General features: G+C 43.9%; 1 protein-coding gene, 2 long non-coding RNA genes and 1 pseudogene across 3 annotated transcripts; 3 read left to right on the top strand and 1 right to left on the bottom strand.

Annotated features, from left to right (window-relative positions):
* Positions 1–196,855: 196,855 nt before the first annotated feature.
* On the bottom strand, positions 196,856–198,469 carry LOC102564918 (jerky protein homolog; annotated as a pseudogene).
* Positions 198,470–525,910: 327,441 nt separating this feature from the next.
* On the top strand, positions 525,911–1,151,694 carry SNTG2 (syntrophin gamma 2). Its single transcript, XM_019492704.2, has 17 exons — positions 525,911–526,194; positions 805,947–806,084; positions 837,824–837,880; positions 837,982–838,039; positions 872,376–872,419; positions 872,517–872,558; positions 935,695–935,782; positions 943,463–943,554; positions 969,349–969,476; positions 992,941–993,070; positions 1,002,693–1,002,731; positions 1,045,977–1,046,093; positions 1,075,150–1,075,221; positions 1,079,654–1,079,863; positions 1,105,911–1,106,003; positions 1,120,247–1,120,357; positions 1,149,517–1,151,694. The coding sequence occupies exons 1-17, from the start codon at positions 526,120–526,122 to the stop codon at positions 1,149,646–1,149,648; spliced, it is 1,626 nt and encodes a 541-aa protein (XP_019348249.1). The 5' UTR covers positions 525,911–526,119; the 3' UTR covers positions 1,149,649–1,151,694.
* On the top strand, positions 580,921–637,600 carry LOC132251191 (uncharacterized). The gene is made up of 3 exons (XR_009463086.1): positions 580,921–581,178; positions 636,039–636,243; positions 636,856–637,600. It is a non-coding gene; the product is annotated as an uncharacterized LOC132251191 (long non-coding RNA).
* Positions 872,844–881,198, top strand: LOC132251193 (uncharacterized). The gene is made up of 2 exons (XR_009463087.1): positions 872,844–879,451; positions 880,480–881,198. It is a non-coding gene; the product is annotated as an uncharacterized LOC132251193 (long non-coding RNA).
* Positions 1,151,695–1,153,433: the final 1,739 nt, after the last annotated feature.

The following is a 1,153,433-nucleotide window of genomic DNA, read 5'->3' as shown; positions in this document are numbered from 1 at the left end:
AAGGAGGACCCAGGCAATTATAGGCCAGTTAGTCTCACCTCCATCCTAGGCAAAGTCTTTGAAAAAATTATCCAGGCTCACATTTGCAAGAGCCCGGCAGGAAAAAATTATGCTGAGGGGAAACCAGCATGGGTTTGTAGCAGGTAGATCATGCCTGACTAATCTAGTCTCTTTTTATGACCAGGTTACAAAACACCTGGACGCAAGAGTAGGGGTTGACATCGTATACTTAGACTTCAGGAAGGCCTTCGATATGGTATCCCACCCCATACTGGTGAACAAGTTAAGAGGCTGTGACTTGGATGACTGCACAGTCTGGTGGGTGGCGAATTGGCTAGAGGGTCGCACCCAGGGAGTCGTAGTGGATGGGTCGGTATCGACCTGGAAGGGTGTGGGCAGTGGGGTCCCGCAGGGCTTGGTCCTTGGACCGATACTCTTCAATGTCTTCATCAGCGACTTGGACAAGGGAGTGAAATGTACTCTGTCCAAGTTTGCGGATGACACAAAACTGTGGGGGGAAGTGGACACACTGGAGGGCAGGGAACAACTATAAGCAGACCTGGACAGGTTGGACATATGGACAGAAAACAACAGAATGCAATTCAACAAGGAGAAATGCAAAGTGCTGCACCTAGGGAGGAAAAATGTCCAGCATACCTACTGCCTAGGAAATGACCTGCTTGGAGGCACAGAAACAGAAAGGGATCTTGGAGTGCTAGTGGACTCCAAGATGAACATGAGTCGGCAGTGTGACAAAGTCATCAGAAAAGCTAATGGCATTTTACCGTGCATCAGCAGATGCATGATGAACAGAACCAAGGTGGTGATACTTCCCCTCTATCGGGCGCTGGTCAGACCGCAGTTGGAATACTGTGTGCAATTTTGGGTGCTGCACTTCAAGAGGGATGTGGATAACCTGGAGAGGATCCAGAAAAGGGCCACTTGTATGGTTAAGGGCTTGCAGACCAAGCCCTATGAGGAGAGACTAGGGCACCTGGACCTCTTCAGCCTCCGCAAGAGAAGGTTGAGAGGAGACCTTGTGGCTGCCTATAAGTTCATCATGGAGGCACAGAAGGGAATTGGTGAGGCTTTACTCATCAAGGCGTCCCTGGGGGCTACAAGAAATAATGGCCATAAGCTAGCAGAGAGCAGATTTAGACTGGACATTAGGAAGAACTTCACAGTTAGACTAGCCAAGGTCTGGAATGGGCTCCCAAGGGAGGTAGTGCTCTCCCCTACCCTAGGGATCTTCAAGAGGTGGTTAGATAAGCATCTAGCTGGGGTCATCTGAACCCAGCAATCTTTCATGCCTATGCAGGGGGTCAGACTCGATGATCTATTGAGGTTCCTTCTAACCCTAACATCTATGAATCTATGAAAAAACTACACTAGACATCATAAAGAGGTAAAGGGAAAAAGTAAAGGGATTGAATCTGAGAATTATTTATGGAAGGGACTTTGCCAGTTTCTTTTCACATGCCAACTGAATATGCTATTAAATGATTATTCTGATTTTAGATGCAGTTTCTATTGCAATAGCTGGATTTTAAAACCGTTGCTTGTTTACATTAGCACCTTGCTCCACAAAAAAAATATTCACTAAATTCAGTTGCATTTTTTGTATGGTAAGGTCCTCAATGTAAATAAGAGTACCATAATTTAACCCTCTGATTTAAGTAAAATATATATCCTAGGAAACCAACAAAGATATTTTGGGTGTCTTCATTCAAAAACAAAAACTTTTGCTAAAACTTAAGCCAAATCTCTGGTGAAATCCCTAGAGAGTGCATGGAATGGAACTATTAGACTAGGAGCTTCCATTATGTTTTACATAATGGGTGAATACTTTCCCATATCTCACTCTCAACTAACCTTCTCATGTACCAGAAAATAAGAAGCCCCCATCAAAGTCTCAGGACCTCCAGAGTACAAACATTAGATACAGATTTAGACAATGCTAGTAATAATAACAATAAAATAGGTATTAGACCTGAGTGAATAGGGAAGTGTTCAATTCAGATTCCACTGATTTAGAAGATAATGATTCAATTCTAAGATTTGGATCACTGTCACAAATTGATTCGGTCAAATCAGCTTCAGAAGATTTGGTGCTGATTCAGAGACATTTGGTGATTTGACCATAGACTATAACGGGGAATCACTGAAATACTTATAACTTTGTCATTTTTTTCGCAGATTTGGATGAAACCAGCAGGGATGGTAGCCCCTTCTGAGAGCATGAAGCCTTCCAGATTTCAAGGAGATAGGTGCAGGGTTTCTGGGAAACTGCCCCATGTACAAAACTGTTCAAAGCAAAACTTGTTATATGTGTGACTTTGTGTATGTGTTTGTCACAGCCAAATTAAGTAGTGCCCATGCCACAAGCAAGAAATATTAATCAAAACAGTTTTAGTCTGCACTAGGTTAACTAAGGGTTAACTAACAAGATGATAGTAACAGGTTTTTTTTTTGCTGCGCATGTCAAAAAGAAATTTATTGCTGCACCACTAACAGAGATAAAACTTAGCCTTCTTTGCTTTACATAAATCATTATAACTGGTCAGAGTAATACAGGGAGTAGCCCTAAAATAACACCCTAGCGAAGACCGCTAGATAATCGGCGATTCTAATTAAATTTATGGCAAAAAGCAATTGGCTATTACACAAATAAAACCTGTTTTCATTTCTGTGAAGTCGGAGAGAGTGACTCCGTATACACCTGGAGACCTCTGACATATGTGTCAGAGTAAACTGGCAATTTGATCGCTTGCCAGTTCGCCCCCCGTCTCGACCCAATCTCAGATGTAATTGATGACCGCCGGCCTGACCTTCTGCCCGACCACTTTTGCGAACTGACCTACTTTACAGACCGACCTCATGAACTCTAAGCTGTAACTAACCAAGTATCTTTGACCTCTGTCTTTCACCACTTTGATGGCGTGAGTAAATAATCTTGCTTTGCAACCAATAAGCGTCTGCCTAATTAATTCCACTCCAAGCATCACAAGTACCCGCCTGATGGCTTCTAAGATCCCGACCCCCCCACTGCAGTGCACGGCAGCGACAGTGTTAAGGTGCAGCAGGATGAAAATTGCAGGTATGGTAGCCCTGCTCTCACCCTCACAACTCCACTGCAACCAGTAAGCCTCAGGCATCTCAAAGATCTTACAGCTGTGAGCTTACCCCAGCCAGGACTGTTATCAGGTACTTCCTTCCCACCTTTCACCAGGGAGGTTTGTGGTCCTGGCATTTCCTGGGGCTGCCACGACACCAGCAGTCCCACCCAGGCCTCCCTACCCTGGCAGGGTGCAGTTTTAGATTATGCCCTGGATGATGTGGGGCCTCCTCCTCCCCCTACAGCCCCAGCCCTTAAACCTCCAAGTTCTTTCTGGCACAGGAACTTAGAAAAGAGATATTTTTCTCCTGCTGGCTGGTGAGAAACTAAACTGCCATCTCCAGCACTGAGAGCGGGGCATTAAATGGCCACCCTCATTAGTACCTGTTCTGCCACATACATAGCCCCTCGTGTGGGCATGAGGCCTGCCAGATTTCAGGCAGAGTGGTGTAGGGGTTTCTGTGAAACTGCATCTCAAACACCTGAAAACAAAACTCATGTCACTTGTGTGGGTTAAGGGATGTAGGTTGTAGCCATGTTGGTCTAAGGACATAACTCAGACAAGGTTCTTAGGGTCAATCTGATATCCTTTATTAGACCAACTGAATAGTTGCAGAAATTCTTTGCAAGCTTTCAGGTTTACAAATCTTTCATCACCAGGCTGAGGAAGAATGTAGTTGGTTTGTGTGCTCTTCCTGGATGGAAGGAAGAGTAAAGAAGCCAAAGGCTGGCTGGCATGCAGTGCAGGCAAGAAAACCAGTCAGTGAAAATTTAAATTGAGGAATCAGGAGATGAGAGACAGGCTGGGAGGGTGGGGGGGGGGTAAGGGGTAGAAGGGGGATGTAGCAGGTAAAAGTGGAGAGAGTTACCTGCTACCTGGGAAGTCAGATGTCAGGCAGGTTGCAGTGTGTCATAAATCCAATGTCTACATTGAGTCCATGAGTTTCTGTTTCTAGGAGGTTGATGAAGTGAAGTTCATATGTCTGTCTGTCAAAAGTGGTTTGTAAATTCAAACAAGCGCCGAACCTCACTAACCTCATCACCAGAAGCCAACTTCCTACAGCCCAAAACACACTGAATGGATCCAGACCATGCCATGACAAGACATGTAAAACCTGCCAATGTATCTCCAGTACCCCCACAAACTGTGCACCAGAATCTATCAAAGACAAGAATACCCAACTACCTGTGGGGGCACATTTCTCACAAGAAAAGCACTCTGTCTGCAGTCTCTCAGTCCTGATCCTCAAAGGGAATTTACAAACCACTTTTCACAGATGAGCCTATGAACTTCACACAGTCTCCACATCCTGCATGATTTTATGCTGTGGGATGTTTAGCTCTGCCTGTTTGTTCAGCAGAATCTTGCCCCCCTTGATGCTGTGGTGGAAGTAGCCCACCACCTTCCTGCATTTTGAAATCAGCTGTGTGGTAGTGATGGCACAATCACTGGCAGCCCTGTTCCCCTTCAAGGCGTCCCTGGCTATGAGTTAGAATTTGTGTACCACACAGTGGATGCCAACAAAGTTAGCATCATGGACCACCTTGACAATATTGGCCCCATTGTCAGTGACCATGAACCTGTGGGTGAGCTCACCCTGCCTGACAAGCCGCCCCTGTACCAACTGGTTCAAGGCCCCCATAATCTCTGTTGCCGTGTGGGACTCATCCATCACCTTGACTTGAAGGCAAGCCCACTGATGGCCTGACTGATCTCACTGGTGCTCTGTGAGGGAGAGGTAGGCATGATCTGCACACTGGCTGCTCCAGATATCCGAGGTGAAGTGCAGAGCTATTTGTGGACCTTCCTTGCACAGCTTCTCCCTTAAGTACTCCTTGCATCCCTCACACAGGTAGGGAACCACCGTCCTGCTAAAGGTGGTGTATGCAGGCACTTGGTAGGATGGGGCCATGAGCACCATGAAGCACCTGAACCCTGGCCACTCAACTTAGGAAAAGGGCTGGCCATCCGAAGCAAGCATGTCCCCAGTACTCTGGGTGACCTCACTCACCTTCAGAATGCACACCCTTTGTCTGCGGCTTTCCCCCATGGCCCCAGGGTGGCTTGCCTATGCTTTGTGAGGACAAGGGCTTTGGAGCAAGAGGGGGACTTCCCTTTGGACATGCTCTCACTGGTGCCAGGCTGAGCAGGAAGAAGGGCAAGGGGGTGCTGCCTCCTGAGATGCAGCAGCATCGCCAAGGTGGTGAAATGTTTCACCTTCTTGCCCTGGATGATCTGCCTTCAGCATTGCTGACAGATAGCATACTTGGGATCATTTGCCACCTCAAAATGATTCCCCACTCCCCCCTTTCTGAGTTGAGGGTGAGGATCCTGCCTTATCTGCCTCCTCAGCAGGCGGAGGCACAACAACAGGAGGAGCTGACTTGGCTGAGCCACTTGCCTGCACAACCTCAACCTCAACCTCCTCTGAGGTGTTTTTGGAGAAGGATACCTGGCTCTAGGGGAACTTTGAGAGGTGTGGAGCACAACCTCAGATTCCCCCTTGTTCCCCAGAATTTCTTTTGCAAGTGTGCTCAGGTGCCCTGGTTCCAGCTCCATCTCCTCCTCTGGCACTGGGAGTTTATTGCTGGGAGACAAAATTGGGGTGGAGGAGACTGTCATGCTGGTGCTGGTGGCTATTTCTGGTATTAGGGGAGTTGGTGCAGGTGTAGGGACAGGTACTACTCCCACCTCCTTGCTCCCACTGGCAGCAGAAGACTCATCACTGCCAGAAAAGAGGATGCGTCTATGTTGGGGGGAAGGGGTGGACTTGCAGCTCTCCCCCTACACCCCTCTAGTCCCTCTCCCTACCCTGCCAGAAGAACTGGCACCTGCCTTTCCAGCACGCTTTATATTAATCTTTGCTGTGCTGGAAAATGTGTGTGTGTGTGTGTGTGTGTGTGTGTGTGTTTGTGTGTGTATTTGCGTAACTGTAATATCTCTTCTTCTCTGTTTATTGTATGTGTGTAATTAATAATATTAATATCTCTTCTTCTCTGTTTACTGTGTGTGTGTGTGTGTGTGTGTGTGTGTGTAACGCACATGCTTTCCTGCATAGTGATGGATCACACTGCCAGGGATAACACAGCTTTATTTTATAGTGTGGGGGAAAAAAATAACAAGAACGAATAAAAGGTTTTTGGGGAAGAATAAGTTGAAGGAAATTGATTGGATAGTAGAGGGATTCTAGGCAAGGGTAATTACTATCCAAACCTTTCCAAGAAGAGAGACTAGCAGGAGACTGACTAGGAAGCCAAGCCAGTCCAGTAGTAACTTTCAGATGCTGTTGCTCAGGCAGAAATAGCTCACAAAAGGGACAGAAAGGCTGCAGACAGAGGCATATATGCTGTTTCTATGTCCCTCCCCGAAAGCACTGCAATTGCAAGGGGACTCAGGTAAAGATCACGGTCACTGGCCAGCGACAGATGTCAGTCTTTCCCCCCCACTGCCTCCCCTCCCTCTTCTCAGTTTCTGTTCCCCTAAAAGACTGCCTTTCTATTTTCCAAATCTCCAAATCTTTTTCCAAATCTTTTCTGTATCAATTCAGAGGCTCCAAATTAATTTGGCGGGTTTTTTTGGTCTCCTGATTTGATTTGGATTCAGCGATTTAGCCTCTGAATCAGGCTGAACCTTCTCCAAATTGAATTGGTGACTGAAGTTTCCTACACCCCTAATCGGTACCCCTTAAATAGAAGGACAAGCTACTCATCACAGCATCTTTCCCAATGCTCATATACTTTTTTGCCAGTTCTTACTCTTTTCCCTTAGGGCACTGAACAAACAGAATACAAATATCATAAGTACTACTCATTTGTTCTTTTGATATATGTGATTGTTTTATTATCGAATTATAGAATGATGGGAAGATAAGAAAAACATTAAGTGATGTATGGAAAATATTCTAAATATAGCTACATTGTGTAGCTGAAGGGCATTCATCTGAGAAATGTCTGGTTCTTTGAAGTTCAGATTGTATAATGAGAGACAGAATCTTAGATTTTTTTCCTGCATACAAAGAAATTCACAGTTTGAAAATTTGGCATACTACATTCATTAAATCAATTTACAAAAACTTAGGACTTTCAAAAGCACCAATTAGAAAGTGCATAACAACTCACTTGTATTTGAAATTGTAGTTATGTGAAGGCAAATACCACTTGGGCATGCTATTGCAGTTGGTAATTGCATTTAATCTGAGCAACTGGTTTCCAATACAAAGGAAATTCAGAGCTTAAATTACTAAATATAATTTAAAAAATTAAATCACATAATGCAATTACAGATTCTGAGTCTGATCACTGCATAGTATCCGAACAGTTTCTATGGGGAGTTTCCTTCTGGATGCTTATTAATCAAAAATTGCTAATGCTTTCTAATAAGTATGGCACAACACTGACTGGATGGTGGAAGAGAAGAAGTGTTATTGAAATATATGGTTTCAATCTAGCCTTGCAGACAACTCAAAACCAATATATGTTGCATGTACATATATATATAAAAAAAAAGTACTTAGCAAAAACTGAAATGTACATGGGTACTTTAAAAAATACTCCTACCCTTTATAACAATATCTCCCTCTGTCCATCACTAAGCTCTCTTTGGAGAACAAGGCTATGCTTTCATAGGGCTCAGTGCAGTTTCAGGCCTGTGAGGATACAAACTGAGCTATGGTGTTCCCAACTTCTTCATATCAGCATTCACCCATCCCCTGAGACTAATGACAAGGTAAAAAACATACATCCTTCAGGTTCTCAGGTGAAACATCTTATGAAGGACACCATTTCCTGTTCCAGATGTATTCAGAACCAGAGTCTCAACTAGATCATTGTCTGACTGTAATAACTTGGAGGTGGAGGGGAGAGGTAAATCTTAGGGCATTGACATATGCACAATTACTGCAAAATAAATAGAAGGAAGACCATGTTGCCCACTTGCTATTCTGACGTGTTCATATGCTTTTACCCTGCAGTAAGTCGAAGCTAAATGGCAACAGCTTCATCCTCAATAAGAGAGGTAAATTACTAAAGTTTAGCTTCCACCTTCTGCAACTAAAAGTTGTGCAAGACCATTCACCACAGAATAGCTGATGTGTAGTAAAACCCAGCCCCTTTTCATAGTTTCATAGTTGGTAGGGTCAGAAGGGACCTGAGCAGATCATCAAGCTCGACCCCCTGCCTTGGGCAGGAAAGAAAGCTGGGGTCAAACGACCCCAGCTAGGTGAATATCTAGCCTCCTATTGAAGTCCCCCAGGGTAGGAGTGAGCACCACTTCTCTTGGAAGTTGGTTCCAGATCCTAGCCACCCTGACTGTGAAGCAGTGCCTCCTGATGTCTAGCCTGAATCTACTCTCCATCAACTTATGGCCATTTATTCCTTGTTACTCCCAGTAGTGCTCAGGGGAACAGGGTCTCTCCCACTGCCCGCTGGTCCCCCTTGGAAAGGTTATAGATGGCCACCAGATTCCCTCTCAGCCTTCTCTTGTGGAGGCTGAACAGGTTCAGGTCCCATAGCGTCTCCTCGTAGGGCCTGCTCTGCTGCCCCCGATCATGAGAGTAACAAATGGACTAACAAATTCACTTACCTCTCAGTTGCATTTTCAGATACATATATGCAACTCCTTTTAAAATCTGACTATGCTGCATGTGGTGTCTGTCAACAGAGATTGAACTGAAGACCTCTAGGCCTAATAGTATGAGTTTCTATACCATGATAGAGAGAGCAAGATATCAATTTACTTCCTTGTTTCCCTTGCTCTTACCTCTATCCATTCTTTTCCTTTTGTGTAGAGGGTCACTTCTGTGACTCACTTGAGTGTTCTTGGATTAATATTGTGATCAGGCTCTGCACAGTAGGAAAGGAAGTCTTTTATGATCTTTACTCTTGCTTTCCCATGAAGTGGGAAAGTCAAGTAGGTAATCTCTTTTCATTCTCATTGTTTTGAGTAGTTTTCATGTGGGAATTTACCCTTATCTTTTGAATCATGTTACAGTATTAAGTAGTCTTCTTATTGTTGTTACCACAATGCATTTTAACACCTGTGTCTATAAGAGGTGTTGTGGTGCCAATTTCAGGAGGGCAACTGGTCTTACCTTTGTCTCAGCTTTTGTTGCTGTTGCATTGTTATTTATCTTGTATTTGAAATGTTCAACTTTTAAGAAAAAACCTCCCCGGACATTGTCTGGTCTCTCCAGAAAATTGTTATCCATCCCATGTATTCAGACTTTCATGTTGTAGCAGTGGTTGTAGTTATAGCTAAAGAATGAAATCTTTGCTTCTATCAAATGGGGGCCTAAGACTTGATGAGGATGAGTAAGTTAATGCATTGTTGGTAAGTGCTTTGGCTTCTGCCATGTTATGGCTCTGTTGCTTTGCACCATTTTGTCTTGTGAGCATCCTGATGTTTTCATCTTCTTTCCTCTGGCTGATCCAATAAGTTTTCTTCATTCATAATTCTAAAACTGCTGGCCATTGTATGTTAAACTCTGTTCCAAAAAGTTCTTGGATGTTCCACTATTTAAATTATGGTGTGAATCTAGAATTGGTACCACAACCAGTATTGCTTTGGGGATGGATTGTTTTGGCCTTTTTTGGTTTTGTTTTGTGGGGGATGTTTTTGGCTTCAAAACTTCTTCATTCATCCATCTTTAAACTGGGACACGGATAAGGAAGACTTACTTGGTAGGAGAGACTGTTAAAGGGATCTCCATTCTGTTTCAGTGGTGGTTCAATGATCATAAAAAAAACCCTTAAGTGTTTAAAAATTAAGCATTTTCTTTTAAATATTAAACACTGGCACTTTTTTTCATGGTTCAATCAGAGTTTTGACAGCTTGGAACATTGTTCAGTCACTTCAGCTGAAACTCCCATTCTAGCAGTGTCACAAATAATGCCACTTTTATCAAGGATGCTACCAACAATGAGATGGCTGAGATGTCATTTGCCATTCTAACTCTGTTATCAACTACAGTGAGAACTTTTATTTTATGGATTTTTTGATTGCTCTGTTGCACAATGGGTTCAGTTTCCTTTGCATTTTTTCCCCACTTCACATAATGTAGGAGTTGTACTTCCTATTCTCTCAAGTACAAAACTATATTCCAAGAAAAAAGAAATATTTCTCATGTTCTTTTACAGAAATATGCTCAGTCACGATGCTTGTTTCAGATATTTTGGCTATTTTGATAAGAAAAGATTAAGACATCCGAGATTTGAATAATGTAGGATGGCAATGAATGAAGATCAAGAGTACATGCTCCAGATCAAGAAAAGTAGTTCATTGTAAGTAGATTGTACATTAGTGTTTTCCTCCTGGGGTTTAGAAAGCAGATAGGAAGCAAAGGTTTTGAAAAGAATAAAGCAGTGTTGGCATTTTGTGCATCAGCAAAAGAAATAGTATCATTTATAGAGCAATTCTTATTACTTGTTTTAAGATGGCTTTCGGAGATCTGCTTTCCTTGGTAATGTATCTTTAATGAACCATGCTGTGACAGTTTTGTGGTTATGTCTGTCCCCAATTTGATTCTGTGAAAATCATATTGTATTTCAACCTCTGTTTATGAATGGTAACATGATTGTCCTTCAGTGTTCCTTCTATAACCATCATGATGGCTTGCAACATCACCTATATGCGATAGGCAGGGATCCTGGTTCTGTTTAAAAATTGCTAATTCTTGGATTAAGAAAAATTGCACATTCTCTGATTAAAAACCCCAAAATCTGGGGCTAAAATGAAACACCTCTCTCTCTCTCTCTCTCTCTCTCTCTCTCTCTCTCTCTCTCTCTCTCTCAGTTGAACAATTTTCAAAGAGTTTGGAAGCCTACCAGTGCCTCAATCATTACAATAAAATAAATTCTAAATATCTATGCATTTTGGTATTTGATTTTGGGTTTACCATGGAAAATCAGAGCTCCCCTTGCCCTCTTTGCTCACCAGGACACAGGTCCAGCTGCGGCTGTCCCCCACAATGATATGCCCTGCCTGTGCCATTGCCCCTCACTCCCCACCCACAGCCCCTGAAGGAGGTGCTCACTCCTCCAGCTGCTATGGCTACTGGGCCAGGGACCCAGGTCTACAGTCCCCTGCCCCCTGACACCAGCATCTGAGCCCTAGCTGCCACCCATGGAGGACAGCAGCTGCTGCAGTAGAGCAGAGCATAGAGCCCATCTTCCCCTCCCCCATGGGCAGCACAGCTGGAGTGAAGCCCACTGGGGAGGGGGGCAGATGTGGGCTGCCTGCTGCAGGCTCAGGCTCTCTGTCCTGATGCCCTCCGCCCAAGGCTTCTACAGCCCAGCAGGCAGGACTCAGTGCCACAGGGCAGAGCAGGGCTGGGTGGGGAAGCTTGTTGCCATCACTAGGAGAATGGGAATTACTTAATCTAATTTTTGAAGAAAAATAAAGCTAGCAGAATGATATTTTTGTTTTGACTTTTAAAACCAAACCAATGAGATTTCCTAAGATCCTTGAGAGCTGGTAGTTCTGCTTCTGGGCTGTCAGACAGGTGAGCAAGCTGATATGTTTGTTTGTTTTTTCCTTTGAAGATACAATTCAGGTTGGTTAAATTGGCATTTTCCAATAGAAAAACATCCTTTTCTCTTCTTCCACTGTTACTTTATGATTGTAGATGACAAATAGGAACAAGGGAGCATAGGACTGGAAGAGGCCTCCTGAGCCAATGAGTCCAGTGCCCTAGTTTCAAGTAATCATTAATTCAAGGAATTGTCCAAACTTCTGCTTCAAACTTCCAGTTTCAGTTACAAGGAACCACATCAGAAACACCAGGTAACATGAAGCAGGGGAGATGAAATCATTGCCAATGTTCTCCCAATTCAACAGCAGTGAATTAGTTATTTATATATGTCAGGTCACTGCTTAGCTTACACCAAAGCTTGTGAGTCCCCCCACAATGCAGGGGCTTTCCCCAACTCACCTGCCATGTCTTGATGGAATAATATTAATTAAAGGAGGTGTCCAGTGATGTGATCATGAGTACCCCAGTTGGGGTTGCTTATGGTTCAGATGCAGTTGAATCAGGGCTCCACCTCCCCTACACTCCATCCACTTGCCAACTGTGTGCGTTGATATTTATATCTGACCACAGCTGCTTCTGGCCTCTGAGCCTGCTTGGCAGTATTCAGGCCTTTTAAATTACCCATGGTGGTGCCTGAGGCTGATGTCATCAGCCAGGTGCCACCAAACTTGATTGACAGTGGGCTACAAAAGTGACATGGCATCAGCATGCATTGTCCTGGCCTCAACTCTCCCTGTCTCTTGGGCAAGTTCTTCCTCTTTTCCAGATCCCCCTGCCTGCACCCTCCTGTGCCGGGTGGGGCTCCTGGGCTCCCAGGCTTTTGTATGTAGCCCCCACTGCCACAATATATATACAAAAGATCCTAGGAAAAGGACCATCCCAGACACTACAGAGGAAAGAATCCCTCCTCCTCCTCCCCCCCCCCCCCCCACCATACCAGTCTCACATTGGGGTAAAATTCCTTCTTAATCCCCAATTCGATGATCGGTATGACCCTAAGCAGAAGAGCAGAAACCTACAGTCATGGACCTCTGGGCTTTCTAGATAGTGGCAGAATCATTAGTGCACACTCAGTAACCAATCCCACCCCCACCTATCTGTGGCCAACATCTCAATACCTGAGGAGAAGACTGGGGGAAGGCTTGAAAGTCTGTAGCATTCATAAGAGGGAAGAATCCTTCTTGTCCCCAACTGGTCAGCTGCAAAACCCATGAGGATTACTATATATCATCTGAAGTACAAAAGTTACTGCTATACCCTCAACCTAGGGACCCACAGGCATATGACTGCACTTATCTGATTTTTGATCCAAAATTCCCTATCATACCGTCCTTTCCACAAACATGTCTACTTCAGTCTTAAAAACAGTTCAGGTTATATAACACTATCACTTTGCCTGGAAGACCGTTTTGAAACTGCACACCTCCAGTGGTTAGGAATATTCACATTTTTATTTTAATTCATCCAGGGCCAGTTTGTAGCTATTTGATCTTGTGATTTTTTACAGTCTAAAAGATTCTTCTTCTGTAATGTTTGCACCACAGTTGTAAAGAGTTATCATATCTTATCTCAATCTCAGTTTTGCTACCTAAACAAGTGACAACACCATTTTAATCTTCTTTTATAAGAAAGGTCTCCATTCTCTTAACCATCTTAGTGGCCTTTCTTTGAACTACTTCCACTTTAGGTTAATCTATTATGAACACTGGTGATCAGAACTCCTTATCATGTTTTAAATGTCTCATATAATGATACCATTATTCCTTGTCTTTACTGCAAACATATACCCACTCTCCAATTCACACTAAAATGGTTAACAATCATAGCTGCACAGTCTGCTCATAATCATCCTATGATCAACCATTATCCCTTTGTCTTTTGAATGTCTCTCATCTACATGGCCCATATTATAGCTGAAGGCCTTGTTGATCTCTAAGGACATGACTTTTACTTTGACTTTGATAAACTTAATTAAATTAATTTTATTAAAATCATCTTGTATATTAATTGTTCCACATTTGAAATATCCCCTAGGTTAGTCTTGTCTGCAAATTTAATGAGAACACGTATAGTTCCAGTACCAAAAATCAGTACCAAAAATATTAAATAGGGTCGGCCCTAAAACAGTTCCTCAGAACTGCCACTGAGAACTGTTCTCTAGTTGGGTCATTCCCCTTCCAAAATAACCTGCTATAGTTTCCTTTTAAAACAGATCCTTATCCACTTCATGGTTGGGCCCAGTTTCTCAAGTCTGGCCAATTTCCAGTAGGAACATTAGCAAAAGCTTTGCTTAGATCTAAATCATAGGACTATAGAAAAAAAGAGCTGGAAGGGACCTTACAAGATCATCTAGTCCAGTCCCCTTCTCAAGGCAGGATCATCCCTAACTAAACCATCCTAGTAAAAAATCTGTTAAACCTGCTCTTGAAAGGTTGGACAGATTTCAAGAGTATTTTTCCAGGGGTGGAGATTCTACAGTTTCTCTGGGTAGCTTGTTCCAATCTTTACCACCCTCATAGTCAGAAGGCTCTACCAAATAGTCAACCTAAATGTCCTCTGCTATATCTTAAATCCCCTACAGCACAGGTTCCCAACCACTGGGCCATGGCCTGGTACTGGGCCATGGAAGGTTGGCTGGTGGGTTGTGGCACAAGCCCCCACTCACACCCCTGTCTGTCTGCCTGGGTGAGTGGCTTCCACCACTGACAGTCACATGTGGATTTAAAGCTGGGTGGAGGGGCAGCCCCAGGAGGGAGGCAGCCATCTCCATATACCCTGTCCCACTCCCATGGCGGTCTACAGGTTGGGAACAACTGCTCTATAATCAGAGAGAGAAGCCCATCTCCATATTCTTTATAATCACTCTTCAAGCATTTGAAGACTGTTACATTTTGCTATTTAGAAATTTACCTAATTATCCATTGTACTGCCAGTGAATACAATGACTAAGAGCTTGATTAAATAGCACATTAATGTCCTCACACAAGTTAGTGAGAATTCCTTACATTAGGAAAAAAGGCCTTATTTGAAAGGTCTTTACCAGTTCAATGTGCAGATCTCAAGAGCTTAGTGGGATTTTTAAGTACTTTAGGAACCTAAATATCTTTGGAAATCTGGTAATGTATGGGCTGCAAGAAATGTGCTCTGAATACATAATATTAGAATGTTTATTGTATTCACAATATTGGCCCAATATCACCTTCTCCATGTTTTTTTGAACAATTTATTAATTAAATTAAACACATTGCCAGCATTTATTTTATTAGACTCACATTAATACAATATAGAATTTATCTGACTAATTAATTTCTGATTACCTCATTTTCTTCATTTCTTATTCTTGCCAAATTTGGGTCACAAGAGAAAGTGAAGAAAAAAAAAGTTTTTTTTTAGAGCTATGATTTAGTCAGTGAAATAGCTAATGACTTTTTTTCCCATTAAGTAACTAGTGAATGTCAAACAATTTAAATGTTTGATGTCACTGTAAGCAGAACTTTGATGTTTGTTTCTTCTGAACATAGCCTGCTATAGTTGAACTTGATGGATTAAAAACTGGACTTGATCATTTAGAAAAAAAATTACTAGAGAGAAAGTTCTATTTCCAGGCTTTCATATTGTAAATACTCCAATATAAGTATGGCTATAGTTAAGCTCAGTTTTTATATTAAAAATGAAAAGGATAGTAAAACTTTGTTTCTTAAATCTCCTAGATATTTCACTTTTGACTATCTTGTTACTTACTTTAAACTGAAGATTCCAAAAGAACTTTTTTTTCTGTTTACTGACTTTTAAAGCATTTATGAAGCAACACTGCAGCTCATTTTTACAAGCAACACTTATCCTAGAATTTCATATCCTAAAGATATATATTCATATCCTTAGCTGATATAAAGATAGAGCTTCAGTGGCAGGAGGTTACAGAGAAAATGGGTTTAAAAGTAACACCATCAATTCTTAATAGGCAGCAAAAAGTTCATGTGATAGTGAACAGAGTGGGATAAGACTTTTATCAGCATTCCACAAGATTGAGTCAACAGACCCATATTTAAGCCATTTCAAATAGACTACAAGAGTGACAATTTTCAGGGCCTTTGATCACAAACATTTTTACTTATAATTACCATAAATCTAACACAAGAACATTCTCTATATGCCTTGGAAAAAGAGACAGGAGTATTTCTTACTTTCAGTGAACTTGAATCTTAGGAAAATAGGGCTGGAAGGGACCTCATGGGGTCATATTACAGAGTGCCACTGGCAGGTGACCCCAGGGTTTCCATCCCTAACTGGCTCTTCACTACCCACCCTCCCTCATCTGCCACACCTTGATGTTGAATAATCTGGGGAGGTTGCCTCACTCCCAAGCAGGTAGGGTGGATTTAAAGCAAGATGTTACTGCCTCATTTTCATCCCCAGTATTGTGACTGCCACTACTTCAGTCCAAGCCCCCTTCCATGGCCTCTGCATTGCTGCCAGCAATGCTTCTACCTATGTTGGCCAACAGTCATACTTGGGTTACTTGTAGGCTGCGAACTCAGAACCTTTAGGTTTATAAACCACTGAATCCACTTTGAACCGGTTCTATGGGCTCTTGCCTCTGCTGCTGTGGCCTCAAAATAAGCACTCCCAACCTGCAAAGGGTCATTTACAGCAGAGGGACTTGCATCAGTTCTCTGCTGTGTGGCCTCCACATCACCCTTTATAGCCATGGCCATTCCACTGGTTAACAATTTTTTTTTTCTTTTAACAAACTGCCCTCTGTGCCACCAAGCAAAGTCCAAAATATAAAACTTCAACCTTTCAGGCCCAAAAGAAGAACAACAGGGAACCTTTGACCCTTGCTGACTTCCTGCCCCTGGGGAAGAGGGCTGGACTTGATGATCTTCCAAGGTCTCTTCCAGCCCTAATGTCTATGAAATCTATGAAACAAAATTAAAAAAAAAAAAACCCACACAGTAAAAGCCCTTCCCTTCAAGGGACCTATCCATGCATTCCTGCCCTGTGGCCTCTTCCCAGTAACAGTGGTAAACCCCCCTCCCCTGTTACAGACATTTTGACCAACCCTTGCTCAAAGCAGGCTCATCTGTGGTTTCATATAACCAAGCCAACTTCCTGTCTAACATGCTGTGGGCAGTGCATTGGTTGTGCTTGCCATTTTAAGACAGGCAGGCTGTGGAGCAACTGGAAGGTGGTTCTAGGCCCAATTAGGTAGTCACCTGATTGCAGGGGGGCACCTGATTGGAGGAGGGCTAGGCAGGGACAGTATAAGCCCAGACCCTGGGAGCAGGGTAGCAGTTACATCTGAAGAGCTGAAGGAGTAACATCATTATGAAGGAGTGAGAGAGAGCAAACAGAAGTCCCAAGGTGGCTTACATGCTGGGCAGGAGAGGTCAGGAGAAGAAACACAGCTGGCAGCAGCAGACAGAGAAAGTGAAAACAAGCAACACTTACAGCATGGAGAGCCAGCAGGGCTGCAGCTGGAGACTGGGAGGAAAGAGAAGCAATCACCACACTTCTGGAGCAGCATCTTGCTCTGGATTGGAGGAGAGAAGCTGCTCAGAGGTATTTATGGCCCTGAAGAGGGACAGAGGGGGGTCAGTTCCCTGCAAGCCACAGAGAGTGGGGCAACCAAGTGTCCTAGCAGGCAAGTGTTGCAAAACTTGCTGGAGAAATGCTGTGGGTGTGACCCTGAGAGGGAGGAAGGTGAAGGCCTACACACAGAAGGCTTCTGATAATCCCTGGAGTGGACTGACAGCAGAGGATCTAGGGAAGAGGCCAGAAGAATTGCTGTTCCTGGTTAGAGACTTGCTGCACACGGGAGAGATCCCATTGGGACTGTGAATACTCATGAGTAAGCCAGAGCAAGATTATGCTGAGCAGTATATAAACTAACTGATTTCTTTTGTTGTGATTGGGACATGAAAGCCTGATCCCATAAGAAGGGGGCATGAACTGAGTTGGGCAAAGAGACTGAGAGCAGCCAGGTTTTTTTTTTTCTTTTTTTTTTCCTTTGGATATTTGAGCACAGGCCAAGGCCAGCCCTGGAAGGGTGTGCACTTAACCAAATCCAACAGTCACCCTGGTGGCTGAGGGTGGAATAATAGACCAACAGTCAGTATTAAGTCCTGGCTGCAGAGAACTACGAGTTCCATCTGGAGAGGCTAGGGTCCGGTAAGGGGGAGGTTTGGAGCCCCACAGAAGAAAAAAGGGATGGAGACTGGGTAGGATCACCTTGGGCATTGCCTCCTAGCAGTATAATATCATCAAAGTCATGGAAGGTGAGAAAACATAAGACCAACTTCCTGGCAGACCAGGTGATCCAAAGCCAAGATCTACCTTGTCATCCCATGTAGAAAAACAAGCTCAGGGCAGTGGCAGCAAGCCCTACAACACCTACAGACATCACAATCACAAAGTGTGAAAACTGCAGCTCCTGTAACACCTGGAGCTTTATGATAGGAACTATGGGGATGGAGGAGGTTCCTTTGGTCCTGGGTAAAACTTGAAACTGCACCCTGCCGGGGTTGGTTGGAATGGTGAGACTGCCTATGGTGGGGTAGCCCCTAGGAAAACCCAAACCTGTGCCTCCCCAGTGAAAAGTGAGGATGGGGTGCCAGAAAGCCTCGTCCCCCACTGCCTTGTGAGCCACCCAATAGAGGGGAAAGGCTTGGGGCCAAGGTCCACTGGGAGGTACCAGAGGCCTACAGAGAGTAAAGTGCAGCCCAGTGAGGGGTTGCAGTATAGGCCCAGTGAGGGGACAAGCTGTGAAGCTCCACTGAGTGGGGCTTAAGGCCTATGTCGGTCAGTGGGGTCCAGTAAAGGGCTGGGGGAGTAGTGGATTTGGATGTCTTTGGTGAGGCATGGGACATGATGTAGGGATAGTTTGAAGCTGTGTTTGGCCCAGTACTCCAGGGCCACAAATGGGGCAGCATCCAATATTATATCTGTTCACTTTACATAAAAGGCATAGCACGCAAGAGCAGGGCAGACTGCCCTAAATGAGGGGAGGGGTGGGGGAGCATAAATCTGGGTTCTAGGGATTCCACAACTTCTCCCAGTAGTTGGTTCAATATTTAGCCAAAAATAAAAGTCCATCTCCATGCTTTATAATTTCCTTTTAGGTATTTATCAAATCCTTCACTCAATGGGATGATGTCGGCCAGACTACCATGAGTAGACCCTGAGATGGTGCAGAGTCACTTGGAAGAACTGGATGCCTTTAAGTCGGCAGGCTCGGATGAGCTCCATCCGAGGGTGCTGAAGGCACTGGCCGACATCATTGCAGAGCCACTGGCAGGAATATTTGAATGCTCATGGCGCACGGGCAAAGTCCTGGAGGACTGGAAAAGGGCCAATGTGGTCCCCATTTTCAAGAAGGGGAGGAAGGCGGACCCGGGCAACTATAGGCCAGTCAGTCTCACCTCCATCCTTGGCAAAATCTTTGAAAAAATTATCAAGGCTCACATTTGCGAGAGCCCGGCAGGACAAATTATGCTGAGGGGAAACCAGCACGGGTTTGTAGCAGGCAGATTGTGCCTGACTAATCTAGTCTCTTTTTATGACCAGGTTACGAAACACCTGGACACAGGAGGAGGGGTGGATGGCATATACTTAGACTTCAGGAAGGCCTTTGATACGGTATCCCACCCCATACTGGTGAACAAGTTAAGAGGTTGTGACTTGGATGACTACACAGTCCGGTGGGTGGCTAATTGGCTAGAGGGTCGCACCCAGAGAGTCGTGGTCAGTTTTGACCTGGAAGGGTGTGGGCAGTGGGGTCCCGCAGGGCTCGATCCTTGGACCGATACTCTTCAATGTCTTCATCAGCAACTTGGACAAGGGAGTGAAATGTACTCTGTCCAAGTTTGCAGAAGAAGCAAAGCTATGGGGAGAAGTGGACACGCTGGAGGGCAGGGAACAGCTGCAAGCATACCTGGACAGGTTGGACAAGTGGGCAGAAAACAACAGAATGCAGTTCAACAAGGAGAAATGCAAAGTGCTGCAACTAGGGAGGAAAAATGTCTAGCACACCTACAGCCTAGGGAATGACCTGCTGGGTGGCACGGAAGTGGAAAGGGATCTTGGAGTCCTATAGTGGAATCCAAGATGAACATTAGTCGGCAGTGTGACAAAGCCATCAGAAAAGCCAATGGCACTTTAACGTGCATCAGCAGATGCATGACGAATAGATCCAAGGAGGTGATACTTCCCCTCTATCGGGTGCTGGTCAGACCACAATTGGAGTACTGCATGCAATTCTGGGCACCGCACTTCAAGAGGGATGCGGATAACCTGGAGAGGGTCCAGAGAAGGGCCACTCGTATGGTTAAGGTCCTGCAGACCAAGCCCTATGAGGAGAGACTAGAGAAACTGGACCTTTTCAGCCTCCGCAAAAGAAGGTTGAGAGGCGACCTTGTGGCTGCCTATAAGTTCATCACGGGGGCACAGAAGGGAATTGGTGACTTTTTATTCACCAAGGCACCCCCGGAGGTTACAAGAAATAATGGCCACAAGCTAGCAGAGAGCAGATTTAGATTGGACATTAGGAAGAACTTCTTCACAGTTCGAGTGGCCAAGGTCTGGAACGGGCTTCCAAGGGAGGTGGTGCTCTCCCCTACCCTGGGGGTCTTCAAGAGGAGGTTAGATAAACATCTAGCTGGGGTCATCTAGACCCAGCACTCTTTCCTGCCTATGCAGGGGGTCAGACTCGATGATCTATTGAGGTCCCTTCCAACCCTAACATCTATGAATCTATGAATCTTTTCTTCTCAAGACTAAATAAACCTAGATCTTTCTGACTTTCCTCCTAACACATGCTTCTCAGGCCTCTAATCAGTTTTGTCACTTGGCTGGACTTTTTTCAATCTGTCTGATCTGTCTGATCTGAAGTGTGGGGCCCAAAACTGAGCACAGTTGGACACAGATGAGGCCCCATCAATGCCAAACACAGTAGAAGAATAATTTATCTTGATTTGTAATACACTCCCATTAATATAACCTAGTATGCTGTTCAGTTTTTTCCACAAAGAGCACACTGTTGGCTCATATTTTGTATACGGTCCCCTGAATCAGGCCAAATCCAAATCTGAATCAAATATGGCCTACTTTGCACACCCCTACTATCTTTCCTTGAGCTGTTTATACTTCAGTTTCACATATATTATCATAAAGTAATATGTTTGATTTATAGGTGATCATATGGTTAAAGCACAGAACCAAATTTCATGAAGTCTACATCAAGTTCTTGGTTCCATTAGACACTCTGGGCCCAGTCTCATTGGAATACTCTGAATTCACTTAATACACACACTTGCATAGCAGCCAAAGCCACCTACATTCAGAGAAGATAGTGATGGTTCTAGTGCTCACCTAATAGCTAGTAATATAAGTAATCATATCATCCAGGAAGCAGAAAATTCTGGATTCTAGGCCTTTCACAGCATGAATAGGGTTCAAACTCACACTTCCCCAGATAGGTTGACAGGTGGAGCACTGTGTGGAGGCACCATCCATGTCTCATTAAAATAGCATCAAGTGCAATAAAAAATATAAGATCTGTGCAGCTGGGAAGAGAGAACTGAAGAGGCATCCTTACAGTAAGGATGACTGTAGCATTCATCTTAAATGAGGCTGTTCTGGGTTCTGGTATAAATCTATGTCCCCATCCAATTTGTTCTAACCATCAGGCTATTTTCCTGCATGGCTGTCTCTAACTCTGGGAACCATGTGCCAGGATATTGAGGCACCCAAAACTTTCCTTAGATCTGTCCTCTTGTATTGTTGGCCCAGACATGTTGAAACTGCTTTGGGCCTCTTTGAAGCCAGTGATAAACATGACTGGGTTTTCTGTTTGGTGAGGGAAAATGTGCACATTCTCCTTTTAAAGAAGAAAAATGGTGCATTCCCCCTTGCAGGCTAGCAGAGTCTCCCCAGTCTGCCACACTGGGTTCCACCCACTGGGTTGGGGAGGGCCACAGGCCAGAAAGCCCTGAGCCCACAGCAGGTAGCCTGCATCCCTGCCCCCCACCCCCCCATGGGCTCCACTTCAGCCATGTTGCCTGTGAGGGGGGAGATGGGGCAGCTGGGCTCCACACACTGCTCTGGCCACAGCAGCAACCACCTCCTGCGGGCACCAGCTGAGGCTTTAGTGCTGCTGGCACCAGCTGAGGCTCTAGTGCTGCTGTGGGGAGGGGTCTGCAGGCCCTGGCCCTTGTCCCATAGCCCTGGCAACTGGGGCCCCCACTGGCAGGGATGGGGGGGGGCATGGGGCTGTGGGTCACAGGTGAGGGGTACCAGCAGGGCTGTGGATTAGAAGTGAGGGGCATTGACAGAGCCCTGGGGGCTGTGGGTGGGGAGTGACCATCACTGGCAGGCCTATGGGGGCCATGGGCATGGTTCAGGTGTGAGGGGCAATGACAGGGCTGGATGGGCTGTGGCTTGGGAATGACTGGCAATGGCATGGACAGGAGCAGAGCACTAGCATATCATTACTGCTCAGTGCCACAAAGCAGCAGGGCGGGGGGGGGGGGGGGGGACATAGGGAGAGCCTCAGCTGGATCTGCATCCCCATGAGTGAAGGGGGCAGGGGAGGTCTGATTTTTCTGTCTTAAAAAAAACAAACAAAATCAAAAGCCAAAATATATAGGTATTTAGAATTTATTTTATAACAGTGATTTAGGCACTAGGAGGCTTCCAAATTGCTTTAAAATTGTAAATACATCAATAAAACATTGTGTTCAACTGAAAGCATTCTCTCTCTCTCTCTCTTTCTCTCTTTCTTTCTCTGTGTTTCATTTTTAATCATGGAAAAACATAGATTTGGGGGTTTTTAATGAGAGAATTTGCAATTTTTAAACAAAGAAAACCAGGATCCCTTGTGATAAAGCACCAACTACTTATGAAAGAATTCTGTGTAATACTATATCTGCAGGGATGGTGTGAGGCTCAATAAAATTTTTGCAAAGTGTTGTGATTTTGTACCAGAAGTTGTTAGAATCATCGAATTTACAATGTTTATTTGAATGCAATATGTATAAAAGAACTGGAAACACAAAATTTAAATGAGGGATTTTTAAATTGTTTAAATAAGACCTTTAACAGAATGGAAGATAGGGAAGGACTAAATTGGTTTTATGATATATTTCCAAACTGTACCAGGATTATCCCATATTCCAGACACTTGTGTAATTTAAGATATAGTACAAATAAAATTAGTGTAGAAAATGTACAAAAGTGTGTCACTGACAAAATTCATTTAATTTCTGTCTGAAAAAATAGCAAGTGATTTACTCTGAGATTTAATATACCAGCAATTTACATTGGAATAAATTATACTGACAATTTAAAAACAACTGTTTGTTGAGTCCCTTTCCTTGAAGATTCTAATAATTGAACAATATCTGCTAAAACTGCTAATTAAATTCTGTCCTAAAACCTGAGTTAGAAATTTGCTTGCATCATACAATAGTAGTTTCCCAGGAGATATGTTGATAAGCATATATTTTCAGTTGCATAGTGCAGCTTTTTCTGTTCATTGTTTTGTGAACAATTATTATGGAAACAAAAGTGGTTTTTAACAAAAAAAAAAGTAACAACGTGCATTATGTACTATCAGCAATGGCAATGATTACTTATTTTCTATTTTTAAACAAGGAAGAAGTATAAAAGATCTTGACTGAACATCATGTTTCAATGTACATAGTAAGGCATGTTCATTTGCAAAATCCAACAATTCTACTGATATACTGTGTTCACTTAGGCATTCCCATAACCCCCTTTTTTGGCCATTATCCTAACTTCTTGCTGGTACCTGAATAAGAAACTTGATACAACATGAAATCATCCTCCAAATACTTCTTAATTTAGTTTACTTCTTTCAGCATGAAACATGAAATTTGCTTAAATTAACTTGCCTATGCAGCAGAACCAGGGTAGGAACTGATGGTTACATGACAGTATAGGACAGGGGTGGGCAATTGCTTAGGCTGGAGGAGCAATTAGGGAGTTTTGGTGAGCTCTTTAAGGCTGGGTCAGCACCCCCACCTTCTGCCATGCTGGGTCAGGTCAGCACCCCCTCCCCCACATGCACACAGAGCCTGCAACAGCTCACCAAAACTCCCTAAGGGTGCTTGTCCACATAATTGGCTTTTACCTGATAAAAATGCTCCTGGTTTAACTCTCCTTACTTAGTTTATGATGAATAATTAAGTAACATGGATGTGATTTACCATGCAATGACTTATTATGCTATAACTAGTAAAATGTGTGTTAGGGCATGTCAGAACATTGTTACCCTTCTGCCCTTTCAGTACTACTTTACTGCCAGGTGGTGTTTTAGGACAAGATTTTATATTTTGCTTGGTTTATTTTCTTGGGTCATTGCAGGTTGCTTTTTGGGGGGGCATTGTTGGGGATTTTGCTTGAGAGACATGCATGGGCGGGGGGGGGGGGGGGGGGGGGGGGGGGGGGAGTTCAATAAGCAGTGCTGCCTGCCTTCCCTGCAAAGCCTCCCACTTTTTTCTAGGTGCTTGTTGCTTGTTTGCTGGGCACTGCTGGGTGGGGAGGGGAATCTTTTCATGCAAGCATCCACAAGAGTGAGCCTGCCTGCCTTCCCCCTCACAAATCTGGATTGGCATCAGGGGTCAGCACCACAGGCCTCCCAAAGGGGTTGCCTCCCTATCCAAGATGGGTCCCAAAGCAGTTCTGCCCCCCACTTTTTCTGCACACTTGTTGCAATGGGCGCTGGGTGTGGGGTACATTTAGGGCTATACAAGGGTACACAAAGGGTCTGGCTGCTCCCCTGCCCTGCCTCTCTGCATGTTGGCATCTGGGTGTCATGTACCTGGGCTACCCAGACTAAAGCCTGAATGGAAACATTACTACAGATTTTATGTAAAACAGAAAGAATCCTGTGTCTCCTGTCATTTGTATCCTTACATCAAAAAGCAGGACTTTTTCTAAAGCTGAGAACCATCATAGGGGTGGCCTGGGCTTGTTATCAAGGTTGATTAAGATTCCTTGGGTATTCCTGTGCCCAGGACAGCTTCCCCCAAAGTGGGGCTGGGGTGGTGGTGGGGGGTGCAATCAGCATACTCCAACTTCCTCTACCCCCACGATCACCACACAGTGGCTAGCATGAGCTAACACCCACAGCCCTGCGCAGCAGAAAAATGGTGTAGGTTGAAGTGAAGAAAGAAACAGTCCAGATTCAACTGAAGACTGGCCCGGCACAAGGGCTATGGTAATTACAGGGGCAGAGGGTTGTTAGGCCTCTCCTGTGCAAGGGGTTTACGATTCAGGGGGCACCTGGAAGGGTTAATCCCTCAAAGTATTGGCCTGCGGCCCAGCCCCACCCTGAGGCCCCCTACTATTAATGAATACCAATACCAAAGTAAGGGGTAATGAGCAATCTGTATTACAAAAATAACAATAATTATAGCAACATGAACTGGTTAACAACTACTCAACAGAATGCTATATACAAATATGTACAGAGAGCCATACTGGCCTGTCAGCAATGATGGCAGCCAAGAGCACTGACAGCCAGGCTGCAGAACCTACTGTCATATCTCTGTCAGGCAGAGGATTTCTACCCTTTCCTCCACAGGTGGAGTACTTGGAGACCTCTAAAGGGAAGAGTGATACTTTACCTGTCCTATAGGGAAATGAAAGTGAGTATCTCAGATGAGAATTCCAGTGTCCCCACACACACTCCACTCAGAACCCACACGCCCAGTCTCCCCAGCCTCTCCAACAGATTTAGCACCACTCAAAACTCTCAGGCTTTCAGACTCAGCTCACACAGCTTCTCAGAGCACGCACTCTTCACTACATACACAGACACACATGCATGCACACGCACTCCTGCACACTCATTTACATGCACACAAACAGAGATGGTACTTCATGCTGGCTTTTATAGTGACCGCTGTTACCAGATTTGCCCATTACTTTGGGGTGTGCTCATTTATTAGGGATAGTTTCTAGGGTCTTGGTAATTCTGTCAATGTGCTGCTTGTGTTACTTGTGTTTCTATACGGAGCTGTATATCTCCCTTCTGCAAGTCCTCACCCCCAATGGAGCTATCTTGCAGGACTCAGTTTCAATGGGGCTGGGTTCCTCCAGTCACCAAATCAGTCATACACACAAACACACACAAATTAACGTGACATGCCTGACCCAGCTGGGTTGATCAGCATGGACAGGCTGACACCTTCATATGCCAAGAATCAGACACAAGCACACAGGTGAACAGAATACCTTTGAATCCAGCTGGGTGTCTGGCTGACACCCTCATGGGCCAGCATTCAGTTCATTAGGGCACGTCTGAGCCAAACTGCTGGGTCAATCAGCCTGTACAAGCTGATCCCCTTATGTGTTTCAAACTCAGCATGTCCCAATCTTTGGCCTCTTGATGAGCAGACCCCACAATATTTTTGGGCTTCACAGGGATCTTTAGCTTAGGTAAAAGAAGCATTGCTGCAGAGCACAGGAGGAAAGGGAAGCACAGAAGGAAACATATACCCAGTTACCACCAGTTTGACTATAAAAGTCATTTATTGCTAAGCATATGAAATATATATTGGTACTAGTAGTAATAGACATGCAAAAGAAAAAAAACAAACACACACAAACAATTACAGTACTACCCTGGTTTCACTAAGTATTTGGGGAAACTTAGCTCAAGCTTAACTAATACAGTTCAGGTTCAGAAATTTATGCCTAGAGAGAAAACAGAAAGAGAGCGCTGGGATCTCAACTTGGGCTACAAAGCTGACAGGCACAATCCTTGAAGAGAGAGATGATCTGTTCTTCCAGCGTCCCAAGAACAATGGGGGTTGGTGTCAGCAGAGGAGTTTTCTCTTGAAGCCCCCCCCCCACACTACTGCTTTCTACAGATTTTTATACCCTCAGTTCAGCTGCTTCGAAGCATCCTTAATTGTGTAAATCATTGTCTTTTCTATTGACAAGGGGTTATCTGGTTTGGAGCATCTCAAGAAACTGATTGATAATCAGGAAACACATAAGGTTAGGGAGTAACCAGATACTTGGGAGCCAGCTTGAAATTCCTATGGATAGCAGATATACTGATGGGATATCTCATGGTTTCTTCAGAAACAATAGATAGCTTGCAGCATCAGGATTTTGGATTTTTACTTGTTGTACACAAGCCTCAGCTTAGCATGACTTTTTCAGATCTTACTATAGTCTTTTAACAGACTTGAGATAATTATTGGGATGCTCCTAACCTTTTGTGGAGAGGACTTCCACCAGTCGTCTCGGGAAAAGTATGGCAAAACCTGTGATTAGGGCTCCAACGGGCTGGATGTTGTGATGAACCCCTTTACCATGGTTCAAATGTTGCCCATACCCGCTTTGACTTGGTCTCTTGCCTCAGCATTCCCTAACCTGGCAACCGAGTTTTAGTCAATCAAGTTTAAATAGGCCTCCCATAGTGGGACCGGGGAATGTACGGCCCGAGATACCTATTTAACTTAGTGGTGTGTGTGTGCCGGGGGGGGGGGGAGTCCTTTGTAAATCCAGATTAGAACTGGTCTGATAAATGCTGAGCTGGGTGTGTGTGAACATGGGTTGATTAGCATTTGGAGTACAGATTCCCCATCATGCAGTACTCCCCTGCTTCTCTGGTCCCAGAATTCACTGCAGTCTCTGCTTCAGGCTTTCTGTTCTCCATCTCTCATGTAAATGAATGGTCATCTGGTTCCATCTCAGATGCAAATGAGACCTAAGGCAGTTGTTTTACTCTGTCACCCTTATCTGGAGGGTCTTAGGTGTGTCCCTCACTGCATCTTAATCAGTTTCATTTATGCAGAGGAGGGGAGGGAGGGGGGAATTCTTTGTGAGTCAAACAGACTGCATCCTGTGCCAGGGTTACCCAAGAACACAGAGCTGAGACGTAACACCGCCTCACGCCACCTGCCAATCACACCATGGTCCAATCACTGCTTGTACATCTCAATCAATCAATGTCATTCAACAGCATCATTTTCTTGGACCACTCATATTCATTATCACTTTATAACTTATTAACATAAAGTTCCCGCTCATTGGTTATAACAAGGTTTCAACTGCACATGCCTCACTTTCCTAAGTAGGTCATCGCATCATCAAGGTCAGAAGTTTAGACGTTCAAGAGACTTCTAACTGCTAGCCATCCTACGCATGCGTAATCAATATTATGACTAGGCCGGGACTCACACTGTTTACACAATGAGAGGAATTTTCTTATCACTTAGTCTATTTGCATGTCAATCTTTTAACTGCTGCATCAGCACATCATCATTGCCTGCAGTCTTATCTCCCCAGTCTAGAACCAGATCCCTTCAATATTTGTTCCCACTCCTGTCCTCTACTCCCCAAGCTTGCATCTCTTCTCTGGTACTCCTGTTCCCTCTAAACCTATTTTTGTCCCCAGCAGCATGTCCCTGCCCCTCTTTGACCACCCTCTGCTTGCCATTGCTCTGCCTGACAATAATACTGCTGCCTATTTCTAGGAGTGTGTGGGGGTGTTATGAAGATTGTGGGAGCATGGCAAAGCAGAGCATAGCATGGGGGCAGGAGCATCCCCAGTCTCAACTGCCGCCATTGGGTGTGTCTACACATCCAAGCACATGCGCTTGTAGCAGCTCAAATAAAAGTGGTGCAAATTTGAGCCAGGGCTTTTTGCTTCAGCACACATGCTCGGACATGCACTTTGATGTGGAGCAAATTGTGCCACTTGGGGCAAAATAACCCTGCCTGACTCCTCCCGGATCTGCAGCCAGGGGGAGCTAGAGCTCAGGGCTAGCACCTGTGCTGTTCCCAGCAGTATAAAAAGCTGCCCTATCCTGGCCCCAGCAGTATAAAAGCCACCCTGGCAAGAAGCTCAGGGCTACTAGCTCTCAGGAGCTTCTGGGTCCAAGTCAATTGGTACCTGGGAACACTACTGCTTGTGTCAGCTGGACTGCTGAAGCAGCCCTGATTGTTCCCTGCCCCCTCTACCCACTGCAGCAGTCTAGCAGTGGGAGCTGTTGCCTGGCTATGACTTGCTATGCACCTGCCAGACCCTGATGGGGACTGCAGAGCCAGTAGAGGCATCTGCCCCTTTGAGCCAGGTGCCAGTGGACTGTGGTTGCAGGGTTGGCCTCTGCATATGCCCCCTGCCCAGCCATCTGGGCAGCTATCACCCGGAAGATGTTCTGGGTGTGGTGACCTGCTTTGAACTGTCAAAGCATGTCCTCCTGGCCCCATTTGGCCAGGAGGTCCCAGATGGGTCCAAGGTGCCAGCTCTGAGCAGGCAGGGTTCTGCCACTGGCCTCCCTATTGGAAAACTGAAAAATCTCTGATAAAAAAACATCCCAAAGTCACTCTGTAAAATACCCCCAAATCCATGTTCCTCCACAAGTAAAACAAAAGAACACTATAAAGAGAGAGAGAAACAGATCAGTTGGACAATGTTTTATTGAACAGAGTTAAAGCAAGTCTCTTATCATAATAATAAAGTGAAATCTAAATACATGTTTCATGAATTCATGAATACATATTTTACTGCCCTCCCACAGGGGCAACGGCCCCCACACAAGGGATTCAGCCCCCACACAAGGGGTACAGCCCCCCAACAGGGGGTTCAGCCTCCACATAAGTGTTTCTTCCCCCCAACAGGGGGATCAGCCCCCCAACAGGGAGTATGACTCCCCAAAGGAGGCCAAATGGCCCCTGCAGGGGCTACCACCCCCCCTGCAAGGCCCACATGCCCCACCACAGCCCCCCAATTGCTGTCCCACCTGGCCCCATCCCCCATCAACTCCTGCAGCCCTCCCAATGGCTGGCCCACCCAGCCCCACCTCCCGCTCCCCCAGGCCCCCAATGGTTGCTCCACCCAGCCTCATCCCCCAACTTGCACCCCCAGGTCCCCATGGCTACCCCCACAACTGCAGGCACTGTCAGTTAAAAAAAAATCACAGAAAAAAAGGAAAAAAAGCCTCTGCTTACCTTAGAATCAGGGGTGTGGGGCACTCTGGGGACTCCTGGCAGAGCCCCCTGGGCAGGACAGGACAGCAGGGGGACAGCAGGACCTAGGGGTAAAAAGAAGGTACCAAGTTATGTGGGGCCTCTGCAGGACATGATTGGTAATCTGGTGGTAGCACCAGATGACAAAGCTAATCTCTTTACCAGATTCTTTGCTTCAATTTTTCTGAGCAGGGACAAAGACATCCCCCCACTAGGATTCCAGATGGACCCAGGGGAGGCACTGCCAGGCCCAGGGTCAGTGAGGACCTAGTCAGGGAACTTCTGCAGGGACTAGATGTGTTCAAATCAGCAGGTCCAGATGATCTCCACCCCAGAGTGCTTAGGGAATTGGCAGAGGTCATTGCAGGACCCCTGGCACAGCTCTACTAGCACTCGTGGTGCTCCAGTGAGGTGCCTGATGACTGGAAAAGGGCCAATGTGGTCCTTATATTCAAATAAGGGAGGAAAGAGGACCCAGGGAACTATAGGCTTGGTAGTCTTATCTCGGTCCTGAGGAAGCTCTTTGAGAAAAGTATCCAGCAACACATCTGCAAGGGGCCAGCAGAGGAGTTTATGCTTAGGGGAAATGAACATGGGTTCATTAGAGGCAGGTCCTGTCAGACTAACCTGATTGACTTCTATGGCTAGATAACAAAAGCCTTGGATGAATGTGTCACAGTGGACGTAGTCTTTCTGGACTTTAGGAAGGCCTTTGACACTGTCTCTCACCCCATCCTCATTAAAAAAATTAGGTGTCTGTGGTGTTGATGCCTACATGGTCAGATGAGTCGCAAGTTGACTGGAGGGCTGCATCCAGAGAGTGGTTGTGGATGGGGCATTTTTGACCTGAACAGATGTGGGCAGTGGGGTTCCCCAGGGCTTAGTCCTCAGGCCCGCACTGTTCAATATCTTCATTGGAGATTTGGACAAGGGGGTCAAAAGCACCTTGTTCAAGTTCACAGATAACACTAATATGTGGGGAGAAGTGAGCAAGCTAAAAGAGAGGGACAGGCTACAACTAGATCTCAACAGGCTACAGGGGTGGACGGATGAGAATAGGATGGGCTTCAATACGGACAAGTGCAAAGTGTTGCACCTGAGGAGGAAGAACCAGCAGCATACCTACAGCATACCCCAACCACGGTAAGGGTCAGGGGCCTTGGGGGGAGTGGCAGGGGAGGGGCCAACCATGGCAGGGGTCGGGGGCCTCGGGGGGGTGGAGGGAGGGGCCAGCCACAGCAGGTGTTGTGGGCCTCAGGGGGAGACTCATGGGTGGAGGGGTCAGGCAGGGCAGGGATCACGGGTCTTGGGAGGCTGGCAGGGGGAGGGGCCAGCCACACCAGGGGTTGGGGCCCTCAGGGAGGCTGGTGGGGGGAGGGGCCAGCAGTAATAGGGGTTGGGGAGGCTTGGGGGGGGCTGGCAGGGGGAGGGGGTGGCCATGGCAGGGGTCAGTGGCTTCGGGGTGGGGCTGGCAGAGGGAGAAGCCAGCTAGGGCAGGGGTAAGGGGGGCTGGGGGAGTGGGCGGGGCCATCAGGGATCCCCCCATGGTCCCCTTCTCCTCCTCCACCCCCCCCTTACTCACTGGTAATGGAGCCCTGGTGCTAAAACATGCAGCTAGGCCTGCTGCGTGTTTCAGCACCCGGGTGAGGGGCCAACCATAAAGATGGTCTGGTAGCCAGAGCATCTCCGTGGTGGACCCAGCCTCCGGTTGTCTCAGGGCGTGGTGCAGGACCATGTCCTGCTCCACTTTTTTAAACTTTGATTTTTTTAGACCCCTGGATATCCATGGCAGGGGTGCGCGCTCGTGTAGACGCACCCATTGGGAGCAAATTTGCTCCCAAACAGGCACACATGTAGACCCATTTCCTGGCACAGTTTACTGTGCCTTATTTTAATGCACAGTAATCTTACTGTGCATTAATAACACATATAGATGTGCCCACAGATAATCAGACAAAGCAGGACTTGGCCTTAACCCAACCACGACAGAAGGATTTTGATGATTTTGCTCAATTATATCCTATATGTGCTGCAAGAAGAAACTCTTTAAGTCTTTGTTGGGAAGGGTGACATATATATCCAATAAAATAATAAATGTAAATGAATAATAACTTTTAAAAACAATGAAACTATTGTATGTTGTCATTGAAGAGGTGACAACAGGTTTTTGCATTATGGGTGGGGGGGAGGCATTCCAAATTTCAAAAGGCACTATTTGTTCTTAAGTAAAAAAATCAGTTTACATATTTATTATCTTTCAACCATGCAGAACCTTTTTTCTTATGCTTTCAGAATAAGTATGGACATTTTCAAAGTATTAATTTCCTGAACAACAAATAGATGGGGTTAAAAAAAAAAAGGAAGCCTTTTATGATCTTACTGGTTCTCCTTAGGTAATAATGATTGTGAAAGGAGTCAAGTAAATAGAAAAAGGTTATATGTGAGGTGATGTGTAGAAACTATGTATTATCCTATTCACTAGTGGCCACGTATTGCAAAATACTTCTAATAATGAGACTTTAAGAATATATTATACTTCTTCCTAAATTCTTAGGTCAGTAATGTATATTCCATAATATCAGTTTTTATATAGCTTACTTGGATAAGCTGTGAAATATTAATTATTTTGAGTAATGTGGATCTTCATAAATATGATCTACTTTTAATTTAATCAGGCAAGTGCTGGAGGTTCCTAAGTACAAAAGGCATAGAGAACGCTGATAAACATGAAAACACAGCTGTTCAGAGTTCCTATGAGTAGGGCAAGTATTCTGGAGATACCCATCATAAACCAACATTAAATTGCCAGCTGGCTTTTCTCTAATTGAAATAGATTTTCTTCCTCTTAGCACTTTGTATATCATGATGGCCTCAGTATGACAGTCTCAAGTGTACATCACATCCTACTTTGTAAGTCTGTGAATAAAATCAGTGGCAGAAAACATAAAAACTGCAGTTTATGGTCTCCAGAGCACAAGCACAAGTTCATTGACCTTTTCTCATGTGAAACTGTGAAAACAATCCAGTTCATGATGAATATGGATAAACTGATTAAGTGACCCAGACCTGTATATTTTCCCCCAAAGCAGACCAAAGACCTTTCTAAAGATTGATTCAAATTTATGCACTTGCTCTCTAACCTCTCCCCAGGCTCCCATTGGCTCCAAGAAAATACAAGTCTAGTAGGGTGCATCTGCATGAGAGTGCATATGCATCTTACAGCATCTCAAAGCTCTTTGACATGCTGCAAGAGGCACATGCAGGAATGACAAAAAGTTCCCTGCGCTGCAAATTTGTAGCACAGGGGCAAAATTAGACCCCTGGATATCCAGGGGGCAAAAAAAAATAAATGCAGGGGAAAAAAGTGGGTCCAGGATCATACCCTGAGGCAACCAGAGGCATGGTCCTCCACAAACATGCTCTGACAGCTAGCCAGACCATCTCTATGGCTGGCCCTCACCCTGGTGCTGAAGCATGCTGCCTACCCATGTGGAGCAGGCAGCAGTGCAAACTGTAGGAATCTGGACCCAGGCTCCTGCCAGTAAGTAGGGGGTTGGGGGCTGAAGAAGGGGGGAGAGGACCATGAGGGGGCCCCAACGGGCCCCTCTCACTCCCCCAGCCCCCCAATAGCTGCCCTGCTCAGCCCCATCACCCAGCTACCCCCTGAACCACCCTGATCACTGCCCCACCCAGCCCCAGCCCCCACCTGCCCCCCGAGTCCCCCAATCACTGCCCCACCTGTCCTCAGCATCCTGGCAATTAAAACAAAAAAACAAAAAACCCCGCATTGACCAACAGTATCAACTGCCATTGGAGCCTCATGACAGAGCTCCCTGGAAGCATGGGGCCCCAGTGACAGCTGCAGCAGCCCTTGCTGCCCAACAGTGCATGGAACTGCATGATGCCCTGCAGACCCTGGCTGCACCTGCCCAATGGGGCAGTGGCAGTGTGGGTGCCAGATGACTGGGGCTGGGCCATGCTGCCCCCTGCTTCTCAGGGGGCTCTGCCATGAGGCCCCAAAGCTCCCACTGCCCCTGCTACTGCTCATGAATATGAGGCTTTTTTTTCTTTTTCTTTTCTTTTTCTTCCCTTTTTTTTTTTTTAAGTGCTTGGAGGCTGGGGCTGGGTGGGACAGCAATCCAGGAGGCTGGGGAAGCAAGCGGGGGTGGGGCATATGGGCCCTGTGGGAGGGCAACCCCTTCATGGGCCATGTGCCCCAATTGTGGGGGCTGTAACCTCTGATAGGGAGCTGTAGCCCCTGTGAAGGGCAGTAACCTGTGTTGGGGGGGGGGTTGTGGACCCTGTGGGAGGGTGTAACCCCTGTTGGGGGCTGTGGCACCTGCTGGAGGGCTAAGGACCCTGTGGGGGGGGGCTGTGACCCCTGTTGGGGCACTATGGCCCTGTGAGGGGCAGTCTGTGAACTGTGTAGGGGGAGGACTCACCTCTCCTGAGCAGCCCCCCCACACAGTCTCACCACAATCCACCCACACCTACCCACACACCCCACAGCCCCCCCACATCCTTCCTCAGCAACCCACGTCCCCCATCCCACTTCCCACCTCCCTCCTGCAAACCACCACAACCCCACAGAACACACCTTGCATGCCCAGCTGCCAGATAGGATGAGACCTACTGGCAGGAGCTGTGGCTTCATAGTTTTATAGTAGCTAGGGTCAGGAGGGATCTGAACAGATAGTCTAGCCTGACCGCTTGCCACAGGCAGGAATGAATGCTGGGTTCACAACACCCCAGACAGGTGAACACCCAACCTCCTCTTAAATTTGCCCAAGGTAGGGACGAGGACCGCTTCCCTGGGAAGTTGGTTCCAGATTTTGGCCACCCTAACTGTAAAATATTGCCTTCTGTTATCTAACCTAAATCTATTCTCCATCAGCTTATTACTGTTGTTCCTTGTCACCCCAGGTGGTGCTGGGGAGAAAAGGGCTCTTCCTATTTGCTGTTGATCTCCCCTGATGAGTTTGTAGGCAGCCACCAGGTCCCCCCTCAGCCTCCTCTTGCTGAGGCTGAACACGTTCAGGTCCTTCAGTCTTTCCTTATAGGGCCTGTCCTGCTGCCCTTTCACCAAGTGGGTGGCCCTCCTCTGAACCCTCTCCAGGCTGGCCACATCCCTTTTGAAGTGCGGCGCCCAGTACTGGTTGCAGTACTCCAACTGCAGCCTGACCAATGTCGCATAGAGGGGGAGCATCACCTCTCTGGACTGACTTGAGATGCACCTTTGGATGCATGACAAGGTATGGCTGGCCTTGCTGGCTGCGGTCTGGCATTGACGGCTCATGTTCATCTTGGAGTCAATAACGATTCCAAGATCCCTTTCTGCCTCTGTGCTTTCAAGAAGGGAATTCCCCAGCCTGTATGTATGCTGTGGATTACTTCTCCCAAGGTGCAGCACCCTACATTTATTTACGTTGAACCCCATCCTATTCTCATCTGCCCACTTTTGTAGTCTGTCTAAATCTATTTGCAGTCTCTCTCTCCCTTCAAGTGTGTCCACCTCACCCCACATCTTAGTGTTATCAGCAAACTTGGACAGCGTGCTTTCCACCCCCTTGTTGAAGTCACTGATGAAGATGAAACAGTGCAGGCCCGAGGACCAAGCCCTGAGGAGAAGCTGTCCCCAAATCCTGATTAGTGAAGGGGTCACAGGGAGCTGTAATTGCTCTATGGTAAGAAAACTAAAGCAAACAGCAAATCATATATGTATTTAGAATTAATTTTATTATGATGATAGAGACACTGGTAGGCTTCCAAATTGCTTTAACACTGTTTAATATCAATAAAACATTGCCCAACTGATCACTGTCTCTCTGTCTTTCACTCTCTCTATATATATAGTGGTCTTTTGTTTTAATAGTGGAGGAACATGGATTTTGGGGTATTTTACAGAGTGCCTTTGGGGTTTGTTTTTTTTTATCAGGGATTTTTCAGTTTTCCAATAGGGAACACCAGACTTCCTGCTAGGGAAGCAAGTGGCAGGACCCAGGCAGAGGAGCCTGCTCAGAGCTGGCACCTTGGACCCAGCTGGAGGTAGCTGACCTTCCTGCCAGTTGGGGCCAGGAGGACATGCTTTGACAATTCAAAGCAGGCCTCCACACTGGGAACATCTTCTGGGTGATAGGTGCCCAGATGGCTGAGCAGGGGGCATACATGGCAGTAGTGCCACACAAAGACCAACTCTGCAGCCACAGCCCACTGGCAGCTGGCCCAGAGGGGCAGATGCCTCTACTGTCTGTGCAGTCCCCATCCAGGTCTGGCAGGTAGCAGCCAGGCAGCAGCCCTCCACTGCCAGACTGCTGCAGTGGGTGAAGGGTGCAGGGAACTCTCACGGATGCTTCAGCAGTTCAGCTGGCCCAAGGGTAGTGTCCCCAGGTATCATGTGTCTGAGTCCCAGAAGCTCCTGAGAGCAAGTAGCCCTGAGGTACTTGACAGGGAAGCTTTTTGTACTTTAGGGGGCCAGGACAGGGCAGCTTTTTATACTGCTAGGGACAGCACAGGTATTGGCCCCAGGCTCTAGCTCCCCCTGGCTTCCCAGGAGAAGCTAGGCAGGGTTATTTTGCCTCAAGTGGCACAATTTTCCCCACACCAAAGTGCATGTCTGGGCATGTGTGCTGAGGCAAAACACCCCGGTTCAAATTTGCACCGCTTCTATTTGAGCTGCTGCAAGCACATGTGAATTTTCAGCAAGTCTGATAAACACCTCTGCCCTTTCTACAACCTGCTCAGAAGACCTGCATCTCTTTAATTTTCCTACCTGGAGCTACTCAATGTCAAGGAAGAGAGGTTGCAGGAAGTGAGCATCATGATTATGAACCTAGTCTGAGGTCATAGGAAAGGCAATTAGCTTACAGGAGGCTGAGAAGAGGACATGGAAGCTGGGGAACTTAAATTCTGGTCATTTTCTTCTTGATACAGCAATCAGGATTCATGCTAGAGGTGATATCTTTTTATTAGCCCAACTAGATTTTTGCAAAAGAAATTATTTAATTGAAAGCATTTGGGCACAAACACCTTTCTTCAGGCATAAGAGAAAAGATTGTAAAATTTCTCCTGGGCAGAAATGAAAGTTTATATTTCATAGGAGAGTTGAAGATGTAGTAACACCTCCTCTTTGAAACAGTTCATTTTATATGCAGAATAAAGGCAGGAGCAGGATCTCAGGAAAGCGATGCTTCTGGCTTCTGGCAGAGATCTGGCAGGTTTAAGGGAGGTGACAACTATTCTTCCCCTGCAAAAACCCATGATTGCCAAATATACCTCTATAGCCCAGCTCTATCTCTCTCAAACCTTTTGCTCAGAAGTTGTAAGACATCATGTTTGTTTATAGACATTACATTTTTTTTAAGTTTAAGCTGGACTACAGATGTAGCTATATACACATGGACATCTGTAGTCCAAATTAAAATTGGCTCCAGTCTGAATTAAGTAATCCTTATTGAATGAGGACTAAAGTTAATGTGGACTAGGAGTGTCCAAATTAAGCAATTTAAACTCTATTGATTAGCATGCATATACAGTGCTGCTTTTAGGAAAAAACAATCCTTAGGAACTCAAATAAGCAAGTAAACATTGCAAATATCAATCCCAGCAAGCGAAACTCAAGTGGGTATTTGCAAAACAATAGAGGCTATCAGGCAAAAAGTAACACCTTTAAAAAGTAGAATGTGCCAACAACCCCTCACCCTACTAAGTGTCAGGTCAATTACAGCTTCTGGAACAGCACTTTAGATAACTACAACAATGTAGCAGTGCTTACACAGGCTTGTTATCAGTTATCATGACTTAATTACTTCCAGCCTCTGTTAAGGGGTTTTCAAGTGTATAGTCTGTGTATAGGCAGTGCCTTCTGCCATGATGGTTAATGATTATTTATTAACCCTTAATTCAAATTGAAATTTGATTTGAACTGTGTGCTGCAAATCAGTTAACATGGTTTAGAAAATACAAATGGCCCATAAGTTTAATCAATAGTAGAATGCAAATGACAGCTGTAACATTCACCAGGCTCAAGAAACACAGGCATATGTGAATAAGAAGAACTAAACAACGAAATTTATTGTGGAGCAGTAGGAAACCTCTGTAGGCCCTTGCTCTCTCTAACTAGCTAGCTATTTAACTGAGAGAGCATCTCCCAGTTACCAACTCCCTCCTTAGTTTGGAAACATCTTTAAATTATAACTTCTATTGTGACAAAATGTAGCTATAGATGGACTTCATATCACGTTTAAACCACCATACTTCTGCTTATGCTACCACCAGCATGATAACAGATTTTGTATGAATAGCAGCTAGATGTGGAACCAAAATCTTGTATCTCTCTTAACATCAGTATTTTCTTGTGCAAACATTTTTTCATCTACCATACTTATAAATAAAGGATTGCATTACAGTAAACTAACTACAAAGGAAACTGCATTTAAAAGGTTGTTTTAACACATTTATGTATTAGATATTTAAAAACATTTAGTTTATTGGCCCCCTCTTCCATGTCCCTCCAACTCTGTCCTTCTGCGTCCCTGACTCTGTTCACCAGCACCTCTGTCCAGTGATCATGGGTTTTGCTTCTGTAGATGCTCCCCTTCACCCTTGGGTCACACATGCCCACATACTGGACCACAACGGATCAAGCTGTTTTTTGATGCCCTCCTTCAGCTGCTTCACCAGTGCCTGCACCTCTGGTGAAAGTGGCTTGCCCCAGCCAGAAACATCGATCCCCTGGAACTTATCCATTTCATTATTAAGCTCCTTCACTATGGGGATCACTTGGCTAAGGAGGGCATCACAAGTGCTGAGGCTTTCAGTGGCCTTGAGGGATAGCTTGAGGACCACCAAGATCTGGGAGATGGTATCCCACTCTTATTTGTTAAGGGGGCTGCTGATCCCAGTCTCCCTGACCAAGGTCATCTGATGGATGGTCTTGTGTAGTTCAACCATCCTTTTGAGCATCAGGTATGTGGATTTCCACCAAGTCTCCATATGCTGCATGATTTTGTGCTGCATGATGCTCAGCTCTGCCTGTTTGTTCCACAGCATCTTGCTCCCTTTGATGCTCTGGTGGAAGTAGCCCAACACCTTCCTGCATTTTGAAATAAGCTGGAAGGTAGTGACAGTGCTGTCACCGGGAGCCCTGTCCCCCTCCAAGGTGTCCCTGACTACAAGGTGGGACTTGTGTACCACACAGTGCATGCTAACAAAGTTGGTGTCATGCACCGCCTGAACCATATTGGCTCCATTGTTTGTGACCATGAATCCATGAGTGAGCTCACCCTGCCCAATGAGCCAACCCTGCACCAAGTGCTTCATGGCCACCATGGTATCCATTGCCATGTGGGACCCATCTATCACCTCTGCTTGAAAGAGAGCCCACCGATGCCCTGACTGATCACACCAGTGCCCTGTGAGGGAAAGTTAAGCATGATCTCCACCCCAGCTGCTCTAGATGTCTGAGGTGAAGTGCAAGGCTACCTGCGGACCTGCCTTCTGCAGTTCCTCCCTCAAGTACTCTCTGCATGCCTCATACAGAGAGGGCACCACCATCCTGCTAAAGATGGTGCATAGGGCTGTGTGAAGCTTCGGTCCCTGATTCCATTTGGCTCAATATGGTAGCCAAATCTCTGAATCCAAATCAAATCAGGGGACCCTTTAATCTCTCCAAATCAAATTGGAACTCTCCAAATTGATTTGGAGAGATTCAGAAAGGTTCAGAGATTCAGACAGACACAGGTTTAAATGTTTTTTTTTATATATATCTCTAGGAATATAGGGGCTCATGAATGTTGTGATGCTGGGGCAGACGGCATGTCCCACAAGAGTGCAGAGGACTCCCCAGCATGCTTGGCAGCAGACCCAGAAGTGGACTAGAAGTACTTCCGGTCCACTTCTGGGTCTTCCAGGGAGCACGCTGGGGCCCCCCCATGTGTCTCCCCAGCTCAGTGACTGGTGCCTCCTGTGTCTAGGGGGGGGGCAGCCAAACACTGAGCTGGGGAGATGCCGGGGTGGGGGGAGGCCCAGCATTCTCCCTGGCAGACCCAAAAGTGGATCAGAAATGCTTCTGGTCCACTTCTGGGTTCTCTGCTGAGCACATGGAGGGCCCCCCCCCCCCGACTTCTGTGGGATGAGCCATGCGGCTAAGCATCGCAGTGATCACGAGCCATGCCTGATACCTCAAGGTACATAGAACAAAATTTTAAAGCTGTGTCTATGTCTGAATCACTGATTCTCCAAATCAGCATCGAATCTTCAGATTTGGATTCAGCCTAATCAAATCAGGGACAATGATCTGAATCAACAAATTGAATCACTGTCTCTGACAGGGGCCAAATCTGAATCCAAATCAAATAGGGCCCACTTCACACACCCCTAGTGGTGCATGTAGGCACTTGGTATGATGGGACCATGAGTGCCAGGGCCTGCTTGAACCCTGGATGCCCAACAAAGGAGAGGGGCTGGCCATCCAGAGCAAGCATCTCCCCAATGCTCTGGGTGACCTTGCTCTCTTCTGGAACATGCTCCCCTTTGTCTCTACCTTTCCCCCACTGGTCCAGAGTGGCCTGCCTCTGCTTCTTGGGGATGGGAGCTTTGGAGTGAGAGGGAGACTTCCTTTTCCACATTTTCCCACTGGTGCCAGGCTGAGGAGGAACAAAGGCAAGGGGGTGCTGCCTTCTGAGCTACAGCATCATCACTGTGGTGATGAAGTGTTTCACATCCTTGCCCTGGCTGATCTGCTTTTGGCAGTGCTGACAGGTAGCATACCTGAGATCATCTGCCACCTCAAAATGATCCCATATTACACTCCCCCACAGCTTCTGGGTTGAGGTTGGGGATCCTGCTTTATCCCCCTCCTCACCAGGCAGAAGCACAACAACAGAAGGAACTGAGTCACCTGCTCACACAACCTCCTCCAAAATGCCTTCCAGAGGAGACCTGGCTCTAGGGGAACTTTGAGGGGTGTAGAGAACAAACTCAGATTCCCTCTCCTTCCCCAGAATTTCTTTTGCTATGGCCTTAAGCTGCTCTGCTTCCATATTCACCTCCTCCTCTGGCACTGGAAGTCTCATGCTGGGAGCTGAAATTGGGGTGGAGAATGTCATGCTGCTTCTGGTTAGTGTTAGTCATGGTGATTCAGGTGCAGGCACTGCTACCACATCCTTGCTCCCACTAGCATCAGAAGACTCATTGCTGCCAGGAAATAAGGTGAATCTATGTTTGGGATGGGGGGAACTTGCAGGTCTCCCTCTGCCCCCTCTCCTTCCCCTGCCAGAAGACCTGACACCTGCCTTTCCAGGCCACTTCATAGTGTTTGGTGTGCTGCAAAATATGTGCATATTTGTAATATATGTTGTATTTTCCTGGACAGTGATGACACACTGTCAGGGAGAACAAAGATTTATTTTCGTGAGGGGAAAGAATCAATACAGACTAACAAGAACAAATAAGAGGATTTTGGGGGAAGAATAATTTGAAAGGAATGGATAGGGATAACAATAGGGATTGTAGGCAAGAGTAAGTAGGAAATGATTGGATACAACTTATAAGAGAGACACAGCTCACAAAAAGCACAGATCATTTCAGACATATCTTAATATGTTGTTTCTACATCCCTCCCCCAAAGCACTGTGATTGGAATGGAACTCAGAGAAAGATCACAGTCCCTATGCAGTTACAGATGTCAACATCAGAGCAGTCTTTCCCCTCACTCTCAGACTTTTCCATATATGGAAGATCTCCCCCTCCCCCTCCCTCTTCTCAGTTTCTGTTTCCTGCAAGCCTTCCAAATCACCAAATCTCTCCGAATCAATTTGGAGGCTTTTGAATCAATTCAGACCTTTTAATCAGGCCAGACCTTTTAATGGGTCTCCCGATTCAATTCAGATTTGGAGATTTGGCTGCCAAATCAAGCCAAATCTCCTCCAAATTGAATTGGCTACCAAAGCCTCACACAGCCCTAATAGCCACTACAAGGAAGATACAGAGTATGGAAGGGGAGGAGACAAGTAATGGGAGGGCAAGTGACCCTCCTCACCCTAATCTGGCATCCCTCTCTTAAGCAATGCTTGTGCCCTGCTCACTCACCTATCATTAGACTACTCTGATGGGAGTCCATGTGCATATATGATAAATAGGTAAATTTGTGCTGCAGTTTTTCACTTCAATTACTTAATATTACCTGTATTTGTAATAACATTTCAACAATATTCAGCAAAGAGCCATTGATTACCCTAATAAATGATTAGGTTGTATGACTAATTAGTTCACCTCATGCCTTTCTGGAATTAATAGTGCATTTCTTGATTGAAATTGGTATCGTAATAACAAGTAACATATCAACCTGAGAACATTATTGAGTAATGATTAACATGACAGGGAATATATCATATCATATGTAGTAATGAATTCACTTCAATAGATCTTGTGTTCTAGGGTTTCTACACACTTGCCTAACAAAACAAACAAACGTTAGTGATAATGATGTTCAATACAGCTTTTGTGTTTAAGAAAAAGAAAAGAGGGAGGTTTCAAGAATGACTATTATAGAAACTGGCAGATCAGTGCCATCTACTATTTGACTGTGAAGCAACGTACTTGATTCTAAGATTAGGTTTTTTTCTCCCCACTCAACATGGGGAAAATCAAGCCTCTTATGATCCTATACGGCTTAGCTGGAACCAGAAAACATATGTGGCCAGCCAGTAGAAGGTGCCTGAGCTACCCTCAGTGTGCAGGGTTCCTGGCCTTCTGGTGCTGCATCACAAAAAGCTGCTGCCTGCCAGTGTGTGCTGGGTTGCTTCAGTACCCTCTGGCTGGAAACCCCCTGCACAGGTTAAATGACCTAGCAGGCACCCAGCCAGGCACTGTCCATGAATCAGCCAGGGTTTCTAGCCAGCATGTGCTAAGTAGCTCTGAACTGCTGCCCAAGCAGCAGGTGCTGGAGCAACTTGTCACATGTTGGCAGCTTAGCCAGGTCCTTTGTTGTGCATCAGGTCACACCAGAACCCACCATTTGAGAAACAGCTCTGGTTATCTCAGCAGGTACTGGCTACAAACACTGCACACTGTGGGATAGTGCCTGGCTGGGTGTTTTTGAGCTGCATGCAATAAGCCTGGTCAGTGCATGTTGAATTGTTTCAGCACCCACAAGCCAGACAGCAGCTGGGAGTGACCTGATCACCTGCCTGCTAGTAACCCACCATACTAGCAGGAGAGGAGGCACTGTAGCAGGTTGCCAGTTAACTTGGCTCAAATCAATCTTTGAGTCCTTTAATCTGGTCCCAGCATCAGTCTTTTTCTGGGCTCAGAAATGCAAAAGGCAATGCCCTGGGTTCTTCTGCTTCCCAAGGCTCAGACAATAGAAAGCAATCCACACCAAGACACCTGTAGCAGGTGCCCAGCAACACAAGTTTCAAAACCCCAAGTTAATCTGCAAAACACGGCTCACTTACTAATACAAAACAATTCCAAAATGAACACTTCTGGTTTTCCTTTAAGGAGTCCTCCCCCTCTATACAAACATTCTTCCCTCTAGGTCCTCCTCCCCACTGCCTGTATCCTTTTAATTCTGGGTCAGCCCACCATCTTCCTCTCATTACTGATCCACTGAGCCAACTGTGACCTCTAAGGTGCTGGCCTATTACCAGCTGACAAATTGCTCCAGGCTGTCAGCCTGCAGCCTTTTACAGGCATGCAGCGGGGAAGGACCTCACAGGGGCCAACCAGCCCATGGGGGGGGGGGGGCTTGGCCTGCACATAGTAAGGAGGGAACCCCACAAGGGCTGGCCAGCACTCCAGGAAGAGGGACCCTTAGAAGTCAGCTAGGCTCCCTGAATGCTGCAGGGAAGGACCTAAGTCCAATGACAAGGGACTGACTCAATACATGGGGAGGCTTCAGGCAGTGGTAGGAAGGGATCCAGTATGAAGTGAGACTCCTAGCAGTAGAGGCAAGGTACACAGCATGAAGTGAAGCACTCAGAATGCAATAGCAAGGGACCTGGCAGCAGTGACAAGGGACACAGAGGGCTCCTATAGATGTGTGGGGAGCCAGCTCCAATGCACAGGAAATCCAGGGCAGGCTTGATTAATCAAGTCTGCTGGAACATAGAAATTCACATGCTCTGACAGCCTTCTGCCATGTGTATCAGTGTTTCCAGAGGTGCTTTGAAATAAAACACATTTAGTGAGCTCAAAGTGCTCATTGAAAGTGCTCAGTTTAAAGTGCCCCACCACCATTTTTTCAGTGCAGGGATCCATGGGGACACTGATACAGGTGACATATGGGCACTTTTAGTGTGCCTCACTAATTTAAAGCACCTGGGCCTGTGTCCTGGAGCATGTGTAAAAATGCCCATAATGAGCATGCTGACAAGTGATCCAGCACATGACAAGGGACCCAGAAATGGTGATGAGGGACCCAATATGAGCATGCCAGTGAGGGATCTAGCACACAGCAAGGCTCCAGTCAGTGGTGGCAAGGGAACCAGCATATGACAAGGCACCTGACAGCAGTGACACAAGGGGCAGCAAGATACCCAGTGGAGGGGCAGATGGCAGAGGAGTACCCAGGGAAGTAGTATGGAAAGCAGCAGGCTACAGAACCTGATTACTAATAAAATTTAATACTCTAGAAACCCATGGTAAATTCTGTGGGGGAGCAGTGGAATGGGAAACCTCCATGACAGAAAAAAAAGGAAGTAGTGCTACAGATTTGAACATAAAAAAGGAATGAGGTTCAGCTATGATACAAACTTAAAAATGAAGATTATACATTATGCTGAAAAAAATAATTGTGAGGCAGGAAGGAAGTTTAAGAAGTCAACCATAGCACTGCTTTGCCAATGGATTCTGAGTACATGGATGGAACTGAAGATGATATTTTGTGGGAAGATGAAGGAGAAGATGAGAACAGGGAAGAGTGTGAGAGTGAGGAGCATGTGAAAGTGATCAGCTGAAAACTGTAGCATCTAAGAAAGGAGTAACACTCACTAGGTTCTGGATAGAACCTTATATAGATTAAGTTAAATTAATATTTAAATTAAATTGAAGCTAAAGTTGAAGTTATGACTTAGTGGTATTGCTATCGTTTTTATCAGTAGGTCTGTTTATATAAATAATACCAAAAAAAAAAAAAATCCTTGAATAGAATCTAATTATTCAGGGGTAACCCTAAATTCAGGTTCATCTTAGATTTGAGTAAATATGGTAATAATCAAGCTAGGAAATCAAATCCAGAAAAACTAGGATGTTCATTGCCTGGAGGGATAATGTGTGCCTTGAACCAGATATTTCTCATTGTTATCAAAGGAAAGGCACTTACATATTCAGGCATGGCTGGTGAACTCAGACTGGTAGGGTGGTGGAACATCCCACAGGAGTGAGGGAGGGGAGTTTGCAGGTGGGGGTGAGGGTTACCAGCTGGAGTGCCTGACCAGCTGCAACCCCTCCCCACCCCCCAGCTGGCTACAAACCCCACCCTGCTCCTGGCCAGCTGCAAACCTCCCCTCCCCCTGCTCCTGTGGAATACTCCATCGCCCCACCAGTCTGAACTCACCAGCCATGCCTGTACATATCATAGAATCATAGAAAGTTAGGGTTGGAAAGGATCTCAGGAGATCATCTAGTCCAGCCCCCTGCTCAAAGCAGGGCCATCCCCAACTAGATCATCCCAGCCAAAGCTTTGTCTATCCAGGTCATAAAAACCTCCAAGGATGGAGCTTCCACCACACCTCTCCGGGTAACCTGTTCCAGTGTTTTAGTACCCTACTAGTGAGAAAGTTCTTCCTAATATCTAACCTAAATTTCCCTTTCTGGAACTTGAGACCATTGCTCCTTGTTCTGTCATCTCCCATCACTGAGAACAGGCTAGCTCCATCCTCTTTTGAATCCCCCTTCAGGTAGTTGAAGGCTGCTATTAAATCTCCTCTCAGTCTTCTCTTCTCTAGACTAAAAAAACACAGTTCCCTCAACCTCTCTTCATAACCCAGGTGCCCTAGCCCCCTAACCATTTTCTTTGCCCTCCTCTGGACTGGTCCTCCTCACCAATTTGTCCACATCCTTTCTGTAGTGGGGGGCCCAAAAGTGGACACAGTACTCCAGGTGTGGCCTCACCAGTGCTGAATAGAAGGGAATAATCACTTCCCTTGACCAGTTGGCAGCACACCTACCAATGCATCCCAGTATGCCATTAGCCTTCTTGGCAACAAGGGCATACTGCTGGCTTATATTCAGCTTATTGTCCACTATAACACCTAGGACCTTTTCTGCAGAGCTGCTGCCCAGCCAGCCAGCTCCCAGCCTGTACCAGTGCATGGGATTGTTCTGTCCTACATTGGGTTACCATACATCTGGGTTTTCCTAGATGTGTCCTCTTTTTTGGACCCCTGTCCTCATGTCCAGGTGGGTTTCTAAATGCAAACAATTATCCAGGTTTTTCTTTGCCTCTGTTTTCCCAGGCTGGCTGCTTGGGGCTGGGAGCAGTAGGCAAGGTGATTGGCTATCAGGGGTCATGTGATCTAAGTGTGGCCCCAGCAAACTCTCAGGTAAGAGACACAGAAGATTGTTTGTGTGTGTGTACACACACGCTGCATGGACATCAGGGCTGGGGGGAGGGCAGGGTCTGTGGGTTGGAAGTGAGGGGCACCGAGAGTACTGGGGAGGCAGGGGCTGTGGGTTAGGAGTGGGACAACCACTGACAATGCTGGGTGGGACAAGGGGCTGCGGGTTGGGACTGAGGGGCACCAGTAGGGCTGGGGGGCAGGGGGCTGTGGGTTAGGAGTGCAGGGCACCAGCAATGCTGGGGGTACAGGGGCTTGGGAGTCAGGGGCAGAGGCAGGGCATGGGCATATCACTGCCCCCCATCATATACCCCTCCCCCTCTCCTTCCCCGGCCTGTTCTCCCTCCTCCCCATCCCTCACAAGTGTCCTCTTTTTTGGTACTGGAAATATGGTAACCCTAGTCCTACATATGATACATGGAGACAGGAAAAATACCAAAACACTATTCTCATAACCCAAATGTGTTTGTCATGATCAATCACCCCTTACAGTCATTGCTGTTCACAAGGCATTAGAAGTTTGGAGGCTCAAAGGAAAATATGCCCCCTGGGAACATTATCTAAGTCCCTCACCCTGTTAAAAATCTCATTTTCTTCTTCTCCAAACTTCTGCAGATAGTCCTCAAAGTTATTTTGGGTAGAGTTTTAGTATTGTAAGTAAGACATATCTGTGTTTACTTGGCTTTGAACAACTTTAGGATTTATGCCAAGAACAATAATTAAAGCTATAGAACAGGCTTGTTTCTTCTTTGGTTTTCTTTTTTCCCTCAAGCAATAAATAAGTATAAGGATGACAATAGGTTTTCTGATCACTTTTTACATTTTTATAGAATTACATTAAAACTTCAACCAGTAGACTTCAGTAAAAATATATAATAGTTATATAATACTAGATTTTTAAGGACAGTTAGAGGAATCAGTAGCTTTCTCCCACACAAAATACCCAATTTAGATCATGACTATAGCATAGGGAAAGCAACTTTATTCATAATAAGACCTGCCTTGACAGCCTTTATGCTATTATACCATTGTGAGTTATTAAAATGTATACTTTTCTATTCCAGAAACTGAACTGCAACCTGACTGTACTGACTGGATGTTGTCCCTTTTCCTCCAGCTAGTAATTGGTCTGCAAAGAAAATGATAAATATTTAAAATATATACATTCATAAGTGATTTGGATGAGGTAATGGACAATGGGTTACTCAGATTTCTTGATGGCTTCAAATTATTTCCTATAGGTGATTAGACAGTATAATTGGTGAGTGATACAATAATACACAGCAGGGAATATTGACTAAGCTGAAGCCCTAGAAAACTGAACCCCTAGAAAACTCAAGCAAAAAGGCTGAGGAGCCATGTTAACACACTAGTAAAGGAATTTTAGTTCATAAAAAAATGTAGAATAAAATTATTTTGAATAAATGAGACAGAGTAGGTACAATGCATGCACAAGTGTGTGCCAGCACACATGGAGGCCAGGCAGTCCAGAGCAATGTTCTGGCTGCTGGCCTGGCCTCTGTGCTGCCCAACCTGTGCCACTGCTGCTCCAGGACACCAGGTAAGAATGTTCTGGCCAGCACCGGTGCTGGCCCCAGCCTCCAGCTCTCCCTGGATGATGACCCAGGAGGAGCTGAGCAAGGGCAGTGCACTGCATCAATTTGTGCTGCTGCAAGTGCACACCCCTGCATGTCTGGGCATGGCCATAATGACTTTCAACCCAATGCAGGAGGCAAGGATTTCTTAGGGTGATATCTCACTTCTTTCACAATTCCTGGACCATCATAGCTACACCATCACTTTTACACTGTCAAACTGAAATATTCACATAGCATTTTTATTGAAATTTCCTAGTTTTTTTTCTTCTAGATTTTAACAAAAAAATCCCTTTTAATTTTTTCAGTGTTGGATCCCCAGAATGATCTTGCTAATCCTTATTTTCTAGAGGATAAAGTAAGGGGCAAACTAAAATTTTTGGGCTTCCACTTGATTGAGACCTTTCCCCATATCAGTATTTTTTTAAGCAAATTGAACAGTTTTCTTTTAAATATATTATTGTTTCAAAAAAAGTATGCCTTTTCAATCAGCTGTACCTACCATGCCCATGGGTGCAATGAAATCAAAATTAATTAGAATAATGCATCTGAAATATTCAGCTTGTAGATGTATACTCAGTATTTCTGCATGTTAAATTTAACTAGCAAAAGTAAAGCCCTTTTAGTTTTCATTAAGAGATTAATAATTATTTTGGGAATCCTACCAACTTGCTAGGATGAACTAGATTCCATAGGATTTCATAAACCAGCCTTATTGATTAAATCTTTATTCAATTACATAAAATCACTTGTTCTTGCTAAAAACACAAGCTTAAAAAAGAGGCAAAAATATGTAGGTATTGTTTCTTTACTCTTTATTTAATGCTTATGCTGCTGCAGCAGAAGGCAAGGCAAGAGAATCTTCTAGACGGCATTTAGAACTTTCTTTATATAAGAAAAAAAAATATGAAAAAAAATATATATATTTTTTTTTTTTGGTGCAAAGATATTGTTATTGGACCAGATTAGCCTTGGCTGCTGTGTGACTCGCTGGCAAGATGTGGATCCCTCTGTGTGTCCAAACCACAGGATATGAGTCTGTCCCAGGTCCAGTTGACAAGGTCTAAGGCAGGGGTGGGCAATTATTTAGAATGGAGGACTGCTAATGAGTTTTGGCAAGCTGCCATCAGAAGTCTCTCCCCTTGCTCCCAGAAGTACTCCTTTTGGGAGGGGAAGGTTATCACCTTGCAACCAGAAAAAAAATTAAATCATATACTAAAAGTCAAACAATTACTATAACATATTATACTTTTATTACAATTTTTTGTCATGATTTGTGTTTGCATAGCATATATAGAGATGATTGCATAATACCTCAAAAATAAAGTCTTACTCTTGTATAGTGTGTGTGTGTGTGTGTGTGTGTGTGTATGGGGGGATGTGGAGGTGTGGACATGTCTGCATGAGGGGGTTGTGAGAGGGGGTGGCTGTATGGGGGCAGGCATAGGGTATGTTAGGGGGTATATGTGGAGGGGTTGTGAGGGCAGGGTGTGGGTATCTGGGGTTTGTGAGGTGGAGGTGTGGGGATCCCTCCCACACATTCCTTTCCATGGCACATAGACCTTGTGTCCAGCAGCAGCAGCAGGTAGGTGGTCAGGGCAGGTGACCCATGCAGGCAGTGCCACCTGGGAGTGAAGGGCTATGGTCAGTGCTGCACATGGTGGCAAAGAGCACAGTCAGGCCAGCCCAGCTCTATCATGTGGGGTTCCCTGCAGTGCTTGTGCAGCTCCTGACACTTGTGTACCACCAGGGGAAGCCCCATGCAATGGAGCTGGCTGAGTGCAGGTCCCAGGACTCCACTAGAAGTGGAGGGGCACCCTGCCCCCTACTTTCCAGTGCACTGCCAGGACCTGCATGACAGTGGACAGGGAAGGCAGCTGGCTTGATTATACAGGGCTTAGCTCCAGTGGCACATGAATGCATGGAGCTGCATGTTCACCATGGGGAGTGTGGCAGGGACAAGCCATGGAGAAGAACTCACCTGAAGAGGGAGATGAACAGAGGTGGCAGGATGCCATGCTGAGCAGGAAGCATAGCGGAAGCAGAGCCATAGCAGGGAAAAACACCGTGCTAAATAAAGAAGAAAAAAAAGAGCAATGAGGAGGAGCTGGGACCGGCTCCCACACCAGCATGTTCTAGGGGTTCAGGACACACTTTATGGTGGCATGCCAGTGCTGATTCACCAGCCGCCCCCTGGAAAAAAGGAATAAAAACCCTGATGAACTGGAGGCAGGGGGAAATGGAAGTGGGTTCCACGGTGGGCCCAGAGTGGCCCAGAGCACAGCATAGCCCCACTGAGGGAAAGTGGTAGCAATCTTCCTCCCAATTAAACAAGTTTATTCCAGCAAGATGTGGCAGCTGAGAACCCCTGAGGACCTTCCAAGAAATCTAACCCAGCAGCAAGCTGTTCATTCCCCAAGTGACGGTGAAGTCCGAAAAAACCCATATGAACAAGGTACACTGGTGAATGACATGGGAGATTACAGGGAGCCCCATGCAATAGAGGTGGGCTGACCTCAATGCACTCCTTGCTACCATGTGCAGTGCTGGCTAGAGCACAGGCCACCACCACAGGTGACCAGCACCCTGAGTGTCTGCTGCCTGCTGCTGCCACCAGTGGAGGCTGTGCTATGTGCTTCTGTCAGCCCCAGTCCCATGCTCTGTACTCCTATCCAGCTGCTGATCACCCCCTCCCCCCACCACTTCCCTACCTGCTGCCAGGAGCTATCACTGTAGCAGGGACATGAGGTGGAGCTGCTGGAGGCCAGGGAAGCCAAGCAGGTCCCTTGATTAATGCAGCAGTGGTGGCAGCAGCCCCACCTGGAAGCTGCGTGCTGACTGAGCTGGGCCCTTCCACCCATGAGGGTGGGAGTGAGGTGCACAGGCTGTGAGGGGTACAATTACTTGGTGGGTGTCTGTGGTCTGGATGAAATGAACTGGTGGGCTGGATCCAGTCTGAAGGCTGTATTTTGCCCACTTCTAGTCTGAGGTTTAGGTTTACACAGCAAAAGAGGAATACTGGATTCAGTGCATCATCGCTTTATGCATTTTATATTAATAAGGCCCCCTTTACACATTACAGGTATTATGCAATAAGATGGTTAATTGTGCAATTAACTGAAGCCAGTTACACATGAACAGTACCTATCATGCCATAAAAGGTCCAACCAACCAGCTATAAAGACCAGTTATAATGTTAGACCTTGATATAATGTTAGTACTAACGTTATAGCTGGTTGGTATCCAACTTTAATTTGCATGTGTAGCAAGGTCTCCCCTCTGGCTGGGAGCCCTGTTTGCTGACTTGGCTCCCAACCACATGGGTGTACCATGTGCAGCCAGGACTGGGAGTCCCACAACTGAGGGGACTCTCAACCCTGGAAGCTGTGGACTCTGGGTCCTGGCAATGTGTCTCATGGTGCTGGAACTCAGCTGGGTCCTGGCAGCTCCAGAGTGGGGCTGTGATCTCCCAGCCCCAGGTGTGTATGGAGTCCATAGGGCTGGGAGACTGCAGCTGCCATGGACTCTCAACTCTGGTGGTTTTACTCACCCCTGGTGCTAGGAGATCGCAGTCATGCCCTGTGACTGTCAGGACCCAGGTGGGTACCAGCACTAGGAGGTGTGCTGCCAGAACCCAATATCTTTAGCTGTGAGGACTCCCAGCCATGGTAAATTATTTCTTATTGGTGCATGGGGAGCATGGGATCATGCAGCATAGCAGTAGGAGCAATTGTGTGGATCATGCATTAGATCCCATTGCACATCTACCCACATATGTAGAGGGGCCCATAGTCCTATCTAAGTCTGTACATCACTGAAATACAGAATCATAGTCCCTCATGCTTGTTGTTTTTTTTCTCATAGTACAATGAAACTTGCATTCCTAGTGGCACATACCATAACTTCAACAAGAGGGACAGAAAATGTCCATATCAAAGTGTAGGACTTGGGGAGTATAAGGTGTTCCCCAATATGTGTGACAGAGATGCAAACAGTGCAAACAGTAGCATAGACTGTATTTTCTGAACATTGAAAAGGTCAGGGAAAGTGCACTGTCCTGTTCGTGGTATAGATAAATACAGCAATGTACACTACTGCAAGACTTACTTTGAAGACCAGTCCTGCACCCAATGAAAGAGAGTTTTGCCACCAATATCATTGCAGCTAACCCTGAATGAAACATGCTGATACCCTATCACTTTTTGTAATAGGATATAAAAAACTGAATTGCAATGAAAAGCATTCATTCTTGACTGAATAAATTAACTGACTCCTCTCCTTGCCCTTCCCCAGTGCTTCTTCCATAACATTTTTTTTTTTGCCCGTAGGCTTTTCTAAAACATTTTACAGGTATTTTTTATAAATCATATATCATATTTTATACTTAGAAGTGAGTGGGAAGCAGGCTAGTTTATTTAATTTGGGCTTTTGTATAGCCCATGACACACAGAGAATTAGAAGACTGGTAAATCTTAAAATCACCTCCTTCAGAAGTTACTGTCAAATATCTTTTTTTTTTTTGTCCTTCCTTTTTTTAAAGAACTAAACTTTGATTTACTTTTAAATGGCTTTAAGTTCATTCTTTTTCACCAATGCTATGGCTAATTTAGTTTCAGGAGTAGTGAAAAGAGGGAAATACTGAAATCCCTTCCATTTAAGACTTAACATGACATGGAATAAAGTCCTGATAATCCTTTGGTTATTTAATCAAATTGAGAGCCTAAAATGTAATAGTGTATTACTGAAGAGAGGTACAGTAACTGTTAGGAGTTACTGTATGCCAATCAAAGTCCTAGAGATCAGCGTTCCATTTTACAGGAAAATAGACTAGCTAATTTTATTCTGTATTAGGTTTCTTTCACCTGTAATTCTATGGTACTTGAGCTTTCTAATAAGTATGTGCATAATTGTTAAGTCTATAATTAATGTTTTCTCCCTGGAATTATTTAATGTAGCTATAAAATACATGCAGGAGTTTTTTAAAGAGAGGATGCACTCTTGTTTTCCCTGTTCACCACAGTAAGCAATTACATTTGTATCCTTACAGTTTTGCCAAAAAAGTAATTATTACCAATATTTCATGTCAGTCCAACAGTATGCAAAACACATATCTTTTTGAACACAGAACTTACACCATCTTGTGTTTCACCTGTTCTGCTTAAGAATTTAACATGAAATAAGGAAGGCAAAGATAAAGAACGAGCTGCACCTGATGAGGAAAGTTAAAGTCAACAAGAAGAAGCTATCTAATCATGTTGGCCACAAAAAGCAAACCATGGAAGCTCTGGGTCTACTGTTAACTAGCCTTATGCAACTCTTAACAGAAGATGCAAAGAAGGTGGAGCTACTCAGCAGCTACTTTGCCTCAGTTTTCACAAAGAAAATTAAGTTGTAACCAGACACCTAATAAAGATGATTTGGATAAGGAAGGAGATAAACTGTCAAATGAGATAATGGAAGATACAGTCAGAGAGCTGTTGATGATTCTTTTGAATTCAAGTTAGCAGGGCCAGATGAACTTCACCCAAGGGTGCTGAAGAAGCTCGTAGAGATGACCTTGGAGTCCTTGGCAATATGATTTATGAAATTGTGGGAGACAAATGAGGTTCCATGAGAACTGGAAAAGGGCCTGTGTAATTCCCTTTTTTTTAAAAGGTAAAAAGGAGGACCTAGGAAACTACAGACTGGATAACCTTACCTCAGTACCCAGGAAATCACTAGATATATCCTTAGAAAGTCTATTGGCAGTCATCGGGAGGAGTAAAGACTGATCACAAGCAGCCAGCCTAGATTTCTTAAGAATAAATCATGTCAAAAAAACTAGATGTCTTTCTTTCACAAAGTAACTACTTGGGTAGATGGTGGAAACTCAGTGGATATAGTGTATGTGTACTTCATGTGGGCTTTTGATAAGGACTCACATGACCTTGTAATAAACAAATTGAAGAACCATGGTCTAGAAAAAAAATATTATAAAGTGAATAGACAGGTCATCAATAGCTACAAGCAAGGGATAATTATAAATGGATCCTTACCATAATGGCATGAGGTTTCAAGTGGTCCCACAGTGGTCTGTTCTGGGCTCAGTGCTTTTGAACATGTTTTTACTGATTAGGATGCTGTAATTGAGAGTTCTTGAGCAAGTCTGTAGACAACATAAAACTTGAATAAATTGTGAATATGTTGGAGGATGGGAATGCAATTCAGACAGATCTTAACAGACTGGAAAGCTGGGCTGGAGATAGGAGGATGGAGTTCAATGCAGACAAATGCAAGGTGCTGGGAACAACTCCTTGGGAAGAACAATCAAAAATAAAAATACAATATGTATGACACCTGGCTGGATGGCAGCACTAGGAAGAAAGATCTAGGATTCTTAGTAGATCACAGACTCAATATGAGTCTGCAGTGTGATGCAGCCATACAAAAGGTGAATGAAAATGCATCAGTAGAAGCATTAAATGCAAGACTTGGGAGGTGATAGTAGCTCTGTACAGGGCAGTGGCTAGGCCTCATCCAGAATATTGTATGAAATTTTAGGCTCCATGTTTAAAAAAAAAAATATGGAGAGGTTAGAGAAGCTCCAGAGGTGGGCAACAAAATGACAAAGGGCTTAGAAGGAAGATATATGAAGAGAGGTTTGAGAGAAATAGGAATGTTCCACTTCTGGAAAAGGCACTGAAGAGAGGAAATGATAGCAGTCTTCAAATATTTGAAGGGCTGCCATGAAGAAGAGGGAAAACATCTGTTCTCTCATGTTGCATGGAGTAAGACACAGACCAATGGCTTGAAATTGCAGCAAAGTAGGTCTAGGTTGGATATCAGGAAAAAAAACTTCTTCACTGTTAGGATAGCGAGTCTGTGGAATAGACTGCCTAGGTAATTTATGAACCCTCCATTATTGGTTGGACTAGCGTTGGTCAGGGATGATTAGGTATAATTTTGCATATGTTCTCCTATGCTTCTTGACTTTGTTCATAGCCACAATGGGTCAGGAGCTATTTTTTTTCCCCTCCTCTTGCTACATGTGCCAGGGTTTTGTTTTAAGCCTTCCTAGGCAACATTAGGCATTGGCTGCAGCCAAGGTTGGGGATTTTGACTGGGGTGTGCCAATACTCTTCCTGGGACTTAAACTTGGAGGGTCTTGACTAGAGGGTCTTTTCCTTCTGCTCAGGGTCAAGCTGATCACCATGTTCAGGGTTAGGAAGGACTTTTACCCCATAGTCAGATCAGTACAAACCATTGGTGTTTTTGGCCATCTTTCTTTGGATCTCTGAAGCTTATTTTAACAACATTTGCAGCACAAAGAGGGTAGTAAAGCACTAGAACAGACTATCCAGAGAGGGTGTGAAGTCTCTATCCTTGGAAGTTTTTAAGATCTAGCTAGACAAAGCCTTGGCTGGGGATGGTTCTGTTTTGAGCAGGGGGTTGAACTAGATGACCTCCTGAGGTCCCTTACAACCCTAGTTTTCTGTGATTCTATGAATGAATGTTGATGCAGGGTCTGTGCTGTGGTTGACAGATCTTTGATCATATTACCTACAGCTGATGAATCTTTCCAGTGTAGGAGAAGCTACCAGGGGGACAGTAGCCCTAATCCCATTAATCTGACTGTGGCTGCTGGAAAGAGGCACAATATAAGTACGAGGAAAGACAATATGGCCGAGGTTTCCTTATGCCCCACCCATCCTCAAATGTTAGGATTCTGTAGCCAGTATAAATTAAATAGCTTTCTGACTGCTCTAATTATACGAGACACTTTCACTTCTTCCACTTTCCAATTTGTTCCTTGTGTATGTCATCTGGGAGTTTGCTGAAAATCATCAGAGGTCTATATACCTTTGTTTAAAAATCTCTTCATTAAGAAATTTCTAATATTAAACCTTCTCTTCTATAAATAGGAGGTTGGACATTCATCTCAGATGTCAAGCTAATCAGTCCTTATCTTTGTGTTATTACTTAGCTTATCTAATCATATGCTCAATACTGGAGTAAAATCACCGTAATTATTCTGGTACTCTCTTTCTAGCAGCCAAATTTGCCACGGTTGCTCGTGTACAGTTCTAGTTCAAAGAGTCTAGAAGCTGTGCATGTGTGGCCTGTGGCAGAATGTGGCCTATTTGGGCATGTCCACACATGCAAGCACATGCACTTGCAGCAGCTCAAATAGAAGTGATGCAAATTTGAGCCAGGGTTTTTTGTCTCAGTGCACAGGCTCGGATGTGCACTTTATTGTGGAGTAAATTGTGCCACTTGGGGCAAAATAACCCTGCCTGGCTCCTCCCGGATCTGCAGCCAGGGGGAGCTAGAGCCCAGGACCAGCACCTGTGCTGTCACCAGCAGTATAAAAATCTGCCCTGACCAGCAGTTGAGGGTTACTTGACATCAGGAGCTTCTGGGGTCCAGGCAATTGGTATCTGGGGACACTAGCCCCTTGTGTCAGCTAGACTGCTGAGGCAGTATCCCAAATTCACTTTTTAAAATACCCCAAAATCCACATTCTTCCACATTTAGAACAAAAGAGAGAGAGAAAGGAGGATTGATCAGTTGGGCAATGTTTTATTGTTACATTTACAATGTTAAAGACATTTGGAAGCCTATCAGTGTCTCTAGCACCATAATAAAATCCTAAATATCTATGTTTTAATGTTTGCTTGGGGTTTCCTTATCACATGGTGGGTGTGTGATGGAGGGATGTGGGTGGGTGTGGAGGGATGTGGGGGGATGTGAGTCACTGTGTGGGTAGGTATGGGGAGACTGTGGGTGTGGGGGCTGCTTAGGAGGGGTGGGTCCCCTGCATAAATGCCGCATGCCCCTGGCGGCTGGTAGGGAACAGCAGCACTGGTGGTGGTGGGAGTGTGGTGGCAGCGGTAAGCGGGGAACTCCCACAGACACTGCTGGCACTGTCAGCAGCAGTGGGAGGGGTGGTGAGTGGCGGGTACTCACAGACACCACCGGCAGCAACAGCAGTCACCAGCTGTGATCGTTGACTGCCCGCAGACACCACTGGTGGTGGGGGGTGGCAAGTGGCAATTGCCTACAGGTACCACCGACAGTGCTGGTGGCACTTTTTTTGAGTGGGTGCACCACCATGCTCAGGGCATGCACATGCACCCCCTATGCATTGCCAATGGTCCCCTGCCCCCCACAGGGCAGAGCCCACCCCCAAAACATGGACTACCCTGCCTGCAGGGTCCCAGGCCACCCCAGGGAAGACAGTTCTCCCCCTGCCCTTGCTGGCCTCCAGCTCCCTGCTCATTCCCCTGCACTTCTCCAGCCTCTGGAGGCTGTAGGTGAGCAGGAGATCAGGCAAAAGGCTGGAGAGAATAGGAGAATGAACAGGAGGCTCATTCCCCCACCCTCGTTGGTTCCCTCAGCTCCCCATTTGTTCCCCTGCTCCCCATTCATTCCCCCCATCCACTGTTCATTCCCTCTGCTCCCCATTTATTCCCCTGCTCTGCATTTATTCCCCCCTCCTGTTCATTCCCCCAACCCTGTGTTCATCCTCCAGCTCCCCATTTGCTCTCCCAGCCCCCTCCCCCCCCACACACACACTCACTGGCAGTAGCAGAGAATGAGCAGGAGGCTGGAGAGAGGAGGAGAAGTCTCCAGCTTATCTCCAGGGGCTTGTCTCCAGCCTCCTGATCGTCTCTAGCCCACTGCTTCTTCCCCTGCTTGTCTCTAGCCTTGGGAGGGAGCAGGAGGCTGAGACTGCCCCGGAGACATTCCTCTGCTCTCTCCATCCCCCTACTCCTTCCCATGCATGTCTGCATTCTCAGGAGACTGGAGACAAGCAGGGGAAGGAGCAGAGGGCTGCAGACAGCCCTGGAGGCATTCCCCAGCTGTCCCCTGAGGGTAGAGAAAAGCAGGGTAGAGACAAGCAGGGGAAGAAGCAGGAGGCTGGAGACAGCAGCAGAATGTCTCCAGGGGTAGTCTGCAGCCTCCTGCTCCCAAGACTGGAGACAAGCAGGGGAAGGAGCAGGGGGCTGGATACAGCCACAGAGACATTCCCCTGATGCCTCCAGCCACCTGCTTCTTCCCCTCCTTTTCTACAGCCTCAGGAGGCTGGAAACAGCTGGGGAAGAATCAGGGGGATGGAGACATCCATGGAGACATTCCCCTGCTGTCTCCAGCCTTGGGAGAGCAAGGGACAGCTGGGGAATGCCTCTGGGGTTGTCTCCAGCCCCCTGCTCCTTCCCCTGTTGTCTCCAGCCTCCCAAAGTCCCCCCCTACCCTCCTCCAGCCCCCCAACCCCCTGCTTACCTGGCAAAAGCTGGGTCTGTGTCCCTGCAGCTTGCACCACTGCCTGCCCGGCACAGGTATGCAGCATGCTTCAGGAGCGGGGAAAGGGCCAATCATAGAGACACTGTGGCACTCTGCCAGAATGTCTCCAGAGGACTGAGCCTCTGGTTCCCTCAGTTTTTTCCCCCAGGTTTGTTTGACCGCTGGATATCCAGGGGTCTAATTTTCTCCCTGCACTGCAAACTTACAGCGTGGGAAACATTTTTTTCATTCCTGCATGTGCCTCTTGCCCTGCCTCAAAGGGGTTTGAGATGGGGCAAGAGGCACGTATGCGTTCATCTGGACGTGTCGTATAAGGTTAAGACAGATTTTTACGAGAGTGCATGTGCCATATCTTGATTTAAAAAACAAACACATGCACACACACACAAAACCATAAACTGTACCTTTTTAAGCTGGATTTGATATAAAAATGTTAATTATTTTATCCTTTTTAATGTTAGTATATAGTTAGTTCATATAGTAATGTATTAACTTATGATCATGTGTGTACCTTGGATGGCTTATTGAACAGATAAATTATTATAATTGATTCTAAATTATTATCATTATTGCCATTGTTTATTGTGATAAATTATTATTGTTAATCTATTACTGTTTTATTCAACTGTTAGGTTGCTGGTGTAAGTAAAGTCTGTGGACTTAAATCCCATGCTACTTTTGATTTTATAAAAAAATACATAATTTATATCTGTCTGCCTTTCCACTTCTTATACACAGAACTGTATTCTTACCACTTAACTATTGTGAAAATAAAATAATGAATCTCTGTTGTGACTCTGGCCATTTTTTTAAGAATTCTAGAACAATTTTAAAACATTCTAGCCAATTTTTAAACTATTGATCTAGAAATGAGGAGAGAAAAATGTCTCCAGTTACTTTAGCCTATCCTCCATTCTTAGTCCATATGCTAGAATCAGTTAAAGTTATCCCATGTGTTTTCTAGGGCCACCTTTACATGTGCAGGTAAAATCAGATGGGATCTAATGTGTGATCCACACAATATCGCCTCTTGCCATGCTACACATGCATGGCAGGAAATAAGATTGTAGGATCACACATTAAATCCAATTTCACCTTCTTGCTGGTACAGAGCAAGCCTGATCCTGGGCTCCCTCTGCACTGACAAGAAACAGGCTTCCAAAGCTGGGTTCCCCTTTCCTGAGGGGGCACCCAGCCATGGGGACCAAAAGCTTTATTGGTTGTCCCCATCTGTGCCTCATGTGCACCTGGGACCAGCAGCCCATCATTTGAAAGGTTTTTCAGTCCTGACTGCCCAAGGTGCAGCCTGGACTAAAAGCCTTATGTGATCTAGGGCCTACATGCATCCCTGATCTTGGGGATCACAGCAGCTATGATCCCCAGGGCTCAGGGGTTTCAGAGTAGGCATGATGCACCCCTGAGCTGGGAGCACTGTCAGCTGACTAGGCTTTCAGCCACAGGAAAGACCCTGCCATGCATGAAATTAATCACTTTATTAAATTAACCATCAAATTAGCTTTACAGCTGTATAGCAACAAGCTGTAAAGTTAGGACACATTTTTGAGCTCTAACTCTATAGCTGTTTGGAGTTTTTACCATATCATAGCTACTAAGATGTGTAGCTGGTCTTAAGTTAATTGCACAGTTATTTGTGCAATGTCTGTAGCTAGAGCTGTTAAATAATTTAAAATGCAATTGTGATTAGTTGAACAATTAAATAAAATTAGTTACAATTAATTGTGATTTTAATTGTACAGCTAAAAACTCAAAATTATGCAAAATTATGCAGGTACTTTGTATGGTTGGCAGTGTGTGGAAGGGAGGGATTTGTGAAGGTTTGGGGGCCTGTGGGTGTGTGTGGGGGGTTTGGAGCCAGGAGAGGGGGATCCTGTATGCCCTGGCAAGATGCAGGGTACTGATAGTCAGAGTGAGGGGTAGCAGCAGGGCTGGGGAAGCTGTGACTTGAGAGTGAGGGACAGGGCCAAGGGACAGGCATATCACTGCCCCCTGCACAATCACTGCCTCCACAGGGCACAGGCATATCACTGCACCCCATACATGTCCTTTTTTTTTCAAACTGTAAACATGGTAAGTCTACAGGAATGCAGCCTGATAGCATGTAGAGCAGTGCCCAGCAGGTAAGTCTGTGGAGAAGGACGGGTGGGGGAGGGGCAGATCAAGGCCTTGCAGCCTTTACCCTGGGAGCCACGCACCTGCTTCTGCCCCGCACACAAATCCAGGGGGCACATGCCTCCCATGCCTAACCCAAGGATATGTGCAGTGGTGGGTAGCTGCCCCCCCCCCCCCTCCCCACATCCCTGGACCACCTGCCCATGGCTCCATCCTGTGCCCCACCCCAGCCCTGGGGTCCCATTCACCCCAGTTCCTTCCCCACTCCCTCCCTCACCATGGGGGCCTCGAGCTGACACCTGCCATTCCTTTCCTCTCCCCCAGCCCCTCCTACTCCAGACTTACCTGCTGGGCACTGCTCTGCTCACTGCCAGGCTGCATTCCTGACCACATGCACTGCTGCATGCAGTGTTCTGATATGGCACCAATATATCAGTGCACCTGTAGCACGTGCACACACTTGTGTGTGTGTGTGTGTGTGTGTGTGTGTGTGTGTGTGTGGCACCTTCACCCCTCCCCCCAGCCTTCCTGCTGCAGCAGCCCAGAGCCTGTGCCTGAGCTGCCCTGTGGCTCCTATGCACAGCCACCACTGCTCCACTGGGTGGCCCAGTGGCAGCAGTGACAGCAACAGAGAGAAGCCCGAGTACAGGCTCCAAAACCATGCGCATGATTAATGTGTTTTAAAAAAATGTGTTAATTGGTTCTTGCATAATCATGCACATTAACAGTTATTAATTGACAGCCCTACCTGTAACATGTATAGGGGGCTTAGCTTACCTTGCTGCTTATGATGCTTCTTGTTAGGAGTTGCTGGAATGGAGAGGCTGCCAAGGCAGTACAAAGACTTTTGCTATTATTCTAGCTGTACACCACATGGAGATGCTTTTATGTTGGGGAAATCTATGGTGACCAGATTCATTAGGTTTCTGGCCCTCTTGTACAACTAAACCAGGTATTATACAAAGGAGAACAGGGCCCTATATTTTTCAGATTTTTTTTTGTTAGGTGGACTGTTTGATGAAGAACATGAACTACCCAGATGCATCTAGTCTTTTCTGTGCTACCTTTGTTCTGTTCTGATTGACAGTTGAGTTAGACTATTGCTCCAGAACAGCACATGAGTTAGTTAGCAGCTGCACACATCCATCAGTAAGAATGAAAGGATCTTGAGACTGGACCAAAGATCTTTGGAATCAGTTGGAGTCTTTCCATGGAGTCCAATAGGCTTTGGAGCAAGCTTTTGATGCCTGAAAGGTGCAAAGGCAGAGAAAATGAACAAAGAAGCAACAGTAAAAAATGCCTCAGTTAAATCTGCTTGACATGATGATGTACATACCATGTTCAGGGTTTTTACCTGGATGTTTATACCATATTGGAGAAATCATGTGATTTGGATGTGCATAAAATTCTGCAAAATTATCTAATTCAACTCACAATGAAATAAGAGATAACATAGATACTATACTCACTTAAAGACAACTAGAGACAAATAGGTGACCCATACCTAGTTCCAAGTGGTAGTTCAGGGAGATTTAAACTGGTCCTGGGAGATTTCAACAGATACTTTAAGAAGTCTATGGACACCAACCATATTTTATACCTGGTTTCCTTCAGATCTTCAATAGTAATCCAGACCATGGGGCCAGTTTGGGGCCTGATCTCTTAGCAAAGCTTGAGGACTTGAGGCTTTTGCGTTTTGGAGCTTCAGTACTTGGCAAAATTATTCCTCTTACCACAGTTATTGCAGAGCTTTCCAAATGCATTATAATGTTTAGGGCAGAAGCAAGCTCATTTAGTGCCCAGGGCAGGGGGATAGTATGCCAACCAGTGCAAGAGGAAGAAGAGGAAGGGGAAGGAAAGTTTTACCTGCTCAGGCTCTCTGCACAGGGGAGGCAGATGCTACTGCTGCCACTGCTGTGATTGATGCCAGATTCTTAGGATGTTTTTACATGTGCTCTGTGGGTTGGGGAGCAGTTAAAATTTCTTTGAGAATTGGGTCTTCTTCTAGTATGGGTTGCAATCATTTGAGGATTTTCCATATAGATTCCAGGGAAGGTATGTCATGACTAACAGTGTGCTATTCACACTATGTTCCTTGTTGTACTGCAGCAATTCTTTGCAAGGGTAGCTTTATCAAAAGTGTGATCTATCTCTCTGGAAGAGTGTCTTTTGCTACCTCTCAGCTCTGTGTTCTTGGGGAACCCTGCCACAGTACACAGCCTATCTGACTCACAAAGGACTCATCCCATCCCCATCTCTGCCTGAACAAGAACTGATTAGAGGAGTACTTACAAAAGACAATGAAGATACAGTGGGAGACACATCTAAAGCCCTCCAGACAAGGGTAATAGAAGTGAAGCAACTCCCCTGGTCTCATTTATGTGGGAGATGAGACCGGAAAGCACCTTCATTAGCTTTCAGGATTCCAGGAGAACAGGATTTCAGGATTTCAGGAGAACAGAGATTCCAAGGCAAGAACTGAATTGAACTCTGGGACCAGAGAAGCAGGGGAGCACTGCATGATAGGGGATCCCTGCTCCAAATTCTAATCAACCCATGTCTACACACACCCAGGTCAGCATTTATCAGACCAATTCTAGTAATGACTCCTTTATTGGTACCCAAAACATTGAATCTGTCTGTCTGTATTGTGAGCTCCCTCAGAGTAATACCACCCATAGCCAGAAATGATCAGTTCCTATTATCCAATGAGCTATCATTTATCCATAAACAAACCTAGTGTTCTCACTTGAGCCATTGTTAGTTCTCTACAAAAACCCCTACCCAAGCTCAAGTTTCTGTCCTGGTGCTTGGATCCAAAGGCTACATCATTTCCACTCCTTTTCTGCCTGGAATTCCTCCACTGATCATGCTGAGGGCTCTGCCTGTCTGCCAGCTCCAACAAACACCTGGGAACCTCAGCTGGTTCAGGCTTCACTGAGTGGTGAGACCTCAACTCTTTCTCTCTCTCTGTGACTTCAGGAACCTGACTTTTACTCTCTTACTTCAGGCGCAGCTTTCTGAACCTGACGTTTGCTGATCAAACTTGAGCTAGACTTCCCCAAATACCTAATTGAAACTAAGTAATATTGTAACTGTTTTATTTGTCTCTCTTGTATGGCTATTACTAGTGGTATCATCATAAGTTCATATACCTGGCAATAAATAACTTTTATAGTCAAGCTGGTTGCTGCAGTCTCTCTCTGTGAACATCACTTACTCTTCCTTCCCCTTGACCTCCCCATTTGCTCTGCAGCAATGCTTCTTTTATGTGAACCAAAGATCCCTGTAATACCCAAAACTACTATGGGGTCTGCTCATCAAGGGAGTTATTACTAGAACCATTGTGACAAGAGATTGGGATATGTTGAGTTTTGAGGCACTTGAGGTTATTAGCTGAAAGTGCTGATCGAACCCAGCCTGCTCAGACGTACTCTGTTAACATGTGTGTATTTGTGTCTAACCACATTTATTATTGTACTGCTGAAATAAGGGATGGACTGAGTTCAAGACACATGAGGGTGTCAGCCTGTCAACACTGAATAACCTGGCCTGGCTCAGGTGTGCCCTGTAAATCTGTGTGTGTAGGTGCGTATATGTGTTTGACTGATTTGGTGACTGGAGGATCCCAGCCCCATTGAAACTGAGTCCTGCAAGATAGCTGCATTGGGGGTGAGGACTTGCAGAAGAGAGATATACAGCTACATATAGAAATGCAAGTGACACAAGCAGCACATCGATAGAATTATAGAAACCCTAGAAATGTACCCCTAATAAATGAGCGCACCCCAAAGTGATGGGCAAATATGGTAACACTTTGTTGGGTGAAAGCCATTTTGAGATTTTTGAGGTGACGATCCCAGATATTTTCCTCATTTGAATTTGATGGTATCAGGGAACTTGACTCATATTACAGCTTTTTTGGTGTGTTAATTATGACATACCAGCCTTCCCTGAAATCTATACCCATATCAATTTTTAAAGAGATCTTTCCAGAAACACCCATCCTAGCCTTTAAACAAGCACCAAACCTCACTAACCTCATCACCAGAAGCAAAGTTCCTATGGCCCAAACCACACCAAATGGATTCAGACCATGCTGGAACAAGAAATTAAAATGATGCAAAAAACCTTGAGGATGCAAGAGGGATGGTTGGGAGAGTTCAAAGGTGATAGAGGACCCAGCAATGATGTCGAGGTACTTGACCTACAGGATGTAGCCAGCAGTCACCAGTTTAGAGAGGCCCAAGAAGAGGATGCAGGGTTACAAGAACTGCGGATGACAGCGGTAGATGCCTCAGCCCTTCCACAAGCACTGAACACAACAACCTCACCTTGGTTCGAGGTAAGAGAGCATCTCTTATACTGAGTTCAGCCTGGCGGGGCGGGGGAATCTGAGAGGATGCAACTTGTAGTATCCTCCTGTTTCTGGCAGGCCATATGGCAGCTCACCCATTCCAACCCTACCCGGGAGCATATGGCACATGATAGGATGACCGCTAGGATATCTTGGTGTTTTTTCTGGCCAGGATTGGGGGAGATGTAGCCCGTCAATGTGCCATGTGCCCAGAATGCTAAAAGGCGAGGGAAGATCATCCTCCAAGGGCCCCTCTCTGGCCTATGCCAGTAAATGATCTTCCATTCTTGAGGATAGCAATGGATGTTATCAGACCGCTACCTTGCAGTAGCGGGGGCCAACGATACATCTTAGCATTTGTGGATTATGCCACACATTATCCTGATGCGGTCTCACTTAGGGCAGTGATGGCCTCTCGTATCTCAGAGCAGCTTGTCAAATGGATCGCCAGAATGGGAGTCCCACACAAGATCCTGATGGACCAGGGCCACAATTTTATGTTGGGAGTATTACAGGGAGTGTGTCAAACATTAAGGATAAAACAGCTCCACATGTCTGTATATCGCCCACAAAGAAATGGGCTGGTAGAAAGACTGAATGGGTCCATAAAGAAAATGTTAGACCGATGTATACAAGGGGACCTTCGGAAATGGGACCTACTACTCCCATTGGTATTGTTTGTTCTTAAGGACACCCCCTCAGAGTCTCTAAAATACTCACCATTTGAATTAATACTGGGCACCCACCCTAGGGGCCTGCTGCAAATTCTGAGGGAGGATTGGGAGTGCAGCTCCACAGCAGCCCAGGATCCCACTGCCTATTGGCAAGCATTTCAGCGTTGAGTTCAATTAGCTAGGGACCTGGCCAGAGATAATTTGTAATGGGCACAATAGCTACAAAAGGAAAGGTATGATGCCCACTCTAAGGAGAGAGAGTTCGAACTCAGACAGAAGGTACTGGTTTTATTACCTACATATACCAGCAAATTACTAACACAGTGGCAAGGGCCCTTTGAGACACTCCACAGAGGGTTGGCCTGGTGGATTAAGAAGTACATTGACCTGGTCACCTTCGTATGAGACAGATTTATCATATCAACCTCTTGTGCGAGTGGCACCAACCCAAGGGCTGGGCTGCCTTCATGGAGGATGGGTCAGAAGACCTCGGTCCCCAGAGAAATGACGTGGATGCCAGGCCGGCAGGGGCGATCGAGCAGATCTGCATTGGAGAGGAACTGATGGCAGCCCAAAGGGAATAAGTACAAGCCCTCATCACGGAGTTTAAAGACATATTCAAGGAAGAGCCTGGGTGGGTACGGGGAACATATCACTCCATTCTCACACTGCCAGGCTTGATAGTACGAGAGAGGTGGCGACCGATTCCACACCACCTCATGGGAGAAATACGCAAGGAGATCAAGAGGATGTTGGAACTAGGGATTATACAACCCTCTCAGAGCTCCTGGCAAAGCTCCCTCATCCTTGTTCCAAAACCCGACGGTTCCTTAAGGCTATGCGTAGATTATCAACAATTGAATGATATAGCCATCTTCGATGCCTTCCCCATGCCCCATGTCACTGAGCTAGTGGAGTGGATCAGCTCTACCAAGTTCATATCAACCCTAGAATTGGCAAAGGGGTATTGGAAAATCCCAGTAACACCCTAGAATCGGCCTAAGACTGCGTTTGGAATACCTTGGGGGTTATATGAGTTCGTAAGAATGTCGTTCGGGCTACATGGAGCTCCAATGACTTTTCAACACTTAATGGAACACATCCTAGCCCCACATGCAGAATATACTGCCACGTATATCAATGACATTTGTCATCTTTACAGAATCCTGAACACAACACCAACAAGCCCTCATCACAGTAATGACAGAACTGAGGAAGGCGGGCTTGACAGCAAACCCATGGAAGTGCACAGTAGTGCAAAAGCAGATGAAGTATTTAGGGTTTCTTGTGGGACAAGGAACTATCAGACCACTGGCAGATAAAGTGGAAGCCATCAACAAGTTCCAAGCCCACAAACTTATAAATAGTTTTGGTCTTTTCTGGGCCTGACCAATTATTACCGCCGGTATGTCCCGTGATTTTCTGAGCTGGCAGTCCCACTATCAGAGGCTCTAAAGGGACCCTGCAGAAAAGGGATAAAGTGGACGGGGGAGATGAGGTGGAGCTTCCAATTGCTAAAAAAGGCCCCATGGTTATGCACACAGCTGATTTCAAAAAACCTTTTGTGTTACAGACAGATGCCTCAAAAACCACCACTGGGGCAGTATTAATGCAAGAAGATGCTGGAATGGAACAGCCCATAGTGTATGACAGCCAGAAACTGCTACCAGCAGAGACAAGGTACACCACTATCGAGCACAAATGCTTAGCAATACGATGGGCAGTGGAACATTTCAGATGTTATTTAATAGGAAGGGAATTTACGTTAGTAACGGACCATGCACCCCTAAAGTGGCTCAGCTCAGCAAAGACAGATAATTCCCACATTACAAGATGGGCTCTGGCCCTTCAATCCTTTAAGTTTCGCATAATATACTAGCCAGGGGTGAATAATATGACAGCAGATTTCTTATCCAAATGTGACAATGAATCCAAAAATGACACCAGGAATCAAGAAGAGCTGTCACCACCAGATAAATCAGGTAGATTGATAACAGACCCGAATAAACTACCCCAAGGCAACTTGATGTGGGAGGTTATGTCCTGGGAGAGAGCAGGAGGAAGGACCCTGAACCAAAAAGGGGAAACCTGGGGAATGAAATCCCCACGAGGAAAAGAAAATAAAAATAAACCAAAGAAACTACTTACCCATAGCAGGAACTGGGGCACACCTGGAACTAGGGAAGAAACCCAAGTGGCACGTCAGCCGTGTCCCCACACAGCTGAGGCTGGCCAGCGATGTCACCGACAATCACCGGCTGGTGGAAATAAAACAAACTGCCAGCGAAGACAGGGGGAGAGAGGGAGCAGACCCAAGGAGGGCACCACCATGGAGTGCCTCTCAGGAGTCCCTCAGAGAGGCAAGAAGATAATCCATCTGGGCAGAAAAGGAGCCAGAGGAGGCTCCTGACACTGACCTCAATGGCAGCAATGGGGAACAGCTCATCGGAGGGAAGGATGAGCCAGAGGAAGCTCCTTCCGCTGGCGAAGGCAGTAATAGTGGAGGGAGCAGAGAAGTGGACACACAGATCGACACCCTAACAGGTGGGAGCACTGGGGACATTTGGGAGGTGGAGGAAATTTCACCTTTGAGAGGCTCCAAAGAGGAGCAGTGTGAAGGGTTGTGAAGAGACAGGGTGCCGCTCCTGGGGGTGAGGAGCAATTGGGCGTACACAGAGGGGCTATGAGGCACTCGAATAGTGATGCCACCTAAGAGAGAAAAGAGGAGCGGGGTCATATCCCAGGAAGAGCTGGATAAAGCGGGAGAGATGACCTGAGTGAGGGGCCATGGGTACCCGGTCCCATGTAGGGTTCATACCCTGGAGAGGTTTAGGGAGTAAGGAACCCAGGACCCTGACATAGGGACCAGGGAGGGGCTGCATGGATCCCTCACAACAGGGTAGATTGTTATTTTGTGTTTTTCTTTGTGTTTCCCCATTTGGAGGGGCTGAGAAGTAGAAGTAGGTGATGTGGCTGAGTAGTTGCTGCAGAGCTCTTATGGGCTTTGGCTTTTCTTTAAAGCACTAGCCAGGAGTCATACCCTGGAGGGAATAGGTTTCGAGGCTGGAGGATTACTGACTGCAAGTAAACCCAGGCTGACTAAGCGAATCTACCTCAGGAGCCATTGCCCTGGACAGGAGGGGGCTAGCAAGGCTGCCACAATTCAAGAAGAGCAGGAGTGTGGCGAGAAAGGCCTGGTGACCCATCAAGGTGTGGCATAAGTTCGGGGTGTAGGTGAGGTGGAGCCCCACAGGTGACTGCTGGATAGATCTCACGCTGCAGAGGAACCCCGAGTAGTCACCCCACCACTGGGGAAACATTCAAAGTCGTGGCAGGGGAGATTGGGAGAGGCCACTTGGAGAAAAAACACCTACTCAACAGCTTACTGGAGACTGCGGGGCACACACCATCGGCCACTCAGACCAAGGCCTCACGTGACCGGATGTTCGAGTCCCAACGTTCACACCAACTATTTAGCTGGTCTAATAAAATATATCGCATCTACCCAAAGAACCTTGCCAATGTTCTTAGACCAGCATGGCTACAACCAACAACCTTGATTCATAGAGGCCACACATTTACTGGGGAAAGCAGCATAAAAGTATCTGGCTTCACTTGGAACAAATGAGATCTATTGAGAGATTTTTTAGATAAATGTATTAAATTCATCTTTAAAAATCTCCCAGTGAATTCACTGGTGTATATAAAAATAAAGCCCCTATGAACAATTTAGTCTTTTGGGGTCTGAACTCACAAAAAAATTGAGGCCATAGCCTGCATAAAGTCTTATGCATGAGAAAGGAGATTGAATTTGAAGACTTTACTGTGTTTTTTCCTCTCCTGAGTTTTGTCCATTTACAGGGGGTCAACTATTTTCCACAGACCTGAATGGTGTGGCCAACTTCTCTTTGTTAGGCAGAAATATTATTGTCTGTTAAAAGACATTCTATATACAGGTCCTATTCTTATACCAGAAATGTTCAATGGCCATATTGTTAAAATGTATGCTCTAGTGAGAGAGAAATCTAAACCATTGCATAGATTCTCTGATCTATCTTTACACCTATCTTACATTTATCACCTACAATTTTAAATGAATAAAAGAATAAAGTTGCATTAAACCATTGTTATAGAAGACCTTTGCATAGTTTGTATAAAAGTGTTATATTAGGAGAGATTTTTGATAAAATGTTAAATGGAACCAAATCATGAATTCAACTGCAGTTCCCCAGCTGTTCACATGCTGGAAGATAAACTGGAATGCTTAAGTGAGGTCAGGTAAGAAACTTGAGCTGGGGTGGAAATAAACTGAAAAGAATGATTATGAGCTAAAATTACTTCTATGAATTATTTAAATTAACCCATTTCAAAAGCAGCTTGTCTCCCAATGAAATTCCATGGGCCTGATGTACCATTGTATTATTCAAACCCTGCTGACTAGAGATGAATTTTTTTCAGCAGGGTTCCTGGAGTAGAATCAGGGGATTTAAATGGCTACAGTGTTCAGCTACTCTCTTCCCTTGTACACATGCAGGATTTGCTGATCTTCAACCATTCCAGATAACAGTCCAAGCAACCTCATCCTGAAAACCTGTCACGAAGGAGATTCCACAACTACCACATGCAGCTTGTTCCATTGTCCTACTGTTCTTACAGTTAGGGATTTTCTCTAAGATTTCATTTAAATCTGCTTTGCTGTAGTTAAACTTGTTGAACCATGTACTTTTTTACATATTTAGTTTCCTAAGTGCATTTACATGTCTAAATGCAATCCTACTCTGCTCATTCATTGCAAACCTGTTATTGTGTCTACTTTTGCAACATACTTGCCATGTCTACATGAGACTGACTGCGCAGTAGCACGTTATTACTGCTCAGCAGCATCACATGGCACAAAGCATGCTACAATGTTACTGTCCAGTAGTTATGAGCTACTGCACAGTCAGCATCACCTGAAAGTCATTTGGTGATGCTACTGTGCTGTAACTCCAGTTACTCTGCAGTCATTTAGTACTTGTGTATACAAATACTAAATGATTGCACAGTAACAACTGCGCAATCAGTCTCATGTAAATGTGGCCATTGTTATCTGCCTTAAGACTGTGTCACAAAAAGCAATGAGAAGGGAGAACCCATCGACCTTTTGCATTAATAGTTTTTCAGGAACTTAAGCACCTAACTTTATCTCAGTGCCCCATAGGTCAAATGAGATCTGGCCCACGACCTCTTGTGCAGATCACAGTGGCAGAGAAGAATTTTTTTTCTTCATCTTAATCCAGCAGTCTTTTAACTGTTTCACAGTTGCTATCATGTCTCCCCTTAATCTCTTTTTCTCCAAATGAAACATGCTTAGTTGCATTTTCTTGCATTACATTATGATTGTTTCTTGCAGGGGGTGGCGGTTTTGCTTGTTTTTTTGACATTTTGCCCCTATATCTTCTTTATTCTTCTTTCCCTTTTGTAATATGGTGCCCAAAACTTGATACAGTACTCTAATAGAGAACTAACTAGTCATGAATAGCGTGGTAGTATCACCTCCTGTGCCTTCCATGATATGCTTCTGTTAATGCAAAGAAAAATTGCTTTAACCTTTTTGCAGCAGTGCCACATTGCTGACTCATGTTGAGTTTGTAATTACGAAAACTCCCAAATTGTCCTAGTCTGTGCTACTGTTTAGCCATTTATCATCCCATCTATATTTATATATTTTTTTCTTTTCTCCTTGTAGTACCTTTTGGATGTTGTCAAAAGACCCACTTCCCCAATTTGTCAGGATTCTTTTAATCCCATCCTCTAAAGTATTTCAACCCCTCCTGGTGGTGTGCTGCCAGCAAATCTGATAAGTATCCTCTGTCTCTGTATCCAAGACATCAGTAAATGTTATATGGTTTGGGACTTAGAGCAGATCCTGATGAATGCCAATTAGACTAACTGGTATCCAGGTTGTAGTCATATTGATCTAGAGGCAAAAGGAATCAAAACTCATGGAAGAGATAGTATATTTTATTAGACCAACTAGATATTTGCAAACAAATTATTGTATCTATCTGCTAGGGCTGTGCAAAACTTCAGTTCGTGATTCTCTTCAGAGAAGATTTGGTGCAATTCAGAGGCCGAATCTCTGAATCTGAATCGAATCACTAGAAGCTTAAAACTCTCCAAATTGATTCGGAGCCTCCAAATCAATTAAGAAAAGATATGGAAGAGATTTGGCGATTTGGAGATTCAGAAGGTGGTCTTTCTGGGGAAACAGAAACTTTGAAGAGGGAGGGGGAGCAGGGGGGGAGAGGAGCAGTGGGGGAAGGACTGACATCTCTAGCTGGCCAGTGACTGTGATTTCTCCCTAACTGCCTTTCCAATCACAGTGTCTGGGGGCAGGGACATAGCAACAACATAAAAGCCTCTGTTTTCAGGCTTTTCTGTCCTTTTCTTGAGCTGTTTGTGCCTGAACAACAGTGTCTCAAAGGTACTGTGGCTACTGGCCTGGCTTCCTAGTCAGTGGCCTGCTATTTTTTGCTGTTAGAAAGGATTGGGTAGGATACAGCTTATCTTAGATTAGTTTATCACCTCTCTACTTTGCTACTTATCCAATTCATTTCTTTGAATTTATATTTGTTCTCTCTTTTTTTTTTTTTTTTTTTGCAATACTTTTTAAAAAGAAAGATCAGTGTTTTACCTGGCAGTGTGATCCATCACTATGCAAAGAAGCACACATTAAACACACACACACATCATAGAAGAAGTCAGATATTCATAGAAGAGATTCAGAAAAGACTATATATATTTATTAGTTATTAATATTATTATAGTTAGTTTACATACAGACTAAAGACAACACAGAAGTCAGATAGAAATTCAGATTGAGATTAACACACAGAACACAGAGTCTTAGAAGAAGAAGGAGAAGTTAGTCATTCATCACAGAAGGACACACACCATAGTTATTATTCATATTCAAAAACCAGATTCATCAGCAAGCCACACTCCACTACACACAACACAAAGCAAACTAATTGTACAACCCAGAAGAAAAAGAAGTACCCAGAACAAGTCAGACACACACAGTCACACACCTTTTGCAGCACAGGTAAAATTAATATGAAGCATGCTGGAAAGGCAGGTGCCAGGTCTTCTGGCAGGGGAGGGAGAGGGGGTAGGGGAAAAGCTAGAGCTACAAGTCCTCCCCCCCAAACATAAATGCATCCTCTTCCCGAGCAGCCATGAGGCTTCTGCTGCCAGTGGAAGCAAGGAGGTGGGAGCAATACCTGACATCCCTTCACCTGCACCACCTCTCCTAACTCCAGAAATAGGCACCAGCAGCAGAATCACTGTCTCCTCCACCCCAATGTCATCTTCCAGTGTGAGCCTGCCACTGCCAGAGGAAGAACTGGACTGGAACCAGGGGACCTAAACGCCCTGGCTCAAGCAATTCTGGGAATCAAGGAGGAATCAGAGTTGTGCTCCACATTCTTCAAAGTCCCTCTAGACCAAGGTCTCCTTCTCCAGAAAGCAGCACCTTAGAGGAGGTTGAAGAGGTTGTGGAAGCTCAGGCAAATGGCTACGCTGAGGCAGCTCCTCCTGCTGTTGTGACTCAGCCTGCTGAGGAGAGAAATAAGGCAAGACCACCACCCTCAACCCAGAAGTGGGTCAGTAGCACAGTATGGGAGCAGTTTGAGCTGACATGATCCCAGGTTTGCTATCTGCCAGCACTGCCGAAGGTAGATCAGCCAGGGCAAGGAGGTGAACCACTTCACCACCATGGTGATGCTGCTGCATCTCAGGAGGCAACAACCCCTTGCCCTTCTTCCTGATCAGCCTGCCACCAGTGTGTGCATGCCCAAAGGAAAGTCCCTTGCTTTCTGAAAAGCCCCTTGTCCCCCCAAAGAATTGGCAGACCACCCTGGAGCGGTGGGGGAAAACTGCAGACAGAGGTGGACACGTTCCCAAGGTAAGCAAGATCAACTGGAGCCTTGGGGAGATGCTTGCTCTGGATAGCCAACCCTTCTCCCTAGTTGAGTGGCCAGGGTTTAGGTGACTCATGGCACTCATAGCCCTACCTTACCAAGTGCTGACATTCACCACAATTAGCAGGACAGTGGTGCTGTCCCTGTATGAGGCATGCAGGGAGTATTTGAGGTAGTAGCTGCGCAAGGCAGGGCTACAGGTAGCCTTGCACTTCACCTTGGACATCTGGAGCAGCCAGGATGGCGATCACACCTACCTCTCCCTAACAGGGCACTGATGCGACCAGTCAGGCTCTTGGTGGGCTCTCTTTCAAGCTGAGGTGATGGATGAGTCCCACATTGCAACCAAGTTCATGGGGGCCATGAACCGCTTGGTGCAGGGGTGGCTCATTGGGCAGGCTGAACTCACCCACATGTTCATGGTCACCAACAATGGGTCCAATATGGTCAAGGCTGTCTGTGATGCCAACTTTGGCTGCACCTCATAGTCAGGGATGATTTGGAGGGGGACAGGGCTTCTGGTGATGGTGTTGCCACTACCACTATGAGCCAGCTCATTTCAAAATGCAGGAAGGTGGTGCTCTACTTCCCTGCTTGGTGGAACCACCAAGACACATAAACTGCAGATGCTTCCTCAGTCTGACAAAGCATTTTTCAATGCAAAAGCTGGCATCCCAGGCAGCTAATCGAGGTCACCTGGAGCCTCACAACTGCACTTGCAACCAAGTGCAAGTGTCAGGCCTGTCAAAGACATGACAGGTCTGGGCTTTCCCCAGCCAGGACTGTTTGCATTAGCTGGAGGTTATGGTGCCTCCTACCTGCCTATCACTAGAGGATCATTGGTCCTGACATTTATGGGGCTGTTGCCAGTAGTTTCATCAGGCCTCCCTAGCCTGGCAGGCCTCCCTACCACTTTTACTGGTCATGCCCTGGACCTGGGGTCTCCTTCTTCCCCATAGCCCCAGCCCATACCTCCAAGTTTGTCCTGGCAGGGGAGAGAGCTCAGCAGGGATATGTTCTTCCCCTGCTGGCTGGTGATGCAGTGAATTCCCCCTCCAGCTGAGAGTGGGGCATCAACTGTTTTTTAAAAAAATGAAAAAAAGGAAATTGGTGCAGATGGAGCGAGGAGGGTGGCACTCAGTCCATCTGCAGGTGGAGCTTGGGGAACCCCAGCAACAGGAGGTTCACTTTCAAGAACACCAGCTGCTCCACCAAACTAGGATCCAAGAAGGTACAGTGGAGTGTCACAACATTCCCAGCAATGCTGAACATGCTCTCACTTCAAACACTGGTTGGTGGACAGGACAGGTGTTTCTAGATTCATAGATTCATAGATGTTAGGGTCAGAAGGGACCTCAATAGATCATCAAGTCCGAGCCCCTGCATAAGCAGGAAAGAGTGCTGGGTCTAGATGACCCCAGTTAATTGCTCATCTAACCTCCTCTTGAAGACCCCCAGGGTAGGGGAGAGCACCACCTCCCTTGGGAGCCCGTTCCAGACCTTGGCCACTTGAACTGTGAAGAAGTTCTTCCTAATGTCCAATCTAAATCTGCTCTCTGCTAGCTTGTGGCCATTGTTTCTTGTAACCCCCGGGGTCGCCTTGGTGAATAAATACTCACCAATTTCCTTCTGTGCCCCCGTGATGAACTTATAGGCAGCCACAAGGTCGCCTCTCAACCTTCTCTTGAGGAGGCTGAAAAGGTCCAGTTTCTCTAGTCTCTCCTCGTAGGGCTTGGTCTGCAGGCCCTTGACCATACGAGTTGCCCTTCTCTGGACCCTCTCCAGGTTATCCGCATCCCTCTTGAAGTGTGGCACCCAGAATTGCACGCAGTACTCCAACTGCGGTCTGAGCAGCGCCCTATAGAGGGGAAGTATCACCTCCTTGGACCTATTCGTCATGCATCTGCTGATGCACGATAAAGTACCATTGGCTTTTCTGATGGCTTCGTCACACTGCTGGCTCATGTTCATCTTGGAGTCCACTAGGACTCCAAGATCCCTTTCCACCTCTGTGCCACCCAGCAGGTCATTTCCTAGGCTGTAGGTGTGCTGGACATTTTTCCTCCCTAGGTGCAGCATTTTGCATTTCTCCTTGTTGAACTGCATCCTGTTGTTTTCTGCCCACTTGTCCAACCTGTTCAGGTCTGCTTGCAGCTGTTCCCTGCCCTCCGGTGTGTCCACTTCTCCCCATAGCTTTGTGTCATCTGCAAACTTGGACAGAGTACATTTGACTCCCTCATCCAAGTCACTGATGAAGACATTAAAGAGTATCGGTCCAAGGACCGAGCCCTGCGGGACCCCACTGCCCACATCCTTCCAGGTCGAAACCGACCCATCCACCACGACTGTCTGGGTGCGACCCTCCAGCCAATTCGCCACCCACCTGACTGTGTAGTCATCCACATCACAGCCTCTTAACTTGTTCACCAGTATGGGGTGGGATACCGTATCGAAGGCCTTCCTGAAGTCTAAGTATACGACATCCACCCCTCCTCCTGTGTCCAGGCGTTTTGTAACCTGGTCATAGAAAGAGACTAGATTGGTCAGGCACGATCTGCCCGCCACAAACCCGTGCTGGTTTCCCCTCAGCATAATTTGCCCTGCTGGGCTCTCACAAATGTGAGCCTTGATAATTTTTTCAAAGACTTTACCAAGGATGGAGGTGAGACTGACTGGCCTATAGTTGCCCGGGTCCTCCTTCCTCCCCTTTTTGAAAATGGGGACCACGTTGGCCCTTTTCCAGTCCTCCGGGACTTGGCCCGTGCGCGACGAGCGTTCGAATATTCCCGCCAGTGGCTCTGCAATGATGTCGGCCAGTGCCTTCAGCACCCTCGGATGGAGCTCATCCGGGCCTGCCGACTTAAAGGCATCCATTTCTTCCAAGTGACTCTGCACCACCTCAGGATCTACGTATGGAAGTCTGGCGCCCTGCTGCTGCCTCTCTACAACCCCAGTGAGAGACTTGTCGTGCCCCTCACTTAGGAACACCGAGGCAAAGAACTCATTGAGGAGTTCAGCCTTGTCCCCCCTGTCTGTCACCAATTGTTTCTGACCATTTAGCAGGGGTCCTATTCCTCCCTGGGCCTTCCTTTTACTCCCAATATATCTAAAAAACCAATTTCTTGTTGTCTTTTACTTGGGTTGCCATCCTCAGTTCCATGGTAACTTTGGCCCATCTAACTGCCTCCCTACAAGCACGAGCAGAGGAGGTATATTAATCTTTAGTGATCTCACCCTGTTTCCACTACATCCCCCTTTCTCCCACCCTCCCCTCCCCCACCTGTCCTTCACCCCCTGACACCTCCATTTCTATTTTCACTGACTGACCTTCTTACCTTCAATGCATGCCAGGGCAGCCTCTGGCTTCTTTACTATTCCTTTCATCCAGGACCAGCACACATACCAACTACAGGTATTTCCTCACCCTGACAAAGGGTTTTTCAACCCAAAAGCTTGCTAAAATACATTTCTCTACTTATACAGTTACCCTACTAAAAAGACACCAGATTGTCTCACCTGCTTCTGTTTAAAGTGGTGGACTGGACTGAAGCTGTAGGGGAGGAGGAGACCTCACAGGGGCACACTGCTATGTTGTCCAGAGGCCCCAGTGCCAGGCAGGGCACACCTGAACACAACTACGTACACACACGGTAGCACAGTGAAGGGGCACCTAACAGACATACACTAGGTGCTCCTACTTGAGAGGAAAGAAGGGATGACAGTTTGGCTTCCAGAGATGCTGCTGCTGGTGCTACCAGTGCTGAGTCACTAAGTTATTTTACCTGCTGCCATTTAAAGTGGTGGACTTTCTGAGGCTCTAGAGAAGGAGGAGGCCTTACTGGGACACACTGCTATGTTGTGCAGAGGCCCCAGCACCGGGTAGAGTATACCTGAACACACACACAGTGTCACCCACCCAAGTCATGAGTTTTGCCTGCCTGTGGCCAGAGCTGCAGGGCCCCAGAACCCAGACTCCCCCTGCACCCATTTCCTTGACAGCTGGCAGGCTTTGTCACTGCAGCAGGGCCTAGCAGTCAGTCCTGCAGTAGTTTTCACCCCCTTGTGCCCCAAGATAGACGGTCACACAAGCATCCATGTCACTAGTTTTGCCTGTTAGCAGCCAGAGGTGCAGGGCCCCAGAACCCAGACTCCCCCTACACCTATCTCCTTGACAGCTGGCAGGCTTTGTGGCCACAGGATGGCCTAGCAGGCCTGCAGTTTTCACCCCCCCCCCCCGTGCCTTAACACACACATAGTGTCACCTATGTCATGAGTTTTGCTTGTCAGAAGTTTGAGGTGCATTTTCCCAGAAACCTTTTCACCTCTATCTCCTTGAAACTTGTCAGGCTTTGTGGCCTCAGCACTAGATACCATCCCTTCAGTTTTCACCCTGCTGTGGCTTAACACTCACACGACATGAGTTTTGCTTTCAAGAATTTGAGGTGCATTGTCCCAAAAACCCCTGAACCTGTCATCATGAAACTTGGCAGGCTTCATGCCTTCTGTAGAGTTTCATCTGCATCAGCCAAAAAACAACAAAGTTATAGATATTTCATTCATTCCCTATTATAGTCTATGGACGAATCTCTAAATCTCTCTGAATTGGTGCTGACATTTCCAAAGCCGATTTGGCCAAATCAAATTGGAAAAGCAATCCAAATTTCTGAATCAAATTGTTGGCATCTGAATCGGCTGAATCTGAATCCGAATTGAATAGTTCTCTATTTGCACAGGCCTATTATCTGCAAGCTTTCAGGCACACTTACATCAGGAATAAGGAGAGAGCAGAGATTGTAAAAGGTCTCCTAGGTAGAGAAGAACTTTTACAATCGCTGTTCTCTCCTATGCCTGATGAAGGGTGAGTGTGGCCAAAAGCTTTCAGATAAATACAAGAATTTTTGCAACTATCTAGTTAGTCTAATAAAAGAAATCACCTCTTCCATGAGTTTTGTTTCCAGTTAGACTGTCTGGAGGTCTTAACATTATTCTGTTAAAAGTCATTCTTTGCTTATTCGTAATCATCAAATTATGTGCCCACATAATGGTAATGCTACCTAGATGGCTTGTCTTCAGGCTGCTTAGGAAACTGTCATGTGTCAAAAGCCTTACTTGAGTCTAAGTATTATATTCACTGCATTTCTTTTATCCACCAAACCAGGAAATTTGGTTGACTTAGCACAATTTCATAGAATCCTAGAATCCTAGAATCATAGAAGTAGGGTTGGAAGGGACCTTGAAGATCTTCAAGTCCAACCCCCTGCCTGGGCAGGAAGAAAACTGGGCTCAAATGACCCCAGCCAGGTAGGCATCAAGCCACTTCTCAAAAACCCCCAGGGTAGGAGCCAGCACCACTTCCGTTGGAAGTTGGTTCTGGATCCTAGCTGCCCTAACTGTGAAGTAGTTCTTACAGATGTCTAACCTAAACCTACACTCCAACAACTTGTGGCCGTTATTCCGTGTTATCCTGGGGGGCACTAGGGGAAACAAAGTCTCCCCCAAACCCTTCTGGTCCCCCCTAGTGAGTTTATAAACGGTCACCAGGTCCCCCCCTCAGCCTTCTCTTGTGAAGGCTGAACAGGTTCAGGTCCAGTAGCCTCTCATTGTAGGGTCTGCCCTGCTGTCCCCGGATCATGCGGATGGCTCTTCTCTAGACCCTCTCAATGTTGTCCACATCCCTCTTGAAGTGGGGTGCCCAGAACTGGACACAGTACTCTAGCTGTGGCCTGACCAGTGTTGTGTAGAGGAGGAGGATCACTTCCTTGGCCCTACTTGAGATGCACCTGTGGATGCATGATAAGGTCCGGTTAGCCCTGCCAACTGTGACCTTGCACTGTCAGCTCATGTTCATCTTGGAGTCAATAATGACTCCAAGATCCTTTTCTGCCTCCGTGCTCTCAAGAAGGGAGTTTCCCATCTTATAAGTGTGCTGCTGGTTACTACTGCCCAAGTGCAGCACCCTGCACTTGTCAGTGTTGAAACGCATCCTGTTTTGTTAGCCCACACTTGCAACCTATCCAGGTCTTGCTGCAGTCTTTCCCTCCCTATTAGCATGCCCACCTCACCCCAAATTTTGGTATCATCAGCAAATTTAAACAGGTTGCTTTTCACCCCATCATCCAAATCGCTGATAAAGATATTGAACAGTGCGGGCCCAAGGACTGAGCCTTGGGGGACTCCACTGCCCACTTCCCCCCAGGTCGAATATGACCTGTCCACCACCACCCTCTGAGTACGACCCTTCAGCCAATTTGCAATCCATCTGACCGTGTAGGCATCAATGCCACAGTCGCCTAGTTTTTTAATGAGGATGGGGTGGGAGACAGTGTCAAAGGCCTTGCTGAAGTCCAGAAAGACTACATCCACAGTGACACCTGCATCCAATGCTTTTGTGACCTGATCGTAAAAGGCAATCAGGTTGGTCTGACATGACCTGTCCCTAATGAAACTGTGCTGGTTGCCCTTGAGCATCATCCCTGATGCTGGCCTATCACAGATGTGCTCCTTGATGACCTTCTCAAAGAGTTTCCCCAGGATTGAGGTAAGACTGACGGGCCTATAGTTGCCCGGGTCCTCCCTCCTCCCTTTTTTAAAGATGGGGACCACATTGGCTACCTTCCAATCATCTGGCACCTGGCCTGAGCACCATGAGCATTCATAAAGCCATACCAAGGGCCCTGCAATAACCCCTGCTAGCTCCCTCAACACCCGGGGGTGGAGAGCAGCTAGACCCCAATTTGTACTTAGAAGAATGTGTTGGCTGCTAGTTTTCACCCTATCATCCACTAAATAGTCAAAAATTTAATATTGTATATCTCACTCAAGTAATTTCTCAGTAATTTCAATTGGTATTGAAATCAGTCTGACCAGCATATAATTCTTGTGTATAATTGTCATAGTTGTCCTGTCTCTACTTTTTAAAAATGGGCTCTATGATAAGCCCTTTCAGTTCCTGGGACTTCACCTATCCTCCATGAATTTGCAAATATTATTACTAGAGGTTCTGATTTTTTTTTTTTCCAATTAGTTTCTTCAGCACCCTGTTGTGAAGATTGTTAGGCCCTGCTGAGTTCACTTAATTCAAAGTTATGAAAAGTTTTCTGACACATTCTTTAATTGCCATGATCTGCACCATTTTCCCTTCTCTTTTTATATTACTTTTGGTTGGCACTTTTATCCGATAGATAGATAGATAGATAGATAGATAGATAGATAGATAGATAGATAGATAGATAGATAGATAGATAGATAGATAGATAGATAGATAGATAGATAGATAGATAGATAGATAGATAGATAGATAGATAGATAGATAGAGGGTAAGGCAAAACAGCTATTGAAACAAAGCAGCTATTGAATAGATCTGTTTTCTAAATAACTTACATGAACAACTCACCTTCTCTTTTGAGTAACAGATACTGTTTCCCTAATCTTTCTGACACATTTGCAGAACCCTCCCTTGCTGTCTTCAATGTCTCTTGTCAATCATAATGTAATGTAATATGGCATTTGTTGCTATTTTTAACTCTTTTTTTGCCTTTGCTTTCCTGATCCATTTAGATCTTTTCCTGAAGGGAAAAGGATCTTGTCCCTTAATTTTTAATTTTCTGTATTTCTTTCATGACTCACCCTTCTTCTGTCCGAACATATCTCTTGATTTTCAGACAGCTTCTAATACACTTTACGTAGTTGCATTTATCTCTTGTGGTTTTTATCTTTCTTTTGTCTAGGAATATCTTAAAGTTGTGACTCCAGTATTATGTCTTTTAGAAACTGCCAGCCATCTTTCATCCATTTTCTTTTATTTATCTGTTCCTGAAGACTTACTATTTCTCTTCATCAGAAATACACCCTTTTGAAGTCAAATGTGCTTGTTGTGCATTCCTTCATTTAGAATCATGAATTCCATAATATCATGAGGACCTAGTTAGTTTCCAATCACCTTCACATTAGTGAACAGCTCACTGGTCAGAACTCAATACAAGACACATGCTAGCTGAATTATTTCCTTAATTTCATGAAGCTAAAATTGTTCTATAAATGTTAAGGACTTGGTAGACATATATTTCACTGTATTTTTCTTCTAACAGATATCAGGGAGTTGAATCCCTCTCTATTACTAGTCCTTATATTTTACATATTTTCACTACACTGCATTAAGAACAGTTCATTGATCTTTTCCTGATTTGATTGTCTATAATATGTCCCCTTGAAAACATTGCTACTATTTCTTTTCCCCTTTGTCTTCACCCAGATATATTGCACAGGTCTATACTGCTATCATATGCGGTCTGTCCCCACAAGTGCACACATGCTGAGGCATGCGTATTAATGAGACAAATAGCAGTGGCACATATTTGTTTCTATTCTTCTGAAACCAATGTACCTCAAGGTGAATAATCCAGTCATGGAAAAGCTATCATGGAAAAGTTATCCTAGCACATTTCTATAATGTAGGTATTATCACAATTTTCTTTATATACCATTACTTCCAGTTCATCCTGCTTGTTCACCATGCTCCTTGCATTGCTACATATAAACCACATCTACGTTAGGTTCCTAAATGCACAGTAGCCTAGTTTACTGTGCAATGTGTCTACACATTCAGACACTTACTGCACAGTAAAACCCCTTAGTTACAGGTAAATTTGCAACCTGAAAATGCAGGTAGCAAATTTACACAGGATTAGTTACTGGGCAGTAACAAACATGTAGATGTGACCCAGAAACAAGTTTGCTCCCAGGTCTGCCCTGCCACTAGGAGGCCAGCCTCAGGCTAGTTCCAGGGCTCTGGGCTAGGAGACTGTCCTGCCCCAGGGCTGGGCTGCCTCAATGGCAGCCCCTGCCTCAGGCCTTAAAAGCCTGCAGGCATTCTGAGCCCTGGGGCAAACCAGAAGGGAGCCTGAGGGCACTGCAGGCCCATGTGTCCCCCCAGGCAGACTGCAGCCTAGCTATGCCAGCCTGCCTGCACCCCAAAAAATGCTGCTTGGCACTGCAGTGCTGTGCAGGTGCCAGGCCCATGCTGTTCAGGCCAGCAGAGTGCTGCAGCCTCAAACAGCCTCCAACCAGGCCTGTCAGCCCCCAGGCCCAACTGCAGACACCTGATCAGCAGGTCCAGCTCCAATTGCCCTCAGAGCACCCCCAGCAGTCTACCCTGAGCCTGTAAGTGCTGTGGGACATTGCCTCTGCAGCGCAGCTGCCATCCCATGCCATGCCTCTGCACTGGGTGCTGCAGGCAGATGCCCGGGCCTGACACCACTGAGGCAGCCATGTGAAGGTTCAGAGAGGAGGCATAGAATCCCAGATGACATCCTTCTCACCTGGGCTCACTCCCACATCCATGCCCTTGCCTGTGCCCTGCACCTGGGGTCCCAACTGGTCTGAGGAGGAGACTGGCAACCTTGTGGCACTGTGGGGTGATGTTGAGGTGTAGCACTAGTTTGAGCTTGGTGGGTAGTCCAACACCCACATCTATGAGGCACTGTCAGGCTGGTTGTGGGAGCATGGGCACAATGAGTTGGCATAGCAGTGCTACAAAAAGATCGAGGCCTTGTAGGTATAACTGGTTACTGTGAAGGACCACAATTGATGGTCCAGAAGTGCCCATAATTCCATGCTCTTTATGTGGCAACTGGATGCTATCTTTGTACCTGGGGACCTGGCTTCAGATGTGCTGTCCATAACAACACAGGTGGCCTGCCTGAGCCCTAGCTCCAGCCCCAGCCTGGCACGTTTGGGGTCACATCACTGGAGGAGAGCCCCTTTGGTGTTCAGTGGCCCATCCTGATGAGCTCCCTGGCTGTAGTGTCCACCAGCTCAGGGAGGCCTTCTCAGTGCCTGTCTCTCCAACTCTGCAGCCCTCAGCCCAGCCACAAGGCATGGTTGTCCATGACACCACTGGCCACAAGCAGTGCCAACTCCTCCCCAGAGGGGGGGCTGCCAGTTGCCTGAATGCTACCCACCATCTGAAGACACCAGCCAGAGCTTCACATCATCACCAAGAGAAAGGACTGAGCAGAGCCACCAGCCAAGCCAGCCCTAACCTGATAAGGCATGCACTGAGGGTTGTTTGGGGGGGGGGCGCTCTCCCTGCCCCTGCCCCTGCCTCCCTTCCCTACCCAGCCTGGCCACACTCCATGGACAGGGATTCCCCTCCACAGTACACAGGGAGGCAGGAGACAGTGCAGAACTTTATTGAGCATCCCGTGCCCCCTGAGCTAGGCAGGCATGGACCTCTCACACCCCAAGGAATGTGGAAATGGCTTCCTTGGCTGTGGGGGGCAAGCACGTGTAGTGCTGCCAGGGGTAGCCCTCCAGGCAGTGGCGCACATTGCAGGGCACCCCAGGCTTGCCCCCCATGCTATTGTAGCTCAGGGTCCCATACCAAGTGCACAGGTGCACCCAGGGCACCATGGCTATCAGCTGCAGCAGGGTGTAGTGGGTTGGGCACCTCTCAGTCCACACCAACAACTCCTTGTCCACTGCCCAGCTGGGCCAAGCTCACGTTGCAGCACCACCACGCCGCGGGAGGGGGGTAGCTGGCCCCAGTGCATTTCCCCAGAGAGATCCCTTGTGGGGAGGGTGGGGGTGTGGGCAGCTCCTCAACCCAGTCATCTGGGAGCCATATGAACCCTAAGCCCACATGCTGTGGGCTGGATAGCAACACAGGAAAACAGCTGGCCTGAAGGAGAGAGGGTGGAAGCCAAGGAGTGTAGTTTGGAGCCACAGCAGCAGGTGCTGCCAGAAGCCTGGCATGTCTCAGCCTCCTGAGGTGTGAACCTGGCCTGTCCCAGCCCCTGGGGTGTGAGCAGGGATGGGGGGCTCAGTCAGTGGTCTCCTGGGCCCAGACCTGCCCTCCCAACTTACCATGGTCCCAGGGCACTTATGCATGCCTGACCCCCGATCTAAAGCTGGGCAGTTCATAGCCCTGGTACAGAGCATCTTCTCAGATAAACATTGCAAACTCACACAAACAGCTTCTGTCTCATGGCTCTGCAGGTCCTGTAGCTGCACACATAGGAGAGGTCACCTTTGGTTGCCGGGATGCTGCTTCAGGTTTTCTGCTGCCCACAGCTGAGGCCTGAGGATGTTCTGACTCCACCAGAGAAGGACACAGACCATGCTGTCCTCCTGCAACAAGTGGTGGCAGTGTCAGAGGACCATCTGGCAGACTCATGGGCCTGGTGGGCACAGGATGTCAGCCATGAGGATGCTCAGGGCCAGCCAGAACAGAAATTCCAGAAGCAGCACCTGGCCCTAGAGCACAAGCAGCTGGACCTACTGCAGGAGCAGAATGCCACCCTGGCCCTGGATGCAGGCTACAGACAACAACCACCATGTGCTGGACACCATTCTGGCCCTGGCAGTCACCTTCATGCCACCTGCTGCCCTGCCCCCACCCGCTGCCTGCTGCCACCCACTGACCCTAATCCTACCTGCCCTCTGGCAATCACCAGCCACCCAGCAGCATGCCTCTGCCTGGTGGGAGGAGATCCTGTGCCACCTCCAGCACCCAAAGCCCCTGCCCTGGATCCATCTCTGGGTCCAGTGCCACCCAGCACCCCTGCCTGTACTCTGCCCTGCTGCTTGCCCCAGCTCCACATGGGTGTGGATCTGGAGCTTCCTGCAACAAGGCCAGGACTGCATGCCAGCCCTGCTGGCCCTGACCACTGGCTATCTGACAGGAAGTCACTTGCATTGAGGCATCAGCTGCCTCAGTCATTGCTGGATAAGCCTCCCACTTGCCACACTCTGTGCAGCATCTGCACCCATGGGGCAACAGCCAGAGGCCAGGGTGCTGGCTGCTTGTTCCCTAGGTAACCCCACCCCAGGTCTGCCCACCCTATGACTTCCCTCGAAGGACATTGTAAATAGTTTTCATGTGGAAGAAGGTTTTTTATTGTTGATGGGTGGGTTGGGTGGTAGAGGGTCTCTGTTTATTGAGAAGGGTCGGGTGCTCTGTTTGTTGGGGAGTGAGGGGGCTCTGTTTGATGTTAGGGGAATAAAAACTTGTTCTGCTGAGATGTGTCTGCAGTGAGCTTGGCACTGGGGGTGGGTGTTGCAGGGCTGTGGGTGACAGTGCAGGTGGGCAAGAGTGGGAAGAGGTGGTTGGCCAGGGCCGCCTACACCTAGTGCTCTAGCTTCTATTGGTAGGTATGCAGTGGGTAGTGCTCCCGCTGCCAGGCATCCTCTGCCTGCCACACTTCCTCCACCCAGGCTTTGCAGAACAGCTCCCCCCCAGGCCTTACAGATGTATGCAGCATGCAGGCTGTGGCGATGACACAGGGGAGGTTCTTCTCAATGAACTTGAGGTGGGTGGTGAAGGAGCGCCAGCATCTCTTGAGACAGCTGAAAGCACACTCAATCAGGGTATGGGTCTGGCCCAAGCAGAAGTTAAAGTGGGCCTGTCAGGTGGCCAGGTGGCCAGTGTAGGGCCTCATGAACCAAGGCAGAAATGGGTAGGCAGGGTACCTGATGAGATGGGACAGGACAGCTAGTGCCCATATGCAAGTCTGGCACCCCCAGTGTGAAGCAGGCATTCCCCACCAGGCATAATGGAATTATGAAGCATGCAGGCATCATGGGCACTACCTGCCCAGCCAGTGCTCATGTGTGTGAAGGCCCCACAGTGGTCCATGATGGCCTGAAGCACCATGGAGTGAAAGCCCCTCTGGCTGTAATAAGGGTGGTCTCCATGAGGCAGGCAGGTGATGGGGATGTGGGTCCCATCCAGGGCTCCGATACCCTGGAGGAAACCCAGTACATTTACCCCACCACCACTGCCAGGGGGTCATGCACACAGAGCACAGTGGGCTCCAGAATGTCTTAGAGAGCACCACACACCTCCAGGATTGGTTCCCTGATGGTGGCCTTGCCCACACCAAACAGGTGGCCAATGTAGTGCAGGCTGGTGGGAATGGCCAGCGTGAGCAGGGTAAGGGCCAGCTGGATATCCGTGGGGTGGTGTGGCCACATGGCAGTGTTCTGCCACTCCAGGTGGGGCTGGAGCTGCTGGAGGAGGTCCCAGATGTGGCCTTTGGTCATGAAGAAGGCCCCTAGCCACTTCTTATTGTCCTAGGTATGCTGGATGATGTGCAGCCAGCAGTCCTGGCTGGCACAGCAGTGCCAGAAGTGGTAGAAATGGAGGCCCAGGAGGGCAATGGCAGCCTTGGTGGTAGTGTCCAGAAGCCCCTCATTGGCTGCACAATGGTGGTGGCAGCCCTGGGATGGCATGCTGTGGCCAGGCAGGCAGTCACTGCATAGAGGGGAGCTGGGTGAGGCATAGCAGCCAGCAGGAGCCTGGGGCACTAGTGGTCACTTCTGTGGCAGGGGCTGGAGCAGCCATAGCATGGGGAGGCAGTGTAGGCAAGGAGAGAGCTGCCACCTGCTGTCCCTGTGCTGTGCTCACTGCTCCTGGGCAGGGAAGTGGCTGGTCAGGGAGCAACATATGAGATTGGCTTTTGAAGAGTGCTGCCAGCTGCTGCCAGCTGCAACTGGAGCCTGTAGCTTTCCCGGGTGGTAGCAGGAGCCCATTGCAGGGCTGCAGGAAGTTTGGTGCTAGAAGTAGCAAATCTTCTTTGTAGTCCCTCAATGTGTAGACACCTGTCCAGGAGCACTTAATTTGCAGAAGTTTACACCCACGTCTACTGAGTCTGGATCAAATGCATGTGTAGACATGCTCATAGACATCAAAGATATTTTGCAAACTTTCCTGTTGTTTTGTTTTCTTTTGCACCTTGTTAGCTCTATTGTGATTTCTTATAATTTCTTCAGAATTATACCCCTTCTTTTGTCTTTTGTCTTTGCTCCTAATTGCTCATTATCCTGGTCTGTTTTAGGCAGGATCATCCCTTGTCAAAGCATCATCTAACCTCCTGGAAAAACTATTCCGTCAAGCCATACCATCCTAACTTTCCATAGGTTAAGCAAGTGGACCACAGCAGTTAACACCCTGCTGCTGTAACGGTTGTTAATATATACTCAAGAGATCCCAGGAAGAGTTCAATGAACTCACCTTCCTAGCCATGCATTTCACAATGTAATGGCCTCTGCTGGACCATTATCTTTAACAAAAGATCTTTGACAAAAATAGCACCAGCACTGCATTTTCTTTGTCTTCCAGTGCAGAACTTTGTTGTCATCTGTGATCTGATCAAGATTATTTTTGACAGTATCACTGATGCTTACATAGATGAGAAAGAAATGATCCAGGATCTTGCTTCAAAATTCATATCTTGTCATGAGTTTTGACTCTGGCCATGATGTGTCCAGGATTCCAGGACATATGACTCTATCTCTCCCATTCAGGAAAGAGTCTCTGATCAGGTATATTCATGCTATCTGATCAAGGTGATTTGTCACCTGTGAAAGCTTATGTCTTTCTGAACACATTCATTTGTACGGTGCCACTCTGTCCTACCTTTTGTCCATGGTCTTTATGTGTGCTTATGCCAATTTTCAGTCCATATAACATTGATCCTATGAACTACTTTCCTGAAGTCTGGACAAGTTCCATCTGTTACCTTTGTTCTCTATCTTTGGATTCTACATGTTAAAATTATGTAGAGTGGAGCAGACTCTAAATCTGTTTCTTAATCAGTAGGTCACTAGAACAAGCAGGCAACACAAAAGGCAATAAGATGAGTCATAAGGCATTTACAATATTCTTGCATTAAAATACAAGGAGGTTGTCACTCCATTTCCCTCCCACCTTTAGTCTTCCAAGTCAAGTATTCACTTTACTAACCAAAAAATATGTATGATTATCGCTATCATGGATACGTATTTTTTACCTTTTTCTAGTAAACATAAAGGAGTTATGATTATAAAAAATGTTTTAATATTAAAAGTCAATAACCTGCAAAGGTTAAGAGATATTGGTCTAAAACAATATGATCTATGCTGGAAATCAGATATACCATAAACACAGATATAGTTTTCAGTGTCTTTTGTCAGATATTGCATTGATGGATGGTAGTATAAGACCTTAAGATAGATAATAAAATAGCTACAGAATGTAGTGAATTGTGTCAATAACTATAAACTGTATAAATTTCACCATTTCAGGACAACTGTCTTCTATCTACCATATGATCTTTAATGAAATTTATATTCATAGCAATGTGTGTAAGTCTCAATTATTCTCAGTAAATGTATAACCTTCAAGGCTATACAATATCACATGGATATCTCAGTTGTTTAAAAGTAAACTATAAAGGGGTGCTTGGAAGTGTATCTTATTTGGATTATTTTATTGATCCTTCTTCCATTGGCATTCAGTATTCAGGTATAACAGAAAAAACAGAAAAAAGCAGAAAAAACAGTTGTTAATTTTCAACAGATTTTTAACCCTGTGAGGGTGCATCCAGATGAGCATGCAGATGCCTCTTGCAGCATTCCAGACCAGTTTGAGACACTGCAAGAGGCACACTGCAAATGAAAAAATGCTCCCCATGCTGCATATTTGCAGTGTGGGCTCAAAATTTGATACCTGGATATCCAGGTATCAAAAGATCACCCCCAAAAACAGGGGCAAAAAGCAGGGCAGGACATGGTCCTGGACCATGCCCTGAGATAACCTGGAGGCTGGTCTTCCAGACAGACACTCTGGTTTTTGGCTAGAGTGCCTCTGTGTTTTTCTGCTGCTCCAGCACGTGGGGCATACACCCTTAGCATACGGGGACAAGCAGAAGCATGGCAAGGATCCATCATGACCAGGACCTAGGTCCTGTCAAGAGTAAGTAGGGACTGTGGGGGGAGAGTGTGGGTGTTGGGGGGCTGTGCTTGTGCGTGGCAACTGTGGGGGGTTGTGTATGTGGGGGGGTTGTGGGTCCCCCACAGGGGTTGTGGGTCGCCGGCTGGGCCCACAGCCCTCCCCCCCAGCAGCAGCGGGCATGGGGTGCTCAGGGCCCACAACTGCCAGCCCCCCCACAGTGCAGCATGGCACAGCATGGTGTGTCATGGCAGAGTGTGGCCCTGGCCACCTCAGAGCCAGCATCTCTTGTGCCCCCTGGTGCAGGTGTGGCCCCGCTCAGCACTGCACCATACAAGGCCATGCCTTTCTGTAGCCTTGGGCCACTCAGACTGTCACCCAGGGTCGGCTCCACTTGCAGAAACTGCGTGTCATGCCAAGCTGAGTCCTACCTCCATGGAACCGGCCCAGACCACTGGTGCATGGGGCCCATGGAGGCAGGACCCAGCCCAGCATGACACATGGTCCCTGCGAGTGGCACCAGTCCCTGGGTGACAGCCCAAGCAGCCAAGGGCTGCAGAAAGGTGCACATCCCTGTGCAGCATTGTGCCAAGCTGGGTCACACCCATGGCAGGTGGCACAGGTGGCGCCAGCTCTGAGGCGGCTGGAGATGTGCAGTACCATGGGGTAGCTCTGACAGCAGCAGGCCCTGAGCACCGCATAGGCACTGCTGCTTCAGGAGTGATCTGTGGGCCCTGTGGGGTGGCTGGGGCCCTGCAGGGGGGAGCCTGGGCCCAGTGGAGGGAGCTGGGGCCCTGCAACAGGGCAATATATATGCTGTGGGGGTGGGGCTGTGCCCTGTGGGGGACAGGGGACCTAACCCTCCTGAGCAGCCCACCCACACCCACGTTCCCCCCAAAATCCCCTACACTGACCCACACATGCCACACCCCCACATCCCTTAACACTCACCCACACAACCAGCTGCATCCCCCCACACCTCTTCCCACCCCCCTCCTTAAAATCCCACATCTTCCCATCGCATACCTATCATGTCCAGGTGCCAGACAGGATGAGACCTGCTAGCAGGAACTGTGGCTGCAGTGGCAGTTGTCCCTACATCCTAGTTAGTGAGGGGGACAGGGGAAGCTCTAATTGTTATATGATAAGAAAACCAAAAGCAAACTTCAAAACATGTAGATATTTTGAATTTATTTTATTATTATGATAGGTGACACTAGTAGGCCTCTAAATTTCTTTAACATAGTAAATATATCAATAAAGCTTTGCCCAACTGATCTCCCTCTCTCTTTTGTTTTAAATGTGAAAGAACATGGATTTTGGGGTATTTTAAAGAGTGAATTTGGGATTTTTTTCTATCAGAGTTTTTGCAGTTTTTAAATAGGGAACACCAGGATTCCTGCAAGTGAGGCAGGTGGCAGGACCCAGGCAAAGGAGCCTGCTCAGGGCTGGCACATGAGACCCAGCTGAAGGTGTCTGATGTCTTGGCCACTTGGGGCCAGGAGGACATGCTTTGACAGTTCAAAGCAGACCACCACACTGAGAACATCTTCCAGGTGATAGCTGCCAGGTGATAAATGGGAGGGCAGCAGCACACGTTGCAGTAGTGCAGCACAGAGGCCAACTCTGCAGCCACAGTCTACTGGCAGCTGGCCAAGAGGTGCAGATACCTCTGCTGTGCATGTATAGTCCCTTTCCAGGTCTGGCAGGCATGCAGGCTTGGGACCACATGCTGTCACAGGTGGCAGCAGGTCATAGCACGGCAGCAGCCACCACTGCCAGACTGCTGCAGTGGGTAGAGGGTGCAAGGAACTCTGAGTTGGGGCTGCTTCAGCATTCCAGCTGGCACAAGGGGTAGTTTCCCCAGATACCAATTGGCCAGGCCCCGGAAGCTCCTGTCTATCTGTAACAATCATACCATGGGACCTAAGGCCCACTGGGCTAACTAGTAACCCCATGTGGGGCTAATGAATGCGTGGTAAAACTAAATTATTGGGACAACTAATGACAATGACAGCATAGGCATGCTGTGTGGGTCAAAGGGTTAAAACATGAAAATAAATGTGCCTGAGGGGGACAGCAAAGCCCCCCAGACCACACCCACTGGTCCTCAAAGGCATCCAAGAAGCCAGTGGATGCTACCCACTGGTGTTCTGACCAAAAATGTGCACAGACAAGTGACAGAAAAGTAGCCCTGCAGTCTCCAGGTAACTTCCCGGTGAGAGCCTCCTTCCTGGTATTGTACAGGGCCCACTTGGCCATGGCCAGGAGGAGGTTGACCAGGAGGTCCCAGGACTTGGTGGGGCCATGTATACAGTGTCCAAAAATAAAAAGGTGGGGGTAAAGTTCAACCAGAACCTCAGGAGGAGGTTCTGGAGGTGGAGGTGGAGGGGCTGCAGCCTGGGGCACTCGAGGGTCATGTGCGCCAGGGCCTGCCTCTGTCCGCAGTAGGGGCAGGAAACTGCAGTGTCTGTGAGTACAATGCCTGGCAGGCCTCCACCTGTGCCAGGTCACCTGAGGCCTGGACTGTGAGGAGTACATCATCAGCATAGGCTGACAGTACCAGCCACACCTCCGGTTCCTGGAGCATCAACCCTACCACCAGCCTTTGCAGGAGAATGAGGAAGGGCTCCAGAGCTAAGGCGTACAGCTGGCCTGACAGTGGGCAGCCTTGACGCACCCCTCTCCTGAATGGGATGGGCTCCCTCAGGGTCCAGTTGAGCATGACCAAACACTCTGCACAGGTGTGCAGCACCTGGAGAGCCCACATGAAGTGGGGCCTGAAGCCAAAGGCTGGCAGCATGCCTGTGAGGTACCCATGATCCAGTCTCAAACCCCTTCTCCTGGTCTAGGGATAGGAGAGCAAGGCCCTCCCAGCATGCTAGCCCCAGGAGTTACAAGTTGTTGAAGATGGAACACACAGGTACCATGTAAGTCTGGTCAGGATGGATCATGTCCATCAGCACGGACCACAGGCACAGCCAAAAGGCCTTCACTGGCACTTTGTAGTCAGTGCAGAGGAGGGACACGGGACACCAGTTCCTCAGGTCATGGGGATGCCCCTTCTTCAGCAGGAGAGTCAGCATGGCCCTCCAGGATGACAGGGGGAGTTCCCCACTTCCCTCAGATTCAGCCCAGACCACTGCAAATTCTAGGCCGAGGATGTCCCAGAACGTCTGGTGAGCCCACCGACCACCCGTTGATCACCCATCATGAGCCCACCGGCCACCCGCTGTTCAGCCCACTGGCCACCCATCGGTCAGCCCATCAGTCCATGGTCAGCTCATCAATGCCCGACACCTTGTTGCCAGGCATCAGGTGGAGAGTGGCTGAAAACTCAGCCACAGTGAAAGGAGCCTCTAGCCAGTCCTGGTCACCCACGCTGACCTGTGGGAGTCCCTCCCACAGCGTCTGACAGGCTTCAGTGTCGGTTGGATCCAGGGAAAAGAGCTCTTCATAGAAGGTCTGTGTGCACTGGTGCATCTCCCCTGGATCTGTGCGATGGGTGCCATCACCTGCCAGAAGGTAGATGATATACTTATTAGTCCCTCACTTTCCTTCCAGGGCATAGTAGAAGTGGGAGCCATGGTCCATCTCCCAAAGGAGCTGGATGCATGAGTGGACAAATGCACCATGGGCTCGGTGGTCTTCCAGAGCATGAAGCTCTTCCCACCTCTCCCGACACTCTCCACAGAGGGACGGATTGATTGGGTTGGTGGCCAGGCACCTCTCCAGCTGTAGCACTTCCTACTCGAGTTGATCCTAGATTGTCTCCCTGTGCCGGGTGTGCCCCCAAGTGTAGCTGCAGAAAAAAAGCCAGATGCGCACCTTCCCCACATCCTACCATCTCTGAGCGAAGGGGAAAGTTGCCCATTTCTCTCACCAGGCCAGCCAGATCTCCCAGAAGGCCTCCCTGAAGCCCACTCCTTCAGCCAGTAGGCCGGCCTTGGATGCCCAGGCCCTAGTGTGGCCTGGGCCCAGACAAGGTGGTGATCACTGAAAGGGGTTGGCCAGATGCCAGAGGAGTGGGCCTGAGCAAAGTGCAGCAAAGAGATATAAACCTGGTCCAACCAGGACAGGTATGCCTGCTCCTCCCCCACCCTCACATAGGTGAAGGAAGGAGGTTGGTACTATAACAGGCATGCCAGACATCCACCAGGCAGTAGTCCAAAAGGATCTCCCTGAGGACACCCATGGTGGCCTGGTTCCGCTCCTTGCCCGATCGGTCTCATGTGTCACATTAAAATCCCAACAAAGAACCAGGCACTTGTGAGGATTGTGGGTGCCGATGTAAGTGGCCACTTGGTGGAAAAAATCCACCAACTCTGGGTCTCTCATAGGGGACTACACATTCAGAAGGTTCAAGACCAGCCCCTACACTTGGACCCAGAGGTGCAGCAGGCCCAGCACCACCCTTCAGTGTCTTGGAGAATCTCTGGCTGCAAGCCTGGGGAGAACAGGGTTGCCACCCCACAAGAGGTGGCCAAGAGATGACTAAAAAAGACCCTGCCTCCCCACTCCAGCCACCAATTAGGCTCATTGGCCAGAGTCATCAGGGTCTGCTTCAATAATACCACTGGGTACCCCCACTCCTGAAGCAAGGAGAGCACCCAGCATCTCCGGAAACCCTTCCTGCAACCATGGACTTTGAGGGCTGCGATCTTAAATGACCTCACAGCCCATGACCTCATGGGGGGGGGGGGGGGGGCAGTGGAGTAGATGGTCTAGCAGAGGCCTTGTGCATCTCAATGCCCTGTGTGGGGCTGCCAGCTTGCATAGCACCCTCTCATAAGTATAGAGGGTGTCTGCAAAACTGCAGGCCTGCCTATAGATCTGGGCATGGCAGCTTTTTGACCCCTTGCCTTCCCCTGCCAGCACCCCCTCAGTGGCAAGGATGCTGTCAAAATCTCCCCAGCAGTCCAATACAAGCTGTATCTTGCTGGCAGACTGGCGGGTACAGCTGCAGTCAAGAAATAAAAGTAGCTCACCTCTGAGGACCATGGGGACTGAGAGGTATGCAAGCTCTATGGAGGAGGTTGACCAGGAGGTCCCAGGACTTGGTAGGGCTGCGGATGGGGCGACCAAAAACAAAAAGGTGGAGGGTGAAGTTCAACCAGAACCTCAGGAGGAGGTTCCAGAGGTGGAGGTGGAGGGGCTGCTGCCTGGTGCTCAAGTGTCATTTGCAGCAGGGTCTCCATCTGCCCGCAGAAGAGGCAGGAGACCAGAGTGTCCATGCAGCTCAACACATACATGCCTGTGGCAATGGCTCCATGGAGGAGCCACCAGCTAAGGTACCCAGTGGCTCATGGGATGAGGGTGGAGTACAGGCTCAGCTGCTGGGGCCCCGGCTGAAATTTGTGCCGCTCCTTTTGGAGCTGCTGCAAGCTCACATGCCTGCATGTGTGAATGTTCTCTGAGATTCAAGTTTCTTGATAATCTTCAGACATGGTTAAACTACTGACTCTGCCCAAGAGTGATTTCACCTGAATCTTTTCATGAAGAGGTCATATTTTATAAAATAAATTGAATGAAATGCTTTTTTATTTGGCCTTTTTCAGCACTGTGTTATGATGCTATAATGGTATTGATACAGTTGCCTTTGTTAAATGAATAAATAAGTTCTCATTAACCCCTACCCCACTTCCAGTGAGAAGTGAGTATTAGGCAGAAGAAAATGTAGAAATAGGAAGCAGAATTCACAACAGATTATGGGCCAAGTTAGCAGCTGATGAAAGTTAAAGCTGTTGCATTGAACTCAATAAGCAGAGAACTTGACCCAAAACATTTGGAAAAGGTAAGAATACTTGTACAAGCTGTATTAAAATGAGTATAGCTCAAAAGCTGGAAAAAAAACACATATACTTTAGGAAAGGAGATAAAACAACTGCGTTATTAAATGCTTGCTCAAATGATCAACTGGATTGAGACATTGCTACTGTAAGGAGGGAAACAAAAAGCAGAAAGTAAAGGTTTGACAAAAGTAAAGAGAAGGATTGGGAAAAGAGTATCTTTAAGGCATGGATAAAAGGGAAGTAAAAGAGATAGTTGGATGAGAGAGAAGATGGGAAAGGACTATAAGAAAGTGAGGAATGACAGGGGAGAAAAAAAGATGCTGGGTGAGGAACAAGGAAGACAGGACTGAAAAGTGCCTGTAAGCAAGTGTAAGAGTAGTGAAATCAGTAAAAATTGTGTCAGTTTCTGCCAGTCTTAAATTTAATCATAGAACTTTCAGGGACTGTAAGGTAGATCAAAGCCTAGATGGCTTGCTTTCTTTATTTTAATGTCTTCTAGTGTTATATTTGCCTGCCTTTACTCCGCAGAATATGGACACCAGGAGAGGGAAGATGAACTGTGAGCAAGAAACCTTTGCTGATTTCTCAGCTGAATGCCACATACTGTTTTGATCTTGGACAATTGATTCATAACTAGATATTTCAAAGGTATTTAGGCACCTGGTGCATTTTTAAAAAGTGCTTCACAACCTAACTCGCTTTGACAGTTACCTTACCTGCCCTTATAACTCTTTGAGAGTTCAAAGCTGAGAAAATACTTCAAATATAAAATAGGACAAGAAATTACAGTGATAGAATATTATATATAGTAGGAACTGAAGTGAGCATTGACAGTGGAAAATGAAAATAAAATTTAGAAGCTTTTCTTTGCCTCAGGAAATTAAGAGCCCTATAGTGTTCCCACTTTCATGAGTGATTTTTGGAAAGCAAGACAATCAATGATGTTTCAGCTACTATTCTGGATTTTTTTTCTCTCCAAACATCTATTTCATAGTTGTCAGTGTTGTCATCATGAACCAGATAATTTCCAAAAAAAACAAAGAAATTTCAGTAGTCTTTATCAGTTCACCTATTCGTATACACCAGTGATTTATGGCACTTGTGTATCTAGGAGAGTTCTGTTCCTGGACATGGACAATTATGTGTGATGATGGAGTAGGACAGTGCAACTGTCTGAGCAGTTGCCCTATGTTTGCATACCCTTTGTTCATGTGTAGTGACCTTAGATCTCTGAAAATGGAGCTTGCAAAAATGCTACTCTAGGCCCATGACACACTTAAGATGCTATTAATAAGTTAATTGCACCATAAATAGTAATGCTGCCACATGTTCAGGGAAGTAATGGCATGACACAATGGGAATCTGACCACAAAACTATTCCACAAAAAATGTGTAACATGTCTATGGCTTGTTTCAATTACACTTTAAATTGAACATGGGACAGGATAGCCCTGCCATGCAGCCTGATGCCATTTGCATGTCAAGACTTCATTGATAGCTCTACCTTGCATGGGATGCTGAATGAAAGGAAGCCTGTCACAGGCATCTTTATCCCAAGTTGCTTTAAAAGAGCAGGAGAGCAGCATGATAGGATTATAATTTGCAGGCAGCTGAATCAGGGCTAGATGCTAGAAAGTAGGGAGTTGAAGGAGCACAAAGCTAAGAGCCACAAGGCTACAGATAACTACTTGGGAGGAAGCTGCCCTGCAAAATAGTTAAGAAGAACTTGTACAGCTGGTAGATAGATGGCAGCAGAAGGGTACAGGCTTGCTAATTTACTGAAGTGAAATCCCTGTGCCTGCTGCTGAGGACTAGACAGGTGACTGGAAGGGGTGGGGCCCTAGAGTAGATAAACCCAGATCTAAGGTCAGTAAGCCCAGTCTGGTCCTGATATCTAAAGGAGAGAAGCTTTTCAATGGGTGAGCTGATGCTGAAGGGAAGCTTCAGACCTAGGATGGTATCCTGAAGACAGGGAAGGAGACATTTGATTGGAGATAGGGTTCTTCATAGATACCCAAGTTATGGATTTAGGTTTGAAATGGGGACTGGTTGTTTTATGTCGGTGTTTTTTTGACTGGAGGCTTTGGAGTGGCTACAGGGATGGTTGGGAGCCTGGGAAGCACTCTTTGCTTTGAGCCCTGCTAGGGTTAAGAACCCAGTGGTCTGAGGAGCCAGTAGCCAAAGTAGGGTAAATGGTGTCAGATGGGCTGAGGCCAAGATAGAGCCAGGGGCCCAGGGAATCTCACGGACAGGAACAGCTCTCCAAAGGTAAGACCTGCAAAGGTCAGAGATGAAGACCATGTAAGGCCACATGATCTGGTAATTAGAGTTAGAGTAAAACCCACAAGGCATGGGTATGGCACTATAGGGTGTACTGGAGGCCATAATTAGTGGGTCTAAGGCACAACTAGGGCCAATATGCCCACAACTAGGTCAGTAGGGCCACAATAAGGGTGAGTGATGCACAGTGAGGAACTAAATGCTTTATTTAAAGGAATTAACTCAGATAACTGAGTAGAGATAGGCTAAGTGCTAGGCTACAAAGTTCATCAGCTAGGCTGGGGTGCCAGGTTGTGGGGCTCACTTACGACCCAGCCCAAGAATGCACATTGCTCTTCAGCTTTAGTGGGAGCTGCAGAGCAAGGCAAATGCTATGCTAGGTTGTGATAAGCAGCAAGGCAGGGCTCTCTATGACCTGTCAGGCTGACTTCCTTGCCTAACATCCCCATGGGAGCTGTATATCAAGGCACTTGACACATCCCAGCCATGGGGATCCTGGGATCAAGGAGAAGTTCTCTGATCCTCGGGACCCCTTGCTCCAGGACTCATAAAAGTGTGTGTGCAGTTCTAAATCTGGACTGCACATATGTTCCCATGGTCTAAAAGGTCCCAATGGTGGCCCCAAGATTAGGAAACCTTCTTCCAAGCTCAGAAACCCAGTGTACTGGGACCTTATATAAAAATATGAGTGCAGCTGGGCTGCACACACAGTTTTCTGACATCCTGGTACATGGGTTCCTGAAACCAGCTCCAGTGCAGTCCTCACAGAAGCTAGAGACACTAATTCAAAGGGAGCCTGGGATCACAATTCCCTGCACTGACAAGTAGTAATATCATGTTTGAGACCCATATGGCATGATAGGAAGCACAATTACTGAAGTCAGGGATCAGATCCCATTGTTCCATTAAATGAACACATGCCAGGGTCCTAAAGAATGTAGAAGGGCTGTTCCTTTGTTCATATGCAAGCGTATCCATCCCTACTTTGCCCCCATAGCTAAGTGGCTAGGACACTCATCTGGGAAGCTGGAAGTCCTCAGATACCCTCACTCAGAGTGGGGTTGATTATGGGTGTTCCATCATTCTAATCCCCACATCACCATATCATTCATTATTCATTCTCTTCTTCAGCACTTGTTTTGGAAGTTAAGTCACTGATATGGTAATTGGGGGAAAAAAAAATTTGCAGGTGGGTGTTATAAGTGAAAATTTCTGCTCTACTGGCAGCAATCTTGGTTAGACCCCAGGGCCCCACTCACTCAGCCACACCCCTCTGGCTTGTTCCTATCCTCCTGACCCAACAGATCTCTCACATATCTCCCTCTCAGGGCTGCCCAGGGCAACCATGTCCTGAGAGAAGGGTTAACCTATGCTGCAATGGTCTGGGCTCTATGCTAAACAGTCAAAGATTCCCAGGTCCAAGCCCCCTATGAGTGAAAGGAGCATAGAATCCAAATTCTCTGGTTCTCAGTTAAGTAGCGGTCACTCACATGCTTAGGGGGAAAAGATGGGGAGTTTCTTTCTCATCTTCCTGCCAGTCTGTGCCACTATGTAGTTCATTTGCATACAACTAAACATCCAGGAGTACACTTCCTATGGGCATATGTGGCCCAAATGCCCTGTAAACAATGAAATATGTTCACTTAGAGGACCAGGAAAGAACAGAATGTTACATTATATATATTTAATTCACTTTATACCTTAGTGTCTAAAAACTATGTCAGCTTGTGGCATCTCATCTTGTAGGCACAGATGATTAACCTAAACCATCTGATAAAAAATATATTGAGCCATTAGGTGCCTAGAAATACAAAACAGGTGTTTATCATGGTATTTAATACCATTTGTATTAAATATTGATTTAATGTGATGCAAGAAAGATATTTCCTTCCTGAAGTCCCCACTCAAGGGTTGTCCATGATGTCCCATCTGGTATCCACTCATTCTCTTGCATTCCAAAGAGATCTTGGTTCACAAGTGACCCACCCTTTCCCTTGTAGAGGTTATGATCAGTCCCCTCAACTTTGTCCTTCTCAGAGCTCCTTGCAATAAAATTCAGCTCATGGGTAACACCCATGACAATTTTGTCTAGGTTGTCATTATAAGTAGGTAGACTGAGCACTACTGAAGGTCTTATTTTAATCTTTGATTTTTCCTGTTTTCAGCTCATTTTACATCACTGGTTTTCTCCTTGGCTAGAATCCTGATCAGCCAAAATTTCTTATGAAGGATTCTTTTTCAAGGGTTTCCTGAACCTTTTACTTTCACCAGAGGGTAAGAACATGCACTACTTCTTCGCAATTGAAGGTAGGTGAATGAACAGTGCTGCCATGCTATAATAAAATAATGTTTGCCATAGTATAATATTGCTGAGTCTAGAAGCCTACAACCATAAAAGATTCAATCTACATGCATGAAAACATTTAAAGATAGATGGGGGATGACAGTCAGTCATATCATGTTTCCAGAACAGAGAAGGGCAAACTGGGAGATAGTGAAAGGTATTAACTGAATGTGAACATAAGAATCTACGCTTAATTTTTTTCAATGAATCTGTTGATTGTATCTAATTCACAGTTTTATTCTGTTTCAAAATATAATCAGTGCTTCTCAGCACAGAAACCACTTTTACCCACACCAGTAGCTTGAGTCATTTTATTTCTGCCTTCACTTTTTGGGAGGAAGGAGAACTGTGTTTCCCATAAACTGTCTTTTTATTCCTGCTTATCATTAAGGACCTACCTAATTCACAGTGGCAGTTTGTGGTGCCTTTAATCTAGCTTTTTGCTGTGCTCCGCCTCCCCCACCACTGTGTAGCTAAGAGGCAACTAATGCCACAGGTTTTGCCTCTCAGTCCCACAGAAGTGGGAGGGAGAGGGGGCAAGGCGAAAAGAGCAAGAGTAAAGGTGCTGCTGTACTATGAACTTCTGTCACACTTTGGGTAGGTCCCTACTTATGGTTTGAGGCGTGCATTCCCTCTGCAAGAATTCATGGACCCATAAACCCAATGGACTTGGGAATGTAAAACATTAGCTGTAGTTAATTGGTTAACTGGGGAAACTTGTAAGTGATTACTCATATTAATTGGCAAAAATTGTTACACAGGAGAGAGAGTTTGTTGACTGAAGCAGTAGATTGCCCAATCTTATTGCCTGCTACTGACATGAGATCTACCCAAGATGGGAATGTATTAAACTACATTATGTTCAATTATACAAAATAGTCTGTCTTAATCCAGGAAGAGCTTAAACCCAATAACATAGCAGAAACACCTAGAATGCAAATAATATTGTGACAAAACCAACCCAGCTCTTCATATGACTGAAGCACTGATCAAATTATTTTCTGTAATGTTTTGGTGACATGAAATACAGCATGTGCATTGTTTGTGCTATGTGGGTTCTCATTGTATTCTGCACTGCTATTTAGGGTCAACCTTAAAACAGTCCTCAAGTCCTTAACAGCTGAACTACCTATGTTGTAAATGTCTAAGTTCAGCCCCTAGTGGCACTGCAACCAAACCCCAGAAGTTATTGAACTTCAGGTTCCAAGGGTGAGCCTGTTCCTTGTTCTGCTCATCCTTGCTACTCATCCCGATAGGGCAGGCTGTTAAGACAGGGGGCAAGATTCTATTCCATCTCTTAGGCACCTAAGTGGGCTGAGGTGTCTATGCACAATTGTATTCTACCCTGTTCAAGTCAAGTTTTGTAACACACCAGATCCCTAAGCAAGAAGCAGGAGAAGGAAGAAGAGAACCAGCCCATCTTTTGCATTAACTGTTTTTCAAAGACTCAAGAATTGTGGAATACAATCTCAGACACCTAGGCCCACTGATGTGCCTACTATGTGGATAGAATCTGACCCAAGAAGACTGCTATTATCAATCTTACAACCTCTTGTTCCTCACTTATGGACCTTCTGGAATATGTTCCCTGTCTCTGCAGAGAGACAAATAATAAACAGACTGATTTCTGAAAGGTCTCTTCTGGAATATGAAGTATCATGTGGATGGCTATTGGCTTGGGTTATTATGTAAAGAAGTAGATGAGGAAATAATTTTGAAATAACACACAAATAACTTGCAGAATATGAGAGAGATGAAAAATACAAGTTCATAATTAACCTTTTCCCATTCACCAAGCTTCAGGTTTTTGTTTTTTGAGGGGTTTTTTAAATTTACATACACCATGATGCCAATAGGTGACACAGCAAAACAAAATTAAGTAATTAAATTATAAACAAATTTATAATCTATACATTAACAGTTTGGGAATTTAAAATGGCCTATTAATTTTCTTAGACTGCAGTTTCCTCAGTCTGTATATGGTCTAATACATTTTAATGCCAATATACAGAATACTGATTTATAGATTATCAATCTATAGCATATGCAGTGAACCTGGATGTTTTTATTAACCCTACCTGAATGCATATACATACATAGCTGGGCTGAGGAACATGCCTCAAACACATTAGCTAAGATTATAACCATGAAGAAGAACTTCTCAGCATCAACAACAAGCTGTTTAGCCAAGTTAGAGAAGAGAGAGACAGAACAGGCAAGTTGTCAGCTATTGCAATTTAATGCAGATGTATGGAGCCAAGAACCACAGCAAGCTGTAACTTGGCCCTCAATAGAATGGAGGGAAGAAAGTCTGAGTCATGTCTACATAGGGGCTGGAAAGGCAGTACTACATGTAGGTAAGATCATGTCCAAGTGGTCTCTTTTATTTCAAACCCATTTTTCTTAGTGCCCATTTCCCATTTAGATAAATAAATACTTTTCTGAAAAAGCTGCTTCTATGCCATTGGTACTGTATACTGGTCCAAAGCATCCCAACAGTATCCTTTTGCAGGTGCTAATATTGTTCCATCTGCCAGGTAACATGATTGGCTACCCAGAAACCTAATGAAAATGGATGGACTCTGTTTCAAAGACCAAGGGAGTCATAGGACTGCCATAAGTGCCCTGAAGGTATAATGAGGTTTATAATTTTTCTTTACATAATTCATAGATTGTAAAACCAGAAGGGACCTCGAAAATCATTGGGTCCAGCCCCCTACACCAAGCAGGAAAGATAGCTGGGGGTCAGGTGACCCGAGCAAGGTGACTGTCTAGTCTCCTCTTGAAGTTTCCAGGGTAGATGATTGTACCACTTCTGGAAGGGGCCTATTCCACAGTCTGACACCCTGACTGTGAACAAGTTGTTCCTAATGTTGAGCCTGAATTCATCTTCCAGGAGCTTGTGGCCATTACTCCTGATTTTTCCCTCAGGTGTTTACTGAGCCATCAATGTACTGCCCTATTGTAGTGGTAAGCTGCTACAAGGTCCCCTCTCAGTCTTCTTTTCCTCAGGCTGAAGAGTCCCAGATCCCTCAGCCTCTCCTTGTATGGCTTGCCTTTTAAGACTGATCATATGGGTGGCTCTTCTTTGGACTCTCTCAAGCTTGTCCATGTCCTTGTTAAAGTGTGGTGCCCAGAACTGGACACAGTACTCCAGCTGCGGTCACACCAGTGCTGAGTACAGCAGAAGAACCACCTCCTTGTTTTTGCTGGAGATGCTTTGATTGATGCATGCCAGAGTTTTGTTTGCCCTGCTGGCTACTGCATCACACTGCTGGCTTATATTTATACTGTGGTCTATTATTACTCCCAGGTCCCTCTCATTCATGGTGCTAGTCAGTTCAGTGCTGCCAAGCCTGTAGGTGTGTTGGTAGTTGCTTGTCCCGAGGTGGAGCACTATACATTTCTCAACATTGAACTTCAGCAGATTCAAATCTGCCCAACTTGCTAGCCTGTATAGGTCTGCTTGTATCTGTAGCCTATCTTCAGGCATGACTACGCTTCCCCATAACTTGGTGCTGTCTGCGAACTTGGCCAGTGAGCTCTTCACCCTCACATCCAAATCATTAATAAAGATGTTGAAAACAATACCAAAGCACCCTGCAATAGTGGTGCTCAGTCTCTGGTCTGTGGGCTAGATCCAGTGCATGGAACCATATCATCTGGTCGTTGGGGCTCCCCACAGCTATGGAGCCACTGTCCTCCTGCCACCACATTTCTAAGCCATGTGGGGCAGATATCATGATCCTGCATTCAGGGCAAGAGCTATGGCCATGATCAGGCATAGGGCTTGATCCAGAGTTCAGGATCAGGAACTGGAAAGATCCAGCATGCAGAATAGGACCAGACACCAGGCCAGGCCCATAAGCCAGAACAGCCCCACAGACTGAACCTCCACCACTCATTTGGCCTGTGGGGTTGAAACATTGGCCACCACTACTGTATAACATGCCACAGGTAAAATTCAGAGGATAAAAGGGCACCACCAATACCCTGCCACTACAATGACAGATGAATAGTTTGTTTAATATTTACTGAGAGGATACTAGGAAAATAATTGTGCTTCAAATTAACAAGAGAAGGATCTTCCCCGCTTGCCCCCACAGTTTTGCCAGTCTGACGTGGGGCAAAAATTCCTTCCTAATTGTAGTGATCAGTTTGACCTGACGCAGAACAACCTAAGCCCCCCTAGCTCAGAGTTTCCTATATTTTGACTGGAGCATTAGTGCAGATTAATCAAAACTCCCACTTTTAGCTGTAGTCAGTCTCCAAAGCTGCAGAGGATCAGAGGAAAACACACAGAGAAAGCAGTAGCCAATAAAACATTCATTTTGTAAGCACTTTCTTCCATCTCACATTCCCCCATCAACAAGAACTATACAAAGAAAATATTTGTGGGGATCACAGTCCCCACCCCCCCAGCAGATGTGGCCTCCAGAATATAGTCATCAAACTATGTTTTAACAAAGCCTGTCATCTGCCAATGTAATGGACAAAAGCAGAGTAAGGAAGATGGCTAGCAAAAACAGATACAGTCAATTGCTCATAGTGACATTAGAAACCTAGGCACATTCAATGAACCTTATTTAAATTTTTTCACTTCTCCTGGCTTGTCAGAAATCCCAAGTAATGAGGAAGCTGAGAAAATCAATTCAGCTGTTGACTGCTCTATGAAGTGTGACATAGTAGATTGGCATACCTACTAGATCCCCATTAGGTGAATGGTATGTGCCTATGGCATAAAAATGATATGACTGCTGCTAAATTGATTTGGTTTGTTACAACACAGACTCTTAAATGTTACATTTTCATACCCTCCTAACTATAACTATACAGGATTTACATTATACAATTATATAGACATTACTTTCAGGTTTTTCTTTTTTGTGGTATACAAATATGGTATATGCCCAAAGTAACTATGGATATACTTTCTTTCTCCTTTCTTTCACATATACTAATATACATGAAGTACACATCACTGACATAAACATTTTCATTACTTAAAAGAAGGTAATGAAAATGTGCTGACTTTATTTTACACAAAATGTCTTATTTATAAAGAAAATGACAGTAGGCAGGAGGCGGGAAAATGAAATGTCTTAATTATTTGAGAAGAAGGCAACACTGCTGGCTTCTATCAATAGTGCTTACCATTTCCTTCACTACCTGTAAGATATATCCCAAAATGTCTGAATAATGCATTTGTCCTAGACATTTGTAAGTCACAGTGGAATAATTAATTCTAAATTTAAAACTGGAACTGCTTTGAGGAATAAGTATTTGGGTAAAAAAAAAAGAAGCTGCTATTTTTCTTGGTCTTTTCTTCTTTTACCTCTTCAAAGTCCACCTTCTCCTCTGTGCCAAAGTTTAAACCTTCAGAAACAAACTTCATCAGGGATACTGCCTCAATTCAGTAACAACTCGTCAATTAAGTTGTTTAAAAAGTATTAATGGAGGTGTGGAATTTTTTAGAGTATTACACAATACTATGAAAACCACAGGAAAATAAAACTTATGCCACTGAAATCTTTCTCTTATACTCAAATAGCCTCATGGGAATATTTAAAGTTTTGCCACATGCCCATTTTAATATAGAGCTGCTCTGCTCTACATCAGTATCCTTTGGAGGGGCTGAATGAGGCACAAAGGTGCTACAGGGCAGGACTAGCCATCAGGTAGTACCCGCATGCCCCAGCCAGCCCTGTCAGTGTCTAGATCTGTATTACAGCAGAGTAAGTAACTCTGTCTTTGGATAGTACTTGTCTGGTAGTACTGGCCTACAATGGAGTTAATTAGCTTACTCTGGCCTAATAACATCACATATGTAGATGATGATGCTTTACTGCAGAGATAATTAATCAATTCTGCAGTAAAGAGTACATGTAGCTGCCCCCAATGTTTCCAAGGCACAGTGAAGTTCTTTTATTTATCTTAGATTCATAGATTCATAGACATTTGGGCTGGAAGGGACCTTAGAAGATCAAGTCCAGCCCCCTGCCCCAGGGGCAGGAAGTCACCAGGTATCATAGGATCCCAGCAAGATAAACATCCAAATGTCTCTTGAAGGTGTTCAAAGTAGGTGCTTGAACGACCTCCAGTGGCAGTCTATTCCAAACCTTGGAAGCTTGGACAGTAAAGAAGTTTGTCCTTATGTCCAGCCTGAAACGGTCATGGAGGAGTTTGGAACTGTTCGACCTTATCATCCCTTGGGGCACTCTGGTGAACAGACGTTATCCCAGTTCCTGATAAGTACCCCTGATAAACTTATAGGCAGCCATCAGATCACCCCTGAGCCTGCACTTTTCCAGACTGAGAAGTCTCATAGCTCTCAGCCTCTTATCATAAGGTCTGTTTTCCTGACCTCTGATCATGTGTGTGGTTCTCCTCTGCACTCTCTCAAGCTTCTCCATGTCCTTTTTGAATTGTGGAGCCCAAAACTGGACACAGTACCCCAGCTGTGGCCTCACCAAGGCCGAGTACAATGGGAGAATGACATCCTGGGGTTTACTTGAGAAGCATCTATGGATTCAAGCCAGCATTTTGCTCACTTTGCTAGCTGCAGCATCACATTGGCTTTTTTAAAGTCAAGATATATGACATCAATCTCTTCCCCCTTGCCCAGGTGATAGGTCACCTGATTGTAAAAGGATATAAGATTGATCAAACAAGACCTACCTGCAACATGGATGTTGCCTTTGGCCAGTCTGTTAAGAATGGCCTCTGTGATAATCTTTTCTAAGACCTTCCCCAGGATAGAGGTCAGCCCGATTGGCCTGTAGTTCGCTGGATCCACTTTCCTCCCTTTCTTGAAGATAGGTACCACATTGGCCTTCTTCCAATCTTTGGGCATTTCACCAGAGCATCAGGAGTTCTCGAAGATCCATGCCAGGGGCTGAGCTATGATGCTAGCCAGCTTCTTGAGTACCCTGGGGTGTAAACTGTCAGGGCCAGGCTGACTTGAAGGTATCCAGTCTCTCAAGATGTTCCTTCACGAGGTCAGCATTGATGAAGGGTAAGGAATCTCCCTCACCCAGGTCTCCCTGTCTCGTAATGTGTAGGGGTGTCCCATGGGACTGGTGAAAGACCAACACAAAGTACCCATTTAGCAAGTTTGCATTTTCCTGGGCATTGGTTGTCAGTTGTTACACCTGGTTTAGCAGGGCCTTGCTTTTCCTCTGGCTCCCCACAAAGCTAAAAAGGACTTTTTATTGTCCTTTATGCTTGTAGCTAGTTGGAGTTCTGTTGCATCCTTGGCTTTTGTGGTTCACTCCCTGTAGGTCCAAACAAGTGCAGAGTATTACCCCTTGGAGGTGGATCCCATCCTCCATCCTTTGTAGGTCTTTCTATTTAGACTCAAGAGGTTCACTAGTTCCCTGGAGAGCCATATGGGCTGCTCTGCCCTTTTGCTGCCTTTCCTCTGAGACAGGATAGACTTGCTTGTGCATCCAGGATTGCTCCTTTGAGGAGCAATCCCTCATCCTGAACTCCCCTCCCCTTTGGGTTATGACCCTTTAGGGCCTCACCGACAAGCCTCCTGAGCTTGTCAAAATCAGCTTTCCTGAAGTCGAGGACTTCTGTATTGCTGACCAACTTGCCAGCTTTACGGTGAATGGTGAAGGTGATCAGCTCATGGTCACTGTCACCCAGCTTCCCTTCAATCATTAGGTGGCTGATTAGATCATCCCCTATTGCCAGAACTAGGTTGAGTAGGGCTTTACTTCTCATCAGCCCATAGACTTCCTGCATCAGATAGAGCTCATCCACGCATGACAGAAAGCTTTGCAACCACTCAGATTTGGCTGAGCGCTCTTCCCACAAGATGTCTGAGTAATTGAAGTCTTCCATGACAACTATGCACTGGGAGCATGCGGCCTCAGCCAATTCCCTGGTGAACTCCTGGTCAAGCTCTTGATCCTGGATAGGAGATCTGTAGCAGACTCCTACCATTGTGTCCCCGTGCCATGTTCCCCACAGATTTTGAACCAGAGGGTCTCCAGTCATCCACCCTGGGCGCCAATGTTGGCTTGCAGGGATGCATAGCTTTCCTTGACATAGAGAGCTACACTCCTACCCCTTTTGTCCACTTGACCCCTCCTGTACATAGTATAGCCATCTATACCTGTGGTCCAGTCATGGGTGGAGTCCCACCAGGTCTCTGTTATTCCTATGACATCATACTTATTTGTGTTAAGTAGGAGGACAAGTTCCTCCTGTGTATTTCCCAAGCTCTGGCATTTGTGTACAGGCAGGCAAGTATCCCTTTGGGGGCCATTGCCTTGCCCACAGATCACTCCAAGGCTGGGGCATGTGTGGTCTCCCTTAAGTCCCTTGGCCTGCTGGCTTTGCAAGGGTTGCTCAGTGGGCCAGCAGTGGTGGTAGTTCCCCCATCTCCTGGTGGGGTTAGTCTAAAGCCTGGTGGAGCAGGTCAGCCAATGTGGCTGAGAAGAGCCTCCTTCCCAGTGAAGAGAGGTGGAGGTCATGTCTTCCCAGCAGCTCACTGCCTCTCTCACCAAAGAGCAGATTGTGGTCATGGAATCCAAAGCCTTCTTGATGACACCATCACTGCAGTCTTTGTTTCACTACGGGGTTTCATGATGGGGTGAAAAGCACCCTGTTTAAATTCACAGACAACACCAAGATTTGGGGTGAGGTGGGCATGCTAGAAGGGAAGGACAGATTACAGCGGGACCTGGACAGGTTACAGGGGTGGGCAAATGAAAATAGGATGGGATTCAATACTGACAAGTGCAGGGTGCTGCACTTAGGCAGTAGGAACCAGCAGCATACCTATAGGCTGGGGAACTCCCTTCTCGAAAGCACAGTGGCAGAAAGAGATCTTGGGGTCATTGTTGACTCCAAGATGAACATGGGCGACAATGCAAGGACACGGTCAGTAGGGCTAACCGTACCTTGTCGTGCATCCACAGATGCACCTCAAACAGGGCCGAGGAGGTGATCCTCCCCGTCTATGCAACACTGGTCAGGCTGCAGCTGGAGTGCTGCGTCCAGTTCTGAGCACCACACTTCAGGAGGGATGTGGACAGCATTGAGAGGGTCCAGAGGAGGGCCGCTTGCATGATACGGAGACAGCAGGGCAGGCCCTACGAGGAGAGGCTACGGGACCTTAACCTGTTCAGCCTCCACAAGAGAAGGCTGAGGGGGGACCTGGTGGCCGTCTTTAAACTTCCTGGGGGGGGCCAGTGGGGATTGGGAGAGACCTTGTTTCCATGAGCACTTCCTGGAGTAACAAGGAATAACTGCCATCAGTTGTTAGAAAGTAGGTTTAGACTAGACATTAGAAGGCACTACTTCACAGTTAGGGTGGCTAGGATCTGGAACCAACTTTCAAGGGAAGTGGTGTTGGCTTCTACCTTGGAGGGTCTTTAAGAGGAGGCTTGATGTTTACCTAACTGGGGTCATTTGAGCCCAGTTTTCTCTCCTGCCCAGGACAGGGGGTCGGACTAGAAGATCTACAAGGTCCTTTCCGACCCTACATCTATGAATCTATGAATCTACTACCTCAATCCTCCTCTCCCTCCTCAGCCTGTAGTTCAAGAATGGGAGGATCAGTGAAAACACCACCTGTGCCCCCAACCCCTTAAGCCCCACTCCCAAATCCCTGTAGCACTTCATGACCCTGCTTGCAGTGCTCTGAGCCATGTAATTTGTGCCCACATGGATAAGGAGCATAGCGTAGTGGTCAACAGGCTGGAGGAGCCTGAGAAAGTGTCAGACAGCCCCCACAGCCAACAGCCAGAGGCTCCATCTGTGTGGAGCCCTGAACCACAGGCTCCATCTGGGTGGAGACGGCTGAGGTGCCAGAGGGGGGAACCACAGACCCCGAGTGGTGCATGTCCATCCGGATCTGCATGGTACCACTGGTGCCACATATTCATCCATATGGTACCACTAGTAGACTGGCTATGGCTGGGACTGCCTACCCTAGGGGGCTCACAAGCAGGGCCTCAGGCCCTCCTGCTCATCCTCCTGCATGAACTCCCACACTAATTCATGTGCTGGGCCCAGAAGCATGCCTGTTTGCGCAGCCTGTTCGCGAGACTATGGTTGTGTGGCTCCCTGTGGAGCTGGGAGAAGTAGGAGACGGAGGAAGCTAGCGTGACCCTCCTCATCTCCACTCACCCACCTCCCAGCTGGCTATGTCCCTCTCACCATAGGCCCCTGCTTACCTGTGGGAAGGCCGGGGCTTGTTGGGGGTCCTGGGCATCCTGGGGTCCCTTCTGGGGGGTCCCTGGGCTCGTGAGGGTGCAGCAGGCTTTCACCCTCACATCTTGCTCCAGAGCTGGGACCCTATTGTGGCTTCTGCCATTGCTGGCCCTTTTTAAACTGCACACAAGTGCAGAAGGGATGGCCAGTGCTGCGCTGTTCTCAGGGGCCTAAGGGGGTCCCTCCCTCCACCTAAGGAGGGGACAGGTGAGTGCCTCCCCCAACCTGGCTCGTGCACCAGCCCTGAGGGGCTTGGCCAAGTAGAAGCTGGGAGGGGGCATGACCCTCCTCATCTCCACTCACCCACCTCCCAGCTGGCTACGTCCCTCTCACCATGGGCCCCTGCTTACCTGTGGGCAAGATGGGGCTTGTCAGGCATCCTGGGGTCTTTCCTGGGGGTCCCTCAGCTCATAGGAGTGCAGCGGGCTTTCACCTGCATGTCTTGCTCCAGAGCCTGGACCCTATCTTATTCCTTTCTTCTTTCCCCTTGCCTCCCCCATTTACTTTCAATTTACTTCGCCATGTTTCTCAATTCTTCTTTTGAGAGGTAATCTGAATTTCACTAGCTGAGGATCCATCCCTGATTCCTCTGGATGCTTATTCTTTGCTTGTTTTCTTCTCCCATGAGACATTCCTTCCATAAAGCAGCACAATGTCATTGGCAGAAGTGACGCTGGTTCTATATCCTTTCTTTTTATCTTGGGTTAAAAAAAAACTGCCCCATCTGTGTCATATGTGGTGGAATCCCTGTACACTAGTAATCTTTCATTCTGTTTACAGCAGATATACTATACTATACTATAACAGATGTGCAGAAGTGATTAAGTGCAGGAAACATGTACTTCTTCCCCACCTATATAAGCTTCTTATTCACTGCTGAACAGTAGGGACAATGCCGCAATATATGTGAGATGCCAAAATAACCACACTGAATAAAGGAAACTGCATAAACTGTAACAACTCTCATGACATTTCACTACTAAGCATTGCAGGAAAGTCATCACTTCATGCTCAGAAGACTTCAGATCCATGCTGACCATGGTTATCCTGAGTCACAGCATGGCTTCGGAGCTAGTAGGTCCACCATTCTGACAAATCCAAGAAAAATATAGGGAACAAAGGAGACATCTCCATATCACCTTCAATGACCTGGCCAAGGCCTTTGACCTTGTCAGAAGAAAAGACCTCTTCAAATTATTGGAAAAGATTGGCATGCTCCAAAACTCCTCAGCATAATATGTTCTTTCCATGATGGAAAGTGTGGAAGTTAGCTATGATGGATCAGCATCTGAGACTTTTGAGATTCAAAGCAGAGTCAAGCAAGGCTTTGGCCTTGCCCCAACCCCAATCAGGATTTTCTTTTCTTCTGATGTATGTTTTTGGGACTGCCACTAAAGGAATTTATCTACATGCTCAGATGGCAAATTATTCAACATCTCATGCCTTAAAGTGAAGACTAAGGTGTGGAAAGTTTTGATTTGTGAGCTGCTGTGTGCTGATGGTGCTGCACTGATAGGTCACACAGAGAGTGACCTTCACAGTTGTTTGTCTCCTGCCTTCCAAGAGTTTGATCTTACAATTAGCATCAAGAATACCAATGCTATGGGCAGAACATTGATTAATTGCCAGTGATCACAATAAGTAAAAATATATTGGATGTTGTGAGTAAATGTATGTGCATTGGCTACATTGTTACCAAGAACCTGCTACTTGAGGCTGAACTGAATACCTGTTATCACAATGTATCCTGTGTCATGACTATAATGAGAAAACAAATGTGGAACAACGGCAAACTGACCATTACCAAGTTGAAAGTATTTTACACTTTAATTTTCAGCATCCATTTGTATAGAAATGAATCCTGGACCACATAATATACTCAGGAAAAGTTCTTCAACAGCTTGCACTTATGTTTCCTTCACCACATTTCTGCTGGGACAAAGTTGCCCATACAGAAGTCTTGGAATATACTAACATTCCAAGCATCTATTCTCTTCTCAGCATCAACTTTGATAGCTTGGCCATATGCCATGAAAGGCCATATACCCAAGGATCTCTTGTATGGAGAACTCTTTGTAGGAAGAAGACCATTCAAATGTCCTTATCTCCATGTCAAAGATGTTTGCAAGAGACACATGGAGGAAATGAACATTGAGTGAAACAACTGAAAGAAGATTGCTGAGGATCAAAGCACTTGCAAACAGTTAAGCCTGGAATGAAAGCTTTTGAGGAAAGAAGAGCCCAATATGCAGAAGAAAGAAGAAACCTCAGGAAGAACCTAGTGACATTTTTGGGACTGTTAGATACAAACTTTATGTGTGGAAGGAGCTGTCATTCAAAAATTGGGCTCTACAGCCACACTCACAGATGTTCAATGAGCTGATACCTCACTCAGCACAGATCTATTGTCTCACAAGGCAGACAGATGCCTATATATACTACTATAACAATTACCATTCTTACTTATCATTGTAGCTGTGAGTCACAATCCTTCTTTCAGTTTCCCATTGTCTTATGCACCAGAATTGTCTCATATTTCTTATTGTGACTTTCTATAACTTTGCCCCTACTTACATCAATATTCTTTTTTCCTATTGGTCCTACTCATGTGCTCTGTACTTGATGCCTTATTTCCTTGGCATTGCCTTCATAGCTGCTTTTCTCTCACAGCTCTTTTTTCCCCCTAATATGCAATGGTGTGCCTGAAACATACTTACTCCTCCTAAAGTATAGCCACTTCACTCTCTTTCACATGCTTCTTCAAAAGAACTGTTTTATAGCACTTTCTATGAAAAATCTTTGTGCAAGTACTCATCATTGCCACTTGTTTCCCAATTGCATTTTTCCAGAGTTTGCAATTTTTTTACTGTGGTCAACTTTACTTTCTTTGTACTGACTTCTTAATTCATGCCATCTACCTACACTAAAAATAACTTCTCATGGAAGGATCTTCTATAACTATAAAATATTATGCATTCCTATGCCACTTTGTATATAAAGAATCACTTATTATTATTATAGATTTAGTAGAGAATCACTGTGGAAGTGAAAGAAAATATTTTACCAACTTTTTTGATTGCCACTGTCATTGAGAGAGAGAAAAAGAGAGCTTTTTACTGTAATTACTGCCTACTTCTATAATGCTTTATTATAACAAAATTATTTGAGTTATCTCTGTAAATAAATTATTAGACTAGACTGAGATGAAAGCTGAATAGACGTGTCCATTACCCTGTCTCTAAGAATACCAAAAAAGAAAATGAAACAAAGCAATCTACACTATTAATTAAAAAATAAATAAAAAGGAGGGAATCATTCTTGTTACAGTTATGCTGGTTACATGTCTCCCCCCACCAAATTTGATTTTAGTAATTGATGGATCTGTTTATTGTTTGTTTTTTGGGGGGTAATCTAAAAAAGACTTGGATTTGGTCACACTAAATTTAATAAGGAAATAAAGTAATTTAAGAAGTAATTTAAGAAGGAAATAAGCTAATGGTTCCATCTTTTTTATGATTAGCTAACCACTGTCTTTATTATCTACTTTGCTATTAAATATTTGTTAGATTACTCTTTATTTAGCAATAAAGCTCTAGCCAACAGCCAGATTCTGCTCTCACTTTTACCCATGTGAATCTCTTTTACTTGCATGGAGTTACTTTAAATTTTTCACAGTAGTAATATAGATCTGGCTTGGTCATGTCTTTTTAAAAGGGATTAAAAGTCTGTCATATTTGTTGAAGAAGATTGAGTACTCACTAAAGGAAGGCTATAGCTACACATGATGAACTTTAAAGGGAAGGCTTAACAGAACAGAACTCAAAATGATATTGTAATTTTTAGTTTGCTTGGATTTTTTTTTTTCTTAGAGTGAGTTACTGGGGGGAATAAGGTAGTTAAAATGTTCCAGAAAAAATGTCAGTTCTTGGCTGAATAGGGAAAGCTACACAGGAAACTACTTTCTGAGTGTAACTATGCCTCTCACATATACAATAAAAAACTGACAAATATGCCTCATTTTTATTATGATACAAGTTATGTTATAAAATTACATAAAATAAGCAAGATATTTTAACATCAAATATGAACCTTTTTTTTTTTTCTTTTTCCCTCTCTCTCTGCTGGTACAAATGTAAAGTAATCGTGGTAGACAGCATTGCAGGACTGCAAAGCCTGGGTGAAAGAGCCCAGAATTAGTGGCAATGAACCTGTCTGAAGAACTGATCCAAATTAGCATCCTAGAGTGTAAAGTAATCATATTGCTTTCTTAGTTTAACAAATAAGGCATGTTTAATGATAAAAACTGGCTTCGGCAAGGCATTTTTTCCAAAGGAGCAATCTAGAAATTTCAGTTGCAGATAAAACATTTCCTTAACAATCAATACAGTTAGTCATTTTTATATTTCTTCTACTGAAAATTGATCTGCTGATGCCATCTGGCAATAAATTACACTGAAAATGAACATTGGAAATGGTTTACCTTTCTGAAAATGAGTATAACCATGCAAGTGTTTTTTGGAAGGGATAATTTCCAGTACATTAGCGGAAGCATATGTGCCTAAGTACAACACATGGTTTAGCTAAATGAGCAGTAATTAACATCATTAACTATTTACAAAGTCATTTGTATGCCATACTAGAGTGAGGGGCCATCGGGTGGAGATGTCTAGGAGGCAGAAGCCAGGGGCAGGCAGCCAGCACCCTAACCTCTGGCTATTCCCCCACAGTGCTCACACTGTGGCACATGTGGCAGGTGGGGGTTTCAACCAGAGGCAATAGCGGCCTCTGGTCTTCCGGCACAGGTGCTCTCCCTCTATCAGGTGCTGTCCATGGCAAGCAGGGCTGGCATGTGGTCCTGTCCCTGCTGCTGGCTGCTCTGGCTCTGTGCCTGCATGAGCGGTGGGCCTCGGCCCAGGCTGAGGGCCTGGGTGGTGGCAGACCTGCTGCAAGGGAAGGGCTAGGGGCTCCTGCCAGCTGGAGGCAGTGGAGGACCTCCTCCCAGGCCCAGCAGAGGCCGGGGTGGGGTGATAGGTGGATTCCAGGGGATTTGGGGATGGGGCCAAGCAGCAGAGGGCATGAACAAGACTGCCAGGCCCAGGATGGTGTCCAGAACCTGATGGTCATCATCCATTGCCTTTACTGCCTGGCCCAGGATGGTGTTGTGTTCCCGCATGACCTGGAGCTGCTGGTATTCCCGGGCCAAGAGTTCAGCCCAGAACTTCTGGTTGGACCAGTCCCACACCTCCTCATGCTGGTCCTGTGCCTCCTCACGGGCAACATCCTCTGCCTCTTAGTGGGCCACATCTCTACATGTCAGGCCTGTGTATCTGTTCCCACTTCTTTGACACCATCACCAGCTGCTGGAGGAGGAGGGTCCAGTCCATGGTGTGCCTCTGGCAGATCTGGCACATCCATAGGGCCATGGTGGCAGGTGGCAGTGACGCTGAGCCAGCATCCCCACTGGAAACTGCAGCCTCTCCCCTACATCTAACTGATAGACCTGTAGGGAAATGAGACAGAAGCCTTCTGCAAGACTTCACAACTTTTCAGAGATAAGGGGCATCAGGGGCCATGTGCTGCCTGACCTCAGATCAGGGGTTGGTCATACATGGGTACCCAGGGACCATGGTAAGTTAGGCTGGGCAGGCCTGGACCCAGGAGGCCACTGGCCAAGTTCCCCATCTCTACATGCTCCCCTGGAGCTGGCGAGGCAGGCACTGGCCAGGGCTCCCTGAGCTGCTGGTGGAAACTGCAGCCAAGATGCTGGGCAGGACAGGGTGCTTCATACTCAAGGGGCACTCCTCTGATGATGTGTCACTGGAGGTGCCAAAGCAGGGCAGGGGCTCAGGCAGGCCACCCATACTCATGTAAACCACATGGCTATGTCCTGGATTCCAGGGTGCAAGAATATTTTTCAGCTGCCACATAAAGGGCATGGTCTTGTGGGCAGGGCTGGACTGATGATTGTGGTCATTCACGGTGACCCACTGTGTTCTCAAGACCTTGATCTTTAAGCAGCACTGCTGTTCCAATTGGTCATGCCCTCACTCCCTCAATTGATTCTAATGGGGCCTCATAAATGTGGGCATTAGAGCTCCAGCCCCACTCAAACTGGTGCAGCACTTCTGTCTCTCCCCACAGTGCCATGAGGTCACCAGTCTCCTCCTGGCTCCAGCTGGGGCTCCAAGTGGAGGGCATGGGCATGTAGATGCATATGGTCCTGGGTCTGGATGGGGAGGATGAGGCCATGCTGGGTTCAACACTGTCTCTCTGGGCCCCCAGGCAGCTGTCCCAATGTTGCTGGCCCTGGGCAGCTGCCAGCAATGCCCAGCACAAGGGCACAGCATGGGACTGGCAGCCACGTGGCAGAGACTATGCCCCACAGCAACTGTAGGTTCAGGACAGGCTGATGGGGCATGCTGTCCAGAGGCTGCTTACAGGTGGCCCTGAGGGCTGGCAGGCCTGGCCAGGGGCTGAAGAAGCCCAAAGCACCCAGATGGCCCTGACAGCACTGCCTTGGCAGCCATGTGACTGCAATGGCAGGCAGCAGTGCTTGGGGGCTGGCAAGCAAACAGAGTGCTGATGTGGTCTGCTCAGGGGGACAGACAGGGCCTGCAGTGCCCTCAGGCTGCCTGTGTTGTGTGCCCCAGGGCACAAAATGTCCACAGGGTTTTATAGCCTGCAGACAAGGGCTGCCATAAAGGCAGCCCAGCCATGTAGCAGGAGAGGCTCCTAGCCTGCAACTTTGGGGCTGGCCTCAAGCTGGCCCCCTAGTGGCTAGGCAGACCCAGGAGCAAACTTGCTCCTGAGTCATGTTCATACATGGGTTACTGCACGTTAATCAATCCCAATTACATTTGCTACTTGCATTTGCAAGTAGCAAATTTAAGAGGGAGTAAGGGTTTTTACTTTGCAGTAATCGAACGCACATGGAGACATGTATGCTTACTGTTCAGTAAACTATGCTAATGACAGTAATGTATCTCATGTAGATAAGCCTAGTGAGACTAATGATGATATACCTGCCCCAATAGCTACTATTCCAATATGATATACCTGCCCCAATAGCTACTATACAAATATACTTACCTTGAAGCTGTTGGATTACATTTTTGGCTCTAGTGTGACACATGATCATTTCCAGCTACATTTTTGTTTTGCATTTCATGCTGAAGTTCTCCCCACTTGTGTATTTCGAAGTATCAGTTGCTATTTTGTCCAAGTACATGAGTTATATATGTTTGCTTGACCTCTGTAATCTCCTTATGGGAATCTCACATGCTTAGAAAGGTACCCTTTGCTACATGGTCTGGAGTCTTGCCTATGATGTGGAAGAATGTGGTTATTTCCCTGCTGCAGATCAGGCAGTGGTCTTTCCATTCAGCACAAAATATACAAGGTTCCAAACCTGGAACAGGAAAAATGGAAATCTAAAAAATTTTGTTGAACAGGAAAATTGCTTCCTACCAATTTTCTTGGATGTTCTAGCACATGAAGTCATAGGCAACACGTATTGCAGGGGGCATGCCTCCCTAAGATTGGCCCTCACCGGCTGGGGAGTGGGGGTCAACGATCAGCTACTGGTGCCCCCCCAGAGTCAAGAGGCACCAGTTGTCCATGCATAAAGTCAGTTTTTGTGGTCCCTAGATGACAGTTTTATACAGAGCCCGAATAATTAGTGGGCAATGAAGCCTAAAAAACAGTCCTGACAACAGTTCTCCTGTGCATACTTTGTCTAGAAAGCAATTCAGTTGTGTCTGTCCTTTGCTTACAGCATGTATAGGCATGGAACAATTCTAGGGAGCTCCTTCCCTGCTTAGTTACAGTTGCCCTCTGCTCATTTAAATCATGTGCTTAACCTTTTTCTAACTGTATTATGCTGCTGACTGTTCACATGCTTGATTTATCACTGGAGACTGTTTCAGAAGGGATCTAATTGAATTTAATGTCCTTTTCTTGCTATTCTGTTGAGAAGACTTGCCATTTCTTGTGGGGTTTGCCTTTTGGTATTGTGTACTGAGATCCATGGTTGAAAGAATTATTTATTTCAAACACATTGATGCCTACTAATTTTATATTATTTTGCCAGTGACAAACCATGTAGTTAAAGTTTCTCTATGTCCTAGCAATCCCTGACTGCTGGGATAGCCCTTTAGGGATATGGGCATTTCATATAAATTAGAGCAGCTTCTATTAACAGTCCTACTGACTGGTTCAGTGTCTGGCTGGCACGAACTTTGTGGGGGAGGGGCGGGAAGCATAGAGGTAACTTTAAGCAAGATATTAAGATCTGTAAAAGGAGGATTATTTTTTTGACAATGTAAGCAAGACTTGTTTTATACTAGATTTCTTTGTAATGCTCTTTTTCTCAGGCCAGTTATGATCTTCATTCCTTTTACTATAACTGTATATTTTTTGTGTTGTGTGTCTCTTTGTTTTGAGCCCCACAAAATCATGGTTGAGAATTCTCTGCAGGGCAAAATCAATGACTGCTCTTTATCTTCTCCAACTGTGTTAATGTTCTTCCATTGTAGAGCTTTGCATTTCAAAAATGTCCTTTTAGATATCCTTTGTCTCTCAAAATTTAGATCAGCACTGTGGCAGTACCTAAGTTTATGATAAAACCATTAGCTGATGGCTGTAATTTATACCAAATGCTTCTTCATATTTGATCAGATGAAGTCATATTTGATCTTTGGTATGTAATCTTCAGCTCTATAGCCACATCTTGAACTCTTATTGAAGAAGATTTAAAAACTTTATTTGAAGTGAGTGGTTTTATGCATGATTTTTGGTAGCCCCCCAGCTATCAGTATCTTCCATTATTCTGAGCACATCTCCTTCATCTACTGGTTTACAATAATTGTACCCACATAGGAACCAAGAAAACCTTACGATGACTATGCTAAACTTTGATCAAAAATATATTTCACCTTCCTCAATTTCATAATAACTTTCTGTGTATTAAATGTGCTAACTATAATGTCAACAACTCTTATGAAGATAATATTAGGTGAATGGTAGGGTACTGAGTTCAGAATAGAAGATGTGGTTTAATTTTATAGATAAACTGTTTTGAAAAATGTGTTTTCTTCTATTCTTATGTGAGTCTTTTTACTCACCTCTTTTTACTCTTATTTCTTTTTACTCTTTTTATCTTAATTATCTATTTCAATGATAGTGTAAAATAAATTATAAATTATAATTATAATCATGTTAGAGAAAAAATAATTTTATAAGTTATGTAACCAACATATTAGGGCATTCAAGATACTCTGGGAGATTTCAAACTATTTCAGAATTATTTTATAGACAGTTTCAAGTCCAATTGGTTATATATAAAGACATACAATGTATATTTTCAAATGATAGACTTCTTGAAAGATTTTTTTTAATTTGAAGAGCCTATTCAAAGCCAATTTAATTTCTATATACGCTCTAAAATAGACATAATTTTCATCATTTCATTTTTAAAAGTGTGTATCTGTCATACTTTCAAGCAATTTAAGAAAGCAATTTTCTCAAGGAAAAAAAGATATTTTTAACATTATAAATACTCTTTGTCAAGCAAGCCTACAGTCACAAGTGTTTATATGTTCTTGCTATTTTTCTTTTTAGAGTATTGCTTGCTTTTTATTTAAATTGACAATATCTTGATTTTGCTGTCTATTGTGCATGTCTGACAACTGTTCTTTTTTGTTTAAACATTTTTGGTGAGAAGCATTCTACACAAGGAGAATGTTACAGGAGAATGCATTGCTATTGGACACCTTATAAATTCAAGGATTTGGAACAAAATTTCTTGGAAGTCAGCACTACACAATGACACTATTGTAGAAGGCAGGATAGATGTAGACCTTATAGACCAATTAAGTTAGAAGTCTATAGCATAAGATGTTATTAAAGAAGACATTTGGGGTAAAAATAGACTTATACCTCTTCTAGTTTATCTATATTGTATAACAGTGACTTGGAAGTCTGTCTTTATAAGCTTTCCTTCCTGTTAGTATTCTACTCACAGGAGCTGTGTTCCATGTGTCTGTGTGTCTGTGTGTGATATATGCTATGCTTGGCACCTTGTGATGGGACCTGAGGAAGCATGTCTTCCATTTGAAAGCTCATCTAACTTTATCCTAACTACATAGTTGGTCCAATAAAATATATCATCCTAGCAATCCATATATAAATATCACATATACATAATGTGAACGTTCTATTACAATCTTACAACATGAGAATAATATGTGAATATAAAAAGCACAGATTTTCAACTCTAGTAATCATTTTGATTTAGTTTGTGTCAAATTACATTTTAAGGTTATTCTTATAAGAAAAGGCTACTTAAAAAAAGAAGAACCATAAACCTCTGCTTTATAGTATTAGCTTATTCAAACTAATGGAACTCAGAGTTGCACCAACTTAAAAAATTCAGACCTAGCTTTTTTGTTGTTTCTTTTTTATATTAAAAAGTAGCTAGAGATCAGAATGAGATAAGTAACTGTCAGGCAAAATGCAAAAAGAATGCAAAAACAGATGTTAAATAACTGGTGTTGTATTGTAGTGGGGGAACAAACAGAAGGGAAAAAAAATGGGTCTGTTTTTGAATTACACACACATGGCATTTCAGTATAAAAGAAGTTCCAGGACTGCAGTACTATGGATATAATACTACAAGACTATCTAAGTGATTAAAAAAACTTGATTAGTAGCCTTGGAACTGATACAGTGGTATGCGATATTAATTCAAATCAACCCTGAAAAATGAAGTCTGTTCTAATGGACTGAAATGGTGCTATTCAGCCTTGTGCTATTTGCCAACATATTCATACAGCTTTAATTCTCAGTATTTATGGCCTGTAGAAATAATAGAAGGTTTATTACTATCACCAGTTATTGAGGTCTCTCCTTTAAGTATAATTGTAGAGCTACCAGATTTACAGTTCAAATTATGGCAAGGTTGTTTTCTCATACAGGGCTCAACTTTAAGATTAAGACTAAGGGGCTCAATCCTTGGGTGCAGTTACATGTTATATTTAGTCCATTCTAATTGTACTTAAAATGTAAGGGTGTCTTTACACATGTTCCAGAGGTGGGGCACTTTTATCTGAACAGCTCTGAGAGCACATTCTGGCTTTAACACCATTTAACATTCCATAGATTTAGTATAGCCTAGATATAGTAAAGATATAGTAAAGACATCTAGTATAGCCTAGATATAGCCTTTAGTAACTTCGTTCCTAAAGGGTGAACCAACATAGCACTGTCAGATTCTAAAATTTAAAACTCTTAAAACTAAGCCTGAGTAGGCTGTTTACTAGATCAGCAGTATGTTGTTGAAGACTTTGCAGGTTCCAGGTTATTTGGAATAAATGTTTGTTCCAATGAGGAAGTTGAAAATAAATAAATAAATGTGGTGTAAACATATTAATTGCATCCTACAGGACCATCAGTGTGTAGCTAATGTAGCTAACATTCGCTAAACTGTTGCTTGATTATATGCTGTTCTTTTTAGACAGTAGTTTTAGTCTGCAGCTTCTGTTTTAAGGCAGTTGAAACAGAGGGCGCAGAGTCTGATCAATAGTTTATTGAATTCAGTGGAAAAATACCAATTGATTTCAGGAGACTTTAATGCCACAATAATCATTAACTCTTTTTGGGTAAGGGAAGTAGGTTTAGAAAGAACATATGAATTATTTTTTCCAATATTTATTTCTTCTGTGTATTGAAAGTTATTCCCAGGGCTGTAAGGATAATTATTCATGGACAGTTTCCATAGCAGCTCAATCTGTTCCTGTCTGTCTGATTTGCTAAATGATCTAATCCTTCCAATTTTGTTTCAAGTATTAACTAACAAAAACATTCAAGTCTGAAAATGAGTGGTGGACCATCCCCAATTTAGATCTATCAACTGATCTAAGGATAATATACATCACTTTCTATAAAACAGTCAGTTACCATAATTTAACCAATCAGCCACTTCCACAGCACATGATGTTCAGTACTGGAAACCTGTACAAATTTATGTTTGCTTCACAGCCAAGGACACTTCCACCTGCTTTCCAGCTATTCAAGGAAAACAGCTTTTTTTTTTTCTTTTTCTTTTTTTTTTTTTGGTCAATTTCACTGTCAACATTATCTAAGAAACCAGGAAATCAATGTCACTGAACAGATTCAAGACCCAGGAAACTTCTAGTTTTCTGAAAAAATTGAAAAAAAAATCCTATGAATCTATTGCCTTTTTTGTCCAGCTATAGCTGCATACCCTCAACTCTTTCAACCCAGCAGGAACACAGACACAGCACTTCACTGGATTGGATCCATTATGAACCAAAAAGTTTAGAGAACAAATATGTATAGTCTTTCATTTATTCATTATGAGAGATGACTGAATTCCACAGCTTCAGTGAGAAGTTAGGATACTATGCAACAGCTAGAACAATTTAACTGGTGTCCTTTTATCTCTTCCTATATTCTAATTTACATTAATCAAAATGCATGCGATGATGCTTGTCATGAAAACAAGTCAAATTAACTCTTCAAAACTGGGTTTCTTCAGTACTCCTCTGAAAAGAAAACGAGAACTATTTCTTTTTTAAGAATGTTATATTTCATATACATTTCTTTTGGGTTTTGAGTACTTACGATATTGCTACCTAAAAAAAAGCTGAGGGTCAACTCCTTCAGGAATCCTATAGCAACAGCTGCAGAAAAAATTCAATTGCTTAGTGCTCAAAGGGACAATACCCAATATGAAACGTGTAACTCTATAGAGATCCCTGTGGTATTAAGAAGCATCATTTTAAGTGGCTTTGTTTTGGAGACAGAAAGTTTGGAAAGTGGAAACAGAAACACATGTTCTATTATACAGAGGTAGTTGAGGCTAGTGACTAATCAATGAGTACTTATTTTAAGCACCTTTGGCCCAGAATATCATATGGTAACAAGAATACACAGAAATTAAAGATGTTAAGAAAAATAACCTGAGTTGAAAAATGTAGCACTAAAAGTTCAACCAGACCGAGCTGAAGCTCTTTGTATATATGAAGATAGTGCTTAAGTGTACAACTGAGAGCAATGGATGTCAATAAAAAGACAGAAGATAGGCTTTTTCCAATAACAGGAAGCTCTGATGCATTTGATATGTTTAAGAGTTTGTAGTTAACTGAGAGAAAATAGGCTTACTATGAAAAAGTATTACAGAACTTTGAGTATCACTGAAGGATGAGAACCCAAAGTACCATAAGAAAAGAGATGGGGTGTAGATGAACATATGGAGCTCAAAGTTAGAGTCAAGTAAGAACACCACAGGAAGTTGAACACACTGTGACAATCAGTGCTAAAACAATCTTCAGCATATGGAAAAAGATACAAGAAATGCATTAGTATACAAGAGTGGAAGCATAAGCAGAGTGCGAACAGTATAGTCAAGGAGGTCAATTAGTTCTAATGAAACTTCCATAGAAAACATTTCAGCAACACATGATGAGTACGAGCCTCAAAGCAAAATAGATTTTATGTTGGACTAAGGTGAATTGGCCAATATGCTTTCAGAAGAAATGTAATTAAGACAGAAGAAAAATCACAGGAAATGGAAAATAAAGAGATAATTTTGCTACAGTAGGTTGTGAGTTATATCTGCCCCATAGAAAGTTTTGAGCTAAATGCATGACTCATTAACAACCTAGAAAAGAGCAACTGTTATTAGTTGAGTTCCTAGTATGTTTATCCCTTGGATTCATCCATAAGATGCACCCATTGGAGGGGCAGGGAACAACAAAAAAGGAATATTTTGAGGACTTTTCATAGTGGCAGGGAATTTGTCTGAGTACAGAAAAGAGATGAAAAGTCCAAGAACCGAATATATATATATATATATATATATATATATATATATATATATATTATCTGAAAAGCTTGTTTTGTTCTAAGGCGGGGGTAAATTAATTGGTTCAGAATCACAGAATTTAGAAGAGCTAACTGTGTGTGCACAGACTGAAACTTTGGCATGTCTGCAAAAACAAAAGAAAAGGCAACTATTCCAATATTGAACAGTAGGAAAAAACAAAGATGCCAAAAAATTTCCTACACTCAAAGGATCAGTAGAAGGAAAACATGTGCTTAACATCATAAAATATGTTTGTCATCATTCCATACTGCCTTCCTCAGATGACGATTTGTGTTGAGTTCAGCACCCAGGGGCTTTTACCAGAAAATATAACAAGGTATTGACAAGTAGAGGATAATTAGATCTACACTGATGAAGTTTTGATCTGGAGAAAATGGTAGAATATCATTCTAGAGACTTTGGGCAGTCTGGAAAGAGCAAATATTGCTGGGCTGCAACTAAACAACAATGTTCATACAGTAGGAATACCTCTCCATGGATTGCCACCTTGATGGGGTGGAGAGGCTTGTGTAATGACCCTAAGAACAACACCATCAGTAGTCTTATATTCCTGGTAGGTTGCACATATTGATAAGCTCAAAAGTGAGGTATCAGATGAAGAGCAGTCCAACATAATATAAAAAACCTCAATTGTGGAACAGGAAGATGAAGATGGCATACTTCTCAATGGCTGCAAAGGCAGATGAAGCCTGCAGTGAAAGAATAACTCCAGTTTTCTTGAATCTCCTTGCTACTGGGTACAGGTTTCTCCTCTGCCAAGATCCATGAGATTGCCAATGTGCAATGACCTCCTCATGTAAACCAAGGCATGCACAGGCTTCCCACTGGACCCACTTTGCATACCTCAGCAGCCATCTCTCAAAGACGAGAAGATCCAGTGTAGGACCCAGTGTGCCAGCTCTATCGTCAGAAGACTAAACTATCTTCAGGACAAACAAAGTTCCTACTATATAAAGCTGTGGTAACCCCAACTCTTCTTTATGGCTGTGAAGCATGAGTGACCTCTAGGAACACCTGAAAAACCTGGGACACCATCACCAGTGCTACCTTCAGAAGATCCTTGGGATAAAGTAGGAGAATCATTGCACAAATGCCAGTATCCTCACTGAGGCTAGCACCAACAGTATGGAAGCATTGATTATTCAACATCAGTTGCCATGGACATGACATTGTGTACACATGTCTGATGTACATTTACTGAAACAACTGCTATATTCCCAACTCAGCCAAGGACAAAGGACATGCAGGGGCCAAAGGAAACTCTTAAAAGACATCCTCAATGTGAATATTAAGAAGTGTGACATTGATAGCACAAATTGGGAAAAAGTAGTCCTGGATAGGACTATATGGGGATGCCCTGTGAGAGAAGGTACATCTTACTTTGAGGAAAACCGTCTCACCCTGGAAGCAGAAAAATGATAGAGATGGAAGGAAAGAAAATGAGACCAAGAAATCCATGGTCTGACCCTCCATTTAACCACCACGTGTGGCATTTGCCAGAGAATTTCTAGCTCTAGGGTGAGTCTTCTTAGCCATCAATGGACTCATCTACAACCCTTTACTTGACCTGTGGGAGCGATCATCCTCGACCATGAGAGATCGCTGAGAACAACAGCAATAGGAATAACGCATGAGAGCATTAACAGATGGATTCTGGCTTGAACATCACTTAACATGCTACAGATTTAGTATGGCCTAGGTGTAATGTGTAACTTCATTCCTAAAGATAGCACTGTCACATTCTAAGATTTAAAACTCCTAAAATTAAGCCTAAGTAGGCTCTTTACTAGATCAGCAGCAGTTGTGGATTTACCATGAAACAAACCATGTGATGGCACGGTGTCCCGCAAGAACAGGGTCCCCCAAAATGTACGACAAATCTGACAAATGACTGAACTTAATAAGCATTGCAAGTCACAAAGCGGTCCAGGCATTCTGCATTCTGTGAACTACTTCTGCGAACTGTGCTCTAAATGTGGGGTTTTTTTGAAGTAGTCTAGCAAAGAATTTGCTTCGTCATTTTCACTGTCTTGGGAATAGCATAAGAGCAACTAAGGGAAATCATCATTTGCCAATCAAAGTCTGTCTGCTTGACCAATTATCCAACTGAACAAAATCACCCTCCCCCACACTTTGCAACAAGGCCCATCATTTGTCCCTAGCATGGAATGGTTCAAAATCCCATTTTTACAGAGCCTGATAAAAATGCAGGATTAACCGTGTTAAACCTAATTGGGTGGTCCATGGGCCACCAAGGCCCACCTGTGGCTATGCTCCTGCTCTTTCAGACATTTTTAATTTGCCTAAAATAAAGGTCAGTTTTTTAGAATTAATGAAACGACACTATGAGTCTGGCAGTCAAAAACGCAAAAAAATGAAGGCGAGGCAAGAAAACAAAGACAAACAAAAAGACAGTTTGTCATCTTATTTTAAAAAGCCTGCAATATTGAATACTGGACATTCATCAAGAAGAATGGGTGAGGATACATCTGAATTATCTGATCACTTGCTGAGTTGTGAGGATACCACATGACTGCAAAAGGTGAACAACTGGACTCTGAAGTGGCAATGGAACTACAAAATATTGGTAATTTTGTTGAAATAAGGGAAGAAACCTACCCTGAAGCCATTGCATAATGGCCAAAATCTGTTTCATTTAATATGATAGAATATTTCTTAGGAAATAAACCAAAAAACATAGGTAATATGGAAAATATGAGAAAAGATTATGAGGTTGGAGGATGAAAACAATCCTCCTTAGAGGTCTTCATGAGTCCCATTTTCTGAGGATGAAGAAAAATGGGATGACAGAAATGAGAATTTGGTTGATTTTTTCAGAAACCAAAAAGGCAGTCTACTGTTATGTTTGCAAATTATTCCCTGACCATAGTAAAGGAAAACAAACATTCATTGATGGGCACTCTAATTAGAGAAACATTGCAGGAGATATTGCTGATCATGAAACTTCCAAAACACATATTAATGCTATGTGTAAGTTCGTTCAAAGGTGTAAATTATCTGGAAGAATTGATTCTGTGTTATCGACTCAGTTTGAAAAGGAGTGTTCTTACTGGAGGAAAGTGCTGGGGTGTGTTGTTGCCATGGTCAAACTTCTGTCTTCTATAAGACTACCTCTAAGAGGACATGATGAGTCATCATTGCCAAATCGAAAAGGTAATTTTTTAACCTGCCTTGAATATCAGAGTGAATTTGACGATTTCCTCAAAGAACATTTGAAAAAATTATCAGTTTGTGGCTCAGGGAAGACCAACTTTTTAACACACCAAACCTACAATGAATTCATCATTATAATGGCAGAGCGGATCAGAAACCAATTCACTGATGAAGCAAAAGATGTCAAGTACTATTCCATAATAGTCGATTCAACACCAGATGTAAGTCATATAGACCAATTAACATTAATTTTAAGATATGTGACTGGCAATGGTGAAGTTGTAGAGGGATTGCTTTCTTTTGTCCCACTAAAATCCCATGCTTCTGAATGTCTAGAGATAACTGTTTTGGAAATCATTGTAAATTTAGGTTTGGATGTCAAAAAATGTCATGGGCAGAACTTTAATAACGCCACAAATATGACAGGAAAATATTCAGGTCTACAGGCAAGACTGAACAAAGCAAGCCCCTCTGCCTTATTCATACCATCTTCCAGCCAGTCCTTAAATTTAATCTGAAATGCTGCAGCCTAATCTTGTGAGGGAGCTATACTTTTTTTGACTTCATTCAAAACGTGTATGGCTTTTCTTTGCTTTCCACGCATTGGTGGAGTATACTACAATGCCATCAGCAAATCTCTGTAAAAGGTTGATACACATTTATTGAATGCTGCACAATTGTTAGCCTCAGTTAAATTTTTTGTCATGAAAGTTTGAAATGACTATAACTCAGTGGAAGCAGGGGTACTAACATTAACAGAAAGGTTCCTCTGATAGGTGCCTCTGATATATCTGCTGAGAAGCGTAAACAAAGCAGGAAGTTATTTTTCGATGAGACTAGAGAAAATGAAATCAATTTAAAAGGGAAATGTTATCTGTGACACAATAATAGTACAATTGCAATAGAGGTAAAACTCTAAAGGAAACTGTTGATTTATTATATGTGTTTTTTTGACATAAGTATGGATGAAAATGCTAAAAGCCGCTACAGTAAGAAATTAAGTGATTTCTACTGAGAGGACATAGACACAAATCTTTTTGAAGATGAAGTGAAACATTTCATTCATTTTATCGAAAATGATGAGGTCTGTGCTTTGAGATCACCAGTTGATTTATATAGACTTGTACGTGATGGTTTGCAGGCAACCTTTCCAAATGTAGAAACCATTCTGAAAATATTTTTAACAATACCTGTCACAAATGCTTCTGGTGAACGTTCTTTTTCTGTATTGAAATGAGTTAAAAATTATTTGTGAAATATGATGAGTCAGGAACATTTGACAAGTTCGGCAATATTGACAACTGAAAATGCTGTTTTACAAAAGGTCAAGTCTTCATTAGCAGCTACAGTACCAGCTTTTTGCTAAGCAGGTAAGAAGTGCTGACAGTTCAGCAGTGAAAGGGTTATAACTGAAACGTTTGCCTGAGCAACAAAGGGAGGGTGAGTGATCTGAACTTTAGGTTCTGTTTTTGCTAATTTCAGCCATAACTCTGGAAAAATCTGTTTGTTTGTTTTTTTGCCTTCCCAAAAACAAGGCATGTGTCCTATTTGGAGGTGTGTGGTATACAAGAAAATATGGTACAAGACCTCTGAAGGTGCTAGGGAAAAATATGTTTTAAAGGATACTTTGCATCTCCTCAAACAATGGTATCATGGAATTTAACATTTTTGCTGTACATATGAAAATATGGTCTGACCCAAAAGAGCTTATGTTTATGGTATAGGCATGTTTGTCTCTTGAAGCAAGCTAGGCACAGATTTATTAATGTTCACTAGGAAGTTAGTCTATTATTTTCACTTCTCTGAAATAGCTTTATTAGAAAATATCATGAACACCTAAATATAAGATTGTGCATATCAACGATTAAACAATTTTGAAGACAAGTAAGTTTTTAGATATGTAACATCTAGTCTCCATTATTCCCAATTCTCTGGTAAATGTAAAAGTTTTTAAATAATAAAGAGGCTACTGAAAGAGTCTGACTCTTATCTCCATTAGCACTATTAAATTACAGAGCAGGGACCAATGAAACATGGTTTTCCACCTATATTATTTTATTTAGCAGCGAAAATAGAATACATGCAATGTTAAATGTCAGAAGAGCTGGGTATTTGAAGAAGTATAAAGAGTTAGACACAGCTAAACAAAACAAAATCAATGTGATTTGGTGTCCTTTGAGCTGTTGCCATATTGTGAATATCATGATTTTCTGGTAGCCATCACTGTTTGGAAGAAGCAAGAGAATTACATGAGGTTGCCCTTTAGTCCTATGTACCCAACACCTTAGATCAGTGTTTCTCACCTTTTCAGAGTCATAGCACCCTTCCAATACCTTTTTTTTTTTTTAAATTTGGCAGCACTTCCTGATTCAGAAACACTGTTGTACTGCCTCAGCTTCCCTCAGTGATTCTCAACTAGAACAATGCTGTATGTTCCTACCTGTATCAGGGTTATCTGATTAAAACTCACGCAGGCAGAATCAGAGCCATAACTAATGAGTTTCACTAGAACTCCCCTCTGCCCTTGAGGCAGCAGGGTGGGAAAGGAGGATGGTTTTACCTGCTCTAGGTGCCCCTTCACCCAGCTTCTCCAGCCAGGCAGCACACAGGGTTGCTTCAGCCCAGCCTGGGCAGTGTAAAGGACTGTGGCTGCAGCACATGTTCTTACCACAGGCCTTCCCAGTCTGACCCTGCATGTACTTCCCAAGAAGAAAGGGGCTTGGGACACCTTTGTCATGACTCTTTTTCTCTAGGTAGCACGTGGGCTCAGAATGGAAGGGCTGTGGGAAGAGCACATGTTCCAGCTGCAGCTTCTTCTGGATCTGGTTCTGCAGGAGGCACACAGGGCAGTTCTACCTGGCCATGGTGGCACCTAGGGCACCCATGGCACTCGTTGAGAAACACTACCTTAGATGGGTATATTCTGAAAAAAAAATAGGTCATGCTTTTTCCAGCTTTCAGACTGATAGAAAATAGAAGCCTTGTTTCTGATATTTTGCTGGAGAAGTTTCCAGTGAGGTAACAACCATGATAAATTAAGCTAATCATCTCCAAGACATAATGCTTCTAGAACAAATGGATTTAGTAGATTTAGTGGGATGATTTGGGTGGGGATGATCTTGCTTCTGATCTTGCTGCTAATCTAATGCTCTTATATATTAGTCTACTGCACATTAGCATCAAATGTTCTAATTTATTAGTCTACTGCACAAAAAAGGATTGTGCTGGTACTACTGCACAGTAACACTGTTGTTACAGGTACTAAACTTAATGTGCAGTAACTACAATACACATGTAGACATGCCCAGGAGCCACTAAATCCATTTGTTCTGGAAGTGTTGTGTCTTGGAATTGGTTTGGTATACACACACACACTCAACCAATATATCTATGTATCTATATATCTATATATTTATTGTACATAGAGATATCTCTCTATATATTGTGTGTGTGTGTGTGTGTATATATATATGTGTGTGTGTGTGTGTGTGTGGGTGTATGTGTGTGTGTGTATATATATATATATATATACACACACACACCCATATATATACATATATATATATATATACACTATATATATGTTGTTATACAAATATATAGTGTATATATGTAATAAATATTTAGTGTGTAGAAAATATAAATGCACACACAATTTAGTTGCTTTGTAGTTTGGCTGAAAGGGTGATGTATGGTATTCAGACATTAAGAAATGTGTGTCATTGTCTGTATTAGTATGTTAAATTAGTGAAGATTTCCATTACTCTTGAAAACAAGGACATTTGTATAAAACCTTCAAATGACAGATTTCTAATACTCCATATAAAATATTTATAAACCTAATAAAAACAAAATAAATAGTCTGTTTTTTTTTTCTTTGCTATCTTCCTATTTCCAGCAAGATGAGTTATCTCCTGATCTAATGCCTTCTATGAAATCAGAGGCATACTCTAACAATAACATGATTTCAGTTATCACAGAAATGAGGTTTTTTGATCCCTGTAATTCTTCAAGCATAGTAGTTGTTTGAGAAAGGCAGCTTGAATTTATTCTTGAAGAAATGTACGTGCATCTCAAGAATGACTTTTATTTACTGACAATGAGAAAATGACAGTAGTACTTTTAGTGTGTGTATTTATTTAAAAACAATTGACTTGCCCTGAAATAAGTACAGATATGAAATATGTTGATTGCTTCTTGCATGTTATTTTGGTAAAGTTGCAGACAGCAATCAATTTTTATTAGGCTAATAAAACAGAGGGTCAAATCCTGCTTAAATGGAAATCTGGATTAACTTCATTGCCTTCAGAGTGCATCTATACCGGAAGCTATGGTGCTGTGTCATGCAAGTGTCAAATTTATGTCCAGTTAGTTACTGTACAGTAATACACCTGTAGATGCTTTAGTGTACAGTAACCCAGAGGCCTTCCTGCTGGGTCTGCCTAGACACTAGGGCACTAGACACTCTGGACACTAGAGCAGGGCTCTTGGCTTTCCCCCTTTCCCTGTCCAAGGCAGGGATGCTCTTTGGCAACCCCAGCTTCAGGGTATAAAATCCCACAGCCATTTTGTGCCTTGGGGAACACTGCACAGGAGCTTGGAGGAATGCAAGTCCTGTGTGCCTCCTGGACAGGACCCAGGCTGCTGCTGCTCATCCTGTCCACTAGCCAGAGCTGTTCTTTGGCCACAGGTGAGTGTTGAAAAGGGCTGCAGCCTGCTTCTCCCCCTGCCCAGCCCTCAGAGCTCCCCAGGGCTCCTGCCTGGCTAGCTGTGGCAGGAGGTCAGCACAAGCTCCCTGACCCTGTGTACCCCCAGCACTGTCTCCTGTCTTTGCACATGCTGTGGCACACTTGCCTCTGTACCACGGCTTCCAGGCCCTGGCCCTGCCCGACTGCTAAGCGCTCCTGAGTGCTGTCCAGAACTGGTCACATGGGGCAACTGATGGGCGGGGTGGGGGGCAGACAGCCGGTGTGGTAGGCACTACCACCATGTCCTCCTTATCTTCCCCAGTGAGGCTTGGCCTCACCTGTGTGTGCACACCTGAGCTGAGCACCTGTGGTCCCAGCTGGACCCAGGAGGAGGTGTGTAAACTTGTGGCCCTCTGAAGGTGATGCAGAGGTACAGAGGCAGTTTGCACGGACACTTGACCACTCATGTTTATGAGGCCCTGTCAAGTGGGATGGACAAGAGAGACTACTCCCGATCAGTGCAAATAGTGCCTCATAAAGGTCAAGGTTTTCTGCACACTGTGGGTGTCTGACCACAACCGTCAGTTTGGTCATGTCTGCAAGACCATGCCCTTTATGGGGGGAACTGACCACCATTTTGGTTCCCTGGGACCCAGGTCACAACCCTGTGGTTTTCACCAGTGGGGGCAGCCTGGCAGAGCTGTGGCTCCACCCTGACTCCTCTAGTCATGATACCTTCCCAGAGGATAGGCCCTTGGAAGTTCAGTACCCCATGCTGCCCACCTCCCTGGCTGCTGCACCCACTAGCAGCTTGGGGACCTGGTCGGTGGCTGCTTTGCCAGCTCCATGCCCCCACACCTCACCCTGAGGAGCAGCCAGCCATGACATTGCCAGCTGCCAGCATCACCAGCTCCTCCCTGGGAGGTGCCCTTGGCCAGGCACTGGCCCACTGACCACCGCAGGCCACAGACACTGGGAACATCTGCTTGCCCATGCTGACAGGGAGTACCACACTGTGGCGGAGTAGGTTAAGTGCTCTATCACTTTAAGGGCTGGAGCAGGCAGACGGTAGGTTTATTAGGGTGGCCACTTTAAAACCCAGTTTCCAGGGTTGAGAGAGCAGTTTGCTGACAAACAGCAAGGGAGTAACATCACCCAAATGAGCTACTGCTCCAGGAACATCTTGGATGTAAGGTAAGGTGCTATGTGGAAGGAAGAGACTTCTGGTCATGGGCATGACCTAAAACTACACCCTGCTGGGGTAGGGAGGCCTGGTGAGACTGCCTGTGGTGGGGCAGTGTCATCTAAATACCAGGACCACTAGCCTGCCCAGTGAAAGGCAGATAGGAGTGCCTTAATAACCCTAGCCCCCACCAGCCAGTGGGTTTGTGGATGAGCAAAGTGGGGGCCAGGCATGTTTATAGAAGTACCTGAGTCCTAAAGGGGTGGATGACCCTGATGAGGTGGGCCAGGCATGCCATGTGGAGGCACCTGAGTCTGCAGGGGTGGAGGACCCTGATACTAGTGAGAGGGTGGAGTGTTAGCCCCAAGGAGGGGGCAAGAATGATGTGGAGCCCGGTGAGGGGCTAGAGCCAGAGTCAGCCAAGAGTAGGGTGAATTGAGCAGTCACCGCTCAGATGAGGGCCAAGGAAGGGACCCACCAGGCTAAGCCAGGGATGCTTGAGGAGGGGAAGTACAAGCCTGAAGGCCTACAGGAGCCACTCAAGGGAGCAGGGCAGGGTGTGTGTGGCCCAGGGACAGGCAGTGTACTAGAGGCCCCAATGAGAGAGGGGTGGAGTGTGTGATGCCCTTACAGTGCAGTATGTGAGAGGCCTTATGAAGGTCAGAGTTTGGCACAGTCATAAGCCGAAGATAAGAAAAATGATATGCTATATGCGAGGCATGGGACACGTAAAAGGGGAGGTTAGACCATGTATATAATGCCCATTGACATCACAGCTCTCAAAGGGCAGCCCCCTGACTAATAAACATCCTAATTATTTTACATCAAGATGTGGCAGGAGAGAAAGGCAGATGGTTTGCCCATAGACAGATGGTGGGATGATACTGAGATCAGGCTTGGGAGTTTGCCCCTGTCACATGCACCAAGCCATGAGCCTCATCAGCCCTGGACACATGGAAAGTCACACACTGGAGGGAGGGCACTCTCAGTCCCCACCCTAGCCCCTGTCTTCACTCCATGCCTGGCTTGCCCACGTTCCCCGGGCCTCAGGACTCCACCCCACAGCACACAGAGAGGCAGGACACAGTTCAGGATTCTATTGCGCAGCACATGTTCTTGCAGCTGGACAGGCATGGGCCTCTCACACCCCGAGGAAGGCATCAGTGCCAATGTCAATGCATGGCCCCTGGTGCAGGGCATCTTATCTCTGAAATGTTGCCAACTCTCACAAAAGGCTTCTGTGTCTTGCCTTTGCAGGGCCAACATCTGGATGTTGGGGAGAGACCACTAGCCCCAGTGGAAATGAAAGAATCCACATCACCACCACCCACTGCTGGCGCCACCTGAATGCAGGAGCACCACCAGCAGTGTACCCAGGACTGGAGCATCCTGCTTTAGCCTCTGGTGGTGGTGGTTGAGGGGTGGGAGGCATGGGAGCAGGCATGGGAGCAGGCACAGGAGAAATGGGATCTTGCATGTTGGGCAGAGGTAGTTGCCTGGGAGGAGGTATTCCAGTAGGTGATGTGGGAGCTCTGGGGCTGGGTGGAGGCCCTTGAGGAGTGGTGGCCCTGGATGTTGACTGCTAGGTTTTGGACACCATCCTAGGCATGGAGGGCATGCCCATTCCCATTGGCACCTGCCCCCCAGCCCTGGCTCTGCAAGGCCCCCCACTCCCACATTCCACACCGCCACAGTGCCCCCCCCCCCGAATCTGTGAGGAGATCCTCTGGGACCTCCTGCCTAAGGGAGACCCTGGCCCTGGCCCTGCCACCTCCCTCTATCACTGGCCAGCCCCACTGCTCAACCTGCCTCCATGTAACCAAGGATCCAGGGGTTCCAGGCAGGGCCTTACTAGGGAATGGTGGCCCTCCTGAGCCTGAACTTGGGTGGCTAGGAGAGGCAACTCCCACTCAGCAAGAGCACCAGCCACCTGAGCTGCAACAGGAGCCCACCACTCACCATGGTCACCATGGCTCCTGGACCCATGGGGACACTGTTCAGGGCTGAGGTGTTGACGACCTGCCACTGGGCTCTGCACCCTAGGTGGCCCCACCCCTCAGCCTCCCACACCAGCAGTCAGGGAGTGGATCAGACAGTTCAACGTATTTTGCAGCTTGGGATGCAGGTTTTTTAATGTGGGTGGGTGGGGAGGGTGGTGGGGGGGCATTGTTTGTGGAATGGGGATGGAGAAGGGGTGAGGCTCTGTTGAGTGGGGAGAGGAGAGATTCATACTATCATAAATGCCAGGGTCGGAAGGGACTTCAACAGATCATTGAGTCTGACCACCTGCCTGGGCAAGAAAGAGTGCTGGGGTTAGATGATGCCAGCCACATGCCTATCCAGCCTTCTCTTAAAGACTCCCATGGTAGAGGAAAGCACCACTTCCTTTGGAAGCCCATTCCAAATTTTGGCCACCCTTACAGTGAAGAAGTTTTTCCTGATGTCTAACCTAAATCTGCTCTCTGTCAGTTTGTGACCATTGTTCCTTGTTATCCCAAAAGGCAACCTGGTGAACAGATCATCTCCAATCCCTTGCTGTGTTCCCCTAATGAATTTATAGGCAGCCACAAGATCAGCTCTCAGCTTTCTCTTGTAGAGGCTGAAGAGGTGAGTTCCCTCAGTCTCTCATTATAGGGCTTGTCCTGTAAGCCCCTAACCATACCAGTGACCCTCCTCTGGACCCTCTTGAGTCTATCAACATCCTTCTTGAAGTATGGTGCCCAAAACTGGATGCAGTACTCCAACTGAAGTCTGACCAATGCTGCAGAGGGGAAGTATCACCTCCTTGGTTCTATTTGCCCTGCACCTACTAATGCATGATAAACTGTGATTAGCTTTGCTGATGATTTCATCACACTGACGACTCATGTTCATCTTGGAGTCCACTGCATCTCTGAGATCCCTTTCTGCTTCTGTGCTGCTGAGAGGGTCACTTCCCAGCCAGTAGGTGTGCTGGATATTTTTGCACCCTAGGTGCAGCACTCTGCACTTGTCCTTGTTGTACTGCATCCTATTGTGTACTGTCCACCTTTCTAACATGTCTAAGACTGCCTGCAATCATTCCCTACCATCTGGAATGTGCATTTCACCCCACAATTTAGTATTGTCTGCAAACTTGGACACTTCACACCCACATCCAAGTCACTGATGAAGATATTGCAGAGTACAGGTCCAAAGACTGAACCCTGCAGAACCCCATTACCCACATCTTTCCAGGTTGATACCGACCCATCTACTACCACTTTCTGAGTGAGACCACTAAGGCAACTTGTCACCCATGGGACTGTGTAAATATCTATACCACAGCCTCTTAATTTATGTATGAAAATAGGATGGGATACCTTATTGAAGGCCTTGCTAAAATCCAAGAAAACAACATCCACCTCTACTCCTGCATCTAAGCATTTTGTCATCCTGTCATAAAATAAAACCAGAATGGTCATGCATGATCTACCTGCTATGAATCCATGCTGGTTGCCCTGCTGTATTATTTTTCCAGCTGGAGTCCCACAAATATGATCCTTCATAATTTTTTCAAAGATCTGTCCAAGGATAGAGGTGAGACTGACTGGCCTATAATTACTCAGATCCTTCTTCCACCCTTTCTTGAAAGTAGGGACCACATTGGCCCTTTTTCAGCCCTCTGGGACCTGACCCAAGCACCACAAGTGCTCAAACAGCTGTGCCAGTGGTTCTGCTATGAAACTGGCCAATTCCTTCAGTACTTTCAGATGCAGCTCATCCGGGCCTGCTGACTTGAATACATCCAGTACATCCAAGTGACTCTGCACCAAGTCAGCATCTACAGTTGATGGGCTGGTTTCCTTCTGATGCCCATCTAAGAACCCAATTAGGAGATTTATCTTGAACCCTGTTCAGGAACACTGAGGCAAAAAAAAAAATCATTGAATTGCTTAGTCTTATGTAGCCCTGTGCCTTTCTTTTACTCCTTACATACCAAAAAAAAAGACTTTTTGTTGTCTTTAATTTGTGTTGCCAGCCTTGTCTCTGTAGTTGCTTTGGCTTTTCTAACTGCCTCCCAGCAAGTGCAGGCCAAGTAGGTATATTCCTGCCTGGTAGCTTTCCCCTGCTTCCACCACCTATATGCCTTCTTTATGGCCCTTAGTTTCCCCTGGATAGGGGAGATGGATGGGGGTGAGGGGGTTTTGGGATACAAAGCTGTTTTGTGTCATGCATGTGCATGTCATGTAGTTGTGCTGGGGGTGGCGAGGGGGTCAGGGCTGTGTTGGCAACAGGGCAGGCAGGATGGAGCAGGGAGTGCAGGAGGACGGGGGTCAGCCAGAGCCTCCCACACCTGTTGCCCTTGGACCCTGCTGGCAGGTACACAGCTGTCCTGGGGCCTGAGCAGGGGGAGTCAAGGCTTGCAGCACCATGGGGAGCATGGGGCACTGGTCATTGCTGGTAGGGGAAGAGGAGGGGCAGCCGTGGCTTGGGGAGGCAGAGTTGGCAAGGAGGGAGCTGTCACATGCTGTTCCTGTGCTGGCCAGGAATCAGAGGGTGGGAGTGAGTTTATAAAATGACTACCAAGTGCTGGCAGGTGCCTCTGGCCTCAGCATGGATGCCAAGTGCTGGCAGCCATGTGACTTGAGGTTGGAGCTCCCACCAGTGGCTACAGGGTCCCAAGGCCCAAAGTTAGTCCCAAGTTGCCTGCATGTGTAGACACCTTCTTATTCCCATTTACTGCACTGTATACTTCAGTTGGCATAACTGCACATGTAGACACACTCATTGTGTAGTAATTTACATTTACACCATTGTTAATGAGTGACAAGGATTTTTTTGGGTGCTATCTTTAATTGAACCAACCGTGTAGTTGGGATAAATTTAGACAAGGTTTCAAATGCAATGTATTCATTTTCAAGTCTAAGAAGGAAAAAAAACACCCTGATCTTTAAGAACAGTGGGTAGAGCTATGAAATTGGAGAATAGAGAAATTCCCAGGGGTAGTAAACAAACAATTAGCATAATACAAGATGATTGATTACTGGGAGATCAAGACCTATCAAAAGTGGGGAGAGTCATTATTACCTGCAATGTGTAAGAAGAGTTTCATGAATTGGGGAGATTATAATGTTATAAAAACTATATAGCTGTACACTTGTGCGTTCTTAGTGTCCAGCCAGTTTATGAATTTTTGTTTCCAAACTCACCTTTTAAAGGTGTTTGTGAGATTTCCCTTGTGCACAAGGGTAGTGAGGTCAAAAAGGGATGTCTGTTTTGTGACTGATGTGCTCCTAGTGATGTATGTGTGTTTCTGTTAGACAGACATTTGGGTGGGATGGTTTAGTCAGGGACAATCCTTTCTTGAGCAGGGGGATGGACTAGATGACCTTGTGATATTCTTTCCAGCTCTACTTTCCTATGATCCTATGATATTTATACTGTGAGGGCTCATTCTGGTGACTAGTTGCTGTTTAGTTTCACCCAGGTAGTTACCATGAGAACAAACAATGCATTGGATCAGATATATCATATTTTGGGAAAGGCATGTGTAGGAACCACAGATTTTGAGGGGTTCACTTTGGGGTTGGGAGGTGATTGTAGTAACAGTGGAGATGTGTTGACAGGTTAAGTAGCTATTGGTAAGGCAAGGCAGTGTCCCAATTAATGTCAGTTGAGTGGTGGGGATTTTGCTTCTGATTATGTGTAGCATGCTCACCTTTCAGAGCTTGGGTTGAGTTCCAGGCTTGAGATCCTGCTGTTTTGATTGGTGGAGCCCATCCACCAATCAGGAGGGAGCAGGAGAAATAAAGTCACGCCCATTTCCTGAGGGAAGGGGGAGAAGAGCTCCCCCGGACCTGACTGAAGACTGTAAACTGTCAGGTTCAGAAGATTTCAGGGGCGGAGCCCTAGAACGTATAAAAGGAGCTGGGTGCCCAGCATTGAGTGCAGATGCAATGAGGGATTCAAAAAAAGCAGAGCCAAGAAAAGCTGGGGAGCTCTACCTCAGCAGGCAATAGGCCCAAGGCTTCTGAAGCCACCACTGGAGGAGCAACTTTGGGAGCAGTGTGAGACTGCTCGGGCTGCTGACAGTGCACAAGGATGGTGCACAAAGACCCAGCCCTGGAAGCGGTGTGAGACTGCTCAGGCCCATCACAGTGCACAGTTCAGTGCATGCAGCCCAGGCTTTGGGAGCTGCAAGTGGTGGCTTGAGCCCGCAACCCCAAAAGGGCCTTGGGACAGTGAGGCAGCTCTGGCCCTATCTCCCAGCAAGCGGCCAGGTCCCACGCTGCACAGGGCAGCACACAGGCCCAAGCCTTGGGACCCAGGGAGCAGTGGAGGCTGCTTCGGTTAGCCACCCAGTGTAAGGATGCCTGGCCAGAGCCTGAAGGGCCTGGCCTGTGCTCAGAGAGCCCTCAGTGCTGAGCCAGGGCACAGGGAAATAGTAGTGCTGCAGTGTGAGGCTCAGCACACAGGAGCCAGCAGCAATAGTGCAGTAACTGAGAGGAGCTGAGCTCTCAATGCCCAGAGCGGGGCACAGGGTGGAGAGGAGCCCAGTGGCACAGAAGAAGCCTGGAGAGGTGCTCCAGGAGAGGAGACCCCATCAAGCTGCATCCTGACCACCACCACATGGAGAAGCATGAGTTATTGGGCCCTTGGGTCCCACGGGGGAAAGACGTTGGGGCGGGCAAACCCAGAGAAGGGGCTGAGTGAGCAGCCCCCCCACCTAGTCAAGGCCCTAAGGGGAGAGCCCCTGGTGCTTCCTGAACACCCCTAAGGGACCCCATTGGAAGGAGGACTATCTCTTGCTATGGGTCAGGGATTATATTAAGGAATAGATGTTATTAAGATTGTTCATGTTTGTACCTTAAATTTCGTAATTGAAATGTTGTATTATGATGTTGTAAATAGTGTTATTTAGGGTCTGACCTTGGTTATCGGTTAGTGTTCTATGTGTAATATATATATATATATATATATCATATATATATATGATATTTAGTTTTATGTTTATGTATATTGTAACTAAATAAATTGTATATATTTAAGAATGTTGGGCTTGGGCTAACTCTATAGAGGAAAGAGTGATCTGCTTGAAATTCTGGCATCCCTCTCACAGCACCCACTCCTGCCTACCCATCCTATTCAATTAAGAATAGGGCACATCCTTGGGTGTACTTGGGTTACATGAGTTAGGCAGGTTAGGGGATTGTTTGAAAGTCAGGAGTAGAGGGGCTGGCAATATTTTTTTCAAGGTCTGATCTTTGTTGAATATAGGCTGTCTTTATCTAATGATACTTCAAATTAGTACCAGCTTGGGGTGGTAGGTGACCACCAAGGGTGTTCCATTGCAGGAGGGTTCCTTTTTGTATTGTAGAAGGTTGCTGCAGGGTATTTGGATGGCTCTTTCAAAGATAAAATCTATTTCTCTACTGGAGTGTCCTTGTTGTATAAAGTGGGTTTTAGGCAGGCCACTACATCTTCAAAATGAGCAAAGTGAAAAAGAAAAATGTTTTTTGTAAAAACACTGGCTTTTATGAATACTCCTGCACCCCAAGCTATGTCAATTTCAAACAGTTCAGTATAAAATTGAGAGCAGGTTGAGCGGAAACAGCTAGAATGCTAAACACTAAGGAGACTTCAGGATACTTGAGGGTCAAAGTCTCTTTCTTCTTATCTATGGCCACAATTTTACAAAGACTTACTTACACACTTAACTCCATGCGTGGTGAGTAGGCCCATTGAAGTAAACAGAACTTCTCACAGTATATGAAGCTAAACATATATGAGTCTCTGGAAAACCAAAGTATACATTTAGAAATAATTTTATGAATTAAATGAATTCTTAGCTAATCTAATCTAATAGGATTATTTTGGTACGTTATGCAAATGTATATTTAAAAAGCTGGGATAAAAAACATCATGTTTTAAAACTGGCCTTTCTTTCTTGGCAGTAATATATAAGAAAAAATATTAGTTTGCTTAACTCAAATATAAGGAGGCAGTAGTAGGCAAGAAAATGACAGCAGTGGTTTCTTAACATAATCCACTTTTGTGAAACTCCTTAAAACAGAGTCCATGAACTCTGGGAAAATTTCTAGGAAATTTGCAGAGGTTGAAATCTTCCCAAAACAGTGTGTGTACAGATGTTCCAGCCTGCAGATGCCCCCTCTCCCCTGCTCCCCATGCTTTCCTCAAACCCTAGGAAGACCCTGATCTAGGGAAGGCTGGGAGAACAGCAGTGCTAGAGTCCTCCTGAACACAGAAAGAGTCCAACTGGTGGGTTTCCTGACCTATTATATTTCTTAGCGCTAATTTTTTTTAAATTTCTTACTTTTTTTCCCCTTATTTTTAAAGGAGATTAATTGTCTTAAAGTTATTTACTTATTTATTTAATAATTTACTTACCTATTTAATTTATTTACTATATTATTTTTTGTGAATATATATAATCATGAACTATAAAACAAACTTACAATAAAGATTTAAAATAAAGATTTGGTATGTTTCCTTTTATAGGCAGAATGGTGTGGGAGTTCAACAGTTCTGGGATGTGGGAGGGGATGCACATGACTTGCTGTGGGGATCCCTCCTGATCACAGCCTGCCTGGAGTCCTCACAGTGATGTTATTTGGAAGCCCTAGGTGGGGGCTGAGGGGATGCAAGGGGCAGGGTGACTATTTTGGGCAGGTGGGGGAAGCTGTGTTGTGTGGGAATAGGGTGAGGAATGTGGTGGGATGCGGGGGGTCTGTGTGGTGCAGACATGTGGGATGTATGGTCTGAGGGTGTGTAGAGGTGTGCGGATAAATGGCTGGTGCTGGGGCTGGGCCAATGGCTACGGGCATTTGCATTGGTAAAGCACACCTGGAGGATCTCCTGCAGTGGTCTGACAATACTTGCCCCTACTGGGCAAAACCTGAAAACATATCTCCAGTACCCCCACAAACTGCACCAGAATCTATCAAAGACAAGAATACCCAACTACCTGTGGGGGCACAATTCTCACAAGAAAACCATTCTGTCTCCTGTCTCTCAGTCCTAATCCTCAAAGGGAATTTACAAACCATATTTCACAGATGGGCCTATGAATGTCACTTCATCAACCACCTCAATTACAGGAACTCATGAACTCAATATAGGCATTGGATTTATGACACACTACAACCTGCCTGATGTCTGAATCCCCAGATACCTCTCCACATTTACCTGCTATATCCCCCTTTCCCCTCCGCCCCAGCCTCTCTCTCACCCCCTGATGCCTCCATTTCCATTTTCACTGACTGGCTTTTTTGCCTGCCTTGCATGCCAGCCTCTGGCTTCTTTACTATTCCTTCCAGGAAGAGCACACACCACCCAGGAAGAACACACACACACACACCAACTACCTGCTTCCTCAGCCTGACAAAGCATTTTATATCCAGAAGCCCATGCCTCAGATAGCATCCCAGGAAGCTAAGCTGAGCTCATCTGGAGCCTCACAATTTCATTGCAACCAGCAAGTCTCAGGCCTCTCAAAGATACTAGGTGTCTGCACTTTCCACAGCCAGGACTGTGGATGTGTGTAGTGGCTGGAGGCTATAAGGTGCCTCCTACCCACTTTTCACCAGGGAGATCCTCAGTCCTGGCATTTCCTAGAGCTGCCACACCACCGGCTGTCCAACTGGGCCTCCTGACCCTGGCAAGGTGCAGTTTAAGTGGTCATGCCCAGGACCCAGAGTCCCCTCCTTCCCGATATCCCTATCCTAGACTTCCAAGTTCATCCTGGAATGGGAACTCAGCAGGAAGATGTTCTTCCCCTGCTGGCTGGTGATGCACTGAGTGCCATGTCCATCTCAGAAAGTGGGGCATTAAATGGGTTAAAAAAAAACAAACAGAAATTGGTGTGGACAGAGTGAGGAAGGTGGCACTCAGCTCACCTGCAGGTCAAGTTTGGGGAACCCCAACAGCTGGAGGTTCACTTTGAGGAACACCAGCTTCTCCACCAAACCAGGATCCAAGCAAGTGTGGTGAGGTCTCACAACATCCCCAGCAATGCTGAATACTCTCTAGCTTGGAACAGTGGCTGATGGACAGGACAGGTGTTCCTGGGCAACTGTGGCCAGATCCTGCTACATCTGGCTGTGGGTTGCCCAATAGGCCAATGGGTCGCACAGCAGTGGTGCCACATCCTCAGTGAAATAGTCACTGAAGCCTCAGCACTACCTGCCTGAGCCTGGGGTCTTGTGTGTCTGGGCCCATGGAGGATATAGGCTGGTGCTGGTGCTGGGGGTGCTGGCACAGGAAAGTGGATCTCCCTCTTCCACATCCCATCACCAGCACCTCCATCCAATGGTTGAGGGTTTTGGTGCTTCCAGTGCATATGCTCTTCTTGGGTCACACATGCCCACCAGTGTGTAGACCGTACTGGACTGCAATGGATCCAACCATTTTTCGATGTCCTTCTTCGGCCACTTCAACAGTGCCTGCACCTCTGGTGAAAGCTGCTTGCCCCAGCCCGGTACAATGATCCCTGGTTTTCAGGTTCCCTCACTATGGGGATCACCAGGCTAAGGAGCACATCTCCAGTGCTGAAAGTCTTGGTGGCCTCGAGGAACAGTTTGAGGACCACCAAGATTCATAGATTCATAGATTCATAGATGTTAGGGTCGGAAGGGACCTCAATAGATCATCGAGTCCGACCCCCTGCATAAGCAGGAAAGAGTGCTGGGTCTAGATGATCCCAGCTAGATACTCATCTAACCTCCTCTTGAAGACCCCCAGGGTAGGGGAGAGCACCACCTCCCTTGGGAGCCCGTTCCAGACCTTGGCCACTCGAACTGTGAAGAAGTTCTTCCTAATGTCCAATCTAAATCTGCTCTCTGCTAGCTTGTGGCCATTGTTTCTTGTGACCCCTGGGGGCGCCTTGGTGAATAAATACTCACCAATTCCCTTCTGTGCCCCCGTGATGAACTTATAGGCAGCCACAAGGTCGCCTCTCAACCTTCTCTTGCGGAGGCTGAAAAGGTCCAGTTTCTCTAGTCTCTCCTCGTAGGGCTTGGTCTGCAGGCCCTTAACCATACGAGTGGCCCTTCTCTGGACCCTCTCCAGGTTATCCGCATCCTTCTTGAAGTGTGGCACCCAGAATTGCACGCAGTACTCCAACTGCGGTCTGACCAGCGCCCTATAGAGCGGAAGTATCACCTCCCTGGACCTATTTGTCATGCATCTGCTGATGCACGATAAAGTGCCATTGGCTTTTCTGATGGCTTCGTCACACTGCCGGCTCATGTTCATCTTGGAGTCCACTAGGAGAAGATCTGGGAGATGGTATCCCACTTTGCTTTATTAAGGGGGCTACTGATCCCAATCTTCCTGAGCAAGGCCATCTCATGGATGGCTTTCCATTGCTCCACTAGCCTTTCCAGCATCAGGTATGTGGAGTTCCACCAAATCTCCACATCCTGTTTGATTTTGTGCTGTGGGATGCTCAGCTTTGTCTACTTGTACTACAGCATCTTGCCCCTCTTGATTGTCTGGTGGACTAGCCCACCACCTTCCTGCATTTTCAAATCAGCTGGGTGGTAATGATGGCACCATGACCAGCATTCCTGTCCCCCTCCAAGGCATCCCTGACTATGAGATGCACTTTGCGTGCCACATAGCAGATGCCAACAAAGTGGCATCATGAACCACCTTGACAATATTCATCCCATTGTCAGTGACTATGAACCCATGGGGTGAGCCCAATAAGCCACTACTGCACCATTTGGTTCATGGCCACCATGCTCTCCCTTGTCATGTGGGACTCATCCATCACCTCAGCTTGAAGGAGAGCTGACTAACAGCCTGACTGATTGCACCAGTGCTCTGTGAGGGAGAGGTAGGAGTAATCACCACCCCAGCTGATCCATATGTTGGAGGTGAAGTGCAAGGCCACCTGTGGCCCTGCCTTGTGCAGGTCCTCCCTCAAGTACTCCTTGCATGCCTCATACAGGGAGGGTACCACCATCCTGCTAAAGGTAGCGCATCCTGCTGAAGTTGAGCACTTGGTAGGATGGGCCATGAGTGCCATGAGCTGCCTGAACCCTGGCAACTCCACTAAGGAGAAAGGCTGGCCATCCAGAGCAAGCATCTCCCCAGTACTCTGGGTGACCTCACTTGCCCTTGCAATGCTCCCTGCTTTGTCTGCTGCTTTCCCCCATCAGTCCAGGGTGGCCTGCCTCTGCTTCATGGTGATGTGAGCTTTGGAGCGAGAGGGAGATTTCCCTTTGGGCATGCTCCCACTGGTGCCAAGCTGAGGAGGAACAAGGGCAAAGAGGTGCTACCTCTTAAGATGCAGCAGCGTCACTGTGGTGGTAAAGTGTTTCACCTCCTTGTCCTCGCTGATCTGCCTTCATCTGTGCTGGCAGATAGCATACTTGGGATCTGTCACCTCTAAATGATCCCACGCTATACTACCCCTGCCACTTTGGGGTTGAGGGTGGGAATCCTGACATCCCCTTCCTCAGAAGGCTGAGGCACAACAATAGGAGGAGCTGACTCAGCTGAGCTACTTGCCTCCACAACCTCAACCTCCTCTGAGGTGCTTTCCAGAGAAGAAGACCTGTCTCTAGGGGAACTTTGAGGGGTGTGGAGCACAAACTCAGATTCCCCTTCATTCCCCAGAATTTCTTTTGCTAGGGTGCTCAGGTCCCCTGGTTCCAGTTCCAGCTCCTTCTCCACACTGGGTGACTTATGCTGGATGGTGAAATTGGGGTGGAGGAGACTGTCATTCTGGTGGCTAAACCTGGTGTTAGGGGAAGTGGTACAGGTGTAGGGAGAGGTATTGCTCCCACCTCCTTGCTCCCACTGGCAGCAGAAGACTTATTGCTGCCAGGAAAGAGGATGTATATATGTTGGCAGGGGGAGGGGCTTGCAGCTCTAGCTTTCTCCCTACCCCCTCTACCCCCTCTCCCTCCCCTGCCAGAGGATCTGGCACCTGTCTTTCCAGCACGCTTCATATTAATCTTTCTTGTGTTGGAAAATGCGTCTCTGTGTGTGCAGCTGTAATACCTCTTCTCTCTGTTTGTGTAACTAACTCTTCTTCTTCTCTGATCACTGTATGTGTCTGACTTCTTCTCTGTTGTGTTTACTGTGTGTGTGTGTGTAATTAACAATATCTATATCTCTTCTTCTCTTTGTATGTGTGTGAGTGTGTGCAATGTATGTGTTTTCCTGCACAGTGATGAATCACACTGCCAGGGAAAACACATCTTTCTTTTAAAGTGTGGGGGGAAAAAATAACAAGAACAAATAAGAAGTTTTTTGGGGAAGAATAAGGTGAAAGAAATGGATTGAATAGGGTTAAGTAGAGGGATTCTAGGCAAGGGTAACTAGTAAGCTGTATCCAATCCTTTCCAAGAAGAGAAACTAGCAGGAGACTGACTAGGAAGCCATGCCAGTCTACTAGTACCTTTCAGACACTGTTGCTTAGGCAGAAACAGCTCACAAAAAAGACATAAAGGCTGCAGACAGAGGCTTATATTCTGTTTCTACATCCCTCTCCCAGAGCACTGTGATTGGAATGAGACTCAGGGAATGATCACAGTCAATGGCTAGCTACAGATGTCAGCCTTCTCCACCCCTAGCCCCCTCCCCCTCCCCTTCCCTCTTCTCAGTTTCTGTTCCTCTGAAGGACTGTTTTCTGAATCTCCAACTCTCTGAATATTTTTCTGAATCTTTTCTGAATCAGTTTGGAGGCTCTGAATTGATTTGGAGGTTTGTTTTTTTCTTCTGATTTGATTCAGATTTGGTGATTCAACCTCTCAATCAGGGCAAATCTTCTCTGAATCAAATCGGTGACCGAAGCTTTGCACACCCCTACTGTTACACTGTTCATCCCAGCAGGGCACATAATAGCTTCTATGGCCTCTCAGTACACAAAGTTTGTCTATTTCAATTAAGCAGTTTGCAAATGTGTTGTAGCTTTCACCAGTGTTGGTTTCTGTTGTATCCTCCAAGTGATTTGCTCTTGATCAGCCTTTGTATTTCTGCCAATCTGCCTTTCAAAAATTCCATCTTGGAGCTGGTTTGAATGGTGCGTGCTGGAAAAGCATATTGTCAGTGCTGATGAGTGAGAGTCTGTGCTAAGGTGATGAAAATTGCCAACTACTTTTCTTATCAGTATTTTACTCAAATAGCCTTTGCACCAGGCAAGATCTGTGTTTTTCTGAATTTTTCAATGTCCAGAGTGGAAAGTAAGTGGCTCCTTTCGGTCATGTATGGGCTATATCATTCAGGCTTGTCCAGAGACAAAGATTGTCTCCATTGCTACGATTAATGGAGTATCCCCAATCTTGATGTTGATCATTTAAATTACCTGCATATAAGGTCATCTGGTTGTATATAGACAGGGATGTGATTGACAGCATGGCAAAGGGTGCCTTGTATATGTTGACAAGGATTATGTCATTGACCCAGACAGCACAGCATTCTGTTGCACTCTGGGACGTTTTATGTTCCTTAGTAGTATATGACAGGTCATTTGTGATGAAGATAGCAAAGCCATGGATCCTGCTGACTACAAAGCCTGCAAAGCTGGAGCCTGAGAGCTTCATCTTCCACAGATGCTCTTTATGTGTTTTTTGTTGAAGGATTGCATGTGGTTTCATTTCTCTGGCTTCACTGATTGCTTGAGTGAGGTATAGCCTTCAACATTAAGCTGAAGAACAGTCAGACTTTCCCCTCAAAAATAGAAGAGTTTGCTTTGGCTCATCCTGTAGTTAATATATCACAATTTGAAAGTATAGTGTATTGAAATTGGAAAAAAATTAGAAGTCTGATTGCCTTAGTAGAGGTAGACATAACACTTTACAACCTGATAATGTGTTATAACCCATAACATGATACATGTGCATGCGGTTCAGTTTTGCAACTTATGGGTTTTGTGCTTGAAAAATAGCTTGTAAGTGTGGCATGTTTAAGTTAATTGCTCCATTAAAACACATTAATCACACTTTAAAACACAATGTCTGCCACAGACCTAGAAAATCCATTAAACTCTCCACAGATGTCTCTAAAGAAGACAAAGGGGCAGCTCTGATGCAAAAAAACGTGGAAAAAACTGGGAACTGGTCACATATGCTTCAAGAGTATTCACTAACCAAGCGTGTCTACATGCACAAATTGAAAAGAAAGAGTTATCTTTGGTATACTGTTGTAAAAATGTTGTGTGCTCATTTTTGGGAGGTCTGTTCTCTATTCATAGCAAAGGTCAAAAAGGAGCTAGCAGATACACCTCCCAGAATAGAGAGGTTTTTCTTTCAGCTACAATTATATTATAATAATATAGAATACATGTTAGCACCATTGTTCACCAGAGATAGTTCAAAGGGATTGTTACAACACAATTAACCCTTAAATGGAACATGAAAAGTAAACACAGGCAACTTAGTATCCTAAAATCAAAATCTAACTTTATTAGTACAAACAATATTATCTAAGTAGTTTCTATCTTCAGAGGGAGAAAAACATTCAGTACAATCTCACCCAACAATCCAGATGGTACATTGCCCTGCAGAAATGATGGCCAGTTGATTCCCAAATGTAGTGGGTGGCATCAGTTAATAATCTTTATGGCTGACACAGAGAGATGTTTTTCTAAATTAATGATGACACACTTAACTTTTTTGCTTCCACCTTTTATGCATTTCTTTAACTTCACTCCTCTGATGACTCTCGTTCAGATTGGTTTTCCTGCAGTCAACATACTGTCCATATTTTACCCTGTCAGCATATTTCTTTGTTCAACAGACCCATCGCATGCACATCTCTTAATTCAGTCTTATCCAGTGTCACAATCTGGGCATTGTCCATTGGTCTCCTCTTATCACCTTTCATTAATATATCCAATCATTTCATATGCTTCAGCTGGTTAGTGCTGAGTTCAGTTAATTTGATCTGGTAACAAGATTATTACTATGTTATGTTAGAAACACTTCTCACAGTGATAGAAAAGGAAGGAAACATCATGCGAGCAAAGCCAGGAGTTTCTTGCAAGATGCAAAGCCAGCTAATATTGCAGACACCAGAAAAATGAAAAGTTCAAAACTTAAACAATGGTAAAATAAGGCCAATATAATAGAAATGTTTAAATAATACTATATTTCACCACTCAGGCAGGTACAATCTTAAGCATAAATGTGACAAGCTACCCTAACATACACACAAGGAAAACATTTGGTTATAGTAAATACCAGAGCCCATGACAACATAGAAGGCAACCAGTTTCAGAATTAGATCAATGAATCTACTTATCTCTAATTGATATACATATGTATAGAGAGAGCTCTTAATACTGGGTGGCATTGTGTTCAAGGGTTCAAGACTTATTGTTCCAAAGGTGCTATATAAGAGACATTTAGTCTGGCTTACAAAGGCAAGACATTCTAAATAGAGTACATGAGGGTCAATTGGGCATTGATAAATACAAAAAGTGCCAGATATGGCTCAACATGAATGTAGACGTTGAATAAGCTATGAAAACTTGCACAAGTATAGGTCAGCACAGAATAAAACCCCCATGATATTCAAAGAGTAGAATTATTTCCTTAGTATCAAGTGGGCATTGACTTATGCATGCCTGAAGAAAAAAACATATTAATGGTAGATTACTATTCCCATTACCAGTAACTTGAATTATTGTCTTATTCTTGTTTCCCATCTCCTCTTGGGCTTCTCAGGAGTTTACTCAACAACTTAACTTCTCTCTATCACCTGTTTCTTTGGTGGGGAATATTGTTAATCATACTAAGATAATATCATCCCTTATTATGATTCCCAGCTCTTTAGATCTCCTAACTTATATGGGCTGTTCAAGGGACATGGTGGGGAGAGGAGAATGGGGGAGCAACTGTCTTCTCTCATTAATGGCTTTACGTGGGAGCTTCCAAGTGAGGTCATCACTCGAACAGTGGAGGACTTCAGAACTGTTAACTGGCCATTATCCAATATCAGTCACACACAAGGCAACACAAATACAGTTGCAACTACTCTGGGATCAGCAACCTGCAGCTTCTGGAGTCTGAAAGTTCCCAATCTGATGTTCTAAGAATGCTCCAAGATACCTTTGAAATCCCCCCCTAGATTGGGGATGATTCAGAACATTGAGATCTTACACACAACATATCAGGGGTCTAAAAAAGATCATTTTTCAATGAAACAGTAATAGTTACAGATTTTCCCATCATCACTACTCATGACAGCTCTCTGAACAAGTACTCACACTCTAGGCATTCATCTATGTCTCTTCTGTAATGGTCTTCATAGAATCCTAGAGACATAGGGCTGCAAGAGACCTCCATAGGTCATCTAGTCCAACCGCTGTCTGAGGTAGGATCATCGCCACCCAAATCACCCTTTACAAATCCCTTTTATGACCTCTTAGTAAAACTACACAGTACACCCTGACACAGCATAAGACATAACACCTTAAGCTGCCATAGGTACATCAGGGAACTACAGTGGCCGATGTCTTGTTGCTGTAAAGATTATTAACATATGCTCTAGAGCTCCCAGGAAGAGAGTTATGTCCCCTGCTACAGAGGAAGGCAAAAGCCCTACAGCCCATAACAATCTGACCACAGAGTAAAATTCCTTCCTGACTACAAATATCATTCTGATCCTGAGCAAAGGAACTTCTAGCCAGGAATTTCTAGCTGTAAGTCCCAGCAGAAGCACTGGCACACCCTAGTCAAAATCCTGTGACTTGGCTGCAGCCAACACTCAGTGCCTCTGAGGAAGACTTAAAAAAACCCTATTGTGAGATATGTTTTCATACAACTCCTATCATACATACCCAGTTTGCTGCCTTTTATGAATTTCACTAGCAAATTACGGGAGGGTGGGTGGGGACAGAGCGCTGCCAACCAGTGTGCAATGGTGCTGCCACTCTGCCCCCCTTCCCCTGACCACCACGCCTGCACCTCCCCCACCCCCTGCATCCTCTCCACCCCTCACGTCCAACCCTGTGGACACCTCACACTCCCCATATCCAGTCCCGTGGCCCCACCCCCCATTGCTCCTAGTGTGGCCTCATATACCTCCCCACCCCTTGCTGCTCCACCCCATGCTGCTGCTGGGTCACAAGAATGGACGGGAGGGGAGCTTGCACATGGTGGCTTCTAACACCTGATGGCATGCAATATGCTCCCCCTCCCTGCATCCCCTCTCCCTCTCCTCCCTCTATCCCTGCTGCCTCCCCCTTGCTGCCAGCTGTTTTTGGGGCCAGGCAGGGGCGGTGGCAGGGGGATGTTACCACAGGAAATGCTCCCTTCCCCTTCCCCTCCCTTCCTCTCTCCCTGCCCTCTTCCCCGCCACCTCCCCCTCCATGCTGGCTGTTGTTGGGGAGGGGTGGCACAGCAGCTCCCTTGCCCCCTCTGTTCGTAACGCTCTGAGCCCTTGCAGTCAATCAGCATGTACACTCTCAGCAGTGCATGCACAGTTATCCCAGAGTGTTATGGACAGACATAGAGACAGACAAAGGCTTTTATTATATTAGAATTTTTAGGCACATGACTCTCCCTGTGAATTGCTTAGGTACTGTACATTTCTATTTTGGCTGTTCTGAAGTCCATGTGGTGGTCAGGAACCTGAAGTTTAGGTGCTTCAACACTTGGAGGAGTCCTCTTTGCAGAGATAAGTTCCAATGGATAGATAACAATAGATAATGTAAAATGGGGCATTTGCCATGCCAGTTCATTTACTTTGATTGCATTTTTCATGATGTAAGTCCATAAGTTAAAAACATTTTCTACTTTGTTGATTTTCTCATCAAAAAGGCATTCTCAGAGATGCACAGCAGGTAAATACTAGCACCTTGCTTTTATTCAATGTTATTAGCTGCTATTTACACATAATTGCCCCTTGTGCGATAGTCAGATAATAGGCGGCTACAATTGCTTAGCATCAGATTATATATTATTAAATACAAAACAGTTCTGAGTAAAGCCACTACTGTGACAACAGTTAAAAAGAACCAGGAAGTGCAAAGTAAAGACAGATTTTATGACTTATTTCACATCATTACCAATACCTAAAAATGCAGAAAATCTTTTATTAGCATTGATTAGGAGTTTTTCAGAATGGTTTTTCTAATGGAAAATCCAATGTCTGCAAAATTCTCCATAGGAAACTTTGACTTTCCCAAATTAAAAAAAAAAAAATATATATATATATACACACACACACACACACACACACACACACACACACACTTTTAATATATTTGAAATAATTCATTTCAGTCTGAATCAGTTTGTTTCACTTTTTGAACTGACCAAAATTCAATTTGATTCAGTTCAACAAAATATTACTTGTACTTATCAAAAATGTACTATCTTACTTGACTTGCCACTCTAGCCTTCATTCTTTCCTGTTGCTTGAGTGACATGTCTCAGTTGTCAATGTACAGATGGAGCTGCATGAAGACTTACAGGAATTACTATATTTTAGATGCATTATGGGATATCTATTTTATTCTGGTAGCTTGGCCGATAAGCAGCAAAGTGAGTTTCAAGTTCCTAAACATTTCTGGTAGATGATAGGAAAACACAGTTTACTGCTGAAGTGACTTGAAAAAAAATGGAGTCATTCAGTAAACAGTCATTCAACAAATGTTTTGACATGCATGCTATTTTAAAATTTCTATTTTATGAAAAATTACATTTTTTTCTGCCATTTGTACTTTTAACATTGACTTTTTTCAAAAAATTGAAAGGTCTGAAAAGTTGTAATGTCAGCTAAAATTTGATTGTCATCCTACCATATTTACTCAAATCCAAGATGAGACTGAATTGCAAAAAAACCCCAAATACTTAAATTCTATGCAAGGAAAATTATATATCTGTTATAATTTTCCAAGTATAGAATCTAATTAGTAGATGGTTCTCTTACATTTTTCCCCCACCACTTCAATGGGAAAAGCAGTAGAAGGGGGCAAGGGATGATGCAGGACATGGGGGGGGGGGGCGGTTGGGGAGAAAGGCAGTGGGAGGCAGACACTGGGGGCCATCAAGCAGATTCACCACTTCCACTTGTTCCTCTGCTTCCAGTCCCCCCCACCACTTGCCCCACCATTTCCTGCACTTTCCTTCCTGCCCCCCACTACTTGATCCCATGCCTGCACCCCAGACACCTATCTTTATCACCAATTCATGCCCCCCCTACCTTTCCCTTTCTGCTGCAGCCCCCCACTTCCACAGGCTCTACCCTTCCCCACCCCCACTCACACCTCCACTAACCCTTGCTCCAGCTCCTGGCTGCAGCTTGGGGCAAGGAGCACATGTTTGCTCCAGCCCAAGCCAGCAAAGTAATAGTTGATGCGATGGCAGCAGCTGCAGCCAGGTTCCAGAGCCTAGGCCAGAGCTGCTGCCATTGCCACATCACCTGATACCAGAGGAGGGGCAAGGAGGGAGATGAAAGGTGAGGGGTGGGGGTCAGGCAGCAGCTGTTGGGGCCAGAACCAAATCTGCAGCAACTGCCTGCCCCCTACCATTTTGTATTTAAATCCAAGACAAAGGGCTTTTGTCCCCATGTTAAATGGGAAAAAGAAGCCTTTTTTTGAGTAAATATAGTATCCAATAGACAGGCAGGATAGATTTGTACTTGGTAAACCAATCAAAGTAATGTTTACATCCTTTCACAGCATCTGATGAAGTAAGCTCCAGAGCACAAAACTGTGTGCTATTTAAATATATCTACTTTAGTTAGTCAATAAAGCAAAAATATACCATGCCTTCTATTTGACTTCAGATTAACAGAGGTAACTATGTCTCCATATTATGCAATGTAAATCCAGACTTTTTTAAATGCCAGTTATGAGTTTTATGTTTATTATTTCATGACCCTGTGTAAGCATTACGCAATATTAAGTGCACAATTCCTCTGGGTTCATTATATATATGGGTGTGAGTGCATTTATCTCTAGGGCGTAAACAAAATGTTGTCCTGCCTCCCCTCATAATGGTATCTATCTTGCCTGCCATGATGTGACAGGAGTAAAAATAGAAGACACCAAATGGGAGGATGGCTTACTGATTTTAATGATGATAATCACATATGCCTGCTCACATATAGCCTACATCGGCTGACTGTCAGTTATCTGTCACTTATCTGGGTTACCACTGTCCTGGCTCCTCTGTTCCTGAGCTGGCTTAACTGTCCTGTAATAAGTACTTGCTTGGGTGTTGTGTCCATTTGCCCTCCCCTTTCACACTTCAACAGAAAAAGTCTTTTACTTGTCTGGCCAGAGCCAAGTTCAGCTGGCCACCTAAACTCTCTGCTCCCGGCATGCTGGTACCTCCACTGCTCGCCACTTCAGGGAAGGATTTCTCTACTGGCTCTCTCTTCCCACATGTGCCTCCATACAGGGAAACTGCTTGCCTCTCTGGTGCTTAATGCCTCTCCTCCAGGTCCCCTTCTGGGGGGATCTCTTCACTCAAGATGCCAGTCTTTTATACAAAGTTTCTAACAAGCTATTAGAACTTCCTGGTATTTCACCACTGGGAAGTGAGCGTCTTTGATTGGCAATTAACCAGTCCGTCTTTCAGTTCTTTTTCCAAACTGCAAGTTCTAATAAGCAATTAGGACTTCCCAATGGTTCACTGCTGGGAAGTGAGAGTCCTGGATTGGCAATTAATCAGTTTGTATCCCAGTTCCTTTGCTAAACTTCAAGTTTTAAATGAACAGGCTCTTTGCCCGGGTATCCCTGTAATAGGACCAATGTCTCCCGGTTACAATGGATTTTTAATATATAATTTAAAATATTGTGTCTCTGTCTTTGTTTCTCTCTGTCTCTCTCTTTATAGTTAGATAGGTTCACACACACACACAGACTATTTTAAATGATATATTAAAAATGAACAACACCTAGTTTGGGGTACTTGTTATTACCAATAATGAGTTTGTAAAATGTCCAAAATCATCTTTTTACTACAATAACACATGGATAACTAACAATAAATGAAAACCTTACAAAGAACACATTAAACACAGTCTATATACATTACATTTTCCTCAGTGGGTGCATCTACACGTGCAATTAATATGAAGCAATACACTCCAGCTTATATAACACTGGAGTTTATTGCTTCCAGGTGCTGTGTCCAGGAGCAGCCCCAGCTGGGAGGGGCCCCATGGTGTCAGCCTGCCAACCCAGGGCTGTTCTGACCTGGCTCAACATGCTGTGGAGGGGCTGTCTAGAGCATGAGGGTACTTTAGTGTGGGGCGAGCTGGCAGGTAGCCCCACACCAAGGTTTCCTCTAAGCTGTGCACAGCTGTGCACGAGTAAAAATCTTGCTATGCAGTAACTTTTTAATGTCATGCACCCACCTAGAGAGGAGCTGAGCTGAGCTGTGGCTTCCCAGAGAGGAGCTGAGAGCTAAGTGCGGCAGGGGCACTGGGGCCACCACGGGATTCTTACCGAAGGTAATCTTCTTATGCGGGGCAGGCAGCAGCTCCTCCCTGATGTGAGGCAGGGCTGGGGCTGGGTCTGGCACAGGCTCCGTTGGTTCTGGGGAACTGCTCCTCTCCCCATCCCTGGAGTATTTCATAGATTTCATAGACATTAGGGCTGGAAGGGACCTCGGAAGATCATCTAGTCCAGCCCCCCGCCCAAAGGGCAGGAAGTCAGCTGGGGTCATAGGATCCCAGCAAGATAAGCATCCAGTTTCATCTTGCAGGTGTTCAATGAAGGCGCTTGAACGACCTCCGGTGGCAGGCTGTTCCAGACCTTGGGGGCTCGGACAGGAAAGAAATTCTTCCTTATGTCCAGCCTGAAACAATCTTGTAGTAGTTTGTGACCATTCGACCTCGTCATCCCTTGGGGCGCTCTGGTGAACAAACGTTCCCCAGATACTGGTGGTCACCCCTGATAAACTTATAGGTGGCCATCAGATCACCCCTGAGCCTGCGCTTTTCCAGGCTAAAGAGCCCCAGGGCTCTCAGCCTGTCATCATAGGGTCTGCTTCCCTGACCTCTGATCATGCGCGTGGCTCTTTTCTGGACTCTCTCAAGCTTCTCCACATCCTTTTTGAATTGTGGAGCCCAAAACTGGACGCAGTACTCCAGCTGTGGCCTCACTAAGGCCGAGTACAGGGGGAGAATGACGTCCCGGGATTTGCTTGAGAAGCATCTATGGATGCAAGCCAGCGTTTTGGTCGCTTTACTAGCTGCAGCATCGCATTGCAGGCTCATGTTCATCTTGTGGTCAATGATGACCCCCAAGTCTCTTTCTTCCATAGTGCTAGCCAACATAGCACTGCCGAGCCTATAAGGATGCTGCAGGTATTTTTTCCCAAGGTGGAGAACCTTGCATTTATCGGCGTTGAACACCATCAGATTCTCGTCCGCCCACTTGCTGAGCCTGTCTAGGTCAGCCTGGATCATTCGCCTGTCTTCTGGTGTGGATGCTTTGCCCCAAAGCTTGGTGTCATCAGCGAACTTGGCCAGTCCACTTCTGACTCCAGTGTCCACATCATTAATGAACATGTTGAACAGTATGGGTCCAAGGACAGAGCCCTGGGGGACCCCACTGGTCACAGGACACCACGATGAGTGACTTCCATCAATTACTACCCTCCGGGTCCGACCCCGGAGCCAATTTTCCAGCCAGTGGATCGTGGAGGACCCAAGGCGACAATTGGCCAGTTTCTCCAAGAGACGATCATGGGACACCAGATCGAAGGCTATTTTGAAGATATATGACATCAATTTCATCTCCCTTGTCCAGGTGATAGGTCACCTGGTCGTAGAAGGAAATGAGATTGGTCAAGCAAGACCTACCCGCAACAAACCCGTGCTGGCTATCCCTTAAGATGTTGGCGTCGGCCAGTCCATTAAGGATGACCTCTTTAATAAACTTTTCTAAGATCTTCCCTGGGATAGAAGTCAGGCTGATGGGCCTATAGTTAGCCGGATCCACTTTCCTCCCTTTCTTGAAGATAGGCACCACATTGGCCTTCTTCCAGTCTTCGGGCACTACACCAGAGCGCCAAGAGTTTTCAAAGATCCGTGCTAGAGGCTGGGCTATGATGCTCGCCAGCTCCTTGAGTATGTGTAAAAGTGCCCAGAAATTTTAGTACAGAGTTAATTAGGCAGTTCTGCAGTAAATGTCTCATGTAGACAAACCCAGTGGCAAACCAGCTTCACCATCCCTGAGATCTCTTTGCATTCTGAGCGCATAAAAGAGGAACAGAAAAGCAAAAAATAAAAAAATAAAATACAGCTGTTCCTGGATACCTCCACTTTGTGTAAGTCCCACGTACACTATCTCCCTTCACTGCTGAGCCAAAACCAGCCGGGGCAAGGGAATAAAATATCTGAGTACCATGGGAATGCTGATGCATCTCTGCAGGCACCACCCCCTTGCCCTTGCTCCTCCTCAGCCTGGCACCAGTGGGAGCTTCAGTGGTACACCTAATGTGGCATCCAGCCACCACCATTTCCCCACCAAGCCTGCTCAGGAATGTCTCACTGACCTTCCCAAAATGGACACATGTCTGATAAATGATAAAATAATGTAAAAGAGAAAAATAATGAGTAATACCAATTAAAGAATTAAAGGAGAGCAATATGTTCTTGCAAATCAACAATGTTTTATAGAATGTAGATCTTGTCAAAATTACTTGATACATCTTTTCGTGAGATTACAAGTTTGGCTCATAAAGGTAATAATGATAAAGTCAGTAACTCTTGCATTGTTAGGGAAGTTCCAGGAAACTGGAAAAACACTAATGTTGTTCCAGTATTTATAAAAAGTAAACAGAGGGATATGAGTAATTAAAGGCCTGACATTGACTCCAGGCAAAATAATGAAATGGCTGATATGAGACTGATTCATAAATACCTAAGAAGAGAAATATAATTAATGCCAATCAACAGGAATTTATAAAAAACAGAATCTGTCAAACTAAGTTGATTTGTTTAAATGAAATTACAAGTTGTGACTGATAAAGATAATGCTGTTGATCTAATACACTTAGACTTCAGTAAGACATTTAATGTGATACTGTACACCATTTTGATTAAGGAATAAGAAAGATACAAGATTAGTATGGGACATAATAAATGGATTAAAAGACTCATAAGTCTAAAAATATAATTATAAAGGATGGAATCATCATTAAGCAGGTATATATCTAATCAATTTCTTCTCTCTCTGCCATTTAATATTTTGCAGATAACACAAAGATCAGGGAAGGGGTATACAATGTAGAAAACAGGTCACAGGTACAGAATGATCTGGATCACAGGGTAGGCTGGGTGCAAGTGAGCAGTACACATCACAATATGGTCAACTGCCTTCCAGAAACAGAATTTAGGTCATAGTTACAAGATGCAGACATTATACCTAGATTTTGGTTAACTACTGCCACAGCTATGCTTCTTATGATTTTTTTTTTTAATTGGGGCAGCCTTGGGGTTCACTTATTTCAGGAACATTTTTTTTTTTCCACAAAAAGGGACTGGCAATGTATACACAAGGCGAAACATCCTTTGAAGTTTGCTACAGGAAATCCCCTGTTTTCACAGATGTATTTCTGATTTAGTTGACCATAACTGAAAAAAAAATGTTATCATTAAAATACTGAAAAATAATATTAAACTACTCTCTTCAATTAAAAAAAGTGAAAAATATCATTTACCATCTTAAAGTTTTACTATATATCCTAAGTCACACTTCCTTCTTAATTTTGCTAGATCCCATAGCCAGGAACTTGGATTCAAAGCCACCCCTCTAGTAGCTATAGTTTCTGGATTAGAATCTGCCTTCTTGAATTTTTTCATAGTACTCTTGGGAGGCAGGGGTTGGAGCATGCAGCAGCAATAGGCACAGTCTGTTTGGATAGACAATACCTGAGTTTAAAAATGAAGGCAGGTGAGCTGTTTCACCTACTTTATGTCTGTAGGTTGTATCTGAGTCCTTACATACTTATATTTTATTTACAAAAAATCTGTAGAAATTTTAAATGTTTTGGGGATTTAATATTATTTTTATTGGACATTAAAGAATTTGAAATAGGAAACACATTTGGAAACCTGGCATGTGATACAAAATGGCTTATTTCATTCTAGTTACTAGGGCTGTGCAAAATTTTGCTGGATGTTCCACTTCAATGCTGTTTTGACTTATTTTAAGCTTGAAACAGTGACATTGAAATGAAACAAAGGGCTTCAAAACAGCCTTGAAACAAAACAAGGGCAGTCAAAACATTTTGAAAGTTTTGAAACATTTCAAGTTTGGAAGCTCAAGCTGGGCTTGCCTGTAGGGAAGCAGGAAGTAAGGAGAGGGAGGGGGAAGAGTGGAGCAGAGTGGGGAAAAACTGCTCTCATATTGACTGTGTAACTGACCGTGACTGTGATCCTTCCCTGAGGTCCCTTCCAATACCAGTGCTCTGGGGAAGGGATGGAAAAACAGCATAAAACGCAGCATTGTTGGAGCTGGCCTGCTTTTTGCCTTGGGATCTGGCAGTTACTTGTCACAACCCAAAGTTGTGATTTTTTGTTTGTGTGTGCGCTTCGGCACAGCTAAATTATTTCCCACCAAATTTGTCGCTTTCTTTGCATGGTAGAGCTCTCTGCTGCTAGAGAGAACTCTGGTGCAATGGGGGATTTCCTGCCGAATTGTAGCTTCTTTGCAGTGTGCATCTCTTTCTTGCACCATAGTGATACACGTTGCAAAGAAGTTCCCGCCATTTGTATTAGGATCCACGCCATGTTATTGGCCAATTCCTAATTTAGGCACACGTGGTGGCTAGCAATTGGCTTGCTAGCCGTACAAAAGGCTTGGGTAGTTTCCGCCCAAGCCAGAGGAGGGAGGAAGAGAGAGAGAATCTGTGTGAAGATCTCCAAGTGCTATGGACCCTCGCGTACCCAGCGCGCCTCCCCTAAGCAGGCAAGAGAGGCAATAGAACTGAGCCTACGGAGCTTTCGCTTCTTGCCTCTCCCCGTCGCCGAGCGCAATCCTAAACGTATCCCTTTCCTGTAACTTCGGACCCCGCGGAGCCTAGCAAACTCCGAGGAAAACTTATCGGACCCGCGGAGCCTGAATAACTCCGGGGAAACTTTCGAACCCAACTTAACCGGACCCACGGACCCTAGCAAACTCTGTGGGAGCAATCGATTTGTCAGAGTCCTCCAACGAGGGTTCAAGTGGGAGCTGTGCCTGGAAACCTGTCCAGCCTACACCAATACCATCTTTGGGTGTAAGTAAACAATCTTTTCAATCAACCATTACGCCTCCGTAACTAATTCTAACCCGCGTGCGCAAAGCCGCTTCGCGGCTCTTTCCCATCCCACGTGTCCAGGCTGCCAGCCACAGCCCGTGTGCACCGGAGACGGGTCCGGTACAACCTCGGTTCACCCCCGGCTTGCCCATGGCAGCCAGAATGGGATCAGAATCACTGCCGCGATGGCGATGAGGGCGGGATCGGGGCCCGGCCCACACATTACTGAGCTGTGTCTTCCAGTAGCTCAGGAGCATTAGACAATGAAGGCTACTACTAGCATTGATTTGAATGATTTCCTACTTGCTAGCCTAGCCCAGCAGGTAAGATTCCACAATACTTTCTGCTTTCTTCTAGACCCTTTTATTTTATTATTATATACATTTATTTATTCTTTTTGATTTTATAATTATACTGGATATTACACTATAGAATTAATATAGGAAGGGTGATACATCATGTATATTTTATTTCTATACATTTACACCTTGTGGCATACACTACACAATTTATAGAATTTATATAGGAACACAGATATATTTATATATTTGTATAAAAAACAAGACACTGAAACACTCCATGAAGTGTGGTGAAAAGGCAGCTGGAAAGCCTTCAGGGAGGGGTGGAAGAGAGGGTGGAGGCAAGTCATCCCCGCAAAAAAAAACCCTTGAGATGCAGCCTCTTTCCTACAGTTAGCAGGTATGAGGCTTCCAGAAGCAACAAGGAGAGGGGAGAAGTGCCTGTGCCTGAGACTGCATCCCCTCCAAGGGCACCAGCCATAACCTCACCACCACCAACACCATGACAACAAGCAGCAGCACCAGCACCAGCACGACAGTCTCCTCCACCCCCATTTCACTTCCCATGCTTCCAGTTCCAGAAGAAGAGCTGGAGCTGGATCTGGATCTCAGTGCCCTAGCAAGGTAAATGCTGGCGAAGGAGGGGGAATCAGCTGAGTTTGTGCTTCACACCCCTCAAGTTTCCCCTAGAGCCAGGTCTCCTTCCCCAGAAGGCACTTCAGAAGAGGCTGAGGTAGAGGTTGAAGAGGCAAGTGGCTCAGCTGAGTCTGCTCCTCCTGTTGCTGTGCCTCTGCCTGCTGAGAAGGGGGAAATTGCAGCATCCAACATGAACCTGCACCCCAGAAGTGAGTGGGTAGTGTGGTCTGAGATCATTTTGATCTGGGAGATGATCCCACTTACACTATCTCCCTGCACTGCCGAGCCAAAACCAGCTGGGGCAAGGGAACAAAATATCTGAGCACCATGGGAATGCTGATGCATCTCCGCAGGCACCATCCCCTTGCCCTTGCTCCTCCTCAGCCTGGCACCAGTGGAAGCATGCCCAAAGGGAAGTCACCTCTCACTCCAAAGATCCTGTCTACCCAAAGCAGAGGCAGGTCACCCTGGAACAGTGGGGGAAAGGTAGACAGAAAGGAGGGCACGTTGCAAGGGTAAGCAAGATCATCCCGAGCACTGGGGAGATGCTTGCTATCATTGGCCAGCCCTTCTCCTTAGTTGAGTACCTAGGGTTCAGGTGGCTCATGGCCCTATCCTACCAAGCAGGACCGTGGTGCCCTCCCTGTATGAGGCATGCAGGGAGTACTTGAGGGAGGAGCTACACAAGGCAGGGCCACAGGTAGTCTTGCACTTCACCTCCAACATCTGGAGCAGCTGGGGTGGTCCAGATGCTCTCCCTCAAAGGGAACTGGTGCCATCAGTCAGGTTGTTGGTGGGCTCTCCTTCAAGTCAATGTGAAAGATTTCTACATGGCAACAGAGATCATGGGGGCCATGAACCGCATGGTGGAGGGGTGGCTCTTTGGGCAGGCTGAGCTCACGCATGGGTTCATGGTCACTGACAACAGGGACAATATGGTTGAGGTGGTCCATCATGCCAACTTTGTTGGCATCCGCTGTGTAGCACACAGGCTGCACCTCATAGTCAGATATGCCTTGGAGGGAGACAGGGCTGCCGGTGATGGTGTTGCCACTACCACTATGAGCCAGCTCATTTCAAAATGCAGGAAGGTGGTGTGCTACTTCCCTGCTTGGTGGCACCACCACCACTACCACTACAAGCCAGCTGATTTCAAAATACAGGAAGGTGGTGGGCTACTTCCACCACAGCATCAAGGGAGGCAAGATGCTGTGGGAGAAACAGGCAGAGCTGAGCATCCTGCAGCACAAATTCATGCAGGATGTGGAGACTCAGTGGAATTCCGAATACCTGATGCTTAAGAGGCTGGTGGAGCAACAGAAGGCCATCCATGAGATGGCCTTGCTCAGGGAGACTGGGATTAGCGGCCCCCTTAACAAAGCTGAGTGGGATACTATCTCCCAGATCTTGGTGGTCCTCAAGCCCTTCCTTGAGGCTTCAGCACTGGCGATGCCCTCTGTAGCCAGGTGATCCCTGTAGTGAGGGAGTTTCAGAGCCAAATGGAGAGCTTCCAGGGAATCAATGTTCCTGGCTGGGTCAAGCTGCTATCACCAGATGTCCAAGCACTGGTGATGCAGCTGAAGGAGGGCATCAGAAAATGGCTTGATTCCTTGAGGTCCAGTATGGTCCACATGCTGGCTACCGTGTTTGACCTAAGGTGAAGGACAGTGTATGCAGCAGTCAAAGCCTAAATCAGTGGATGCAGGTGCTGGTGAAGAGAATCAGGGAGGCAGAATGGCAGAGGCAGGGGGACGTGGAAGAGAGGAATCCACTGGCCCACGCTAGCATGCCAGCCACCAGCCAGTCTCCTCCTCCACCACAGGTACTGCCTAGGTAGGCCAAGGGCATGGTTTCCATTGTGGGGTCCAGAGGCACCAGATCCCACCATCAGGCAGGTAGCACTCAGGCCTTGGTGGTTGCCTATCTTGCCAAGGATGTGGAGCCACTGCTGTGCAACCCCTTGGCCTACTGGGCAAGCCATAGTCAGATGTGGCCGGATCTGCCACAGTTGCCCAGGAACACCTGTCCTGTCCACCAACCAGTGTTTTGAGTGAGTGGGTGTTCCGCATTACTGGGGATGTAGTGACACCCCGCTGCACCTGCTTGGATCCTGGTTTGGTGGAGCAGCTGGTGTTCCTCAAGGTGAACCTCCTGCTGCTGGGGTTCCCCAAGCTCTAGGTGAAGATGGAGTGAATGTCACCCTCCTCACTCCTTCTGCACCTATTTCCTTTTTTCATTTTTTAAAAGCCATTTAATGCCCCACTCTCAGAGCAGGAGGGGGCACTCACTGCATCACCAGCCAGCAGGGGAAGAACATGTCCCTTCTGATCTTCCATGCCAGGATGAACTTGGAGCTATGAGCTGGGGTATGGGGAAGGAGGAGGCCCCAGGTCCTGGGCGATACCACTAAAATTGCACTGTGCCAGGGTCAGGGAGGCCCGTTGGGACTCCTGGTGGTGCAGCAGCCCCAGGAAATGCCAGCACCGAGGATCCCCCTGGTGAAAGGTGGGAAGGAGGTGCCATAATCTCCAGCTACCACACACATGCACATAGTCCTGGCTGGGGAAAGCCCAGACCTGCATCATCTTTGACAGGCATAGTAGGTACAGAAACTTATGGACTCAATATAGACATTGGATTTATGATACACTATAACCTGCCAGACATCTGACTCCCCAGGTGCCTCTCCACTTTTACCTGCACTGCTACATCCCCCTTCCCCACCTCCACCCCAGCATGTCCATCATCCCCTTATGCCTCCATTTCCATTTTCACTGACTGGATTTCTTCCCTGCATTGCATGCCAGCCTCTGGCTTCTTTACTATTCCTTCCATCCAGGAACAGCACACACACCAACTGCAGGTGCTTCCTCATCCTGACAAAGGGTTTTTCAACCTGAAAGCTTGCTAAGATATATTTCTGTAACTAACTATTCAGTTGATCTACTAAAACATGCCAGATTAGATTGACCCAAAGGAAAGGACCTTGTCTGCCAGTGCCATGTCCTTACACCAGCACCCCTAGCACCTGATCAGAAGGACGCAGGACCCTGGGCACATCTAAGCCCCAGGGCCAGGGCTGTCAGGGGAGTTCTCTGGTAGCTGCTAGAGAAGAAGCTCCTGCAGGAAAGAAAACAAACGCTCTAGTCTGTGACAGTTTGGCTGCCTGAGATACTGCTAGTGCTACTGTGCTGCTTACTAAGTTATTACCTGTTGTCATTTAACATGGTGGACTAGACTGAGGCTACAAGGGAGGAGAAGACCTCATTGAGGCACACTACCATGTCATATAGAGGCCACAGCACCAGTGAAGGTGTGCCTTAACACACATACAGTGTCATCCATGTCACAAATTTTGCTTGACAGCAGCCTGAGGTGCAGTTTTCCAGAAACCCCTACACCTATCTCCTTGAAAGCTGGCAGAATTAATGGCCTCAGCTGGGGCTACCATGCCTGCAGTTTTCACCCTGCTGTGCCTTAACACACACGTGACATGAGTTTTGCTTGTCAGCAGCTTGAGTTTCAGTTTCCCAGAAACCCCTACACCTATCTCCTTTAAAGCTGGCAGGCTTTGTGGCCTCATCAGGGGCTAGCATGCCTGTAGTTTTCACCCCACCGTACCTTAACACACATACACGTGACATGAGTTTTGCTTTCAAGACTTTGAGGTACAGTTTTGCAGAAAACCCTGCACTTATCTACTTGAAACTTAGTAGACATAATGGCCTTAGATGCAGTTACCACCCCTGCAAATTTCATCCAAATCAGGCAATAAATGACAACGGTATAAGCAGTTTTGTGCTTCCCCATTATAGCCTATGGGGGAAATGTCAAAACGTCTAAACAGCAAAACAGTTTTGACAAAATGAAATGGTGCATTGGTTCCAAAATTAAACAGAACTCAAAATGAAACACTGTCTCATCAAAACGTCAAAACAGAAGTCAAAACAGAGTGGGGCTGTTTCGTATGGCCCTATTACCACTCATAGTGGAATTAAAAAGTTTCTTTGACAGAGATCTGACCTAGGCACCAAAAACAGTCTTACTTTGTAAGGCCTTGGAGAGATCTGCTCTCTACCTGTGAAGAGTTCCTAGCTTCATGAAACATTGTATGATTTCCTGCTTGTAATAGTAGTGAATGTTTGTTACATTTAATGCATATATATCCCAATATCCCAGTTACTCTTTCCATGTAATATAGCATATTGACTGCTACTGTCTTTTATAATCTTGTATTCAAGTAATTAGTGCTGCCCTGGGAAGTCCACTTGGCACTGTGGGAATACGGACTGTTGTGGTACAAGGCAGATTGGTATCACTGATAATATCAGTGCAAATACAGCTAAACTTTCATCTGGTGGACCTGGAACATCACCAGAGTTAAAGACAGTGATTAACAGATATCAAGGAAATGAGCACAGTACAAAATCCTACATGGATAGAAATAGAAATGTATATTCTACTTTGCAGAGGGAGGTTTTTCATAAAGCTGGTGGTAGATCCAGTTTGCATGCACTTCTGCTTAAATAATTTGTGCAGAGTCAACTACATCTCATGAGAAAAATCCACCAGGTTTCCAAGAGCTTCATTGAAATGGTATGGTCAAACTCTTTACTGCTCTTAACACCAATGGACTTCACTTGATTTGTGGGTTCTCAGCTCCTCCTGGAATCAGACACTTGGAGTTTAATCCCTTCAGGAGCCGTAAAACAAAGAAAGGCTAGAGTCATCTGACATTCCCTGCAGCATTGGGAAGGAAGAAAAATACTGTGCTTTAGAAAACAGAAAGCTTGGATAAATTTGAAACTCAGACATCTTCCTTGCTACAGTTCCTGCTGGACTAGAAAGCCTGTGACTAGAACAGGAGAAATAAGGGAAAGAAAGAAAGCTGTATTTCAAAGTCATTCTACCCTTACCAAGGGAAAAATAGCCATTGATTTAGATATTGATTATATGTGGCAGTTTTATGCTTTGAAAATTATCTCCACAGATTCTATTTCACTACATATAGTTTTATTTTCAGCCAGTGTAAAAGTAGGTGTCCCCAAGCATCTGTTTTCCACCCTCTCCACCCTCATCTGGCAACTGCAAGAGATCAAAGTGGTAAACAAACAAACAAAGAAAAAAGTGGTCCTGGGAATGTCAGACTGATCATAATTAATGAAATCCAACCTTACATGTCAGCCAGCTAAATGAATCATGGAAAGTTTATAATCTATTGAAATACTGCCTCATAAATTGTAGCCTTAGGAATAATATTGCTGTGCTTTTAGGAAAGGTAAAATGCTACTGCCTATAGCAGCAGGCTCATCAGAACAGTAAAGACTTTCTGGGATCTGTTTGTTTCAGTGTGCTAGAAATAAGCACAAAGGCAAAAATCCCCTTCAAAGATTTCTTTTTAAGAAACCATCTCTGAGTTCACCCACTCTCTGGGCCACCAACATACAGGGTGGTGGCCTGGGGACAGGTGACACCCCTGCAGTGGCTGCTGCCCCTGTCCCAGTGCCTCTGAAGACCCAGCAGCTGTCTGGCATGTCTTGGAGGAATTAGTGTGGCTGCAGCCAGGCTCAGACACCTCCAATGCCCTGGGCTCAGGAGTACACGGCAGATCTGCCTGCAGGGCTGGGCCAGGTTGAGATGGAGCCAATCCCAGGCTACCAGTTTTGGTGTCACTGGTTTTTTGGGTGCATCCCCTGTTCTATGCCACCCCTATCCAGCTACTCCATCCCTCCCACCCTACTGAAAGCCACTCCAGACCTGCGCCTGCATAGCTGGGGGTGGGGGGCATGGTGGAGGCCACCACTATGCTCCCTCACACTGCCTGACTCAGCTGACCAACTGCCAGCCCTGCCCCCATGCCAGCACCAGCTGTCAGCAATGGCAAGTGGGGAGGACTGGGAGGAGGAACAGAGGCAACCTGTTGAGAGGCATGTGGGAACAATACCAACCTGATAGCCTCAGCCAGTATACACATCATGCATGCCCACCCCCTCCCCCACTCCCAAGGGTGAACCTCTATTCCGTTTGCTCCTGACCTCATTTTGGACACTTAGAGTAAAGCACAAAACTTAGACTGCCTCTGCCTCCGGCTTTAAGGGCAAAGGTACATACATATATCCCTAGGCCTTCTGGTGATTACTGTGGTCCTATTAGCTGCTGGTGCCTTCCAGATGGATTTTGCACTCAGCTAATCCAGCTGTTGTATGAAAAATGTAGTGTGTGCTTGCCTTGGAAGTTTGGTAGTGGCAACTGCTATCTTCCACATCCCACTGTAGCAAAACCCCCAGGTTTTTCTTTTTTTTTAGATTTAAAAATGTATTCCCTCCCCTTCCCCAACCATTTCTGACTTTCTCTCTGCCCTCTCTATCCCTTATAAGTGATTACAAGTAATACTAGGTAAGGTAAGATAAGTTCTTATACTCCCACATAGTAACAACCCCTTTTACATAGTAAATAGTGTTCTATTATGTTTGTATTGATTTTTTACTGTTTTATATTGAATTTATATGATTTAGGCCTATGTCTGTAAAGTAATGTTAGGTTTCCATTTTGTATGTCAGGCCTCCATCTTGTGTCCTTTGCCCGGGTGTAATGAAGGTACTTGAGGTACAATGGTAGTAGGCCTCTACTGGATGATCAACTTAACAACTGGACCATCAACTCAATGACCAGACCACTGCCTTGCATTGACTCACCCAGGAACCACAGACCTCACCCAGGAACAGAACACAAACTCAGCATTTGAAAGATAAAGACCCTACAGAAACCAGCAACCCCACCATTGTATCCTACCAGACAATGAGGACACCCGGATCTGCATGTAGGCATCTGAGCAGGACTGTCCTTGCCTGGACATGTCCTTCCCATAGGAGACACAAGTAGCCCATGCCTATAAAAGGGGTGGTAGAGTGTGACATCCTTGGGATGCTCTCTCCATCTGGACCAGCACTGCACCATGCCACCTATACACCCAGAGGCCCTGCTGACAACCCCCTCTGGACAAAACCTTGCTGGAGAAGACCCCGACTGGCCATCGAGGATCAACTCACAGCCCAGGATAGGAAGCTACCACCCACCAGACCTGGACTCTGATTCTGTCCCTACTCACCTTGATTTCAATCCCTCCACCAAGCCTTTTTCTCTCCTGCTACCATTGTGTGTGTGTGTGTGTGTGTGTGTGTGTGTGTGTGTGTGTGTGTGTGTGTGAGGGAACCAATACTTTTGTGGTCTGTGTGGTGCATTGCCTGTTTAAATAATTTGGAACCTGAGTTGGGTTTTGTCTTACTGACCTCCCAGCCCTACTCCAATCTCTGCTTTCTGCCCCTCTGATCTTCCTCCCATGTCTCTCTTTCTCTCTCTCTGTCATGTCGGCTCCCTCTCTGTACCTCCTGGCTCTCTGCTCACCAAACCCCAGACTCACCTCCCGATTTTCTTACCGAGTCTCCAAGACTCTCTTCTAACTCCCTTGTCTCTGGTTCCATCCCGGCTTTCTCTGTCACTTGCCTTTTTCCCTGCTGTCTCTGGCCCTCTCCTGTCTCCCAGAGTTTCTGGTGTCTCCTGCCTCTGCCACCTCCTGATCCTCCTGGCTCCGGCTTCCTTTCCTCTGCTCACTGCCACATTTCCCCATCTCTCTCTGACTCTCAGCTATCTCCCTCTGTTCCCGGCTTTAGCCTTGGCTTCCTCATCTCAGTCCCACTGCCTCTGCCTTCTCCCCAATCCCTAACTCTCTCTGCCTTCTCTCCCCAATCTCTCTTCATTTGTGTCCCACTGCTTTTGTCTTCTCCCTGATCCCTCTCTTCATTCCTGCTCATGTCTCTTTCTCTCTCTGCCTTTGCCTTGTCCCCGATCCCTGTCTCTTTCTGCCTTCTCTCCCTGATTTTTCCTGTCCCTCTCTCTATGTTCTCTGGCTTCCCCATTGTGCACCACTGCCTCCATTCTCTCTCTCTCTCCCCAATCTCTCTCTGTTCCCATTTGTGTTCTGCTGCAGCCTCTCCCAGCTTCCTGGTTCCCCTGCAGCTTCTCCCCAGCATTCCTGTAGCCTCTCCCAACAGCTGAGGCTTTTCCCTGGGTCTGCCAGCACCCAGAGCACTGATTCGGCTCCCAGCACCCCCGCAGCTACCCCTGAACCCAGAGCCTCTCCTGCAGCCCTGATCCAGCTCCTGACACCCCCACACCTTCTCCTGGCACCCACAGGCTCCCTCAGCTTCCCTGCAGCCCTTCTCCAGTTCCCTGGCCCCTGCAATCCCAGTTTCCTTCTCCCCATACCTTTCAGTTTCCCCGCAGTCTCTCTGCTCTGGCTCTGGCTCCTGCCCCAGTCTCTGTCCTGGCTTCTCCCCGACATCGCTCCTCCTCTCTGCTGGCCTTCAGCTTTTTCCTTTGATCAATCAACATTAATTAACCTTTAGTTACCCCAAGCCCCAGTGACCTTGAGTAACCCTGGGGCCATTTGACCTCAAGTGACCCCAAGCACCAAGTTTCCCCAATGCCCCCCAGTATTAACACACAGCCACGAAATTGCATGTTCGTGTGTTTGTATAAGTGCATGTCTGTGCGAACTCATAGTGGTATTTGTGTAGTTTGTGTGTGTATGTATAACCGTGTATCACGTCCTCCTGCTAACAACTCAATATTGGCATCCTGAGTGTTGATCTGGTGCACGTCAAGTTAACACCACAACTTGTGGCAGCATCAACCCCTGCATCTATTAATCCCTCACAGAAAATGTTGAAGAGCTGTGGGTAGAACAGTCATGCAGTGCTTCCTCGTGGAAAAAGTTTATATTGCTATCTCTGCACTGGCCAGTATAGAAGGCCACAGTGGGGCAGGACAGAGCTACGGACTACAATAATTCTATATATGGAGAAATCTAGTGGTCCCTTCACACTACACTTTGGTCTTATCCCCAGATCCATTGGTGTCAATAGAAATCTTTTCACTGGCTGAAAAAGCTGTCACTGAAGAGATGGTAGGGGGTTGTGGAAGGAAGAGGGAACTGCCCTGCTGTACTGTATTTGGGACTCGACTTGTAGATATTGGATTTTGCCAACTTTCATTGAATCAAATAGGCTCTAGGTGAATATATGTAATTGCTCTCATCCTGCTTACACTGAAAGATGCTACAAAGATATTTTCCTTCTTTGTCAACTCTTGAAACAACAAAACAGAATACTGGTTTCAAGCAGGGAACAAGAAGGATCAAAATTATATAATAGCAGATAAGCCAATGAGCCTCTGACCAAAAGCTGGGTGCCATAAAAAGTATTTAATAAAAACAATGAAAATGCATTTCCTCTGTAGAAGCACTGCAGACATATAAAGCCTATAATATAAACTACTTTCCTTAAAAAATATTTTTAAAAGACTCTTTTGTATACATTTTGGACAGTAGGCATTTCTTTGTATTTAATAATAGTTATTTCCTGCAACATTGCACAGACAGCAAATATTAGAAAACTTTTACTATAGAGTATTCAAAATATTTCTACTTTGACAAATACCTATACATCTGAAGATATATAAATTAAGGCTGGAAAGGAAAAGAACGACCATTAAGGGAAAAAAGCAGTCACCTGCTGCACAATTTGTCTTCAAAAGAACTAAACTATTCGACCTACTTTTAACCTTAAGGCAAGAAATACAATACTATTAGAAATCATGTTATATAAAGACTGTCAAACAATACAAATTTTAGAAAATTGAAACCACGCACAGAATAGGTCAAATTCATCTTTGGAGAAACTGTATTGACATGAATGAGCTTACAATGTCTATTACAACAGTACAGTATACAGTAATTCAGAGAGAATTGTTTGTACAGTGACTGTTTATAAGAGCATCTGCACTTGAAAACTCAAGAACATTGGGCCTCAGATTTTCATTCATCCCTGGAACCATGATATTCTGTAATATTTATTGCAAAAGTGGTTTACACTACATTCCTATGTTGCCAGACATTAATTCTACCATTAAAATGTACCTCCAATATAGATTGTAATAAAAACTATAATAATGCAATCCAGTGTGGGTTATTACAATTTGGAAATATGTTTTACTTATAATTGAGGAAAAAAGACAGCTCCAAATATGCAAATGTAATCATCAAAGAACTTAGTAAATCTGTTCTGGCAAACGAACAGTCTGGTTTTGCTCTAAACCAAGTAGCAGAATTCCCACCCACTTAAGTAAAATGAAAGTGAGGCCTTATGGCTCAATTTTTTAAAAGCGTTTAGGGAGGTGTCCAGAGGAGCATGGCCATGCAGCCATGCAGACATTTCTGCGGTACCACATACTGCATATTCAGCTCTTCTCTGCACTGCAAGGGATCAATGTGGGGAGGACAGGATTGACTTCTGGATATCCAGGGGTCAAAAAAACCCGCACCAAAGAAAAGCAGAGTGGCACATACAGGGGCAGTGCACTCCACTCAAAACTGGAGCCTGGCCAGCCAGAGCCATGCTCCAGTTGCTGGCCAGGTTTTGCATGGCAGAATCACTGCTGCTACAGTCCCAGCAGGCCCCCAGAGCCCCAGGTAAGGCTGCTGGGGCCAGCCCAGTGCTGGTCCAGCCTCTCCTACTCCATATGGGGAGAACTGCTGAGCTCCAAGTGCCACGTGGCTCAGGCATTCCTCAGGAAGAAGTAGCAGTGTCACAAGGTGTCCCACTGCTAATTGTCTCTGGGGAACCAAACATCCATAGCCTAGGTGTCTAACTCGCACTGATTTCAGTGGGCATCAGGTGCCTGAATATCTTAAAGGAGTAGGGCGTAAGAGCTTGCAGTCTTCAAGATGCTAGCAGATATTTGCTACCCTTGATGTCAGTGAAACTGAAATGACTCAGCAGGTCTCACAAGGTACTTAGTACTTTGCAGAACTGGACCTTTGGGAAGTGTATCTATTTTGATAGATTAGAAGCAGTGCTAGGAGCTTCCTGCCTTAAATAAACTGGGGGACAAGAAATGTTGCAAACAAAGAAAATATCAATTTTGTTTGGAGTCTATACAGAAAGTTTTTCTATCTCCCATGTTGCAAACAGAGGAAAACATAATTAATTTAGAATATGCAGTTTAACCCCTTTATAGCTATCTTCCTATGCAATTCTTAAAACCAAGTGTTTAAGTTTCTTTTTAGTCATTAATGGTTTTTAGTTGTATAGCATGCCTATAAGCACCTGATCTTGCAGCTGGGGAATTAAATTTAGTTAAGGACTAACCCCACAAAGCAACATAGGCACTGCAAATGCTCAGCGTTGCAATGCCTAACTCTTAGGCAGACTGCCAACTAATGAAACTTTCTGCCCTGGACTAGGTGCCTAGTCTATGATAATGCATTAGTGTCTAGGAATGGCACCCACAAAAGCAAGCTGTTTGAGCATGCAGATGCCTATACTAGTCAATGGGTGAAGGAGAGAGCCAGAGACTAAATCCAATCCATCTCAGGGCCTTGTTATGCATTACACTGTGAGCTGCACAAATGTTGGTCAGTTTAGTGCTATCTTACAGTCATACCTTCAACCTGAGTAGCACATCTGTGACAAGTGGCCACACCTTAATAGAACAGGGACTGGGTTATTTGAGCTATACGAGTGCTTTAAGATACTTAAAGATGTTAATGTGCAGACAGTCCAGGAGTTAAGAGCTCCAGGAAGCAACCAAAATTAACATAGAATAAGGCCCTCAGAGATTAGGCACTTGATACTTTCTAGACAGATTATTTTTCTCCACACAGATTTCAGAACCACAGCCCCGCTCCCTCCCCACTTATAGTTAGGAGTCTTAAGGCAGGCCAATCCTTTTTTCTCTGCATCATCATGGTGGCTGTCTCACTCTTAAATAATCATTAGTTTTAAGCAAGACTGCAGATGATTCCATTGTCTGATGGCTAATCACCTGAGAGACCCTGGTTTACATCTTTTATTAAAAAAAACCACAGCTTCAGTATGAGAAATTGAGAGACACTTGTCTCAGAGTATATATTTCAAAGGGTAGGATACTTATTTTATAGCTGGGACAAAGAAATTCACTCCCACCTTCCAGAAAGCAAAACTTGGGTCTCCCATTCAAATCAATGGGCTATTGGATAGAAAAATGCACTTTCTCTTCTTGGTTCTACAAAGCATGCTCTAGTAGTTTTTGTTTTTTGTTTTTTTTTGGGGGGGGGGGGGTTGTTTTTTGTTTTCAGAACAAGCCAATCAAATATCATCCTGGAGTTGATATAGGCAAAGAAATACCTACTTGGGTGGAGTGTGCTTGAAAGTGGCCCTCCATGTAAACATATACTTTGGTTCACCTAGGAACATTGAGCAGATGAGCAGTTGGGAGCTGAAGATCTCAGTGGTGTCTAAAAAAAGCCTGAACTGCCCAGCACTTGGGCACTCAGGCCCTACTGTGGATTTGGTCATAAGTCACACAAAAGCCTTTGGTAGAACTAGGAATCAAATTCAGGTCCACTTCCTTAATACCAGACCACTGTACTATCTATTGGATTACTGCTTTATTGTTAGTTTTAGAAAAGAATATTGATTATTGCTTGAACCTTGTTTTCATTCACACTCATTTCTGGTGATGGTCACATTAACTATAAACCTGAAATCTTACGATCTCTAAAGACAAACATTTATATGTGCTGATAGATAGATAGATAGATAGATAGATAGATAGATAGATAGATAGATAGATAGATAGATAGATAGATGTTATACAAAACTACTAGAAAAGTTACCATCATGGCAAATATACTATTTTATGTATAAAGAATAATTTTCAGCATCCTGTAGCAAGAAAGATTGAGCAAATCCTCATACAAACATCACAGAAACTCTAGTTTATACTATAACCTAAAATGTCTACATTCTGCCTGTATAAAATTAATTATATTGAAGCACTTCACATGAAGTAAATTAATTCATGTGTTGACTTAAGCAGGCATGCTTTATCCTAAAGAACATCCTAAAAGCATTGTTTGAAAATGGAAAAGCCATATCTACTTTCATGATTGTCACCATGAGACCATAGGCAAATATGGAATACAAACAATTCTGATGGACTCCAAGGATTTCTAAGCTCTGTGAGAAATTTGAGGCAGTTTTTAAAATAGCATTTATACCTACATTCATACAAAAATCATACCTGACCACTAAGGCTGTGAGAAATTTCACCTTGTGTTTCATTTAGAAGCTATTTTGATGTGTTTTGAGCTTGAAAGAGTGAAATCAAAATGAAACAAAAGCCTTTGAAACAGCTTCAAAATGAAAGAAGGGCACTTGAAACGTTTCAAAATTTTCCATATGTTTCAAGTTTCGTAGCCAGGCTTGGCTTCAGCACCAGTCCCAGCTGGTAGCAGCAGCCTATTGTCATTGTGCACAGATCCAGGGGCTGTGCCTCCCGGCAGGATTCTAGCACAGCCCACAGCCCTCCTGAGGCGTGTGGGCCCCCAGATTTGTACACTGGATGACAGCATGCTGTTGCTGCTGGCTGGGGACAGTGGCAGCACCGATCTTCCTGGTGCTGGGTGCAGGCTGCACCCATTGCCAGTCTCACCCAACAACAGCAGCATCCTGTGATCGAACAGACAGATTGGGGGCCCACCCATACCCCTGGCAGGAGTCTGGCAGAGCCCTGCAGCCCTCCCAGGGGAGCGGGCCCCCAATTTGCCTGCCGGATCACCAGACTGCTCCTGCCACCTTGGTCCGGTGCTGGGCACAGTCCACACACAGTGCCAGGAGGATTGGTGCTGCCCCACATCCCAGGTGGCAGGAGCAGCCTCCTGTGATCTGGCAGGCAGATTGGGGGGCCCCCTGCACCCCTGGAAGGAATCCGACAGAGCCCTGCAGCCCCCAAACTGCCCCCAAACTGGGCCCCCAAACTGGGCCCCCAAACTGCCTGCCAGATCACAGGAAGCTGCTCCTGCCATCTGGGATAGGCGGTAGCACCAATCTTCCTGGTGCTGGGTGCAGGATGCACCCAGTGCTGATCCCAGGCAGCAGCAAAAGCCTCCTGTCATCTGTGAGGTGGATTGTACCCTTGGGAGGAGTCTGGCACAGCTCTGCAGCCCTCCTGGAGGTGGGGACCCCCAGATCTGCCTGCTGGATGACAGGAGACTGCTGCTGCTGGGAAGTGCCAGTTTTGCTTGTCAGCACCTAGAGGTGCAGTTTCCCAGAAACCTCTGTACCTATCTCCTTGAAATTTGGCAGGCTTCATGCTCTTAGAAGGGGCTACCATCCCTGCAAATTTTGACAAAATGAAATGAAACAGTGTTTTCAAAACAAAACTCAAAACAAAACACTTATCCATCCAAATGTTGAAACAGAAGTTGAAGTGGACTGGTGCTATTTCACACAGCCCTACTGAACAGTACTTTGCACAAGGAAAAATATACCACAGGCCTCCCTGTCCCAAGAGGACAGCCACCAGGTGATGGGGAGCTCCCCCCCCCGCCTCCTCCCCTCCATGGTGGGACAAGGAACAGGATAGCCCACCATTACATAAAAAGCCCTGAAACCAGGGCAAACTTACCTCTTGCAGGAGAAGAGGAGGTGGACATGCTGTGCCAGCACCAAACAGCCGCACAGTTTGTGAGCCATGCCTACTTCTGGCTTGAGAAAGCACGGGCAGGTGACATCATCCCCAGATGCTGCCTGGCCGGGATAAAAGCCAGCACTGAGGGAGATGCCAGGGGAGGCACCACAGGAGATGCAAGCATTTACAATGCCTGCATTCAGCATGGGACATGGAGCTGGAGCACCAGAGGGGGTCCCCAGTGGGGGAGAGGACCTCAGACCACATTTAGGGATGACAAAGACCTTAATTCAAAAGAGTCTGTGAGTGGGAAGGGGACAGACCAGGACCCTACCCCGGACTACTGTTGAAATCCATTTCTGCTTTTTTCTTTTTGCATGTTATTTCTTGTTTTACCCCTTTCTGATGGGAATCAGCCCTGAGAGGCTCTGAGGTAAGGGCAGGGGCAGAGGCATCCCTCCAAAGTTAGGAGTGACCAAAGGACCACAGCCAACAACCAGGCTTAGCCAGAGGTCCATCAGGAGGCCTCAAGCAACTCAAGATGCTCCAGGAATGCAGAGGTCGAGACAAACCATCATCTTCCTCCCCATGAGAGGGACAGGAAGAGACGACATTGGAGGGCAAGCCATGTAAACACCAAGGGCCAACCTAGAGGCTGAAGCATGGATGGGGTATAGGGGAGGCAGAGCCCAAAGGATACCTGTTGAAGGTTGCAGCCAATCTGAGTGAACCCACTGAAGGGGAGCCCACCACTGAAGATATCATCAAAGTCATGGCAGGAAGGTCTCTGGGCTTTCCCCAGGGTGGTCGTGGGCTCATTCAGAAGTCACTGGAATCCATGCAGTGACCAACACCTGGAGCATGCACCAAGGTGGCTCACGTGTGTATTCTTAAGACCATGTGGGCACACTCCATATAATGATAAACAGTTTGTAAAGCTGCAGTCTGTTCAATAATCTTAAAATGGATTTAGATATAATCTTAAAAAGGATTCAAATTAAGGACATAAAATATCAATAATGTTCAAAATATTCAGAATCCTGTTCCAGAAAAACCTGGTAAGTGAAGAAGTCAGTTGCTTTTAATATTGTAAGTTATGCTTGTTTCCAGTTCTCATCATGTATAATCAGCTGTAATGTATTTCCCCATTGGGATTTCATAAGAACAGATAAACGATTTCAGAATTTCTTTCATGTATAGATATTCCTAAGCCAATTGTCTGGAATTCAAATATATCAGTTATATTCTAATAATAGCTGGCCAGTAGATGAAATGGGTAGAAATCATGCTTAGAGAAACACTGTAATATGTTGTGTGCTCTATGAAAATAAAGTAAAGAAGAGTTAAAAGGTAAACCATAGATTTTTTCCCAATTTCAAAAAACACTATCAGTCAAACTTCTTGTAGTTTGTACTAAAATCACAGGGAGGCATTTTGATGACTAGTTTCAATAAGCATTAAGAAATTAAGATTTATCAAAAAATGTGTAACAGTGTACTCAAAATTCACATTCAAATAATAATAAAAATAAATTATTCACATAATAATAAATTGTACTGTGCACACTTTAAATTGACCCATTGTAAAGACTTTACAGAACAGTCACATAGCTGCATTCCAGCCCAGTGGCAAATGTCATATGCACCTGAAATAAAAATGTCACATCTATTAAACAATACAGTTAATTTCCTTGAAGATTCGTCTCACCTACATAGGGTCATTGCACTCTGGTTACTGGAATGAGATTTTTATTGTTATACATATCGCATCAATATGCCTCTAAAATCTAAATACTAAAAAGATGGAAGTACACTTTTGTTCTCATATGAGGATCAGGTATACCTTGTAATTTAGTATAGAATGCGTATCATGGAGGGAACAGGTTTATTCTTGTAGGTCACATGCCATGTTTAAAGACTGGAGACCTATGTTCTATTTTTGGACCTTTCAGAGAATTCTTGAGTCAAATTCATCCTTGGTTCAAGTTATTTGAAGTCAATCAGCCTCTTCAAATTAGTCCTCAACATTCTCTTCTCTTAGTGTATGGACAAATCTACATTTGTAGAGGCTTCAAAAGGAAAAGTGGAAACTGCTGTTCAGGAGCTGGCAGCAGCTGTTATTTCGTAGATTTCAAAGATTTCATAGACATTAGGGCTGGAAGGGACCTTGCAAGTGGGTCCAGTTATGCTGTAATTGTTACATGCACATCCAGATTGCCTCAACTTTGACCCCGAATGAGGCAGGTTTAAAGTGGTTTTGCTATACTTGTATGACACATACAACAGTTACAGCCTAACAGCTGCTGCAGGACCCCAAGCAACACCTCTCTCCTTCGGACACCACCACAAATCAGTAGCATAAGTAGAAGTGGGAGACTGGGGCACCATCCAGAATGGCCGCCCCAGGGAGCTTGTGCTGAGGTACCAGTAGTCAAGGCTGAGGCAGCCCCTGTGCAAGAAACACTTGGCAGCCTCCTCACCAAAATTCTTTGTTGCACTTCTGCTACAAATGTACATTTGTCCATACATTCAGTTAACTCTAGCATGTATTTATAGTCATTTTATTCTCTCAGTGCAATATAAAAATATAACAGATAAATAATATCATATTATAGCTATAAGGCCTGTGCCTAGAGATCTGGAGGGTAAGAAGCACTTTGTGCCCATCTGTGGATGGACAAAAGAACTGTTTTCTATTCCTAGGAAACTAGTAGGACTGTGTGAAGCTTCAGTAGCTGATTCAGTTCAGAGGAGATTCAGCCCCATTCAGGGACCGAATCTCTGAATCCAAATTGAATTGGGAGACCAAGTAAAAGCTCCAAATCAGTTCAAAGGATCTGAATCAATTCGGAAAAGATATGGCCAATTCAGAGATTTGGCCATAGACAAAGCAGGCAGCTATCAGCTGCATCCAGCTGGTAAGTCTCTTGGGGTAGGGGGAGAGGGGAGGGAAGGGCTGTGAGGGAGGGAGGGATTGGGGCTGGGACAAGTTGCCCAACTGGGGTGGGGGGCTCAGGACTCAGGGAGGGTGTGGGGGTTGTGGGATGTAGGCATGGCATCACTGGGAGCAGAGGCTCTGCCCTGTTGTTGCTTTCCCAACTGGGGCGGGAAGGGATGGGATGCAGGTGCAGCAGCAGGGCATAGCCCCCACACCCAGTGCTGCCATGCCTGCATCTGTGCCCTGCTGTGCTGGCTGGCAAGCAGCAGCAGGGCAGAGGACGGTAGTGCTGGGAGTGGGGCTATGCCCTGCAGCCACCTGGAGGGAGCCGTGCCTGCATCGCGCTGCCCCCTGTGCCAGCTGGGCAGGCAGCAGCAAGGCATAGCTCTTGCAGCTCCCCCTGCCAGGGCAGAGGCAGGCACAGCCAAAGGAGCCACAGGAGAAACCCCCCTGGCTGTCCTTACTGGCCCCATCCCCCACCTTGCCCAGCCTTCTCGCAATTTAAAAAAAAAAAAAGCCCCACGCTCACTGGCACTCGTGCCAGAGCCCCACACACACAGTGCAGAGCAGTGGGGGGCAGCAGGGATCACCCCCCACCTGGCACCCACATGGCAGCTACCCCATGGCACGGGTGCATCATGCTTCAGCAGGGCACTGCACGCTGTCTGGGAACTAGGGCCACTGAGCCTGAGCAGTGCCAGGTTCTGTCTGACTGCTAGAGCTGCCCCAGCTCACAGAGAGCATGCAGCACCCTGTCAAGCCACACTGAACCCATGCCATGGGGCAACTGCCACGCAGGTGCCAGGTGGGGGGCCATCCCACCTGGCCACACCATGTCCCCCAGTGCCCCACGCTGCATGAGGGGGACTCTGCTATGAGAATTCAGAGGTCCCCCATCACTGTTGCCAGAGCCGGTGAGCGCAGGGATTTTCTTTCTTTTCTTTTTTTTTTTTTTTCAAGTGCTGGACTAGGCTGGGACCAGGCAGAGAATGGCGCCAGGCAGGACAGCCAGGTGGGATTCTCCCATGTCTCCCCCGACCTGGAGAGAGTCAGACACAGCTGGAGGAGCCTCCAAATATGTGCTGCTGCTATTTGTACCCAGGGATCACATGTTCCCACTCATGGGGATGCACCCTTGGTGCCTTAATCACAGCTATTTTTATACCCTCTACCAAAGGCAGCACCCTGGGCAGCTACCCCAGTTTCATCCCTTCTCCGCCCCCCCCCTCCCAATTACACTACTCTAAATAAGTCATTAGAAATAACTTCCTATGAGTGGTTACATAGTGAAACAGATCTCCTAGAGAGGGAGTTTTAAATGCAAGTTAGACATCCTTTTGCTTTAGAGATAGCTAATCCTGTCTTAAGCAAAGTATTGGGTTAAATGACCTATTGAGGCCATTTTTTACCCTGTTTTTCTGTGATTTTAAACTTGCAGTTATATAATTTAAATGTTTAAACAGGTTTGGGAAAAATAAATATTTTGGGATGAATACATACAAATCACTGTTTCTAAAATCCCCCTTTTACTAACCATCTCCCCTAAGGTTGAAGTGAAATGGACAAAGACTGTTGTCACAGCTGGAAATGTTTTATTTGTAACTGTATTTCAGTGTCGTCCAAAATGATGCACTGCCTATGCATACAGTCTCCCTGTATAAGAGAAAGTTGCTCTCATGGGTGAACGATAAAAGACAAAAATATGTTTTATTTCATTTTATTTTGTTTTAAAGGGTAACTTCTTTTCACAGGGGGTGATATTATATCAGATTGATTAGTAAATGAGGAAATAGCTATAAAAGCACTTTACAGCTGTCAGCTTTACAAGAAATAAGGAATTTCACTATATTTTAGTTCTGACAAATTGTTATGAAATTGTACCTTATTCTTTTTCAAATTACTTGCATCACACCATGCAATGCAATGAATTAGTAGGCAGCAGTCAGATGAATATATCCCTTTACAGTAATCTTACTTTTATCATATTTTGTGGCTTTTTTCCATTGTCAATATTTCAAATTATTTTGCTGTTTATACAGATAGCATTAAATTCACTACTTGTGTTGTTTATTCTCAGCAGGTATTCATTATTAAATGTCACGCATTGTGCTATGAGACCTCATTACTATTTGGTGCTGCTTAGACTTGATGTTTTTGTAATAAGAAATCTACAAAAAAGATAAAGTTTAGAAATTGCATATTATATTGCACTACCGTAGCATAGGCAATGAGGGATGCACAGGTTGCACAGATGTGCATTTGTGATGTACATCTGCTCCAGGTTGCTTGCTGGTTCTTTGTATAAAACTGTCTTGAAGAGGGAGTGTTAATTCCTTGGATAAAGTTCATAGAGTGTCTTGAAGACATTGAGAAAGAGTTTGATTAATCATCACTCACTTTATTGCCCCTAATGAACACTGATGTCGGGAATAATGAGTAATATCCATAAGTATTTCCATATTGTCCACAAAGATTATCTTGTTTGAAATGTATTTTCAAGGGTTTTCAGATTTAAAACTCAGAGGCAAGAGCCTTCCTCTTGCTATTTCTTAGTATTAACAGTAGCATAGTTAAATAAAAAGAAAGACCTGCAATATTAATTATAATAAGCAATTGTTTTGTTTTTAATATGTAGAGCGCACACCATGGTGGTGGTGTACAAATACATGCAGGGCCTTGTTACACCTTACACTGAGAGCTGCAAAAATGTTGGCTGGTGTTAGTGCTAGCTTGGAGTTTGAAGCAGTTACAGCTTAAGGCTTTTAACCCCCTTCGCTGACTGTCCCCCACCTGCACAGCTGTCACTTGCTGCTAGAGGGTGGGAGAGAAGGAGCCTGACTAGGAGCTACAACTGTGAGTTGCCACAACAGGGCTGCTGAGCCAGGACAGGCTTTTCTATCTCTGCTGTAGGTGGGGGATGGGGGAGAGTGAGAGATGGGTGGGGAGGTGCAAACATGAAGCTGGGCAGCAGAGAGTTAATGGAATGAGGTGGGTAAGGTGGAAAGGAAATGGGGGTGGAGGAAAGGTGGTGAAATGAAGGAATTCAGCCACTGAGGGATAAAATAAAAAGAAGTAAAAAAAAAAAAAATTAAAGAAATCAAGAGGAAGTAAATTAAAGAAAGTCTCACATTTTAATAAATTGGGATTTGGATTTGGGGTGTTGAAGTTGCTGGTTAGGCTTCCCAGGGGGAGGTTTGGAGGTGGGAGTGGTGAAGGAAGGCACTTTTGGGGAAACTATTGTCCCCGCCCTGGGAAGGAAACTCCAGCTCATCGGAACCTAATTTGGTTCCCTACCTTGCCCCGTCCCCCCCAACCCCCCTAGAACCCATTTCTGGACCCATCCTCACCCTACAGTCTGGCTAGATGGCATGTACTCTTCAGGCTGTTTTCAGAGCTGCACCCCTGCAGGGTGGGAAGGTCACAATCTTTGGGAGCAAGAGGGGGATTTGGCTTGGTGCCAGAACCGCCCCCTGGGCAGTAGAGCTCAGGGGATGGAAAGTATGTCCATGCAGAACAGGAGGGAAGGGGAGGGGACACTGCATCCTCGTATGCTGGACGACTGCATCTTGGCTGGCTCATCTGTGGGGAGTGGCCGTACACTAATGGAATATGCACTGGGGAACACATATCAGAGATAAACCTGCCCTGGAGTGGCATAATTTTAATCTACCTTTAAGCTACTTTAAATCTAGTTTTAAGTGTCTATGTGAGACAAGACAGTAATTAAAAGCTTCAGGAGCCAGCTAAAATTAATGTGCAACAAGGCCTTCAATCTAAAAACCTTCTCTGACTCTCTCCAACTTGCACAGCTGTGACTCACCACTAGAGGGCTGGGAAGTTGGGGCAGGACTAGGACCTACAGCTGTGAGTTGCCGCTTTTGAGTCAGGAGAGACTTCTACCCCTGCTCTATGGGCCAGAGTTTGAGAGATCCTGAGATACTGGAGGATCTCATCTTGGGCAGCACATCTGTGGGGAGTGGCCATACCTTAATGGAACAGGAGCTGGGTATTGTGGCTCAGAGATAAACACTCGTTATGTGGCTCAAAGTTACCCACTCTAGAGCAGGATTAAATCCACTTTAAGTTGCTAATGTACAGACAATTTCAGGGGTTAAGAGCTCCAGGAGATGCAAAATTACTATGGAAAAAGGCCCAGAGAGAGGTAGTTTGTTGTATAAATCAGAAGTCAGGTAGAAGACAGGGTAGATTTTCATATATCTATAGTATGTTAATCTACTCTAGTTTATGCACATACATAGCTAGGTAGAATTTATTTTTAATCATATTAAGCAATTTATTTTTCAGAGCTGAGTGCAAAAGATATTTTCACAAAAGATGTCCATGCACTCCTAACAGACCCTTGATTTTATAAACTTGTATTTTGTATGTGCTCATTTGCTAACTAGCTAATATTACATTTTATATGCAAAAATATGGAACATGTAAATATATAGATTGCACTACCAGCATTTGCACACACATACATTTAAGGCCAAGGTTTAACTCAGGGTACTACTTTAAATCCATAAAACACCACAAGCATTTTATTATGTCTATGACTATAATTTAGTTCATATGTCAATTAGAGTTCCTACATGCTTGTAAAGGAATAATATTATTTTTTTCTCACATACAAACTGCTGAAAATCTTTTATTGTTGTAATATAGTTCAGTCACTATGGTAACACGCTATAGTAATTTTACATAAATCTATCACTACTATGACATTCTTTACTCGGAGAGAAAGGTGTCGTGTATTTTGATTTACCAGAGATAGGTATGGCTGAGAATTCTAGACTCTCATATATATATATATATATATATATATATATATATACACACACACACACACACACACACACACACACACACACACACACTGTTTCCATTATCAGTGACGACTCCTGCTTGTATGCAGAGAAGGGATCTCTATAGATTCATAGATGTTAGGGTTGGAAGGGACCACAATAGATCATCGAGTCTGACCCCCTGCATAGGTAGGAAAGAGTGCTGGGTTTAGATGACCCCAGTTAGATGCCTATCTAACCTCCTCTTGAAGACCCCCAGGGTAGGGGACAGCACCATGTCCCTTGAGAGCCCATTCCAGACCTTGGCCACTCTAGCTGTGAAGTTCTTCCTAATGTCCAGTCTAAATCTGCTCTCTGCTAGCTTGTGGCCATTATTTCTTGAAACCCCCAGGGGCGCCTTGCTGAGCAAAAGCCTCACCAATTCCCTTCTGTGCCCCCGTGATGAACTTATAGGCAGCCACAAGGTCGCCTCTCAACCTTCTCTTGCGGAGGCTGAAGAGGTCCAGGTGCCCTAGTCTTTCCTCATAGGGCTTGGCCTGCAAGCCCTTAACCATACGAGTGGCCCTTCTCTGGACCCTCTCCAGGTTATCCACATCCCTCTTGAAGTGCAGCGCCCAAAATTGCACACAGTATTCCAACTATAGTCTGACCAGCACCTGATAGAGGGGAATTATCACCTCCTTGGTTCTGCATCATCATGCATCTGCTGATGCACGATAAAGTGCCATTAGCTTTTCTGATGACTTCGTCACACTGAAGACTCACGTTCATCTTGGAGTCCACTAAGTCTCCAAGATCCCTTTCTGCTTCCATGCCAAAAAGCAGGTCATTTCCTAGGTAGTAGATATGCTGGACATTTTTCCTCCCTAGGTGCAGCACTTTGCATTTCTCCTTGTTGAATTGCATTCTGTTGTTTTCTGCCCATATGTCCAACCTGTCCAGGTCTGCTTGTAGTTGTTCCCTGCCCTCCGATGTGTCCACTTCTCCCCACAGTTTTGTGTCATCCACAAACTTGGACAGAGTACACTTCACTCCTTCGTCCAAGTCGTTGATGAAGACAGTGAAGAGTATCGGTCCAAGGACCGAGCCCTGTGGGACCCCACTGCCCACACCCTTCCAGGTCGATACCGACCCATCCACTACGACTCTCTGGGTACGACCCTCTAGCCAATTCCCCACCCACTGGGCCATGCAGTCATCCAAGTCACAGCCTCTTAACTTGTTCACCAGTATGGGGTGGGATACCGTATCGAAGGCCTTCCTGAAGTCTAAGTAAATGACATCAACCCCTACTCCTGCGTCCAGGTGTTTTGTAACCTGGTCATAAAGAGACTAGATTAGTCAGGCATGAACAACAACCTGCAACAAACCCATGCTGGCTTCCCCTCAGCATAATTTTTCTTGCCGTGCTCTCGCAAATGTGAGCCTTGATAATTTTTTCAAAGACTTTGCCAAGGATGGAGGTGAGACTGACTGGCCTATAGTTGCCCGGGTCCTCCTTCCTCCCCTTCTTGAAAATGGGGACCACATTGGCCCTTTTCCAGTCCTCCAGGACCTGGCCTGTGCGCCATGAGTGTTCAAATATTCCCGCTAGTGGCTATGCAATGACGTCAGCCAGTGCCTTCAGTACCCTCGGTTGGAGCTCATCCGGGCCTGCCGACTTAAACACATCCAGTTCCTCCAAGTGCCTCTGCACCATCTCAAGGTCTACGCTTGGTAGTCTGGCATCCTGCTGCTGCCTCTCTACAATCCCAGTGAGAGCCTTGTTTTGCCGCTCGCTTAGGAACACTGAGGCAAAGAACTCATTGAGGAGTTCAGCCTTGTCCCCCCTGTCCGTCACCAATTGCTTATGCCCATTTAGTAGAGGTCCTATTCCACCCTGGGCCTTCCTTTTACTCCCTATATATCTAAAGAACAATTTTTTGTTATCCTTAACTTGGGATGCCATCCTCAGCTCCATGGTAGCTTTGGCCTGTCTAACTGCCTCCCTACAAGTGCGAGCAGAGGAGGTATACTCCTCTTTTGTAATCTCTCCCCATTTCCGCTTTTTATATGCCCCCCTTTTTGCCAGTAGGCTGCTCTGGATTTCTCTGGTCAGCCAAGGAAGCCTCTTGGCCCCTTCCCCCCCCCGCATCGGGATCGTCTCCCTCTGTGCCCGAAGGATCATTTCCTTAAGGCACAGCCACCCTTCCTGGGCTCCTAACTCTTCAAAACTCTTACTCTGCAGTGCGCTTTTGACTAAACACCTGCGTTCATTTAAATCAGCTTTCCTAAAGTATAGCACTTTCACCCTACCAGTTACCTTACCCACTCGAGTCTTATGGTGAATTCTACTATTTGCTGATCACTGTCCCCCAGGTGACCACTGACCTGTAGGTCTCCTACCATGTCATCCCCCATTGCCAATACCAGGTCCAGTAAGGCATTTCCCCTAGTGGGACCATGTACCTCCTGCGTCAGATGGAGGTCCTGTACACAGGATAGGAACCTGTGTGAACGGTGGGACATTGCTGTCTGCGTCTCCCAACAGATGTCTGGGTAGTTTAGGTCCCCCATGACTACCGCCTCACTAGTTTTTATGATCTCTGAGAGCTGCCTCAGGAGCCCTAAATCTAGTTCTTCCCCTTGGTGTGGGGGTCTGTAGCAGACCCCTACCACCAAGTCCCTTTCTCCTTGACCTCCATGTAACCTAACCCACAATCCTTCTACCTTCTCCTCCTCCGATTCTGTTTTGATAAAGGTCGATGTATATCACTCATTGACATAGAGCGCAACCCCTCCCCCTCTCTTCCCCGCTCTATCCTTTCTGTACAGCTTATAACCCTCAATGTGTACCGCCCAGTCATGGGAAGAATCCCACCAGGTTCCTGTTAGCGCTACTAAGTCGTAGGTGTTTTCTGCAAGCAGGAGTGCTAGTTCATCCTGCTTGCTCCCCATGCTCCTAGCATTAGTGTATAGGCACTTGAGCTCTGTGACTGGCGCCTTTGTTGCCCCCCAGCTCTGATGCCCAAAGAGCCCCTTATTGCTTACCTGTTGTGTACTGCTGGCCATCCCATCGATTGCAGGTTCCTGATATTCTCTTTCTTCAGGCTGGGCTGTCCTTGTGGGTGCCACATGGTTTGGTGGTCCACGGCTTCCCCCGCCCTCATCTTCCCCTCCCCCCGATGAGCCTAGTTTAAAGCCCGCTGGAGGAGATCTGCCAACCTAGAAGAGAACACATGCTTACCTTTGGGGGACAGGTGAAGCCCATCCCAAATGAGCATGTCTCTCGTTGTGATGTGCGGGTCATTGTCAAGGAAGCCGAAGCCTGCCTTGAGACACCATTGCCAAAGCCGCCAGTTGGTCTCTCTAATGTAGTTTTCATGTCGTCTTCCATGTCCACTCACGGGCAGGACAGAAGAGAATACCACCTGTGCACCTATCTCCCTCAGCACCACCCAGAGCATGGTAGTCCCTCATCCCAACGCACAAAGGGAACATTAACACTGAAAAGACTGAAGTCAGCTAAACCCAAAGTTAAGGTTGCTCTCATGGCCTTACCTATAATCCCATTGTGCACAGCAAAGCACCTGCTTCCATTACTGTGCCTGAAAGCAAGCCCATTCTTTGGTTTTGTAGCATGTTGTTGTTGTTTTAACAGAGATACTTATGAAGACAAGTTAATAGATATGGGACATGTCATACTGTCAAATTTGTATTCTTCTAATATTCTGCATATAAAGTTTTATAAATAAAAAGGTTCTTACCATCATTCATAGAGAAATTGATTTTCTCAGTGCTTCTGCTTGGTGTTTTTCATCACCCTTATGAAAGACAGTGCTTGTAAGGCATAATCTAACCTTTAATATTGGTGACACCAATTTGCCGTTAAAAAAATAGTCCCAATGGGACTATAAAACACCTTACATTGGGCATGTCTACATGTGCACCTGAATCTTCTTCACAGAAAATTCAAAGGTATTAAACTGTGCCCCTGCGTGCATGTGAATGTGTGCCCATTGGAAGCAAATTTGCTCCTGACTGAAGCAGTTCATTCCAGGGCTGCTCTTGGCTCCCCCAGGTATCAGTTTGGAGCTGGCAGAGGGTATTGGGGATGGTTCCAATCTCCACAGGGTAAAAGAGATTTTTCCTGGCAGCCAGGCAGCTGTGACCCAGCCATATAGAGATTGGGTCAGGAACCAATCTCCATCTGACTGGGAGAACTGTCCCAGCAGAAACAACTGCTGCCTCCCAACCATGTGGGGATAGGGTTGGGTCCCAATCTCCATATAGTGGTGAGACAGCTGCCCCTGAAGCCAGCATGGCTTCCCCCAACATCGGGATTTAGCCAGGCAGCAGTGAGCCCCCTGCTGCCTGGGCCGACTGGGAGCAAATTGCTGGCGAGTTGAGGAAACCCCTTACCTTCCTTGGAGAAGCAGGACAGCAGCAGGCAAGGCATTGGAATCCCGAGGAACAGCAGACTGCCAGGATGAGGGTCCCTGGGAGCTTGTGGCACAGGCCAGTAATCAGAGTGGGATTGGCAAGCCGTGTGTGGGGTGCCCAGCCAGTCATCTGGAGCAGGGGTTTAGAGCAATGACCCCTGGGGGCTGCATGTGTTGCTGACCCTCTGCCACTGACTGCCCCAGAGGGCACTCAGTCCTGTCCCTTATTCTGCAGCTGATTGTCATTGGATGGAGTCCCTGAGCTTTGTGCTTGGTTCATGCTAATTGCTGCAGGAGCCTACTCTGTTATTTGCCTTTGTGGTTGCCACAGAGGGTCAGCCTCTTTGCGGTGGTTGGGGTTTGATAAAAATTGATTGCTGCAGACCAGAAAAGCCTACACTGTTGCAGTCTGTCACTTATTGGGAAGCCTGTTGGAGCTGCTGGAAGCAAGCACCCCGCTTCCTTGCCGTATCATCTCAGCAGTGGCTGAAAGCTGCCGGCTACCCTACCTGTGATTCTTGAGTCAAGGGTTGACTAATGCATTCTGGTTTATCTTGTGATTCTGGTTATGCCATTTAAGTTCACTTGTAAATAATGTTGTTGCCCTTGTGAGGTTTGACCTAGAAACTACTATGCAAAGCCCAAGCAAAAGTGAATGTTATGTGACAAATGCCCATCTGCAATGATAAGGAGGAGACAGTCTTAGATAAAAGGAGGCTTGAAAACAAAAGCAGAATCAGAGTACTGGGTCAAAGAGCTCATTAAAATACTAAAAATCATGCCCCTAGGTGGGGAAGAGGTATGCTAATGAAACATATATGTATGTTAATGAGATACATAGCTAAAACACAGGTATAGAGACATGCTCAGTAAAGAACTCCTTGCGTCAGAGGTGGTGCAGAGTCATTTGGAAGAACTGGATGCCTTTAAGTTGGCAGGCCCGGATGGGCTCCATCCCAGGGTGCTGAAGGCACTGGCCGACGTCATTGCAGAGCCACTGGCGGGAATATTCGAATGCTCGTGGCGCACAGGCCAAGTCCCGGAGGACTGGAAAAGGGCTAACGTGGTCCCCATTTTCAAAAAGGGGAGGAAGGAGGACCCGGGCAACTATAGGCCGGTCAGTCTCACCTCCATCCTTGGTAAAGTATTTGAAAAAATTATCAAGGCTCACATTTGTGAGAGCCCGGCAGGACAAATTATGCTGAGGGGAAACCAGCATGGGTTTGTAGTGGGCAGATCGTGCCTGACCAACCTAGTCTCTTTCTATGACCAGGTTACGAAACGCCTGGACACAGGAGGAGGGGTAGATGTTGTATACCTGGACTTCAGGAAGGCCTTCGATACGGTATCCCACCCCATACTGGTGAACAAATTAAGAGGCTGTGATGTGGATGACTGCACAGTCCGGTGGGTGGCGAATTGGCTACAGGGTCGCACCCAAAGAGTCGTGGTAGATGGGTCAGTCTCGACCTGGAAGGGTGTGGGCAGTGGGGTCCCGCAGGGCTCGGTCCTTGGACCAATACTCTTTAATGTCTTCATCAGCGACTTGGACATGGGAGTGAAATGTACTCTGTCCAAGTTTGCAGATGACACAAAGCTATGGGGAGAAGTGGACACGCCGGAGGGCAGGGACCTGGATAGGCTGGACAAGTGGGCAGAAAACAACAGGATGCAGTTCAACAAGGAGAAATGCAAAGTGCTGCACCTAGGGAGGAAAAATGTCCAGCACACCTACAGCCTAGGGAATGACCTGCTGGGTGGCACGGAGGTGGAAAGGGATCTTGGAGTCCTAGTGGACTCCAAGATGAACATGAACCGGCAGTGTGACGAAGCCATCAGAAAAGCCAATGGCACTTTATCGTGCATCAGCAGATGCATGACAAATAGGTCCAGGGAGGTGATACTTCCCCTCTATAGGGCATTGGTCAGACCGCAGTTGGAGTACTGCGTGCAATTCTGGGCGCCACACTTCAAGAAGGATGCGGATAACCTGGAGAGGGTCCAGAGAAGGGCCACTCGTATGGTCAAGGGCCTGCAGACCAAGCCCTACGAGGAGAGACTAGAGAAACTGGACCTTTTCAGCCTCTGCAAGAGAAGGTTGAAAGGCGACCTTGTGGCTGCCTATAAGTTCATCACGGGGGCACAGAAGGGAATTGGTAAGGATTTATTCACCAAGGCGCCCCCGGGGGTTACAAGAAACAATGGCCACAAGCTAGCAGAGAGCAGATTTAGACTGGACATTAGGAAGAACTTCTTCACAGTTCGAGTGGCCAAGGTCTGGAACGGGCTCCCAAGGGAGGTGGTGCTCTCCCCTACCCTGGGGGTCTTCAAGAGGAGGTTAGACGAGTATCTAGCTGGGGTCATTTAGACCCAGCACTCTTTCCTGCTTATGCAGGGGGTCGGACTTGATGATCTATTGAGGTCCCTTCCGACCCTAACATCTATGAATCTATGAACCCAACCTGGGCAGATGTTCAGTCTCTTTTAGATATCCTGTTGACACCAGAGGAAAGGAGAATGGTAGTGAACAAAGCTCGTGAGTACGTGGAAAAGGAAATTACTGCAGGGAACCTGCAAGGAAATAGAGACGATCATGTCCCCATCCAGGAGCCAGATTGGAAGCCAGACCAAGATATGACCGGGCCTATCAAGAATATATCCTCTGAGGATTGAGAGATGCTGTGAAAAAACCTCAGAATCTCAGTAAGGTGTATGAGGTTCGACAGGAGACTAATGAGACCCCGAGTGCTTTCTTGGAAAGAATTTACACTACTTTCAGGCAATACACTCGTGAGGACCCGGAGGATGCATCGAACGCTCGCATGATAAATATGATCTTTATAGGTCAGAGTGCACCAGACATTAGAAAGAAATTGCAGAAGACAGACGGAGCAGCAGGTATGCCTATTTCCCAACTAGTAGACATTGCTTACCAAGTATTTACTAACCGAGAAAGTGTTCAGGAAAAGCAGCAGGCAGCCCTAGAGGCAGCTGCAATCACGGGAAAACCTAGAAATGTAAAGCACATCAAAAAGAAAACAACCCCTCCAAAAAAGGTAATCGATTTGCTGACGCTACAGCAAAGAGAGCAGCTAAAAGATCTCAGTCAGACTTGCTGCCCGAAGTAAGTAATCTGTTACCTCTCCTCCCAGACTTATACCAGCCTGTGACACCACAGTATGGGGAAAGAGACAAACAACTGATAAGAGAGTTTCAAGCAAAGAAGTGGGAGCACGGGTGGCTAGTAGCAAAGGATGGCCGCATTATCATCCCAGCTGCCTGGGTTCATGTGGTAGTGAAGAGAGCTCATCATGGCACCCACTACGGACCCAGGGCCCTGGTAAGGTGGATCAGTCGCTATGTAACTGGAGTGGGATTAAGAGAGGCTGCCAAGAAGGTATCAGAGGCATGTGAGGTCTGCCAGAGAAATAACCCAAAAGGAGGGAGAAAAGAAACTTCAGGACATCAGAGATTAGACAATGGGCCAGGAGAAGAATGGCAGGTGGATTTTACTGAGTTACCCCGGCAACAGGGGATGAGATATCTCCTTGTCCTTGTGGATACTTTCTCTAATTGGGTTGAGTGCTTCCCATGTTGGACTGCCCAAGCCCGAGAGGTGGTCAAGGCACTCCTATGAGAAATCATACCTCGCTTCGGACTTCCAAAAGGAATAGGGTGAGACAATGGCCCACATTTCATTGCACAAATTACTCAGAAGGTTTCTGAGTTCCTGGGAATCAGCTGGCATTTACACACCCCTTGGAGACCCCAGTCCAGTGGAAAGGTGGAACGTATGAATCGGACCTTAAAAAGACACCTTGCAAAGATTTGCCAAAAAGCTCGACTCAAATGGCCAGAGGCCCTACCCTTGGCCCTGTTACAAGTAAGGGTCACACCACTTTCTAAATTGGGATTAAGCCCATTTGAGATAACGTATGGTAAGCCTTATCCTCCGAGTCTGCCCATGGGTACTGAACAACAGTTACATGTTTTAGGGGAGGGAATGATTAGAGAATATGTATGGTCCTTGGTTTCTGTTTTGTCTTCCATCCATCAGCAGGTACGGGATGTGCTGCAGACACAGAACCAGTCTCCTGCCCCTGAAAATCGATTATTACCTGGGAGTTACGCCCTTGTGAAAGATTGGAACGAGGAACCACTTCGAGCCAGATGGAAGGGCCCATATAGGGTACTTTTAACGACCCCGACGGCAGCAAAGCTCAAAGGAATCAAGACTTGAATACATTCCAGTCGCCTAAAGCCAGTGGCTGGACCGGAACAAGAAGAAACCCCTGCAAACTCTGGGACCGGAGGCAGAGAACAGTGGAAGGTGGAGCCAATAAGAGACTTAAAAAGAAGACTTTCTTATTCAAAAGAAAGGAACTTTAAATAATTTGTCAATCTTTGATCAAGTTTTACAAGCCTTATTATGAAATTGTTCAAGGTTTTCGTGTGAGGCACCCTGATCTGTCCACTCCTACTCATAGGAGGGGAAAATCTTTTACAACAAAAATTTGACCCTCAGGAAAATGTCTGGATTTATCGGGCCCGGGAAATATTAAATAGAACGGACTTCTGCTTAGTGGGAGGGATCAATGCTCACCTGGTTTTTACCTCATGCTTAATTGCAGTACCTATCCTTTTGAAAATTTTACAAAATTATACTATGCTGAAAGAGGTAGAGAAGAAAAGTACATATCAGGATATATATAAGTGGGGGACTATTGTAAAAGAGAAAAGCAGAGACATGTTTTCTGTACGGGTTCAGGCAACAGCTAATGCTTCTGAATGTTTCCTAATAGTTAATTGTACTAATAATTGCTTTAAATTGAACCAAGGTAGAAAAATCCTCTGTAATAAGACCAGTCAAATATCTTATGTATACACACATACCATCCTTCCTCAAGGATGGTTTCTGGCCTGCAGGAGAATGATATATTCATACCTTCCAGCGAATGCCACTGGGGGACCATGCACCATTGCCCGGGTAACTGCAGCTCTTCCAAGGAAATCTGACCTAATGCACACCGAACAAACCCCTCTTGGTGGGAGGTTTAAACGAGCATACACTACTCTCACTGCTAAATGTGACGGGAATGATTCCCTTGGACTATTATCTAAGGCAGAATATATAGCATTAGCTGCATCTATGGTGGGGGTTCCGGGTCTTGCTGTAAGTAATATCAGAAATCTTAAATGCAGTGGCCTGTGTTTTAGCAAAAGGACTAAATGCTACATCCCGAGCGCTCTCAGCCCTGAACGCTGAACAAAAACAATTAAGGGATGCTGTCTTAGAGAATATAGCCGCTATTGATTATCTCTTGTTACGACACAATCTTGGGTGTGAAACTTTAAAAGGAATGTGCTGCTTCAACCTCACTGATAATTCTGTGCTAATTGAAGACAAAATCGGTGCCTTACAACGATTGGCACAGACGTTAAAAGAATCATCTGGTTTAGACTTTTCCTGGTTAACTTCCTGGCTTCCCAATTTTGGATGGTTGAAACAGTTATTTAGTATGGTTGTTTTGTTTTATAGGGATTATGGTTTGTTTCTGTATCCAATGTATACCTGTTTTTATCACAGGTATCTTCAGGCCTAAGGTAAATCAAATGATTTTGCAAACAAAGAAAGCTGAGAATACTAGATTTGTGTTAAGTCAAATTGAATGGAGCAATCATAATAATAATTAAAAATGCTCCAGAGGAGGGAATGTGAGGTTTGACCTAGAAACTACTATGCAAAGCCCAAGCAAAAGTGAATGTTATGTGACAAATGCCCATCTGCAATGATAAGGAGGAGACAGTCTTAGATAAAGGAGGCTTGAAAACAAAAGCAGAATCAGAGTACTGGGTCAAAGAGCTCATTAAAATACTAAAAATCACGCCCCTAGGTGGGGAAGAAGTATGCTAATGAAACATATGTATGTTAATGAAATACATAGCTAAAACACAGGTATAGAGACATGCTCAGTAAAGAACTCCTTGCATCACTCCTTTATAGCCAATTAGCAAACAAGGATGCTTATGAAGGTTTAAAATCCCTGTATAAAAGTGACTTAGAATTGAATATCTGGTGTGCTTGTTCTGTGAAATTATTCCGCTTGCACCTTTTATTGCTAGCAATAAATCTTCTTTATACTTTCACGCCTGGTATCTTTATTGGCTTTTGCATACCGGGCACGAACCCAGACTTGAGCTGGTGCCTAACACCCTGAGGGGTCAGGCTAATGCTCAGGATCTCAATATTGCGCAGTTAGACAGGAGGGTGTGGTATACAATTGCATATGCACACATAAAAATCAATTAAGCACAGATACAGTCACTAAGTGCATACATCCCTACTAGGCATACACACTCACACTAGCAGCTTAGATATACACACACGTTCAAAGTAATTAGTCTAGGTTCATGCATACCTATCACCAATTTAAGCCCATACATGCTACACACACACCAAGTTTAGACAGAATCAGTTACCAACACCTGCACATCCAATAAACATACGTGGATTACTAATTCATATACCACACACACAGATATCTATATATGTGTATTTACTAATTCACACACATACCACCCACCTACATATACATACACAGGTGAGTTCCTAAGTTGGGTGTTGTGATGTGTATGTATGTATATGCTTGTTGTACTTGGGATACCTGGGGAAAGGTTAAGGTAAGAAAGTAAAAGTGTAAGGATTTAAAGTTACCAGGACCAGGATTAGAACCAGTAGACTACAAGGGTCTGGGCTGAAGAACTGAGGCTTGGGGATAACTTTAGGTTAATTGATTAAAAGACAATGCCCAAAGCTTGCAGAATAGGGAAGCATGCCGGTACAGAGGCTGGGACTGGAGCCAGAGCTATGGGGGAGCTGAAAAGGTAGGTGCTGGAGAGGGAAAGTTGGACTAAGGGAAAGTGTGGGTGTTAAAGAGGGGCTCTGAGTGTGGGGGAGCCAGAGAAGTCTGGGAAGCTGGGGGGGGGGGGGGGAGCCTGAAACCAGAGAGACGGACAGCAGGGGGAAAAAAAAAAAAAAAAAAAAAAATTGCTGAAAAAAGCAGGAGAGACTGAAAGGTGGCAGGGGTGCAGGAAAGCAGAGATAGACAGAAGAAAAAAAAAAAAACCCACAGGGAAAGCAGCAGTAGGAATTGAGAGGAGATTGGGAAACTAGTGGAGAGAGTGCTGGGGGCTGGAATTGAGAGAGAGAGAATGAGGTTGGAATTTAAGATAAGGAAGGGACTGGGATTCAGTAAAACATGACCCAACTCGGGGTTGCAAATGACAGTGGTTTTATTGAACAGGGAAGATGGTGACAATGCCAAATTGGTTCCCTTGCACCCACCCACAATGGCAGCAGGGGTTAAAGAGGCTTGGTGCAGGGGCTGAAATCCACTGAAGTCCAGGAGGAGAGAGAAAGAGAGAGTCCAAATTGTAGGAGGAGGTGTGCAGCTAATATCTACCTATCCCAGGCTGGAAGTTGATCCTCAATGGTCAGTCGGGGTCTCCTTCAGTTTGGTGTTGTCCAGAGGGGGTCTCTGGGGTGGATAGGCGATGTGAAGCTGGTTTGGTCCGGATGGAAATGGAGTTCCCACTGGGTCTGTCTTCACTGCCCCTTTTTATAGGGGCAGACTATGTGTGACCCTAGTGACAGGAGGCATGCCCAGGCAAGGGTCAGCCCCTGATGTACTGAGCATGTGTGCTCCATGCAGGAATGTGCAGTTTCGGGTGTCTGTAATGGTGGGGTACAATGGTAGAGTTGCTGGTTCTGCAGGGTCTTTTGTTTTTCAAATGCTGGGTTCTTGTCTCTGTTCCTGGGTGAGGTTCATGGTTCCTGGGTGAATCAATGCGAGGTGATGGCCAGTCATTACAGGCCATTCAGTAGAGGCCTGCTACCATTGTATTTCAATCATTCTCATTCATCGGGGAGCCAATTTACATGGGAGGGGTACAACTAATCATATTATTGCAACATGGGATGCCCAGCCAGAGGACACAAGATGGAGGCTTGACATATAAAATGGAAACTTGACATGACTTTGGTTCACTTACAAACACAGGCCTAAACCATACAATATCCATATGAAACAATACACAAAAAAAAAAAATCAATACAAAAATGATAATACAATATACAACAGTAAGAATCAATACAAACCTAATAATTATACAATATAAAACAGTGGATATCCAAAACCAAAAACTTGCTAGCAAAATAAAAATGTTCAAAGCTTATCCTAAGTTTGAGCTCACTTATCTATAGGGAATAGAGAGGGAGAGAAAAGTCAGAAATGGTTGGGGAAAGGGAGGGAATGCATTTTAAAATTAAAAAAAAAAAAAAACAAAAAAACTGGGGGTTTTGCTACAACCTTTCCTATTATTCTTGTTTTGTAAATAAAGTGTAAATAGTTAAATCAGTTACGTGTTAGACCTTCTTGGGACCACGGGCTGCTCTGCGGGGAGCAGGGCTGGCTGGAAAGTAAATTGATGCTAGCCAGAAGGCCTGCCTCACTCTCACCACACCATCCCTGATATTTGGGCAGGGGTGGCAACTATTGGGCCACCACCCAGGTTACATAGTAAATATTATACTGTGCAATTATTGCTCCTCAGCTGCTTCTGAAGGCACCTTGGAATCAGAGGTTGCTTCAGAATATGGCTCTGCTTCAGAGCGTTGCTCTTCTTGAGGATTATCAACATCAAAACTAATATCCAATTGTGACAGGTATCTGCTCTGCGCCGACCTGAACGTGGCCCGCACACCTGTTCCTAGGGAAACTGCCCGCCTTCTCGCCTGCCACGCTCCTCAATACTGCCGCCCTCTCTCAGGGCGCACATCCATACTGCCACCCTCTCTCAGGGCGCACCACGTCCGAACTGGGGCTTCTTGGCAATGCCTCCTCTCTGGGGCTTCTCAGCTGCCCCTCTTTCTGGGTCTGGGGTCTGTGCACCCCAAATGCTGTGCCCTTACTGGCACTGGGTTCCCCACTCTGCTGTGGGTCCCCTATGAGGCCTCCTCCAACCCCTGGTAGCCTCACCCAAACCACCGGTGTAACAAATAGCAACACAAGCACAAGCCCCCAGGCTATAACATAAACAAAAGCCACCCGGCTATAATCACACTCAAGCCTACCGGGGTTCTTCATCCCACAGCAGTGTCAAGCACCGCTCCTCAGCAGACATTTCCTCTCTTCCATGGTAGAGAGCTCCTTCCTCACTGGCTGCTAGCAGGGAACTGCCTCTGGCCTCAGCTCCTAGGTTTATAAAGGAGCCTGGCCTGGCCCCTTTCAATCAGCTGACCACTGGCAGGTGTGACCTCTTGCTCCCTCCAGTTGCCCTGGAAACCCACAGCTGGGCTTCTTCTTCCCTGCTAGGGCTCCTTCCCCAGCAGTTTTTCTCTTCATAGGAGCAGGGCACCTCAGTGCTCTGTGACACTGATATTGATGGTGTTGAAATGCCTGGATCCTTGACAAGCTGCAGAATCTCTTTGAAGCAACCTGCGGATGTCTCCCCGCCTGCAAGTCAGTTGACTTTTTTCAGGAAATTGTTGTGCACACCATGAAGTTGCATCACTTCCTGAGCAGAGTTAGAAGACTGCTGCTCAGCAAATTTCAAGAATGTTTCAAGGCATTGTGCAGCAGTATCCCAAGCCACTTTAGTTTCTTCACTCTGGTCTTCTTCTTCTGAGTCTTGTTCAGGTGCAATAGATCTCTCAGGATGCACAACCTTTTCTATAATTTCAGCATCAGTAAGGGTTTGTGCAACATCAAGGTCTTGATCAATGTTTACCCACACTTCAAGTTCAGTATCTTTTAGTTTAGTGAGTGGGTTTGTGGGGACAGCATTTTGAAGGGCATCAAGAACCTCTTTTAATGATTTTTTTTTCTGTCTCACATTGAAACCTGCAAATTCTTCTTCATCAGAAGATCCCTCTTCAAACATCACTGCTGCTCACAATTTTCTCCAAGCCCTCCTTAGAGTTGCACTCTTCACAGCAAACCAGGCACATGGCACATTGAAAATTGCATCTTTAATAGTGTACTGGGTCTGAAATTCTTGGAGAGTGCCTTCCTAGTTGAGTAGCTTCCTCATAAAATCCTTTCTGTAGATGGATTTCAGACTTTTTATAATTCCCTGATCCATAGGCTGTATGAACAAGGTAACATTTGCAGGCAGGAAGATGGTAAAAATATTTCCAGACACTAACTCTGCTTCAGGAGGGTGACCTCGACATTTATCTAAAATCAGAATAACTTTTGTGTCTTCTGGCTTTCCAAGTTTCTCCAGATGCTCTTTCACTGCTGGTACAAAGACATGGTGAAACCATTGCAAAAATATTTCCTTGTCCATCTGTACATTAGGTTGTGCCTTGTACTCAATAGGTAGATGAACAACACCCTTGAATGCTCTTGGTTGCCTGAATTTTCCCACCACTAGCAGCTTGATTCTATCTGTGCCTGCTGCATTTGCACATGTAAGCACAGTCAGGCAGTTCTTGTTCTGCTTAAAACCAGCTGCACCAACCTCACCTGCACCAGCCAGGGTAGAAGTTGGCAAACAACGCCAAAAAAGGCCAGTTTCATCAGTGTTATAGATCTGCTCTGGGGTTATGCCATGCTCCACAACCAATTTCTGGAAAAATGCACAACATTTTTCAGCAGCCTCATGCAGCAGCTGTTTTTTTTCTCCAGATACATCAAGCTTTCTGATACCATGGTGAAGTTTGAAGCAAGACAACCATCCATCTGAAAAGCAGGCCTTGGTCATTTCCATTTGTTGATAGAAGTCTTTTGCTCTTTCAATCAGCTTTGGACCAGATATTGGAGCTCCCTCCAAACGTTTTAAGGCAAACCATTCATACTATACCTTGTCTAATTGTTCCAATTTTGGTTTGTGCAGAGTATGGTGTTGCTCAGTTGCTTTACTTATCTCAGAATTCATCATGAGCTGGAGTAACTCTGCCTTCTGAGCCTTGATGTCATAGATCATAGATGAGCTGACATAGAATTTTTGCATCAACCTGTTTCTGTATTCTCCTTTCTCCAGGTGCTTAAATATGTCCAATTTATGTGTAATCATCAAAACAGCATGCTTTCACTTCTGTCGTCCTCTTGTTGGTGGAGTATTGGTAGCCATAGTTGCAGGATGGGCAAGATATTCAGCAATAAAGTCACAGCACAAGCACAAGCACAAGCTCAACATGATCACAACATGATCACAATGGCAGACGACGGATGAGACTGCCACTACTGACACAGCTCAGCAGCATCCTGAAGTTTCCATAAACGGCAAGATGCCATCTATGACAGATGTCATTTAATAGAGAATAGCGGATAATAAAGTGCTGGATAACACAGCTTTTACTGTAGTTTTTTTTTTTTCTGTTTAAAAAAAGCTATGCAAACATTAATTTAAAAATATAGCAATCCTCTTAGTACTGTAGAGGGGAATATTTTTTATGACAAAGCATCCATTTCTTCTTCTGCTAGCATGAATTTTTCATCTATATTCTTTACAATTGGCTTTCTCATCTTACTCTATACAAGTACCTACCATGCTTTTAAATTGGGACAAGACCTATTCAGTGCCTAATGCTCTTTAGAGCTGTAGACAACTTTGAAATGTGTTTAGTTTAAAGATGAAAACAGACTAATTAACTTTTGTATAAAAATGAGAGAAAGTCTAAAGAGGAAACCCAGTTATGCTTACAATGCACCTGATTCATAGCCTGTGAAGAGAGAAAGAGCCCCTTAGTGATTTCAGGGTTGATGGAACAGGCCCTTCATTCTAGATATTTTTCAAATATTCATCAAGATAGATGTGTTTTGAGGAATTAATGATCTATACACAGACAGCAGTTAGAAATTGAGGGAAGGGAAACAGCAGTAGCAATGGTTTCACTGAGTTCCTAATCATTTAAGTGGTAAATCTGAGTAATATGATTGTAAATATCGAGGAGTTTGCTGGTGATGATATAAGCAGACAAGGTTCTTTAGGTGAATCTGATATCTTTTCTTAGACCAACTTAAATAGCTGGAAAAAAAATTCTTAGCAAGCTTTCATGTTTAAAAACCCTTCATCAGGAGGAGGAAGCTTCTGCAGCTGGTGTGTGCTTTTCCTGGATGGAATGAATAGCAAAGAGGCCAGAGGCTGGTATGAATGCAAGATGCATGCATATTTACTATTCATTCCATCCAGAAACAGCCAACTAAAGATGCTTCCTCAGCCTGATGAAGGGTTTTTAAACCCCAAAGCTTGCTAAGAAAAATGTTTCCAACTATTTAATTTGGTCCTATAAAATACATCAGATTCACCTAAAGAACCTTATCTCCCTATGTCCTTAGACTAACATGGCTACAACCTATACCCCTGGTGATGATACAAGAAATTCAGAGAAGACTAGGATGTTAGCAGAGGGTATGCTTTTTTTTTTTCTGAAATTTCTTACATAGAATTCTTTCTCATGAATAACAAGCAGAAAAATATCTCAAGAAAGTGATTCATAAAGGTCATCATAGTCTTATGCCATAATTTTATTTATTCCCCTTTTTTTTTTTTGGCCTAATAAATAATGACACTAATGGAAAGTTAGACTATCAATTTGTCTTTGAGCCCAGAGGCAGCATGTCGTTGCATTGCCCTTGGAGCAGCCTGGATGACTTGGTAAATCATACTATCCTCCTGGGGTTCCCATCATGATTACAGAACTATGCTGGGACTTTCAGGTGTCTGTATTCAAGGTTCTGAATGCTCTCTGTCCTTATTCATCACATTCCACACACATAATGGCTTTTGTGAAACCTGCTTCTACTCCCACATGTAACAGTCAATGGTATGATTCATTAGAAAAATACAGAGCTTTATACTCTCTCTGTCTCATTACTTTAGCATGCAAGACAAACTAAGATTTGGGTTACTTTCTTGCCCAACCTTCTTGCCTAACTTTCACAAAATACATTTAATTTATCAGCATCAGTGAAATCAGATAGCAGATTTCTTTGTTCTACCACGACTCATTTGTATCTGCACTGAATTTAACATTTAACATTCCAAATCCTGAATTTTAATGTAAATGAAATTTGTTTTGTTTGAAAAGGATCAGCACTATCAACTCAGGAATATTCTGGGGTGCAAAGTAAGTTTTTTTATGTTGGGTTTCAGAATTAGGATAAGGATAGGAATTAGGAACAATTTTCATATCTTACAGGTATGAAATCTGTTAAGGTAAGAATTTGTACAACATAATTACCATGATAGGGTATTTCTAAAAGCCACAATAACATGATACCCTATGTTTACCTCACTGTGTTTTCTTCTTTCACTACTTTCATGGGTGGCTTCACTGCATACTATGTACAATTGTCAATCCTTCATTGATGCCAGTAGGACTTCTGAGTTAGGACCCCAGAATTCTGGATGGTGTAAAACAACACACAGAAAATATTTTTCTAGCAAAATTACAACAAAATGCTTTTATGAAAATGAAATCCATTCTACTCACAGGAACCTCATCTGGTTTCTTGTGGCTGGAATGCAGAGAGTTTGTGACTTTTCTTGAGTTCATAGATGATTGTTATTCTAATTTATTCAAACTATTTGTGGCCATAAGAGACAAGTAGATCATCTAAGATGACCTCCTGTATTATCACAAGCTACCCAGTTTCACCCTATTTCCCTGTATTGGACTTAGTAACTTGCCTTTGACCAAAGCATCATCTATTTTTGGCTAAATAAATAAGCATGCAAAATCAAAATACTGATGTGACGTCTTGTGTCCTTCTGGCCACCCGGCCTGTCGGGGTGTGGCCCCTCCCCTTAACTCACCTACCACAACTTTGATGTTAAACTTACTATATGAGGGGTCTTCAATGCAGATCTTTCCTGGGCGGGCCTTCCTGGTCAACGGCGGTACTTACGATCATTGGATGCAATGTTCCACAGGGCTTCACCTCCCCTACACCCCGTCCACTTGCCAACTGGTTGGTGGTGTGTTGATGATGATCTCTGCCCCTGTAGGATGGCCAAGGGCCTGTCTACTGGGTTCCGGTACCTCTTTCTCCCCTCTCCGGGGTCATTTTACTTCAAAGAAAATATTCCTCTGAGTAGGAGGGGGCTGCAGGGCTGCCTCCCTTATCCCAACCCCCTCTAGGGATCTCAGCTGCCTCTTCTCTCCTGCTGTAAGCAGGGAGCTCCCCTGCCTCCTTGGTCTCAGCCTCTTCCGGGGGCTGCAGAGGTGCCCCTGCTTTGCCTCCCACAGGAGGCTTAAAGCTTTCCCCAGTGCTGCCTGTGAGAGCCACGCAGGCTGGGTTGCTTCCTCCCCATGCTGGAGCCTGCCTAATGAGCTGCCGGCCTGCTCTCTCTCTCTCCAGCTCTCTCCCCACCCCAGATCTGGTGGGGCTTTTAAACTTCCCCGCAGCAGCCGGTACAGCCGCTGGGATTGGCTCAGCTGTTTCCTGCGCCAGAAACAGCTAATTAAACAGCAGGCGTAATGCCGGTTTGCACTGCTGCGGCCGTGGGTGCGGCTCCTGCTCTGGCTGCCCTGCGGGAGCTAAGTTGGCTCTGCCGGGGGCCTGTTCTTGGGGTATGGGGCCCACGGGGTTCATCCTCTCCCCCTTGGGAGCCTGTGGTGGTGCCTCACTGCTACAACTGACACCTAAAGTAATCAAGCCACGTGAGTTAAAAATCAGAGCATGTGGTTTAAAAAATCTTTAATTGCCTAAACAGCAATGCTAGGATCCTGGGTGAAAAATAAGATGAATTAAAATAGTTTTTTACAAGCATAACTGTAATCTAGTAGCTTATGTAACCTAGTGGTATTGAAACTGCTGTTTACAACCTCTTTAGGAAAGTTTAAGTGAGCAGAGGGGAGCAGGAGAGACATTCTGTCAGAAATGTCATTACCTGTTTCCAAGTCACTGACAGCTTGAAAGCAAATCATTTTGAATGCTTATGAATCAGCATGCTAATAGATGAAGCATAAGATCGTAGATAGTGTCTCCTACAAGCCAACAAGGCACAATAGAAAACAGGATCTTGGTTCCTGAAGTACCTTTGAATAATGTGTAGGAGAAAAAGCTGTATTACACTGGGGAACTTCAATCTGAATGGCATAGACTGGAAGTCCCATGCTGCCGGTATTAAAACATCAGCAGAATATCACAGTATTATAAGACAATTTCCTCACTGAAAATGTTACATTCAGCCTAGGAGTTGTCTATATTAAACTTTATCTTCACAGATAAAGAAGAACTTACCACAAAACTAAAAGTTAATGGTAGCTTACATATAACAAGCAGGGCTTGATTTCATGTTTTATATACAAATAAAAGAAAGTCAAAGCCAGTAATATGGATCCTTGATACCTTAAACATGGCAAACTCAACAAGGTAAAGGCATTATCTGCCACAACAATTGGGAGAAAATTTAAGTAGTTTGTCAGGAACTCTGAGCAGACACACCAGTCTGAGACAAAAATTGTAGCACCCATACCTACAACAAGCCCCAGCAAATGAACTAGTAGCAGAATGTTTCCTGATTGGATGCTGAGATCACCACTTGTCCATTTAGCACAAGTTGGGACCCTGGGTCTGCAGGCCAGTCAACAGTTCTGCTGTGGAAATCCTCCTGGTTCCTGCAATCTGGTTCCTGACCTTGTTTTTTGGCTTCTTTCTGGACTTTAGTTTTGGATTTCCCTGTGGTTGTTTCCTGTCTCCTGACCCTGGTTTGGCTCTGTTTTTAGACTTCAGCTTGTGGATGGACTCCTGGATTCTGACCTTGGACTGTGTCATGGACTCTCATTCTGCATCACACTCTGGCTTTGGTATATGGCTCCTATCCTTTGGCCCAGCCTTCACTCAGTAACCTAACCTTTAGGCCAGATGGCCTATGCCACAGTCCCTTACACAGATAAGCATGACTGATTAACAGGGAACTGTTTAAGACCCTTCCAGGAGATGTCCAAAATGCCCAAGGAAAATGGATACATGGGACGTAAAAAACAACCTATCAACCAAGACAGGGGTGGTAGGGAGAGGAACAAAAGGTTCCATAAACTGTCTACATCTTTCATAAGAAATGGAAGAAAGATGAAGGGAACAGTTGTGTCAGCATTGACCTCTTGCATTTCTTCATGAAGGTGAATTTCTGCTACCTTAATCTCTCTCCAAGTGGGAACACATAGTTAAGTGAAGTGGCAGTGTTCTGTTTTCAACAAGGTTTCTTCTCAGTGAACCTACCACAAGCAACTGATTAAAATGATTCAAACAGTTCCCCCCCCCCCACACACACACCCCTATATATATCTATATTATAGCAGATATAAGCAGAACAGGCAGAGGCTTTGGGACTTTGGCCGAGGCTTTGTGGGCTGTGTGGAAATTTTGTACTTGATGGTGACTGATCCACTGCCACTCTCCTTCATTCTAGATTCTTTCCCTTAATGCTCACTCACCAAGTATTAATGTTAAACTGAAGAAGGAGAATACGGAGGGGTGAGGGGTTTGCTACCATTAGTGAGTAGTGTGGCTTGTGATCTTCCTTTACAGGGCTCTGCCTCCCCTGCAACCTGCCCTTATCAAACCTATGTAGTCATAGAAATGTGACCTGCTGCAGGGTCCTATATATATATATTTGCCCAAAGGTAGACAATAAGAAGAGGAAAGGGTTAAAACCAAGTACTGACCATGCATATGGATCATGCCTCAGACTCCTCATCTGTAAATGGGGCCAGCTACCTTAAAAAAACATCCAATCTTGGGTCCTGTTACAGTCCAGAGAGACTCACTGGACATGGCCATGACGGGGGACCTACCAAGAGGTGAAGGACTGGTGGCATGGCAAAGGGAGCCAAGATGCCAAGATCTGGGACAGACATAGCAGCCTCCATGCTTGCCGTGTGGAGAAGCCAGGTCATTGGACCCTAGAACCGACTCCAATTGGCCAGGAGGAGCCCAGCTGGAAAATAAGACTGTGCCAGCCCTAGAGAGCATTCTCCAAATAGGGAGAGCACAAGCAAGGCAGAGCTGGTATGAACCACATGGAGGCATGAAACTGATGATAGAAGCCAAACCAGCAGACTGGAGATGGAGTGGAGCTAAGTGAGGTGACTGTTAAAGCCACAGGGTAGGGAAATGGCTACCCAAACTGGTAAAGGTGGAAAATTTTAAGGGGTTTACAGTCCAGGATATTTGGCATGGCCAAGAGATTCAGGCTAATGAGTGGTAGGCTCCTGTCTGATAGACTTAAACAAGACACTGGCCCTTACCGGACTTAATGAAGTGATGAGTAAAATTGATTAATCCTGGCTGGTAAGATGGGTAGTTAATAAGACTGTTGGGAAACTAATTAATGGAATGCTGATGGACTTTGTAGCAGAGAATCCACTGGATAAATATAATGGGAAGGAACTGATGACCCTACTGCAAGACACTATGTGAGCAATATGAGGTGAGGATGGGACAGTAGTTAATTGATGTAGCTCAAGGGGAAATTCATAATGTGATATTGGGCACCAGTCAGAGGCATAAACCCCACTAAGCAATTGAAATAAGAATTAAAATGGGTAATTGTTAAAGAGATGGCTGGTCAGTTATTAGGCCTCTGTACCCCGCCTGTGGGAGTATGAGACCCTGCAGCAGGTCATATTTCTATGACTACATAGGTGTGATAAAGGCAGGGTGTAGGGGAGGCAGAGCCCTGTAAAGGAAGATCACAAGCCACACTACTCACTCATGGTAGCAAACCCCTCACCCCTCCATATTCTCCTTCTTCAGTTTAACATTAATGCTTCATGGGTGAGCATTAAGGGAAAGAATCTAGAGTGAAGGAGAGTGGCAGTGGATCAGTCACCATCAAGTACAAAATTTCCACACAGCCCACAAAGCCTCTGCCAAAGTCCTAAAACCTCTGCCTGTTCTGCTTATATCTGCTATAAGATCCCTTGATGTAAAAGCAGGGGAATCCCAGATGGGAACAGAGAGGTTATATTACTATGGTTTTGGTTTAACCTCTTATTAAAGGCCTCTCTACAAGTTCAGGTAAAGTCATGATAGGATCTGATGTGCAGTCCTCACAACTGTGCTTCCTGCCATGCTACACATCCATGGAAGGAGGTGTGATTGTGGGATCCAATATCAGATGCTAGTACACCTTATTGCTGGTCCTGCAGCTATAGGATTCTTGGTCTTAGCAGCTGAGGGTTGCTGCTAGGACCCAGGGTACCAGAAGCTTCAGAGCACTTCTGAGATTGACAGTCTGTGGCTGTGGGACTCATCTCAGCAGCCATGGTGCACTGCTGGGGCTGACAGTCCCCTAAGATATGGGTTTCTCAGCCCCAGCTGAACATGGTGCACCCCCGGGCTGGGAGTCGTGTCAGATGATAGGGTTTGGAACTTCAGGGTAACACCCTGCTACATGTGCAAATTAAAGCTACATAAGAGATGTGGAATAACTTTGACTGGTATAAAGTTCCACATTTTCCAGCTCTTAAAAACACCTTAAACAACAATGGGTGTTTATAGATGTGCTGCTGGGGGGGGGGGGGGGGGCAGGGTACTTTAATTAGCTTATTAAAGTGACTGGAACATCACATGTATCAGAGTCCCCACACTGAAAAATGATGGTGGGGGAACCTTGAAAGAAAGCTCATTGAATAAGTGGGAACGCTGATACACGTGATGCTAGAGTCTGCTGGAGCACAGTAATTATCACGCTCCAGCAGACTCAATTAATTGAGTCTGCTCTGATATGCTGTAATTATAGTGCATTGGGTCAGCCTCCCTGCATGTGTATAGGATCCCTACCTTTGTAGCTGATTGGACCTGTTATGGCACAATAGTTACTTTGTACATGTAGCTGGTCTAAATTAATTGCACTGTTCACCAGTTAATTGCATAATATGTGTAACGTTCCGGGGGCCTTAAGGAACACAGTTTCATTCTGGTGTCACAGGAAAGATTCTGATACAGTGGAGGCTGTAGAAATAACTGTGTGAATGATTAAAGGATTAGAAAACATATTTCTTCATATGAGGCAGCAGGAGTTGAATCTATTCAGCTTAATGAAGAGTAACCTATTCACTTAAATAGAGAACAGAAATTGAATGAAGAGAGAGCTCTTCAACCTAGCAGAGAAAGGTATGAGATGAGGTAGTGGGTGGTGGCAAGAAGCTGAAGTTAGAAAAATTCAGACCAGTAATAAGGTAACATTTTTAAGTGAGAGCAATTTTCAGTTGGAAGAACTTACTAATAGTTGTGTTTGGTTTCAACATTGGAAAATTTTAAATCATTATTGGATTTTTTTCTAAAATATATTCCTTACTTCTGTCAGGAATTAATCCAAAAACCATATGGTCTGTACTAGGACTAGGTGATCCTAGTGGCTCTATCTGTATTTATAATTGATTAATCTAAAGCATAGCTTTTAGAAAGAGCTCTAATTTTGATTTACAGATATCAGGAGACAAAGAATCTTCAATCGTACACTTTCCTTGGTAGTTGTTTTAGGGGTACAACACTGTCAGCATTAAAAATTAGTGCCTAATTTCCAGCTTGCATTCATCGGTCTCCTTCTAAGTGTTGCCCTAAGGGGTCAGGCCAACTCTCAGGATCTCAATATTGAGCTGCTAGACAGGAGGGTGTGACACAATTGCACATACACACACACACACACACACACACACACACTCTACCAGCTCAGGTACATATACATCCAAACCAGCCTAGGCACATGCATACCTATCACCAATTCAAGAACATACACTATACACACCAAAAGTTAGACACAGATCACTAATTCATATGTCATCCACACAATGACATATATATATATACACACACACACACCAGTTCACACATACAACCCACCTACACATACACACAGATAAGTTCCTAACTTGGATGGTACAGTGTGTATGAGTGTGCTTGGGATACCTGGGGGAAGGTTCAGGTGAAAGAGAGAGAGAGTTAAAGTGTAGGGAGTGAAAGTTGCCAGAACCAGGATTAGAACCGATGGACTACAGAGAAGCTGGCTGAGGAACTGAGGCTTGGGTTTACTTAAGGTAGATTGGGGCTGGAAACTGAGGCAGACAGCTAAGTTACTGGGAGTGGGGGCAGATAAGTGGTGGCAAGGAGGAGACAGCCAGGAAAGAAACTGAGGCAGAAACCTGGTTGCTCATGGGAAAAGGAAAAGGCAGTGGGGATAAGACAGTAGCAAAGAAACAGGAGGCTGGAGGCAGAGAGGAGCTCAGGACAGGTGCTGGAGGTGGCAGAGAGCCAGAAGCAGGAGAGGGAAAAATGAGACAGCATCCCAGAGTCAGTCTTCACTACCCCTTTTTATAGGGCAGACTACCTCTGATCTCCTATGGGAGGGCCTGTCCAGGCAAGGTCAGTCCTGTCCCAGAGTGCTCCACGTGTTCTTACTGAGCATGTGCAACCTGGCACAATGGTGGGTTGCCTCATCTTTTGTTTCTTGAATGCTGAGGGTGGTTCCAAGGGCTGGGTCATTGGTCCAGGTATTAGTGTTGATGGTTCGGTCATTCAGAGGGAGGTATTTTTAGACCTACTGCCATGGTCTCTCAAGCACCTTCTTTCATCCCCATTCATTCAGGAACCAAGTTACATAGGAGGGGTAGGTGTCAGTCATGAGTTACACAACCGGGCCTGGGGACAGGATGGAGATTTGACAAATAAAATGGAAACTTGACATGACTTATGCTAACTTACATATGTGGGCCTAAATCATACAGTCCCAGTAAAACAGTAATATAGAACAGTAAAAATCAATATAAACATAATTATACAATAGAAAGAAGGAGAAAAAACAAAACAAATACAACTTGCTACCAAAATAAAATGCTGAAGCTTATCCTATGTCTTAGCTCACTTATACTTATCTATAGGGAATAGAGAGGGAAAGAAAAAGTCAGAAATGGTTGGGGAAGGGGAGGGAATGCATTTTAAAAGAAAAGAAAAAGAAAAACTGGGGGTTTTGCTACATAACCATTGATGCTTATTACACCTTTTTGCTAGATTAGATCTTTTCACTGTCCAGTATTTTCTTTCTGTGAGTTACTTACACACTGTAACCAAGTCACTTCTCAGTCTTCTTTTTGATAAATGGAACAGATTGAACACTTTTTAAGTCTTTTAAGTATTTTTCAAGTGTGTGGACACCAGAAGTGGATGTAGTATTCTGGTATAAGTTTTACCAGTGCTGAATATGGGGATAATTTTACCTCCCTACTCATGTATAATAATGAGTTAGAACAGTGGTATGGGCCTCATGAACCAAATGAGTAGCACAGGTCCTGGCTGCTCATTGGATCAAGCCATGGGGCCCAACACCACCCACTCATGTCCTGTGTGCTCGAATTGGGTCCTGGGGCCCAGCATCATCCCCACCCACCCACTGCATGCCAGGATTGGGCAACAGGGCCTGGCACCATCCCCACCTGGCCCTACATGCTGGGATTGGGTGCTGGATCCAGCATGCAGGGGCCCAGGCTCTCCACAGGTCTGGAGATTTGGCAGGAAGGGAGAAGTTTCCTGCTGCCAAATTTCCAGTTCTGTGGAGTGCCCTGTGGGCTGGATGGCATGGTGCCATGGGCTGGATCTGGGCTGTGGTCTGGAGATGGAGTACCCTGAGCTAGACCATCAGGCATAGATTTTGTGCACTGGTTGCTGAAGGTACTGCATGTCAAAAAGACCATGGAGACATGGATCGCATGAAGATGACACAGTTCCATAGCTGTCATTTTTTTCTGTGCTGGTCTTTCTCTATATGAAGATAATTTCTCTGGTGTATTAGAGGTACACCATTATGTCACCACTCTGTGACCACTCTACGCACAGGAACATTTAATCCATAATAAATAGAAACCTCTAATGTACTGGATGAGCAAAATGAGCTTTCTAGTTTTCAGTCTCAAGTATATGAAAAGTGATCTTGGCTGGGACATTCTGGAAATCCTTCTAGAACTGTATCTGAGTAATGACTGAGCAAGGAAGCATCTCATATTTATAGGTTTGAGATGAGACCTATAATAGGCCATGTCAAGTTATAAGATGATCTTTTTTAAGTAGGGCAGCCCCCAAAGCCTCACCCCTACCCCTCCCATGGATCCCCAGAAACCTCAGTCCCTGTCCTCTCCCAAATCACCCAAAACAGGGAACATCACACCAAACTACTGGCTAGGAGGTTAAATTTCCAGATGTTGGCAGTCAACCAAACAGTGAATTTTAACCTTCCTCCCATGTCCCTACCCCTCGGCTGGCCCAGCCAGGCAAAATATAGGCCATATGAAGAGCTTAGAGTTTGTTTCCCTCTCCTTGAGCTTTGAAACTGGCTCCATGGGGACACAGAACAATAAAGCAAAGCTTTGAAGGCATCTTTGGATCTTTATCCCAGAGGACCCTATCACACCATACAGTATATTAAATGCCATTAAAAAAACATAGGCAGACAAGGTTCTTTGGGTGAATCTGATATCTTTTATTAGGCCAACTTAAATAGCTGGGAAAAAAAATTAAGCAAGCTTTCGGGTTTAAAAACCCTTAGTCAGGCTGAGGATGTTTCAGCAGTTGGTCTGTGCTCTTCCTGGTTGGAATGACAAGTAAAGAAGCCAGGGGCTGGGCTGGTATGCGTACAAGATAGGCAGTCAGTGACCATGTAGACTGAGGAGTCAATGACTGAGAGACAGCCTGGGTAGTGGGGAGAGGAGGGGGATAAATAATGGAGAGGTACCTGGGGAATCAGATGTCAGGCAGGTTATAATGTGTCATAAATCCAATGTCTATATTTAGTCCATGATTTTTAGTATCCAGGAGGTTGATGAAGTGGAGTTCATAGGCTCATCTCTGGGAAGTGTTTTGTAAATTTCCTTTAAGGATTAGAACTGAGAGATTGGAGAGAGAGTGGTTTTCTTTTGAGAAAACCACTTCATCCCCCTTCTCTCTCCCCCACCTAGGCTGTCTCTCACCTACCGACTCCTCAATATACATCTTCCCTGGCTGCCTATCTTGTATGCATACCAGCCCAGCCACTGGCTTCTTTACTTTTCATTCCATCCAGGAAGAGCACACACCAACTGCTGAAATTTCCTCAGCCTGACAAAGGGTTTTTGAACCCGAAAGCTTGCTTAACATTTTTTTCCCAACTATTTAAGTTGGTCTAATAAAACATATCAGATTCACCCAAAGAACCTTGTCTTCCTATGTCCTTAGACCAACATGGCTACAACCTACACTCCTGTTAAAAAAACACATATAACCCTTTCCTAACTGTGTTAGTAGTAAAGAATATGAGTGGCATTTACATTTTCAACCGTGGCTCATCCCAGCAATTGATCAGTGCTTGCCTGCGTCTGTTTCCCCCTAGCTGTTGGGAGTGGGAAGGGCTGTGACTAGTCAGCCTTGCAAGTTTCAGAAGAATGGTGATTACAAGTGGTTAATTGAAATTTTCCCACAGCTGCTGAGGCAGCTGCTGGCCTGGTCTTAGAGCACCAACCGGTTTGGAGCTTCCCTATCTGGCACTCCAGAAACCCAAAAGCAGAGTAAACCTCAAAGGGAATCTGTCATTGCTCCTGATCCCATGTGCCTTCAGTCATACCAGGCAGCCCTTACAGCCTAGAGCCAGGGGCCCCATCTGAGTGGAGGCTAGAACCATGTGTTACATCTGGGTGAAGGCCTCAGAGGTACCAGAGGTGGGGGGGCCCAGTCACAGAGGGGATCTTCAGGGTTTCACTGGACCACGGTTTTTGGACAGATTTTAGTTTAATTGATACCTGTTTTGTAGCAGTATAATTTTAGCAGCCTCCTTTTTGATTTATATCAGTATAAGATAGATCAGAATCAGACCCTTTGATACTTTTCTTCTTTTATGTGGTCATTGTTCTGTGTTTAGTTGTTCCCTACAGTCAAAAGTAGGTGCAATTTATGCTTCATAGTCTGTCCTGTGATGTTTTTGTACATTTTTATGTATCTGAGTTTCACCAGTAACTTTTCTCATTATACATCTGCAAGGATAATACGCACTTTTTTGACAAGCTGTTTTAAAATATGTCCCCAAACATAGGCCTCTGGGAAACATTGCAGTTTTGCCATGATTAACATGTTAACTGCATCATACATTGCAATGTGCAAGCAATTTATGGTGTGATAAAATAGCAACCCATCCCAAAGATGTTCCACATTTAATGGCTAGTTTTTATCTCACTTTAATTTTAATGTGTGACATTATTATGTTGGGATAGGAACCTGAGACTTCAGAGCCATTCCCCAATATAGAGCTCCCTGTGCCCACGTGTATTCCTGTGGCACACACCCCCTTTGAATATGCTAGCAGGGTTGAGGGGAGCCCAAGATAGGGAACTTCTCCTGGATCTGGGGCTCCCTTCTCATCCACTTCCAGCATGTTCAAAGGGTACACATGAAGCTAAGTGATAAAAGTTAACAGATATACCCAGTCAATTTTATTTAATGTGAATTTGCTGTCTACATCAGGAGAATGCACTTCTGAGATAGTATGGGGTAGAAGAAGGGGATGATTCTATTCTGAGGGAATACCTCAAGTGTTCCTAGATGCCCCATCACAAATTGAAAATGCCCATTTTAGTCACAGCAAATAAATGAGATGTTCTGCACAGCAGGCCTCAGTTGCTAAGTATGTAGCCTTTTGTTTCTACCTAATCTTCAAGAACATTTGGTTGTGAAGACTGGTTATAATGTGAATACCAGTCACTCTTGCTGTTTTAGTTATGAAACTTGTGGAGACATATCAATTCAAATAATGAGTTTGACTGGTATGATGAGCTACAGATAAAGAAAAAAGGTTCTTAAAAGGCTAATGGGATAGTAAGCTTAAGAAAAAAAATGTTCCATAAGATCTATATTATTATGCAGAAAAAATAATTAGAGATAATCATATTTGCCTGTTTGTCAAAATATTTTTAAAATGCTGAGGTATCTTAATGGTTATTTTCCACTGACTTGGAATGTAATCTGTTTTCACGTAATCTGAATACTGACATCAACCATCAAAGTTCTATTGAGCTGAAACTGCTATTAATAATGACAGCTGATCAACCGTTGCTATAGGGCATGTCAACACATTTATTAATGTGCAGTAGTTACTGAGTGTTTAGTTTAGTATTTGCTTAATGAAATACTAATTAAATGTGCAGCAACTACAGTTACTATACAGTAGCACCCATGCAGTTGTTGTTGTTTTTTTGTGATGGTTACTGTGCAGTAGCCTAATAACACTGTGTAGTAGCTTATCAGCACAGTTTTTGACCTGCACACTGCTGTGCAGTTATTAGGCTACCACACAGTAAGTGTCTTGTGTAGATGTGCCCATACAGTGATACAGAGGGTAGTCACTAGCTGTAATAGTCTAAAGTCTGGAAGAAGGCAGGGCAGGGTGGCACTTTAGCCCTATGTATTGACTTTTCCTTGCAGCAGGACTGTATGCCAGTTTTTGTTATGCTATACATGGCTCAGTTTGAGTAGCTAAGGGAGTCTGTACGTGTGCTCCAGGGGTGGGTGGGGGGAGGATGTAAATTAATTAGCACCTAGAGCACATTGTGTCAGCATCCCTACACTTCAAAATGGTAGTGGGGGTACTTTATCTAAAGCTTGTTTTATGAACTTTAGATAAAATATCCCCGCCACCATTTTGAAGCATAAAGACACTGATACACAAGATGTGGAGGCTCGCTATAGTACAGTAATTGCCATGTTCCAGGAGACTCGATTAATCAAGTCTGCTCCAATGTGCTGTTATTACAGCGTGTAAGAGCAGCCTCCACAGTTTTGTATAGGTATCAACTCCTGCCTAAGTGCTGCAATTTATAACTAAGCCTGGAGACAATTAAAGTATGCCTAAGTCCCTGGTCTATTAGATACCACAAAGCATACCTATGTAGCAGAATGCCCGCTTTGTACATTTCCCTTCTGAACATGGATATAACAGAAGCGCCATCTTGCCTGCAACCCTCCCTCCCCTCCCCCCCCCCCATCCATTTTGGGCATTTCTTTTCCTTCTCAGTATTGGCAGAGACCTAGCATACGTATTGCATGGGTGTGGCAAGACTCAGAGCAAGCCAGAAAGCTGATGTGGCTTTCTGTAGAAGAAACCTAAAAACTACATCTACATATCAGTTAAGCTCAGTGTCACTAAAGAAAACAAAAGAACTAAAATATCCACTGCAAAGAATGTAAATATATCCTGTGCTAACCTAACTCACTTACTGTCCCCAGTAGCCCTTGATCCTCACTACCTCACATTGCATTTTTATATATTTCTCACAGTGCATTTTCATATTTCATCTGTTTCATCTTTACCATGACATTTTGTATTTTATATGTTATACATTTAAACTCTTAAGGAATGTACTCCTGTGGAATGAAGTTACACCTTGGACCATTGTTAAAACTACATTGAAATTGTAATTGTAAAGTGATAAAATCTGTTGAGTGAATGTGAGTGAATAATGATCATCAGTAGATAATAGCCTAGCCAAAGGAACTCCATTTTAAGCTAATCAAGCTAAAGAACTGATTCCTGAAACTGAGCACTCACCTTATGGACTATTCCTGTAATCAATGACAATATAGCCATTAAATTAATAAATCAAGGGTGGACTCTCGAAACTTCAGGTACCAGCAGGCAGAGTCCGATGTGACCAACAGCTGTCAGGTACTATTCAAGACCCACCTAGGACAGTGACCTCCATATTCAGTAGCCAAAATGATGCTGGGGGATCGCACAAGTCTGCCAGAAAGGGATAAAAGGCAGTGAAGCGTGACCCTCAGTTGTACCCTCTCATCCAGCACCTGGCCTACAAAGACAGAAGGACAAGCAGGCGACCCGCTTCTGGAGAAGACATCACCTTGAAGCAAGCTGACCATCAATAGCAGACTCCAGGGCCTCAGATAGGTAGGTATAGTGACACCAGTGCTTACAATCACTACAGCAGCCACTACATACTATCCTACATGAGTTTGAATGAGTGAGTGCATGTGCATGTGTATGTGCTAAGGTGACCAGTACCACCCATAACTCAAAGTTTGCATTTATGATATTATTGTAACTTCAAATCCTGTCTAATAAACTAGAATTTCTTATGATCCTGTGAGTTGGTGCTTTGCAGCCAACACCTAGGTGACACTGAATGCAAGGTCATTCTTACTTGGAAGTGTAGCTAGTGTGGGTGCATCCACACATGTAAGCATGTGCGCTTGCAGCAGCTCAAATAGAAGCAGTGCAAATTTGAGCTGGGGCTTTTTGCCTCAGTGCACATGCTCAGACATGCACTTTGGTGTGGAGCAAATTGTGCCACTTGGGGCAAAATAACCCTGTCTGGCTCCTCCCGGATCTGCAGCCAGGGGGCCAGCACCTGTGCTGTCCCCAGCAGTATAAAAAGCTGCCCTGTCCTCACCCCAGCAGTATAAAAATCCATCCTAACAAGGAGCTCAGGGCTACTAGCTCTCAGGAGCTTCTGGGGCCCAGCCAATTGATACCTGGGGATGCTACCCCTTGTGCCAGCTGGACTACTGAAGCAGCCCTGATAGATCCCTGCACCCTCTACCCACTGCAGCAGTCTGGCAGTGGGGGCTGCTGCCTGGCTGTGACCTGCTGTGCACCTGCCAGACCCAGAGGGGGATTGCACAGCCAGTAGAAGCATCTGCCCCTCTGGCCAGCTGCCAGTGGACTGTGGTTGCAGGAATGGCCTCTGTGCGGCACTACTTCCACATGTGCCCCCTGCCCAGCCATCTGGGCAGCTATAACCTGGAAGATGTTCTGGGTGTGGTGGCCTTCTTTGAACTGTCAAAGTGTGTCCTTCTGGCCCCATTTGGCCAGGAGGTCGGCCACAGCCAGTCGGATCCAAAGTGTCAGCTCTGAGCAAGCAGGGTCCTGCCACTGGCCTCCTTAGCTGGAATTCTGGCATTCCCTATTGGAAAAACTGAAAAATTCCTAATAAAAAAAAAAATCCCAGTCACTCTGTAAAATACCCCCAAATCCGTATTTCTCCACAAGTAAAACAAAAGACCACTGTAAAGAGAGAGAGTGAGACAGTGATCAGTTGGACAATGTTTTATTGATATATCTACAGTGTTAAAGTAAGTCTCTTATGATAATAATAAAATTAACCCTAAATACAGGTTTCATGAATTTATGAATATATATTTAGCTGCTCTCCCGCAGGAGCAATGGCCCCCACACAGGAGTTCAGCCCCCGAACAGGGGCTTCAGCCCCCACACAAGGGCTACAGCCCCCCCCCATGGGGGATTCGGCCTTCACACAAGGGGTTCAGTCCCCCAACAGGGGGTACAGCGCCCACACAAGGGATACAACCCCGCAATAGGGGGTTCAGCCCCTACACACAGGACTCAGTGTTGAAGGGACTCAGTCCTCCAACAGAGGGTACGGCCCCCACACAAGGGGTTTGGCCCCCCAACAGGGGATTCAGCCCCCACACAAGGGCTACAGCCCCTCAACAGGGCTACAGCCCCCCAACAGAGGCAAAATGGCCTCTTCAGGGGTTATCATCCCCCCCCCCACAAGGCCCACATGCCCCACCCCAGCCCCCCATTTGCTACACCACCTGGCCCCATCCCCCAGCAGCTGCTGCAGTCCCCCAATGGCTGCCCAACTCCCCTAGACCCCCCAATGGCTTCCCCACCCAGCCTCACCCCCCAACCTGCACCCCCAGGCCCCCATGGCTACCCTCACAACCCCAGGCACCATCACTTAAAAAGAAAACCAGAATAAAAAAAACAGAAAAAAAATGGAAAAAAAAGCCTCTACTTACCTTAGAAGCAGGGATGGGGGTGGGGGGTTCCAGGGCCTCCTGGCAGAGCCCCCCTGGGTGGTACAGGACAGTGATGGGGGGCAGCAGGGCCCAGGCTGGGGCCACTGGGGCTGTCACCCTGCCCCACACTGTGTAGGCGGGGCCCCAGTCAGCCAGATGGCAGCTGGCAAATGGGAGGGGTTTGGGTTTTTTTAAACTATGGGGTGAGGGGACAGGGATCGGGGGTTGGGGGCTGGGGGGGATGGGGTCAGGCAGGGCAGGGGTCAGGGGCCTCAGGTGGGCTGGCAGGGGAACGGGCAGGACAGAAAAGTGATCGGGGCCTCAGGGTGGCTGGGGCTGGCCAGGTCAGTGGGGAGGGATGGGGAGTGGGCAGGGCCATCGGGGTGCTCCCCATGATCCCCTACCCCCTCCTCCAACCCCCACCTGACCCCTTATTCACTGGCACTGGAGCCCTGATGCTGAACACGTGGCCTGGGCAGCCAGGTGTTTCAGCACTAGGGAAAGGGACCAGCCACAGACACTGGCAGCCAGAGCATCTCCGTGGAGGACCTAGCCTCTGGTTGCCTCAGGGCATGGTCTGGGAGCATGCCCTGCTCCACTTTTTTGAACTTCAATTATTTTAGGACCCTGAATATCCAAGGCTCTAATTTTTCTTCCCACATTACAAACTTGCAGTGTGGGGAACATTTTTTTTATTTCCGCATGTGCCTTTTGCCCCACCTCAAAGGGGTTTGAGACAAAACAAGAGGCATGTGCACACTCGTCTGGACACACCCTTTGGTGGTAAATTTAAAAAAATAGCCTGAGGGAATGGGAGACCTGGGTTTTAGGTTCTCTTCAGCATGAGTGGAATTAATCATGAGACACTGCTATAGAATATCCTGTGTGGGAGCATCCTCTATACCTCTAGTTAAAGCAGTGCCACTCAGCATCCAAGAATACAAGAGCCAAGGGGATATAAGAGACTCCTATACACAGTCTGGAAGCCTTCACTGACACACTGGAAATCCAGTGCATCAGAGCAGACTAAATTGATTGAGGCTGTTGGAGCACAGAAATTAACATGTTCCAGCAACTGTAGTATCATGTGTCCCTGTGCTGAAAAACGATGGTGGGGTACTTTGAACTTAAGCTCATTTACCCCCCTCTCCTCCCCCCCCCCCCCCACCTCCTGGAGGATGTGTAAAAATGCACAAGGAGCATAAGCAAGAGGGAAAATAACTCTGTCTCAAGGATGGGGTCACTCCCCCATATGGCGGGATACATGGACTGAAACAATTTCCAAGACTAGTAGAGTAGGAAAGAAGAAATGGAGCTCAGGTCAAGAGGAGTAGGATAAATGGTGTAGTAGGAAGAGAAATGGTTGGATGTATGTGTGAGCTTAAGTTACTTGTTAAGGTACTTCTCAAGGTTTATATGTATTTCTTTTCATAATCACCCATCTGTGGAAAAGCAACAATGGGAGAATCATTATTCAAAAGGCAGGACCTCCCCTTCACAGCTTGTTTTCCTCATGTCACAATCATAGTTCTGCTAAGAAACTCCAACTAATCACCCCATTTTTCAGTTCAGCTACACCCAACAAAGCTAGAGAGCATGCAGCTAATTCCCAGTGACTATTGGTAGCAGCAGGAGAAAAAGTTGTGTTGGCATTTTTTTCTGTTTCCTGCTTTTCAGGTTCACTGAATACAGTGTTTTACAAGAGCACAATCTTGGCCAATCTTAATTCTGTATTGACAAGTTTTATTTGGTCAATAACTAGATTGGTGTAATCATTACATTCTTCTCTCATTTTATCCTAGGCCCTTTGGTCTTCTGTACTCACTTTTGGCTTTGAATCTTCTTCCATGTCACTTTTGTTTAAAATGGTTTCTCCTCATCTATTAGACTTGTATCTACTTTAAACACAGCTTTTAGCAAAATTCTTTTGCGTTGATCTGCTCAATAAAAATGACTCTTTGTGTTTCAGTCTTTGACCCATGCATAATATTCATCAAAAAGTACAAGCTTTTTGGGTCGGAACCCCTATCTTCCTAAATAGTTTAATTTTAAGTTCACCAGCAAAAGCCCAAGAAAGGTGAAACTTTTCAGTATAAATGGGATCTTATGGGTTCAGCCCTATTTTTCCTTATCTGTTTTCTTTCACTATCTTGTATTTGTTACATGCATTGAGTTTCAACATGCATCTCTTCACAATGTTACTGATCCTGGTGCCTCATCTAAAATCCATAAAAAGCAATGTAATGACTCCCATTTAATTCAGCAGGGTGAGTCAACTGGAATGATTAACTGATTTTTTAAATGGAAATTAATGAATAGAAAAGATTATTAATGCATTTTAACATACTTTCAAGTGAATACTAAATTATGTTAAAATTTAGCACTTTTACTTGGAATAATGACATATCAGATTTTTTTGTTAATTATTCAGTCAGGGTACTTATTGCATTCTGTAAGACAAGTAGGCAAACTTTTTTATTGCATCTGTTGTAATATTCATCAATTAAAATGTTCACACAGGAAAGTTTTTCATACATTTATTTCAACATTTGTAATATAGGTTGTATACTGCAGTGAATCTTATGTGTATACTCGTGGTATAATGGGATTCTGAAAAAAAATAATTTCTATTTATTCATAAAATAGGGAGAGGAGCAAAAGTATAGATATCATAGTTAATTGCACCTGTGCTAATAAGGAAAAAAAAATCATACAGAATATCAGTATAATGTCAAAACTTATGTTAATCATTACACATTAGATTTTATGATCACTATATGTTAATGTATTAGGATGGCCATCTCTGATCTTACACAGTGGTCTGTCATATTTTCATGTGATACAGGACCTGTGCTGAAATAGTGTGTGTAGATTCACTACTACATGCAGATGGATTCAGTTTGTTACTTTGAAGATATAAGAAATGATGGAGTCTTTTCAAAACAAGAAGAACAGTGGGAATAAAAAAAGAAAGGTGTAAGGAAAATCCTAGAGCACCAGTGGCCAACTTTTTGAGCAAGTGTGCCACAAGTTAAGCCTCACCTCTCCCCAAGTGCCACTCTTATCTCCACCCCCCAGAGGTGTGCCTGATAGAATTTGTACCCTGGGTTGCAAAATGGTGGTGGGATGCTCGAGTCTCCAGTCCCATAGAAAGGTCACTGCTGCAACAGCAGGTGCCACTGGTAAGAGTCAGGTTAAATGATGTTGACAGGGCTGGGGTGGGGCATGTGGGCCTTGTGGACCTTATCTGGAGTACTGAGTGCTTCCACCTCAGGCTTTTTGAACATCTCTAATGATGTTGAAACCTTGGGTATAATGGGGGTGGGGGGCACCCTGGCTGAGTAGCAAGTGTGGGATGGCACTAGGGCACATAGGACTGAATGAGTGCCTTACTTTATTTCTGGGTGCCCCAACATGGGGACCATCTCACTCTGGATTCCCTGGATTCAGAGCTTTCTGTAGACATGCATGTCCTGATCTGGGACTGCCATTCTGGGCTAGGCCAAGGCAGAGCTGTACCTAAAAATGTTTATATGTTGGGCAAAACACCCTTTGTGGTGGAGGGCAGGGGGGCCAAGCACTCATGAGTGGAGAGAGGGAAGGAGGATGACCAGTCTTACCTTTCTCAGGAAGGCAAACACCTGAAGCAGTTGTGTCTTGCACACAACATCTCTACTGGGCAGTGTGAGCTCTGGGTTGTTTCCACCCAGCCCCTCCAGCTGAACCAGGTTTGTACAGTGAAGACCTCACTGTTGTCCCCTCTTTATTCTCAGCTCATCTATGATCTCTTTCCCACCCAGCTGTCTCCCTTTCACTCATAGCAACTGTACCATGCTACACAGCAACAGTACATGCTACATGTATGCTGCAGGTTGGCCATACCTGTCCTAGGGTATAAGCAAAGGGTTACTCAGTTATGGGTACTAATAAAGGTGAAAACATAGGTTTGGGCAGTAATTACATACCTACACACGTAAGGAGCATGCTGGGAGGCACTGCAGTGAAGCACACCATTTTTTGTCTCTATCCACTATCTTCTGAAAGTGGATGTAATGTAGCCATCTTTGTACCTGTTGGCACACACTGGTAAGTTCTCCTGGTAGCATAAACTAAATGGTGTTTGCCCAATGTTGTGCTATGTGTGTTTCAGGGGACAGCATATTTCTGTGCTGAGCATTCCCTATCATATTTCTTGTTAGACCCCGACTCCATGCGGCGCCCAATGACTAGGGAGACGACGATTCAATTGCTCATGGATCCTGTTACTCATTAGCCAGAGCAAGCAGGGAGCAAACATCTGCACACACTGCTCACAACAGCTTTATTCAAAATGGAGACAGCTTCGGGCCAGATCCCAAAAAACCAACAAACCAGGGACCTGCACTGAACATTAGTTCTTTTCAGATTTTATACACCTTGGTTCATACTCATTAACATTCAGTCCACCTTCGTCCCTCCTTTTGTTCCACCCATATTTCCTCCCCTTTCAAGCTCTGCCTCTGTTTACTGTTTACTTCATTAGCATGGGATTACCTATGCATTTTATTCTTTACATGCCTCTCTACTAAGAGCGCATGTTCAAGACTTTGACACTACTTCCTCCAGTTACTTGCTGTTATTTTCTGGTTTCTTGCTGACTCCTTCATCTCCAAGGTCTTGCTTCTGCTTTATCTTCTGATGATAGCTGGTGGGCTGCATCTTGTTCTTCTTACACAATGGGCTCTATACTTTACAACACTATGAACTTATTAGAAAACTGCTTGCCTAAGCATTTGCAGTGGGGTTTTTTTAATATATCATCCTGCCTTGTGACCATCAGCTTTTGCTGAGACACAGCCTAAAGCCTTTATTTAGCTGCAAATCCAGTGCTCCCCAAGATCCAAATATTGTCACCCTTACAGTTCTCATGCATTGTACAGCTAGACACTGAATACTGGACCCAAAGCCCATTGCAGTCAATGCAAACCTTTTCATTAACATAAGGATTTGGATCAAACCTTATTTCATGTTCATTGCATGGTCTATATTATCTTGATTGGTGGATCAACTATCCTAATGAGGTAAGAACCATCAATGCTATTTTCAAAATTATTTACAAAACAAAACATTTTGATTTGATACTGTAATAGAAAAGTGCAATCAACCCCCAAATTGGGGAAACTAAAGAATAATCAAAGGTTACAGGACCTTCTGGCTAAGTAGAGATGTTCAAAAAGCCTGAGGTGGAAGCACTCAGTACTCCAGATAAGGTTGGGACTGAACCGAACAGACATGCACTGTTTGGTAAGGGGGGCTCAGAGCCTGCCTGTACTGGCTGAGGCCAGCAGCCTCCGAGTGCACTCTCATGCTTCCCAGCATGCCCCATGAGTTCCCCAAGCTGTTGGAGATTCCTGAGCACAGCCTAAAGGGCAAACCATCCCTTATTGGCTGCCTGGTGTGAGGGACCAGTCCTCCCCTCCCCGTGGTGCTCTGCCAGTGACAGGAATCAGAGAATCACAGAGAAGTGGGGCTGGACTTCCCAGCTGAGCTGAGGACACCCAGGAGCTGAAAGCCAGGCAGGGGAGCCCATCTGCTGAGTGCTGGCAGGGGCTGGCTGGGAATGAGCATCTCCCAGAGCTAGGATGGGGACTGGGGGCACCTGTCCCACCGAGGTCTGCCATGGATCAGGGGTGGGGAGGGGAGGGGAGGGTTGCAGCACAGAATTTCTTGGGGCCAGGATGAACACACATACACACACAGATCACTCTCACTCACACACACACACACACACACCTCTCTCACACACACACACCTCTCTCACACACATAGATCACTCACTCACTCACTCACTCACTCACTCACTCACTCACTCACTCACTCACTCACTCACTCACTCACTCACACTCTAGCCCTACTCCCCATAGAGATGCAGTGACAGCAGTACAATCAGCTCCACCTCCCACCCCTCCTGCTCCATGGCCACCCCTCACTGTCAGGCTTGAGACACATACCCTGCCCAGCCCCACTTCACCTCTGACCCCTCCCATGCTATGGCTCCACTCAGGGCCAGTCTGCAGGCAAATACATGCATACCTACACCCTCCCTCAAGCCTCCTTCCACATAGATATCCAGTGACAAGAGCAGCAGCAGTGCCACTCCATGGCACTTCCAGGCCTCATGCCATAGGGCACAGCATATTGCAGTCACTGCTCACTTACTGTGCCTGCCTGCCCTGCTGCTTCACCTGCTGAGAGGCCCCCTCCTTCCATCTATGGAGCACACCCACCTTGCATATGGATTTTATATAATGCTAGAAAAATACAGAGATGCAGACACTTCCTCTCACCCCGCCTCCCCACCCCACCTGTGGCTGACAGCTTGGGCAGCCAAGTAAGCCAAGTTCCAACATGCCTCCATGCAAGGGTGGACAGGTCATATTCGACCTGGGGGGAAGTGGGCAGTGGAGTCCTTGGGCCCACGCTGTTCAATTTCTTTATCAGCAATTTGGACGATGGGGTGAAAAGCAACCTGTTCAAATTTGCTGATGATACCAAAATTTGGGGTGAGGTGGGCACGCTAGTAGGGAGGGAAAGACTGCAGAAAGACCTGGATAGGTTGCAGGGGTGGGCTTACAAAAACAGGATGCGTTTCAATACGGACAAGTGCAGGGTGCTGCGCTTGGGCAGTAGTAACCAGCAGCACACTTATAAGATGGAAAACTCCCTTCTTGAGAGCACAGAGGCAGAAAGGGATCTTGGAGTCATCACTGACTCCAAGATGAACATGGGCCAACAATGCGAGGTCACGGTTGGCAGGGCTAACCGGACCCTATCGTGCATCCACAGGTGCATCTTGAGTAGGGCCAAGGAGGTGATCCTCTCCCTCTACGCAACACTGGTCAGGCCACAGCTGGAGTACTGTGTTCAGTTCTGGGCGCCGCAGTTCAAGAGGGATGTGGACAACATTGAGAGGGTCTAGAGGAGGGCCACCCACATGATCTGGGGACAGCAGAGCAGACTCTACAATGAGAGGCTACGGGACCTGAACCTGTTCAGCCTTCACAAGAGAAGGCTGAGGGGGGACCTGGTGACCATCTATAAACTCACTAGGGGGGAGCAGAAGTGTTTGGGGGAGACCTTGTTGCCCCTAACACCCCCCAGGATAACAAGGAATAACGGCCACAAGTTGTTGGAGAGTAGGTTTAGTTTAGACATCCGTAAGAACTACTTCACAGTTAGGGTGGCTAGGATCTGGAACCAACTTCCAAGGGAAGTGGTGCTGGCTCCTACCCTGGGGGTCTTCAAGAAACGGCTCGATGCCTACCTGGCTGGGGTCACTTAAGCCCAGTTTCCCTCCTGCCTAGGCAGGGGCTCGAACTTGAAGATCTACAAGGTCCCTTCCGACCCTACTTCTATGATTCTATGAAGGGGACCTAAGTCACCTGAGATGCTGGCAGAATGAGACCTACCTGGACTTATGATGGGGTATGGTACAGAAAGTTCAATAAAATGCTGTAGCCTAAAGTACTTTAGTTTGATACTATACCCACCCAGGGTTAACTTGGAGTGGGATCTGCCATTTTTCAACACTCTATGTGCCATGAAAGTCTGTTCAGTTATAGCTTTAGAGTTGTTTCTGTGCACCTAATGCATGATAAGTGTAACTTACGTGCAGGCTCTTTGAAATTAGAAAAATTTGGAATGGATTCTTTTCGCCACAACATACTCACAGTGAACATGGATGTCAATTACAAACCTAATGTTGTGATGTTACGGTTGAAAGGGTTTTTCTAACACATACTGCTCAAAGTATTATTCTTCAGGAAAAAAATTCCTGTGTGCCCACTGTGTAAAACTCCATCAAATACTTCCTGACAAGGTGCAAAGAGATCCTTTTTTGATGTTTTCAGCACCAAAATTCATTTTTTAAAGATTTTTCTTTATATTTCTCTTCTTTGGATTTCTTAGGTATGATGCTTTACCCTTTTTGAACTGTCCCTGCTTTTCTGATTCCTCTTAGATTGTATGGTTATCCCATAAGGTTTTAGATATTTGATTTTAATCCTTCTTTTATTGTCAATCACAATAGAGTACTTTCATCAGAAGAACACTCATAAAACACTGAAAACATATTACCATTGACATCTTGGATGACCATGTTTTTTGTTTATGTATTAGCCAGTTTAATTTTTTTAGTCTTGTTTGAACCCTTTTTTCAAACTTTTACATTTCTTACAATGTTACAAAATCCCCTACTAATTCCATTTTTGTTCATTGCTTCAAGGTCTTTGTGACTAAAAATGTAACTTCTCAAACACCTTTATCTGTCAAAATAACACTAGGAAGCTGAATGCATGAGGGCATTTATAATAGGATGCAAGAGACTTTCAACTCTGAGACATTGCTTCAAATCACCCTATGTTTCTAGTGAACATATTTTTAACCATCTGAGTGGCTTTTCCATTTATGACATGAATTCCTGGTCTCAGTCTATTTTTCAGTCTATATCACAACTGGCACAGTAATACTCTTGATGTTAGGCTCTGTTGAAAAGATTCACATTACTAGAAATAGAAATAGGAATATGTTCATTTCTAAAATCCTGTACAAAGGATCCATGTGGTTGCACCTGCATCTAGTTTTAGAAATATCACCTAATTACTCATTCTCCTCTGGACATTCCCCATATCTCTTTCAACTCATGGTAAAGAATTATACAGAAAATATGTAACTATTTAAAAAAAATATATGTGTTTAAATACAAGACTGAACTTACTGCCTCATAGAAGGTTTGATATTGGGAGTTCTTACCAGATGGAAATAAAAGTTGTATCCACCCTACTAAGATTCAGTAGGAATCCATCCTCCTAAGTTTGAATCATAATGTAAGTATCCCAGGAGGTTAAATGCATAATAATTGTAATTTGAACTTCAGTGGGATATCACTGTACCAAAAAGAACAAGGAAATGGTAACTCAGTACATACAGGAAAAAATACACTATGAGAATAGTGTATGATATTTGTTGCCACACCAGTAGTTCACCAAAGGGCTTTGAATTCTGTTCTTCATTCTACAGACAAATTAATCATAAAGAAAGATAATCTGTATGGGCTTTTTTTAAGATAGCTTTGCACAGCCCTAGAAGCTTCGGGTGCTGATTCGTTTTGGAGGAGATTCAACCTGATTCGGCAGCTGAATCTCCACATCTGAAGTGAATTGGGAGACCAATAAAAATGTCTGAATTGATTCAAAGCTCTCTGAATAGATGTGGAAAAGATTCGGAGAGCTTTGGAGATTCAGGCAGTCCCCACTTGCCACCACAGGGAGCTGGACCCGGACCCCGTGCTGGTAAGTAGGGGGTTGGGAGGAGGGGGAAGGGGACCATGGGGGGACTCCCACTAGGCCCCATCCCCTGCCTGCTCCCCCAGCCCCCATGAGCAGCCTCCTGACCCCTGCCCACTCTCCCAGCCCCGTCAGTGGCTGCCCTGTCTGGCCCAAGCGTCTTGGCTCTTAAAAAAAATAAAAAATAAAAAAAATGTCCTGTGCTCACGGGCTGCTGCAGTGACTGTTGGGGCCTCTGGGGGGCTCATGGCAGAGCCCCCCATGCAGCATGAGGCAGTGGGGAGCAGTGGGGATTGCACCCCACCTGGCAGCAGCTGGTGAGTGCAGGGTTAAAAAAAAAAAAGTGCTGGGTTTGCTGGGGCCAGGTGGGATAGCCATTGACTGGGCTGGGAGAGCGGGTGGTAGATGGGGGCTTGTGGCAGAGCCTCCATGCAGTGCAGGGCAGTGGGGGGCAGCAGGGATTGCCCCCCACACCTGGAAGAAGCCAGTGAGTGGGGGCTTTTACAAATTTTTTAAAAAGCCAGGATGCTGGGGCTGGGTGGGGTAACCACTGACTGAGCTGGGACAGCACGCGGGGGATGGGCCCTGTTTGATTCAGAGATTTGGCCAATTCAGGGGCGGCTGAATCTCTGAATTAGATTAGGCCGAATCAATTCGGGACAGTGATTAAATCACCAAATGGAATTATTGTCCCCTGAATTGACCAAATACAAATCTGAAGCCAATACTAGCTGGTTCACAGAGACCTAATAGCTTCTGTATATCTTCCTGAAAGTTGTGTCATTTTTCTACTATACATTGTCACAGTGACAGGAGTCAGAGAAGCAGGGCTGGACCTCCTGGTTGAGCTGAGGACACCCAGGGCTGGTATCCAGGTTAGGGAGCCCATCTGCTGAGTGCCGACAGGGGCCAGCTGGGCATTAGCATCTCCCAGAACTATGAAGGGGACTTGGGGCACCTGTTGCACTGGGATCAGGTAAGAATGTTTGTAAGTGATATTTTTCACTGGACCAACAATGGTTAGGACAGACACAGGCAAACTTTTGGGTATCATAGTACCCTTCCTTCGGCCTCTGAGATAAAAGCAGAGGTCTGGCTCAGTGGCCAGAAAAAGGGTACCATGATACCCGAAAGCTCTCCTGTGTCTATCCCAAACATGCAGGTGGCCCAATAAAAGATATTATTCACAAAAAATTCTTGCCTCTTACATGTCTCCTGGACCATCATGGCCACAACATCACTTCAACACATACACTTATTGGTTATGACCAGGGATCCTGGTTTTCTATGATAAAAAAATTCCCAATTTTTGGATTAAATAAAGTAACCCAAACTCCACATTTTTCTGTGATTAAAATGAAACACCAATATCTAGCTATCTATCTAGAAAGAGAGAGATTAGTAGTGTTTCATTTTAATCATGGAAAAACTGGATTTTGGGTTACTTTTTTAATCTGAGAATCTGGGATATTTTTTTAATCACAGAAAACCAGGATCCCTGGTTATGACAAGACCTGATAATGGGTTGACAGTGCCTGTGACATCAGTGTCACTTTGTAAAAAATCTGACAGCACTGGTAAAATATAAATGAATTATGGCAATCACCAATTAACCTGTAGCCGCCCCCCTCCCACCCCCTGGTTTGAAAGTTTGTCAAATCATACATTTTTGTAAAGGACAATTTTTACATTTTGTAGTCTCTAAAAATATGCTAAAGATGTAACTAGATATTAATATTTATTCCTCCTTTCAGCCATGTGGCACCTCGGTAGCATTCTGGAGACTTCCATACAAAGGTGTAGTGTACATGAGATCTGAGTTTAAAATATATCCATTCAACATTGTTTCAACACTGCACTGGCACAGAACAAGAAAATGCAGTTATGTAAATAGCTGTATCCTCATCATACAATGTTTAGAATGTTTGAAAGCAGAGTCACTTTAGGAGAGAGTCAGGCAAACAGGGTTCTTTTTCAACTAAATAGCTGAATGTGCTCTTTTAAAATTAGGGCCCATTAGGTAAGGTTTCTACTGCATTCAGTGTTGGAAGATCTGACAGGGATTTCAGAGATTTAAATTATGTATAGCTGACAAGTGAAAATGAGTCTTAGGCTGGAAACAGACATTTGCAGAGAGACATCCTGAGCCAGGACAGCACTATACACATCCCTGGGGAATTGCCAGTGGTGGTAGCCCTAGAAACACCTCTCTGCAAACCCAGGGTTTCTCCATTTGCACAGACACACCCTGAGTGTGATCAGGATATGCAGGATCAGGCCCCTAATGCTCCTAGGAGTGGCAGGGGTCCATCCCTGTGGGACAATGGGTAATGTCTGTTTTGCCCCATGAAGTGGATCAGCTGTGCCAGTTGTGTCCCAGCATAGCTGATCTACTTCATTTGACAATATCCATTTATATCCCCCAAGTTTATTCTTATATAACAATTCAAGTCAATATATTCATCACAAATGTTGTCATAATTATATGATAGTGTGAGATTGATGTTGTAGCCATGAGGGTCCAGGAATTATGCAAGATTTGCAAGGATGTTCTCTTTTATTGAACCAACTGAATAGTTGGAATAAAGTTGGATGCTGTCGAATGCCATATATTCTTCTGCCTTTCATTTGGAAGTGTCACAATTCTACACATCTTGCATTATCTACTTATGAAAAAACACAGACATCTAACAATCAGGATGACACTTATCAAGTATAAAATGTTTATGGAAACTTGCACAGTGCCTAGCTCATTCAAGTTAGATATTACTTCACTTTCATTTACTGCATGTGAATTTAAAAAAAAATAGAAAAATATCTACAGTATATATACTTATAAGTGCAGCCATGGGATCAATACCAAGGTGCCAAATTGCATTATATTACATCACTGAAAAAGTGTTATTAATATAGTATAGTATAGTCTGATTTTATAGGATGGTTTCATGAACTCGGGGATATAACACATTGGAATGGCTATGTTAGGTAAGTTTTGTAATTCACCTGTTCTATCTCCATTAGTACCCAGGTCTAGATGCTTCAGAAGAAGGCACAAGAAACTTTGCATCACTTATACTCCACATTAGGTCTCTAGTTGTGTACAAAGTATTTCTACATATCCATCTGCCACATTTAATTATATTATACATTTTTGTATTACAAAACAGGCAGAACAGAAGTTCATAGTCTGTCTTCTCAAGGCCAGTTTATATATTTTTAGCATGTTTCTTCTTTGTCACAATAATTTGTATCACCCTTTGTAGAACTTTCTCTATTTCTGTAACATCATTTGCAGCATGAGGTGACCAGTATTACGCACAGTATTTGATATAAGGCTACACCACTAAATTATGTAATGGTACAGTATTTTGTGCCCCGTTCCTGAAACATTTTAACGTCTTGTCTGTCTTTTTGAACACCGCTTCACAACACATCTACACAGTAATGCCCACAGTGACATATAAGTTTGGGTTTGTTTTCTGAACAAAATAATTTAATTAGCATCCTTTTACGTGGTTCAGAAGTTTACATGTCGACACCTAGTTCTGGCAGTGAAATAATCATTAGTAAAATTTGTTGATGAAAAGTCACAATTAATTAAGGAAGTATAGTACTAGGCACTGAATGGGTGATAAGGAATAGAGTATAAAATTATGAGGACGTTATCAGGAGTGGTATTAAAAACTGTCATATCAAAACTATTCATTTGACATTTATTTCCAAAATGTCTTTTAAACTACAAAATGTCCTTTAAAATCATACATTGCAGTCTAAAAGCTCCATTTACTCATAGGCTCTACTTAGACTTACATCATTACCTACCAGTTTCACGTATTTATTTTTATTTCTTTTCACTTAGAGATATTTGTCAATGTCTTTTCATTTTTCCATGTGATGCCTGTCAGCATGTTAATTATCTCTACACAATTTACAGTGTTCATTTTTACAATATGTTGTGAAAATAAAAAATACCTTTTTCAAATGTCTACAGTATACATACAATATTTTGTATAATATTTGAACAATATTTGAAAATAGTTGTACAATATTTGACTCTCTGTATAAATATATATACACACACACACATACACACACACACACATATATATATATATATATATATATACACACATATATACATATACACATACACATACACACACGCACACACAGACACACACACACATGTACCTAGTTTCCTGAGCTGTGATATATTTTTATTCTGGTAGAATACTGGAGGCCAAGGCCCTATAATGCTGATGTTGTATATACTTATAGTACCCCCCCCACCAAAAAAAAATCTCAATAAACAAAAAAACCCCCCGTTACTTGGCAACAGATATTACAATCCGAATAGTTGCAACTAGAAGTTTCCATGGAAATAAGTTCTGGACTTTGGGGTAGGGGTTTTGGAGTTTCTGTTTAGGTAACATTTTTTCAAACTTTTGAATATTGTTGGGGGTTTTTTCTGTTTGCTTGTTCTTATCCAGCTGCAGTTCATTCAGGCTCCCTTAAATATATCTAGACCTCCCCTAAATATGTGCATGGATTTTTAGACATTATTTTTTAAAGACTATACAATTAGAACATATAATATTTATATACTTATTCCAAATAATATAATTTACAATTAGTGTTTAACAAGCTTTGTGAATGCATCCACATGAGTGCACATGTGCCTCTTGCAGCATTTCAAACCCCTTCAAACAAAAAATGTGCCCTACATTGCAAATTTGCAGTACAGGAGCAAAATTAAATACCTGAATATCCAGGGGTCAAAACATACCCCAGGGGAAAAAAGTGGGGCAGGGCACAGTCCCAGACTGTTCCTTGAGGCAACTGGAGGCCCAGTTCTCCACAGGGATGCTCTGGTAGCCAGCCAGAGCATCTCTATGGCTGGCCCTTGCCCCAGGGCTGAAGCACGCTGCCTGCCCGTGTGGGGCAAGCAGTGGTGCAGGCTGCAGGGACCTGGGCCCAGCTTCATGGCAGGTAAGTAGGGGGTTGCAGGGGCTAGAGAAGGGGGGTTGAGGGAGCCATGGGGGGTCTCCACCAGGCCCCAACCCTCTATTCATTTCTCCAACTCTCCATTCGTTCCCCTGCTCCCTGTTTACTCTCCTGCCTGGCCACAGCCCCCTGCAGTCGCTGGCAGTAGCAGCAGCAGTTGGGGACACTCAGGGCTTAGTGGCAAAGCCCCCCTGTGTGGGGGAGCAGTGGGGGGGGGGCAGATGGGCTTGGCCCCAGCTGCCTGGCACCCATGCTGCCACATCGCGCACCTGCTGTCTGGTTCAACAGGACACTGCGTGCTGTCTTGCAGCTCCAGGCCACTCGGGCTGAGTGGCACCAAGCCCTGGCTGACAACTGCAGCACCCCTAAACTACCATATAGCCTGCAGCACCCTGCTGAGCTGGACCACACTCAGTCAATGTGGCAGATGCAGCATGGATGCCAGGTGGCCAGGGCTAAGCCCTGCTGCTCCCTGCTGCCCCCTGCCATGTTGGGGTGGGGGGGGGTGAGGGCTGTGCCATGAGGCCCCCAGTGACCCTCACCACTGTTTCTGCTGCTGGTAAGCTGCCAGTGGTGTGGGAGTCTGGAGCCAGGTGAAGGAGAATGAGGGGACAGGAGCCAAGCAGGGGAGTGATCAGGATGCTGGAGCCAACCCAGAGAATCTGAATCATTTCCAGCCTCCTTATAGCTCCTCCTTTCATCTCCATCCTCCTGCTAATTATCCTGCTCATCTTGAGCCTCCTAATCATTCTCCTGCTCGTCTTGAGCCTCCCAAAGGGCTAGGACCGGGTAGCGGGGGAGGGGGGGTGTCGCTAGGCCCTGAGTGGGGGGGAGAGGGGTGATGTAGCCTCTTGGAGGGAGCTGGGACCCTGCAGGCAGGGCAGTCCATGTGCTGTGGCAGGGGGCTGTGCCCTGCAGGGGGCAGGGGACCCACCCCTCCTAAGCAGCGCCCCCCCACAGTCCTGCCCACACCCACAGTCCCCCCAAACCTACCCACACACTGATCCACATCTCCCCACATCCCTCCACACCGACCCACACACCCACCACTTCTGTTTGAGCTGCTGCAAGTGCACATGTTTGCATGTGTAGATGCACCCTGATTATGTCTTCATACCAAACAGTCAAGTACCTAAGCCTCTAGAGCTGGAAATATATAATAAAATAAATAAATATAAGAACACAAATATATAGTAAATAAAAGGATACTGGTTACTAGACCTTAATAATCACTATTTTCCAGGCCTATCCAAACAAAGAAACAAAAATATCATCGGCAATCAAGGTATTTAAGGTTTCAAAATAATTCAGCTTTCTTTTAGGAGACCTGCAGATCCCCCAGGGAAGCTCCACATCTATAATTCTAGTGGTAAGTCCTGGGTTTCTTGAAGCTATACCAAATGCATGTATTAAGATGAAAATTTTCAGGTTTGTTTTTTTGGGGTTTTTTTGCTGTCATTTGAATAGGATAGGTAGTGATCAATACTAATGTGTCTTGCACACTAACCTACACTCTACTGCTATGAGTGGAGATAATTGAATCTCTGTGGGCACTTATTCATCTACTTTCTCTATAAATGACAGTAATTTTATATAACTAAATACTGGCATATAGATATGTTCATTTCTGTGTATGTGCTTCCAGTTGGAGAATTTGGAAGGAGGACTCAGAGTAATATTACTTCAAAATAAGCATAAAAAAACATATTATTATTAGTGAAAATAACTTCATTATAAATAAATAATAGATAGTCTTCACATTACATCCCTTTTACTCCCAGAAGTTGATATTTTCTAACACTTTTATCCATCAAGATGAATATTTGGTTTTGAAAAGATGCCAACAATCTCATACATTACTATCTATAGTTCATCCCACATAGAACATGTACTAGGAATGCCTTCTCTCTCACTCTCTCTTTTTCTCTCTCTTGCTTCCATAAAAATGCCATAAAGTATGGCAAAAGGATATCTGATAAAATTAAACATAACTTTCCATATATCTTTGTTAGTAAAAACCTTACAATAAGGGCAAACTTTATTTTTAATAACAAGAGGGCAATCTTGAATGTGAAGCACAAAGGAAGGTTAAAAAATGCAGAGTGGGAGTAAAAATAATCCCTCCTAGGTTGCATCTCCCTGAAAGCCACTAGTGACTCCTAATAAACAGGTGGAATAATAATTGCCAACCCTTTTTGTTTTAAGACAACTAACACGTGTGTCAGACACTAGGGCCCCTAGCACACATACAAGTAAAAGTACCATTGAATCTGATGCAATGGTCTCCACCATATGGTCTCCACAGTCTGGCTTCCTGACATGCCATACATGCATGGCAGGAGGCATGACTGTGGGACTGAGTATCAGATCCCATTATGCCATATTGTCAGTGCAGAGGAATCCTGGCTGGGAGCCCTGTCAGCTGATCTGGACTCCCAGCTTCAGAGATGAGCCATGAGCCCCATGTCTGGAAGCCTCAACCTGGCCACATATCCAGTTAATGGGATGATAGGAACCAGTCACAAGTTATTACATTTTTAATGTAATAAACTTTGTGACTTATTCCTCATTTTATCGTGTTAGCAGGGAACTATTTCAGATGTGATTAACTAGTTGATCATGCCTTAAGTGTTACATGTGCTATGGGCCTAAGACACAAAAACTCCATCCAGATTTGAAATTACATATTAAATCTGAAAATCTGTATCAAAGATGACCAGATCTGATTCAAAATATAAGGCAATTATTTTAATTTATGTTTCCCATTGGATTATTTCTTTAACTACATTAATTTAGGTCTTTAGACAGAGGTTCAGAACCTTGCTCTATCTCATGGTACTTTATGTAAAGCACCCTGAGTTAGAGTGCCCTCCTGACCTAACAGACATTCGCCTGGTCCAGCAGGGGGAATTGAGCCTGCCTGCACTGGCCCTCCTGGCCAACAGGATTGAGCCTGACTGCACTGCCCCTCCCCGCATTCCCAACCCCCTCCCTCCCAGCTCCAGGACTGCTAGTGGCAGTAGGAGGAGGTAGGAGGAAGGAGGAGAAGCTTCAAGCTGCTGACTGGGGTTTGTTGCCCAGCCTGAGCTGGAGTGGGGAATGGAACAGAGCCCCCGCTCCCTCCCCCCGGTACCTCAGCGGGCCCCCCTTCCAGCTTAGACCAGGCAGCAAACCCCAGCTGGTAGACAGGGGCTGCTCCCTACCTCTGCCTCCTACTTCCTCTTCTGCTCCACTTGCTGACAGATCCTGAGGTGGGGCAGGGCTGGACTGCATCAGCTGAGTCCAACACCCTATAAATTAGGGTTACCGTATTTCTGATTTCAAAAATGAGGGCACCTGTGAGGGTGGGGAAGAAGGGGTATATGGTTTTAAGGAGAGCAGTGAAATGCCCTTTGCCCCCCATAGCCCTGCCCATGCCCCTCACTCTTAACCCACATCCCCTCCCCCCCCCAGCCCTGCTGGCTGGTGCTCCTCACTCCCAACCTGCAGCTCCCTGCTCTACCTTGGTACCTTTCACTTCTGATCTGCAACCCCCCCCCCTCCCACACCAGCTCTGCCAGTGCCCCTTACTCCCAATCTGCAGCCCATTTCTCACCCCCCAGACCTGCTAGTGCTCCTCACTCCCAACCTGAAGCTCCCTGCTCTCCCAGCCCTCCTGGTGCCCCTCACTCCTGACCTGCAAGTCCCTGCCTCCCAGTACTGGTGGTGACCCACACATCTAACCCACAGCCCCTACTCCCTCCCAGCCCTGCTGTCCAAGCAACTTCCTTGAACACACACACACCTTCCAGCAGCTGCTGGGGGCCACATGGAGTGCATGTGATCTCCCAACAGCTATTCAGCTTCTCCACTGCCTCCAGCCCTGAGCAAAAGTAGAGGCAAAGTGAAAACCCAGATATTTGCTTGCATTTTTTAAAACCCACCCAGACAGAGGACAAGGGGTCAAAAAAGAGGACATGTCTGGGAAAACCCGGATGCATGGTAACCCTAGATAAATTAATATTATGGAACAGAAGTTCTCTAAGGCACTCTAAAGCAGATCACCTTCCTGTAATACCTCATTTGAGGAGAGTTAATTTTTCGCTTGATCATCCACTTCAAAAAATGCTCTATAGCCATGCATGTGTCACAACAAGGATGTAGAGTGCTTTCAGGAGCCCAACTGCATGGAAAATGTAACTTGTGTAAGTGCCTTAAGTGTCTGGGGGGCCCATACAGGGGCCAAACACAATAAAGTAGCTGCAGTCATGAAATGCAAGGAATGTTCCTGCTAGGCTTCCTCTCTATGCCAAGAGAGGGAAGACAGAGCTCCCTGATCTTCCCAATTCAATAGCTGTTTTCCTCCCTTTTCACATACCTGAAATGAGTAATGGAGCCATTTTAGGAGTAAGTTTTCCTTTCTTCTTAAAAAGGAGGCATTGTGGAGGGGACAGAGGGCAAGTCTAATAGCCCCCAATGTGAGCTTCTTGTAATTCCAGGCTCTCACCTCTACATGAGGGGAACTTATGCTTCCCTAGCTCCATAAAGTGATGGAGGTTTTTTTTTTAATGGAACATGCTAAATAAGTAATAGCTATTATTTTTCCAATAGGGTAAATTGTGTTCCAGGAAAATTCAATGGGAGGGCATAGTTTTATATTTAGGCTGCACATAATGTCATCCTTAAATTAAGCATTTGGAAATGGTAATTCCAGCTGCTGAGCTCCTCTCTTCCTGTGATAAAACTTCAACTCTCTTAAGTGCTGTTATTGACCTTAATTACCCAACTGCTAGGGAGTTGCTTGTTTGTTGAAGAAATGAACTGTATTTCCCTCATCTGCTGTGAGGCTGAAAAAATTAACTGCATTTCCCTCATCTGCTGAGGCTAAGGAATCAATTTGGCAGGATCAAGACAATGTATCTAATGTAAAATTAATACAGTAATTTAGGCTAATTTTTGCATGACTTGTAATTTTCAATTAGCAAAGTCTGTGGTTATTTTTTAAAGTTAGCTTTGATGCTGTTACGTAAACATTTGGTTGGTTTAAATCTTGATTGGGAAAAATGACCTTGTTATTGGGTTACTTAGATGGTTATTGATATGTTGAAATGTATTCATTGCTCCCCATTAGTTTCCCTTGGATCAATGTACATTCATGTAACCTATAGAAAACTGTGAAGTTAGTTGAAGCTGTTCTTGTGCTTATCTTTCCTTTAGACTACCTGAGAAAGCAATTAAATGAGTCTTTATTTAGTGATAGATAAAATAATAGGAAGCCACCCCTCAAGGTACACACCAATTGGGCAGAACCTAAATAGAAGCTGAGTCATGTGAGCTCAGACACGTTAGTGTGACAATTAGCAAATCCTGATACTGAGGCACTGATCTGATTGCAGCCATCTGAATGTGTGTAAAATGAACCAGAAAATGAGCAGACATTAGGACAAACAGCATGACTATGGCCCTGGAAAAAAGCTAGGAGAGAGTTGCTTGGGGCACAAGCTGACTGGAAAGGCAGACTTACATTCCTGAACGAGGATACTGGCTGCTGCTAGTTAAGAAGCAATATGCATATTGGGCCGGACCAATAGTCCATCTTGCCTGGTATCCTTTCTCTGAATCCCTTGTTCTTAACTTGTGACCTCATTCTCATTCCTGTTTTCTTTGTTGTTGTCCCAAGGAATTACTTGATATGTCCTCAGTGGCCTCCCTTATTAAGAGAGGCTTACAGTTTTTGTGATGGGGTATAGCCTATGAGCTTTTGGCACATCAAATAGGCCTATCTCTAACAGTGGCAGGAGTGGATGCTTAAGAGGGAGATCACTAGAACAGGTATATTTAGAGTGATCTATCCTTGATCCATCCCCTTTTCATTACCTTCCCTGACATCCACAATTATTTGTTTACAGATTCCAGAAGGAACACCTCTAGTCATTTTCTTCAACAGCTATTAATAGATCTAGCATCCATTAATTTCTCTAGTCCCTGGCAATGAATTCCATAGGTTAACTAAAAATTGCCTTAAAATAATTTTCTCTTGTTCGTTTTAAACCTGTCTCCTAATTTCAGTGGGTGCCTCTTAGTTCTAGTACTCTGGGACTTGATTCATAACACTTCTCTGATTTTGGATGCCCTTCTCTGTACCTCTTCCAGTCTTACTACACCCTTTTAGAAATGCGAAGACCAGAACAGCACACAGTATTCAAGATGTGGACACACCATGGATTTGTTTAGTGACAGTTGTGTGTTCAGTTCCTTTCTTAGTGATGCCCAAATTTTTATCTTTTTTTTTTTCTTTGGTCACTGCTGCACATTGAGCTGACATTTATAGAAAATTATCTACAATGACTCCACGGTTCCTTGCCTGAGTTATAACAGCTAGTTCTGAATGCAGCATTGCGTACATATAACTGAGGTAATTTTTCCCTGCTATTTTTCCCCCACTCACTTATCTTGGTGTGATCTTTCTGCAGCTTCCCTCCATCTTCTTGGGAATTAACTACCTAGACTAATTTGGTATCTGCAACCTTGGAGATTTCACTGTGTATCCCCATTTCCAGATCACTGATGCAAATGTTGAACAAAATTCAGCCTAGTACAGATCCTTGTGGGACTACACTTTCGACTTCCCTTCATCCTGAAGACTGACCATGTAACTCTATCCTTTGCTTCCTACCTTTTAAACCAGCTCTCAGTCCACAAAAAAAAAAAAAAAGGTGGGGGGGGGTGGGAAACCTGGCACAAAGCAGGGGGTTTTTTTCCAAAATCTTTGGCAAGGGACCTTATTGAAAGCTTTTTTAAAGACCAAATATATCATGGCAACTGGATTCCTCTTGTTCACACGCTTCCTTGTATCACAGAATCAGAATCATGTGTTCGTTTCTTGTAAATAAAAAAGGATTTCACCAAAGAAATGCTTAATGTGATCTGTTTCCCCTCCTAATGAAAATAATCTGGCAACCAGTTCAGGCCAAGAGCAACAATTAATCGACATGAGTAACTGCCTTTCCATAAAAAAAAAAAAATATTTAATACCAAAAAATTAATAAAATATAGACATTCCCCAATTAAAAGTGTCCTAACTGGTGACTAGTACTCTCCAGTTAATGACTCCCCATACAATTCAAGCATTGCAGCATGAGTAGAAGCAGTTTACCCATGTTACAGGCACTTCTGACTCCTGGCTTAGGAGACTCGACTGGGAGCACACTAAATGCGAGATAAACAATGGGGCCACTGAAACTTTACATCCAAGCCACATCCAAAATATTTTGCTTCTTACGTGCCAACTTAATTGCTAAATAATTTCCTTTTCTAGTTACCCTGGTTCTAAGGAGGTTGACATCTTACTATGTCCTCTTACTTTTTTTTGTTTTTATGCTTCCTCTTTAGTCAAGAAATGGGACTTGTTCAATTATGCCACAATTTGGTAATCAGATTTTGACATGAACAAAAAGCTGTGGAGAAAAAAAGGGGTCATAACTAACTGTATTTCTGTTACTGGTGCCAGCAGTATTGCAATACAAACATTAAACAGAAACTGTTCACTTGCAACATAATCCTTTTTCTGGTCCATTCTTATATTTTCCCCTCATGCTCCCTTGTACTTTGCAGCATGTGATTTTGTCCAGTGAGGGGGGGGGGGGGGGGGGATGCTTTCTAAGTAGAGGAAATGACTGTTTAGAAAAAAAGACCTGGATTCTACCATCACCTTTAATCCTTTATTATACTGCTTCCCCTCTATGTTTCCTGGTTTCCCCATCCATAGAATGTAGATTAAGCATGATCCAGTACTTTGAGATCTTTGCTCAGTTTGTAGATGTTGCTGGGTGTTCTGATAATAATAGTAATATTGGGGGAAATATCTTATTAGTTTTATAATGGAATTTGGTATGTTTATGAAAGGGATTATATGATATGATTGCCTGGAAAAGCACTGAGCTCACTGTCCCAGGAGGTTCCTCCAGTCTCATGTTCCTATGGGCTGAGGGGCTTACAATAGATTCTCATTATATAGATGGATGCAAATGACAGAAGAATTTTGTTAACACTATTAACATTAGAATGCACCTGGAGTGACTGAATGCTGTAGAGGAAGGATTCATAAAGTGCATTATTCATGAGTGACTGGTGCTTCCTGAATCTGGGGGGGGTACCCACAGAATCGGCCCTGTCAGGGGGGGTACTAGCCCTACCAACAGCATCAGTGTTGGCCGTCAGGGGGGACACTGGCCCCATCGAGGGGGGGGGGGCACGTGCACCCTCGTGCACCCCCTCCCAGTCGCCTATGGCATTATTGCTTTTGCAATGTATTTACCCTTTAGTTCAGAAAATGCAAATCTGTATAAGTTTTGAAGGAAGTCTACTTGTCCATCAGTGCAGCACAAACCATCTCCTATATAAAACCCCATGAAGACATTTGTGTATGAAAAAAGTTTGAAAAATTCCATTGTGAACGGGTTTTTGTTTTTAGTTTTGTTTTTCAAAGGAGATGTATGCTATCCACAAGTCAACTGGAGAGCAAATGCTACTAAGGCGATAACTGACAGCTTTCTCCACTAAACAGACAATGAATCAATAGAGGTGTTAAGGGAGAGCTGTTCAAAGGCTACTTTACTTCAATCTTGACCAAAAAAACCCAAAAGCCAACAAAAAAAGACCCCAGGAAAATAACAAAATGAATATAAAAATGAGTGGAAAGTGTGCAGATTGTCTCATGCAGAGGATACATCAGAGAACTGCTGCCTAAATTGCATTTAAGCTATCAGGGTACTAAAGAGCTAACTGAAGAAGTCTCAAATCCATTGGCAACCCTGAGATGTTACCTAACATTTATGTGTGTGCATGTATTTTTTTTCCTGTGAATGTAGTGAGGAACTACCCCTAGGAATTTTCAGCATTGCAGGCAAGAAGACATCCAAATTAAATAGGTTTCCCCTTGAACACTGAAATGCTGACCACCAAGGTCATTGCCTATCTCTTCACAGAAAGAAGAGGGGTTGGCATTCTCAAGAGTCATAGTGCTGGACTTGAAAACCTGTACCTTTCTCCAGTGGACCACCTGACTAAAGGTGGATTGAACCTGATTAAAAAGGTCACTTCTTTAAACCAAAGGAAGTCCTACCATAATACAGTGCAAAACTTACAATTTGAAGGATGAAAGTCAGAGGGTGATTTTTTTGCTAAATATGATAACCAAACCCAAAAGACAATCAGGAGTGATGAGGACCCTGAGCAGGGATTGTGTTCAGGATTGTGTTGTTTTGCATAAATCTTGAAATATCCTAAATTATTTGAAAGTTTCTCTGCAAAGTTTTTGGGTTTGTTTCTCTCCTTAGTAGCCATGTGTTCCCAAAGATGGACTCTGTTTCTTGGAGCCAATGGGAAAACCTGCAATGGAATGTAGCACAGGAGATAGTTATTATCAGTAGGCGTGTATACACGGACATTTAGGTGCACCTAAATTTAATCTCCATTCGCTTAATGCACATTAAGGTGATTTTGGCTCAGGTCTACACATGCACATGTTAAAGCACATTAATGCCGTGTTCAAAGACTGACATGGGAATAAAGTTAGTCACAAGTCAGTCCATACACAGCATTAAAGTGCCTTAATGCATCTACACATACATTCATGTAATTAAGCTATTTGCACTTAAATTTGATCCCTGCAAAAGCAGGGATCAAATTTAGGCACAAAGAGCATTTATATACATACATTTTTTGCTGGGATGTGCTGGAGATCCAGCACATCAAAGCAGACTAGATTAATCGAATCTGCTCTGCACGTGAGCTAATGCACACTGTGTTGCATCGTATGCACTTGTATAAGCAGCAAAATGTGCAGCAGCATGCAGAATATGGAGGCAGTGCGTTTTTGAACGAAAATACCTTTAATGTGTTTTAGTTCAAAAGTTCACCGCTGCCATTTTCTCAGTGCTGACATGCATTTTGGCACTTATACAACTGCATGTGCCGCAGCACTGGGTGCTTTTAAAAGCACCTGATACTGCACCGCAAGCATGTGTACAAATGCCAGAATAGCCTAACATCACCTTTCTTAAGGTGCATTAAAGGTGCGTATATGGAGACGCATGCCCTTAATACACCTTAAATCAGGCTAAAGTGCCTTAAATAAGCTTGTGTAGAGATTCCCAGTAAGACTATACTGATACTGCCTGGCTCCTACCAGTGTTACCAGGAAGCATGTCACACACGCATTTCCACTCTGTGCATGCCAAACTTGGAAGTAAGGCAGTATAGATCACCTGAACATGTTCTTTGCTGTCACTCAAGATCTCTGTGCCTGACATGCTTTCAAGTACCAGCAGCAGGTGCTTTTAGGGTAGCTTCACTGCTTCATTACTAGGGTTGGGAAGTGCTGAGCAGGAATGGATGGGCAGGGTATCTCTCAGCGGTGCTCTTTCAAGAGCTGCTGAAGCAGTACAGACAGAACTCAAGAACTCTGCAGACATAGGATAAAATTGCTACATGACATTCATATTTCATGTGCATCACTTCTGTCTTATCCAGCCTAAGCATAGAGATTAAGAAAATTTGTTTAAAGAACATCTTTAAAGAACAAATTTTTCAGGTAAGGGGATCAGATATGGGTCCTGTTTCACAGTTTCATAGTAGGTAGGGTTGGAAGGGACCTGAGCAGATCATCAAGTCTGACCCCCTGCCATGGGCAGGAAAGAATGCTGGGGTCAAATGACCCCAGCTAGGTGGTTATCTAGCCTCCTTTTGAAGACCCCCAGAGTAGGAGGGAGCACCACTTCCCTTGGAAGTTGGTTCCAGCTCGTAGCCGCCCTGACTGTGAAGTAGTGCCTCCTAATATCTAGCCTGAATCTACTCTCAGTCAACTTATGGCCGTTATTCCTCTGTACTCCCAGTAGTGCTCGGGAGAACAGGGACTCTCCTATAGCCTGCTGGTCCACCTTGGCAAGTTTGTAGATGGCTACCATATCCCCTCTCAGCCTTCTCTTGTGGAGGCTGAACAGGTTCAGGTCCCATGGCCTCCTGTCATAGGGCCTGCCCTGCTGCCCCCTGATCATGTGAGTGGCCCTTCTCTGGGCCCTCTCAATGCTGTCCACATCCCTCCTGAAGTGCGGTGCCCACACCTGGATGCAGTACTCCAACTGTGGCCTGACCAGTGTCACATAGAAGGGGAGGATCACCTCCTTGGACCTGCTTGTGATGCATGAAAAGGTGCAGTTAGCCTTCCTGACTGCATCCCCACATTGGCAGCCCATGTTCATTTTGGAATAAATAATGACACCAAAATCCTTTTCTGCCTCTGTGCTTACTAGAAGGGAGCTCCCCAGCCTGTAGGTCTGCTGCTGTTTCTTCCTCCACAGGTGCAGTACCTTGCACTTGTCAGTATTGAATCCCATCCTGTTCTCATCTGCCCACCCCTGTAACCTGTCTAGATCTAGTTGCAGCCTGTCTCTCTCCTCAAGTGTGCCCACTTCTCTCCACATTTTAGTGTCATCTGTGAATTTAAACAAGGTGTTTTTCACTCCCTGGTCCAAGTCGCTGATGAAGATGTTGAACAGTGCAGGCCTGAGGACCTAGCCCTGGGGGACCCCACTGCCCACATCCCTCCAGGTCAAAAAAGACCCATCCACCACCACTCTCTGGGTGCAGCCCTCCAGCCAATTTGCGACCCATCTGACCGTGTAGGCATTGACACCACAGTCACCTAATTTCTTAATGAGAATGGGGTGAGCGACAGTCTCAAAGGTCTTCCTAAAGTCCAGAAAGACTATGTCCACCACAGCACCTGCATCCAAGGATTTTGTGACCTGGTTGTAGAAGGCCACCAGGTTGGTCTGACAGGATCTGCCTCAAATGAACCCATGATGTTTGCCCCTAAGCATGATCTCCCCTGCTAGTCCCTCGCAGGTGTGCTCCTGGATAATTTTCTCAAAGAGCTTCCCCAGGACTGAAATAAGACTAATGGGCCTGTAGTTTCCTGGGTCCTCCTTCCTCCCTTTTTTGAAAATGGGGAATACATTGTGCCTTTTCCAGTCCTCCAGCATCTCACCAGAGCATCATGAGTGCTCATAAAGCTGTGCCAGGGGTCCCGCAATGACCTCTGCTAATTCTGTCAGCACTCTGGGGTGGAGGTCATTAGGACCTGCTGACTTGAACATGTCTAGATCCACCAGAAGTTCCCCAGTGTGGGGGATGACCCAGTTCCTGCTCAAAAAGATGGAGGCAAAGAAATTGTTAAAGAGGTTAGCTTTGTCATCTGGTGTGACCACCAGATTTCCTAGCGTATCCTGCAGAGGCCCTACATTACCCGGTACCTTCTTTTTACCCCCTATGTATTTAAAAAATGACTTCTTGTTATCTTTGATCCAGGTCACTATTCCCAGTTCCATCTCCACCTTAACCTTCCTAACAGCCCCACTACAGTCTTGGTCAATGGAGGTATAATCCTCCTTGGTGATGGCCCCACCCTTCCATTGGTTATTGTTACATCTCAGCTGTGTGTTCTTGGGCAACCCTGGCACAGTATGCAGTCTGTCTGACTCACAAAGGACTCACCCCCCCCTCCCTCCCCTCCTCTACCTAAACGAAACTGATTAAGATGCAGTGAGAGACCAACCTAACACCCTCAAGATAAGGGTGACAAGAGTGAACCAACTGCCCTAGGTCTCATTTGCATCCGAGATGGAACCCAATGACCGTTCATTTACATGAGAGATGGAGAACAGAAAGCCTGAAGCAGAGACTGCAGTGAATTCTGGGACCAGAGAAGCAGGGGAGCACTGCATGATGGGGAATCTGTGCTCCAAATGTTAATCAACCCATGTTCACACACACCCAGCTCAGCATTTATCAGACCAGTTCTAATCTGGATTTACTAAGGACTTTCCCCACCCCCAGACACACACACACCTCTAAGTTTAATAGGCATCTCGGGCCGTACATTCCCCGATCCCACTATGGGAGGCCTATTTAAATTTGATTGACTAAAACTCAGTTGCCTGGTTAGGGAATGCTGAGGCAAGAGACCGAGTCAGAGGGGGTATGGGCAACATTTGAACCATGGTAAAGGGGTTCATCACAGCATCCAGCCCGTTGGAGCCCTAATCACAGGTTTTGCCATACTTTTCCCGAGACGACTGGTGGAAGTCCTCTCCACAAAAGGTTAGGAGCATCCCAATAATTATCTCAAGTCTGTTAAAAGACTATAGTAAGATCTGAAAAAGTCATGCTAAGCTGAGGCTTGTGTACAACAAGTAAAAATCCAAAATCCTGATGCTGCAAGCTATCTATTGTTTCTGAAGAAACCATGAGATATCCCATCAGTATATCTGCTATCCATAGGAATTTCAAGCTGGCTCCCAAGTATCTGGTTACTCCCTAACCTTATGTGTTTCCTGATTATCAATCAGTTTCTTGAGATGCTCCAAACCAGATAACCCCTTGTCAATAGAAAAGACAATGATTTACACAATTAAGGATGCTTCGAAGCAGCTGAACTGAGGGTATAAAAATCTGTAAAAAGTGTGTGCGCTTCAAGAAGAAGAAAGAAAGGAAGAAAGAAGAAGAAAACTCCTGTGCTGACACCATTCCCTGTCGTTCTTGGGACGCTGGAAGAACAGATCATCTCCCTTCAAGGACTGTGCCTGTCAGCTCTGCAGCCTGAGTGCCTCAGACTGGTGAGATCCCAGCGCTCTCTCTCTTTTCTCTCTAAGCATAAACTTCTGAACCTGAACTGTATCAGTTAAGCTTGAGCTAAGTCTCCCCAAATACTTAGTGAAACCAGGGTAGTATTGTCATTGTTTGTGTTTGTTTTTCTTTTGCATATATATTACTACTAGTACTATTATATATTTCATATGTTTAGCAATAAATAACTTTTATAGTCAAACTGGTAGTAACTGGGTAGATTTTTTCTTCTCTGCTTCTCTTTCCTCCCATGCTCTGCAGCAACGCTTCTTTTATCGAAGTTAAAGATCCCTGTGAAGCCCAAAAATATTGTGGGGTCTGCTCATCAAGAGGCCAAAGATTGGGACGTGCTGAGTTTGAAACACATAAGGGGATCAGCTTGTACAGGCTGATTGACCCAGTTTGACTCAGACGTGCCCTTATGAACTGAATGCTGGCCCATGAGGGTGTCAGCTGGACACCCAGCCAGATTCAGAGGGATTCTGTTTACCTGTGTGCTTGTGTCTGACTACATTTTATTGTTGCTCTTATGAACTGATTCTTGGCATATGAGGGTGTCAGCCTGTCCATGCTGATCAGCCCAGCCAGGTCAGGTGTGTCATGTTAATTTGTGTGTGTTTGTGTGTATGACTGATTTGCTGACTGGAGGAAACCAGCCCCATTGAGATTGAGTCCTGCAAGATAGCTCCATTGGGGGTGAGGGCTTGCAGAAGGGAGAGATACAGCTCCGTATATTAACACAAGCAGCACATTGACAGAATCACCAAGACCCTAGAAACTATCTCTAATAAATGAGCACACCCCAAAGTAATGGGCAAATTTGGTAACAGTATACGCCTCTTTTTTTGCTTTGAGACATTCATGGATGCTTTTGGTGAGCCATGGGGGCTTTTGAGCACTCCCGCCCTTTTGATCCATGGGAGGATTGTCACCCTTTGAGCTTGGAGGATCATCTCCTTAAGGAACGACTACTCTTCCTGGACTCCCAACTACCCTCCCCTCTGGGACCTCAGTGCCTCCCCGACCAGTCTCCTTACCTCATTGAAATCCTCCCTTCTGATGTCTCAGGCTGTTGCCTTGCTGCAGGACTTTGACACCTTGCACTGCATGGTGAATTCCAGTAGGCAATGATTGCTATCACCCAGGTAGTCAAGAACCCGTAGTCCACTCACCAGGTCGTCACCCATGGCCAGGACCAGGTCCAACAAGGCATTTCCCCTGGTGGGACTATGCATCTCCTGGGTTAGATGGAGGTCCTGTAACTTGGCTAGGAACCTACATGAGCGGTCAGACCTGGCTGACTGCTCTTCCCAGCAGACGTCTAGATAGTTTAGGTCACCCATGATGACCACATCCCTTGACTTCACTGCCTCCGCAAGCTGACCTGAGAATTCTTGGTCCAGCTCTTCCCCCTGGTTGGGTGGGCTGTAGTAAACCCCAACTGTTAAGTCCCTTTCCCCCCGACCACCTTGTATATGGACCCAGAGCACTTCAGTCTGCCCCTCCTCTGACCCAGTGCTGTTTGTTGAGGAAGTGTATTGCTCTTTGACATAGAGTGCCACACCCCCACCTTTCCTCCCTGTTCCATCTCTCCGGAACAGCCTATAGTCCCTGATGTTTACTGCCCAGTCATGCATTGGATCCCACCAAGTTTCAGTGAGCCCCACTATGTCTGAGTTAGTGTTAGCTAGCAGGAAGGCAAGTTCCTCTTGCTTGTTCACCATACTATGAGAATTAGTGTAGAGGCATTTAAAGCCTCCTGAAGGTGCATGTACCACCCCACTAATCCCAGAATTATCTGGACCCCTGTCTCTTATCTGGGTATTTCTTGTGCTTGTTGCCTGTCTTGGCTGGGCTGGGCTGTTCTTCTGGGTGGCTCTTTGTTCGGTGTTCTGTGACTCCCTCCATCCTCAACTTTCCCTTCCCCATAAGGTATCTTTTATATAGATACAAATCCAAAGGAACACTATTGATGCCTGTAACAGGGGACCCTAGCCCTGTTACCAGAAGGCACGTTCACCCCCTTAAAGCCAGAATTTCTGGGCATGGCATACTGTGAAAGAAGGGGTTAAATGTTGAGCCTGGCTAGCTAGTCAACTAACTGGAAGGGGCAGGACTATAAAAACCCTGGGCAAAGCGGCAGTTTAGGTGGAGCTGCCAAAGGGGAAGGAGTGCCTCAGAGAGTTCCATGGAGGAGTGGTCCAAAGGCAGGAAGAGAGGAGCCATGGAAGCCCTGGAGAGATAGCAACCACATCACAGCAAAGACATGAGCCAAGGGTGGGGAGCCAAAGCCCAGCCCCTGTGAATGTAAGCTGACATGCTACTTTTCTTTATCACATTAGCTGGTGGCAGTTATTACCCATGGATGGGACCGTTTAGTAATTTTTTCTGTTTGATTACTGAATAAGACCGGCAGTTTGAGTGAAGCTATTAGGCAAAGGAGGAGGCCTCATTTTGGGGACCCACTATGGAGTGGGGACCCCGGCACCAGCAAGGGTTTGGCTTTTGGGGGGCACAGACCCTGGCACCAGCAAGGGCATGGGTTTTGGGAGCACAGACCCCAGTGCCTGAAGACATGATCTTAAAAAGGCCAGGAAGGTCTGGTGCACCTGTGGTGCAACTTTATTTTTGGTATTTTTTTGGACTGGGAGGGTGTGGGTTCAAGATCATCCCCTGGTTTTGAGCTTGCAACCCCCTCCAGCTGTGGGGCCGGTGACCGGGCCTCTGGGCCAGGGGGGGTCGGGTTCCAGATTGGAGCAGAAAAGGGAGCCATGAGCCTCAAGACATCAGAAAAGGCTAGAGCCTCAGAGTCAAACCCTGTTTAGTGGGTTTGGACAGGGAGGCCTAGCTAGAGAAAAACAGGGGTCAGGCCTGCATAGGGGAAAGGCCACAACATACACCATACAATAGGCAGTCTCCCGCTCGCAAGAACTTCATCATAATAATTTCCATCAAGACGTGGCAGACAAGTATAGGGCGGGACATAAGAACCCCAAAGAAGGCTCCAAGGGTGCCCCATGTAAGGCACGGATTATCAGGAAGATGGCACTGGGGAGGGTGACCTGCTATAGTGCCATATTATTTAGACTATATTGGGATAGTTAACAAAGCTGATGAACACATGAGGGGAGAATTAGTCAGATGTATTAATACAGTTTCTATCTGTATTGTGTATTGCCTTAAAGGCCCAGTTGTATCAGGCAGCATACATGGACACAAAGAGGTGCAGTGCTTCAGTGCCAAAGAAAATATAATCTAGGGGATTGCTTTTCAATTCTGAATAGGTAAAGTCACCAATTATTTTTCTGTGAAAATTGTCATTAGAGCTAACAAAATAAAATATAAAGAGCAAATAATAAATGTAAGTTGTTAAAAGATATTTTCTTTAACACTCACAGTAAGCCCTGTGAGAGTTACAGAAAATATCTACAGCAAAGTTAAGGAAGGAATTGAGAAACTACAACCCCTACTGAGGTGAGCTTGTTTTTAAAAGTGCCAGTTAAGTATAGATTCTAATGCTGTAATTACTGTAAATCAACTGAAAACAAATATTGATCAAGGGCTTTCTTTTTTTTGGCAGAATATTATAGGTACCTACTTGGGATCAGCAAATCAGTTCAGAAGCATAAGAGTGGACTCAAACAAACAATGGGCAGTGTGGTTTCACAAGGCTCAGTCCTCAGGCTCACATAATTCAACATCTTCATCAGCAACTTGGATGAGGTGGTGAAAAGCACCTTGTTCAAATTCATAGATGACACTAAGATGTCAGGAGAAGTGGGTACACTAGAAGAGAAGGACAGGCTACAACTAGATCTGGACAGGTTACAGGGGTGGGCAGATGAGAGGAGGATGGGTTTCAATACTGAGAAGTGCAAGATACTGTACCTAGGGAGGAAGAACCAGAAGCTTACCTACAGGCTGGGGAAGTCCCTTCTTGTCAGCACAGAAGCAGAAGAGGACCTTGGAGTCACTATTGATTCCAGGATGAACATGGGCCGGCAATGTGAGGATGTGGTCAGGAAGGCTATCTGCACCTTGTCATGAATCCACAGATTCATCACGAGCAAGTCCAAGGAGGTGATCCTCCCCCTCTCTGTGACATATCAGGCCGCAGTTGGAGTACTGTGTCCAGTTCTGGGTGCCGCACCTTAGGAGGGATGTGGACAGCATTGAGAGGGTCCAAAGGAGGGCCACTCACATGATCAGGGGGCAGCAGGGCAGGCCTTATGAGGAGAGGCTATGGGACCTGAACCTGTTCAGCCTCCACAAGAGAAGGCTGAGAGGGCATCTGGTGACCATCTATACACTTGACAAGGAGGACCAGCAGGCAATGGGAGAGTCCCTGTTCACCCGAGCACTACTGGGAGTAACAAGGAATACCGGCCATAAGTTGACTGAGAGTAGATTCAGGCTAGACATCAGGAAGCACTACTTCACAGTCAGGGTGGCTATGAGCTGGAACCAACTTCCAAGGGAAGTGGTGCTCCCTCCTACTCTGGGGGTCTTCAAAAGGAGGCTAGATAATCACCTAGCTGGGGTTGTTTGACCCCGGCATTCTTTCCCATTCATGGCAGAGGGTCAGACTTGATGATCTGCTCAGGTCCCTTCCAACCCTACCATCTATGAAACTATGAAACCAGCAAACTGTTGATCAGATATCAAACTCCATTATGTTAATTATTAAACATAGTCATAATGTGCCATTTATCTGTACTATTGTAGTCCCATACAAATGCAGTCATGGATCAAAACCCTATTAGTTTGGCCTTGTACAAACATAAAATGTAAAAATGGCCTCTAACCGAGACAGTTTACAATCGAAGTATAAAACAAGAGAAAACAGATAAAGGAATACAGTTAAGCAATAAGATAATATTAGCATGATAACAAGGGGTATCAGCATACCAGTTGCCTAACTCCTGTCATGCTTTAGGTGGGTATCATGCCCTTATATTAGATCTCATAGCTGCATCAGGGCAATCTCTATCAGCTCTAGGTAGCTCCCTCAGTGTTGTGAAATAATGTTTCATATAATCATAAAGTAGAAGGACTGGAAGGGACCTGTAAGATCATTTCAGTCTTCCTTTCTATAAAGTGGGCTAGCTTGGAGTATCATCTGCTTAGATATAACTCATACCATAGGCAAAATTCCCGATCCTGCCATCCCTGACTGCTGGGCACTCTGGTGAATAAACGTTCCCCCAGATCCTGGTGAACACCCCTTATAAACTTACAGGTGGCCATCAGATCACCCCTGAGCCTTCGCTTTTCCAGGCTGATGAGTCCCAGAGCTCTTAGCCTGTCGTCAAAAGGTCTGTTTTCCTGACCTCTGATTATGAGCATGCCTCTTCTCTGGACTCTCTCAAGCTTCTCCACATCCTTTTTGAATTGTGGAGCCCAAAACTGGACACAGTACTCCAGCTGCGGTGTCATCAAGGCCGAGTACAATGGGAGAATAATGTCCTGGGATTTGCTAGAGAAGCATCTATGGATGCAAACCAGTGTTTTGTCCACTTTACTAGCTGCAGCATCACATTGAAGGCTCATGTTCATCTTGTGGTCAATCATGACCCCCAAGTCCCTTTCATCCATAGCACTAGCCAGCGTAGCACTGCCAAGCCTATAAGCATGCTGCACATTTTTCTTCCCAAGGTGGAGAACCTTGAATTTTTCAGTGTTAAACACTATCAGGTTCTCATCCACCCATTTCCTGAGCCTGTCAAGGACAACCTGGATCGCCCTCCTGTCCTTAGGTGTGGATGCTTTACTCCAAAGTTTGGTATCATCAGTGAACTTGGCCAGTCTGCTTCTGACTCCAATGTTCACATCATTAATGAAGATGTTGAACAATACAGGTCCAAGGACAGATCCTTGAGGGACCCCACTAGTCCCACTGGTCACAGGGCACCATGATGATTGACTTCTGTCAACCACCACCCTCTGGGTCTGACCACAGAGCCAATTCCCCATCCAGCAGATTGTGGTGGACCCGAGGCCATAGTTGGCCAGTTTTGCCAAGAGGTCATTGTGGGATACTAGATCAAAGGCTTTTTTAAAGTCAAGATATACAAGACCAATCTCCTCTCCCTTGTCCAGGTGATAAGTTACCTGGTCGTAAAAGGAAATAAGATCAGTCAAGCAAGACCTACCCACAACAAACCTGTGCTGGCTCTCTCTCAGGATGTTGCCATCAGCCAATCCATTAAGAATGGCTTCTTTGAGAATCTGTTCTAAGATCTTTCCCAGGGTAAAGGTCAGGCTGATGGGCCTGTAGTTTGCTGGGTCCACTTTCCTCCCTTTCTTGAAGATAGGCACCACATTGGCCTTCTTCCACTCTTCGGGCACTTCACCAGAGTATCAGGAGTTCCTGAAGATCCATGCCAGGGGCTGAGCTCTGATGCTAGCCATCTCCTTGAGGTTCATCTTAAAGAAAGTCAGTCTTTTGATACTGAATCGGTACACCTACACGAGACACTTTACTGCACAGCAGGATAATTTGGTGCACAGTAAAGCATCACCATCTGTACATGCACAGCAATTAGGGTGCAGTAGACTAATTTACTGTGTGGCCAGATAGTTTTGTCAGATACAAGTGGTATCCAGCAGTGTAGTAAATCACTATGCTTAAATGCACAAGTAGATGGTGATGTCAGGATTAGTATACTCTGGGTCAAATTGGACTGGAGTATTGTCCCAGGGCCGCTGGGGTTACAGGAGAACTCCAGGCCAAAATAAAAGAAAGCCCCAACTTACCTCCTGCAAGGGCTGAACGGTGTGGGGAAAAGTTCGCAGAGAAACCGCCCAAGCAGTTCATCAGCTGCACTTATATACAGCTGGGGCCAGGTGTTGTCACCTGGAAACACCACCTGGTGGACACAAAAGGTGGCCCCGAGGGCGCAGGAGGGAGGCCAGGGAGCGGAGGCTCCACAGGGAAGCCCACAGCCCAAAAGGCCCAGCTGCTGCATCAGGCAGTCCGGGAAGACAGGGGCAGAGCCAGCAGAGGCACCAGCAGAGAAGCCGGCAGTGGAGCTGGCAGAGAAGCCAGCAGCAGAGCCGGCACAGGCAGAGAAGCTGGCAGCGGGGCACCAGCAGAGAAGCCAGCAGAGGAGCCAACCGGCAAAATGGCAGAGGAGCCGGCAGGGAAGCTGACTGGCTAGCCGGCAGAAGAGCCGACTAGCAAGCTAACCGAGAAGCCAATAGAGAAGCCGGCAGAGAAGCCGACGAAGGGAGCAGCAGTGAGTGGGGAGAGCAGAAGTGGAGACGAGTGCTGGGGAAGCCGGAGCATCTACGGGGAAGCCTGGAGAAGAGGTAAAGAGGGCGGGGCTGATGGGAACCCCAACTGGGATAGCCGTGGGGTAAGTGGCAGAAGACCCCAAGCGGGACTGGTTAACTGAGTAAGGGAGCCTGCAGACGGGCCCGCAGCATCTCCCAGAGGAGTCAGTCACGACCCATAGGACCCAAGTCAACCGGGACGCCATCCCTGGAGTAGGATTGAGCCTAGAAGACAGATAGGAACCTTGAGTGGGGCAAGCAACCAGGTTTGGGTACTGAGGCACCGGGAAAACACAGGGCCCATAGACTGAGGGGCACTTTATATTTTGTTGGGACCTCCTGGCCCGCCAGTCACATCTCTCTGGCAGTCACGGTGGTGGGGATCGCACAGTGAGTCACGGTGTGGTTGGAATAGGGAGCTAGGGACAAAGGATAGATGAGTCTAGGACAAAAGGGCCTCAGAGCCTTCATGCCTGAGCCGTGACCCAGGGTCACTGGGGGCCCTTGGCTGGAGAGCCATGGGAGGCTAGGGTAGAAACCGAGAGGAACCAGGGACACTAAAGGGCCAGAAGACCCATGATCGAAGGTGGCGAGTGGCTGGGGTGTAGGGGAGGTTAGAGCCCCGTGAGTGCCCACCGAGAGGTGTGATGGCATTGAAGGCTGCTGCAAAGGGGAACCCCTCCACTGAGGTTCCATTCAAAGTCGTGGCAGGCAAGTTAAGGGGGCCCCCGGACATCAGCCGGGGTAGGCTTTGGGGTCCACTCGCAGGCCCGGGACAGATAAGATCAATAGTCTGGGCCAAGGCTGCAAGAGAACGCCTGATAGAACTGAGGCGGGCACAAGTATATTCAGTCACATTAATTGCATGTGTAGATGTGCCCGATGAAATGCATGGTGTGGAGAGCTCTTTAAGGGTTTTGTAATAGGGAAGTGGAAGCCAATAGAAAGGCAGAGGGGTATGGCCTGATCAAAGTAATGAATTAAGAAAATGAACTTTGCAGCAGCAATGTATGCATATGTGTACAGCAAGACTGCACTTATCAAGACCAGAGAAAAGGATGGTTCAGTAATAAAGAGGCAAGATGTGGGGAGAAAAGAGAGTTACACACCTGCTTCTCTCTAGGACTAATAACTTCAGCAGGACTGGCTGTAAATCTTTTCTAGCCCAAAAAGTTTCCATCTTTTTTAATCTTTTGCTAGGATTGACTGTGTGAATTGGGTGTGTATGTTCTCCCACTTATTCAAATCAGGAATTATTCCAAAACCCAAATATCTATCTTACCACTGAGTGTGGAGTTTTTGCTGCCACTCAGTCGAACTCCTGACATGTACGTAGGAGTAGGAATGATCAGGCTCTAGGTCTTGAATTTTGAATATGGAAATCGTAAAATATTAAGTCAAAATGATTTTACAGTACTATCAACAAAAAATTGTCCAGAAGGATTTTGTGAAATATTTTAACATCTGATATGTTAAAATCATAGGAAAATAGGAGCTGCCAGGAAGATCAGGAGGTCGTCCAGTTCAGATGCCTGCTCAGACTGGCCCTGACTGAAATGCGAAGAAGCCTCCTTAAAATACATCCTTTAAAATAAGTACTTTTTGAGTTCTGTTGTCTATAGCCTGAGTAGCAATTTAGGAAGGCCCAATGAAAGAGCACTTCCAAGGGTCTGAGGCCCAGGGGGCTATGGCCCAAGGAAAGGTAAGGATCTGAGGCCCAGAGGGCTGCATGGGGCTAAAGTTAAGCAAAGAAGAAAGAGAAATGAGGGAAAGTGATGTTACCCAGGATCAATGACCTAGTGGGCCAGGGAGACCAAAGTAAAGAGACAGAGTACCCTGAAAAGGCCAGGGCCCTGCAACAACTGCACAAGCAGGGGCCCAGAGTACAGACAGCACTTAAGGCTGTCAAGGCCTACAAGGCCCAAGTTAGAGGCTGGCAAGCCCTGAAATACAAAGGCAAGTGAGACAGGGCCAGGGAGCCCATGGCCAAGGGAAAGACCAGAAGTGTAATGTCTTGATCAGAGCCAGAAGGAGGCCACCAAGGGCTGAGCAAAATAGAGTGAAGTACCAAAGGCTTACTCTGGTCTCTGAGGGCAGCGTCCCATATCTTATCTAGACATCAAAGCAGGGCAGGAAAACAGGTAAGTGACCCAAGAGACCAGCAGAAAGGGCAAGAATCGGAGTGTCCTTTATGCCAAAGCCATCCTCTGGAGGCAAATCCTGTCACAGTGCCTTACACATGATTCACAAGCTAAGCCCAGAGATTTCAAGTAGGAATCCATATTGATAGGAAAAAGATTCTAACCTGCTGTATTTGTTAGGTCTTTGCAACAAATAATTGCCTTATTATTTTCCTGGAGTCAAAAAGAGTGGAAGTTAAGAGTTGGCACTTTCCAAGGGGTTCCTTGATTTTAACATGGGCTGTCTTGACTCCAAAAAAGGTTGGGAACTACTGATCTAGATAATCGTCCCTTGCTTCCCTCCTCCTGTTCCATTGATGGTACCTTTTGGGTTTTCTTGGCTGGGTTTTCTATTAGTAAACAGTTTTCTTATGCCAATTTAACCTACTGATATCAAAACACTGAAATACTTGGGGTTCACTTTGGTTGATTTGATAAGCATCCATTACTTATCAGAAACATCTTAATTTTGCTGGATTTCTTGGAAGATTTCTTGTACTTCAGGGAGTAGGAAATAACATTTCAACTCCAAGCACTTCTATTACCAATTAAGCAAGGCACTATAGAGCAATTGTTATATTCTCTACAATTATTATCTGTCCTGGTCAAAAAATATCCTTAGGTTAAAGAAGTTAATTTGCATGTACAGTACTACATGTATTTCATTTATTTTGTTAACTCCTGCACCTAAAATTTGTAATGGAAATCTTATAGAAAGAAATCTACATGGAGCATAACCATATACTTTGAATAAAAACCAGCAGCCTTAAATACAGTTCACATTTATTTGACTATATCTGCTATTGAATTATTAACAAGAACCTTTGAAAAGGATTTACAGTTGTACTGAGTGGGTCAAAATCAGAAAACGGACCTCATGTAATATGACAGTAACTAGTTAGACCTCATCCAGACTTTGCCTATGATTCATATTAACAGGAGGACAATTTCTTTATGAAGTTTTATCTGGAGTTCTTTGAAATGACTGACTATCCTACTCATTTTTGGGAATCTTCCTATTTGTAAACTAAATAAAGGATGCCAAACTCACCTGTGGTATACTTCGTATGTTGTACTGAAAATTGCCACCTTCAACCAATTCCTGTTAATCTGGGTAAAACAAAATCTTTAAACTCTTGATTGGGCTGTGACATCCTCCTCTGGATTAGTATCATCACTTTAATATGTTTAACAGTTGTGTTCATTCCAACAGTTTAGTGAGTTATCTTTTGGGGAATGATACAATGACATTTGAAAGTACAGTCTTTGCCTTTCTATTATACTGTTCAGGGTCTGTTTTTCCCACCTCATCATATTTATTGCTTCATCAGTTTCATTAATCATACCTCTTGGGAGACACATCAAAGGAATGCAACATAATCAGAGAGATTTAGGAACCCCAGGACAGATGCTTGTGTGAGTGCAATTATAAACCAGTGATGTCCTTTTCATCTTCCATGTTGTTTACTGTGTAACTTCAATAACTTCTGAGGGTCTAGTGCTGTCACCAGCAAGTAGGAATTGACAGTATGCAGTTGTAACTGTCACCTACCATGCTGTAAAATATCTTGATTCAGAACAACCCTAAAGTAAAACAGACTTCAGTAGGGATTCTCAAATCAGCCCCATACAGGGCTGCCCAGTGCAAAGCTTTAAACTTGTCAATGTGCCTCCTTGCACCCTGCCACATGTTCAATTTAAAGCACCATGCAAACATCTTGGAGCATCTTTGTGGATGGATTACCATTTTATGGTATGATAAATTGGTTGAAATATGATAATGGTGGCATGTTACCATTAATCACACAATAAATATAAAGTCTGCCAGGGTCCTGTGACTAACTTGTGATTGTTTTAAAAATTCCTTTGCAAAGCTTGCACATTATTGCTTTAACTGTCCTTGAAGTTATACAATTAAATTGGATTACTCATGCAGGTAGTGTTTTGCATTTAGTATACCTTAAATGTTTGAAAGGCTGGTGGGGTCATCAGAGTTCTTAGGCCTTAGGCAGTTCCTAAAAGAACTGTATCCTAAAAGAACTGAATAACTCTGTACTTTGGGAAAATGCCAAAAAGTCAGGAATTGGAGACTGGTTGCATCTGCATGAGATGCTTTACTGAACAGTAGCATAGTTTATTGCAATGTATGCACACTTACTGAACAGTAAATGATACTAATTGTGAATAAATTTGCTAGATAAAAATGCAGGTATTTACTCGCGATTAGTTACTACACAGTAGATGCGTCTACACATGTGCATTTACTGTGCAGTAACCAAAATGACTGTGCAGTACAGGTGCATATCTACACATGCATGCCCATACTGCTCAGTAAATATGGCAATTTAGGCTGACTTCAGCGTAAATTTGATACCTGCATAATGAAAGTATCAAATTTATGTCCAATTAGTTACTGTGCAGTAATACATGTGTAAATACTGTACTGCGCAGTAAGGTATATCTGTGTGGACTGACTTGGGCTGAACCTTAATACTGGCCACCTGTCCCCAGGCTCGGCCCCGTAGACATCCCCACCCTATGGACCCCTACACTGGGATGGCACACAAAGCACTTTTTTAATAGTTTGCTCAGGGATGGGGGTTTTTTATTGTTGGTGGGTGGGATGGGTGGTGGAGGGAATCTGTTGTTGTGTGGGGGGGGCTTTGTTTGTTGGAGAGGGAGTGGGGAGAGAGGCTCTGTTTGATGTGAGGGGAATAAAAACTTGAGGGGAATGATCCTCCGCTCCCCCCCTTCCCCCCCCCCCCGCCGTCAGGATGCAGGCTCTGATGATGGCCCTGGAGGAATTTGTCCTCAGAGAATTCAAGGCGGATGGTGAGGGTGCACCAGTGTCCCTTGAGATGGTTGAAGCACTCCACCAGGGTGCAGGTCTGGCTCAGGCACCAGTTAAAGTGGACCTGACAGGGGCCCAGCTGGCCAGTGTAGAGCTGTAGGAGCCAGAGCAGGAGTGGGTAGGCAGGATCCCTGATGAGGAGAGGCACAGGACCACCACAGTGCCCAGCTGCAGGTCAGGCACCCCCAGCATGAAGTGGCCACCCTGCACCAGAGCTGGCAGGGCAGAGTTTTTCAAGATGTGGGCATTGTGGGCACTGCCCACCTACCTGGCACTCACACGCTTGAAAAGACTGCGGTGATCCATGATGGCTTACAGCACCATGGGGTGAAAGCCCCTCTGGCTGTAGTAGGACCAGTCATTATGGGAAGGGGAGGTGGTGAGGATTTGGGTCCTATCCAGGGTCCCAATGCACTGGGGGAATCCAAAGGCATGGAATCCTGCCACCACTGCCAGGGGGTCATGCATGTGGATTACCATGTGCCCTAGAACTTCCTGGAGGGCACCGCACACCTCTAGAATGGCTTGCCCAGTGCTGGCCTTGCTCACCCCAAAGAGGCAACCCACATACCAGAGGCTGGTGTATGGGGCCAGCTTGAGCAGGCAAGGGCCAGCTGGGTGTCTGTGGGGAGGGATGGCCACATGGGGATGTCTTGCAGCTCCAGGTGTGCCTGGAGCTTCCCCAGGAGGTCCAGGAAGGTGGTCTAGGTGAATGCCTTCAGCCACTGCTCATTGTCCCAAGATTGGTATGACGTCCTAGCTGGCCTGGCAGGCCTGGCAGGCCCAGAGACAGCTGGGGCTGGAGGCCTAGAAGGTGAGGGCAGCCCCAGCAGTGGCATCCACCAGCACATCATTGGCATCCTTGCCAGGTTCTGGCCAGCTGGATGGGGTCTAGAAGGCAGCCGCATGGTGGTGGCAGCCCTGGGGATGGGTGGAGCCAGAAAGGTGGTTGCTGTGCATGGGGGAGCCAGGAGGGGTTAGATGGCCATGAGCCAGCCAGCAGTCAGAGAAGCAGCCCACAGGGCCAGCATGATGGCCAGGAAGAGCTTGGGGCACTGGTCTTCACTACTAGGGGCAGGGACTGGAGCAGCCATGGTGCAGGGAAGCAGACTTGGTGAGGAGAGAGCTGTTGTATGCTGCCCATGTGCTATGCACACTGCTCCTGGCCAGAGAAGTGGCTGGCCAGGGAACAGAGAGCGGGGCTGGCTTTACAAGAGGGCTCCTGGCAGCAGGCAGCTGCAACTGGTGCCTGGAGTGTCTCCTGGTGGCAACAGTGCATGGTGCAAGAAGTGGCACCAGTTTGGTGCTAAGAACCACAAATCTGCTGCCTAGTCCCAGCATGTGTAGATGACTGCCCAGGAGTGTTTACTTACAAGTAATTTACTTGCAAGTAAACTGCCCTTGGGTCAAATGCACATGCAGATGCACCCAGTGTCTGGAAACAGTTCAGACTCACTAGGCTTCAAAACAGGTCGGATCCAAAGTTTAGGTCTAATACAACATGACAACAAAGGAAGTGTAGCTAGGGCTTTAACAACGTATGATTCAACTATACTTGATTTATAGTCACTAGTTATCATAAACTTGCTGATACATACTGCATATTGCAACTGTTTGAATAACTGTATTCACTGGAAACTACTTACTTGTTGGATTTGGTACTTTAATGCTTGTATACTGGCTCTAAACTAATAATGAGTTTTCATCAAATTACATTATCATTTCCTGGCCAATATTTATTAAATTAATTTTGGCTTCAATATTGGAAATACAACATGCTCCAGAAATTCAGGTTGAACTGATGAGTTTATTAGCAAAAAGTAAACCAATATTTACACAAAAAAAATATTAGCTGTTTGGATAGTGCTGCCACAACATTTTTTTTTTCACACTGAAGATATGCCCCAAAATGAATGTGCAAAGGTTCTCCACTTTGTCACCTCAGGTTTCAAGAAATAAGCAAATGGGTGTTTCTTTTCCGTCCCATCTAAAGCTGTGTTTTTTATCACAATATCCCAAGCCTAGCAAATTAACAGTATGTTTATACTACTTAGTGCCTCATACAAAGTCCCCATTTTGAATATCAGTAAAGCCAACTGTTCAGTATCACACTAAAGTCTATGTTATATTGTATTTTAGAATGGCTTATCTTAAGTACATTCTTAGATTATAAGGCTTTGACTAAATTAAGTGTCTTTCCCCTGAATATTTGCATGCATTATGTACATCTAATATACAAGGGAACAGAAAAAATAGCACTACTGTGACGAATCACCATGAAGCAACTTATTCCAAGTTTCTAATAGAATGTCATACAGTACATAAAAATGGAAAATTACATTAAATGACTCATATGTTCAGGAAAATTTGAGTAACCATGCCATGAAATATGTAACCAGAAAGCTTTTATTGAAGTAATCCTGCAGATGCCAAGCACACAGGGCATTGTTAAAAAAGTTCAGTTGGATTATGTGAACACTGGCCTGTATTACTGGGATTCTGGAAACAGCACTATAGTACCTGTGCATTATTTTAGCTAATAGATAATCCCAGCTCCGCTCCAACCTTCCATGCAAGAAAAAAAAATGAGTAAATATAAATATCATATAAATAAATATAAATGTATTATGAAATAAAATTCTAAGGGTATAGACAGATATTACAATTGTACCTCTATCAAAGAATAGTGATACAGCTGTTATGATACAACTCTCTGCATGATTCTGTAGTGATACAAGAATAGGAAAACCACTCCCATTTTAACCCCGGTTCTTTTGCAGTAAGAGATACAGTGATTTGGCTCACTTGTGTCACTACAGGATCCTGTGGATAAAACAGGGCATAAGAACAGATACACACTCTCAAGAAGCAGACCATCCCCCATTCCTTTTAAAGTAGCTAAAATGTATGTTTGTCTATACCATAAATCTTGCCCACTTACATATTTCCTAAAATGGAAATATCCAACTCAACAATTTTAGCTGTGGGTATAGTAGACAATATAGTGATGTTATGGATTATGTATACTGATTTCTCACTCTAGTTCTTTCTGGTTGTCTTTCCTCTTAAAATCATAGAATGATAGGATATTAGAAAATTAGGGTTGGAAGGGGCCTTAGGACTTCATCTAGTCCAACTCCCTGCTCACAGCAGGATCAACCTCCAACTAGATCCCCAACCAAAGCTTTGTCTAACCAGGTCTTAAAAACCTCCAAAGATTAAGAATTCACAACTTCTCTGGGTAACCTGTTCCAGTGCTTTACTACCCTCCTCATGAGACCGTTTTTTCCTAATATCTAACCTAAACTTCCCTTGCTACAACTTGAGACTATTGTTCCTTGTTCTGTCATCTGCCACCACTAAGACCAGATCAGCTCCATCTTTTTTGGAACTACTCTTCAGGTACTTGAAGGCTGCTATTAAATCCCTCAGTCTTTTTTTCTCCAGACTAAATAAGCCCAGTTCCCTCCGCCTCTCTTTATAAATCATGTGCTCCAGCCCCCTAATAATTTCTGTTGCCTTCTGCTGGACTCTCTCCAATTTGTCCACATCCTTTCTGTAGTGGGAGGCCCAAAACTGAACACAGTATTCCAGATGTGGCCTCACCAGTGCTGAATAGAGGAGAATAACCACTTCCCTTGATCTGCTGGCAACTGTTCTATCAATGCAGCCCAGTATGCTGTTAGCTTTGTTGGCAACAAGGGCACACTGTTGGCTCATATTCAGCTTATTGTCCACAGTCACCCCCAGGTCCTTTTCTGCAGAGCTGCTGTTTAGGCAGTAAGTCTTCATCCTGTACCAGAGATATCTTGGCTGGTGTCTCCACTCTAATTTTGCAACTCAAATTCTTCTGTATTTTTTTTTATGATATAAGGGCACTTGTAGACATGATGGGGGTTTATGCCTCCTAAATTGAAGCAATGGGTGTTAAATTTCTGTCAATTGAAATGCTGGTGCATACTTTTCTGTCACTGAGATGCTGTGTTTTAGCAGTGCACTATTCACATAAATTACTGACAGTGGCACCGCATAACAATCTACTACCACTGATCTCTTTCTACTAAATTACAGCAGGGAGCGCTGCACAGCAGTAATCCCTGCTACAGACTGGTCATCTTCATTTTTATTCTTATCTTTTTTTTTTTTAATTATTTCTTAGGGTGACAATTACACTTCAGCGGAGGCGGGGGGGTGCTGATCTGGGACTTGGGGGGACAATAGTCACCCCAAAATTTACTTAGCTCCCTGCCACATAGCAACCCCTCCCAGTGCCAGCACTGCTGCCACTGTCACCCACCTATCCCACGCAGCTGAGCACCTGGGGAACAAGTGCTTGGCACTGCATGCTCCTATACAGGGCAGGGGTTTGCAGCACATGGGGCCAGTGCTCAGCACAGCACACACCAGGGGGGAGGGGTGAAATTGCAGCATGTGGGTCCAGTGCTTAGCACAGCATGCACCTGGGGAGAGGGGATTGCAGCACCCAGGGGCTCAGCACAGCAGACACGGGGGGAGGGGGGGCAGGATTACAGCACAAGGCCCTCCTTGATGCTGTATACATTGACACCTCCCTACAACAGCAGCTGAAGGAGCAACCAGTGGCTGGGAGAAGTGTCTCCCCCCACATAAAGCAAAGTAAACCCTGTAGTCCTCTCTGGGTCAGAATGAGAATGCCTATAAATCATTGCACGAATGAAAGAGGACATGTCAGCCTCTGGAGTGGGTGGGGGTGGTGACTGACACTAAATGAGAACAATGCACATTCAAAACCATGGAAGCCAGGCTTGATTAGCTGCTAATTAGATCTATTGAAAGTTAGACATGCCCATCACCAACTTCAAGAGCGGCAATAGGTGGAGGGTTTAGGGGAGCTATAGCCACCCCAAAATGTCACTTAAGCCCCTCCCCCATAGTCACCCACTGTTGCAATTTCTGGTGCCAGACAGCAGCGCTGACCAAGGCTCCCCCCTGGGTCAAGGCAGGGAGTAGGGCTCTGCTGTGGGATGTGTTTTACCCATGTGCTGAGGGAATGAAGTGTGACCAAACTCACCCACTGTTCATAGAGTGGACGGGTTTCATGCCCATGCAGAACCCTGATGGTCATGTTAATGTGAAACCAGGGAGCGAGTTAATGCATTTTTAACACACACTTTACACATATTTTAAATTTTTCACCATTTTTATTCTTATTTTATTCTTATTTTATTCTTATTCTTTTCATCTCTATCTTGTTATTATTATCTTATTTTTTATTGTCCTATTTCTATGTCATCAAGCAAACTTTATTTTGTAGTGTGGGTTTTGCTCCCCCTGCCCAATCTGGGAGCCTTGGCAATCACCCACCCATGCCCCTCACTGGCCAGTGGGCCCTTCTGAGGAGTTCAACTGGCTTGGCAGTCTTCAAAACCAGTCAGGCAGGTTTTATTCAATGATAATACAAGCTAGTAGCCTCTCTCCCTACCCCCAACCCTTGCAGTTCAAACTCACCTGGTGTAGTGTTTCCATACACACCCTTCAATGAGCAATCCTGTTTGCCTGCCTTCCTTGCTTCCTTCCTCCCTCCCTCCATCTGGGAAGTTAAATGCATAAAACAACTAAGTGGGGTCCACCATTATGATTTTATTCTGCATTCAGGGGTGGATGCAGGATTTGGCAAAGGGCATATGGAAGCAGCCATTTATTCTGCAGATGTGGGTACATCTTGCTCCCAGCTTCCTCTCCCCACTTCTCCCCGCTGCACCACTACCAGTGTGCAGAGACTGCAACAGTGGAGCCTCTGGGGACATTTCTAAAGAAAATTCCCCTTTCCCCTTCATATACAGTAGCATGTCATTCTCCATCCCCCACCTGCTGCTATTGCTTTCCCCCATGTCCTGGGCTAGGGATGTTTCAAAGGTTTTCCTGCTCGCTCAAGGGAGCTGGCTCAGGTGGGATAGGAAGAGTAGTAGCAGAGATAGGAGCTATAGCTCCCCCAAAATGTCACCTAACCCACCCCCCCCCCACCAGGAAGGAAGCACTGAGCACCACACCTGGGCAGCTGATGCAAAGCCCCTCGCCCTACAAGCAAACAAACCCCTTCCCCCCACCACCCCTCCACACTTCCACTCCAATAAAAGCATAGATTCATAGATTCAAAGATTGTAGAGTCAGAAGGGATCACAAAGGATCATTGTGTCTGACCCCCTGGCAGGAAAGAGGACCGAGGTCAGATGACCCCAGCCAAGTGACTATCTAGCCTCCTCTTGAAGACCTCCAAGTTAGGTGATAGTACTACCTCTCTTGGAAGCCCATTCCAGATTCTGGCCACCATTACTGTAAAAAATGTCTTCCTAATATCTAACCTAAATCTACTCTCCACTAGTTTGCACCCATTATTCCCAGTTACTCTCTAGGGCACTCTGGTAAATAGCGTATCACCAATTCTCTGTTGTCCTCCCTTGGTAAACTTATAGATGGCTACAAGGTCTCCCCTCAGACATCTCTTCTGAAGGCTGAAGAGATCCAGATCCCTCAACCTCTCCTCATAGGGTCTTTCACAGAGACCACTAATCATGCGAGTGGCCCTCCTCTGAACCCTCTCCAGATTCTCCATGTCCCACTTGAAGTGCGGCGCCCAAAACTGGACACCGTACTCCAGCTGCGGCCTGACCAATGCCTCATACTTCCCTCGATCTGTTGGTCATGCATCTGCTAATACACGACAATGTGTGATTGGCCTTGTTGATGGCCTCATTACACTGCCAGCTCATGTTCATCTTGGAGTCAGGTATGACTCCAAGATCTCTCTCAGCTGCTGAGCTGCTGAGAAGGTCATCCCCCAACCTATAGGTGTGCTGGGGATTTCTCCTTCCTAGGTGGAGTACCTTATCTTTGTTGAATTGCATCCTATTTCATTACACCCATTGATCCAACCTGTTCAGGTCAGCCTGTATCTGCTCCCTGCCCTCCGGTGTGTTAACTATGCCCCATAACTTGGTATCATCTGAGAACTTGGAGAGGGAGCTCTCCACACCCTCATCCAAATCACTGATGAAGATATTGAATAACACTGGTCCAAGGACCAAACACTGCAGGACCCCACTGCTCACCTCCTTCCAGGCCGAGAATGACCCATCCATCACCACTCCCTGGGTGCTGTCCCTAAGCCAGTTGGCCACCCACCTGACTGTGTAGGCATCTACTCCACAGCCTGCTAGCTTCCCTATGAGAATAGGATGCGAAACTGTGTCGAGGGCCTTCCTAAAATCCAGGTAGTTGACATCAGCCTCAGCTCCTGTGTCAAGGTAGTGTATGACCTGGTCATAAAAGGCTATAAGGTTTGTCAAGCAGGATCTACCTGTGATGAACCCACGCTGGTTTCATTTCAGGATCATTTCCCCTGCTGGGCCTTCACAAATGCGCTCTTTGATGATTTTTTCCAGTATTTTCCCAGAGATAGAGGTAAAACTGACTGGCCTAAAGTTACGTGGCTCATCCTTTCTCCCCTTCTTAAAAATGGGCACCACATTGGCCCTTTTTCAGTCCTCAGGGACCTGGCCGGAGCACCATGACTGCTCAAACAGCTGTGCCAGCGGCTCAGCTATGACACTGGCCAATTCCTCCAGCACCCATGGACAGAGGTCATCCGGGCCAGCTGACCTGTACCCATCCAGCCCTTCCAAGTGCTCCTTAACTAAGTCAGCATTAACCTTTGGTGGTTTGGTGCCTTTTGGACATCTGTCTATGCTCAAGGTGGGGGAATTGTTTTGGTCAGTACTTAGGGATACTGAAGCAAAAAACTCATTGAAGAGCTCCACCTTTTTCCTTGCATCAACCACCAACTGTCCTGATTTGTCCTGCAGGGGCCCTATGTTGCTCTGTGCTTTCCTTTTGCTTGCTATGTATCTGTAGAAGGACTTTTTATAGTCCTTAATTGTTGTAGCCAGCCTAAGCTCCAGTCCTGCCTTGGCCTGCCTGATTCCCTGCAATAGCATGCCAGGGTGGTGTATGCCTCCTTGGTAGCTGCTCCCTGCTTCCACTGCCTATACATTTCTTTCTTTGCCCCCAGTCTTTCCTGGAGTTCCCTGTTCAGCCAGGGGGGCTTTTTTATCCCCTTACCCCCTTTCCTGCATAAGGGGATAGACTCCTTTTGTGTCCCAAGGATCACTCCCTTGAGAAACCTCCAACCCTCCTGGACCCCCATTTGCTCGATGCTCTTGAGTTCCACCACCTCACTAACTAATTTTCTAAATTTACTAAAATTGGCCCTTCTGAAGTCTAACACTTTAGCCTCACTGGATATTTTTCCCACCCTTCTCTGAATAGTGAACTCTACCAAGTGATGTTCACTATGTCCCAGGTTACTGTGTACTTGCAGCGTTTCAACGAGATCATCCCTTGTTGCTAAGACCAGGTCTAGCAAGGTGCTACCCCTGGTGGGACTGGACACCACCTGGGTTAAGTGAAGGTCCTGCACACAGTGTAAGAACCTCATGAGTGGCTTGTTTTGGCTGTCTGTTCCTCCCAGCAGATGTCTGGGTAATTTAGATCCCCCATGACCACTGCCTCCCTCGCCTGTATGGCATCTGAGAGCTGCCTGCAGAATACCTCATCTAGCTCATCATCCTGGTGAAGAGGTCTGTAGTACACCCCCACTACCAAGTCCTTTTCCCCTGGACCCCCCCTGGATCCTCCCACAATGCCTCAGTATTCCCCTCCTCTACCCCTGCCTTGATGATGGAAGATGTATACTGCTCCTTAACATAGAGAGCTAAACCCCACCTTTTTTCCCCACTCTGTTGCACCTATACAACCTGTACCCCTCAATGCCTACCACCCAGTCATGCGTAGAATCCCACCATGTTTTAGTTAAGCTGACTGGGTCATACTGTGTGCTAGCAAGTAAGAGTATGAGTTCCTCCTGCTTATTCCCCATACTCCTGGCATTTGTGTAAAGACATTTTAGCCCCCCAATGGGTGTTCTTGGTGCCCCTTGGCCTTGATAGTTTGTGTTCCCCTTAGTGCTTACCTGGTTAGGTACAGTGCTTTGTTTGTGGCTTTCCAACCCTGGGTTCTCATTGACGACTGGTTCCCCAACCCCCATCGAACCTAGTTTAAAGTTCCTTGGAAGAGATCAGCTAACCTGTGGGCGAACAGGTGCTTATCTTTAGGAGAGAGATGAAGATCGTCCCATCCCAGGAAGCCTTCTCCTTGAAAGTGCTGGTCGTGGTTGTAGAATCCAAAGCCCTCCTGAAGATACCATCTCTGGAGCCACCAGCTGACTACCCTGATGCAGGCATCTTGGCACCTCTGGCTGCTGACAACTGGAAGGATGGAGGAGAATACCACCTGTGCCCCTGACTTCCTAAGCCCAAACCCCAGCTCATAGAAGTCCTTCATGATGCAGTCAGGACTACTCCCAGCCTCATCATTAGTACCCACATGGACAAGAACTGTAGGGTAGTAGTCAGAGGGCTTGATGATATCAGGAATCTTTTCAGTGATGTAAAGCACATTTAGCATGAAGTGAAGAAAGAAGAAAGCAAATAGAAACCTTTATTTATGCTCATGCAGGCTCTCACAGAACCTCAGTGGTCAGATTAATAAGAAACTGTGGAGCTATTTAGTAAAATCAGTGGGACATATAAGCCAAAACCAGACAAAAGGGGATATTTGAGGGGTGCAGACTTTGGCACCAGACATAGGGCATTCACCAGGGCCCCCTCCTGGGTGAAGGCAGGGAGGGGGGGCTCTGCTTTCGGATACGTTTTAACCATGTACTCAGGAATGTTTTAGACATTACAAACAAATACCTGCAATCTCTAGTTGCACTTTCTGGACAAAGGGGCTCACTACACATCATTCAGTGAATTATCATGTACACGTGACAGTTTATGGCCTCATTGTCACAAGTTCCAGCGTGTCAAATTAAATTATATTGGGATGTGGTTTAGTTTGTCATGATGAGAACTCATTTAAGACCCCCCAAAACTTGTGTATGTGTAAAGTGTGATGCCATTAAGCCACACACAGGGGAATTTTTGTCACATGTACATGGTCTTGGTGTCACTTGTACAAGCGCCCTACATCTTCTAAAAAGAAAATCTGCTACATTGATATGAATTAACATGAAAACTAATCTCCTGCTGCTAATATTTTCATTCCTTGAAATATTACAAGCAGTAGTGATTTCTTTTATTAGGCTGTATAATTTGTAGAGCTGGGTGAATAATTCATAATAAATAATGTATTCAATTAATACCCCCATTTTGATTGTTTCTGAATTGTCTGCCAGTAGATTACTGCTTTCTCTATCATTTAGATATTCAAAATTATTTTGTGAATAAATTGAATGATTCATTCTTTGTAGATGTTCCTGAATGATTCATAGTGTATTTTTTGTACTTGAATTTTGAAATATTAATTACTGGTTAATTTTGATTGGGCTGATCAGCAGTAAAATTGATTTTTTTTTACCGAAATGTACACCCTGAACTGGTCCAATTTTCAGTGATAGTAATTGTCCTATCTCCATCTGAGTTGTTCAGAAACAGGTGCTAAATAGGAGTGAAAATAGAAAAAGGGTAAAGTTGTCCAATTATTTATATATTATTCAGCTAGCTAAGTATCTGATTCCCATCATCTTAAAAAACAAACCCAAATGTCCTGTCTTTATGCAAGATCTTCATATGTAAAACTGTCAGTTTAACCCTCTGTGACAAGCTGAGCCCAGTCATCTGTCATCTAACACCTCCTAGTGGTCAGAGCTGCCTGTGTGCACTCCCCAGCCTCCCTTTACCTCCTACCTCTCAGCTGCCACAAATTGATGTTAACTTCTTTTAACTGTGGAGGCTGTCTCTAGAGACCAGGGTAGCTTCATCTTGGGTGTCTTTCCTTAATTACCATATTTTTATGCATATAGCCCACCCAGGGATATAAGCCGCACCCACATATAACCCATGGAAAATTGTATTTTCGTAAATTAGTCCGTGTATATGCTGCACCCATGTATTCCCCACAGCGGCATATACATAGGGAGGCGGCGCAGCCCGACCTGCCCTGGGCCCAGCCCCCACAGCAGTGGCAGCACAGCCTGGCCTGCCTAGGCCCAGTGGGGAGGCGGCAAAGCCTGGCCTGCCCGGACCCAGCGGGGAGGCAGTGTAGCCCAGCCTGCCCCGGCCCCCGCGGCAACAGCGGTGCAGCCCGGCCTTCCCCAACCCCCGTGGTGGCCCTCTTTCAAAAAATAGTCCATCCATAGCCTGCACCCTCGTATAGCCCACACCCATCCATTTTTTTTGTAAAATCGCATATACCCTGTGGGATATATGCACGAAAATACGGTACAGCCCTCAGGGCTTCCTTACTCAAAACTCAGTGTTTCCTCTTTAAGGTAGTCCCATTTGTGCCTTAGGGGAAATAATCATGACCTCCAGACACCCCCATAGTCATGTCCATGCCTTGCAGATGTCAGTCAGTGTTTAAAAGGGGGAGGTGGGTGACCTTGGACCTGACTCCTCAGTCAGACCTTCAAGCTTTGTTGGGGCTTCTGTCTTCCTGGCTTCATCCCCTTTTCTGTTGCAGGGCCCCCTAGCCCAAGGCCTACTGTCCTGGACCTCAGGTTTTGGCCTTCAGCCCCATCTCACACTCATGTGCTTGTGGGCCCCTAGCCCTGACCTTTGTTAGGGCTCTCTCTACTTGGTGTGTCTCTCAGGCACCCCTGTGGCCTCCAAACCACACTCTGTAGCCACAACCCAGTCCTAAACAAACATAAACACCAGCATAACAGAAATATTAGCAAACTGCTTCCACAAAGTCCCTCCTCACTCTGGGTCAGTACCCAACCACAGGCTACGCTTCCCTGTGACAGGCTCACTCTCATTCTTGTGGGTACTGTGGGTTTCCATAGGTCTGCTTCCTGCAGCCAGCTTCCCTGGGAAGCTCCTCTCCCTGCAGAATACAGTGTCTGACTGCCTGCTTCAATTTAGGCTCTGGATTTATATGCCTTGATGCCCTACCCTCTTCCTCTCATTGGCTCCCCAGCCACACATGGAGTTTCCTCCTTTTGATTAGAGGCCAGCCTGAGTTCTTGCTGCAGTCCCACAGATCCAGGTTTTTCTTTTTCATTCTCTTAAAGTAACAGGAGCCCCCTGGCTCTCTTTTACACCACACACTGAAAATCAGCAAGTATTGCTTTCAGTGTTATATCATAAAATTTTGGATCTTTGGGATGTGATTAAAAGTTATAATTAAACCTTGTTAAAGACTCTTAAAACCTGTAGGATCCTACATTCACTTGGGGGTAAGGGGGTTGGGTGGCCCAATTCGAGGCAGGGGGCCAATTCAAGGTAATAATGGGGAAATGTCAGGCCCAATCTGGGCCAGCAGGGAGATGACACAGGACTTATTTGGGCCAGTGTCAGTGGGCCTAAGGCAAACATCTGTGGCATCGTGGATGTCCTGATGTGGTCCAGAACTTGTTCTTAGCATTTACACTGCCCCACAAAGCAGGCAAGCCAAGCAGGCACAGAGTCAACTTGGCTTTTTGCCACACTCTTCCTTGCTGGCTCTCTAATGGCAGAACAGAGCAGTGTACATTACAGAAGGTATTAACCCTGAATCTGACACTGCTCTGAGCACATGCCAACTTTAACACCAAATGGCATTCCTTAAAGTTAGCATAAGCCAATTGTAATGTGCAACTACACCCTTATTTGTGCCCGGCCTGTAAAAAGATACATGTGTACCACTGACAACCTCTTTCCTTAAACTGACATGGGTCTAAAACATAATATTATTTTGCTAGCTGCACTATTAACTAAACACATTGTTAACTTGTACCTTCAATTTTGCAGCTGCTACCATCCATGAGAGCTGTTTTGGAATTGGAGTTTTTATTTTTTGGGAAATTCTGATTTGAAATTTTTCTTCCCAATTGAAATAAAGAAAACAATTCTAAAGTGTATATGAAGCAAATATTTTTAAAGGTTGTTTTAGATCAACTGACAATTTTTATATTAACAATATATTTCATTTTGAGTTTTGACATTTTTCACTGTATTTTTTATAACATTCAAAAAAGTAAACCATTCTTTGCAGCTGTACTCTAATAGAATGCTTTCATAATTGCAATGTACTCTTTGATTTCAATTGGCATTTTACAGCGTAAATCATATTTTTGACATTTAATATTATTAATATATGTGTATAGACAAATATTGATTGATACACATATCTGTATCTGTAACATGGTAGTAGAAGCCCAAGTCCATACCCAAATAAACACAGAACAACAAAAAAACCCACAACATTACAGACTCACAGGCTCAGAGAGGCTTGAGCTTTTGTAGGCAACAATTTACTTCACTGACCATCTGATGAAGTAGGTTGTTGCCTACAAAAGTTTCATGCTTCTCCACCCCAGTGAGTTTCCAAGAAGCCCTACTTCAAGGAGCCCTTCTTCAGTAATCAAGTGTAATATAAGGGTCTACATGAAAAAAAAAAATTATCTGTGTGGATTCATAGGAAAGATTATGTTTTAGAGCTATTAGGCAAAAAGACATAGTGGTGCTTGATGCATCTGAATGTGGGGGGGCAAGAGAGGAATAGAGTCAAAGATAATATCCAGGGTATGGGCTTGAATGACAAGCAGGATAGTAGTGTTGTCCAAAGTATTTGAGAAAGAATAGAAAATAAATAGTTCTCTTCTTAGACATATTAGGCACATCTACACAAGATGCCAAATGCACAGTAGACTTATTCTACTGTGCATTAGCACATCATGGTAAAAGCCTTGCTATTGTGCTAATGTGTAGTAGAATTAGTGTACTGTGCATTAGAATCACTAAAAAGCTGTGTACCAGTGCTACTGTGCAATATCTGTGGTTACTGGGCATTTAGTTAGTACCTGCTATTAGAGATACTAAACTTAATGCTCAGTAACTACAGCACATTAATACACATTTAGAAGTGCCCACTGAGTTTGAACTAAGGGATAGCAATGTATGTCAGCAATCATGGTTGCATTTGTGTTTATGGATGTGATTACCAAAAGATAAGGTATATAGGGAGAAAAATTAGCCAAGATGTTTGTGAAGCACTGCAGAAATTTACACAAAGTAAATCCTCCAAGAGTGGTTAGAGAGGATGAGCAGAAAAAGACTACAGGTCAGAGGTATAGCTAGTAACTTCAGTGATCTAGGTGGAGATGCTGGAGTGTCCCTCCCCCTTATCTTCCATCAGTAAAAAAAAATTGCTCATGCTGCAACATATAGCGCAGAAGGTAAAGAGATTACCACTTCCAACACATAACACAGAAAAAAATGGATTTTTAAGCTCCTTCAGACCTAATGAAAACTGGGGCTGAGAATTCCCAGCTGGGTGTGCAGAAGCTGTAATTTATGAAAAAAATGGAGCTTACTTCACAGTTACAAGGACTAGGACAGTGGGTCCAGTAGGCCCAACCATTTGGCAGGCATGCCAAAAATTAGCCCTGTACCTTTGCTGAGTGTCACCCAGTTTCCTTCCTCTGTGCAATCTGCTGCTCTGCTTTCTGCTTCCTGCCCTGTGCTCCCTGCCTAATCTCCTGGTCTGCCTTCTGCTTCCTTTCCTATCTACTTCACTGATATGCTTGTGCCTTCCCTGATCTGCTTGTGCCATTTCTGACACTCATGCCACAGGTTAACCACCAACTTGCATACTTATGAACCATTTATGGAGAAACAACTAATCTCTTTCAAGACTTATTGGTGCCACTTGGCTAAAGCTGCTGCCTTAGGTCTGGCTTTTCACACAGGGACTGCTAATCCAATGGGGCTGGCTCGCTGACGCTGCCTACTTGGTGCTATGCAACTGCTGGCATGTGGGGACAATTCCATGCCTTGTAGGTACTACAGCAACCTGGAGGGAAATGGAAGCAGCTGGAATGAGGAAGGAAGATCCCAAATAACTCACTGTGGTCTGAGATGGCTAGCTGGGAAGGCAAAGGTGACTCTGTAAGAGAGGTCAGTTATGTTCTTGTGATTCCCTGGAAATAGAAGGAGCAAGATGTAGTAAGGCTATGAATAGCTGAGGGTTTTAGGGGAAGGTCTGAAATGGAATGGACATAGAATGGGGATAAAGATTTTCTCTCAAATACCTTCAGGCTTTCCCCTATAACAAATCATTATGCATGAGGAAAAAAAGTCTCCCTGAGTACAACATTAAATTATATCCTTCCTTAATACTTGTGATGACCATAGGCAGCCTGTGTTGAGCTGTGACTTTTGCTTATGGCACAAAATGTCCTCATTTTATTGCCACTATATTTTCCTTCTTTAACCTCCTTTTGACTGCTTGTTCACTACATCCTAAACAAAGGTACCATATTTATTTGAATAGAAGACAATCCTAATTATAATTAAATTATATATATGGAAAATATATATGTGTGTTAAAATTTTACAAGTATAGAATCTAATTATTGGATGTTTGCCTTGAAGTTGTCCCCTTCCCACAGCAGGTAAAATAAATCTGGGGGGCGGGGGGGTCAGATAGCACCCTATGGGTTTTGAGTGCTGTGCTAACACACAGTTGAATTAGTTTACTGTGCTTGATGTGATATGCTCGATGTGTAGGCATGCCCACTTATATGTAGAACAAACTGTGCATAAAATTAGCCAGAAGCCAAAAGGCTCATGATTTACCATATAGTTCCTTTGGCTGGGCCATGGTGATCCCATAGCTAATCACTGCTCAGTATGTGTGTATACTCCAGATTACCTGTCTTCCCCCCGCAATGCAATAAAAGATCCATGTGCTACTTAGCTCCCCACTCATAACTGAAACTGGGTGTTCTTGTCACACATCCTGGGATCTTTCAAAAATGTTTATGAAGATGAGGCACTGGGCTACGTATTCTGGCTTCACCTCATGGAGGGTGGGGCTAATCATATGCACCAGGCTGAGAGAGAGGCAACATAGGGATTCTGGGTGAATAATTTGGGACCCTGTTTGGTGATATTTTCTAGGCATTTAAGGACAGTGAAGAAACAGGAATCATTGAGAAAAGGGGTGGGGTAAAAGTGCATTTCAGCTGTGGAAGTGAACAGGAAGTCAAAATGTATGCAATATAGTGGCTCACTATGACTTTAAAAAGAGTCAGTGATGAGGGTGACTGTGTTTAATGGGGACTACTATATGTTTCATTCAGGTACTCTGTACTAATCTATCCTTGTGGTAGGTTCCCATCAGCATGGGGTTCAGATGTCCTCAAGTGTTTTTTTTTCCTTGCTCTCAGCAGTATGGCTGTAGAAGCAAGCTAGGGAGGAGTATCCTATGTCCATAAAGTGGATATGTAGCTGAGATCCTCCCACTGGAAACTGGCCAGTGGGAAGCTAACTATGAGGCTTGAGTCCTGTTCTCAAGCAGATAATGGTACACCCTCCACTAACAAAGCCATTTGTAAGGCACCTACTTGGTCAGGGTACAGTCCCCTGCCACCCTTGTGGCATATTGGCCTAATGTGGACCATACATTTTATAGTCATGCTCAGTGTTGACTTCATTTAATCAATGGCATAATTGGTTTCCACTGCTTAGCACATGCTGTTTTTGGCAGTAGTTTAATAATAGACCATGTATTTAGTGAGGTTTCTTTATATGTGATTATAAGATGAGAGGCTTTTCCCTGTCTGCCGGTTGGGGGGAAAAAATGTGTCTTGTATTTGAGTAAATATGGTATTTGGGGCAGAATTTGTCCAGTTCAAATAATTCTGTTAATATTAAATTTCCAGCAGAAAAAAAAAAAAAAGCTTCCCTATGACAGGTCACACCTGTTGGACTAGGTATATGAAATAGACGTGGGTATTACCGTATAGCTTCCTGTCTTCTGTGAAAAACTGGTCTTATCATAGTGGATTAACAACTGCATACATTTTTATGCTATTTTTAACTGTAGATTTTGTAGAAAGAAAATAATCTGGAAGTGTTTCAAGACATTGTTGCTGTTAAACAGGCAAATTTCAAAGGGATCCTGTTACTTTCAATCACTGCTGTCATCTGCACCTGGATGGATGACATGTTATTTATGTGTTGGTTTGCAGATTTGTTTGTTTTTTAGATTAATATATCTACCAAGAAAATATTAGGGTGACAAATTATATTATTATTTCAAGATAGAAGATTTAATATGTGTTTTCAGTGTTGTTGGAGTAAAATTTGTAAATGTTTTTTTATCTTATGTTTACTAAGCACAAAACCCAAATAAGCTTTCTCTTTTTGTAAACTGTTTTTTTTCAGATCCTCTTTTAATATTTGTTAGACTGATTAAGGCCATTCAAGGAGCTTGTAATCAATCCTGCAAATTTATATTGCAGAGTATATCTGTACCAAGTTCTGATCTGGGTTTTATAACAAGTCTCAGAAATTTTGCATCTATTTAGAAAGAATGTTTTTAGCACAATCAGTTCCGAGCAAATGACAATACTCCTATATTGCTAGCAGAGTATAGTGTTGTGCAAGAGGAAGAATTTGTCAAGTGGTATGTTGTTTGAATTGCTAGGACTAAAGTCTCATTGTGTGGAGTGCTATACTATACTGAAAAGCCTTCTAATCTGCAAGTAGAATCCTTGTCCTATTGGATAAAGCAGGAGTTTAATGGCACCTAGACTTCTTTATTATATGTTGCTAATGTCTTTAGTCTCTAAATCTGATTTTTTTTGGTACTTGTCATTGAAAAAATACTCATTTTTCTGGTTTGCATCCAAAGCTGCTTCATGTAGGTTTTTTGAGTACCTGTCTTAAGTCAAATGTTGAGTCATAGTTTCATAGTTGGAGTCTTCTTGAATATATCCAGTTCCCAATGAAATCAGTCTTAAAACATCTCTTGTTAACATTTAAATACAACATTACAATAACTACAAGAAACCCTAATATGCTGAAGAAGACAACTGACAAATGTTAATTTAAAGGCATGGCGGGAACTGATTTGCAATCCCAACAATTGTGTCTTCTTCCATGCCACACATGCATAGTTAGAGGCACAGCTGTGGGACAGGGATCAGACCCAATTTGTACTGGATTACTGGTGCAAGGGTAGTCTGGACTGCCCCTGAACCAGCAAACAGCACTCCAAGTGCCCAGTGTACCCGTGGGTCAGAGTGCCAGTCAGCCCTTCCGGGGCTCCAGTGCACTCCTGAGGCTGGATCAACTGATCAGCACAAACATTTAGTTTTGGGCATGATGTGAACCAGCCACAAATTATACTTATTTTGTGTAATAAATATGGGCATGTCTACATGTTCATTAGTGCACTTTTTATATTAAACATTAAATGTAGTACCTCTAATTTGAGGTACTACATAAATGTGCATTAGGCTTTCCTAATCACAGCTAATCTCTGGCTGGGGGCGAGGGGGAGTCCCCCAGTGGCCGATCATGGAGTCAACAGCGAAACCGATAGTGCACTTCCAGTTTTGCGGCTGGCTCTTCCAGGGAGTGCAAGGCCACTCTCAGAAGGTTCACATGCACCTGTGTGTACCCCCTACATGTTGTCAGTGGTACTTGTGAATACAAGCATTATCTTACTGTAGTTCTTTTCATGTGCAGCAACACATATGTAGATACTGATCTGACTGGCTATGGCATGAGGTTGCTTCAGTGTGGGGGCTACCTGCTGGCTAGCCCCATATTGATTCACCCTTATGTCCCAGCCAACACCTCCTCAGCAATCTGAACTCAGTTGGAGCAGCCCTGGGCTCTTGGGGGGGGGGGGGGGGGCACCTCAGTCTGCCAGATGGGGCTGCTGCAACCTGGCTCAATGTGCTATAGTCTGGGCGCATATGCAGATGCACACCCAGGAGCTTCCTTAGAGCAATAACTTGGAGCAATAAGCACAGTGTATTGCTTCCCCTTAGTAGCATGTGTAGACATGCCCACTTACATTTTTTTTTCTAAATAACCTGAAGTAATCATGTTCCTCAGTAGAGATACTGATTAGCCTTTGTGGTCCATGATGTTATGAGCAGCTACTTATCCCACTTATCCATCCAAATCATTACTCTTTGAAGCAGCCTCCAAATATTAATCTGTTACATATGCCATAAGCTCATGGCAACAGTAGAATAATGTTTCTGACCTGACACAACTATCCCAGCTTGTTGGCTGGAGGAAAAGGGAAGAGGGGAGAAGAATCAGCTGCATGGAATCAGCAAACATTGACTCAGACTGGGATTCTGCTGTAAATACATACAATATCTTTGCACCTGGTTTAGAGCAGGAGGGAAGGGCCCAAGGTCCCATGAACCTAAAAAACAGCTGAAAGAATATTCATTCTATAGGGGAAAAAAAACAAGTTTAACTTATATTGCTGTTACAGGTTACATTTAAATCATTCTAAAGCTGTGGAAAGATAGGCAGGGTTAAAGTTAGAACAGTTTTAAAGCAGTCAGAAGTGCTCCCACCCCCAATTCTCTTGCCTAAGGGACAGCCAACTAGATGTGGGGGAAAAGCTTATCCCTCTCAGGGAAGGTCTACATCAGGTCTCCTGTGGTCCTCAAACCTGGCATCATGGGCTTGAGTCATAAGTACTGAGGGTGGGTGGGGGAGTTGGTTTGGGGTCCATTTCACCCTATTGGCAGGAGAACTTGGGAGCATGGAGAGCTTGTCAGGGGCAGAAGGGAGAAGGTGGATATGCACCCTGGGATGCTCAAGGACTGACAGTTCATCATTTTTCTCCATGGAACAGATTAAAAATACCTTAGCTCAAGCTTGGTACAACGGCTCAGAGATAACCCTTGCCTAAAGTGGCATAACTTTAAGACACTTGGGGCACATCCCCACAAGTATGCATCAGCAGTTTGCAGTGTCTCAGACCAGCCTGAGGTGTTGCAAACTGCATGTGGCACATGTGCACCCATTTGCCACACTGCAAATAAGCAGTGCAGCAGGTTTTTTTGACACCAGGAGATTTGTGATCGCTGGGGCCTTATGCACTGCACTGCCTGCCAGGTGAGTAGCCCCTCCCCTCAACTCACCTGCCACGACTTTTATGTTATGCTATCAAGAGAGGGGTTCAATGGAGATCTTCCTGGGAGGGCCTCCCAGCAAACGGCAGTACTTACGATATTTTTTGGCGCGATGTTCCAAGGGGCTCCACCTCCCCTACACCCCAGCCACTCGCTAACCGGAACGGTGTCTGTACAATGGTGGTTTCAGCCCTGTGGGGTTGCCCGTAGCTTACTTTGGGTCAGGTCCCATGTCTGCGTGGGCTCAGTTGGCTCTTGTCCCTCCGGCCTTGATGCACAGCCTTCCCTCTCTATCTCTTTGTTTTTTCCTTTCTTCCTTCAAAAGAAATATTCTCTTGGGGAGGAGAGGGTTATGGAGCTGTCTCCTTTCTCCTAGCCTCCTACAGGGGGCTCAAATGCCTCCACTACTCTGTCTTCTGCAGGAAGCTTAAACACTTCTCCCTGTCTGCCTTCCGCAGGGCGCTGAAGGGCTTCCCCTGCTTTGCCTCCTACAGGGGGCCAAAGTGCTTCTCCTGCTCTGCCTGCTGGTGCTGTGCCAGCTGTGCCGCTCCTCTCCCACGCAGGAGCCTCAGCACATCTGGCGTGCTGCCCACCAGCGGTCTCCCTCTGTGGCTCCTCTCCTGCCCAAGTTCTGGCGGGGCTTTTAAACTTTCCCACGGTGGCCAGTATGGCCGCCGCGATTGGTCCAGCTGTTCTCCACGCGGGAAACAGCTGATTAAACAGCCAGCATAATGCCGGCTCGCGTGGCTGTGGCCGCGGTCCTACCTCCTGCTATGGCTGCCAGGCAGGAGGTAAGTTATCCCCATGGAGGGTCTGTTTCCAGGGTTTGGGGCCTGTGGGGATTACCCTCTCCCCTTCGGGAGCCTGTGGGGGTGTCTCACTGCCACAAGATCCCCATGTCAAGAAAAACCACCTCCAAAAAAAATGGCATGGCACATGTGGCAGCTGCAAGAACCACCAGAAAAGGAACCTGGCCAGCTACAGCCATGCTCTAACTGCCAGCCAGGCTCTGAGAGGCCAGCTCTGTACTGCTGCCACTCTGGTTGTCCCCCAGAGCTACAAGTATGGCAGCAGAGGTGCTGACTCCAGCCTCCCCTACCCCACCCAGGTCACTTTGCCATGCGCTGGAGCATGTGTGCAGGGGCGTGCCTGAGGACAAACAGCAGCATCACAAATATGTGCCGCTGCTGTTTGCCCCATGGGAAATACATACCCCTGCACATGCATGCTTGTTGGGATGTGCCCCTAGGGCATGTCCAGACAAGTGGGAATGTTTGTTTCCCTGGGGACACGTAGGAGCAGCACTTGTGCCACTGCTATTTGTCCCAGAGGAACACCAATGCCATACATGCTCTGATGCATGGCAGGTTACCTGTATTGGGTAGGCAATTGTGCTGACCCCAGGAGTCATACCTGGGGTCCTCTAGGAGCTGCAGGTATGGCAAGAAGTCTGGCTCTGCTGCAAGAAGTCTGGTTCCGGCCAGTCAGGCTGCAGTTCTGGGTGCCACATGAAGTGGCACGCAAAGTAACAGTGTGGGGAATGTCTGCATAAGTGGTGTGTGCCACCACAGACAAGTGTGTGGCACCACATACAGTATACCCATGCTCATCTGGAAATGGCCTTAGAGGTTATTAAGCATGGTTTAACAATGTTTAATGCATGGAAACTCCCATTTTAAGTGTCTTTAGAGTATTTTAAAGGTGAACAGTAACACAGTCCTTATTTATCCTTTCTTCTCTGCACATAATGATGGCCAATATAAAAGATCATATAAAAAAGTAGTAACTTTAATAATGTGATCCCTACAGTCAGTGTTTTTTGATGTACTGCTTTTATGAAACTATATTACAGGGAAAATCTCTAGAAATGTACCTGCCCTTAAGTGCTGTAGAGAGAAGATCAACAAGTTCTTATTACATATGATTACCAAATCAATGACCTCCCCATGAGTCATTCCACAGCTGATTATTATGGTAGTTAAAGATCATCCAGCATGCTGTATGATGTAACTGGAGATCCCTATCATGCCCGACACTCTGTATTTTCCATGTATTTATGTGAATTTTCCGTAAGCATATATGCTCAGTTTTGTTACCCTGAAGCTAGAGTTCTGTTCCACACCTCCAAAATTTGAATCTGAAAGCAGTCAGATGGTAGAAATATTTTTGTATTTATTCTCACCTTCAAAGAATGCACTCTGCATATTTTGGTGGCATACTGCAATATTTTTGGGAGTCCTATAAATCAGCAAGTTTGCCTTAACTGTTGACTATTTTTGAGTATTTTATCCTGCAATGAAGCCTAATACTAGAATATAAAATATTTATTATGACTAAAATTAAGCTTATAAATTGTCCATCTTTAACCTTTATATTCAATAGAGAATAGAGATGCTGATGTGGAGTGCGGGTGCTCACTCTGGGTACTATGAGTGTTGTCAAACAGATTTCAGAGGTTCATGACCACATTATATTTCTTTATAACTTTCTACAAGAAAGATTTTGAAATTATTTTGTCTTGTAAATGGAGTTTCAACATGGAAAAGAGTGAGAGCACAGATCTAGAGTAACTTCTTGTGCAAATATACAGTCTTTTGTGGTTGTTTCCATAGATGGTGCTTTAACATTTATTATGGGGTAAGGCTGGGATCAATTTTTCAGCAGAAGTCTTCATTAATATAAATGGAGATTTCTCTCTGGTAACTTCTCTGACCATAAGTCTTCACTGTCCCTTAAATTCCTTTCCTTTTTTCTTCTTGCTTTTTTTCCTTCAATATTTCCCTTCCTTCTATTTCCATCCCCCTAACCAATTATTCATTTTCACAACCCCCAGCTGCATATACCCTTCCTGCTGCTGTCTTTCTTTGAAATCTTACTTTTCATCGCATTTTCCTCCTGATTCATTCCTTCCCCCTTCCCTGCCTCTCCCCCACAATCCCATTCTATTCCACTGGCAACTTCCCCTGACTCACTACTCAGTAATGGGTGGCAAATTTTGCTTAATTCCCTATCTTAATGCAGTTAACTTATTACTCATGCTAAATGGCAATTCTATAACTCTTCTTCATTTAAAAAGCAAATTAAAAACCTTGTGATTTTTAACTCTGTATCCTTCCTGTTTCATCACTATCTTTTTTTATAATGAGGTACCAAAATTGTATGTAACATTTCACTGAGGAAGAGAACACAAGAGAGATTCGCTCTGCACCCCACTGGCTACCCAGTTGCTAGGAAAGATAATTGTAAAAGTACTTGAAGCTGTGGGATGAAGCATGCATAGTGGTTAGTATGTAGGAACATTGAGAGGTGTGAAATGTTAAGGCATGAAATGAAGATGGAGTCCTCAGAGGATTTCATTTGCCAGCCTCCAATAGACCACTATTATGCATCTTAGTACAAAATGAGATTTTTCAGAGGCTTATAACTTGGGAAAGTTTAATTCGATGTAGTTAGAATGAAAAGGTGCTAGGGCTTTTCACTGAAATGAATGTAAGAATGTTTTACCATAACCAAAACATGTATCTCCCCCTCCCTCCCATTCCACTGTGAGTAAAACAAAGTTGAGCTATTTTGGTGTCATGGAAAATTGCACCCCAGACTTAAAGTTTGGCCATATTTTAAGAAACAGAGAAGAGGGTTTGATTAATGTAAATTGTTAGCCAATTAATTATAGTTAGTGTTACTGGTTCTACTTATAATTAGGTACACATGAGGATAATATGGAAGAGGGAATTTAGAAGTGACTTTCTAACTTAGCTATTATGTTATAGTGTGCACTTGCAGTATTTTGTGGTTAGTGCAATAGTTTGAGTTTTGTACAAATATTTTTCAGGCTATCTCATAAATCACATTTTTCCTTATACTGATTAAAATAATAGATGTTATGTCCAGAAAGGACTTTAGAAATCATCAGACTGTACTTCTACCAGCAGTACAGGTTATAAGTAGATTATTAGATTTCCATTGATGTTGCTTTGACAGTTCTTTCTGTAGCCATTTACTTTTTTTTAGCAGAAGTATCATTCATAGAAATAAGTATTTCTGTTTAACAATTTGTCTTGCCTTGCATCTACCTTCTCTTTTCCTTTGGATTTTCTTTCTTCTTCGGGGGGAATGAGCATGGATCTTCTCCCTAACCATCTGTTTATAGTCTGTCCTAACCACATTACCAGTCCCTCTCACCTCTTGCTGCATCTCCAACTGCTGCATTGTCTTCCAGTCTTCTGCCTTTTCTTCTTGAGCTATACTATCCTTTTGGAAGCCTCCCCGTATCTGATACAAATCTCAGTAAATTAAATGAATGGTAAATTCAGCTAGTTTTTCTAGTCTCCCATCCAATTTACTAGACAGGTTCTAGTTATGAATTTATTCCTTTAATTTTTCCTCATAAAACATCCTTTACCATTTTCTTACTCCTGCGGGTATAATTTTTTAATCTTTTCCATTTTTATTCTAGTCATTTTATATCAAAGTGTTTGAATTGGACAGCAAGTGATATCTCAATATTTCAGTGAAGAATTCCTTGTTATCTCAGTGTGAGTGTAGCCACAGATGGAACAAAGAATGACATGAAAAATCCTTACAGAAGCTCCCTAGCTATTGGTTAATAATCAGATGAGCATATTTGAGGATGAACATATTTAATTGAAGGAATCCCTGGAGATTGATGAAAATTCTACACAGATTTCTATTCACCATGACCACAACCATAAGTAGCATTAGTTTTATTAAAATCATTTCATTTCTGAATGAAAATTGAGGAAGGAAACAATACGAGACAAGCAGGAAAACTCCTAGGGTTTGAAATTTCCTTGTAGTGGTGCATGGACATCGGTAGGAAGTCAATCCCATTGGCATTCTGAAGGCTGTGACTGGCTGTAGGATCCAACAGTTTAGATGACAAAATGCTGCAGATCAAACACCATTAATCCAATTTGCAGAAGGGCAGAAACTAAGAGCCTGTCAGGCCCTCTGACCAACCAGGCCTTCCTGGGCTGACACTTGAGCCATTACACCTGCCCCTGATCCCTGGCTAATAAGAATGCCCTAGTTTTCTGTGGAGGTGAGGAACTGGATTAACTATTGAAAGCACTGCTCACTCTTTTAAGCACCTTGACACAGGTACACCTTGACACACTCTCAGGTTCTGGCAAGCCTTGTGTTGATGCTTCTCTGGTTCTCCTGGCTCCTGACTTGGTTTTGGCTTTTCCTGATCCTGGGACCTTGGATCTCCACTGGAACTAGGCATTGATCTCTGGTTTCCAATCCCAATTTGTTTCTTGGATTATGCCTCTTAGATTTCACCTCTTGGATCTCCTGGAACTTAGCCCCCATGTTCTCAGGCCCTCTGACCTAGACCTCTGCCTGACACTCCGGTAATTTGTTTTCCCACTTGCTGACCTCTGAATTGCTCATAGTGGGCTACTGCAGTCTCAGCTGCCTGTGTCCCAGTCAAAGTCATATGGAGCTACTGAAAGAGAAAATAGTAAGGCGTGTGTCCCTGCTGGGAACACCCTCAGTCTTCAAAGAGGCAGACTTAAATGGAAGTGGACATTTCATGAAGATGTGCCTTGTGTCTGCAGAGGGATGCGTGAGAAAGTCTATCCAATGCCTCATAGAGATCAAGTAACTGTTGTCTCTTCCCAGGGGAACTGAGGTGCAGGTGATTGTTGTGGTTTAGAGTGAAATTCAAATTGAAGTAATTGAAGCAAAGCTGACATATAGTTCATGTACTACATAAAATGTTATTGCTACCTCAGTGTCTTATCTGGAAACTAGAGTTAAAGGCACTATATTTAGTAAATTGTCAGACCTGTGGCAGATCTAGGGAAGCTGGGACTTCCAAGATTACTTTGCATAAACTACAACTTGTCATCAGCTTTACACATTAGGTGGTATCTTCAGAGTGGGTATCTGCAGTTATCAGATAATTAACTGTTTTCCTTGTGGTGCCTCTATCCAATTTGAGAGAAACACTTAATGAATATTTCCTTAAACAATAGACCAGAATTTCCTTGAAAAGAGAATTGAATGCAGATCCTGGATCTGAAAGTTTACTTGAGTATGATGAGGTGCATCATGTGTGAGGTTTCTTCAGAACAAGTGATATTCCTTGTTTCTGCCAGGCATTAGGGATTTCACTCCCTTTGGTAATCTCAGAGTAATGACCATCTACAGAAATGAAATGAGAAGTGGGAATGTGGTCTTGAATTAAAGACCAGATATTGATCAATGTTTGGTTTCTTCTAATTAAAGTCATTCAGCGAATGAAGCAGACAGAATTTGAGAGCTAGTGTTCAGAACAAGGGAGGTCCCCACTCATGTGCAAGCATTGGCAATGTGTAGGGGGTACAAGTGGGTGCATGTACACCCCCTGAGATTGGCAGTGCACCCCCTGAGATTGTACGCTGCCGCTGGTGGTGCCTGTAGGTCATCAATGCTCACCACGCTCCTCCCCACAACACCGACACCACTGGCAGCATTTGCAGGCAGTCACTAATCACTCGTGGCTGCTGTCAACACTGCCAGTGATGTCTGCAGGTGGTCACCGATTGCTGGTTGGTGCTTGCCACCCTCCCCTTTCACTGTTGACACCACTGCGGCCACCTGTGGGAGCTCCCTGCTCACCACCGCCATGACCCCACTCCGCCACCACCTGCAACCACGCATCATGCCCCTCTCCAGCCTCAGGAGGCACTCAGTGTTCACGTGCACAAGTAGACCTCTGGACCCTTGGTTACCAGCTGTAATTTTGTCTTACTGCAAAGAAACTAACACTTTGGACATTCTGGATTGTGGAATTTAAGAATTCCCCAAAACTGCAATCTACAATACCTTTATTCATAATTAACAGCTTCTACCAAACATTCTATAAGTAATATTCAAGTACCTTTTTCTAATATCACTTAAAATGAACCACAATGAAATGGATATAAAATTGCACGCCATAATCTGCAATGCAGTTAACTACCAATTTATAGGGGAAAAAACAGAAACAGTCCCCTGAAAGCTTCTTGTGTTTTATACTTACCAAAAGAAAGCAGAAAAAAACTTCATGGAGTGCTGTAAATTAGTCTGCATGCTTCATTTTTAATAAAGCAGCAGCTGAAAACAAATAAGTTATTAATCTATATCATCACATACATACAAGTATATAACAATTATTTTTTACAAATTTGTAACAACCTGAGATAGGGATAAATTAAAATAATTGTACTCATGTCACTTTTGCATGAATATACAAATTATATACCCTATACCCTTCCTAACTTAACAACATTTTTAGTATTTCATTTACTTTGCTAAGCACTTATCTTTTGAGAAGCATTGAGGAATACAGCTTAACTAAGATAGTATTCAAAGCTATCTTACTTAAGATAACTAATTGTACGGATGTAATTAAAGTTTAAATGAAAGTTGTGGAGTGCAATTAAAAGTGTAGCCCTCTACCTTTTTATATATGACTTCTGCAGCCTTAATGACACTGTCTTTTAGCTCACACAGGAATGGGGAACAAACACTGCATGTAGTAATAATTCCCAGCATTTCTTCCAACACTTCATTACTTTGTTTCTGCCAAACCTAGATTAAAATAGCCCCCCACAAGCATGTCTACATGTCTTTGCACGGTGACATTGCTACAGTACTTTTGGAAATACTAAAGCATGGTACAGTAACTGCCTGTACTGTCCTGTGTGCATGCAACACAGTTAGATTTTCTGCTACTTGCTGTAGCAGTGTACTAAAATGGGGGAGCATGCTCATAGATTCCTAGACTGTAAGGCTGGAAGGGACCTCAGAAGATCATCGGATCCAGTCCCCTGCACCAAGCAGGAAAGACAACTCAGGTCAGGTGACCCCAGCAAGGTGACTGTCCAATCTCCCAGTGAAGATTTCCAGGGTAGGTGATTGTATCACCCCTGAAGGGAGCTTATTCCACAGTCTAGTTGTGAAGTACTTTTCCCTAATGTTGCGCCTGAAATGCTCTTCCAGGAGTTTGTGACCATTACTCCTAGTTTTCCCCAAGGCTGTCCTGGTGAACAGTTGTTCACTGAGCCCTTCATGTATGCCTCTGCTGTAGCGGTAATCTGCTACCAAGTCCCCTCTCTGTCTTTTTTTTTTCAGGCTGAAGAGTCCCAGATGCCTCAGCCTTAACTCATATGGCTTGCCACACAAGTCTCTGATCATACAGGTGGCCCTCTCTGGACTCTCTCAAGCTTTACCACATCCTAGTTAAAGTGCTGGATGCAATACTCCATCTGTGGTCTCACCAGTGCTGAGCAGAGTGGGAGAATCATTTATTTGGTTTTGCTGAAAATGCATCAATTGATGCATGCCAGGGTATTGTTAGCCCTGCTGTCTACAGCTTCACACTGCCAGCTCATGTTCATTCTGTGGTCTATTATTACCCCAAACTTCCTTTCATTCATAGTGCTGGTCAGGTTGGCGTTGCCAAACCTGTAGTTGTGCAGGGGATTGTCCATCCCTAGGTGGAGCAGTTTACATTTCTTGATGTTGAACTTCTTCTGGTATTGGTCTGCCCAACTTGCCAACCTGTCTAGGTCCACCTGTATCTGCAGCCTATCTTCAAGCGTGACTACACTTCCCCATAACTTGTTGTCATCCATAAACTTGGCCAGTGAGCTCTTCACCCCTACATCCAAATCATTGATGAAGATGTTGAATAGCACTGGACCAAGCACCAACCCCTGTGAGAAACCACTGGCCACCTTCCGCCAAGATGACACAGAATTGTTTATTATAACTCTCTGGGTCCTACCCTGTAAACTGTTTCCTACCCACCTGACTGTCTCACAGTTAAGCCACCAGTCTTCCAGTTTTCTCATGAGAACATCATGGGATACCAGATCAAAAGCCTTTTGGAAGTTGAGGTATATAATGTCAATCTCCTCTCTCTTATCCAGGTGGTGAGATGAGGTTGGTAAGACAAGAGCTGCCTGCGATGAAGCCATGCTGGCTGTCATTCAGAATCCTACCTTCTGCAAGACTATCGCACATAGAATCCTTAATGAATTTTTCCAGGATTTTCCCTGGGATAGAAGTTAGACTAATTGGCCTATAGTTACCCTGGTCCTCCCTCCTCCCCTTCTTGAAGATGGTCACAACATTGGCCCTCTTCCAGTCCTCGGGAACCTCCCAGGAACCCTGTGAGTTTTGGAAGAGCTTTGCCAGGGGTTCCATGATGACTTTGGCCAGCTTCTTCAGCACTCTTTGATGAAGTTCATCCATTCCTGCTGACTTATATACAACCAATTTTTAAATTGATCACACACGTTCTATGGCAATAATAGGAAGGCAGTCATTTGAACCTTGCTCATTCTGTACCCTAACTGGCATGATTTTCCCCTTGGCCCCGTGAAAGATGGAAGCAAAGTAGTTATTCAGGAGTTCAGTTTTCTCCTGAGTGCTGGTAACTAGCTGTCCTGAGTTGTTGAGTAATGGCCCCACACTCCCATGCGTTTTCCTCCCATTCCCTATGTACCTAAAGAAGGCCTTCGTGATGTCCTTGATTCCCGTTCCTAATTTTAGTTCAGTCTGTGCCTTAGCTTTTCTAGTCTTATCCCTACATGTGCGGGCCATTGCTATATAGTCCTCCTTGGGGGCTGTCCCTAGCTTCCATTGACTTTACACCTCTTTCTTTTTTCTTAAGAGGATCATAATTTCCCTGTTTAGCCAAGAGGGCTTCCCAGCCCTTTTGCTACATTTCCTCTGCATGGGAATGGACTTCTGCTATGGTGACATAGCTGCCAATCACATGTAGACCTATGCAATTGCTATGTTGCTGTAGCATGGTATATGGTGATGTACTGTGTTGCTACATCACCATAGGGCTATGTATAGATGCGTCCCACGTAAGTCCCTATGATAACAGGTCCTATTTTGGACAGAAACTATATAATATATGCTTAATGTCAGCAGCAGCAAAAATAATCTAGTCTTTTTATAAAAATAAATTAAAAAGAAAAGAAATTAACATGATTTCTTGATTTTTCACTCATCTAACATTTTGCAACTGTTTTAGTGAACAAAATCCCGAATTTCTATGCAGGTTATACATGTTCTTCTCCTATTTGCAAGCACGTTGCTCTGCAATGCATGTCACTGTTTATCTGCAACACTTTAACCTGAACCCTCTCCTTTAAGAAGAGACTGTTCATTGTATTTACCAGTGCTGGAGTACTGCAATATTTGTCATATAACCATAGATACAGGAGATAACCACCAACCTAATTCTTATACAATACCCAAGATTACAGGGTGTGAAGGACATTTCAGAAGAAGCTTTCAACTGAATATAAAGAATAAGAACACAGGTATCTATCAATAGTCCACCATCCGTTTTCTTTACAAAGCAGCTTCACAATGAGCAAATTATGTGGGATGGATGATAAAACAAGTTGGAAGAATATTACATGCCACAAATTAGTAGATATCAAAACACAGAAGTTCCAAAAGCTAATTTACAAAACAAAATTTTGAAGATGTGAACAACTCAAAATATAGGTAGAAAGAACATAAATTTGGAATTGTGGAAAATCAAAAGGTGATATTATATGCAAAAATTAATTAGCATAAAAGGTGAGTTTAAAAAGAACAAAGTTAGAATAAAAGGTGAGGATCAATGTTTAAACCAAAATTCCATTTTAGTAAACAGGATGGATGAAGGACCCAGAGGAAAAAAAAGGAGATATCCCTAATACAAGCCTTGAGATTCTACTTTGCCCTATGACAAGTGCTAGACTGAATAGAGAACTGTATTAATTTTAACACAGAGAATTGTCCTCCCATGAGGAAGTTGAAACAGATGCTCAAATGGATTAATGAATGCATAAAACCTATGGAGATTTCAAATTACTACAAAGAAGTTTGTAGGTGAGTGAAATTAAACAGCAGAAATAACACCAAAAAAAAAAGCATGTCATTCATAAAATGGTAGATTGGTCTATGAGTTGAAAGGTAGGGCATGGTGGCACCTCTGGGAAGCCCTTACCCCTGCCTCCTCTGAGTACACACGTGGGGTTTGTAGCACATCAAAGCAATTTGCACTGCAAACCACATTGGGCACATGTGCAAGCTGAAAAAAATAGCGCATGCTAAAAAAGCAGCATGCAGTGCATGTAAAAGCTGAAAAAAGACACTGCTGAAAAAAGCAGCACAGATCACGTGACAGCAGCATGAACCACCAGAAAGGGAGACTAGCCAGCCAAAACCATGCTTTGGCTGCCAGCCTGGCTCCAAGCACCCAGATCATCATTGCTGCTGGACCCCAGATAAGGCTGCTGTTCCTAGTCTCTCCTACCCCACCCAGGTCAATTTGCCCCACACTGGTCTCTTTTATGAAAAGAAGGCCAGTCATTTGATTCAAAACTGAATAGAGCAAGGCCTGTTCATTTGATCAAGTGTCTTGTCATGCATGGATGAGCTGTACCTGACTCAAGAAGCATATGGATTGGCAAGAGGTAAAGTGCTGCTGGACCTGGTACTGGCTAAAGGGGATGATCTAGTCAGCAACCTAAGAATCGAAGGAAAGCTGGGAGATAGTAACCATGAGCTGATCACTTTTACTATCCATTGCAAAGCTGGTAAGTCAGTCAGCAATGTAAAAGTCAGCTTTTAGGAAAACTGACTTTGATAACCTCAGGAGGCTTGTTGTTGAGGCCTGAAGGGGCCATGACTCGACAGGGAGGGGAGTGCAAGAGGAGTGGTTGCTTCTTAAGGGAGCAATTCTGAAAGCACAAGAGATGTCCATCCCATCTTGGAGAAAAGGTATCAAAAGGACACACCAACACCCTTGGCTCAGCAGGGAACTTGTGGACCTCCTACCCCTAAAAAGAGAGGCTTATAAAGGATGGAAGACAGGAATCACCACTAAGGAGGAGTTTTATGCACTGGTCCATATCTGTAGGGAGCGAACCAGGAAAGCCAAGGATGCAAGAACTCCAATTGGCTACACGTATCAAGGACAATAAAAAGTCCTTTTTCAGATATTTGGGGAGTAAGAAGAAAAGCAAAGGTAACACTGGACCTCTCCTAAACCAAATGGGACAACTGACAACCAACAACCAGGAAAAAGCCAACCTGCTTAATATGTACTTTGCATTGGTTTTTCATCAGCCCAAAGGGATTACCCTGCCTAGCATGATGCAGGATGGCCAGGGTGAGGGTGAATTTATATTCAGCATCAGTGTAGACCTAGTAAAGGAACACCTTGAGAGGCTGGACACCTTCAAGTCAGCTGATCCTGACAGATTGCACCTCGGAGTACTTAAGGAACTGGCAGGTGTCATAGCCCAGCCACTGGCAAAGATATTAAAAAACTCATGGCACTCAGGTGAAGTACCTGAAGATTGGAAGAAAGCCAATGTGGTGCCTATCTTCAAGAAAGGGAATAAAATAGATCTGGGGAACTATATGCCAAACAGCTTGACCTCAATCCCTGGAAAGATTCTGGAAAAAATTATCAGCCAGCATGGGTTTGTTGTGAGTGGGTCTTGCCTAACCAATCTCATCACCTTCTCTAATCCGTTGACATATCACTTGGACAAGGGAGAAGAGAATGACATCATATATACAGGCTTCAGAAAAGCATTTGATCTGGTATCCCATGATCTCCTCATGGAAAAAATTGGCCAACTGCAGCCTCAGGTACATCACAGTCCGATGGTTGGGGAATTGGCTCCAAGGTTGGACCCAGAGAGTGGTAGTCAATGGAAGTGAATCATCATGGTGCTCCATGACCAGTGGTGTCTCCCAAGGCTCCATCCTTGGACCTGTTCTCTACAACATCTTTATTAATGATGTGATCACCGGTGTCAGAAGTGGACTGGCCAAGTTCACCTAACTTTCACAGATTTCATAGATTTAATAGACGTTAGGGCTGGAAGGAACTTCAAAGATCATCAAGTCCAGCCCTCTGCCCCAGGGGCAGGAAGTCAGCTAGGTGGTACATAACCTGGTCATAGAAGGAGATGAGATTGGTCAAGCTAGACCAACCCACAACAAACCCATGCCGGCTATCCCTCAGGATGTTGCCCTCAGCCAGCTTGTCCAGAAGGGTCTCCTTAATAATTTTCTCAAGAATCTTACCAGGGATTGAGGTCAAGCTGATTGGTCTGTAATTCCTGGGATCTACTTTCTGTCCTTTCTTGAAGATGGGTACCACATTGGCCTTCCAGTCTTCATGTACTTCACCTGAGCGCCATGAATTTTCAAATATTTTTGCCAATGGTTGAGCCATGACACCTGCCAGTTCCTTGAGTACCCTGGGGTGTAATCTGTCAGGACCAGATGACTTGAAGCTGTCCAGCCTCTCAAGGTGACCCTTTACTAGTTCAACACCAATGCTGGGTATAAATACACCCTCACCCTAGCCGTCCTGCCTCTTGCTAGGCACGGTGGTCCCACTGGACTGATGAAAGACCAATGCGAAGTACCCATTAAGCAGGTTGGGTTTTTCCTGGGTGTCAGTTATCAGCTGTCCCATTTGGTTCAGCAGGGGTCCAATGTTACCCTTGCTTTTTTTTCAACTCCCTAAATATCTGAAAAAGGACTTTTTGTTATCCTTGATATATGAAGCCAGATGGAGCTCGGTTGCAGCCTTGGCTTTCCTGATCCACTCCCTGCAGGTATGGGCCAGTTCTGAGTACTCCTCCTCGGTGGTAATTCCAACTTTCCATCCTTTATAAGTCTCTCTTTTGAGGCATAGGAGGTCCCTTGAGTTCCCGGCTGAGCCAAGGAGGTTGCTATGCCCCTTTGCGACCCTTCCTCTGAGATGGGATGCCCATCCCTTGTGCTGTCAGGATCGCTCCTTGAGGAGCAACCACTCCTCTTGGACCCCTCTTCCAGTCGAGTCGTGGTCCCTTACGGCCTCAACAACAAGCATCCTGAGCTTGTCAAAGTCAGCTTTCCTGAAGTCGAGGGCTTCTGCTTTGCTGACTGACATGCAATTTTTGCAATGGATAGTAAAGGTTATCAGGTCATGGTCATTATCACCCATTATCACCCAGCTTTCCATCGATTCTTAGGTCACTGATTATGTCACGGTGGGAGGCACACAAAGAAATAATTGTTTGTTTTGGTTTTTTTAAAGTTGCTGCTCTGGGCTCTGCAGCCACAAGTCCCAGCACCATGGCAGGCACCAGGGTGGAGCGAGAAGAACACAGGCAGGGAGGCTGTCTGTGCTCTACTGCCCCCACCCCTTGCTCCAAGGCTGCACTTTCCAGCTTGGCTGGCCCCTGGAAAGAATTTCCTAGGTAGGCAGGCAAACTGTCCCAGCTGGGGCAGTGCTGAGTATTGGGGCCAGGAGGTCGGGACAGGGTCTGGGTGGTGTGGAGGGAGGCACCATGGGCAAGCCAGCCTGGTCAGGCCCTTAGGAAGGCAGGGGCTGGGCAGGAAGTGGGGGCGGACAGGAAGTGGGGGTGGCCCTGGGGCTCTGCAGGCTCAAGCTGTGGTTGATGGGCAGACAGGGGTGCCCAGTGGCACCTGTGGTGGGGCCTGGCTTGGCCCATGCAGCTCATCAGGGGTGGGCCATAGCCATCCTGTGCACATGGGGGTGCTGCCTGGCTGGGACAGAACACCGGGCTCTGGGGGCTTCCCTCTCTGGGATTGGCCTCCCTGACTGCTGGGCACAGTGCAGGCAGGGCAGAGCCATCCCCAGTGCAGGGGCCCAGCTGCAGAAGCCCTCTGGAGCCTGGGAACAGCCACCACATCTGCCTCAGCCTGCCCAGGTCCCGGCCTTGCCCACCCACATCTCCTCTCAAGAGGCCAGGGCTAGGGCAGGCACTGCACTGAGCCACTGCACTGCAGGCTCCCAACTGGCTCGGCCCTGAGCACTGGCTACAGCAGCTATTCCCAGAGTCCAGGGAACAGCCTGCAGCTGCAGCTCCCACTCACACTGTACCCTGCTGGCAAATAGAACAAGCAGGGAGCTCCCTGGGCCCAGCATCCTGCCCAAGCCAGGCAGCATCCCTTCATGGGCAGGGTGGCTGCACCCCATCCCTGTGGAGCTGTGCAGGCTGGCTGGGCTCCACCTCCAGTGCTGCTAGCCCCTCCCCCCCCACTGTGGCCCGAGAAGCAGAGCTCTGGGTCAGCCCCTTCTCCCTGCTCCCTGCCTGACACCAGCTCTCTAAAGCAAAATTAATGATTATTAATTTATTAAATATGCAGTGCATCCTGCCATGTACCCCCTCTGCCCCAGTTTTGTTTTTGCAGTGTGCCAGCACTCCAGCATCTTACAAGGTAGACATTGTGGTTTTTTTCAGCACTCTGGCCAAAAAACATTGCTTACCCTTGGACTATGTCATCCCCTTTAGCCAGTACCAGGTCCAACAACGCTTTGCCTCTTGTCAGCCCATAAACTTCTTGAGTCAGGTAGAGCTCATCCATGTGAGGAAGCTTTGCAACTGATCAGATTTGGCTGAATGCTCTTCTCATGAGATGTCTGGGTAGTTGAAGTCTCCCATGACAAACATGCACTGAGAGCTTGCAGCCTCAGCCAGTTCCCTGGCAAATTCCTGGTCCAGCTCTTGTTTCTGGTTAGGAGGTCTGTAGTAGACTCCTACCATGATGTCCCCTGAGCCATGTTCCCCACATATTTTGACCCAGAGAGACTCCAGTCATCCCTCCTGGGTGCCAATGTCAATTTGAAGGGACGTGTAGCTGTCCTTGACATACATGGCTACACCCCCGCCCCTTTTATCTTCACAATCATGCCTGTACAGGGTATAGCCATCTATACATTTGGCCCAGTCATAGGTGGAGTCCCACTAGGTCTCTGTTTTCCCTATGAGATCATAGTTCTTTTTGTTTAGCAGGAAGACAGGTTCCTCCTGTTTATTCCCCAAGCTCCTGGCATTGGTGTCCAGGCAGGCAAGTGTGCCACTGGGGGCCCTTGGCTTCCCCACAGATCATTCCAGGGCTAGGGTAGGGCTGGGTTCTCTTAAATGCCTTAGCCTGCTGGATTTACCCGGGTTGCCCAGTGGGCTAGCAGTGGTGATAATCCCCCCAACCCCCGGCAGGCTTACTTTAATGCCTGGTCAAGCAGCTCAGCCAGTATGGTTGAGAAGAGCCTCCTCCCCAGTGGAGTGAGGTGGAGGCCATCTCTCCCCAGCAAACCATTGCCTCTCTCACCAAAGAGCAGACTGAAATCATGAAAGCAAAAGCCTTCATGATGACACCAGCACCACAGTCTTTGGTTGACTACCTCAACCCGTCTTTCCCTCCTCAGCCCATGACCCACAACTGGGATGAGCAAGGAAAAGACCACCTGCACCCCCAATCCTCTAAGCCCTTCTCCCAGAGTCCTGTAGCCTCTCATGACCTGGCTGGGATTGCTTCGAGCTGTGTCATTTGTGCCTACATGGATAAGGAGCATAAGGTAGTGGTCAGAAGGCCAGATAATCTTTGGTATCCTTTCTGCTATGCCCTTGATGTGGACCCCTGGGAAGTAGCAGACCTCCTGGGTTAGGGGTTTGGGGCAGCAGGTTGCCCCCTCAGGAGGGAGTCTCCCACGATGACCACTCTGTGTTTCTTCTTAGGAAGAGGAAGGGTGGGTGATCCTCCCTTGCCTGCAGGAACAGGCTGAACTACTAGGCAGTAGGAAACCAATAAATTCCAGGTTAGTACTTGTAAAAAAAAAAAAAAGTACTATGCTGCTTTGGAATATTTTTGTTTGCAGAAATGCACATATAGACATAGACCTAGCTGGCTGAGACAGGAGTGTGTTTAGTGCAGGGGCTGCCTGCCTGTTAGCCCTACACTAGGGCACCCTTGTGCCCCAGAGAACCCTCTGCAGCACGTTGAACTGGATCCTGTGTGAGCTGGAGCTGCTCCGACATGGCTCATTGTGTTGTGATCCTGGGAACACATTCAAATGGCATTCCTGGTAGCAATAAACTTTAATGCAATACGCACCAGAGTTTATTGCTTTATATTAATAGCACAGGCCCATTATGATAATTTGTCATTCCACTTTCACTGAAAGTTTCTTCTACACTAAATGATAATGAGACTTTTTGAGCATGTCCAGATGAGCCTGTATGTGCCCCTTGCAGTGTCTCAAACCCCTTTGAGATGCTGCAAGAGGCATGTGCAGGAATTAGAAAGTGTTTCCTATGCTACAAATTGGCTGCGTGGGGACAAAATTAAACCCCTGGATATCCAGGGGTCAAAAAACCATGCAGAAAAAAAAAGCAGTCTGAGACTGTGCCCTGAGGCACCTGGAGGCTGGGTCCTCCACAGAGATGCTCTGGCTTCCAGAGTATCTCTATGGTTATCCCTCACCCTGGTGCTGAAACACACTGCCTCCCCATGCAGGGAAGGCAATGTCCCAGCAGCAGGGAGCTGGACTCAGGCTCCACTGTCAGTAACTAAAAGGTCAGGGGGATGGAGGAGAGGGGAAGGGACCATGGGGGGTACTCCCACCATCCCTGCCTGCTCCCCGAGCCCCCTGATCTCTGCTTCGTCCAGCCCCACCCCCTCCTGTCCCCTGAGCGACCCCAATCCATTCCCTGCCCATCCCCATCCCCCCCCCAACCCCTGGGCCCCCCCAATCTCTTCCCTGCTGGCACTTACCAGCTGTTCTAGCTGCCGTCTGGGTCGCTGGGGCCCCACCCACACAGTGTGGGGCTGGGTGACAGCCCTAGCAGCCCCTACCGCAGGGGAGTGGGTCTGGGTGGGGCAGCCATGTGGGGCTGCAGGAACCAGTGAGGGATAAGGCCAGGCAGGGCAGCAATCCAGGGGGCTGGGGGAGCAAGTGGGGGGATGGGGCATGTGGGCACTGCAGGGGGGGTTAGCCCTTGTGGGGGGCTGTAGCCCCTGTAGAGGGGTTGTGGACCCTGAGGGGGGGCTATAACCCCTGAGAGAGGTCATGGCCCTTGAAGGGGGCCATAGTCCCTGTGGAGGAGCCATGGCCCCTGTCAGGGAGCTGTGGTCCCGGGGGGGGCGCTGTAGCCCATGTGGGGGGCAACAATATACATATTCATGTATTCATGAATTCATGAAACATATTCACAATTCACATTATTATTATGATAGAGAAACTGGTAGTCTTCCAAATTACTTTAACACTGTAGATATATTGATAAAACATTGCCCAACTGATCACTATCTCCCTTTCTCACTCTCTCTTTCTCTCTATATAGTGGTCTTTTGTTTTAATTGTGGAGGAATATGGGTTTTGGGGTATTTTAGAGAGTGACTTTGGGATTTTTTTATCAGGAATTTTTCAGTTTTCCAATGGTCAACACCAGAATTCCTGCTAGGAAGGACAAGTGACAGGACCCTGCCTGCTCAGAGCTGGCACCTTGGACCCAGCTGGCTGTGACTGACTTTCTGGCCAATTGGGGCAAGGAGGACATGCTTTGACAGTTCAAAGCAGGCCACCACACCCGGAACATCTTCCAGGTGATAGCTGCCCAGATGGCTGGGCAGGGGGCACATGTGGCAGAAGTGACGCACAAAGGCCAACTTTGTAGCCACAGTCCACTGGCAGCTGGCCCAGAGGGGCAGATGCCTCATTTGGGTCTGGCAGGTACACAGCAGGTCAGAGCCAGGCAGCTGCCCTCACTGCCAGACTGCTGCAGTGGGTAGAGGGTGCAGGGAACTCTCAGGGCTGCTTCAACATTCCAGCTGGCACAAGGGGTAGTGTCCCCAGGTACCAATTAGCTGGTCACCAGAAGCTCCTGAGAGTGAGTAGCCATGAGCTACTTGACAGGGCAGTTTTTTGTACTTATGGGGCCAGGACAAGGGAGCTTCTTATACAGGTGCTGTCCCCCACCTCTATATGTGGCATGTAGGAGCAATTAAACTCTAAGATGTACTTGAGTTTATTGAATCGCCCTAATATCACATGTAGACATGCCCTAGATTTAGCCACAGGCTCCAGATTAATTTAAAAATAAATAATGGACTGCTTTGCCTTGCTAGGACAGAGCAGAGGAATCACAATGTACGAGGGATTCTGGCCACTTAAGCATAAAGATTGTAGTGTATGAAATGTAAAGGCTTATAGTCTACAGGACAAAATTGGATAAGATACAGCAGGTGGGGTAGTGGACAAGAGATATGGTCTCTAGCCTCAGAATGCCTGTCTACGGGCCCATTTATATGAGACACTGACTGCGCAGTAACTGAAAAATACTGTGTACTAGCACATCACAGCATGAATTGTTTTAATACACTACTAATATGTTATTTTACAGTATTATTAGGCTACTGCTCAGTAGGTCTGTGTGAAGCAGCTAGTATTTGCTTTGGATTTGGCTGATTTGGAGGACAGTGATTCAATTCGGTGATTTGAATCACTGTCCTGAATCGATTCAGCCAAATCTGATTCAGAGATTTGCCTGCTGCTGAATCTCCGAATCAGACAGGCCCATTCCCCACAGCCCAGCCATGGCTGTCCCGCCTGCCCCAGCTCCTGACTCTTTGGAAAGAAAATTCCCGGCTCACTGGGTGCTGCCGGGTGGGGGGCAATCCCTGCTGCCCCAACTGCCCCATGCTGCATGGGGGGCTCTGCACAACCCCCCGACCCCCCTCCTCACTCCCTCACCCCCCCCTCCCCCCCATGGGTGCTCTGCCTGGGCCAGCTCCAGCACTTTAAGGAAAAAAAAAACAAGGAAAGTCCCACACTCACCACTTCTGCCAGCGGGGGGCAATCCCCACTGCCCCCCACTATCCTGTGCTGAGTAGTGAGTCCCTGGGGATTTTCTCTTTTAGTTTTTCTTAAAGAGCAAGAGCTGGCTTGAGCGGGGCACTCATAGGGGCCTGGAGGTGTGAGAGGGGTAGGAGGGGGTGGCAGGGGTCCCCCCATGGTCCCCTTCCCCCACCCCCAGTCCCCCCCTTCTGAGCCTCTAGTACTTACCTTGGAGTCTGGCTGCAGCTCCCTGCTGCAGCCACCAGGGACTGTCCAAATCATCAAATCTCTCCATATCTTTTCCGATAGTTTAGAGAGCTTTGAATTGATTCAGGCCTTTAAATTGGTCCCCTGATTTGATTTGGATTCAGAGATTCGGCCACTGAATCGGGCTAAATCTCCTCTGACTTGAATCACCACCTGAAGCTTCACACAGCACTACTGCTGAGTAGCATCACCTAAAAAACAGCTGCTGTAATGACTGAACAGAAGCATCTCATGTAGACACACCCTAATAGATCCAGGAGAGGACAGAGATTGCATAGTAAAATCCTCCCTGAACTAAAGTCAACTGAATTCACATTTTTAATAGGAACTTTATTCATTCCTTATCATTAACAAGCAATAATGTGAAATTCTAGTTTATGTGGAATAATAACAATGATATGAATATGAAAAAATACATAGCAATATGTCTCCTCATTCTTGCTTTTCTTTCGCATCTTGTTTCTTTTTAATGTTCCACTATTTTTCTGGTGAACAAAATCTGAAATTTTCTATGGAGTATATATGTGCATTCTACCTCCAGCTTATCATTTCCTTTTTACTACAGTTTTCTTTTGTTTCCAAGACACACACTAGATTAACCAACATTATGGGTTTTTATTTGGAAATATACACCAGTGCAGATGACTGAAATGTACAAGCCATTCCTAATGGGCCTGCACACACTTTCAGATCATATTGGGCTGAACCAGGAAGTGACAATGCTTCATGAGAGTGATTTCTTTGATTCTGTATACATTTTATGCACTTTGCAAATTCCCTGAACACCTGACAAAAAAATGTTCTTTTCATCTTTTCCTGTCAGTTTATAATGAATAGCATTTTGTGGAGGAAATTAGATAAGAGATATGCTTCTAGATCCAGTTCAGTTGAACTAATTCAATTTATGCATCAGCCTACAAGAAAGGAATATTAGCCTTGTCAAAAAGTACCACAGTGTATGTGATAGGAACTGCAAAAGAAAAGGTGAATCAGGAAATTATTACAGATTAGTTGTATTTTTAAGTAGTTCCTTTGCAGAGGAGACAAAAATAATGAACTTCAAATTAATCTATTTGTAAAATGGCAAAATGAAGTAATTAAAGAAAATCAAGTCATGAAAATAGTGTAGTGAAAAAATGGAGAGAGAAATTATAGGTTTTATGTTTATGGACAGAATATCATGTCAAGTTCTTAGTATTTATTTTGAAGGCACTTAATGCTTTGGGACCAGCATATCGTAACCATTCTCTCCTGCAACTTCAGTATGACTACCATTCGTTAGCCCTATTTCCATAATTCACTTAAGTTATCTGCTGCAATAGTGAAACTCATTTGAACAGTACAGAAAGAGCTTTTTACAGGGCTTATTCCTATGAGGATTGCAAGCTACCATAAAATATATTTAATTTCATACCAAATGCTATGCATATTTCTCTGCTTTCAGTAATAACATAGTACATAAAGACCTCCACAAACATGCATACAAAATTTTCTCTGGAAAAATACCAGAGGAAAAAAAATCATGACAAAAGCTAGTCACATTGATTTTTGCTAAGCACTCAACAGCATGAGTGGTAGGAGAACTTCTATAGAATACAATACTTGTTTATTAATACTTAATCTGATGGAGTTATGAAATGTGTGTAAAAGTACACTGGGTCTGTAAACAGTGTGAAAGCATGTGAACTTAAGAAAGGCTTTCCATGGTGTAGATCAATGATTGAGAGCATTGATACTTCAAGTTCATCTGAATCAATTAAGGCAGGGTGTCAAACACATGGCCTAAGGAGCAGATCCAGCCCATGAAGGTGAATCACTGGGCCTGTGGGGATTTTTACTGTAGCTGTCAGCAGCAAAGGATTCTCTATGTCCACAGCAGCAGTGGAGTTAATGCCACTGCTTCTTAAGCCTCATCTGTTTTCATGAAACCGTAACCGTTGTTGGTCTTATGGGGTAACTTGTTATCCCACCTGCATGAACAAAATGGAACTAGTGACAACAGTTTAAATGTACCAAAAATGATTTATTAAACATACAGATTGTTTGAAAGAGTATTTATGATTTGAACCAAAATATTATTTAACTAGAACTATGAACAGAATTTAAGCTTTTTTTAGAGTTTCAAAACGTAAATGAACAATTTGCTAAGTCTTCAGTTCACACTGTTTTCAGACTAACAATTACTTCCAAAAACATCTCCTAACTGCTTTAACTAATATTGAATTCCTCACAAAGAAGCAGTGATGTACTGTGGTGCACACAAGCAAATAACTTACAATCTTCACGTCATTTCCGGGGTTTGTGGTCTTCGCCCCTTGGACAAAAAGCACAACATCCACTCATGCTTGCAGAAGGTTCTACTGGGGTACATTGTGGCAATTTGTAATTTAGGGCAGTCGTACCAGACTTGAAGGACCTAGACAGTTTATGTGTATCCATCATTCTTTGTTTAATGTGTCTGTTGATCAACTGTTCTCCAAGCTCCTGCAAAAAAAAAAAAAAAAAAAGCACCGTCTTCTTAAATGTGATCTTTGCTTCCAGTTTGCATTGTGGCCTATCCAAATCATGAGGTTGGCAATGGCAGCCACTTCCAGCATATTGAAAAATAGTGTCATTTGCCACCTGTTGATTTGCCGTCTGCAGGTGGTCATACGGACTAAGTGGTCAAGGTTATCCACCCCACCCTTGTTTTTATTGCAGTCATGGATGATGGCTAACTTTCTTTGCTCTCCACACACTGACAGATCATGATGTGTGCTTGACAGTAACAGCACAACTTTGGAGTTCTTTCAAACATAGGAAACTAAAGTTAGTTCCCCATCAAAAGCAAAAGCAGAGTGGAGGATAGCCATCCATTAGTTACCATAGATACATGAAGTGGACATGAACGGGGTGTGAATGAATGCTGACCTTTCAGATGCATCCACCCAAAGTGGCCAAACAGGTTTAGGCCTGTCATTTCTACAGAATTGCATTGGGGTAACAAGTTACCCCAATGTGTTAACATGGACTTGGGGTAAGTTGTTATCCCATATGGAAAAACCCATTTACACCTGGGGTAGCATGTTACCCTGGGCAGTTTTTCATCCAGAGAGAACAAACCATTCACATGGCATGTATGCCTTTGGGGATATTGTGTGCTGCAATGCCAATGACAATGTCTTAAAAATATATTTTTTTAGAATTAATTAACTTTAAGATACTGCACAAAATCTGCATCTGGGGTAGGAAATTACCACTTGGGAATATAAAGGTTAAACTCAGACAGTAGGGTTCCAGTAGTCAGGGGTTGAGGGAAGTCAATAACTCTTTGACTGTTGGTGCTGATGCAGGAGGAGGGACCCTGCAGCTCATATCTGGTCCATGGAGCCAAATGAGTTTGGCACCCCTGAGATAAGAAATTCTAAGACAAAGCCACAGCATTCCTCATGTCTCTCTATCACCCTTTGCACCATAACCCTACACAATCCTAGGCTTTTCCCATGAATCCTTCTGAATGAGTGATTTTCTGACCTCCCTGAACTTTAGGACCCTTCCTCTCACATGACCAGCTGATCTTTTTACACCAGGGTTGGGCAAAATACATCCCACTGGCCAAATCCGGCCCTCCAGACACTTTCATTCATCCCATGGTGCCCCACAATGAATTGTGCCCTGCTCCCTCTCCCACCATGAGGTGCCCATGTGTACACCCCTCTAACATACCCTATTGTACCTTGCTTCCACCCTCTTGGGCAGAAGGGCCCTGCCTGTCTGGCTGCAGCTTCCAGGCAGGGCTCCTGCTGCAGCTTCCCCATGGAAACCTGCTTGGCTTCCCAGAAGCCCAACATACTTGGGGCAGCATGTAGGGAAGTGGTGGGGCTGGGCAGGTGGAGTTGCAGCTGGACAGAAGCGTGGACCCCATGCTCAGGGGAGCAGCAGGACTGTGAAACTCAGCTGGGAAGGGTGTGGGTATCAGGGTGGGGAGTGTAGAGACCCCCCCACACACACACAAACTTCCCCCATGATGTGCAGCCTCTCCTGCCATCAGCAGCAGCTGGCAGGAAGGTCAGGGTGCTTGTGCCCAGTGCAGGCAACTGGTGGGTGTGGCTCCATACAGTGCTGTGCAAGGAGGGGAGCATAGCCTGCCCGGCTGCCTCAATTGCCGGGGCTTCGTGCCACATACCTGCAGCTCTCACACTCACAGCAGGGTAAGCCCCTGGACCTGGAGCTACCTACCTTCTCCATCCCTGCTGTGCAGGTCCCCACACTCTGCTGGGAGTGGAGGGAGCACTTCCCCCTGCTTCCCCCTGGAGTCCAGTGAGGGGCTTCCCCACTGTGAGTGCCCTGACCTCCCTAACTGCTGCTGCTTCTGGCAGTGGAGGCTGCATGCCATGGGGGGCCCCCACCCTCCCTTACATCTCACATACCCACACCATGTCCCCACAACCCCCACCAACATATACATACAAGATACCCTTGCCATTCACAGTGGATACATTCTCGTATCCCCCATGAGTGGTGAAATCCATAAATAAGACACTATGTTCATGAACACCGCCTGCGTTCATGAATGCAATGCCCTCGGAGACTGGGGGGGGGGGCACAGCTGCACTGGCAATGGCAATGGTAGGAGTGCAGTGATAGTGGCAGGAGCGCAGCAACGGGAGCATGGAGGTGGCAGCAGGAGCCCACTGGCAGCAAGCACAGAGCTCTTGAGGAGCTCCTTTAAGTGTATTACCACGTGGGTTCAGTATTCACAAATATTTGAAACCATGAATGCCAAACCCATAAATAGCAAGGGTTTCCTGTAAACCCCAACATAGCCTATGCTCCCTACAAAGCCACACTTTCTCATAAACCCCCCACACCACCACACCCCCGCACACCCACACACAATATCAAAGTGATACATTATTTTAAGTTATTATGCAATCCCTTCTATATACAGTACACAAACACAAGTCATGACAAATATTTTTTCAGAATAAATTTAAAATATGTTATAGTAGGTGTTTGACTTTTAGTGTATGATATGGTTTTTTTCTGGTTCTAAGTTGGCAACCCCCCTTCCTAAAAGAAGTATTTGAGGGAGGGACCTCTGGTGGCAAAGGTCAGGGGTTAGGGGGCAGAACTTCCAGCCCCAAAGTGGTGACCAGGGGATGGGGCAACTGTCAAGACGCAGGGCTACCTATGTGGCCCCCGATAGCTCACCAAAATTTGTTAAGCAGCCCTCCACCCAAAATAATTGCCCGCCCCTGGTTTACACATTCTTCACACATTCTCAGGGTCAGCTAGCTGGCTTACTGCCCATTTCTGATATTTTAAGGTGCCAGTTGATATATGTGGGTTTATCAACAACTCCAAGTGTAAGATGAATAGTCTGGCCTACAATTCTGTGCCATTTAGGCCTTAATAACTTTCATTATATTTGCTTCTGTGAATAATATCTGCTACTGTGTAATGTACAAGTAAGCCCCTGCTCATGAAAGTTTATGCATCTCTGATTTAGTCATTCTATAAGGTGCAAATCTACCATTCCTCCTGCCTGAATTCAAACTAATGTAGTTAACTACCTCTCTCTTAAAAGAATGTGCTGTGGGATGCAAAAATCTTCTATTTTGGAAACTGACTGGGAACTGGTTAAAAAAATGAAGCAAAGAAACCATTTCCATCGATGTTATTAGAAATGAAATTTAAAAAAACACCAGTTTATCCCAGTTTTTTCCCCCGACCCCAAGCCCAGTTGAGACTGGTTAGATGACATGTAGGGAAAAAGGGAATGTTAATAGACAGTGAATGATATGAACTGCCCTATCTAGCAAATTCCTGCAGTGTGTTGGGGATAACTTTTTGATACAGAAGTTAGAGAGACCAACCAGGGGGGAGGCTCTTTCTGACTTAAAGCTCACAAATGAGGAGAAACTGATTGACAAAAGTGAAGGTAGAAGGTAACTTTGGTGACAGTGGGCATGCCTCCATGTGCATTAATGCACCATAGGTACTGCGTATTAAGTTTAGTACCCGTAATAACAGGCACTAACTGAATGCACAGTAACTGGCACTACTGTGTAGTAGAGATGACATAAGCCTTGTTAGTGACACTAATGTGCAATTGACTAATTCTATTGTGCTGTAGCACAATAGCATGGATTTTGCTGTAACATGCTAATTTTGCAGTAGAATTAGCCTACTGAGCATTTAGCATCTATTATAACCAGTGACCATGTACCCAGTGCACCCAATAATCATGAAATGACAGAGCTCATACCCTAAAGGGAGGAAGGAAGCAGATCACTCGAACAAGGACACTGCACTTCAGAAAAACAAACTTTAGCAAACTCAGCTAACTGGTGGGTAGGATTCCCTGAGAGAAAAGTCTGAAAGGAAAAGTAGTTCAAGAGACTACTTTAAGGAGGTTCCTTTAAGGTGCAGGAACAAGCTATACCAATGTGATGGAAGAATAAGAAGTACAATAGGAGGCCATCCTAGCTACACAGCAATCTCTTCAATGAGCTGAAACTGAAAAAGGAATCCTATAAAAAGTGGAAACTTGATTGTAGTACTAAGGGAAAGTATAATAGTATTGCACAGGTGTGAGGGAGAAAATTAGGAACGCCAAGAAATGATTTGAGATGCAGCTGGCAAGGGACATAAAGGCAATAAAAAAAGATTATAAAAGTATGTCAGAAGCAAGAAGACCACAGAAATCATAGGTCATTATGGTTATGAATACAGAAGGCAATCTAGTTATGGATGATGCAAAGAAAGCTGAAGTATTTCATAACTTTTTTTTTTACTTTGGCCTTCACAATTAGGGGTATCTACCAGATGATGAATGCAGTTGCAGCAGAGATAGGGGAGGAGAGAAAGGGCACCTATACATGTGCAGTGAGGCTGCTTCAACATGCTGTAATTACAGTGTGTCGGAAGAAACTAGATTAACTGAGTCTGCTGGAGTGTGGTAATTACCACATATCATCAGATTCCAGCATCACATATATCAGCATTCCCATGCTGAAAAATGGTGGCGAGAGCACTTTAACTAATGCTCATTGGACAAGCTTTAGTTAAAGTGCCCCCACTGCCATTTTTCAACATGGGGACGCTGATACATGTGATGCTCCAGATGCTTTAATCACAACAGCTCTTTGAGCTGCTTTAATTAAATCGCATCCCCCACACCCCTAGAGAATCTTTATAAATGCCCAAACAGTTTAGAGTAGTAGAAGAATAGGTAAATGATTACTCAGAGAACCTAGATGCTTTCAAGTTGTTACCCTGTGGGGTCAAGCCAACTCTCAGGATCTCAATATTGCGCAGTTAGACAGGAGGGTGTGACACAATTGCACATATACAAACACACAAATCAATTAGGTGCATACACACACACACTACAAACTCAGGCACATACACATCCAAACCAGCCTAGGCACATGCATACCTATCACCAATTCAAGCACATACACACTACACACTAAAATTAGACAAAAATCAATTGTCAATGCCTGCACACTCAGTACGCATACACATATCACTAATTCGTATATCATGCACACAATGATAGATAGATATCTATCTATACACATACACACACACTCACCAGTTCACACACATACAACCCACCTACACATAGGTAAGTTCCTAATTTGGATGGTACAGTGTGTGTGTGTGTATGCTTGGGGTACCTGGGACACTTGGGGGAAGGTTAAGGTGAGAGAAAGAGAGTTAAAGTGTAGGGAGTGAAAGTTGCCAGAACTGGGATTAGAACTGGTGGACTAGAAAGAAGCTAGCTGAAGAACTGAGGCTTACTTAAGACCAAGTGGCCCCAGGGTTACTCAAGGTCACTGGCACATTGGGGGGGGGGGGGGGTGGGGGTAAAAGAAAAAAAAATGCCTGGTGGCAAGGAGGAGACAGCCAGGAAAGAGAGAGAGAGAAACCTGGGAGCTTCAGGCTGGAAACTGAGGCAGAGCGCTGAGATATTGGGAGGGAGGGGCAGATAAGTGGTGACAAGGAGGAGACAGCCAGGAAAGAAACTGAGGCAGAAACCTGGTTGCTCAGGGGAAAAGGCAGTGGGGATAAGACAGTGACAAAGAAACAGGGGAGGTTGGAGGAGCTCAGGACAGGTGTTGGAGGTGACCGTGAGCCAGAAGCAGGAGAGGGAGAAATGAGACAGAAGTTAGAGGGGCAAGGAGCAGAGATTGGAGCAGGGCTGAACCATAAACCCAACTCAGGGGTCCAAAGAGACTCGGTGGAAGGGTTGGAGTCCAGGGAGAGAAGAGAAGCAGAGTCCAAGTCCTTGGTTGAAGAGGGGGTGAGGGGTGATAGCTACCTATCCAGGCTGGAAAGGGGTCCTTGTCCAGTAGGTGTTGTCCAGAGAGGGGTTGCCAGCAGGGCCTCTGGGTGGATAAGTGGTGTGGCATGGTGCTGGTCCAGGTGGACAGGGTATCCCAGAGTCAGTCTTCACTACCCCTTTTTATAGGGCAGACTACTTCTGATCTCCTATGGGAGGGCCTGTCCAGGCAAGGTCAGTTCTGTTCCAGAGGGCTCCAGCATGAGCATGTGCAGCCTTGGCACAATGATGGGTTGCTTCATCCTTTGTTTGTTAAATGCTGAGGGTGGTTCCAAGGGCTGGGTCATTGGCCTGGGTATTGGTGTTGATGATTTGATCATTCAGAGGGAGGTATTTTTAGACCTACTGCCATTGTCTCTAAAGCAACCTCATTCATCCCCATTCAGTCAGGAACCAAGTTACATAGGAGGGGTAGGTCTGAGTCATAGGTTACACAACCGGGCATGGGGTTAAGATGGAGGCTTGACATTACAAGATGGAAATTTGACATGACTTATGCTAAAAAACCTGCAGCATCCTTATAGGCTCGGCAGTGCTATGTTGGCTAGCACTATGGAAGAAAGAGACTTGGGGGTCATCATTGACCACAAGATGAACATGAGCCTGCAATGTGATGCTGTGGCTAGTAAAGCGACCAAAATGCTGGCTTGCATCCATAGATGCTTCTCAAGCAAATCCCGAGACGTCATTCTCCCCCTGTACTCGGCCTTAGTGAGGCCGCAGCTGGAGTACTGCATCCAGTTTTGGGCTCCACAATTCAAAAGGATGTGGAGAAGCTTGAGAGAGTCCAGAGAAGAGCCACGCGCATGATCAGAGGTCAGGGAAGCAGACCCTACGATGACAGGCTGAGAGCCCTGGGGCTCTTTAGCCTGGAAAAGTGCAGGCTCAGGGGTGATCTGATGGCCACCTACAAGTTTATCAGGGGTGACCACCAGTATCTGGGGAACGTTTGTTCACCAGAGTGCCCCAAGGGATGACGAGGTCGAATGGTCACAAACTACTACAAGATCGTTTCAGGCTGGACATAAGGAAGAATTTCTTTACTGTCCGAGCCCCCAAGGTCTGGAAAAGCCTGCCACCGGAGGTTGTTCAGGTGCCTTCATTGAACACCTTCACGATGAAACTGGATGCTTATCTTGCTGGGATCCTATGACCCCAGCTGACTTCCTGCCCTTTGGGCGGGGGGCTGGACTCGATGATCTTCCGAGGTCCCTTCCAGCCCTAATGTCTATGAAATGAAATCTATGAAACTTACATATATAGGCCTAAAACAGTAATCACACAATATAAATGCAGTAAAAAAAAAAAATCAATACAAACTTAATAATTATCACTTATAAAACAGTGGATATCTGTATCAAAATAGCAGGGCACTTATTTGCAAAGAGGGGAGAGAAAAATAAAACTTACAACCTAAAATAAAATGTTAAAGCTTATCCCACATCTTAGCTTGCTTATAATTATCTATAGGGAATAGAGTGGGAGAGACAAAGTCAGAAATGGTTGGAGAAGGGGAGGAAATGCATTTTAATGCATTTTAAAGGGAAAAAAAAGAAAAACTGGGGATTTTGCTACAAAGTCCGCAGGGCCAGATGAGATGTACCCTCAGGTAATGAAGGAACTGGCTGAGGTAATTTCAGAGACATTGGCTATGAAGCCAATTTTAGAGCCATTTGTTGGATGGGGTCCTGGATGACTAGAAAAGGGTAAATATAATGCTCATCCTTAACAAGGAAAGAACAAGGATTCAGGAAACTACATCCTCATCTCAAAAAATGGAAAGATCATGGAGCAGATCCTCAAGGAATCTATTGTGAAGCACCTAGAGAAAAACAAGATGATCAGGAGCATCCCACATGTATTTACCAAGAGCAAGTTATGTGTTGCCAACCCAATTTCCTTCTATGATAAGGTGACAAGCTCTGTGGAAGAAGGAAAGGCAGTCTGTGTTTGTGCATGAGTTTATTTCATCCCAGGTGTAGGATTTCTCTTTGCTAAATTTTATATGACTGATTTCAGACCATTATTCCAATCTATGGAGGTCATTCTGGATCCTTGTCCTACCCTCCAGAATGTCTGCAACTCTAGATTCATAGATTCATAGATTGTAGAGATGGAAGGGATCGCAATGGATCATCATGTCCGACCCCCTGCCCCTGGCAGGAAAGAGGACCGAGGTCAGATGACCCCAGCCAGGTGACTATCTAGCCTCCTCTTAAAGACTTCCAAGTTAGGTGATAGCGCCACCTCTCTTGGAAGCCCATTCCAGATCCTGGCCACCCTTACTGTGAAAAATTTCTTCCTAATATCTAACCTAATTCCTCTCTCAACTAGTTTACACCCCTTATTCCTAGTCACTCCCTGGGGCACCTTAGTAAACAGCGCTTCCCCTATTCCCCATTGACCTCCCCTAATAAATTTATAAGCGGCCACAAGATCTCCCCTCAGCCGTCTCTTGTGAAGGCTGAAGAGATTCAGCTCTCTGAACCTCCCCCCATAGGGTCTATTCTGAAGGCCACTAATCATGCGAATGGCCCTCCACTGGACCCTCTCAAGATTCCCCGCGTCCCTCTTGAAGTGTGGCGCCCAAAACTGGACACAGTACTCCAACTGCGGCCTGACCAGTGCTGCATAGAGGGGGAGCATCACCTCCTTTGATCTATTAGTCATGCAACTGCTAATGCACGACAAGGTACGATTGGCCTTGTTGATGGCCTCGTTACACTGCCGGCTTATGTTCATCTTGGAGTCAATTATGACTCCAAGATCCCTCTCTGCCTCTGAGCTGCTGAGAAGGACACTCCCTAACCTATAGGTGTGCTGGGGGTTCCTCCTTCCCAGGTGGAGTACCTTACATTTATCTTTATTAAATTGCATCCTATTTCTCTCTGCCCATTGATCCAACCTGTCCAGGTCAGCCTGAATCTGCTCCCTGCCCCCTGGTGTACTAACCTTGTCCCATAACTTGGTATCATCAGCAAACTTGGAGAGGGTGCTCTCCACACCCTCATCCAAATCAGTGATGAAGATATTGAATAATATCGGTCCGAGGACTGAACCCTATGGGACCCCACTGCCCACCTCCCTCCAGGCCAAGAAGGAACCATCGACCACCAATCTCTGGGTGCGGTCCCTAAGCCAGTTGGCCACCCACTTCACCATGTAGGTATCCACTCCACAGTCTGCTAGCTTCCCAATGAGGATAGAGTGCGAAACTGTGTCGAAGGCCTTCCTAAAGTCCAGGAAGATGACATCAGCTTCGGCTCCCACATCCAGGCAGTGTGTGACCTGGTCACAGAAAGCTACAAGGTTTCTCAGGAGGATCTACCTGTGACAAACCCATGCTGGTTTTCCCCCAGCATCGTTTCCCCTGCTGGGCCTGCACAAATGTGTTCTTTGATTATTTTCTCTAGCATTTTCCCAGGAATAGAGGTAAGACTGGTCTACAGTTACCCGGCTCATCCCTTCTCCCTTTCTAGAAAATGGGCACCACATTGGCCCTTCTCCAGTCCTCAGGGACCTGGCCGGAGCACCATAAGTGCTCAAACAGCTGTGCCAGTGGCTCAGCTATGACCTGGCCAATTCTTTCAGCAATGGTGGATGGAGGTCATCCAGGCCTGCTGACTTGTACCCATCCAGCTCCTCTAGGAGCTCCTTAACTATTTCAGAACTAACTGTAGGCAGACTGGTGCCATGTGGACATCCATCAATGATTGAGGTGTGGGAATTGGCTTGGTTGGTACAAAGAAATACTGAAGTGAAGAACTCATTGAAGAGCTCTGCTTTTTTCCCCGTGCCAACCACCAACTGTCCTGATTTGTCCTGCAGGGGCCCTATGTTGCTCTGAGCTTTACTTTTGCCCACTATGTACCTGAAGAAGGGCTTTTTATTGTTTACCTTGATTGTTGAAGCCAGCCTGAGCTCAAGCCCTGCCTTGGCCTGTCTAACTGATTCCCTGCAATAGCGCTCCAGGGAGATATATTCCTCCTTGGTGGCTGCTCCCTGCTTCCATTGCCTATGCATCTTTCTTTGCTCCCAGACTCTCCTGGAGTTCCCTGTTCAGCCAAGGGGGCTTTTTTGCCCCCTTACCTCCCTTCCTACATAATGGGATAGACTCCTTTTGAGGCCCAATGATCAGTCCCTTGAGATACCTCCAACCCTCCTGGACCCCCATATGCTCTATGTTCTTGAGTTGCATCCCCTCACTAACTAGCCTTCTAAGCTTGCTAAAGTTGGCCCTTCTGAAGTCCAACACCTTAGCCCCACTTGTTACTTTACCTGTTCTTCGCTGGATAGTGAACTCGACCAAGTGATGGTCACTATCTCTCAGGCTACCATGAACTCGCATGCTCCCCACAAGATCATCCCCTGTTGCTAAGACCAGGTCAAGCAAGGTGCTACCGCTGGTGGGACTAGACACCACCTGGGTTAGGTGGAGGTCCTGCGCACAGTGTAAGAACCTCCATGAGTGGCTTGTTTTGGCTGTCTGCTCTTCCCAGCAGATATCTGGGTAGTTTAGATCTCCCATGTCACCGCCTCCCTCGCCTGTGTGGTGTCTGCTAGCTGCCCAGAGAATATATCGTCTAGCTCTTGATCCTGATGAGGAGGCTTGTAGTAAACCCCCACAACCAAGTTCTTTTCCCCTGCCCCCACCTGGATCCTGACCCACAATGCCTCGGTGTTCCTCTCCTCCCCGCCCCCCCACCTTAATGGTGGAAGACGTATACTGCTCCTTAACATAGAGTGCTACCCCCCCACCGTTTTTCCCCACTCTGTCATGCCTATACAACCTATATCCCTCAATGCCTACCGCCCAGTCATGTGTAGAATCCCACCATGTCTCAGTTAGTCCGACTAGGTTATACTGGGTGCTAGCAAGCAAGACTGTGAGCTACTTCTGCTTGTTCCTCACACTCCTGGCGTTTCTACCCAACTTGGCGTCATCTGCAAATTTGCTAAGTGTGCATTCATTCCCATTGTCCAGATCATTAATGAAGAAATTAAACAATAATCAGACACAGAACAGACCCCTAGGGAATCCCACTTGATACCTCCTCCCAACTAGACATTGAACCGTTGACGACTACTCCTTCAGTACAGTGATCCAACTAATTAGGTATCCACCTTACAGTGCTTTCATTTGTTCTGCATTTCCTTAGATTGTTAATGAAAATGAGTGCACACTTAGCAAATTTGCAGATGACACTGAGTTGGGTAGAGTTGCACTTGCAAATTAAAAGAAGTGATTCTTTTACTCTATCCAGCACTAGTGAAGCTTCACTTGGATACTGTATCCAGGTCTACTTGCCTCTGATCCTATGATCTAACTATAGGCCCATCAGCCTGACTTCTATCCCAGGCAAGATCTTAGAAAAGTTTATTAAAGAGGCCATCCTTAATGGACTGGCTGACACCAACATCTTAAGGGATAGCCAACATGGGTTTGTCACGGGTAGGTCTTGCTTGACCAATCTCATTTCCTTCTATGACCAGGTGACCTATCACCTGGACAAGGGAGAAGAGATTGATGTCATATATCTTGACTTCAAAAAAGCCTTTGATCTGGTATCCCATGATCACCTCTTGGTGAAACTGGCCAATTGTTGCCTAGGGTTCACCACGATCCGCTGGCTGGAAAATTGGCTCCGGGGTCGGACCCAGAGGGTAGTAATTGATGGAAGTCACTCATCATGGTGTCCTGTGACCAGTGGGGTCCCCCAAGGCTCTGTCCTTGGACCCATACTGTTCAACATCTTCATTAATGATGTGGACACTGGAGTGGCCAAGTTCGTCGATGACACCAAACTTTGGGGCAAAGCATCCACGCCAGAAGACAGGCGGGTGATCCAGGCTGACCTGGACAGGCTCAGCAAGTGGGTGGATGAGAATCTGATGGTGTTCAATGCCGATAAATGCAAGGTTCTCCACCTTGGGAAGAAAAACCCGCAGCATCCTTATAGGCTCGGCAGCGCTACGCTAACTAGCACTATGGAAGAAAGAGACTTGGGGATCATCAATGACCACAAGATGAACATGAGCCTGCAATGCGATGCTGCAGCTAGTAAAGTGACCAAAACGCTGGCTTGCATCCATAGATGCTTCTCAAGCAAGTCCCGAGATGTCATTCTCCCCTTGTACTCAGCCTTGGTGAGGCCGCAGCTGGAGTACTGCATCCAGTTTTGGGCTCCACAATTCAAAAGGATGTGGAGAAGCTTGAGAGAGTCCAGAGAAGAGCCACGCGCATGATCAGAGGTCAGGGAAGCAGACCCTACAATGACAGGCTGAGAGCCACGGGGCTCTTTAGCCTGGAAAAGCGCAGGCTCAGGGGTGATCTGATGGCCACCTATAAGTTTATCAGGGGTGACCACCAGTATCTGGGGGAACGTTTGTTCACCAGAGCGCCCCAAGTGATGACGACTAGGTCTAACGGTCATAAACTACTACAAGACCATTTTAGGCTGGACATAAGGAAGGATTTCTTTACTGTCCAAGCCCCCAAGGTCTGGAACAGCCTGCCACCGGAGGTGGTTCAAGCTCCTACATTGAACACCTTCAAGAGCAAACTGGATGCTTATCTTTCTGGGATCCTATGACCCCAGCTGACTTCCTGCCCTTTGGGCAGGGGGCTGGACTTGATGATCTTCCGAGGTCCCTTCCAGCCCTAATGTCTATGAAATCTATGAAATCTATGATCTAGGAAAGGAGATTGCAGGTGGCCATTTATCTCTAGCATTGCTTTTCCATTTTCAGACTGGCCACAAAATGGAAACACAAGATACTGGATAAATGTTTTAAAATTCCAGATAAGACTCTATTATAGTACATTCCAAAATCAGTAAAAGTTTTGTGTATTTGAGAGTATCTTAATTTATCTGAATAGGTTTGCCCATCACTATCATCAGCAGAGAGCCCAAAAACAGTGGGCAGAAATATCTGGAAAGAATATACAACATGATACTTCACTCCATTACATTGTAGTTTATATCATTATGCTGTTAATCCATTCACCTCAAGGAGTGAAGAATAAGGGTCATAATATTATTATAAACCTCATATTTCTTTAAGAGAAATGCAGAAAGCTGACCAGAAAGGCAAAACAAAGAATCCAAGTAATAGTTGGGCATTGTAACAAAATTAAATATAACCAATGAGAAGCTATTTCAATATACAGTAAGCAAAGAGCTTTGCAAGTAATCACTAGGGCTCTTAAAGAACAAGTGGGAAGTTAGTGACAGATGTGGATGATGTTGCTGACAAGCTGAAAATATTCTTTGCTTCTTTATATATGGAAAGAAACTCTGGGTCATATCCCAGAGATGAATATACAGTGCATTTTCTTGAGGGGTGCAAAGAAAAGATAAAATGTTTAAAGAATTAGTGGTTATGCCTAAGCAGATAATTCAAGCTAGTCTAATAAAGGTGCTGAAGGCATTGTGCCCAGATAAATTATATCTAAGAATGCTGATGGAAGTAGTAGGGGGTGCAAGCTGCATGAGACAGCTATCATACAGATTCATTAAGACATGGAAAAGTAGTGCCTAAGGACAGTAATGCATCAGAATTGTAAGTGTGGTGTCAGGTTGTCCTCAGTACTGATGTATCAAGTGGGAGAAATGGCATAGAATGTAAAGCAGGGGTTTCCTCCTCCCTTATACTTTATAGTGTAGCTTAAAGGCCAATGCAGGGACAAGCTTCATTGTAGACCAGAACAGCTTAAAGGGTTCTTTAAATTAAGATTTCATAGGCCCTAAGGAGTTTGCAGCAGAGAGCTTGGACACCAATGAACGGGTCTAACCTGGTCACCTCTGTCTGTTCTCCTCTTCTCTTCTCCTACTCTGCCCCTTGTTTCACTTCTCTACTCCTACATCTACACTGAATTGAGACTTAATGCAAGTGCCGAACAGTATCATTTATGCCTGGCTGACAGCCCTCTTGTTCCAGTTATATTAACTGGGGAGATTATAGCCGCCTTGCTCATTAATGATTTCAGGCAAGAGATAAGTATTCCTTTCTATATCCTGTATTTAATAGGCAAAACTCCCCCTGAAGTTAAAGGGAGTCCCTACTTGACTGAGGATTTCTGAATCAAGCCATTTTTCAGGGCTTACAGCAGCTGGATAGCTGTATTCAGTAAAAAGAAATCTATTTCTTTTGCTATTGACAAGTAACAATTGCTTTGCATTAAAGATAAGGATGCTGGGATTTCTCTACATTAATTCCTTGATCTCTTCCTAGTTCAATATGCCATATTACGTTCCCATTAGAACGATGTTCTCTCTTTTTTATTTTTTTTCTTAAATATTTCCTATTATCTTATGTAGCTTTCTGTATTTAATTATACTCTTCAATTATTGGCATATATGCTTATCTAATCAAAATATTTCCCTGAAGATGTCACATCTCATTAGTAACTCATGTCAATTTAGCATCTCAACACTTTGAAAATTATTTTCAGCATCATTAAAGTAAGTTGTATGAATAAAAAATTAAACATAATAGCCCTGAACCTGCAAACAATTAAATATGTGTTTTCATTTCAGCATATTAGTAATCCAAAATACCTTAGTATGACTGCTTGTCCCTAAAACTAAACAGGCAATTAAATGCAAAATTTTGGGCTGAATTCTCTAATAAGGTTGGCAAGTTCAGTTGTATTTGCTTATTTTTTTGGTATTCAAGTCACTTCATTTTCAGTTTGATAATTCCAAAATAAGCATAAATTATGTTAACAGAATACCTTGTCAATTTATCTGTTCATTAACTATCATTAACCATCTCAGTTTATTTGTTCATTACAATAATCTCTTCCACAAGAATGTACATCAGTTTACTGTCATCTTGCTATTACTGACACCCCAATTTTTCTTACTCTATTGTCCACTTACTTGGTCCAACTCCTGTAGATCTCTATACCAGTTCCCTGACTTCTCTGTCTTATAGCCCTGGCCAATCTACTGTTTCCTCCATGATTGAGGCTGACTTAATGAATCTACATACAAAGCAAGTCATTTCAAGAGCATGTATTGGAGCAAATATTCAGTTGGTCTAAATCACTGACTTGCACCAATCAAGGACTTATCCTGCTGCATTTATGGTAAGAGTGGATTTCCAGCATCAGAGAGACAAAGAAGACCAGGTTCCAAGATACTAGGAAAGATTCCAGACCACACTGCCTCTCAGTTTCCGGAAAGTCTTTTAATTTGTTATTCATTAAAATTCTTTACAAAAGCAATTCTTCAAGTAAGCAGGGATTATGTATGAGGATAAAAATAGTAGAAGTACTTGCAGAGCATGCCCAGATGTGTGCATAACCTTCACCCCCCCTCCCCCTCCACTGCATAGGATCAGCACTGCAAGCTCTCCACAGTTCAGGTGCTCAGCATTTAAATGACTGTACACTTGGCTATCGAATATTTGTGCATGAGAACAAACCTGGGAGAATTCTTCCAGTTTATTTGAATGCACCCCTATAATGTGCATACATGTATCCAGCCATAGCTGAGAAATCTGTGATACTACAAACACTTTATGCACTGTAGCATGCACTAGCAGTCTGTGCTATCCATCTAATGCCAGTATCAAATATATGGAAGCACCTGCACTTACTGGGCATGTCTACACATGCAATTAATGTGAAACAATAAACTCTGGAGCTTATTGCTCTCAGGTTCATTGCTCCTGAGTGTACTGTTTGAACATACACGTGGGACTGCAGCACACTGAGTCAGATTGGAACAGCCCTAGCTGGTAGGGGGCCCAGGGGGCTAGCAAGGAGGCCCAGGGCTGCTCCCCTCCAGCTCAGGATGCAGTGGAGGAGCTGGCTGGGGTATGAGGGTGCTCTAGTGTGTGGCTAGTCAGCAGGCAGCCCCTATACTGAAGTACCCTCATACTCAGACAGCCAGGGCATTCTGCAGCAGCATAGTACTTGCAAATACGTGTATGTACTTACTTGCATGTACTATCCTGCTATGGAGTTTATTAATTTAATTCAGCCTTATAGGGGCACATGTACGGATGTGTGATTTTTACTGCAGAGCTAATTAGTTGACTCCACAGTAAACATCTTGTGTAGACACTCCCCCTAAGCATGACAAAACTGGATGAAAGTGAACAAGAATTACGCATCAAACAAAGTTATCCCCTAACATTTACAAACATTTAAGAAATATGTCAAGGTTCGGCATTGTGTTTAGTGTTTATAAATCAAAACTATGGATCTTGAAAAATGAATTATAGCTATCCGTATGATCTCAAGTTAGTACAACAGAGGCAGTAAGGCAGAGCTCTTTCATATTTAGCTTATTTTATTGATTGGAACTTTAGAAGACTTTGAAAGATAATTCCAGTTTCAAGTATTAAAAATGCTTTAGCATTTTAGTATCATCAGGAATCTAACTCTGAAGTAGACACTTGTATATTTTTGCACAAACAACATTTCATAATATACAATCTCATAAATATTTATATCATTATTGTTTCTAAAATGTATATACTGATTAGAGCAGCAAACATATTTATACATTTTTGTTAAAGGAAAAAATTAACAGATGAAATTCTATATTGAACTAGGGTTATGTAGTCTGGAGAAGAGAAGACTAAGGGAGAAATTGATAACCATCTTCAAATACCTGAAAGGTAATTATAGAGAGAATGGAGGTGGGCTGTTCTCTGTGGCTGTAAGGCACAGGACAAGGAGCAATGGACTCAAGCTGTAGCAGAGGAAATTGAGGTTAGAGATTAGGAGGAAGTTTCTGATAATGAGAGTGATGAAGTATCAGAATAGGTTACCTAGAAAAATTGTGGAATCTCCATCTTTGGAAATTTTCAAGAGCGGGTGGAATAGATGGGCTGGGATGGTTTACTTAGAGGTGATCCTCTTTTTCAGCAGGGGACTGGATTTGATAATTTTGTAATGCCCCTTCCAGCCCTACTTTCCCATTAGGCTTTAAATGTATATAATTTCAAAATTTACAATGCCTTTAATTATATAGGCATTGTTGATTTTTTTTCATTTCTAATTGATTAAAATACAGATATTTTAATAAGATTTGTTCTAAATGATGGACTAATATTTTCCTATGAAAAACTATTCATAATTTTCTTATGTTGTAATGACATCATATCATGTAAATTTTAAAATGATACCAACCCTTAAATCAATCAGTATGTGCAGGTTTCATGCTTCTAAGTTCAGAATAATAATTTTGTTACAAATTCATAGTTTCATAGTTGTTAGGGGCTGGAAGGGACCTTGCATATCATTCTGAGGCACTTGGGCAGGAAAGACTGCTAGGAAGACAATTTACAGTGGTTGATGAATTGTGCCTGAAAATATTCACAAAACATCAATAGCAATAAAATAGCAATTTTGTTTCAGAGCTGTGTGTGATCCCTTTATTTCTTTTTTTGTGAACATTCTTCTAGGCAAACTTTTGTTCAGAGAAGTTTTAATGAAAGAAAGAGTTACAGATACTCATAAAACAACACATTTACAAGAAAATAGTTACAAAAGGTGCTCAGCAGACATTTTGAAAGTTTTGTGTAGTTCTAAGGTCAGTTCAAGTAAGCAACAGAAATAATAACACCTGACTGAATCAGAAGTTCCCTTACCAACTTCATATACTCATTCAGGATGGCAGGGTGAGAACATTTCAAATATTCCACATGGCATATTCTTGTAAAACTAATACTAGGCTCTACCAACCTAAATGCTACTATAGTCTCATTCTATGAGCATGTTGCACTATTTTTGTAGAATAAAATGGTATTTGTGATAAGAAAAGCTAGTGTTTCCATCTCAAGAAAAGTAAAAACTCATGGATCATGCCCTTAAAGAATTAGAAATTTTAAAATGAATGCATTTGTTCAAACATCTAAGAATTAAATAATTATGATAACAACAATAACAACACAATGTAAGATTTACCACAGAATTTAGAGAATAAGCAATAATAAAGTTGTGGGTGAAATGAATTATATGTAATTCTGAAATGTTAAAGTTTGTTTATGAGCCCTAGGACTCCAATAATGGAGATATTTGTATTAAAAATAATCTGAAATTCACCAGAATTCATGTGGACCCTCTGTATCAAAACAAACGGCCATAGAGTTCTTGGATTTTACTTAGAAACTGACCCTTGAAATTACTTTAAAATTTGGCCACCATGAAATTTCCCTTTCCTATCAACACAGCCTCCAAACTCTTCCTCAGTTTTCTTCTTCCTCTACCAAATAATTTTTAAAACCAGCTTTTAGGGGAGTGCCTTGAATACAGCTTTCAGCCCTTTGACATGTGCAGGATGGCAAGGTACATGTTTCACATAAGTATATTGACATAAGGAATTGGATCAGAAAATTGCATTCTTTCATTGTTTTCTCACAGGATTGATAAGTGTTTAAGTGATATAAGAAAACCAAACAGGATGAGGTTTGCGTTAATCAGATAATATATACATACTGTGGATATGTTGAGAGTAGGACACAGTGGGTGCATCTACATGTGCAATAAATGTGCATTAAGGTTACTACACAGTACCTTACGGTGCATTAACATGTGCCTGAATATACATCCACACCTGTTCCTATTAGGCACATCCAGACATGCAGGCATGTGCACTTACAGCAGCTCAAATAAGAGCAGCACAAATTTGTACCAGGGATTTTTGCCTCAGAAACATGTGCCTGAATGGGCACTTTGGTGTGGGGCAAGTTGTGCCACTTTGGACAAAATGACCCTGCCCAGCTCCTCTTGGATCTGCAGCCAGGAGAAGCTGGAGGCTGAGGCCAGCACCTGTGCTGGACCCAGCAGTATAAAAAGCTGCCCTGGCAAACAGCTCACAGCTACTTACTCTCAGGAGCTTCTGGGGGAGGAGCCTCTGGGAGGAAGCTGGCTACATCCCTTCCTGTCCCAGGCTACTACTGTTGCTGCTGCTGCTGCTGCTGCTGCTGCTGCTGCTTGATCTCAGGAGCCTCTAGGAGAAGTAGACCATATCCCTTCCTACCATAGGCTGTTGCTAGCCCACTCTCAGGATCTTCTGGGAAAAGTTGGACATGCCCCTTCCTGCTTCAGGCTGCTACTGCTGTTGCTAACCCTCTCAAAAACTTCAGAAAGGAAGCTGCCCACACTTCTTCCTGCATCAGGCTTTGCCACCCCCACCCCCCCACAGAGGGGGTTCCTCTGCTGCATGCCGTTGCCCCTGCCCTTAGGTAGGAGCCCACCGTACTGCACCACCCCAGATTCTGCACTCCTCTTCTGGCCTGCTGTCCAGCCCACTGGCAAGCTGCAGTCGGGGGACAACCTGGGGACAGAGCCTGTGCTACCTGTGGTCCCCCCACCCTCACTACCAGAGCCTAAGGGTGCCTTGCCTTCCCCAGCTCCTTGCCTGGCCACCCCCTGGTTACACCTCCACTTTCACTTGAAGCACACCCTGAGTGGCTGAACTAGACTGCTGCTACCACCGCTGCTGCTGCTGCCCCCTCTCAGGAGAGAAGGAGATTCCCTGCTGCATCACCTTGCACCACTCAATACCACACCTGCACTGGATTACCTCCTAATTAAATGATTACTCATACACTCCCTCACAGCTGCCTCACAGCATCTGATCCTTTGTTTTCCTGCCTACTGTCCTGTAGCTGAGTGCCTGGCTGGAGGCCTGATGGGCTCCCAGGCTGAGTTTCAACAAACAAAGGCCCTCCACCACTCCATCCACCTTTTACATCTGCCTCAGCAGCCTTTCCTGTGTGCTTTTGCCCTTGTGTGGTAAAGGTCCTGTGGTCCACTCCCCCTGCCTTGGTGTTTGTTGTGTAGCTGAGTAAGCCTGCTCAACTCTCTGTAGCCCTTGTGCATATGTGTCTCCTCCCCCACCTTCCCCAGGCATAGCCTGCCTGATTTCCTGTGAGGCAGTAGCTCAATGAGTTTCAGTCCCTTCTCCCGTCCCTTCCCCCACAGCCTAGCCTACCCCTCTTGGTTTCACTAGCCCCACTATATTTTTTGTTTTTCCTCATTATTTTTCTCTCCCTTTTGTAAACCCATGGCAGAGCAGGAAGCTTCTGGAGAGGCAGATGCCCCCACAGAACTTCCTGCAGCCCCCACTATGGGGGAAGGTCCCAGCCAAGCCTCTGAGAAGGCACATGCCCCTCCAGCCCCCCACCCTAGAGGCAGAGTCCAACACACCTCCTCCAGGAGTAGTAGAATCCTGAAACCTCTGCTGGCGAGGCGAGACTCCAGCAGGGAGCCAGCAGGGCCAGGGGATCCCCACTGGCCAGGCCACCTGCAGAGGGGTTCTCAAGCCCTCTCCCCCACTGTCAGTGGAGGTAGTCTATATGCTGGGGGACCTTTGGTGCTTCCACTGCTGCACCCTGGGGCACTTGCATCACAAGTGCCCCTTGGGCCAGGAGGAAAGGGCATCCACAGGTCACACTGGTCATAGGCATGCCCCTGCCACTGGTGCCTCCCCCCTCAGGTCCCTCTGGCACCCCAGCCAAATTCTCCAGCCCCCCATGAGCTCAGGGGACTCCACCCCCAGACCAAGTTTGGTGGGGTCCTGGGGAAAGCACAAGCAGCTAAGGGGAGAGAGGGAGCAGGGCCCCCTGTCCCTAGTCATGTACCTGCTGTAGCTGCCCCACCCCACAATCCTCACCTTCTCATACTGAATCCTGTCCACCTGAGGACAACCCCATGGTGGAGTGTGTTCAGTTCCCCTCTGGGTGCAAAGCCAAGAGGAAGGCCTTGGTGCAGCTGGAGCCCTCTGATATGAAGGACTGCCCCCACCATCCCAAGACTGCCACATGGGGAGAAAGAGTGACCCAGCTTCTGAGAGCCTCCTCAGCCGCAACTGACACCCCACCCCAACGAAAGGTCAAACGGGTAATCTCTGTGGAGGCTGCAGGGCTGCAGGACAGCCCCGAGCAAGAGCCCATGGCAGAAGCCCCTCATTCCCCTGGCTTACCTCCTGAGATCATGGGTGCTGAGGCTGACCCAATGCAGAGTCCAGCAGCAGAGTCCTCCCTCTCTGATCTGGCAGAGACAGGGGACCTGAGGCTCACCTTGGTGAGGCCTGAGGGAGGAAGTCATCTCTCCTAATACCCTGAGACAAGCACCAATGCCACCCTGGTGTCTAATGGGTCTCTTCCTTCCCCCCACCCCAGTCAAACCAAGAAAAGGAACTTGGAGTCATTGACTCCAGGATGAACATGAGCCGCCACTGAGAGGAAGTGGTCAGTAAGACTAACCACACTTTATCATGCATCACAAGCAAGTCCAGGGAGGTGGTCCTTCCTCTCTATGCTGCATTGGTCAGGCCACAGTTGGAGTACTGCATCCAGTTCTGGTTGCCACACTTCAAGAGGGATGTGGCTAGCATTGAGAGGGGCCAGAGGAGGGCCACTCGCACGGTCAAGGGACAGTGGGGCAGGCCCTACAAAGAGAGGCTAAAGGGCCTGAACCTATTCAGCCTCCACAAGAGAAGGCTGAGAGGGGATCTGGTGGCTGTTTACAAACTCATCACGTGGGACCAGCAGGAATTAGGGGAGGCTCTGTTCCCCTGGGCACTACCCGGGGTTACTAAGAATAATGGCCACAAATTGTTAGAGAGAAGGTTCAGTATGGACATCAGGAGACATTACTTTATAGTTAGGGCTGCCAGGCTCTGGAATGGGCTCCCAAGTGAGGTGGTAGTCTCTCCTACCTTGGGGGTCTTCAAGAGGAGGTTGGACAGTTATTTGGCTGGGGTGATATGACCCTGGCACCTGTTCCTGCCTGGAGCAGGGGGTCAGACCTAATGATCTGTTTAGGTCCCTTCTGACCCTATGCACTATGATATCATGATACTATGAAACCCTGCTACTATCCCATCCAATGGTCCCACACCAGAGGGGGTTGGGTTGGGGTGGGGTCCCTGGACCAACAATCCAATCTTATTGGCGACCCCATGAAGAGCCCCCAGGGTTCCAGCTCTGCCCTGATATCTTGTGAGGGAACTCCACCCCCCCTTACTCCCACCCCCATCCCAAGGGGCTTCAGAGTTCTCCTAATCCCAACCAGAGGCCAGGGTCTTAGTGGACTGGGGTTTCAGATGGTACCTGAGGAGCCCAATGAACCCCAGGACCAGGAGGATGCCTGAGAACCAGCAAGTCCATGAAGCCTGTGGACCTCTCAGTCCCAGCAGTTCCCAGGGGTAAGCTACTTGCATTGCTTGACTGCGAGTACACCCAGCAGTCCAGGTGGTTCCTGTGAGTCACCAAGCTTCACAGCCTTAGTGACCTAGACATAGAGAAGGAATGGGATTCCCATTGCCTTATATTGTAGGATCCACTGCATTGGATGGAGGCAGTCATCTGGTCATAAAGGATAATGACCAGATTATCACCATAATTAGGATGGTGATAAATTTCCCTGGGCAGCCAAACTTCAATAAGATATTCCATAGTCTCTCATGGGAAACAGAGTTGAAGGCTTAGGTCAGGTCAATAAAGGACATATACGTTTCATGGTGTTGTTCTTGGCATTATTCCTGGATCTGCTGGGCAACAAAAATCACATCCATGGTGCCTTTCAATGGTTTGAAGACACATTCTGGAAAGATTTCCTTGGCAAGGGGGAGCAGTTGGGCCAGCAGAATTTGAGCAAGAATCTTCCCAGCAATGGAGAGGAGGGCACTACCATGATAATTTCCACAGTCAGACTTATCTCCATTTTTTAAAATGGTGACAATATTGGCTTTCTTTTGTCAGAAGGAATTTCCTTAGTGTTTCAGATTTTGAAAAACAGTGTGGAGATTGTTGGTCATAGTTTTCCCAACTGCTTTGAAAACTTCAGGGGCTAGATGGTTTGCTATTCTTCATCAGTTTTATTGCCTAGTGAATTTCCAAAAAGGTTGGTGGAGTGGCAAGTGCTTCCCTTACTGGATGCTGTAGGATGGATTAAGTGATTTCATCAGTCACCATTAATTCTTGGTTCAGGAACTTTTGGTAGTGCCCCTTCCAGCAGTTTTTAAGGTCTCATTGTCTTTGAGGAGTGTACTGCCATTTTCAGAGCTAAGTGGAATGAGCCCACAGGAGCTTGGTTTATACACAGCCTTGCTTGCATTGAAAAAGTTCTATATGTCATGATTGGCAATAAATTTTTGGATTTCTTTCACCTTCTCTTCCTACTATTTTTTTTCTCAGATCTTCCTCTGTGATTCAGCTTTAAGCCATAGAAATGTTCTCTGCTTCTAACTGAATGTAGGATTGTTGGCCAGTCACAGAAAGCTTTTCTCTTCCAATCAAGAAGAGCTTTGATCTCAGTGTTGTTGTTTTTTTTGTCAAACCATTCTGATGGTGTTGGGTGATAAAGCCAATTGATTCCATGCAAGCATTTTGGATGATCTCCTTTAGAGCTAGCCAAACTTCCTCAGCACAAGTGTTATGATTTTCAGTCCTAAGTTTGGTTAGTTTCTTGCTGAGATATGTTTGGAGATATTTGTGGTGTCTTGGGGTCTGAAGACATTTGATGTTGTACTGTTTTGGGGGTGATTTGGGTAACTTTTGATGTATCAAAGCAGCCCTGATGGACATGATTGATATCACTAAATGATGATCAGTCCAGCAGTCATTGGCTCCTCTCATAACATGCATGATATGAACATTTTTTAGATCACGTTCTCTTACAATAACATAGTCAAGGAGGTGCCATTCTTTCAAACGAGCATATTGCCATGTCGCTTTGTCCACGTCATATTGTCTGAAGATAGTGTTAGTATCTTCAGACAATAGTAGAGTATGACAAGGTCATACTCTGCACATTTACTTAGTAAGAGAATGATATTGGAATTGGCCTTGCCAACAGCTTCCTTCCCAATAGTGCCCCTCCACATGTTAAAGTCCCAGCCAACTCTTGCATTGCAATCTGCAAGAAGGATTAGCTTTTCCTCTTTTGGGATGGTAGTCAGGATTTCATCAAAGTCAGCATAAAACTTTTCTTTCTGTTTTCAACAGCTTCTACATGACATGCCTGTGCAAGATCCTGAAAATGAAGTGGAAAGACAAAATGTCAAACACAGAAGTGCTGGAGAATGCAGGTTAGACTAAGAAACCACCAAGAACAGGTGGTTGTAATGGCTCAGTCATGTCAAGAGACTAGAAGGAGACCATATCTTCGATAATATTTTGTAGTGAGATTTCAGATGCCTCTAGAAAGTAAGGTCACCCTCTATGGTGGTACAATGACATGTGCAAAAATTATATGAAGTCATTCCACATCAGTGTAGAAAGCTGGGAGAAGCTTTCTCAATCTGAAGGGAACATCTGTCACAGAGTGCAGTTCAACATGAAGCAGCTTTGAAACAGGGGATAGATGCAAATCAAAAAAGAAAGAAGCAGCATGCTGTAAACTTGGACTCCTTTTCACGTGGATCTGTGAAACTTGTAACAAGTTATATTGTTCACAAATTGAGCTTGTTAGCCAGAAGCAGATTCATGAGGCACTGGACTAGACTTCTTATGCATACACCATGATCCAGAGGATCTAAGGTTGCCTGGCTACTTCTTAGAATTTCCCTCTGAAACTGATAAGATTTCTCTAACACCTGTTAGTGACTCTTAAATTTTAGAATTTAGTAATTCTGGATTTTAAGATTCCTTTATTTCTGTTAAATTGATAAGTAGCAAACTACATAGAGATATATCTAGATATATTCTTGGTGTGCGTTATTTTATTGTATTATCCTTTTATTGTATTAGCCTTATTTGCTGGTAATATTCATATCTTGAAATCTTTAATATTGCTTTTCCTTTCTACTCACTCTTTTGAAGGACTTGATTTGGTTCCAATAGGGACTTTCCTTAGAACCCACAGATCCCCTCTGTGGGTTAACCAGTTGTAGTATAAGTGGGGGACCATATAATATTACTTAGAGTGATAGAAAACTGAGAATGGTGTGTCTAGTTTGGAGCTAGATTAGGCTATATCACTTTCTGCACAGCTCACAAGCAAGCAGCATGTTCTCTAAAGGAATAAGAAGGGACTATCATTTCCTCAGTCAGAATGCTTTCCTCTTCTTTGCCCAGAACCCAAGGTTATCTTCTTTTCTGCTACCACTCAACATGCAACCCATGCTTCCTGATGCTTTTGTGATATGAGGGAGGAGAAAAACTGTCCCAACTGCCTCTGTCAACCTATAAAGTTCCTTGCCTATTTTAGAGATGGCAAATTATCCTTGCTGTATTCTACAGTACAGTTCCTGAAGTGGTATTTGAGGGCAATCAAGGGAGAAGATCATGATTGAGGCATTGTTGCACTTCGACTATAGAGGGTGTGATGTCTGTAGGTATTATAGGGCTTGCTAGTACTGCCCTGTGCTTGTCTGCCTACAGATGGCGACAGACTAGACCTTGGCTCTGGATCATCAGGTCTGCCAGGAAGTGGATCTTACAGTTTTCTTTCCTGCCACGACTTTGATGGCCTTTATATTCCCGGAAGGCATTGCCCATGTTGGTCCTGCCTGGTCTTGATCCCTGTGTCTTCTTACGGGCTCCAAACCTCCCCTTTACCCCAGCCCAACCTCTCCAGATGGTGTTTTATGATGTTCTTCCACAGCCAGGTTGCAGTGCTGCCTGTTGTAACTTTCTCTGCACCCCAGGGTGTCCTAGTTCCTCTTTGGTACACTCTTCTAAGGGCCGGTCTTGGCCTGTGCTCAAACAAAATTTTAAAAAATAGAAAAAAAAATCACAGAGTCACAGTCCTCCCCCCCCCCCAACCCTGGCTGCTTCTCAGCCTTCTTGTCAGGCTCTAGCAGTGTCCCCAAAAACAAATTCCTTAGTCCATTCTCTGCTGTGCGAGCCTGCCCTGCACCCCTATGAATGTTCACAGTCTTTCGGGGTCTTCCCCTGTGCAGGAAGGCTCGACCTGTGACTGTAGATTTTTTTTTCCCTTCGGACCCTCCTCTGGATCCTTTGCTGGACAAACTCCAGTCCAGAGATTCACTCTGGCCTTGTGAACTCCCCTGCTCTGGATCCTCAGCTGTGGCTCCACTCCGGAGATTCCCACTAGCCACCTATTCGCTGGCCTCTGCCTGACTCAGGGTAAGTCCCACAGCATTCTTCAGGCATGCTCTGCAGTTTCTGCCTGCTGAGATGCTCAGCTGCTCCTCTGTCTCCCTGCAGCCTGCAGGGATCTGACCCCGCTCTGTCCCTCTCCGGGGCCGGAAATACCTTTGAGCAGCCTCCCTCCACCAATCCTGAATGAGATGCTGCTCCAGAAATTGGGTGGGTATTTTCCTTCCTTTCTGGGCTGCAGATGCAGCCCTGCTGGCCCTCCATGCTGTACGTTCTGTCTTACTCCTTCACAGAGGGCTACAAAACTAGGCTGATGGAGTTTTTGCAATTGGATATACATAGGACATAGGGTTAGGCTAGCTCTTAATTACCATGGGTCTGTTTTAGACACTGTTTCCTGAATATTGAGGACCATGACATACAGCCACCTTCCCACTAAGATTTCCTCAGACTTGGGGCCTTAATTTAGCCCTTAAACACAATAGTATTAATTTTGCTAGGTAGATTAAGTTTAGAAGTTAGTACAAAGATATAACATCCTTATTTGCTTATTTTTCCTCATCTTTTCATAATGTGTTATGATATTAAATTAATAAAATAATTATATTATGTGTATAATATGGTGACAAGGTTTGTTCAATTTTACATGCCATTGACTTGATTGTGCCCATTTCCAAGTGCCCATGTTCCCAAGAGAAGGCACAGTGGATAGAGATAAAGGAATCTCAATTGGATATAGATAAAGGAATCTTAGTGGATTTATACATTTTTGTGGGAATAGTTTTAAAATGTTTTCCAGCAATGAAGATTTGTCATGAGATATATCCTATGGTAACTTTTTTCCCCCCCTGGAATTAGTTCTTTTACAAGAAAGGAACAACTCAGCAGGTGGCTACTCTTTATGCTTAAGGAATTGGTCACGAATTTGATTCCATTGGTCAGCTCACTGAGTTTTGCAGTGCTTAAGACTTCTGTAAATGTAAGTCTTGATCCAATAAAGGACATGAGCTGCTAAATGCTAGGTACTGTAACACAGAAGCCATCACATGATAGAGGGTAAATCAACTTAGATGCCTGGCACCCAGATAAGAAACCAGAACCTTGACATATAGTGCCTGATAAGAATTAGGACCTCAGAATAACATTGAAAATAACCAACATGCTAAGCAGACATGCCTTAAAACCTGCTTTTCTCTACTGCTTAAGCACCTTACTCAGGAGTGCAGAAGTGGCCACTTAACTTTGAATCCACTGTACAGAATTTTTCCTGAGAGTACATGTCTGCATCCTTTCTTTCAAAGGGCTGTTCCTGGTGCTGGTCTGCTCCCCTTGCTACCAGTGGCAGATGCTTGACTGAAGCTTCCTTCCCCTCTCCCCTACCCCACTGCCTACCCACCCACCTGAAGCAGTGCAGCACAGGCAGGAGTGGGAAGAGGAGCTGCAGCTGTAGATAAGGGGAGCAGAGCAGCATCCAGTGAGCTGTAGCCACACCAGGAATAGCCCCACCAGAAGCTGTGCACTTTGGCCGAGGACTGGGATTCTGGGGTTGTTGTGCTCCCCTCGCCTCCAGCTGCAGCTCCTTCTGCTCCTGCTGCACCATTCCAAGCAGGGCGTAGCTTCAGCCAGGCATCTCCTGTCTCAGTGCATGGGGTTCTGGCTCCAGCTCCAAGCTGGCTTCCACCTGCTCCACCCACCTGGTGCTATGAACAGCCACCTGAGCAGGCAGGTGGAATGGGTGGAAGGCAGCCAAAAGCTGGAGCCAGAGCCCCACACACTGGGGCAGGAGCCACCCAGCTGACATTTCTCCTCTACCTGGAGATGGGACAGGAACAGAAGGAGGAGCCACAGCTGGAGAAGAGAGGAGCAGAACAGCCCCGCTAGCCTGGATCCCAGCAAGCACACTCAGCTTCCACTGGGGCTGTTCCTAGTGTGGCTGCAGCTGGCCAGGTGCTTCTCTGCTCCCCTTACCTCCAGTGGCAGCTCCTCTTCCCACTCCTGCCCTTGCTGCGCTGTTCTAGGCAGGTGAGAGGGGAAGCTCTACATATTACAGGTATCATGCAATTAACTGATTAATTGCACAATTATCTTAAGATCAGCTACACATGCAAAGTATTTATCACATGGTAAAAAACTCCAATGACCTATAAAGTTAGAGCTCAAAACTGTATACTAATTTTATAGCTGGTTGCTCTCAAGCTTTAACTTGCACAGGTAGCAGGATTTCACTGTGCTGTACTTTAAAACCCCTGAGTCCTAGGGATCCCCAAGGGTTGGGGGTATTGTGAGACCCCCAGCCCATATGGGGCTCTTGGTCCCATTTGCTTCACACGTGCAGCAGGGAACAAGAGTTTTTGCAACTGATGAGTCTCCCAGTCCTGGCTGTGTCATATGTAATGTGCATCCAGGGCCAAGAGACTCATGCGTTTCAGAGACTACTGGTCCTGGCTGTACACAGTCCCCATGGCTGGGAATCCTCTCTGTAAAGGGGGATCCCAGCCATGGGAGCCTGCTTCTTGCCAGTGCAGGGGGAACCCAGGATCAGGCCAGCAACAAGGCATGATTGGATCTGTGTAATCCTTCAATCGTGTCTCCTGCCATGCATGTGTGGCATGACAAGAGGTGTGATTGGAGGGATCATGCATTAGATCCAGTCATACCCTTACCTGTATATGTAGAGGGGGCCAGAAGCACCCACTTCTTGAATCCTAATTGACATATGTAAAATAGGTGTCAGGCTACTCAACATAGGTGATGCATAGAGGGTGCATGGGGGGGCATATGCCCCCCCCAAAATCACTGGTACCCCCCTGACAGCGAGCACTCCGGCTGATAGGGGGGCACAGAGAGCACAAGTGCCCCCCCCCCTGAAATTGGCTCTGCTGGCAGCATGTTGGCAGCACAAGTAGCAGTAGTGGAAGTGCTGGTATTTCTGCCACCACCCAGCCGCTGGGGAAACCCTTCCCTAGTACCCAGCTGGCCACTGGGGAACCCTTCCCCCTCTCATGCCACACTGGTGTCCCCCCAGACACTCAGGAGGCACTATTTACCCATGCTGCTCAAAACGGGGCCATTTTGACCCTGCACAGACCTTCCCTCAGAATTCGGTAGCTGATGACTTGGGTGCTTTTTGGACCACGGTTTTAGACCTATGTGCCTCAGTTTTACTTAACTTTTTTTTACACTTAAGTCCTTTATTTAATCTAGCCCTTGCCCCTTCTACTTGAAAAACTAACAAAGATCCCAAGTGTCAGAAGCACATTTATTCATAGGGCTCTAATCCAAGATCAACATTAGTTGGTACTCATTTCATATAAATGACTGAATAAATATTGAATAGTAAGTATGAAACTGAGAGTAATCTGAAATAAGGGAGAAAATAAAGGTTTGAACTCCAGTCCTTTGGTAAGGGGTAATCTGCAATTGACAAACAAACTAATACCAGAAGTTAAATAAAGATAAGAACTTGTATCTTGGTTTCCCACAAAATTAGATCTTTGTCTCTAGGAAGTGTTTAGCTCTCAGGACCTGTGTTTTAACAAGCTGCTCTTCTCCACTATCTATATAATTTAAGGTAGGCTTCTCAGCTGTATCCCATGATTTTTCATTATATTGTCCCTATTGGAATTGGTTCTGAGTCACTTGCAAGTGAATTTTTTTCCTCAAATTACACTTCCTAAAAAACTCCAGAACACAGCACTTGCACCACAGTCTCAGGGAATTAAGCTGTGGTAATACTGTGATTCTTCCAAAGGGATCCCTTTTAGAAAAGGTCAACTTTGTAGAAATCTTCAAAATTAAAATGTACAATAATAATCAGAATATTTCTGTGCTCCATACACACACATACACACAGAGAGACCTTGTATAAAACTTAGTGCAAGTAAGTGTGTGTGTGTGTGTGTGTGTGTGTGTGTAAGTAGTATTTTATAAATGTAGTGGACTTTGACTACTACGTGGCTAGATACAATCTTGCAGACCTGAGGGAAAAACACTGTATTTCCCTGTAAAGTAACCCTCAATAAATAATTCATCTCTAAAGTTGTACATGGGTACAACTTTAAAAAGCACCCAACTCAATAAAAAGAAAGATTCTGCCACACTGAATGTCTCTACTAACTACTGAAGCTTATCAAAATGGAATCATTTTTGTCTTTTAGGGCGTGTGTGTGTGTGTGTGTGTGTGTGTGTGTACAATCTAAACCTATTTAAATCTAATCTATGTTTAAAACTACTTAAGACAGAGTATACATGTTCAGGTTTGTTTTTCTGGTAATTTTTTTTCCCCCAGAGCCATGTGTACAAATATTTGAATGCTGGAGAGCTGAGAGCTTACAGTACTGACACCGTGAAGCTTGGAGGTGGAAGAGGAAAGCTGTGGACATATCTCAGAATAGGCTCCAACATTTATTTTTGCCAGAGGGGAGCCTAAGATGATTTCCCTCCCTCTCTCTCCCCCGCTCCCCCCCATGGATGGAGCAGAGCTGAGCAGAGTCTGTTGGGGGGCAAGGTTCAGTGTGGGCTACCCGTTGTGGCTCGGGGATTCCTGCCTTGCTGCCCTCCCCCCAGGAGGCCTGTGCTGGCTGCACCACCATGAAGAGGTGCCCCCTGCCCACCCAGCAACAGCAGGGGGAATAACTCTGTGCTGCCACCCTGCTGCTGTCAAGTAGGCACAGGGCACCTGGCCATGGTGGCATGGCCAACACTGGGCTTCCAGGGGGAGGGCAGCAGAGTGGGAAGCCCTGAACCTGCCACGCACAGGCTGAATCCACCCCTTCCCCATGTACAAAGCTGGGGGACATGTCCCCCCCTGCCCCTCCCCCATGTGCTGCTCCCTGGTAGTGCACACAGCATCAGGGAGCCACCCCCTCAGATGAGCCACCCATGGCTCTGTCCCACTCCCCACCCTGGCCTTGGGCCCCAGGCACTTCCCTGGCTGGGTAACATCCCCAGGCCCAACCTCTTCTCCACTCCTTCCCTCAATGTTGAGGTCTCAATCTGCCCTCCCCGCTATAGACTTACCAGCAGACAGCTGGTGGAGCTGCTCTCCACCACTGCCTGGATCTACATTCCTGGCCATGAGCATCTGTACAGATGCACACATGCACATGGCACCATCTGTGTCCCACTCCCTGCATCCCCTTTGCAGGATGGAACTCTGCCATTTCCCTCATTCTTCCACAGTGAATGGAAAACCGGGATCCCTGCAGAATACTGGGAATCCAGGACAAATGCAGTCTTGGAATCATGCAGCCCAGGACCAGGACTTGATGTTCCTATTTCAGGATTGTCCTACCCAATTAGGGATGGATGATCACTCTGCCCTCCTCCCCAGGGGCCAGGGCCCTCAGGCCCCCATGTACTCAGTGCTTATATACTCAACATGGTCTGCAGGCTCCCTTAGTCTGGCCAGGGAGAGATTCATAGATTCATAGATGTTAGGGTCGGAAGGGACCTCAATAGATCATCGAGTCCAACCCCCTGCATAAGCAGGAAAGAGTGCTGGGTCTAGATGACCCCTGCTAGATACTCATCTAACCTCCTCTTGAAGACCCCCAGGGTAGGGGAGAGCACCACCTCCCTTGGGAGCCCGTTCCAGACCTTGGCCACTCGAACTGTGAAGAAGTTCTTCCTAATGTCCAATCTAAATCTGCTCTCTGCTAGCTTGTGGCCATTGTTTCTTGTAACCCCCCGGGGGCGCCTTGGTGAATAAATACTCACCAATTCCCTCCTGTGCCCCCGTGAGGAACTTATAGGCAGCCACAAGGTTGCCTCTCAACCTTCTCTTGCGGAGGCTGAAAAGGTCCAGTTTCTCTAGTCTCTCCTCGTAGGGCTTGGTCTGCAGGCCCTTGACCATACGAGTTGCCCTTCTCTGTACCCTCTCCAGGTTATCCGCATCCTTCTTGAAGTGTGGCGCCCAGAATTGCACGCAGTACTCCAACTGCAGTCTGACCAGCGCCCAATAGAGGGGAAGTATCACCTCCTTGGACCTATTCGTCATGCATCTGCTGATGCACGATAAAGTGCCATTGGCTTTTTTGATGGCTTCGTCACACTGCCGACTCATGTTCATCTTGGAGTCCACTAGGACTCCAAGATCCCTTTCCACCTCTGTGCCACCCAGCAGGTCATTCCCTAGGCTGTAGGTGTGCTGGACATTTTTCCTCCCTAGGTGCAGCACTTTGCATTTCTCCTTGTTGAACTGCATTCTGTTGTTTTCTGCCCACTTGTCCAACAGTCCACAGAGATGGCAGTAGTGCACCAGGCTGTCCTGATTGGCTGACCAAAACTGCCCATGGTCAAACTATGTTTTTCTGTACCACAGTGTGGGGATTGTGAAAGATTCATGTTCTGCTTCCTGTTGGAACAGCAGAGTCCAGAAATCAATACACTGTAAGGGGGGAGGATGCTGGAGGACTGTGTTCTCTTGTGAGAGAAACCATGTTCTGGGCACTGCACTTCAACAAGGACATGCTAAAGCTTGAGAGGGTTCACGGAAGGGCCACCCATATGATCAGAGACTTGCATGGCAAGCCATACAAGGAGAGGCTGAGGTATCTTGGAGTCTTCAGCCTAAAGAAAAGAAGGCTGAGAGGGGACCTGATTGTGGCTTACCACTATATCAGAGGTGTACATCAGGGGCTCGGTGAACAACTGTTCACCAGGGCGTCCCAGGGGAAAACTAGAAACAACAGCCACAAACTCCTGGAAGATAGTTTCAGGCTGAACCTTAGGAAAAACTTCTTTACAACTAGGGTGTCCAGACTATGGAACAAGCTCCCCCCAGAGGTGGTGCAATCATCTACCTAGAGGTCTTCAAGAGAAGACTGGATAATCACCTGGCTGGGGTCACCTGACCCCAGATGTCTTTCCTGCTTATGCAGGGGGCTGGACCCGATGATCCTTTGGGGTCCCTTCCAGCCCTATGATTCTATGATTCTATGACTGTATGTTATGTACAGACATTTTCTGTCCCAGGAGAAATGCTCCTGGGAGTGATTTAACTCTGGTTGTTTCAAGGTTATTTTTCTTTTCCTGGAGTGGCCATTTTCACTCTGGAAGAAATAGCATGAACATCTGAATAATTTTGGTTTCTCCTGTGAGAACAATAATCTCCCAGGAGAAATTGAATGTCTACACGAGGCCTAAATCTCAACCTGAGGTAAAAATTCTGACTTTGGTTGGCTAGGTTTTTGAGGAAATTTGCCACATTTATGTTTATGCACATTGTCTTTATTTAGGAACCCAGACGGTTGTCTGGTTGATTGGTTAGCTAGAAAGGAAGGAGTTGCTGTAAATATGCAAAACTGTTTCTGGTTGTTTATTTGTTTTTTATTGCCCCCTATTTCCTGTACGTTTTTATCCTCCTGCTCTCCTCTCTCTCTACTGTGGGTGCATCTATGTGAGATGCTACTGTACTTAATAATACAAGTACTAAATAAATGTGCAGTAACGTGAGTTACTACACAGTAATGCTGGCAAACATATTTTAAGTAGCACTACCACCAGTAACCTAATAATACTGCCCATTAGCATATTAGTGCTGCCTGAGCTGTGACGTGCTAGTGCACAGTATTATTCAATTACTGTGCAGTCAGCATTTCATGTAGACATACCCTGTATTCAGAAAATACATTCATAGACTCAGGACCAAATACTGTATGCACATAGAACTTGCCCTGATTCTTCTGCACAGGACACAATGGTGGAAACCCATATACATATAATTTCATATCAGGATCAATTAGTACATTAAGCAAAAGATGCTAAACCTTCCAAGGGTTTTGTATTTTGCCCTCATTTTCATCGTGAGGGCAAACAATATTTACTGGCACCTTTAATTACATGGCAATTTTGGTTCCTCCAGGTTCCTTTACATTTGGAATGTAAGGCATTTCTTTCACTGCTTTGAAATGCTGAGAAGTGGGGGGATGGACATTTTTGATGACTAAGAGACACTCAGAAGTAATCACACAGAAGAGAATAAAATAATTGTTTATTATGCAAATCTCTACCAAATAAAACAAACCTTCTCATGTTATATGAACTTTTAAAACCAAAACTACCCTCTTTTAAATCCCTCCTTAAACTAATAACAATTATTTCAAATCTAATTTTCAAGGTAGCTAGTAGGTATAGTGCTTGTAGATTTAAACACTGATTAGGAAGAATTATGCAATGATTGCTTTATTGCATGGTATTTCATAGAATTGTATCTAAAAACCATTATATAATAAGTCAAATATTTCTAGGATTATGTGGAAAATAAGATTATAACACACATGCACATACACACCATGTATATGTTACATTATAATATACATGTATGTGCAGACTATTTTCACATACAGAATATATCACATCAAAAATCAATTCTTTTAGGATTATGTGTAAAATTTATAGATAATGTTTGTGTATAATATTATTTTCCACATAATCCTAAAATATTTGAATTCTGATTTATCTTTTGTGTGAGCATTATATATATATATAATGCATTTAAATGAATATACAGAACTCATAACGGAAACATCAGCAGAAAATTAGCACTGTGACAATTAAAAAAATAAATATATTCAATATAAACACATTTTATATCCTATATGTTCTCTAGCTGAAACTTTTAACAAAGGACGGGCATAATAGTTATAAGAAATAGCTATAAATAAAATGAAAGGAAAACTTTAATACGTATAGCAACATAGCTGAACAACTCTGCTACTTATAATTAAAAAGTGTTTAGTTCAACCCACCATCCACATCCTATATAATTACAATCTGAAATAACATTTCAATAGAGCTGAACTACATAATAACACTTCCTTACTATGATAATTAATGAGGTTAAATGCCATTTCTTTCGTACAGTAAAATTATTGTTTAAATACACCCATAAGAAGACTGAATCAAGAGAGATAATGAGCAATAAAATGTCTTCTTTTTATATTATGGTTTCTATGTAATATTATCTTGAATATAATTATCCTAAATTTTCTAGTGAGACTTTTGAAATCAAATGTATTCAAAACAAAAATGTATTTAAGTCTTAAATATAAAGAAAAATATGATTAAATATATGTTGCATAAATATGAATGTATTTCCTCTGTTCCGCTCTGCATTTTAAAACCACAGTACGCATTAATTCTACATCAAAATAAAAAAAGCTAAAATTATGTATGTTAAACTGAGAAATCTGTCTTTGGTCTTACAGTTTAAAGGTGCAACTTTGTATGTTCAAATTAATTTAGCTTTTTCTTTTATGGCCAAATGTATAATCCATGCAGTTGAGTTGTAAGTCATTTTACAAGCCCTATGCCTGCATAAGAGCTATTCCCATTTCTGGGAGCAAGACAAACAGTTTACCAAAGGTGCAACTCTCCATTCCATGATTTCTTCCCATTTATTGACTCTTCACCTCTGCTGAAAATCAAAGTTTCCCTGATATTCTTAAGGATCTTTGACATCCTTTCTCTCTTTTGTTTTTAATTCGGTGTAGCAAAAGTATTATTTAATGCATATACATTTGGGTCAAATAATGGCTTAATCCTACAAGATGCTAAATTCTCTTTCACCAGTCCAGCAAAACACAGGTACAAGAAGTCCCTAGACAGGAGTGCATAGCCTGGAGCATGTGGAATTCCAGCTCTCTGGAGTCTGCTGGAAGAAGGCAATTGCCATGATCCATCAGTCTCCTGCATCTTGTATATCAGTGTCCCCATGCTTAAAAATGGCAGCAGGGATGCTTGAACTAAAGCCCATCAAATGATCTTTAGAGCAAGCATCCCTGCTACCATTTTAAAGCACTGGGATGCTGATACAGGAGATGTGGCTGCACTTTAATTAGAGTGCCGCTCTAATTAGAACACCCACCCTCCCCCTGCCCCCAGAGCACACGTGAAAGTGCCCAAGTATTTCATAGACATTAGGGCTGGAAGGGACCTCGGAAGATCATCGAGTCCAGCCCCCTGCCCAAAGGGCAGGAAGTCAGCTGGGGTCATAGGATCCCAGCAAGATAAGCATCCAGTTTGCCCGTGAAGGTGTTCAATGTAGGTGCTTGAACCACCTCCGGTGGCAGGTTGTTCCGGACCTTGGGACTCGGACAGTAAAGAAATTCTTCCATATGTCCAGCCTGAAACGGTCTTGTAGTAGTTTATGACCATTCAACCTAGTCGTCATCCCTTGGGGCGCTCTGGTGAACAAACATTCCCCCAGATACTGGTGGTCACCCTTGATAAACTTACAGATGGCCATCAGATCACCCCTGAGCCTGCACTTTTCCAGGCTAAAGAGCCCCATGGCTCAGCCTGTCATCGTAGGGTCTGCTTCCCTGACCTCTGATCATGTGCATGGACTCTCTCAAGATTCTCCACATCCTTTTTGAATTGTGGAGCCCAAAACTGGACGCAGTACTCCAGCTGCGGCCTCACCAAGGCTGAATACAAGGGGAGAATGACGTCCCAGGATTTGCTTGAGAAGCATCTATAGATGCAAGCCAGCGTTTTGGTCACTTTACTAGCAGCAGCATCATACTGCAGGTTCATGTTCATCTTGTGGTCAATGATGATCCCCAAGTCTCTTTCTTCCATAGTGCTAGTCAACATAGCACTGCCGAGCCTATAAGGATGCTGCGGGTTTTTCTTCCCAAGGTGGAGAACCTTGCATTTATTGGCATTGAACACCATCAGATTCTCATCCACCCACTTGCTGAGCCTGTCCAGGTCAGCCTGGATCATCCGCCTGTCTTCTGGTGTGGATGCTTTGCCCCAAAGTTTGGTGTCATCGGCGAACTTGGCCAGTCCACTTCTGACTCCAGTGTCCACATCATTAATGAAGATATTGAACAGTATGGGACAGAGCCCTGGGGGACCCCACTGGTCACAGGACACCATGATGAGTGACTTCCATCAATTACTACCCTCTGGGACCGACCACGGAGCCAATTTTCCAGCCAGCGGATCGTGGAGGACCCAAGGCAACAATTGGCCAGTTTCTCCAAGAGGTGATCATGAGAAACCAGATCGAAGGCTTTTTTGAAGTCAAGATATATGACTTCAATCTCTTCTCCCTTGTCCAGGTGATAGGTCACCTGGTCATAGAAGGAAATGAGATTGGTCAAGCAAGACCTACCTGCAACAAACCTGTGCTGGCTATCCCTTAAGATGTTGGTGTCGGCCAGTCCATTAAGGATGACCTCTTTAATAAACTTTTCTAAGATCTTCCCTGGGATAGTAGTCAGGCTAATGGGCCTATAGTTAACCGGATCCACTTTCCTCCCTTTCTTGAAGATAGGCACCACATTGGCCTTCTTCCAGTCTTCGGGCACTACACCAGAGTGCCAAGAGTTTTCAAAGATCCATGCTAGAGGCTGAGCTATGATGCTCGCCAGCTCCTTAAGTACCCTGGGGTGAAGATTGTCAGGGCCGGCTGACTTGAAGGTATCCAGCTTCTCCAGATGTTCCTTCACGAAGTCAGCATTAATGGAGGGCAGGGGATCACCCTCACCCAGACTTCCCTGTCCCGTAGCGGGCATGGGCATCCCATGGAACTGATGAAAGACCGACGCAAAGTACTTATTTAATAGGTTGGCTTTTTTCCTGGGCATCAGTTGTTAGTTGCCCCATCTGGTTCAGCAGGGGTCCAATGTTGCCCCTGCTTTTCCTCTGGCTCCCCACATATCTGAAAAAGGACTTTTTATTGTCCTTGATGCTCAAAGCTAGTTGGAGTTCAGTTGCAGCCTTGGCTTTCCTGGTATGCTCCTTACAGGACTGGACCATCGGAAGTATATGAATAGTTCTTTTGATTGCAATGGTATTGTTCAGGTACAACTAAGAACATTCTTAGAACCTTTCCCAAATTACTAAGTGTTCAATGCCTCGGAGGACCAAACCATAATTTGTATTTGCTCATCTCTAATATTTATACTTGAGCTGTATAAAATACTGAACCAACTTATTACTGGATAGTTGTCTTCCTTTTCCCCCTATCATTTGTCAGTGCATTTTAAATCTTGTAAATATGAATATCCATATTAAGTACTGAGCCATCATCTACATTGTTTAAACATTGTTTCCATGTTTAAATTGTTTCCACAATGTTACTTTCCCCCCACAAATTGCAAGCACAACAGTGATGGTCCAGTTAAAGAGATGTAGTCTAAAATGTAGGCATTTTAAATATATTTATTCACATATAGCAAATATAGCCCTTTATGTGAGGAGCAGAAGAGAAATGAACAATCGGTTGTGCAGGGAACTCCTTGAAAATATGGGGTTGGGCCACATGGGGGTGGACAACAGCAAGGGTAAGTCAACCACAGTAGATGGAAAGAGAAGTGGGACAACCATTCTGCTCACACTACTTGCTCCCTGCCCCCCAGTTACATTGGGGTAGTGCTGCACTGGCCAGCTCCTGTAGTCAGGCAGAGGCAGCACAGGGCTTTTTCTGCCATGGCAAAGGCTTCCAGTGAGAAAGATCTTGGCACAACTTCATAGTCAGCACCTGGATGGGTGACCCACTCACTCTGACCTAGTTACACTACTGGGAACAATACTAAAATATGCTTCCTATCTGTGTTGTAGTTTACCTTCTGTTTAATATTCTTGGCTGGGTCCAGACATGCAGGCACATGTGGTTTGTGGTGCTAGAAACCTCTTTGCACCATCACAAACTATGTGTTGCACATATGTGGTGCTGGTAATTTGCAACACTGAGGCAAAATATGCCACTGGAATTTCCCAGTAGCAAAAATACCACTTGTCTGAGTGCACGCCAATTTACTCCCCTGTTTCTGCCAACTCCCTCATCTCCACATGCTTCTCCTTGGCTGGGGGCACAGGATGCTTCAGTACAGGGGCTACCTGCCATCTAGCCCTGTGCTGAGGTACCCTGTGCCACAGCCAGCCCACCCTATAATACATGGAGTAGCAGGACAATGTGTCCCACTTCAAAGCATACAGGCAAGGGCATGCACTGTGGCACAAAGTAGCAACACACATTTGTGTGGCTATTATTTGTGCTCCTGCAAATGCATACCCCTACTCATGTAGATGCACCCTTCAAGTCTTTCAGACTATTCAGTGGCCATGTTCATTAATTTGTATCCCAGGTTGCTTGTACATGTGATGGAGGCTTAGCTCTCCCTAAATTGAAATGATGGGTTTTCAATTGGTACAGTTTTAATTGTGTTGATTAAAAACCCTCCATTTCAATTTATGGACTTTCTTCCATAGCCCGCCCACATCTCCCACAGCCAGAGGATGAGCTTCTGGTGGTCCAAGCTGTCCCTGAGCTGTGGCAGGGCCTGGTCCTTCCCTCCACAGTGTTGGTGCCCCCCAGGACCAAATGGGTGGACTGCTAGCAGGTGGGTGCTGTCTGGGGGTACCACTGCTGTGGAGGGAAGGACCAGGCCCCCCCACAGCTCAGGGCTCACTGGCAGCTTATCCCTGAGCCATGGAAGAGGCAGACAGGCTCTGGGAGAGAGAGAGAGAGAGAGAAAGAGAGAAAGAAAGATCAGGCCCCTCACCACTTTTTTTTTTCTTAGTGGAGCTTGCCTTATGAGCTGCCACCAGGTTGTACAGTCCTGAGCTGTGCAGGACCCAGTGCTTCCCTCCATGGTGGCAGCACCCCCCAGGACCACCCAGGTGGGGTGCTAGTGGACAGGTGCCATCTGGGGGGTGCTGCCACCATGGAGGGAAGGTCTGGGGTTCCCTTCAGCTCATGGGCTGCTTGGCCCACAAGCAGTTTGCCCCCCAGCTGCAAGAGAGGCAGGTAGGCTTCCAGCACCCTCTGCACTGTCCCTGCTGACTTCCTGCTGCCTGGGATTGCTTGGGAATGGGCTGGCTTGCTCCTGGGGCAGTGCAGCAAGGTGACAGGAGGGTGGCTGGGTGGCTGGTGGTGGGCGAAGGTGGTGGGGATGGTGCACAGGGCACTGGAAGCCCACCAAGCCCAAGCTTCCCTGAGCACTTTTAAGCTTTCAGTGCCCCATGTACCGTTGCAATTTGTTACGTAGCAAACAAAAATACATTGGATGGGTTTTACCTTGCTATGTAACAGGGTCATTTAAAGTGAAATATGCCACCACACATGTACAGCATAATGAAATGTAAGTGAAATATGCTGCTGCAGGTATAAACAGTGGCACCATTAAAGCAATGCAAAAGGGCAATTAAACTGCTTTCAGGCCAATTTTGACATGTGTACAAGCACCCCCAGTAACTAACAAATGGCAAACTAACAGAGCTAAGTCAAAAGTCTGAAGCTGCTGATACCTCCTCATTTTGTTAGAAAGTTGGTGAATAAAGTGACATATGTGTAATGTGATCCTGGGTAGTTTTGTAAGGTTTATGCATCATATAATGATTGTAGAGTCCCTTCTGTTACTAGGAAAACTGGAAAAATTGATTTTTGGCACAAACCAAGGTAACACTCTTATTTTTCTTATTATTGTAAATAATTGTTTAAAATAATATTCCATCTTCTCTAGCTCAAGGTTATAATCCTAGAGGTCTCTGATTGTGCTATACAACTGTAATTGGGGTCAAGGCTGCTATAAGATGAGTTGAAAAATGAGACCTGTGAGGAAAAATGAAAAGAACTGGTATATTCATTTCAGAGTGACAGAAAGACAATCGAGGGTAAAAAGAATTGTCCTGAAAAACATTAACTAATGATATAATGAGGAAAAGGATCAAATATGTTCATTAATGAACAACTAGAAAAATAAACAGTGCTGTTAAGGTGAAACAGGGTGCATTTAGGTCATGTATTGAAGGGAAAAAATTGTAGGGAAAATCCTGTAACTATTATTGTGTCAGGCAATAAAACAAGTGGGCAGAGGAGACTGTAAAAATATATATAAATAGATTTATCTTGTAACCTACCTAATATGCACAGTGTAACAGTAATTAATTTAACTTCCACATAATGTGGAGGGATGGATAGATGATCTGTCCTTCACCTCAAATTATTCTGTTATCATCAGGGATCCAGGTTTTCTGCTTGCCACAGAAAAAAACAAGTAAACCATGGATTTTACCTTTTACTGAAGGCAAACATGGATTTCTCATTTTACTGGAGAAGCCCAGGGATTTTTCAGTTTTGCAATGAGCTCCCTCAGGGAGCTGGGAGGGAGCGGGAGGAGGGCGGTCAGGCATGGGGCACCATGTGCATGTATATGCACATGGCCCCAGGACACCCAGAGAGCAGCTTCCGCAGGTAAGTAGGTGGGGGGCAGGTGTATTGAGCCCCCTTAGGGAGGGAGGGGGAGAGTTGGGCAGGGCTGGGCCTGGGACTGCTGCCCAGCCAGGCAGTGTGTGGGGCCTGCAGCCGGGGAATGCAATGTGTGCATGCAGGGCCTCAGCAGGGAGCAGGACTATGGCGGGTAGAGTGAGGGACACCAGCAGAACCAGGGGACTGTAAGGGGGAGTAAGGGGCACTAGCAAGGCTGGGAGGGAACTGTGTGGGGAGGGGAGCTAGGGGCACCAGCAGGGCCAGGGGGCTGGGGTGGGGGGGAGTGAGGGGCACCAGCATGGCTGGGGAGGGGCTGTGGGGGGAGTTAAGGTCACCAGCAAGGCTGGAGGGCCTGGGGGGGGCATTGGGGGGGAGTAAGGGGCACAAGCAGTGCTGGGGGGGGGGTTATTTTAACCATGTATTTTGGGGTTTTTTAACATAGAATTTACAATTTTTTTAGCTGAGAATTTGCAATTTTTTATCAAGGAAAACCAGGATTCCTGCTGATCATGGGTACAGATTTTAGCTATCCATTTTGTAATGCACATGGATGGGGACCTTGTAATAAAGTTTCCTCCTCCTTTTATCTCCCCCTGAAGTAGCCACTCTGCAGGTAATATAAAATGCTAAAAAAGCATTGAAGTTACAGTGTGTGTGATAATAACAAGATTGTGGATCCTTTCCAAGACCTGAACCTGGCTCTGCCTTTAACATGGATTTTTTACTTTGTGCTTTGCTATCTGGCTTTATGCAGCAGGATTACCAATGGGCATCACTAGCAATTTGTAGGAGGAATGCTGGCTGTGTCAGCCATAGTTGTTTCTGGTGAAATGGGGAACAATATAGCCTCTCAACAACACCATTCAGCACATAAAAATGGGTAGACAGAAGATAATATCATACAATTCTACATAAAATAAACAATGCACTGTATTCATTATCCCTTCTCCCAGAAGTTCTTTAATGTTTTATTTATGAGAAAGATGATGGAGGTAAGAGTTGCAAATCCTTACTTGGGAGAAAGTCTACACAAGTCTTCCAAGAAACACAAGTCTTCCAAGTGAGAAATCAAGGGATTGAAGGATACAAACTTAGGTAGCAATCTTAGTGGGCATGTCAAGACAAGCGCACATGTGTTTCTTGCCCCGCCTCAAACCCCTTTGAAGCAGGGCAATAGGCACGTGTGGATATCCAGGGGTCTAAAAAAAACTGAAGTTTAAAAAAGTGGGGCAGGGCACAGTACCGGACCATGCCCTGAGGCAACTGGAGGCTGGGTCCTCCGTGGAGACACTTTGGCTGCCAGAGCATCTCTATGGTTGGCCCCTCGCCCTGGTGCTGAAACGTGCAGCACCAAGGCTCCGGTGCTGGTGAGTAAGGGGTGGGGAGGCTCAAGGAGGGGAGAAGGGACCATGGGGGGACCCCAACAACCCCGCCCACTCCCCCAACCCCTGCCATGGCTGGCCCTTACTGCACCAGCCCCCCCCCCCAAGCCCCCAAACCCTGCCACAGCTGGCCACTCCCCCCACCAGCTCCCTGAGGCCTCTGACCCCTGCCGCAGCTGGCCCTTCCCCCAACCCCCCAGCCCCTGAGCCTTGCTCTGGCTGGTCCCTCCCACTGCCAGCCCCCCCAAACCCCCCCGACCACTGCTACAGCTGGCCCCTCCCCCCGCCAGACCCCTGAGGCCCCTGACCCCTGCCGTGGCTGGCCCCTCCTTCCATCAACCCACCAAACCCTTCTCTGGCCTTCCTCTCCCCACATCAGCCCCCACAATCCCCCCAACTCCTGCCACAGCTGGACAACCCCCCCCAACTTCTGCCACAGCTGGTTCCTCCCCCTGCCAGCCATCCCAAGCCCCCCAAGCCCTGCCCGGGCTGGCACCTCCCCCCAGCATCCCCAAAACCCCTGCCGTGGCTGGCACCTCCCCCCAATCCCCCCATCTCTGCCGTCCACCCCATATTTTAAAGAAACAAACAAACAAACAAAACCCAGCTCTTACCAACTGCCTTGTGGCTGACAGGCCCTACCCGCACAGTGCAGGGGAGGCTGACAGCTCCAGCCCTGGCTCTCCCACCCCTCTGTTGTCCTGTTCTGCCAGGAGGGGGCTCTTCCAAGAGGCCCTGGAGCACCCCCACCCCTGTTCCTAAGGTAAGCAGAGGCTTTTTCCCATTTTTCCCATTCTTTTTCTGGGTTGTTTTTTTTTTAAGTGATGGTGCCTAGGGTTGTGGGGTTAGCCTTGGGAGCCTGGGGGTGCATGTTGGGGGGTGAGGCCGGGTGGGGGTCTGGGGGAGTGGGGCTGGGGCTGGGTGGGGCAGCCATTGGGGGGCTGCAGCAGCTGGTGGGGGATGGGGCTGGTGGGGCAGCAACTGGGGAGCTCAGGTGGGGCATGTGGTCCTTGCAGGGGGGTGGTAGCCCCTGCAGGGGCTATTTGGACTCCATTGAGGGGCTGTACCCCTTGTGTGGGGTCTGAACCCCTTGTGTAGGGGCTGAACTCCCTGTTGGGGGGTTGAACCCACTTTTGGGGGGCCAAGCCCCTTGTGTGGGGGATGGACTCCCCGTTGAGGGGCTGTACCCCTTGTGTGGGGGCCGTACCCCTTGTGTAGGAGCTGAACCCCTGTTGGGGGGCCGAAACCCTTGTGTGGGGGCCATCACCCTTTGGGAGGGCAGCAAAACATGTATTTACAGTTCACTTTATTATTATGATATGAGACTTGTTTTAACACTGGATATATCAATAAAACATTTTCCAACTGATCCCTGTCTGTGTCTCACTCTTTCTCTCTCTCTCTTTATAATGGTCTTTTGTTTCACTTATGGAGGAACATGGATTTGCGGGTATTTTACAGAGTGACTTTGGGATTTTTTTATCAGGGATTTTTCATTTTCCCAATAGGGAACACCAGAATTCCTGCTAGGGAGGCCAGTGACAGGACCCTGCCTGCTCAGAGCTGGCACCTTGGACCCAGCTGGCTGTGGCTGACCTCCTGGCCAAAAGGGGCCAGGAGGACATGCTATGACAGTTCAAAGCAGGTTACCACACCTGGAACATCTTCTGGGTGATAGCTGCCCAGATGGCTGGGCAGGGGGCACCCGTGACAGGGGGCACATGTAATACCACACAAAGGCCAACCCTGCAACCGCAGTCCGCTGGCAGCTGGCCTGGAGGGGCAGATGCATTTTCTGGCTGTGCAGTCCCCATCTAGGTCCGGTAGGTGCACAGCAGGTCAGAGCCAGACAACAGCCCCCACTGCCAGACTCCTGCAGTGGGTAGAGGGTGCAGGGAACTCTCAGGGCTGCTTCAGCAGTCTAGCTCGCAAAAGGGGTAGTGTCCCAGGTACCAATTGGCTGGGCCCCAGAAGCTCCTGAGAGCTAATAGCCCTGAGCTACTTGCCAGGGTGGCTTTTTATACTGCTGGGGCCAGGACAGGGCAGCTTTTTATACTGCTGGGGACAGCACAGGTGTTGCCCCTGGGCTCTAGCTCCCCCTGGCTGCAGATATGGGAGGAGCCAGGCAGGGTTATTTTGCCCCTAGTGGCACAACTTGCTCTTCAACAAAGTGCATGTCCGAGCAGGTGCCCTAAGGCAAAAAGCGCCAGCTCAAATTTGCACTGCTTCTATTTTAGTTGCTGCAAGAGTACGTGCTTGCATGTGTGGATGTGTCCAATGAGTTTATTATAGCAATTCACAAGTATCTAAGTTGTTGTTTTTTTTAAATAAAAACTTAAGAGAGCACTGGAAAATAAAGAATGTTTTATCCACCTGTTTGTTTGTTTTTTTCAAATGTAAGATAATACAAATTGCCTTCCTATTCTGGAAAAAGATATCATACTGCATGTTTCCTGCATGACCAGGAAAGCCAAGGCTGCAACTGAACTCCAACTACCTTTGAGCATCAAGGACAATAAAAAGTCCTTTTTCAGATATGTGGGGAGCCGGAGGAAAAGCAGGGGCAACGTTGGACCCCTGCTGAACCAGATGGGGCAACTGACAACTGACGCTTAGGAAAAAGCCAACCTATTAAATAGGTACTTTGCGTCGGTCTTTCATCAGCCCCATGGGATGCCCATGCCCACTACAGGGCCTGGAAGTCCGGGTGAGGATGATCCCCTGCCCTCCATTAATGCTGACTTCGTGAAGGAACATCTTGAGAAGCTGGATACCTTCAAGTCAGCCGGCCCTGACAATCTTCACCCCAGGGTACTCAAGGAGCTGGTGAGCATCATAGCCCAGCCTCTACTGCGGATCTTTGAAAACTCTTGGCGCTCTGGTGTAGTGCCCGAAGACTGGAAGAAGGCGAATGTGGTACCTATCTTCAAGAAAGGGAGGAAAGTGGATCCAGATAACTATAGGCCCATCAGCCTGACTTCTATCCCGGGGAAGATCTTAGAAAAGTTTATTAAGGAGGCCATCCTTAATGGACTGGCCGACGCCAACATCTTAAGGGATAGCAGCATGGGTTTGTTGCGGGTAGGTCTTGCTTGACCAATCTCATTTCCTTCTACGACCAGGTGACGTATCACCTGGACAAGGGAGATGAGATTGATGTCATATATCTTGACTTCAAAAAAGCCTTCGATCTGGTGTCCCATGATCATCTCTTGGAGAAACTGGCCAATTGTCGCCTTGCGTCCTCCATGATCCACTGGCTGGAAAATTGGCTCTGGGGTCGGACCCAGAGGGTAGTAATTGATGGAAGTCACTCATCGTGGTGTCCTGTGACCTGTGGGGTCCCCCAGGGCTCTGTCCTTGGACCCATACTGTTCAACATCTTCATTAATGATGTGGACACTGGAGTCAGAAGCAGACTGGCCAAGTTCGCTGATGACACCAAACTTTGGGGCAAAGCATCCACACCAGAAGACAGGCGGGTGATCCAGGCTGACCTGGACAGGCTCAGCAAGTGGGCGGACGAGCATCTGATGGTTTTCAACGCTGATAAATGCAAGGTTCTCCACCTTGGGAAAAAAAACCTGCAGCATCCTTATAGGCTTGGCAGTGCTATGTTGGCTAGCACTATGGAAGAAAGAGACTTGGGGGTCATCATTGACCACAAGATGAACATGAGCCTGCAATGCGATGCTGCAGCTAGTAAAGCGACCAAAACGCTGGCTTGCATCCATAGATGCTTCTCAAGCAAATCCCGGGACGTCATTCTCCCCCTGTACTCGGCCTTAGTGAGGCCGCAGCTGGAGTACTGCGTCCAGTTTTGGGCTCCACAATTCAAAAGGATGTGGAGAAGCTTGAGAGAGTCCAGAGAAGAGCCACGCGCATGATCAGAGGTCAGGGAAGCAGACCCTACGATGACAGGCTGAGAGCCCTGGGGCTCTTTAGCCTGGAAAAGCGCAGGCTCAGGGGTGATCTGATGGCCACCTACAAGTTTATCAGGGGTGACCACCAGTATCTGGGGGAACGTTTGTTCACCAGAGCGCCCCAAGGGATGACGAGGTCGAATGGTCACAAACTACTACAAGATCGTTTCAGGCTGGACATATGGAAGAAATTCTTTCCTGTCCGAGCCCCCAAGGTCTGGAACAGCCTGCCACCGGAGGTCGTTCAAGCGCCTTCATTGAACACCTTCAAGATGAAACTGGATTCTTATCTTGCTGGGATCCTATGACCCCAGCTGACTTCCTGCCCTTTGGGCGGGGGGCTGGACTCGATGATCTTCCGAGGTCCCTTCCAGCCCTAATGTCTATGAAATTTTATCCCTCTAACATGAAAGATATAAATAATGTTTCATTAATTAAAAATTAAAGCTTTTTAAAACCTGATAGCATAGTTCTTGGAAATAGATATATTACCAAAAAGTTCTGGGAAGAGTAATTTAAGACATCTTAAATAGAAGACCAGTTTTCTACTTTAAACTATTACAGTTTATGAAAAACAGGACTTCAATATTTTTTGTAATATTAGGATACTCCAGGTGCCTACTATATGTTTTACTACATAACTGTCAAATAATAACAAAAGTGGATAAATATTGAAAACCAAAATAAAATTCAGGGGTCCTTTGGAGAAGATTTTTAATACAAATAACAATTAAACTTCTTTCTCCTGATAGATGGCAGGCATTGTTTTACAATTGCTGTAGGTTATTAGTATCATAGGGTACTTGATGATAAACTACAATGTACATTTTTTTTTTCTTATTCTGCACTTTCAATACAAATTCCAAATAGAAAAACAAATCAGAATCTAGTATTCATAATGCAATGGTTAATATCAAGATCCTCTGACCAAACAACTTTTGGAGTTGCCTACATGCCTACATGCAAAAATATTTTTTCAAGAAACATCACACAGCTTGGTGATATTTCTCGTGTTGCTGTTACTTTTCCTCTTAACCTATTCTTTAGCTAAGAAAGTAGCTCTCATTTTACAGACTGGGCCTGCAAGAGTCTTCATGTTAGCTGCACGGTGATAAGCAAGCTTAACACTGTAGAGGAGATGTAAGGAACCCTGAGTGTTCATACACTTATTACAATAGGTTTTCCAGTGTACTAAAAATTAATTAGTTCAGATAAAGAATTGAAATAATAGAGTTTTTTCTCCTCTTTTCAGTAAGAATTAGAAGGTAACAAAAAAGTGTTAAACTGTCAAGGGTGGGTGGGGGGATTCTCACAATCCTAACATACTAAATATGTAGTATTTGTGCTATGGATAGTACTCCATGAAATGCTGCATATAATTGCAGGGAAAAAATAAGGCAAAAGGAAGTGAGGGTAAGCTTGGGGAAGGATTTACAGTGATGGAGTGTGATCTATTTTATCAATATTCTCCAGATAACTGGAGCTTATACTTTCATTCAATGGTGTGGTAATATTTTGGTGCTTTTTAGGATTGGACATTTTCTTCGTTATTGCTGTGACCATCAAGATTATTTACAAACCTGTGATGCCATGATTTGCATAAGTCATCTCCATTCCTAATATAGCTAGGTCCCTTGGTGTTTCAAATACACTTTATTTTAGGTAGCTTTGGAAATAAGCTGTTTAAATTTTGAACTTTGAAAATAAAAATAGCATTTCAATATGTATCTCAATTAATTAATTTAGGAAACATTCATACATTAAATCTTCCAAAGTGCTGTATAAAACTTAGTATTTGTGTTTTCATATCATGTTTTAAAGAACCAAATGTGAACCTAAGCACTGTAAAATCAAAAATGCTATAAAAGCAGTCCAACCATTTAAAAATGCAATTCCTTGTAGTATTTTTTCACTTTTTTAATCAGACATTTTGCCTAGGGAAATATGTGTCCTTTACCAGTCTGTCTGAAGTGAGAACCAAATCAGTATTGAAGTGTCTTTAAGTTTTTCATCATATCCATAGCTTTAAAAGTTTTCTGGATAGCACTGAGTCAGCATATAACTGGAGAGGGAGAGGGGAGCATGGAGGGGGCAACTGCCCCATGCACTGATTGGGATGTGATGGGATTGTATGGAGAAATGGCTTTTGCCACAACTGTATGATCAACTGTAAGACGTTGCCGCTACCCCTGTGTGCAGCAGCCACTGTGGGCACCTGGCGATATTCTTAGGCTTCTGCTGACTGGCATCCTAAGTTTTCTCCAGTTTACTTCCTATATGTAGTTGTAATTTGCATTTATTTGTAGCTTTTATTATTAAGGCACTCATCCCAGTCAAATCAGTTTCAGAAACTAGCCAGGTTTTGCACATTGTTGGAATGTTGTGCTTCTGTCATTTACACATCCTTGCACCTCAAAGTATACATCTGATATCTGGATACCTGCCAGTTTTAGTGCTGAGTGTTTAGATTCTTTGACTACTGCTACCACTGTATACACTCTGCTGGTGTGTCCACACATGCAAGCATGTGCACTTGCAGCAGCTCAAATAGAAGCAGTGCAAATTTGAGCTGGGGCTTTTTGCCTCAGCGCACATGCTCAGACATGCACTTTGTTGTGGAGCAAATTGTGCCACTTGGGGCAAAACCCTTCCTGGCTTCTTCTGGATCTTCAGCCAGGGGGAGCCAGAGCCTGGGCCAACACCAGGGCAGCTTTTTATACTGCTACAAGTTTGCAGTGTGGGGAACATTTTTTTGTTCCCGCGTGTACCTGTTGCCCTACCTCAAAGGGGTTTGAGGCGGGGCAAGAGGCACATGCACGCTCGTGTGGATGTGCCCTGGATGTTCACACTGAACAATAGCAATACAGGCTCGGAAAATTACAGATGACATAAAACAGGGATGTGTTGCAAACATTCTGGGGGACTAGAGTAGAATTCAAAAGAATCTTGATAAATTTGAAAACTGGCCTATATGCAACAAAATGAAAATCAGCAAAGAGATGTATAAGGTGCTACACCTAGGATAGAAAGAACAAATACAAAATGGGAGATAATTGGATGGGGATTAACACTGTTGAGAAGGAGCTGGGGGTTATGGTGGATCACAGCCTCCACATGTGTCAACAGTGTAATCCTGTTGCAAAAATAAAAATGCAATGCTTCCTTGATAGAAATACTGCATGTAACACATAAAGCCCCTGCCACATGTTACACCAAAGGTGTCATTAACCAGGTGTAATCCGATAGCACATTCAATAAATTAATGGTATGATAAAATGAGGAGTAAACCACAAAGTTATTCCACAAAAAGTGTGTAATAACTTTGTGGCTGGTTCCTATCATGCCATTAATTGAGCGTGTGGCCAGATGCACCCACATGTCTGAGAGCCCCATCAGCTGATGGGGCTTCCAGCCATCAGGGGCAATATTCACCCCCACAACTGGGAGCCCAAGTCAGCTGATAAGGCTCCCAGCTGTGGGTACTTGCTACTTGCTACTTCAGATTCCATTATGTCTTATTGCCAGTGCAGTTTTTAAATATTTGAAAGGCTGTCATAAAGAAGAGGAAGAACTATTACCCTCTGTTGCAGAAGGCAGAAATTGAACTAATAAGTTCACACTGCAGCAAAACAGATTTAGATTAAACTCAGGAAAAACCTTCTTAGGCCTTGTTACACATTAATTCTAGATTGCTCCTGGAGCTCTTAAACCCGTGTTTGTCCATACATTAACAGCTGAAACTAGTTTTAAGCACACTTTAGGTGGCTTGAAGTTCATTCACAGAGGGTTTATTTCTGATTCTTGTTACCCTGCTCATGTTCCATTAATGTGGGACTGCTCTCCAGAGATAAGCCACCCAAGTTGCAGTTCTCCAGCATCCCAGGATGCAGTATCCCCACTCCCACCCTCCTGTTCTGTGTGGACAAACTTTCCACCCCCTGAAAAGTACCATTCAGGGGGTGGACGTGGCACCAACCAACCCCCCTCCCCCACACCCGGGCATATGCAAAGGGATGCAACCCAATGTATACAGCCTGGAGAGCAAATGCCAGCTATCCAGGTCACAGGGCTTAAACATATCCAGGAGTGACATCTAGGATGTTTGGGGGGTGACCAAGGTAGGGGGATGGATTGGGTTTCTATGGGCTGGGGCATTCTTCGTGGGCCAGTGGCAGTATATCCCCCAAAAACACCTTCCACCACTGACCGCTTCCCCCCCCCCCCCCAGCCACCCCAGGAAGCATGACCAGCACCCCCATACCTCAAACTCAAGTCCCAGTTTGTTAAGACATGAGAGTTTGTTTATTTTACTTCCTCTGGATTTCTTATAAAATTCTTTGGGCTTTTTTGCTTCTTTTTTTTATTTTATCCTTCAGGGCACATCTACACATGCAAGCACGTGTGCTTGCAGCAGCTCAAATAGAAGTGGTGCAAATTTGAGCTGGGGCTTTTTGCCTCAGCGCACATGCTTGGACATTAACTTTGGTGTGGAGCAAGTTGTGCCACTAGGGGCACCCTCAGTGTCTGACTTCCTTCATTTCTCTACCCCTTCCCCACCCTCATTTCCTTTACACCTCCTATTTAATTACCTACCTCCATCTCATTAACACTTCGCCTCTTGGCTTCATGTTCACACCCTGCCCAAATATTTCTCTCATTTTTTTTGCATCAGACATATACATAAGAAACTGAATTACAATGGTTACTCAGGAAAAATGGTGACATGCATAAATATTGTAATGATGTATGTCTAGGTATGTATGGAATGATGTATATCTGTTTGATCAACTGTAGGGAGAAAAATGAAAGGGTAAATATTTTATCTACAGTGCTTGCATGAATATGTACAAATGACAGTTATATGAGCAGCAGATATTGGAGTGCTGATCTTGAAATCCATCAGTTTATAGCAGATGCACTCTCCTTTATATTCAGAAGTCTAAAACATAAACATCATTTCCTATCACTACTACCACTGAATATCCTTTCCTTATATTTTAATATTTTTAAATGTCATCTTCAATTATTCACCTTTATAGTCAAGTATAATTATTGTCCTGTTGCCTTTTATCAAAATATTTGCCATGCATTGCAAGTTCATTTTTCTTTTTTCAGGTTGAGTAGATAGATTTCTCCTTCCCTCCATACTCCCTGCCCCTCTCCCCCTTCCCCTGTCTCCCCATGGAAAGAAGAGGGAGAAGGGAGCAGAGCAGGGAAGGCAAAATCTGCAGGGTGGTAAACCAGGATTCCAGTATGGCTGCTTCCTACGTTGTGAGGCAGGAGCAGCTCTGGGGCTCTACCCATGCCTAGATCAGTGGGGAAAGCATAAGAAGGATGAGGTAAATGGTGAGGTGGTAGTCACCAGGGGTACATCCACACATGCAAGCATGTGTGCTTGCAGCAGCTCAAATAGAAGCGATTCAAATCGCTTTTTGCTTTTTGAGGCTTTTTGCCTCAGCAAACATGCTCGGACATGTACTTTGTTGTGGAGTAAATTGTGCCACTTGGGGCAAAATAACCCTGCCTGGCTCCTCCCGCATCTGCAGCCAGGGGGAGCTAGAGCCCGGGGCCAGCACCTGTGCTTTCCCCAGCAGTATAAAAAGCAGCCCTGTTCTGGCCCCATCCATAAAAAAAGTTGCCCTGGCAAGCAGCTCAGGGCTACCAGCTCTCAGAAGCTTCTGGGGCCTAGCCAATTGGTAACTGGGGACACTACCTCTTGTGCCAGCTGGACTGCTGCAGCAGCATCCCAAATCCAGTTTTTAAAATACCCCAAAACCCATGTTCTTCCACAATTAAAACAAAAGACCAATCTACACACACACACACACATCTAGAGAGAGAGAGACAGCAATCAGTTGGGTAATGCTTTATTGGTATATTTACAATGTTAAAGCAATTTGGAAGCCTTCTAGTGTCTCTATTATCACAATAAAATACATTCTATATACCTATATGTGTTGATTTGTGCTTTTGGTTTTCTTCATACACGATAGGTGTGTGATGTGGGAATGTGGTGTTTGCAGGAAGTGGGTGGGAAGGGGTGTGGAGTAACTCAGGTGGGTGTGTGGGTGTGTGTGGAGAGACGGGGGTTGGCCTGTGGGTAGGTGTGGGGCAATTGCTGAGTGGACTGTGGGTGTGGGTGACCTTGTGGAGGGGCTGCTTAGGAGGGGTGGGTCCCCTGGCCCCCACAGTGTGCAGCCCCCCCCCCCCACACACACACACACAGAACATGGAATGGCCCCCCCACAGGGCTCCAGTTCCCCACTGGAGGGTCACAGCCCCTATCACCCACAAGGCCCCAGCTCCCCCACTCAAGGTCCCAGGCACTCTGGAAGGTCAAAGCCCCCCCACCCAGGGTCCCAGCTCAACCCTGAAGGGTCCAAGCCCTCCCTGCCCAGGGTTCCAGCTCCACCCTGGAGGGCCACAGCCCCTATCCCCCACAGGATCCACGCCCCCCCCCCACCCAGGGTCCCAGGCACCCTGGAGGGCCACAGCCCCCTCACCCATGGTCCCAGCTCCACCCTGGAGAGCCCCAGCCCTCCCACCCAGGGTCCTAGGCACCCTGGAGGGCCACAGTCCCCCCCCCCACACAGGGCCCGTAACTGACCTTTTGCAGCAGCAGCGGGGGGGACCATGTGCCAAGCCCTGCTGTGTCCTGCTGGCCCTGGGGCCCTTCTGCCACCCACAGCCCCAGGGACATAGCCCCCACCACTCCCCAACCCCCCCCCACATCCCCTTGCAACCCCTCACACACCCCCACCCCATTCCCCTACTTACCATGGACAGCACTGGGGGCCAGGGGTAGCAAGAGCACCAAAGAGATGCTCTGGTCAAAACCAGAGCATCTCTCATGGAGGACTGTGTCCCTGCTGGCTCCAGGCATGGTCTGGGACTGTGGCTTGCTCTGCTGTTCTTCAAAGCATTTTTTTTTACCCCTGGATGTCCAGAGTCTAATTTTCTCCCTGAGCTGCAAACTTGCAGCTTGGGGAACACTTTTTCATTCCCGCACATGCCTCTTTCTCTGTCTCAAAGGGTTTGAGGTGGGGCAAGCAGCACATGCACACTCATCTGGACATGCCCCAGAAGAGCTAGGGAAGAGGCCAGATGCTTGTTCTTCTGCCCTAGATTTTCCTCTGCCTTAGCTTTCCTTGCCTACTGTTCAAACCTGCTTTCTTCCCTGCTTTCCACCACCCCTTCTTTTTGCTCCCTCACTTCTGCTTTTCCATTTTCTGCCTCCTGCTGCTGTTTTCCTGCCAGCAGAGTGTGTGTGTGTGGGGGGGGGGTATAAGACAACCCCCCCCCAATAATTAGAATTCAGACATGGAAAATTATAACTAATTTATAATTTCCCATGTCTAGAATCTTAGTATGGGGGGGGAAGGGTCATCTTAAATTTGAATTCATCTTAGAATCTACTGAGTACATTACAGATGCCCATATTTCACACTATATAAGTTGGGTTTTGAAGCCCAATTTTTGTCTCTTAAAATTCAACCTCGATTTATACACCATATAACATCAAAAAATCACTGCCAACAAACCACTAGTTCAGTGAACGCATGAGGCACACTAATTGCAGGAGGAGTGGTCCCACTAATTACAGGAGGTGAAGTTGCATTAATTACACCAGCACTATTTTAGCAAAGACCAAATGAACTTAATTACTAGTATCCCAAAAACCACATGGTATTCCTGATGCCACAAAAATATGATGCCAAATTCAAGACCAAAGTCTTCAACTTTGCTCTCAATACTAACAACAGTTCTGTAGCCTATCTTTTTGTTCTGAATGATAAATTGGTTCATGACTGGTGGAAAAACATCAACAACATAAGGAAGATGCCTCATGAGAAGTGTGCAGACCACAAAAAGCAATGCAGGTGGCCAGAATTAGAAAGAGACCTTGCCAAATGGGTCAACAATCAGTGACAGTCTGGCAGAATCGTAACAAGAAACATCATCTGACTTTGAGGCAAGATGTGGGTTATAGAGAAAGGATTGAAAGACTTTACTGGCAACTCAACCTGGTGTTCCCAGTTTATGAAAAGGAATTCTCTCTCTCTGGGGCACTGAACAAAGATATCGCAGAGATTACCAGCCAACCTTAAATACAAGATAACTCAGTTCCAGAGCTACTTGTTGAATGTCAGAAAGAAAAAAAGATTACAATCTCAGCCAAATTGGGAATATGGATGAAACATCAATGTGCTTTGATATACCAACAAACCAAACCATGGATGTCACTGGTGCTAAGAGTGTACTGATGAAGATTACAGGCCATGAGAAAATCAATGTTACTGTAATTCTTGCCTGCACAGCTGACAGGATGAAACTAAAACCAATGGTCATCTTCAAAAGGAAAATATTCCTCAAGAAAGAAGAATTCTTTGTTGGCATTGTCATTCACATTCACCCAAAAAGTCTGGATGGACAAGGAAGGTGTTTGCATTTGGGTACAGCACAAGACTGGAATATGTGCCCCAGCACGCTGGTACAACTGAAATCAATGCTTGTGTGGGACATGTTTAAGGTCCTCCTCTGCAACTGTGAAAAAGTGTCTGAGGCAAAGTAAAACAGACTCAGCAGTCATGTTAGTTAGGGGGCTAACATCCATTGTACAGTCATTGAATGTTAAACAAACCATTCAAAGTTCACTGTGGCAGTGCACCTTTGGTGCCTGCCACTTTAAGGACAGGAGCAGGCAGCACGATTGAGGTAGGCTGCCCAGAGTAGGTTGCATCCTTAAGGCCTGAAGGACTGGACGTAATTAGGGGTTGAGTAATTAGTGCTGAAGGTGCGGTCTGAAGAGCAGCCCTAGGAGGTGTGCTGGGTAGGGCTGAAGGATGGCTAGAAGGGCAGCACGTGGGCCAACCCACCAAGATCATGCGATTATGTACAACTACCCCAGTGAGGGGCTGGGGCAAAGTTGGCTTTCCATTGGTTGAATTGTCTGGCACTACCCAGGTGTGTGTGTGTGTGTGTGTGTGTGTGTGTGTGTGTGTGTGTGTGTGTGTGTGTGTGTGTGTGTGTGAGACCTGGCAGAGGAGTAGGTTTGAGGCCGGGAGTAGGAGAACATCTTGGATGCCATCTACAAGGCATGGAGCCACAGTGTAGGGAAGGTACAGAGCTGTGGATAGCACCCCCTCGCATAGGGGCATGTAATGGGCAGCCTCCCACATTTACCACCATTTAATTATAACTGTAAAGTTGTGGCAGGTGAGACTGGGCCTCATAGACAGGTAGGCGGGCTGGCTTGGGACCCAACCCCATGTGTGCCCCCATCACAATTGCATTCATGTCGAGTGGCAGAGCTGGATTATAAGTGTCCAACATTTATATACAGAAGCTGGAACAATGTGAGCAGTTTCCTTAGCAACTGTATGCTAGTGGATTCTTACAGCTTGGAGGGACGTTAAACTTGAAACCATTTCACATCCATTCAAAAAATGCAAAATCACTAAGTCTATGAATGGCAAAGAGGATAATATTTTGTGATGTGAGCAAGATCAAACAGAGGATTAAGACTCCAAAACATCTGATGCTGAGGATCCATACAATGATCAGATTACTAACCATTTAGATTGGGAGAAACTGTTTGGGGCTGACAGTTTTGATGATGAAAGTGAATGAGGCATTGCTAATTTTTACATTATTATTTTTTAGTATTCTTAAAATGGTTAAATTAATGAAATGAGGGATTTTTAAATGTTGTTGTTATAAGGGATTATTAAATGAGGGATTTATTATTAAACGTGGGATTTTTAAATGTTGAAATGTTATTTGAGTGAAAGCCTCAGCAACCAGTGCTAATTACCACTGATGGTGCTAATCATGGCAGTGATTGTTCGATTGATCGTTCCTGATCTGTGCTGATTGCTGATTGCATGTAACCTGCTGCAATTGTTGCCCATTGTACTAATTATGCTGGCAACTGTTTGTTCTTGTCTCTAAACAAGATGCTGGTTCACTTATACACTGTTCCTATGAAAATCCTAACCTATACACTGTATCAACCTATACACCATGAAATACGATAATAGTTCTGTACTGTGACTATACATGCGTGCACACACTCACAGAATACATGTATTCTGCACAGTTTTTGAATGCTATAAATTATTGATAGGTGATTCTAACAATCTCTCAGCTAATTTTTCTCCAATTACAAAATATTAGATTAAAAACACAGTAAAAGCTCTGTTAACTGGCACCTTACAAACCGGTATGTTCTGTTAACTGGCATTCTGGCTTGTAAGGTAAATTAAAACTGGAAGTGCCTACCATGACACTTCTGGTTTTGCCAAGCCCCTACGGCTCAGGGCATAGCAGACTGCACGGGGCCTGCCTCCCTGTCCCTCAGGGCCTGCGGGAGGGTCAGTGATGTGGCAGGAGGGTTGGCAATGCCCCAGACATGGCAGGAGAGGCAGCAGCCCAAACAGGCAAAGACGCCTGTTCAGGCCTCTCAATTAACTGGCATATTTTGTTATCTGGCACCCCGCCATTCCCCATGGGTACCGGATAACAAAGCTTTTACTGTATTCTGGATGCCGCAGTTCAAGTGAGATATGGACAACATGGAGAGGGTCCAAAGAAGAGCCACTTGTCTGATTGGAGGCTTGCAGGGAAGGCCCTATGAGGAAAGGCTAAGGGACCTTAACCTCTTCAGCCTCTCCAAGAGAAGACTCAGAGGGGACCTTGTGGCAGCATACAAATTCATAAGGGGAGAGCAACACAAAGTAGGTGATGATCTGTTTACCAGGGCACCCCCTGGAACAACAAGGAACAATGGCCATAAGCTATTGGAGAGTAGGTTTAGACTGGACGTTAGAAAAAGGTTCTTCATGGTCAGGGTTGCCAGGATCTGGAATGGGCTTTGAAGGGAGATGGTGTTTGTCCCATCCTTGGGGGTCTTCAAGAGGACTGGACAGGCACCTGGCTGGGATCGCATGATCCCACGTTTGGTGACCCTTTTCTAGGCCTGCCAGGGGCTGGGGGTTGGACTAGATGGCCCACTGAGGTCCCTTCCGACCTTAGAATTTATGTATCTATGAATCTATGACAAGCTTGTCCACACAAATGCCCTGCAGGCTGCCATGTGGCCCTCCAAGCCATTTTATCTGGCCTGAGGCGACGGCACTGCCACTGCCTCCACCACGGAGCACAGAGCCATCGCCGCCGCAGAACGTGGAGCCACTGCCACCACAGAGTGTGGAGCCACCGCGGCAGCAGCGGCGGTGGCGAGACAGCGGCAAGGTGAGGCAGTGGCGAGGCAAGGCAAGGCAAGGCGAAGTGGGCAGGGCTGGCCCACGGGCCCCAGCTGGCAGTGAGGGGAAGGGAGCTGCTTACCCCTGCTGGGCCAGGCTCATCAGTGAGCTGGGTCCTGCAGCCGCTGCCCCGAGGAGAGACAGCAGTGATAGATTGCAAGGGTGGAAAGAAGCCGTCAGTGAAAAATGAATAAGTAGGAGATAGGAAAAGAGCAAAGACACAGAAAGAGTGACAGGAAGTCATGGAAAAGAAAATAGGTCGAAATTAGAAAAAACAAAAGTAAAACAGGGAAGAGAGAGGGAGGAAAGCACAGGGAAAAAGGCCTAAGGGAAACAGGACAGTGATAGTAGTACAAGGTGAGAGAGGCTCTCAAACAAAAAGGAAAAGGAAAAAATCAGGAAGACAAAAGGCAGAACAAATAGGGAGGAGGGGAGAAAAAGTTGGGGAAAAAGAAAAAAGTAAGAGGTGGGGTCAGGCTGATGCCTGGTGTTGAATCAGATGTCAGGCAGGTTATAATGTGTCATAAATCCAATGTCTATGTTAAGTCCATGAAATAGTGTGTCTGTGTAAATAAAAATAAGCATCTTTGTCTGTATAGGCTTTATTTTTTTTATTTATTCAAAACATACCACCAGGATGCGAAAAGAGGATGCAAATGCAGGAACCGGGGAACCAATCTCCCCACCCCATGACTGCACTACGGGCAGCGATGCCAGCTCTGCTCTGTGGAGCCTACAAGGGAAGCCTTGCACTGGGGGGAAGGGAAACCCCCACAAGACCCCACATAGCTGCGGCAGGGTCCCAGGCAGGCTCAGGGGAGCAGGTAAAACCCAAAGGGCAGCAGGAATTCACCTGCAGTCCCCACACACCCCCGCACCAGCCCCAGCACTGCAGGGAGAGCTGAGACTTTGGGCTAGGGGGGTCATCCCAGAGACCCCCAAAAGTCCCACCCAGGGGCCCATGCACACTGAGGAGGGGGTAAAACAACAACCCCCCCCACCCCACAGCACACAGAGCTCATACTGAGCGAGGGAGGGAAACCCTCCATAAGACCTCCCAGAAGCCCCCCAGACCCTGGGCAGCATGTGGATTGCAGGGTGGGCACTGTCCCCCATATCTGCTCCAGCGGTGTGGCCCATGCCACCGCCACTGTCCCAGCACCAGAGCTGGGGCTGGGGCTGCAGCTGGTACCCTTGCCAGCCCCAGAGACTCCCAGCAACCTCCATAGGTGGTTTTCTTGCTGCTTTCCACCTGACTACCTCTTATGGATTTCCTGCCCCCACCCCCTGCCATTTTTACTGGGGGTTTGGGGGTGGAGGATCTCAATTATACAAGCTTGGGGTGTGGGAACTCTTGGGACATTCTTCCCTGCCTAGAAATTGCAGCTGAGAATGTGACAAGTTAGATGACACTCGAGTGATTTCTCTCTTTCTCTTCCTCCCCCTCCCCTCCCCCCCCCCCCCGGCACTGTGAGGCTGTTCAGTTTGGGTTGCTGGCCCACTGGGTGATAAAAAGTTTGTGATCTGGCCCCACATTCAAAAAGGTTGGACACCCCTGATCTATGAAAACAGATAAATTAACTACTTGGTGTTTATATTTCATACATCACCAGATGATAAAGGCATCTCAAGAAAATTAAAGAATGTAATTTTGTTTAGTCTCATTGCTAATGCTTGATGGATAGAGTTTAACCAATTTAAATTATGTTCAAGCAATAAAAATGAGGGGGGAAGGGTTCAGAACAAAAATATAATTATGCGTGAGACCTATCACTTTTCAGGTTAAATAAAAGCATACTTCAGCTCAATGTGCATATGTTCATATTTATAATTATAATAGTGTGTGTTTATAGATAATAAAATAAATATAGACTGACATGGCAACATCTCTTAATCTTTTGTTTTCCTTTTACTATATTTTTTCTCATATAACACAGTGCGTATTCCTAGCAAAAAGAACTCTGATACTAATTTACAATAAATAAAGTTATTCTTGAAATAATGTAATATATGAATAATTACAAAAATAATCAAAAAGAAATACTGTGATGTAAAGCCTATTATGTGGACTTAGAAAGCTTTTTGGCTAATTGATAGTATTGAAGAGGTTGTAGCTGTGATGGTCCAGGAAACATGTGATAGGTGAGATTTTTGTGGATGATACCTTTTATAAAATGAACTTGATGCTTGGGATGCACTTAGACAATCTTAGAGAAGCAAGTCAGGCCTGAAAAAAAATGCATTGCACTCCAAAGCTTGTCTAAGTCTATCCCAAACATTGACTAATAAAAGGCATCTGACACAAAAATCCTTGCCTCTCACATTTGCTAATTGATTTTAGCAAGCATCTGACAGCATAGTCAGGGAATCTGACATGTATACAGCTCAAAGTGGGACTGACTGGGGGAAGAGGATGAAGTACTGAGATTCCATTAGGGTGTGCATTAAGGAGCTGTACAGGAGGACTAAGCTTGTAAAGGTTTTTCCAAGTCTTTCTTAATTGTGCTTGATTTTACCACTTGTAAAATGTGTGAGGCAAGGTTGAAAAACTGCTATTTCTCCGAAGAGGAAGTAAAGCACCAAAACTGTGTGGTACCAACTATGCCCTACAGTGTACCTCACACCCGATTGCAAGGAATTGATGATATACATGAGAAAACAGGCATCTTCTACCTGTATGCAGTCTTTCACCTCTGTATTAAGCATAACATGTTTGTCTATTACTGTAAATTATAGTGGTGGGTTTTATTTTTTGCTGGATACTTGTCCAGTGAGAATAAGACTAACATTACAAATCACATTGTACATAAATCACATAATCATGATCAGATAGTAATAGCTTCTAGTCAATATCGACCTGAAATGGGTTTGACCTAGTGAATTCTAATTGAAGTGTTGTGTATTTCATTGTCCTAACAAAATTGCTCTCTTATATACACTTTGCAAGTTTTCTCAGATAGACTTCAAATAAAAAACTAGCAAATTGATTTCTCTGTCTGCATGCATATATACATATTTTTTAACTTTTAAGAAATGTATAGGTAGATTTAAACTGCACCATTTGGGTCCTGATTTTAAGACTATCAAAGTTTACAGGTTTTGTATTCAAGGTTTTAGTTCACTTACAACAGTATGGACTATTTATATCCTTCGAACACAACCAGGTTGGGGTGTGATATTGATCCACAAACTTTAGCGGATAGTTGAATACTCAAGGTTTCCAATTCATTTTTACTAAAAAATATAGGTATATGTTGTTACTGAAGTTAGGCCGATACTGTTATGAACCAGATTAGAAAGGAAAGGTTAAGGAAACCAGTATCAATGCTAGAAAATATTTTGCTGATGTAGTTTTTATTATTTATAATTTTTCCTGCTTCCTGTCATATTAATGTTTTAGCACTCTTTTGCTACGCTAAGCTTGTTCAGGTTTTCAGATGACTTCACTTATCAATAATGCAAATATAGGCAAGTAAAACTAATATATTTCTAATAATGAAATCTTTGTTATCATTAAATCTATAGTCACTTAGTTATGTAGAACTCTCCCCTGGAGTTGTTAGCTGTAAGAGAGGCTGAGACTTTGAAAAGTATTGTGTGCTGTTCTCAGCTCTAATTCTATTACATGTTGCTGGGCATGACTACATGAGACATTTACTGCAGAGTTGCCTAATTAGTGGGGGTGTGCAATGTGGGCTGTATTTGATTCAGATTTGGCCTGATTCAGGGGACAGTGATTTGATTCATTGATTTGGATCACTGTCCTGGCTCTATTCGGCCGAATCCAAATCTGAAGATTCGATTCTGATTCAGAGAATCGGCGATTCAGTCATAGACACAGCTTTAAATGTTTTTTCTACATAACTCAAGGTACCAGGTGCAGCTTATGAATGCTGTGATGCTGAGGGAAATGGAGCAGCCCACAGAAGCATGGCGGGGGGGGGGGGGGGCTCCTCGTGTACTTGGAGGTGGACCCAGAAGTGGACCAGAAGTACTTCTGGTCACTTCTGGGTCCACTGCTGAGTGTGCAGGGGACCCCCCCCCCCACACACACACACCTCCCCCCAACTCAGCAATCGGGCATAGGGGGAACCCAGGTGCCCACTCAGACCCAGGAGGCACCAGTTGCCAAGCTGGGAAGCAGGGGGAGGGTCCCCCATGTGCTCTGCTGTGGACCCAGAAGTGGACTGCAAGTGCTTCTGGTCTACTTCTGCGTCCTCTGCAGAGTGTGCTGGGGAACCCTCCCCTGCACTTCCATGGGACACTCCATCCACCCCACCATCTACCCCATGCAAGAGCTGTGAGTGAATGCAGGGATTTTTTTGTGGGGTTTGTTTGGGTTGTTTTTTTTTGTGGGGGGGGGGAGTTAAGTGCCAGAAGGCTGGGCCAGACAGAGGCTAGGTCCAGACAGTGCAGCCATGGGGCCTTCTCCCATGGCTGCTTTGGCTGTGCTTGCATCTGCCCTGGCAGGGAGAGCCATGGAGGCTGCCACTTACCCGCTTCCACCGGGAGCGAACCGTGCCCGCATCCCACCCGCCCCCGCCCACCTGGGCAAGTGGCAGAAGGGCAAAGCCACCGCTCCCAGCATTGCCACACCCGCATCCCACACCCTGCTGCCCTCCTCCCTGAGTAACATGCCTCCTCACCCCATTTGGGCAGCTTGTCCCAGCCCAAGCCCTCCCTCCCCTATTCCCCTTTCCTCCTTCCTCCCTCAACCTCAACAGACTAACCAGCTGGAGGCAGCTGTGTCAACTACCTGTTTAGTCTATGGCAGAATCTCCAAATCGGCTAAATCTTTTCTGAAGCTTTTCCAAATCTATTTGGAAGCTCCAAAACAATTCTTGGTCTCCAGATTCAGAGATTTGGTTCTCGAATTGGGCTGAATCTCCTCTGAATTGAATCAGCTATCAAAGTTTTGCACAGCCCTATTGTATATACCCTCAAAGTATCCACATATTATGCCAATATTGTCTGAGAATCAGTGTTCAGGGTGCTAGTTACCAGGTACAAAGATGCTGATATATAGTGAGAACAAAAATAGCTTTTTAATTTTTTGAAAACCATTTTTTCAAGTTAATTGTGTTTCTGTCTTAGTTCCCTTTCCTTGCATTGCTTTTCTGCATAATTTTCTCCATAGAAATTACCTAAAATGCTAATAATCCTTGCCTTTTGCTAAAATGACATAAAATTATTTTTACAGTATTTTCAGTATTCCTTAAAGTCAGGAGATAATGCCAATCTTATGAGTAAACTTAATGATGTGGGGTTTTTCAGCTGAATGGCAATTTTGGAAATGGATCTGGACAAGTTGATGAGTTCTTGAATGCTTGAAACTTTTGGAGCTTCTGCAGTAATTTAGCCTCTTTGATCATTTCATTCCTCTGGATATGTGTATGATGAGATATTCAGTGTAGTGTACAGGCACCTTAGCTAAATTTTAAGTGAGATAGTTACCAGAAATGGTTTAGTCATAACTGCACAGGGCTCAGGCAGAACTAATCTAGAATTAGCATAATTCTAGATTAGCATTAGTAAATTAGCATATGCTGAGTTCTACATTGATGCAGTTAGACATTTCAGGTACTTATACTAAATCTTAAGTGTATCTACACTACATTGCAGTCTTCAGCATTGATGTAACTTCTGTGTGGTGCAGGTTTACCTTACTACTCAGTGGGCACACCTACATGAGACATCTTACTGTGCATTAGCACAATTTTCTACACAATAAGAGTGTGCTTACTGCACAGTAAAAACTCTTAATCCTGCTTAAATTTGCCACCCTTAATTCTGCTTAATTTTTCAAGTAGCAAATTTAAGTGGGATTAGTTAATTCTCAGTAATGCATATATAGATGTAACCTGGGAGCAAGTTTGCTCCCATGTGTACCCAGCCACTAGGGGGTAGGTCTGAGGCCAACCCCAGGACTGCAGGCTAGGAGCCTCTCCTGCTCCAGGGTTGGGCTGCCTTTGGCAGCCCCTGTCTGCAGGCTATAAATGTCTGCAGACATTTTGTACCCTGGGACACACAAGACACGCAGTCAGGGGGCACTGCAGCCCTTGTGTGTCCCCCTGGGAAAGCCACAGCCCTGCTGTGCCTGAATGCCAGCACCCCAGCACATAGCTGCTAGAACAGTGCCATTGAGGCCATCTGAGTGCTGCAAGTTGCTGCAGTCCCTGGCCAGGGCTGCCAGCAGGGCCAGCACAACCTGCCTGCAGTACACCCCAGCAGTCTTCCCTGCACCTGCAGATGCTGCAAGGCATTAACTGCCATGTGACTGACTATCTCATGACTGTGCTGGGTGCTGCTGATAGCTGCCCAGGGCTGGCAACACTGGGACAGCTGTGCAGGGGCCCAGAGAGCTGGTGCAGGACCCAGCATGGCATCACCCTCCCCATCCAGGCCTGGAACCCACATATTTTCATGCCCATGCCCTCCACCCAGGGCCCCAACTGGAAGCAGGAGGAAACTAGTGACCCCATGGCACCATGGGATGAGGCAGAGGTGCTGTGCCAGTTTATGTGAGGTGAGCACTCCAACTCCCAGATTTATGATGCCTTGTCAGGCTGGATGAGGGAGCAATGGCATGACCAGTTGGCACAGTGGTGCTGCATAAAGGTCAAGCCTTTGCAGGTACAGTGGGTAGCCATGAACCACCACAATCATCAGTCCGGCTGTGCCCATAAGACCATGCCCTTTATGCAGCAGCTGACTAAAATTCTGGCACCTTGGGACCCAGGCCACAGCCATGTATTTTATACAAGCATGAGCAGCCTGCCCAAGGCCCCACCTCAGCCTGGCCCCTCCAGTGACACATCACCAGAGGAGGGACCCACAGGCCTGCAGTGCCCTGTCCCACCCAGTTCCCTGGCAGCAGTTTCCACCAGCAACTAAAGTAGCCCGGGCCAGCACCTGCTTCACCAGCTGCACAACCTCAGGGCCAGACATGAGGCATGACTGGCCAGGTAATGGCTAGCCACCAGCAGTGCCAGTTCATCCCTGAAGAGGGTGGGGGGCGGAGGGCAGCTGGGTGCCTGCATGGCATGCCCCGTGGACTGAGGACACCGGTCACGTCTGGATGCCATTGCCAATTGGGAGCACTGCAATGAGCCACCAGCCATGCCAGTCCCAGACACATGGTAAGCCCCACATTGGGGAAAGGGCCAACTCCGCCCCTGCCACCAGCCCCAGCCCCTACCCCTGATGCCCTTCCCTGCCTGGCCCACCCACACTCCCCTGGATCTAGGTCCCCCCCCACCCACACACACCATGCAGAGAGGCAGGAGACAGTGCAAAACATCATTGAGTAGCCCGTGCCACCACAACTAGGTGGCCATGGAACTTTGACACATTGAGGAATGTGCTGATGCTGAAGTCAATGCCCTCATCAGCTGCAGGGGAGAAGGAATGTGTAGTGCAGCCACAGGTAGCACTGCAGAAGTGATGGAGGTTGCAGAGCAGCCCAACCTTTCCCCCCTGCACTGTTGTAACTCAGGGTCTCAAACCAGAAGCACAGGTATGTCCAGAGCACCACGAGGATCATCAGCAGCAGGGCATACTGAGTAGGCACACCTTGTCCTGCACAAACAGCTCATTGTGCACTGTCCAGGGAGGGCACAAACAGCAGGGACACACTCAGGGATCAGTGTTGATGTGCTGGGGGGCTGGCCCCAGGGTGCCTTCTTGGACAAGCCCCAAGCAGGGAGGGTAGGGGCATGGCCAGATGCTCATCCCAGTTGTTCAGGAGCCCCACACCTCCTTAGCCTGGTCAGCAGGGCAGCAAAGCACTTGGCCTGCAGGAGGAGGGCAGGGGCAGCAGAGTCCAGAGCCACAGCAGCAGGTACTGCCAGGAACCTAGCCTGTTGCACCTTGGGAACAGGGTGAGGGAGGCATACTTCCTGCAGCCAGCATACAGAAGCCTGCTGGCTCCAGGGTGGATAGCAGGGATGGGGATCTTGGCCAGTGGCTGCCTGGGCCCAGGCCTTCCAGGCCTACTCACCATAATCCCTGGATACTTGTGCATGCCTGACCCCTGATCTGAGGCCAGGCACCACACAGCCCCTGGTACAGAGCATTCTATCTCAGAAATGTTGCAAACTTTCACAAAAAGCTTTTGTTTCATGGCACTACAGGGCCTCCAGCTGCTCATGGGAGAGAGTCCACCCTGGACAAGACCCTTCTCCTGGACCACCTGGTCACAGTGTTGGAGGAACGGCTGGGGTACCCTTGAGCTTGGCAGGTGGAGGAAGTGGCTCATCAGGACAGGTAGCAGGTGGAGAACATCACTCATAAGGACATGTGGTGGGGGGAAGACATTGCCCATGAGGATGCATGGGATCAAGTGGACAGGGAGTTCTAGGCAGAGCTCATAGTCCTGGAGTGCGAGCAGGTGGAGGCTCTGCACAAGCAGAATGCCATCCTGTCCTGGGCAGTGCGGGCCATGGACAATGACCACTGTGTGCTGAACACCATTCTGGCCCTGGTAGTCACTTTCATGCTGCCCCCCGACCCTAGCCCTGCAAGCCCCCTGGCAGCCACCCACCGCCCAGAAGCAGGCCCTCACCACAGTCTGGGAGGATGTTCTGCACCAGCTCCAGAAGCCAGAAGCCACTGCCCCAGACCCTACCCCAGGTCTAGTACCACCCACCCCGCCACTGGCCCCACCCCCTGCATGGGCCCAGCTCCACCACTCACCCCAGCTCTACATGGGCACAGAGCAGGAGCTGACAGCAGCTGGGACAGGACTGCATGCTGGTCTTGCTGGGCCTGTACACTGGCTGCTGGAGGGGGAGGCCCCTGCACCATGTGACCAGTGGCTGCCATCACTCCTGGATGAGCTGCATTCACTGCAACATCTACAACCATAGGGGAAGGGCCAGAAGCCAGGGTGATGGGCACCTGTCCCTGGGCTCTGCCCCAAGGTGCCCCCACCCCATGGCCTCCCACTGCAGGACACCACACAAAGCTTTTTGTAAATAGTTTACACAGGAAATAGGGTGTTTCATTGTTGATGGGTGGGGTGGGTGGTGGAGGGGTTCCATTAGTTGGGGAGAGATGGGGCTCTTTTTTTGAGGAGGGAAGGTGGAGGTGGCATCTGTTTGATACGAGGGGAATAAAAACTTGTTCTTGTGAGATGCATACCGTAAGTGTGGTGCTGGGAGTGGGCAGGGTGCTGGTGGGGGGCATGGGTGGTGATGCAGGCAGGATACAGTGGGTAGTGCTAGAGGAGGTGGTCAACCAGCATCTCCTACACCTGGTGCCCTGGCCCCCACCTATAGGTGCGTAGCTCTCCTGGGACCTCAGCAGGGGTGGGAAGGCACTGCTGCCACTGCCTCTGCTACTGCTGCTGCCACTGCAGGTGGTGCTCTCACTGCCAGGGTTCCTCTGCACACCATGCCTTCTCAACCCAGGCCTCATGAAACCACTCCCCCAGGGCCTCAAAGATGTTATGCAGCACACAGGCTGTGACAATGACCAGTGGGAGATTGTCCTCGGTGAATTCAAGGTATATGGTGAAGATGCACCAGCAGCCCTTAAGGTGGCTGAAGGTTCACTGCACCAGAGCTCAGATCCAGCCCAGGCAGCAGTTGAAGAGCACCTGGTGGGGGTCCAGGTGGCCTATATAGGCTACATGAGCCTGGACAGGAGCAGGTAGGTGGGATCCCTGATGAGCAGGGGTGGGACCACCATGGTGCCCAGCTGCAGGTCCAGCACCCCCAGCATGAAGCAACTGATTTGCATCAGCCCCAGCAGGCCAGAGTTCCAAAAGATGCAAGCACTCTTGGTGCTGCCTGCTCAGCCAGCACTTACGTGCATGAAGGTACCTCACTGGTCCATGATGGCCTAGAACACCATGAAGTGAAAGCCCCTCAAACTGCAATAGGGGCGGTCTCTGTGGGGCAGGCAGGTGATGGTGATAGAGTCTTGTCTAGGGCTCTGATATACTGAGGAAATCCCAGGGCACACAACCCTGCCACCACCACAAGGGAGTCATGCATGTGGAGCACGCTGTCCACCAGCACATTCTGGAGGGCACTACACACCTCCAAGATGGCCTCCCTGGCAGTGACCTTTCCCACACCAAACAGGTGTCTGATATATTGCATGCTGGCAGACTTGGCCAGCTTGAATAGGGCGAGGGCCAGGCAGGTGTCTGTGGGGAGGGGCAGCTGCATATCAGTGTGATGCCACTCCAGATGAAGGCAGAGCTGCTTCAGGAGGTCCCAGAAGTTGGCTCAGGTCATCTGGGATGCCTTCAGCCACTGCTCATCATCCCAGGTGTGCTGAATGACATGCAACCACCAGTCTTGGCTGGCCTGGCAGGTCCAGAGGAGGTGAGGCTGGAGGCCCAGGAGGGTGACAGTGGTCCTGGCAGTGGCATCCTGGATTCTGTCATCAGTGTTCCTGGTAGGGTCCAGCCAGGTGGATGCAGTGGAAGTGGCAAGTGCGTGGCAGCATCCCTGGGACAATGCATGGCAGCTTAGCAGGTAGTCGCTGCATATGAGGGAGCAGGGAGAGGTGAGATGGCAATGGGCCAGGTGGCAATCAATATGTTGGGCCAGCAGGGCCAGTGCAGCAGCCAACAGGAGCCTGGGATACTGGTCAACACTGCCAAGGGCAGGGGCAGAAATAGCCATGACATGGATAGGCAGAGGCAGGGAGGAACGCACTGCTGCGTGCTGTTCCTGTGCTGGGCACGGTGCTCCTGGCCAGGGATGTGGCTCTCCAGACAGCAGTGAGCAGGGCTGCCTTTTGAAGAGGGCTGGCAGCTGCTGGCAGCTGCAGCCAGAGCCTGGAGCTCCCCCTGGTAGTGACAAGGGCCCATTGCAGGGCCCTGGAAAGCAGGAACAGATTGGCAGCAAATCTGCACCCACTTCCCTGCATGTGTAGATACCTACCAGTCACCATTTACTTGCAAGTTATTTACTCACAAGTCTACTGGTGCCACAGGAAATGCATGTGTAGATGTGCCCACTGTAAGTCTGTGAAAACCCTCCAGTATAAAACTATCTCTTGACTACAAGTTATAGAAACTCTGGCAAGAAGAACAGGAAGAACCAAATGCAAAAAGATGCTCAGCCTCTCCAAGTCCCATTCATTTCCGTGGGAGTTTGCATTCACAACCACCAGTGTAGAAGGCAGCTGAGAAATCCTAAAGGACACATCATTAAGGCAGAGCAGAAAAAAAATGCTCTGAAAAGAATGCCAAGAACAGAAGCATCCACTGTGGCTTTATAAGGACCTGCTCAAAGATGTGTGGTTGAAAAAAAAAACCTGAAAATGGAAGGAGGGGAGACAATTCAAAGCAAATAGAGTTACAGCAAAAGGATAATGAAGCAATGAGGCAAAATGAGCTAAGGCCTCTAATCAAATCTAATTTACTTTATTGTCCACTTCATCTTAAAGTTCTTTCTTGCCATAAGGTTGTGTATAATTTAATTCCTGTATACCAAACTGAGTGTCAGCAGAGTAACAAATGAAAAGTGACCCCTTTTCACAACACAACTGACCACTTCATTTGTGTCCTTCCTTCATATAGAAGCCATTATGGAAGTAGCTCCTTCTGCTGCAGGTTGGAAACTCCTGCCACCTTCTGTCACCTTGCAAAAAAAATGTTATCCATTTTTGGGTGCCAAGCAAAGTGTTCAAAGTTGCAATTGCCCCTTGACCATATCAATAAAATAAATAGATCTTGGTATCAAATTAACTACCATAAGAGATACTGCATTGTTTTCTTATTAATTTGTTACCGTTAATTTAATGGAATCCTTCTTTTTACTTGAACTTGCTACAAAACCTAGGAGCCTCTGTGACTAAAAGTAGATTCATCTGGACGAGTATAAATTCACAGGTCCTTGATTATAACCTGATTTATACTGGAGCTTGACAACATTGATTCACATAAGCATAACAGGAGTAAAGATAAAGCTTAAGCAAAAATGTTCTAGAACAGAAATATAATCTGAAGCCTTCCCTAGAAGTTAACCATATAATTGGCAGAGAAATAAATATAAGGCTATGAAGCCCATACCATGGGGCTGCTTAGCTGGACTCCCACTATTTCTCTGCTTCTGTTGCCCAGATTCTCTGCTTAGGGAAGGCAGCATCAGCTACAGTAGCAGTAACAGCTTCATCCTCTGTGCAGAGATCCTGGATAAGTAACACTTCCCCTCCCCTTGCCAGCACCCCCAACAGTCATTGGCATACACCTCTCTTTGCCCATCCCAGGTGCTCACAGAGCTCACTACGGCTCTGTGTTGGAGTCATAGCACTAACAACCCTGCTTACCTGGGTGATGCAGAGATAGTGGTATGTCCACCATCTTCTCCCAAATCCTATGTATGTCTAACTGTTTGGAGAAGAAAGTTGGTTTCACAGACCCAAAAAGTCTTTTAAGACTCAGACTTCTGTGGATAGCATGCATCTGGTGCGATGTACCTCAGACTCCCCTGCTAAAATAGGACTACAGCACTGTTGGAAGCGATGGCCAAAATCTTATCGAATCGAATGCGAAGAGTGTTTATCCCTTAAAACTAAATTTGGCACTGGGTTCAGCATATCCTGGAGCTGAATTTGGCTCTCAAGGGTTCAAACTAGTGTGTGTATTCCTACAATAAGCTTGCATTTTATTCCAAATAAAGTAAGCGATAAAAGAAAATTTGATCTAGCTTGTTTAATTGCCATTGCAGAAGTGCCAATGTTTTTGTGCCTTTAGGTTTCTTCAGGAAATGTCACAGCAATACTGAAAAAATGTATTTCATGCAGGTGGAGCCCATTCTTCAAGTAAAGAAATGCATAGTGGAGGTGCTCTCACTTGGAAAGCATAATATTCTATTTTGCAGTCACCTGTGACAAGTTGAATTATGCCAAACTGTTTCAGAGTACAGAGGAGACTGAGAGGAAATTCCGAGCAAAAGGTAAAATGTCCCAAAGCAAGACTGTGTCAGATAAGCAAGGATCATTTGATCTCAGGCAATATTGTTAGGAGGTGCCATAAAAGCTTTTCTAAGTTAAATGATCTGGTTAGTGGATGCTGCTGCTTAAGTTTAACACACGTAAAAATGTTGCTAATCATAATTAGCCCACTGGCACATCTGTCTAGATTCTCATCTCGCACCTAATAATAATTTGACAAGTTAGAGAAGGATAGTGACTAAGCTATGAAAGCTTCCATGTTTTAATGAGTTTGGCTGTAACTGGTTTATCTTAAATTAGTTTTTATTAGGGCTGTGCAAGTCGGCAGGGATCCGATCCAGCTCCAGCTCTGTCTGCTTCAGATGACCGTGATCTGATCCAGAGCTCCGGACCGGGTTTCTGCCTCAATCCGGCCGAAGCGGCTCTGAAGCTTCGGAGCCGTCTCGGAGATCCAGCTGTAGGGTATAATGGGGAATCAATGGAAGATCTATAACTTTGTTGTTTTTTGTATGAATTGGATGAAACTTGTCGGGATGGTAGCCTCTGCTAAAAGTATCAATCCTGCCAAGTTTCAAGAAGATCAGTGCAGGGGTTTGGGGGGACCTGTACCCCAACTTCTTGAAAGCAAAGCTCCTGTCACATCTATGTGTTACAACACAGGGGGCTGAAAACTGCAGGGCTGGTAGCTCTTGCCAAGACCATAAAGTCTGCCAAGCTTCAAGAAAAGCGGTGTAGGGGTTGGGAGGGAACTGCACCCCAAGCTGCTGACAGGCAAAACTCGTGACACAAATGACCCTGTGAGTGTTAAGGTGCAGCGAGCTGAAAACTGCAGGGGTGGTGGCTCTTACCGAGGCCACAATGCCAGCCAGCTGTATGTGTCCTAGAGCATGCCTGAGTGAGTGCTGGACCCCGCCAGGCCGTGAAGCCTGCCTGCCAGCTTTGTGTGTCTTGCTGGGGGAGTCTGTCATTTGGGGCCCTGCACCCCAAGCTGCTTGCAGGCAAAACTCACGATGTGGGTTTGTGACACTATGTGTGTGTTAAGGTGCACCCTTCCTAGTGCTGGGGCCTCTGCACAACATGGCAGTGTGGTCCACTGAGGCTTCCTCCTCCCCTACAGCCTCATGCCCAGTCCTCCACTTTACGTGACAACAGGTACAATAACTTAGCTGGCTCAACACCAGTAGCAGCGTCAAAGGTACCCATATGGAACTGTCTCCGAGCCTATCATTCTATTATAAATGAATTGACAGCAAGACGTAAAGATGTTGTGTTGTGTTGGACACATGATGCTATTCATGGGGTGTGATGGCTTATCTTGTGTTTTTATGTCTATACGTGTATTATGAAAAAAAAGGAGTATTTCAGAAAAATGTATCTTTGGAAGCTTTAAGGTTGAAAACCCCTTTGTCAGGCTGAGGAAGTACCTGCAGTTGGTCCTGGATGGAAGGACTAGTAAAGAAGCCAGAGGCTGGCCTGGCATGCAATGCAGGCAAGCAAGGCAGTCAGTAAAAATGGAAATGGAGGCATCAGGGGGTGAGGGACAGGCTGGGGTGGGGGTAGAGGGGAAAGGGGATGTAGTGGCGCAGGTAAAAGTGCAGAGTTTCCTGGGGTGTCAGATGTCTGGCTGGTTGCAGTGTGCCAGAACTTCACTATGTATATTGAGTCCATGAGTTACTCTACCTACTACCTAGGAGGCTGATGAAGTGCAGTTCATAGGCCCAGCTCTGAAAAGTGGTTTGTACATTCAAACAAGCACCTAACCTCATCACCAGAACTGAAGCCAACTTCCTACAGCTCAAAACACAAAACCTGCCAACTATCTCCAGTATCCCCACAAACTGCACACCAGAATCTATCAAAGACAACAAAACCCAACTACATGTGAGGGCACATTCCTCACCAAAAATACACTCTGCCTCCAGTCTCTCAGGCCTGATCCTGAGAGGGAACAAATTACAATGCAAACCACTTTTCCTGGGCAGTAGGTACAGAAAGTCATGGACTCCATATACATAGTGGAATTCTGGCACACTATGATCTGCCGGACATCTGACACCCCAGGCACTTCTGCACTTTCACCTGAGCTGCTACATCCTCTTCCCCCCACCCCCCACCCCAGCCTGTCCCTCCCCACCTGATGCCTCCATATTCATTTTCACTGACTGTCTTTCTTGCCTGCATTGTGGGCCAGGCCAGCCTCTGGCTTCTTTACTATTCCTTCCATCCAGGACCAACTGCAGGTACTTCCTCAGCCTGACAAAGGGGTCTTCAACCCTAAAGCTGGCATCCCGGGCAGCTAAGCTGAGCTCAATGGGAGCCTCACCACTTGACTGTAACCAGCAAGCATCAGGCCTATCAAAGACATGATAGGTCTGGGTGTTCCCCAGCCAGGACTTTGTGTATGCATGCATTAGCTGGAGGTTATGGCAGCTCCTCCCTGCCTTTCACCAGGAGATCATTGGTCTGGCATTTTTGGGGCTGCCACACTGCCAGCAGTCCCACCAGCCCTCCCTACCCTGGCAGGATGCAGTTTTAGTGGTCATGCCAGGACCTGGGGCCTCCTCCTTCCCCGTAGCCCCAATCCCATACCTCAAAGTTTGTCCTGGCAGGGGAATGAGCTCAGCAGGAACATGTTCTTCTCCTGGAGGCTGGTGATGCCCCCTTCAGCTGCCCCCTTCAGTTAGTGCCCCCTTCAGCTGACAGCAGGGCATTACTTGGCTTTTCAAAACCTCCAAAAAGGAAATTGGTGCAGATGGAGTGAGGAGGGGTGGCTCTCAGTCCGTCTGCAGGTGGAGCTTGGGGAACCCCAGCAGTGGGAGGTTCACTTTTAGGAACACCAGCTGCTCCACCAACGTAGGATCCAAGCAGGTGTGGTGGGATGTCACAACATCCCCAGCAATGCTGAACACCCTCTCGCTTAGAACACTAGTTAGTGGACAGGACAGGTGTTGCCAGGCAACCATGGCCAGATCCTGCCACACCTGGCTGTGGGTTGCCCAGTAGGCCAAGGGCCACATTCCAGTGGCTCCACATCCTCAGCAAGATATGCAGCCACCAAAGCCTCATCACTACCTGGCCAAGGCTGGGGTCTGGTGCGTTTGGACCCCAGCATTGAAGCCATGCCCATGGCCCACACTGGCAGTGACTGGTGTGGAGGAGACTGGCTGGTGCTGGTGCTGGTGCTGAGAGTGTTGGCACGGGAAAGAGGATCCCCCTCTTTCACATCCCCTGACCTCTGCACTTCGGCCTCCCTGACTTTGTTCACCAACACCTGTGTCCAGTGATCAAGGGTTTGGGGGCTGCCAGTGCACATGCTGCCCTTCAACCTTGGGTCGCACATGCCCACCATCATATGGAGCGTACTGGACTGCAAGGGATCTAGCCATCTCCTGATGCCCTCCTTCAGCTGCCTCACCAGTGCCTGGACATCTGGAGACAGTGGCCTGGCCCAGGCAGGAATATTGATCCCCTGGAAATTCTCCATTTGGTTCTCCAATTCCCTCACTAGGGGGATCACCTGGCTGAGGAGGGCATCACCAGTGCTAAGGGTCTCGGTGGCCTTGAGGACCACCAACATCTGGGAGATGGTACCCCACTCAGCTCTGTTCAGGGGTGCACTGATCCCTATCTCCCCAAGCAAGGCCATCTCATGGATGGCCTTCTGTTGCTCCACCAGCCTCTCGATCATCAGGTACATGGAGTTCCACTGAGTCTCCACATCCTGCATGATTCTGTGCTGCAAGATGCTGAGCTCTGCCTGTTTCTTCTGCAGCATCTTGCCCACCTTGATGCTGCAGTGGAAGTACCCTGCCACAGAAGATATTGTTTTCCTGCATTTCGAAATCAGCTGGCTTGTAGCAGTACTGGTGGCGGCACCGTCACCAGCAACCCTGCCCCCCTCCAAGGCATCCCTCACTATTAGGTGCAGTCTGTGTGCCACACTGCAGATGTCAACAAAGTTGGCATCATGGACAGCCTTCACCATATTGGCCCCATTGTCAGTGACCATGAACCCATGAGTGAGCTCGGCCTGCCCAACAAGCCACCCCGGCACCATGCGGTTCGTGGCCCTCATGATCTCCCTTGCCGTGTGGGACTCATCCAGCTCCTCGGCTTGCAGTAGAGCCCACCAACGGCCTTACTGGTTGCACCAGTGCCCCATGAGGGAAAGGTAGGCATGATTGCCACCCCAGCTGCTCCAGATGTTGGAAGTGAAGTGCAAGGCTACCTGCAGCCCTGCCCTGCACAGCTCCTCCCTCAAGTACTCCCTGCATGCCTAATACAGGGAAGGCACCATCACCCTGCTAAAGGTGGTGCATGCGGGCACTTTGCAAAATGGGGCCAGAAGTGCTACAAACCACCTGAACCCTGGTCGCTCAACTAGGGAGAAGGGCTGGCTATCCAGAGCAAGCATCTCCCCAGTGCTCTGGGTGATCTTGTGCACCTTGGGAATGAGCCCCCCTTTCTGTCCACCTTTCCCCCACTGGTCCAGGGTGGTCTGCCTCTGCTTTGTGGGTAAGGGGACTTTGGAGCGAGTGGGGGACTTCCCTTTTGGCACACTTGCACCGGTGCCAGGCTGAGCAGCAGAAAGAAGGGCAAGGGGGTGGTGCCTCCTTAGATGCAGCAGCATGGCCATGGTGGAGAAGTGTCTCACATCCTTGCAACGGCACATGTGCCTTTGGCAGTGCTGGCAGATGACAAACTTGGGATCATCTGCCACCTCAAAATGATCCCACACTACACTACTCTTCCGCTTCTGGGTTGAGGGCAAGGATCCTGCCTTTTCCCCCTTCTCAGCAGGCTGAGGCTGAAGAGCAGGAGGAGCTGCCTCAGCTGAGCCACTTGCCTCCACAACCCCAGCATCCTCTGAGGTGCTGCTTTCTGGAGGAGACCTGGGTCTAGGGGAAACATGAAGGGTGTGGAGCAGTAACTCTGATTCCCCCTCAGTCCCCAGAATTGTCTGAGCCAGTGTACTCAGCATCCCTGGTTCCAGCTCCAGCTCCTCTCACTGGCTACCTACAGACATCAGTATTCCCCTCAAGATCCCCCTCCCTCCCCGATTCCCACTCTCCACCCCTGCCCTGCTCCCCTTCCCTCTTCTAATTGTCTCAAAATGGCCAAAGTGGCTCCAAAGCATCCGAAGAGGGTCCAAAGCACTTCGGATGCTCCCGACCCACTCCGGACACCATTGCTGGTATCCCACTTTGACCCAGAAGTGCCGCTTCGGATGCCAAAGTATCCGAAGCGGGTCCGGATCTGAAGCAGGATCCGAAGACTTGCGCAGCCCTAGTTTTTATATCAGTTTATTTAGATGGGTAGTTTCCCCTCCTCCCTTGGGCATTTTTACTTCATTTTAAGAGTGGCTTGTATTGATTTAGTTTAGGTTTGTTCCCAATTGAAAAAACACTCTTCAAACTGAAAGAAAAGAATCTACTATGGAAGTTGACCTAGTTAACCTGTGGCAATTTAAAGTCATATTCTCAGGTTAAGATAAAGCAATTTGTTGCATGGATGGATTGCTTTGGGCAGGTGCATAAGACCCGAAAGACAGTACCTACTGTTTTCATTGGTCTTTTTAATCAAATTCTATCAACTTAAATGATACCATTGCAAGAAGCACAACATGCCTCCACGCCCTGGGTATAGGTAAAGCATGAGGTAGCACTGGATGCTAAGCTGCCATTGCCAATGACACAGTCAGTCACCAGCTGCAGCCCAGGACTGCTGCCCCAGTTCTTCAGTTATGTTACTGCTACTGTAAACTACTGAACGGAGTTAACAACTCCCAAAATGGATTATTCTATGACAAACAAAAAGAGTTATTCTGACATTGAACAACAGACTTCCTTAAAAAAGGAAAGCAATATTGTTCCTACTGTTTTCCTCTACTCTGTTTCACACCAGATACAAGTCTATGATCTTCCCCAGTTTGCTAGCTTTCTACTACGGTTTCAAAGGAATAATACACATGTTTTACTAGTGTCTGTCTTGTAATATTAGTGATCCTACTTAACTAAAATTGCATATATGCAACCCCCATAAAAATGTGACAATTCTCTAAGAGGCTCAGAGACACTTGGAAAAGGGTGCAGAAATATTATGATCATCCCTTAATACTCAACATTCTGCCAACAGCTACTGATAAGTGAATTCATTCATATGAATAATCTATCTCTTGGTGATGTCACATTGACAAGATCAGTAAATACTAGTTTCAGCAATGTACTGTTCAAAGAGATCAGACACATTGAAATGCTAAGTGTGATTTGTAAATCATATCCAGATGGTTTGATGGTGTGATACAAATGTTTTATTTTTGCTGGAATAATATCGTGTCATCTATAATCCATCTGGCAACGGAACAAGTATGTGGTCATTAATTCTGATACCACACATGGAAGATTAGATCAAGGCTCTGTATTTTCCAAAATTTCAAAAAGATGGACCCGTTTCTTTGTTCTCCAAATCTCTGTGAGATAGTTGAGGAATCTAATAGATTTAAAGAATAATTCTAAGTTTAAATGGAGCTAATGTTTCTATTACTGCTGCTACATTCTGTTCCTATATCCAAGGTGAATTGGGACAATACTTTATATCAGCTGTGCAAACCATTTCCAACTTACAGCAGATTTTGCTTTCATTATTTTCTTTGTGTGCATGGAAGACAGGAAAGGGGGTAGAGGGAGAGGGGAAAAAAAAAATCACTTTTTTCTGGACTTATTTTTTACCATTTAAGTCTATTGTTGAAAGTTTGTTTTTTCCACTTCCACAAAACACCTCAGATTATTATCTTGTGTAACCCTGGTGGAGGTGCTAACCACAGCCACATCCACATTTCTGGGATCCTGGGGTGCCGATAGATCTCGGTCAACTCCCGCTCCATCTACAGGCTGGGAGCACCACTCATTGGAGTGCTCTCTCTCCCATGGTCCTCCCCACACCAGACCACACACTAAATAACCATTTACAATAATTTATTATTTACAATAATAACTGAGAGATTGACAAATTTGACATCCCATAAATAACAAACAAAATATTTTGAATGAGCTCAATAATAATCTAGACCAGCAGATAAAGCAAATACTGTATTTTCGTGCATATATCCCATGGGTTATGCACAATTTTACAAAAAAAAAAAAAAAAAAAGAAGGGTGCAGACAATTCAAGGGTGCAGGCTATGCAGGCGACTCCAAACCAAGCGGCGCCTCCCTGCTGGGCCTGGGCAGGCCGGGCTGCACAGCCAGTGGCAGCACGGGTGGGCTGGGGGGCCACGGTGGGGCCTCACCCGGGGGAACCATTGCCGTGGCCACCGCCTGCCGGGACATGTTGTGGACGCCCAGCGGCACCTCCCCGTTGGCCCCGGGTGGGCCAGGCTGTGCTGCCACTGCCACAGTGGCCAGGATGTGGGGTGGCAGCGTGGGTGGGCTTTACTCTCTGGAATGCTGCAGTGGAATGAAGGCTGGCTTATCAGAGCAGAGCTCCCAGGAGACTTAACAATGCAGGCTGCATCCTCCTTAGCCTATTATTGCATTTTTGAAAAATAGTCCATGTATAGTCTGCAGCCGTGGCTGGGGGGTGTGGTCTATACATGGGTGCGGTCTATACACGGGCTTTTTTTTCGAAAATGCAATTTTCCGCAGGTTATACATAGGTGTGGGTTATATCCGTGTGCGGGCTATATGCGTGAAAATACGGTACTTATCATATAACAAAAATTATTATGTTATCAATTTTACCACTCAGGCAACTTATAACAGGTATATACACTTAATCAGTCAGGTCTCCACAAAAATCACTGCCTGCAGCAATGTATCCCACTGTGCAGTGGCTGCAGCAGAGCCCCTGGGAGCGGTGCTTGCTCTGCCTCAGAAAAGGGGTGGCAATGCCATCATCTGGACAGAAGATGAGGGTGCCTGTCAGGACCTCAGGTGTGGCTGCTCCAAAGACCAGGGCTTCTTCCCTTTTCTAGTCTTTTCTGGGTGCCTGGAATCAATCACACCATTCCCGACACTTCCCAAGGCAGCTCCCCTGTGTTTGGTATGGAGTGCCTCTTCTCAGCTGTACTTTATTGAGCTCTCTGCTGGAGCTCCCACACAGCCACGCTTCCCTGCTGCTTTCTCTAGCTCTCCCAGACAAACTCCTCTGGGAACCCCTGTCCCTGATTCCCTCCCAGTGACTCCCTGCACCTAGGGATCTTAAGAGTGGGGAGGGGAGCCCATTTGCACAACCCCTCCTCCTTTAGTAAAGGATACCAGGCAATCCTCTCATTAGCTGGTGGCTCCTCTGCCCTCAGTAGAAGCAGCCCTTCTCAGCACAGCTTCAGCTACCCTCTTCCCAGCTAATTTCTGGTTTTATTTCTGTGCTTCCTGCCTTGGAGTTACAGCTGTCCAATCAGGTGTATGCATTCTGTGTGCACAGCCTGCTGCAGGATCCTTGTCCCAAGAGTGCAAACACCCTGATTGAGCTTGCAAGCTCTGAGGAAACCCTCAGCACCTTTACACTTGCTATAATGAATAATCCATTCCCTTGCACTTTTATAGTTCTCTTTTACCCCTGAACCGGTCCACAATATCACATAAACCAACAAATGCAGAAGTTGACGAAGGCTATTCAAACCCACTTAAAACCACTCTATGTCAGATTGTGTACCTTACAAGAAGCACCTTTGACTTCAATATAACTATACCCCTAGGAGTAGATGCTCACCAGTAAGAAGTTCATAATCTAGCCCTGCATTAGAAAATTCCATTAGGCTGCTTCCCAGTTTGAGTTATGTTAACATCACAAACAAGATTCTGTTTATCGTAACTGAGAAAAAGTGTCTGTATTAATAAACCTATCCCATTCAAAAGTAGACCCTAGATTCCTGTAATGCCTATCGAAACATTTAGTGAAATCTTATCATTGCAATATCTAAAGAGCTGCTATACTGATACCATAAGAGGTCTTAGCCAAAGCACAAACATAATCACAGAAAAGTTAAATTTCAGACTTAAACTGTTTGGGCTTTTTATATAATCAAATGACCTGACCATTTCTTAATATAGTTTTTGTTCTGAAATATAAACTAATAGCAGCTTCAGGGACTTTCATATCATATTGATACTAAGCCCTAATTATTTTATAAGCATTTTATTATTAAAATATCTATATATTTATATAATGGCTAATTCTGTATGATAAAAGTATCTATTTTCATTAATGCACAGAAGATTAACTTGTGAAAAGTACCATCAGCAAAGAGATTTTGACAAATCCCTCGTGTATCAATAAAGAAATTCCTGCAGACCCTGACCCAGCCAGTGTAAGCAAATACTTAATTTCAGGGTAGTACCATCAATGACAGTACAGGATCAGGTTTTGGATGATTAATAATACAAATAATACCTTTTTTGTTTTGGTGTAGGGATCCTTGTGTGTTATCAGACCTAATATAAGGTGAGATAGTTCGTCCTTTCCTTCAATTTCCCAATGAATTAGTTAACACAAAACAGGAAACCTCAAAGATTGGAATTAAAATAGAAAGGCAGATGTTTTTAATGTTATAAAATATATGACTTACTAATTATTAGTTTAGATGTTCAGATTAGTTAATTTTGAAGTATCCCATTGAAGTATCTTTCAATGAAAGATTTCCTGTTTAGAATCATTCCCACCCCATAGTCATGATTTTATGCCAGGGAGAGCCCCAATTTCACACACTAACCAGTCAGTCTGACAGCTTTATTTTTAAATGCTTTCTTATAGTAGTATTTATAGCTCTTCTTTGATTAAACATTTTTCTTTAATGCCTTTTGAGAATTTCTGCTACTGTCTCGTCATGTTTTAGTATAAAAGATAAAAGCAACCTACAGAAAGAAGAAAATCAATTTGTTATCTTACTATGTGGCTATAACTTCACCACTTCATGAAAAGAAATATATTTGTCTGTTGCTTTTGAAATAGAATACAGATGGACTGGCACAAAAGTTACTTTAAAAAAATCAACCTATGGGATATTGCATTGGCTTACTTATATAAATCTGTGTGTCACAGGATTTTTATACTATAACTATAGATGTGTAGTTTATTGGCTATAATTTAGCTCTATCCATCACCCTAGGTTCTTTCCTGAATGTTTATATCTCCCTCAGCCACTTTAAATCCACAAATCTATCACTGTACATAACAGGAGATTCTAAAAAGAAAACAGTCTCAGTTCTATAGAGTCCAGAAATTATGCAACTAATAGAAACATACATACCCATAATCCTGCAATCAAAGGATTAATTATTTGGCCCATACAGTCCTAACATATGAAACCTGATCATTGCTTATAGAAAATATAATAATTAAAAATAACTCTAGCATTATTAGTAGTAGCCATATATCTATTATATCTTCCAGTAACCCAAGATCACAAATGAATTGTGTGAAGGACTACAAAAAATCAGATACAAAACAATCCCTGTTATTCCTGTGTTACTGATAAGGCACAGAACAAATGGGTCTAAAACCCACAGTAAGGGGCAATATAGCCATCCACATCTGCAGCTAAAATTCCTAGAAACATTAATCCACAGATGGGTAAAATGCCTTCATAAGTAAAGGATGCAGTCTGTGTCTTTGTGCATAGGCATTATGAATTTGCCTAATGGCTGGAGCTAGCTGTGACAGTGTTAGATTTAGCCTAAGAGTCTTTGTAATGTAATATAAGGCTGTGTTTCTAGCAAAACTAATTATCTTGGGTAAAGCACCACACTAACAAAGGTGTACTGCTTCCAGTTCTGGATTTCTGCATACTCCTACCTGGCACTGAATAGATGTGCCTTGTTTAGGAAATCCTCATAACTTTTATCCATGCAAAGATACTTCATGCACTCTCACCATTGCCCTGGTATATTGCCCTGGTATATGGGTATGTAGCCCGTTTCTGTATCTTTCAATACATATGAGAGAGAGACTTTTAACTGCAGGTATGGATGTCTGTATTGCCCCTACCATGGTTTTTTAAACCCAAAGGTTGTTCTACAAACACATTACATGGATATATTTTATTTATGTATCCTAAGCACTTCCACAGGTATAAGTTATAGGAAATCTAACATTCTCTTTTATCATATTGAGGAAAATTGTTCCCTCCCAGCTTAATGAAAAAATGTAATCAAGGGGAAAAATTAGCAGGCTTCATTATTTTCATGAATCTGATTCTGTCAACTTGCAGCATAGGCAACTGGTAGCAGGTGCACGTGCGCCCCCCCCAAAGGGGCCGGTGCCTCCCCTGAAAGCCAACACGGATGCTGTAGGTAGGGCTGGTGCCCTACCTTTCGGCTGCCACTGTCGGCGGCTTCTGCAGGTGCCCCCCAGATTCAGGAAGCACCAGTCACTCATGACTTGCAGGAACAGAGCTAGGCCCTTTGCATATTAGTCAGTAAAAGCAAACATTATCCCCTAGTGTGAAAGATTACTAGCAGCATGAAAGAGGAAGAAAGAGTAGTCCTGTAATTACATGTATCACACTTGCCTGCAGAATGCTTTATTCCAATCTGGTGGTACAGTCTAGTAGTAAATTATTTCCCTTTTCAACTATGAAGCAAGATAGAAGCCAGAAAGGAATTGTGCCTCACAGGAACATGTCTGAGTCAAAAAAAAATCTGAAGTTAGCCCTACAGTGGTGCAGGTTATATACCACCTGCTGCTCACAATTGTACTTAAAAATACATTCAAGCTGAGTCAAGATGAACTAATCTTACTAGTCTAAACTAAGATGCCTATATATCACTTAACACAGTTTGGTATACATTCTGTCAAAGGAATCCTTTATTAAGCTTAAGTGGTGAACTGATATGTCATAAATAAGAAGAGTATAGGCCTACCAGAGGTAGATAATGTCCACTGAAAATAACTTGCTATGAAGCTACTCTACTCTTGCCAGTATTCCTCAGGAAGTCTGGTATTATTGCAAAGCCAGATAGATCATGATCTAAATGAGTGACTTGATACCTACAAAAAATTACAGGTGGCTTTTCACAATATCAGTGCAGTGTGTTAATAAATTAGACTTCAGTAGAAAGCTTATTTGCTGATTATGGGGACATAATCTGCTCACATATATACCTCATTTCAGAAGTTATTAGGGTGTCAAGGAGTATGGAATTTAGATGCTAACATTTTTAAAGTCTCCTCTGGTCTATAAGCTGTAATCAAACAATAAAACACAAAAGTAGTTCATTTATGTATATAAGATTATGAACTTCACTTTTGTAGTTCAGGTCAAATACAGTTTCAAATACATTTTAATAAATTGTGGGCCTAGACTGTATAGCTCCTAATTAATCAATTTGGTATATACTAACAAAGCTTCAAGTCCACTGGGTGTCTACATGAGACGTGTTACTGCGCGGATCCCTAATTTACTGCACAGTAAGTGCGTGCATCTACATGTGTGTGTACTTACTGTGGAGCAAAATCCCTTAATCATCATTAAATTTGCTACCTGAAATGCAGGTAGCAAATTTAAGCGCAATTCATAACTGCGCAGTAACGCACATGTAGATACAACCTGGCAGCAAATTTGCTTCTGGGTCTGCCCAGCCACTAGGGGGCCGGCGTGAAGCCAGGCCCTGGGCTACTGGCTGGGAGCCACTTTTACTTCAGAAGCCTCTATGGCAAACCCTGGCTTCAGGCTATAAAAACCTGCAGCCATTTTGTGTCCTGAGGCACACATCACAGGCAGCCTGAGGGCACCGCAGGCCCTGTGTGCCCACCTGGGCAAGCCACAACTTAGCTGTTTCTGCCTTCCTGGAGCTATGTATTCCTGTGTGGCCCTGCACAGTCTTGCAGTTACCCTGGGCACTGCTGTCAGGCAGGTGGGTGCAGATCAGTCGCTGCAGGCTGCTGCAGCCCATGGCCAGACCTGCCAGCCCACAGGGCTGCCTGCAGGCTGCTTCTGACAGCAGGGCCAGGGCCACCTGCCTGCTGCAGACCCCCAGCAGCCTGCCCTGTGCATGCAGCTGCTGTAGGACATAGACTCTGCTGCATGGCTGCCAGTCCTGTGCTGTGCTGCTGCAACAACTGCCCAGAGTGGACAACAGTGGGACAGCTGCGTGGGGGCCCAGAGAGCCAGCAGCAGGACCCATGATGAACTCATCCTCCTCATCCAGGCCCACCCTTGCCTGCATGCACCCGCCCATGCCCTCCACCCAGAACACCAGCTGGAGACAGGAGAAAGTTGCTGACCTCATGGCACTCGAGTGATGCAGAGGTGCTGCAGCAATTGGAGCAGGGAAGTCACTCAAACACACACATTTATGAGGGCCTGTCACGTGGGATGCAGGAGTCAGGGTAGTTCTGGTAGGTGTAGTAGTGCCACATAAAAGGTCAATGCCTTGTGGGCACAGTGGGTCACCATGAATGACCACAATCTTCAGTCCAGCCATGCCCACAAGACCATGGCCTTTATGTGACAGCTGACCAGCACTTTGGCACCTCAGACCATAAGCCACAACCATGCAATCTTTACCAGCATGTATGGCCTTGCCAAGCAGCCACCCTGCCTTGATCCCTCTGGTGACACGTCACAAGAGGAGGGAATGTTCAGCACCCTATCCCACCCAGCTCCCCAGCTGTGAAGTCCATGAGCACTTCAGGGAGCACTGTCCAGCTTAAGGAGTGCCTACCTCAGCTGCTGTGAATCTCTAGGTCCTACCATGAGGACTGGCTGATAATGTAACCACTGGCAATCAGCAGTGCCAGCTCCTCCCCAGGGGTCCCCCTGGACAGGCACCTGAATACCGTGAACCACAGGCCCAGGACACTGGATGCAGTTGCATGCCATCAACAATGGGGAGTACCATGCTGAGCAGCCAGCCACACCAGCCCCAGACACTTGGCAAGCCCCACACTAGAGAGAGGGCCCTCCTAACCCCTGCCCCTAGCCCCAGCCACTGCCTCTGCCCCTGCCCCCTAGCCCTTCCTGGCCTGCCCACACTCCCCTGGCCCTGGGCTCCCCCTCCCCCCCATAGCACAAATTGAGGCAGGACACAGTTCAAAATTTTGAGCAGCCTGTGGCCTGATAGCTGGGTGGTCACAGGCTTTCTACCCCCCAAGGAATGCAGCAATCCTGGTGGTGATGTCTTCCTCAGTAGCAGGAAGCAGGGAGCAGGGATGTGTAGTGTTGCCACTGGCAGAGCTCCAGGCAGCAGCAGAGGTTGCAGGGCATCCTGGGCTTGTCCCCCATGCCATTATAGCTAATGGTCCCATACTGCATGCACAGGTTCACCTGGGGCACAAGGAGGATCAGCAGCAGCTTGTTGTAATGGGTTGGGCACCCCTAAACCTACACAAACAGTTCATCGCACACTGGCTGGGATATGCACAGCAGGGGCACACTCAGAGCACAGCAGCAGCAGTGGGGGGGGGAGGGGAGTGCACAGCCTCTGGGCACCTCAGAGAAGAACCCTGTGGGAAGGGCAAGGGCACTGGAAGCTCCTCATCCCAGTTGTCTGGGAGCCCTGTGTACCTTAAGTCCAGGCACCATGGACTGGGTGGCAGTGCAGCAGGGAGGATGGCCTGCAGAGGTGGAGGGGGGAAGTGAGGTCCTGAAGCAGGGCAGCAGATGCTGCAAGGAGCCTGGCCTGTCCTGCATGGGGAAGGGGCAGGGGAGGCAGGCTGCCTGCAGCTAGCAGGACACTGGCCCCAGGGGTGTGTGGTGAGTAGGGACTCAATCAGCAGCCCCCTGGGCCCCGGCCTGCCTAGCCTTCTTCTTTGGTCATGTTCCTGGCATGAGAGTTGTGCTGGGGGTGGACAAGGGGTAGGGAGTCTGTGGGCAGCAGGGTAGGTGGGCTAGACTGGGGAGTGCTACAGGAAGTGGTTCACTAAAGCCTCCTACACCCAGTGCCCTGGCCTCACTGGCAGTGTCTGTCTGGCTCTTCTGGGGCCTCAGTGGGAAGGAGCTGCCACTGCTGCCACAGCTGGTGCTCCCACTGCCAGGCCACCTCTACACATGGTGCCTCCTCTGCCCAGGCCATGCAAAACAACTGTCTCCAGGCCTCACAGATATTATGCAGCACACAGGCTGCAACAATGACCTGGGGGAGGTTGTTCTTGGTGACCTCAGGGCGTGCAATGAGGTACCTCCAAGCAGCCCTTGAGGCAGCTGAACATGCACTCAACCAGGGAGCATGTCTGGCCTAGGAAATGATTATAGTAGGCTGGCAGGGGTCCAGATGGCCAGTGTAAAGCCTCATCAGCCAGGGAAGGAGCAGGTGGGCAGGGTCCCCAATAATCAGGGGCAAGAGCATGATGCTGCCAAGCTGTAGGTCCGGTGCTCCTGGAGTGAAGCAGCTGCTCTCTACCAGTCCCACAAGGACAGAATTCCTAAAGACATGGGCATCATGTGCAGTGCCCACCTGTAACAGGATGCCATCCCCAGAGACATTTGAGAATGCCTGGAGGCACCCCCCAAGTTCCACTTTACTTTGAATTTTCTTCCAGAACAGACTCCCCTTCAGTCGCCTGCCACAACTTGTTACTTTGGGTTCTTAAAAGGGAGGCTGCCCCAGGGCTTCCTGGATCTGGTCTTGGTTCTCAAACACTTGGAGGTGATGAGCTCCTGTCTGAAGGGCTATTTGCATGACTCCAACCTCCAATTATCATGCCCCATGCCTTGCAGGTGTCATTTGCATCATCTGTTCACTCTGTTAGAGTCTCAGCCAATACAGCTTCTGCCCCTTTTATCTAGTTAAGCCATTCAGCTCAGACCCAATACATTGGGACTGGTTTTGAGACACTCCTCTCTGGGCCCGGGCCCTGCATAGCTGTGCTTCTGTGGTGCCAGGCTCTCTGGCCCCTGTAGCTGCACCCCTATGGTGCTGGGCTTCCTAGCACCTGTAGCTGCTCCCCTGTGGACACTAATGAAGCCTCCACCTCCCCTACAGCTTCAGCTTCAGCCACAAGCCATCAGTTTATACTGCAACATAAACACTAAGCCCCTGGGCTATAACAATGAAAAAAATTAATAGGGGTATTTAGCTTGCTTACCCATGGCTCCATGTCTCTAGGTCACTCTGCTTAGTGCTCTCACTTGTAGGGATGCTTCTTAGAGCCTTCAAGAGTCCACTCTTTGCCACAGCCTGGGCTGGGCCCTGTGGCTAGGTCAGCCCAGAGTTTATATAGCTCTCATCTAAGCTTTCACCCAGTCATGTGACATCCCCAGTCAGCTGACTGGCCTGCAGGGCTATCCTTTAACACCTGCTCTGCTGGCCGGCTGTGCTCTACAGACTCTGGTCCATGTGCCCTGGGGATCTATAATATGAACATGCCCTGGTGGTCTACAATGGCCTGTAGGAACATGGAGTGAACATGCCTTGTGGCTATAATAAGGGTGGTCTACATTGCGGGGGGGGCAGGTGAGAAATATGTGGGTCCTGTCCAGGGCCCCAATACACAGGGGGAACCTCAGTGCATGGAAACCTTCCACTACCACCTCAGGGTCAGGGATACTAAGGACGGTGTCTGCCAGCACATCCTGGAGGGCTCCACACACCTCCAGAATGGCCTTCCTGGTGGTGGCCTTGCCCATGCCAAGGAGGTGACCCACATACTAGAGGCTGATGAGTGTGATCAGCTTAAGCAGCATCAGGGCCAGGCAGGTGTTGGCAGGGAGGGCTGGGTGCATGCCAGTGACCTGAGACTCCAGGTGGTGCCAGAGCTGCTGGAGCAGATCCCGGAAGGTGGCCTCAGTGAGCCAGAAGGTGTCCACCCACTGCTCATCATCCCAGTTCTGCTGGACTAGGTGCTGCCACCAGTGCTGGCTGACATGGCAGGCCCAGAGAAGGTGGGGCTGGAGGCATAGGAGGGCAATGGCAACCATGGAGGTGGCTTCCTGGAGCCCTTCATTGACATCCCCAGCAGCAGCAGCAGCTGTACAGCAATGTGCAGCAGTTCATAGATTCATAGATTCATAGATGTTAGGATCGGAAGGGACCTCAATAGATCATCGAGTCCGACCCCCTGCATAAGCAGGAAAGAGTGCTGGGTCTAGATGACCCCAGCTAGATACTCCGCTTGAAGACCCCCAGGGTAGGGGAGAGCACCACCTCCCTTGGGAGCCCATTCTAGACCTTGGCCACTCGAACTGTGAAGAAGTTCTTCCTAATGTCCAATCTAAATCTGCTCTCTGCTAGCTTGTGGCCATTATTTCTTGTAACCCCCGGTTACAAGTTGGGCAGGAGGTGGCTGGTTGTGAGGTAACCTGGGGGTGTGAGATGCCATGGGCTAGCTGTCAGTCAGCCTGGCGGGTCAACAGGGTAATTGAGGTGACCAGCAGGATCTGGGGATGCTGTCTCTCACTGCCAGGGCCAGGGGCTGAGGCAGCCATAGCACAGAGAGTCAGACTGGGCATGAAGAAAGCGGCCGCATGCTGCCTCAATGCTTCTCATGCTGCATTGAGCACAGGAAGTGGCTGCCCAGATAGCAAAGGGCAGAGCTGTGTTTTAAAGATGGCTGCCAGGTGCTGTCAGCTGTAGCCAGAGTCTGGAGTTGCCCCCAGTGGCTGCAGAGGTGCACTGACTGCAGGGCTGCAGAGACCTGGCAGCAAATCTTTTGCCTAATCCTTGCATATGTAGACATCTAGCCAAACTTGCTTACTGCACAGTAAATTTAAGCTCAAGTAAATGCATGTGTAGACCAGCCCACTGAGAATATTATTCAAGGTGATTCATAAATTCATAGATTCATAGATTCTAGTGTTGGAAGGGACCTCAATAGATCATCGAGTCCGACCCCCTGCATAGGCAGGATAGAGTACTGGGTTTAGTTGACCCCAGCTAGATGCCTATCTAACCTCCCCTTGAAGACCCCCAGGGTAGGGGAGAGCACCACCTCCCTTGGGAGCCCATTCCAGACCTTGGCCACTCGAACTGTGAAGAAGTTCTTCCTAATGTCTAGTCTAAATCTGCTCCCTGCTAGCTTGTGGCCATTGTTTCTTGTAACCCCCGGGGGCGCCTTGGTGAATAAAACCTCACCAATTCCCTTCTGTGCCCCCGTGATGAACTTATGGGCAGCCACAAGGTCACCTCTCAACCTTCTCTTGCGGAGGCTGAAGAGGTCCAGGTGCCCCAGTCTCTCCTCATAGGGCTTGGCCTGCAAGCCCTTAACCATATGAGTGGCCCTTCTCTGGACCCTCTTCAGGTTATCCACATCCCTCTTGAAGTGTGACGCCCAAAATTGAATGCAGTATTCCAACTGCGGTCTGACCAGCGCCCAATAGAGGGTGAGTATCACCTCCTTGATTCTGTTTGTCATACATCTGCTGATGCACGATAAAGCGCCATTAGCTTTCCTGATGGCTTTGTCACACTGCCGACTCATGTTCATCTTGGAGTCCACTAGGACTCCAAGATCCCTTTCCGCTTCCATTCCATCAAGCAGGTCATTTCCTAGGCAGTAGGTATGCTGGACATTTTTCCTCCCTAGGTGCAGCACTTTGCATTTCTCCTTGTTGAATTGCATTATGTTGTTTTCTGCCCATTTGTCCAACCTGTCCAGGTCTGCTTGTAGTTGTTCCCTGCCCTCTGGCATGTCCACTTCTCCCCACATTTTTGTGTCATCCACAAACTTGGACAGAGTACACTTCACTCCCTCGTCCAAGTCACTGATGAAGACATTGATGAGTATCAGTCCTAGGACCGAGCCCTGCGGGACTCCACTGCCCACACCCTTCCAGGTCGATACCAACCCATCCACTACAACTCTCTGGGTGTGACCCTCTAGCCAATTTGTCACCTACCAGACTGTCTAGTCATCCAAGTCACAGCCTCTTAACTTGTTCACCAGTATGGGGTGGGATACCGTATCGAAGGCCTTCCTGAAGTCTAAGTATATGACGTCAACCCCTACTCCTGTGTCCAGATGTTTTGTAACCTGGTCATAAAAAGAGACTAGATTAGTCAGGTATGATCTACCTGCTAAAAACTCGTGCTGGTTTCCCCTCAGCATAATTTGTCCTGCTGGGCTCTCGCAAATGTGAGCCTTGATAATTTTTTCAAAGACTTTGCCAAGGATGGAGGTGAGACTGACTGGCCTATAGTTGCCCGGGTCCTCCTTCCTCCCCTTCTTGAAAATGGGGACCACATTGGCCCTTTTCCAGTCCTTCGGGACCCGTGCGCCACAAGTGTTCAAATATTCCCGCCAGTGGCTGTGCAATGACGTCAGCGAGTGCCTTCAGTACCCTCGGATGGAGCTCATCCGGGCCGGCTGACTTAAACGCATCCAGTTCCTCCAAGTGACTCTGCACCATCTCAGGGTCTACGCATGGTAATCTGGCGCCATTATTGTCAATCTGATTATTGTCAGATCAGTGAAATTGACAATAATGATCAGTGAAATTGACAGTCAGATCAGTGAAATTTCCTGCTAGCATATCCTTGGAGGTGTTTTTTTTGTTTGTTTGTTTTTTATATTAATGTAGATATTTTAGCCAATCAGTTCTGAAATCAAGTGGTACAGTCTATTTTTAAAAGAAGTTTAGTAAAAAATCTGTAAAAGCATATGTTTAGTTTCTTTCCAGAAATATTCTCTTCTCTGCTGCTAACAGATGGATTGTAGGAACCTTTAATTTAGGACATTTTTTCCTGTCTATCTTTAGAAAGAATACAGAATATGAAGTGGCAGGAATTACCTTTTAGTATGCCCCGTAATATACAACATTGAGAAAGAGTAGGACACTAATGGCCTCACTGGCAAATGTACATCCTAAAATTCTAGGATAGTCTACTAAGGAAAGCACTGCCTGGACTTTGAATATAGTAAACTGGTATGATTTATATAGAAAATAAATCTCACAGAAACAGTTTTTTGTGGACTCCACAGCATCAGTACATGCTAATGTGAATACTTAGTTGAACCTTAAAATGCTTATTTCAAGGGATTAATGCACTGGATTTTGATTTCAACAAAAGAGAGTACCAACCACAAATAAGGAGTTTGATTTCATTCATTTGATGGTTTCTTCCCCTTGTTTTTGTAAGCCTTCCTTTAACGGTATCCCCAAAGCACTGTAGCATTGTAAGAACAATCGACATTCTGTGCTTCTGAGATTCCAAGGCTTACAGTATGGGGTATTATAGTTTAGGTTTGAAATGTATTGGCATGAATGACTGTGTTCTGTATGAAAATACTACACAGAACAATGTTTTGCTCAGATGAGTATGCTGGAGTGGAAGCTCCCCAAGCTCTACCACCCCCACTTTAGACTACTGAGACAGAATCCAAAGGCCAAACCAAATCCAGGCATTTAATGCCTTGATGGTTATAGCTTCTACCAGAGAGCAAAAGTTGTCTCATGAGATTCAATAATGATAAGTGCAAAGTCCTGCACTTAGGATGATGGAACAATCCCATGCACTAGTACAGGATTGGGACCAACTAGCTAAGCAGCAGTTCTGCAGAAAAGGTCCTGGGGATTATAGTGGACAAAAAGCTGAATATGAGTCAACAGTGTGCCCTTGTTGCCAACAACACTAACAGCATACTGGGCTGCATTAGTAGGAGTCTTGCCAGCAGACTGGAGGTCATGATTATTCCCTTCAATCTAGCACTGGTGAAGCCACATCTGGAGTACTGTGTTCAGTTTTGGGCCCCCACTACAGAAAGGATGTGTACAAATTGGAGAGAGTCCAGTGGAGGGGAAATAAAATGGTTAGGGGACTGGGGCACATGACTTCTAAGAGGCTGAGGGAACCAGGTTTACTTAGTCTGCAGAAGAGAAGACTGCAAGGGGATTTAATAACAGCCTTCAACTACCTGAAGGGTGGTTCCAAAGAGAATGAAGCTAGAACAGCAGTGGGTAAAATATGGCTTGTGGGCCAGATCTGGTTCACCAACTGATTGGATCTGGCCTGCAGCTGCCTCCGCAGCACTCTGCATAGGGCTGAGCCCTGCCCAGGGTAGCCTGTGCCTCAGCCCACACCCACTAGCTTGGCCCCAGCCAGCATGCACAGCTTCTAGCAGGGCTGCTTCCAGCATGGCTGCTGCTTGGTTCCCTTTGTCTCCAATGACAGCTCCTCCTCCTGTTACTGCTGTGCTGTTCTGGGCTGGGAGGAAGTTTCATCTAGGCAGCTTCTGCACCAGTATGTGGGGCTCTGGCTTCAACTCCTGGCTACCTTCCACCCACTCTGTCCACCCAGTGTAGGAAGAGCCATGCACTATGGGTCAGGAGCCACCCAGCTGAAGCTCCTAGCTGCCTTCCACCTACTTGGCTGCCCATGCTAGGTGGGTAGAGAGGGTGGAAAACAGCCAGGAGATGGAGCCAGAGCCCCATGCATTCAAGCAGGAGCCACTCAGCTCAAGCTCCTGGCTACATTCCACCCACTCCGCCATCCTCTATGGGCGGGTGGAATGGGTGGAAGGCAGCTGGGATCTGGAGCCAGAGCCCCATGTTCTGGGCAGGAGCATCCCAGCTGAAGCTTCCTCCTGGCCCAGAGAAGCACAGGAGGAGCAAGAGGAGGAGCCACTAGTAAACGCACTAGGAGCAGCCCCACCAGAAGCTGTGCACACTGGCCAGGGCCAAGCCAGTGAGTGCAGGCTGGAATAGAGCATAGGCTGCCCCATGCAGGGTTGCCCCCATGTGGAGCACTGCAGGGGCAGCCAATAATCACACCATCCTGGCAAGACCTGCTACATGCCCCCTCTGCCCCCTCTTCCCTCCCCTCACCTCTGGCTAGCTTCTAGGACCGAATACCCAGGCAGTACCCCCCCCCCCACACACACACACACAAGCACATACACACATACCCCTCCATGCACCCAGCACACACTGCCACACACACCCACCCACCCACCCACCCACAGCCTCCCACAGGGCAGAGGCCACCCCATGACCCTGCCCCATGATCCCCGCCTCGCCCACCTGTCTCACTCCTGAACACTGCTCCCTACCCACCTGCAGCCCCATCCCACATAGGGAGCTTTGTTGTGGCAGGGGTGCTGACCCAGCCCATGACAACTCATCAAAACTCCCTGTATGGCCGCTAGGCCCAAATAATTGCCCACTCCTGATCTAGACTGTTCTCAGTGGTAGCAGATGGCAGAACAAGGAGCAATGGTCTCAAGTTGCAGCAAGGGAAGTTTAGGTTAGCTATTAGGAAAAAACTTTCTCACTAGGAGGGTAGTAAAGCATTGGAACAAGTTACACAGAGAGGTTGTGGAATATTCATCCCTGGAGGTTTTTAAGACCCAGCTAGACAAAGCCTTGGCTGGAATGATCTAGCTGGGGTTGTTCCTGTTTTGAGCAGGGGATTGAACTAGAAGACTTCCTGAGGTCACTTCCGACTTTAATTTTCTATAATTCTATAAGAATTGTGTTAACTGCCTACACCTCAGAGAGGGCACATTTCTATCAGGGTGATGACCCTTAGCATTTCTCCAACCAAGGAGTACCCACAAGGCAGTGGGAGCTAGGGTTTTGAGGTGCCCTATAATCACCTTACTCCGGAGGCTTCAACATTGTGGTATTTTATATCCCAGCATGTTGCCACTGGGCCCTCCAGTCAGATGCACTTCACGGTCATTTCCAGGATCAAAAAAATTTAGGTAAGATTCCTAAAGCAAAAAAGCACTCCATCTATTGGAAAGAAGTGTCTTACAGAACTAAGAATATTTAACATCCACCTGATAATCTGTACTTATTTCCACCTTGATCGTTCCTATACAGTTACTTATTTGTAACATGCAAAAAGCTAAAAGTGTCATAGATGAGGAACCCATTGTTTTGTGCACTACACAGAATTAAAAAGCAACCTATACGCAAAGAATTGTCAGTCTAGATAGAAGACATGGCAACAAGTAGATGCAAAGATAAGCAGGAATTTAGGAAATATTACAGCTTTTGATAATCTTAGAAAGTTATGGCAAACTACTGTGGAACGTCAGAGAAAAAGCAAGTCTGAATGTTGTATATAGTGTCGTGCCTTCCAATAAGGTACCAATATGTTTACTGAAAAGCACTGAACCTATTTATTAGAACAGAAAGATTAAAACCTTTTCTTTGGATGTAGAAACTGCAAAACAAATCCAAGCCTTTCCTTTTCCCAGTTCCTCCACATTTGCCATTTATCTGCCTGCAAAGAAAATGCAGCTCACAGGCACAAGAAGAATTCATCTTTTCCCATTGAGAATTTGAAAGGGAAACTTGTTTTTAAAATGTACATTTTTTGTAATATATACAAAAAAGGAGAATTACAAAAAAATAAAATAGAGGATCTCCTAGAATTAGTCAATTAGAGCAAGGGAATCAGTACACATGAAAATGTACAATATACATATTCTCTAGGAAGTTCTGATCCTCTGGCATATAGTAAAATATGCCTGGTATTACTGAAAAGAAGTATGAATAAATCAGAGATCTCTAGTTATGCAAAAATAATTTGTGAAGCTTGGAACCTGTCTAGTGGTACACAAAGTAAGCAGTCAAACAACCCATCTATTATTTATGGTAGTAATCTGGGACTGAAACAGTGAAGAAATGTTTACTTGGACCATAACACAAAAAAGATTCTGGTCAATGAACCCTAGAGGTATATAGTGTTGGGATTTTCAAAAACAACTATAGGATTCAGGCAAAATTTCCATTAATTTTAATGAGTTTTGAATGTCTAACTACCCAAGGCTACTTTTAAAATCTCAAGCATTTATCTTTTTCAGGTCATTTCATCAGACAGTCCAAAGCAAGGGCAGAAAGGTGACTTTGAGATATGCAAGTAAAACAGATCTGAAGTAAATAAAACTGCTATTTTATTGCTCCTACTTCCAAAGCAGCATTAAGGAGAGGTGCATCCTCTGAGTAATGTACTATTGAGGATTTTGATGTGCTGAAGTGTTTCAGCATTTGGCAGTTATAAGAGAGGAGACAGTCATGCATAATGAAACACTAAAAAGGTTTCCATCAGAACTGTGGCAGAGCTGATGGTGGTTTCTGAAGAGAAGGCAGTTTAGCAAATTAATGTTAATTTGGGGCCTGAAAATTTCAAGCTAATATGTAACTAACATTGGTCCAGTTTACATTTTGTTATTCTCCAAGTCCCATCAAGATCTATATGTAATTAAGGGTAGACTTTTGCCCTTATTTGATAAGATATCAAAGAAAAGATATCTGAAAAGCAGACTCTCTGCAGGAAAGCCAAAGTTTCTCAGAAAACACAAAGCTGATGTAAATTGGCATAGATCCACTGAATTCAATAGACATATGCAAATCTACATTAGCTGAATATCTGGCTCCATGTGATTATGGTAGTGAAGTTTTAAAGTTGCCATACCATCAGCAAAAGGGAAGGCAGGGAATAGGAAAAGGCAGATGACTCCAATATAACAAAATCAGCACCTAAAACACTAGGGATTCTGAAGAAGAAAAGCAAAACTTTGTATCAGTGCAGGCTAGAAAAGGTGAAAAATAAAGGAACGGCTGCATATACCTAAGCCGTAGAGACTTTCTTGGGGCCTGAACTGTGGTTGCAAGAGGCAGTTCTCACAGTGCGCAACCTTTTGAATTGTCAAGGCATGGACCAGCTGGAATGGGAACTCCCCCAGCCTAACCAACCACACCTCTTCATAGAGTCCCAGGTGCACAATATTCATATGGAGGGGATTCCATGGGCTTAAAATGAAAAGGGTGTGTTATATTGTGATCATTCCTTACTTTCTCCACTGCTTTCATCACATCCAAGCCAAAGACCAGAGAAGAGGTTTACCCCAAACTATTGTTACTGAAGAAGAAACTAGTATGATATTTAAAAATGCTCAAAAAGCCTAGGCAGAAAGTAATGGGAGGGTGTGTAGAAGGGCTATTAACAGGCTTGAAGAGGTCTGAACAGGTATCTGAAACTGTGAATGCTTATCAAGATCAAACCTCTAAACTTTGAAAGGTTTGTCCAACACAGCTGAGACAGGATGAGATGACTGTCAGCATATTCTCTCATCAGAAATGTTAAAGTCTCCTTGAAATGATAGAGAAGAAAGAAAGTTAGCAATAAGGAGGTAATTTAAAGTAGCAAACTAGATAAATCATGTTGGCTGCAGCTGAGGAGATAGCAAATGGTCTTGTCAATTGAAAGCTATAAAGTAAAAGAAGTTATACTTATTTCTATTAAAAGAGTAACTCAGGTGAAAAATCTACTTATTTTTTCTCTAATACAAAAGGTGATAATGTTTCAGCTGAATTTCTAGTGACATCAATGCATACTCTAAATACTCATCTGCTTATTTATTAATGTCATGTATCGTGCTAAGGACACCTTAAATGGACTAGGATTTAGAGGCAGAGACTCTTAGGGATAAAGAGGAGGCAACAGATCTTTTCTCTTCGTTAGCGTTATTTTAACAGTTCCTACCACAACTACTTGCCCTTAAGAATGACCCTCTCTTATACTGAAAAGAGTCAATTATCAGTATAGATTGGGGGAAATCATTCACACCTGAAATAAAGGTTTCAAAAAGAAGCGTGTTGCTATTCCCTGTTTTGTAGCAAAGAGCAAAACACATCAAGGGTTCATTACTCAAAACTCTCTTTCTCTCAGATTTTAATCTCCTTTGCAGTTTCATAAAAAGAAAAAAAAATGAACAGAAGTTGAGTCTCTTGGTCCGCCATAAGTGTGAATCTTCAATGTTAGTTTTTTTTAATCAGTCCTTAATCTGACCTCCACATATTGTGTCTAGAAATAACTGTGGATGAATTCTTCGGGTAATTATGGATATCATTATATTAATATGTAGTTTTCTTAGTACCTGACAGGCATGAACAGATAGATTTTTTTTTTTATGCATCTGTGACATGGATCTCATATTGTCTCATCTTGTCTTGTCACCAGCTCTACTTTCCTACAATTCTATTCCTGTGTGCATAAGACTGAACTATTTAATATTAGCGTCTGTAAGAATAGTGTACTCACCCTTTGCACATACACTTTTGTTTTCCTCACTAATTGCATACTGGGTAGGCAGCTAAATCATCACTCATTTCCTTCTTATTCTTTATTCCAGAACAACCTCATTGTCTAACCAGCTAACCTCACTGCTTGAAACGTAATTGCTTAATATACTAGGGTAGGATTGAAAACTGAAGGGATTTCACATATGTTCTTTGTCCTAAAAATATAAAACTTCTTGCCATTGTTGTTTTAATATAGCTCTGTATAAAATAGGATGTGTGTTCATACCCTCCCAAGATGGAGAGCTGTACAGTAAACAGACCAGAGCTCCTTGATTGACATTTGTTGATTATGACAATAGATAGAAAATGGAGATTCAGGCAAGTCCTGTTACTGTCACTGAGAATTGTAAGTCAAATCCTTGCACACAGCACTGAAGGCTGGTCTCTTAGGATCTAACATTATTTCTCAAGATTTCTTTACAGTGAATTGACATTCATACCTAGCACTCACCCTCAAAGACCACCTTAGTTGCTAGACAAGACATACAAATCATTCCCTTTGTCTGTTGTGTTAATTTATTTTAGTAATTCAGCTGTTCTTTCAGTAGTAAATTTCACCTTTTACTTATTGCTGGACCCGGACTTAATTAGCGCCTAATTAGCAACTCCCAAGTAACGGCTGACTCAATAGTCCGGGTCCAAGTGGGTGATTTTTTAGCCCGCCACTGGCTAACAAATTGGCCAGCCATATTTATCACCACCCTATGAACCCAGCAACTGCTTGTACTATGGCTAAGTAGGGAAAATCACATACTCTGAGGTGTAACTGAAAAAAATCAATCAGTTTATTGATAACAGGTAAATATAAATAACTTAGACAACAGGTACAACCATTAATCAATCTAGCTAGAAACAAATTACACACCCAATAAAACTATTCTTATAACTTCTAAAAGCTTATATCTAACTAATCTAATCTAGTACCTATTTTACAATTCAAATAAAACACCATAATCTCAGAAACAATATTAACTCAGGAATGAGAATTAACTTTATTATAAGTGAAGGAAAACTAATTAAACACTAAGACACTGAATCTCTTTCACTTCAGATTGCAGTGACCATAGATAACACCAAGGGTTATTATCTGGTGGCGGCTAACCTTCCACTTTAGGGAAGGGAGGAAAAAGGGGTGAGAGAGGAGAGGCAGAGGGCTGCTACTTAAGCGTTATGTATGCTCAGGGAGAAAGACTGGGGAGCCAACCCTAACCACTGTCACTGGGAGATCACAACCAGGAGACCTGCAGTGGTGAGGACAGGTGGGGTCTAGGAATAGGGGTCTCTGGGGATGATGTCCAGCTGTATGGTGGCTTCACTGTTAAGGGTGTGCTCAGCTCATCGGACCTCTATCTATAATCCCAGATAGATAGATAGATAGATAGATAGATAGATAGATAGATAGATAGTAACCAAACATGATGGTTTATAACCCCAGATATACATATATATAAATATATATATATATATATATATGTGTGTGTGTGTGTGTGTGTGTGTATGTATGCATGTATATCTGGGATTATAAACCATCATATTTGAAGATGTCCACCCTTGGTTTCCATATGTGTTGTCTCCCTTAATCATTCTTCATCAAATCAGTTCAAACTAATTGCCGAATACTTTTTGCTGCACTTCCCTGAACATTTTCCAGTGTATACTTCTCTGATATTGAAATGACAAGACTGGATGTTTTCTGTTTTATATTTCTGGAAGGGACACTCAGTGAAATGTTAAATACAATAGCAGTTAAATACAGTTAAATACAATAGCTATATATATATATATATATATATATGTATATATATGTATATGTATGTATGTATGTATAATGCTTTGTGATGATGAACTGCAGTAGATTTTGGTGGAAAATGGATTAGATAACAGGTCTTTTACATCAACAATTTGTAAGATTTTATGGAATTTCCTGTTGCAGTCCAATAATCCATAAAATTCAGATAAGTAAATAAACTTTTGGGTCCTCTCTATGCTGGACTACTAAAGTCTTAAGGATAAATCACAATTATCATAAAATAAATCCTTTGCTATTAGTTTAAATTCCCTGTAAACTAAGTAATACGCATTACAGTGTTATTAGATGGTTAGACCCGTAGGCTGGGAACCAGAATTCTTGTGTTCTAATTCTATATTTGCCATTGACTCACTGTGTGACTTTTGTTCAAATCCTATAAATTTCCTCTCTCTCAGCTGGTCTAAAGAGAGATCTCACAATCAGAATAGTAGGGCTGGGAGGGACCTTAGGAGCTCATCTAGTCTAAACCCCTGCTCAAGGCAGGATCATCTGTGATGAAACTATCCCAATAAAGAGTGTGTCTATCCTGCTCCTAAAAACATCTAAGGATGAAGATTCTACAACCTCTCTGGCTAGCCTGTTCCAATACTATCTCATGGTGAAAAAGTTCTACCTAACATTGGTCTCCTTGCTTTAAAATGTAGCCTTGGGTAAAAATCAACTCAGCCTTGAAATTATAAGAATTGATTAATATTTAGATTTTTTCAACTGCCTAGCACTTTGTAAATGCTCAGTGTTATTTTAAGAATATTTAATTTATATTTACTCCATCTTTCTGAACTGAGTAAAAGAGAAGTACCACATATAGTACATTCAGAACCTACATACATAAATATATAATGAATTTTAAACACTTGAAAATGAATAATTATATGTTTAGAGCAGTGATTCCCAACCAGGGTGCCTTTGCACCCTGGAGTGTCTTGACATCCTTTCAAGTGCACCAAGCAATGTTAGAGCACTGTGAGGTGTGCAAAAATGATTCTTAAGATAGACCCAGAGATTTCAGATAGGATTCCATAGTGTTAAAAGCATTCTGATCCATTGTGGTTTTCCTGAGTTCTTTGCAATAAAAGAATTGTTCTAGTATGTTTTTTGTAATAAAGCATGAGTGAAAACTAAGAGCTGGCTTTTCCAAGGAGGGCCTGAATCTTAAAAGGTTGGGAATTAATGGACTAGAGTTTGGAAATTCTTTTATGCCTTGATGTTTAAACATTATTAGAGGAAGAGAATTTCTTTCCATTGTAGAGCTTCCTTAAATTTCTTCAATAGTAGATTAATATTAGAAATGTCTTTCTTATAACCACTAATTCTATATCTACACTGATCATAAGACCCCAAGACTTCACTTATCAACACTTTTATAAGTGATAATCATATAGTGGCTCCCAAGCCACATGTAGCTCTTTAACTTGCCACCTACAACTCTTCAGAGAAATGGTTGTCAAAGTTTTCACTGCATATATTGGGTACATCTTTCCTGAAATAATTAATAATGCAACATGCACTACTGATTTCTATTAATCTGGCGCAATGTACTATAATTCTTTTTTTTTTTTAACTGAACTGATTTGCCACAATTCACCTAGAGGTGAAGCAGTTATTGTGGTTCTCTGATTGACACTGATTGTTTGTGAGCCAGTCAAGACGAAGTGTCACTCATCTATATGGTTAACTCTTCAATTTGATTCCTGGCAACATGTCAGCCAGGTTGTGGAAGCTCTGTTGAATATATGCTGAATGAAGTTGTCACCACTACTAATCACCTCCATGTCTCTTTCATTTTCTGGAGTGCATTTGGAACTTACTCTAGTGTGCAGGCCTTGAGAACAGGCTGTCTACCAGGAGATATCGCACAACTCCCTTTTCCAGCTTTTCTGCACCCTCTTTCTCTCCATTGGAAGACTTAATCCCAGAAATCTACAGACAAATCTCCAGAAGAGGTTGACAAGGAAATGTAGGATATATCTTAGTACTATATTAAAGAAAAAAAGTACAATCCAGACAGCTTTGGATAACGTGGTCATTGGTCCTGTTTTATAATGAACTGTTCTGTTTTTAAACCCTTTGTCCCCTGTCTATTACTAAATGAGGAACGGACTGTGAAACATCCTGTTTCTCAGTTAATTGGTGGAAGTATAGGTCAATCATTTGTCCTTGCAATTTGAGTGACTGTGCCTAGAGGTAGGGCAGTGCACAGCTAGGAGATGCAAGGTTCTGAGCCAACCAGGGAGGGAGAGAGGGAGGTGGCCTTTCAGTGATAGCCTCTCCCCTTGCTGCTGACTGGCCGAGGAGGTGGCAGCCCTACCCCTCACAGCTGATTAGCCAACAGGGCCAGGTGTCCCTCCCTCTCACCAAGGGGATGTCCTGTATTTTGGGGATGGGTCAGTGGCCACCCTAGCTTTGGCACAGGCTGCAAGGGGAGCTCACATTACCAAGCTAGCTCAGGACAAACCTTAACATCAACCACCAACGTCAGCATAAGCAAACACTGGAAGATAAATATTTAAGCTAATGGGCCAGGTACAGACATTTAAAAAGGCCAAAGTGGAAACAATTTAAGTTAAATTTTTTTTGTAAGCAGCATAGCTTAGATCAGTACCAAGCAGAATACATTTGCCCTTTGGTGGGGTGGGGAAATCTTTTTTTTTAAACTATTTTTAAACTGGTCTATATATGCTATATTACTGTTCTGCTACACATATAGACCAATTTCTGATCACTTATACTAGTAAAAGTGTGATGTGCCTATCTGTTTCTGTCAGAAAATGTTTAAGGCCTGTCTTCACTACTGCAGTTCCTACGGCTGAGATAGCTTGGCTTGAATAACAGTGATATTGCTGCAGTAAAGTCATATACAGTGTGACTGGATTAATAGCTGATGACTTGTTATATCTTTATAATATGACTACTTTGATTGGCAGCTACACTTAAGCTTCAACCTAGATGCCCTGCCAGGCTACATGAAATTAAAGCACCATCTAAATCAAGCTAGAGTCTTTTATGTGTGAATGTAAGTGGACAAGGGGCAAATTCAACTGACTCCTTGACCAAGTACTTCAATCAAGACAAACTTTTAAAGTTCTGAACTGTTCAGAAATATTATCAGTGCAACCTGATTCACCAGAAATTGTAATTAGCCCAGTCTTAAATTTTATCTTTTGCTTCAGTTGGCTATGTCTCAAAGAAAGTGTACATGGATGGGTATGACTCTCAACAGCAGAGGAAATAAGAAAATGTTAGTTAGAACTGAAAGCACAATGAAGGGAGAGACTAATTCCTGGTATAACATTAATGAAGTCAGTAGACTTAAGCCTGGGATAACTAGTGGCGTCTAACCTTTTGACCCCATGGGCCAGATGAGTGCAGGGTCAGTCCATGAGTTGGACCTGGTTCATGGGCCTGACCCACCATGTATTGAATGGCACACATGGGGCCAAGCCCAGTGCCCCAGCTCCAGACCTGGCCCCATGCTGGATTTGTCCCACCAACTCAGCCCTGGGTCTGTTCTCATGCCAGACTGGATCTGCTGCCCCAGCTCCATGTGTACCAGATCAAGTCCACTCATGGGGCCATATTATTTAGCCCATGGGACTTGGAAACCTGGTGTTAGGGGAGTGGTTTCCATTTCCCTAATGCCAAATTTCTGAACCGTTGGAGAGTCCCATCGGCCAAATTACACAACTTTCATGGGCTCAATCTGGACCACAGGCCAGGGGTTGAGCATCCCTGCTATAGATCAAAGCAGTTGACACACCATAAAACAGTATTCTATATATACTTAAAAAATAACATTGAGTTAGGACAAAAGATAAGTGCAGTAACTGCAGGATGTGGAAGAACTATGATATACATCTTCAGGTTAAGATTCCACTTTCCATCCCTTACAAGACAGCACAGAACCATGATTTCATGAGTCATTTCATAAGCAACTTTTATCTTGACTAGCTATAGGAGCTGTAGAGGCCTCTCCTGTACCTTTGGGGCTTGAACATATGAAGAATTTACTCTGGTGTAAATGACATTGATTTTCTATAGCAATATAAATGACACTGGAATCTACAGTGGGGGACCAGTAGTGATGAGAATCGTATAGGATATATCATACATATATTGTATATAGTATGTATCTGTTCCTTTTATACACTGGTGGAAAGGTTTGATTACACTGGAAATGTGTATCATGTTTCCCTACCTTTTTCCAGCCCTACAAGACATTCTATATTACCAAAGACTCCACAGTGCTGTATTTGGCAGGCCCCATCTGTTTTTAGCTTCACCTTGCTCCTGGCCCAACTTCTATGCAAAACTTTTAAAGGAAATGTTTGGAGACAGCCTTTTAGCTCGCCCTTCCTGTGTCTGGGGCATCCTACTCTGAATGAGTATAGATTTCAGGACATACTAGGTGCATCTATGTGTGCTATTAAGGTGATGGAATAAACTCTGGTGCAGTTCACACCAGAATCAGATGTTTCTGGATGCAGCATCTACACATGTGCCCAAGACAGCAGCAGTGTGAGCCAGGGTGGAGCAGCCCCAGGCTGGCAGCAGGCTTGGGGGGGGTCAGCCCCAGGCTTCAGGTGGTGTCATCAGGCAGCAGAGGGGCTGGCTGGGACATAAGAGTGCTAAAGTGAGGAGCCATATTGCAGGCAGCCCCTGCACTTTAGCACCCTCATGCCCCAGCCTGCCCCTGTCACCACCTACATGTGTACTTCATCACACTTAATTACTCCACCATAAGATAGTACTGTCCCCAACAGTATTATCTTAAGGCAGAGTTAATTAATTCACTGTGCCCTAACAATGGCCACATGTAGACAATGATGCTTTACTAAAGATGTAATTAGTCAACTCCACAATAAAGTACTTGTATGGGTGCACCCACTGAGTCTCCAGCCTATTTATCCTACACTGAAGAGGACAGAGTAGGCATGAGGACCTTTTGACTTAAAAATAAGGAGTATCCACTAGAATAAGAAAGAAAGAGGATAGCAATGTAGTGTGACACTAACTGATATGAAGCCAACCGTCAAGGTAGAAAGTGTCTAATTCTATTCCCTTGTATCCAAGCTGAGCCTAGAATCTAGTGCACAGGTGTATCAAATCAACAAGCAGCAAACTAGTATACAACTATAGAACCAAACAAATGTCACTGGAACTCCACATTCAAATTCATTATTCTATAATAGGATTTTTTATGTGAAGTTGCATACAGAGATTAACACAAGGTTTAGTTTGAATGGAGATTAAGTAAAATCAACCATCCTACCTCAATCCTTATGCCTTATCATTGAGACATCATATTTCTCCAATGCATTCAAACTGCTTACTTTTGCAACTAACTGGTATAATTCCAACCCACAGTCATCTGTGGCAGTAATATCTTCTTCCTCAAAGATACAAGCATACAATTTTGAGTGGGGAAACAGACTGCTGAAATAATTGCATGGATCAATAAGATATTGTGTTATTCCTGGAATTAAAGTTGCACGTATGTGTGAGTGAGAGAGAAATTCTTTGTCTAGATAAGACATTATAAAATAGAGAAATGTTGAGGTTACTTAAGGGTCAACTTGAGTTGTTGTGGTCCTTATCCCATGAAGCATCCTGAAGTGCAACAAGAAAGGTATCTATCAAGTTGAATTGCTTGACATGAAAACATGACCATACAACTGTAAAAATAACTAGAGGCACTATGAAGGGCATTTGTTAATGGCAACAACTTATATCTAAGATCAGAACTATTGTCTCACCTTCTTGAGTCACATATTTCTAACTATAACAATTAATTTGAGCAAATACCCTGAAGACATCATTGCAGGTTGTCAAGCTAACTTCATCAGCACTGTTGAGAATGTCATCACAGTTAAAATATTGATAAATAGTGACTTACTATAGTCATCTATTCAGGTCAGCCATTTAATGACATGACTAAATAGGAGCTGAGTCTACCAATTCTCCCCCTGAAGATGGCATACTGTCCTTAGTATCAGCAGAACCGTATGCCATAAATTACTGTAAGACATATATATGAAACGAATCTCAAAGTAAAATCCACTGTTCTTTTTTTTTTTCAATCATATTCTCAGCAGAACTACATTCATAAATCTTACTGTGCTGTACTAAGTACTATTTTAACATAGTGGCTATTTTTATTTCTGTCATCTTATTCACATTCTTCTTTTTAATGAACATTGGAATTTTTGTTGATATTTTTTTAGTGGCTTGAAGCTCCACATGTCATTTCATTAATTACAAACTTCTCAATGCCTGTGTACTTGAGGGAATTCCAAATATTTTATTCTGTGCAAATGTAGCTTGTGTTAAGTATACATTTCCACCAATGATTCCCAGTTGTAATGTAGTTGTCTATTTCTGTCAGGCATCATTTACAGTACTGGAGATTCAGGACTGTGGAACTCAGAAATTTAAAATTATTGAATACAAATGTGAGAAAAACATATATCAAATTTCTTTAGTTTAACTTTTTAGCACACCACCTTCAGATCAGAATAAGAAAGAGCACAAATGCACTGAGAAATTAGGATGCTGTTGTCATAAAATGAATTAAGTACAATCATGTCTAGTGTAACTTCATGCAGTAAAATTGGTGTATTGGGAGAACTATTCATCAAGGCAAGCATGATGAGACTTGTATTGGATAGAAGGTAGAGAACACATTAAAAAAAACAGATAATGTTGCAATTTAAAAGACATACTACTTGTGTTGTATATACTTTACATCCAACATTACCTAAATCTGTTGTGTCAAGTGGGATTCAGAGGAATTTTACAGTGAGTTTTACTAAGGATTAACATCTTTATACAAGAAAGGATTTATGCATGCTAGTTACTCTTAAGTTGGAATTTGTGCCTCTTCTCTAGTGTGTAATTTAGCAAATTCTGCCTAAATGCATAGGTGCATGTAAAGTCCTAACTCTTTCAGATCTAGGCATTCTAGCACTTCACAAAAAACTGACATATAAATTTAAAAGCATAACTGTTGTACACTCTGGGTACACTTGACATTTTGAATAAAATGGGCATATTCATATCTGAATCCTGCCTGTCTGGGGTTCACAAACTTGTCATCCCTGCACTTCCATCCCCTCGGGAGCCTGGTCTGTTAGGCATACTAGAATATGCCCCAGTGACAGCAGCAGTGGAAGAAGGGTGGTCATCTATCTTTTCTATGAGCCATCCATCCCAATTTACCACTGGTTAAGGCACTTGCCCAAGTAGTTGGATACTGGGATCCTAGTTCCTTCCTACCAGAGGGCGTTTGAATACACATATCCCATTTCCAGGCTATGAGGCAAAGGTGAGGGTGCCCTCCCTCACCCCTATGGGAGATGGCTCACAGAGTGCAAGACGCAGGATCAGTGGGGGATTATGTAATGAGCAGCCTGACTTTGCAGGCCAATGAGAAGAGTAAATCTGTAAGAATTACTCTGAGTCCTGATTCATGCCTCCTGGTGCCAGTTCTGGTTATATTGATCCAAAAATTATTTAATGCAAAATGCCTATGCAGCTCTAGAGGTTCTAGCCCCCAGTGCAGTGACTTCCTCTCTACTTTCACTCAATACCTATTTAATATAAAATACATGAACATTCATTGGAGTAGGCACCTGGCAGGCAGGAAACATGGGTAACGGACAGAATTGAATCCAGGTCTCTTGGATGAGTCCTCTAACCACATGCAGAACTATTGGATAAATGAGGTATGATGCCATTACTGTCAATTCCTCCATTTGAGCTTTGAAAGAAAGGCCCAGGCATTGTCACTTTGAGGAAGAAAGGACTTAGGCACTCAGCTCTAGGAGAGGTGTCACAGCCGTGCATCTTGATTGAAGCACCTACTGCAGTAAGATGCCCAGGTCCCAGATACAACTTTTAGATAGACAGTGCAACAGGCATCTGGTTCTGTGCGTAATTCTCCTGGTTCATTGTACAAGGAGCCTAGGCAAATAACTTCAGTCTCTGAATTTCATAAGAATGGCAAGGCATCTAAAACTGAGACATGGCAGAAGACATGTATTTTTGCTTCAGAGTTACAGCACAATTGATATGTAATATATGTTGGACTAGAATATGCCACTAATAGGGACACGCAGGACAAGAGAAGAATAAAGGATTCTGCCTACTTTGCAAAACTATTGTTTTGTGCATGTAATTTACTTAACCTACATATGTTCCCATGGGGTAATTTCCTACCCAGACACATATTTTGTGCAGTATCTTAATGTTAATTAATTCTAAAAAAAATTCTTTTTAGGACACTGGCACCACAGTGTACAATATCCCCAAAGAACAAGCTTATATGAAGCTGCCCTTTGCCCAAAAAAAAAATCCACTGCTGCTCTCTTTTTTTATGGCAATCTCCACTTCACCTACCCCTTTCATAACATACAACCTAGTTTGCCCTGCCTTTGTTGGAAGTGAGGACAAGGAGCAAAGGGAAAACAGAGAAGAAATAGAACAACATCATAATGCAATACAGTGTACACTATGGAGTCCCCTTCAACGGTAAGGGCTTGACACCCCCCATGGCTCTTTTACCTGCTCTCAATAAGCCCCTGCATGTGTAATTTCCAAACAGCATCCACTCACATTTGGCTTGCCTGCAAAGGGTGGATGCTGGTCTCTGGCTTCTGTACGCTGGAGGAGAGGATGCTACCTGTACTGCCATAGGGCAAGGTAGAATTGCTTCTGTGACAGCATAGGTGGACAGGCTTGTCTTTGATTGTTATTTATATGTATTCAACAGTAATATTTTTTTTTCTTTTTTTTCTGCAGTCCAGGATGAGAAGGCAGCACATATTCAGGGCTGAAGTCTGTCTTGCACAGGTAACTGGGGATGACAGCGATAGATCCACTGATGAAAACTTATCCCAAGGCAGTGAAGATGCTGACTTTGTTCCAGACATGGGAGATTGTTCAGAACAAGAAGACCATGTGTCTATGGAAGCTTCATCCAGCTCAGATGAGGAGGAGTTGGTGCCACAAGCCGAAGTGATGCCAACACTGCCAGTGGGAAAGGGAAGAGGACCAGCCCGGGGCTGACATGGAAGACCAAGGAGAGCTACAGCAGGACATGGAGCAGAACCGCTGCCACCACCCCCAGAAAATATTGCAAATAATGACACCTTTAGAGGAAGAAATGGCAGTGTGGGGGGGAAAAAGTCCACAGCTAATACATCATTGGAGAGCAGCCAAGGACATAGTCCATGAAAATGCTAGGCCAACAAGAGAAAGTAATGAGGACACAGTGGTGGAAAAGTTCTGTTATCATAAGAGAAACAAACAGAGAGTCAGAAAGAAGATTCAGGGAGTGGAATGACAGCCATCCTGAAAATAGAAAGGAGTGGAAAAAGCTGGATGAAACAGAGCTGAAAGCCTACATTGGCCTCCTACTGCTGAGTGGTCTATATCACAGTGGCCATGAGGCACTGGAGGAATTGTGGGAGCAATGGACTAGGCATCATTGCTTCCATGCCACCATGAATTTAAAATGATTCTGTCAAATCACCAACTACCTGAGATTTGACAACAAACTGACACATGAGGAAAGGAGAGCAGTGAACAAGTCTGCTGCTTTCAGAGATATTGGGACACAATTTGTGGAGCAGCTCTGGAAATGGTATAGTCCAAGAATACATCTGACAGTTGATAAGCAGCTCATTACGTTCAGGGGTCACTGTCCCTTCAGACAGTATATGCCCAGCAAGCCTGCCAAATATGGCTTGAAAATTTGGTGGTGCTGTGATGCAGCAACATCATTCCCCCTGTCTAGAGACATCTGCCTGGGCAAGCAACCAGAAGCTCCACACCAATGTAGTCTTGGTACCCAGATCATTGAAAAACAGGTTCACCCCGGTACAAGACGGGAAGGAATATTGCCAATGACAAATTCTTCACAAGTATTGACCTGGCAGAAAGACTGCTACAGCAGGACTTGACCTATGTGAGTACAATTCGGAAAAACAAGGCCAGTATCCCAAACTAAAAGCAAGCAAATTGAAGAAGGGAAACTTTTTCATCCATTTTTGCTTTTTACCAGTGATAAAGGCTTTGCTATTCCTGAAAAGCTATGCTTTAAAGGAAAAGCATTACATGTTATAGGTAATGAAATATTAGTGAAAATGATCTCTTCTTTTGGAAAAGTGCAATAGAATTTAATACAGAATGAAAACATTTTGACATTATTAAAAAAAAAAAAAATCCTGCTAGACTTCTTTCCCCAAGAGTTTATTACCTATGAACTATACCATATTTTAAACATTTTTAGAAACATTTCTGTTATTCACATTCCATTTTTAGAATGACTTGTTAAGAACATTTCATTTTGATAGCAGTGTATTAATTCTTTTCTATTAATTCTATTGAAGGCAGAGAGGATGCTGAAATATTAGAAGCAGCTACCAGAATGAAAGGAGGAACTTTCACACTGAGCAAGTTTAATCACGTGACTTGACATATCCAAAGGAGCACTGCCTTTTGGCTTTCATGGTATTCCTGTTGTATACTACTAGGCTTCTATTTTAAATTCCAACTTGCCTGGGACAACCAGGAAGAGGAAGAGTGAAGATTATTCCTTAATTAGATAACTCATGACATTAGCTACCAGTGACACAACACTATTCCTGACTCTTCCATTAATTTCCACTAAAATAGATTTTGTTCCTTTTTTCCTGTTGAACTTTCTAAAATAATATAACATTAATGAACAGAAAAATAAAATATTCATGGTTCGCCACATTATCTATGACTCATCACCAGGGATCCTGGGTTTTCCCTGATAAAAAAATCACAAATTCTCTGATAAAAACCCCAACATTTGTGATTAAAATGAAAGTCCCCTCACTTACCTCCCACAGCCTCACTCCCTGCCCGGCCCTGCTGCTGCCCTCACTCTCCCCAGCTGCCCCCTGGCCCTTCTCATGCCCATCACTCCCCCTTGCCCAGCCATGTTGGTGTCACTCACTACCCCCACATCTCCCCAAGCTCTGCTGGTGCCCCTCATGCCCTACTCACAGCCCACTGCCTCCCTGCCAGCCCCGCCAGAGGGAGCCCCCAGCTGCCAGGACTATGGAGTCCGGGACCCAGGTTTACAGCCCCCTGCCCCTGGCAGGAGGTGGTGGCTGCTGCAATGGAGTGGAGCCTAGCTCCCCCCACCACTGCCTGATGTGGCTTAGGCAGGGAGGGCTGGCTCCCTGCTGCTGTGCACACTCCTAGGGGGACGAGGGGGTCCCATACCCCACAGATCTGTGCACAGGGTGGGCACAGGCTGCCCACTTCAGGCTCAGGTTCCCACCCTGCTGCCCTCCCCTGGGGCCTCTGCAGTACAGTGGATGTGACCTGGCACTGTATGGCACAGTGGGGCTGTGTGGGGTACTTCATTGCTGCTGCGAGCTCCGTGCTGCCCTAGCTACGTGTCTCCTGCACACATGGCAGGACTGAGCAGCACAACTCCGCTCTGCTGCCCTTGCTGCTGCCGTGCGCACAGGAGACACATCGCCAGAGCAGTTCAGAGTTCACAGAGACAAGGAGATCCCCATGTGGCCACACTGTGCCCTGAAGTGCTGGGTCACAAAGGCACCCCATGCCTGCCCCTGCCCTGCATACAGATCTGGGGGGCATGTGTCCCCCCTGCCTTCCAGGGAGTGTGCGCAGTGGCGGGGAGCCAGCCCCACCCACCCCACCCCCCAGATGAGCTGCCTATTGCCCCGTCCCACTCTCTGCTGGGGCCCTGTGGCCTCACATTGCAGTGCCAGGCCTGAAGCCCCATGAATCCCACAATTGGACAGCAGCCCCAGCCACAAACCTACACAACTCCCTCCCTCTTTATGGGGGCCTCATTCCGTCCCCCCACCCCCGGCCACTTACCTACAGGAGCTGCTCTCCAGGCTGTCTGATGCCCATGTGCATATACACACATGGCACCCACCGCCTGACTGCCCTCCTCCCACTCCCCGCCCACCCCTTGCAGGATGGATCCCTTTGCAAAACTGCCAAATCTGTGGGTTTCTCCATTAAAATGAGAAATCTGTATTTTCCTCCAGTAAAGGGGGAAATCCATGTTTTTTTCCAGTTGCCTGTGGGGAACAGAAAACCTGGGTCCCTGCTTATCATATTGTTACCTAAGTACTTCATGTATCTAAATTATTTGTGTATTTCTATTGTTGTTGAAACCAAAATGGCATTTTCTAGTTATATTATTCTAAATGTATTAGAATGGTTTTTGATCTGCTATTTCATGATCACTTTTTACTGCTTTGTTCTGCTTTGTTTTTCTTTTTCTTTTGTTCTTTATAAATGAGAAATAAAGCATTGCTTTCAATTTAATTATAAATTCTTAATGGATTAATTACTGTATTGAAATAAATATTTAATTCAATTTTACTGTTGCCTGCTGAATGTGCATTGTAAATTAGCAAATTGTAAACTAGTTCCTATATATCAATTGCCAATATGCATAAATAATGTCTTAATAATTCAAATAAATTAATAAATATTTTATTCCAATTTTCATCACCAATATCAAATTGCAAATATGTTATACATTAATATATTATGATCATGCATTGTTTATAGAACAAGTAAATGCAATGGTACCTGGATGATTTCGCTCTGGCCAATTAATATTACATTTTTACAACTCGGAATGTTGGGAGTCAAATTTTGCTGAAGATTTCTTTCTGTTTTCTAGCAGTGCAGATTATAGTTACAGCTTCCTTTACATTGTGTTATTGTTATGTAAAAAAACAGGCTTACTTGTCAGCTGGAAAGATCTTGGCTTAAATCCTGGGAGAGGATGGAAGGGTGCAACAATCATCAGTATATACAATGAGCCCATTCTACAGAAGCCATGAAGTATGTGGTTCCCTAGTTAAATATGATTTGTGCATCTGTGATTGTGTGTGCACTTTGAGGAACAGATTTAACTCAGTGGAAAACTAAACTAAGAAATCTCAGTGCAGCTCTGTCTCAGTGTCTATTGATTGGCTCATTATTGATTGCTGCACTTTGTTGCAGAGGTCTTGGCCATATTCCAACTGTGGGAATGATATTGTCCTACATGATTCACTAATGGAGGAAGTAGATACTTACCCCATTATCTATCTTGTGAATACAAGCCAGGAGCAAAGAAACATTTGACCTGCAGCAAGCTGTCTGCAACAAATTATTTTCCTCCTAGCTCATAACTTTAGAGCTCAAGCACATCTAGCCCATGATGAAAGCCTAGCAAAAGTTGAACTAAAATGATAGATAATATCAAACTGCTCCAAGTATAGACAGTGAAATTTGCCTTATAGATGGTGAAACTGTACATAACTGACATGCATTTACTGTAAAGGATTAGAATTAGCAGCCTTATAGGTGTCTGTTTTAGCTTTTAACTTATGCAAGTGAACAGTGAGAAAAACATCCCCGCATCACTGCTGAATTCTAAATATAATTTCTCTCAGTATGTATGATGCAGGTTTTGTTCCACATTGGGGTATGTCAACAGAAGAGGAAGAGAGGGAAGTGCACAGCGAGAGCATCAAATAGTAAAAGCAGCACTTTCAAGTATTTAAGAGAAAAAAAGAGAGAGAGTGGGAGAGGAATAAGACAAGTGAGCCCAGGAAATATCACACACAGTCCACACTCAGATGGGGAGGCTGGTAGAGTGAAGCCCTTTGATTTTTAGCAGAAAACTAGAGTGTGTTTTTATAATATATCATATTAGTGTCCCATGTTTGGATATGCATTATATATTATTAATAGTAGCAAGGTTCTGATTTGCTGTTATTAATCGTTTTAGTTATTTCCTTTCCTTTTTGGCTGATTTTATGTTGAACACTGCCTGGTGTTCCAGATGATATTTTAACTGTATCATTCTCTTGGTCGTTCTCCTGTTTTTTTCCTGTCAGTCTCTCAGATGTACTTATTTATCTCTTGGAAGGATTGAGATTACCCTTATCCCAACAACTAGGAAACACAACATTAACAAAAGTCTCAGGCAGCACTGCATACTCCATACTTTCCTCTAGAATAATAATTTCATATTTGCTGCTTCACTTGAAGGTACATCATAGAGGCTGATTTGATATTGTACCAGTAAAAATTGCTAAATTGGTATTAGTTAAACAGCTCATAAAAATATTGTTAGTAGTGTTAAATATATGTAATCCCTCAACAGTGTGGAAGGTGTTCCTGTTAAAGGACATGTATGCTGTTACTTGTAGAAAGGGAGCTAGACAAAATTCTGGGCAGAAAATCTTTATGTTTCAATAGAGGCTTTAGTTAGTTCTAGGAGAAAGATTTTTCTGTAATCCTTTACCACTGGACACATGATAAAGTCCTTGTCCAAAACAACTTACCCTCTATGGACCCAGTTCTGTCTAGCCTTAACTGTGAGCAATTCCACTGGGTCCACTTTAGGAAAAAGGGCTACTCAGCAAACAGGTAATTGAATTGTCACTGGTGATTATAGATTGTTAGTCACATGACATTTATAAACATGTAACATTTGATCTTTTGCCTATTTCGTTTATATTTGTATTTAATCGGTTATGTACTTATTGTGCAAGCAGCAAATTACCCATCAAGAATGATGGGGGACAATGGGGATGGAGCCCCACGTCTGGCCATGCTCCTCCCCTCCCCCCAGGTCTGTCACTTTGGGTCTGACCCTGCTCCCCCTCTTCCCGCCCCCACCGCTGCTTCAGTCCAGCCATGCTTCCCGCCACCCCCCTCCACTGCTTTCGGTCCAACCCTGCTTCCTCCCTCAAACTCTCAGCTCCCCCTGCCACACATACAGCAACCCTCTCTTAACTACATATACTGCTCATGTCCAGAGTGGGGAGCAGACTCCTTTCTTTGCCATGCTTGCTGCTTGGCCAGCAGGTCAGTATTTAGCTCTAGGAAAAACAGGAGATAGTTAACACACCATTTTACAGGTTCCCTCATGGTTTTGCAAAGCAATCCTCAATGGCTGTGTTTCTTTTTCCTTAATATCCTTCTTTTACATCTCTGTTTTGTTACGTCTTTAATTGAAACTCATAAAAGATATGTTGTCCATTAATGGCATTACAGAAAGCCACAAAATAATTTTGATATGACATAATGTTTCAGGATTACAACTCAACATCATTATATTCTACTGAGGCAAGCCCAAGTATTGCAAAATAATATCACTGTATCTGTGAGCTATCGTCTTGCAGTACCTAACAGACTCTTTTAGTTAAGCCTCCTAGCTATTTATTCCCCTCCTTCCCAGCTTTTTTGGAATCATGAGAGAGAATCCCAGCTGCCATAATGTGGTCATTCAATGATACCTTCAATTCCTCATATGTGCCAAGCATCATGATCAAGTTTGTAGATAACTTGTAAAGCCAATACAGCTCTAGAGACTTGGCTTGAGTATTGATGGTTTTGACACAGTGTAGCCTCAGGTGTCTTATGGATTGCATCTTTTGTTGCTTGCTCTTTCCTTTTGGCTTGCTCTTTCCTTAAGCAGTAAATTTTTAAGGAACAATAAGGATTTTGTCTGATCTTCCCGGCTATCTAGTCTTTCCCTGTTAAAAGGTATAAGAGGGGCTTACTCTAAAGTGACACAAAATGTTGACTAAATCTTCATAGTGGATCTTAGGTATCCACTTCTTTTCCTTCATTTTTTATGTTAGAAAATGGCAGGATGTGAATACAGTTTACCCCATTCTCCTAGTGAAATTTTTACATATCTCCTTTAATATTTGGCCTTGGCCTCAAAGCTGTTTGCAGGAATGCAAGCAATGTGTTTAAAATAGTGTCAAAAGCCATGTTTGAATATGAAAAATTTAAAAACCTTAATATTAACCTCTTATTGCAAGAAGTTCATGAATAGCTTGGCATAGGATCAGTGCTGATGCAAAATGCATTAACACTAACATCATGAAATGTGGACAAGTCAATATCAAGGGGTTAAACATCATTTATCATGTGACAATTTGTTGGCAGTATGGTTGAGCTATCTTAGTCATACTATAATTTAGTTGTTTTCATCGTTACCTACTGTTTCTAACATTTGATGTTCTCATCTATATTGAATTTTGGATTCTGCTGAGACTAATTTACTGTTCACTTACAATGAGTGAGACATATGGTCTACCTATTAAGAAATTGCTTTTGCTACACCTATTCATATTGAATAATTTCCATGCCAACTGATGCAGTAAATTAACAATGCCAGTGGAGGGTAACCTGTTTAAGGCATAATTATCCTCTATGAAGACCACCAAGTTGATGGCAGTTGTGTTTTAATGTGATTTGTGTATTGCAGCATAACACAGTATATGATCTGGAAAAGGGGCCTCAATTCAACTTGCTCTTGAAGCATTAAGAACTGTTATTTACAAGATTATTTTTTATCAACTGATCATATTTTTATTAACTCAATTGTTTTCCTAACATAAAGTCAAAGAGAGTCTTTCAGTACTTGCTCCCTGCAACAGCCTGTAATAAAAATAAATTTATGTTATATAGCCTTTGAAATATAAGATTAAAAAGCAGCATTAGATATCAAAGCTGTAGGTGTATCTTTGTAAAAATAAAATTTTAATTAGAACACCTGAGCAAGGAAGAGGCATTTTGTTTTATAGGCCAGATTCTGCAAAAGGCTGAGTACTCTCAAATCCCACTGAAATTAAAATCAGATCAATGTAAACATTTCACTGGAGCACTCAGCATGTGTCAGGACTGGAGCATGTTCTCAATATCAGAGCAGTATGTTAGCACACTCTCTCCAAGTAGCAAACTTCTTGATAAGGAGCATTTTACAAGGAGATAGCATTGACTAAATTGAAAAAAAATATGGATCGTTTCTGTGAAATCAGTATATGAAACTGTTACAGGGCACTTAGGTGCCTGCTCCTGTAAGAGCAGAAATTGCCTGGGGGAGAGAGCCCAAGAAGCCAGACAGGAGCCCAGGCACAGGTTACCATGGCAACAGGCTAATGAGCAAATTAGCCTGCACATGGTCAGCTGGCCAGAAGAGACAGGGCCCTGGGCCCATATAAACCCCAGGGCTGGGACTAGGGAGTTCAGTCCCCTGCCAGCAGTAGAAGGGGAAGGAGCCTCCAGGGAGGAATGGCCCAGAGATGCTACAAACACCCAATATGCTGCACTTAGGACTATTGAAGTACCCTTGCCTACTAGACACGTAGTACCAGGGAAGATGTTGGATTCTTTTAAAAGGGGCAGAGCACACCCTGAACTTTGGTGTTATATTATAGCTTAGGGGCTCATGTTTTGTTTGCTGTTTTATAATACTGGAGGATCAGCTATTGGGGAAGGAGGAGGCCTCATTGGGTTCCCACTACAGTGTGGGAAACCCCAGCACTAGTGTGGGTACAGTATTTGGTGGGGTGAACAGACCCCAGTGCCAGTGTGGGTGCAGTGACAAAGAGAGAGAGTGGACCCCGGTGCCAGAGGGCGCAGTTGCAGAGGCTGGACTAAGCTAAGGCCGCAACTCAAGGAGACAACATTTGTATGATATCTGCAAGGCTTGGGGCATGGTAAAGGGGCAGTTTTGGAGCCACGCATCTAGCCCATAAGGCTGAGGGTGTCCCAGGAGCACCCATTTCGAACAAGATCCAAAACAGAGAACTAACAAGGTTTAGGGGGGGGGTCCAGCAGGACCATGTCCAGACAGTAAGGTCAAGGGCAGCCTCCCTATATTATAATTACAAACAAAGATGTGGCAGGTGAGAAAGAGGGTGCCCATTGGACTGGACTGACATGATCAAGAGGACCTAGGGGAATCATGGCCATCCCTGAGGACCCCATCCTGTGACAAAAACAAAAAGGTTGTGACTTTTTTTTTTTTCTTCAGAATTATTGCTTGCATTACTACAACTACCAAAAAGGCTTTGCTTTCTTACATGTTTAGAAGAGATGGTTTAACAATATTTATTATGGATACTGAAGTGTCTCATACTTCTAAAAGTCATTTACGGTATAATCACATGTGTATTTTAAACAAAAGTAATCTTCATTTTGTACCACAGGAAAGCATATTAATCATGCCATGCACTTGTCAGCATGATGAGCAAAATAAATACACTTGCATACATATGCCACAATTCCAAACTCTCAGTTTCATACATGCCATCACAAACTTGATTGAGTATGGATCATATGTAGCAAAATTAGAATAAAAAATGGGGATTTTTTTGGCAACTTGTAATCAAAGCAGACCATAAGAAAAATAGCAATTTACAAGGGTTGGTCACAAGAAATCCATTGGCTCTACAGAACAGCTATTGAAAACAATGTAATAAACATAAAGGTTATTTGGACAGGAGTCATGAGGGGTTGGTACTGGAGAGACCAAAGGGAAATTAGGAGAAGTGGCAGGATGTGCCTGTTTGAAGAAGGAGGTTCCCCAGAATTGAGGAGAAACAGACTGAAGGCAGCCACTGCTTTCAAGCACTCTGAAGTGTAGCAGCTGAGAAAAAGGCAGAGAAGAGGATATCTTCAGTTATGATACAAAGGACTTAGCAGTGGAGAGAGCAGGAAGTGCATGGCACCAAGGATGGTGGCTCTAAGACAAATACACCAAAAAAGAAAGAGAAGGGTGGTGATGGCTGGTGACCCCCTCCTGCAGAGTGCAGAGGTACCAATTTTTCATCCAGATTTCTGGTCCTGGGTGGTGTGGCTGGAGTCCACATTCAGGACTTCAAAATGAGACTGTCAAAGCTCATCCATCCTTCAGACCTCTACCCTTTCTGCTTATCCACATAAGCACAAATGATACTGGTAGTCATGACACTGAGCCAATCTTGGCAGAAGGGTTAAGGAACTTGGAGTACAAATGGTGTTCTTATCAATCCTCCCCATGAAAAGCAATGACAAAGCCAAGGACTTGTTTTATCCTGGAAGTAAAAACATTGCTGAGACAGTGATGTTTCAGTGAAAGCTTTGGATTCTTCAGCAAAGGGGCAATATTCTGGGGAGGAGGACTGGTATGAAGACCTGGGATCCATCGGATGAAAACGGGAACGAGTAGCTTTGTACATTCTCCAATAACGAGGGCTTTAAGTTCCATAGTGGATAGTGAACAAAACCCTCCAGCTGCAGAGCAAACAAGCCAAAGGGGACAACCAAACTAGAAGAAGTAGCTCGGCTCTGGGAGAAGGTCAGAGAGCCATAGGACAGCAACAAGCAGTGCAAAAGGGAAGCAAGTATGTCAAAATGCAAAATAAGTCTGAGATATGAATACAGATGCGAGAAGCATGGGGAATAAACAAGAGGAGCTGGAAGCTAAACCTTTCAAAAAGATTTATGACCTGATTGGTATCAAAGACACCTGCTGGGACAGCTCTTGTAACTGGAATGTTAACATTGAGGGTTTCACTTTGTTTCAGAAGGACTGCATTGGGAGAAAAAAAGTGGTGGTGTTGCTTTGTATGTCCTAAACACATACATTTGTTCCCTGATCCAGGAGGAAAAAGATAGCAGAGCAGAATTAATTTGGGTGAACATGAACAGTGAAAGATGCAGCATTGATATAATGGTGTGGGTTTACTATAGGCCACCAAATTAAGAAGAGAAGTAGGCACTCATCAAGGAGCTCACAAATTTACCCAAAAGGTATGGGATGGTACTGATGGGAGACTTCAATTTTCCCAACGTCTGCTAGAAGAACAAGATGGCCAAAAATAAAAGATCAACTGGTTCCTAACTTATGTGGAGGACAAATTTCTATTCCAGAAGGCTGAGAATACTACTAGGGGATCATCTCTCTTGGATCTTATCTTGACCAACAGAGAAGAACTGGTCTAAGATGTGAAGGCAATGGGTAACTTGGGAGGAAATGTTCACAATATGATAGAATTCCAGATCCTAAGACAGCACAAACACAAGGTCAGCAAAACAAGGTTGTTAGTGTAATCTGGGTGTACCAGACTGTGTCCCCCACTTTCCAATAGAAGGGGATGGTCAGCAGGGCATATGTGCTGGAGATGGAAACTGCAGCTTGCTCACAGCTTCCCCTTCTCTGGTGTCTCTCTAGAGGAAGACCAGGACACACTATCTTAATTATATACATGGTTTATGCAATTGCGGACTAAAAGGGGAGGGGATAGAATAAACTGGGTGGGTGATAAAGATAAATATCAACATAAAAAAACATTCAAGTCAACAAAAGCAAAACAGATAAGTAGAGCAGTCCCTATATAGCATGAACTGATCTAATGTAGCTGATGTTAACATAGAGTGTAATAATAGTAAAATATAACCATGTTAGTCTTGTCCTGTAAGCAACTTGAAAACTCCATTTTGTACCCTTCTGCTTGACATAAAGGCTATACAGAGTTCATTTACTTATGTATGAGTGTGTGTAAAAGAATGAATGGTGAGAGAATGGCATAGAGACTGGAGAAGAAGATTTAACTGTTTTTGTAAGCAACAAGGCACCAGCCAAATGTAAGTTAATTAAGTAAACTAATTAATAAATGGCTGAAAAATCCCTTTTAGGCCTAGGGCACAAAGAAGATAATAAGGAGAAGGAATTCACCCATTCTGCCTGATGGGCAACAAGAACACTCCAAAGCTAAGATAAGCTGAAGACAAAAGAAGAACAGCCACAAAAACAGAGTATGGAAAAACCCCAACGAGCTGAAACAAAGGATGCCAATCACTATAAAAGAACACTTTGAAAATGCCAAGTTGGGTGAGTCTCTTTCTCTACTGCTGTTTCATCGGAGCACAGATGCATCTGTTCACCCCACTCCAGCTGTTATCTTCAAATCTGCTATCTTCAAGTCTTCATGATCATCTACTCAATAAACCCAGGTTAGCCACCCTGGGCTGATATTGAGCATCTACTGCCGGTAACTATATCTGGTGTATGCGTGGATGAAATGGTTGTTTTGTGTATGTGTATGCATGTGTGTAATGTGTATGATGACTTATGTGTGTTTGTATGAATGGTGTGCCTGAACCTCTACGTCTAACTCATATGATCAATAAATGTGGCACGTTGCCTTATCCCCCTTTATAAAGTCTCACTCGTGATTTGAGCAATTGGCAATTTGATTAATACCCAAGACCCACAAGAGAAACCTCATCCATGGATCCTCAGAGGGTAAGTATGTCCCAGCATTTCATGGGTAAGCACCCCCAAAATGTAAAGCACAATGAAAAGTTAATAAATTCTCCAGAATCGAAAACACAACAATCAATAATAAACACTCCAAAATGTAAGGTGTGGTAATCCCAAATACCTCCCCCTACCCCTCCCCTAAAGGAGTCTCTCTCTCTCTCTCTCTCTCTCTCTCTCTCTCTCTCTCTCTAGCCTATCCCCATCAGAAGGGGTTTATCTACTGTGTCCTTCCCTGGTGGAAAACCCTTGCCTGAGGACTCATACTTCCTGGCTAGTAGAGGTCCAGCAAGAATTCTCGATGCTTCATCCCCAGATAGGTAAGCAGCTCCTGCAGTGGGTGCTCTGTGTCAGTCACTACGTGGGGTACATGGCTTATTCACATGCTCAGATGGCTCAGTCTTCTCAGCAGGGTGTGGGCCTCATGTGTGTGCCCAGGGCTGGGGCTCCAGTTTGCTGCACTTCACAGCCTGTGCTGCCCATGGGCCCTTGCACCCAGCAGTGGGGAATGGGGCCCGAACCACCTCCTGCCCCCTTGAAGGTCCCTCAGCCCAACAATGACTTGCCATGCAGCAGTGTCTGCACTAGTGTGGGCCTTATGCCACATTTGGAGACCTGAACCACCTCGAGTGGCTCCTGAGGTCCCAGTCCCTTGCGGACCCTCTGTTCAGTGGTGCCTGCACTGGCTTGCCATGCTCTCTTGCAGCGAGGGGTTGGGGACGTGGCTGCCTGCCACTTCTGTCTACCGGTGGTGTCTTCAGGCTCTTCAGGACGACTAAAAGTGTCCCTTGGGTAGCTCTTACCCTGCTTTTCTTCAGCCCTAGCTGCTTCTGTCTTCTCCATCCCTCGCTGTCTCCCCTGCATGCTGTGCACACAGCTCCTTTTATATATCCTTTTGGGGCTCTGCCCCAAGATTGAAGAGTGACCTATCAGGGAGGGGATGGGGGGAAGGAGCACAGTCTTCAATTAGGTCTGCTCCTTGCCTTGCCCTGAAGCAAGGCTTCTCCCCTGCAGGCTGTCTTCAGCAGGCTCCTCCCCTGCTGGACTCTGATTGGTGGGTTTGTCCCACCAATCACTTTGGCAATTCTCTAAGCCCAAGGAACTGGTGAAGATAGGCAAGACCACCATACTAGATTTAAGAAAGGAGGATTTCACCCAACTCAAGGAGTTAATAGGCATGGTGCAGAAGACAGACTGAATGACAATGATACCGAGGAGGGCTGGGAGCTTCTAAAGGGCACAATATTGGAAACCCAACAAGAATCTATCTCAACACAATGGAAGTACAAGAAGAATGACCACTGTGTCAAGAGACCAATGTGACTGCAAAAAGAGTTTTTAGGATGCCTCAAATGCAAAAGAAAAGCATACAGATAATAGAAAAATGGGCAGCTCACCAAGGGAGCATACTAGGAAATAGCAAGAACTTGCAGGGAAATAATCAGAAAGACAAAGATAAAGAATGAGCTGTACCTGGTGAGGGAGGTTAAATGTAACAGGAAAAGGTTCTGTAAGTTGGCCAGAAAAGAAATCCCAAGGGGTCCACTCTTAAATAGCCAAGAGGAACTTCCCTTCCCAGTGCCGGGAAGACTGATGCTGACACTGGCTCCAGGCAGCAGCAGCAGCCTCCTGTCATTTGTCACACAGATCTGGGGGCCCGCACCCCTGGAGGGCTGTGGAGCTGTGCCAGACTCCTCCTGGGGGTGTGGGCACCTGGATCTGCACACGGGATGACAGGAGGCTGCTGCTGACACCTGGGACAAGTGCCAGGAGCAGCCTGCATCCAGCACCAGGAAGACTGCTGCTGCTCTGGCCCCAGGCAATAACGGAAACCTTCTGTCAATCTATGCACATATCTGGGGGTCTGCATGCCCCTCCCCCCCCCCGGAGGCCCACGCTCAGTGGCAGTGGCACTGTGAATTTTGGGGTGGCAGCAGGCCCCCTTCCATCTCTGTGGCCTGCCCCAAGTGCCAGGGAGAGTCCAGTGCCTCCCCTGCTGCAGCCTCAGGAGCGGTGAATGCTGTCTGCCTGTGGCCATTGGATTGTGCCACACCAGGATGTTCAGGGTATGATGCAGAGCAGCAGCTGCAGGCAAGTGGCATCCACCACTCGCAGGGCTGCAGCAGGGGTGGCACTGGGCTCTTTCCAGAGCTCAGTGGCAGCACTGCAGGGAAGGTTGAGCTCCATGGGGCTGGCAGAACTGCTCAGAGGGCAGCCCTGACTCTCCCCACTTCCTGCAACTGGGCTGCACTCTGAGTGCCTCTGCCAGCCCCATGGAGCTGAGGCTGGTGATGGGAGGTGGGGGCGAGCCACTGTCCAGGGCTGCATTTAGAGACAGGGCTATGCTCTGAGTGGCTTCGCCACTGGCTCTCCGCCACCTCCAGCCACCTCCCACCACCAGGCTCAGCTCCATGATGCTGTGGAGCCTTCAGCCACCAGGCTGTGCTCAGAGCCACAGCTGCACTCCAAGTGGCTCCACCAGCCCCATGGAACTCAGCCTGTTGAGGAAGAGCCAGTGGCAAAGCCACTCAAGCTGCAGCCCTGGCAAACATAGCCCAGCAGCAGGAGGCTCCTCAGCCCCATGGAGCTGAGCCTGGCAGAGGGAGGTGGAGAGCCACTGGTCAGAGCTGTGCTCAGAGCCAGGGTTGCACTTGGAGTGGCTCCACAACTAGCTCTCCACCACTTCTCGCCACCAGGCTCAGCTCCATGGGACTGTGGAGCCCCTCACTGCCAGGCTCTGCTCACCAGGGCTGCACTCAGAGCATCTCCACCACTGGCTCTCCCACCACTTCCTGCCACCAGGCTCACCGACAGGGGGCTGGTAAAGCTGTTCAGAGCACATCCCTGGATCTCCCCCACCTCCCGCCACTGGGCTGCACTCTGAGCAGCTCCACCAGCCCCATGGAGCTGAGCCTGGTGCTCCCCTTACACCCCCCAGGATAACAAGGAATAACGGCCACAAGTTGTTGGAGAGTAGGTTTAGATTAGACATCCATAAGAACTACTTCACAGTTAGGGCGGCGAGGATCTGGAACCAACTTCCAAGAGGAAGTGGTGCTGGCTCCTACCCTGGGCGTCTTTAAGAAGCGGCTCAATGCTTACCTGACTGCGGTCAATTGAGCCCAGTTTTTCCTCCTGCCCAGGCAGGGGGTCGGACTTGAAGATCTACAAGGTCCCTTCTGACCCGACTTCTACGATTCTATGATATGGGGGAGGCCCACTGGCTAGGGCTGCATTTGGAGCCAAGGCTGCATGCTGAACAGCTTCAGCACTGGCTCTCTGTGCCTCCCACTACTAGACTCAGCTCTGTGGGACTGCAGAGCTTCCAGCTGACAAGCTGTGCTCATCAGGGCTGCTCCACCAATCCCATGGAGCTCAGGCCAGCAGCGGGTGGCACCGGGAAAGCCAAGGTAGAGATGCTCAGAACACAGCCCTGGTGAGCACAGCCCAGTGGCAGGAGGCTCTGCCACCCCACAGAGCTGAGTCTGGTGGAAGGAGGTGGTAGAGAACCACTGGCAGTGGCTGTGCTTGGAATCAGGGCTGCGCTCTTAATGGCTTCACTACTGGCTCTCTGCTGCCTCCCGCTGCCAGACTCAGCTCTGTGGGGCTGGGGGAGCTGCTTGGAGTGCAGCCCTGGCTCTCCCCTGCCTCCTGTCACCAGGCTGCTTCAAAACTTTAAATGTTTCAAAACTTTCAAAACATTTTCAGTGCCCCCATTTTGTTTTGAAGCCTTTTGTTTCATTTTGATTTTGCTGTTTCAAGCTCAAAATGCATCAAAACAGCTTTGAAATGAAACACCTACTGAAATTTCACACAGCCCTGTTATACATAACACTCTTAAAGGTATCTATATATCTTCTCCCTTTACATGTAGCATATCCCTATGTAATACTAACATAGGAAGTTTAGTTCAACCCATAGTTAAACCACATTTTAACAGGTCTCTGTTAGTCTTTGTGTTGGCTTTTTAGCTCTAAGTGATCTCAGTTTCTTTGCATTCTCAATCTTTATTGGTTCAGTTCTTGTTTGGTTTCCTGTTCAGATGTCTCTACTTCTGTGTCATTTAAAATCTCCTTTGTTGTTTCTTGTTCCTTTGTTGTTAGCTCTGTTTCCTTTGGTGAATCTCATGATGATGCTTCTTTCCTTGCTTTAAGAGGTGCAAGTGTTGTTTGTTCCTCTTAATACCTTCTGGTGAAACCACTTGATAGTATCTGGGAGCTGCTTGATGGGAAACTAGTGCTTTTTGTTTCCATGTTTGTCTATCTGCAATAAGAACCATATCTTTGTTGTGCAGTTGTGGTAACTCTCTGGAGCCCCTGTCATAGTGCCATCTTCATTTGAGTTTGTTTATTTTTTTCTTTTTTTTTTTTTAATGTTTGCATGTTTTTCTGTTTATTATGATGGGCATCTTCCACAAGATTTGGCAGCCTGGTTTTGAGTTTCCTGTTAAACAACATTTGTGCTGGGGACAATCCATGTTGCATGGATGTTGTCCTGTAATTTAGAGTGACAGGTAAAACTCAGAGTGTGGATCTGTAGCTTTTTCCAACAACTTCTTCACTATTTGTACTCCATTATCCACCAGACCATTGGATTGTGGGTATTTAGGACTTGAAGTGTTGTGATGGAATCCATATTTGTTTGCAAACTCGTTAAACTCAAAACAGTTGAATTGAGGACCGTTGTCTGTTCTCACAATTTATGGAATCCCATGCCTAGCAAAAATCGATTTGATGTGAGTTATGTTATGGTTTGCTGTTGTGCTTTCAAGCAATGCAATTTTAGGATAGTGAGAATAACAATCCAGCACTAATACTTAATTTGTTCCTGCGCTCATGAATATGTCAATGCCTGCTTGATACTTTGGCACAGGCTCCTCCATGACCATCATGAGCTCTTTTCTTTGTGCTAATCTGTACTTTAGGCACTTTGTACAAGCCTTTACAGCATCTTCTATGTCATTATTTATGTTGGGCCTGTGGCAGAATACCATCTCTGTCTCTCCTCAAACTCTGCTATTGGACAATTTGGTTACCATGGTCACTGCAGAAGGGAGACTTCTCTGGTCCCATTGGCTTCAGGTAACACCTAAGCTGTAACCTGAGCTGGATACATTCCTGAGGGAGAGGGGAAACCTGCTTCTATATGACTGGCCACACATCCCTAGGCTGGGGGTTTAAACTCTCTATTGTTCTAAGCAATGCCAACGTGAACGGAAGGGGTCTAAAGGCCCTGCCAGTCTACCCGACAACCAGTGATGCATTTTAAATTGGTTGGCTGGAAGCCAACAGTTGCTGGCCTTCTTTGGATCAGGTAAATGAGGTCATAAGGACTATATAAGTGAAGGACTGCCCAGAAGGAGGGGCAGTAGCCATGATGAAAACTCTCACAGAAGCTGGACCATCGGAAACTCCCTCTGTCTCTCTTGAAACTCATGGTCAAGGAACTGTTTGCCTCCAGAGGGAATCTCAATCTGCCTCTGGATGATATTTGTGAGCAAGCTACCTGAGATCGAAGTACATATATAGTTTGCAGTAACACAGATGCATGATCAAAGGCTACAATGCCATTGTTTGCTCTGAGGCATTTATCTGATATTGCTCTGTATCCTATTCCAAACCTACTACTTGTAACCAATATTTTTTTTTCTTTGTACCTAGCATGGGAGACTTATTGGGAGACAGTTTAGATTATGCCTTGGGGTCCCCTTGGTTCAGCTGACTAAGGGAGACCACTATTTCTGTGTCAAACTGAGGTAAGCACCTTGAGTTCTTGAAGTGGGTCAAGGACTACTAGGCCTGTGTTTCCCAGCGGGTGCAGGTCCATGATTGTTCCACACTCTGGGTAATGGCAGCTTTACTCCTAGGCTTGCAGGTAGGCTCCAGGAAAGGGGGCGGCTGGACATGAGGCACTCCCAGGGAGGCACTCGGAGCTTGGGGTGTTTGGATGCAGTGGAAGGTGGTTGGATGCAGTGAGGTGGTTGGTTCAACACAGGCGCACCCCCTACTGGCCCACTACTGGGCCAATATAGAACACCCCTTGCTCTTCTTTTGCATTTTTCAGTGCCTAGATGCCTCTCATGTATTCTGTTTAACATGTCTTTCTTTAACACTGCTGGAACAACAAGTCATGAGCCTTTGAACAAAATGCCTTCTGTTACTGACAGCTCTTCCTTGAACTGAGAGAAGGGGCTAGGCATGTGTTTTCCAAGCCAAACAGCACAAACAGCTCTTATCACTTTTTGCAATATGGTACCCTGCGCAGTAGCTTCTGCAATTACTGCCCACATTTTATCTGTGACAGGAATCACTCTTTTAAATAGATTAACATGTACAATGTCTGAATCTGGAATTGTCATTTTTCCATTGTGTCATATGCTCTGGACAATGTATTTGCAATAAGTAGATGTTGTCCTGGCATGCACTCTATATCTAGGTCACACATTTGCAGGTGAAAGAAAAGTCTCTGTAATCTGGGTGGCATGTCTGATAACCCTTTCTTTACTATAGTTACCAAAAGTTTACAATCAATTTCAGCTATCACAGGTTTCTTCCCATAGATGAATATATGTCATTTCTTACAGCCATATACCAGAACTAAACTTTCTTTCTCAATTTTTGCAAATAGATACTAAAAAGTGTCCTAGAGATGCATATGCTACTGGTCTCCAGGTAGCCCCATGTTTTTGAAGCAAACCTGCTCCAATGCCTGCTTTAGAATCATCTGTTGACAGTTTAATGGGTCTTTTAGGGTCATAGTATTTTAGTACCAGAGCTTTCATTATTTTTTTCTTCCATGTTTAAAATTCAGCTTCATGTTCATGTTCCCAGATCTACTAGACATTCTTTTGTAGGAGTGATCTAAGGTGCTTCATCTTCCCTCCTAAGTTAGGCAGATATTTAACAACTGTAACAACTGTAGATGTGTAACAACTTATACACAGCACTCTTAAAGTTATCCCAGACCGTATCATCCTGTGTAGATGATAAGTGTAGCTATGCCTATATTCTACTATGGGTATTTCCCATCTGTTTGGGCTTTGGTTACTGAATGGGGATGGGAAGGATTCTGCTCCCACCCCTCCATCCTTTCCCCTTCCCTTTCCTCACTGCTATGTATGTCAGGGGTTTTTAAGCCTTCCTCAGAGGCATTGGATATTGGCTAGAGCCAAGTCTGGGGATTTTAACTAGGATGTGCTGATTTGCTGGGACATAAACCCAGAGGTCCCTGGCTAGAAAGTCTTGCCTTTCCACTCAGGGTCACATTGCTTGCCATATTTTGGGTCAGGAAGGAATTTTACCCTATGGTCAGAGTGGCACAGATTTTTTTTTTTTTTATGAGGAAGGGGATATTACATTATTGTGTAATGAGAGGTGCAGCTTTCTTCCTGGGATCTCTTGACCATATATTAACAACTTTGACAGCACCAGGATGTTGACCACTGTGGTCCCCTCTGCTTTGTCTGTGACAGGTTATGGTGTTAAGTCTTCAGTTTTGCTAAGAGGTTAGATAATGGATTTATATAGGATGGCTTGGATAGGCATGATCCTGCCTCAGGGCAGGCAGGGGATTGGACTAGATGATCTAGAGGTTCTTTCTAAACTTACTTACCTATGATTCTATGATTCTTTTAACAACATCCCTCATTGTTTTGGAACATATTTACTTGGAAAAATTATTTGCCTCCTATTTCCACATGAAGGCTAAAGATAGCTGCCAGCATACCATAAATGTGTCTGTCTGTGTCCATCTCAAATCCCTGCCCCCTCCCGACCCCCCCCCCCCATATTTCTGATAGGTAAACAGTGTCCGTATTTGTATGAAACAGACTTTATCAGATATCTTTACACAACAATTTTAGTTTTCCTCAAATCAATAGTAATAAAAAAAAATGTTAGAAATCAACTAGCTAAACACTGAAAATGGTACTATATTTTTTTTTTTCACCAATTTTGCCCATCCAAGGATCTGAGTGTATTTGGAAAAATTCCTTTTAAAAGTCTGTGAAATGTTTAAAACTTAGCCTGTGTATAGCTTCCTAGTTCCCAGCTAAGAGGTGAGCCATTTTTTAAAAATTTATTCATTTCATGTAGAACAGAAAAAAAAATAGCCCACCACAATAAAGCAGTTAGTGAACATATAAAATAGGAACTTGTAGGGTTTTTTTAATCAAGTGCTCATTAAAACTCTAATAACACAAAATGCTACTTTGAAACTAAACAGTTATTCTTGTTCCAGAAGGTAAAGAGCAAATACCTTGACACTGAAACCAATGCAGATCAACATCCACTTTGCTGGAGTTCTGATACCAGGGGATCATACAAACAGGTAATTTTCCAGAGGGCATAGCATCTACAATGTTTAAAATTCCCTTGAATGAAAAAGTTGCCCTTTATATGCTAATGACTCAGTCCAAATTAAAACTCTGTTGCTAAAAATATGAATAAAGAAGGGAAACTGGTGGGAGAATTAGGAGAGACTTTGTGGTAGGGAACATTTAAATATGTGGCAATAAAGAAGGAAGAAACTACCCAACTCTCATTAGAAAACTCTTTTCTCAGCTACTCCTAGCTCGAGGGAGGGCATTCAATGGAAGAAAACTAGATTAGTTTTTGTCACCTCACTGATCATGTCTGACAGACTAGTTAGTCAACACAAAATGTGAAATAGTAAACATATTTTAAGGCCCATAAACAACTTATAAATGGCTGCAGCAAATAATTTTTCACTCTCTGGGAAAGTCAGGAGTTTGATTTCTTGTAGTGCTTGTGTTTTTATATTTCAGTAAACACACATAAACAGGTTTAAGTATTTATATAAGCTAACATACTACTTGTCATTAGGGCAAATAAATCACCCCAATTAGTCTTGACAATTGTCTAGCATTTTAAGTATTGGTAAAGTATTTTGAAAAAGATGTGCCCTTGTTTTATGGCTTTTGAGATAAGTTATGTCTAGTCAAGTGGAATTAAACTGGCAAAAGTTTTGAGAGTTTGCCTCATCTTCATTAGGACAAAAATATAACCTTTCAGAGTTTTTAATGGAAAATGAGCAATAGGACAGGAAATATTAAGACTCCCACCCTGATGGCACAGGGATGTAACAGATTTCTGTAGTAGAAGTCAAGCTCCTGGTCTATCATTCTCCAACATCCCACTGGAATATCCTTTCCACCAAACTGTTGGCTATTCTGGAGTCTGCCTGGGACCCACCAGACATTACATTTATGGCATGAATCATGTGGTATAAAGTAGAACATCATTGTGGCTGGTTTATGTCCTGCCTTAAACTGAAAGTGTGGCATGTGTCCCAGACCAAAGACTGGCCTAAGCCTGATCCCAGCAATAAACTGATGATTGGCATTGGGTGTGGCATAGCCCCAGGATCTGAGAAACAGCAGCCTCTTACCTGATCACTTGGATGCGGCTGAGTCAGCCCCAGACCTGGTTTGGGCCAAGCAACTGGGATCTGAGGATTTTGTGTCTCATCCCGGAAACTGGATTCCTTTCCATGAAAGTCTGAACATTATTTTTAGAAAGAAATGTTTAAAATCTGCTTTTATTACATTCCATTTCAGGGCTTATAAAGGCTAAGGAGAAAATAGTATCACAATTGCCACAGAAAAAAACTCTTGCTTTCTGCTTATTTAGGATATCTGGCTTGTTGCTGATCAAAGGCCAACACTTTCAGGATGAAACAACGGTTTAAGATGATACTAAGTAGCTGATCATATTGTATGCTGAACATTCATGACTTTTAACCTGTAGTGGGGTTGGACTGTTGTTGTAGTCATGATGGTCCAGGAAATACATGAGAAGCAAAGTCTTTCTGATAATCTCTTCTACTGGCCCAGTATTTGGCGCAATAAAATATATCATCAAGAAGCCTTGCTTCTTGCATGACTTTCCTGGTGGTTGTGAGTATTCAGCACTATTCAAGATGGAGCCCTTTTTAAAATCTCAGCTTTTAAACAGAGGGCCAAATCCTTGGTACTGTAAGTAGAAGGAGCTACATTTACTTCCATGTAATAATGCTGTTTGACACCAAATGAAGAGCTGGGCCAGACATTAGGTGTGAGTCTTGACTCATAGACATGCGCCTGGATTTAAATTGCAGCATGAACAGGCACCAGTATGATGGTGTCCTCCTTCATGGTTAGACTACTAACCATATTGCTAAGGCAATATTTGTTGTTGTATGTGGCCTAAAACTAGATGGTATTGTTAAACCTGCTATGAGCAACTTTCCCATGCAAAGTCAAGGAGTACAATGCAGCATGGAATTAACAAGGGCTGATGAATCTGCAACTTTCATTTATCAATAATTAAAACTATAAAACATTTTTCTCCTGTGATACCTGTTGGTGTTCTTCACATGTAAAGGGTGATTAGAACAATGGTGGCTTTATCTTGCATAAAAGAAGATTGTGGTAAGGGGTAGATTTGTTTTGGTGTATTACAAATTCAGTATAATATTGTTGCTAGAGGCAACCCTGAATACTTTCTTCTTTTTCAAGAAAGAAGCATAGCTTCTTTTAGGAAGCTTCATTCCTTCTGGCACAACATTTTCTTCTGACACAGGAAGAAGGAAGAAGACTTCCTGACTATAACTTTGGCTTCTGAAGTAGTAGGAAACAGCAAATGTTTATTTTAGAGAAAAGAAAATTGTGTGTGGAGGTGTTTTGAGAGAGATCAGATTCACTGTGCAGAGCCGAGCCTGAATCTCTGGCACAAACTCCTTCTCTAATCTCTTCGCAGGACAGTGTCCCTTGTGAGATGTTCCTTGTCCAATGCTTAAATTTAGGCAGCTTTACTTGTCCCATCTCTGTTGGTGTTTCAGGTTCCCATTATCTTTGTTGCACCAAAGCAATGCCTGATGTATGTTTTGAGATGTAAAGATTTTTAGAACCCCTACATTGAAATATACACATTTGCATGGGCAAGAAGCTGATAGTAGGTTTAATGACAGCATCTCATTTTTGGCCTGACATATCTTTTCAGACACAGGGAGTTTTAGAATCACTACATTGAATATATTATAGTGGCTGTTATTTTGTTTAGAAGCAGCCATTGGGGACTTGTTGGCAGCAGCGCCCTGCTGATTCTTCAGAGGCAGCTTATTGTTCAAGCTCCTGCTCACGTCATTAAGAGCAAGACTGGGCTCATACTAAATGATTCTGCAGTATTACCAACTCTTATTGTTGGCTTTTCTTGAAACTTCATAGAAGCAAGTGACTATATCAAAATCTTAACTAAAAATAAAATCCAAGTTGTTTGTTCTTATGAACATGGAGAAAAAGTTTGACCATATGGTTCCCTGAGACTCAGAAACCAGAAGGTAAATTTTTAAAAATCCCAAAAAGCATTGGATATCAAAAGATCATTGTTTTTGAGCAAATGTCATGGTTTTGGAGAGCTACTTCATGATTTTGCATTCTTAGAGTTGGCAATATTGATTCCGGTAAAGAATCTGCATCCTCGTGGATCCCTTAGAGCACTAGTGTAACATGCAATTATTCATTTTTAAGAGGAAATTGGTCTCTTAAAATGAAATTTCATACCATGGGATAGGCACAGTTAATTCCTTATTCACTACAATTAAATATGTAAATTATAGTTGCACCTAGACATAGCAAAAGGAAACCTTTGTTCTGAACAGTTTGCATTCTAAATGTCCTCAGAAATATTGGGAGGGGCAACAGATGCTTAGAGAGTAGGTCACACAGTAAGCAATAATGGAATCAGGAACCTGAATTCCAGTCTAGCAACCTTCTTCACTGACCATATTGTCTCACAGGGTACATACAAGTGGTTGCATCACCTGGTTTAGGTTTAGGCATTCTCAAGACTGAGTTAAACTCCCTGAGGTGTTATTAGAGGGGTTAAACTAACTTAGGGCACATTATTTTCTGGATGATTTAAGCCCTGTCAACATCTATATGACTGGTCAGACCTAACTTTGGTTAGGGAAAGCTAAGTGTAATGCTTATATATATCCCTACGGGTAATATAACATCTTTCCCAAATGCATACTTATCACGGTAATAATAACCCAACAGATTTTACTTATCACATAAATATTTTTTTGCTTAGATATCCTGTATCCCCTTAATTCCTGCTTTGAAAATTAAGCACCTGTGATATGGTTAGGCTCTTAAATCTCTATGCACAGATGAACTGGGATGAAGTTTTGGGACACCTCTTTGCACCCACTTCTGCTACATGCTAAGATGTTTATAGAGCAGCAGGGAATAGTGAAAGGTGAACAAGTGTAGAAAGTAGAGTAATCATTTTATGCAGCCTTCTTATTAACAAGAACTGCTGTATGAATGGCCTGCACTGCTGATGTACCTTTTCACACCCCTGTTGTAGGATTAGGCCCATAATAGGAAATAAGAGGAAAAAATGCCTTTGTTTTAATAGAACCTGAAATACTAATATTGGATATCTTTTTTGCAACACTGAAGGCATTTCATATGTCCATATATGAGCTGCAAACTTCTTGAGTAAAATAGTTTATTCATGTGAATCATCTAAATGTGCTATCAAAGATGTAGCACCTCACTTGTAAAGGAAAAGAGGAACATTTATCATTTTGCCTTAACATTATGTTGATGTAAAACTGCTAGAGGATCATAAATCTCTGAAGGAAAGGAGCCTGTTTTATCATCTGGGAAATAATAAATGTCAACACATAAAATAACAATGCAATTATATTTAACAGTCTGTTGACACTGATTGACAGAAATAGTGACAGAGATTCTTAATCCATAATGGCCTATGGGTTCATTTTAGAAAGCATAATTTCAAAGACTCAGAACTTGTCTCATCAGATTATATAGCAATAATGAAGTTCCTGTTCCCTGAAATAGAGACACACTGAATACACTCTCAATGATTTTTGAACACTATGGCTAGGTACAGATGTTACAATAATTGTGCAGTAGGTGCACAGAAAGTGCTCCATAGCCATAAGCGAACAGATATTCACGGCACATAGAGTACTGTAAAAATGGTGGATCCCACTCTAAGTTAACCCAGGGGTTAAGGACAGGCATTAAAAAATGGCAAGTCCAGATGATCTCCACCCCAGGGTGCTGAGCGAATTGACAGGGGTCATTGCAGGCCCCAGGCATGGCTTTACAAGCACTCATGGTGCTCTGGCCAGGTTCCAGAGAACTGAAAAAAAGCCAATATGGTCCCCATTTTCAAAAAGGGGAGGAAGGAGGACCCAGGTAACTATAGGCCTGTTAGTCTTACCTTGATCCTGGGGAAGGTCTTTGAGAGAATTATCCAGGAGCACATCTGCGAGGGACCAGCAGGGGCGGTGATGCTCACGGGCAACCAACACGGGTTCATTAGGGGCAGGTTCTGTCAGACCAACCTGGTTGCCTTTTACGATAAGGTCACAAAATACTTGGATGCCGGTGTCGCAGTGGACCTAGTCTTTCTGGACTTTAGGAAGGCCTTTGACACTGTCTCTCACCCCATTCTCATTAAAAAAATAGGTGACTATGGCATTGATGCCTACACAGTCAGATGTGTCACAAATCGGCTGGAGGGCCACACCCAGAGATTGGTGGTGGATGGGTCATTTTCGACCTGGAGGGATGTGGGCACTGGAGTCCCCAAGGGCTCAGTCCTCGGGCTTGTACTGTTCAACATCTTTATCAGTGACTTGGACGAGGGGATGAAAAGCAAGATGTTCAAATTCAGGGATGACACTAAGATGTGGGGAGAGGTGGGCACGCTAGAAGGGAGGGACAGGCTACAACTAGATCTGGACAGTTTACAGGGGTGAGTGGATGAGAATAGGATCGGATTCAATACTAACAAGTGCAAGGTACTGTACCTAGGGAGAAGGAACCAGCAGCATACCTATAGGATGCGGAACTCCTTTATCATCAGCACAGAGGCAGAAAGGGATCTTGGAATCTTTATTGATTCCAAGATGAACATGGGCCACCAATGTGAGGACATGGTCAGTAAGGCTAACCGCATTTTGTCATGCATCCACAGATGCATCATGAGCAGGACAAGGGAGGTGATCCTCCCCCTCTATGTGACATTGGTCAGGCTGCAGTTGAAGTACTACATCCAGTTCTGGATGCCGTACTTCAGGAGGGATGTGGACAGCATTGAGAGGGTCCAGAGGAGGGCCACTCACATGATCAGGGGGCAGTAGGGCAGGCCCTATGAGGAGAGGCTACGGGACCTGAACCTGTTCAGCCTCCACAAGAGAAGACTGAGAGGGCATCTGGTGACCGTCTACAAACTTACCAGGGGGGACCAGTTGGGAATGGGAGAGGCCCTGTTCCCCCGAGCACTACCCAGAGTAACTAGGAATAATAGCCACAAGCTGATCGAGAGTAGGTTCAGGCTAGACATCAGGAAGCACTACTTTACAGTCAGGGCAGATAGGATCTGGAACCAACTTCCAAGGAAAGTGGTGCTCACTCCTACCTTGGGGGTCTTCAAAAGGAGGCTAGACAATCACCTTGTCAGGGTCATTTGATCCCAGCATTCTTCCCTGCCCATGGCAGGGGGTCGATCTTGATGATCTGCTCAGGTCCCTTCCGACCCTATCAACTATGAAACAACTATGAAACTATGAAAAAGCCCAAAGTTGAATTGGTTCAATCTTTGCAGGTTAGTGTAAACTGCATAAATTGAACCAATAAACAAGTGAACAGACATTCACTTTTAATTCTGCAAATACAGACACATGCCTGACTGCCCCAGTTCAGAAGCCAGGGGAGGCACTAGAGGATGTCTCCCTGCTTGTCTGGAGCAGACATCTTAGGCCAAGGCTTGCCTATCTACCTTGCAATGGAGGGTTTGCAGTGGAGGTACAAAGCACACTAGGATGCTGAGGGACTATGAGTTAACTTGAATCTGGAGGGGGCCTGGAACAGAAGTTCAATAAACTGATTTAACCTAAGTCAATTAAGTCTGATACTACATCCATCCAGGTTAATCTTAAACCAGTTTCAGCCATTTTGAAAGCAGTTTATGTGCACCGAACTTCTGTCATGTTACAGTTTTGAACCAGTTTCTGATCACTTATATCTGGAAAGGCTGGAGACAACAGCAATTCACCTACCTGCAGAGAGCAATGGGACCCAGAGCAACCCACTGTGTTCCATGGTGATTTATCAGCTTGTGGTCCCTGCGAATCCAGGAGTGTACTGAGGCTGACAGTTACCAGAAAGTATGGTCACCAGAACCCTCAGGCTCAAGTCCGGAGCAAGGACTGTTGGAAACAGTCTGTTTTGTTGTTCATTTTCCCTTTTGTTGTTTTCTTTTTTCTTTTCTTTTCCTGCTCTTGTGGGGTTTATTTTTCTGGGGGGCATGACTGTGTCTGTGTCTGAAACCCAGATGATGAAGCCAGATTAGGAGAATGGATCTGGCACATAGGGGATTAACAATAGCCAGATACTTCCCCAAAGAGGTAGTCAAAATTTGAACACTGCTAATTCATTTTTGTGACTACACTGCTTGAGTCACTGTGATTTATTTTCTGAGTTATATTGAAAGGAGGACCACTCCAGTCTGGAAGGGGAGCATCATCCATTTACTTCTAGAGTGGAGATTTCTCTTCTTAAGCAAAGTCACCATAACATTAGCTGGCAGTGATCCAACAGTGTGACTGAGGTGCAGGAGTAAAAAGAACAACATCATCAAAACAGCTTGGGGCCTTCAGAGAACTAACAGCAACTGATTAAGTTCCAGGTCACCATCATTTTTGTGTTAATGGTTGGCGTGTGGACAGGGTATAGGGGAGGAGATCTTGCCACTATGTGAGTATGCTTGGGGAGACACCCGTATCATCCTTGAGCCCTCCTTTTCTTTGTAAGATCAAAGGTGTGACAAGTGAGCTGATGGAAGCCTCCCAGACTCTCAGGCAATCAACACATACCCATCCTAGTGGGAATGTGACAACACCTCACGCACAGCCCCATGGGAGCTGGGGCCTGGCACCTAGATATCCTCCCAGGTAGGCCAGGACCAGGCAGTCTGCCACCCAAACCCCAGCGTAAACCCCTCCACCAACAGGAGCTGGTATGGGTTGCTCACCTCTGCTGGGTTGGGATGATGGGCTTCAGAGTACATCAGCACTCTGCCTGCATGGAGACAACCCTGTGGCCTCTGCAGCTCAGACACTGCTGGCAGGTACAAGGCCCATGGTCACCTGGCATTGCTGCAAAGCTTTTTTGGTGCACAGCTACAGAGTCCTCAATTAATAGAGTGGGGGGTGGGATACTGAGCATCCATGTCAGGGCAAACAGATGGATGCCCCAGAACCAGGTCTGGCATGGCCATCTCTCTCTGTGTGGTAGGTAGAGGACAGTGGAAATGTCCAGCCTAAGGTAAAGGGGATTACCCTTTGCAAAGTGGTGGTTACTGTAAGACCTGGGAAAGTTTGAGGTTATGCATGTGGCCTGACCAGTGGAGCTCTGGTCACTCTGAGCAGTGGCTATACCCAGCTGAAGTGAAAAGAAGAGGCACATGCTAGGAACTTAACCTTCATGCATCCGCCGCTTCTTCCCCTCTTCCAGCATTCCTGCCACCCTTCCAACCTTCAATCTACCCCTTCACAGCCAGTCTCTAACCCAGTCACAGATGCAAACATCACATGAACACCATCATGGACCATGAACAACCCCACCCCCTCCTCTTCCACCAGCCAAACCAAGGCATACAACTAGGAGTATGGGAAGATGAGTGATCTCATCACCATCTGGGGTGATTAACAGATCCAGTACCTGCTCCAGAAAAGGCACTATAATAGGGATCTCCTCAAGAGCATTGCCCAGCAGTGCAGGTCCACAACAGGAACTGGGCACAGTGCCACACCAAGAGCAAGGTGATGAGGTGTCAGTATCACCATGTGCTTGATGCCAATGAGAGGTCCAGGGGCCAGAGGCAGAACACGCCCTTTTACATGGAGCTATCTCACTTCCTCACCAAGGACAGGGACACTAACACCCTGCACACCTACAGAACCATGGTGGGGCAGGCAGATTTGCTGAAAGAGACCCCCTCCAGAGGAGGAGGAAATGTAGGAAGCTCCAGGGCAGCTGGAAAACTGGGTGACCAGGAGCTTGTCATCAGGGGCCAGAGGGCAAGAGCAAAACTTCTGGAGCTGGCCTTTGAGTAATCTGGCACACTGCTGCTGGTCCCCAGGTCATCACAGAATGTGGGATCAAAGGTACACCTGCAGCTGGAAGTGGGATCCAATGTGCATCTGCAGCTGGAAGCAGGCAGGGCTGCATAAACCCTTTACTGGGCCCTAGGCAAACAAACTTGTAGGCCAGTCAAGATCCCCATCCCACCCCAGCATTGCCACCTGTGGGGAATGGGGCTCAGAGCTGCCACTAGGAAGCAGCCACCACAGCAGCAAGGCTAGCAAAGGAGAGGGGAGGGGAGGGGAGGGGAAGAGAAGGGAAGGGAGGCAGATGGGGCCATTTGCACCACTGCAAATGACCAGGGTCCTCTGCTGCTCAAGGCCCTATGCGTGTGCCTAGTTTGACTATGCGTTAATCCAGCCCAGCTCCCAGACCATATTCTCCCCCATGGCTGAGAGCATGGAGTACAACATGCAGGAAGGGGAGGAGAGCTCTGACACCATGGACACTGGAACATTGTTATCTCTCTAATAATAGCCTACAACACAATTGTTTTCCTTTGTCTCTACAAGAAGGAGCCCCTAGACTTCCCATCTACAATAGTAATAAGTCTTAGGGAATAAAGGACATGATTCTTGCTCAAGAAAAATTGAAAAAGCAAGGTTTCTTATTTTAAAAAAGGTCCACTTTTCAGATGTAAATATTCAATGCAGTATTTGCAAGTGGCTTTTAAAACATGCAAACTGGTGACTTTCTAAAGAAAAGAATATTTTATGTTTGACCAAATTTCATTTTAAACAAACTAAAAATGAAATTTCTATGGGTTAAGTTGTTATACATCTAATGTCCATAAAAACAGTTTAATATTACCAAAATGATCTTGGTAACTGCCATTTCATTTACTGGAAACTTGTTCCAAATTTCCTTAGATATTATACCAAGAATCAATATGACATTTTTAGTATAAATGCTGGCATTGTCTATTCCAAATTATACTATTTCATCAACAAAAGAAATGAAAAATATATCCCTATTTATTCTTACTTTCTCATCTCTTTAATCAGAGAACCAGGATATTCTCTGAGAACACTTCATCCTAGAAAATTTCTAATCAAATAATGCATCTTGGAGATAATTTGCTAGATTTTCTTTTTTGCCTTAGCTTCAGAAAGATTCCTCCCTTTCCTACATCTTAATGGCATAAGAAATGTGAGCAATTGACTATCTATTTCCCTTAATGTTTCCAGTTCAAATAATATGTACTTCTTTCTTTAATTGAAGACATTTCTTTAGTGAAGTACCTCTCATCGGAGCACTGGATTATCACTTTGTCCAAAGACAAGTCAAACTCTCAGATACTGCAGCGATGAATGCAATAGAAATGCCCGTAATTAAGTCCCAGTGGAACTAAACCTTGTTAATCCGTCCTGGCTTTGAGATTCTTTCACCACCATTGGAACTAGAGCATCAGTTGCTAAATTTTTAAAGATCTTATCTGTCATAAGCCATAGGAAGTAATTTAATTTTGTTTGAATGGGAAGGTGGGGGGAGGAGGGGGCAGTGGGGAGAGCAAAGGAGAAGTTTCTGGAGCAACCTTTTTGGCCCCATTCAGATGTTTCACAGCCAATCATAGGTTCCACCGCTGTTGTGTACAGTGGTCAGCAGAGATGTAATTATAACCACTACTATGCACTGGTTGATGGCAGTGCACAGTTCAGGGGCAGTAGCCAGAAGTCCAACACTTGTGCAAGGAGGCAGAATGTCACCTGTTTTTGCCACTGATGTGTTGAGCAGCCATTTACCACTGGGTATCAAGGCACAAACAGGAGATGACATTTCCCTTCCTGCAGTAGCAAACTTTCAGTTGCCAGTCCTGCACCATGCACTGTTGCTGCTGCTGCTCTGCTCTCCCCACTGTTGGAACTGGAGCTGTTGCGGGGAAGGTGCAGGGGATTAGGGATAGAAGGGTGTGCCAGTTCCATTCTGGTGCCCTCTTTTTCAGCAGTGCCCAGGGCTCCCTCTGTGTGTCCCTCTTGTCCACCCATCATTACATTACTGCCGGTGGTGGATATCAGTAGCATTTTCTGCTTCCATAAGATCTGCAGGAATGAGGAAAATTTTGAACAGTGATGAGCAGTGGCAGAGTTCATTGTTTTCCCACAGAAGCTTTACAGAGATTTTAATGACTAAGCAAGACTGTGAGACTGCATTGTTTTTCAAAGTATTGTTTTGCTGCTCCAGAGCTGCATGAAAGCAGGGGCTGAATCTCACAATCACTCATTCCCTCCTTTCCCTTCCTGCTGAATTCTGTTGGAAGGGTGACTGGAGGGAGGGGAAAAGCAAACAGCAACACTGCTCGCTCCCTGGGTTCCAAAGCTGCATGGAAGCGACGCCTCCAGCACCAACCAGCCAGTGAGTGTATAGAGCTCGTGACACATGTGGAGCTCCCAACAGAAATCATGCTAACATGCCAGTAAGCTCACAGAGCTCATTCTCATCCAGGATCACAGCAAGAGTTTACAGTTACATGCACTTTGGTTATGTGGTGCATGCACTGCAAACTCTCTTCACTGTGATGTGCTGCCCAGCAGGAAGGGTTGTGGCCTCCCAACATCAAGATCCTGGATGGCAGTGAGCTCTGTAATACATTATGGCCAGTTCTAGATTTGGTGAATGACTAACCTAGGTGATTTCTATGACATTTGCATCTCTAGTATCCCAGTCAGATTTACAATGTGAAACTTATGTTAATCCGTTACTGTCTCTTGCCCCCACACTTCAGGTTTTTCCTAGGCAATTCTGGTTTACTCCAAAGTAACTTTAGGTAAAACAGAATACTTTTCTCTCTAAGGCCTGCAAAAATGGTAGGTTCCATTTTCACTCTATTTCTGCAAGTCCTTTTCACTTACATAGCTTATCAAAGAGGTTCAACAAGCATAAAACCATCTAACTTATGCATGTTATTTTGGCATTACTTTCTAATAACAGATTCTTCAATTTCATAGATTCATAGATTCATAGATTAATAGATGTTAGGGTCAGAAGGGACCTCAATAGATCATCGAGTCCGACCCCCTGCATAGGCAGGAAAGAGTGCTGGGTCTAGATGACCCCAGCTAGATGCCTATCTAACCTCCTCTTGAAGACCCCCAGGGTAGGAGACAGCACCACCTCCCTTGGGAGCCCATTCCAGACCTTGGCCACTCGAACTGTGAAGAAGTTCTTCCTAATGTCTAGTCTAAATCTGCTCTCTGCTAGCTTGTGGCCATTATTTCTTGTAACCCCCAGGGGTGCCTTGGTGAGTAAAGCCTCACCAATTCCCTTCTGTGCCCCCATGATGAACTTATAGACAGCCACAAGGTCGCCTCTCAACCTTCTCTTGCGGAGGCTGAAGAGGTCCAGGTGCCCCAGTCTGTCCTCATAGGGCTTGGCCTGCAAGCCCTTAACCATACAAGTGGCCCTTCTCTGGACCCTCTCCAGGTTATCCACATCCCTCTTGAAGTGCGGCGCCCAAAACTGCATGCAGTATTCCAACTGCAGTCTGACCAGCACCTGATAGAGAGGGAGTATCACCTCCTTGGTTCTGTTCATCATGCATCTACTGATGCATGATAAAGTGCCATTAGCTTTCCTGATGACTTCGTCACACTGATGACTCATGTTCATCTTGGAGTTCACTAGGACTCCAAGATCCCTTTCCACTTCCGTGCCTCCAAGCAGGTCTTTTCCTAGGCAGTAGGTGTGCTGGACATTTTTCCTCCCTAGGTGCAGCACTTTGCATTTCTCCTTGTTGAATTGCATTTTGTTGTTTTCCGCCCATATGTCCAACCTGTCCAGGTCTGCTTGTAGTTGTTCCCTGCCTCCCGGTGTGTCCACTTCTCCCCACAGTTTTGTGTCATCCACAAACTTGGACAGAGTACACTTCACTCCCTCATCCAAGTCGCTGATGAAGACATTGAAAAGTTTTATCCAAGGACGAGCCCTGCGGGACCCGAGGGAAGTGCATGCTGCCACTGAAAACCGGACCCACCCCTTGCCCAAGCCTGCAGCGGGCAGCAGCAGTGGGGGAGCTGGCTTCTTGCTGCACCAGGCACTACCTTCTGTTGGGGGCAGGCAGGGAATGCGATTCAACAAGGAGAAATGCAAAGTGCTGCACCTAGGGAGGAAAAATGTCCAGCATACCTGCTGCCTAGGAAATGACCTGCTTGGAGGCATGTAAGCGGAAAGGGATCTTGGAGTCCTAGTGGACTCCAAGATGAACATGAGTCGTCAGTGTGATGAAGTCATCAGACAATTTGTTTAGCTATAGTTATGGGTTCATTAATAATTTCATGATAAACCTTGATTTTTCAGACTTAGGACATCAGCTGTAAACTAGGCTCATATCTAAAAAATTGACTAAAGTATTTTCAACCTTGACTAGATATTTACTGCATTCTTAAAACATTTTGGAAGATAGATTAGCAAGAAAAAATACTCTAACCTGGAACAGGAATTGAATCTCAATAAATGACATGTCTATTAATATGTCTGAAAATGTCTATTTACTTGCCTGTAAATATCTATACATATATGATGTTCTGGGGTGTTCACAACAGTCTTTGAGTTTTTCTAAGCTTTTATTCTCAATATTTTTTTTTTCCAAAAAGGACTTCTAATTAAACAGAAAATATCTATAATTATTTACATTTTAAAATAATTCTTGTTTTTGTCAGGAAAAAATAAGGTAAAACTCAGCAGTCCATAGTTTACAAGTCCATCACTGATGGACAGCTCTACAAACATTCAATATCAATATTGATTTTCATAAATCAGTAATATGGACTAGAACCCCAAATGTGCTTAGGCTTTGCAGTGCTACATAAAGCAATGACTAAATCCTCACTCTCCACTTTCTACTAAAATGCTATACCCTCAATCAGGTGTCCATATTTCGTATATAAGACATGGGAAACTTTAGGCTACCTGTAAGAAGGATCATCTTAAATCAGAACAGTTTAGTACTTCCTGAGCTTGGCTGGAGTGAAATGCAAAGAAAAGCTTAAGTATTTAAAAGGTTAACTGGCCAGTGAGAGGAAGTTACCTTCTTTTCACTATCCTTAGCCTTCTCCAATTGGGCTCCTAACTCCTATCTACAGAAAATCAGACAGAGAAATGGAGAGAGAGAGACAGAGTGCTTATAGGCTACTGACTAGCTCAGAAGTTAAAGCACTCAGAATAATAATAGAATTAGAAGGGTAGTCAAGTTCCTTGCTACTAAAAGCAACCCTGACATATAGGCTAGGGACAAATGTTCAAAAAGCCTAAGCCTGAATTGAGTCAATCTTTCCAGGTTAGTGTAATGTGGCTAGGCTAAATCAGTTTTGTAACTGGACAGACATCCCAGAAATGCAGGCACATGCCTGCAGTGGCTCAGGCCACTGGGGGAGGGAAGGAGGGAAGGGGGCGGGAGGGAACACTAGAGCAGCCCTCCCTTCCCTCCACAGCATGGAGCTCTAATTAGCTCAGCAGGGAATTGATAACAGGGTTTATCACTCAATTAAGAAAACAACAGAGGAACATTACCAGCTATTCATTGATTCTACTTGTTCATTCTACCTGTCTAATACATAGACACCTCCTCAGCAAGGCAGAGGAAAGGGGGGAATTCCTGCTTAGCAGGGAGTGGTGAGGGGAGGGGGGAAGCAACCCACAGTCTCTGGAGCTCCAGCCAGAGCATAGGGGAGTGGCCAGGCCTACTGTGGAGCATAGAGCCCTTCCCAGCCCAAAGAGCATGCTGGGATGCTGAGAGTATCTGGTTTATCTTAAACCAGGAAGTGGCCTGGGACAGACATTGCATAAACTAGTTTGAGCCAAATTAGTTAAGTCTGATACTACATTCAACCAGATTTATCTCAAACTGGTTTCAGCCATTCTCAAACTGGTTTGTATGCACTGAACATCTGTTCTAAGTTTAAACCAGTTTCTGATCACTTAAAACAGTTAATGTGTAATGCCAGTCCCTAGCCATAATCCCTTTCATGAACAGACATAGTCTATCTAAAAACAGCTGTTTTTCAATCCTGGTATGCACATTGTAAGGCTGTCCAGAAACTCATTGCTCTGACAGTTAAAAACATTTTTCCAGTTTCCAGCCTAAATTTATTCATGACCAGTTTGTATCTATTTATTCTTGTGCCAACACTGTCTTTTAGTTTAAATAGTTTTTCTTTCTCCCTGGTGTTTACTCTGAAGCATTTATAAATTGCAATTAGAACCTATTCCATGTTCATCTTACTACACTAAATAAGCCAAGTTCTTTTAGTCTCTTCTCATATAATAGGCTTTCTAGTCCCCTGATCCTCTCAGTAGTCAGTCTCTGTACATTTTCCAATCTGAGCTCACCTTTGGAGATCATGGGCAATCAAAACTGGCAATAGCATGGCTCTGACAGGGCACTGTTGATGCCTGCCACTTTAAGGGCTTAGCCAAACAGCCAACAGGTACTTGATTATGGTGGCCATTTTAGAACTCTGGCCGCCTATATAAACAGAGAAGTTCACTGCTGGCAGGCCAGGCAGAAACATCGCCTAGCTGAGCGGCAGAAGAAACAACCCTAGAAACAAGGGCAAGAGCTTATGAGGATGGATAGGAGGCTCTTGATCCTGGGCATGACCTAAAACTGGACCCTGCTGGGAGTAGGTGGCCTGGTGTGACTGCCAGTGGTATGGGAGCCCCCAGGAAATGCCAGGCCAGTCACCCTGGTGAAAGGTGGGTCAGGGCACCTTAACCCCCAGTCCCCGCAACACTATGGGTACAAGGGGGCCAGACACAGCTACGGCCACCTGAGCCCAAAGAGGGTGGGGCCAGGCATGGCTTCAGCCACCTGAGCCCCCACAAGGGAGGGAAGCCCTGTGGCCCCAGTGAGGAGGTGGAGATCTAGAGCCCCAGTGAGGGGGAACCCAAGGGCTGGGAGCTCAGTATATGCGTGTGAGTGTGTATAGAGTTGCCCTGGGAGGGGACAGGGCAAGCTTGGCCCTGGGCAGGTAATTGGCTTGCCACTACCTTGGTGAGGGTCAGAAAAGAGGCCCAAAAGACAGTGAGTCTGCCACCCAAGGTGTGTGGTAGGTAAAGCCTATGGCCGAAGGGGCCCGCTCCAAGAGGGAGCAAGGTGGTACAAATTGTCAATGCATAAGAGAGACCCTGTGAGAGGGGGTGGAGTGTGAAAGGCCCTACTGAGAAGAGGGCAGTATGAATGTGTGTGTGTCTGAGGCCTGACAATGAGGGCTAAGCTTGGTCCGGCTGCAGGCCGGAAGTATTATGTCACCTGGATGCCATCTGCAAGGCTTGGGCTGCAGTGTAGGGGAGGAACAGAGCCGCAGATAGTGCCCCCTGGCATTGGGGCAGGAATGGGCAGCCTCCCACCTTATTAGAACCAATTAAGAAACAACAAGGCGTGGCAGAGGTGGAAGCAGGTGATTGGCTCAGAAACAGTTGGGCAGGCAAATGGCAGATCGGCCCTGAGAGAGCCTCTTGTTACAATGGCAGTGTTTAATACAATTACATTATTATTTGCTAATAAGGCCTTACCTTATCGACTCCCCTAGGATGTGAGAACCTTGGGTTCAAATCCCTACTCTATCTCATTTAGAACAGAGACTAGAACCTAGACGTGTGGCTAATCTATTAACTACCAGGCTATTCAACTCACTCAATCACTCCTGTTGGAACAGTTCCTTACTGAAAAAAATAATTATTGGCTGGCATAGGGATTTGAAAATCACTCTCCTACCTCCCAGTTCCTGCCTTAAAAACTGGGCTAGTGTTGTGTATCAATAAATATGATATTATATTTTTAATAGAAATTTAAATACCTTTAACAGGAACCTTCAACTTGTGCTAGAATAGCCAATAACTTGATAATTAGGAAGATACTCCTTTGAATGTGGGAGATGGATCAAGTCTAGCGGAGAAGTTCCTACATCTTGAGTAAATTTTCAAGCTTTTAATATATCCTAAAGTAGGATGTATTGAAGAATAGATAAATTCATGTGTATTGTGTACTGAGTATGCTTAAAAATCTGGCAAGATAATCAGGGATGAATTGATTTTTTTAATCCCACTTTGGGGTGTCTGTCATAGAATCATAGAAAATTAGGGTTGAAAGGGGCCTCAGGAGGTCATCTAGTCCAACCCCCTGCAAAAAGCAGGGCCATCCTCAACTATATCATCCCAGTCAAGGTTTTTTATATCTGGGTCTTAAAAACCTCCAAGGATGGAGATTCCACAACCTCTCTGTGTAATCTGTTCCAATGCTTTACTACTCTTCTCATGAGAAAGTTCTAATATCTAACCTAAACTACTCTTGCTGCAATTTGAAACCATTGCTCCTTGTTCTGTCATCAGTGAGAACAGTCTAGCTCAGGGGTGGGAAAATTCCAGCCCGAGGCCGGATTGGGCTTGCAATGGACTCCATTTCCAAGCAGCCCTGCCCACCCCACTTGGGTCTTCATGAAGACCAGTCCAAGCAGTGCTGGCAGGGTGTGCGGCTCAACAGAGATCTGCTCCATGGCTGGGTTCTTGCAGCAGTGACAGCACAGGATGGAGCTGGGGCAGAGCCACAATTTGCTTCCTGCATGCCCCTTCCTGTAGAACTTATGCTCATCACAGGGGCATGCAGGCAGTGGATCATGGTGCTGCTCCATCTCTGGCCTACATTGCCACTGCCACAAGATGCCAGCCCCAGCCCTGGTCCCTGAGCAGCCCTCTGCCCAGTCATGCACCCTGCCAGCACCACTCAGGTCACTTTCCACGGAGACACTGGGAGCAAGGGGCTGTCATAGCTCCATACTGTCATGGTCCCATCACTCTTGGGGTCTCCATGGAGAACAGCCCAGGTGTCAAGAACAAGGGCTGCTAGGAAATGGAGTCTGGCCACCGGCTGGTTCCACCATTTTGCCCACCCCTGATCTAGCTCCCTCCTCTTTGGAACCAACCTTCAGGTAGTTGAATGCTGCTAATTACCTTCTTCAGGGTTTCATCTTAAGCAGAAGCTCTGGCCATAATGATCCATATTTCCTCTTGAGACCACATATTGTGTGTGCATGCTTGTTGTAAATATTACATTCACATATGTATAATTTAGCTTTGGACTTTGTTGCATGTTTGTGATATAATCTAAAGAGTATGTCTGCACCAACCCAATTACTTCCAAGTTAGTGTTTCCTATTCAGAAATCTGTATTTGATACAATAGACCTGTGTGCTAGGGAAATGAGGTTTTAGGCAGAAAAGAACATTTGAAAAGCTTATATTAAAAACCTCCAAGGATGGAGATTCCACAAACTCTCTGGGTAGCCTTGTTCAATGATTTACTACCCTCCTCATGAGAAAGTTTTTCCTGGTGTCTAACCTAAACTTCCCTTGTTGCAACTTGAGACAATTGCTCCTTGTTCTCTCATCTGCCACTACTGAGAACAGACTAGCTCCATCCTATTTCAAATCCCTCTTCAGGTAGTTGAAGACTTTACTAAGATCTAAGCCAGCAATTGTAATCAGGCAATTATTCTTCAGAGTGGTTGAGAGTGTTACTTTGTGGAATGCATTAAAGTTGAACTGGTAACCTTAAATCAGGATTTTCTTGATTTTTTTAGATTTATGTCTCAGCTACCATTATTTAATATTGTAATGTTTAAATTTTAAAACTCCCTGGGTAATTCTCTGCCACTGTATCAAATCAGCAGATTAGTATACATCACATATTATATAGGGAAAAAATATCTGTGGCGTAATCCTTAGCAAAGACCCTGACTGTACTTATTTTTTAATTATTCTGTCTTAGACTACCCAATCGACTAAGTGAACTAAGTGACTGAATCAACACCACAGAGACCCTTTTGCAACTTCTCCATATATTGGATAATTCTATCTGTTATATTAGGGATCATTAACATCCAGAAAAATAAACTATTACATTTATGTAAAATATAAAAGCTAAGATTAATTCTACATTTCTCAGCTTACTCCTCATTCAGCCAGAGAAGCTTTCATCAGCAGCCAGTTCAGGAAAACTCCATGGGGTCCAAAGGCAAAGGGGCTCATTAATTTAAATCAGGAACATTGTGCACATTCAATTGATTGCACAAGGTAAATGCTATTATAATACTGAAATATCTTTGGCACAGCACTATAAGTATTGCATTCTGCCTATCATAACACCCTTAGTGTGGGAAAAGTTTTTTATGAAACAAAAATCACAAGAGAGCTGTATAAATTATTCTGAATAATTAGTATGCATACTTATTGAGTATACAACATCACAGGAGATAATAGTAATGATTCCGGTCAAAAAATGTCACATGTCACTCCCCCTCCCCCTCCCCCCCCCCCCCCCCATCCCACTGCATACACATTTAAAAGGCCTAATTTTCAAGTGGCCTTGATCCCAGCTTATTTATTTATCTAATTTTTATTAATTTATTTAATTTTTATGCCTCCCTCCCCTCAAAAAGGCTCAGGGCAGCTTACAGTAAAGACAAAGCACTTACATGTTCAAATTTTTAAATGAAAACACCTCTGAATGCACTTTTCATAGTGTTTCAATCGTTAATGAATTTTAGATGTTTAAATTTTATCACCTGAACAGACAAAAGTTCAAAATCTATCATTACAGAGATGAGAAATTGACATTTTTTAAATTTGGCATTGTGTTTCTTCTCTCTCTATGGGTGATGAAAAATTAAATTTAAATGGCCCAATCCTGCAAAACTTGCTCAACAAATCTCTCCCTTTTCATTTTCACTGAATAATCAAGAATATGTCTTTTCAGGAGCATAAAGCCTTTATTTTCTTTCTATGTAGATCCAAGATATAAGATTTAAAGTCAACATGACCACTCATGAGAGAATAGAGGGATATTATGTTATTTTAGGAACACATAAGTGAGGTAACTAATATTTTTTAAGCAATAGACTGTCCTTTGCAACAAAGATTTTTCTCAGGATCATCCTGCAAACAATGTATGCACACATGAAGGCATATATGAAAAACTATTCAAATGAATAATCTTGTTTATGTGTATATTTATTTGTTTGTATGGCTGTATTTAGCTTCTGTTGTTATTCTTAGGAGTTCAATAACAACAGATTTTGGCACTTATAGAAGGATGAAAACTCACTGGGTGCATCCATACATGCAGGCATGTGCGCTTGCAGCAGCTCAAAAAGCAGTGGCACAAATTTTTCTGGAGATTTGTGCCTCAGCACACATGCCTAAACTTTGGTGGGGCAAATTGTGCCACTTGGGGCAAACTGACCCTGGCCAGCTCCTGGGTTTTCAGCTTCTGCTGGCCCCAGCAATATAAAAAGCTGCCCTGCTGAGCAGCTCAGGGTTACTTGCCCTCAAGAGCTTCTCCCCCTTATGCTAGCTGGACTGCTGAAGCAGCCTGAAACTGGAGTGGCCCCTGCCCTCTCTACCCACTACAGCAGTCTGGCAGTGGGGGCTGCTGCCTGGCTGTGACCTGCTACCACCTGAGACAGTCTGAGGCCCCATTGGTGCACACCTGCCAGGCCCACTGAGACAGGGATTGTACTGCCACCTGATGACACTAAAGCATTTCTGTCCTATAAGGTGGTGACTATTCCAGTATTTCCAAGATCATGAACTATATTATGCTTGTTTATACAATGACTAATTTTGCCTGCAATTAGGACATTTACTTCTTATAAGATAATGCACATTTAATGAGTCCAGCATTTGTTATTAAGTTTGAATATATACCAATTCTAATTTACTGTTAGTGTTGATATTGTGCTCTGCTAACTACATTTAATAAATGGGCTTCATCTCTCCACAAAAGGTAAGAATCTCTTTTCTTACAGGTTGGCTGACCTTCTACATCAGGCTTTAAACTAAGTTCAATGGGGGACAGGGAGGCAGGAGATGGAGAGAGTCTAGAACCTACAAACTGCAAGACACACAACAGTACATCCCAGGTAAGCACTAAGGGGCCCATTGGGCATCAGAATAGTGGGGGAGCACCAAAGGCACCGTTTGGAGGGCTCAAGTGCCTCTATACTAATGCTAGCAGCATGGGGAACAAGCAGGAGGAACTCACACTTCTGCTTGCAGACAATAACTTCAATTTAGTGGGGCTAATGGAAACCTGGTAGGACCCTACCCATGACTGGGTGGTACACATTGAGGGCTGCAGGTTGTACAGAAGGGACAGCATAGGGAGGAAAGGGGGTGGGTGGCTCTCTATGTAAAGGATCATTATACATCTAGCTTAATCAAAATGGGATCAGAGGAGGAGAAAGTTGAGGCATTGTGGGTTAGGATACATGGAGGTCAAGGGAAAAAAGACATGGTAGTGGAGGTCTGCTTATAACAAGAGGAAAAGCTAGACTTGGAATTCTTGAAGCAGCTCTCAGAAGCTGTACAGTCTAGGGACGTGGTTGTCATGGGGAACCTAAACTAACCTGACATCTTCTGGGAGAAGCAGTCAGTCAAATCCAACCATTCACATAAGTTCTTAACCTGTGTGAAGGACCTTCACCTAATGCAGGGGGTATATGGTTCCACTAGGGGGAATGCCTTACTGGACTTGGCATTGGCGACTGGGGGTGACCTGGTAAGGGAGCTACAGATTCATAGTCACCTTGGGGATAGTGACCACCAATCAGTTGAATTCACCATACGGCACAGGGTGGGTAAGATAACTAGTAGGGCGGAAGTGCTTGCTCTCCCCTACCTTGGGGGCCTATAAGAGAAGGCTGGATAGGCATCTGGTGGGGGTCATCTGACCCCAGCACTCTTTCCTGCCTAGGCAAGGGGTCAGGCACAATGATCTTTTGAGGTCCATTCTGACCCTAGCATCTATGAATCTATGACTCAAAGGTTCAGGCCATACTAAAAATGCTAAAACCTAAAGGTAAAAGGAATTCAGAAATTGCTAGGAATGTTGAATTATGTCAGCAGTTTATACCTAATTAGACAGCTTGCAAAATTCATGTAAGGCATCTTCTCCACAGGGGCATGGAATGTGTTGAGCCCCAGCTCAAGTCTGGGATCATGCCCGGTATGCAAAGGCCAATAAAGATAACAGGGGTGAAAGTTTAAAGAAGGTTTATTGCTAGCAATAAAAGGTGCGAGCAGAATAATTTCATGTAACAAGCCCCCAGATCACTATTTCTAAGCATCTTTTATACAGGAGTCTTGAACCTTCATAAGCATCCTTGTTTGCTAATTGGTTATAAAGGAGTGACACAAGGAGTTCTTTACTGAGCATGTCTCTATACCTGTGTTTTAGCCATGTATCTCATTTACATACATGTATGTTTTAGGCGTGTGATTTTTAGTATTTTAATGAGCTCTTTGACCCAGTACTCTGATTCTGCTTTTGTTTTCAAACCTCCTTTATCTAAGACTGTCTCCTCCTTATCATTGCAGACGGACATTCGTCACATAACATTCCCTTTTGCTTGGTCTTTGCATAGTGGTTTCTAGGTCACTCGTTACAAATGGTCCTGGATGCCACAGCATGAAAGTGAATATAATGTTTTAAAAAAAATGTTGACAGTAGCCCCAATTCTACAATTCTTTAACCCACAAAAAGACACCAAACTCTCTGTAGGTGCCTCAGAAGATGGATCAGAAGCTGTTCTATTGTAGTGTCATGGAACTTATTGGTTGCCAGTCTCATATGCATCTAGAACTATGACAGCTTCAGAAAAATTATGTGCACAAATTGAAAAAGAGACCCTTGGCTTAGCTTATGGATGTAAAAGATTCCATGATATACTGTATGGTCAGAGATTCACTGCAGAAATAGATCACAAACCACTAATAGAAAAGGACTTGGAGATGCACCACCAAGGGTATAGTGAGTACATTTGAAATTACAGAATTATTATATGACCCTGGAATACCAACCTGGATGCCATTTGGTGATGACAGATACGCTTTAAAGAGCATACCCTCTATCAAACAGTCCACAGTCTGATGATCTGAAGCAAACTATAACCATACATGTGAACATATTTAAAACATCATGCAATGTATCTCCAGGAATTTGGGATGAACTGGTGATGGAATGGCTAAAGATGGAGCATTGTAAACAATGATACTAACAATAAGAAAAAAAGGAAAAATATTCTCCTTTCCATTTACCACTTGCATATTCTCAATATAAAAATGTATGCTAAGAGATCTCATGAAGGGTACACAGGTTCCTGCAATGATAAGAAAGAACATTTTGGAAAGAATAAATGAAGGTAAGCAGGAACTTTTGGGTTACAGAACACAAACAGGCCAGCCACAAGACCCTTGCAAGAGCAGTAGCAAAACTGTTACCTCTGTACTATAAATAGTTGTATATAAGTTTCTGCAAAAATAATTAGACATATACAAGTCTGCAGGACCAGATGATCTTCATCTGAGAGTTCTGAAGGAGATGGCCAAAGTCATTGCAGAACCCCTGACAAAATTCTTCCACAACTCATGGCACCCTGGAGAAGTCCCTGAGGACTGGAAGAGGGCCAATTTTGTGCCCATCCACAAGAAGGGCAGGAGGGAGAAACCAGGTAACTATAGGCCAATCAGCCTAACTTCCACCCTAGGGAAAATCGTAGAAAAATTCATCAAGGAGTTTATTTGCAATAAACTTGCAGAAGGTAAGATTCTGAATGACAGCCAGCATGACTTCATCACAGGTAGGTCTTGCCTTACCAACCTCATCTCCTATGACCAGGTAACTCACCACCTGGAGACAAGACAGCAGGTTGACATTGTATATCTTGACTCCCAAAAGGCCTTTGATCTAGTATCCCATGATGTCCTTGTGAGAAAATTGGAGGATTGTGGGCTTAACTCTGAGACAGTCAGGTGGGTAAGAAACTGGCTGCAGGATAGGACCCAGAGAGTCGTAGTGAATGGATCTTTGTTATCCTGGCAAAAAGTGGGCAGCGGTTTTCCACTGGGGTTGGTACTTAGTCCACTACTTTTCTACATATTTATTAATGATTTTGATGTGGGGGTGAAGAGCTCACTGGCCAAGTTCATGAACGACATAAAGTTATGGGGAAGTGTGGTCACGGTTGAAGATAGGCTACAGATACAGGCAAACCTAGGTAGCAAGTTGGGCGGATCGAAATCTGATGAAGTTTAATGTTGAGAAATGTAAAGTGCTCCAACTTGGGATGAGCAGCCCCCAACACACCTACAGGCTTGGCGACACCAAAATGACTAGCACCATGGATTAAAGGGACCTGGGGGTAATAATAGACCACAGTATGAATATAAGCCAGCAGTACAATACTGTAGTCAGCAGGGCAAATAATACTCTGGCATGCATCAATCAATGCATCTCCAGCAAAACCAAGGACGTGATTCTTTCGCTCTACTCAGCACTGATGAGACTGCAGCTGGAGTACTGCATCCAGTTCTAGGCACCACACTTTAACAAGGACATGGACAAGCTTCAGGGAGTCCAAAGAAGAGCCACCCATATGATCAGAGTCTTACACGACAAGCCATGTGAGGAAAGGCTGAGGGATCTGGGACTCTTCAGCCTGAAGAAAAGAAGGCTGAGAGGGGACCTGTTAGCAGCTTACCTCTACACTAGGGGAGTACATCAAGGGCTTGGTGAGCAACTGTTTACCAGGGCACCTGAGGCCACAAACTCCTGGAAGATCAATTCAGGCTCAATATTAGGAAAAACTTCTTCACAGTCAGGGTGTCCAGACTGTGGAATAAGCTCCCTCCTGAGGTGGTGCAATCACCTACCCTGAAAATCTTCAAGAGGAGACTAGACAGTCACCTTGCTGGAGTCACCTGACCCCCAGTTATCTTTCCCACTTGGTGCAGGGAGCTAGCCCCAATGATCTTCCAAGGTTCCTTCTGGCCTTACAATCTATAAATCTATGAATAATATAGTTATTTCCACATTACAAGTCTGCAGATACTACAGGGAGAAGGAGGGAAAGGACACTGGCGCTAAACCTCAAGGTGCAAATCTTACTAGTTTTTTTTTTTCTCTGGTTCTTCCCTTGAACTCAGAAGGTATCACAGTTGATAGACTTTAAACTGAAGGGGGTGACATGAGGGAGAGACAGAAACTTAACAAGGTCACAATGCATGTGTTGTCTTCAAGCTACAGTTTCTGACCTTAGGGATGGAGGGATGTAGAAAAATAGGACTCACAGTTAACATACAAAAGACTAAGGTCCTCCATCAACAAGCTCTTAATGAGCTCCAGTAATTCAGATATATGGTGAGACTCTGGAGAATGTTGAGTATTTCCCATACCTCAAAAGCCATCTCTTGCAGAAGGTTGACATCAGTGAAGAAATTTAGCATTGCCTGTTATGTGCAATGTGAAAGAGTAAATGCAGACATGGCAAAAAGAGCCGGAGAATGCTGCTTCCAGAGCCATTACCATATAAGGATGCAGGCTATGGGATCAGAACGAGGAGCAGAGACAAGAGCTTCAGCAAGAAAGAGAGCAGTGAAAAGAGAGGAAAAGAGGGAGAAAGAGGATTCCCAGGAGAAAAAAAACTTACCTGAAGACTTCTTACAGCACTGGATGGAGCTGAACTCCAAGGAAGAGGGGCAGATCTCCAAGGAGACAAACTGCAGAACGCGTCTGACTGCCGACCTGTGAAGTAAACAAAGAAGAGAAGAGAGTGTATGTTGACCCACTATCTCAGGCTTAAAGATGGCATCTGATTGTCCTCCAAGAGGATTTGAGGCTTCAGTCACACTCAGGATAAAAGGTAGACCCTCATAGCAACTAAAAAAAAGTGGGGGGGGGAGTATATAGCAGAGTTGAAGATAAAACCTGCAACAAAGAGAAAACAGATGAACAAGATAGAAAGAGACTTTGTTTACTGATACTAAGTTCTGTTCTGCCAAATTGATAGTTGCTGCATTAGAACATTATATAGGTAGAGTTACAAAGTTGATATGACTGATAAGGTTAAAGAAAGAAAAGAAAGAGGATACAAAAGGCAGCTTCTGCCTAAAAGTAAAGAAAAATTGTATAGAGTGATAAAAGATAAAAATTAAGACAAGTGTTAATCTGAATCAGACCATGAATATATATATATATATATATATATATATATATATATATATGTCTGTAAGTAGGTGTGAATATTTGAGAAGGAGAGCGAAGTATTTCCCCATAATACCAGGACCCCTAATAAAGGCATAACCCCCCCCCCCAAAAAAAAAACCAAAAGAAAAAAAAACAACAAAAAACTGAACTATATATAATAACCCTCCCAACTAGTGACATCATACATTAGAACATATATTAATAACATCCAAGACATGGCAGGAAGGAAAGCCAGGGTACCTCTAGTTCTTTGGGAGATTATAAGAGGGTACAAAGAGGCATCCTAAGCAACACCATCACATGCAAGTGTCACCTTTGGGCTCCTGAGGAAATGGGTGTTTGAAGATCACATAAGATTCAAAACCCAGCTAAAGGTTTATCAATAAGTTGTGATCCCTACCTTAATGTACAGAGCTGAAATGTTGCAAAACATACAGGAGACACCTTTTGTTGATTAAAAAGTGCCATCAATGCTGTCTGTAGAAGGTCCTTTGAATCCAGTGGGAAGACAAACACACTAGTGTTAGCATCCTCTCACAAGCAAATACCATGACCTTCGAGGCAATGATCATCCAACATCAACTTCACCGGGCCAGTCATGTCATCCAGGTGTCTGATTCCAGACTCCTGAAGCAAGTTTTATTCTCCCAGCTCAGTCATGGTATATGATCAAGAGTAGGGCAGAGAAAGTAGTTCAAGGATGATCAGAAGTCCAACTTGAAAAATTGCAACATTGACATCAACTCGTGGGAGGCTATCACCCAGGACCACCCCAAAAGGAAGAAGAGTCTGATGAAAGGATCTAAGCACTTTGAAACCTCATAACAGGAGATGGAAAAGTTGGAGCGCCAGAAACAGCATGTCATCAACAAAATCAAGAATCCAGAGCCAAAACACACAGACACACACACACACGCAGAGAAATAAATGCCTGAGTTGCAATAGAACCCATTGGTCCTGGATTGACTTTTTCAGCTGTCTTTGGACCCAGAGATAAGGCAACCATGGAAAACAATCATTCTCTACTGCGAGGGGTTGCCAGTGATGATGACTACATTCTTTACATCTTATATACTTTGTTAATCATTAAATATTTTAGGTGTTTTTCTTAACTTGTTCATAATTTGGCACTGTTTAATGAACAGCTCTTGCTCAACATGTGCAAACTTCAGGGTTCCTTATAACAACTAGAATTGTTAAATATTATTTATTATATATTATATTAAATGTATTCAGGTTCAGCAAAAAAGAAGAGAGAGCAGACTACAAATGGCAAAATATGCAGCATAATTAAATCAGAAAATAGAGGATTTCATGTATAACTTGGATAGGAGGACAATATATCCTATATATAAATTTTAATATAGATATATCCTATATATAAATTTTAAAATGGATGGAAAAATCAGACCTGCAGACCAGTACCCCATGGTTGTCATTCACATGGGAATGAATGACGCGGCCAGGGGAAACCCTAACTGCATTATGAAGGACTTCGAGTCTCTGGGGACCAAGCTTAAGGAGATGGGGGCGCAGGTGGTATTCTCCTCTCTCCTTCTGGTGAGTAGGCAGGGACAGCATCCTACATAACGACCCATGCTTTCGGGCAGGGGACTTGCTGGGGCAGGATGGGCTTCACCTCTCTCCTAAAGGCAAGCGTGTCTTCTCTTTCAGGTTGGCTGATCTCATACGGCGAGCTTTAAACTAGCCTCGCCGGGGGAGGGGGCCGCAGGAAGATGAGGAGACACCACCTGAGCAAGACAGGTGACACATGCAAGGAGTGCCCAGGTAAGAAACAGGGGTCCAGATAGTCTTCCTAATCAGGGGGTGGCAAGCACAGCTATGCAAGGCCTGAAATGCCTGTATACCAATGCTTGGAATATGGGGAACAAACAGGAGGAACTCGCCCTCAGAATAGCCAGTTCAAACCCAGACATAGTAGGGCTTACAGAAACGTGGTGGGATTCATCCCATGACTGGGCAGTTAGCATTAGGGGCTATAGGCTCTACAGGCGGGATAGAGAAGGAAGGAAGGGAGGGGGTGTGGCGCTCTATGGCAAAGAGCAATACCAATCCTCTGCCAGCAAAATGGGGTCAGAGGAGGGGCAAGCTGAAGTGCTCTGGGTCAAGATACAAGGGGGTCGTGGGGAGAGGGATTTAACGGTGGGGGTCTACTACAGACCCCCCAACCAAGGGGAGGAGCTGGACCGGGAATTTTCAGGCCAGCTTGCAGAGGCACTTAAGGCAAGAGATGTAGTTGTCATGGGTGATTTAAATTACCTGGACATTTGCTGGGAGGAGCAATCAGCCAGGTTGGACCGTTCGAGGAGGTTCCTGGCTGAGATACAGGACCTCCACTTAACCCAGGAGGTGCACAGTCCCACCAGAGGAAATGCCCTGTTGGACCTGGTCCTGGCCACAGGCAATGATCTGGTAAGGGGGCTCCAGATCCTTGACCACCTGGGTGACAGTAATCATCGCTTGCTGGAATTCGTCATCCAGTGCAGGATGTCAAGGGCCTGCAGAAAGGCAGTAGCCCTAGACTTCAAGAGGGCCAACTTCAATGAGTTGAGGAGATTGGTGGGAGAAGCGCTGGGGTTCTCGAGGGCAGGGGAACTCAGTGCCCAAGATGAGTGGTCATTCCTTAAGGAGACGATACTCAGGGCCCAAGGGGTGACAATCCCAACAAGAAGCAAGGGGGGCAAGAGTGCCCAAAGCCTCCCTGGCTCACCAAGGACATCTGGGAATGCCTGGTTGCCAAAAAGGCGGCGTACACCCAGTAGAAGGGGGGGGGGGGGCTATCTCCAAAGAAGAGTATACCTCCACTGCTCAGGCCTGTAGAGTGGATGTTAGGAAAGCTAAGGCAGACATAGAGCTAGGACTAGCGTCCAAGATCAAAGATAATAAAAAGTCCTTTTTCAAATATATAGGGAGGATGAAGAAGGCACCGGGAAATGTGGGGCCCCTGCAAGATGCGCTGGGAAATCTGGTGCTTGCGCCAGAGGAGAAAGCAGACCTCTTTAACAAATTCTTCACTTCCATTTTCTTGTGCAGGGACTGGGACCCCCCACCGTGATTCAAGATGGACTCAAGGGCAATGCCTCCAGACCTAAGGTTGAGGAGAACTGGGTTAGAGTGCTTCTGGAGCGGCTGGATGTGTTCAAATCAGCAGATCCAGATGCTCTCCACCCCAGGGTGTTGAGGGAGCTAGCATGGGTTATTGCAGGGCCCTTGGCATGGCTTTACGAGCACTCGTGGTGCTCGGGCCAGGTGCCAGATGATTGGAAGATAGCCAATGTGGTCCCCATCTTTAAAAAAGGAAGGAGAGAGGACCTGAGCAACTATAGGCCCATCAGTCTTACCTCAATCCTGGGGAAACTCTTTGAGAAGATCATCAAAGAGCACATCTGTGATGGGCCGGCATCAGGGATGATGCTCAAGGGCAACCAGCACGGTTTCATTAGGGGCAGATCATGTCAGACCAACCTGATTGCCTTTTACGATCAGGTCACAAAAGTGTTGGATGCAGGTGTCGCCATGGATGTAGTTTTTCTGGACTTTATCAAGGCCTTTGGCACTGTCTCCCACCCCATCCTCATTAAAAAACTAGGCGACTATGGCATTGATGCCTACACAGTCAGATGGATTGCAAATTAGCTGAAGGGTCGTAGTCAGAGGGTGGTGGTGGACAGGTCATATTTCACCTGGGGCGAAGTAGGCAGCGGAGTCCCCCAGGACTCGGTCCTTGGGCCCGCACTGTTCAATTTCTTTATCAGCAATTTGGACAACGGGATGAAAAGCAACCTATTCAAATTTGCTGATGATACCAAAATTTGGGGTGAGGTGGGCAGGCTAGTAGGGAGGGGAAGACTGCAGAAAGACCTGGATAGGTTGCAAGGGTGGGCTGACAAAAACAGGATGCGTTTCATTACAGACAAGTGCAGGGTGCTGCACTTGGGCAATAGTAACCAGCAGCAAACTTATAAGATAGGAAACTCCCTTCTTGAGAGCATGGAGGCAGAAAGGGATCTTGGAGTCATTATTGACTCCAAGATGAACATGGGCTGGCAATGCGAGGTCACGGTCAGCAGGGCTAACCGGACCTTATTGTGCATCCACAGGTGCATCTCAAGTAGGGTCAAGGAGGTGATCCTCCCCCTCTACGCGACACTGGTCAGGCCACAGCAGGAGTACTGTGTCCAGTTCTGGACACCCCACTTCAAGAGGGATGTGGACAACATTGAGAGGGTCCAGAGGAGGGCCACCCGCATGATCTGGAGACAGCAGGGCATACCCTACAATGAGAGGCTACGGGACCTGAACCTGTTCAGCCTTCACAAGAGAAGGCTGAGGGGCGACCTTGTGACCGTCTGTAAACTCACTAGGGAGGACCAGAAGGGTTTGGGGGGAGACCTTGTTTCACCTAGCGCCCCTCGGGATAACAAGGAATAACGGCCACAAGTTGTTGGAGAGTAGGTTTAGATTAGACATCCGGAAGAACTACTTCACAGTTAGGGCGGCTAGGATCTGGAACCAACTTCCAAGGGAAGTGGTGCTGGCTCCTACCCTGGGGGTCTTTAAGAAGCGGCTTGATGCCTACATGGCTGGGGTCATTTGAGCCCAGTTTTCCTCCTACCCGGGCAGGGGGTCAGACTTGAAGATCTACAAGGCCCCTTCCAACCCTACTTCTATGATTCTATGATTCTACATCCAGTTAATCATTCAATTTTATTATGTATTTTGGTCTTAGAATAAAACAGTATAAACATATCAAACCTCCTGAAACTTTTTTCATACAGGTTGGTTACACAATGTTCTTAAAAAGCATTACTTGTATAGTTAACAAAAATCAATTTCTGAATTATATTTTAATGAAGAATAATTTCAAATATGCTGGGCGCATCTACACATCACTGTACAGTGACGTTACTATGGTGCTGTGCATTTGTACTTCCTTTTGGAAGTACTAAAGCACAGCACAGCATGGGCAGTTAGATTTTGCTGCTACATTGCTATAGCAGTGCACTATACCTGGGGAGTGCCCCACTATGGCGACATAGCTGGCAATCATGTCTAGCCACATGTGATCACTGTGTCACTGTAGTGCACTGTATGGTGATGTAGTGCAACATGGAGATGCGCCCGTTATGTATCAATGGCAGAAATGGGAGAAGCATAGTACAGATTTAACCATATACACACTATTACTTTTCTAGTAAAGTAATATAAGAACATTAGCTGTGTTAAGAACTACAGAGTAAACTAAAGTGTTTTAAAATTTATGAAGCTGTCTAAAGCAGCTAGTATATATCCCCAAATTAAAATATCTAAATCTTATTGGCCCGAATCAAATAATCCCTCAAGAATTTTTAATCTTGATATAAAGCAATCAGCATTTTGTTTAATAGCTCATAAATAGTAAGGATAATAAGCTTCTCAGAAAAGCAGATTTGAAAAACTCAGAGAACTCGTAAGTGGAATTCAGTTACTGTGCGAGACCATATTAAATTCACAACAGCAAATTTCCATGATGCAAAGTAAAGACAGGAATCATAATAGGAGACCATTATAGCTGCATCAGGAGATCCTCATTGAACTGAAAATCAAAAACTATTCCTAAAAACACAGCAGAAACAAAGGCATCATGACTATGGATGAGTATAAACCAATTTGCTTAAGTCTTCATGAAAAGGTAAATTGTGACCTAGCATTAAAGGAAATTAATTTTAATGAGGAACTAAGAGTTCAGGCCTGAGTACTGAAAGTACATATTGGAGAATTCTTAGATAAGATAGATTTGTATGAGTTGTGAAGACCTGATGAAATTCACCAAAGAATTCTAAAGGAACTAGCCGAAGGAATCTCCAAACCATTAGCATTTTTCTTTGAGAATTTGTGTAGGACAAGGAAGGTCCCTGGGGACTAGAGAATAGTAAACATAGTGCCTATCTCAGAAAAGACCAATAAAAGGAGGACCTAAGGAATAATAAATAAGTTAAGCTAACTCTGAGGCTAAGATTCTCAAACTAATTATTAAACAATTAACTATAAACTACCTAAAAGATAATACAGTGATGATAAACTACCAATGTGAGTTTGCCAAGAGCAACTCGCATATTACAAATTTATTTTCCTTCTTTGACATGATAACTGGCCTAGTACCTAAAAAGAAAGCAGAGGATGTGGCATACCATTATATTAGTGAGGCTTTTTAAATGGTTCTACACAACAGTCTAACAATTCTTTATATATAAAAGCCTTAATCTGTCTGTCCATAATGCTTTATTCACACTCTGACTGGCTGTCTCAGCAGCCAATCAGAGTGCAAATACATCATTACAGGCAGCAGGTGGTGGAGTGCCGCCATGATGATAGGGACAGAGGGGAGGAGGGGGTCAGGACCCCGTCACGCTACATGGAGAAAGCGGCGGTTGTGCAAGGGGGGAATGGGGTTGAGGCCACCACAGGGAGGAGGTGACAAGGGGAGTGGCCCTGAACCATTTGGGGGGGGGGAATAGGTTGGGCCCGAAGCCATGGGAGACGGAAGGGAACAGGGTCAGACCCGAATGGGGGGGGGCAGGGCCAGACAAAGGGAGCAGGGGCACAGGGCCAGATTCTGGGCTCTGTCCCTGCCGGCTCCCCTGGTGAGAGTGAGGGGAGTGGCCTCAACCCTGAAGCAGCAGGGGCAAGGGTGGGGAGAGTGAGCCTAGCCCTGGGCCTCTGTTCCCACCCACCCAGCAGGTGATGGCGACAATGAAACAGATGGACCAGCAGCACAAGCCCCGCCCTCTCCTGTGGCAAAGCCAGCACCACTGGCCCTGCCCCCTGCCCCTGCAGGCAGCAATGATGGAGCAGATGGTGGGGCAGGGCCAGCAGTGCTGGACACGCCCTCCTGGCCTTGCAGGCAGTAGCAATGGACCGGACAGGGGTGCGTGGCCAGCAGACAAAGGGGGGGTGGCCCAGGCCTGGCCCTGGCCTCAGCCCCAAAGAAGTGGGAGGGAGAGGGGGAGCCTACCTGGCCCTGAAGGTGGGGGGCTCAGGGCCAGACGCAGGCCTCTGACCCTGGTCATCTCCCCTTCCCCTCCCCCCCCCGGCTGCCCATCATTCTTGATGGGCACTTGGCTAGTAATCAAAATAAATAAATATTTTCCAGATGCAGTGACCATGAAGTGGATGACAACTGGCTGAAAAAAATCACTCTTGAAAAGTAGTTATCAGTAGTTTCTTATCAAACTGGGAGGACATCTCAAGTCTGTATCAAACCTAGTTTCATGATATGAATGAAGGTGTAGAGAGTGCACTTAGACAATTTTTAGATAACACCTGGGTAGAGGTTTGAAAGGACTACAAAGGACATACCCAGAATTCAAAATGATTTTGAGAGATTAACATCAACAAAATGAAATTCAATAAAGACAAATGAACAGAGTTGTGCTTAAGGAGAAGTTAAATGCACAAATACAAAATGAGGAATATCTGACAGACAGTAGAATGCCACAGAATGGGTTACAATAGAATGCTGCAATCTGGATCACAAATAGAATCAGCTGCAGGATGCTGTTGTAAAAAGGACAAATATTTTTCTGAAGTATATCAATAAAAATAGTATATAAGACATGGAAGGTAATTATTCTGTTCTGTCTGGTGGAATATTGTGTTTAGCATTTGACATCACACTATAAAAATATAGATAAGCTGGAGAGAGTCAAAAGGACAGCAGTAATGATTTAGAAAATAGGATCAATGAGGAAAGGCTGAAGGAATTGTATTTCTTTAGTGTAGAAAAGAGAATATTGGGAGACAAGAATTGTCATAATAGTTTTCCAATATGTAAAAAGTCAGAATAATTGAAATGATATTAAATTGTTCTCCCTGGATGCTAGAGGAAAGACAATAATACATCAACTTAATTTTCAGCGAAAAAGGTTTTAGTTGGATCTTAGGAAAGACTTTCTAACCATTGGTGTGATGAAATACTGGAAAAGGCTAAGTGAGAGCTGTGAAATCGTATTCATTGGAACATCTATCAAAGACAAGAATACCCAACTACCTGTGGGAGCACACTTCTCACAAGACAATCAGTCCCTCTCCAATCTCTCAGTTCTAATCCTGGAAGGGAACTTACAGAACACCTTTCATAGACAACCCTATGAATGTCACTTCCTAAATCTATTGGATACAAAAAATCATGGACTCACTATAGACATTGGATTTATGACACATTACATACAACATTACAGACATCTGATTCACCAGATACCTGCCATACCTGACCTCTTACACTTTTCTTTCCCCCCCTTCCTCCTCTCCCTTCCTCTCCTTTGTCTTCCTAATTTCCAGCTATTTCCTTTTTCACAGTCAGCATGTTTTCTACCTTGAATTACTACTTATGTAGAGACTCCCTCACTAACCTTTGGAGTCCCCCTACCCCCTGCTTTTACCCCCTCCCTTTCCTGCCCTACCTTGTTTTCCAAATTTCCACTTATTTACATTCTCACTGACATCCAGTCACACTTTTAGTTTCTTTCATTCCTTGGAGTATCAGAACAACAGACTTCCTATGCCTGAAAAAAGGGTGATTGTGCCTGAAAGCTTGCAAAGAACTTTTTTCTAACTTCTCAGTTGGTTTAATAAAATATATCAGATTGTGACAGGAGCAAGCTTCCAGGACCTGACCTCAATATTTGGCTCACCTCCTGTCTATGGGCAAACCACTCACCTTGCTCATCTGCCAGGCCTTGTTCTAATTTAATTAAGGTGTTAATTGGGTGGGAGGCTGGCCTTCAAGTGCCCACTGTTAAAGGACAATACATACACAATCCGACCTTCCCTTTTACATGTCCCATGCCTCATAGATAGTAGCTTATCTTATCAGTGATGTCACTTATCTTATCTCTGGCTTATGACTGTGCCAAACCCCGATCTTCACAAGGTCCCTCGCACACTGCCCTGTTTGGGCCTCATTCACTTTGCCCCTCTCTCACAAGGGTCTCTATCACTCTGCCTCTCTCTCACAGGGGGGCCACTCTGCCTGTCCCTGGGCCACACACATTCTGCTCTGCTCCCTTAAGCAGTTCCCGTAGGCCTTCAGGCTTGTTCTTGCATTCCTCAAGCAACCCTGGCTCAGCCTGTTGCATCCTTGGCCCTCATCTAAGCGGTGACTGCCCAATTCACTCTATTCTGGCTATAAGCATGCCTGAAACCCACCTTTGCTCATACAAAAACCCACTGGCTGGTGGGTGCTAGGGTTTTTAGGCGCCTCTGCCTGCCTTTCACTGGGGAAGTTAGCAGTCCAGGTATTTAGGTGACACTGCCCCAGGCAGTCCTACCAGGCCTCCCTACCCCAGAAGGGTGCAGTTTTAGGTCATGCCCAGGACCAAGAGTTCCCTCCTTCTCCCTAGCTCCTGCCCTTACCTCCAAGATGTTCCTCAAGCAGTAGCTCAGCCAGATGATGTTACTCCCTCAGCGACTGGCAGCAAACTGCTGCTTCAGCCTTGAGAGCTGGGTATTAAAATGGCCACCTTAATCAAGCACCTGCTGGCTTCCTGCTCCAGCCCTTAAAATGATAGAGTACCACAGCTCCTCCATCACACACATCTACTCAAAGAACCTCGCCTGCCTTATTCATTGGAATTTGTTAAGAACATGTTGGATGAACACCTGTCAAGGGTTATTTACATATATATCTGTGCAGGGTGTTGAATTAGATGACCTCACAAGGTCCCTTTTATGATTCTAAGTTGCTTTTAGGAGCAGCATTTAATTTAGCCCTATATCCTGAGAGTGCTTGGCACTTTAAGGGCCTGAGCAGGCTGTGAGGCAGCCTGTAGGTGACTACAGAGCCAATCAAGTGGTCATGTTAGGGGCCAAAATCAATTTAATTTAACTTTCAATCCAATGTTATCCACCCCTAAGGACAATGGGCAGGGAAGAACTAGAATGCAGACACAAGCTGTGGCATCTATCAACCAGCAACTCAGACCCTTCCTAAATGAGGGACTACACACACAGATTGAACATCAACAAATTCAACAGTTTACTAAAATCTAACAATTCCTACTAACAACAATTCCTGTAAAATACCAAACACTTTATTTTAACAAAACGCTATACAGGCAACCCCCACTTAACACTTTTTCACTTAGCACTATTTCACTATAACGCTCATTTTAAATTAATACCTTATTTCATTTAGCCTTCAGTAAGTTTTACTATAATGCTTGTGGTCACCATCATGGGTCATTAAAAACAATTGTGGTAACCATCTTGGGTCATCAAATACTTCTGGTTTTGCTTAACACTCTTTTTGCTTAAGGCTCAGTTTTTCAGGAACTGATTAAAAGTGCTAAGCAGGGGTTGCCTGTACTATACTATATACATATATTTAAAATATGAACTCTATACAACACTTTACAACACACTGGGATACACAGACATAAAACACAGGGAAGAAGGGGTGATATTTACCTATAGAGACTGTGGAATCATGCTGCAGGGGGTGGGTAGGGACAGATAAACCAGGACAACTCTCTCACAGTTTCCCTCTTTGTAGTATAGATGCAGACTAGTGGTACAAATCCACTTAGTGTCTGTAGTGGGAGACTTTGGCTTCAGGTAAGTATCCTTTTTGGTTCTCTGCCTCACGGGCTCCACCTCTCAGGCACTCTGTCTCACATCTAGACATGTCCACAGAGACACATCACCTCTCAGTCTACCTCACAGGCTCTACCAGACAAATCAGGCACTCCCATGAGTCACCAAGCACACACACAACTCTCAGTCACCCCCAATTGAACCCTCTGACTCCCAGGCATACACAGACTCTGAGGGGACAATTCCTTTTATACTCCCTCTGCACACCACACTCTCCCTTGCACACAGCACTCATACAGGTAAATCCACACAGCACCAGACATTTTCCACACAGAACATTAGATTTCTTCACACAGCACTCTAATCTTTGCCGCATGGCCCTCTACTCACCTGTACCTGCCAGCCGCAGGATCACCTAAAGTTCTACTAGGTTTTCAGCCTTACCGTCACGTGACAGCCAGCAGGTTGCCTAATTGGAGCATGGAAGCACCACCTCAGTATAAGAACAGGCCCTGAGAAATGGAGCCAGCAGTTGCTGGTGGGATGCTGCTGAAGTAACATCACCAGCTTGAGATCTGCTGCTCCCAGGAAATGCCACACCAGTGCCTCCCTAGTGAAAAGTGAGGATGGGATGCTGAAAAGCCTCAGCCACCACTGCCTTGTGGGTGACCCTGTGGAGGCTAAAGGCTAGGGAATCACAACCTGAGAGAAGAGGATAGGGCCCAGCCATATCAATAGACACCTGAGGCCCAAGTGGGCCATAAGCCGAGTTGGGGGTCCAGGTACATCAACAGACACCGTAGGCCCAAAAAGCATAAGGCCCAGAAGCCCCAGTGAGGGGGACAGAGTAGTGGCCCCAGTTAAGGGCAGAGTGAGACCTGGCAGCCATGAAGAGTAGGGCCGCAGGCAGCCTGAAGGACTGTACATGGGCTGAATAGAGTAGCCAGAGTTCAGGCCCCAGTGAGGGAGGCATAAGACCCAGGTACATCTAAGAACACCTGAGGCCAAGTTGGGGCAGAGACCAAGCACAGCTCAGTTAAGAGGCCAGGGGAATGAAAGTGGGTAGTGATTTGGATGCCATCTGCAAGGCATGGGACATGGTAAAGGGGAGGTTGCTGCCTTCTATAATGCCATAGGCATCATGGCATTAAATAGGCAGCTTGCCATATTTTTACTCCAGTTTTAATACATCAAAGCATGGAGGATGAATAAGGGCAGACTGCTGTAGGCAGGTGGGTACGCCAATACTCTGACTGGCCCTAGGATAACCTTCTGTCACACCCTAGAAGATGCTGTACTCTTTGGCCCTGATTCATTAAAACACTTTGATACAAAGCACGATAGTAATAACACGCTCAAAGTTAAGGACTTTATTAAATAGTGAACACAGTTGTCTCTATCTTGCAGGGTCAAGCTCTTGGCCTATCATAGTGGGTTGCAAGTGTTCAAGCCTAGCAAGTGATAAAAACCTGAAGTTTCATTAAATTCATACTCTAGAGCTGAGGAAAGGACCTAAGCCACCTTCCTACCTAACTTGCTTCCAAAGCTGAGAGAGCCTTATTTCACCCCATGGTGTAACTCATCGGTTTTCAAACTTCCTAAGTCAGGGAACCCTTTCATATCACTTCACTTTTTATCTATCCCTATCCTAAAATTGACACAGAGCCAAGAAATCTGGCCACACAATGATGATACACTGCTTCCAAGCCTGTTCTCCCATTCCCTGTAATCTCTTTGTGAAACCCCTGATGGCCTATTGTGGAAGCCCAGGGCTCCTCAGACCACGGTCTGAAAAATACTGATATAACTTAAGACCCTACTAAATTGAAAAACCATGCACGCTAGCCCCATCTTTCATTTTCCCAGCTACTGTTAAACTACTTCCTTCCACCTTGACATTCCCTTCCATGGTGTTGGGGAATAGTCAGTCATATCATCTCAACAGAATAAAAATGTTGTCTTCAATCAATGGGATTCTTAAGGTATCCATGTAGAATGGGGGTGCTCAATCCCCAGCCTATGGGACAAATCTGGCCCACAGGCTTGTACCACCTGGCCTATGCAGCTCCAGAAATTTGGCAGTTGGAGAGCAGTGACACTGCTCCTCCACCACCAAATTTCTGGACCCGTGGAGAGCCTCAAGCCCTGTGTGCAGTAACACATGCCCAATCCTGGTATGTGGCACCAGGCCTCAGGGACAAATCCCATTATGTGGTGGGCTAGAAGGGGGCAATGCTGGGCCCCAAGACCTAATCCCAGTATGGGGGATTGGAAGAGGATAACACCAAGGTCCCAGAACCCAATCCCAATGCGCTGGGGACAGAGGGGGTGGTGCCAGACTCCAGGGAACCAAACCCTTCATGTGGGTGTGGAAGAGGTTAGTGCTGGGTTCCTGTAGACCAATCCTAGAGCACTAGGGTGTAAGGGGTGGTGCAGGCCCCCAGGGATCAATCCCAGTGCATTGTGGAGGCAGGGATGGTGCCTGGCCCCTGGGGACCAATTTGAGGTATGCTGAGGCACAAGGGGAAGTGCCAGGCACCAAGAAACCAATCCTAGTGTGCAGGAGTGGGAAGATGCAGGGTGCAGTGCTAGGCACCAAGGCCTAATCCCAGAGCTCAGGGAAGGGAGGGGTGATGCCAGGCTCCAGGGCCCAATCCTGGTGCATGGTACTCAATCCATTTCACAGACCAGCCATGCCGTACTCATCTGATCAGGGGGGCCAAAAGATTGAGCACCACTACTGTAGAGTATCGTTTTACTGGCCAGAACAGGTTTTGTGGAACAAGTCTCAAATTCCAAGAGAGAATCTTAGATTTCTTTTAGTAACTTTAGGATTTGAATTGTGCCAGCTGTTATTCATTACAATTCATCTAATACTCCTCTTGCATGTTTTTAGGATAAATTTTGAAGTCTATTTATTGTCATATATTACTAAGAGATCACTTTCCTTCATAATTTATATGTTACAGTATCTGGGTCAATTTTATTTCAGAAAGAAATGAGTTGCTAGCTTTATGTTATGAAAGATGCCTTTTTAATATCCTGTTTAGATATTTAAACACCTTGCCTTGATGTCTGTTACACTGGTTTTATGCTGAGGTAATTTCACCGACATCAGTGAAGTTAGTCCTGATTTACACCAATGCAAGTAAGAGTGAAATCAGGTCATTTTCTTTTAAGCTTTTTTATATTGGATTATAACTTTTTTTGTTGGTACGAAGTTCCACATAAGATTAAAAATATGTGTGGCAATGAGATCTTTTTCTACCAATTTGCATTACATTTCCTCCATTTAGAAATATCTTAATATATGTAAACAAGCATTTTGTAATCTTTTTATTTTGAAGATAGATTCATTGCCTGTCTCGACTATTTTGTTAAGAATGGAAGGAGAAGTTTTGTTGCAGTGAAAATCCGGGTCTTTGTCAGTGAGGCCATGTCATCTGGTCCAGTGTTAAGTAGTTCACTGTGCAAACTCTAGATGACTTTACCATGTTAAGGCATCTGAGGAAGGTGTTGGGTGCAGATTTTGAGACATGTGCAGAGTATGGGTGAGAGCTGTGCACACACTGAGTATAAAGGGTGTATGTGGACAGAGTTCTGTGTGTGTCTGGGGTGCGCTGGGCATGTGAGTGGATAAGGAGCATGTGGTGGCTGGATGAAGGATTGAGAGAGAGAGAGCTAGTGAGAAGGTGTTTGAGGGCATAGGCCTGGATATTGTTTGAGAGAAAGGGAGAGAGAAAGAGAGAAAGAGCAATAGCAATAGCAGATTGGAGTGTGCAGTGATCTGTGGAGGTGTGCTGCCTGGGACACTCCAGTGACTCAAGGGTCTCCAGCATTTGCTCCCCTTCCAGCAAGACTCCATAGTGCAGGCAAATAGGGTTGGCTCCTTGGAACCTCTCCCTCCAGGTGCATGTCTCTGACACCTGCAGTAGACTTTTTGCCTTCCCTTGTGTAAGTACTACCCTATCCTACCTGCCCCGCCCCCTCTATCTTTCTCCCCTGTCATCAGTGGAAGGTATGCCACTGCGAGAGCAGCTCCAAGGTGGGTGGCCAGTTGAGGACCAATGGCAGCGGCTGGAGTACAATAAATTACTCCTGGTCCTTCTCTTAATAAAGTTCAGCCCACCTGTCCTTGCTGGTTCATTAGTAATAGTGTGTTTATTAATATTTTGGATAATTATAGGATCTAGGGTAGTAATTAGTCCCTTAAGGACATTGGTACTAGAGAGTGTGCAGAGATTGAAGTGGTGTACTTGTTATTTGTTACTGTTACTTACCTGTTGTTCATTAATTAATAAGCCATTGATTCATGTCAGTAACATCTTGGTGTGAGTCCTAATTAATCAAATTATAACTAATTACCAGGTGGATTGGGTGGTGATAGATACACCCTTATCCATCTGTTAACTATCTCAGGAGCCAAAGACCACCTCTTCATTTGCTACTGGACTGTAGGGGGAAGCCGCCCATTAAGCAACACTAATTAATTAGGCGCTAATTAAGTCAACACACAACAGTTTGGAGTGAGTAAAAACTGCCTTTATTTCAGCTGCTTTCCAAAGAGACTTTGCCAACTCTTGTATCTGAGAATAAACCCTGGTTTTTTCCTCAGCTACTGAGCTTTGACCAGGTACTATTCATGTTACCAGTTTCACATAAGAAATGTATGAATTCCTTTTAATAAGGATGCTTTCTCTTGAATGAAGTGCTATGTGTGTGTCACACACACCGTGCATCCAAAAAGTCATTTCATAGAGTTATTTATCCCAAGAGACTTACATTTCACATTGAATAATGATAAAGAGCATGGACATTTTTGCTGGAGGCAAGCCTTATTGAGAAGCAGTTAATTCTCTAAAAATGGATATTTGAAGTTCTTAAAACTGCTGAATGGTACATAATCCTAAGTGACTGAATCAATTTACAGAATAATATTTCATTTTCATTAAGAGAGATCAAATCCTGTTTTTTAGAATTGTTCTAATAAAGGGAAATAAAACAATAATTTAAGTCAAGTCAAAATACCAAGTAAAATGTGGCTTCTGCTCTTTTCCCATATGATTAGAGTTGTTGCACTTAGTTCTCTGTAAAGATCAAGAACCTTATCAGTAAATATAACTTTTAGCTTAATTTTAGCTGTCAAGTGGAAACTAAAACAATGCTACTGAAAATGCTGACAGTATGATGCAAAGGAGGCTTAAAAAGGAGCTCAGGAGTAGATGCACAAAATACAGACCGTATCAGGAAGAAAAAAAGGTACAGTAACTAAGGAGCACTAGTTAGGCCCCAAACCTTAAAATACATATGCTGAAATTTCCTCCTCAGTAATTTCAATGACGCTTCATAAAAACTAGGACAAAAAAGACTACGAGATCATCTTGTCTTATCTCCTATTTGTCACCAACTACAGCAAAAACTCTTGTTAACTGGCACCCATGGGGAATGGGGGATGCTGGTTAATCAAATATGCCGGTTATCTGAGAGGGTTTTTTTCAAGAAAGAAACTAAGCCTTCATTTTAACTGTGATATAATAACTTTTAATATAACATTTTAACTGTGATATAACAACTTTTAGTATTTTAACTATTTTAACTATTTTAACTTTAAATATTTTAACTACAATATAAGGAATAATAAAGTAAATAGTATAGCAAGATGGTGTCTCTGATGGATACCGGTTAATAGAGAATTCCGTATGGTAAAGTACAGGATAATGCAGCTTTTACTGTATTAACTTTCACCTGGTTACCTCTGTATAAAGCCAAATAACTTACATTTAATTTGTATTTGAACTTCTCATTGTGACAGTGACAATAACATAGTTCAAATAAAGCTGATATAAAAGTACCTACAAGAAAAAAAAAAAACAAGAGAGAAATGGGAGAATTTGGTGAATGGAGGAGGTCAGATTGTGAAACAACATTCCAAGAGGAACTGAAGATGCGAGTGAGCGTGCACATGTGTGCAGAGACGTTAAATTTGGGTGCCCTGAATAGAACAAGGTCGCGGGACAGTAGAATGAGTGCTTACCTGCTTGTGCAAAGGTGGTGGCAGTGACACTATTCGTTCCTCTCTCTGTGCAAGCTCGCCCAATATGGAGTACAGCAGTGGTGTAGGCTGCAATTCTGGTGTCCCCTCTAAATTAGCACCTGAGGCTGATGCCCTAGTTGCCTTTTTCCCCCAACTTATTCTACTGGTGTGTTATCTTTTACATCTGGATTGAATTTGCTGATATTTTCACATGTGAACAGTAATGTTCAAGAACATTGTCTGAATTTGATTTATGACATGGTTTCCTATAACATATGGGGATTGGAGACATCTTATCTGGTGTGTGGCTTGAATATGAAGGGTAACTTGGGTGACAGCAACCATGAAATTATCAGGTTCTCCGTCCGCCACAAGGTCGACAAATCAACCAGCAGGATTGAGGTCCTGGACTTCAAAAATGCTGACTTTGACAGGATCAGAGCATTAGTACGGGAGGTGATGAGGGACCAGGAAGGAAAGGCAAATGGGGTGCACTAAGAGTGGTTGTTGCTCAAGGACATGATCCTTGAAGCACAAAAGAACACCATTCCTACAAAGAGGATAGGTAGCAGGAGGGCTGGGAAGCCCTCCTGGCTTAATAGGGACACTGTGGTCCTCTAAAAAAGAAAGAAGAGGTATACACTCAGTGGAAGCTAGGGACGGTCCTCAAGGATGACTATATTTACTGGCCAGAACTTGTTGGGAAATGATCAGGAAAGCCAAGGCAATGACTGAGTTTAGGTTAGCCGCAGGAGTCAAGGACAATAATAAGGCCTTCTTTAGGTATGCTGGCAGTAGAAGGAAAACAAATGGAAGTGTAGGACCCCTGCTTAACACCTTGGGACAGCTGGTAACTGACATTCAGGAAAAAACTGAACTCCTGAATCCCCACTTTGCTTCAGTATTTCTCTGGACCGTCGTGAAAGTCAAGCAGGATAAGGCTCATAGGGGGCATGCTGGTACTGACAGACTCCTCAGTGAGAATGCTGAACAAGTGCAATACCAACTAGAAAAGCTGGACATTTATAGGTCAGCGGGACTGGATGGACTCCATCCAAGAGTGCTGAAGGCACTGGCTGAGGTCATCGTGGAACTCCTGGCAAAGCTCTTTCAGAATTTGTGGTGCACATGGGAGATCCCTGAGGATTGGAAGAGGGCCAACATTGTGCTCATCTTTAAGAGGGAGGACCTGGGCAACTATAGGCCGATCAGTCTAATCTCTATCCCAGGGAAAATCCTGGAAAAGCTCATTAAAGATTCTATGTGCGATACACTCATGGAAGGTAAGATTCTGAACAATAGCCAGCATGGCTTTGTCGCAGGTAGGTCTTGTCTTACCAATCTCATCTCTTTCTATGACCAGGTCTCTCACCACCTGGGCATGGGAGACAAGGTAGTCATTTGTTACCAGATTTTCCCATCACTTTTGGGTGTTCTCATTTATTAGGGGTACATTTCTAGGGTCTTTGTAATTCTATCAATGTGTTGCTTGTGTTGCTTGTGTTTCTATATAGAGCTGTATCTTTCCCTTGTGCAAGTCCTCACCTCCAATGGAGCTATCTTGCAGGACTCAGTTTCAATGGGGCTGGGTTCCTCCAGTCACCAAATCAGTCAAATACATACACACGTAGAGAGATTAATGTGACATGCCTGACCCAGCTGGGTTGATCAACATGTACAGGCTAACACCCTCATATGCCAGGAATTAGTTCATCAGGGCAACAATAAAATGCAGTCAGACACAAGCACACAGGTAAACAGAACACCTCTGAATCAGGCTGGGTGCCCAGCTGACACCGTCATGGGCCAGCATTCAGTTCATTTGGGCATGTCTAAACCAAACTGTGTCAATCAGCCTGTACAAGCTGATCCCCTTATGTCTCTCAAACTCAGCACATCCCAATCTTTTTCCCTAACTGTCCTAGTAGTGGCAGCCTCTTGATGAGTGGTCTTCATAGTATTTTTGGGCTTTATAGGGAGGGATCTTTGGCTTACATAAAAGAAGCATTGCTGCAGAGCAAGTGGGGATGGGGAAGTAGAGAAGGAAAAATTCACCCAGTTACCACCAGTTTGACTATAAAAGTTATTTATTGCTAAGTATATGAAATTTATGATGCTACTACTAGTAATAAACAAGAAAAGAAAAACAAATAAAAAAATAACAATATTACCTTGGTTTAATTGAGTATTTGGGGAAACCTAGCTCAAGCTTAACTAATAAATTTCAGGTTCAGAAAGCTATGCCTAGAGAGAAAAAAGAAAAAGAGAGAATGGGAGAAAGAGAAAGAGAGACCTGGGATCTCACCATTCCAAGGCATTTGGGTGTTTTGTTGACAGACAAAGTTCCTTGCATGATTGTTGAAGTTTAAACCGGTGACCAAAAGAGATGATCTGTTTATCCCAGCTTCCTGGGAACAACAGCAGATGGTGTCAGAGAGATTTCTCTCTCTTGAAGCACACTGTTTGCTGCTTTACAGCTTTCTTATACCCTTAGTCCAGCCTCTTCAAAGCATTCTTTTAATTGTGTAAATCAAGAGGGTCCTAAGCTGTAATTGACAGGGAAAACCCTGTTATATAAAGTTTCAATTAAATGAATTACCTTTTTCAGTGACAAGGGGTTATTTGGTTTGGAACATCTCAAGAAACTGATTAACAACCAGAAAAATATAAAGTTTTAAGGAGTAATCAGACACCTAGGAATGAGCTTGACATTATTATGAATATAGAAGATTGTACCCGCCTCCGTTCGATTAGGAGCTCGCGCGCCGCCTTAGCCCGGGCTCGGGATCTTGTGCCCCCGAGCTTCGTTGGTACGCCCCAGGGTTTACCCCGGCTGGTATTAAGGGGGACCCCAGAACTCACCTGCCATGACTTTGATGACTCTCTCAGTGGGGGGGTCTTCCGTTGGGGTATCCCCTGGTGCCGGCACGCCTCTTCGCAGGTACTCTCGGGGCTCCGTCCTCCCCTACACCCCGGCCATACGCCACCTCAGGTCTTCCTGTCCTGGCCTCTCACCCGTCCTCGTCTCGTCCTCTCTCTCGGCTCGGGCACCCTAGCCCCTACAGGCTGTCTTCGGGCCGGGTATGCCTCACCCAGTTGGAGGGTGCTGCCCTGATCCCTCCTTCCTTGGGAGGCAGCCGTCCTCTCTGCCTCCCCCAATAGTCTCAGCCGCCGTTACCCACTCCGGCAGCTCCGCAATACCGGCTACAGCTGGCCCCGCTCTCAGGGTAGCTGCTACGCCTCACGCTGCCTCGGGTGTTGGGTTCCCCGCTGGCTGCTGTCCCGCCTCTGGGGGTGACTTCTCCCTCTGTCTCTTCCCTTCTGGGTTCTCCGCTGCGCTGCTCGCAGCCTGCTCCGCAACACCGGCTACAGCTGGCCCCGCTCTCGGGGTAGCTGCTACGCCTCCCGCTGCCTAGGGTGGTGAGTTCCCCGCCGGCTGCTGCCCCGCCTCTGGGGCTGACTTCTCCCCCTGTCTCTGCCCCTCTGGGCTCTCCGCTGCGCTGCTCGCAGCCTGCTCCGCCTCTATCAGGCAGCGTCCCGCACTCCGCGGGTGGCGGCTGATCCCCTGCTCGCTGGAGCTCCGCGCTCCTGCTCTCTCCCTCCAGCCGCCCCGCTGCTTCGGCGGGGCCGCCTTTTGTTCCTCCCGGCCGGCATGCCCCGCCCCCGCCGCTCAGCTGCAGCTGGATAAACGCCCGGCTGATGGCCCGCGCCGGCAGCGCCAGCGCGTGGAGTTTCTTCGGGTCTTCCGGCCCTGCGGGAGGTAAGCAGACCCGTTGGCTGCCGGGGGGGTCTCCCGGTGCCCCCGCTCCCCTGGGACAAAGATATACTGGAAGGGATACCACATTGTTTCTTCTCAGATGGCCTAGCTATGCTTGCACTGTGAAGTCAGCATCAGTGTTCTGTATTTTACCTGTTGTGAATAACAGCATGACTTAGCATGAGTTTAGCATGACTTTCAGATCTTACTGTAGTCTTTTAATATACTTAAGGGTATTACTTGGAGTGTTCATAAACTTTGTGGGGAGGACTTCCACCAGTCATCCTGGGAAAAGTATGGCAGCATTTGTGGTCAGAGCTCCAACAGGTTGGACAATGTGACGAACCCTTAACCGTTGTTCAAATGTCACCCATACCCTCTCTGACTTTCTCTCTTGTCTCAGCATTCCCTAACCCAGCAACCGAGTTTCAGTCAATCAAGTTTAAATAGGCCTCCCATACTGGGACCAGGAAATGTATGGCCTGAGATGCCTATTAAACTTTTCTTCTGCTCAGTTCTGGTTAGGTGAGGTGTTGTAGGTGGTGGGAGAGGCAGAAAAAGTCCTTTGTAAGTAAGGCAAGCTGGGTGCCAAGGTTCCTTCAGGAACACAGAGCTGACAGATAACACATTGTATACCTAGACTTCCAAATGGCTTTTGATCTAGTATCCCATGATATCATTGCAGGAAAACTGGAAGATTGTGGGCTCAGCTGCTCAATGGTTCAGTAGGTGGGAAACTGGCTACAGGGTAGAACCCAGAGAGTTCTCATGAACGGATCTGTGTCATCTTGGCCAGTGGGTGCGGGGTGGGGGTGACAGGGGCTCTTGCATGTTTGATAGACCCAGAAATACTTCTGGTTCACTTCCATGTTCACCGCCGAGCACTCAGCCCCCCTGCCCTGTTCTCCTGTGGGATGCTTCATCTGCCCAACCATTGCAGCATTCATGAGCTGTGCCTGCTACCTCGAGGTATGTAGAAAACACATTTAAAGCTGTGTCTATGGCCAAATCATCAAATCTTTCTGAATCTCCTTGAATTGATTCAGAGGGTTCTGATTTTATATGGAGAAATTAAAGGTTCTCCTGATTTGATTTAGATTTCAAGATTTGGCCACTGAATTGGGCCGAATCTCTGCCGAATTGAATCAGCGACCAAAGCTTTGCATAGCCCTACTGTTCACCTCCTTCCACAGCTCCCTTACCTGATTCCTGAAAGTATCCAGCAGGAGGCAATCCTCAACCTGGTTGTCCAAGCACAGGCCAGAACCTGGATGGAAGCACAATGTTCAGGGGCCAGGCCTAGACAGAGTCTGCACAGGTACAGGCAGAAGAAGGGATTGCACTGGCAGGGGCTTTGGCATTGTAATATTTTCCAGTCATCCCATTGTTTTTCCTGCTAGCTCCTTATTCCTCTTCTGCTGCTATGTACCAGAAAATACTCCTCCTTCCTCCTGCGTGTACTTCCACTCAGCAAACTTACAGAGAAAAGAAATGGCCAGGTAAGTTCCCCAATGAATTCACCACTCAGACTCCCACTCAAACTCACCTGTTTACTGGCCTGTTCACTTGTCCTATGTCTTTGGCTCCTATGTACAAGGATCACCCAAGTACCTGTTTACATTCACCAGATCATGAAGAGTCTGGTCACAGAGTAGAAGTAACTACTTCTATAAGAATAAAATTCCTTTTCAAATTCATTCTGTTTTCCCTACTGCCATTCTTGGCATACTATTTTGGGATTTCTTACTTTCACTTGCTTTGACTCTGCTATAAAAGTCAAAAAGAAAAGTAGGCTCTTCTCAGCCCTAATCTTCCTTACCTCATTTTTTTTCTTATCTTAAAACCCTCTAGTATTCTGAACTGTTACAGCCTCACATTTTCTGACTCTGAGCCAATGTGACAGTGCAAAGCAATAATCTCTTCTATGGCACCTGTCCCAATGTGAGTAAAGGCATCACTTTGTTCAGCCACTTAGAATAAAACGAGTCAGGGCTGGTGGAAAATTATGTTCTCTCCTTTCCAAGGTATTTTATGATTTGGTCTTATTCTTATTTTGTTTTGTATTTATTCTAATTTTTACAAAGAGAACATTATAAAACTGTTGACTTATTATCGGACACTGGAGTAAATTTTTCCAAGTGAATATATATATTCACACACATATGTGTACGTGTGTAATTGATTTAAATATAAATTCATAATGTACATTTTATTAGTTATGGTAAGATTTTTGTAGGGGAGAGGGGTTTGCAGAGTTTTATAAGTTGTGAATATGGTGACATTTTTAAGAGATAATTACTACTTGTTTAATTGTGTTTTGCAGTTTATTTTTGGAGAATGTTGTGCATATGGATTGGAGCTTGGTATCTGCCTTAGATTCTCTAAAGTAAGTTTTGTGGGTATTATTGCCTTTGGGAACCAGGCATTGCTCTATTGGCAGAGACAGAAGAAAAGGATTGTCTTCACAGTTATGACTACCCTGATGTGTATAAACATAAAAAGTTATACTAAGAAAATACCAAGGTTCTATATCAATGATTTTTTTTTTTTTTTCCCTGAACAGAAAAGTAATCTGCAAGTCCCCAGAAGCTGCTGCCACTTGGAAGAAAGATGCAATTTTTTAATAGAGATTCAATTCACTGGTATATTAATGCTGTTTTTTATGATTCCAGCAGTGTAAAACTGCCTGTGGTTAAACTTTAGAGGATGCCACCTGTTTTGGAGACCCCTGTGAAAGTGTGGAGCTCCTACACCATGCTCCTGTTGCTGACATAAGCAGGAAAAAGGAAAGCATGGGACTTTTTATTCATGGCTGATGCACAGGGGGTACAGCCTCTAGAGCAAGGATTGACAACCTACAACATGTGGCCTGGATCCAGCCTCCAGAGACTTTATTAGGCTGCAAACCTGGACGCTTTGGTGGCATTTCTGAGATGGGGGTTGTTTCATCAGGGCAGTAGGGATAAGTGGCAGCTACATTGTGAGAGAAAGTAATGACTGGCTATGTGGTCTGCCTAAGCTTTGTTAAAGTTCCCTTCCCACTGCAAAATATTGCTGCTTCCTGTTCTTGAGCATTGGTGGAAACTGGCTTACACAAGGAGATATTGTTTTGTGAATGATTTCAAAGAATTATTTGCAGAATATTTAATGGCATCTAAATTATGTCTTATACTTTTCTAGCACCTTTCATCCCCCCAAAGCATTTTCAAAGTTCTCCTTCATTTATATTAATTGCTTCACATCCCTAGTGGTATATTTACAACACAGTTGAAAATGTTACTAAATATTTTAAACATGTAACACATTCAAATAGCCACTTGCACTTTCTTGTATGTTTTTACTGAAATGTTTTAAAGAGATGCTCTTGTGACACTCTTTACTCATTAAAAAGTAGAAAAGGAAGGTCTAAATCAAAAGATGAGAGATTTCTGAAATGGGAATCTCACCAAATGAAACTGTTGAGGGAAAATCCTCTTTGTTAAAATTCATACTAATGCTGGGCTTTGCATTATCATTTTAAAACCCTTTTTGTCATAATTAATAGATCCTAAGAATCATTAATGCTCTGGGCAGTCCTGTAAGAGCATGGTGGGAAGCAGGTTGACTGAACTTTCCTGTACTTTTCCTAGCCATGTACCTAAAGTGAACCAAAAATAGATCAAAAGATGCAAAAGAATAGTCTCCCCTTATCACATCTTACAAAGTGGATAGTAAACCATTCCCTACCCAAATGAACCTTAGGCTCAGGGACAGACATTACACATGAGCTGGTTTAAGTGATCAGAAACTGGTTTAAACCTGTACGGAACAGATGTTCAGTGCACATAAACTAGTCTGAAAATGGCTGAAACTGATTTAAGATAAACCTCGTTGAATGTAGCATCAGACTTAAGTGATTTGGGTCAAACTGGTTTATGCAATGTCTGTCCCAGACCCCTTGCTGCTTTAAATTACATGAGACTGCCCCAATATCCCAGCATGGTCTCTGAGCTGGGCAGAGCTCTCTTCTCCACAGCAGGGCTGGCCCCTCCCCTCTGCTCCCTGGCCAGAGCTCTGGCAGACTTACAGGCACAGCAGGGTCTGCTGGCTTCCTCATGCCTTCCTCTTCCCCACTCTCACCACTTGCTGCTTAAGCAAGGATCCCTTCATCCTCTCTGCCACAGAATGGACTTTAGTCAGTATGTGGTATACTAGCTATTGCTATGTAAGTCTCCGGCAGAGACTGCAGACACAGCATGATCTGCCTGGCTTCTGCCTGTCCTCCCCCTCCTCCCCACCTCACTGCTTAAGCAGGAAATCCCTCCCCTCCCTCTCTCCCTCCCATCTCCCACAGCAGGAATCCCAAACCCAGGGACCCAGGGTCCCTAGGTACGTGGTATGCTAGCTAATGCTGAGAGATGTCTGTGTGTGTGTCTGTCTTCAATTTCACTGGCCTAGGCAGACAGAACAGACAGAACAGTGACTGCTTAGGGCTTTTCGAGCTAATCAACAGGCCAGCTGGTAAGCTGTTTTTGAAGTTTGAAGTAAGGGAGACAGGCTATTGTTTTGCTAATCAGGTGATAAAAACTTATTACTATCAGCCCCCAGCTGTCTTGCTTGCCTGTCAGTTTCCTGCAGACAGTATGATGAAGCAGGGAGGAAGATTAAAAAGTTCCAGATCATCAACAGATGCATGTGCTGCATGACCCTTCTCTTGCCTCAGAGTGCTAGCCCAGGGCTGGCAACACTCCCACCCCCTCAGCAGCCAGCTGGGAAAAGCTTGGGACCATGACAGCAGACCTCCCTAATGAGAGTCCTGCTTGGGCCAGGCCATGCCCCCCTCAGCTCAGCTCCCTGCAGAAGGGAAAGGAGATTTGGCACCCTCCAGCTTCTAGCTTGAGCCACTGCAGGCACGTGCCTGAATTTCCTCAGTCCAGAGAAATTATCTGTCTGGTTTCAAATCAGTTCAGCCTAGCCAGGTTAGACTAACCAGAAAAGACTGAATCAATTCAGGCTCAGGCTTTTTGAATGTCTATCCCTAGCCCAAGAGATCAACAGGGTCTGATGCTGGAAGACATGCTATGTTGTTAATTTATCCCTTGCATTCCATGGAACATGTAGAAAAATCTTTTTCTTCATTGCCATAGGCTTTACCATATTTTTGTGAAAATAAACATATAGGGCATGTCCAAACAAGTACACGTGTGCACTTTGTGGTGCCTTAAAATGCATGCAGCACACATGAAAAGGTTCTCCAGACTACATATTTGCAGTTTGAAACCAAAATTAGATACAAGAAAATCCCAGTATGTAAAAATAAACAGTTAAAAAGAAAGCAGGGTGGCATACTTTGCTGCAGCATACATTGTCCAAAACCAGAACTTGGCCAGCCAGAGCCACACTGCGGCTGCCATCCAGGCTCCATGCTCTCATATTGCCACCACTGAAGCTCTGGAAGGATGCCAGGACCCCAGATAAGGCTGCTGGGATCAGCCCAACTTCCCCTACCCCACCTGGGGCAATTTGCCACAAGAGAGAGCACACATGAAAGGGTATTCCCCAGGAACAGGTAGCAGCAGCACAACTATGTGTCTCTGCGATGTGTTTCTGGAGAAATGCAAGTGTGTGTTATCTTGGACATGCCCATAGAGCATCAATTCTGATCTTTTAAAAGTTTGAACTCCAAGTAACTCAAGTCATTTTACATAACAATAGGATTTGGTGCAGGAGGAACTACAATTTAAAAATTGACATAAAACCCCTCTGCATCATTTGGACAAGCTGCTGGACAACAGAACTGCACCAGTATATATTGGCTTGTAACTTGGTTCAGCAAGTTTTCTGCTTTCTTGGAAGATGGAATGGAATTTTCATACAGAACAAGACTCCAACCTATTTCCACAGAAAACTCTTGATCATATTTAGGAACTGCTCTATAGTTTGAAGCCTCAATCATATTGAATAAAAAAAAGTATATTCTGGGTACTATTAGATTAGGACAGTGTAACAGGGAGACATTGCTCCTGTTACAGGAAAGTCCAGGCAAAGAACCCGTTTGCTTAAAACTTACATTTTGGCCCGGAAACTGGGATGCAGCCTGATTATGGGCCCACCCAGGACTCTAAGTGCCCAGTGGAGAACTGTTTTGGAAGTGTTAATTACTTCTTAGAAGTTACAGTGGTCAAAGACATTGGGATACAAATGGCTTAATTGCCAGCCAAAGATTCTCACAGTCTGGCGGCTAAGCGCCAGGACATGCTAATGGCTCATTGGAAACATTGTATCAAAAGACTGACAGTTAGAATGAAAACAACCCCCCTGGAAGGGGAATTGGAGCAGAGGCATTATACACCAGAAGCAATGAGCAGCCCTGTGCGGAGGCATAGGTAAGGAGAGAGAGATGACAGAGAAATTCCCACTGAAGTGGCGAGTGATGAAGTTAACTGCATGCTGAGAATGGAGAGTTAAGTCTACCAGCAGAATGCGGCACCGGACAGACAAGTACAAGACTTTTCCTGTTGATGTGGGAAATGGGTGGGCAAAGGAGCACCCACCTGAGACAGTACTTATTACAGGACTGATAAGCTAATTTGAGAACAGAAGAATCAGTAATCCAGCTAAGGGGCAGCTGATGGCCAGCCGTGGTAGGCTACATGTGAGCGGGCACATGTGATTAATGTTATTAAATTAGTAAGCCTTCCTCTTGTGTGGTGTACCCTCTATTACTACTCCCATCAAGTCATGGCAGGAAAGATTGACACTATTATGAGTGAAGGCAGGTTCTAACATCTTATTGGTACCCTAGAGAAAAACCCCACACTCACTGCTTTTGGTGCATTGGCCAGGAATCCAGAGGTGGAATGGAAGGAATGAATATGGACCCACAACCACTAGGAGATTGGCAGCAGGCTCATACTGTGATTGTTAGAAGATTACAAGGACAGCAGACCCAGATGGAAGAATTTGTGTGAATATGGGCTCAGGAGGCAGAAGCCCAGATCATACTATTGTCCCATCAGCAGGAGCTTAGCGAGAAGCTGCAGGCCCAACCACTTACAATCCATATGGGGGTTGATGGGACCAGACTACCGAAGGACTATGTCCAATGATGTGGAGGCCTTCTTGGAAGGTTTTGAGAGGGCAGGAATACCTGTGGGATGGGACCGGAAAGAATGGGCCATACAATTAGGCCCCCTATTGACTGGACCTGCTCAGGTGGCCTACCATGCTCTTTCCCGAGAAGAGGCCAGGTGTTATAGAAAGGTAAAGGAAGCTATTTTCTATAAGTTAGAAACTTCCCTGAGACTTACAGGCAGAAGTTCAGAGCCAGGAAAAAGCCAGTAGAGTCCTGACCCAGGATATTGACTCAGATTTTAAGAGATGCAGCCACCCACTGGATTCAGCTGGAAGGCAAGACCAGAGAAGAGGTAATGGGTGTAGAAGTTCTGCAAGTTTGTGAGGGACTTGGAGATAAATAAACAGAAGTGGGTGAAACACCATCAACCCTGCTCCCTGGTGGAGGCCTTAAAGGTAAGAGAGGACTTTACCAATGCTGATTTTGAACATGTACCAGTAAGAAGGGAAAGGGTGGGGAACCCAGGAACCCCAACCAGGGTTGAAACTAGGCCCAAAGGATGACATAACAAGGGCAGCAGGGCCAATCAGAGGGAGAGTAGAAGTTGGAAAGTCAGAGACGTGATATGCTTCTGATGTGTAGAGAAAGGGCATATAGCCAGGTATTGCAACAAAAGGGAATCAGTGAGGGGCCCATGAGCCCCGTCATGAGGAGCAGATGGATTGCAGTTTTGGGAGGCACAAGGGGCCATGGCATAAGGCCAAACCGATTGTGGAAGTAAAGATTGGGGACCTAGTGGCGCTCACAGTAGTAGATACCTGGTGCACTCAGACTATGTTAAGATCCAATTTAGTAACCCCAGAAATGGGGAAAACCATGTCCCCAGTAAATATGGTTTGTATCCATGGGGCTTCCTATACATACCCAAGGAAGAGGATGAGGTTAACAATCCTGAATCAAACAGAAGTAATTGCCATGGGCCTGGCTGAATCACTACCATGCCCTATGTTGCTGGGGACAGAGTGGCCCCATTTAAAGGAGGTGGTCACAAAAGTGATGGGAGAAGTTAGTACCCAAGAGGGCAGTAGGCAGGGTGCAGAAGCCTTGACTGGGAACAGGGAGGCAATCCCAAAGACAGCCAGGATGGGAGAAGGTAATTAAATGAGGTAATAGACGAAGGCCGGTTCCAGGAGTACCAAGAACAAGAACCACTGTTCCAGAATATTTATAAGGAGAGTCTGACTCGGAAGGAGGAAGAGGTGCTCCAACCTCAGTTGATGGAGATCCTTCCTTGGTTTAAGGTAAGGAACGAGATTTTGTATCAGATAGACAAGGGCAAGGGAGGGGAAGAAGTCACACAGATATTGGTACCAAGACGGTATTGGCTGTGGTTGTTAGAGATTGCTCACATGCTGCCCAAGGGAGAACTTTTAGGCCATGACAAAACAGAGGCATGGTTGAAACAAAGTCTTTTGGCCAGGGATTTATAAGTTAGAGAAATACTGCAAAGAGTGTCCCGAGTGCCAGAGGGTCTTGAGTTATAAACATGTGCAGGTTCCTCAGGCCCTGGGCAGAAGGTCCCTTTGAGAGGATTGTGTTACATATTGCAGGACCATTTCTGAAGAGTGCGACTGGGTACCAGTATGTCTTGGTTATGATAGATTATGCAATGCGGTTTCCAGAAGCCATACCCTTGCGTAATGTTACCACATCAAAGGTAGCGGGGGAGTTGATAAAGTGGGTATTGCAGGTAGGAATTCCTTACAAAATTTGGACGGATCAAGACAAGACATTCATGTCAGGGGTCTTGAGGGGGGTATGTGAGACACTTTGAATAAAACAACTTAGAACCTTCATCTACCACCCCCAGATTGATGGCTTAGTAGAAAGGTTCAATAGAGAGCATGCTGTGGGCATGTATTCAGGAAGGCCCACGGAAGTGGGAGTTAATGCTACCTCCATTGTTGTTTGCTATCAGAGAAGCCCCACAGGCCTTAACGGGGTGTACCCCATTTGAGTTCATCTACGGACATAAACCCAGGGGTGTATTGGATATCATTTGTAAAGACTGGTCAGAGGGGCATCCTGAAAGTGGGGAGACTACTCAGTTCATACAAGACTTCTGAGAATGTTTAGAGACAGTTCGAGAGGTTGCCCAAAGGAATTTAGAGGTGAGTCAGCAAAGGCAAAAAACATACCTATAATATCCATGCACAAAAAAGGTTGGAGACTGGACTGCTGTTGGACCATAACCAGAAATTATTGTCCTGGTGGCAGGGACCATTCCAGGTAATCAGGAAATTAGGTCCCATGAGCTAAGAGGTACAGAGATCCGAACCTGTGAGGAGATGACAAAATTATCACATAAACCTATTAAAGAAATGGAATGGGAGAGAGGCCTGGTTAATGAAGGGGGACGTGGGAGATTTGAATGAAGTAGGGGATCCCAGAATATTGGAGTGGGAACCAGGGGAGCCCCGAATAGGAGTCAGGCTGTCAGCAGACCAGAAAGGGGAACTAGTGTGGTTAATCAGGAGATTTCCCAACATGTTCCAGGCCAGGCCAGGAAGGGCAAGAGGGGTAACACATGAGATCAGGACCCCTGAAGGGTGTGTGGTCAGAGACCACTGGAGGAAACTGCCCCATCATTTGTGGGAGGCTGTGAGGCAAGAACTTACCCAAATGCTAGAGGCAGAAATAATAGAGGAGTCATGAAGCCTGTGGCGAAGCTCGCTTGTGATAGTACCTAAACCAGATGGGGCCATTCGGATTTGTGTAGATTTTAGGAAGGTTAATGAGGTGGTGGCCTTTGACACCTTTCCCATGCCCCAGATAGAAGAAATATTGGAAAAGATTGGGCAAGCCAGATATAACTCCACTTTGGATTTAACAAAGGGATACTGGCAAATACCCATGCATGAGTGGGATAAAGAAAAAATGGCATTCTGGACACCCTGGGTGCTTTTTCAGTTTAAATGTATGCCCTTCAGTCTCCATGGGGTGGCTGCTTCATTTCAGTGCCTAGTGGATGGGACATTAGCCCCCTACCAGAATTATGCTTCAACGTGCATTGATGACATTATAATATTTTCACAGACCTGAGAAAAACATTGTCAACACTTACAGGCAGTCTTACAAAAACTAAGGAAGACAGGGCTGATGGCAAACCCAAAGAAGAGCAACCTGGGACAGGATGAGAACAAATACTTAGGATTCCAGATAGCTTGAGGCAGATAAAACCCTTAGCTGATAAAATAGAAGCCATAAGAACTTACCGGTTTCCCAGGACTTTAAAACAACTGAGATCCTTCTTGGAGGTTGCAAACTACTATAGAAAGTTCATCTGACATTTTTTGGAAATGATGGCCCCGCTAACAGATGTGACAAGAGAAACCCTGGATCTTAAACTGGTCAGGAGCAGCTATAAAGACTTTTGAAAGAACCAAGCAAGCACTCTGTAGTGCACCTGTCCTGTACACACCCCAGTTCCAGGAACACTTTTTCCTGCAGATGGAATATCAGGGTGAGCTGTGGGCGCCGTGTTGTTTAAAAAATGGCAGGGGGCAGAAAGGCCTATAGCATACATCAGTAAGAAGTTGACAAAGGCAGAGACCAGGTATTCCAAATAGAACATGAGTGCCTGGCCATCAGGTGGGACATTGAACTGTGTAGGTACTATTTATTCAGTTGAAAATTTGTGTTGATTACAGACCATGTCCCTCTAAGATGGTTGCAAATGGCAAAGACAAATAATGTCTGAATACTACAGTGGGCTCTGGCAATACAAACTTTTCATTTTTCAGTGGAGTTCTGAGCCAGGAAAAAGAACCTGGTAACTGGTTTCCTGTCCTGTTCCATGACCCATGGAGATGAGTTGAAAGGGGGACAGAAGATTTTAAAGGAGAGGCAGCAGTCGAGCAGAGAGATGAGGGTGTTCTAACAAAAGGGGGAGGTATGTAACAGGGAAACATTGCTCCTGTTACAAGAAAGTCCGGGCAAAGAACCTGCTTGTTTAAAACTTATAGTTTGGCCCGGAAACTGGGATGCAGCCTGATTATGGGCCCACCCAGGACTCTAACTGCCCAGCAGAGAACTGTTTGGGAAGTGTTAATTACTTCTTAGAAGTTATGATGGTTAAAGACACTGGGATACAAATAGCTTAACTGCCAATCAAGGATTCTCACAGCCCATTGGCTGAGCACTGAGATGTGTTAATGGCTCATTAGAAACATTGTATAAAAGACTGACAATTAGAATGAAGATGACCAACCCCCTCCCCGCCCCCTGGAAGGGGAATTGGAGCAGAGGCATTAAACACCAGAAGCAATGAACAGCCCTGTGTAAAGGTGCAGGTGAGGAGAGAGAGCCGAAAGAGAAATTCCCACTGAAGTGGTGAGCAGTGAAGTTAACTGTATGCCAAGAATGGAGAGTTAAGTCTGCCGGCAGAATACAGCACTGGACAGACAAGTAAAAGGCTTTTCTTGTTTATGTGGGAAATGGGTGGGCAAACAAGCACCTGCCCGAGAGTACTTATTAGAGGACTGCTAAAATAATTTGGGAACAAAAGAGTCAGTAATCCAGCTAAGGGACTGACAGCTGACAGCCAGCTTTGGTAGGCTACATGTGAATGGGTATATGTGATTATTGTTATTAAATTAGTAAGCCTTCCTCTTGTATGGTGTACCCTCTATAATTACTCCCACCACATCATGGCAGGTGAGATTGACACTGTTATGAGTGAAGGCAGGTTCTAACATCTTATTTGTGCCCTAGAGAAAAACCCCATGCTCACAGACAGATATCTAGATTTTAGCATAGGTGAGTTCTCATTTTGTGTACAGACAGTCCTCGGACTTACGACACAATTGGTTCCCGAAAACTGTGTCTTAAGTTGAAATGTTGTAACTCAGAACCAATTTTCTCATAAGAAACAATGTTATAAATGGGGGATTCATTCCTGAACCAAGGCCTGATACCTTATTTTCACTAAAAATACCCCAGAGTGTTGTACTCAATTAATTATAGATGAGTAGCTACTTTAATTTATTTATATTGTATATAGAAATCATATTGATTTGGAAGGACTTCTTTGAGGTGACTGCTGGACTTTTTGAAAGGCTCTTGTTTGGACTTTTTGAAGGGTTCTTGTCTGGAGCCTTGTCAGGACTCTCGGCTGCAGGTTTTTCTGGAGTCTTGTCTGCTTTCTTATAGAAAGTGTTCAAGTAAGTTTGCACAGAAGTTTTCCAGGGAGATGGGTGACATAGCAAACTTGTTTGCTGGAATGACATCGCATCAGATTAAGCTTTGTAAAGTCAAAATTGAAGTCATAAAGTTGAAATGGTGTCAATTTATAAACGTTGTAAGTGTGAAACATTGTAACTCGAAACATTGTAAGTTGAGGACTGCCTGTAATTGCTAATGTGCAAGGTAAGTTTCCAACTCACAGCATTATCTTCTTTAATAAAGACAGGAAAAGAACAGCTCTTCTACAGAATGTCTTGGGAGGTATGTATGAAGTAAGGTCTCCTCTCAAAGGATTGTAGTTGTTCCACAGAAAGAAGAGGGGTATTATGGCAGTGTTCAGATTCACAATGCTAATTATAAATTTGAGCCAAAGGTTTCATAGATTTCATAGACGTTAGGGCTGGAAGGGACCTCGGAAGCTCATCAAATCCAGCCCCCCACCTGAAGGGCAGGAAGTCAGCTGGGGTCATAGGATCCCAGCAAGATAAGCATCCAATTTAATTTTGAAGGTGTTCAATGAAGGTGCTTGAACCACCTCCGATGGCAGGCTATTCCAGACCTTGGGGGCTTGGACAGTAAAAAAATTCATCCTTATGTCCAGCCTGAAATGGTCTTGAAATAGTTCATAACCGTTTGACCTTGTCACCTCTTGGGGCGCTCTGGTGAACAAACGTTCCCCTAGACACTGGTGGTCACCCCTGATAGGTGACCATCAGATCACCCCTGTGCCTGCACTTTTCCAGGCTAAAGAGCCCCATAGCTCTCAGCCTGTCATCGTAAGGTCTGTTTTCCTGACCTCTGATCATGCGCGTGGCTCTTCTCTGGACTCTCTCAAGATTCTCTACATGCTTTTTGAATTGTGGGGCCCAAAACTGAATGCAGTACTCCAGCTGCAGCCTCACCGAGGCCGAGTACAAGGGGAGAACGATATCCCAGAATTTGCTTGAGAAGCATCTATGAATGCAAGCCAGCATTTTGGTCACTTTACTAGCCGCAGCATTGCATTTCAGGCTCATGTTCATCTTGTGGTCAATGATGACCCCCAAGTCTCTTTCTTCCATAGTACTAGCCAACATAGCACTGCCGAGCCTATAAAGATGCTGCAGGTTTTTCCTCCCAAGGTGGAGAACCTTGCATTTTTCAGTGTTAAACACCATCAGGTTCTCATCCGTCCATTTGCTGAGCCTGTCCTGTCTTCAGGTGTGGATGCTTTGCCCCACAGTTTGGTGTCATCGGTGAACTTGGCCAGTCCGCTTCTGACTCCAATGTCCACATCATTAATGAAGATGTTGAACAATATGGGTCTCATGGACCATTATTCTCAGAAGGAGCACTGACATTTGATATTAGCTTTTGCATAAGCCTGTGTACACATCACAGAATGCATTGTTATTGATGGATTTATTCTGATGCATGTTAATTCATAACGTGGGAGTCATACAGAATCTTTTCCACACACCTGAGTATTTTCACTATCCGGCATGTTAGATTAACTCTTTTTTTTTTTTAATTTAGCAAAAAAAATGTACAGTATAAAACATCTGTATATTCTCAGTGTATGATTTGGGAATACTCATAACTTGATCAATAGAAAGCTAACTTTTAGCATCATACTGAGAAACAATTCTACATCAGGAACTATTTTCTTGCCTATTTTTCAATTCTCTACTCCAGCAATTTTGTGATTGATGCTGTTAAACAGATATAGGAATAGATATAGGTATAGATATAACAATTATTACTTTTTCTTACAATATGAAAACTATGTTGTACTCTTCTACTTCAATACTCAAAAAAGGTAAATAATTTTGTTCAAAGTAAAAAAAAACAGATTTTTTTAAAAGAGCTGATTCAGAAAAATATGCTATGAAAGGTGAAAGTTTTGAAAAGTTATGGGAAAATAAAAGAATAGGGTTTGCTTTGGCATTGTACTGCAACCTTAAATATAAAAATCACTGTTGCTCCCTGCAATGAAATACTGACCTTCAGTAGAGAAATGTCAAACACATTACAAAGTCTGAATATACACACAAAATAATTTGGTTTGGGGTTTTTATTCAGTTCTGAATACAACTAAATTAAGAGGGTTTTATTTAAATGTATTTTGAGCCTGACTGAGATTCAATAAATATAGTGGTAAAACATCTCTCTATGTCTGGAAATATTTGATAAAAAAGGGACTGGAGTTTGCTTTCTTTTTAGGGTACATTGGGGAATCCATGCACAGAAGGTCAGAATCATATGCTATGCTGAGTTGAGCCTCTGAGTAACAAAGGGGAAAGAAAACTCTTGTAAGTCTTCCCACACAAAAATGCTATTTTTGTGACTCAGGGGAGCAAGTAGAAAGTTGAGAAACTTGGGATGGATTTCTAGTTTGGTTGATTGGCTTCAGCGAGAATTCTACTAGTTCTAACTCCACCAAAGGAGCTAGTATGAAGTGGTTTGAATGAACTGGCCAGATTGTCATCCTACAGTAACAGTGGCATTTGTTCCCTGATTGTATTAATTCAACCTTTAAGCAGAAAACATTAGAATTGGGGTTTTTTTGGAGGCTGGACCTCTCTGCTTCTAAGGCATACAGAGGAGTTATATAATACTGTAAAAAATAAAGAATTATCAGTAGCAACAGAATGCATTTCTTAAAGTCAGTATTTTCTTCTTCCTGCCTTCCCCAGAAGAGCTAAATTGTGCCCATTAGGCTTTTCCAATATGGAACAGTAGGAGCCATTCTGCTGGGGAATGAACCATTTTGTGCACCAAGGCAACATATCCATTTGTGTAGCCCTTTTTGGGTTCATAGATTTCATAGATATCATAGATTTCATAGACATTAGGGGCTGGAAGGGACCTCATGAGATTGAGTCCAGCTCCCATGCCAGAGGCAGGAATTCTGCGGAGATCAAATGATCCCAGCAAGATAACCCTTCAAATGCCTTTTGAATGAGTTGAGAGTAGGTGCTTGCACTACCTCTGGGGTGGGAGTCTGTTGCAGACCTTGGACACTGACTGTAAAAAGTATTTTCCTTATATCAAGTCTAAATTGGCTTTCTAGAATTTTGTGGCCATTAGACCTAGTTATCCCTTGGGGAGCCCTGGTGAACAAGTGTTCTCCCTGATCCTGATGCACCCCCCTCATATACTTATAGGCAGCCACTAAGTCCCCCCTGAGCCTTCTCTTCACCAGGCTGAAGAGTCTCATGTCCCTCAGACTCTCCGCATAAGGCTTGCACTCTTGACCTTGGATCATAAAGGTGGCTCTCCTCTGGACTCTCTCGAGCTTATCCACATGCCTCCTGAAGTGGGGGGCCCAAAACTGAACGCAGTACTCCAGCTGCAGCCTCACTAAGGCTGAGAAAAGTGGGAGGATGATGTCCCTGGTTTTGCTTGAGATGCATCGGTGGATGCATGCCAGAGTTTAGTTTGCTCTGCCAGCCATGGCATCACATTGTTCCAGTTTCTATCTCCTGTACCTGTATCATTGATGGAAGTTATAGCAATGCTCTCATACGCTCCCTGAATATTTTGGCATGCTGTTCATCCCCAGATGAGCAGCGGGGAAAGTTGACAATTCTCTTTGGCCTTTCAACAGGCTGTCAAAGAAAGAGATAGAGATACAGTCCCTAAGCAAAACCTATGCCTAAGTATTAGTAGCAATCTGACCCAAAGTTTCCCCAATGTACTCAATTCATTTGAAAGATAAACCATGATGTTTTATTTACTGTAATTAAAATATTTTAAAATATCTGCTTTGTTTTAATATCTGGACTGTTTTAAATAATTTTGAAGGCAAGTTACAAACTCTGAAGGACAAAATGCATGTTTTGGGTCAAAATATTAAACTATTTGTCCTGAAACAGGGAATATGAAATGAGGGTATCAATGAATATCACAAAAAACTAAATAATAATTCATAATGCATGATAACTACTTCAACAACATGAAAACAAAAAAACTTGATATATCTGTTAGAGGTTAGGCTGGAACCTGAGAGGGCAAGCCCATATTTTTGTCTGTCTCCTGTGCAGAGAATTTCTTCCTCAAGGTATTAAAATTGTTGTATGAATATTTCATATTAACATAAAAGGCCACGTATATATTGTGGCCTCTACACTATTGTTCCCTTCTGTGTTTCTAAGATTTTCCAAATATAATACCATCTCAAAGCTTTATAATTATACATAAAAAAGAGTATACATTACAAAGATATTGAATTCAAATCTAATATCTAATTTGGATTCAAATGTGTAGTAATCACCAGCTTTAATAAATGCAGGCATATGTGAATGAGAAAAATTAAACCATGAACTTTATTATGAAGCAGTAGGCTAACTCAGAGATAAAGACCCTTGGTTTCTTTCTATCTAACCAGCTAGCTGCTTCCTAACCTGGGCTAAGTGCAGACAGTCAAAAAGCCCAAGGCTGAATTGATTCAGTCTTTGCAGGCTAGTCTAAACTGCATAAATTGAACTGATAGGCAAGTGAACACACATTCACTCAGGAAATGAAGCTACATTACCTGCAGTGCCCCAAGCCAGAAGCCGGGGAGTGCTAGAGCATGTCTCCTTGCTTGGCTGGAGCAGACAGTTTTGGGCTAAGGCTAGCCCACCCACCTTGCGAAGATGGGTTTGAAGGGGAGATGCAAAGCATCCTGAGATGCTGGGGGACTGTGAGTTAATTTGAATCTGGAGGGGATCTGGGACAGAAGTTCAGTAAACTGAATTAAAGTAAATCAGCTAAGTTCTATGCTACATCCATCCAGGTGTATCTTAAACCAGTTCCAGCCATTGTGAAAGTGTTTTTTGTGCACTGAAATTCTGTTGTGTTATAGATATGAGCCAATTTCTGATCACTTATACTGGTTTATGTGTAATTTCTGTCGCTAGCCCAAGAAACCATCTCCCAATTCCCAGGTGTGTCAGTCTCCTGTTAAGGACCATCTTTAAATTATAACTTCTATCACTACAAAATGCTAATTTAAGCTTTCAAAACTGTGCACTAGGACTGTGCAAAGCTTCGGTGGAGATTCAGTGGAGATTCAGCTCGATCCAGTTGTCTAACCTGCAAATCCAAATCAAATCAGGAGACCCTTTAATCTCTCCGAATTGAATCAGAACCCTCTGAACTGATTCAGAGAGATTCGTAAAGGTTCGACGATTTGGGCATAGACAGAGCTTTAAATGTTTTTTCTACATACCTCAAGGTACCAGGAAGCTTATGAATGCTGAGATGGTGGGATGGGTGGAGTGTCCTACAGGAGCATGGGGTGGGGTCCCCAGCATGCTCAGTAGCAGACATAGAAGTGGGCCAGGAGCACTTCCAGTCCACTTCCAGGTCCACTGGCGACCATGCCAGGGGGGCCCCCCCACACACTCCTGGCTCAGTGGCTGGTGCCTCCTGGGTCTGGGGGGGCACCAGGTGTCCCTCCACAGCTGAACACTGAGCTGGGTGTTGCAGGGGGGGCCCCAGCATACTCAGCGATGGACCCAGAAGTGTCCACTTCCAGGTTCACTGCTGAGCATGCCGGGCCCCCCTGCACTCCTGTGGGATGCTCTATCTGCCCCACCATCACAGCATCACGAGCTGTGCCTGGTACCTTGAGGTATGTAGAAAAAACATTTAAAACTGTGTCTATGGCCGAAATGCTGATTCTCCAAATCAGCATTGAATCATCAGATTCAGATTTGGTCAAATCGAATCAGGGACAGTGATCCAAATCAATGAATCGAACCGCTGTCCCCAATTCGAGCCAAATCTGAATCCAAATCAAATACAGTCCATTTCACACACCCCTACTGGGCACAAAAAGCTAGAGCCTGGAAACTTAGGATGCCTATAGGCATCTTGGGACGCTGCTCCAAAGTGCTGTAATTACAGCTAATTAGCACATTCCAGCAGCCTTTGTGTCTCATGTAGTTAGCATTCCCACACTTCAGAATACTGACAGGGGTGCTTTAACTGAAGCTCATCAAATGAGCTTTAGTTAAGGCTCCCCCACCACCATTTTGCAGCGCAGGAGACTGAATATACTAGACTCTGCTGGCATTTTAATTAGAGTGGCTTTCAGAGCTGCTCTAATTAAAGTGCCCCACCCATGCAGCATGTATAAAGATGCCCTTGCAGACTATTTTGAACATATGGCCCAAGTCCACACCAGTCTGAACCTAGTGAATGAGCTTCAGGGGTTTTGTAATAGCAGCCTGAGCTTGCTGGCCTCTGAAAGTTGCAGGAAAACAATGAATTCTTCCAAATACAACTGAGGCAGAGATAATTCCTTCACATCAGGATGGTTTGTTCCTGTAGTCTCAGTAAGGCTTCTTTAAAGTACAGCCAGCTCTCCTGGACTCCTCTCCCCCTCAGACTCGCTTCCCAGGGGATCCTGCCCATGAGTTCCCTGAGTGAGTCAAAGTCTGCTTTTCTGAAGTCCAGGGTCCATACTCTGCTGTTCTCCTTTCTTCCTTTTGTCAGGATCCTGAACTCAATCATCTCATGGTCACTGCTGCCCAAGTTACCATCCACTACTACATTCCCCACCAATTCATCCATGTTTGTGAGCAGCAGATCAAGAAGAGCATGGCCCCTATTTGGCTGCTCCAGCATTTTCACCAGGAAGTTGCCCTCAACACTCTCCAACAACTTTCTGGATTGCCTAGACACTGCTGTATTGTCCTCCCAGCAGATGTCAGGGAATTGAAGTCCCCCATGAGAACCAGGGCTTGTGATCAGGAAACTTACATTACTTGTTTGAAGAAAGCTTCGTCCACCACTTCCTCCTGGTCTGGTGGTCTAGAGAAGACCCCCAGCACAACATCACCATTGCTGCTCTCCCCTCTGACCCTAACCAAGAAACATCTTAATATTTAGTTACTTTTAGTTACTATGAATTTGAGCATCTCTAGTTTGCATATAAAATATCAGAGAAAGAAGAAATAAGTAACATTTGTTTAAAATTAAAGAGCATGTTTCTTTTTTTTTTTTTTAATATAACATTGACTACCTCTTTACTGGCATTTACTCTGAATTCTGTGAGGAGAAGTACCTATTTTGTACCTTAAATTTCCCTTGTGTTTCATACTATATTATAGGCCAATGCTAATGTGGTGAACACACTCAAAGAAGTATTCAATAGTTAATTTAAACCTAAACAAATGTATGATTTTTTCAGTGCATCAAATCTTTATATGAGTTGTCTGGGTTATAAACTACTTTGGATAAAATAATTGTAGATTAGTTATGAAACTACTTGTTATTTTATATTTCTGTAATTTAAATTTGTTCCCTCCTGGGAGAACTTGAACATAGTGACCCAGTGAGGCATTTCTGTCAGGCATTAAGTATTAGCATATGATGCTACTGAATTATTAGCAAACTTTTAATATATATTATAATATAGATATATAATATAGATATTTTAATTCTTCCCACTATTCAGTAGGATGATCTTTTATTTCAATAACCTTTGACGTTGGTAGTTAGACAAATAAATTTTAAAAATCCCAATGACAGGAAAATGCTCGTAATTTGATACTTTACATGAATAAATTTGTAAAAATTAAGACCATTGATTACAAATAAATCTTTGATTTAAGCAGATTTGTACATTCCTACTAAATACATTCTGACAGATATGTAGGGTAATTAATGTTCTATGTCTATTTAGACTGATGTATAGACATGGGTTAGAAGGTAAATGAACCTAGTGCCATGATCATTCAAATACTTTTCGTATTAATCAGAGTAAATAGCAACACACAACAAACATCCTGGCTTCAGGCATACTGTCATATGGCTATTAGTATTTAAATAAAATGTTAGTTTGCAAGAGCAGAAGTTCTGACATACTGACATTATAATCTTGAGAAAATGAAAAACAGGAAGTTCTGAGCTCTAGAATATTGTACAGTTCCATATATAAAAGAACCAAACTATTTTTTGAGTGGCCTTGATTTTTTTTCTTTTTTTTCTTTGATTTTAGTTACAAAGCAAGCATAGATTTTTACTAATTTGATCATTTTTTTAAACAGAATTGCTTCACTGGGCCATGCCATAAGCTTTCTCCTGTGTGTTCACTAGTGACTTAGCTTGACTGCTGATCTTTCAGTCACATAAAGCTGTTTTGGTCCCCTTTGATGTTTAAAAGAAGAAAACAAAAAGTAGAGGAAGGAGCAAACAAATCAATAGGCTTCTAATCCTCTCAGGAAGTGGGTAGGAGAAGGTAGTGGACTAAAGAAGCCCAAAGGAGCTAAACTGTTTGGATTGGAGGGTTTTTTTAAAAGACTTTTTAAACTGTTAGCTTTATGGACACCTGAACACATGTTCCTTGACTTTAACTCATATATTATGACTTCTATAAGGTGAAAAAAAGCCTAGGCCCAGTTGGAGATTTAGAGGTGGAGGAAAAAGACAATGCAAGATGCCTGACTGGAACAAGAGAAAAGAAGAGAGAAAAAATAACAGTGGAAATAATGAAACGATGGAAGAAGGAAAAGGGAAATAGGGAAGTAGCCCCGCAAAGGGCTACAATAAGAGGGCCCCACAACATAGGTCCATATAAGCTCAGAGCAGACAACAGCAAGCTAACTGGGCAACAGAGTGCCTTGCCGTGCCCTGCCCTGCTTCAAACCCTGTCTGTGGCTCCCAGACTCCTGCTCCTATCTACATTCCCTGTCTAAGTGCTTTAGACTCTTGACTTGTGACCTTGCAACAAAGGAGACATATTCCAACTACCCATGCTCTTGTCTGTTATGTAAAAGGTTCCCTCACCCTGTAAAAGATTTTCAAAAAAATATGCATACACACACAGAGATGATATCCATTTGACCAGTTGCAGAGACATGTGGCAAACAGATTTATGTACCTAGCCCGGTAATTGATCCCATTTAAGACTATTTCTAGCTTTCTGGAAATTTAAACAGCGTGACCTGAAGCCTTTTTTTATTTATATAATCTGCCTAAAAAACATAGACTATTTCCAAACATTGTCTGTTTCTGATCTATACTACCAGTTTTCCATACATTAAAATGTCCTACCTAAGCACAAGTCCTATAGGACTGGAAATAGCATTAGGCCTCACAATCATTAATGCATTTAATCAGACTATCCTTAGGATGGAAAGGATAATTAAATCCCATTTTCAAAGGTGACAGGAGCACAGCATTATAAGTGGCTTGCCCATATTCACAAAGAAAACCTGTACTGAAGTAGAAAATTGAATACAGGTCTTTCTGAATTCGGCTAACTCTATAATCAATGGCCTATACTTCCCTACTTCCCTTCTTTTTCTTCCATCATTTCATTATTTCCACTGTTATTTTTTCTCTCTTCTTTTCTATTGTTCCAGTCAGGCGTCTTGCATTGTCTTTTTCCTCCACCTCTAAAGCTTTCTGCATCCTCCCCCCACCCACCCACCTTAGCTGAAAGGACATTTCCACCAACCTTTGAACCTTGAATTGGAAGGAATGCAATCCATGTGAAGAATGAGTGTTCTGTTTATTATGGCATCCTGGATATCAAAAATACTAGTCATACGTCTGTTATATTTAAAACTGTTTGAAAAATCAGTTTCTCCTCCTTTATCAAGTCTTGAAGTCAAGGTTTCATAACTTCCTATCTGGATTGATGATTTCTGCTGACTGACTACTGTCATGAGTGGTTACTAGGTAAACATGAAGTATTGCACTTGATGGGTAAAGATATTTCATTCCTAAATGAAATCTAACCTGTCTTTCTCTCATGTAAGAGTGTATAAATTAAAATTGACAGATATAATTAGCTGTGTTAGTCTGAAGTCAAAGAGAAAGCAGAGTAGATTTGCACCTTATAGACTAACTAAATTAGAGATCTCTACACTGCCCCTTGCCTTCTAAATTAGAACTGCTCATTTTATTCTCCTTGGCAGGTGGGTAAAGGTGAATTTTATTTCTTGGGTATTTAATTTTCAAATGTAAAAATGCAATTTAAGTCTGTGCATGTATTTCCTTTACTTGGTTAAAATCCCAATTCATTTTTAAAAAGCTCTGCAATTCATTTTGAAACAGTAAGACAAGATGCTTATCCAACTGTTGTTCATCCCAGATCATCCCAGATGGATTTAGATACCATGGATGAAATAAAACTTTAGAGTTTAAAAGTTGCATTGAATGACATAAGAAAATTATTTTAAAACATGTTTTTCCATTATATATTTTTACAATAATAAGACAGGTAAATATATATATATATTTACATATGTAACAGCTGGTGCTGGATTTCCAACAGGGCTCAGGATCCCTATAAAGGCAGAGTGGGTGATAAACCCAGGGTTGTTTCAATTATCAGCACAAGGGGCCGTGTCTGGAAACTGGAGAAAGGCACTTTTGGGGAAAAGGGGCAGTGTGTGTTTCTTTGCAGATACCACAGACAGCTGGAGCAGAGGAGAGCTTCTCTTCCCCATGCAGACTCTAGCAGAGAGCAGGACTTTCTGAAGCAGCAGCACCAGCCATGGTTATTGTGTTGCCAGTGTGAAGGAGAGCTGATGTTTGTGTTAATCCTGTGTGCTCCTGCTGAAATTCACTGGAGTCTCAAGGTTTAAGCTGGGTAGTTGTACTGAGAGTGTTTTTGATTCAATTTGTATAAAGTGTTTTAGTTCACTGATACCTGCCTTTGACAATAGATTATTGATATCCTGTTCTGCTATTAACCTCATTCATATGTTGACTGTTTTGTAAATAATAAACTATGTAAATAGTTAGACTGCACGTACTCCAGTGTGTGGGGAAACCACAAGAAAGAACTCCATGGAGAGGTAGCCCCAGCCTTAGGGGCTGGGAGGTTGACCATGGCTATTTGACACCCCAGGACCCTGAATCTGGACTTGGCTGTGGGTAGCACTGTGGCTAGGGTTACACAAATATTTTCCCCTCTGTTACAAAAGAAGACTAAGGAAATCTCTCAAGTTAGACAACCTATAATCGAATACAAGTTGACATTTTGGCCCTCAGCAGTGAAGTAAGCAAAAAAACTGAAGAAACAAAGTAGACAAGAAAAAAAATGAAAGATCCATCAAATTTTATGCTGTCATACTTTGCCTTTAAAATGCGAACAGCATCTCACGGGAGCATTGTCATTCTTGTTCAGACATACTGGATGCATCTACATGATATGTTTACTGCATGGTAGACTAATTAGCTGAGCAGTAAACTTTGCACATCTACATGTGTGGCCCTATTAGGCTGGAGTAAGCTCATTAACTCCAAGTCAGTATTTAGTTAGTAAATACAAGTACCAGCCTGCTGCAGACTTTTTTTACTCCACAACAGCACATGTGTAGATGCAGGATGGGCTGGCTGGGGTACAAGGGTACTTCAGTGTGGAAGCTGGCTGCCAACTAGCCCTGTACTGATGCTCCAGTCAGCTTCTCCTCAATGCATTGAGCCAGGGGGAGCAGCCCCAGGCTGAGTCCTGGGACCCTCTACCAACCATGGCTGCTCCAACCTGGCTCAATGTGCTGTGGTGCAGGGTACATGTTAACACGTGATGCTCTTGGCAGCCTCTCTTAATCCCACTCCAGTTACATAGTGACTGATCCACCTTACCAGGGCCCTGGGTCCGTAGTGAGTGCCATGATGAGCACTCTTTACTACCACATGAACCCAGGCAGCTGGGATGATAATGCGGCCATCCTTTGCTACTAACCACCTGTGCTCCCCCTTCTTTGCTTGAAACTCTCTTATCAATTGTTTGTCTCTTTCCCCATACTGTGGTATCACAGGCTGGTATAAGTCTGGGAGGAGAGGTAACAGATTACTTACTTCGGGCAGCAAGTCTGTTTGAGGTCTTTTAGCTGCCCTCTTTGCTGTAGCGTTAGCAAATCGATTACCTTTTGTGGAGGGGTCGTTCCCTTTCTGATGTGCTTTACAATGCATTACCGCTACCTCCTTTGGTTCCCAGACTGCCTTGAGGAGAGCTTTTATTTGCTTGCTATGCTTAATGCCTGTTCCTTTAGCATCAAGTAGACCCTGCTCTTTCCATAGCGCTCCGTGAACATGTAAAACAAGGAAAACATATTTAGAGTCAGTATAAATATTGACAGTTTTGTTGGCCGCCAATTGCAAAGCCCGAGTCATAGCAATGAGTTCAGCCTTTTGAGCTGAAACAGATGGGTTTAAAGGTCCTGCTTCTATCACATTCTGTGTAGTCACGATAGCGTATCTGGATTTTCGAATTCCATTCTCCATACTCGAGCTGACATCAGTGTAGAACTCCAGGTCAGCTTTTTCAAGAGGTGTCTCTCTCAAATTTGGTCTTGAAGAATAAACACCTTCCAATGTTTGCAGGCAATCATGCACAAGATCTGGTGTGTCAGCCATAGATGGCAACAGTGTTGCTGGATTTACAGTGCGAGAAATGGCCAATTTTATTTCAGGCTTATCTAGGAGGATGGCCTGATATCGAGCCATTCGTCCCGGGGTTAACCAGTTCCCTCCTTTCTGCTCCAGGACTGTAAGCACTGCGTGAGGCACATATACAGTCATTTCATGGCCTAGGGTTAACTTTTCAGCTTCTTGTATTAGCAGACAGGTGGCAGCAACAGCCCGGAGACAAGCAGGCCATCCGGATGACACAAAGTCTAATTTTTTAGAAAGATATGCCACTGGTCATTGCCAGCTACCCAATTTCTGTGTTAAGACTCCCATGGCTACCCCACCTCAGTCATGCACAAAAAGGGAAAAAGGCTTACTCATGTCCGGTAGTCCTAAGGCGGGTGCTTCAATGAGAGCCTGCTTTAACTGGCAGAATGCTTGCTCACACTCTTCAGTCCATTTGAGCACCTTTTCATCACCTTATGTAGCTCCATACAGAGGTTTTGCAATAACCCCAAAATTTGGAATCCAAATCCTGCAAAAACCTACTGTACTTAAGAATCCCCGTAGTTGTTTCTTTGTTATTGGGGGTGCTAGCCGGCATATAGCTTCTTTTCTTTCAGGCAACAGGGCTCTCTGACCAGGCTGTAATTCAAATCCCAAGTATGTTACCTTCTGGGACATGGGCTGCATTTTACTTCTGGACACCCAGTATCCTTCCTGTCCCAGAAAATTAAGGAGGCAAATTGTTCCTTCCAGGCAGCTTGCTTCAGTGGTGGCTGTTAAAAGCAAGTCATCCACATATTGCAAAAGAGCACAGGACAGTGGCAATTTTAGCCTACATAAATCCTTGCTTAATGCAGTGCCGAACAGGGTTGGGCTGTTTTTAAACCCTTGGGGTAAGACAGTCCAGCAAAACTGAGTCTTAATGCTAGTATCTGGGTCTTCCCATTCAAATGCAAATATTTCCTGAGATCCCCTCTCTACCGGTATACAGAAGAAAGCATCTTTTAAATCAATAACCGTAAACCAGTTATGATCTGGGTTCAAAGCAGACAGCAAGGTGTACGGGTTAGGCACGACCGGGTATATACTCACAACCACTTTATTTACAGCTCTCAAGTCTTGGACGAAACGATATTCATTACTCTTAGGCTTCTTCACAGGCAAGATGGGTGTGTTAAAAGCCGATGTGCATTCACGGAGAAGGCCATACTCCAGGAACCGTTCAACTAGCGGCTTCAGTCCTTTCCTGGCTTCCATCCGCATTGGATATTGTTTCACACATGGAGGCTGGGCCCCTGGCAAAAGTTGAATCTTCACAGGGTCAGCATTTTTAGCCTTCCCGGGTCGGTGACCTGCCCATACCCATGGAACAACAGCATCGAGCAGGGTTTGAGGAATATCCAGTGTACTTTCCTCTCGGAGAAGGCCAAGAAGGCAAGCCTGCAAATGCCACCCCTTTTCAGGAGGCACTGTTAAAAACATTTGCCCATCCTGGAACAACAACGTAGCTTGCAGTTTACAGAGGAGGTCTCTCCCTAAAAGGGGAACAGGGCAGTCTGGCATGTACAAGAATTGATGGGTGACTTCGGCCTGCCCAAGATTACACGTCATTGGCTGTAGGAAGGGTCGTGTTACTGCCTTCCCTGTAACCCCTACCACCGGCACAGTCTTTTTACTTAAAGGTTTCAGTTTTTGAGTTAAGACAGAATGGGCAGCACCTGTATCGATGAGAAAATCTACCAATTCATCTCTGTCCCCTGGTTGCATTTTAACCAGAGGCTCGTCAGGGGACACTGGGATCTGGGTTATCTTTCCCTCCCGGGCCTCCGGTCCCCTTCAATCTGAATCCCTTCCAAAAGCGAACAATCCACTGCTCTCCTCTTTTTTCTTTTCACCTTCCCCAACTTTCCGATAGGGGCATTCCCGCTTCCAACGTCCTTTTTGTTTGCAATAGGCACACTGTTCTTTCTCTAATGGACCCTGTCTCTGAGGCTGTCTCCGGGATCCCTCATTTCTAGGTTTTCCCGTGATTGCAGCTGCCTCTAGGGCTGCCTGCATTTTCATCTTTCTCTCCTCTTTCTTGTCCTGTTGCTTTTCCTGAACACTTTCTCGGTTAGTAAATACTTGGTAAGCAATCTCTACTAGTTGGGAAATAGGCATACTTGTTGCTCCGTCTGTCTTCTGCAATTTCTTTCTAATGTCTGGTGCACTCTGACCTATAAAGATCATATTTACCATGCGAGCGTTCGATGCATCCTCCGGGTCCTCACACGTGTATTGCCTGAAAGTAGTGTAAATTCTTTCCAAGAAAGCACTTGGGGTCTCATTATTCTCCTGTCGAACCTCATACACCTTACTGAGATTCTGAGGTTTTTTCACAGCATCTCTCAATCCTCGGAGGATATATTCTCGATAGGCACAGATGGAGGTCATATCTTGGTCTGGTTTCCAATCTAGCTCCTGGATGGGGACATGATCGTCTCTGTTTCCTTGCAGGTTCCCTGCGGTAATTTCCTTTTCCACGTACTCACGAGATTTGTTCACTACCATTCTCCTTTCCTCTGGTGTCAACAGGATATCTAAGAGAGACTGAACATCTGCCCAGGTTGGGTTATGGGTTTTGAAAATCGTTTTAAACAGGTTTCATACCTTTTCAGGATTCTCTCTCAAGCTGGGGTTATTGTTCCACCAATTATACAAATCTGATGTAGTGAAAGGAATGTGCACAAAGGTTCAACGGTAGGTTGGCTCACCATCATCTTCGAGAGGCCCGGGTACCACTTGTTCTCTTAGGGGAAATACCCCATTTCCCTTCCCACGGCCAGGATCAGATGCCCTGTGATGTTTTCCCTTAACCCTGGAGTCTGCTCCTAACTGTACTCTCCACCCACCTCCTGGGGTTATAGCAGCAGAAGTCGGGGATTCTGGAGATTGCCAAGCACCTGACGGCCATGGTTGGTGCTGTTCCAGATCCCTGGGTCGGGGAGTATTCTCAACCTCCGCCTCGGGGGGAGAAGAAGCAGGAAGAGCAGATGCCAACAAGGAATCAGATGAATCAGGAGGAGGAGGGGGAAGAGGAAGAGAATAAGGTAAAGGCAGCAGAGGGGGGGGAGCCTCCGGCTCCAGACAGTCCAGGACAGGATTTGCAGTTGGTCGAGCCACAGCCATCTCACAGATCCCAACCCCCTCCCCCAATCCACATTCTTCCAAAATCTTTCTATCTCTACAAAGAGACATAAACGCTTGCGCATACATCAATTCCTCCCATTTACCATTCTACCGGCAGAACAAAATCATTTTTGATTTTGGTATTATAATTAACACTTCCCTCCCGAGGCCAATGATCTTGATCATCTAGGTGATAGCGTGGCCACGCAGTTTCACAGAAGAATTTAGCTTTCTTCTTATTCATAGGATCCCCACCAAACTCTGCCCAATGTCCCAATACACAAGAGAGGGGGGTACATTTCCTAACCTTACTGTTAATAGTACCCATCTCAGGGCTGCCTTCCCGGTTCTGACCGTCTGACTTACCTGGGATCCAGGGATCTGTTCTTAGTCCTCGTCCTCACAGGGGAAAAATCACTGATTTTGGACTTGGGCCAGACAAAATACTTACAGAGATAATCCCAGGCAGGCGTACTGACGGTAGGCCTTATGTCCTTTCTACCCTCTCACCCAGGTGCCTGTTACTGGTACTTTCACTCTATGGCATTGCACCGTTAGGCTACTGCCGCCTCAGCGATCCAGCTCCCCCTGAAGCAAAAGTCTCACCGGGAAAAGAGATCCCAGGGCGCGCCTGACATTTGATAAGGAAGAGCAAATCAGCTGGTCGTCAGTTAGTCCGGGCAAAGCTTATCTAAGGCAGTCCCATCTGGGTCGCCAAAAACTGTTGAGCCCCAGCTCAAGTCTGGGTTCGTGCCCGGTATGCAAAGACCAATAAAGATACCAGGGGTGAAAGTATAAAGAAGATTTATTGCTAGCAATAAAAGGTGCAAGCGGAATAATTTCACATAACAAGCACCCAGATTTCTAATTCTAAGCAACTTTTATACAGGGGTTTTGGACCTTCATAAGCATCCTTGTTTGCTAATTGGCTATAAAGGAGTGACGCAAGGAGTTCTTTACTGAGCATGTCTCTATACCTGTGTTTTAGCTATGTATCTCATTAACATACATGTATGTTTCGTTAGCATACTTTTTCCCCACCTAGGGGCGTGATTTTTAGTATTTTAATGAGCTCTTTGACCCAGTACTCTGATTCTGCTTTTGTTTTCAAGCCTCCTTTATCTAAGACTGTCTCCTCCTTATCATTGCAGATGGGCATATAACAGAGACTTTTGCTTAGGCTTTGCATAGTAGTTTCTAGGTCACTCCTTACACATCCAAGGCCCCAACTATAGCAATAAGCTCCAAGTTTATTCATGCAGCTTAATTGCATGTACAGACATGCCCACTGAAGAAAATAAAATGATGTATTTCATTATAATAATTATTTCTTGAATGAACTACCCTCTTCTATAAGGACTATCAATAATTTTCAACAATAATCAGTAGGGAAAATAATCAGTTTCCAATTGCTAATATGTTGTATGGTCTATTTTTACCAATTAAACTGGACTCATTTGCAGAGGTGTTTAGATATTCCATCTCCTATTTATTTCACACAACACAAGTACTCCATGTCAGACTGTAAATGCCAATCTTTTGACAATTTTGTTATAATGCATTAGTCATTTATAATACATTTCTGAAACACTTGTGGTTTGTTTGTTTTTTACATGTTTTCAGTCAACAGATAATCCGCTTTTAAATGTAAATTAGAGTTCATCATTTATTGAAATCTGAAACTAGCCCATAGAAGGGGTCAAAGTGAACAGATAAGAATTCTAACAGATAAATGAGAAAACACTGACACACAAATATGAAGTACACCTCTTGATGGGATGGTTTGTGGTCCTATTGAAGTCAGTGGCAAAACTTCCAAGGACTTCAATGTGAGTAGAAACTAACACATGCATAACTTTCAAAAGTAAGTCAAATTCTTCTTAAATGACTCCCTTCTGTTAAGTCACAGAACTTATTCTATCCACAGTTTTTACATATGTCAACAAATTTTGACCAAGGAAAGCTAAATCAACCAGAATCAAATAATGTTTGTTAGAACATAGGAAAAATAAAAGACTTCTTTGTCCGAGATCCAAGTTTACCTCAAACTTTTAAATAAATTTCCCCAATATTTCCCTTTTAATCACATTTCCTAGTGTGTTCCTTAAATATAGATTATATCTATTTGAGAATAATGAGATCTTGCACTTGAAAGCTTGTCTAACTTTATAGATATCACCCTAAGAAATCCTTGCCTCTCATCTGAGCTTATATCATTCCAAGGGAGAGAAGGTATGGAAAAGTAGGAAGGTATATAAATCAATGGGAAAATAGATGTAAAAGTAACAGAAAGAATGACAAATGTTTTTTATTGATTGATTTAGTCAACTCCTTACTTAGACCATTCTTTAAGTTGTTTTTTTTTTTCTATTGTGTCCCTTACACAAGATGCATTGCTGCACAGGTGTCTAATTTACTGCGCAGTAAGCGCACATGTCTAATTTACTGTACAGTAAAAACCCATAATCATGCTTAAATTGCTGCCTGCAAAAGCAGGCAGCAAATTTAAGCACAATTAGTAGCTGCTTAGTAATGGATGTGTAGATGCTACCTGGCAGCAAATTTGCTGCCAGGTCTGCAAATTTGCTGCCTGAGGCTAACCCCAGAGCTAGTGGCTGGGATCTTCTTTTGCTCCAGGGCTGGTGCCTCTCTGACAGCCCCTGCCAGCAGGCTATTAAAGCCTTCAGCCAGTTTGTGCCCTGAGGCACACATCACAGGCAGCCTGAGGGCAGTGCAGGCCCTGTGTGCTGCCCTGGGCAGGCCAAAGCACAGCTGTTTCTGCCTTCCTGGAGCCCTGTGTTCCTGTGTGGCCCTGCACAGCCTTGCGGCTACCAGGGCACGGCTGCTGTCAGGCAGGCAGGTGCACAGCAGCTGCTGCAGGTTTCTGTCAGCAACCCAGGGCTGCCTTCTGGTAGCAGGGCCAGGTTTATCTGCCTGCCACAGACCCCCCGCAGCCTTCCCTGTGACTGCAGTTGCTGTGGGGCATAGCCTCTAATGTGCAGTTCCCAGTCCCATTTTGTGCCCCTGTGCTGGGCACTCTGGGCAGCTGCCCAGGACCAGCAACAGCAGAACAGTCAATTTGGGGCCCAGAAAGCCAGTAGAGACCCACAATGTCCTTGTCCTCCCTGTCTAGGCCTGCCCCCACCTCATGCACACACCTGTGCTCTCCATCCGGGGCCCCAACTACAGCCAGTTTTTACTGACACAGGCAGCTTGCTCCCAATCCCCTGTCCACCCTGACCCCTTCTGTGACACACCAGAGAAAGGACTCTTGGGCATTTTTCACAGGCCAGTTGGATACTGTGAGTGTATCAATTTTATCACAGGCCAACTGGGCTGTTTGAGTCCATTTCAGATCAAGGAGGCAAAGTTGGGAGTGAATCAAAGGCAAATTTATTATAGCTTATACACACACAACAGGTAACAGAAAGATAAATGTGATAAGCAGATAATGCAGTATTAAAGAGCTAATAGTAAATAATAATAACAGATAATAACAACAGATAGTTAGATCAATTCTGTCACAGGCCAGCTGGGCACTGCAAGGGTATTAGCCACTGGGCTGTTCAAAACAACAGATAGACAGATATGGGTTGGCAACTTATTGATAGTTCCTCAATGCCAGGTACACGTCAAGTGATTCCAGCGAAGTCAGGTGTCCCCAATCAATGCTGTCAAAGGGTTGCTGGCGAAGATCCCTTGATCAGGTTCCGATCCTTACTCACACCATGAGTCTGGGGTCCAGGAGTGGAACAGAAATGACTATTCTGTTCCCTCCTTCCTGCTGGTTACCTGATGCACGTGCTTTTTATACCTAGTCTTATGTTAATCTGTTGGCTTCAGAGCCACTCACAATGTTGCCCTATAGCTGTTACCCTATGGGATTGAAAGGTGTTAAAAATTACCATAAAAGGTTACTGCCCAAACTCGGGTTTATCCAATAACAAATTATGATGCAGCACCTTTAGGTTTGAAATTGACATTGCTCCACCTAAGCTCCTATCCCTTTTAGGTTTCATTTGAATATGCTTTCTTGGGATGTGCTTTCCTGGAATGTGTTGGGTGTGCCAGGCAGTTGGATCCAGTTTTTATCTCTAAAGCTGAACCCTGAGCAGAAACCGTTAGGTCAGCTAATCTCACAGCTACAGCTTTGCTTATGGGGCCCAGTCAGTTCCACGAACAGTTAATTTATCATTTTGGTTAAATTTATGACAGACAGGTTACATTTGCGGTTTACAAATTTACAAGCTTATATTAACTATTATTACCTGTTTAGGCAAAATACCAAATGCCTCCAAGAAGCACATATTTATTGCTTATTAATCCCTCTGATTCTGGCTGTTACAGGCATTTAGCACCCTGTCCCACCCAGCTGTGCATTCCACCAGCAGCTCTGGAAGCCCTGTCCATCACCTGCCTCAGCAGCTGCAAAGCCCCAGGCACTGCCACAGTGACTGGCTGGCAATATCACTGCCAGCCATCAGCAGCACAAGCTCCTCCCTGTGGAGGGGGCCTGGATGGGCATCTGCATACCATGCACCATAGGCCCAGTACACTGGGCACTGCCAGATGCCATCGCTGATGGGGAGGACCATGCCAAGCTGCGAGTCTTGCCAGCCCCAGACACATGGTAAGTTGCACACATGGTAAGCTGCATGGTAAGCAGGGCCCCACCTGCACCAGCCCCCATGCTTGCCCCTGCCCTCCCTCCCTGCCTGGCCTGCCTGCACTCCCTTGGCCCTGGGTTCCCTCTCACAGCATGCAGAGAAGCAGGAGATGGTGAAAAAGTATTAAGCAGCTTGTGGCCCCACAGCTGGGCAGCCACAGGCCTCACACACAGGAAGGCATTGATATCAGTGGCAATGTCCTCCCTAGTACCAGGGGGCAGGGGTGCATGCTGTAAGGAAAATAAACAGTTATTTGAACACATGTCTTCCATGAGAGTGGTGCTGGGGGTGGGCAGGAGGTAGGGTATATTTTAGTGGTGGGGCAGGTGTGCTGGAGTGGGGGAGCGCTCCAGAAGGTGGTCTACTAGAGCCTCCTGCACTCAGAGCTCTCGCCCCTGCCAGTGCATGTGTGGTTCTCCTGGGGCCTTGCCAGAGGGATCCACCACTGACACCACAGTTGGTGCTTCTGTTGCCAGGCCACCTCCACCTGCTGTGCCTCCTCTTCCCGGGCCTCATTGAACAACTCTCCCTGGGCCCAGCAGACATTCTACAGCACACAGCCTGCAATGATGATCTGTGGGAGGTTCTCAGTGACCTCAAGTTGGGCAGTGAGGTTGCACGAGTGGCCCTTGAGGCAGCCAGACACGCACTTGACTGGGGCACGGGTCTGGTCCAAGCAATGATTAAAATGGGCCTGGCAGGGGTCCAGGTGGCCAGTGTAAGGCCTCATCAGCCAGGGAAGAAGCAAGTAGGCAGGGCGCCTGATGATCAGGAACAGGACCATGATGCCACCCAGCTGCAGGTCCATCTCCCCCAGTGTGAAGAGGCCACTCTCTACTAGTCCTGTAATGCTGGAGTTCCTAAAGACATGGGCATTGTGTGCGCTGCCTGCCCAGACAGCATTCACATGCTTGAACGTGCCCTGATGATCAACAATGGCCTGCAGGACCATGGAATGGAACCCCCTGCAGCTCTAATATGGGCAGTCTCCATGGGGCAGGCAGATGACCGGTATGTGCATCCCAACCAGGGTCTCGATACTGGGGGAACCTCAATGCACAGAACCCTGCCACCACCTCCTGGGAGTTGTGGAGATGGAGGACAGTGTCTGACAGCATGTCCTGGAGGGCACCACACACCTCCAGGATGGCCTCCCCGGAGGTAGCCTTGCCCACACCAAACAGGTGGCCTGCATACCAGAGGTTGGTGGGCGTAGCTTACTGCACAGCAAATCTAGGCTGAAGTAAATGCATGTGTAAATGTGTCCATTTATATGTAAATTACACCAGAGTAGATCCCCTTAGACCTAGTGGGCTAGCTTCACTTTTGTGGTGTAAAAAGGAGGGTAAGATACATGTCACTCAATGGCTGCGAGTACAGTGAATTTTAAATGTAACAGTATCTCTGTCAGAGACTGAGCCTAAACTGGTGTAATGGATGAACTACGGGGTCTGAAGAAAATTCATATTACATCTGATAGGATTTCACCAAAGCTACACATATAATCCCTGTGTCACTATCATATTTGTTTACTATTACCTGATTATTCTATGGCAATGCCCAAATAAAAAGAAAAAAAATGCAAATGTGCTAATCATTAACAAAATGTATTGGATAAATTATTTGTAATGAATACCTGAACAGATCTAGTTCCTGCAGGTATTTAGAATACATATATAACCCTTCTGCTGTGCACCTGTCAGAAGCAACAAGGGCTGGGTTCAATTTTGGGGGTATTAAATATATTTTATCTTGGCTCAAGCCCCCACCCAGTCTATCTGGGCAACACTAAATGAATCACTACAGCGTCCAGTAAAACTAACAACCCTTCCCTCACATGCAGTATGAACACAAACCCCTGCTCTATTACAGAGACAAATACCAGAACACAACATACAGTCAAGCAAAACAAAAAACTGTCCTGGTTCAAAGTATACCCTGTATCACCCCTACCCCTACTGGGGAGCCTTTGACCTCAGGCTCAGCAGCCCGAGAGCGGGGGAGTCTCGACTTAAAAGGGGTCAGTCCCTGGGAATTAGGGTGCATTGTCTTCCTTGCCATCGCTGTCTGCTGTGGGCATCAGTTCCCTCTGCATTGCAAAGGGCCCTTGGTGAGTTGATATAGCTCCACCAAGTTGCTAGGGAATGCCAATCTCTGCCCCTGCCCTGGATTCCCGTTGATGTGACTCTGCAAAGCTGCTGTGAAGTGCCAATCTCTGATACTTCTTGAGTGGCTGTGCGGGTGAGCTACCAGCTCATGCCCTCGACTCCCAGTCCAAACCCAACACGGCTACTGGACTTGAAACCCTGGTTGTCTCTACCAGCTGGCCTCAGGCTCCAGCAAGCATTCCAGCATTCCCTGTCCCCTGTGCAGGGGACCCAGGGGAAAAACAGAGAGATACTCCTCGGCTCAGGTGGCCTGAAACTTAAATAACTTTTCTGACTTCATCACAGGGCCCCAGTCAAGAAGCAGCCTCACTGGAACACTGCTAATGCAGACCAATCAATTCAAAGAGGGTCAGCAGTCCAGAATTTGGCCAGAGTCACTAAACTGGTTTTACAGTTTCTGTTGAAGAATGTTAAGGCAATAGTCTGGTGGTCCTCTCCAGTCCCAGAGGAGGCACAATATATAACAATCACACAGAAAATGTGATCATGTTTTACAACCAAACAAGATACACAGTGACATGAAACACACTTTATAGCACAAAATTACTTTTACATTTTGGGTGTCCTACATGCATATTTATGCAACCCTTAAATTTTATAAGGGCAGGTAAAACCTAGTTTTAAAAAAGCCATATTTTTGTGATACCCGAACAGGTAGGAAGTTTCTGCACTGTGAAAGAAAGATGAGTGAAAAAGGCTGTTACTGGCTCAATTAATATTTTCATTTATCTGCTATTCTACTTTACATGGTTAACTATTAAATATAGCTCCTGTGGCATTTTGCAGGCAATAAAAAGCAGAAGTAAAATTGTTGCTTTCTACAAATTGTTCATTTTTTACCAAGTATGTCTACTTTAAATGAAGCTTCAGCCACTTTTTTTCCCCAAAGAAAGCTGATTGTTGGTTCAAACAGAAAGTGCAGTAGGACAGCTACTTGAAGAATTCAAGCAATGTATTTAACACTCCGTTGTGCTTGTGAATTGCCCACAAACAAACCATGATTTTTACAAATTTGTTTGTCATTCATTACTGAAAGTAGTCAGCATACTAAAGCTGTAGCATTTTGACAGAAGTATACTAGCAATTACATGCTCAGAATTCTCCGATCTGTTCAATGGTTCCTGAAGTCACAAAGAATTGTCTCTGCTCTCCAACTGAAAGCCATTACCTTTATAAACTACAAGTGCTTTTCCACCTGCAAAGAAATTACTTTTCATTGTGAAACATTTTTTTTCATGACTAAATGAATCTTGGGTTTTTGTGAATATTCATATAAACATGATTATAATCAAGTACATATTTATGAAGAGTAAATGACAAGTTTATAAATAATCCAAACTCAGTTTCTGTTACAGCAACCTGTTCACAAACATGTTTATATACTAGTTAGTAATCATTACAAATGAGTCAAAGCAACTAATGCCAGTTGTAGTGTTATTTTGGCCATTAATTATGTCTAATCGTATTTCTACAATTATGAGAAAACAAAGACAAACAAGTAGTACCTGACAGTCAGGCTAAATAAATAAATAAATAAATAAATAAATGTTTTTTAAAGTTAAACATGTTCTTTCCACTTCAGAAATGGATTTCAAAATATAGAGCAAGCAGTTTCTTAATAAAACCTAAACAAGTAAAGAAAAGGAAAACACTGGCTCCATCAGTTTTACATTTTTTATTGTTTTGTGGCTCTAGCTTTGGCAGGAAGGTTGAAGAATTCCCAACCTCTTAGCTTGGTGGTTGAACATACTGTGAAGAGGTAGGAGATATGAAGTCTTCCTCATCTTTCCCTTAGGCTGAGTGCCCAGGTCTTACACTTTTGGATAAGTGCTCTAATTGATAGGATACCATATTAAAGTCAATGCATGCCTTGGAAGCATGATATATGAGGAAAGGCTGAAACAGACAGGCTTATTTCATTTGGAGAAGAGAAGAGTGAAGGTGAGGTTTGCTAACAGTCTTCAAATACCTGAAGTGCAATTATAGAGGGGATGGAGATAGGCTTTTCTCTGTGGCTGCAGGGGACAGAGTTGGGAACAATGGTCTCAAGCTGGAGCAGAAGAAATTTATGTTGTATAGTACAAGGAACTTTCTGACTGTGAGAGTAATCAAGTCCTGGAAAAGGATACCTAGAGAAACTGTGCAATCTCCATCCTTGGAAGTTTTCAAAAGCAGACTAGACAGACTCTTTGCTAGGATGGTTTAGTCAGGGATGAACTTGCCTTGAGCAGGGGGATGGACTAGATAATCATGTGAGGTTCCTTCCCCTATGATCCTTTCCTGATTCAAGTGGACATTGTTCCAAAATGTAGTGCTTTCAGTGTGTGTTAATTATGCTCTAAGTGTGCCTAGACGATTGAGCCTTTCAGGTAACTGAAGTCAAGGAACTTTGTGAGTCTCTAAGAGTCTTAGGCATGAATTGTCAGTGCTGTTAACCATGTTTGATATCAGAACTTTAGGTGCCTATTCAATTTTACTATTACAAGTTAAGGCATATGGGTTCTCAGATAACTAAGGAGATAGATGGGGTTTTTTTTGTCAGGTTATCAATAATTTTAGAAATGCTATTCTGCCTAAATAGCAAATACTTGCTTTTTGATCTGGGCCTAACTGTGTAAACTCTTTTTTAAATTATATATACTAAAACTGTATTTAAAATTTAAAGAAATTAAGTTTTTCAGTATCTCATTCCTATAAAGCTTAGAGCCTTCAAAAAAACAAAAAAACAAAACAAAAATACTGTAGCTCAATATTCTGATGTTCCTAAACTGCCTTGGGTTGGACACTTCAAGGATTAGAGTGATTTCACTAAAAACAACAAACATTTTTTTTCTCTTTAATGGAGGTTTATTAAAGAATCTTGGGTTGACTCTGAAGTCCAAATTGCCAGAGTTTTAGAAGAGAACAAGTAGCCTGAGCACGTAAGAGACAATACTCCAAATTCTGCAGCTACTAATGTACCTGTCTGTCCTTACGCCCAGAATTACTTACACTAATGTTACACAAGTAAAGATATGCCTGTGCTTTATTAGTTCTCCTGATGGTAAACAAGAGGGGATAGATTCCAGTAATATACGCTTTGGCTATGCTGGATCCTCAGTACTAAAAGCAGTAAGCTTGACAGATACCTTTGTGTCCATCCCCTTTACTCAAGAGAATCATATAAAAAAACTGTGAGCGGTTGTGATTGTGGACCACGATTCCCGGATGGTCCTTGGGAAACGGTTGCAGTTGCGTGTTGAGTGGGGCACTGGGTGGTGACACCAACCCAGACACGCTCGGGGATGCCAAGTGCGAGAGGGAGATGAGATAAGCACCACAGACAATGGGGTTTGAAATAAAATTTGATATTTACTTACAAAACTGTCGACACAACTTGAAGGGTGATATAACTTGGAGGCGATGAACTATATACAGCAACGAGGGACAGGTGGTGGGTGGCGGGTGGAGACTGCAGTATACGAGTACAATGTCTGGTTGGGACAAAGTACAATGCGTTCCGGATTTGGCGATGCAGTAAACTATAATGCTCGGAGCGACCGGAGCAGCTTCTGCTATAGACCTAGGGGTCTGGCCAGGCCCCAAGACAGGTGATCAATCCGCCTTGAGAGTCAGAGCCTGGGGACCCTGCGCCAGGGCGTGCGGTCCCTTATATAACTTTTTTGGCCAATCAAAAGGTTCCCTTGATGGTACATTCTGGAACCCATGGACATGCTGGCCAGCCAGCCATGCCCCTTAGGTGGTCTTTGATTGGCTAGACCACAGGTGATCACACTCTGATCACGCATCACTCGCATGTTGGGTCAAATTGCTGATACACTCCGCCACCACATCACTATTTACAAATGGTTGCGTCACTTAATACTTTGGTGCAATAATCTGGTGGGGTCACTTTGCTTGTTGACATGCCCCCTTGACCTCTGCCAGATTATTGCGTGAAATACATACAAGATTATACAGTACTGTTCGTTGAAGCATACTCGGGCTCCTCTTCATCGATATCGGAGGTGGACAGTTGGGTGTAAACCAAAGTAGATAACGTGGCTACTCTCTTTTTGATGGTATCTATAATACAACACCCTATGCAGACGCAACATAGAATTCCCAACAGAGGCATACACAACACAATTAATGGGGTAAGTAAATGCATTAACCATGCAGATGGTCTCCATCCCAACGAGCTAAAAATGCTTGCAAGCCACCCCATTCCCTCATCATTGATCCTGTTGGTTTGCTCGGCCACTTTTTGGAGGTCTCTAATCTGTTGATTTAGGGGTATTGATACGTTTGGGATGGATATGCAACAATGCTCATGCGATAAGTTGAGATATCCACAGATACCTCCTTCGTTAAGGAGCATAAGATCCAATACTAGACGATTTTGTAATGTCATACGGGATGTGGCTTGGAGCTGTTGATATACCAAAGCAAACCCCCTTGCAGTTTTGTTGGCGGTGGTTTCTACTTGCTCTGCCAACACAGCGATAAGTGTTCGGGCTTGCGCTATACTGAATCATGGTCCTGCCCACCAATAGGCTCCACCAGTTATCCAGCCCCAGAACTTGTGTTCCTTTTCGTCTTGCGAGAGTGAACTCCACGCTGCACCCCGCTTTTGTCTAATCAATATGGGGCTGGTTGGTTTTGCGCTATTAATGGATAGTGGAGGACATAGCAGTATGTTTGCGATGAAACAACTTACACTCGATAGCGTAGCCGGGAGGTTAGTATAGAGGCAGCCATCGGAGCATGCCCATAACATTCCCAGGGGAGCTGGAGTTTTAAGCTCTCCGCAGTTTCTATTTTCATCTGCTTTTGGCTAACTCCCTGGGTAGGGCAATGTCGCTTGGCGGCAATTCATACCCATGGCACCACTGACTTATCATAACAACTTTACATACTGGATAGAAATAAGATGCCCATTCGTTTGGGTTAGATACATTAACAGCGTTGTAGATATTCCACGTGGTTAAGACCACACGGTGGTGTAATGTGGTACGAACCACAGGAGTTTGGTTGGTTCATCGAAATGGGCCGGGGGAAGCTTTATGAACCATGTAGGTTCAGTTTTCTCTGGGTCCCAAGAGAGGGAATCATCGTCCCTTACCCCATGGATCCCGTGTGGGTGAATGCCCCACGGGATTTCAGAACATCTAATCGGAACTGGCTTACCAGGTACTAGTATTCCCAAGAGACTCTTAACATATTTGGCGTGTCTGCTTGCTTTCATGCTGGCTACTGATAAATTACTTTCCCAGGTATATTGATGTTCTACAATAGATTGATCTCTTACCCTCATGTTGATGCTCACATTACGGGGGTCATCATGGTTTCTGGCTTGGAACCATGCCCCGAGGTCGAGAGCATGTACATATGGGATGATTATTGAGTCATCAACCGACAAAGGTACTCACAAACATGCTGTAAGTCCGCTCTTATCTGGGTCTCCGATGATGTTGGCCCAGAGCGTTAGTAGACTAAGTATGGAGTTTTCTTGGTACCCGGTCGTGGTGTCGTTGAAACTCTCCTCTGCTTGGGTTGTCACCAGGATGGCAATTACACTGATCACGATGATGTATGAGAACTTCATTTTCATTCTTTTTGTTGTTTTCTTATTAACGTGACATCGTGTAGCCTGGCAGCTCCGAAACGCTTGTTTCTCGCCTCAATAACCCAAGAGTTGTGATAGCAGGTTAGCAGATTTGGGGTGTCTGCAAAAGAAAACTTAACACCTATTAATATAACTTATTTACAATACTACATTTAATTACTAACTAGTCAGTCCTTCAGCTTCTCCTGCTCAGCCAATTATGGTGAGCCAGGATGACGCGTGGCGGTATGGCTGCTTCTAAGGAAACAAAATATATGTTGGGATAGTTCTCTGTTTTCACAATTGTTCCTGGAACTGGAGCTGGGCGTGTCGACGTGGCTATAGGTACGGTTAACCATACCCTCTCCAGTGCTTTGTAACAAGGTCTCCAGGCTGGTGGTGTTATTGCTGGTCTCTTTTCCCATAAATCTTTCATCTTATTCATTGATATTAATACTTCATCATTAAATCGTGTCCAATTTTTGTAAGTTCCATTGTTTTTGAGGTGTAGGTGCTCTTTATATAGGCCTATGTGTCTTTCAATTACGCCGTTCGATTGAGGATGGTATTGTATATGATGGTGCCAATTGATATTATGTTTAGTGGCAAACTGCTCAATAATTTTCAAGGTGAAGGGCGGCCCTCTGTCTGAATGGATCTCACTAGGCACTTGCCAACGGGCAAATGCGTGTAATAAACTTTCTTGAACCTTTATAGCTGTTGTTTTTCTTATTGGAATAACAAGGAGTTGCCTGGTTCCTAGATCCACTATAGCCAACCCTTCATTTGGTATTTTGGCTTCTGGGAGTGGGCCTAACAGGTCAACCTGCCAGGTCTTCCCGGGTGCAAAGTGTTCGGCATTAAAGGCACCGTGCTGGTGTCTGTGATGCTTCGGCTTCTCCCTGGCACAAGCAGGACATGCCTGTACTATTTCCTGCCATTGTTTTAGGCTAGGCCCTTCTTTTGCGTCTAACCGCCACCGAGCTCAGGCTTTGTCGGCACTAGGGTGTCCCCAAAACTCGTGGAGCTAGGTTAGAAATACTTGATTATCCGTCGCTTCGTGATTATTTGGGGTCTTCGTTTGATTGAACTGTATTATTTCTACGTTGTCCGATAATGTCTGTTGCGCTAGGAGCTGATCTATGATTTGATGTACTGGATCAGTGTCCTCGCGATGAGACCGGGTGTGTCTTATTAAAGGTAATGTTGTGAGTTGCATTAATGTTTCTCTAATATCTTCCCAAATTTGTTGATGTTCGGTGGCTTTAGCGGCCTCAGTTATAGGTACCGGTAGGGTGTCATTATGGTAGTCTTTAACATGCAACAGAGCTAAGTGGAACCCTCATAACTCTGATGCTTGCACCGATTCATTATCACATGCATCACGAATTTCAGTACATTCGCACTGCTTACAGTGGAACCCATACGCTCCGTTTCCCCTGGAGGTACCATCAGACGCCAACCAGCCCGGTTTTATGGTTCCATATAATTTAGGTATATGTGGTTCTTCTCTTTCCTCTGGTGGCAGGACTCCCTCTAGCGTTCTCCACCCTGACCAGTAGTACTGGAATCTCAGTACTATGGTACACTAGGTTCTCGCGGTTCCCTGATATTCCGGGTGGCTTCTGCCGGGGTTCAATAATGTTAGGAGTGAACCTCCAGGCGCAACTAAGGTTCCGGAATACGGGGCCAGGTGTTCCACTAACTGGGTGGCTAACATAGTTTTGGCTAGGCACCCATATCTGTGTTGGTGTTCCTGTAAGGTGCGGTGGCCCATATATACTGGGTGCTCCGCCTCGATGTTTCTTGCGACAGCCCAAATGTGCTCCTGCGTGAATCCCACGTAGATGTGTAGTGGGGTGTTTCCCGATGGCGCAGTTAAGTGAGTATTGCTTACTTCAGACAATACTGACTCTAAGGCCCTTTGGTCCCGGTTTGTCCAGGGCTTACAATTCCTTGACCTTTTGCGAAGTTGTTGCTGGATACGTTGGACTATTTTTAAATGTGGGGGCACCACATAGTGACGAAGCCAATTTAATTGTCCTAATAGGGCTTGAAAGTCAGTTTTCGTCTTTGGTTGTTGTATAGATGTAGGTATGATGTTATGTGTGATACCCGACCGGCACTGACCTGTGAATTGAGTTCCGAGGAAAATGAAGCTGTTGGCTGGTTCCTTCATTGATTTGTTGTCGTTTATTCTCCAACCCTCCTTTTGTAGATGGTCTCTCAAACTCATAGCTGCTTGGTGCACGGTCTCCTGATGGTGTCCCATTATCACTATGTCGTCCACGTAGGACCAGATGCTCACTTCCTAGTTTCCTACATAGATACCTCTAAAACTCTGAATACTGTCATTTATTTCAGTAGTGGCAAGGGCTGGGGAGTTCTGATATCCCTGAGGACACACGTTCCATTTATACATTTTGCCATTCACGCACATGGTCAGTATCCCCTTGTCATCGTCTAGTGGCACTGAATAGAACATATCTTTTAAGTCCAGTGTTACCGCCCACCATTCACCTCCCACCTGGATTTTTGTTATGCCGTGTATAATTTCCATTATTGTGTGGGTCACGGGCATTTGTAGTAAAGTGCACCGGCGATTGGCCTGTCGGTAATCGACTACCAGCCGGGCTTCCGATGGGTTCCCTGGCTTTGGGATGCCCCACCCTGGTGAAAGATAAATAGAGGATTTTACCTCACTTATACAGCCTTGATGTTGTAGGTTCTGTAGCAACTTTTGACTGATTCTTGTAGACCTTTCTTTGTCATGATTGGTCTATAACGCCACGGTGTTGGGTTCTTTATGGTCGGTCAGTGTTTTCTCACATGTGGGACACATAATGGCAAGGCTGAAACAATATACTGTTGTAATTGAAGTAATTTGATTCCTGGTACCCCTAGGATGTTTACACTTCCTAGGGTTCCAGATAAAATTTTGTTGTTGATTTTAAATTTAATTACCGGGGTACTCTTGATGGAGTTAAGCCCCTGTACAAATACTATTCTTGATGTTTTCTTGTGTGGGACATTAGGTTTTAAAACATTTACTTGTGCCCCTGTGTCTAACAGGAAACACACAGGCATTTCCTGGTTGTAATTTGGCGTCTGTACATTTAGGGTTAAATACGGGCGTTCATCACCATCGGGTCGGCCGTCGGTGCCCGTTGCGGTGGCCGCTATTCGTTTTTTTGTTGCTCTAGCCTTTTATACTTAAATCCCAATCGGGCCGCTAACTCCTTTTGACCTCTATCTCCCACTTTTCGTAATTCTATCGGCGTAAGCCCGCTGTTTTTTAGTAGAAAGCCAAACCGTGCCTTCTCTTCTGGCGTCCTCTCTCTCCAATAATTGTTGGGAGACCTTTTAGGGGATAATTTAGGAGATGATTCCTTTTCTCCCTTTTGTTTTGCTACTTGCACTCTTGGAACAGCAGATGCGTTCTCTACCTTAAAAACTTTCCTAATCTCCGGCAACTTATGAAGAATATTTTCGATGGGGGTTCCTATTAGTGTAAATAATGACATTTTGAGAAGTGTCGCTTGATCGCCCCCATAAAGCTCTACACACGCTCGTATTGCTTCTTGAGACACAGGGACCCTACCTGGTTCTCGGCACCAGCGATGAGGCCAATAATCATGCCGTTGCTCTTCAGTTAGTGTCAATGGATAGGCGTCAGCATCCCAGATAAGATAACTCATGCCGGCTATAGCATATAAGAGCTGTTCTGACGTCGGGTTACTGGGTGGATTTTTGTGCCACATATAGATTTGATTTGTTAGAGTGGGGACCACTGCTGCACTTACTGGGATTGGCCAGACTTGGTTATAGGCAATATGAGTCTGGTCGGTACATGTCCCCCCACTCCATATTGGGTGGCGCATTAATGTAGCACTCTCATCCATATCCAATAACTTGCCCCCATTTAGTAAAATTAGGCGGCCTACCCACATTACCAGGGTTTCTTCAGAATTAATTTTCGTTTCTTTTATCAATTCTTGCATTTCTCCCCTTGTTCGTGTTCGGTATACCGCAACAGTATGAGTCAGCTCACCTTCTACTGTAGTTTTCATTGTGGTTACGGGGTTCGCGTGGAGAGTTGGGGCGCTCGCGGCTTTGGTCTCTTCCGTGAGGCTAGGGTACGTTAGTGGCACACTATACGGCGGTGGTGAGCTATATGACACTAAAGAGTTAATTTTTTCACTTCCTATCGACGTGGCAGGGGGCGCTAGAGAGCCTCCTGCTGTGCCCTCTGCTGAAGCGTTAGGGGGCGCTAGAGGGTTCTTGTTCTTCTCCCCCGCTAGGGTTATATTACTCGCCCCTCCCATCTTGTGGCCCACGTCTTCTTTACTCACTGTGCCTGCCAGGATTTTTGGCGCCCTTTTCTCAACGGTTGCGCTCTTTCCCTCAGCATCAGCGCCATCTTGGGATCTCAGTTTGGCCAGCGCTGCATTCTTTTCAGTGGCTTCCTGGGCCATGGTCTCAACATTGCAGGCTTGATTTACTGCACGCCTTAAAAGCTCAGTTATTGTGCGAAACATGACATTAATTACTTCTCCTTTGCTCCATCTCTTTCCCCTGCATTTCCACCTGGCGGCTTCCCGTTCACCTATCTCCAATCGTTCCCTGAAATCTGACAGGATTTGGCTCTCTCTGCTCCCCTCCCGGAGGGCTGGGCAAAGGAATCGATTGGGCGGTGTGTCACGGCCACTGCTCTCTTTTATGTACTTAATGCACCGACTATATTCTCTTCGTGGGTCTTTATTTTTACCATCAGTGATTTGCTTTGGGGATATAAAAGGCGTCACTTCTTGGGCCTTATCATATGGTCAGTACAGTACCGCCGGGCTCGATAGCAGACAGCCGAATGTGGCCGGGGTGAGGCCTTCGACAGCCCACTCCTTCCCCTCTTGGTTCCTTTCAGCGGTGCGGACGGAGAAGTATCCGCTTAGCTTCCCCGCTTCAGCCCGGTGATAGAGGGCATGGGCCCATAGATCGGCCATATTTTCTACTGGAGGCCGTTGGCGGTCCCTCCAAGGGCAATTTAAGGTGACATAATCAACTTCACCCCCCCTTATTTCCCTGGGGCCCTGATTTCTGGGTGCTATTCTCCTCTCTCCGCTTTGGCGATCCCATCCTCGTTGCCATGTGGACCACGATTCCCGGGTGGTCCTTGGGAAACGGTCACAGTTGCGTGTCGAGTGGGGCACTGGGTGGTGACATCAACCCAGACACGCTCGGGGATGCCAAGTGCGAGAGGGAGATGAGATAAGCACCACAGACAATGGGGTTTGAAATAAGCGGCATAACGCTAAAAGCGGGCATTTTGCGTCTAACCCATTGTCTATTATAAACTATAATGCTCGGAGCGACCGGAGCAGCTTCTGCTATAGACCTAGGGGTCTGGCCAGGCCCCAAGACGGGTGATCAATCCACCTTGAGAGTCAGAGCCTGGGGACCCTGCGCCAGGGCATGCGGTCCCTTATATAACTTTTTTGGCCAATCAAAAGGCTCCCTTGATGGTACATTCTGGAACCCATGGACATGCTGGCCAGCCAGCCATGCCCCTTAGGTGGTCTTTGATTGGCTAGACCACAGGTGATCACGCTCTGATCACGCATCGCTCGCATGTTGGGTCAAATTGCTGATACACTCCGCCACCACATCACTATTTACAAATGGTTGCGTCACTTAATACTTTGGTGCAATAATCTGGTGGGGTCACTTTGCTTGTTGACAGTGATCAAGATTTAATTCAATCTTCAGTGGGTACGTCTACATGAGACACTTTACTGCACAATAGAATCATCTAATGCACCATGAAGTGTCACTGTCTACACGTGCACAGCAATTAGATAGATTCCGTCACTAGAAATTGGTGCATTAAATTAATGTGCTGTTCCCAGATGCTGACTGGGAACAAATTGCACCAGGTCAGCTTAAGCAGCAGGGAGCCATAAGGGTGGGGAGACCTGCCTTGGCTCATGGGATGCTGCCTACCAGCCCTGTGGAGATTGGGACTGATCTCAATGTGGCTGGGAGGCAGCGGCGCCAGCAGCAAGGACAGCTATCCCCTGTCCTGCGGAGATCAGGACCAACCCCCGTGTCCCTGCTAGTCCCGGGTTGACACCCAGGGGAGGCTGGAGCTCCCCTGGGCTGCTTCAGGAGGGCAGATCAGGGCAGGAGAAGCTCTAGGGTGAACTGATCCCACTGGGAGCAAATTTGTTCCTGACAGATATTCGGATGGGGGTGCAGTTTAATGCAACTGAATTTTCTGCACAGAAAATTCAGGTGCATTAATTGCATGTGTAGACATGCTCAATATATTGTAATTTTTTCCAAAGTTGCTTTACTCCTGTTCCTAAACTGGAGGAAATTGGTGGCTGAACAGCAGCGCTCACTATTCCAGGATCCAGTTTTTCCCTGAACTCACTATCATTTTTACCTTGCTTTATTCCTGGAACCCTCTCCATGTGTGACTCATGAAACTGGGGCTTCAAGAAGCCCAAGATGATTTGCTCCATCATAACTTTGGTCCTCATTCACAACACAAAATTGAGTAAAAAAGATTTATTTTGGAAGTAGAAAAGGAAAGAAACATAAAAAGGAAGAATAAAACCCCTAATGTTTAAAGAAAGAAGTTAAATTACCCAGAAAAGTTTAGTGTAATTTGATGTCTTCTTTATTCTGATGACTACTGCAGATATTAATGTATAAAAAAAGTATACTGACACATCTGTTAGTTGTGGAATTTATTTTAAGATAACCTGATTTCAATAGCTGTGTGAGCGTTTAGTTTAGACACAGAGGTGTTTGCAGTGTCTGAATGGGACATTGCAACATTGCCTGGAAAAAAACTAATTATCCTCTTTCATCCACTTCTCTTTAAAAAGCCTTTAACCTTGGCATCTATTTGCCTTAGTTAATAAAATATTTATAGGTATAATGGTAGTAATACTCAGATTCTATTCTGCCAGCCAAATGGGCATGTATTTGTCTGCAGGGACTCAAACTGAGAGGGGAAAACAGACCTGTCACTTGATACCTTTCCCAATCAGGAGTCCATTTCCGTTTCCATTAGTCCAGAGTAAGTTCAGACATAACACACATTTTGAACTTTTAACATTATTGCCTGATTTTCAGTGAAAACAAAAACTAATCTGGTGTTATCTTCACAAATATATCTTTTTTAAAAAACCTTCACATTTGCCTTAAAATCATGAGGTGTTATAAATGACATATTTGGTATTCTTTTTGTTTGTTGTCTAAGTTTAAGTCTTTTTCTGGTTCTCATTTTCAAGATTTCATACCAATATTTCCTACCCAAGGGGCACGTCTACATGACATGCTACATCACTGTAGCAATGCACTACCATGATCTATCATTGGTAGGCACAAACCACGATGTCACAGCTACATCACCGTAGCAACATGTTCCTTCCCTATAGTGCATCACTATGGCAATGTAGTGACTAAAAATAATTGTGCGCTGCTGGCATGGTGCAATAATGGCTGTTACTGCACCATCATTTAGTACTTCCTAAAGGAAGTATAGTAACAATGGCGCCATAGGGACACATGTAGACGCATTGAAGATTTCTTACAACCATGAAACTAGCTAATGTGGTCCCAATTTTTAAGAAAGGGAGGAACGAGGACCCAAGTAACTATAGGCCTGTAAGCCTCACCTCGGTGCTTGGGATGATCTTGGAGAGGATCATCAAGGAGCACATCTGTGGGGGGGCCTGCAGGGGAGATCATGCTCAGGGGCAATCAGCATGGGTTCATCAAAGGCAGGTCCTGTCAGACCAACCTGATTGCCTTTTATGACCAAGTAACTAAATCCTTGGATGATAGTGTCGCCGTGACCGTAGTCTTTCTAGACTTTAAGAAGACCTTTGACACTGTCTCTCACCCCATCCTCATCAATAAATTAGGCACCTGCGGCATTGATGCCTGCACAGTTGGATGTGTAAATAATTAGCTGATGGGGCGCACCCAGAGAGTAGTGGTGGACGGCTCATACTCAACCTGGCGAGATGTGAGCAGTGGGGTCCCCCAGGGCTCAGTCCTCGAGCCCGCACTGTTTAACATCTTCATCAGCGACTTGAACGAGGGGGTTGAAAGCACGTTGTCCAAGTTTGCTGACGACACTAAGATGTGGGGAGAGGTGGACACACTTGAAGGGAGAGAGAGGCTGCAAATAGATTTAGACAGACTACAGAAGTGGTCAGACGAGAATAGGATGGGGTTCAACGTAGACAAATGCAGGGTGCTGCACCTTGGGAGAAGGAATCCACAACATACATACCGGCTGGGGAGTTCCCCTCTTGAAAGCACAGAGGCAGAACGGGATCTTGGAGTCATTACTGACTCCAAGATGAACATGAACATGAGCCGCCAATGCCAGACCACAGCCAGCAAGGCCAGCCATACCTTGTCATACATCCAAAGATGCATCTCAAGCTGGTCCAGAGAGGTGATACTCCCCCTCTATGCGACATTGGTCAGGCCGCAGTTGGAGTACTGCGTCCAGTACTAGGCGCCACACTTTAAAAAGGATGTGGCCAGCCAGGAGACAGTTCAGAGGAGGGCCACCCATTTGGTGAGAGGGCAGCAGGACAGGCCCTATGAGGAGAGACTGAGGGACCTGAACCTATTCAGCCTTGGCAAGAGGAGGCTGAGGGGGGATCTGGTGGCTGCCTACAAGCTCATCAGGAGATCATCAGCAAATGGGAAGAGCCCTATTCTCCCCAACACCACCTGGGTTGATGAGGAACATTGCTAATAAGCTGATGGAGAATAGGTTTAGGTTAGAGATCAGAAGGCGATATTTTACAGTTAGGGTGGCCAAAATCTGGAATCAACTTCCCAGGGAAGCGGTGCTCGCCCTTACCTTGGGCAAATTCAAGAGGAAGTTGGATGATCACCTGTCTGGGGTCTTGTGAACCCAGCATTCATTCCTGCCTGTGGCAGGGGGTCAGGCTAGATGATCTGTTCAGGTCCCTCCTGACCCTAGCTACTATGGAACTATGAAAGCTAGAAACTGGTTTTAATTTTTTTACGTGGAAACTGAATGTCAGGTACTCACCTGATTCTACGAAACTAGAATTTTATTAGAAATATCTAATATAATAGGACTGCAAGTAAAAAGCACAAGAATGGGGAACACCAAAATAACTGTATGACATGGCAGTCAGTTTCCAAGTATGTATTTCAGGAATAGGAAAAGAAAAACACTTTACAGAATTAAGACTGTAGTGAGACTAGAAGAATGAACAGAGGTGAGAAAAATTATAATGAAAAAAATGAACTAGATATTTCACTCGGAGACAGGAGGAAGCAGGCTACTTGTAACAGGTAGCATACATTTTCCTAGCTAGTTGGTGTTTTTAAACTTGAAATAAATACCTTTATGGATTTGAAGTAATGTTGAATTATCTATAATTCTTTGAGGCCTGTGAATACTTGAATGCCACAAGTTTGTTTATTTCCACTTTCTAGACACAATCGTTTATTCCTTCCTGTTTTTGAGCACATCACATCACCACAGAAATAGAGTAGGAGAATAATATAGTTTTGTAAATTTTAGTCATCAAATCCAAATAGAGTAAATGTTAGTTTAGCTCCTTAGCTATTCAAAAGTGCTATCCAATTTTCACCACACCACATAATTAATTAAAAATAACACTGTTAGAAAGATAAGATTCTCAGGAAAATATGCTTTTTTATTCTGGTCATTGACAAAAAAATGCTTTTCAATTAAAAATACATGTTATAGATAAATAGAAACATTTTGAAAATTAATTACTGCCTATTCTACTTATCCTCTTAAGGCACTTTCTATTATAATCCCTTAAATAACAGAATGTGTTTGAATATAACTTTTTTTTCTATTTACATTATTTTGGCATTTCTACTTTCTGCGTTTTAGTTATACACTATATTTATACTAAGTATGGAATAATGAATATCAGAAAGAGAAAAGCTGCAGTGGAAAGGGAGCTTCAGGTATAGTTTGGCCATGAATCACAGCTGGAGGCTCTCAGACCAGTGGTTTTCAACTTTTTTTCATTTGCAGACCCCTAAACATTTTGAATGGAAGTGTAGACCCCTTTGAATTGTAAGTGTACTGATCACAGTTATCTTTTGTGCACCTGTTAGACCTAGTCTGCAGACCACCAGTTGAAAACCACTGTCCTAGACCATAAGTGAATCTCATTTACAAACATAACAATATGGAAAAATGTATTATGTGTCCTCAAGTTTAACATCTATGCCCAATTCCTCCCCTTCTACAAGGAACCATAAAATATCTTCTAACATCTTCCTGAATTGTCTAGACACTTTTCTGCAGAGCAAAATCACTGCACTACACTGCTGTCCCTTGCCAGCCACACATGCATATGTCCTCAGGAACTATTCTACACAGGAGGAAGCAGTCTACCTGTAATGGGTAGCATACATTTCCCTTAGCTAGTTGAAGTTTTTAAACCTGAAAATAATACATAAGTATTGCTAATTCCTTCTGTGAAGCCCAGCGGTAAGGATGTTACACTGAGGCATTTCACTACTATTGAGGCTACAGGAGCAGCAGCTGCCTCCCTGTTGCAAGAACAGCACATGTCCCTGGCGGCTGGGGGGGCACAGCTGCGCTGGTGGCAGCGGAAGCACGGCGGTGGTAAGCTGGCAGCTCCCGCAGACAGCGCTGGCAGTGGGGGGGCATGGTGAGCACTGACCAGGGGTTGGCAACCATCCACAGGTGCCACTGGCAGCATTGGCAGCAGCCAGCAACGATCATGGATTGCCCACAGATGCCACCGGCAACTGCCTGCAGGCGCCTTTTTGCAGGGGGTAGACCGCCACGCACAGGGGATGCACACGCACCCATGCGCACCCCCTACACATCACTCCTGCCCTGTTGTCTTATGTTTCCCAGTATTCTGGGCCACAAGCCTGGAGGAATCAGTCTCCAGTCACCTGTGATACTTTGTAGTTGCTGAATTCTCATTAACAGAAAGCCTACCTCCTCCTTCCACCCAAGGTTAAATTTCACACAGGAAAAACTTGGATCAGCAGGGAGAGCAACACAGGGATCAGGACTTGGTTACTAGAAGCAGTAGGTAAGGAAAAGGAAGTCACAAAGGTTTTTTTGGTTTTTAGAAGGAAATCTAGGGCTTGGCTAGGTCAATAGTGTCAAAATGGTGTGTAGAGGGGAATAAATGTACCAAAGGTAGCCACTGAGGAGAGAGAGAGGGTTCATTTTAAACAAGAGATATGAGCTACACTTTCCAAAAATGTCTGACCAAGACAATAATCCAATGCCTTGCATTAGCAGAAGTTTTTTGTTATGGGAAATAATCCTATTGTTAGTAAAATAACCTTCAGAAAGCAAGATTGGAGAGATTTTGGATGGCTCCAGTTATGAATTGCCTTCTGTTATGCACTCGTATATGACACCTCTTACTTGAGAAGTACCTATCTACCCCAGGGTTGCTACCTTCCAAGTAGCTGGACTCCTTTCACTTTGATTCACATGCCTCTTGGTCTTTTACCTACTTCACTCCTTAAGCCAGTGATTCTTGATCAGGATGATGAGATCCTTTCAGGGGTGTCACACATTAGCACTGGTGGGTGTGGAAACATGAATCACAAGATAAACCCAGAGTCCAAATGGGAATCTATGGCATTAAATACATTCTGATCTGTTGTAGTTTGAGTTCTTGGCAACAGAATTGGAGAGGTGCCTTGAGTCTAAAAAAGTTGAGAACCACAGCCCTAGGCATTCCTACTCCCCCCATATTATCACTATCCATTGCTTCCCTTTTCCTCTCCCATGTCCTGTCTTTTCCAGCTCCTTCTTCTGCATCTCTGTCCACCTACAACTCCCCAACAGCTTTCTCTTCAACCCCTAACCTTGCAGGCCTTGGTTCTCCTTTACAGAAACAGAGACACGGCTGTTTTACAAAGCAACTAGCCTGAGCCTTCTCCTAATAGAGCTGGCCCACGTTTTCTCCAGGGTAAGAGGCTGCTACTTTCTCCCACTTCTCAGGGATCCTGTTTTGAGCTGGGTGAGGGCTGCCTCTTCTTTTTGAGGACAAGATCCGGAAAAGTCCCGCCAAAGAGAGCATGGGCTTCTTCCCTTTCTTTTTTTTTAAACACTGTGCAGTTAAGACTCCTCAAGACAAGGGAAGGGGGGAAACAAAGGGCATCATTCATTTGGGGTCTGGCTGGCACAGCTAGCCCCAAATTCAAATGCAGTCCCTCCCTGACTGCAGCCAGATGGTGTAAATCGGAAGAGCCAGGAGGCTGCTCTAATCTGTGACTGGGCATATAAATAGGTGCCCTCATGCTTTTCAGCTTCTTCTTTGACTCCTCTCCAGGGTAGGGGGGAGAGAGGAGTCATTGAAAGGGCCCTGCCCTAGGTTCAAATGAAAGATGGATAGACACCATGAGGCATGTTGCAGCACTGCCTTCCTAGCCGACTGGCTCTTCTTTGGAGCTGGACAGTCCTTTTGGGGGGGGCATGACTTTGCACCTGTGGCCCAAGTTTACTAGTCAGTCGTGCAGAGCATGCACTGTGTGACAGGGACCATCGTGCCTGTCACAGGGGGGCGGCCAGGGCAGCCCGTTTGCACAGCCCAGGTCCCTCTCGGCTGCAGGAGACCTCTCCGCGCCCCCTCCTCCCCGCAGTTTTGGGCGGGAAGGGCTGGGCCGCGCCGGGGCCCAGGGGAGGGCGAGAGGGAGCGCGGGGCCGGGCAGCGACGGCGGCGGCGCCTTGCCCGAGCAAAGCAGAGCAGAGCAGAGCAGAGCAGAGCAGCGAAGTTCAGGAGGGAGCAGGCGCCGCCGCCGCCTCCTCCTCCGCCGCCTGCTCAGCCCCGGGCGGGCGCGGGGCGTCCATGCGCGCGGCGGCGGCGGCGGGGCGCAGCGTTCAGCCGCGGAGCCGCCCGCTGCACGGGGGACATGGAGGCGGCGGGGAAGCAGCCGCCTGCAGCGCAGCAGCGGGAGCGCCCGGCCAGCCTGCTCGTCCCCACCTGGGCAAGTAACCCCGCCGCGGGCTCGGGCGCGGGCGGGTCGCACGACGGGGGCTGGCCGTGCTTGCCTGGGCAGAGCCGCTGCCCCTCCGCACGGCGCCGTCCAGCCCCCCTGGGAGCCGGGCCGGGCCGGGCCGGGCCGGGCTCTCCCCGCCGCCCCGAAGACGGGAAACTTCCCCGCGCCGCTGCGCCAAGTCGCCGGGAAGTTGTGGCGGGGGAAGCCCGGCCCGGGGCGCGCTGCAGACCCAGGGGCTGCGCCTGCCTCCGGCCCGGCCGAGACCCCCGAGCGGAGGGAGGCTGTCGTGTCCGGCCGGCCGGACCTCAGGTCCAATACTGACCGTGTGCGCGCACGCCTGCGACCCAAATACTGAGTGTGCGTGTGTGTGCGTCTCCCCAAGACCCCAGACCAGTCTGTGTACATCTCTCAGACCCAAATATTAAATGTGCGTGTGTGTGCGAGTCTCTTAAGACCCAAATCTTCTGTGTGTGTGTCAGTAAGACCCAAGTAATAAGTGTGGATGGGTGTGTGTCCCTAAGACCCAATATGGGGTGGGTGGGTGTGTGTGTGTGTGTGTGTGTGTGTGTGTGTGTGTGTTCATGTATCCCTAGGTCCCAAATATTAAGTGTGTGTGTGTGTGTGTGTCCAAGTCCCAACTAGTGTGTGTGTGTGTGTGTAAGCTCTGGTTAGTGCATTAAAATAAGACTACAGAAAGTTATTTATTCACCATTGAAAAGTAGAAAAAAAATGTTTCTTGCCATGAGTGAGGGCATCACTTTTTAAGTGAGTCACTGAATGCCTTTGGATGTGGCTTTCTGCCTGTATTGCCCTTCATTGAGCCAGCTGCTAAATGCCAATGAAAGTGCACTCCTCCTTTGCATGACTATGTACTTTAAATTCTTAGCAATATGCTGTAATGTTAAAGCCAGGCACCTGTTTGTGAGTGTGTTTTAACACATACTTGAATTGTTTGAATTTTTTTGAATTTTTCAATTGTAGTTTAATCATATCATATGCGATTCATACAGTCAGAGTGCCATGCTGAGCAAATATTATTTCTGTATTCTAAAGTGTATACTTTTATATGCATTGAGAACCAACAGCTGATTAGGGAGTTGGAGGGGCAGGCTTATCACCACATATTTAAAAAACATATTTTTATAAATGATGCCCTCTGATGGTTGATCTCCACTATCCCTGATTGAATAAATGAAAGCAGTCTGGTATCCCTGGTTTGAAGAGCTCTGTTCCATGATTATAAGGGACTTTAACTATGAACAATATGATGTTCTTCATAGGGCATGAGTAAAATTTATGATAGTCTTTAAGTACAGTTGATAGTCTTATTAATCATCTAGAAATAATTTTATTATAAACACAGTGCATAAAACTGATTGCTTTTGTTGAAATATATAAGCATCCCACTTATTTATGCCCTGTCCTGATATCTTAAATTAGTTATTTACATGGCTTCTAATGACATGCTATCCTTGAACTCAGCTAGTATTTTTTTTTTTTAGAGAAACTTAAGTATTTCTATCTTCTTTCCAATGTTTTTTCTAAAAGCTCTGTTCCTTTTTTCTTTACCCTTAAGTGGATGAAGCATCCACTAGCATCTAGCATCAATAAACTAGCATCAATAAACATTTTGATTATTTTTGTGAGCTTCAGTAATTTTTAAACAATAGATCTAAATATAGAAATCTATGATTTAGATATGCTGAGAATGTGAGTGACAACTAATAGAAGTTGGTCAAGCAACTGAAAATTTTGCTTTATATATAACAGAAGTGTCTAGCTTTAGCACGTGTATATTTTCTGAATGTATCCCTGTATCTGTGAGGAGATTGCTGTATTCATTAATATGTTAAACGATTCACAAGCAAATGATAGCTTTAAATGTGGAAAATTCTGAATTGGGCTTAAGACATGTTATTCCACAGCTTTTAATTTGAAAGCCATGTTCTAACTTGTGAATAATCTATGCAGCAATTATCTTAAAATTTTACCTATTGCGTAGGTTGGAAACTAATGCATGACAGTTTGGAATATTTCAGTATTAAAGGTGAAGTTTGCTCGTTACTATTAGATCTAAAGCTATAATTAGCATTTGTCTTGCAGTAATGTAGATATGTAATATCCCCAATACAATAAGAACCAAATCCTGTGCCTACTGGAGACCATGATAGAATTCCCATTGACATAAGTGGGAACAGGAATGGGACCTGGCAAATGCTCTCCTGTTGATCTGAGCATTTCTGAAAACTTTCTGTAAGGTCTGAAATTCTAATACTTGTAGGTATTTAGGCATCTTTTTAGAGATGCAGGGGGAATGCCTGTTCCACTGATTACAATGGGAGCAGTGGGTTTACTGCATCTCATAATATCAGGCCATTCCATGAGTGCAGATGAAACTGAAATTGTCTGATTTACTGCATTAATCAAGTAGTATTGTCTTAACTACAGTTACTGACCATTTACCAAAAGTGGGTATGTTATACCATTCTATTGGTAAGGTGTTTTTTGAGTTACTATAAAAGCACAGTTGGTGAATTGATTATATTTCATGCAGAATCTGTTCAGATTTCACGTAGTACTAATCAACCGGTTGCCACTTGAGGATTAAATGCCACTGAACACATGTGCCACAGTTCATTGTATATCTGTTAATAACAGGATCTTAAGGAATTTCTGCATTCTAAAAATTTATGAAACTTGTGTTTTCATTTGGCAGATTATTCAATAGTTCTGTGGGAAAAATATCCAGAACAATGTTGGTTTTTGAAAATACAGTGCTATCTTATTTTGTAGTCCAGAAAATGCTTTTATTTTCTACAAATGAGAGAGAAATATTATTTACATTACTACAAACTTGTATTGAATATTTTATAAACATTGTTAGCTTGTTGGAAAACAGGGGCAAAGTAGTAATCAGTGAATGAATGAAGTCTCAGATTTGCTTGAAGTAGGTCCTGATAGATGTTTATCACTTTGGTTTTATGTTTGATCTAGCTGACTTTCTAACAGCATGCACTTTCTATCAATGTTCAAAACTTCCAAAAGCTTATTTCTATGTCTGCCTATAATTTTCCTTCTGTCTGTCCATCAAAAAGGAGTAAATGCATTCACAGAAGGTCAAACCCATTAGCAGTGAATAATACTACAATGTGTATTCCATTATCTTAAGTGAGTTTTTTATCTAATACAGGTTCTTATGTATTGCTCACTATTTGTACTAGGGCTGTTACTGAAAAAAACATATACTTTCTTGAGAATATGAAAAGAAGTGAGAGACAAACTGTCATTACTAGTGTATGAACTGAAGATTTTAAAAATGAGAGTGGAATTAATGTAGTGCTCTTTGTCTTTTTGTAATTAAATTTTGAATTAATTTTGGGGAAATTCTCTGTGTATTTTATGTTTACTTTATTTCATTAGTGAGAGGGATAACTAATATTTGGTTTTCTAACTTTTTTTTCCATGTGTGTTTGCCAATGGCATATGTGTGTCAGGGGAAATTTCAGATAACTTGTTTCTTTTTGAGCCTCTAGCCAAAGTACATTTCAAAGTCTACAGAAACAAAATAGGATTCGTATGTTTTTGGTATAAGTGGCTCTTCTGGAGGTGGAGAGGAGAAGATTCTTTAAATGGTTAAAAGGAGACCAAAAATGAAAGCAAATTCTTTTGACTAAAATCTCTTTGAGCTAAAATGTTACATTATTTCATGTCTTTACCAGAGCATAAGGACCAGATTCTCAGTTTATGCAAATCATCACATCTTCAGTTAAGTTAGTGAAACAATAACTATACTAGCTAGAAATCTGGCCTGACGGGGATCTGAAGAGCTTTCCTTTTTCTTTTTTTCTCATTTGCTTATCAAATATTCCAAATTAGTTGTACACAGCATTTCCTGCGTTCTCTGTACTCTGTTTGTAAAATAATACCTTTATTTCTTCCCTCATTTTAATGTGCCTAATCATCAGATACTAAAAGAGTTGCAGAATATTTTATAGAACTCTTCTCTTAAAAATTAACTGACCAATTTTGGCAGGAACTAAGGGAAGTTGTAGCTTTTATTATTTAAAGCTAACACTAGATGTCATCTTGCAACAGTCATCTAGAACTTGCATTTAGCCCTTTCCATTAGTATTGGGGCATATTTACCTCTTTGGTTCTTTTGGAATACATTTTCACTATTAATTGGTATCTTACTTCTCAACTTGGCAATTCTCCATAATACACTTTGGGGATTGTATTCAATTCCATTACATGACTGTCAGTAATGAGTACTTGCAAGCAATGAAGTTCATGCTCTCTCTTTCCTTTATACCAGCCCCCCATGTCTCCATTGAAAATGGCACAAATTCCATCAATTCTAAACACTAATTTCAGTGTCGCTTCGAAATAACACCTGGTACATGGCAGCACAATATAACTAAATTACTATGTTTTGTTATCTCGGTTCAAGTTTTCTGTTTAAATGTTTGGTGAGAAAAAAATTCTTGGTTGGTGTTTTGTTTTAAAGTGGACAATGTGAATTTGGGGTGGGGGGATACACAATTGTAGCATGACAAAAATCTTCCATGTATTTCATTATTGCAACCTGTACAGTAATGCTTGTGTGGTGGGGGGTGGTGGATAAATCATTGTTAATGTCGGAACAGTTCATTTCCTAAAAGTCAAAAGTATCCACAATTAAACTATAATGTTACCATCCATACTAAATAAAATTCCTTTGCCTTGCAAGCTAAACATATTTCTCTCTCTCGTCTATTCCCCTTCCCACCTGCTTTCTTTCAGTTATCAAATACAACCATTACATTGTCAAAATCACAGATTTAATTTCTGCCTATTTAGGCAGAAATAACACTTTATGATCTTTTTTACTTTTTGAAAACGAAATCTGTTAGTAACTTAGTACTGTGTTTAAAGTTTTTCATTTGGTGTTTTGAGTGGTGTTTCTCTTCCCCCTCCCATGCAAAACCCTTTTTCATTCACCTCCATTTCATATTCTATTCCTATTGGTGATTGTTTTCTGTAGACCATTCATTAAAGAGAACAGACCAAAACCCCCCCACCTTTCTGTGGGTTTGTTTCTTCAAATACTAACACTCCATCTGCAGCATAGGAGAGATTGAAGAGTTGGGAAATCAGACAAGCAATCTAGAGAATGCAAAACCATACTTTTTTCCACTGTGGTTGCTTGAGACAACTAACTAAAATGGATCCTTAGCCAGCTCACACACAGTATCTTATATCCCTTTTCCAACTTTCTGATGATCTGCTAAATTTCATCGGTAGGAGTCCTCGTTTGATTGATTTGTTGAGATTCATTGAAGTAGGTCTGCTATAGCAAGTAATAGGATACTTGTAAGACGGAAAAGGTGGTTTCCCTTATGGAAAGACAAGTTCTGCTCCTTGGGCAATTTGTTTGCAAGTCATTTTCTCATAAGCATAAATCTTGATATTCTGAGGCCATGAACCTGCAAAAACTGTCATACCACTATTAAATAATACCCATATTGAATGTGAAGGCTTCAGCTTAGATGCTAGCCATCTATATAAATAATAAAAAAGACTATCTGTTGCAAAGAGATTGCAATAAAAATGTTGAATACAATACAACTACTTTTTATATCCAAAGTTAGATCTTTGCAGGATGGGACCTGTGACATTAATATTGAAGGCCAAATGTGGCAATAATGAAGGTGTGGTATGAGAAATCTAAGTGGGGAAAATTGTTGTTGATTATTGAGGTTTGAGTGGGAGATAATGAATGACAAATGTAACTTTGACTACTACTGAAGCTGGCCTGTAAAGTTTTAACTTGGTTTAAAACTAAAGAGAAATAATTAATGTTGAATTTATTGAATTCTAGATAAAGGAGAGTAATTGGGCTTTGTGTGTATGTTATAAATTCAGCTATTTCAAGTCAAAAGGCAGGATGTAAAGCTGTTGCAGTGCTCTACTGAATTCCTCAACATATCCTGCTTCCTGGAGAAGTGGCTTTTGTCCTTCTGTGTCCACTCTGCAGTGGTTTTTTTAAGTGTATAAATCTGATTTTTTCTTCCCTCCTTACACTAGCTTAACAGTAGCAACTATATAGCTGACACCCCAGCATGAAGTGTGCAGAAGCCCCTGAAGTGACTGCTCTGACTCATGTTTGGGGATAAATGTGGAATTTTCATTGTATTTATTGGAATCTTCCTCAATTAAAATCAACTTTAATATTTCATAGTAGTGGGGCAAGTTTTATAAATAGTCAGGACCCAAGAAGGAGGCTTCACTTGGATATCTGGTCTTGTTAATTCTCAAACTAAACATGCATTTTAGATTTAAAAATTATTTTCTCCTTAATATGATTCTGATTCTATTATTTTATTCCTGATTCTGCTTCTTCTTGCAGCAGTGGTATGACTTTTTTTTTTCTTAATTTACACTGCCTTTTGTTGGTGTCTGACAACAAATAATAGGCAATCTAAACACATATTCCATCTACTTTAGATATTTATTCATCAGCAGTTCCTGTGGAAGTACTGGGAATTCTGGATTAGGAGGAGAACTAGGTCAGATGGAGCAAAAGAAAAAAAAGCAACTGTACCTAAAATTGAAAATGAACAGGAACTTTTACTGAGTTTTTCATTTAACACATTAATTATCATTTTCTTGCACTTCCAAAATCTACCTGGGAATGGAGGTAATAATGGTGAAGTTTCATGAGGAAACTGTATTTCTAGCCTGTGGTAGTAACAAACTCATGAATGTGTATCTCTACGAGATTTCAGGCCAATTTTTGTAGATTCAGATAATTTACCTAAGCATCTGAGCTTGTGGGCTAAGTATAGACATTAGGGGAGGTTAAATCAATTAAAAATGTCTGCCTGATATCAGGTGAGTTAAGATGGGGGGGCTAGCAGGAAAATTGGGGGTCCACTGGTGGATGGGGGGGAGATGTGACCCCATGAGGGGTGGGCAGGCTGGTGTGACCTGCAGTTGGGGTAGGGTGGAAGGCATGACTTGTGAATGAAGTGGTGTCCCCCCTCAGCAAACCTACACCTTCATCTCTCCTACCTCTCCCTCCACTACACTGAGACTTACTGAGCTCTAGCAGTGGCAAACGCTGATTAAAAAAAAAAAAAAAGGCTGCACCCCAAGTGCCTTGCGGGATGGGGGTTGAGAGGGCTGGCTGGTCGGAGCAGGGAAAGCAAGGAGCAGGGGGAGTAAAAAAAAGTGCAGGGTGGCGTGAAAAGAGCAGCCTCAGGGCTGGGGTCAGTGGCTGGGTTTTTTTCAGGTGCAGGGCTGTGCAGGGAAAGCGTACAGAAGTTCTATGCACTGGTTTGACCTAAACCGAATAAGTTTGATACTGCATAGATCCACGTTTATCTTAAACTGGGTTCTAGAATTCTTAGACCAGTTTGTATGCATGGAACTTCTATTCAGTTACAGGTTTAGACTGACCGCCTGTCACTGAGACCGGGTCTGTAAGTGTAAGGTAAGCACCAGAACAAGCTAAGTTTAAATTGGGTGGCCATTTTGAATTTGATTTAGCCTCTTCAAATGTCTGTACAGTGGAGTCGCATCTTACGTGGGGGTTAAGTTCTGAAGTTGGTGCGTAAGGCAAAAATCGCGTAAGGCGAAAATCGGTGATTATACGCAGGGTGGGGGGCGGGGCTTGAGTTTGCATGCGGCGCTGTGCTTAGAGCTGTGCAGCCGGTGGCAGCAACGCAGCACGGGGTGGTGGTGGGAATGGCTGTGTGCCGCCCGGCCACCACCACGCTGCAGCTGCCACCCGGCGGCCGGCCGCACAGCTCCATGGCGACAGCGGGAGGTTTTGGAGGCAGTGGCCGTCATCGCCATAATGGGCCTCCAGGTAAGTGGCAGTGCCGCATGCAAACTTAAGCCTTGCCCCCCCTCCCACCCCGCATATAGTTGAATTCACGTAAGTTAAATGCACGTATGATGTGACTGACCTGTACTTAGACAAGGTGATTACATGAATCTTTTTTTTCCATTTTGGGGTGTTCCTGCAGCTATCATGTTCTCATATACAGTACTATCTCCTTAGATCCCATCTTTTGTATGTTTGTATGCTAAGGCTAGAAGCATGGGGAATAAACAGGAAGAATTGCAGGTCCTAGTACAATCAAAGAATTATGATGTAGTTGAGATAATAAATGTGAATTTGGCCATGGATGGATAGACCTTGTTCAGGAAGGACAGACCGGGGGGGGGTGGGGGGGCAGGGAGTGATGGCATAAATATATATGCATATATGCATCACCTCCTTTTTCCCCATCTGACCTTCCTGAATAATATATATATATATATAATAATAATTTATAATTATAATATAATATATACTATAATATTTGTATAGTAAAAGCCCTGTTATCTGGGATGATATTAACCAGAATTCCGACTGGCTGGCCAGATGTGGGGGGTGGTTTGTGTCGGGGTGGGGGGGTAGCTTGCACTGCTGCCACCCTCCACCCTGCGCTAATGCTGCTCCGTGTCCAGCTGAGAATGTCTACCCTGCAGTGCTGCCGCTCTGGCCACCCCCATCCCCCTACTCTGCGTCCAGCCAAAAAACAGCTGGTCTCAGCTAACTGGAATTTTTAGATACCCAGCACCTCCCCATTCCCCACTCATGCTGGATAACAGGGCTTTTACTCTGTGTGTGTGTGTGTGTGTGTGTGTGTGTGTGTGTGTGTGTGCGTGTGCGCGCGTGTGTGTGTACACGCACACACACACACATAACACAGGAGGTGTCTTATGTATAAAGGTGATGCACATGTCTTCAGAAGTGCAGCATGAAGTGGAAGGGAGGTCTGTTGAAAGCTCTGGGTAAAGGTCAGAGAGGAGAGAAGCATGAGGTATGTTATGGTGGACTTCTAATACAGGCCACCATATCAGGAGGAGAAGGTGGCTGGGGCCTTCTTTAAACAAGTGATGGAAGCTTCCAAATCGCCGGGCCTAGTTTTCATGGTGGAGTTTTAATTATTGGGACATCTGCTGGAAGGGAAACTCAGCAGTGCACAAGTAGTCCAGCAAGTTCCTGGAGGGTTTTGGGGCCAAATTTTTTATATAGGTGGTAGAGAGGCCAACTTGGGAGAGAAGCTCTTCTAGACTTGCTGCTGGTAAACTGGGAGGAATTGGTTGAAAATGTGAAGTTGGAAGGTAACTTGGGCAACAGTGACCACAAAATAATAGAGATATAAGCATGTTAAGGTGAAAGAGGAAGCACAACAAAGACTGGACTTCAAGAAAGCAGGATTTAACAAACTCAGGGAACTGGTGGGCAGGATCCCCTGGGAGGCATATCTGAGGAGAAAAAAGTACAGCGAGCTCTCCTGGACTCCCTAAGGTGACTTGCTTAAGGGCACAAGAACAAGCTATCCTGATGCAACAGAAGAATGGCTAGACAGTGATCTCTTCAGAGAGTTGAAACTCAAAAAGGAATCATGTAAAAAGTGCAAGCTTGGTCATAGTACTAGGGAAGAGTATAAGAGTATTTGCACAGGTATGCAGGAAGAAAATTAGGAATGCCAAGGCACGGTTTGAGGTGCAACTGGTAAGGGACACAGAAGCCGATGAAAAAGGATTATACAAGTATGTCAGAGGAAGACCAGAGAAACTCTAGGTCCCTTATGCAGTGTGGAAGGCAATTTAGTTATAGATGATACAGAGACGGTTGAAGTATGTAGTTCCATTTTTTTACTTCAAACTTAACAAACACGGGCTATTACCAGATGATGAGTGCAGTTGGCAGCAAAGTTAGGGAAGGAGTCAAACAGCTTAGAATAGTGGTGAACAGGTTAAAGATTACTTAAAGAATTAGATGCTTTCAGGTCAGCAGGGCTGGCTGAGATGCATCCTAGGGTATTGAAGGAATTGGCAGAGGTAATTTCAGATCTATTGGCTATACTTTTTGAGAATTCATAGAGGTTGACTGAGGTCCCGTGTACTGGATCATTGTTCTCAATAAGTAGTTGTCAATGGCTCAGTGTCTAGTTGGACAGAGGTGTCAGGTACGGTCCATGTAGTTCTCAAAAGATAAAGGAGTTACACTATAGAAGAATAAAGCTTGTTTATTCAGAAAGCAGTACAAGCCTGCCTACAGTTCTGCTGTTCCCTCCGTAGGCCAAGGTAACAACTTATACATAACACTCTTAAAGGTATCCACACATCTTCCCCTTTACATGTAACATATCAGTGGCAACTGGTCGGTAGGGGGTGCTGGGGCGCAGCCCCGCCAGTTTCAAAACGACATGATCAATCATGTCATGATTATGCAGGCTGATCCAATCCACTACACGTACGTGCAGTAAGACACCTTGGAGCAATCTCCTTACCACCCCAGTGGCACATGTGCAGTGGAAACACTTGAACAGTTTGAATAATTGAGATAGCTACTTGTTTAAGTGGGCAGCAGAGTGCCCCAGCCCAGGTAAAGAGCTGTTGGGAAGAAGGTGGAAGATGGGGGTGTTACCAGATTTGCCCATCACTTTGGGGTGTGCTTATTTATTAGGGATACATTTTTAGGGTCTTTGTAATTCTATCAATGTGCTGCTTGTGTTACTTGTGTTTCTATATGGAGCTGTATATCTCCCTTCTGCAAGTCCTCACCCCCAATGGAGCTATCTTGCAGGACTCAGTTTCAATGGGGCTGGGTTCCTCCAGTCACCAAATCAGTCATACACACAAACACACACAGATTAATGTGACATACCTGACCCAGCTGGGTTGATCAACATGGACAGACTGACACCCTCATATGCGAGGAATCAGTTCATTAAGGTAACAATAAAATGCAGTCAGACACAAGCGCACAGAATACCTCTGAATCCAGCTGGGTGTCTAGCTGACACCGTCATGGGCCAGCATTCAGTTCATAACGGCACGTCTGAGCCAAACTGGGTCAATCAGCCTGTACAAGCTGATCCCCTTATGTGTTTCAAACTCAGCACATCCCAATCTTTTGCCCTAACTGTCCTAGTAGTGGTAGCCTCTTGATGAGCGGACCCACAGTATTTCTGGGCTTCACAGGGATCTTTAGCTTAGGTAAAAGAAGCGTTGCTGCAGAGCAAGTGGGGAAGGAGAGTAGAGAAGGAAACATACACTTGGTTACTACCAGTTTGACTATAAAAGTTATTTATTGCTGAGTATATGAAATGTATAATGGTACTAGTAATAATAGACATGCAAGAAAAACAAAACAATTACAATACTACCCTGGTTTCACTAAGTATTTGGGGAAGCTTAGCTCAAGCCTAACTAATACAGTTCAGGTTCAGAAATCTATGCCTAGAGAGAAAAGAGAAAAGAGAGAGAGAGCTGGGGTCTCACCAGTCCAAGGCACTTGGGTTCCAGTGCTGACAGGTAAAGTTCTTAGCACAATCCTTGAAGGGAGATGATCTGTTTCTTCCAACATCTTGAGAACAACAGTGGATGGTGTCAGAGAGATTTCTTCTCTTCAAGCATAACTTTGCTGCTTTTTTACAGATTTTTATACCTTTAGTTCAGCTTCTTCAAAGCATTTTTTAATAGTGTAAATAATTGTCTTTTCTATTGACAAGGGGTTATCTGGTTTGGAACATCTCAAGAAATTGATTAACAACGAGGAAAAATGTAAGTTTTTAAGGAGTAACCAGACACTTAGGAGCCAGCTTGAAATTCCTGTGGATAGCAGATATACTGGATGGGGTACCTCACTGTTTCTTCAGAAACAATAGTTAGCTTGCAGTGTTAGGGTTTTATATTTTTACCTGTGGTGAATATGCCTCAGCTTAGCATGATTTTTCCATATCTTGCTAAAAGGGATTGATTACTTGGAGTGTTCATAAACTTTGTGGGGAGGACTTCCACCAGTTATCCCGGAAAACGTATGACAGCATTTGTGGTCAGAGCTCTAATGGGCTGGACGCTGTGATGAACCCTTAACCATTGTTCAAATGTTGCCCATACCCCCTCTGACTCAGTCTCTTGCCTCAGCGTTCCCTAACCCGGCAACCGAGTTTTAGTCAATCAAGTTTAAATAGGCCTCTCATACAGGGACCGGGGAATGTATGGCCCGAGATGCCTATTAGACTTTACTTCTGCTTAGTTCTGGTTAGATGAGGGGGGGAGGTGTTGGGGGTGGGGGGGGAGAAAGTCCTTTGTAAATCCAGATTAGAATTGGTCTGCTAAATGCTGAGCTGGATGTGTGTAAATGTGGGTTGATTAGCATTTGGAGCACAGATTCCCCATCATGCAGTGTTCCCCTGCTTTTCTGATCCCAGAATTCAGTGTGGTCCTTGCCTTGGAATCTGTTCTCCATCCTGAATGCTAATGAAGGTGCATTCCTGTCCCATCTCCCATTTAAATGAGTTATCTGGTTCCACCTCAGATGCAAATGAGACCAGGGAGTTGCTCCCTTATCTGGAGGGATTTAGGTGCGTCTCCCACTGCATCTTCATTGTCTTTTGTAATCAGTTCTTGTTTAGGTAAAGGTGGGGAGGGGAAAATTCTTTGTGAGTCAGATAGGCTGTGTCCTGTGCCTGGGTTCCCCAAGAACAGGAAGCTGAGAGGTAACAGGGGTGCCACATGCAGAGACATGCACTGATCTCCAGGCAGCCTGCAGAGCAACTTCAGCAGGTAAGTGGGGAATAGGGGAATTGAGGCCCTTGTAGGGAAGTAGCAGGGCAGGGCTGGAGCTGCTGCCCAGCCAGGTGGGGCTTGGGGCTGGGCCTGTAATGTGTGGCTGGGCCCCAGTGGGGAGCAGGACGGGGATGTGGGTGGCTTGTCCGGGGGAGAACCGGCTCCCCAGTGCTGTGCATACCATGGGGGAGCTGGGGCATGTTTCCCCACTTTGGCTCCCCCGTGCCATGCCCCTGGATGACCTGCTGGGCTCTGATTGTCCCATGACCCAGCCCAGCCGGGGGTCCATTCATGGTTCATGAGGCCTCAGCCGGGCTGGGTTGTGGGACAATCGGAGCCTGGTAGCTCCTCCAGGGGTATGGTGCCAGACAGCCAAGGGGGGCCCATGATCCCCTGATCTTTGCACCAGGCATGGGTGGGCTGCAGCTGCGAGCTGTGCTCTGCCTGCTCCATGCCTTACTGATGCCTTTGAAAGTGGTGTGGTGCGGTGCTGTGTTCCTCGCTGTCTGGCCTGCCCACTGGCAGGACTCACATGGCACTGCACTGCTTTCAGCCCGCTTGTGCCCCGTGCAAAGATTGGGGGGCCAAGGGGTCCCCCTTGGTTGTCCGGTGCCATGCTGCTGGAGGAGCCGCCAGGCTTTTCCTAGGGACAATGCAGAGTGGGCACAGGGGACCCACAGACTCCATCTCCTCTGGCCTGGCAGTGCAGCGAAGACTGGCTCTGGTGTGGGCGCCCCTGGGTAGTGCAGGGTAGCGAATTAACAGGGACTGCCTGCCCCAGGCAATGACTCCAGGTGCAGGAGAAGGGACAGGCACAGTGGGCCCTGGCCCTTATCACGGCCCTGTCTCTGCTCCAATCCCTGCCTGGTCCCAGCCCCATTCCCCACCCTGGCCCTTCTCCCTCCATCCACTGACTTTCCGGGGGGGGGGGGGGGGGGATGCATGTGTATGTGCGCATACTCATTCAACCCCCCTCAATTTTTTTTCTCCCTCTGCCTATGCCACCCACCTAACATGTCTCCAAGTTCACCCGCCGCACATGTATCATATTCCCATGTAATACTAACTTTGGCAGTTTAGTTCAACTCATAGTTATAGCACATTTTAACAGGTCTCTATTAGTCTGTCTTGGCTTTTTTGCTCTAAGTGATCATCTCAGTTTCTCTGCTTTCTTAGTTCTTGTTTGGCTTCCTTGTTCAGATGTCTCTACTGTGTCATTTTTAATCTCATGTGTCATTTCTTGTTGTTCTGATGTTAGCTCTGTTTCCTTTGATGAATCTCACGATGCTACTGCTTTTCTCCCCTTTACATGCTGCAAGTGTCATCTGTTCCTTCTTAAAACCTTTCCTTTTGGTGTGACTACTTTATATGATCTGGGAGCTACGTGATGAGAAACTAGTGCTTTTCGTTTCCATGTTTGTCCATTTAAATAAGCACCATATCTTTGTTGCGCAGCTGTGGTAACTCCCTGGAACCCCTGCCATAGTACCAACTTTGAGTTTGTTGAGGACAAAATCAATTATGCAATGAGAATTGTTAGTTCTCACTCAGTTTGCCTCAATAAGGAAGTGGGCAGCCTATTATCTCCCTGTCAACCTAAACCTCCAGCCTGGCTCTAGTCAACACCTAATTGCCCAAGTATAATATTCACAGACTCAAAGATACACAAGACTGTTTTGGAATGTAAACAATGTTTAATAACAAAGTACAATGGAACAGGTAAGTAAAAGAGAAATTACATACGTACAAGGGTAACAACAGAACTATACACATGGGGTTAAAATCAAATGGTGGCTTTTCTCTCAAACATACAGCATTGTTGCAAGAAACACAGGGTAGTTTGTCACTGCCATACAGTTATTATAATGTCAGAGTAACTACTTTGACCAAGGAAAAATCCAGTGCCCACCTCCCACACAGAACTACTTTTCCTCTTGGAGATATAGTTCTGGCCCAGGGAAGGGTGATACTGTACCCTCAATGGTCACTTAGTTGATCAGGCTGCTCCTTCAGCCGATCAATGGGAGTACTGGGTTTACACAGCACCTTGTTGGTAGGATCACAGCCACTGCTGAGTAATTTGCTAGACACCAAGGATTCAGCCACTCTGGCTCTCACCCTTACACAAGATTCTCTTGCAGACCCAACCAACACAAGCTCTACAGTCCAGACACACCAGTCTTCTCACACCAAACAACACTTCAGTCATGCCCAGTCACACACCAGTTGAACACACTTTCTCCTCAGTGACAGTTTTAAATACCTCTTGCAGGAAACCAGCTGTCAATTATGCTTTCAACTAATCATATCATGAGCTGACCAGTCACCCAGGCTAGGGACAGACATTACACACAAACTGGTTTAAGTGATCAGACACTGGTTTAAACCTGTAACAGAACAGGTGTTCGGTGCACATAAACCAGTTTGAAAATGGTTGAAACTGGTTTGAGATAAACCTGGTTGACTTAACTGATATGGCTCAAACCAGTTTATGCTATGTCTGTCCCAGACCCCTTGCTGGTTTAAGATATATCAGGTTCCTCCGACATCCCAGCATGCTCTCTGGCCTGGACGATGCTCTCTGCTCCACAGCAGGGTTGGTCCCTCCCCTCTGTTCCCTGACTGCAGCTCCAGATACTGCAGGGTACTCCCTCCCCCTCCTACCCACTCCCCCTCACCACTCCCTGCTGAGCAGGACATCTCCCCTCATCCTCTGCCTTGTGGAAAGATGTCCGTGTATTAGCTAGCAGACCATATGTGGCTACAGTCTCTGTTGAATCAACAGGTAGAATCAACAGGTAGCTGGCAATGTCCCTCTGCTGTTTTCTTAATGGGGTGACAAACACTGAGTTAGGGGTGATAAAACCTGTTATCAATTCCCTGCTGGGCTAATTGGAGCATCCTGCCAGGACCTGATCATACCCCGCCCCAACTCAGTGCTGTGGAAGGAAGGGAGGGCTGCTGTAGCTCCCCCTGCTTCTAGCCTGAGCCACTGCAGGCATGTGCCTGCATTTCTGGGATGTCTGTGCAGTTAAAGTGATTTACCTAGCCACGTTAGACTAACCTGCAAAGATTGAATCAATTCAGGCTCAAGCTTTTTGAATGTCTGTCAAACCTGCTCTGCAAGCTCTTTCTAGTGCCTTTCTTAGCCTCAAGTCATGTTCTTCCATAGTATTTCCCCAAATTAATACATCATCAATACAAACCATAGTTCCATCAAGACCTTAAAAATGTATTGCACCTTTCTGTGAAATACTTCTTCAGACACAGAACACAGTCCAAAAGAAAGCCTATGAAAGCAAAATCTTCTGAAGGGCATATTGAAGGCACATGTTGCTATACTTTTCTAGGGGAACTTCCAAAAACCCAGAAATAGCATCCAAAATGGAGAAATGTTTAGCTTCTGCCACCTTGCCAAAAACCTCTTTTCTGGTGGGAATGGGAAAATGCTGTCTTTTGATGTACCTGTTCATTTGTTTAGGATCCAGGCACAATCTCAAGGATGCATTTTCTTTTTTCTTTTTGTCACAACCCAAAGTTGTGATTTTTTGTTTGTGTGCGTGCTTCGGCACCGCTAAATTATTTCCTGCCAATTTGTCGCTTTCTTTGCACGGTAGAGTTCTCTGCTGCTAGAGAGAACTCTGGTGCAACGGGGGATTTCCCGCCAGATTACAGGTTCTTTGCAGTGTGCATCTCTTTTTTGCATTGTAGTGATACATGCTGTAAAGAAATTCCCGCCATTTGTATTAGGATTCGCGCCACGTTATTGGCCGATTCCTAGTGTAGGCACACGTGGCGGCTAGCGATTGGCTTGCTAGCCGTACAAAAGGCTTGGGTAGTTTCCGCCCAAGCTGGAGGAGGGAGGATGAGAGAGATTCTGTGTGAAGATCTCCAAGCGCTGCGGACCCTCGCGGACCTGACGCACCTCCCTAAGCAGGCAATAGAGGCAATAGAACCGAGCCTACGGAGCTTTTGCTTCTCGCCTCTCCCTGTCGCCGAGCGCAATCCTAGACGTATCCCTTTCCTGTAACTTCGGACCCGCGGAGCCTGAGTAAGTCCGGGGAAACTTTTCGAACCCAACTTAACCGGACCCGCGGAGCCTAGCAAACTCCATGGGAGCAATCGATTTGTCAGAGTCCTCCAACGAGGATTCAAGCAGGAGCTGTGCCTGGAAACCTGTCCAGCCTACACCAATACCATCTTTGGGTGTAAGTAAATAATCTTTTCAATCAACCATTACGCCTCCGTAACTAATTCTAACTCGCGTGCGCTAAACCGCCCCGCAGTTCTCTCCAGCCCCGCGTGCCCGGGCTGCTGGCCACAGCCCGAGTGCACCGAAGACGGGTCTGGTATGACCCCGGTTCACTCCCGGCTCGCCCATGGCAGCCAGAATGGGATCAGAATCACCGCCGCACATGGCGACGAGGGCAGGATCGGGGCCCGGCCCGCACACTTTTATGATCAGTTCATTGTTCTACTTTTTCTATTATATCCATGTTAACTAATCTATCTAATTTCTTTTTCAGTTTCTTCCTTAGTACAAGGAGGACATTTCTTGGAGCATGTATGGTGGGAGTATTTGGTTCTCTTAATCCTAGTTTGTACTCAGTTGACATGACAGTTTCCCTATGCCTTGAAACACATCATAAAATTCTTCTATGTTGTTGCTTCCTACTCTCTCAATGGCATCCACTCTTTTACTCAAACCTAGACTTTTACACATTTGCAACCCAATAATTGGCACCAGTTTTCCTGGGACTGTTTCAAACTGAATTTTGAATAGATTACCCCTGTGTCTACAGTACACAAACACCCTGGGTTGCAATCATGTTCCCATTATATGCTGTAAGTCTCACGTTCTTATTCTCATAGTACACAGATTTAGTTTTCTTTTTTTTGAATAATGTATTCTGGTATTACATTGACCTGTGTCCCTGTATCTAACTTAAAAGTTACTGTGAGTCCATTGGTGTTCAGGGTGATTGTCCAATTCATGAAGGCTGCTTTCCCCCAGGAGGCTGGGGAGGGGGGCACGGTAAGCTCCAGCAGGCAGTGCCAGTGCTGTTGGCAGCGTGAGTGTGGCTGCAGCAACCGGAGAGCTCCCACAAGCAGCCACGGTGCTGTCGGGGGGGGAGGGGTGGCAAGTGCTGGCCAGCGGTCAGTGACCACCCGCAAATGCAGCCAGCAGTGGCCAGTGGCAATCACAGGTGTCAGCGGCAAGGGGGTGGGGGCAACCCACTGTCAGCAGTGCCTTTTAACAGTGAATGCACCACCACGCTCAGGGGGTGCACATGCACCCTTGTGCACCCCCTTCGCATCACCAATGGTCCAATCCTCATAAGAATGAACTTCTTGCATTATGCCGATGAGGAACTCTTCCTCTTTCTTGTTGCATAGAGCATGAACCTGCTGTTTTTTCTGTGGTTCATCCTGCTTCCTTCTGCAAACTCTTACAAAATGACTGAATCATTTTCATTTGTTGCAGCACTTACCAAATGCAGGGCATTCCATGGTTTTGTGGTAACTCCTAACACATCTGCAGCTGACCACTGTTTCTTCAAGCAGTTCTCTTTGGCCTCCACTTGCCTGCTTCATAGTGAAGTTCTCCTTCTTTATTGTTTGTGTCTTGCCTTAGGTTTTTGCAGTCTTGTAATCCTGTCTAGTAAAGCTAGTTCTGTTTTTGTCTCCAGCTTCTCCAGCCTCGCATCTGTTCTCAGATGCGTGGTACATTCTAACTACCATTTACAAATTAAGCTCAGGATCCTCTAGCAGTATTTTCCTGAGGCTTGTATCCCTTATACCCAATGCTGTTTGGTCTCTGATCATGGACTCTTTTACATCTCTAAAGTTGCATGTCTGGCTCAGCAGTCTGAGGTCTTTGAAAAATTCCTGTATTCTCTCACATTCTTTCTTGTGTCTCATGTCGAAATTATACAGTTCAAAGGTTTCATTTTGTTTGGTATACAATATCCCTCGCTTTTTTTTTTATTACTCTACCATATCTTTTCTTTTCTGCTTCTGACAGTTGTAGGCTATTATAAAGAGACAGGCCTGTTATATTTAAAAAAAAACAGCTACCATGAGTCAATCTTCCTTCTCTGTAGCTCCATTTACCATCATATACATGGTGAAGCTCTGCTTAAATTTCTTCCAGTTTTCTCCTGCATTGCTGGACAGCTTTAATATCTCAGGAATTCTGAGATGCTCCATTTTTTTCTTCACATCCCACTCCCATCTGTAGTTCTCAAAAGATTCAGGAATTAAGATATAGAATGATAAATCTTGTTTATTTAAAGAGCAGTACCCTGGCTACAGGTCTGATGCTCCCTCCTACAATCCCTGGGCCAGTGTAACAACTTATAGATAACACTCTTAGGCTAGGGACAGAAGTTACACAGAAACCAGTTTAAGTGATTAGAAACTGGTTTAAACCTGTAACAGAACAGAAGTACAGTGCACATAAACAAGTTTCAAAATGGCTGAAACTGGTTTAAGATAAACCTGGTTGAATGTAGTAACAAACTTAACTGATTTAGGTCAAACTGGTTTCTGAAACTTCTGTCCCAGATCCCTGGCAAGTTAAATCACAGTTCTGCATCCCAGCATGCTTTTCAGCCCTGGACTGTGCTGTGCTGTCTACTCCAGAGTTCAGGGCTGACCCCACCCCTCTGTTCCCCAGCTGAAGCAATGAGAGCTAGCTCACGGGCCTCACTGGCTGGCTTATTGCCCTCTGCCCCCCACCCCCACCGTAGCACACTCTGGATGGGGACTGGGGCCAGGGTGGGAGGTTAAGCTGACCTTCTTCCAAGTACAGAGCTGCCCTGCCCTTCTGGCTTACTTGGTGCTGGCTGTGATGGTGGACTACAAATCCCAGAGACACCTGGAAGCAGGAAGAGGAAATGATGAGCAACTATGAAGAGTCCTGCTGTTGTGATTGTGGACTTCAAATCCCAGAGTCCTGGGGGGCAGCAGGAAGAGGCCATGTTGGCTATGTCTTGGAGAGCTGTGCTCGAGTGCCTCTGGCTTCTGGCTTGAACCACTGCTGGCATGTAGCTGCAGGTCCTGAATCAAAAGCAAATGTGTGTTCATTTTCTTATTGGTTCAACTGTAGCTTAGACTAACCTGCAAAGACTGAATCAATTCAGCCTTGGGGTTTTTGACTGTGCTCAGCCCTACAGGTATCCTCACAAGGTTCTCAGGGATCTGTCCTAGGTCTGATATTGTTTAATATATTTAATGAATTTGGACAATGGAATTGTGTGCATACTTAATAAATGTGTGGATGATGCTCAGTTGGGTGGAATTTTGGAAAAAATTGCACGTACAAATAGAGACTGGGGAATGATTGGCTAGGCTATAGTACTGCAGAGAAGGATATGGGGCAGGGGTTCCCTAAGTTTTTATTCCCAGAAGTGGCTGCAGCCTGGCAAACTGCAGCCCAGCAGTCACAGCTGACTGTGGCTGGAAGAAATATAAGGATACCCCTACCCCCCGGGCACTGGGGATGGGCCAAACCCTGCACTGTCACAGGCCTTGTGGAAGAAGCTGAAGGCTCTCCGCCCCGTTCTGTGGGGCTGCAGTTTGCTGGTCTGCGGCCACTTCCAGTCCAGCAGCTGGCCCACCACACCCTGGTCCCAGACCATGGCCTGGGGATTGAAAACCCCTGATCTAGGGGTTACAGAAAGTTAAATGTGAGCCAATGCTGCTCTTGTTGCAAAATAGGCCAGCAGCATACTGGGTGGTATTAACAGGATTGTCACTTGTAAATCAAGAGAAGTGATTCTTTCTTTTACCTGGAGTGCTGTGTCCAGTTTTGAGACCCAAAGTATAGGAAGGATGAGGATAAATTGGAAAGAGCTCAGCACAGAATAACAAAAGTGATTATAGGTCTGGGAAGCATGACTAATGAAGAAAGGCTGGATTGGCTAAAGCTATCTACCTTGGAGAAGACGAAATGAATGGGAGATTTGATGGCAGTCTTTAAATATCTGAAGGGTTATTACAGAGGATAAAGATGGACTTTTCTCTGTGGTTGTAGGGGACGGGACTAGGTACAATTGTCAGGGACCCTAACAGGCAGCATAGCTGGCCTAGTTACTTAGTCGGCTACACCTGCCTGGGGCTCTGACTGCAAGCTATACCCCAGATAGTGAACCAGTTAAGGCCTCCAGATTGACTCATGGGGAGAGCTGCCTCCCTCCTTATTTTACCTGTGGCAGCAGCCTGCAGGCCAGTCGATAGTTCTTCTGAAAATTTGACGTAGTAAGCTTCTCTGTTCCTGTGTCTTGGTTTTGTGTCTTCTAACCCTGCTTGGCTCTGTTTCTGGACTTTGGCTTTTTGAATATTACTTATAAACCAGTAAATTAGCTTCTGATTGTTGGCTCACCCTGACTTCAGCTCTGACCTCCTGGTATTTCCCCAACTTTGGCTGGCTCCTGTCTTATCCTGACTTTGGCAACAGCTTCTGACTCCCGGACATCGGCTCAGCCTGTGCCTTGACTTCTGCCCCTGGATTTCCCTTTAGATATGGTAACTTGGTCTCTGATTTCTGGTCACTGACTTAGTCTGTGATTGGCTCCTGCTCTCCCCCAGCAGCCTAACCACTTAGCAAGATTGCCTACAACCCAGTCCTTACAGCGATGGCCTCAAGCTGCTTCAGAGGAAATTTAGGTTGGAGATTAAGAGGAGCATTCCAACTATGAAGGTAGCTAAGCATCTGAACAGGCTCAATAGAAAAGAGGAATATCCATCTCTCAAAATTTTCAAGACTAGGTTAGATAGGCAATTGGCTGGGATAGTTTAGTTAGGGGCAATCCTGTCTTGAGCAGGGGGCTGGACTAGATGACCTTTTGAGGTCCCCTCCAGCTCTACTATTATAGAATCCTATGTTTTATAATTCAGATTTATTTTTAAATTGTCTATTTGTTATACTGCATCCTGCATGTGTAATTTTAGGGTATTTTAACAGGAAACATTTTTGTTGCATTTAAAATTGAGTTGTTTTTCTTTTTAACAAGGACAATTTTTTGTAATTTTTTTAATAACTACATTTTAAAAGTAGTTTTCTCCATAGCTTAATGACTAACACTAACTAAAATGCAACTAAAGCAGTCTAAAAACAATTATTACTAGCAACCTATAGGTGTGAACAAAAAATCATGAATGAATTTGGATGAATGGTTCATATTATTTAGAAACATGTTACTTCACTGACTTTCTTTAGTAGAAAACAGTCATGTAGAAAGTTAACGTGATGTAACTGCAATTGTTTCAGCTTTAAGAATGTAATACATCATTCAGTATAAAAAAAATCTTTTTTTTTTAAGATATCTCTACCTTTTCTTCAGATAATATTTGGCTGACACATTAATTGCTGAGCAAATTAAAATGAAATCTGTGTTTTAAGTTGTAGTCAATAACTAGATAGGCTTCACAAATTCAGATGCCTGCTCCCAAGTTCTTCAAGTGACCTGAGATGGTAGTTGTGTTCTGAGCATGATTAACACATTGACAACATTGGTTTCAATGTAAAACACAGCAGCCAGAGTTGCTTTCCTTCAAAAACATCCACTGCTGGCTCTCCTGGAGTAGAGTCCTGGAAGGATAGATTGTTCATATGGGGGAGGGATAGGAGGGCTGGGAGCGGTGCATCCTGGGATGTGGGCAGAATGCAGATTGCTTGTATTTGTCCCGTGGGACAGACTGATGTTTCAACAACATGAGGTACCTAATACTAGCCAGAGATTTTGCTTATGCTGAGATGTTCAGACCCCGCTTGGCTCATGTTTTCTTGTCTTAACGCATGGACACACCTGTCTTAAGAGCACTTAGCACATGGAAAAGGTAATATTTAACAAACCTACGGTGATTATATGTCTGAGATTGGTTGAGACAGTTCTGGATTCCATAGGCTGGTCCCAGCTGGTTCGTCAAAAGTCCCAGACCAGAATCCAACAGGGAACTAGAGCGGCACGGTGTGCCAGGCAGGCAGCAAGCAGGCACCGCTACTACTGTGTGGGAGCAAGAAATGTAGGGTCTTTGGATATGACATCTTAGGGTGATTTGCCTTGCTCCACCCACCTTGCTCCCTCCTGCCTGGAATACCATGCTGCTTTGCCTCCCCACTGTATTCTGGTCTAGGACTTTTGAACACTGGCCGGGACTGGCCTATGGAAGCTGGGGCTGTCCTGGCCAAACCGGGACGTATGGTCACCCTAAACAACACCCTCAGTATCAAGCTCCTGGCTCTGGCTCTGGAATGTTTTATGTACTCAGGTGAGTGGTGAGTGTTGAGCTTCACATTAATCAGAACACAGGTGTTGCCACAGTATCTATAAGCTCTTAGGTTCATGGGAGAGTTCTGGTGTGTAAATCCTTATTCTGCATAGGGTATCCTTACATTGTGACAGCAGTCTGTCTTAGCTAGGATGATTCCAAGCTCTGCACACACATTCCAAACTCAGAAATGCATTAGTGAAGACACTATTATGTTGTCTATGGAGGCCTTCCTTAAGCATACCAGAAACTGAAGTCTTGAGAGCAGCCATAAAAGTATAGCTTAGATTGTCTGTACCACTTTATTTCTAGCATCAGCACATGTATACCATAGTGTAGACAGACCTGCCCACAGACACCAAGGTTCAGAGAGGTCTGACTTCAGACATACCCTTCTGTTACCGGTTAGTGTACATGCCGCCTCATCACTATTGGCTCCTACAGTTTCTTTCACATGCATAAAATGTGTTGAGTGTTACAGATCTCATAATGAGGTGCCTACACTATATAGGGAACTCTGGGCATGTCTACATGTCTCCATGCTTTAGTACTTCCTTTTGGCAGGCACACAGTGCATGGTTAGATTTTGCTGCTACATTGTTGTAGCAGCGTAGTACACCAGGGGAGTGCACCGCTACAGTGAGGTAGCTGCAGATCACATGTAGACCCACATGATCATGCCCTTTGGCACTTAATTCAGGGCTGAAAGTTCTAATAATAGAGCTGGGCATCTGAAAATCAGGCATTGCCACATTTATATTCCATTGTAAGTCTAGTCTAATGTTATCATGAGACCTGCCAGAGTTTGAGCCTAGACATGTTTAGAAAGCACTGCAAGTTTTTCTATTAGGGCAGCAATGAAAGGTAGGCCAAAATGTTGTTTAGGATCTTTACTGTGTTTTGTCTTATTTATTCTAGATGTTCTTTTTTCTGTTTCTCTTATTGTAAGCCCCCAAATCTTTGCTGGGAAGGGCAGCATATAAACTGCAAAAATAAATAATGTCCCTTGGCTTTTGTGTCTGTAAAATGGGCTCTTTCATACGCATTGAAGTTTAATGATGGTGTGTCAAACAGTTTGGGGCGTATGAAGAGAAAAAGCGTATTTTACAGCTACCCACTTTTAAAGCTCCATTAACATATCAGTTGTGATGTAGAAGCTGACTTCATCTGCAGATCTGAAGATTTACTAGGATAAAACGTTTTTGTCTATTCAATATTTTTAATGAGATTCAATAGAAAATGATACATTTAATATTCAGGAAGTTTATTAACCACTATTCATAATAAATTAATCTGAAAGCTCACTTGAAAAACAATTACTTTTTTATAATAGGGATGCAATTAGTTTAAACCAACCACTTCACTCAAAACCGATTAACAATTTGACATGATGATTAGATGATGTAGCCACTAAGGTACTATTCATTAAAGTAAGCATACATACTGAGTCAATGTTCCTGATCATTGTGGATACACTAAGAGTTGTACAGCTTCCTCCTCCCTACTATGACCCATTACTTTTCTCATTGTTATTGTTTATCTATGTTCTAGTTACTTTTTTTTTTAAGTTTTCATGTTTATATATGGCCCTATCACCATATTGGAGACATGGACAAATATTGGCTTCCAGGCAATTTAAATGTGGTTCCTGAAGAACACTGATAAGGAGGAGGTGGACAAGGCCTTCTTTAAACAAGTGATGGAAGTTTCCCGATTTCTGGGCCTGAATCTCATGCAGGACTTGAATTATTGCAACATCTCCTAGGTGGAAAATGCAGCAGTACACAAGCAGTCCATCAAATTCCTGGTGGGTGTTGGGGATAACTTTTTGATTCAGATGTTAGACAGGGGGAAGGTCTTCTCAACTTACTGCTTGGTTGAGAATGTAAAGGTGGAAGGTAATTTAGGTGACAGCGGGCATATCTGCACATGCGCTTTAATGTGCAGTAGACTATTTTTCTGTGCATTAAAGCATCACACAAAAAACCGTGACATGACAGTAACGTGCAGTAAAATAGTCTACTGCACATTAAGCAACACTAAAAAAGCATGTAAATGCACTACTGTGCATTAGTGCAGCCCAATGTGCGTTAATTTAGTACCTCACACTGGAGGTGCTAAATTTAATGTGCCTTAGAAAATGCACATTAATGCATATGTAGATGTACCCAGTGACCACAAAATGAAAGAGAGAAACATCCTAGTGGGGGAAAGGAAGAAGTGCAGCATGACAAGAACATTGGCTATCAGGAAAGCAGGATTTAACAAATTCGGGGAACTAGTGGGCAGGATGTCTTAGAAGGCAAGTCTGAGGAGGGAAGGAGTCCAGGAGAACTGACTACTTTAAGAAGGCTCTCTTAAGTGCATAGGAGCAAGCTATTCTGATGCAATGGAAGACTGGGAAATGCAGTGGGAAACCAGATTGGCTAGAAGCCCTAGCTGAGAGTAAAGGGGTGGAGTCTGAGGAGGCTGAAGCCCCAAGAAAAGAACAACATTACTTTACTACCTGTGAGGCTTGGGGCATGGTGTAGAGAAGTAATGGAGTCATGCAATTAGCCTGCAAGGCTGTAGGTTCCCCACAGTGGGATGGTCTAGAGAAGACCAGTGAGTGGCCTGGGAGCAGTAGAGGGCAGTAGGGTGCTGGGCAACCCTAGGGGAGGGTTGCCGCCCCCAAGGGGAGGGTTGCCCCCACCCCCCAGACTGGGGCCATATGAACACCCATGGGTAGCCTTCTTTTTAATATTATTATTATTCCATCAAGGCATGGTGGGCAAGAAGGACAGGGATGCTAGGGGCAGAGCGGGGCATGGTTGTGGAGCCACCAGGGGGCATTGTGGCTGCCCCTGGGACCCCAACATGATACAGTATGAACTTTTGATATAACTATGTTATTTTAACTGGTACAAAGTATATATTTTTTCTGAATAAATAAATGTTTTGTATTTCACAGTTCACTCACATGGCTGCTGGGCATTATGCACTGGGTGATTGTTCCTGTGGTACATAGTCAGTTGTCTAGCGAAAGACAGAAAGAAGGTTCTGCATTCCATATCTGGGGAATAGTGGGTCAAACTCATCAAATCCCATGATTTATTTCTTACTTTCCAAAGATCCTTTTCTTTTCAGACATCATTTTTTAAAATCCTGATATTCCATTGCATCTCTCAGAACTGCAGTGCTCATAGCTGGGAGCATGCAGTGGCTGGTGCAGATGTATTGGGCACGCTCATATCAGATGCCTGACACTGTACAAGCTACTGAATATTTTTGGTTGTGTTTTATAGAGTAGCAGCAGAAGTTTTAGCTACAGCTACAAATTCCTCCATCTGCAGCTTGAACCTGTAGGAAAAATGAGAAAGCAGATGAAGTTTCCAAAAGTTTTGTGGTCTACTTCAGGAAAACTTTTCTTGGAACAGCATTCAGTGGAGCACTATTTCTGAAAGAATCAAGCATAGAGTAATAGGAGAGAATTGTGTTGCTGACCTGGGATGACCAAAAGTGAATGCAGAACCTCTGAATGAGAGACCATGCTTTCTAGAGCTGTGTGGAACTTATCCCAGAGCTGCAGAGAGGAGATTTGGTAACCAAAATTTGTTATAGACAGATCAGCCTTTGGGGTGGTTGGGACTGTGATACATGACACCATTAGAAAGGTTTTCTTAATGCTAAACTTGCCAATCCTCAGGAAATTATTGCTGTGGATGCATGCATGGTATTCCCCAACAGGATTGGTACAGTTGACAGAATCAATATTCCAATTTTCCACCCAATATTGGCACTTAAGAGTTCATAAATAGAAGGGATATCTCCCTTGTTATTCTCCAAGGCCCCATTAGCCACAGAAACAGGATTGCCGCTATTAATGGTTTTCGTGTGGAAGTGTTCATGAAGCTAGAATTAAGAATTTTTTCATTAGGAAAAATGGCAAATTTTCTATACCTGTTAATATTCCATGACTAATATCAGTATCACCCTTGGGGACCTTTCGTCTGTTTTGTTTGGTAAAACACTTTAGTGAGCATTTAGATAATAGAAGAGAACTGTTTATCATTTTACCAGCTGTATGACAATGAAATGCACCTTTTAGGGATGGAGAAGTAGATGGCAGGCCCCAGCTGAAAGGCTTGACTCATTTGAATAATACCTGTTTTGAATTATAGTTGCAAACTATGTTCTGCTCATCTGTGAGAATAAGTGGGGAAGACTCACCAAGGTCTGGGAAGTCTTTCTTGAGAGCTCCTCAGATTTTCAGGAGAGTTTGAGCAGCAGATGTGATGCATCCTAAAATAAAAGCTTCTGCAGTAATGTTATCCAGACTTATAGACCTGCTTTGTCGTAATGGCACAATGATTTTATATGTTATTAAGATATTTTTTGGCTATGAGGTGTTTTTAATTTTGTGTGTTCTGCATGACTACGAATTCAAAAATAGAATGATGCGTGTCAGTCAACTGAGGGTTTCTTGCAATCAGTCTGCAAGGTCCCCTGTCCATGCTGTATGTGTGCTATGAATTGCAAATCTTTGTGCATGACTAGTGTGAATGCCTGTGCCAGTGCCTGTGGATACACTATCTCTATGCAAAGTTTATTTTGTACTTTACAAATGTTGCTCATTGGCAAAAGTAAAACTCTCTTACCCTTTTTTTTTTGTCTTTTTAAATTGTATGCAAAAGAAATAGTGGAAAAAGTGTAAAACACTTTTGATGCTTGTGGTATTTAAAACTAGAAACTTCGAAGGAATTTACATTAATGTATGAGGGAGATTTAATTTTTAATTTACAAGAATGGGAGAATGGAAGGTTTAGTAGCTATTAGTTTGTTTTTGGAGTCAACTCAGAAACCTGAAGGGCTAGAATGACACAATAGCCACCCAGAATTTGGATTTGAGGGAAAATGTAGTGATCAGGGATCTGGGTTTTCTGCTTCCCACAGAAAAATGGAGTAAACCACAGGTTTTACCTTTTACCAGAGGCAAATGTGGATTTCTCTTTTTACTGGAGAAAACCCATGAATTTTTCAGTTTTGTGATGAGCCCCCTGCAGGTGGCTGGGGGGAGTGGGAGGAGGGTGGTCAGGCAGGGAGCACCATGTGCACATATATGTACGTGGCCACCAGGCAACCTGGAGAGCAGCTCTCGCAGGTAAGTTGTCGGGGGGATTGAGGCCCCCATAGGGAGGGAGTTGAGTGGGGCTGGGGCTGGGACTGCTGCCCAGCTGGGCAGTGCCTGGGGCTTGGGGCCTAGGGCTGCAATGCACAGTTACAGGGCCCTGGTGGGGAGCAGGATGGGGCCACGGGAAGCTCATCCAGGATGTGTGGGGGGATGGGGATGGCTACCCACTGCTGCACTCACTCCTGGCAGAGGGAACCTGCAACCCCCCAGATTTGTGTGTGTGGTGGGGGAACTGTGCACTTCCCACTTCAGGTGCGGGCTCCTGCCCTCCCTTGGGGTAGCCTATGAAACCCGATGTGTGCGACTGGTGCTGCAAGGGACAGCGGAGCTGTGCGGGAAGCTGCCTGGCACTATGAGCTCCACGCTGCTTGTGTCACTTGTATGTAACTCCACGCTGTTGTGTCCACTGCAGCCACACAGGCAGGTGACACCTTGCTAGGGCATGGGAGTGCATCCCACAGCAGGGATCAATGCTCCTCTCCCCCAACCTGAGTTGACATCAGGCAGCAGGGGAGAGGCAAGCTCCACTTCTTTGCAGCAGCCGCCACCTCTTGTCAGGGGCAGGGGGCTGCGGATTTGGGTCTTTGGCCCTGTAGCCCTGGCATCTGGGAGTCCCCTCTGGCAGGCCTGTGGGAGCAGGAGCTGTGGGTTGAGGGGAGAGGGGTACCAGCAGGGCTGGGGGAGTTGTGGGGTAGAGCAAGGGGCAGGAGTCAGGTTGAGGTGTTGTGCGGGGGAGTGAGGGGCACCAGCAGAGCCAGGGAGCTGTGGTTGAGGGAATGAGGGGCACCAGCAGGCCTGGGAAGCTATGGCTTTTATTTTAATCATGGATTTGGGGGTTTTTATCAGGTAATTTGCAATTTTTTATCACAGAAAACCAGGATCCCTGATAGTGATCATTAGGTTTGATAAATACAAGCATCTACAGAATGAGAAGAAGTAACAAGTTCTGTTGTGCAGTACAGTGGGTGAACCCCTTCAGGCCTTTAATCACTCTCTGGCCCCTCTACATGTTACAGGTATTGTGTAATTAACTGGTTAGCTACACAGTTACCTTAAGACCAGCTACATGTACAAAGTAGCTATCACATAATAAAAAGCTCCAACCAGCTATGAAGTTAGACCTTGAAAATGTGTACTAATTTTATGGCTGATTGCTATTGAGCTTTCATTTGCATGTGTACCAGGGTCTACCCTGCAGGCCCCCCAGCCACAGGGGTGCACCGTGCCCAACATGAAACCTCAAAGTCCTGGGGATTATGACTGCCACGATCCACAAGGCTGGGGATTATGAGACCCCCCGGCCCCCATGGGGCTCTTGGTTCCGGCTGTGCATGTGGCTGAGCCCTGTCAGTTGTGAGGACAATTGGTCTGGGTTGCAGGTGGCCTCCACGGCTGGGAACCTCCACAGAAAAGCGGTTCCCAGATGTAGGAGCCTGCTTCTTGCTAGTGCAGGCGAAGTGCAGGATCCGTCTCCTCCTACACCAGCAATACGACACCATTTATCTAATGTGTGATCCCTTAATCGTGTCTCCTGGCATGCATGTGTGGCATGGCAGGCATGGTTGTGTGGACCATGCATTAGATCCAATCGTGCCTTTACCTGCACATGTAGGTGGGGCCTCTGACTATATGCTCCCTTGGAAGGACTCTCTTCCAGTTCCCAACTCCCTCAGTCTTCTTTTAGAGAGCATTTCTAAGCTATAACTTCTGTCACTATATCATCCCACTTAATAATAATTACTTAATTAGTTAACCCCAAAATCTATTAATGCCCATCTACAGGAGAGAGGTTATTACCACATCACTCTGAGGTGAGTGTTTATTACAGGTTTCCCTTGCCAACCACAGTTTTGTCAACCACGGTTTTGAGTATCCATGGTTAATCTTCTCTATTCTGTTTTAGCTACCCTGGTATACAGTTTTGAGTAACCATGGTTTTCCATGGCCTGCCACCTGCAATTTTTCACATAAGCCTTTTGCCTTGCCAACCATGGTTTTGCCAACCGTGGGAACTTTCAGGAACCTAACCCCAGTGGTTGGCAAGGGAAACCTGTACTCACTTTACTACTTTCCCTTTTTCAGAGGTCTTTTAGCAAGTCTAAGAGTCTTTCAGAAGGTTTTGCTTTCCTTCCTGACTGACAAAGAATCTGACCCTCAGAGGCACCTGAGGGAGCTGCCCATTGGTCTAGTTTTGTTTTCTGATTCTCATACTAAGGTGCCTCATGTGTACCCCAGTCTTTTCAGACCTGGTATAAGTATGAATTCAATAGGCACTTGATAGTACCATGCTGAGACTATGTATTTGAGATGTAGTTCCTGAGACTGGCTCTGTCCCCAGTTTTTAGTAGTGGAAGCTTCTGGGCTCCTCTGTCAAAATATCATTGTTGGTTTTGTTTCTGAGTTTCTTTCGTCTCCCTGACAGCATCATTATCCTGATTTTTTTTTTGATTTTTTTTGGTAAGATGTAGCATATCAGCAGGCTGGAATGTATCTACTGACCCATTAATAGCTGTGCTGGTGACCTGCCATTTGCCAGATGCACACTTTGATATGTTGATACTGATTTCAGAAAGTCATCTCCCCTGTCAAATGATTTTGGTTGTTTTTTGATGGTCTGAATAGACCATTTCATGAGACATTTGATTGGGAATAATTAGGACTTGATATACTGTGCTAGATGTCCCAATCATCAGTAAATTGCTTACACTCAGAACCAGAGAACTGAGGCCCATTTTTTTTTCACAAAAAAACTTCCTCTGGAATCCCACAACTGTGGCATCGAGGTCGGCTATCACTGACTTCCCAGCAGTACTGGAGTAAGTGCATACAGAGAATAATAGCCTGTAACTATTAAATAGGTCTTTGAATCCCACATAAATCAATGCCAACCTTTTCATATGCCCTAATTGGAACTGGATGAGTTTGGCTTGGCTTGCTGACATAGCTAAAACTTGAAACGGGTGTCACAGTTTTCTGCTATTTTTGCAATATCATTATATTGGCCCAAAGCCTGGGCCAGTACATCACTGTGCATTTGCTTTTTACATTTCTTGTTTCCTAAATGGCCCACATAGCAGCATTTCCTTTCAATGGCTCCCCCTATCATCTTTATAGTCTTCAAAAACTATGTCTTCTACCATTAACAGTTTATGTCTGTGAGGTAATATGACATATCTGTGGTGCAGTCACTTTTATACTTTGGCCAACCTTTAACTGTCACTTCTTTCAAAAGTCTGAGTGCATTATCCTTCTCTGTCTGTTTTTCTTTGTTGCTGTTTCCTGTCTGCTATAAGGAGTGATTTGACAATTAAGTCTACATAAGCTTGCACTTCTGTCTCAAAGGTCTCTTCTGATATTATACTGGATAAATAGCTCTTCAGGGCATGTCCCCACATGCAGAGGTGTGCAGTTGCTGTGGTAAAAATAGCAAATTTGTGCCACTGTTTTTTGCTGTTGTGTATGCACCTGCATGTGGGATTGGTGAAGGGCAAGTTGTTTTGGGTGGGGTTGGGTGGTTCCAGCAACCTTACCTGATGTACTGGGGGCTTCCTGGGGCAGCCATGGCAATGATCTGGCTGCTTGGGCTAGGGACAGACATTCAAAAAGCCTGAGCCTGAATTGATTCAATCTTTGCAGGTTAGTCTAACCTGGGTAGGCTAAATCAGTTTTGTAACCAGACATCCCAGAAATGCAGGTGCATGCCTGCATTGCTCAGGCTAGAAGCCGGGGGCGGGGGTGCTAGAAGAGCCCTCCCTTCTTTCGATAGCACTGAGTTGAGGGGGACCATGGCCAGGCCCCAGCAGGATGCTCTGATTAGCCCAGCAGGGAATTGATAACAATGTTTACCACCCCATTAAGAAAACAATAGAGGGACATTATCAGCCAACTGTTGATTCTACCTGTTGATTCAGCTGGACTGTAGCCAGCATGTGGTCTGCTAGCTCAGGGGTTTTCAGCCTTTTTGGATCAGTGCACCCCCAGCGGCTGGACACAGCAGTGTACCCCCAATGGTGGAGCAGGACTGGAGGGGTTTGGTGCATGGCTGAATGCACGGGTGAGCTTCTTGTGTGTCTGGCTGGGTGGTTGGTGCCCGTGTGGCAGTGTGGGAAGGTGCATGGTGGCGCTTCGTCCCCGCCTGCATGTACCCCCTAGGGCCTTCTCAAGTAACCCTGGGTGTACGCGTACCCCCAGTTGACAGCCCCTGTGCTAGCTAATGCACAGACCTCCTCAGCAAGGCAGGAGAGGGGGGGAATTCCTATTTAGCAAGGATTGGTGAGAGGGAGCTGGTGAGCTGCAGCCAGGGAGCAGAGGGGAGGGGACAGCTCTTATGTGGAGCAGAGAGCCCCACCCAGCCCAGACCAGAGAGCATGCCAGGATGCTGGGGGAATCTGATTCATCTTAAACCAGCAAGGAGTCTGGGACAGACATTGCATACACTGGTTTGACCCAAATCAGTTAAGTCTGATATTACATTCAACCAGATTTATCTCAAACTGACTTTAGCCATTTTCAAACTGGTTTATGTGCACTGAACATCTGTTCTGTTATAGGTTTAAACCAGTTTCTGGTCACTTAAACTGGTTTATGTGTAATGTCTGTCCCTAGCCTTGGATCCTGGGCAGCAGCCAGAGCATGGCTCTGGCTGGCTGGGCTCTGTTTCTGGTGGTACACAATGCTAACACATGTCTTGCACCACTTTTTGCAGTGGATTTTTTTGTGTGTTTTTACATTGGGATCTCCTGATGTCAAACTTTGGTGCCACACTGCAAATCTATGGCACAGTGAATGGGGGCACATGCTTCACGTGTGGTTTGCAGCCCCTCAAATAGGTATGAGGTGCCACCAAGTGCACATGCGCGCTTTTTTGGACTCGCCCTCGGAGTGCATCTGCAGTAAACAACTATAAATTTACTTCAAATGTGGGTCACAATCAAATCATACTTTTTAGCTTGAGCATCTTTTTGAATCCTCAAAGTACAGTTATTTAATAGCTTGTTAAACAATATTATCAGAGGTTTGTGTTCTGTTTCCACATATGATATCTAGTCACAGTAATATAGGTGAAATCTCTCACAGGCAGACAATATTCCCAGTAACTTCTTCTCAATCTATGCATATCTGGTTTTAGACCTCATTCATTGATTTGGAAGCATATGCCAGCAGGTTGTCATCCTTGTTATATTTTTTGCAAAATCACTGCTCCATACCTTGATTGTCATGCATCTGATAACATTTTTATAGATTTTCAGATGTATAAAATTGTAATACTGGCTGTTACATTAGCTAGCTGTTCCTTCAATTCGAGCCATGATTCCTGGTGTTCTGCATTCCAGCACCGTTCATTTTTATTCTGAAGGAATATCTTCAATGATGATGATTTTGCTGACAAATTATGTATCAATTTGTCCAGAAAATTTACCATGCCAAGAGACTGGGGGCATGGCATCATCGTTCTTAGATTGGGGGTATGGCATCATTTCAGTGGCTTTAAAGTTTTGCCTTGGCAGTTTTCACTTCATGGACAGAAAATATATCTTGTATAAAAGTCAGTTCAGTGACAGCCAGCGTTCACTTTGCTCTATTGCACTGGTGCTCTACCTTTTGGCCCCTCAGACTGGATGGATAGTGCACCAGCCTGAGGGCTGTATTGGGCCCCATGTGCCAGGATCTGGCTTGCACTGCATCCATACATCTGAGACATAATACGTATACATCCTATAATACATACATCCTATAAGATAATGTATTTTACCTTTTTGGTTTCAAAGGTGATCACTGACTTGAATAGCACTCGCTGACAGCTTATACAAAAATCTCTTCTTTCCTCTCAAGAGTATGCAAACACCTAAACAAAGCTCTTCTTCAACCTCACAGTGTATGCATAGTAGTTGTAGTCTCTGATTCAGTGGTATTCCTCCCTGTAGAAACAGTGAAATCTGAAGCATTTAAACTAATGCCAAGACTTTCATTTACTTTACTAAAAAGTCAGGACTCCCAGCCCTCAAATATGGAAGACATTGTTAATGGTGTTCACTAAGAGACATAGCCATTGAGGTCAGTTTAGATAGCTGTAAGAAACTATTAAGCACTTTTAACAAGGCATAGATGCTACAGGGTTATATGTATGTCTGTGAGAGGAACAGCAAAAGGATAGGAGAATGTAGAGAAGAAGCAGAAACTTCGCTTTGTTGGTATGATACTAAGAAGAAAAAACCCTAGATTTTTGGGCTGAGTGAAAGAGGTTTGGAGTAGTAAGCAAAGGAGCTCCTCTTGTTTGAGTCTTCCTGTGCTGGAGAAAGATGACGTTCTTCATAATTGGGATTTCAGAGGTTATAGGGGCATCTGTATTTAGGGCCTGCTGCGCTATACTGATAAGAAATGAATACTAAAGACTAGATGTATTGAGTTGTTTCCGGTTTTGGATTTAGAATTTAATTAGCAAGTGAATGTGAATGCTTACTAAACTTTGAAATAAAAGGATTTTGTCAAAGAATCCTGATTTACATTTTTAAATTGTCCTCCTGTTGGAACTACTCTACAGGGGCCCAAACTTTAGATATCTGCTTGGTTATAAGGGGTCAGCTGCTTATTTGGGCAAATCTGTGGGCCGCATGGTAAAATTAGACATAGACAAAATAAGATATCCAAGCAGGAGGTGTTAGGGTATTTTGATTAAACATAAAAACATAAAAACTCAGTTACAGATGTTTAATGTGGAAATAGCTTTGGGTTCCAGAAATCCACTTAAGGGGTATGTGTATGCTGGCATGGAGGATGACCATGCATGACTTCTTTTATTTTGAAGAAGCTGCTTCACATCAGCTTCCATACAGCTCTTGACAGAATGGGAGCCTGATCCAGTGGCAAGGGCTAGGGACAGACATTGTGCATAAACCAGTTTAAGTGGTCAGAAACTGGTTTAAACCTGTAACAGAACAGATGTTCAGTGCACCTAAACCAGTTTCAAAATGGCTGAAATCAGATTGAGACAAACCTGGTTGAATATAGTGTCAGACTTAACTGATTTGGGTCAAACCAGTTTATGTCTGTCCCAGACCCCTTGCAGGTTTAAGTTAAAGCAGAGACCCCCAGTATCCTGGCATGCTCTCTACTCCATCCCAGCCAGGCTGGCCCGCCCCTCTTCTCCCTGGCCAGAGCAGGGACAGGCAGAGACAGGGGTCTGGCCAGGGAGGGATTTAATTCTCCTCTCTCTATCCCAGTGGCAGGGACCTGAGCTGGATCTGCTGGGCGCTCCCCACTTGCAGCTGCAGCAGCAGGGCACTATGGCCCCTGACGCAGAGCAGGGGCAGGGAGGAGAGTTAGTCTCCCCTCTACCCCCACTGGCAGATGGGTCTACCAGCCCTTGCCGCTGTGCTCCCTGCCCCCATGAAGGGGCCCTGGCTGGCTGTGCCCTCTCCCCACTGCTGCAGTGGGAGGGAGCAGGGCTCTTGTTGTGGGCAGCAGCCCTTGTCATAATGTGGGGGAGTGTGAGCCCCTTCCTGACAGGGGCGCCATGCTGTGGGGCTGGCAGAACTGCAGCGGGCTGTGTGTGGCAGCACTGGGGTCTGAAGCAAGCCAGAGTTCTGCAAGCCCCCTGAAGTGCCGCTGCCCTTTGCATCAGCTCTGCCAGCCCCACAGTGGAGTGCCTCCGCCAAGAAGGGGCTCGTGCTCCCCCACATTATGACAGGGACTGCTGCTCCCAACAAAGCTCTGCCCCCTCTTACTGCAGCTCAGAGATGCCCCCACTGGGAAGGCATGCTCATGCTCCCAGAAGCCATGATGGGCTGCTTGCTGCTGCAGCTGGTGGGCGGGGCCAGGGCTTGGCTCCTGCCGCAGGCTCTGTGCTCAGGTCAAGCCCCCTTCTGGCAGGAGGGGGCTTTTCCAGCAGCTGGCCCTGAGCACAGGCCAAGTGGAAGCTGTGGCTGGGCCAGGCAGACCCCACTACGGTGCCAGCAGCTGAATAAGCCCCCTCCTGCTGGGAGGCCATTGGCACTGCAGTGGTGTCTGCCCAGTTCAGCTGCAGCCGCTGCTTGGCCTGTGCTTGGGGCCAGTGCAGAGAGTGACAGTGGCTGGGCCAGACAAACCCCATTGTGGTGCCAGTGGCCTCTCTGTGCTCGGGGCAAGCCCTCTCCTGGCAGGAGGGGGCTTATTCAGCTGCTGTCTGCTGGGACCGCAGTGGGGTCTGCCTGGCCTGGCTGCAGCTGTCACTTGGCCTGTGCTCAGGGCCAGCAGCCAAATAAATTCCCTCTTGCCAGGAGGGGGCTTGCCCCAAACACAGACCTAGTGGCGGGGGCCAGGTGCCGGCCCCACCCCTGCCCGGCAGCTGAAGCAGCTAGCAGTGAATGACTGTGATGGGGAGTAGCCTATCATGGCTTTCCAGAGCGTGAGCCCCTTCCTGGTAGGGGCCACTCTGTGGGGCTGGAAGAGCTGCTGCAGAGCGTGGTAGTGCTGCAGGAGCCTTGCAGGGCTCTGGCCTGTTCCAGACCCCATTGCTGCTATACACAGCCCACCGCAGCTTTGCTGGCCCTGCAGTGCAGCACCCCTGCTGGGAATGGGCTCATGCTCCCCCACATTGATGGGCTGCTACCCCCAACAAGGGCCTTGCCCCCTCTTGCTGCAGCGGCAGGGCCATTGCACGGCCAGACACTGGCTGGCAGGCCCCCATGGGGTGGAGAGCAGAGACAGGGGTTATTCCTCCTCCCTCTGTCATCCAGCAGAGGGGACAGCAGGGGGCCTATTCCATGAATGCAGCGGCAATGGCAGGCAGACCCAGTTGCCAGTGAGGATAGAATGGAGACTAAGTCTCCTCTCTGCCCCCTTCAGCCTCAGGGGCTGCAGCAAGGGGGGAGCACCCGGCAGACCCAGCTTGGGTCCCTTCTGGTGGGATAGAGAGGGAAGAATTAAACTGCTGTCTTGCCAGTTCATCTCAGACTGGCCACATTCCCCCAACACAGCTTCCCTGCAGCTAAGGGCTTGCTCTAGCACTCCCTGGCTCCTGGCCTGAGGAACAGCAGGCATGTTTCTGAATTTCCTCAGTCCAGGGAGCATGTTTGTCCTGTTACAAACTGGTTCAGCCTAGACAGATTAGGCTAACCTGCAAAGGTTGAATCAATTCAGACTCTGGCTTTTTGAATGTCTGTCCCTAGCCAAGGAAATTAAGACAAGTGGGGATCTTCTTCTGCTGCAGCATCCATCCACCTTTGCAGCAGTTGAGATTCTAACATCTTATTTTATCTGCTCTATCCTTGAGGATTTATGGACCCATAGCTGGGGGATGAGCAAGCTTATTATAGTGGTGACCTGTACTCACTGTGTCACAGCACTGTCAAAGAATCTTATGTGCTTCTCAGGAGGAAAACCATTCCTATCTGCTGTCCTTACCACATCCTGGTGTGGTACTTAAGGGGTAGCCTTGCAATTTGAACATTAGGACTAGGGCCTGGTTTAAACCATGGGTCCAGCTCACTAATATTGTGGCCCGATTGTGGCGAGGGGTGCCATTTTTACACCCAGATCATGGCTCCCTCCCTTCCCCAAAACCCTCTGATTTGGCTGAGGGGACAGATTTGGGGGCAGGTTTATCTACAGTAGCAGAGGCCATGCTCCACAGCCTCTAATTGTTGCTGCTAAAGCCCCCACCTCCCTCCCTGGTCTGACTGGAAGAGGTAGTAAAAGCAATAGTAGCTATTTCCCCCATATAGTTTCTGATGGGCAGGGAGGAAATCCCCTTTTCAAAAATGCTGCTCTGCTCTGCTCTGCAGGGCTCCTGGTCAATGGACAGTGAGTCTGATGCTGAGCTCAGTGTCAGCCAAGCAGCAACGATGATATGTATGTGTTCTCTCCCAGGTCCCCAACCCCGAGTGCTCCACTTTTCCCACCCTGAGGAATAAAGAGCCTTACCCATCCCCAACCTCTCCTCCCTCTGTCCCTTCTATGATCCCCTTTCCCCTCCTCTGGGCTGCCAAGCTTTTGCTGCTGGCTGGGGAATGCTTTCCCTAATATGTAGCAGCCACCTTGTTGTATAGCAGGCTTGCCTGTTGCAGCTTGGGTTGAGTCCCAGGCTTGACATCTTGCTGTTTTGTTTGGTGGAGCCCACCCACCAATCAGGAGGCAGCAAGCGGAGTTAAGTCACGCCCCTTTCCTGAGGGGAGGGGGAGAGGAGTCGTGTCCCTCCCCCCCCCAGGAACTGATTGAAGACTGCAACACTCAGGTCTGGAAGACTTTAGGGGTGGAGCCCTGGAGCATATAAAAGCATGAGGTGAACACATCCGGGACAGAGAAGAGAGAAGGGTGGGGCTTAGAAGGCCTGAGGGGAGCTGCTCATCAGGGTGAAGCAGTAGCTTAGAAGTGCCCTTGAATACTTCCATCAGCGGGGAATGGTGGATGGCTCCAGCAGCTAGGCTCTCAGTGTGCAGCATGGTGCATGGCGTCCAGACCCTGGGAGCTGCACGAGGCGGCTCGGGTCTGTAACCTCTGGCATGAGGCCAGAGGCACGGTGCACAGGCCAGTGCATGGAGTAGGGCCTTTGGAGCGCTTGGGTGGCTCAGGTCCTCAACCCCTGGAATGAGGTTGGGAGCTTGGTGCAGGAGGCGCTGTATGGAGGGTCCACGAGTGGACCGAGCTGGGTGCTGCATGAGGCAGCCCAGGCCTCCGACCTATAGCAAAAGGCTGAGTACAGGGAGCCAGATGGTGCTTAGGCTACTGAGCCAGAGACCCCAGAAGCCCTGCATAGAAGAGCCCTGTTCCAGGGGGCAGCAACCCTCCCCTCCCTCCCCCCCCCCCCGAAGCCCACTGCAAGCGAGAGAGCAGCTTGGTGCAGAGGATGAAGGCCACCCTCCAGGCTTGGGAGCCGTGAGTTGCAGGGAAAAGAGGTTTCCCACAGGGGAGGGGGAGTCCCTCCTGGTTAGTTAAGGGCTCCTGAAAGGGGAGGTCCTACTGGGAGGGCCCCTAAAGTTACTAGCTTATTTGTAGGACTTGGGAAAAGCCCAAGGGCATTGGGGTTTCCCCTTGGGATTAAGTTTATCTTTGGGGTTCTTACGCCATAAGTGGTGTGATGTCATGCCTTATATTTTGTGAACTCTCATGTTTGTAAATTAGTAGATGAGTTCTAGGGCTCTGCTGGGACCCCCTGTTGCTGTTATTTCATCTGTTGTTTATTTGTATTTACTTGTGGCTTATTTATTGTTCACCCATACTTAGCTATAGTTTATCTGTTGGCTATCTATGTTTATTTTGGGGTTTGTCTGTTTTCAGGTCAGATACTTACCTGTGACTTACCTGTATCTGGAGCACTGGTATAAAGTTTTATGGTATTTACCCAGAGGGTATTGTTTGTTATTTGTTTAGATATCTGATATCTATATATTTATATTCATGTGTCTTTTCATTGTGATAAGTTAATGTAAATACATTTGTATATAGTTAATGTCACAACCCAAAGTTGTGATTTTTGTTTTGTGTGTGCTTCGGCACTGCTAAATTATTTTCTCTCTAAATTGCAGCTTCTTTGCACGGTGGAGTTTTCTGCTGCAGAAGAGAACCCCGGTGCAACAGAGAATTTCCCGCCAATTTATAGCTTTCTTTGCATGGTGCATTTCTTTTTGCATCTAAGAAATGCTCGGTGCAAAGAGTTCCCGCCATTTGTATTAAAATTCGAGCCACGTTATTGGTTCACGTAAAATTATGCACACGTGGCAGCTAGCGATTGGCTTGCTAGCCATATAAAAAGCTTGTGTGGTTTCCACCCAAGTTGGAGGACTCCACGAACACCAGGAGGAGAAGACTTCACGCTGTGTGAAGATCTCTAAGTGCTGCGGATCCTTACGGACCCAATGCATTTATTAAAAGGCAACAGGGGCCTAACCAGCCTCTGGCCTCTCCCCGTCGCCGATAGATTCCTAGACGTATCCCTTCCTGCGCACAAAAGAGACGGACCCACGGAGCTTCAACAACTCCATGGGAGAGAGCGAACTTGTCGTAATCCTCAAACGAGGATTTAAGCGGAGCTGTGCCTGGAAAACTGTCCAGCCTACACCATAACCACCTTCGGTGTAAGTAAACAATCTTTAAATCAACCACTACGCGTCCGTGACTAATTCTAGCTCGCCCCCGGTCTTCTCTGACCCCGCGTGCCCGGGCTGCTGGCCACAGCCCGCATGCGCAAAACGGGCCCGGATCGCTCCCGGCCCGCACAGTTAAGTCCCCTGCCTGTCCTGGCCTGGTTCTATAGGGATGGAGGGAAACTGAGCGGTCTGCAGTTCCCACTCCACAGCACACTTGCCAGCTAACAATCCCTTTCAGTTGGAGAAGGGGAGTATATACCCGAGTTACCTGGGCTACATTTGCAAGGAAAAGCCATGATTTGGCCACTTGCTGAGGAACTTCCCAGCAAGTGGCCCTATTGTTGTGCATTTTTTGTGAAACTCTCTTAATTTTGTGATTTTCATGAAAAGTGTGAAATAGTGATTTAAAGCAGGGCCTAATTATTAATTATTTTCTCTCTAATATCTTGTATTACTTGCAGAGTAATGTCTAGTATAGTCTGTTCTTTCAGATAAATTGAAACTACCAGACACCATCCAATTTATTCTATGTATATGTTTGTATTGAAATGAAACCTAGTGAGTGGTGTTTTCAATGCATAGGGACTGTCTTCCTTTTTTTAATTTAAGTGCTAGATGCTTGTGCTTTGACACTGATTCAGCAACATGCTTGTGTACATATTGAGCTCTAGGCATATAAGTAAACTTATTGAATTCAAAACACATAAATGTGTTCAAATATTAGGCTGTATTAGCTTAATACAGTAAGGAGGTAGCTTCATAAAATATTTATAAGCAAGCTATTTTAAACGTGACAGGTCCTGGACAGGTCAAGTCATCATCAACTCAAATTGCATATTAGATCTGGTATTATAATATTGATGCTGAAAATCCTAAATTTAATTCCTATTGATAATCCTGGTATGTATATGTGACAATAATATATCAATATGCATGCAAATGAACTTGATTTCATTCCCCTACTCAATGAGGAAAACTTTTTAGCCTGATAATGGCTTCATTAGGCTTCATGTTTCTTGTTGTCTTGACTAAAACTTATAAAGAAAGTTAAAAACTGAGATGGGAATTCAGCTTCTTTTAAATACTTAATGGATCATTTTCCATGCTCAAACACAAGTTGGTTAGAACTCCTGAAAATGTGCCGTTGCTAAATTTGCCTTGAAGCTGCACCTGGCTTCATGAGAAAGGATGAGTGGTGTGCAGGAGGGGAGACAACTGAGAGCTAGGTATGAACTGTAATTACAGTATATACCACTAGTGTAATTAGGCCATCCTCTCTTCCTGCCCTGCCTTTGAGGTGCTTTGCAACCCACCCCACCTTCTCTTGCACTTGACAGCAACTCTGCTCAGGCCACCAGAATTGCTAGTTATGTCTCTGGTATACACCTTAATTTATACCAAATAAAGATGCGCACCACTTGTAAGAAGCAGCTATAAATTCCTCCAGAGGTTAATAAGTCATGCCTACTTACTTAACTCTGTATGTGCTGTGCATACAACATAAATGAAAATTGTCTGATTTGCTTATTTTTTGTTTGTTTCCCTCTTTGGTGAAAATGTGCACAAAAGATGGAGAATTAGATGTTTTATGTTGTTTCTATGCAACAAAGAACTGGATGTTAAAGGATATTATATGCAAAAACTAGCAGCTTGCTATTGCCGGAACTATGTTCCTAAATACCAGGAAATAGCCATCCTACTTAGATTTTTAGGATATTGTTATTGTAAAATAGCTCATGTCTCTTGTCAGGGACAGCTTCTAACATCACTGAAACAAACTCAACTTCTCTGACTTTTATTCTTTATATATAGTTCTGAGAGACCAGACCATCAACAGGCTGGTCTCTCAGTCTTATATTCTCACTTGTGCTTGGTCACTTATACTGGCTCCTTATACATAGAAGCAGTGAGTTTAGATAGCTGGCATCAGTGTCAATGAATTTCAAAAGGCACTGTTGGCAACGCTGTTTTAGTTCCAATTGCAAACCTTCTGCAGCTTACATGTGTTGGCTACAAATGTCCAACTCGGGATCCTTAAAATTCTGGTTTATTAGGCAGGTTGAAACACTGTAATGAAGTCAAATCATAAACCTTGGGGTGGTCCCCCCCCATGCACACACAGTAGCGAGCTACAAGAGTCAGGTATACCTATCGCACAGGCACTGGAGTCTGCTGTCAATGGCCAGTCGAGCCTTCTTTCAGCGTGGTGTTATCCTCCAGAAGGGGGTTGCCAGCCCCAGGGGTCATCCGCATGTACGTGCAGGTTTGGGAGTCCATTGATGAATTTTGAATAGGGCTCTGGGAGCAGTCGATCTGGAGATATTCAGCCCAAAAGTTGGTCCCCGGCATTGATTAACTCAGACCAGGGCTTCTAGCCCTTAAACAGTGAAGTTTAGAGAATTCCTGGTTGCTACATGGTTTCCTATTGATTTCTTCCGTTGGTTGATCTGCGGTTTCCCTAGGTGTTAATTGCCGCCTGCTACTGTGTTACGCATTCAATCACTGATTCACTTGCTCTTTCAGGGGCCTGCCTGATACAGGGAAGCGGCAGTTTGATTCCTGCCCTTATTAACATTGTTACAATGTATAACTTACTTCTGAAACTAAACACATTTAGTTAAAAGGTAAGGAGTATAAAATATAAGCTACAAGAGTAATGCCATGGCACACAAATAGATAAAAATACCAAAATACAAGGGGAGATACAAAATACACACATACAAACTTTAAAATGCAATTCCTTACCTTATACTAAAAGAAAGAGGAAGGAAAAGGTAGAAGAAGAGAAACATATCCAAAGAGGGGAGAGCAAATGCAGGCAAGAGGAAAAGGGGGCTTTCTGCTACACATGAAATGTTTCATAGAACATAATTGTTTTTGTTTTTTCTGGTAAGTGTTTCAAACCATCTTTGCTCATCATATTGGGCTGAATGATAGCCTCAGCTGGGAATTCATGACCTACACTGAAAACAGTTTAAATTGGTGGAGACTTGACCTGTCCAGGATTTGTCAAATTTAAAATAGTGTACTTATAAAGGTTTGACTAGTCTACCTCCTTACTTTTGGCAGAATTTCTAAGTGTTGTAAAAATAAAATACACAGCAGCAAAATTTGTAATAAACATTCATGAATTAGTCTAGCATCTATATTCCTGAAATTAATAAAAAATCATAACTCCTCTCTCTGTGAGTTTAGCGTGCTTTACAGCTCCACAAGAATGCTTTAGACTCCTAATCATGTGCATATGCATGGTGGGTACTCCTAATCATGTACGTATACATCTTATTGACCTGCTCATGTTTCAGTTCATTAAACACAGCTGGTCCCAACAAGTAAGAAATGAGCTTAAAGCCATAAGAAAAGGTGCCTAATTGTTGCAACCAATTTGGAGTGGCTGTTTTAAATCTCTAGCGCACAAAAGAAAGTCTATAAAAGAATCAGCAGTAGTTTTATTATATATGTGTGTCAGAAATGTATACAATGCTTGCTTTAGAAGGAGAGGTGGAGGCCAACTGATAAAAAATTAGGGGTGCACCAACAGAGATTTTTTGGGGGCCGATACCAATGGCCAATTTTTAACGAGCCATATCAGCTGATACTGATCTGACTGCTAATATGCAACCCTGCAGTGTAAAGAGCAGTGACCAGCTGGTAAGTCTGTTGTGGGGGAAGGTATAGGGGGGAGGGAAGGGGTGTGAGGGGGCATATTGAGACACCTGTGGTGAGGGAAGGAATAGGGCTGGGGCAGACACTACCCAGCTGGGGCAGGGTGGGGCATGGGATGGAGCCATAAGTGATTCCCCTGCTCCAGCCCCAACCCCATTCCCTCCCTCACTGCAGAGGCCTCAATCTTCCCCCACCAACACACGTCTTCCCTCCCCCCACTCCTTCCCCCACAACACTTATCAGCCAGACCCAGGTGCTCTCCACACTTCAGGGTTGCGCTCATGGTTGCCTGCATGCTGCACTGAGGATGCATGCGACATTTATTGGCCACGTTATCAGCCACATTGGTCAAAAAAAAAGCTGATTGCCAGTACAGTCAATTTTCCTTATATCAGTGCCAATATGATATGGGACCAATGTATCGTTGCACCTCTAAAAAACATCTAATCTGATCAGAGGTAAAACTGCTTTTCTCACGATTGATGGTGACATCAAACATAGGGCTAACACCATTCTTTTGTTATCTCCTTAACTTGTTGACTACAAATTATTTTTATTGCAACTGCATACTGTCTTCTAGTCTACACCATGTATCTGTGTTTTTAAAAATGTGTCTAATGCTTTGTTTTCCATGATTATTAAAGAAGAAAGAAGAAAACTACAGATAGCTCCTAACTTGATTTTTCCCAATGTAGATAGAAATACGTCTTTAAACATTTTTGTTTGTTCTTAGATTAATTTGTATTTCCTTTATCAAAATAAAACTTCATTTCAAACAAAGTGCTTGTATACATTTCAGATGCCATTCATGACATCCACATCCTGCATGTAGTAGTTTATAGGGTATCAAGATCTGCCCCTCCCCCTACTCCAAATGACTTAGATTAGGTTTCTAGCATGTCTCCTAGCAATGCACGAGTGGGACCCAATCTATGATCACGTAATTTAAAGCAAGCTATGTGTTCCTAGATCAGGTCCCATGAACATCTGTACATACACTTAGAATTTCATGCATCTATGGAAAAAGCTCTTTAGTGTATGTAATAGTTTTGCAGATTTTTATTCTCCGTCAAATATCTACAAAATACTTGACAGCAATTAAGCAGCTGTATGCAGTAACTGCTTATCTAATGTCCATATTTTTCTCATGGTTGCTGTGTCCTTTGCATTGTTTTGTCTCTTGTGTACACCTTTTTCTCTCATCTTGTACTTAGATCATAATCTCGTTTGGGGAAGTGCCTGTGCTACCATAATAGAATTCAATAATACTGTAGTAATAAATAATACAGTGAATAAATAAAATTGCTACTATTTTAAAAATAAAATTGATGTGCTGTCCTCAGCACCCTTACCTGGGCTTTTGGGGGCCTACTTGGACTGCAGCAGTGTGGAGCCAGCCACCTGGAGCCTGGCCAGCATCCAGAGTGTTTGAGGTGCTGCAAATCACACATGAACGCTCATGGGGACATGCCCTATGAGTTCCAAATTCCGTGTCATCTGATCCAAACCATTTCATATTTAATAAGAAAGAATAAACCTAATAAAAAAAGAGACCATGCATATAGACATACAAAGGTTGAAGACTAGTTTATTTTAGACAGGCTAAGCAAGGTAGTTAAAGAAATATGACTTCTCTCAGATTAAAAATAATAATAACAAATCCTGTATATAGGACCAAGTTTCCCAACAGTTTTGATGAGGCAAAAAATACATGTATACAATGTGTTCTCAGAAACTCATTGGTGGTAAAATATTACCTCTTTTTTAAAATTTTCATTAGTTATGCATGAATGCAAAATTCAAGAAGTATGCTGTTTAATGTGGAATTGCTTGCTTTGAGCAAACAATCCTATTGCTCACCTTAGTCTAAGTAATAGTAACATATTGTAAGGAACTGTGTACAAGTTATCCTCTAAGTAGAATGCCTGGAATCATTATTATGACTTTTTCTTAAACTTCATAACCTATAGGCTAAGGACAGAAGTTGCACATAAACCGGTTTAAGTGGTTAGAAACTGGCTTAAACTTGTAACAGAACAGAAGCTCAGTGCACGTAAAACATTTTCAAAATGGTTGAAACTGGTTTGAGAAAAAACCTGGTTGAATGTAGTGTATGAGACTTAACTGATTTGGGTCAAACTGGGTTATGAAACTTCTGTCTCAGACCGCTTCCTAGTTCAAGTTAAATCACAGTCCCCCACCATCCCAGTGTGACGGGTTAGCTGGCAGTGACTTAGCCTAGGGGTTTTGAAAGGGCAAAAGATGATTGGAGGACTTTGGATTCCATTTCCTCACCAATCAGGCCCCAGAGACTCACCTTCCATGTCCCCTGATTGGCCCCTTGGGTCACGTGGAGGAGAATAAAAGGGGCAGCACGGCTGACTCAAAGAAGAGACCAGTGAGGGACCACAAGGAAGGAGCTTCAAAGAGCTCGCAAGAGCTGAGCCAGTGGGGTGGGAGCAGTTGCCTCAGAAAAGCCTGAAGGAGCGGGACCTGCAGGCAGTACTTGGACCCTCAGCAGTGCAGCATGCGGCCGGCAGGAGAGGCTTCCCCGCTGGGCTCCAGGATTGTCTATGAGGGGCTGTGGCCATCAGGAGAGGTTCCCCAGCTCTAGCAAGGATCTGAGCAGTGACCTGAGAGGTTTCCAGTTCGTCCAATAAGAAGCCAGGCAGTGCGATGTGAGGCCAGGGTTCTGGGAAGGTCCAGACCCCTAGCAGCTTAGAACAATGCCAGCACTGGTGGCTATGTAGCAACCTTTCTGCCTACCATGTTGGAGATCCAAGTTCAAATTCTAGCTGGGGTGACTTGGGGTGAGTGAACTAACAAGGAGAAAATCTTTTTGCAGTGGAAAGGGGCCATTGTGTTTTCCCCCTTTCTCCCCCTCCAGGTACCTAGGCTTTATATTTCCTTGTCATTTGACATTTTGTATTTTGTGCCTTTTTATATTTCACCAACCAGTATTGTTTGTTTTGTTGTTTGTGCTTTATATGTTGTTAACCCTGTCTTTTGTCAATGATTGTAAGTGTCTAACCTTTGTTGAATCCTTGGGGCATTGTAGTGTCCCCTATACCCCTTGGTTTATGCCTGTTATGTTCTCAGTACTATTTTTTCATTAAAAGGTATATGGTTAAGGCCCATTGGTGGTCTGGCTCTGCTCCATAGGGGAAGGAGAGTCCCTACATCTCCCACAGGCCTTGAGCACCTGCTTTGATTCCTTCAATTGGAGAGGGGGTACCTCTTGGAGTACCGCCCAGGTTACACCAGCATGCTTTTCAGCCCTGGGCTGGACTGGGATGTGCTGTCTACTCCAGAGAGAAGGGCTGGCCCCACCCCTCTGCTCCCTAGCTGCAGCAGTGAGGGCTGATTGACAAGGTCAGGCAAGCCTGGCTCGGGATGCAGCCCTATCTATAGGTGGGGGACTGCTTCCTCTCCCAGCAAACCCCAGCTGGAATCTGGGAGCAGAGAGGGGGGTTAAACACCCCTTCCCCACCCAAACTTACTGCTGGCTGCAACTGTGGACTACAAATCCCAGAGGCACCTGGTTGCAGGAAGGGGAAGTGATTGTGCAACCCTGTAGAGTCCTTCTATAATTCTGGACTGCAAATCCCAGAGACCTCAGGTGCAGCAGGAAAAGGAAGTGAACACACAGCTAGAGAGCTATGATGTAGTGCCCCTTGATTTCTAGCCTGAGCCACTGCAGGCATGTGGCTGCATTTCCTGAATCAAAAGTAACTGTCTATTTACTTATGTTTCAGTTTAATCTGTGCTGTTTAGACTAACCTACAAAGGCCTCAGGCTTTTTAACTGTCTGTAGCTACCTAATAAAGCAAAGAAACTTTTCACGTTAAACTGCATACTTTTTAAATTATGCATTCATTCATAACTAACAAAAAGAGTATTATTTTGCCAACCATCTGGTTCTGAGAGAGACCGAGACCAAACTTGGCCAAGTGCTTGTGGACTAAAATGGCTCTTACATTTCAATTATCATTTAGTTGTTTTATATATGGTCATTTTAACCAGAATAATCTCAATTTATTTCATTTTCTACTGATAGAAAAATGAGTCTGATCCTATTGTTTGAACTCATGTGCCTCCTAACTGTCTTGAATGTTCCATCTCAAGAACAGCATGACTCTGCTGTAAAAGTTGTCATGCCAGAATCCTGCCACTCGCACGCACGCACAGGCAGATTTCTATAATGATATTTACTAACTTTCTACAGGATATAACCTTGAAATGTGGGAGCTCTTTAGCAAAATCTAATTAATACTACCTCAATTATCATCTTGTGAAGCTTAGATTGTAGTAGGGACAAAAATACATTTGTAACATTTTAAAGAAAAAAGTTCTGGGCAGGTTAGTCAATAAAATAAAAAAGCTCAGCTCCCTGCCCCCCCGGCCCCTCCCCCCCCCCCCCCCCGTGTGCACACTGTATTAAAAAAACCCCCAAAAAACTGTTTATTACCCAACTTCCTCTCCTACTTCCCCCCACCCATAGCTTGCTGGATAGATAACATGGTCTTTGCAAAAGTGTTCATTATTTCAGTAATAAATACCTTTATAGTATTTGGGTTGGGTCTTTTTTCTTCATATTATATAATCATTCTGAGTCAACAGATGTGTAAACCGAGGGTGATGTTTCTCTTATGCATGCACGTCCTATATAAGGCAATTAGCTATATAAACCATTTTGAAATGTTTACTTATAGAAATGTGTATTTTATACAGTGCCTATACTTTACAATGCTGAGAGATTCAGCCTCACAGCACTTACAATGAAGTTGGGGAGTATTAATGGATTCAATTGGTGGATAAAGTGACATAAAACTAGGTTATTTTACATGATCATGATCACCAGGAAATCTGCAGCATATCTGGAAACAGAACTAAATTCTTTACTTGACTGTCCTTCATCATAAAAGAGGATAAAAGGTGTGTTCAAAACAAATCTGATTTTGCGGAGGAAATACTTCTTTCCAATCCAGTTCTTTTTTTAATTCGGGTTCCCTACTTGCTGTTGACATTTGTAATTTTTTGCGGAAGTATTTTACAAATACTAATTAATTATGTCTCCTAAGTTACCTCTAAAATGGGCAACTGTGATAATTCCATTTCTTAGATGGAGAAAATGAGTTTAGTTAAAATTCAGACTGAAGACTATAGTCAATCATTCTCCAAAATATAATACTAGGTGATATACAAAATATCTGAAGGTTAGGTAGTAGATGTTGCAATTTTCCATAATAATGTATGATACGTTGACTTGTCTTGCATAAATCTGCTAACTTTAACACAGTATTGACTGACTCTACCATATGCTTATTTAACTCAAAATACACATTTGTCATCTGTAGAACATAAAAAAAAAATGTAATTTGTTTCTGCTGCCTACATAACTTGGGAGAGTTTAGTATCCTTTTCAGTAATTTAAAAACATAAAATGAGAGTATACTTTTAATAACTGAACAAGCCAAGGACCACTAGCATTTGTAGATATTCAGAATATTTTAATAAACAGTCTTGCTTTATTTTAACTTGCTTTTGCTATGATTGTATACTTTGTGTGGTTTTTTTTAAAGATAATTACTATAATAAAATTCTTTTGGGGAAAAATGATTTAATAGTTTCAGATACAGTGATTAAAGAGAGAACTACAATTTAGTTTCTCACATAAATATTTGCTTTTGAAGTGTTTGTGTACTCATCGATGTAGTGTATGTGATTACAATATATGATCACAAATTACAGCAGTATGTGATTGATTTGACCGGTCACAACTAACCCGTGAACCCTTATCCTCATGTAAATCCCATTATCAGTATTTAAAGTACTTTTTCTTTAAAAAAACAAAACAAAGCAGAATAGTCTATAACTGTGGCCGTGTTTAGGATAGAGTTATTCGTATGTTTGGAAAAGAAATAAGCATCAGTTCTTCTAGAAGCACTCGCAGCCTAGCTCAGGGGCTGGCAGCATTTTTGGGCAGAGTGCCATAAACATCTATAAGCTCAACTTGTAAGATGTTGGTGTGCCAGGGGTGGACAGCAGGGGAGCTGTGAAGGGCCCAATCCATGTTGTGGCAGTGCAGCCCTGGCCTCCTCCCTGCTGTCTGTCCTGAGATGCATGTGCCAAGCAAAATGTCTTTGGGCGCCAAACTCTGGTATCTGTGCTGAGGGTTTTATATAATATTTCATGTATTACGTAAGAGCTGAACAGTACTGAAATTACTTGCAACAATTGATTCTATGCCTGCTGATTCATAAGACAATAGTATGTCAATAGATACCTGTGGCTGTATCAGCCTTATTTTATGTTACCTCTTAATTTTTTTTGGTATAGTTTATTTTGTCAAATAATTAAGATTTGTTATAAATTGCCAGTATTGTTATTTGATTCAACATGTTCTTTTAATTTTATACTATGTACCCTGGCGTTCATTTTAAAATGAGAAATTACTATAGCATCTGGCACATTATATTACTCTGATTAAACAGGGTAAACTTTAAAAATTATGGACAAAAATGACATTTTACACAAGTGATTAGATTTTTAGTGTGCTTTTTAAGTGCTTCTATATGGCATCATAATTTCAAACCCCATTATCTAGGATTTAATGACCATTTAAAAAAAACACTTCTATAGAAATGACTTGTCTTTTCAGTTCTTTTTTTTTTAAGACATACTTTGATCATGCTGTTTCAGTAGCAAAACCTTTTTGCAGGTTTTCCTAATTATTATGCACTGTTATGCACAACATTAATATTTTAAGAAGTCATTTGAAAAATGGAGCCTTATCTGAGAAAAATGCAAGAAAATAATCATGGCCATTAGAAGGAGTTAAATGAATTAGTACAGATTTAAATTATGCACAGACCCCTAAAATTCACTACGTGTTGACTGCCACAATAAACTAGCTGCTTTGAATAACACTGTATATTTCTGTCTTTTGTGTCCAAAGAGTGAATTACCATATTTTCTTGCATATAAACCACAACTTTTTCACCAAAACCAGCTGGTGATCTAAACATAAGCCTATTGCATTAACCTGGGAGGGTTATAAAGTGAAATAGGGTTTTTTCCCTTAGAATTCTAAAACTTTTGTCATCTAAATCTTTAATCAAGATATTCGTCATGTTCGATTGTAATTAATTCAACAATCTTTTCCTTTCAGTGACTCATCTGGTTATATTCTCTAGTATTTGTCATCAAGTTTTAACCTGTCTGTGGAACATGTAGCATAGATAAACCTCTTTTTACTAGCACCATGATCTGCCATCATATATAGTGGCATAGATAGCCTATATATCTATGTCACTATATATGATAAACCCCACAAAACCATGATTAAAATTAAATGTCACACATATATATAGTGAGAGAATTTGTGATTTGTTTGTTTGCTTGCTTTTTTTTAATCGCAGAAAACCAAGAATCCTGGTAATCCAGTGAACATAGCAAAGTGACTGAAATACAGTTCCTTCAAAACCAAAACATAGTTTAGTTGCCCAGAGTTATGTAGAAAATAATGCTAAGGATAAAAAATGCTTCTATGCATAGCGCCCTCAGGGATAACAAGGAATAATGGCCACAAGTTGTTGGAGAGTAGGTTTAGATTAGACATCTGTAAGAACTATTTCACAGTTAGGGCGGCTAGGATCTGGAACCAACTTCCAAGGGAAGTGGTGCTGGCTCCTACTCGGGGGGTCTTTAAGAAGAGGCTTGATGCCTACCTGGCTGGGGTCATTTGAGCCCAGTTTTCCTCCTGCCCAGGCAGGGGTTGGACTTGAAGATCTACAAGGTCCCTTCTGACCCTGCTTCTATGATGAATATTTTTTGCCTAATTCTTAAACTGCCCTTGTGAGCATTATGCAACAAATAAGATTTGTTAATATTTTTTTTATTGGACTGAATGTATCATTAGAAGAAATGTCATCTAGGCTTCTCAGCATGAAATGCCCTTTCTCAGGTCTGGACAAAAAGCAGACAGAGCCTATATACTAAATCTCAGGCAAAACAATTACTCTTATTTAACTCTAGTGTGTGGATGAAATTTTTGTTTGTTTGTTTGTTTTAAAGAAAGAGGATGTTAGCTTCTCCCTGGCTCAGATTTATCAGAAGCAGTTACAAACCAAGTGAAGAAGCTGAAATAAATAAACCTAATTCTACAAAAGAATAACACCATTTTAAATGAAAGGGCCATTAGAAGAAACAGGTATAGTCCTAGGAAGTCATTAAGAATATTGTCTAGTCCATGGTGTTAGTATCCAGTAAAGTATTGAATTTTTGTTCCTAGGTCCAGCTTCTGAAAGTAGTATGTAGGTTTTCTTTTGAAGAGGGCTGTGAGGTCAGAGGTGTTATTGTTCTGTGAGAAGTATTCTCCCACTGGTGATAATGTTTCTGTCCTTTTATTATTTTTCTGTGAATTTTGTTCTGGAGCATAGTGACTTGCTTAGTTTCACCCTTATAGTTTCCATGAGGGAACTTTGTGGTTTGGATGAGGCATATCGTATTTTGTGATGTACAAGTACAGAATTTATGGATTTTGGTTGTGGGGAGGGGAGTGTTGGCAGGAATAGAAATACTATATAATTCTATGTCTGCAGAGTGGAAGACAAGAAGTAATGGGCTGAGATTGCAACAAGGGAGACTTAGAGGCTAGGGACAGACATTACACATAAACCAGTTTAAGCAATGAGAAACCTGTAACAGAACAGACATTCAGTGCACATAAAACAGTTTCAAAATGGCTGAAACTGGTTTGAGATAAATCTGGTTCGATGTAGGGTGTCCAGACTGTGAAATACGCTCCCTCCAGAGGTGGTGCAATTGCCTAGCCTGGCAGTCTTCAATAGGAGATGAGACAGTCACCTTGTTGGGGTCACCTGACCCCAACTGGCTTTCCTGCCTCATGCAGGGGGCTGGACCCAATGATATTCCAAGATGACTTACAGCCTTGCAGTCTATGAATGTATTATCAGACTTAATGATTTGGCTGAAACTGGTTTATGCAATGTCTGTCCCAGACCCCTTCCTGGTTTAAGTTAAACCAGACTTCTCCAGCATTCTGGCATTCTCTCAAGTCTGGGCGGGGCTCTCTGTTCCAGCCTCAGGTCTGACCCCACTCTTCCCCCTCCTCCAGCCTCAGGTCTGACCCTCTACTCTCTAGCCTGAGCAGGGACTGGCCCTAGTAGAGACACTGGCCAGCATGGCCCTGTTGGGGCAAAGTGGGCAGGCAGGGGGTTTTAATTCTTCCCTCCTTTCCTGCTTCCCCCACTGCAGCTGGGGTCAGCTTGTCTTCTGGGGAGCAGAGGGGAAGGGGCTGTGGCAGTGGCCCCTGGGGCTGGCAGACCCTGGCTGCAGGGAAAGAACAGAGGGAGGAATTAATTCTTCTCTCTTCTCCCTTTACCTTAAGAGGGCCATGCTGGGTTGGTTGTCCTGCAGGGTGGAGAGGGGGACTCTGTTTCATGGTGGAGGGGCTCTTCCCCCTCCTCCTCCTCCTCCTTGTCCTCCCAGGGTGGGGAGGGGGGCTCTGTGTGGTGCTGGAGGAGGAATCTTCCTCCTCCTCCCTCTCCCCCTTCCCCCTTTCCAGCATGGGACTGAGAGAGTTGGGGGGCTTCATGCAATGCTGCCTGGCCTCAGGGTGGGTGGCCGGGGGGTGGGGAGGGGCGGGTTCTGTTCAATGCTAGCAGGAACTTCTATTCCTACTTGTCTCCCCCTGCCACCATGGGGTGGGGGGGAGGGGGCTGTGTGCAGCACTGCTGACCTAGCCCAGCCCAGCTGAGGCACAGGGAGCAGCTATAATGGAGCTGCAAGGGATTGTGGGGCCTCAGCAAACCTCCATAGTGGGCAGCTGCTGTGCTCCAGGCCCGGGGCACCTCCAAGTGGGCCTGAATAAGCCACTGCTTGGTGAGCTGCTGCACCGGGGCTGCACTCACTGACATGATAAGCTGCCCATCTGCATTTGCTCAGCTTGGGTCCCCATCACTAATCTGCACCTGCAGGGGATGGCCCCAGCCCCACCCCCACCATACGGCTACTTTGCCTGGGGCTGAGCGAGGCCAGCCTGAGCCATGGTGGGGTGGAGGTGGGGGGCATCCCCGACAGCTGTGACTCCCTTACAGCCATTCCCTGCATCCCAGCTGGGCCAGGCTGAGCAGTGTCACACAAAGCCCCAATTCCCTGCTTCACAATGGTTGGGGGAGAGGGGAGTAGGGAGGGGAAAGAGTTGGAGCTGGGCAGAAGCAGGAACGCAGTACAGAGCCTGCACCCAGAGGGGCAGTGGGAATACGGTGCTTAGCTGAACAGGGTGTTGGTGTGAGGGTGGGAGGTGTAGGGACCCCCCACAGTCCCCGCATTGCATGCAGGCTGCACTGCTTCGTCAGCGGTAGCAGGCAAGGAAGTCGGGGCACTTGTGCCCCATGCAGGCATGGCTCTGACCAGCGATGCACAGGAGGAAGGAGAGGAGCCTACCCTATCATCTGGGCCTTGCTCCATGTGCCTGGAACTCCACATTTGCAACAGGGCAACCCTGTGCTGACCTCCACAGAGAAGCAGGGGGTGGGGCTCCTCCTCCCCCCAACAGCAGAGTGTGGGGACCTGGGCACCAGGGAGCAGGGGAGGCAGCAGGCTCTAGTAAGGGGCTTCCCCCACTGAGTGCTGGAGTGGCAGGCAGGTAGTGCAGAGACCCGGCTATAGGGCAAGCTCTGCTCCCTCCTTTGGCACAATGCTGGCTGGAGCCATGCCTGCGCTGGGCATGAGCACCCTGACCTCACCGCCTGCTGCTTCTGCCAGACAGTGAGGGCTGCACACCATGGGGGGAGTGTATGGGGGTCTCTACACCTCACAGCCATACCCTGCCCAGCTGAGCTACACACTTCTGCTGTCCCTCTGGGGGGAGGAGGAGGAGAGGGAAGAGTTCCCCTCACCATAAAACAAAGCCTCACCTTGCCCTAGAGTCCCCATCTGGGGCTGGGCAGCATCCTATAGAGGCCCTGTGGCAGGGCACAGTTTGTGCCTGCCACTTTAAGGGCTGGAAGGGCTGGAAGCAGCTTCACAGTTGGGAGGTGCCTGATTAGGGCAGCCATTTTAGATTCAGGGCTGCCCATATAAACAGGGCATTTTGCTGCTGGGAGGCCAGGCAACAACATTGCCTGGCTGTAGCACTGCTGGTATCATCTGGAGGTAAGAGAGGAGCTGTAGGGGATGGTCACGAGGCTCCTGGTCCTGGGTATGACCTAAAACTGCACCCTGCTGGGAGTGGGTGGCCTGGTGGGGCTCTCAGTGGTACAGGAGCCCCCAGGAAATGCCACACCCGTTACCACCCTGGTGAAAGGTGGGTTGGGGCACCTTAACCCCTAGCCCCCACAACCGGGTGCATTACCCCTTTTTATAGGGTCTGGAAGGTGGACCCCAGAGGAAGAGCATGAGGCCATGGACTCATGAACCTGTCTGAACATTCCCCTGACTGGTCCAAGCTGGGGCCCGGACTGGAAGGGTCAAATGGCCAGGGGCCCACTGTGAGGAACGCCCAAGAGCCGAGGGCCTGAGGTTCCTACTGTTCTGGAGGTGGGCCAGGGCTAGTAGCCCAAGGTCCTAGGGGGACCGCACCTGTGAGGGGGAAGAAGCTCAGGGAGCTATGTTGCCAAGAATGAAGGTGGATTAGTCTGCCGGAATGGAGGGATCATAGAGGGGTTCAACAGTAGGATTCTGGGGCCCAGCAAGGGGCCAGTGATATTGAGAACTATGGATGCCATCTGCGAGGCTTGAGCTGTGGTGTAGGGGAGGAATGGAGCTGCAGATAGTGCTCCCTGGCATTGGGGCAAAAATGGGCAGCCTCCCACTTAACTACATCAATGAACTAATTACCAACAAGGCATGGCAGGTGAGAAGGTGAGTGGTTAGCCCAGAAATAGGTGGGCGGGCCACAGTGAGATCAGCCCAGAGAAGGCCCTCTGTTACAGGACCCCATCACTGCCCCCCTTCACCCCATAGCAATGGGGGAGAAGCAGGGGGACAAGTCCCCCTTTGGAGCTAGGCAGCTTCACAGAGTCCCCCTCCCACCCCACAATGGTGGGAGGAGGGGGGAGAACAGCCCTCCCCCCCTGCACCGAACAGGGGTCCCCTATTGGCCCTGCGACAGTGGGGAAGATGGAGGAGGGGGGAGAGTTCCCCTCTGGGGCTGGGCAGTCCTGTGTATGGGGATGGCTCCCAGCTTTCAGAGAGCTGATGGGGCCTGCTTGCTGGGGCCTGGCCATGCCCCCTCCTCAGCTCAGCTTCCCTATGGAAGTGAGGGCTGCTCTAATACCCCCAGGCTTCTGGTCTGAGTCACTGCAATCATGAGCCTGCATTTCCTGAATGGAAAGGGAACATCTATCCACTTAGAAACTGATTCACTTTCTTCAGGATAGATGAACATACAAAGATTAACTCAATTCAGGCTCAGGATTTTTGAATGTCTGTCCCTAGCCATAAAGTTTAGAAAAATGTTTTGTAGGTCTAGAAAATGTGACTTACTAAAATGGTTTGGAAAAGCAGGGATTATTTAGTTTGGAGAAGAGAAGACTGTGGGCAGATTTGATATATTGATGAGAAGGGTCCTGTATCAAGAGACAGGACAAGAAGTAATGGTTTTAAATTACAGGAAAGCAAATTCAGGTTGGATATTGGGAAGAATTTTTATACTATGAGGAAATTCATTGGAACAAACTATGTGGAGAGATGCTGGAATCTCATTCCCTTGATAGTATAAGTTAAACTATTTAATTACGCTTCTGGAACCTGCACTTGTAACTGTCAACTCTTATTAAAAGACTGTTTTAACAACTTCTTTGAGAAACATTCTTATAATTTCCATCCTAAATTCATTCCTGTCCTGTTTATAGACATTTGATTTGTGCTGCTTTTGTCACTTAGATTACTGATCTCTCCTTAGTGTTTTACCCTTTGAATAGCATTGTCATTCTCTTGATCACCCTAGTAGCTCTTATCTGCATTCTTTTTTACTTTGACTTCATCTGTCTTTAGTAAGGGTGAATGAATTGTACACGGTCTTCCCAAGTGAGGGGTGTGGCGAGTCAGTAGGGGGTGCTCCTGCACTGAGCCACCCACCACCTTCCAGCCTCCAAGTGCCTCCCTGGGGGTGCCTCACATCTGGCCAACCCCCTTCCTGGAGCACACCTGCTAGCCCGGGGGTAGAGCTGTCACCACCCAGGGACGGGCTTGATTCTGTCATGGTGTCCCCTGGGAAACAAGGCCTAGTAGCCCTCAAGGGTACTTGACTCACTTCAAGAACTTCGGGATGCTTCCCTCAGTTGGAAGCACAAGTAGTGGTCTCCCTTAGTCAGCCAAACCCAGGGGGACCCCAAGGCATAATCTAGACCCACTCCCAGTAAGTCTCCCTTGCTAGGTACAAAGGAGGACTTTATTGGTTACAAGGAGTAGGGTTGGAATAGGGTACAGAGTTGAGTAGTATCAGAGAAATCCCATAGAGCAAACAGGGTGGCTGGAGTAGCCTTTGATCATGCATCTGAGTTACTGCAAGCTATATATCTAGTGAGATCTCACATAGCTTACTCACAAATATCATCCAGAGGCAGGTGGAGATTCCCTCTGGAGGCAGGCAGTTCATTGATCATGAGAGAGCAAGTATCAGGTGATCCAGCTCCTCTCTCTCTCTGAGTTTTTTATCATGGCTACTGCTGCTCCTCCTGGGCAGTCCTTAACTTATATAGCCCTTATGACCTAATTTACCTGGTCCAGTGGAGGCCAGCACCTGTTGGCTGCCAGACAACCAATTTCCAATTTGAAATGAGTCACTGGTTGCTCAGCAGACTGGCAGTCTCTAGCCCACTAGAGAGCCTAAGCCCCTCTCCCAGGTATGTGATGACAGTCATGGAGGCAGAGGGAGCAGATTTCCCCCCTCAGGAATGTATCCAGCTCAGATTACCTAAAGAGATAGGGTAAGGTGTGTACCTTCTGCAGGGCCCATTCTAACCAAATTGTCACAGAGCAGAGTTTTTTTGGGGGAGAAACAGATGTGGCCTTCTCCCACAAGGGACATATTAGTGTCTTGTAAAATGGTATTAATAGCACCCTATCTTTATTAGAAATCCCTGACCTAATGAGTTTTAGGATTGTATGTGCCCTGTTCATGGCCATATCATACTGATGGCTTATATAGTCATCCTGTGATGAACTAATAGTCCTAGGTCATTCTTCATCTTAGTTGTTTTCAAGTAGCAAGCTCCAGACACAGAGCAGAAATGACTGTTGTTAATACTTAAGTGTGTGACTCTGTACTTCCTGCAGTTGGATCTTATCCCTTCTGGGATTGCAGAGAACTAGTAAGTGAAACAGAGCAAGGGAAACCTAGAAGAGGGGTCCTTGGGCTCTATTCCTGCCTCTGCTTTAAAGAAGATTCCAGTCATAGATCTCCAGCCTTCTGGGCTATGCAACAAAAAGTCCCCTAATGGGGGAGAAAGAGACCCCCTCACCATACTTCAAAAATGTATCTGATTGGGGGATACTTTAGGATGTACTATGAAACTTGCAAAGCAAAAGATTTCCTTCAAGGAGCAGAAAGCTGCACCATGCAATGGTACAAATAATTCCTATTACATTGGTTCCCTGCTGACCTTCATAGAATGGACAATAGGATATTAAACCTTTGTACTGAATTCTCTTGGGAGGGAGGGGGGCAGGGCAGATCAAGTCACAAGAGACCAACTCACAGACATGGGCTGATTCTTCTAGGCATGTGCACATTACTACAGCACAAATGGCATTTTACCTTCTGAAGGAAAGTGGGTCAGCCTTCCAAATTAGATTTTGGGAATCAAAGTAAAAATACTAATACTAATAATAAAATCGAGAAAAAGGGAAAGAAGGGCTGGATTGGTTATTTTCCGATGCTATCATCGGATGATGGGTGGTCTTTGCTGTAGAACCCTACTACCTTTTAATTATTAGGAAAGAATGTTACCTGTTTTGTTTTGTTTTTTGTAAAACGTCTGTACATAACTATGTTGTCTTCCCTTTATGACTGGCTAAAACAATCACATGCACTAATACAGTCTGGGGGCTGACTGGCTGGGGTTATAATGTACAAGAAGCTGAATATGAGCCAACAATGTGCCCTTGTTGCCAAGAAAGCTAACGCATACTGGGCTGCATTAGTAGGAGCATTGTCAGCAGATAGAGGGAAATGATTATTCCTCTCTGTTTGGCACTGGTAAGGCCACATGAGGAGCTCTGTGTCCAGTTTTGGACTCTCCACTATAGAAAGGAGGTGGACAAATTGGAGAGAATTCAGTGGAGGGCAATGGAAATGATTAGAGGGGTTGGGGCACATGACTTCTGAGGAGAGGGTTTCATAGTTTCATAGTTGGTAGGGTCAGAAGGGACCTAAGCAGATCATCAAGTCCGACACCAACCCCCTCCCCCATGGGCAAGAAAGAATGCTGGGGGTCACACAACCCCGGCTAGGTGATCGGAGGGTGAGGGAACCAGGTTTATTTAGTCTGGAGAAGACAAGACTGAGAAGGGGATTTGATAGCAGCCTTCAACTACCTGAAAGGTGGTTCCAAAGAGGATGTAGCTAGACTGTTCTCAGTGGTGGCAGATGACAGGACAAGGAGCAATGATCTCAAGTCGCAGCGAAGGAAGTTTAGGTTAAATATTAGGAAGATTTTTCTCACTGGGAGGGCAGTAAAATACTGGAACAAGTTACCCAGACAGACTGTGAAATCCCTGTCCTTAGAGATTAAGACTTGGCTAGAGAAAAGCCTTGGCTGGGATGATCTAGTTGGGCTGGTCCTGCCTTGAGCAGGGGGTTGTAGTTGATAACCTCCCAAGGTCCCTTCCAAACCTAATTTTCTATAATTCTAAGCCCAAATACCAAGGGATTACCCTTGTTTTCTTGATTTACATAAGATTTTTATCGTTGGACGAAGAGGATCTGTAGGAATCGTATGAGAAGGGTTGCAGTTTTGAGGATTAGGAAGCTTTCTTCTCAACTCCCTCTTCTGTACCCTAGAGGTGATTAAAAGAATGATAAAAATCCAAAGTACAAATGCTTACAGTGTAAATCCAGAAGACAGTGACATGCCAGTTCACATCTTTTTCATGGAAACTTTCAGTCTAAGAGGCTACATCTTTATGATGGAAGGAAGACATCAAAAGAAATACCTCATAAATCCGATCTAAAAAGATAACATAATTTGTCTTATTACAGTTTAATTATGTGTCACGGACTGCCTCTTGCAATACTGAAACATGTTTTGTATACTTTTAAAGCATGGAGAAAAATTATAGAAGACTAGGGTGGAAGGGATCTCAGGAAGTCATTGGTCCAATATCCTGCTCAAGGCAAGATCATCCATGTGTTTATTTAATATGCCCTTAAAACCTTCCAGTGGTGGAAATGTGTGCAACTTCTCAAAGTAATCTTTTCTATTACTTGATTGCATTCATAGTTATGTTGGATATTAGGAAGAATCACACAATACAGCAGTGTAGGGATGCTGCTGGGTACCTGGAGTGAAGTGGAAATAGTGACTTCCTGTTTGTGATCCTGAATGTGCAGCTGCCAGGAGCAGCTACTTTTCTCCCCCTTCCCCTCCCCTTCCCCTGTTTGGTGCTTGGGGTGGCTGTCTCCATTAAGTCACCCCTCCCATTAAGTTATGCTGCTGACACAGCATTCTTAAACAGTCCCTGACAAATGCTTATTCAGTTGTCTTGAAAACCTCAAAAGGTGTTTTAGCGACTTCCATTATTTGAGCCTCTTTAGTGAAGGCTGAAGTGAAAACATAAATTAAAAATTACAACTTTTTCTGCATTGTCCCTTAGTGGCTTTCACCCTCATTTAATAAGGAAGCTATATTTCTTTGGTCATCACTTTACTCTAACATTTTCTACTGAAGTTTTTTCATGAAAATTCTGTTTTTTCCTTTGAATTGTTTGTGGTACAGATGCATTCCAAATTTCTTCACATTTTTTTCAGTTGAAAGCATGACTTTTGCAGTCATAGAGTGCTTTTACTACCCCCCCCCCCAATTTCAAAATAGTTTTCAAAAAAGTTCCTACTCATCCTGGTGCCTGTTTTTTATTTGAGTTCCAGCTTTAGGTGGAAGAGAGGTTAGACAAGCTTTTGAGAACAGTTCATGAAGTCTGTAGGGACCCAGAGCCATAGGAGACCATACATAAGGTAATCCTACACCATAGCAGGGACAACTTGTTTTAAATCCTGATAGCGATTCAAGACTTGCTTTCTGTTGATTATAGATTTCATGTCATGGTGTATCTGATCCTGATTAGGTTTAGAGGGTTAGCTGCTTTGTGTTAGGGTTTCAGTAGTGTCCATTCTAGTAATATCTGTAGCTGGACAAAAAGGTCTCAAATCTTAGTTAATTGCAATGAAGAGAGCATAACAGATTTTATGCAAGATTTTTGGTGTTTCTGGATGAGCATAGAAATAGACCTTCCTTGTTGAGTAACTATGTAGGTACTAGCCTGCAACTATTATAAACTGTTCTAAAATCACATTTATGACTACCAGATAGTATATTTAAAACTTAGCTTGTCTATTTCTACTTTAAATTTATTTCCTGCTGGGAAAAACTAAACAATGACTTGACGAGAACAAAGTAATCCCTTTCCTCCCAACAAATTACGCCCCCCTCCCCCCCAACAAAAAAACCCCCAAAAATAAAAGCAAAGAAGAGAGGAAGTAGAAGGAAAAATAAATTGAGGTAAAATGCTAAGAAGAAGGAAATACAAAAGGAAATAAGAATAAAAAGGAAAAAAGTTAAGAGTGGAGGGGAAAAAACAAGGTGTACATTAATTTACATTACTGTTACAAAAGTTTTATTTTGTGATTGGTTTAGGTGAATTTAAACACCAAACAGATGTTTTTGTACCTTGGACGCATCAGCAGGAAAATCTTTTGGTGAACAACTTATAAACGAATACAAGTTTTGTATTTCTTTAGGATTTATTATTGCCGTGTCAAACGTGCTGTCACCATCTTCTAAATCAATGTAACAATTCTTTCATCCAAAAGAACCAATAATTTGGGAGCATGTTGACCAACTGATGCAATTTAAGGCTTTTAACATTGCGAGGAAACTGAATGAACAGTTGGTTCCCTTTCAGCTTCCACCACTCATGTGACATGTCTGGGTTTTTTTGCCCAGCATTTGGCAAAAATGGAGAAGGGAGTGAGGTATACATATGTGAGTGGAAGGGGAGGAGAAAGGTAGTTTTAGTTTTGGTTCAGTCTAACAATCAATGAGCAGCTGGATAGAGTGAAAAGTTTCTTCTTTCCGGCTGTTTGTTGCACCGCCTCTTTTCTCTTTACTGTGCTGTGTAGGTGCAGCTTTTGCTATTGAGGAATGCAAAATTACACTTGCATAAACTAAATAGGTTACTTCTCCAGTTTGATCACAGCATTAGTGTGTAAACATTTCCCTTCTCTTTTTTAAAATCTTGTTGCCATACTTGTAATGCTCATCTCTATTATTGTATTCTGTCAGGAGTAGTTGGGGACCAATTAGGTGGAAGGAGACAAAAAAAACTGATGATGCAAACAGTCATGTGTTTTGTGTTTGTCATCACAGCGGCAAGCACAGGTCACTGCTTCTGCTTTGACCCAGGTGCCTGCCCACGTCTCTGCAGTGCTGGTAACTTTTTAGATCTATGTTTTTCCCTGGGAGCTACTAACTTCAGTGAAGTTTTGCAAAAGAAGTAAGCTCTGAATTTGAACTGTTAATATGTTCTGCTGCTGAACCCCTCAAAGTAAAGTTACTTTGACTTATTCACAGAAAAAGAATGAAAAATTTATATGCACATGATCTCTGTTTCTCTGGGTCTGTGTCCCTGTGTCTGTCTCCATTTCTGACTTTCTTATCATATAATAGTTTTGAAGACCCACAGAACCAATGCTTTATATTGTTAAAGAACATTAGGGAATATAGTTAGTTCTGGTTTTTAACAGTCTGTTCAAGGAATCATGTGCATTCACTTCAGATACTTTTCAAGGCTGAGTGTAAATACCACAAAGGCATTTATGGTGACAGCTTCTCACTCCTCAGTGCAATTCCATTATGTATGCATAACTAAATATAGAAGACAAATTAAGAATTTAAATGATTAAGACAAAAAGTTGACTGGTTCAGTTTCTTTTTTTAGAAAAACAGAAGTTATTTTGGCCCTCTTCCAATCCTCAGGGATCTCCCCTGTATGCCATGATTTCTGAAAAAGTTTTGCCAGGGGTTCCACAATGACCTCAGCCAGGTCCATCAGCACTCTTGGGTGAAGTCCATCTGGCCCTGCTGACTTATAAATGTCTAGCTTTTCTAGTTGGTTTTGCACCAGCTCAGCATCCACAGTGGGAAGGCAATCTTTCCCACCACGCCCCCTGTGATCCTTGTCATGCTCGTCTTTCTCCTTGGTCCGGTGAAATACTGAAGCAAAGTGGGCATTCAGCAGTTTAGTTTTTTCCTGAGTGTCCATTATCAGTTGTCCTGAGGTGTTAAGCAGAGGCCCTACACTTCCATTTGTTTTTCTTCTGCTCCCTACATACCTAAAGAAGGACTTCTTATTGTCCTTGACTCACTTGGCTAACTTAAACTCAGTTGCCGCCTTAGCTTTCCTAATCGCGTCCTTACAAGTGCGGACCACTGTTGTATAGTACTGTCCCTAGCTTCCACTGTGTGTACACCTCTTTTTCTTTTTCAAGAGGACCACAATGTCCCTATTGAGTCAGGAGGGCTTGCCAGCCCTTCTGCTACCTTTCCTTTTCATGAGAACAGGGCTTCTGTGAGGCCCAAGCAGCCATCATACAGCAGTCGGCAATCCCACAATAGTCAGCAACAACCAGAAATCAACACTCATTCAGCAGTCACTCCCAACCTCTCAGAGTACACATCCCACCAAACAAACAGTCAACACAACAAAAGGTGCAGGCAGCAGGATCACTTGTCTTTTCTGGGCAGGATCTGGTGCCTGGCTTTCCTCCTTCCTCCTGTTGCCCCCAGCAACTGCCAGCACATTGCTTCACCTGTTGGCAGTCTCTGTTCACTGGCTCCCTGGTCATTTGGGGAGTCTCCTTTTATTTCCCTGAAACAAAAGTATCAGAACTTTTCACAAGAAGATTCTGCAAGAACTCCAACCAAAATAGCAAATTCTGAATTACTGTACCATTCTGAGTACTGTTTGAACAGAGCACAGATTGTGAACTACTTGGAAATTGTCTATGACCAGTATTCATATCAAGGTAAACCATTCCTTGCACTAGGAACATTTTCTCCCTCAGATCCCTCAATAGTGCTCAAAGCACCACCCAGAAATAATAGCACTCTTTAAAATTGTGCTAGGGTTTTTTGTTTTGGGGGTTTTTTTGCTGACCTAAAATTAAAGTCCTATGCACAGGTATACTGTATTCCTTCTAATCTCCTGAGCTAACCTAGACGTCTGTGTGGACTAGAAATAGCTCCATCAAGTTTATTTACAGTGAGGCTGATTTAAAATGTTTTTATAGATTCAGAAAACATTTTTAAATGTGTCACTATTTTCAAATGTAAATATGTGGTCAATAGCCAAGTTATTTTCTTATAAATCAGGAAGATTTTCAGATATGTAAGGTAATGAGATACAGCAGCATGCAACAGTGGCTTCAGTATAGATTAGATTAGGTGTGGGCAGTTATTTAGGCTGGAGGGCTACTTAAGTTTTGGTGAGCTCTTGAGGGCCACAGATACAAAATTAATGCTGAATATATTTTAAAACTTATAGATTAAAAAACCTAATCATATACTTAAAAATTTAACATCTACTATAAAATATTTTAATTTTATTTAAAAAATATTTTTGTCCTGATTTTGTTTTTTTTTTACCTCAAAAAAAGGTCTTACTCTTGTATTTTGAAAGTTAGGTTAAAGAAAAACAAAGAAACTCAGTGGGAAGAATGAAGTCTGTGATGTTCATTAACCAGAGAATCAAAATCAGGCAGCATCTCTGTTGTTGCAGTGCAGACCACTGCTGGAAGGTGGTCATTGCTCATCGAAGATCTTTCTTTTGAGTTATTGAATTTCATGAGAGAAAATGTTTGCTTACATATATGCATGTTGATCCAAACAGCACAAGCATCTCCTGGGCATCAGCCTTTATCTTTGGAAAGTTCTGTTCATTGAGAGCAGCATGAAACCTAGGAAGCAGCACTGATTTGAATCGTTCAGCAAGCAAGGCATCACATGACAGGTCAGTGAGCTCAAGTTGGAGGTCACATGGAGCACTGCCAACATCAAATGTGAAAGATGAGAAGACCAAAGACAGGTAATTTTCTATTGTTCAAAAATCCTAGAATTGGCAAGAAAATTCAGCATGCAACTTGAGTAGTGATGACATGTATTTTTTCAGGTTTTGATCACAAACAGTAATCTGCCACAGTGTAGGAAAATGGGTGAACTTGTTTCCTATCTGACAGGAGAAAAGAGTAGCTTTGTGATAAATGACTTGACACAGAAATGCAGTTCATGAGCAAAAAGCCCTTTTCCTCGCAGTCTTGAATTCAGTTCATTCATGTGGTCCTTGGTATCAACAGAAAATGCAAAATCAGAGAGCCAATCCACCATCATTCAGCTGTAAGAAATCTGAATCTTTTTCTTTCATGTTCAAAAACAAACCAATCTCGGCTCTCAGTTCTCTCACTCTTTTCAAAATGTTACCCAACCTAAGCTGTCTTATGTTGGCATGATACATAACACCTGTGTGCTCACTTTCATATTCCTTAAGCAGAGTTACAAATTGCCTGTGGTTTAACACACTTGCTCAAATGTAGTTGACCACTTTTGGAACTGTCCATGACAGTGCTTAGTTTTAAAACTCTTCATGAATAATGCAATGTAGAAAAATAATTTTCTCTTCTGGATTTGTTTCTTTGACTTGGTCTTGAATTCTTTTCAGCAATTCATCATGTTTGCCTGTCAGATTTGGGCTTCCATTGGTGGTCACACTCGCCAATTTTTTCCTCTCTACACCTAATTTTGACATGCATTGATTTACTGCCTCCAATAAATCTTTTCCAGTTTTCATATCTTTTACTGCCTGCATCGATGCCAATTCTTCTGTGAGCTCAAAATTTGGAGTGACATCTCAAATGAAAATCAACAACTGGCCTGTGTCTTTGACATCAACTCTCACATGGAGTGCCAATACAAAAGATGAGAAATTGTTTATCTTACTTTTCAACTGAAGGTCCAGGTTCTCAGACGTATCCTTGATAAATCTCACGGTGGTTTGTCTTGACAAGTAAATGTTCTTGAACTGCTTTTTCTTGTCTGGGCACAAAATTGTGGCAGTCAGCCATACACTCCTTTATAAATTCTCCCTTAGAGAATGGTTTGTTTTTTCCTGGTGATTTTGTGTGCAATCAAGTAGCTCATTCTTGTAATTCCATCCTGTGCCACTGATGGTTTTGTGGAAAAAAATATGGTTCCTCAAATGCAGAAAGTTCAATCTCCCCATCTTTCTTTGCTTTTTCTTCAGCAGACAAGTTCTTGTATTTGGAGTCATGCTTGCTCTCAAACTGCTGATTCAAATTATATTCTTTGAACACTGCCACTGCAAATTTTAAATGCACAGTTTTTCCACTCACATTGGTAAAAAAAATATTTAGACGTTCACTCTCTTTGAATATTCAGCATTCAAGCTAGGGACAGACATTCAAAAAGCCTGAGCCTAAATTGATTCAGTCTTTGCTGGTTAGTCTAACCTGCAAAGCTTGAACTGATTTGGAGGTGGATAGACATTCCCTTTTCATTCCAGAAATGCAGGCACATGCCTGCATTGGCTTAGGCTAGAAGCTGGGGGCTGCTAGAGCAGCCCCCGCTTTCATTGCACAGAGATGAGCTGAGGGTGGTGTGGCCAGGCCCTGGCAGGAGTCTGTGATTAGCAGGGATCCGGGTTTTCCATTTCTTATGGCAAAATGGAGAAAACCATGGATTTCCCCATTGTCAGAGAAAACGTGGATTTCTCCTTTTTTAGCAGAGAAATCCATGGATTCCCTGCTTTTGCAAACAGCTCTTCAGGCTACTCTGCAGGCAAACGCTGTTTGCAAACAGGGCAGGAAACCTCAGGCCTGAGGCTCTGACTCAGCCACAGCTCCGCTTGGCTCAGCTCAACCTCACTCCTCTCCTGGAGCCTGCGAGGTAAGTGGGGCTTGCAGGGGGCTGAGGGCCCCTCTGGCAGGGCTTGGGGTTGCAGGCCATGGTTGGGGGCTCTGGCAGGGCTGGTGGGGAGCCAGGAGCTCTGGCCCCAACCGAGCAGGTCGCAGCAGTGGAGCCAACTCCGTGCTGCTTCTGCTGCAGCTGCCTGCTATTGGGGGCAGGAAGCTGCAGACTTGGTGACCTGACAGCTGGAGACCCCCTGCAGCAGGACTGGGGGCCAGGGGCTGTGGGTGGGGGGGGGGAGCAAGAGGCATGAGTAGGGTGGTGGGGCTGTTGTGGGGGCAGTGAGGGGCACCAGCAGTATTGGCGGGGGGAGCTTTGGGGACAGTGAGAGGCACCAGCAAGGCTGGGGGGTGCTGCAGGGGTTTTTTAATAACAGATTTTGGGGTTTTCATCAGAGAATTTATTTCTTTATCAGAGAAAACCAGGATCTCTGGTGATTAGGGAGGGTTCTCCTCCCTCCTGAACATCCCAGCAGGGAGTGTTTGTCACCTTTAACTTGGTGTTTATTACTCCATTAAGAAAACAGAAAGACATTACCAGCTACCTGTTGATTCTGCCTTTGTCCCGTGTGCCACAGCTAGGAGGTAGCCAGCATGTGGTCTGCTAGCTAATACTGAGAGGTGTCTGTGAGGGACGGGGGAATGCCTGCTTAGCAGAGAGTGGTGGTGTGGGGAGCAGAATGCAGGCAGATGCCTGTAGAGACTGCCAAAGCTGCAGCCAGGGAGCAGAGGGGAAGGGCAAGCCCTGCTGTGGAACAGAGCTCTGCCCAGCCCAGAGAGCATGCCAAGATGCTGGGAGAGTCTGATTTAATTTAAGCCAGGAAGGGGTCTGGGACAGACATTGCATAAACTGGTTTGAGCCAAATCAGTTAAGTCTGATACTACATTCAACCAGGTTCATCTCAAACTGGTTTCAGCCACTTTCAAACTGGTTTATGTGCACTAAACATCTGCTCTGTTACAGGTTTAAACCAGTTTCTGATCACTTAAACCAGTTTGCGTAATGTCTGTCCCTAGCCTCAGTGGCTTCCTTCCTCCTCTTTGATTTTAAGCTCACTTCCAATTTGGGTTGTCAGTGTTCGGGGCCACCTCCCCATGGGTGCCCTCCACACTGCCCTGGGGTCCCAAGCTGCAAGCAGGTGGGGCAATGTTAGTCCAGGCCAAGTGGGTGTGTCATGGCTTGAGTGTAGCTCACCCAGGGCCTGCCACACAGTTGGGAAGGTAGGGCTGCTTTTGCCTAGTGTCCCACATGGTGCCCGCAGAGGGTGGAGCTGGAGCTGCTGGGACCCGAGCATGGCTCTCCTGGGGTTTGCTATGCAATGACAGGTGAATGGGTAGGCAGGGCTGCTTCTGTCCAGTGTTCCCTCTGGCACAAGCAGAGGCTGGAGCCAGAGCCACCTCCTACCTGCAGACTGGATAGAATCAATTGGCAGGCTGGATATGGCCCACTGACTATATTTTGCCCACCCCAGTATAGATGCCCACAGTCATTGCATTAACTTTTTTCAGTTAATCCCACTTAGTTCATCTCCTTCAGTTCAGTATATGTAGGAAAGGCAATAAGTCACAAATCTTTTTTTTTTATATTTGTCAACTTTGTAGCCCTAATTCTTCTTTATTTTTGCTTCTGCAATATAATTTTAGTAATTGGGTTATTGAATGGCTATAATAGATGTCAAGAAGTGAAGTAATAGATATAGTCAGAGTAATTTCATGCTTTTCAGATGAGATTATATTACATTTAGGCTAGGTCACAAATGCCTCCATGACTTCACCAATTTTAATTAACTTTAATATCTAAAAAGCAAGAAAATAACATAGCTAAACTGTTAATCCTTAATAGTTCTGGTCATCGTTTTGCCAGTTGGCTGTTAACTTTTTCAAAGTTAACAGCATTCATATATAAAACTTTCCTTTTGACATACATTTTACAAAGACTCTGAAAAGTAAGTATCTCTGTATCCCCAAAATGATTTGGAATCTATGAGAAGTAGGCTGGAAAGATGAGAGAGATTCCTTATTAACCTGCCAGCCAGTTCTCAGAAATCTGGAGTGGTGAAGTCCATCAGTGCTCTTTAGCTGCTCTAATGGTGGGGGTTTTTTTTTGTTTTTTTTGTGGGGGGCGGGGGGGGTTGCTGTTAATTTTGTCTCTATAAATTGCTGTCTAGACTCATGTCTTCCTTTTTTTATTTTTGAGCATTTTGTATAGTTCTTTAGAGCACTGGGGGGGACAACATTTTTGGCAGGCATGCCACAAATTAGCCTCGTATGCTCCTCGGATTCCACTCCAATCCAATCTCATGCTCTGTTTTCTGATCCCTGCCCCTTGCTTCCTGCCCATTTTGCTACTGTGATGCCTGTTCCCTTCCCAATCTGCTGTGTGACACTCAGAGGTTGGCTGTGCCATTGGTTGGCTATCTCTACTTTCTGTCATATCCCATAAGTTTTTGGAAATGGCTGGGTCATACTAGAGCAAGTCTTATGCTTGTAGGGCAAACAAAGCATCCTTAGAGAACTTGTATTGAAAATTAGTTGCTAAGCATGTTTTGCCCTATCTGCTGTGACTGATCAAATCATACTGAAACAGGTTTAGCTGATACAACTTAAAAAGCCATTGTGGATGGAGCCCTACATATGAATTCAGGGAAAGGATCAGAATGAATAACTCACAGTATCGCACATTGTAAGTGTTCATTCCTTGAGACAAATATAGTTTTGGTAGGGAAATATTTCCTATGTAATAACTGTCTGTGGAACTTGGCCAACTTGTGCTGCTCAGGTTGTTTCCTGTGGCTGCATTTGTTCCTATACCTGATGGCGTTTTTCCTTGGATAAGGTATAAAATGGGATAAATGAAAAAAATGAATAAAATGGGATAAATGAAAAAAACATAGTTTTTTTTGTTTGTTTGTTTTCATGTATAGAAAGTATATACAGAATATATCCAACTTAAAACCATTGTATTATGTTTCCTGTCCTGAAACCAAATTCTAGATATGTATAACTTGAAAGAATTTAAAATGCTGGTAGTAAAACGGCAGGCAAGGTTCTTTGAGTAAATGTGATATCTTTTATTAGACCAACTGAGTAGCTTCTGAGGATTGTTTTGTGGCTGGAAAAGTTGTTCCTGAAGTAATTGGTTTCATTTGTTCTTTTTGTTTTGAATGAATGCTGTAAGAAATCCTTTTGTAGTCTTGCTGTATATGTTGTATAATGCTTGGGAAGATCTCTGGATTTATCTTCTGTAGGTGTATATAGCATGTGTTTTGATTTTTCTTCTTGAGATGATGTCTTTTGGAGTAGAGTATGTGAAAGATGATTTCTAAATTGTTCTGAAATTCTCTTGCAGACCTGCAGTGGTGACGTGTAGGGGGTGTACAGGGGTGCACCCTCACGCCCTGAGAGTACTGGTGCACCCCCTGACAGGCCATGCTCCCCACTTAGGCGATGGGTGGGGGGGGCACGCAGGAGCACTGGTGCCCCCCTTGTGAGTGCCACCCAGGGAGTAAGAGTGCTGGATGAAGAGCCGCGTCCACTTCTGGGAGGGCCGTGGCTGCTTCCTGGTCAGTGAGATTGGCCGTGGGGGACTCCCCCCTGGTCACTGACTGTCACTGGGGGGGGGTGGCACCAGTTGCCCATGCAGAGCTGTGAAGCATATTTGGAGTTCCGTGTGGTGGTTAGAAGATTGTGGACTCTCAGTCCTTTGGGGATGATGTTGTGTTTCTTGCATAGGTTTAGAAAGTACATGTCGCTGTTGAGGTTAGCTTCTTTTTTTCTTCGTGTTGTGAAGCTTCCGTTGCAAACGGCAAATTCTGAAATCTTCCATGTTGCTGGGTTTTTGCTTGTAGCCATGTAGGTCTAAGGACATAGCCAGGCATCATATCTTCTTTGTGTAGATCTGATAACTTTGAATAGACCAACTGAGTAGAAAAAGAATAGTAAAAGAAGAAATTAAAGTTTTATTATGAAATTATTTGGACAAATCTACTACCAAGCTAGAGCTTTGAATTTTATTTTTTAATATCACACTTGTCGTCTTGTTCCTTATTAGCAATTGGAGAATAACAGAAATAGCTGTGGCAAAAAATTTTAATAATTGAATCAAATAATTTCATTTGAAAGGTACATCTTCTGGAACTTCCATATGGTCCCACTGCATTGTAGCAAAAAAGATTTTATTATCCCTAACTTCCCTGATAGGTGTTGTGTCTCTAGTGATGATGAATCCATAACTTACCCTGGAAGCTTGTTTAATTAGCTGGTAAGTATAATATTTTTTCCTTTAGTATTGATAGTAATTTTCCTCAGCTGCAGCTTGAAATATTGTCATTTATTCTGTCATCATGGACTAATGAGATGACTTGGTCCTGGTTCTCTTTAAGATGTATTTACATACATGAATATAATTAAGTTTCCTATCAGTTTTCTTCCTGTAGATCAGGGGTTGGTAAACCTGCAGAGCCATATCTGGCCTGTAATGTGGCCTGCTGCATGGAGAACATGCTAGGCCCAGCCCCACATGCTGCATGTGGCATGGGGGATGGCCTTATGTGGGCTGCACATAGTGTGGTATAGAGCCAGTCTGGGGTGTGCACTGCATGTGGTACCTGTGTCTGGCTGGCACCGCATGCCAATCTGGATAGAGCCCATAGGTGGACCTCTCTTCAGACCTCCTGTGATTAGATCCAGAGCACAGGGCTGGTTCCACATGGGCACCACATACAGTGTGTCCTGGACAGGCCCCATTTGCTGTATGCAGTGCCAGCCTGGAGCTGGTGCATGTCGCACATGGCGAGCAGGGCTGGTTTGGGGTGCACGATGTAATCTGCCTGTAGTACGCACCTGAGACCAGCCTTGCACTCTGAATCTAGGGCTGGTCTAGATCAGGCCCACAGACTGGCCCAAAATGCCACAGACTGCTTCATCCAAAATGAAAGACTGGCCTGGTGTGAATACCACATACAGCATGTGCCCTATACTGACACCACATTCTGTGTGTAGCTTGCATCCTGGACCAGTTCCACACATCACATGCCATGCATGGGGCTGGGGCCTATGCATGCTCTATCTTGTTTTCCCTTCCCCCAGTAATCTGTTCTTAGTTTTCCTAAAGAAACAAGAATGGAGTTTTACCTTATGGAGTAGCTGGAAACTTACAGTGTATATGCTCTGTTGTACATGCATCTGTGGCAAACTGGTACTTCAGAGAAGCAACCTCAGCCAGGTCAGAAGCATTGACCTGCCTTGTATGGAGTTGCATTGTTGTTTAGTTTCACTCAGGAAGTCCTTTAGAAGCTGAAGAAGAGTCGCACTAGAACTGGTATCATTTCAGTAGTCTAAAGCTGAAGGTGGATTAAGGGATGTATTTGGTAGATGTGTTGGTCTGAAACAAAGAAATGCAAAACTCCAGAACTCTTGCTTCGGAGATGATACCTTTTATTAGACCAAGCAAGAAGTCGCAAAAAATATATATATATTTTTTGAAGGTGGCTTAATTTGCTCTTCTGTGAGGCAAAGTTAATAAGCCTTGGCACAGCGCTGATATTCTGTGGCTAGGGACAGACATTACACTTAAACTGGATTAAGTGATCAGAAACGGGTTTAAACCTGTAACAGAACAAATGTTCAGTGCACATAAACCAGTTTGAAAATGGCTGAAACCAGTTGGAGATAAACCTGGTTGAGTGCAGTATCAGTCTTAACTGATCTGGCCCAAACTGATTTATGCAGCGTCTGTCCCAGACCTATGTGATCATGCTGCTTCTGGTTTGGGAGGTGTAATGTATGTAGAATTAATTTGTATAACACCACCTTCCCCCAGTGTATTGCCATTCGACTACCTGAAGGGAGATTCCAAAGAGGATGCAGGTCGACTGTCCTCACTAGTGCCAGATAGCAGAACAAAGAGCAATGGTTACAAGTTGCAGCAAGGGGATTTTAGGTTATATATTAATAACAACTTTCTTACTAGGAGGGTTGTAAAACACTGGAACAGGTTACCCAGAGAGGTGGTGGAATCTTCTCCATCCTGGCAGGTTTTTAAGACCCTGCTAAATAAGGCATTGGCTGGGATGATCTAGTTGGGGCTGGTTCTACTTTGATCAGGGGGTTGGACTAGATGACCTCCTGAGGTTCTTTCCAACCATAATTTTCTAAGATTTTTTCAAGTGGCTGCACCATACTGCCTCCAGATTGGGCTATACTACTACCAGTTCTGGAAGTTGCACATTATTTGTAGTTGTCAAGCTAGTCTATGAGATCAAGGGGAGAGTTAGCTCTAGGGTCCTGCAACCCACATACTGGCACCTCGTGGGCTACATGCAGACTGCAGGCCTCGAGTTAGACGGCCTCACCCTAACATAAACAACCAAGCCTGACCTCTCAAAACATCTGAGTTAATAGAAAACTTTTTTTTTTTTTTTAACCAAACACATGGTACTTTAGATGATAAACTTGGAAAAATCATAAAGGCAACTTGCAGTATAGTGACTGATTTTGTAATTATTTACAATATAGATATAAAATATTAACACAATTAGGTAATAGCTAGTGAAAGGGAGACAAAGTAAAGGTTGACATGTCAAAGTAACTTATCAGAAATGCAGCCAGTAAACTGAAACAAGATTAACCTTTCTCTGTACTGTTAGTTTTCTGTCCCTTGTGAGTTGCTGGGTAATTGCACATGCTGTAGGCTATCTAAAAGAAGCAAGGCAGTTTTTAAGCAGTGTTTCCCTGGAGCCATTTTCATTTCATGATGCACATAGCCAAGTTGGAATTGATTAACTGGAGTAAAATGTATATCCAAAGACTAACTTAATTATTCATGTCATGGAATAGGAATGGCTTTATGTTTGCAGTGATTTGGGGACTAATTGTAGAAGTGTTTAAGACATGAGGAAATAAGACCGTTAGAATAAAAAGTGCAAACAATGAATAATAAAATATGCTAAAGCAACATTTAAATTAGTGTTTTCCAAATCCATGCATATAATCTTCATTTAAATTCATTTGGCAGTGTGATTGCGATGACAAGCACATTGCTCCTGAGTTCCAATCCTATACTCCTAATGGAAGCAGATTTGCATTAAATATTTAGGAAAATTATAGTGATGAGTAAACCTCCAAGAGACAGAAGTTTTGTTTTGCTTCTGCTGAGCACCCAGAAGTTCAGAAGCTTCAGGGAGCTTAAATAAATTTTACGATCTGTGAAACAAGTCTGGTAAACTCTGTCAATATTTACAGAATTAGCCAGAAACAAGAAATGAAGGTGTATTTTATTTGACTATCCTATGACTTTAATCTTTTGATTCATATGCTGTTTTGGAGGCTGTTGAGTGTTCAGGAGTCTTGAAAACATTGCCACCTGTCTGGATGACTAAATATTGATTTTATTTATTTATTTATTTTAAGGAGTTTGTCTTGTACAATCACTTGCCAAAATGTTGGCAATGTGCTGGCAAGTCATAATACTAGGCATTTGTTTACGAGTTAGTATCAGTTGTCAGCATAGCTGATGATAGAATTATAGAATGAAAAGACTGGTAAGGACCTGTAAGATCACCAAGTCCAGTCCCCTGTCATGGGCAGAAGCATATTGGGCTCAAATGAGCTCAACAAGGTGCTTGTCCGGCCTTCCCTTGAACACCTCCAAGAATGGTGATTGCACCACCTCTGTTGGAAGCGTGTTCAGATTCAAGATACCCTTATGGAAAAGAAGATTTTCCGAATGTTCAAATTAAATCTTTCCTCATTTAGCGTGTTCCATTAGTCCTCATCCCCCCTGGAGGTGCCTTTCTGAAGAGTTGCTCCCCTAGATCTTGGTGTTCACCCTTGACATACTTTTAGGCAGCTATCAAGTCAGTCTTCTCACAGTCTTCTCTTGCTCAGACTGAACAAACCCAGTTCCCAGAGACTCTTCTCATAGGTCCTATCGTCCAGGCCCTTGATCATATGGGTGGACCTTCTCTGCACCTTTTTAAGTTTATCCACATCCTTCCTGAAGTGTGGTGCCCAGAACTGGACACAGTGCTCCAGCTGTGGCCTTACCAATGCTGGATAGAGGGGGAGGAGCACCTCTCTGGATCTGTTTACAACAACAGAAGTCAGCCAAAAGACTTGGAAATTTTACCTTGTATTTAAGGACCAGGGCATATAGTATTATGCACAATACTATGAAGAGCATCTAGAAGTACGTTGGCATCTGCAGCCACTGGAAAGTAAAGGGAATATCCAACATTACATTTTGGATTAGGAATGTGCAAGATTTAAACTGGCAATGTCACTACGGGCAGAACACTATTTTGTTTCTTTTCTCTAGACATTCTCTATACCTTTGTAAGATTCCCAGCCATCCCCAAGTCCTCAGTCACCTGCAGAAGTAAGTGAGCAGCTACTCTAACAAAGGTGTCAGGGAATGGTTGGGTTTGGTTACTGCTGTTTCACTGGTCCCACAAATGGGCTGGCACCTGTAAAAGGGGAAGATGCAGAATATTGGAAGGTGTACTAATGATTAAACAGCCAGGAGTAGGTTGAACAAAGAAAGCCTGACAAACATTTGATAAGGGAAAAATTCTCTCAGAGTATAGTGACATCTGGACAAACGCAGCTAAGGCTAGGTATACTGTAGCTCAGAATGAAGAATAGTTTGGAGAGTTAAGTTTGACCAACAGAACCCCTCCCCCACCATCTTTCATGAGCCCACTCCCCATCCTGGGCTCTTTTGTACATCGTTTGTTAATAATGTATTTAGATAAGGAATAGCTTAATTATTGCCAGTAATTACTTTACTGGCAGTAGAATTATGACTAGGATTTCACCTCTTGAAGCGAGCTGTGACATTCCTATGACTTTAACAGGGCTAGGATTTCACCCAAGCTTTCTTAATACAACAAGAAAGCAGTTGAGTTTTTCTGTGAATTCTGTGACTGGTTTTGCTTATGATCCTGTTATCATTTTAGGGGTTCATATTTTATCCCTTTGTCTTTTGAAGGTGAGATCTATTTCTCTTGCACTTCCCTTGTCTTCCTCTTCTTCCCCTCCCCTCTCCCCCATTTTTCTGTGATGAGGTTGTCATTACATCTTTGTTTTTCTTTACCATTTTAAAAGTATTTGTACCATCAGGAAACAACACCAAAAGTTACCAAATACCTACTGAGGAAAAACAGGACATCTGATTTTTAGAATAATCTTCAGTTTTCCACCAAGGTATATGAAGTATGGTGAATGCTATTTTTTAATATTTGTAGGCCCTCATGTCTGTGCGTGTATGATAATAAAAGAGATTTACCTATGTATCATCTTTTGCTTTTCCTTCCAGAACTATAATGGAACAGGAAATGGAGTAGGAAATATGTCTTCCTACATATTTTTATAGTCTTTAGCAATGGAACTCTTATCCTGATGGAGGCCCTTCTCTACTACTATGGCATAGATTACAGGAATAATTTTACAATTAGAGTATTTTTTGACAGAGAACATAACTACAATTTTCCTTGTCCCACTTCAAGGCCTTTGCTAACTGTAGACTTCCCTGACTTCTCTGTTAATGCAGTATTTGTAGTCTACTCTAATTCTTTTCTTTTTTTTTTTTTCAGTAACTGCTTAGATGTTAAAAACCATGTCGTTTTTCTGCAGTCAAATATCCAAAGAGTACTTTGGTTAAAGCATTAATTACAACCCAGGAAATTAAATGAAAATACCTCTTCAGTATTTAATATCACATATATTTAATATTTAATTCAGAATGCTCTATTATCTATTGTAAATTACACATTAGTACTGTTTGTTAATTTTCTTTTTTCCTTGCTGTCCATGTGCCTTCATAGAATTGGCAAATGAATTAAACATAGTGTTACACTTAATTTTAACTGTGGGTGAGAGGAGATTTATTGACCAATGAGACCAGTCCAGTCGCAACTCAGAGGCTTTATTAGGATATGCAATAGCAAAGATTTATTTAGATCAATAAAGACAGTGCTTACATAGCCTCAGATTGAGGGAGAAAACAGGTCTGCCTGCCAGGCTTCTCTGTTCCTCTGGGGACTAGAGCTTTGGAGAAGTCCAGATTTTGAAGTCCAAATTTCTCCACAGCCTCTGCCCAACATTTATAGATGGCTGGTTTTAATATTGTAGTGAGTGATCTCTGATTGGTTTTATTTAAATTTCTTTGCTTCACTGAAACTTTCAGAACTGGATGAAATTAGATTTCTTAGGGGCCAAAAAGATGTCAACCAGTTGGGATTTATACCCCTGTGAAAGCAAGAGGAACAAAAGAAAGGTTTCCTTATCTCTTTTCCCTCTTTTATGACTTATGTGAGCATTCTAACAAAAACACCTCTAGTATAGCAACATAATCAATAAATTTTGTTACATTAATCAAAACTTTTAATTATATTAAGATAAAGCTACAATTTGGACTATTTGATGCATGGTTTTGGATTATTTGAATTATTCAATTTTCTTCCTTATAGTGCTTCCTTTTCAGCCTTGTGCTGTCTCCGATTGTGTCTAATTAAACATTTGAATGTCATCTTTGTTTTGCTGACCAAGCTAGCTGCCACATCCATGCTATGATCACTCAGACACAGGTTTCTGGGACCTTTCTGCCTTAGCTATATTTCTGCAGTTTAGGCTAAGGCCTGTAGAAAATAAGCAAACCTGGCAATAGCATGTAGCAGGGGTTTTCAACCTTTTTGCATCAGTGCACCCCCAGTGCAGAGTGGGGGGAGGGGGACAGCGCAGGTGGATGCGGAGCAGTAGCAGCCACCATGTGCAAGGTTTTGCGTTTGGTCAGTAGGTGGTGCCCATGTGGTAGCATGGAACGGTGTGTGGCGGCGGTCCGTTCCTGCCTGCTCGTGTGTACCCCCTAGAGCTTTCTCAAGTACTCCCAGGGGTATGTGTATCTCTGGTTGACAACCCCTGGCATGTAGCATTGCCTTACAATAGGGTCATAGGAAACTAGAGCTGGAAGAAACCTCACAAGTTCTGTTTTTATCTAACCTCTGTTGAAAATTTCCAGGGATGGAGATTTCATACCATCTCTATAACCTGTTCCAATGCTTAACCATTGATGATGCATAGGCAGTGCACATGGATGCACGTGCACCTCCTATGAAAAGGTACCACCAACCATGTAAGCGGAGCCTGTGGGCGGTCACCGCTCACCACCCCTCTGCCCTCCCCACAAACATCGCCAGTGGTGTCTCTGGGTGTTCAGCGATTTGCTGCTGGCTGTTGCTGACACTGGATGCCAACCCCTGGATGGTGCTTGCCTCCCTGCTTACCTTTGCCACACTCCCACTGCCGTCAGCACCACCATGCCCCCCCAGCTGCCAGGGGCACATGTTGTTCATGTGCTTAACCAGCCTTATGGTCAGAAAGTTCCTCCTAATATCCAACCTAAATTTTTCCTGCTGCAGCTTGAGTCTTGCCCTCTCCAGCCACTGAAAATTGAAACTGAATCTTATCTTTCCTTAGTCTTTTCTGCTTCAAATTAATTAACCCTAGTTCTTTCAGCCTTTCCTTGTAAATCATTCTTCCTAGGCCTCTAATCATTTTTGTCATTCTCTGCTGGATTCTTTCCAAACTGTCCATATCCTTTTTGAAGCATCAGGCCCAAAATTGGACACAGTACTCCAGGTGAGGCACAATAATCTCCAGTGCTGACTAGAAAAAATAAATAATTACTTTCCTAGATTTGCAAAGACACTCCCATTAACATAACCAGTGTGCTGTTGGTTATTTTTGCAACAAGAACAAAGCACTACCTGCACCACTGCATACTAGATGTAGGCACAAGCAATCATGGGGAAAAATAATTTATTTTTGCAATCTAAATTTCTGAAGCAATGCAGTTGACTAAGCAAAGCACCAAACCTGCCTTACAAAAGAGCTGACAATGAGTATCAATAGATATGTAGACCCCAAACAAATGTTATTCTGATTAACCTCAGTACATGGAACAGTTGAAAGAATTTAACTGATGTGCTGCTAAAGTACTTTGCAGGAATAATAAAACTTCTCTTTCCAAGAACTGAAAACTGTAAGGGACCTCCTGGGTTATCCAGCCTAGTCCTCTTTTTTGTCTAAGAGCTCATATAATAAAAGGTAATTCCATAAATCTTGAATTCCATTTTAAATGTAGTTAGCATTCTTTTTCCTTCACTCCTCAATTTGTAAGGCTGTTACAGATTTCTGCTTACCTAGTGATTAAGAATCTTCCCCTAATTTTCAACTTCATTTAATTTATTACTACCTATTCTTGTACAAAGGTTATCCTTTACATTTAAATAGATTTTCTTGTTCTTTCTTAATAACCCTGGTATATTTATAGATAGCAGTTACATACTCTTTCTTCACTCATCTAGTCTGCTCTCTATTCCCCTCTTCTTATTAGTAGAGTTTCTATCTACCTGCTCCAGTTTGAGTACGTTTCTTAAAAATGTAATTTGAATTGTATGCAGAATTCCTGATGTCTCGCCTGTGCCTTTTAAGATGGCAGAAATACTTCCATGGATCTAATTGAAAAACCTTACCTGATAATATCACTGGCATTATAGTTGCCTTTTCATGACCTTTTATGCTGAGTGCATTAGGGTGGATGAACCACAAATATGATTAATTAGTAAATTTATTAAGTCCAAGACAAATTTTATTGCTAGACCCCAGGTGCATGACCTCTCCTTCAGGTGCATTTTATACAAGCAAACTTCATTCTGTTTCAGTCCTCAAGTTTATCTAGTGCATTTGTGTGATATTCCAAACTTCAATATTGACTGTATCTCCCAACTTCATGTTATCTTCAAATTTTACGATTGCAATTTTACTGTTTGCGCCAAAGCCATTAATAAAAATATTAAAAAAGATTTATCCTAATCATGAACTAACTGGCCACTCACTGGCCTTTCTTGTTTCTTCTCAGGGTTACACTGATTATTCCCATGTACTTCATTACATTTCATTAAGATCATTCCCAGGGCTCTGGTGCCACCTACCTTGGCACTGGGAAATATGTGTTTTGTACACCATTTTAGGATGAAGTTACACTTAGGCCATACTAAGTCTGTGGAATGGTAAGTGGTGTTAAAGTTAGTACAGACTGGGCATGTCTACATGAGCATTTTAATACTCAGTAACCTATTTTATTGTGCATTAAAGTGTCATGAAAAACCCATGAAAAAATGTGCAATTATGCTAATGCTTAGTAAAATTAGCTATTGCGCCTTAAGAGTCACTTAAAAACTGTGCACATCTGTGACTGCATTAAGGCACTTTAATGTGCATTTCTTTAGTATTTCATATTGGAGATGCTAAATTTAATGCACATTAGAAAAAAGTGCCTTAATGGATGTGTACATTTACAATGAATCTAATAAGGCCAGAACAGACTTTGTTCATCTGGTCCAGTCCCCTGCCCCAAGCAGGAAAGATAACTGGGGGTCAAGTGACCCCAGCAAGGTGACTGTCTAGTCTCCTCTTGAAGATTTCCAGGGTAGGCAATTGCACTATCTGTGGAGGGAGCTTATTCCACAGTCTGGATACCCTGACTGAAGACACTTTTTCCTAGTGTTGAGCCTGAATTGGTCATCCAGGAGTTTGTGCCCATTATTCCTAGTCTTCCCCCCAGGTGCCCTGGTGAACTGTGGTTCACCAAGCCCTTGATGTACTCCCCTAGTGTAGCAGTAAGCTGCTGCCAGGTCCCCTCTCAGCCTTCTTTTCTTCAGGCTGAAGAGTCCCAGATCCCTCAGCCTCTCCTTGTATGGCTTGTTGTGCAAGACTCTAATCTTATGGGTGGCTCTTCTTTGGACTCCCTGAAGCTTGTCTATGTCCTTGTTAAAGTGTGGTGTCCAGAACTGGATGCAGTACTCTAGCTGTGTTCTCATCAGTGCTGAGTACAGCAGAAGAATTGCCTCCCTGGTTTTGCTGGAGATGCACACCAGAGTATTATTTGCCCTACTGGCTACAGCATCGCACTGCTGGCTCATATTCATACTGTGGTTTATTATTACCCCTAGGTCCCTTTCATTTGTGGTGCTAGCCATTTTACTGCCATCAAGCCTGTAGGTGTGTTGGGGGTTGCTCATCCCAAGGTGGAGCACTTTATATTTCTCAACACTGAACTTCAGCAGATTCCCATCCGCCCAACTTGCTAGCCTGTCTAGGTCTGCCTGTATCTGTAGCCTATCTTCAAGTGTGACCACACTTCTCCATAACTTGATGTCATCTGCAAACTTCACCAGTGAGCTCTTCATCCCCACATCCAAATTGTTAATAAAGATATTGAAAAGTACTGGACCAAGCCCCGACCCCTGCGGGACATTGATGCCCACTTCTCACCAGAATGAAACAGATCCACTCACTATGACTGTCTGGGTCCTATCCTGCTGCTAATTCCTAGCCCACCTGACACTCTCGGAGTTAAGCCCACAATCCTTCAATTTTTTCACAAGGACATCATAGGATACTAGATCAAAGGCCTTTTGGAAGTCAAGATATACAATGTCAACCTGCTCTCTTGTGTCCAGGTGGCTAGTTAGCTGGTCGTAGAAGGAAATAAGTTTGGTAAGGCAAGACCCGCCTGCGATGAAGCCATGCTGGCTGTTATTCAGAATCTTACCTTCTGCAAACGTATTGCAGATAGACTCCTTGATAAACTTTTTCTAGGATTTTCCCTAGGATGGAAGTTAGGCTGATTGGCCTATAGTTACCCAGGTCTTTCCTCCTGCCCTTCCAGTCCTCAGGGATTTCTGCAGAGTGCCATGAGTTGTGCAAGAGTTTTGCCAGGGGTTCTGCAATGACTTCATCCAGCTCCTTCAGCACTCTTGGATGGAGATCATCCAGTCCCACTGACATGCATATGTCTATTTTTTAATTGGTCATTCATTGATTTCTACAGCAATAGTAGAAAGGCGATTAGTCTTATTGTGCTCATCCTGTACTCTACCTGGCATTGTTTTCCCCTTTGGTCTGGTGAAGTAATTCAGGAGTTCAGCTTTCTCTGGGTGCCAGTAACCTCCTGAGTTGTTTAGCAATTGCCCCACGCTCCCATTTGTTTTCCACCTGTTCCATATGAACCTAAAGAAGGACTTCTTCTTTCCCTTGATTTCCATTGCTAATCTAAGTTTGGTCGGTGCTTTAGCCTTTCTTATCTGTTCCCTGCAAATGTGGGCCCTCACGGAAAAGTCCTCCTTGGGGCCCTCCCCGAGCTTCTGTTGTTTATAAGCCTGTTTCTTAAGAGGACCATGATTTTCCTGTTTTGATTTCCCTGTTTGGCCAAGAGGGCTTCCCAGCCCTTCTGTTAACTTTTTATCTGCATGGAAATGGACTTCCTTTGTGCTTCAAGGATCATGTCCTTAAGGAACAACCACTCTTCATGAATACCTTTTGCCTTTGGTCTCTGGTCCCGCAGCACTTCCCCTACTAGTGACCTAAGCTTGTGACCTAAAACGCACCCACTAGTGACCTAATTTGCACCCACCCCTACTAGTGACCTAAGATTTACCCACTATGCTGCGTCTGGGGAGTGGTGGACATGTTCACGTGCCGGGGAAAAACCACAAGTCTTTTTGAACTTAGAAGAAGAGTGAATCCATGGGAGTCCTCTGGGGTAAGGGACCTTAGGTCCCTTGCCACGGTGGAAGGAGTTTTTGCCCAGTGACAAATAGGTAGGAAACCAGGAATGACTGTGTTACTAGAAGGTGCCATTTCTTTGTTGTGGGAGATGGTGGGAACCTTATTGCCCCCAGAGGATCCAGCTCTGGAGTCAAAGAAAAGAGGGAGGTGGCAGCAGCCAAAGTAGTCAGAGACGGGAGACTAACCTGCCCCACCTGCCCAGGAAACTAAGGAGCAAGCAGCCCCTCAGGAGGAGAGTCTCCCTCCCAGGAGCTTAGAGGTAAGTGTAGTTATAAAGCCTAAGTTCTAGTGGGATTAAGACAGAGAACTCATCCTACACGAATGGGAGGTGACCCCCTGGAAACCAGCAGACTTCCAAGTTGAGCTGACAGGCTGGGCCAAGGACCCAAAAGAAACTTTAGGCCATGTGGGCTAATCCAATAGTAGCCCAAGAAGCAGATAAGTATTTCACCCCCCGAGAAGCAGTGACACTAGTGACAAAAATCTTTTCAGAGGACTGGTATAAGTCAGCACAGGCCACCCAGCAGATAAATTCAAAGAACTCAGGGTACTATGCTTTCCAATTAATGGACTTTGCGCTAGGGACCTTAGAACCATGAGAAGTGACCAAGGACCGACACACTAAAGAACCCAAATGGGTGGGTTAGCCAGGGGCAGTACAACAGCTACGTAAAGATACATTTGTCAAGGCAACTTTGGAGGGGGAACTGAAGGCCCCCTGTGGGTTGTTGTCACAGGAACTGCATGGAAAAGCACCCTTCGCAAGGGGTCAGGCCCCTTGCAGGGTCTCTTGCTGCAACAATATGATGCCTGGACAAACTATCCCCTGATGGAAATTATAAAAGGGTAGCAGACCTTGATTAATCTGACAAGGGAACATCCAAAATTAAGATGGGTAGTTGTAGTAAAAGGAATGCCAGTGGATTCAAAAAAGATTCCCTGCTGACAGCTCTGGATAGAGCTGAAGAAGGGAATCCCCTAAAACGCATTCATGAAAAGCCCACAAGTAAGTTATATAAACTCTGAAAAGAAAATAACTTCGAGGGGGGGAAAAAAAAAGATTGCTGTTCCGTAGTGGTTGTCCCCTTGGCACCACGCCTGGGCCAGGAGCACAAAACCCCAGTAGGGCTCTACCCCAACTTGAAAAATTTGCACTTGAATTAGGGGAGCCCCGGGGAGGGGATGCGAGGAATACCCCCTCTTGCTTCCGGTGGGGTGAATCCCCGGGGATTCCAGGGAGTACCTTTTTGTCCAGATTAAAATAAAAAGAAGTGAGGTGACAGGGTGGTCCCTAATAGATACCAAGGCAGAAGTTACCATTTTCCATTGAAAACACCTCCCCCCCCCACCCAAGTGGGTGCCCTGTAGTATTAAAAGAAGTGAGGGGTAGAGCAATTAAAAAAAAAAAAAAAAAAAAAAAAAAAAAAAAAAAAAAAGGAAATTAAAGGAATGGTAAAGTTAAAGAAATGGAAAGTCTCCACAGTAGTGACTGCTACTCAACACCTGCTATAAATATTGAGAACCAACGTCCTAAGCCACTGTATTATAACTTAACCACGCCAGGGAATAATGGCCATAAAAAAGTCCCCATACAAAAAAAAAAGGCCATGAATCTGCTCAAAGTGAGATGTAGAAAATACCAAAAATGAAATACAAATTTAAATTAAAGACAGAAACAAAGCCACGTTTCGTGCGTCCCTACCCCTTGATGCCCGATGCTAAAAAAAAGAGTGAGTGAAATGGTTCAGAAACTATTGCAGGCCGAATTGGTGGAGCCCACTATTTCCCAGTGGAACTCCTCCTTATGGCCTGTGCAAAAAGCTAGTGGAAAATAAAGAATGGTAATAGATTACCGAAAAGAAACAAAAAGACAAAAAATTAAGCCCAGTGGTCAGCACCCTATCCAAAATGTAGGATGCAGCCCAGAAAACAAGCACTTCCCATTTCACTGTAATTGACATCTCAAACTGTTTCTAAGCAATTCCAGTGTGGGAAGGTGACCAAGATGTATTCACCTTTATGTTCAAAGAAAAAAAAATATTGGCCATTGTGCCTGCCCTAAGGCTGGTGCAACTCACCGATACTGGTACATCGACAGGTGCATAAAGCACTTAATCCCAACCGCAGGTTCAAACTTATGTAAATAACAATTTAGGCAAACATTCCCAAGGAGTGTGCTCGGCCCTCAAGGTTTCGGTGGGAAAAAAAAGGCGGAGTCAAATCTGAAGCAAAAGGATCAAAACTGCTCCCTCCAACCTCCATTAAGTGTCAAAATAAAGTTTACTTCCCAGCCTGGACAAAGAAAAAAGCAAGAGTTTAGTCTTAGCGCAGAAGCAAAGAAACACGGTGTTAATAAAACCCCCCACCAGCAAATATTATATTTCTGCTAGGTACTACTGCACGACACGATTTATTTAAAACTAATTGGGACTGTAGCTCTTTCTGGGTGCGGGGTGGGGGAAGTTGGGTTAGTGTCTTATTGGTCTGTTTTAGTATTTTTAAATGTTGTGTATTCAGTTGCATACCCCAACAACTCACCCAACAAGCATTAAAAAGTCAGATAGTACCTAATGCAGAATACCAAGAAAACCACATTAAAACCATAACAGTAACAGTACAATCACTCAGGCAGTTGCATACCATTATACAGTCTGTGTTAAACCCCCCCCCCCCACAAAATTTAACAAACAAAACAAATTCTACCATATATTACAATACAAACCTTTATACTACAACAATATAAAAAACAAACACTTTAAATCAAGTCCGAAAACCCAACAGTCCTATCCAACTATACAAAATAATACCCAAAATACAAACCTCTTTTTTCAAAAGTTATTTCCTCTAAAATAAAAACACCCTTAAAAAAGTACATCCCTATAAAATCAATAAAAATAAAAACCAAAACCTAACCTCTATAAATATATCCCAATCCCTATAATATTAACAAAAAAAGTCAAAAATAATTATAAGACCCATCCCAAAAAAAACTCCTAAAAAAAAAAGAAGCCAAACTGACACCCTAAAAAAGGGTTCACAAAACCTAAAAACCACAAAATAATAACCTAATCAATCTACTAACTTACTCATGTTAAAAAACCCTACTCTTATACAACCTAACAACCCTAAAAAAACCCCAAATAACAACTTAAAAAACCCCTACAACATAACCCAAAGTAACCCTACTATACAACATACAACAAAACTTTAACCCGTAAAAAATAATAAAACTTAAAACTAATATATAATTAAAAAAATAAAAAGTATAAAAATTATACAAACTAAACCCAAAATAAAACTACTTCAAAAAAACCAAAACTAAAAACCCAATAAAAAATTATCTCACCACCCTAAACACAAATTTCCCCTATCCTATCAACTAACAACGTAAAACAAAGTAAAAAATGCCTTTCCTCCAAGCCAACACACTAACAACTTATAAACTTATAATATGAATTTAACATATGTTGTTTTTTTCTTACAATAAAAAAAATACTTGTATTTTACCTTAACATGTAACTTGTAAGTTACTCACCTTCCCCCTTAAAAAAAACAAAAACTAACAAGACTCTATCTGTTCTTTTGGTGGAGAGGGTGCTGGGAGCAGTGCATTCTGGGATGATGGAAAACTGAAGATTTCTCATTTTATCTTTATGGAGCAGACTGAAGTTATCCAAATACAAGCTAAGTAACATAGCCCAGAGTTAACCCTTGCCTGAAGTGGCATAACTTCAAGATGCTCAGAGAGCACTTAACATGAGTTAACAATCTTTAATGAGAAGGAAGCTCACATTTTAAGTGCCCTTAATATGGTATAACCCTTAGTGCCTTTTCTTCCTACCCTGCCAATAGTTTCCACTGTGTTTCACTGTGTGGGTAGGACAGTACCAGTGCTTTAGCAACCTCCCTCCCCTTCCATCATTAAATTAGATAGCTGATCTCCATTCTTGGTTTTAGAACACAAGAGGAGGACAGTCAGATAAACAATGCTATGGCAATGGATCCATGAATATTTAGTGGGTAGCTGGCTAGAGAGTCCAGAGAAAAGTACTAAGATGAATGAGAATGCTATTTAGTAGATGAGTCGCAATTAGTGCAATGATTGTGCTTGGGTTGGGGGGTGGGGGTGGGGGGGCTGGGTGTGGTCATAAAGAAATGTCTGTATTCAAATACCAGAACACTGAACAATACATGGGGAAATTTGAACTGTTGATGGAAGACTTCAAATTGGATATTATGATGGAGGCCACTGTGGCAATATGGAATGTACAATAAATACATAGGTTTTCATATGGGCCCTATTTACCAGGGGGTCTGAGATTATAAACTCAAAAAAATAAAGCACCTTACTTATCTAGCTCAATGGAGAGAGAGTTGTTTGGTTCTACTTCAGTAAATTACTTCAGCATTTGACTGCCTTTAGTTATGCTTCCATGTTAATTCAATGAGACTACACACATGCTTCAAGATGAGCAATGGATGATCTGTTTGCTGGGTTTGGGTCATTAATGTAGATATTGCCTTAGAACAATGGTCCAGGGGAATGGCAAGGTTTTATTGGTTTCTATAAGCCTGTTTTTGAGATACCTTCAAGGCAGACACCATGTCTCAGGCCCACGGATAAATGGGGATAAACGGGCTCGGAAATTTGAACAGCGTACCCCAAAAATGAGATAATGTGGCATTAATCACAATGATCAGCTGCAGAGCCCTTGGGATTTCTGGTTTTGGTGGATGGACCAAATTAGGAGGTCAGGGCATGCCCAGATTAAGACACTGGTAAATGACCAAATTAAGATGGTGCATGGGATGGGTTTGGGAAACAAAGAAATATGCTAACAAGTCAGAATATCGATAGTATGACTACCACAGGGAAACCAGTCAATGGTACTTGGAGATGAAGAGTCATCAGGAGAGGAAAAGGATACTGAAGGAGGGATTTCAGACCAGCAAAGGGTCCCTGAGTGAGGAGCCTGAGGCACCATGGATAGAGGGCACATCACCAGCCCATCTCACCCAACCTGCTGGGAGGGGGTGGGCATTGGCCTTCAACCTCCAGGCTGCTGACATCTGACATTCACAAAAGAACCACAGAGTGAAGCTCGCATACTGGCCAGATGTACCTGGCCTTTGTGACAGCCCCAGGACTGGTAGATAGAGAATCAAGGGGGCTATTTTGTTTGCCCTACCTGCAATATTCTTATTTACTATCACTGTGTATAAGTAAAATTTGCCTGCTTTTGAATAGAAGTCATGGTCAGTCTGAGGGTTTGGGTCCACCCAGAATAAAGTATCTGGGTGTGATTGCCGGGTCTCGAGTAGCCGATCCCATGCTACTTTGGCTTGTGCACGAAGTGGTATTCTACCTGTACCCTCCCCAACAAATGCCGTGCTGTTTTTCCCTCCACGGGTAGCTTTCCCCTATCTCGCCTGCCGCAACTTGAATGTTCCCTAGTGGTGGGGAAGTGGCTATCCCGGGGTCTTCCACAGCACAGAGTCCCAATGGTCATTAGCGGAGCTCTGCGACCCCTACATCCTGTCCTCACACCACCTCAGTGAGTTGGTCCGATTTTGCAGCCCAGTGCCTCTTCCTCTGTTTCCATGGAGCCTCGCAGTTGGATGGCCCCCTTAGGATCCTAGCTTCCGAGGCCGATGGGCTTACTCAAACTTCTACTTGTGCTTGTCAGCCTGACTCCCGGGGCCTATAATATCCTAGGAGAAGCTTTGCTCAGACCTCAGCCCGGCAAGCCATCCCATGAATTCCTCACTGTTTCTCCTCCTCCACGACCCCTTTTCCACTTCTCAACCCCTTCACTTGGGGAAACTCAAATGAAACAAACCTTTCAACAAAATGAACAAAAACAACTCCCTCCTCAGGTCTCTTACTTCAGAGACCCTGGGCGCCAAGCTCCCTGCAACTTGGCGGGCGACAGGAGCCTTCTTCGGCTCCTCGTTCACTGTTTCCTTCTCCTGGAGAGAATCCCGGAAGAGAACTGGCGTCCCTGTTCTCTCTGGTTTCTTTCTCTCTCCCCCTCTCCCTTGCTCGTTGGCTTCCTTTATCCCCACTGTAAGGGGCTTCCTCATGACGCCGCTGGCTGGCCCCAGCTGAATAAAGGTGCAGCTAATGAGCTGCACGGGCTTTTCCTTTGATTCCCATTGCGTCGCGTCTCCTGTTGAAGGTAGGCAGATTTTCCTTATTTTTTCCTCCCCGTTTGTTTGTTTTTCACTCCTGGGACACTTGGTCATAAATCCAGTGCCAACAGGTGGTAACATCCAAAACACACTACTTGTTATTCATCAATAAGAATTGGTTTAACCACCTGGAAGTAGTGGGTTCACCTGTACTCAGTAGCTTGTCTGTCACAGCACATCGAAATGGAGACTTAAAAAGTTATTCTGAGCAAAGTCAAGCATGAAAATAGTTTATAGTTAATGGGTAATAGATGAACACCGATGTTTGCTGTTATTAGAAATGAATCTTTGTCAAAATGTGATGTTATGATTCTAGTTCTGACAGTGAATGAGAAGATTAGTATAATAAGGCACAAGCTTATTTGGAGGCATTATGACCTTTTGGTATCTGATTATGATGGAGGTTATCCAGTTGACCTCATCATAATCAGATACCAAAAGGTCATAAGACAGGGTGATGTGCTTTAATGGGTACTTTAGGCCTTCATGCTAATGGGAATTTATTCTGAGGATTTAAATACATTGTACATCAGAGCTAAACATTGTTTGTGTAAATGTTACCTAGTCTCAATAACAGAGAGAGGCAGAGTTGTTTCATTTGTCCCATTGAAAAAGGAAAAAACTAATTAGATACAAGTTTTCAGGGTTCTTGGTTATAGCCATGTTGATCTAAGGGCATAGTCAGAAAAGGTTCTTTGGGTAAATGTGATTATATTTTATTAGAACAACTAAATGGTTGGGAAAATTGTTCTTTACAAGCTTTCTAGTACAAACACACTTCTTCAGGCATAGAGAGAGTCTGCTGGTGTTTGTGTACCCTCCTGGGTGGAATAGAACTTAAGCTAATATGGAAAAAGCAGGTCTATGAAAATGCAGAGATCAGAGAGGATCAGTGACCCCCTACTTATATAAGCTATACACTATGCATGATGTTAGTCAAAAGGCTGATGATTTACCATATAGTTATTTGGGCTGGCCTGCAGCAGTCATCAGCATTTCGAGCCATGCTGATCCCATAGCTCAGTACTACTCCAGATACCCCTGCACAAAAAATTCAGGTGCTAATTAGCTCACCACCCACTCATGACTGGAACTAGATGTTCTTTTCATGAATCCTGGGATCTTCCCAACAATTTGTATTTATATTGAGGCACAGGGCAACGTTATCTGGCTCTACCTTGTGGAAGCCGGACCCACACTAATCGTACACAAGAGATTGAGAGAGGCCATGAGGGGGATTCTGGATGTTTGCCAGACATTTAAAGCTGATGAAGAAACTGGAATAATTGTAAAAGAGAGAATGGCAAAGATTAGCTGTTGGAGTGAAGTGAAATGCATTCAGTGTAGTGGTTCCACCATGTATTGAAAAATGGTCAGCACTGAGGAGGACTGTGCAAAATGGGCACTACTATCTATCTTATTCAGATGGGCTGCACTATCCTATCATTGTGGTAGGTTCCCATCAGCATATCTGCCTCATATGAGCCATATTTTTTATAGTCATGCTTAGTACGGGTGTGCAAAATGGGTTGTATTTGATTTCGATTTGAATTTGGCCTGAATTGGGGACAGTGATTCTTGATTCGGATCACTGTCGTGATTCAATTTGGCTGAATCCAAATCTGAAGATTGAATGCTGATTTGGAGAATCAGCGATTCGGCCATAAATGAAGCTTTAAATGTTTTTTTTCCATACCTCAAGGTACCAGGTGCGGCTCATGAATGCTGCGATGGTGGGGTGGATGGACTGTTCCACAGGAGCATGGAAGGACCCCCTGCATGCTCGGCGGTGAACTCAGAAGTGGACTGGTCCACTTCCGGGTCCACCGCCGAGTGCACAGGGGATCCTTCCCATGGGACGCTCCATCTGCCCCACCATCTCGGCATTCACGAGCTGCCTGGTACCTTGAGGTATGTAGAAAAAATATTTTAAGCTGCGTGCATCTATGTCCAAATCATCAAATCTTTCCAAATGTCCCTGAATTGATTCGGAGGGTTCCAGTTCAATTCAGAGAGATTAAAGGGTCTCCTGATTGGATTCGGATTTGGAGTTTTGGCCGCCAAATCAGGCTGAATCTCCACTGAATCGAATCAGTGACTGAAGCTTTGCACAGCCCTAATGCTTAGTGTTGGCTGAATTATTTTCGGCTTCATAGTCGGTTTCCATTACTGAGCACATACTGCTTTTAGCAGCAATTTAATAAATAATAGACAATGTATTTAATGAGGTTTCTTTGTATGTGAATACAAGATGAGGAGTTTTCCCCACATGCTAATTGAGGGAGGGAATCTTATCTTGTATTTGAGTAAACATGCTTTTGAGCTTTCATTCTGAACCTTTCAAACCATCAATTTTAGCTAATGGGCATGTCCTTCTAGTTGGTAGGCAATAACTTACATGTGTTTTAAAGATCACAAGATTTTTTTTTTTTTTTTTTTTAGTATTGTTCTTGCTGCTGTATTCTTGTACAAAAGAGTGAACATAAGGGCTGTGAAACCTGTATAAAGTGCCATTGTAGGCTATGTAGCTTAGCTACACTTTCTAATTTTTATACAGGCTATTAAAAAGAGTTTAATTTCAGTGGAACAAAAACTATGTACATCTGACTGGACAGACTTCAGCTGTTTAGGCTGTGTCCTGTTTTCTGAACTGGAGATAATGTTTGTGCCCACTAGGAACTGTTTCTGTTTTCATGATGTTAACAACTTTAAACCCCAAATATGAATTCTAGGTAGCAGTATTAATAGATTAACTACTATGCTAGAAGAAGGCAAACTTTAAAAATTACAGTTAAAGTGAGCTCAACATAGAGATGACAAAATAAATGAGGCAGGTATAGTTATATTAATTTCTAAGTGGTGAGAAGATTGGGTCTGACACGCTAAATATTGGGAATTGTAGAATTCAAATGATGTATACTTTTTAAATGATGCACAGCTGTTGATGTGTCAGCACAAAGAGGAAAAGGTGACTTTTAAGTTATGCCAGGGTCTTGCAACTTGAGTTGTGTGCTTTTTGTTTGTTAATTTTTTTACATGGAAGTCAAATTACTTGATTTATCGAACGCTTATAGGTCAGAACTATGGCCAGTGCAGTCACAGAACTCTAGGCTAGATTCCCCTTAAAACAATGATATTTTAAGATTTTTTTTGCTTTGCTATCTACCATCTCATCTCTTAAAATGAGCACATGAAACAGTATTCTACTTCTTTATTATTATTATTCATATCTTTTTTATTGTGGAACTAAATTATTTCAGGTGTGTAAACCTTCCAGGCCACCCAGACCTTGATAGACACTAAATTGGTGTCACAACCAATTGCTGCCATTCCTGTTTCCTTGTCATCATGGCTTCATTCCTGGTTAACTGTTCAGAAAACAAATTTGTAGCTAAAAATTCCTAGTTCTATTTTGTTCTGTTCACTAGCCCCAAAACTATGGGATGTGCAGTCCTGTCATTCACTTTTGCTGCATTAAGCTAACCAGTCTTATTTGGGTCTCAGATGATGCTTCCAAATGCCCTCTCTCTCCAGTTTCATCTAAACTTTTAAAGAAAAGTTGCTACATATTTATAAACATAATCTTTTCCTTGTTAGTGAATGAATGAAATGCTAGATTTATTTCACCCTAGCAAATTATTGTTTGTACTGCTACACGTACACTTCATAAAATGTCTGCTAAAAATAACCAGAAAGGCCTCCATTAGTGAGATTATGAAATGATCAAGTTTGACTCTAAAGTATATTTTACTAAATATTAAGTTAAAAATAACCTTAATCTTATGCATATCTGTTACATGACGAATATCCTCTATCTTCCCAACACAATTTAAGCAATGTCATCACCTTTCTTTGAAATGACTGTAATAACTGTTTTCAAAGAAAGTTCTATTAACCCCCATTCCCAAAACGTCTTATTTAAGAACTTTGCTATTGTCTTATTACAGAACCGTGCTAAATCAGTTTTCTTTGACTTGTTCCTTTCTGAAGAAAGAACACGATTATTTCCTTTCTATTAAATTTTAATTCAAAGAAATTTGTAAATATGAAAGAAATGTGTTTCCAACTCTAATGTGTTTACTCCTAAAAAAAACCTGCTTGTTTTCTCACACAGTCATGAAAATGCACTATTTCTTCAATTTGGGACTCTTAGAATCAGGCATTTTTGTTTGTACTTCTTGTTTTAAAGTTTTCTGCAGGTAAGACTCTTTCCTCCTTCCTCCTCCATCACCCTCTCTGCATCCCAAACTGAGCTTCGCACCTTATGTAGCTGCTCCCTATAGCTGGAGTCTGCAGAACGGTGGGGAAAACATGGTTGAGCAGAGAAGTCAGGGACCTGACCTCTGCTGCCAAGCCTGGCATCCTGCGTGGCCCCAACTGCCAGCTACAGTGGAGCTGGAGTAGGTCTAAGGCTTCCCATGCCCCTGGATCAGCCCAGGACAACAGTGGTGGCAGACAGGTCCCCCTTTACTCACATTTTCCCTGCTTGGTGCCATCAGGTATTCCATATCAGCCCACAGCTACACCGTGCCTCAGACTCCCCAGGGGACTGTGGTGTCTGGGGCTGTGGGGACTGGTGCTGCCAGCACATGAACTACTGTGAAAGGAGGGTGTAAGAGTGCCACTGTACCTATCTCCCCTAGCATTCACCCCGCCTGTATTTTCACTATTTACTTACATGTTCAGAAAGTACATTTAGGATTTCACAGAGGCAGCTTAAAAACATTTTCTAAGATAGGATTAAGAGAGCAGTGTGTTAGCTTATTGTCTATTGGCTTCTGTTTGACAAACAACATGAAAAGAGGAGTTTTTTGAGATTTTTATTCAGAGTTCTTTGTCCCATTTTAAATCTGAAGATGATTAGATCAGCCTAAAAATACAGATAATCCTGAACTGGCAGCGCTCTGGAGTACCATTAAACATTTTTAAGGATGTTGTGGGATACCTATATATGATTTACAAGATAAATTCAAAGATTTCAAATAAAAATTCATAATGCCAAAACATTCTTACTTGTGGTCTTTCTGAATTCTTTGTAACAGAATAATTGCTATATTATGTTGTTGCAGTAAAGAGTTAAAGGTAAGAGGTCCTGAGTTTTTGGTTATAGCTGTGTTGGTGTAAACTAAGGTGGCATTTTCAGAGGGGTGCCTTTTAAGTCTCTAAAAATGTTGATAGCCACTGTCTTAGATTTAGTGGTGGGTGCCTTCATAAGTTTACTGTAATTAAAAACAGAACAACCCCCGCAACCCACCAAAACAAATGTTCAGTTAGTACCCATTTGCTATCAAAATATTAAAGAAAATCAAACCAATGGATAGAAATACCTGAAACCAGAGTTTCTTAAAATGCAAAACAACATATGATAGATACTGTTTTCTATGTGTGCAGAAAGTATTTCCATTTTAGTTATTTACACAGCTGACATCAGTGCAAAGAAAGGTGAGAAACTAATTGAGAATTAAAAAAGTGGGAATGCCTGTTGTTTCTCTAAAATTTATTAAAAAAGAGGTATGAATGGATGAGATCGGCTAGTACTAAAATATGAAGTGAGCTAATTACAGATATAACCTGTGCTTGCTTGGCTAGTTTCAAATACAGATTATGTTAATAAACTTATTTTTTCATATCACTTTTCTTGCAAAGAACAATAACCTTATCCCTATCCATGTCCTACTTATTCCTTACCTGTTACCCTGATACCTCTTTTCTTCATCCTCAGAAAGTTATATATTTGCCTAAAATAGTTGTTTTGAGAAAGTTAAATGACTAAAAACAGGACTTTAGGAAAAAAGTGCAAAAATGTAGTGCATAGATTTTTCTGAGGGATTTCTATTATGAGACATTTATTTGAAATAAATGGTTTATATGATCAGCCTTTGCTGCCATCTGCCATAGTTTCCGCGCTTTTCTATCACAGTAAGTTTATAAGATTCAGGATTTGTAGCTTTCTTATTAATAAAAAAAAAAAAAAAGTAGGGCAGGGAATGAGCAAAAGTTATGTAGTCTATGATACTGAGATTTATTTGAAATTGAGTGAATTGATTTTCATAAAAGAGAAGGCACTCTCAGTCAGTGGCAACTGCTTTTTACTATTAATGAAACTTTTAATGCTGTTCAAATGTCTTCTCTTCTGTTACAATCAGTGAATTTTATTTAGGATAATACATATAACAGTTTGTATTGATCAAGCGTATCAAATTCACCTTAGGAACAAGCCTACGAATTTTTCACCTTGATATCAACCTTCTGATTCTAAGGTCATTGTTGTTACTGGTAGATATGTAAAAGAGAAAATATTCATTTGTACTCTTTATATTTAGGAGAATGTCACATTGTATATATTTTTATGGGTCTGAAATTAATACAAAATAATTAATAGTGATATGAGCTAATGTATGTACCCTTTTACTAAAAAAAGAAATGGAAGCATAGTCATGAGGTTAAGGCCATTGCCAGGGATTTCAGAGATATGTTCAATTCCCTGAATCTCCAAGTGCTTTGTGTGTCACCTTGGGTATGTCTCCTTTCTTTGCCTCAGTTTCCTTTGTGCTAAACAGGGGTAGAGCACTTCCCTAATTTGCATACTGTTTCAAATAAAATACTTCCAAGATTGTAAGGCACTTAAATATTGTGGACAAGGGGATTGTGTGAGTACTTTTAGTGATTCCAACAGTTTTATGTTGAATGTGCTTTTTATGTTGGCAAAAATGTCACTGAACATACATAAGTGGCTTCACAGACTATCTAGAACTTGCATAGCATAGGTGACTGGTAGGGGGACATAATGGTGGGGGGAGGCATGTGCCCCCCCCCCCCGACAGGGCCGTACCCATCACCAACGCTGCTGACAGCTTCTGTGGGTGCTCATTAGTCCTGTCCCCACTGCCAGTGCCCCCACCAGCTTCGGCAGGTGCTCACCAGTCCCGTCCCCACCCCTGATGCTGCCTCCAACTTCAGGAGGCACCAGTCACCCATGTTGTATAGCATCATATACACAGATGGTATATCATTACCAACCTCTCTCTCTTAAATCATAGGTATTTATGATGGGGTGAGGGGAAGCAACCTTCTGGTATGCAAGACACAGATTCTGTATGATTTTCAGATGCCACTCCAATCCCGTTCCTTACCCAGTATTCTGTTCAGCTTTTTATTCCATGATCAGTTGCTGCTCTGCTTTCTGCTCCCTACCGTATCTGCCACTGTGCTTCCTGTCCAACCTGTTGTACCTCCCCAGTCCACTGCATGCCACATGCAGAAGCTGCCTGGCCCATTCAGTAGCAAGTTGACCATCCCTAATTACAAACACAGGTTACTTTTCCTGATAACAGAGAATGAGAAATACACAGTATTCAAATATGAAGGTCTTGATCACTTTAAAATATAAAATTTACATTAATTTTTGATGGGCCATTTTTTTTTGTGTTTAGAAGACATATTTATGCTTCAGTTTTTTTAATGCTTTATTATTGTAGCTGTCACTTAAGCTTTCCTTGTCAATCCAATGAAAAACTGACTGTGCCCGTCTCTGTTCTATCAGGCATTCTCTTGCAGCCTTGGCCTGGACTATTGATCCTGTCTGTCCCGGGCCTGTGAGTGGACCCCAAAGCCTACCCCAACTGACATCCAAGGGTCCCCTTAACTCGCCTACTACGACTTCGAATAGAGCCTCAGTAGAGGGGTTCCCCTTTGAGGCAGCCTTCAGGGCTATCATGTCTCCCAGTGGGCACTCACGGGGCTCCGACCTCCCCTACACCCCGGCCACTTGCCACCTTCAATCATGGGTCTTCTGGCCCTTTAGCGTTCCTGGTTCCTCTTGGTTTCTACCCTGGCCTCCCGTGGCTCTCCAGCCATGGGCCCCCAGTGACCCTGGGTCGCGGCTCAGGCATGAAGGCTCCGAGGCCCTTTTGTCCTAGACTCATCTATTCCTTGTCCCTAGCTCCCTATTCTAACCACACCATGACTCACCGTGCGATTCCCACCACCCTGACTGCTGGAGAGATGTGACCGGCGGGCCAGGAGGCCCCAAAGGAATATAAAGTGCCCCTCAGTCTACAGGCCCTGTGTTTTCCTGGTGCCTCAGTACCCAAACCTGGTTTCTTGCCCCACTTGGGGCTCCTATCTCTCTCCTAAGCTTGATCCTACTCCAGGGATGGCGTCCCAGTCGATCCAGGTCCTATGGGTCGTGACTGACTCTTCTGGGAGATGCTGCGGGCCTGTCTGTAGGCTCCCTTACTCCGTTAACCAGTCCCGCTTGGGGTCTTCTGCCGCTCACCCCGCGACTATCCCAGTTGGGGTTCCCATCAGCCCCACCCTCTTTACCTCTTCTCCGGGCTTCCCCGTAGATGCTTCAGCTTCCCCAGCACTCGTCTCCACCTCTGCTCTCCCCACTCACTGCTGCTTCCTTTGTCAGCTTCTCTGCCAGCTTCTCTATCAGCTTCTCTATCAGCTTCTTGGCTGGCTTGCTGGTTGTCTCCTCTGCCGGCTAGCCAGTTGGCTTCCCTGCCGGCTCCTCTGCCGGCTTCTCTGCCAGTGCCCCCACTGCCGGCTTCTCTGATGGTGCCGGCTTCTCTGCTGGCTTCTCTGCGGGAGCCTTTGCCGGCACTGCTGCTGGCTTCTCTGCCGGCTCCATTGCCAACTTCTCTGCTGGAGCCTTCGCCAGCTCCACTGCCAGCTTCTCCACCAGCTCCACTGCTGGCTTCTCTGCTGGTGTCTCTGCTGGCTCCGCCCCCGTCTTCCCGGACTGCCTGACACAGTGACTGCGCCTTTTGGGCCGTGGGCTTCCCCGTGGAGCCTCCGCTCACCGGCCTCCCTCCTGCGCCCTCGGGGCCGCCTTTTGTGTCCACCAGGTGGCATCTCCAGGTGACGTCACCCAGCTCCAGCTGGATATGAGCGTGGCTGATGAACTGCGTGAGCGGTTTCTCCGTGCGCATTTCCCCACACCTTTCGGCCCCTGCAGGAGTTAAGTTGGGGCTTTCTTTTATTTTGGCCTGGGGTTCTTCTGTAACCCCAGCGCCCCTGGGACACTGACCTGTTGTGATTTATGTACTATAATTCTGGCAGTCCTATAAAGCCAAATTCTAGCCAAGAATAGAGTTGTTACTGGTAAAAGGGTGTTCTTCATTTAATAAAGGGGTATTCTATTTCATTTAGTAGCAAGTATTGAAATCTCTGTATTATACAGCACTACTTTAAACAAATTACCTTTATATTTAAAGTAGTTTGTGCAAAGGAACATTCCATTACTATTCTGGGAAGAAAATGTCCAGATTGCAGGGAGACTTCATGTTCACTTAACATATTGTTCAGAGTTTGGCATATGTGAACATATGCAGTGTATGTAATAAAAAAATTCAGTACAGTTAAATTAGTTGTTTTATTATTGGTACATGTTAAAAAAGGAATTTATCCATTGTTTTACATAAGGCTTGGTAGCATCTCAGCTGGTGGGTGTTGGCAGTGGGGGACTTTGTCCGTGCTTTTCGTTGGGGCTGGATGGCTGGGAGTTGTCTACAGTACATCCAGTGAGGTGGAAAGAAACTGAGAGAAGGAAAAGCTGTGGTCATGGCAATACTGGTTTGCCTTTGACCCAAGTTGGTTGTTCTGGTCTGCAGCTCTGAAAAGTTGATGACCACTGCTTTTATAGACTTAGACCATTATTTTATATTAGAAATATGATTAAATGTTGTTTGTATACTCTGATAACTTTACCAAATTCAGTCTTGAAGTTCAGTTACATTTTTCCCCAAGGCTATGCTGAATGAATGGCTTCATTATTTAACTGAGCTACTGATAATCTCAAATTTTACTGTGGTTTATTATGTAAAATACTAAGTATGTCTAAGAATCGGCAAGAAATGCATGCATTCAAGAAAACTGTGCCTTTTTGATGTTGGGTGGGGAGAGCATGTGAAGTCTGCTTGGTTTGTTAAATGACAAAAATATGTGCACCCAGTAGAAACTTTCTAATTTGCCATTTACTGATCTGTCCACTTCATAATTCAGGCACCAAAAAATCTGCATTGCTTCTCAGTAAATATTTACCTGCACTCTAGTGAAATCTTACATTGCTGATATTTAAATATTTTTTGCAAATTACCCTGTAGAATACATATGAATATGCTATGAAGTAGTATTTTAGATAATTTAAACTAAAACTTGCTTATTAAATAAATCAACAAGATGGATTATAACACATTATCATTTCTGTTTTATCCCCCATATAAGGGGAATTTATATCCAAGTGGGATTCTGTTTAAGTTAATGTTCATGTTTAATTGATGTAAAGAAGTAAAGATAGTCTTGCAGACAGCAGGACAATAATAGATGTAAGTTTAAATATTGAAAAATAAAGGACATTTTAAACCTGACTTGAATGACATAAGGCTGTAATTGCCAATCAGTGGTCGACACATTAGACATCTAGAAAAAAAGGGAAGCAAAGGTGCATTCCTCATGGATCCTCTTCCACATGATAGGTTGCCAGCTATTATGATGGTAGGTAAGAATTGACACCTCCCGACTTATAACGTCATATATTAATCAAGATGTGGCAGGAGAGAGTCAGTAAATACCATTATAATATTAGACAATGCAATTTTAAAGTCTAGGAGAGTACACTGGGTAAGACATAAACCCGCCTCCACCCCCAACATCCAACTGAAGTTCTTTAAATAATAACTTCTAAGTACTGTAGAATCCATCCCCTCTGAAAAAAAAAATCAAACACAACTATACTTCTTCAATTGTTCCTTTTTATGCCTGAAACTTCCTCCCAAGCTAATGTAAAAGGACATTTGTTTTTTCTATCCATATCCTTTCTTACAACAAGAATCCTTATTATGGTTCTTATGAGAAATGAGTCACCCTGAGTTGTGTGGGTTCTATTTCAGTCAGAAAATGTAGATTTATTTTTAGTTAAAATAATGATTTGGAACCATGCACTAAGCTATCCATGTAACCCTGTGATTTTGTTATCACTCTGATCATCATCCCCAGTTTACCCCCCCTCCCCCCTGCCCCCCGTGTCTTTCATTTTCATGTGTGTTATCTGGAATTAGATCTTACTCTGCTTGCAAAGTGCATTTTGCACTGGTAGCCTTCATTTCCTCATAAATATTTACATGACAGCTAAGTAAAGGGAGTGCAAAGACAGTGTATAAAACTTTAAACACTTTTAAATCCATCAGTAAGAGACACATACCACACATTCAGACTGTTCCATGCTGCTATCATGAAATTTGGGGGGGGAGGTGACCCTGGGAGATCCTAGGGTCAAAAAAATCCACACCAAAAAAAAGCGGGGTGGTGCATGTGATGGCAGTGCTTGGCACCCAAAACTGGTGCCTGGCTGGCCAGAGCAACACTTCCTGCTCTGAGAGGCCCCCAGGATCCTAGGCAAGGCTGCTGGGATGAGCACAGTTGCAGGTCCCATCCTCCCCTACCTTACCTGGGGTAACCTGCCATGTGCCAGAGCACATGTGGTAGGGACATTCCCTGGGAACAAGTAGAATCATAGAAAGTTGGGATTAGAAGGGACCTCAGAAGATCGTCTAGTCCAACCCCCTGCTCAAAGCAGGATCATCCCCAACTAGATCATCCCAGCCAAAGCTTTGTCTAGCCGGGTTTTGAAAACCTCCGAAGTTGGAGCTTCTGCCACGTCAGTGGGCCACCTGTTCCAGTGTTTTACTACCTTTCTAGTGAGAAAATTATTCCTAATATCTAACCTAAACTTCCCTTGCTGCAACTTGAGACTGTTGCTCCTTGTTCTGTTATCTGCCATCACTGAGAACAGTCTAGCTCTTTCAAACCCTGCTTTAAGTAAGTGAAAGTTAAATCCCCTCTCAGTCTTCTGTTCTCTGTTTTTCCTCATAAGTCATGTTCTCCAGCTCCCTCACCATTTTTGTTGTCCTCTGCTGGACTCTCTCCAATTTGTCCACATCCTTTCTGTAGTGGGGTGGCCCAAAACTGAGCACAGTACTCCAGATGTGGCCTCACCAGTGTGGAATGGAGGGTAATAATCACTTCCCTTGATCTACTGTCAATACATTTAGCAATGCAGCCCAGGATGCTGTTAGCCTTCATGGCAACAAGGGCACACTGCTGGCTCATATTCAGCTTATTGTCCACTGTAACCCCCAGGTCCTTTTTCTGAAGAGCTGCTGCCCAGACAGTCAGCCCCCAGCCTGTACTGGTACATGGAATAGTTCCATTCTAAGTGCAGGATTTCACAGATTTCATAGATTTCATAGACATTAGGGCTGGAAGGGACCTCGGAAGATCATCGAGTCCAGCCCCCCGCCCAAAGGGCAGGACGTCAGCTGGGGTCATAGGATCCCAGCAAGATAAGCATCCAGTTTCATCTTGAGGGTGTTCAATGAAGGAGCTTGAACAACCTCCGGTGGCAGGCTGTTCCAGACCTTGGGGGCTCGGACAGTAAAGAAATTCTTCCTTATGTCCAGCCTGAAACGATCTTGTAGTAGTTTGTGACCATTCGACCTCGTCATCCCTTGGGGCGCTCTGGTGAACAAACGTTCCCCTAGATACTGATGGTCACCCCTGATAAACTTGTAGGTGGCCATCAGATTACCCCTGAGCCTGCGCTTTTCCAGGCTAAAGAGCCCCAGGGCTCTCAGCCTGTCATCGTAGGGTTTGCTTCCCTGACCTCTGATCATGCATGTGGCTCTTCTCTGGACTCTCTCAAGCTTCTCCACATCCTTTTTGAATTGTGGAGCCCAAAACTGGACGCAGTACTCCAGCTGCGGCCTCACTAAGGCCGAGTACAGGGGGAGAATGACGTCCCGGGATTTGCTTGAGAAGCATCTATGGATGCAAGCCAGCGTTTTAGTCGCTATACTAGCCGCAGCATCGCATTGCAGGCTCATGTTCATCTTGTGGTCAATGATGACCCCCAAGTCTCTTTCTTCCATAGTGCTAACCAACATAGCACTGCCGAGCCTATAAGGATGCTGCGGGTTTTTTTTCCCAAGGTGGAGAACCTTGCATTTATCGGCGTTGAACACCATCAGATTCTCATCCGCCCACTTGCTGAGCCTGTCCAGGTCAGCCTGGATCATCCGCCTGTCTTCTGGTGTGGATGCTTTGCCCCAAAGTTTGGTGTCATCGGTGAACTTGGCCAGTCCGCTTCTGACTCCAGTGTCCACATCATTAATGAAGATGTTGAACAGTATGGGTCCAAGGACAGAGCCCTGGGGGACCCCACTGGTCACAGGACACCACGATGAGTGACTTCCATCAATTACTACCCTCTGGGTCCGACCCCGGAGCCAATTTTCCAGCCAGTGGATCGTGGGGGACCCAAGACGACAATTGGCCAGTTTCTCCAAGAGACGATCATGGGACACCAGATCGAAGGCTTTTTTGAAGTCAAGATATATGACATCAATCTCATCTCCCTTGTCCAGGTGATAGGTCACCTGGTCGTAGAAGGAAATGAGATTGGTCAAGCAAGACCTACCCGCAACAAACCTGTGCTGGCTATCCCTTAAGATGTTGGCGTCGGCCAGTCCATTAAGGATGGCCTCCTTAATAAACTTTTCGAAGATCTTCCCCGGGATAGAAGTCAGGCTGATGGGCCTATAGTTAGCCGGATCCACTTTCCTCCCTTTCTTGAAGATAGGCACCACGTTGGCCTTCTTCCAGTCTTCGGGCACTACACCAGAGCGCCAAGAGTTTTCAAAGATCCTCAGTAGAGGCTGGGCTATGATGCTCGCCAGCTCCTTGAGTACCCTGGGGTGAAGATTGTCAGGGCCGGCTGACTTGAAGGTATCCAGCTTCTCAAGATGTTCCTTCACAAAGTCAGCATTAATGGAGGGCAGGGGATCACCCTCACCCGGACTTCCCGGCCCTGTAGTGGGCACGGGCGTCCCATGGGGCTGATGAAAGACTGACGCAAAGTACCTATTTAATAGGTTGGCTTTTTCCTGGGCGTCAGTTGTCAGTTGCCCCATCTGGTTCAGCAGGGGTCCAACGTTGCCCCTGCTTTTCCTCCGGCTCCCCACATATCTGAAAAAGGACTTTTTATTGTCCTGGATGCTCAAAGCTAGCTGGAGTTCAGTTGCAGCCTTGGCTTTCCTGGTCTGCTCCCTACAGGACCGGACCAGTGCAGAATAATCCTCCTTGGAGGTGACTCCCATCCTCCATCCTTTGTAGGCCTTTCTTTTTAGCCTCAGGAGGTCTGCTAGGTCCCTGGAGAGCCAGGGGGGCTGCTGTGCCCTCTTGCTGCCTTTCCTCCGAGATGGAATAGACTTAGTTTGTGCATTGAGGATCGCTCCCTTGAGGAGCAACCACTCTTCTTGAACTCCCCTCTCCCTGTGGTCACAGTCCCTTAGGGCCTCACTGACAAGCCTCCTGAGCTTGTCAAAGTCGGCTTTCCTGAAGTCAAGGACTTGCGTGTTGCTGACCGACTTGCCAGCTTTTCGGCGGATGGTGAAGGTGATCAGCTCGTGGTCGCTGTCACCCAGCTTCCCATCGATCACTAGGTCGCCAACTAGGTCATCCCCAGTAGCCAGCACCAGGTCGAGCAGCGCTTTGCCTCTCGTTGGCCCACAGACTTCTTGAGTCAGGTAGAGGTCATCCACGCACGAGAGGAAGCTCTGCGACCGCTCAGATTTTGCTGAGCGATCCTCCCACGAGATGTCTGGGTAATTGAAGTCACCCATGACAACCATGGTCCTGGAGCAAGCTGCCTCAGCCAGTTCCTGGGCAAACTCCTGGTCTAGCTCAGGACTTTGGGTGGGAGGTCTGTAATAGACTCCCACCATTGTGTCCCCTGTGCCGTGTTCCCGGATTTTAACCCAGAGGGTCTCCAGCCGTCCACCCTGGTCGCCAATATTGGCTTGCAGGGACGTGTAGCTTTCCTTAACATAGAGAGCTACACCCCCGCCCCTTTTCTCTACACAATCCCTCCTGTACAGGGTATAGCCATCTATCCCCGTGGTCCAGTCATGGGTGGAGTCCCACCAGGTCTCCGTGATCCCTATGACATCGTAATTGTTTGCACTGAGCAGGAGGATGAGCTCCTCCTGCTTATTCCCCAAGCTCCTGGCATTTGTGTACAGGCAGGCAAGTGCCCCCTGGGGGGCTCCTTCCTTGCCCACAGATTTTACCAGGGCTGGGGCTGGGGTGGGCTCCCTTGAGTGCCGTGATCCTCTGGCTTTGCAAGGATTGTTCAGTGGGCCAGCAGTGGCGGTAGTCCCCCCGTCCCCCAGCGGGCTTAGTTTAAAGCCCGGTGGAGCAGGTCAGCCAGTCTGGCTGAGAAGAGCCTCCTCCCTAGGGGAGAGAGGTGGAGACCATCTCTTCCCAGCAGCTCACTGCCTCTCTCGCCAAAGAGCGGGCTGTGGTCATGAAAGCCAAAGCCTTCCTGACGACACCAGCGCCGCAGTCTTTGGTTGACCACATAGATCCTCCTGTCCCTTCTCAGCCCATAGCCTGAGACTGGGAGGATCGACGAGAACACCACCTGTGCCCCCAGACCCTTAAGCCCCGCTCCCAAATCCCTGTAGCGCCTCATGACCTGGCTGGGAGTGCTCCGAGCCATGTCAGTGGTGCCCACATGAATAAGGAGCATGGGATAGTGGTCTGTGGGTTTGAGGAGCTTGGGGATCCTCTCTGCAATGTCCCGGATGCGGGCCCCTGGGAAGCAGCAGACTTCCAGGGCTAAGGGGTCAGGGTGGCAGATTGGCCCCTCCGTCCCCCTCAGGAGGGAGTCTCCCACAACAAACGCCTTACGTTTTGTCTTGGGGAGAGCAGGGGTGGGAGTTGCAGTTAGGCCCATGTTGCCTGTGGGGGCCGGCAACTCAGCAGGCTCTGCAGGGGCAGCAAGAGGTGCGTACCTGTTGCTCAGTTCTGGCGGGGGAGGGGCCTTGGTGCGGCGGGCCTTAGGGCCCTTGACCACCTTGGTCCATGCCCCTGGCTGGACACAGCAGGAGGTCCCAGAGTCCTCCTCTGGCCTGGAGGGAGACTGTGATCTACCCTCTGCCTCCTGGGAGGGAAGGGCCTGGCAGTAGGAGTCTATCTCCTGCTCGCAGTCCCTGATAGCACGCAGTCTGTGGACTGTGGCCTGGAGCTCCTCCAGCTGGCGTGCCAGAGACCCCAAAAGGGAACAGACCCTGCAAGGGGAGGTTGCCATGCTCCCAGGCCCCAGAGCCTGAAAAAGGGACAGGCAGCCCCCGCAGCCGAGAGCCAGGGGCTCCGTCTGCGTGGAGCCCGGAACCAGGGGCTCCGTCTGGGTGGCCGTCTCTGAGGTGCCAGAGGGGGGGGGCCACGGAGCCCGAGGGGACCCTCGGGGTGCGGCACGTACCCATCCGTGTCATGCCTCTGGTAGGCTGGCTACGGCTGGGACTGTCTACCCTGGGGGGTGCGCAGGCAGGGTCTGGCGCCCTCCCACACGCCCTCCCGCGCGAACTCCGTGCTAACTCACGCGCCGGCAGAGAAGCGCGCCTGTTTGTGCAGCCTGTTCGTGCGGCTCCGGTCGCGTGGCTCCCTGGGGAGCTGGGCGAAGTAGGGGCCTGGGCGGGGCTTGACCCGGCCCGGCTCCACTCAGCTGCCGCCTCCCACACACACACTAAGGGGGTTAGCCCCTTCTCTCCACGGGCCCCGCTTACCCCGGCTGCGCTGGGGGTCAGCGGGGGGCTCCGCGGCTGCTGGAGGGTTTCTGGGGGGCTTCGGGGGAGCGGGGGCGCAGCGAGCTTTCACCCGCGCGTCTCTCGCCACTCCCGCTTCTAACTGGGACTTTGCACTTGTCCTTGTTGAACCTTGTGAGATGCCTTTTTGCCCAATCCTCTAATTTGTCTAGGTCACTGAATCCTAGCCCTACTCTCCAGTGTATCTTCTACTCCCCCCAACTTGGTGGCATTTGCAGACTTGCTGAGGTTGCACCCTATGCCATCTTCCAGGTTATTGATGAAGGCATTGAACAAAACTGGCCCCAGGACAGATCCCTGGGGCACTCCACTTGATACTGGCTACCAACTAGATAGACATCAAGCCATTGATTACTATTCTCTGAGTCAGTTTTCTATCCACCTTACAGTCCATGTATTCAGCCCGTACTTCCTTAGCTTGCCTATGAGAACGTTGTGGGAGAGGGTATCAAAAGTCTTGATAAAATTAAGGTATACCACAGCCACCGGTTTCCCTGTATCCATGGAGCCAGTCATGCTATCATAGAAGGCAATCAGGTTGGTCAGGCATAACCAGTGGCATACCGACAGGGGGGCAGGGGCAGTAGGGGGCCATGGCCCCTGGCTGCTGGCCTGGTGGAGGTTGGGTGGGGGGGGGGCACCACCTTCTGCATTTTGTGTGGCTGACCCACCCATCCAGCTGGTTGCGGGTTTCTTTTGTTGTTCTAGCCAGAAATTCTGGCTGCCACCCCTCCCCCCATAGCTGGTGTGCTGCACTGCTAATTCTCCCACAGAAGTGCTGTCAGGTAGGAGGCAGGGCCCTGCACATCCTGATTTGCCTCAGGACCTGCACCCTTCCAGATCATCCTGGAGGGGCACAAATGCAAGCATTTGCCCCTGGGTGCCAGAGACCCATGTGACGCCACTGGGTTCCTAATTAACATTTTATCCTCCAAGTGCTTAGAAATGGATTCCCTGAGGATCTGCTCCATGTTTTTTCCAGGATTTGAGGTGAGGTTGACTGGTCTGTTGTTCCCTGGATCCTTCTTTTTCCCTTTCTTAAATATGGGCACTATGTCTGCCCTTCTCCAGTCATCCGGGAGCTCTTCTGATTGCCATGATCTTTCAAAGATGATGGCCAATGGCTCTGCATTCACATCAGCCAACTGCTTTATCACCCTTGGGTGCATCCCATCTGGCCCCATAGACTTGTACATGTCCAGTTTTTCTTGGTAGTCCCTAACTAACCTGTTGTTTCACCACTGAGAGCTGCTCATCTCCTCCCCAAACTGCTGCCCAGTGCAGTAGTCTGGGAGCTGCCCTTGACTGTGAAGACTGAGGTGAAAAAGATGTTGAGCACTTCAGTCTTTTCTGCACTCTGTGTCACAAGGTTGCCTTCCCCATTCAGTAAGAGACCCACACTCCCCTTGATTCTCCTCTTGGTACTGACATACTGTAGAAACCCTTCTTGTTACCCTTCACATCCATTGCTTGCTCCATTTGTGGTTTGGCCTTCCTGACTTCATCCATGCATGCCTGAGCAATGCGCTTATATTCTTCCCTATTTATTTGTTCAAGTTTCTACTTCTTATAAGTTTCCTTTTTGTGATTTAGTTTACTGAGGAGTTCCCTGCTAAGCCAAGCTGGGCTTCTGCCATACTTGCTAGTCTTCCTGCACATCAGGATTGTTTGTTCCTGCACTCTCAGTAAGGCTTCTTTGAAGTACAGCCAGCTCTCCTGGACTCCTCTCCCCCTCAGATAGGCTTCCTAGGGGATCCTTGCCAGGAGATCCCTGAGTAAGTCAAAGACTGCTTTTCTGCAGATAAGGGGTGCCACTGCTACTTGTCCCTGGAGAAACAAATGTTCACACTCCTCTGGACATGCCCTTGGATACAAGATACTAGGCTACATAGACCATTGGCCTGATCTATAATGGCACTTCTTATGTTCTTATATAGATTTGTACTGTCAAATTCCCACTGAAGTTATAGCAGTGCTTTACAGTGTGTTGATTGGAACTTTACCTAGGATCACTTTAATGTGTCTGGACTTTGGACTTCATTTTTTAAAGACAAAATAAATGGCCTGATAGTACTTGAATTCTGCTGTGAAACCATCATTTCTCTGTCTCAAAGAAAAAAGTTCTTGCATAACTTATGTGGACTATTTGAAACAAAGTGGTCTAAATATGCATAAGGTATCCTTTGGTTTCAAATGTTTTCCTCACACACATGAGTAATATGTATTCCTAGTAATATCAATTTGCCTATAATAGCTCAGTTGTAAAACACAATACTTTTATAAAACACAGTGCAAAAATCAATTAAAAATAATTTTTGTCTCTAAGAAAATGACTTAAGGTTGAAGAAAGAGAATGATTGATTTTTTTTTCCATTTTTTAGTTCTTATGATATGCACTTATAAGTCAAGGCTTTTAAAATTCTTGGCTGCTTGATAAAAGAATGAAGTCTGCTTATAATATAATACTCTAGATGCATATTGTCAGTCATTATTGTTAGTTGTGCACAAAAATATATGCTATAATAGATGACATATTTTAAATGAACTAAGCAGTACAGCCAGAAAATTGTTACCTACTAATTCTTAACCTTCCAGTGGATAAGATGAGAATAGATTGAAGAAATATGAATATATTTAGGAAAATGGTCCTCTTATGTGCAGTCCCATACAACTGCCTAATCCAAAGCCAATTGGAGTTGAGTTAAAAAAAAAAAAAAAAAAAAAAAGACCTTAGTGAACTTTGGATCAGAGCTTAAGAAAAGTATTAGTAAGTTTATCTCTTGACTGATAGGTGCATGCCTTGATATCAGCCAGAAATGAGCAAGGAAGGACATGCATAGCCAAACACAGGAATCCTTCTGCTCAGCAACTGGATTTTACAGACTGGGTCCACTCCATGTTACAGTCTTAGGATAAAATAAAAATTAGGATGTCCATGGCTATTCACCCTACTTATTAGATTTCCTGATTCAGATGACCTATTCTTTTTATTTGATGGTGAAGCCACTGAGGCTTATTGCTTTGACTGTGTTCTGTGCTTATGTGGATGACAAGTCTTCAAGGTAAGCTCCAGAAGAAAGAAGGTTGTAGTAGTAAAATCAATAAAATTTTAAGGTTATGGCAAGGGATCAGGGGGTGGAAGGGAGGAAGAAGCCCCACAGAGCTTGTTATGTAGTGAAAGACTAACATATGCATGATAGTTTTGTATGATATTAACTATCAAGACCATAAGAAGTGCCATACTGGTACATCAGCACAGTATTCTGTTTCTGACAGTGGCAGGGGTGGATGCTAAAGGGAAAGCATTGAACTAGGTATACCAGAGTGATCTATTACCCATTCATTATCCTTCTGCAACCCCATGCCATTTACAGAAGCCCCCTGCTGCAGCACCCCTGGGGCTCCCCCACCATAAGTTCAGATGGGGACAATAGGGCCAGTAGGTGACCTCCCCCTTTGTTTCACCCACTAGTTTATAAATACCAAATGAAACATTTTCAACTGTTCTGTTCAATATCCATTAATAGATCAATCATCCATGGATTTATCCAGGGTTTTTTTTTTTTACCTGACTATGCTGTTTACCTTGACTATGTCCTGTAAATTCCACAAGTTAACTACACATTGCATTAATAAGTACTTTCTTTTGCTAGTTTTAACCTTGTCTCCCACCAGTTTTAGTGGGTGCCACCTAGTTCTAGCATTGTGGGACTTGGTGAACAACAGTTCCCTGTTGTTTGTCATAACCTTCATGATTTTAGATCTCTGTTTATATTCCTTCTTAGTCAGCTCCTTTCCAAACTGAAGTCTCATCACTTTTTTACCTTATCTTGGTATGGCAGCTGCTCCATAACCCTTAGTATCATTTTGTTTTCCCTTTTCTGTACTTTTTCCAATTCTATTATATCCTTTTGGAGATGTGAAAACCAGAACTGCAAACAGTATTCAAGGCTGGGTGTGCCATTGATGGCAGTAGTAGTCCCTTGATTTGAGGAAGATTTTTACCATAATTCATTGATGGTTCTTGAGAAAAAAATACAAGACAACCATCAGGCTGCCTATGTGCAGATTCATGGCTGGAGATTGTTGGATTCACTAGTCCTGTCTCTCACCACTCACCCATCACCACAGAGCTTTTAGAGGTTGGTACAGGAGAGGATGTTGTTTCTTGTGATAGAAGCCTGAGGTATGTTTAATGTGAAGAAGCTGGTGTGTGGAAAGAGCAACCACATGATCTTGACAAGATGGAGATCTGAACTGAGTGGCAAGGGAGAACCCTAGACAACAAGAGACGTCCATCTTGCTGCAGCCTTCTTCTGTCTTTACAGCTGTTGAGATCCTGACATCTTCTTCCACATGATCTGGCATTGAGGACTTGGAGTTTGGACCATGATTTGTGTGGAATCTCCCAGGCTGCTCACCATGGGTGACCCTGCCAAGACTGTGAGACTCTAGGCAACAGCTCTGAGGATCATTGGGATGCACAAGCCTCTCCAGGAGACCTCCACTACAAGGTCTTTGTCCATGGAGAGGGTGGGTTTACCATGGATTTGCATGATGATATTCTCTCTTTAGTGTCCAATTCCTTGTGTAATTATTCCCCACATTTTATAAGCTTTTTCGTCACTGATGCACATGCTGACATTTCAGACAGTTATCTACAATAACTCTTAAGCTCTCTTTCCTGAGTCATAGCAGTTATTTAAGAACCCCGCCTTGTGTATGTATAATTGAGGTTATTTTTCTCCAGGTGCATTACCTTGCACATGTTTACATTGAAGTTCATCTGCCACTTTTTTGCTCACCAAGTTTGAGATTTTTCTGAAGCTCCTCTGCATCAGTTTGAGACTTGACTACCTAGCATAATTTGGTATCATCTGCAGAGTTGGAGATCTCACTCTTCTCCCCCATTTCCAGGTCATTGATAATAATTTTGAACACAACTGGGCCCAGCAGAGATCCCTGCAGGACCCCGCTTTTGACCTCCTTCCAACCTGGATAATATACATGCCCATGTGCTTGTTGATACCCTTAAGGGACTCAAGCAGATCAGTGAGGTGGGATTTCCCTTTACAAAAAACTGTTGACTCTTTCCCAGCACATCATATTTGTTTATGTGACTGCTGATTTTATTCTTTGTTATAGACTCTGTCAACTTGCCAGGGATGCAAGTGAACCTCACTGGTCTCTAGTTCTCAGTATCACTTCTCAGGATCATCTATTTTGAAGATCGGTAGTATGTTGGCAAGCCTCCAGTCCTCTTGCACAGAAGCTGTTTATAATTGTAGGTTATATACTGTAACTGTAGGTTATATACTATTGCTAGCAGTTCTGTAATTTCACCTTCAGGACTCTCAGGTAAATGCCATCTAAAACTTCTTTTGTTACTTCTATTGCAAAAATTACTCATATTCTAATAAGGAAGAAGTGATGCATAGTGAAAAATAAAATGAGAAATAAAAAATAAAATGAAACAATAAAATGTGTAATGAAAAATCTACTATGCTGTAAAGTAGTATCTTTTATATTCCAGATTCATTCATGGTTTTTCTATCGGTGAGGACCTTCATAAGATTTATGGATTCTTAGATGTGTTTTGTTTAAGGACAAATCATCACAGGAAAATAGGATTTTTTATATATACACTTCTAACTTTCATATAAAGGCAGGCAAAAGGAAAATATATACTAGGGCAAAATTTGACTTGAAGGGCCAGCTTACTTGCCTCAGCACAAGGGAAACTAATCTAATATCAAAAACAGGTTTGTGACAGAGATGATACCCATTTCTTCCTTCTGATTTGATATGCCATATGCTCAGGTGCTAAATGCATATAAAGCTGTGGTATTTGAGAGTAGCCATACTATGATACTGTTCATCATTGTGAGGAAAAGACATACTACTTCTCATCTTGGCTGTGACAGGGCAGCTGGTGTGCCTGTCCCTTTAAAAGAGCAAGCAGCCTGAAAGGCCACTTGCATGAGGTGGGGGGGTGGGGGGGGGGGCTAATTAGGGGCTCACCTGACTGGAACAGGGCTGGGTTTGGGTCATATAAGCCCAGAGCTGGAGTGGGTCAGGCAGTCTAGCCCTGAGAGCTGTGAAGAGCAGAGCAGCAGGGCTCCTGAATTGACAGTGGAACTGGAAGGAAGCAACACTGCAGGCCTGGGAATAAGGGGGAGTTTCCTAGGACAGAGAGAGGCTCACTGATGCAGGAAAGTGACCTTTATTTTATGTTAAACCCAGAGAGGATTTGGATGTCTGCCAGAGGGCTGAGATGTTTTGATTTAAGTTGCACCAGTGGTTTAACCTTGAGCCTCGATGAGGGTACTCCCAAGGCCTACTCAGAGAACAGGTAGGCCAGAGAGGGCTTAAGAGCAGGACCAGAGGGTCCACAAGCCCAGCAGAGGGGCTACAGCCAGGGCCAGGGTATCTGGTGATCTCAATTGGCCCTGAGCAGGGCCAAAGGTCCAGAAGGAACCACTGCCAGAGACCAAGTCCTGGGGCCAACTTGGGCCAGGGAGCCTGTAGGTCTCAACTGGATTGAGAGCAAGGACAAGGCCCAGGAGGGGCCAAAGGTCCAAGGAGGTATGGGGTGTGGTGTTAGGGGAGGATGGAGCCATACAGTGAGCCTTTAAGGCTTACAGGTGCACTGCAAAGGCATGGACAGGCCAAGAGGGCTTATTGAACTTGAAGGTGGAATCAAGACAAGTGGGGTCAGGAGGGACCCCAGGGACACTGCCAGCAACTGATAGCGTCAGGAGGGACCCGATAGAAACTTGCACACAATTAAGGCTTACAGGCAGCCTGGATTATTTTTCTTTTTCTCTGCTCTTTGTGTCAGGTTTTATGTTTATTTCACCTTTCCCAAAAGCACTGGCTTCTGGAGAAGTATTGGCTGCAAGGAGGAGTGGGGATTTTGACTTGGGGGGTGTTATACCATCTTCTGGAACTAAATCCCAGAGGTTCCTGGTGAGGAAGGAGTTGCTCCATCACTCGGGATCGGACCAATAGTCAGATTTATGGTCAGGAAGAGGTTTTCCCCATGGTCTCATTTATATGGTCTGTGGGTGCCTGTACATGCCTATAACTATAGTACTATATTATAATAGTAATATTATAATAGTATTTACAGACTCTCTCCTGCCACGTCTTGATCAATTTATGATGTTATAAGTCAGGAGGTGTCAATTATCATCTACCATTGTAATAACTGGTAATCTACTGTGAGGAAGAGGATCCTCTAGGAATGCAATTTTGTTCTCCCCCCTTTTTTCTTGTAAGGTGTCAAATGTGTCGACCATCAACTGGCAATTACAGCCTTACGTCATTCGAATCAGATTTACAATGTCTTTTATTTATCAATATTTAAACTTACATCTATTATCATTCTGCTGTTAGCAAGACTGTCATTACTTCTTTACATTAATTAAATATGAACATCAACTTAAACAGAGTCCTGCTGGGATTTAGATTCAACTTAACTGAGTTACAGCTTATCAATTACTTTTGAGTCAGTCTTGTCTTCCTTGCCCTGGGTTCTATTTCTTTATTCCTTTATTTCCTCTCAAGTAAGGTCCCTCTTCCGCGGGATTTGCAGTAACTTTTTTCTCTATCGCCTCTTTTGTTCTTTTTTTTTCCTTTTTGGTTAAGAAAGTGTCTGACCAATTATGAGACGCATCATAAAGAACAACAACTGCACAGTCCTGATATCCTTGAATTGGGGGAGAGCCCCTAGGTCCCTGTTTTCTTCTTTTCGAAGATTACCTCTTTTTGCTCCCTGCGTCGGAGCTCCTCCATTTGGTTCGTACTGCCGGTCTCCTTCGGACCCTGGGAGTCTCCTTTCACTGGGGCGTTTTTGTTCCCTGCTCTCACCGGCTCCACCTCTCTCCTCCTGCCTCCATTTCTCATTGGCTCTGCCCCTCTCTTGTAGCTTGTCCGACCATCATGGAGCAGCTGCTCCGGAATCTTTGCTCTCCTCCTGTGCCTCCATCTTTTCCTTTTTCCTACCCTTCTCCTGCTGAGAGTCTTTTGTTTATTACTGCTGTCTCTTCACAGATAGAAAAGGATTTGTATGGGAAGGTTTAGCTAGAGATAACCCTGCCGGAGGCAGATGGTTAGGATAGATGATCTCCTGAGGTCCCTTCCAACCTGACTTTTCTATGATTCTGTGATCCAGTCATCACAAGGCAGGAGCAGACTACACAATTTGTAGCTTGTAGCCATATAGCAGATGACAAAGGAACTTCTAAACATTATCTGTTCATTGTAAGGACATTAGAGTTTGGCTCTTGCAAACCTAAAAGAATCCTAAATCAATGTTGCCTTATCTAATATGGCAATTGTATTTACATTTCCAATTCATTAAAAAAAAAAAATACAACATAAAGGAAGGCAAATTACTAATAGTCTTGATATTTGATAGTGTCCTAGCTGTCTCTCTCGTGCTTAAAGTTAAATAAAATACTGTACTGGGTAGAAAGTTACCTAGTCTATTTTACCTTCCAGTTGACTTCTCTGTCTTCTCCCTCTTGTCTCCCTCCCCTCCTCCCTCCCAATCAATATAGTTTCTGACTACAAGATCAGTTCATGGAATGCTGTCTTCATTTAAGACATAAAATAATTCTTTATTGTAGGAAAACAAAAAGCAAAACAAAAAACTTGTGAACTATTTATTGACATAATGGGATGTTAAAGAAAGTCATATACTGTATTGATCTGATTTATAAGTTGTTCCTGTATATAAGTTCATCCTATATTTTCAGGTGCAATTTTTGGAAAAACCTTTTTCCCTGCATGTAAGTTAAATACTATAGATATAGACTGTGAACTGCTCTTGTCCTTATAAAACAACACAAGTGAATCAAATAATAAAAGACCAAGTATTAAATGCACTAAAAATGCAGTTAAAAAGCTGCGCTAAAACAAATTCTAACTTGGTATTTTTCAAGCATATACACAAATACTGCAAGTATAGAAGTCAAGACAGAAGGAGGCTTGGTTTTATAGATCATCCTTACATATAAGTACAATTTTATGATTGTTTTGGAAGGGAAAAGGGTAGATTTATCAGAAAAATGGTTATTAAAACTAGGTCATTACATCAATAGAAAAAATGGCTATATATATCACTGCTGACCCTGGGGCATTGCAGTTTGTTGACTGATCCAACTTCACGTTTGTGGCTGATGGGTCAGTTACTATTCTGCTTCCATTTTGTTAAATAGAATCATAGAAAAGGCTGGAAGGGACCTCAGGAGGTCATCTAGTCTTAACCCCCTGGTCAAACAGGGTTAGGAGCTTATTGTTGCCCATGTCTCAGGGTTGGTATCATAACAGGTTTTAAAGGATCTGTGTCTAGCTCTGTTGACTTGAGTGGCTGTAGTTTTTGGATTGCATTGTAAGTGTAGGAATCCCACTCCAGATCCTTAAGGTGTACATCCTAGTTAGTGGGATCAGGACAGATGTAGTTGTAACACAGAGCTTGGATGTAGATGGTGAATCTGGTGGTGTGTTTAGCATAGGACTTACTGACATGAATGTAGTGTGGCTGAGGAGTCCTTTCCTTCCTGTGCCCTTAGCAGAGCTGTGAGCTTCTGTAAAGGTGCCCTTTTAAAAGCTCTTTTTTTCACCTGAATTTGTGACTAAACAACTGCTGTGTTGGATACATCCATTTTACAGTTCTCTGTAGGATTCATATATTAATTGGATACAGTGCTGTTCTTCAAAGAGTACTAGTAAAAAGGAAAGAGGTATTTGTTTCTATGCTAAGATAGATGAAAACATTGCCATTGATGCTATGATACTCTTTGGGAGTGTAATACTTCTATGGATTCTTCTGTGTTATACTTCTGTGTTTAAATAGAATAGTTATCCAGGTGCATGTGGGTATATATTTGTACATTTCTAGTCCATCTATTTCTTGAAAAGTGGATTATTAGTAGAGTTTCTATGTATTTTTAAAAGGTTATTCCATAATGAAGACTCCAGTTTTGGGGGTTCATTATTAGTTAAATTATATATCAAATATCACAGGGTGTGTGTAGACTAAACAATATTTCCAGTTTATGTCGGCGCAACTGCATTTGTGTTTGCATGACCCGGGATTCCCCAACAATCTAAAGTCCATTTAGCACTTTAAACTAACACTACTCGGAGATATGTTAATTTGCCGTGCTCTCCAGTTACGCTGCTCCAACTGTGGATTTGTTCATGCAAACAGCCAGTGACTCCAAAGACTTCTAATTAATCCCCTTCACCATGAGGGGTGCTGTGTTCTGGCCTTCAGCCAGTAGGTGCCTCTGTGTGTTCTTTTTTTACTCTCCTTCACTCCTCATTCCTTTCTCCTCCCTCACATCACGCAGTTCAGGTCAGGACGGGTCTGCTCAGACCAATTATTATTTTAAAATGGAGGAGGCAAATAATCTCTTTATATATCTCTTCATGGGAATAGAGGGATTTAGGGAGGAGCTTGAACCAGGAGCTGGGCATTTCTCCCCTGCCCCCCCATGGGGAAAGAGGCAGGGAAGGCACATAATCACCTGCCTTATGCTCAGTATCTACTTTCTTATTGTAAGGAATCAAACTGTAATTATAGGTCTATATAACGTCTATATCTTTACATTGGCTATATATATATGGTGGAGCCCCAGGATGTGTGTGATGTATGCAGGATGATAAGGCAGATTACCTTTTTTGAAATGCTGTGATAAGGATTTAACCGTTACAATCATTATTGACAATTAATAAACCATCATTAATATTAATATTACTACAGGCTCTTATTAGTATATTACTATTGGAATAAATAATATTATTGACTTCTGTTATTAGTATTACCTGTTACTATATTATAAGTTTATCTAAGTCAGGATGAAAGTCAACTATAATTATTATGCATAATTCAGTAGTTGAGAGAATCCTGAGGGAAGTGTTGCCATCCTGTTCATTTTCTCCGTCTTCCTTTCTGTTTCATCCCCTTCTCACACCAACAGGAATTGATCAGCCTGCAGCTAGCAGTGGAAGGGGATCTAAAAACCAGAGGGAGGGAGGATAGAAAGAACACTGGATTTTGTATTGGTGCTGCTTGTGCACCTCACATACCTTCCTTCACACCCATAAAATTCCACCAGCCCCATTTACAATAAATTGAAACTAAACAATACATCCCCCCCCCCCCCACCAGAGATGACCCTATCAGGGTGAGGGACAGTGGCGTACTGATGGTGGTGGGGGCACGGCCACCCCAGCATGGATGCAAAGGGGAAGCCATTGGCAGGTGTGAAGGGGACACCACTGCTCTACACTGCTCCCCCTCCCCCCCCCCATCAAAACCACTGCAGAAGGCAACTTGGCTAGAGCACGCATGAGAGTGATGGTGGTGACACTCTGGCCTTGTCCCCCGAACACTGGAGACTCAATGTATGCCACTGGTGCAGGGTCTTGGGCAAATTAGACCCCTCCCCACCTGTGCAGAGCCCCATCCCGTGTGCTGCAGTGGTGAAGGAGGGGGAGTTGGCGAGTGTCTGAATGTGAGGCCAGCGCTAAGGAGTTGCCCTGTCTGCCTTGCCCATCTCTGTGGGGCCCCCATAGCACTGTCCCTGGGGTAGTCGCTTGTACTCATACCTCCCTACAGATGACCTTGTTACCCTCAGGACAGACAAGTGTCAGTTGTCACTTACCAAAATTGGTATGCAGCACATCACCATGTCCTCTTTTGAATCGCATGTCACAGAGGTGCGGGCATCAAATAGCACTCAAAGCTTCACTGAACCCCACTTGATCAGCCTGTAGTCTTCTCAAACCTTGGATTCGCATTGCTGTGCTACCCAGGGGCAAGTCTCATGACTCGGGTGAGTCCTTCTTCCTTATGTCCAGCCTGAAATGGTCTTGCAGTAGTTTATAACTGTTTGACCTCATTATCCCTTGGGGCGCTCTGGTGAACAAACATTCCCCCAGATACTGATGGTCACCCCTGGTAAACTTATAGGTGGCTATCAGATCACCCCTGAGCCTGTTCTTTTCCAGGCTAAAGAGCCTCATAGATCTTAGCCTGTTATTGTAAGGTCTGTTTTCCTGACCTCTGATCATGCGTGTGGCTCTTGTCTGGACTCTCTTAAGCTCTCCACATCCTTTCTGAATTGTGGGGCCCAAAACTGAATGCAGTACTCCAGCTGCGGCCTCACCAAGGCCGAGTACAAGGGGAGAATGACATCCCGGGATTTGCTTGAGAAGCATCTATGGATGCAAGCCAGTGTTCTGGTCACTCTACTAGCTGCAGCCTCGCATTGCAGGCTCATGTTCATTTTCTGCTAAATGATGACCCCCCAAGTCTCTTTCCTCCATAGTACTAGCCAGCATAGCACTGCCAAGCCTATAAGGATGCTGCAGGTTTTTCCTCCCAAGGTGGAGAACCTTGCATTTTTCAGTGTTAAACGCCATCAGGTTCTCGTCCGCCCATTTGCTGAGCCTATCCAGGTCAGCTTGGATCGCCGTCCTGTCTTCAGGTATGGATGCTTTGCCCCAAAGTTTGGTGTTATTGGCAAACTTGGCCAGTCCGCTTCTGACTCCAATGTCCACATCATTAGTGAAGATGTTGACTAATATGGCTCCAAAGACAGAGCCTTGGGGGACCCCACTGGTCACAGGGCACTATGATGAATAACTTCCATCAATTACCACCCTCTGGGTCCAACCACGGAGCCAATTTTCCAGCCAGCAGATCGTGGTGGACCCAAGGCCACAATTGTCCAGTTTCGCCAAGAGGTGATCATGGTACACCAGATCAAAGACTTTTTTGAAGTCAAGATATATGACATCAATCTCTTCTCCCTTTTCAAGGTGATAGGTTGAGCAGGTCGCCATTCTGGGTGGCCATAGGTCATGGTGGCCGATAAAGAAAAAAACAATAGTTGCCTTCCCCCCAAGAGGAGCAAAGTATAAACCCCCACCCCCACCATGCAGTGCACAAAATGCACAGAAACAGACCCCATAACAGTAGGGCACCACTCATACTGCCCAAATCTTACAAGTACTCGCTTCAGAAACAGTCCATGGCTGCCACTGCCCTTGTTATCTGAAAAAAATTAAGGCAAATCATTAGTTTACATTATGATACATTACATTATGAGCTATCGAACCTGTCATTCACCACCACCACCAAAAGAACATGGCAACCCACCTACAGCAACACATGCATTTCTCCCCCTCTCCCCGGGCCCCCAAACCCAACCAGCATGAACCCAGGCATTGCCTGGCAGTGATAAGAGGCACATTACAAGAGACTTACCAGGTCCAGCATGTTCTTGGGTCTCAGTAACAGTAGATGATGTATTGCCTGCATAGGTTTCTTCCTGACCCTCCATCTCCTCCATTTCATCATCTGTGCTGGTCTGTGGAAAGGAGGGGCTAAGTGGCACTATGTGTATGGTGACTGATGGTTCTTCCTGCCACTCAGGGAGCAAGAAGTACAGCTGGGACATGTTCATGATCAAGATCATGGGTCAAGATACAAGGCACTCGTGGGGAGAGGGATTTAACGTTGGAGGTCGACTACAGACCCCCCAACCAAGGGGAGGAGCTAGACGGGGAATTCTTGGGCCAGCTTGCAGAGGCACTTAAGGCAAGGGATGTAGTTGTCATGGGTGATCTAAATTACCTGGACATCTGCTGGGAGGAGCAGTCAGCCAGGTCGGGCCGTTCTAGGAGGTTCCTGGCTGAGATATAGGACCTCCACTTAACCCAGGAGGTGCACAGTCCCACCAGAGGAAATGCCCTGTTGGAACTGGTCCTGGTCACAGGCAATGATCTGGTAAGGGGGCTTCAGGTCCTGGACCACCTGGGTGACAGTGATCATCGCTTGCTGGAATTCATCTTCCAGCGCAGGGTGTCAAGGGGCTGCAGCAAGGTGGTAGCCCTAAACTTCAAGAGGGCCAGCTTCAATGAGTTGAGGAGATTGGTGGGAGAAGCGCTGGGGTTCTCAAGGGCAGGGGAACTCAGTGCCCAAGATGAGTGGTCGTTCTTTAAGGAGACGATACTCAGGGCCCAAGAGGTGACAATCCCAACAAGAAGCAAGGGGGGCAAGAGTGCCCAAAAGCCTCCCTGGCTCACCAAGGAAGTCCGGGAATGCCTGATTGCCAAAAAGGTGGTGTACACCCAGTGGAAGGGGGGGACTGTCTCCAAAGAAGAGTATACCTCCACTGCTTGGGACTGTAGGGGGGCTGTGAGGAAAGCTAAGGCGGACATAGAGCTAGGACTAGCGTCCAAGATCAAAGATAATAAAAAGTCCTTTTTCAAATATATAGGGAGGATGAAGAAGGCACCGGGAAATGTGGGGCCCCTGCAAGATGTGCTGAGCAATCTGGTGGTTGCGCCAGAAGAGAAGGCAGACATCTTTAACAAATTCTTCACCTCCGTTTTCTTGCGCAGGGACTGGGACTCCCCCACCGTGATTCAAGATGGACTCAAGAGGAACGTCCCAAGAACTAAGGTTGAGGAGGACCGGGTTAGAGTGCTTCTGGAGGGGCTGGATGTGTTCAAGTTAGCAGGTCCGGATGCTCTCCACCCCAGGGTGTTGAGGGAGCTAGCAGGGGTTATTGCTGGGCCCTTGGCACAGCTTTACGAGCACTTGTGGTGCTCGGGCCAGGTGCCAGATGATTGGAAGATAGCCAATGTGGTCCCCATCTTTAAGAAAGGGAGGAGGGAGGACCTGGGCAACTATAGGCCCGTCAGTCTTACCTCAATCCTGGGGAAACTTTGAGAAGAACATCAAGGAGCACATCTGTGATGGGCCAGCATCAGGGGTGATGCTGAGGGGCAACCAACACGGTTTCCTTAGAGGCAGGTCATGTCAGACCAACCTGATTGCCTTTTACGATCAGGTCACAAAAGCATTGGATGCAGGTGTCACCGTGGATGTAGTTTTTCTGGACTTCATCAAGGCCTTTGACTCTGTCTCTCACCCCATGCTTGTTAAAAAACTAGGCAACTGAGGCATGAATGCCTACACAGTCAGATGGATTGCTAATTGGCTGAAGGGTCGTACTCAGAGGGTGGTGGTGGATGGGTCATATTCAACCTGGGAGGAAGTGGGCAGTGGAGTCCCCCAGGTCTCAGTCCTTGGGCCCGTGCTGTTCAATTTCTTTATCAGTAATTTGGACGATGGGGTGAAGAGCAACCTGTTCAAATTTGCTGATGATACCAAAATCTGGGGTGAGGTGGGCAGGCTAGTAGGGAGGGGAAGACTGCAGAAAGACCTGGATAGGTTGCAAGGGTGGACTGACAAAAACAGGATGCGTTTCAATACGGACAAGTGCAGGGTGCTGCACTTGGGCAGTAGTAACTGGCAACACACTTGTAAGATGGGAAACTCCCTTCCTGAGAGCACGGAGGCAGAAAGGGATCTTGGAGTCATCATTGACTCCAAAATGAACATGGGCCAACAATGCGAGGTCACGGTTGGCAGGGCTAACCGGACCCTATCATGCATCCACAGGTAGGGCCAAGGAGGTGATCCTCCCCCTCTACGTGACACTGGTCAGGCTGCAGCTGGAATACTGTGTTCAGTTCTGGGTGCCCCACTTCAAGAGGGATGTGGACAACATGGAGAGGGTCCAGAGGAGGGCCACCCACATGATCCAGGGACAGCAGGGCAGACCCTACAATGAGAGGCTATGGGACCTGAACCTGTTCAGCCTTCACAAGAGAAGGCTGAGGGGGGACCTTGTGACCATCTTTAAACTCACTAGGGGGGACCAGAAGGGAGACCTTGTTTCCCCCAGCACCCCCCGGGATAACAAGAAATAATGGCCACAAGTTGTTGGAGAGTAGGTTCAGATTAGACATCCATAGGAACTACTTCACAGTTAGGGCGGCTAGGATCTGGAACCAACTTCCAAGGAAAGTGGTGCTGGCTCCTACTCTGGGGGTTTGTAGGAAACGGCTCGATGCCTACACGGCTGGGGTCACTTGAGCCCAGTTTCTCTCCTGCCCAGGCAGGGGGTCAGACTGGAAGATGTACAAGGTCCCTTCCGACCCTACTTCTATGATTCTTCTATGATTCTATGTTTTCACCCTCAGGAGGGGCTGCACCCGCTGCCACTGCCTTCTCCTTCCCAACCCCAGTGCTGAAAGTCTCCATACCTGGGATGTTTTCTGAATTCTTAGAGAGAATGATGGACAGCTTATCATAGAAGGGGGCAATTGTGCAACCTGACCCAGAATGAGAGCACCTTTGGTTCTGTAAAATGCTCATCTCAGGGACTTGATCTTGCACTGGACTTGAGTCTAGTCATGATTGTGCCCTCACACCTTCCTGCCTTTTCTGATCTTGACATAAACAGGCTTATTCTTCCTACTTTCCAGTCTATGATCCTTTGCTCCGACCAAATGTTGATGAAATCCTCCAGGTCTTCCCAGGTCCAGTCAGGTCCACAGGCTTTGGAGCTATCAGCCTCCTGGGCCATCGGCTTCATACTGCTGACCTTGGGTTTCTTAGACATGGTGAAGCAGTTTGTGGTCAACAGCACAAGCAATTTGTGAAAGGACAGTGGCAAATTTTGGGTGAGCATCTTTATAGCCAGGCTGTGCTTGCATGAGGGTCTGGGGAAATTCCAAGGATTGTGAAGTCATTATCTGTAACTGTCAAAACACTCAATGGTGAGGAAGCATCCAGTTAACAACAAAAAAAGACCTGGTGATGGAGTAAATAAGGCCATGTACTTTGTACTGCTCAATGGCCTGGAATGTTGCAAAAATTGATACCTGTCTTCCTGCTTGTGCAAAATATTTTTATTACTGAAGCACAGCCTGTTTTCCCTAAAGTGGCAAAAGTTTTGAGTAGCATACATTACCAGGAGAGGAGTAAGGAAAACATTTTTTGTTTGCAAGCTTAATTACATCAGAACACCAGTGGCTGCTAAGCTCAGGATGAAAGGATATGCAAAAGCCCCAATGGGCTGCCAGAGTGAAGTGTTGAAAAAGCAGCTCCACCAAGCTCCAGACCACACAACACCCTTCAGTCCCTGTCCCACACTTGGTGCATACAGGTGAAAAGCTACTGCTGACGGAGAGGGGCAAAATGGAGAATGAGGATGAAATACGTGATGATGAAGAATAATTCAGTGAAGAGCCCTCCGACATGGATAATATGTAGGACATGAGTAAGGAGGTGGTGGCAGTACTGCTTTTGCAAATTCTGTTTACTTGGGGATTACTGCTGGAACACTTGAGGAGGGTAGGAACTGTGCTACAGTGGTCAGTGGCAAGTTGTGTTCCTTGTTTAACAGTATTAATGACAATAAGAAGATATAGGTACCCAGAGGACTTGGAATACACAGAGGAAAATGAAGAAGTGGAATTTGACTGGCATCTGTTGAGAAACCTGAGGAGGACCAGAATCCGTATGGTGTGGGCCCATAAGAGCAGCTCCGACTGGTGGGAGTGATTCGTGCTGATGATTTAGAATGAATGAAGATGCTCCAAATGAAAAGGGAGACATTCTATCATAACGTCTCAATGCTGGGGCCCCACATTGTGAGCCAGGACACTAATATGTGTCAGGCCATCCCACCAGACAAAAGGGTTGCAATGACCATCATGAAACTGGCCAGCTCATTTAGCCTCCGCTACATCGTGAACCAGTTCAGTATGGCTGCCAGCACGGTTGGTCTGGTAACTCGTGAGGTACGCCAGCAGCTTAAGGAGATTGCTGCAAACAAAATCATCTGCCTGGCGAATCTGCAGCAAGTCATAGATGGCTTTAATGAGAATGCATTCCCAAACTGCATGTGGGGCTTTAGATAGAACTTGCATCCCAGTGCTTTCCCATGCAGGGAGGGGGAGGACTTTCATAAACAGGAAAGGATATGCCTCTGATCCTGCAAGCCGTGGTGGACCACTGGGGCTGGTTCATGAACATTTATACTGAGTGGGCTGGCTGAGTGCATGATGCGTGTATGTTCAGAAACTCCCCTCAGCCTGGCCTCATGGAGAGAGGACACTACACACCCGGCATGGAGGAGACAGTGATCTGTGGTGTCACTGTTCTCCTGGTTATATTAGCAGATGCTGCCTATACGCTAAAACCCTGGCTTATGAAGCCTTATGGAGGGAGCTTCACTGACCCACAGAAGCTGTTTTTTAACTACTATCTGAGCAATTGCAGGATGGCTGTGGAATGTGCATTTGGCCAACTGAAAGGACAATGGAGGGCACTTACATGCTGGCTCAAGATGGAGCAAGAAAATATCACATCCTTTGTAATGGCAGCCTGTGTGCTGCACAACATCTGTGAGAACTGTGGAGAGGTTTTCAAAGAGTCATGGGGAGAAGAAGCACGACAGGCAGTGGCCAGACGAGAGATGTCTGGGCAGCAGCAGCAGCAGCACAGAGAATGAGGACACATCTTCAAAGGGAGGCTGGTTGAGTGGCTCTTGTTTGTGATTGCCTGGCAGGCTATATTGCTGACAAGAACACCTAGGAGTGCTTTATTCTTTCTCTTGGTTATGTTAAAATAAATTCATTTACACTTTAAATCTGTGTCTGTCTACAGGGGCATGTGGTGTTGCAGAAGGGGGAGGAAGGGAGGATGGTCAGGGAAAGGGGGAGGAAATCTGGACTGGGCTAGCGGTTTGCTGCTTCCAGACTGTGAGTGGTTTGGGAGAGTGGGGCATTATGCACCATTACCCAGACCTGAATGTGCCCCCCATCCCCCATGTGGGTGAGAAGGTTAACTATAGCACTTGGTGGGCTAGGCGGATGCGGGGGAGGACCAAGCCGAACAGCAACCCGCATTTTCAAAAACATTCCAAAAACATTTATAAAACAATTCACAACACAGCTTCAAGCCAAAGGCACTACTGGACATATTAACAGTGTACCTGGGCAGGGAACAGAAGAGTTACAAGGGGAGCCCACACTGGAAAATTGTATGAAGATCAATGAGCTCAGGAATGCTGGGAAATGTAGTCCAAAAAAAACAAGAACAAAAAGAAGCCAGTAGAGCTCGCCACCACCGACATAGATGACAGCAATGACCAATCGACCAGGCATCAATAAACACCCACTCACCCGCTACTCTAAACTCTGTACATTTTATGGTATCATAGCAGTTATCATAGCAACTATAGTAAATGAAAGAAAAAACACATATATTTGTAACATGGTGGGATGTGAAGGGAAAGGATTCAAGCAGCTTGTCTTCAGGGTTGGGATGGGGTCTTTGGGATCACATAGTGACAGAGAGAGACCAGACCAAATGAGCATATGTGGGTGCAAGTGACAAGGATTTAGGGGTGACCATGACTGTGGCCAGGGTTGACTCCCAGTGAGAGTCAGGACTGCCCAGTGAGAGTCTTGGGGCAGGGACTGGAGAGCCTGGGTAGTTTACATCTGCCTCCTGCTGTAATACATTAGGAAAGACATTACAGGGGGTAAATTGGTATTTGACTCCCCCTACAGAAATCTGCGGCGAATGACACATGAGGCTTATCTGGCTTGAAAGCACCATTCATGCAAACACAAATGCCGTGTCGCGCAAACAAAAATTCACCCCCCCCCCAAAAAAGAGCGTTAATGTGAAGAGACAGAGGGGAGTAACAAAAGACTCTCAGCAGGAGAAAGGTCTGTGGAAGGAACAGGAGAACGGAGGTTCCAGAGCTGCTACTCCATGACACTGGAATGAGCTGTGGGAGAGAGGGGCAGGGCCGGTGATAACCAGAGCGAGGAGGAGGCGGACACAGCCAGCAAGAGAGGAACCCAAACGAGAAGCGGAGAGAAGAAAAATTATGAAAAAGGGCTCATGGAGAGTGAAGAGGACCAGAGAGATGTGGTAGAAGGGGAGAGTCTGGCAAGAGAGACAAGGAAGGTAATCTTTTAGACTAAGGAAACCAGGACTGGGGAACCCTCCTCCCCTGCTGAGGATATTGAGGTGGGGCAGTTGTTGTGGAGGGCATGTTCGATAACTGGTCCAGCAAGACTTTAATGAATAAAAGAAAAGAAAGAAAAGAAGGTGAATGAGAAGATAAGTTGCAGCGAGTCAAAAGGAAGAGGAACCATGCCCGGGGAATAAAATGAAGAAAGGAGAAATAGAACACATGGCCCTGAGGGCTGGACTGACTACAAAACAATTGATAAACAATACTTAAGTTGAACTTATATCCGAGTTGGATCTTCTTTAAGTTGATATCCTTATTTAATTGATGTAGAGAAGTAATGATAATCCTGTGAGCAGCAGGACCCTGTGTAAGTTGAAAAAATGGTAAATAAAAGGACATTGTAAACTTGATTTTGCAAAGCATCCAGCTATAATTGTGAATTGAAGGTCAACCCATTGAACACTTTACAAGGAAAACAAAGGAAGGGGAAGCATAGATGCAGTCCTAGGTGATCCTCTTCCTCATGACAGAGTGCCAGCTGCTATGATGGTAGATAATAATTGACACCTCCTGACTTATAACACTGTAAATCAATGAAGACATGGCAGACGAGAGTCGGTAAATACCATTATACAATCAGGCTGTACCATTATAAAATCAGGCTGTACAATCTGATATAAGGAAGACTAGGAGAGCACACCGAGTTGACGTGACACTCCCACAGTTAACATTTTCAGGTGCTCTACATTAATGCATGTGTTGTCTACATATGTCCACAGATTCACAGAAGTTTAGGGCTGGAAGGTTAGGGACCTTGTGAGATGATTGCATCCAGCCCCCCTGTTCTGGGCAGGAAAGACTGCTGGGATCAAATAACCGGAACAAGATCTCTAGGGTAGGTGCCTGCACCACCCCTGCTGGGAGTCTATTCCAGTCTGGTCACATGAACCATGAAGTTTTTCCTTACATCCAGTCTGAAACCTTCTTCTAGGGGTTTATGACCATTGCTCCTGGTTTTTTCCTGGGGTGCTTTGGTGAATAGTTGTTTGCCTAACCCCTAATGCTCTCCCCTGATATATTTGTAAGCTGCCACCAAATCCTCCCAAAGTCTTTTCTTTTCTAGGCTCAACAGTCCCATATCTGTCAGCTTTTCCTCATATGGTTTTCTCATCTGGCCTCTAATCACATGAGTGACTCTTCTCTGGAGACTCTCTCAAGCTTCTCCACATCCTTCTTAAAGTGTGGCACCCAAAGCTGGACACAGTACTCCAGCTGTGGCCTCACCAATGCCAAGTAGAGTGGGAGAATAACTTCCTTAGTTGTGCCTGAGATGCAATGGTTGATGTATGCCAGCTTATTGTTTGCTCTGCTAACTGTAGCATCACACTGGTGGTTCATATTCATTTTATGGTCAATTATGACCTCCTGGTCCCTTTCAGATGTGGTGCAAGCTAGCATTACACCACTGAGACTGTAAGTTTGTTGTGGATTTTTCCTCCCCAGATGGAGCACTTTACACTTCTCAGTGTTGAACAGCATCTGGTTCTGGTCCGCCCATCTAACTAATCTGTCCAGGTTTGCCTGGATCATCAGCCTACCCTGATGCATGGCTGCACTTCCCCCAGCTTCATGTCATTGGTGAACTTTGCTAGCATGCTTTTTACTCCCATATCCAGATTATTGATGAAGATGTTGAAAAGCACTGGTCCAAGTACTGAATCCTGGGGGACCACACTGGCTACTTTCTACAAAGTCAACACAGATCCATCTATTAGTATTCTCAGGGTCCAACCCCACAGCCAGTTTCCCACCCATCTGACTGTTGAATTGTTAAGCCTATAGTCCCTTAGTTTTACCTTGAGAGCCTCATGGGACACCAACTCAAAGGCCTTCCTAAAGTCCAAGTCAATGACATTGACCTCATCTCCCTTATCAACTTCATCATTCCTTGTAGGGATAGAGGGAGGATTGTCATCTTGCAACTGGAAAAAAAATCATATAGTAAAAATCAAGCATCTACTATAACATATTTTAATTTTATTTTGAAAAATCTTGTCCTGATTTGTGTGTGTTTGCATAGCACGTATGGAGGTGATTGCATAATAGCACAAAATAAAGTCTTACTTTTGTATATTGTGTGTGTGGGGGGGGGTGTATATAGGGGGAGTGTGTGGGTGGGGTGTGGGTATGGTGGGGGTGTGTGTGTGTGGGTTGTGTGTATGTGTGAGTGGTGGGGTATGCATGTGAGTATGATGGGGAATTGGCTGTGTAGTTGGGGGCGTGCGGGTGGTTTAGGTGTGCAGATAGGGTAGGGGGCTTCCCCCTACCCCTACCCAGCTTCCCTACTCCCTCCACCTGCTCTTTGTGATGTGTCTGAGCCCAGCTCCTCTGCAGGCAGGGGGGAGGAGGGAAGGGATCAGTTCTGCCTGCCTGGCTTTCAGCATGCTGCAAAGGAGTAGGAAAGCAGCTGCTGCCGGTGGGCAGCAAGGGATACTCCAAAGAGAGAGGGGGGGTGGAGGAGAGGAGCCAAACCTGATGCTGCCAGCTTTTTTTACTTTTTTCCCATTATTGCCATGTCAGTGGGGCTGCAGCTGAGCCCATGCTAGCTCCTAGTTAATGATGATTAGCAGTTTTTCTCAGTTCAGTTTGTATGCTTTTTACTGCTTTTTTTTCCCTTAAAAAGAGCATACTAGTTTATCATCCATGCATTTTTTACTGTTCTTCAATACACAATTTTCTTGTATAAAATTGGTAAACCTTTGCAAAATCATCAGCCTCTTTGAAGTGCCACTTGTAATTTAACTTATTGGTATTATTGATTGATTAGGAATTTTTAATGAAAATAGTATTTTCAAATTTAAAAGCATATAAGTATCTAAGGCTAAATGGGTCTGTTCTAAAATTAAAATTAAACACACAGAGTTTACAGTATTAAAAATGTCATTATTGCTGAGTTTCATACACAGAATGTGGTAGAGAATCCCAACATTTTGTTTTCTGTTATTAAAGTCTGTGTGGACTGTAGTCATCCTTTGGGATAAATTAAAACCATGCAGTATAAAATAAGAATATCACATTCAAGAAAAAGAGAATGCACAAAAATGTGTTTTTGTTCACAAATGCATTTGAAATTTGTGGTCAGAATTTTTTTTAAGTTATTAAGGAACCTGAAACTAGAATTAACATTGGAAACCAGATTGTGTTTTTCCTCATTGTTTTAAGTCTTTCCATTATACCTTTCCATTCTATTACTAGGTAACAAAAATGCTTTGAAGAAAACTAGTCTGTAATTAAATATAAAGCAAAGAAACAAATGAGAAAACCGGGAAAATTTTGAAATTTGAGCAAGTACAAAATAAGTGTCTGTGTGAGTTCCACTGTTGCATTATTGCATATTCATATCTTTCCTTCACTTGTACTCCATTTTGAGTTATGGAGACTTATTTATTACATCAGGTAATTTATTAAATCAGGTAAATCAGCCTTCCCACTTGTTCTTCAGTCTGTATTTTTGCATTCAGTGATTAAACCACATTGTAAAGGCTCCCTATATTGCTCCTTTTACTTGGTCTTTTTCTGGGTCACATCGCTTTTTACTTTTGGCCTTCATCTGTATCCCCCTGGTTAGAGCAGGGATGCTCAACCTCCAGCCCATGGGGCAGATCTGCCCTGCAGCACCATGTCATCCAGCCCATAGGGTTCCCCATGGGAAATTTGGCAGTGGGGGAGCAGTAGCACCACTCCCCTGCTGCCAATTCATGAAGAGCCATGTACCCTGCACTCTGCATCAGTACCCAATCCAGTATGCAGTGCTGGGTGGGTGTGGCATCATGTCCAGGACCCAATCCCCATGTGGGGAAATGGAAGGGGTGGTAGCAGACCCCCTAAGACCGAATTCTGGTATGTAAGGGGAAAGAGGCGGCAGTGTTGGACCCCCAAGCACCTAATCTAGCCTGCATACTAGTCCTTGAATGAAAGGACAATTTTTGGACCAAACTCAGACTAATGATCTTGGGGCAGAAATCTCTGCAAAACTTTCTTTTCTTTTCCTCTCAAGCTTTGAGTAATCAACCTCTCAGAAAAGGAAATCTAATTTCTATCAATGGATTATAAAATAGAGAACAGTATTTGTAAAACTTTCCCAGAAGTGCTTCTGCTGTAACCACTGAATGCTCTTCTTAAGTTTGTAGTAGCAGTAAAATTTTTGGTTTTGTTAGAGTTTGGAAGCCCTGAAGCAGTAGAAATGGTCTCTTCAGTTTCCTGCAGCTCAGGTGCAGCCACAAGGTCAGCAAAAGAACTTGAAATAATCAGTACATTCAGTAAAGTCTACCAAATGGAATATAAAGAAAAAATATATTTAATGGGGATGGGAAAAGAGGAAAGGTTATATAATTAGATATAATGTATGATTATGTAGCACAATAATGTAAATGAAATATGATTTGGAAAGAGAGAAAGAGAGGACCTTAAAGCTACTATGAAAAGTGTAAACAAACAGGTGGTCTAATTAGTACTGGAATTACAGTAAGTGCAGGAATTTTATATACCTCTAATTTTAATGGAAGTTTCATTTTATTCACTTTTTCAGGAGGCATCATCTGTTTCATTAACTGTTTTCCTCTAAGCCTGAAAACATAATCCTCCACCATATGTTCCTTTATTTTGTTCGAATAATATGTAGACAAGGAAAAAGTATTGTGATTTCTGGCTTATGTTGATTTTTGTAAAAAGTAGAGATTACCCTGTGAACACTTGATGTTAAAAGCCTGATGAAGAGTTTGAAGAGGAATAATGCAAGTTGTACTGTTATTCAGAACATTAGAGTGGAATAGGGGTACTTCTGATGGCCTCAGAGGGTACTTGGCAGTAGTCACCACCAGCACTGCTGTGACTTCCACCACTGACACTTTTGTCATCTGTGATCACTGGGGTCCTATGTGTTGCACTGCCTGCCAGGTGAGTAGCCCCTCCCCTCAACTTTCCTGCCATGACTTTGATGTTATGCTATCAAGAGAGGGGGTTCAATGGAAATCTTCTTGGGAGGGCCTCCCAGCAAATGGCAGTACTCATGATTTTTTTGGCACAGTGTTCCACGGGGCTTCACCTACCCTACACCCCATCCACTCGCCAACTGGAAGGATGTCCATACAATGGTGGTTTTGGCCCTGCGGACTTGCCCACAGCTTGCTTTGGGTGGGGTCCCACGTCTGTGTGGGCTCAGTTGGCTCTTGTCCCTCTGGCCTCGACGCACAACCTTCCCTCTCTAGCTCTTTGATTTTTCCTTTCTTCCTTCAAAAGAAATATTCTCCTGGGGAGGAGAGGGATGTGGAGCTGCCTCCTTTCCCCCAGCCTCCTACAGGGGGCTCAAATTCCTCCTCTGCTCTGCCTCCTACAGGGAGCTTAAATGCTTCTCCCTGTCTGCCTTCTGCAGGGAGCTGAAGGGCTTCCCCTGCTCTGCCTCCAGCAGGGGGCTCAAAGGTTTCCCCTGCTCTGCCTGCTGGTGCTGCACCAGCTGTGCCGCTGCTCCCCCATGCAGGAGCCTCAGCACATCTGGTGTGCTGCCCACCAGCGCTCTCTCTCTCTGGCTTCTCTCCTGCCTGGATTCTGGTGGGGCTTTTAAACTTTCCCGCAGTGGCCGGTACAGCTGCTGTGATTGGTCCAGCTGTTCCCCCTGTGGGAAACAGCTGATTAAACAGCTGGCGTAATGCCAGCTCGCGCAGCTGCAGCCATGGTCCCGGCTCCTGCTCTGGCTGCCTGGCAGGAGTTAAGTTATCCCCACAGAGGGTCTGTTTCTGGGGTTTGGGGCCTGTGGGGATTACCCTTTCCCCTTCGGGAGCCTGTGGGGGTGTCTCACCATGACACCACCACTGTGCTGCTGGCACGTTCGCCAATCAGCCAATTGCTGATCAGCTGCTGGGGGACCCCTTTCCCCCCCGGCCATCAGGGGACTCCTGCCTTCTTGACTGGCTGCTGGGGGTACAATGACCCAAAAAGTTTGAAAGCCCCTGTTGTATAGACTTCACTAAGAAATTAAAAAAAATGTTTCTGACTAGGCTAGCTACACACAGGTAAAATACAAAATAGAGCCAGCTTGAGGATATCAAAACCAAAATCTTCATTTACAAAGGAAATCTGGACAAACATTATATTTCTTCATGTGATGGACATAAGGCCCTTTATTTTTCTCAGTATGCACTGTCTATAATAGCCAATGGGGATACTTGCTTTCAAGCCTAAAATATTATTACACTGCACCAGATTTGTCAAGGAACTCTTGTAGCCTCAGAAAATGTCATTCCTGTCAAAGATATTTTCTGAATAACTTAGTTCAGCAGTTCCCAATCTGTGGTACCACCAGTGGTACGCAGACAACCTGCCAGTGGTAACATTAATAGATTTATTATAATTACTTTGTATGACGAAAATGTCCTGGTGGTACTTAAGGTTGTATCATTTTAAATTAGTGGTACACAGTCTGTCAGAGTTTGGGAACCGCTGACTTAGTCATTTTGAGTATTTAATAGAGGGAACATGATGAGAAGTCCAGATATGTAGTGGCGATTGAATATTTGTTTAAGTTAGATGAATGCAGTCAGGCAGCATGGAGAGCAGAACCCTGCAGGTAAGTCTGTGGAAGAGAAGCAGTGTAGGGGAGGGAAGGGGTGTGGTGGGGGCAGACCGAGGCTTCTATGGTAAGGGAGGGAGTAGGGCAGGGACTGAGGCTGGGGGTGCTTCCCAGCCAGGATGGTTCAGAGAGCAGGACAAAGCCACAGGCAGCCTGTCTATAGGGCACAGGGGGAGTGGGCAGGGGGGCAGATTCTTGCCACTGTGCACATACCCAAGGGGAAGCATAGGGGAGGGTGTGCCCCCCCCCCCCATATTTGTATGCCAGGTGGATTCTGGCTGCTCACTGCATGCTCGGGGTGTTCCACTCTGCTTTGTTTCCCTTGGGAGCCCCACGCTGGGCACACATCCCCTGCCTGCTTGGCAGCACTGGAAATGGCGAACTGTGCCTCCCGCTGCGTGGTGGACAGGAGGCATGTGGCTGGAGTGGAGCTCCCAAGGTGAAGGCAGGAGTATGGAGATCCTCAAGCCCACAGTGGGCAGCCCACATCCATCCTTGCCCTGCTCGGCTTTGCTCTGATTAAAAGCGTCCCCATGTATAAAAATGGTGATGGCAGCACTTGAACTAAAGTTCATTTGATGAGCTTTAGTTCAAGCGCTGCCACCACCATTTTTAAGCACCGGGATGGTGGTGCCCTGGACCAGTTGCCCGTGTCTCTGTCCCGCTCCTCACCCTGGCCCCAGGTCCCATTCACCACCCTGGCTAGGGAGCACCCTACCCCTGCCCCACTCCCTCCCTCACTGTGGAGCCCTCGACCTGACCCCCCTCATGTACCTTTCCCCCTCCACACCCCTTTGCTTCCACACACTTACCTGCAGGGTGCTGCTCTCCACGTTGCCTGACTGCATTCATGTAAATCAGTTATTGGATCAGTATCAGCTGATAGAGCTGGTTAATAATTGGCTATTGTTATCTGCCATGAAAATCTTTATTGGTGCACCCTTAGTTAAAGTCATTTGATAAGACTAAGTATTTAATTGCTTTTGAAGCTTTCTTCAAAATATGATGTATTGTTCTGTACATGAGGGGTATATTTTGATTTCCATAGTCTGTTGCTTTTAGCTTTGGGATATATGACTATGGGAGATAGATAGTTCACTTTGAAACTTTAAAATTAAGTTTGTCTTACTTGGAAACAGTATTTGCATTTTTATAAGATCTAAGTATGATATATTTACTTAATATGTTGTAATAAGATTTCATATTTTGTAGTGATGTATGATTGTTGCTTCATGGGGCATTCTTATAAACAAGATGTTTAATCTCTGTCACATTTCATGTAAAAGATTAAATATAAACAAATATTAATTTACCTGCCTTACCAAAACTTACAATAGCAGTATATTCCAACTCTATAATTTACTTAAATTTCACAGATATTATTCACACCTGTGGCCTTAGTATAACATTCTTCTAATTAATGGTTAGTAGATAAGGTTGTTGTGTGTATTCTCACTTACATTAAAAATTAAAACCAGTGGATTCAATGCTTCATGCACTAAGCTCATGCTTGATGCAGCTGCATGAGAAAGGCAAAGGTGGTTTTAATCCACCTTATGCTCTTGTGATTGGGGGTGGGGAGGAAGGGGGTGGGGGGGGGTGTCTGCAAGGGAAATGAAAAAAAAAAAACAAGCCTAATAATATAATTTTTGTTTAATTGTGGTAGCTGAGACCTGTTCTTTTAGATGTTTTTACTAGCTTGGTTTCTCTTACCTGGCTGGTCCTATCCTGGAATTTATTCATTTCTAGAGCCCAGTTGGGGATGAATAGGGACTCTATATTAATAGTTTCCCCATTTGAGGGAGATTTAATTGATAGTCATGTCCTTGAATTAAACAGCATTTTAAATACATACATGATGTTCAGCATGTTTCTCTAAAATTGTCTAAATTCACAGTCAATGCATACTTGGTTATATGGTCAATTGTCTTCATTCACAGTCAACCCATACCTCTTGTCTTATGATAGCATATTAGATAAAGCATTGTATCAAAATCACAATGAAGTCTTTTCAGACCTGAAGAAGCTCACCTTAAATACAGTAAAGTACAATATATATTACAGACAGAAGGGACCATGCGATCATCCATCCAGTTATGGGCCATAATAAGTTATGCAGTTACTTGTATGTCATGGGCCATAATACATTATGCAGTTGCCCCTGTATTGAGCACATAACTTGCATTTGGCTGAAGAAAATCTTCCAATAAGACAAATATTCTGATTCTAAGATGTACCAAAAGTGTGCCTTATTTTTGATTTTTTCAACTTGCTATGCTCTACTCTGCTCGGTGAAGACTCCATTAACTATTTAATAAGATTGACCATTTGGCTTTTAGAAAATTCACTATATTTACAAGAATTAAAATGAACATTATGACTGTTTCTTAGTGAATTCTCAAGGAAAAAACTCAAAATGTTGTGTTCACATGTTTATGCAACTCTTTAGCTGCATAGCCCTTATGGATGCTATCCTACTGACCTCAGTGGGTGGATACAGACATTTGGGGAAGCTAGGGGTAAGTTAGATCACATTAAAAATGGCTACTGGATCTAACTTAGTTTGTCCAAGTGTGGATCTTACACTTAGATCAATCTAACTAGGGAACTAAGTGTGAACTGTGCAGAAGTTTCAGGAAGGTTAGATCTGTCTAAAAATGTCTGATTACCTCTGAGGTAATCTGACTTGGACTGGCTTGACCATTTTTAGACCAGTCTAACTGTCCTAAACTGCTGTGTAGTTTCCAGCACAGCCCCAGGGCTAGAAAAGCCCAGCCACTTTCCCCAGCTCTGTGCTCTTCCTACCCACCCCTCTGGTACCAGGCTATCTTTAGTGCCACACCTCATTTCCAGAAAGACAACATCCTTCCCCCCAGCTCCCTCCTCACAAAACACCCCATCCCTCAAGCTGCTTCTGTTGCCGGTTTTATCAGCGTTTGCTGATGCTGGGAGCTGAGAACGTAAGTTGGGGTGGGAGGGGCAGCAGAAATGGGGAGTAGGTTTGCCAGGGATGTTTGGGGGTGGGGGAAGGGCTGGAGGGGCTAAAAAGAGTTCCTGGACTTGGGGGTGGCAGGGAGAGCTCCTTCATTCCTCCAACCCCTGCCCCCAGATGCTGCAAGCCCACTTGGTGTTGCTAAACATTCCTGGACCCTGCCAACCCCTATATGGAGCCCGCTTTCCCCCTTAATGCTCCCTGCAAACCATACTAACCTTCCCCAAGCCCCCAGTCCTCCTCATGCCCCCCGATCTCCCTAAACTATCCCATGGACCCTATCTGCTCCACTGTGGCCCTCCTGATTTCCGCTCCCCCCCCAAATCCCTCCACCCCTCTGTTAGCAGCCAGCCCATTGAGTGGCTATTTTTAACTTGATCTAACCTTCCTGAATTTCTGTATGGAGCCAGTGTGACTACTTGTTTGAGTAACTGCACCTTTCTGTTTTGAGCAGCTTTGAATCAGGTTCTTCACTGTTTTATAGTTGAAGCAATAGTGCTAGATAAGATATTGTTAAAGTGGACATTAATTTAATATTATCTGCATACTGATTTAAGTTTTGTATTGATTCTTACAGGTTTGTTTGTAAAACAGTGTTATATTAAGTGAATTAAATTATCCCCGCAGTTATAATTCCGCAACTCCCTCTAAGTCAGTGTAAGATACTTGAATCTGTTACAGTATTTCAAAACTCTGGGGCACTGTTCTGGCATTATGATTTAGATCATAAATGCTTATATTGCTTATCCTAATTAGTCTTTTAAATATATGAATAATTCATAACATGAACTTAATATTCATGCTGATATAACAAGTGTTTGTGTTTCTGCAGAAAATAGCATGGATACTGCTGTAATAATCATGTTTGCCAGCTCCAGAGAAATTAGTATTTGCAACTAGTGCCAAATAAGTGGTGACAGTATAAACATCTATATATTGCTTGGGAAAAAGTATTTTTTAAGACGGAAGAAAGCATAAGTGGAATTGTGACAAGGGGTCTGTTTGGGAGAAAGTTTATATGCACACTTGACAAAAAAACCCCAGTAAACATTAAAAAATGCAGAATCTGTTTAATTTCAGATGTTATGTTTTTCTAGGAACTGTTTGAAGTTGAACTTAGCCAGAGATTTCATACATTCATTCGTTCATGCAGTACAACAAGGAATAGGATGCAATACAACAAGGGCAAGTGCAGAGTGCTGCACGTAAGGCACACAAATATCCAGCACACCTACTGGCTGGGAAGTGACCCTCTCAGCAGCACAGAAGTGGAAAGGGATCTTGGAGTCATAGTGAACTCCAAGATGAACATGAGTTGTCAGTGTGACGAAATCATCAGCAAAGTTAACTGCACTTCATCATGCATCAGCAGACATGACAAATAGAACCAAGGAGGTGATACTTCCCCTCTATGTGGCATTGGTCAGACTGCAGTTAGAGTACTGCTTTCAGTTTTGGGCAGCGTACTTTAAGAAGGATGCGGATAACCTTGAGAGGGTCCAGAGAAGGGCCACTCATATGGTTAGGGGCTTACAGAACAAGCCCTATGAGGAGAGACTCAGGGACCTGGACCCCTTCAGCCTCCACAAGAGAAGGCTGAGAGATGGTTTTGTGGCCACCTACAAATTCATTAGGGGAGGGCAGCAAGGGATCGGAGATGCTCTGTTCACCAAGGCGTCTCTTGGAGTAATAAGGAACAAAGATCACAAACTGACAGAGAACAGATTTAGGCTAGATATTGGGAAAAACTTCTTCACAGTAAGGGTTGCCAAAATCTGGAATGGGTTTCCAAGGGAGGTGGTGCTCTCCCCTACCTTAGGGGTCTTTAAGAGAGGGCTGGATAGGCATGTGGCTGGTGTCTCTGACCCTAGCACTCTTTCCTGCCCAGGCAGGGGTCAGACTTGATGATCTGTTGAGGTCCCTTCTGACCCTAGCATCTATGAATTCTATAAGCTGACATTCCTTTTCTATTTTTCTTTTTTTCTTTTTACTATCAACTCAATTTTTCCTGACAGATACTAGAAAAAATATTTTTTGACAAAAATATATATATATGTCAAATATATAGCAATAATTCATATTTTGGCAGCATAAAATTATATGTATGAATAATAGTCCCTCCACAAATTGCTGTGACTGTGTGTACTGGGGGAGGAAGGGATCTTTACTTTACACCTTTATCTCAGACCACCCAGCTAGTGTAAGGACCCCTATTTTGAGATTGACAGCAAGGTGCTTTCATTAAATTATGACAGCTTCTGGCTTTGGGAAACACATATTCCAGCCAGAGCCTGCAACTAAATAATAGTTCCACTTGCCATTGGTATATCATCTAATCATGCAAATACAAATACAAATTAATCTTTTGGTTTAAACTTTTAATTTTGTTAGCCTCAGTACCCAGGAGCAATATTTTTTAATGTCTACCTTCCCTCCCCCAGCCTTCTACATCATGGTATTTACTGGCACCTTTTGCTTCCTTTTATTAGTTATACAAGGCAACAGCCCACAAAACATAGGTCAACTTACTCTTTGGAAAGACATATTTAAGACGTATTCAAGTATGTCCAGTATATTATTAATAACTTAATGCATGTAGCAATAAGTGCATTTTTTCAGAGACAGCAGTGATACTAGTATATAGATTTAATTCCATTACCTACTTAGCCTACTTCAAAAATACTGCTAATGTGCTTTTCTAAATTGTGAATGGATACTGCTGCTAGGCTACACAACAGACAATAGTTTTACACCTGATGCTTATGATAACAGATAAAATTAGTAATGCTGTGTGCCCCCCTTCCTGTTATCTGTTGTCATGTTTAGACACTAAGCTTTCTGGAACATGGACTATATTTTAATTAGATGAGATTCAGTGTAGACCCTTCCACAGTGAGAGTTTGACCCTTATTTAAGCTACTGTGGGCCATTGTAAGCCACACAGTTATTGGTAGAGCTCCCAGCTCTACCTAGAGATTAATATTGCCTAATGCTTTCCATTATGTGTCTGGTTTCAAATGCTTATAACTTTACTAAATATTTAGTATTTGAGCTAAAATTTCCCATGATAGGTTTAGGCTTAATTTTTTTTTTTTTTTTTTTTGGTAGCTGTCAGCCAATTATAATATGTTCACAGAATGCATTTAGGTGGGAAAAAACATATTATTTATACTTGTGTTAAAATTATACAATTGTTTAAAAAACTTTAGTGTTTTCATGTTTTGGAGCATGGACTTGAAATTGGGCAGGGTTTTGCTTAAAACCAGAAATCTGCCTTTTGCTATACTTATTGAGCTGCGCTCTAATACATCCAGTTTATAAACCTCTGAAAATATAATTTTTTGCACATATGCCCAAGAGATTTTGGAGACTTGGCATTTACGTTTTTAAAGGATTGTCTTCATTGAACATATTCCTTGACATGCTGATCAAATTTTGCCATCTCCACTGAACTTGCTCAATCCCGGAATTTAAGGGATTGAGCAGGATTTCTCATGTTGGTGTTCTTCTAATCTGGATCCAGAGCAAGTCACTGGAAGTGAGAAGGAGGAGGTGGTCCCTCCTGAACTGTCAGTGCTTCTCCTACATGTGTGCTTACCTGTACAGTAGACTAATTTGCTGTGATGTAAAGCATCACAGTCTACATGTGCAATGCTGTTAGACAACAGCAAACTAATTTTCAGCTCTGTAAAACAGTACTGTCGGGGACAATACTATCTTATGGTGGTGCAAATAACTGTGCCTAAATGCACGTGTAAACTCTTACCCAGACATAAATTGTGACTGGTCAGTCCAGGCAACAGGGCCAAGTACAGACATTCAGGGGCATTAGAGGGAGTTTAAATCAATTAAAAATAGCTGCCCAATATCAGGTAAGCCAGGATGGGGCAGCTAGTGTTGGGGTTAGGGGTTTGCCAGGAGATGAGGCATCAGTTTGGCCTAAACCGAGTAAGTTTGATACTGCATAGATCCTGGTTTATCTTAAACTGGGTTCTGCAATTTTAGACTGGTTTGGGTGCATGAAACTTCTGTTCAGTTACAGTTTAGACTGACCGCTGGTCACTGAGACCAGGTATGCAAAGTCAGCACCAGGACAAGCTAAGTTTTAAATCAGCCAGTTATTTTGAACCCAATTTAACCTCCCCAAATGTTTGTACTTAGCCCATGGGGCCAGACTCCTGTCTGCTGCCTAGCCACATGGCTCTGCTTTTTGGGCACCCCAGCCAGCCCCTCCAACACCATTGTCTGGAGTCTGGGGCTGATTTCCTGAGCCTGTTGCCAGGCATACTTGAAGAGGCTGTGCCCGGGAGCTGTCAATTCCGGTGCAGACTCTTCTGAAGTTTGTTACAACACACTAATTGAACATGTAGATACTTCCACTGGTAGTCAGCTAAAAAGGGGCGGAGGGAGGCATAAGTGTGGGGAAAATAGGAGAGTTAGAGAGAAGGCTTGTAAAAAACAGGTATGTATTAACAAGGTGAAAAAATACACACAGTGACCTGAAGGCAGGTTGATTGTGTGCTCAAGGAGACATACATTGCATATTCCTGGAGTTACAGAATTGTGGCAGGGAGAGTATTAATGGTAAATGAAGTCTTTACATTCCACTTGCCACTTTAGTCTTTTATCTTAATACTTGGCCTCTCCCTAGGGGTAAGGTGGTTTGCTGGCTTGGTAATGTGGAACAGGGTTTTTTGCATCTGATTTGATGTGATGGCTCTCCATCAAATGGATCTCAGATAATATATATACAGCATACCACATTTAGTTTCAGTTTTGTGCTCTTCAGGAACTTGTGGTCTCTCAGATGTCCTATCTAATATGGAGGTAATTCTGCCTTTTATTAAGTATTGTATGTTGGCGTAGGCCTTTGGTAAACAAGTGTATATAATTACTGCACTAGGACTTTGTTCTGAATAATCAGTTGCAGGTGATATCTTGATCAGAAATCTGAAATCAGAAATTTGATCAGCTGGGCAGACATTTTCTTATAGTTTCTTTTTGGAAAGCATTCATTAGTCAAAATTGAATTTGTTGTAGGCACATACTTGCTGGTTTTGACAAGGATATGATTTCCTGTCAGAGAATTTCAACTGCTTTAGAAGAGCCAATAGTCTGGGGTTTAGGATTCTTAGTTAGGATACAGGAAACTGAGGCATAAATCCCTGTTTGAATTCAAACAAAGCAAGTACTTAAGTGGTGGAAAGTAATGGTCCAAGTGAGTTCCCAGTCCACTGCTGCACTGGCTGTTCTGGAGTTGGTGTGTCTGTCATCCCAATGAACAGACGGGCAGGGGAAAATAAAAACAGGTCAAGATATACATATTTCGAGAGGCAGATAAACCATTTTCTATCCAGTTCTAGTCCTGCTTGCTCCAGTTTTTTATGTTATCCAGTTGTTACTTTGAATCTCATACTCTCAGTCATTTAGTTTTTCTTTATTTTGTCTGTCTATACCTCTCTCAAAATTAAGGCTTCAGAGGAAACTTTAACAGTGAAATCGCTGATGCTTGCCAACATTAAAATGTTAACTTTTAGTTAATAGCAAATTTATCTTAATTTGTTTCATTTAAAGAAGCCAGTAGAGTTCAGATGATAGGGGAAGCTATATGAATGCAATCTTTCATGCTTCACTTCCTCTTTGTGGGCTCAGAAGATACAAAAGGAAGGTCAGAAGAATAAGCATGGCATGCTGAAATTCAGGTTCCTGCAGTTGTATTCCACCCTGCATTCTCTCTCTTTCTCCTAGGCCCCTCTACAGGTTACAGATATTTTGCAATTAACTGGTTAATAGTTCAATTAACTTGAGACCACCTACATGTGCAAAGTAGCTATCACACCATAAAATGCTCCAACCAGCTATAAATTTAGACCTTGAAAAATAGTCCTAACTTTATAGCAAGTTTTCATTTGCACATGTAACAGGGTCTTTAGAGGCACCATATTTCTGGATACAAATGTGCTGCATGAACCTGCCAGAGTGAGAACAAAGTGTCAAAGCACACTACCTTATCCTGCCTCTGTTACTCAATACCTTGGTAGCAGAAGGAGGTTAAAGAAAAACAAACCCAGAAAACCAAACATGTTATTGGCATTTTGTGTTCTATTTAGCATTACAGTAGTGTTTCACTAGTCAGAAAACAGGCATTTTAGAAATATAAAAGTATAGACTAGTCAGTGAAAATGAAGGGCATGCTGTACAGGGTTTCTCCACACATCATGTTTCCTCATTTTATACCATTGTTATAATTGTCTTGTATACTGTACATTAACCCTGATTTGATTAACATGTCTGTTCATGAAGTAGCTTATATATTAGATAAGCTAAACAAATTATACACTTGTCATGCATGTAGGTTTCCTAGGGCAATTTTTTTTTGTTTAAAATTGATAGTTATTTTGGCTGTCTCAAGTGATTGCTGTTGTTCAAGGGTGACTCAAAATAGTTTTCACAAATTCAGCAACCAAGGATCATTAATCATTATAAAATCACTACAGAATTTTTCAGTTAAGATCAAATTCACTTGATGCATAAAACAAAAACAGCTGGGCTCTACACAGCAATACTGCATAGGATATGAGCAGCAAGTTTTTCTCTCCACAATTCAGAGGGAGCACAGAGTTACAGTGCACTGCTTCAGTGGCTACTCCTCCAGCCAATAAACTAGAAATCCACACTGCCTCTCTGCAATTATGAAGCCAGCCATCTGGTGCTGCATTTAAGAGTCTGAACTGACAAGTAGTAGATTGAGAACTATCCAGAGTATAATGTTAATCCACTTTTTGTTTTTTGTAAAAGAAAATAAAAGAGGAAATATAGGTTGTCCAAAGTAATCATTTACTACAGTGTTTCAAAGTGTTTTATGACTAGTCAATCAAAATCTCTCTAAAACAGAACTGTAATGGAAGATGAAAAATGCCAAGCCAAAATGTTAGGGAATCCTTAAAGCACAGTCCTATTCTGTGTGTGGTTTTTTAAAAGAGAAATAAGATCAAGTAAAAAATAGAAAACATAGAATTGTGGGTCCCATTTTTGACAGAGGTCCAATGTTTAATATTTTTCATCAATAAAATGGTTTTTTTTAAATGTCAACCCTGTCAAAATTTTAACTGTCTACCAAGATGTACCTTTTTCTACTTGTCCACATGTTCCAAAATCTAAAAGTCAAGCTGTATTCATTCTGGCTAACATGTCATTGCTAGTAATACTGTTAATCAAATTCTTCTCTCTGTTACTTTTATCATTGGCAATCCCTTGATTCAAGGATGATTTCTATCACAACTCATGGTTGAGTCTTGAGGTCACTCAAGAATCCTATCCTTGATCCACACATCGATCTGCAGAAGTTGCAGATCTTTCCAAAGGGGAGAGTATGCCATAGGCTGGGATTCCTCTACTTTTCCTTCTTCCACTCTCTCTTCTCTGCTTTGAAGAGAAGATATTTACAATGTTTTCAACCACAGAAAGAGCAGTCCTGCTGGATGCAGTTATCTAGCCAGGAACAGGTAAGACAGCTTAGGTTTAGGGTACCTTTTCTAGTTCTCCTTCCCATGTACAGTGAGCACAGGGGGGTCCTTAATAGGACTGGTCAGTCATAGTAGCAGCTGCTAAATGGCACTCCTGTCTCAATCTAGGTGCAGGATGACCATCAGGCTGCTGCCACCTCCATGGATATGTTGCTGGAAATTGCCACATTCATGGGTCCCATCTCTGTCACCATTAATCCACCCAGTAGTGATTGGCTTTTCTAGCTTGGTACAGGAGAGTGCGTTGTTTCTATGCACCGGATTTCTCTCATTAAATAAATCACTCATAGGATTCTACCATGGGAAACAACATCCACATAATCTTGACAAGGTGGAGATCTGGGCCAGGGGCAAAGAAGAACCATAGACAACAGGAAATCTCCAGCTTGCTGCAGCTTTTATTCAATCTTTATAGCTGTGGAGATCCTGACATCTTATTTGACCTTATCTGTACCATTTATACAGTTCTCACTCATTGTTTTTCAGAGTCAAATTATAACATCTTTTTGAGTCAGATAATTATTTCCTACTCACATGTGTTGGATGCTGTTTTTAATACATTCTTAAATTAGGTTGCTCTGAGTCCTTTCTCATTTAAGAACTAATTTCACTGTACTAAAGTCACTGGAATGGACTTCAGTATACACTGGATCAGGCCTTTACTTCAGGTATTAAAATTTGTGCATGAAATGAGATGGGGTTCTTTCATTGCATCTGTTATCTTTCATGTAATTTATTTAATGCTTAAAATATTTCAGAATACAACACACACACTGCAGAGCCCTGTGTTATCTAACCTGTACAATGGAGCCAGTGAAGTAACTTTTGGCTGCGCATGACAAAGCTGTGAATTTTTAGAAAAGTTTTTTCCTTTACTTAGAGTGCAGGTTTAAAAGAACTGATACAGAAATCATGATTTGATTTTTTCTTCCACCTTTATTTCAGTGAAGCTTAAAAGGAGCCTTTACTGGAAAACTCTGGGGTGCTGTTCTTCTACCAGGACTATTTTTCTGACAGCTTCTAACTTTCCTACTCCATATGTTTCAGTGCTCACACTGTTTGTTCATAAAAGGGAGATAGTTCTGCCTTAGCCTAACTTCTCTTATGCTAACTCTCAAAGCCATTTTTACACAAGTTTTCTATAGAAGTTTGCTAACAGGCAGAGATCAAACCTGGAAAATTTGACTCAAAAGCAGGAACTGTGGTTTAAAATTAGTGGCTAAAACAAGGATTTATAGTAGAAACTTTTAAGAAGTCTTAAATAAATCTTTGCTGGTAATACATAGCTGGAGAATTACCAATATGCTTAAACTGTTTTTTTTGTGGGTGATATGTTTTATTGGACCAGGTCCACAGTTGGTATTTAGGCAAGCTTCCAGGTACCATGGTACCCTACCTCAGACCACTGGGAGAGAAGTAAACACAGCAGAGCTAAATAGTAGATGGAATGAGGGTTGTGGATAACTCCAGATGTAAATAAAAACAGGATATAAGAGAAATTATTAGATAGCCAACAGGCAGGGGAGATGTAGTAGAAGCCTGATAATGGAAGAGCAAGACCATTCAGGTGGGTCACTATCACCTGTGAAATGCAGAGATTAACAATTATCAGGTAGATTATAGTGGGTCACACAGTAATTGTCTATTTTAAATCTCTGTTTTTTAGTGTTCAGTAGGTTAGTTAAATTTTGTTTTTTTGAAGAGCATATAATAGTGTTCCTGGGATAGGAGAGTAGGGGATTAGTGGAAGTAGTTTTTTTGAAGCTGCTGTTGAAAGGTGTTTCTAATATTTTCCAGTTTCAGAGTAATACTGGTGTGGGGTTCTCCCCAAGTTTTTTATGGTAGTTTGTGGGAGAGTTGCCCTTATTAATGCATTCTATTGATGTATTCTGCTATTTAGCTGTGTCTGCTTCTCACCTAGAAACTTAAGGAAGAACACTAAAAGTTTATCCCAATGGTAAAGTTGGCCCAGCAGAAGATATCACCCACAAAAATCCTTGCCTCTTGTATACTTTTTGGACCATCATGACTATAGTATCACTTAAATGTTCTTTAAATTGTTTTAATTTTAAAAAAAATCTAAGGACCCATATTAGAATGGCCGCTAATGCATCCCCAGAATACAGGACAGCCCCTTGGTGAGGGGCAGCCCCTCTTGGCCAATCAGTGGTGAGGAGTGGAACCACCATCTCCTAGGTCCGTCACCAGCAAGGGGTAGGGCCATCACCTCCCTTCCTTGATGGCTAGCTCAAAGCCCTCTCCTCCTGGCTGTGCACTGTCTTACCTCTAGGCACAGTCAATAGAATCGCAAAGACAAATGATTGATATGTATTTCCAGCAATGAACTGAAACCCCCCCCCAGGATTTTTGCTGTTCATTACTTATTCAGAAGTGGAGAGGGGACAAAGGGTTTAAAAACAGGATGGTCCAGGATAGAACAGGACCAATGGTCACCCTAACGTAATACATGTATGTAGTATGAAAAAGCAAAAACAAAAGCCCAAGAAGTTCTTGTCCATGAAATGTTCTTTCCTGATGATGCAGCAATTGTTAGTCATTCAGAAGTAGGACTGCAAAGTCTCATGGTTGGCCTTTTTCACACTTGTGACAATTTTGATCTGACCACTAGCTTAAGGAAGACAGAAATCATGGGTCAACAAGTGATAAGAGCATACAAGTGTTTGAAAAATTTACTTACTTGGGCTCCATTTCACAAAATCCTGACGTGGAAACCAAAATCGATGCTTGCCTTGGAAAGACAAGCAACACCATGGCTAAACTTCAAAAGAAAGTTTGGAAAACCAGAGCTGTCACTCTGTTGACAAAGATGCTTGTACAGAGCTTGCGTACTTAGGTCTCTATTTTACGGTTTACATCAACTTTGATGGTCCAAACTCTGTTTTGTTGAAGTCTGCAAGAAAAATCTTTGTGAGCTGTGCATCGAAGGCCAACACTGGGAATCAATCACTTCGGACCACTGTGAGTGGAAAGCTGCCGTGGAGCAGGGCCTATGCTACTTCAAGATGGAGTGGGTCAATGATAACCTAGAGAAGGGGTGTCAGAGGCAGGCAAGACAAAACGGTACTCAGCATGCCAGTGCAAGCTTACCTGAGTTTGTATGTTCAACTTGCCAGAAGGTCTGCTTGTCACTCTTCAGGCTCTTCAGCCCTTCAAGAAGTTGTGGTGGTACCTGGTAACCCACTAAAGGTGCAGTCTCCATGGTCTCCCGAGACCGATGGCTGTCAATGATGAATATGAGAACTACATTTATTAAGGGCATTAACTAATTATCAGGTATGAATAAAAGAGCATCTGAGATGATTTAATCCTGAAAGAGAAACTAAGGAGCTGCCAAGTCTTGGGGAGAAAAACATTGAATTGGTCTAACTTTATCTTATTTGGTTTCTAATAAAGAGAAACCCAGGAAGGGATTACCAGACTGTGTTTATTAGGCATAATGAAAACAAGTATTTCTTCACTGTAACAAAGGAAGGGAGTTGTGTGCTAGGGAGGGCAGGAGGTAGGGAATACCTACGAAAAGAAGAGGTTCCCCTAGGCTCAGTGTTCACTTTAATCTGTTTGCAACATCTGTGTGATGCCAGAGTCTATTTCAGTTACTCTGCCTATGGAGTGAGAAAGAAATTATCTTCTCTGATTTCAGGGATTTAAATGCTTTTTAAAGTGTTTGAGTAAAACAAGCAAACAAAGATATATAATGTATTTTTAAAGTAAAATTTTACTTAAAAAATATTTTGCAAGGTGGATAAATACATGTTAGTGCTAAATTGTACCTAAGAAAAACAGGAAGATTTTTAGCATAATTCTCAAACTGTGGCCTGCCTGGAGCAGTTAGGTCATGTGGAAGGGCTCTGTATATTTTTTCCTCAACTAAGAGAAAAAAAACAGAAGATAGAGAGCAAAAGTAGAGTTTCAGAAAACAATAGGAGGTTACTGCCTCACAGGCATTTAATAATACATAATCTCTTATCTAATATTTTCTATTTGGTTGGAGTGCGGTGTTATGTAAGAACATGCTTCTATTAAATATGTCCTTTTTGCTACTGAGCAAGTTCAACCTATTTGAACAAATTGAGCAAGCATTCATATGTGCATTGGAATATTAAATTCCCTCTGCCCTTATCCTTTCTTTGTCCTCAGTTTCAGTGAGTGTTTCACTTTCCCAGATAAAATGAGTCTGCCTTTAAAATGACACATTTTGAGAGATATGCTGAGCCTATTAAAATCAGCCCATTACCTACTTTTCATCTGTGGCCTGGAGGAAAAATATGTATGATTTTTCCTGATGTGTATTCTGAGCATCCATTTTCTTCTCAGCCAACATCAACTTTGATGACTTGGTCATATGAAGAGAATGGATGATGGCTGTATACCCAAGAATCTCTTGTGTGGAGAAATCTTTAGAAGAACAAGACCCAGGTGGGTGTCCTTATCTTCAGTTCAAAGATGCTTGCAAGAGAGGTATGAAGGGAATGAACATGAAGCCAAATGACTGGGAAAAGATTGCTGAGAACTGAAGTACTTGGAAGCACTCTTTTAATTGTGGAATGAAGGCTTCTGAGGAAAGAAGAACCCAATATACAGAGGAAACCAAAAACCTTGGGAAGAACCCCACATCACATTCAGAATTGTTCAATGTGAACTTATAGATTTCATAGACATTAGGGCCTGGAAGGGACCTCACAAGATCATTGAGTCCAGCCCCCTGCCATAGGCAGGAAGTCTGTGGGGATCAAATGATCCTAACAAGATAAACATCCAAACATCTTTTGAATGAGTCCAGAGTAGGTGCTTGCACTACCTATGGGGGGGAGTCTGTTCCAGACCCTGGACACTTGGACTGTGAAGAAGTTTTTCCTTGTGTTCAATCTAAATTGGCCTTCTAGGAGTTTGTGGCCATTGGACCTTGTTATTCCTTGAGGAGCTCTGGTGAACAACTGTTCTCCCAGATCCTCATGCTCTCCCCTAATGTACTTACAGGCTGGCATCAAAGCACTCCTGAGCCTTCTCTTCTCCAAGCTGAAGAGTCCCATGTCCCTCAGTCTCTCTTCATAAGGCTTGGTCTCTTGGCTTTTGAACATATGGATGGCTCTCCTCTTGACTCTCTTGAGTCTATCCATGTCCCTCCTGAACTGGTGGGCCCAAAACTGGATGCAGTACTCCAGTTGCAGCCTCACCAAGGCTTGACTTTCCTGAACTGATTTCTACAGGTGCGGGCAAGTGTTAAGTAGTCCTCCTTGGTGATGATTCCCATTTTCCATTTCGTGTAGGCTTCTCTTTTAAGTTTAAGGATGTCCAACAGTTCCCTGTTTAGCCAAAGGGGCTTAAGAGGGCTTTCGTGCCTGCTGACTGCATTTCCTGTGGGACGGGATGGACTTCCCTTGCACTTCTAGGATTGAGTTCTTAAGGAATAACCATTCCTTGTGGACTCCCCATCCTGAGGGGCCATGATCTCTAAGTGCCTGACTGACCAGTCCCCTGAGGTTGTGAAAGTCTGCCTTCCCAAAGTTGAGGATTTCTGTTTTACTGAGGGATTTGTCCATCTTGCATTGAATGGAGAAGGTGATCATTTCATGGTCGCTGTCACCAAGCTTCCCCTCGATCCTCAGATTCCTCACCAGATCATCCCCCTTGACCAGAACCAGATCCAGCAGTTCCTCTCCCCTAGTTGGCCCGTAGACTTCCTGTGTTAAGTAGAGGTCATCAATCCAGGTGAGAAAGCTATGCTTCACACGCGATCAGTGTGGAAAGGACTGTCACTCAAGAATTGGGCTCTACAGTCACACTGGCAGATGTTCAGGGATATGTCTCAGTGCAGTTCTATTGTTTTGTGACACAGACAGATGCCTGCTACTTCCAGGCCCATATTTCCTTGATTAGGGGTGAAACCAAATATATTTATATTTCAGCCATGTATTATGACATATAGTTTGGCATTAGTTTAGGGGGGTTTTTTTGGCGGGGGGGTGGATTTAAATGAAACAAAAACATTTTTAGAGCTGGACACTTGCCTACTGGGAACAGGGAGCTTCCCTTCTACAACTGAGCCTGTTTAGAAAGTAGTTTATATGATTTCCCATGTGGGCTTGTGCATGGCAAACTAAATTCATTCTGTATCAGTGGAAGTAAGTTGTTCTCCAATGGTATCTTGCTCATGCTGTACTGAGCGGAACTGTGAGAAAGATGTAAAATTGGTGATATAAGAAGATACATCATAATAGTTTTACCACCACATTAATCTCCATAACTTTCAAATAGAATTGTGGTAACTGAAGTAGTAACATAGCATGCTACATCTAACTGGAGAAGTTGAGTAAGTTGTCAAAATAAAAATCAGGCTTTCTAGTAATTTCTGTACTGATCCTCTATCATATTGTTTGATTGAGAAAATATTTAGAATATATTGGGGAATGTCTTAATTTTTGCCTTAAATATTTTCCTATTGGAAAAATAATATGATGAATGTAATATGATTAGAACATCTAAAAATAACCTTTTTAACACTGAGAACCACAAAAACAAATCCTTTAAACAGTCTAAAATACTGCTTTGTTCCTTTTCATGAGGAAGTAATTCCTCAAAGGTTGTCACCATCATAGATTATGGAAAATTCTGATTCAGTGTGACAAATCAAGAAATACTCCAGAGAAATACTGATAAAGAATAAATGTATAAAACCCTGAGAAACTTTCCAGAATAAATCAGAATACAGTGCCCTTAACAAAAGCCAATAAAAGATAACATTTTAAATGATTTTTCTAATAATGAACAAAGCAAGTTGCTGTTGGCAAGGATTAAAGAAATGGAAGGTCATTAAAAAAGAGATTATGATTTCTTTGCATTTAGCAAAGAGGTTTAAAGCGTACATCTGATTATTTTATTTTATTGTATTTTTTGCTGTTTATCTTGAAGGGCTTTTTAGAAAGCTAAAACCAAAATATTGAAGCTGAAGGTAAGGTGTACTTTTTTTGACCCCTTATTTTGTTTCCCTGTGGGCCAGCCTTTCAAGTGACAGGCCTGACTGTGTACTTGTTTCCAGAAAAAATGTCATAATTCACCTTACACTTAGACTGGGTTGTCAGGTCACAACATTACTGTTCACCCTTGGTAAGCAATATTTTGCTTCCAGCTCTAGACTTCTGTTTAGAAGCTGTGAGCATTATGAAAATGCAGTGACAGAACAGTCACTCCAAAACATAACATTTGTTATATTTATGATAGGTACAGTAAAAAAAGAAGGAATGGAATTAAAATTAGAAAGGGCTTATTTAAAATATCTTTACGATCTCTGTTCCATAATTAGGCATAGATATACGTAACGTTTACAGCAATTTAAATGTGGTTAAAACCTGAAGGTAAGGCTGTTAAACTGATTTAAAATAACCTGAAATGCTTCAAAACTATATTGGAAAATGATGTACCATTTTGAACTAATTCACTGTGAACTAGTTTAGCATTATGGGTGGACACCAAAGGTATATACAAGCATTACAGGTTAGGTTGATCTAAGTGGGCAGGTGTGCAGGCCTTTGCAGTGCTGAGATTGCTCTAAAAATGGTGTACCCTATGTAAAGTTAGTTCACCTTTGAGGTGAAATCAGGTTAACCCTGGCTTATCAGTTAGTTAACCATTTCAGATGAACTAGCTTTAGATCAGCCTGGGTTAATGCGATATAACAAATGCCTGTATGGCTAGGGACAGAAATTCAAAAAGCCTGAGTCTGAATTGCTTCAATTTTGCAGGTTAGTCCAACCTGGCTATGCTAAATCAGTTTTGTAACTGGACAAACATCCCAGAAATGCAGGCATATGCCTCCAGTGGCTCAGGCTAGAAGCCAGGGGCAATAGAGGAGCCCTCCCTTCCTGCCATAGCGCTGTGCTGAGAGGGGCATGGCCAGGCTCTGGCAGGAGCTCCAATTAGCCCAGTAGGGAATTGATAACAGAGTTTATCACCCAATTAAGAAAACAACAGAGGGACATTACCAGCTACCTGATTTTGCCTGTTGATTCAGCGTGGACCATAGGCAGCATATGGTCTGCTAGGTAATACACAGACATCTCTCCACAAGGCAGAAGCAAGGGGGGAATTCTTGCTTAGCAGGGAGTGGTGAGGGGAGGGGGGAAGCATCCTGCAAGACTGGAGCTCCAGCCAGGGAGCAGAGGGGAGGGAGAGCCCTGCTGTGGAGCAGAGAGCCCTGCTGTGGAGTAGAGAGCCCTGCCCAGCCCAGAGGGGATGCTAGCGGTGTCTGGTTTATTTTAAACCAGCAAGGGGTCTGGGACAGACATTGCATAAACCGGTTTGAGCCAAATCAGTTATGGCTGATACTATATTCAACCAGGTTTATTTCAAATTGGTTTTAGCCTTTTTCAAACTGGCTTATGTGCACTGAACATCTGTTCTGTTACAGGTTTAAACCAGTGTCTGATCACTTAAACTGGTTTATGTGTAGTGTCTGTCCCTAGCCTTCATGTTTAGGAGAGATGGGAAAGCAGAAATCTCAAAATTCCCTCCATTACAAGTCATTCCATAGAACCCCAGATGTGAGTGCAAGTCTCCCTCCACTTACCCACTGCCTGGCATGATGGGCTGGATGCTTATTTCTCCCCTTTTAAGCACAGAACTTCACACAATTGTAAAATGATTCCAAATAAGTGATGTTTTGGAATGCTTCAGTTGCTATGTGTACCCACACCCAAGAAGTATGCCATTATCCTCCCCACTTGAAATTTGCACTGACAGTAGGTGTCCCAGCTTCATATGGGACAGTGTAAGTTTATTAGAAATGTTTCTGAAGTTAGAGAGAGCTAAATCCTTCTCTCCCTTATATGATGGACTAAGGTCAATATGGGTGAGTCAGTGTAACAAGAAAAAAAATTGGTCTGTTATATCACAGATACCTCATGGATTAGAAATTGGATTCTGACTTTCAGGGTCAGTATCAATTTGAAATCTAGTCAGTTTTAAACAAAATGAAATAAAAGTAGGTTGGGATACTAGATGAGCTGAAATCTCCTTGTGAATTTTAATCCTGTTCCTGTTTGCAAATGTTTAGTCAGCAAGAAAAAGAAAGCAGACGATCCAGAGAAAATAAATTGGCTGAATATGTAGAGAAGACACAGAAACTAACTAAACACAACTATAATGGACAACAACAAAAGGGTAGAAACCATGAATAAATTGAGGATGGAAGTTAGAAGGAGCTTTCTAGACACCAAAGGAATGAGGTTCCCAAGCAGTTGTTCACTAGTGGGAGGGGTAGGGGAGGAACCTGACTTCCTTTTAAGATTTAGCTGATCAGTTTATGGAAGTGTCTGTATGATTTAGTTGTTAAAGGGTATTAGGGGTCTGGACTTGATGATCCAAGAGATGCCATGTAGTCCTGTGTTTCTAGTCACAAAGTGTTACAATTACATCATACAAAAAAGCAACTTAAAAAGAGAAGAAAGGGGACCAAAAAATTGCATTTAATTCAGTTTCTTTCAGCCGTACCTCTGAGTTGTTCCTTGTTAGTCACTGCTATTTTCAGCTCATATCTAGTATCCCCTTTATCATATATCAGAAATAAAGAATAATATAAATCCAGTTGATATAAAATTGACATATTCCACAGCCTGTTACATTTCCTATGTAGATAATTACTATACCCGCATTCCTTTGGGCTTTTTTTATGTAGTGTATCTCCTGTTTGGGACTTGGGAGACTAACAGTGGTTTTATCTAATTCACATTTCTCTCATTTTGTTTATGACAGGGTTATGTGGGTCCTTGTCAAAAGTCTTGCTTAAGTCCAGATATACTATATCCACAGAATTCCCTTCATCCACCCCTTTTTTAAAAGAGGGGCACTATACTGGCCCTTTTCCAGTCCTCTGGTATCTCACCTGTCTCCCATGACTTATTGAAGATTATTGACAAGAGCTCTGAGATCTTCTCCACCAGTTTCTTTAGAACCTTGTGATGAAGTTCGTCACACCCTGTTGACTCAAATTCATTCAGAACCATGAAAAGCTCTGTGACTGTGCCTTCTGTTATCTTATCCCTCATTTTACCCCCTTCATTATGCAAATTATTTTATTAGGTATTTGGTGGCAGCTTAATTTTTTTTATGAAGACTGAGGCAAAGTAACTCTTGAGTAGCTGTGTCTTCTTTGTCTCTTCCATTAAGAGTTCCCCATGGCTAGTTAAAAGTGGACCCACAGCTTCCTTTGTCTTTATTTTCTGTCCAGCATATTTATAGACTCTCTTCCTGTTGTTCTTAGCCTCCCTCATGAGGTGTACCTCATTTTTATCTTTGTGCTCCTGATTTTGTTCCTGCAGGCCTTCGGTACTCCCTGGTATATTTACTTATTGACTTGCCCATTTTTCCATTGTCTGTATGCTTTTCTTTTGAAGTTGAGGCATCCTAGAAGCTCCTTATACAGCCACAATTGTTATTTTACTATTTCTCTTGTGTTCTCATCATCTTGGAACAGTTTCTTGTTGGTCATCCAATATTGTGCTCTTTAGAAGCTTCCTGCCCTCCCGGGCACCTTTATTCTTCAGTCTGTCTTGTCATGATACCATGCCTATTAACTTCTTGAGTAGGTTGAAATGTACCCTTTTGAAACCTAATGTGCTAGTTTTGCTGGTCTTATGCTTTTCCCATCTCATGATATAGAATTCTGTCATATTGTGATCACTTCCATCCCAAGTTCCCCATCACCTTCCCATCCTCATCTAATTCTTCCCTATTGATCCAGGACAAGATCCCCTAGCTGTATCCTCAACCTTCAGAAAGCTGTCCTTCATGCATGTTAGAAACCAGCTCAAGATCTTATGTTTAGCTATATAAATTATTCCAGCAGATGTCTGGAAAATTGAAGTCTCTCATCATTACCATCTCATAACTGTTGGATAATTGTATCAGCTTCTTGAAGAGTGTCTCATTCACCTCTTCTGATTTGTGGCCTGTAATAAATAGTCACTATTTTATCAGTGTTACATCTTTTACCTTCAGCCAAATATATTCTGATCTGCTGTTGTGTTCTTCCTGAACCAGGGAACAATGTGCTTTGACGTAGAAGGCAACACCATCACCTTTTCTCCCAAACCCTGTCTTTCCACAACAGAGGATAGCCCTCAATATTGACATTCTGGTCCTAAGGGCTGTCCCACCAGGTTTCTGTGATCCCAGTCAAATCAAAGTTCTTTTCACTGGCTACAGCATCCAGCACATCTTGTTTGTTCCTCATACTTCTTGCATTTCTATACATACATTGAATGTATTTTGCATGTTGACCTACTTGCTTCCCTTTTGCATCACCTGTTGCTATACTGTGGCGCACTGACCTTTTCCTAGAGTTGAGCTGCTTCTTTCAGTTCTTTCCCCTCTGGACTGTTTACTCTGTTGCTGGAAGGCTTTATTCACTATCCCCCATGGAACCTAGTTTAAACCCCTCTTTGTTAGGTTGGCCAGATGATGCCCAAAGATGCTCTTCCCAGTTTTGGTCAGATGGATCCCATCTCTTGATATTAGTTCTCTCCAGAGCATCTGCTCATTGTTGAAGAATCCAAAGCCTTCATGCTTACACTATCATCTCAGCCACGGATTTACCTCCATGTATGTTGTGGGAGATGGTGTCCAAAGCCTTGCTAAAGTCTTTTCACATCCGCTGCATCCATAGACCCTATCTCCTTATAGCAAGGAATCAAGTTGGTCTGCCACAACTAGCTCTTAGTGAATCCATACCAGCTGTTCCTAATTGCTAGTAAAAATGTGTAATAATTCTGAATTTACTGCTGTATTTGAATGGCATGGAATGAAAAGTGTATGTGTACAAAAGTTGAACAGAAAGGATAAAAAGATTCATTGAATATCTACCCATTTTTGAATGCTTTTCTGCGCCATAAGCAGACTTTCTTAGGTCATTTGCAGGTCCTTTGCATTTTCCTGTCAGTGTTCATTTAATCACAGAACTCTGATGGAAATAGCAATAAGACCACTGGCTAAAAATGAGCAATTCAGCCTAAAGCACGATAAATAAAATAACGTAACAGACTTTGTCTCAGTAAAAGATAATGTTACAAATGCTGCTAAAGGGAAGCATTTAATTCTTCAGAACTTGCATAATTTTGCCGATTTAAAATTAAATTGCTTCAACATTCCAAAGTCTTGCTATATTAAGAAAAGCCTCTTAGGATTATTTTTCCAAACAATATTTTTCACTGCAGAAAAAAATCAATTTAGCAGCTGCTCATCCATGATTACTGACAAATGAACTCACAGTAATTGATTGGTTAAAATATGTGTGCATGCATGCATGTGTGTAATTTCATACATATGTGAGTTTCTTCAATGAAATTCAAGAAAATAACAATTTTAAATATCTGATGTCAGATAAATATACTTGCATTTAATTTTTCCCCTATGCCTGTCTATAAAAGCAAAAGGTTTTTGAATGTTGCAAAAGAGGTGAAACATGGATAATTCAAATGAATCTGGACAATAATCTCTTTTGAAGATGAAGGTGCAAGTTCTAGTCTGGAACAAGTTTGTAGATGTAGAATGCATGGATGCTCGTGTTGAATCTTGCCTTGACCTCTGTCTCCTGTATTTCTTATATGAACATATTTTTACTTTCCTGACTGTCAGGTAAGTACATGCAGGCTAGGCAGACGGAATCATTTTTCCATAGTTTTATTATTTTCTTTTTGAAAGAGTTTATATAATAGAGATTGCTAGTTGGTCACCACTGCTTTCTGTATAGGCTTTTTTACAAGGATCTTTTCTGTATTCTCCATTCTGTTCAATATGAGCAAGAAGCCATTAGGAGCATTAGGAAGGAAATAGATTGTGTGTTGTGTTTGACACTCGTCGTTCTACTTTGGTCTCATCTGACAGTGCCCAGTGTGGTCGAGTGATTTGCCCGCTTTTAGGCAGACAATCTAACTTACTAGTTGAGACTGAATTTAGAAAGGACAGAAGTATAAATAATTCCATAAAAGTTATGCAGGTGCTATTTGTCATATTTAATGGTATATGTATCCCCATCTCAGGCTAAAAGCTTTAAGAGGGACCTTGTTGCACTTCCAGTGGCTGCTGCTATTTGCGGCTGGCAGCATCTGTCAGGATTTCTGTAATAAGGTAAGAGCCTTTTTTTCTTTTGGATGAATGCATTTCCACAATAACCCAGGCTTTCATGGAAATGGTTTTTTTTATTATTATTTATGTCTATAATGCACATTATGCAGTACTAGGCTTTAAAATTTTACTCTCCACATGCACTTATGCCTATAAATCAACTGGAAACATACAGCAAGTGCTGAGTATGGTTTCCAGTTGTAAACACTTCAGTGTAATTGCTTTAAACTGTGTATCTGCTTTAATAGACTTAAGGATTAAGATACTTTAAGAGTATAACTATATATATTTAGCCTCATTATATATATAGTTACACTGTTAATGTACCCTTTTTTAAAATAAAAGTTGGCTCTATTCAGCAGCCTGATCAATCCACTGAGTTTGCTTGTTTTGAATCAGGGCCTTGTTACTTGGTAATTTTGGGTGGCTCCTGGAGCTCTTAACCCCTGGATTGTCTACATATTAACACCTGAAATTAGTTTTAAGCATTGGTTTTAAGCACTCATTATGTGGCTTAAAGTTATGCCATCCCAGGGCAGGATTATCTCTGATCCACATTACCTAGGTCCTGTTTGAATAAAGTGTGACCACTTCTTACAGCTGTGCCACCCAAGTTTTAGTCCTTCTAGTAGCTGGGATCTCTTGCACCTCCACCTGTAGATCAGGGATGGAAGCCTGTCCTGGCTCACCAGCTCTCTAGTGAAAACTCACAGCTATAACTCCTAGTCCTGCCCGTAGACGCCTGGTGAGCAGGGGCAGGACTAGGAGCTGTAGCTGTGAATTGTAAGTCACAGCTGTATAGGTGGGAGACAGTCAGAGAAGGTTTCTAGACTAAGGGTGTGACTGTGCCAAACTCCAAGCTAGCACTGACACCGATCAACATTTGTGCAGCTCACAGTGTAAGGTGCAACAAGGCCTTCAGAGTTGTAGTTTGATATTAGAATCAGTGGCTGAGATGGACCTCTTGTGTAGGACCATGGCTTTGTGTGTGTGTGTGTGTGTGTATATATCTATATATATAGTTATGTGTATATATCAAATTATGTTTTATGTAGTATTATATCCTATAATTGTATATATGGCAACAATGTGGAAGTAGCTAACTCCCAAGTCTTTAGACCAGATGTATAATTTAAACCAATTTTACTGAAATGTTTACAATTAGGCACCCCTAAGCAGCAAAAACTTTATGTATATATGTATATGTTTCCATGTATACTATATATATTATCAAGGGTATGATTAAAAAAGTATATTTTCCAGACACACAGGCATATCCCATTATATTTTAGGCTTAAATAAACTAATGTAAAACTCGATGAGCCCTACTGGATGACAATTTCTGTTCTTTAACTTCTATACAAGAGATCCAACTCAGCCAATGATTCTGTAATTTCAAATTACAACTGCTGAGGTTACATGCAAATTCAGAAAAAAAATCTGTCTGTTTCATTGAGCCACCTCCTAGTGAAAACACACACACACACACACACACACACACACACACACACACATATTCTCTCTCTCTCTCACTCACTCTGACATCTGAACCAATGACTTATAAATATGGATCCGGGTTTTCTCTGATTAAAAAAAAAAAATTTCACAAATTCTCTTTCAAAAAAATTGCATATTCTCTGATAACCCCCCCCAAAATCCATTATTAAAATTAAAAGCCCCTTGCAGCTCCCCCCAGCCCTGCTGGTGCCCCTCACTCACCCCCAAAGTGATCCCAATCCTGCTGGTGCCCCTCACTGCCCCCAAAACAGCCCCTGGCCCTACTCGTGCTTCTTGCCCCCACCCACAGCCCCTGCCCCCCAGCCCTGCGGGAGGGGGCCCCCAACTGCCAGGGTTATGGGGCCAGGGACCCAAGTCTGCAGCTCCCTGCCCCCAACAGCAGGCACCTGCAGCAGAAGTAGCATGGAGCCAGCTCCCCCACTGCTCTGCCTGCTCCGGTGGGGGCAGGGCTGGCTCCTGGCTTTCCCCTAACCCTGTCAGTGCCCCCAGTCATGATCCCCCCCAGTCCTGCAAGAGGGGACCCCAGCCTCCTGCAAGCCCCACTTACCTCAGGCTCCAGGAGGGAAGAGTGAATCTGAGCTGAGCAGAGCTGTGACTGACTGAGAGCCTCAGGCCCTGCCCTTCCCCTTCCCCCCTCCCCCTCCCCTTCCAGGCAGGGCTGGGGGTTTCCTGCCCTGTTTGCAAACAGCTCTTGCAGGCTGGAGCTCAACCAGCCTGCAGAGCTGTTTGCAAAGCAGGGAATCCATGAGTTTCTCTGCTAAAAGGAGAAATCTGCGTTTTCTCTGATAAAAAGGGGAAATCTGTGGTTTTCTCTGTTTTTCTGTGTGAAACAGAAAACCAGGATCTCTGCTTATAAAGCTGATAATGTGTGGAGACTTCAACATAAATAAGCTGCCTTCAATCACTGATTCCTTGGGGTGTAGCTATTTATAAGTTTCATGCAAGGTGCAAAGCTTGATTTCCCCTCTCCTGTTTTACACTTATTTAGTACTAGCCAATTGCCCATGAAGAGTGATGGGGGTGGGGGAGAGCGGGCGGGGATGGAGCCTCGTCCCACCCCCCATCCAGGCTCACTCCCCCCTTCCTTCCTGCTGCTTGAGGTCCAGGCCTGCTTCGCCCCTTCCCACTGCAGTGGTGGGGGGAGTGGAGGAGCGGGCTAAGGCCCAATGTGGGGGGGAGGACCAGGCTCAAAGGTGGGGGGGGGGGAAGAAGCTGGCCTGGCACAGTGTGTGTGTGGGGGGGAGACAGGATGACCAGGCAGCGGCAGGAGGATGGGAGGAGCAGGTTTGGGGCTGATGTGGGGGAGGGGAGTGGGTAAGGAGTGGGCCTGGGTCCAAGGGGGGCAGGAGGCTCACTCCTCCCCTTCCCCAGCTGCTGTCATATCAGGCCAGGCCTACTACTCCTCCCTCACCACCGTGGCGGGCCTCCTCCCACCAATCGGGCTCACTTCTTCTTCCCCCACCCCGCATTGGGCCCAGGCCTGGGTCCACCCCTCCACTCCCCTCTCCTTCCCCCCACTGCTGCTGCCATGGCACATCTGCTCCTCCCCCCCTTGCATCAGGCCTGCTCCTTCCCCCACCACTGCTACATTGGCCCTGTAGGTGGTGACCACAGAAACGGGTAGGGGAGGGTCATGGACAGTGCCAGTGGCCTCACCCCCCTTTTGGCTTCCCAACCTCACTGCCCCTTGTGCTGCCACCGCCGTTGTCACCATCAACTCCAAGGAGCAAGGGTGGGGGTGAGGCCTGCTCTGGTGACCTCGCCCTCACCCACCCCCTTCCCCTTCAATCGTCACAACCTGCAGGGAGCAGGACGGGGGGGGGTGAGGCCAGCACTTTTTGCCTCACTTTCCCCCCACCCTGTTCTGTCTGCTCCATTGCTACCACCTCCAGGGAGCTATGCAGGCCTCGCCTCCCCCCTCCCCCTGGCTCCATCCCCTGTGTCCTTGCCATCATGGTGGCATGCTGCCACCTATCCAAGTCCTTTTTTGCACTTTGATTGGCTCTTTGTCTGGCAATTGGAGAACAAATACAGCATTATGGACAGACAGACAGATTAAGGCTTTTATAATATTAGAATAGTGGGAACTTTGATACATAGCTTGGGAAGTTTTATATGAATGTATCCTTTTGAAAGAGAAGGACAGCTGCCCTGGCAACTATGGCAAAGGACAGTAGAGAAGGAGCATCGTCTTGTAGTGAAAACACTGAAGTGCTCAAGAGAGCTAAGTTTAACAGTGGCTTCACCAAAGATTACATGTAATTACCAGATTGTGAAAACACTAAGGAAGGCTGGTCCAGGTAGCTGTTTTGGCCCTTTCTGAATCAGACTTCTAATTTATCTTCCATATTAATTAATTAAATATGATATAACTCATTCTTAGGGCTAGATGTCTATAGGGGCCAGGAATACATTCCTCCCTCCCCCCCCCCCATGCATAATTTTGTTTAATTATTTTTTCCTTTTCTCCTTTCTTTTTGAAGATTTAGAGAATGACCATAACTAGAAATGGGCAGTTTTGTGGGATGAACTGGTTTTCCTTACATTGATGATCTAGGTGCGTGGTATGTGTCTCATCTCCTCTGACTAGTGTCTCCTACTCAGGGCCTTGTTGCACATTGCATTTTGAGCTGTTCAGGTGTTGACTGGTGTTAGTACTGGCTCAAGTTTGGAGCAATCGCTCCTTGTGGCTAAAAACCTTTCGACTCTCCCCCACCTGCACAATTCTGACTTGCCACTAGAGGGCTGATGAGCAGAGGCCTAACTAAGAGGTGTAGCTGTGAATTACCACCACAGGGCCAGTGAGCCAGGACAGGCTTCTGTCACTGCTCTAGGAAAGGGCATGTGAAAGATGGATTGAGGGGTGGGAACTTGAAGTTGGGAGGTAGAGAGTTAATGAAAGTGGGGTGGGTAATGACCAGGAATCTTAATTTTCCCTGATAAAAAAAATTGCAGATTCTTTAATCACCTCCTCCCCAAATCTGTGATTAAAATTAAAGGCCTCCCACATGCCCTCAGCACTGCTGGTGCTCCTCACTCACCACCCACAGTCCCCACAGCCCTACCAGTGCCCCTCATCCCCCACCCACAGCTCCCTGTTACCACAAGACCTGCCAGAGAGGGCCACCCAGGGACCTTGGTCCACAGCCCCCTGCCCCCAGCAGGAGGTGGTGGTTGCTGCAATGGAGTGAAGCCTGGCTCCCCCCTGTTGCCTGCTGTGGGCTCATGCTAGGGGTGCTGCTTCCCACTGCTGCACACGCTCCCAGAGGGCAGTGGGACCCATGCCCCCCAAATCTGTGTGTGGGGCAGTTGCAGGCTTGGGCTCCCTCCCTGTTGCCCTTCTCTGGGGCCTCTGAAGCCCAGCGGGTGCAACACGGTGCTGCAGGGCACAGTGTGGCCACACAGAAAAGCTGCTTGCTGCTGCAAACTCTGTGCTGCCCTGACAATGCATCCCCTGTGTGAGTAGAGGCAGCCCCTATGATGGCTTCAATCCCCACATCCCCAGTTTACCTATAGGACCTGCTCTCCAGGCTGCCTGGCGACCATGTGCAGATACATGGACATGGTGCACCCTGTCTGATTTTCGTCCTCCTGCTCCCTCCCAGTCCTTGCAGGCTGCAACTCTGCCAGAGGGCTCATTGCAAGACTACAAAATCCTTTGGTTTTCCTGGGTTTCTCTATTAAAATGAGAAATCTGTATTTTACTCCGATAAGGGGGGAATCTGTGTTTTACTTCATTTTTCCATGGGAAACGGAAAACCTGGATTTCTGGTAATGACATGCGAGGTGGAAAGGAAACAGAGATGGGGGAAGGGTGGTGAAATGAAGGAAGTCAGTTGCTGAGGGATAAAATAAAAAGTAGAAAAAAACAAAAACAAGAGGAAGTAAAGAAAGCCTCATGTTTTAATAAATGGGAATTTGGAATTGAGGTGTGGGGTTTCTGGCCATGCTTGCTGGGGTTTTTGGGAGGTGGGAGCAATGAGGGAAGGCACTTTTGGGGAAGCTGCTGCCCCTGCCTTGGGAAGGGATCCCCAGCTCATGGGGACCCGATCCATCCCCCTACTTGGTTCTGCCTCACTTTGTGCCCTGTGACCTGGCTAGGTGGCATGTCCCCTGCAGGCTGTGTGCATGGGGTTCCACCCCTGGGGGTGGGATGGTTGCACCCCTGGGGAGGGAGGGGGAGTTGGCGTGGTGCCAGAACTATCCCCTGGGTAGCAGAATTCAGGGGTTGGAAAGTTTTTCCACACAGAACAGGAGGGTGGGGGAGGGTCATTTGCATGCTGGGATGCTTGAGGACTGCAACTTGGGTAACTCATCTGTGGGGAATGGCCACACATTAATGGAACACAAGCTGGGTAACATGGATCAAAGAGAACCTTGCTCTGGAGTGGAAAAATTTAAGCTGTCTAAAGTGTACTTAAAACTAGTTTCAGTTGTTAATATGTGGATGATCAAGGGCAGTGGTTCCCAACCTTTTTTTGCTGCAATCCTAAATTGGCCACCAACAGGACCTTCCGACCCGGTACCGTGAGGCTGCTGGGAGTGGAGTGTGGTGGTGCCACTGGTGGAGGCAGGGGAGCCACCATTTCTCGTTTTGTGTACAATGGCCCCGCCCCGCCCACCCACCGCTCCCAGGCCATATGCATGAGTGTGCATGTGTATGTGTGTACACGCCCTTTGCAACCCTACTGAGGACCTCCTGTGACCCTGATTTTGATCGTGCCCCAAGGTTGGGAACCAATGATCTAGGGGTCAAGAGCTCCAGTAACTGACTTAAATTAATGTGTAACAAGGTACTAAGTGTATTTATTTAACACATACCCTACTATTGCATGTGCCGAAGATCTTTGGTTGCACTTGTCCATCACGATTTATTTTTGTGGCATGTTGTTCTTAAGGCCCTTTATGGTACTACAGATCCCCAGTATGCTATAATATGTTAAATAGTACCTCTAGATTTTAGTATGGAAGGACTGGAAAGGATGGTCTTGTAGACCCTTTTAACCTTAACATCTAGACACAGTTTTGTGTGATTGAAAGGGACTGGGCTCAGTGACCCAGGTGATCCCCTCTAGTCCAGGTTCCTACAAACTTTTGAGAACTAAGGCATACAGACTTAAATAATTTGTCTCAATTTCCATCTGTAAAATGGGGATGGTAACACTTATTTCACAGGATAGTTGTGAGGTTAACATTGTAAGTATATGAGAATCATTCTCATTCATTGTATGTTATAGGATGATGGAATGTTTGGGGTGGCTGTATCTAAGTACCCTGGTAGTTGGGTTTAACATTTCATCTTCTGTATGTCCATGTCCTCTGAAGACCAGGGTCACCTTTCTGTAGAAGCCACTTACCTCTGCATTATTGTCTATCCATTTCTTTTAGTTCTTGATCCCTGAACCCATACAAACCTTCTTGATTTCAATGGGAATACATTTATGCATAGAAGTTTGTATTATTTGAGCTTTATTTCTTTTATGCTTACACTGATTGAAAGAGACAAGGCATTTTGGAGGATATTTTGATCTGATTTCATTTGTGCTTTCTGTGGATATATAGAGCATTGTAACATCAGTGTCATTTCACATTTTTATGTGGTACTTCTGTTTTTAATGACTAATAATATAATGCCTTTAGTTGCGACCATACAGTCAGTTAATACATATAAAAAATTACTTTTATGGCAGAGTACAATCATAACTTTGGTTACTGATAATAAATTGCATGTCAGTTTGACCAGGTTTTCTATTAGTTAACACTTATTTGAAGGCTTGTTAACAAAGCGAATGAGATTTCCTTTTTTTCATAGTTTTAGATTTCTTTGTTTTCACAGCTTCTTTGAAAGTTTCATAATTAAAGACAAAGAAATGAAATATTCTCAGTTAATGAGAGACCACTTATAAAAAATGTATTTTTTGCCAGATAAATGTCTTAGCTGTTTTTCAGATAAATGATTTAGCCACTTTTCAGATTAAAGTTATTGTAAAACTCTGCATTAGGCAGAATTGTAAATAGGGATTTGTAGGAAATTATATATCACTGGGAACTGTCTGTAACCTACTCATTTTTAATGTCTGTCCTCTGTTTCTTGTCTAATGAAAAATGTTATGGTGGTAGAGGAATGCTGTTGATTTTACATATGGCTTATTTAAGTCCAAATATCCCACCAGCATTAATTTATCTATTTCTTGAAGTATTTATGTGTCAGTAGAAGAATATTTTAATGAATGACTGTTCAATTTAGTTATGAAATGTGTTTACCTGATTTCAATATGTTTATACATAAGTTTACATTTTAACTTCTTTATCAGTGGTACTACAATTTTACAAGTGAAAGGGGAAAGCTGCTTACTTGTGTTTTCTGTGATTTTTTTTAAAAGTTGTTCTTCATGGGGCTTTAACTCAAATAAAAGTATATTTTCCACTTCCACAAAGGTAGTAAAAATGCAATCATTCACTTTTCTTTTTTCTAAGGTTTTACTCTCTAATTTTTAAAATATGGAAATCATTAAACTCTAAGGGACAACAGGATATCCAAAGCCGATTGAAGTCTAGGGATTATGGCATAGTTTCAACAGCTAGGTTTGTTTTCCATTTAAAGGATGTTTTTGTGTGTGTGGCTGCTGATGAAAAATTAGTGTGACATCTCTTTTACCTAGACTTTTTATATATGGTTTCAGTAAAATGGTGTTCCCTTTGCAATAGTAAAAACACCATATTAAGCCCAAAGGCTAATTCAAAGCTTGACAAAGCCAGCCTTTTTCCATATGTATATGCATGTGTCTTCACTCTATGCCATATGATGGTAAACTTAAAATTAATCCTTCAATACATGCATATACTTGGATGCATACAGGTGCTAAATTACTTTTCTAACTCCACATGAGTTTTCATCAGTTTCTACACAAAGACCCCGTTAAATCATCTGATCTGAAATTTGTAGAGAAGATACTTCCTCCTGTTAGACTGGAAAGGACCCAACAATTCTTTAGTGTTATTTGCTCCGGCATGGAGCTTGATTTACTTCCTAGGATCATCGAGGGCATATTTTGGTGAATAATTCCTGGCAAATGCTGTTGTATTGGTAATACCTTTGTCTCTCCTGTTCTCTTTCTGTTATGCAGGTTGCTTAATGTTAAAGATCTTTAAATTGATATGGAGTAGTTTTGTGGTTGTGGTATGATATGCATAGAGGGTCCTATTGACCCTTTTGGGCAAAAATTTATTATATTGTTGCCTGAGATTGTTAGAAGACTGGATTTAGTGGCCCAGATGGTCTGTTCCAGCTCTACATTCCTATGGTCAATAGCATAACTGAAGGGGGACAACTGGGGCAGTAGATGTGGGTACCACCTATGTAGAGGGAAAGAGGGTGAAAAAGTAGTTGTTACTGTAATGGCAGTTGATAATGCTGCCCCAGTTGGTGCAGCAAGGACCGGTACTGCTCTGGGTGCCACATGGCTGCCTTGTATACAGAGCTCTGTTGCTACACTCCATGTAACTCACTTGGAAGCTTTTTCCTAGTGCCAAAATATAGTATCTGATATACTTACAGTTGTGATAGCCCTCCACAAAAGAGATTTGCAGTGGAGGATGTTCATAGGATTATTAAAAGCTGATCTTCTCCTGACTTGGGAGTCCTGAGGGATGAGGCTGGCAGTGAGGACACTTCCCACAAATATGTATTCTGAGAATTCCCTTCCCCTTTCCCTACCTTTGAGAGTCTGGCTTCTCTCTCTCTCTCTCTGTCTCTCTAATTTTGGGGGTTTTTTTGCTGCTCTTTCTACCTGCGTTCTACCTTGGGTGTAGCTGTAGGCATCAAGCAGAAAAAAGAAGCTAATGAGTAGATGATTAGCAAGGGCACCTATCGGGGGGCTTAAGTGTCTCTGTACAAATGCAAGGAGCACGGGGAACAAATAGGAGGAACTCACACTCCTGCTTGCCAACAAAGACTTCAACCTGGTTGGACTAACTGAAACCTGGTGGGACCCTACCCATGATTGGGCAGTAGGCATTGAGGGCTACAGGCTGTACAGATGAAATAAGGTGGGGAAAAGGGGAAGGGAGGGGCATTGATCTCTATGTTAAGGAGCAATACACATCTTTCATAATCAAGATAGGATCACAAGAGGGGCAATTTGAGGTACTGTGGGTTAGAATACAAGGGGGTTGGGGTGAAAGGGACTTGGTAGTGGGGGTCTATTATAGACCGCCATACCAGGAGGATGAGCTAGACCTGGAATTCTCAAGGCAGCATATTCAAGGGACATGATTGTTTTGGGTGACCTAAACTACCCTGACATCTACTGGGACGAGCAATCAGATATATCTGATCATTCACATAGGTTCTTAACCTGCATATAGGACCATCACCTAACTCAGGAAGTATACAGTCCTACTAGGGGAAATGCCTTACTGGATTTAGTGTTAGCTACAGGGGATGATCTGGTGGGAGGTCTGCAGATACAGAGTAACCTAGGGGATTACTGATACCACCAATTGTTGGAATTCACTATCCAGCAAAAGGTGGGAAAGATGACCAATAGGGCAGAAGTGCTAAACTTCAGAAAGGCGAACTTCAATGAGCTCAGGAGATTAGTAAGAGAGGACAGGAGCATTGGTGAGATGGGAGTCCAGGAAGGGTGGTTGTTCCTCAAGGGAACGATCCCATTGCACACAAAGGGGGGCAAAGGGACCAAAAATGGTTACAGCCAAAAATCTTGGGCACAACCCTCAGCCTCCTTTGCATTTCTCTCAAGCCTTTCTCAGATGTTCTAAGATTATAGTATTGAAAGATTTCTTATAGTTGGTTAGCACTGTCCTTTTCTTCTAAACCAATGGTAGTAGGGTTTCAAGAGTGCTCTTCAAATCAGTCTGTATTTTCTTGCATTTTTTGCCAATCATATAGCAGCATTGTATATGTTAGGTTTTAAACTTTCCTAAGACTGATTTGTTAGGTAAACTTGCTTTCATACCTTCTTCATTGGATAGTCTATATGTATCTATGCCAGATAATGTCTAATGTCAGATAATGGCTAATGTCTATCTGAGGGTAACTGGTAGTTTTGCTACAACGGATCTTTTTGATATTGATTCTGACTTTGCAGCAAACTAAGTCATAGTCAGTGTCCCAGTCAGCGCTGCGATAAGACCACATATGCAGAATTTCTTTCAGGTGGTTAGGTCCACTCAGTACTAGATCTGATTAGTGCCAGTTCCCTGATCTTGGATGTTTCCACAATGTCTTTCTTGTGATTTTTCTGGCAAAGTAGATGCTGGTAACACATAGGTTTAGACTTGAACTTCTTGTTTAAACTGAAACCCATCAACAGTTCTCTCACCCACTTTTAAATTCCCCGCCTGATCACAACCACTGCTCTTTCAGCACTGCCACAGTGCTCCTTTTTCCCCACTACCCACTTCTTCCATGGCTTCTAGTCCATGCCATTCACTTCTCTTCTGGTCCACCTCCCTCTCCTCCATGTTCTCATTTAACACCACCCCACATTATTTGACACCTTTGACTCCTTTTCCTCTCTTTCCCCTGCTCGACCCATCCCAGAGATCTGGTTCACCCCCTCACATCCATGACATGAATATTTCAGTCTTCCTCCTTAATGATGAAAATTAAATGAATGGAAGTACTCTTTGGGACTAGCAAAAAGGACTGACCATTGCAGACATCCACCAGGAAAATGAAGCAAACAGACTGTCCACCTAAACTGTGTGCTTGAGGCTTGGACTGCCAGCAAGGACTGAGTCAGTGAGCAGAGTTACTAGGCCAGGTGCATAACTGGTACCATAGATAATCAAACACTTATCCAAAACAACCTGTAAACAGTTAAGAGCATCTAGAAGTACATCCAAGCTAAATCAGAGCAACATTTATACTAAAGAAAGAGGATATACCTCCAGGTAGGAGCCAGCTCTCAAAATCCCTCCCTCTTGAACTAAACACTGGACATCTTTTAGAAGCAATGTAAGATCTTTCTATTTTGACAGACATTTAGCAAAAAAGCTAAGCAGAGATACTATTTAGTCCATCTCTGTTTTATGCTGATTTTCTAGTTCCCATTTTAAGATGTTTTGTTCTCTTGTTGCTCTTTTTTCTCTTACCACTGTCCTCTTTTATAAGTTATTCTGTTCCTTTACTGTAAGCCACTCTGAGCCTTTTCTGGGAAGGGCAACACATAAATAATTTTATATATTTATTTATTTATAAATATAGGACGGAAAACAACTCCATTCTGCTTCTCAGCAACAGGAGTCCACCTGACCTGACATACTATCTAATTGCTCCCAGAAATCGCATAGATTTCATAGATTCCATAGATCATTGAGTCCAACCCCCTACCCTGGGCAGGAAAGAGCACTGGGGTCAGATAATCCCATCCAGGTGCTTGTCCAGTCTCCTTTTATAGACCCCCAAGGTAGGGGAGAGCACCACCTTCCATAGAAGCCCATTCCAGATTCTGGTAACCCTTACCATGAAGAAGTCCTTCCTGATGTCCAATCTAAATCTGTTCTCTGTCAGTTTGAGGCCATTGTTTCTAGTTACCCCAAGGGGTGCCCTTGTAAACAGAGTATCTCCTACTCCTTGTTGTCCCTTGAGGATGAATTTGTAGACAGCCACAAGATCACGCCTCAGCCTTCTCTTGCAGAGGCTGAAGAGATCCAGGTCCCTCCATCTTTCCTTGTAGGGCCTTACCTTCAGGCCCCTAACCATCTGAGTAGCCCTCCTCTGGACCCTGTCAAGGTTATCCACATCCTTCTTGAAGTGCAGCACTCAACACTGGATGCAGTACTCCAGCTGCAGCTTTACCAATATCGCATAAAGGGGAAGAATCACCTCCTTACACCTGTTTGTGATGCACCTGCTAATGCATGATAGTGTGGTTAGCTTTACTTATCACTTCGACACATTGACACCTCATGTTCATCTTGGAGTCCACTATGACTTTGAGATCCCTTTCTGCTGCTGTGCTACTTAGAGAGTCATCTCCCAATCTGTATGTGTTGGCAATTCTTTCTCCCTAGGTGCAGCACTTTGAACTTATCTTTGTTAAACTGCATCCTGTTCCATTCTGCCCACTTTTCCAACCTCTCCAAATCCACCTGAATTTGTTCCCTGCCCACCTGTGTGTTTACTTTGCCCCATAATTTGGTGTCATCCACAAATTTAGACAGAATGCTCTCCACATCCTCATCCAAGTCACTGATGAAGATATTGAATAGCACTGGTCAAGGACTGAACCCTGGGGGACCCCACTGCCCACATCTTTCCAGGTTGATACCGACCCATCCACCACCACTCTCTGGGTGCGTCCCATAAGCCAATTTGCCACCCACCTGACCATGTAATTATCTACAACACAGCCACTTAGTTTATTTATATGAATGGGATGAGACACCATATCAAAGGCCTTTTTAAAATCCAAGTAAATGACATCTACCTCGACTCTTGCATCTAAGCTTTTTGTTACCTGGTCATAAAAAGAGACAAGGTTAGTTGGGCAGGTTCTACCTGCTATGAATACATGCTGGTAGCCCTTCAGCATTATTTTTCCTGCTGGACTCCCACAATTGTGTTCCTTAACAATTTTTTCAAAGGTTTTCCCAAGGATAGAGGTGAGACTAACCAGCCTGTAGTTACCCATATCCTCCTTCGTCCCTTTCTTGAAAATAAGAAACACATTGGCCCTTTTCCAGACATCTGGGACCTGTCCTGAGTGCCGCAAGTATTCAAACAGTCTTACCAGTGGTTCTGCTTTGACACTGGCTAATTCCCTCAGCACCCTAGGATGAAGATCATCTGGGCCTGCTGACTTAAACATATCCAGCCCCTCCAAGTGTCCCTTCATTAAGTTGGGGCTAACTGTTGGTGGGCTGGTGTCCCTCTGGTGCTTGTCTATAAGCCAAGTGGAAGATGTCTTTTCCATGTTCAGGAATATGGACGCAAAAAACTCATTGAAGAGCTCAGCTTTGTCTCTTCTATCTGTCACTAATTGCCCTAGTCTGTTCTGTAGGTGTCCTATGTTGCCGTGCACCTTCTTTTTGCTCCCTATATACCTGAAGGACTTTTTGTTGTCTTTAATCTTTGATGCCAGCCTGAATTTCATTGCTGCTTTGGCCTTTCTAACTGACTCCCTGCAAGTGCGAGCCAAGTAGGTATACTCCTCGATGGTGGCTACCCCCTTCTCCCACAGTCTATATACCTCTTTTTTGTCCCCAGACTTTCCTGGATTTCCCTGATCAGCTAAGAGGGTTTTTTGGCCCCTCTTGATGTGATAGCTGTGAAAAGTACAAAGGCAGCAAATCAACATTTGATCTAGTCCAGAAGGAAACAGCTCTGCTGAAAGACTTAAATGGAAATGTCATTAGTGATAAAAACAACTTGAATGTTGGATTCAACAGTATGGAATTATACTCCAGTGAAACTGAAATCAAACATGAAGAACTGGAAGAATTACCACAGTTCAACATTATGATGGATTGAGACAATGAGCTTATATTAGAAGATTTGTAGAAAACCATTACATTGATTCCTTGGTCATCTGTTTGCCTACTAAAATCTACAAATGTGCCAACAATGAATTACTTCAAAAGCTTCATGAACTTATACTGCTCTGCTAGAAGAGGTACCACAAGATTTGAAAGATCCTCAGGTTGTATAGTTATACAAAAACAAAGGGGATAGAAGCAACTGGGACAACTGTTGAACATCATCAGAAAAATTACCATTTGCATCATGCTACCTAGGCTGCAATCTCTAGGTGAAAGAATCTATCCTGAAAGTCAGTGTGGTTTTCACTTAGGACACTCCACCATTGATATGATATTGTTGGCCAAGCAACTGCAAGAGAAGTATAGCAGAAAAACAAATACCACTGCACATAGCCTTTATATATCTGACTAAAACCTTTGATACAGTCCATAAACAGGGCCTTTTTAGTGTTCTGAAGAAACTGGGTTATCCACCCAAACTGTTGAACTTCACTCATTACATCAAGGTATGAAGGCAATTGTACTATATAAAAACAAAGAATAAACCACCTTTGACATCAACAACAGGGTGAAACAGGGGTGTAAAACAGAAGTCTCCTCTTACCTGAGGAGGAGAGAGTAGCAGACTGAGCTAACTACAAGGAAATAGTCAGCCAGGGGAAAGACAGATACTTAAAAACTACTATCAAGAAGAAAAGATTGTAATGGATCGATCACATCAGTAGAGCATGCATGGGAGAAGACCGTATCACCAAGGATATTTTGTATAATGAGATTTGAGATGGCTCTAGAAAGTGGGGTTGCCATCTATTGTGGTACCATGATGTGTGCAAAAATTATTTGAATTCATTCAACATCAACATAAAAAGTTGGGAGGAGCATGCAGAATCCTGTCCAATCTGGAGGGAACATCTGGCACTGGGCGCAGCTCAACATGAAGCGGCTTTGATCCAGAGGATGGAAGCAAATCAAGAAAGAAGAAAGCAGCATGCTGTAGATTTGGATTCCAATTTAGACAACATATGGATCTGTGGAACTTGTAACAAGAGTTACAAGTTCCACAGGTTTCTCTCAAATTGGGCTTCTCAGCCACAAATGGATTAATCAGGCATCTGACTACACCTCTTATGTGGATACCATGATCCAGAAGATCAGTGGTTGTCTACTGCTTTTCAAAATAAGAAGAAAAAAGACAAGAGAAGAAATGTATTTGCACAAAATTGTGAATCAAATAATTTCCTCCTATTTTACAAGACCATCAGAAATTGTTTAATTGTATTTCTTCAACTAGAAATTGCATTTTCTCAACTAGAAATATTTTGTATGTCAACAGAGGAAGAACACGAGGGAAACAAAAGGTCCCAATTCATATTTTCAGGGCAGTTAACAAATGTACAGTTCTAAAATATGCAGTGTTTATTTTTTTTTCCTGTGCAGTGGGGGAGGGAGGGTTCCCATTGTGTCAAAAAACTTAAAACTGGGAAGGGGTTATAACCCATATATTTCCATAACTATGCCCTTGACAGTGTGTAACAACTAATTAAACATACTTTTTTGTGGTGAATAATGTAGTATATATTGGTATGTTAGAAACTTTATCCCTGTTGAATAGGAAATGGGATTTTATAATTTCATAATCATTTGTTATTCTCGTTTATTTCTGTGTATGTTTGCAAATGCAGGACAGTGTGAAGTCTGGGTGAGGACTATAGGTCGATACAGTAAGGGTCATGAAGGAGCTAAGCAGTAGGGATTTTACTACTTAATTTACCAGCAGCATAGTCCTCTGGAAACCCTTGCAGACAGTGTCTGTTCAGTCTGGTTAGTGTGTCTGTCATGATTTCTGCTTTGCAATGGTTGCCTGAGACTGGTGAAAATGTAAAGCATTCTTTAGTAATTCTTCACTTTCGGGAAGGATTTAATAGTGATCTTTCTCTTGTATTTATATGCATTTTCCAAGATGAATTCCATTTATTTTGTGGATATGTTAAGTTGTTTTTATATGTTTGGACTTTGCTTCTCCATATCTGTGGTTAATACACAGTGGGTGTATCTACATGTCATTGCTACATACTCTAACAAGTACTAAATGACTGCTCAGTAACTGCCATTACTGTACAACCCCAGTGGCACATGGGTTGTTTCTGACCCTACTGCACAGTAGCAGTCCCATTCTGACTTTCCCTCCTGCCCCCTCCCCACCGCGGATCCCCTAGTTCCCCTCAACCCTTAAGGCTCCTCACCTGCTCCTCTGAGTTCTCCCCTGCCTTCTCCTGTCCTTGGGGCATTACTTGGGGCATTGTGCTATCTGTCCCAGGGGAGAAGATGTGGAAGGGTTAGCCTGCCTGCCTGGTCACCACTGCTTCTAGGCTGCTACTCTTCTGGCCCAGAGAGCAGCAGTCAGGTAGGCAGTTTAACCCTTTCCTATATCCTACACTGGGAAAGATAGTACAAGCAGCCACAAGTAAGTGGGGAAAGAGGATGGGAGAAGCAGTGAACAGGGATCTGGGAAGCTGGGGAGGGGGCAGTGGGCCTGATCCAGGCCAGTAGGGAATGGGGCTGGTTGGGGTCTTTACACTAAGGTGCAGTCTAGAATGGGTATACCTTGGACTAGATTTATGACACACTACAACCTGCCTGACATCTGACTCCCCAAGTAACAGGAACCTCTCCACTTTTACCTGATACATCCCCATTCCACCCCCCACTCCCCCTCCCAGCTTCTCTCTCACTCATTGATGCCTCAATTTACATTTTCACTGACTGGCTTTTTCACCTGCATTTTATGCCAGTCTCTGACTTCTTTAGTATTCCTTCCATCCAGGAAGAACACACACACACAGCAACTGTAGATTCTTCCTCAACGTGACGGAGGGTTTTAAAGCTGAAAGCCCGTGCCTCGCAGATGGCATCCCAGGCAGCTAAGCTCACCTGGAGAATCACAACTCCTCTACAACCAGCAAGCCTCAGGCCTCTCAAAGATCTTAGGGGTCTGGGCTTTCCCTGGCTAGGACTTGCCTGCCTTTCACCAGGGAGGTCCTCAGTCCTGGCATTTCTTGGGGGTTGCCATGCCACTGGCAGTCCCACCAGGCCTGCTACCCTACTGGCAGGGTGCAGTTTTAGTTCATGCCCAGGACCTGGGGCCTCCTGCTTCTCCATAGTTCCAGCCCATCCCTCCAAGTTCATCCTGGTATGAGAGCCCAGCAGGGAGATGTTCTTCCCCTGCTGGCTGGTGATGCAGAGAGTGCCACCTCCAGCTCTGAGAGCAGAGCATTAAATGGTTTTAAAAAAATAAAAAAGGACATAGGTGCAGATGGAGTGAGGAGGGTGGCACTCACTCCATCTGCATGTGGAGCTCAGGGAACCTCAGCAGCAGGAGGTTCACCTTGAGAAACACCAACTGCTCCACCACACCAGGATGCAAGGAAGTGTGGTGGGCTGTCACAACATCCCCAGCAATGCTGAACACCCTCTAACGTGGAACACTGGTTGGTGGACAGGACAGGCATTCCTGGGCAACTGTGGCCAGATCCTGCCACATTTGGCTGCGGGTTGCCCAGTAGGCCAAGTGGTCGCAGTCCAGTGGCTCCATGTCCTCGCCGAGATAGGTAGCCACTGAAGCCTTGGCACTACCTGCCCAAGGGTGCAGTCTGGTGTGTCTTGACTCCACCATTGAAGCCATGCCCTTGGCCCACATTGGCAGCTGCAGTCATGGAGAAGACTGGCTGGTACTGGGAGTGCTGGCACAGGAAAGTGACCCCCCCCCCCAAACTGTGCCCTTCTGCCTCCTGGACTCTGTTCACCGGACCCTCCATCCAATGATCCAGGGTTTTGCTGCTGCATACGCTCTCCTTCACTCTTGGGTCACACATGGCTGCTAGCACATGGACCATACTGGACCACAACAGATCCAGCCATTTCTTGATGCCTTCCTACAGCTGCTTCACCAGCTGCCTACACTTCTTGTGACAGCGGCTTGGCCCAGCCAGGAACATCGATCCCCTGGAACTTCTCCATTTGGTTCTCAAGTTCTCTCACTATGGGGATCACCTGGATAAGGAGGGCATCACCAGCACTGATGGTCTTGGTGATTTCAAAGAATGCTTGAGGACCACCAGGATTTGGGAGATGGTATCCCACTATGTTTTGTTAAGCAGGCCACTGATCGCAATCTCCCCGAGCAAGGCCCTCTCATGGATGACCTTCTATTGCTTCACCAGCCTTTCCAGCATGAGGAAATGTGGAGTATGTGGACTTCCACTGAGTCTCCACATCCTGCATGATTTTGTGCTGCAGGACACTCAGCTCTGCCTGTTTGTTCTGCAGCATCTTGCCCCCCTTGATGCTTTGGTGGAAGTAGCTCGCCACCTTCCTGCATTTTGAAATGAGCTGGCAGGTTGTGATGGTGCCATCACCCACAGCCCTGTCTCCTTCCAAGGTGTCCCCGACTATGAGATGGAACTTGTGTGCCACACAGCAGATGCTGACAAAGTTGGCATCACGGACCACCTTGACCATATTGGCCCTGTTGTTGGTGACCATGAATCCGTGGGTGAGTTCACCCTGCCCAACAAGCCATGGATCCTGCACCATGCAGTTAATGGCCACCATGATCTCCGTTGCTGTGTGGTACTCATCATCCATCCCCTTGGCTTGAAGGAGAGCCCACGGATGGTCTGATTGGCACCATTGCCCTGTGAGGGAAAGGTAGGCATGATCTCCACCCCAGCTGCTCCAGATGTCCAAGGTGAAGTGCAAAGCCACCTGTGGACCTGCCTTATGCAGCTCCACCCTCAAGTACTCCCTGCATGCCTTATACATGGAGGGCACCATCATCCTGCTGAAGGTGGTGCATGCAGGCACTTGGTAGGATGGTGCCATGAGCACATGAGCTGCCTGAACCCTGGCCACTCAACTAGGGAGAAGGGCTGGCTTTAACAGAACATGAGTTGGGTAACATAGATTGAGATAAAACTGCCCTGGAGTGACATAACATTAAACTGCCTAAGGTTTATTTAAACTAGTTTCTGGTCTTAATATGTGGACAATCCAGGGTTTAAGAGCTCAAGGAGCTGCTTAAAATTAATGTATAACAAGGCCCTAAAAGATACTTAAAGCCTAAAAAACAAAATAAATGTAAACTATATTAAAGCTGATATAAATAACTATTTGATTGCATTTACAGAAGGAATTATATTTTTATCAGTCTGTTTTATCTCTGTTTTTACTGTCAGGTAAACACTTCAATGTACGGTTGACATCAGGTTTTTTTAGTTTGTTGTATATCTCAGGAAATGAAGCTGAAATTTGTCAGGCCAGAATTAATATTTTCTATGTGTGATTGATCCAGGAATGTATAATATGAGGGAAGTCCAGGGAGCCTCACCATTTGTCACAGCTACAATCATGCATGTACAAGACGTGGGCAGAAGCGAAGCCTCTATACTCCTAGGCTAGTGACAGAAATTGCACATAAACTGGTTCAAGTGATCAGAAACCGATTTAAATCTGTAACCAAACAGAAGTTCAGTGCACATAAACCATTTTCAAAATGCCCCAAACCAGCTTAAAATAAACCTGGATGGATGTAGTATCAGACTTAACTGATTTAGGTCAAACAGGTTTATGGAACTTCTGTCCCAGATCCCTTCCTGGCTCAAGTTAACTCAGTCTCCCAGAATCCCAGGATGCTTTGCAGCCCTGGGCTCTACTGCCTGCTCCAGTGAAGCAGGGACTGCCTCACTCCTCTACTCCTTAGTCTGCTTCCTGCCGGTGTCCATCAGCCCATAGGGACAGGGGGGCAAGGGAACAGACCCCCTAGCCAGGTTCTAGTCTGTGGTAAGGTATTTTCAGACCCTGCCAGCCCTTTCCCCTTCCCTCGCCCTTCCCAGCTGCTAATTGCTTCAGCAGCTGCCGCATGAGAGAGGGAGAAGGAGACCTCTGGGTCAGGTGCCTGCCCATGCAGTCCAGCATGGGGGCACCAGGGAGGCCCTGTCTTGAGGGGTTTTCCCTACTGCAGCCCAGGGTCACTGTGCCCAGGGCAGCCCCAGGGAGCTGAGGGGATTTCTTCCCTTCCTGAACTGCAGAGCTTCTTGCTCAGCTGCTGCAAGTCTCAGGCAGCTTCAAGGAGCAGAAGGAAATTCTGCTCCTCCACAACTGGTTTAGCCTTAGCTGCTGAGTCTGAGGCAAAACTAATGCACGGGAGCAGAGTAATTTCCTTGCACTCTCTGGGCTAACTGTGAGACTTGCAGCAGCTAAGGCAAAGGGTTGGGGTTGGGGAGGGGAAGAATCTCCTTTTAGCTCCCTGGAGCTGCCTCAGACTAGGGGGCCTTGTGCTGGGGTTGGGGTAAGGCCCCCAAGGTGGAGGCTCTCTGGTGTCCACATGTTGGGCTGCATGAGCAGGCACCTGGCCTGGAGGACCTCTTCTCTCTCTCTGTCCTCTGGGAGCCACTAAAGCAATCAGCAGCTGGGAAGGGGTGAGGGGGGGGGGATTTCCCTCAGCTCCCCAGGGCTTCCTGGACTGCAGAATTCAGGCTGGGGGAAACCCCTGGGGCAAGGGGGGGAGGCATGCTTCAAAGTGGACCAGCACCCAGACAGGTGCTTATTAACCCCCTGTGATGGGCAGCAGAGACTTGGGGACACTTGGCTGGGCTGGCAGTGGCCAGCAGGCTGGGAAATGTGCTCTAGCACCCCCCCCCCCCCCCACACACACACACACTTGTCTGGGTCAGTGCAGGCCTCCCTCTGCCTTTCCCAGTTGAAAACTGAATGTCAGTTCAGTTGGTTATTGGTTCAACCTACTCAGCTTAGAGGAATTGAATCAATTCAGCCTCAGGCTTTTTGACTGTCTGTACTTAGCCTTAGATTCCAGAGCCATGGACATATTCTTACTCAAAAAGTGTGTTTAGGCATGCACTTGGGCTCTGGCCTGAATGAGTATGCATTAAAACATCTGCTTTAGGTGCTTTCTGAAACTAAGGCTAAGGATCTTTCTGATAACCTTGTTCCAGCAACCCAGTGCTAGGAAAGGCATTACACTTTCCCTTCTTTCAAAGTCCATGTTGCATACTAGTGTTTCTTTTTGGGGACTGTGTCTCCTGACTCTGGATAGACCCTAAAATATACAATCTATCCCTTTATAAACTAGGAGGAGGATTATAATCACTATTAGATTAGTTTCACTGAATGAAAATTGTTGCACTTATTTTTATGTATTTAATTTAGAAGTACCAAGAGTATCCTATTTAAAGTACTAATTAAAAATGCACTTGATTAAATAAACTCAAAAGGAAAGTTTTAGAAATGCAAATAATCAATATTACCACATTTTTGTTCCCTCATTTAAGTTTCATGTTAGTTGCTTCCGTAAATTAATTTTGATTCTCTATGATTAAAGTCATTGGGGAAAACAGGAAACTAAAACATGACAAAAAATGGTGTGGATGTGCTAAAATACACACAAAGTTTAAAATTAATTTGTTACTTTGCGGTTTAGAAGGCTTGTCTAAATTACAAACTTACCCTGTCAGGCAGAGGCACCCTGAAGTAAGCCATGTGGCTCCATGAAAGAGATCCTGAACTGGAAGCAGTGGAAGCACTGTAGAGTGGGGATAGCTTAATTTGAGAGGCAAACTGCTGACAATGGACCACAATAAAGTACTGCCCTCTTCCTCCCTCACAGCCATCTGTGCACCATGTGGAATGACTCACCAAGAGGAGAATTGCTCTGCAATGTTTTTCTTTCAGAATGATCCTCTTTTCTTTGGGAGCGTTACATTTAGCTCCCCTCCCCTTCCTCCCTCCCCGCAAGCAAAGGGGTTTGAACCCCCAAATATGTAGACCTAGATCACATGTGTAGAAGGCCATTGGTTGCCCATCAGGTTTTGATCTACCATCCATACAACTCACTGGTCTTTTCTGCTTGCTAGCATTCTTGTAAAGCTTTAAGAAATTCTTGAACACTGAAGGAAACACATGCTTTTTCAATGAGTTTAATGGCAAAATCCAAGTGGCTTTGGAGAGGAAAGTGGGTAGAATCATAGACTGTCATCATCATCTTTGGTGGTGAAAGTTATGTTGTATTTAAATCTCAATGCTCTGGCATTGCAGCTAGTGTTAAAACCCTTCAGCGTGCTTATCTCTCAGCTACAGCACCATTCTGACTCATCAATCCCCATGGTAATTTACACTTTTTCAAGGTCCGTGTGCAATTAATCCTTTCAGTTCAATTCCACCTTTCTTTGGTTCACTCTTTAGTAATAACTGTTTAAAGCACTGTCTCTTATATCTCTTGCATCTCCATGTGATGTATGCAGTTAGTACTTGAATCATTTTGGCCATGTGCGCGTGTGTGTGGGCACTTTCCAGGCAGGCCTGAAAGAAGCTGCAGCAGTATTTCACCTGTGGCAATATCAGCATCATCCATTTTAGGACCAGCAAAGAAGAAAACGCGCACACACACAACTCCATAATGGAAGAATACACTTTTTTATAGGTTATGTAAAACCTACAAGGCCTTAGTATTCCCTCTCCCTCCCTCTCCCTCCTTCTCTCTCTCTCTCTCTGCATAACTGTTTGCACTTGTGAAAAATGGGTATTTCATGCTGCAAAACCAGAAAAGGAGTATTAAACTTGCTTAAATTTAATGGCCAGATTCTGAGCTATGTCTCCCTTAGCATGGAGGGCAAAGAGATCTGTATACAACTGTTTTCAGCTCCTGAGCTGTGCAGCTGGTCAAGGATGGGTCACAGTTGCAGAAATGTTGCTCAAATAATATGAGCACAACAGTGATTTAACTGACCTTTCATCCTGGAATATTTTTTACTGCTAATTTTCTTGTCTATTGCACAAAAAACGACAAATGACAATATACCTTTTGATAGAGTTAAAACTGCCTCAGCCCATAGCAGTGCATTTACAAGACTTGGTCCATTTATATTTTATTGTCAATTACAGGTGCATTTTAAAGAAAAAAAAGAAAGACCTAAAATGTCCTAATGGGCTATTGACTTGAATGCCACTGGAGTATTGCCGAGTCCTCATTGCCACTAACTGATGCAAGGAAAAGACAGCTTGTCCCAAAAGGGTAACAGTATAGATTTTATTGCAGAAGGAAATGGTATAAAATTGACTGATGTCTTTTCAAGTCTAATGGTTACAAAAGTAGATTTTTGACCCTTAAATTAGAATTTGTACAAAAGCTCCTCTACTGTGTTCTGTGCTTTTCTATAGCTTCCCTAGTACTGTCAGGGAGTTGCCCCACTTTCTTTCACTTGGAAACCTATACAAAAATAAAATAGAATTGATCACAATCAGCTTTTTATTTTGTTTTGTTTTTACAGCTCAACACCAATTCAGTAATTTCTCCAAACAACAGAGAATGATGTACGTAGACAGTGATGTTTGTAGGACAAAACTATTTGGTTAGTGTGGGTACAGTCTTGATCTGATCTGATCTGATTGGCCCACACTGTAGCCAACAGAATTTACCATCTATAGCAGGGGCAGGCAATTATTTTGTGTGGAGTGTCACTTAACAAGTTTCAGTGAACTGTTGAGGGCCACAAGGGTAGCCCTGCCCCTTAACAGTTGCCTGGTCCCCTGGTTACCTTTTTGAGATCAGAAGTTGCACCCCTAATCCCAGTCCTTTGCCATTGGAAGTCCATCCCCTTGCCCCCTGGAAATACTCCTTTTGGGAGGAGGATTGCCATTTTAGAACCAGAAAAAAACTAAATCATATACAGGGTCAAACATCTACTATAACATATCTTATTTTTTTGTTCCAAAAAATATTTTTGTAATGATTTGTGTTTGCTTAGTGTATATAGAGATGATTACATAATAACTCAAAAATAAGCTCTTAGTCTTGTATTTTGGGGGGGAGGGGTTGGGGTGTGCATGTGTGTGTATGGTGGGATGTCAGGGTGTATGTGTGTGTGTGTGTGTGTATGGTAGGGTGTGGGTGTGTGGCAGGATTTGTGAGGGGGTATGGCTGTATGTGTGGGGAGCATAAGGTATATTGGGGAGTTGTGGAGGCAGGGTGTGGGGGTATGGTGTCTGTGGGGTGTGAGGGAGGGTGGGGATGCCCATGCATTCTCCCCATGGCATAGCAGCAGCAGCTCAGGGTGCTGGTGCCTGGTGTAGGTGTTGGTTCCCAGAAGCGTGCAGTTCCAGCCAGTGCTGCACATGGCAAGGGGTACAGCCCCCACTGGGCAGCCTCTATCACCGGTTCTTTCTGCTGTCACATATAATCCCTGTACTTGTACAGTATGGGAAGGAAGCCCCATGTGCTGGAGCTGACTGCCTTCCCTGCTGGGGCTGTGTGGCACAGGAGGGAAGCCCCAGGTGCCTTCCCTTGTGGGGGCAGGGAAGGCAGCTGGCTCCAACACTTGGGAATTCTCTCCTGTGCTGTGTAGCCTGGTGGGGAAGGCAGCCAGCTTCAGTGTGTGGGGCATCCCTCCTATGCCGTGTGAGTGTGGGGGCTGCACATGCATGGTGGGAAGTGCCGGTAATAGAGACTGTCCATTGGGGGCTGTGCCCCTTGCGATGTGCAGCACTGACTGGAGCTGCACCCCGCTGGGCACCAGCACCTCAAGTGCCTCTGCCTGATGCTGCCGCCACTGCCACCACCTGTCAGGGGCTTCATGCTATGGGGAGAGTGTGGGGGGGGGGTCCCCACATCCTGCCCCCCTCAAACCCAGAGCTTGCCCAACCAAGCTCCACAATTCCACCACCCCCCTGGGCTAGAGATCCATGCTACCACCAGCGCCATGCTTTGCACTCCTGCCCAGCTGCAGCCCTGCCCCCACTGCTTCCCTACCTGCTGTCCAGAGCAACCGGGTACCAGGGGAAGCAAAGCAAGGCCCTTCTTCCCATGAAGGTGGTAGTGAGGTGCAATAGGGTATGTTTGGGGGTGTGAGTACATGTGAGTGTCTCGCTCCTACCCTCCTAGGAGGAAAGCCTGGGCAGGGCACAAATCAGTGGTGGATGCCATGAGCCAGATAATAGTGCCTGGTCTGCCAGATCCAGCTTGCGAGCTGTATTTTGCCTTCCCCCTCCCCCACCCCACCCATCTATTGCTACACATTTTGGGGGTATATCATATACTTTGTTATTCAAAGTAGAGAATATCATTCTATGTATGCCACCTTTTTATAATTATTAAATCATAAAATTATATATATTTTATATTTTAAATAAAATGGTTACATTTTAAAAATGTTAGAAAGGGGCTTGGATTATCCAGGGTTCCAAGGTAAAAACCTGATCATATTGAAGTCAATGGGAAGTTGTTTTTTTTCCATTGACTTCCATGATGCCATAATTTCACCAGCAGTCTTTCTCTTTGTGAGCAGAAAGTGGAGGCAAAATACTTTTGGAAAGACAAATTCCCGTATGTCATTCATAACGAAGTTTCTGGTAGGTCTGAGAGAGGTGGGCGGGGATTTACTAGAAATCTTCTGGTGTCCACAGGCAGTAGGTTTATGGCTGTAAGGTGTATAATAATAATAGTTTCTTTTACAATGTATGGAAGCTAAATTGTTTGGGGAAAATATAGAAAAAACAAATCTTTAATGCAGTAATAATAGACTTTGCATCTCAGTGAATAGGAAACTTCTAAAATCAGAATGTAGAATCATATTTCAATTTTATTTTGATTTATACTGTTAATGCTGTTGCACCGTGAATATCTATCCATATGGCACTTTTCCCATACGCTATATCTGAAAATAAAGACATACAATGAATTATACATATTTATAAAACCGTTGTAAAGTCTTATTTTAATAGAAAAAGCTCTTATAAAAGCTGTTGTCCTTTGTAAAGCTGTTAAACAGTAGTACATTACAAAATACTAAAGATATAAATAGAATATAAAATATAGCCATGTCTGTTAGTTTTTTACATTTCATTAAAATAAAGTAAGCTATTTTGAGTCAAAAGTGAAATATGCCCATTATGTATATTTGTTTTAAAGATTGCTTATGGCACTGTTTCTTCTTTAAAGGGTTTAAAGTCATATATTAAAAATAGAACTTGTGTAGGTTAGAGAATCTAGATATCCTAAAAGAAGAATGTGTTATCATTCCTTTCTAAATACAAATGTGTTTGGTATGTGGATATATTGCACAATAACATATTGGCAGGCTGAAGCTCAAAAGATGCATTTTGGTCACTCAGGGGATGAAGACTATGAACCAAACCTTCAGTCCTGCATAATGTCTCATAAGAGACCCCTGTGTTCTCAGAGAGATATTTAAGTCAGTCTTTCTACATTTACTGAGTTTACTGGTTGTTTTGTAGCATAAGGGCTGCAGAATGTAGAACTTTTAATAGGAAGAAATTAAGTTTACTTTTCTACATTTTTGTGGCGTAGGAACAAAGGCCATAAAGTGTGACTCCCTACGCCTAGACCCCAACCCCTTCCGAGGTCATGACATGCAGATACCTATTATCCCAGACATTTGTGCTATGTGGTTCTTTTTGATAAATTTATCATGTTCCATGATTACCCATTTGTTCTTGTGCCATTATTGATATTCAGCATAAAAGGTCTTCTCTCTTTCTGGTATTTATCCCAGAGATAATCATATTCCTCCTCAGTCTTCCTTTTGATAGCCTAACCAAGCCAAACTCTGTCAGTCCTCTCTCATATAACAAAGGCTGCCAACAGACATGAAAACAAAACAAAACAAAACACAAAAAATGTGCTTTACTGGAAAAAGCAACACATTAGTTCAACCCAGCTCTGCTGCATCTGTATAGATTGGCACTTCAGCAGTGCTTTTTGGCACCTTGATCTAAAGCTGATTCAATCAGCTGTTAGATAAAAGCACCAACCCCCCCCCCCTCCACACACACACACACACACACACACACTGAAGTGCCTGATCTATACAGATATTAGGCAAGCTGAGTCCAATGAACGTGATGCCTCTTCTAGGCATGCACTGGGCTCAGTGTGAGGGCATGCAGAGTTGAAAGTTAAGTGCTGTTTGGTTTTTTCCCCTCACATGTGCAAGCAGCCAAATTGTCTATTCCTGTAATAATTTGATTGGCTCCTCTCTGCACCTGTTACAGTTTTGAATAGCTCTTTCTTGGATATATGTGGCCAAAATTGTATACAAATATTCTTTCTTGTGCCCTGTACAATAGCACAAAAATTTTCCTGTGACTGGGGTCAGTAATTCAATAAAGCTGAGACTTTCATTCACTTTCCATAGCTTCATCATATTAGGAGCTCATAGCCATCCTGTGACTAACTGGGTACATCCAAATCTTTCTTGTTTGTGATCTTCATGTGATGAAATTGAATTGCAGAACAAATTTTTGCTATCATTTTCTACCTCAGTAATTGCACTTTGCCCTTTGCAGTTCATCCTATTTGCATGATGCCAGACCTCATGGTTATCTAGTTTGTCCTATATCTTTGTATCATCCTCTGTATTGGTGAGACCTCATAACTTTTGTGTCATCAGAATGGTTGGTACTTGGATCAGTCCTTAGGCTACTAATAGATTTCCTTTTTTCTCTGCCAAATGTTCCTACTTTTGAGTTCAATCTGTCACCTCATCCCTAATTTGTTCCTTCTCCAGTTTACAATGTTTGTACTAATGCCTATATTCTCTAGTTTGACGAATAATTCCCCACATAGAATAGTTTCAAGTGATTTACTAAAATCTAAATAGAAGAAATAGATTAGATTCTTTCTCGATAACAGCAGTCCTTCTGAAGAAAAGTATTGGGTTAATGTGGCATGAACAAGTATTGGTAAACTCATGGTGCATATCATCCTTTCTTTCATTTAACTCTGTCCTTAAATAATTTGTTTCAAAATTTGTTCTAAAAACCTTCCATACCACTGTCCACAGATTTCAGTGTCCACTAGTTCCCAGACCACTTAGCCCCTTAAAAGCATGTACTTGATCCTCCAGAGTGACAAATTCTCCTAATTTGCTCTCGATATTAGACCAGATGAAGTCAGTGAAGTTATTTCCACTGACTTTGGATGAGGTCCTTTATAAACTGTAATAAGTCTAAGGTAACTTTTCAGTAACTTTAAAATGGCTGGAGATGGGATACTAAACCACGTAGGCTGGTGCTTTCAGGTGGTACATTGTTTCAGTCTACCCAGATCTGGTCTTGCTCACATGATCAGGGTTCTGCTAATAGGGTTGGAAAGAAGTTTCATGTCATTTGAGATTGGCAGCTTTTCCTCTCTTCTCCATCAAGGTGCCTGCCATTCTCTACAGCATGAGGAATGATTAATCTGCCAAAATTGTCTAGGCACACCTTATTTGTAATCTGTTTTCTGCCATTGCAGGGGCTTCGGGCATCAGTGTTGCTTGTTCTCTATCTGTGGGATGCATTTTAATTTGTTGACATTTATAGCTGACTGATGCCCGTAGGTGCAGATCCGTATGGTATACAGAAGATTAGACTAGAATGATCAATTGTTCCATTATTTTTGTCCAAAACCTTATTTTTTTAAAAAGCTGGTGTGCGGGCCGGGCCCCGAGCCTGCCCTCGTCGCCATGTGCGGCGGTGATTCCGATCCTATTCTGGCCGCCATGGGCAAGCCGGGGGCGAACCGGGGTCGTACCGCACCCGTCTCCGGTGCACGCGGGCTGTGGCCGTCAGCCCGGACACGCGGGGTGGGAGAGAACTGCGAAGCGGTTTTGCGCACGTGAGTTAGAATTAGTCACGGAGGCGTAATGGTTGATTGAAAAGATTGTTTACTTGCACCCAAAGATGGTATCGGCGTAGGCTGGACAAGTTTCCAAGCACAGCTCCTGCTTGAACCCTCATTGGAGGATTCTGACAAAACGATTGCTCCCATGGAGTTTGCTAGGCTCCGCGGGTCCGATTAAGTTGGGTTTGAAAATTTCCCTGGAGTGATTCAGGCTCCGTGGGTCCGATAAGTTTTCCCTGGAGTTTGCTAGGCTCCGCGGGGTCCGAAATTACAGGGAAGGGATACGTCCAGGGATTGCGCTCGGTGACGGGGAGAGGCGAGAAGCGAAAGCTCCGTAGGCTCAGTTCTATTGCCTCTCTTGCCTGCTTAGGGGAGGCGCGTCGGGTCCGCAAGGGTCCACAGCGCTTGGAGATCTTCACACAGAATCTCTCTCGTCCTCCCTCCTCCGACTTGGGCAGAAACTACCCAAGCCTTTTGTACGGCTAGCAAGCCAATTGCTAGCTGCCATGTGTGCCTAAATTAGGAGTCGGCCAATAACATGGCGCAGACCCTAATACAATGGCGGGAACTTCTTTGCAACGTGTATCACTATGGTGCAAGAAAGAGATGCACCCTGCAAAGAAGCTGCAATTCGGTGGGAAATCCCCCGTTGCACCAGAGTTCTCTCTAGCAACAGAGAACTCTACCGTGCAAAGAAAGCGACAAATTTGGCGGGAAATAATTTAGCTGTGCCGAAGCGCACACACAAACAAAAAATCACAACTTTGGGTTGTGACAGCTGGTACACGGTTGATGGCCAAAGAGAAAGGACTTTTGACCTTCTAGCTCTTTAAAAAGTAAATGAAGAGTATGTAATCACAAATATAGTCCCAAAGTGAAATAGTGTGTGTGTTTCAATAACATTAATTCACTTCAGTTAGTTCAGTATGACTGAAAAATCCTAACAAGCTGCAGGCTAACATGTCTGAAATAGGTGTGAGTGTTTGAGCCTGGGGAAAGTGTAGATGAAAGCACAGCCAGCTAGCAAGGGTTCTTCATTTTTGCATGGTATTTGAATCATTAAGCTAAACCTTTTTTCTAGTCCAAACAAACAAACCGTTATAATTAATCTGCCCATACAGCTATGCCTCTGATAACATTTACAAAATTGCATGTGTGAGCTGCAAATAAAAGGCTAATAAGGAATGAAAAAAATCTTTTATCTTTTGGGAGGAGATAAGGAGTATTACTTAGTCCTTGGTGCCAATTGAAATTCTTCTTTTTAAGAATAACAAACTGGGAAAATTAGAGGGATATATAAAATCCTTGTTAGGTTGAAACTAAGAATCTCTTTTATTTAATAGAGATGGAAATCACCATCCAGCACAGGGTGCCAAGGGGCCTGCAGCAAGGCAGTAGCCCTAGACTTTAAGAGGGACAACTAGATGAGTTGAGATTAGCGGGAGGGGTGCTGGGGTCCTCGAGAGTAGGGGAACTCAGCACCCAAGATGAGTGGTTATTCCTTAAGGAGACGATACTCAGAGCCCCAGGGGTGACAATCCCAACAAGAAGCAAGGGGGGCAAGAGTGCCCAAAAGCTCACCAAGGGTCCAGAGGAGGGCCACCCGCATGATCCGGGGACAGCAGGGCAGACCCTATAAAGAGAGGCTATGGGACCTTAACCTGCTCAGCCTTCACAAGAGAAGGCTGAGGGGGAACCTGGTGGCCATCTATAAACTCACTACGGTGGACTAGCAGGATTTGGGAAAGACCCTGTTCCCCCTAGAGCCCCCCGGGGTAACAAGGTATAACAGCCACAATTTGTTAGAGAGTAGGTTTAGAGTAGACATCTGAAGGCACTACTTCACAGTCAGGGCGGCTAGAATCTGGAACCAACTTCCAAGGGAAGTGGTGATGGCTCCTACCCTGGGGGTCTTTAAGAGGAGGGTTGACTTCTACCTGGCTGGGGTCATTTGATCCTGGTTTTCTCTCCTGCCCAGGGCAGGGGGTCAGACTTGATGATCTACAAGGTCCCTTCCGACCCTACTTCTATGAATCTATGAATCCCTGAAAATCTTGTGTACCATAAGAGCTGCCTTACTTTTCTGTTCCAATAAAAATTCTGAAGATTTTTTAGTGGCCCAATCTTCATTTTTTTGAAGCTGCTTGGAAAATCTGATTGAAATAAACAGCAACAAGGGGAAGTCCACTCTATGCAAAAAATTCTGAAAATGGACAGTAAACAAATTTGCTGTCCATATTTTGTCATGAGGAAAGGAGCAGCAAACAGAGAGACATATTTGACAGCTTTTTTCCTAATAACTGTACATTAAGTCTATGGTCTTATTGGCTTTGGGACTCTTGAGTGATGATAACCGTAAATAATGTTGAAAGTAAATGTTGCGATGAGACACATTCTTTTTTTGTGTAATGAGAAACTGCTTATGTCCAGCAAGCTCAGCTGGCTAGAGTACAGAACTCAATGTCAATACCTACGGTTCAGTTTACCCACTGGTCAAGAGCTGATTGCTGTTTCCAACACCCTTCATCTGCCGTGCATAGTTATTAACAGCAGCATTTAGAGAGAAAGTATGCAGGTTGGATACATTAAATGTTCTGCATCTTTCAAAGCTCTTACTTATGAAAAATCAGCACAGAACTCAAGACGTTCAAATCCCAGATGTAAGAGTCGCTTGCTTTGTAAATTTTCCCAGATCAATTGATTTTTGTATCTTAGTTTCCCATATATAATTTTAGGAGAAATTATGCTTGGACACTTCAACTGAGATCCAAAGGTATGTAGATCTAAAAATGAAAAGCACTTTTTCAAAGATTATGATATCCTCACAACAAATTGTATATCCTTTATCAGTTTGTAAGAATGGAATAGTCACTTCCAATCTTGCAGAAGCAAAGACAATTTATTTCTCAGTATGAGTTGCTAGATTCATGTTCCTCAGCAGAAGGCTTGAATTTTGTTGGTTTGTCCTAGTTATAAGAAGATCATTGACACAATACCTAGGACAGAATTAGCCATATATTCATCCCCATATCAGTAGAAGATCACTGTATATTGAGTTAAACATCAAATAATATAATGGATTTTATAATTTTATAATAATAAAATGGATGAGGTCTAATAGATTTGTGCTGAGAATTTAATGATGAAATAGAAAACAATGTGAATCACAATTTTCTAAGAAGTATTTTGCAATAGTGAATGGGCATTTGGATAAAAGAAACAGGTCAGATTTTGCTTTGAGATGACAGGATTTAGTATATTTTGTATTGTGAGTAACAAAACTAAAATTCAAAAAGCACATAAAAGTTCTTGTGCAGTGGTTTTGAAACTAAAGTCACAGAGCCCTTTCTTTTGAATTCTGTCATGGAACCCCTACACCTGGCTCCATGGGCTTTGCGAGCTGACGTAGGGCTGACATAGAGCTAGGAGATGCGGTCTGGCAATGGAACTGCACCACTTACCACCCCACTCTGCCATGACCCCCAATCTCTTTGCAGAACACCTGATGACTTATGTGACCCCTCCCCCCCCGGTTCCACAGAATGCTTGCTGTTCTAGTAGAAATCTCAAACTTTCTGGTGTTTTGTTTTTTCATTTAATTATTAAAGTAGAAATAACTAGCCACTATTGTTACTACAATTACTAGCCATAAAAATGCAATGACTTGAACTCTGATAGCCTTGTGGTATTTTGCATGTATTTCCCGGTAATGGAATTTAGTTTTCATTGCATACTTTTTAAAGGTGTATATATATTCACACGTGGCACTTTAGAGTTTTTGAAATCCTCCGATCCAAGACCACATTTGGGATTGTAATGGTAGACTACCTTATTTTCAAGAGGTAAGGTGGGGTTTTTTGTGTGATCCTTTTTTTTGGACCAACTATATAGAAGAAATCCAACATTGCCTCAAATGCGCAAGTGCAGTCTTTGGATGCCTGAGGAAATGGGTTTTCAAAAATTATGACATCAGATTCTAAACCAAAATCATGGTTTATCAAGCAGCCATGATCCCTATACCTTACTGTACGGAGCTGAGATGTGGACAATGCACAGGATACACCTCAAGTTATCAGCGCTGCCTACTGAAGATGAGGGCTGTGTGAGGCTTCGGACAAAGCTTTGGATTTGGAGAAGCTTTGGACACTTCAGGGTCCAATGTAGCACATCCAGGTCGAAGCGCTGGCCTTGTTAGGCTTCCCGAAGTGGTTCGGAGCTTCCAAAGAGCTTCAGAGCCACCTCGGAGTTCCGGCCTTAGGGTATAATGGGGAAACAATAAAATATTTATAACTTTGTTGATTTTTGTCCACTTTGAAAGAAATTTTCAGGAATAGTAGACTCTGCAGAGAAGATAAAGCTTGCCAAGTTTCAAGAAGATCGGTACAGGGGTTTGGAGGGAATGGTACCTCAAATTCTTGAAAGCAAAACTCATGTCACATCTAGGTGTTACAACATAGTGGGGTTAAAAATGCAGGAGTGGTGGCTCTTACTGAGGCCACAAAGCCTGCCAAGTTTCAAGAAGATTGGTATAGGGGATGGGGGGAACTGCCCCTCAAGCTGCGGACAAGCAAAACTCATGCCATGGGTGCTTGTGGGACAGACTTTCTCTGTCTTGGGGTGGGGAGGGGAGACACTACTGCAGGCTGGCTGCTAAGCTATTGTGTTACCAATTAATCAATCATGATTCACTCAGGGACCAGGGACTTGGGGACCAGCTCAATACACAGGACCCAGCTACTACATAATGACTTAATGAGCATCAATTAGCACCTACAAAGCTAGGCTAAGGAGAGGAAAGAATCAATACAGGCAATCAACTGTCCCAAGACAGAGACAGTCTTGGCATGAGTTTTATCTGCCAGCAGCTAGGGGTGCAGGGCACCAGAACCCCCCTGCACCAATCTTCTCAGCAGCTGGCAGGCATCATGGCCTCAGCAGGGGCCACCATTCCTGCAGCTGTTATCCTGCTGTGCCTTAACACGTGCAGTGTTACCCATGGCACAAGTTTTGCTTGTCCACAGCTTGAGGTGCAGTTCCCCCCAAACCCCTGCAGCTATCTCCTTGAAACTTGGTAGGCTTTGTGGCCTCAGTAAGAGCTACCATCTCTGCAGTTTTGACCCCTCTTGTGTTGTAACACACAGCCGTGATGTGAGTTTGGCTTTCAGGAGTTTGGGGTACAGTTCCTCCCAAACCCCTGCACTGATCTTCTTGAAACATGGAAGATTTCATGCCTTCCACAGAGGCTACCATCTCTGCAAGTTTCATCCAAATCAGACAAAAAACAACAAAGTTATAGATATTTCATTGATTCCCCATTATACCCTATGGCCAGATCTCCGAGGCGGCTCCAAAGCAAATTTTATTCTTCCAGCTCAGCTGAGGCATATGCTCAAGAGGCGGGAAGAGAAAGCACTTCAAGGACATCCTTAAGGCCAAGTTAAAAAAATACAACATCAATATCAACTCATGGGAGACTGTCACCCAGCACTGCTCCAAATGGAGGAAGTCTGCTGAAAGGATCTTAGTACATTGAAACTCAGTGCTTTGAAACACAGGATTAAAGTCCTGTTCTGTCATAAGCTATATGGAAGCTGATGCGTGCAGCACCTTCTCCATGACAAAAGAAGTTATGCACAGGCATCTTCCATGAAAACAGCTTTTCCATCACATTCCTCAAGACCTTTGGCAACCAGCTAATGGTGACAGGAGTAGGATTGTGAGGTCTGGAAGCTCCGAGACATGAGCAGGCATAGAGACGGCAGTTAAGAGAAGGTTACCTACATCTTGGATAAGACAGGAGTGTACTTCAGCAGCTGTAACTGACTGAACAGCTCTCTTCAGGATCTGCTTTGCTTACCCCACATGCAGAGGGGGCCAAAAAGGTACCCTAAACATAGCCTGTCTAATAAAGTATACTGTATTTCTTCCTAACTGGATAACTGCATCCAGTAGGATCACTTTTACTGTGGTCAAAAAAACCAATCAAGACACACCATCGTTTTTGGGACCTGGAACATCAGGACCCTCATGGACAATCCTAACGGTGAACACCAGAGTGCTGCACTGCAGTGGTAGCCTGAGAACTCAAGTGGCCCAACATCGATGTAGCTGCACTGAGTGAGACCTTGTGAGCAAAAGATGGGCAGCTCAAAGAACCTGGAGGTGGCTATACCTTACTCTGAAAGAGTAAGCAGGAAGGGGAACACCGAATTCATGTAGTTGGTTTTCCCATTAAGAATGAACTCATAAACCAACTCAATGAGTTCCCTTTGAGAATTAATACGCACCTTATGAATCTCCATCTTAAACTGGTGGGGAGCCAATATGTCACTACCATCAGAGCATATGCTCTGAGTCTTGACACCACTGATAAAACCAAGGAGAATTCTACACCAACCTTGACCACATCCTTTGTGATGTTCTTGAGGGAGACAGACTTATTCTTCTCTGTTATTTCAGTGCTAGAGTCAGAAGGAACCCCAGCCACTAGAGCATAACCATCAGTAAGGAAGTAGTAGGAAAGGTCAACTCCAGTGGCATCCTCCTCTTGACCAAATGTGCAGATCATGGACTCATCCTCAACAACACCATGTTCCATCAGAAAAAAAAAAAAAACAGACACAAGACATCATGGCAGCACCCTCGATCTAAGCAATGACACCTCACTGACTATGCCATCTTCCATGCCCAGGATCGCAAAGATGTCCACCTCACCTGAACTTTGCTAGGAGATGATGATTGCTGGACTGATCACCAACTCATCAGCTCAGTTATGTCACTCAAACTGGCTGGAGTAGAAGCAAAGCCAGTGGAAGATCAGTGGTGAAGGACTCAAGATCCAAGCAAGGGAAATCATTTCCTCAAGGACCCAAGCAAGTGAGACCAGTGCTGTAAAGGAGGAATTCCTAGAATTGTTCCTCCTTTCAGTTGCCTATGTTGTAATTTGTAGTTTTGTGTATGTTTAAGAAAATTCAGGTATGTTTGGTGGAGTTGAGGTCCAGAGGTTTCTTGAAGGGCTGAACTCTTGAACCCCTGATGAAGTAATGACTTTCTTGTTAGTGATGAGCATGCTCAGTGGTGCCCACATTCTGGTGGGAAAGAATGTGAAGTGAAATGAGTATGTTTCAGTGACTGACAAATAGAGTGCCATGTGCAAGGGAAAGTGTTGTGTGCAGTAGTGTGGTAATGTGTGCATGGGTGTGTAATTGGTCTGTCAGTGATTGACAAGAATAATGTGATCTGAGTGTATAAAAGGAATGCTATTCAAAATCTCCTTGGAGTCTGGGTTTTGTTGTGTGTTCAAATGTGATGGTGAATATGGTGTGCATGAAATTCTGTGCATTTTGAAGAGTATCTTTGCTGTGGTCAAGATTTTGTAAGTGCCTGAGGGAGTGAGGGCCTGGGAGGCCAAGATCTCCTATTCATGTATGAGTGAGTGAAGGCAAGTGCAGCAGCTACTCCTGCAGCCATGGCAACCGCTGGCAGGTCCCATCCCATCTGGAGGCTGGGCACACACAGTGTGAGATTTGTGGGAAGGATATGGGATTTGCATGGGGGTAAAGGGGTTTTGGAGTGTGGGTGTGAGGTTTGTGGGAGAATATGGGGTGTGTGTGGGGTTTGTAAGTGGATTGTGAGGGTTGTGGATGTTGGAGTGAGTGGGGGGTTGTTGGTGTGGGATTTGTGGGAGTGGGGGTGGTTTGTGGGGGTGTGGTTTGTGGTGGGTTATGGGGTTTGTGGGTGGATTGTGGGGGGGTTTGTGGAGGGACATGGGGGATGTCTGGGGTTTGTGGGGTGAGCCCTGCTACCCCTCCTGCAGGATGTCTGGGTTTGTGGGCTGGTTTCATGTACCACATGTAGCCCCTGGGACTCCGGCGGCACCATGCACCATACAGGGGCTCTACCTGCAGCGGGCCATGAGTGCTCCAAAGGCCCGCTGCTGGCTGCACAGCACCCTCCCCCCCCCCCACGCAGTTTCCCACCTCCCGTATAGTCCCCACACCCACACCATCAGGCCATACTGGCTCCATGGCTCTTTCTGACTTAGTTTCCTGCCTGTCTGCAAGTAGCTCTTGCAGGCTGGAACTCTGCTGGCCTGCAGAGAGCTGTTTGCAGATGGGGAAACCTACTGTTTCTCCTTTAAAAGGGACAATTCATGTTTTCCCATGGGGAAAAGAAAACCCATTGCTTACCAGATTGCCCATGGTCCCTGCCACAATCTCCGGTTCCTCCTTAGTCTGCTGGTGGTCTGGAGCTGAGAACAGGGTGCCTCTGCCTCTGGGACATGGGCACAGCTAGAACACGGGTACAGCTGGCCCCTGTACATGGCTGCAAGACAGCCTGCCTGATCCTAATGCTGTGCCTAGGCCCAGGGCAGACCTTGGGTGCCAGGCAGGCTCTGGAGTAACCCAGGATAGCACTTGGGTCCCAGCCAGCTCTGAGCCACTGCCACCAGCCATATCTCACTTTTGTTTCCTCCAGCACACTGAGGTAGTATGCTGGAGCAGCAGAGGCACGTGGCAGGCATAGAGTTGCTCTGTCTGAGTGGTAGAGCATCTCCTTGGAGGACCCAGTCTCCAGTTACTTTCAGGAACACACCAGTAGTGCTCTCTGTACTGCTTTTTTCCAGCATGTTTTCTTTTGATACTGGAATTCTCTGGTATCAAATTTAGAGCTGCAAATAGGCAGCTCAGGGAACATTTTTTTTAGTTTGTGGGGTGCCATCTCAAACTCCTTTGAGATGATCCAATAGACACGTGCTAGCTTGTGTGGACACAGCTAAAAAGTCTAAATAAAGACCTGTTTGGAAAAAAAAATGTTTCAACTTTATAAGATGTCCTAGGGCAAGCTGTTTCATAAACTGAAGTGGAGGAACAATCCAAGAGTCTATTTTTATTTTCTGTTTTGTTAGTGTCTGTGCAAGCACTTCAGTTTCCTTTCCATGCTATAAAACTGCAAATTCAGCATACTATGGATTGTTCTCCCACATTGACTTATAGTGATGCTAAACATTAGAAATACATTGCATCCACTTATGTGGGGTCTCATGAAATATAGGTTATAATTTGTGCACATAAATGACAGAAGTAAAACAGAAGTATTCTACAACACAAGTATATTTTCTTCTTTCTGAATATTACCAGCTCTTACTAGAACCTGGAATTCAAATCTTCTGTGACAGGCGTGTCAAACTCATCCAGCTCTGCAAGCTGAATGAGCATCCTTGCGCTGGTCTGTGGGCCACACCAGAACTGTGGGGCTGCTGTGGTGCTGGGTCCATCCCTCCGGATCAGAACAAGACATGCACTGCCTGCAGTGTATGGGCTAGACGCAACACTAAAGGCAGCACAGGGAATTGGTTTGTGGCACCAAATGCAGCCTGTATCCCAGGCTCCCTGTGCTGTGGGCCATGCTGGGCCCAGCCTATGTGCCATGGGAAGTACACCTCATATTGTCCCTGAGGATCACATGCACAGGGAGCCCTGGTGCTGGCACATGCTTCCTATAGCACATAGGGCTGGACCACTGTGTGTTGCACATGGCATGGGGTGCGCACTCAATGCAATGCTCTGATGATGGGAATTTGCTCCGTGTCTAGTGGGGCACAACATGGAGCATGTGTCCCATGTTGGCTCCCTGTGCCATGTTCAGTGTGTGTAGCCAGTCCAGCCCCATGTTTCATGAAGCATATGCCAACTTGGATGCTCACTGTGCATGCAGCTCCCAGGGCCAGAATGGGGTGTGCACTGCCCAGACTGTACGCAGCACCCCAGACTGACCCCCTGCGCTACCTACAGCCCAAACCATGCAGTCAGTACCTGGGGCCGGGGCCATGCAGTTGCTACCTGTGGGCTGGATCACATAGCTCCACAGGCCAGACAGATTGTTTGAAATCCCAGCTCTGTGATTATATAGAATATTAAGTCCATAGCTAACAATAAGAGATGCTGCCAAAAAGATTGTGCGGGTTATGATAGTAGGGAGAGATAGGGTCTTATTATGTGTCTCCATGTTGGATTATCATTAAATAATTAGCATAATTTAGAAAGTGGAACAGGAATTATTTGATTTGTAGACAAATTATGGAAAGGGGCTTAAAATACGTATTCTTTCTGGTTTATCCAAAATGAGATTAAGGGAGACTTTCCATGGTCTCTGCAGATTAAAGGGAAAATACATCTCATAGTAAATGGTTCTTTAATCTGGTAAAACAGGGTAGAATGACAATCCATTGTTTGTATGTTCAAGGTGGGCAAATTCAACTGGAAATAAGGTGAACATTTTTTTAAAAGAGGGGCTTTGAAATAGTTTACCTAGGGGATTGATTCTTTATCACTTGGGATCTTTAAATTAAGACTGAATACAATATCCCTACAAAGTAGACTGTAACAACAACTTCATACTGAAAGTAGTAGGCGAGGCTGCATGGTCTGTGGTTTGCAGGAGGCCAGACTAGATTTTTTCTATCAACTTAACATCTATGATCAGTAGTATAATGAAGGTTAGACAACCAGGACACTCATTCTGGATGCCAAATTAGGATGGGCCCCAGAATCACCCCCCACCCAACAGAGTGCAAATCTCTGCAGCATGCTGATTCTGGGAACTCCAAAACATTCGTCCTCTGTTGCTGCTAGGAACCACAGTTGGAACAGGGTGACCACTCTTTCTAAATTGGAAGGTGGGACACATGCCTGCCTTCCCCCTTTCCCCTTCCCCCCGGCTGGTGGCACAGCTGGACCAAAGCTGAGTAGGGCAGGGCAGATACAGGCTGCCTGCTGCAGGCTCAGGGCTCCCCACCCTGCTGCCCTCCCCCCAAGATCCCCACACTGGTTTCGTGTCCCCTGTCCACCCAGTAGCAGTGGAGGGCACAACTGCATGCTGCCTCCACCTTGGCTGCTGCCAGGCAGCAGGGTAGGGAGCCCCAAGGTGGTACTGGGCAGCCTGCATCTGCCTCTGCCCCATGCATAAATCTGCGGGGCATGTGCTCCCTCCATGCTCTCCTGGGGGGGTGTGCAGCAGTGGGAAGCCATGCCCCGCACTCTCCGGATGCTGTCCCAGAAAAGAAGAGGTATTGAGTGTGTTCCTGGAAGCTGCCTGAGGAGGATATGCTCTGTTCTTTGGGTGAATAAATTAGACTTTTTGACTTACTTTAATCAGCTGCTGTCACAAGCTCCTGGTTGAGAAGGTCCTTCAAATGTTAGACACAGTTGATCTTGTCATGTATATTTGGAAAACAGAAGACTGCTGCCTTGAACATGGTCTTAAACATGATTCCACTTAAGTATGAGAGTAACTGAAAAGGATCTAAAGTATAGATCACCCAGTAACTTCAATATGGTTTATGTATTTAGTTTCAGTAGTGAAATAATTGCATACAGACCTTTACTGCTTATTTAATAGTGGTGAGATCATTAAAGAAAAGGCCTCCTAGTTACAACCCTTCTTTTAATTTGACTAAATGACATTATAAAAGTCAAAGATTAAAGTACATAATTGAATGTACACTTCAAGCTTGAAGCCTTTCTACCTATATTCTCTCATGTCATTTGATATTATTATTGAATAATAGAGAACTAGGACTAGAACAGACTTCAGGAGGTCATCTAGTTCACCCTTCCTCAAGGGAAGGATCATGCCTGTCTAAATTGTTTGTCTAACCTTCTTTACAATTCTTAATAGTGGATATTTCACACTCTCTCTAGATAATCTGTTCCAGTTTTTAACCAACTTTATACTTGTCAATTCTTCCTAATATTCAGCCTAAATTTTGCTTGTTCCAATTTAGGACTACTAATGCTTGTCCTGTCTATTGTTAGTTGATCACCATTTTCTTTATTACAACTATTTATGACAATATATTTGAATATTATTAACAGATCCTCCCATAGACCCTCCTAGCACCAGCGCTACCTGCCCCAAGTGCAGCCTGGTTCAGCCCCAACTGGGAAGAGCCCGGCATAGCACCAGCCCCAGCCCACAGTGGCAGCCCACCCCGCCCCATGCAGATCCGAGGGTACATGCACCCCGTGCCCTCCTGGGGTGCGTGCAGCAGCAGTACCCTCCCCCCCCCCGGATGAGCTGTGGCTCTGTCCTGGGCCCTGCCCTGCCCTGACTGGGCAGTACCTGCCTCAGCCTCAGCCCCTCCCACAGCCACATCCCCACTCCCTCCCTCCCTCACTGCAGGGGCCTTGATCTGCTGCCTTCATGCCCCTTCCCTCTCCCCTTCCACCACAACAGACTTACCAGCTGGACACTGTTCTACAAGCAGCTGGGCTGCATATTGGAAATCGGTATAGGCTGATATGCCTCCTTAAAAATCAGCTATTGGTATGGACCCCAAAAATCTCTATCAGTATGCCCCTATTTATTTCATATGTTCTCTTTATAATTGCTAAAATGTATATATTAAGATAATTTATTTAATATGTTCTTACAATGCTGAGCCACTCTTTGCTAGATTTTGTTACTTCCATGGCTTAAATGGCTTAAATGATGAGTTTAAATGATGAAATAGAAATGCATAATAATTTAGAAAGAATTTAGGGGGGAAAAGCACCTATGCTAGTTAAGAATACTAATCAACATTCTGAGGATGTCAAGATAGTCCGTCAAAAGATGAGATTTGCATGTCCAAACTAGTTTTTATTTGGTTCTTTTATGGACCAGAACATCACCTGTCTCAAATAAATCTTCATCACCATGATATTTTGTATTTGTTATGCATATGCAAAATGAGTATTAAATTTAATAAAGAAATGCATACTGTTTTATTCTGAACATTTGTAATGATACTGCCATCTTCTCCCATTTGACCACCTGTTCCCTGTTTCCACATTTTAATTACCTCTTGTCTTCAAGTTTCCTATCACCTGACACAAGATTATTACACTAAGGGAGAGAGGACTTCCAACTCCCATCTCAAATGATTGGGAAAGTTTAAACTGTGCTTGGCATGGAAAGATGCTAAATCCATTTCTCCTTAATTAGATCAGGCTCTTTATGCATAGTAGTTAAGATTGCAAAACAGTTTTAATTAGAATGGTTTGTTTTTTTCTTATACATATTTCAGCAAAAATTAAATGTTTGGACTGTGTGGAAAAGTATTTTTTTTCTTTTTTCAGGCTACTTTGAGTATGATTATTTCAGTGATTTTGGGTTAAAAGCTGCTACTACCATCAACCATGCAAACACCCCTTTTGAAAGCACCTACAGGCACTTTAGTCATTTAAGAGAAATAAACTGTGTGCAGTGTGGTGTAAATTTGTGAAATATAGATTTAAAGGAGTTAGTTCAAGTCCCAGTAATGTAGTCATGGCAGCATGTAGGTCAGCACAGATTTACTGCTTATCAGGTGTAGACACTTCCATTCTGAGGACTGAAACTATATACATATTTTGCTTGGTTTAAAAAAAACCCAACAACAAATGGGTGTGATTTTCCAAAGTTATAAGGACTTTACAATTGGATACTGACCATTTACAACAGACCATTTTCTGTTAAACTGTATTTATGCTCTAAATCAGGCCAACTGCTTTGTTCTCACCAACCAACACTGTATGGGAGAAGTAGATAGGAGAAAGATGGAGAGGCACTCCCCATCTCTTGATCCTCATTGCAGCCAACTTTAACTTTGACCCCTAGTTCAATTTAATTAGAATGCAGCCATCAGATTACCAGTAATTGGTGAAGTCTCAAGATACTGAACAAGAACTTCTAAAGCAGGTCCTCAAGGAATCAGTTGTGAAGCGTTCATGGATCCTGAAATGGTCTGGAGGGTTGTGGGGTATCATGAATGTTGTCTTGCATTTTTTGGTACTGATATAGCATGTGTGGTTTTGTTGGAAAGCCCATGTTGTGCTGTATCCATTTATTATGTTTCTGTTTCACCGCATACACTATGATATGCTGTCTGTGTATATCTTTATGATTTTTTTATGTTTTAGTTAAGGAAATGGAGTGGGTGGAACTTCTAAACCTTTCTTGCTGTTGTGACACTAGGACAGGAAGAATTGCCATTCCCAGAAAAAAGCAGAAGGAGAAGTAATTGGGTTGGGCAAACAAGACACTGTCTATCTGTAACAGGGAAACAAACTCCTGTATAAAAAAGGCATTTGAGGGAAATGGCCCATCAGCCAGAGAAATCCCAGGTGTCTCAGAGACACCCAGGAGTATGGGTTGCAGCCATGTTGATCTAAGAAGAAAGGCATACAAGGGTCTTTGGGTAAATCCAGTATCTTTTATTAGACATACTATGGAGAAAAAAATCTTCTTGGCAAGCTTTTGGGTACAAACACCCTTCTTTAGGCTGGGGAAGCATCTGCAGTTGTTTTGTGCTCTTCCTGGATGGAATAGAGACCCAGACATTTGTGGAGGATTCTGGTAATTTATGAGCAATTAGAATAATGTTGGACTGGGTGGGGGGGAGGAGGGGGGGAGTGGAGCTGGCTTAGATTGGCAGGGTGGGGGTTAATCTATCTGTGATGGAATCAAAGTCTTTGGATTTTTTTCCCCAGGCTTCAGAAGGGTATGAAGGCCCAACAGACCAGGCTGACAGAATAAGCAGGAAGACTAATTTCTGGTGATACTGGCAGGTCTCTCAGGAGGGCTAGAATGTAGCCAGATGAAGGGTAATCAAATTACTTGTCTTGCTTTTCTGTATTCAAACTTCTGGTCAGTTTTGCTTATATAATTATTTTCTTCTACACAATAAATCCTAATGTTGTTTTGTCACCTTACTGGTTGCCTTTGGAGGCAATGATCACTTGCTTAGTGATTTTTTTCAAGGCTAGCCCCTTCTTTGGAAAAGTGGGGGCTAAAATTTATTTTTCACAACCCAAAGGGGAGGCCATCTAGAGCTGGTAGAGATACTTTTGTTGTACAGTATTTGTTGGATCCAGTATAAGGGTAGTGGAGCCAGGACTCATAGGGGATTGGGAGTTACTCCAGGGTAACCTTGGTCTGTTCCTTGGAACAAGCAGTGGGACAGCAGGAAGAAACTCAGGGCTCTGGAGAAGAGTGAACCCAGGGGAAGAACCAGCATGGATCCACCAAGAACAAGTCATGCCTGACCAACCTGATTTCATTCTATGATAAGGTGAGAGGGCCTGTGGATGGGGGAAGAGCAGTAGATGTGATTTACCTTGATTTAACAAGTCTTTGGACACTGTTTCCCATGACACTGTCTTTAAAGAAGCTAAAATAAATTCAGGATGGAAGTATTGTAAAGTGAATATACAACTGTTAGATCATCGTTCTTAGTGAGCAGTCATCCATAACTCAAATTTTAGTTGGGAGACGGCATCAAGTGGGGTCTGTCCTCAGTCTGGCATTGTTTAACAGCCTCTTTTAATGATGTGGTTGCTGGGATTGAGTGCATGTTTATCAAATTTGTGGATGATACCAAATTGGGTGCAGTTTCAAACACTATGGAGGGTAGGAGTAGGTTTCAAAAGGATCTGGATGGATTCTTGAAATGGTTCGTGATCAATCACATGCAATTCAATAGGGAGAAATACAAAGTGCTGCACTTGAGATGGAATTGCATGCACAGATACAGACTGGTGAATGATTAGCTAGACTGCAGTCCTCCAGAGAAGGACCTGGGGATTATATAGTGGCCCATAAACTAAATGTTAGTCACCAGTGTGTTCTTGTTGTTAGAAAAAAAAAAAATCCAACACTTTAATGGGTTTTATTAAGAGGGGTGTTGCTTGCAAATCAAGGGAAGTGGTTCTTCCGCTCTCTTCAGTACTGGTGATGTTTCACCTGGAGTACTGTTTCCAGTTGCGAGTCCAAAACTTTAAGAAGGATGTCACCATATTGGAAAGAATTCAGTAGTGTGTGGCAGAAATGGTTAGAAACCTGAGAAGCAAGACTTATGAAGAAAGGCTGAAAGTAGTAGTATCATACAGTTTGGAGAAGAGAAGACCAAGAGGGGCTTTTATAGCACTTTTCAAATACCTAAAGGGTGATGAACTATTCTCTGTTGAAGGGCTAGAAGCAATGGCCTCAAATGTAGAAGATAAAATTTAGGTTGCTGATTAGGAAGAACTCTGACTACCAAAGTGGTTAAGCATTGGAACAGGTGATCTAGAGAAGTTGTGGAATCTCCGTCTGTTATAGGACCCACCTCTAAAGGTGACTGTGATGACCCCTAGAGACTATACTAAGCTCAATCCTCCATTCTAGCTACAGTCCTCCATTCTAACTGCCCTATTCTTTCCTGCCACAACTTTGATGGTCAGTTACTATAACTTTGGAAAATTGCCCTCAGAAACAGGAGTTAGGGGCCTTAGGGGCCTTGTTCTACCCTGGTCATCATTAGGAAAACCAGCTGGTTGAATCTTCAAATTCTGATACAGAGAAGAACATCGCTGTCTTAAGTGGCCAGAGCCAGTTTGTTCCTCCCATCTATATGTGGTGTGTCTCTCATGCTAGTACCCCTGACAGACAGTCTCTTTCTGGACCCTCTCATGAATGCCCTGGACTGGCAACCAGGCCCCTCTCTTTCAGGCCTGCAGTTATTGCTGATCTTAAACCAATTAAACTAAGGTCTCTTAGCACCTCCCCCAGTCACCTGCAATGGCTTTGTAGGACTACTACCTTCTGTCACTTTAACAATTGCCAATGTCCCCTCAACCACTCCCATTTCTGGCCTCCATGCTCCCTTTCGTTCCAATCCATGTCTCATGGCTGCATAAATACAGAAATCCCCCCCAAACAAAACAAAACAAAACAAAAACTTTTCTGCTTGCTGGATCTCTCTATGCCAGTGAAGTTCCTTCCCTGACCCTAGCATGAGGCACTCTGATTCTTCAGTCTGGGCACTCTTATATATCCCCTTCACCAGTGTCTCCTTCCCGAATGGGGCATTGGAGGTTCCTCCTTACTAATTAGCAGAGTTTTTGGAGCCTACCTCTCTGCAGCCTGCATCTGCAGCCTGCCTCTTTGCAAGCTGGTTTACAGTTCTGCAGAATGTCACTGCCACCTTCATCCCACACTCAATAACACGGGAAAGGGAACCCTGTTACACCACCTCTGGGCAATTTTCAAGAGCATGTTATACTGGTGCTTAACTGGGATAGTTTAATTGGAGATGATCCTAACTTGAGTGGGTAGCTAGGTTAGATAACCTCATGAGGTCCCTTCTAACCCTACTTTCCTATAGTTGTATGAGTAGAGCCTTCCTGCCCTGGCTCGCTTTAGACTGCTCCTACAGTGGAAGGCTTGGAATTTATTTTCTTAGGCCCACCAAGGTCCCTTGGATTTTTCTAATTGGTACCAATAGAAGTGTTTGAAAAATTTACTTACTTAGGCTCCACCATCTCACAAAATCTTGGCTTAGAAGCTGAAATTAATGCTCACATTGGAAGCATATACAACACCATGGGTAAACTTCAGAAGAGTTTGGAAAAACAGCACTTACTTTATCAACAAAGGTGTCCATCTACAGTGCTTGCGTACTTAGCTCTCTATCATATGGCAGTGAAACGTGGGCTCCTTGTGCCAAGGAAAAAGAAAAATGAACAGTTTCCATCTTTGATGTTCCCACCATATCCTAGGAATAACAGAGTATGACAAAATCTCCAACTTCGCTGTTCTGGAATGGGCCAAGATGCCTAGTATGTTCAAGCTCCTGAGACAGAGACACCTCTGTTGGTTAGGACATGTGAATCATATGTGTGATAGCCAAATCCCCAAGGACATACTCTACAGTGAGCTGGACACTGGCAAACATTAACATAGATGGTCCAAACTCTGGTTTGTTTTAATGTCTGCAAGAAAAACCTTTTTGACCTGTGAGTTGATGGCCAATGCTGGGAATCAATCGGTTTGGACTGCTGCGAATGGAAAGCTGCCACAAAACAGGGCCTATGTTGCTTTGAGATGGAGAGGGTCAGTGATGAGCGAGAGAAGAGGCATTAGACGCAGGCAAGACAAGGTGGTACTCAGCATGCTAGCACAAGCTCAACTTACTCCTCAGCCACTCAAGAAGCTTTGGTGGTAACTGGTAACCTTCCACAGCTGTAATTTCTATGGTCTCCTGAGACTGATGACTGCCAATGATGAATGACCAATAGACCAGACTCAGAGGCAACAAGTGAGAACTCCACAGCAAACGTGGAAACAACATACCTTATTTGCAGTCCAGGGGTAGTAAGTTATTTTTGCAATATGTAGTTGGAATAAACAATACAAAAAAGAAAATAGAGTGGATCCTATGGAGTTTCGAGTGGATCCTGGACAGTCTACTGCTTTCTGAATTAACAAAGCCTTTCATGTGGCTCTTCCAAATGTACCTTATTTCATGCCTGCACTACAGATATAGATTGAAAGCTTAGAATGATTATCCTCTTTTTATACAACCCATGAAAAAAGTTAAATAGAAGTAGATGACAGAGTGGGGAGCTAACAAACAGAATAAAAATCAGGCTTTTGCAGAATCTGGGGTGTTGTTTTATTTAGCATGTAATTATCATTAGGGGGTATTTTTAGATGTTGTGTAAAATAGGACAGTGGGTGTTAAATACTTATTCAAAATTCCAAAGAAAAATATAAGCACCCATAATTTCTTTTCATGATAAAAAATGAACAACAGGGACTACCTCAATCATTTTTTTTCTCCAAAAGAAAATACTAAATGAAGGGTAGTCTCTTTTCTGGTAGAGATTTTTCATCAATAAAATAGTGTAAATTTAGAATGGACAAATGGTGAATGGTGAGTCATGTCCTGACAGTTCATTAACAGGTCTTTAATAGGGAAATTAAAACAGTTCTGTCAGCTACCACAAAACATCCTGTTCTGAGTTGGATTATCCTACTTTAAAAAAAAAGCAAAAAACTATCAGTGTACTGAAACAAAAAGATTTTTCCTACTGTTCTGAAACTTGCTTGTGTGTTGAGTATAGCATAATATTAGAGTCTTCAAGCTTCAAAATAAAGAATAAGATTAAATAAGTTTTCAATTTTCAACAATTTAAAAATGTAGAATACAATTTTTATTTTAGCATTGGTTGTATCTTGCAACAATATTTACTTTGACTTTTCTCTGTTACTGATAGTTTACTTACTTTATAGCTTTGCTATAATGTTTTATAAAGTGACTGTGTTAGGAATGTGTAGTCAAAATAGTTGTGCACAAAAAAAACCTATCTTCAAAGCTAGATTTTTAAAATTCTATTACAAAATTTCAGAGTCTTTAGTTTTAATATGTAGCTGGAAAATTACTGAAACATAGATTTTTTTAAATTTCTGTTATCCCACATGCTCTAACACTTCATATTAATCTAAGTGCATTTTTAAATCTTCTTCCTAAAACACAAAATATATTATATTAGGGACTTCTTGATATTTTTCCTAAGGGACAGTGCTCTTAATATGTTCATTCATTTGAACTGACACCCAGGAAAAAGCAACCTATTAAATGGGTACTTTGCATCGGTCTTTCATCAGTCCCATGGGACGCCCATGCCCACTACGGGACAGGGAGGTCCAGGTGAGGGAGATCCTCTGCCCTCCATCAATGCTGACCTCATGAAGGAAAACCTTGAGAGGCTGGATATCTTCAAGTCAGCTGACCCTGACAATCTACACCCCAGGGTACTCAAGGATCTGGCGAACATCATAGCCCAGCCCCTGGCACGGATCTTCAAGAACTCCTGGTGCTCTGGTGAAGTACCTGAAGATTGGAAGAAGGCCAATGTGGTACCTATCTCCAAGAAAGGGAGGAAAGTGGATCCCGCAAACTATAGGCCCATCAGCCTGACTTCTGTCCTGGGGAAGATCTTAGAAAAGTTTATTAAAGAGGCCATCCTTAATGGACTGGCCGATGCCAACATCCTGAGGGATAGCCAGCATGGGTTTGTTGCAGGTAGGTCTTGCTTGACCAATCTCATTTCCTTTTATGACCAGGTGACCTATCACCTGGACAAGGGAGAAGAGATTGATGTCATATATCTTGACTTCAAAAAAGCCTTCGGTCTGGTATCCCATGATCACCTCTTGGTGAAACTGGCCAATTGTGGCGTTGGGTCAACCACGATCCCCTGGCTGGGAAATTGGCTCCATGATCAGACCCAGAGGGTGATGGTTGATGGAAGTCAATCATCATGGTGCTCTGTGACCAGTTGGGTCCCCCCAGGCTCTGTCCTTGGATCCATATTGGTCAACATCTTCATTAATGATGTGGACATTGGAGTCAGAAGTGGACTGGCCAAGTTCGCTGACAACACCAAACTTTGGGGCAAAGCATCCACACCTGAAGACACAAGGGCAATCTAGGCTGACCTGGACAGGCTCAACAAATGGGTGGATGAGAACCTGATGGTGTTTAACACTGAAAAATGCAAGACTTGATGATCTTCCGAGGTCCCTTCCAGCCCTAATGTCTATGAAATCTATGAATCTGAGCATTAACAAAGAAAAATGCTGGTTGAGCTCTTGATATGTTTGTGAGATGGGAAGTTTTGAAAGTTATACATATATGGAATTTATCATCTTAGAAAAGGCATCTTTTCCTTTCAAAACATCATATGGTCTAATAAACAGTACTGTCACATTAGCAAACTTTCAGTTTGTTTGTATGGCTAGGCTAACCAAAAGTTGTACTTGTTGTGGTGCTAATTCTGTATTCAAGTGCACCAGTTACTTTCTTTATTTGCTTGCCAGCCTTTCATAGAATAAGGGCAGACACAATTTTCAACCTCTTGGACCTCTCTGTGGTGTTCAGCATTCGGAACCATGATATATAGCTGTCTTGCCTGAGACAGGTGTTGCAGGCATGTATTGCACTTTCTGGAGGAATGTGTCCAAGATTAGTGGTGGGAAACTACACTTCCACCACTATGTTCCAGACTTCTTGAGGCCCACAAGGACCAATTCTCTCTCTTTTTTTGTTGTTTCTCTTATTAACATCTACATGCAGACCCTTAGGTGAACTCACTAGATGGCATACATGCAGAAAACACACAAAGTATACTTCTTAGGAAACAGTTTCCCCATCCCAGAAATTTAAGAAAATTAAAAAAAAACCCTGTTTCATAATGAGATAAAATCAAGACCTTTCAACCATCTTTTTCTGAAAAAAAAAAAGAGAGAGAGAGAAAGCACTTCATAATGTTGTAAGGATACTAACCTGGAATTTAGCATACTTAAATCAAAATGTCTGTCCTTAATTTTTGAGTCTATTTTAGGATGTTGATCTTTCTTTCTTTCATTCTCTCTCTCTGTCTCATTTTGACCAATTTTCATTCTGGGTTGGAAAAATACTTTCTGATGAGTTTGTGTTAAAACTGATACATTCCCATGAGCAAGCTTGTTTTGACAGACTGGTATTTCACACAATTCCCAACCAGCTGCATCATCAATCCTGTACCACATACAGCCACAACACTACCACTGAAATGTTCCAGGACTTGGATAAGATCAGCTCATGGATGAAGAAAGCTGGTTGAAACTGAACTTTAAGAAGATTGACATGATACTACTAAAAAAAGCATTTTGAGGAGTTTGTGGCTATGATGCCTTAGTTAAGATTTGTTTTTATGCTAAGCAATAGAAATTTTATCATTTTTTCTATAACCTCTGGTAATCAAAGAGTCTCCACCCTATTCTGGCAGGTAATGACCTGTTTTCGGTCACTTCAGGCTTTCATTTGAGGTGTTCCAACATATGAGGGTACAGAGAGGGCTGTAATGTTTAATACATTTTTTACTTCATTCTTCATGAATAAAGTCAATTACAAGATGAGGGGAAAAGATAGGGAAAGAGGCAAAGAGTCTGGAGTAGTGGAAGAACAGGTTATGTTACTTAAAGAAGTTAGATGCTTTCAGATTGGCAGGGACAGATTGGATGCACTCTACAGTTGGATCCAGATATGTGTGATTTGTGGTGTCACAAACCTCACACCCAGCATGGTAAAATGTGCCCTGAGCTGCCAGGAAATCTGCACCACACAAAACAGACACAGAGGCTAAGTCCTCCTGGGAGACACTTTGGTTGCCGGGCAGAGTGTCTCCCCTTCTCCAGTTCCACTGTGATTCCTCCAGCAGACATTGATAGCTGGAAAGATCACAGGTCCTCAAGGAATCTATTATGAAGCACGAAGAGGAAAACAAGATGATCAGGAACTGCCAGCATGGATTCACCAATAGCAAGTCATGCCTGGCCAACCTGATTTCCTTTAATGATAAAATGACAGGCTCTGTGGATGGGGGAAGAACTATGGATGTAATGTAGCTTGTTTTAACCAGTCTTCTAACACTGTTTCCTATGACATTCTCATTAACAAGCTAAAGAAATACAGACTAGACTAGATCAGTGTTTCCTAACCTTTTGTGCCCCATGGTACACTTACCTAAATAAAAAAATACTGTGGTACACTCGTTGGCTACAAAGCATCAACTCACAGGATCATCATAAAATTCTAGTTTATTGGACGGATGCAAAAGTCAGACCATAAACCTTGGTGCTGATCCCCTTAAACGCACGCACATTCATGCACACACACACACACTCACAGTAGCTAGCTCTGAACACTAAGCACTAGTTCAAGATATACCTATCCCTAAGTGCTGGAGTCCACTGTGGATGGCCAGTCAAGGCTTCTTTTAGTGCAATGTTGCTGCAGAAGGGGGTCACAAGTAGGTCCTTCTGGCTGGACAGGCAGAGTGCTGGTCAGGTCAAAGAGGGTGCCATTGTGGGTCATTCTTTGCTGCCTTTTATCTCTCTCTCGCAGACTTTGGTGACTCCCCAATTCCGGGGCTTACCTAATCCAGGGGTCATTGACCTCGAGGGATATCCCTCTTGGTAGCTGCTGGATGGCAGCTGTCAGCCCCAGGGGTCATGTCCACACGTACGTGCAGTCTCAGGAGTCTGTTGATGAATTTTAATTGATACACTGCCATGATGAAGTGGAAGTGGTTGATCTGGGGGAATTTCAGCCCCAAGGGTCTGTTTCCAGTGTTGAGTAGTTCAAACGAGGGCTTCCATACCTTCAACAATGAAGTTTCTGGGAATTCCTGGCTTTTTATTGATTCTTTCTTCTCCTTGGTCTCTGATTTTGTTGGTGCTAATTGCCACTCATTAACATATTTATCCAAATGAGCTACTGTGTTACACAGTCAACCGTGATTCATTCAGGGACCTGCTCTTGCTAACATTGTTACATGGTACAACTTACTTTTAAACTTGAAGTACAATTGTAAAACCATCTACAAGCTCTATTTTCACTACAACTACACATTATATAAAAATAATAATAATATAATAAAAGAAAAAGAGACAGGAAGGAAGAAAAGGTAGAATAGAGAAAGCATCCCCAAAAGGGGGCAAATACTAAAAGAGGGGCTTTTGCCATATGGAGGAGCTTCACATTTGAGGGGTGGGAGGCAGACAAAAGTGTTTCTTGCTACACACTGGATACGGAGCTGGGGGTGGGGGGAGGTGGCACGTGGCCAGCTGGACACCGAATGAGGGGGGAGGGGTGGTGTATAGCCAGCTGGCTGGCATTTTGGGCTGGAGCCACATCCCCTGCCTGGCTGGAGCCATGCTCCCCGTCTGTCTGTGTCCACAGCAGCAGCAAGCGGGGAGCGTGGCTCCAGCCAGACAGGGCGCATGCCCAAAATGCTGCAGCACACCTGGACGTGCCTGATGGCACACCGGTTGAGAAACGCTAGAGTAGATGGAAGTGCTGTAAAGTGGTTACAAAACTGGTTGGATCATTATACTCAGTGAGTAGTCATCACTGACTCAATTTCTAGCGTGGACAAGACATCATGTGGAGTTACCGATGGGTCTGAGTGTATAATCAGCAAGTTTGCAGATGACATGAAGTTAAGTGGATTTGCAGACACTTTAGAGGGGGATGGACTGGACTGGTCTGTGATCAATCAGATAAAATTCAATAGGGAGAAGTGCAAAGTCCTGCACTTGGAATGGAACAATTGCATATAAAAATACAGGCTGGTGAATGACTGGCTAGGCTGCAGTATTGCAGAGAAGATTACAGTAGACCATAAGCTGAATATGAGCCAATGATGTGCTCTTTTTGCAAAAAAGCCAAGACCACACTGGGTTATATTAACAGGAATGTCCCTTGCAAATCAAGCTATGTGATTTTTCTGCTCTTTTTGGCACTTATGAGGCCTCACCTGGAGTGCCATATCCAGTTTTGGGGTCCACACTTCCAGATGGGTATGAACACTTTGGAAAGAGTCCAGCAGAAGATAGCAAAAAATGATTAATGGCCTGGGAGACATGACTTGTAAGAAAAGGCTAAAAAACTATTATTTTTATTTAGCATGAAGAAGAGACATCTGAAGGAGGATTTGATAACAGTCTTCAAATACCTGAGCTTTCTGATTCTGAGAGTGATCAAGCATTTGGATAGGCTACCAAGAGAAATTGTGGAATCTCCATCCCTGGAAATTTTCAAGACCATGTTAAACAGACATTTGGTTGGGATGATCTTGTCAGTGATTCTCCTGCCTTGAGCAGGGGGCTAGAGTGGATGACACTGTGAAGTCTCCAGCCCTATTTTCCTATGATTATATAGTGAACCAGTAGTTCTGACCTGGCTACCACTGCCACCCTAGAAATCCTTTGCCACTCATATCTGAGTTTTGTAGGCTTGATGAAAACATTCCATGAGATGAATCCAGCCTCCAGGCTGTCAGCTACCAATCCCTATGTTTATGTGTGACCTAGAGGTGATCAGATATTATGGCAATGAGTAGGGTATAAGAATCTTTGTAGCATAATTTTTTTGTATTTTTATATCTTTGGTAGTGTGTGATCTTGGTGGCTACAAGATGCTGATTTAACACTCTGTGGCTGAGATATCAATTCTCAAAAATATTTCACTAGATTAGGAGTGTTAGTTTTAGTAGTTTAATCAAATTCTAACTGAGCAGTTTCATTATGCCTTCTGCAAAATGTGTCTTTCTACTTGCTTACCCAAACTATTGCGAGCTATTGGTAAAATAAGTTTCCTACTGTATTTATAGACAGATATCAATTAGTTTCTGTAGTAAATGAAGTAATCTTATGCATCCTAATATGAAAAGGGCAGGGTATTATATTATCACAAGCCAGGGTTTGGCAACCTTTTACTGGTGTGGGCTGCTCCTTGTGACCCAAAAGCCCACCATGGGCTGCAAGTCTCTGTGACTGCACTTACCAGTACCGCCATTTCCTATCTTCTCTGTAGTGAGTGTATGTGCAGACACAGTGGAAGTGCAGACTTTGCAGCAGAGGAGAGGGCTGCAGAGTGGATGGATGGCATAGTGCTACTGATCCCTCAGGATCACATTGGACCTCATTATGAGTCCTTGTTATGGCTGTAGGAGAATTCAGGTCAACTGGCCATAAAATAAGTGTGTTAAGAAATTCTAATTTAATCAGCCATAATTACTCTTTGGGCACACCTACTTGGAGACACTTTACTTGAGGTTAGACCTAATTACTTTGCAGTAAGTGTCACCGTCTACATGTGCAGACACTTACTGTACAGTAATTAGCTCTAATCACAAGTACATATGCTACCTGTAAATACAAGTTGCAGATTTACTCTTGATTTACATATTGTGTAGTATGGCATGCTCCCCGTCAGCCTGAGTGGGAAATTGTTCACTGCCCCCAGGAGCTGCCTGTTGCCAGGGCAGACTTCGGCACTGAAGCCTGGGTGGGGACAGTGACCCCTTGCCCTGGCAGCAGGGAGTTCCCAGGCCCTGCTTCCTGATTGCAATCAGGGAGCAGGGCTTGGGTGATTTTTATCTCCCAGCCTAGGTACCACAATCACTGAGCCTGGGTTGGGAGAGAAGAATCTCCTGGCACTGACCCCGCGACTGTGGAGCTCAGACTGGTAAATAAGAATCCCTCAGCACCGGCCCGCCAACCACACAGCTGGTGCTGGGAGATAAGAATTTCTCCGCCTGGGCCTTGTGACAATGGAGTTCGGACTGGGAGATAAGAATATCCCAGAGCCAGCCCCACAACTGCAGAGCTGGTGCTGGAAGATAAGAATCTCCCAGTCCCTGCTCCCTGCTCGTGATTCATAGATTCATAGATTGTAGAGTCGGAATAGACCACAATGGATCATCATGTCCGACCCCCTGCTCCTGGCAGGAAAGAGGACCGAGGTCAGATGACCCCAGCCAGGTGACTATCTAGCCTCTTCTTGAAGACCTCCAAGCTAGGTGATAGCACCACCTCTCTTGGAAGTGATTGGGAAATGGGTGCTGGGAGCTTCCTGCTGCCAGGGCAGGGGGATTTTGTTCCACACTTGGGCTCTGCTGGCGAAGCCTGGCCTGGCAGCAGGTAGCTCCCAGGCAGGGAGCCATATCCTAGCTCCACCCCCCACTCCCCCGAAGACAGCTGTCTTCTGGTCCTGTGCTCCCTGCCAGCCCCTGTGCTAGCACCTAGAGGGAGCCTAGAGCTCCCTCAGGCTTTTTCATTGGCACTGTGCAGGGCTGCAGGGAGGGAGCAGTCTGTTGCTAGGAGCAGCAAATCTGCTTCTGCATCCCTGCACATTTAGTTTACTCTAGAGTAAAATGTTCCCATGTTATTTTATTTGCAAGTGTAGATGCTCCCTTTGTAACGTAAAGCCACACACTGCTTTGGAGTTTATCTCATTTGAACAAGCAGCCACAGGGGTGCACCTTCCCCAGCCAGGGCTGTGCGTTCCACAACTGCTGGGGACTCTCAGCCCTAGGAGCTGTGGACTCAGGGTTCCAGCAGCACCCTGCAGCTGCTAGGACCCAGAGTCCTGCAGGTGCAGACGCTGGGTACCCATAGTATACCTCCCAGTGCTGGGACCTGGCTGGGTCCCAGCAGCCTCAGGGAGCAGCTGTGATCTCCCAACCCCGGGGGTGCATGAATGTTTGAGGATATAAGAATGGAGAGAAAATGAGGCAACCTGGGAGGCAAAAAGAAAAATTATCAGAGAAGGAGACTTTGTTGGAAGAATGCAAAACTTTTGTTGGTTGTGGCTTGTAGTATATTTGGGCATTTCCACTCTATAACATTGGGTACAGAGGACACTTAGATGAGTTTAGCCAGTAATTAGTGTTTTTCTATTAATTCCAAAAACCTGTAATTTTAATTTTCAGGTTGAAACTTGCATGTTTTTCTCACATTCAGGGGTGAATACTTTTAGAATGTTTAAATAAAACTGTCATGGTGATTTTCTTTTTCTTAAAAATGGGAAGGGAACAAGAGAGTATTTTGTTATATATATGGTTATATATAAAACACGAGAAAAATCACAAAGATTTGTTGAACTATCCTTGTAATGAGTTGGCTGCCAAAATAATGAATTGTAGGCATTTTAGGCCATCAGTCTGGTGGCTGGTTCATCATATCTGGAATCAGATTTTTTGTCTGTTTATAGATGATTAGTTTTCAAAAATAAATCATGATTTAGGGAAATAGATGTACAAAGTGACCTCAGAGCTCATACACTGAAAGATGGAATAAACATATTGGCACGTGCTAAGACCTTTCTTTTTGCAGCAACTTGGTGTTATAGTTGGCAGGGTATAAATAGCCATTACCAGAGGTCTTGTCAGAAGTGTTGATGCAGTTAAGTTCCATCCATGCCATGTAGGAAATTATTAATAAAGGTGAAGAAGACAGGGGTTATAGGTATAAGGTGGGTAAAGAAATGGCTCAAGAAGAGACAGTGGATGGTGATGAGAGGGGAAGTACTGGGTATTAAAAGAGAACTCTCAGGGTGTCAGCCACTGCTACTGCTCTCAGACCAGTCCCTGATCAGCAGCTGCATCTGCAAACACAAAACTGCCTCTTCCCTGCAGCTGCTTCTCTACTGTGAGGTGGGATGAGCAAAGGACCAGCACCCTATTATCTCCTGGCTGGAGTGCAAGTAACTGAGGTGACTTTATAGCTCTCCAGCAAATAGACCAATTATATTTTCACATCAAGAGTAAAGCACCTTAAGCATTCACACTATTAGCACTGATTAGATATGCTTTCCCCCAATAATTGCACTGTGTTTGCTGTGTGGCACACATACGTGCTTTATGTTCGCTGTCTATTTCAAGCACTCGGCCATGCTGGGAAGCCGCACTTATCATTTTTATTTGCTTTATAATTTCACTTTTCATAATTTATTATATGGAAAGTGGGAAATATGCCTCTATGTTCCTATCACTCATGTAGCACGTAGGTAGCCAAATCACTTTATTAAAATTTCAGAAAATACAAAGCTCCTTTACCATGATTTTAACATTTGCTTGCTGGTGATGAGTTAGTATTTACCCTTGTTGTAAATATATAAGTATGTATTGCTCTACACCAACTCTTTAACCATGGTGGCTAAATTGTCATTGTTGCCATTATTGCCATTTATACTTATTATTTCATGAACCCTTATTAGGGTTCCATATAACACATTAGCAATATCATGCATATTTATAAATGTAAACTATTCTTTAAATACCCCCTCTTAACTTGTAATAAATGGATAAAGTAACTTTATTCTTCTAATTGAATCTATTCATTTAAAAAAAAAAAAAAGATCTGAATATCTTTTTGATTTATTAGAGAAGTTCCCTATCTAAAAGGTCCACTAATGCCCCCTATTATTCTGCTGACATTTCTAGCTTCTTGTTTTATTTTTAGAGACATTTCAAATCTGATTCATAAATGTCTTATATAATTTCCCTGCTTGACTTTGATTACATACTTCAAAATCCCTTTTCAAAATCCCATGGAGATATGTTTTGGATAATTGGGACATGTTTATAATTGGGAGAATAGTAACCTACATTCTGTTCCTTGGACTGTATTGGGACACTTCTTTGCCTTATCTATATAAGGTATTTTTAGACAGCAACCTATAACTATTTTAAGTAAAGTAATTGATTAGTTATAAGTGCCATTGTTTAGGTTTTATTGGTTAGCGTTAGGTACTACCTATTACGATTATTATGCCAGCCAAGTTCATTTCTCTGCATTCCAAACCAGGCTATGTTACTTTGTGTCTTATATTGTAAGGGTACAGAAAATATCATCGTATACAATATCCCAACCCTATTTGATACCATAGATAAAAGCTAGAGGATAATGCAATAGCATCCCTTGTCTGTTTTCTTGCTTTTCTCCAACGGATAATATAACCAACATGTTAGGGATTTTCCAACGCACAAATTTAATTCACTTGTTGAATTATTCTTCCTCTTCTCCTCAGAAACAAAACTTTTCTGGGCCAGTCATTTTTGATAGGTTTTAGTTATTTCACTAAAATATAAATGAGCTATCCTAACTTTGTAACACAGGAATTATACCACCTACACACAGTCCTATGAGAAAGAAGTCTACAACTCTCTTGTTTTGCAGGGAGTATAATATCTTTTGTTTTAGGTCTGTATAGACCCAGCTCTGATTTCTTTCTGCTTATATCATAACAGTTCTTCACCCAGCTCTCAATATGATGGCCCCTACTGCCCTTGGTCCCTCCCATGGCCATAGCAGCCTTTTCCACATCCTCAGTTATAACCACCCTTATGTCCTTTCTCTGGATTCCAGCTTCCAGGGTGCCTCACACTTCCTTCATCTGCCTTGTTCCTGAGTTTTAGTCTTTGCTGTCTCTAACCTTCTTGCCAATTTAGGGAGATATCTAATGAAAATGCTGAATAGCATTGAACCATGATGAATTGCTCTGGAACCCCACAAAGATATTTCCAATATGTTTTCTTATTTGAAAACATATTACACTTTGTGATCTGTGGGCATATCTATGCATTCATTAATGTGTCTTAGATTCTGTGCATTTAGTTTAGTACTTCCTTAATAAAGTACTAACTGTGTAGTACCTAAAGTCACTGCACAGTACTGCTGGCACAGTGATGCTTACTGTGCATTAGCCTAATAACATTGCACAGTAGGCTATTAGGCCTCTGCAAAGTGGCTGGCATTCACTTTGGATTCTGATTCGGCCAGTTCGGGGGCAATGATTCAATTTGGTGATTTAAATCACTGTCACGAATCAATTTGGCTGAATCTGATTCGGAGATACGGCTGCCGCTGAATTGGCTGAATGTCCGAATCAAACAGGCCCTATCCCCCATCTGCTCTCCTAGCCCCGTCAATGGCTGCCCCTCCTGGCCCCAGCCTCCTGGCTCTTAAAAAAACAAAAAAATAAAAAAAAACCTGGCACTCACTGGCTGTTGCCAGGTGGGGAGGCGATCCTCACTGCCCCACGTTGCGTGGGGGGCTCTGCTATGAACCCCCAGCCCCAGCGTCCCAGCTCTTAAAAAAAAAATCAAGTCCCACACTCAGCAGTTGCTGCCAGGCAGCAGGGGGGGTGATCTCTGCTGCCCCCCACTGCCCCATGCTGCATGGGAACTCTTCCATGAACCCCCATCCCCTGCCCTGACATCTGCTGCAGCTGCCAGCGAGTGTGGGGCCTTTATTTTAAAGGGCTGGGAGCTGGGGCTAGGCAGCTCTGCCTTTGACAGGGCTGGGATAGCGAGTGGGGGATGGGGGCTTGTGGCAGAGTTCCCCATGCAGCTTGGGGCAGTGGGGGGCAGTGGGAATTGCCCCCCTGCCTGGGAGCAGCTAGTGAGTGGGGCCTTATTGATTTATTTATATTTTTAAAGAGCTGGGAACTGGGGCTGGGTAGGGCAGTCATGGGGGGCTGCAGGAGGAGGCAGGGGATGGGGCCTGGTGGGGGTCCCCCCATGGTACCCTCCCCCCTCCTCCAGCCTGCCCTACCCCCTACTTACCAGCACAGAGTCCGGGTCCAAGTCCCTGCGGCAGTGAGTGGGGGCTGCCTGAATCTTTGAAGCTCTCCAAATCTTTTTTTAATTGATTTAGAGAGCTTCAAATTGATTCAGACCTTTTTATTGGGCTCCTGATTCAATTTGGATTTGGAGATTTGGCCACTGAATTGCGCAAAATCTCCTCCAGATCAAATCAGCACCCGAAGCTTCGCACAGCTCTATAGGCTATTAGTATGGTTTGTGCTGTGACACACTACTGCAAAGTGTTATTAAGCCAATGTGCAGTAACCATCTTGTGTAGACATACCCAGTCAATCTTAATCAAGTTAATATTTGTTTTACTATATGTTACTGCAGGAGTAGGCAATGTTTTTTGGCCCGAGTGCTGAAAAAACCACAATGTCTACCTTGGAAGGTGCTGGTGTGCCGACATGCCAGAGCAGCTGTTTGCAGCCTCCCAGCTGCAGCCGGCCCAAGGAGCCCAGTCTCCTTGCAGCAGGGCTTGCAGCCTCCCAACTGCCTGCTGGGATCAGCCTGGGCTCTGTGGCTGGCAGCAGCTGCTTAGAGCCCGGATTGACAGTGGTGTGCCGAGCAAAATGGCCTTGCGTGCCATGCTTGGCACGTGTGCCAGGGGTTGCTGACCCCTGTACAGTTACTGTTTTTTAAGGAAAAGAGCAGGCAATGTTACATTGCATACCTTACAAAAATCTAAGGTCAATATAGCTGTGCAGCTGCCTATTTTAACCAAATATTACATCCTCAAACAATGAAGTTGCATTTGTCTGATATAAAATCACATTGCCTGGTACTAAATGGGCATTCTTCAGCTGTTTATCAACTATTCCCATTATTTTGTCAGGACAGATCAAATTAATTGACCAGTAGTTGCCCAGTTCAAAATGCTTGCAATTTTTTTTATTTTTGGCACAACATTAGTACTATTTCAGTCTTCTAGATTTTCCCGACTGCTCTGAGCTTTAATAAAAATTATCTTCAGTTAGCTAGATATCTCTTCAAACATCTTGGGCACAAATTATATGATCAGTATATCAAAAAATATATTTCTAATAGGTGTCCAACAATCTTGATTATGAAGGGACTGGAATATTGTCATCCTTCTTACATGAGACAAGTATATCAGTCATGCTGTCTCTTTCCAAATGCACAATAGAAATATTATATCCTTTTTCAGTATCATTATTTTTTTCCATTTTACCCTTTGTTAGCATTTATTTTGTTTTTAATGTATTTAATCTCCTTATTTAGTTAGTCATGGAGTTTTCCTTACCAGTGTTCTGCATATTCATAGATTCATAGATTCATAGATGTTAGGGTCGGAAGGGACCTCAATGGAATTGGGCAAGGAGCAGATGCTGGAAGCAGGAGCCTGCACACTGCTTATACTGTTCCCAGCAGATCTGGGCTTCCCATACAGCTGTTCCCTGAAATACAGGCTAGGAACAGATCAGGAGTAGCTCTGAGACACTCCATGCATCTGGATCAACTAAGGACAGCAGGAGAAGTGCAGGGCAAGTGGCTGTGGGGCATCTAGTGGTGGGGAAAAGTGGTGGGTTGGGAAAGCACTAGGCAGACAAGGGGCAGGGTCACGCCCCCTGCTCCCCATGCTACTTTCCTCCCCACCACCTGCCCCTACCACAGCAGTTGTAGGTGATGTGGGTGATGAATTCAAGACAACCCTGTAATAATTAATTTGATACATGGAAAATTATAACGATTTTGTAGTTCTCCATGCATAGAATCAAGTTATTGGGGGGGGGGGGGTCTTAAATTCATATTTGTCTTGGATTTGGGTAATAGGGATCAGTTCAGTTGCTATCCTTTTCCTAGGGTTTTTTTTTTTATTGGCATTGTACACATACACTGTTATTTGATATACTTATTCAAAAACTCAAAATTAAGCATGTAATCTAACCTAATATACCTGGTAAATCCAAGACTATGTTCACCACAAAAGACCCCATTCATCAACATCATTTCCTATTACTAAAGCAGTATTATATGCAGATGTGTGTTGTGACTCAAGGAAACCCACATGGTCACGTATTATAAGAAGAGAATTGTTTTACTTAAAGTATCATGTTATTTCAAAAAGTCTCTAAGAAAGACATCTTTTCCCCATCTGAGCTGATCCCTGTTCTTATTTGGAATTATATTTGCTTGCTTCAGTGAATGAATCATGTTTACTATTTTTTCTACAACTGTTAGCATTATATATGAAATATATATGAATGAAATGGAACTATGTTTATTCATTCTTGCTCCTTATGAACAGCTTTGTTTACTAACTCCAAAATGAGAAGCCAATTTATAATAATTTTCCAAAAACATTGAAGACAATTGGTGCAATCGTAAATAAATGAGGGCAGAATGTATTGATGACCCATTAGATGGAAGAATGCAGCTTGATCTTTCAAATCTTAAAATGAGATTACAGGGTTGACAGTTAGTAAAAAATAAATCGATTATATTTATTATATTTAAACAGAAAAAACACCCTCTCTTGTTACTCCTGTCTTTCTGGGAAGCCCAGTATATGCCATGTCTCCAGACTGGCTGATATTTTGAAATAACATCAAATTTAACATTCCTGGATATGATTTATACGTGTGTATTTATTGTTATAATACATGACAAAACAGGTCTTTAAATATTTTAGGTTAATGTTCCAATAATACGGGCTAGTAAGATACAGAATGGAGGGATTTATTTCATAATATCTAAATTATTATGCTTGAATAATATGCATGTGGGTGACATTGATTTTACTTGCACTAAGAGGCTCTTAATCCAATTTGAATCATATACTTTGAAAAGAATACTAATTCAAGGATTATTTTTTAAAACACAATATAGCTGTAGGTACTACATTTTGTCTCAATTTTGGTTAACTTAATGAGGCTAGCGCATTGCTTAATATCATTGGCATACATGAAGAAATAACTACCATTTTTACTGGTTATAGTTTCTCTCTAGATTTGTAAATGGAACCCCTTTGGGGTGTGGCAGTGGTGACTCAGCTTCCCCAAGAGTATTAACAGGAGGATGCAAACAAGTTTAATTTATTTACATACATAAGCATCCAGAAAGGAAGCTGTAAACCCAGCGTGGAAACCTGATTACAAAATTATCCCTCTTGACAATACAACTTAAAACCCCAGCTCCAGCACTCTCACAAGGATCCTTTAAGTTGAGACTCTTCATCACCCAGCTGTCTCAGATGGCACAAGGACTTTCACTGCTCTGCAGTCACTGACTGCATTAACTTCTGCTGCCTTTTAAGTGGAACCCAGGCCATGCTGTGTCGCAGTAGTCAGAGTCTCATCCTGTTTGGGTCTCCTTAGTGGGGAAGTTGATCTTTCTCCTGGCTGCACTCAGACCAGGCTCCTCCACAGTCTCTGTGGGGCCTCTTTCAGTGGTGAATGGGGATCATACCAAGGAACAAGTCCACTCCCCTGCTCCTTCCACATGGCTCCAAACAAAATGTTTCCACTTTGCAGCTCCTGTTTCCCACTTTCCCTGCTGCTACCCCACCAAGCAGCCTGGGGGCTGTATTTTAACCCAGTTCCCAGGGTCTAATTTTCCTGGATTTGCCTTACCCCTCTTTGCTTAACCCCTCACAACCCAGGGGCAGGGGTTACATAAAGAAAATATGATAACCCATTTATGACATGATAATTAGGCTTGGCAGGATTTGATTTTCTTTTTAAATTGGTAAATGTCAATAAACAGCAATTTCATGTCACACTCGCAGACCAACAAAAATATTTCCATCGTTAATAATAAAAATTTATAGAAAGGGGGCATAAAAATAGGCTGCTGATTCAGTGCCTGGGTGGACTCCTGCGGAGCAGTGACTGGAGATGGTGGCAGGCTTGGCAGTGTGTGTGGGTGTGTGTCTGCCCCTGTGCCCCCTCCCCAGCTCAGTGCCTGCAGGCTGCCACCAGCCAGGCCCTCCCTTGAAAACTCAGGTGGGAGCCAGAGGGCAGAGTGAGGTGCTGGCTGCAGGGGGCAGACACAGCAGCCTGAGTATTCTTTGCCAGAGAGCAGGGAAACTCCAGGAGGCAGTGACCACCATGGGACAAAGTGGGTGCAGATCTCAGTGGTGTTGTGCATGGTGGGCCGGCTGGTGGGCTGACAGCCCAGCAGCACAGCAACTCCCCCGTGCCTGCTGCGTGCTGGGCTGGAGGAGGAAGTGGTCATGTGTGTGTGTATATATGTGCATCCCCACGCCCTTAATTTTGCACAATCCTGAAAATTTAAATCGATAAAAAATTAAATAGGTTCTTTAATGAGTTTTTCTAGGATTTTCCCTGGAATGGAGGTTAGGCTGATTGGCCTATAGTTGCCCAGGTCCTCCCTCTAGTTGCCCAGGTCCTCCCTTTTCTCCTTCTTGAAGATGGACACAATGCTGGCCCTCTTCCAGTTCTCAGGGATCTCCCCTGTGTGCCAGGATTTCTGAATCAGTTTTGCCAGGGGTTCCACAGTGACCTCAGCCAGCTCCTTCACTCTCAGGTGAAGTTCATCTGGCCCTGCTGAGTTTATAAATGTCTAGCTTTTCTAGGTAGTTTTGCACCAGCTCAGCATCCACAGTGGGAAGGCTATCATTCTCACCATGCCCCCTGTGATCCTTATTGTGCTTGTCTTTCCCCATGGTCCAGTAAAATACTGAAGCAAAGTGGTCATTCAAGAGTTCATTTTTTTTCCTGAGTGTCCATTACCAGCTTTCTCAAGGTGTTAAGCAGGGGCTCCATGTTTCCATTTCTTTTCCTTCTGCTCCCTACATACCTAAGAAAGGACTTCTTATTGTCCTTGACTCCCCTGGCTAACTTATATGCAGGGTAGAAAACTGGCTGCATGGTAAGACCCAGAGAATTCTCATGTACAGATCTGTGTCGTCCTGGTGAGAAGTGGCCAGTAGTGTGTCTCAGGGGTCTGTGCTTGGACCAGTGCTTTTGAACATCTTTATCAATGGTTTGGATGTGGGGGTGGAAAGCTTGCTGGCCAAGTTTGTGGACAACACCAAGTTATTGGGGAGCGTGGTCATGCCAGAAGATAGGTGACAGGTACAGGCAGACCTGGACAGGCTGGACAGTTATGAGGACCAGAACCAGGTGAAGTTCAACACTCAGAAGTGTAAGGTGCTTCATCTGGGGGCAAACAATCCCCAATATACCTACAGGCTCAGTAATGACAATTTGACTTGCACCACAGCTGAAAGGGCCCTAGGGGTAGTGATCAACCATCACATGAACGTTAGTTGGCAGTGTGCTGCTGTGGCTGGCAGGGCAAACAACACCCTGGCATGCATTAACTGTTGCATCTCATGCAAAGCTAAGGAAGTGATACTCCCACTGTACTCTGAACTGATGGGACCACAGCTGGAATATTGCATCCAGTTCTGGGTGCCACATTTCAGCAAGGATATGGAAAAACTTGAGAGGGTCCAGAGAAGAGCCATCCATATGATCAGGGAGTTGCAAAACAAACCATATGAGGAGAGGCTGAGGGACTTGGGCCTCTTCAGCCTACAGAAGAGAAGGTTGAGAGGGGACTTGGTAGTGGCTTACTGCTACATCAGGGGAGTACATCAAGAACTTGGTGAACAGCTGTTCACTAGGGCATCCCTGGGGAAGACCAAGAGCAATGAATACAAACTCCTGGAGGGCAGCTTCAGGCTCAATTCCAAGAAAAACTCCTTCGCAGTCAGGGTATCCAGACTGTGGAATAAACTGCCTCCAGAGGTGATGCAATCACCTACCCTGGAAATCTTCAAAAGGAGACTGGACAGTCACCTTGCTGGGATCACTTGACCCCAGTTGTCTTTTTTCTGCCTAGTGTAGATCACTGGGTCTAGTCCCCCTGCAAGGTGCCTTCCAGCCCCCAACAATCTATTAAATAAATGCTTAAAAAACCCCATCAATTTGAACCATCAAAATTATTTAAAAATACAAATGAAATTCTGCCAAGCCTAATGATATTTAAGTGTAATACACGATTTCAATATCCGTTAGTATGTGTATTCAGTTTTATTGGTATCTTCTTAATCCATAAATTAGGTACCAAAATGTTTTGGAGCAGTACAGCTAGAAATGGGTAATTTGTCTGATACCTGGTGTTGTGAGGCCAAGCCAGAACCCTGGACCCAGTGCTAGCTTGGGTCAAGGGATCAGACCAAGTCATCCCATGAACAGGTGCTACCTGTGGCATGCCTCGATCCACACCCTGGTCCCAGTTGGGCTAAACGAGGCAACCAGGGCAGCTAATAACCTGAAGCCACAGGAAACAGGCTCCACTCATTCCGGCCATGAAAAGCCAGGCCCAGCTCACAGCATCTTTGTTGAGGCAAAGGCAAGAGTTGTTGCTCCTGGCCTTCTATGCGCTTCCTTCCTGGTCTTCTACTTTTAACTCCTTGCTCTGACACTGATACGAGCCTTGACATTCCCTGGTTCCAGTTTCCTGCTAGTGGTTCTGGTTTGACCTTTGACTCTACCTTTTTGCTTTCTGATTCCAGTTAACCCTTGGTTTACCTTGTTTCTGGCTTCAGCCGCTGATCCCAGTTTGGGAACTAATCTGGACTACACCCACACTTTGAGTAACTAACCCCTAGGTTACACTGCCCCTGCCCCAGTGCTTAACACCATGTGCCAGAAACTGGGGGACCCTGTTCACAACACATGTGACCCTACTGTTTATTGGATCAGGAAAGATTTTTGCTGTAGGAAGCACGTACCTCCAAGGGGGGCAGGAAGATATAGGTATAGTGTTGGTTCCCCAAGAATCCAAGAGGTGATGTATGTGAGTAGCTGGATAAGCAACTATACTTAAGTCTGCCGTGAGAGCATCTCTCTGCCTCTAGTCTTTTCAGGTACGGGGGAGACTAGAGTCCCTTAGCCTTAGCAAAGCAGGTTGAGTAAAGAAGCTGATGGGAGAAACTACAGGAAGTTCTGGCAGTGCAGCTAGAGGGAGAAGCTGAGTTTAACCTGTTGAAACTGGCTTGGGACTGACTGCATCTTTCTATATAAGGTGCAGGGTAAGAGCAAGTTATTATTCTGATATTTTCTTTTGTTTCTTCACTCTAATATCTTAGTTTGTATCCTAACATAAGATTGCTCATTCGTATGGTGGTAATTTTGCACAATAAATCTTTTATGTTATCTTTGTACTCACTTATTTTTAGCATAACTGTGCTTCCATGATATTTTGACTATATAGGCTTGCTCATTCTATGGGAAGGGGGATCCATCTTTTTTGAGTACATCACTGGACACAGGTGTGATTCTTCTAGCTGGCAAAGTCCCCTTGGCTAAGGGCTGGCACAGCCTCAGTGAGACATGTGGGCCTGAGGCACCAATGGGCAAAGCGTTGGCCTGTGGCACTGGTTCTCACTGGTACAGGAGAGCAGACAGTGGAGAGGGGTTTGTCACAGTGCTTCTAGAAGTGTGGAAGGGTGTCTCAAAGATCTCCATCTGGGGTCAGGATTTGTCATACATTCGTGTCAGGGAATTAGCATCATAAGGCAGTACACTAATCTTCTGAAATTTATTTTGGAGATAATTTGAATAAAATTAGTTATAAAACTTTTTCTAAAAAAAATTAAATAAAACAATTTTGATTTATAAACATTGGTGCAATTCAAGTGGCCACAGTTTCTGTTTTTTTCTTGGGGTCTTGCTCCTCCTACCTAAGCATTGTCATTTTTACATCCACATGAATGTGAAATAAAATGCATTTTCTCACATCATACTGTCATAGCACAACATCTGTATTTGTGTGAAAGGAGTATATTATTAACCAAGGGAGACCTTTTTTTCTGGAAAACAGATTTTTTCAGTAGTAAAATTAATGGAAAAATAAATTTCTGCTTATTCCAAAAGAGCCACTGTGTCTTCAAAGAATTTTGGATTTTTAGTATCAATTAGTTGTATGGATTTAATTGTGACAGAACACTGAAAGATGCTTTTTGTACATGTTTGCTGAGATTTCCTATGTATGTTCCTGAACAGTCATACATAATGAAATAACCTTCTGCTGATGGCATTCAGCAGGGTACAACAGCAAAAAAAACAGTGTTGAGAGACAGAGATCATGCCTATATGTTGCCCTACGTCACTGTAGTGATGCACTATGTTGCTGTACAGCGTACTATGGCAACTTAGTAATCATGTAGGTCTATACATGATTGACAGCTCCATCACTGTAGTGGTGCGCTCCCCCATTTTAGCGAGAAATCTATGTGCCACATGCGTGGCACAGTACAGGCCATTACTGTGCCATGCATTAGGACTTCCCATTCTAGGAATTCTAGGTGAGGCTTCACCAGTGTTGAAATACTCAGATGTTACTCCCTTCCCATTTCAAAATTTCAACCTTATCTAAGCATGTGTTTAAACATATTTTTAACTAGGCATTACAAACTTGATTGCCAAAAGGCAGTACTAAAGCATGGCAATATATAACCCAGAGTCGCTTAACAAACATAAAAACAGTTTTAAGTGCACAAGTCATTCAGCATTTCATCACTGGCCAAGATTTTGAACTCCATTAGCCTAGTTCTCTTGGACTGAAATCCTGGAGCCACTGAAATTAAAGCCAAAACTCCAGTTAACTCTGATTAACTCCAGTATGACCAAGATTTTACTCCTGGTGTTTAATTTGTTTCTGAGAAGATTTTTCTCCCTTAAAACAAAAAAGATAGATGCCAGAAATTTCATTTTATGAATTCCGGTAACAACGATGAAATTAATAGTTTTTAAAAATCTTTTTCTATTGTCAGCCAACACGCTAGCTATAATTTCAGATGGCAAATTATATCTCAGGGCATAGATGAAATGATTAACATAGCATAAGAACCAGCATTCAAATAAATTCAAGCCTAAAACTTTAAGTTTGTAAAGCCTAGTTAAAAATATATTTAAATACACGTTTAGATAAGGTTGAAAACTTGAAATGGGAAGGGAGTAACATTTGAGGATTTCATCACTGGTGAGGCCTCACCTGGAGTACTGTGTCCAGTTTTGGACCCCACACGTCAAGAAGGATGTAGACAAGTTGGAAAGAGTCCAGCAGAGAACAACAAAAATGAATAGATGCCTGGGAAACAAGATTAATGAGGAAAGGGTAATAGAGCTAGGGTTATTTTGTCTGGAGAAAAGATGAGTGAGATTTGATAATGATATTCTAATATTTGAAAGGCAGTTATAGAGAGGATGGATATGGGTTTTTGTTTGTGGCTGTAGGAGACAAGACTAGAAGCAATAGCCTCAAGCTGAAGCAGAGAAAATTTAGGTTGGATAGTAGAAAGAACTTCCTGAGAATGAAGGTGATCAAGCACTAGAACAGGCTACCTAGGGAAGTTGTTGAATTTCCATCCCTGGAAATTTTAAAGAGCAGTTTAGACACTTGGCTTGGGATGGTTTAGTCAGGGTTGAACTTACCTTGAGCAGGAGTTGTACTAATGACCTTCTGAGGTCCCTTCCTTCTCAACTTTCCTATGATCCTAATCCTGAAACCAGCATGTATTCACAATGTCCCAGGGACGCTGGGGTTAGAAGGGTACCCCGGAGCCAGACCAGGGGGGAAGTGACCACCTACTTACCCCACACAGAGGCCGGAGCGAGCAGGAACACGCGCATGGGGAGGCCGCCAGCACGGTTTGTAAGCCACGCTTATATCCAGCTGGGGCCGGGCAACGTCAGCGGGAGACGCCGCCCGGCAGAGATAAAAGGCAGCCCCAGAAGCGGGGCTGGAGGAGAGGCGGGGGAAGCCCGCAGGGAACCCCGAGAGCGGGACCCGTGCCAGCAGGGCACATGTATCCGGCCCGACGGGGCCTGCCGAGGCAGCGGCGCTAACAGCAGCAGCTGCCGGGAGAGCAGCGGCGATAACAGCGTCGACAGCGGCAGGGAGAGCTGCCTCATTAAAGGAGCTGGGAGAGAAAGCTGCGGCTACAGCAGGGAGAACTGCGCTCTTAAAGGAGCCGCTGGTAAAAAGGAAGACGACGTCGGCAGCACGACGGGAGGGGAACTGGCTACAGTCGTAGCAGGAGTGTGGGTGGCGGAGCCGGTGAGGCAACCGAGCGCGGACCCCGTGAGAGAAGTGACAGACGGGCCGGCGGGGAGCCGGCAGTGGACTCGGCGAGGGAGAGAACGTCAGAAACAAGATTCCCAGAGAGGGAGCCACGAGCCCGGAGAGTAGGCACCCGGGGAAGTCAGTGGCCTTAAGCCTCCTGACAGGCCGGTAGCCAGGGGGAGCTCATCGGTCAGAGCTTAGGCACCCGGGTTAGAGCCTGGGCTAGGTGTGATAAAGGAGTTTGAGTTTCAGTTTCAGTATTCGTTTTCTTTTGGCTCGCTCGTTGTTGTAGTGTTGCGGAAGCCTCGGGGCAATACAGGCTAGGGGCAGCCGAGAAACCAGGAGGGGGTGAGACCCCTGGGCAGATTCCAACCTGGGTAGCTGGGGTCCCTGGAATAAGGACCACCGGGAGATTCAGGACCGGAAACACGGCGGGGCCACCAGAGGAAGGCCACTAGAAGACCAGCAGCAGCAGGTGGCGATTGGCCGGAGTGTAGGGTAAGTCGGAGCCCCGTGAGTGCCCGCTGAAGGCGCAACGACCCCGGGAGGCGGCATTAACGGAGACCCCCACCACTGAGGTTACATTCGAAGTCATGGCAGGCGAGGTTAGGGGGCCTCTCGTCACCACCCGAGGCACCTCCCGGGGCCCTCTCGTGAGCTCGTGGCCAGTGAGAACGGCCACTCGGGCTAGAGCAGCCCGAGAGCGCCTGGTCGAGCGGAGGCGGGCACACACAACTTCACAGGAAAACTTGAAGTGAGAAATTTTCTAATTCAGTTTTTTTTACCAAAGAGCTTGAGAGACATTCAGATATGGTTGGGATTTCACCTGTGAACTCTTTGCATACTTATCTTTTGCAGGTCATAGATCACTCCTAGTAATGTGCAAATTTTAGTAGAGGTGAGGCCTGGTGAGGTCTAGAGGCAGTTTTGGAAGAAGCTAAATCTTTTTACAGGTTCTGAATAAAAAAAATAATTGTGTCAACAGCCTTATTGTCTTCTCTTTCCACTTATACTACTTTTTCTGCTATTTTCTTAACTATTTCAGCTCAGATTTGGACTATTCCTGCTGTCTGTTTCAAACACTATTTTTTTTCTCTTAGAATAACTCAACTGAAAAATTCTTGCTGCTGAGGATGTTGATTTAATCCACTTGTATGCATAAAGGCGTGCTCTCGCCATCTTTTTGCTGCTTTCTCATTCTTTTTTCTTTACATGTTTCCTCTGTTTTCATGGTCCTTTAATTTCATCACTTACTCCATGTTTATTCTCTTCAGTTTTCTTCCTTCTTACTTTATGGTCTCTAGGATGTCTCTCATTCTCAAGTTGCTTTCATTTTGGCTTCAACTTTTAAGTATAGGTATGTCTTTTTACACTATTTTGGTTTTTTTGCCTTGCTGAATTCCTTCCATGGAAGGCAACACTTGGTCACTATTTAATTTTTCTGTAATTACTGTGGTGCTTGTTTCCTCTTACTGTTTGTCAGAAAGTACTTCTTCTAAAAGCTAATTTCTACAAAAATAGCGTTACAGGGAGGCAACCATTGTAGAAAGTCCTAATAACAGATCACTTCTAAACCATAATTTTGGAACAGTTCACAAGAAGACTCTTTCTCTTTCTTAGGTACTTTGAAGCAAACTGTTTTGTTCTAAGTTAAGATTTTAAAAAATAAAATAAAATGTATTTATTTTTATTCCATTGCACAGGAAGTTGTCTTTGGGTAACACAAAGGAAGTTTCGTCAGGTAGAAAGATGTGTTTCCAGTGCTCTTAATTTCTCTAAAGGGAATGACACCTCAGAAGTTTTAGTGTTGCCTTATTAGAGCTCCCAGTCCTACAGCCTAAGCAGCTGATTGACGGGTCTGCTCAATGGGTGTAAGTAAGATTTAATCTAGCTTTTCTGTCAAGTGAAATGTTTGGCAGATTTTGAAAGGCAGACTTTCATAGCAAGTAATAAAACCACTAGGAGATACTTAAGTAATAAAATGAATTATTTCATATTAATACTTTTTTATATGTACAACTATTTCATATTTATAAGTGTGTGGATACTTGGGCTCCTAGAACACCTAAAGGCACCATGGTGTCTGATGTATGATACCAACAATCACTCTTCCTGCCTTGCTACATGTGCATGGCAGGAGGCATGATTGTAGGATCTGAGATCACTCAGATCGCCATTGTGCCACATTGCCAAGTCAGGAGCAGCCAGGATCATGACTGCACTTGTCAGATGTTCCATGCTCCCAGCCTCAGAACCATATTGGAGTCAAAAGCTGCAATCAGCTCCTGAGGCTGGAGCTCTGATCAGCTGATTTGTGCTCCCAGCCTCTGGGTTGCAGCTGGCTTCAAGGGCTTTGCTGCACCCCAGAGGCTGAATGAATACATTTGGTGGTCTGTGCTCCCACCCTTTGGGGTGCATGGAATTCAAAGGCTCTGGTGTGACCCTGTGGCTGGAAGCAGCAGCTGATCACATCTCCCAGTCTCAGGGGCACATCAGAGCCCTTGACTCCCATGGAGCTCTGAGGCTGGAGAGGCAATCGGCTGATCGGAGCTCCCATCCTCAAGAGTCTATGGGAGTCAAGGGGTCCCATACACTCCTGAAGCTAGAAGCCCTGATCAGCCTGGCTATATGTGCGATTTCCCATCATGCCTTAACCAGCCACAATGTAAAGTTATTACACATGCTTTGTGTAATAACTTTCTGGCTTATTCCATGTTTGATCAAGCCTTTTAATTGCATGAACGTGTGGCTGGGTTACTACATAAGTGATAACTGGTTAAACACATCTTAAGTGTAATGTCTGCCAGGGGCCTTGTAGTAAGGAGTAAGTGTGCTTTACTCCATGTTGGCCATGTCTACATGTTGCCATACAGCAATATTGTTACTGCGCTGTGCTTTAGTAGCCTTTTGGAAGTACTAAAACACAGTGCAGTAACCGCCCACACTGCACTGTATGGCTAGTGCATGCCTAAAGTTCCCTGCTACGTCACCATAGCGGAATGCTATAAGCAGGGAGCACGCTGCTATGGCAGTGTAGCTAGCACTCATGTATAGACCCATGTGATTGCTACATTACTGTAGCGCACCTTACAGCAACATTGCACGTTGCTATGTTGCCGTAATGCGATGTGAAGACACGCCCTTTTAAACTGGATTCAGATGAATGGGAGAAAGGCACTCTTAATGCTGAGTTAAGAGTGTCTGCAATCTTTATCAATATACAATAGGTGCTAATATGGGTAATAGTTAATTTGAAATAGATATTTCGAATTGGTGTTTTACTTTATTTTGGATAAATTTTGTGTGTTAATGAGCTCTTTGTCCAGATCATTGAAAGTATTTAGGTACTTAGATTCTCCAGAAAAACCATTTGACAGTCTGGTTTGGTAAGTATAGGTCCTTTGAAGCTCTCTCAAACCTTCCCATGCTTGTAATTTTTGCTGAAACTGATGAAATACAAAAGGATTTCTTTCTACACTTTGATGCTCCATTTTAGCAGGAAGCTAGTAAACACTCATGCACATAGAACAATTATAAATAAAATCCTGGCCTCTTTTATAAGAATACTTAAAGAAGATTTAATTTCTTAATTAAGAAGAACATCTCATTTGTAAGAGGCTGAGAGGCATTTTAAAACACAGATAAACATATAGGATGGCTAAGAGACCTCAGTAGAGGCTGTAATTATTAAAACAGCATTTAGCACTTATACATACTGCAGGGACTTGCTGTGAAACTGAGCTTTTAAAAAAATCTGTCAGAAATTTTCCATTTAGAAAAGAAGAAAGAGTTGTTTTGACAGGTTCCGCCTCTAATGTCTGACTGACTTACACTGGAGTTAGTGGCACTCTGCAGTGACTCAGGTTTTATTTTCCAAGTTCATAAAGGTTTTTAAACTTAAACTTTTTAAAAGAGGAAACACATTTTTCAAATACTTTTTGTAATGGTATTATGTTTTAAAATAGCATTCCACAGAGCAAGCAGCCTCTCTTTCACTGAAAAAGTTCTGATTTGATTGGTTTAGGGATTGGAGATACTCAGATATGTAGAATTAAAAAAAAAAAAATCTTTGCCAACTCTTTGTTCATTAAAATTTTTCTCTTTTGTAATGGTATCAACACAGTATGGCAGAATCAAATTTTTGTTATTTGTAACCAAAATACCCCAGGGATTTTTTTTTTCTAACAGCTCTCATATAATTACATGTTCTTTGATATCCTTTGGCATACTTTGATATTAAGGACCTAAGAGTATTTTTGCACTGGAGAGTATGGAAAGGAAAGACTTAGTAGGAAACTTCTGAGGATAGATAATTATTTGAGCTTCAATTCCAAAATAATATTCCTATTATTCTATTTTACTGAATAATACTATTAAAGCATTATCTCTTTTTCTGGTTGTTATGAGATTATAAACTGCCTCTGGTATAGCAATTTATACTTTGCATCCACAGGTCTCTTGGAGATGGACTCTCTGGAGCATGCCCCACCCACCTATTTTTACTTCTGCTTGAACACACTGAACTAATTGGATGTGGGGTGGGAAGCCATTTTGAGGAGATCTCTCCAGCTGCCTTCAAGACCTCTTATTTCTGTGGTGCTAGATATTAGCTGCAAAGGACATCCCCTGAAGTGGTTGCTCTTAGCAGGCTTGGAGCAGAAGTTGCCCTTTCTGGGAGCACAAGCAAATGCTGTCAGTGTGTAAACATAATTTAAGAGTTACACAAGTGGGAAAATATTTGGTGCAAAATCCAAGCGAGAGCAGGGTTCCAGTCCATGGAATTTATCCATACACAATTTGTCAAAAAACCCCCAAATCATTTCTGTTATGCAAGCATAACAAAATTGATTTCTGTTCTCTTAAGTCTTAAAAATGATCTTGAAAAAAAATTGATAGTATTTAAAAAAAACAGTAACACCCAGTCCCCAGCTGATTACCTAGCAGGACAGTGTATAGTTCTGAGTTAAGATTTGTTTAGTTTTTTATGTTAATAACATTATCTGATTTCAAAGCAGAGTCATAGGATTGGGGCAGGCATGCTTTGTTTTCAGGAATTGGTTTGTCTTAACATACTTGTATGTGAAAATACACACTATAATCCAATCTGAATTTTAGTCAAAGATGTTATTCTGTATACTGTAAATATCTTCCAAACTTCCTAGTGACTGCTGCATCTTCCTGTCCTCCTGTGAATTTTTTTTTTGGGGGGGGTGGGGGGAGGGGGGTGTTCATTAAAATCCCTGAGAGAAACAACACTAGTTAGAAATTTAGAACTCTGCTGGAACCAGAAAATAACCTTAAAAGGATTTAATATTATTTTATAGTGGTGTTAGTTTTTATAAGAGGGTTTTAATTTCATTTTTATATTTATATAATTTGGGCATAAAATAATTGCTAAACAAAATCATGGTAGACTTAACCACTGTGTAGAGGGGAAGTTTTAAACAATCAAAATGTCCTCTCCCCAAAAGCCCAAGTTTAAAAGGAATCCATTGTTTAAGTAATGCTATCGGCATTTGAAAGAAACCTTTAGTTGGAAAAGAAGCTAGTGATGGTGCACTCTTGCTGTATTGGGATTTACAATGACTGTGTAGAAGGGGTATAGATGTGCGTTTAATCATGATATCACAGCTGAGGCTTCTTTGCAGCTTCTTTGTGTACTAGATGTTATGGAGGATGGAGCTAGACTGTTCTCAGTGGTGGCAGATGACAGGACAAGGAGCAACAGTCTCAAGTTGCAGCAAGGGAAGTTTAGTTTACATTTTAGGAAAAACTTTTTCATGAGGAGGGTAGTAAAGCACTGTATTAGGCTACTGAGAGGAGTTGTTGACTCTCCATCCCTGAAGGTTTTCAAGACTCAGCTAGAAAAAGCTTTGGTGGCAATGATCTAGTTGTGGGTGGTCCTTCTTTGAGCAGGGAGCTGGACTAGATGACCTCCTGAGGTCCCTTCCAACACTAATTTTCTATGGTTATGAGGTGTTCTTCCTATTATGCACCTGGTAGGAACTGGCCTTGTCAGCAACACTCAGATGCCTCATCTTTAAATATGGAATAAAACCTCTAGCCATAATGGTGAGACAAAGCTGTAGGAATCCTACCTCAGTCATGAATATAGACACTGTCTTTGCTAATATGTTGCCATATTGATTCTTTCATGTTGTTGGTGTGAAAGACGATATAATGATATAAGGCCCTGCAAGACTCAAATATCTGTTGTTGGTATCAACCACAGTTACCACCTTTTATGGTTTAAATATTTTACAAATGTTGTACAGTGAACTAATCAGCCTCTTACATGAATTGGCCCTGCTTTCCATTCTGGGCTCCCAATTTTATTTTGGGATTTTGCAATGAATAGTCAAAGGTGAGTGAGTCCTCTCCTTTGTTATTAAGATGTTTTCCTCAGACTGAGACAAATCCTTACATGATGTATCCCAAAAGTGTTTCCCACTGAAGAGTAGAAGAAGGCTTTGTTTTTCCCAAGGTGGGCTAAAATCAGAAAAACCTGCTTGTTGTCATAATAGGAGAGCACTGCATTTATGCGTGGTGAATTTGGTGTAGTCTCTGGGGTCTCACTAGGCTTCCCTTTGAGAAAATAGGAGAGCTGTATTCCTGGGTAGATTTGTATCTTATCATGTGCACAAAAGACGTAGAACTGAATTTGGATGTGGATATAACCTCTTTGAGTAGGGGCTACATCAACCAACGTGTTTGTAGGCACTTAGCATCTTTTTGATGTTACCTGTTACAAAAATAGTATTTTTAAACAAGGCCTAAAATAATGCATATGCTGATTTTAAAATCAAAGCAAACAGAAAAACCTCGTACCTTCTTTTGGCAAAGTATAAATTGCTACACCAAAGACAGTTTATAATCTCATAGGATACGTCCAGATGAGCAAGTGCATGCCTGTTGTGGCATCTCAAAGCAGTTTGAGACACTGCAAGAGGCACACTGAGATTGAAAAAACATTCCCTGCACTGTATATTTAGAGCATGGACTCTAATTTTGATACCAGAAAATCCAGGTATCAAAAAATAACATGCCAGAAAAAAATGGCACAGGGGCTGGGTCCTTCAGAGGATGGGTCCTCCAGAGAAGCCAGAGGCTGGGTCAACACATGCCAGAGGCAGTGAGCTGAAGCAAATAGGAACAGAGCAAGGCTGCAGCAGTGGATTAGACCCAGGCTCTGTTCCCAGTAAGTAGGGACTTGGGTGTGGGGGGGACTCTGTGGCTGGGGGGCTACTCAAGAGGGGTGGTTTTCCTCCCCTCCCCTCCCCCCCCACGTAGCAGCAGCAGTGGCCATTGGGACACTCCTGGCCTACTACTGGAAGGGCCCCTGGTGGTGCAGTACAGCCCCACTGCCTGGGACCTAGCACGCCTGTGCCACATGGAGCTGGCCCAGGCCAGCCCACTGGCACTGTGCACCCTCATTGCACTGCCTCCATGTGTCCCGCATACTGTTCGGCTGGGCTAGCTCCATGCAGGTAACAACAGTGGCTTGGTTTTGCCTGAGGCCTCACGCTAACGGGCCAGTCTGGGCTGGCTGCAGGTGGCACAGGCGGTGCCAGGTCCCAGGCGGCTGGGGCCATACCATGCTGCACCACTGGGGGGGCTCTGCTAGTATTGGGCTATGAGTACCCCAATGGCCAGTGCTGTGGGGGTGCTGTGTGCCATGCAAGGGGGTGGGTGGGGGACTCATCACTCCCAGGCAGTTGCCCCCACCCTCACCTTCCCCTCTATACCCACACCCTCAAACTACCCCCATAAGCCCCCCACACACATACCTAGCCACAAACCCCACACCCACAAACCCCAAAATTCCCCCACAAACCTCACTTGCACAAACCCTACACCCACCCACAAGCCACCCCAAACTCCCCTCACAAACTTCAGACTTACCCCTCAGTCCCCTTCTACCCCAAGCCCCACATCCCCTCTACAGATCTCACAACTTGCATGGCCAGCCACCAAACGGGATGGGGCGGAACCTGCTGGCAGAAGCCGTGGCTGCAGGGGTAACTGTCATGCTGCAGCCCTGCCCTGTGTCCACACAAGTGGGACATGCAGCCCCAGCCTGCAGGGGCTCCTGTTCCCAAGAACCACTTGCGTGTGTGATGGACTGGGGAGATGGGGTGGGGGGTGGCAACGGGCATGTGTGTAAGAGAGAGAGATGGGGGTTGGGGAGTGCTCTGTGTAAAAGAGGCCACCAGAGCCAGGCTTAGAGTCCCCCTGCCCCTCTAAAGAAGCCTGTGCAGGGGGAGGATGGCTTGGAAGGGAAGGGGCTTGCCCAGCCCAGTCCCTAAGCCCCAGTCATGGGCTTCCCAGAAAATGCATGGGGATTGCTGGGGTCTGGGCACAGGTACAGGGAGCAAAACAACAAGGGCTAGCACTGCTCAGCCACAAAGTAGCAGGTGGAACAGCTGCAGCTGGACTCATGTCTTGTTGCTAGGATGGAGCTGCTGCCAGGAGGGAGCTAGTGAGGGGATGCCAGTTAGCAGTGAGTGAGTTACTGGGTTGGGGAGGGGGGCAGAAGGATTGTGGTTTGGGAGTGAGGGGCAAGGGCAGGGGCAGAGCACCAGGATATCAGTGCTGCTCAGCCCCCTCCTCCCCCCCCCCCCATCCTGTTGAGCAAAAGGGGCAGGGGCAGCTCTGATTTTTCTATGATAAAAAAACAAAAGCAAATACCAGAATTTATAGATATTTAGAATTTGTTTTATTATGATGATAGAGGCACTGGTAGGCTTCCAATTTGCTTAAAAATTGTAAATATATCCATAAAACATTGCCCAACTGAGCTCTCTACATATAGTGGTGTTTCATTTTAATTGTGAAGAACACAGATTTTGGGTATTTTAATAAGAGAATTTGCTTTTGTTTTTTTATCAGAAAATTTGCAATTTTTAAACAGGGAACACCAGGATCTCTGCTGGTGAGGCAAGTGGCAAGACCCAGGCAGAGAAGCTTGTCCGGGGCCAGCACTGGGGACCCAGCTGGAGGGCAGATGAAGTGGCTGACCTGGCCACTTGGGGTCAAGAGGACACGCTTTGACAGTTTAAAGTGGGCCACTGCAAGAAGCACATCTTGTTGCCCAGGTGGCAAGACTGGGGCCACCAAAAGACATGACAACAATTCCTCATGAAGGCCAAATGTGCAGACATGGCTGACTAGCAGTTGGGCTAGAAGTGCAGAGGGCTCTGTTGCACTGCCCATACCAGAGCCCAGATGGCTGTGCGGTCCCCATCTTGTTCTGGGAGGCATGCAACCATGGGGCCACAGGTCCAAGGGGGTGAATGCTATTGCAGGTGCGCAGCAGGTCACACCCAGGCAGCAGCCCCCACTACCAGATTGCTGCAGTGGGTAGAGGGTGCAGGAGCCACTCTAGGTTAGGGCTGCTTCAGCAGTCCAGCTGGCATAAGAGATTAGTGTCCCTAGCTTTTTCTACTGCTGGGGCCAGCACAGGTGAAGATCTGCAAGAAGCTGGGCAGGGTTAGTTTGCCCCATGTGGTACAATTTGACCCACACCAAAGTGCATGTTCAGGAATGTGTTCTGAGGCACAAATCTCCGGCACACATTTGTGCTGCTGCTATTTGAGCTGCTGCAAGTGCATGTGCTTGCATGTGTGGATGTGCCCATAGTAACCAAAATGCTTTAATAGAATTATTAAATGAATCAAAATTATTCAATAGAATAATAGGGATATAATTATTTGAGCTTCAGTTCTAAAGTAATGTTTCTCAGATGGTTCCTTTTTCCTTTCCTTTTCTCTTACTCTTTCACTTTGTTCTTGATTATCTTGTCTGGGAAGACTGAAATATCCCTGCACATTCTTTCTTATTCAGTATTTTCTGGTTTTGCTATGTGAGTGAATACTGTGCCTTCCCCATGCCTTGTCTTTACCCCAAGAGATGTGGTTGCAGAGGGAAAATAATTTAGGAGTTGGTCTTAAGTGTGTTGACACAGAACTTCTTTGACTCTATTAGGCCAGGTACAGACAATATTCTTTTACTGGTATAAGTGATTGGAAGCCAGTCTAAACCTGTAACAGAACAGAAATGTGGCACGCACAGACTGGTTTTAACATGGCAGAATATGGTCTAAGAAAGGCAGCTTGTGTACACCTCCTCTGCCCTGCCCTGCTCCCTCCCCCACCACCAAAGGGCAAATGTGTGTTCTGTTGGCTACTTATCTAAACTATGTCTCTTACAGAAACTGAAAACCACACAACTTCGATTGATTCTACCTCAGCTTTTTTGAATGTCTGTACCTAGCCATTATGGCTATCTCAGGAAAGCTCAGACCTATGTACCTTCAATTTAAGCAGAAAAGTCTATGGCGGGGAGGATGGTCAGCAAAATAATGGTGATAGGTTGTGAGTTTTCTGGGACAGGACTATGCATAAAAAGAGCCCAGCCTGGCAATGGTACCTGTGGAAAATAACAATGGTGATAATAGTGTGCTTTAGGAGGATGTTTACTGGGTGATCAACAAATAAGTTCCTTTACAGGCAACATTGCCCTGTTGGTTATTTGTATTATCAGTGTCTGTTAATTTAATTGGTTAATGTTTGTCTGGTAGCATGTTCTGAAAACATGAAACTGTTTCTAAATATTTGGGTAGACTACAGTTAGAAGGCAAATCAAATATTAGTCGCTTTTGGATCCAGATTATTGGTATGTCAGTTATGGCAAATCATATAAAGAACTTGTTGATATTCAGTTTGTCAATTTCTTTACTTTTCTTCTTACACCTTGAGCAGTCTCTCCACCTTTTTTTGCACTGCAGCTCTGCAATTTTTACTTTATACACTTGTATCAAATATTTAGTAGGCTCCTTAGACCCTTTGCAATTTTAAAAATCTAAGCTATTTAGTCAGTTATTGTGCAGGTAACACAGAATTATATGAAGTACGTGAATTATTCTGCTTTCCTTATTACAGCTTTTATTACAGTTCTTCATTATGTTATTGTTGTCTTTTTATATTTGAATTATTTGTTTCTTTGCTTGTATTTAATGAAATTGAGTATAGTTAATATCAGTACAGTAGCACAATATGCAAGCTTCTTTTTACATAAAATGTTGTATGATACACAACATACAATTCCAGTTTTAGAAGTCTCATTCGACTTTAATATATTATATAGGAAATCTCTTCATTCACAGAATAGTCCTGACAACAGCATCTCTAGCCTATATATCATATATGGTGAGACCTCCCCATTGTGAGTCAACAGGTGGTAACTTCCATACACTGCTCCAGATGTCACCTGACAACTGCAACGTATACATTAGCCTGAATCATGTTCCTGTTTTGTCCAGAGGCCCTAACCTGGGATTTCCTTTGTATCCCTTTGTTCTGGGATAAAAAGATGGATACAGTCCCTGCTTTAGATTCTTTACAGTATAAAAAGCATGGACATAATTACATACGTCACTATAATGCTAACTTACATAACTCACTGTAATGTCTAATATTATTAGAATACATGAAATTAGGGATTTACCTATTTCCAGGCACACCAAATAACTAAAATTAAAATAAGCATTTCTCTTTGGAGAAAGGAAAGTTAACAAAGAAGAAGGAAAGATCAGTAAAGAGTTTAGTTATGATTCTGGTATGTTGTCAGTGTTCAATTTTCTTTTGTTTCTTCTTCTATGTGCTTCATCTTCCTGTGCTGTTTTGCAGATAACTTTTTTTTTAATTCAGGGTTACCTTTTTTTAGTGTGACAAGCTGCTAGAAGTCTGAGATTGATTTAGATTCTACTATAGTAAATGCTGCAAATTAGTTTATTTATAAAATGTATAGTAAGATCTAATCACCTAGTATAAACTGGGCTTTTAGGGTGCCTATACACAAGCAATGAAGCTGCTCCAAACTGCTGTAATTACACTGTGTCAGAGCAGGCTTGATTAATTGAGTCTGCTGGAGCGTGGTAATTGCCACAATCCAGCAGACTCATGTCTTGTGTATCAGCTTTCCTGTCGAACAAGCTTTAGTTAAAGTGACCCTGCCACCCTTTTTTACGTTCAGGTTTGCAGATACATGAGATGTGCTAGGTGCTTTAATTAAAGTGGCTCTTGGAGCCCCCACTCTCAGAGCACATGTATAAACACACTAAGAGTCCCTATACATGTGCTCCAGATGGGGAGGGGGTATTTTAATTCATTTGAATGGCTCTAATTAAAATGCCAGCAGGGGGGCTCGATCCAGTGATCTCGCAAGGTCCCTTCCAGTCCTAGACTTCTGTGGGTCTGTGACATAATATTGAATCAATAAATTGCTGCAATTTTTTCATAAAGAATGGTGGGGGGTCATATATAATTTAGTGTTGATTCAGTCTCTCTCAAGATGGCATAACAATTGAACATTCTTATTTCTTTCTCTCTTCTACCTTTTCCAATAATTCTAAGTTTATTTCAGTTTAAAGGAAAATATTACTTCTCTAACAGATCACAACAGTGCTTATTTTGTCTGGCACAAGCATGCTTTTCTGTCTCCATCTGCAAATACTCTAATAAGTAGGCAAGTCTCAAGACAGTGCCCATCTGTGTCCTTCAGTTCACATTTATATTTGCCTTCTGAATTTGCATCTCTTCCATTTTACTGCATTTTAACTACAAGATAAATTTTGAAGTACTCCATTTGCAGCACAGCTTCAACTTAGCTGCATTTTCAGAACTTTTTGACAAGTAATATATGTTTTAAACATCACTTATTGAAAGAGACATTTGTCAAGCTAGTTGAAGTTTGACTTACATTAAAATTGCTACCCTCTAGTGGGGAACAGCCTCCAAACTCTAAATATATTGCATTTAAAAAAAATATTATTTCTGTTTTCTCAAAAAGTTAGACAGTTCCCACAGTCGTCTTCCACTGGTGTCAAATAGACAGTCAACAATAAGCAAAATTTAAGTTTTTTATTTCAACGATATTAGAAACTCAGCACTAGAAATTAAAAACAAACAAACAACTGGAATCTCATAGGTGAGGAAAGAAAGAAAAATTACAAAATGAGAAAGGGAAATAGTTATATTAAAGTTCCTATAAGAAGCTCATGAAATGGAAGAGAGAAGACTTTAAGGCACTTGATATTGTCCCTTTACAGAAAAATCACTCTGGGTGGGTCTACATGTGCTTTTACGCACACCTAAACTTAATGCATATTTGCCTAATGCACATTAAGGTGATTTAGCATGCATCTACATGTGCATGCATAAAGCAGGTATCAAATTTATGCGCAAACAGCTAAATTGAATTAGTGAATATGTAAATGGGTATGTAGTGATCTTTCTTATGACCTCTTGAATGTTTCTATAAATGTTGAGTCTCTCTTTTATTTTAAATAATGTTAGTTGGCACACTTTCCAAAGGTTTCATCAGTTCATTTCTGCAATCATTTGACAAGAAAGCAAGCATGAAGTCTTTCTTCGGGAGACTAGTCACATTGCTTCCACAACATGACCAGTTTACTTAGTTCATTAAATATATTAATTTTCTGAAATAGAACAGTTGCTATATTTGCTCATTGCATGCCGTATCTACTATTCTTGAGTTATATGCATTTGTGCTCTATGTATGGGTATGTGTAAGCCAGTGAATAGAAAATGGGAATATACAAGCTAATCTTGTGTTGAGACATATATACGAAACTGCACATATATGTGTGTATGTATAGAGATAGAAATAAATTTTATATATGTGTATAAATACATATAAATGAATATATATACATTATCTGTCTCTACATAGCTACATAACTCTACACACACACACACACATACAAATATATGTATATAATTTTCCTGAACTGGACATCAATATCTATACTAAGGCAGGATGAAAATATCCTTTCTCTTGACACAGTTTTAGCATTTTTTTTAGTTAGGTGCAGCAATCAGAAATCATTTTATAATGAAAGACCTATTATAATTAAAGGCTAACACTTAGGGCAGATCATGTTCATTTAACTCACAAGTCATGACAGTGTAGTTGTCATACCAATGTTAGATTTTCCCCCAAGAGGAAAAGCACCAGTGGACATCAAGAGGATAGACATAGTGGATTCTGCCATGGCCTATACGGCAGGGTAGGGAATGCAAATAGAAATGCCTGTCAGTGATTTGGAGGCAAATGAGGGTATCCCTCAGGATTTTGCCATCGGCCAGTCTGTTGAGAATGGTCTCTTTAATAATCTTTTCTAGGATCTTTGGGGTCACAATGATAAAAAAAATGGGATCACAAAGACACTTGACAGTGTTGACTGATTATGATGAAAATCACTGAAAAAAGTGGGAAATAGACACTCCTGGTAGTGCTCGGGGGAAGAGGGACTCCCCCAATGCCTGCTGGTCCCCCCTGACTAGTTTGTAACAGGCCACTAGATCCCCTCTCAGCCTTCTCTTGTGGAGGCTGAACCGGTTCAGGTTCCTTAGCCTCTCCTCATAGGGCCTGCCCTGCTGCCTCTGATCATGCGGGTGGCCCTCCTCTGGACCCTCTCAATGCTGTCCACATCCATCCTGAAGTGTGACACCCAGAACTGGATGCAGGACTCCAACTGCGGCCTGACCAGTGCCGCATAGAGGGGGAGGATCACCTCCTTGGACCTGCTTGAGATGCATCTGTGGATGCATGAAAAGGTGTGGTTGACCTTCCTGACCACATCCCCACACTGTCGGCCCATGTTCATTTTGGTATCAATAATGATTCCAAGATCCTTTTCTGCCTCTGCACTGGCTAGAACGGAGTTCCCCAGTCTGTAGGTATGCTGCTGGTTCTTCCTCCCCAGGTGCAGCACCTTGCACTTGTCAGTGTTGAAATCCATCCTGTTCTCATCTGCCCACCCCTGTAACCTGTCTAGGTCCAATTGCAGCCTATTCCTCCCTTCTAGCTTGCCCACATCCCCCCACATCTTAGTGTCATCAGCAAATTTGAATAGGGTGCTTTTTACCTCCTCATGCAAGTCACTGATGAAGATGTTGAATAGTGCGGGCCCGAGCACCGAGCCCTGGGAGACCCCACTGCCCACATCCCTCCAGGTTGAAAATGACCCATCCACAACCACTCTCTGGGTGCGGCTCTCCAGCCAGTTAGCAACCCATTTGACTGTGTAGGTGTTGACACCACAGTCCCCTAGTTTTTTAATGAGAATGGGGTGGGAGACAGTGTTGAAGGCCTTCCTGAAGTCCAGAAAGACTTCGTCCACTGCTACCCCTGCGTCTAAGGATTTTGTGACCTGGTCATAGAAAGCCACCAGGTTGGTCTGACAGGACCTGCCTCTAATGAACCTATGTTGGTTGCCCCTAAGCATAACCTCCCCTGCTGGCCCCTCGTGGACATGCGCCAGGATAATTCTCTCCAAAAGCTTACCCAGGATTGAGGTAAGACTAACTGACCTATAGTTCCCTGGGTCCTCCTTCCCCCCTTTTTTGAAAATGGGAACCACATTGGCCCTTTTCCAGTCCTCTGGCACCACACCAGAGCACCATGAGTACTCGAAAAGCCTGCAATGACCTCTGCTAATTCCCTCAGCACTTTGGGGTGGAGGTCATCAGGACCAGCTGATTTAAATATATCCAGTTCCTCCAGAAGTTCCCTGACTAGATCCTCACTGACCCTGGGCCTGGGTGTGCCTCCCCCGGGGCCTGAGGGGGTCCTGGCAGACGGGCTGATCTGGTCCCTGTTGAGGAAAATGGAGGCAAAGAAATCATTAACTAGGTTAGCTTTGTCATCTGGTGCGACAACCAGATTTCCTAGCGTGTCTTGCAGAGGCCCTATGTTACCGGGTACCTTCTTTTTGCCCCCTATGTGTTTAAAAAAGGACTTCTTGTTGTCCTTAATCTGGGTAGCTAGTCCCAGTTCCATCTCTGCCTTTGCCTTCCTGACTGCCCCCTGCAGTCCCGAGCTACCGAGGTATTGTCTTCCCTGGTGATGGCCCCTCCCTTCCATTGGGTGTATGCCTCCCTTTTGGCCAGGAGACATTCCCGTATGTGTTTGGTGAGCCATGGGGGCTTTTGCGCTCTCTTACCCCCTTTGACCCTTGTTGGGATTACCTCCCTTTGGGCATGGAGGATCGTCTCCTTAAGGATCAACCACTCCTCTTGGACACCCAACTCCCCTCCCCTCCAGGACCTCAGTACTTCCCCAACTATTCTTCTTACCTCATTGAAATCCACCCTCCTGAAGTCCAGGGCTGTTGCCTTGCTGCTGGCTTTTGCCACCTTGTGCTGGATGGTGAATTCCAGCAGGCGATGATCACTGTCACCCAGGTGTTCGAGCACGCGCAGCCCCCCCACGAGCTCATCGCCTGTGGCCAGCACCAGATCCAACAAGGCATCTCCCCTGGTGGGGCTATGCACCTCCTGAGTGAGAAGGAGGTCCTGTATCTCGGCTAGGAACCTACATGAGCGGTCAGACCTGGCTGACTGCTCTTCCCAGCAGATGTCTGGAAAGTTCAGGTCCCCCATGATGACCGTGTCTTTTGACCTAACTACCTCCGTGAGCTGACTTAAGAATTCCCGGTCTAGCTCTCCCCCTTGGTTGGGTGGTCTGTAGTAGACCCCCACCGTTAAGTCCCTTTCCCTTCGACTTCCTTGTATTCTAACCCAGAGCACTTCAGTGTGCCCCTCATCTGACCTTGTGCTACTCGTTGAGGATGTGTATTCCTCCTTGACATAGAGCGCCACACCCCCACCTTTCCTCCCTGTCCTGTGCCTCCTATACAGCCTATAGCCCTTGATATTCACTGCCCAGTCATGCGTTGGGTCCGACCATGTTTCTGTGAGCCCCACTATGTCTGGCTTGGTGTCAGCTAGCAGGAAGGCAAGTTCCTCCTGCTTGTTCCCCATACTATGAGCGTTTGTGTAGAGGCATTTGAGGCCTCCTGAAGATGTGTGCACTGGCCTCCTTATCTCAGTACTACCCAGGCCCCTGTTGCTTACCTGGGTATTTGTTCTGCTCATCGTCGGTCTAGGCTGGGCTGTCCTTGTGAGTGTCTCTTGGTTTTTTGGTTCAAGGCTTCCTCTGCCCTCATCTTCCTCGTCCCCCGACAAGCAAGCACTCACTACTTGTCTACCACATCCCCATATACAGATACCTGATCACCACAAATGATCATGAATCTATGGGGAGAAAGTTATTCTTCAATAAAGGTAGCTAACTTCCAACCAGATATAGGCATATTCACCTCTGTAAGGGCTTTCTATCACATTTGTAGGAATTCTTTCCTATAAAATACTTTTATCAGTTGAAGTAAGGAGAGGAATCAAAAGCAAATATCTAGTCTATCTTTTGAAATGTATACAAAACTGATTTCTACCTTGTTACTATCTTTTTCCCCCTCCAAATAATTTAACAATGTTTCCATATTTTTCTAATTGATACCAACATTTTAAGAAATTAATAATAAATAAGTGCAATGCCTCTCAGTTAGTTAGGAGTAAGATAATTTTAGGAATGTCAGGCAGTTCATTTGCTTAAATGATAATGCTATAGAGAGGTGCTATAGTATAGCAAAAAGAAAAAAAGGGGTGTATTCTGCTCATCAAAGTGATTATTATTATTGTATGTGTAATGATAAACTTGTTCTGTTAAATACAGGTGTGAGTATTAAACAATGAACATTTAAAGTCATTTCTGTAAGGACATTCTTTATGTTGCAGATCAAAGTTCTGATTCTAGAATTGCTACGTATGTGGAGTGCTCTCATAAGCATCAATAGGAGCTGCATATTCACCATTACTGTAGAATTAAGTCCAGACAGAAGAAGTGGAATAGATGATTGATGAAAATACCTCAGATCTGTTACCCTCTTCCCCATAATTTTTTACTGTGCAGCTTGTAGATGTTAGCATTTCAGGTTTCTCAGCTGTTGTTGCTTTTCCACAAACTAGGAATGAGGTGTCTTGCATAATAATACAGCTGACAAGTAATTAAGCCAAGCAATCTGTCTACCTGTTAATAAAGGCTCACTCGTTTGTCATCTTGAAAAGTAGTTATAATAGAATGATATCCTAAAATAGAAAATGTGAAGATAACTCAAATTCAAAGGGTCAGATTCTGCTTTTGGTTGACCTCATGCAACCTCAACAAAGTCTAATAATGGCAGAATTTAACCTACAGAGAATAACTTTAAATAGTATTCTAAATTTATATTCTATTGTCTTTCAAGTGTCAGATTTAAAATGCATTTTGGCAGTAATGAAATGCATATGCAACATTCTATTCAATAGATTTCATAGATATCATAGATATCTAGGGTCAGAAGGGACCTTAGTAGCTCATCAGGTCCGACCCCCTGCCCTGTGCAGGAAAGAATGCTGGGGTCAGATAACCCTAGCCAGGTGCTTGTCTAGCCAGGTGACAAGGTGGCTTGTCTAGCCAGATGACCCCAGCCCGATGCTTGTCCAGTCTCCTCTTAAAGCCCTCCCTTGGAAGCCCATTCCAGATTCTGGTCACCCTTACCATAAAGACGTTCTTCCTGATGTCTAATCTAAATCTGCTTTCTATCAGTTTGGGGCCATTGTTTCTAGTTAACCCAAGGGGTGCTCTGGAAAACTAAGCATCTCCTATTCCTTGCTACTCCCCCTGATGAATTTATAGACAGCCACAAGATCACCTCTCAGCCTTCTTTTGTGGAGGCTGAAGAAGTCCAGGTCCCTCACTAGCTCCTTGTAGGACCTTACCTGCAGGCCCTTAACCATACAAATGGTCCTCCTCATGACCTTCTCAAGGTTATCTACATCCCTCTTGAAGTGCGGTGCCCAAAACTGGACACAGTACTCCAGCTACAGCGTCACCAATGCTGCACAGAGGGAAAGTATTACCTCCTTAGATCTGCTCGTGATGCACCTGCTAATGCATGACAGAATGTGGTTAGCTTTACCTTTATGACTCATGTTCATCTTGGAATCGAGTATAATTCTGAGATCCCTGTCTGCTGCTGTGCTGCTTAGAGAGTCATCCCCAAGTCTGTAAGTGTGTTGTTGATTCTTTCTCCCTAGGTGCAGTACTTTGCACTTATCTTTGTTAAACTGCATCCTATTATTTTCTGCCCATTTTTCCAGCCTGTCCAAATCCACCTGAATCCGTACCCTGCCCTCCCCCAATGTGTTTACTTTGCCCCATAATTTGGTGTCATCCGTGAATTTGGACAGAGTACTCTCCGTGTCCTCATCCAAATCACTCCATGCCTTCATCCAAGCACTGGTCCAAGAACCAAACCTTGGGGGACTCCACTGCCCACATCTTTCCAGGGTGATACCGACCCATCCACCACCACTCTCTGAGTGCATCCCATAAGCCAATTTGCCACCCACCTGACCGTGTAATCATCTATGACACAAACACTTAGTTTATTTATTAAGAATGGGATGAGACACCATATCAAAAGCCTTTTTGAAATCCAAGTAAATGATATCTATTTCAGTTCCTGCATCTAAGCATTCAGTGACCTGATCATAAAAGGAAACAAGGTTAGTCAGGCAGGATATACGTGCTATGAATTCATGCTGGTTGCCCTTCAGCATTGTTTTTCCCACTGGACTTCCAGAAATGTGGTCCTTAATAATATTTTCAAAGGTTTTCCCGAGGATACAGGTGAGACTAACTGGCCTATAGTTACCCAGATCCTCTTTTCTCCCCTTCTTGAAAATAGGAACCACATTGGCCCTTTTCCAGTGCTTTGGAACCTGTCCTGAGTGCCACAAGTGCTCAAACAGTTGTGCAAGAGGACACAATCACAAATTGTTGCACAATTACATATTGTTCACAATCACTATTGTTCAAAAGGACACAATCACATATAAGTTTTGCTTGGTAGAATTCTTTTTCCTTATAGAAAATTTTCTTAAAGTCTCTTATTTTTTTTTAATTTACAAAAGCCCCTTATTAATTGAATTAGATTGATTTGTGTTGGAACAAGTAGATATGGTCTATTATTCTTCCCTGTGCCCTTAGAGCATTTATCAGTTTGAAGAAGGATGCCCCAGTTCTAGTAGGACATTTCAGTACTCTCGCTTTTATCTTCCCTCAGGGCATTCTGTCACTTGGACATCTTTAGGCCCCAGATCAACAGAGCACTTAAATATATGTATAAGCTTAAATATGTGACTTATTCCATCAAGATTCTGACAGATTCTGTTCTGCCTGTTTAGGCATCAAAATGCAATCCTGAAATCACTGGAAAAAACATTAATGTAAATGGTAGATGAGTCCTTCATGTAGCAGCTTTTCCTGACTTAGTTTTAAGACTACAATGAAAATGTGTTATAAACTAGACCTGTTTTCAGTGATACCCTGAAGCGAGCAAAACGCTGGCTTGCATCCATAGATGCTTCTCAAGGAAATCCCGGGATGTCATTTTCCCTTTGTACTCGGCCATGGTGAGGCTGCAGCTGGAGTACTGCATCCAGTTTTGGGCCCCACAATTCAAAAAGTATGTGGAGAAGCTTGAGAGAGTCCAGAGAAGAGCCACGCGCATGATCAGAGGTCAGGAAAACAGACCTTACAATGACAGACTGAGAGCTATGGGGCTCTTTAGCCTGGAAAAGCACAGGCTCGGGGTGATCTGACGACCACCTATAAGTTTATCAGGGATGACCACCAGTATCTGGGGAAACGTTTGTTCACCAGAGTGCTCCAAGGGATGATGAGGTTGATTGGTTATAAACTACTGCAAGACCATTTCAAGCTGGACATAAGGAAGAATTTCTTTACTGTCCGAGCCCCCAAGGTCTGGACTAACCTGCCATCGGAGGTGGTTCAAGCACGTACATTGAATGCCTTCAAGAGAAATCTGGTCGCTTATCTTGCTGGGATCCTATGACCACAGCTGACTTCCTGCCCCTGGGGCAGGGGCTGGACTTGATGATCTTCTGAGATCCCTTCCAGCTCTAATGTCTATGAAATCTATGAAGTCTGTGAAATTCCAGCAGGATGTTAGATACTTATATACGTGGGATAGGATATAAGACTTTTTTTTTAACATGGGCTTGTACCATATTTTATTACATACTATATTTAATAAAGACGTGCATCGTGTTTTGAGAGGGCAAATGAAGAGAAAAAGAGATATCTAGAGACATGACTGAATTAAGCCACATGGAGCAGGGACAATAACTACTCTTCAGCATTAATCACTCTGTCCTTGTAAACTTTGTATCCCAAGATGTAATGCTGTCTTATGGGTTAAAGCTATGGAGTTTGCAGGGACAGAATGAGTTTCCTGAGCAGCAGAACCTTCCCCCTGCCCATGCAGTCTGGGAAAGGAAGTGAAGGCAGAACACCCCCAAGTAGTCATTTCAGGATACCTTTGCTTCCAGTTTGCTTCCATTTTGTTGTGGAAATAGCTTCCTCAAAGACTCAGACAGAAGATCAGCTCCCTGTTGTAACTGATGGCACTTTGCAGGAAGCGCCATGAGTTGCAATGATCCCCGGACTCAACAGATGTTCATTGTTGGGTCCGAAGGGTTGAGGAATTGAACTGTTAGAGCAGATGTGAGCCTGCAGCTGCTTTCTCTTAGGAATGCCCTCCCCCCCTCCCAGCTCCTGCACTGTTGTGGGAAAGGAAGCAGAGGGAGCTCATTTTGGGGGTTGCCCAGCCAGCACTGGAGGTTGGGTGGGTGGATTGGACCCCACCTGCCCCACTCTTCAATGGAGGCTGAAAACCCCCCCAGATCAAACTCCTTCCACTCCCTTTCCACACACCCTCTCCCCCCTGATTCTGAAGACTGTGCCAGGAGCAGGACTGAACTGCATCAGCCCAGCCCTGCTCCCAGTGTACACAGACATGAGTTACTGAATGGACTTCAGTTTGAAGCATCTTCATCTGAACCCTCATATAATGAAGGTTCAGATTGTCATGGGATCAGGCCCTTTCAAAGCACTCTGCAGTTATGCCCTTATGTTTGGTCATGGGTGTAGCGTGTTTTCAGGGGCCAGATCACACAAAAATTGTTACTTCTGTCTGTGCCTCAAGATTCTAGTCCACCAGTTAAACAGATGAAGGATGTGCTATTCCTAAACTGTCCCCCAAAAATTGTATTCCAGACTCTTCTTGAAACTTTAAAGAGATTTCACAGTCTTCTAGCAACTTATTCCACTGGGTTTTAGAGTTAAGAGGTTTTGTTGTTGTTTTTATTCTGAGATGGAATCTAAATCCGATTGGCTGTATTTTAAACTTTTGCCTTGTGTTCTGCTTTCTTTGTCAAGGAAGAAGGTGAGCAGCCCTTAGTAGTGAAAGAAAGTAGGAACTATTTTAAAATAGTAGGGACTGTTTTAAAAAGCTGGCCATGTACAAGTCCAAGAGTTCTGAGGTTGATGCCATTTCAGAGCCACTGGCCATTATCTTTGAAAATGTGTGGCAACTGGGGGGAGGTCCTGGGTGATTGAAAAAGGTAAATACAGTGTTTATAAAATCCTTGTGCAAATGTAAACTTTAATAACTTTAGATGTACACATGATACAGGCAAACTGTAAATGGTGATTGAAAGCAGAATTAATTGTTTTAACACAGTACAACTCAAATTTCTAGACTTTAGCATACCCGCCATCTTTTGTGAAACATTGTTTAATTCAATTTTCCAATTCATTTTGGAAGTTATTTTCATTTTCAGTTATGGGGGTCTGAAATAAAATTAAAAAAAATGCTTACACTATGCTAAAAAACTTAATGAATCATGCTTTCAATCACCATTAACAGTTTGCTTCTATCATGTATTTCCAAAGTCATTAAAGTTTAAAGTTGTACAAGGACTTTATAAATACACTGTATAGTGCCAATCTTTAAGAAAGGGAAGAAGGAGGATCTAGGGAACTACAGACCAGTCAGCGTCACCTCAGTCCCCAGAAAAATCATGGAGCAGATAATCAAGGAATCCATTTCTAAGCACTTGGAGGAGAAGAAAGTGATCAGGAACAGTCAGCATTGATTCACCAAGGGCAAGTCATGCCTGACCAACCTGATTGCCTTCTATGATGAAGTGACTGGCTCATAGATGCAGGGAAAACAGTGGACCTGAGCAGTGCAAGGAGCAATGGTTGCAAATTATATGAAGGAAGGTTTCCATTTGATATTAGGAAAATCTTTCTCACTAGCAGGGTGGTGAAGCACGGGAATGGGTTACTGAGAGAGGTGGTGGAATTTCCATCCTTGGATGTTTTTAAGGCCCGGTTTGACAAAGCCCAGATGAGCATGATCTAGTTTGGGCTGGTCCTGCTTTGAGCAGGGGGCTGGACTAGATGACCTCCTTGTGTTCTTTCCAAACCTATTTTTCTATGATTCTAACAGTTGCTCTAACTGTGTTGCCACAGGGTTAGAGGGAAGGTTATTTTTGTGGATTGAGAACTGGTTCAAAGATAGGAAGGAAAGGGTTGAGAAAATGGTCACTATTCAGAATGGAGTGAGGTCAAAAGTGGGGTCCTGCAAGGCCCTGTGCTGGGTCCTGTTTTGTTCAACATTTTTTATTAGTAATCTGGAAATGGGGGTGCACAGTGAAATCCCAAATAAGGTATTCAAATTACAAGCTGACAGAGACGAGCTGCAGAAAGATCTCACCTGGCTAAGTGAGCGGGCAAAAAAAGGGCAGATGAACTTCAATGTCTATAAGTGCACAGAAATGTACCTGTGGAAAAATAACCTCAACTATGGGAACATCTACACATGATGCTATGTCACCATAGCATGCAATATGGTGATGTACCATCCACCGGTGACCAGCAGCTATGTCATTGTAGCAACACACTCCCCATATAGCGTGCCGCTGCAGCAAAGTAGCTGCTAAAAATAAACATTTGCCATGCGTACGGTGCAGTATGGGCTCTTACTGCTCCATGATTTACTTTCCAAAAGGAAGTACTAAATCATGGAGTAATAACAATGTTGTCATAATGACACATGTAGATGCACCCTATGTGTACCTGATGTTGGCTTCTGAACTAGCTGTTATGACCCAGGAAAGAGACCTTAGAGCTGTTATAGATTGAATGGACATTTGTAGAGAACTATGTACAGTGGCAACTAAAATACTCCAATAAAATGTTGGGCGCCCTTCAGAAAGGAATAGAAAACAAAATAGAGGACACCATTATGCCTATACAAACCCATGGTGTGTACACATTTTGAATACTTTGTGCAGTTCTAGGACTTACAAAATGATGTAGTAGAATTGGAAAAGGTACAGAGAAGGGCCACCCAAATGATCTGCTGTCTAGAGCAGTTGCCCTACCAGGAGAGACGAAACTAATATTTTTCAGTCTGGAAAAAAGAACAGGATATGATAATGGTCTATAAAACCATGAAAGGTGTGGACAAAGTGAACAGGGAACTGATATGTACCCAAGTCCCAGAATACTAGAACTGGGGGTACACACTGAAACAAGTAGGTGACAGGTTTAAACCTAACAAAATAAAGTACTTAAAAAAAAATTCAACTTGTTTAATTTGTAGGATTCATTAATACAGGAGGTGGTAGAGGCAGATACCATAGCTGGGTTCAAAAAGGCACTTGCTGGATCATGGTTGTGAGATCTTTTAATGGCTAGTGAAGAGATATGTTGGAGATGTTTCTTCTGGAACCTCTAAACCAACAGTGGTGGATGTCAGGGAGGGAAATGAATAGGGGACAGATCACTCTAGATATATACCTGGTTTAGTGCTGCTCCTGCCACTCTTGGAGACAAGACACTGAGGTAGATGGACAATTGGTTTAACCCAGCATGACACTTCTTATCATGGGTGGATCCAGCATTTTGAAGAGAGAGGTGCAGTTGGTATGGTGCATAGGTATAACATATAACACAAAACACACACTTTCTTTAGTTAAACAGAAACTAGAAACTTTACTAATATGGTATGGTCTTAGTGCTATATTATTCTGTTTAAGATCAAAGCAAAAACAAATATAAATGCATTTAGAATTTTCTAGATTGTATATAAAATTACAAAAAAAAAGAAAAAAAACCCACAAAAGCTAGGCAAAATCATCAAAATATAGGGGTTTGTTAGTCCCATGGTCACTGTAAGCTTTCTTTATTCAGATATATAAATCAAATAATATGTGTAAAGGAGAAAAATGCAGAAAAATGTAGAAATTATGGGTTAGATTTTCTGAACACTGGACCACAGTTAAAAAAAAAAAAAAAGTAACTATTCTGTCCTAACAGCTGCTACATTTACTGTATTCACCTAACCAAGTAGGAGCATTTCTAATATCTTTTAATAAGTATGTCTTACACTTTTTTTAACCTTTTAAAAAACTGTTAAAAATATTGGCCTACATGTGACCCAAAAAGCTTCTCATTGAGTTAGTCAATGGATATTTGCATGGGTTTCTAATTTATTGTACTGAATTTGTTGAGGCTGGTCTCATCACTTATCATTTATGTATTTTGTTAGGTTGAACATTTTTCTGGCTAACATTTGCAAGAGTTTCTCAGACAGTGTGATGTTCAGTCTTGAAATCCTTACTTGACTGTCTATCATTCCAAAACTTAAGTACAGTTTTAGTGGAAAGTTTTCCTGAGTAGTGAATGAGTGAATATTGAATAAAGACCTGAAGAGAGGATTCTCAGCTACTGCAAATTGTCACAGCTTCACCAGATCTTTGTCAGTCTCTGACCATTGAACATCTATTCCAAGAAAAATTGCCCCCCAACTTGTTATACTTTTAAAAAATCTTTACGATGACATTCCCTAGCACATCTTACAGTTTTAAATTAATGTGTAATTTACATAATAGTCACAAGAAGTGAAGGTCAACACTATTTGTTGCTAGCTGATTTTATTTAACTCAAGCAACTTGTAGTGATCAATCACTACAGGGTTAGGTATCTTGTGAAAATAATCAGACTTAAAGTAGGATGTAAGGGTGCCTGTCGACATGCGGGGATACTGCTCCAATGTGCTGTAATTACAACAATTAATCAGGTCTGCTGGGGCATGTTAATTAGTGTGCTCCAGCAGCCTCCATGCCTCATGTATTCAGCATGCCTCTGCTTAAAAATGGCAACAGGGGCACTTTAACCAAAGTTTGTCAAACAAGCTTTAGTTAAAACACCCCCACTGCCATTTTGAATTGCAGGATACTGGATACATGAGACGCTGTGGACACTTTAATTAGAATAGCTGTTGGAGCCGCGTTAATTAGAGTGCTCCCCCCTACCACCACCAGAACATGTGTAAAGAAGCCCTAAGACTTTAATGTACCCTACATATTTCTCCTTCATCATTTGGAATCTTTACGTGAAGAGTAGCTATCTTTATAAAAGACTCATTGTCATTTGAATAAAATTTGTCGGCCTGATGTAGAAATCATTTGGTGCATTCTTTGGCATGCATATTCAGGATGTTAGAGTGTCCTTTTGTTCATAAATTTTATGAATCTTACCACCTTGATACGCTCTCTTCATTGCAGCAATTCAATGTAAAAACATCACAATTCCTTTTTCTAATGATATCTAACAGCACATTATCTTTTATTTCTTTCCTTAATGCACTTCTGTCTTTTGACATACAAAAGGAAAGTATGCCACTGCAAATGCCAGCAAAAACAGATTTTGGAAAGAACTAAACAACTATCTAAGTAAACTAATAGGATTGCCCCCACCAATACATGTCTCAGGATTTTTGGTGGCCAAAGATATTGCCTACGTTGGTTATGGGGACATCTGATAAGGGATCATACATGTAGAAAAACTTATATTTTTTGGAGTCTCTGCCTGTTACAGGTCAGAGCTATGCTGTGGTTCCAGGGTCTAGGAGTCAGAGGTATCTGGGGGATGGAGAAGGAATCTCTCTCATGCAGGCAGCTCTCTTGCATTGTTTTGTAACTACGGCTGTAGTTTTTGCTCCATGAAGAAGGAATGGCTAGAAGGCCCCCCCAGGAATATATTTATCATCTTTCCTTTCTCTCGTTCTGCCTTTAGGTCAATGTGTGCCTCCTTTACTTACTGGAACACAAGAAGAGCAGATTATTTCAGGGAGTGCATATACTTTCAATTATTGCTCCTCTGTTAAGTCATTACTTCTGCTTGGTCAGGGTCTTTCAGGGAAAAATATGGCCCAAAACAGGAACATGTACTAAATTTAAAAAAAAAAAAAAAAGAAACAAAACTTGAACAACCCACAAGACCTGAAAGGGTTATAGTTCCATAATTATCCACTGGGAAATTCATATATTTTGTGTGATGTGTGTACCATAGACTGGTGTTATTTTAAAGTTGACAGATAAACATCTAAGAGAATAAAAGATTTTTTCACAGACTTTCATGTTATGGATTTATTAATTCATCTCCATTTCTCTTGATTTATACTTTGAGCTATAGCTTTGAATAAAAACCTACAACAAAACAGTTTTCCTTCAAAGTGTCAGTGGATCAGACTTCCACAAGCACAACAGCTGCTGTCAATTTTAAGTCAACTTCGTATTTTCAGATTGGAATCACTGTTTACAAGAAATGTATGTAAACAAATTCAAAACAAGTATTTACAGTTTCAACTCATCAGCATAGGATTACACTTCAGGTTACTTCATTCACCTCATTTATTTCTAAATAAAAGTATTTGTAATTGAGCTAATGGTCTCAGTCAAGTTGTTATATGGTTCTTATATGTGTTAGTAGGAAACTAAATTTAATGTCATAAGAGGTCCTTTTCAACGATGGCTGCCAAAGCACTACGTTAAAGAGTAGGGAGGGGGGAAAAGATACCTCATGGTGTTCATTGCCTTAATTGGCCTCAGAGAAGCACAGGATTGAATATTTATGAAGATGGAACTAGAGATCCAAAAGACTTGAACTTATTTTGCAGATGCAGTTTGAACAGGAAGCTGAACATTGCCATATGTAAGTTGTTTATGGGTACAGACAGAAGTACAGCTCCCATCTGTAACTCAGAATGATTTTTGCAAAGCATTGAGTCACAACATTACCCCTGACCAAACAGAAGTTCACTGCTGATTCCAGGGGGGAGGGGAATTTATCTGTGTGCTGGGAGCCTGCAGCCAGGTTCCTACAGCAACCGCCAGGGCTCTCTACCAGCCCACACTGTTTTCAGAATGGGAGGGAAGAAAGGCAATGCAGGGAGCTTGTTCTTGGGGCTCCCCAGCTGGTGTTGAAGGGTGGAGTGGGTGAATTGGATGCCTTCTCACCTTTGGAGAGTTCCAGTAAACCCACCCCACCCTCTTGGGGGGCTAAAAAAACCCAGACAACTCACTCTGCTCCCTTTCCCTACTCCCATTCTGAAAGCAGCAGACAGGCTGGGAGCTTTGCAGACACAAGTTGCAAAAGACGCTACATTTTGAAACATCTTTGTATGCTACCTCATGCAATAAGGAGTCATATTTTCACCAGATCAGCCATTTTGGAAGCTGTTTGCAGCCATGCACTTGTGTTTGGCCACCACCATAAACTGCTTTCTGTGGCCAGATTGGGTGAAAATTGCCACATGTCTGCACTCTCTGGCACCAAGAAAGAAATGAAATTCATAGCCACCAAGTTACATGCCTAAATTAGTATCCATGGGAAGAGTTAGGTCCCTGTGTGTTGGAGTTAGGTCCCTGTGTCTTGGATTCACAACACCCAACATACTGAGTAGAAGGTGTCATAACCCAATGATTTTTAGTGCCTCGGCACATTGGAATTTTCCCGCCACATGGAGCTTTCTTTGCGCGGTGGATTTCTCAGCTGCAGAGAGAAAACCCCAGTGCAAAAGAGTTCCCGCCACACGTATGCAAATTTGTGTCCCACTATTGGTCAATTCTAAATTATTCCTACATGGCGGCTAGCAATTGGCTCGCTAGCCGTATAAAAGGTTAGAGCAGTTTCCGCCCAAGTTGGAGGACTCCACAACCATCTCATGGGGAACTCTAAGCGCGCTGTGGAGCCTAGCAAACTCCATGTGTGTCTTGAAGGAGGACATAGGGGCCTGATCAGCGCCTATGCGCCTTCTAGCGACTCCCCGTCATAGTGGAAAGATTGACGTATCCCCCGTGTTGAGCGTGCGGAGTCGTACATCGACGACTCATCTCGGTTCAGTTCGATAAGAGATCTCACTTTTGTTTGTTTGTGTGCAACTGTAACTCAAACAAGTTTCCTTCCTGCACTGTGACCATCGGCAGTGTAAGTAAAGCTTTCTTTGTACAACCAATATGCTTCCATGCCTAACTCTACTCCGTCGTGGAAAAACCCCACCTGACGGTCCGGGCTACTGGCCATAGCCTTAGACCGCCCTCGGTCCCGACATGGCATCATGAACAGGATGCGGGGAAGACACGATGGAGTTAGAGTTAGTGAGAAACTGCCCTTGGCGCAGTGGAAAACAGCACGTAACGGATGCTGAAGAATTAGAGGCGCATATTGCTTATCAGGCAGGCAGAACGGGTGAAACGCCCATCAGCGGCTACTTTTTGCTGAAGGGAGAAGAGAAGGAAGCACGTCTTCACCCCGGAGCTTTCGGGTGTGTGATGGGTGGAGAGCTGGTCCTATTTAGATCCCGAGAGGAAGGGGGCACCGTATCCTTAGTCCGAGTGAAACCGGTGGGCGCAGTAGACCCGACCCTCGACCCAAAGTATACCCGCTGCCTGCGATATGTGCAGGAGACGAAGGATCAACTCAGTTCCCAAGCAGTGTTGTCTAGATTGAGGAGCCGCGAGCTCCCGTCCGATCTCCGTGAGTGTTTGGAGATGGAGGGACGTGCCGCAGCTGAAGGGGCAGCCCCGAAGTGCAACAGGGGGAAAATGTTAAGTGTAATGTTCCATACTATGACAACTCTAATGTGGGAAAATGCAAGTTTAAAAGCCCAGCTGCTCGCAGCCGTTCAGGCGGCTAAAGATACGGCTGTGAGAGAGGATCCTGAGACGCCATTTCAAGATGGCGCCGAGCAAGAATGGAGCCACGCGGAGGAGCCGGAAAAGATGGGCGGAGCTTCAAAAGAACAAGCGAGAATCCGTCCAGCGGTCCTGCCCACTGAAGTGACGTCGCCTCTGGCGGCCCCGCCTTCTTGCCACGGGGAGGGAGCATCGAGCGGAGGAGAGCAACCGCCCCTCCTACCAGAATCAGTAATAGCTCTAGCAGCAATTCGCCCTGTGACAACGACCTGCCAGGCAACTGATCCATTGAGTGCAGCTTGTACCACCACCTATCATGCTCGTACTCGAACTGAGTTGCAGGAACTATACGAGGAGTCAAAGATCAAGCCTGAAGAGACCTTAGCCGTGTGGTTGGGGCGCCTATTTGTGGAATTTGGGTCCGACTTGCTGGACTTGGAAGAGTCAAGTTTCCTGATCCGGCGGGCCTTGTGGAGTGGAGGGCATGCCATCGACATCAACACAGTGACATTCAATGTTCATTGGCCCATTCTGCTTCCGGCGCTTGCCACAGGACAAGTTGGTTAGGAATCTCAAGCATGGCATGACGGATGGATGGAAAAAGCCAGCGCGGAGCAACTTTTGCTGGCCATCATCGGGATCTCATAATGCTCCTGGAACCCCAGAGCATGTGTACTGGGACTGACATCATCCCAGCAGAGAGGGCCATGGCCTCACCGCTATCTGCGAAATCCTGGGACTGTTCCAATAAATCTAAACAGCATGAAAGCCTGTGTTGAGGTCTATGGAGGAAAGAACACCGTTATCCTCCGGATTTTCCTCAACCCAATGGTTGGTCAACCTGCAAGCAACCTTTTGCGTCAGCTTTCGCAATTGCGCATCCTTATGAAGTCGAAAACACCCAGCGACTGGGAGCATCGATCTACTGTATACCTGACCGAGGCTCAGGGCGCAAGCCATAGCGAATCTGATCATCAACCGTTGCTGCAGAGAACGCCCAAAGAGCAAATCATGTTTGGATTCCTCATAAACCATTCTGGGCTCACTAAACGACAGCTCCGAATCCTGGGGGACGCGGGCCAATGGCAACTGGCCTACGAACTGGGTTTTCAGTATCCAGACAAGATAGACGACGACTCCTCGATGTTGTCATCGACGTTTTCATCTTGCTGAACGTGGATAAAACCCCGCGGTGTTTGCCATCTACTTCCGCGTCGGTTGTATCCACGAGCGTGCGAGAGAAAAATCGTCCAAAGTGGAGCCATGCCCGAGCACCTGTATTGTGTGCTGTGAAAAAGCGGGAAGCGGCAACAAATCTAGCTGACTGCCCTATCGCTCACGGTTCCATGTAAATATTGTAATATAGGTTAATTTATCGTCTTGAGGATTTTTCTTTTTACAGGTCCAGGACTCAAAGTGCGTGGTGGAGGGAAGTCCTGAGAGAGAGAAAGAGAACATCGTTGAAGAAGCGAGGGCTTGACTTGTGACTTCGCCATGACACCTACTGAAGTCCTGATAGTTGAATTTCTTGTTATGAATATAGTTATGTGTCTGTGTGTTAGTGCCAGCTATTATCTGATTCGATCCTTAGAGGACAAACTTATTTTGTTGTCTGAATTTGTGTTTAACCGTTTAATTTATGAACCACCTGAGAGAGCTCGTAACGACTCAAACGGCGCGCATGTGGTTTAGAATTCCAGCTGTGCCATCGGCAAGGGGGCATGTCATAACCCAATGATTTTTAGTGCCTCGGCATATTGGAATTTTCCCACCACATGGAGCTTTCTTTGCATGGTGGATTTCTCAGCTGCAGAGACAAAACCCCGGTGCAAAAGAGTTCCCGCCACACGTATGCAAATTTGTGCCCCACTATTGGTCAATTCTAAATTATTCCTACGTGGTGGCTAGCAATTGGCTCGCTAGCCGTATAAAAGGTTAGAGCAGTTTCCGCCCAAGTTGGAGGACTCCACAACCATCTCGTGGGGAACTCTAAGTGCGCTGTGGAGCCTAGCAAACTCCACGTGTGACTTGAAGGAGGACATAGCGGCGTGATCAGCTTCAGCATTTAAATTAAACATTTAAATGTTGGGTCAGGACCTCAAATTCTGATAGTGCCTTAAAATTAAGATTCAAAATAACATTTAGGGACCTTTTTATTTTCTCTTGATTCTGAAACATTAGGCCATACTTGGGTTTCATTTTCAAACTTTCCCCTGAAACATGTGGGATATTTAATTTAAGAAAACAGTATTTGTTTTCTGATCACCATAAATTCAGGAGTAGACTTACCAGATACCATGAACTGCATGATAAAATCATGAGATCGGATAATGGTATTTTATAGTGTGACATTGTATTCTTCACTTGGGCAGAAACACTCATATCTACCAGGAAAAAAGAAAGTAATTCAGATTTGTTTTACTTAACGGGTGCTAAACAAAATGTGCATGCATACTTAGACCCATGAAATATGTGCTTTCTAGTAATTATGAAAATAGCGTTTTGAAAATTCAACATTTGTTACCAGATTAGATGCATTCTGTTTTATTATTCATAGGGTGAAATTATTTTTTCCCCATTATTTGTATTGGCCAGGCAAGGGCAACAGGAATTTGTCTGAAAATAAACAAAAGCCTCAGAATATGTCCCTTTAGTATGAAACTCAGAAGATGAAGATGAAGGCAAGAGAAAGTATTCTTACAACTACCACAGGCAGGCAAAGCGGGGCGTGGGAGCTTCCTTGTTTCCAGCCTCCCTCTTCCCCCTCTTGCACCCGCTGTTGCTGGTAGACTGTACTGGAAGCCCCCAAAGTATGTAAGAATACCCTCCATGCTCAAAGGCACATCCCCTCCTCTTCCCTTCCCATCTCCCCTAACCCAAGCTTTTCCTCTGTTTGATCAGAGAGTGAGGGGCATGGCCAGGTCCTGGCCAAAGCCAGCACACTGAGGCAGTGAGGGGAAGAGAGGTTTAAACTCCCTCCCTGGGCTGCATGGAACCCCAGCTGTGGTCTCCCTAGTGGGGGCAAAGGAACCCCTATACAAGCCAGGGAGGGTGGGGGTTTATACCCCTCCCCTCATACTCAGCAGGCCAGCAGGGGCCTGGCCACACCCACCCTCTCTGCTCAAGCAGGGAGGGTGAGGAAAAACCTCTGAGGACTTCTCTCCCAGCTTTGCTCCCTTCCCTTTGGCAGTGGCTGGCAAGCTGGGAGGCATGCTCTAGTGCTCTCAGCTTCTGACCTGGGCCACTGAAGGCATGTAGCTGCATTTCCTAAATCAAAGGTGAATGTCTGTTCACTTGCTTCTTGATTCAATCTAAGTAGTTTAGACTAACCTGCAAAGATTGGGTCTATTCACCCTTGGGCTTTTTTACTGCCTGTATTTAGCCCTGGTGGTTTGTAGTCCTGCTATTGGGGAGCAGGTTAAAGGCAGGTAGAAGTGCTCCAGTAGGAATGCCTCCTCCTCCCACTGCAGGTCCAGCCAACTTCACCAGATCAGCAAAGGGAGCTGAGCTGGAGTGAGGCAAAGGATATTTTTGGCTATGTGACTTTCATAGGAAGAAGCAGTTGCAGCAGGAGGTTGTGCTTCAGAGCAAGGAGAGAGCCATTCTCTTTTATTTTCCCAGGTGTAAGACAGTTGGAAAGACAGGATAATTGCAGGAAGGGGAAAATTTAATAGTAAGGGACTGTGGTATGAACCCCAGCCTTTTTGTAGGCACAAACAATATCATTTTTAATCATTTTATATTCTTGCTGTACATTTTTACTAATCAGAAGTGCTTGCTTGTAATAGTTGTGTTACAGTACAATACATTTGGCCACCCATACATTTTTAGAGTTGTTTGGTTTCATTATTACCTTAAACCCTATAATGTTAATTAGATTAACTGGGAAAACCTGTAAAGATTTTACTTTACAGTGTTAAAGATTGTATTTGACAGTATTAAGTACTCTAGGCATGGACCAACTTATGTCTGGAGACATTTCAAAAGGGGAGGGAGCTGCAAGTTGGGAGGGAGTTGTTTTGATCCAACAGTCACATGTGTACAGGTGGGAAGCCATACAAAAGTAGCAAAACAACCCAATTTTAACCCTGGATGCAGCATTGTTAAAGCTAGAGCTGTTGTGCTACATTTGTATCACTCCCAGCTTGTGCATTGTCCAAATCAAGGCCCCCTTTCACTTTTGAAACCACTCTAAGGCTGTGTATGGACATTTGGGGAAGTTAGGAGGAGGTTAGATTGCATTAAAATAACCATCCAATTTAAGGTAAGTAGGGATGGGGAAGAGGAGAGCAGCTAGCACATCAGGTTGAGGTATGGCGGGAGCAGAGTCTGCAGGGAATCACAGCAAGCAGGTGGTGCCTTGGGGAGGATTGCTGTGGTCTGGAATGGTTTGGAGGAATTAGGGGGCCCACAGGGTCTGCAGGGATGGCTCTCTCACCCAGCCTCTTGGTACCAGAGGTTATTTTTAGCCTCATGACCCACCCCAAAGATGGCACTCCCTGGTAAACCTCCCTCCCCAACCCACCCACTCCTCCCACCACCCTGACTTGCTTTCTCGATTCCTGGCATTGGCAAGTGCTGATAAAACTGGCAATGGGAGTGGCTTGCAGGAAGCGCGGAGTTGGTAGGCTGGGGGAGAACTTCTGTACAGTTTGTATGTAGATCCACCTAACTAGTGTAAGGTCAGCACCTGGGCAAACTGCTAAATAGAGCAGCCATTTTCAATGTGAATTAATCTCAACTTAACCTTCTTGAACGTCTGTACGCAGCCTAAATGTGTGTGTCCATGTAACCACTTGGAAAAAAAATATAGCCAGAAGAAATATTTTGTTCTTAAACTAGTTGGTCCCTAATAGAGATCTCACATGAGGAAAACCATAGATTAAATTAATTTTGGAGGATGGGGATGGTTGTTTGTTTGTTTGGTTGTTTTTTGCTTTTCTTTTTCTTTTCCAAATAATGGTTTGTTGTAGCTGTAAGGCTGTTGTGCTTAGGTCTTTCTTTTCTCTCCTTACTGAACATGAGTGCTGTTTAATACCTTGGTGGTAAACTGCTTCAAGGAATGTGTATTTTGGAAATTAATTCCTGTAAGGTCTTTTATAGCAAATATGCACTTCTCTTAATCAATGAAATCTGTCATCTATATTGATGAGCTGTCTTAATGCTGAATAGTGCTGAGTACTTTTGTATTGACATACTGTAATCTCTTATCCATCATGTCTTTGCTTTGCTAGCTTTCTTGAGAATTACTAGAAGCCTGATTTTTTCTGTAATCCTCTTCCAACAGGTTCTTGTATATGTGACAGCTTTCAAGGGCATACAGCTTTGTGGTGACCTTGTACTTACAAAAAAATCAATCTTGATTTTACTTGCCCTTTGATTTTTTTGATTTTTTTTTTTTTACACATGTATTTAAAGCAGAGGTGCTCCAACCCATAGTCTATGAGCCAGATCCAGCCCCTGGTGCCATGTTATCCAGTTGGGCTCCCTACAAGTCTATGGGGAACCTTGTTGGCGTTGGCCTTGACCCCTAGATCAGATGCTCAAGGTGTTGCAAGGCCCCAGTCTCAGTTCATAGGGTTTAATGCAGTACACAGACCAGCCCTGTGCCACTCAACTGGCCCCAAAGGCCAAAAGATTGAGCACCACTGATCTACAGATTTAAATATGATCTTACAAAAGACAAAACCTAGCATTGATACCCCCTAAATAAATAAGTTTGTTATACCCAATTTACAGATATTTGTAACACTCCATACTTTTCCTTCTGTCCCTTCCAGATATTTATGCATTTGTATACACAGCATCCATTGCGGTGAGCAAAAATTGTTTGTCCCTATTTTTAGCTAAGAATATAAGCATATGGATTGATTTGCCCACTGATGCAAAGGATGCCTGGGAGAAAGCTGCAAACTTTAACAACAGGACCTTGCTTTCTTCTGTCATTTTCCATTCTGAAGCACTCTCCACCATCACATTCTGAGACAGACTTCAAATTAAACTTTACAGATACGATTTTAAAGTTTCTACTTCTCTCAGGAAATAATTGTATACCAAGAGATTTGGAAGGGATTGGGGAAATCTGTCATCATCATCAGCAATCCCTCGCAGTCAAGGATGATTGTCTTCCATGATTGCCTTATGGGTGGGCCCAAAGATAGCTGACAAGGCCAATCTGGGTCTGACATGTTCTGTTGTTTCTGAGCTTCCGCTTTTCTATCTCCTGTTCTCACTGTGAGGTTTCAAAGTACTGAGATCCTTGCAGCAACTCTTCCTCCATTTTGGGGTGGCCCTGGGCGATAGTCTCCCATGAGTTGATGTTGATGGTGCATTTTTTCAAGTTGTCTTGAGAACGCCCTTGAAGTGCTTTCTTCACATAAGCTTTTTCTCCAAATATTTCATTGAGCCCAGTGCACTTAATTAGAATTTTTGTCTGTTACACATATAAAGAAGTAACTGATCCTAATGTCACATATGAGCTTTGTTGTCAAAGCTGGGTGCAGAAGAAGGGGTAGAGGATAAACTAAGAAAATCCATTAAGCCTTTGGATGAAAAATGGGGTTAAACTAGCTACCCATTTTCTAGGCTGTCAGCTAAATAAATGGTTAGGAGGATTTTTGTTTCTAACCTCTGGGCTTATCTAAACAACTGGATTGTAAAATAATAACTAGAGATGAAAGTAAAGGTTTTTTTTCTAAACTCTCTCTTTAATGCAGAAAACTGTTCTTTAAAATGCCAGTTATCCTTGTAAATAGCCTGTATCTAAATGCTACTACCAGAACTAAGACTGTAAGTAAAGAAAAAGATTACATCATAAGAATTTTCATCAAAATAATGTACTAGAATAACAATGCCCCTTATACTTAACCAGAAACTAAAGTTAGTTAGACACCTTATTTAATATGTTACAGACATCTTTGGCAAATGATTCCACAACAGAGTTTGATGGAAAGGGAAATGACTATTGGAAAACTGGACAAATATGTTACTGTGGTTGAAGTCTAACTTTAAATGGGATGAGAAGTGTGAGTTGGACAGACTGATACATGAAACAGAGCTGGCAAATTTATGCCAGAAACAATGAGTTACAGTTGCCTTGCCGTACCTTTTTATTCAAGACCCTGAAGTAATCGAGGGCATTCATGAGGAAATGTACTGTATTCAGAACTCTGCATCTTGGAAATGAATGTTCTTTATTCACACATTTCCATTCAAGACTACGAGTGTATCAAAGTCCTTTTAGTCCAGATTAATCTATGCCAACAGGAAAAATGCTAACATCAACTTTCAGAGGTTATTTTACCCAGTTTTCTGTTCTATTTATTTAAACAATCTGTAGAAATACAGTGGGATACTCAGGAGGTGATTGGAATCAGACTTATAATAATACCCCAAGTTTCCGCATTCTTGCAAGAACATAATTAATATTGTATTGAGAAATATTCAGTCCATTGGTAACCATTTCCCATTGTCTACTAGCCTAGAAAATGAGATTTTATCTATTAATTAGCCATTAGAGTACTCTGTTAAAGGTCTATATTTCCAGTGAACATATTGTCATTATCATTATTATTATTTTTGGTGGTGTTATTAATTTTCTTATGGACAAAATCTTCATCATATAGTAGCAGATTCTGCTACTCATCACATACTAGTAGATTCAATTGCCACGTTGTTATACAGCTGAGATGTATTTTTATTTTTAAATTTATCATTTTTACCCAAAGTAAATAATCTGAATGTTCATTCTCAACATGTATTGTAGAATTCTATGTTTGTGTCTGATCTCTTGAGAGGAACATGAGGATGACAATAATCCATCATATCTAATTAGCTGGTGATGCACTGCATTTACAGTAATTAAACAAGACATTACCACTTACGTTCTAATGATTGAGATCATACAGATTGAAAACCAGCTGTTAATCACTTCTCTTGCAAGGCTAATGTCATTAACTGAAAATGCCAACATTATACCAAGGGTTATTTTTAACAAATATTTTAGTTAAAATACTGTGATAGAAATAATAACATTAGGCATTTTAAAAGTTTATATTGTGAACATATTTTCAAAATATATCCTTGAGTGCACATTCATCTTAATAAATTGTCAGAAAACAGGTACAGATTTGATTAAAAATACATTTTGTGATCAGGTGAAAAAGTAGTATTCATAGAAATGAATAGGCTGTCATAGAATCATAGAAAATTAGGATTGGAAGGGACATAAAGAGGTCATCTAGTCAGCCCTGTGCTCAAAGTAGGCCCATCCCCAACTAGATCATCCCACCCGAAGTTTTGTCTAGCGGGGTCATAAAACCTCCCAAGGATGGAGATTCAACAACCTCTCTGGGTAACCTGTTACCGTGTTTTACTACCTTCCTAGTGAGAAAGTATTTCCTAATATCTAACCTAAACTTCCCTTTCTTCAACTTGGGACCACTGCTCCCTGTTCTGTCATCTGTCACAACTGAGAACTCTCTAGCTCCATCTTCCTTCTAAACCTCCTTCAGGTAGTTGAAGGCTGTTATTAAATCCCCTCTCAGTCTCCTCTTCTCTGGACTAATAAGCCCAGCACCCTCAGCCACTCTGCATAAGTCATGTAACCCAGCCCCTGAACCACTTTTGTTGCCCTCCACTGGACTCTCTCAATTTTATCCACATCCTTTCTGTAGTGGGTGGCCCAAAACTGAACACAATACTCCAGATGTGGCCTCACCAGTGCTGAATAAAGGGGAACAATCACTTCCCTTGATCTGTTGGCAACACTTTTACCAATGAAACCTAGTATGCCATTGTCCTTCTTGGTAATAAGGGCACACTGCTGGCTCATATTCAGCTTGTTCTCCACTGTAAGCCTCATGTCCTTTCCTAAACATCTGCTGCTTGGCTGGTCAGTCCCCAGCCTGTACTGGTGAAAGGAATTTTTCCATCTTAAGTGCAGGAATTTGCACTTGTCCTTATTGAACCTCATGAGATTTCTTTTGGTCCAATCCTCCAATTTGTCTAGGTCTCTCTGAATCCTAACCTTACCTTCCAGTATATCTACTACTCCCCACAGCTTGGTGTCATCTGCACATTTGCTGAGGGTACACTCTATCCTATATTCCAGGTCATTGATGAAGATATTGAACAAAATCAGCCCAGGATCAACCCTTAGGGCACTCCACTTGATACCAGGTGTCACCTAGACATCAAGCAACTTACTGCTACCCTCTAAGCCCAATGAGCCAGTTTTCTATCAACCTTACAGCCCATTAATCGGGAGACCATATCAAAAGTGTTGCTAAAGTCAAGGTAGCCCACACTGACTAGTCTTTCTGCATCCACAGAGCTAGTCATCACATCATAGAAGGCAATCAGGTTGGTCAGGCATGACTTGCCCCTGTTGAATCCATGGGGACTGTTCTTAATCACCTATTTTTCCTCTAAGTGCTTAAATTCTTTGAGAATTTGCTTGACAATTTTTCCAGCTACTGAGGTGAGGCTGACCCATCTGTAGTTTCCTGGATCCTCCTTTTTTCCCTTTCTTAAAGATGAGCACTATATTTGGCCTTTTCCAAACTTCTGGCACCTCTTCCAATCATTATGAGTTTTCAAAGATGATGGCCAGTGGCTTTGCAATCATATCAGCCAATTCCCTCAGCACCCTCGGGTACATCCCACCTGGCCTCATAGACTTATACACATCTAGCTTTTCTAAATAGTCCCTAACCTCTAATTTTGCCACTGTTGGCTGCTCACCTTCTCCCCAAATGGTGCTGCCAAGTGCAGTAGTCTGGGAACTAACCTTGCCTTTGACAATTGAGGTGGAAAAGGCATTGAGTACTTCTTCCTTTTCTGCATCCTCTGTCACTAGGTTTCCTTCCCCATTCAGTAAGAAACCCACACTTTCCCTGATATTCCTTTTGTTGCTGAAATATTTGTAAAAACCCTTCTTGTTACCCTTCATGTCCCCTGCTAGCTGCAACTCCAATTGTGCTTTGGCCTTCCTGACTTCATCTCTGCATGCCCAAGCAATACTTTTATGCTTCTCTTATACTTGGAGTTGTTTGTCCAAGTTTGCACTTCTTATAATCTTCCTTTTTGTGATTTAGTTTACTGAAGAGTTCCCTGCTAAGCCAAGATAGTCCTGCCATACTTGTTAGTTATCTTGCACATCAAGATGTTTACTTCCTGCACTCTCAGTAAGGCTTCTTTAAAGTACAGCCAGTTCTCCTGGACTCTTCTCCCTCTGAGACTGGCTTCCTAAGTGACCCTATCCATGAGTTCCCTGAGCAAATCAAATTTTACTTTTCTGAAGTTGAGGGTCCTGACTCTGCTATTCCCCTTCCTTCCTTTCCTTAGGTTCCTGAACAAAATCATCTTGTGGTTCCTGCTGCTCAAATTGCCATCCAATACTATGTTCCCCACCAATTTTTCCTTGTTTGTGGGCAGCAGGTCAAGAAGAGCAAAGTCCCTGGTTGGCTGCTTCAGCACTTGCACCAGTAATTTGTCTCCAAGACTCTCCAAAAATGTCCTGGATTGTCTGTGCACTGCTGTATGGTGCCAGGGTGATTGAAATCCCCCATGAGAACTAGGACCTGTGATTGGGAAACTTCCCATAGCTGTTTGCTGAAAACCTCATCCACCACTTCCTTGTGGTCGGGTGCTCTATAGCCAGCCCCCACCATGACATCACCCTTGTTGCTGTCCCCTCTGACCCTAACCCAGAGACTTTCAAAAGGACTATCTCCAGTTTCATACTGTAGCTCTGAGCAATCATACAGCTCTTTTACATAATAGTGCAACTCCTCCTCCTCTTCTCTCCTGCCTGTCCTTCCAGAACAGTTTGTACCCATCCATGACAGTGCTCCAGCCATGCAAGCTATCCCACCAAGTCTCTATTTTTCCAGTCATGTCATAGTCCCGTGACTGTTCAAGGATTCCGATTCTTCCTACTTGTTTCCCAGGCTCTGCGCTTTTGTGTACAGGTACTTAAGGTAACTAGCCAATGGCCCTGATTTCTTAGGAAGACTGAGAAAGCTTCCCCTGTTGCCCACTCCTGCTTGTGCTTCCTTAAGATCACTGACTTCCCCACTTACCTGTGGGCTTTGGTTTCCATCCCCTGGTAGACCTAATTTAAAGCCCTCCTCATTAAGTTAGTGATCCTGTCTGCAAAGATGTTCTTCCCTCTTCATCAGCTGGATCCCATCTCTTCCTAGCTTATTTATAGAATATTTATTTATAGTAATTTATCTACTATTTATCTACTATTTATAGAAATGAGTAGGCTAAAAGTACTAAAAGTAAATACAGCTCTTTAATTGTATCCCACTACTATTAAGTATTAATACTTAATATATTCAAAAACAGAATGGAACAGTCTTTTTGAAATCTAGTAGTTTCCAAAGTATAGATTAAATCTATTTGCTCATTTTTTTCTCTGGATCTCTAAAAAAAAAATGTGTTTCCACAGACACTCTTTTCTATTTATAAACATCTTTCCCTTTCTTTTTTAACTTTTCTATTTAATTTTATATAGTTCAAGTGTCAGATATCTCTGGGTATGTATCTTATACTTGCATTGAAATCCAAGGTCTGTTTAAAATGTATCAATATTTAAAATACACTTCTATGTCTTCATATATCTTATTAGGTTTAGGCAAATATTATTTTTAGCAAAGTATGGGCATTTTGGGATTTTAGCAGAATTTGTGCTAATGTAGCACAGCTTGCATGGCCACATATGCCCCGTCCCCTGGCTGGAGTGCAACAAAGTTTACTGCAAAGGAAAGCTTTCCAGCCAGGGAGAATAGAGGGCTGCTTCTGTCAGTCAGTAGGACAGGATAGAGTTACCAAGTGTTCATAAATGCATGGACATCCCTTAAAAATAAATTTTCTTATCAGAATGAGGCTTGATACAAGGATTGATGGACAAACAGAGCAAAACAGTATCACCTCATGTCTGAGCAAGAGTACAACATGTTGTCCTTCAAGGATACTCTGTCAGGCCTTTGTAGCCCATGGGAGCCTATGTAGTCCCCCATTTTCCCCCTTTTCTCCCCCTACCACATGGTGCCACTGTGTCCTTTTGGCCATGCAGCTATCACCTCTCTGTAGCAACTTCTCAACTTAAAGGTGTCCTGGGCAGTGTGTGGTACTGGGTGGAACAGGAAGGTGGGTGGTACAACTGCGATGGAACTGTGGGGTTGGTAGGGGGAAGAGGTGGGGGGGACTCTATGGTGTGTTGGGGGGAGTAGAGCTGATGGGTAAGTTTGAAGGGTGGACTGAGGTGGAGGCAGCCTGGTGAGGAGTGTAGTGGGGGTATAAGAGTGTGGGCATGAGTGGGTGACTCCTGAGTTAGGGACAGGATGGTGTAAAAGCATTGTAGCACTCAAGTTAGACTTTATTCATCAAGTCATCAATGAAGTATCAACTGTTTGAGTTGCATTTAATGTTTAATAATTAAGGTTTTATATATGTGGGCTTATTCTTTTTTCCTCTGTGATAAACCCTGTTTTTAGTTGAACACACAAGCAACATTCATTTCCAGTTAAAGTTATTATTTCAGGTTTTTGGATGTGAACTGGAGCTAAATATATACAGTTAGACCATTCAAATTCCTAAATTTGAATCCAGCACTTTTCATTGCTGTCCATGGTCTGGCAGAAGAATTTCACTTACTTTATTCAAAGTATACATGTCAATAAAAAAGTTTGGTTATCAGTAAATTTTGAAGCTTGTTGGTAAAAAAACAATGTATTGGGTTGGCAATTCTTGGACAGGCACACTGTCAAACTCATGTAGTGCTCCTGTCACAGTCACAGACAATGTCTGCAGGGACAAGGGCTGATCTGGCATTCTCGGCTGCCTGCTCAGCCTCTGTTAGAGCTTCTAGGAATGGTTAAAGCACCAGCACTATTACAATTTAAAGTTGCAGTAGCCCTTTTACATTCCCAGCTCAAAGACAGGCATAATGGGGCTGCCTGGAAGGAAAAGGACTCATCAGGCAGCAAAGACAACTTCTTTGTCATTCATCCACCATTTTTTGTTGCAGATTGGCCATATTTTTAGCATGAGAATCAGCATGGACACGTAGCTGCCTTTTTGTCATGCTAAAATAGCTGATGTGATGTGAGAAATGTAATGTCTGCCTAAGCCAATAGATATCACTTTATTAGACCAAAATCTGGACTCAAAGTAATAAGTGATTTGTCATTGACTGCAATAGGACAATGACTTTGCTCACTGACTTTATAAGTGGTTCAGAAGGAACATCATGCTTATTGTTTGATGGAATCACAGACATTGATATGGGGAAGCCTGGTCTGTCAAAGTTTACAGTTTAATCATACTTGAACCTGACAATACAGGGGGAAAAAATCAATGATGAATCCCTCAATGAGTCTCAGAAGTTCTAGCTGTCTCCTGATTGCCAATGATAAATCTGTGATTTAAAAATGGGGACAAGTGGCATTTATGAGGAAGTGATATCCAGAGCATGAGAGCTGAATTGAAAAGTATGTATGCATGCTGCAAATGTATCAGGTAAAGGTCAGATAATTTGAAGGTCATTCTGGCTGGGCATACTTCAGGCCCAACAACTGAAAACCATGGTTCTGTTGTGGTAAACACACGCAGCAAACTTTAGGTCAGGTCAGCAGAAGCTTGGTTTATTAGAGAATGCATTCTGGACAGACTCATACACAATTGGAGAATTGTGAAGAGGTCTGACCACGTACAACAGGTGAGGTGAGTTCATATAGAAAATATGACATCATAAGCATAGCTACGACATAACCAATCAGCATTTGCCATGACTTTGTTAGTAAAGCGCATGTCTTCCATTTATGATTATGTTAGCAACATTTGTTTAGGGTCTCTCGTCTAACTTGCAACCTTAGGGGTCGCTTCCCATTTTGGGCTGACTCAGCAGGCTGGTTTGTGGTTACTTTTGTGCTAAGCTTTTGTTTTTTACTAGACTAGGACAGGATGGTCCCAGTCTTGTGTTAGTCTGGCGGTTTTGGGTCGTGTCCTTTTGACTTTGCCATAGCCTAAGCTGAATACGTGTTTTGCACCCTTACACATAATGGAGATTCAACTCCATTTTTCCCTTCTTCCACAGTTCTATGACACAGAAAATTACTTTTTGAGGGTTTTGTTGTTTTTGTTTGTTTGTTTTTGTTGTTGGGCCAACATAAAAATTGTGTTTAACTTGTTTTGTTTTGGTTTTTTTGTTTTCTTTTTTTTCTCACAAGCGGTGCAAAATTCCCCTATAAAACTTTTTTAAGATATTTGACTAGGTAGCCAGGTACTTTGTTTCTGGTTTGACCTATCTTTTAATGGAATTAGATTATATGAATCTCATTTCATGTAATTACTTTTGCCTGCAGAGTGCCTTGGTAAAAAAATATACAAAATATGTGTCCACCTCTAAGTAAAAAAGAAGTAAAATATTCTGTACCAGTTACCCCCAGGAGATTAGAAAAGGTGAACACATATCCTTTCTTTAAAAAATAAAAGCCATAATTAATTGTTCTCTTCTTTTCTTGAGTATATATAAAATCTTGCTGAATCCAGGTTAATAAATAATTGGTTATAACTGGTCTGGTAAGAATAACTATGTGGTTCACTGAATTTAAAATGTGTTAATTTTAGGATACAGGATTATGTCAATAGTAATATTTGTGCAGGGTCATATTAGGAATAACATTGATCTGGTCACATTAGGGTCATAATACACAATGCTTGTCCAGTCCAGCCTAGAAAATACCTGTCATTGTTGGGAGGACACACACATACTTGCAATAAAGAAAGATATTCAAATCCAATGGCTAGAATAAGCAAGGTTGGTAGTGAATCTGTAAAAAGAAGGGAACTCCAGCCTCTCAGTTCTTTCACTGAAGCTTTTTAATGATTAAAGCTGGTCAAATAATAATTGTCATATAAATGATTCAATAGACTACCATTTTCTATAGAATGATGTCTTCCTTGATTTTTTTTCCTTGTATCTGACAAGCCAGAGAACTGATCAAATAAGTACTTGAAGAGTGATAGAGACATATAAATAATATATTTGTTATTCCTTTTCATAATCAGTTGTAATAAGGTAGTGATTATTTTCATAGGGCTTTCCCCTGAAAGGTACTGAGGGCTCCTGATCCACCAAAATATTTAAGCACACATGATGTGAGAACAAGTACTTGCAGGATCTGGTTTAGATTTAGGCATCTTGCTTTAAACTACCAAAACCTAAACTGGGAGCAGTGTGTGCTGGTGTTTGCCAGGTGCCTGGAGTGGCAAGGGCAGCCCCAGGTAAGTAACTTACCATTGTTAAGGTGATCTAAGCCCTGTGAATGCCTGAACACCCAGCCATTTAGATCGACCTAACCTTGGTTAGGTAAATATATGGGTACATAAAGATATTCAGAGAGGTTGGGGGGAGTTTGTTTCATATTAAAAATAGCCACTAGATCTAACTTGGGTCACCCAGATACAGAGCCTACATTTAGGGCACATCTATGCTTGCATATTAATGTGCAGCAATAAACTCTGGTGCATATTGCACCGGAGTTTATTGCTCCCAGGCACTGCATTTGAATGTGTGCCTGGGACCGCAACATGTTGAGCTGAGTCAGAGCAGCCCTGGCTGGCAGTGTGCCTGGGAGGTCAGCTGCCAGACCAGGGCTGCTTTGACTTGGCTTAATGTGCTGCAGTGGGGCTTGCTGGGGCACAAAGGTACTTCAGTGTGGGGCTAGCCAGCAAGCAACCCCTGCACTGAAGCACCCTTATGCCCTAGCCAGCCTGTTTAGTGTCTACACATGCATTGCTATGCACTAAAGCTAAACTAATCTGCACTAAAGCAGAATTAATAAACTTAGCCATGTAGCTTATCAGGCAACTCTGCAGTAAACACCTTGTAGAGATGTGTCCTTAAATCCATAGGTAGGTTTATCTAAGTGCAAACTATTCTGCAAGGTTAGAAGGTCTAAAAATTGTTCTGGAAGTTCTGGAAGGCTAGTTTGGTATAAAAATGGTCATCTGAATCTAAGTTAACTGTTGCACAAAGGTAGTTTAACCTAGATTGGGTCAATCTAATTTATCAATTAAACATCTGTACACTTCCCAGTGCAGGCCTGAGGCTAGGAAAGTCCCACCTCCAAATGGACAAACTCCCCATGTTGATCAGGGCCTCTCAGGCAGCTTTGTTCCTCCTGGAGCTCTGGAGTACTGGCCTGGCCCCTGGCTACCTTCTTGCTCAATGAACGGGGTTTTTAAGTGCCTTGCAACCTGACCTCTTTTAATCAGGTGACTCAGACATGGATGAACTGGGCAGCCACCCAACAGAAAGGGGGCCCAAAAACTGTAACTTTTTAATTATTATTATCATTATCTCTGGTGAAGGGAGGCCTGATACTAAAAATTTGCCTGGAGCTGCCAGGAGTCTAGGTACGGTGCTGGTTGCAGCTGTGCCTCTTCAGTTCTAATGGGCAGGTTGTCCTGCTCCCTGGCTGCAATCTGGCTCTACTGCCTGCAGCCCTGGGAAACTCTAGGCCTCTAAATGATGGACTGAGGTCAATTGTATTACAGTCTTTGGAAAGGAATGAAGGAAAGTGTATTTGACCCACTGCTGGTGGGTAGTAAAAACAATTATACATCAGTTTTCAAATATTTAAACAATTATCTATGAGTCTAGAAATGACAGATTCAGAAAATGAACGTGTTCTTTGAGCGAAATGAAACACGTGTAATAGGTAGAAAAACAGTTTGAGACTCTATGAAAAAAATCATGAGAATGGAGTTTGTAGTAGAGTCCTGGATGCTGTGCGGTGAAGAGTCCTTTTTTTAACTCACTAAGATTTCAGGTCTTGTTAGCACCAATCCATTTATAAAAAGGGTTTGACGATGTCTTGAAAGAAGGGTCCTGTTGAGAGGGAGAGTGTGCTCCTAGAAACAGCCAAGCTTAGGTGAGGATTTGAAATCAAGTATATATTTTTGGTGGTTTATTTATCATGAAGAATAAAGGACCCTCCTCCAAAGAGGGCTAGAAATTTGGACCAACTCTTTCATGGTCCTTGATATAGGATCAAAACTCCACCTACTCACTGAATGTTGTACAGATAGGGTGCCTATACACATGCTGGGAGGAGGGTGGAAAGGGGGCATTTTAATTAGAACTGTACTCAGTCACTTTAATTAAAATGGCTCAGTACAATGTGTATCACTCCCCCTCCCCCCGCACTTCCCAATAGCAGCGTGGAAATTTTAACTAAAACTCATTCAGTGCGGTTTAATTAAAGCATCCTGTGGGCTTTTTGAAATGTGGGGGGCTTAAAACATATGATGCTGAGGTGATGCTAGAGTCTGCTCCAATGCGTTCTAATTAGAGTGTGTTGGGGTACTGCCAGAATTTTAAAGGTATTTAGGCACCTAAGGAAATTAATATGTTCCTAGTATGGTTTTTACAAGTGCCTGAAAGGAGGCCCATAATCATTCTTGACCGAGTCTTTGACAGCCACAAGGGAGGAAAAATGGCTTTTGTATTTAAAGGAAAGAGTGAACAACATAAAAGTGGACTGTACTTGAAAAGGCATGAAGATGCCAAAATGCTGAGTGGTAAAATGCCTGACTTATCAGTATCACCGTATCCTCGAATGAAACCCAGAGCCCCATGTTAGGCATCTGGGCTCCTTAGAGAAAATGGGCACCTTTAAATGGAATCCAAAACAAGCAATTTCAAAGTGCTGCCTAAAGTTGGCCCACAGGGAAATGTTGATTACAAGGTGTCCCTTATATCCTGCTACTTCAGGGCTCAGCAACATAGTTGGTGCTACTGGGAAGCATTGTCCTTTACTTAGGATTTATAGGCCAAAACTTTCCTAAAAGTAGGTGCCTTTAACCTTTCTTTCAAAGGCAGAGAAAGGAATACTGTACTATTTTTTTTCTAAAATGTTATAGGGCTGTCACAACTGACTTTTTCCAATAGTTCCATGGGTAGGGCACTTAGCTGAGGTGTGGGAGATCTGGATTCATGTGCTGAAGGGGGTTGTTTTTGTATTTCTTTCTTATTACTAGTTAATATCTATTATGTAGACAATCTGTGGAGCTAGAATCTAGAACTAACCCTTCCACAAATGAAGGTTAATTACCAGTATCCAAAGCAGAGCCAAATGCATCCTCCCTTCCTCCCCCCTTCAAATTAATCTATAATTAAGCCATGCAAAAAGAATGATTTCAAAAGGAGGGGTGAGAGATCACTTTAGAATAGTTATTATCAGGTGATTAGAGTAAATTGCAGAGATATGGTTAATATCAGTTTGGATTTTCTGAGACATAGGAAGGCATGGACCATCTGTTTCCCAGGGCCTGGGCAAGGGCTCTGAGTACTAGGCCAGTGGTGCTCATCCTCCTGGCTTCTTGGTCTGGATGAGTGGCGCAGAGCTGGTCTGCAGGATCAGCACACAGATACAATCTCACAGGCCAGCCTAATCCTGTGTACCAGCCCACATTGGATCCAGCTATGTGCCAGCCCAACCTAATTGGCCAGATCCAGCTGCAGAGTGACCCCACACACAAGCCCCAGGGCCAAGCAGTGAATTAGTGCACAGGACTATAGCATGTGTCCTGCAGGGCTCCCCATGGATCTGGATATATGGCAGCAAGGGAGCAGCAATTTATGTTGCTACTGCTCCCCTGCTGCTAAATTTCCAGACCTGTGGGGAGCCACATGTGTTGGATGCCAGCTCTGTGGGCTGGAAGTTGAGCACTACTGCTGTTCTGTAGGTGTGATGGATGCACTGAGAGTCTCAGCTGTATCAAGAGTGAGGTGCTTCTGGTCATGCCCAGAAACCAAACTTTAGTGCCTGGGAATGTCTGATGTGGCTCAGGAGTCTAAACATTTATATTCTGCCTAAATTCAATGTTGGGCAACTGTTCTTTCTGAATTCCTGAGACAATGAAAATTCCACTAGGCACCTATCTGCATCTTCAGATGGTAAATACATCTGAAAATACATTGTCTTCTGAAGTGCCCCTTTGTGGTCCCAGGCACTCTGGTCCCAGTTGCAATTTTGTCTGTAAAGTGACTTTTTCTAATTTTTAGTTGTTTTTTTTTTAAATGGAGTACCTGTAGTGGAGCAAATGTCTGTCCATGCAAAAACTAAAATTTACCAGTGATGATCATGTTAAGACACAGTTACTTTACCTACACTGTCTCTAACACACAAAGTGTGAATCAGCAATTGCTTTGAACTCTGATACAAATCTGTTAATAATGATCTAAAAAGACAGTCATGAAGGGCTAAAATTAATCTAGAGTAATGTCATTGTTTCTAAAAGCAAATAAGGGATTGCTGCGTGTCGTCATAGATCACATCAAGAGATAGATGGAGTGTAAGGTGAGTATTAGGCTTTCATAGGAAGAGAGTGTGATAGAAAACTGCCAGAAATGTAATCATTTGCCCTAATTGTGGTCCCCATGTTTTATTCATTACTTAATGAACTATTGCAAAAAAAAAAAAAAAAATCAAAAGTTCAAGGGATTTTTTAATAGGGTTACTTTAGAACATATGTAACAATTATTAACCAGGAAGTATGTACTGTGTTAGATTCTATAAGGTGTTCTGCAGGTTACTTTTCTCTGAAGATATGTCTTCAGCTTACTCTGAGATGCCAGTACAAGTGCCTATGATTGGCTCTCAGGGTGAAATTTAATGGAACAGGATTTCTTTATAAATGCATGGAAATTTGGATTTGGAGAGATCTTCAAACTTTTGAAAATATCTGTTGGAGTAGTTGTTTTGCCAAAAAGTTAATGCAATATGGCTGTACAGTTATTTATAAGAAGATAGTACTAAATCATCAGACCAATGTTGGCAATATAAAAATGCTGGAAACACTGAAATAGAGAGAATTAAGAAAGAGATTAAAGATTGTGTTCCCTCAGGCAGTCTAGTACTTCTCTCAGACTTTCCCAACACACTTGAAGCCTCACAAACCACTACCAAAGAATCTCCTTTTTAATTTTTATAGAAATTAAAAATTATCAAAGAGTTTTTAAGTGCTGAATTTGATCTACCTTCAGATTGTTACAAACCTATAGTGAATATGTCAAATGCCAAAGGCATTTTTTATTTCATCACTTTTGTTGCATATACACATATATATAAAACTACAAAACTCTCTCTCTCTCTCTCTCTCTCTCTCTCTCTCTCTCTCTCTCTATATATATATATACACATAAACTACAAAACTGTTAGCCTCCCCAATTTAATATATTACAGTCTTTGTAAAAATTCTGTAGCTGAATCACAAATTCTTGAGTTTAATTACTGGTGTCTTTTATAGTTGGAAAAAAGAGCACTTTGCATTGCAGATATCATTGAAAGAAATACTGTAGTCTGTGTTATGCAAGAGATCAGATTAGATGATTGTAGTTACTCTGACTTGATCTTATAATGTAATGTTTTGCTTTGGTAAAGTCAGTAAAACACAAAAGGAATACATTAATTTCAGTTCTCGGGGCTGTGATGGCATCCTCAAATTTGTTAGTACATAAATAGGCAGTAATCACTTAATGTAAAAATACCAAAATATCAAATCATGAGTTTAAAAGCTTTAAAAATATGTGAAACGAGGGAACCTTATGACTTTTTGTTGACATGGAAATGTTTATCATTGTAATTGGTACATATATTCTACAGCACCAATATTATCCTTCTCCTCTCATGTCCTTGTCATAAACTAGATGTTTTTTTCCATCTGTGCTCAAGCAATGGTTCTTTTCATTGCTGCACTGAGGTCCTCCTTCATATAGGTCTCACCAAGGAGTCGGCAAATGAGCATGTGCCCCATGGTCTGTACTTTACCATACTCACATGTATTCATGTAATTAGAGTAGCCCCACTTGATCGTGTTTATTTTTGCTCTTCCAGTTTGCGTGTGCAGGTGGTTCAGGCATCTCCATGTTGATCAGTCTGTATCAGCCCCTTTGATAAAGTCCTTCTGGGGTTCCAGGTCCATTTCAAGGCCTCTGGTTGCATGTAATCTTTCCTTCCATAACCTCAGTCACACCCTGTAGCTGTTGTGTCCAAGGGCACAACACTGGTAACAAAACTTTTTTTTTTTTCCATTTGAAGCCATTTAGTTATTTCTGTGCGACCATAGAGTGGATGCCTTGGGTCATCTATCTACTGTGATCTTTCTTTTTGGCTCTCTCTCTTTCTTCTGATAACAGGTGGTGTAATGCCTGCTAGAAACTACAGGCTATCCATTGGTATTGGCTTTAGACATCCTGCTATTTCACATCTGTTGTTTAGAACTGCGCCTAGTTTCTTGGCATGAACTGATCATTCCCATACTGGACATGCATACTGGACAATGGAGTAACATAAGGCAATAGCAGTGGTTCATAATGGAACTGGGTTTGCTCTCCATGTTGAGGTGGCCAACTTCCATAGAATATTGTTACAGGTACTAACTTTCTCTTTCATCTTCTCTACATGTGCTTTGAAGGAAAGCTTTCAGTTCAGTGAAAACCCCAAGTACACAGATGTGGCTGATTAATCTGTAGGAGTCCATCCCAGATGATGTTTAATTTCTGTTTGGCTTCTCTATGATGAAAGTGAAAGGCTGTGCCCTGTGTCTTTGTTGGGTTGGTGCAAAACTGGTTCTTATTGTAATAATCTGAGAGGATACACAGTGGACATGTGAGTCTGTTCTCAAAAGTGGCAAAGTCCTTCTCTTGTGATGTGATGCATAGATCTTCAGCATATATGAAGCTTCTCATATTGCTCTGTATAGGTTGATCACTGGTATACATATTAACAAGGATGGGTGCCAGCACACTGTCCTGTGGGAGGCCATTTCATTGTCATCTCCAGCAGCTCTTTCTTACACAGTTCTACATAAAAAACAATTATTCTCCAAAAGAGAATGAATGAGCTGCACTAGGTGGTACTTTTATGTCATATCATAGACTTTGGCAAGTAGGCTTTGTTGGTTGACAGTGTCATATGCTGCTCATATGTCTACAAACACAACACCTGTTATCTCTTTCTCGAGTCCATCTTCTATATGCTGAGTGATGTTTAGTATTTATCTAGTGCAGGACTTGCCTGGTCTGGATCTGATTTGTTCAGATATTAGATGTTGTTTGAGATGAAATAAGAGGTAATTGAAAATAAGGCATTTATAAAGATGGCACAAGAGTGACACTGGCCTGAAGTTCTCTGGATCAGAGACATCTCTTCCTGGCTTTAATATGGCTATTACACAGGTTTGTTGCCATAATTTTGATATTCTAAGGGTTGATGAAAAATTGTTAAAAAGGTGTAATACCTATAACTTGGTTGCGGGATCAAAGTGCTTGATCTCCTCCATGCATATTTCAGGTCCAGCTACTTTGCCATTCTTCAAGTGACTTATTCTGACATTGAGTTCAGCCATTGTGTATGGCATGCTAAAATGATTTTCCTCCATATCAGTTTGCCATCTAATCCATATTTTACGCTGTTTATTCAGAGCTTTGCCATTGAGCAGAAGGTGATGAAGAATCTTGTTGCTTATGCTGTTGTGATATTGCTGTACTTTCTTCAGGTCATTACTCAGCTTACAAGTGGTTGACCATGCTTTCCTATTATTGTGGGTCTTAACTAAGTGTACATGGAACACATGGTATAGTAGGAACAAAAACATGTTGTTTAGATATGATGGTGATGGGCACATTAGATATTCCAAGACAGATGGTGGTTGGGCCCTTATTACTAACAACACACAATCATTAACTCCTGGTTTGAAAATAGATCTTTTGATTTTCAGGGTGTGTGGGCTGGGACAGGATTCTGCTGCAGAGAATTCTGTTACAGAAGAGGTCCTAATACTACAATCCTTAAAATATGTCATTATTAAGGACCTACCAAATTCCCAATTTAGTGGATTTTGCAGATTTTGTGAATTCTGGGCAATGTGAGCAAAATCCGTGGGGTGGGAGGGGAACTTAGTGCTGCGACAGCTCACCGGGAGGGGAATGGTGGGGGAGGAACTGCCCACTAGAAGGACTGCCCACAAGATAGCTAGCTACCACTCCTGCCCCTCACTGCTGATTGGCTGTGAGAGCTGCCTGCCATATGGCCCTGCCCCCTCTATGAGTCAGTAGTGTGGGGCGGAGCTGCATGACAGACACCCCTTGCAGCCAATTAGAGATGAGGGCCAGGGCCACCCAGGCCCCTCACCAATCAGACATAAGAGGCCTGTGGTTTCCCTACAAAATTGTGGGGCAATTCCCATGAATTAGGTAAGCTCCTAGTCATTAGCGATTAGTAGGATGTTTGCAGGGGAAGCAGTGTCAAAGAACCAATCAATGAATGTTTTCTGTAGATACTCAGATGGTATTGGTTCACATATTTTATATTTCACAGAATTATGTACAGAAATGTTATATTGTACAACTATTTCAATTGTAATTCTTAAGCCTTTTGTAAACTGACTTTCAAAAACAAACACGCAATACAGGGTGCTAATACCATATTTACTCCAATACAAGATGAATATTTTTCCTCAGACTTGGGAAGAGAAAAGCCTCTTCTTAGAGTCAAGTATCAGTCTGGGGCAGGCAGCAACTCATTTCTGGCTTTGGGAGCAAACAGCAGGAAGGAACAGGGGGTGCGGGTGGGGGTGAGGGCATAAGGGTCAAGGGGTGGAGGGGAGGTGGTAGGGATAGTACAGGGTGGGGATAGGCACAAATAGAGGGGCAAATGGAGGCAGGCACTCAGGGCAGGTGGCAGGGTCCGGGCACAGGTACAGAGTGGGGGGAGGGATGGCAGGCAGCAGGGGGCAACTTAGCAGGGGCAGGAGGGTAAAGGGGAAGGTTTCAGGCATTAGGAGGGCAACATGTCATCAGCAAATGGTGGTGGGGCAGGCACTAGGGGGGCAAGGAAAGGGGAGTCCATCAGGGAGGACAAGGGGTGGCAAGGGGTCTGACCCCTCACAATCCCCATCCCCACCACTGCTTTCCAATCAGAGCAGTGGGGAGACAAATTTAAGATTACCTCATACTCACTAGATTGTATACATGGACAATTGTAACATATATAATTTTCTACTTACAGAATCTAATTATTGGGGGATCACTTTAAATTCAAAGTTGTTTTGGATTTGGATATATATGGTATTATGTGTGTGCATTTATTATGTAAAATACATAATTCTCTGGCACAGTGGCACTCTACAATAAAAGTAAGAGGCATTTGTATGGTAGACAGGGCTTTCAGGCTCCTAAGGCAAGCTTTAAGTGACGGAATGGGCTTCTCAGCTGGTAAGGTCCATAGATGTCATCAACTCGTGCTGTAAGAGGTGTTCACTTTAACCTGGCCTTTTCTAATATAAAAACATAGCAACATGTATACTTAAAACAAATAAAGATGCTTTCCAAAACAAACCACTCCACTGCACATACTTCTTTCACCAGCAACATAATAGGCTGTAAAGTGGGAATTAATTACATTTATGCCCATTTCAGGGCCCATTTACATCATCAGATAAGGGGCTTTTGAATAAATGAAAATCAGCCCCTTGTGTGAGAGCTCTAATCAATTTAAACCTTCAGAAAACAGGCTGTTCTTCCACTCACCAATGCTCGTTTTTGTACAAAAGCTATTGAATAGGATGGAACTTATTGTTTGTTCTCATGCTCTTTTACTTAACCTTTTTTATGTCTATTTTTGTGCTTTATTTCCACAGACTAAAACGAGTATTGCATTGTTATATGATGACGGATCTGAAAATGCCTATGACATCCGACTTAAGCTTACCAAAGAGGTACTAACAATTCAAAAACAAGATGTCATCTGTATTAGTGGAAGTGATTGCAGTGCAAATGTAAGTGCTTCTGTATTTATGTGCTTCCCAACTCTGTATTATATTTCACAGTAATCATAATATGAGGTTATCAGAATGTGATTTTTTTTGTCATAAAGACCATATATAAGGAAAGAACCATATTCATTTACCTTACAATGTACAAAGATATATATATATATATATTTTGCTGATTTTGTGAATTCTGGGCAATGTGAGCAAAATCCGTTGGGGGGGGGGGGGAACTTAGTGCTGCGACAGCTCACCGGGAGGGGAATGGTGGGGGAGGAACTGCCCACTAGAAGGACTGCCCACAAGATAGTTAGCTACCACTCCTGCCCCTCACTGCTGATTGGCTGTGAGAGCTGCCTGCCATATGGCCCTGTATATATATATATACACACACACATAGGGGCTGATGGAGGGGAAAGAGGGGTGGGGTGGCAATGGTACAGTTGCACCCAGCTTGATTCCTGATCCACCCAAACTTTAAAAAGAGCTGCCTGGGAGAGGCAGCAGTATCTCTTTTTAGGGAGTGCTGAGGGAGTCAATTGTCTTCAGGGCTTACTTTAATATATCTGGTTCCTGCTAATCTCAGGTGCTAATGACCCTTTCTCCTTTTTAATGATCTTTATGTATCATTAACTTATCCTTATCCTTTATTCTGCAATTTTGGTGTCTGTTAGCCATTCCTAGTAGTATCTCTCTTCTGTTTCACAGCCCCAAAGATTTTTTTTAGTCCTAGCTAAAAACTAACTCAGGTGTGGTAACATTAACTCAGGTAAACATTAGGGAATTTGGGTATATCCTGTAAGTTTGTAATACTCTATGAAGGATTAATAAAAAAATACATACCTAAACTATATTTACATAGCTTTTTCATTTCTGCCACAGTTAATATTTATAATCCTCTTTGTTCAATGCCATTCAAAAATAACCCAATACAAGTTTTTAGTATAAGTTAGAAATGTTAATTAATGGCTTGAGAATATTGTTTATAGAGGAATTCAGTGGGACATGACCTGCTTTTTAAAATGTGAGAGAGTGTGCTATATTTTGTGATATGTTGAGGACCTCACTGTCATTTTCTAGTTGGGAGATGGAAACAAATGCCTTAGGCAAAATTATCAGTTTGTGTAGACCTTCCATTTAACTGAGAGGCACAATATCTAAATCTCTGACTGAGGAATGTTGCATCATCTGCTGGTAGTACCAATAAATTACATGTAAGCTGTGGTCACAATAAAATAAAATATATGATGTCTGTCTGCATAAACTTTTATGATGTGCCTGTCTCAATAACTTCTTATATGCAAATTATGAAAGGAAAGGGAACCCTTTCCCATTTCCTCATTTTTTTCTTGTCTTTCTGTTTGCCTGTCTGTCTTTTGATTGAATCAATTTCTGGGTGTTATGTTCTAGATAGGAATATGTTGAACCACTCTCTGGACTGATTATTTGGATGGTGTGTATACAAAAATATGTTTTGCAACACTCTCTCAGTGCCTAGATTTGGTTTCATGCTGAATTTTTTTGATGGAATTCAATATCACATTCAGAGGGCACACTATTTACCTTTTTCTGCTTTGAGGGTACTGTGTGAGGTTCAGATAGAAAGATGATTTAAAGATCAAATTTAAAGATAAGAAAAAGGACTTGAAACAGATTTGGGAAAGAAGAGTCACTGTGGAGGTAAAATAGATGTTGTGTAGGTCAGAGTACTTTCATGGCCAGACCTAGTAGAACAGCTGGTAAGCCTGGAGGTGAGCAAGGCCCTTGTGTGCCCATCAGAGAGCTACTCCTATTTCTGGAAGCTGACATGTTGTTGCAGCTCTGAAGGACCTGGAGCTATCAGAAGCAATTCAGGTGTCAATTTGGTTTTGACTGGTAAAAAAAACTATACTTGGGTTAAAGCTCAGAAAATCTTAGATAACATGTTTCTTTTTACCACCAGCTGAGATAGCTGGGAAGATCAGCTGACAATGCTAAATTGAAATTTCAGGTGTTGGTATGGAAGGAATTCCCCAGAGATGTCCCACAACACACCTCCTGCTTGGACAAAGAGAGTCTGTAATTTTTTAATCCTTGGCCCAGATTACTAGGCTTGTCTATTTGAATGAAGCTTTCTCTAAGGAAGTAGTTAGAGCTGAGTGTGTTCCTTTATTTCCTTGGTGGGTTAGATTATTATTGTTCAGCGTTTTCTTTACATTGCTTTAATTGGATTTAATGTTTTCAGTGCATTTAACAGCTGCATATTTCAGTGGTCTAGGGTCCTAGATATATTTTTGAAATAGACAAACTATAAGTGAAAAAAGTTCTGAACATGCTATTCTATGATAGTTGGTTGCCTATTCCAACATTATTTTTCTGATGTTCAGCAGATGATCAGACACAGAAATCTAAATTGTAATACTCACATCAATTGCATTTCAATTGTCTTTGCAAGGTATTGTGAGAATTCTTTCAAAAGGGACCCATCTTCCATCCATACAAGTTTCTTTTGCCAGTCCACACAGTATCAAAGTGTGCTATGACCTTAAATTAAATAGATTATTTAATGTGGGTTCTTTACATTAAATTTTGACATCCCTATAGAAAATCAATGAACTCTGGTGAGAAAAAAACTGACTAAAATCATTCTTTCTTAAACTGGGATAGTAAAGGCAGTATCTGAAAAGCAAATATTATTGCGTAAACCCTTTCAACTTCTAGAACTCAGGAGAAATTATAGGTCTCTCAAGATTAAAAAGACTACAAATTTAAGTACAAAGAGGAATGAAAATTTTCATCGAGTATAAACTATTAGTAAAATAGATACAGACAGTTAACCTGAAATTAGGCTGAAAAAGTAAGATGGCATTTTGGCAACTTGTATGACATTTTTGATGTTTTCTACATGCTGCTATCTAAGAAAAGATGAATGTTAGACACAACAGAATGGCAAAGAATTGGACCTGTCTCTTCCTGTAGCATTCATATATGCATATACAATTACACACACACACACACACACAGATATTTATATATATGGGCACTTTAAAGATGATTTTATAACCAGCCTATGCAACTTATTATCTTAAAGTTTTTATCTTTGTCAACTTTTGTCCCAAACCTAAACTTTGTATGCTGTTACTCATAATTAATCTGTACTTTTATGTCTAGGTACTCCTACACCCCCTTCACCACAGTGTATCCCCAGTTCAGAAAAAATATTGATTCCTTACTTTTTTTTTCTGTTTTCCCTTCCAAGCATGAAGAGTTTAATTCCTGATTATGGGTTTTGAATTTGCTGTTTACATTTGGATGAGCATGTGAAAAAACAGTGTAAGAAGTTAGTCAACTTTCCTGGTGATCTAAAAGATAACAGTAGCCAGCAGAAAGTGTTTTTAAAGTCACTGCTCAAGTTGAGCTTTACTTCTTACTCAGTTTCCAAGGACAGTGTCAACAGAGGAGTAAAGGTAGAGTGTCTGTTCATTGATCAAGGAAGTGGTGCTCAACCCCTGACCCTCAGAACAGACGTGACCTGCAGAGTTGTATTATCCATCCCGTGGGTCAGGAATTTTGATGAGGGAGTAGTAGCAGCATTAATTGCTTCTCCCCTGCTGGCAAACTTCCAGATCTGTGGGAAGCCCTGCAGGCTGGACAGTGTGGCCCCATATACCAGATTGTGCCAGCATGCAGGGTTGAGCCAGCACACCAGATCACACCAATAGACTGACCCCACTTATGGATCCTGCTGGTGGACAGGCTCTGCACCATTCATTTGGTCTGTGGGAGCATATAGGTTGAGTATCACTACTCTAGAGCAGGGGACAGCAAATGGTTCAAGTCATGGGGGAAAACAACCCAGCTTCAGTCTGAGACAGGCCGGGAGGCTTCAGCGGCTTGATGAGCCTGCTGGGATGTGAGCATAGCTTCCAGCTGGCGGGGAGCTGCACAGGGGCCAGGCAGCTGGAGCCATGTTCATGCTGCCACCACCACTGAACCAGTCAACAGGCTGTAGGTTGTTGACCCCTGCTCTGGAGAGAACACATGCATAGGAGAGACAAGAATGTATCCCCAGAAAGGTCTAAACAGAGACTAAGATAGCTATTGGCCCAGTCTAAGACTTTTCTGACATCTTTGATGGAAGTGTTTTTGTTCAAAAAAAGAAAAAAGAAAGAAAGAAAGAAAAGTAAAAATATTAAAAGAACAAGTAATTAAATGTTCCTCTGTGGCTATGTAAATAGCAACACCCGGTTAAAAGAAAGTTCTGCCTTCTGATACTCAGACATCCAAAAAGAAGGGGAAAAACTACATCATTTAACCCTCTGTTGTTTAGTTTTCCCTATGTCTGAGGAGTTGATTTAGACATCCAAGAAACAGAAATCAAATAATACCGTAGGGCATGTTTTTACATATCTTAGCCTATTACTACTGTCAGTTTTTGAAAATGCTTCACCAAAGTTTGGACCATCAAAAAATAACATTTATTGCTTATAAATAACATTGTTATTTCAGCTTTAAGCAGTTGTATGAGCAGTAGGGAATGTAACTGAGCTTCCCTCCAGCTCCAGCTCAGGCAGTGGGAAGGTCTGAAGAGTGGTGGTGGAGTGATGGAGCAGAAGCAGGAGGCCGTGGTTTGCTGCAGTTTGGGCAGATAGCAACAAAATGAGGTAACATCTCCCCACAGCAATAGTAAATCTCTAGCTCCAGTCTTGGCTCCTATGCTACTGCCACTGCACTGTCCTCCCCATTGCAGGAGCCGTAACAGCCACAAAGAAGATGCGGAGGTGGGGCAGGGAGATAAAGGAAGGGAGGGCAAAGTGCCTCCATTGGTCCATTCTGCCCCTTCCTGCCCTTTAGGCAGTACCCAGTGTTCATGTCCTGATCACCCACCCATCCTTACACTACTGGTACCATGAAAGTTTGTCAAAGTTATAAAGTACAATAATATAATGTAGATAGGTGGTGAAGTTGAGGATCAAACTTCCAAAAAGTACAACAGAAAGACCAAGCCATTTGGTATTCCAGTATAAAGAGGTCACTCATGGATTTCACTTTGTATCATTGTGTTTCATCTTCAAACTCTCCAGAGCGTAATACAACTCAGTAACCCACGTTTTTTATTGCATGCCACTCTATAACAGTTAAATATTAACTGTAAAACATGTTACATGATGTTTTCTCCATTTATAGAAAACACATTTCATCCTGTACATCTCTTGTGAGTTGTCAGCGGGGTTTGAAATCTAGGCATTTTAGATAGCCCATGAAGCTCTCTACCACTTGAGTTCTGTAAACTACCTGCTTGACACAATTAATAGAGGGTTTTTTCTCCCCACTTGTTGCTTTCCCACACTATTTTTCTAGTAGTAGCAAAATTTGGTGTCAGCATTCCTGGGTTCTTTTCCTGGCACTGAGAAAGAACTATGTCAAATAAGCTAGTCCGGTGATTATAGGTAGGATATTCAATGCCACAGTTTTGGCCATTAATCCAAATGTGTGCATAAGATTTGGGTGCCCCACATCAAGAATCAAGAATTGATCTACTTCCTAGTTTTTTTTTCTGAAGTAACTTTGTGTTCTCTTTCATCTACCTTAATTAGAAATGGCAGGGTGATATTTTACTGGCTTTCTAAGGATGGGTATGAGCTTTTGCTCAATAAGGGCTGTGAGACCTGGGAAAATATAACTTCAGTGAGAAATGTGAAGAACTTTACTCATGGTTTCCTGATTCCCAGCTGAGCAGGCTTCCCTCTACAGCAATTATCACAATCTGCAACTATGCTCTGCACCAATACCCGCTTCTACCAAACCAGAGTTCTCCAATTTTATGGAAGTCACATATTGAAAGAATAGAGATCACATGGTTCATCTGCCCATGAAGTTTAAACTCACAGTGATAACTACAACAGATAATGAAAAGGTAGCATTTGTCTTTATTTAATGGTAAAATTGGTATTGAAAGGTAAAAAATATTTTGTCCTTGGGGAGAGTTAATTACTTATTTTCTTTTGCTGTTTAGTTAATTTGTCCCTTCATCTATATATTCGTATTTCTTCTCCTGCATAGATATTATAGAGTCTGGTTCAATTCTCCCTTCTTTTATGTGTTTCCTTTCTCTTTGTGTCATCTTCTGTGCTCTTCTGAATATTTTCCCAGCTGGTGGCCGTAGTTGAAAAACCAGCTTTAAACTTTATCTTGCTTCCTCTTCTTCCTGCTACATAGCTTGTAATAGATCAAGATAAGGTCCTTCCAGTTCCTTTTTAGTGTTTTCAGGCTTCTCAAGTCCTTGGCTCAAATTGCTCTATGTCTGCTTACTCTTAGGGCCCTGCTCACAATTAGATTTTTCAGGGCTATACTTTCCTTTTGCTTGCTTCCTCTTGGCTTTCTATTTCTGGAAATAAATAGATAAAACATTCATGAGGTGTCCCCCTAGTACATGTGTAAGAAAATATGTATAATAATAATAATATGTAGTTCCATATAACACTTTACTCGGGTCAGGTTTACCTGCTATTATAGTTTACAGTAGATGGTACTGTCTGCAACTGTTATGGCCTAGTGCTGCAGTTAAATAACCTGGCAACTTCTGGGGTGCCAATGTCTTTGGGCGGAAGAGCACCAGGGTGGTGGGGAGGGGCTACTAATTATAAGTCCAACTCATATGGCAAAGAGAGGAATGCTATGGGTTGCCTCTGCTGGTAGGAGATATTATTCTATCTCATTGATCCACTATCATCTGTCTAAAGCTGGGCAGCCCCCAGCCAGTAAGGTGTTGATCCTCCATGGTCTGTTTGCTCTGATCTGTGCTGGAAGCCAAGATAACTCTCAGAGCACATTGCATTACTGAATCAGACAAAAAGAAAGAGAGAAAATCAATACTCTGTAGTTCAACACAGAATATTAGGACCGATGATCATGTGAATATTTCGGGTGCTTATAAGACAGCTGTAATAGATATGGAATTAAACAGGCTGAACATTAACATTGCAGCATTGCAAAAAACATGCCTGTCCTTGGATGACTCCTTAAGAGAACAATACATTCTTCTGTCAAGGAAAAGTTTCTGGATATGCATAAGAACACAGCTGTTAAAAAATCTTCCCAAAATGATTGTGCACTTCCAGGAATTGATTCCCTTTATCAAGGCCAAAAACCTGCTATGTTAAATCACAAGAAGAATGCCTCAGATGGAACTTTGAAGGAAATGAGGAAAGCAAGGAGTGCTGTCTAATGAATCTCAAGTGTAAAATTATTCAACCTTTAATGCTTTAAAGTTAAGACTAAAGTGCAGAAAGCTTTGATTTGTGAACTATTTGCTGATGATACTGCCCTGATAACCTGCACAGAGAGTGATTTTTCAAAGCCTCATCAATTCATTTATGGCTGTCAAGAGTTTGGTCTTATAATCAGCATCACGATGACCAGTGTCATGGGTTATAACACTTATTCACCACCAGCGATCACAATAGGTGAAAATGTATTGGATGTTGTGAGTAATTTACGTACTTTAGCTCCATTGTTACCAACAAGTTGTCAGATGAGATGAACTGAATAACCATATTGGCAAAACATCAGGTATCATGAGAATGTTGAGAAAATGAGCATGGAATAACAACAAACTGACTTAAAACCAAGATCAGTGTATATCATGTCATCAACACTAGTGTTCCCTCTAAGCTGTGTGGTGTGCATGGCTGTGCAGGCATGCAGCTTAGAAGGCATGCTGATCAACACCCTTTAGAATGGCAGTGAATCCTGAACCTCATACTTTACTCAAGAAAAGCACCTCAACAGCCTCTACATATCTTGCCTTTGCTGCATTCTAGGAATTTCCTGGTGGGACAGAGTTGCTAATGCTGAGATCTTGTAATGTGCCAACATTCAAAGCATCCATTCACTTGTTAGCCAACGTTGACTTTGATGGCTTGGTCATATGTGGAGAATGGATGATGGCCATATACCTAAGGATCTCTTTTATGGAGAACTCTTTTACAGAAAGACCATGTGGACATCCTTATTTCTTGTTCAAAGATGCTTGCAAGAGAGATATGAATGTGATGAACATCGAGCCAAACATTTGGGAGAAGATTGCTGAGGATCAAAATGATTGGAAACAGTCAATTAAGCATGGAATGAAGGCTTTTGAAGAAAAAGCCCAATATTCAGAGAAAAGAAGAAACATTAGGAAGAACCCATACCACATACATAATTGTTTGACATTAACTATCAAATGAGATAAGTGAAAAATAGACTGTCATTCAAGAATTGGGCCCTACAGTCACACTCACAGATGTTCAGTGGGCTGATACCTCACTCAGTGCAATTCAATCGTCTTGCTATCTACTACAGATAACTGATATGCATCTCAGCATACACTCTCCCCAGAAGCAAAAAACAATATATAAATACATGGTCCCTGCCATGTTAGCTTACATAGTGATATATAAGTGAGATAGGCAGGGAAAAAGGCACACATCATATATGTCTATAATTATATCAAACATATTATTTCATTAACAAAAATGTCAACAATATGAAAAATCTCTAACTGCCCACTCATCCTAGCTACTATTAATCAGCCAGTTTCTCAGAGGAGTTTTTGAAGAGGTAGGTCTGGAAGAAGGTAAAGAAATCTCATGGGTGATTTTAAGGGTAGTGACATTTAACATTTTTCCAGACCTGTTTGCTGACTAAAAGTCAAAAGCTTTCCTGGAATTCAAAAAAAAAAAATTTCTGTCTCAAATATGTTTGCTCATATTCAGTGTATGGCCCACTGTGGCTCTTTCTTCTTCCCCCACCCTGCGACTCCCTCCCACCTCCAGTACTTTTCTTCAATACTGCAGCTTATCCAGTAATTCCACAGTCTATGTGTATTCCATCCCAAGTGTAGACTTTTGAATGTGTCGTAATTTAATTCCATCTGATTCTGAACCATGTATCCAGGTCTATCTAGAAAGAGAACACACCAACTGTTGATGCTTCCTAAGCCAGACAAATGGTATTTATTCCCAAAGCTTGCAAAGAAGTTTTCCAACTATTTGAGTTGGCTTAATAAAAGATATCAGAGTTACCAAAGAACTTTGTCCAGTTTATCAAGCACATTCTGAATCCAGAGTGTCTACAACTCCACCCAACTTGATGTCATCTGCAGACTTGCTAAGTGTGTATTCAATCTCATCCTCCAAATATATTAAAGAAGTTATTAATGCTGGACCCAACAGATCACTGGGGAACGCCCATTTGATACCTCCTCTCAACTAAACTTTAAACCACTGATGACCACTTGTTGAGCACAATGATCCAGCTAGTTAAGTATTATCCACTTTCCAGTACTTCCATCTCATCTGTCTTTCCTCAGTTTGCCAATGAAAATGTTATGGGAGATGGTGACAGAAGCCTTGTAAAGTCAAAGAATACCACATCCACTGCTTTCTGCTAATCACAGAGCTTGTCACTTTGTCATGGAAAGATATCAAGTGTGCTCAAGCATGACTGAATCTTTTATTAGACCAACCCACATAGTTGGAGAAAAGTTATTAAGCAAGCTTTCGGGTTCAAAAACCCTTTGTCAGGCTGACGAAGGGTTTTTGAACCTGAAAGCTTGCTTAATAACTTTTCTCCAACTATTTGGGTTGGTCTAATAAAAGATATCAAAGTCACCCAAGGAACCTTGTCTGCCTATGTCCTTAGACCAACATGGCTACAACCTAAACCCCTCAAGCATGACTTGCATTTGAAGATTCAGACTTCTCTGTCAAAAAATCACTCCTTTGCTAGGGTGGAGCCATAGAACAATCTAAGTTATTCATCCTACAGTGCAATTTTGATGGCTCTTAGAAGCTGTCTGAAATGCACTGCTTTATGCCCTAGGACATAGCGAGGCTTGCACAGTCAGTGTTCAATATTTCCATACCCTGAGGTTCTTAGTTGTATTCAGACTGTACACCTCATTCTGTCATTGTGGGGATATGATTACATTGAGACAGTGGAATTCTGGCAGATGACAAAGGAAAAGTTAGGGCAGGTATTGGCAGCTAAGAAAAAGGTAAGAAATGTACTTAATCATGGTAAGTTTAGACATCTAGGAAGGCATTTAAGGTGGAGAGAAATGTAGCTTTACTCAGGAGGAGAAGAGGTCAGAGTTGTAAGCGTGACCTAGGATTCATTACCACACATGAAGTAGCTGAAGCTATGATAATAGATGTGATTACCCAGTGATAAGTAAAATGGATTATGTAGAAGAGAAAAGAATATATCTATGAGAGATGCCAAAAGGGTAGAGAACTTGCTACAAAAGATTCAGCAATATTCTAATCTACAGAAATGGTTGCCACACTTCACAAAGTGTTCTACTAGCTGTGATTGTTTTTACTTTTTCTTCAAAGTGTATTTTCAGTACATAGCTAAAATAAAAAAACTAAAACAATTTTGATTCTATTAATCATTAATGTGAATAAAATAATCCTTTCACTTTTGTCTTCAAAAAGGATATGATTTCCTTTCTTGCTCTCTGTAGGGACTTTTTAATGAAGGTTATCTGCAAGACCACGACGGTGCTTTTGATGATGAAGAAGGTCCCTTCTAGACTTACATAGCTGTCTGGAGCCATGAAATTTCACAACATAGTCATGCCAAGTTTCTTAAGCAAGGCATAATTTATTGGTTTGAAACAAAGTTAAATTGCAAATTTACAGTGGTGGCAAGTTGTTTACTTCTTTTTTGTTCCATGTTGCCAGACAAAATTGAACCTGCCTTGGCAGTAGATACTAGGCAGTACTATAAAATCATTCATAGGATCATTGATAAATAGGCCTGGAAGGTGTCTGAACTTGCCCAACCCCCTGATAAAGGCAGAATCATCTCTGTCTAAAATGACTTCATCCAAGTGTTTGCCTAACTTCCAAGGATGGATACTCCACAACCTGTTTAGGTAATCTATTTCAATATTTTGCCATCCTCATAATTAGAAAGTGCTTCCTAATATCCCGTCTAAATATCCCTTGTTGCAGTTTAAGACTTACTACTGATTTTGTCCCTGTAGCTACAGAAAATAATCTATTCCCCGCCCCCCCCCTCCCCCCCCCCCCCCCAGCCCAGCCCCTGGCTTCTTTACTTTTCATTCCATCCAGGAAGGGCACACAACAACTGCTGAAGCTTCCTTAGCCTGACGAAGGGTTTTTGAACTCGAAAGCTTGCTTAATAACTATTGTCCAACTATTTGGGTTGGTCTAATAAAAGATATCAAATTCACCCAAGGAACATTGTCTGCCAACTGAGTTCCTTACACCTACACAAAAAGAATCCCTTAAAGCAGAATGTTTCATATTGTTTTAACCGAGTCCTAGATTTAATTAGAAGCAGTTTGCCTATCTAGCCCCCACCCCTAAAATGTTATTGAGGGTTGTTATTCATAGAATCATAGAAGAGTAGAGAAGGAATGACCCTAGATACATAATCTCTTCCAACCACCTGCCTGAGGCATCCCAAACAAAACCGTCCTATAAAAATCCATAATCCAAAATCCATAATCTAACCTTTTAGTAAAACTACCATCTATCCTGATGCACACAAGACATAACACCCTAACCTGCCTCAGGTCAAGTAGGGGGACCATAACAGCAAACATCCTGTATTAAATAGTTGTTAATATACACTCAAGAGATCCTAGATAGAGGGCCATGCCCTTGCTACACAGAAAGTGAAAAACACAAAATTACAGTAGACACATAAGACTAATAAAAATATATGATTTTGGAACCAAAATTGTAGTTTTTTGTGTATGTCTTCTTGTCTCAGACCAACATGGCTACCAAGTACACCCCAGTAGACACAAAAAGCATTTTGAGATGCTCTATAATGGGAGGTTTGAATAAATATGAAGATATCACTAAGGGATATGATTTTCAAGAGAAAATAGTTGAAAATCAAAAATACTGTTAATTTCAGTTTGCCTTTTGTTGTTTTTCTTGTCAGAAGAGCAATTATCAGCACTTTCTAAAGAGCTTTCTAAGTTCATAGTGAAATGAAGTTGCCATCATGTAATAAACTCTAGCTCTGTAGTTCTTTATGCAAAAGGCCAGTACAGGCATGTCTGCTTCACCTTAGCTTCAAACTTAATGTAGCAGAGTGCATGTCTCAGGAGCCCAGCTGTAGGTGGTGACAAAGAGATTACATGCCTACCTAGGAGGAGTGGGCCACCTGATGAAAATCATTAGCTGTCCCAGAAGAAGTTAAAAGCTCCCAAGAAAGGTTGCTGTGAGAGAGGGAAGTTTGTAAGGCTAGAGGTGGCAGCATCAAGACCCGGGGCTCTCTCTCAGGGTCTGGGAAGAGACCACAGGGCCTGGTTAACTCTTTATTGTTTTGTACTTGGTGTTTGCTTTATGGTTTAGGTTGTGTCCTATGGGACAGGTTTGCCTCAGGGAAAATATAGACTCTGTCGTGCAAATTGACAACCCACTACATGCATGTGAAGGAGTGAGACAGAACTTGCAGCATGGAGGGCTGGCAGGGCTGCATTTGCAGCCTGGAAAGGAAGGAAAATACCCACCCAATTTCCAGAGCAGCATCTCACTCAGGATTGGTGGAGGGAGGCTGCTCAAAGGTATTTCCAGCCCCGAAGAGGGGCAGAGAGGGGTCAGTTCCCTGCAGGCTGTGGGGAGAGGGGAGCAGCTGAGCATCTCAGCAGGCAGAAACTGCAGAGTGGGCCTGAAGAATGCTGGGGGAGTGACCCTGAGGCAGGCAAAGGCTTGTGAACAAGCAGCTAGTGGGAATCTCCGGAGTGGAGCTGCAGCTAAGATCTGGAGTGAGGGAGCCCACGAGGCCAGAGAGAATCTCTGGACTGGAATTTTTCTGACACAGGATCTGGAGGAGGGCTGGAAGGGAAAGATCTAACAGTCATGGGTAGAGCCTTCCTGCACAAGGGGGAGACCCCCAAAAAACTGTGTATGTTCAGAGGGGTGCAGGGCAAGCTAGCACACAGCAGAGTATGGACTAAGGGATTGGGTTTTTTTGAGAGGTTTTTTTTTTTTTTTTTTTTTTTTTTTTTTTGCTGTCTATTTTGATTTTTTGAGCACAAGCCAAGACCAGCCCCTGGAAAAGTGTACCCACAAGAGGCACTAGGACACCCTGGTGTGCAGAGAAGGTTACAGAAGGCAGCACTGCAACCTGGCTGTGGAAGAACATCGTAAAACACCATCTGGAGAGGCTAGGCCCTGGTAAAGGGGAGGTTTGAAGCCGCACCAAAAACACAGGGATCAAGACCAGGCAGGATCACTGTGGACATTGCCTCCTGGGAATATATAGGTCTTCAAAGTCATGGCAGGCAAGAAAAATGTAAGATCCACTCCCTGGAAGACCTGGTAATCCAGAGCCAAGGTCTACTGTGTCGCCACCTGTAGGCAGACGATCACGGGGCAGCACAAGCAAGCCCTATAATATCTACAGATGTCACAACACACTTAATTCATTCATATAATCACTGAATTAGTTTAAGAAGTAAATCTATCCCAAAACAGCCAGGTAAAGGATGGAATATGATGGTGGCGGTAGGGAGGGGATTAATATATTTTTATTTGTTTTTGCGAAGATTCCCTTCCTTCACCCTCTTTCGTGTGAAGTTACCGTTTCTTTATTTACTCATTAGATTTAAATGCCACATACAAAATATGACAGGACCACATTCCCCAAACAACACCTCAGAATTTTAAAACTCTATCCCAACCAACCAATGGAATGTAATGGGGAGAACAGACCCTCCTGTATGATACACATGCACTGTAATGGGGAGAACAGGATTTCAGAGTTGTTTTGCCATGAAACTTGGGAATAGAATTTTATTTCGGAGCTGTGTGCTCAAGCAGGCTGTTTCAGTCTGTGCAGGTTTTTCTCTCAATATTTTATAGAAATATCAGAAATTTCTATAACAATGATTTTACATTTTAAAAGGAAAATTAAGGAAAGTTTAAAAACTGACTAAATGTAATAATTAAAAACAGTTTCTCAGCTTCAAATACTCAATAGTTAGGGAAACCTTGTTATGGATACTATATAAAATTATAGATTCCAAATCTATATTTAGTAATTAATTTTTAAACTAATACTTTAAAGTGTTACTTGTCACACATCTTAAACCCAATGTATCTGCAAGTTGCATTTCAGTTTGAAACCTGTCTCCTACAATGTTATGAATGTGACATCTTAATTTGAATGTGGATCTTTGGCTCTGTGTGTGTGTGTGTGTGTGTGTTAAACTGTGTTCTATAATTTTAAAAATGGAAATCCATGCTCTGTTTAGCCTAGATTCATACCAAATCATGAATGTAGGAATTCCTGCTTTCAGAACTCATTCAACCATACTGAAGCCTGGCTGCTAAGTTTTTAACCCATATTTGTATATAAAGATTAAGGCATCTTTGCTGCTTTAACACTACAGGAGTTGATATCTTGGAGAAAAGAGTAGAGACAATAAAATGGAATTCATAATCCAAGGGTTTTGTTATCAGAAGTCACTCCAGCACATGGCTAATACCTGCTGAGGCAGATAGGGTTATTATTGGGATTAGCTTTCAGAAACCTACATTCAGCCAAACCTTTGGATCACAGAAGTAAAAATATGTCTGCAAAATGCTGCCCTTTTATATACTATATGTCTAGGGAAATGATTTTCTAACTAGCACAATATTAGTGTTATATCTGTGGCACAACACAGAAATGCAACAGTATCTGGAGGTTTTATTACAAGGAAAAGGGCTCAGTGGCAGAGTTGAAATGTCTTGTTCTAGAAACATGAGTTTGAGACTTTAGATTTTGCCAGATACTGATCTCAGCTCTAAGCAGGTACGGAGTCTTTCAGACTGAGGAAGAAATTATGAACATAGCACATAAATCCCTTGTGTGCTGTTGGCTACATAAACTGTGTGCTCAATGCTAGCTTAATGGGCCACTTGACACAGCCTTTGGTTATTTCTTATTAAGAGGAAAAGGCTGATCAATCGGCAAAGTACAAACTGTGTGTCCTCAGTGTTTAGGAAGCATCTGGCAGATTTTGTGTGTGGTCATAGTCTAAATAAAAGTAATGTTACCATACTGTATTTTATTTTACCTGTATATTTTGAAATGGCTGATGTTTGTAGGGATGTAAGTAAAAAATGCATTTATTTTCTTTTTAAAAAGTGCTTACAAATTCAAAATCTGGACTTGGGCTTTCTTGTTTCTGAGCTTTTTAGGTTAAGTTCTGGTAGTACCAGAGATTCTTGCGGTGCCAATAGACTTGATATCAAGGATATTGTCCTGTGCTCTCATTTTTCCTAGGTGGTATAGAGGAGAAGGAAGTAGACTCACAGGAATCCAAATGGATACAACACTGAGGCAGAAATCTAAGAGACTGAGACAGGTGTGATGGAGGGGACAAGACTGGAACAAAATAAATTAGAGATGAGTAGAGAATGAACCATGCTATGGGGTGAATCCCTGTTCTCTTGAGAAGGAGGTTGTGAAATACCTGTAAAAGCTGGAAGACAAGCAGTGCATGAGATAAAAACTGCAGGAAGAAAAATTCTAAAGATTAAGGCCTAGTGCCAATGAGAAGAAGTTTATTTGTTTGGAGCTTCTGCTGCAGATCTCTAATATAACAAGTCTTTTAGTAGTTATCACTGGTTTCATATTTCTCATTTTCTTCCTGAGTTAGGATCTGATTTGCAGAAGTGCTGAGGTTCACCGCTGCCACTGAATGCAATGGAAACTTTGCAATGAACAACTAAAATGTTTAAAATATTATAAACCTTGGGGGGGTAGGTGGGTGGGACACCAAAAAAACCCAGCAAGCAAACAAACAGACGAAAAAACCCAGTTTATGGGCATTTCAAGACAGGCACCTGGAATTTATGGATCCTTTTTTACCTTAATTTCTGTGCCTCAGTTACTCATCTGTAAAATGGCCCATTCATATCCTTGGTTTTGTGAAAATAAATTAATTTATATTTGTGCATTTAGTTGCTTTGGTGATGAATGCCAAAAAAGACCATAAGGAAGCTAATAATTTCATATTCAGAGCAGAATCCTGTGTTTTTCTGGTGAATGATAAACAGATCTTCATACTAAATGAAAAGCAAAAAAGGAAATACTCATTAGTTATAAAGCCAGAAGGGACTGTTGTGAGAGCTACCACTGGATTATCATTAATTATCTTGGGGCACATGTGCCACAAGTGATGTTGGCATCTGGTCTGTTTGGCACATGGAAGATTTTACGGGGGGTGGGAGTTGGAGTATCAGATCGAGGAGGAGGTGAGAATCAGAGTGAGGCCAGCAATTGTCAGATCAGCAGATCAGGGCAGGGGAAGGGAAAGGATTTGAGGGGCAGAAGTTGAGTGTCAGTGTTAGCTGGGGTGTAGGTTTGGCCCTGTGGGGGGCTGCAGTAGTACGTTACATTGAATACAGTGTACCACATATGAATGTGGTGTACCTAGACTTTAGAGCAGCTTGTGGCATGGTCTTCCATGGCATTCTCATTTACAAGCTAAGGAAATGCAGACATGATGAAAGTAGTGTACGGTGAATACACTTACACTTGTATCATCAATAACTCAATGTCTAGGTGGGAGGAGGCATCAAGTAGGGTCCCCAGGGGTCTTTAGTGGGTTCAATGTAGTTAAAGTGCCTGTTATTGATTTGAATGATAGGACTGAGTGCATGCTTAGTAGGGCTGTGCAAAGCGTCAATCCCTGATTAATTTCTGGTGGAGATTTGACCCGATTTTGTGGCCAGATCTCCAAATCCGAATTGAATCAGGAGATCTCTGTGAATTGAATCAGAACCCTCCAAATCGATTTGGAAAGATTCGATGATTTGATATAGACACAGCTTTAAATGTTTTTTCTATATACCTGAAGGTACCAGGTAGCTCATGAATGCTGAGATGGTGGGGCAGATGGGATGCAGAGGCCCACACACCCCCTTGCAGTGGGGTGGATGAGACAGACTGATTGTGTGCCCTCCATGGTGACCTCAGGGACCCTTCCCAGGGACAAGGATGGAGACACCTCTCAGGGAGGAGGAGAAGAGACGGGGAAGGACCCAGGCAGAGGACGATAAGGGGGGATAGGGAGGGACCTTTTGTTACTCTCAAGTCTATGTGTTTGTATTCTTCTTCCCTCCTGATGACGCTTGACCCATGGATATCTGTCTTTGGCCTCTCAGTGTTGTCATAGTCCACATAGCTTATCACATATACACATGCTAGGCCTGTGTGAAGTAGCTAGTATTCACTTCGGATTTGGATTCGGCAGATTCGGGGGACAGTGATTTGATTCGGTGATTCAAATCACTCTCCCAAATTGATCTGGCTGAATCTCTGATCAGCCCCTTCTCTCGCCCGCTCTCAGTGGCTGCCCCACCTGCTCTCCCAGCTCTTAAAAAAACAAACCAAACTAAACAAAACTAAACAAAACAAAAAAATCAAATTGGGCCAAATCTCCTCTGAACTGAATCAGCTCCCGAAGCGTTGCACAGCCCTAACCCATACTAATTTTTTTCTGGGCCTTCTCCTAATTTGGTCTGTTCTCCCAAAACCTGGACTCAGAACTTCTCCCTTCCCCCCCAGTCCCACCCTGGCTCTGCGGCCTTTTTGGTTGGTACCACTTATCTCATGTTATGGAGCAGTATTGGACATATTCCCAGTTCCCAGACTTATGTGTTCATCCGTTGGCCTTGTTGTATTAGACAGTCTATCTGCCTTGAAGGCTGTGATCTTGTGTGACTGAGACCCAAGCTCTTTCAAAATCAGTTAACCCCTGCTTCCCGTCCTGAACCATTATAATATGTATATCTATACCTATAAGCCAATTCCCAAAAAACAAACTTTTAAATACCATTTTTAGGCCAACAGCATGGGTCTCCCAAGCCCTGCTCTGCCCTGCCATGCAGAAAAGGGGAGGGGAAATTCCCCTTTTTGATTAGCAACAAAACAAAGTGGGGCTTGCGAGACCCATGCCAAGTGGGGGGAAACCCCTGTGGTGGGGGTACCCTGTGCCCCATATCTGGCTGTGAGGAGGAAGGCACCTGGCCTATGCCCACAGCCCCTAACTTACCTACTCCACTCTGGGTAAGGTTTTTAAACTCTCCATCAGAGCAAGGAATTAAACAATCTGATTGGTTGAGTCCCACCAGGGGCTCAGCCTGTACTAAGCTACCCTGGAAACACCTGGGGCTTCCCACTGTTTCAGGGGCTCTGTTGCCTTTCTTCTGTGCTGAAGTAAGCTTTTTATTTTTTTTATTTATTTTATTTTTTAACTTTTTCACCTGCTCTCCCTCTCCCCTACAGTTTCAGGCCATTTCTGGCCAAATTACAGGTTTTCTGGGCTTCAGGGGAAATGATAAATTCTGGGCTTTTCCATGAAATTGTTTGAAGCCTGAATTACAGTGATCCCTAGTTATTTAGTTTGGAAGAGAAAAGTGAGTGGGGATTTGATAACAGTCTTCAAATATCTGAAGACCAAGCGTATAACTGAAGGAGATGGACTTTTCTCTCTTCCCATAGGATAGATGAATAGAAGCAATGACTTCAAACTGCAGCAAAGGAAATTTAGGTTGGAGATTAGGAGGAACATTTTTAACTATGAGAGTAATTAAGCAGCGGAACAGGCTATGGAGAGAAGTTGTGGAATCACCTTCCCTTGAATTTTTCAAGAGCAGGTTGAACAGACACTTGGCTTGGATGATTTAGTCAGGGGTGATGCTGCCTTGAGCAACGGGCTGGACTATATGATCTCATGAGGTCCCTTGCAGCCCCACGTTTCTATGATCATAATAAGCATCCTGGTGCTTGTGTGCTTCACTGGTAATAGGCAATGGCAGTGGATGATTGTTTAAATGGCAGTATTTCACTTTGCACATAACTTGTGGCATGCTCACAGACTGGCTAAAAAATATTTCCATCATTAATAACTGAAATTTATTGAAAGGGGATGTAACAATAGGCTGGTGCTGCAGCACACAGGCAGGCTCCTGCAAAGCAGTGACTGGAGGCAGGGGGTGGGCTGGGCAGTGTGTCTCTATTTGTCTGTCCCCACCCTGCCTCCCCAGCTTGGTGTCTGCAGGGTGTTAGCCAGTCAGGCCCTCCCTTGCAAACTCTGGTGGGAGTTGGTGGGCAGAGCAAGATGCTGGCTGTAGTGGGCAGATACTGCTACAGCAGCTGGAGGTTTCCTTGCTGGGAGGGGGGGGGGGGGCGGGCAGTGGACAGCAACCACTGTGGGACAAAGGAAAGCTGGTGCTGAGCTTGGTGGCACTGCGCATGGGGGCCAGGAAGCAGGCTAACAGCCCAGTGGCATAGCAACTTCCCCCATGCCTGCTGTGTACCACGGTTGGAGGAGGAAGCAGGTGTGTTTGTGTGTGTGTCTCTGTGAATGTCTCTGTGCACATGTGTGTGTGTGTGTATGTGCATCCATGCATGGGTGTATCCCCACACTTCTAATTTCGCATTATCCTAAAAATGTAAATCTATAAATATTGAAACAAATGCTTAAAATAAACATAAATTTTAGCCATGAACACTATTACAAATAAAAATCAAATTCTGCCAAGCTTACTTATATAAGGCTGCCACAGGGCTTTTCTGAAATAATTCTTGTTTGAAATATTCATTAGAACAGACAGGTGTTGTGGCACCCTGGGGTGCATTGAGATACTTGAAAGGGTGGCACAGAATGTTAGCGCTGTACATAGTGTTAAAGAACAGTCTGACCTGTTGTGGTCTCTCCAAATTCTTTATAACATGATTGACTGCTCTTATTTTTTCTGTATTAAAAAAATAGTGAAAATTCAGAGCTGGCATTTTACAAGGTATGCCATGATTCAAAGACATTTGATAAGCACAACATTAGAAAAATACTGTGTCTTAATTTAAACTTTCCAATAATGTAAACATCACCACACCCAGTATACATTGGGTGCATCTACACTTGCATTTACGGTAGCTTATATTTACTGCATTGTAAGTTTCTGCACATTAAGTGGTAAATTTACTGCACATTAAGCGTCTACCTGTGCAGGTGATAAAGTGCATTAATGCTGTGTGTGGACTGACTTGGGACTAAAATTAGTTTCAAGTCAGTCCACATACACAATGTTACTGCACAGTAAGTTCATAGATTCATAGATGTTAGGGTTGGAAGGGACCTCAATAGATCATCGAGTCCGACCCCCAGCATAGGCAGGAAAGAGTGCTGGGTCTAGATGACCCCCGCTAGATGCATATCCAACCTCCTCTTGAAGACCCCCAGGGTAGGAGAGAGCACCACCTCCCTTGGGAGCCCATTCCAGACCTTGGCCACTCGAACTGTGAAGAAGTTCTTCCAAATGTCCAATCTAAATCTGCTGTCTGCTAGCTTGTGGCCATTATTTCTTGTAACCCCCGGGGGCGCCTTGGTGAATAAAACCTCACCAATTCCCTTCTGTGCCCCCGTGATGAACTTATAGGCAGCCACAAGGTCGCCTCTCAGCCTTCTCTTGCAGAGGCTAAAAAGGTCTAGTTTCTCTAGTCTCTCCTCGTAGGGCTTGGTCTGCAGGCCCTTCACCATACGTGTGGCCCTTCTCTGGACCCTCTCCAGGTTACCCGCATCCCTCTTGAAGTGCAGCACCCAGAATTGCACGCAGTACTCCAACTGAGGTCTGACCAGCGCCCGATAGAGGGGAAGTATCACCTCCTTGGATCTATTCCTCATGCATCTGCTGATGCACGATAAAGTGCCATTGGCTTTTCTGATGGCTTCGTCACACTGCCGACTCATGTTCATCTTGGAGCCCACTAGGACTCCAAGATCCCTTTCCACTTCCATTCCACCCAGCAGGTCATTCCCTAGGCTGTAGGTGTGCTGGACATTTTTCCTCCCTAGGTGCAGCACTTTGCATTTCTCCTTGTTGAACTGCATTCTGTTGTTTTTTGCCCACTTGTCCAACCTCTCCAGGTCTGCTTACAGCTGTTCCCTGCCCTCCGGCGTGTCCACTTCTCCCCATAGCTTTGTATCATCCACAAACCTGGACAGAGTACATTTGACTCCCTCGTCCAAGTCGCTGATGAAGACATTAAAGAGTATTGGTCCAAGGAGCTAGCCCTGCGGGACCCCACTGCCCACACCCTTCCAGGTCGAAACCGACCCATCCACCATGACTCTCTGGGTGCGACCCTCTAGCCAATTCATCACCCACCGGACTGTGTAGTCATCCAAGTCATAGCCTCTTAACTTGTTCACCAGTATGGGGTGGGATACCGTATCGAAGGCCTTCCTGAAATCTAAGTATACGACATCCACCCCTCCTCCTGTGTCCAGGTGTTTTGTAATTTGGTCATAAAAAGAGACTAGATTAGTCAGGCACGATCTGCCTGCTACGAACCCGTGCTGGTTTCCCCTCAGCATAATTTGTCCTGCCGGGCTCTCGCAAATGTGAGCCTTGATAATTTTTTCAAAGATTTTGCCAAGGATGGAGGTGAGACTGACTGGGCTATAGTTGCCCGGGTCCTCCTTCCTCCCCTTCTTGAAAATGGGGACCACATTGGCCCTTTTCCAGTCCTCCGGGACTTTGCCTGTGCACCACGAGCGTTCAAATATTCCCGCCAGTGGCTCTGCAATGATGTCGGCCAGTGCCTTCAGCACCCTCGGATGGAGCTCATCTGGGCCTGCCAACTTAAAGGCATCCAGTTCTTCCAAGTGACTCCGCACCATCTCAGGATCTACGCATGGTAGTCTGGCGCCTTGCTGCTGCCTCTCTACAACCCCAGTGAGAGACTTGTCGTGCCCCTTGCTTAGGAACACTGAGGCAAAGAACTCGTTGAGGAGTTCAGCCTTGTCCCCCCTGTCCGTCACCAATCGCTTCTGCCCATTTAGCAGGGGTCCTATTCCTCCCTGGGCCTTCCTTTTACTCCCTATATATCTAAAAAACAAATTCTTGTTGTCCTTTACTTGGGATGCCATCCTCAGCTCCATGGTACATGTTGTCTACATGTGCTTTACTGTGCAGTAACTAAGCGGGCATACATTTGATAAATTCAATAATCGGGTATCAAATTTATGCTCAAGTCAGCGTAAGTAACCATATTTACTGTGCAATATTGGGATGCATGTGTAGATATGCACCTATGCTACGCAGTAATTTCAGTTTCTGTGCAATAAATGCACGCATGTAGCTGTGCACATTATGTCAGTTGTTAATTAATCTTATTGTTACATTGTGACGTGTATGTGTGTATCTGGGTATATATAACTTCCATACTCCTATTTGATATTACCCTATTATTAATACTTCCATAGATCACATTTTCTTCTTTGGTTATAGTGTCATAGGAGGAGTTCTCATTCAGCTTATTGTCTACCATGATACACCAAATGTTTTTTAGAGATGCCCTTTTTTCCTAGACTGGAGATTCCTATTGTGTACCTATATCTTGCATAATCTTCATTCCCTAGATCAGTAATGCTGAACTGCAGCCTATTAGGCTGTGTCATCCAGCCCTTGAAGCTCCCCAAGTGTCTAGAAACGTGGTGGGAATGGTGACCAGTGGCACCATTAATTGCCATAGCTCTGGAAGCCTCAGCAATCAATGCTGCCTCCACTCCCCTAAATTTTGGACCCAAAGGGGAGCCCTGCAGGCTAGATAACACAGCCTCACGTGCTGGATTGTGCTGTTGCATGGGCTTAGTCAGCCTTACCAGGTGCCTGGGGCAATGGCTGGCATGCTGGATCACACCTGAAGACCAGCCTTGCACTTTTCCCTGCAGGACTCCACTAGAAACATATCTGTTTGCTGATCAATTACAATCAATTAGAGACCTAAGCAGTAGCCATTTTTTATCAACTTAACATGTTCCTTGTTTATTTTATATTCTATTTTCTTGATCAAGCTGCCATGTAGTATCAAGTCAAAAGCTTTACTGAATTTCAAGAGTAAAAATTCACTACACACTTACTACATAGTAAAAGTGGAGAGTATGCATAATAGCCCTGTTAATAAAAAAAAGAAAATGGATGTAGGATAAAATTGCCTCTTGAAAAATGTGCAGTAACTGCATGATCAACTACTACAAGGAATATCATGTGTCTTTTTCCCTAGTGTAGTGACTCTCAGCTAGGGTACCTTGATATCCAAGTAGCAGCAGCACACCTTGGGCCACTGCTACTTATTCCTGGGGAATGTCCATGCCCCTGCACATGGCAGTTTGCCCCGGGTGGGATGGGGAGGCAGGGGCCAGCAGCTGTGCAGGGCCTCAGCAGCCTTACCTGGGGACCTGGGGGCCCAAGGAGATGCAGCCCTGGCACTCTTACAGCAGGGAGCCTGCCTAGCAGCTGGAGTGTGGCTCCAGCTGGCCAGGCTCCAGTTTTGTAGATGGTGCACACTGCTTCCATGTGCGCCGCCCCACTTTTTGGCATGTTTTTTTTTGTCCCTGGGCTCTCCTGGTGTCAAGAATACCCCCCGCACTGCAAAGTAGTAGTATGGGGAACTCTGTATGTGCAGTGTGTGGCACTGTAGACTGGTCTGTGGCACCACATAAGGCACATTAGGGGTATGTAAAATGGGTCATATTCAATTCAGATTCAGTCCGAATCAGGGACAGTGGTTTGATTAGTTGATTCTGATCATTGTCCCAATTCAATTCAGCCAAATCCAAATCTGAAGATTCAATGCTGATTTGGAGAATCAGCGATTCGGTCATTGACACAGCTTTAAGTATTTTTTGTACATACTTCAAAGTATTAGACACAGCTCATGAATGCTGCAATGGTGGGGTGGATGGAGTGTCCCACAGGAGCATGTGGGGGGGGGGGCGCGTGCTCGGTGGCGAACTCAGTAGTGAACCGGAAGTACTTCTGGTCCACTTCCAGGTTTGCTGCTGAGCACACTGGGGGCCTCCCTGTCCCCTCCCAGCTTGGTGATCAGCTGTGGGTGGACCCTGGGTGCCTCCCCACGTCCAGGAGGCACCAGCCACCAAGTCAGGAGGGTGTGGAGGAGGGCCCTGTGTGCTTCCCAGCATAGCCAGAAGTGGACCGGTAGTGCTTCTGGTCCACTTCTGGGTCTGCTGCCAAGTGTGCTGGGGACCCCCCACACTCCTGTGGGACACTCCATATCACAGCATTCACAAGCTGCCTGGTACCTTGAGGTATGTAGAAAAAACATTTAAAGCTGTGTCTATATCTGAATCATCAAATCTTTTCAAATCTCTGAATTTATTTGAAGGGTTCTGATTCGATTCAGAAAGATTAAAGGGTCTCTTGATTCAATTCAGATTCAGAGATTCGGCCACCGAATTGGGCCGAATCTCCACCGAATCAAATCAACGACTGAAGCTTTGCACAGCCCTACTGCACATCTGTGCTTGTCTGGACATGGTGAGATTTCAAATAGGAATCCATAGTATTAAAAACATGCTTTGCAGCAGAAGAATTGCTCTATTTTTCTTTAGTCCAAAAATAGTTGAAAACTAAGACCTGTCATTTTCTGCACGCTGCCTTGAGTCTAAAAAACATTGAAAAACTGCCCTAGCACTTGACCATCCCATGATACCCATCTAATGGTCAGATGCTGTAATAGCAGTTACTGCACACAGCTATCTTGAGAGAGCAGATTGTATGTCCTTTACTTACAAAAGGGTAAATTTAATACAGAGCAAAATTTGTACTCAATGTCTTTTGCACCCACACCCTAAGTATGTTAAATCAACACTGTTATCTTTATTGACCAAACTTGTAATTGCATTTAAAAATATGTTAGTTTGACAAGATCTGTTTTCCATAAAGCCATTAAGTATTTGATGCTTCTTTAATTCGTTATTAATTGAGTCCTATATTGGCTGTTCCATTATTTTTCTCAAGATCAATGCCCATATGACAGGCTTATAATATCCTGAGTAGTTCCATTTGTTTTTTTCACTACTGACTCAGCTTTAACTCTATCCAGTCCTCTGGAACTTCCTCAGTGATCCAGAAGTTATTTGGAATCAATATTGAATAGCTATTCTTTCAAAGAAGACTCATTATCCTATGTATTAAGTGAGGTGAGGCCCCTGTGGAAAAGTTGGTATATGAACTTGTGATTAAAATACCGCATCATAGTACATAGACCAAGCAGACTGATTAAAAGTTAACTTAAACAATCAGAATTATGGAAGTTCCCAACTTTTGAATTATTGACTTTGCAATCTTAACTTTAAGAATGTAACAACAGAAGAAGTGCCCTACTAGATCAGACCAATGATCTATCTAGTCCATTATCCTGTTTGTGAAGGTGGCAGAAGTGGATGCTAGAGGGAGATCCTTGAACCAGACAAATTGAGAGCAGGGATTCTCAATACCGAGCCCACAGGCCAGATCTGGCCTATATCACCATGTCATCCAGCCCACATGGTGCCCCACAAGACAGAAGGTTGGCATCAGGGGAGCAGTGTCAATGCTCCCCCGCTGCAAAATTTCTGTACCTGTGTGGAGCCCTGGGTCCTGGTCCCCGGATCGGGCATCCAATCCTAGTGCACAGGGCCAGAAGGTGGTACCAGCCCCCAGGAGCTGGTCCCAGTTTTTGGGGAGGGGGGGTTAATCTGTCCTGATTTTTTCAGTGGGCGCCCCCATAGTTCTAGTATTGTAGGACTTGGTTCATAACAATTCCTTGTTCACTTTGTCTGCACCAATCATGGTTTTATTAAATCTATATTGTATCACCCCTTAGCCTTCTCTTTTCCAAATTGAAGTTTCCTAACCCTCTTAGCAGGGGCGATGCATAGGGGTGCATGTGGGTGCACGAGCACCCCCTGAACATGGCAGTGCAGCCCCTGTAAAAAGGCACCACCAACACTGTCAGTGGTGCCTGTGGGCGGTCGCTGCTCACCACCCCACTGCCGACATCACCAGCAGCATCTGTGGGTGGTCCACGATTGCTGCTGGCTGCTGCTGCTGCTGCCAGTGGCACCTGCGGGTGGTTGCCGACCATTGGTTGGCACTCGCCACCCCTTCCTCCACTGCTGACAGTGCTGGCAGCGTCTGTGGGAGCTCTGTGTTTACTACCGCTGGGCTCCCGCTGCCGCCAGCACTGCCGTGCCCCCCCAGCCACTGGGGGCACGCGCCATTCATGCTTTTTAGTCTCTTGTCATATGGTATCTGCTTTATACACCTGATCATTTTGTTTGCCCTTCTCTATACCTTTTCCAAGTCTAACATCCTTTTGAATATGCGGAGACCAGAACTACACACAGTATTCAAGTTATGGGTGCACCATGGATTTGTAAAATGGCATGATGTTGTTCTCTATTTTGTTTTCTGTTCCCTCCTTAATGATGCCCAAAATTTTATTGTTTTGGTTGGGTTTTTTTAGTTGTTGATTTTTTAAGAACTAGTTACTATCTACGACTTTTCAAGAACTATCAAGAACTATTTAAAATGACTCCAAGATCTCTTTCCTGAGTTATAACAGATAGTTCAGAACCCAGCATTGTGTACATTGAGCTGAGGCTTTTTTTTCCCCCTTAGTGCACTACCTTGCACTTGTAATCATTTAAAGTCTAGCTACTATTTTTTTTGCTCATTCATTTTGCTTTGTGAGATCTTGTTGCAAATCCTTTTTGCCGGTTTTGGATCTGACTGTCTGAAGTAATGTGGTGTCATCTCCAAACTTGGAGATTTCACTGTACAATCCCATTTCTATGTCACTTGTGAAAACATTGTACAAATTGGGCCCAGTACTGAACCTAGCGATATCTCACTTTTGACCTCTATCTATTCAGAAAAGTGAACAGTTAGCCCTACCCTTTGCTTCTATTTTTTAACCAGCTCTCATTCCACAAAAGGACCTTCTCTCCAGTCCTGTGGCAACAGTTTTCTTAAAAGCCTTTGGCAACAGACCTCATTCAGAGCTTTTGAAAGTCCAGATATATTATGCCAACTGAATCCCCCTTGTCAGTGTGCTTATTAACACTCTTAAAGAAATTGAGTAGATTGGCGAGACAAGATTTCCCTTTACAAAAATCATGCTGACTTTTCCCCAGCAGATCATATTTATCCATGCAACTGCTAATTTTATTCTTTATTATAGATTCTACCAGCTTGCCAGGGATGGAAGTGAGCACTGGATAGAAGAGGTCTGTAGTTCCCAGAATCACCTCTGAAGCCCTTTTAGAAGATAGGTGTTATGTTGATGATGCACCAATTCTCTGCCACAGAGGTTGATTGTAAAGATAGGCTACACACAGTTCTCCACTTTCACCTTTGAGTTCATTCAGAACTCCTGGGTGAATGTCAGCTGGTCCTAGTGTTCTTAATATTTAATTTATTGATCTGTTCTAAAACTTCTTCTTTTGTCACTTTAATTATGGTCCAACCTTTTAGACCTATCTACTAGGAAGGTTTCATCTGGCATGGAAATTTCCCCAGTATGTTCTGTGCTAATACCCTGGCCGTCATCTAATGCTCCCACTGATTCTCTAGTTTGCTTCCTGCTTCTGATATATTTAAAAATGTTTTTATGATTAACTTTAGTGTTTTTTGCTAGACACTCTCATATTTCTTTTTTGGCCTGCTTTAGTTCACTTTTACACTTGACCTGCTAGTGTTTTGTGAGCTTTCTTACTTTCCTCACTTCTGCACTCTTGTCATTTTCTGAAGGACATCTCTTTGCCTTGAATAGCTTCCTTAACTCTGCTGTTAAATCATGCAGTGGTTTTATCAATCCACTTGGTGCCCTTTTTGATTTATGTTATGCGTTGTTCTGTGTCATTTCCCGTCCTAAAGTTGTATAATGACATGGTGGACTCTTATGTTTACTATTACTGAGCGTCTCACCTAAAGGTAACTCTTGAATAAGGTCCTCTGTGTTACTCAGGATTCAGTTTAGAATTGCATTTCTTCTTGTGATTTGCAAGATGAGTTGTTCCAGAATGCAATCATGTATCACATCCTGAAAATTTATCTCCACATCTCGCCATCTAGGAAAGTTGAAGTCTCCCATTAATATTGCTTAGCCCATTTTAGTAGCTTTTCAAATCTCCTTGCTGATTTCATAATGATGTTTGTGTTCCTGACCAGGTGTTTAGTAGTACAAGAGTTGTACTATATTTGTTTTATTCAAGTATGGAATTTCCATCCACAGCGATTCTATGGTAGTTCTCCCTTCAAACAAGATTTTTTATGTTATTACTGTGTATACTAATCTTCACATACAGTGCCACTCACTCCTCCACCTGCATGCCCTATTCAGTCATTCCAATGAAGTTTTTAACCATAACAGTATCCCATTGCTTATCATCCTCCACTAAGTCTCTGAGATGCCTGTTATGTCCAAGTCACAATTTAATACCAGATGTTTTAGCTCATCCATTTTTTTTTTCAGGATTCTGGCATTTGTGTAGAAGCACTCACAAATTTTATACTTGCTGATCTGCTTGTCACTGTTCATGCTATCTGACTGGAACTCTAGGGCTAGGTACAGGCATTACACTTTTACCAATATAAATGTTCAGAAACTGTCCATACCCATAACAGAACAGAAATTTGGCAAACATAAGCTAATTCAAAAATGGCAGAATCCAGCCTAAGATATGCTCCCCTGCACCACTCCACAAAAAGGGAATGTGTGCTCTGTTCACTACCAATCCAAACGATGCCACTTACAGAAAACCGCGTAACAGATCTCCCTCAGGTTTTTTGAATGTCTTTATCTAGTCTAGATGTTATGACTTATCCCCTATTATCTATAGTTATACTTCTTATTCCCCTACTATCCTCTTCAAGACAGTATAGAATCTGTACGATGCCTCTCTTTGGGATTGCATCAACCTGACCTGTGTGCTATTCTGGACCTGCTGGTTTTCCCCCACTTTTTAGTTTAAAAACTGCTCTATGACATTTTTAATTTTTAGTGCTAAAGTCTGGTTTCATTTTGGTTTAGATAGAGCTCATCTTTTCTGTATAGCTTAGTCCTGTCCCATTGTTTAAATGTTTTGTTTTTTCTGTAATTTTATTTAAAATAGCTGACATTTTTAAAAGGATGCAAGCAATTTTTTTTAAACTGGCTTTAATATAAATATTTGAAACTATGTAATGAGCCATGCTATACATTGATACAATTTAAATGCCAGATTCCACAAAACGAAATATAGATATTATGCAAATTGCATGCATTAAATCCTATTCATCTCAAAGATATATATTTTATCCTCGGTATTACCATTTAAGAAATGTATCTGTCAATGATGTAAGCACATGCATGTTAATTATAAATAAATTATAATTATAAATAACTTAGAAAAATGTCAGTAAATGACTTTTTGCTTCCTTTTAGCTTAGACAAATTCCTAATGATATCCTTCCAGCCTATATATATTGGAACATCAGATAATTAAGTGTTACAATGTGGTGAGGGAATTTATATTCATTTTCTCAACCATAGCTCTTCTTTTGGTTTAATTTGTTTGCAGAGCTAAGCGTATGCATGGTCACCTTCTTGAAGGAACACTGTAGTGGAATTTACAATAAAATTACTAGACAAGATTTATCCTTGGTGTGGCTCTTTTAAAGGTCTGTCTAGACTTATAATATTTGACTGGAAAGAAGAGTAAGTCAGTAAAAAAGTTTTAATTTCCTGTCATAAATTGTTAAAAATGATGCAGATAATAGATTGGAGCCCAATGATTACTGTTATTGTCAAAGCACAGGTAACTTAGAAAGTGACTTTAGCAGCTAATTGGCACACAGCACAAAGTGGAGGGAGGTTAAGACATGAGCCAAGACATCTGAATGATGTCCTCCCTTAAGGAAAGTGCCAGGGGATCATTAGGATCCACACAGCATGTTGAGGAGGCATCGCACTGGAAATGGGAAAATGAGAAAAGTGGCATAATAAAAGAGGTTTGGGAAGGGCAGGAGGAATGGATTTACAGTGTGTAATATTCACCTGCATGTGCCATAGTGACTTTACTATTTAATATTATTGCCTGTTCACTTCCATTGTTGCCCAACAGCTTAAAAGGTCTGTTTCCCAAAGAAAAATGTCCATTACTTCTATAACATTTTACATGTGGCCTAAAGCTATTAGTACATACTAACAGTACACAGGCATAACTCTGGCATAGTTCAATGGAATTAACCCCTTTCATAGCCTCTAATCTTCTTAATCACTTTCCTATAATTAAATTCACCTTATTCCCCCTTTTCCTGGGCCTATTCACTCTATGTACTGTCAACTGTCTACCTAATCTGACCTGACCAGTTTTCAGCCATTTATATATCAGCACTCTTGTGAACATAAACTCTTTCCCTGTATCAGTGCCTTCTGTCTTGACTCTCTACAGAACTCAGAGAAAAGAGTTGATTTCAACCTGTTATCCACTGAGCAAGTTTGCTGCATGTTAAGCAATGAAAATACAGGAATGGATGCATCTAAGTTCCATATTCAGATTTTGACTGGAAATTTCTCACTGGTTAGGAATGTTTGAAGTCATAGTATTGGGTTAGAACACAGTGGAGATATGGGTCAACTAGAAGGTTCAGAGGTGGAGTCAAACTTATGCCAAAACTACAGCCATTTGATCTGAGGTTGAGTCATATATATTTGAAACATGTCAAGATGTACCTTAGGCCATTATTTATTAACTTTAGGTGTATTTTTTAACATATTCTGCCATCATATGATTTGGCCTTGGAATGCCCCAGACCATGATAAAGGTATTTTTGTAGACATGCATTAGCTTTACCATTGTAATATCAGGATGTGATGCATGAAATTCTTATGAGACTATCAAGGGCAACAATGCTAAGCTAAGTACAAGAAAAAAGCTGAAAGTTAAATATGATGAGAGTTTGGACTTTGGACTAAAGTTTTGAAAGACTTAAATTTACTTGTGCATATGTATTAGCAAAGTCACAGTCAGGCAACAAATATAAATCTAAAAGTAACAATGTAAAAGAGAGAATATACGAGAGTAAGAATTAAATGTCCAAGAGTCAGTGTTCTGGATGATAAGATGTGGCTTAATGGGTAAGCCTGTCACTAAAGAAGAAAATCTGTACTACTGTGCTTTTTCCCCCCTTTTTCTTTCATCAAGGGATGAAATAAAGATATTAGTCCCATTATGATTTCAGTTACCAAGAGCAAAATGTCAAATACAGAGCACTATGACTAAACATGAGAGATTAGTATAGAAAATGTTTATAAAGATATTATCTCCTGAGTGCGTTTCAGCAGAAGAATTGGAGAAAATAACTGTGAGAAGCAGATGGCTACAAGAAGACTTTAATGTGTTTTGTAAGAAAGTTGTCACAGGTTAGAAGATAGGAATTTGAAAAATAGGTGTATGCAGTTGAAAAGTAAAGGGAAAAACTGAAAGAACAAAAGAAAATAAACCCAGCTATGAGTGCACATGTCTCAGAACAAAATGAACAAAAATTAATGGAAAAAGTCTGTATCACCTTAGACATAGGAAAATAACAATGAAAAAGCATAATAAAATGTATAGGTGAAGCTTACACCAGAACAAATACCTGTTGAGAACTGTACATAGTTTTTGGATTTGGCATTCGCTTAGTTTTGTTTTCCTTTCCTTTTTCAAATAACATGTGAAGCAATTAAATGTGTTCCTGTGACATTTGCACCCTTTGAAGGGAATTTCATTCTCTGAGATTTATGGGGTGAAAGTCTTATGAGTAATTATTTAATTGTAAGCTAACATATTAAAGCATATACATGTTATATATATGTTTAGACATTGTATTTTCACCTAAATTTATTTTTTCTACAATTTTTTAAAGCACAGAACTGTTACACTTCGTAGACAACCAGTTGGTGGCTTGGGCTTAAGTATAAAGGTATGGATAACCCTTTGTTTTATTTTTTCTTTCTAACTTTAGCATCATTAGGGCATGAAAGTGTTAATTAAGATTTCATTATTGATGCACCTTTTTTACAGGGTGGTGCTGAGCATAAAGTGCCTGTCGTCGTATCAAAAATATTTAAAGACCAAGCAGGTAAAACACATATTTATACTCAAAGAGGTTTCTGATGTTGTCTACATGATGTTCTTTAAAATGGAATGGGATGTACCTCAGAATTTCAGTATATTTACAGGTCATGACATGGGCATTACAATATTTTTAACCCTTTCAGCAAATGGCTGAAGTCAGTATATGGACAATTCTCTGTGTCAGATTTTAAGTAATCTGCAGTTTTAGGAAGGAATTGAGGACTGCAGTTAAAATAGAATTGTAGAGAATGTATCTTTATGACAGTATCTGTCACTGTTTTAAAACACTGCACTTAACGTGGCTTGTGAAAAAATAAAAAAGCACTCAACTAACTCACTTTTAATAGTGCAGCAGACAAATAAACTATGATGATCCTTTTCCTAAAACTAATTTACTACCATTTGATATGCCTATACCTGCCTAGATGCAAATAAGGCAGCCTGAAGCAATATTGAATACTTTTTTTGGTAACACAGTATATAAATTAGTGTAACACAGGGTTGTTCAACCTTCAGCCCATTGGCCAGATCTGGCCCATGATGCTATGTCATCAGACCTATGGGACTTCTCACAGTTTGGGAAATTTGGCAGCAGGTGGCACTGTTCCCCTGCTGCCAAGCCTCCAGACCCATGGGGAGTCCCAGATTCTGCGCCCAGTCCCCACACAAAGGGCTGGACAGGGACAGCACCAGGAGCCTAGGATACAAGTCTATTGTGTAGAGAGATGGAAAGGAGTGATGTCAGAAGCCAGGGTGCATTTCAGCCTACAGGCAGTCCCACGCCACTTATGTGGCCCATAGGGCCAAAAGGTAGAGCACCACTGATTTAATACAACACACAGTTAAAGCATTAACCCGAAATCATCTGATTCAGAGAATCTGATTAAGACTTGATGAACTAGTTAATCCCTGAGGGCATAAAGGTGAATTCCAGTTTTAAAGGATACAGAGTAAAATTGTGTCAAAAATATTAATAATGATAAAAAGTATAGGCAATCAGGGTCGAAGACATGGATTATATCCATCATCCAAAGATAATGTTTTCTGTAAAACAAACATACTTAAGACACTCAAAAACTTAACAGGTTTAGTTAAAAATTGTATGTGTAAGTCAAAAGATAGCCACACAGATCTTGATAATTATACTATCTTTCTGTGGACAAATGTGTATTTTTAAAAAAACTTGAATGCATGGACCTCTGCATGATGTGGCACAGAGCTTTGCTATAGCTACGGCAGGCCAAGTTCTATAAATTTTAATATTAAACCCACTAAAACTTTTTTTTAACTCATCTGTTAATTGATGTAGGAACAGCCCACTCTTTGCTTTTCAGTTCTTATTAATCCTCATTACATTTTTACTCTACCCAGCTGTTTGCTGCTCATTTCATATACTTCCTGAAAGTGCTGTGCCTCTAAAAGCAGCCTTGAAATTAACAGGGCTAATAGTGTAGCCCTGACAGGTTGAGAGGGGATAGAGCCACCCACTCCACATCAGGGAATATTCTGATTGTCAAATAAGCATATTACATAAGGAGTACCTGGTATTGCATGTAGTAGAAGGAAATGGCAGAACCTATATTCAGCAAATAACAGAGCAACTTACTAGTACAGTGTGTGTTGGATGCAGTGGATATGTACTGCCTTTGATAGCTGAAGATTAGATTCCTTATCTCAACCAGTGTAAGGAGGCAGGTGTAAACAGGGTATTCTGGCTGTGTGCTTCACAATACAATTCCATCTATCATGGACTACTATAAATCAGCACAATAGGAAATGATTTTGGTGCCTATTACAAGATAGGATATGTCAATCCAGCAAAGCTCCTTTCATGAAGTATTTGATGGATGCAAATGCTGAATGGTACCTCTATTGTCAACATTTTCCTTTTAAAACAGATGTCTCTTTTTAAGAATGCAAAACTGTACAGCCCCTCACCCCCAATAAAATGGATAGCCAAACCTTTTACATTCCAGAGTATCTCTGCATAAAGGAAGAGTTAATCTGGGGTGGAGGGGGGGGGGGAAGCAAAGCAACAAACAACGTCCTCCCCCCACAAAAAAGAAGCCCATCTACAATTCTTTCCTACAAGTGTCAACACTTGCAGCTAAAAAAGATTATATTTAATAAACAATTTAAAACTTTAAGAAAACATTAACTTTATAGTTATTATATGGCTAGGTAGAGTTGGAAGACAGTACAGGATCCTGTACATTGTAGATAGGTAGGCACATAGTTTGTGTATATTGGCACAATCTAAGACATGCAGTTAGTCATGCAGGCTATGTCTCTATTTCTGTTCTAGGGCTGACCCTTTCTATCTGTAAGGGAGACAGAAAGAGAGAACAGCTTCTAATATACTTTAGATTAGAAACTAAAACAGTTTATAATTTTTTATTGGGTAGCTGACACATGAATTATTTCAGATTTCACACAGGGAGTTGTCAGGGATGGAAGGGAGAATGAGAAAAAAATTGGCCAATCTCAAACAAGGTTTCTGAATGAACAATCAGATGTGAATCAGTCAAACAAAGGAATTGCTGTATTCCAGGTGTTGCTAATGGCAAAATTGACAGCCTCGCTGGAAATACAACCTCGAGGAGAGTATTAAGATGAGCTATGACTTGAAGCAAATAAATTAATTAGGAAGGCTCATATTATATAATAACTTATGTACTGCTGTAAAGCCATTGGATTGATGATTTGAAAATTAAAGAAGTGATGTTTTTGAGGAATTTTGATTTATTTTGTTTCCTCAAGCCAAATAGCCTACATTTTAAGGGAAAGTTATACCTCATTAGCAACGGCATTAATTTCCTACTGTTTATGATGATGTTTGATTTTCTCTTCCCTGCAATTTGAAGGATTTAACACCCTTTTCCTGAAATTTATATAGATTTTAATGTCGCTGCCAATATCATCTGAAGATGTGCTTCTTTCTGCTGATACAGCATTTTGCTTATCAATGGCACTTCATATTCAGACTGAAAATGTACAGTGCTGTTCTCTTGTTTAATCCATGAATTTCCTCAGCTAGTTGAATTATTAAGTGTCTTGGTGCTGCATTTAGTTTCAAGCTCAGAATGCAATCAGGGAGAGGGGAAATATTTCAAAAGCATTGACCTCATAGACAGTTGAAGGTATTTCCATTTTAACTATTGTGATAATACAGAATTTCTAGTTTCCATTGGATCTTGTTACTGATCTTAATAGCTTAGATGTCAACAAAGAAAAGAAATACATTTCCTCCACCTTCATCTGGAAAGGACACTCCTTTCTGATGAGGGCCCATAATTTGTGATCATTGTATTTGTAACATCCAAATTAAATTATTCTAATTCAATGCAGAATTGAATATGGCTTTCACAGAGATGTTCCTCATGAACTGGCCAGTTCATAAGCAGAATATTTTTATGATTTTTTTATTTTAAAAATAGAGTGATAGGCACCCATCCACTGCTCTGATTGCCCAATTGATAAATTAATATATTTATCCCATCCATGTTCTCCTCAACAACCTTAACAAAAAGGGAAAATATTGCTAGTGTTTCATGTTCTCTATTGAATCTTCACCCAGGTCAGGATTCTTACCCCAGTATTTAAAACCCTTGATGGCCCCTGTCTTAGGTGCCAAGTTTCCATCCTGCCTACCATGCTCCACTTATTATACAGGTCATAGAAGCTCTCAATAGCTGAAATAAATATGAGCTGGAGGCAGAAGACTTCCTATTCTTACTACCCTTTCTGCATAAGAAAAAAACCCCCCTAAATATGAACATAATCATTCCAAGTAAAAGTAATGTATGTGTGGGAGAGCTTAGCCATGAGAGTGCACTTTCATTAAATGCTATAGAAATGTTAATTCAGCATTCTCTGCATAGATATTTGAGTGAATTCATTTTATACAATGCATTGATTAGATGGGAGTATGTAAAATGATTTGAGGGAAAATGAATGTTTTTGTCCAAGCAAAAGTATGGTAAATGGAAAGAAAAGAATGTTTATAAACTGACAGTGAAATGTTATATTGCAGAACCCCCATGGGCATTATTAAACTGTATCTCTCCACTGATTAAGGAAATGGTTATTGTCATAAGCCCAACCCAAAAGCAGGAAGGATTTGAGGGTTTAGTCCATCTCAATTAGAGATATTTGCCCCAAGTGTGATTTAACTAACCTAACATTTGATCTCTTTCTAAGCTAATGATAAACTGTATTCATTTGTATCATTTTTTTATACATAGATCAAGTTTTGACTGTGTCTATTTCTGCAATTTTGCAACATAGCGGAACTGAAAAGTTATAGTCAAGTGAGGTAGCAGACATTGAATGGAGTCACCCTAGTTAATGGCTATTTATATTTTAGAAGAAATGTAGGATACCTACTGAATGAACAGGGGAGATGTTGAGGCAGAAGCCAGCAATAAAGCACTTATGCAAATCAGGACAGCCATCGGCATTGCCTTACTAAAGGATGGTAGGCAGCCTGCTCTCAGTCTACAGCCCGGTGCTACCCTGGCCCTAAGTAATTAATTAGTGAATTAAGGCCACAACAACAATAGAGAGGTAATTAATTATATATATTATCAACAACAGCAAAATATCAACAATAATAACTCAATACAACAACAACAATCTCAGTGATACTAAGCAATTTACATCTAGCAAGCTCAACGAATACCAATATAAGAACCATTATGCAACAGCAAAGGCACCATAGAGGAGCCTTTCTCTCCCTCACTCAGCAGCACCACTCATTCACACAAGGGAACAGGGGGAAAGACAGAAGGGAATATTGGTCACCCCAACCCATACCCACTTTGTACTCACTCTGTACACAATCCTGGCTCAATGTTGGCCTCTAGCTGCCCCAGCCTTTGGGCACAATGCACCACAGCCACTGCAGTGACCCTCCTTGGTCACTCACACTCTAGCTTGACCTCTGGCTGCCCCAACCCTCGGGCACAATGCACCACACAGTGCACCACACTCAACAGGAGACTGGAGACATGGAGAGCCCCGGAGACCCAGGCCCTTTGGATCCATCTGCATTTATAGACACAACCATTTCAACAACCAATCATCCATCACTGTGCTCTATATGTCACGCAGCCCTCTCAGCTGGTGCACAGTTGGTTGTTCTCTCAAAAGTATCAATTTTAAAAGTATTATTTTCCCACTCTTCTGAGGCCCAATCACACATGTCTATAACTTCAAAAAGAGGTCAACTCTCATTAAAGATGAAGAGTTCACCTGGTCTGGAATTTTCCAGCCCACACCAGGGGACCTGAGTGCCCATCAGAAAGAGGAAATTTAAGAGTAATTGGCAAAAAACTCAGACTCCAAGACACAGGGCAGGAAGGACTGTCAATACAGGGAGACAATCACATTGTTAGTATGAACAGTCAAAATATTAGGGGTATCAATCTATCTGTAAGGTAAACACTGGTTTCACAATAGCAAACATTGTCCAGAGAGTGGGACAACTACTTGGGGTCATCCCAGATTCCTCAGGTAGACAGGAATATTCTGGAGAACCCTCCAACTTCCCAATAAATAGGTAATACAGTAAGAACATAACAGTATTAAGGAATCATCTGTTAGGTAAAAGGTTTTTTGTTCTATTTTTGATTTTCCCTTGCCTTGAAAGAATCCTGGTCGCCAGCTGTCAAAGCTGGCCTGCTCCAAGACTAGTCTCTGAAAATATCACTAGACTTTATGAAGAACTGTGCCACAGTCAGGAAAGAGAGTGAGACTTTTTTTGTTTTCTGTTCTGTATTCTGCCTCCAAACTGGTCACCTTTTTTCTCTTCCATGTAATAAATCCTTTTGCTGTTTCATTGCCTGACTTATCACCAGATGCAGAACTTACTGGCAGCATCCACAGCTGATCTGCCACCCTCCAGGCATGGCGGGAGATCCCACCTGGAACTCCGACCTGGAACCTGCCACCACAATCAGTCCTGGATCCAGGCAGGAGCTGCTGCATGGGTGGCAGCATCTCTCTCTCTCTCCTGCTCCACCCCTCCCCCCCCCCCGTCTCTCTCTCTCTCTCTCTCTCTCTCTCTCTCTCTCTCTCTCTCTCTCTCTGCCTCTTCTCTTATCTCTGTCTGGTTCCACAGCTGAGCATTGGGGCTCCTGGTGAACTACATCTTTGTCTCGGTTCTGGAGGTAGGGAAGGAGGGGGGAGAGATGGTGAGAGAAGGAGAGACAGAGGAAGAGCGAGAGAGAAAGGAAGGTGAAGGGAAAGGGAGGTGAGGGAGACACAAAGATGAATGCAGCCTTGACAGGTCCCCAAAACTCATTAAATTGCCCTCCAACTAAAATAATTGACCACCCCTGCTGTCGAGTCTGCTGTAAGGGCACATTGACTAAAGAGAGAAGTTACATATAAACCAGTTTAAGTGATCAGAAACGTGTTTAAACCTGTAACAAAACATATGTTTAGTGTACATAAAACAGTTTCAAAATGGCTGAAACTGGTTTAAGATAAAGCTGGTTGGATATATTATCAGATTCAAGTGATTTGGGTCAAACAGTTTTATAGAATTTCTGTCCCAGAACCTTTTCTGGTTTAAATTAAATCACAGTCCCCCAGCATCTGAGCACCTTTTTCAGCCCTGGGCTCAGCTGTCCTGTCTGCTACAGAGAGTTGAAGCAGGGGCAGGAGCATGGCCAGATGCCATCCGTCATGGGGCCCTAAAGTGAAGGGCAGGCAAAGGGTTTATTCCCCCTCCCTCCCCTCTCCCCTTGTGGGACCACAGCCGGGGTCTGCCTGGCTGGGGTGGATCAGCCCCTGTTAGGATCCCCCCTCTCCCAACTCCAGCAGTGGGGGGCAGAGGGGGCATGGCTAGAATCCAGCCAGCATGACCGTGCCATCTGCAGGCTTCATCTTAGGCTGGGGCTGGGGCTGAAGCTGCGGGGTTGAGCCAGGCCAACCCATGGGTGCTGCTAGGGGCAGGTGCAGAGGAGCCATCCCAGGCTGGGCTGCAGAGGCAAAGCCCTTCTGAGATGGGCAGAGGTGACACCACTGCAGTTGTGGGCAGGTGCCTTAGCAGCCACACTAGCCATGTGAGACATGACTGTGGCTTCCCAGGCTGGCTCTGAGGTGCTGGTAGGCCTGGAGCATGGTAACTGCCTGCTGCGGGGGCTTGTGTATCTGCAGCAGCCACTGCTGTGCCCCCTACATGATGCTTGCTCCTCACAGGCACCATGCAGGGGGCACAACAGTGGCTGTGGGCACACAAGCCCCCTGTGGTGGGTGGCTGCCAGGCTCTGAGCCTCTGAGTTAGCCTGGGCAGCCACAGGCACATTCTGTGCAGCCAGTCTGGCTGGCAAGGTGTTCACCTGCCACTACACCACTGCTTGACTAGCCACCACCTGTGCTGCTGGGCCAGGCTATCATGGAGCCACAGCTGGCTGGGAAGGACCCTGTCCCTGTGTCCTTGCCCAGGCTGGCCACGCTATCTGCTCACCTCCCCTGGGGCTAGCTGCAGGGGAGGTGAGCACTGCTGAGGGTGGGCCTGGAGGGGCTGGGCTGGGCCAGAGGGCCAGGGTCCTTCCCAGCCAGCTGTGGTTCCATGACAAACTGGCCCAGCCTGGGTGCGGAAGCTGGGAGCAGTCCAGGCAACACAGGTCCAGCAGGTCCAGCCCAAGCCACAGCTGGCCTGGAAGGGTCCTGCCCCCATAGCCCAGCCTGGGCTAGCCCCTCTGCATTTGCCCTCAGCAGCACCTGTGGGCTGGCCTGGCTCAGCCCCACAGCCTTGTGAGAGGTGGGTGGATGGCACGGCCATGCCGGTAGGCTCTGGCCATGCCCACACTGTGCAAATGGCCAGCAGGGCAGAAAACTGGGCAGACCCCAGCTGCAGTCCCTGTGCCAATGCCCAAGAGGGAAAACAGGAGAGTTCCCATCCCTGCCCCCACTTCACCTGAGGCTGCTGTCCGGCCCAGCTCTGGCCATGCTCCCCACCATGCAAAGGATCAGCAGGGCAGGAAACTGGGCAGACCCCAGCTAGGGTCCCTGTGCCACTGGAACAGAGGGGAGAAAGGGGAGTTTAATCCCCCTTCCTGCCCTCCTTCACCTGAGGCACTACCTGGGCCAGTGTCTGGCCACGCCCCTTCCCCCAAGGATAAGCCTGGCAAGGGCTGCTTCCCCCTTCTCCCTCCAGATACACCCTGGATTGAATCCCTGCAGGTCAGGTTGGGGATTTAAACCTATTTTCAATCATATTTAGCAGCCTGCCAGGGCCTGGAAACTACTCCCCCTGTCCTCCCACAGGTCAGCTTCCCTCCAGCTTTTCAGCTGTTGCTGAAGAGAAGGGAGGGCCTGCTCTAGCACCACCCAGCTTCTAGCCTGAGCCACTTCAGGCATGTGGCTGCATTTCCAGAATCAAAAGTGAATGTCTATTCTCTGGCCAATTAGTTCAATCTGCGTAGATTAAATTAAACTGTAAAGATTGAACCAATTCAAGCTTGGGTTTTTTGAATGTCTGTACTTAGCCATTGTGCTCAGGCTTGCAGGAAAAAGGAGTAATTCTAGGAGCAAACATTAATCTGCTCCTTGAGGCAGCAGGGAGAAACTTGGGGCTCTGGGAATACCTTAATAGTTCAAGAGTTCATGACAGTTGTTTTTTAAGAAAATTAGAAATGTAGTATCATTTGTAGAATAAAATTGCAAGGACTTCTAGTATAAAAGAAGGAAAGTGGTATCTTTCAAACCAGCTATCTGCATAGTAATATAATGCTCATCAATATTATAGCTGAGCACCTTCTGGAATTAGACAGCAGATGAAATACAAGTTCATTAGTGGTATATTTTAAACAAAATTTGAGTCACCCATACAGTTTTTAAAGCTTTGTCATAGAGTAGCTAAGAGCTCCACGTGATATCTAGAAAATGGGAAAAGTTCTTGGAGAAAGCAGCTGTTATGGGTTTCCTTGTGCTTTTGTTTGGCTAAAACAGTTAAGCTTTCTAAGATTTATTTTAAAAGTTCCTATGTTTTGCAACTTCTCTGGATACAATTAAAGTAGTTTGTAAATTTTGTCTATTGGTGTTGAGCGGGAGATCTTTACCTGTTTAAATGACATTAATTTAAGAGGAAAAAGGAAGTCATTTTATATTTAGATTTTTTTGATAATGAATTATTGTATGAGGGAATGTAAGCATATTCAGATGGGATCTAAAGAAACTGAATTGTTTAGCTATTATGGTAACTGAGTTTATTTTGAATACAAAGCTAAAACATCATAGCCTCCCGTCCTGCCCACTACCTACCAAATATTCTTTCTTCACTAGGCTCCTCTTACATGGTCTACTCCCTAATAATCTATAGGTGCTCATTTCATCTCCATCCCCTGATAATATGTAATGGCAGGTCTCATCAGTTAATTTGACTGAGACTATGTGGTAGATTTTTAATTTTTCCCACACTCTTTTATAATTGTATTCATTGGGTTATGATTATTGAGAACATTTGTTATCAATAGTGTTTTCAAAGATAAATGTGACTTTTTCCTCCATTGGATTGACTGGTGTTGAACCGCCCCCTCCCCAACCCTCTATGTAACAGGAATTAACATCAGATTATGGGCATATGTCTATATGGCATATAACATTCTGTAAAGTTTTTAGCAGTGTGCTATTCTTACATTTTTATCAGAAACATTATTAATAATTTATTTACAGTAAGGATGCCAACAGGTGTACTTCACAGACAAATAAATACAGATTTCTGTTATTGAGAAATTTTATAATCAAAGGACCTCAAGTTTTGACCTGTTCAGACCCAGCAGACACTTATATCAACACTGAATGGATAAAAAAAATTATAACTGGCATCAAAGCTCTAGCTTTGGGGATTTCTTTACAGAATCAGAATAAATTCTGTTATTTTTCTTTGTTTTCAGTCTTTTCCTTTATCCTTCTTTCTCTGTGATTTAGAAAGTGCTTGTTAATTTAGGAGGAGTTGGGGATACATTTTATGCAATATAAAGTGTATTTAATGCTGTTTTTAAAAGTTATTAATTTAAAAAAAAATTATAATGCTATATAAAACATTTATTCAGATATAGCTCTGAGTCTTGTTTTATAAATGGTGTATATGTCCATCTGGGCAAACTAAATAAATTATAAGATTGGCAATTATATGCTGGTTACCTCAATCTACTGTTCCATTTCTGTAAGAGCTGCAGGACTGTAATAATCTGACTATTTACTGCTGTTTTTCCCTTTCTGTTTCTCATAACATGGGGAGTGAGACATGTGGCATCAATGAGACAGACTGGCCTCTGTAAACACAGGAGTGAATTGAACTCACAAAGGCATGATGAAAATAGTTAAATAAAATTAAACAAATCCTGGTGGAACGGAGAAAGTTTGGGTTTTGCCAGTGTCACAAAGGGCTCTCTGCTGAGAGCCAAAATTGGTTACAAGCTTAATCTGGAAGTAATTTCCAACTCTCTGATTTATAAGGTGACTTATAACTCACATTATGTAGTGCTAAAAGAACTTTTATATGTTGTATTTAATCCAGATCTGACCAGGGATGCCGTATACCCGGTAATGCCTGGAATTAACTCAGGAAGAACAGCCATTTAAACATTCTTGGCTTGCCATCTTACATTCAACAAACATTAGATGCTCAAATATTGTGTCTTGGCAGCATAGATTCAGGACCATCTGTTCAGAGTACATTGTGTCTGTTCATTAAAAGGTTTTGCCAGTTTATGTAGAAAACAGAAGCCAAGAAAATATTGTTTTATATGGAAAACTTGCATAATTTTACAGGTATTATCCACTCTATGGTAAGTTTCTCTTCTTTAGTGGATTATCTGTCATACCTATCTTACAACTGATGCTCTGTGCTTGTACTGACAATATAGAAATACTCATGAAAACTAAGGCAAGAGGTTCAGGGAAAAAAATCCTTATCAGATAGATATTTTAGCAGATATATAATACATTCATTCTGATTATACAAAGCAGGCTATTTGTCTTTATTGTAAGTTTGCTCGAGTTAGTAATGCTGTGGATGGACTCCACCTCACCCTAAAAGGGAAGAAGCTCTTCTAAACCAGAATGGCTGACCTACTTGTCAAGGCTTTAAACTAGGATTACTGGGGGATGGGCGGTCAGCAAACAGTTCAAGCCCAGGTCATGCAACCATAGTATTAACAGGTTAGGTAGCCCAAGGTAAGCTACTCGAATGAAAGTCCAAGGAAAGGTCACATCCTAACGTGAAGGGAAGCCCAGGGCTTCCCATGTCAGGCTCAGCTACCTGTACACAAATGCCAGGAATTTGGGAAACAAACAAGAGGAACTGGCCCTTCTCCTGAGTGACAAAGATTATGATTTCATAGGAATAATGGAGACCTCTTGAGACTCCACCTATGACTGGTCCATAGGACAGAGAAAGAGATCAGTTCATGGTTGGTCGCAGTCACCAAGCTCCACCTCAATCCTCAGATCACTCTCCAGATCATCCCTTTTGGCCAGAATCAGATCTGTGACAGCTGAAAATCATCTGTGTGATAAAGGTGCTTGCTGAAGGCTTATACAAGGCCTTACCACATCTTGAACTTTAATTAGGCCCTTAGCAACAACATATAGCTTAATATCTGAACAAATGACAGAAAAACACTTGGTTTAATCTTCATAGATTAATCCCTGAATATAACAGAAATCCTCAACTTTGGGAAGGCTGACTTTCACAAACTCAGGAGACTGGTCATTCAGGTACTAAGATACTATGTCCCCTCAGCATCAGACTATGACCCTGTGTTCCTTAAGGACACAATCCTTAAAGCACAAGGAAAGTCCATTCCATCCTGCAGGAAAGGCAGTCAGTGGGCTAGGAAACCCCTTTGATTCAGTAGGGAACTTTTGGACCTCCTGAAACTAAAAAGAGAAGTCTACACCAGATGCAAAATAGGAATCATCACCACAGGAATCAAGGACAACAAAAGGTCCTTTTTCACATATGTGGGAAGTTGGAGAAAGAGCAAAGGCAACATTGGACTGCTGCTAAATCAAGTGAGGCAGCTGACATCTTATGCTGAGGAAAAGGCCAATATCCTAAATTATTACTTTGCGGGGGCACCCCGTCAGACAGGATGTGAAGCATCTAGGGTGTGGGAGATGGGCCCATAATTGACATAGATCAAGTGAGGGAACACCTTGAGGGGCTCGATATCCATCAACCTGCAGGCCTGGATGGAATGCACCCAAGAGTCCTGAAGGAGCTGTCGGACATCATAGCATGCCCTATGGTGAAGATTTCTGAGAACTCATGGCACTCAGGAAAGGTACCAGAAGACTGGAAAAGAGCTAACATGGTCCCAATTTTCAAGAAAGGAAGGAAGGATGATCCAGGGATCTCCCACACCTTAGATGCTTCATATCCTGTTTGACAGGGTGGCCTCTGCAAAGTAATCATTTAGGAGATTGGCCTTTTCCTGAGCATCAGATGTCAGTTGCCCCATTTGATTTAACAGCGGCCCAATGTTGCCTTTGTTCTTTCTCCAACCTGGAAGCAGGGTTGACCCAGGTCAGGCTACAAGGACAGGGCTCTTCCCAGCCAGCTGCAGCTCTGTGATAGGCCAGCATGCATAGACAGCTGTGGTCAATATTTCCAACCAGTGAAGATAAAACTAAGACAAACCTATAGAACATGCAGAAGTTGGATGGTTCTTAACATTTGGTTACCGATTCTTAATATAACTTATCAAACTAATGCATGGCTTACTGTTTGAAAAAGTATTTATTTACTTATTTATTTTTGTGTTTCCCCACCACTATTTTCCTTGGTATTGGAAAACAAAGGTGGATAAAAGGAGGGTGATATGCTTTCTCTGAATGTACCATCAACATAAGAGTGCTATTCTTGAACCTGTGCCTCCAATGCCATTCCTAGTCTGAGAGAGACATACAAGACCATTCCTACATCTTAAGCTTTTGCTTTTTCATGCCCTTGAAGCCATTGGTCAGAATGACTCAGAATGCTGATAGGGAGGATATCCTAGCATCCTATTTAGGAGCTGTTCAAGATACAGTATGTTTGTAGAGATGAATAATTTAATCTATTTTGAGCCCTTAGTCAATAAAACATTACTCTATTTAGGCTAATATTTAAATATATTATTTCATTTATCTTGAAGTTAGAAACTTTGAGGCAAGGATCTTTATCATTCTTAAGCCAAGCAACTCTTGTTCCTGGGAATATACATAACTTCAAGCTGAGTTTGGCTCATGACTCATTATTTAGTTCTGGGCTCCAGTTTTCTTACCTACCCGCTGCTTTCAAGGACCAGGCTATATGCATCTTAATGGGGCATCCCTATGATGCTGTTTGCCTTTAATCATCTATATTGGGGTGGGCAAAGTAGCGGATCCAGCCAGTGGCCAGACACCATTTCCCAGCAGCCCTGCCTGCATCACTGTGGCTGGCTTCCATGGAGACCCCAGGAGCAGCATGGCCGTGACAGCCTGTGAACAGAGTTTCCATGGAGACCAGCCCCAGCAGTGCTGACATGGTATGCATGGCAGGGCAGGGAACTGCTCTGGGAGCAGGATCTTGCAGTAGTAGCAGTGTGGTCTGGAACCAAGGCATACCTGTGATCTGCTGCACAGGGCATGTGGGCAATATATCACAGTTCTGCCCCAGCTCTGTACCATGTTGTCATCACTGCAAGATACTGACTCCAGAGCAGCTCCCTGCCATGCCATGTGCACCCTGCCAGTGCTGCTGGGGCTGGTTTCTGTGGAAATGCTGGACCCATGCTGTCCCAGCTTCACCACTCCTGGGGTTTCCATGGAAACTGGCCACAGTGATACGGACAGGGGCTGCTAGGAAATTCAGTCCATTGTGCGCCCAATCCAGCCTGTGGGCCAGACGTTGCCCACTCCTCATCTAGATCCTGTTATTGAGAAGCAAAATGTGTTTCTTTCATTCAGAAAGTAGTTGATGGTTTATGCTGTCTGATACTAACTGGAAACTAAATCCCCTTTCTCCTCCATACAATGTAGTTGTTTGCGCTTCACACAAATGAATGGCCATCTGAGGACTTGGACATATCAACCAGCTGTCTGATTTAGTAAATCCTCCTTATCCCCATGCTTTCACTCACAGAATTGATGCGTCTCAGGGCACAGGTTAGGCAGGTGATTTGTTTAATTTTTTCAGCCAGTCTTTCTGTCCTGCTGGCTGTCTGCAGAGATATCAAGGACTGTTGCAGTACCAAGATGACAAAGCTTAAATCAAACCTAAAGTACCAGTATTTCATTTGTATAACTAAGTCTAGCTTTATCTATTAACTTGACCCCACTGGTACTGTTGACACTTAATAATAGTTTAGATATTTTGGGGGAGTTTTAGTGGATTCATGTTTCTTCAAAAGAAATTTTCCATTGGAGCAATTTTAAATCACATGGAAAAGACCTAATGAAATCCAAAAGCTGGAAGCATGAATTAAACAATTTCAGAATGGAAATAAAACTTGCACTTTTAACAGTGAAGATGATTAGCCATTAAGAAAACTTACCTAAGGCCTGGTAAAGCTTTGTCACTTGAAGTCTTTAAATCAAGGCCTGATATTTTTCTAAATGACATACTTTAATTCAAAAGCAAACTATAAGCACAAGTTAACTGATGAGATTCTATGGCCTATTGTATGCAGGGAATAAAAGTAGATTATCAGAATTGTAATTTCTGGGTTTAAAATCTGTAAAACAATGATGGCACATTCAGAAATGATAGGGCAATATTAAGTTATGTGGATAACTGATTTCATTTTATTGGTATAATCTAAAACCATATCCTTAGTCAGGCTACACTTATCTATATGCACATGGAATGTTTTTGCTTTTTTCTATGTAGGGTGATTTTAGCACTTTCTTGTTCATACCACACCACTTCTACCCATTAACTTGGGAATGAATCAGGCCAACTTAGTGTAGGTAATGTGAGTTCAGGACTTTGATTTGGTAAGCACTCTAGGACTAAAACTTGAAGAATCATGGTCCTAGACAAATACCTTGCTTTGGTCTATGACATATTTTCTGAGCTACTTGGGGAAAAAAGTGATTGCCACCAGATATTTTTGGGGCAGAAGAACGAACAGACCTGATACAGTATATTTGTAAAAAAGAGTGTGTGGAGGGAAGTGTGGTTTGGAAGTCCTATCTGATGATAAAATAAATTTGATAATAGCCCTTAGTAATGGACTTCATAAGAGTTCTATTCTTGGCCTCTTCATTGTTCTCATCTTTCATTACTTTTTGAATTAGAGACCTTTATTCTATTTTAGGACTTATAGTTCTTATAATATCTTTACTTTTCTTTGGAACTCATCTAATACATATACTTCTCCTGTTCTGATTTTCTTTCAGTTTGTCAGTTTTGTTTCCCAGTTTTCACCTTAACCATTTTTTCTCTCCTTTTTGAATTCTATTAAGGTAAGTAATAGGATCTAATGGATACCCAATGACATATTTTCAAAGAAAAGATTGAGATGCCAGACTGCCTTCCTTTTATTTCCTTATAAAACTTTAAATATTCATAACTTTGTCTGATTTGGTGTCACATTATTCAGCTCAGTAAGCCTTTTACCTGTAATATTAATCATGCCCATACTGGAGTTAATCTCTGTGTTTTAGAGTATTGCAGTTCTCTGAACTAGCTTATTCTTTTTCCTTTTCTTTATGGAATGTAATGGATTTAGAAGCTTATGGAAAGTAAAGTTTAGGGGTTTTTTTATTTAAAAATATGCTTGTATGCTTGACATATGCTTGTGTGTCAAAATATTGTATTTGTTGTGAAAGTGTCGTTAGGGCTGGTAAAATTCCAAAGCCTAACTTCAAATGATATTCATTGAATCACAGAACCTAATCAACTCTATGACATTGTCAACCTTCTCCCTAGATAGACTTCATTTTTTTGCCATTTTAAGTAAGGGTTGGACTGAGCTTTAATGGAACATTATTTATTCCTGGCTGATAAAGCTGTTTTTTTTAAGACTGTAAACACAAACATTCACAGCTGCAGCTATTGCTTTTGCCGCCTAATTCTTTCTGCTTTTCTGAAAACCAAGGGGAAAAAAATGTTTTAATAGGAGATGGACTCATTAGATGTTGTTGTGGACTATGTCTCAATAGCAAAGTCAGAAGTCAAGTTGAACATGTCCCAAGTCTAATGACCAGATTATATATCCAGTGGCACCCAAGGGAGTGATGTAGCTAGCTAGCATTATACTACAGCTATCTACCCATTCTGAATAGCCAGGTACATATTTACAATGGGGTTGACTGGCAGCAGCTTTTGCATGAGTCCAGAGTAGGGCTTAAAACTAATAGCTCTGAAATATCTGATGACATCTTACCTGCTCTGCCGCCAGGCACCAGGCCAGAATGAAGTAACAGCAATATATTTCAATACAGTGTCATCATCAATTTTAATCTTGTCTAGTGTAGTTAAGATGCATTTTTTCAAATAATAAAGAAAAAATAAGCCAAAGAATTATTGTAGGACCACATCTTTGCATGATGAACAGAACCAAGGAGGTGATAATTCCCCTCTATCAGGCACTGGTCAGACTGCAGTTGGAATACTGCGTGCAATTTTGGGCGCCACACTTCAAGAGGGATGTGGATAACCTGGAGAGGGTCCAGAGAAGGGCCACACATATGGTTAAGGGCTTGCAGGCCAAGCCCTAGGAGGAGAGACTGGGGCACCTAGACCTCTTCAGCCTCTGCAAGAGAAGGTTGAGAGGCGACCTTGTGGCTGCCTATAAGTTCATCATGGGGGCACAGAAGGGAATTGGTGAAGCTTTACTCACCAAGGCGCCCCTGGGGGTTACAAGAAATAATGGCCATAAGCTAGCAGAGAGCAGATTTAGACTGGACATTAGGAAGAACTTCTTCACCGTTAGAGTGGCCAAGGTCTGGAACGGGCTCCCAAGGGAGGTGGTGCTCTCCCCTACCCTGGGGGTCTTCAAGAGGAGGTTAGATAGGCATCTAGCTGAGGTCATCTAAACCCAGCACTCTTTCCTGCCTATGCAGGGGTCGGACTCAATGATCTATTGAGGTCCCTTCTGACCCTAACATCTATGAATCTATGAATCTCCTCTACAGTCCCTTCTGTCTCTTGGCAGTATGGGAAGGAGTTTCTTTTGTAATTTTCAGGCTTTTTCCAACTGATGTCACAAATCTTCACCTGGAAACTATCCAGGCCAATATATCTTAATTTCTCATATGGGCCATTATTATGGGATCTCCTCAGAAATTATTAATTGTTGAAATACTCCTTCATCCCAATTTGCATTTCTAAGATTGTCCATTTGCATCTTATAAACAAAGGTAATATAACTTAGGAAGTGAAAAATTAAAGATATCTCAGTAGAATTCTGGTGAAATTAAGTTATACATTTGTGTAACCATCTAAATTGGAATTTAGCCAGAACAGTGAGCCTGGCATCTCTGCTTTTGTACAGAGCAATAAGGGATTTCAGTTGTTATTACCAGTCAGGAATAAAGAAACACCACTTGACATTTATCTTATTTTCATTAGCAGAACATTATAGAAACAAACTTACCTCTAGCACCTCTAGCTGAAATATTAGTATTAAATCAGAGGCTGGAATAAAGGCTGGAGTAAAAGTTACTGATTCAGGAACATCACTTATAAAGCACTTTAAAAAAGAAAAAAGGTACTTCTATCTATGTACTCACCAGGCTTAATCCTACTTTGCTTGTGAAATCTGATACAATTACAGTCTGCAGTAGCATGACAGAAGACTTACTTTACAGGTTTGTCCTGCAAATTTGTAAGTTGTATTTTATACTAGTATAAGATCAGAGCTTATTGTGTCATATAAAAAGTTTTCTACCTTTGATTTCAGTAATACTATATCAAACAAGTCTCTCAGTATTACAGTTTCATACAATTCTCCTTTCCTTCTCCAGTGAATTTACATGTTACATACTAGCCCTATAATAATCCTGAGACAGTAAAGAAATGAAAGCTATAAACTATATGTTAAGGAATGTGTTAGTGGGGGGGAAATAGTAAGTGGGAATGTATAAACTGCAGTTAGAATAAAATGATCAGGTTGGGGCATGGAGATTTCCTATTGCCACACAGCAGCAAGAAATCATCTAATATACTTTTTTTTTTTTTTTTAATTTTAATGGGTTAACTGCTTGGTTTGAATTCCCATAGCTTCCATTTCTAATCATTACATGTTTTATAAAAGAGTAGGTTTGATAGAATATCTTACAAGTGTAGTTAGACTGCTGGAATGCCTGTCTCATGGTGAAAGCAAATGTTACATTTAAGAGTATTTATCAGATGAACTATTTTAAAGTCACCAGAGATTCTGTAACTGAAACAGAATTCTATCAGGTAAGTTCTGAAAGCAAACTCATTAATTCAGAATAATGCACCAATTAATTTCCTATTTTATGTGCTCCAATCACAAACCCGTACTGCCACAAATTGAATAGAACCTATTATTGTGTATATCATTAATGTATATATCACATAAGTGCATAATTCACATAACTTCATAACACAATGCCACTCTCAATTTGTTGCCCATTGTTTTCAGTAAAACAAAAGGACAACTCTGCATGTCAGATAATTGCGTAAAAAACAATGTAATTAATTGTACACGTTTTAACTGTGCCAGGAGCCAATGATGGTGGACAGTGTCAAAATTCACTATTAGATGCCTTGAAAATGATATAGAGCTGCTATTTTCCCTCATTTTCAAAATTTCTAGTAACAGCTTCCAGAATGATCATTAGAAGTTTTGAAAATGAAAGGAGCAAGTCAATTTTAGGCCTGAGCAACTTGGCCCCCTTTTGTCCCTGTTGTGTCAGAATGGGAAAGGCCCTTTAAGGGAGACAAAAGAGACGGAGAAGCCCTGTTCTCATAGACTGGGGACAGAAGTTACACATAAACTGGTTTAAATGTTCAGAAATTGGTTTAAACCTGTAATAGAACAGAAGCTCAGTATACACAAACCAGTTTCAAAATGGCTGAAACTGGTTTAAGATGAACCTGGTTGAATGTAGTATCCGACTTAACTAATATGGGTCAAACTGGTTTATGAAACTTCTGCCCCACACCCCTTCCTGGTTCAAGTTAAATTGTTCCCCCAGAATCCCACCATGCTTTGCAGGTCTGGGCTATGCTGTCGGCTCCAGAGAGCAGAGCTGGCCCTGCCCCTTCCCCTCTGCTCCCTAGCAGGAGCAGTGAGGGCTGTCTGACAAGGTGGGTGGAGAGAGCAAGCCCAGCTGGGGATGTAGCCCAGTCTACGGGGAGGGAGGGGGAGGAGCTGCCCCCCCTGCCCCCTCGAGGCAAACCCTGGCTGGGATCTGGGGTCAGGGAGGGGGGTTAAACAACCCTTCCCTTGCTCAAACTTGCTGCTGGCTGCAATTCTGGACTACAAATCCCAGGGGCACCTGGAAGCAGGAAGAGGAAGTGATAAGAAACCTGGCAGAGTCCTGCTGGTGTAATTCTGGACTGCAAATCCCAGATACCTCTGGGGCAGCAGGAAGAGGATGTGAACACATAGCCAGAAAAATTCTCTAGTACTCCCTGGCTTCTGGCCTGAGCCACTGAAGGCATGTGACTGCATTTCCTGAAACAAAGGTAAATGTCTGTTCACTTCTGTTTCTATTTAATCTGTGCAGCCTAGACTAACCTGCAAAGACTGAATCAGTTCAGCCTCAGGCTTTTTGACTGTCTGTACCAAGCCATACAGATGTAAAGGAAAGATCTTAGCAGTAATGGGTAGATGTGCCCTAGCAGCAGAAGAGTATGGAGCTCCTGCAAAAGAAGGCCAGAACAGACCAGACCAAAAAAGCTGACATAGTGAGTAGGCTGGGAGAGAGGCTTGAACAAAGAAATACCTGGCTAGGTCCAATCAGGCCAGAAAAAAGCTGGAAATAGTTGAGGCTTATATGAAGTATAAAAAAAAAAAAGTTTAGGAAATGGCTGGTGCTGGGAAGGTCCTGACAGAGACTAAAGGGATATAAATGATGGGCTTGAGTCCTGTGAGGACAGGTAGTACACATTCAAGGACAGTGCAAGGGGAGGATCAATGATCAAGATACTGTAAAAGACCATGTGCCAAGAGATCCTGAGAAATCTTAGTCATGACATGAGAGATGCTATGCCCTGACAGTGAGGCCCTCTTCTCCAGGCACCTACCTATTGATTTACCATCAAGGTGTGCCAGGTGAATCAAGCAGGGAACCCGGGAGCGAGAAAAAGATGTTTTTTTGTATGGGGACCATGAAGATTGTACCTTACGCAGAAAAGGGGACAGTGATGGGCAGTTGCAGGGTGGTAATATCACAACACTTGCAGTGCCATGTTCTTAACAAGCATTTCTTACAGTCATGTCAGGGCTATTAGTATCCCTGAAACCGACTTGCTTTGTTTTCAAGATGTCTAATAGGCAGTGTCAGGACTGCTAGTAGCAGCCTTAAAAAAGAGTGAAGCCAGTTGATTTCATGGCTGCTAGTACCACTAAAAGCACAGTATGCTTAAGGAGTATTGATTGTTTATCTTAAGTTAGGTATGTGCATCCTTTGTGTAAGTGCATATTCTTTTCCATTTCAAAGTATATGCACTTAAAAAGAGTACACCCGACATCCTAAGTGCTACATTCCTTTTCTACAGGAATTGTGCCTTAATAATTTCTCTGAGCAATTTGACTGTGAAATCTTATTATTTAAATTTTTTGCTCTGTGTATATATATTTTTGTTTAGATTCAGGCTATTTACAAAGCACCATCTCTTTTAGTCACATTTAATTAAGAATCTCTTTAATTACAGCATTACAGTGATTAGTACACAATGAGCCAAATCCTAATCCACCTGTTTGGCATCTGAATGGATTTAGGTGCCTAAATATGATCCTATTTTATTTATTTACCTGTTTTTTGAGATATACGTGCTGTGCTCCTCAAAAGAAGCGTAGGCCAGGTTACAGTAAAAAAATCAAAATTTGAAGACAGATAATAATATCAAAATACAATATGTAACAGAAAAAACTCCACAGGCAATGCCCTTAAAAGTAAACCCAGCTGCTGAAGGCCTAACCAAACTAAAAAGGACACTTGTGAAAGATTTCCAGGATAATGAGGGTGAGGTCTTAGTAGTCTCCTCAGCTTTGGAAGTTCCTCCCATGTATTTTTTGCCAGAGGAATGTGGCATACAGACAGTAATTACAGGAGGTTGCTCTCAGCTAAATTTAGGAATCACAGTGAAGCATAAGGGACAGGGCTTTCCCTCTAGGTGTGTGGGGCCTGGACTGTTTAGCGCCTTATAGGTCAAAACCAGTACCACGAATCACACCTTAGAAAGTTATTGGAAACTAATTCAGACTCTTAAACTCTGGAGTCAGAAGGTAGGCTGCCATGTTCTACACCACCTGAAGTTTCTGAATGGTTCTTACGGGCAACCTCATGGAGCTCATTGTAGTAGTCTAACTTCCAGGTTGCAAAGGCATAGTTGAGGATGACTGACCAGAGGTCCTGTCTTTTTTTCTCTGGTAGTTCAAAGAGATCTTGTCCCATGGCTTGCTTCCAGAGAAAGATTCAATTCTGACATTGTATATTGGATCTCTAGCTGATCAGAGAAAGGGAGGCTTCACTTTTTTATCCCATTCAACATATATAAAATATACATATGTACAATTTATGCAGATATACATTCTTGCTGCAGCTGTGGAGAGGACAGCACACACTTTTTATTATTAATTTCTAAAGCCTGCAATACATTTAGTACTGCTTCTTGAATGCAGTGCTTTTTTGTGGTATAATGCATTTTCATTTCCTAGTCATGACAATTTGTCTTTTTATTTTACTGTAAAAGGTAATTGCTCTATATCATGGTACTTTCATTCATCAGGTCCCATTTAATATCTTTTTCAAAAGTCGGTCATAAAAATACTAATACATTTTGCTTACTAATATGGCATTTGGTATCTCTGAAAAATTGATATAAGGGAAATGTTTGACATGCATGTAAGAGGCTGAGTTATCACTTTTTTTTCTTTATTTGATGATCAGTAGAAGAAATTTGTATGGAAAAAAGAGAAAAAACAGGTAAATCTCATTGTCAGAAACAGAGATAAAAGATCTGAAATGTTTCTTTTTTACCCTATTGTTTTCAAGTTTCCTGTATTCTAGCTGAAACAGGTTTACTTTGAATACAAGATCAAGTTAGTCCCCATTGACAATCCCTCTTGGTCAAGTAATTGGTTGTAGATGAGTCCATTGATGGTTAAGAAGGCCAGTCCTATAGCTGCAGACTCTCTGGCATACACCACGGTTAGTGGTTAAAGGGAGGTTTGAATTGTGGATTTCTTGGTCTTGTTTCCTTTCCTTCTGTTTCTGTCATTTTTTTGCCTCCAGAGTGAAATGGTTTTCCTCAAAGTAAGATGAAGCTTGGGTGATCTACAGGACCACCTGAAGAACCTGGAGCACCTTCACCAGCGCTACCTCAAAAAGATCCTTGGCATAACATGGGAGGACTGGCAAATGTATGCCAGTGTCCTTACAAATGCTAACCCCTCCAGCATAGAAACATTGATTATTCAACATCAGCTGTGGTGGACAAGGCACGTGTTCACATGCCTGATGTGCATATACCAAAACAATTGCTATACTCCCAACAAACATTTAGAAGTATGGCAGTGACACCAGAAATTGGGAGCAACTAGCCTGGGACAGGTTTTCATGGGAACACCTTGTGAGAGAAGGTATGGGTCCTGCTGTCATGATTGTGGAACACATAATGATTCAGTCTTTAAAAGACACAGCTGGCACATTAGATTCTATACTGAATCTTCTCACTGATGTTGACCTTCTTTGAGAGAAGGCTCCCACAATATGCAAAGTCTTGAACATTCTCCAGCTCCTGTCCGTCAAGGGGGGGGGGAGGGTCTTTGCTGCGGGAGGTTGATCGACTTGGAACAAGCTGAGGAAGCACCTTTGTTTTTCCCATGTTAAGGGTCAGTCCCAGGTACTGGTATGCTTGAGAGAAGCAGTTAAGGGCCTTTTGTAGGTCCTCCTCTGTGACCACGTCCACACGAGCATGGAGGTTTGGTTCCCCATGCATGCCTGTGCCATGCTTCTTCTGGCATGCAGCAGGTTAGCTTGGGTTGGGTAGGGGAGGCTTTGGGCAGCACTGGGATGGTCCCAAAAGCCCTACCTGGGGCTCTGGGGGACTCCTGGGGCTGTGGCAGTGGTTATCCTGCCATTCAAAGCCTGGTCAGCAGCTGGAGTCTGTCTCTTTCTGGCTAGGCTTTGGTTTTGAATGGTGCATGCTGCCCCTGCGTATGCTGCTCCACTATTTTAAAAAAATTTTGTGTGTGTGCAGGGTTTTTTTTTCTCCCCTAGATATCAAAGGGTCAAACCCTTTCCCACCCCCACTACTCCCTTGCAGTGCGAAGAACAGCTGAATGTGCACGATGTGATGCCATAGGTGTGTCTGCAGCACCACATACCACATGGCCACACTTGTCTGGATGCAGCTATACAATGATAGCACAATCATTGGCATACTGAAGTTCCATAATTGAGACTGAAGTAACTTTGGTTTTGTCATGGAGTTGGCAGACATTGAAAAAGTTCCTATCCATTCTGTACTCGATTCCAGTGCCATGTGTTAGACAGTCATGGATGAGCATCTTGATGACCACAAAAAGATGGAAAACAGAACCAGTGCAATCATGCAGCCCTGCTTGACACTGGTTCAAATGGCAAAGGGCTCCATAGCAGAGTCACTGCAGAGGACGGGGGTAATCATTTGGTCATGAAGGAGTCTTAGGATGGTGATGAATTTCCCTGGGCAGCCAAACTTTGATAAGATCTTTGAACCTCACAGTTAACAGAGTCAAAGGCTTTTGGTCAAATTAATAATAGCCATATACAGTTCCTGGCGGTGTTCTCAGCATTTTTCCTGAATCTGCTGGGCCACAAAAATCATTCCTATAGTGCTTCTCTGGTCTGGAGCCATGTTGAGCTTTGGGAAGGATTTCCTCAGCAAGAGGGAGCAGTCAGTTCAGCAGAATTCGAGCAACGATCTTTCCAGCGATAGAGAGGCTGACACCTCGATAGTTTGCACAGTCAGTCTTATCTCCCTTTTTAACAATGGTGAAAATATTGGCATTCCTTAGGTCAATGGGAATTTCCTCAGTGTTCCATATTTTGAGAAACAAGGTATGGAGTTTGTTGGTCATAGTTTCCACACCAGCTTTGAAGACCTCAACTGGTATGCCATCAGGGCCAGATGGTTTGTTGTCTTCATTGGTCTTATTGCCTGATGGACTTCAGATCTTGGTGGACTGGCAAATGCTTCCTCTTTTGGATGCTGTAGGGTGTATTTGATCATTTCATCAGTCACCATTGATTCTCAGTTCAAGACCTTTTGGTCATGCTTCTTCCAGCAATTTTTAATGAACTCATCTAAGCAGGGTGAGCCTGCAAGAACTTTCATAGATTTATAGATTGTAAGGATGGAAGGGACCTCAGAAGATCAGCGGGTCCAAACCCCTAAACCAGGCAGGGAAGACAACTGGGGTCAGGTGACCCCAGCATGGTGATGGTCCAGTCTCCTCTTGAAGATTTCCAGAGTAGCCGATTGCACCACCTCTGGAACGAGCTTATTCCACAGCCTGGACACTCTAACTGTGAAAAAGTTTCTCCCAATTTTGAGCCTGAAACAGTCTTCCAGGAGTTTTTGGCCATTACTCCTGGTTTTCCCCAAGGGTGCCCTGGTGAACAGTTGTTCACTGAGCCCTTGATGTACTACCCTGGTGTAGCAGTAAGCTGTTTCCAAGCCCCCTGTCAGCTTTCTCTTTTTTGGGTTGAAGAGTCCCAGGTCCCTCAGCCATTCCTTGTATGGCTTGCCATGCAAGTCTGATCATATGGGTGGCCCTTCTCTGGACTCTCTCAAGCTTTACCATGTCCTTGTTAAAGTGTGGCACCCAGAACTGGATACAGTACTCCAGCTGCAGTCTCACCTATGCCAAACAGAGCAGTAGAATCACTTCCTTGGTTTTGCTGGAGATACTCTGGCATGCAACAATTGATGCATCATTTGCCTTGCTGGCTACATCATTACATCATATTCAGACTGTTATATATTATTGACCCCAGGTTCCTTCCATTCATGATGCTGGTCCGTTTGACACCACCATGCCTGTAGGTGTGTAGGGGGTTATTAGTCTCCAAGTGGAGCACTTTAATTTCTCAGTGTTGAACTGCATCTGGTTCTGACTCATCCAACTTGCTAGCCTGTCTAGATCTGTCTGTATCTGCAGCCTATCTTTAAGTGTGACCATGTTTCACCATAACTTGATGTTGTCCATGAACTTGGCCAGTGAGCTCTTTACCCCCACATCCAAATCATTGATAAAGATGTTAAAAAGTATTGGGCCAAGCACCGACTCCTGTGGGACACCACTGGCCACTTCTTGCCAGGACAACACAGATACGTTCATTAGGACTCTCTGGGTCCTACCCCACAGCCAGCTTCATACCCACCTAACTTTCTCACAGTTTAGCTCACAATCCTCCAATTTTCTCATGAGAACATCACAGGATACCAGGTCAAATGCTTTTTGGAAGTCAAGGTATACAGTATTAAACTCTTCTGTCTTATCCAGGTGATGAGTTACCTGATCATAAAAGGAGATGAGGTTGGTAAAATGAGACCTGCCCACAATGAAACCATGCTGGCTGTCATTCAGAATCCTACCTTTTGCAAGCCTATTGCACATAGACTCCTTAGTGAATTTTTCCAGGATTTTCCCCGGGATAAAAGTTAGGTTAATTGGCTTATAGTTACCTGGGTCCTCCCTCTTCCCCTTCTTCAAGATGGGCACAACATTGACCCTCTTCCAGTCCTCAGGGACCTCTCTGGAGTGCCACGAGTTTTGAAAGAGTTTCGCCAGGGGCTCTGCGATGACTTCAGCCAGCTCCTTCAGCACTCTCAGTCCATATATAGCACTCTCAAGCCAAACATAGATCGATCCATACATAGCCTTGATTTCACTGATGAAGCTCTGCATGTCATGACTGTCAACAAATTGTTGGATTTCTTTCACCTTCTCTTTCCATTACTTGTTTTCATTACTGGAATCTTCCTCTGAGCTTCAGCTTTAAGCTGAATGTTCTCTGCTTCTAACTAGATGTAGGAAGGTTTTTCCAGTCACAGAAAGATTTTCTTTTCTTATTGAGAAAGGCTTTGATTTGTTTTCATCAAATGGGTCCTGATGGCATTGGGTGATAATGCCTCTTGATTCTGTGCAAGCATCATGGATGACCTTCTTTAGAGCTTGCCAATCTTCATCAACACATGTGTTATCATTTTCAGTCCTAAAATTGGTGAGTTTCTTGCTGAGATATGTTTGGAGGGTTTTGTGGTATCTAGGTGTCTGAAGGCATTTGATAAGGTACTATCTTCGGACTATCTTTGGGTTGCTTTCAATGTTTCAGTACAACCTTAATGAACATGATTGATCTTATACTCTTTTGGGACGATAGTCAAGATTTCATCAAGGCCAGCGTAAAACTGTTCTTTCCATATTTCCTAAGCAATGAGTGTTGGGACGTGCACGGATGACAGTAGCAAACAAATTGTTGGTCAGTTGGAGACAAAATACCATGAGATGCTAATTTAGGCCTACAGGGAATTTGGTCATTTGACTAACAATCTGATTCTTAATGGTGAAACCAACAATGTGTATTCACCTGTTGTTTGCACATCTACTCACCCCTCTCCTCCCTTAGGTGGCCTTCATCTGCATGTCTGGTCTCACTGAGAGCAGTGATATCAGTGTTATTGTGAGAGGTCTTGGGTGAAGATTGGTTATTGTGGCAGATATTGGGTCCAGTGGAAGAAGCCCGTGCATGACTTGAGTCCAGTGGGAGAAGCCTGTTCATGACTAAATCAAGATTTGCACATGTTCATTGTCCCATTTATGATTCACCCATTGAAAATCTGGACTTCTACACTTTACTCATAACAATATATGCTGTGTCTGTAGCCCTATTCTATTCTATGGAAAAAGCAAAGGAAATAGGAACTGGCAAAAATCAAGTTGCTCCATTCTATAGGGCAGTGGTTTTCAACCTTTTTTCACTTGTGGACCTCTAAAAAATTTTGAATGAATTTTGAACACCTTTGAATTGTAAGTACAGTTATTCACATACTTTTGATCATAGGCACCTTTCACGGACTCCTTAGACATAGTCTTTGGACCCTCAGGGGTCTGCAGACCATAGGTTGAAAACCAGTATTATAGGGCAATTCTTATCTTAGATTGCTTGGCCAAAAAATAATTATTAAATGAAGAATGATGTGCCTTACTTGCTTTAAGGGAGATTTTTTTTTTCAGACTAATAGACTGTAAGCAGCAGTAAAGTTTAATTTGCTTAATGTCATACCATTTTGCCCAGTTAAACCCCCTTGGGTGATCCTGAAGATTTTCTTTCCAAGTAGTATCATCTGTGAATGTAATTACTGTTTACTCTTGATTCATATAACTAACAAAGTTGTTGAATAAAAGCTAGTCTAGCACTAATTACTGTAGCAACCACGAAGCATCACTTTAAAACATGATCTATTGTTGATTATCATTACTCCATCAGGCGCATCCAGACGAGTGTGGTTGTGCATTATGTGGTCCCACAAACATGTTTGCAGCACCACATACCACAGAGTTCAGTGTTCTCCATGCTGCAAAGGCATGCTGCCTGAGTGTGCACTCCCCAGGTATTTTTTTTCCCTGGGTTTTTTTTGACCCCAGGATATCCCTGGAAGAAGAACCCAGTGCAGTGCATGTTGAGGCAGCGCATGCTACTGAAAAGTGGAGCTGGGCTGTGGCTGCTGGCCAAGCTCTGCGCAGCAGAATCATCATGGATGCAGCCCCGGGAGGTGCCAAGGACCCCAGGTAAGGCTGCTGGGGCCAGCACAGGCCCCAGGTAAGGCCGGTGTTCCAGCCCAAAAACAGTTCCTTATTCAAGCTGTGAGTTGGCAGCCTGGCATAAACAAACAGTGCTTTGGGCCAGGCAAGACTCTAGTGAGAGATGTCTGGGAGAGTCCCCTAGTGGCACAGAACTGGGGGGGGGGGGGCAGGGGCTAAGAAGGATTTCCATCTCTAATCCCAGCCCAAAAGAAATTCCTTATTCAAGCCCATACTTACAGTGTGCATGGGGGGTGGGGGGGTGTCAATCAGGCCATGCTTTGGGCCATGCAAGACTCTGGTCAGAGGTGTCCAGGAGAGTCCCCTGGTGGTACACAGGTATGGTGGATGCTGGATATTTATTTACATATTATTTGGTAAATATGCCTAGCTAATGAAATTCTCTCTCTTTAGAATGTGTAATTCATTAATAAGAAGCTTTTATTGGGTATAGGTTAGCTTTGAAAAAGGAACTGGTGACCAGGAATAAGGACCTGGGAATTAAAGGAACAAACTGCAGCCTCATGAACCATAGCGTGTAGCCTTGGTGTTGGCCACCGTGAAACAGTGGATAGTGAGGTGAGAAAGCCAGTCACTGCCAGCCAGGGGTCCCTGCCCCACACCACCACAGGCAGTGGTGGGGAGGGGGGGAGAGGGCTGTGTGGTGCAGATGTTCCTTGACCTTCAGTAGAGGCAGGCAAGTTTGAAATTCAGGGAACAAACCCTAGCACAATGGTAGGCAATGTTTTTTGGGTGGAGTGCCGAAAAAATCACAATGTCTACATAAAAATTCCTGTAGTAATGTTTCCTTTCAGGCTTTAGTCTGGGTAGCCTGGGTACATGATACCCAGATGCCAACACACGGGGAGGTCGGGGGGTGGAATATCCAGACCCTGTGTGTACCCTGGTGTAGCCCTAAGTGTACCCCACACCCAGTGCCCAGTGCAACAAGTATGCAGAAAAAGCAGGGGGCAGAACTGCTTTGGGACCTGTCTTGGGTAGGGAGGCAGCCCCTTTGGGAGGCCCGTGGTACAGACCCCCACTGCCAATCCAGACTTGTGAGGGGGAGGCAGGCACGCTCACTCTTGCAGATCTTTTCATGAAAATATTTCCTGCCCCAACCAGCAGCACCCCGTACAACAAGCAACAAATTCCTAGGAAAAAATGAGAGGCTTTGCAAGGGAGGCAGGCAGTGCTGCTTATTGAACTAAAAAATCTCCCCAAAACCTGTGGCTCTCAAGCAAAGCCACCAACAATTCCCCCTCAAAAAACAAGCCAGCATGACCCAAGAAAATAAATCAACCAAAATATCAAATCTTGTCCTAAAACGCCACCTGGCAGTAAAGTAGTATTGAAAGGGCAGGAGGGTAAAAATGTTATGATGTGCCCCCGAGTGCATTTTACTAGTTATAGCATAATAAACCATTATGTGTTAAATCATGTCCATGTTACTGAATTAGTCATCATAAACTAAGAAAGGAAAATTAAACCAGGAACATTTTTATCGGGTAAATGCCGACTATGTGGACAAGTGCCCTAGGTGTTTATAAATCCTTTCTCTCTCAAGCTTTCTAGCGTATTATTAAGCAATAATGAAAGGGGAGAATTCTGGGTTCCAGGCCTATGCTCTCAGGGTTATTTCTGTTTTTTATAGATTAGGCTAGTATGCTTTTTGAATGGGTACCACCACAAAATGTCATTTTTTTCTTGAAATGTACAAAAATTATCAAGTGTACTCTCTCTCTATATAGTAAGTAACTAAACCATTATTTATTATTGCTACTTGCCTTGTTTTATCAACAGTCACTTCATAGATTTTTTTTTTATACTGATTTTTCTGGCCCCTGCTATTTCTGCTCTTCTATATACCCTTTTCTACCATTGTTCCCTCTTTTGGGGGTCTTCCCTCCAATCTTCATTCCCTGAAACAACCTTAATTCCCTCTTCTAGCCTTTACTCCTTCTGCTTCTCCAGCTTACCCCCTGAAATAGTTAACAGTATAACAGTTGCTATAATTGCTTAAAGAAATAGTGATGCACATTAGAATCAATGGTAAGGTTTAAGTGGCAGGTGGTTTACTGGTAAAGCTATGGGTATGAATATATGCACATTTTGAGCCATTTCTAAAAGGGAACATTTAAAAAAGGAAGTAGTGATTACATTCTCATTACTAAAGCCTTCTAAGATTTAGTTCACATTTAAGATTTTTTTCACAGTAATGAGGACTGGAACCCTTTTCACTAAAGGGCCAGATTGTAATCAGCCTCCACTTTTGAAGTGTGGCTTTGTAACCCAGTGCTTGTGGACTCCTTTGAGATGGGGGTGCCCTGGGCTCTGGGTTCTGATGCCTACTTACATTTATATTTTTGTTTTGTTTTTAACTGTCTAATGTAAAGTATATAAACAATCCGGGGGGAGGGTGGGGGGGATATGACTCTCTGCTCCAGCAAGGAGAATACTTTTGCAGGAAGGTAGTCCTGAGCTCTGGTTGATTTGAATCAGACTCAAAATATTAAATTCCAGAACTTAAATAAGAAAAAATGAAATCTTTGATTTAGATTGAATTCCAGATACATCATGTGAACATCATACCTATGCCAAGGGAGACGTACCTTGCCTACAGAGTGGATATTGGAGTATGCTATAGTACAGAGGTGTTAAATGCAGCCTATGGGTAAGATCTGGCACACAGAGCAACTCTGTCCAGTCTGCTGCGCTACTGGCAGGCCACCGGAAGTTAGGAGACATTGTTGGGGGTGTGGCCCACCGCAGAATCTAGGGCTCTTGGGCCTGGCAGACCTGGTGGTCATCAGAAAGAGGGCAAGTGAGGGCTAACAGAACCCTGGTTGCCCTCAGTCACTTTGCCTGTTGCCACTGCCATGGCCCTATCACCCCAGCTGCCAGCCCCTTACTAGAGCTGGAGTTGCAGCTGTGGCTATGGCAAGAGGTCCATGGTGGTGGCATTTCCAGTTTCTACATGGGCGAATGTAGCAGGTGCTGGACTTACCATCACATGCCCCAGGTCAGAGGGGTAGCTGCTGCCACTTACACTGCCACTGCCACCATCACCATGTCTCTAGGTGGGAGCTGGAGTTGCATGTTCCCAGCTGGATCTGGCCTGCAAGGAGCCCTATGGACTGGATATAGCCTGAGGCACAAAGTGATTTTCTATTGTGGTATATAGAAATGTAGTGTAGAAATATCAAAACCATGTTAAATACAGGTCCAGGTGACAATCTAGCCAAACCAGTGTGGAGTTTGACATGAGTTAGTATGACTCTACTTCTTTTCATCTCTGATTTATTTGCTATAATTCTATTTGAAAGACAGAGACTCATTTGTTACATACCAGAGATTGCAATTGTGATGACTATGTTTTAAACTCAAAACATTTATTCTACATCCCCATAATCTAGACCATAAATTAAGTCCCACCTCCTTCATGAGTGCTGCTTTGACCCATGCCCCCCAGAGGCTTATTTGATAGAGCTTGTTCCTTGGGCAGTGGAATGGAGGACAGGAGGCTTGAGCTTCTGGCTGCACAGAGCAGAGCAGCTGTGAATAAGACGGCACCACCGAGAGCCAGGTTAACCCATCCCTAGCCTCACAAGCATTATAGCCTCATTTGGTGAGTGAGGATCTAAAGCCCTGAATTTGGTGGCATCTGCAGGGCTGCTGGGTCAATCTAACATCAGGCTGGGATGCAGAGACCAATTTTTTTTATGTTATAAAAGACTGTTTCCTGGAGCACTTAGTTCTGGAACCTACAAAAGAAAAGGCCATTCTTCACTTAGTTCTAAGCAGTGCACAGGATTTTGTGCAAAGGGTATGTATAACTGAGCTGCTTAACAACAGTGCCCACAATGCAATAGGGTTTGGCTTCCATGGAAACAGAAGACTACACCCAAATAAGAAAGCTGGTTATACAGAAGTTAAAGAGGGTGAGGGAGGGGGGGCTAAAGAGGTAAGGAACTTGCAAGCAACATGGGAACTACTTAAGAACACCATATTGAAAACACAGCAAATGCGTACTGGAAATTAAAAACAAATGGAAGGTGGACCAAAAGAAAGTCAGCATGGTTTAATGCCAGAGTTACCAAGGCAAAAAGCAGAAAAAAAAGGCTTCTTTCAAAAAGTGGAAATCAAATTCTAATGAGGAAAATAAAAAGGACACAAATCAAATGTAAAACTGTAATAAAGCAAACTAAGGGAAAATTAGAGGAGAAACTTGCTACAAACACAAAAGGTAACATTAAACAATTATTTAAGTACATTAAAAGCCAAAGACCTATCAGGGAGTCAGTTGGGCCTTTGGATGATCAGGCTCAGTGCTCAGCATCCATCAAAAAGGCAAACAAAATATTAGGGATTATAAAGAAGAGAACAAACAAAACTGAAAGTAGCAGTATGCCCCTTTATAAATCTGTGGTGTGACCACACCTTGAATACTGTGCCCAGTTCTGTTCCCCACACCTCAGGAAGGATATAGAAGAACTAGGGGAGGTACAGAGAAAGGGCAACAAGGATGATTCGTAGTATGGATGAGACTTCCATATGAGGAAAGACTAAAGAGGATAGGCCTACTCAGTTTAGAAAAGAGATGCTTGAGTGGGGTTTACAAAATACTAAATGGTGAAGGAAAAGTAAATAGGGATTTATTATTTACTCAGTCACAGTACAAGAACTAGGGGTCACAAAATGAAGCTAGTAGGCTGTAAGTTTAAAACTAACTAAAGCAAGTTCTTTTTCACACATCGTGTAATTACAGTGTGGAACTCCTTGCCACCAAATGCTGTGAAAGCTGACAGTTTAGCCAGATTCAAAAGAGGATTGTACAATTTTTTGGAGGAAAGGGGCATCAGAAGCTCTTGAGCATGGGAGTTAGGGATATAGCCTCTGAACTAGAACTTCTGAGACCTTAAATGCTGGAGTCTGCAAGTGAGAGAGGAACAATGGGGAAAAAACCCTAGGCATACCCAATTCATTCTCCCTTTCAGCATCCACTCTGTCTCCCTGTGTGACAGGATAGTGGGCAAGATGGACCTATGGTTAGACCCGGTAAATAACAATTCTTATGTTCTTATGGCCAGGGTTAACCTGGGGTTGGTTGTCATACCTGACACCTGCTGTAGCAGCAGCATCCTGCTCCCCCCCCACTCCACTCTGCACACCTGAAGGCTTGAGTCCCCCTTCTTCCATTTCAGCGCCTCAGTTTACTGAGCAGCTGGGATTTGTGTGCCACACACAGCAGTTGCCCATGGCACTTGTGCTATGCATGCAGCAGCTTGGTCACTCCAGTCTACAGCATGCCATTTAAAGATGACTAACATACGTATGGAAAACTGCCCAAATACTAATAAGAAAATCAAGTAAGTTTAATTAATAAAATACCTACTTTATCCAATAGTAGTGTGTCAGATTCATCCCTGATATAACTCCAACAACTTCATAAACTGAACTGTGTTTGAACTAAAGCCTTATTTTCCATATTTTCAAATGCACTATTGCATGAGCAGTGATAATGCCATGTTGTTAAGCCCTTCCATCCAGCTCACACTCTCAAAATATTAAGTCATCTCTGCATTTTTTTAAACTCTTAAAAAACTTAGGTCCTCATTCTGCAAACATTTATGTATGTGTTTAAATGAAAGATTATTCATGTTTAAGGATCAGGATCATTTTAACTGGGGTTTCAAGTAAGTGAATAATTTGTCACCATCTGTGAGGTGATAAACTCCCTGAAATCCCACTGAATATCTTTTTGCATGAGGTGTATGACACCAAAAGTAACTGTTGGCATTGCATGCATATGTTACATGTATAGTTAATAGTTTTATTTGTATGAAGGTGGGCTATATGAGGATATGTATGTTTCTGGTTGAAATAATTGTTTTAGTTTCCTGAGTACAGCAAACTCAAACTTCATGTTAAATAATTCTATTACATTCTAAACACAACTTCTCTAATTATAGCAGTCCCTGTAAATTTGTTTTTAGGGGGGGCAAAGTTGCTAACTAGCTTCTAGGATTCCTATTTTACTGTCTGAGCAAGACTAATGAAAAATGTGAATCACACTTTCCACATAATTTAATGAAATCCTTCATTAGCGAGAAATGGCATTTGTGTTCCATATTTAATAAGTCCTTTGTGCCTGGAAAGTAACTCTCTTAATTTCTTAAAATTGGTACCAATCTAGTTAGCATTACTGGATGATTACTGATTGCTATGCTGCTGGCATTTTCACAAAAGAAGCAATTTCAAATGACTATTACAAACAGCATGCTAAAACAATTGCTGGAGTGGAATATGTCATTATTTTAAATCTTTCAATTAACATGTTCTGCTTTTGTAACCCTGCAGCTGACCAAACAGGAATGTTATTTATAGGAGATGCAATAATACAGGTCAGTAAATGGTTTATTTATTTTATACACACATTTGTTTCATGTACAATTTTACTATTAATTTTATTAAATGATTCCATTCTGTGTTCACTTTCAGGTTAATGGCATAAATGTAGAAAAAGCTACCCATGAAGAAGTGGTAAGTTATGTTTCTTTCATATTTAAAAGGTTTTATTCTTTTAATTCTGTCTGGATTTCATTGTATCTAGTCACCACTGGGTACAGTTTAGCAGTAGCAAAGCTAGTCAATATTGTAGTATCTTGAGATTTGTAATGTAGAAACAACTCTTTATTACATACAGAAACTCATATACAACAGTTTGTGGTAAAGAAATAACAGTTTTTACTGTTCCCTTTGCAAGGGTCTTGCGGCTGTCCCGTTTCTGTTCTCTCACCCGGACGTTCCTGCTGACCACGTTTTGTGAGATGCCACACTTCCGCTTTGTATAATATCCTACCTAGATTAATGAGATTAAGATAACAACTATTACAAACGCAAACTAACATGTCTTGATCAATTTGTTTGGCAGTTTCAGAAGTCTTCTAGTTCTACTGTATCACAGCCTCTCTTGTCTGCATTTGAAAGTTGAGTCTCCTGATTGGGGGGATGGATCCAGATGGGATGTGCAGCATGGTCGCACCTCCCTTTGAGCTCTCTCAGAGCTCACTGGCATGTTAATGGAGTTTCTGCTGGTAGCTCCAAGGCTGATTGCAAGCAGCTCCAGGTCCTTCTGTTGTTTGTTCTTCCACTACTCCCTGAATTCAGCAGCAGGGGAAAAAGAAAGGATGAGCAGCAACAGCAAAGATGTGCAGCCCCTGCTTTGTACATTTCTCATTGTGGCTCTTTTGCATGTTCGGATGGATGCGTTTGCTGCACAAATGTACTGCCCCAAACTTTATTTTCTGTCCCCATTTGCTATAGTCTCCTCAGTTTTTGGCTAAAACTGTAGTTCAATATGAATTTCAAACCATAAACTAGTACATAAAACATAATGTCATGTCATGTTCATGTGATTCTGTGTGGTCATCTCAAACCTGCAATCTCTTCATCAAGTGTTTTGTCACTTGCTTTAAGGATTAAGCAGTACACTACTATAAAGTTTGCATTACATAAAAACTGCTTATAGTCACAGAAAATAAGTGTTTCATCACAATCCCTGTTCCTGATATTTTATTTCCAATACATGAAAAGTTGCATCCACATAAACTGTTCATGAGGCTATGAGCTGTGAAAACTTCATAGAAACCCACATGCCTACATGACGCTAAACAAGTTCACTGTTTGAGAGTCAATGTTGCAAATAGGAGCAGTATGCATTTCTTAATTCCTCTGTGGTGTTCTTGAAAAGATCATTTTCATATGCACTCACATTGTAATCTGAATATGTTGAAAACATTGAGAGAGATCTGAGAGAGATTTTCTACCTATAGTGTTACATTGTATCCAGGATCCGAAATATGTTGCACTGCCTGTTTTATATAATCTGAATGCAGTGCATGCTTGTGTACAGCTCCTAGCACACTAGGGCCTTGGTTCATGATTTAAGATCTTAGATTCTACATTAATACAAGGCATTAGAAGTAATCCCGTTTCCTTCAGTAATGCAGATTCAGTCATGGAGGTTTGATAAACAATCTTTATTGGCAGTTTAGGTACCTATATTTAAAAGATAGGTCCTACAGGGATAGAGAATTCACTCTGACAGTATGAGAATGGATCCAACAGTTTTCAGGACTGAGTCTTGACTGTACTTAGAAATAGAGAATATGTTTGAATAATTAGACTTTTGAGATGTAGCGCCAACAATATAGTATCCTGTTGAGAAACTAGGAATACTGCTCTGAAGTTAAAGTATGGTTTAATGTTATGTTTAGACATAATTTATAAATGGCAAGCTCTCAGGGAAGAGATGTGTGTGTACAGCGCCTAACAAAATGAACCCTGATTTGGAATGAGTGCTCATAGGGGTTACCAAAGTATAAATATTGGAAACAGTAAACAATACATTTTGTATTTAACAAACATTAATTAGCCTTAGTCTGTACCTAACTATTTTAGCTTGGCTTTTGGTGATAAAGAGTAATGTATTAGAGCTGGGACAGGAATGGGAGGATTATAAAATGTGTAACCCTCCTGCAAAGGGGTGCGGCAGAGGTGGTTCAGTGTCCCCAACAGTACCAAGGTTTAACAAGAGGGTACAAACAAGTTGAATTTATTTACAGCCATAGTCATTAGAATACATGTTATATAACCCATGGAACCCTGCATGGAAATCTGATGACAAAATTACCCCTTTCAAAGGTGCAACTTAAAACCCCAACTCCAACAGTCTCATAAGGACCCTGTGGGATGAGAATCTCCACCTTGTGTACCACCCAACCTCTTCCAGATGGCACGAGGACTTTCACCACTTTACAATCACTCTGACTTCACTACCTTCTGCAGCCTTTTAAGTATGAATTACTAGGCACATCTACACGAGATGTTATGCCACCGTAGTGACGAGCTATGGCAATGTATTTCATCACTACAGTGAAGTAGCATTGGTGGGCACAACTGTGACCAAGAAAACCGTAAGTACAGGATCAAAGTATATTGATGCTACTGTACGGAAGGGTCAGAAATGACCCGTGCAGTGCTGGGACTGTGCAGTACCAACTGTTAATGCGCAGTTATTTAGTACTTGCTAAAGTGCACAATCATTTAGTACTTTATGAACTACAAATAACTGCATATTAATAACTGCGCAGTCAAGTGCATGTGTAGACGTGCTGACTCTGTAGCACCAATCAATTCCTCTCTCTACTGGGGTCTCCTGTGTGGGGAAGTCAATCCTTCTCCAGCTGCTCTCAGATCAGGCTCCTCCACAATCTCCCTGCGGCCTCTTTCAATGGTTCTGGGAGTATAGCAGGGAGCAAAGCCTCTCCCATGCTCTAACTGTGCTGGCTCTGGGCAACATGACCCTCATGTAGCAGCTCCTCTCTTCTACTTCCCTTCCTGCTAGCCCTCCAAGCAGCTTGTGGGGGTGGGTAGCTCAATTCAGCTCCCTGAATCTGGGTTTTCTGGGTTTAGAGTGACCCCACCCCTCTCTGCTTAAGCCCTCATAGCCCAGGAGCAGCAGTTATAAAAGGAATTGTGCCATCCCCAGAAATTGGCACAAAAAGTAAAGGCGGGGGGGGGAGGAGAATCCAACTTTTATGTAGAAAATCATAGGGGTTTGGATCACAAGCCAACAGGCCAAAAGGAGGGAACAGGTAAAGAGATATTAATACTACGGTAACATATACTCAGGACCTTAATTTTCCCCCCACACCTCTGGAGGTGTCCCCAGACAAGCCTTTAATCCCTAGAGCACTCAAACAGCAGCCTGCAGCTGTCCCTAAGTCTGAGTCCAGCTCCTTCAGTTCACAGTCCTGGCTGACTAAGCCAGTGAGACCTCCAGCTCAAGCCACTGTGCACTCCTCTGTGTTGGGCTGACCAGGTTCCACATGCAGGATGCCCTTCTTCCCCTTCCTACAGCCTCAAGCTTCTTCTTCCTTTTTCCCTTGCCCAGCCCCACACTTAACCCCTGGGGGTTTCTGGTACTTATAGTCCAAATTAACAGTCAGCATAGTTCTGTGGACTGCCCCCAGTTTCCTCCTGCTCTTATGCACATGCTGTTCACATTACAGAATGTTAGAATTTCACTTCTAACTATAAATCAGGTGTTGGAGATATGCAAGAAGCACTTTATTTATACTTAGCAAATGTAGGTAAGAGTTATTTGAAGAAATAAAGGATTGTTTCTTTTGGCTAGGGACAGACATTCATAAAACCAGAGCTTGAATTGATTCAATCTTTGCAGGTTATTCTAACCTGCCTGGATTGAACCAATTTGCAAGTGAATAGACATTCAGGAAATGCATGCAGGTACATGCCTGCAGTGGCTCAGACTAGGCATTGGGGGACACTAGAGTAGCCCTTGACTGCAGGGAAGCTGTGCTGGGGGGGCGGGGGAGGGGGGAGGCATGGCAAGCCCCGGCAGCAGCCTCAAGGAACTGACCAGAGAGTTTAATGCCCTCCTCCCTGTCCCACTGGACAGGCCTGAGCCAGGTCTGCCTGGTGCTCCCCCTTCACCGCTGCAGCGGCAGGGGTGGGGTGCAGCCAGACACTGGCCAGCATGGCCTCTTGAGGCAGAGAGGGCAGGAGGGGGGTTTATTCCTCCCTCCACCCTCTCTGTCCCTGGGGGACCGCAGCCAGGGTCTGCCAGCCCTGACCACCGTTGATTGCTCCCTGCACAGGGTGAGCATCAGGATAAGCTCCTTCCATGTCTCCTTCACCAGATGCTGGAGGGAGGGGGGAATTAACCCCCCACTCTGCCCCTTGCCTAAGCAAGTCATGCCAGCCAACCTCTGGCCACACCCCCGCCTCTACCACTGGAGCAGCAACGGGGGAGCAGCCCTGATGGGAGCAGTAGCCCTTCTCTTGGTTTCCCAGAAGCATAAGCCTCTTCCTGGCTGGGGGTGGGGAGAATGTGCTGTGGCCAAGAGCTGGGGTGGGGGCAGAGCTGCTGCAGACTGCTCAGGGTGAGCAGTGGCACCCGGACATGGAGTGGTGGTCATAGCCCCACAAACCCTCCCTAGCACCTATACTCATTCTGCGCAGTTTGTGACAGCTCTGCCTTCCCTACAACACAGCCTCCTCCCCTCAGCCCCACCAGGAAAAGGCTTGCACTCCCCAGGAAACCATGAGAGGGACTACTTCCCCCATCACAGTCCCTGTCCCCTTGCCACTTCAGCAGCAGGGGTGTGAGCATGGCCAGAAGCCTGCTGGCATGGCCCCCTTAGACGTGGGGCACGGAGGGGAGTTATTTTCCCCCTCCCTCAAGCATCTAGTGAAGGGGACAGGGAAAGAGCTTATTCTGCTGCTCATCCCACATAGGGAGCAATTGATGGTGGCAGAGGTGGTCAGGGCTGGTAGTCCCCGGCTATGGTCCTGAGGGGGCAGAGATGGAAATAAACCCCCTTCCTGTCTCCTCTGCTTCAGGGGGCATGCTGGCCAGTGTCTGGCCATGCTCCCACCTCTGCTGCTTCAGTGTCAAGGAGGGAGTGCTAGGTGGACCCCAGCCTGGGTCCGAGCCAGTGGGGCAGAGAGGCAGGAATTAAACCCCCTCCCTGGACAGTTAACTTGAGGATACTGTCAGGGCTGACCACCCCCTCACCACTGGACCAGTGAGTGGAGAAATGCCTGACAGGGTCTGCTGTGCCCTTGCCTGACAGACTCCACTGGGGTCTATGCTGGTGGGACAGGGGAGGGAATGAGATATAAACCTCTTCCCTGCCCCCTTCACCTTAGTGGGGATGGCATCTGACCATGCCCCTGCTCCTGCCTGCCTCTGCTCCAGATAGGGAGAAGAGGGGTGGGTCAGCCCTGCTCTGCGAGATCAGAGAGCACAGCTAAGCCCAGGGCTGCAGAGCATACTGGGATGCTGGGGGTCTCTGGTTTCAGTTAAACCAGGAAGGGATCTGGGACAGTAGTTGCATAAACTGGTTTGAGCTCAGTCATTTAAGTCTGATACTATATTCAACCAGGTTTATCTTAGTCATTTTGAAAACTGGTTTATGTTCACAGAACTTATGTTCTGTTAAAGGTTTAAACCAATTTCTAACCATTTAAACCAGTTTATGTGTAAATTCTGTCCCTAGCTTTTGAGTTTAGTAAAGTTTCTCAAGAGAAACCAGAGATTGCTTTCAACTGGACAGATAAAAATTAAAGCTTAAATGGTGAAAGATGTATATACCCTTTTCCTGTTAAAGCCTATTGGCACTAATTTTTAGGAAACTCAGCATCTATATGTTTTTTCTTTTCAGATTTTAAAGAATTTTAAGAATACAGAATAAAGTGATAGGACTGAGAACAATTCACTTAATTCTATTTGAAACACTCATTCTGATAATATTATTGAAAAGTATTCAAGAAAAGGGCCAACCCACTCTGTCCTGTGTTCTGAGGAATTGTGTAAAAAGCAGATGTAATTTTTTTTATGAATAGATCATAAAGATTACTTAGTATTGTAATGGCCAAGAATTTGATTGGGCCTTTGGTTTACTCATATTTAAAGGTTTTCTGTATTTTTTTTGTAGCACTGAGATGGCAAGAGTCTGTCTTATCATAATTACATTGGAAACTTCTCATTGGGGGAAAAACAAATTCTTATCTCTTCTTGATTGAAAATGGGAACTTTTTGCAGAGATACTTCATTGTTTTACTTATGGAAAAACTATAAAACACTGAGTTAATTTTTGTTTTTAACTACAAAACACATTTTTTGGGTAATTCCTACCATGTACTTGTCAGGACTTAGATTTATCATAATGATAAATATGAGAACACTTTTCTACTATCCCTGAATATTACACATCAGAGACTAGAAAATTGATAAGAAAAACATTTACTGGGTTAACTTGCAAAAAATATCATCACACCCTATATTGTCTAATAATTCCAGATAATTATTAGATAAGGATACTTTGCCTTATTTTGCGTATAGCGAAACTACTGGGCCAAATCTGGGTAAGTACGTACTGAGTAAATATGTACATACGTACTAGGTAAGGAAATACTAAGTAGCACTCATTTAGGAGAGTGGGGAGTCAATCTCTGTAATGTCTGGAATTTCTCAAAGCGGATGGTTTTTTGACTTGTATATTCCATAGATCAGTCTGAGACCACATACAGGTGTTAAATTTCTACTGGGTGAATCACCACTATCCTGGTAGCAATTGCCACCTTACAGGCCTTTATGCCATTTCTCCCCAAGGAAATGCATCTTCCCAATCTTCGTGGTCCCAATCTTCAAGAAAGGAAGGAAGGAAGATCCAGGGAATTATAGGCCAATTAGTCTGACGTCCATCCCTGGAAAGATCTTGGAGAAAATCATCATGGGATCCATCAGCAACAGGCTACTGGAAGGCAACCCTCTGAGTGCCAGCCAACATGGCTTTGTTACTGGCAGGTCTTGCCTGACCAACCTTGTCTCCTCCTATGACCAGGTAATGCATTGCCTGGACAAGAGAGATGAGGTTGATGTCATATATCTAGATTTCAAGAAAATTTTCACTTAGTCTCCCATAATGTCCTCATGGTGAAGCTGGGGAGCTGCGGCCTTGACCATCTCACGGTCTGATGGCTGGGGAACTGGCTCTGGGGTTGGACCCAAAGAGTACAGAGAGAGTCCAAAGGAGAGCCACCCATATGATCAAAGGCCAAGAGGGCAAGCTTTATGAGGAGAGGCTGAGAAACATAGGACTCTTCAGCCTGGAGAAGAGAAGGCTCAGGGGGGACTTGGTGGCAGCCTACAAGTATGTAAGTGGGGTGCATCAGCACCTGGGAGAACAGTTGTTCACCAGGGATCCCCAAGGGATAACAAGGTCTAACAGCAAGAAGGTCTAATGGCAACAAAGTCCTGGAAGGCCAATTTAGACTGGACATAAGAAAAATCTTCTTGCAGTCCATGTATCCAGGGTCTGGAATAGTGGTGCAAGCACCTACTCTGGACTCATTCAAAAGATGTTTGGATGTTTAGCTTGCTGAGTTCATTTGACCCCAGCTGACTTCCTGCCTATGGCAGGGGGGCTGGACTCGATCTTATGAGGTCTCTTCCAGACCCTAATGTCTATAAAATCTATGAAATTGTAGCAAAACCCCCAGTTTTTCTTTTTTAATACATATATATATATATGATAGATTTGTATTCCCTTCCCCAATTATTTCTGGCTTTTCTTTCTCCCCCTCTCTATTCCCTATAGACAAGCATAAGCGAGCTCAAACTTAGGATAAGCTTTAACATTTTTATTTTGGTAGTAAGTTTTTAGTTTTGGATATCCACTGTTTTATATTGTATTATTATTAGGTTTGTATTGATTCTTACTGTTGTATATTGTATTATTATCATTTTTGTATTGATTTTTATTGTTTCATATGGATATTGTATGGTTTAGGCCTGTGTTTGTAAGTGAACCAAAGTAATGTCAAGTTTCCATTTTGTATGTCAAGTCTCCATCTTGTGTCCTCTGCCCAGGCATCCCCTGTGTTGCAGCTGTATGAGTCATGTACCCCTCCCAAGTAAATTGGTTCCCGGATGAATAAGAGTGATTGGGAATGATTGAAATACAATGGTAGCAGGCCTCTACTGAATGGCCTGTAACAACCGGGTCATCACCTCGCATTGATTCATCCAGGAACCATGGACCTCACCCAGGAACAGAGACAAGAACCCAGCATTTGAAAGACAAAAGACCCTGCAGAACCAGCAACTCTACTGTTGTACCCCACCATTACAGACACCCGAAACTGCACATCCCTGCATGAAGCACACATGCTCAGTACACTGGGGCTGACCCTTGCCTGGCCATGCCTCCTGTCACTAAGGTCACACAAGGTCTGCCCCTATAAAAAGGGGCAGTGAAGACAGACCCAATGGGATGCCTTTTCCATTTGGACCAGCACCATGCCACACCACCTATCCACACAGAGGCCCTGCCAGCGACCCCGCTCTGGACACCACCTACTGGACATGGACCCCTTTCCAGCCTGGATAGGTAGCTATCACCCCCCACCCCCTCTTCAACCAAGGACTTGGACTTTCCTTCTCTTCCCTACCTGGACTCCAGCCCTTCCACTGAGTCTCTTTCTCCTGCTGCCATTGTGAGCGTGTGTGTGTGTGTGTGAGAACCAATAACTTCATGGGGCTGTGTAGTGTGTTGTCTGTGTAATAAAACTGTTATTTAGACCTCTAAATTGGGTTATGCTTTACTATGGTTTGGCTCTGCTCCAATCTCTGCTCCTCGCCCCGGTAACTTCTGTCTCATTTCTCCCTCTCCTGCTTCTGGCTCGCTGCCACCTCCAGCACCTGTCCTGAGCCCCTCTCTGCCTCCAAACCCCCTGTTTCTTTGCCACTGTCTTATCCCCACTGCCTTTTCCCCTGAGCAACCAGGTTTCTGCCTCAGTTTCTTTCCTGGCTGTCTCCTCCTTGCAACAACTTATCTGCGCCCCACCCCGCAATATCTCAGCTGTTTGCCTCAGTTTCCAGCCCCAGTCTACCTTAAGTAAACTCAAGCCTCAGTTCCTCAGCCAGCTTCTCTGTAGTCCACCAGTTTCATAGTTTCATAGTAGGTAGGGTCAGAATGGACCTGAGCAGATCATCAAGTCCGACTCCCTGCCATGGCAGGAAAATGTACTGGGGTCAAACGACCCCAGCTAGGTGTTCATCTAGCCTCCTCTTAAAGACCCCCAGGGTAGGAGCCACCACCACTTCTCTTGGAAGTTGGTTCCAGATCCTAGCCGCCCTGACTGTGAAGTAGTGCCTCCTGATGTCTAGTCTGAATCTACCCTCTGCCAGCTTGCGACTGTTATTTCTAGTCACTCCTGGTAGTGCTCAGGGGAACAGGGACTCCCCCAATGCCTGCTGGTCCCCTCTGACTAGTTTGTAACAGGCCACTAGATCCCCCCTCAGCCTTCTCTTGTGGAGGCTGAACAGGTTCAGGTCCCTTAGCCTCTCCTCATAGGGCCTGCCCTGCTGCCCCCTGATCATGTGAGTGGCCCTCCTCTGGACCCTCTCCATGTTGTCCACATCCCTCTTGAAGTGCAGCGCCCAGAACTGGACACAGTACTCCAACTGCGGCCTGACCAATGTTGCATAGAGGGGGAGGATCACCTCCTTAGACCTGCTTGAGATGTATCTGTGGATGCATGACAAGGTGTGATTGGCCTTTCTGACCACACCCCCACACTGCCGGCCCATGTTCATTTTGGCATCAATAATGATTCCAAGATCCTTTTCTACCTCTGCCCTGACAAGAAGGGAGTTCCCCAGCCTGTAGGTATGCTGCTGGTTTTTCCTCCCCAGGTGCACTTGAACTTGTCAGTGTTGAAACCCATCCTGTTCTCATCCACCCACCCCTGTAACCTTTCTAGGTCTGATTGCAGCCTATTCCTCCCTTCTAGTGTGCCCACATCCCCCCATATCTTAGTGTCGTCTGCAAACTTGAACAGGGTGCTTTTTACCCCCTCGTCCAAGTTGCTGATGAAGATGTCAAACAGCACGGGTCCAAGGACCGAGCCCTGGGGGAACCTACTGCCCACATCCCTCCAGGTCAGAAATGACCCATCCACCACCACTCTCTGGGAGTGGCCCTCCAGCCAGTTAGTGACCCATTTGACTGTGTAGATGTGGATGCCACAGTCCCCTAGTTTTTTAATCCCAGTTCTAATCCCAGTTCTAGCAACTTTCACTCCCTACACTTTAACTCTCTCTCTCTCTCACCTGAACCTTCCCCCAGGTACCCCAAGCACACACATCCACATACCATCCAAGTTAGGAACTTACCTGTGTGTATGTGGTATGCGTAGGTGGGTTGTGTGTGTGTGAACTGGTGAGTGTGTGTGTGTGTGTGTATATATATATGTGTGTGTGTGTGTATGGCATTGTGTGTATGATATACAAATTAGTAATCTGTGTTTAACTTTTGGGGTGTTTAGTGTATGTGCTTGAATTGGTGATAGGTATGCATGTGCCTAGGCTAGTTTGGATGTGTATGTGCCTGAGCTGGTAGTGTGTGTGTATGCACCTAATTGATTTGTGTGTTTGTATATGCGCAATTGTGTCACACCCTCCTGTCTAACAGCACAATATTGAGATCCTGAGAGTTGGCCTTACCACACAGGGCAACAAAATCATGGCCAGCTACCATGATACCTGGTTACAATTACATTGAAGAGGAATGATACAGAAACTTACACAGTTGCTCCTTGTGTTTTAGATGGGGAATTCAGTGTAATCAGTATGTAATATCTAAGGGAAGCCTTAGGCCAACTTCATGATTTTGTTCCCTTTCCTGACAAAGATTGTCCTTTTTCCATGCACTCAAAGGCTATGTCTAGATGAGTGCAGCTGTGCGGTACGTGGCACCGTAGACCCATCATTCAGGCATCCTCCATGCTGCTACCTTGCAGCGCGGGGAAGATTTTTGACCCAGGGAGATCCCAGAGTCAAAATTCCATGAGAAAAAGAAGTGGGGCAGCGCATGTGGCGGTGGTGCAGGCTGCCCAAAATCAATTCCTGGCTAGCCAGAGCCACATTCCAGTTGCTGGCAGGATCCAGATGCAGAAACACTACAGCTGCAGCTTCCCTGGCCCCCAAGACCACAGGTGAGGCTGCTGGGGCCAGCAAAGCTGCTGGCCCCAGCTTCCCTCACCCCACCCAGGATAATCTGCTAGACATCACAGCACTTGTGGCACAGGTGTTCCCCGGGACAAGTAGCAGTGGCACAAGGTGTGTTGCTGCTCCTTGTCCCTGGGAAAACAAACATCCATGGTCCTGTGGATGCAGCCAAAGTGTTTAGTTATTTACCAAGGGGAGAACTAGGTACATTGTAAGGATTGAGTCAAGGGCAGTTTTGCCTACTGGTTAGGCAGAGTAAGAGTGAAATCACAGGCTGACTCTAAGTTTAAGTCAGAGGCCAGTCCCAGAATGTAGCAGGAGCCAAAGCTAAGTCAGGGTATGCAAATGTTCAGACTATATCAGGAGTCCGAATCAGAATCAGGGTGAACAAAGAGTCAAAGACCAAGTTATCAAGTCCAAGAGGAAAATCCAAAGCCAAAGTCCAGGAGCGTTGCTGAGCAGTGTCAGAGAACTAGGAGTGCAGGATCAAAGAGGCTTACTGGAGCAGACCTTCAAAACAACCGTATGCTGGCCTGCGACCAGCTGCCACAGGTAGAACTAAATGGGAAGGCTGGTTTCCCCAGCAGCCAATCAGGAGGCCCAGACAGTGGTCAGCTGATTCATTAGCTGGGTTACGGCTGGGTCCAGCCATATAAACTGCCATTAACCATCTGCCATTTGCCAGTAAAAATAGCAGGGATTCTTTCCCTATCTTTCCAAATGCAGAGAAACATCTCTAGTCCCAAGGGAATTAAAGTTTTCTTCTTATTAGAAATATAGAGTTGAAGAGGACCTGCTATGCCATCAAGTCCAGTCCCCTGTATTTGTGGACCATCATTTTTCTGAAGAGTCAGTGAGATTATCCACCCTGAGCTCTTTCAACCACACTGAGGAAAAACCCCTACAGTGGGCCACAGATAGAGAGTAGGGGAGAGAAGGGAATAGCCATGACCTTTCCACTGTAATGTCAGGGAATGGGTTAGGTTAATTTAGGTTAGTTCACTATTAATTACATAACTAATTAATTTAATAGGTTATTTTTATAGGAAAATGACTATACATTAGCAATGAGACCCAGTCTCTGCCTATGGCAAATGTCCTGTCAAAGGAAGGGGAGAAAAGCCAAATAAACCACTTATTTATGGAGGACAGTGAAGGATTACTTCCTGGTTTTCTACAGGTGGCTTGTAGGTAGTCTGAAGATTAGTCAGTTATCCTTCTATGATAGGGTATTAGACCAGTCCTAAACAAAATTACTTGGATAAAACCAGGTATTTTATGTTCCATTTTATGTTCATCTCCACATCCTTTAGTGTTCTTTCCTTCACTGTCTTTCTGACATCTGCTGTAATACTGAAGTTAAACGAACAGGCTTGTGCTTGTGTGAGATACTCCTTTCCTTTTTATTTTTAATATAAGCAGTATATTTGCTTTTTTCCAGTCATAGTGCACTATCCCCAAATGATCCGTGTTTTAAGAGTTGTTTAATATGACAATTCTTTCAGTATTTTGAGATGGAGATTATCCAGGCCCCTGATTTTTGTTACAGTGAATCAGCTAAATGTTTTTTAGGGTTAGGGTGAATATCCAGAAAAAAACTTCTTCACTGTTAGAATAGTGAGGCAGACTGCCTGGGGAAATGGCGGGCTCTCAGTCACTGCAGGTATTGAAGAAGACATTGGGCAGCCACTAGTCAGAGATGATATAGGTATAGCTAGGAGCTAGGTGTATTTCCCATGCTCCTAGGCTTTGCTGGTTGCCCTCTCTCTCCTTTCTGCTACATGTGTCAGGGTTTTTTTAAGCCTTCCTCTGAGGCATTGGGTGTTGGCTGCAACCAAGGCTGGGGATTTTGACCAGGGCATGCCAGGGCTCCTGCTGGGACCAAAATCAGAGGTTTCTGGCTAGAGGGTCTTGCCCCTCCACTCAGTCAGACTGATCACCATATTTGGGGTCAGGAAGGAATTTTACCCCTCGGTCAGTATGGTACATTCTACACATGCCCTCGACTGTGCAGTTGTTACCTCACCTTCATTTAGTAGTTGCTAAGGTAAGTACTAAATGAGGATTCCTTTAGCAAGTACTAAATGACTGTGCAGTAACCACTGCACAGTCCCAGTGGTGCATGGGTCATTTCTGACCCTACTGTACAGTAGTTTGTTGCTACTACAAAGTAGCATTGGCATCATGGTTCATGCCTGCCAATTCTATGTTGCCATAGCAACAAGCTATGATATCATAGCTTGTTGCTTCAGCCAGGTAACATCTTGTGTAGATGCACCCCTTGTGAAGTGTTTTGTCCTTCTCTGTAGCAGGGGGTCTGGCCGTCTGCCCACGATCTCTTGAGTGTATATTAAAAACCTTTTATAGAAGCAGGACTTCGGATGCTGAGATTGCCCTGCTTTACCTGTGGCAATTTATAGTGTTATGTCTTGTGTTGTGTTAGGGTTGATGGTAGTTTTATGAAGAGTCTAGATTATGGATTATGTAGGATGGTTTGGATAGGGATGATCCTGCCTTAGGCAGGGGGTTAAACTAGATGACCTCTGGAGGTCCCTTCCAGCCCTACTTCTCTGTTATTTCTATGATAATATCTATTACCCTATATTTGTTCTAATGTTATCCTTATTTACATCTTTATCTTCATTGGACTAAGCTAAAATATTCATTAAGTACTTAGGCCATACTTAAATTATTCTTGACCTTTCACTCCATCTTCAGTGTATGGTAGGTTCAAATACTCCTTTACTTTTCTTCTTCCTGTTGTTGTTTATATGATTAGCAAACCTTTTCCTGGATTTTTTTTATCATTATTTGCTCTGTTTAGTTTTACTTTTAAATTTCCTTTGCCAACATCTAATTCAATTAATTTCTTTGCCTGTGTATTTCTTCATGTTCTGAAAAATGTCTTTTCCTACCAATCAATTACTTCCTTATATTACAAGTAGATCCTCTCTTTGGATTAATGACCATTTGTCAGTGAACTCTATAAGTGATCTCATCCAAAAATATTTGTCCTTTATCGTTATTGGTAACATTTGTTATGTAATCCATATATGGGAAGTTAAAGTACCTGACAAGTATATAATTTCTGATGTTACTAAATTATCCCATATTTTTAAAGACCTTTTCATTTCCAAGTTCTATACACCCCTGGTCTAGGGGAAAAATACAGGGCCTAAGGCCTATTCTTAGAATTTTGTTCTTACTATGATTGTTAACCAAACAGATTCTGTCTTCCCTATATGCTATGGTATTTATTTTCATTACAAATTGCCATTTGATCAATATACAATGCTGTCCCACTACTTTAACCCTTATTCCTATCCTTCTTAAACCACCCTTCAAAACCTGGATCTTGGTTGTGAATACTACTCCTCAGTGCTTCTGTTATTAATTCCTATCATGTCAGAATAATTACTAATTTGGTTTCAGAAGCAAATAAGGAAGAACCCAGGCTACCTCAAAACTCTGCTAGATTGTCTATCCTTTTATAATTAACCTTTCATAGACATTAGGGCTGGAAGGGACCTCAGAAGATCAGGGGCAGGAAGTCAGCTGGGGTCACAGGATCCCAGCAAGATAAATGTCCAAACAGTTCTTGAAAGAGTCCAGAGTAGGTACTTCCAGGCCTTGGGGGCTCGGACCAGAACAAAGTTTTTCCTTATATCCAGCCTAAAATGGTCTTGGAGGAGTTTGTGACCATTGGACCTTATTATCCCTTGAGGCGCTCTGGTGAACAGGTGTTCCCCCAGATCCTGATGCATACCCCTTATATACTTATAGGCTGCCACCAAGTCATCCCTGAGCCTGTGCTTTTCCAGGCTGAAAAGTCCCATGGTTCTTAGCTTCTCTTCATAAGGCCTGTTTTCTTGCCCTCTGATCATTCACATAGCTCTCCTCTGGACTCTCTCAAGCTTCTCCGCATCCTTCTTGAATTGTGGAGCCCAGAATTGGATGCAGTACTTCAGCTGCAACTTCACCAAGGCCAAGTACAGCGGGAGGATGACATCCTGAGATTTACTTCAGAAGTATCTATGGATGCAAGCCAAAGCTTCGTTTGCTTTACCAGCTTCAATATCACATTGGTGGCTTATGTTCATCTTGTGGTCAATCATGACCCCCAAGTCCCTTTTGGCCATGGTGCTAGCAAGTGTAGCAGTACTGAGCCTATAAGCATGCTGCAGGGTTCCTTCCACCCCCTCCCAAAGTGGAGTACCTTGCATTTTTCTGTATTGAATGATATCAGGATTATATCTGCCCACTTATTAAGCCTATCCAGGTCAGCCTGGATCACTAGCCTGTCCTCGGGTGTGGAAGTTCTACCCCAAAGTTTAGTGTCATCAGTGAACTTGGCCAGTCCACTTCTGACACCAGCATCCACATCATTAAGAAAGATGTTAAAAGAGAACAGGTCCAAGGATGGAGCCTTGGGGGACACCACTGGTCGCAGAGTGCCATGATGTTCACTTGCATTGACTACCACTCTTTGGGCCCGACCACGGAGCCAATTCCCCAGACATCAGACTGTGATTTAGCTGAGACGGCAGTTGGTCAATTTTTCCATGAGGAGATCATGGGACACCAGCTCAAAGGCTTTTTTAAGGTCCAGATATATGACCTCAATCTCTTCTTCCTTGTCCAGGTGATATGTGACCTTGTCATAGAAGGAGATGAGATTGGGCAGACAAGACCTACTCACAACAAACCTGTGCTGGCTGTCCCTCAGGATGTTGCCATTAGCCAGCTTGTCTGGTATGGTCTCTTCGAGCATTTTTTTCCAGAATCTTTCCAGGGATTGAGGTCTAACTGATTGGCCTGTAGTTCCCCTTCTTGAAGATAGGCACCACATTGGCTTTCTTCCAATCTTTGGGTACTTCACCTGAGTGCCACGAGTTCTCAAATATCCTCGCCAGTGGCTGGGCTATGATGCCTGCCAACTCCCTCTGGGGTTTAATCTGTCAGCATGAGCTGTCAGCTGTCAGGACCAGCTGACTAGAAGGTGTCCAGCCTCTCAAGGTGTTCCTTTACAAGGTCTACACCAATGCTGGGTATAAATTTGCCCTCACCCTGGCCATCCTGCATCATGCTAGGTTGGGGAAAAATGATGCATAGTACCCATTAATCAGCTGGGTTTTTCCTGGGTGTCAGTTGTCCCATTTAGTTTAGCAAATCAAATCTGAAAGTCTCCTTGTCAATCCTGGTTTGTGGTTTGGTGACAAGTGCTTAGTTTGACTTGTGGTGTATTTGAAAGGAAATTTCATATCCTTAAGACATGGCCATGAAGAGTAAGAGAAATAGGGATGAGGCTGGAACACTAGACTTCCAAGATAACCACACAACAAGACCTCTAGAGATTCTACCTGAGGACTCAACCTCACACATCGACCTGCATGCTCTTACAACAGGACCCTCCTACTTCGAAGAGTGGAGCTTAGAAGATCCTAACTCTGCTGGAAGTTCTACAGCTTCACAGCTTCACAGTGATTTGGTTTCCCTAGTCTATAATTCTCATATCAAAGATTGTCTTTCTTCACCTCAATCCTGATTCCTGTATCCTGATTCCTCAAGTTGCTGTTAATAGTCCTTTGGGACCTCCAGTAACCCATTAGTTCCTTGCCCCCTGATGACCTGTGGGGTGCAATTACAATGCCTGAATAAACTGGAGCTTATTGCTCCTGAGTTAATTGCTCCTGGGTATGCCTTTTGAAAGTGCACCGGGGAACAGTTAATTCCAGAGCAATAAGCTCTGCAGTTCATTCAGGTGCAGCACATGGACCCCTGGTCAGCCTGTGAACCCAGGACTGCTCCCCCTGGCTCACTGTGCTGTGGAGTGACTGGCTGGAGCACAAGGGAACTTCAGTGCAAGGCTAGTTGGCAGGCGGGTCCTACCTGCACTGAAGCACCCTTGTGCCCTAGGCAGCATCTACACATATGCTGCTGTGGAGATTTTTACTCTGCAGGAGGATAGTACTTGTATTTATAAGTACTGTCCTGCTATAAATTAGCTTACTCCAGCCTCATAGAGTTGCATGTGTAGATGCTGAGAAGTTTACTGGGCAGCTAATCAGTCAACTGCACAGTAAACATCTTGTGTAGACAGGCCCGTGTTGTTGGTTCTGCTATCCTAAGCTGCCTGCTCTTGCTCCGTGCTTTAATTCTCCCGTTATTCTGGTCTCATCACCTGTCTATGTCTACATCTTTTCTCCTTTCTTCCTGCCCTTCTCTGAAATTGTTCATAAGCATCCAGCAGTCAGATAAAAAAACAAAACAAAACTGAAATAGGCAGAAGGAATCGTCAGGATTTGAGCTGTCCTACAAGTGCAAAGTGTCTTTATTAGGAGCCAGGCCTGCCTTCGGTGATAATTTCTTTCTTAGTCTTTATTTAGGAAATTGGTTCTATTCAGATGAGCATTTAAACAAATGCTTAAGTCTCATTGAAGGAAATGGGACTAAAATACATATGTAAGTGTTGTCCTGAATCAGAAGCTTAGGAAATAGAAGGCCAGTTCAGGCATGTACTTTTGGAATTGACTTTCTATAATATTGTGCCTTTATATGGTCTATGACTAACATTGATTACTAGTTAATTAAATACAGTAAACAATCTACAACAAATTTAGTTCTGAAACGGTACTGGGAAATTCAGTTTAAATTTGGTGCATTTTGGATATTGGACAGTTCATTTTTAATTTCATAATAAAAAGAAAACATGTGGCCAGGAAAACAAAAACCTCTCATACGCAGTCCTTATCACTTTCCTGTCCCTGCTGCAGCAGATTGTTCAAGGCAAAGATCGGGCTTATAAGTCACCTACGTACCCACGTGACCTAGCCTCCACCTACCTCCTTTCTCTTTCCCCTCTTTCTTTTCTCCTTTTTTTCCTGTTTTCTCCCTCCCTGTTTCTTTCCCATTGTTTTTCTTTCCCTCCTCCCCCCTCCCCACTGCACGCTTTCGTCTTCACCTGCAAAGGGCAACAGTGCACTAAGAAAAAGAAATGACTCTGACTTTCGAAAATATGGCAGCTTCCAGAATGCCATAGCTATTGCTAAGAGACTGGATGTATACCAAACAAGTTTACAATTGCTGAAGATAAGTTTGAAAGCTTCCATTCAATAATGTTGAGAGAAAAAAACCGAGAGCATGGAAATAAAGTTTGATAAAAATTATACTATTACAGTAGACAATTGAAGAGACAGTGACGCATTGAAAATAATTGAATGCTCTTGAAAATAAGCTTATCTTTAGACATATAAGGTTGTTGAGGATTCAAAAATGCAGATACATGGAATAATATAGCTTCAATTGTGTGGGGAAAGGATTAGTCTGTTTCCACAATCCCTAATCAGATCGATACCTTATATGTTACAAACAAAAGACAGAGTTCTTCTGATAAGCAGTATTCTAAAATTAGTGCATAAATACAGATTTTTTCATGATTAGAATTCTTTCATGATTAGAAAATCCTATTTTATTCTCTCATAAATCTCTTTAGTAGAAGTATATTTTTATTTTTTGTTAAGCAATACAATAAAATGAGCAATAAAATTTATATATTATATAATAATAACATTTTGTGATGAATAATTTATAGTTTTTGCTAAATCCATAATATAAAATTATCCATTCTGCCAGTTCACAAAAAATTTCAACAGAACATAGAGTATAATGCTACAAAAATAGATAAAAAGAAACACCCCTTATTCTTTGTACAAATAACACAAATGTATGTAGAGAGTATAGGACAGGCTCCCAGTTCTTAGAAGCCAAATCGTTTTTTCCTCATTAGCCCAGGATTTAAAGTTTTCCATAAATAAAGGGTTGCATTTTCCTCTTACTTCTTCAAAGAACAAACAAGACCACAAGTAGTGATTTAAGTATTCCCAAAAGAACATAGTCTGTCTAAATTTGAAGTTGACATCATTTGCCCGTGAGAACTGCAAATTTCATTGGACTGAATTGCACTAGGGTAATAGCCTCTCAGTGTTTGTAATTCTGGATTGCAGACAGGTAGATGTATAAACCAAAGGAATCTCCAAAAAGGAAAAATTTGAGAAAATGTCATTGCCTGCCTATCTGTCTGTGTGCTGTCATCTTTACTTGTTAAATCTATGTCTTGTTTTAAGGAATGCCTAGGTCTGGGCATAGGTTTATTATAACAGAGTTCTCATCATAATAATTATAATCATTAGCATACCAATAATAGAAGCACCCTTTGTTTTTGTTATCAGTAAACAGAGATCTGTCAGTACAGCTTAAAATTACAACATTTATTATTTTTAAAACCCTTTAAAACCCCTCTTTTTTCAACCTAGTTATGCCCCCAATACTAGTCCAGCAGCACAGTTTAGACAAATTGAGGTGTTGGAGGGAAAAATGAAAGATAAGGACAATCTACTTTCCATATCACTGACAACAGTCTACCCCCACTTATGTTTCATAAAAACAAGAACTGAATAGTTATTTTTCATAATGTAATGATGTAGAGATGTATCTTTTTCCTGTTGTATGCATCTGGGTTTTTTTCCTTATACGAAGTAAAACTGACAGTTTAGAGTTTGTGCTGGTGTTTTGTTGCTAATTTTAGGCCTAATTCTACCTCTTGGGTGTGTCCACACATGCAAGCATGTGCACTTGCAGCAGCTCAAACAGAAGCAGTGCAAATTTGAGCTGGAGATTTTGCCTCAGCGCACATGTTCTATACCTCTGGCATAGAGAGACTGTCACATTTTTATCATTGGACATTTTAAGTGCAAGTTAGACAATCATTTTCTTTAGGATGATATCTTGAGATGCATCTCAAGCAGGTCCAAGGAGGTGATTCTCCCCCTCTGTGTGACACTGGTCAGGCCACAGTTGAAGTACTGCCTCCAGTTCTGGGTGCTGCATTTCAGGAGGGATGCGGACAACATGGAGAGGGTCCAGAGGAGGGCCACCTGTATAATCAGAAGTCAGCAGGGCAGGCCCTATGAGGAGAGGTTAAGGGACCTGAACCTGTTCAGCCTCCACAAGAGAAGGCTGAGGGGGGATCTAGTGGCCATTTACAAACTGGTCATGGGGGACCAGCAGGCATTGGGGGAGCCCCTGTTCCCCTGAGCACTACCAGGAGTGACTAGAAATAACGGTCGCAAGCTGGCAGAGGGTAGATTCAGGCTAGATATCAGAAGGTGCTATTTCACAGTCAGGGTGGCTAGGATCTGGAACCAACTTCCAAGCGAAGTGGTGCTGGCTCCTACCCTGGGGGTCTTTAAGAGGAGGTTAGATGAACACCTTGCTGGGGTCGTTTGACCCCAGTGCTCTTTCCTGCCTTGGCAGGGGGTCGGACTTGATGATCTGCTCAGGTCCCTTCCGACCCTACCACCTATGAAACTATATAGAGAATATTGTTTCTGGTTAGCATGCAGTTACATTCTAAGCTATGACTTCCTGAGGTCCATTCCTTCTTCTCAATGATTCTGTCACTGTGTCCAGATTCTGGATTGCAGGATTGGCTGGGGAAACATGGATACATAGCGGTAAAGATTTTCTTTCAAATGCTGTTTACTTTAGTTGCACTTCATGAAGGTAACCTGAGGGACTAGTTTGAAATCACTGGTAAATAAAAACAAAAAAACCCACAGCCTGTATTTACTGGATTCTAAGACAAGCCCCACCTCACATTTAATACAGGGGGAACACCCCTTGTTTTAGAATCAAGTATAGGGTTGGGGGAGGAGGGGGAAAGGAAGGCAGATGCTGTGGCTTGTGCTCTAGTCTCTACCCACGGTTGGGGCCATAGCTGCTGCTGTTGCCCCTCTTGCCCTCCATTGCCTCTGCCTGCTGCCATCTCTCCCCCATCCCATGCAGCTTCTTCTCCCCAGCCTGACCCTCTCCATCCCCACTTATTTTTGTTCCATGCTGGCAGGTTCAATACAATTTGCAGCCTGGGGCACTGAGCACATTCCCAGCCCACCCCTGTATCAGTGCCATGCAGTCTACACAGCTGCCATGGGGACTGGGCTGGAGCCATGCATAGTGTCTCATGCTAGAAGGGGGACAGAGCTTGCTGCATGGAGCAAGGGTAAGGGTGGGCGGGAGGGGGAGCAGGGGGCAGAGGTTGAGTGGGGAAAATGGGGGCCTGAGAGAGGGGAAACAGAGGCTGGGGGTGGGAGGGAGGAAAGAAGGGTGAATAGAGGGGGAAAGAGATGCCCAGTGTTGTGGAAGGGGCCAGTCACAAGTCAGATGTGGTAGGGAGCTAGGTACAAGCAGGGGACAAGCTGTTTGACCTCCCCACAGCACCTGTCCCCATTGTCTGTCTTCTGCAGTGGTGTGGAGATGAATTAAAAATGACACCCCATTACTTATATCTTATACATGGAAATTATAACAAATTTATTAATATTTCCATTTATAGAATCTAATTACTGGGGGGTCTTTAATTCAGGGTCATTTTAGATTTGAGAAAATATGGTACTATAACTCCATGTATACATGGTAACTACAGTTAGTGTAGGCATGTAATATGGTACTAATAGCCACAGTACACAGTGGCAGCTGTGTAAAATTTCTATATGTAATATAAAAATATTGATTCCCTTTGGAATTTGTTTATTATTAATTTTCCTACTCCTAGGAAAATATCACCTGTGTTGAAAATCAGATCCTAGGATCTCGGCTTTTTCTCACATTAAGTGAAATTTACTGTTTAAGTAGGCACACAAGTGAAGTGAGCACTTCCTATTTTAGTGCTCACCTAGAACTAAAACGGGAACTTTGTATCCCATTCCCCTGTTATGTTTTCTAAAGTTTTTGGAAGCTTTGAAAAACTTTAGTCCTCATAAAATTGGTTTTGAGATCAGATCAGCTGTACTTTTTGGATTCTGCAAAGTCTGAATTTGGTGTATTTTTTAAAAATTTGTTTGATTATCTTGGGGCCAGATTCTGAAGTTCCTGTTTTTTTGTATTCAGATAATATGTAGGCAAAGCCTCCATTTATAACAGTTTTCTCCTAGTAAATGTGGAGTAAACATTTCAATATTTGATACCTTATTTATATATCAGACACCATCCAAAATTTAAAAAAAATTCAGAGATGAAAATAAAAGATGATATTCTATTGTCACTTATGTTACATAGAAAGAAATGAAGGACTCCCTTAAACCTTGTTACATTCAATGCCTCCCTTTGATTATAGAAGACGTAATAAAAACAATGGTTTTGTTTCTGAAAATCACTGGGTTGTATTTTTGACACAAATCTACAGACATTGTTTCTTTTTAGCTGTTCATATCAGTATTGCTTCAAAAATGCATGCATTTTGCTAGTACTGCATCAAATGAAATGAGATATAAAATGTCAAGCTTCAGTGAATTAGAATGGATTCTGGAATAATATAAAATGGCACAATGTAGTATAAAAAGTGATTGATGTAAAAATATTAATCTCGCCTAATGTTAAAGACATATTAAAATACAAATATTTTTGGAAGCCATATGTGTAGTGACACCTGACTTCTAGTATCGGATAATCTGTCTAATCAATCTGCTAAGTATGACTACTGCAGTAATTTTAAATTGTTCATGATAAATTGAACTGCATTGTTGAGCTTGCAGAGGTCCCTATTATTAAATTAAATAGAACAATCCAACCCCTTAAAAATGCGGTCTATATTTTCTAATTTAGAGACCTTGCTGGAACTCAGATTTAGAGATTTCACAAATCTGCTTTTACCAAACAGACTAAGTAGAGTCTGACTTCCCTGCCCTGCCTGCCTCCCTCCCTACATCTCGTAAGTGTTTATGGAAATGGCTAATTTTATGGGCATGTATACTTTCACTAAAGTCAAGTTGTAAATAAGTATCTTTTGAGCATATTAGGTTAATTTTGGTAAGACAAATGAATGGCAATTCACAAGTCAGGAGAAATGCATACACATGTAATATAAACTATAATATGTGAGATAAATACTAGCCAGTTGCCCATCATGAATTTTAATGGAGTGTTTACATGGTCGACCCAAAGGATGGCCCTGCCCCTGCCCCTGCCCATTCTGTTGCCCCTCACTGCCAGACCACAGCCTCCCCAGCTCTGCTTCTGCCCCTCATTCTCATCCCACTGGCCCCAGTCCTGCCAGTGCCCCTCAGTCACCAAACTGCAGTATGCTGCCCCCCTGGGCCACGATGGTCCCCTCACTCCCAACCTTCAGCCCTCTACCCCCCATCCATGCTAGTACCTCTTACTCCTGACCCACAGCCTCCTGGCACGTCCAGTGCCCCCCGCACTCCCAACCCACAGTCCTTGCCCCCACCCCAGTGCCCCTCAGTCCCAACCCACAGCCCCCCGCTCCCAGTCCATCCTGGTGCCCCTTCCTCCTGGCTCACAGGTCCCTGGCACTGTCAGTGCCCTTCACTCACCAAACTGCAGTACCTTGCCCCCCTGGGCTATGATGGTGCCTCACTCCCAACTGCACTCCCAACTGACAGCTCCCCACCCCCCATCCCTGCTGGTGCCCCTCACTCCTGACCCAAGCCCCCTGGCACTACCGTGACCCCCACATTCCCAACCCACAGTCTCTGCCCAAACCTCAGTGCCCCTCACTTCTGACCCACAGCCCCCCACCCTCCATCCCTGCTGGTGCCCCTCACTCCTGACCCACAGCCTCATGGTGCTGCCAGTGCCCCCCCACATTCCTAACTCACAGTCCCCCACTCCCACCCCACTGCCCCCTATTCCCCATCTCTGCTGGTGCCTCTCAGTCCTGACCCACAGGCCCCTGGAGCTGCCAGTGCCCCCTGCACTCCCAAACCACAGTCTCTTCCTGATGCCCCTCACTCCCAACCCGCAGGCCCCTGACCCCCCATTCCTGCCAGAGGGGCCCCGGCTGTCCCTGTCCTGCCTGGGCCAGAGCACGGTGGCACCAGTTCATGCAGGCAGTGGATCATGTCTGGCCTCAGCACAGACTGAGGGAAGAGAAGGGGAGGCTTATGGTGCCCCTGCCCTGGGATAGGGCTGCAGTGCCCAGCAAGCATCCTGGTCACCGCCCTCTGCTCCTACCCCTCCTTCCTCCCTTCCCCAGGCAGTGGCTTCTGGCTGCTCAGCCCCTCTGAGCACAGGCACTAGTGCCTGTGCTGCCGCCTGGCCATGGAGTTCCCCGCTGCCCCCCTGCTCCTTTCTCCCGCTGGAGAACAGGCAACCCTCCCCCTGCCCTATTGCAGCTGCAGCCCTGCTCCCCCGGTCTTGACCAAATGTCTGTGTTTCTCCTCTGCTCCTAGGGTGGGAGCAGGGGGAGGTGATCAGAGGCAGCAGTAGCACTGCATGGGTCTGCTGCCTCTGCAGCTGCAGGCAGGTCTGTGTGTGCTTCCCGCTGCCTCTGATCTCCCTCCCCCTGCTCCCACCAGCAGAGCAAAGGGAAATTTCAGACATTTGAGCAAATTAAAAAAAAAAACTGCCTGGACAGAGATCAGAGGGCTTAAGAAGAGCGGGGACATGTCCGGGGAAACACAGGTGTATGGTAACACTATCTCAGCAGCGCATGCACACTTGAGCAAAACCATTATGTGTTACTCAAATTGCCAATAGCTCAAATCAAAATCAAAGTCTTATAGTGGGGGATAAGGCAAAATGCCGCATTTATTGATTACATGAATTAGACATAGAGGTTTGGACACACCATTCATAAAAACACGCACAATTATTATGTACATCATTACACACAGACACAAACACGCACACAAACAATCATTCCATCTGTGCACATACATCACATATAGTTACCTTCAATATCAGCACGGGTTGGCCAACCCCGGCTGATTGAGTAGATGATGATGTTAGAAGATAGCAGCTTGGAGAAAGATCTTGAAGACAGCAGCTCAGAGCGGGGTGAACAGATGCATCTGTGCTCCAATGAAACAGCAGTAGAGAGAGAGACTCGCCCAGCTTGGCATTTTTAAAGTCTTCTTTTATAGGGATTGGCATCCTTTGTTTCAGTGCTTTGGGTTTTTTCCATACTCAGCTTCTGTTTTTGCAGTTGTTCTTCTTTTGTCTTCAGCTTATCTCAGCCTTGGAGTGTTCTTGCTGCCCATTTGGCAGGATGGGTGCATTCCTTTTCCTTGTCATCTGCTTTGTGCCTTAGGCCTGAAAGGGATTCTTCAGTCATTCATTAATTGGTTTACTGACTGGTAACTTACATTTGGTGTCTTGTTGCTTACATAAACAGTTAAATCTTCTTCTCCCATCTCTATGCCATTCTCTCACTATTCACCCTTTTGCACACCCTTATACATAAAGTCTAGGCAGAGTTCATTCACTTATGTCAAGCAGAAGGATACAAAATGGAGTTTTCAAGTTGCTTACAGGACAAGACTAACATGGTTACATTTCACTATTATTACACTCTATGTTATCATCAGCTACATTAGTTCAGTTTCTGCTACATATGGACAGACAGACAGATTAATATATTATATTAGATATATATTATATTATCATTTTCTTATGTTAAATCAAAGATAGAAATAATCTTGTAGAAAAAAAGTTCCTCTAATAATTAACTATGATATACTAGACAAAATAGCTTTCAATTTTTCTAGTAAATAATTTTTTTCAAAATAGTTTTACTGTGCAAAAATGTAGTAGTCCAAACATTTTGGGTCCTAAAAACATTTAGGCATATTTCTTCATCTTAAGTACATCTCTCTTTCCAACTGATTATACTGTGATTTCCTAGCTGACTCAGGAACTTGAAAAAGAGCATAATATTTATTTTTTTCTCAATGAATGAGCTTAAGTTTTATAAACCAGCCTTGTTTGTAACAACAATTACAAATTAATTCAATTAATAATGTGCTAATTCAGTCCATTTAATCTTGGGGTATATCAGTGGAATAATTAAAATAATTATGCTGTTTTATATTACACCTGGGATAAATTTACTATTTTTTACTAAATTTTATACTAGCTATTTCTAAATAGCCAGTATAAAAATGCTTTTTATAGAAAAATGCTTTATACTTTTATCAATAAGTAAGTTTTGCTAATGTATCCATTGTTAGAATCATTCATTGCTGTTAAATTAATGGTGTTTTTTGAAAAAACTATTTGGGGTAGAGCAGTGGATTTTTTTTCTGTAATTGTAACTACATAATTTCAACTTCTATATACATATATTGAAATAAAAAGACATTTATATTATACTAAATAGAGCGAATAAGGGCAAGGAGTTCATTTTGGATAGCAAACCATTTGAAAGCCCCCAAGAAAAGAGGAAACATTGATATAGTCATCAGTCACAACAGAATTGTGCCTTAGGATTTTGTTATACATTACACTTCAAGTTTCTTAAAAGTCAGTGTTAGTGTTAGCTCAAGTCTTCTTTGTCCCCAACCCACACAGATGTGACTTGCCATTAGAGGTCTGGTGAGCAGGGGTCTGACTAGGAGCTATAGCTAGTTGCCACTAGCAGGCTGGTGAGCTGGGACAGGCTTCTACCTCTGCTTTAGGCGGGGGTTGAGAGATTGGTTGGTGGTGGCGGGGGCATGAGGCTGTAAGAGGGAGAATTTAATAACGAGGACTGGATAGTGAAATTGAAGGTGGAGAGGCAATGGGTGGGAAAGGCAGCTCAGGGTTGGAGGGTAAAATGAAGGATGTCAACCACTGAAGTCACTAAGGATAAAATAAAAACAAGGAAAAAAAAATTAAAAAAGAAATAAAGAGTAAATTTTAAAAAGTCTCTTTTAATGGATTGGGATTGGGTTTCCTCAGATCTCAGGGTCACTGCCCCTGGAGGGAAGCCCCAGCTCATAGTGACCCCAGCCTGGCCGTCTACCTTGCTCACCCCACCACTCTCCCCAACCATCTCTCCTGGACCAGTTTGTATCCCTGCAAGCTGCCCAGTCAAGTCACACCCCAGGGATTGTGGGGGGGGGGGGGGATGGGGGAGGCTTGCACCCCCTAGGCAGTAGAGTTTCGGGTTTGGAACATTTGCCTACACACAGTAGGAGTGTGGAGGGGGCAGACACTGCAAACTGGATTGAAACTTGAGCGGCTTATCTCTGGGGAATGGCCACACTTTTGTGAACGTGAGTTAGGTAACTTGGATCATAGGGCCTTGTTACATGTTAATTTTAGATGGATCCTGGAGCTCTTAACCCTGTGGGTGCCTATACATGAGCAATGAGGTGGCTCCGATACGCTTGAATTTCAGCACATCGGAGCAGACTCAATCGAATCTGCTGGAACATAACTGCCATGTTGCAGTAGCCCCCTGCGTCTTGTGTATCAGCAACACTCCATTTAAAAATGGTGGTGGTAGTGCTTGAACTAAAGCGTGTTGAATGACCTTTAGTTCAAGTGCTCCTGCCACCATTTTTAAGTGTGGGGGGGGGAGGGCATATTTACTAATACACAAGACACAGGAGTACTTTAATTAGAGCAGCTTTTGGAACCACTCTAATTAAAGTCCCCCCCCCCCCCCCACCTCTGGAACATGTGTAAAAGTACCCTGAGAGGCTGGGAGTGAGAGTCACCAGCCCACATGCACCACACAGCTGAAGGGGCTTTGGCTGCAGCCCCTCTCTAGTCCTGGATGCCAGTAAGCTCTCAGCAGCTGTGCTCTCAGCTCCTTAGCACAGGCTCTTCCCAGAGTCCCTGCTTTCAAGCAGCAATGGAGCTTGCTGTTCTTCACTGTTCCCTTCTCCACTGCTGCATTCAGCAGCATTGAAAAGAGGAGACAGTATGGGCAGCAGTTCACTGGAGCTGATTAAAAACAGGGGCTGAGTATTGATGGCTGCTCCTACCCTCTCTTCCCTGCTGCTGAATTTAGGAGTGGGAGAGAAGGGAAGGGAAGAACAAGGAGTAGCAGACTCCAGGCAGAGACCATGACAACTAGCAGTGAGCTCATAGAGCTTGCAGCTCATCCAGAGCTCCCTGCAGAAGCTGCACTGAAGAGCTGGTGAGCCCACTGGGCATACAGTGCACAGCCAACAGGGGGTACCACTGCACTGCCACACCACCCCTGAATCCAGAGGTGGTGTGGCATGAATTGCCATCAATAGATTCAACAAAAAAAGCTTAGATTCTAATGAGTACATTCAGTATATTTACATATATCACAGGCTATTATATCCACTCATCTAGTGCTTGAGGAAGAATTCCACCAGGTCCAGAGTGAACAACATCCTCAGTTCAAAGTCTGATAGTGTCCTTCAATAGTAGGCATTGTGGATCTGTTTTTCATTAACTTCAGAAATCTTCGTATTAATAAATTAGCTTGAACTTTCATGTTGAGAGGGTTGCACTGATAAATTCTCATGTCTTGTTGTTGGAATGAAAGTTATGTTTCTTACTCAACCTCATTCAGTAAATTGACTCTACATTTCCAGGCTTAATTTTAGGAACAGCTTTTTCCCTGAGTCTTTTTTTTCTGGAAGCCTGGCTTTCAGTATCAGTTTTCTCTGTTTGATTTTTATATTGATGGATATGAACCCCTACTGTCAAATTCTCCCACAAATGCCTGCTTTTGCTAAACAGAAGCTTAGAGATAGTGGTCTGCCTCAGGAGACAAATGATCTTTTATGGTTCAACTGAAATGTAATAGGAATGGGGTGTCACCATGAGAGACAAGGGATTGGACTTATAAATTCAAACTGTGCATATCTACACAAGGAGAAGGATTGGTTTCTGAATCTGTTGCAGAACTCATCTGAGGCAAACTTTTTTCCTAATATCCAAAATGAATTTCCTTTGCTGTACTGTATGACTATTATACCTAGTTGTGTCCCCCACGACCACAGAGCATAGTTCAACTCCATCTTCTTAATGCTATATTTACTCAAATATAAGACAGGGTTTTGTTTTGTTTTTTTTCCCAATCAGCACAAGGGAAAAAGCACTTCATCTTATATTTGCATATAAGGAAAACTCATTAAATACATTTTCAATCATTATACTGCTGCCAAAAACAGCATGTGCCCAGTAATGGAAACAAAGTTGGAAACTGATTAAATGCAGTTAACACTGGTCATGACTATAAAACACAAGCCCCATATTGGGCCAGGATACCAATGAGACCCTACCACAAGGATAGGTTACTGTGGCCCATCTGAATAAACTGCGTGGTATTGCTCATTCAGCAGTTCCCCTCAGTGCCAGCTCTTCTTCAAGTCATTGTGAGGCACTGCATTGCATACATTTTTACTTCCTCCTCACTATCACAGCTGATCTGTGGTTTTCTTTTCAGTTTCCAATAATTCCGGTTTCCTCCAATAATTCTGGTTTCCTCCAATAATTCCAGCCTTAAATGTCTGGCAAACATCACCAAACAGGACCCCAGCCAGTTCACCCAGAATCCCCCTGTTGCCCTGTTGGAGCATCCCAGGACATGTGAAAAGAACACCTAGTTCCAGTTATGAATGGGGGGCTAACTAGCACATGGATACCTTAGTGGGGTGGGGTATCTGGAATGCACATACATACTGAGCAGGTGTGAGCTGTGGAGTCACCATGGCTTGAACCACTGTTGACTCTGCTAGAGCCCAACCCAATGAACTATGTGGTAAATCATGAAACTTTTGGCTTTGGACTAATATCATGCGTAGTATGTAGGGCTTGGAGCCTGCATGTAGGATACCTGCCATGGATTTAGGAATATCTGAAACCCCAGGCAGAAAAGCCTGGGAGGGAAGATAGTTGCTGGTGGTAAGACCACATGGACCTGAACAACTGGGCTCTGCTCAGAGGATGAAATTCAGAGCTAATTTGACTGATTTGGCCTGAGACATGAAATTAACAAAAAAAAGGAAAAAAAACATAGTTTGTACTATATATGAGTAGCCACAGAAGTGCTGCTTATATGTGTTTTATGGAGTGCTCGTGCTGAAGTTTTCACCAGTTTCAGAAAAGGTAAACCGTGTCAGTTCTAGATGAATAAAGTCTATAGATACCTTTTGTACAAAGTCAGTGTTTTCATTTTGTCCCTCACTTCTAGGTACTCAGGTAAAGCAAGGTCTCACAGTAAGGAGGTGGGGAAGTAAGGGGTTGCTGGGTAAAGAAGTTGGAGGGCTGGGGGAGCAGAAGGCAAGAGGGCAACCTACCCCCGCCCCTTTTCTTTTCAGACTGACTGGTCTGCAATTCTATGGCTCCTCCTCCTTTCCTTTTTGAAAGATGGGCAAAATATTTGTCCTTTTCCAGTCATCAGGGACCTCATCCAACTGCCATGAATTCTCAAAGATTATAGACACTGGGTGCATCTACACATGCATATTTACTGCCCAGTAACTGAAATTACTGCAAAGTACAGGGACACATCTACACGTGCAGATCCATACTGTGCAGTAAATATGGTGACTTACACCAACTTGAGTGCAAATTTGATACCTGCATGATGAGCATAAATTTGATAACTGCCCAATTAGGTACTGTGTATTAATGCATGTGTAGATGCCATACTGTACAATAACATTGTGTGTGTGGACTGACTTGGGATGAACTTTAGTCCCAAGTTAGTCCACACACAACGTTAATGCCCCTTAATGCTTGCATGTGTAGATGCCAGCCTATTCCTGCTTACTGTGCTGTAACTTACTGTGCAGTAAATTTAAGCCAGTGTAAATGCGCATGTAGACACACCCAATGGTTCTGAAATTACCTCAGTCAATTCCTTCTTTATTCTAGGGGTGCGTTCAGATAAGCATGCATGTGTGGCATGCAGCCCTGCAGATCCATCTCCAATCACACATCCAGGCATTCCCTGTACTGCTAATTTGCAGCATGAGGGTGGAAGGGAGGGGGGTTTGACACAGGGAGATCCCCAAATCAAAAAAACCTATGCTAAGAAAAAGCAGGGTGGCGCAAGTGGCAGCAGCATACACTGCCTGAAACTGGAGCCTGGCCAATGGAACCACACTCTGGCTGCCAGCCAGGCTCCCTGCTGCTGGATAGTCACTGCTGGAGACATAGGTACCCCTCAAAACCCCAGGTAATGCTGCTGGGACCAGGTCAGGTCCTGGCCCCAGCCTCCCCTACTCCTCCTGGGGCAACTTGCTGTTTGCCAGAGCACATGTGCATGGGTATTCCCTGGGGACAAGTAGCTGAGGCACAACTATATGTCACTGTTATTTGTCCCAGGGAAAATGCATGTGCGTGTTCATCTGGCCCTGCTGACTTGAAACATCTATCTTCTCCAAATAGCCCTTAATCTGTTCCTCAACTACTTTAGGCTCCTCCTTTGTCCTGGCTGCCAGCCACTTGTTATTTGGCAGCTGACCTTATTTTTGAAGAGCAAAGTAAAAAAAAAAAAAAAAAAAAAAAAATCAAACACCTCAGCTTCTTTCCATCATCCATTACTAGATTACCTGCAGTATTCAGAGACCTACAAGTCCCTTAGTCTTCCTCTTACTTCTGACATATTTGTAGAATCCTTTTTTGTTTCCTCTAATACCCCTTGCTAGTTACATCATAAATCACTCCTTGGCCTTCCTGATTTTCTACATGTGTGCCCATGCAATACTCTTATACCCTTCCCTAGTAATATGATTATGTTTGAACTTTTTGTAGAACTCCTCTTTCAGTTTAAAATCACTGAAGTGTTCATTGTTTAGCCTCACTGCCCTCCTGTTGCATTTCCTATTCTTTGTTACTGTAGAGTAATATGGATTCAGGAGAGTGGAAAGAAAGGTTCATTTCTTTTTGTTTGTTGTTCTGTTTTAAATGCATTAAATAGTAGGAGGGAAAGTGTGTGCATGTTCCACCATGGAGAATCTAAGGAACTTTGAAAGAGAATTCTAATATAATAAAGGGCTTAGTCCATCTGTCTTTCTGTCTGTAACACTCTTGGAGCACTCTAACTGGTTACTGAAACAACCAATCAGAGTGCTCCAAGAGTGTTCTGGACAGGAGGCGGTGGCTGCAGCACAGTGGAGCACTGCCATGACAGTCCAGCTGTGTTGGCCTCACCCCGGCCCTGCTCCTCAGAGCAGAGGTGGCACAGGGTGTTGGTGGAGTGGGATGGAGGGGCAAGCTCCCCTCAGCCTGCTCCTGGGAGGCGGTGGCGGCGCGGAGATGGAGTTAGGGAGCCCCACCCCTCCAATCCCATCCACTCCTCCACCCCTCATCATTCTTGACTGGCAATTCAATACTAATTAAATAAAGTAGCAGGCTGTACATATAGACCAAGAAGAAGAGCAGTATTGAAGGGAATGTGAGAAAAAATAGAAAAGAGGTGAAAATCTGTCCCAGTGGCTTCTAGAGAAGTTGCCATTGATTTCAGTGGTGTTGAGCTTTCATCCAAGTTGTCTACATTTTCCTAAGTTTTGGTGATAAAAAAGTCTTTGATAATGTGGAGTTCAGGTTGGCTGATGTTATCTTGTGCCCTTCTTTAAAACTGAGTTAAAAAAACCTCAATTTTTTTGAGAAAAAGGAAATACAAAGCTATATAGCCATGCAATCTGAACTCTGCTTCCTGAGCTCTCTGTAGCCAATGGGAATTAACGCAACTAGTTTTGCTAGTTGTAGCTGTATCAAATGCTAGCAGATTTATTGAAGCAGCTACATACAACTGTTATTGTGGTTGGGGGAAAACATAGAAGGTCTATGTCCTTTTGAGAGGTATGCGCCTCTACCTGATCACATGCCTGATCGAGAGAGATGTGAAACTTGTCCAATGGAAAAGGGACTATAAAGTTGTGGTTGTACATTGCAATGTTTGGAATGTGTAGTTGCTAACATGGGAGAAGAGAAAATAATAGATATGTTCTGTATCTAAAATCTTGACAGTGACATTAAAGATGTAAGAGAAATCTAGTGTGCATCTTTTTTTTCTGCTCCATTCTCTGGTCCTCTGTCTCCCACAGTGTGCACCCCTTCCAACAATGTTTCCCATCCTTTCCCCATGAATTGCCACTGTTTTTTATCATTTCTTTCTATTACAGGGACCCATTTGCTCCACATTACAAAGGAAGAATGAAAAACGGGAGGGGCCTTTTAGAAGGGACGGCTTAGACTGGGAAGCCCCATCTCTTTCAGGGATATAAGGGAAGGGCTTCAGCAGAGAAGGGCAGAAGTGCTCTGTGAGTCTAAGTGTGTGGGCCCATGGCGTGGAGACTGTGGGTAGAAATCACCAAATGAGCTGGATAAGTTGTGCCGGGATGTATCCTGGCACCCTGAAGTGATTCCAGATTTGCATCACCACCCCTTTCCTGTACCACCATGAAGTTCACCAGTTTTCAGGGCAATCAGGCTAATAAGCATTTGGAAATAAGATCATTTAGAACAGAAAGGGGTTCTCAATCTTAACTTTTGAGCTTCTGCTCCACTGAAATTAAGACATGCCAAAAGAAGATTCTTTAACTGTGAAATAATCAACGTCGGAGCACCTTTTACACATTTTATTCTATGTGGTAAACTAAGAATACCAACATTATTATATTTATCTTAATAGTTCTCAGTGAGATAATTTCTGTCTTTTTACATTGTCTATTTCTGTCAAGAAAAAGGGCTTTAGACTCTCCGTTATGTGAGAAGCAAATATTTTAAGTTGAATAGAGACACACTCAGAGAGGTTATAGACATTAAAGGCCCTAAATAGGAACTGAAAGAAACAAACACATCTCCTTAATGGTAAATATGCATTAATGGATTTATCAAAGGCAACCTCAATACTTAGGAATTGTGGGGGTTTTTTAAATAAATACACCAGTGTGCACATTAGAGAACTATCTGCTACTGTTTATTTGGTCACAGTGGTACATATTTAAGATAGTATGGATAGGGTGCATCTAAAAAAATCACAATTTGGAACTGGGAACTTGTTGTTTCTTTTCCCTAAACTATAGATCATTTATTTAGCAGCCACTATAGCATTTTTTACAGGGTATTTCTATGCTTTGGTAGTTACAGTGGAAAAATAGCCCTCCCTTATCATTATGAAGGAAGTAATTTGAGACTATTATGCATCTTGCTTTAATAACAAATGCCTAGATATTAGATCATAGAGCTAACAGATAATAGCAATATGGTTTATTTTTCCAGTGTCTATCTGTCTGTCATAGGCATTCTAGATGTCAGAACATCAATTCACATGAGAAAGGGTGAACTGAAATGCTACATAAAAAAATAAAATAAGTCTGGTCTTAACTAAAGTCCAGTATGTCACTCCAGCTGGCTTCCAACCTAACTTACCTAAATGCTTTGAGGGAGGGAGGGTGCTTTTTTCTGTACCCCTAGCAGAGTTTGAATTCTGACTGGAAAGGGGCCAGTTGAGTAGGGTACAGACAACAACACATTTTAGCCTCTTTAAAGCGGAGTGATTCATAGATTCATAGATGTTAGGGTCGGAAGGGACCTCAATAGAACATCGAGTCCGACCCCCTGCATAAGCAGGAAAGAGTGCTGGGTCTAGATGACCCCAGCTAGATGCTCATCTAACCTCCTCTTGAAGACCCCCAGGGTAGGGGAGAGCACCACCTCCCTTGGGAGCCCATTCCAGACCCTGGCCACATGAACTGTGAAGAAATTCCTCCTAATGTCCAATCTAAATCTGCTCTCTGCTAGCTTGTGGACATTATTTCTTGTAACCCCCGGGGGCGCCTTGGTGAATAAATACTCACCAATTCCCTTCTGTGCCCCCGTGATAAACTTACAGGCAGCCACAAGGTCGCCTCTCAACCTTCTCTTGCGGAGGCTGAAAAGATCCAGTTTCTCTAGTCTCTCCTCGTAGGGCTTGGTCTGCAGGCCGTTAACCATACGAGTGGCCCTTCTCTGGACCCTCTCCAGGTTATCCGCATCCCTCTTGAATTGCAGCGCCCAGAATTGCACGCAGTACTCCAACTGCGGTCTGACCAGCGCCCGATAGAGGGGAAGTATCACCTCCTTGGACCTATTCATCATGCATCTGCTGATGCACGATAAAGTGCCATTGGCTTTTTTGATGGCTTCGTCACACTGCCAACTCATGTTCATCTTGGAGTCCACTAGGACTCCAAGAACCCTTTCCACTTCCGTGCCACCCAGCAGGTCATTCCCTAGGCTGTAGGTGTGCTGGACATTCTTCCTCCCTAGGTGCAGCACTTTGCATTTCTCCTTGTTGAACTGCATTCTGTTGTTTTCTGCCCACTTGTCCAACCTGTCCAGATCTGCTTGCAGCTGTTCCCTGCCCTCCAGCGTGTCCACATCTCCCCATAGCTTTGTGTCATCTGCATACTTGGACAGAGTACATTTCACTCCCTTGTCCAAGTCACTGATAAAGACATTAAAGAGTATCAGTCCAAGGACCGAGCCCTGCAGGACCCCACTGCCCACATCCTTCCAGGTCGAAACCAACCCATCCACCACGACTCTCTGGGTGCGACCCTCCAGCCAATTCGCCACCCACCGGACTGTGTAGTCATCCAAGTCACAGCCTCTTAACTTGTTCACCAGTATGGGGTGGGATACCGTATCGAAGGCCTTCCTGAAGTCTAAGTATACGACATCCACCCCTCCTCCTGTGGGGAGTGGGGAGCTGCTGCTTTACATTTACATGATCCTGTAGTAATTCAAATGATCTACATTCTCCTTTTACCCTGTATGAAGCTGAATTAAAACTGGAGTGGTTTGGTACACTTGTACCACTAAAGCATCATGCAGCTAGAAGGTGTACAGCAACTTGTACTGATATCCTTTGCTATCAATACAATTGTTTCTATGCTGGCTCTGAGTGAACTCTGTTGAGCCCATCACACTCAGATTGTCTCTAGCAATATCCCTCATTTTGAGCTACTCTACACAAACTTGCCCATGAGACCCAGCAGTTGTAAAAAAAAAAGTCCATTTGCTTTGCATAGTTTCACCTTCTCTGTCACTTCATTTTCCATGATTTTGCCCCACTGACATTCCTTTGTACAGTGGTCAAAATATCCAAACCATTTAAAAATGCCTGCTTGTCAGGTACAAGCAATACTTTTACTTTAAAATATGTAATTGTTTATCTAAAATCTTCATGGAAATAGATCTATTTGAACTCAAAGCAGGTTTAAAATGAGGCAGGAGTTCTAGATTTTGTACTTTTATTGTATACACATGTATTTTATACCTGCTTATTAATTTCCTCGGTATAAAGAACAGCAAGCAATTCATCTGGTATTATAGCACTTACAAGCTGCATTGTCTTTGAGCATGAAAGCAGAATTACTATAATCAAACTGCAAAGGTACTGAAAACCAGTTATAGGTACGACAGAATATAATGTTCAAGTATGGACACAAAACACAGTGCCCTTGGGATACTGAATGGGTAAAACCAGGATGGGTAAAACCAACCTACAACTTATATATAGTGAGTAAGTGTGTGTGTGTGTCTGTGTGTGTGTGTGTGTGTGTATACACATATACACTAATATTGCAGACATTGACAAACATGTAATGTTCAAACTCTGGCATCTAGGTCTAGTGAAAGAACTGAAAAGGAAATTGAAACAAATAGTAAAAGTCTATTCATTCAAATAAATAACAAAAGATTCAGGAATGTAGAAGGGCTATTAGGAAGGCCAAGGCAGAGATGGAGCTCAGGTTAGTGTCCAGGATTAAGGACAACAAAAGTCCTTTTTCAAGTACATTGGGAGAAAGAAGAGGGCACCAGGTAATGTAGGGTCCCTGCAAGACACAAACGGTAATCTGGTGGCCATGCCAGACAAGAAAGCTGATATTTTTAACAGTTTCTTTGCCTCTGTTTTCTTGAACAGGGACCGGGATATCCCACCTACCAGAGGTAGAGACAATCTTGGGGATAGCTCTATCAAGCCTTCAGTCAGTGCAGATGTAGTTCGGGATCTTTTGGAAGGGCTAGACATTTTTAAATCTGCAGGTCCAGATGCCCTCCACCCAAGGGTGTTGAGGGAGCTGGCTGGAGTCATCACGGAGCCCTTGGCCCAGCTGTATGAGCATTCGTGGTCATCTGGCCAGGTGCCGGGGGATTGCAAACTGGCTAATGTGGTCCCTATTTTTAAGAAGGGGAGGAAGGAGGACTCAAGTAATTATACGCCTGTAAGCCTCACCTCAGTGGTTGGGAAGCTCTTGGAGAGGATCATCAAGGACCATATCTATGGGGGGCCTGCGGGGGAGATCATGCTCAGGAGCAATCAGCATGGGTTCATCAAAGGCAGGTCTTGCCAGACCAACCTCATTGCCTTTTATGACCAAATAACTAAATCCTTGGATGATGGTGTCACCATGGATGTAGTCTTTCTAGACTTTAAGAAGACCTCTGACACTGTCTCTCACCCCATCCTCATCAATAAATTAAGTGACTGTGGCATTGATGCCTGCATAGTTGCATGGGTAAAAAATTGGCTGATGGGGCGCACCCAGAGAGTAGTGGTGGACGAGTTGTACTCAACCGGGTGAGATGTGAGCAGTGGGGTACCCCAGGGCTCGGTCCTCGGGCCCGCACTGTTTAACATCTTCATCAGTGACTTGGACGAGGGGGTGGAAACCACGCTGTCCAAGTTTGCTGATGATACTAAGATGTGGGGCGAGGTGGACACACTTGAAGCAAGAGAGAGGCTGCAACTAGATTTAGACAGACTTTCAAAAGTGGGCTGATGAGATAGGGTGGGGTTCAACGTAGACAAATGCAGGGTGCTGCACCTTGGGAGAAGGAATCCACAGCATACATACAGGCTGGGGAGTTCCCCTCTTGAAAGCACAGAGGCGGAAAGGGATCTCGGAGTCATTATCGACTCCAAGATGAACATGAGCCACCAATGCCAGACCGCAGCCAGCAAGCCCAGCCATACCTTGTCATGCATTCAAAGGTGCATCTCAAGCCGTTCCAGAGAGGTGATACTCCCCCTCTATGTGACTTTGGTCAGGCCGCAGTTGGAGTACTGCGTCCAGTATTGGGCACCGCACTTCAAAAGGGATGTGGCCAGCCTGGAGAGGGTTCAGAGGAGGGCCACCTGCTTGGTGAGAGGGCAGCAGGACAGGACCTAGGAGGAGAGACTGAAGGACCTGAACCTGTTCAGCCTCAGCAAGAGGAGGCTGAAGGGGGACCTGGTGGCTGCCTACAAGCTCATCAGGGGGGATCAACAGCAAATAGGCAGAGCTCTTTTCTCCCCAACACCACCTGGGGTGACAAGGAACAATGGTCACAAGCTGTTGGAGAATAGGTTTAGGTTGGAGATCAGAAGGCAATATTTTGCAGTTAGGGTGGCCAAAGTCTGAAACCAACTTCCCAGGGAGGTGGTCCTCACCCCTACCTTGGGCAAATTCAAGAGGAGGTTGGACAATCACCTGTCTGGGGTCTTGTGACCCCAGCATTCATTCGTACCTGTGGCAGGGGGTCAGGCTAGATGATCTGTTCAGGTCCCTCCTGACCCTAGCTACTATGAAACTATGAAACTATAATTAGAGGAATTCACCAATTTTATTTGTGGTTTTCATTACTGATTCACAACTATAGGCATGTACAAATGATACAAATAGGCACTGTCAGTACAGAGTAGGATAGAAATATCACATAGTAATAACTGAATGGCCTGAAGTACTGAAATGAAAGAAATAAGATCAAATTTAGTAGAACAAGTAGTGCAAACCATGCACAAATTAATTAGCAACAAAAAGTTCAACAATAGGCTAGAAGCTCATCAGTCAAATAAAAAACAAAAAAAATAGGGACAAAGACCAAGGTATGGTTGTCAATCAGAAGGGAACAAATCCAGAAAAAAGACATTAGGCACCCAAACTGTCTAGAATCTGGAAGCCAGTTTCTAAACAAGAGATCATAAAATCTGCCAAGCCTTTCAGTACCTGACAGTCTATAGGCACTTGAGTTTTTATGGTAAAGTTACTAATTTGTTTTAAACTGCAAATGCCTAGAGGTATGCCATCTTGGCTGAATGAAACAACTTGGCACCTGTCTGGTTTTTAGTCCTGTCCTGAAGCCCTCTGATAATTCTGATTCAGTAAGCATGCTCTAAATAAATGTAAACATACTGAAAGCATTGATTTTGGCACAAAACACGCAGGTGCAGCCTTTTGCATTTAAAAAATGGTAAGAGGACGAGGGGCCACCTTTTATATGGTAGAGAATTCAAGTTCTGGGTCCTTCTCAGCCTGAAAGGTTCAAATTCATGTCTCTAAGGAACGTGCCCTAATCATAAAACTTCATGCATTGAACTTGAGCCACTGTTCAGCAAAGGAACAGAGCCAATTCCCAGGGCCAGAAATTCAGGTAAAGGAGAATCTGGTCTGCCAACTGATGCAGTTATTCATCCAAGAAGGGGCACTCATGTGTGCACTGTTTAGGCATTTTACATTAAAGTTGTTGGATAAAAATTGAAAGAGCACTGAGAGCCTAAAGCTGAGGAGGGAACTAACCCCAGGTCTCCCACTTTCTGGAGAAGTGCTCTTTAAGGTAGACAGCAACAGCTCTACCTCCTAGAGCATGGCTAGATCAGGCTCCCCTTCTAAGGATTTAATATACCATTCTTCCTACTTTCTGGAGCCTACTGGAGAATATTTAGGAGCAAGCCATCTAAACAGAGATGGCATTTTGGACACACCAGTCTCTTCAACATTTTCTGTTGGTTAGTTGAGGTGTTCCCTCAACTCCCTGCATGTTTTGAATCCCATTACTAGATTCCTTTCCCTAAGATATAGAGATCTTATGCACCTAACTCAGAGTTCTGAATTCTACACTGTGAGGAAAGGCCAGGATTCATAGAAGATTCACACTTTTCCACCTAAAATTTAGACATGAGAGAATACAAGCAGAATTTTTTTTATAAATTACACATCCTCTGCCTCCTTGTTGACCCAGGACCACTGCTGAGGAACTGAAGAGTAAGCCCAACACAGTTACTTCCATAAATACTCCATACTTATCCAAGCCCAGCAAGTGGGCAGAACAGAGGGGTTCTAAGTGTCCAACTCCATGCTACTCTCAGCCTCTCTGATTCCTAAGCCATGTACTCTGCCCAAAACCTTAATGTGCTCAGAAATTGTTCCTTGGGCTAGGGACAGGCATTCAAGAAGCCTGACCCTGAATTGATTCAATCTTTTCAGGTTAGTCTAACCTGGCTAGGCTAAATCACTTCGTAATTGCACAGACATCCCATCTGGACTGAAAAAAATCAGGCACATGCCTGCAGTGGCTCAGGCTAGAACCTGGGGGGACACTAGAGCAGCCCTCCCTCTGTTACCACAGGGTTGAGCTGAGGGGGCCATGGCTAGGCCCTAGCAGGATGCTCTGATTATTTCCGCCCCCCCCCCCCCAAGCTGCCCAACAAGGAATGTTTATCACCCCTAACTCACTGTTCATCAACCCATTAAGAAAACAAAGCCTCCCTCCATTAATTAATAGAGCTCTTATTAAACAGCTCTTCCAGGGACGGACATTAAGATACCTGTTGATTAGCTCCAAAAAGCCTGTCTGCCCTTGTCCTCTCCCACAGTGTGGACTGTAGCCAGCATGTGGTCTGCTAGCTAGTGTTGAGGTGTCTGCATAAGGCACAGGGGCTGGAGGGAATAATACCTGTTTAGCCGAGGGGAGGGGCCAGCTCTGCTGTGGAGCAGAGAGTGAGCCCCACCCAGCCCAGAGAATGTGCCGCAATGCTGGGGGAGTATGATCTATCTTAAACCAACAAGGGGTCTGGGACAGACGTTGCATAAACTGATTTGACCCAAATCAGTTAAGTCTGATACTACATTCAACCAGGTTTATCTCAAACCAGTTTCAGCCATTTTGAAACTGGTTTATTTACCCTAAACTTCTGTTCTGTTACAGGTTTAAACCAGTTTCTGATCACTTAAACTGATGGATGTGTAATGTCTGTCCCTAGCCTTGGTAGCAAGAAGATGATATAGATTTACATTTATTGCACTGTCTTGACAATGCAGAGTATTAAGATTTCCATCAGATCAGAAGGAACTCAGGCAGTGCTATGGTAGGAATGGCCTCGTCACTCCTTCCATAGGCAGAGTACATTTTGCCTTATTTTTCATTATGCTATGGGAATGCACCCAAATGTTTTAAATACATCTTGTAAGCCATGTATTAAATCTTTCTTTCTAGATGTCATGTTAGTTTTCCTCCAAAATGGTGTATATTTCATATGTATTTAAATATTAATTCTAGACCTTATCCAAAGGCCATCTTTTTGTTGATTTCCGTAGATTTTGGATCCAGGAGCTAAGTACACCTCAGCTACACAGTTGGGAATATAGATGCTTGAAGCAGTTGTAATGTGTGGGACGTTGTATTTGTTTGTTTTTGGAGGGTTTTTTATTTTGTTTTGTTTTTGTGAATCATATCTTAACTTTAGACAGGGTCTGGAAATATATGTCTAGTGCAGGATAGAGTAGCACACTGTAGGACAAAGAGAACACAGGTGGTTGGGATCCCCCCCCCAAAAATGCCCCCCCCCCCGCCCCACCAGTATCAAGAGCTTCCAAATCAGCAAATTCAATATAATAACTGCTGCTTTTGATAACACTAAGGTTGTAGTTTAACTGTAGCACTTAGCAACACAAGGCAACCTGCATTGAATATTGGCAGTCATTCAGATATAATTACCTTAATTGTCATTTCATACCATAGCAATTGAAATAAAGGGTTTTTGGTGGACATCTCTCTATTTAGAGGCACTTCTAGTTAGATATATAATCTTTTAACTATCTTCAGGTGTGCTATGAATATAAATACTGTCAAATAAAATTGGAACAATAATGGCTACAAAAAAATTATATCAAGACCTGTTCTTAGTCTCTTTAGATCAGTCTAGACTCATCAGAGTTTGCATTTGTCTGAAACAAAATTCAACCATATAACTGTCACTTAGGAAGCTTTACAATGTCTCTAGAAAATATGAATAATCCAGTGGGTACAGAGTACTCCAGATAATATTGACTTAAACTATCTGTGTTCACTAAGGAAAGGTTCCCTTCCCCTGCCGCCACTTTCTACCAACAAATACACTTACACAATTTCCATCAAATTTTTTTGGAGCTTTATGCATATTTATCTGAAGTGAATAGGGCAAAGAGACCACTCACCAATGTGTGTATTCAAACTAACAAATACATGACTGAAAGTATGTCATTTGTTTAGTTTTTGATATATCAGCAAACGTTCTTTCTTGTAACACTGGAATATCTGAAGGCTATAACTTACTGTACAGTTCACAAATAGCTTTCTATGAGACTTACACTTGGCTCAGTTAAGGCAGAACTAATGCAAGTTGAGAGTGACCCACACTCTTAGCCTATGCTGCAGTGAAAAATCATCCTGGCGTTCCTATGTTCTTTGAGTTCTTGAAGCATGGTAAAGTTATAGTCCCACAGATGGGCACTTTATGCTTCAGTTGATAGTTAGCCTTAAGCAATTTTCTTCCAAAATTCTATTGCTTCACAGAGCAATTGAAATGGCCTCAGATTAAATTTGCCTATCCAGCATTTACAGATGCTTCTTTTCTCTCTCAAAAATGTGTACAAGCATAAATTCATAGTGGAACTCAAAGGAAGGCATGGGTCCAATGTTTAGCTGAAATATCAGCTTACAAAGTCCCAACATTTTTTTTCTGTATCCTAATAATCACATTAGTTAAAAACATTATTTAAATGGAATGAGTGAGTCTTGTGGTTAAAGAGTTGTCACTGAACTTAAAAGTATTTCCAGAAAGAAACGGGGAAAGAAGTTAATGGAGTGAAAACAGAAAATTTAGTGTGTTTAATTGAAATCTATGATAACTTTTATTTTGATAATGCCAGGGGGTGGGGAGATTATTTTAAGTAATAAATGTCATGCATATTATATATCTGTTTCTCACTGCTTAGCTCATTTTATTTTAATGTAACTATATAAATACTTTGCTTTTTCAGTGACCCGTCTTAGGAGAGCATAAATTGCTACAGCTGTTACTAACCTACCCATGGATATAAGCTGGCTACCAAGTAAGAATCTGTTTTGCAAGGACTGAGAGCAATGCAGTGTAGACATACACCCTGTTTGCACAAATTGTCACAGACATGAAAAAACAGAAAGGAAAAGTACTAGGCCATGGGATGAATTAGGTGTATCAAGTTCCTTTCCATTTACTTCAGATTCCTTATCTATACATTGTTTCCTATGTAATTGGCTGTAGTTGAATTGTCAATTCACTTCAGCCTCAGAGCAGATAGGTGGCTGTAACTGAAAATGTAAATCTACTTTTTTCACTTTGTCCTTCACTTCAGGTCTGGCGCAGGAATGCCACATACTTAGTCTTTGATGTACCTTTGTGTATAACGACCATGTACGACCTTGTACTTTTTCTGGTTTAGGTGGCTAGAAACCAGTCTATAAGTATAACAGAAGCTCATGACACATAGACTGCTTTCAAATGAGCAGATCCTGGTCTAAGATACATCTGGATTGACGTAGTATCAGACTTCCTTGATCTAGATTAGACGAATGAATTGAACTTCAGTCCCAGGTCCGCTCATGAATAAGTAGGTTGTTGTCTGCTGACATCCCAGGGACTTTATGGGGGCCCTGCTATCCCCCTCACAGAAAGCTATGGTTTGGCTACTCCAGCCAAGCACCAAGCCAGCCCCACCCTTGAGCTCTCTACCTGTCCACCACAGGACAGAAGATGTGGGGAGGGGGAAAGCAGGGCTTCTGAGCTACTGGGCGGAAGCATTGCTAGCAGTACAGCCTGCATTTCTAGCCCAGAGCAGTGGACACAGAGAGTCCCTCCCCTATTCCAGTTCTGTCCAAGACCTGGAACCATGTGCTGGAGTAGCTCTGGGAAGGGCTTGGAGGATTGCCCATGCTCCCAGCCTGTGCCAAGTTCCCAGCTGAAGCCACTTCCCTTGCAGCTGTAGGGCTCCATTCCCTTGGAGGGGGAGCAGCCATGCCTTTGCTTCAGCCCCAAACTTGGCACTGGCTCCAGGGTCAGGGGAATCCTGTGAGACCTTCCTGGTGTCCCTCCCCTATCCCAGTTCTGTCTGAGCCCCAGGACTGTGCACTGGAGTGGCTCTGGAGGGCTCAGAGGATTCCTCCCATCCTTCCAGCTAGCACCAAGTTTGCAGCTGAAGCCACTTCCCCATGCAGCTGCAAGTGCATGGCTGCACCCCCCCCCCCCCCCACAAAGACTGGATCCCTATAGCTGCAGGGGAATCAGTTTCAGATGGGAAATCAGCACTGGCAGAGATGGCAGGGCAGTGGGGACAGGCATGTGCCCAGCAGGCAATCAGAGATGGTGCAGCCATTTAGGTGGACTTAGCTGCCCTCAGGAATCTCCAGCATGCTGGGAGACATGCGGGAGTGCCCGCCAAAATCTGGCCTTAGCCAGTGCAGACAACTGCCTGCCTCCCCACATAGACGGAAAACATAAGTTTGCTTGCTATCAATTCAATGTACACAATTTAGAGAAACCCACATAGATTGGATCAAGTCCACCTTGGACTTTTTGAATGTCTGTACTTAATCAAGGAGACCTGTGTTATACTGAGTATGAACCACAGTTCTTGCTGAATGACAGGATAGCCACGATTCAGTTTCTAGATTACCACATTGTTGTGTGCATAGATGCAGTTCTTCAGAGGTCTAAACCTCATAAAACATCTAGCCCTGTTGTTCCATGAATTATCACAATCACACTTGTTACTCATGTAGGGCATGTCTATCTACCTAGCACAGAACAGTGGATTTCTGCAGTGAATACTTGACTTAATTCTTCATGCTGGCTCCCAAATCTGGAGCAGTATAACTACTTTTTTCATAGCATTGTACCCAGACTATTTAGTGCTGCTGAGATGCAGGGCTAGTTAAGTAATTTAGGAACAGAGCAGTATGTGCATAGTGGTGCTATTTCAGGGTTAGGAGAGAGCACAAGCCAAGCTAGTTTGATATCTATGTATGGTGTTGCCTTATACTCTGTGGTTAAACACAAGAGTAGCCTAAATTGCAACAGGACTATTGCATGGATGCCTGGGTTTTTTTTTCTTCCTCTCTTGGATGTTTTTCTCTGATCATTGCATGCAAGGATACTGGTTACTCCTGGTATCAAAGGAATCCTCTTCCTTCTATTCTCCCTCAGTCTCCCTGATTCCAGATCAGGCTTCAGTTTGTGCTGCTCCTGAGCCAGGGCCTAAAAAACGTGTCTGCTCCATTTCTCACCACCTGTTTTCAAGACTTACACAGCACTGCAGTTGATTGCCTGTTCATAGTCTTAGAGTAGTGTACTAAACATAATGCAAGTGACATTTGTAAGCAAAAACATGGCATGGGGCTTGAAGTGCATGATTGCATAAGATATATTATTCCTTTACAGAAATAAAAACTAAAATGAAATGAAAAACCCTTTGGGTGTGTCAACTTTTTAAATAATCTAATATGGAAGTTATTTGTTATGGACTTTCTGCTTTGAAACCATATAATTGCTGCTAGCTCTTTCCATGGATAGAGTCACGCCATACTGCTGAGAGTAATTCATTTCCCTTTGTAATTTGTTGTTAAGATCATCCTTAGAGAAGTCCTCACTATTGTGCTTTTTTTTTTTGATTTATAACAAAAATGAAATGGTGCCCTCTCATGTCAGATACCAGCTGGTGCTTGATGGCTTTGTATTTCAGAAGCTGACTGAGAGCGCGCTTTACCTTTATGTAAAGATGATATCAAGAGCGGTAGAGTGCTATGTTATCTGTGTTACTTCAGATTTAGCAATAGTGATGCATTCTGGAAGGAGAGTACTCAGTAAAAATAATTGTGGACATGCTTTCCCATCAAACTTCTGTCTGGTTGTTTTATTTATATTTTAAGCTGTTTGGAACAGGGACTGTGTTTATGTATTTGCACAATGTCATGTAAAATTGGAACCATTAACAAGATAGTAATATAAATAATAATGTAATAATCAAAGAGATTTCTGTTATAACCAGTGAGTTGTCAGGCAGTACATTAGCTATGGTTGAGGTTACTTAGTTTACATTTCTTTGCAGCACGAATGTAGACACATTGCAGTCTCCTGTTATCTTCAGAGCCAATGTGACAGCGCCCTAAGGCAGGAGGGATTTAAATAAAACAACAGAATGTTGGAATTATTTATAGAAGTCTCATACAGGTGTTGTTTCAACCAAGAGAATCACCACTCTCCCAGTAAAAAGAAGCGTACAAGCGTTCATTCAATTTCTCCCAAAGGAGACATGTTTCCTCCAGGAGAAAGATTTTCCAGGTTGACACCTGGAAAATCTCTCCTATGAGAAAGTTTCACACACAAGAACTAATGCCTGTGCACTTGACTTCTCTGTGATCGGGAGATGTCAAGCAGCAACTTCCCTTGTCTCTTCACCAGACCAGTGGATGCCACAGCTTGACTCCTCCCAATCAAGGAGTTGTTGAGCTGCTGCTTCCCACAGCAACCTTCAGTAGGGTGAGGGATGTTTCCAGCCAGGGGAATGGGTATGGGGCATTTCCCCACTATTCCAATCCTCCTCCTAATCCAATCTACAAGAAGGGAGGGAGGCAACAAAAAAAGACTCTGGGGAAGCACCTTCTGCTCCCCACCACTCCATTCCCCCCTGGGAATGGGAGGAGTGGTGTAACCACTTCAGATTGGGATCACCCTTGTCCGGGGAAGGCATGGAGAGCAGGGGAGAAAAATGCTGAATGCTTGTGAAGATCCCTTTCCAATAATAATTTCTAGTAGTGGGAATTTCTACGAAAATTCCAGAAATGAGCACCTGTTCTTACAAGGAGGCAGAGTGTAACGACCAGTACAGGCTGGGGACTGACTGGCTAAGCAGCAAATCTGCAGAAAAGGACCGGGGGATTACAGTGCAAAATAAACTGAATATGAGCCAACAGTATGCCCTTGTCTCAAGAAGGTTAACAGCATACTGGCTGCATTAGTAGGCACATGGCCAGCAGGTTGAGAGAAGTGATTGTTCCCCTGTATTCAGCACAGGTGAGGCCACGTGTGAAATACTGTGTTCAGTTTTGCCTAGACAAATATCTTAGGATGAAGTCCCTGGACATGATACATTACAATCAGCAGACCAATGAAGGACGGATATATAAAGAAAAGGTTTCTAGAGTTTCCAAATCTTGGAATTTGATTGATTATCTTGCATTATTCCTTATCAAATGATTCCAGATCTACATGCAAGGACAGCTACATAGAGTTTCAATGTACAAAGTCATTCAGGCCAGTATCTTGATAAATTAATCAACAGGCAAAATATATGTCATTTTCATTTTTCTGCTGGCGCACACAGAGCTTAGACCAAGAGATCAGAACAAGAAGACTTATTTTTAGATAATCAAATCTTGTAGCAGGGAAATAGTGGGGAAATACTGATGCTTATTCAATACTACAGCATGGGAGAAGACAGAAAGCAGGACTATCTTTCAAATGACAAGGTTGATTCAGAAGGTTGATCTTTGAAGAGTTCTAGTGGGTACCCATACTTTTTAAAAAAATTATTGTACATTTTGCAAATAAAAAAGGCTGAATTATCACTAAACCAGCCTTGTACCTTTTGTTCCATGTTGCTTCTCAATGTTATTTTTCCCCAGAAATTGATGCAGAAATATCTCAAATAATTTTAAAACCTTTTTTTAATCATTTGTCAATGTCATCCCTCTACCAGAGCAGATTATTCTCTGTTTCTGGTTTTTAGTAATTGACAATGAAATGAGGTTTTTAACAAATATATCAAATTTACCATGTGGATATGCATCCACTATGCACTACATTGAAACCAACTTGTTTTTCTTTGCATGTAAGCAACAGGAAAATGGTAACAAGTAGCTAGGGTGGGGTAAATCCTGGATGTTGAGTTATCTGGGGAGGGGGAAGCAAACAAGGCACCAGGCGAAGGCCCCCAGGCTAGGAACAGAAGTTGCACATAAACTGGTTCAAGTGATCAGAAACTGGTTTAAACCTGTAACAAAACATAAATTCAGTGCACATAAACCAGTTTCAAAATATCTGAAAGTTGTTTAAGATAAAACTGGTTGAACATAGTATCTGATTTAACTGACTGGGTAAAACCACTTCATGAAACTTCTGTCCCAGACCTCTTCCTGATTCAAGTTAAATCACAGTCCTGCAGCATCCCAGCATGCTTTGAAGGCCTGGACTGGGCTGTACTATGCTCCAGAAAGCAGGGCTGGCCCCACCCTCTGCTCCCTAGCTGGAGCAGTGAGGGCTGGCTGACAAGGGGATGAGAAGTGGGGGGCAAGCCTGGCTGGGGATGCAGCCCAGTCTACAGGGGGGTCGCCCCCACAAGCAAACCACATCTGAGGCCAGGGAGGGGGGTTAAACACCCCTTCCCCTGCTTAAACTTACTGCAGGCTGTGACTGTGGTCTACAAATCCCAGAGACACCTGGAAGCAGGAAGAGGAAGTGATAAGCAACCCTGTAGAGTCTTGCTGCTGTAAATATGGACTGCGAATCCCGGAGACCTTGGGGGCCACAGAAACAGAAAGTGAACACATAGCCCATGCTGGCGATGTGCCAGAGGGCTGTGGTCTAGCAGCCCCCCAGCTTCTGGCCTGAGCCACTGCAGGCATGTGGCTGCATTCCCTGAATCAAAGGAAAATGTCTGTCACTTCTGTTTCAATTTAATCTCTGCAGTTTAGACTAACCTGCAAAAACTGAAGCAATTCAGCCTTTGGCTTTTTGGCTGTCTGTACTTAGCTCCAATTAGCACATTCCAGGAAGCTGCTGCCACCCAAATTTATACTGCAGCTTTTAATGCAAAAAACCAAGGCAGATTAGACTTCCCTTCCCCTCACCACCACCCCTTCCCCAGTCTATAGTGATTAGCACAGTACCCCTTCCTTGGCCAAGCACTAACTTCACTCCCTACACCTTTGGTAATTACTTTTAGACCCTTTATATAGTAGGTTACGTTTGAAGTGAATGATTCTACCTCTATACACTGGGGTTCAGTCCCAATGGGGACTGAATAATGCCCTCTGTTCCCTAAAAGTCTCCTTCTCCTATATTCCCCCCTCCCCCCCCCCCCAATCATCAACACTGCTTTGGGCTGATATTCTGCATGCGTTTGAACATGACTACTTGATCTGTAAATATGGTGTCCAGAATTATTATGTGGTCTCACGTCCAAACATTAGCTGAGGCCATGACTGTGTGGCTTATAAGATCAGTCTAGGGTATATTCAGTTCTGCATGTCTATGTGCACTCATATAATTTATCTGAACTGGAAGGGCCAGATAGTAAAATGTTTCCATCAGTGGAATGTTTCCATGTCTAGCAGTGATAACAGTCTTCTGTTTTTGTTCCTCTCACTACTGTAACAATTAATGAGAGACCCACAAATCTAAAGTTTCTCTCAGCTGAATCAAATGTGAGCTCTGCTAGTGACTCAAGTAGGATTTGGATTTGACCCAGAATCCTATTATGGCAACAATGGTGGTTAAGTTCCTGGTCTGATGGAGTGAATAAATTTCAATTGCAGATACTACTGAGGTCTAAAATAATTTAGATTAACAAATGTGGCTCCCCAAACATTAGCCTACAAATAACATATGGTATTAAGATCATGTTACCAGTTGAAATTTAGTCTGAAAAGTATGCATGTACATATTTGATGGTTAACACAAGGTTTTTTTGTAGTTGTTTGGTTTTTTTTGCTTATTAAGTATGAAAGAAAACAGAATGGCATTGAACAGAAAAAGGGCAGCAATGGTATGTACATATTTAAAATGCTGTCCTCCTTGCAGCTGTTTTTTAGAATGATTTTTAAGAACTGCAACCTCTAGCTAACATTAAATATAAAAAACAGAATACTAACCCATAGGAAATAATGTATAATGTAGTTCTACTATGTATTAGACAGTCTATCAGCATTTTTCACCTGTGTTATTGTGCTTATCATAAAAAGGTGGATGTTTGATCCTTGGCTTACCCTAGATGGAAAACTGTAGGCTCGAGGGAGAATGGGACTATAATTTACCACCAACACAGAAGTTAGCAGCCTATTCTGTCCATATAATCAAGTGGGTTGATCAATAATACACTGAGAAAGCAATAACATCCGTCAGCATAAAAGTTACTCAAACTACATCTATTGTTAGTGCAAAACTCACAATCCACCAGCTGTACCGAGGGAGATACAGCAGTATTTTATAGACATTTAAAATGACATTATTGCTCTCTGCCAGCAGACAACAAAGTGCAGCTACTTCACACCAGGAAAATCTAATTATAGAGCTGGTGTAAATTGCCTTTGGGAGGTTTATCAAGAACAGTGGGATACTCCAGTGGCAAAAAGCTGATGTACCAGCTTCTGTACTGACACCTGGCTGCTAGTAGTATTGGCTTTGAAGGAAAACAAAAAGATATGAGCAGGTCATGTCAGTGTAGGCATACCACAGAAAATCCTTCAGGTTTTTCTCATGTAAGCTATCAAACTCAACCAATGCAAAATTGACTTAGAATCAGGGAAGTGCACAAGGCAATTTTATACCACCTATTAGTCCCAGGCCCCAGCCCAGGCTTGGACATAACCAAGGGTCCATTTGGTCCAATGCATCTAATTTACTTCCTCACTAATTAAATTATCAAATCTTCAGTTTTCTCTAATAATTAGCATTTAACAAAGAGTACTTAGTTTCATATCACACAACAGTGACCCACCAGTGTAGGACAGTGTAGGAGCACAGAGATGTATAGATTTTTTCAGTGGGGAAATTTTACCACAGCAATTACAAAAAAAAAAAAAAAAAAAGGCAAAGTTCTTCTGTGAGATTGTAGTTTCATCAATCCTTCCAATGTGTGGTTATTGGTACGGTCTTTTGGGCAAAGCTGATCAGCTGAAATTTCATACTAGCTACAGTAAAAACAAATAGAGCTCCTATAGCCTGTAGAATTTCAATATACTGAACAAATATTAACAAGTTCTTACAGTATATATGAGATCCAGTATAAATATTAGCTTCCTTTTACAAGGAACAGATTCAGAGACAGAAAAATTACTTGCTCAGATTTTCACGAGTAACACTTCATACATGCACATGCACATTTAGAATAAATATGCTTATTGCAGCTACCGTTAGAAAAAATCCCCACCTATGTAATTTTTGTTTTCTTTTGCTAGCATACTAAAGCAGCATTTCAGTGCAGGGAATTATTCTAGGGTACTGGATTTGTCTTTTTCTGTTGGATTTGTGCTAAAAGCAAAGCATGCATTATTTAATGATGTTCTGCACCATTAATTTCTTCTTGTGGATGCCAAAATTGATTTTCTGCTCCTTGGTATGTGGTGTTCCATACTGTTCCCTTCTTCAGCATTTCCTAAGAATGATGCAATCCTAATATTTTTAGTTGCACTAGTGTGGCATTTTTTTATTTTAAATTTAAATATTACAACTCTTTTTCTGGGGGATGCAGGGCCCAGGGCTGTCTTTGTTCTCATACCAGTTCTAGTTTTCTATTTTGTTCTATCGTATATAGTTTATTTTGAGTTCATCACCAGAGTATCTGTGTACCTTCCACTAGCGCATCATAGATGCATCTTCTGTGGTTTATTCTCTCATCTCTTGAATGCAAGTACATCAAGTCACTAAGGCTAAGACACCTGAATATTCCTTCTGTAAGGATAACTACATTTCTTTGTGTATATTTGGAGCAGAAATCAGTTACATCAGAAAGTGTGTTTATCTGTGTTTCTGACTGAGGGAACAGAGCTCTTCCATCTTAGTTCAGAATCAAAGAATAAACTTGGCTGTTGGCTTATGTCGGGATGGCTATGCTTTTACATAGGGTGACTACAAGTCCTGGTTTGGCTGGGACAGTCACAGATGTCATAGGCTGTCCTGGCACCACAGCTGTTTGGGGAAACTTGAAGCAAAAGTTCCAGGTTAGTGGAGATTGGGGGGAGGGGAGGGGTGAAAAGGGGAGTGCTGCTGTGTGTGTGTGTGTGTGTGTGTCCAGGCAGGGCAGCTTGGACTCTTCCTCTGTGGGGAGCAGGGGTCCTTCCTTCCCTCCTGCCAGCTGCTGGCAGAGACCTGGGCTCTGGGTGTGCTTGTACATGTGATGAGGTCTAGTCCTCAGGGTTTTATCCTGTGCCTCCTAAATTGAAACAGTGGGTTTTTAATTGAACCCTACCATTTAAATTTTTCCATTACATTATGGCAAGGGGCCCAATCCTCCCCCCCCCTTTTGAGAGCTTACTGGGTGGTGAGCTGTTGGTGGGCTGAGCAGCCCCTGAGCTACGGGGGGCCCCGGCCCTTCCCCCCATGGCAGCGGTGCTCTGGCACCTCTCCCCCAACCAAAGGCAGAAATGGTGAGGGGCCAGTCTTTGTTTTTTGGGGTTTGTTTTTTTTCCTTCCCAATGGAGCCTGCCTGCCTCTCCTGTGGCCATGGGGCAAGCTGACAACTACAGTGCATCGTAGCAAACTAAACTACAGCTCTAAGAGTGCCCCAAACTGGTGCATGTGTAATGTGTGATGCTGTTAAGCCACACGAATTACATTTTTGTCACTTGTACATCATGACAACTGTCATGTATATAAGCACCATGAGCTCTGGGGCTCTGCCTGGGACTACAACCCCAGCCAGGCCAGGCTAGGCCAATTCGTAGCTGCAGGAAGAGCAAGAGACTTTCCACCTGCACCTTTTGCTGCTCCAGGTGCTCATCCATATGCTGCTCCAGCTTCTGCTGCTCTGCTGCTCCAGGCACTACCTGTACAGGATGGGTGTGGGGGGAGGCAGAGCCCTATGACTGGCCTTGCTGGCTGTGGGGGTGCTGTATGCCTAGGCTGCATGGAGCCCTGCACCCCCCTTACCCCCCATTCCATGCACCTTTCCATGCCTCCTTCCAGATGCTGCAGCAGGGAGCCAAGGGGTGCCAGACAGCCTCATGCCAGGTGAGACGGTTCATGCATCGGGCTAAGGGAGACTCACAGGGGCATGAGGCATAGTCCAGAGGGGAGGTGGAGTGGTGTAGTGAGCCAGACAGGCAGTTGGGCAGGGACTGCTGCTACCCACCTGCCTAGAGCACCCTACTGCTCAGCCTCCACCTCTGCCTGGACCAGCACCTCTGTCTTGGGGGAGCAGGTGGGGAGCAGTGTCCTGGATTTCCTATAGTCCATATGATCACCCTACTTTTAGAAAACACATGTAGATCTCAACTGAAGAAGCACATTCTTAGCATAGTAAGACATTTGTTTGGTACCAGATTTAGTGTGTGATTTATTTAATTAACTATTCAGTGTTGTTACAATAATTGTATTACATAGCTACACCACATGACATGCAGTATTATCACAGAGGACAAGAGCCATCTGCACCAAAGACCTACACTCCTCCTCTCTTCTGAACTCCTAGTAATCACCGTGTCCCAATGTCTGACTATGGGCATTTATACACATGCTCCAGGACGTGTGTGCGGGAGGGGGGGCGCTCTCATTAGAACAGTTCCAAGAGCCACTCTAATTAAAGCACCCAGAGTGTCACATGTATCAACATCCCCACACTGAAAAATGGTGGTGGGGGCACTTTAACTAAAGCTCACCTAATGAGCTTTAGTTAAAGAGCCCCCACTGCCATTTTCAGCATGGGGATGCTGATACACATGATGCTGGAGTCTGCTGGAGTGTAGTATAATTATAGCACATCAGAGCAGCCTCAATGCAAGTGTATAGGCACCCTATGTGATTTCCTTGCTGTGAAGGTATGAAGGGCCTTTTATTTTCCTTTCCCTTTTCTTCTTCTGGGAATGTCTGCTGGGGTCCCACTCATCCTCTGAATTTTTGCTCGTTGTTGTGCTGCTCTATCCAGCACTCTTCATAGTCTCAAGGCCACCTACTGATTAGCAAAACATTTTAATTGGTATATCAGAATCCATTGGTTTGAAAAGCATAGTACTTAGATGCCAAACAACAAACAATGAGTTTAGAAGTAAATGGAAACCATGGCAATATTTGCCCGATTGATAAAAGACTAAATTTCCCCATCTCTTTACTGTTATGGTCTGTTGCAGGTAGAGTCGACTTGCTCAAGAGGGTAGGTAATAGTGCTGCATACTTTGCCTGAGGATTTACTCCATGAAACTATATGTTTGGTAATCCTTACATGGATGAAAGGAAAATTAGGCAATTTCATTTATTTTTCTATTGTGTATCATTTTTTTTTAACTGCGCATAGTAAAAAACTTGGGGACTGAACTGCATCAATTGGTTTTAAATATCAATTGTTAACTCATTAATATAGTCACTATAATATAATTCACTGTTAAACTTTATAAAGCCACTAATAAGCAATTTCTACATATTCTACCATCTTGGTTAATGAGTTCAAATCTCTGTCATTCCATCTTTGGAATGGAGCAGGCACTTGATGTACTCCTTTTATCTTAGAAAATGTATTTGCCAAATTTATAAACATCAGATGTGGCTTTGAAGGCTTCATTAACCTGCAGAATAACCTAAATAGTGCACACTGATTAGGTGATGTGACTGGTCTGGGAAGAGTGCATCAATTTGTTTCAATCCTAATGTGGTTATTAATGAAGTTCAGGAAGCCACATTCATCAGCCTGAGATGAATAAGGAAAATAAATAATGACTCACTAAAAAATGTACGAGACTTTACTGCCCATTTCCTCCACCTGTACCGTAAGTGTATTTCCCCAAATAGACTGGCCTGTAAAATGAGGTGCCCATATTATGTTTTCAGCTTCAATGTATCTAGCGTTTTCCAAAACGGAACTAAGTTCAGGAAAATTAACCTCAACTCTTACTAAAATTTAACATTTCATGTATGAAGTGTTACCTTATAAATATATTAAGAGGATTGCATTGCAAAGAAAGCACTGGCCACAGTGGCAAAGAAGATCTGGACTGAATTATCAGTCAGCCTTTTCTCAGGCAAGTAATTTAATATAGACATCCATGCCACTACAGTTTGAATAATGCTTACAGCCATGATGTTGGAATAAAATCCATTAATGATTGTGATACAATCCACTACTATTTAATGAGAGCTTCTGCTATGTAGCATTATAGAATCTTCTGACACTGGACACAGTCAGTAGTCCTAATTAGACCTAATTAATACAACATTGCTTCCTAAAACTTGCTGTGCCTAAAAGTCAGAGCACCATTACTGTGAATTTTCATGAATTTGCCAGCACTTCTTACAAAGTAGCTGATCTACAGTCATAAAACATTCTGTTTTAAGGAATTGTGCATTTTGCTTTGTTCACATTTCTTTCGTCTCAGATCCTTACTGAGTGGGAAGGATGGATTAATAATGACTTTCCACTTGCTGAAGTTTTGAGCTGCCATACTTTTTTTTCCCGCTCTGATAACGTGAATGGAAAAAGCTTCCTTAGATATACTCAATTTAGCTTATGAAACAAGGCCGGGTGGGTCAGTTTTGGACTTAGGAGAATGAATCAGGTTCAGAGGTGGAGTTTAAGCAAATTGTATTGCTGGAATGACTGAAACAATGAATCTTGATTTAGGTAAAGGTAAACAATATGAGGCATGCAAATTATTACAGATTTATAATTAAAAATAATACTGTATTGACTTGAATGTAAGATGAGGTGGTTTCCCCCCATTTGGCATATGGGGAAAAGTCCCTTGTCTTATAATCGCATACAAGGAAACCTCACTAAATGCATGGTCTGTCATTAAACTGCTGCCAAAAGCAGCATATGCTCAGCAATGGAAGTCAACTATGACGTTGATTAAATGTAGCCAACATTGAGTATGATTGTAAAACACATGGTCTGCATTGGGCAAACATGTTGATGGGAAACTGTTATTTTTTATTACAAAATAACTAAAAGAAACTACATGAACACAAAACTTGACCACCACCCCTACAATGATACCTTGTTCTTCTTATACCCCTTTTTACCATTAACACAGTAACTTCTCATGAGCCACCCCCAAGCCAGGCTGAAGTGATTCAGTCTTTGCAGATTAGTCTAAGCTTATGAGGAAAGATTGAGGGAACCGGGCTTATTTAGTTTAGAGAAGAAGAGACTAAGAGGAGGCTTAATACCAACCTTCAACTACCTAAAGGGGGGTTTGAAAGAGGATGGAGCTAGACTGTTCTCAATGGTGGCAGATGACAGAACAAGGAGCCACAATCTCAAGTTGCAGCAAGGGAAGTTTAGTTAGGTATTAGAAATAATTTTCTTACTAGTAGGGTAGTAAAACACTGGAAGAGTTTACCCAGAGAGGTGGTGGAAGCTCCATCCTTGGAGGTTTTCAAAACCCGGCTAGACAAAGCTTTGGCTGAGATTATCTAGCTGGGGCTGGTCCTGCTCTGAGCAGGGGGTTGGACTACATGACCTCCTGAGGTCCCTTCCAACTCTAACTTTCTATGATTCAATGATTCTAAGCTGAAGAGATTGAACTGATAAGCAAATGAACACACATTCACTTTTGATTCAGGAAATACAGCCACATGCCTGCAGTGGCTCAAGCCAGAAGATAGGGGGCACTAGAGCATGCCTGCCATCCACTCCAAGGCTTTCCCCCACCTCCCTGCTGGAGCAGAGGGGGCATGGCTAGGCCCCAACCTGTGCTCTGCCTGGGCAGGGGAGGTAGTAACATTGAATTCATAAAAGCTTGAATAAGAATAGTTCTCTCTCTGAAAAACTATAAACTGAAAATTATAAACACAGCCTGGGGGGGGTGTTTATTTACTCTTCCTGCTACCCCCACCCCCCAACCTCCTGAGGTCTCTCAGAAGGAGAGCAGCAGGACTTTATGGGGTTGCTTACCACTTCCTTTTCATGTTTCCAGGTGCCACTGGGATTTGTAGTCCACAGTCACAACCAGGACTAACTTTAGCAGGGCAAGGCAGCTTTGTACTTGGTGGAAGGTGAGTTTAACCCCTCTCCCTGGCCCTAGACCCCAGGTGGGGTTTGTCTGGACGGGGGTGGAGGCAGTGAGCCGGCCAGTGAGACAGCTTTCATTGCTCCAGCTAGGGAACAGAGGGGCAGGGCCAACCCTGCTCTCTGGAGCAGATCTCACAGCCCAGCCCAGGGCTGGAAAGCATGCTAGGATGCTGGGGACTGTGATTTAACTTAAACCAAGAAGGGGTCTGGAACAGAAGTTTCATAAACTGGTTTGACTTAAATCAGTTAAGCCTGATACTGCATTCGACAAGGTTTGTCTTAAACCAGTTGTAGACATTTTGAAACTGGTTTATGTGCACTGAACTTCTTTTACAGGTTTAAACCACTTTATGTGTAATTTCTGTCCCTAGTCTGGAAGTTCAGTGGATATAAACCGCTTTCAAAATGGCCAAAACCATTTTAAGATAAACCTGGATGGATGTAGTATCAGACTTCACTAATTTAGGGTACATCAGTTTATTGAACTTCTGTCCCAGATCCCCTCCAGATTCAAGTTAACTCACAGTCCCCCAGCATCCCAGAATGCTTTACACCTCCACTGAAAACCTCCCTCTCACAGGGTGGGTGCACTAGATTTGGCCCAAGTTGTCTGCTCCAGCCGAGCAGGGTGGCATGCTCTAGCACCATCCAGCTTCTGGCCTGGGCCACTGCAGGCATGTGACTGCATTTCCAGAATCAAAAGTGAATGTCTGTTCACTTGTATATAGGTTCAATCTGCATATCTTAGACTAACCTGCGAAGATTGAATAGATTCATCCTCAGGCTTTTTGACTGTCTGTACTTAGCCCTGGTAAAAGCCAGTCCTTCGACCAACAGGAGGTTTCTGACTTTCTATGGTTCTACTGTTGCACAAAGTAGTATGGCTCTCAGTCTCCATATCTGCAGTCCTTTGGGGCATTAACCCATACAACTTAGTTTCATATGTTAAGTCACAGTTCAAATTGATTCTCCCAGAAAATGATGCACCCCTTTCCATACACCTTATGCAAAAGGGTAGTCCAAAAATACATGCAGTACAGATTCTTCAGCCCCACATCCCTCTCTCATTTATACTGCCAATCTTACTAAGCACCATTTATGCTGAATGCCCCTCACAGGAAGAATATTTCATAATATCATCCATATGATATCTGTAAGTTCTCCTTTCAAGTTATCCTGTCACTTCTTTCCACACATTTGCCATTTGTCTGTCTGTCAGATCCCTATTTTTATCTTTCTTATCATATTAATCACCTTCTTATGGTCTTTCAAGCAATTTTATCCCAATCCCTCAAGTTTATTTACCCATACAAAGCTCTCCATCTTTGCATAGTGGGCTGGTGGCTGCCATACCCATGGCTTTTTCCAGTCTCCCCCATTCTCCTTAACATTCTTCCTGCAAGGCAATAATAGAAATATGTAGTGTTCCCCACCCCCTTCATTGTCTCTTTACAGAACATACTTATAAAACAAGTATACACAAGGCTTTCCAAATCTGGCATTCCCCAATCTTCTAATTACCTGAATTTGTATAGTTCCATTCTGGCTACACCTTCTTTTACCCCTCCCAAAATGTATATCTGACTCTGTCCCCTCCTTATCTGTTCCCATGATGGTGGATACAGCACTCCCATGTAAAGGATGATCAGCAAAAGTACAGTTTTTACTGTAACCACTTTACCTTTGAAAGATAACATTCTACCACTCCATGGCCCCAACATCTGTATCATTCTTACCTGTGACTTCTCCCATGCCTGTGTTCTTTTTCCTTTGGTGTCCACTGGCATTCCCAAAATCTTGATTACACCCTCTACCCTCCATAGCCTGAACTTCTGTAAATTCTTCCAATTCCCCACACCCATCAATGTACTTTTCATCTTATTTAATTTTGCTCCTGACACTTCACCATAGTCCTCAGTATGATTGAATACCCTCTTCACTGATACGTTATCCTCCCTCCCCTCTCCTATACCCCTCTTGATAATGCAGTTAAAATCCTCCACTGAAATTTGCTACTTACCTCCACCTACATACACCTCCAATTTCTTTCCTTTCTTTTGCTTTTTCCTTAGTAAAAATTCCAAGACTTTCTTTTCATACTCCATCACCATCCATTTCAGTCTCCCTTCCACAATCACTTGCACTTGCCACACTTCCACTTTCTCACTCTTGAACAAAATCCCTTAGTATACAACCTTCCCCACCTACCACAATGGTCCCTATCCTCAGCTCTTTACAAAACACTTGTAATCCCTTTCCCATGGGCTTCCACACTCCTGCAAACATATTATGTTTGCTTTCACCCCACTCAATATTGGCATAAGCTTATCCCAAATCTTCCTCAATAACACACTTCTGAGATTTATAAATGCAATATACAAAGTCATGCTTGTCCATTTACATTTCATATCTCTGTCACTTTGAGTCTTCTATGCTGTGGCTTGATGCCACTGGGTCTAATCCTCCCTCTGGTCTCATCTCCATAGTAGTCATTACCAGTTGTTTTATTGCTTTACCGTTTAAAAAAAGGTTTCCCTTTCTCCTCTCCCATCCCTTTCTGTCCCCCCCCCCCCACTTTCCACTCTGCATTAGACCCAGACCACATTCGCTCCAATGAGCTTTCGTCAACCAATCCCCCTCCCTCCCTCTCTCTTCATCCACCTTCTTTCTAAGCTTGATAGCATGTGATTTATTTCTTTTCCCAATTCGGCACTCTTCTTCTTTCTCTTTAGCCAAATCCTCTCTCCTCCTTCTTCCTGTATCATTCTTTCCTCTTTTCCTTCTCTCTCCTATGTATCAAAGTCACTTGTTCCATGTATGTTGCCTTTTTTTTCCCTTCTCTGTTGCTAGCTGCTCCACTTAGCCTACTGAAATTTCACTCCTCTCTTCCTCCCTGGCTCTTCCTTCTTGTGGTGTCTCCTCCACTGTCATGAATTCTAACTGAACATTATCTTCTCCACTTTTCCTTTCCTGTCTCTGCTGCTCCCCTGTAGATCTAGCTTTATTTGAGAAGGAACACAGGCATTGGCACTGTACGTGTCCTTCTTCCCCACAAATAACACACTTCAGTATTTCTTGGCACTGCACTGTCCTGTACCCTTTCCCTTCACATCAGTAGAATATTGTAGACTGGCAGTATACAGGCAAGTATCCTTCCTGCCTACACTTGCTACAGAGTTCAGGCTGTCTGAAATACATTGTAAATGCTCTGTGTGGCCCTACTTGGATTACTGCCAGGTGTATTATTCTGCCAGGACTCCTTTCTTCCATCCCCATTAGCACCCAGGCTCTCCACAATCCCATTCATATACCATATTTGTCATATATCTTCTCAACATACATAACTTTTGGTACATAATTCTACAACCATTTCTCTCTCTCTCCCATCTCAAGCATGGTTGTGTACATTCAAATAATTATTGTCCTTTTTTTTTTTTGTCTTTTCTCCTACAGTAAAACTTATCCACTTCAGTTCTTCTCTCTCACCTATTGCTGCATACATCTTCCAGAAAATACTCCTAACCTTCTTAGCTCCAGTATGAAATTTCCCAAGACTTCCAGTTAGGACAGGTGGCCAGGCTATTCAAATGTTCCACTTTAACATCCAAACTTAAAAAAAAAAAAAATCTATAAATTCATATCTATTCATTGTTTGACTTCTCTGTTCTCCTTCCCCTGTTACTACTGCTCTTACCCTCAGGTGTAGATTACCTGCCTGGTGCTCCAACTCTTGCTTCCTCCTATCTTCTTTCTCTTTGTAGATCTGGTTTATTCCTCCCACCAGTCTTCCTCTTCCCTTCAATCAATGCTTCATTCCTCATTTCTCTCTCCTGACCTCCTCTCGTCTTCTGTTCTTCCTGCTGACTGGACTCTTTCCTCATTGCTTTTTTCAATAAAGCTTCCTCCAACACCACCAAACCCACCACACTTTTCTTTCCTACCTTCTTTCATCCTTTCTTCCTCACCTTTGTCCATCTTCCATCAGATGCTGGATCATGGCTTCCACTATCTGATTCATTTCTTATCCCTTGGTCCACTTTCCCATCCAGAACTGTTACTCCCCTCTCCAAGACCACCACTGATGCTCTTCTAGGCTCTGAGAACTCCTCCTTCATCTCCATCCCAGTACTCTGTCACTGTCCCCCCAGAGCTTCTGGCATCAATCCAGGCAGTATACTGGGGCCTCCATCTGAGCACTGCACTTGATCCTAGCCAAAGGTGGCCAAGAAGCTGTGCCACTGTTGGGAAAGATAGGTTAGTACAGCCCAGCTGAATAAGACATAGGGTAGTGCCTATTAAGCACCCCCCCCACCCCCACTCCACCTCTCACTTTTTTGGGGAGCCATTATTTTGCATATGTTTTACTCCCACATCTGAGCTGTGCTTTTCTTTCCCTTTTCCAGTAATTCCTGTTTTTTCACCAGCCTTAAATGCCTGGGAAATATCACTAAATAAGGTCCCAAGCAGTTCACTCAGAATCCTTCCATTGGCTCCTCTCTCAGCCTGGTGCATATGATTAGTATGGCCCAACCCTCCATGAGGTAAAGCTAGACCATATTGCCCTTCCCCTTATCTGAGTAAAAATTTTTGGAGGATCCTAGGATTCAAGACAAGAACATCTACTCCTAGTCATGAGTGCGAGGCTAAGTAGCACATGGATCCTTTGTGTGCAGGATCTAGAGTACACATCCATACTGAGCAGTGCTGAGCTGTGGGGTCACTATGACTTGAAATGCCCTTGAGGATTTGCTCTGGTGGGGGCCAGCCCAATGAACTATGTGGTAAATCGTAATCTTTGGCTTTGGACCAATCTATTACATGGTTTGTTCTACATATAATAAGTAGGTGTCAAAGTGCTGCTTAAAAGTGTGTTTATGGAGTCCTTATGATAAAGCTTGCACCAGTTTCAGAAACATGTAACATACATCAATTCTGGATGAGCTAAGTTTATGGGTGCTATATGCAAATGGCTACAGTCATGTTTAATTTCAAGGCTGTTATTTTCAAATGTGTTCCTCAATTCTGTGTACTCAGGGAGAACACGGCTTGACAGTAAGGAGAGAGGGAAGGGGCTACCAGGGAAAAAAAGTTGGGGTGAGGCACTACCTGACCCCCTAGATTTACTTTCCTTGCTTTTGCAGTAGGAGGAGGACAAATTGAAGGCAAACCTCCAAAAATTAGATTGTATACTTGGAAAATTGTAACAAATTTCTAATTTTTTTTTTCATATATAGAACCTAATTATTGGGGAATCATCTTACAACCAGGGTCATTTTCTATTTGAGTAAATATGGTCATAATCATCAGTTGCTGAGAAATCTGAATAAAGAAACTAAAGAATTAATGTTAAAATGTTTACTGGTCAAAGAGTCCTCTCAATACAAATAGGGCCAGTGGTTCTTACATTAGCCTCAGTCCCCCTTCCTTCCTTCACTAGGCTCTGGAACTACATTCTAATGGTTTTCTTCCATCAGTATGATCACTTTGGAGCTGCCAGCTCCCTTTTCTAGCACAAAAGATTAAGCCCCTATGTCACCCCTGTAGATTACTGCTATTAAATGTGAAAGAAAGAAATAAAAAACATATAGATAGTTTTAGCCATGTACAAGCAACTTCAGTACCATTTATGCTATATTCCCTTGGAACCTCCAGGATCTGTAACCAGGAAATACAGTCTCCCCCCTTAAGAGAAGTTTAGATCCACCATAGGTCCCTTTTTCTGAGTATCTGAACAAAAATTCCTTCTTTAGTATACTAAAAGGCTAGAGGGATCACACCTTTTTTTATTAATTTAGTTCAATATATATTTAAAATTAGTCTCTTCTATATTGTTAGCTAAGCTGAATTGCTCTGGATAGCCAGGAAAAACAAGAGCCTGCTACCAATTCTTATCAGTCGAGAGAGAGAAATAATGTAATAACCATTTTTGATCATTTTATATAGTATGAAATATATATACACGTTAGTCACCATCCTGTGACAGGTGTATAGCATAAAATAATTCAGATATTGTATTCAGTCTTTATATAAACTCAGGGCATTCATTGACTTTTAACTTCTTAGATGTCTAATAATGATGTGTATACCTGCTTTCATCATTTGCTGGTGTGGCTTGACCCTCAAGATATTTTTAATTTCAATAATAATCATTAGTATTGGATTTCTAACAGATCAACAGAGATGTAGGTTTTGTAGTAGACTACTTTGCTTTCTCTGGCCTGTTCTTTGGTAAAGTACCTATTATTTGTCATACTGACAGGTACATCTACTGAGGAATGCTGGCGATGAAGTTACCATCACTGTTCAGTACCTCAGGGAAGCTCCATCATTTCTAAAGCTCCCATTAGGTAAGAGGAAATTAATGGATACAAATCATTTTTCCCCTTTCCGCAATATTTCTTTTTATGAGAAGACACCAGCAAAGCAGCAATTTTACTCTTGAATGCTTACCTACATAATATAGACTACAATGTAATATACTTTATTATTTAATATAGGTGTGTAGTATCCAATCCGTGATTCCATTTACAATAGCATAGTGAAAAGAAGCAGATTCTACAAAACAAAGTAACCAGAATGTCATTTATAAAGGGTGGACATAAAAAATTTATCAGAGTTGTCAAAAGCAGTTCCAAGGATTTGAATCCCAGCTGGATTCAACAACTCTGTAGCAGGTTTCTATCCAGCTTTTATTTAAACATGTAGCAGGGCCCTAAGTTTCCACCCACCCTTCCCTACCTTCTGTCTAGATTCACATGCAGAAGAAATACATTGATTGTATTCACTGTTTAAAACTGAGAATGAATTAATTCTTGGTGTTCTTTTTATGATATTTCAGTCATCCATTCGCAGAGTAGAACCATTGCTGTGATGTAAGCAAATAGTTTCCTGCTTCAGATAATATATAGGCTAATCTAAGTTTGAATCAAATTCTGATGTTGAAATTTTTCTGTCCAAAGTATTTGGCAAAGAATGACTAATAGGAAACATATTCACATAAATAAGGATTAGTTTGGAAATAGGAAAAAAACCCAAAAACCCTAAATGTGTAATGAGACAAGGTTTATTTTAAAAACAAGCACAAAAAAGATATAATTAAACTATAAGTATTTATTTGATATTTAAATAGTGTCTCGTTATTATTTTAGCCTCTATGGCAGGGTTTTCAACTTTTTTTTTTTTTTTTGGTAAGTGTATCCCTGGCGGCCAGACACGGAGTGGAGGGAGGGAGTGGCACGTGGCTGAACATGGAGCAGGGAGGTGGCGCGTGGCGGTGCTGGGTGGCGGTAGCGGCCACTGCATGCGAGCTTCCCCCCCACCTTCCCTGCATCCAGCCAGCCATTCAGTGCCTGTATGGCCTGCAGAGAGGCGCTACTGCCCTTGCCTCACCCTGGCCCTGCTCCTGGGAGGCAGCGGCACAAGATGGTGGGTGGTGGTGATCCATTCTCGCCTGCTTGTATATACCCCCTGGGCCTTTCTAAGTACCCCTGGGGGTACATGTACCCCAGTTAACAACCCCCGCTCTATGCTGTCATTACATGTATAAGTGCCCAAGGATTTTTTTGCATTATTTAAAAAGAATCAAGTTTACCCTACACAGATAACAGATAATGATGTCTGTCTGTTTGAATTGATTCTTGAATAGAACTGATAGAAATATTATTGATAAAATTGTCTAATACATCCACTGTGACTTGTTTTTTAGTTGCTCATAACTTTTCCACCTGCATCTTTTGGACTAAAATTTTCCAAGGTGGACATAGTTTCAGATAGAATTTAAAAAAAAAAAAAGCAGCAAAGACTGTTTAGCCATTTCTAAGGGAAGGGTAAAAGAAAAAGATATTTTGTTATTATGTTAAATACATTCTTACCACTAGAACTGTTGAGAAACTGGAATTACACTTTTGTGGGAAGCTGCAGAATTTCAAAATAAAATTTTGTTCCCAAATTGAATGAAAAATGAAATGTTGATATTGCCCATGCAATAGGGATTCCGAAATGTAATTGAGAAAAAGTGAAAATGACATTTCATTTGGACCTTTTTGAAGTTTTTCCAAGACTCTACAGAGGCAGGACTGCTAGCCACCTTGGCCTAAGAACTGGAGCTCTTTGGATATCCAGTCTGCTGAGGAGCCAGGAAGGTAGGAAACCTGACTCTGAGGCAACAGTTGCTGTGCTGTGAGGAGTTTAGAAGCCCTAGGAGTCCTGGCCCGGTGAGCTGGAGTGTCCCAGAACCTGGAAGCCCTGGAAGTTCAGTCTCTTAAGCAGGCCACAAAGGTACGAGCTCAAGAGCAAGGGCTGCTACCTCTCAAGCAGTCCCCTTCAGGCTGCCAAAAAGTCAGGAACCTGGAATTCCCGGTAGGGCAGCTGGCAAGAAGCAAGGTAGTTTTCCATAAGAATCCTGACCATAAAAGTGTACTTCAGTACATTGGTTGAGATGAACTGACATTTTATGATGGGAAAATGTTCTTCTGGGAAATTTTTAACCAGCTCAAATTACAGTCTTTTTGATCAGGGGCATACTTTGGATCAGGGACAAAAATGTTGTCCAAACTGACAGAACCTTGAGCTTGAAGAATTTGGGACTTTCCCTAAGCAGCCAGGGAGGTTGCATCTCCTGTTTTCACAATGCCTCTGCTGTTGTTGTTCAGCCAGAATGAGGAGGGAGCAACTTGGCTGACATGAAGAAGCCTGAGAAATTGAAATGGGGGAAGGTGCAGAGCCTGAAGGAGGAAATTGAGGCAGGAAGCCTGGGGAGGAAATTTTAGATTGAGAGCTAAAGGTTGAACTAGACTAGTGTGGGAGAATAAGACAAAGAGGGGAACCTGTTGCTGTCTGGCCAAAGAAACCAGTAGAAGGAGCCTGGAAGAAGACTGCTTAAACAAGGATACTAGGCCTGGGACAAGTAGCTATGGATAAACTGAAGGAAGAAATGCTACAGACTCATTCATTATGTATCCCTAATCTATCCCCATAGAGCATACCTGTGTAATGAATGGCTCATGGTCTCTGCTGAAAAATATTATCCTCTTTTTAAGAATACATGCAACCCTAACAATCCGTTAACACAGGCTTCTCTTGCTCTCATTCTCTCTCTCACACACTTTTTCATTTTTAATAACTTTTTGATGGGTAGTGAAAATATAGGGTTGGATTATCAAAAGCGTCTGGGAGAGGAAATTTTGAAAATCCTACCAATAATCCCATCTTCTTTCCTCTCAATCTGTGGGTCTACATTTCAGAAGAACTCCTTGTGTTGGAGTCTCTCTCAATATCTGCTCCTCTTTTCTTCCACCAATACTTATGTTTACTTTCTTCCTACTTCCCTGGTCACCAGAGACATCAAAAGAAATTAGGAAAAGAGTGGGGACTTCAGTCCCCAGTGCATTTATGGTTAATTCTTAAGTCTTTGTAACCTACCAAACTAGTGTTTTCATTCCTGTTTGGTGGGGTGGGGTTATTGAAAAGCTTATTTTGGGACTGGCCTTTTTCTATGAGCTTTTTAGGGGAAGATCATATCATGTTTTTCACTGCTGGACAGAAAGTATTATGATTTTGGGGACAGAAATTAGGAGAAGACACCCAGTCCAGTATTATAAGGTATTTCTTTTGTTCACTTTATTAATATCTAGACTGACAAAAATCAAGTCCAGGATATAATTTGCTACACTTGCATATGGGGAAGGTAAAACATGAAAAAAAAGGAAGATAGAAAATGCTAAGAGGTTTAGGGCCATTACAGAAGAAGCATTGCTGACATGCATGTTGAAGGCTACATTACATCTTGGGAGTTTTATTACCCAAGCAGAAAGGATGAGATTCATGTTTTTGAAGAAAACACTCCATTTCAGAAGATGAGTAGGATTTTTAAGGTATGAGAAGGATGAGTAGGAGTTTTATGAGTAGGATTTTTAAAGTATAATTAGAAATTTGCAAGAGTTTTTCTTTGAAGTGTCATCTCTTGCATTTCAGGCTTGATGCCAGACCAAAACAAAATGTCTCATCCTTCTTCATTCTTGTTTTATTGTGAGAATGTTTATAATGAAATAAGCACCCTGACAAATGGGATTATGCCTGTGGCATTATCCAGCTAATTTTGATGACTCAGGCTACATCAGGACCTTCTTTTCTGATGTTATAAATAATAAAGGCATCTCTGACTATCCATGGTACACTGATTTGATATTAGACATGATCCTGGTGCTTGTTTTACTGTGTTATGTAAACTAGACTGACTGACTCTTGTGCAACAATCTTTGACTGGTTGAAAAGTACAGTGATGTGCATCTGCTGAGTTTGCACTTCCTGTTGGGGTTGGAGGGTATTCACCTAAATTTGAACTGAGTGTGAAAATAATTGGGTGGCAATGTTTTTTGTGCCAAACATCCAGTATTTGGCATGTATGCCCAGTTCATATGACCATTGTGCTGTTATGCTGTACAACAGAAAAAAGCTGGTGAAGCTTTATTTCAGAAGAACGGAGAATCAAGTAGTAGATAGGAGGCATTTCATTTCTTTTTTTTTTTTAATCTAGGGAGCTGTTTGCACGTCAATATGAACTGAGGTTTTTGTTGAATCTTAGCATTGAGTGTAGATTATTTGTTACTATTTCTTTCTAAGGATAAGGAGTTGTTTTGGGGATTTGAGCTATCAACCCTATGAGATATACTAATAGGAAATTGATTGAATAGAAAGCTAAGACTGATCGCATTAATTGCAACGTTTTTATTCAAAATGTATAAATAGTTTCCATTAAAATCAGTTTTGTTAGCATCTTACCAGCCTAAAGGCCTTGTTACATTCTGAACATTAAGCTTCTGAAATGATGATTTCTCTTAGTGTTAGATCCAGTTTAGAGTAGGTACAGGTTCAGTCTGGGCAAATCTGCATGAGATGCTTTATTTACCACACAGAGTTAATTACTGAGCAGTACAGGTCCATGTGTACAAGGTACAGACACTACAACAGTAATTGGCTCTAATTGTGAATAAATGTGTTACTTGCAAATGCAAGTAGCAAATTTACTCATAATTAGTAACTGAAGTAGCACACATGTAGACCCCTAACAAGGAGAAAACCCCCTAACCTCCCTGACCTACCAGATGCTACACACACAGCTTTTCCATGCTGCTTGTGACACATGCCACAGGTTGGCTACCCCTATTGTAATGCGGTGGTAAGAGGGCAGAATTAAAGCTGTGCTTTCAACTTAATTTTTTATATTTCTTGATCTTTGTATGCTTAATTATAAAACCTAGGCATTACAATAATAAAGTACATACATGTAATATTCTTCGCACATATTGGCAAAAATGAATAAAAAACCTTGATCTTGCAGTAAAACATTTTTTTATCAAAACATTCATTATTCTGTCTGCAGCCATCACTTGAAATTGCCTGTAAATCATTTCTTATTAGCAGGTCTATCAAATCTAACTTAATAACACTCAGGTCATAGGCTCTCACTTGGTGGTTTCACAAACATTTACAACATTCCAGGGAAGGTTTCTCTTGATCCATGTTACCCAGCTCATGTTTCAAAAGTGTGTGGCCACTCCCCAGAAATCCAAGATTCAGTCAGGATCCAGCACCCCCAGGATGCAATGCCTCCTCTCCCTACCCTCCTGTTCTGTATGGACATCTCAGAACTGTAGCCCCTAGTCAAGCCCCTACTTACCAGCCCTCTAGTGGCAAGTCATAGCTGTGGAGATCAGGGACAGTCAGAGAAGGTTTTTTTAGCAGGTGTGTCTACACGTGCAATGATCTGAGAGCAGCTTACTGTTGAGTAAACTACTTGAGAGTAAACTCTCCCAGGCACATGTCTACATGTGCAGGAATGCAGAAGCAGATTTGCAGCTCCTAGTAGCAGACTGCTCCTACTCCCTGTGGCCCTGCAACTGGCCCCTACAGCAGCCAGGGGAGCTCTAGCCCCTGCTCTGCAATCATGGATCCAGGGCTAAGAGATCCTTATCTCCAAGCGCCAGCTCCATTATCTCAGGACCAGCTCTGGGAGATCCTTATGTCCCAGCCCAAGTCCCGCAGTTGCAACCACAGAGCTGGTCCTGGGAGATAAGGATCTCTGAGCCCAGGCCCTGTGACTGTGGGACTCAGCCTGAGAGATAAGGATCTCCCAGCCCAGGCCCCATGATCACAGAGCAGGGACTAGGAGCTCCCTGTTGTCAGGGAATGGGGACATTGTCCCTGCCTGGGCTCCAGTGGCAGAGCCTGCTGTAGCAGCAGGTAGCTCCTGGAGGCAAGGAGCAATCTCCCGCTCCCTGGTGCCTGGCTGACCAGGAGCACATTTGCCAATATGTGTGAAGAATATTACATGTATGGACTTTATTATTGTAATGCCTAGATTTTATCATTAATTTTTGCATTTCTTGGTCTTTGGATGCTTAAAATTGAAAGCACAGCCTTAAATCTGCCTTCTTATCACTGCATTACAATAGGGGTAGCCAACCTGTGGCACATGTCTCAAGCAGAACGCAAAGGCTCTGTGTGTAGCACCTGGCAGATCAGGGAGGTTACAGGTACCACAGAGGGAGATGGGACAGGAGCAAAAAGCAAAGCAGCCAAATCGGGCAGAGGAAAGGTACTGGAGTGGTATTCAGGGAGAGTATAGGCCTAATTTGTGGCACGTCTGCCAAAAAGTTTGGTCCTCAATGCATAAAAATTTTTAATTATGTATATTCCTAGTATAATATATCGTATAATGTGCTATTCTATAATCTTAGATTAAAAAAAAAAACAAAACAAAAAAAACCCCACTTACATTTGGAAAGCTATTTACAATATTTCTGGATTTTGAGCCCAGGGTGGGGGACAATGAGGGGAGGGGGGCGCTAAGGGGCACAGCAGTTCCCACTCCTCTGCCACCACCACCAGCCACTGGATCAGGAGGGTCCCATCCATGGTGTGCAGTTGGTGCAATCTAACTGCTCTGCTCTGCTGCCGCCCAGCCCATGGTGCCCAGGCTCAGGGTGCATGGGGCTCCCAGATGATTGGGGCAAGGAGCTGGCCATGCCCCTGCCCTCTTCACTAGGGGTCTCTCTGGGGAGAGGCCCTGGGGCTGCCCCCCCCCACCCCACCCCACTGTGCCCCAAGCATGCCCCTGCTATGCACAATGAGCTATTTGTGCAGGCTGACAGATGCCCAAGCCACTATGCCCAGTTGCTGATGATCCTCCTGGTGCCTTGGGCACACCTGCATTCCTCACTTGGGTTCCTGAGCTACGATATCAAACACTCATCTGTGGCCAAGCAGCAGCTGTGGAAAAGGAACATGCAATGCAGAGGCAGCCTGTGACCTGTCCAGGGGGCCACACAAGGCCTGCACTGGTCCCAGGAATTGCACATGTTCCAGCAGGCTTCTGTGTAGTGTGCCCCAAGGTACAAAATGGCTGCAGGCTTTTATAACCTGCAGCTAGGGACTGCCAGAGAGCAGCCCAACCCAGCCCAGCCCTGGAGCTTAATGTGCCTTGCATTAGGCAATTTAGGAGCACATCTACACATGGATGTGCTAACGTACATTTAAGGTTCATTAACTTTTGGCACAAACAGTTATGTCACATTAGCACGTGAGCAGACATGCTAATGTGCATTAACACAATGTGTATCCATTGACACAGCATTAACATCTACATGTGCGCCAATGTGATTTAGCTATTCGTACCTTAATTTGATACCCGCTTTGTCCAAACTCCAACCTATGCTCCAAACTCCAACCTAATACTGATCAACATTTATGCAGCTCACAGCATAAGGTGTAACAAGGCTGTTAGTCACATAAGTAATTCCGATGAACACAAATCTGTAAGTAGAGCTGTCTAGGTGCCTATATCCCCTTTTTCAAATGCAGCATATGTTCAGACAGATGTCGTTGAATGCAGTCAGATGGGTGTTTTCATCTGTTGAGTAAAAATTACAAACTCTTATGCTGTTAGCCCACCTCCATTGAAATTATTATTACCTGCTTAATGCCTCTTAAATGTAATTAAGCAACTACTCTTCATCCTGTGGTTTCAGGTTCCCCTGGACCATCCAGTGATCACAGCAGTGGAGCTTCCTCACCTCTCTTTGACAGTGGTTTACATTTAAATGGAAACTCAACTAACACAGTAAGCAAGTTGATTGTGAAAAGATATTGTTGGCTGTTTTACCAACTATCTCCCAAGCTTCAAACAAGACTATCAAAAACATATATTTTGAATTGGTCATGAAAACACTAAGGTTATAGATTTAAATTATATATATATAGCCTCATATACTTACCAAAGCTAGTATACCCCAGGCAGTTGGTAAGCCTGTAGGAGTGACCACTGTAAAAATATTGCACGTGTGTATATGAATTTACAGATTTTATTACATTCAGTACAACAGCAAAAATCAAAATATACTTGATATGCCAGGTATGTTAAGCAATGTCATGATGTAATTCGATTGAAATTAGTGATGTGCTAAGAAGGAGACATGGGTAAATGGAAAGAAAAAAGAAGATTAGTATGTGGGGAAAAGAACATTTTTAAAGAATTTCTTCAGCCTGAACCAAAATTATTGTGTTCTAATGAAAATAGCTGTGTTTTGTATGGAACTCAGTACTGTCATTGTGCCTCAGACATGCTTCTCCAGTTGGAAATTTTAGCACCGTTCCATACAGTTTTTGAAACCCACTCATCTTAGGCAAGAACTGGGGGTCCAGATACTCAGACCATATCATTTCTTAGCGTGTCTAGGTATCAGAGTCAGAACTGCAGATCTCTGCACAACTTTCAGGTTGCAAAGAGAAATGTGGGATTGGCTCCAGGGATATGTACCCACTGCACAGGAATTTTAAATTCCTTCTCATTTCTGAAGTCAGCTCAGTGCCTCCCACTCAGGTGATACTGGAACTTTCACTCTATGACAGATCGGAATCAAGTCCAAATTCCTTCTCATCTCTTTTTGATTTACTATGTTAATTCTTTCACTGCTTTTTGTTGCTAGCGCCTGTTGCCCACTTGTCCAGTGTTCCCACAAACTATGCACTTCCTTGCACGATGTCCATTTCTGAAGTGATCCATCATCAAGCCACTATTCCCTTAACCACTGTAGTGTAGCAGGGACAAAAGCAAGCTAATGTATGGGTGAAGACTGAAGAGAGGGGGGTGCATGTGTGCACGCACATGCATGTAAATATATAAACCATCCAAATCAGTAGTAGCAATGGGTGGAGGGGGAGCAAGAATAGGAGGAAGAGCAGTGAGAATATGCATTAAAATGACTCAGCATGAAAATATTTTGGAACAGGGGTATAGTAGGTTGCCAGCTAGCCTGGCTCTGTCTGACTCAAATCAGTCCTTGAGCCTTTTAATTTGGTCCCAGCAACAGTCTTTCTGTGGGCTCAGAAATACAGGCTGTAATGCCTAGATTGTTCTGCTTCCCAGGCCTCAGCCAAGAGCAAAACAATCCAAACTGAGCTTGAAGCCCTAGGTCAATCCACTCCTCAGAGCACAACAGAAAAATACATACAGTCCACAATGAAACCCCCAAAAGCAAAATCTGGTTCTCACCTTCCACTCTTTTCTCTCTTAAAACCACCTGCCTCTCCCTGCAAAGAAACCTACCTACCTACCTACCTACCTCCAGTCCAGTCCAGTCCAGTCCAGTCCAGTCCAGTCCAGTCCAGTCCCCCCCAACTCATTTTCACTTCCTGTTCCCTTTTATTTCCAGGTCAACTAGTCAAAGTCCCCTCATTTAATAATTAACTGGGCCAGCTGCAACCCATTATGTGGACATCCTGCTAACTGGCTGGCTAATTGCTCCAGGCTGCAAGCCTGTAGCCTGTTACAATAGGCCATTCATATTTCTACAAAACTTAATTAATAAAAGATTACTCTATAGGTACTATGAGTGCTCTGCCCCTTCCCAGAAGAGGGCTTCTTTCTTCATATCAGAATATTAAGCTGCTACTATGTTATGCGTTGTCATTCTAAGGTACCCTCACACCTTGACTTTCAGTCATTGTACAAAATTAAAAGCAAGCATCTGAAGTTTTGTGGTCCTGTAAGACAGACAGTTTGGGCCTGGATATGCCACATAGTTTTTGCATGGTCCCAGATTATGTATGATACACTGAGATATGGAACAGACACACAAATGTATAATCCAGGGGAGCTGCTGTAGGAATTGTTTTTATAGTGGCGGGACAGCAGGTAATAGCTGCTGGAATAATTGCAAATTAAAAAAGAAAACATATTTCCAAGACAGAGCCCTTGAAGATTGTAGGAAAAGCTCAAAATCTGAAGTGGAAAAAAGAGAAAGAAAACATAGGTGAATAACCTGAAAAAGATTCATTTTTAAATAGCACTGAACCTGATATCTCTGAAGTTTGACATGAAGCTCACGTGAAAAGCCAAGCACATTCACAGATACCTATGAAAAAAAAAGAGAAACTAGAGCAAAGTACTTCATATTGTATCTAGCCCAACAGAAAGGTCGCAGCCTCCCTTCATAAGGAACAACTTGAAGAGTCCCAATAGACTCCATGAAAGAACCGATGAAAAAGCAAATATTGTGAATAGAAAAGTGATCTTTGCTTCAGAAGATGGCCACTGAAAGCACAGAAGTAGAAAGACTTTATCAAACTGAACTTGGATCAAAACAGGCCAGCATTCAGGTCATGAATATTTGTCAGTTGCAAACAACTGAAATTTTCTTTTTTTTTTTTTAAATAAATGCCATCATTGGTACAGTAAAGCATAGCTGGACTTTTGTGTCTTGTGACATGTTTGCCTTTAAAAGAGACCCAGTCTTCTCTCAAACTTTGTGATAATCTCAAACTGCTTTAATGAAATACCTTAACTGCAGAGATGAAATTCAGCCTACATGCGATTATATTGCAGTTACACTGACGGAGCAAGTCAAAGTTGTCATTGTTGTAACTGCTGTACAGACACACACGTAATAAAGGAGAGATAACTAACAACATGCACTCAAAACATAAGGGAAAGGAAACATTATTATGCCCGTTTAATAATGTTTTCAGCATTTATGGTATATGCCACGTAGTATAATATCTGAGTATCATCCAGTCTAGAACCTTAACTGCAACTATGTTCACATCACTATTAGGGATTTTAAGTAAATTCTTTTCTCCACAAATAACATGCATGTATGCACTGGGTTTTGGAGGAAACAAAAACAAAAAGTTCTGTGCAACTGTAAGTGGCTTAACCTTTTTTCTATGGTGTGTAAGTATTATAAAAAACTGAAGTATCACTGGTAAAGATACGTCATGTTTATCCCCAAATGTGCTTTTTTCTGATTGTGGGCCCCACCAAGTGCCTGAGGGCAGGATGGGGATCAGTGGGGTTCAGGAGGATTATATGTTAGAATATTGAATGGAGTAGAAGTGGCACACCCCTCCACAGATAGATACTGTCACAGTGACTAGAAACCATTAAGTTACAAGGGAGGGGAGAGTCCTAAATTCCTGTCTTTGCTCTGTGGGCATTTCTGCATTTTACATTAGACAGTCATTGGATAGAAAATAGAACTCAGGGCTTCTTCTTCTTGGCTGAATGCTATAACTCAATGGTCAGAAACATTTTCTGGTAGTAGACCAGAATAACCCAGCTTGGGTCTGAGGAGGGCTGGCACTGGGACACAACAGCTGCTGTTACAGTTGCTGACACTTCTCCCCACTGCTCAGCTGCAGCGTAGGTGAAACCCCCTGCTACCCAGTTGGGGTGCAGATGAAAACTCACTGCCAAACACTACTAAATACCGTTGACTCTATGGACCAAATCCCACCCTGTCCTAATCATCTGGTCACAGAGTCAGGCTTCCTTTTTCTTATGGTCCTCCTGGCCCCTTGATTCTGGTCTGGTCTATACAATGAATGGCTTAATTTCTCCCAGTTATACCATGGTGGCTAAGAAACTCTACTTGGAAGGAGGGTGAGGAAGGTGTAGAGACCAATTCCTCCTCTTCCTGGTTAGATGCTTTAAATACTAGGCTATTGTGTAAAACCCGGGTGGTGGCAGCACCATGAACTTCCTTCAGGTTTCTGAGTAAAAGTCACTGGTTGTTGCACTTTGTATTGAATGCACTGCTGTCATTGTGGACTAGCAGTGCTCAGCACATGCTTAAGGGATCAGACTCAGTGACAGGTAGCCAGGGCTTTTGTTATTTTAAGGGGAAAGTATCAGCAGAAATTTCCCTGAGTGTGCAGGGGGGAGGGGGAGCTGCCCATGGTGAGCTGAATGCAAGTGAATAGGCAACCCAAGGACTAGAGGCCATGAGTGCCTATTGCAGAGCTGACTACACTGCATTAAGACAATAGGGCTGAGCCGCACTCAAACAGAAAGAGTGCCGCTAAAGCAGCCAGAGCAGCAGTTGTAAGCTGCCCAAGCAGCCAGCCCTCAAGCCTATTTCCAAACTCCTGTGGGTGGCTAAAGACTTGCCTGACTGAAAGGCCCGGGGCTCAGGAGGCACATAAAGCCAGTGCCTGAGACCAGGTGGTCAGTGAGGCCTTGCAGGCATCAGGTTGAAGAGCTCTGCATCAGATGGCTGCAGGGGATCAGAGAATCATAGAAAGTTAGAGTTGGAAGGAACCTCAGGAGGTCATATAGTCCAACCCCCTGCTCAAAGCAGGACCATCCCCAACTATATAATTCTAGCCAGGGCTTTGTTGAGCTGGGCCTTAAAAACCATCAAGGATGAAGATTCCACCACCCTTCTAGGTTACCTGTTCCAGTGCTTTACCACCTTTCTAGTGAGAAAGATTTTCCTAATATCCAACTTAAACCTCCCTTGCTGCAACTTGAGACCACTGCTTCTTGTTCTGTCATCTGCCACCACTAAGAACAGTCTAGCTCCATCCTCTGGCTAGCTCTATGGAAGAAAGAGACTTGGGGGTCATCATTGACCACAAGATGAACATGAGCCGTCAATGCAATGCTGCAGCTGGTAAAGTGACCAAAACACTGGCTTGCATCCATAGATGCTTCTCAAGCAAATCCCGGGACGTCATTCTCCCCTTGTACTCGGCCTTGGTGAGGCCGCAGGTGGAGTACTGCATCCAGTTTTGGGCCTCACAATTCAAAAAGGATGTGGAGAAGCTTGAGAGAGTCCAGAGAAGAGCCATGCGCATGATCAGAGGTCAAGAAAACAGACCTTATGACGACAGGCTGAGAGCTATGGGGCTCTTTAGCCTGGAAAAGCACAGGCTCAGGGGTGATCTTTAAGTTTATCAGGGGTGACCACCAGTATCTGGGGGAACGTTTGTTCACCAGAGCACCCCAAGGGATGATGAGGTCGAACGGTTATAAACTTCTGCAAGACCATTTCAGGCTGGACATAAGGAAGAATTTCTTTACTGTCCGAGCCCCCAAGGTCTGGAATAGCCTGCCATTGGAAGCGGTTCAAGCATCTATGTTGAACACCTTCAAGAGAAAATTGAATACTTATGTTGCTGGGATCCTATGACCCCAGCTGACTTCCTGACCTTCAGACGGGGGGCTGGACTTGATAATCTTCTGAGGTCTCTTCCAGCCCTAATGTCTATGAAATCTATGAAATCTTTGGAACTACCCTTCAGGGAGTTAAAGACTGCTATGAAATCCCCTCTCAGTCTTCTCTTCTGCAAACTAAATAAGCCCAGTTCCTTCAGACTCTCCTCAGAAGTCATATGCCCCAGCCCCCAAACCATTTTCATTATTCTCCACTGGACTCTTTCCAATTTCTCTACATCCGTTCTGTAGTGGGGGGCCCAAAACTGGACACAGTACTCCAGATGTGACCTCATCAGTGCAGAATGGAGGGGATCACCAGACTGTTACCAGAGCTGCCCTTGGATCTGCAAGCAAAGAGCTGACAGCTTTTGGGCAGTAGGATCCAGTAGGAGGTTGGGTAATGTTTAAAGCAATAGTGTACATTTTTCTTTTCTCATGTTAGTTTGCCCAGAGGGGAAAAGTTTTGTGTTAAATGATTGCTTGTTTTGTTTTGTTTGCTCTAGTTACCAGTGGACTGAGATAACAAGGGAGGAGGAGATCACAGTGATGCCCAAGGAGCGCATCAGTGTTTTGAGCCCTAACAGGCAGCAACCAGGAAGGGTTAAAGCCTAAACCTAGGGGGCCTGAAGCTAGGAAGGCTAAGGTCAGCACCTGAGTGAGGCAGAATCATGGCCAAGGGCCCAGAGCCCAAGAGGGGCTAGGTGGGAATACCCTGAAGCGAGTGAGGAGGAGCAAGAACCAGAGCCAACATCCCAGTGCTCAAGACAGCAAGAAGCCCAAGAGAGAAAAGCCAGGGCCAGGGGCCCAAAGCCCAAGAGGGGTAAGACCAGATCCTGAGGTGGTGAGATTAGTGCTCATTCCCTAAGCTAAGATGCAATGCAGTGGGCCTAGGTTAAAGGGGTCAACTAGAAGAAAGGAGTGGAAGCCAGGAAGGCCAAGGCCCCAACAAGGGCATAGAGGCCTGAGATGGCCTGCATTGGTTTGGGTCAAGTGCCTCACACAAGTCATAATCAGTAACATCTTCCAGGCATAGATGTGACTGTAGGGGAGTTTGGGGGCCACATAATTAGCCCCTAAGCCAATTACTGCAACAGAGGAGAGCATGGATGGGTCAGGAGGGCCCCACTGAGTGCCTGAGGGCAGGATGGGGATCACTGGGGTTCAGGAGGAACCCTAGTTGCAAACACAGGTTCACTCTGGGATCCAGGTGCAGACTCCCCTTCTCCCAAGCAAATTATATCAGCAAGACATGGCAGGTGAGGGGGCAAAAGGAGAGCCAGAGCAGGACAGGAATCATAAGGCCGCCATGGGGAGTCATGGCCACCCATAAGGTTCGGTCCTGCTACGGGCCCCTTCAAGAGGCTACAGGCTTCTTCTAGAAACTTGCCCCACACCTCTAGAGGTGCCCCACACCTCTCACTGAGGATTCAGTGGAACTTAGGTTTGAGGTAACTGCTTAGACTGTGGTTCTTCTGTGCATGTCCATAAACATTAGCCTAGGCACCTTTGTAGTCCAAAATCTAAGAGCCAAGCACTCTGAAGAAGTTTTGTGGCTGCTTCAGAGATACTTATATTTCACTTACTCAAGCACCTACTTTATCAGTTAGGGTATTGTCTCAAATACATGTAGAGATTGTGTTGCTTCAGAATCCCTTTTTCACTAATGGTTAATTGAAAAATCCCTTTTCTTTTAAGAGTGCTTTTGGTTGCTACTGGATACAGATTCCCAAAGAGAGTTCACCATCTAAATGAATGTATTGGTCACTGTTAAATAGCTATTGTGAGCTCTTTTCAGAAGACAAAATGAAGGCAGAGCTCAACAGCTATTTTGCCTTGGTCTTCACAAAAACACGAGTTGAAAAAATTAAATAGACAATGAAATGGAAAGGCTGAGGATTGGGGTCATGGAAAAATCCTTCACCTTCCAGGAGCTTTTGTTTCAAGTCAGCAAGGACCTGATGTCCCAGGGTGCTGAAGGAACTGGCAAAAAGGATCTTAGGGCCCTTGGCAATAATATTTACTAAATGTTATAGACTAGTTAGCCTGACTTCAGTATTGGAGATTTTAGCGGAGAAAATTACGAAGAAGTCAGTCAGTTTGTAAGGATCTAGGAGGAAGACAAGCTTATCACAAGCAGCCAGCTTGGATTTTTCTTAGAACAAATTGTGCCAAATAAATTGGATCTCCTTTGACAAAATAACTACTTGGGTGGATGAAGGGAATGTAGTGAATATTGCGTATTTAGACTGTAGTACACATGACTTTCTCATACATAAACTGCAGAAATGTAGCTAGACATTACTACAAGGTATATAGATAACTGACTCAATAGCTCCAAGGAAAGGGTAGTTATAAAAGAATATGGAATGGTCTCAAATAGAGTCCCTGAGTGATCTTTCCTGGATCCAGTCTAAGTTAATTTGTTTACTAATATTTAAATGCTAGAGCAGAAATAGATGCTAACATAAGTTTATGGAGGGAATAGAATGATAGGAAAGGGTATATGATGCATGGAGTTGTATTTATGGTCCCCAAGTTACAGTGTAGCCTGGAGGGTGTCAGGTTATCCCACATTTCTGGGCTTTGCTGGCCACCACATGAGGCAGGGAGAGGACCCCCTCCCCCAACACACACACAGTTGCTGTGGGTGTCAGGGGCTTTTTTTTCATTTTCTTAGGAGTGGGTTTTGGCCACAGCCAAAGCTGGGAATTTTGATTGGGGTGTACTGATATTCCTGCTGGAACTTAAACCCAGAGGTTCCTGGCCAGAGGGTCTTGCTCCTCTGCTCAGGGTCAGATTGAGTGATCATCAGGAAATGGTATCCCATGGTTAGACTGACACGGACTGTCAGGGTTTTTTGCCTTCCTCTGCAGCAGGAGGTCTGGTTCTCTTCCTTAGTCCTCTTCAGCATATTTTAACAGATTCCTTCCTATCTGTGCAGTGCCATGAATTTGATAGTTCTCTTGCCCCTCTTTACCTGTTAAAGGGTATTTTTCAAGTTTCAGGCATTATACGTGGCATGAGGGTTGTTGGTGACGTTTTTAAGAAACAAGTTAAACAAACACCTATGATGGTTTAGATAGGGATGATCCTGCCTTGGGTAAGATGTTGGCCTATCTGACCTCCCAAGGTCCTTTCCTACCTTTTATGATTCTGTTATATGCTTAGTATACAAATGGTCTAAGAGTTGTTTTTGTTTTCACCAGTTTGGGGGCAGAGACCAAATACATAAGATGGATAGAATTGGAGAGACCAAAAAAAAATAGTTTTTAAATAATAAACCACAATATGACTCTGCTTTAATGTAATATCAGCTGGTTGTCATCTTTTCTACATTCCTAAGAACAGTAAGACACTAAAAATATTTATGTTTCATAGTACATGTCTCAGCATACTGTAGAAGTAAAAACTAATAAAAGCCTTTCTTATTATCTTGTTCTGTTTTGTTCTTTTCTGTTAATGTAGAGCTACATACAAAATCTAAGGATCTAATTAAAGTTTTACTTTTCTTTCATTGGGGCAAAATTAGAAGAACTGTAGACACAGTTGCCAATCTAGCCCCTACTATTTAATCTTAGATCACAATTATCATGCTTAATATTTCATCCATTTTTGGTTAAAACTATGTTTTAGTTTTAGTCCCTGATTCATCATGCAATTAATATTTCCACCTTTCTGTAGCAAAGAAACTAAAAACTTGGTTATGACTCATTAAAGTTAAAGTTGAACATGTGCTTCAGGTTTTTTTTTTTGATTCAGTGCCTTGGCCAAAATATGGTGAAAGTGAAAAATAACATTGCAGAGTGAAAAAGAATAAACACAGAACCAGTGGAAGAAATGTAACTTGAGGGAGCACTGAGTAGTGTTTTGCCTTTGGCCATTTATTCTATGCAAAAAAAAAAAAAAAATCCATCAAAAGTTGGCAGATAATGTAATAAAGTTTCATCATCAGATCTTTTGAAAACTAAAATAAAAAAAATCAAGGGGGTCAGATAAGAAGTATGGTCTTTTTTCACTATCTATGAATAATCAAAAGTCTAATACACTTAAAGAAATGTTAAGAAATAAACCTAATATTAACACACAGCAGCAACAAACACCACAGGTGGTCTGACACACTGGGATCTCAGTCCATGATCAGACCTCATTAGCACATTTTTGAGCTGACAGCCAATGGAACTTGATATGGAAATACATGCTGAGCAGAAGAGAATCACTTATGTTGCTCTTTCTAGGCAGTCTGTGGTTTAGCGCTGTTTAAATGATTCACTGTGAAAAATATAGTTGCTTGAAACAGCCCTTTTGGCTACTCACAAATTATTTAGCTTATTTTATATGCATTTAATGCTGTACTGTTACTTCTTTATGGTGATTCTTAGGCCAGAGATTTCCCAGATTCTCGTCACAAGTGCAAACAAGATGGCTTAGGTGATATAGATTCGCTTGGTTTTGTTTTTTTAATTAGTTTTTTATTCTTCTTGATACAAGTATGGTTGTTTACATTATTGTTATACATTTCTAATCTATATTAATTCCATTAAGAATTTAAAATTGAGTGGTAGTGTAATAAACCTGCTTTCCCTGCAGGTGGGTGTGGTTTGACAGAGAGAAAGGAGTGAAGGGAGCATTAAAACAAGAAACTCTTTCATTTAATGAATCAAATGGGCCAACCCTGAGAGAAGCAAGTTTTGCTATATTAAAAGTGTGTAGGCTTTTTTTAACAATTGTCTCATCTTACTGAATACCTGTGTTGATGCTAATGTAACAATGTCAGAATTGTGGGCTGGTAATGAAATGAGTCCAGACCCCCAGTGGAAGCAGAAGTTGCTTCTAGTACAACCAGAAGGACTCGAGATGAAGCAGACTGAGTCACAAACAGGCTATACACTAAAGGTGAGGAGAAAAGGACTTGACACCTTCCTGGAAGAGAGAGCAAACAAGTTGAGTGGTTCAGGAAATGGTGAGAGCAATAGTGTCCTTTTCCAGTGCTAGACAGGTTGTTGGGGAATAGCAGTAGAAACGATCCCAGTTTGATAGTAAGGTGAGATAGGAAACTAACTCACTAAAATAAATAAATAAATAAATAAAATCTTTATAGAAAAAAGACGAGTATTTGGCCAAAATCTTAACAGAAAATCTCTGCCAGTCTCTGCTTGTATGTGCAGATGAATGTACAATTACCAGGTTTTTTGTGATGGAGATGGCTTGATACAACTGAGATACTTCCAAGGTTTGTTGAGGATTAATAGATGATACAGGTCAATTGTCTAAGATCTCTGAAAATAATAAAACAAAGTGGACTGGAACCTCCACAAATCACATGCATCATCCACACAGTTTCCACAACAAACCAACATTTTCTGAGCAATATCTAAGCTTCAAAACAACTCTACGGGACTTTCAGCACACCCAATGTTGGTTCTAAGGGCTGGAGCTACTGCACGATGCAACGTGTTCATTAGGTAATCAGTGGGGCAGCAGATGGTCCATGGGCCACCCCCTCCCCCTCCCCCATTTTATGAAGCTTTTGAAAGTGGGCTTGAAGAATGGCATCAGCAGGATCCCATTGTTAGGAGAGGAAAAAAGATTATCTTTTTAACTCTTTATCTAGAACTGTTTTCATTTTTCTAATCATTCTGCTTTCCTGTCTCTGGATCCTTTCTGCTGTTGCTGTTTTAAAGATGACCAGTTTGATTACAAGAGTTGGGGTTTGGGCACATCTGAACTTACTGTGTCATACTAATCTTATTATCGGTTTTCTACCCCAATTCTTAATGGACGTGTGACTTCATGTTTGTTTATTGATTACTTCTATAAATTGTGCATATGTGTGGTGAATGTATATAAAATTGCACAAGGAATAGAAAATACTTTTTTCCAGCGAAAAATAATAAATAGATGTGGAATGGTCTTTTAGGCAAGGTTACTGAGGATACTCGAGAACCAATTAGATACCAGCTCAGGGGAATCAAATGAATAAAATGTGCAACCTTATACCAAATGATCTATATATAGTCTCCAAAAATGTCCTTTAATTAGTATTGTAACTGATTAGGTCTCTCTCTTTCTATCTCTCAAAAAAAAATTGTACCTGTTAGCACTGTTCTGATGAATTATTAATTAGTATTTTCATTGAAAATCATTTCCAGAAGAATTTATATAACTGAAAAGGTTGAATTTTGCTTTGTGCTTGAAGTAGATATTAGTTGATTTGACTTAGACATACAGCTAGTACAATGAGGAGTGTTAGATTGCTAAATAAGCATCATACCAGGCATTACAATTCTATACTAGTAAGTGCTAAGTTTACATTCCGAAAGCACAAACTTCCTAATATATTTGAACTGTCAGGATTTGCCTTTTTAATTAAATAAGACATTTCCCCATTTCAGTTGCTTTTTCATTTTTCTACCATTTTAATTAAAGTAAATTTTAAATTGAAATAAAGTGTCATAGTATTATATAATTATTCTAGTCTTCAGTATAGATTGTCCCAAATTTAAAACATCATTGTTTTTACATCATGCTATTAGTATCTTAAAAGTACACACAGAATGCCATTTCCTATACAGATCCCCCTACCTGACAGTCAATTAAAGGATGCATAATTGCTGTTTCTTTGAACTTTTCACAAAATTATATTCCTGGATTCAAGTGTTCAATTCAAATTAATGCATCTTATCTTCTGCTGCACTAGTGCTGTGTCCAGAAGAGATACAGCATGCATAGGTGGCTCATTGTCACCATTGTAACCCTTTGAATCCTGGGACCAGTCAGATCACCCTATATTGTTCCTGATTGCAATGACCCTGAATATGACATCTTAGAACTTGCCTGTTCCAGCTGATCTGTTCTAAGTTAAGCAGGGTGCTGCATAAGAAAAGAGTTCTATTGAGTGAAATATTTCATAACAATTATAGGAGTTAATCCATTGGCCAGTAATTAAGATGTTAACTAGCAGAGCTTTGATAAGTCAGTCTTTTAAGATGTACCAAACAGGCATACAAAATGTATTCTACTACTATGACTGTTAAATGGTAGAGAATGTGACTTTCCAGGATCCATAAGGGGCTCAGCTCCCTTCTTTTTTTTTTTAAAGGCTGCTTTTTAATACCTGCTAGATCACAAGTTTAAAAGTTTTGTCCAGAATACATGCTTCAACTGTTAAATGTATTATTAGTTTGAATTTTTCTTTATAGTGAGCCTGAATTTTCTTTTCAGAAGTCAACAGCAAAGCTCACAATTGAGTAATCCTTTTTTTAAAAAAGTATTATACATCAGGAGCGTTACGTACCATCATTCATAATGACCTATTTTTCAAACCACTATCAGGAGCAGACATTTTAATACATGATGGGTCATATCTCTTATAGATATATTTATGTTTGATAAGAATACATAATTTATGGAAGTGGTTGAAATAGAGTAATAATTAGGGCTGTCAATCACAGTTAATGCATGCGATTAACCCATTATTTGTTCTTGTGTTAATTTTCTTAACATGTTAATCATGCACATGGCTTTGGAGCCTGCACTGAAGATCCAATCGGCTGCCATCACCACCACCTCTGGGCCACCCAGTGGGGCAGTGGAGGCAGTGCAGAGGAACCACAGAGCAACATGGGCATGGGTGCTGGGCAGCTACAGGGGGGGAGGGTATGCACACACACACACACACACACACACACACACACACACAAAGCAGCTGCGCTCTGCACGCAACCAGAAATATAGCCTGGTGGTGTGTAGGGCAGCAACCTGCAGGTAAGTCTGTGGAAGAAAAGGGAGTGGGGGAGGGAAGGGGCTGGGGGCACATCAAGGTCCCCACAGTGAGGGAGGGAGTGTGGCAGGGGCAGGAGCAGGGGCTGGGGTGAATGTGACCAGGGCCGGGGTGGGTCATGGGACAGACCCACAGGTGGCTTATCTAGGGATGCAGGGGGCGTGGCTCCCCACCTCTGCACACAGCTCCAGGGGAGGCATGGGGAGCACATGCCCCTCGGATACTGCTCACTGCAGGCTGGAGCTATGCACCCTGCTGCCTTTGCCCCAGGAGCCACACGAGACCATGTTGTGCCTCCCACATCTAGGTGGACAAGGGACATGCAGTACAGCAAGTGCACGGCTCCCAAGGCAAAGGTAGCAGAGCACAAAGGTCCAGCCCAAAGTGCACCTCTGCCCTGCACAGAAATCCAGGTGGTACGTGACCCCCATGCCTCCCCCAGGGGTGCATGCAGTGGCAGGGAGCCGTGTGCACCCCTCCCCCCCGCATGCTCCTGAATGAGCCGTCCGCAGCTCTGTCCCCTGACACACCATGGTGCCAGGGCCCCATTCATCCAAGCCTCTGCCCCTGCCCCTGCCCAACTTCCTCCCTCACCATGGGAGCCTTAATCTGACGCCCCCACCCCTGCACTCCTCCATGCCCCTTCCCTCCACAAACTTACCTAAAGGGTGATTGTGTGTGTGTGTGTGCAACAGAAATAAGCAACAAAACACTGAAGAGCCATCATCTTACTTCACTAACAAAACTGGACACATTAGGGAAAAATTTCCAAATGGCAGGAATTTACAAATAACCACCAACTAATTCTGCCCATCTTCCCAGGGGTCATTACAATCGTTCAACAAATTTTAGACTAATTAAAGGGGTCTCATCTCAAGACATTTGAGTCTAAGCCATGCTTTTCTGGGTTCCTAAAATTAATGAGCATCTAGCTTCACTTCAGACAAAAATGGCTAATGCATTCAAAAAAACAATAGACTAACCATCACAGAAGATAATTGCATCCGTGGATACACTGACTTTAATCAACTAAGACCAAAGTCTCTAAGAAAACTTTTGCAGAAGTTAGCCAAAGGCTAGCTACATGTTTATTTAACCAAAACAAATATTTCAGTCCTGGCACAGTCTGAATGCGGAGTAGGATATGTAGCTAAAACCATGGCAGCTAGATATTCCTTGTCAATACATGTCTTTTTATCCTTCTAAACTTTTCTGCAGCATTCGGTAGTGTTGGCCATGTCTCTCTCTTTGAATAAGAGGTTACTATAGAAAGAAATATCCTAAAATAGTTTAATTTCTTCCTGATACATGCAAATAGTGAATCGTAATGAAAAATTGCATCTCTACCACTAAACTGTTAACTGTTGGACTCCAGCAACAAACAGTTCTCTTTCTGATCCTCATAAAAATAAATATAAACCCACCAAATAAAATTTAAGTAGAAGGCAGGATAGATATGCACCTGAGGCCTCTGCCATATATTATACTAAAGACACGATTAACTGGTTAATCATGTCTTAAGTTGTAAACTGGCCACACATTAAAGCAATTAATGCTGTAATAAAACAAGGAATAAGCCACAACATTATTCTCAAAACTTGTTGAAAAACTTTGTGCCTGGTTTCTATGACATGTTTAATTGAACAGGTGGCTAGATGCTCCCCTGTGGCTACAAGTATCTAGAGCTCCCAGCTTGGGGGGGTGCACTATGTGCTTCTGAGGCTAGGAGTCCTGTCAGTTGATCCGGATGCAGCTGGGAGCCCCATCAGCTGACTGAAGCTGAATCCAAGTAAGAGATGATGGTTGTAGATACATGAAAGCATTTTGAAGAGTTTGTGGTGCCTCATTGATTAAGGTATATGCCCATAATCTATCAAGTCAGGCCATAATTTAGGAGTACTTTACAGACTCCTCATCAATGGTAAAATCTCACATAGAAAGTATTACTCAGGGACATTGAAACCATTTTAAATTGTTTACCAGATCTTATCTGAACCTGTTAATGACCAGACCTTAGTTATTCATATCCTCGTCACCTCCTAACAGTTCATTATATCTGGTCCTGATGTTTAAAGAACATGGAGAAACTCCAGATTGTACAAAAATTTTGCAAAATATCTCTGTTTAACAACTCTGGCTGCCACATTCACATCAAACTTGTCCTCCTTTCCTTACCACATTAGGGGCATTACTGGGGGGAGGGAGAGGTGATAGGGGCCACTGTTCCAGGCACCAACTTGTTGGTGGGGGGGAAGAGTTGTGAAAAAAAGTAGTGTCTGCAGTCATGAACTGGAAGTTGCTTCTTCTGATTTACCCCAGGTGCTCTGCCACTTCCTTATACTGCTGTATCATATTATATAAAAACAAATTGAAGGTGAGGTCTTTATCTTGAGAAAGCTGGCTTTATTTTGGACCGAGATAGCTAAACAACTGGAGGATGAAGACTATGATTGACAGCTTTGTTTCTCTGGCTCAATGAAATCATCAATATGATAAAACTTGCCTGTGTAGGAGACATAACTCTCTTTGGAACTACTCCAAAATAGTAAAATGAATTCCTACAGGAACTAAGGACCATCAAAGTCCTTGTCTTTGCTATAAACAGATATCAAACTGATTGGTCTGTCATTCTCACAGATGAGAGAAATGCAAAATATAAATAGCAATAATATTTTATTGAAATATGAAGCTTGGTCCTCCAGGGAGTTGCTCAGACTGCTGGCCAGAACATCTCCATTCTTTCAGTTGTGCCCTCCAGCAAGCCAGGAGGATCTGGGCACAGGCAGTTTTCCTGAAGCAGGACAATTTGTCCCTCCACGAAGTGGAGATGCACTATGGCAAGAAGTAGCAGCACATATTTCTGCCACTCTTATTTTTGCCACTATACATGCATGCCCCTACACATCTGGACACAGTCTATAGGACTTGATCCTAAAGCCTTTATGCAGGTAATACTTACATGGATGATGGATCACACATAAATATATTTATCTTTTAATCCATACATATTCAGGTATAGGTCCAGTAAATGCCTTTGTCACCTCTTGTCTTCTCTTTTGATCAAGAAAGCATCAGTGGGTGCATCTACATGTGCGCTTTATTGCACAATAAACTAATTTACTATGTAGTAAAAGGTCACCATCTTCATGTGTGAAAAATTGTGCCAGTGCAAACTAGTTTACAGCACTGTCAGATAGTCCAATCAGACACCGGTACTATCCCACAGCAAAGTAAATTACTGTCCTAAACTCATGTGTAGGTGGTGGCATCAGGTTTAATTTACTCTGGCTCAAATTGCACTGGAGTTTATTTAGTCACATGAATTGCACATGTAGATGCACCCAGTATATAACATATTCATTAATGTCATTAGATACTTGGAAGAGAACAAAATAATTTCTTTTACTGTTTTCTTCTTTTTGAAATCTCAGATTTGAATACAGATCTTTTGTGTCTAGTTATACAATCTATATTTAGAGACAATTCATGACAAATTCAATCTGATTTAATCTTTCTGTTGTATTATTTTTGGCTTCAGTTCTAAAATCATGTAAGCAGGTGCATATATCCCTCCATATTTATGGAAGTGCATGTGCTGAAGAATTTAGGAACATACTCACATTTATCAAACGACTGTTTTGAATTCTGACCCATGATTTCCATTAAATATAAGTTTTGAAGGCCACTTAGGGTATCAGAATTTGGCCTACACATAATTTAATCATTCATAGAATCTTATTTAGTCTGGAGAAGAGAAAAATGATGGAGGGATTTAATAGCCACCTTCAACTACCTGAAGGGTGATTACTAAGAATCAGGGTAGATTTTAGTTGTGGAGCAGGTAGTATTTTTGTTGTTGCTTGATTTTTATTTATTTATTTATTTTTTAAAAGCTTATCTGGAGGACTGACCTGTGGCTCTGGGGGCAGTATGGAGGGATGCAGGACACCTGAGATGTACCCTGTAAGGGTCAGGGATGATAACGGAGATGAGCACCATGAGAACAGCCTGGCCTGGGTCAGAAACATAGGTGGATTAATGAATGGGCTAGTTGGGCATGAGTCCAGAGGCCTCTACATTTCAGGGCCTTGGGATCCTCATCACCAGGGAAGTGAAAGCCTCAGTTTTAAACTCTGTGCCCATTTTTGGTGCCAAGTTTAAAACTGTGGCTTTCACATTTGCTTCCCTGGGAGCTGGAAGCATGACCCCTTCTCCACCAATGGGGCTGGGGAGATGGGGACAGGGCTGGGGTTGGGCTGGGAGAGCCATGCTGCACCAGGGGGAGGGGGGCAGGCTGGATGGCACACGTCTGGTGGGGAGGGGGCCGAGCTGGGCTGAGAGTGCCGTGCCCTACCTCATTGGGGCGGGGGGGGAGGCAGTTGGGGCTGAGCCAAGCCAGCTGGACCAGGAGTGATGTGCTGTGTTGTGCCTTTGTTGGCGGTGGCATTGGGAGGGCCTTAGGGGCTATAGCTCCCCCAAATTCATCTTAGCCCCCCGCAGCTGAGCTACTCCTCCCAATGTCTCCACTTACCCGCAGAGACATGGTGCAGTGTTCCCAGCCCAGCCTGGCCCTATGCATCTGTGGGGCTGCACAGGATAGCTGGGAAGCAGCTCCCTGCACGTAAATGTACAAGGGGCCGGGCGGGGAGTGAGACTGAGCTGCAGGTGGCTGGGTGAGGGGAAGAGGGTGGAGGGCTGTGTGTGTGTGGGTCTGTGTCTGTGTGTGTGTGTGTGTGTGTGCGTGCAAGTGTGGGGGGGAGGGTCTGTGTCCATGTGCAGAGAGTGAAAGTAGACTGTGTGTGCCTGTGCGCCTGTGTGTGTGCATGGAGGTGTAGGTTGAAGCCATGTTGGTCTAAGAATATAGGCGGATAAGATTATTTGGGTTAATATGATATCTTTTGAGACCAACTAAATAGCTGGAAAAATTCTTCTTAGCAAGCTTTCAGATTTAAAAACCCTTCGAGATGGGCTGCGGCAAAGGTATGGGGGGTGATAAAAGTAGCAGTTAAATAGTGGAGAGGTGCCTGGGGAGTCAGATGTCAAGCAGGTTATAATGTGTCATAAATCCACTGTGTATATTCACTCCATGATTTTTTTGTATCCAAGAGGTTGATGAAGTGAAGTTCATAGGCTCATCTGTGAAAAGTGTTTTGTGTATTCCCTCTGAGGAGAATTGAGAAATTGGAGAGAGTGTGGTTTTCTTGTGAGAAATGTGCCCCACAGCTAACTGAGTGTTCTTGTCTTTGATATATTTCTGGTGTGTATTCATTATGATGACCAGCTGTTGTTTGGTTTCTCCTACATATTTTCCATCAGGGCATTTGGTGCACTGGATGAGATACATAACATTTCTGGAGCTGTAGGTGTAAGATCTCAGAGTGCTGATGGTTCTGCTGTAGGGTGTAGTAATTGTGAAGGTGGTGGAGGTATGTTGGCAGGTTTTGCATTTCTTGTCATGGCATGGTCTGGATACATTCGATGTGTTTGGGCTGTAGGACGTTTTCTTCTGGTCATGAGGTTATCAAGGTTCAGTGCTTGTTTGAAGGCTAAGATGAGTGGTTCTGAAAAGACTTATTTAAGAATTGGGTCTCCTAGTACGGGTTGCAATAGTTTGAGGATTTTCAACATAGGTGGAGGGAGGGGTGATATGTCATAACCAGTGGTGTGCAATGCATGGGGGTTTTCCTTTCGTACTGCAGCAGTTCTTCACGTGGTATCCAGGTGGCTCTTTGAAATGTGCGATCTATCTCTCTGGAGGAGTGTCCTTGTTGAGTGAAAGCCTTTTTATGATTTGTGGGGTGGCAATCCTGGGTGTTCTCCTCCGTGCAAATTCAGTGGTATCTTAATACTGGAGTGCTCAAGAAATAGTTGGATGGAGGGGTGATGACTGCTGAATTTCTGATGAAATTCAATCAGATTGCAGGTTTTCAGTACAAATGATGAAGATGTCATTGATATATCTTAACTATAGCAAGGATCTGATGGTGGAATCTTTGAGGAATTCTTCTTCCAGGTGGCTCATAAAAAGGTTGGCATACGGTGGGACATTCTGGTGCTCATAACTGTGTCCATGGTCTAGAGGAAGTGTTGGTTATTGAAAGTGAAGTTGTTGTGTGTGAGGATGAAGTGTATAAAGTCAGTAATATCTTTGGGTCTGTACTCGGAGTTGTCATCTTGCTCTTGTAAGGCAGACTTGAATGCCATCCTGGTGTGGGATGTTGGTATATAAGCCGGTAACATCCATAGTGTCTAGGAGGGTGTTGCTGGGAAGGTGGTCTATGTTCTTACGTTTTCATAGAAAGGCTGTAGTGTCTTGGACAGAACACACTCTTTGCATGACAAGGGGTTTAAGAACTGATTTGATGAAACCCACTTACTCTCACTCACTAATTCTCTCACCCACTGACTCAATTTACATTTTCATTGATCGGCTTTCTTGTGTGCACACTAGCCTCTGGCTTCTTTACTATTCATTCCATCCAGGAAGAGCACACACCAAATGCAGATGCTTCCTCAGCCTGATGAAGGGTTTTTGAACCTGAAAACTTGCTAAGAAAAATGTTTCCAACTATTTAGTTGGTGTAATAAAAAATATCAGATTTACTCAAACAACCTTGTCTGCCATGTGTGTGTATAAGTGGCCGTAGCAGAGGTGGGGAGCACAGGGAGAAGAGGTCGGCATGTGCCCCCCAGCCTGGCAGGCTCCCCCCGGTTCCCCTCACCAGCACTAGGAGGAGAAGGGGCCCCTCTCCCCCCCTCCCTGCAGCCTAACTCCCCTTTGTGCTTGTCCAGGGCCCCAGTACACTTTAATCTGCCTCTGGTCAGAGACCCAGGAGTCTGAGCAGTATGCAAGCAGCCTTGCCTGAGTCAGAGCTGAGAAGCAAAAGAGCAGCCTTGCCTGGGTCCAGGACTCCCAGGGATTGAAGAGTATGAGAAGGGTGAAATTAAGGCCGGGAGCACCAGTTAAAGCACCACTGCCATTTCCAGGAGCACTGCAGATGCTTCCCAGTCAACGCGATCGGCCATAAGGAGATTCCCCCCGCCCTGGTTGCATAGATTGGCCAATGGCCAAAGGGGGACCCCTCTCCAGTAGCTGACTGGTCACTGTGGGGGCATGTGCCCCCCTTATTAAGGTGGCACCAGTCGTCCATGCTCAATAGCATGTATTTTTCTTTGTTTCTAATGCTACTTCCCATTTCACTTCCTTATTGTCCCAAAAAACACCCACTAAAGTCAAAGATGCCATCTTGAAGTCAGTTGGTTTAAGATATGCAAAGAAGAAAGGATCAAGACCATAATCATAATGTCATAAAAATAAATACAAGTTAAACATTAAACAAACAACATTTTTTTTAAAAGATTCTTATTCCAGGTAGGCTTCATGTATTTCTCTGTGACATTTAAAAAATCAGAACAAGTATGTAGTTTGAAATTAACCTGACTTTTTCACTAAGGCATTTGATAAAAATAAATATTTAAGTGTGTTAAAACTCAAAAGCTTCTGAGGTTGATGTCAAGGAGCAGCTCTAATTGAACTTGTAAATTAAATTGCTGGGTAAGATTAAGAGTCACTTATCTCCCTGGACATGATATTTTCCTTAAAGAGCTTTAGAGCCCATGACAGTTAAAAATACTGCCCATGGTCTGTAAATCATTTGTCATAAGACCATGTAAAGGTGACAGCTCCAACCAATTGCGATACCATTTTTTCTCCTTATATTCAGTTGTAGAAGCACCACTTTAGAAGCATGTCTGATTAGTCCTGCTCTTTATTGGAGGACTTGCTGGTTGATCCCCAATGAGTTACCCTAAAATATGTTTCAAAATTTTACAAAAGCTCTCCCCTAAACTGCTTTTCATAGCTCAGTGATTGCTAATGAGATACAGAATCTTTCCCTTCTAAGTCACCAGTTCAAATCTATCTGAGGTAGATAATGATTAGATAACATTACAATCAGCGTTTTGGTCAGTGTCCTATCTCAAATGACATTTCTGAATTGGGTCCATTTGGGTTTAGAAAAAAATGCCACTAATTGGCAGCATTTCTGTCAGTGTCAACAGAAAGCTTAAGATGTAAAAGGAATGTAAATAGTAAAGGATAAATTATCTTATCCCAGAGATGGCTCCAGTAGGCCCAAGTTTCTGAGGCTTACTAGAGGGATCAGGTAGACAGGCACTTGTCTTTTTTCTCCAGAAATTCCAAGTTATCATCTTTGCTTAGTTGTAATTTCTCAGTGATATCAAGGGGTTGTTAAGGGTTTTGTTTTGTATTTTTTAGACACATTGGTCTAACCACTCCCATACTTGTCAGAAGGACACGACTTCTGAACGTGCTTCCAACTGAACCAACTATACTCCTGCATTCACAAGCTTATATATTCTTTCCATGTATATTAAGTAGGGAGGGATGAGCCAAAAACCTTGTCGCGTTATAGCCAAAAGCTTTCTGCTCCTCTCCCTCTGTGTCTTTAGGGAAAAGCAAACTTCTGTTCTTTGTAGAGTGCCTATAATCTTTAGGCTTTTTTACATGGAAAACTTACTGCAAAGCTTGGGGGAAGGTCTGTGGAGAAGCAACTGTGGACTAACTGTCTGTACACATGCTGTGGTCTAGATTCTCTTCTCTTATTAGGCACTTAAGGGCTCTAAGGCTGTCATTTTCTTTCATCTAGTGGTCAACCAAACTGCAGCTTCATACTAAATGCAAGCTACCTGGCTACGGTGTAGGAGTGATTCTGTTACCTCCTCTGGATGCATAGGGCCCCATGTATGTACAATCCAAAAGTGCACAGATATATTGCTATTTATATAATGGGGGCACTTATGTACCCCAAGTGGGTAATCACTTCTAAACTTTAGTTGGACAACTCAGTGTTAGTCTTAAATGATGTTTGGTCACCTAGGAGGTAAATCAGAATTGTGCCCTAAGAATGTTCACACAGGGAGTTGGTATGGAGTAGCTAGTATGCTGTAAATTTACACCCTCATTTTCTCTGCACTCACTTTTCCTTGTTGACAGCCCTTGGCATAGATTTTACTGTTACTCTGGAAAGTTGCCAGAAACGTTTTCTTCAGAATCTACCATTGTCTTCCAGTTGCAGTGAATCCATGCTTTTCAGGCTATTGTTGTAATATTTCTTTTTTGTTCTGGTTTCTTAATTTCAGAGCTAGTTTTTTTTGTTTGTTTTTTTTAGCTCAAGTAAAGATTCTGTTACAGAAATCCAGTCCCGTCCCGTCCCGTCCCATCCCGTCCCCTCCTTTTTTTTCTATTCTTGGTGAACCTGAGGAGGTGAATATTCTAAGAATTCAAACTGTAGATCTCTGGAATCTGCATTGATTAAGTTCTCTGCTTTTTTACTGACAGGTTGCTAATGGCTCTGAGTACTCAAAACAGTCTATGAGAAATGCCCAGAGATAGATATGTATATAGAGTGCCGAAGCGAGCAACTCATGAATCTTGAGCTGTTTCTGTTTTTAAATTATCTGGAAGCTCATGCTGAGGAAACTGAAATGTATCGTGTGCCATCACTGCAAATGTAATTTGATGTGTTTTTACAATAGCTTTGCCAAACAAAACCTTTTTAGTAGGCCACAAAGAAGAGAGAAGCTTTGTTTTTAAATTCAAATACATCTATTTCAACCTCACAGCAAGGGGGATAATTTTGTGCACTTGAAGTGTTACTTTTCCATTCTGTTTCCTGTACTTATTGTAGAGTTCATACTTGGCACAGTAGACCACCTTGAATCGTGTTTCTACACTTAATAATCAGAGAGGCTTTGAAGATTTCCAGAGAGAGGTTAAGAATGCCTTGTCCTAGTAGGTTTGTACAGAATCCCAACATGTATGTCAGTCTCATCAAGATGGTCCAGCCAGGTTTTTGAACTTGTAGTTTCCACTTTTGGATTGTAAAATGATCTTGAATTGTTCTCTGAATTATTTGTATTAAATATCCATATGTCAGTAGCATCTGCAACTAGGTTTCAACAAGTGAAACCCTGATTATGCTACACATTGTATAAGTGTGGTATAGATGTGGCCTTCCCTAAAGGTTTTTCAGCCTTTAAGCTGCTCTAGGTTGAAATTTGGGGCAGTTTTACTATATGTCATCATAACTGCCATTGGTCTAAAAACACTAACTCCCAAGGGTTCTGTAATTCCATGAAAATTGCAGCTTCCTCTTTTTTTTGGTGTTTTGTTTTGTTTGAAAAGAAGCAAAATTCTTAGTTCTAATGATTGTGAAGAACAAGCTTTAAAATGTTAATCCTAAATGGCTCAACATAAGCCAAAAGGATAATAAAAATAATCTAGAACTTATTACTTTGAAAAAAATCAACTTCTGATTTTAAGCCAATTTCTTAATTCTATTTTGGGAACTAGTGAAGCCTTACAGATAATTTTTTAATGTATAATATTGGCAATCCTGAGGCTGTGTCATCTTGAATTGATTTGGTTTTGTATTCCTTACATCAACACTGTTTTTCTACAGTTCACCTATAAACATCTTCACACCAGGGGATTGTGGATTTGATTCCCTGCTTTGCAAACAGATTTTCTTCATGACCTCATGAGTAGAGACAGAAAGTTAGCCATGTTAATCTGAAGTCAGACAGAAGGCAAAGAATATTGTTGCCTGTAAGGTGACACCTCTAAGGTGCCACTCTGTCCTGTTTTCTTCATGACTTCAGGAAATTTACTTTCACCAAGATCTACAAAGTATTTAGGCACTTAGTTCCCACTGAAGCTTAATTAGCCCTCAGTGCCTGGCTCAGTTTCCCTCTATAAAATATTGGCAGTCCCTGAGGACAGTCATAACTGAACAATATATACTCTATCTTTCTGTTTCCCAGAGATTTACCCATAGACAACCTCAAAATCACTCTCAAGAAGAAGTAATTGCCACCATTTCTTTCTCAATCTGAGTATAATTCTGTTCCTTTGTCATTGCTATATACGTGCATCCCAGGAGGCTATCATTTTACAAAGCTTGTATCTACTGAGATGATAGGCTAGTTTAGTGCAAAACTTCCTGTTTTTTTTAATTCCAAAGATCTTTTCACTTTGAAATGTGCAGACATGCAGCACAATTACTATGAAGTAAGTTACTGTGGATTTTACTTTGTGATAAGGTGTGGATGCACAATCTGATCTCCCAAGCTCTCTGCCTGTAATAGCCACTGTTATTGCACCTGGCTACTAAGTGTCAGGGGAGCTGATTCACATTGAACAAAAGGTGAACCCAAGGTGAAATTGACGACTGGTATGTAGTTACTCCAGTTCGCTCTATAGGAAAAGTGGTATGCATCATAATTCTTGTCATCCATGTTCCATTTTTAGTCTCTTCGAACAGTATTCAAAATGAAGTGTTTAGTTGTAATAACTTAGGGTTGCATGAATGATTTATCCATGGATCAGCATAAAGGTTTCTCTAGGTTTTTGACCCTCTTTGGGCACCTATACACATGCATCAAGGCTGCTCCAAATCACTGTAATTAGAGTGCATTGGAGCAGACTCAATTAATTGAGTCTGCTAGAGTGTGGTAATTACTGCGCTCTAGCAAGCTCCAGGGTCATGCGTGTCAGTATCCCCAAACTGAAAAATGGTGGTGGGTTTGCTTTAACTAAAGCTCCAAGAGCCACTTTAATTAAAGCTTTGGGAGCCACTCTAATTAAAATGCCCCCCCCCCCCACCTCCCAGAGCACATGTATAAAAGCCCTTTATCACTAAGTATCTCTTCTAAGCAACTGACCTTTGCTCCTAGTTTTTTTAAGGTGATTTATTCTTTCACATATTGTGGAACTGATCCATATGATCCCAGATCTGCACATCATCAGTAATGATTTCTAATCTATTCAGAACCTCAAAGATTTGATATATCTTTAGCATGCAACAAATCCTGTTCTTCTGATAATAGGAATCCTTCCAGGTTGTGTCATGATCTGTGTGTCTGGTTCTTCAGAGAGAGCAAACTGCCCAGTAAGATTATGTGAAGCATAACTCCAAGGCTAAAACTCTCTAAGTTCATTAGTCCATATTTAAACAACATTTTTAAATCTGTGAAGAAATTGATATATCAGTAAATATCACTATATACCAGTCAGGAACTATAAAAAACAGGTTTTGTTATTGTTCGATTGCTATTGTATGGGCCTTGCTATTGCATGATTGCAGTAGTCCTTTGTATGAATATATTGTATGTACTTTCCCCCATTTAGCTATCCATAACTAATTTTCAAGGAAGGCAGTTGTGCATTCTATATAAAGTTTTATCCTAGAATGAGTTTTTTTTCTGTTATAATCAGAGGGAATTAGTAGAGAAGAATATGATATTTGTGTATAACACAGTAAAATGAACACCATTTTTATTGCAAATAAGATGTGGGCTTTAATTTTTTATTAAAATAAATGCATTTAATGTCAGATAAATAATGAAATTAAAGCACAAGCAGGGTACCCAAGATTTCTGTTGTACTTAATTGCATACTTCAGTTTCTCTCCTAAACTTAGAGTTTCCAAAACAGTTTTATTGCTATACTTTATTAGGGTTTTTTTAAAAGAACACAGGCACAGATACATATTCATGCTTTCTGCACTGTATGATCTGATAGACTGTGCGTACTGATTCTCATTTATTCTGCACAGGCTCCATCATCACCTTCCTCACCCATAGCTAATGAACCAAAATATGAGAAGCGCTGGCTAGACACCTTATCAGTTCCTCTCTCGATGGCTCGAATCTCAAGGTACAAAGCTGGAACAGATAAATTAAGGTTTGTAATCTGAAAGGGGAAGAATTGAATTTAATAATGGCACCTATTTTTTTTTTCTATAAAGGTATTCAATATGTGAGGATTTTTTTGACTTGAGAAATGAAAGTGTTTTAATTCCTATTATAAATCCCACATTGCCTATTGTCTTTTGAGATTTATGAATGCATAGTGGCTACTGAAGGTAATGTAAAAATGTCAATAAGCATTGTTCCTAATAATGGATTAAGGAAGCATATTTTATCTTGGGGCTTCAGTTTCCACATCAACTAATTTAAAGGTTGAGCTTGATTTTTATCTGAGTTCAAATTTCTTTAAAGATTTTTTTTTTTTTTACAGTTCCCGCAGTATAGTTAAAAACAAAATACTTACGGAAATCTGCTTTTGAATGTTTCTTATAGCCACCCTTCAGATAATAAGAACTTACTGTAATACTGTTAGCACTTTGCTCCATACTATGTCCATAAGGAAACTCATGCTAAGACAGCAAAAAGATTTCTGTTTGCTTCAAAAGCACAACATATTGAAAGCTGTAATTTTCAAACATAGAATTCCCTTTCCTATTGGAGCACTAATATGTGATTCAAAAAACTGCCACCTTCCCCACATGTATGTTCCTCCTTTTTTTGTTATGACTGTCTCTATCAGCTTAGGATACTGTAATGGATACTCCACTAAGCCTTTGTGTAGTGAACTACATTAGTTCAATGGCAGCTGTTGACCTGGACACCAAAAATAAGCAGACAAGATGCCAGGAAGCTTTCTAACTAGCCCACAACACTAGTAAATAATGTACCTGGAAAATGTTGTAACTGTACTCCAGTCATTGAAGATACATCCTGATGTCAAAAAATCAATTTCCAGAGGAAACTGGCCACCCTCATATGGACCAAGTACACAGTTCTTTGCCTGCACATCTAGGCACAAATTGTTCTGACCTATTGCATTTGAAGGAAGGACTAAACAAGAAGTGTCAGAATCTATTCTGTCTTTGAGATGTGTAGGTTATTTCACATACTTTTTCCTGGAATGATTACTTAATGAAAAATGTATCAACATTAGGAGCAGGGGCCATAACTCAGTTTTTCCTCCCACCAAGGGAGGAAAGTACCTGAATCAGGGTCTATTGTTATTTTTTTCATTCTGGCCCCAGTTAATTTTAAATTCCTTTCCACACAGTGGCCCAGCTTCAATAGGAGGGATGGAAAACTCCCTTGACCCTCCTCGACACATAGCCTAGTTGTTAAGGCACTTTCCAGGGAAGTGGGAGGTATGGATTCAAACTCTCTCTGACTGGAAGTGTACAACCCAAGTCATCCACTTCCCAGGAAATATCCCAAATGGTAGGTTTGCTCTTTGCAATTTCTTCTTCTCTCCTTTTCTTCTCTCTTTTGTTAGTCAGTTCAAATAGCCATCTCTCCAAGCTGAGTTAATATTACAGACATGTAGGACATGTATGTATCTACCTGATGGACAAAATGGGAGATCTGACTCCCTCCTGTGGAGTTGTATAAAACTTTATGTTGCCAAAATGGGGTAATTATGCATCTCTGCACTGTGGAATAGGTTCAGCATATTAGACTACATACTGAGGGAATGGGGAAGCCGTTTGTCTCTATTGGAATAGGATCGCATTCCTCAGTTGAGTTTCAAACATTTTGGACTAGTGGTGATTATTTTCTTGTCCTGATTAGCTCCAATGTTTGATTAGCTCTGCCAGCTATGGCATCACTTTGGTGGCTTATGTTCATTTTGTTGTCTATCATGACACCCAAGTCTCATTTAGTTGTGGTGCTGGCTAGCATAGCACCACCAAGCCTGTAAGTGTGTTGTGGATTATTTCTACCCAGGTGGAGCACATTGCATTTCTCTGTATTAAACAACATCAGGCTGAGGTCCGCCCACCTCAAGTCTGTCCAGGTTGACCTGTAGTGCCAGCCTGTCCTGGAGCGTGACCATGCTCCCCCATAGTTTGGTGTCATTGGCGAACTTCACCAGTTCACATTTAATACCCAAAGCCAAATAATTGATAAACTCATTGAAGAGCACTGGTCTGAGTACTGAGTCCTGAAGGACACCACTAGTCACCTCCCACCATGATGACTCCGGCCCGTCTATCAGTACTCTCTGGGTCCTACCATGGAGCCAGTTTCCTAGCCACTAGACTGTAAAGGAATTGAGGCCACATTTTTCCAATTTAACCATGAGAACATCATGGGAGACCAGGTCAAAGGCCTTTTTGAAATCCAAGCACACAACATCAACCTCATTTCCTCTATCCAGGTGATGAATTACCAGATTGTAGAAGGAGATGAGGTTGGTTTGGCATGACCTGCCTGTAATGAAGTCATGTTGGCTATCCTTCAGAATACTACCTTCTGTTAGCCTGTTAGTGATGGACTCTTTGATAATTTTGTCTAGAATTTCACCCAGGATTGAGGTCAAACTGAATTCTTGGGGTCCTCCTTTCCTCCTTTCTTGAAGATAGGCACATCGGCCTTCTTCCAGTCTTCTGGGACCTCTCCTCAGCATCACAAATCTTCAAATAACTTGGCCATAGGTTGCACAATGACATTGGCCAGTTCTTTTAGCACTCTCAGGTGTAGTTCATCTGGTCCTGCTGACTTGTAAATATTTAGTCTTTGTAGGTGGTCTCCCACAAGATCTATGCCAACTATGAGAGTGTGGTTGCTCCCAGCATGATCATCCTGCATCCTGTTACGTAGGATAACACCCTTGGATAGTGGAATACCAACATGAAGTATTCATTCAGGAGTTCAGTTTTGTCCTGAGTGTTGGTTATCAGATTCCCCTTTTCAGTTATCAGGGGCCCTATGCTTTCCTTTTTTCTTTTTTTTTTCTTTTTTTTTTTCCTACTCTCTACATATCTAAAGAGGGACTTTGTGTTGTCCTTTATTTCAGTTGCCACTTTGTATTCTGTTTGTGCTTTTGCTATCCTGATCAGCTTCCTACAGGTGTGGGCTATTGCTGTGTACTCCTCTTTAGTAGCTATTCCTAACTTCCATTCCTTGTAGGCTTCTCATCTTGATTTCAGAAGGTCCATGACTTGCCTATTAAGCCAGGGGGGTCTCCCAGCCCTTTTATAGCTATAAGCCAATTCCCAAAAAGCAAACCTTTTCAATACCATTTTCAAGCCATCAGACGCCAGTAGATTCTCCAAGTTTTGAGAGAGACTTGGAGCCATGAAGTTTTGAGTTAGTGGGCAGAGGACCCAGAGACCATGAGCTATGAGTTATGTCAACTAGATGTCAGTTAGTGTCTGGTTAGTCCTCCCCGTATTCCACACAGCACTGCTCTTCACTCTCCACCCCTGCCCCCTGCCCCAACCCCCACAGGGCATGTGGCTACATTGGTACTGCTCAGTGCTCAGGTGGGGAGAGTGCCCCTGCTTCTGCTTAGCAATTAACTAACCAATTTACATTGGGAGAGCATGGAATTGACAGACATTCTGTGGTATTAAGTGATCATTCTGCAGTAGCTGTTTTCCCTCATTCGGCAATCGGCAAGTGTTTACAGGGAAAAGCATATCCACCCACCAACATCCCAGTGTTTGAAGGTGGTGAATTGAAATTATTTAAGCAGCTTTCTAGAGAAAGCCTTGTTAAAGCTGCGGCCTGAGGCTGAGACCTTGGGCAGCCTCAAGAATACACAACTCCCTGGGACAGGATTGCCAACTGTCTGTATATTTATGGACAGTCTGTGGGAGAGGGAGCAGGAGGGATGCTAAAGATACTTTTCTGTTAAATCTGTAAAGTAAATAAGAGTAAAAAACAAATAAACCATTAGCTTGGTTGAAGATCCATCATCAGAATGAGACAGCATGCAAGTGTTGAAGGAGAGAGAAACCAAGTAGGGGACCCTACTTGGGGTATGGGCAGCAGCATGTAAAACCGCTGCAGCCAATTAAGACTTTATTTGTCACCTCTCTATCATGTATGTTAGTGTTATGTATAAAAAATGGCAACTAATTAAAAAAGTAATAATCACAAGATAAGTTTCTGAATTTTAGCTATGGTTATAGTGGCATGTTCATTGCTAGTGTAATGCACTCCCCTGGGAGATGGACAATGACTCCCACTTGGAGAAGAGAAGGGGTGCCAAGAAGTACATCACTGGCCCCCTGACAGGGGATGGCACCCCCCTCATAGATCCCAATGAGCTGCAAGAAAGGGTGAGGGCTTTCTACATGGTGCTCTTCTCACCAAATCAAACTGACACCAACACCTACCAGGTCCTATGGAAGGGACTGCCACAGATCCTCATGGGTGACCAGAACTGTCTGGAGGGTACTGTCACTCTGGCTGAGCTTTCAGATGCCCTCCACCTCATACCTACCAACAAAGCGCTGGGCATCAGTGGGCTAACTCTGAAGCTCTACTGTGCCTAATGGGACATCCTCAGCCTAGATCTCACCGCAGTCTGCGTAGAATCCAAGGGGGACAGGAGACTGTGTATTACTTTTGTTTTTACATTCAATCAGTGTCTTTATGTGTACTGGTCTTTGAAGCATCACGTCATTGCTTCTATAATCCTACAATCCTGTATGGATACACAGGTTTTCAGAAGAAACTCCATAATGAAACAAAAGGACTGTCACGGGCGGGGTCCTTCAGGAGGGCCGTGATCTCCTTAAGGCCCTTTTCTCCATACCAAGTCAGCCCAAGGGCACCCTCTAATTCTCGCCCGCCATGTCTTTGATGTTTAGATAAGTTTGGGAGGCTGCCTTACACCCTCTTGGTCACTTCTTGGTGTTGGTTCAGACCCCGTGGTTTCCCAGGCCCCTTATGGGTTCTCACTCTATGATGGGTGCTTCAGGGGCACCCTAGCCTTAGGGGCTATGCGTGGCTCCAACCACCCCTTATACCACGCCCCAAGTCTCGCAGCTGGAATAGATGTTGGTCTGTCAAATATACACTCACCCTCTCTGGGGTCCTCTCCATAGCGCTGCCCTATCTCAGGGATCCTCTGTACGCTTCCTCGTCTCTCGGGCCTCCTCCGTACACTGCCCTCTCTCAGGGCCTTCTTAAGTGTTGCCCCCTTCTCTGGGGCCTTCTCAGGAATGCCACCTCTCTCCTGGGGCTCTCCGTGCCTGCACTGGGCCTTCTCAGTAAAGCCGCCCTGTCTCTTGGGGCCTTCTCGGTAAAGCCGCCCTGTCTCTTGGGGCCTACCGCACTGCTACCCCCCTTCTTCGGGGCTCACCACGCCCGCACTGGGGCTTCTCAATAGTCCCCCCTCTCTGGGGCTCACCATGTGCGCACTGGGGCTTCTCAATAGCGCCCCCTCTCTGGAGCTGGGGTCTATGCACCCCGTACGCCGCGCCCTTACTGGTGCTGGGGTCCCCACGCTACTGTGGGTCCCCTATGAAGCATCCTCCATCCCCTGATAGCCTCACCCAAACCACTGGTGTAACAACAACAAAGCAAAACACAAGCCCTTAGGCTGTAACATAATTTAAAGCCGCCTGGCTAAAACCATGTTGCTCAGACATCTTAGAGCTGCCATCTTTTACTCAGCTTAAGCTGTACCTGCGATCAGGCTTCTTCTCGCATCCTGGCCTAGGAGTTCCTGCCTCTCTGGCTGCTGGCAGGAACCCCTTGTTCTCAGCTCCTGGGCTTTATAAGAGCCAGGCCCTGCCCCTTACAGCCAGCTGACCGCTGGCAGGTGTGGGTCATTTGCTGACTCCAGTTGCCCTGACAACCACCAGCTGGGCTCCTTATTCACTCACTGCTAGGGTCCCTTCCCTAGCAGTTTCTCCTCCTTAGGAGCAGGGCACCTCAGTGCTCTGTGACAAGGACCTTTCTTGCTTAATAAATGGGTTAGTTTTCCTGGTTTCTGTGTACGTATTAAGACACTTAGTATTTTTACAGCAGCTTCCTTTACAACTCAGAAATCAGCTTGTGATGGACCTGTTTTTTTTTCAGGCTGTTAATTAAGAAACTAGCATGCAGCTGATCACTACAGGCAGTCCTCAGCTTACAACATTTTGAGTTGCATTTCACACTTACAACATTTATAAATTGACGCCCTGTTTCAACTTTCTGATGTCAGTTTCAACTTTACAACATTTTATCCGATGCAACACCATGCCAGCAAACAAGTTTGCTGCATTTCCTATCTCTCTTGAGAAAATCTCTCCAAACTTCCTTGGACACTTTTTTAAGAAAGCAGCCAAGACTCCAGAAAAAAACTGCAGCCAAAAATCAAGTCCAACCAAGAGCCCTTCAAAAAGTCCAGCAAAGTCACCTCAAAGAAGTCCTTCCAAATCAGTAGGATTGCTATTTACAATCTAAATACATGAATGTAGCTATATTACTTATCTATAATTGAACTGAGTACAAAATTCTGGGTTATTTTTAGTGAAAATAGGGTATAGGGCATTGGCTCAAGAACCAATCCCCCACTTATAACATTGTTTCCTATGGGAAAATCGGTTCTGAGTTACAGCATTTCGACTTAAAATGTGGTTTTCAGGTACCAGTTGTCATAAGTCCGAGGACTGCCTGTACTCAGAATGCAAGGTCAATGATGAAATACTGAGATCAGTAAATTTTAATAGCTGCCTTCCTCAGTCATATATCCCTACCACAGTATATTTTTTTTTTACTTTTACAATAGATGGGAGGTGTTATGGAAACAGATAGCACAATTGTATTGTTTAAAACATCGTTAGATTATTTTATATTCATTTTTCTTGGATCATGGCTAAAACTTTTTCTTCCAGAAAACATTGTCATTTCAGGATTCTCCCTAGCTGATGATAATAGTTACATAATGATGGCTCTTGCTATCTCTGGTGAATAGAGTACTAAAAAGTGTACTGACTGTATATTTGCCATAACTTTGATCTCTGAAGCATTTTCAGTTCACAGAGATCCATCAAATTGATCATTCCTGAGGAGTTATATTTGGCAGCTAGACTCAAGGAGTGGGATGCTTGTAAATATGAATCCACTTACTGTGCTAATTTGATTTTTTTCTTGTTATCCAGGTGCAATTAGTAATTGCAATTAATTGAACAGTTATATTTGACTCGGAGGATTTGTAGAAGAGAGAATATTTTCTAAATCTCACAATCCATGTTAAAAACATTAGCAGAATCGCAAAAGGTTCTTGGTTGTAACCACAGAGAGAAAACAAGGCAAGAAGTGGGGACTATATACAATGAGAATGGAGTAAAGGTTCTAGATCTAGATATGGTCCAACAACTAAAGTAATAATTTTATTCAATTTTCAATAAGGATAATTATGTTAAAAATGGAGGCAAAGGCAGGATGGCTAATGGAAATGAAGACTTGAGAATGAACATAACTATAACTGAAATAGGAGCAAGTCTCAGTGAATTCAGCGCGAACACTTCAGGACTCGGTAATCATGATTCCAGAATTCTGGAACCCTATTTATTCACCTAACACATACACCTCCACACTTCCCCTTCTCCCCATGCACCCAAAATTAACCATCCAAATTTGGAGTGCATGTCTAAAACAAGGAAACTGGTTTCTGCACTGGAATAGAAGTAGGGACACTAGAATGGCCTCGGGGGATCACCCATGGCTGAACACTTCAGACACATGGAGCAGGGGCAGAGTCCCCAGATCAGTTTCACTCCTCCTCCACATGCTATGGGTTTAACCCTTTCACAGCCCCTAATAAATTCAAGTTTTGAGGAGGTTAATGACAGTGTTAAGAGAATTAAACCTATAGCTGTTGGCAGAGCAGCAGGGGCAGGGGGAGTGACTACAGCAGGATCATGATCACAGGGGTGTCTGTGATGCCCCCTGGTTGCCATGTGGCTCACTCTAATGTTGTCCCAGATCACTCTAATGTTGCCCTCCCTTGATTACTTTCCTGCTATGCCTCTTTTATGAAGAGTTAAATGAGGGAGGCTGCCCATGGGACATAGAGTGAGTCCCAATCGTGTAATGTCCCTTACCAGGTCCCTCCTGGACCCTATTGGTTTTGACTCAGCTTGTGAGTCTGATCAGCTCTCATCCTGTCTATACCCTTGCAGGGCATCTGTATCCTTAAAAGCAAATTGCATGGCTCTGTTCCTCCCCTGCACCATGCCCCAATCCTTGCAGGTGTTGTCACTGCCCCACTTCACACTCTCATCCCCTGTCTGGGCCCTCAGACCTCTTGGTCCCTTACCCAGCTTCTCCCTGAACTCTCAGATGCCTTATCCCACATGTAACCTGAAGTGGGGTTCAAAAAGGGGTGGAGCTAGACTGTTCTCAGTGGTGGCAGATGGCAGAACAAGAAGCAATGGTCTGAAGTTGCAGCAAGGGAAGTTTGAGTTAGATATTAGGAAGAATTTTCTCACTAGGAGGGTAGTAAAACCCTGGAACAGGTTACCTAGAGAGGTGGTGGAATCTCCATCCTTGGAGGATTTTAAACATGGCTAGACAAAACTTTGGCTGGGAAGATCTAGTTGGGAATGGTCCTTCTTTGAGCAGGGGGTTGGTCTAGATGACCTCCTGAGGTCCTTTCCAGCCCTAATTTTCTATGATTCTATGATAACCCCTTTTCTGGGCTCTTGGCCCCCTGGTTCCATACGCAGTCCCTCTCTGGGTCTGCGGACCCCTTGATCCAGATCTCAGCCCCTCCCCTGGGCTTGGAGAGCCCCTAGTTTGGTCAGCCCCTCTGGGTCTGTATACCCAGGACTCTAAAATGAACATTGAGACTTCCCCAGCAGGTCTCAAGGTTAAACCCTGGTGCAACTATATCAAAGCACCTGTGTCCTCTAGGAGGCATCCAAACCCTCTCTAGGCTTAACCTAAAACCAAGGCTACCTGTCTATAGATAGGAGCCCCTCTCTGTCCTGGGTGCATTACCTATCTCCCAGTCTGCATTGTTTCTCATTCAGCTCCACTGTCAGTTCAGGAGTCCTGATGCTCTGCCATCAGGAGCTCCTCCCTTCATAACTGCCAGGGCTAGACTTCCTGACTGGTGCAGGCTCTGGGCATATAGCTTCAGCATGAACCCTCTTCTGGTTATGTGCATCCCTCATTAGCCCCCTTCACCACTTGCAAACAGCTTCTCCAGCTGTTTGCTACCTTAAGGGACCAGGTGTGCTCTAATGCCCTGCTACAATGACACTGATGGGTCTTCAACCCTTCTCCATGGTGGTATGACATCTAGGAGCCTGGAAAAAAAATCTTTCTTTCTTCAGTTTGCCTTCTTAAAACAATATGCATGTCTGATCAGGGCCTTGTGATATGTGTATAGATATGGTACCTTGTGTGTAAAAATATAGGTCTGGTATAAAGCATATTCAGTAAATTTATCTAATCACTTATCAAAAAAACATAATTGGAGATAACATGCATATGGAAGAAAAAAAAAAAACATTGCATGTAACTATTGGCACATAAGCCTGCTCTCAGTACCAGGAAAAGCTTTTGAATATATATTATATGAATAATGAAATTTGTTCATGACATAAAGTTGGGAGATATCTGCGATAAAAAGGAAGTAATAAATATACAAGAGGAATTAGTTGACATGAGAACTAGTGTAATAGAAATGCGATGAAATTTAATCATGCAGATTAAAGTTTAGATTTACTGAAGTTAAGTTTAGTAAATAATAGCTATGTTTAGCTGTGATGCATCTAGCACAAGGCAGGGTGGCTCTACTACATAAGGATTTGGAGCTCTATTTATTACATCCTCCTGCCTACCTGTCAGAAATGAAGTGTTAAATAGGAAAATATTTTTCACTGAATGACTTGGGTATCATGGTGGTATTGTGGCTGGTACTGGATACAGAGTGACTTCTGTAGATAGTTTAAAACAGGGGTTGTCAACAGGGGGGTATGCATACCAGTGGGATTACTTGGGAAGACCCTAGGGGGTACGTGGCAGTGGCACGGAGAAGCGGAGGTACTTGGGAAGCGGCCGCTATCACCACGTGCTGCTGCTCCCTGCTGCTTGCACATGCTGCCTGAAGCTGCGAGCCACTGCGTGCCTGAGGTGGTGGCAGGTGGTGGTGGTGTGCAGCGGCGGTGTGTGGTGGTGGCAGGCAATGCATGGTGGCAGGAACAGCAGCTCATGGCAGCAGCAGCAGCAGTACCAGCACCCCCTGCCCCAATCGACTAGCTGCTGGAGGTCCCCCCTCCCTCATTTGTCAACTGGTTGCCAGTGGACCCCCCTCCCCGCCCCATCCAGGGGGTACAGTCTGGGAGAGGTACCCACCAGAATGGGTGCACGCTTTAAAAAAGGTTGAAAATCCCTGGTTTAAAGTGTTGTTTGTTTTATGTGTCCTTGTGTTTGTCTGACCTATGGATGGCAAACACTTTGGCATTTAACTACCTTGGAGACTGCTTCTCCTCCCTTCCATATGATTTTTTTCATCAGAAAGAGGAAAACAGTATGGTGTGTGTTTAATTAAACTCTTTAGTTGGTATTGGGAAAGGAGAAGCTATAGACTTGGTTTTGTAATATATGTCTTTTGTTTAAAGTGTTTAAGAATGGGTTACATGCCTTTCAGTTACACATATATTAACATTTTAGCATAAAATAACAGGAGGTTCTGGTTCCTATAAAGTATGTTTGCAGATTATTGCAATCCTGTCCAAGCAGCAAGATCTTCTAGGACTTGCAGGGTTCACGTGACTGCAAATTCCAAAATAAGCTTTGTGAAAAAAGAAACAAGGATGTATGTATGCAGCAGATCTGCTCTCCAGAAAGAGAGAGACCAGAGAAGAGACTAGATCCATTGTGGGTCTCTATAGTTTGAGAGACTGGCTGACTGATTTCTGGGTAAAATAAACTATCAGCATTGAGGGAATTTAAGACATAGCTCAAAACTGAGGAGAAATGGAGGCAGTGGCTACATTGCAATAGGAAAAGTTAAGAGATTGGTGCTGAATTACTAATTCTTGGAGGTTACAGAGCATTTTGCTTCCTTTTCCTCATCAAAGAAATGAAGCAAAACACTTTATTTGGTCCAAAGCACTGGCAGTTTATCTTGTATAATCATACCTTACTAGTGTACCAGAAAAGCAACCATCTTTGACAGCTAGGGCACTTCCTTCTACATAGCACTATAACATATAACACATAATAATGGGGGAACCATTCAAATGATATCTGCAGCTCTTTAATTGTTGTTTTGAAAGAAAATGTTTCCTTACTTGTTGGCAAACTATTTGACTAAATTCTTGTTTTGGAATCTGCAGTAATGTGTGCAGTCCAACTGTACCTGAAAACAAGAAAAATGTATTTGAAAGGTTTTCTTCTTTTCTGAAAAAAAAATACATATCTATTTATCTGTAGAATTAAAAGCCTTTTTTTAGTTATCCCAGGTAATGTGTTGCATTAGGATATTGACATCCTACTTCTCCAGTCATGTTTGTATTAGGAAATGACACACTTTGGCAAGCCTGAAACTGCACTGTATGTTACAATGTGGCAAATTATCAGCAAAAGTAACAAAATGCAAAAATAAAATCCCTATTAACTTCAAATTTAACCATGTTTTTTCTTTATGAGACAAGCATGTCTACAACATATTCATCATTACATTAATTAAATGGTTTGAACAACCAGTTGTCAGACTGTGGTTTGTTCATACTAGTTAGTGTAATGTATTAGTTACATTACACTAATCACTGTTATGGCAAGTGATTCTATCTGTTTAGATACTTATGACTCCTATCTCTATAGTATTTGATAGGGATCGAGATCATTGCTTGTTCTCAATTAATATTATCACAAAAAATCTTCAGATTATATTACTGTTTGAAATACAAATTAGCTAGTTGCTTTGCAAGTCTAGTAATTTGAACAACATATGCAGTTTGAGTGTTGGAAAATATGGAATATGCTTTGGAGATATTTATTTACCTACAGGGTTTTATCATTCACTTATCCCTGACTGTATGAATCTTTGTAGATATTTAAATAAAAATAAACAGGAACATCTCCTTAAAATAATAGAATTAATACAGGGTGCATTTATACGAGATGTTAAAGGCATAGTAAACGAATTCTACTGCACATTAGCATGGCAGGCAAAACCCATGCTAATGTGCAGTAGAATTAGTCTGCTCTCGTTAGCATCACAAAAAAGTGTGTGTCAGCGCTAATGCGAAGTAGCACTGATTATGGCACATTAAATCTAGTAATTACTAATTCGCAGTAGCCTGTAATTACAAATACTAACCCTGATGTACTATAATTGCGGTGCAACAATGAACAGGTAGACACACCCACAGGCACAAAATGTGCTAGCTGATAAGACTTTTTCTAATGTCTAGGTTGATACAATACAGCAGTGACATGGAAATTCAAAAATGCTGCATGTTAATCGCATTGTTTTTGGCTGGTGATATTTTACTACTGGTCGTCTTGCTCATGCAGAAAATACATTAAATGTAACACATTCACAGTGAATCACTTTTAAATTAAAGTAGATCAGATTTTAAAATATTCTAGAGACACAGTTTCTATATATTGTATTAAGAAGTGAGACAGTTACTGTTCAGGGTACACTGAGAGAGTATGAGTAAGCGTAATGGAATAAGGAAAGGAAAACATGGCCCAATTAACAAGAATAATGATCCCATAAATTTATTAGGCCTAGAACCATATTGAATAATGAACAATCACATTTGCAAATATAGTTGTGACTAAATGGAATGATCTTGTTTGTGGGTTTGATTATTGCTGCTTGTTTGTTACAGTAGTACCTGCAGATCACAGAGATCAAGGGCTCCATTTACCTAACAATCAGTCAAAAACTATATTAATAGGACAACTCTTCTCTTTCTTTCTGACCACAGCTTGAGTCATGCCATGGCACAGAATTATTGAGAACTGCTAAGATGGAGCTACTCATTTCAGGTATCTCAAAGTATTTCAGTTACCTCTTGATGCAAGAGGAAAACTATTAGCAGCAGCAGGAGAGCAGCTTCTAGCAATGTAAAATAGTCTTTTGCTATAATTGAACTGATGTCTCTGTTGTCACTTCAGGAATTGATAGGGCAATGCTAATCCTGGTGTTCTAAGTACTTGTGGGGTTATCAAATACTATAGAGATAGGAGTCATAAGTATCTAAACAGATAGAATCACTTGCCATAACAGTGATTAGTGTAATGTAACTAATACATTACACTAACTAGTATGAACAAACCATAGTCTGACAACTGGTTGTTCAAACCATTCAATTAATGTAATGATGAATATGTTGTAGACATGCTTGTCTCATAAAGAAAAAACATGGTTAAATTTGAAGTTAAATTGTTTTCAGCAAATGATTCACATCAACCAGATCTTATTCTGACCTGCTCCTCAGTGCCACCAGCTTCTTTGGGGGAATGCATCAGGGACAGCATCATCTTAGCAAAATCATGCCAGCTGATTTAGTTCCTCCCTTCTTTCCTTTCCCCTGACCTTCAGGGAAAACCACTGTGGCAATCATGATTACTAGCATCTAGTAAGGAGAGGCCTTAAAAGGCACCTATGCCCTGTAAAACTGATTGATTTCTGATGTAATTACAACATAGATTATATGAGGTTTACTGTGGCTGTGATTCAGACTAATAAAGTTCATTTATTACAGACTGTAGACTGTCTTGCTGCCAAATATGCCATCAGGGCATGAGATGACTCTGAATCTGAACTGGCTTCATAGTGACAGGACAGTCTGGTAATTATCAACTAGATCTAGATTGTACTAGCCATTTTATGGCCCCAGGGATACCTAGAGACACGTGTTACACTATGAGATTGAAGACATTGACCTATCAAGTCAGCCATAAAGCTATCAGTAAGATAAATGCAGTGTTCCTACAAAGGATTAATTACAATACAACAGGATGATTTATTATTCAATGTTTTTAGCTCTCCAACACATACCTATTGTGCTGAAGCAGCTATTAGGAAATAGCATGTGACTGTAATCGTCCTAATAATTCAGAAGAAACTATAAATAAATGCATTAAGACTTTTATAAAACAAATGCTTATTTAACTTTACTGACATCTATTTTGTCAATTGATTCAGTAAGATGAATGAAACCAATCCTGTCTGTTTTTTCTACCACAACACTTATCACTTTTAATTTACTCAGTACTATCCTCACATACTTTCTGAATATGGATTAACAATTTTGTTTTGATTTATGAGCTCCAGTTCTGCAAAGGCTTCTTCACATGGTTTTTATATCAACATTCCAAGTTTGCCCAGTGGGACTTCCCACATAACTAATGTGAAACCTTCCTACAATTGGGGCCTAGTTTGCATAACTGATATTTCTGTTACTGTGTTATTACAGAACACTCACAAAGGTGCACACTTGTATACTTCCATACCAGCCACAAAGTTCCATAACAGAGTGCAGTGATAGGCTACAAAATATACTGTCAGTTGTAGCAATTTGTGCTAGTTGTTGTTTTCTTAGGGAGAAAAGTAATTATATAGTTACAGTTTGACTACGCGGTGGCCAGCACTATTTATACTTCATTCAGTCACTTGACACAGCCACTTACACTTGATATCCAACAATCCTTCCCTGTTATCTTCCCTATTCACTTTTCAATCATTTCTTTATGTAAAGCAGTTTAATTAGTCATGAGGACTATAACTGAAATCACTCAAAATTAACAAAAGCATTAAATCCAAATGCTGAAGAAATGACTTGATAGTAGCAATCTGTTACTCTTCTCATCATGTGGAGCCTTCAGGAGCAGCTTGAGGGTAAAAAAAACAGGCCTCTTATATTCCTGAGTAACAATGCTTGCAGTCATGAGAAGAAAAAGTTATGGTCTTGGAGAAAAGGGCTGGAGCTAATGAAAGTGATTAATAGACATAAAATAAAAATAATTGACCAACTGAGGAACCAGTACATGATTTTTGTAGAGTTCCTGTTTCTGGCTACAAACCTTAGCAATCCAGGAAAAAGAAACAGATTCGAAACACAAAAAATAGATTTAGGTATTGTGCCAAAGATAGCTTATGCCTGAAACCAACAATTATTGAATTGGTTAAATAAAGAGAGCACATCAGCAATTAACAATAAAATCATGAAATGGTACAAGGTTCATATTTCCATCTTTAAGATTTTTCTTCACATCTGAAGCACCTCCATGCTTTCCTCTTAAAACATAAAAGGAATTTTACATTTCATATTCAGTGTATCCATCCCTAAATGATTATACTTTCTCAGCCTAATCCTTCTGGCATATTTAAACAAGACTTGCTAATATGCCATGATAATGGGCACACCTGAAAAGGATAGAAGTATAGCTCTTGGAACCAATAACGTTTGCTCTTAATTGATTACTCAGTCATTCATTACAAGTCATACACAGTTGTTTGACATCTATCATAATTTATAGATAATTCTGGCCATCCCATTCCACCTTTCAGATGTAATAATCACAGCTGTCATTGGCAACAGTGATGAGGGCAGTGAGAACAGCTAGAAATTTCCCCTAGGTGTTGTCTTGTCAGTGAGCTAACACTTAGGCCTCGTATGGGCATTCAGTTTCTCCTGATAGAGCAGTGACTCTCGCAGGAGAAACCATGAGCACTGTGGAATTCATTTAGAGATGCATGGACTGGCTCAGGCTACTCTGACGCAGTATTATGAACTGGAATGAATCTTGCAGGGTTGCTTCTCTTCATCCAAACCTTAGGCACAAGATCATGTCATAGAAGAAGGACCAGTATATCTGTGTCATTGCAGGGGAATACTAGAGAGGAATATCCCTGACTGACTGAATGTTTGCCATAAGAGCATTCTTGTGTCCACCTCTTCTTGCTGTGAATGCAGTTGTGAAATGTCACATGAGCTGAAGTGCTATTCTTTTCCATCAGCAAAACTACCAAAAAGGAGCTCTCATTCAAATGGAAAAAAATGGTGCAATTCCTTAAGAAGCTCCTCACTTAGAAAATTAACTAAGTGTTCTTTGTTTGCTGGTAAGGACATGAAACTACTCCATGTTCCCCATAACAGAGGAGATCTGTTGCTAATGATTCTGTGGATCAGCCTAATAGTTTGAGCCCTTAATATTCTTGTGCCTGTGTTTATGGTTGGTGATATGTATTGATCAAAGACAATGTCAACTTGATCTCACATATTAGAATAGTTGACAAACACTTGTTACACAATGGAATCAGCTCAATCTCCAAATGTTTATGCAGATTTCAACTTTTTGTATTCTCTGTACAAAAGCCATGCCATCTACAATAACAGCTGATTTTTCACAAGTAGTATCTAGCAGAAAAGTTGCTGTTTATCTCCAATCAAGATCCATGACACAGATGCTTTATCAGCAGCATTGAGCAATTTATCGGGTTTAAAAAGTGATGGAGGGTATTCACACAGTTTGTGCTGTAGGAGACAGTGCATGTTGAACCTTCTACCTGCTGCAACTACTGCAAGTAACCTTTGCTGGATCTTCTTTGCATTCTGAATCTGTTTCCTTTTGGTGTGCTGTCCCATAGTTGACTTTACATCCTCGAAGTTCAAGTTTTGATTTGGGTACATTTGCATAGAAGCTCTTGGTAGCATCTTGAGTAAGACATTTCTAAGTAATGGTATTTGCGATTCCTCTTCCTCTGTCCCATGCATTCAGAATGTCTAATGCAATATTTTCCATCATAGAATCTCCTGTAGAAATACATAACAGCTCACTGTTCAAAACCTTAAACAAGTGGTACCTTTTTAATGGCTCTTGTGACAACTTGACATAATTGTAATCTCATTTTAGTCATGCCCTTTGTCTTTCTGTGTGATTGAAAGAGGTTGTTCATCCCAAACATTTGATTTACCATCCAAGTAAGGTGACCTCTTTCATTATAGTTCAGCTCCCATCATTGTCTAGCTGATTCAGTGTGTTATGTTTACCAGGCCACTGGCAGTTTTGCAATCCTTGTTAATGCGCTCTATTGCCTGGTCAGTTGAAATGTTTACAAATGGGACATTAGTTGTCTTGACCCTTAATGCTTCTTCCACCAAGTCAGCATACTCTGTAGGAGCAAAATTTGCTAAATTCTTCAGATAAGATTCGTTGGGTAAATCTGATGCTTGTTTGAAGGCTAATATCAGTGGCTCTGGAAAGATCTCTTTAAGGACCACCCATCCTTGTCTTCAAACAAGCACCAAACCTCACTAACCTCATCATGAGAATCAAAATTCCTATGGCCCAAAACACACTGAATGGATCCAGACCATGCCATGACAAGAAATGTAAAACTTGCCAGGATATCTTCACCACCCCCACAATTACTGCACCCCACAAAAGGATCATCAGAATTCCTGGATCTTACAGCTGCACCTCCAGAAATAAAATATCTCTCATCCAATGCATCAAATGCCCTGATGGAAAATATGTAGGAGAGACCAAACAACAACTGTGTACCAGAATGAATGCATGCCAAAAATCTATCAAAGACAAAAATACCCAGTTACCTGTGGGGGCACATTTCTCACAACAAAACCACTCTCTCTCCAGTCTCTCAGTTCTAATCGTCAAAGGAAATTTGAAAAACATCTTTCACAGATGAGCCTATAGACTTCACTTCATCAACCTACTGAATATAAAAAATCATGCACTAAATATAGACATTGGATTTATGACACATTATAACCTGCCTAACATCTGACTTCCCAGGTACCTCTTCAATATTTACCAGATACATTCATTCCCCTCCCCTCAACTCAACCTGTCTCTTACCCACCGACTCCTCAATTTACATTTTCAGTGACTGGCTTTCTTGTGTGTATACCAGCCTCTGGCTTCTTTATTATTCATTCCATCCAGTAAGAGCACTGACCAGCTGCAGATGCTTCCTTAGCCTGACAAAGAGTATTTGTACCCAAATGCTTGCAAATAAGAATTTTTCCAACTATCTGAGTTGGTCTAATAAAAGATATCATATTTAACCAAAGAACCTCGTCTGCTTATGTCCTTAGACTAACACAGCTACAACCTATACCCCTCAATTCTTCATACATTCAAGATATGCTGGTCCCCCATCTTGTGTAACTGGTTTGATCATGCACAGCTATCATGCCACTTTCCTTCATGTTCAGCCCTGATGAAGCACAAGATTGTATTGACTACTTTCAAATAGTTCTTTCAGTGCAAACGGACCTTGGTGGGAAAGTTCTTCCACAAATTCTTGAAGTAGAGTGACAATTGTTGACAGATGCACAAATAGTTCTTTCATCACATTCCTTACTACTTTACAGTCATTGTTTTTGAATGCAACAGCTATGCTACCAGAAAGTTAATCAACAACATCATAATCTAATCCTTTGCTCAAGCTACACAACCACACAATGAATTTGCTTATCAACATATTCCATATTGCTTTGAATGTGATCTTGTGTGCTCTGACAGCACAGTTGTACAATTTTCCTTTCATTATGTTGATGGTGGTGTTTTCTGAAAATAATCCACTTTCTGTCCAAGAGTCTTCAAGTTTTCAAGTGGCAAAATGCTGACCAACTGCTGCTAGGTAAACCACAATGATATGGAAGCCTCCCAATCAAATGATTACTCCTGCAGGCTTTTTTAGCTGAACCCACACAAGTTCATTCACTTTACAATACGCCTGATCAAATGTTATGAATATGTGCTGTTGTTCCAGGTGTCCTGCAACTGATTTACATTGCATGATGACAGTCCAAGTGGTGTCATACTCAGCTGCTGGTGCAGACAGTATAGGACAAAACTGAACAATCAATGGTGGTGAAATATCAGAAAGAAACTAGTTAAAAGTTGTCTGCCCTAGTATGGCAACATTCTCCCGGTTGTCAGGAGATATTCTACCCAGTATGCATGGTAGCTCTGCTTTCATCTGTTGAACAGCTGTGTTGTAGAGCTTCTTGTTGTGTTACTACCTGTACTATGGATGGGTGATTTCAATGATTTGTTATGGATCATCATCACTGGAATGACTGTTAAATTCAAGTGGTACATCTTTCAAGGTTATTTTCCTTCCTATTCCATTAATGATTTCTTCAGTCTTAAATGGTTCGCTTTGAAATGCTACAATTTGTGGTTCATTAAATGTTTGTTTTCCATCCAGTGTCTCCTCCAAGATGTCACTGTTGTTTGAAGAAAACTGAACAAAATGATTAGGAATGAGAGTCCTTGGGATAACAACTCCATTATCCCAAAATTCCTTTAAGTTTTTCTCAGCAATGGTGGCATTGATGCGACAAACTGTGTCATACAGTATGCTGGATCCAGCAGCATGGAAACTTTGTACCAGCTTCTTAGATCTAGTTGTGCGATATATCAGCAAGGCTAACCTAATATTTTTTGGCATTAGCTTGTTGCCCCTTGATTGCAGGTAAACCAAATCCTGACATATATTCAGTACATCTCTGTCTAGATTCTTATCTTGTGCATGACTTTCAACATCTAAGTCATCGTCCTCTTCCAAAATCAAACAGATCGATGTGTAAATGCTATCAGGAACACATTTTTGGGCTTGCTCTTCATTCAAGTTTCTGTATCCCTTCATGCTGGCTATAATTGTCAAATCTACTTTGATCTTGAGAGCAACATAATACAAGATTCTTGGGTACAAAAACTCTTCTCTGAACTGAAAACCAATTGCTTTCTCATCATTTAGATCAAAATTACAATTGCTTGTACATTTTTACCAATGGTCACAGTTTGGAAGGCAGGGAGTGGAAGATTTGTATTTCTTTGGCACTGAACATGAATGTCTGTCTTGTAGTAAGTCTGAAGTTCTTGCTTCATTTGCTTCAGTGTGATCAGAGGACACGTGCTGCCTTCATCATCTACTAAATTGCAATATCTTTCAAGTATATCTTTCAGGCTGTACACATTTTTCCATGCAAAACTAATAGTTCATCAATCATTTGATGCAATGCTCTCCCTTTAGGAGAAAGAAGTATCTTCTTGCACAATCTCCAAATGCAAATGGAAACAAGAGACTTGTTGCTTCTGTGGTTCGTCCTGCCTACATTCAGGATGGTAATGTGCCTCAGCAGCTATTAGGACTTTGACATCAATTCAGCAATGCAACACTTCATTCTTCTCTGCCAGCTTATGTATTGCATGGACTGGTTCAAATTACAGCACTTAACTCAGTCTCTTCTTATTGAAATGTCTCTGGCAGAATATGCGCATCCTCGGGTGAACTGCTGGAGTAGATAATCTGCTTAATGTCGGAGTGTGTTCTTCTCTTGATATTGTTGGTAATGTTTTCCTTTCATCTTCTACCTTGCATGACTTTCTTAACAGTCTCTCAATATGTCATTTGTGTGTAAAAGAACTGTAACAAGAATGGTGCCAACTGAGGCTTTTGGAATATTGCAGCACAGGATCAACACAATGTGATAGTCTCTGAAGTATACTGCCAAAGCAAGTGTTGAATTCAACAACTGTCCTATGTTAAATGAGTGCTTTGTTTGTTTGCACAATTGTAGCAGTTGTAATTTGGCTTGGCATTGATAATGATTACTAACCTTCTTTGAGACATGATGCATCCTGTACATTCCAAGTCATATCTCCCATATTTCATTGATGCTATCAACTCCATTGTAATATTTGCTTAAGGGCGCATCTCTTGTCAACAATATTCATTAGAAGTTTTCATCTCATGGTAATTTACAACAGAACAGAGTTGATGTAGCAATTTTGCAGACCTTTTGGGTATCTTATAATGAACACAACTCTAAATTTGCAGCAGCTATCCTGGACTCCAGTATGGCGACTATGCCAGAAAGTATCTGCTTGATTCACATAACTTTGGTTTCATCACTGGAATTAATTTTCTAACTGTAGTGGGAGGTTGAAATATTGACTAAATGTGAATTCACAGCAGCTATCTTAGATTCCAGTATGGTGGCTACGCATACTACTTGCCAGACTGACAACATAACTTTTCAACATGACCTGCTAAGGCCTTAGTATGTAACTGATATTCAGGTGCCATAAGAGAACAATTGGCCTAACCCTATGCATCTTTCTCTGATACCCATTGGAGCATTCTAATAACAATATGTGTGGGAAAGGGGAATGATGGAGTCAGGAGCAAGGACAGAGTGGAAAAAGAAGGAAGTGCTCTAGATAGGGAGAGCAAGGAAAATTAGAACTAGGAGGCAAGGATAGGAGTCAAGTAGGAAAAAGTGGAATAGAAAACTGACAGGAATGGAAGAACAGCCAAGGGAGATGCAGAAAGATCTGGGTCTCAAGAATTTAATGTCTCTGTTAAATCAAGTGGGTTTTTTTCAGTGTTTGTATTATTAATTAGTTGATTCACTTGATTTTATTATCTTCTGCCTTTGCACATAAAAACCTTTGTAAGGGAATAGTGGGGGAAAAATTAACATATGCTATTAGATTTGAGGAGAGAAGTTGTTTTAATACAGAGAAAAGGCTGTTATAAACTTTAATATTGAATAAAGATTAAAGAAAATGTTTTATTGTTGACCCAGCCTTGTCAGCTAGTATTAAGGAACTTGGAAAGAGCCATGCTCCCTTTTCCTTTCATCTGTACCTATTTTAAAGGAGGTTGCTTCTGGTAGTATTTATGCCATATAGTATAATGCCTTTAAAAGAAAGAAGGCATAATAAAATATTGTATAAATTAGACAGGTTCACTAATCTGATTATCTGACACAGGTATATTGGTTCAAGTGATGTATACCGAAGTTATAATCCTACTGTACAGTTTCAGTACAGTAAAAGTATCCATTTTACCATTTCCAGTACTTCTGTATTTTGGCGAGGTTAAAATTTTAACTTGTCCTAACCTTTTTTGAAATGGTCTGGTGTGGCTCAGTTAACTTCCGTGAGCATTATCATTTCTGCTCTTTCTTTTTTTGGAATAATAGTCCATGAGCCCACCCAGTAGGGAACAATGGGAAAGTCACAGCAGAGGCTGTCAAATTTATCATGGTCAAAGGGCATAGAATTGGGCATGTTGCTTCTAATTTAGCAGTAGGACACTGCTTCTAATTTAGCAGTAGAAGCAGGAAATAGAAGGAAGGTTAGATGGTTAGACTTTCAACCTCATATGAGGCTGTCACTTTAGACTACGATTTGCTATGTCACATAAGCTGGGCAGCAGGAGATTTCCAAGAAAAACCAATTGTATTCTCAATTCTTGATTCATGAAGTGGTATTTCCAAGTCAGTAACTTATATTCTTTTGAGTTTGAATTGAACAAGAATACAAAATGGAAGTAGAGGATGATGATGATGAAGAGGTTTGAGCTCTCTTTTAACTATTTCCTATTATTTATCACCATGATATCTAAGTATCATCTACTTTAGGGATGGGCAATTATTTCAACTGGAGGGCTCCTTAACAAGTTTTGGTGAGCTGTCAAGGGCCACATGAGTAGCCCCACCTCCTGGCAATTGCCCTAGTCATCATATTGGGACCACAAGTCCCTCCCTCTAACCCCTGGCCTTTACCACCAGAAGTCCCTGGCTGTGGGAGTGAGGCACAATAGGGTATGTTGAGAGGGGGTGCGTATGTGTGGGTGCCTCACTCCCACCCTCACAGGCAGAAGGGCTGGGCAGGGCACAATTCATTGGTGGGTGCCCACAGGCTGGACGAAAGTGCCTGGTGGGCCAGATTTGGCTCGTGAGCCATATTTTGCCTACCCCGATCTACTTCCTCTGGCTACTGTTGGGCATTAAAATAAACTATGGTACTTTTGAAAGTTTGCTGCTGGAACTTTTTTATATCCAACATTTTGACTTGTGTAGTTATGTGCTACTGCTTAATCTTCCTAGAGCTCCTGACAATTACAGAACGATGCTACTAGCAAATGGCTCATATATTTTACCACTCTAGCATCACAAAATGAGGTGGATTTCTAGGGCATGTGTCATATCTGTCTTCTGTATACATTTAGTGAATAAAACACTGGCTTTTTTTTTTTTAGATTAAAGTCAATACATATTTCAAAAAATGAATCCAGGCCAACTAGAATATAAAATATATCAGAGAAGTTATAAAAAAGGGCTCTTCAATTCAATTTCTTATAACCATGTTAATGTAGTCATATTTTCATGCAAAGTAGGTAACATTTAAATATTGCTTGAAATTTTATATAGAAAAAATATAAAAAATAAAAGAACTTACAGAAAACATCTTACTCATTTTATGGTTTATGTTTATTTTTTTAGAGTAAGAAAAAATATTTTTAGGTTTTGTGACTTTTACTTAATTGACACATTGTTCAGCCATCTTAAGTTTAGTGATTATATACTTAAAGCTATACTAGACCAAAATACATAAACAGTAATAGAGAAATGTATTTACTCTGTCTTCTGAAACTGTATATATATGGTCCCTCTTTTTTTGGTTTTTCTCTTGGTTTGTAAAGTTGAAAACAACCATGTAATAAGTTCTAAAAATCAGGCAAAGCTTGAGAATATTGGGTAGTTTCTGAAAACTGTCATAACTTCCTTTATGGTATGTATTTGTTCTTACTGCAGATCTAATGCATTTGAAGTGCTGGCACTTGATGGAGTTAGTACTGGGATACTTCAGTTTTATACAGCCCAGGAGAGTGCTGACTGGCTGAGAGCAATATCAACAAACATCAGTGATTTGACACTTCAAAATGTATGTTATTTTCTGCATATTTTCCTGCCTTCTTTACAAAATATATTTTTTAAAGTTTTCAACTGCAGTATATAACTAACACAGAGATACAATGTGTAAAAGTAATGTGTGGGAAAAAAAGAGAAGGATATTCTAATAATTTAAAACTTTTCCTAGGGCCGCAAAGAAAATACAGACTTTTGTTGGGACAGAGAATAACTGAATCTCATTATATTTAAAACGTTTGTAAGATCAATTAATGGGAGTTTTTCCATTCACCTCACTGAACTTTGAGGCCAGAATTTAGTCTTTAAAATTCTTATTAAAATATGATTGAAACGCAGTGTCAAAAATGTTTTTGACATTTGTTTTTGGAGTGTGAAAGGAGGAATTTGTATCTCCATAGGATTGGTTGTGCAACATAGGATTGGTTGACATGCAGTTTCTCCACTATTATAAATACTTAAGAAGGTGCAGCATGGCCAGTTCAACCAAAAAATGCTTATATTGTTATAAATTATTCCTGTAAATGTAAAAGTGAAATTTTGTTTGTTGCAAATGCAGGCATAAAATAATCCCTGGTGGAACAGGAAATTATTACTTGAACAATAGGTTATATATGATAAAGTACAGCTGGAAAGTAATGAAAATACTGAAATAAAAGCTCATAAGGTGAAATAGGCAACTTGATAAAATACAGGATTGCAAATGTATTGCAGTTTTTTATAAATTGGAAGAAATGAATGAGGAAAAAATATGCAGGCTCAATGTCCCCTGGAAGATTTACACGTGCAGTTTTTTAATCTTTTCAATGTTCCATGTAGATGTGTTTTCAATCCTCAGTATGTTATATAAATCATGATTTTACCAATATGTAATCCTATATTGTATTTCACTCTCTAGCTTAATAATTCTTTAGTTTTAAATGTGTATCTTTTTTTTTTATAAGTTTAAATATGCAACATTATTTAAACTTAACTTTAACTGTTACATGAATTAGAACTGAGCAAAACTATTCATTATCAGGATGTATTAACCATAGTGAGGTAGCATCTGGAGGTCCTAGTCAGGAATTTTGCCTACATTGAATAGCCCTATTCATGTGGGAATTAAGAGAGAGAATCTGTATCCCAAGGAGTTTATAAACAACAGTTGGCATGGGCTAAAAAACACATTGAGGGGCAGGTGATGTAACACATGAAAGAGCTAGGATTTTGACAATAAGTCCAAAGTATTTGCCTAATGTTCTTAACCAAAGTCTTCACAAAGTGAGAATTGCAGGTGTCTATACTCAAGATCCAGGGTGGGGCAGAGGGAGTGTTTTAATTAGAGTGGCACTAATTAAACACTTCAGCATTGCATGTATTCAGCATCCTGCATTTCAAAATGGTGGCAGGGGCACTTTAAACCTTGTTCAGTGAGTTTTATTTAAAGTGTCCCGCTGCCATTTTGATAGTTTCATAGTTGGTAGGGTCGGAAGGGACCTGAGCAGATCATCAAGTCCGACACCCTGCTGTGGCAGGAAAGAGTACTGGGGCCAAATAATCCCAGCAAGGTGTTCGTCTAACCTCCTCTTAAAGACCCCCAGGGTAGGAGCCAGCACAACTTCGCTTGGAAGTTGGTTCCAGATCCTAGCCGCCCTGACTGTGAAACAGCGCCTCCTGATGTCTAATCTGAATCTAACCTCTGCCAGCTTGTGTCCGTTATTTCTAGTCACTCCTGGTAGTGCTCGGGGGAACAGGGACTCCCCCAATGCTTCCTGGTGCCCTCTAACTAGTTTGTAACAGGCCACTAGATCCCCCCTCAACCTTCTCTTCTGGAGGCTGAACAGGTTCAGGTCCCTTAGCCTCTCGTCGTAGGGCCTGCCCTGCTGGCCCCTGATCATGCAGGTGGCCCTCCTCTGGACCTTCTCAGTGCTGTCCACATCCCTCCTGAAATGCAGCACCCAGAACTGGACGCAGTACTCCAGCTGCGGCCTGACCAGTGCCGCATAGAGGGGGAGGATCACCTCCTTGGACCTGCTTGAGATGCATCTGTGGATGCATGACAAGGTGTGGTTGACCTTCCTGACAGCGTCCCCACACTGTCGGCCCATGTTCATTTTGGCATCCATAATGATTCCAAGATCCTTTTCTGCCTCTACGCTGACAAGAAGGGAGTTCCCCAGCCTGTAGGTATGCTGCTGGTTCTTCCTCCCCAGGTGCAGCACCTTGCACTTGTCAGCGTTGAAACTTGGGACACTAAATACAGTGAGGCATGCTGGAGCCTTCTAATGAGTCCAGCATTTCAGATTAATTGAGTCGTCTTTGACATGTTCTAATTAGAATTCATTGGAGCAAGTATAGAGGCACCCATTTTTTTTCATATTCCACTTTGACAGTGTCACAGGGCACCTCAGTTCCTTGCTCCTAAAGAATGAAAACTGCCAGGGAGAGAGAGCCCTGGCAGAACATAATGAGCACAGCTGCGGGTTTCTGGGGCAACTAATGGGTGTCAGCTGGCCAGAAGGGGGCAGGGCCTGTCCCTTATAAAGCCCAGGGCTGAGGCCAGGCTAGCAGTTCCCTGCCAGCAGCCAGAGAGGCAGGAGCTCCTGGAGGAGAGATGTGAGAAGTAACCGCAGGTACTGCGTGAGAGTCAACTCCAAGATGTCGGAGCAGTGTGGTTGTAGCCAGGCGGCTTATAGTTATGTTGCAGCCTAGGGGCTTGTGTTTCGTTTTGTTTATTAAACCGGTGGTTTGGGTGAGGCTATTAGGGGTTGGAAGAGGCCTCATAGGGACCCACAGGGGTGGGGGCCCTAGCGCCAGTGAGGGCGCAGTATCCTCAGGGGTAACCCACAGCATTGTGTGGGGGCCCCGGCACCCAGGAGAGCGCAGCATACGGGGTGTATAGACCCCAGCCCTAGGGAAGGGCATTCTGGCGAAGCCCTAGCGTGGGCGGGGCGAGCTCCCAGGAAGGAGGCCATTTTGTAAGCCCAAGTTGGGCACAGCAAGCCAGGCACCAGTGAGGGCGCAGTTTACGGGGGTGTAGACCCCAGCCCCAGAGAGGGGCGATTGAGCCCAAGATGGGCATAGTGAGCCCCTGAAAGGGGGCAGCATAGTGAGCCTGGAAAGGGGGCAGCATAGTGAGCCCCAGAAAGGGGGCAGAACAAAGATAACAGCAATTACATCCGCGAGGCTTGGGATGCGGTATTGGGGAGGAAGGAGCCGCAGATAGCACCCCCTGGCATCGGGGCAGTACAATGGCAGCCTCTTGCTGGTTAATTAATTAACGTCAAGATGTGGCAGGAGAGAAGGCGGGCGGTTGCCGCAGGAACAGGTGAGCGGGCCGCAGCTTGGCCCAGCTCGGAAACGATGCCTGTTACAGACAGATGTTTTTTGAAAAACAATTAAGCCTAACATTGACCTTGCAACAGGAAGGCAAGGGCTCCTGTTACTTTCAGAGGAGAAAGCACCAGGTTAGTGTGTTCTGGGGCAGACAGCTGAATTAGGGTCAGCTGCATTTTGGATAAACAGATAGTAGAAAGCTCACAGAAGCAAGGACCCAAGGCCTTGAGGCATGGGGCTGCTAGATAACTATGGAGGACTGCAAGGCAGAGCAGTCCAGTCAGCATGTTAGGCTGAACAGAAACTCCTGGGGCCCTTTTCAAAGGCAGCAGTCAGGGGACCAGAAGGGGCAAGGCGTGACTATATATAAGCCCAACCTCTGGGCTGGGGCTGGCAGCTTGTGCCTGCAGGCTGCAAGAGATCAAGCCAGGACAGAGTTGGCTGCTAGGAAAAAGGAGGTACCCTGTGAGCTGGCAAATCAAGTCAGGTACTTATGGGAGGAACATGGCAACTCTTATAGCCCTGAGGAGGTTGAATTGGTTGCAACCAGCTTGCTAACACCCGGTTCCAGGTACTTTTTCTGTGTTTCAGTTTAAACACCAGAAGAATGGGGGTAGGGTGGAGGTCACAGGGATGCCTATGGGGCACCCAGTATAGAGCCCTATAAGGGTCAGGGACTCCAGGGTAGTGTAAAGCAAAAGCAGACTTGTCGGGGTTAAGCTATGGCCCAGAAGCCCAGGGTTTATGGTAATGGTCTTTGGGCTGAGGGGACTCGGCCAGAGGAAAGGGGCCAAAGCCAGGAAGTCTGAAGGTTGTACAAGGGTTTTGGTTTCTTAGGGGTTCAGTGTCAGTATGGGGTGAGGAGGCCCCCTCCAAGTGGCAAATGAGCCACGTTTACAAGGAATGGATATGGATTTGGGAGCAGCTAGAGGCCATGATTATACTAAATCATAACTAGAGTCATCTTAAAAGGGAATTAAACCCCATAAAGTTTGAATCAGAAGAGCCCCAATGATTGGGGTTTGGAAGCAGAGGAGGTCTAAGGGCTAAACAAGGAATAAAGACACTATGGGAAGAGGCTACTCTGTGCTCTGGAGGCAACCTCCCCAGTAAAATATCATAAGATTAATATCTTGCCTACCAAGGCTTGGAGATGAGTGAAAATGCAGAATGAGAGCAGGTGAGTCTGACCACTAAGGGGTGTCAGATGCAAAGCCTATCATAGACCAATAAAGAGAGTTTTGTAAATATTTACTTTCCATTTAAAAAATCATTTCAAGATCATTTAATTCTTACAATATGTTTTTTCTTCTTGATGAGTCCGTTGCCTAAACTATATAAAGTAGATGAGTCCCTCTTCCTGTTCCTGAATTATTTATGAATTCACATAAGTGCTCGGCAAATTAGTTCTGTGACTAATAATAATAATAATAATTATCATCATCATTATTGCGATCATGTCTCTGAGAACTAATATGAAAATTCACAGTACTTTTGCTTTCCGCAAACATTCATATGAATAAAATTCACTCATCTGGTTATAAGTAAGAAAGAGACATTAACAAGAATTGTAACTACAGACAAACAAAACAAAACAAGTTTTTTTTAATGATGGGATTCTGGTCTAGGCCTTTGACAGCTCAGTGCCTATGACTGTGTAATGCTTTTCTCTTCACCACTGAGTTCTGTCCTACATATGACAATATTATATCCCATCTACCAAGTGCATGTGGGTTTTTCTCAATTTTTTCTCCTATTGATCATCATCATCATCATCAGGGATCCAGGTTTTCCATTCCTTGCGGGGGAAAAAAAATGACTATGATGACCAGGGATCCTGGTTTTCTCTATTTAAAAATCCCAAATTCTCTGATTAACCCCCCACCCCCACAATTAAAATGAAACACCACTATATATATATATATATTCTCTGTGTGTGTGTAGGAATAATTTACAATACACACACACATGCATGCACACTAATATATATATATATATATATATATATATATATATATATATATATATATTAGTGGTTTTTCATTTTAATTGCAGAAAAAACACATGGGGGGTGGGGTAATCAAAGAATTTGGGATTTTTAAATAGAGGAAAACAGGATCCCTGGTCATCATAGTCAATCTCAAACAAAATAGTGTATATGTTGGGTACTTTTATGCCAATGTCTCTTCTTTGGAAAATTTGTGCTCAAATGATTTCAACAGATTGTTTCAGATCTGCAATCTGAGGCATAATTCACAAACCTAGTCCCACTGTAATTTCAGTAGGCACTGCTATTTCTGGGTCTACCTTTACTGATCAGAGGTCAAAGACTTTACAAGTAATATATTAACAAAGCATTAAAAAAACCCACATAACTGGGCAGGACTTTGTGAGGTCATCTAATTCATCCTTACTGTAATGAGGCAGGATCAAGTATACCTCAACCATTACTGACAGATACTTGTCTTAAAAACCTCCAGAAGGAGATGCCAGGAGTTAGCCTGATCTACTGCTTCACTACCATTACAATTTAAAAGGTTTCTCTTTTATTCTCTTTTCTAGATAATCTATTATCATTCTTGTTGCTTTCCTAGGAGTCATTCCAATATGCCTGTATCTGTCTTTCCCAGTCTTCCAGGAATTCTTAAAGACAATTGCTTATAGTTCAGAGATTGTTTCAATGAGTTCCTTAACTGCTCAAAGTGAATTTCATTGGTCCCTGCCACTTCGAACATATTGAAAAATTCTTTTGTCTGTTAAGTTCCTATTGTGGTCCATGCTCGTACCCCCTTTTCAGATAATGTGGTCAAATACCTGATCACATTTAGCCTTATTAATGAAGACTAAAGCAAAGAAGTTCTTGAATATCACAGCCTTCTCTACTTCACCTTTGTTTGCTGTCCTTCCCTTTTTTTTCATTCTTCTTATAATATATGTATAGGATTGTAACGGATGCCCTGTCCCCTTAAGAAAAGACAGCTAGTTAAACTGAAGGGCTACAAAGGGTTGAGGGGAGGCTAAGGAGGGCATGGTTGACTGGGAATTAAAAACCCTCCACAGGCAGAACCAGGGGGTGGAGTGGAAGAAAAGCACCAGAAGCAGGAAACTTCTTTAGCAGGGCAAATCTGGGAAGGAAGACTGAAGCTACAGTGGATCCATCTCAGGGGCTGGATAATAAGGTTTCTGTTTGCTTATTCTGTTTGGTGAAGGACTGTCTACAATGGGCAGGTGGAGAGGCTTTTCAGGCAGCAAAGGCCAGCAGGGTTGAGCAACTGCATCATACTCAAGCTGCTGAGAGACCATCAGGGGAGGGCCAAAGCCTACTTGAAAGGCATGTTGCCTGAGGCAGCAACCTGCTAGGAGGATCTTTTCTTACTGCCTTTTATATCATTTGCAGTTGTAACTCATAATTTAGTTTAGCTTTTCAGAAATTCACACCGGTTTCTTCTGATCTTACCTTTATAGGATTTCAGGAATGTGCCATTCCTTTTTACTTATCCTTTTTCCTGTGTCCTCATTTTCATTTTGTTTCTGATTCCTCCTTTGATTTTTCAAGCCCTTAAGAACTCCTTATGCACCAAAGAATGCAATTTTGACTCAACCTTCTAGCTGCAGGACTCCAGTGTCTCCCTGTGCCCCAGGAAAACTGGAGACCTCTCTGCTCTCTGGGCAAAGCTTAAGTACAATTTCTGGCCATTTACATGCATCATCCATTGGATTTTTGGGGAACCCACATTGCGTTTATAACTTCCTGTCCCCTCCCTGCCCCCTCAAAAAGGTGCATGCATTTGCCAGACTAAATTTTTTTCTTGATCTAATTAAGATGATTAGAATATGTTTATCCTTTCAGACATCATCCCTAAGAAGCTGTCTCTCACTTAATTTCCTCCACAGTAAGAAATATCCTTCCTTTTCCCAGGTGCTGTACATCTTAGGGTTTCTCCTTTTAAAATGTTCCTTTCAAATCTTTTTCTAAGATGTCATTATCTGGAAGCACTTACTCATGAGTAATACACTCCTGCCAAATGGTCATTCTAAGCTAGTGATTTTCAACTTCAGCTAGCGACTCGTGACTTCAAGTTTCAACTAGTGAGAGATGACAGGGATAGGTTGAAGTACTAAATGCTTTATTCACCTCAGTCTTAACAGGCATGGTCAGCTCCCAGACCTGGCAGCATGATTTGGGGAGGAGGTAACCAGCCAACAGTAGCAAAAGAAAGGGTTAGTGACTCTTTAGAAAAGTGGGATGTGTAGAAGTCTATGGGGCCAGACAAGAGGCATCCAAGGGTGCTGAGGGAGTTGGCTGATGTGATTGCAGAGTTGCTGGCCATTATCTTTGAAAACTCATGATCAGGGGAGGTTCTGGATGATTGGAAAAGAGCAAATATAGTGCCCATCTTTAAGAAAGGGAAGAAGGAGGATCCAGGGACCTACAGACCAGTCAGCCTCACCTCGGTCCCTGAAAAAAATCATCGAGCAGGTCCTCAAGAAATCCATTTTAAGCACCTGGAGGAGAAGAAAGTGATCAGGAACAGTCCGCATGGATTCACCAAAGGCAAGTCATGCCTGACCAACCTGATTGCCTTCTATGATGGGATGACTAGCTCTGTCAGTGGGAAAAGCAGTGGACAATAATATACCTTGAATTTAGGTGTGCTTTTGATATGGTCTCCTACAACATTCTCGCAAGCAATCTAAGGAAGTATAGGCTGGATGAATGGTTTATAAGATGGATGGAAAACTGGTTGGACCCTTGAGCTCAAAGGGTAGTAATCAATAGCTTGATGTCTACTTGGCACCCAGTATCAAGTTAAATGCCCCAAGGGTTGGTCCTAGGGCTGGTTTTGTTCAATATCTTCATCAGTGACCTGGAAGATGGGATGGAGTGCACCCTCAGCAAGAGACCAAGCTGGGGAGAGCAGTAGACATACTGGAGGGTAGGGTTAGGATTCAGAGAGACCTCAACAAATTGGAGGATTGGACCAAAAGAAATCTCATGAGTTTCAACAAGGACAAGTGCAAAGTCCTGAACTTAGGATGGAACAATCCCATGCACCAGTACAAGCTGAGTGGTTAAGCAGCAGCTCTGCAGAAAAGGACCGTTACAGCAGACAATAAGCTGAATATAAGCCAACAGTGTGTCCTTGTTCTGAAGTAGGCTAGGAACATACTGGGCTGCATTAGTAGGAGCACTGTCCGCAGACTGAGGGAAGTGATTCTTCCCCTCTATTCAGCACTGGAGTGGGGCTCTATCTGGAGCACTGTGTCCAGTTTTGTGTTGAGGAGAGGGCAATTAAAATGGTTAAGGGTCTGGGGTACATGATTTATGAGTAGAGGCTGAAGGACAGTGGCAATGCATAGGGGGTGCACAGGGGTGTACGTGCACCCCCTGAATGTGCTGGTGCACCTCCTGACAGATAGAAAAACAAGGAGCAATGGTCTCAAATTGGAGCAAAGGAGGTTTAGGTTGCATATTAGGACATTTTTTCTCACTAGGAGTGTGATGAAGCACTGGAACGGGTTACCTAGAGAGGTGGTGGAATCTCTATCCCTGCAGATTTTTAAAGCCCACTTTTATGAAGCCCTGGATGGGCTGATCTAATTGGGGCTGGTCCTGCTTTAAGCAAGGGGTTGGAGTAGATGATTTCCTGAGGTCCCTTTCAACTCTAATTTTCTATGATTCTGTGTGGTGTAATTTCATGGCTTTACTTTTAAAAGTAGGATTAATACACATTAGTAAAGGAAAATAATGTAAAAATTAGAAAAAGACAATGTTAGGATTGCTTGTGTAAGAATCAAGAACTCTGTGGCTTTATGATGAACTAAGGAGAAATATTGAGCAGCTTCCTTCATCTTTTTGCACCACACATCCTTTGCATTGATGCCCAGATCCAGAAAAGCATTTAAGCATGTAATTAATTTTAAGCAGGTTCATAAGACCTTTACTGAATCAGGGCCTCAATGCTTATGCCAGGTACTGCTTTCTTGGCCCTCAGGTGAACAAAATGCTTGAAGCACGCACTTAACTTTAAACATATGCTTAAGTACTTTTCTAGTTGATACTCAAGGAAGATAGGTGTACCTTCAAAGTGGCAGAGGTAAGTCTATATAGGCAATTTTAATTGTGTCAATTCCTGACCAAGTTCTTTTAATGTCATATTCTTGTATAGAAAACCAAACCAATAAAATTATTCCCACTGTAATCTTGAGATGCTAATATCAATATGTATGAACTGCCCTAATACAATACCTAATACAGTAAATCTTAGAACAAATCAACCAGTCACCCTGAGTATTCTTTAATTTCTGTTTCTCTGCAGATGAAAATGGCAAATAAATGCTGTACTCCTGCAGACCAGGTAAGATTTTAATGATATTGCAGATTAAACATTTACCATTAATTAATTAAAAATTACTGGAAAATATTCTGCGTCCTTGCAGTTGCGTAAAGGTGCAAATCTTTGGAGCTACATGTAGATGCATACTCAGATGCCAGGTTCTAAATACAGATTTCCTGCAGGCAAAACTTCTTTTAGCTTCTGAGATGTCCTTCTTAATATAGTAAATCTCGCTAATCCATATTCATGACTGGAAGCCCCGTTTCAAAGAATCGCAGGGGAAAGAACAAATGTAAGACTTTTGTTCATTTATTTTGAAAAGTATAAATTTAGGTTTTTTTCATCGTAATTCTCTTCTTGTTAACATTCTGGTAAATATATTGTATTCTATATTGTAAATGGAATGAAGACTTGACAATTTGATCCATCATTACTGCAGCCTGTTATTAAGTCACTACTAAAAATTGGAGGGAAACCACAGCTTGGCCTTTAAGAGACACATTAGCTTTGCATATTAGTAAAGTGAGAACTAGCAAGCCTGTACTTTCAAACATGTATCGGTTTAATGTGGAAGTAAGTTAGGGGTGCTTGCAGACATAAAAGAAAAAAAAAAGAAATGGTGCTTTACTTTAAACTTGGTGTGTTCCTACCCCGAGACCCATGCACGCCCTGAAGAGACACTGCATTACCTTAACCTGGCTCTGCAGCATTTGTAAAGATTGGGTGCTTTTGTAGGGATTTTTGGGGGGCACTTTTAGCTAACAGCTGATTGAATCAGCTTTAGCTAAAAGTTCCAAAGAACCCTGCTGAAGTGCCCAATCTTTATGGATGCTGCAGGGCCAGGTTGAAGTAATGTGCTACTTCTTCCAGTAAAGTGTGGGTATTTCGGGGGAGGGGGGCTTAAAACATAAGCAAGCAGCCTATTATTCTAAATTGAATTGTACTGGAATCCAGAGCTGACTCTAAATCCCATTTTAATCCTGTTTGAATAAATAGTAGCATTTATTATTAATTTGGCAGTTCATACATTAGTTCACTTTTTACTTATTTTTCTTTTTTGAATTCTGTAATGTTGCTGGGAGGTTTAAAGCATCTCCTGGGAGGTTTCCCTGTTCCTTAAATTCAGCATTAAACAATTTAATATAAAGAAATTTCAAGTTATAAGTAGCATAAAAAAAATAATAGAAACAATATAAGTCACTAGTTAATTTTCCACTACTGATTTGTAAATATTTGAAGACAAGAAGAGATATGTAAGACTCATTGTTTGGAGTACTGACATATATATTTTATATATCTATATTTATATGGATGGATAGATATAGCAGATCAAATATCAGTTATATGATATATGACAATATAATACACATTGTTAAAGAAGTAGAAAATATTATTTGATTAATATTATTATATATAATTTGTTGTCAGCCTGTGGGGGTTGTATGAATAATAAATATTATTACCAGTTGGGTGTACGTTTCTACTTTCTGGTTACAATATGTACCTGGAGTCATTTTTATGTAAGCATATATGTGCTAAAATAAAACAAATTCTGTCTGTACTGCACTGCACCTAATTATATGACAGACTGAATTAGAAAATCCAGTTTTCATTACATTAATTGGTAAATAGAACCTGGCCACCTTTTATTTGTTAAATTGCTACTAACATTAATTAGTGGAAGTTAGTGAAATTAACATTTAGTTTTACTAAACGGGCCAGCAAGACTAGAATAGCATAATATAATTGAAAACATCCAAAGGGATAAAGCAATAAGGTAAAGTTAAGAAAGAGACTGACTTGCAAGTGATCCATTTCATAATCTTAATTTTGTGCCTGTGATTTTATATATATTTTTAAAGAAGTTTTTTTCCCGCGTGCAGTTTTTGACAGGAAGTTGTTGTTTCCATTAAAGATAGGCTCAAATTAATTTCAGAAGCAGAAAAATCTAAGGCATTTTTGTCAGAAAACTTGAAGGGAAAGGTTCTCTGCTGAAAAGAAAAAGAAAAACAGATTATATAAAACTTAAGATAAAGTGAATAAAGGGAACAAACATTACTGTGACTTTTAAATGTTTTGTGAAATTGTGCCCTAAAGATATGTTCAACCACATGTGACACTCTTGTGTACATTTCACAAAGGAATAGGGGTATTTAGGATCGGAAAGTAAACTTTGTAGCAATAAGGAAAAACAGAAGAGGATTTGAGCAACATAAGATTAATGGAGCCTATTAGTGTCAAAACTACATAATGTGTACAGATTCATAATGTGTACATGGATCTGTACTGTTCTTGTTAATGCAGTGTGTATAGAAAGGAATAAAATGTACAGGGTAGATTTTTTGGAGGTAGTGAAAAAGTATCACTGAAAAAGTCAGTGGCAGATTAAGATTTATTGGGGCCCTGGGCAAACAGAAAATCAGAGGCCCCCCACATCCTGTTATAAACATGATACATTCATGAATGTATTTTGCCACTCCTCCCCTGCAGCTGGGCCCCAGGTCCCAGGAACTGGACTCCAATGGGGCAGAAGGGCCCTTTCCCTCCCTGGTGCTGCTGCTGCCAAAGTCAGGGTGGGCCTTCATGACACGCAGGGGAGGTTAAATGGACCCAGCTGGGCTGGGAGTAGGGTGGGCTGGGGTGGCACATGCCCACCTCTCCTCCCTGCACCCCCTGCCCCACCACAATCAAAGCAAAGCAGTGGTTTTTACTCTCATTAGACTCAAACCACCCCTTGCCCCATGTCAGCTCTTAGTTTTCACATTTTTTGCCTATGAAAAATAATTGAACAATTATTCTGTTGCAAAGAACTCAGAAAGACCACAGCAGGGCAAAATGTTTTTAGCCCTATGGATTCCTATTTGAAATGTCTGAGTTTATCTTGTGAGTCACATGTAGATGTCTGCATACCTAACAGTGCTAATATTGTGCGACACTGTGCCACAACTTTAAAACCATCTTCCAGCTGTCCAGAGTGCTGTGGCACCCTGCTTAAGAATTGCTGAACTAGAGATTAATGCTTTCACAGCAAGGTGGACTCAGGGAGTATATACTTAGGTACCTCAGAAGGTAGACACACTATTTCTGTTGTATAAGACATCTGGACAGTATGGTCCTACTGTCCAGAGAAGTTGTTGATAAGGGAGTAGGAGCCACTGTGGGGTCCCATTGCTCTCAACTTTAGTTAATACTACAAATCTACCATCTTGCTATGGTCCAGCATCAGCAAGCAGAGAGCAGCAAACAGAGAAGGAGTTTGTCTAGGGAAGAGGGAGCCAGGAAGCAGGAGGTTCTGTGGTGTGTGTGTGTGTGTGTGTGTGTGTGTGTGTGTGTGTGTGTGTATGCACATGCATGTGCCTGCATGCAAGAGCACAATTGTGTGCATGTATGCAGGAGTGTGGGAGTCTTGTGGGCTTTTTTTGTTTGTTTATAGCTTATAGTCCTCCAAGGAGCAAAGGAGGCATAAATGGAGGCTGGATAAGCACTTGTGGCCTGTGTGGGATGTGCCATGTTTGTGTTCTTTTGAGAGAGTCAATACCATTTAATCTCAGCCAAGTATAAACTAGTATCTGCTTTGAAGGATAAGATTATAAGACTGGAAGCACACATAACCATGCTGTGTCTTATCAAGGAAAATGAAGATTACGTGGATAGCTGTTATGAGAAGCTAGCACTTGGAACCAAAGGCAAAAGAGGGAAAGAGGTCATGTGTGGCTGCTAGAAAAAAGAGGGTCCCCAGAATTCAAGAGCAAGAGATTGAAGTCATTAACCACTTCCAAGCACTCTGTAATGGAACACCTGAGGAAAAGGCAGAAGAGAGGACATTAGAAGGCATGATGCAGAGGACTTAGCAGTCTAGAGAGCAGAAGCGCAGGGCCCCAGGGATACAGGCTTTCAGACTACTGCACCATGAAGGAAGACAATAGTGGTGGCATTTGATGGCTGCACAGAAGCACCAATTTGTTAATCAGAGTTGGGGCCCTGGAAGATGTGCCTGGAGCCTGGATTCAGGATGTCACAGAAAGACTTCCAGACCTTATCTATCCTGCAGACCCTTTCCTACTCTTCCATGTTGGCACAAACTATACTGCTAGGAATGACACCAAGCAGATCAGAGTTGAATACAAGACACTTGGGCAGGAGGGTTAGGGAGCTTGGAGCACAAGTAGTATTCACATCTGTCCTCCCCATGGAAGGAAAGGGTCTAGGCAGAGACATTGTATCAAAGATCCTTTGAAGACAGGTGGATGTTATAGGGAGGAGGACTTATATCAAAAGATGGCATTCATCCAATCACAACTGGAAATAGAATTTGTGGTTGTTGCCTGGAGTTCTTGACACTAAGTTCCTGAGGGGATTGTGAACAAAACCCTCCAGCAACAGAGCAAACAGTCCAGAGGGGAAAAGTACCAGAAGAAGCATCTCAACTCTGGGATAGGGCCAGTGAGCCATGGGCAGCAACAAGTGATGCAGAAGGGAAACCAGTAGGTTGAAATGCAAAATACATCTTCTGTATGCATACAAATGTAATAAGTATGGGGACAAACAAGAGCTGCAAGCTGTAGCCTATGAAAAGAACAGTTATATGACTAGTATGACAGAGACCTGAGTAAAACATCAACATTGAAATTTACACTCTGTTTTGGAAGGATAGGGTTCGGAGAAAATGTTATGGTGTTGGCAAGTATGTAAAAAATACATTAACTTATTCCTTGGATAGAGAATAAGAAGGTAGCAGATCACAATGCATTTGGGTGAAAATAAAAGGTGACATACAATGCCAATATAGCAGTAGGGGTTTATTATAAACCACCAAGTCAGAAAGAAGAGGTGGACAAGAAATTTCCAGGATGTAACAAAATTATCCAAAAGCTGTCAGAAGGTACCAATAGGAGACTTCAGTTTTCTGGACGTCTGCTGGAAAAACAATGCAGCCTAACATAACATGTCAAGCTGGTTCCTAACCTGTGTGGGGGACAACTTTCTACTCCAGAAGGTGGAGGATACAACTAGGAGATCATCTATCTTGGATCTTGTTTTGACTGATAGGAAAGAATTGGTGGAGGGTATGAAGGTGATGGGGAAATTTGGTAGGAAACAATCATGATATGAATATGATAGAATTACATGTTCTGTCACAGAAAAAGCATGAGGTCAGCAGAACTAGGACACTAGATTGCAAAAAGGTGGATTTCAACTCACTCAAGGAGTTAATAGACATGGTGCCATCAAAAGACAGACTGAAGGATAAAGGTATCCAGGAGCACTGGGAGCTTCTAAAGGACGCAATATTGGAAGCCCAAGAAGAAACTGTTCTGACATGAAGAATAGGAAGAGACCAATATGGCTGAACAAGAATCATCTAGGATGCCTCATTATTTCTACCCTGGGACAAAGTTCATCAGGCCCTTGCCTTCCTGATTTTTGTCCCTGAAGATTCTCATGATTTTTTGGTATATCTGCTTGGTGATCTGCCTATTTTTCCATTACCTGTATGCTTTTCTTTTGTATTTGAGGTTATCGCAGAGCCCTTGACAATAATATTTATGAAATAATGAGAGATGGGCAAGGTACCAGAGGACTGGAAAAAAGTCAGTAGGGTACCCCTCTTTTTTAAAAAGGCAAAAAGGAGGACCCAGAAAATTAAATACCACATAGCCTCACTTCAGTACCCAGGAAGTTACTGGAACGTAACTTAAGGAGGTCAATTTGCAAGCATCTGGAGGAGGAAGGTCTGATCACAAGGACTCTGCATGGATTTACAAAAACAAATCTTGTCAAGCAAACTTGATCTCTTTCTTTCTTTGGGGAACAAACAGGAGGAACTCGCCCTCAGAATAGCCAGTTCAAACCCAGACATAGTGGGGCTTACAGAAATGTGGTGGGATTCATCCCATGACTGGGCAGTTAGCATTAGGGGCTATAGGCTCTACAGGTGGGATAGAGAAGGAAGGAAAGGAGGGGGGTGGCGCTCTATGTCAAAGAGGAATACACATCTTCTGCCAGCAAAATGGGGTCAGAGGAGGGGCAAGCTGAGGTGCTCTGGGTCAAGATACAAGGGGGTCGTGGGAAGAGGGATTTAACGGTGGGGGTCTACTACAGACCCCCCAAACAAGGGGAGGAGCTGGACCGGGAATTCTTGGGCCAGCTTGCAGAGGCACTTAAGGCAAGAGATGTAGTTGTCATGGGTGATCTAAATTACCCGGACATCTGCTGGGAGCAGCAGTCAGCCAGGTCGGACCATTCTAGGAGGTTCCTGGCCGAGATACAGGACCTCCACTTAACCCAAGAGGTGCACAGTCCCACCAGAGGAAATGCCCTGTTGGACCTGATCCTGGCCTGCGATGGTCTGGCAGGGGAACTCAGTGCCCAAGATGAGTGGTCATTCCTTAAGGAGACGATACTCAGGGCCCAAGAGGTGACAATCCCAACAAGAAGCAAGGGGGGCAAGAGTGCCCAAAAGCCTCCCTGGCTTACCAAGGAAGTCCGGGAATGCCTGGTTGCCAAAAAGGCGGCGTACACCCTGTGGAAGGTGGGGACTGTCTCCAAAGAAGAGTATACCTCCACTGCTCGGGCCTGTAGGGGGGCTGTTAGGAAAGCTAAGGCAGATATAGAGCTAGGACTAGCGTCCAAGATCAAGGATAATAAAAAGTCCTTTTTCAAATATATAGGGAGGATGAAGAAGGCGCCGGGAAATGTGGGGCCCCTGCAAGATACACTGGGCAATCTGGTGGTCGCGCCAAAAGAGAAGGCAGACATCTTTAACAAATTCTTCACCTCCATTTTCTTGGACAGGGACCGGGACTCCCCCACCGTGATTCAAGACGGACTCGAGGGGAACGTCCCAAGACCTAAGGTTGAGGAGGACTGGGTTAGAGTGCTTCTGGAGGGGCTGGACGTGTTCAAGTCAGCAGGTCCAGATGTGATCCACCCCAGGGTGTTGAGGGAGCTAGCAGGGGTTATTGCAGGGCCCTTGGCACGGCTTTACGAGCACTCGTGGTGCTTGGGCCAGTTGCCAGATGATTGGAAGATAGCCAATGTGGTCCCCATCTTTAAGAAAGGGAGGAGGGAGGACCCAGGCAACTATAGGCCTGTCAGTCTTACCTCAATCCTGGGGAAACTCTTTGAGAAGATCATCAAGGAGCACATCTGTGATGGGCTGGCATTAGGGGTGATGATGAGGGGCAACCAGCACAGTTGCATTGGGGCAGGTCATGTCAGACCAACCTGATTGCCTTTTACGATCAGGTCACAAAAGCATTGGATGCAGGTGTTGCCGTGGATGTAGTCTTTCTGGACTTCAGCAAGGCCTTTGACACTGTCTCCCACCCCATCCTCATTAAAAAACTAGGCGACTGTGGCACTGATGCCTGCACGGTCACATGGATTGCTAATTGGATGAAGGGTCAGGCTCAGAGGGTGGTGGTGGACGGGTCATATTCAACCTGGGAGGAAGTGGGCAGCGGAGTCCCCCAGGTCTCAGTCCTTGGGCCCGCACTGTTCAATTTCTTTATCAGTGATTTGGACGATGGGGTGAAAAGCAACCTGTTCAAATTTGCTGATGATACCAAAATCTGGGGTGAGGTGGGCACGCTAGTAGGGAGGGAAAGACTGCAGAAAGACCTGGATAGGCTGCAAGGGTGAGCTGACAAAAAGAGGATGCATTTCAATACGGACAAGTGCAGGGTGCTGCACTTGGGCAGTAGTAACCGGCAACACACTTATAAGATGGGAAACTCCCTTCTTGAGAGCACGGAGAGGCAGAAAGGGATCTTGGAGTCATCATTGATAGGGTCATTGGTAGGGCCAAGGAGGTGATCCTCCCCCTCTATGCAACACTGGTCAGGCCACAGCTGAAATACTGTGTCCAGTTCTGGGCGCCCCACTTCAAGAGGGCAGACCCTACAATTAGAGGCTATGGGACCTGAACCTGTTCAGCCTTCACAAGAGAAGGCTGAGGGGCGACCTTGTGACCGTCTGTAAACTCACTAGGGGGGACCAGAAGGGTTTGGGGGAAACCTTGTTTCCCCCAGCGCCCCCCAGGATAACAAGAAATAATGGCCACAAGTTGTTGGAGAGTAGGTTCAGATTAGACATCCATAAGAACTACTTCACAGTTAGGGCGGCTAGGATCCAGAACCAACTTCCAAGGAAAGTGGTGCTGGCTCCTACTCTGGGGGTCTTTAAGAAGCAGCTCAATGCCTACATGGCTGGGGTCACTTGAGCCCAGTTTCTCTCCTGCCCAGGCAGGGGGTCGGACTTGAAGATCTACAAGGTCCCTTCCGACCCTACTTCTATGATTCTATGACAAATTAACTACTTGGATGGATGAAAGGCATGCTGTGAATATAGTGTGTCTGGTCCTTAGGAAGGCCTTTGACAAGGTTGCACATGCCTTTCTCATGAAAAAATTGGAGAAATATGGGCTACACAATACTACTACAAGTGGATAAAAAAGGTGTTTATTAACTATTTCAATGCTGGAACTGAGAGCTTCTTGAGCAAGTTTACAGACAATATAAAACTAGAAAGGATGGAGCACAGGAGTACAATTCAGAAGAATCTTGACAGATTGGAAAGTTGGGCTGGAGCTAATAGGATGAAGATGACAAATGGAAGGTAATACTTCTTGGAAAGAATAATCAAAAATACAAATACAAAATGAGTGACACCAGGCTGGATAACAGCACTGTGGAGAAGGATCTGGGTAGATCACAGACTCAATATAAGTCTGCAGTGTTATGCAATCACACAAAACGTGAATGCAGTTTTGGAATGCATAAGTAGAAGCATTGAATGCAAGATATGGTGGTGGCAGTGATAATGGCTCTTATAGAGAAGTTAGACAGGGTCCAGCGGTAGGCAACAAATATAATAAAGGGCTTGGAAGGCAAGCCATATGAAGAGAGGTTGAAGGAAATATGAATTTCAGCCTGTGGAAAAGGTGCTTAAGAGATGACATAGTAACAATTTTCAAATATTTGAAGGGCTTCCATGAAGAAGTGGGAAAACTCTTTCTGTTTCTTGATGCAAAGAGTAGGACTTAGACCAATTGACTTGAATGAAGTTACAGCAATGTAGATTTGGACTAGATATCAGGAAAAAACTTCTTTACTGTTAGAACAGGGAGGGAGTGAAATAAGCAAATTTGTTGACTCTGTCATTGGTGTTCAAAAAGAGATTGAACTGGCATTGATCAGTGACAATCTAGGCATAATTATGCCTATGGTCTACTATAAGTATGTCCCACGCTGAGGGTAGTCCTATGTAGAGTTTAGATTATGATTGTTTGGAATGGTTTAGATAGGGATGACACTGCCTCAGGCAGGGGGTTGAACTAGATGACCTCTGGACGTCCCTTCTAGCCCGACTTCTCTATGACTATGATCGCTTGAGTGTATTTTAACAAACTGAAGCAGGAGGATGTTTGATGCAATGGTTCCCCTGCTTTACCTTTGGCATATTAGGGTGCCTTGTGGTTGTGTCAGGGTTGACTATGTAGTTTTGCTAATAGGTTAGACAATAGCTTTGTATGGGAAGGTTTTGATAGGGATTATCCTGCCTCAGGTATGGGGTTGAATGAGATGACCTCTGGGGATCCTCTATAGCCTGTCCTCTCTATGCTTCTGTGGAGTTCCCTTAGTGGATTTGGGTGCCTTGGGTTATTTTATGGACCTGGAGTTTGCCAAGGTATAGGGCACAAGTTCATTGTAGATGCAGTTGTCAGTTGAAAGCTCACCCCTCACTTTAGGGCTTGTTCTACTTGAAACTGTTTCCCTATGAGTCACCTTCCAAGACCAGAGTGAGATGTTACAATTCATTCAGATTCAGTACACCTGTATTACTTGGAATCTCTTGGCTCACCCTGCATGCAGGTAAGTGATCTGTGTTTTAGTGGGTTTAGAACTGGGATTGTGCCAGAAAGGCACAGAACTAAGAGGACTAACCAGAGACCTTAGAAAGCACTCAGGGTCAGAAATTGTGGCCTGTTAGAAGAGAGCAGTGCTCAACCACAGAGGAGAAGTGAACCAGTTTGGACATACAAGGCCAGTTCTATTTCACTCATTTGTTATTTAAGGGGTTTTAGGCACCTAAATGTGATTGTACACTACCCATCTACTTGTAACACAGCATTATGGCAGGGGTCATCGCGGAGAGGGCAGGGGTCATCGCAGAGCCCTTGGCCTGGCTGTATGAGCATTTGTGGTCATCTGGCCAGGTGCCAGGGTATTGGGAACTGGCTAATGTGGTCCCAATTTTCAAGAAAGGGAGGAAGGAGGATCCAAGTAACTATAGGCCTGTAAGCCTAACCTCGGTGCTCAGGAAGATCTTGGAGACAATCATCAAGGAGCACATCTATGGGGGGCCTGCAGGGAAGATCATGCTCAGGGGCAATCAGCATGGGTTCATCAAAGGCAGGTCCTGCCTGACCAACATGATTGCCTTTTATGACCAAGTAACTAAATCCTTGAATGATGGTGTCACCGTGGACGTAGTTTTTCTAGACTTTAAGAAGGCCTTTGACACTCTCACCCCATCTTCATCAATAAATTAAGCGACTGTGACATTGATGCCTACACAGTTGGATGGGTAAAAAACTGGCTGATGGGGCGCACCCCGAGAGTAGTGGTGGATGGGTTGTACTCAACCTGGTGAGATGTGAGCAGTGGGGTACCCCTAGGCTTGGTCCTCGGGCCTGCACTGTTTAACTTCTTCATCAGCGACTTGGACGAGGGGGTGGAAGCCACGCTGTCCAAGTTTGCTGATGACACTAAGATGTGGAACGAGGTGGAGACGCTTGAAGAGAGAGAGGCTGCAACTAGATTTAGACAGACTACAAAAGTGGGCAGATGAGAATAGGATGGGGTTCAGCGTAGACAAATGCAGGGTGCTGCACCTTGAGAGAAGGAATCCACAGCATACATACAGGCTGGGGAGTTCCCTTCTTGAAAGCACAGAGGCAGAAAGGGATCGTGGAGTCATTATTGACTCCAAGGTGAAGATGAGCCACCAATGCCAGACCGCAGCCAGCAAGGCCAGCCATACCTTGTCATGCATCCAAAGGTGCATCTCAAGCTGGTCCAGAGAGGTGATATTCCCACTCTATGAGATTTTGGTCAGACCGCAGTTGGAGTACTGTGTCCAGTTCTGGGCGCCGCACTTTTAAAAGGATGTGGCCAGCCTGGAGAGGGTTCAGAGGAGGGCCACCCACTTGGTGAGAGGGCAGCAGGACAGGCCCTGTGAGGAGAGACTGAGGGACCTGAACCTGTTCAGCCTCAGCAAGAGGAGGCTGAGGGGAGACCTGGTGGCTGCCTACAAACTCATCAGGGGAGATGAACAGCAAATAAGTAAAGCCCTTTTCTCCTCAACACCACCTGGGGTGACAAGGAACAATGGTCACAAGCTGATGGAGAATAGGTTTAGGTTAGAGATCAGATGGTAATATTTTACAGTTAAGGTGGCCAGAATCTGGAACCAACTTCCCAGGGTAGTGGTCCTTGCCCTTACCTTGGGCCAATTCAAGAGGAGGTTGGATGATCACCTGTCTGGGGTCTTGTGAACCCAGCATTCATTCCTGCCTGTGGCAGGGGGTCAGGCTAGATGATCTGTTCAGGTCCCTTCTGACCCTAGCTACTACGAAACTACTATGAAACTATCTTACCAAGATTGAACTGCGAAAAAGTATTGTCAAGGAGGAAGACCTAGCCACCTTTTACAATGAGAGTTTTTCAGTGACTCAAGCAGAGTGGAATACAGTTAACTTAGGCACCTAAGACTATTTATGTGCCTAATAGAATAGAAATGGCCAATGGCATATCATTGTGTTGGAGATATATAATGTTTACAGTTATCATTGTCCAAATACTCTCACTTTATGATTTGCATGATATAATTTATTATGCTGTTTCAGAAGCTTAAAAGCACTTGTTACTGTTTTATCAGACAATAATTTTTGTGAGTCAGTTTTACAAAAGAGACACATCATTGAATAACTGCATATTTTTTTATGGAACATTAAGTAATACAATTCTTTCTATATACAGGAAAACCATTTGTAAATTTTCTGTACAAGATAATGGGAGTTCCTTTCCTCCTATCTTAATGGAACTATAAAAGTTTCCAATTTCTTCTCAGTATCTAATATTATAAAAGGCATAGTCTGTCTGTCTGTTTGTCCATAATGCTTTATTTGCACTCTGATTGGCTGACAGAAACAACCAATCAGAATGCGAATACAGCATTTGGACAGGAGGTGGCAGCGCAGCAGAGCACCGCTATGATGGTGGGAACCCCCCCTGCCCTGCTCCCTGGAGGCAGTGGCAGTGCAACATATGGATTGGGGGGCAGTGGCAATGCGGGGGGAAGCAGGGTTGGGACACCATGGCAGGGGGTGAAGTCAGCAGCACTGGCCTTGCCTCCCCCACTCCCTGCAGGCGGTGAATACAGAAGGGGGAGGGCCCAAGGCCAGTGCTGCTGGCTTCCCAGCCTCTCTCTCCTGTGCTACTCCCTCTACTTGGGGGGGACAAGCAGCAGACCCAGGCCAATGTGGTGGGGGCGGGGGGAAAGGTGGGGGGGCAGGTGGAGCACAAAAGTGGTGGGGAGGGTGGGGGGGGCAAGCCTGGCAACACAGTGGAGTGGGGGAAAGAGGGAGTGGCCCCGTCAGCCCCACTCTGTGGAGGAAGTGGTGGTGGTGGTGCAAGGCAGGGGGGACAGGGTCAGGCCCAGGCCCACTGTGGTAACTGGGACAGGAGGAGCAGCCCCAAACTCTAACTGCCAGGACTGAATGGGGTTGGGTGCAAAGCAATGTGGGGGGTGTGGGAACAGGGTCAGGCCCAAATTAGGAGGGTGGGGCTGGACAAGGAGAGTGGGGCCAAACACTGGGCTCTTTCCCTGCCGGCCCACTGGGTGGAGGGATCAGCCCTGAAGTGGCGGGGACAGGGGTAGGGGGGAGCGAGCCCAGCCCTGGGTCTCTGTCTCCTCACCCCTGGCAAGCAACAGAGCGGACAACCCAGCGCTGTTGGCCTGCCCCCCACCCCACGGCAAGGCCAGTGGCCCCCCAACCCTGCAGGCGGTGGTGACAGAGCAGATGGAGGTGGGGTGGGGCCAGCAGAGCTAGCCCCGGGCCCCATGCTTCCTGCAGGCTGTGAAAACAGAGAGGACGGAGGAGGCAAGGCAAGCGGCGCTGGCCCCTCCCTTTCAGTATTGCAGGCAGCGGCGATGGAGTGGAGGGGTTGCAGCCCAGCCCCAGCCTTAAAGCAGTGGGGGGGTGGGAGAGGGGGAACAGGCTCAGCCCTGAAGGTGGGAGGGAGCAGGGCCAGATGCATTCCACTGTCCCTGGCCTCCCCCCACTCCCTGTCATTTTTGACAGGCAATTGGCTAGATGATACAAAAGTACTGACCACAAATTAATACAGAATTTATTATTTTACTTAATATCCTATATAACAGTTTTACATCCAGTTTCAATAGTTCCCTTTTTACTTTCATTTTCATCAGTTTTGGAGGGAAGATATTGTTTCCCTTTTGTAAAATAATTTCTTGTGGGTTTTTTTTTTTGTTATTGTGATTGGTTTATAGTATCAGCTCAAACCAAACATTTGGGGGGTTTTAGTTTATTCTTTCTCCCTTTTATCTAATCTTAGGAATGGTTTAAGTTGGTATATTTTTCAAGTGTCACAAGACTTCAGTGGATTTTCACATCTCATGAAACTTCCATAAGAAATCCCCATTAACTTAAATAAGAATGTCACATCCAGATAGGCTTCATTGGCTAAAATAATGTTGCATCTGAGATGTTAATACCAAGATAGTACACATTTAAATTAAACCGTATTCATGCCCAACCAAGGAAGTCTTTTATACCCTTGTCTTCTCATCATTTTTGAATGACTGTCCAATTTAATACACTCTTGTTTTAGGGCCAAATGCAAGGTCTACTGAAACCCATAGTAAGGCTTTGAGTTCGCTGGGCTTCAGATATGAGTCAGCTTCCAAAACCAGAGTGAGATTTTTCCCTTTTTCACCTGCCATGGGAACACTACAAAATAATCATAAAATACACTTTCTTCTAACAATGAGCAAGGACCTTAGTACTACTCCCTCTTTGGCTTTCTTTCTTTATCTCTGTTTCACTAAAGAATTACTGCCTAGAAGCTTCCTAAGCCCCTTCTTCTTGGTCACTTACTACGGATTTTAAAAGAATGTATATATTCTCTGTAATGAGCCAAGGCCCAGCTGGAAATAATGAGGGAATTAGGCTGAGTCATCTCTCAGGAAGAAGCCCTGCCCACACTGGCTATAAAGGCTCACATCAGACTGCAGATGCTGTATTGCTGCAGCTCTGGACTGCTTGGAACTCCTGAACCTGGGTTCATGTAGTGAACTTCTGCCTTGGATCCTCCCAACTGTTCCTCCTTACTCCTATTTCTATCTTGGATGTCCTGGGTTAAATCAGTTGCTTGCCATGACCATGACCTCCATTTCAATTATTAGCTTGCTATTTTGGAGTAGGCCTGACACCTGACTTTGACTTTGGCTTCCATTCCAGTAAAGCCCTGAGCTAAGATGCTCCACTCAAACTGACCACCAACACCTGTACCCCTTGATTATCAATCTCATATTATTTATACTAAATACAAATAATTCATGACTGTCTCAAACTCACCCACAAGATACAAGGATTTTAGAGTGTTCATGGAATACCATTCATAGATACTTTCCTAAATTAGTTCTGTTGATACAGTATGTATTCTCTATTGATAGCTAATGTTAACCTGTGCTTAACTCCATCATTTTTATGTTTGTATGATCTATAGTATGTGACGTTATTTTTTTTTTTTAATGTTTTAGAGTATGCCTGAGATAGGATGATACACTAATGAGTAAGTGGTACTTTCCAGGAAATAAGGTTCACACCAAAGGGAGATAATTACTAGTTGGCTCAGGATGAGTAATTCCTAAAACTATTTAAGGGCTATGTTTAATAAGCAGCCACATGGACCCGTGTGGACATGTGCTGATGCATATGATTTGAGGCCATCTTGAGACAATGGTGCTTTACATTTCAAAATAATAGATGGATGGCACAGCTAACACCCAGAAAAATCTAATTAAAACTAATAATTGAGAAGATCATGATAGATCTTAGAAGGATAGGCCCATCTGGAAGAGGGATTTTTGGAAAACCATACCAACAAACCTGCACTCTACCTGTGTTACATAGATTCATAGATGTTAGGGTCGGAAGGGACCTCAATAGATCATCGAGTCCGACCCCCTGCATAGGCAGGAAAGAGTGCTGGGTTCAGATGACCCCAGCTAGATGCTTATCTAACCTCCTCTTGAAGACCCCCAGGGTAGGGGAGAGCACCACCTCCCTTGGGAGCCCGTTCCAGACCCTGGCCACTCGAACTGTTAAGAAGTTCTTCCTAATGTCCAGTCTAAATCTGCTCTCTGCTAGCTTGTGGCCATTATTTCTTGTAACCCCCGGGGGCGCCTTGGTGAATCAAACCTCACCAATTCCCTTCTGTGCCCCTGTGATGAACTTATAGGCAGCCACAAGGTCGCCTCTCAACCTTCTCTTGCGGAGGCTGAAGAGGTCCAGTTTCTCTAGTCTCTCCTCGCAGGGCTTGGTCTGCAGGCCCTTGACCATACGAGTTGCCCTTCTCTGGACCCTCTCCAGGTTATCCGCATCCTTCTTGAAGTGTGGCGCCCAGAATTGCATGCAGTACTCCAACTGCGGTCTGACCAGCGCCCGATAGAGGGGAAGTATCACCTCCCTGGACCTATTCGTCATGCATCTGCTGATGCACGATAAAGTGCCATTGGCTTTTCTGATGGCTTCGTCACACTGCCGGTTCATGTTCATCTTGGAGTCCACTAGGACTCCAAGATCCCTTTCCACCTCTGTGCCACCCAGCAGGTCATTCCCTAGGCTGTAGGTGTGCTGGACATTTTTCCTCCCTAGGTGCAGCACTTTGCATTTCTCCTTGTTGAACTGCATCCTGATGTTTTCTGCCCACATGTCCAACCTATCCAGGTCTGCCTGCAGCTGTTCCCTGCCCTCCGGCATGTCCACTTCTCCCCATAGCTTTGTGTCATCTGCAAACTTGGACAGAGTACATTTGACTCCCTCGTCCAAGTCACTGATGAAGACATTAAAGAGTATCGGTCCAAGGACCGAGCCCTGCGGGACCCCACTGCCCACACCCTTCCAGGTCGAGACCGACCCATCCACTACGACTCTCTGGGTGCGACCCTCCAGCCAATTCGCCACCCACCGGACTGTGTAGTCATCCACATCACAGCCTCTTAGCTTGTTCACCAGTATGGGGTGGGATACCGTATCGAAGGCCTTCCTGAAGTCTAAATATACGACATCCACCCCTCCTCCTGTGTCCAGGCGTTTCATAACCTGGTCATAGAAAGAGACTAGATTGGTCAGGCACGATCTGCCCGCCACAAACCCGTGCTGGTTTCCCCTCAGCATAATTTGCCCTGCCAGGCTCTCACAAATGTGAGCCTTGATAATTTTTTCAAAGACTTTACCAAGGATGGAAGTGAGACTGACCGGCCTATAGTTGCCCGGGTCCTCCTTCCTCCCCTTTTTGAAAATGGGGACCACGTTAGCCCTTTTCCAGTCCTCCGGGACTTGGCCCGTGCACCATGAGCGTTCGAATATTCCCGCCAGTGTCTCTGCAATTATGTCGGCCAGTGCCTTCAGCACCCTCGGATGGAGCCCATCCGGGCCTGCCGATTTAAAGGCATCCAGTTCATCCAAATGACTCTGCACCACCTCAGGATCTACATATGGAAGTCTGGCGCCTTGCTGCTGCCTCTCTACAACCCCAGTGAGAGACTTGTCGTGCCCCTCACTTAGGAACACTGAGGCAAAGAACTCGTTGAGGAGTTCAGCCTTGTCCCCCCTGTCTGTCACCAATTGTTTCTGCCCATTTAGCAGTGGTCCTATTCCTCCCTGATTGTATTCTTATCATCTGGACTGGACAGACCAAGGGGTGACTTCTTCTGCAGGTTTAACAACTGTCGTGCCTTGATCAGGTACTCTCTAGAACATCCCTACACTAATATCAATTTTCTAGATACCATTATCTGCATGCAGGAGGGCACCTGATAAACTACTGTATACAAAAAACTCATGATCCACCGTTGCATCCACAAAACCAGGAATTATTCCCAGCACACCCAAAAAGCTGTAATCTACAGTCAGGTCTTTGAATACATTGTACCTGCTCTGAGGAGCATAGTATACGCTCCTCAATAATTCAGTAGGAATTTGCAGATGAGTAGATATAGATGATATTTAAGAATTGCTCTGTGGAGTAAGTGGTCTCTAAGAATCCAGGAGCTTAGTTCCGCACCCCGCCCCCCCAGTAGGAAAGGTGGGTAAGGCAAGCTTACAAGTTTGCTTTCTTGAAACCTTGTCAGGAGATGAGAACTAGCCTTTGCATTCTAGTCAGTAGTGCAGAATAGGGTAAGGAATCATAGTTCTTATAATCCCTTGTGTTTCTTTATTTATATATCTTTCTATGTGCACATATGGTTACTTATGTTTATGATTTCTCCTGTTTATATAATAAAGTGCTGTGCTATTTCTTATAACTTATTGTCTATTTTAGAGCATTGGGGTATACAGGCTGGCCTCTTCTGTGAAGAGCATCGGCAATATCTTGTATAAGCAGGATAAAAGGCATGATTCTTTAAGATAACAGAATGCCCCCTACTAAGAGCTGGCAAGTCCTAGGTGAAAAACGAGAAGTTGAGGTAAACTAGACCAAGGAGTTGGTCTCTTGACCACATCTTGGCTTGTTCTCAGTAGCCAAGGAGGAGACAACAGAGATGGGTTTGGGGCTGAAGGTGAAACAGGCACTCATCCTAGGGGTGGTATTCCCCACTAAACTGGAGGCTCACTACTAGCTGCCCCACCAGTGGATTGAGGCAGGGGAATGGGACCTGCCTCTCCCCTACAACTCTTTCCAAGTCTTCTGCCCCCGATCAGGGACCCAGGGCCAGGAGCTCCCTGCTGCCAGGGCAGGGGGATATTGTCCCTTCCCTTGCAGCAGGCAGCTCCTAGGAACAGGGAGCAATGTCCCAGCCCCTGCTATGGACAGCTGTGTCCTGGCCCTGTGCTTCCTGTCAGACCCTGGGATGGCACCCATGGTGAGCCTAGAGCTCCCCCTGGCTGCTGCGGGGGACTGGTGCAGGGCCAGCGGGGGTGGGAGCAGATTGCTTCTATGAACAGCAAATCTGCTTCTGAGACCCTACATGTGCAGATGCCTGCCCAGGTCAGTTTACTCTTGGGTTATTTACTCTAGAGTAAACTGACCTTGCATTATTTGCATGTGTAGACATGTCCAATGAGTATGTAACGTTGACAAAATAAGCTGCTTTTATAGATTTCATAGACATTAGGGCTGGAAGGGACCTCAGAAGATCATTAAGTCCAGCCCCCCGCCCGAGGGGCAGGAAGTCAGCTGGGGTCCTAGGATCCCACCAAGGTAAGCATCCAATTTTCTCTTGAAGGTGTTCAATCTAGGTGCTTGAACCACCTTTGACGGCAGGCTATTCCAGACCTTGGGGGCTCGGACAGCAAAGAAATTCTTCCTTATGTCAGCTTGAAATGGTCTTGCAGTAGTTTATAACCATTCGATCTCGTCATCCCTTGGGGCGCTCTGGTGAACAAATGTTCCCCCAGATACTGGTGGTTACCCCTGATAAACTTATAGGTGGCCATCAGATCACCCCTGAGCCTGTGCTTTTCCAGGCTAAAGTTGTTAGGTGCAAAAGATTAAATTTTCACAGTACACTCTTAAGGCTTCTAACCAAAGAACGTGAAATATTAGTATAGAACAAGTCTGAAGATTGTTAAGTGTAGAATATCTATTTCAGGTTAGAGTTCAAATCCGGTTTGCTTGGTAATTTACTCTACTTAGTTATATGAAGAACAGTTTTGTAATTCTTAATGAAATTCTCTTGATCTTCACTGGTTTTTGAAGAAACTTAAATCTCTTATTGAAAATAAAACATTATAGTGACAAATGTAGTAGCACTTCAAAGCACTTCACAAATATTAACTACTACTCAATTAGCTACTGCTTCATCCATGCAGTACCCCTGTGGAGTAGATAACCTTTTTGTTCTAGAGTTTCCTCATCTGTAAAATGAGGATAAAAATAGTTAAGTGACTTGCAAAAGTCCACATAACAAATCAGTGCACAATAGAACTTGGGATATCTTAGCTTGAAATTCTGTACTTATTTCACTAGATTTTATTGTCTTCCCTAAAATTAATGTTTCAGAATATACTCAAAAGTTTTGCACCCTATAATTCATAGTGCATAGGGATTTGGATTAATGAGTTACTTGGTATTAGTTTGCAGTTTTGTAGTTTCATAGTACTATATGAATGATTCCACACCAAAATTCCCTATCACTTATTGTGAAAAATTCACATTGAATTCTTTGAATTTTCCTCAATTTTCTTTACACTTTTCTGTCACAGGGATGAAGGTTTCATCTTCAAATTATTCATTCATGTTATAGGGGCTGAAGGGCATAGTCCCTATGACTGAGACCTGTGCTACTGCTTTGCTTCTAAGCCCTACTTAGTTTCAAGGCTCTTGGACATCAATGGCTCTGAGACATCACGTTACCTATTTAGTGTACTATAATTTTGGGGCCTTCATCATCACAGTTTTCTGCAGAAAATATTAGATTCAGATCAGAGTTAATATTTTTGCACAGAATTTATGTGTTGTTGGCAAAGAGATAATATGTGGATTTCATAGAGAAAATGATGCCAATGAGGCTATATTTTCTCTTGTGTCCCTCTTACTCTCACCAGGGATCGGGAATTTTCATTTCCTACACCAAGAAGAATTTCAGACTTTGGTTATCCAGGAGGAGACCTATTGGAGGTTTACTTTATGTTGTGTTTAGTACTAGTAAAATAGGTAGACTGATCTAAAACAGCATAATGGCCAAGGGCTCATTTTTGCCATTCTCACACCGTTTGAGCAGTAAGTTATTTAAAATGAGAGTGGCTAGCAGAACCAGCCCCTAAGTCATGTGGAAGATCAGAAATCATAAACAATTCAATAGATTTAGACAACATATTAGTTAGACTGCTAAACAACCTGGAGAGGGAGGGTGTGTATACACATTCATTAATGTGCTGTAGTTATGACACATGAAGTATAGTACCTTCTAATCAAGTACTAAATCAATACACAGTAACTGGCACTACTGTAAAGCACACAGCTTTTTAGTGATGGTAACTGCAGTAGCCTAATACTACTGGGCATTAGTGTATTAGCATGGTTTTTGCCCTGCACACTAATTCACAGTAGAATTAGGCTACTGCACAGTTACTGCCTCATGCAGATGCACCCAGGGAGAGGCAGTATAAGTGATCAGTGTGAATGGAGCAGAAATAATATTAGGTTACATTTTAAAAATCTATTTAGAATCAAGATAGAAAATTAATTTTAAATTCTGTCCAAAAGTATACCAAAGAATGACTAGCATAGAATCAGAGAAAAATAGGGTTGGAAGGGAACTCAGGAGATCATCTAGTCCAAACCTCTGCTCAAAGCAGGACCATTCTCAACTAGATCATCCCAGCCAAAGCTTTGTCTAGACAGGTCTTGAAAACCTCCAAAGATGGAGTTTCCACAACTTCTCTGGGTAACCAACTTGAGACCATTGCTCCTTGTTCTGTTGTCTGCCACCACTGAGAACAGTCTAGTTCCATCCTCTTTCAACCCCCCATTTAGGTAATTGAAGGCTGCTATTAAACCCCATCTCAGTCTTCTCTTCTCTAGACTAAATAAACCTAGTTCCCTCAGCCTCTCCTCAGAAGTCATGTGCCTCAGCCCCTTCACTATTTTTGTTGCCGTCTGCTGGGCTGTCTCCAATTTCTCCACATCCTTTCTGTAGCAGGGAGCCATTTCATGAGAATGAAGACATAGAAATACCATGATTAGAACTTCAGAGAGATTAGTTGAGGGAAGATATTACAGGAAAATAGGGGGGAAATAAAACAACAAAGGGAAGAGATGAAAGGTTACTGTCAAGCAAAAATATATTTATGGTATATTTAAAAAATGTGTTCTGCAGACTAAACAGAAAGAAAAGTACAGAAGGGGAGAAATATGCTAAAACATTCTGAGAATAAGAGCCCTCACATCTAAACTGCATGATCACCAGAATATGACTGAAAACTTCAACCAGAAAAACTGGTAGAAGTCGCATTAATAGTTCAGTAAGCAAATTCTTACTAAGGAGTAACAGAAGAAAATAAGTTTTCCAAGGAAGGTTTTTTAAGCATACGGAATTACAGTAATAATCTGACTCTGCATTTTGTTCTCTCCTTAATTTAAAGCCACATTCTGAGGATGGTGCTTCCTCAAATACACAGCAACCATATAATTCATTTCTTGTAGACTAAGCATTGGCATGCTTCAGCCTGTGAAGTAATTCCATCTAGTCCTCAGGCACACATGCATTGAGATATCAGTGCATGGAGGAATCTGTGATTGAGGGAAGTGGAAGTAAGGTCAAAAGTGGTGGCCAGTAATATGTTCTCACCCCAGCCCTCCCTGCTGTCTCCTGTACATCCCTTACTGTAGCTGACATTTCTTGCACTGCCAAACTGGCCTTTAGCAGCTGGCGGCAACTGCAATTGGCAGCTGGAGTAAGGAGGTGGCTGCAGCCCTCAGCAAAGGAAAGGGAGGGCTGGATGATAGTAGGCAGCTTCAGTGGGGGGGAAGAGAAGGGAACAAACTGGCCCAGGGAACAAACCTTACTTTTTATGTCTCTATCAGGGACCACCTTTGGAGCAACTTGTATTCATTTGGCCCGTTATTCCTAAAAGGTTGCTGACCCCTGCCTTAGGCTTTCCAGAGCACAGGAAGAGCTGATCTTATACTAACTTTTACAACTCTCAGTGTTCCAGGGGGTGCTGGAATCCCCATGCAATCTTGTAGTATCCAGCTTACATGGTTCTATTAGTGGCATATTAGTATACAAGTGATATCAGCACTGAGCAAGTAAAGTGAAGACTCTTACAGACACTTTTGTGTGACCCTCTGGGCATGTCTATATATGCACGCACTTATATGTAGTAAAAATCCCTAATCACAAGTACAGGGAGCAAATTTAGGTGTAATTAGTAACTGTGCAGTAACACATGTGTAGAGGTGATCTGCCAGCAAATTTGCTGCTGGGTCTGCCCAGCCACTAGCCTGAGGCCAGCCCTAGGGCTGCAACCTAGGAGTCTCTCCTTCTCCAGGGCTGGCTCACCGGCAGCATTTAACTACAAAGCATAAGAGCCTGCAGCCATTTTGTGCCCTGGGGCACACACCACAGGCAGCCTGAGGGCTCTGCAGGCCCTGTGTGTCCCCCTGAGCATGCCACAGCTGAGTTGTGCCTGCCTTGCTGGAGCCCTTTGCCACTGCTTGGCCCTGCACAGCCTTGTGGCTGCCCAGGCACTGCTGTCAGGCCAGGTGGGTGCAGAACAGTTGCTGCAGGCTCCTGCAGCCCCTGGCCAGGCTGTCAGCACCCCAGGGCTGCCTACAGGCTGCTTCTGGAAGCAGGCCCAAGGCCACCTACATGCTGCTGATCCCCAGCAGCCTACCCTATGCCTGCAGCTGCTTCAGAGCATAGCTTCTGCTATGTGGCTGCCAATCCTGTTCTGAGCCCCTGTGCCCCTGTGCTGGGCATTGCTGGCAGCTTCCCAGGGCTGGCAACAGCAAGATAACCAATTGGAGGCCCATAGAGCCAGCGTGGCACCCAAAATGGCTTTCTCCTCCCCATCCAGGCCTGGCACTGCCCATGTGCACAAGCCTGTGTCCTCCACCCGGGGCCCCAACTGAAGCCAGGAGAAGGTTGGTGACCTCATGGCACTCTGGGGGTGACACAGAGGTGCAACACCAATTTGAGTGGGGTGGGTTCTCAAACATCCACATTTATGAGGTCCTGTCAGGTGGGATGGAGCAGTAAGGGCACGATCGGTCAGTGTAGCAGTGCCGCATAAAGGTCAAGGCCTTGCGGGCCCAATGCATAGCCATGACTGACCACAATAATCAGTCTTACAGATTTCATAGACGTTAGGGCTGGAAGGGACCTCAGAACATCATTGATTCCAGCCCCCTGCCCCAGGGGCCTGCCTGACCCCTCCAGTGACACGTCACCACAGGAGGAACCCTCAGGCATTTAATGTACCATCCCACCCAGATCTCCAGCTGTGCAGTCCACCAGCAGTTCAGGGAGCCCTGGCCAGTGGCTTCCCTGGTAGCTGCATAGCCCCAGACCCTGCCATGAGGAATGGCCAGCCGTATCACCACTGGCCATCAGCAGTATCAGCTCCTGCCTTGGGGGGGGGGGAGGGCTGTCTGGGTGCCTGCATGCCACACACTCTGGGCCCAGGACACCGGGTGCAGCTGGACACCATCATCGATGGGGAGGACTGTGCTGAGCCACCAGCCTCGCCAGGCCTGAATACATGGTAAGCCCCACACTAGGGGGAAACCCCTCCCCACCCCAGCTCCTGTCCGTGGCCCTGGCCCCAGACCCTTCCCCGCTCCCTGGTTGGCTTGCCCACACTCCCCTGGCCCTCAGACCCACCCCCATGGCACACAGAGATGCGGAACAAAGTACAAAATTTTATGGAGCAGCTCATGCCCACACAGCTGGGTGGCCACATGCCTCTCACACCTCGAGGAAGGTGTCATTGGTGGTGACAATGTTCTCCTTAGTATCCAAGCAGCACATGGCCCCGGTGCAGAGCATCTTATCTCTGAAATGTTGCAAACTCTGACAAAAGGCTTATGTCTCCTGGTTGTGCAGGGCCAGCATCTGGATGTGGGAGACAGGCCAGAGTGGCCAGCAGGGATGCCAGGCCAGGGACACCACCACCCACCACTGGGGCCCTCCAGATGTGCTGGCTGTGCCAGAGGTGTCCCATGGACAAAACCCTCCTCCTCCAGTGTCTGGTGGCAGTAGCTGAGGAGTGGGATGAGACCTCACAGGCCTGGTAGGAAGAGGACCTGGCCCAGCAGGTGAAGTGCCGGGAGGATAACATGGCCTGCCAGGACAGGTGGCAAGTGGAGGACTTGACAGTCTGGGAAAAGCTCCTGGCCCTGGAGTAGGAGTGAATCCAGGTGCTGCAGTAGCAGAATATCATCCTGGTCCAGGCAGTGCAGGCCATGGACAAAGACCATTGGACCCTGGACACCATCTTAGGCCTGGTAGTCTTCTTCATGCCCACTGCTTACCAGCCCCTATCCCTAGCCCCCAGGCCCCCTACAGCCACCCACTGCCCCACAGCAGACCCGCACCTGGGCCTGGGAGGAGTTCTTCTGCCACCTTCCACCAGCAGGAGCCCTTGGCCCAGCCCCTGCTCAGGGTCCACCACCACCCACCTTGGCCGAGGCCTGCTGCTCACCCTGGCTTCACATGGGCGTGGAGCCAGAGCTGCCAGGAACAGTACCAGGACTGGGCATCAGCCCTGCTGGACCTGGACTCCACAAGCCTGAGGGGAAGCCACCTACCCCAGAAGAGCCCTGGGCACCATCAACCCTGGGCAAGCCTCCCACCCATTGCAGTTCCTTCAGTGTGCAGATCTATGCCAAAGGTTGGGGTGCTGGCTGCCTGACCCAGGCTCTACCTCCAGAGTTCCCCCACCCCTCACCCCTTGCTCTGGGACACCAAAACAAAGATTTTGTAAACAGTTTTCACATTGGAAAGTGGTTTGTCTGTTTTTTTTTATTGTTGTTCAGTGGGGAGGATGATGGATGGGGTCTGTGTTGAGGGGGGAGGATGAGGGAGAGGGCTATTTGTGTTGAAGGGGAAGGGGTCTGTGTGTGTTGAGAGGGAGGGATTGGGGAGTGTCTGCTGTGAGGGGAATAAAGGGTTCTTCTTTGGTTCTTTGGACACATGTCTGCCATGAGAGCGGTGCTGGGGATGGGCAGGGGGTAGGGGTCCTGTGTGTGGTGGAGCAGGTGGGCCAGACTGGGGAGTGTTGCAGGAGGTTCCCTGGCCCCTACTGGCATGTGCAAGGCTCTCCTTGTGTCTTGGTTGGGGAGATCTGCCTTTACCACTGCTGCCCCAGGAGGTGCTCCTGCTATCAGGCCACCTCCATCCACCACACTTCCTACACCCATGCTTCACGGAACAACTCTCCCCAAGCCTCACAGATATTATGCAGAACACAATCTGCGACGATGACCTGGGGGAAGTTCTTGGTGACCTTGAAGTGGGTGGTGAGGGAGTGCCAGCAGCCCTTGAGGGGGCTGAAGGCATACTTAATCAGTGTGAGTGTCTGATCCAGGCAGTGATTAAAGTGGGCCTGGTGAGGATCCAGGTAGCTGGTTTAGGGCCCCATCAGGCAAGGCAAGAGTGGTTAGGCAGGGTCTCTGATGAGCAGGGCTGGTACCATGATGGTGCCCAGCTTCAGGTCTGGCACTCTTCAGTGCAAAGTGCACACCCTTTACCAGTCCTGACACCTGAGTTCCTGTTAGGTGAGGGCATCATGCACACTGCCCACCCAGCTGGTGCTTACATGGGTGAACATGCCCTGGTGGCCTGCAGGACCATGGAATGGAATCTCCTGAGGTTGTAATAAGGGTGGCTTCTGCAGGCCAGGCAGGTGACCAGTATGTCGGTCCCGTCCAGGTTCCTGATACACTGGGGGAACCCCAGGGTATGGAACCCTGCCACCACCACCTGGGGTTCATGGACATGGAGCATGGTATCTGCCAGCATGTCCCAGAGGGCCCTGCACACCTCCAGAATGGCCTTTCCAGTGGTGGCTTTGCCCGTGACAAACAGATGCTCCGCATACCAGAAGCTGGCAGGTGTGGCCAGCTTCAGCAACACCAGGGCCAGGCAGGTGTTGGCAGGGATGGCTGGGCACATGCCAGTGTCCTGCCACTCCAGATGGGACCAGAGCTGGTAGAGAAGGTTCCAGAAGGTGTATGGGGTCATGCAGAAGCCATCCACCCACTGATCATCATCCCAGGTCTGCTGGACGAGGTGCTGTCACTAGTGCTGACTGATGTGGCAGGCCCAGAGGCAGCAGGGCTGGGGGCCTAGAAGGGCAATAGTGGCCCCAGCAGTGGTATCCTGGAGAACCTCATTGGTGTCCCTGGCAGTGGCAGCTGCACAGTGGCAGCCATGCAAGGGTGTGCTGAGCACAGGCAGGATGTCACTGGTCTTGGGGGAGCCAGGTGGAGTGAGATGGCTATGGGTCAGGCAACAGTCAGCATGATGGACCAGCAGGGTAATCACAGAGGTCAGCAAGATCCCAGGATGCTGTTTGTCACTGCCAGGGCCAGGAGCTGGGGCAGCCATAGTGCAGAGAGGCAGAGTGGGCACAGAGAAAGCTGCTGCGTGCTGCCTCTGCACTTGCCATACTGCTCCTAAACAAAGGAAGAGTCTGCTCAGAGAGAAGAGAGTAGGGCTGGATTTTAAAGAGAGCTTCCAGTCTGCTGGCAGCTGCAGTCAAAGCCTGGAGCTCCCCCCTCCCCCCAGTGGTGCCAAGGGTGCATTGCAGGACCTGGCACAAATTTGGTTTCTAATCTCTGCAAGTGTAGACACCCTACCCAAAAGCCCTTAATGCACACTAATTTAACTGCACAGTAAATCTAGGCTGGAGTAAATGTACATGTAGATGTACCCTCTGTTTTCTACCTCTGACTACTTCTTTGCTCCAGTTGAGGATCTAGCCCTGTAAATGCTAATATGAATAATGCAATGACCAGATGTGTTCCTAACTTTACAGAATCACGTGTTTTGCAAATAAGAAGGAAAAGTTACCTTACAAAATCTAGTGTTAATAGTGATAGGATGATGGGGTCCCATCTTGTGGGGGAGGTGAAATCATCCATGTCTGTCATCTGAGTGATGCATCTGAAATGGGACAAGCAGCTCACTGAGTAACTATGACATAAGCAATGACAAATGACTAGTTTACTGATGTTGTAAACTTTATATTTAAAAACAGTATTTATCAATTTTATTGCCTTTGTATTTTGCTGTTTCACTTTTAAACATTGTAATATATCCTTTAGTTCAAAAGCTATTCTGGAGGCTTTGGCCTATTCAAGGGTAAGGAATTAAGTGCACAGTTAATTAATAAAACAATTTACACAAGTAAAGGTATTGAATTGATCATCATCATTGTCCTGTACCTGAATGAACCTGTCAACAAGTTTTATAAAATGAATTCCCCTCTTAGTAAATACTGATTGATCATAAAACAAGTTTCTCTATCCTCTCATCCAACATCATTCTTCCCTAATGAGCAATACCTGATGCTGCTCTGTAAGGTGCTCTATTCCTAGACATGTCAATATGGCAGGAGTGTGTCAGGATTCTTTTAATGAAAAAGTTTTATAGTGAAAATGTTTATTTCTGAAAACTTTTGGGGTACCATTCTGGGCTCATCAACGTTTTCATTCAGGGTTACCATAAAATTACTAATCAACATGGCAATGAGAAAGGCAGACAATCTGATGCTTGGGATGCTTACATGAGATGTGAAAGATCTTGCTTCAAGCCCTGCTCTGCCTAATTTGGAAGGGGGAATGAACCTAAGTCTTACATACTTTCTGTGAGCCCATCCATCCCCAAGTGTTTGAATCTTCTGGAATGGGTCTTTTTCAGTCTCTCTTGCTGAAGTTGTTCGTCTTGGTGTAAATAATTAACTGTAGTAGGGATTTCAAGTTGATCTTTCTGTATCTTAGGTGAGTGCTCTGCATTCTGACTAATAAAATCAGTCAGGCTCTTTGTCTGCCTCTTTCTCCCACAATATCTTTTATTTATAAAAATCTCCAGCACAAGAAAATAAGAGAAAGGGAGAGAGGCTGACTTCTCATGGTTCTTACATCGGTAAAGATTCATAGGATTGTGTCACAAGAGGTACTAAAACATGTAGCTCTAAAAACCAAGCATTTATAGTAAGAAGAAATACTTCTCCAATTAATTTAATTTAAAAAGTTAACCCTTAAATGATGTTATAGCTTTGCTATTTTAAACATCTCAAGAATTTCTGGTTTTTTTTCTTTTGGACATAATCTCATTTTGTTGTGATGTATCTATTTCTGTGATGTGCCCCATAATAAAGGCCATAACAGCTGCTAATTTTTTTTCTGTAGTTTATCTTATTAAAAAAATAGCTTCCACCAAACAAACATTTGTATTTGAATAAGTAAACCAATGTCCTAAACTGTCAAAAAGTGTAATTTTCCATGCCCTCTGATTTTTTTTTAAAATACTGTGATAGTTAGTGGCATGCCATTAGTTACTCATTTAAAGACAAATCTTCCTCCCAATGAAGTAATTCCTCCTACTTATGTGGCTAGGGACATAAGTTACACATAAACTTGTTTAAGTGATCAGAAACTGGTTTAAACCTGTAACAGAACATAAGTTCAGTGTACATAGAACAGTTTCAAAATAGTTGAAAGTGGTTTAAGATAAGCCTGGTTGATTGTAGATCAGACTTAACTGATTTGGGTCAAACTGGTTTGTGAAACTTCTGTCCCAGACCTCTTCCTGGTTTCAGTTAAATCAGAGTCCTCCGTCATCCCAGAATTTTCTGAAGCCCTGGGCTGGGCTGGGATGTCTGTTCTAAGTTACAAGAGCTTTCATTCATCCAGTATTATTGGATTATGTTTGCTTTTTACTTGCATTGTATCACTAAAATCAGTAGAATTATGTAAGTAAGCAACTGGAGCATCAGCTCTGGGCACCTATTTTGAGAAGACTTAAGAATGGCAGCCACCACTGCTTCCCTGGCCACTGCTCTTGCCATGGGCACAGAAACTTCATGTTACCCCTCTGTTTGTAACAACGCCATTTCTGGTCTTGCTCTATTGTAGTGCATATTGGAACATTTAAATATATATATATATATATATGAATACTGTTTGCACATTCATGCCACTTGATTGGTTTGTGGCAGCTATTGTAGGTAAAACTTAAGGCAGCTTACTATATATAGTAGTAACCTACCTTAAGTTTTACCTACAATAGCTGCCACAAACCAATCAAGTGGCATGAATATGCAAGCAGTATTCATCGAGATTGTGGACATTATGTTAACACTTAATATCCCATTTTGTTTTGCAGTTTTGCATTACAAAAAAGTCATTTGTCATTATTGTTCAAATCCTTGTTCCTTTTTAAACTGTACTATTCATCTGGTAATTCAACCTGTATGGGCACATCCACACATGTGCTTGCAGGAGCTCAAATAGAAGTGGTGCAAATTTGAGCCAGGGCTTTTTGCCTCAGCACATGCTCGGACATGCACTTTGTTGTGGAGCAAATTGTGCCACTTGGGACAAAATAATCCTGCTTGGCTACTCCCGGATCTGCAGCCAGGGGGAGCTAAAGCCCGGGGCCAGCACCTGTGCTGTCCCCAGCAGTATAAAAAACTGCCCTGTCCTGGCCTCAGCAGTATAAAAAGCTGCCTTGGCGAGCAGCTCAGGGCTACTCGCTCTCTAGAGCTTCTGGGGCCTAGCCAATTGATACCTGAGGACACTACCCCTTGTGCCAGCTGGACTGATGCAGCAGCATCCCAAATCCATTTTTAAAAATACCCCGAAATCCATGTTCTTCCACATTTAAAACAAAAAATAACACTCTACACACACACACAAACAGACGTCTGGAGAGAGAGACAGTGATAAGTTGGGTAATGCTTTATTGGCATATTTACAATGTTAAAGCAATTTGGAAGCCCACCAGTGTCTCTATCATGAAAAAATAAATTTTAAATACCTATATGTGTTGATCTGTGCTTTTTAATTTCTTCGCACATGATGGGTGTGTGATGGGGGAATGTGGTTTTGTAGAAAGGGGGTGATAAGAGGTGTGGGGGAAGGTGGGTGGGTGGATGTGGAGGGATGTGGGTTGGTCTGTGGATAGGAGTGGGGCAATTGCTGGAGGCACTGGGTGTGGGGGACCTTGTGTGGGGGCTGCTCAGGAGGGGTGGGTCCCCTGGTCCCCACAGGGTGCAGTCCCCCAAGAAAGCACATGGAATGCCCCCCAACCCAGGGTCCCAGACCCTATCCCACACAGGGTCCCAACCCCTATCCCCCACAGGGTCCCAGCCCCTCTGCCCAGGGTCCCAGGCACCCTGGAGGACCCCCCACCTAGGGTCCCAGCTCCCCCCTGGAGGGCCACAGTCCCTAACCTCCACAGGACCCCGGCCCCCCTGCCCAGGGTCCCAGCTTCACCCTGGAGGGCCACAGCCCCTACCCCCCACAGGGCCACAGACCCCCTGCCCAGGGCCCATAACTAACCTTTAACAACAGCAGCGGGGGGACCGTGCACCAAGCCCAGTCTGGTTCTGCCGGCCCTGGGGCTGCTCTTCCGCCCAGCCGGGCTGGTCTTGCGGCAGCAGGACCCAGTGCACTATGCGGGGGAGCATTTTCATCTATGCTCCCCCAAACTTGCAGCACGGGGAACATTTTTTCATTCTTGCACGTGCCTGTTGCCCTGCTTCAAATGGGTTTGAGGCGAGGCAACAGGCACGTGTGCACTCGTCTGGATGCGCCCTATGAGTTTACAACTATGCCAATGATTACTAGTAAAATTTAACAATTAACTAAAGTCATTTTTTTTATTCCTAGTGATCAAATGCTAATTAAAATATCACACAGAGCATTTGATCACTAAGAATAAAAAAAAAAACAACTTTAGTTAATAGTTAAATTTTACTAGTAATCATTAGCATATCTGTAAGCTCATATAGGTCAAATAGGTCATATTTATTTCCCCACTTGTGGAAAGCTAACAGGAAAATTACCGTTCAAACCAGCCAGCAGTTCCACTTGTTTGCCTCCTTCTCCTTCACCTAGCCATGTATCGCCTTATCAACAATATTCATCTGTCTCAGCTTCAGTTGGTCCCTCTAAGACATCCAGGCATTTTACACAAGACACGGCTTGTAAACCCCTGTAGTGCAAGTGTGTCAAAGTCATCTGATCCCAGGAGCCAAATGAATGGTGCAGGCCATACCAGACCTGCAGACTGGCCCCACATTCCAGTATGTGTTCTGGAGTGGCCAGAGCATCCTGATGTGGCTGCACTGGGATGTGATCTGGAGCAGACAGTTTGAGCGGTGTATTGGACCATTCAATGTATGTTTGGGGGTCGGACTCGATGATCTATTGAGGTCCCTTCTGACCCTAACATCTATGAATCTATGAAACCTAACATCTATGAACGTACCTTGACACCTTCGGGCAGCACCAGGGTCCAGCGCATATCTTGTGACACAACTGCTGTAGTGTCGTCAGTAAGCATGTGCGGGGGGGGGGGCTGGGGGAGCATACCAAAGCAGTAGTGTTTCTCAAGAAAGAGGCTATTGAATGGTTTTTGCATTTAACATCTGCTTTATTCTTTACTCGCTGCATTAAATAAAATTGGCCAGCTATTAAATTTAATTTTGTCAGGCATTGTATAAATGCCAGGACATTTCTAAATCCTATTCATTGGTGCTTAACAAGAACACTGTAGTTAAATATCTAATAGTGTTTCCATTATATGTTCTGGCTCTGAAATGTTAAGTTCTTTTAAGTATGTTAATTCATATAGAACTGTAAGTTAGCACCCAGTTTCATTGCATGAGTTTTTGTTTTCTTTTGTAAAAAGTGGCATAAATCAGTAAAGCATTTTTTACTTGTATTGGAGAGCACAAAACATACTTTCTTGTTTCAGCAGCTATATTGACAAAGTAAAGTTAAATAATGGCTGGGAAAAAACCCCCCTGAAAGAATCTTCATCACTTTTTGGCACTTCTGTGGAGCTAGAACTCTTGGAACCAAAACAACTCCCTGCTGCCCCTTTCTGCCCTTCCTCCTCCATTCGTCATTTTTTCATCCAGCCTTTCAGAATTTATCACTTCCTGCTTTATTGGCGTTATGCCGTTTGACTTTTTGCTTGAAGTAGTTTTTTTTTCTTCTGTTTTCTTTTTCAAAAAAATATAGATGAAGTATATAATTTGTAAATAATTGTTGTACAGATATTCTTAGAGAAAATATTATAATTGGTTCATTCCCTATGAATTTGAGTTGGTAATTTTGGAGGTAATTTCAGTTGAGCAATGTGCTATGGAATGTTTCCACAATCCAGTGCAATTGAGATATTGCTCTGTCTGAGTTTCTGTAGACTTTGATGGAGTAGAGTCATTAAACTGACTTACGATAAACTGTTTGTTTCTATTATACATTAAATGAATAATACTGAAATGTTGTAGTAATTCAGCTCACAGTAATTCAGCACATTCTCAAAGTGGGCCTTAACCTTACCCTTAAGATTGGAGTGCATCAAAGTCTGGGACTGAGGGAGCAACCGCAAACAAGCTACAGCAGAGACTTGTCTAGTCCCACTGATGGGATTTAAAATTTCTGACTTTAAATTCAAATCAGTTTTCATTTAATTTAAATGTATTTTCTCCTGCTACTCAAGGTAAATGACAACTAAATGGCTTTTATCTGGGTACCCATATTTTTATATGAAAAAAATGGATACAGAATTGTACATGTGAAAGAGAGAATTTAGTTTACTGATCAACACTAGTAAAGCAAATTTAGATATCAAAATATATTAAATTTGAACCAAACCTGACCAAACTCTTTTGGAACTTTGTAGTTCCATTAACAATTATTTCAGTGTTTTTCTTTTAAAGCACATGTGCACTTCTCTGTTTGATCTGAAGCTGAAAACAGAGATTCCATCATCCATTGTTACTTTGATTATTCACACTAGCCACATCTACACAAGATGCTGACTGTGCAGTTGTTGCAGTCATTTAGTACTTGCATTCCTTAAGTACTAAATGACTGCATCCCTGCACGGTTTTCTGGTGACGTTGACTGTGTAGTAACACATTACTATTGTGCAGTATCTTCTTACTACTGCACATGATTCATGCCATACGACGCTACTGTGCAATTGTAATGAACTACTGATCAGTAGTAATGAGCTAATGTGCAGTAAGTGTGAAACAGCACCATTCCATTTTGAAATTTTGATTGAACAATGTTTCGTTTTGAATTTTGTTTTATTTCAAAAGCATTTTTCCATTTTCTTTCATCAAAACTTTTGCTGTTTCGATGCTGTTTCAAAGTTTCGCACATAGGTTATAATGGGGAAGCACAAAACTGCCTATAACTTTGTCATTTTTAGCCTGATTTGGATGAAACCTGCCAGGATGGTAGCGACGTATGAGGGCATGAAGCCTGCCAGGTTTCAAGGAGATTAGTATAGCAATTTTTGGGAAACTGCACCTCAAGGTGCTGTCAAGCAAAACTGTCACTTGTCGGCATCGATAGCCTCCTGTCATCCAGCAGGCAGATCTAGGGGCCCGCATCCCTGGGAAGGCTGTGGGGCTGCGCCAGACACCTCCCAGGGGTGTGCCCCCCAATCTGCCTGCTGGATGACAGGAGGCTGCTGCTGCCGCCTAGGACCAGTGCTGGGTGCGGGCTGTGCCCAGCGCCAGTCCCAGGGGCAGCAGCACACTTGATTTGATGTATGAACTGAGCAATTTGCATAGTCTGCCCGTGTCTCAATTTTCCCATCAGTTATTGTGAAGAACTTCAGGATTCTTGAATAACTAGCACTATAGGAAAGCAAATGATTACTGCTGTGCACAGCATAGTTGAATAGCAGTCTATAATTTTGTCTCTGGAATAGAATCTAATTGATTTTTCACTAATGGATGAGAAACCCATTGCAGGTTAATGAATTTTGCAAATTAGCAAGTAAGCAAACAGTTATGATTATAAAAATATTAAGGATCTTGTTTCTCAAAGTGTACTTTGTTCCTTGCTTTTGAACATTGACTGATCTTTTTGTTTTAATTTTTATTATTAGGATATTAGCATACTACTATAAGCACCTGAAAATGTAATTTATATTAGATTTTCACCAGTACTATGGTGTAATTTCTTAATGTAATGAAGTGTCTAAAAACTCTGTTATTTAAGCTTTACTGGTGGACAGGGTGAAGTAATATTTGGGTGAGAATTATTGAATTTCCACAACAGCTAAGTGAGAATTGGAAGGCCTACTGTATTTATTGCCTTGCTTTCTGTAACTTCATTAAAATGTTAATGTTATAGCTCAGGAGAAAAGTGTACTGAAACAACATGGACTTCTTATGTTCTTATATATTTTTAAATAAGCAAACTGATAGATACAATATATAAAATAACAAAAAATTGGAAATAATGTATGAAGCATTTCACATAGACATATTACTCTAACAATATGGGGATGTGTTATAATTTCTCTTACTGCATATTGCTTCACTTCCAAGTACTGACAACATTTACAAATTATTTTATGTTTATCTCAAAAGAATCACTTCTTTTTAAATCTCACTTTGGGACAAATCTTGAAGTTCTTATTCTTTTTTCAGGCTGATTCTCATTGATTTCAATAGAAGTTTTCCCTTTTGTGAGAACTGAAGATGGGATTTTCAAAAGTACCATGGGCCTTGTGCTCTTTAATCCTACCCCAAGTAAAAAATTAGCAGGCATATAAGTACTGGCCATTTTTATCCGGAGATTCGTATATTACTATGGTGAAGACAGATAACATTTTCAGGAGCCAGTAGGGGCCATATATTCAGCATATGCACGTAAAATTAAACTTATCAACTTCATTTGTGGGGACAGTTACATTTCTAATACCAGTTTCACAGTGAATAGCATCTCTTCTACTGGTTATATCTCACTTAGAAAGAGTTATTGAAATCTTACTTCTGCCTGAATTTCAGGATACCTTAAAACTATGTAAAACAAAATATAAAATAAATTATTTGCCTTTAGAGAAATTAATACCTTCAGAGAAAAATCTAAAAATATGTGAGATGAAGGAGAAAAGAAAACCTAACAACCTTAGAATTTGGCTAAACCAGAATAGAATACATCTATCCTTGTCTTTGATGAAAATTTACACAAAAATGTAAATTCCCTGAAACACAGAATGTGATGATGAGATGATGCAGCTCTTCATCGTGGGTAAACTCAATGTACAACAAATCACCTGGTTTCAGATAAACCCATTAACATTTTTGTCAATATATACCAGTATTTACTTTATAGGTAGATGACAATGGATTTCTAGTTCTTCAAGGTTTTGACTAGGCCATGAGTCCTGTTAGAGCAGCTTTTTATGTTCTTTCAGTACATATTCACTTATTGGCTGAACACAGCAGCTAGAGACAGAAATGGCACACAGACTGGTATAAGTGATTGGAAACTGGTTTAAACCTGTAATAGAAAAGAAGTTCAGTGCACATAGACTGGTTTCAAAATGGTCAAACTCAGTCTCAGGTAGAGCTGGGTGGATGTAGTATCAGACAGTTTTTTCCTCAGTCCTTCCAGTTATGGGTCATGAGCACAGGAGGGAGAGACAAATTAATGAAGTCGATAGAAGACTGTGGTACTGGTGCCATCAAGAAGCCTTCCACTTCTTTGACCCGCACTTCAGAGGCAGAGGCATCTATTTGTTGGGAAGGGATGGCTTCCACCTCATTCCAATGAGGAAGAAGCTCTTCTCAGCCAGAATGGTTGACAGGGCTTTAAGATAAGATCTCCATGGCTTTACACTAAGTTTGCCGGGGGATGGGCAGAAAACCACCAGTGCAAGCCCACCAAGTGACAGCTGCAGAATTAATAAGATATGCAGCACAGGGGACAAAAGTGAATTCCCAGTGGAACTTGCTCCTACCCACGCCCAGGGATGGGACTCTTCTAGGAGTGCTGGGAAGCCTAGGACCACCGATGGCAGGCTTACTTGCCTGTACACAAATGCAAGGAGCCTGGGGATCAAACAAGAGGAACTGGCCCTCCTGCTAAATAAAAATCAGTATGATCTCATAGGAATAATGGAGACCTGGTGGGACTCCACCTATGACTGGAGCACAGGTATAGATGGCTGTACCTTGTGCAGGAGGGATTGTGTTCCTAGAAAGGATGGGGGTGTAGCTCTCTATGTGAAGGAGCAGTACACTTCTCTACAAGTGGAGTTTGGCACCCAAGAAGGGCAACTTGAGACCCTTTGGGTCAGATTATGGGGGGAATGTGGTGACAGAGATATATTGGTAGGAGTCTACTACCGACCTCCTAACCTAGAAGAAGATCTTGACCATGTATTTGCAGGGGCAATGAGAGACTAAACTCGGTGCCTGGTTGTCATGGGTGACTTCAACTACCCTGATATCTCATGGAAGGAGCACTCTCCCAAATCTACCTGGTCGTGCATCTTTTCACCTACGTTGATGAAATCTACTTGTCTCAAGAAGTCTATGGGCCAACAAGAGGTAAGGAACTCCTGGATCTGGTACTGGCCTAAGTAAGCAACCTGAGAATCAAAGAGAAGCTAGGAGACAGTGATCATGAGTTGATCACTTTCTCTGTCCATCACAAAGCTGGCAAATCAATCAGCAATGCAGAAATCCTTGATTTTAGGAAAGCCGACTTTCATAAGCTCGGGAAGCTGGTTGCCAAGGCCCTGAGAAACCAGGATCTAACAGAGAGGGGAGTCCACAACGAGTGGTGACTTTTTAAGGGCACAATCCTTGAAGCACAAGGGAAGTCCATCCCAGGCTGTAGGAGAGGTAGGAAAAGGGCTGGATGACCCCCATGGCTAAATAGAGGACTCATGGACCTCCTGCATCTGAAAAAAAAAGCCTACAAGGATTCTAAATCAGGTAACATAACCAAGGAGGATTATTTTGCACTGGCCTACACCTGTAGGAAGAAACTAGGAAAGCCAAAGCCGAAACTGAACTCACATTGGCTACAGGAATCAAGGACAACAAAAAATCCTTCTTCAGATATGTGGATAATCAGAAGAAAAACAAGGTCAACATTGGACCCTTGCTAAACCAAATTGGGCAGCAAACAACCAACACCCAGGAAGCAGTTAATCTCCTTAATGATTACTTTGCATTGGTCTTCCACCAACCCAAGGGGATCACTCTGCAAAACAAGATGCAGGATTGCCAGGGTATAGGCACCTATCGTTGGTGAAGATCTTGTGGGAGGACACCTTGAGAGGCTGGACATCTACAAATCAGTTGGTCTGGACAGGATGCACCTAAGAGTGCTAAAAGAACTGACAGATATCATTTCACAGCCAATGGCGAGGATATTCAAGAATTCTTGGTGCTTGGGTGAGGTTCCTGAGAACTGCAAGAAGGCCAACATGGTGCCCATCTTCAAGAAAGGGAGGAAGGAAGAGAGAGGGAACTGCAGGCCAAACAGTTTGACCTCAATCTCTTTAAATATATTGGAAAAAATCATCAAAGAAACCATCAACAACAGGCTAATGGAATGCAACGTTCTGAAGGACAGCCAACATGGCTTCATTGTGGGTAGCTCTTGCCTGACCAACCTCACTTCCTTCTATGACCAGGTGATGCATCACCTGGACAAAGGAGAAGAGGTTGATATCATCTACTGGGTCTTCAAAAAATGTCTTTGACTTGGCCTCCCATGCAGTCCTCATGGTTAAACTTGGGAACTGTGGCCTCAACAACCTCTGATGGCTTGGGATCTGGCTCCACTGTCAGACCCAGAGAGTGATAGTCGATGGAGACATGTCAACCTGGCACATGGTACCAGTGGTGGCCCCCAGGGCTCTGTATTTGTACCAGTACTCTAATATATTTATAAATTATCTGGATTCAGGTATCAGAAGCAGACTGGCTAAATTCGCTGATGACACCAAACTGTGGGGAAGTGTGGTCACACTAGAGGATAGGCTGGTGATTCAAGCCAACCTGGGCAGGCTCACAAGTTGGGAGGATGAAACCCGATGGCATTCAACACTGAGAAATGCAAGGCACTTCACCTCAGGGGGAATCCTCCTCCCCCCACTCAGCATGCTTATAGGCTCAGCAGTGCTATGATCACTAGCACCCCGGCCAAAAGGGACTTGGGGGTCATGATTGACCATAAGATGAACATGAGCCACCAATGAGATGTTGCAGCTGGTAAAGCAAATAGAGCTCTGGCTTGCATCCATAGGTGCTTCTCAAGCAAATCTCAGGATGTCATCTTCACACTGTACTTGGCCTTGGTGAAGCTACAGCTGGAGTACTGCATCCAATTCTGGGCTCCACAATTCAAGAAAGATGTGGAGAAACTTGAGAGAGTCCAGAGGAGAGCCATGTGCATGATCAGAGGACAAGAGAACAGGCCTTATGAAGAGAAGCTAAGAGCCATGGGACTCTTCAGCCAGGAGAAGTGAAGGCTCAGGGGGGACTTGGTGGCAGCCTAAGTATATAAGGGGTATGCACCAGGAACTCAGAGAATGTCTGTTCACCAGGGCACCCCAAGGGAAGACTAGGTCTAACAGTCACAAACTCCGGAAAGATCATTTTAGGCTGGACATAACGAAAAACTTCTTTACCATCCGAATCCCCAGAGTCTGGAATAGACTCCCCACAGAAGTGGTGCAAGCACCTACTCTGGACACCTTTAAAATACATTTGAATGAGATTCTTGCTGGGTTCATTTGACCCCAGCAGACTTCCTGCCCCTTAGGCAGGGGACTGCACCCAATGATCCTACAAGGTCCCTTCCAGCCCTAATGTCTATGAAATCTATGATGTAGTATCAGACTTAACTGATTTAGTATCAGACTTAACTGACTTGAACTGGTCTATCAAACTTCTGTCCCAGATCCCATGTCAACTCAAGCTACCTCACAGTCCCCCAGCATATTGGGATGATTTGTGGTCCCCTGCAAACCACCCCTCACAGCACAGCTTGCTGAAACACGGCTAAGATTCTGCTTCTCCAGCCTAGCACCTGGATGGCCCCACCCCCGGGCTATCACAGAGCTGAGACAACAAAGCCTCTTTCTCTGTTCCCCAGCCTGCATCCTGCCTGCACTTGTCAGCCCAGTAGAAGTGGGAGGCAAGGAAAACAGAACCTCCCCTCACCCCAACCACAGCCACTGTAGCCTTGGTCTGCCATGCTGCAGGGAGCCAAGGTAAACCCGCCCCAAACCCTCTGCTCCCCTGTGTGGCCAGTAACTTAACTCTGCCATTGCCACAAGTTGGGGGATGGAGCATTTCTTCAGGCCAGGTACCTGCCCATGTACCTGGGCATGGGGGCATGGGGGCAGCCCCTTACCTCAGGGGGGTTCCCCTGACCTGGGGTCCCCCAGATTGGGGCTGCCCTACCCTGGGGAACTGAGGGGAATTACTCCCCCACCCCTTGCATGGCCAGGCTGCAGGTGGGAGGAGGGAAGCATTCCCCCAGGCCAGATGCCTGCCCATGCAGCCAGGCATGAGAACCCAGTGGGAGCCCCATGCCTCAGGCAGATTCCCCCAGCCCATCCAGGGCCCCACATCCAAGGGAGGGAGCCAATGGGAATCCCCTCTCTCCCTCCCCATTGGGGTCAGGCAGTTTGGCTCCACCACTGGTACACGTGGGAAGTGGGGAGCATTCCCCTGATCTGGGTGCCTGCAGCTGGGTGTAAGGGCACAAGGGGAGACCCATGTCTCAGGGGGTTCCTGCTGGCCCAGCCCAGGGCTCCCCAGCCCTGCCCCAGAGAGCTGAGGGGAATTCCCCACACCCCCATACAGCTGGGTGGCTTGGCTCTGCTGCAGGTGGGAGGGAGGGAGCATTCCCCCAGGACACATGTTTGGGGGGGCTTCCCCTGGCCCATGGCTGCCCCTCCCCACTGTTGCTGCCACACATAGGAGGAGGGAGCATTCTCTTTGGCTAGGTGTCTGCCCCTACAGTCAGTCATGGGGGCACACAGTAGGAGCCAAGTTGCCAGATGGATAGCGGGAAGGGGGAGGAGTGGTTTCCTCTCAGCAAGGGGTACCCCTGGGCTGGGTGATGCTGCTAGGGGAAGTCCCTTGAGGCTTCTCCCCCACATCCAGATGCCTGATTCAGGGAGGGATCAGTAGCAGGACAGGGGCTCCTCTCCTCTCCCCTGCAGGAGGACAGCAGGGGGTTGGGGGTGTGCACTGGGAAGACAATCAGGGATGGCTCCTGCTTGGCTGGGCTGGATTGGCAATGGCTGGCAGGCAGGCCCAAGGGCCCCCCTGCCTTCTGGCCTCAATCAGTGCAGGCCTCCACCTGCCTTTCCGAGGTGAAAGTTGAACGTGAATTCAGTTCACTATTGGTTCAATCTTCACAGCTGAGAGAAACCTGAAAAAAATGGCTCAATTCCACCTGAGCCTTTTTGACTATTTGTACTTAGCCAGGAACTTCAGCGTATACTGAAGTATATACTGCAGGGGTTTATATCAGTGGCATTTTTTTGGAAGCTCCAGAAATATTCAGGTTCAATTAAGGGAAAAAATATTTGGCCAGCTGCATCTTGTTATATCAGAATAAACTGATCTATCCCAAACCTTTATTAGCTATTTCCCATTCATGTTCACACATGTCTGATGAAGATCCTTGTTGGAGCAGAGTCAATATGGTTCAGCTACATAGGTTAGGGGCCAAGAGTCTATGCACTATGGTTCATGCCTCTGTGGGCACCCAAAAGCTAGTTGTACAGAGGATGGCCAAGGGCAACAGGAGGGGCTGAGGAAGGTGAAGATACAGATTTGATGGATTAAAATTCAAGGTCACTCATCTGAACTTTGTTAACTCAAACATAAGACAATATTTTTTTCCCCCAATTAGCATGGGGAAAAAAAGCCCCTCACCTTATATTTGCATACCAGCAAACCCCTCCCCCCCTTTTTCCCTCCCCCTCATTAAAAACATTGTCTAGCATTAAACTGCTGCTAGAAGTAGCATGTACTATGAAGTTGATTGACTGCAGTTCAGGCTGAACATGCTCATAAGCCTAAATCAGTACAGTCCATCTGAATGAAATATACTGCCCATTGTGCTCAGTCCCCCTTAGCACCAACTGTTTTTAAAGTCATCGTGAACCACTACATCAAATACATTTCTACTTCCTCTTGACTCCCACAGCTGAGCTGCACCTTTATTTTCCATTTCCAATTATTTCTGTTTCTTTACCAGCCATAAATGTCTGGCAAACATCTCCAAATTTCTATGTAGCTGAAAGACTCTATCGCCCCCTCTCTTTGCTATGAGATTACTGTGGCTGTGGGCTGTCCCCACATGCAGGGGTATGTAGTTGCTGCAGCAAAAAAAGCAGTAGCAAAAATTTGCACCTGTGCTGGCCCTAGCAGCCTTACCTGGGGCCTTGGGGACCTCCACGGACAGCAGCAGTGGTTATCTGGCCACTCAGAGCCTGGCTAGCAGCCAGAGCATGGCTCTGGCCACCAAGGCTCCATTTCTGGTGGTGCACATTTTTTTCTCAAAAGTGCAGATTTTGTTAGCAGCAAATATTTGTGTTTTTTCTTACACTGGGATCTCCCTGTGTCAAAAAATCCCACCATGCTGCAAGTTAGCAGCACGGTAAATGTGCGTACTTGCACTGAGTGCAGTTTGTGGTGCCTCAAACAGATTTGAGGTGTGTCAAACCACATGTGTGCACTTCTTGGGATGCGCCCTAAGGGGTGGAGATGGGCCAGGCAGTCCTGTACCTCATAGAATCATAGAATCATAGAAGTAGGGTCAGAAGGGACCTTGCAGATCTTCAGGTCTGACCCCCTGCCTGGGCAGGAGGAAAACTGGGCTCAAATGACCCCAGCCAGGTAGGCATCAAGCCGCTTCTTAAAGACCCCCAGGGTAGGAGCCAGCACCACTTCCCTTGGAAGTTGGTTCCAGATCCTAGCCGCCCTAACTGTGAAGTAGTTCTTACGGATGTCTAATCTAAACCTACTCTCCAACAACTTGTGGTTGTTATTCCTTGTTATTCTAGGGGGCGCTAGGGGAAACAAGGTCTCCCCCAAACCCTTCTGGTCCCCCCTAGTGAGTTTATAGGCAGTCACCAGGTCCCCCCTCAGCCTTCTCTTGTGAAGGCTGAACAGGTTCAGGTCCCATAACCTCTCATTGTAGGGTCTGCCCTGCTGTCCCCGGATCATGTGGGTGGCCCTCCTCTGGACCCTCTCAATGTTGTCCACATCTCTCTTGAAGTGGGGTGCCCAGAACTGGACACAGTACTCCAGCTGTGGCCTGACCAGTGTTGCGTAGAGGGGGAGGATCACCTCCTTCGACCTACTTGAGATGCACCTGTGGATGCACGATAAGGTCCGGTTAGCCCTGCCGACCGTGACCTCGCATTGTCGACCCATGTTCATCTTGGACTCAATAATGACTCATCTGCATATGACCTCATCTGCATATAAAATTTTGGAGGGTCCTAGGACTTCTGACCAGAGCATCCAGTTCCAGTCATGAATGGGGGCTAATTAACACATGGGCTATCTGGATTGCACACACATACTGAGCAGTGATGGACTGTAGGGTCACCATGGCTTGAAATACTGTTGAATCTGGATGGGGACAGCCCAGTGAACTGTATGATGTCATGAGCCTTTTTACTTTGAACTAATAGCATGTATATTTTGTACTCTGTAGGTACAAAAGTGCTTCTCAAAAGTGTGTTTATGGTTTTTGTGTGTTTGTGCCAAAACCTGCAGCAGTTTACAACAAGTTAAAATGCATCAATTCTAGATGAACTTACCCACAGTCATTTGCAAATATACAGGTTACCATGGGTATGTTTATTTCAAAGTCAGTGTTTTTTTGGTCCCTTGCATTTCAGATTAACAAGGTGGGGAAGGGAGCAGGTCAGGCAAGCAGGCAAACTGCTTCAGTTCTGACTCTGGCCATGAGTTTGGCTCAAGGCCTGAGTCAGATCTATAGCAGTCTCCTTTCCCCACCCCTGCTTGCTCTCTGCAGCTTCTGCCCTCCCCTCTGTCCCTTCCCCCCTCCCCCTTACTGTCACATACAGCTCACTCTTTCTACATTGTCCTCAGGGAGGGCGCAGAACCTAAGTAGGGTCTGATAGTAAATGTGGCAGGAAGGTTGCATGGAGAATAAATTGGCCAAGGGGCTGAGGACAAGGGATCTGACCCAATCCCCCCGCCTCCCACCCCCACTATTTTCCCTGCTGTAGCACTGGGAAGGGAACATATTCAAGACAACCCTCCAATAATTTGATTCTACACCTGGAAAAATATAACAAATTTATATTTTTTTTCTTGTAGAGATTTAACAACTGGGGGTTTGTCTTATATACAGGGTCATCTTATGTTGAAGTAAATATGATATATATTGTGCTGCTGTTGAAGACTGAATTTTAATTATCACTGCTTTTGCCCTACAGATCATACATATGGGATGGGTGAATGAGAGACTTGATGGAACTGATTCATCTCAGATATACAAATTCAAGTTCCTGGCACTGAAAGGTTCATCCTTCTACATTTTCAGCAGTCCACCAGTAAGAAGTCAATTATAATTTTTGTCTTTTTTTTTTTTGAAGAAACTGCTTTTAATATCACTGGACAGTAATTATTTCCTATTAATTAAAGCTGTTGACTGAGATTCTTAAAAAAAAAAAAAAAAAAAACCTGAGGAAATTAGTCATATGCATGCCACAAATTCCATTAAATTTAAGTAGGATTAAGATATCTAACTGTTAAGCATTTTTTTGAAAATTACTTACATAAAAGTTTGTGGGAACTGGGTAGTTCAGAATATTGTTAATGGGCACATTCCTTTTGTGTGAAAGAACTGGTTCAAATTCCTCTCAGGTGGATTGTGACCAAATTTTACTCTTTCACACTGAGAATCTAATGTGAAATGATTTGCTAGTTAGTCTAGCTCTCTTCAGAAGGATGTTAACATTAGTACTAACTGGCAGTACAGACTGCCATGCGTAGACCCTGAGATGGTGCAGAATCACTTGGAGGAACTGGATGCCTTTAAGTCAGCAAGCCCGGATGAGCTCCATCCGAGGGTACTGAAGGCACTGGCTGACGTCATTGCACAGCCACTGGCAGTAATATTTGAACACTCGTGGCGCATGGGCCAGGTCCTGGAGGACTGGAAAAGGGCCAATGTGGTCCCCATTTTCAAGAAGGGGAGGAAGGAGGACCCAGGCAACTATAGGCCAGTCAGTCTCGCCTCCATCCTAGGCAAAGTCTTCGAAAAAATTGTCAAGGCTCACATTTGCGAGAGCCCGGCAGGACAAATTATGCTGAGGGGAAACCAGCACAGGTTCGTAGCAGGTAGATCATGCATGACTAATCTAGTCTCTTTTTATGACCAGGTTACAAAACGCCTGGACACAGGAGTAGGGGTTGATGTTATATTCTTAGACTTCTGGAAGGCCTTCGATATGGTATCCCACACCATACTGGTAAACAAGTTAAGAGGCTGTGACTTAGATGACTACACAGTCTGGTGGGTGGCGAATTGGCTAGAGGGTCACACCCAGAGCGTCGTAGTGGATGAGTCGGTCTCGACCTGGAAGGGTGTGAGCAGTGGGGTCCCGTAGGGCTCGGTCCTTGGACCGATACTCTTCAATATCTTCATCAGTGACTTCGACGAGGGAGTGAAGTGTACTCTGTCCAAGTTTGCGGATGACACAAAACTGTGGGCAGAAGTGGACACACCGGAGGGCAGGGAACAACTACAAGCAGACCTGGACAGGTTGGACATATGGGCAGAAAACAACAGAATGCAATTCAACAAGGATAAATGCAAAGTGCTGCACCTAGGGAGGAAAAATGTCCAGCATACCTACTGCCTAGGAAATGACCTGCTTGGTGGAATGGAAGCGGAAAGGGATCTTGGAGTCCTAGTGGACTCCAAGATGAACATGAGTCGGCAGTGTGACGAAACCATCAGAAAAGCTAATGGCACTTCATCGTGCATCAGCAGATGCATGATGAACAGATCCAAGGAGGTGATACTTACCCTCTATTGGGCACTGGTCAGATCGCAATTGGAATACTGCATGCAGTTTTGGGCGCCACACTTCAAGAGGGATGTGGATAACCTGGAGAGGGTCCAGAGAAGGGCCGCTCATATGGTTAAGGGCTTGCAGGTCAAGCCCTATGAGGACAGACTGGGGCACCTGGACCTCTTCAGCCTCCGCAAGAGAAGGTTGAGAGGCGACCTTGTGGCTGCCTATAAGTTCATCACGGGGGCACAGAAGGGAATTGGTGAGGTTTGATTCACCAAGGCGCCCCCGGGGGTTACAAGAAATAATGGCCACAAGCTAGCAGAGAGCAGATTTAGACTGGACATTAGGAAGAACTTCTTCACAGTTCGAGTGGCCAGGGTCTGGAACGGGCTCCCAAGGGAGGTGGTGCTCTCCCCTACCCTGGGGGTCTTCAAGAGGAGGTTAGATAAGCATCTAGCTGGGGTCATCTGAACCCAGCACTCTTTCCTGCCTATGCAGGGGGTCGGACTCGATGATCTATTGAGGTCCCTTCTGACCCTAGCATCTATGAATCTATGAATCAATAGTTGAAAATTTTGCATGCATGTCGTGGATTGAATTATAACCAAGAACTATCACCACTAAAGGTGGATGTTCTTTAAGGGTTACAGCATGCTGCCAAGATAAATTTGTGCCACTATTGCCAGAGTTGTAAACAAAACACCCATATCTCCATAAAAGATTCATTGAATACCTTTTAAAAACACTAAAAGTTCCCTTAAAGAAACAAATCAAAATGAGAAAAAGAGTTCTAAAAATCTCAAAAACAAGTTGTGCTCTAGCCTGGGAGCAGCAGACCACAACAACAGCTGCAGCTGATCAGTGACAGCCTTCTGAGTCTTCCTTTCCTTAAAGAAGGAAGGCAGGCAGTCATTGATAAGGCTCATTAACAGGTTCTTTTGGGAGGAGGGGGACCAAAAGAACAGCCACTTTCATCCACTGGCTCGAGAGCACACCTTTGTGGTGACTGTCATGCTAAGAGGAAGATATACTTCCATGACACTATTTTTGTAGTGCTAGAAAGTGTCCAGGACCCCAAGGAATTGGTAGTCTGAAAATGTTTTAAAGTATTAAAAACAGAATTAAATGCACCTGCAAAAAAACTAGCCAACTTAAGTGTCCAAAGAAGTTAACAGCAACACTTCCATTGCTTTCAGCTGAAGGAGGAGCAAACCTTGCCTTATTAAGTGTGAATCCCGTTAACTGTGAAGTGAGAGACAGCAAGTATAAATTATGAATTGTACACAGAAGTAATCAATGACACAGCATACCTTTTACATATTAACATTCCAAAGCAAATACTCCTGTTGTGTTGACTCAGAAATGGCCACATAACAATGCCTTTTTTAATTTGGTAGTGTTGGAGAAATGTTGAAATTAGGGAAAGCCACATGTGAAAAGCGTCGTCCCCCCAAAAAATCCTCTTTACCTCTGGAAGGCAAGCTAGAGAACTACATTTTTATTCAATTATCTCCATCCAGTTAAAAACCAAATCAAAAACAAAATGCAAATATTAAACCAATAAATAATATGACATGCGAATATATTTTTTAAGCTTAATTATGGCTTTAAACCCTGTTCTTGAAGGAGAGTCTTTCATGTAATTAAAACTATACATCTACATGATGCTAACTGAGGCTAAACTACTTAATTTCTCAAAATTCAGCTCTCTGCAAGTAGGAGACAAATGATAATATATTAGGGCTGTGAGAAACTTTGGTAGCCAATTAGATTCAGAGGAGATTTGGCCTGATCTGGCAGCTGAACCTCCCAATCAGAATCAAATTAAAAGGTCCATATCTAATTGGAAGCCTCTGAACTGATTCAGAGAGATTCAAAGAGATTCAGAGATTCTGTGAGGGAAAGGTAGGCATGATCTCCACCCTGGCTGCTCCAGATGTCCGAGGTGAAGTGCAAGGCCACCTGTGGACCTACGTTCTGCAGCTCCTCCCTCAAATACTCCCTGCATGCCTCATACAGGGAGGGCACCACCCTTCTGCTAAAGGTGGTGCATGCAAGCACTTGGTACAATGGGGCCATGAGCACCATAAGCCACCTGAACCCTGGAAGCTCAACAAAGGATAAGGGCTGGCCATCCAGAGAAAGTATCTCCCCAATGCTCCAGGAGACTTCACTTGCCTTTGGAACTCACCCCGCTTTGTCTCTGCCTTTCCCTCACTGGTCCAGAGTGGCCTGCCTCTGCTTCTTGGGGATGGAGGCTTTGGAGTGAGAGGGGGACTTCTTTTTCAGCATGCTCCCAATAATGTCAAGCTGAGAAGGAACAGGGGCAAGGGGGTGCTGCTTCCTGAGATGCAGCAGCATTGCCATGGTGGTGAAGAGCAGCCGGGGTGGAGATCATGCCTACCTTTCCCTCACAGGACACTGGTATGATCAGTTAGGGTGTGGGTGAGCTCTCCTTCAAGTGGAGGTGATGGATGAGTCCCACACAGCAAGGGAGATCACAGTGGCCATGAACAGCATGGTGCAGGGGTGGCTCGTTGGGCAGGGCAAGCTCATCCATGGCTTCATGGTCACTGACAACAGAGCCAATATGGTCAAGGCAATGCGTGATGCCAACTTTGTTGGCATCCTCTGTGTGGCACACAAGTTCCACCTCATAGTCAGGGACACCATGGAGGGGGACAGGGCTGCTGGTGATGGCACCGTCACTACCAGCCATCTCATTTCAAAATGCAGGAAGGTGGCAGGCTACTTCCACTGGAGCATCAAGGTGGGGGCAAGATGCTGCGGGAAAAACAGGCAAAGCTGAGCATCCCACAATACAAAATCATGCAGGATGTAGAGACTCAGTGGAACTCCACATACCCGGTGCTCAAAAGGCTGGTTGAGCTACAGAAGGCCATCCATGAGATGGCCTTGCTCGGGGAGATTGGGATCAGTGGCCCCCTTAACAAAACAGAGTGGCATACCATCTTTCAGATCTTGGTGGTCCTCAAGCCATTCCTCGAGGTCACCAAGAACCTCAGTGCTGGCAATGCCTTCCTTAGCCAGGTGATCCTCATAGTGAAGGAGCTTGATAATGAAATGGAGAAGTTCCAGGGGGTTGTTGTTCCTGGCTGGAGCAAGTCGCTTTCACCAGAGCTGCAGGCACTGGTGAAGCAGCTGAAAGAGCATCAAAAAATGGTTGGATCTGTTGCGGTCCAGTACAGTCCACATGCTGGTGGGCATGTGAACCCAAGGGTGAAGGGGAGCATTTGCAGCAGCAAAACCCTCAATCATTGGATGGAGGTGCTGGTGAACAGTCAGGGAGGCAGAAGGGCAGAAGCGTGGGGTTGTGGAAGAGGGGGATCTACTTTCCCATGCCAGCAGTCCAACCACGAGCCAATCTCCTCCACCACAGCCGCTGCCACTGTGGGTCAATGGCATGGCTTCAGTGTTAGGGTCCAGAGGCATTGGGCAGGTAGTGTGGAGGCCTCGGTGGCTACCTATCTTGCGGAGGACGTGGAGCTGCTACACTGTGACCCCTTGGTCTATTGGGCAACCCACAGCCAGGCGTGGCAGGCTCTTGCCACGGTTGCCTGGGAACACCTGTCCTGTCCACTGACCAAGGAAGTGTTCAGCATTGCTGTGGATGTTGTGACACCCCACCACACCCTCTTGGATCGTGCTTTGGTGGAGCAGCTGGTGTTCCTGAAGGTGAACCTCCCACTGCTGGGGTTCCCCAAGCTCCATGTGTAGATGGAGTGAGTGCTACCCTCCTCACTCTGCACCTATTTGCTTTTTTTATTTGCTTTCAGAACCTTGAGGTTCACTTTCACAGAAACTCCTGCACCACTCTGTCTGAAACCTGGCAGGCCTCATGCATGTATGAGGGGCTACCATCCATGCTATTTTCATCCCACTCTGCCTTAACACACACAAGTGATATGAGGTTTGCTTTCAACAGTTTGAGGTGCACTTTCACAGAAACCTCTGCCCCTATCTCCTTGAAACTTGGCAGGTTTCATGCCCTCAGAAGGGGCTACCATCCCTGCTACTTTCATTTAAATCTGCAAACAAATGACAAAGTTATAGGTATTTTAGTGATTCCCCATTATAGTCTATTGCCGAATCTCTGAATCTAAATCAGCCAAATTGAATTGGGACAGTGTTTTGAATCACCAATCGAATCACTATCCCTCTGAATCAGCCAAATCTGAATCTGAAGCGAATACTTGCTGCTTCACACAGGCCTATAATATATGTATTGTAGCATTTTTCAAATCTGATCTCAATAGTATCCATTTCACTACATTGTTGCTGCAAAAACATCTATAGAAGTAGTGGACCTTGTGAAAAAATTACTAGGTTAAAATGAATGTCATGATCAGGCCCACTGATAAATATACTCCGAGTGAGGATGATATAAATCACTAAACAGATCAATTCTAATGCTGAATTACCAGTTTTCAGTTAGTCTCAAATACTGGAAGAATCAGAACTCAGGCATCGAAACGGGGCCACATTTTGCAGCCAGCCTCTATAACAGGATCTTACGGAAGGGACTGTAGGGCTGAAAGGGACCTCATGAGGTCATCTAGCCCAACCCCCTGCTCAAGCCAGGAGCATCCCTGATTAGACATTCTGTCTAACCTGCTCTTGAAAACTTCCAGGCATGGAGATTCCACAATTTTTAGGTAGCCTGTTGCAATATGTGACCTCCCCTTCTCCCTACCCAGAGTCAGAAAGTTCCTCCTAAATTCCAGTCTAAATTTCCCCTGCAGAAGTTTGCAGCCGTTGTTCCTAGTCCTGTCTCTTATGATCACAGAAAAAAATCTTCTCCATTCTCTCTGTAGTTGCTCTTCAGATATTTGAAGACTGTTACCAAATGTCCCCTCAGTCATCTCTTCTCCAAACTAAATAATATTTATTCATGCAGCCTTTCCTCATAAGTCTTGTCTCTAGGCCCCTAATTATTTTTGTTCACTGGACTGCACTCTTTCAAAACTGTCCACATCCCTCTTCAAGTGTGGGACTTAAAATTGGACAATGGGCCCAAAAAAAGGTGACTATGTGGAATTGGGCAGTGGATCCACAAAAAGTAACTTTGTGGAATTGATATGCACTTTTAACCTAGGACAGGACTGTAATAATTATTATAAAAATATATCTAATAAAGCATTATTTGTTTTTTCCCTACATAAAATGAAAACCTTGTGTGTAACATTGTAATTTCCTACAATGAAAGAATAGTTATAACACAAACAAATTTATCATTTTGATTAGTTTCCTTGATTTTTAAAATGGTGCTTTTTCATAATGTTCTGTTTCAGTCATGTTTCTATTATGCTGCCTAACACCATGAATCTGCCAGAAGGAAAAACAGTATATTAATAAATTATGTTACATTGTTTATTTGGCTAAACATACAAATTAGATTGGCTATATGGTAATATATATATATATTGTCAGTCATAATGGTCCTGTCCATAGTATTCTGAGCCAGTTATATAAAAAATGTTCCCTGTAGTTTTTAGTCTTGTCCTAGTACTTTGTGTAAAAGGAAAATGTTTGCTTGTGAACTCAGCTGACATTTCCCATCACAATAAACAGTATTCAAACCAGTAATGGGCAAAACTCCAAGAAAATGCTTCATAAAGGTTCAGGTCCTATGGTTATTAACAATGGAAGAAGTTCATTTATTGAACAATTATATTTTGAAATGGTTTTACAAATGTCACTTAGATCATCATCCTGGCAAGAATATGTCAGAAAAATCTTTTGATTGTGGGAAAAAGTCAGTATGTTCATGAAAGTAATATTCAAAGTTTTTTAGCTGAGTTTCTGCACTGTTTATTTTGATTTGTTAAACCCATTAAAGCTAAAGCTTTATCTATAATTCAGAAGGTGTGTGAAGCTTTCAAGAGGCACCCTCCATGAAAAAGAAAAATTCTATTAATTGATTATATGTTGCCCATGCAGCCAAACCATTAAATACCTGAAAGCTTTGATCAATCATACAATCATAGAAAATGAGGGTTGGAAGGAACCTCAGTGGATCATCTAGTCCAACCCCCAGCCCAAAGCAGGACCAGCCCCAACTAGATCATTGCAGCCAAAGCTTTGTCTATCCAGGTCTTAAAAACCTCCAAGGATAGAGATTCCACAACCCCTCTGGGTACCTTGTTCCAGTGTTTTACTACCCTCCTAGTGAGAAAATTCTTCCTAATATCTAACTTAAACTTCCCTTGCTGCAACTTGAGACCATTGTTCTTTGTTCTGTCATCTGTCCCCACTGAGAACAGTCTAACTCCATCCTCTTTGGAACCCCCTTTCAGGTAGTTGAAGGCTGCTATCAGGTCCCCCACTCAGTCTTCTCTTCTGCAGATTAAATAAGCCCAGTTCCCTCAGCCTCTCCTCAAAAGTCATGTGCCCTAGCCCCCCAAACCATTTTTGTTGCCCTCCATTGCACTTTCTTCAACTTGTCCATTTCCTTTCTGTAATGGGGGGCTCAAAACTGAATATAGTACTCCAGATGTGGCTTCACCAGTGCTGAATAGAGGGGAATAAACAGTCAGTCAGCCCCCAGCCTGTACTGGTGCGTGGGACTGTTCCACCCTAAGTGCAGGACCTTGCACTTATCCTTGCTGAACCTCATGACATTTCCTTTGGCCCAGTCCTCCAATTTGTGTAGGTCATTGAGCCATTGATTACCAACTGGACATTAAGCCATTGATTACTACCCTCTCAGCACAATGCTTCAGCCAGTTTTCTATCCACCTTACAATCCATTCATCCAGCCTGTAATTTCATAGCTTGCCTGCAAGAATATTGTGGGAAACTATTCCAAAAGCCTTGTTAAGATCAAGGTATACTACATCCACTGGCATCCCTGTGTCCACAGAGCCCTTCATCTCATCATAGAAGGCAATCAGGTTGGTCAGGCATGACTTACTCATGGTGAATCCATGCTGACTGTTCCTAATCATCTTTTTCTCCTCCATGTGCTTAGAAATGGATTCTTTGAGGACCTGCTTCATGACTTTTAATAGAACCATAGAATCATAGAATAGAAGGGGTGGAAGGGACCTGTAAGATCATTAAGTCTGGCCCCCAGCAATGGGCAGGAGGTAATTGGGCTCAAATGTGCTACATGAGGTGATTGTTCAACCTCCTCTTGAACACCTCCAGGGATAGTGACTGCACCATCTCTGCTGGGAGTGTCTTACAGATTCTAGTTACCCTTACAGTAAGGAATTTTTTCCTTATGTCTATCCTACATTTTTCCTTAACTAGCTTGTGCCCTATGGACCTCATCCTCCTGAAGCGTGCCTTTTTGAAGAGTTGTTCCCCTAGATCTTGATGTTCACCCCGACATACTTGTAGGCTGCTATCAAGTCACCTCTCAGTCTTCTTAGACTGAACAGGTCCTGTTCCCAGAGTCTCTCTTCATAGGGCCTATCCCCTAGGCTCCTGATCATGCAGGTGGCCCTTCTCTGTGTTCTTTTGAGCTTATCCATATCCTTCTTGAAGTGCAGTACCCAGAACTGGACACAGTACTCCAGCTGTGGCCTCACTAATGCTGAATAGAGGGGGAGGAGAACTCTGTGGATCTACTGACAACACATTGGCTAATGCACATCAGAGTTCTGTTTTCCCTGTTGGTGACTTCATCACACTGATGACTCATATTCATTCTTTGGTCAATTGTCACCCCCTGGTCCCTTTCAGATGTAGTACCAGCCAGTGGATCTCTACCCATTGTAAAGTTATGGTGAAAGTTCTTCCTACCTATATGAAGGACTTGGCACTAATCCCTATTGAACTTCATCTTATTATGTTCAGCCCATAGGACCAGCCTGTCAAGGTCACCTGGGATACTTTCCCTGTCCACAGATGTGTGCGCATTTCCACACAGCTTGTTGTCAACCACAAACTTAATCATTATGCTTTCCACTTCTTCATCAAAGTCATTGATAAAGATATTAAAGAGCACAGGCTCAAGCACTGATCCCTGGGGGATGCCACTGGAGACAGTCCTCTAGGATGAGGCTACCCCATCAATTACAACTTGTTGGGATTGGCTGCTGAGCCAGTTGCCAACCCAACTCACTGTAGCCTGATCTAGGCCAGCACCCTCCAACTTAATTGAGAGAATCTCATACAAAACAGTGTCAAAGGCCTTGCTGAAGTTTAGGTAGATGATGTCCACCTCATGTCCTGTGTCCAGCTGGTTAGTTACCTGGTCCTAAAAGAAAACCAGGTTTGTTAGGCATGACCCCCCCACTTGACAAAGTAATGCTGGTTGTTTTTTAGCACACCACCAGTTATGAGCTTGTGGTTGATGGTCTCCTTGTTGATTTTTTTCAAATATTTTTCCAAGGATCAAAACTAGACTGACTAGTCTATAGTTTGCAGGGGTGTCTCTCCTTTCTTAAAGATGGGCACCACATTAGCCTTCTTCCAGTCATTGTGGACCACTCCTGAGTTCCATGACTCTTCAACAGTCTCACCAGAGGCACCGCTATGAGTTCAGCCAGTTCTTTCAAGACTCTTGGGTGCAGGTCATCTGGCCCAGCCAACTTGAAAACATTCAAATGTTCAAATGTTCTTTTCTGGGGAAGCTCTTTGAGAAAATTATCCAGGAGCACATCTGCGAGGGACCAGCAGGGGAGATTATGCTTAGGGGCAATCAGCATGGGTTCATTAGAGGCAGATCCTGTCAGACCAACATGGTCGCCTTCTACGAACAGGTGACAAAATCCTTGGATGCAGGTGTCACGGTGGACGTAGTCTTTCTGGACTTTAGGAAGGCCTTCGACACTGTATCTTACCCCATTCTCATTAAAAAATTAGGTGACTATGATGTCGATGCCTACACATTCAGATGAGTCACAAATTGGCTGGAGGGCTGCACCCAGAGACTGGTGGTAGATGGGTCATTTGTGACCTGGAGGGATGAAGGCAGTGGGGTTCCGCAGGGCTCAGTCCTCGGGCCCGCACTGTTCAACATCTTCATCAGCGACTTGGACAAGGGGGTGAAAAGCACCTTGTTCAAATTTGTGGATGACACTAAGATGTGAGGAGAGGTGGGCACGTTAGAAGGGAGGGACAGGCTACAACTAGATCTGGACAGGTTACGGGGGTGGGAAGATGAGAACAGGATGGGTTTCAATACTGACAAGTACAAGGTACTGCACCTGGGGAGGAAGAACCAGCAGCATACCTACAGGCTGGGTAACTCCCTTCTAGTCAGCACAGAGGCAGAAAAGGATCTTGAAATCATTATTGATTCCAAGATTAACATGGGCTGATAATGTGAGGATGCAGTCAGGAAGGCTAACTGTATCTTATCCTGCATCCACAGATGCATCACGAGTAGGTCCAAGGAGGTGGTCCTCCCCCTCTACGTGACACTGGTCAGGCTGCAGTTGGAATACTGTGTCCAGTTCTGGATGCCGCACTTCAGGAGAGATTTGGCCAGTATCAAGAGGGTCCAGAGGAGGGCCACTCGCATGGTCAGGGGGCAACAGAGCAGGCCTTACGAGGAGAAGCTACAGGACCTGAACCTGTTCAGCCACCACAAGAAAAGGCTGAGAGGGAATATGGTGGCCATCTATAAACTGGCCAAGGGGGACCAGCAGGAAATGGGAGAGTCCCTGTTCCCCTGAGCACAACCAGGGGTAACAAGGAATAACGGCCATAAGCTGACTGAGAGTAGATTCAAGCTAGATATCAGGAGGCACTACTTCACAGTCAGGGTGGCTAGGGTCTGGAACCAACTTCCAAGGGAAGTGGTGCTCACTTCTACCCTGGGGGTCTTCAAAAGGAGGCTAGATAATCACCTAGCAGGAGTCATCTGACCCCAGCATTCTTTCCTGCCCATGGCAGGGGGTTGGACTTGATGATCTGCTCAGGACCCTTCTGACTCTACCAATTATGAAACTATGAAACTAAGTGTATCTTCACCTGTTTGGGGCTGATTTTATGTGGATTACTGTTATCGCCATATTCTCTGGGTCTCTGGAAAGGCGATGAGTTCACGCCTGATTTGAAGAATTCTGATGTGAAATAAAAATTAAGGAGCTCTGCCTTTTCGCAGGGATCAGCTGTGGGCTCCCCCTCTGCATTCAGTATGGGATCCACAGTGGAGCTTGACTTTTTCTTGCTCCCTATGTATCTATAGAAGACTTTTTATTCTCTTTTATTTCAGTTGCCAGTTTGATCACCAAGCATGTCTTGGCTTTCCTTGTCTCATACCTGCAGGCCCTGGCCGTATGAGTGTACTCTTCTCTGGATGCTGAACTGTTTTTCCATTGCATGTGCACTTCTTTTTTCTTTTTGAGAAGTTCCATGATGTCCCTGTTGAGCCAGGAATGTCTCTTGCCTCCTTTCCCTCCTTTTGACCACATAGGGATAGCCTCTTTTTGAGTAGTGAGAATTGTCACCTTAAGGAAGCGCCACCATTCCTGAACTCCCAAGTCATCCAGTCATTGGTTGTTAAGGACCTTTCCAACTAGGCTCCTGAGTTCACCAAAGTCTGCCCTTCTGATGTCAAGGACTTCTGTTCTTTTGGTAGAATTCCCAGGCTTTCGGTGGATGGTAAATCTAATCGAATCATGGTCACTGTTGCCCAGAGTACCTCCAATCTTCAGATTGCCTACAATTTTTCCAGGGACTGAGGTGAGGCTGACTGGTCTGTAGTTCCCTGGATACTCCTTCTTCCCTTTTTAAAAATATGGACAATATATTTGCCCTTTTCCAATCATCTTGGACCTCTTCTGATTGTCATTAGTTTTCAAAGATGATGTCCAGTGGCTATGCAGTCTCATCAGCCAACTTCCTCAGCACCCTCAGGTGAATTCCACCTGGCCCCATGGACTTGTATATGCCCAGCTTTTCTAAGTAGTCCCTAACCTGTTCTTTCACCACTGTTGGCTACTCAGCTCCTCCCTAAACCGTGCTGCCTGGTGCAGTAGTCTGGGAGCTGACCTTGCCTGTGAAGACTGAGAAGAAAAAGGTATCTAGCACTTCAGCCTTTTCTGCATCCTCCGTTACAAGGTTGCCTCCCCCATTCAGTAAGGGATCCACACTTTCCCTGAACTTCCTCTTGCTACCCACATACTTGTAGAAATACTTCATGTTATCCTTCACATCCCTTGCTAGCTACAGCTCCAATGTACTTTGGCTTTCCTGACTTCATCCCTGCATGCCCAAGCAAGGCTCTTATACTCCTCCCTAGTTATTTGTTCAAGTTTCCCACTTTTTATAAGCTTTCTTTTTGTGATTTAGTTTACTGAAGAGTTCACTGCTAAGACAAGCTGGTCTTCTGCCATAATTGCTAATCTTCCTGCATATTGGGATGGTTTGTTCTTCCACTCTCAGTAAGACTTATTTAAGTACAGCCAGCTGTCCCCTTCAGACTGTGTTCCCAGGGGATCCTGACCATGAGTTCCCTGAGTAAGTCAAAGTTTGCTTTTCTGAAGTCCGGGGTTCTCTCCATCCTTCCTTTCTTCAGGATCCTAAACTCAATCATTTCATGATCACTGCTGCCCAAGTTGCCATCCACTACTACATTCCCCACTTGCTCACCCCTGTTTGTGAGCAGCAGGTCAAGAAGAGCATGGTCCCTAATTGACCACCATAGCACTTTCATCAGGAAGTTGTACCCAACACTCTCCAGAAACACAGTCTACCTGTGTTTTGCTATATTATTCATCCAGTAATACTAAGGTATATGGGTTTATGTCAACATGTGGCATATTGTCAAAAATGTTTCTGATAAAACTGATATTGAGGCTAAACAGACTTATTGGCATTAGTATCAACACAGAGTGAGTTATATGAAGTAGACTATCAAGTGTGAACCTTGGAGATTTCTTATTACTGGAGTATTAAAAAGACTGCAAAATCATCATAGATTTTTCCAACATGCTCTACAGCAGGGATGGGCAATTATTTTGGGCTGAGGCCTGCTTACTGAGTTTTGGCAAGCCAGTGAGGGCTGCATGGCAGGCAGCCAGGGGAGATAAATATTAATTTTCTAATTTTTTTAGGGACCTACGGGCCAGATAGAATGACCTGGCATGCTGCATCCAGCCTGGGGGCTACATTTTGCCCACCCTTGCTCTACAGTGTCATCCATCTTTTTTCTAGTACTGTATGAGGTGTTATTTGACTTAGCATCTCTTATGTGGAAGAAATCATTAACTTATGCTTGTTAAATCCTTATGGTACATTTTGTATATGTTTAATTTCCATTTGTGCACCCACTTCTCACTTTCATGTCTGAAGCACTATTGCTTGTTGCTGATAAGTTCTTTCTCTTGTACAGGTACATGATAGATTTTGCAAATGCAGCTCCCAGAATCTGTACACAGGAAGAAGAAAATTGATCATTTTCATACTAAATCATTTGCAAACTCAGTGGTCTATATGCACAAATAAATATGGATTTATGCTTCTTTAAATTTGGATCTTACAATTAAAATTAAAACTTGCTTTGTCTATATAACTTATCATTACTAGGAAATTTACCTTGTGATTTAAAATTCTGTAAGTTCTTGAAATAAATAAAATTTAGTATAAAATCTGGTTAAGAAAGAAGTGGTATTAAAAAGACAACATTTGTCAGAAGATATCACATAGTTACCACAGGTATTTCCTGTAGGAGAAAAATATCTTGTATATAATTCCTCACTTGTCACGTTTTACAGTCCCCTCAATTCCTCTCAGCCTCTAGATGTAGATATGTGTTGTTATAGCAATTAACAAACTGTGCTGACTTGCTAGTTATTTCAATTCTTGCCTATCTTCAGCCTATAATCTTCTTTCCATTTATTTTGCCAGAAATTTTGCCAAATAACTTTGTTGGTTAATTCAAGATGCCAGTGTTACTTCTTATTAAAGTATTCAATCATTTCCCCGTCATGTATGCAGCTTAGTCTGCTGAGCAGTTTGCTAAGGATGAATGTTTTGAAAAGTCTAAAAATATGATGGAAAATTTGACAGATGTTGAACACACTGATTTTATATTGAAAATGGTGCCTAATGAAACAAAAATGTGTTTGACTAACATTTAACCAGCTAGTAATTTTATATAAGCATAACCTGTCTGTATCCAACTGAAAACATTTACTGTGGTTACAAGACTTAAAAACAAAATGGACAAATAAAAGAGGAGCATAGCTATTCATAGTACAAACATAAATATTATTTTTTAATGTATTTTGAGAGAAAATAATACCTTTAAAATCCAAAATAATATTTCATATTCATTTAAATCTGAAAATAAAAATATCCTCTGCACATGCCTTTCACAGTATCATACAGGAACAGTTGTGTGCTTGTTAAACCTTCCAAACTTCAATGTCATTCAACCTACAGGGCAAAATCCTGACCTAATTTAAGTCATTGGTAAAATTGCCAGTGGCTATAATAGGGCTAAGTTTTCAGTCTCTGTATTTAAGGGAGTCCAGTAGTTTATCAGCATAAAGAGTGCTCTTCAGGTACAGGAACATCAAGTTTCAGGTATTACAACAAAATAACTTAAAATCTTAGAAAAATTGTTCATCTTCTATTTAGTTGTTCAGTTTTAAGAAAGGTCTGGCATTTTAGCACAATAGGGGCCTTTATCAAGGATAACAGTGGGAATATATAGTTGTGCTTAAATGCACTGAGCCCAAGCATAGAAACAGATCATTGATTTCTGGTTTACAAAAGAGAGTGCCAAGTGTCATCATGGGTGGTAAGTCTTGTATTCAAACAGAATTAAATAACATAAAGCAGCCAGCACATAGATTTACAACTATTAACACAGCAAGCCAGATTCTTTTTTCTGGTTTCCATCAGTGCAGGTACATTAAGATACAAAAAAGTAGAAGTCAATGAATTTATACTGCTGTAACAAGAGAATTCAATTTTGACATTATAAATCTCCCTCCACATGCACGTACACACACAAACCATATATGTGTGATTTGAAGTTCATTGTGTGTTTGCTCTGAAATCAACAGAAATGGTGAAATGAAACTGTGTTATCTATTTGTATTGTTGTAATGTGTGGAAGCTATAGTCAAGAATGAAGCCCCCATTGTGCCAGGCAGTGTTCAAACACAGAACAGAAAGATGGTTCATCCTGCCCCAAACAGCTTGCAAACTAAGACAAAAAACAACAGATGAAGGCAGATAGGGAAGTACAGAGGGACAGCAATGGTTGCAGTATAGCTGGTGGCCAGCTGCACAGCAGCAGCTTAGCTGTTGACAAATTTTTGTAGGCGAGGAAAAATTCAAAGAAGTATTTGAAGAACAGTTAAGTGCCTGTGGATGTTTACAGGAATCTTCTTCTTAGCTTGAGGGCACCATGACAGGGAGAAAGCACAACATGCTTATTTGAAAGTGTAGTAAGTGGAGGATTAGAGGGTGGTAGCTAGGGTTGACAGAGGAGACTTAATAGCAGGGGGGTTCAAAAGAGGATAGAGCTAAGCTATTCTCAGTGGTGGCAGATGACAGAACAAGAAGCAACAGTCTCAAGTTGCAGCAAGGGAAGTTTAGGTTAGATATTAGGAAGAATTTTCTCACTAAGAGGGTAGTAGAACACTGGAACAGGTTACTCAGAGGCATGATGCAATCTCCATACTGGGAGGTTTTTAAGAATGAGCTAGACGAAGCCTTGGTGGGATGATCTAGCTGGGGATGGTCCTGCTTTGAGCAGGGGGTTGGACTAGATGATGTCCTGAGGTCACTTTCAACCCTAATTTTCTATGCTTCTATGATTTGCAAACATGCTGTGAGATTCCCCAAAGCACATCTCTGTAAGCACGGAAAGCCAGGCAGGTACTCCAGGTGCTTGAGGGACCCAATTATGCAACAGAATTCCCAGGATGCACAGAATTAGGCCCCTCAATCCCCTGGAGCACCTGCCTATGATGGCTGGACAGTGTAGCCAGCTTTAGGTTGCCTTCACTTTCCCACCACAGAGCAAATAGGCATCTGCTACAAAAAAACCCAGCACTATTTAATACTACCTTTGTCACAGAACAAAAAAAGGTAGTGACATTTATTTGCTGTCCATTTTTTGCTGCCATAAATATTTTTATTGTGACACAATTGCAACGTTAGATGTCTATGTCTACCCTACATTAACAGAGTTTTTTATTTGACCATTTCCTGGTTTTTTTAATGTAATAGTGAAAAGGTATGTGTAGATAGTGGGGCTGAAGAATTCCTGAAGGAGGGAAAAAGTAGTTAACAGGACAGTAGACAAATAACCACTTTGAAAACTTTGTACCCCTAGTGCAGAGAGCTTTAACCACATAATAGTGACTTGCCCTAAATGCAAGTCAGAGCTTTTTACGTGGAGCCTTTGAGCCTAAAAGGATTTAGCAATCAACATAAAGCTTTTAGCAGGAGGTGGAAAAAGTCCAGAAATCAATTATATTTGCCACTGTAAGCAGAAAGTTTATATTGAACAAATATAATAGTTTTGCCAGCTCCCTCATTCTCCAGCTTTAATCCATAGCCAGTTCCTCTCCCCAAATCCTCAGTCATTTTCCATCCTGTACATTTAAGTCCTGTTTAGGGCCGTTCTTATTCCCAACTTCTTTCCCTCTATCACCATCTCTTCAGTTATTTCCCTGGAAGTCAATCATCATGGTGCCCTGTGACCAGTGGGGTCCGCCAAGGCTCTGTCCTTGGACCCATATTGTTCAACATCTTCATTAATGATGTGGACATTGGAGTCAGAAGCAGATTGGCCAAGTTCGCTGATGACACCAAACTTTGGGGCAAAGCACCCACACCTAAAGACAGGAGGGAGATTCAGGCTGACTTTGAGAGGCTCAGCAAATGGGCGGGCGAGAACCTGATGGTGTTTAACACTGAAAAATGCAAGGTTTTCCACCTTGGGAGGAAAAACCTGCAGCATCCTTATAGGCTCAGCAGTGCTACGCTGGCTAGTACTATGGAAGAAAGAGACTTGGGGGTCATCATTGACCACAAGATGAACATGAGCCTTCAGTGCGATGCTGTGACTAGTAAAGCAACTAAAATGCTGGCTTGCATCCATAGATGCTTCTTAAGCAAATCCTGGGACATCATTCTCCCCTTGTACCCAGCCTTGGTGAGGCTGCAGCTGAAGTACTGCATCCAGTTTTGGGCCCCACAATTCAAAAAGCATGTAGAGAAGCTTGAGAGAGTCTAGAGAAGAGCCACGCGCATGATCAGAGGTCAGGGAAACAGACCTTACGATGACAGGCTGAGAGCTATGGGGCTCTTTAGCCTGAAAAGGCACAGGCTCAGGGGTGATCTGTTGGTCACCTATACGTTTATCAGGGTGACCATCAGTATCTGGGGGAACATTTGTTCACCAGAGCGCCCCAAGGGATGACGAGGTCGAATGATTATAAACTACTGCAAGACCATTTCAGGCTGGACGTAAGGAAGAATTTATTTACTATCTGAGCCCCCAAGGTCTGGAATAGCCTGCCATCAGAGGTGGTTCAAGCACCTACATTGAACACCTTCAAGAGTAAATTGGATGTTTATCTTGCTGGGATCTTATGACCCCAGCTGACTTCCTGCCCTTTGGGCAGGGGGCTGGACTCGATGATCTTCCGAGGTCCCTTCAAGCCCTAATGTCTATGAAATCTATGAAGAGGCAGGATGGGAACACCTTCCCAGCCAAGGTCTGCCCAGTGTAGGTGGGAAAAGCATCCATGGTGGGCTTTTTGGCCCCTTGTAGCTCTAACTGGGCTGGGATGACCCCAGCGCCCGCCCCCCCCCTTCCTTAGACCACTGCCTCCAAGAGGGGTGGAATGGGCGCAGAGGGCGATTCAGGGATGGGACCCTCCCACTGTCCCCCCCAGCTGACACTGCCATGCATGGAGGGGAAAGCACCCCCTGGGGGGCTTTTCACCCTCCCCTCTCACAGCTCAAGTCCATCTGGAATCCTCCAGCTCCGCCCCTTCCCCAGCTGTCACCTCCAAGAGAGGAAGGAGAATGGGACCCCCTCCCCGCAGCCTGGCTCAGGCCCTTCAAGCTGGCACCCTAGTGCAAGGAGAAAGCACCCACCTGTGGCTTTTCATCTCCCTGCAGCTCGAAGCCAGGCTGGGATCATCTTAGCTCTGCCCCCTCCTCGGCCATCTGCCAGCGTAGACTTCAGCCTGTTTTGGCCACCCAAACAGTGAACATCATTTTAATTTGTTACTGATTCAATCTAAGCAGCTTAGAAAAAAATGTAAAGATTGAATCATGTTTGCCTTGGGTTTTTGCACTTCTATACTTAGCCTTAAAGTACTGGTTAATTTTGACTATCCTTTTAAGGAAAGCCACTTTTGTACTTTCTTCCTCTAGTATCTTTTTCCTCTTATCATTCCCACATAAATAGTTCCTCATTTTGTATATATCTGTGTGAGTACAAAAGAAAGAGAATGTTTATGGCATGTTTTTACTTAAGTTACTTGGACTAATAAGTCACCAGCAACTAGTGCAACACAGTAGGCAATGGGATACCCTCACTACAGCGAGTGGTACAATTAGGATTTGGTTGAGGGAGGAGGGGGCTTTGATTGTCCTCCTTGTTGGGGTAGAACTCAATATACCTCAGAGGTGGGAGTGGGCCAGGGAGGTTACATGGATTACACCTCTCCAATTAAAAGATCAAACAAAACTTTCTTGGCTACACACATGGCTAAAGTAGCAATACTACACTTATTAAAGTGAATCTCACTATGCTGCAACAATCTTGGATGTATTTAATGAGAGTTCTCAATCAGCTGGCCATGCTAGTGTGAGGCTCCTGGGTTCCCATGTCTGCATTGATCACCTGATGTTTCTTGGAGCACAGGCTAGCAGAGTGACAACTTTGTTGTCCTTTGCTATTTCTTTTATGACTTGGCATAATGTCCCCATTGCTAGGCGGTTGATAGACACTGTTGTTACCCTAGTTTATTTTTCTAAGCAGTTCTATTTTTCGAAGTAATATTTACACTATTTATAGTTGCAGCTTCTAGCTTAAGCACCACAATCTTTTATTTCCCAAGGTTGGTTTCTTGTTGTTCCTGGGCCATCTTGACCTAACTTTTTCCCATCTCTTTTTTGGTCTGCTAAGTCTCCAAGTCTACATGCAGAGCTGGGGTGTAAAGCAGACCGGAGCCCTGCAAGCCCCCGCCATGCCACCGCGCTCCACAGCCTCTCTGCCAACCCCACAGTGTAGTCTCCACTGGGAAGCTGTGACGTGCTCCTGCCCATTGGGCACTCACCACTCCAGCTGCTGGGAGAGGGCAGGGCCAGCCCCTGCTGCTCATTCTGTGCTGGGGCAAGCCACTGAGGGGGCTTATTCAGCCCCCATTATTCCACCCCCCCAAACTTCAGCTGTGGCCCAACTGGGCAGACCCTGCAGCCAGCAGCTGAATAAGCCCCTTCCTGCCAGGAGGGGTTTGGTAAAAGCACAGAGGGGCTGCTTGCACTGCAGCCAGGTTTGCCCAGCCTGGCCGCTGCTGCCCTGTGCTCAGAGACAGCTCCCTGCCAGCAAGAGGGAGCTTATTCAGCTACTGTCTCTGAATACAGGGCAGCAGTGGCCAGGCCTGGCATGGGAGTGATGTTTGGAAGGGGTTACACTGCCAAATTGAAGCTTGGATCCATAGGCGACATGCAGGGAGGGTACTGGGCGGGGGGCATGTTGGCAATTGGCTGTTCAGAAACCCCTCCCCCACAGTTGGCAGTCAGCCTCTGGGAGATCCCCCTGGTCAAGGATTGGCTGCTGTTGCCCCCCAGACTTCAGATGCACCAGTTGCCCATGCTTGGATCCCTTGTGTCACAGGCACTAAGGTGTCCCTGCTCCTTTAAGAGCAAAGGCAGCTTAGCTAGACAGCCCTGTAGCTCCACAGCTGCTGGTGCCTTGGCAGCAGGCTAATGAAAGCATTAGTTGGCACCTGCACCCAGTCAGCTGACAGGAAGGAGACAGGGCCCTGGGCCCCAGGGCTGGCAGGAGCTAGTCCTCTGGCAGCTGTTCAGGGAAAGGAGCTCCTGCAGGAGAGAAACTGCTGCTTATATGACTAATGGGGCTCCAGCAGCCCATAAGGTACCCAGGACTGGAAGGCACTCAGTGCTTGAGGAGAAATTTGTCTTTTTAAAGAGGCAGGGTGTGGATTGCATTGTTTCTATTATGTTATAGCCCAGAGGCCTGTTTTTCTGCTGTCTTTTATATCGGTGGACTAGACTGAGGCTACCTGGGGAGGAAAAGGAAGCTTCATAGAGAGTGCCGCTACAGGGGGTGAAGAGACCCTAGCACCAGGGTTACTGGGGCTAAGGGCTCAGTGACAGCAAGAGGCCAAACTAGACTGAGGCCTCACTAAAAGAGACAACATTTAAATCCCATCTGTGAGACATGGGGTGTGGTAAAAGGGCAGTTTTGGAGCCACAGATCTAGCCTATAAAGCTTGGTGTCTCACAAGGCACATACTTAGAGCAGGACACAGCAAGGGGTCTAAGAATGCACTGGTGACATGGTAGGGGACCTCCAGATCGGTAGCCATTTGGGAGACAGTGATCACCTTATAATAGAATTCAACATAAGACGGCGAGTGGGTAAGGCAACTAGTAGGGTGAAAGTGCTAGACTTTAGGAAAGCTGATCTCAATGCACTCAGGCGATTAGTCAAGGAAGCACTGCAGAGTAGGAGTTTTGAAGGGATGGGAGCCCAAGAAGGGTGGCTGTGCCTAAAGGAAACGATCCTTCGGGCACAAAGCAAGACGATCCCCGAGCGAGGCAAAAAAGGGAAAGGGGCCAGGAGGCTTCCATGGCTGACCAGAGAAATCCAGGGCAGCCTAAGGGCCAAAAGGGGAGCACATAAAAAGTGGAAACAGGGAGAGATCACTAAAAATGAATATACCTCCTCTGCTCGTGTTTGTAGGGAGGCAGTTAGGCGGGCCAAAGCTACCATGGAGCTGAGGATGGCAACCCAAGTAAAAGACAACAAGAAATTGTTTTTTAGATATATTGGGAGTAAAAGGAAGGCCCAGGGAGGAATAGGACCACTGCTAAATGGGCAGAAACAATTGGTGACAGATAGGGGGGACAAGGCTGAACTCTTCAACGAGTTCTTTGCCTCAGTGTTCCTAAGCGAGGGGCACGACAAGTCTCTCACTGGGGTTGTAGAGAGGCAGCAGCAAGACGCCAGACTTCCATACGTAGATCCTGAGGTGGTGCAGAGTCATTTGGAAGAACTGGATGCCTTTAAATCGGCAGGCCCGGATGGGCTCCATCCGAGGATGCTGAAGGCACTGGCCGACATCATTGCAGAGCCACTGGCAGGAATATTCGAACGCTCGTGGCGCACGGGCCAAGTCCCAGAGGACTGGAAAAGGGCTAACGTGGTCCCCATTTTCAAAAAGGGGAGGAAGGAGGACCCCGGCAGTCTCACCTCCATCCTTGGTAAAGTCTTTGAAAAAATTATCAAGGCTCACATTTGTGAGAGCCCGGCAGGGCAAATTATGCTGAGGGGAAACCAGCATGGGTTTGTGGCGGACAGATCGTGCCTGACCAACCTAGTCTCTTTCTATGACCAGGTTACGAAACGCCTGGACACAGGAGGAGGAGTGGATGTCGTATACTTAGACTTCAGGAAGGCCTTCGATACGGTATCCCACCCCATACTGGTGAACAAGTTAAGAGGCTGTGATGTGGATGACTACACAGTCCGGTGGGTGGCGAATTGGCTAGAGGGTCGCACCCAAAGAGTCGTGGTAGATCGGTCAGTCTCGACCTGGAAGGGTGTGGGCAGTGTGGTCCTGCAGGGCTCGGTCCTTGGACCGATACTCTTTAATGTCTTCATCAGCGACTTGGACGAGGGAGTCAAATGTACTCTGTCCAAGTTTGCTGATGACACAAAGCTATGGGGAGATGTGGACACGCCAGAGGGCAGGGAACACCTGCAGGCAGACCTGGACAGGTTGGACAAGTGGGCAGAAAACAACAGGATGCAGTTCAACAAGGAGAAATGCAAAGTGCTGCACCTAGGGAGGAAAAATGTCCAGCACACCTACAGCCTAGGGAATGACCTGCTGGGTGGCACAGAGGTGGAAAGGGATCTTGGAGTCCTAGTGGACTCCAAGATGAACATGAGCCGGCAGTGTGACGAAGCCATCAGAAAAGCCAATGGCACTTTATCGTGCATCAGCAGATGCATGACGAATAGGTCCAGGGAGGTGATACTTCCCCTCTATCGGGCGCTGGTCAGACCGCAGTTGGAGTACTGCGTGCAATTCTGGGCGCCACACTTCAAGAAGGATGCGGATAACCTGGAGAGGGTCCAGAGAAGGGCAACTCGTATGGTCAAGGGCCTGCAGACCAAGCCCTACGAGGAGAGACTAGAGAAACTGGACCTTTTCAGCCTCCGCAAGAGAAGGTTGAGAGGCGACCTTGTGGCTGCCTATAAGTTCATCACGGGGGCACAGAAGGGAATTGGTGAGTATTTATTCACCAAGGCTCCTCCGGGGGTTACAAGAAACAATGGCCACAAGCTAGCAGAGAGCAGATTTAGATTGGACATTAGGAAGAACTTCTTCACAGTTCGAGTGGCCAAGGTCTGGAACGGGCTTCCAAGGGAGGTGGTTCTCTCCCCTACCCTGGGGGTCTTCAAGAGAAGGTTAGATGAGTATCTAGCTGGGGTCATCTAGACCCAGCACTCTTTCCTGCTTATGCAGGGGGTCGGACTCGATGATCTATTGAGGTCCCTTCTGACCCTAACATCTATGAATCTATGGGTTTAGTGGGGTCCATCAGGATCGTGACTGCGCAGCAACTTGAGGGCAGCCTCCCTATCTATTACCTTAACAAATAAGATGTGGCAGATGAGTCTAGAAGGCACCCGCAGGGCAAAGCTGATACAGTCAAGGAGCACTAGAGGCATCAAGGCCAGCCCTGGGGACCCTGCACTGTGACACCTTGGCTTAGATTTTTAATTCTAGAAAACTAAAGGTAGATGCACTGAAATAAGTGGCCTGTTTTGTTGTTTTGTTTTGTTTTGTTTTTTAAGTGCTGAGCACCAAGCAGCCCAAACGAGAGTCAGAAGAACCTGTTGAACAGTCAACACTTTTGAAACTTGGGTTACTTATTTCAGTGCTTCATTATGGACTTGGAATTCTATCTTGTATTCTTGTTCTGAAACCTTGGCCCTCTTATATTATATCTCTGTCCATGGGTGCTGATAACACCTTTTTACATCAATTTACCGAGCGTGTTATTTACCTGCCTCTTCTAAATTGTTAATAAAACTAGTCAAAAACCTATGCATGCTTGCACGCACACACCAGACTTTGAACTTATATATTCAGCTTGCTAGAGAATTGTTTATATACCAAAAACATCCATCAATGGACATCTTTATACCAGTGTTTAGTGTATATAACTAATACATTTAAAATAACTCTGGTTGTATATAACAATATTAAACAAAAGAAGACTTAACACACATGGTTAAATACCACTATCTTCAATTTGACACTTGGAGTATTTCTATTACCTTTTCTGTAGTCTTTCATACAATTCTGAATTTGCATGACTGACAGTATTTGAGTCCAAACCTGAATGAAGCCATTCTGACTGTATGTTTTTGTGACACTTTCTTAAGTACACATTAAAATATAATATTTGCTACTTTCCATTAATTTTAGTAAACTGCAAAATTACTGTAACATAAGAATTATCCAGGAAGGTAAATGGACTAAGAGAATACTTTAATGCCCTAATTATTCCAAATACAATACAACTATTTACTAACTACACAATAATGAAATACATATTATAGGATACTAACTTTCCCTAAACAATTAAGCTTGCTCTAGCAGAGCTGCATGGGGGCTGCAGTCAGTCTGGGACAGCAGCAGAGGAAGCAGACAGATGGGGTCGCTGTGGCCATGCCCCTTTTTTTGCGGCTTGACCAGCACTGTGCACACTGCTAGGGAGTACCCCACCTTCTTGGGATGTTTGCCTACCATTATCCGATAGTATTAAGGTTGAATTCTATCCCAGAGAAGGAAGCCAGCTTTACCATATGAGCTGTCTTTTTACCAGTCCAAAAATAATCAGCTATGGCCTGGAGCGAGGCCTCTGAGGCCTGTAACAGGGCGTCCTCTGACCCCTGCCTCCAGATTGATTAAATGCTCCTGCTGTTAATTCTTCACAGACAGGAGGTAAACAGAGTACTTTCTCAGTCAGCTTCCAGGAATTTACCATAATCCATCAGTCACAAAAATAAAGAAATACAGGCAGGTGCGCCCCTCACCCCCTGCCACCACCTCTCTCCAGTGTAGGGTTCCTCCCTTCACTACTTCCTTTGTCCTTTCAGGTCCTCCTCTGCTTATTGCCAGCCTATCAGCACTGGTTGCTGGTCTCCAGCCATGGCATGTCTGCCCAGTATTAAGGTGAATTGCCTGTGGTGAGCTGAGGTTAGGTGCTTCTGACCTGAGGGTATGAATCACTCAGGATGTCCTGTCCCTGCTTCAGTGGTCCTGAATAGGGCCTTTCCCTCTAAGGAACTCTGGTGGGCAGTGCATCAGCCAGGACAGCTGTGGTCTGACCTTTTAAGGGGCCAGACTACAGCTGTCCTGGCTGATGCACTGCACCAGGCATCCCTGTCACCCATCCCTTCACTTCTGGGCCTACCTGTACCCCTGCCTGGGGAAACTTGTAAGGTAAGGGGAGTGGGGTAAGGGGATTATCCCCTTCATGCCCCTAGACCTACTTTGGGGCTTCCTGGGAGTACTGTGCTGGCACCAGCTCTCCTGCTGTCCTGCTCTAGCTGCCACTGTGGCTCATCCCATTGCTAGTGAGGCAGCTTCGTTCCTGGGAGCTGAGGTGAAGGGAGCAAGTGGAGATTTCCACACACCCCCTTCCCCCCAACCATAGTCCCCCTTTCTGCACCTGATCCTGATCTGGTGAGGAACACCTTGGAAGACAAGGCAAGGAGGAGGAACCCACATGCTGCCACCACTGCTGCTGTGCCAAGCTGAGCCCAGTCCCTGTACAGCCCAGCTGGAGGAGTACAGGAGCTTCCCTGGGATGTGGGGGAGAGCAGTGACACTGGCAGATGGGATAAGGGAGGGGAAGTGGAAAGGGAGGGGAAGAGACATGCCTCTGAGCATGGAGGGGAAGGGAAGTGGATAAAATTCTTACTTGCTTTGGGGACTAAAGTCCCCAGCTTCTGCTCCTACCATGTGGTCAAAAACTGGTTGTGGCTACACCACTGAACATCTAGATTCACCCCTCCTACTATCACTGATTTTTAGCATAACAGTGACCTAGAGATTACATTTAATTTAGAAATACTTTGATAATTATGAGGAGATAGCAATAAGTAATGTCATCTGGCTCTTTTGGATTACAACACTTTTGTATTGTGTTTGTTTCACTGCCTCAACCTTCATAATGTTATTGGTATTCTCATGATGCCCTTGCATACTGCAATTTTTCAGAATACTCCAGTATATAATCTTAAGTATTCTTGTTTTCTTTTGACAGACAGAAAAAAGTTCTCGCTTATGTAAGTGGTGTTTGTGGTATATATTGGGCCCAGAATCTCAGTTTCAAAGTCATGGAAGGTTGTCAGCATGAAAGAGAACCTAAGGGTAATGGGGAGTGAACTTAAAGATGGAGAGTGAAGATTTGGCAAGAGAGAAAAAAGTTTAATCTTGAAGAACCAAACCAAGACATGATCAAATGCAGTTACTGCCAGGAAGGACAGCAGCTTCATTATTAAGTGCAAGCACACAAATAAAAATGTTTTTGCTTCTTTGCCCATCTGATCACAATTCCTGCCTGAGCATGTTCAAATGAGCCATTAGAAATTAAACAATTTAGATTAACTTTTAAAACAATTGAAAACCATACCAGTTCAAGGTTGTACAAGTGTGTATCCACCTGGCAGCTGCCTGCTTTACAAACGAATTACACTGTTGAGGGTACCTAGAAAAGGGGCTAGGGACCCCACATCCCACCATGTTTTGCAGGCTTTTCAGCCTGCCAGGAGACAGGTGGCAGTACACAGAGCTGCATTGACTGGCTGCAACTCAAGGCAGCTACACCCTCACTCCTAACAACACCCCTTCCCTCCTAGCCTGCCAGCTCTCAGACTGTTAAACAGCAGACCCATAGGGGTCTGCAGTCTTTTGAAGCAGGGGCTCTGACCTTGGAGTGGGGGTTCTTTCACCACAGTGATCCTGGAGTTCTAGCCACAGGAAGCCCCAGTTTCACCAGCACTCTGGGCTCTCAACCTCTGCCCAGGAGATAATCATGCAGCATGGGGCTGAAGTTATGGGGCTCTGAAGTGCTACAAGGGAAGGGGTAGATTTCCCCCTGTGGCACTTTAAAGCCCTGTGCTTGCAGTCCCATACTTGGGACTGCAGGTACCAGCTTTGATGTGCCCATGGAGTGCTGGCATGTCTGGGGGGTGGGATGTTGTGGGTGGCTTTCTCCTGCCTGCTCGTGATCAGGCGGGGAGGTGTTTAACAGATGGCAGCCCAGCCCCAGGTTTTAACAGGTTTTCCCAGGTGCAGATAGAGGAACCTGGGTGCAGACAGAAGAACAGCTCCCCATTGTAAGTCATGGTGCTTTGCAGGAGACTGCAGCCAGTCTCCCCTAGCAACTCCCCTCCTCCCTCCCAGCCCCAGTGCTGTTTTCAGAATGGGAGGTGGGGAATGGAGCAAAGGGAGCTCTTTCTGGGGGTTCCCCAGCTGGTGCTGGAGAGTGGGGTGAGTGGGTTAGAGCCCTCCCACCTTCAGGGTGGAGAGGGAGCTTCAATCCACCTGCTCCACCCTCCAACACTGACTGAAAAAACCGAGACCAAGCTCCCTCCATTCCCTTTCCTTTCTCCCATTCTGAAAACAGCACCAGGGCTGGGAGATAGTTCAGACACAAGTTACTGCAGTCATGCCCACATGCAATGAGGGTTCAGATTTTTGTGGGATCAGGCCCTTTTAAAGTGCTCTGTAGCCCGCAAACTTCTGTTTGGTCATGGCTATAGTGCACTTTCAGGGTCCAGATCAGGCAAAAATTGTCACTTCTTTCTGCACCTTTGGAATCAACCCATCTAGGGTTAAGCTGATCTAAATTCCAATCTGTACAGACATTCAGAGGGGTTAAATCAGGCAAAAAAAAATGCCCAGCCTGATCTAATTTAGTTCAGAGCACACCCCAAGAACTAGGAAAGGCCAGTTGCTTTCCCCAACCCCAAGGCTGCAATTTTTACACCCCACCTCACCCTAACCAGGCTATTTTTAGACCTGCTAACTCCTCACCCCTCATGCCTAAAGACACAACCACCCCCAAAGACCCACTAACCACCCTCCCCAAAGTATAACTGGTTTCTATGTGCACTCCAAACGTACAGAAGGTGAAGCTAAACTGCAACTCACCTCCTGAATTTAATTAGGATAGTTCAGCGTCACCTCTGAGTAAACATATTAAATGGTTGCACCAGATTTAGCCCCACTGTGCTAAGTCTACTCTCCTCACCGCTTACAACATTGTGAATATTGTGTCTGTCCATGCCTCTAATTCAGCAAGTTACCCAAAACCATGGCCCTGCCTGTTATAAAATGAGGCAGCATGTGAGATTAGATTATAACTATTAAGCAAGTACTTTGATGACAGTACACAGTTCCTTGACTTGAGGCACTGTAAATATGTGCGCCTTAAGGCAGGTGTGTCAAATTCATCTGGCCCTATGGGCTGGAGGAGGATCTCTGGGCCAGATCCAGCTAAGCTGGAGCCAGTGGCTAAAGCCAGTCCAGTGGGGCACTGCATGCAAGCAGTCAATGTGTCAGCCTCAACAGGGGCTTGTGCCACAGGTAGCACATGGGCTGGACCTGATGCCACAAGCACCACCTATGGCCCGTGGAACTGGCACCCCCACATGACTGGCCCTGAGCCAGTTCATGGCACGTGCTACAGGCAGCACAAACCATGAAGCAAGTATGCCTGCCTGCACATGGTGCCCCACTGAACCAAACCAGCTCACTGGCTCCAGCACAGTCAGATCCAGCCCATTCAATGCCCCAATGGACAGCACTGTGCACCAGTTGCAGTGCACATGGATGGCCTGGGGCCTGAGCCTAAGTGGCCCCAGAGCCAGTGCACAGGGTTGGTCTGGTGTGGGTGCTGCATGCGGGTGCTGCATGCAGCTCCTGCCCCACAATGACCTGTGCCACAAGCAGTGCCTGAATCAAGCCTCTGTGCCATAATGGCTCCCGAGACTGCAGGCCATATGTTTGACACCTCTTGCCTTAGGGCACTGTAAATTCAAAGTAACTGATTTTACTAAAGAGATGATTAAGCAGTTTCCTTTGTGCAAAAGTGGTTTTAGAGGAATGCAATAAAATGTAATATATTTTAGCTTCAATAAGAATTCAGTGAATGCCTCATTAAGAGACATATACCAGATGTAATAGATCACATATTACATCTGATACCTGATATTACAGTAATACACAAATTGTAACTGGCTGGGGTTTTCATTTACGTGTGTAAAAGGACAACCATCAATGACATTTCTTTAGGTGTTCTGAATCTTTACAATAATATGACCCTTTAAACTTTTTTGGTATTGCAGGTGAGCACACTAGACTGGGTACGAGCTGAAAAAATCTATAACCTCTGTGAGGTTCTGTTTAAAGTTCACAAGGTAAGCTCCCTCAGAATGACTGATTGCATTATTTAACCAAGATAGTTTATAGTTTCCTAACATGAAACAACTTTTAATTATAGTTAAGTTTAATCTGAGTTATCAAGATCCAATCCACAGTCTAATGTTATAAAACCTGTTTGTAAGCAGTGACTATTACAGTTACCTATTTAAATATCATTCATTGTGGAAGTTGGATTGGTTTCTAAAAAAAGTCTAAACTATTTCTAAATTGCAGCAGTATTCATTCACATTTTAATGACTGGATGTACTGAAGCAAACTACAGTCTGTAATAAAGCCCGTATCTTACAAAGTTTTTTAGGTAGCAAAACCATTTTAGGGAGGTCCAACAACCCATACAGACACCCTCCAGCTAATTGGGTAAGTATGGTTGGCAAAGTCTTGCCAACTTTGACTCAGTTGCCAATCTCACTGCCATTCTTAAGGGGAGGGAATAGGACTCATACTTCTGCCCTTGCCTCTGTGGGTGGAGTGGAGAAGATCTCCTTCACTGCCACTCCAAAAAACAGGCTGGCTGAAAATGTGGAGGTGGGCCATCACAGATTAGTAAGAGCTACTAAAGCACAGCCATGTTAGGATGTGTGATTATCTGATGCTGTCTCCATCAGAGAACTTGCAAAATCTAACTAGAACTGTTAATGGAACAGAGCATAAAATGTGTCCCAAGTTATTGATTCTATCCCTTGATCCTTTTATAAAGCAGTAGTGAGACTAAAAAATGGATAACAATGATGTAGATATGCAGGAAGCCTTTTAAAAGAGATGTGGTGTGTGTTTTTTTCTCATCAGAATATTACCACTTGCTAATTTTATACTCTGTCCTTCCTTTCATATTCTGGCAAGGTTAATTTCAAGGACAACCATCTTGAAAGCAAATTCCATGGTTATATTTTCATTAACAAAAACAAGTAGGAAATAAGCTACCCAAGATTCAACTGTTAATGTTCTTGACATTTTAATAAATGAATGCTTAATTGTCAGTCTTGGTGAATACATTAACTAAAACACAAAAGCCCAAATGCAGCACTTTAAACCTCTTTTCTGTTGACACTTTAGTATAAATGATAATGAAGACAACTTAGCAAATCATTTAAGATGGGGGGGAAATTTAGTATCTGGATCAGTCTAAAGTTTCTGTTACAGTATAAGGTTGTCAGCCTTATAGCAATATGGAAACTGCAGTGTGAGTAAAGGTGTATTCAGAGGCCAAATTAGGACCAACAACAATGCTGTTAGGGTAAGTAAAATATAAGTTAGTACCTAGTTTTTAAAACCTAGATATATTTTCTTATCTAACCCCAGATATTACATTACAGAAGTTAAAATGCACTTATAGAGATTATAGTTCCAAACAGTAAGGGTGTTTTGACAATTATTTGTGTATATGTTAGTGTTTGCATTGCTTACATGGTGATTGCATACACACAATTACTGTATATCACTTATGTGGTAGTAACAACCATATAAATAAAGCTTTTTATTATTTTCTTATTAGATTTATATCCCAGTGTATCCCAAAGGCTCAAAGATGCTTACAATAAACAACCCACAGACAGGATTCCCCAAACAACTCCCCAGAACCCCAAAACTCCTGCTCCTTCCTACCCCTCAAACGCTGCCTCCCTGCCCAAAGCCCCACAAAATAAAACCCTCCCACCAGTCCTGACCATGTCTCTGAACCACCACTCACATTCGGTTACAAAAAACTCTTTTTCACTCCATCCCCTGCTTGCTGACTATGCAGTCCCACAGCCTTGCCTCAGTCACTAGGGAGATCCTTCACCCTCCCCAAATATCCCTTCCAATCTTGCACCTTATCTCCTACAGAGGGGCTGCAGGATGCTGCACTGCTTCTCCAAAATAATTCTAACTCTCCCTCTCCCTCACAACATATGCAACACTGAATTGTAAAGACCCCTAAGAAAGGAACAAAAGAAAGGTCTTTAGTCCCTGCCAAAGGGCAACACCCAAGAGTGCCCTTCATTGGTGCCCCAGGGCAGTGTCCATCCATGGAAGCCTGCTGGTTTTGTAAGGCCTGCAGACCAGCAGGGTTCTTCTGCCTCCTTTTAGTGGCTATGCTGTTGTTCCTAGGACTATCCAGTCTCAAATTGTCCATCCTGATCCACATCTCCAACTATTGGAACTAGTGTCTTCTCCACAGTACTTACCTGGAGTCCAGGAGAGTGGAGCAATGGGAATTATAGTCTTTTATTTCCAGCTAATGTCAGAATATAGTGAATAGGACTCTATTTACAAATTATTTTATGTTCTTTCCAGCTTTGCCCCCATGTCAAACAAAAATAAACTGAAGATGGGTCTTGAATAATAAGGAAGTCTAGAATGCTAATATGATTTCAAATTAGTAAAACAGATTTTTTTTTTAATATTTGACATTTAGTTATAGAAGCATCTTATATATTTTGCAAACTATAGCTGGACATTAGGAGTAATTGTGTAATCTAGTTTTGCTTTTCTCTGGATGCATATTAATTAATAATCAAATGAAGATCACAGTAAAGTTTGTATTAAGTGTTATTTAAGTTCACTAAAAAGATTAGTATATGAATCTCTTCCTTTCCTAAATAAAAAGAAAATAAGATTCTCTTTCTATTACTCATTCACTGAATGATGGCAGGGATCTCTTTTCACTCCATAAAGTTGCAGAGTTCTCTTGTTAGATGTTGGGGAATCTCTGAACGGCTTTATTGCCATTCCCAGGCTTAATTCACAAAGTAGATGGCAAACTCTGGCATTCCCAGCATGTTAGCACAATGTAAACCAAATATAATTGAACAAAAGTTCTTAATAAGCAATGAAACGTCCCTCCTGCTACTGCCTGAGTACATGGACTCACATGTTTGGATTTAAAGTGAAAAGCTAAATAAATAAAACCATTGGGCATGCTTCCAAAAACAAACAAACCCCCCCCAATCTTTTAAACCAGAATGCATTGCCTGAAATGGATGCTCTCTTAAAAAAAAAAAAAGTGCATCTTTTCCAAAAACATTTTCATTTGTGTAGGGTTTTTTGTTGTTGTGTATAGACTTTTTAAGTTTTAAAACAGGTAGTGGATAACATTTCTGTAACAGAAAAATTGAATCAATCAGTGCCTTGATTAAGCAGGAACCTAAAAAGGGGAAAGTAATTAGTTGGATTTATTCCTAGTAAACTCCACTGACTTTAACTGGCTTATACCATATAGATATGTTCAAATCTCTTAGGTGAAAGGATGCTTTTATAAAGACATCTGTCCATCATATTGCATATAGTGTACAACTAATGTTTATTTTAAGCTAATAAATGAAATATTTTAATTTAAAAAAACTTGTCCAGTTTTCAGTTATACAGTATTGCCAATTCTCATGATTTTTGTCATTGTTCTTAAGGTCTACACTTCAGGAATATGAACAACTGAGCTCTGTCTTTTATCTATATTGATATATAGATAAAAGAAAGAGCTAAGTTTTGCACATTTCCAAAGCGTACACTTTAAGAACACCAAAAAATCATGAGGTGGCAACACTGGTTATATGAATTCAGATATTTATATCAAAGCTTTTGTATCAAACATTCAATAAAATACTCACAAGTTGTCTTTTCAGTTGTTTAGAAAAGTATGAACTCATATGTGTCCCTATAAAATAAAATATGTAGATATGTAAGTACCCTTCCAAGTAGGTGCCTAGAGAAAAGGTGAAAATGATCAACATGTATTTATTTTTCTCCTTTATTCACAGTTCTACAGCTAATAAGTACTGTACTTCTCTCTCTCTGCAGCTTGAAGGCTGAGGACTTTGGTTCATTAGCTGTATGTTTGTAGCCCTTCTTGAGGAATTCCTTTTACCATTTCTTGGCTTCTAAAAAAACTCAGTTATGGTAACCAGTCTTATGAAGATGGATAAGGGATTTATGAAGCTCTGATCCAATTCTGTACTCTTTAACCTAATGATACCATCTCAGAATTGCTTTAAAATGCCACAAGCCCTTCAGGATGTTTTAGGTCACTGTCCCTAACGAGATCCTTGCCCTTGTCCTCATGCCTTCTCAGTAGAAATTGTACTTCTTATATTTAATATCTGGGGTTACATTGCTTGCCAGTGTTTTTAAAATTACAGAAATACCTGGATTGGATTAAATGATAAAATGAGGAAGTCTGCTATCAGTAGCCTGGACAAATACTAAATGATTCTCATACTGTAGCTCTGAGATGGATAAGTATTATCACATCAGTTTTAGGGGTGGGTTAATTAAGATACAGAAAGGCTCAAGTTGACAATAATTCAATCTCAGGGCTAAGAACAAAGCCCATATGTCCTGATCCTGAGTTACTTGCTCAAACTAGAAGACAACAATGCTTAATCATATATTTGTTAGTAGTTGAAAAATCACATACTAAAATTTGTCTTTCAGCTCTGGCTTGCTGATGATTGCTGGCTGCAAGCAAAGTTATATTTAGGTATTCATCAAGACTATGATCTTGAAGACCCGAGACCATACTGTTTCAGTGTCATGGTTGGACATGGCAAGAATCATTATTTCAATGTAGAGCTGGCCAATGAGTTAGCAGCATGGGAGAAATCATTTCAGAGGTCAATTTTCTTGGAAGTTCAAAGAACAGGGGTAAGTAATATATGATTTAAATACTGCATCTATTTAATTGCTTTTAATTAATTTTAAATGTCTTTAGATTTTTAATACTCTTATGGAAATTATTGTTCAAAGTGTCTATGGAAATTAATGTCTAAATCGTATGATATAGAGGAATCCATCATCATGTAAACATTGATTAGTCTATAAGTTCATACTCTATCTCATATGAAAAATAGTTTTTATATGAACACCTAATTATTATAACAGTTACCTTAATAATAATAAATGAAAAATAAATACATTTTCTTATTGAAATCAGAAAAATGAACCTGGTTGTTAGCCTTCTAAAAGGTTAATCTTCAATTAAAAAAGGACTGAGTGTTCACATTCGGAAAGGGGTTTAGTAGAGGTGATATGGCATGTTATCTTGCATAACATTTAGGCCTCAGTGCCAAACAGTAATTAAAGCAGACAAGGTTATTTGGGTAAAAGTGATATCTTTTATCAGACTAACAAAATTGTTGGAAAAAAGTTCTTTGCAAGCTTTCAGGCACAAACACCCTTCTTCAGGCATAAGGAGAGTCTGCTGCTGCCATATGTTCTCCATGGTGGAATAGAAACCAATATGCAAAATGCAGGTCTGTAAAAATGCAAATGAGTGGCAGTGAGGATTAGAGGGAATGGGAGACAATAGGTGTGAGACAGGTGGGGGAGGTGGGGGAAGAGGGTAATGTTGAACTGGTGGTAGAATGTAGCGGGTAAAATGCAGATAGGTTAGCTGGGATTATCAGATGGCAGACTGGATTTATGGCACATTATAACCTATGTCCTAGATGATTTTTTGTATCTAATTGATTTATGAAGTGAAGGCCATAGGCTCATTTACAAAAGGTGACTAAAAAGAGTAGAAGATCAATGTTTATCTATAATCCTACCTCTCTCCTGTTTTAAGTGACTCCCTGCAGCCCCCACATTACCTATTTCTCTTAATACAGGATCACCATGTGAAACTTCTACTTAGACTTATATGTCATAGCACCAGAGAAGGAGGAGGCCACATTTTTGCCCAAGTTCCTAGTGTTTAGAATACTTGTACAGGAAGAAAGAGAACTGAGTTTTAGGTTCCTTCACGTAAGGGAGGTTCAAACATCTTCTTCCCAGGAAAGTGGCCTTACCACTAAACTGTCACTTTAGAGTAGGCTAAGAACACTCTCTGTCCTGCTGAAACTGGGTCTCTAGACAACCAAGTGAACAGGATTTATGAGCTCAGGAGATGAGCAAGCCATTAGCTCAGGTTCCTGCCCTTAGATGATAGATGCATATTGCACTAAAAGGTTATTGGGAAAGAATACATAAACAGCGTCAGTAGCACAGCCTAGAACCAAAGGCCTATTCTTCAGGATACTGCCCTTCGTACTATGATACAGAACCACATTACTTTTTATTTGGTCTTCTTCAGGCTGCATGAATCTTGTGCTCCTGACTGCCCAGTGGCATTGTTTCAGCAGGAGGTCTTTGGCACTTATACCTAAATTTTCTGCAAGACAGTATACCACATCATTCAATTAGACCTATGCAGAATATATTTGGGGCATCAGGCCCCTCAAAGACCTGTAGGAGCAGGGATGACTACTTTGTGAATCCCAAAGAGTTTTAAGAAGATTGAGATACTAACAGAAATCTCTCATTCAAAATGCCAAATAATTCGTACTGCCATGGTTACTATGGTTTTCAACACTATGGTCCATTTTTGCCTATGGACTTACACTTAACATTTGCCTAAACACCTAGGCAAGCTTATGCTAGATCACATGTTAGGGAGAAGACACTTTGGGCATCTTGACACATACTCCAGGGTGGGGGTGGAGCATTTTAATTGGAGTGGCTCCCGATCTTGGGAAGCACTCTAATTAAAACGCCTGCAGCATCTCATGCATTCAGTATTCCATGCTTCAAAATGGTGATGGGACACTTTAACAAAAGCTTGTTTAACTAGCTTTAGTTAAAGTGCCCCTACCACCATTTTGAAATGTGGGGACACTGAATACACATGACGCTAAGGCTGCTGTTGCATTCTAATTAAAACACGTCAGAGCAGGCTTCAGGTATTTCTATAGGTGCCCCTTAATTCCAACTAAAAGGTTGCTACACCACCTAAATCCCCTTTTCAGGCTGGGTTTTAATTAATTTACAAGATTCTTGATTTTTAAAATTGAGATACCAGATTGCATTTTGTTCTCATATTATGTATAGGTAATTGTAAATGAAATGTGACTCAGTTGATTTGAAACGGTTCAGCCAGTGTAAAATTGTTGCAAGATGAATTTAAAAGGTGCTGTGCTGAATGAGTAGTTTTTAGGTTATCACTGGTTTATCCATCTCAACCCACTTCTTTCCTTAGCTGTGACAATGCAATTTCTGTTCACTTGAATGGTAATTATCTTGGTGGTTTTGAAGACATGATTGGATGTATGGTTTTGGATGTAAGACTAACATCTTATTAAAAGAATGCTATTGTAATAAACGAACGGTAAAGTAATTGGTCATACCTAGAGGCCATATTCCAAGGTGCACAATACACGTGTCTAGCTACCATACAGACTCCTTCACCACTCCAAGACCCTAGAGCTTCCAGAAAACTAGTTCAGCCCTAAATGCAATTTAGCAGAGCCTCGATGCTAATCTAATAAATGCTGGTTTGCAATGGCCACAGGTTTTTATCCCAGATAGGAGCTGTAGAGTACATTCGCACTTCCTTAAGCCTCTAGTCCATCAGCATACACTATGTCTGATGGACAAGAAGCCAAGGAGTGGTTATAGAGTAAATTATACTGGGCTTCCGCTACTTAAGGCATAGGATCCCCCTATGCCAGGAAAATCTCCAGGCACTCGAGACAATTTTAGTCTCGTTTGGACCCTTCAAGTAGAACAATGGTAATAGAAATGTTGAAGATGCATGGTCCCTACACTCTATAGGGAAATATTATTCTTTAGATAAGTTTATTTAAATAAAAATAATGTCAGTAATTCTGAGGTATTTCCTTTCCTGAGATGGACTAATTTGTTAAGGATATTTTTTTTCTCCAAGCAATCTTTGAAAAAAAGTTATACACATTATAGATTTTTTTACTGTATAAACAATGGCATAAAATTTTCAAATTTCTTGCTGCCACAAGCTCAGTAATATTTTTTGGTCATTTTTTTTAGTTTTGGCTGCTAATTTTAAGTTAACTTCTGTGAGTTAATGTTGAACATCTGCTAGCATGTCTTTTAGCCAAGTATGTGCATGAAGATAAAAAGTTATCAAGTGACATACCTTATATGACATATTATATGACATCTTAAACTGCTGAGGGGGGTGGTTCAAAATGGGAAAAAAATTATAGTGGTTGCAGTGGAGAGTCAGGTTCATACAGAAGAGGCTGTTTTAAAATAGAGGAAAGGGAAACCAGCTTTCAGCAGATTTCTATTGTGTTTTATATTGAGGATTCACCATCCAGCAGATGGCTGACCCCAGAAACAGGAAGGGCTTACAAAAAATTCTAGGTAGGTACATCTTTGAAGTAAAACCAGTATATTTATTTATTCCAATAAATATGTGTTTCTATATTTCTGGGCATTGATTTCTTCCTTAAAAATTCTCAAAAGCTGGTTTGAAAACTGATTAGGATTCTGAGAGATACTAAGACTGTTCTCTGTGTATACTGGGCACATCTAGAGTAATCCCCCCATGTAAATTAAAGAAATAATAATTGGTTCCCTGACCAGCCACATAATTATCCTGTTTATTAGTAACATAAATAGCGTTCAGAGTAATTAGGGTGAAGACTAGCCAAGAGGAATTTGCTCTGTACCTAATTTAAAAACAGATAAATTGCTGAAGTGCTTATTGTTGAATCTCAAAATCTGATGCCCTTCTACAAAATTTTCTACAGGACTTTCTATGTTAAGAAGCAGTTATTCACTTCTTATATTTTTGTGCAACTATCTTTCTCATTTAAGTTCATCAAACTTCTAACCAAAAATAATGAAATAATAACAATCCTTCTCCCAGTCCTAGTTCAAGCCAATCAGACGCCTCCAGCATGACCATCCAATTAGAACCCTGATGGCAAGACCCAGGTTTAGTTTTATCCATCCCTCACTTATTTCCTTTCTCCTAGATATATACACTGCTTTAAACTACTGTTTTTTGTCTGAGATTAGGACATCCTGGGTTCCTTTGCAGCAATGAGAAACATGCAGGTTTTTCTGACTCCACACATTCCTGCTTTACTTGATAATGTAAACACTTAAAAAGTCAGATGCAAGAAGTGCCCTCAGTAGGATTGCCATCTCTTCAAAAGCATTTCAAGAGCAGCAGAGATGATTGCTCAAATGTTGCATAACATAAAAATGTTACTCGCAGTAAAAAAGGCTAAAGCATTTAAAGGATCACCATGTTTGAGACTGGTCTATCCCTAGGAATTTAGTATTTTCAATATTCATCTTATTGCAATGAACACAGTCTGAATTCACATACTGTTGTCCCAGATTCACACCCAGTGAGAGCAGATCAAACTCTGTCAGTCAGAATTTCAGTCATTCTTTTTAAATAGTACCTGTTTCTACTATCTATTCAGGTGTGGTAAAGAACTCTCTCTTTTAAGTAATAGCATATAACTTTAGCTTAGACACATATACACATCTACCTATACACTTGCTCATTTGCACTTCAGTTAAAACGTATTGGAGCAGACTTGATTAATCAGGTCTGCTCTGTGTTCTAATTAAAATATTCTAGCATTGCCTCATTATGCCTATTATGCCTCTGTGTATTTTCAAATGGCTTCTGGGGCACTTTAACTAAACCTCATTTAATGAGTGGCCATTTTTCAATGTGTGGGGACATAATAGATGTGACAATGAGGTGTCTTAGAGTGGCTCTACAGGAACTGCTCTGCTTAAAATGTGCCCTCCCCCCTTACCTCTGAGCATGTGTATAGGCAGTCATACTTTTCATTCTGATTATAAGGATAAGAATAAAGCTTATTGGGTGCATCTACATGAGACACTACTGTACAGTCATTACTGCATGTTTATTTAGTATTTGTATTGTCAAGTACTAAATAAATCGACAGGAACCAGAGTTACTGCATAGTAGTGCTGGTGAACGTCTTTTAGGTGATGCTACTGAGGAGTAGCCTAATAATACTGTGCAGTAGTATATTAGCACTGCCCATGCTGTAATATGCTACTGCACAGTCAGTATCTCATGTGGACACAACTGATGAGAAGCTTTGACTACATGCCTGGTGAAAAGGAACTGTATTTGATAAGGGATATTTATTAAGGGATATTGATAAGATGAATATCAATAGAAGGCTAGTAGCCTGTAGAAAGCCATCTTTGCTATGTTTACAACTCTATTCTGACAACAGTAGTAGTAATATGTACTGAAGGAATTTAAGTAGTATGATGGTATTTTTAAGGCCCCTATAAAATTGTTGGTCCACTTAGATCTTCAGAAATTGCAGATGCCGGCTGAGAGGAGGTACAGGGACTGCGGTGTCCAGGAAACCCAATAAAACAAAACCAGATTCCCTTAAGCAAAACACAAAGGAAAGTAGTAGCTCTTTGCAGACAAACTTATTGCACTGGAAATGTCTATATTCTATTGCTGAAAAATATACTGTGTTTACAAATGGGAGACTGGAGGGTAATTTAGACAGATGAGGGCATTAGTAGAAACCTTTCAAGTGAAATAGAGCTATTTCTACTTTCTTTCTTTTTTTTAAATACCTGAGGTTCTCATTCCAAAGGAAAACAATGCTATTATGAGAATTTTATTGTAAAGAATCCCCTTTGTATAGGAAATGATGGGATAGGGGTGAACTTCATTAGAATTTTAGGGATTCGTTGAAACCCCACAAATACCATCAAGCACCTCTTGCTAACACACAATAGTCTTACAAGTCTTTTCAGATGTATTTGCCTCTGATTTAACTACAAGCTTCTGATTTAACTACAAGTGTATTTAGCAAATCAAAGCTAATTAATATTAATGTATAATAGCTTCACTAAGATTTATTTATTAGTGAAGTAAAAGAGATACTTAGACCAATAATAGAAGTATCTAAAGTTGTCTTGTTTCCAAGTTTGGTGCCTCTTCCTATCTCCTTTACTGCTTCTAAGATATTTGCCCAGGAGTTGATTAGGTTGTGTTTTGCACTTACTGCAAATGAATAGCAGAAAGCAGAGAAAAGATTTAGCAGCCCATGAAAATTGTTCTTTTACAAGCATGGAAACTGTCAGGGACAGGTAATTTTGCAAGAATATCTGGGAAGAAAAGCATCTATTAGAATGTCCTTGAGATGCTTGTAGTTGGTGTTAGGGGAGAGAGATAAGGAAGTAACAAGTTCTCCCTCAGAGTTAACTAGAGACTTGGAGTTAAAGCTTAATGCAGATCCAAGGCAGGATTCATTTTCTGCTTCTAGATGTGCTGGAGGTACATAAAGAACTAGTAAGAATATGTGGGTATAATGGAAAAGATGTTAGAGTGGAGAAGGGAAGAATTAAAAATAAACTTTGATATCTTCAAAAAGTATTTTATTTTAATTTGCAATTAAACGTAAAAGTAGGGGACCCAGACATCCTATTTTAAAAAGCTGAGTCCCCTAACCCTTCTTCCTTCTAAAAGGAATCTTGATGACATCAACAACTGCTTTTCACAGTAACTTTATAAAGTAATAAAACAGGTACTTGAAGATATGGTATAAATAATATATACAGTGAATGCTATAGGAAAAAGTCATGAAGCAAATGAATCTGCTCCTCACAACCCTGAATAACTTGATTTCATAAATCATTTATATTGCTTGGTCAAAAAAAGTTATTTTATATAGGGTACTATACTGCATGTTAGGTCTGATCCTAGACCCTAGCTTAATGCACTTAGAAAGCTAGATTAAAGCCATCACATGTTAGCCCCTCTGTACTGTGTTATTACTTATGATGATGTAGTGCCAAAAGGGTAAAAGCTCCATTACTTTTTTTTCTCTTTGATGCTGTAATTCAACATTTTGGCACTTGTCACAAAATCATATAGAAGATCAGAGGAATTAACCTTGACTGTCAAAAAATTATAGTTAATATGTTCAGTCTAGTATTTTTCTCTACTATGTTAAAGGACAGTAAGATATCAACAGTTAGAAGTGTGTTCCCAGACTTTCCAATTTTGAACAAAAAGGATTTTTTCCCCTTTTTTATAAATATATATTAATTATAATAAAAGCTGTATAAAATATAAAATGATTATATTGTAACAATAGTATTGCAAATAGACTATTTCATTTCAATTCAAGGAAATAATCTATGCAACTACTTAGTAGAAGTACACAAGTCAGTCATAATGAATGACGTAATAATATGCTGAATTTAGCGCCTCTGCCTGTGGAAAATCTGTTAGTAGATCTCTACCTCTTGAGATTTTTATCTGTTGGTCTGAGGTTGATGCAATATAATTTTGTACATTTTAATGCTGTGCATTAAAAACACAGTTCTTGTAAGTGTAATGACTAGTCAATACTTGACATTTGAAGTGGGGCTATTACTTACAATTGGTTGCCTAAACTGGAAGTTGATTGTGTCAGTTCCTGGACTGGGTAAGTGTGAAAAAAAATATTGTGAGAATATTTGTAGATGCAAATTTAAAATTATCTTTCCATAAATATTTTATATGCAACTTAATATTTGCTTTCAATAAATATTGCTCTTGATCATGAAAATGACAAAATATAGTCAAAACAAATTTACTTACTATCTCTCCTCTGTTTTGTGCATTAGTTTAGCAGTCAGTACCATGTTATTTGCCAAAACTAGACTTCAGCCTTGCATGTCTCCACACTCTGTTCTAATCCAAAATAAAATCCACCAAACCCTTTCTGGTCCACTTCCTGTTCTTATTACTGCTAATTAATTTTATTCTCAGGTTCTGAGAGAGCACAAACCTGAAAGTTACATGCCCTATCTCTCCATAGTCCATGTTTTTCTGCCTCAGGTTACTCTTCCTTTACCACTTCTTAAAGGTTGAAAGTTCTTCATGGTTATTTATATGACATTTCCAAGCAGTCTAAAACCAGCTGATTGTTAATAAAGTTTTGCTTAGTAAAATTAAGAAAAAAAATCATCAACAATGCTTTCTGTTGCATTTTTGTTGCATCATATATCTTCTCCTGCAAAAGCATCCTTAAATAGTTATCATCAGGCCACTGGAGGGGAAAAAGCAATATTTCCCATTTCACAAGCACCCATTCTCAGTGTTCACCCTTTTTCCTTCATTTTTCTTTTGTCAGATGGTAAATCAGAGACTGACTCTGTAGTACCAGGTGTCTTCTGTCATCCTCTCGGCTGAAGCTCTGGTAGTTGTGCCCCCCTTAACTGTCTCCATGAAAATATTCTTACAAATTTCCTCTCTGAAAATAATATAATGATCTCTTAGGAAATATTTATTGTCTGTTTCTTAAACACTCAGGATTGTATTCTGTTCTTGGACAAACAGCATTTTTTTCTGTAAATGTTTATGATATTAAAAATGTCTTTGAAAGTAAATCCTCATATTTTGTTCTAGCTTCCAAAATAATCATTATAAATATCCCTCTGATCTCAAGGATTGCTTGCTCTTTGGGTTGGTCATAACTACTATTTAGATGAACCCAAGTCATTCTGCTTTCTTATTACTTCCCCTTAAATATAATCTACTGAAGATATAATTAAAACAATGTCAGTCTATAACACCATTTATGTGACTATTACAAAAAGTCTTAGCAAAAACATTCGAAAAAGACAGTTCCCCTTTGTAGATCACATATTTACACTCATGGTACTTAGTACTTTGGGGATAAGCATTACAGAATGAAAAAACGTACAAAATTTCACTGAAATGATTATAGTATAACATTACTCCAAATGGGGGTGGGGGTGGGGGGGAAGAGAGAGAAAGAAATATAAGCATGCTGCAGCTAAAAACAAATTGAGCCTTGACACAACCAAAAAAAAATATTTGTACATTGCAGCTTTATTCTGAGCCCATCAGAGCTGATGTTATATATCCTAAAGACTTCAATAGGTCAAGATCAGGTACTCGTTGAGGAAGGATTATTGCTAGTGTCTAACTCATGGAACTGTGTGTTATATTTAATAATAAATAATACATCAATCATGGCTGATGCAGGACTGTATTAAAAAGAATGAAGGAGAGTAATTATTTCCAAACAACATGAGTTCATAAAAAATAGATCATCTTAAACTAACGAGATACATTTTTAATAAAATTACATATTTGGATGATGAACGGAGTCGTGTTAATGTGATATTCTTAGAGCTCTGTAACATATTTAACTTGATATGAGATTTTGATGCAGAAAAGAGAATGAATGTGAACATGTACAAAAAATGAACATGGCTCACAATAACTGGATTAGAAACCCTTGATTGATAGGGTTCAATTTAATCATGAACATGGTATCATCACTGAGCAGAGGTATTTTTAGTTGGATTCTGATGGAATTCATTCTTGATATTACACTAACAGTTTATCAACGTTCTGGAAGAAATATAAAGTCATTGCCAATAAAGTTTGCTGATATTACAAAGATTGGGGAAAAGATAAATAAAGAAGAAGAAAGGTTAATGATATTGAGTAGTCTGGATTAATTGGTAAGCATGGCATAAACATGCAAAATGTGTTTTAATGTAAGGTCACTAATTTAGGGACAAATAATTTAGTCACTACTTATTGGATACAAGATTCCATCTAGGGAAGCAATACTTGTGACAAGGTTTTGGATGCCATGGTGGCTAATAGTTAATCATGACCCCTCTATGCAATGCTATGGTGAAAGAGCTGTAATGACTCAATATAAACAAGAGACTAGTGAGTACAAAGATTATTTTACCAGTATATTTTCCTTGGTAGGACTGTTGCAGATGTATGATTTCCATTTGTAATCCATTTGTAAGAGTCATGATTCAGGGAAGCATGTAGAAGAACTGAAGAAGATCTATTCAAGAGCCCAAAAATGTGCATTAAAGTGAAAGAATCAAGGAACTCAATCTGTGTAGCTTTTGAACAAAAAATTTAAAGGATTATTTAAGTCAATCAGTCTATTTAACCTTGTTTAAATACTGCATAGGAAACAGAAATTTTATTTAAAAACTGTTCTTTAATTTAGTAAGCAAAAATATAACACTCTTTAATAGCCAGACTTTGAAGCATGAAATATTAAGACTAAAATGAGAAATTCGTAACACTTGTTAATTAACCATTGAGACATGCATCCATTTGGGTTGTGAATTCTCCATCCTGTGATTTTTGGTTTTTTTATTAATTTGGATAGACTTCCTTTCGCGCCCCCCCCCACCCCAACATATTTGCTATAGTTCAAACAGGAATTGATTCAAGTACTGCCTATTACTTAAATTACACAGGAGGCCAGACTAGATTATGACAGTAGTCCCATTAAACTAAATCAGTTTTACTCTAATTTCTTTATAGAAAAAGAACAAAAACACTAATCTATATAGGGTTACTGGTCACCTGTGTTAATTTCTTTAAATTTGAGGGGCAGTAGTATAAAATGTACTCTCAAGCTATCAAGGGAACTTTAAATAGAGTGCATAAGGATGCAAAGAGTAGAGTTGTACACAGGACATGGGAATGCAAGTGTCGCTGGTACATATTGTAGGGCTTGAGTCCCCACTTGACAAGTCCCCTACCCTCTTGTGACATCAGGGTGGGACCTTTGTTGCATCACCTGCAGGCTCTGGTTGCTGTTCCTGCTTGCCTCCCACAACTTGATGTTTTTCTTGGAAGATAGTTCCAGCAGGGGACTTGTGAGATCCCACACCTTTGGTTTCTTTGTGGGGCTCCAACCTCCCCTTTATCACGCCCTTGCCACATCCAGTGCTGGAACAGACATTGTTGTCTTGTGGCTTGAATTCCAGGTGATCACTTCTCACCTGAATGAGAAACCTGGCTGTTAATTCTTCTTAGGCTGTCCTTTGGCTATGGGCTGATGTCCCTGTAACTAAACTTACTGAGGCCTTGCGTTAATAATGTTCTTATAAAGAAAACTCAAGAAAAAACAACATAAAGTGTAAAACGCTCTGCTTCCACTGAGATGTACATGGGGCTGTGTTTCCCCACCATGATCTGTGTTCTGTAGGCTCAGCAGCTTCCCGCTGCACCCTCACAGCTTTAATAGGGGCCCTCTACTGGATCCCTGCCCCTTCAGCCACAACCTGAGGACTCTGTGGTGCCGGTTATTCAGTGGCCTGTTTTGGCCCTAAAACTTCTGCCTCTCTGCAGGGGCCTCTCAGCAGTGGGTTTTCTAGTGTCCCACACCCTGTCTCCCTCAGCCTTGGGGATGTGTGTTGTTTTACCACCCGGATCAGCGGTGCTCCGCAGCTCCCTTCCCTGCACTTCCCCAGGGGGTACCTGTGTTGCCCGATTTCAGCCTGCTTCGGCCATACTCGGTGCTCCTCCTTGCTTTCCCCACTGGGCTCAGCAGCCTCTCCCAGACACTCTCCCAGGGTTTTGACTTGGCATGCCTCTGATGGGGCATGCAGCTGGATTCTCTCCAATTATGAATGATGCTCAATTTCCCAGCTCCAGTCCCCATCTCCCCACTGCCCAATGCTCTCTCTCTGCTCCCCTCTCTGGCACCTTGCTCAGGCTGCTCCGGAACCGGCACACGTGAGCCTTGCGTCCCGGCATTTCCCCACCTGTCATGGGGGATGCAGAAAGCCTCCATCAGTTCTCCCTTCCCCTTTCACAGCAAGGATCAGAGTTATACACAGGATGCCTTTTATAATCAGAGTAGCATTATGTTCTACTTTGAAAATTTCCCCTATACTCTTCACTGAAAAGCAAATGAAATTCCTACTATAAATTAAAGTGAGATATTAAAAAGCAGTTAGATTAGGTTAGATTTATAGGGTCATTAAAAGATAATTATGAGCTTATTACCAGTTTAATTACACAATTAAGTTTTAGATTGTTTTTCATTATGTATAGGAAGCTTATTACAATTCCAATTTACCTGGTCATTTTTAGGCATGTCATTAAAGCCTAATTCATTTTGAATCTAATGCAAACAGCCACCAAATCTTGAGCACCATAAGGATTAATGGTAAATACATTTGCAAAAAACATTAAATAATTCAGCCAGTAATACGTGCTAAATTATGAGTGTCAAATAATGCACCTGTTAACAGAACCAAAAGGTTTACTTATGTAAATTATATTAAACAAATTATAACTATATACTAGCTATAATTTATAGTTTAGGTGTGTATGAAGGTAAAATTTCCATTTCATATGTAACAGAGCAGAATTTACTTAATATTTAAGACATAATTAATGCTACACAGCACTGAAATCTATAATGGTTGAATAAAACCTGAATAAAAGCCTAGATGCATCAGCAAATTATTTAAATAAGATAAAAATCAAGATCAGAACCATAAATCCAGATACCTCTGAGTTTCAGACAAGTTCAAATCCAGATTTGAACTCTGTAGCCTTGTCCAACTTTCTTATTATCATATAGGAAAATTCTAAATAAATAAGGTGGATAAAAGAAATAAGGTTCTAAGTAAAGTACTCCAAAATATATTAAATGTATACAGTATTACCATCATAGCAGGTGTAATTATGATGTTTTATTTGAAAATTCAAAAGAAAGATTATCCATCACTGCTAAATTCTCCACAGATTTTTAAAAAATATAAAAAGTGAGTATAAACCAACCCTCAATTCAAGCACTTTTTAAGTCTGGTTAAAGTTTATGTTCTAATCTAAAAGTGAACGTTGTGACTAGGAAACACCTTTTGTTAAAAAGCATTTTTAAAGTAGCACAATCAGTTGAAGTATCATTCAAGGTAGTGAGAAATCCTTACCTAGATATTTCCTATGTGAGTTTCAGACGTGTGTCCAATAGCTGTTCTCCTACTTCTTTCTTCTTGCAAGAGCTCCTGATCTCTTCTACAAGTATGACAACTGCACCTGCAGAAAGTGAATCAACCAAGTGGAAGTTCTACATGGATGTTTGTTCCAAGCAAATGGAGTATTGTTTAACCCATATTGTTGCCCTGGGGGGGTCAGGCCAACTCTCAGAATCTCAATATTGTGCTGTTATACAGGAGGGTGTGACACAATTGCACACATACAAAACACACACAAATCAACTAGGTGCATACATGCACACACTTACACTAGCAACTCAGATACACACAAGTTCAAAATAACTAGTCTAGGTTCATGCACACCTATCACCAGTTTAAGCCAATACACACTACACACACCACATTTAGACAGAATCAGTTACTAGTCACCAACACCTGCACATCCAATACACATACGTGGATTACTAATTTATATACCACACACACACACAATGCTATCTATATATGTATATATATATATATATTCAATAATTCACACACATGCCACCCACCTACACATACACACAGGTGAGTTCCTAAGTTGGGTGTTGTGATGTGTATGTATATACATACATACATATACATACATGCTTGGTGTACTTGGGATACCTGGGGAAAGGTTAGGGTAAGAAAGTAGAAGTGTAAGGAGTTAAAGTTACCAGGACCGGGATTAGAACTGGTAGACTACAGGGGCCTGGGCTGAAGAACTGAGGCTTGGGGCTAACTTTAGGTTAATTGATCTTAATTGATTAAAAGAGAATGCCCAAAGCCTGCAGACCAGGGAAGCATGCTGGCACAGAGTCTGGGACTGAAGCCAGAGCTATGGGGGAGCTGAAAAGTTAGATGGGGACAGGGAAAGTGGGACTAAGGGAAAGTGTGGGTGTTAAAGAGGGACTCTGGGTGTAGGGAGCCAGAGGATGGCTCCAGGGCAGCTAGAGAAGTTGCAGGGAGCGGTAGTAGGTGCTGGAAGCTGGAAAAAAGTTCAGGACAGCTAATAGGAACTGGGAAGCTGCAGGAGGGGAAGGGGCGGGGGAGATTACAGAAGGTGCAGGGGAAGCCTGAAAACAGAGGGACGGACAATAGAAAATCACAGGAAAAGCAGCAAACCTCAGACCCAAGCCTCACAGGTGTTGTCTCTTGCTCTTACTTACTATTGAATAAATAAATATATCTAATGTTCTGTCTCACATCACATCTTAGAAATTGTTGAAAACATAGACATGACTCAGTTGACAACTTCATTGACTTCAGGAGTGTCGAGCTGATTTTCACCATTTGTGGATCTGTTCCATACATTCACTTAAAGCAAGGATCGGCAACTTTTTCACCATCATGGGCTGCTGCTGGCAACTCAGCCCCTGCCGCTCCCCCTCCTAATTTGCCACTACATAATCAGAAGATGCAAAAGGAAAAAAGGAAGGCACTAGGGTCCAGTGGATGCCACTTTTGCTGCAGCAGAGAGAATATACTGAACACCTCAGGCAATAGGACCTTGGGACTCCTCTGGTGCTTCAGCTGGAGCATGCTGCTGATTCCCTGAGCTGCTGCAAGCTGGATCCAGTCCCTTTATGGGCTGAATCTGGCCTCTGGGCTATACGTTGCAGACCTCTAATTCAAAAAACAGTGGAAAAATCCTACAGACATGAAGATGTCAAACATGTTTGTGCCTAAACTTTGTACAGAGCCACAAAACTTTGCTCTGAGGCAGAGAAGAGAAAAGAAGATCCTGGCAGGGAGTCAATTGCATCTGTCAGCAGAAAATTAAAGCTACAGGGTGGCAATTTGAAATCACGCAACTGGAAGATTTGCTGCCTGCAAAACAGCTGCTGTAGGGGAGACTCACACAAGGACACATCTTTCTCTCCCTTGACTTGTTCAATGTCTCCATTTCCTGTCCCCAAAACACCCCTTTGCCTTCAGCAGAGGCAGCCAGTATCAGCAAAGTTACTTTAGGATGTGGTGTAGCTCCTTTTGACAACTTTACAAGAGCCAGAGTTTCCCCCTACAAAGTGAATGTGAATGGACCAGAGTACCCAGCCATAACTACTGTCAGCCAGCTTAGCTCAACCATTCTGTGCTTTCAGAAACTCGCCCTCCCTCTTGTAATTGTGGCTTACTCAATGCTAGTTGAGAAAGGTAGTTAACTCTATCTCGGGTAGTCTGAAGTCAGGTAGAAGGTTTGGCAGAGTTGCACCTTAGAAACTAACTCATTCAGACATGCATAAGCTTCTGTAACAGTATCTGGGCTCCATCCAGGGGTAGCCATGAACTCCTGGAGTCCCCTCAGCCTTTAGCCACTTAAGTCTCTTTAGGCAGTCACACCTTCATTCATCTGTCACACTTTGATGTATCTAAGTTAGATAAGGGGAGCTGCCCTGATGCTTCCCAAGCTTAATCTCCTTCTCAGGACCACAGGTGTCTGTGGTCATTGCCTTAAGGGCTAATTGCATGGCTCCAACCCTCCCTACACCAGACCCAAGCCTCACAGGTGTTATCACTCAACATTCATTCAAATTACTTTCTCTTCTTCTGGGCTCTTGGAATCCCTGTTTTTACCTTTAGCCCCTCTCTGGGCTCTTGGACACTGTTGTCCGGCTTTCAGCCTCTCTCTGAGGTTGTGGACCCTCTAGTCCGATTCTGAGCCCCTCTTTATGCTCATGGACCTTCTAGTCCAATTTAGCCCCTCTCTCTGAGCTCTCAGACCCCCTGACCTCATATACAGCTCCTCTCTGGGCTCTCAGGCCTCTTGTGCCCATACTTAGACCCTCTCTGGTCTTTTGGAACCCATGGTCCCACAAACAGCCCATCCCTGGGCTCATGGACCCTCTAGTCCAACTCTCAGTCCCTCTTTGGGCTCATGGATCCTCTAATCCAACTTAACACCTCTGCTCATACTCCTCACCCAGGCACTATGCCTACATGGGTTAATCCCACACATTGTACCCTGCCCTACCAGGCTCTAACTCCACCTCCTGCTGGACTTCAGGCCCCTGGCTCCATTGGTCTCTGGCAGTGGACCCTCCTGGACCTCAGGCCTTTCCTGGGCCCTGGCCTCACCTCAGGCCAGTTGGGATCTTTGGGTTCCCTGACCCTGGTAGTTTCTGGCTGTGGCTCCTCATTTACCTCCTCCTGGTCCCTGGTCCTACCTCAAGCCAAATGACACCTTTTGGACTCTGTTGCCCTACCTGCCCTCTCTGGGCTACAAGTTGCTGTGCCTGGTTCTCGCCCCTTTTGTGGCCTATGTGCTTCAGGTCCTCTGTCTCCCAGGTCTGCAGCCCTTCTCTAGGTTCCTTCATAAAGTAAAGGCCACCTGCCTGCATAAACAGCTCTGTCCACCCCCATTCCTCAGTGCCATAGTCCTTTCAGGAACCTGGCTGCAGTCCTAAAGTCAGGAGCTCCTCTCCTCATGGCTCTCGGGACAAGACTGCCTGACCCGCTCAGGTTGTGGGCTCAAACCCAGCCCTCCCCTGGTCAGGTGGCCTTCTCATTACCCTCCCACCCCCTCACCACCTGCAGGCCACTTCTCAGGCAGCCTCTCCACTTAACGTGACAGGCATGCTAGGCGTTCTGTCACAGTAGGCAACAACCTGCTTTGTCAGATGCCCTGTACAGGTGTTATGTTTCTAATAGGGGAATCGCTGCTCTCCCAGTAGAAACTAGGAACATACAAGCATTCATTCAGTTTTTTTCCAAAAAAGACATGCCACTCTGAGAGGGACAGGTCAGCAGTAGAAAAAGGCCATTGAACATAATTCTGCTGTCTCTCTTCAAACTTAAAGGTTTAATTCTACCTGTCTCCTACAACATTTTGTAATGCTCTGTAATATTTTTCTGTCCCCTGTTTTAAATGTTCACTCCTCTCAAGATCTCCACTTCCTCTGCCTCAGAGTTCATATTCCAAGCATGGTTTTTGAAAAGTGCTCAGCATTGGCTTGATGCTAACTCAAAATAATGTTAACCGAACTTTATGAAAGCAGAGTTTGGTGGGTTCTGAATGCCTTAGTAAACCTGTTCTGTGAGAATAACATTTGCCAAACAAGTTATGGAGGCTGGACTCAATGATCTTCCAAGGTCCCTTCCAGCCCTAATGTCTAATGTCTATGAAGTAATGAAAAAATGAAAACACATTTCTCATATGTAAATTTATTCTCTTTATTTATGTCCTTCCAGTTGTAGAAATTTTTCTGTGTCCCTCTACTGACAAGAGAGGGACACATTCTGGGGCCTGAATCCTTTTTCAGTTGTGTAAAACCTACTTTTCTTTTTTCTTACTGCATTTTAAGTTCCCTGGTGTTTTATTTTAGCCTTGAATAGTACAGCAGAATGGTACAGACTCACTCAAGGACACATCCTTTTCTCCCTTGACTTGTTTAATGTCTCCATTTCCTGTCCCCAAAACACCTCTTACCATCTTTGCCTTTGCTCTCTTGACTCATCTACTAGTTATGTGTCAACCTTTCTGTTTCTCTGATGATTCTGAATCTTTCCTTACATTTTTTCTGTACTTCCCCATGATATCTATTACAAAAGTGAACAGAGAGAGGTGATATGCAATATAAAGCTCATGTGTGCTCCATAGCTAGCAGATATAAATATTAATGCACTTTGGGCTAATGGGAATGTAGAGTGAGAAAAATTTTCTTTTAGCACATGCCTATCTGACTGTAATTAAATTATAATGTCAATGCTCAGTCAACTACAGATCCATATACAATCATTTTATATGTATGGAGTTCCCACTGAATTCTCTTATTCTGCCACAAAGGCCTAAACTTTAATTATTTTCAAGATTAGGGCCTTTACTAAAATATTAATAAAATCAGGTGACTGAAACAGATAGAATTCAGTTTAGCCTTTCCATTAGCTTTCCTATATTAGAGAAATGTGTGTGTACTACACAAGTAGTAGGAGTTCTTTTTTTAAGAAAAAGTTCCATATAGTTCTGTTCCATTCAAGATTTTCAGTCACCTGACTTTATTTTACATTGTGATTAAGATCTAGTAAGTGTTTTTCTGCTCACTGAAATAGTGATTGGCAAGCCTTGCAAGGCTCAAAAGAAGTCTTACATTAACTTCAATTGTAGGAAATTATGGTCATCAGTTAGTGTTTGCACAAAGCATCAGAAACTGTTAATTGCCAACCGTTATTGTTCTTTTGCATTCATTTTTTATCACTAGGTATCTATAAAAGACAAAAATCACTACAACTGGGCAATAATGACAATTTTATAGTGTATCAAGGAGACACTGTTTTTGTTTACTGGGCAAATAAAAATTGTGTTCTCATTCATTTGATCTGTTTACTGTTCACTGATTATGCATTTAGTTGGAATGACTGATTGCTTGAAGACAATAAATATGCTCCAAATACATTAATTAGGTTCTTAAATTCTTGTTTTAAGCAAAAAAGTTAAATTATTTTAGTACTTATATATCTCCTTAAAAAGACAAATGTATGCAACAAGCATATTTATTATTTATATTTAATTTATATTTTAGCTTACATTCTTTTAAAGTTATTTTTCATTATTATTTAGTTTTTATAATGTTGTTAATGCTTATGAAATTATATAACAGATTAATAAACTAAGCGTTGGAGCCCTGATCCAAAAAAAACCCAAAAAACTTGTAGCAGTTATACAAATCCAACTCAGTATAAAAATATTGAAATTTCTATGGTGTAATGGTTAGGGCTGCTGGTCTGACAGCCAAAATCTGTGGTTCAATCCCTGGGACCCAGAGGGCAAGAGTTATCTTTCTCTGAATACCCCTGTTGAACTTTTTCAGAATAAATGCTTTATGGAACAGGAGACTATTGAGTTTATTTTGTGAATTATATTAATATTAGCTACATGTTGATAGTTATTCCACAGTTGTAAAAAGTAGGGTTAGTGTAAAATTTTAAGGTGAGGACAATGAATGCATGAAATTTGTTTTTTATTATAGTCTTGGCAGATCTATAGCTCTGAAAATAAGATTCTACAGAGCCTAGAATGAACAAATGTATTGCATATATCTCTAATTATAAATAAAAGTGGTTTTTTTTTACGTGCCTGTTTACAAATTAACACAATCAAAACTAGTGTTTGGCTAATATTTGGAAATAACATGGTTGATGAGGTATTAGTAACCACCATACAAAATAGACTTCTGCAGGTCAGTTTTATTAAAATAATTCTATACAGTAGTATTTTTCTAACTATTTTCCACTCCTACATAAGATAGATCACTGTATTTCATTTGTTCTAGAGAGTTTCTAGTTGAAAATAATTATTTTTAATAAGAAATACAGTTGGAAAACTCACTTTCAATTCTGATATTGTGTGGAATTGTGCTCAATAAAATGGGATTTTCTTCCCACTATTAACCATGCATGATCCTTCATGTTACCCCCAAAACAAGCAACCATAATTAATAGGTTGAAATTTTAAAAATTACTTAATAAAACAAATTCTGCTTTTGCAGATGTTGAAAACAAAAGAAGCCAAGAAAGACAAGCAATTAAAAAGCAAAACAGTCAATTGCACATATTTGGCTATTGAAAATTAGTTAATAGTTATTATAGCATTAAACGATTCAGAAATTATGCTTCACCATTGGTGAAACTTTGTTACACAGTTACTTTTAAGCAGTACTGTTAAAAGCTGTGTCATGCTGATTATATTTGTTTGCAGATATTTATAAATCAGGAAAAACCATTTGGTAATATCTTGTATTTGACCAAGTAGTTCACTGGGATAGGTGTTATTCAATTTGATTTGGAGTGTGCTTCTCATATGCTTCCTGGATTATCACTGCTATAACAATATTGCTGCTCCTACTACTGCTGCTGCTGCTGCTGCTGCTTCTACTGCTATAAAAGTTGTAGGACAAGTCCTGGCATGCAAAATTACCAGCCCTGTAACAGGATTTTTACCAGAAGTTCATGTTTCATTGGGCTAGTAAGGATTCCCAATGATGCGTTTAGATCAAGGTCTTGGTAGCTCAGCTTCTGAAGTGCAATGTTGTTCAGCTTTCCACATTTTCTGAAACAACCCTAATAAACTGGATTCTTCAGCTCAGGCCCTGAATAAATATGGTGATCAGTCTAACCCTGAGAGGAGGGGCAAGATCCTCTAGCCAGGAACCTCCAAGCTTTCTTCCTAGCAGGAGAATGGACACACCCCAGTTGAAGTCCCCAGCCTTAAGCCAACTCCCAAAGACTCGGGGTAGGCTTAAAATACACAGAAACACATAGCAGAAATCAAAAAGGGAAGGGGAGGAAGTGATGATGGAGCAAGCAGCAAAGCCCAAAAGCACGGGAAATACCCTTGGTATAAAATAGGCATAGCTGTGCCTAGATCATCTCTCACCAGTGGCTAGCCAACCTCTTCTTGAACTCTTCCAGTGATGGAGAATCCACAACTTCCCTAGGCAGTTTATTCCACTGCCTCACTATTCTCACAGTGAAGAAGTTTTTATGGATATCCAATCTAAATTTATACAATAAATGCATACAATACTGCAGATGAGACCTAACCAGTGCCAAGTAGAGAGGCAATATCACCTCCCATATCTTGTACTAATGCTTCTATCAATGCAGTCCAAAACTGCATTTGCCTTTTGTGCAACTGCATACTCATATTGAGTCTGAGGTCTCCCAAGACTCCCAAATCCTTTTCCATAGAGGTCCCATCCAGCCAGGTGTCCCCCATTTTGTATTTTTGTTTCTGATTATTTCTCCCGAAGTGTAGCACCTTGCACTTGTCCACATTGAACTTCATCCTGGTAGCTCTAGATAACTTTTCAATCTGTCAATACCCTTCTCAATTGCGCTCACATCCATCAATGTGTTCACGACTCTTCTGAATTTTGTATCTTTCACAAATGTGCTTAAAAAGCTTTCTATGCCTCATAAGATATTACAGATGGAAGGGGCATCTATTCCGGCCCCCTGCTCAAGGCAGGAGCATCCCTGACTAAACCATCCTAGCTAGTCTGTCCAATCTGCCCCTGAAAGCTTGCAAGGTTTGAGATTCCACAACTTCTCCAGTGTTTGACCACCCTCCTGGTCAGAAACTTCCTCCTTCTCTCTAACCTAAATCTCCCCTTCTGAAAATTGCAGCCTTTGCTTCTAGTCCTGTTCCTGATAAGCACAGAGATTAACCCATCTCTACCCACTTTGTAATTGCCCTTCAGGTATTTAAAGACTGTTGTCAAGTCCCCTCTCATAAGTCATGCTTCCACCCTTAGTCTTTTATCTCACAACCCAGGGTTTTTGTTGATCAGGTAAGATTAGGTAATTTTTTCCCCCCCTTTCATCATGAATGTTACGAGTTCATGGGGGATATTTTTGTCTAAAGTGGGGGGAGGGGGGGAGGTTGATTGAGGTGCACTGATTTTATTTTTTCCCTGATACTTAGAAAAGCCAGACTTTCCAACCTAGACTTTCTCTTGCTCTCAAGGTTATACCAACCACCACATTTGGGATAAGGAAGGAATTTTTCTCCTAAGTCATACTGGCACAGACCATGGTGGGGTTTGTTTGTTAAGGGGCATTGTACTTTTCCTAGGACCTTTAAGCATATATTGACAGTAGTCTCATCTTCCCTGCTTTTATCTATGACATTATAGGTCATTTTTGCCTGTTTTAAGATGTTGTCCATTGCAGTTCTGTATGACAATTTGCAGTAGCAACTATAGGGATTCTTTGGTTAATAACTGCCTAAAATGCAGTGGGCTGGCCCAGAAGGTCCCTTGGAGACTCTTTCTATTTCTACATTCCTATGTTTTTGACGCTTTGATTAGAAGGTGACATCAATTTCTAGTCTACATCTCCAACCAGTGACTGAATCATCAATTTAAAGATGGCATAGTCAGTTAACTCATCTAGTCCATACGCCTGCAAGTCCAAGAGAGTCTCTACAGCACATTTCTTAGGGTATTTTTGTATATGCAAGCACCGTAGCACCAGGTGTTTTCAAAAGCGCTGGTGCTGCGATGCTTACAGTTGTATGAGCAGTGAAATGTGCATCAGTGCTGAGGAAATGATAGCAACATGCTTTTGAACTAAAACACATTGGAGGAGCTTTAGTTCAAAAGTACACTGCCACCATTTCCTGCATGCTGATGCTCATTTTGCCGCTTATACAACTACATGCAGCGTAGCACAGTTCTCCTCAATTTGTGTGCGGTGCAAACTCGATTAATTGAATCTGCTCCAAGGCAGCAGATCTCTGGCACATTGTGGGGCAAAAAAGTATGTTTATAAATCCCCTTAGTGTTTTAAATTATCATATACTTTTATACTGTAAGTAAAACTCCCATGTAAGTACAACTAGGGAGAGGCATATGGATTATTTTTAGACTATTCCACTATATCTGAAACTTGTTTTTAATAAAAATATTAAAGAAAGTTTAGGCCAAATGCAAGTTAGAATTAGCTATGTGTACACACAGACACACACACACACATTTTCTGACTACTCTGTGGTAAGCTGATGTCTTAGCAGCAAGGAAGATGTTTAAAGTCATATTCTTTCGAATACTGTCACTAGCCTAACTAGGGCTTCTCAGAAACTGGTCTTTGGAGAATCACTGGAAGTAAGCAGAAATGTGGCAACTCACGTGGTGCTAACTCTACTCTCTGTTAATTTCCATCTAAAACAGCTAAAATTAAATAGGTTTCTAATAATAAGTTTCTATGTAGGCAGTTGTTGTAGACACACATGTGGCTGCCATGAAACCACAACTGTAAGGAAAGGCTGTAGTTACAGTTCTGAACAGAAAGGGATCAAAGTCTGTCCTTTCATCAGTGGAAAAGGTACAATCTATTAACATAGGCTGCTTGCAGATGTGGGGGAAAAAATCAGTGCTTTACTTCAAACTCAGCGCCCTGCCGCATCAAGCCCAGCGCATGCCCAGAAGAGGCGACACATTAGCTGTACCCAGCTTTCTCAACATCTGTAGAGATCAGGCACGTTAGTGGGGCTCTTTGGCGCTTTCATCAAAATGATGGAATTGCTTTAGCTAATGTGCCAAAAAGCCCCCCTAAAGCACCTGATCTATACAGATGCTGTAAAACCAGGTCAAATTAATGCGCTGCTGCTTCCAATACAGCGTAGGGTTGCTTTTTTCCCCCACATCTGTCAGGACCCACAATGTCCAAATTAAGGAGATGTTTGAGAACCTAAACTTTTTACAGATTATTTAGAGAAGTTGTGTAACATGTAGACTATCAAGTTAAACATCAGCCATGTATATAGTTAAACTTAAGGTATTTTTTGTGGAATAAGAATAAATGTGCTTTGTAAAGAAAAGCTCTGTTTTGTCTTCAGTAAATATTGATTCTGTTAAAATTTGGCTGCATAGTATAGTGTTTCTCAACAAATTTGACTCTGAACAGGGGATTCTCTCAAACCTATCTCCTTACCCACAGCTAATGTCCCCCACAACCCAATGCACTGTGGGCATTAATGTCCACCCCCAGCCCAATGGACATTGTCTGTGGGTAAATCTGAGTCTACATCCCTTATGATTCTCTTGTCAGGCAGGCTACAGAGACTTTTAAACTAGGTCTCCAACTGGTAGTTCTGGAACAGAAGCAGCATAAGCATGTTGTCACTGTGCTATACCTGGGCTAAATAGCATTTTTTCTCACAGAATGAAGGAGGCTCTTCTACTTCCTGTTTGGGATGTAGAACATGCATCACAGCCCAGTTTCTCAGTGTGGTTCTTCCTGGCACCAGAAATGTTTGGGGACATGCTAGATCCCCTGATTACCTCTCTATTCAGCTTTATTGCTCAACTGGTGGGCCCTTCATTGGCCCACCAGTTGAGAACCACTTGCATAGCTGGCATATCATGGTTGAAATGCAACAAATTTGTCTTGTCATTAGACACACAATTTTACAATATTTGCCAAATATTTCAGTATAAATTCATGAACTGTTCACTTCAGTGTTTACTATTTATGGCTGCTCAATTGCTTGTAGGGTATTATTTCTTCTTCATGATTCAGGACCTCAATTAAATATACATTTAAAGTTAAGCCAATCTTATACTGCATCAGGTTCTGGCCAACAGATTGGACAAAATAGGAGAATAAATTAGGTCTATTGCTTAATGTCACTTTATAGTGAATGAGAAATGATGTTGTAGTCTCTCAAACATTGGTCACAACTGCATGCAAGTATTTAGAATGTTCATGGATCCCCAAGAATATGTTCCCCAGCAGCAGATAAAAAAATAAAATAGTTTATTCAAAAATATATTTATAAATCTGTTTTTTCATTATTCAGCCTGCTGAAATACTGAAATATGAACTTTACAAACTGTGAAAACATTTATTAGCTGTGAAATTTCAAGGCTATAACTCATTTGTGGGTTTTATATTAGAATAAGTGTGACACGTTTTGTATTTTGATTACAATAATAGGATTTTAAAATGTTAAGGAAAGCCTTCATGAACATTAAATATCAAAGATTTAAAATATACTAATAGTTTGTTTTTCAACATCAAGAATTACTATTTTTTAAAACCTGAAAAAAATCCTGTTCAAGTTAATGGTTCCAGTCTTCACAGACCATTCACTTGTTACAACCACATTCTGTAGCATTTCAAAAATATTATCCAAATATGATGTTTTAAATACATCTCTAAATGTGGGAGGCCCATGCTGTTTATGAAAAATTAATGTCAGACCGAACGATTGCTTCCTTGGAAAACTTTCTATCAAAATTAGAGGCCATATTTAGCATTTTAGAAAGCACTTTGTAAACTGGAGTACAGAAAAAATGGAGAAGAGGCCTGCTCTTTACATGCACTAAATTTAGTGGTATTTTTGCTCTTTACTTCAATGTAAAACCCATCAAGTTATTTTTAATTTTGTAGGCAGTAGCACCGCAGACTGCCTGTCTTTGCATTCTGAATCCAATTTACATACAATACTGATAGTCTAAAATGTATGCAGAGGTAAATTTAAATTTTAATAGACTTTTGTTGTAAAACATATTCATAACAGAAACTTCCTTTTTAACTTTAAAAAGGTCAAAGAATTAACATTCATATTTCATTGGCTGACAAGATAGCAGCCTGAGTTAATTAGTTCAGTATAACTATTTGAACTGCAGTAAAATTCTAACAAAGTTTTAAGAGCTTGCAAAGAAATCTTGCTGATTCCAAAGGCAATTTGCCAAGTTTAAAGTGGAATTATAAAGGTGGCAGATACTGATGTCCTAGACCAGGAATGCTCAACCCCCATCCTGTGACACCATGTCATCCAGAACCAAAGGGCTCCCCACTGGTCTGGGAAGTTGGCTGTGGGGGAGCAGTGGCAACTGCTGCCAAGTTTCCAGACTCCCAGAGAGCCTCAGGCCCTGCACTAGATTGGATGACTGGATTGGGTAGGGGTGACATGAGGCCCTAGCACCCAATCCCAGTGTATGGGTTTGGGAAGGGGCAGTGTCAGGCCCCAGGGGCCCAGTCCCAGTGCGCAGGGCCCAGGAGGGGGCACCACAGTCCCCAGGACCCAATCCCAGTGTAAAGGGCTGGAAAGGGCAGCACCAGACTCCTGGGGCCCAATCCTGGCAGTCACAGGGCTCTATTCAACCCATAAACTCATCCTTCACTGCTCATCTGGTCTGTATAGTCAAAAAGTTGAGCACCACTGTCCTAAACAGTAACCACACTATTTAGACTAGATTATCTCAACAAAGCTCATTAGATACCAGGTAATAACCAACTCATATTTAATGCATCTAGACCCTTGTATTAGTTCTAAGTAGTCTGAAGAAGGTTTTACAATTATTATATTCATTTAAATGGTCCATGTCTGCATTTTGTAATGGACAGAAGCAAGTAGATTTCGGGTCATGTTCGAAAGATGCATTTTTGTTTGTCTTTGGCATAGTAGAGAGGAACCACCTGTAGTGAACAGGTCTAATATTCTGTGCAGTTATACTTTACTGACAAACTCTTTAAATGACTGATATAAACCTGTTCTAGTGTTACTGGCTTGGCACCTTGCACAAATAATAAATAAGATTTTAAGTATTACTGTTATTGGTAAATTGAAGAATTATAACCATTTTCTCAACATTAACACTTTTTCCAGTCTAAAACATATATGTGCAGTTGGCAAGGAGATTCCCTGTGCTTCACAGTTGACTTTGCTTTGGGATTCACCTGTTTTGACAGTAAAACAAAGGTAAGAGGGGAAAAGAAACAAAAACTATAATCTGCTCTATTTCACTGTTGCTGAATTTGTTCAAATTATTGTTTTTAGTGATGGTATTTTCCGTTTGCTTGATTCACACCATACTATAATCTGTTTTCTGTTGGTATCACAGAAAGACATCCTGGAAAAAGAAAAGCTTTTTTTGCCCAGGTGACCAAGATAGACACAATTCTTACAAACAAAAAAAGGAAGCTATTTGGATATTTACGCTGAGCTACAGCCTCTAAAATTTCATCCCAAAGACCTCGTTATAGAAGACTTGACCAATCTTGTGAAAATGAAATATTGTGTGATCCTGATTAAATGTAAAACTTTGTGTATAGGACCTTCTACTCTTCAACAATAGGACAGTTAAGGACTGGCTTGTGCCTCCCCTTAGGGGTTAGGAGAAAAGACAAAGAACAGGGCAGCATGTGAATAGCCTTTCCTTCTGCCTTCTGTAAAGTTCAGCAACATCTGGTCCTTGTGCTTTTCTGAATGCACAGATTTTGAGAGACAGCACACCTTTTAGTGCTAAATTTCCCAAACTCAGTGGAGGAGGAAAGGGCAGGGACTTACCTCTATTCATGACCACTGATAAAGAGGTGATAAGACCAAACTTTCACAAACATACATTACCTCACTCATTAAAAAACATGCATATCACATTGTAGGTAGGCATGTGGATGCCCAGGCTGTTCTACTCAGAGACTTTTAGTACCTGTAGGGGAATATGTGCTCCCATCTTATCTTCTTGCAGGCTGAGGACATAAGGAAGTAGAGCCAGCCAGACTCTCCTCAGTTCCTTCTCAGAGTCCTTGACTGAAATTTGAAGGTCCCCATGTTACCCTCACAATCTTTTGTGCACTTACAATACTGAAATACTTAGTATTCATACATATTTAGTGATCGAACACCCAAAAGATGGAGGTTCAAAACGTCTTATCAGAAAAGGACTTGTAAAAGAGAAATGTAGCATTTTGATATCATAGATTCACAGATGTTAGGGTCAGAAGGGACCTCAATAGATCATTGAGTCTGACCCCCAGCATAGGCAGGAAAGTGTGCTGGGTTCAGATGACCCCAGCTGTAATCTCCTCTTGAAGACCCCCAGGGTAGGGGAGAGCACCACCTCCCTTGAGAGGCCATTCCAGATTTTGCCCACTGTAACTGTAAATAAATTCTTCCTAATGTCCAGTCTAAATCTGCTCTCTGCTAGCTTATGGCCATTATTTCTTGTAACCCCCAGGGGCGCCTTGGTGAGTAGAGCCTCACCAATTCCCTTCTGCATTCCCATGATGAATTTATAGGCAGCCACAAGGTCGCCTCTCAACCTTCTTTTACAGAGGCTGAAGAGGTCCAGGTGCCCTAGTCTCTCCTCATAGGGCTTGGCTTGCAAGTCCTTAACCATATGAGTGGTCCTTCTCTGGACCCTATCCAGGTTATCCACATCCTTCTTGAAGTGTGTCACCCAAAACTGGACTCAGTATTCCAACTGCGGTCTGACCAGCGCCCGATAGAGGGGAAGTATCACCTCCTTGGTTCTGTCTGTCATGCATCTGCTGATGCACGATAAAGTGCAGTTAGGTTTGCTGATGACTTCGTCACAATGACGACTCATGTTCATCTTGAAGTCCACTAGGACTCCGAGATCCCTTTCTGCTTCTGTGCCTCCGAGCTGACCATTTCCTAGGCAGTAGGTGTGCTGGACATTTTTCCTCCCTAAGTGCAGCACTTTGCATTTCTCCTTGTTAAATCACATTCTGTTGTTTCCTGCCCACATGTCCAACCTGTCCAGGTCTGCCTGTAGTTGTTTCCTGCCCTCCGGTGTGTCCACTTCTCCCCACAGTTTTGTATCATCCACAAACTTGGACAGAGTACACTTCAATCCCTTGTCCAAGTCACTAATGAATCCTTCTAGAAGGATTCAGTACAGGATTTTGTATTAGCTTCTACTCATCCTTCAGTTTAGAACCTCTAAAAACATCTGTTTTAACCTTTGTGTCATCCTGAGGACTGTCTCAAGGACCATTTATTCATCTTAGTGGTGCGTGCCAGCCTCCACTGCTGAAAATTCTCTCTTCCTCCTCTTTAAAGGTAAAATCTGCTAGAGAACATTCTCACTAGTTTTCAGGTTCATTGAGGCTTACGGTGTCTTTAGGGTGTCACTCTATGATGATATAAAACTGGGTGTGTCCAGATGAGCATAGACGTGCAGGGGCATGCATTTGCCACAGCAAAAATAGCAGTGGCACAAATTTGTTCCATTGTTTTTTGCTACTGTGTACACACCCCTGCACATGTGTTTTGGTGCAGGGCAAAATGCCCCACTTCTGGGAAAATGTAATTTCCCCACTTCTCCCAGGTCCCAGCATGCTGGAGGACCCAGAGGACAAAAAGAGGAGGGAAGATGCTTTGACTGGCAGCCAGAGCATCTCCCAGAAGTACTGAACCTTTGTGCCTTCCAGTGCTTGTTCTCGGACCATGTGGCATGCTGCTTTTTGGTCGGCACTTTTTTTTGTTGGTTTTTTTGTCTTTTGCTACTGGGATTTCCCAATAGCAAATATTTTCCCTGCACTGCAAATTTGCAGCATGGAGCACTTTTTAACATGTCACATCTGTAGTTTGTGGCACTGCAAAGAGGTTTGCGGCACCACAAACCACACATGCCTGCACATCTGAATCTAGCCATTGTGACTATATATCTGGATCAAAGGAATTTTCCTCACTGGGTGCAGAGTACTCCAAAGACCATATAGGTACCTTCTGAGTTCTAGGCTCCCTGAGGCATGCTTTATTCCATCAGACACTGTCTACACCTTCTTCCAGGCCAAAATCCAATTGTCTATCAACATAAATGTAGTTTCAGCCCATGGGTCAAAGCATACATCTATCCTGGATCCCCTGATGAGGGTGTAAAAGCCAGAGCAGCAGCTGCCTGTACATATTTTATCTTCATCTCATGAGGCCATAATCTAAGGATCATTTTCCTCCACTCCGATGATTTAATGACTTTTCAAGAACTAATGTGGCCTTGTTTCTAGATATCTAAGAAAAAGTAATTCAAGAGTACACTCAAAAATTTTGTCAGGCAAATTCACAGACAAACTCCCACAAGAGATACATCGGCTGTAAGAACATCTCTGTGGCAGACACAGCCAACAAGATCTAATAACTTTGCTTCATACTAATCATCAGGGCTGTATGCATCAGGAATCTCTTGAGAGGCTCAAATGGCAATATGGGATAGTATCATTCAGAAGGCTGTCACCTTTTCATTGGAAAGCATTGTGCTCTCCCCCACTGACCCAGACAAGTCAGTACTATAGACAGTTTCTAGGGTGACATTAATCTCCTCTCCTATTTGGCTGTTTTATAAAAAGCAGAGTACTAGTTATACACGGTTTTCTCATTTTATCCCCCCATATGGAAACCAGTTAATTTGCTTCTTTACTGCTTGGAGATCTGTCTATAGACCAGTGGATACTAAACACCCAGAGAGTGGTGGTGGATGGCTTATTTTCAACCTGGAGGGATGTGGGCCATGGAGTTCCCCAGGGCTCAGTCCTCAGGCCTGTGCTATTCAACTTCTTTATCAGTGACTTGGAAGTGGGTGTGGAAAACACGTTGTCCAAATTCACTGATGACACAAAGATGTGGGGAGAAGTGGGCACACTGGAGGGAAGGGACAGAATCCAACTAGATCTAGACAGATTACAGGGGTGGGCGGATGAGAATAGGATGGAATTCAACGCAGACAAGTGCAAGGTGCTGCATCTAGGGAGAAGGAACCAACAACTATAGGCTGGGGAACTCCCTTCTCAACAACACAGTGGCTGAAAGGGATCTTGGAGTCATTGTTGACTCCAGGATGGACATGAGCTGCTAATGCGAGGAAGAGGTCAGTAAGGCTAACCGCACATTGTCGTGCATCTACAGATGCATCACAAGCAGGTCCAGGGAGGTGATCCTTCCCCTCTATGCAGCGCTGGTCAGGCCTCAGTTGGAGTACTGCATCCAGTTCTGGGTGCTGCACTTCAAGAGGGATGTGGCTAGCATTGAGAGGGTCCAGAGGAGGCCTTTTGCATGGTCAGGGGGCAGCAGGCCAGGCCCTACACAGATAGACTAAAGGGCCTGAATCTATTCAGCCTCCACAAGAGAAGACTGAGAGGGTATCTGGTAGCTGTCTATAAATGCACCAGGTGGGACCAGCGGAAAATAGGTGAGGCTCTGTTCCCCTGGGTAACACCTGGGATAACAAGGAATAACGGGCATAAATTGATTGAGAGTAGGTTCAGGCTTGATATCAGGAGGAATTACTTTATGTTTAGGGCTGCTAGGCTCTGGAATGGGCTCCCAAGGGAGGTTGTGCTCTCCCCTCCCTTGGGAGGTCTTCAAGAGAAGGTTGGATAGATATCTGGCTGGGGTATTATGATCCCAGCACTTGTTCCTGCCCAGGGCAGTGGGTTGGACTTGATGATCTGTTCGGGTCCCTTCTAACCCTAGAAACTATATAACTATGAAACACTGTGGGAGTTGGCAAAACCATTCAGTTTCTAGTAAAGGCTTACCTACACTTCCTTTCCCAGTCACTATTCAGGCTTTGCTTCTCCATGAAATAGAATCGCAGCTTTCTTTTGGAGCTATACAGGAGGTTCTCATGCAGCATAATGGAAGGGTTTTCCACTCCTGTTGCTGCTCCATGCTCAAGAAAAGTAGTAGTCTGCAGCCTATCCCCTAAGATTGGATGCCTTTGTTAAGAAAAGAAAATTCCAAATGGTTTCCCTAGGCTCACAAGCACTATAAGGGTACATACAAGCATTACATTTAGATCAACCTAACCAGACCTTGACTAGGTCTATCTAAATGCCCACTTCTACAGACATTTATAGGGTTTTAACTGGCTAAACAATTCCATGCCTGAACTAAGTAAATCACCTCAGGAGATGCACTAATTTAGATCAAGAAAGGGTTAACCCAATCTAGCAAATGCCTGCACACATTCCCCGGCACAGTCCCAGGACTGGGAAAGCCCAGCCACTCACCCCAGCCTCAGGGCTATGTTATTTGTACCACCATGACCCTAACCAGGAAACTTGTTAGTCCCCCACCTCGCCTTTCAGGCAAACTCCTCCATAGACCAACCAATATCCTCTGAAGATTCCCCCCCACACACACACATCCATCTTAGCCCATCCCCCTACCCGGCTCCATGCACCACTCCTGGTCTAGGTTTAGGTCACTTAAAATAAACTGCCTAACCTAGATAAGATGGAGTAAACACTTGTTCACACCTAATGAAGAACTTGTTACCTCTCTCCACTATTACTGTTGTTCTTCATGATGTGCTGTGCAGTGTGCTTATATGTATTCCATTATATTCCATACTCTCCTTTTCCATTTTTTGGTATCCAGTGCCATATCAATCTGTCACATTGTCTGTAGGAACTGAGGAGAGTCAGGACAACTCCATTCCTTTATTCCTTGATGGCAGGTACAGTATGGGCAGGGCTTATGCATTGCACCTAAAGCTACTACTGGTAAAAGTCACAAGCTTGAGTACAAAGGGTAGGAATATGCTGACAACAGCAAAAGGAAAAAGGTGTGTGTGTGTGTGTGTGTGTGTGTGTGTGTGTGTGTGTGTGTGTGTGTGTGTGTGTGTGTGTGTAAAATATGCCACAAAACATTTCAAAGAGCATTTAAAGGACAGCTAAGTAGTCATTATTTATCAGGTACTTTTATGTTGTTCTTATTAATAGCAAGATAAGTTGTCTAGGGTAAAATGCTGTAACTATAAAGGTTTTAACTATAAAGTGGAATATCTGAAAAAAGTACAGCAGATATGTTAAAATATTGATAAGGAAATATTTGTTAATGGAATACTGACTGATCTATGGTATTTAACTCATAAAGTGGTTAAACATGTTTATAATCTTATTTTCATTTGTATTTTTTTATATATTGAGACTAAGAAACTAGAATGATTTTTTTTATTTTTTTCTGATTTTGCAAAGATCATAGTATGTACTGCAGAGATTTATTGCATCTCTAAGAAACTAAAGAAATTCTCAAATGTTGGTTCTAAAAAAAGATTATTATATATATATATATATATATATATATTGCTAGTTGCAGCTTCGGTTCTTATTGGAAAGAATTCACCTATCTCATCACCAGTCCACACTGAATTGAACTGCTTTCTTTTAGATTCTTGCTAATTGCTAACTAGATCTATTTCCATGCAACCCTGTGGGAGTGAATAAATCCATCACATTCTCAGTAGCAGCCAGCAGCAGGCACTCAAGTGGTTACTTTGTTGTTGTTATAACAGAGATCCTTTATAGCCCTTTTATGTTTGTTTGTGTGTCAGACAGTAAATATTTTAAACTTGAGTCATTAGCTCTATGACTGATCAGGCAAATAGCCCAGCTTCAGAAGTGGAAATATTGGAAATATTTCATTTGTATTAAAAAAACTAATTATGTATTTGAAGCTTGAATCTTTGAATTTGTGTAGTTTTCAAGGTATTTCTTATAGTAGGCAAAGCCAGAAGCACAAGGGAATAGTGAAAATACTGAGATTAATTATATAGCTCATAAATTTGCAAGTCTTCAAGGCTACCAATACAAAGAAGGAACCAGCTTCATAAGGAAAATGTTAATCTCTAATTTAGAAAAATTGTATATGGGTATAGGGATGTCAAGGTTAACTCTCCCTATAGACTTTTTAACATGTCATGTCAGAAAGTCTGGCACAGGGAAAGTTCTCCAATTGTTTTTATTTCCATTTATATTATCCTACTCTGGCAAAAATTATGATGCTATAATACTTACATAAGCTTTCACATTATCCTCCTGTTAAACTCCAAGTAGTGATGTGTTAGAGAAAAAATCAGATTATTTTAAAACTTGTATCTTTTTCTTTAATAAGAAAGTCCTGAGCATAATTCAGTTCATTGCACCTAAATTCTGTGGAAGGCCTCTAACATATATAACAGAGATGCATTAATGCATTGAATTCTCAGGGCAAGAAATATTAGCTGGCAACGTTATTTGAATACAAAATCATTAATAACTTCAAGCATATGTTAACAGGGGTTTGGGTTGTAGCCGTGTTGGTCTAAGGACATAGGCAGACAAGGTTCCTTGGGTGAATTTGATCTCTTTTATTAGACCAACCCAAATGGTTGGAGAATAGTTATTGAGCAAGTTTTCGGGTTCAAAAACCCTTCGTCAGGCTAAGGAAGCTTCAGCAGTTGGTGTGTGCTCTTCCTGGATGGAATGAAAAGTAAACTTCCATCCAGGAAGAGCACACACCAACTGCTAAAGCTTCCTTAGCCTGACGAAGGGTTTTTGAACCCGAAAACTTGCTCAATAACTATTCTCCAACCATTTGGGTTGGTCTAATAAAAGAGATCAAATTCACCCAAGGAAACTTGTCAAGCATATGTTAATGCTTTTAAAACACATAATGAAAATCCATAATTAATATATCATTTAAATTGCAGTTTATCAAATAAATACTGCCCCAGAAGACCATATGAGTTTGTGGTAGACTCTGTGGGTGCCTCTACATGAGATGCTTTACTCAAAATTAGAGCAAATTACTGTGCAGTAAGCATCACTGTCTCCACATGCAGATGTTTACTGCACAGTAATTTGCTCGTGATTGTGAAGCGGATGCTGGGAACAGGCTAGAAGCTTATTCCCAGCCCTGGCTCCATGATTGCGATAGCAGAGTGAAGGCCTGAGGTTCCCTGCATGGGGAGAGTTCTCCACCCAGCCTGGAGTTGGCTGGGGCCTCCCCCTGACCAGGACACTTCCCAGCCAGCCTCAGGCTGCTTGAGGAAGTCTGCACATGAAGCCTGTAGGTGGCTGTGGACTGTCCCATTTCAGGCAGTCCCAGGCAGCTCTGGGCTGCACATGCAGACTTCCCCATGCAGCTGCTGGCTGGGAACTGTCCCAGTCAGGGGCAGGTCCTAGCCCTGTGCCCAGACTGGTCACCCCTCCCCTGCAGCTCTTTCCAAGCCCTGCACCTTGATTGGTAGGTCCCAGCCAGCTGCCCCACTGGCAGATCAGGGCAGGGGACTGGGACCTGACCCTGCTGCGGCTCTTTCCAAAACCTCTGCCTCTGATTGGGGATTTGGGGCCAGGAGCTCCCTGCTGCCGATCAAGAGGACATTGTCCCTGCCTGGGCTTCATCGCTGGAGCACGCCCCAGCAGCAGACAGCTCCCAGGGGGCAGGGAGGAAGCTCCCAGCCCCCACCAGGAGAGAGCTGTCTGCTGACCCCATGCTGCCAGGGGGCAGGAGCAAATCTGCTCCTACATCCCTGTGTAGATGCCTGCCCAGTTTGGGTTTCCTCTAGACTAAACCCACCCCACAGCATTTGCACATGTAGACATGCCTAGTAAGTAGCATGCACAAAAAACAGCCATGAGAGGCTAAGGCTTTTACTGTGAGGAAGAACAGTAAGAGACAACAGGAGCACATGATGACAAGGATTTCCAAAACCCATACTCATGTAGCTGAGGAGCAATGAACAACGGTTTCACTTCCAGTCAGCCTCTTCTATTAGCCTCTTCTATTTCCCTATAAATAATGTGCTTGACTTTTCTGCCACCTACTTCTAGGAAACTTTATATTATGAAGACTTTATAAAACCTAGGATGGCTTTATATTAGAGCTTGGGAAATGCCAAAGAACCAATCTAGTTCACTTGTTCAGTGGTTAGATACTATAACTATGGGAGTGTCTACACGTCACCACATGATGACATTGCTACAGTGCCATGCTTTAGTACTTCTATTTGGAAGTACTAAAGCATGGTACAGTAACCACCCATTCTATACCATGAGTGCGGTGCATGGTTAGATTTTGCTGCTACGTTGCTGTAGTGGCACACTAAAACAGGGACAAACACTGCTACAGTGGTGTAGCTGCTGATGACATGTGGATCTTTAGTGTGCCATAGCATGCCATACAGTAATGTAGTAACATGCTGCATCACTGTACGGCAATGTTTAGACACCCAATAAGCACAAAAGCGCAAAAAATCCCTAGAAAGATAGGTAATTCTCAGGCTTACTGGTCTAAATTGCAACGGTTCTTCATCCTGCTGCATCTTTTTAAAAGAAACAGCACAAATGTAGGCACAAGAAATCCCCTCTACTTCTTGTTTTTATGAAAACAAAGATATAAGTGGAAGGCAGAACAACAGAGGGATAGGCTAAGGAACTGGATGCTTGTAGGAAAGTGGTTTTTTATGGTGTATTTATGCATCACAGAGATATAAGTGCAGTTTTTTGACTAAAATGATACAATTGCTTTATAACCTTGACAATGAACTGCTGGTATGCTTCATGGCAAATTTCAGAACTACTTATTATAGGTAAGGCCTTATTACTACTTGTTCATAATACAGAGAGGTATTTAAACACCCCATCATTCATCATAACATGTGGGAAGCAAAGCTTTGGTGGTTTCCTTATAATTTAGACAAAAAGTGGAGCTTCTCCTGGTGCCCCCACTCTTGGGCCGGCACTGTCAGGGGGGGTACCAGTGCTTCCACCTGCCCTGCCTAAGCAGGGAACGCTGGCTGTCAGGGGGTGCACCAGCACTCTTAGAGGGTGCACGTTCACCCCCTATGAGTCGCCACTGATTTCACCATTTATACAACTGCACGCGAAGCAATGCAGTGTGTGTCAGCTCATGTGTGGAGCAGACTCGATTAATCGAGTGTGCTTTGACCCACCAGATCTCCAGTGTGTCATGGGATGAAAAGGTATGTGTATAAATGCCCTTTGTTTTTTGCATGCCACTAATTCACATGGCTGTTTTAAAACTTTCTGAATTACTACTAATGCCTCTGCCAAACTTATTATTGTTAATATTTGTATTGCACTGGTGCCAAAGGTCCCAAATAAAGTGAGGCTTCATTGTTTGGGCCATCTCCAGCCTAATTTAAGCAGGGAGGTGGGGACTGAGAGCAAAATAAGTTTTACCACTTGCACTTATTACTGTGGCCTATGCTGAACTCCTTTTTAGGTGAGCAAGTATAACCTGTTTTATACTTATTTTGGCTAAGTGGCATTTTGCCTACCTTTTCTATCCTGCCCCCCATTTACACACAATTTACCTTGCCCTTCTGAACATGCTCAGAAAGACCTGCTTCAGCCACTTACAGTCTATTACTATCCTACTCTACCAAAGTAGATGTATAAACTCTGCATAAGTCCCCAAAATCTTAGTCAAATGAAAAAACATGATCAGTGACTATTTGGTACTAGAGGAAGAAGAAGAACAGGGGGATCCTGTCACTTTTTAACCCAATAGCAGTTAAAGCATTTGCCTAGGGAACTGTGGACCCAGGTTCTAGGTCTCCATCACCCAGAAGGATTTAAAACTACATATTTCATTGCCTGGACAGTGCACTAACCACCAGGCTATGATGAGGTATTGCTGAGAGCAATCTCCATGTGTTGTGTTAAAGCAAGTCCACTTATTATCTACTAATAAAAGATAGATGGGGCCAGGAAAAGAACAAGCCTAAGGGAATCTGACTTAATGAAATGGTTGCTGCCTTGGAAGGCAGCCTTGGATTCTGGCTCCTGCCCAAATCCCTAATGGGGAAGAAGCTACCCCATTACTGGTACATCATTTTATCCAACAACTGTTAAATGCATAGTCATGATTTTTTTTGTAACTGTGCTACTTGCCTACCTATAAGTGGAGTTTAATTTCAGCCATATGTTTTATTTCCAGACCTTTAAAATATTCCAAATGAACCCATGTAAAATAGTAGAACCCTAGCATCAGTTTTGCAGGAAATTTGGTAACAGTTAAAGAGTGAATATGCAGGTTTTAAGAACTATACAAAATTATTTATTCTAAAGAACAAAACCTTCCCTGCAAATCAGCAGTGAACATGTAGGAACATAGTATTTCGTTGCATTGTTCTGTTAGATATACCATTTTTGGAAGACTCATCAAATCTATGTCTCAACACACCAGATGGCGAATGTGTGTTCTGTTCACTACTGATCTAAACCTCACCACATAAAGAAAACCACGTAACTTAGACTGATTCTACCTTGGGCTTTTTAAATGTCTGTACCTAGCCTGAGAGAACGTTGCCTCCTGAAGTCCCTATCAATTCTCTGCCCACTATAGGGGATGTTATGTCTCTTCTAGGATCTTCCTCCATATCTTCTGCCTCCAGCAGAACTTCTGTGCCAACAGGAGATCTCTCAGTGTATGTACTTCCTCCAGTTTCCTTCATCTCCTCCCCACAATCCTTTTCCTTTACTTTGTGGGGTCTACCACTGAGGGAAACATTGACAACATTGATTTATTTATTTCCAAGACCTTACTGATTTGGTCTTTCCTCCCTATTAAATAACTCTCTTATAATAAATAACCCATCACTTCTCAACTGGATGTGATACTCAGTTAAGTCTTTCTGGCCTTCCAGGTGCACCCAGTTTGCTCATCTTCTTTAACATATATTTAGTTTATCTTTGTGAGCTCACTTACCTCAATACTTTAATAAAGTTGATACTTCATCTGTTATGTTAGGAGATCTGGTATACAGCTTCGGGCTGGCTCACCTGAACCCGTGGCTACAAAGGTAAAAGAGGTGCAACAAGGCTTTTCTAACCTTCTCTCAACATTTTTGGCAGAAAAGCAATAGCATTCATCCACTTTCATACACATCATTAAAATGTGAGTAGAAACCATCCAAAATGTTCTGGACCACCAGGTTTTCCTGCCCACCATGCTCCCTCCTTAAGTGAGGTATTGCATTTATTTATCATTCATCCAAATTGACACTTAGTCTTTCTCCAACTCTTTCATTTTTCTGCTGCTTCCTTCTCACCTCTTCCATTTAAGAAAAAGAACCATACCTTCATGTAACAATGCTGTGCAGTTCTTCATCAGGTTTAATTCTTCCATGCCCCTCTTCAGGAGAGTATGTTTCTTCAGTGCCCAAAACAATAGAATTTAATTAGATAAATATTACAATCAGATAAATGTTTATTAATCATCATCATCATCATCAAGGGATGCAAAAATCTTAGTGATCACATTTTAGGGTTGTTGGTTGTAGCCGTGTTGGTTTAAGGACATAAGTAGACAAGGCCCTTTGGGTAAATGTGGTATCTTTTATTAGACCAAGTAAGTTGTTGGAAAAATTGTCCTTTGCAAGCTTTTGGGCACAGGCATCCTGGTGAACTGTCTGCTCTCCTGGGTAGAATAGAAGCCAAAATGCAAAATGCAGATCTGTGAAAATGCAAATGCATGGCAGTGAGGATCAGAGGGGTGTGGAAAACAATAGGTTTGAGAGAGGAAGGAGGTGGGTGGGGGAATGTTTAACTGGTGATAGAAGGATGTAGCTGGTAAAATGCAGACAAGTTACCTGGGGTTATCAGATGGCAGACAGGTTATAATGTGCATAAATCCAATGTTTATATTTAGTCCATGATTTTTTCTTTTTTATCCAGTAGATTTATGAAGTGAAGTTCATAGAATTATCTATGAAAGGTGTTTTGTGAATTCCCCTTGAGGATTAGAACCGAGAGACTGGACTGAGAGTGGCTGTCTTGTGAGAAGTGTGTGCCCACAGGTAATTGGGTAGATTTGATAGATCTTTGGTGTGCATTCATTCTGGAATGCAGTTGTTGTTTGGTTTCTTCTACATATTTTCCATCCAGGAATTCAGTGCACTGGGTGAGATATATTACATTTCTGGAGGTGCAAGTGTAAGATCCAGGAATGGTGATGGCTCTGTTGTAGGGTGTAGTTATTGTGGGGGTGGTGGAGATTTGGGTGCACACTTCTCACACTTCTCAGAGAAACTTGTCTGCAGTGATCATATGTTTAATTTGTAATTTGAGAGAGGAAAGGATCTTGCTTTCCTCTAAAACAATCAGTGATCTAAATAGAAAATAAGCCAATATCTCCCTTGTTGATCTTAGTCTTATTTGCATCCCTTGATTTGCATACAGTAGTTCAAAACTTCCCCAGTACATTCATCTTTTCAGTAAGTTAACATATTCTAAAGTCAACTACAAAGGGCTTGATGTTTCTTCTCTCTAGAAATTGATTTGATTCACATAACAATCATTCCAGTCAACACTCAATCAGTATTATCTACAAAACAATATCCAAAGTGAGACTGACTGCCATCTTTCTAAATGGGATTTTCTTTATTTTAAGATCCCAGACTTAAAAAGAAAACAAAAAACAAGATACAAACAAACCATTGTGAATTATTCTTCTGCCATTTTTCATTTTGAAGTATCTTTCAAAGTTTTCAGCAGTGAATGATTCATTTTTCCTCTAAAGTGCTCAGGGATTCTGCTTGACCTCTGTTTGTGTTGTTGGAATTTCTGTGAATATCACTGAAGATTAACAAAACATCAGAAGAAAAGCTGGACTCTGTAAGAGTCATATTTTTTGTGCCTAACCTGAAAAGCAATGAACAGAAAATTAAAGTACTTTTAAAATAATTTCCCAAGATTAGTTTTAAACATCTTTCTTCATCATTGTAAAAATTATCCCAATCAAACTTGTGGTGCATTTGGTAGCACAGCACCAGGCATAGCCATAAGAGAGAGGTTGGCACAGGCCTTGGGATTCTTAGTTTTGGTCTTATAAATAACTGTATAATGCACTGCTTTGAATACTTTAACTGCAATTTGTTAGTATTTTATAATATTGTTTATAATAAATTTTAATTATATAGCACATTTCATCTGAGGATTACATACCACTTTACAAGCATGAACGAATTAAGCTCTACAACATCTGCATGAGGTAGGGCAGTATTATTACCCTCATCAGATAGATGAGCCAACCGGGGTATGAAATATTACAATCTGATTTGAAATTTTGGCTCTATTGAAATCCATAGCAACATTTCCATTGACTTCAGTACAGTCAGGATTTTATCCTGATCCCTCTATACCGTATATGGGTAGCCAGATGACAAATGTATAATGTTAGAATGTTTGCAGATGATTGCTTAACATTGATAAGAAAAGTAATACAACTCTACCTTTTTGCTTTTATTTCCAGAGCTGTTAATCCTGATTATTTATGCAGTCATTGTATTGCCCAAAATATATTAATCATTTTGTTTAATTTCTTTATGTATGATATACTCAATAACTATAGTTTTGAATATGAGAGGGTAACATTAATAAGTCCAATTAATAGTTTTTTTTTCCTTACAGAATGTACTTTGGAGGTTTAAATTCTCTCAGCTCAAGGGCTCTTCAGATGATGGAAAAACAAGAGTAAAGCTACTTTTTCAGAATCTAGACACCAAACAAATTGAGACAAAGGTAGGCAGCATTTTTTCTCCACTCCATTTAGAAACAAAATAGAATGAACTATATATATCCAAGTTTCCATTGAATGCTATGTGTATTCACAGTGAACAGCTAAATTTTGTATTATCTTTTCCATATTTTCTAGAAGTTGTTCAATAAATAAAGGTTCTGATGTATCTAAAAATGTATTATGCTATATAAATGATTGGCTTAATGAATTATATTACTATACATTTTGAAACTTTCATTCAAAATGATAATTTCTCTGAAGTTAAGTGCAATTATCCTAGAACTGACATAAATTTAACATTGATTTAAAATGTAAAATGAAATCTTAAATCAATGTTAAATTTATGTACATTTATTTTAAATATTTACATTGTAAAGAGACATTTTAATAGTAAAATATTTGCTAGCTGCCATATAGTAAAATTAGAATGTCACACACAAAAATGGATTTTATTATTTATTGATAAAAACAAATTATTATTTATTATTAGTACCTACATAAGGGAGAATTCTTGTGAGGGACCAAGAACCCTCAACTTCCCTTGAACCTATTAGTTTCAATGTGAGTTAAAGAGCAGTGAGCGCTATGAAGGCTCAGGCATTAAATAGTGCTAATGTACAATTTGATTATATGCCAATTATTGGATGATGCCAAATTGTAGGTGAAACAGTTCAGAGTTTTATGTATTTTTTTACCAACATAATTTAGACAAAGATCTAAGCCTTATAATTCAGATTCAAAGTTAAGTTAGATTCCAACCCCACCACCAACCCAATTTCATCAGCATTTGGATTCAGAAGTCTAGTTTGAGAAGTGCTTATTTGTGGGTAGACTAATTAGGTGCAGAGTAAAGTGTCACCATCTACACATGCAATGTTATAAAGCCTTGGTAAACTAATTAACACCACAGTAAGATAGTACTGTCAGGCGCAATACTATCATATGCTGGGGTAATTTACTACAATTAAATGCACATACAGATACTGACCATGGGCATAAATTGCACCTGGTCAACACAAACAGCCAGAGGCCAGACTCCTGCCTGCAATTGTGTTGGTGCACATAGTTCCATACTTTCAGCATCTTTGTGCCCCAGCCACCCCCCATTCACCTTCTGCCACCACTCAGAGCCCAGGGCTGAGTGGCCCTGGCATAAACTTCTCTGCCTTGTCAAACTGCTGCTGCCATGGCTGCACCTATAGATGCTACACCTGAGAATAGTTTACTTTAGCTCAAACTGCTTCTGAGCGTATTGCTTCAAATTAATTGCATGTGTAGATGCAACCAGAGTGACTGCAATATTTAATTCCTGATCAGGGGACTTAAACCCATTAGAGTTTGAAAGTATTCAGAGTTCCTACATAGGCACTGCATAAGAAAATGAAACATTGAGACTGAAATTTCTGGCAGAGCAGAGGAAATTGAGGAATAACATAAGTGAGATAAGAAGAAAATGATAAGAACTTGCTTGTGATATGGTGAAAAGGAAGTCCATGGAGAGATTCAGGTAGGACGGTTAGATCTTTGGGCAAAGATTGGTGAAAATAATAAAGAATCCAAAGAATTTTAAACATTTTAAAATCCCTTCTTCTTTTATGTTCCTTAGATTTCATTGTCTATTCATTTGTGAATTTATAATTGCTTTGTTCTTTAGTAATTTTAAAACAAAACAGGGTAGACAAGACCTGAAGTTTCTAATATTAGAAGGTTGCAAAAAAATATTCTGGCATTCTTTATAAATAATAAAGAAATAAAATTAAAGTTATAACATTAAAGAAGTAAAATTAACTTATTTTTCTTTTGTTGTATATGTTTTCTAATTATTTCAGTATTTATTACCTATTGGCCTCCATTTGGCAAACATCATTCCTAGGGTTGGTGGAAAATAATGATTTTTCTCAAAGAAAAAAATGTTTTTTGACTAAACACTTGTTTTAGTCAAATAAATAGAGCTTTCTCTCTTCAGAAGTTTTTTATATTTTGTCAGAAATGATAAACCATTACACACCTAAGTATTACCTAAGCTCTGTTGCAATTCATGCGGGTATTTGGAAGCCTGTAAACTCCATTAAGTCCCTGGAGAGGTCCTGTTACAGATGTTCAGAAGGTGACTATCTCACACTTTAATATAAAAAATGGTGGTAATAGTGATGCTGCCAATCACTTTTGTTCAATAACTTCATGTCTGCAGCACAAACACAGGAACTTGGAGACTAAGATCCCAGGCCCTCATCACCCAGAAGGCGGGCATGACACATACCTCCCACTACCAAGGCAATTATCAGGCTCCTGCTGCAGAAGCTGGGCTAGTGCACAGCCAGGAATGGAAGAATTATGGGGCACATCCATACACGCAAGCATGTGCACTCACAGCAGCTCATATAGAAGCAGTGCAAATTTGAGCTGGGGTTTTTTGCCTCCGCGCACTTGCCTGGATATGCACTTTGTTGTGAAACAAATTGTGCCACTTCGGGCAAAATAATCCTGCCTGGCTCATCCCAGATTTGTAGCCAGGGGGAGCTAGAGCCTGGGGCCAGCACCTGTCCTGGCCCCAGCAGTATAAAAATCTGCCCTGGCCAGTTACTCAGGGCTACTTGCCCTAAACCCTCCTCTGGAACCCTCAGCTGGAGCTGGCAATGGCAGTGGCACCCCAGTTGCAACAGGGTTTGATTCTGACTGGTGTCACCCAGATTGGAGACCTCCTGGACTATGATAGGCAGGAGTAGATGGACCCTGCTGCACTGGCCCAGCCCATGGGTCTACCCACAGCACATGCAACCTGCCATCCTGCCATCCTGTCCAGGAGGTGAAATGTGCCCTACCGCCTGACTCCCTTGCCTTTGTTGACCATGTCCTGCACAGTGGCGGTCCCCACCCCACTGGAGTTTGTTCTGGGGCTGGGGCCAGCGCCTCACCCGGCCTCATGGCACTCCTCTCTTCACCACCTGAGCCAGCTGGAGGACACCAAACTGGTCCGCTTTTCTACCATCCATCACCACCATCCATCTACATGCTCATGTGCCCCACGATCCATCATGCCACTCTCACATCCTGCCCAGACACCAAGTGGTGGGACCTGCTCGGCAAGGGTGTGCCTGCTGCACCCCAATGGCTGAGTCTGTACTCCACCCTCATCCCATGAGCCACTGGGGACCTCAGCTGGCAGCTCCTTCAGGGAGCCATTGCCACAGGTGTGTATGTGGCAAGCTTCACGGACACCCCCGTCTCCTGCCTTTTCTGTGGGCAGAGGGAAACCCTGGCGCACATGACCCTCGAGTGTCCCAAGCTGCAGCCCTTCTACCTCCACCTCCAGGTTGAATTTCACTTCCCACCTTTTTGTTTTTGGTCACCCCATCTGCAGCCCCAACAAGTCCCGGGACCTCCTGGTCAACCCCCTCCTGGCCCTGGCCAAGTGGGCCCTGTACTTGACCAGGAAGGAGGCTCTGACCAGGAAGGTGCCCTGAGACTGTGGGGCTGCTTTCCTCTCACTTGTCCATGCACGTTTCTGGGCAGAACACCAGTGGGTGGCATCCACTGGCTCCTTGGATGCCTTTGAGGACATGTGGGTGTAACCTGGAGGGCTTTGCTTGGTGTCCCCCTCTGAAGAACTTTTTTCATATTTTGAACCTTTGACCACCCCCGCAATGTCACTCCTACCTTTTCTTCCTTAGTTGTCCAACCAACAAAAAAATTCAGCCTCCAGATCACTCCCACTCCTGCCCCCGCATTGCTTCCCTGCCTGCTCCCCCACCCAGCTCCAACAAACAGGGACGGGGGCTGGGGCTGGGTGGGCCCCCCTCACATGGTCCCCTCCCTACTTCCTTCAGCCTCCCAACCCCCTACTTACCTGACGTGAAGCCGGGTCCAGGTCCCTGCAGCCTGCACTGCTGCCTGCCCTTCATGGGCAAGGAGGGTCCTTCAGCACTGGGGCAAGGGCCAGCCATAGAGACACTCTGGCTGGCTACCAGAGCATCTCTGTGGAGGACCATGCATCTGATTGTTTCAGGATGCTCTCACTTTTTTCTCCCAGGGTATTTTTTGACCCCTGGATATCCAGGGGTCTAATTTTGCTCCCATGCTGCAAATTTACAGTGCAGGGAACATTTTTTTGTTCCTGCATGTGCCTCTTGCAGCATCTCAAAAGGGTTTGAGATGCTCCAAGAGGCACATGCACGCTCATCTGGACATGCCCATGGAGTCAAAAGGATATAAGAAGTCTGCCTTAATGCTTATAGCACTCTTTTGCAAGGAAGAAGACCTAGATTCTGGTCCTTACTCCTAGAGTTCCTTACATACTTTACATTAGTGAGTGATTGACTGAAAAACAGAAATAACCTTGGGAATGGAAACCAGAATCCAGCTTTCCCCACTCCAATTGGAATGTAATTTCTAAGCCTCAGAGAGCCTTAGCAAGAAGGAACATGTTCATGCTCCTTCTTGCTTTCTCTGTTACAGTGCTTGGTGCCTTATTATGAATCACTACTTATAGGTGTTTTAAATGTACATGTTGACTATAGAAGACAAGGTAGAGGTGTACCTTATAGAGTAACTGAATCAGAGATGCATAAGCTTTCATGAGCCACGAGCTGTGGAGATTTTTTTTCAACCAGCTTTATTTATCTTATAACTTGGTGCTCTGCAAAGTACTCAGTACCATCTGGCTAAATACTCATCATTAGTAAACCACTCATCCTTTACTGATGGTTTATCAGAATGGATCCTGTGTTTAAATATTGGGTACATAGTTAAGTAGGAAAGGCAATAGATATGAGTTCAGGAAATTTGCTGAGTGATGACAGGTAAGTCAACTGATAATTAACTTTCTCCATGTTTTAACTTCCAAACAGCTCTCATAAAGATGTCTCATTTTATGAGCACCTTTGTAATGGTTGTAGAAGACCTTGAAATCATCAGATGGAAGGTGCTTTATAAGTACAAAATGTGTGCATTTATATATGTGTGTATACAGTATAGATGTTGACAGAATAGAATGAAAGTCCATTGTGTCATATGAAGGATAGTGTGTTACTAAATTGTGAATCTTTGTAGGCTCCAGAATTATGGTTGTTTACATCAGAAAATACCAATGAAAATCCAACATGTATTTTTTGTATAATACATGACTGAGTTTACAGTAGCAAAAGAAGAAAACAGATTTTAAAGGAATAGATGGTGCTCTAAAGAAAGTAAAGCCAACAATGAAAACCCAAAATATCATCATATAATGAAAGTTTAATTTATCTTGAGTAAATGATCTAGTACACATCAGATGAATCTTTGAACACAAGTTCCAATGTTCATTTATCAGCAAACAGCATAGTTAATGTTACATAACAGTTTCTCTGATTACCCCTAATTTCATATGCTTTTATCTTTCTCAACAATTTGTACTTAAAAGTGAAATATTCCATTTTTGCTGGAGGTCAACGTAATGTTTTTTTTTTGGGGGGGGGGGGGGTGTTCCTGTAAAATTAGAGGCTCCTCCCTGTTTTTAAAGTGTATTTGAATTCTAGACACAGATAAATGCACTATTTCACATTTTAAAATATTTTTATATTTTTAAACTAATAACTTAAAAAAAGTTTAAAAATTGGCATGTAAATAGCACTCATTAATTGGCATGTCTGTAACTACTCCTGAAGGCAAAATACTTGTATTAAATCATAAAACTGAAGGTTGAATGTTAATGAAATTATGAACAATGGAAAATTACTTTTCTTGTACATGCAGTAGAGAATAATGTAAGTTGAGATTTTTTTTTTTTTAATTTGGATAGAGAATCACATGTGCATGCATTAGTTAGGGGAGGGGCACTTACATTATATGCTTTTAGTACTCAGCTATTTTAGTGACATAATCAGCGCCTACGTCCAAGACATGTAGAACTATCATAATGTTGCAAAAGTTTCACACAGTGATAATGGTTTCCGTTGCTTAAGTCTCTACTATTAGTCTACCCTTTATAAAATTCAAAATGAGTTCCAAATAGTAAGTGACATAATAGATAAGTGGCTGCATACACACATTCAAATCATCCAAGACAATTTTCTTAGGTTTGTTTTCCTGAGAGAAAAACTGACCTGTACAGTCAGTTCTGTGTACAGGTCTGTGCCCTGCACAGAAGAGTCCTCTGGCCTTTCCCCTCCCCCATGCCATGTTTGAGCCCACAGAGAAGGTGCTTGTATGCTTCTCTGCACTCAAGTGTTGCAGTGTGATTCGGGCAGGGAACAGCCAGGAGATGAACACGCCTAAGTGCTTCATCACTTGGCTTTTCCAGCCCAAAGCACTCAAAGGGCATGTTCAGCTCCTTGCTTGGCTGGGACTGACATGCTCGCCCTCCCCCCTGTGGGACAAGGCAGGAGGAAAAGCAGAGCACACTGGGATTGTAGAGGTCAGTTCTGAGTCTGCTTCCTGTACAGAAATTCTCTCTCCTGAGAGATGATCTGAGGAGCCATTTCATTCAAGTTGTTACCAAGTTATTTTTCTCCTCAAGCGGCCACTCTTACTCTGGGAGAGAAATTACAAACTTCTGTAAACTCATGGTTTCTCCACAGAGAGCAGGGACTCTCCCTGGAGAAACTGAATGTCTGTCTAAAGCCAATAAGAAAATGTTCTAAGGAATATGTAGTTACATTATTAAATCAAGAAAGTAAGCAAACCATGGATGACTCAGAAAAAGGCTGTAATGGCCATTGCCTTTTTTTTTTCATTTTTGTTTCCCCCCTTCCTCCTTCCCAACTCACAATTAAAATTAAGAAGGAATTGGAAAAATACAACAATTGGAAAGAAGGTTAAAAACATTTAGACAAGCTGGACATATTGGAGTCTGCACAGCTTGATGAAATTTATCCTAGAGCTCTTTGGAACTAGCTGAAGCATTAATGATTACCTTTTAAAATTCATGGCAAGCAGGAGAGTTCTCAAAGGACTATAGACTTCTAAACATAATACCTGTCTTAGGAAGAAGAAAATGAGTAATTGGGGAATTATTTACAAGTCAGTCTAAACTCAATACCCAGAAAGGTACTAAAACAAATTATTAAACAATCAATTTGTAAGCACCTAGAGTATAATAAGGTGATAAGAAACAGCGGATATGGATTTTTCAAGAACAAATCACATCAAACCAATCTAATTTCTGTCTTTGACAGTGTAATTAGCCTAGAGAATGGGAGGGAAGCAGCAGATGCGATCTATCTTGACTAGATGCATTTAGTATAAGGTGGATGCATAACAGGTTGAAAACATACTCCAAACTTAGTCATCATTACTTTCTTGTCAAACTGAGAGGATATGTAAAATGGGGTCTTAAAAGCATGTATCCAAGGTCTGGTGCAAATTATTGGGCGCGTCTACATGAGATGCTTTACTGGTCAGTAGAGCTAATTACTGCGTCCGCGACTAACACGTGCAGACACTGTGCAGTAATAAGCTCTAATCATGAGTAAATTTGCTACCTGCAAATGCAAGTAACAAATTTACTTGAGATTACTTGCTGCACTGTAACACACACGTAGATACCCAACTGGAGCATATATGCTCCTGGTCAGCCAAGCAGCCGGGGATGGGAGATTGCTTCCTGCTCCTGAGAGCTGCCTGCTGCTGGGGTGGGCTTCACGAACAAAACCCAACATCCCCTGCCCTGACAGAATGGAGCTCCCATCCCCCCACTTCGCCATCATAATCAGGGAGTGTGGGGCAGGGAAATCCTTATCTCCTAGTGCCAGCTCTGCAGATATGGGGCCCAGGATGGGAGATCCTTATCTCTCAGCCTGAGCCTCATGGTCATAGGACCTGGGCTGGGAGATCCTTATTTGGGAGAAGAATCTCCTGGCTCTGGCCTCAAGATCACTGAGCTGCCACTGGGAGAATACATATCTCCCAGTCTATGCCCTGTGACCATGGGACTTGGGCTGGGAGAGGAGGATTTCCCAATGCTGGCCTCACGATCACAGAGCTGGCAGTCAGAGATAAGGATATGCCAGCCCAAGCCTAGCAAGCATGGACTTAATGCTGGGAGATAAGGATCACCCAGCCCAGGCTCCCCGACCATGGGGCACAGGCTGGGAGAGAAGAATCTCCCAGCCCAAGCTCCATGATCACAGAGTGGGGGCTAGGAGCTGCCAGGGCAGGGGGACATTGTCCCCACCTAGGCTCCAGTGGTGGAGCCCACCCTAGCAGTAGGCAGTTCCTGGGGGCAGTGAGCAATGTTCCAGTCCCCACCAGGAGACACCTGTTTCCTGGCCCCTGAGCTCACACCCAGGGGGAGCCTAGAGCTCCCCCTGGCGGCTCCAGGGGCCTGTTGCAGGGCCATGGGGAGCAGGAGCAGTATGCTGCTAGAAGCAGAAAATCTACTCTCATATCCCTGTATGTGTAGATACATGCCCAGGAGAGTTTACTCTAGAGTAAACTGCTCCCAGATTATTTGGATGTGTAGACAGACCCTGTATTCTTGTTTAAAACTTGGAAGTTGGGGAATAGAGTAGATTTTTATAAAATGTTCAGATGACACCAAACCAGAAAGAGGCTCAAGCAGTTTTTAGGACAGGATTAGGATTCAAAATTATCTTCAGAAATTGGACAAATGACTGAGATAAATAAGATTACATTTAGTCAAGGGAAAATTACTGTCCTTAAGAAAAAAGAAATGAGTGCTCCAAAAATGGGAAATAACTAGCTGTAAAGCTGTGCTGCAGAAAAGAATCTGAATATTATATGGAGTACAGAGAGAACTGGAGTCAGTGGTTATGTCTACATGAGACACTGAGTGTGCAGTAGCTCATTACTGCTGTGCAGTACCATCACATGGCATGAAGCATGATGTGATGCTACTGCACAGTAGTAACAAATTACTGCACAGTAGTAAGGAGCTACTGCACAGTCAGCATCACCAAGAAATCATTCACAGATGCTATTGCTCAGTAACTCTCATTACTGTGCAGTCATTTGGTACTTGTGTGTGCAAGTCCATACACAAGTACTAAACGATTGCACAATGTCTCATGTAGAGTCAGTCAGTGTATGCTATTGCAAAAAAGTTATATATTCTATGCTATATACAGAGTAGCATCATGTGTAAGACACACAAGGTAATTGGTCCATTTTCTTCAGCATCAGTAAAACCTTGGCTGGGGTATTGCATTCAGTTTTGGCCCCGGTACTTTACAAAAACTGTAGACAAATTGGAGAGAATCCTTGTGAGAGAAACAAGAATCAAAATAGGTTTAGATAATATGACCTATTCATGATGACATATTGAAAAAATTGGGCTTCAGTCTGGAAAAAAGAAGACTGTGGGAGGATATACAGATTATTTTCAATATATGAAATTATGACAGTAGTGATCAGTTGTTCCCCGTCTACTGGGAGCAGAACAAGTAATCCACTTATTATTTGTTGCAAGGGAAATTTTAACCATGTAAGAGGCAATGCTATCCCACTATAAGTATTGGAACATCTTAGCTGAGGAAGATGTGAAAGATTAAGTATCATTAGCCTATTCTTAAATCATTGGAAGTTTTAAGAATGTACTAGACAAATGTCTGTCAATGGTGGGGTAGTCATCTTGCCTGAGTATAGGTGGCTGGACCTTTTGAGTTCCCTCCCAGTTATGCATTTTTATGCTTTTAAACAATCCTCATTAGCAATTAGAGTTGTGTATTCCCTAGGAGTGCACCGATAGAGATTTTTGGGGCCGATACCAATAGCCAATTTTTAAGGAGGCATATTGGCCGATACAAATCCAATTTCTGATACCAGCCCGGCAGCTTGAAGAGCAGTGTACATCTGGTAAGTCTGTTGTGGTGGAAGGGGAGGGAAGGGTCATGAAGGGGCAGATCAAGGCCCTCCACAGTAAGGGAGGGAGTGGGGCTGGGACAGGGGCTGGGGCAAGAGCTGCCCAGCCGGGGCAGTATGGGTGCAGGACAGAGCCACAGATTGTCCGGAGGGCACAGGGAGGGGAGGGGGGTGACTCCTGCTGCTGCACACTGCTCATCCAGGAGCCGCTTGTTTGGCAGCTCATCCAGTGCTTGCCTGCTTGTCTGGCGGCTCCTGCTGCTGCTCCCACCACTTATCCAGAAGGGGGGGGGGCATGTGCCCCTGGATCTGCATGGGGCAGGGTGGGGCAGGGAAGGTGGGGCCGGGGCTGTGCTGGGCTGCACTCGGGGTGGGCAGTGGCAGTGATGGGAAGGTGGGCTATGCAGGAGCTATGGCAAATTTTGGGGTGGCTGCAGTGCGCCCCCTCCTCCCCCCACAGCCCTGCTCCTAGTGCTGCCACTAATCGCCCTGAGCACAGAGCCTGGTGCAGCTCCAACCCTGCCCAGATCTGGGGGCACAAGCTCCCCCCACCCCCGTGCCTTCCCAGACAAAGAGCAGGAACAGTGGTGGGAGCTGCCAGATGAGCGGGCAAGTGCCAGATGACCCGCTAGATGAGTGACTCCTGGATGATCAGCGTGCAGTGGTGGGAACCACCTCCCCCTCCCTGTGCGCCCTGGATGAGTTGTGGCTCTGTCCCATGCCTGCTCCGCACCAGCTGGGCAGTGCTTGCCCCAGCCCCTATCCCAGCCCCAGTCCCACTCCATCCTTCACTGCAGGGGGCATTTATTTGCCCCTCCATGCCCCTTCCCTTCCCCCCCCTCCTCTTGCACCAAAACAGACTTAGCAGCTGGACACTGCTTTTCAAGCTGCCAGGCTGTGTTCCTCACCGCTTATGTGCTGTGCTGCGGCTACACATGCACAGGGCATTTATCTGCCAAATTATTGGCCATATCAGGCTGATTTCTGATACAGACAATTTTCTTTATATCGTTGCCGATCCAATATCAGACCGATGTATCTATGCACCTATAGTATTCCATTTAGTAGCAGGAGCACATAAGAAGTTTATTATCATGCTACTTCCCCTAAGGTGCAGCTCAAGCAATAGGGACTCATGGTTTTAGGTGCATAAGACTATGTTATTTAATTACAGTTATACAGTTACACACATGGACACACACACAAAACCCAAAGTTCTGGGGTTTAGACATTTAAGTGTTCCTGAGGATCTGGGCCAGAGAGCTTAACGTCAAAAGTTGGCTCAATTTTTACCTCTAGAGTACTCTAGAGTTCAGAGTACTTGGTAATACATTTCATTGTATTCCAAAAACAGAGCTTACTGAGTTCAGGTGCAGTTAATGCTTAGCACTCTCCAACTCAGACCTTAGCCTTTTAAGTCCAGGACCTGAAAATGAAGCCAGGAGGAGGGGGGTGAATAACCACCTGTAAAATGCTAGTTTAAGTGTTTAAGTGTCTTGTGCAGTATTGTCTTGGAACGCTGTGGCTAAAGTAAGGCTAGAATCCAGTTCTTCAGTGCAGCATTGAACCTTATCACATGCACACCTTCCAACTTGTAAAACAAATTAAGTTGGGGCTTATAGACAACGTATTCCTTCACTGTGAAACCCACCATAATCCATATAGCAGGACCATTCTGTCATCCTGTGGCATCATTTTATTTATCAGTGGCTGAACCTACACAAGATGCTGACTGCAGAGTCATTACTTGTTTAACCAAGTACTAAATGACTGTGCAGTAACCTGCATTATTGCACAGTAATGCAGACAAAATACTTTTTTCTGATGCTGACTGCACAGTAACCTGACAATACTGTGTAGTAGTGTTGTGTCATGGTTTCTGTAGTAGTCTTGAGCTACTGTGCAGTCAGTGCCTTGTGTAGATGCGGCCAGTAAGGTTGGAACTTTTAGATCTACCACGTTTCTATTTAAGCTAATAGCATAACTGATAGACATACTGTGTTGTTGTCCTTTATGTGAACCAGCATTGTAGGACAATGAGCAATTTTTCTAGGGTAAAAAGAGGGTCATTCCAAAGATACAGGCTTACAGAAGAGAATGAAGAGAATTGAGGCTGTGAGGTTCTTACACGAAACACAGAAATAACATACTACAACACAAGCTGTTTTACAATAGCACATCTGTACTTTCAGCACAAGTAATGGATATTGAGATTCAGCAATAATTTTGACCTTGGAAAAATATGCAGGGTACAGTCATATTGTTTATACAAGTCACACATAAACACTCCCCACCCCTCCGTGGCTCCCAGGAGCCCTAATGGCAGTGCAGGGTTGGGCAAGGCAAGATGGGACAGGACAGCACAGAGGCACATGGCCTGGCTCCAACCTCCATGGGTAGCGGCTGGATGAGCCATGCTTGCACCCTGATGACTGCTGGGCTGGGCAGAAACAGCCCTGCCTACCTGCCTGGCACTACATGATGGCTGGAGCCAGAGCCATCATGGCCTGAGCATGGCTCTCCTAGGGCCCTCTGCACGGTGCCATGTGTCCAGGGCTGCTTCTTCCCAGCTGGGAGATGCAGTCCAGCCCTGCAGGTCCCGGGCACTGCCCACTATTAGAGGCTGGAGACTAAGCACAGTTCGCCCAGGGAGCCAGACCCTGCATCTCCCAGGCACAGGCTGCATCTCACAGGCAGTGTGAGAGATGCTGGGTAGAGGCAGCTGCACCCATTACTGCCCATTACTGCATGGCAGGCCCTGGGTGAGCCGTGCTCAGGCCCCTGCTTCTGCTGGCAGGTAGCACAAGTGACGGCTCCAACTCCGGCCTCTGCTGTGTGGGTGGGCCTGCTTCTGCCTAGCAGTCCCCTGTGGTGTGAGAGCATGTGGCCCAGTGGAAGAAGGGCTTTCTGCCAGTATGTGTAGCTCAGTTTGGATGTGGATTAAAAATCTACATATACTGTACTATAGAAGCAACAATTAGAAAAGGTATAACTATATATTCATAGATTCATAGATGTTAGGGTTGGAAGGGACCTCAGTAGATAATCGAGTCTGACCCCCTGCATAAGCAGGAAAGAGTGCTGGGTCTAGATGACCCCAGCTAGATACTCATCTAACCTCCTCTTGAAGACCCCCAAGGGCTCCCAAGGGTAGGGGAGAGCACCACCTCCCTTGGGAGCCCGTTCCAGACCTTGGCCACTCGAACTGTGAAGAAGTTCTTCCTAATGTCCAATCTAAATCTGCTCTCTGCTAGCTTGTGGCCATTATTTCTTGTAACCCCCGGGGGTGCCTTGGTGAATAAATCTTCACCAATTCCCTTCTGTGCCCCCGTGATGAACTTATAGGCAGCCACAAGGTCGCCTCTCAACCTTCTCTTGCGGAGGCTGAAAAGGTCCAGTTTCTCTAGTCTCTCCTCGTAGGGCTTGGTCTGCAGGCCCTTGACCATACGAGTTGCCCTTCTCTGGACCCTCTCCAGGTTATCCGCATCCTTCTTGAAGTGCGGTGCCCAGAATTGCACGCAGTACTCCAACTGCGGTCTGACCAGCGCCCTATAGAGGGGAAGTATCACCTCCCTGGACCTATTCGTCATGCATCTGCTGATGCACGATAAAGTGCCATTGGCTTTTCTGATGGCTTCGTCACACTGCCGGCTCATGTTCATCTTGGAGTCCACTAGGACTCCAAGATCCCTTTCCACCTCTGTGCCACCCAGCAGGTCATTCCCTAGGCTGTAGGTGTGCTGGACATTTTTCCTCCCTAGGTGCAGCACTTTGCATTTCTCCTTGTTGAACTGCATCCTGTTGTTTTCTTCCCACTTGTCCAACCTATCCAGATCTGCCTGCAGCTGTTCCCTGCCCTCCGGCGTGTCCATTTCTCCCCATAGCTTTGTGTCATCTGCAAATTTGGACAGAGTACATTTGACTCCCTCGTCCAAGTCACTGATGAAGACATTAAAGAGTATCGGTCCAAGGACCGAGCCCTGCGGGACCCCACTGCCCACACCCTTCCAGGTCGAGACCGACCCATCCGCCACGACTCTTTGGGTGCGACCCTCTAGCCAATTCGCCACCCACCGTTCTGTGCAGTCATCCACATCACAGCCTCTTAGCTTGTTCACCAGTATGGGGTGGGATACCGTATCGAAGGCCTTCCTGAAGTCTAAGTATATGACATCCACCCCTCCTCCTGTGTCCAGGCGTTTCATAACCTGGTCATAGAAAGAGACTAGATTGGTCAGGCACGATCTGCCCGCCACAAACCCGTGCTGGTTTCCCCTCAGCATAATTTGCCCTGCCAGGCTCTCACAAATGTGAGCCTTGATAATTTTTTCAAAGACTTTACCAAGGATGGAGGTGAGACTGACTGGCCTATAGTTGCCCGGGTCCTCCTTCCTCCCCTTTTTGAAAATGGGGACCACATTAGCCCTTTTCCAGTCCTCTGGGACTTGGCCCGTGCGCCACGAGTGTTCGAATATTCCCGCCAGTGGCTCTGCAATGATGTCGGCCAGTGCCTTCAGCACCCTCGGATGGAGCCCATCCGGGCCTGCCGATTTAAAGGCATCCAGTTCTTCCAAATGACTCTGCACCACCTCAGGATCTACGTATGGAAGTCTGGCACCTTGCTGCTGCCTCTCTACAACCCCAGTGAGAGACTTGTCGTGCCCCTCACTTAGGAACACTGAGGCAAAGAACTCGTTGAGGAGTTCAGCCTTGTCCCCCCTATCTGTCACCAATTGTTTCTGCCCATTTAGCAGAGGTCCTATTCCTCCCTGGGCCTTCCTTTTACTCCCAATATATCTATAAAACAATTTCTTGTTGTCTTTTACTTGGGTTGCCATCCTCAGCTCCATGGTAGCTTTGGCCCGCCTAACTGCCTCCCTACAAGCACGAGCAGTGGAGGTATATTCATCTTTAGTGATCTCACCCTGTTTCCACTTTTTATGTGCTCCCCTTTTGGCCCTTAGGCTGCCCTGGATTTCTCTGGTCAGCCAGGGAAGCCTCCTGGCCCCTTTCCCTTTTTTGCCTCGCTCGGGGATCGTCTTGCTTTGTACCCGAAGGATCGTTTCCTTTAGGCACAGCCACCCTTCTTGGGCTCCCATCCCTTCAAAACTCCTAGTCTGCAGTGCGTCCTTGACTAATCGCCTGAGTGCATTGAGATCAGCTTTCCTAAAGTCTAGCACTTTCACCCTACTAGTTACCTTACCCACTCGCCGTCTTATGTTGAATTCTATTATTAGGTGATCACTGACTCCCAAATGGCTACCGATCTTGAGGTCCCCTATTATGTCATCCCCTGTTGCCAATACCAGATCCAGTATGGCATTCCCCCTAGTGGGACCATACACCTCCTGTGTCAGGTGGAGGTCCTGTATACAGGTTAGAAACCTGCGTGAGCGATGGGACCTTGCTGTCTGCGTCTCCCAGCAGATGTCCGGGTAGTTTAGGTCCCCCATGACTACCGCCTCTTTAGCTGTTATGGTCTCCGAGAGTTGCCTCAGGAGCCCCGCATCTATTTCTTCCCTTGGTGTGGGGGTCTGTAGCAGACCCCTACCACCAAATCCCTTTCTCCCTGCCCCCCACGTAGCCTAACCCACAATCTTTCTACTTCCTCAACCTCGGATTCTGTCTTGATGAGGGTTGATGTATATTGCTCACTGACATAAAGTGCAACCCCCCCCCTTTCTTCCCTGACCTGTCCTTTCTATACAATCTATAGCCCTCAATATGTACCGCCCAGTCATGGGATGAATCCCACCAGGTCTCTGTTAGCCCCACTAAGTCATAGGTGTTTAGTGCAAGCAGGAGCGCTAATTCATCCTGCTTGTTCCCCATGCTCCTAGCATTAGTATATAGGCACTTGAGCCCTGCGACTGGTGCCTTTGCTGCCCCCCCGCTCCGAGTCCCAAGGGGCCCATTGTTTCTTACCTTCTTGTTTCTTACCTGTACTGTAGTGCTGGTCTCCCCATGGCTTTCAGGTTTCCAATGTTCTCCTTCTTCAGGCTGGGCTGTCCTTGTGGGTGCCACATGGTTTGGTGGTCCACAGCTTCCCCTGCCCTTGTACTCCCCTCCCCCCGATGAGCCTAGTTTAAAGCCTGCCGGAGGAGATCCGCCAACCTAGTAGAAAACACACGCTTACCTTTGGGGGACAGGTGAAGCCCATCCCAGCTGAGCATGTCCCTCGTCGTGATGTGCGGGTCATTGTCCAGGAATCCAAAGCCTGCCTCGAGACACCACTGCCGAAGCCGCCAGTTGGTCTCTCTGATGCAGTTCTCCTGCCGTCTTCCTCGTCCGGTCACTGGTAGGATGGAAGAGAAAACCACCTGTTCACCGAACTCCTTCAGCACGCCACCCAGAGCACTGTAGTCCACCATCAGGTGATCGGGGGTTCTCCTGGCCACATCGTTAGTACCCACATGGACTAAGACCATGGGGTAATAATCGGTGGGCTTGATCCTGGCCTGTATTACCTCCGTCACATCCCGAATCTTTGCTCCAGGGAGGCACCATACCTCTCATGCCGAGGGGTCCTGGCGACAGATGGGTCCTTCCGTACCTCTCAGGATGGAGTCTCCTATGACGAGCACTCGTCGCCTCCTCCTCTGGGTCCTCGTGGATCTCTTGATCTGTTTGGAGTGTGAAGAACGTGGTGTTTCTTCTTGCCCAAGGGTTTCCTCCTCCCCTTCATCTCCTGCAGGGTCGCCAGGGCCTCGTACCTGTTCACCAGTCGGACTGGTGAAGCTGTCCAGCTTCTTATATGTATTCTACATCTATCGATCAAAATAGGATAAATAGTCTATTTGTGATAAAGGAAATTACTATGTAATGTGAATTTACTTTCTACAAAAGAATTTTAACTAACATTTAATATTTATTTTTCCATTCACAATAAGTTCTATTTTTGTGTATGGAAACAGAATGCATATTTCAGAAGCTAGCTGTCAGTTACTATCAATTACCTTAAGTGCTTGCTTTGTTTAAAATTCATGATAGATTTTCATTCTTTCAGGGAAATTTTTGTATCTATGTTTCTTAATCTATTGAGCAGTAAATACATATAGATGCATATGAAAGAAGGAGCCGATAGATGTTTATCCTTTTTCTTAATAAATAAATAAATAAATAATTTCACAATTTATTTAGCTAGGTGCAAATAATAATTACTGTGACAGTTAGCTCTTCAGCAGTTATCCTGATTTACTGATCATCCACAAGCTCTCCAAGTCTTACCTGCTATAAGACAAGATTGATGTGGGTCTTGAAACTTGATAGTTCATTATTATTTGATCTTGAGAAAAAGTGGATATCCATAATTCCCACTGAATCATCATGCTTCCTCATTTCATTTCAGAATTAGTATTTCTCTAATGGGCAGCCTATAAAAATTTGGGTTCAAGTTTAGATTAGGAGCCAAATTCTGGCTATATGTGCCCTATTCTCCTTGTTGTAAATGCACAGTTGGAGATAGTAGATATCAGAGAGTAGATGGATATCTCTGTAGATGCTTATGTGTGCAAGCAGCCACAGAAGAGATGAATCTGGGTTTGGCCAGCTTCATGGATGAGCTTGCACCCATATATGTATACACAATTTGAAATGCTATGTACTTAACATATCTATATATATATCTATAGGTATAAAAGAAGCAATGGATACTTACCATGTCCATGCAGGATTCCTAGAGATAATGCCTCTAGATGTCATTAAAATTACAATTTCTTTCTCAGTAGCACAATACAAATTCTTAACAAGCTATCATAAAAGTTATCTTTTCTTTAAGGCACCTAAATGGGAGTAGAAAACTCTTGAAAATGTGAACCTGAGCTCTTTAAACCAGTTTTCTGTATGTAACTGAAGTATACCCAGACATCTGTGTTTCAGAAAACAGGATGGACTCTTATCAAAACAGGTTTCTTTGCAAGATACATCTTTATTTCAGTGAAGTTGGAATTATCCTAAGGTAACTGTAGTTCTGTATCCCATGGTAACAGAACCCAGGAAATTCAGAGACATTTTTGGATAGAAAAAATTCATTTTACTGAAATGCATGCAAGAAATAATATGTAGCCAAGTATGATTGTTCATGATTAACTCAGCCTGTGAGGTATGGAGGCTTGAAAGGGTTTGTGAACATTGGGAAATATAACATATCATACAGTCAACAACAATGCTGTGCAATATTATAAAAGCACCAAACAATGCAAATTAACAGCAGAGTGTCCAGGTTTAAGTCTGAATTTGCATGTATTTGTGCATTTGTTATAAGACATTTATTTATGGTTTAATGGCAACTATGTGCACAGAAGGCAAGACTTTAACCAGAAATACAGTGATTTACAACTGTGTATAAGTTAGCACAGGGCTCGGCAATATACAGCCTGCAGGCTGGATTTGGCCTGTAATAGCCCTAAAAAATTTAGAAAATTAATATTTATCTGCCTCTCACAGCCTGTCAGAGATGACAGGAGCCAGGGGCAGTAGGACACATGGGAAGCTGGCAGGACCCAGCAGCCAGGTCCACCCAGCCCTGCCTGTCAGGCCCTCCCCCCCCCACACCCAGAAGCCTCTACCTAGCAGAGCCTTCAGACCTGGGATCCTGAGACTGTTGCTGTGCCAGAGTGAAATTCAAGTAAGAGTGGAGGAGTGGGGGGAGGCAGGGGAGGGCTGCGGGAATTGCCCCAGTCCTCAGGGCCAGGCTGGCTCCTGCTGAGTCCTGTGCTCCAGCCATGCAGCTGAGAGCCTCATGGTGCAGGAGCAACTGGTGGGTAGGCAAGGAAGCAGTGAAAGCAGTTTGGGAAGAGGGGGAGTGGGGAGTGGCAGTGAGTGGCGTGCGGAGCAGAGTGGCAGCTGGGTGGGAGAGCAGGGCCCATGCTGGTGTCCTGGGGCCAGGAGCGGGAGGGACAGGCTATGTGTGTGTGCCTGCATCCATGCTGGGAGGGAGGGAGGGAAGGAGAGCAATGAGGGAGGGACAGAGTGTGTGTGTGCAATGAAGGAGGGAGGGACCGTGCGTATGTGTATAATGAGGGAGGGAGGTACAGAGTGTGTGTGTGTGTGTGTGTGTGTGTGTGTGTTTGTAGGGGAAGTCCCACATGCACACCCCACCATATACATGCTCCCATACCCCCTCACACACCCCAGCCAACCTCCCCCCACACACAACCCCCCACAAACTCCTTACCCACCCACACCCCACATATCCACACACACACACACATGTTCCCTCACCCCACACCCATACCCCACACCTATCCACCCACCCAGAAAACCTCCATGCACACACCCACGCCCTCCCCCATACCTCACATATGCACAGCCCCTCACAAACCTGTACCCACCCCAATGCCCCCCACCCCACCACAATATAAAAAAGTTAGACTTAATTTTAAGCTATTGTGCAATCATCGCTATGCACACTACACAAACACATGTAAATCAGGACAAAAATATTTTGGAAATCAAATTAATAAATGTTATATGTGTTTGATTTTTAGTATATAATTTGGTATTTTTCTGATTCTGAAACAGCAAAACCCCTTGCTGAAAGGAGTACTTCTGGGGGCAAGGGGAGCGACTTGTGATGGCAAAGGTCAGGGATTAGAGGGTGGGACGTCCAACCACAAGATGGCAACCAGGAAGCAGGGCACCTGTCAAGGGGTGGGGCTACCCATGCAGCCCTCGACAGCTTGCCAAAACTTGGTAAGCAGCCATCTGCCTGAAATAATTCCCTGCCCATGAGTTAGCTGTTTAGACTCTAAATTAAAAGAAAGATATCCTATGTGTCTACTAATCTTTCAGGCTCTAGATTTCAAGCTTGCTCTCCATGTGAGCCTGAAAAGGCCATGATGAAGTGCAAATTTCTGTGCACATTACATCTTTGAGAGAGATAAGCATCTGCCTCTTGGTAAAAAATAATTTATTCAGACCAATATGGCTACAGCCAGTGTCCCTGAAACATGGAAGATATTGAATTTCAGCTATTTTTTAAATGAAAACAACATAATTTTACAAGAAGGAAGCAAATTCACCACCTTGGAACCTGAAAGCTGACACCCTGGCTCCTGCCTATATTGTTCCAGCTCAATCTGCATATTCACAGAGCTCAAAGTATCTCAACACAACAGAAGTTACTTCCCAGACGAGCATCCATGAAACCATCCTCCTGTGATATATGAAATATCATAACCAGAAGAAAATATAATTCAACATCCTGCTTGACCCCAGACAACATTGAGTTAAATACACTGTTCTAACTTTTATCTGAGCCTGATTTGCACAAAATGAACTATTCCAATCAGGAGATCTTACAACAGTCCAGCTCTCCTGTGAAATATGAATTTTCATTTTCACCTAAGAGAAATTTTGCAATCTTTGCATTCTCCTACACCTGAGGAACAGTGTGTGCGCCCAAAAGCTTGAAAATCAACACATTTATTTTGCAGATCTCTAGTTGGTCTAATAAAAAATATAACTTCTGCCCCAAGTTCTGATTCCTTTTTCATGAAAGCATTTTAACACACTGTCAGAAACCCATGTACGGGTGGCCCCCTTTAAGTATGCATGTCCCATTCCCCTGGCTGAGCCATGTCCAAAACTATGATGATATACATAAACAGTATAACATGATCTTTACAGTGATAAGAATAACATGCATGGATACAGCATAACATTGGTTTTCCAATGTCTATGCCATGTCAGTGCAACAAAACACATAAAACATTTATGACATGGTGTGAACCCCAAAACATAACAGGGTTAGTAACACAGTTATGTATTATGTACTTAAGTAGTCCCACTTATTTCAGTGGGGCTGCAGGCCTTACCTGCAGTGCAGCAGGGACTGAGCATGTGCTTAGAGACCCCCCACCTGAGCACCCTAGCCCAGTGGGGCAGGAATCAGGTACCCAGGGACAACCTGCAGGGGTTAACTGGGGAATAGGTCCCCAAAGCGATACCCGAACCACAAGGACTCACTGGGGATGCCTGTGGACCCAGGGACTTGCCAGCAGGCAACTCATAGGGAACGCAGGCCTTATGGGAGCAAAAGAGCAACCATCCCAAGACGAAGCCAGACCTGTCCCAGTGCCACCATGGGAAGGGTCTACCCAGAACGGACATATTACCAAGAGGTCCAAGGGGCCCAATAGTGAGACAAGAGGGGCATGTAAGGCACGGAGTAACTCACACACAAAGATGTGGTTTAGGTTACATGGGGGTCAAGGAGAAAGGGATTTGGTGGTAGGGGTCTGCTACAGACCCCCACACCAAGGGGAAGAGCTAGATTTGGGGCTCCTGAGGCAGCTCTCGGAGACCATAAAAACTAAGGAGGTGGTAGTCATGGGGGACTTAAACTACCCAGACATCTGCTGGGAGACGCAGACAGAAAAGTCCCACCATTCACGCAGGTTCCTATCCTGTGTACAGTACCTCCACCTGACGCAGGAGGTACACGGTCCCACTAGGGGGAATGCCTTACTGGACCTGGTATTGGCAATGGGGGATGACATGGTAGGGGACCTACAGATCGGTGGTCACCTGGGGGACAGTGATCACCAAATAATAGAATTCATCATAAGACGTCGAGTGGGTAAGGTAACTAGTAGGGTGAAAGTGCTAGACTTTAGGAAAGCTGATTTCAATGAACTCAGGCAATTAGTCAAGGACGCACTGCAGAGTAGGAGTTTTGAAGAGATGGGAGCCTAGGAAGGGTGGCTGTGCCTTAAGGAAATGATCCTTCGGGCACAGAGGGAGACGATCCCAATGCGAGGAAAAAGAGGGAAAGGGGCCAGAAAGCTTCCCTGGCTGACCAGAGAAATCCAGAGCAGTCTACCGGCTAAAAGGGGAGCATATAAAAAGTGGAAACAGGGAGAGATTACAAAAGAGGAGTATACCTCCTCTGCTTGCGCTTGTAGGGAGGCAGTTAGATGGGCCAAAGCTACCATGGAGCTGAGGATGGCAACCCAAGTTAAGGATAACAAGAAATTGTTTTTCAGCTATATAGGGAGTAAAAGGAAGGCCCAGGGTAGACTAGGACCCATACTAAATGGGCAGAAGCAATTGGTGACAGACAGGGGGGACAAGGCTGAACTCCTCAATGAGTTCTTTGCCTCAGTGTTCCTAAGTGAGAGGCACGATAAGTCTTTCACTGGGATTGTAGAGAGGCAGCAGCAGGGCGCTAGACTACCATGCGTAGACCCTGAGATGGTGCAGAGTCACTTGGAGGAACTGGATGCGTTTAAGTCGGCAGGCCCAGATGAGCTCCATCCGAAGACATCTGAAGGCACTGGCTGACGTCATTGCACAGCCACTAGCGGGAATATTTGAACACTCATGGCGCATGGGCCAGGTCCCGGAGGACTGGAAAAGGGCCAATGTGGTCCCCATTTTCAAGAAGAGGAGGAAGGAGGACCCAGGCAACCCAGTCAGTCTCACCTCCATCCTTGGCAAAGTCTTTGAAAAAATTATGAAGGCTCACTTTTGCGAGAGCCCGGCAGGACAAATTATGCTGAGGGGAAACCAGCATGGGTTCGTAGCAGGTAGATCATGCCTGACCAAACTAGTCTCTTTTTATGACCAGGTTACAAAACGCCTGGACACAGGAGTAGGGGTTGACGTCATATACTTAGATTTCAGGAAGGCCTTCGATACGGTATCCCACACTATACTGGTGAACAAGTTAAGAGGCTGTGACTTGGATGACTACACAGTCTGGTGGGTGGCGAATTGGCAAGAGGCTCGCACCCAGAGAGTCATAGCGGATGGGTCAGTATCGGCTTGGAAGGGTGTGGGCAGTGGAGTCCCGCAGGGCTCAGTCCTAGGACCGATACTCTTCAGTGTCTTCATCAGCGACTTGGACGAGAGAGTGAAGTGTACTGTGTCGAAGTTTGTGGATGACACAAAACTGTGGGCAAAAGTGGACACACCGGAAGGCAGGGAACAACTACAAGCAGACCTGGACAGGTTGGACATATGGGCAGAAAACAACAGAATGCAATTCAACAAGGAGAAATGCAAAGTGCTGCACCTAGGGAGGAAAAATGTCCAGCATACCTACTGCCTAGGAAATGACCGGCTTGGTGGAACGGAAGTAGAAAGGGATCTTGGAGTCCTAGTGGACTCCAAGATGAACATGAGTCGGCAGTGTGACAAAGCCGTCAGAACAGCTAATGACACTTTATTGTTCATCAGCAGATGCATGACAAACAGATCCAAGGAGGTGATACTTCCCCTCTATCGGGCACTGGTGAGACCTCAGTTGGAATACTGCATTCAACTTTGAGCGCCACACTTCAAGAGAGATGTGGATAACCTGGAGAGGGTCCAGAGAAGGGCCACTCGTATGGTTAAGGGCTTGCAGGCCAAGTCCTATGAGGACAGACTGGGGCACCTGGACCTCTTCAGCCTCCGCAAGAGAAGGTTGAAAGGCGACCTTGTGGCTGCCTATAAGTTCATCACGGGGGCACAGAAGGGAATTGGTGAGGTTTGATTCACCAAGGCACCCCCCGGGGTTACAAGAAATAATGGCCACAAGCTAGCAGAGAGCAGATTTAGACTAGACATTAGGAAGAACTTCTTCACAGTTCGAGTAGCCAAAGTCTGGAATGGGCTCCCAAGGGAGGTGGTGCTCTCCCCTACCCTGGGGGTCTTCAAGAGGAGGTTAGATAGGCATCTAGCTGGGGTCATCTAGACCTAGCACTCTTTCCTGCCTATGCAGGGGGTCGGACTCGATGATCTATTCAGGTCCCTTCTGACCCTAGAATCTATGAATCTATGGGGGAGAAGCTCAGGGCAGTGAGGCACCAGACCCCTTCCTAGTCACCAAGCTGAGCCTTTTTTAACTTATCTTATCTGTTTATTTGCCCTTCTTTTATGTTCCTGCATTAATAGAAGCAAGGTCCATAAGGATCCGATCCTCAGCATAACCCCATGGGGTGGCCCATTTAGCAAACACTTATGACATCCTAACAAGAATGGCAATAACACCAGAGCAGAAGGGGTAGGGTGTAGGGAAAAAGGAGCCCCACAGAAAATGCTCCACTATGGTCACCCATGGCCTGCAAGAAACAACTAGATCACCTCCAGGCAAATACAGGGTCATCTTTGGAACATCAAATTATGGCGGGTGAGAGGGTCAGGTGTGACATAGCCCAGGGGTGCATGGCATGTCTGTGACTTTCAGGCAGCAATGCTGAGTGTGCTCCTGTCACAGTGTTGCATTTGCTGGGAAGTAAGAGCAGCCAACCACTCATGTGACTCCAGGCAAGGCAGCCCTGGAAGAGACCACAAGGCCTGAAGAGAGTTGTCAGCAGACCCAGAGTTGGAGGGGACTTCAGGATATTGTCTAGTCTCATCCCCTGCTCAAAGCAAGACCATCCCAAACTAGATCATTCCAGCAAGGGCTTTGTTGAGCAAGGCTTTAAAAATTTTGAAGGATGGAAATTCCACCACCTTTCTAGGTAACCTGTTCCAATGCTTCACCACCCTCCTCTATTATTACTGTAAGTTTGTCCCACACTTTTTGGAAATGACCACCCCACTCACTGACCTAACTAAGAACCACCAACCTACCAAAGTTCAGTGGACACCTACTGCCCAAAAGACCTTCAAACAGGCTAAGCTGGTACTGTGTCAGAGCCCCTTACTGTACACCCTGGATTTTAATCAACCCTTAATGTTACAGACCAGTGCCTCAGGAGCCAGAATAAGAGTGGTAGTGATCCAGGAAGAGGAGCAGGAAGAGAGACCAATAGCCTATGTGAGCCATACATTGCTCCCTCATGAGCTCTGGTATTTCACCATCAAGTGAGAGTGTCTAGCCATCAAGTGGGCAGTGGAATTATTCCACTACTACTTGCTAGGGAGGCCATTCACATTAGTAACTGATGCTTCACCTAAGGTGGCTGCATTCAGCAAAAACTGAAAATGCATGGGTCACTTGGTGGGTACTAGCCCTATAACCCTGTCTGGGCAAGTGAAATGTAGTAGCTGATGTCTTATCTTGTCAACACAACAAAGAGCAGGTACCAGGTGATCAAGGGCAGCAGACGCATCCAGATCACAGCCCCAGGCCCAAGGAAGGCCAGGTGGCCAAGAACAACCTGACCCCCAAGCTAAGGGGTGGGGTATGTGAAACCCCATGGCTGACTCACCTGCCTATGGCAGCACAGCTGGCCAAATCACATGTGTGAGAGCTGGCACTGCACCAACTGAAAGTGCACTCCTGGTTGGCCTAGAATCTCAGGGCAACAGGCCAAAAATACATCAGAGGCAGGGCTAGGGGAGAGTGTCAGCTAGGGGACCAGAAGCAGGCCCAGCCATTCTCACCCCCACCAGAGCACCCAGGGAACAGCCAGACACTCTCCCCACTGTGGAGGAAGCCAAGGAGGCATTGGACACGTATCCCAAACGTGGCAGCTAGGGAACCAGCTGCATCCCTCTCAGCAGAGACTCACAGGGAAGCCATGAGTATGGTGCCCACTGGGAGCACCAGAGAGATGCTGCCAGCAGGCCCCTCAGCAGGCAGAACTAGGCCAGACCCCTCCTGGAGCACAGCAGGGGGCTGAACATGTACCCAGAGACCTCCTCCTGAGGACCATAGCCCAGAGGGGCAGGGAACAGGTGCCCAGGGGAAACCCACAGGGGGTAACTGGGGAAGAACTCCCTGAAGCAGTACCCAAACCGCATGGGCTCATCAGGGATACCCGCAGACCAGGGGCTTAGCAGCAGGAGAGAGAGCATGGTCCTCATGGGGGCACACAAGTGGCCACCCCAAATTGAAGCCAGACCTGGCCTGGTCCCAGCATGGAGAGGCCATATTGCCAAGATGCCCAAGGGGCCCAATAGCAAAACAAGGGGCATTCAAAGCCCGAAGTAACTCAGACCCCAAGAAGGGGTGTAGCTGAGGCAGTGAGGGACCAGTGCCCTGCCTGGCCATCAAGCTGAACCTTTTTGAGTTCATCCTATCTGTTTAGTTGCCCTTCTTTTATGTTCCTGCATCAACATGAGCAGGGCTGGCCCATAAGCATCCAAGCCTCAGTGTGGTCCTGTAGGGTGGCCCAGGTGGCAAACACCTACAACGTTCCAATGAAAATGGCAAAAACACTGGAGCAGAAAGGAGTGGGGTATAGGGGAGAAGAAGCCCCACAGAAGACGCACCATTGTGATCACACCTGGCCTGCAGAAAACAACTGGATCCCCTCCAGGCAAATACAGGGTCAGCTTTAGAACATTAAATTGTGATGGGTGAGAGGGTCATGTGTGATGTGGCCCAGAGGTGCAGAGCATGCCACGGTATTGGGGCAGCAGTGCTGGACATGAGTCTATCACAGACCCCTTTGTCCATTTTAAACATTCTCCAAGGCTTGTCACTTTGAATGGGGGGTGTCAGAGCTTGCTGGCTAATGGGTCTTGCCCCTTTGTTCAGGGTCAGATCAATCACTATATTTGGGGGCAGTAAGGAATTTTACCTCATGGTCAGATTGGTATGGACTGTTGTACTTTTTGCCTTCCTCAATAGTGGTGGCCATTGTCCGCTACCCAGGATGCTCTTAGGTGTATATTGACATTTTTTAGAAGCAGGACATTGGCTGCCACGGTTCGCCTACTTTATCTGTGGCAGGTTAGGGTGTTAGGTCTGTGTAGTGTCAGGGTTGATGGCAGTCTTATGCAGAGTTTAGATTATGGTTTGTATGGGATGGTTTGGATAGAGATAATCCTGTCTCAGGCAGGGGATTTGATTAGATGACCTCTGGAGGTTCTGTCCAGCCCTATTTTTATGTGACTCTATGAATATTGGTCCTAGAACCCTTGAACAGGGTCAGTCTCATTTATGCATCTTCCATTGGTGGATTCATTGTAATGGTCATCAAGCACCAGTGACTGAATTAGAGACATTGCCTGCCTGCCTTCCTACAGATATATAAGCCCTAAGGATTTCATTCATTCTCTTATATTCATAATTTTTATTTAAAATAATTTAAATATGTCTAATCATTTTCACAATAGTATAAACAAATGACAACTGGTCTTTACTGTATAGTATGTCATTTTTCCAAAGTGTGAGAGATTTACAAATGCAAACATCTTTCTGACTGCCTGCCAAGGAAATCAACATATGTGCCTAAAACAAAAAAATGGAGCTACTGAAAAAGAAAACCCACAAAACACATATGTGAGCAAAATGGTTAATTAGAAGAGAATTAGATGTACAATAGTATAGCAAATGGGAAAATTAAAAATTAACAATAAGATGAAATATAAAACTGCATCACCTGACTCAAGAAGGTAGGGAGATGATATGTAAAACCAATATTCTGATTATTACTGGCTATTAAAAATTCTGTAGTACTCTTAATTATTTATGGATGAAGACAAGTCCAGTATACTACTCTTACTTCCAGTGTATTTCCTTATCTACATTTTTTATCAATCCAAGGGGATATGGTATTCTTTGTTCATTTTATAAACTGTGGTGTGTAGTGCTGTTGTGCTTCAGTGAGCACAGCTACATGTGAAATTACTGCAATGTAATACACTCTGGTGCAGTTCACACTGGAGTTTATTGCTCCCGGGTTCAGCATTTACATATGCACCCAGGACCACAGCGCATTGAGCCAGGGCGGCACAGGCCCAGCTGGCAGGAGGCCTGAGGGGTCAGCCTGCCAGCCCAGATCTGCTCTGCCCCAGCTCAATATGCTGAGAGTGCTACAGCGCAGGGCTAGCCATAGGCAACCCTGCACTGTAGTACCATCAGCCCCAGCCAGCCCCAGTTACTGTCTACACATGCCTTGTGGCAGAATAAAAAACTCCACTCTAGGATAATACTTGTATCGAACCATTTTAACCTATGGTAGAGTGAATTAGTTTACTGTGGCCTAATAGCTCCACACGTGTAGATGGAGATGCTTTACTGTGGAGCTAATTTGGCAACTGCAGTAAGTATCTTGTGTAGGTACTCCCAGTCATGGGTGAAGTAGTTTTAGGTGTGATACGTAAACAAATCTTGGATCCAAAAAGCTCAAAAGATTCTGTATAAATGCAAATGCAAAATCATAATCTGTATCACTGACTTTAATACCCAAATCTATCTTCATTTTCAGAAAGCTCTGCCTGGCAATCTTGGGCCTGATCCTGCAGCCCTTACTCATGTGAGTAATCCTCACATACATGAGTATTTCCATTGACTTCAATAGGACTGCTTGGGTGAGTAAGGACTGTTCGTGTGACTAAGGGTTGCAGAATCGAGTCCCGGCATAGTTGGGAGTTTAAGAAGTTTGTTTTTAGTCTATGAAAATGTTAGAGAAAATTTCTGTCACTCAGAAAAATAGCCATGATTAGCAGTGTATGTTCTGAAATGACAATGGTCTGATGATTTATTTTTGTCCAGTACAGTGACCTTGAGTTCTAGATACTTGATGTGAGGAATTTTATTTTAAGAGATATCATCAAAATATTTCTATACAAAACAGACAATGATTGTTTTGATTTTTATCAAACCAAAGATACACAATGCCCCTGGATAACCTACTATGTAGCCAACATATTTAATAAATAAATGTCCTGTTAACACAGAATGTCTTTCCCACCTGAAAAAGCCATTCTCATTGTATATTTTAAATGTACATTTTATAGTATCCTGTACCCTTTAAATTGACTATTATTCCATCAGAAGGGTGGTATTCCTTCACCAGAATATCACCCTGTGTCTGGCTGGTATTGACGGGGGAATGAAGTGATGTAATTTGGCATGAAAAGGAAAGTACTAGCTACTCAAATAGGAGGGGAGTTGAGAGCTGATTACAAGCAAAGCAACTCTGACTTTTTCACTGAGCTGGGGTATATGAATTTGTGCCCAATCGTTTTTTAAACAAGCAGTATTCCCTGCACATCTTCCCAAATGTTGTAAACACATTTAAAATTCGGGCCGACAACAGTTATGAATTATGCAGAAAATACTATGTAGCCTTCTTTCCGTGACAATTTAGACTGTTAATGCTGAATTCATTCGAAAAAGTGTGTTAGTTTATAGGCATGTTTTCATACAATCAATCTCATCTGTTGTTGCTTTATCAATGCAAACTGAGTAGCCTGTATTTGCTTTCCAAAGCATAAGAATGAAAGTAAATTGTCATAATTTAAGATATTGCTAGTAAAGCAGGTAAGGAAACTTCTCTTTTAATAATATTACTTTTAGTCTTACAGTTCTTCATAATGTTCCAGTTTTCATTTAAAGAACATTGCTATTGCTGCTGTATCTTTTTGTCTCTGCTTAAAATGTCAGACCCAGTATAACTTACCATTTTCCTTTTCCTTTCTTTCCTTTCCCTTTTTTCCTTTCCTTTCCTTTCCTTTCCTTTCCAACTTTCTCTTTTAGGAACTTGAATTTCAGGATCTGACTGCAGTTTTACACTGTATTCACTCATTTATAGCAGCAAAGGTGGCATCAGTGGATCCAGTATTTATAGACAGCCAGAGTATTGCAAGAAAATATATGTACAGTAACTGAATTCAATCTCCATGTTGTGATTATGGAAAATAAATTATTTTCTTAAAGAAATTAGCTATTTCCTTCACAATATTGCAATTCTGTGTGATTTTATAAGGAGTCTATTGTTGTGCTACCAATAAATATTACTGGTTTCACATTTTGTTCATGAGTTAACAAACAATTTGAACTGAGCCAGTTTGTTATCTTTAGCACTATTCGAAAACTGAAATAAAATATTTCCAATGTTATTTTGAGCTCCTCAAAATCACACTGTCATGCATGCATTACATAAAATGCAGGATCAGGGCTTTTAAATTGCTTGTCTAAAATTGGGCTCTTGAATCCACATGATGTTTAAAAAATAATGGGCACACAGACGAGTCCAACAAGACTTCTCTTTAGAACACAGTGCAAATTTTCAGAAGTTCTTAGGAAAGTCTGTGGGCAGGTATACTTTAATCCATTTTAAAAGGGTGGGAGGACTTGACACTCAGGAGTGTGTATCAGTCTACTCTAATTTAACTGTTACATTTGTCCACAATTGTATAAGTAACCCAAAATGCTGAAAGTTTAACCCTTAATGAAGTAGGATAAAGTTACAAACCAGACAGATATAAATGTTACGGCAGAACATATTACTCTACTCATTCATATACCACGTACCCTTGGATAAGACTGTCTTACCTGACACAGCACAAGCTCACCATGCCTGAATGCTGGCCTCAGGAGTAGAGTCTACTTAATATCACTGCCACCCTGCTTGCTGCTCAGCCAAAACCTCACAGTTTAACCCTCTTGAAGTTGCTGCTGAATTGGCAGCAACTTTTGGTGAAATATTAAGCTGAACACCCAACAACTGCCACTAGTTTGGCAGTAGCTGCAAGCGAGTAATTTTTTTAGCTGTAGAGCTGTAGGGGACAAGAATGTGACACTGAGAAGTGTATTCTGCCCCTGGTTCATGCAGGAGGGAGCCAACCACAGCGTCCCCAGCAGCCATTCCAGCATCGCCATGCCATTGTTTTGACATAGAAAACAATTTTTAACCTTAAGAAATGCACCCAGATCAGTTTCTGCAGTTAACACATGCACCTCAATGGCTAATTTTTGTTAATGTGTTTGGTATGCAAGTAAAGACAATATATCTGTTGAATGTGATACTCACCAAACTATTACTGTCCAATACCAAAGTTAGTTGCCTAATTCCTATGAAAGCTAGTGCAGGTTGGGCATCTATTTTGGTTTGCTGTAACTGAGTATCTTCTACCAAGCCAGTAGCCACAGCCTGCAAAGCACTGAATACTAGCCTTGATCCAGAAAAGTAGTTTAGCAAATGCTTAATTGTAAGCATGTGAATGTTACCATAGCTTAAAGTTCAGCATGTATTTAGGTGCTTTGCAGACTAAGCAAAGACCATTTCAAACCTTGTAGGATCAAGCCATGAATTGGATGAAGAGCCTAACTTTAGGCACTCCTTTTTAAAGTTTTGGTCATGGATTTTCCCCATCCATTGATAAAAATACTCATTGCTCATTCATGTACTCATTATGGATAACATTCATATGTCTCCAGCCCTTGGTTGTAACTCTTTGATCATCTTCTTTAATAATTATTTTGTTTGGAGAGGAATGGTATCAAATATAAAGTAGGTGCAACTTTCCATAAAAAAAATTCTTTCACATCTGCACACTTCCTCAGTGTTTTCTGAATATCAAATTCTGACCTCATACATACACACAAATTTAGTTCCCATTATTAGGCTGCCTCTGATTCAGGAAAGAATACAGAACTAGTCAGGACATGTTCCTAATCTACATCTGTACAGAGTTTTGCTTCTGAACCCATTTGTCTGAATGCACAGTTTAGAAATGATGAGCGTTTTCATCTCAGGGCCCATTCACACCAAACAACTTCTAGCATTCCATGTTGCCATGATAAAAATTGTGTATGTTCTCAGAGCACTTGCTGAATTGAATTTGGAGCATCTGACACTAAAAAAAAATAGAAAGACAAAAAGACAGAAAGAAAACTGTAAATATAATAACTATCTGTTTCAGATTGTTATCATAATGTAAATTCATTATAACAGCAGAAACAGTGTTTGCAGTTACAGTATTTGCAATTACATTGTCATTTGCAAGATGTATTAGAAAAATTAAGTCCTTATCAAGCTAGTATTTAGCATAGATGAGAAATATTTTATTAATTATTTGTAAATAAATATTTATAACCAATATGGTATTCTATTTTAACTGATATCATCCTAATTTTATATTAAATATTTTTTTAAAAAACAACAGTGTAATGTCTCTTGGACACAGTTTTAACTGAAATGTTACATTTAATCATTTTTCCATTATTTTAACATTATACAAACCATAGCATAAAAATGGTTTGATTTATTTACAGATACTTCTCAATTATTAGCATTTTTTTTTACTAATATTGGGAGCAGGAGTAAAAATTAAGGCATCCCTTGATGTTCTAGTTTGGTGTACTGCTTTAATGCAATGTTATGTAACATAACTCTATCATAACACTTGTGCAATGGAATGAAAAATCAGACCCGTTACAACTATACTGGAATCACATATACAAACATCTGTATTATATATTAAAAACCACAATATGAGTATATCCAAACACTGAGAATAAAAATTTAAAAAACAATAGACTATTTATTAAAATCTTAAAATATTTCCTTCTTAAATAATGTATCACAAATAAATCCCTCAGTTCAGAATTATGTATATTAAAATAATAAAAAACATTGCAAGTAGAATGAAAAATGGTGATGACAAACTAACAGCAACAAAGGCAAGTAGGTCATTTTTCAGTTATATCCTCTTCCAAATTCTGTTCCAAATGTAAATATTCAGATCACTTTTTCACCAAGACTTTGCCCAGAAAATAAATTAGTTTCTGCTGAAATTAACTTTTAATTTTGTTTAGAACAATAAGGATGCCACTAGTCCTTGATCCTTGAAGTCCTCTTTATGCCATTCTCCCTGTTTATTTTAAGTCTATAACCTGATATCTTAGAAGACAGATATCTTCAACATTTCATCAACAAATGTTCTTTATCTGTCTTGCTTCTTTCAGAATTCTTTCAGTTTCTATAGTTATAAAAAATTGTAATAATGCATCTGTTTTAGACATCCCTCTCTCCTGCTCTGAAAAGAAACTCATGTATTCTTTTCTTTTCCTTTACATCCTTTCCTTACTATGGTAATAAAACAGTTTTTTACATGTCAAATAGAAATTAAGAAACCACAATGCTTTGCACCAAGAGAATTTGCTATTATACATCTTTGTTTAGAATGTCTTCCCCTTTAAGTTGATTGTCTTGCAATTTCTAATCATTCTAATAATTCCAAATATTAGATATCATTAATATCATTTGTATGAATTATGTTAATTACATCATTCTCTTCCATTATTTGGGAGGTCCCTGATCATCTTCTTACAATATGTGTAGAGGGGAATCTAAGTATATTTAGCATAATTTAAAATGTACATTCCAGCAACATATATTATTTTTGCTACTCCCTTGGTAGTCCTACAAAGTCTCGTTGTCATTGCTGGGAACAGTTTTAATTCACCAAGAATCCTCTGAATAAGGAGGTCATAAGAAATAAAAAAATCTAAAAAGAAAATGGAATGGTGGGGTTTATATTTAAAGATTTTGTGAAAAATCTTAATTTCAGAGAAACCTCCCATCAGAGAATAAGTTTCCTCCCTTTTCTTTTTTCTTAACTTTTTTTTTTTTTTCCATTTCAAATAGAAAAATGATGCAGGAAAACCAT

Source organism: Alligator mississippiensis, chromosome 1, assembly GCF_030867095.1.
Source record: "Alligator mississippiensis isolate rAllMis1 chromosome 1, rAllMis1, whole genome shotgun sequence".
Classification (NCBI taxonomy): Eukaryota; Metazoa; Chordata; order Crocodylia; family Alligatoridae; genus Alligator; species Alligator mississippiensis.
Note: the sequence above shows the minus strand (reverse complement) of the source record. Positions and strands in the feature narration are given on the sequence as shown.

What these genes read in the sequence shown, in the direction of transcription:
- SNTG2 (XM_019492704.2), top strand. Translation starts at nt 526,120, where the DNA reads ATGGAGGCGGCGGGGAAGCAGCCGCCTGCAGCGCAGCAGCGGGAGCGC. An exon ending in AAGCTACCCATGAAGAAGTG is followed by an intron (nt 872,559 to 935,694) that starts GTAAGTTATGTT and finishes TCATACTGACAG; the next exon opens with GTACATCTACTGAGGAATGC. An exon ending in GTGATTTGACACTTCAAAAT is followed by an intron (nt 993,071 to 1,002,692) that starts GTATGTTATTTT and finishes GTTTCTCTGCAG; the next exon opens with ATGAAAATGGCAAATAAATG.